Raw genomic sequence first — 1,153,433 nt, forward strand, 5'->3', positions numbered from 1 at the left:
GTATTAAAATAAGACAGGATCTTGCAAAAGTAGACTGGGAACAGCTAGTGGAGGATAAGTGTACAGTAGACCAGTAGGAAACATTCAAAAAGGGACTGGGGGAGTACAAGCTCAACATGTCCCCTTTAGGGTGAAATATAGGAGTAACAGGCCCATGGATCTCTTGAAATATTCAAAACTGGATAAAAAGGGGAAAAAAAATGACATAATAGGTAAAAAAGGAGCAAAACAACAGATGCCCGAGAGGACTTTTGAAAGTGGAGGGGAAAACTCAAGAAAGGAATTAGGAGAGGAAAGGGTGGGGGGGGCGCATGAAAAAATGCAGGCAGACAAGATTAGGGAGAATTCCAAGATATTTTACCAGTACATTTGGGGGAAGAGAATTACCAGGGACCAAAGGGTCAATCCGTGCGTGTAGGTGGAGGACATTGGTAGAGAGTGTTAAATGAGTACTTCACATTGGTCTTTACTTGGGAGGAGGATCCAAGTCCTTGGCAGTCAAGCAGGCGGCCAGAGGAACACAGCAAGCCAGGCAACATCAGGACATGGAAAAGTCGGAATTTCAGGTATAACCCGTCTTCAGGACTTCTCCACCTCCTGATGCTGTTTGATTTGTGTTATTCCAGCCTCCTGCTTATCTACTTGGGATTCCAGCATCGGCAGTTTTTTTGTCTCTAACTCTGTTAAGCTCTTGAGCAGATTGATATAAGCAGCGAGGTGGTATTAAGGTTTTGATAGATTTAAAAGTGGAGAAATGCCCAGATCTGGACAGGTTATATCCTACGAATCCTCGCCCAAATTTTCAAATTGTGTCTGGCCACAATGGAGGTGACAAAGGATTAGAGAACTGCTAATATGGTTCCATGTTACAAGAAGGTGGTAGAGTTAGCCTAGGAGACTGTAAACCAGTGAATCCCATTGGTCATCAATAGGGAAACTTTTGGTGAAGAATCAAGCAATCTCCATTTGGAGGTTACATTTGATCAGGGATAGTCAGCATAGCTTAATGGAGGGAAATCATGCCTAACAAAGCTAGAACAAGTTTTCAAGGAAGGGACCAAGTGTTTGGATAAGAGTAGGGCAGTTGATGTAGTTCAGACAAAATAAATGATTGGTCAGATAGGCAGGTGGAAGTTGATCCTGATAAATGTGAGGTTATGCACGTTGGAAAGAGCTATACAAGGAAGTACTCAACAAATGGAAAGAGACATGGAAGCAGAGAGGAATAGAGCGACCTTGGGATACTTGAAGGTGGAAAGGGAGGTTAATAAAGAAGTCAAGGTGGCATACAGAACAAATACCTTTATCAGTCATGGCATAGAGTATACGAGCAGGAAGGCCATGTTGGCGTTGTCCAGAGCTTTGGTTGGGCCCCAGCTGCAAACTGTGTGCAACGTTGGTCACCACACAATAGGGAAGATGTACTTCATTAAAGGGCAATCATATCACCTGCTGTCTGATCAGTCCTTGACCTCTTGCACGGTTTCAAGGAAGTTCAAAGAAATCTGCAGGTCTGTTCTGAAAATGTGACCCCTAATTTTAAAAGTACCCCCGCATTCTAGACTGATCCAAAACAAGAGAATATTTTTCACAACCAGTTTGTCAAGGTCATTCAGGACCTTATACAGTTCAATCAAGTCACCCCTCACTCTAACTGCAGTGTAAATAAGCTTAGCCTACCCTCATAAGAAAACCTCCTCCAAACCATCTCCAAGGCACTTCTTTCCTTAAATAAGGAGACCAAAACAGCTCACACAGCATTCCAGATATAGTCTCTCCAATGCCCAGTGTAACTGAAGTAACAGAATTGTAGAGTTCAGGAACAGGCCCAATTCTGCACCAACCATGCTGCCATTCTTAACTCGTCCTGAGTGCATATGGTCTGTATCCCTCTGCTTCCTACCTGTTCATTTATCTAAATGATTCTTAAAACATTGCTATCTTATTTGCTTACATCATCTCCCTTGGCATAGTTTGAGTATCCTCTCCTGGTCCTCTCCTTCAAACTTTCCCCGGCTCACTTTAAACATACGTCCCCTACTATTTGACATATCTACCCATCCATGCCTCAATTTTATATATTTCTATCAGCTCAGCCCTTAGCCTCCAATGCTCGGATGTTAACAATCCAAATTGTTCCAACCTCTCTTTGCAGCTACTACACTCTGATCCAGGGAACATCCTAGACAACCTCTTTTGCACCTTCACCAAAGCTTCCGCATCTTTCCGAGACCTGCAGGTTGGAAGGGTGTTAAGGTCTTGAAACCAAATATGAAATGGGAAGTACTCCTTCATTCAGGAGGTTAATGAAATTGATGCATGTGCAGGGAAACAAATTAGATCAGTTGGGTCGAGGGGGAGGCAGAGATGAGAAAACAGGTCATTCATTCAAATCAGACAAGAATTGTAATTAAATGTATTTCCCATTCATGGCCTCTTATAATTCTAAATGGACTTGGACTTTGCAATGCAAAACATATATAGGGGACAATTGTCCATTAAAGCCAACATTTTAAAAGGCCTACATTTTAATCCATAACAAATAGGAGATAACAAAGGATGTCATGAGGTATGCAAACAGTATAACAATCTGCCAGCTGGTCACTTTACAGCATCAGACATGATTAACAGAAAACATGCTTACCACAGCTTAAATTATGCACAGCTAAGCTAAAAGGCATTTTGTAACTTTATCTGTAAACAGCTCTCTAAAAAGATCAAGTACCATTTGAGAAAAATAGAATATAAGAGGTGAGCTTGGAAATTTACCATAATAAGCACTTGGACAAATGGTTAGATGAAATTGTATTTTATTAATCTGCAAGTTCATTTTTCTGCTTCACTTATTAAAGTGCAAGTTAGTCCAGACAATTTTATGCAACAAAATGAAACAACTTTCTGTAGTGTGATGCTTAACACCCCACAGTATAGTTTTCATCATTCACTGAATTCTGATCAAGTCTTTGGATTTTCATCTTTGGGACGTTGGAAATTTGGTGCCAAACCCAAATCCGATTATCCATTGGACAGTTCCATTGCCATCCTCTCTGGTGGATCAATCTCATTAAACAATAAGGCAATACTTATAAAAAGGAACATCTCACACTGGTGTATATTTCTATTGATGCCTGTTGCATTCCGTAGCCATTTTGCTTGTGAACCAAGACAATGTGAACAGAACCTTAAAGTACAGAACGAGTGGAAAGGAACCATCACTGCTGAATTTGACTAATTTTGTGGTCCTGCAATATCTACAGACAAAGTATTTCCTGGAGTGCGAAAGACATAACAATTGCTGATTTTATATTCACACTACGTTAGCTTTAATTTTGATCTGGAATTTATGTTGTACTAGGCTTTTCAGCATCAAATGTCAAGAAACACTTCATGCAAATGGCAATGAAAATCTGAAAATTGGTCCAAAGAAAATAAACAGCTTTTGTGCCTCGAGGGAGGCAATTAAAAATGTCAAAATGGTACGGAAAGATCTTATCCATTATCAGGTGTAACTGGGGTGTTGAGGTACAGATGGGTAGATAGCGTTGAGATACAAAATCACCAGCCATGAAAAAAAAAACTTGCATTTATTCACCTTTCACAACCACTGGATATACCTACATTTTGCACAATGAAATACTTTTGAAGAAGTGTGCTAGTCAACTTACATAGCACTAATAATAAAGGTGTTAATAAACAGATAACATGCATTTGATATTGTTTAAGAACATTGGCCTGGACAACATTTCTGGCCGCCTTCAAAATCACGAAATAGGATCTTGCACTTTAAAGCAAATGCTTGTCTGTCTTAAGTCTACTTCAAAAAAAAAAGACACCAACAGCAGCACATTTGTTCAGTACTGCACTTGAGAGTCTGCCTTGAATGTGATGATGTCCTGGAATATGATTATCTAATTGAACAAGAGGCACATATGGTGCGTGGCCCACTCCTGCTCCAATATTCTCAAATTTGCAATATGTCTCCAGTTCAACCCCCTACGATCAAACTTGTGATTGTTGTTGTGGGCAGTTAGAGTAGTTTAATTTTCTAAGGGCCTTCCTTGAACCTAATTGTAAATTAAATCTTACCAAAACACAGGAATAACTCAGATTAAAATTTTTGTTGAGCCAGGTGACATTTCAGAGTCAGTAAAAGTCAGATCAAACATGTGAGGATTATTAATCTTGCTCACAAAAATAACTCATTGTTTAGATCTTAGCGAGTTTTGAGAAGATTTGTAGCTCAAATTTAGGTTCTGGATGTAGGTTTGCTTGCTGAGCTGGAAGGTTCGGTTTCAGATGTTTCGTCACCATACTAGGTAACACTATCTGCGAGCATCTGGATGAAGCACTGATGGTATGGCCCGCTTTTTATTTGTGTGTTTAGGTTTCCTTGGGTTGATGTTATTTGCTGTGGCGATGCCTTTTCCTGCTTTTTCTTAGGGGGTGCTAAATGGGATTCAAATCAACTAGCCACAAAAAGCCATGACCCACTCTCAAGTATCTTTACATACAGGTGAGGAAAGACACCACTTCGACTGGGAGAACACATTCATCCTCGGAGAAGCTAAACAGAGTCACATGCGAGAATTCCTAGAAGCATGGCATTCCAACTGGAACTCTATCAACAAACACATTGACTTGGATCCCATTTACCACCCCGAGAGAAAAAGAACAGGAAATGACATCACTCCAGGAAATGACATCACCAACACAAGGAAACCTAAACACAAAAAGCAGGCCATACCACCAGCGCTTCATCCAGAGGCTCCTTAATTATGTTTATGTCTATTATAAAACTTTAACAGTGATAATAATGTATGCATAACAGAATAAACAAGATGAAATTCAGCCACAATGTAGCATACCTATCAATTTATCTACAGTAGGTCTGAGCTGCATGCGATCTGCACAAGAGCATCGATAAGCAGACCGAGTCTGCAATCCTCAAGCCAGGAATTCCTTAACATCAAAGGCACCAAGGTGGAGGATGACGAGGTCATGGTTTCCTTTGACCAGATGGCTCTACTCACATCAATAACCATCACCTAGCCAAAGAAACACTGGCCTCACTGTTAGACGATCCAAAGAGACAAACACCTGACAGCGCCAACTACATCAGCAAGGACAACATCCTCAAATTAGTAGACCTGTGCCTCACAACCCATTTCAGTCAACACCAAGACCTACAAACAAATCAATATGGATGTCTATGGTATCACCAATATCAGGACTCTCAGCAGAAGCAGTTATGCAGAGGTCAGAATGAATAGCCCTTCCCACAATCCTGCCCAAACTTTGGGACCGCTATGTGGATGACACCTTTGTCATCATGAAAATGCAAATTAGAAGAAACCCCACAAACACAAACAATATCCTTCCCGGTATAAAGTTCAAAGAAGAAGGGAACAACAAACTCCCCTTCCTAGATACCACGGTAGGGCACAAAGCCAATGGAGCGCTACAGACCAGTGTTTACAAGAAAACCACACACACTGCTCCTGTAGTTGGGTATCTGATCAATCGTCCGAACACCCACAAACGGAACTGCATCAGGACATTATTTAAATAAGCCAGAACATGCTGCAGCACCCAGAGAAGCATAGGAAAAACAACAGATCAACGACTTCAGGAATGGGTACTCGATAAGCACAAACCACCAATTCTTACACAACAGACCGAAACAAGATGACAACTTGCCCAGAAACTCTAGTCACCCTACCATACATTAAAGATATCTCAGCCCCCAAGGTATCATGGAGCCCACAAACCTACCACCACACTAAAACAGCTCCTTATGAATTTAAAAGGACTCTATACCAACAACCAGCAAAATGAATGTCATGTACAAAATACACTGCAAGGACTGCAACAAACATTATACTGGACAGGCGACAGGAAACTAGCCACCAGGATACATGAGCACCAACTAGCTGCCAAAAGACATGACCAACTATCACTAGTATCCACGCACAGACGAAGAGGGCCACTAGTTTGACTGAGACGATACATCCATCCTGCGACAGGCTAAACAAAGACACACACAGGAATTCCTAGAGGCCTGGCATTCAACTGCAACACCACTAACAAACGTATTGATTTGGACCCCATTTACCAATCTCTCAAAAATAACTGAATGTGATATCACCCACAACAGACCAAAGTTAAAAATCACAACACCAGATTATAGTCCAACAGGTTTAATTGGAAGCACACTAGCTTTCGGAGCGTCGCTCCTTCATCAGGTGATAGTGGAGGGCTCAATCCTAACACACAAAATTTAGAGCAAAAACTTAGTGCGATATAACTGAAATTATACATTGAAAAACACCTTCAACATATTGTCTAGCTATCACCATTGTTAACAGCTAACCTGAATGCAACTTGTTAAAAAAAGGTTGTGGTCTACACATGAAAGAAGTGAAACTATCATGATATTCAAACAGTTGAAAGACTTAATCAATTTTTCAATGTATAATTTCAGTTATATCACATTACATTTTTGCTATAAATTCTGTGTTAGGATTGAGCCCTCCACTATGATGAAAGAGCGACGCTCCGAAAGCTAGTGTGCTTCCAGTTAAACCTGTTGGACCATAACCTGGTGTTGTGCGATTTTTAATTTTGTACACTCCAGTCCAACACCGGCATCTCCAGACCAAGACAGATAAATAGCAAGCAGAACAAAACACCAGCACTGAATCGGAGGCTCACTTATGTTACTTAGCATGGTGACGAAGTGTCTGAGAACAAATCTACCAGCTCAGCAAACAAACTTACAACCTAACCTGAGCTGCAAATCTCCAAAACTGCTAGCCCCTTTGTGTGCAATATGCTTAAATTAGCCTGAAGATGGGAAACCAATGCCATTTGACTGAGCACCACCAGCTAACAACTGTTCTTCCTACAAGAATGTCTCAGGAAACAAGTATTACCAAGATGTATTCAATACAAACCACCTCAACACCCTACAAGCCAGGAGAACAGCAGAATGGCCACAGGATGCCATGAGAAATGATAAATGATGCCCACAACTGACACCACAAATACAAATGAGAAATTTCACCAAAAAAACTCTGTACACTAACTCGACTGACCACGAATGGACAAGTACCCTAGAACGAACCATCAACACTAAACAACACCAGACCATGATAAAGAAAAGACAAGCCCTATAAGAAAAACTGGCCAAGCTTACACACAGCAATAATATGGACAATTCAGAGATTTGGATAAAGAACCTGTCAGACCAACCACACACAGACAAGGAAAAAGCCATCCTAGCACGAGGGATGAACTTCAATCATAGGGACACAGATAAAAGGACTTCCTGGACTGGAATCCAACTGGAAAGACAACAGACTTCTGGGAGTAATCCAGCAGACCATCAGACAGTAGCACCAACACTAAGCAGAAAGAAAGAAGGGAATACCCTCAACACACTGGAAAGGAAACCCTGGAAGGACTTCTCCAAAATTGCAAATCTTAAAGTAATATATATATATATATATATATAAAAAACACACACACACCCACAGCATAGTAGCAGATTCAATTTTACAAGACAAGTAATCCTGAGATCTGAACTAATGCTCCAGACGTGAACTCAAATCTTTGACCAAACTCTTAGTCATCTGTCCCATTACCTCTGTAAGAGTTCACCGTTTAGTTTCAGCTGATAAGGCTTGTGAAGCCATGTAAGAAGATGCTATATAAATGCAAGGTGTTGCTGTTCACATTATTTCGGATTTTATTTCCATTGATAACTTAATCCACACCTGTTGTTCTGTTATAATGGCCATAAAAAAACACAAGCCCTTACCAATAAAATGCCTGGAGCTTGAACAATTACTCTTCTGAAACTGACAAGTTGGTGTGAGTGATTATAAAATTACTCAAGAGTATGAACTTTCCACCAAGGCTGCACTCAAATATAAATCATTTGTTCTTTTACCCAAGTAATCTAATTATAAAATCCTGCGAAAGTTGTTGAAAGAGATATAACTGACACTTGATGCCAAGTTCTTAATTTCTGTTGAAATAGTGCAAAGTAGGTTTATTTCCTGGTTTGCTGACTGTGAGAAGTTAAATGTCATTGGCTTATTTACCTCAAATGACACATTTCCGTTTGACTTGATGTTAATTGCAATCAAATGTTAGCAAAAGGTAAAAGCAATGCCACAGGAATCACTAGATCTTTATGGCCTGTTTTATCCAGGTCAACAGCAAAAAACATTGCTCCAACCATAAAATCTGACTCAATTCTTTCAGCATTTAAATTTTACCTGAAAAAAATCTACTAACACCAAGTGGAATTGTGCAAAGAAAAAAAAAGACCCCGTTGAAAGATTTCTCCCTCCTATTAATTTGACAAGCCCAAAAATATTTTTAAAAGTATGCAGAAAGTGGTTAGTGTGGCTTTACAACCACCTCAACAGTTGAAAGTCACACAAATAACAGTTCATAGATTTTCTTTTTAAAAAGGGCAAAGAGTTGAGTTGTAGCCTGCCTACTGATACATACAAATGAGGATTTTTAAAAAAGTTAGTCACAACAAGGGGTTATAACTGAAATCCAGCTTTTAGATATGCATTGCTGCACATTAATCACGCAAGTGAGATTTACAGGTAATCATTCAGTAATGAAGACCCACTTTTGAGATTTAAGAAATATAATTAATTAGGCCACTACGACTTAATTTATGCTTAAGGTAAAAGTTTAAAAAATTTCAGATGTTGCAAGTTATCTTTACCTGCACATAATATTCAATCTTTGTGAATAAATCTCTAGCACAAAAGAGCTCTTATTCCAAATCTTTAATATAATATCTTAACCAGATATACTTAAAAAAATCCTCACACATTACAATTTAGTGCTTTTTTCTCCAAACTTTTAATTAATTTTGTTACACTTCAGCTAAATGCAAGACGTACAAATACCAAGATTCTGTGGAAACATGGCCGTGTGGCCCATTGCAAAATAACAGATGGGCAAGTGCACAGAAACCTTTAATAGTAATTTTCAGTGTTTTGTAGACCTTTGCAAAGCTGTGTATAATGCATATGTTTCTATTATAAATATACAAAGACATCAAAATCTAAAAAATAAATAAATTAAAAACATTCATCTTTCCTATTGAAGCTTTATTAGATTTTATCACAGCAGAATTGGCAAGAGATGGAGCATTATGCAAGACCTTGTCCTTGTACATCAGGGACCATGCTGTTGATTTTGCCCAGGCTCAAAGGCAAAATCTCTCTTCACGCTGATATTATCAGTCCTACATAAAAAGAATATGAACAACCTCAATTTGTTTTCCAGCAAAAGTCCTACTGCAAACTGCCATTGAAAAAAAAGCTGCAATACTTTCACTCTGCCTATTTGTGATTTTTAAATTTTGAATGATTGCCTTCAACAGGGAAGCAGTAACCACATCACTGAAACTGCATTGACAATTAGAAACACTCAAAAGAAGATACAGAGTTGAAAATGAAGCTTCAAAGCTTTTGGATCAATGACAACCACGACTGATGCTAACAGAACTTGATCAGCAAAAGTTCTTTAAGTCCTTCCAGTCAGTTTCGTTGATAAACAGAAATATATTTAAAACAAAGTCCAATTTAAAGCTGGGAAGTTAGGGGAAGAAATGGCAGAGAAAATTTTTTAAATTGACACAGTTGCACAGTAATAAATAATCAAAATCAAACAAATTGTAGCTATCAAGTAATGGTAACACTACTACTTCCACTGCCATTTACTTAATATAACATTGAAAAATCTTATAAAATTGTTAAGCCAGTCAATATATACTTTGATCAGTGAACACATTTACCAGCCAATTGGGAACAAATTATGTAAAAACCCAGAAAGTATGCAAAATTCCAAGCCTATTTTCTCATATTCTCTAGTCTTATTATTCAGTTACATAGTTCTAATAGAGCAATATGATAACCAGATAGTGTTTGCATTATCTGCAGTTGATCACACATTTAACACGCAAACAAGATATTTTTTTAAAAACTGGTTCAGGGCACAGTTGGTGAAGCACTCAATCTATTAGAAAGCCAGGGAAACGTTCTGGTTTTGAATTCTCTTCTGAGGTGGAGACATTACTATGCTGTACATGGCGGGAGCAGGGGTGTCTTTGGTGCGATCCCTGGGGTCCACTCTTCAGCAACGTTACCTCATACACACATAAAAAGTCTACCTGCCTCAATGGTCACTTGACCATTAATCAGGAAACCTTCCTGAATTTTAGAGAAAAAAGAACAAAACACACAAAATAAAAAAAGTTACTTTCAAAGGATTGCTAATTTCATCTGCACAACTGCGCACGACAATTTACAATCACGTATCCTTCATTACATTCTCAATTGCAACATTTAAAATTTACTGTTAATTTGCAACTTATTTCTGAACATTTCCACTTTAGCTCTTCAATTCTGAAGTACACGTAGTACCTTCAGGTGCTCTAAACGAGCAATATTTCTTACGTGAAAACAGGAGTGTGGATTTTGAGAATATTCAAATATTTAAAATGCGAGAAGAAATGCTGAAGGGAAGCATGCAAATCCCAACCAAAAAAAAAAATCATGCAGAATAGGGAAGAGAAAAAAAAGGATTTCACTCAATGTTGATTAAAGAAAGTTAGACTTGGATATTGATTTATTCTCTTAAGCAGCTTTAAAAAAAAAGTTTAAGGTTTAGCATAAACAGATGATGGACAAGTAACCTCCTCCAAGCACAAGGCAAGCTGTAAAAAATATCGTACAGCAGCTGAAAGAATGTTTGGATTTAGCATTAGACCCTTTCATCAGCACATAGGAGAACTGTATCAACTATGGAAAGTCCCAATGTTCCCTTTTTAAAAACAGACCCACAACCTGCTAAGAGAATATCACTTACAAACTCTGAACTTCAAAAGCCAATTTACAAAGTACATGAACATACAGATTAGTATGCATACAATTTGCAGTGAGCCATTTTCCAAAATACCGAAGCCAGACAAGAATCTCATACTATGTGGTGAAAAGTGAACCAGATAGTTAATGACAAAAAACCTCAAGGTGCCCAAATATATGCCAACATTATTTTAATAGTTAACCCTAAGTATCAGATGCTTAAATCTGATGAAAGGATCAGTAAACAGCCAAATAAACTTTCTGCATTTATTGTATTGATATAATTGATATTTATTTATAATAAAGGAACTTCTGTAGTCGTGCTCACGGCAAGATGGAAAATTTGATATGTATTGTGATATACTACTACATCCATAATTCTTCATCTGTTATTAATACAACCAATTCCTCCTAAGGATAATGTAACTTTTAAAAATAGATCCAAAAGTCAATTTGATGCCAATTTCTGATGTGATACCCAGAAATCAATTCAGGGATCATCCCTGAATTTCTTTAATGATCAGCAGCATTTGTCGCAAAGCTCCAGCTTTGCCTCTGATCAACTTTCACAAAGACTGAGCTTTTTTTTAAATTTTGCTTTTAATTTGTTTCTGCCTGTTTAAAACAAGTGTAACATTTTCAATCTGATCGACAACTGTGACAAGTTCTAGAATAGATCGCCCTGCATTAGTAACACTTCAATATTACCTTTCTTACCTATTATGTAATACAATTGCAAGTTTTAAATCATCCAAAGGATGGTGCTGTTACCTCATGAATGTGACAAGATATTCAGTTATCCTACTTGCTTCTGGGAGAGCAATTTAAGCTTGTTGTAACTAACATAGGCAAATGACATACCTGCCCCTTCAAGTAACAATGAGCAACATCACAGAAGATACTTCATTATTAACAGAGGCACCAAAGGCTCCCAATCCTTCTACATACAGAAGAAATACAAGTCTATGACTTACAAACTGGTGGGAAACAAATTTTTTTGGGGCAGGGCCATACCATCACAAACTGCTCATTTTAAGTAATGGTAAAAAGAGTCCAGGAGGAAAGACACTCATTAAAATGAGACAGATAGGACAGGTCTTCATCAGTACATAAAAAGGCCAAGCCAGCTTTTGATTAACCAGTTAAGTGTGATGCAAGCAACAGGATCCTGATCTGTCTAGTTAAGTCAAGAACATGTATATTGACTGGTGTCCCAAGGCATCACTCAGTTTCATTCTCAGTCAGAAACTAACAGGATCCAGAGATGAAGGTATCTTGTTTCTTTTCACTAAAGTGTATTGGGCCACTGCAGTCAGTTTCCCAATGTGGCCTGTATCAAGTGAAAATTGACAACAATCAACAGTAATTCCATTCCAGAATAGATGGGGAACAGAAAATACTTCTATATTAATTAGGAAGGCTCGAGGTCAAGATTTTTTCCTCGGTTGGAAATGGAGGTTTAACTAAATCTAATACTCGAGTCTGTTATGTTACAAATAAAATTCCACCAAGCAATCAAATAACATTGTAGGAAAACACTAATGTCCACTTCTGCCTCATTAATGCTTCACAAATAGATTGCTTATAATAAAGCGTCATGGCTCCGCAAATAGCTTTTTATCCTTACTAGAATTTCTGTTGCATATTTTAGAAAGGTGGTACTGTGTTAGCAATGCTTACATTTGCAAGCAAATCATTTCTTACTACCTGGCCTGAAGTCTTTGAAGACCATGGAAAAAGATTTGAAAAATTACAGCACAAACCAATTCCCTTTAGAATAACTAATCTTCAAAAAAAAACATATTTCTGGTATGGCCATGCTTGTAACCAAGTGCTAATATCTTTTTCAGGTGCTAACTGATCTACAGTGCATTTCTTGTTTAATTGATAACTGATTATTTAATTAATTCAGTTATGTTCATTGAAGGAGTCCAGCACAACGAGAAACTTACCCTAAGACCATTCTCTCTCTTATTTTGTCAATGTTAATAGATCTAGTTGACAAAAAAAAAGTTATTCTTACAGGAGAGGATCCTCAATGCATTTCACCATCTCACATTTATACAAGGACAATCCAAAGCTATCAAACTGAAATGCAGTTTGCATTTCGACACTGTCAAGATTAACCAAGCACATATTACGCTACGTGCACTGATTTTGTACTGATGTATGAATTGGCATCTACACAGAGGACAAAACTATGCAAATATGTTTTCTCAACTCAAGCCACAAAGCCAATAATTCCTTCTACAGACTCCTACACAATTGAAGTGGTTGTTCAGATCTTAATGATTTTAAAAATTGTGGCTCCACAATTTTGCAATGAGTGATAGACTATAAATTTGGAAACAAAATGAACAGCTCCCAACATGATGCAGCCAGTTTAATAAACTGCATGGTGTAGAATTTAACAATATGATTAAAAGGTTCATAGATTTATTCACAGTTCCTACAGAATGTGATGTTAGCAGTCAGTAAAACATCACAATTGTTGCCAATGCCCTTGGGCTGCAGAGGTAAGAAAGGATGTAGGATCAACTTTCCCACTCTTAGCTGTTGTGTGTATATCTAGTGCATGGTCAATTACAATGTTAGAAAACAATCTGACTCGGATGCCCTGGGGCCAAATACACTGAGAATCTTGCCTAGTTGTCCATAACTAATAATAGAGGACCATGTTAGCTGTAGAACTGTGCTTAAGAAAATGCAGCACTAAGCAGGAGGTTTGAGAGGATAATCCTTGAAGGTATAGCAATATTAAAAGTTCCAAAAAATTATAAAAGACTTTCAAAATGGTTAAAAGCCACACAGATCATTTAAAATGTATTCCTTATTGAGAAGGAAAAACCAAGTAATTAAATTTAAATTATTCAACTAATTCACCATCTGCAATATGTAACATTTACTTTTAAAAATCCCAGTTTATACAAAGAACTTGCATTTATATAGCTCCTTTCATGACTTCAAACCATCCCAAAGTGCTTTATATCAATCAAGAATATTGAAATATAGTCACAATATAGCAAGTTTGCACAATCCAGGTTGGCTATTTCAGGTGCTTATGTTTATTCCTTTTTTTTGTGCTTAGCTTGGAGCAGGTTATCTTCAAGAGCAAATATGCAGCTACGACATGTAAAACATAATACAATACTCCTAAATACAAAAGCAATTAAAAACAAACAGGGATTTTGGTCATACTTCTTAGCTTTTACAAAACAGCAAAGGAAATCTGAAGTCTTATGTAGTTAAGTCTCCGTATTCAGCATGGTTTCTTAAAAATTCACTTTACAAAGTTGGCCTTTTTGATAGAAATTTTAAGATTTTGCACCAGTGAATCACGATACTTTCTTGCCAAGTTAAGTAAAGGTGCACTTCAAGTTGGCCTTAGGGATCATTTCAATCATCCATACCAATATTTCGGAATAGATATGACATTGATTCACCATTGTGGATTCTTCGAATGGCCTCAGATAAGATCATGCTGATGTCAACGGTCTTTATTTTATGGCACTGGAGTTTCTGGATTTCATGTGGGATTGTATTGGTTACTACCACCTGTGGAAGAGCAATGTGTATAATTAACAGGAAAATGTTAATTCAATATCAGAACTCTGCCAATGATTTATAAGTCTGCATTGTTGAATAATGAGCTGTAATAAGGAATGGCTTCCTCTCCTTCCCCCTCAACAAATACACTTTACAACAAAATGGATTAAATTACATTTTTCTTCAACAAATACAGAAAAAAACCTATAAATATTAATTCAATATTGTCAACTGCCTATTGCCAGACTTTAGTTACCTCATCAATTGCAGATTCTTCTATCAATCGGGGTGCATCAGATGACAAAAGTCCATGAGTTGCCATTACATAGATTTTGTAAGCCCCTCTCTCCTTCAATGTATCTGCAGCTGCTAAAAAGCTATCAACGTCATCAATTATGTCATCCTGTCAAAAAATTCAAATTTAAAATTAATTTACTTTAAAGTAAAATTAAAGATGAAGTTAAAATTTAAATTAAATAAAGCATTACATGTTTCTCTAGATCCTGATACAGAAGTTTAAAACGACTGAAAAAGGCACTCTGTTGACTGGTGAAGAATGCCTTAACTGAAAGAAGTTTGGGACAATATTAAACACATTTCATTCTCAGAAAGCAGTCTGAGGCACAAACCCACTTATTATGTGGCATCAACACCTAAAATGACTGATCCAGGAAACTGCAAAACATAACTTTCGATCAGTGGTTAGATACTCAATAAGATTCATGAAAATCCTGCAACAAAGTAGGGACTTGAACTGACGGGATTTGTTAGGCTACAGATCCATATGATCTCTCTAAAAATAAATAATGACTAGAGTTCAAAGTTCATTTACAAAACATGCTTGTTGTTTACAAACTAAATAAATTGCCTATTATATTTGATAGACAATCTCAAGATTAGAGTTAGGACTTTGTTTAAAAAAAATCCCCAGGCTAACCTGCATTGTCATATTTCCCCACTCTCACTAGATTATTTAAGGGTAATTGCAAGAAGCACTGAGCATTCCCTGACATGAATGAAGCTACTGAACTTGCTGAAATTTGGATGTCAATAACGGTTAGCATTAAAAACTGAACATTCTGTTCCCCTCTGCACAAACAAATTAAAGGAGAAATGTACTGACAATTAGTTTACTATGATGAATAACCAAATTATAGTTTTGTTGGTTTGGCAAAGCACAGTGACTTTATTCTGTTACTAAATGAATAATGACTAACACAAGGACCTCATTGGTTCTGTGCCAGTATACAGTGAAATCTGAAATGTTAACGGTGAACCCGTTTGTTTACAAAAGACGAAGAAGAATAACAGGCTTTACCACCAAACTTCAAGCTTTAAAATCAAATTAATGTGAATGAAGCCCATGATTCCCATCAAAAAGGTAATAAATAAATGACAATCCTTTAACAGTTCTAAAATTCTTTGACTATGTTTATAGGTTTTCATGAGTGTTAAAACCTAGCTTAATGAATCCAGACATTCCAAAAAGCTGAAATTCTGCATCTGACCTTAGTCAATGTACGCTCACTGCGATACTAAAAATGTTGAATTATAAATCAAGAGTGGCAATCGTTATTAATTTGACTCACTAGGTTTGCTAATAAAATTCAACTAACCTTGAAGAAACGTACATTTATTCTGGAATTGCTGCATTATGGGAGAGGTTTGAGGATAAAATCATCAGTTCATTTTAACTGAAGATTGAGTTCCCTTAACTTTCATCGCAAAAGTTAAAAGCTAGCTTATTCTAAAAGTCTCCATCCAGTTTGCCTGCACTATCTTTGCAAAATGAGTGCCTTTTTAAGAAAAAGGGATTTTCAAGTTTTGATAAATTGGTACTTTCTACAATCTAACATCAGTTGCCATCTCATTTTCCAGCATTAAACTTGTTCCATCTCAACAATGGTGTGTAGGTCATAAATTAAAGCAATGTATTATAAAAATTGAGAAAGAACTTCCTTACTAAAAGAGTGTTTAAAATGTGCAATCTTCTTCCACAGGGAGTAATTGAGGTGTACAGTATAGATGCATTTAAGGGGAAGCCAAATAAATTGCAGAAGGGAAGCCCAAGTTAAACAAATACCTGCATGGACTGGGTGAACATATTCTACTTAAAAGCTGCTTTTAAGAACAAAAAACAGCTAATCTGTTTTGCTATTTTACATTTTCAGCAACCTTCTGAACTTATTTCTTAGAAATAGAAGATCTTTCCTTATGACTGACTATTTTTAAACATTTCCTTATTATATATAGTCTTACTGTTTGCCAAAACTTTCAAGGGTAAACTCACCACAATAATAGCTATCCTTCCTCCTACATCTCCAACAACTGTGATTGGAGGCTTTTCCTTTGGAATTGCCACTGATGGGAAGAAAAATAAAATGAAGATAATTTCACCTATGGCACTGCATAAGCTTCATTCTAATAGAAGCAAGCAATTCATTTCACACCAAGCAATCTCTCACTGAAAATTATTAGGCAGTGACTAAGGTAAGTTTTAAGGTATTTTTAGAAGGACAAACAATACAAAGCTTGTGGGAATGCCTTTAAATCTTCATATCCAAACAACACCATTGTACAGTTCGTAATAAACATTGTAGTTAGTAATAATGCCTGGTGAAACAGCATTTAAACTTGAATGAAAAATGTTTTTAAACATATTGAGAATATGGCTTGGAATAACACGATTAACCTACCTTTTGAAATAGAATGATGGAGTATTATTTCATTTATCCAAAGTATTGATTAATGTGCATTAGCATTCAATTTGCACAACTTAAATAACAAGGATCTATTACACTGTAGACTCACTAGGTATTTCCAGGCTGGGATGTATAGCAGCTGCATTTTTCACTGTAGGTGGTGAATGCCGGCCATCAACCAAATCTGACTCTGCATCCTGCACTTCACCATGTATCACTGCGATTCCTAAACGTAACCGCTCAGCGAAAGACTGTGCTCTGAAATAGAAAACGATTGGTCTTCAAAGAAACAGCCTGCCAACAAAAATTGTCTCATTTGTAACATTACACAATACAGGAATGTTTGCTTTAAGCTCAAAACTTTCGCTTGTTTCTTTTTTTTTAAATTGAAAGAACAAAGCAAAATATTGTATCTTTTGATAGAATTAAGAGGAAAATCATTAATGCAATGTTACAAGGTTTCTTCGATCGTTCACTACTTCTGGTCAAAATACTGGAACAGACTCACCTGAATAGCAACATGCATGTACCTTTAACCACAGAGACCAGAGACAATTAGAGGTGGGCAATAAATGCTGGCCATGTAGTCATCAATGCCAACATCTGAATCAGAGATGTACAGCATGGAAACAGACCCCTCAGTCCAACCCGTCCATGCAGACAAGAATTCCCAACCCAATCTAGTCCCACCTGCCAGCTCCCGGCCCATATCCCTCCCAAACCTTTCCTATTCATATACGCATCCGAATGCCTTTTAAAATGTTGCAACTGTACCAGCCTCCACCACTTTCTCTATCAGCTCATTCCATACATGTATCACCCACTGCGTGAAAAAGTTGCCCCTTAGTTCTCTCATATTTTTCTCCTCTCACCCTAAACCTATGCCCTCTAGTTCTGGACTCCCCCACCCTTAGGGTGGGGGGAGTCTATTTATCCTATCCATGCCCCTCAATTTTATAAACCTCTATAAAGGTCACCTCTCAGCCTCCGATGCTCCAGGAAAAACAGCCCCAGTCCGTCCAGCTTCTCCCTGTAGCTCAAATCCTCCAACCCTGGCAACATCCTTGTTAATCTTTTCTGAAGCCTTTCAAATTTCAAAACATCTTTCCGATAAGGAGATCAGAATTGCACACAACATTCCAATAGTGGTCTAACCAATGTCCTGTACAGCTGCAACATGACCTCCCAACTCCTGTACTCAATACTCTGACCCTAAAGGAAAGCATACCAAATGCCTTCTTCACTATCTTATCTACCTGTGACTCCACTTTCAAGGAGCTAGGAACCTGCACTCCAAGGTCTCTTTGTTCAGCAACACTCCCCAAGACCTTACCATTAAGTGTATAAGTCCTGCCAAGATGTGCTTTCCCAAAATGCAGCAGTCACATTTGTCTGAATTAAATTCCAAATGCCACTTATCAGCCCATTGGCCCATCTGATCAAGATCCTGTTGCAATCGGAGGTAACCTTCTTCACTGTCCACTACACCTCCAATTTTGGTGTCATCTGCAAACTTACTAACTATACCTCTTATGCTCACATCCAAATCATTTATATAAATGACGAAAAGTAGAGGACCCAGTACTGATCCTTGTGGCACTCCATCTCATTAATAGATTTTTTTTTAAATCTATCTTGACGCATACATACCTTTTGGCAGATGCTGGTGACTTTGCGACAATCACTGCATTTCTGTAATCAGGGATCTGCACAAGGAAAGATAGATCAGGGGAGAGAGAGGGAGAGAAGTAGATATAAATGACTTAAACCCTTACATTCCATCATGCATATCATCAACATTATTTGAGCTCAGCTCATATCACATTATAATTAGTTTAATATTTTAAAGCCAGCATTGACACATTACAGAGAAGCACACTATGAACATTAGATTTAGTTACTGGTTTCAGCTGTTAAACTCATCAAATCACACCCGGTCCTTGTATTTCTAGAGTGCTATGCATATCTTACAGTCAGTGCTGTTTACACAGTTCAGCTACAACAAAACAAGCAGTTTTGATTTATCTTGACTAGATTTCTACATTTATATGAGAAATCAACACTAATGTACTTTTCATATCAATTTTATAAACTACACAATGTGAGAAAAGCAACAGACATTTTTGTAGCTTGGGGATTTTTCTCAAAACAGATTCTCTCATTTCTATTTGTTCCCAAGTTGCTGATGTCAGAAGAACAAATGTAAATAGCGTTGGAATGGTCATTTTATGCAGTATAACCCCTTCCATAGATACTTAGACACCAATACTGGTGAATCTTGAACTGGGCTCTGCAAGTGCCATGTGTGTTCAGCACTAAACTACACTGAGCAATTCCACACCTTTATACATTTGGTAAGCAAGTGGTTCTACAATCTATGTTGCTATGCTAAACTGAAACCTAAATTTTATACGCAGCACAGATCAGAGGTTGTTAATCATTTTAATAAAATTTATTCAAAACAGTATAACCTACTGCCAAGTTTAACTTCTTTCAAAAGTATAGCACTGAACTATATATACATTTTTTGTATAGCAAGTGACAGTTGTGCACATAATTGGTGACAGCTAACAGCGCATCTCATCTCTGAAATCATACAGTGTCAGTGAATAATTCCATTAACCTCACCTCTTCCTGAATGTATTGTAAGAGGAATGGGGATGCTCGCAGATTATCAACTGGAATATTGAAAAATCCTTGGATTTCTTTCTGATGCAAATCCATGGTAATCAAGTGAGTCAAGCCTGAGGAAAGTGTGCAAATAAATACAAATAAATGCAACAATTTGATTTATCAAGATAGTGCCCTAGTAGCAGCAGTCAAATCACAAAATAAATAAGACAGGATATCATTAACAGTGTTTAATTTGCCTTAACAACTGCATGGTTAAATTAATGTCTCATTTCAGAATTCTTTTCATTCACCCCAAACTATAATGCAAGTTAGCCTTGTTCACCAGGAGAAATTGTTGCCCTTTCAAAACATGTCATTGTTGAAGTGCACTTGCACACTTCGGTCTTCATATTCAAAATACCTTGGAAAGGTAAGAAAAACACTGGCAAAAGATACATTTCAGAGAAAGAAACTCCCAAACATACAGTATGCATATTTTTACTGTATTTACTCTGCAAATTTTAAGAACATATATTGTGCCCAAAGAAAATGCTCAAGAGAATATGAACGAGTTGTTCAATATGGCGCTTTGCGAATAAAGGTGATATGCTGTAATAGAGGGGATGACAGCTCATTTGCAATAAACACCACTTTTACCCATTTGTTGACTAGCCAATTCACCACACATTATCTCAATCTATTCTCACTTGATGCAGTAATCTAAAATTTTATTGCCTCTTAAACTAAATTGCACATTACCTTAGCTGCAAATCATCTTTGAACGCCAAACAATCCACACTTCCAAAAAATGACATTTAAGAAATAGTAAAAAGCAGACATGCAAGAATTAAATTGAACATTTTCAGAGCAACTGAACATTTAACAGAAATTCTAATGGTGACTAAATTCCTCAGAATTGCTAAGATACAACTAGCAACTGAACAATCAAACTTTTTGAAACAGTTTTGCACTGAAAATCAAAATACTGGAAAACTTCAGTTATTTTCTGACTAATGCAACCTGACTACACAGATTACCACTATTAAATTTATTTCAGAAGGACTGTAGACAAGTAGGATTCTGATTGAAGAGTCATAACATCATTGAATAGAATCATAGAATGGATGTAGGTTTGCTCGCTGAACTGTAAGGTCCGTTTTCATTGGGAGCAAACGTACATCAAGAACCTCAACCTGAGCTACAAACCTTCTTAAAACTCACTAGAATTATAGATTCACTACAGTGAAGAAAGAGGGCATTTAGCCCTTCAAGTCTGCACTGACCCAATGAAGTGTATAAAAAACTGGATCAGAATTAGGCCATTTCGCCTTTGAATTGCCTCTGACATTTGATCCTGGTTGATCTGCTTCTCAACCTCATTCTCTTGCCTTCTCCCCAAAACCATTGATCCTTTTCCTAATGAAGATCCTATTTATCCTGGTCTTAAAGACAACGACTTTACCACAGAAGGTTATGGAGGCCAAGAATTCCACAGATTCATTGGACTGAAATTTCTAATTTCAATTCTAAACTTCAAGGCCGTGCCCTTGGGTCAGAGTCTCTCGTACTCGTGGAAACTTCTTCTCCATGTCCACTCTATCTAGGCCTCTCAGTATTCTGAGAGTTTCAATCAGATTGCTGCTCCTCCTCCTAAACTCCACGGAGCACAGGTCCCAAGTCTTCAACCACTCCTCATTATGACAATTTCTTCATTCCCAGGTTCATTCTTAAGAACCTCCTCTGGTCTCCCGCCAAGACCAGCACATCCTTCCTTCGACATGGGACAGAAGCCTGCTCACAAAACTCCAAATGTGGTCTGACTACAGCCTTAAAACAAACAGTCTCAGCAGCACATCTCTGCTCTTGCATTCTAGCCCTCTCAAAATTAATGTTAACATTGGATTTGCTATCCTAACTGCCAACTGAACCTGCATGTTAACCATAAGGGAATTCTGAACTAGGATTTGTAAGTTCCTTTGTACTAGATTTCTAAAGCCCTTCCCCCATTTAGAAAATAGTCTATATTTGTATTCTGCCTACTAAAGAGCATAACCTCACACTTTCACACATTGTACTTCATATGCCACTCCTCTACCCACTCTCCTAGCCTGTTCAAGCCTATCCTATCCTTCTCCAACCTCCTCATTTTTTCAACATTAGTGTCACTCCATCTATCTTCTGTTGGTTCTTAAAACATTGTCAATTGCCTGGTTTACATGCATGACTTCTTTCTGTATTTTTGATATGATCCTTACCTTCCTTCATTAACCTTCAGCAGTTTATCCATTTCCTATAATCCTTCACAATGGGATAAATGTTTGCTGCAAGTCATGAACTATTTAATTGTTCAGTCTTTTCTGCTAAATTCCTTTCTTAGTACACTCCAGTCAATTCTGCCCTCATCCCCATGTACATACCCTTATTTAAGTTTACACAGTTCTTTCGGACTCAAGTTTCTCATTCTCAAACTGAATGCAAATTCTATGTTATGGTCACTTTCCTTCAAGGAAATTTTACAAGATGCAAAATAGCATATGATTTTCTCTTCTTGGCTAACTTTGTCAAATTTATTTTACCCCAATCTACACGAACAGTAAAGTCATTCAAATAAAAATGTAGTTTTTTTTTTAAATCACAACATTACCACCAAACTTCTGTCCTATAGAAAATAGGTTAGGAGGCCTATAGACTACTCCCACCACGGTCCTCTTCCTCTTGTTATTTATTATCCCAATCCACACAGATCCCACATAATCCGATCCAAAATGTTTTTTTTACTATCTTACTTATTTCACATCATACTAACAAAGCTACACCACCAGACCTTGCTTCCTCCCTATTCTTTTGAAGACATACACTCCTGAATATTCAATTGCCAGCTTTGATCACCTTGCACAAATGTCCACAATGGCTATAAGGTAATACCCATTAACCTATATTTGTGCGGTTGGCTTATTTTGCTCCAAATACTATATGTATTTAAGTAAAGAACCATAAAGTTTGCCTTTTTACAAATTCCCTTGCTTCAACTCCATCTGCTTTTGTTTTTATGTTGGTGTATGCTGTTCCTTCCTGACCCACTCTGGGTTTAATTACAATAATAGCTGCCCTTCAATGATACCAAAACAAAACATCTACTCATTTACGCACGACCACCACTAACCTCACAAAACACGAAGACTGGACATTCTATCACCATTCTAGGACTTGATCAAATAACCTTGGGCAACATCAATGCAACACAGAAAACAGCATGGACAAACATGGTCATGATTTTGAAATCTCAACTGAAAGGCTCTCAGTTCTCAGTGAATGCAAGGCTTCCCACAGCATAAGAGGAGAAAGTGAGGACTGCAACTGTTAGAGATCAGAGTCAAAAGTGTGGTGCTGGAAAAGCACAGCATGTCAGGCAGCATCCCAGGAGCAGGATAATCGACGTTTTGCGCATAAGCCCTTCATCAGGAATTGGGGGGGGTGGGAATTGGGGCTAGAGGTAAGGTATGTTGGAAAGGGGATGGCTAGGTGCCGGTGGGGTGATAGCAATAGGTCAGAGCGGAGGGTGGAGTAGATAGTTAGAAAGGAAAATGGACAGGTAGGACAGTTCAAGAGGGTGATGCTGAGTTGGAGGGTTCGATCTGGGATGAGGGGAGATGAGGAAACGGGTGAAATTGACATTGATGCCATGTGGTTGGCGGGTTCCAAAACAAAAGGTGGAAGATGAGGCTTTCTTCTTCCAGGCATCGGATGGCTAGGATTTGGCAGCGGAGGCGGATGAGGACTCATCTTTGGATGGCAAAGTGGGAGGAGAATTGAAGTGAAATAGTTGGCCACAGGGCGATGGGGTTGCTTGGTATGTGTGTCCCAGGAGATGTTCTGTAACGTTCCATGAGTTGGCATCCTGTCTCCCCAATATTAAGGAGTTCACATCAAGATCAACAGACACAGTAGATGAGGTGTTTTGATGTGCAGGAAAATCTTTGCCGAATGTGGAAGGATCCTTTGGGGCTATGGATGGAAGTGAGGGGGGAGGTGAGGGCACAGGTTTTACACCTCTTGCAATGGCAAGGGAAGGTGCCAGGCGTGGAGGGTGGGTTGGTGGGGGAGTGTGGGCCTAACGAAGGAGTCGCAGAGGGAATGGTCTCTGCAGAATGCTGATAGGGGTGGGGAGAGAAGTCTCTCTGGTGGTGGGGTCTGACTGTAGGTGGCAGAAATGGCGGAGGATGATGCATTGTATCCAGAGGTTGGCGAAGTGGAAGATAAGAACCAGGGAGGTTCTATCCTTGTTGCAGTTGTAGGAGTGGAGATTAAGGGTGGAGGTGCAGGAAGTGGAGGAGATGCACTACAGAGCATTGTTGACCACGGGTGAAGGGTAAATTGTGGTCTTTGAAATGAGGCCATTTGACAAGGTGTGGAGTGGAAATGCTCCCCATGGCAGCAGATTCGGCAGAAGCACTTTTGTGGGATGAGGGTGGGGGGATGGGGGGGTTTGTCAGGTTGAACTACACCTCCCCTGGATGATGATAGAAAAGTGTCAAAGGTTGGTGCAACATTGAGGGCTGAAGACCCTGTTCTGCACTGTTGTGTTCTATGTTCCCTTGCCGCTATAAAACCTGTGCCCTCACCTCCATCCAAGGCCCCAAAGGACCCTTCCAAATCAAGTAGATTGTCCTGCGCACCCAAGTACCTCATCTACCGTATCCGTTGCTCTCTACGTGGTCTCTTCTACGTTGGGGAGAAAGGACACCAACTATCGGAATGTGTCAGAGTACGTCACCGGGACACACATACACACACGCACACAAAACCACCACACCAGCCTGTGGCTGACCACTTCAACTCCCCCTCCCACTTCGCCAAGTCCTGGGTCCCCTACACCACCCAACCCTAGCCACCTGACGACTGGAGGGAGAATGCCTCACTTTCTTCCATGTGACTCTCCAGTATCAATGGCAATATCACTAGTTTCCACACCTTCCCACCCCCTCCCAGATCCAACCCTCCATTCAGCACCGCCCTTTTGAACTGTCCTACCTCTCCATTTGCCTTCCTACCTAACTGCTCCACTCTATCACCATCACCTTCCCAGCTATCTTCCCCCAACCACTCCAGTCCCACCTCCTCATCTATTTATCTCTCAGACCCACCCCACCTATTCCTGATGAAGGGCATGTGCCTGAAACATCGATTCTCCTGTTTCTCGGGTGCTGCCTGACCTGCTGTGCTTTTCCAGAGCAACGCTTTTCCAGTTTCACAGCATATGTAGAACACAAAAGATCACCCAGTGTTTGATCAACATTTATCATTGATGATCACCAAAAACTGATCAACTGGTTATCACTCAGTGCTGTGCTTCTGGATTTCAGCTTTGAACAAATTTGGTATTGCACTTGCCTACACTTTCTCCTCTAAATAAAAAATACTCTTCTCCAACACAGTTCTGGTATAGCTCCATTGAACATTGTTGCAGAATAAGCAGCTCAAACACAACTCACCAGCTTTACACATCATGGATGCGAGAAGCTTGGACACAATGGAACCTCGTTTCCTCATTTTACATTGCTTGCTGTATGGAAAGTAAGGGATTACACCAATGATATTCTTGGCACATGAGGTCTTACAGGCATAGATCATGATAAGAAGTTCCATAATGGTGGAATTGACATCCCTGTTATTAAAAAAAAAGTTATAAATTTGTAAAGTAGTTCTTTAATCATATTTATATTGAATTGATATCACTTGCTTTCCCCTTATTTTGCCCCCTTTCAAAAAGTCACCCTCAAACAAGATCAACAGAAAATCTGAAATCTGAACACGACTTCTTAAAACTGCTAAAACTATTTAGTTGTAACCACTAGGCCATTCACAATAACACTGTTCCCCTGGTGTCACATGAAACTGAAAATTAATAGGCAGAGTGACAAACCTGCTCCTTTGACAAGGTTAGATTGTCCTTGGTTTGTCTCAGAGGTTGTAAATGGCCCAGACTCAATAGATTTTAGGGCCCATTTGTTCACAGCTAACAGAAGACTTCCATGTTTTAAAATAATTTGTATAAAGAAAAGGGATGCGGCCAGTCCTAGCAGCTTAGTTGTTTTATTCAATTTAGCAGCAGCATGCATGTAGAAAGGCTGCTGGAGCAAGTCCAACCTGGTACTCTCCGTCTTTCTGATTTGGTAACCTGCAAGCTTTTTGTGTCATTTTTGCTCTTTGTGCTAAGGGGTTTGTTTATTGGGACTGTTGCAAGTATTTTGGAGCAGATTCATTAAGTCAGGATAGCCTGTCGGGTTCTGATAGGATATTAAGTTATTTGGGTATTCTATTTTTGGTTCATTGTGTTTCATTCCATAATTTTGGAAACAAATTCTGTTTGTTTAAAACTCGACAGTCTGACCAGCTAATTCACAGCAAGAATATCCACTATACACTTAGCTAAAACAAATAGCAAAGTTATGGTCTGGGCTACCTGCTTAAAAATGTTTTGAGGTGTTGAGTCTGGTCCATAACAGCAGACATTCCTAATGTAGCTCTGCACAAGTTATCAAATTGATAGACTGGCAATCCATTTTTATGCAAAAGCAGAGATACTGTTAGGTTTTTTTTGTAGTCAGGTAGGTTGACCAGATCACTGAGAATAGAGGCAGTCATTCGTAGGTTTCTTTTAAATAACAAAAGGCCGGTAAAACACAGTAATGTTTCTTAGAATCTATCAAGAGTTTCAACTTATGCCAGACCTGTAGCTGAGACTGATTCTTTGAAGAAAACCAGATTAGATCTACAAGTATGACCAATTGTTGTGAAAAATGATTCATTAACATAGAGAAAATGACCACTTAAGATCAAAATAAGTAAGTCTTTTACATATTGGATTTTGCCCCGTTTTCTATTTTAAATTTGGTACTTTGCAGTTAGAGAGAGTTCCAAGTTTTAAAATGTATATGCAATCTCTGAAACATGAAAAAGGTTAGTTTAATATTTATTCTGTTGTAAATCAAGTAGCAGAAGTGGTGTTCTTGCTTTGGTTGCATTTAAATACTGAAATTACAAAACCCAACTTTAAATTCAAATCAAAAGGAACCAGAGATTGGAGTTAAAACTTCATTTTCAAAATATATCTCATGCAAAAGCCATGTGCAAATTGCACAAAATTACGTTCCTTATTTGATCAGTGAAATGCACAGTAGAGAATTACATTTAATATTACTTACTTTGAAACAGTCTGAATAATAAACACATCTTTTCCTCTGACAGACTCCTGAATCTGTACTATTGTTTCTATTAGAAAGAAGAAAATTAAAAAGTTAACTTAAAAATGGAGTTTAAATTTACATTGATAATCACCACTTTTCCACAGATTAATCCCTAACTACTTGAGTGCAAATATCACAGCGCAAGATGGAGAATAGGTTCATTTGACAATTTAGGAATATCTAACATTAATAAAAAAAAAAGGAACATTGGCCAGTAGAAGCAACTGGAGAGAGATGGGGAAATTCTACCTGGGTAAAATATTCCATGGTTATATATTCTACATTTTCAGGAAACAAAAAAGAGTTTGGACCACAATCACTACTGATATTTCCAGGACCTCTTATTGCTCAAAGCAAAACAACAAGACAATATATTTGTACGTGAAACCACTTTTCTCTCATCATACTGTAATTTGTGTTCTTATAGATCCACATTAGGTAGTTGCAAAATCAGCACAAAAAAAAAGGTCAGGCTTCACGTTTTTGACAATGGAGTCACAGGTAGAAAGGATTTGATGTGGGTTTGATAGTATACTTGCCTTTATTGGTCAGTGCATCAAGTACAGGTTTTGGGATGTCATGTTGCAGCTGTACAGACTATTGGTTAGATCACTTTTGGAATATTGCATTCAATTCTGATCTTTCTGCTACAGGAAAGATGCTGTTAAAATTGAAAGGATGCAGAAAAGATTTAAGGATGTTTCCAGGGTTGGAGGGTTTGAGCAATAGGGGGATGCTAAATAGGCTGGGGCTATTTTCATCAGAACATCAGAAGTTGAGGTTTATAAAATCATGAGGGGTATGGATGGGATAAATAGACAAGGTCTTTTCCCTGGGGTGGGGGAGTCCAAAACTAATAGGTGAGGGGGAAAAGATTTAAAAGGGAATTAAGGGGCAACTTTTTCCACACAGAGGCGGGTGCACGTATGGAATGAGCTGCTGGAGGAAGTGGAGGAGGCTGGGGCAATTATAACATTTAAAAGGCATCAGGATAGGAATATGAATAGGAAGGGTGAGAAGGATATCGGCCAAACGCTGGCAAATGAGACTAGATTTATTTAGGATATCTGGTTGGCATGGAAGGATGACAAATTCGTGAAGCGTTCCACATTTTGGAACGATACAGAGAAGATTAGCATGGACACAAGTGTGTTTCCATACTGAACAATGCCATGGAAAATGACAAGCTTCTGGAGTCCACTCATTCAAAAGTTAATAGTGAATCTGTGGTTTTCTAGAGACTGTGATGTTGAGACACCATTTGATGAGCAATTCTTTTATGTTGCTTGTCTCACTGTAAAACTCCTTTAAACCATCCTTGTCGAGGGGGCTAACTAGGTTTTTTAAATGACTGACAAATGCTACGATTCTTAAAAATTGAGTAAAGGATGTAGGTGTCAATAGCAAGGTTATTGGACATTTATTACTCATTACAATATATACTGCAAAGATAGTTTTTAAATATAGCTGTGTAGCTTATTAAGCCATTTCAAGGGGTATCCAAGATTCAACTATACTGCTGTGGATCTGGAATCACATACATCAAATCAGATGAAGAATGAAGATTTCTCTCTCTAAAATGCATGAATAACTTTGAAAATACAATTCAATGGTTTCAGGATCATCTTTAAGGTCATGAGCTTTTTATTCCAGATTTACTTCATTAATTGAATTACTTATAAAGACCCACATAGTCCAGAAAGGCAAATTTTCTATTAGAGGGATATCAAATTTCTGGCTTAGAGACAAAAATATTCCAAAATACATTTTTAAAAAGGTTTCTTCATTTTAGCTTCTGTCTTAATCCAGTCAATCAGCTCTTTCATTATCTGAAAAAGGAGAAGTGAAGGAGAACTCAACATTTAAAAGGATTCTGTATGGTGCTGAGTACTTCAATGCACTTACTGCTCATGTTTGGTGACAATATTGCATCTGGAAGAAAATACATCCTCTCAACTAAATTGAAATTGCTGCTGGGAAAGGCTAAAGCCAAGACAAAGAAATCACTAGATTATCTGTGGAAGACTTTTTTCCAACGTCCACAAGCACTATTGTTTCACCACGGACTACAAATTTGCACGTGAAAATTGGTTTACAGCAGAGAAGATCAAAATATGATTCAAACACCAAACAGACGTCTCTGCGATTGATGTTAAATACTTTAGGATACTGAAGATCTTGGCCAAGAGTGAGAGTGAGAAAAACTTGTTTACATAATCCAATGATTCTTTACATTCACTCAGTTCACAAGTGAAAAGTAGTCTTAATACCAAGTTTCTCCTGTTTCAGTTAAGTTAGTTTAGAATATTGCAACCCATCAAGCCATACTGGTCAACGGTCCATAGCACATAACTGCTCACAAATACGATACTACAATTCAGTCATTACGATTGGAATGACGAAGGAAGAAAGATGACTCTGGTACAGGACAAGTGCTGTTCTGTGACAGAACTACAAAGGAACTGTACAGGCACTTCATTCTGCAATTGACCAAGCTTTGCTTCAGAAAATGGCATCTCCCATGGCAGGATTTGAACCCACATTTACCTGGGGTTCTGGATTATTAAGCTAGTGATATTACTACAAAGCCTATATCTCAGCATTCTGTGCGATGCCGTTGTACAAGATGGAGCAGATTAATTTTAGTTCACTTTTCAAGTTCAAGGGTAACTTTATAGAAGTTTATAAATTCATGTGAGGCACCGACAGAGTAAATAGATGAAGTCTTTTCCTCAGGTTGGGGGAGTCCAGAACCAGAGAGCATAGATTTAAGGTGAGAGAGGAAAGATTTAAAAGGGACCTAAAAGGAGAACTTTTTCCCAAGGTGATGTGTGTATGAAATGAACTGCCAGAGGAAGTGGTGGAGGCTGGCACAATTACAACAACATTTAAAAAGGCACCTGGATGGGTATATGAATAGGAAGGGTTTAGAGGGATATGGGTCAAGTGCTGGTGAATGGGACTAGATTGACTTAGGATAACTGGTCGGCACAGACACGTTGAACCGAAGGGTTTGTTTCTGCACTGTATGTCTCCATGACCCGATGATCTGCAAGTAACGTTTCTCTAGCACTATGGTTCGCAAATTAAATTATTTCACACCACAGAGGAGTACTGCTTTGTTCTGACATTACAAACTGCAGCAATCATTCCTAGATTACATGCAGCCAAATCCATTCTTGCAACCAAGCTCATTAGCAGCAACACATTCTTGCTGGCAACAGTCAACTTATTACAGACTATTTCTAAATGCATGAACTTAATTTTCTGAATGCCAATTCATCGTCTGTTTATCCCAATTCACAAAAGTGCAAATCCTAACAGAACAAAATTAAGTAATGTTTCAATTTTTTTCTCTATACAAGATAAAATGGAGCAGAACTAAGTGATCTTTCCCTTCATAGCAGTTGTTCACGCATGACTTGCTGATAGAAATGTTTACTTTAAAAATGCTCTGAAGTATTTTCATTATTAGGAGCGTGGATTAGTAAATAAATGACAAGCAAGGTTACTGGTTGAGTTTTCAGTAATTAACAATGTCATTCCTCAGCAAATTAAGCCGCCAAAAATGTCATTCAATAACACAAGACAACCTGTTCAATCTAGTAGAACTGGGACTTTCTGCACAGAAGTATTTTACTTCACCCAGTAGCAACCATAGCTTACATTTCTATTGACAATCTGCCACAGAAACAGAATGAAATATGTAACTTGAAGCACAGAATCAGGCCTCTTTGCCCAATTTCACTGTGTACTGGTGTTTATACTTCAAATGAAGCTCCTCCTACACATACATAAATACGAACATTTTTCTACTACTCCTTTCTCATTTATACAATTGAACTTGCCCTCAAATATCATTTGCCTCAGCTAGCCTATACAGCAGCAAGTTGCACATTCAAACCGCACTCTCGCTAAAGTATCACCTCTATATCATCTTATTGGATTTATGTAGAATGATCATATTTTTATGGCACTGATGTTTGACTCTGGCAACTAGAAAGATTCTTTCCACGTTAATCCATTCACACCCCTTCACAATCTTGAAGATATATTATAAATTGTCTCAGCTCTCTCTTCAGAGAGGAGAGCCAGCCTTCTGGACAGTTCAATCCCACCGCAATTCCAGGTTCTTTGCATGCAGTAAATATTTTTTTGCATGGAGTAAAAACGGTTCTGGTCCAGGATGCCATGAAATGTATGCCTGTATAGTGGGTGGAATCAGTATCTGCATAGCTGCAGCAGTCCTTGTTTTGATGAGTCTCCCTTTCAGAGAGCCTGGCACTCAAACACAATCACACATCAGTTCCCTCAGACAATGAAAAGTCAAATAGGAAGCAAAGTCAATTCAGACCATAGAACAATTCACATGCAAATATATATCCTCATGTTATGGTCTGCAATTAAATATGCTAATCTTCAGATGTTGGATCTAATCTGTTCTCTGACCAATGAAACAGAATTTTAACAGTTACTTAATCAAAACCCAATGCTCTTGCATTTCAACTACTAAAAGGACACCATTGTAAAGGAAAAATGTTAGCAATTGTATTTTGCAGCTATCACAATGCTCACAGTTCAGAAAAGCAGCTATGACAATAATATTCCTTCAGAAAAGCTACCAGACTCAATTATCTGCATTGGATAATAACTGGAATGAGAAATAGAGTTTAATTTGGCTATAGGAGGTACTGCATTTTGGGAAAAACAAAGGCAGGACTTGTACAATTAAAAGTATGGCTTTAAAAGTAGAGTTGTAGAACAGCGAGACCTAAGGATTTAGGTATATAATTCTTTGAAGTTTGCATTACATGCAGACAGGGTAGTTTAGAAAGCATTTATAGCACTTGCCTTCATTGCTGAGACTTTTAAATACAGGAGTTGGGATGTCACGTTGAGGGTGCACAGGACATTGGTTTAGAGTAGAGTGTCCAATTCTCGTTGCCCTGTTACAGGAAGATTATTATTAAGCTGGAGAGGGCTCAAAGATTTACCAGGATGTTGGTGGGAATGGAGGATTTAGGGTAGGAGAGGCTAGGACTTTTTTCACTAGAGTGTAGGAAGTTTAGGGACAACCTTACAGAGATTTAGAAAATCATGAGGCGTGTGGAAAAGATCAATATCAGATGTTTTTTCCCTGGAATTTCAAGACCAATGGGTGTATTTTTAAGGACAGAGGAAAGATTTTAAAGACGACATGAGGGGCAACTTTTTTTTTGAAAAGCACCATGGTTTGTGTGTGAATGTACTTCCAGAGGAAGTGGTGGATGTGGGTATAGTTACAATATTTTCAGACATTTGGATAAGTACATGAATAAGAAATGTTTGGAGGGATATGCGCAAAGTGTAGGCAGGTGATAGTGGCTCATTTTGGGATTAAGGTCGACATGGGTTGGGTGGACAGGTCTGTTTCCATGCTGTATGACTTTATGCTATGCTACCAGCAAATTATTCATTAATTAAGGAAAGCATTTGCCTAAATTAGAAAAAAAAATACAAAAGTTCCAACAGGACTTTTGGTCCTTCATATCCATGTTAGCAGAAAGCAGGCTAGCTAGCTAAATCACATTCTTCAACTCTTGGTTCACTACCCTGCAGTAATAGCACTTCAGGTCCATAAGCAAAAGCTTCACTCCTCCACCTCTACCACCCTTCTTGCTAAAATACTTATTTCAACTGCGCTCCTAAGTATTCTTTCAATACTGTAAAGCTACAGTCCCTAGTTATTGACCTTATTGCTATGGTCAATAAGTCTTTTCAATCAACATATCTTAGCTCTTCATAACTTTATATATCTCAATTAAATCTTCTCTACCTTCTTGATTCCAAGAAAACATATTTCCTTTACAATGGTAACTAGAAATTATAGGCAATACTCTAGGTATACCTTATTAAATATTTAATGGAGCTCTAGCATAACTTCCCTTACATTCTAAACTTCTGATAATAACAGAAGTATCCCATCGGTTGCATAAAGCCTGTATTCTATCTATCTCTGTACCCTCAAGGATCTGCACTCCACCACAGTCTGTTCTTCTGGATTCACTAAGGTCAAACAGTGATGTCTTGCTACATTCAGGCTCCCATCCATCCTGCTATCTTATCAGCAACTGCAGAAAGACCCACATGCCCCCAAGATTAACCTGCTCTGCAAAACAATCATGAAGTTTGTACTTTGATCCACATTCCAGAACACAACAACAGTGATTTCAGTTAAGTGATTGGAGAAACTTACCTTTCACATTTATGCATCACTACCATTCTCGGGTGCCCCTCCTTTGGTTAGCTCAGTACTACAGACAATTTTAATTTGCAAAGGAGGAATTATTTCTAATGCGTGCAATGATTTCAAAGAAAATTTGCACAACTTAGTTCAATATACAAAAGGTACTTAATTGATAATATACAAAACATTATGCTACAAATTAAATACATTAAAAAAACTTTGACCAATGGTAAAAATCCATTTCCATAAAACAAATTATATTCAATTTTCTTGTCTTTCCAAATGTATTAGAATTCAAAGCAGAAATCTATGGGTTGCGCTTCGGCAGGTCGGTGTGGACTTGTTGGGCCAAAGGGCCTGTTTCCATACTGTAAGTAATCTAATCTAGTCGAAATCAAAAGGGCCTTTTTCATACACTTACATTTTAATACAACACATCACTGCTGAATTTCCTGGGAATAGGAAAAGGAGCACACGATGATCATGTTCTCAATAGTCCAAATTATTTTACTACGTTACAATTGTCAACTACTAAACAGAAGTATTGGCAATGCAAGTTCAGACATCATTCAGACCAGAGGCTTATGAAGTGTCAACAACCACATCATTAAAGGACTGTCAATCTATAAATACTCCTGATAATTTATGCCAATTTGTTTGTACAAGAATCAGATAGAAAGTACTTGCATTTAACCAGTGGGAATTACTGGGGAAGTGGGAAAAGTGGAACATGCAACCAAATCCATATATAGCCAATTCAGTCTCATGCTCACTAACATACAAACACCGTAGTGAACAGGAAGGTATGACTGCACTTAAATCATGCATTTTATAAAGTGTCAGAATGTTGTCTTGCTTTTCGCCCTCAAATTGCCAAGGACAAAGAAAGCACCAACTGGCACTAACTACCACAAAGAGAAAATAAAATTTGCAGGGCAAATCACACCCATTTTGCTAGCATGGCAAGAGGCTGAGGGATGACCTTATACAGGTTTATAAAATCATGAGGGGCATGGATAGGATAAACAGAAAGTCTTTTACCTGAGGTGGGTAGTCCAGAACCATAGGACATAGGTTCAGGGTGAGAGCGGAAAGATATAAAAGGGACCTAAGGGTGAACTTTTTCATGCAGAGGGTGGTGTGTGTATGGAATGAGCTGCCAGAGGAAGTGGTGGAGGCTGTACAATTACGGCATTTAAAAGGCATCTGGATGAGTATATAAATAGAAAGAGTTGAGGGACATGGGCCAAGTGCTAGCAGAGGGGACTAGGTTAGATTAGGATAACTGGTTGGCACGGACGAGTTGGATTGAAGGGTCTGTTTCCATGCTGTACATCTCTTTGACTCTATGTTACTGACATGCAGGACAAAGTTTCCTTAGAGCTGATTAATCCCCCAATCCGGCAGCCAAATAAGAGAACATGCAAGTTACTTCAATAGGTTTGAGAGACTACAGATGGTAGGACTCCTCTAATTTTGTAGTAGTTTAAAGTGTAGATACTGTGAGAACAAGATGTTTTAATTTATAATTTAAGTTAATGCAAGTGGATCATCCAATGATTAACACTAAGAGGCAGCCAAGATTCTGTAGAGACAGTTAGATATTTTTTAATTTAAGAGGTGCTACAACCCACTTTTGAAACAGATGGGATTTGCATTCAGACCTTCCAACTCAAAGCTAGGGGCACCATCACTGTACGACAAGAGTCCTTTTGTCTTAATAGTGAGATAATTTCCAATCAACCTGTTCAGCAATATTATTACACAGCTCTGGAGCAGATGATACTTGAATCTTAGTGTTCTAGCTCAGAGATTAGAACATGACCATTGCACAAGAGACCTTTGCCTTACCACTTATAAGAATTCCTCACATTGTGAATAGTATAAACAGCACTAATTGTTTGTTATTCCCACTGAGATTAATTATAAAGTCACAGCCTTATTAAAGCATCAGCTATTTCAGGCAGTGGCAGATCATACTAGTCATATTATATGTGTGATTATATCTCACACATTATTCAAAATGTAATAAAATCTCTAAAATGGAACAAATGTAGTCATGAAAGTTTACCTAACAATGAGCAGGTACCTGCACGATCATTGGTTTCTATCTGCCACAGCTGTCCAATTAGAATTAGCATCATACATCCTTTGTTTCTTACTTCCAAGAGTGTAATTGCACTTAGAACAGATACTTCCAAATAACTTCCCTTAATCTGATTAATTTCTTGAATATTCTGCCAGAGGAATGATCTAAGGTTACAGAATTTAATGTAAGGACAGGTCAACATGGTCATCTTGACTGGCAGAAGTGTTGAATAGTTTACACTTTTTTTTAAGTTATAGGAACTTGTTTTCACAAATATTCATGCACAAGAATGTTAGGTGCAATCTGACCATTCTATTTTTATAATGGACAAAACATTTCAATTCCTACCAACATTCCACTATAAACTGTGGGAATGTATATGAATGCAAGAGTTGAGAGAAAAGAAACCATCTTCATAAGCGCATTAACACTTGAGTAAAAATCAAAAAGTACTCCACACATTTAAAAAAAAAATACCTAGGAAGGCCTAACTAGCCGGATAGCACTGATAATCGGCAGTGAAAAGACTTCCTACACAATGTGGCAAAGCTTAATTCCAAAAGTATCAACAATAACATGAGATCACATGCTCAGCATTCATACAGATTTTGTACATGTAGTTATGCTTCAGTAATTATAATTAAGTCTATGGTTGATGAGATAAAGCCCATCTTTCTTTTCCTAACTGTAAAGCAAGTATTTGTTTCAGAATTTTTAGAATAGCAGTTTCTAACAAACACATCCTGACCAAAACTGTGCACCATACAAATAAGAAGAAAAAAAACAAAAATTACTCCTACAGCATAAACAACTCTTCTGCAAGTATATTCAAGACAAATCATTGGGTGAAAATTGAAGACACCATGCCAGAGATGCCCAAAACTAAAAATAAGCGCTCAAAAAGGCAACTTAGTGTTGCAGAAGAGTAATATTAGCTATGTTTTGCTGCGAACTACTGCCTAATGGAATGCGGATTATGGGCGCCCAAAATTTCAACCAGGTCTCTTGCCAGACAAAACATCATACATCAAGTAAATTGTGCAACACCTGGTGACACAGTAACATTTGGAAAATTTCTCAAATTATTTTGAGGGCACAAAATCTGGTGAGAAAATAATTAGAATTGGTAATTTTTAAACTAAAGAAAACAGATATGGAAGCAACAACTAATTTGAGTATTGGCTCAGGCCACCTAGAGATGCTCCTGGGGTCTTGTGGAAGAAGTGGCAGTGTTGACGACTCTGGATCTTCCGGCCCAGAATTAAGTGCCACTCAACCTGGAGGTGTATCATGTCCAAAGAGATCGATTTAAAATCAAACATAAAAAAGGTGAAATGCATTTGTTCGACTTTTTACTGTACATTATGCACATCGGTATCTCAAATACAAATTATATTATTCTTACTTTGATAATTCATTACGGAATTCAAATAAACATTTTGTACACAAAACAGTTGCTATGGTTTCACCACAGATCTGAGGTAAATTCACATTTCAGGAAATACAAAGTGGGATGTTGACTAGGAACTCTTGTATTTATGTTAAATAGCTCAACAACAGTTGTGCTTGTGACAAGTAACCTGTACCACAATCATCTCCCTTGCCAAATAAAAATCCTGCAGTCTAAATTTGATCTGGCCCCAAAATAAAAAAAACCTGCTGACACCAATTGCATGGCCTTTTTAACACACGCATGCACTCTGGATATGCAACCACTCTGGCAAAGGTTCACCAACAGATACCTTTTCAAACACGGAAATGGAATGAAGATGGTGAAGGCGATCCTAAATACTAGCTAAAAATCAGCACAATTGTAATGTATGTTAAACACTTGCGCATCTAATTCAAATACCATCTTAAAAAAAAGCTTAGTACTATACAACACACTGAACAATGAATATTCTTGTAGATTTTTTATTTCAAACTATCACTTTTGTCTAGTGGTACAGACAAAACAGATAGCACATTAGCTTTGTCTTATGTGTTCTTGCAAATATGTAGCTGTGCAATAGATAGACCAATGCATCAATTTAGGATTAGAGTTTACAGGGTCTTGGGCTCATTGCCAGAATAATCTCAATTTCAATGAAGTTTCTGCAGTTAAAAAACAGCAAGTTACTCCTTTCTGTTTAAGAGAATGTCATGCATAGGCTAACTGTTGTCACTATTTACATTTACTGAGCCTAAGTTCAAGAGAATAGGTTTTTTGGTTTACTCATGAGATGCAGAGCTCAGTTCTACTGAGAGAAAGAGAAACCAAATTGCAACCTAGGGGACAACACTGAAAACCGGTAGCTTTAGCCAGCTTCCCAAGCAATAAGCTGCACTGTGTCACATCAAAATATACAAGGTCAACCCTAGCTCAACATATCCAAGTAACAGATCAGAAATATCATTACAATGAAAACGCATTCCTATATTCTGGTATTTTCACCTCCCCTTTCTTCTGAAGGCATCAACATTTGCAATTCCAGTCACTGAGAGCTTCTAGCATTTCATTCAAGGGGACACGAGATATCTTTGGATTCTCCTTAACCCTATTGGCCAAAGAGATTTTACAAATTCATTAAAGGCAAAAGAAACGTAACTAGGGAAACAATAGGACCCCTTAAAAGATCAAAGAGGCCAACTATGTGTGGAATCACAGAAAAAAGCTAAATACTAAATGAGTATTTCACCTCAGTATTTACTGTGGTGAAGGATATGGAAGCTAAAGAATTTGGAGAAATAAGTATATAGTGGCCATATTACAGAAGTGGTGGTACTCAAAATGCATAAAAGGTGGATAACCCTGGGACCTGATTAAGTGTTTCCACAAGTTTGTGGGAAGCAAGGGCCCTTTGCTAAGATACTTGTATCATTGATAACCACAGATGAGGTGCCAGAAGACTGGAGATTGGCTAATGTATTTCCAATATTTAAGAAAGGTGATAAGGAAAAGCCAGAGAACTATAGACTAGCGAGCTTCACACCAGTGGTGGGCAAGTTGCTGGAGGGCATTGAGTGACAGGATTCACATGCATTTGGACAGGTAATGACTAATTAGGAGAAAGGTGAGGACTCCAGATGCTGGAGAGTCAAAGTCAACAAATGTGGTGCTGGAAAAGCACAGGAGGTCAGGCAGTATCCAATGAGCAGGGGAGTTGAAATCTGGCCCATCTGGTGAAGGTCCCCTTGTATTCTGCGGTAACTTTCTTCACTGTCCACTACACTGCCAACTTTGTCATCTGTAAACTTACTAATCGCGCCTCCTATATTCACATCTAAAATCATTTATGTAAATGATGTAAAGCAGTGGACCCAGCGCTGATCCTTGAGACTCTGGATCCATTCGTCACAGGCCTCCAGTCTGAAAGACAGCCCCGTCTCTTAACTTCAAGCCGTTGTGTGTCCAACTGGCTAGCTCCCCTTGGATTCTACACGATCTAACCCTGCTAACCAGTCTACCATGCAGAACCTTGTTGAATGCTTTGCTGAAGACAATGATGAAAGCAGAGCAGTAGACAATCTTCTTGTCACTTAGAAAAATCTCAACCAATTTAGTGAGATGCGCTTTCTCGCACATAGGGTCAATCAACATGGCTTTGTGTGCGAGAAAGCGTGTCTTGCTAAATTGATTTGAGTTTTGTTTGAAGTGAGAAAGATGATGGATGAAAGCAGAGCAGTGGATATTGTCTATATGGTCTTCAGCAAGGCAATCAACAAGATTCCACATGGTGGACTGTTTAGCAGGATTTGGTGTTGCTGAAACCAAACAATTGTGAGCTAAACAATTGGGTACAAAATTAGCTTGAAGTTCAGAGACAGAGGACTCTCTCTCAAACTGGAGGCCTGTGACCAATTGAGAAACCTAGGGGTCCAGTTGCATAATCCCTTGAAACAGGTAGATATGTGGGGGAGCTTTTTTGTACTCTTGCCTTCATTAGTCAGTGCATTGAGCGTAGGAGTTGGGATGTCATGTTGCAGCTATATGGGTAATTGATTAGGCCACTTTTAGAATACTGCATTCAATTCTGGTCTCCCTGCTATAGAAAAGATATTGTTAAACTTGAAAGAGTTCTGAAATGAATTACAAGGATGTTACAGGAACCGGAGGGCTTGGATAATAGGGAGACGCTGAATAGGCTGGGGCTTTTATTCCCTGGAGCTTGGAAGACTGAGGGTGACCTTATAAAGGTTTATAAAATCATGAGGTGCATGGATAGGGTGAATAGCCAAGTCTTTTTTCCCCCAGGAGAATGTAAGGACTGCAGATGCTGGAGATCAGAGTCAAAAGTGTGGTGCTGGAAAAGCACTGCAAGTCAGGCAGCATCCGGAGAAGCAGGAGAGTCAACATTTCAAGCATAAGCTCTTCACCTTTTTCCCAGGGTAGGGGAGTCCAAAACTAGAGGATATAGATTTAGGGTGAGGAGGTAAAGACCTAAAACAGACCTGAGATGCAACTTTTCCGCACAGGTTGTTTGTATGGAAAGAGCTGCCACACGAAGTGCTGGAGGCTGGGATAAATACAACATTTCGAAAAGACATCTGTATGGGTACATGAATCGGAAGGGCTTAGAGGGATAGGTGTCAAATGCTGGCAAACTGGACTAGATCAGTTTAGGATATCTGGTCAGCATGGACAAATTGTACTGAAAGGTCTGTTTCTGTGCTGAATAACAATGACTCTCAGTGGCGGTTTCCAAATTGAAAATCTTAACTGGGATGAATTATAAAACATCTTCTACCAGATGCTTCAAGCTTAGCAAATGTAATGTAACACTGCTGTTTTGAAACATTTGCTCTATTTCATCAGTGTTAACCTTAAAGTATTCAAATAATCCTTAAAATTACATGTCTTGATGACACAGCAATTTCACCTCTTGCATAACCCCAGGTCAAATGTTATTTTTAAGAGACAAAAGCTATACATGAGGAAGAACAGTACTTCACAAAGCAACGCTTAGAGTGCAAATAAGCCCTGAAAGCAAAGTTCCCAAGAAACTTTATTAAACTAAAATATTTTACACTGTGCACTTACCTCTGTTAGCTTCTTGGTAGACTTGAACTTTACCCGGTTCTACGCCAAGTCGCCTAAAATTGAAGATGAGGAATAACCCTCAAATAAATCGTTCCTCAAAAACCATATTGTTGACTTTTACATAAAATTATGGCACAGGACATGTCTTTAAAAGGGTAATCAAAAATACTGAGATTAAAAAAGTATATAACTCTTTTGGGGGAGCAGTGGGTCAGAGATAGAAAGGAAGTACTAATACTTACCTATAAAATTTACATTCAAGCATATTTATTATAATAGTCACTATAGAATAACACTGACAACAACTGGCAATCTTAATTTCGTTCATATGCGTGACCAAACTAAAAATGACATTTAATCAACAATGTAGTGAAGTGGCCCAGCACAATGAACACCTAATCCCAGAATTGACTATTTGTCTGGGCTACAATGCTTCTTCATCTTCCTAGTGAATACATGGGTAGACACCACAAATAAGCTGGATGCTCTAATAACTGGAGGAAAGCGGAATAGAGAATTTTTTTTTTAAAATTGATGGCTTGTCAGGCATAATCACTCAATGATCACCTCAGTTGGAAACTGTCCATGCTGCTTAATGGGCAAATGACAGGTCTGCCTTTCCTATAATGGCACATTATTGTTGAATAAACTGCTCACATTTGAAAACTAGTGACTTCACTGAGGTAGTGGAAATCTTTTATACTTGCGGCACACCTCACTAGGCTTTATACAATGTTCAGTTCAGGAGAAAAAAAGCTCAAATCTAGGGCAGACCAAGGTAAAGTGTATTCCAATAAAGCAATAAAGTCACAAAAGATTTTTTAAAAATCAAATTTAAAAAAGACAGAAGAAAGCCTTATGTTCAAAGTGAACATAAATGAATTATTTGAATAACTATATCCAAATTACTAGTAAATATTCACTCTGCGGCAAGCATATTGAAAACCCATTCAACTGGACAGGATGTAAAGATTCATTCTTTGAAGAGAAATCAGTGACTCATCGAGCAACATGACAGTCCGGGCTCCAGAACAGGATTTTAATAAGGTGCACAAATCCAGTTACTTTAAAATTACTTCCTGGTTAAATTAATTTATAAAGGTGCAAAATCCCTACCAAACCTACAATTCTTTGCATGTTATTTTCTTTGACTTTCAATAGTTAAACTCCAACATTTAATAGCCATTCACAGAAGCCAGTGTTTTCTAAGCATTTTGTAGCCCCCTTTCATGAAAATGCTTTCTCATGTTTTTGGCTGCATGGTCACTGATTGCCCCCTGTTAATCTTCGGTCTGTCAACAGACTTTGTAATCATGGGAGCAGCAGGAGGGAAGGTCAGATTTATGTAATCCACCATTCTCCTATAGAGGGCAGTAGCAGAATCTTCAAGCATTGTAGCTATTATAGACATGTCCTCACTTGACATGTCCACAAGCCCACTTTCAAAGCTTCACTGGATAGTGAACAGAGCAGGAAATGTTGCCGACTTCAGCAACTTGACAAAAATCAAGGGCATGGGACCCATTTATGACATTTGAACTGCTGGGGTTCATCTACCACAACAAATACCTGATCTTTACAATTCTGCACCAGCAGGTGGAACAAATGTTCACCATGTCATCAAAGTCAGCAATGGTGCAACATAGAGGTACTAAGAAAATGCTATAATCAATTCCTGCTAGATACACTCAATTTACTTAAAAAGACTGCATTACACACAATTAAAATGCTGCACAAGTGGAAAAAAAATGCACACCTTTCCTCTTAAAATTTGTAAATATTAAAATGTAAAAAAGGTACTAAGTTTACTGACCAAAAACAGTTTGAACTGAACAAGAAATGAGGGCGAAAAAAAACACTTCATACTCCCTCCCAAGAATAAAAGATGAAAAGGTAGAAATAAGCTGAAATAAATCAGTATTACATCTAATTGTTCTTTTAGAATACATAGTCTATACTGAAGTTTGCATCTTCAATCTACTGTGAAATCTAGTGTCCAAATAGTACTTTCGTTCACATGATACAATGCAGAATAGTTTATTCTGTTTGTAGCATTTTTATTAAGGGACATTAAAAATACTGGGAGTTTGCATAACATTTTATAGTATTCAAGAACATATGCCTATAATTTGGCAAATGTTATGATTGCTCAATAAAATGAGCACCTCTATCAAGCAATGAATAGCAGTTAACATACTAACTCTCCCAAGGTGACTCCATACATGAATCAGTTGCACATATATACGTAGGTCTATATAGGAGTACGCAAGAATAGGTTAACTCCGCTGTAGCAAACCATAAGCAAAAACCAAAAAAAGAAATCAGGCTTATGATATTAATAGAAGTAAAAAGGAAGTAGCAATATGTGCCCATTTCATTATGAATGGTAAACATTCACCAGGATGTTGTCTGGTATAGAGCATTTCAACCATGAAAAAAAGATTGGATTAGCTCAGGTTATTTTTGGTGGAGCAGAGACGGTTGAGGGAGGAACCTGATAGCGGTGTATAAGATTATGAGGGGCATGTAAAGCAGTTGTTCCCCTTAGATGAACTGTTAAGTCAAAGAGGCACACTTTTAAATTGAAAGGAAGTAGATTTAGAGTGGTTTTGAGGAAATGGTTTTTCACCTACATGGTGGGTGCCTGGAATGCAGTACCTGGGAGAGTAGTTGAGGAAAGTAACCTCACAACCTTTAAAAAGTACTTGAATGTTATGATATTTGGTATTTATCCAAGGCTGCAAGCCTAGTCTGGGAAAGTGGGACTTGCGTAGGTAGCAATGTATTTTTGCTTGTACAGACTCAACAGGCAATAGGGTCTCTTTCTGTACAATTTTATGATTTATAAAAAAATGCTTTAAAACATAGCACTGCACAGATTGTTTCTAAAATAGAAAAATCAGTCAATCCAGAGTAATATATAGTGATAACTTTATAAAAAAAGAATATTTGCTTACTCTGAAATTTTTCTGGCTAATTCTGTGTAGGCTGAACACGAGTTGGCAGAGAACAGTGCCAGGCCACCTTTGATTACGTTCATGGCTGGTGGGTCCTGTAAGCCTCCCCTCAATACGATCCTTTTTGCCAATCTTCACCACCACCACCCCCCAATGTCAATTCACCTGCAATTTAACAAAAACGCATTTTATTACAAAGTGGGCACAATTTTTAAAAGGAATTCACAGCAAGCACGACACGTATGAGACATTCGCTCGAAAATAAAATTGCAAATATAAAATACACTTTAAAAGGGCAGCTTTAAAGAGATAAAACTCCACCCCTTTTCTCTCTCTCTCTCTCTCCACGCTGTAACTACTTGCAAAGCCACAGTGGGTCTGCTGCAGTTCCTGTCACATGTGGAGAACCCCTTCGCCTCCTCTGCACGATCAGCGCCCATTTTAAGCCGCCCCGAGTATTGGGCAAGGCCCAAAGGCCAAACGACAACAACAAGTCCTGACTCACTCCCCCCGCAAACCATTTCTCCTCACACGCCAGCCCCCAAACATCAGGCCGGACACTCGCTGCCCACGGGACTCCGTTGGTAATCAAGGCGACGCACTCCCACCCACTCGGTGGGTCTTTTACCCACCGGTTCTGAGGAACGGTCGGTGTGACCGTTAACGGGAACCAACGGCCGCGTCAATTCCCCAGAACGGTGCTGCTCACCTGCACCCGCCAACACTGCCGCTGCGTCGACGCTGCCACCGCGCGCTCCCGTACGCTCAAGGACTGCGCGCCCGCCCCTCACAACTAGGGACCCTCCCATGGCAACTTGGCCACACCCCTGACAACCAAGACACCTCCCCTGGTAACCTGGCCACACCCCTGACAACTAAGGCACCTCCCCTGGCAACCTGGCCACACCCCTGACAACCAAGGCACCACCCCTGGTAACCTGGCCACACCCCTGACAACCAAGGCACCTCCCCTGGCAACCTGGCCACGCCCCTGACAACCACGGCCCCTCCCCTGCAAACCTAGCCGCACCCCTGACAACCGAGGCTCCCTACCCTGGCACACGGGCCAAGAACAGGTCTTCTGCCTCCTGGGTCCTCCCGCAAGCACGTGACTACTGGGCAGGGACACATGGTAAGTCTGGGATGGGGCGGAGCTACATGTCGTAAAGTCGTGACGTCGTGAGGTTCCGCACGTGATGTGATGACGCTGTTTGTGTCTGAGTTTGCAAGTTTTTCTGTATGTGTCAATTTGCAAAGGGCTTGAATGGTGTAATATTTTAGATGGCGGTAGAAGTTTTTTGAATAAGAATGTTCTGTGTGTATTTTTAATCAACAATTTAAGGTTGTGGTGGGGGAATTAGTGCGTTATAACGAATTCAGGAGCTGATTGTGAAATGCTTTTCCATGAAGCAGCTCATTATCATTTGTCTATCCAGAATAAGCTTGCAAACTGGACTTTTGTAGCGTCCTTCAATGTGGAGAAGATGTCCAGTGGTGTGTTACATAAGTCAGAACATTACGAATGCCATTTCAAGGAAGAAAATGCTATATTCATAGTTTGTTGCATCTAAAGACCCTAGATTTTGTTAGTCAACAAGATAAAAACAATGAGTGCAGATGCTAGAAACCAGACTCTGGATTAGTGGTGCTGGAAAAGCACAGCAGGTCAGGCAGCATCCGAGGAGCAGTAAAATCGACGTTTCGGGCAAAAGCCCTTCATTATTCCTGATGAAGGGCTTTTGCCCGAAACGTCGATTTTGCTGCTGCTCGGATGCTGCCTGACCTGCTGTGCTTTTCCAGCACCACTAATCCAGAGTTTGTTAGTCAACAGTATAGCGATTCATTAGGAGAAAGTGAGGGCTGCAGATGCTGGAGACCAGAGTTGAAAAGTGTGGTGCTGGAAAAACACAGCAGGCCAGGCAGCATCTGAGGAGCAGGAGAATCGACGTTTCAGGCATAAACCCTTCTTCAGGAATGAAGAAGGGCTTATCCCGAAACGTCGATTCTCCTGCACCTCGGATGCTGCCTGACCTGCTGTGTTTTCCAGCACCACACTTTTCAAGTATAGCGATTCATTGCAATTACGCTTTTCCAGTTTGGGAAGGCGTGCAGAGTTCAAAGCCGGAAATGTATAATTAGATTAAAATATGTTAAATCAAATTACATTTAATTCAATTTAAAGTCTTAAGCAAAATAAAGAACAGGACTGAATTGTAAGATTTGAGAGTGATAAATGACAAATTAATTCTAAACAATAATCAAAATTTTATGGTATGGAATGCAGTTCAATATTTATAAAGTTGATTTACCAGGTTCTAGATTAGAGTGGTGCTGGAAAAGCACAGCAGTTCAGGCAGCATCGGATGCTGCCTAAACTGCTGTGCTTTTCCAGCACCACTCTAATCTAGAATCTGGTTTCCTGCATCTGCAGTCCTTGTTTTTACCTGATTTACCAGATTGTTTGGCATTAACTAAGAACTATCGCAACATGAGCATTTTACTTAGAATTCAATATACAGGCCAAAACCTCCATGAAATCTTGAGAGCATGTAAGTTCCACAACTTTGTTCCCTTTATTCAAGATCTTGGACATAATAGGGACACAGAGTACAAAAGCAAGGTGTTAGGCCTGTGTACAACACAGGCACAACCTCATTTAAAGACCTGAAATAAATCAGAAAAGCCTGTAGAAACTCAGCAGCTCTATGGACAGAGGAGCAGTTTACATTTCAAGTCCAATAGTACTCTTCACTGTATCGCCTCAACTGAAGAATGGTGCCCAATTTAGGACACTTTAGGAAGGATGCAAAAGCATTAAATAAGATCCATTTAAAAAAACACGAGAATGGTTCAAGGGATGAGGAACTTCAATTATGTAAATAGATGGAGAAGCGGGGACTGTTCTCCCTGGAGAAGAAAAGGTTGATAGCAAATTTGATAGAGGTATTTAAAATCAAGATTACAACAACTCGCTGCATAAGAAAAAAGGTTTAAAGTAGCTTTGCTTATTGTATTCTGCCCCTATCAAAATAATGTTGTAGTGGACTGCCCTTGTCACTAGATGATTGGTTGATTTGTTTAAAAACATGAATTCAATTTCCATAAAGCTACAGCTTGATAATATTGAATAGTACATTATTATTCAACAGCTGTATTTTCTCTGTAATAAAGAAAAAAACATGGTTGCTGAAGATCTTGAAACAGAAACAGAAATGGCAGATGAAACCCTGCAGGTATGGCAGAATCTGTGGAATGAGATCAGAGATAACATCTTGAATCCAGTGCCCTTCTCTAGAACCATTCCAAACAGTTCTGAAGAGGAGTCACTGGACTCAAAATGTTAACTTTTCTTTCTCTCTTCTGATGCTGCCAGACCTGCTGAGTTTCTCCAGCAATTTTTGTTTTTATTTTCTCTGTATCCCACTCCTTCCACCATTTGTAAGTGACAAGGAGTCAATGTATGAGAGTGCTGCACTATTGGAGGTCCTGTCTTTCAGATGAAATATCAGACCTAAGAAACATCTGCTCCGATCATGGTACCTTGGGTTTCGTAATGCACAACTTCAAAGAGCAGAGAAGGTTTTCCTGGTGTTCTGTATTATGAACCATCAATTGACATCACTCAGATTATCTAGTCACAACAATATTATTGTTTGTGGGAACTTGTGGGCTGTTGCATTTCCTACATTACAATGGTGACTCACTTCAAAATCCATTACATTGGCTGTCAGTACTTTGTGATAGTTTGCAAACATGAAAGGTGCTATATAAATGTAAGTCTTTTTCTTTCAGAAGAGTTTATCTAACTTTGACTTCCCAGTCACATTAATTTTCCCATTTGTATGCTTTTTAATTTAAAAATGTCTCCATGCAAAGAAAGTTTTGCACGAATATTCCTACTTCAAATTCCCATATGCCTTCTTTAATAATCTGGTCTGATGGTCTCACCAGCAGCAATCAATCAGTTTGCAACACAAAGAAAATGAGTTTAAAAGAGCTACTTTAATAAAAATGTGCTTGTCAAAACTGAACATGATATAAAACATTAATAAAATTCTCACACATTTCTATTTGCAAATGTTCCCTTTAAAATGCAATATTTAAAATAAAGGTTTACTCCTTTAATATTGAGAATTGTGCCTCATCCCAGTTCTTTGATGAAATGCACTGTAACGTCTTAGCTTTTATTTTCTCTTTCTATTCTGAGCAATGTGTCATTTATTCATGTGCGTCATAAGAGTACTCTAAAATTAAGGAAATGGCAGCAGATTGAAGCCAACTGTGTCAATAATGAATATTTTGATAAGTATCAGAAGACAAACATTATGAATAGCATACACTGCAAGGATGGTTAGCATCTGCATCATGGCCATATAGATTCTTTAGCATGGTTTTTCTTCAACTCTTGAACTCGTCTGAATCTGCATTCAGGCAAAATTTGCTCTTTTCATTTAATTAATTGGACGAATGACACTGCAGTCTTTTCAGGATGTTCAGCACAAATTTTTGATTTATCAGATCTAGAAGGTCTGAGGTCTTTGAATGAAATTTTAAAAACATCAAAAACAATTAGGTGCTGATTACTCTCAACCCAGTCTGAAGTCATGAATAGGTTCTTGTATCACTTTGGCGAAAGTAGGTACTGCAGAGGCTGGAGATTAGAGTCAAGGTTAGAGGAGTGCTGGAAAAGCACAGCTGGTCAGGCAGCATCCGAGGAGCAAGAAAATCGACGTTTCGGGCAAAAGCCTTTTGCCCGAAATGTCGATTTTCCTGCTTCTTGAATGCTGCCTGACTCTTGTATCACTTTGGCCAGTTTGTTTTTTGCAGTTTTAAAAATAAAAAGAAGATTTGATAGATTGGGAGCCCACCCTGTTTCCATGCAACACATAGTCCTTCCAAACATTACAGCTGAGAGTAACAATTAATTATTGAAATTCTGATACAACCAATCATCTAACCCTTTCTGGCTGTCTATAGCCAGTGTTAAAAATAAGCACTACCGCAGTTAGGCGGTAGTGAGGGGGTAAAGAAAAAACAAAAAAAAGGAAAAAAAAACCAGGAGTGTCAGGGGTTCTGCTCCTGTAAAACAAAAGAAAAAAAATAAAGCCAGTGATTGAACTCCCCTACCCAGTGTATATTTTATTACTTTACCACCCTCAGTGCTTCCTTCCAGTGTTGTTCAACATGGAGGAGTACTGATTCATCAGCCAAAGGAAGACAGTGTGGGGTCATCAGCAGGAGTTTTCCTTGCTCATGTTTGACCTGTTGCCATGAAGCTTCATGGAGTCTGGAGTCAATATTAAGGACTCCTCCGGCAGCTTCCTCCGAAGTGTATGTGACTGCGCTGCTACCTTTGCTGGGTCTGGGGTCCTGCAGGTCAGACTCGCATATCCAAGGATGGTAATGGTGGTGTGTGGGACACTGTCTGTAAGAGATGATTATGTACGTTTGACTATGTCAGGCTGTTGCTTGACGAGCTCTCCCAATTTTGCCCCCTCCCCCCCGCAATGGACGTTAGGAAGCAGAACCTTACAGGATTGACAGGGCTGTGTTTGCCTGTATCCTTTCTGGTGCCTTAATCAGATGAATGCATTCAGTTTCATTTCTGTTTTGAGACTTTCTAGTGATTGTTACAACTGAATGGCTTGTTTAGTTAAGAGCCAACCACATTCATACTGACACTGGAGCGTGTCCAGCGGAGATTCACAAGGATGATCCTTGGAATGGTAGGTCTAACATAGAGGAACGGGTGAGGATCCTGGGATTGTATTCATTGGAGTTTAGAAGATTAAGGGGAGATCTAATAGAAACTTACAAGATAATACATGGCTTGGAAAGGGTGGACGCTAGGAAATTGTTTCCGTTAGGCGAGGAGACTAGGACCCGTGGACACAGCCTTAGAATTAGAGGGGGTAAATTCAGAACAGAAATGCGGAGACATTTCTTCAGCCAGAGAGTGGTGGGCCTGTGGAATTCATTGCCGCAGAGTGCAGTGGAGGCTGGGACGCTAAATGTCTTCAAGGCAGAGATTGATAAATTCTTGATGTCACAAGGAATTAAGGGCTACGGGGAGAATGCGGGTGAGTGGAGTTGAAATGCCCATCAGCCATCATTGAATGACGGAGTGGACTCAATGGGCCGAATGGCCTTACTTCCACTCCTATGTCTTATGGTCTTGTGTGTGTCTGGAATCACACGTAGACCAGATGAGGGAAGAAGAGCAGATTTCCCTCCCGAAAGGACATTACAAAGCAGATGGGCTTTCCCCACAACTTACAACACACAAGATTGGGGTTGGGAAACATATCAACAATGATTGAATGACAGAGCAGACTTGATGGGCCGAATAGCCTAATTCTGCTCCTCGATCTTATATAGTCCCCAAAAACTGTCAATGTTTTCATGGTCACCATGAGACTTTATTTCAGGTTTTTTATTGAACTCAAATTCCATCATTTGCCTTGTCAGGATTCAGTACCTGGACCCCAGAACATATAAATGTCTGGATTAATAGCCTTAGAGACAAAAAAGAACTGCAAATGCTGGAATCCAAGGTAGACAAGCAGGAGGCTGGAAGAGCACAGCAAGCCAGGCAGCATCAGGAGGTGGAGAAGTCAACGTTTTGGTTGTAACCCTTCTTCAGCTTAGCAATAATGCCACCTCCCACCAGTCCCAATTGTGCAATGGAGAGTTGCTGCCCTTTAACTGGCCAATATCTCTCAGAGGGTGGCACTTGATCCAGATCTGGGGTCCATGATCCAGAGAATAGTTTACTGCTGCCCACTTTAGTGATTGGCACTTAATTCACTGAGCTTTCCTGCAAACATTCCCCACTGATAACAATAACTCTGCTGTTGACCTTGAAATAACGTGTCTCTAATTGAAAAATATGCCTTTTAAAAATTTGACGTGTTATGTGTGGATGTGGGATCATCAAGGTATTCAAAAGGGAGTTAGATTGTCATTTGTAAAAGAAGAATGTGGAGGTAGATGAGAAACAGGTAAGAGAATGGCACTGAAGACTGTCTGGTGACTAAATAGCACTTCTCCAACCTACTTATCAGAGATTGTGAATCACTGATACAAATCCAAGATGCACTTTTAATACCTCCATTTCAAACAATAAGTGGTATAATGATTATGAATTAATATTTGGAGATCATGAACTATTTTATATCTATCACGTTACAAATTAATTACTAATCAAATTCAATTAATTTAGAAGGCTATAAGTTAAAACATTAGTCAAATTTGTTTTTATTTTCATCATTGATTGAGGAGAGGGACAGTGAAGTTGGTTGCGGAAGCTTGGATCAGTGGCCGACAGGATAGCATAAGCTCAAACCAATACATCCACCAGCTTGTAAGAGGTGGGACAATCTAGATGACCAGTGGGCACACCCCTGCCTGCAAGTTCCCCTCCGAGCCACTCACCATGCTAACTTGGAAGTATGGGAGAAAGCGAGGACTGCAGGTGCTGGAGATCAGAGCTGAAAATGTGTTGCTGGAAAAGCGCAGCAGATCAGGCAGCATCCAAGGAGCAGGAGAATTGACGTTTCGAGCATGAGCCCTTCTTCAGGAATGAGGAAAGTGTGCCAAGCAGGCTAAGATAAAAGGTAGGGAGGAGGGACTTGGGGGAGGGGCGTTGGAAATGCGATAGGTGGAAGGAGGTTAAGGTGAGGGTGATAAGGTGAGGGTGATAGGCCGGAATGGGGGCGGAGAGGTCAGGAAGAAGATTGCAGGTTAGGAAGGTGGTGCTGAGTTCGAGGGTTGGGTCTGAGACAAGGTGGGGAGAGGGGAAATGAGGAAACTGGAGAAATCTGAGTTCTACCCTTGTGGTTGGAGGGTTCCACCTGCATGTCCTTGGTGGAGTGGGAGGGGGAGTTGAAGTGTTGAGCCACGGAGTGGTTGGGTTGGTTGGTCCGGGTGTCCCAGTGGTGTTCTCTGAAATGTTCCATGGAAGTATATCACTGTTCTCTCATTGTCACTGGGTCAAAATATTGAAATTCCTTCCTTAACAGTATTGTGAGTCTACCTACACCAAATAGCCTGCAGAAGTTCGAGAAGGCTACCACCACTTTCTCAAGGGCAACTAGGGATGGGCGACAAGTGCTGGCCATGCCCACATGCCTTGGATGCATTTATTTATAAAGTGAGCATGCACAACTGTTTTCGTTCAGCAGCAAGAATTACAAGATTCATTTAAATGAGGTATAAAGGAAATTATAATGGAAAAAGTTGGCACTGGTAATATGAGTAAAGTTAAGACTTTCATTATAGTTGATTAGCAAAACAGTTTAACAAGCAGAAAAGTTCATCACAGGTTGAGTTTTCATTGTGCTGGGTGGCTTAGGTGCTGTGAAATGCTAATCAAAATGCTGCAATCATAGGAATAGAACTGAAATGCCATAATATAAAGGTGGACATAGGAATTTGTAAAGGAAATGGTTGACACAGCTATGGCAAGAAAGTTAATAGCAGAGTACCTTTGGGAGTAGGCATTTCACAAAGACATAAGGTCTTCAAGTTTATTCCGGCCACTGCAAACTCTTTATGTATGAAGAAAGCAGCTATCATGGATCTATATCAAAGTAATGTTGAGTGCAAGAGCAGTATGAAGGAACATGAAGACTAGTGGCTCTGCTGTCTGTAAACCATCACTGAGCTGGTGCTAGGAAGCAGAAGATTTCTTTGTTGGCTGACTTGTCTGGTTTCATGAAGATTAAACAATGCACATCCCATTTTTAGCCATCAGAATTCTCCAAGCTGACATAACTTTTTCTTCAAGCAGTCTGTCAATAATTAGCCACATTCCTCAAGGGACAATTGACATTGATGTCTGTCAGACAGAAGCAAGTGGCTACAGTTTGACAATCATCATTCCACATCCAGCATAGCTCCTCAGAAATCTCTACCACTCTTATTACTTGCCATGGGCACATTAAGGAATGTGGCCACTATGTCCTAGAGTGGGACCTGAAACTGGAACTTCTGATTCAGAGGCAGGAGGATTACCTGCAGGGCCACAAGATCTTACATTCCCCTTTTGAGGAATATCCATATTCATCCTTTTCTCAAGTGACGTGCCAAGATTCTCACTCACTGTGGTGAGTTCCCAAGTGACAATCTTTGCTATTTGTTGAATATCTTGTTAACGGGCCAACTCACCATGAATTGTGCTCTTATCAAACCTACCATACAAACTAGATGTCAGGAAAACTCGACATGGGATCCAGGGTGGGTTCAACATGCTGCTTGCTCCAGGAAACCCATGTTGGCCACATCTGAATGAGTGAGCAAGGCACAGTCCTCTAGCACCAGCCTCACACAAGCTTTCACCATAGACGTTGGCCACTCCACTCTCAGAGAAGCAATGCCACCATACTGGCATCCTCCAATACACTGACACTATGTCCCTCTGAGAGGGCACACCAGTAGCCAACAGGAAATGGCTACATCGGAAACAGGTACCACACAGGTAAAGGAACCCATTTCACTGCCTGGACCAGACTGTCTACCAGGGATGCTTCTTTGCTTTCTCAGCACACATTCACCTGGTACCCACCAGAATACCCATAGCATACATGTCTGCTATACTATGCCTTGCCTTGCATTGGCAACTAGCACAGTCAGATAACCAGGCAGGTATCCATGCTGTGCAGCAGTCCTTGATCAAGGGCGTGTACATCTTGTCGTACATCAGTATGCTACATCACCTTAGCATGTGCATGAGTCTGTTGTCTCCATAGGGGCCAGTCTGAGAGGTAGGGCTGTCATGGACAAAGTAATTTGTGTTCACCTGCCAGTTGTCTGGACAGGTCAGGGCCAGTGCTGGCAGGCCAGATCACATGAGGGAGTGGACACAAGAACACATTTAATACACAAAAGAAAAGAAAAACAAAACTATCCACATTTAAGATGATTTAGAAAGATCTTAATATGAAAGCAAAAAAGGAAGATTCAACCTTTTCCCAGCAATATCCTCTGCAATCATTCAATCCCAATGAAGTAGTATCATTTGTATCTTAACTTAAAGTTTTCTTATTGAACTGACTCTTTCCAGTTTAGATTCCCTACAGTGTGGAAAGAGGCCATTTGGCCCAACAAGTCAACATCAACCCTCAGAAGAGTAACCCACCCAGACCAATTTCTCCCTAACTAATGCAGCTAACACTATGGGCAATTTAGCATGGCCAATTCACCTGTCTTGCACATCTTTGGACGGTGGGAGGAAACCAGAGCATGCAGGGGAAACCCATATAGACGTGGGGAGAATGTGTAAACTCCACACAGACAGTCACCCAAGGCTAGAATCAAACCCAGGTTTCTGGCACTGTGAGGCAGCATGGCTAGCCACTGAACCACCGTAACACCCTGACAGCTGAATTCTGACAGCTTTACCAACATTCACCACCTGGAGACTTCCACAATGTAGACTGTCACAACCTGGAGATTTTTACAACATTTAAAAAAAATCCTACTACTAGGATGAGGTCTCACCTTCTGAATTGAACTTATTTTTGGCCCCTGACCATTTGTTTCTGTGTAGGTCATAAAACACAACACTGTAAACATTCAGCAATTGACTCTCCAGGTAGCTGATCATATTATTTAAACTTAGGTCACATACTTTCTTAGAAAAACTGTCCTTAGTTCATTGCTCAGAATGATTTTCTAACGTTAGTTACAAAAAAGGTCACCTTGGTGGAACTGAAAATGTGAATCTAGTGTCATTCCTCTTTTGAATCTGAGTCCCGAAAATAACAATATCCTGTGATTGTACATCACAATACAAATAGGACAGAGCTAGACAGAAGATGTTTTCACTTCCAGTCAGTTGTCTGTTACAATATATGAACTGAATTTATTGTTTGGAAATTCATTGCAGGTTATTATATTCTATAATATTAAAGAAGCTGCCTCCTATTCTAAAAAAATATTATTTGGCATTATTTTTTTAAAAAGCAGCTGGAGACTGTTTGAAAGTGCTTCCAAGCTTATTTAAAAATAATTTCCATAGAAATTTGTGATAGATCTTGGTGCCCTAAGAAAGAGGCTTAGTCATGTGCAAATGCGGAAAGAAATTAGACTTTTGTCTTCACATCAAACGAAGTGTTTGCTATTATCAATGGGTCTAACAGCAGAAAAATATTAATTTGAACAAAGTCCAGAAATATAGTCAGATGATTTAATGTTTTTGAAAATTATATTCAAAGAGCAGTTGAATATTTGTGGAGGATATGTATGACCCAAGGAAGATAACAAAGTGACAAAAATCCTTAATTTCTTCAGTTACACAATGTTGATGACTGCCACAGTGACAGTGTTAGCACAACTCAGTGGGCACAGCATTGTCTCTGAGTGCTGCAATATCAGAGTTTTCCTGAATGAGGCATTAAGATCTGTCAGTCAGGTAGATGTAAAAGATCCCATGGCAATCTATGAAGAAGGACAAATGTAATTTACCTTGTGTCCTGTTAAATATTATCTATCTATCTACATTATGAGAACTGCTTAACAAGTCGTTGTTTAATTATTGCTTGTGAAATCTTGCTGTATGCAAGTTAATTGCATATTACAGTGATGAATACACTTCAAAAGTATGTGACTGACTGGCAAGTGCATCAGAAAGTCCTTTTTAAATGCAAGTTCTTCCTTTCATTTTAGTGAATGGTTAAATAGACTTTTCTGTGACATTCAGGCCAGTGTTACATGCAGCAAGCTCTCTTCTCATATCCATTACCTTCCTCGTTAACTATATCAATATACATAAATTTTCATGATCAGAACATGTTTCAATTTTATAGTTAATTACTGTAGCTATTAATTGTTGAAAGTTAATACATTAAAAATGAACTACTCAATTTTATAAAGACAATGTATATCAAAGTACTTGTGGAGAGGGTTGCATTAAGAATATAGGTATTTCAAACTTTAACTATAGGCTTGGAGAGCCTTGCCCCCACATGGTCATTGTGCCAGAGGAGCTTTGCTAGACAGATGAGAAAGGCTGATGTACATGTGTTCACAGTTTGTATTCGGGCCTTTGCACAAAGGCACTAATGCTCACTTTCATACCTCTTTCCCAAATCAAATTACACTAATTGCTGTGGTTTGGGAGCTGGCTGAATTCAGAATAACCATGGCCTGTTGAGCAACTCTGACCAGGCTGTCACCAAACAGGTAAATGATCCTTTCATCCCTGCAATTATCCCAAAGAAACTTGCCAATCTTTAACTCACTCTTGATTGCATATGTGACTGAAGGCAGTTGTGCTCTGAAATCTCATTAAGCTGTCTGGGGATGCAGAGCCAAGAGCCAGCTCCTCATAGCTGTAAAGAGTTCCAAAATGAAGTTGATCTGATTCTAGTCCAGGGATCACCTTCCATGTCTAATACAAGTTGGCACCAGGCTCCATATTTCTCTTTGGCATTAAAATGTTGTCCTCTCCTCAAGAACTATCAAGTGTGGAATACTGTTCTGACTATCTGATCTTGAATGTAGATGGAGTACCTATATTCTTTTAGCACAAACCTTCACTTGACTAGATAAAAAGATAACGCTGTAAGCCGCATCTCAGCCAAGTCTTGCTTCCTATTCTGAAGATTGTAGGTTTTAGTCTAATTTCAGGTTTGGGGAACGTTAAATGTTAGAGCAGTAGTCCAATGCTGTGATGTCTTTTGGATAAGAAGTTAAGACATGTCTGCCCTTTCAGGTGGATGTGCAAGATCCAGTGCACTATTTCCGAGAAAGGCAAAAGGATCAAGACCAATATTTATCCCCCAGTCAACTGGTCAACAATTATCAGGTCACTATCACACCAGTGTTTGTGGGAGTTTGCTTCATGCAAATTGGTTGCCCTGTCTCCCACATTACAACAATGCTTCCATTTCAAAAAAATACTGATTGACTATGAAGCTTGTTAGGATATCCTGAGATCATGAAAAGCACTCTATAAATGCAATTTTTTTAACACTTCTGGGAACACTCAACCAGAATATGATTGACATTCTTCAAGCATTAGCAAACAGCTTTGTTCAGTTTCACATGAAGTTGATAGATCAGCAGTTCCCTCTAACTGGTTTGACTAATATCCTTGTCAAACCTTACATACTGAGTTAGTTTCGGAATCCTTCTGTACAGTACTCGTGCCTGTTAGTTTGAAACTTTCCTCAGTGTGATCGTTTGCTTTTTTTCCTGCTCTGTCATGAAGCGTTGGATTTATCTATATTGCCACTAAACTATTCCCTACAGCAATCTCAGCTGTGTTTGCTGTTGTTGGCTATGAGCCTGTTGTTTTTAAACTTTGCTATATTTTAACCTTTACTGTGATATCAAAACCCTAGGGGGTTTAAGAACATCTTTGACCAGCTGGTTATATTTTAAGCCTGGACATAATTTTTCCTTTATCCAACTTTCTAATCTCCTACTTTCAAGCTCTCGGATCCAATAGTTTTTTTTAATAAATACCTTTATTGAAGAAAAGTCTTTAGGTTTTTTACAAAATTACAAAACTAGTACAAAATAGTATAACCACTGTACAATATAATAACAAATACAAAACAAAAAGAAAAAACAAACTATTAATCTACTTCACCAGCTACCAAAACACAAAAAGAATAAAAAAACTCTATAAATCTACAGTTCAATAAATAACCAATAAGAAAGAAACAAAAAATAAACAGACAAAATAAGTTATAAGAAGATAGCTTAAGTTACATTCAATTAAATTACTACACTCAGCACACACTCATCACAGCTCCCAACACAGGGAGCAATAGTGAGTAGACCCGTTTTTATACGGGATTCTTCCTCCCACAGGTCCCCAAACCAATAGGCACAGTCCTCACGGCTAGACAAAGGCCTTGGATAATATAGCCGATACAACTACGTCAATATAATTCAAAAAGGGCTGCATTATACTTGTAAGGAAGTCCAGGGGGATGTGTTCCATAACAATCCTATGCCAGCACGAGAGTCATGGGGGATTTTCTAATACCCAGCTCATTAAAATGTTCTTCCTTGTGCAGAAAGAAAGAATAGTAAACAATTTCTTCCCAGGGAGGGAAGATTTGGAAAACCCAAAAGGAGGGACATAGGATCCAACCCAATCTCAGTTCCAAAACCTTTGCCAAAGCACTCGCTACGTCATCCCAATACCTGCAGATCTTGTTGCATGTCATAAACAATGGGTAAGAGTACCAACCTCCATTTTACACTTGGGGCACATTGGGGATGCTCATGTCTTAAACTTTGCAAGCCATTCTGGTGCCACGTGGGCCCTATAAAGTACCTCCAACTGAATAGCCTGAGTCCTATTACAAATAGCGATCTTCCTAACATTTTCCCAAATGTCCTACTCCCACATCTCTGAGGAGATTTCCACCTCTAATTCTTGAGTCCAGGTTTTATATAGCCACTCCCTACTACCTATTAAGTGATAGAAAGTGCTAACTGAGGGAGCGCCCGCTAACCAGAGCACTCTCCTCTCCATGTCCAATTTGTAAGGATTAACCATCAATGTAGTCTTTTTATGTACGAAGACTCTGACTTGGAAATATCAAAAGAGATCTTTCCTAGGTAACCCGAACTTCTGACCCAGCTGTTCGAAGGATATCATGACCTCCCCATTGAATAGGACTCCCAGACAGGAGATTCCTCTGGACTCCCAAAGCTTAAAGCCAGAGCCCATCAAACCTGGCTGAAATCCCAATGTTCCCACTATAGGAGTGAAAGGGGAGGTTTTTTGTAAATTGCCCTTGCCCTGCCACATCATCCTCCAAGCTTTGACTGTGTTTAAGACAATAGACAATAGACAATAGGTGCAGGAGTAGGCCATTCTGCCCTTCGAGCCAGCACCACCATTCATTATGATCATGGCTGATCATCCTCAATCAGTATCCTGTTCCTGCCTTATCCCCATAACCCTTGACTCCACGATCCTTAAGAGCTCTATCCAGGGACTTGGCCTCCACAGCCTTCTGGGGCAGAGCATTTCATACACCCACCACTCTCTGGGTGAAGATGTTTCTCCTCAACTCTGTTCTAAGTGGCCTACCCCTTATTTTTAAACTGTGTCCTCTGGTTCGGGACTCACCCATCAGCGGAACATGTTTCCTGCCTCCAGAGTGTCCAATCCTTTAATAATCTTATACATCCAAATCAGATCCCCTCTCAGCCTTCTAAACCCAAGGGTATACAAGCCCAGTCACTCCAATCTTTCAGCGTAAGATAGTCCCGCCATTCCGGGAATTGACCTTGTGAACCTACACTGCACTCCCTCAATAGCCAGAATGTCTTTTCTCAAATTTGGAGACCAAAATTGCGCACAATATCCCTGGTCTCACCAGGGCCCTATACAGCAGCAGAAAGACCTCTTTGCTTCTATACTCAATTCCTCTTGTTATGAAGGCCAGCATGCTATTAGCTTTCTTCACTGCCTGCTGTACCTGCATGCTTGCTTTCATTGACTAATGTACAAGAACACCTAGGTCTCATTGTACTGCCCCTTTACCTAACTTGACTCCATTTAGGTAGTAATCTGCCTTCCTGTTCATGCCACCAAAGTGGATAACCACACATTTATCCACATTAAACTGCATCTGCCATGCATCCGTCCACTCACCTAGCCTGTCCAGGTCACCCTGTATTCTCCTAACAGCCTCCTCACATTTCACCCTGCCACCCAGCTTTGTGTCAGCAGCAAATTTGCTAATATTACTTTTAATACCTTCATCTATATCATAATGTATCCGTTATGAATTTAAAGGGATGTGCCGGGGGTCAGTTTACATTCAGAATCCCATACTCCTCTCCATGTATTAAGGTATTATGAACTGCCCGGACTCATGTTTTATTTGGCCTAGCATATGAAATGGGAGGTTCTTCCAGATGAGAATGGCCACTCCTCTACTTTTCGAGTTAAAAGATGAGAAAAACACCTGGCCGAATCCTCCCTGTTGCAGCTTCAAATGTTCCTTATCGGTTAAGTGTGTTTCCTGTAATAAAGCTACATCGACCTTCTCTTTTCTAAAACTTGACAATATTTTTTTCTTTTAATTGGTGAGTGACTCCCTTTAACATTCCAGGTGCACCATTTAAACGACTGGCTAGCCATGATCGTCCAAGACCCCCCCCCCCCCCCGGTGGAAGAACGCCACTCATAGCGCACCGAGTAAAAACCATAAACAGTTCACATAGATTTAAAACACAACCTTTAAAACTACTAAATCAAAACCACTAACAACTACTTCTAAAAAATAACAGCATAAAACATAACTAAAAGGAGACTCTCTCCCCCTTATCCCACAGGGGGCACCCCTACCATCTGATAATCCCACCTTGACACCTCCTAGCTGGAGCCATGCCCCCGCCCCAGACACCACAAAGTTAAAAAAAAATACCAATATCTTATGACAAGAAAGTTAAAAGTGGGCACCAACCCGTCCCTTCTATACTGTAAGCCCAGGCACTCCTGGCAGAACAACAACATAAAAAAATATATAAAATTATAATCCCAACATATATTAAAAGGAAAACCAAAATCACCCCCCAACAACAAGGTAAACCAAGCAAATTACAGACAAAAACAAAAAGAAGAAAAAGTGGGGTGGGGGGTGGAAGGGGCAGAATAAAATAATTGTCCATATAATTCAGGCCAATCAGTCTATGTTGAAGCATCCAAGAGGTCCTTTGCCTTTTCCGGCAAACCAAAGTTAAAAACAGACCCTCCATGGTTGAAACGCAGTATCACCAGATATCTCATGAAATACTGAATATTCAGGTCCCTCAGATGCTTCTTTACCTCATCAAAGGCCTTCCTCTTGCGAATCGCAACCAGGGAAAAGTCCTGAAAAAACATAGCCTGGGGATCCTTGCCCAATGCTCTAGAGACTTCCAGCATCATTTGCTTGTCTCTACAATGCTGGAGTTGCAATAGGACCGGGCGAGGGCGCTGGCCTGTGCAGTGTGACCAGGTGGGCCCACTCGACCCGCACCCAGCCTATTTCACACCCCAGCCTCAGAAACTGTGGGAGTCATTGCTCCAAAAAGCTGAAGAGTTGGCCTTCCTCCTCCTCTTCGGGAATCCCCAGCAGCTGGATATTCTTCCGACAACCTGAGCCAGACTTGCTGAGGATTTAGCCGTGGTCTTGGAAGCTGCGGCCCATTGCTCCGCCTCTCCAACTCCACCCCTCTGAATCTCCAGGTCGTGCCTCTGCAGCATGACTGACATCGATTCCCATCTGGCACGGGTCTCCTCTCTCAGAGTTTTATGAACTCCGAGACCAAGCTCTTCTCTGTAGTCCCCCGAGGTGGCCACGGAGGCCAACGCAGTGGCCGTGGGTGCATTCGTTACTGCGGGGAGGGGGGTCCGTGCCTGTTGCAAGCTCCATACTCCTTTTCCTTTAGTCATTTAAAATGCACCAAACTGCTTGAGTCTGGTACAAAGTAACTCTAGTAGCTAGGAAAAAACTATTTTTAACAGTTTAAGACGTGAAGGGAGGGTAGGTGCCCCACTTTGTCTGGTTTCTGGGCAGAGCTCAGCAAACACAGATCTACTGGGTCACCGCCATCTTGGCTTCCCCTGATTCAATAGTTGATGTAAAATATGGCACTAATTTACAAAGCCAAATAATCTCTAATTATGAGTGGATAGAATCAGAAGGATTTTAAGCTCCTAAGATATGTGTGTGTGTGTGTGTGTTTGAGAGAGAGTGACACAAAGAGAGAGAATGGGTAGATAGACTTGGGTGAGTGGTTGTGTGAGTGGATGCAAGTGAATGGGTGAGACTAGGCTGGGCACATACACACACAAACTTCTCCTTTTTCCTCCACAAAGCAATCTGATGGAGGAGGAAAGCTCAGGCTGAAAGACAACCCACTAGTGACCACTAACTTTGTGTGAGAGCATTGTGGCCAATTCAGATTGTGATCCACCAGCAGTTATCCCCAATCAGTGTTAGTAAAACCAAACTTCTTAACTCAGTCTGAGTTCTCACATCCTTCCCTGGTGATCAGGATTTGGAGTCTAGTCCTTTTACTTCTCTTTAGTTCTACTTGTTGTGTGAAAAGGTGAAAAAAAATAGTTTAGCATTGCTGCTTAGCAGCTGTTAATGTCATTTTCATCAATTATCAATATATGGATTTTTTTTCTGAAATTCTTCTTTGTTGTTGTAATTAACTTCACCTTCCTGAAATTTACTTACTAGACTATGAGTGAGAGAAAAATTGAAATGTTTCGCCCTCCTTCCCCATGAAAAAGGTTGCACAACCCTACCTTGCACCTACCATTTCCCAAGTTTTTTCACTAATGGATTTAGTTTGAGTCATGAGTCATTTGTTTGCACTGGGAAGTTCCAGGTCAGTGAAAAGCAAGGTAAATACACTTGCTTGTTGAGTAATTCCTGTGTTTCTATTTTCTTGAAATTGAATTATTCATGTACTCAATTGCATTTCATATTGTTTTCCAGCTTCTTGCCCTCCTAAGCAGTATGATAGAAGCAGGTGTTCATTATCACTTGGTAACATATTTTTAATAGGTATTTTACCAATACAATATTTGTTACTTTTTGCTCTGTGTTTTTAAGCTGCACTGGGCAATCCAGGAACAGAACAGTAGTGGAATTTGACGTTGGAAAATTAATCACTGAATTGACATGTTCTATTTTCAAAGCACTAAAATCTGAAAAGGAGCCAGAAGTGAACAACAGGACAGGCTGGGCTTATACCCATTGGATCCAGAAGAATAAGATGCGATTGTATAGGGACATATAACTACTGATGGATTTGGCAGGGTGGATGCTGAAAAAGCATTTCCTTTTGAAAGTGAGTCCACTACTAGGGTATACAGTTTAAAAATAAAGGCTCATCCATTTAAAATAGAAGTTGTTTTCCCTCAGAGGGTTGTGAGTCTTTGGAACTCTCATCCCCAGAGTGCTGTGGAGGCAGTGTCTTTGAATATTTTTAAGCCATAGATAGATAAACAAGGGAGTCAATGTTATTGCACGGTTGACTGACGTGTGGAATAATGACACAATCAAATCAGCCTCGATCTATTTGAATGGAGGAGAAGGTTCAAGAGGCCAAATAGCCTACTCCTAATTCATATGTGCATCTACAAACTACTCTTGCAGACTAATAGTGGTAGAAGTGTTTGGATGACTGTGCAGAGAGCTGACAATTAATTTAATGGGCTGAATGGCTTCTTCCTGTGCCTTAATGAATATAACTCAATGCCTGCTGCTGGAAATAATTTTCCTGATCACAATCCAATATTGTCTCTATTTCGTCAAAGATTTGTGAATAAATGGGTTTGTGTTTTCAGGTCATGCCCAGGTCGGGATCAGAGGTCGCAGTGACATGCCAGTTTTCAGCTCCATCCCACCTCTGGGCCATTTTTTATGGAAATGGAATCTGGACCAGCTCGGCTACCTGCTCACTCTTGGCATGTAAGCAATTAGGCTCATTAAGAGTCTAATTAAGTGCAGTCAAAGGACGTAACTGGGATTTTCTAGGCAGCTTGCAGTTTTCCACCCTAGGTGGGTCAAGCTCAGGTTCCCAGAGGAGGACGCAGCACAGTAGACTTGGGTGTTAGCCTACTCAAGGTTGATTTAGGGCCCCATCCTGGCTGCCTGAATGTGACTGCCTCTTAGATGAATTCAACCCCACACACCTCGCTGTGCATCTTCATGAAGCCCCAGCTCTGTTTTTGACCTTCCAATACAGCCTGCTACTTCACTGAAGCTAGAAGACCTCCAATTGCCTACCCACTGCTCTTAATTGGACACTGAACCTATCTCTAGTCCAGCTCATGAGGCTTCTCTGTCAAAATCCCAGAGTGCCTGCTTTCCAGGGAAGTCCTGTTGCCGACCTTGGAAGGAACATGCAGTCAAAGGCACAACATAATGACTGACAATTCTAAATTAGATTAGATTCGATTCCCTACAGTGTGGAAACAGGCCTTTTTGGCCTAACAAGTCCACACCGACCCTCCGAAGAATAACCCACCCAGATCCATTCCCCCTAACTAATGCACCTAACTCTACGGGTCAACTTAGCATGACCAATTCACCTAACCTGCACATCTTTGGACTGTGGGAGGAAACTGGAGCACCCGGAGGAAACCCACACAGACATGGCGAGAATGTGCAAACTCCACACAGACAATCACCCGAGGCTGGAATTGAACCCAGGTCCCTGGCACTGAGAGACAGCAGTGCTAACCACTGTGCCGCGCCCCCCCCCAATTATATGGATGTCATTATCAAATGATTTCTGTCCTGGTTTACAGAGGTGTAGACAAGATTGGAGTGACTTCTGTTAGACCTGTAGAAGGACTACTTACCTTTATCATCTATCTAGTACTTCAGTCATGCATGTGGGGTGGTAGGAAGATTATAACTGGCAATAGCATCCAAAGCACAGCAGAGAATGTCTTTGGTTGGATAGCACAGCAATATTAAGATCATGAGACCATAAGAAATAGGAAAAGGAGTAGGCCGCTGACTCATAACCCTCTGGGAGAAGCTATTCCTCTTCACCTCAATAAGATTATGCATCAAACATTACTTAATAAAATAACAAGATGCAGATTCATAATAATTAACTTATCAGGTTTGTGACTTTAGTCATATCGTCAAGGACAGGCTTAAGATTAATGGTTCCCTGAAGGAGGTAAAAATCAACCAGAGGGCAGTTTTAAGAGAACACCTTATTTTCCTAATCAACCTCTTCAGTGATGTTATTACACACCACTGGAGCAGGCGGGACTTGAAGCCAGATCTCTTGTTGCAGAGGTAGGGACACTACCACTGTGCCATAAGAGAGCCCTCAGAAGTTTATTGCAGCAATTTTTTAATCAAATGGCTGAGGAAGAGTTAGCTTTTGACTCAATCCACTCAATTGTTGCAGCTGACACAGTATGAATGGTTCTATTCCTCTAGGAATAGATTTCTCAGGGTGAGAGTTCAGTATGTGGGTGATGGCTCTTTCTTGGGGATAGTCTCAGTCAGAATTTGAGCTGTGCCTCCTGTTCCTATTGAATGACCACATCTTCCGTAGTGCATCCTCGAATGGTTGTGTGCTGTCTGGATTTTCTGTGGATCGTCCAAACCCATGACTTTACCACTCGGTTCACTTTCCCAGGTTGCAATTGTTCATGTTTGGAGTCAGCCAGGGAGTGTGTCATCCAGAGGTGGGGTTGTATCAGTTTGTAGGATGTGGTGTTTATTCCTGTAGGCACTACGGGATTTCAGATGAGAGCAATGTTTTTTTTAATGGTCTTGTGTCAATAAAAGTACTGCATTACCTGTCAGTCAGTGATGTTCTTTCAGGAGCATGTCTTTCCTATCAAAGTCAGGAGGTTCAAAAGGTACCAGCACCAGAAGCTACTCAGAATTGCAGTATTGGTACAACACAAATGGAGGCTCTTTGGCTTGTCATCAGAACAATTCACGAAGTGTCACTTCCCCACCTTCTCCCTGTAACCTTTTTCTTTTCAGATTATGATCCAAATCACTCTTGAATATCTCAAGTGAACATATCTCCACCTCCCTTTCAGGCAGTACATTCCAGATCCTAACAACCTGTTACATTAACATGTTTCTCCTTGTTTTCTCATTCGGTCATCATTGCTTCCTCAGTCAATTACTTTAGATCTGTACTCTCTTGTTCTGGATCCACCACTAATGGGAATATTTTTCTCAATGAACCATTTATCAACTGTGATTTGAATACCTCTATCAAAGTGTCTCCCAAACTTCTCTTCTCCAAGAATTAAGAGTCCAATCTCTCTCAACCATCTACACAACTAAAGTCCATCATCCCTGGACCATTCTCATAAATCTTTTCTATACTCTAACCAATGCTTTCCTGTTTTCCTAAAGTGTGATGCTGAACCAGAGTTTTATACAAGTTAAATTAAGGTCACTGTCTATACAAACTGTGCCCCTTCTGCCACTGCATGCTGCCCTCAAAGCAGTTGCAGGAGGTTGGGGAACAGCCTGTCACACAAGGGAATGAACCTTTGCAAAGAAGGTCTGGAGAGAGATGCAATGGTTTTTCTCTAGATTTGTCCGAGTAGCTCCATGATACAGGATTCTGTGGTCTATGGTCCTTTCATTGGGCCACATACCGAGACACACCTGGATGACCACCAACTCAATGAAAGATGCTCGTTGGTCTGTCTGAAACTTGTTGGTCATCTAGCATAAAGAGTTGGCCTTGACCAAGTGTTGCAGACTCACTCATTCTGATGTCTAGGACTACGTGCTGAGGGACGCACTAAAGCTTGGGGTATCTGCTGCCAAGGGGAAAGGTCACAGTCTAAGGTCTTTCAGCCAAAGTATAACAAGGGTCTGCTAAGTTTCAAGAACCCTTGTGGCCCTAATGGGAATGTAAATAGTTTCCTTGCATGATTAGAAAATGTATTTTGTTGCAAATGAATGGAAACACTGAAGAATATCAAATTCCAATGTACTTTTTTTGCAAAGTCTACACAGAAATGGGCCAAGGAGTGGCAGATGAAGTTTAATTTAGATAAATGTGAGGTGCTGCATTTTGGAAAGGCAAATCAGAGCATGACTGATGCACTTAATAATAAGTTCCTGGGGAGTGTTGCTGAACAAAGTTCATAGTTCCTTGGATGTGGAGTCGCAAGTAGGCAGGAGAGTGAAGAAGGCATTTGGTATGCTTGCCTTTATTGGTCAGTGCATTGAGTATACAAGTGTCCTTTATTAACCACTCTTGTAACCTGTCCTTTCACCTTTAATAATTTATATACATATATATCCAGGTCTGTCTACTGCTACAGCTGCTTTGGAACTGTACATTTCATTTTGTATTGTTTCTCCAAGTTCTTCCTACCAAGATTAGTCATTTCACACTTACCTGCATTAAATATTATTTTCCACTTATTTGCCCATTCCACCAGATAGTCTGTCTATTTGAAGTATTACACTGTCCCAGTACTTCCAAGTTTTGCACTTTCCACAAATTTTGGAAGTGAGACCACTAAGCTCTAGGTCATTAATATATGTCACGAACAGTAAGGTTCTCTGTACCATCCCCTGAGGAACGTAGCTACAAACCTTTCTCTAGTTCATAAGTATTAACCACAGACATCGTTTCCTGTCACTCAGCCAAATTTGTTTGAAATGCGAGATGTGTTGGTCACCCACAAACTTAATGTCAATGTCTACATGTATCTGCTCAGAAACTATCTTAAGCTCAGGTAGAGACTGGAAAATCGCAAAGAGTGTGGAAGTAATTAATGAGTGCAGAGAAGAAATAAAATGTCAGCCGCCATTTGGATGGTGTGGTTTCTACACTCTGTGATGTGCATGTCAGCACATAACCAATTGTGATAATGATGACATTTCAACAAGATTAGCTCGTCAACCAAACGTTACTGCTTTTTTTTCTCACAAAACAATATTATCCAATCACTGTCTTCAAAACCTTTTGCAAACAAGCAGACTATAAATTCAAAGAATTGTAAGATATGTGATCTACTGAACTGGTGGGCAGGAAATGAAAGTGTTCTAAAACCTACTGCAACTTGACTCATGACTTACCAAACTGTGATACTTCTTCAAATACTGGCTAAATATAACGCAACTCACTAAACATTGACGTAAGCTGTCAGACTGGCAACACAGTGAAAAAGATGGAAAAAGGACCTGCATTTGCATATCACCTTTTGAGAATACCTGCCATCCCAATTATAAATGAAGAATTTTTTAAAAAATTGAAGTGCAGTGACTGTTGTAATGCAGTAAACGCGGTAATTATGTGGACAGCAAATTCCCGCAGTTCTAGCAGTGGCCACCGTGCTCAGTGGTGCTGCTGGGGCCAGAGAGCTGGCAGCCATTTGATTGGCTGGCAGCTTCTAGAAATGGGACTTTCGATCCCGATGGGGGCAGAGAATCTATTTCAAGCCAAGTAATGCCGAAAGGCTCACCCCTGACAATTACCATGTAAAACTCAGCCCAGTGTGTGAACTAGTTCAGCTTTGAAGAAATCACTTTGAGTTAGGATTTATCTTGCCTTTCTTTCATTTTGCACCTTGAGTAGATTTTCCACTTCCATGTCATGTTGCAAGGAGCACAAGGGAGGAGGTGACTCAGTGACCTGGAGCAACTGGAGAAGCTGGGATTGTTCTCCCTGGTGCAGAGAGGGTTAAAGAGAGAAATTGTCAAGGCTTTTAAAATTCTGATAGAACACATAGAGTCATAGAGAAGTACAGTAAAGAAACAGACCCCTCAGTCCAACTGGTCCGTGCCAACCAGATATTCTGACCTAATCTAGTCCCATTTGCCAGCACTTGGTCCATATTCCTCTAAACTCTTTCTATTCGTATACCCATCCAGCTGCCTTTTAAATGCTGGAATTGTACCAGCCTCCATCACTTCCTCTGGCAGCTCATACTCAGGAGAATCTATTTCTGTTGGCAGTAACCAAAGGATAGGATTAATAATGTAATTGCCCAAAAATGTTGAGAGATGATGAGGAAAGATGCTTTTATTAATGATCTGGAATATGTTGTCTGAAACATACTACTGATATATAAGAACTGCTCAACCTATTGTCAGAACTCTCTGAACTACAGCCCACTATATGATACGTTTGCTGCTACCATCCTCTTTTAGGATAGGGACCAACAGGTTCCAGTGTGGCAGAGGATATCCACTTGTTATTCTAGTGAGAAGAGATTCTTGTCTTGAACAAAATATTGTTCAGTGCATGATAGCCACAAACTACAAGCCAGATTTTCATAATAGATATTGTTACAGTGACTATAAGGAAGATCAAACTGGTGTATGTCTTACTTCTAGGAGATCCTAAGCTACTTCCTACTTCCCCTGCCAAATCCATCATGGTCGCTGATGATTATGACATGCCTTAACATGAGCTCTTACAGCCCCCTACACCCTAACACAACATCTTTCTGAAAGGATAGGTTTGCAGAGCCTGGAGAGGTAGAGGAAAGATGTGGGACTAACTGGTTGCTTTTTCAGAGAGTCAGTATAGGATGATGGGTTGAATGGCCTTCTTTGCTGCTATGTGTGTACATGATAAGATTGTGCACCTCTGATTCTGGCACACTAGGTCACTGACTGAGTGCATAGCTGCCTACTCTGAGGTTTACATACTGTTGTTCCATGTTTAACAGACATGCCCTTTTTTGTTTTAAAGGTGAGCTGTGAGTAACATTATTATGTTAACCAGATGGTTAAGTATAAATTCTTGAGGGGTGTGTGTGTGTGTGCCATAGGCTCTGGGACTATTTGTACATGTGTTTGCCGCAAGGCACCTTATAACTGTATTGGCTCAGAAACTGTTTCTCAGTACAAACGTAAGCAAGAAAAGATCAGAGGAAATACAGACAGGGTTAGATGAAATAGGAGGAGAAAAAGCTCACGTGGAACATACACATCACACAACCTTTGCCTCTGTTTAAATTGTATTAGCTTTACACTGAATATCTATATTCTTCCAACATTTACAACATTTATAGGTACTAGCTGAGCTAGACATGAATCAAAAGTCCTGTTTTGGTGCTTTAAGTTCTATATAACTAAGGATTGACAATGTTTTTGTATTTTATCTATTAGTCAACGTAGAATGCATTCTTTACTGATAGTCCATCGTCCCTTTGCAATACGTACTAAGAATCATTAGATATCAGCAGGTTCTATGTAATTATTAGCCTTGTTAGTCAGCTAGGCTCTTTTGATAGACATGTCAATGCAGAAGGCAAATGTTATTTAAATAATTATATATTTGCAAGTAGCTGGCATGAAGCTAAAGGTCGTAAATCAATTATAGTATCCTGGTATTCTTCAATAGGCAATCTTCACCATCAAAATTCATAGTGGTATCAAAGCAGCTCAACTGAATACTGTTGTTTACTGTCAGTTAGCCATTATCCTATGTGAAGTTAATGTCTGGACTAATACAAGTCTGCAGAATCAGTCACAAAAAAAGGTGCACATTTACTATTAGTGCTTTGGAAGTGTAGACACAGGAAGCCATGCTATAAATAAACATTGAAGCCGGGCAGTGATGATAGAGTATGCTTCTCCCAGCCTAGTTTTACAATTCTGCTTCCATGAAGAACTCTCCTTCACAACCACTCCCCTCATCGAAGGAATGGTGACCCTTAGGTTAAACCACCATCAGTCATCTCTCTCTAAAAAGAAATCAGCCCCATGGTCTTTATTCTAATCAAAATAGTGAGAACATGTAGGTAGACATGCACATAGTGTGGTAGACATATTGGAAGTTGATCAATTCAACGTGGACTGCTTATGAGAATAATTTAGCACAAAAAATAGAGTTTGAGAAAATTACAAGATCAGTGATCATAAACAGTCAATGTCTCAGTCATTGTTTTAAAATTCACTCATGGAACATGGATGTCTCTGGCTGGGCAAGGATGTTTTCCCCATTCCTCATTGCTCGGAGCGCATTTAAGAGTCAACCACATTGTTGTGAATCTGGAGCCACATGTGGGCCAGACCAGGTAAGGATGGCAGATTTCCTTCCATAAAGGATATTAGTAAACAAGATGGGTTTTTCCAACAATTGACAATGGTTTCATGGTCATCATGAGGCACTTAATTCCAGATTCTTTATTGATTTCAAATTCTACCATGTGCCATGGTGTGATTTGAACTCAGGTCCCTGGGACATGAGCTGTGTTTCCAAATTAATAGTTTAGCCATAGTACCATTTCTCCATTACCTTCCCTCGATGCACAAACTTATTCAGCACAATCTCAAAAGAAATAGCGTTTTCCCTGTGAGATCCACAAAGTGTCTCCTGGAAAGACACCCTAACCCTTGATGAAACCTCAGATGACCATAGTGGATGAAATATTCTTTGAGTCTTCCAACCTGCCCTTCCTCATAGGCAGTTCACTTTCACCAAGCAGAAATTTCATTTTGAGTACATTGCAGCCTGATTGGTGGGTTATGAAGTTTTACACTATTATATGTAAATACCAAATGTGGACCATACACTATAAAAAATTACAGACCTAACCTCCACCCCCTGCCCAATATATAGGAGAAACAATGGCCTAGTGGTATTATCACTACACTACTAATCTGGAGATCCAAATAACGGTCTGGGGACCTGGATTTAAATCCTCCCACATCAGATAGTGAAATTTAAATTCAATAAAAATCTGGAATGACAAGTCTAATAAGAACCATGAATGCATTTATGATTATCAGGAGAAACCCATTCGGTTTAATAATGTCCTTTAGGGAAGGAACTGCCTTCCTTACCTGGCCGAACAAGAAGAAGTGTTGACTTTTCCAACTCCTGATGCTGCCTGGCTTACTGTGTTATTCCAGCCTCCTGCTTGTCTACCTTGGATTCCAGCATCGTGCAGTTTTATTGTCTTGATCCTTATCTGGGAGAAAGTGAGGGCTGCAGATGCTGGAGATCAGAGCTGAAAATGTTTTGCTGGAAAAGCGCAGCAGGTCAGGCAGCATCCAAGGAACAGGAGAATCGACGTTTCTTCAGAAGGTTCCTGAAGAAGGGCTTATGCCCGAAACGTCGATTCTCCTGTTCCTTGGATGCTGCCTGACCTGCTGCACTTGATCCTTATCTGGTCTGGCTGACACGTGACCTCGGACTCATAGCAATGTGGTTGTCTCGCAACTGCCCTCAGAGCCAATAAATGCGTAGCCAGCAACACCCACATCCTGTGAATTAATGAAAAATATAATTCTGTAAGTATTTTAGGAGTTATTCCATATGATATCCATTTTTTTACACACTGTTGTTCATGTTCTAATATGTCTAAATGGGTTTCTCGAGAAGTGGACTGGAAGCCAATGACCAGTTATTTCACATAATATATCAAATAAAACTGCAGATGCTGAAAATCTGAAATCCAAGTAGAAAGTGCTGGAAAAATTAACAGGTCTAGCAGCATCTGTAAAGAAATAGAAAGAGCTAATCTTAACCCAATCTGACTCTTCTTCTGAAAGCCCAGGTGTTTAATTAAAAGTGAAATACTGTAGGTGCTAGAAATCTGAAATAAAAGGAGAACATTCTGGAAAACCACAACTGGTCTGGCAGTATCCATGGAGTCAGAAACAAAAGTTGACATTTCAAGTCTGAAGATTTTCTGAAGAAAAGTAATATTGGATTCAAACCAATAACTCTGTTTCTCTTTCCATAGAAGCTTCCAGACCAGTTGTGTTTCTTCAGGATTTTCTCTTTATATTCTTGGCCAGTTATTTAAGGTGACCAGGTAATTGTGTTTGAAGAATGGACTCCAGTAAGGCGTTCAACAAGGTTCCCCAAGGGAGACTGGTTAGCAAGGTTAGATCTCCTGGAATACAGGAAGAACTAGCCATTTGGATACAGAACTGGCTCAAAGGTAGAAGACAGAGGATGATGGTGGAGGATTGCTTTTCAGACTGGAGGCCTGTGACCAGTGGAGTGCCACAAAGATCGGTGCTGGGTCCACTACTTTTCATCATTTATATAAATGATTTGGATGTGAGCATAAGAGGTATAGTTAGTAAGCTTGCAAATGACACCAAAATTGGAGGTGTAGTGGACAGTGAAGAAGGTTACCTCAGATTACAATAGGATCTTGATAGGATGGGTCAGTGGGCTGAGAAATGGCAGATGGAGTTTAATTTAGATAAATGTGAGGTGGTGCATTTTGGAAAAGCAAATCTTAGGAGGACTTATACACTTAATGGTAAGGTCCTAAGGACTGTTACTGAACAAAGAGACCTTGGAGTGCAGGTTCATAGTTCCTTGAAAGTGGAGTCGCAAGTAGATAGGACAGTGAAGAAGGCGTTTGTTTTTTTTTGTTTTATTGGTCAGAGTATTGATTACAGGAATTGGGAGGTCATGTTGCGGCTGTACAGGACATTGGTTAGGCCACTGTTGGAATATTGCGTACAAGTCTTGTCTCCTTCCTATCAGAAAGATGTTGTGAAACTTGAAAGGGTTCAGAGAAGATTTATAAGGATGTTACCAGGGTTGGAGGATTTGAGCTATAGGGAGAGGTTGAAAAGGGTAGAGCTGTTTTCCCTGGAGCTTTGGAGGCTGAGGGGTGACATTATAGAAGTTTATAAAATCATGAGGGGCATTGATAGGATAAATAGACAAAGTCTTTTCCCTGGGGTGGGGGATTCCAGAACTAGAGGGCATAGGTTTAGGGTGAGAGGGGAAAGATATAAAAGAGACCTAAGGGCCAACGCTTTCACGAAGAGGGTGGCATGTGTATGGAATGAGCTAGCAGAGGAAGTGGTGGAGGCTAGTACAATTGCAACATTTAAAAGGCATCTGAATAGGTGTATGAATAGGAAGGGTTTGGAGGTATATGGGCCAGGTGCGGGCAGATGGAACTAGATTGGGTTGGGATATCTGGTTGGCATGGACGAGTTGGACCGAGGGACCTGTTTCTGTGCTGTACATCTCTATTGACTCCATGACTCTAAATAGTGGCTGGACCACAGCAACATAGCTAGCTGCTGTCTAAGCATATATTCCTCCAAATGCTACAATTTGTTTTAAGATTGACAGATATGGTGATTATTTGCCAAATATATCAAGGTGTGTTATTTGGAAATTCTTCTTCCCCATAATTATAAAGTTATTATTTTATGGAGCATTAATAGTAATCAGCATAAGCAGTTTCTTTCCATAAACATGGTAAAATGTGAATTCAATTTTTAAAGAACAAAACTAAGTAAGCTTTTAAGTTCCAGGGGCCTATTTATTAAGAAAGTATACTTTGTCTGGTGGATTAAGCTTTTTATTTAATCCTTTTATTAGTAAAATATTCTAACTGATTAAATCAGCTGCATTTCTTTTATTTATGTTAATCTGAACTCAAAATAGAAAATAATTATGGAATCTAAGCACTGAATTTAAATATGTTTAGTTAATCAGAATATTTTTCTGCCAAGTACCATTTCATGGATTTTGCTAAATGAGGAAGGATGTGAATTAATTTAAATTCAAATTAGATTTTATGTGTGCTTTGGCCCTTGCTAGAAGGATCCACTTCTTTAATAGCTAGACTGTGAATGTGAAGAGGGTCCTCCATTTTATATCCAGCTTATTTATTGAACATCCATGCGTGACATTTCTATTACTGTGCTGGCCAACAAATAATTTAGACACGAAGATCATAGATAATGGTGAAGGGGTAATTACAGTTTGATAGATATTTGTCAGGAATTACTTCAAAGCCGCAACTTCTCCACCATCGTAACTTCATTGGATGCCCAGTGAAAGGGCCACTTCTGGTGAAATCATGGCAGTGGTCAAGAAAGGACTTTTCCAGTCAGTCGGAATTTGACTTCAGTCCTCTTCGTGTGTTCCACCTAGTTTTGATCAATGCAGTAAATGTTATTTTCTTTTTCTGTAATTGTTGTTGATCCAGTCTAGGTAAGTGAGTGCAGTTCAAGCTGTTCCAAGACAACATGTTGCTGAGATACTCCGTACAACACTGTAGCTAGTAACAAAGGTAGAGTCATCTCTTCAGTATTATTATAAGTTTTTAAGTCCAAAGCTTTATTGCAGCTAAGGGGTATAAATACATTAGTACTTAATAAGAAGATTTAGATCTCATTCATTCTGTAAACAGTAAGATTTTGCATATTCTAACATTGATAAATACTCTCTAAATATAAAGTGTTCTTCTCTGACAACAATCGAAGAATTTAACGCTGCGAGTGGAAAGTGTGTAAAAGTTTTGGCAATAAAGTTTTTTTTGATTAGATTACTTCCAGTGTGGAAACAGGCCCTTCGGCCCAACAAATCCACACCGACGAGCAACCCACTCAGACTCATTCCTCCACATTTACCCCTTCACCTAACACTACAGGCAATTTAGCATGGTCAATTCACCTAACCTGCACATTTTTGGACTGTAGGAGGAAACCCACACAGACACGAGGAGAATGTGCAAATTCCACACAGACAGTTACCTGAGGCAGGAATTGAACCCTGGTCTCTGGTGCTATGAGGCAGCAGTGCTAACCACTGTGCCACTGTGCCGCCCAACTCTGAGCCTTTCAGGTAGGTCAGTGTTCCCAACCTTCTCTTTCTCAATTTTGTTTTAAATAAACCCCCACCACGCCTAACAGTAGTAGTGTTTACTTATTTCCCAGCATTCATGTCATGTGTGTGCAGGTATCGGACACAGTGAACAGTAACAAGTGAAGATATCTTTATTCACATTCCACCATCAAGAAGATAGGAAACACCCAAGTGGCCAGTGCCAAGCAGTGCTCTTTCTTTCTCAATTATTAGGAAAGCTTGAATAATCATTACTATCCCAGTCTGCTGGAATTACCTTCATGGGCAAAATATTATTAGCCAAAAATGGATACGTTCACAAAGCAAACTGCACATTGAGGCAGATTTCTTCCTCCAAGCTCCAGTGAGTACAAATCTCTTCTGTTATTTGGCTCCTTCATAAACAAGCTATATCTTTTCACAAATACCTACAGTATATAGAGCGAAATGTAACCAAAACAACTCATGAGAACACTCCTACGTGGTCTTGTGTCTCATAGCTAAACATTTAGAGTTTAAGGGGAGAAAGCTGTTTGGGCCCATTAGCCTGGGCAAGCAAGGTAGCCATACCGACTGACACCAGCAAGCCCAATGAGGTGGAGAAAGCAGGGCTCAGCTGAAAAAGGTGCTGAAGTGAAATGGAATCTTAAATGGAAAGGGGGCTATACTGAAAACAAACCACAACAGAAAGGGCATTCAATAGGAAAGGTTCATGGGGAAGCATGGTGAAGATTTTTTTTGGCAGCTGTCTGATATCTTCGGGGGTGTTGCGGGGCAAGTGGGGGAGGGATGGCGGTGAGCAGGGGTTGCAAGATGCTCCTGGGTTACAAAGAGTGATGTGCTGTCTGGGTGCCTTTCAAAGATGTTGGCCAGAATTTGGTACCTGTATTGTCCTGACAGGGGACAGAATGTCCTGCCTACAACATTTGGCTGGTTACCCTGATATGCAAATGCAATGAGCTGCGAGGAACATAGTGGCTTGAGAAAACCTGGTCAGCCCCCCAGGGGAAGTACCTACTGCTTTTAGCGTCACCTCCATAGTGCTTCTGAAAAAAACACAAGATCCCACCCAACATTTTCATATCAGCTGATTTCCAAAGAACTTCACATAACATGTTCAGGATAAGGAACAAGAAATTGCTTAGCTACAGGATCTATACTGTGTTTCCATTAGGTCTTCATGAGAAAACAGTGAAACGTAACAATATCCAGATTCTGCTTTGTTCTTTCATTTGCATCTAAATCTGTCAGCAGTAGATCAGCATGCCAATAAACAACAACTGTACAGGAAAGAGAGAGGTTGAGAACTTTGCAGTAATTGTAAGGTCCTCCAGAACAAGAAATATAATAAAAGCTTTCCATTTTCCATGCCAAACAATATGTCTTATCATTTTATGTTTGTATTTACACAGTGATTCTAACCAGCCAAAAGAAACAATTAGTCTGACATACTTTCTTTAAGAAGTCCAGACCTTTAAGGACTGAACAGGCCCTGCTCACAGATACTGCCCAGACTGTTGCCAAGGTAAATGGTGATTGATTTTCCAGGGTTAGGTTGAAGGACACATGAGAAACCTACACTGTGTTCCATACTCAGCTCAGGAGTGTGATTTAATATTTGGTTCATCCATTTTCCTTCATCAGGCCAAAGTCTTCCACACAGAAAATATTTTGCAGCTGTCCAAAAAGTTCCCAACCCCCTATGAATCATGGAAACAGTTTATTTTTCTTCCCAACTTACTGTCACTGTCATTTTAACCTGTTAATAATCTGAATTTCTGATGCAATGTTAAAGAAATGAAGTTGCCAAGTTAAAATAAGAGAAAGGGTTCAGGATTGAATTGAGAGTAGTGTTTCTGATGCAATTTCAACGAATATGGAACTGTTGAATTTCAATGACATTGATACTGCATGCAAGAGAATGTGTATCCTTATGTATGCTATCCTATTATGAGAATAACCCCTACAATATAAGATGAAATGTTATTGATGTGGACACCACACAGATCTCTCCATAGGTTGCTCCTCTTTCTCATTTACATGATGCACTTTGATAAAAGCTTTCTAAAATATACAACTATTTGATGATTCTCAGCTTCCGTTAGCTACCACTTCATTCAACTCCCTGAACTCATTGGGTGAGAGGGAACATGAAGGTGTAATGGTAATGTAATTAAACCTGCAATTCAGTTGCCCTGAGTAATACTCTAGGGACTCTAATCTCACCATGGCAGCCAATGGAATTTAATTTCAATAAACTAATCAATTTGAAATTGAAAACCACCCTCAGTAATGATGACAATGATACTGTCATCAATTTCTGGGAAAAAAAATCACTCAATTCACTAAAGTCCTTTTGTGAAGGAAAACCCCTTGCCTGGCCTTCATGTAACACCACACCAACTCTCTGTCCTAACTAGCTCCCCATCTAGAATCCACAGCTGAACCCCAGTTTGAGCACGTATGTGGGGTTTCTGCTGCATTTCCAGCAAAGCTCTGGTGGTGCAATGGCTGATTGCAAGTTGGCTTCTAGGGCAGCACGGTGACACAATGGTTAGCACTGTTGCCTCACAGCGCCAGAAACCTGCGTTCAATTCCTGACTCAGGTAACTGTCTGTGTGGAGTTTGCACATTCTCTGGGTGCTCCAGTTTCCTCCCAAAGTCCAAAAATGTGCAGATTAGGTGAATTGGCCATGCTAAATTGCCTGTAGTGCTAGGTGCATTAGTCAGGGGTGAATGTAGTGGAATGGGTCTGGATGAGTTGCTCTTTGGGGGGGTCGGTGTGGACGTGTTAGGCCGAAGGGCCTGTTTTCACACTGTAAGTAATCTAATCTAATCTTTTATTCCCACCTTGTGTTTATTCTGACTATCAATAACGTAAGGCAGTTCTAACAACAGAAAAATCCAATGTACTTTATTAAAGCAAAATACCCTGCAAAGAAAAACTGCATAAATCTTACTCCTTACAATCACAAGTGAACTCTTTCACATGATCTTCTGAGCTAGGTAATTTTGCAGTGAGGCAAGAATTTTTTTTGGGGTGGCATGGTGGCTCAGGGGTTAGCACTGCAGGGGTTAGCATCACAGTACCAGGGACCTGAGTTCGATTCCCGCCTTGGGCGACTGCGTGGAGTTTGCACATTCTCCCCGTGTCTGCGTTGGCTTCCTCCTTGTTCTTGTTTCCTCCTACAGTCCAAAGATGTGTAAGTTAGGTGGATTGGCCATGTTCAATTGACCATAGTGTCCATTGATGTGCAGGCTAAGTGAAAGAGCCATGGGAATTATGTGTGTGTGTGAGTGGGATTTGGTGTATTGGGAAATGTCTGAGTGAAATGCTCTTCAGAGGGTTGGTGTTGATGTAATGGTTTGAATGGCCTGTTTCCATTGTATGGATTCTATAAAACTCTTTCCACATAGGTACACAAAGTCTTGACCCTATCCCCAGTCTCAGCAAATGGTCAAGTGGTGTTCCACAAGGCTCAGTGTTGGTACCACAACTTTTCACTTGATACATTAACATTCTAAATAAAGAAACTGAGAGCTTTCTGGCTAAGTTTGCAGACAATACAAAGATAGGTAGAGGGAGTGGTAGCAAGGGGGGGGGGGGGGGGAATGCTGCAGAAGTATTTGGAGAGTGGGCAAAGAAGTGGCAGATGGAATACCACATGGGAAAGTGTGAGGTCATGCACTTTGGTAGGAAGTATAGAAGCATGGACTGTTTTCTAAATGAGGAGAAAATTCAGATGTCTGAAATGCAAAGAGACTTGGAAGTTCTAGTCCAGGATTCTCTCAGTGTAAACTTGCAGGTTGACTCAGTAGTTAGGAAGGCAAATACAATGATGGCATTTATTTTGAGAGGATTTGAATATAAAAGCAGGGATGTACTTTTGAGGCTCTATAAGGCCCTGATCAGACCACATTTGGAATATTGTGCACCATTTTGGGCCCATATCTCAGAAAGGATGTATTGGTCCTGGACTGTGTTCAGAGGAGGTTCATGAGAGTGGTCCCAGGAATGAAAAGCTTAACATATGAGAAACGTTTCAGGACTCTGGGTCTATATTCAAGGGAGTTTAGAAGGATGAGGGGGGATCTAATTGAAACATACAGAATACTGAATGGCCTACACAGACTAGATGTTGGGCAGATGTTTCCATTGGTAGGAGAGACTAGGACCTAAGGGCATAGCCTTAGACTAAAGGGAAGACCTTTTAGAATGGAGATAAAGAGAAACTTCTTCAGCCAGACAGTGGTGAATCTATGGAAATCATTGCAACAGAAGGCTGGGGAGGCCATGTCATTGAGTATATTTAGACTGAGATAGATAGGTTCTTGAGTATCAAGGGGATCAAGGGTTATGGGGAAAAAGCGGGAGAATGGGGTTGAGAAACTTATCAGCCATGATTGAATGACAGAGCAGACCTGATGGGCTGAATGGCTTAATTTTTGCTCCTATGTCTTATCGGTTCAACTACTGGCAAATATCACAATTTCTACATCAGTTTGATCTACTAACCTTTTAGAATTTGTTGTGTCTCCTAGGAAAGGGGTTTATCTGTTATAGTTAATGAACTTCAACCTTAGCTTTAGTTTGTGCCCACTGTTGACCATTTTTATGTCCTCCAATCAACTGCATGATATTTACGTAGTTCAATTCCATGACAATCATGAATTTAGCTGAGAAATAGCCCAGATTATCACATCAGATTCACTGCATCTGTTTTAAACAAAATTCAGCTTTTCTGGAATTACTGTGACAGTTCAATCCTTTCCTTTTGGAGTTACAATTCTTGACGTAAACATACGCATTCTTTCAGTAAAACACAGAAACACTTTAAAACTAGTGACCTTTCTAATCATTAGGTCACCACCAAGCTTTGTGTGTTTTCGTCTTCTCATTTCATTTAACTTAATTTCATTTAACTTTATTTCAGATAACTCAGCAAATTTTAGCTTAATATCTATTGGGTCAAGGGTGTAATTGAAAAGAAAAACATTGGAACTAAGAGGTTAGGGTAGGACCAAATTGGACGGTTCAAAAGTCATGAATGGATTAAAGAAGGGAATTGTGAATTATTTTTGCTGATTGGTGTATTGGTAACTAGAGATGCAAACAGATATATTTCTTGAACTGTAAAAAGACAAGCTTGATCAAACCAAAAATGTATTGCTTTGTAAGCACAAGCAGGTTATTGAAAGTGGATCAATCACAAGATTTATAAGGGCTTTAGACTCAGGGAGGCTTGTCGTAATCCAGAGAAGAAGCACTGTAATGCTAACTATCCACTAATGGAGTATACAAACAGACAAACAGAAGGAAACCTGTATTAATAGGCTTGGGGGTAAAAACAAAGAAATGAGTTTGCACAGATACTACCAGCATGCACGCAGCACAAGTTCAATTAGCCAAATTGAAACCATCTGTGCCAACATTCCTATGATCTGTTTCCAAAGTGAAGTGTTGTCAGCCTTCCTTGTAATATCCGTGGTCTGGGAATTTCTGTAGAAAAGGCACAAGTATCTGACGTTCTTCAAGCTCCACAAAGCATTTCAGTGCAAGGTGATGAATCAGATTGTGGGACCAAAAATAGAGCAGCCACAGCTAAAGTTGAAATTAAAAAATGGAAACGAAACATTACTTGTGTCATGTACTGTAATGACACTGAACTAAATAAAGGAACTACACAGAACACTCTTCCACCTCATTACGACATTTTTATTTTCTCCTTTGGTAACCCATTTTGTGTTTGTTTCTTTCTCTCTGAAAACAAATTTATCCCCATCTCCTCCAAAAATAACACACGCAGTGTTTATTATTTTGGAAGCCAGAAATCAGTGCTGGAGCCAGTAGTGGATAATCCAGCCAATTATAAAAACCTAGGAGAAAGAACAACTTCTCCACTATTTAAAAAGTTCATGTCTGATGGGATTGTGGTCTCAACTCCATTCCTCTGGTCTTGTTAGCATCCCTCCACTGCCACCACCACCAGCTCCCCCCCCCCCACCCCCCAACACACACACACACACACACACACACAAGATTGTAACCCCTGACGTTCTTGTTGACTAAAAGTCTAGCTCTCCCAGTTCCGGTTTGATAACAGGAACTACTGATACCTGTCTTTGCTGTCTAGGTTTGACCAACATATCTCTGCAGTTCCCAGCACGACCTTCTGGCTATGTAGGTCAGTATTTCCTTCATTTCCAACTCAACCTGACACATCACCCAAACGTTCTGTCTTTCATCTCTCGCCAACTTACCACCCTCACCCACAAGGCCCCCACCCACCTCCATCAGTCAAATTAGCTCCAAGGAACCATCCAGGCTACATTATTAGTAATAACTGGCAACCTTGAATTAATCCTGGTCTGACTCAAATTCTATTGCAGGAAAGCACCTGGCTTCTACTCAATATCTGTCCTGAGGTAACCACCTGAGATCACAAACTAAATTTGCAGGTATTTACAGCTGGATTTTAAGGTAATGGATAGGATAACAATCACAGTATGAGGAAGGATCTAGTGGTGATGCCTTTAAGTCTGGGAAGAAATGAAACCAGTAGAGCTTTCAAAATATTTGTCCAGCTCATTTGCATCGACCTCCAGTATGACCAGTACCCTCACTTTTGAGCATTACTGGCTAGTTACTGTCTCTTCTCTCTGGGAAGGAAAGCTTCCCCTTCCTTATCTGACTTCCTCTTCTTTAGCTCATCTGAGCTAATTACCACCTCGTCATGCCTTAGAGTGATCAAGCTTAGAAGAGTCCCTTTGGCCCATCGAGTCTGTACCAAATGACCTGCACCAATCCCATTTTCTAGCTGCCTGTCTTCCACCCAAGATAGGATAATGGAGACAGGAAAGCAGGAGCAGTAACCTGTCAGATTTATCCTTTTTATTACTATTGGTGACCCTGACCACCTCAGGGACTGGCTGAACTAGAGCAGCAGTAGTCCTTAGAGTAATGATGTAAGGTAGATGTAACAAGGAAAAGGGAGAACAGTTGTGGATCCATGACTATGAATTTCATTAGTGAAAAGAAGTGAACTCTTTTCTGTGCCACCCCTACCTTTGAATGGCCTCCACGAAAGTAAAGCCCAAAACTTGCATTTTTTCAAACGTAATGAGATTTCATTTCTTCTTTATCCACTAGATGTCACCCTTACCTTTCATCCATCAAGGAACCAGCACAAGGAACCACATCCAGTGTTTTCTAGTTGGTGAACAATTGTTAGGCACCACATGCAAAAGGACTAAAAATAAACAGAAACAATAAATGTTCACATCAAGGTATAAACATACACGATAAAGTTGTAATTTTACACAGTTTAAAAAACTGGGAATCTCAGTGAGCAGAACTGAGAATTTCATATTTGCCTTCGATTCCTTTTCCAAATTAAGTAGCTAAAAGGGAAAAGAGAGATGTTGCAGTTGGTTTTAATTACTCAGATATGCTGTTTGTGAAAATCATGCTGACAGGTTGTTGCTGCTGTCAGCTTTGTTTGCTGGTACTGAGGAAGGATGAACTAATGTACTCAGTGGGCGGCACGGTGGCACAGTGGTTAGCACTGCTGCCTCACAGCGCCTGAGACCCGGGTTCAATTCCCGCCTCAGGCGACTGACTGTGTGGAGTTTGCACGTTCTCCCCGTGTCTGCGTGGGTTTCCTCTGGGTGCTCCGGTTTCCTCCCACAGTCCAAAAGATGTGCAGGGTCAGGTGAATTGGCCATGCTAAATTGCCCGTAGTGTTAGGTAAGGGGTAAATGTAGGGGTATGAGTGGGTTTCGCTTCGGCGGGTCGGTGTGGACTTGTTGGGCCGAAGGGCCTGTTTCTACACTGTAATGTAATGTAATCTAATCTAAAAAATCAGAAAAAGCCAGTTCCCTGTCAGGACACATGCAGGAATACATGGGATATATTTTTATCGAAACAGCCAATCTGCAGATATTGTTAAATGAGAGCATAGTAAAATAACTCTACAGAGGCTGGTATCTCATCACCAAGTCAGCCTTTAATTACCCGCGGAGAGTCCTTGACACTGATCCAGTTCCCTTAGAGCCAGCTCTCAGAGTGAACAAAACCTCTGACATTGTCAGCCTGGACTCCCCGATTGGGCCAGATTAACAACCCCAATCAGGGAACTCATATTCTAGGGGTCCACCTGGCTGACCTCATTATAATCACTACACATATCACATCCAGCTTGTCAATTAAAGTTTGTCTCCTATGAGCATCATTTCTTTTGTGTGACCTCTCCTCTCTCTGTGCAATCTGAGGGTTTTTTTAAATGAAATGCAAGTCTCCCAGGCATTTGCTCTTCTGAAGGTAGTGCTGAGGTGCTTTCCTGAGCCTTTGCAGACCATACACCAAAGGTTCACCACTGTGCTGAAATAAGAAATACCAGGATTTTCACCCTTTGTGGTTGGATATCAAGAGGAATCTGTTGTGTGAGGGCTTCAGGACCCTAGAACAACCTTGTGATGAGGTCATGCAGCTGTACTGGGCATAAATAGAACAGTGTATGCAGAGTTGGAAGATACTACAACAGACTAAAACACACAAAGGTTTGAAAGAGCACGTGGACGTGAATTTACAAAATTGATGGATTAGTATGTAGTTAAAGTAATTATAAGATCAGAGTATGTTATATCTAGATTTCCATCTATAGCAGTATTTAATGTGAAAGTGTAATAAATAGTGTTACATTGAAGTCTAGGTTCTTAACTTTGCCTTCTCTTTGAACCCAATCTCATACTATGGCATCAAGCTACAGAATCTGTAATGATTGTAATGAGGTCAGTCAGGTGGACCTCATGGAATATAAGTTAGAGTCATCGAGTCATAGAGGTCTACAATGTGGAAACGTTCAGCCCACCTTGCCCATGCCGCCCAGTTATCACAATTTAACCTAGTCCATTTGACTGGGTTTGATCCATATCCCTCCATACCTATCCCATCCATGTACTTGTCCAAATGGTTCCTTAAATGATGAAATTGTACTCGCTTCCTCTGTCAGACCATTCCAGGCCCGCACCAACCTCTGTATGAAAACATTGCACCTCTGGACCCTTTTGTACCTCTCCCCTCTCACCTCAAACCTATGCTCTTTTGTTTTAGACTCCCCTACCGTGGGAAACAGCTGTCAGCTATCTACCTTATCTATGCCTGTCATGATTTTATAGACCTCTATAAGGTCATCGCTCAGTCTCCTATGCTCCGGGGAAAACAATCCTAGCCTATCCAACCTCTCATTATAATGCAAACCTTTCAGTCCAGGTAGCATTCTAGTAAATCTTTTCTACACTCTTTCTAGTTTAATAATATCCTTTCTACAATAGGTTAACCAGAACTGCATGCAATTGTCCAAATGTGGTCTCACTGATGTCTTGCACAGCTGCAACAAGACGTTCCCAATTCTTATACTCAGTGCTCTGACAGCTGAAAGCAATGCTGAAAGCCTTCTTCACCACCCTGTCTACTTGTGACTCTACTTTCAAAGATCTATGAACCTGTACCCTTAGATCTCTTTGTTCTAAAGCATTTATATGAATGATGAATAACAGTGGACCCAACACTAATCCCTGTGCCACACCACTGGTCATAGGCCTCCAGTCTGATCAGCAACCATCTACCACCACTGTCTGTCTTCTACCATCAAGCCAATTTTGTATCCAATTGGCTAGCTCTCCCTGGATCCCATTCGATTTAACCTTACTCAACAACCTACTCATGTTTCCTCATCAAAGGCCTTGCTATGTCCATGTGGACAACATCGTCCACACTGCCCTTCTTGGTCACTCCTTCAAAAAACTCAATCAAATTCATGAGACAGGATTTCCCACACACAAAGCTATGCTGACTAACCCAAATGAGTCCTTGCCTCTGTAAATACCTGTAGATCCTGTCTGTCAAACTTCCCTCGAACAACTTACTGGCCACAGACGTTAGGCTCACCAGTCATTTCTCTGCAGCCTTTCTTAAATATAATGGCATAACATTAGCCACTCTCCAATCTTTGAGCACTTCATACATGGCTGTCAATGACACAAATATCTCTGCTCGGAGCCCCACAATTCCCCCCAGCCTCCCACAAATCCCCGGGATACACTTCGTCAGATCCCGGGGATTTATTTATCTTAATGTATTTTAAGAATTCCAGCAGCTCCTCTTCTGTAATGTGGACATTCTTCAAGCCATCACTGTTTTAAGGTTTATGTAAAGGTTTGTAGCTCAGGTCCAAGTTGCAATTGTTGTGGGTATGTTCACTAAGCTGGGAGGATGGCTTGCAGTCATTTTGTCCTCTTTCTAGGTGACATCCTTACTGCTGAGGAGCCTTCTGTGAAGCGCTGCTATAATTTCCAACTCACACAGTACGGTTTCCCCAAGTTCCCTAATGGCCATACCTTTCTCAATGGTACATTAATCAGTTCCCTAATTAGGGCTGTAAACCTCGTCCAATCGCGGAGCCCAGGCTGACAGATAAGAACTGGAGTGTTGACCAACACCCTGGAGTTGTTCAGGGAGAGGTGGGCACCGCAGGGAGTGGAGTGCATCATTTCTCCCTCCAATTCTATTTTGATTTAGTCCCTACCCTCCCCTTCACTGTTTTGATCACACCGCACTGCCCTTTGATGTGAAGGGCAGTGTTTGTCACTGGCCACCCGGGTGTTTTCCTATCTTCCTGGTGGTGGAAATTGAATAAAGATTCGTGCACTTTGTGTCTTTCACTGTGTCTCACACCTGCACACACACCATGGGAAAAAAGAAAAAAAAAGAAAAAAAGAGAAAAAAAGAAAAAAAAAGGAACTGGAGTGTCGACCAACACCCTGGAGTTGTTCAGGGAGAGGTGGGCGCCGCAGGGAGTGGAGTGCATCATTTCTCCCTCCAACTCTATTTTGATTTAGTCCCTACCCTCCCCTTCACTGTTTTTGATCACACAGCACTGCCCTTTGATGTGAAGGGCAGTGTTTGTCACTGGCCACCCGGGTGTTTTCCTATCTTCCTGTTGGTGGAATTTGAATAAAGATTCGTGCACTTTGTGTCTTTCACTGTGTCTCACCGCACACACACACACCATGGGTGCTGGGGAAAAAATAAGCACTACCGCACTTAGGTGGTAGTGTGGGGGTTAAATATAAAAAAAAGAAAAAAAAAACACAGGAAAAAAGGAAAAAAAGGACAGAAAAAAAAAGAACTGGAGTGTCAAACATCCTGTTCACTCTGAGAGCTGGCTCTGAGGAAGTCGGAACAATGTCAAGTACTTTTCATGTATGAATAAAGGGTGACTTGTTGACAGGATACTGGCCTCTGTGGAGTTATTTCAGTTAGCATTCGTCATGCCATCCAATTCTGACTTCATCTGATGATGGACTCATTGTGAGGATAAAAATTTTTTGAAAAGAACTGGAGTGTCAGACATCCTGTTCACTCTGAGTGCTGCCTCTGAGGAAGCCAGACCAGTGTCAAGTTCTATGCATGTGTAAATAAAGGATGAGTTGGTGACAAGATACCGGTCTATGTGGAGTTATTTCAGAATCTACTGCCTAGAAAATCGAGGCAGCAGCAAACATTTGGAAATAGATTTGAGTAACATGGAGAAGAGAAGAATTCAAGAAGTATTTTTTCAAGAAATTATTGATACAGTTTTATGACAAGCTAATGGCCTGGAAAGCTAAATAGTTACTGGGAAGGGAACTTGTCTGAACAGGTAACTACTTGAGAGAGAGCATCATAAGTTTTAAAAAATAGCCTTTTGCAGCAAGTAAAATGGGAAGTAAAAGCCTTGAGAGCAGTTAAAGTCCATTAACAACTCAGGGAATAAATCTAAATGAAGTGCCCTGGAAAATATACAGTTTACTGGACAACCAAAACAAATTTGTTCCCTGAAGGGAAGGGATAAAAATAGTTTAGTTTCCACCCAAAATAAAACCCAAACTGAAGAGTACAGTTAAGACTTCTAACAATAAGCTAATAATTTTCTGAAGTATTTACTCAATGATGAAGATAATACCAAGTTAAGATAATTAATTGGTTACAGGCTTAAAAAGCGTAGTTTGTAAATGAAAACAACAAATCAACAAGAAGAATCATTATTGCACTTCAAATTATCAGTGAGGTTAGTGAATCTTCCTTATTATGACAGTTTAAATAAGCTTTATTTTGCAACTATCAGTTTGTATTGATTTTATTCATTAAAACATGAAAAATTGGGTAGAGGGAAAGAGCATGTAACTGATCACATGGCATTGAGTTTGTTTGAAAATATCTCAGACTCAGAAAGAAATCAACATGAATGATGTCAGCAGACATCTTGATACTGTCAAAACATCATTTAATCTTATCCAGTGAAGATATTTTGAGAAAGTTTCTATCCACTGAAAACCCATGTTGAAGAAAGATTGCCTTTGTTCATCTCTATGAAAGCACCGTTTTGGGAAATGGAAACTAAACTTTACCTTGAAAACAATGCTTAAAATAGCAGAAATTTCAATGGATTCCAATTTTAGTCTTACAACAGTAATCTTTCCAACAATAAAGATTCAACAGCAATATTATAAACTAAGAATACCACAAGACAATAAAATGAGGGAAGTCCAATGAGATTGTAATCCTAACAATATTCCACTAAATGAAATTACCTCAAGGGCTTAAGAATAATCAATACATCCATCAAAATTTACAAATACTAAAAAGGATTCTGGGTAATCCAAGATGGAGGACGGGAAAAATTTCTGGCTGTAACAGCTGCTCCTTTTTTGAGGTATTTTAGGTGCTGGAGGTGATTTCCTCGAATTCCAGGAGCAGCAATTACTGTTTTATATGTTGTTGCATTGTTTTGGAACTTTGGGGAAAAAAAGTCAAAACAACAGCAGTTTTAAAAGGGAGAAGAACAGACAAAGGAAGCACATGGTGATGTCAGTGCAGGAGAGAAGGAGAGAAAGAAACTGATACTGCCTTTGCTGTTTGAAATCGTGTATCGCTGGACATCGAAGTGCATCTGGGAAAATTAACAAACAGTGAAATTACAAAATTATGAGGGGCATGGATAGGGTAAATAGACAAAGTCTTTTCCCTGGGGTCGGGGAGTCCAGAACTAGGGGGCATAGGTTTAGAGTGAGAGGGTAAAGATATAAAAGAGACCTAAGGGGCAACGTTTTCACAAGGAGGGTGTCAGCTTTTGATCGCATTTCACTTCAAGAGTAATCAGGCATTGTTGAGATCATGTTTAAATAGTAGATATCAACTCCCAGAAGAGTCTGTACATAGTGTGAAGAAAAGGTGTATGTATGTATGTATGTATAGCATACATAACTTTTAGACTTAAACAGATTTCAAAACAGAAGCACACAGGTGTTGACTCTTGCTGTAAATGGTTTTTTTAAAAAGAAAGTCAGAGAATCCTTCTGGAAGAGTGACAAGTCCAGCATTCATCAGAAAGCAGGCAATTGCAGACACTTGTGATATTAATGGAAAGATGTATATATTGTTGACTTTATTAAGGTACTGTAAACATTTAAGGTCATTAGTTCCGTTTTCAGTTTAGAAAAATCTAAGATTGAGCTTCTTTTTAAACTTTAGGTTTGATTTTAGAACCAAGTTCAATTTCTCTTCTTGAGGGAGTTCAGGGTTGTCATCTTAGCCAGAAGTTTAGTTTTTAAAGCTTCCAAATCTGGAAACCTTGATTAGGAATTGCAGGTTATGAGAACTGAGAAAGTTAAGGCTCTCAGGTATGTGAAAATTTCATGTCTAGCAGACTTGAAAAGGCTTAATTGAATTGTTTTCACAGTCCATGGTCAAGAAACTGTTACGGGTCAATTAAGTAGAATCCTAAGGAATTGAGATGGGGATATAATTCTTCTGGATTTGAATCTCTGGCTGAATGCTTCCAGCCAGCCCCTGAGCAAAATGGGCGATTTCATATCAACTGGGAAAATATGGTGAAATCAGAAAAATGAGACGCTCAACTTCACGAAAATAAAATTCAATTTTTCAAACAAGACTATAATGGCAAGATCCTCACTAATGATAGGTGAGAAACCTATGTACATCTCATTAGTACCTAACCTTGCCTCCTTGAGGCAGAGTTTCTTACTCTGCCACATGCTAGGAAGAAACTATATGGTGGCAATTCTGAACATGCAAGTCAGAGAAGGAACCTGGTGTCTCCAACTCACTGCTCCAGGCCTCCAGATTGGACAGCACAATATTTACAGACACCCTCCATGAGCAGTAACCATCTGTACCCCCAGCCAAGTCCATGAATATTTGGATCAAACATGCACAAACCTCATTATATCATCACATATCATCACTGATCTTCAATACTGCACATTAGAGTACAGAAACATCTTGTACTGTAATGCTGTTGCCAGGCACTGATCCTATGAATTGGAGCAGCATTCATCTCAAGGCTCTCTGCTTGCCTACTTAGTGCTGACTCACTTTGCACCTAGAGTCATAGAGGCATATAGCTTGGAAACAGACCCTTCAGTACAACTTATCCATGCTGACCAGATATCCCAAACTGACCTAGTCCCATTTGCCAGCATTTGGCTCAAGTCCTCCTAAACCCTTCCTGTTATGCAGGGCTGTTATGGAGAGGCAAGTCCTGGACTGGAAGCTGTCATGGGAAGCGAGGTCTTTTGTGGACTGGAGGTGAGGCCTTGAGGTTTGAAGCCTGGTGGCTTGGTAAGGAAGACAGTTTGAATGTTGTATAAAAGTAATCTAAGTAGCTCACTTGAACATGTATATAACAGTTTATCAGTGCTTATGAGAGGGTAAATTGCTTGGGATGATGTCATGGAGCTACACATCACTGAGCATAAATAGCACAGTATAGGTGGAGATAGAACAGCCTACATTAGATTAGAATGTAAAAAGGCTTGAAAAAGCATGTGGACATGAATACACTAATGAAATAGTGTATTCTCTGATTTTGTAGTCATTAACATAACTACAAAATCAGAGCATGGTAAGAAAATGTAGAAGACAGTATTACTTTATAAGCCTGAAGACATCTGTTGACTTTTCTTTCTCTTTATCGAATCAGCCTTGAACCCAAACTTATAGTGTGGCATCAAACCACACGATGAAGGAAATTGTCAGGTGCTTGGAGGGATTACTGCAGGTGCTGGTGTTCGCTTGCTCTTATTTTTCTAGGTAGGTGGCACGGGTTTGGAAGGTGCTGACAAGTGAGCTTTAGTGTGTTGCTGCAGTGCATTTCATACCTGGCACACTCTGCCACCGCTGTGCATTGGTGGAAGAGAGAATGAATAAATGTTCCTTGCTCTTGTCTGACACATTCTTTTCCAGGTCCTCACTGTTGCGTAACCTCTGACTTTTCTCAGTTCTCTGTCCTTCCCCACAGAAGTAGAGGTGATTAAACCTACATTTCGCCGCTTTCTTCGTGATTCTTTGCCATAGAAATCCAAAAGTAATTCTACCCGCTTCTTTACTTTCAATTGAAACCACAGATCCTGTTAAATTGGATGGTGCCCTTGCAATTCATTAGCCATTTCTTTGGACTACATCTTAAAGAATATTTATCTGTATGACTTGCAGTTCTGCGACTTCAATCCAGGCTGTCTATCAGCTTATTTTCTATCATCTTAAATTGCATGCATAACGAAATTGAGATAACCCAGGTATTAATGTTTTATAATCTGTGGAAAAACACCTATTGGAAGAAAAATCACACAATTCTTCTACAACATTAATGTGTTTCAAATGATTAAGCACAATGTAATGTCATTGCTGGATTTTTTTCCTGTAGATTTTGTATCCTATCATCCATTTTCCCTGCTTCTTTCTGACCTGTATATTTTAAACCATTCCCCTGCTGTCTTTTGCCTAGTACCCAAAAAAGAAATGTAAGGGTTTATTTGCATGGTGATTTTTTTTTTAGATTAGATTACTTACAGCGTGGAAACAGGCCCTTTGGCCCAACATGTCCACACCGACCCTCCGAAGGGCAACCCACCCAGACCCATTCCCCTATTTTGTATGTGATGATAAATCAACGCTTTTGTGCTAGTAAGTTGATTCCCAAAATCTCTTGAAATATATTCATGATTTATGAATATTCCAATGTTTCCAAATTTGAAGATACTAATCATTCAAATGACTATTATATAATAGGTTATTGGTTTTGAACCACTTCTTTGAACCACCAGAGAAGAAAAAACAATCTCTATCCCTTTATTGCCAAGCTTACTGTTCTATCTTCTACAACAGAATTTTTAATTTTTGTATATGATTTTACTTCTGCAGTAAGCGACATCTTAAGCCTGAAGTTAGCCAGTTTATTTTCCCTTTCCAGTTGCTGTAAGCTGTGAGTATTAATTGATAGGTCAAAAATCTTTAGAAGTGTGAACCAGTCACCCTGTGCCTTCTGCAAACAAGGAAAAGTATCTGGAGAAGGAAGATTGAGAAGCAATGTTCAGATCAGCACAAGAGTCATCTCTGGAATCCCTGTGGATAGGGACCACTGAACTGCTTTTTCAGTCTTTGCCTCCACCTGTAATATACAAGTTTTTTTCCAGTCTTAATCATTCTGCAGTGTAGAGGAAGAAGGTTTTAAGATGGTTAGATTTTTAACTAGTGGAGTTAATTAGGTCAACAGTTCATAATTATTTACTTTTAGCTAGAATATATTAATTTGTAATAAATTGTTAATCTTATAAAGCACAAAAAACAGATTAGAGTATAACCAGGGTGGGAGGAATCTTTGATTATGTTGGCTGCTTCCCTTAGAGAGTGGGAAATATAGACAGAATCATAGAATCTCTACAGTGTGGAAAATGGTCAAGGATTCTGGGTAATCCAAGATGGAGGACAGGAAAAATTTCTGGCTGTAACAGCTGCTCCTTTTTTTGAGGTATTTTAGGTGTTGGGGGTGATTTCCTCGAATTCCAGGAGCAGCAATTACTGTTTTATATGCTGTTGCATTGCTTTGGAACTTCGGGAAAAAAAAAGTCAAAACAACAGCAGTTTAAAAGGGAGAAGGGCAGACAAAGGAAGCACATGGTGAGGACAATGCAGGAGAGAGAGAGAGAGAGAGAGAGAGAGAGAGAGAGACCGCGCGCGCGCGCGCGCCTGCACAGTTACTGCCTTTGCTGTTTGAATTCGCTGGACATTGGAGTGCATCTGGGAAAATTAACAAACAGTGAAATGCACAACTAATCTTGGAGGAACTGTTGGGTGAAGTTCACAGCACAGAATCAGATAAGTTAATTGTTGTTTTAAGTCTCTCCAAGAGAAAGGCTGCAGTAGTGGGTACAGTGGATTCTTTCTTGATTATATGTTTTTGGAGATAAGTCTCTTGATTAAACTTAAAATATAAGCCATAGCTATTAATTTAACCTGGGGCAGTGTTTGTAGAGGAATAAGACGGTGTTATTTTCTGAGTCTGTAGATTGTGAAGGAGCAAAAATGGCCTTTGCAGTGATATGTACTTCTTGTCAGATGTGGGAGTTCAAAGAGAGTTTAAGGGTTACTGCGGATTATATCTGCAATAAATGATGTTGGATGTGAATCTTATCAGATCGAGTGGATCAGTTGGAAAGACAAATAGAAGCAATGAGGAATTTGCAACAGCTACAGTATGTGATGGATGGCAGTTATAGAAAGGGGGGAAAGCCTCAGACATTTTCACATAGATGGGTTAACTCCAGGAAGGGTAAGAGAAGTAGGCAGCTAGAGCAGGAGTCTTTTGTGGATATACCCATTTCAAACAGGTATGCTATTTTGGAAAATGTAGGGGGTGATGGATTCTCAGGGGAACGTAGCACAAACAGCCAAGTTTCTGGTATTGAGACTAGCCCTAATGCAATGAGGGGTACGTTGGCTTCCAAGAGATCAATTGTGTTTGGGGATTCTGTAGTCAGAGGTACACACAGACGTTTCCGTGGCCAGCAGAGAAAAAGCAGAATGGTGTGTTATTTCCCTGGTGCCAGGATCAAGGATGTCTCAGAGAGGGTGCAGAATGTTCTCACGGGGGAGAGGGGCCAGCAAGAGGTCATTATCCACATTGGAACCAACGGCATTGGAAGGGAAAAGGTTGAAACTCTAAAGGGAGATTACAGAGAGTTAGGGAGAATTTTAAAAAGGAGGTCCTCAAGGATAGTAATATCTGGATTACTCCCAGTGCTATGAGCTATTGAGGGCAGGAATAGGAGGATAGAGCAGATGAATGCTGGCTGAGGAGCTGGTGTATGGGAGAAGGATTCACATTTTTGGATCATTGGAATCTCTTTTGGTGTAGAAGTGAGCTGTACAAGAAGGATAGATTGCACGTAAATTGGAAGGGGACTAATATACTGGCAGGGAAATTTGCTAGAACTGCTTGGGAGGATTTAAACTGGTAAGGTGGGGGGGTGGGACCCAGGGAGATAGTGAGGAAAGAGATCGATCTGAGACGGGTACAGCTGAGAACAGAAATGAGTCAAACAGTCAGGGCAGGCAGGGACAAGATACGACTAATAAATTAAACTGCATTTATTTCAATGCAAGAGGCCTAACAGGGAAGGCAGATGATCTCAGGGCATGGTTAGGAACATGGGACTGGGATATCATAGCAATTACGGAAACATGGCTCAGGGATGGGCAGGACTGGCAGCTGAATGTTCCAGGATACAAATGCTACAGGAAGGATAGAAAGGGAGGCAAAAGAGGAGGGGGAGTGGTGTTTTTGAGAAGGGATAGCATTACAGCTGTGCTAAGGGAGGATATTCCCGGAAATACATCCAGGGAAGTTATTTGGGTGGAACTGAGAAATAAGAAAGGGATGATCACCTTATTGGGATTGTATTATAAACCCCCTAATAGTCAGAGGGAAATTGAGAAACAAACTTGTAAGGAGATCTCAGCTATCTGTAAGAATAATAGGGTAGTTATGGTAGGGGATTTTAACTTTCCAAACATCAACTGGGACTGCCACAGTGTTAAAGGTTTAGATGGAGAGGAATTTCTTAAGTGTGTACAAGATAATTTTCTGACTCAGTATGTGGATGTACCTACTAGAGAGGGTGCAAAACTTGACCTACTCTTGGGAAATAAGGCAGGGCAGGTGACTGAGGTGTCAGTGGGGGAGCACTTTGGGGCCAGTGACCATAATTCTATTAGATTTAAAATAGTGATGGAAAAGGATAGACCAGATCTAAAAGTTGAAGTTCTAAATTGGAGAAAGGCCAATTTTGACGGTATTAGGCAAGAACTTTCAAAAGCTGATTGGAGGCAGATGTTCGCAGGTAAAGGGATGGCTGGAAAATGGAAAGCCTTCAGAAATGAGATAACAAGAATCCAGAGAAAGTATATTCCTGTCAGGGTGAAAGGGAAGGCTGGTAACTATAGGGAATGCTGGATGACTAATGAAATTGAGGGTTTGGTTAAGAAAAAGAAGGAAGCATATGTCAGGTACAGACAGGATAGATCGAGTGAATCCTTAGAAGAGTATAAAGGAAGTAGGAGTATACTTAAGAGGGAAATCAGGAGGGCAAAAAGAGGACATGAGATAGCTTTGGCAAATAGAATTAAGGAGAATCCAAAAGGGTTTTACAAATATATTAAGGACAAAAGGGTAACTAGTGAGAGAACTGGGCCCCTCAAAGATCAGCAAGGCGGCCTTTGTGTGGAGCCACAGAAAATGGGGGAGATACTAAATGAATATTTTGCATCAGTATTTACTGTGGAAAAGGATATGGAAGATATAGACTGTAGGGAAATAGATGGTGACATCTTGCAAAATGTCCAGATTACAGAGGAGGAAGTGCTGGATGTCTTGAAATGGTTAAAGGTGGATAAATCCCCAGGACCTGATCAGGTGTACCTGAGAACTCTGTGGGAAGCTAGAGAAGTGATTGCTGGGCCTCTTGCTGAAATCTTTGTATTATCGATAGGCACAGGTGAGGTGCCAGAAGACTGGAGGTTGGCAAACGTGGTGCCACTGTTTAAAAAGGGTGGTAAAGACAAGACAGGGACTATAGACCACTGAGCCTGACCTCAGTGGTGGGCAAGTTGTTGGAGGAAATCCTGAGGGACAGGATGTACATGTATTTGGAAAGGCAAGGACTGATTCGGGATAGTCACCATTGCTTTGTGCGTGGGAAATCATGTTTCACAAACTCGATTGAGTTTTTTGATGAAGTAACAAAGAAGATTGATGAGGGCAGAGCAGTAGATGTGATCTATATGGACTTCAGTTAGGCGTTCGACAAGGTTCCCCATGGAAGACTGATTAGCAAGGTTAGATCTCATGGAATACAGGGAGAACTAGCCATTAGGATACAGAACTGGCTCAAAGGTAGAAGACAGAGAGTGGTGGTGGAGGGTTGTTTTTCAGACTGGAGGCCTGTGACCTGTGGAGTGTCACAAGGATCGGTGCTGGGTCCTGTACTTTTTGTCATTTACATAAATGATTTGGATGCAAGCATAAGAGGTACAGTTAATAAGTTTGCAGATGACACCAAAATTGGAGGTGTAGTGGACAGCGAAGAGGGTTACCTCAGATTACAAAAGGATCTGGACCAGATGGGCCAATGGGCTGAGAAGTGGCAGATGGAGTTTAATTCAGATAAATGCGAGGTGCTGCATTTTGGGAAAGCAAATCTTAGCATGACTTATACACTTAATGGTAAGGTCCGAGGGAGTGTTGCTGAACAAAGAAACCTTGGAGTGCAGGTTTATAGCTCCTTGAAAGTGGAGTCGCAGGTAGATAGGATAGTGAAGAAGGCATTTGGTATGCTTTCCTTTATTGGACAGAGTATTGAGTACAGGAGTTGAGAGGTCATGTTGTGGCTGTACAGGACATACGTTAGGCCACTGTTGGAATATTGCGTGCAGTTCTGGTCTTCTTCCTATCGGAAACATGTTGTGAAACTTGAAAGGGTTCAGAAAAGATTTACAAGGATGTTGCCAGGGTTGGAGGATTTGAGCTTTCGGGAGAGGCTGAACAAGCTGCGGCTGTTTTCCCTGGAGCATCGGAGGCTGAGGGGTGACCTTATAGAGGTTTACAAAATTATGAGGGGCATGAATAGGATAAATAGGCAAAGTCTTTTCCCTGGGGTCGGGAGTCCAGAACTAGAGGGCATAGGTTTAGGGTGAGAGGGGAAAGATATAAAAGAGACCTAAGGGGCAACCTTTTCACGCAGTGGGTGGTGTGTGTATGGAATGAGCTGCCAGAGGATGTGGTGGAGGCTGGTACAATTGCAACATTTAAGAAGCATTTGAATGGGTATATGAATAGGAAGGGTTTGGAGGTATTTGGGCCGGGTGCTGGCAGGTGGGACTAGATTGGGTTGGGATATCTGGTCGGCATGGACGGGTTGGACGGGAGGGTCTGTTTCCATGCTGTACATCTCTTTGACTCTATGACTCTATTTGACCCAGCAAGTCCACACTATCCTTCCAAAGAGCATCCCACTCAGACCTCCTACCCCATCCCTGCCACTTTGTATTTCCCATGGCTAATCCACCTAACTTGCACATCTTTGGACTGTGGGAGGAAATCAGACCATCCCGGAGGAAACCCACGCAGACACGGGGAGAATGTGCTATGAGACAGCAGTGCTAACCGCTGAGTCACTGTGCCGCTCCTGTCAATGGAAGGAAGGCTGGTCTTTGTGATGAACTAGGCTGCGTTCACAACTTTCTACAATTTCTTGCTATCTTGGACAGAGCAGTTGCCATACTGAGCTGTGATGCATCCGGATAGGATGCTTTCTATGGTCCATTGTAAAAACTGGTAAGAGTCCTTGTGGACATGCCGAATTTCCTTAGCCTTCTGAGCAAGTAGATTGTGATGAATCTGGCAGCTGTCCTCTGGGCACTCAAGCCCTGGAGGGCCCTGGCATGTTGAGGATCTCTGGCACAGTCCTGTCTTGCTGAAGACAATAGGGTTATTGGCAGAAAGAGGTGGAAAGCCAGGACACAATCAGAGTCCCCTGAGATGAAGCCACTGCTTGGCTGGTCATGATGTCATTTGCCAGAGTCGACACCATTGCTAGGCACCAGCAGGGTGGACCCACTCCCTCCTACTGTTAGGCAACCCTGTCCTGTAGGCAGACAAACAGAAGGACTTAGTGTCATGGCACAAAGATTATGAGTATTTCATGGGAATTTATAACTGTCCCAGCATCTGAGCCCTCCCATTAAGTGATTAAGAAGTGCACAATGTTGGGACCAGGACAGCATTGACAACATGAGATGGCTGTCACCCATGCTCCATGTGATGCTGAGGTATGTACCCGATCGTCCTTTCTGATATGCCTCGAACTGGCAGAGTGAGGCTGAGTGATGCCTTTGTGAGTGTCAGCCTGCAGTAGCACACAGTGACACCTTGTTCATCCCATTCCTGCAAGGAATCAAGCTTCGCTTGCCGCCCTCACTGGGGAACGAGGATCGCCCATCTTTCCTGGGTGGCCTGGAGCAGAACCTCGAGCATCACTAAACCTCAGGGCCCACTTTTTTTGTGACATAGGTATCTCCGGGGCTGTGGCTATCAATGCAGATTGATGGATGCTCCTGGCTTACAGTGAGGAAATACCTGTTTGGATGGCCCTGAGATGTGTTGCCAGGACCTTTGACCTCAGAAGGTGCCAGTGCGGGCTGGAATTTCTTGCCAGCCACTTCCCCATCAGATCTATTGTACACATGCAAAGTCTCACATGTACAAAGGAACCTCAATTATCCCAACCTCAATTATCCAAATTTTGGATTATCCAAACAAGATGGCAAGGTCCCAAAGCTTGGCTAAACTGTGCTTTCCGAACATTTGATTATCCGAACAGAATAGTCCTTGCCCGTGTTGTTTGGGTAATCGAGGTTCCTGTGTATATATAATGAACTGCAACCCATGTGATCATGTGGGAAAGTCCACACCAACCCCAAGTGACTCCCACTGCCAGGCTGGATTCTGTAATGGAAGATTCCATTCAGAGAATACAACTTGACTTTGTGTAATCTCTCTTTGTTGTTTAACCATTGGTATCATTCTTGTCACTCCTCCTCAGCCAAGATACCTTCCCTAAGATGTGTTGTCCATTTCTATGGTAGGTACCCAGAATCCATAGTCTTGATCTCTAGATTTCAACGCGTCTATTGTCTAGTGCACCGGGTCTCAAGGCCTGAGTGGGACCCAACATGATTTAGATGACAATGGTCTTGAAAAGGCAACTCTATACAAGAGGCTGAAATACGTAATTGTCAGACACTACGTGGGAAAGATTTGGAGAAATTAGCTCTTCTCAGTAATACACTATAAAGCTATTTCCTATTCATTTCTTTGAAAAGGAGCAGAATACCCAAAAGAGGGGATAAACTGTATTAAATTACTATATGTGAGCATAAAGAACCTATTTATGTTTTGTCCATGAAAAGCAAAATAGAGGAAGCCTTCCACAATGCCTGCAGCCAGGAAAGAGATTGACACTTAAACAGATGAGCATAGACTCAAATACTGTACAGCACTGTGCACGATTGTTCAAGTGCAGTTAATGCAATCTTGCTTATCAATGCAATCAGTTAGGGGTAAATAATGCCGATTGTAATGTTAGGTTAACCTCAGATTTTACTCCATTTGCTTCAGGAGAAATGCTAGAGTTCTTTTTCATTCCTAGGGAGATGTCAGCATTTCAAGCAAGCCCAGCATTTCCTGCCCATAGTTACCCTTGAGAAGGTGTTGAGTTACAGAAAGAAGGTAAATTGAGGGATTGTTGGTGAATGGGAATTTGAGGTCACATTTGTTGGTATCTCAGTCAGATGGATTTTCCACATTATAAAGCTCAGCCAGTCATGGGCTGTTTCAGTTGCTCTTTCCTTCCCTCCTGTTCCTTCTCTTATTGGAAATATTTGCAGGTATGTTCGGCCTTGTTAATATGCAAGTGTAGAAAGAAAAATAAAATACTGAGGAAGCTGAAAATTGAACCAAGTTTTGAGCAGATTCTGAGGAGAGAGAGGAAAAACAGTTGGAATCCCTTGTGGGTCCTCACTGGCTGGAGAACTGGTGAATCTCCTGCGTGGTCTTTTTCAAGAAGATCCACTACCTCTTGTTCTGCACAGGCAGTTAACTAGGCAAGAGCAGGATTTACCTCAGGAACGAGGACCCTGAGTCAGTGAAAATCTCGACTGCCAAGAGTGTTCGGCCAATCAGAGACTACTATCATTGGAAGCACTGAGGTTACTGCTATTATAGCGTTCAACTGAGGCCTTAGATAAAGAAGGGATGCACGAAGGAATGGCACGATGGCTCAGTGGTTGGCTCTGCTGCCTCACAATTCCAGGGACCTGGGTTTGATTCCAGCCTTGGGTGACTGTCTGTGTCGAGTTTGCATATTCTCCCCATGTCTGCCTGGGTTTTCTCCAGGTGCTCCAGCTTCCTCCCACAGTCCAAAGATGTGCAGGTTAGGTGAATTGGCCATGCTAAAGTGCCCATAGTGTCTAGGAGTGTGTAGGTTAGGTGCATTAGTCAAGGGTAAATATAGGGTAGGGGGAATGGGTCTGGGTGGGTTACTCTTCAGAGGGTTGTTGTGGACTTGTCAGGCTGAAGGGTCTGTTTCCACACTGTAAGGATTCTATGAGATACAAGGCACCGATAGTGGATATGGGGTTTGCAGGGTTAGATTCTTAGAAAGTCTCCCCTGCTCCCAATGCTGCGTCCCTTGATCAAGTACTGAGTGTTTTCAATGAGGATTCCCCTTTGATCTTCACAAGTAAGCATGGATTATTTTCTCCCTGCACACCCTATTTTATTCATTTGTGGGATGTGGGTGTCACGGCTGGGCCAGCATTTATTGCCAGCCCCTAGTTGCCCTTGAGAAGCTGGCAGTGAGTTGTCTTCTTCAACCGCTGCAGTCCACCTGCTGTGGGTTGACCCAAAATACATGAGAGAGAGAATTCCAGGAACTTGACCCAGTGACAGTGAAGGAACAGTGATATATTTCCAAATCAGGATGGTGAGTGCCTTAGAGGGGAACTTGAAGGTAGTGGTGTTCCCATGTATTTACTGCCCTTGTCCTTCTAGATGGAAGGCTGTGGTTTGGAAGGTGTGTCTTCGGATTTTTGGTGAATTTCAGCAGTGCATCTTGTAGATAATACACACTGCTGCTACTGGGCGTTGGTGGTGGAGGGAATGGATGGTTGTGGATGTGCTGCTAATCAAGAGGCCTGTTTTGTCCTGAATGGTGTCAAGCCACGTGAGTGTTGTTGGAGCTGCACCCATCCAGGTAAGTGGGGGGTATCCCATTACCTTCCTGACCTGTGCCTTGTAGATGATGCACAGGCTTTGGGAAATGAAGAGGTGAGTTAAATGCGTTTGTATTACTCTACCCGTTCTTGTAGCCACCATGTTTATGTCGCCAGTCCAGGTGAGTTTCTGATTGTCGGAGAAATTCAGCCAAATGGATCAGAGACCACAAACGAATAGAAGGTGCAGGCATGCTTTAGATCATATTAGATTCCATACAGTGTGGAAACAGGCCCTTCAGCCCAACCAGTCCACACTGACACTCCAAAGAGTAACCCACCCAGACCATTTCCTCTGACTGATGCACCTAACACTACAGGCAATTTAGCATGGCCAATTCACCTGGCCTGCACTTCTTTGGACTGTGGGGGGAAACTGGAGCACCCAGAGGAAACCCACGCAGACATGGGGAGAATGTGCAAACTCCACACAGACAGTAGCCCAAGGCTGGAATTGAACCTGGGGACCCTGGTGCTGTGAGGCAGCAGTGCTAACCATTGAGCCACCGTGCCACTTTATAGGGGTACAACACAAGAATAATTATTGTCAAGCAGTTACAGTACAATGGTGAAAATTGTAAAGTGATTAAAACAAGAATAAACTGATTGGAAGTTAATCAAGTGTCCGGCAGTAGCAATTCATTTGTAATTGACACAGGAGATTCCAGCCATTTCCGTGAGTGGGTGAGAATGCTTTCTAGAGGATTCTTCATTGTATTTCTCATCCACACGAATATGTGTAAATGTCTCTTCTCCTGGCATTTAGGTCTGTCCATTGTGTTCCTCCTGCAAGTGATGTCTTCTGCAGTCCCTTGGTCTGCCTCTTTGTTTATGCGGTATCGGTTTCAATGGGAAATGAGCCTGCCCTTAGGGTATGGGGACCGCAGTACTAATCGGGCCTGGGAGCTTTACTGTGAAGGCTGTTTGGGAAGTGTATTCTCTGGTCTGGGAATAGCTAGGCCGTGTCTGGTTTCTTTGTTCGCCTGTTTGGCCAAGACTGGGGCATTGTGGATGTATTCTGTATATATTCGCAGGCTTGATTTGTGTGTTTTGCAGGCCAGCTTCAGTGTTTTTTATGTGGCCATGCTGTGGGTGGGCAGGGTAGCAAATCTTTTTCCCACACTGGTCAATGATAACTCCCAGGATGTTGATAGTAGGGGATTCGGTGATGGTAATATCATTGAATGTCAAGGAGTGATGGTTAGATTGCCTCTTATTCAAAATAGGCTTTGCCTGGCATTTATGTGGTATGAATGTTAAATGCCACTTGTTAGCCCATGCCTGAATATTGTCCAGATCTTGTTGTGCTGAAACACGGGCTATTTCAGTATCTGAGGAGTCGTGAATATTGTTGAACCTCGTGCAATCATTTGTGAACATGCCGGCTTCTGACCATATGACAGAGCGAAGGTCATTGATGAAGCAGCTGAAGATGTTTGGCCCTCGGGTACTACCCTGAGGAACTCCTGCAGAAATGTCCTGGAGCTGAGGTGACTAATCTCCATCAATCGAACCACCTTCCTGTGTGCCACGTATGACTCCATCCAGTGGAGAGTTTGCCCCAATACCCATGAATTCCATCTGCTGCTGAGTTCATAACAATGGAGACAAAATGAGGCTCTTAAATGGGACTTAATTGCCAAGTTAAGGGATTCAATTAATAGCAGTTTCAGAAGGCTGTTCAAGGGCTTAACCTTGAACTTAACCTGGGTGGATGTGAGAAGGCAGCAGGATCCCACCCACCTCCATCTCATGTGATTTAAGCCCCCTGCAAACCACAGAGGGCAAACCATTCTGTTCAATGTGTTCACTTAGGTGGCATGGGTTTGCAAGACTACAAGGCTCTTTAATTTAATGAGGGTAACACAGTGCAAATAGAAACAAAATAGGCACGATGATGGCCTTTCTTTTTATTCAAAATATATTAATGTTGTAAGCAAGTCTTCTTTTTCACTTCTAAAAGCATCTATAGATATTTGACAAACTGAGACTAATTGAAAAATAAATTAATATCTGGATATATCAAGGAAGAAAATCATTTTTATAAACTTGTAATTGTGATTTTTCTGAGATTTAAAAAAATCTGATTGGAGACCATTGTATTATTGTATAGATCCCAGACTGGATAGTCAGTGTATATTTAAGGCAGTTATATGGCATCAGGGCATATAGGTATCCTTCAGTAGCAGCAGCAGTAAGAGAAGTAGAAGCATACTTACAGTTACTGTACCTCTGCTATATGTAGTCATTAAGCACAGGCTATGTGTAAGTCTGAGATCTTGTAGAAGTATAAATAGTTAGGGTTGTTAATAAACTTCAAGATATCTGCCTCAACAAAAACCCAGTCTTCATGGTATACAAGATTTGCAAGGGCTAACCTCTAACATACAAAAAACACTCTGTTCATATCACAGCGGAAGTGGTGTTTTACCCAGAAAGCATACAACAATGGCAGCTAGTTGATGTTAACAAGTGATTAGAGCAATAGCTATTGTGAAGACTTTCCCTAAACATCACTAATCGTCTACATGAGTTCAGAGCAGATGCTTACAACCAAACTTCAAGGGCAAAAGTGCTCCAATCCATTGTGAAACATATTCTAAACTCAACTTCAAGGAACACACGAGTAATCCTTTTATTTAAGGAAAAGATGATCACAGTTTCTCTAGTGTTGAAAAGTGCACAATCTCTCCAGCAGTTTAGCAATTTGGCTCAATGCCAGACCACCAGGAATATTGCAAGAAATCTTGACACTGGAGCAATCTTCAGGAAAGTGATCTTCAGGCAGAGTGTGAGCCACAGAAAGAAATTGTCCTCCATTTTGCTGAGATCTCTCTTCATTCCCGATGTCAATTGATTTCACCATCTTGCTTCTCAGAAAGGTGTGAAGTGAATAGGACTTAAACTTCTTTTCTCCCTTGGCATCGATGCAACGTATAAAACAAACCTGCCACTTTTAAAGTACCAATAAAATATTTTTAAAAATGAAACTAAAGATCTGTAATACAAATGAGCATATTCACGATATTTAAAAGCAAATAACTAGGAAGGAAAATGTAAAACAAATACTGAAACATGGATTGACAATCCACTGAGACATTGCCAGAGTTTCAGCTATAGAAACAAAGAATAAATCTTTATTTCACGAATCATCAAATAACTGCTAAAGTCAAATTCCTTATTGTTTTCGGAGATGATATTTCTAATGATGACTGAAGAGATTCTGACAAAATTTTCCAGCTTTTTGAAGACCAGCTTAATGTTCTTAATTTATGACACTCAAGGCTTGCTGACATTAATCAGCAACAAATATGTGAAATGGTTCATAGGCAGATTTTCACACAAAAAATATGGAATATGATTTCACCAAAACTGGCTTAGCCGAAAGACTTATGGACTGGACATTGCTTTTAGGTCAACCATGTCCTTCAGAGAAGTACTTCTAGACAAACCCAAAGGATGTATGATTGATGCAATGCTTGATGACGGGTCCAAATTCAAGGACATTGTTGTAGGACAGCAACTTCTACAGCCGCTCAAGTTTCTAACAACTCTTGTTGATGACAACAGGGTCAGTGAAACATCTAAATTTTGTATGCTTTGCCACACTAACCAATACAGTGTGTCGTGTTTCATGACATCTACAAGATACATTCTTTTATAAAAGCACATTGGCCAACTGGCCAGAGAAACCCAAAGTACAACACAAGACTCCACAGGGATGAAAGAGTTGACTAATTATGAACTGCTAAACAGGTTAGACCTTTTTTTTATTCATTCACAGTATGAAGGCATCACTGGCTAGGCCAGCATTCATTGCCCAGAGGGCAGTTAAGAGCCAAACCACATTGCTGTGGGTCTGGAGTCACATGTAGACCAGGAAAGGATGACAGTTTCTTTCCCTAAAGGACATTAGTGAACAGATGGGTTTTTCCTAACAATCAACTTGTGGTCATCATTAGATTCTTACTTCAAGATATTTATTGAATTCAAATTCTACCATCTGCCATGGCAGGATTTGAACCCTGGTCCCCAGAACGTTATCTGGATTAACATTCCAGCGATAATACCACTAGGCTGTTGCCTCCTCCCGAAGTATGAAGAATGAGGAGTGATGTTATTTGATCTTACAAACTTCTGAGGGGGCTTGACAGGGTAAATTTTGAGAAGCGTTTTTTTTACTAGTGGAGGAATCTTAAACCGGAGAACATAATTATAGAGTAAAGGAACATTCATTTAAAATGAAGATGTGAAGGGATTTCTTCTCCCGTGGGATAATGTAACTCTGTAATCTTGACCTCAGAGAGTTGTCGAGGCTTGAGGGTGGAATGGTGGCTCTGTGGTCAGCACTATTTCCTCACAGCGCCAGGGACCCAGGTTCAATTGCACCCTCAGGCAACTGTCTTTGTGGAGTTCTTTTATATTCCAAGGAGCCGGCAAGGCAAGGATCCAGTGGCCTACCAACCTGGCTCCTGAAGAAAATGTTAACTGTTTGGTTGAGGCATGGCATTATTTTGGGGGTTTTGCTGTGGGTTGACCGAGAGTGCCTCTGTTCCCAAGCTCAGCCAGACTGGTGAGGGTGTCCACTTCCATCACAATACCTTCAACTCATATACTCCACTTGCCACATTGTCCAATGATTGAGCCAGTTGTAATGCCTGAGCTGAAAACAAAAAATTCTGGAGATCAAGGCAAGTCAGGCAGCATCCAAGGCGGGTGGGATGCTCTTTGGAGAGTTTGTGTGAGGAATGACCTGCTTCCACACTGTAAGGATTCTATGATGCTAGATCACTGAAAGTATTAGGAGGTAGATGTATTGTTGAGATATACGAAATTTGAGGGCTATCATGAGATGGCACGAAAAGAGGGGTTGAGGCCTGGGATAGAACAGTTATGATTGTGTTAAATTTTAGTGCAGACTTGAGGGGCTGAATGGCCTACTCCTACTCCTATTTCATGTATTCTTATGTAGACCTCAAAGCAATGTCGTAACCTCACCAGCAGCTCTCATGTTTAGGAGATGGGCACACCAAATTCCTCTTCCCCTCATTTTTACCACCCAATCACATGAACACAACACATTATTGGAAAGAAGGGAGAAAATAGTAAAAGTACATTATCAATGAGCGTGCAAACAGTTATTCTAGCTTGAACCAGAGCGATATATAAGTGTTTGAGATTGTCTTTGAACACGTGGGTTTGTGAAAGGATATTGTGACCAATTTAGGACCAATGTAGTGAGCAAAATCAAGCCCTGATGAAAAGAATTTGATAACATAACAGAACTGCATATGACCAATCAAATGTCACACAGGAAGATGAATCTGACACTGCAAATACAATGTTCGTGAGAGAAAACAAACACACGTCTCTGACAAATGATACACATTGATCTACAATGGCACATCGCAGAGTGAAGCTACACAACTAAATCATGATAATTGTGTAACGATTAGATCTAGTCATTTTGTATGTGTGCCAATGCATTATTTTAATGTGTAAACATAAATGCCCACATATATCCTTTTTCATATTTTGCAGAAAAGGGTTACCTCTTCTTTAAAGGAACAAAGGGGAAATATTAGATCAATGCATTGATCCCAATCCAGACAGACCTCATAGATAACAAACTTCATTCCATGTGATGGTCCAGTTTAAAGATACCTGCCTTACCTTCAGCAGTAATAGTCACAGCTTTTTTGCCATTGTTATATCTTTGCTCTTTCTGGTCAGCACGGGCAATAAGCACAGTAAGTAACACTCAGTAAGAACCCAAACTTTGTACAAGTTTGAGATCTTAAAGCATTCTAGTCAGTCTTATTAATAAACTTCAACTCATCTGTCTCGACAAGGCATACATTCCAAGGGCTAACATATAGGGAACACTCAGAAAATGTCATACTGATATGGTATTTTATCCAGAAACCACAAAAGAGATGCTGTTGTCTATTCTCTGTTCTTCTGAATGGATTTTTAAGACATAGGTAAAAGACACATTAAACATTTAAAAGTTTTTCTGATTGCAGGACCTCAAACATACTGTGCTGGCTCTGCATGAATGATGGTGAAATGAGTTGAAGCTTTAATGTGATACTTAAAGAGATGCATCATCTAGTTTCCATATTTATCATCTTCACGCCTATCCCCCACGAAGCAAATTGATTATGCCAATGTGCTCCTGTTTTAATTTTGGTTGTGTTCGAATGTGAAGGGGAGATTAGTTGAGGTTACTTGACATCACCAAAATGTGTGTAACCTTGGGTGCATATTTTGATCTAATGTCTGAATTTTATCTAGGGAGGAGATTTCAGGCTGTGGCCTCCCACAAGACTCATAATGTACTGAAAATTCTCACACTTGGGAGTTATCTTCTCTTGTTGCTTTATTGCATACAGGCTGCATCCTAGTTGAAAGCAACTTCTGTTTAAATGAACAAATATTTACACTTGGCACCAGTTTTAAACTATTCACCAAGATTAAAGATCCAAAATTTCCCAAACTACGAATCTTTCTAATTTGCCACAGTAACACAATATAAAAATAAACCAAACATTCTCTTTAAATAAATCAGGATCCACACAAATCTTTTAGTTTTGTTTTTGTTAAAACTCTAGCCTTATATAAGATTAGAGTCATAGAGATTTACAGCATGGAAACAGACCTTTTGGTCCAATTTGTCCTTGCCGACCAGATATCCTAAATTAATCTAGTCCCACTTTCCAGCATTTCGTCCATATCCCTCTAAACCCTTCTTAAACATATACCTAGCCAGGTGCCTGTTAAATGTTGTAATTGTACCAGCCTCCACCACTTCCTCTGGCAGCTCATTCCATACACACACCACCATCTGCATGAAAAAGTTGTCCCTTAGTTCCTTTTTTCATCTTACCGCTCTCACCTTAAAACTATGCCCTCTAGTTTTGGACTCAGCTGCCCTGGGGAAAAGACCTTGACTATTCATCTTATTCATGCTTCTCATGATTTTATAAACCCCTATAAGGTCACCCCTTAGCCACCGATGCTCCAGGGAAAACAGCCCCAGCCTATTCAGCCTCTCCCTGTAGCTCAAACTGTTTGAGAGAACAAAAACACATTCTTAATGGTGATTCTGAAAATGTTTTTGGAAAATCTGACAGCAGGAATTGATCCAACCATCTGTTCAAAAAGGCAGGATATGGAGAGGAATTTTCGAATATTAAAGTTTCCCATTTTGACACCCAAAGAGATAATGTAGAATTGCCTCCCGGTGACACCAGCTGTGCCACAGCCATTTAATGTTTCACAGGAAGTGAACTGGTTAAGGATGATCCTTCTGCTTCCATCTTTCCATGCCAGGGTTCAAGTGGTGCCCACTGCTAGCACTATGGGACGATCAAATGATGGAGGCTAGGCTGAAGTTAAGTCCAGGGCCTATCTGGAAGAAACAGTTGTTCCCCTCAGTTGTAGTGTCAATAATGAGGCTTAGAAGGGGTTTGAGATAAACACTTTTCACACGGAGGGTGGTAGGAATCTGGAATGCATTGCCTGGCAGGAATTTTCAAAAGTACGTGGATGAGCACTTGAAGTGTGGTAAGATTGGTAGGATTAGTGTGGATAGGTCATCCCAGACTCAATGAGCCAAATGGTCTCTTATGTTCTGTCTGGTTCTATGAACCAGCAAGGTAGTTGATGAAGTCAGAGGGCTTGGTCTGTGAGGTGATGGGGATGATGAAAGGAAGACTAAAGTGGAAGGGAGTGTGTGGTCATGGGGATGGTGTTTTCAGTGATACCCCATCTTACCTAACAAGAGCCCGCATAGCTAAACCTGATGGGTTCAACAGGACCAAGAGCAGACAGGTCACTGACCCTCCTCTAACACCAATTTAAATGAAGGATCAGGTCAGGGGAGGGCAGGAAGGCATTGGGTAGACCACTGCTGGATTTTCTGAGGACGGTGCCCCACCTACAAACTTGATGGGGAATATTTAAAATGCAGTTTCTTGTCATATTTTCCTGTTCCAGTTCTAGTCTAACACTAGTTGGTGGTTAGCACTGCTACCTCACAGCACCAGGGTCCCAGATTTGATTCCAACCCTCGGGTGACTGTCTGTGTGGAGTTTGCACATTCTCCCCATGTCTGCGTGGGTTTGCTCCGGGTGCTCCGGTTTCCTCCCACAGTCCAAAGATGTGCGGGTCAGGTGAATTGGCCATGCTAAATTGTCCGTAGTATTAGGTCAATTAGTCAGAGGGAAATGAGTCTGGGTGAATTATTCTTCCGAGGGTCGGTTAGGCCAAAGGGCCTGTTTCCACACTGTAGGGAATCTAATCTACAAGGTAAATTCTTACCTTAGTTCCAGCATTGAAACAACTGGCAAAAAAAAGTGATTGCTTTTCACAACACCTCCCCGTTTTAACATTACAAGGCTTGTTTAATTTATAGGAACAGGAGACATTTTCTTTTGTGGAAAGGTAAGGATGAAATGAAGTGCAGCACAAGAGGAGGCAGATAAGTTAGCCTCACCCAACCCTTGCAATCATGAAAGCGCACGCTCATATTTTCTAATTGAACAGCCTCTATTGAACAGATGTTGTCTAAAACCAAACAGCTGCAGCATACTTGCTCTCGCTGCGCATAAATCACAGACTCAATGATTGGTTTAATGCATAGTGTGTATTTGAAAACTCGTTCTGGAGATGTGTGAGTGATTGGAAAAGCCAGAATCCGTCTATAACCTCCACTGCCCTTGAGAAGACAATGGTGAGCCTTTGTTATGAGCTGTTGCAGGCAGAGTGATGGCAGTGCTCTCTGTCAAGGATGGGGTTTCCACAAGACCCAGCAACACAAACAAATGGTGGTATCTGTCCAATTCTTTGTGGTGTGTGCACCCTGGTTAGTGGGTCCAGGTTGCTGGTGTTCCCATATGTCTGCTGCCCTTGTCCATCCAGGTGGCTGAGGTGCTTTGAAGGTTCTATCAAAGGGGAAACCTCCCAGGGTCAATAAAAGAGGAGTTGCCACAAGCAAATGTTCTTGTGTATAAATCTAATGTATCAATTAATTTGCACATCAGTTCAATGCTTCAGGAAAGTCGACATTTCGGGTCAGGACCCTTCATCAGGATATCTATTGTGATGAAGGATCCTGATGAAGTCCTGATGAAGGGCATTGACTTTCCTGCTGCTCCAATGCTGTCAGACGAGCTGTGTTTTTCCAGCTCCACATTTTCTTGAATTTGACTTATCTTTTCCAGTTTATTAGCCTTTATAATTTCCCCATTCCTCAAATCATTAAAGTGTGATATTTCTGTTAATATGATACCAGCCACACACCACCCCCCACCTTTTCCTCCGCTACATCGATGACTGTATCGGCGCTGCCTCGTGCTCCCACGAGGAGGTTGAACAGTTCATCCACTTTACCAACACCTTCCACCCCGACCTCAAATTCACCTGGACCGTCTCAGACTCCTCCCTCCCCTTCCGAGACCTTTCCATTTCTATCTCGGGCGACTGAATCAACACGGACATTTACTATAAACCGACTGACTCCCACAACTACTTCCTTCCACCTTGCCCCCTGTAAAAACGCCATCCCATATTCCCAATTCCTTCGTCTCCGCCGCACCTGCTCCCGGGAGGACCAGTTCCAATACCGTACAACCCAGATGGCCTCCTTCTTCAAGGACTGCAATTTCCCCCCAGACATGATCGACGATGCCCTCCACCGCATCTCCTCCACTTCCCGCTTCTCCGCCCTTGAGCCCCGCCCCTCCAACTGCCACCAGGACAGAACCCCACTGGTCCTCACCTACCACCCCACCAACCTCCATATACAGCGTATCATCTGCCGTCATTTCCGCTACCTCCAAACAGACCCCACCACCAGGGATATATTTCCCTCCCCTCCCCTATCAGCGTTCCAAAAAGACCACTCCCTCCGTGACTCCCTCGTCAGGTCCACACCCCCCACCAACCCAACCTCCACTCCCGGCATCTTCCCCTGCAACCACAAGAAATGCAAAACTTGCGCCCACACCTCCCCCCCCTTACTTTCCTCCAAGGCCCCAAGGGATCCTTCCATATCCGCCACAAATTCACCTGCACCTCCACACACATCATTTATTGCATCCGCTGCACCCGATGTGGCCTCCTCTATATTGGGGAGACAGGCCTCCTACTTGCGGAACGTTTCAGAGAACACCTCTAGGACACCCGGACCAACCAACCCAACCACCCCATGGCTCAACACTTCAACTCCCCCTCCCACTCCACCAAGGACATGCAGGTCCTTGGACTCCTCCATCGCCAGACCATAGCAACACGACGGTTGGAGGAAGAGCGCCTCATCTTCCGCCTAGGAACCCTCCAACCACAAGGGATGAACTCAGATTTCTCCAGTTTCCTCATTTTCCCTCCCCCACCTTGTCTCAGTCAAATCCCTCGAACTCAGCACCGCCTTCCTAACCTGCAATCTTCTTCCTGACCTCTCCGTCCCCACCCCCACTCTGGCCTATCACCCTCACCTTGACCTCCTTCCACCTATTGCATTTCCAACATCCCTCCCCCAAGTCCCTCCTCCCTACCTTTTATCTTAGCCTGCTGGACACACTTTCCTCATTCCTGAAGAAGGGCTCATGCCCGAAACGTCAGTTCTCCTGCTCCTTGGATGCTGCCTGACCTGCTGCACTTTTCCAGCAACACATTTTCAGCTCTATCTCCAAAATAATTCAATTTGTTTATTCACATTTTTAAGAACATTGATTTGTGTGTGACAAGTAAACAATGATGTCTGTTTAATACATTTGAAAATAATTTGAAGATAGTAAGGTGATAATTTAAGTCATGAATAGGAAGGGGATCCCAGTACACATTATTCCAAGGCACTCACACCCACATTGTGACTTTCACAACAATAAATGAAATGACTCCCACTTTCCTATCAAACCCCATTGGTCCTAACATGCTATATACAGACATCATCCATTATTTAAAATATCTTGATCAGGTATAAGAAATGACCACACAAAAACAGAAACTGCTGGAGAAACTCAGCAAGTCTGGCAGCATCTCTGAAGAGAGAAACAGAAACAGTGACCTTTCCTCAGAACTGACCATTCACAAATGACCATTTTGGTTTTAAACCAGCTAGAAAAACACAGCAGGCCAGGCAGCATCCGAGGAGCAGGAGAATCGACGTTTCGGGCATAAGCCCTTCTTCAAGAATTATGTCTGAAACGTCGATTCTCCTGCTCCTCGGATGCTGCCTGGTCTGCTGTGTTTTTCCAGCACCACATTTTTCAACTCTGGTCTCCAGCATCTGCAGTCCTCACTTTCTCCTAGTTGATGTAAACCAGCTAGCCCCCATGACAATGCTTAGTCATCCTAACAACAGTGCTTGACAATTTGGGAGATCAGTGAACCTTTACAACGGGTTTGATGTCTTTAACTTGGTGATTGTCTAAATTCCGCACAGCTGGTGTGAAGCTGGAGAAATGAAGAGATATAAAACTCCTAGTAACTCTCTTTGTAAAACTCTGCAACCTCAGGCACAGTGATTGAAGACGCTCACTGTATTTTTGCTGCGATATTCAGTGTTAAAATCAGCAGCTGTTACATGGTAAAGATGATAAACACAGCTGACATGGAGCAGGATTGTGTTTCGTCTCAATATATAGCTTCGATTATTTTTGTAATATTCACTTTGTTAAGGTTTCCTTTTCTAACGCTGTGCTATTCTCAGTGCTAAAGGTATTTCCCTTTCTGGATCTCAGGGATGAAAGAGACAACTTGTTTTGTAGAGCCAGTTTCAACCAAACTGTTACCATAGTGACAGATGGTGCATAGTATGATCCGAACAATAAATAAATTATACCTTATCTATAGTGTTGCTGTATCCTCCTTGCTATGTATGTAAGAAATGTTCCTCAGGGCAGCGTTTGATACATTTGAAGAGAATATAATGTCAAAGGATCCTCTGTTCTTGATGTGTTTTTTCAGCCTAGTCATCCCTCTAACTACAGTAATAAAAATAACACCTCACTGAATCTTCAAGGGTGGTAAATGATTCCTGAACAATTGGAAGCAACGTTTCCAAAAGGTGTTGTTTTTGTTTCCACACTGACCAATAACTTGCATTTTTACTGCCATTAAGAACAGACATCCCAGGAAATTTCAGGGAAGCACAATAGGTCCCACACTGAGAAAAAATGTTGATCAGGTCACCAAATCTTCGACTCTGGATGTTTCCTATCCATCTGAAGAGGACCTTGGTTTTAATTCTTCTTGGAAAGATGGCACCTCTAGTTCAGTCAACCTAATTAAGTCACAGGATTGAACCCATGATTGTTGTGTTAAGTCTTTCAGTAAATAAGTTGGCATACCATTAGAGACACAGTGGGCAGAATCCTTCATTGTTTTGGCTAAAAATCATTTTCATTAAGATTTATGGAGGTTTTCTCTCTGCAACATCGAAGGAGATCTCTCGCCATATCTAACTGAATTCGACTTATTAACTCACCTACCCTGCCCCGAACACTCCTATCACCTGTTTCTAGCCCTAAACATCCACTCACTGTTCCCACTAAATTGTGCCATTTCCTGGATAGCCGCAGAAAGACTGGCATTCCTGGCACCGGTACTATCTTTAAAAGCTCAGTGTGCACCCAGATGAGTGCCAGCATTTTCAAGCTGCCTTGCTGGTCAGAGGACAATCTTTGCCCCTGAGAAGGGGAAAATAGCATTGTGATTCTCCGATGGTGCCCTGGAGGTCCTGGGGATGTAGTGGTCGAGGAAGGGGCTTCCTTTTTCTCTCGGACCGGTAGAGAAGGCTATGCCACCTGAGCCTGGCAGCCTGATCATAGGATACCATTCTGATCTGTACGGTCTCATCAGTCCAGAGGAATGGCCATCAGTACCACAAGAATGTCAATGACCTTCGGTGCTTCATGACAGTCAGTACCATACTCTCTGCTGCCTCACTCTCACTCTACCCTCTGCTACTGTACTCACCTCCAAAGGAGCGTCATGATCTGCCACTCTCGCTATTACGAAGCTGCATCAGGACACTATTCAAAAGGGCCACAACACACTGCAGTACACCAGAACTGCAAAAAGAAGAAGAGGAACACCTATACAAGGTATTCGCCAAAAACGGATACCCGCGCAACTTCATCAACAGATGCCTAAGAGAAAGACCACGGAACGAGGACATACCACAACCAAAAGGACTAGCCACACTACCATACATCAGGAGCATCTCGGAACTGACAGCCAGACCCTAGGACTCATAACGGCACACAAACCAACAGCCACGCTCAGACAACAACTCACCAGAATGAAGGACCCGATACCCAACATGAGCAAGACGAATGTAGTGTACAAAATACCATGCAAGGACTGCACTAATCACTATATAGGACAAACAGGAAGACAGCTAACAATCCGCATACATGAACATCAACTAGGCACGAAACGACACGACCAGCTATCCTTAGTAGCCACACACACAGACAACAAGCAACATGAATTCGACTGGGACAACACTACTATCATAGGGCAAGCCAGACAGAGAACAGCCAGGGAATTCCTAGAGGCATGGCATTCATCCACAAACTCCATCAACAAACACATCGACCTGGACCCAATATACCAACCACTACAGCGGACAGCTGAAACTGAAAACCGGAAGCGGCAGGGACAGACCACTATAAACACTGGAGGAAACATCAAAGAAGTGCTTTGCAGGAGGCTCCCAAGCACTGATGATGTCGCCTAGCCAGGGGACGAAACGTTTGCAACAAAAACTTCCAGCTCGGCGAACAGAACCACAACAACGATGACCCGAGCTACAAATCTTCACACAAACCTGCAGCATCTTTCTACAGGTTTTGAGAGTCAGGATATGAGTTACTCACTGTATTATTCCTAACTTTTGACCTTTTCCATGTAGCCACTGTTTTGATAAGACCATAAGAAATAGGAACAGGAGTAGGCTCTTCAGTCCCTTTCAATAGGATCATGGTTGATCTGACATTCCTCACGTCCACTTTCCTACAGTTTCTACATAACCCTCGAATCCCCTACTGATCAAGCATCTATCTACCTCAGCTTTGAATATATGCAAAGTTCTTCCCCCCACACAGCGCCCTTTGGCAAGGGGTTCTAAAAATTCATAACCCTCTGAAAGAAGAAATTCCTCCTTAACTCAGTCTTGAATTGGTGTATTTTTATTCTGAGACTGCCCTCTGGTCCTAGACTTCTCCAGGAGGGGAAACATCCTCTCAGCATTTACCCTGACAAGCCCCTTAAGAATGGTATATGTTTCAATTAGGGCATCTCTCATTCTTCTAAACTCCAGAGTAGAGTCCCAATCTGTTTAGCCCTTGTTTACAAAACAGCCCCCTATACCGGGGATCATCCGAGTGATCCTTCTCTGAACTGCTTCCAATGAAATAATATCTTTCCTTAAATAAGGGAACCAAAATTGCTTTCAGTGCTCCAGATGTTGTCTCACCAGCACCTTGTACAGTTGCAGTAAGACTTCCCTACTCTTATACTCCAACCCCATTAAAATAAGTGCCAATATTCCATGAGCCTTCCTGATTACCTGCTGCAGCTGTATGCTAGCTTTTTGTGTTGCATGTACAAGTATCCCCAAGTCCCTCTGCATTGCAGCTTTCTGATGTTTGTCTCCATTTAAATAATATTCTGTTCTTTCTTTCTCCCTTCCAAAACAAACAATTTCACATTTTCCCACATTATGCTCCATTTACCAATTTTTTGTTCACTTACTTTACCTTTCAATATCTCTCTGTAAACTGTTTGCATCCCTCTCACACCTTGCCTTTCCATTTATTTTTGTGTCATTTGCAAATTTGGCGACAGCACATTCACTTTCTTCCTCCAAGTCATTAATACATATTGTAAACAGTTGCAGCCCCAGCACTGGTCCCTATGGAACCCGACTGGTCACAGTTCACCATCCTGATAAAGAACCCTTTATCCTCATGCGCTGTTTTCTGTCCATGACCCAATTCTCTCTCCATGACAATATACTGCCTCCAACATCTTGAGCTCTTATGACTTTATCTTTTATGAGATGCTTTACTGAAAACTTCTTAGAAGTCCAAATATAACACAACTTAAAATTCCTCTCTATGCACTCTGGTTGAGAGTTCCCTGAAAAACTCTAATAAAGTAGTCAGACATGATTTCCCCGTCCAGGGAGCCTTGCTGACTCTGTTTGATTAGATTATGATTTTCCAGTGTATTACTTCCTTAATAATTGATTCCAATACTTTTCCAGCAACAGAATGTTAGGCTAATCAGGCTGTAGTTATCTGCTTTTTGCTTTCCTCCTTTTTTGATTCGGAGTTTCACAGCTTTTCAATCCTCTGATCCTTCTCCAGAATCTATAGATTTTTGGAAAATTACAACCAGTGATTCCGCTATCTACATAGCCACCTCTTTTCAGATCTGATAATGCAAGCCATCAGGGTCAAGGGACTTATCAGCCTTTAGCCCCATTAGTTTGTCTAATACCACTTTAGTAATGGTGATGGACTTAATTCCTCTGGCATATTCTTTAGTATTAGTGGGATCTTCAATGTATCTTCCATTGCATAGACTGATGCAAGTCCAACTGAGTTTTTAGTTGATGGTAACCCCCAGGATGTTGATAGTGGGGGATTCAGTGATGGTAACACCATTGAATGTCAGAAGCGGTGGTTAGATTGTCTCTTGTTGGAGACGGTGATAGATATTTGTGTGGTGTGAATGTTACTTGCCACTTGTCAGCCCAAGCCTGGATATGGTCCAGATCTTATTGAATTTGAACTCAACTGGTTCAGTATCTGAGGAGTCACGAATGGTGCTGAACTTTGTGCAATCTTCAATGAACACCCCAACATCTGATCTCATGATGGAGGGTAAGTCAGCTGAAGATAGTGAGGCCTAGGATACTGCCCTGAGGAATTCCTGCAGAGATGTCCTGGAGCTGAGATGACTGACCTCAAACAACCACAGCCATCTTCCTATGCCAGGTTTGATTAGGCCATGGGGACTGGGCTTCCTCAAGCATGTGAACATCTGTCTGCCTCACCGGTTGTCATGGAGAGCTCAGTCAAGTACCTGCACCCACACTCCATTGCCCTCAGAACTAAAGACATAATGACAACCTGGCACACATTCTAAGTGCCCCTTCCTCACAAAGAGACAGAGCAATCCTCGGAGGTACCCAGCTGGAGAAGGAATAACACCTCCAGAGTCTCCTGTCAGGACACTTCAGAAGTGTTCAGGCTCTCCATTCTCCACCTCTCCCTCTCAGGCCATTATGTCAAGGAGACTCCAGTTACCTGTAGCAAGAAGGCCCCCAGCCTGTCTTGGCATTTCAGTCACAAATACCCCAGGGTCACCCAACTGAACATCCAACACCAGCAGGCTCCCCTGCCAAGCAGGTACCCTCCACCTCAACAATGAAACTTGGAACAACACTGGGAAATATTTGGAGTGAAGGAAAGGAACATTCTTTTGAGGGCTTCTTGCGGGTGATAGCACACTGTGTATAAAGTCTCAGCTTTAAATAAATGGAACTGGTTTTGCAATATATCTGTTTGAGTTATTGTGTAGATCTGAATATAACTGTACCAGCTTGGTACCAGGCTGACTCCAGTTCTAAATGTGTTGCTGGAAAAGCACAGCAGGTCAGGCAGCATCCAAGGAACAGGAGAATCGACGTTTCGGGCATAAGCCCTTCTTCAGGAAGTGTTCAGGCTCTCCATTCTCCACCTCTCCCTCTCAGGCCATTATGTCAAGGAGACTCCAGTTACCTGTAGCAAGAATGCCCCCAGCTTATGCCCGAAACATCAATTCTCCTGTTCCTTGGATGCTGCCTGACCTGATGCGCTTTTCCAGCAACACATTTTCAGCTCTGATCTCCAGCATCTGCAGTCCTCACTTTCTCCTCCCTTTTGACTCCAGTTCTATCCAGGAAGGACCCCGGGATTGACATTGAAAGCCTGATGCAACATCCAGAAGCATGAGGAACAAGGTGTATCTCGGTAATGGGTGCTGCTGGGACCATTGCCTGTCTTGGTCAAACATCATTATTCTTCTCCTGTCTCTGTGTGTAAAAGTGTTGGTGCTGAGTGAAGTGGTCAGTAATGTGTGGGGCATGGAGGTGTACAGCATACAGGGTGCCATTGCATTGGATCGCCAGTGGTTAGAGAAGCTGCAGGTCGATGTACTGGATACTGCATGAGTCTGTGGATAATGTTCCTGCTGTCTAAAGGGTCTCACATTGGTGAGACTTGCAGCCCCCTCTCTCACAGGTCACAAAACCTACCCCACTCCCTCCAGGTGTGATGACAGCTGTTTGGATTCACAGTTTCGATTTCCAGTACAATGGAAGGTGACAGTGAGTAGTTTTTGGACAGAGGTTTCCAGCTTCCACCTTTACATGTCAGTGAGCCTCTGAATATCCAAATCTCCTTCTTGGTAGTCCTTGTGAATCCCAAAGGCTTCACACTTCTGAGTTCCCAGCTAACCTATTTATGTGAACTTGCACATGCACACATTTTCTACCTGCTCATCCCTGGCATACGAGGTGACGATGCCAGCTGTATGCCTGCGTAGACAGCACCTCTCTGAAAGTCAGCATTCTCCAAGTCCAATACCTCATTGTTATACTTGCTATATCATATACCACCCTTTCAAACCCAGTTGTCCTTCTTTGTAATTGTCACTTTCCTTCTCTCCAGCCTGGAGAAAGGTCTCGCTGAACCTCTCATGTGATTTTGTCACATTTTTCACTAGACACCATGTTGTTCAAGCCCCTTTAAGTTTCGGCACAGTATGTCAATGTATCTTTCAGATATTACTATTGTATCATAGCATATGAGCTTGAGGATTTACAGGTCTCAGACTCCATCTTAACCCAGGCCACTTGAAGCATGACAAACTGACATTGCTACTCTTTGTAACCAAACAGCCTAACATTGGCAAAAACAGAAATTGCTGGAAAAGCTCAGTTGGTCTGGCAGCACTTATGGAGAGAAATCAGAGTTAACATTTCAGGTAGAGTGATCCTTCCTCAGCTTAACATTGGTCCAGACATCAATGTGTCTGTGAATGTAATATTCATAGTTATTATTGAGCAATGATAAATGCCTGGTGGATCTTTCAATACCATATTTAGTTTTCACATAAGGAGGTATAACACAGTCATTGTCACATCGAGTACAAATAGCTTGCTGGAGGAAAAACACACATCAATTGTATCTTCATCCAGGAAGTTACTGATGGAGTCACATTATCCATAAAAACATGGCATACCAAACCCATGCAGATTGCTTCCTCCCAAATCTGATCTTCTGACTCGACATCAGTCTGTGAGCTCCTTTGAATCATTGGTGAACAGATGATATCGGTTTGTGAACAATGCATAAATTGATCTTAAAAAGTCAATAAGGAAGAATGAAAGCTCATCAGAGTCAAAGTGGGTTAAAAACATTTTTTTCTTTACTTGCATTCTAACCATGCGTTTAACTTCAGGTATTTTCTACTTAACCTGTTCAGAACTGGTGTTACCCACCTCTGCAACAGATGGGATTGAACCTTAATCTTTAACTTCGAGCAGATGTTGTAAGATTCTTCACACTGACATAAACAGAAATTTAATCAAAAGGAATTGAGAAAATATTGCTTTGGAGCAGGTTGGATTAACTACTCTTCTCCAGTTTCTGGAGAATTCACAAACAGCTTTCTTTTTTTTTGACATCTTCCCTCACCCAATACCTGTTTTCAGTGGATGACTAGCATTAGTTTGATATAAGCTCCTTTCACTAACCTCAATCAATTGTGAAGGAATACCTTTGATATGTAATTTAAATGCCTCTTTGATTCGAATACATTGTTTTCTTGATTCACAAAGCCTTTGACTTAACACAATAAGAGTCGTTGAAGCAAACTTGTGTGTATTCACCTGTATTGAGCAAATCAGGTGGAGTATTTGTCCACTTGAGTGTGTATGTAAAGGATTGCAGTTGGGTGCTTATTAAATGGTGTCATGTAACCTATGTGCTGTGGAATGAGAAGGTACACATTCTCCTCTTGTCATTTTGTATATAGCGAATGATTGCAGCTTGTAAGGCATACTGAAAGCAGAAGCTTCATCAGAAAGAATGAAGGGAGGTGAAGAGATCAATGTTACTGACCACACTGTGGGGCCTATGTAAGATTATTTTCGGAGAGTCTGGAAATGATAAACATAATAAATTTTGGTCTAAATATATGGAAGCTGAGGATAAATGCTTCAAGTGTTTAAATTATCAAAAGGAAACCAATGTCCAAAACTCATTTGTGCTGAAGTGAAATCGACCACAGACAAACAAAGAGGACATCTGAAGTCTTCATGTTGAACATATGAGAATAAGAAGATCTGCAACATAATTCCACATACCCAACCTCATCCCATTAATAGCTCCTGACAATAAAACTCGACCAATTTTGGCTTCAAAACAAACAATTGATCTGGCATGAAGTGCTATTAATGGGAGAGAGTTCCAAACCTCCGCCACCCTTCATGCAAATAACTGTTTCGTGATTTTACTTCTAAAAGTCTGGCCTTAGTTGTTAGAATATGGCCTTTCGTCGAGAACATAAGAATGAGGAGCAGGAGTAGGCCATCTGGCCCTTCGAGGCTGCTCTGCCATTCGATAAGATCATGGCTGATCTTTTCACGGACTCAGCTCCACTTACCCACCCACTCACCATAACCCTTGGTTCCTTTGCTGTTCAAAAATCTCCCTATCTTTGCCTTATAAACATTCAGCGATGAAGCCTCAATTGCTCCCACTGGGCAGGGAATTCCACAGATTCACAACCCTTTGGGTTGTCTGAGGCTGTCCAAACAGCATAAACAATGGGCTGAATCATATAAGGTCCTGAATGATGTGGGCTGTGGAAGGAAATCTGGCAGCATCATGGAAGAGATCCAGCGAAGTCTTTCACAAATATGGAACAACAAGGTACCCTTTGTTCTGGGCGTTGAGATGAGATTCACGCCAGGGAATGGCGAGAGACCTATAAAGGGTGATTATTGCTCCTTATCACTTTCATTAACATGGAATCTCACCTCATTAACATACAGTCTCCTAACCTCTCATGCACTGGGTAGAAATTCCTGACATGGAAGTCAGACGTGGCACTCTAGCTCGTCACTCAAAGATCTGGCTCTCTGACCCGATTCTGCTTTGCATTCTCCTGTGATAAAAGAGGGACTGAGTTAGACTGGTACAGTCAACAGTGCTGGTGCAGGAGGGGGCAGGAGGTGCAGAGATTAGATTAGATTAGATTAGATTAGATTACAGTGTGGAAACAGGCCCTTCGGCCCAACAAGTCCACACCGACCCTCTGAAGCGAAACCCACCCATACCCCTACATTTACCCCTTACCTAACACTATGGGCAATTTAGTATGGCCAATTCACCTGACCCTGCACATCTTTGGACTGTGGGAGGAAACCGGAGCACCCGGAGGAAACCCACGCAGACACGGGGAGAACGTGCAAACTCCACACAGTCAGTCGCCTGAGGCGGGAATTGAACCCGGGTCTCTGGCGCTGTGAGGCAGCAGTGCTAACCACTGTGCCACCGTGCCGCCCACATCATGCAAGACAAGCAGTCAAGGGTTGAGAGTGATTGTGGGGAGATATTGCATGTGACAACAAGAGTAATAGAGCATAAACCTTGATGGGACATGGGTGCAGTAGCAGAGACAGAGTGAGTGTGGAGCAGCAGATAGAAGATGATGGTGTGCACCCTAGCAGAATGGAGAGAACAACTGACTTCCTTCCAACATTGCTGGGTAATCCTCCAGATGGCTGAGACCACACTGACCCAGGTGGCAAATTCGGAACAGGCTGCCAATATCAAGTGTTGTAGCTTCCACTGTCAGTCCTGGGGAAAGTGGGCATTGTGTCTCTGCACCACCCCATCCAAAAGGACACGCAGGTTCCTGTCTGTAAAGTGGGATGCCAATCTCTCCTATCTTGCCAAGTCCAGGCCAAATGTCACAAACTATGTAGGGCTGCTCTGGACTTCCAGCACTTGCCCAGGTGTGCAGTGGCCTTCTAAATATATCAACAGAGCCAGGGATGCCAGTCTGATCCAGAATCTCTCCGCACTGGGGAGGGCATCTCACTGCAGTGACTGGGAGGATTGGGCCACCGTAAGGTCAGGTTAATGAGGTGTGTTAGGGATAATTGCACAAGAAAACACACTAGGTCTCACCGAGAGAACTCCTCCAGGAAACTCAATGGAAATTACACTGAGCCAAAGTATGTAAAGTCCAATTTCTCCCAATCCACCCCATCTATTTTTCCCTTAATATTTTGAAAACAGTTGCAAAATGTTGAATGGAAACTCTGTGTGAACTGTCCTGCATAACTACAGTCATGAAGATGTGCTCTCCTTCGGTGCCCCTTCCTTGTGGGTTAGATGATATTATGTTAATCCAGAGACCTACGTAATGTACTGGGGACCTGGGTTTGAAGCCAGCCATGGTAGATGGTGGAAATTGAATTCAATAAAAATCTGGAATTAAGAGTCCAATGGTGACTGTGAATCCATTGTTGGGAAAATCCCATCTGATTCACTAATGTCCTTTAGGAAAGGAAACTGCTATCCTTACCTGGCCTGGCCTACATGTGACTACAGACCTACAGCAATGTGGTTGACTCTTAACTACCCTCTGCAATGGGCAATAAATGCTCGCCTAGCCAGTGACGCTCACGCCCAGTGAATGAAGGTTTAAAAATGGCATCATTGGAAAGCAATGTCTGCTAACACCCTCTGTACATGTGTGAAACACACCTACTCAGTACTCTTGCCAGTACTGCCAGTGACGTCATTCTGTTGTAATATGACTCAGTCAGTACCCTAGATTGGATCTGGAATGTGTTGCATTGGTTTATGTGTTGAAACAGATTCAATTTGACATTCAAGAGTGAATTGGGTAAGAACCAGAGGAAAAATAAATTGCATAGTTGCAAGGAAGGTATGATGGAATGGGACTAACTGAATTGCTCTTACATAGATCCAGCAAGGACAGAATGAACAAAATGGCCTCCTTCTGTGCCATGGGCATTATATGCTCCTATGACACTAAATTGGCTGGTAATGGCTGTACTACTACAGCGTCCACACTTCAACACTTGACCATAAAATCCCTTGGGACATTGTGAGTTTGTGAAAAGTACAACATAAAGTTCATTCTGCTCTTTTTTTGTGACATACTAGTGAAAAGTCTCAAAGCTCTTCACAAAGACAATTGGTTTTATGGAACACAGTGAGCTCTTAATGCCCAGTCATTTAATTCACATTACTCAACAATTCAATTTTTAATCACTAGATTCCCACTTGACTGTGTTATTCCAACAACTCAATTCAAATTATTGAAAATTCAATTTTTCTTCGTGCCAAAAAAAGATGCCTGTGAATTAGCACGAGTAGACTGCTTAAGTGATATAGCAAATTTTCCAAGCCAGCAACACCTCATAAGCAGCACTGATATAAGAAGCTAATTGACTGCTGAGACTGAGTGAGGGAGAAACATTGGTGACAATATCAGTCCTGCAAGCAGTACCAGTGGATCTCCACAACCAGCTGAACAGGACAACAGCTGAACTTCTCTTTGGAAGCCACCAAGAAAGGACAGTCAGCCTGGTTTAGACACAGACCTGAGCTGCTTTGGACACAAACAGATCATGAAACCATTGCAAACACAAATGTGTGCTAATCAATTTGTTTGATATTTGATATTCTGGCCAGATATCATGCTCCAGTGATTCAACGGACAGATGGCATAAGCTTGCAAAAAGGGACAACCTCAATTGATCTTTAAAATGTGAATCTCATTTAGGAAGAAGAACAAAAGGTCATCGGAATCAGGGTGCATTAGAAATAAGGTATTGCCCCATTGTGCAACTCTAACTAAGCCAATGAAGGACCTTCAGTGTGCTAACAGGGTTGAACTCATTCAGAAATCTCAATGTCAACTAAAATTTACATGGACAGGAAATTACCCTTTGCTAAGTCCAGTCTGTTGCATACAATTGGAATTGTTTTGTATCACAATGTTTACACTCTTATCCTACTCTGGACTCGTGAAATCTCCTAGAAGAGGCAAAACAGTGGATAAAACCTGAGATCAGTTTGGATTTTAAAAAACATCCAGGAAATCACAAGTTGCACGTGCTGCCCCCCCGTAATTGAAATGAGTCCCTGATACTTTGAGCCTATGCCTGCCTTTAGTATGAGGTGATGCCCACCTAAGACAGACACAAGTTGAGCTCACATTTATAGCGTCCTTTCATTTACTTGAACATTTAAGCGCTGCTATTGTGAATTACTCTCGTCAATACACTCAGTTGAAAATGAAAGCTGTGAATTTTAGGGATTCATCAACAAACCTCTTGCTGTCAATTGAAAGGAACCAGAGCTGATAAATCTCATTAGTAAACACTGATCATAGATCTCCAGATTTAGTAACCTCTATTTAGTAATTCCTCTTTTAATAGCTCTCACACAGTTGGCTCCCACTGAGAGGACTTCTGATTGTACTTTTCCTGCTATTAACCCAGTGCACTTTACAGGGACAGACAGAGAGTAAAAATAAATAAATTCTTTAATTCTGAGCAAGAATAATTATGCAAATTTCCTCTCCTCAGCTTTCATTTCCCATAAAGCCTTCACTACCCTTTACACAAAGGATAATCAAACAAATGCCGTTTTATTACCACCTTACGCTGTTACTGATGAAAGGCTTATGTCGGAAACGTCGACCCTCCTGCTTCTAGGATGTTGCCTGACCTATTATGCTTCTCCAGTGCCACCCATTTAGACTCTGTTCCTATCCCAGTTTATTTGCTGCTGAAACACCCATTCATGCTGCTGATACCTCTAAACTTGATTATTCTATTTTCAACCCTCGATAAAATCAGGGTCATTATGCTGTCTGTGTTAACCCATATCACACCGTATGTCCCCTTGACCTACATTGGCTCCAAGTTTAGCAAAACCTCAATTTTAATTTTAACTAATAAATTCTCCCTAAGATTCAAATCCTCTAACCCCAGCAACATTCTTGTAAATCTTTTATGAACCCTTTCAAGTTTCACAACATCCTTCCTGTAGCATGGAGACCAGAATTCTGCACAGTATTCCAATAGTGGCCTAACCAATGACCTGTACAGCTGCAACATGGCCTTCCAACACTTATACTGGCCAATAAAGGCAAGCATCTCAAATGCCTTCTTTGCTATCCTAACTACCTGTGATTCCATTTTCAAGGAACTATGAAACTGTACTTCAAGCTCTCTTTGTTCAGCAACACTCCCCTGGACCATACCATTAAATGTATAAGTCCTGTATAACTCCATCTGCCACACCTCGACCATTGGCCCATCTGATCAAGATCCCATTGTACTCTGAGGTAACCTTCTTGGCTGTTCACGACACCTCCAGTTTTGGTGTCAAACTTACTAACTATATCTCCTATGTTCATATTCAAATCACTTATATAAATTTGGAAAAGCAGTGGACCCAGAATCAACCCTTATGGCACAGCGCTGGTCACAGGCCTCCAGTCTGCAAAGTAACCCTCCACCATCATCCAAACCACTTCGATATCCAAATGACTAGTTCTCCCTGTATTCCGTGTGATGTAAACTTACTAACCAATACACCATGAGGGGAAACTGAGGATTGCAGATGCTGGAGATCATAGTTGAGAGTGTGGTGCTGGGAAAGCACAGCAGGTCAGGCAGCATCTGAGGAGCAGGAGAATCGATGTTTTGGGCATAAGCCCTTCATCAGGAATTCTGGATGAGTAATTCCTGGAAAACCTGGCCAGAAACGAGCTATGTTGGTCGCCTCCTCACTTCTTCTACCTCCTCCTCTTTCACAGTGGGTGCCCTATCTGGCAACGTGGGCAGTGCCCTCATGATGATGAGGTTGTGCAGCCTGTAGTAGACATTATCAAATCATGATGATACCTGCACTGCCCTGCTCTATACTGCAGAGTGTTCCAGGCTGCAGAAGCGACATTGAACTATCCCAAAAGTCTGCTCTATTACATTTCCTGCGGAAGCATGGAACTGATTTTAATTCGTGTATGTGGGATGTACATATCCACATGGACTATGCCCTCAAACGATGTCACCTTTTGGTTACTTTAGATTGTTCAAATGCAGATGCCTAGTGGAATATTGAAGACTTACTGCAAAGTCATCTGCTCTGTATCCTGCTTCTTGTCTGAGAAGGGAAACTGAAATTATTTTAGCTTTCATGCAATATCGATTCTCAGAGTAGGTCCTTACGGGAACAGGGAAATGGCCAGCTAGAATATTGTGCAACCTGGAATCTTCACAGCCTTTGGTCTTGACATTCTCACCCTGCTCTGAGGTTGCAGTGAGGCTCTGGAAGGTGATCAATTCCAACAAGGATGTCTGTACTAAAATGAAAACTCACACACAGTTCCTTGCAATGGGAGAATTGCTCCATTCAGACTCAGGTATCAGGTATTCCACTGAGAATCCTTTTCTCCCTCTTCGTCCTCACTCTTCCAGTCACTTGTCCTGCTCTGTGCAATCTCTGTCCATTCTTTCAGTCATGCTTATCCGAGCGGATAACCGCTTTTGTAGCCCTGTAACTGACTTGCGCAGTGTCCTCACAGTCAGGACAAAGTTCTTCAGCACATGCTTCCACATTCCTGAGAAATTTCAGCAGCCTTAAACAGCTCTGGAAACAACCAAATACTTTTACAAGAGTCAATGGAAATCCATATGCATCTAACCAAAAGTGGATGATGATATCTCTTTGTTCACTGCAGTGGATTAACAGAGGATGGTAGCTGGAATATTGAGGACAAACCAAGTACCATTGGCATCTGCGCTGTACTGTGTGTCAGTGGATGATACAGCCTTCTAACTGCACACTTCAGACAGAATTTAAACCAGAGACAGGGGTCTTGCTTGGCAGCTGAAGAACTGATGTGAACCCCAAGTTGCTTGATTAGGGAAGGTCCAGAAAATGAAGTGCCAACTGAGCACTTGAACATCCAGGGGCAGACTAGGGCTAAAAACCCACTCATTGAGAGCTGCTGGCCAACCAGACGCCAGCATCTTGCCATTGCACATGATGCCACTGGGATGGGTGGCTGATGCTGGTAATGCAATGAAGTCCAAGGCTACTGGTGAATTACGATCGAATCAGGTTTGTGGGAGAGTTTGTTGACCAGGGAATTACGAGGTTGGAAGAAAAGGTAGTGGGGTACTTGATAAAGAATGCACACCCCCATCCCTTCACTGAAGTCTTCAGACAAACCTGGCACGGTTTTGCTTTTCAGACTCCCTGTGTGATATTTGTTCATCTTAAGTCATCAACTGCCCACTCAGGAGAGTAAAGATCATTTAACACTGTTCCCACTCCAGACTGTATCAGGATAAAACCGAGAAGGCACTCGGGTCCTCACCTACACTCCCCAACTCAACCCTGCTTAAGGAGAGGGCATTCAATTCCACCGTTCATGTACAAGATCTAGCAACCACGCTAGTGCTCGCAAAAATGCCATCCATCACTTCCCATAACATAAACCATGTCAAATCCTAAATAGTGGACCTAGCAGGAGTACAGAATTGTTACAATGCTGAAGGAGATTTTACAGCCCCAAATACCTGCACCAGCTCTCTCATAAGTCTAACTTAAAGACCAAACTCCTGTCTTTTTTCTAAAAGTCCCCTTCGTGAATGCCTCAGCTGAACCTGCCAACACCATACTTCCAGGCAGTGCATTCCAGGGTCAGATCACTTACTGAGTGAATAAAGTTTATTTCTCTCCGCACACTTGCTTCTTTTGTAAGCCACTTTCAAACTGTGCCTTCTGGTTCCAGATCCGTTTTAGGAGTGGGAACATTGTGTTCCTATCTACTTTCATCAGAGCACTCATGGTTTTGAAAGTTTCTACAAAATTTCCAAGGAAAGCAGTCCCAGCATCTCCAATAAATCCTCATAGTGGAATTTCTCATTCCTGACAAATCATTCTTGTAAGTGGATGTGTTGTGATAACATCACTGAATTAGTAATCCAGAGAGTCAGGTAATCAGGAGCACATTTCACTGTGACAAATGGTTGAATTTGACATCAATAAAAAAAATCTGGAAGTAAAAGTCTAATGATGACCATAAAACCTTGGTCAATTTTTGCAAAGATCCATCTGCTTCACTCAAGTCTTTTAGGGCAGGGAAATCTGCCATTCTTGCCTGGTCTGGTCTACATGTGACTCCAGACCTACAACAACTCTGAACTGCCCTCTGAGATAGCCAAGCATGCCACTCAGTTGTATCAACCACTGAAGAATATCAAAAAAGGAATGAAACCAGTATTTCTTGTGTTCGTTTTGGGCAATATCCAAATTTGGGCTGACAATTCACAAGTAATATTTGTGCCACATCAGGCAATGACCATCTCCAACAAAAGATAACCTAACCATCGCGCCTCAACATTTGATTATCATCACAGAATACCCTACAAGCAATATCCTGGGAGTAGCCATTGACCAGAAACTGAATAGTACAAGCCATTCAAATAGAGTGGCTACAACAGCAGGTCAGAGGCTAGGAACACTGCAGCAATATCTCATCTCCTGACAGCCCAAAGCCTGTCCACTATCAATAGGGCATACATCAGGAATGTGATGGAATATTCCCCACTTGTTAAATTAGTCCTTTCCAAACAATACTCAAGAAACCTAACACCATCCAGGAAAAAGCAGCCACTTGATTGGCATCACATCCACTCCATCCACTACTGACACTCAGTAGAAGCAATGTGTTCAATCTAGAAGACACACTGCAAAAGATCACCAAGGCTTCTTTGACAGCACCTTTTAAAACTATGACCATTACCATCTCGAAGGACTGGGACAGCAAGTTCATGGGAACACCACCCCCTGCAAGTTCCTCTTCAAGCCACACTCCATCCTGACTTAGAAATAAAAGCCTGGAACTCAATCCCTAAAGGCATTGGGTGTCCACCTGAATCAAATGGACTGCAGGATTTCAGGAAGCCAGCTCACCATCACCATCTCAAGGGCAACTTGGGATGGGCAAAAAAATGATTTGTTGCATTTTAACAGTATTTTCTGTGTTCTTTTGGGCAATATCCAAATTTGGGCTGACACTTCACAAGTAATATTTGTGCCACATCAGGCAATGACCATCTCCAACAAAAGAGAACCTAACCTAGCCAGGCACGTCCACCTCCCAAAAAGGTAGTAAAACATGCGTAAAAATGTTTCCTCTGAATTGTCTCCAACATGTTCACATTTTTCCTATAAAATGTGCCACTCAGAACTGTATGCAACTTTCCATTTAACATTCTCCCAGTGTCCTGTGTGGCTTCTTGCTCTTGTCCTCTATGACCCTCTTAACGAAGGCTAGTTTGCTGTATACTTTAGCAACAACTGTCTCCCTCCACTGCTAACTTCAATGGCTTATTCACATATATACCCAGGTCTTCCTGCTTCTGCACACCCCTTAGAATATTACCCTTCAGAACACGTCTCCATGGGTTTTCTACCAGTGTATCACAGACTGGAGGCCTGTGACTAGCAGTATGCACAAAGATCAGTGCTGGGTCCACCGCTTTTCCAAATTTATATAAATGATTTGGATGTGAACACAGGAGGTATGGTTAGTAAGTTTGCAGATGACACCAAAATTGTAGGTGTAGTGGACAGCAAACAAGGTTACTTCAGATTACAATGGGAACTTGATCAGATGGGCCAATTGGCCAAGGAGGTGGCAGATGGAGTTTAATTTAAATAAACGTGAGGAATTTTGGAAAGGCAAACAGGACAGGACTTATACACTTAATGTGGGTGGTGTTGCTGAACAAAGAGACCCTGGAGTGCAGGTTCATGATTCTTTGAAAGTGAAATCACAGGTAGTTAGGATAGTGAAAAAGGCATTTGGTATGCTTGCTTTTATTGATCAGTGCATTGAGTAGAGGAATCGGGAGGTCATGCTGTGGCTCTGCAGGATATTGGTTAGGCCACGTTTGGAATATTGTGTGCAATTCCGGTTTCCATGCAGTAGGAAGGATGTTGTGAAACTTGAAAAGGTTCAGAAAAGATTTACAAGTATCTTGCCAAGGGTGAATGGATTGAGCTATAGGAAGAGGTTGAATAGGCTGGGGCTATTTTCCCTGGGGTGTCAGAGACTGAGGGGTGAGCTTACAGAAGTTTATAAAATCATGAGGGGCATGGATAGGGTAAATTGCCAAGGTCTTTACCTCCAGGGTAGGGGAGCCCAAAACTAGAGTGCATAGGTTTAAGGTGAGGGATTAAAGATATAAAAGACATCTAAGGGGTAACTTGTTCACACCAGAGGGTGGTGCATGTATGAAATGAGCTGCTGGAAGTGGTGATGGAGGCTGGGACAAATACATCATTTAAAGGCATCTGGATGAGGACATGAATAGGATAGGTTTAAAGGGATGGCTGAAATGACACTAGATTAATTTAGGATATCAGTTTAGTATGGACAAATTGGACCGAAGCATCTGTTTTTGTGTGTGCATCCCTATGACTCTGTGAATGCTCACAGTTTGCTGTTTATTGGAGTTTTGTATCATCCGTATACCATAATGTTGTCCCCTGTACACCCAAACCTATGTCATTTATACATGTAACAGGAAAGCAAGTGACTCAATACTAACCCCTGGGGAACTCAATTACAAACATCTTCTCAGTCTAAAAAATACCCATTACATTCTTTTTCTTACCACTCAGACAATTTTTTTCTCCATTTTGCTGCCATCCCTTTCATGTCACGATTTACTTCACACATCTGTTGCAGGGACCTGTTTGGAATGCCTTTGAGTAGTTTCTGTACACCACAACAGCAGTTTTCCCTGCATCAACCCTCTCTGTTACCTGTAGCTCTCCAAATGATGTGCACAACACAAATGAATGGTGAGGTTACTGGATCATGCCACACAGAAAATAACACGTTGATAGTGTAGTCTCCCAAATTAGAACCGTCATGACAGTGATAATTTGCACACACGACAGGGGTTCAGACACTTTGAGCCTATCACTCACTCGCTGAAAACATTTCCTTCCAAATTAATTGCCACCCAGTGCACATACAAATCTTGATGACAAGTATGGCCCCAAGTCAGAGGGCATCATTAGCATTGCTTCCAGATTAAAAATAGCCCATGGAGAATAAGACACTGCGTTTCAGACAGGTGTGGAGTTAATTCCCAAATAACTAACTTGAGCCCAGGCCACAGATGGGATGTTCAATTATGGATTGACCGGATAAGGAACCAGTCAGAGAATGCTCAATGATAACTGGTTAACATGGCGGGGAAGGGGGTGAATAAATAACATGTGCTAATATGAATTTAGCTGTAGTCGTAGAGGCGAATAGGCGTATAATCGAAGAGGCGTAATGAAGTGGGAGTGGGCTGTGCTGATGGGAGGGATGATTGATGGAAGCCACGTTTGCTTCTTGCCCAGGGTTTATTACATTTCCGGAGACGCCAGTCTGCTGTCATTTCAAATTGGCGCTATTTCTACCGTAATATCGCAAGCGCCAAATGTAACGCTGGTTTCTGGTACAGCAAGTTGGCAACCCTGCGTACCATTACTGCATCATCATGCAATTCTTAATCCTGCATAATAGAAAGCTTTGGAACAGTCTCTTCCAAGTTGATGTCACAGCATCTATTTCCATCAATTAATATTGTGACAAGCATAATATTTCAATGGCACTTTCACCTGTTTAATTCTTGACTATGGACCAATAATTGTACAACACTGAACATAAATATTGCAGTGGTGGGAAACGTTGGAACGTACCGCGATTTGATCATTTCAGAAATGGTGACAAACCAGAAACTTTTACAGGGATTAGTTCCACCGTCGTCCCTCACTACCACCCCCGCCCCCCTGCTTTGGTAGGGGTTTCCTTTAAGAGTGCTTCCTGAAATAAACCTGCCTTGTCCCAAGATCTGTCCTATTTGGTATGAGAGGGATGTGATGGTTTGGATCCTGTACAATCTTCCTCCGCCATGCGGCAGAGTAGGAGCATTGAAAGCAGAGAGCAGCTCTTGGTGGGGGGAGAGAGAGAGAGTGAGGCAGCGGCTGCGGGGAAGCGATGGGACTGAAGGCGGACTAAGGCAGGAACCATGGCATCGCCGCTGTGTACCTAGTGCAGGCACCGCTCTGCCTGGAAGGCAGAAAGGGAGGCTTTTGTGTTGTCCTTTTTAAAAATAATCCGGGGGAGGGGGGGGGGGGGAGGGGGGGTGGGGTGGGAGGTGTGGGGGAGAGAGCTGTTTTGGTTTGTGAAACAAGAGGCGAGGTGTTGGCTGGCTATGCCTATGACCCATCGGTAGCTCTCCCCCTGTCCCTGCCTCCATGCACTCACACTGCCAGGCACAATTTTCCTCTCTCTCTCTCTCTCTCTTGTCTCTCTCCAGCTCCTAAAACGTAGGATGCATCGGATATAAAAACACGCACATACATACATACACACACACACGCACACACACACATCAACAAGCCATGGGGAAAGATCAGGAATTACTGCAAGCTGTCAAAACCGAAGATGTACCTGCAGTGCAGAAGCTGTTGCAAAGGCCGAAACAAGGCAAAGCGAGTGAGTACCCTTTACACACCGTTCAATTGGCTGATGTGAATGTGCCTGTGGGTTTTTTTTTTGTACGTGTGTTTTGCAAATGTCCTGTTGTTGTGGAGTAGGAGGGGAGGGAGTTTGGTCTCTTGTTCAATATGGGCTCCCCTGCTTTCCAGATGCTGTTGGCGACTCTTGATATGGAGTAATCGGTGAGAGCGTAGCATTAGCCCCGAATAGTGCTGTCTGTCTCAAACAGCCTCCCTGCATTCCCTTAGCCGGTGCTCTCTGATCTAACAGCGCATTTTGGACATTGAGGTTTGCTAAGGTCAATGCTGGGGATCCTCGATTCCCCATCACTGGGGCAAGAGATTTGCAGATGGTTTGTGGCGAGATACAAAACACACAGTGAATCATTTCGAACAAGGAGAAGGTGGTGCTGCTGGCGGGCTGCACTGTTCTGTTACAGCAAGAAGTGGCCGACCAGAGAAAATCAGGCCAGTGACTAAAATGGTTAAATGGCTAATTCCAGAACAAGGCAATAGCTCAGAGCGTCGCTCCTGAGGAAGTACTAACTGGAGATTTTGCTTGACCCACTCTGTGTAGGGTGTAGTTGCTGTGTGTGATAGGAAAGGCTGGAGACTTGGAGGGGGGTATTGGCTATGACAGGTGCAGTGACCCCACACCCGGGCACTCTCGTTTGACATGATGCTGCTCCCCCACCTTCTCGGGACGTTCACTTCCAGCCGGATGCTCACTGGCTCGCACGCCCCAAATGGCCGGGGCGATTTATGATTTAACCCCTTGATTGATAGGCTGACAAGTGCCTGTTGATTACAAAGCGATAGATGCTGCATTTCTGGTAATTAGAAGCACTTTTTGCAGGGAGGCGCTTTAAATGATAGATCCCAATTCTAAAATTAGCCAGGATGAAACGAGGGAGACCTTGAGCTGGCAAACTCTCTGATGTAGTAATAACAGTGTTTTCGGAAGGGTTGTCTGGGATAAAGGAGTGATGTCTTCCCCAGTCTATCCTGGTTGCAAGTGAGATGAAAGTGCAACCCTTTTAAACAAGACATGGTGAGGATTTCTTAACTTGATGATGTTCACCATAATATTGGACGGGGAATCTATTTCAGTTGTATGCTTGCCTAAAGCTTGACTCTTTTTTTCCCCAAATATAAAGGATAGAATAATCATTTGAAGGGTACAGGGTGTGGGCAATATTATGGGAGAGTGTTAAAGTATTTTGATGTAAATAAGGCATGTTGTGATTAAGAATGATGGGATCAGTTAGAATCATTATTTACCACAATGAGAACCTGTCAGTTTGGAGATGTGAAGCCGTCCTGGTTGTGTTTCACAAAATCCATTTATTGGATACATGGAAGGTCTTTCAGGGGAGGACACCATATCTCTTTAAAAATAGTTCATTACTGATTTACCATTTCACAGCAAGTTCACATACAATGCATTCAATTGTTATTTTCTGGTGTTGACAGCCTTTGTGGATTAACTCTCCCTTTGACTTCTGCATGACCCCTGTTGAGAGTAGATTTTGAATGTGGGTCCTGTGCAAATAAATTGTTGGATTTCTCTCTGTCAGCTCTCTAATTTCACTGACTGAATGCACATTGTATCAGTGTTTACCAATAATGATCATATCTGTGATGATGATGCTATTTTCCTTGAGATAGCTAATGAAAATCTCTTGTACTGCACAGTCTGTCTTCTTGCTTATTGGTACTCCATAATTGGTGGCCAAGCCTTCAGCTGACAATGCCTTAAGCTCTGGAATTTCTTCCCAAAACCTCACCACCCTTTACCGCCCCCCTCTCTTCCTTTAAGCTATTGGTTGTAATATACATCGTTGGTTAACTATGTTGATATCGCCAGGGATGGCTCAGTGTCAAATTTGATCAAATAATTCCTCGTGTGAAATGTTGAGAGACATTTTACTATTACTGATGCAAGTTATGGTTATTAAGAAATAAACTGAGGAGATCATAGAACTTATTCTGAGGATAAACTGAGGATTTAAATAGCTGAAAGTGAGGCTTAATGCCAAATGCCCTGCCCAGCAGGTAGCTAGGTTAGGGTTGGTTTTGAGGGTGGATTGGGGGAGGGGTGTGGTGATGACTATCTCTTCCTAATGGGTCCAACTCAGGACCATAACTAATGCCTTTCCTACCCCCAGCCTTCAAACTTCTGACCCCCCCCCCCCCCCCCCACTCCCCACCATACCCATAATGGGACCTGCCAACATGAGCACCCCTTTTCACTTGATGAGCTGAATCTGGAACAATTGTCTGAGTCCCTAGTGCAGTGCCAGTAATGGCCACTGCTCCTGGTGATGCTGCTGGTACTGGAATGCTGCTAATCTCTTATTGGCCTGCATCTCTCTGAGGCGGGACTTGTTCATGTACAAGGGGAGCAGTCAACCCTTCACATAGCTGCGGACTTACCCACCCCTGTGCTTTTCATCAAGGAGGTGGGGAATCCAGAGCCCCATGTAATTCAACTCCAAGATGGTTGGCTCTTAATTGCCTTCTGAAGTGGTATAGCAAGGAGTTCATAAAAATGGGCAATAAACAGTGACTTTGCCAGCACAATCCACATTATTAGAATTTTTCTTTATTAAGTTAGGAACTCTGGTGTGTGCAACTCTAATGAAGGGGAGACAAACCTCTCCAAAGTATTAATCCCATGTGGCACTCTGTTCCTGTAATTGCTTTATTCATCCTGACTTCGACCACCTGCTTAACCTATTCCTAAATATTGATGTGGTTCCCTGTTTAATCATTAATTCTGGTTGCACATTTTGAACTCTGTGTGTATGATGCTAAGTCCAATGTCCTGTTCCCACCTCCCATGATAATACAAGGTACGGACTGGTTGGTTTCTTGGTTGAGAGCGTAGTCACTGACTCTGCAGCCCTGAACCATGAAGCAGTGTTTTTCAGAGAGGATGGGACAAAATATTTAGAACAATGATGAGAGGGGCCCTAAAGGTTTGAAACTGAAGACATAAAAGCTCTTTAAAAATTACTTGGATTTGCATTAACATTAATATTGAAGATTGAGAACTGGAAAACAGGATAGCTCTTGATAGCTTTTTTTTGGCTGGCAAAGACACGATGGGCCAAATGGTTTCTTTCCATGCTGTCTATTTCCATGATACTCCAAAATCATGTCAAAGTGTTGCAGAGCATCTCTGTGTTCCATTGTTATTTTATGATCATGCCATATGTGTAGTTATACGATTTCACTGCAAGTTGGTATGATGAATTAAAATCACCATTTTTATCCTCTAATTGATAAAACATAAAATGCCAACTGCAGCAATGCCAACTCCTGTGCTATGATATGCCTTAACAGATTAAAAGGTACATTTTATTTCAAATGGGATGATTCCTGGATTTCTGCCAGACTTTAGCAGTTTGAGGTTTGCGGTGACAATTCCATGCCTTTTGACCTTCAACACAATCACAGTGAAAATGATGTGGAAATTACAATGTGGATACAGGCCATAGAAGCCCAACTATTGTGTGTGTGTGTGTGTTTCTCTCTTTCTCTGACCTTTTCATTACCTGTGCACCTCCTTGAGCAAGCCTTTGGCCACCCGTCCTCCAGCTCATTGTCAGATTTTATCTGACAGAGCTCCTATATGCTACATTGTGATATTTTACCATGTGAAAGGTGCTGTCATGTGGCTGCAATCAGTGGCCTTACTTTAGACAGGTTCCCCTTCAAATATTGAAATAGAATGTGCATGGAGAGAAGCTCTTCCTGCAGTTGGCTAATGGCGTAGAACATCAGTCTGATGAAAACCTACCTCTTCCCCTACCTTCTACTTGTTATTGCAGTCTCAGTTCTGAATTGTGCCTTAGAATCTATTAAAGACAGTGAACAGAAGCAAATAGTTGTTCCTCACTCCAACCCACCACAGTTGTGTAAAGTTTTTACCCTCTGCATGGACATGGGTCTTAATGCCATATGCCCACTCTGTTCCTGTAATTGCTTTATTCATCCTGACTTCAACCACCTGCTTAACCTATTCCTAGGACTGATGCGGGTTAGTCAACATGGCTTTGTGTGTGGGAAATCATGTCTCGCAAACTTGATTGAGTTTTTTGAAGAAGTAACAAAGAGGATTGATGAGGGCAGAGCAGTAGATGTGATCTATATGGACTTCAGTAAGGCGTTCGATACGGTTCCCCATGGGAGACTGATTAGCAAGGTTAGATCTTATGGAATACAGGGAGAACGAGCCATTTGGATACTGGCTCAAGGGTAGAAGACAGAGGGTGGTGGTGGAGGAGGGTTGTTTTTCAGACTGGAGGCCTGTGACCCGTGGAGTGCCACAAGGATCGGTGCTGGGCCCTTTACTTTTTGTCATTTACATAAATGATTTGGATGCGAGCATAAGAGGTACAGTTAGTAAGTTTCCAGATGACACCAAAATTGGAGGTGTCGTAGACAGCGAAGAGGGTTATCTCAGATTACAACAGGATCTGGACCAGATGGGCCAATGTGCTGCGAAGTGGCAGATGGAGTTTAATTCAGATAAATGCGAGGTGCTGCATTTTGGGAAAGCAAATCTTAGCAGGACTTACACACTTAATGGTAAGGTCCTAGGGAGTGTTGCTGAACAAAGAGACCTTGGAGTGCAGGTTCAGAGCTCCTTGAAAATGGAGTCGCAGGTAGATAGGGTAGTGAAGAAGGCATTTGATATGCTTTCCTTTATTGGTCAGAGTATTGAGTACAGGAGTTGGGAGGTCATATTGTGGCTGTACAGGACATTAGTTAGGCCACTGTTGGAATATTGCGTGCAATTCTGGTCTCCTTCCTATCGGAAAGATGTTGTGAAACTTGAAAGGGTTCAGAAAAGATTTACAAGGATGTTGCCAGGGTTGGAGGACCTGAGCTACAGGGAGAGGCTGAACAGGCTGAAGCTGTTTTCCCTGGAGCATTGATGGCTGAGTGGTGACCTTATAGAGGTTTACAAAATTATGAGGGGCATGGATAGGATAAATAGGCAAAGTCTTTTCCCTGGGGATGGGGAGTCCAGAACTAGAGGGCATAGGTTTAGGGTGAGAGGAGAAAGATATAAAAGAGACCTAAGGGGCAACTTTTTCACGCAGAGGGTGGTGTGTGTATGGAATGAGCTGTCAGAGGATGTGGTGGAGGCTGGTATAATTGCAACATTTAAGAAGCATTTGGATGGGTATATGAATAGGAAGGGTTTGGAGGGATATGGGCTGGGTGCTGGCAGGTGGGACTAGATTGGGTTGGACTGAAGGGTCTGTTTCCATGCTGGACATCTCTATGACTCTGACTCTAAATGTTGATGTGATTCCCTGTTCAATCATTAATTCTGAATGCACATGTTGAACTCTGTGTGTATGATGCTGCAGTTGGAAACAAAGACTTGTGATGTCTCAGTTATATAATCAATGGAGTCTTTAAATAAGTATTAAGGAAAAGAAGCAATTGCACTAAAGCAATTGCCTTTTTTTTGTATTCATTCATGGAATGGGGCTGTTGTTGGCTGGCAAGTATTTATTGCCCACTGATAGCTGCCCTTGAGTAGATGGTGGTGAGCTGCCTTAATGAACTATTGTAGTCCATCTGATGTAGGTAGACCACAATATTGTTAGGGAGAGAGTTCCAGGATTTTGACCCAGTGACAAAGAAGGAATAGTGATACATTTTCGAGCCAGGATGGTGAGTGGCCTGGAGGGCAACTTGCAGGTGGATGTGTTCTCATGTATCTACTGCCCTTGTCCTTCTAGATGGTAGTGGTTGTGGAAGCCTTGGTGTCTAAAGAGCCTTGGTGGATTTCTGCAGTGGATCTTGTAGATGGTACATACTGCTGCTGCTGTCCATCATTGGTAGAGGGTGTGAATGTTTGTTACGATGACTTCGTTCACTGCAGCAACTTGTTTCGCCTAAATTGACTATGCAGTTCCTCACATTCCAACAGTGACTACACTTCCACAATCTAAATACTGCTGAAAAAAGACAAATTTGGCTAAAGATTTTCATCTTGCATTCCTCAGGATAGATCGCATCAAATGCCAATGTAAAAAGAACAACAATTTATAGTGTATAGGAAGTGGACCGTGGTGTTTTCCCTGTGGAAACATCTTGACCAATCAGAATCCACTATAATTGCTTTATTCATCTTTACTTTGATCAATTACTTAACCTGTTCCTAAATATTGATGTGGTTCCACTTAGCATTCTCTTCTTATACAGGTTTTCCCTTTACTTCTGTGAATTGTCCTGATAAGTGCAAGATGAGAAGGATAAACAAAATGTATGCTTTTCCAGTTCTGTATTATCAAACGCCTTCTGCCAAAATACTTCATTGGATGTAAAGTGCTTTGGAATGTCCCAAGGTTATGAAAGGGAAGAAAGGGAAGGCTTTCTTTCTTAATATTGTGCATTTCACAGCTTTAGGACAGCCCACCAAGAGAATACATGAGAAACGGAGTCACTGTTGTAATGTGGGAAACATGGCAGTCCATTTATATACAGCAAGGTCTCACAAATAGCAACATGACAGTGACCAAAAAACCTGGGCTTCAGCATATTGGCTAAGAGGTTAATTTTAGCCAAAATGCTAGGAGAACTCCCAATTCTGCTTGGCAATAGTGGCATTATATACCTGAGAGGGTAGGTAGGGCCTAGATATAAGGAGGGAATACAAGTTTTTCACAACCAGACATCTGAAGCCACGGTCTCCAAGGGTGAAGTGGATAGTTGGATCGAATGGTGTCATCCAAAAGGCAGCACCTTCAGCATTGGAGCACTGGGTATGTCAGCCAAGGTCTTCTTCTCTAGTCTCTACACTCCGATTTGAATAACGGCATCTATCTTAACAGTGGGAGTGTAAGCCACTGAGCCACGTTGTCACCCAGTGATTGATCTGTATACGAGTGGAGGGAAAATGCTGTTAAAAACCATACTTGTGCGGCCGATTCTCATGCACTCACCAGCATCAAACGTCTAGAAATTTGGCAGTAGATTGTGAGCAACCTTCTTATGAAGTTGCAGAAGAGCTGCTGTCATGGTGTGCCAATTCTGTCTGTCTTGTGTCACCCTCACCCATCCATCATGGTTTGCTGGTTCTGTGACACCTCTAAGTGACCTATTCCTGGGATGATGGGGGTTCTCCTATGAGGAAAGGTTGACCTGTACCTGTTGGAATTAGAAGAACGAGAGTTGAATGCTCTGGAAATATATAAAATCCTGAGGGGGCTTGATGGTTAGTGAACTGGCACAATGTTTCCTCTTGTGAGGAGAACTCAAACTGGGGGCACAATTTAAGAATAGGAGATCTCTTGTTTATGATGACGATGAGGAGAATTTTCCTCTCTCAGAGGAGTGTTAGTCTGTGGAATTCTCTTCCCCAGTGGAAGCTGTACCATTGAATTTATTCTCGGTTGAGTTGGATGACGTTTTGATAGACGTGGGAGACAAGGGCTATATGGGCTTGAGACCACAAGCAGATCAGCTATGACCTTATTGAATGATGGAGCAGAGTTGAAGAGTTGAGGGGCTTTCTGCTGCTCTCAAGTTACTTGTTCCTATGTTCCTTTATAATATCCATCATCCAACTGCATCTAGGTTGACATCTCTTTCTGCTACGTTCCAGAATCTCTTAGCTTGTCAGCTCAGCTCAAAATGCCAAAATTTTGACTTTTTTTTTCTGGTTGTCACTTATTAAACTTGGAGAGAGGAAAAGGGAATACATGCGTGCCTTTTATTCTTCTCATTTTAAATTCAGTCTTTTTATAACATTCTCTAGAACTGCTAAAGAGACATAGAGTCATAACAGTCATACAGCACCGAACTGGACCCTTAGGTCAAACCAGTCCTTGGCTGAACATAATCCCAAATTAAACTAGTCCCACTGCATGCGCTTGGAACCACACCCTTCCAAACCTTTCCTATTCATGTACTCATCTAAGTGTCTTTTAAACATTGTAACATCCAATTCAGAGAATAAAAAGATGTTTTTCTGGGGAAGGTTGTGGAATGTACTGTATCATGCTGAGGGAAAGTGAAAGATGGATTCGGATTGAGGAAATGAACGCTGGCCTGAACAGAATTAGTTGCTTTGTACAGCCTTATTGATTTTTCTTACCTATAGTATGTTGTCTTAAAACTGCTTATAACTCCAAGGAAGGAGAATTACTGTGGGTTTTGCAGAATACTTTGGAAGTATATACAGATTTTATTTTAAACAAAGCTATCAAACCAATGAAATGGAATACTACGAAATTGCACAATAAATCAGAAAGTAATGGGGAAGCCGAGCTGCTTGTTGAAGCACTTAGATTTAGGATGGATGGCTTTGTGCTTTGTCACCTACTTTCCACAATGGTAAAAATCATAAAATCGTACAGAATGAGACTATTCAATCCACTGTGCTTAGATTGACAGGTGGAAAGAGATTTCTGATTTGTCCCACTTCTTACTCATTTCTCTGCCCCACAGCAAATATTTCCCATTTTAAACTACTTCATTCCCCCATCCCAGAGCATCCTGCTTTTGGTATGCTACCCATGTTGCTCTAGAAACACTATTGGCAAAGTGGATGGCAAAAGTAGTGATTCATTCTGAATGCCTCTTTTTAAAATATTATTTATTCGTAGAATGTGGGCGTCACTGGTAAGGCCAGCATTAATTGCTCATGAACAAATGCTAATGAGCTGCCTTCCAGAACCACAATACTTCCAAAGCAGTGATAGGGAGGGAGCTGCGGAATTTTGAGCCAGTGATGATGATAGAATCGCAACATTTCCATATCAGGATTATATGTTCATTGTCAAGATTAGAGCGGTGCTGGAAACGCACAGCAGGTCAGGTAGCATCCGAGGAGCAGGAAAATCGACATTTCGGGCAAAAGCCCTCCATCAAATGTCGATTTTCTTGCTCCTCAGATGCTGCCTGACCTGGTGCGCTTTTCCAGCACCACTCTAATCTAGACTCTGACTTCCAGCATCTGCAGTCCTCACTTTTGCCTTATGTGTTCATCGGAACATTGGAGGGAAACTTAGAGGTGGTGATCCCATGTACCTGCTGTCCTTGCTCTGCTGGTTGGTAGATGTTGTGGTTACTGAAGAAACAGTTGAAGAAATTTTGATGAGTTGCCACACCATATCTTGTAGATGACAGGGGGAACATCCACTGTAAGGCATCCACTTGCATCCTCATTCGAGATTCTCTATTCTGAATATAGGGGGCCACTTACTATGCAAGGATTGTGTGGTGCCGACTGTTTACAAGCTGCCGCTCAATATCAAGTCATGGAGAAATGAAATAGTTGTGTTTGCAGATCATAATGTAAAGGTGCACGACAGATTCCATTGTTACTGTATTGGCTTTGTGGAGGTATCACCATTGAGTCAAAAGATTGTAGGTTCAGTTCACACTCTAGGGATATAGCATACTGATCCCTACAATACTGAAGGAGTGCTGAAATGTCAAGGGTGTTTTTTTTGGTGATATATAAAGCTAAGGCTTGGTTTCCACCCAATATTGTTCTTATCTGGCTGTAAGAGTCCTTTGGAATGTCCCAAAATTCAGAAAGTCATTGTACAAAGGCAAGTATTTGTTGTTTTCTGTTGGAGAGGTTGTCCCATTTATATTTTCTCAAGAGCTGATATTTGCGCATCATTTAATATGTGTACTCTTTCAAATTTTGTAATCTATTGTTGAAATGTTTGATGCAGCTATAAGACGTTCTGTATTATTCACTTTTTTGAAAACAGAAGAAGAGAAATCTGTTGTATGATGACTCTTCAGTGACTTAGTGAATATTGGACAGAGTATAATTTCCTTTAGAAAAATGATCAGATTACAACCATATTTAATGACTAAGCACCATGCTTCACTTTGCAAAAGACATGATAATACAAATGACATGCTTTTTAATAATGTGTGGTACATTGAGCAATTAAATGTAATTTGAATGAGTAGATGCAGTTTTACAGTGCCTGATCTTATTATCTAAAATACAGAGATGCTCATTGTATTTGGAGTGGCGATTGGATGGGAGGAGAAAGCGGGCATTATTTTATCTGAGTTTGTTATTGTTTCCAGAGAATTGGAGTTTATCAAATCAGAGTATTGCTTGACGTGTCAATGTGTTGACTTATTTACCATTGTAAAAAAAATTATGAAAGTACTGGGTACTGTAATAAAATGAATGAATTATCATGCAATTTCCTTCCCAAACTCTCACAATGCCTATAGTTAATGTGGATTATAGTTCAGTGAAGTATTTCTCTTAAAGAAAACAAAGTGCTTTATTCTATTGAACTATCAGACAAACGTCAGATGAGTTTGAATCATTGAGTGACATGTTTTACTGGTGTTTTAAGAGTGAATGATCCTGCCTGGCAGAACCAAGAGGTTCCTGCCCATTGATGCTTGATGACTGACTGTAGCCAATTACTTGTGAGTGAATTTGAATGACTGTGACATCTAAGTGGCAGGACTGCTGGATGGTTTTTAATATAGCGATTGCACTTCATAACCATATAGGAACATAAGTATGATGGCGCAACAACCAATCCTTTTCCCTGACTGAAGACACTGACATTTGCCAGGGCTGTGGTTCATTATGAGCCAGTCACCATCAAATGACTGACAACTAATAGCATTTCAGAGCCAAGTTAGCCCAACTTCCTGTTGCATTGAAAATTCTTTCTTGTCGAGTCAAGTAGAAGTTCTATGTTAGGAAACAATGAGCTGTTAAAATATAGGAGAAACTGAGGACTGCAGATGCGGGAGATCAGAGCTGAAAATGTGTTGCTGGAAAAGCGCAGCAGGTCAGGCAGCATCCAAGGAGCAGAAGAATCGACGTTTCAGGCATGAGCCCTTCTTCAGCTGTTAAAATATAGCCTTTTAAACTTAAATTACAAGCTAAAAATGAGGCAATGCTGCAAGTTATGAACAATGTATTTTGCCAGACTGAGTTCTGCGGTCTTAAATACTAATGTGCATCATTGTGCTATCCCTTTGAATGAGCTGATCAAGATTAAAGTTAAGAATCATGGTATTTGAATATAGGAGAACACACACTGGGTCCAGCAAACAGTGGAGGGCTTGGACATCTTTTATACATCTTATATGTGGCTATCATTTGAGAAAGAACATCAAACAGCTTGAATTTGGTTCTCCATTTGGGCACTCACTATTTGTAAGAGCGATATTAGACCAAGGGTTGGCTGTTTCAATGTGGGAGCATCACAATGCGAAGAAAGTGACCAACATCTCTCTTAAATACTGACCCGGAAATTGCAACCTTTCAAAAACGGATATCAATCATGAGCAACTGATGTGGCTAAATCTGATTTTCATCCATTCCTTTAATCTGGCCAGCTGAGATTACTAGTAATCTCCATCACTAAGGTCAGATAACATAGCACAGATTAAGACTGAAATGTCATCCTGCCTGGTCTGTGGCATTCAATTCCAAACCAGACAGTTTATGTACTAACTGAGCCTTCAGTGGATATAAAATAAAGATGGTGCGAGGCATAAGGACCACCACAGTCTTTTTAGCTATTCTACCCAAGTGGCTGAAAACTATATAGCATCGCTTCAGTTGTATGCTTGACATAGTATGTATGCTGTAAATACCAATCGTACGGAAATTGTACTAAATTGTCTTAGAGTGGAATATATTGTATGCTGGAAAGTTGATTCTAAAACACTTTCCATGACATTCAACTTGAAATGTTTCAGCATGTATTTAGTTGGTTAGCTCAGTTGGCCGAATGGCTGGTTTGTGATGCCAACAGCGTGGGTTCACTTTTTGTAATGGCTGAGTTTACCTTGAAGGACTCTGTGCAAAAGAGATGTTATAAATACAATAATTTTTAAAAATCTGCATCTTCATTGACTTTCTGTCTTCAAAAGTCAGGAGGATTCAGTACAGAAACAAAAAGAAAGGGATGGGTCAAACCATGGCAGATGGTGTTCAATATGAGCAAGTCTAAGGCCATTCATTGATCTCCTTAATGATGAGACCAGGAGCTTTAAATGATTGGTGTGTCAAGTCCAAGGGGCCTTTACAGGCTAGAGGTCAGGTAGAAATGGTTGCTTTTATCTCAAAGCAGTTGAAATTGATGAAGCTTGGCCAGACTGCATCTGGAATTCAATGTTCAGTTTTCGTGAAGGCTTTTGAGGAGATAAATTGTAGATTCACCAGAATGACAGCAGGGTTGAAAGTTAGGTTATGAAGACAGGTTGTCGGAGCATAGATTATTCCTTCAGTTTAGATTGTTGACAGTGATCAAATCAAAATATTTTAAATAATTAGTAGATTCATTAGAATAGATACAGAGCAACTGTTTCCTCTTGGGAGGCGAATCCGGAACAAAAGACGAATACTTAATATTAGAACCAAGCTGATCAGGAGCAGCTATTGAATTAAAAGATAGTGGAAATCTGAAATTCCCTCCAGAAGGCTGGGGTTGCTGCATCAGTTTAAATTTTCAATAGTTTTCTTTTGTTCAGTGAGGTTATGAAGGAACTAAGAGCAAAGAATGGGAAGATGAAGTTGAGCTGGGATCAGCAATAATTTCATTGAATGATGGAGTGGTCCTGTATGATCTGTTTCTGTTTGGATTTTCAATGTACATTATTTGTGAAGAGCTTACATCGCATGGACTTAACCTCTTCAACCTGAGAAGGGCAAAACTTTAAAATAAAGGAACGTAAATAAATAAACCCAGAATGTACTCGTGCTCTGATAAAATGACCCGTTAAAATCCATTATAATCTCAGTAGACGGGACAACAGATAATATAAGATTAAATGACTACTTTGGCCCATTTTAGTTATGATCAGTAAAATTTGTGTTCAGCAATAAACTCACAATTGAGTTAACTTCACCTTGTGCTTTGGTTTCCAATTAATACTAAATCAAAGAACATGTTCTGCTACTGTAAATGTTTGCAAAAAAAATCACTGATGAAGAATGAAGAAGTTGACACTGTGTGAAGACTAAATGCAAGGGTACCAGTTATAATACCTTAAATTATAGGAAGAATAAAGGTTTATAAGATGCACTAACAATGTGTGCAGACTATACAGGTCAGTGTGTTTTCTACTGCATGCAGATACCGTAGGCTTGTGCCTTTGTATGGACCAATCTTTGAAGAAGTAAAACAACAGTGTTTCAGTGGGAGAATTCTGCTTTGCTCTTGTAAAATATATTATTCATTCACAGCTTCAGAGTATTGCCAAATTTTCCCCATGGCTGTAGGTTAATTTCAAAGACTATGTTTTGACAACTTAATGTGATGCTTTCTATCATAATTTTTTAAATTACGTTGGGCCAAATTTTTATAGTAGCACTAAAATAGGTGAATCTGGCTTTTAGATGTTATTTTCTCTCTATATGATTGCTTTATAATTCTGATGGAATTACTCTGTGCACTGTGTCTGCTTCATATGCACTTCAGCTCCCAAATGCCTCAAGTATTATATTTTATTAATAGGAATAGTACAGTCAGACTGTTGTTCTGTGTGATATTTATTTAGATTGAAGGGAATACTCATGGATGATGATTAAGTACTATTGATGGAATGCCCCCCTCATTTGTAATGAATGTTGGGCTCTATCTCTTTATTGCTATGAATTCTCATTTTATTTTACTGTTCTCTGCTCATTTAAGCACCAATAGATCATGAATCAATTGAAAAGGTAATGGCAGGAAGGCACACTGCTCACACACACACACAAACTGGTGCTTCTGTCTCATAGGAGGCCTTATAACTCCTTGAGCTTATTTCATCTTGAACTTAGATCATGGATGAACTGGATCTTAACTCTATTTACCCGCCCTCATTCTATAACGCTCCACACCTTTTGTCAAATGAAATTCTGTCAATCTCTTAGAATCTACTGAAATTTGCATTGAAATTCAACCTGTTTGGATGTTAGAGTTCCAGATTTCCATCACACAGTGTAAGATACTGCTTCCTGACAGTGCCCATGAATGGCTTAGCTCCGATGTTCCGCTTATGCTGTCTTGTTCACAATTCCCAAATCAAATGGACCTGCAGGAACTTTGGCCTCTTCCATTTAATCTCTCAAGCCTGGTCTGCCACTTTACGAGATCATGGCCAATCTGTGACCTAACCCTGTATTGCCCCCTTTGATCCATATCCTTTGATACCTTTGGCTAACAAAAATCAATCAATATTTTTAAAAAATCGACAATTGTGAAGAGAGGTCTAACCTCAACCACCCTTTGTACAAAGCAATAATTTAACTCCTAAAAAGTCTGACTCAAATTTTTTTGACTGTGCTCCTAGTCCTAGACTTCCAAATGAGCAGAAATATCTTCTTCCCTTATTATTTTACAATCTTCAATCAATTGATCCCTGAACATTTTTGAATTCTGGCAGGTACAGCCCTTGTTTATACAATCTGTAGTCCTAATTTCACCCTTGTAGATTCTTAAAAGTATTATTCTGGTAAACCAACATTTACAAGGCATGGTGCCTAAAACTCCTCTTGATGTGGTCTAACTAGAATTTTGTATGACTGAAGCATAACTTCTATTCTGCTGTATTCTAGTACTGTATAAATACAAACCAGCATGCAATTAGCCGATTTACTTGTTTCATTTTCACCTGTCTATCCAATTGATTCCTTCAATTGATTCCTTTAATCACCTTATGTACTAGGAAGCAATGGGAGATCTATTGACTCATTACCTGGTGTGATTCTCCTCAGCAAAATATCTTGACTCAAATTGGTACCTTTGGGTGGCAAGTATTAGAAACTGAGCCAGATACTGAAACCATAGTATTCTGTCCATTATATGGACCTATCTATGCAATAATTTGTCTCCTGTTTTGAAATAAAGACTCAATGCACATTCTCTCAACTAATTCACTCCTTCTTCAATGTAATAAAATTGTCTTTCTCAGTTTTCCATTTTGTCCACAAGTTTGAAAACCCAAGTCAGCTTTCTGCTGCTTATCGATTGGGCTGTATTGTCCAGTACAGGCTCCAGCCTCTCCATTAGCATTCTTGGTGGAAATAAACTGAATTGAGTTTTGCGCTGGCTAAAGACCACATCTTTTTATCTTACCTTATTTTTAATGGGAGTAGGATTGTTTTGCAACAAATACTGAGGAAGCAATTGTAGCAGTTTTATAAAGCAAGATACTGAGACTCATTGTAAGTTGTGTTTACACTGTTGCTTTGCAAACAGTGAAGAATGGTGTAAATAGATGACATGGCACTGGAACTCATGTAAAATGAGATTCAGTCGGTAACAGGTCGCTGATTGGTTTGTGGAATTGTGACCAGTTATGGATGCTACAGGTCATCAACCTGATGACAACTCTCTGATTGGTTCCTGGGTAAGTGAACAGCTTGTGGGTGTTAATGATACAGTGGAAGCCTTCAGACCACTCGAAAGGGAGGTGGTATCTCTCTCTATCTCTGCAGTAAATAATACTGAAATTGAAAAAAGCCAGTTATTTCCACCCAACAGTTTTTGTAAGCTGTTGCTTTTAACTGATAAGTCAAAGACTTCATAATGTGTGAACCAATCACTCTTTGTCTCCTGTGAAGAAGTGAAGGAAATATAGAGAAAGATCAGAGAACTGAAGGACTCGGGAAACAAAGTTTTTTAAAAAGATTTGTTCATAGGATAGGGGTGTCACTCGTTAGGCCCAGCATTTATTACCCATCCCTAATTGCCCAGAAGGCAGTTAAGAGTCAAACATATTTCTGTGGGTCTGGAGGCACATGTAAGCTAAACCAGGTAAGGATAACAGTTTCCTTCCCTAAAGGACATAAATGAGCCAAACTGGTTTATCAGACCATCAGCAATGGATTTATGATCATTTAGACTTGTAATTCCATTTTTTAAAGTACATTTAAATTCCACCCACTGCCTTGGCAGCATTTGAACACAGGTGACCAGAACATTACTTTGGATTAACAGTCCAAAGCCATCCTTAGCCCCAGTTCCTCCTTAAATTGGTCAGTCTTTCCAACTCTAAAACTTTCTGTGATTCCTTCATTCCTTCAAATCTGGCCTCTTCCACATATCCATAATTTCCTTTGTCTCCACTGTTGGTAGTTTTAGCTTCAGCTTCCTAGGGCCTAACCATTGTAATTCCCTCTCACAAGTCTCAATCTCTGAATCTCCCTCATCTGGTTCTGCTCATTTAAAGTGCTCACCTTTTTGGTCACTTGTCCTGATATATTCTGATGTAGCTCAATGTCAAAAACTACCCAATGACTTGAAACATCTTGGGACAGTAAAAGTGTTTATATAACAACAGGTTACTTTGTTGTATTTACATACATTATGGACTGGATTTGTTTAAGTTCTTGTCTCCCTGGCCCATATTAATGTTTAGGGTGTAGGTTTGCTCGCTGAGCTGTAGGTTTGATATCCAGACATTTCATTACCTGGCTAGGTAACATCATCAGTGGCGACCTCCAAGTGAAGCGAAGCTGTTGTCTCCTGCTTTCTATTTATATCTTTCTCCTGGATGGGGTACCTGGGGTTTGTGGTGATGTCATTTCCTGTTCGTTTTCTGAGGGGTCAATAAATGGCATCTAGATCTATGTGTTTGTTTATGGTGTTGTGGTTGGAGTGCCAGGCCTCTAGGAATTCTCTGGCATGTCTTTGCTTAGCCTGTCCCGGGATAGATGTGTTGTCCCAGTCGAAATGGTGGTTTTTTTCATCCGTGTGTAGGGCTACGAGGGAGAGAGGGTCGTGTCTTTTTGTGGCTAGCTGGCATCCTGGTGGCTAACTTTCTTCCTGTTTGTCCTACGTAGTGTTTGTGGCAGTCCTTGCATGGAATTTTGTAGATGACGTTGGTTTTGTCCATGGGTTGTACTGGGTCTTTTAAGTTTGTTAGTTTTTGTTTGAGAGTGTTGGTGGGTTTGTGTGCTACTAGGATTCCGAGGGGTCTTAGTAGTCTGGCTGTCATTTCTGAAACTTCTTTGATGTATGGTAAGGTGGTTAGGGTTTCTGGCTGTGTTTGGTCTGCTTGTCGTGGCTTGTTCTTGAGGAATCTGCACACTGTATGTTTTGAGTAGCCGTTCTTCTTGAATACGTTGTATAGGTGGTTCTCCTCTGTTTTCCGAAGTTCGTCTGTGCTGCAGTGTGTGGTGGCTCGTTGGAATAGTGTTCTTTGTTTGTGTATGTTGGGATGGTTGCTGGTGTAGTTAAGTATTTGGTCAGTGTTTGTCGGTTTTCTGTATACCATATTAAAGTAGAATGTGATGTGGTAAAACACTTCCAGATGGAAAACATTGTGTTAATTATATGTAGCATCAGTCTGAGAAGAGTTGACTTGTTTTAATCAGGTAAAGTTCTGTAAAATATGTGCCCATGCACAGCAGTGTGTTATGATTCCGTGACCCTGTCACACATGCAACACAAATTTAATTGGCTCTGTGATTCTTGTGTGTTTGACCTTATTGCTTGATGACTTAGCTATTCATTTTAATCAATGCATCAAGGTGCCTTCTAGTAGTCAGAACCTTTTGTGTTTGAGTTAATTTGAACGAGCCTCCACATTTACTTTTATCATTGCTTTAGCCTTATCCAAAAATAGCATACAGAAGAAAAAATGACAATTCATGCATTTATTTGCTGTTTTTCATATTTCTGGATGTCTTAAATTGTCTTGCAGCCCATGAGGTACTCATGAAGTGTAGTTAGTGTAATGATGAAGCATTGACAGAGCTGTTCATAGCAAGATCCCAGGTAGTTAAGGACATCCGGAAAATCTTGTCTCCTTCTCTTCACACCAGCAGCCATGGGATCCTTAATGCCAAGCATTATCATACAGAAGTGCTGACAAATAGGAAGGTGACAGTGCAATGACATCATCTCTGAACTAGGAATCCCAACATTCTGAGGACCTGGTTTAAAGTCTGCTATGGCAGAGGCTGAAATTGAATTAAATGCTCACCTCGTGGCAACCATGTTGAATGTAATGAAAACTCATTTAGTTCATAATGCCCTTTAAGTGCTATTCTTAGCTGATGGCAGCCCCACAACCCCCTGCCCTCAACATGTGATGTGACACCCACAGCAATGGATGACTGCCCTTCGGGATGGCCTGAGCAAGCCATCAAAATGTGACAAAAGCTAAGGAAGAGAATGAACCTGTATGGCTAAAACAACAAGCCTCAGGACTGTTTCTGCACCCCGCCCCCCCTCCCTCCGGATCATTGCCATTCTCCCAATTCTTCCAGAGGCTCCAGCAGGAGTTGATTTGCTCTTCCAACACAGCAGAATAAATTGTTAATGCTTGCGATGCCTACAGAGGTAAAATGGGGCAGTTTGTTGAAAATGGAGGCGTCAAAATTTCAGTCTCCTGTCCAGCTCAAAATAACTGGTGTACTTAACCTCTTGGAAATGCCAGCTTTGTAATTAATACCATAGAATTCTACAGTATGGGTAGAGCCCATTTGGCCCATCGAGTCAACACTAACCCTCTGAAGAGCATACCACCCACCTTCTCCCCATAACCCAGCATTTGTCATGGCTAATCCATTGAGCCTGCACATCTTTGGATGGTGGGAGGAAACCAGAGCACCCGGTGGAAAATGTACAAACTCCACACAGACAGTCGCCCGAGGTTAGAATTGAACTGGGCCCCTGGGGATGCTGTGAGGCAGCAGTGCTCATCACTATGTCATATCAATGGTGATGTCAAACAGATAACCATATTGGCCAACTATTAGAGTCTGTGGCTGGTGTACACACTGTGAACTGAGTCAGGATCCAATAAGCCTTAAACATCTTTCCACTGTGACCCATTTTGAGACTTGAAACTTCTTGCAACCTCTCTGTGAGGCATGTGGGGGTAGTTGGGAGTCGCTGGGTGGCCTGTGAGAATATTGAACTGGTAGAGAGGGCACACAGCTGGTACAACCTGTTCAGAGTCTTGTGACTATCATTCCTGCTTCAGATCCTGTGGCCTCAACACTTCAGATCATTTGGGAAACCCTGCATTGAGTGCTAAAGCAGCAGCATTGAGTTTCTGTCACTAGTTGTCCCCAGCAAGCAACAGGAAGTCAGAAATCTTTCCAGTGATGGAAGCCAATGAATCCATTCCGGTGTCTTCAATAGACTCAGCCAGTTTAGAGAAAAAAAACATGCAAAGCCCTCAGAAATCTTACATTTGATCATCTTACAATATAATGACAGTTGTGTAGATAAAGCTGGAGGCTACACATGCACAGTATGGAATGAGATGATTAAGCATTTACACAGATTTTTACAGCAGAGAGACCAACTATTCAGATGATGTGGTCCATTTCAGTGCTTTTGGTTGATGTCTATTTCAGATGGGGAGCATAGGATGCTAGTTGAAAAAGAACGGTGGTGGTGAAAGCCACCAAACAATTTTAGATTATTGATTAACCCACATAAAATAAACCATCAACCTTTACTTTTCAGCCTTGTTTAAAATGGCAGTTGGATTCCAGAGGCAGACTGCAATGAGGTCTAACTTATTGCTACCTGGCCAACTTTAGACCTCATGTTAATCCAGTCCACACCAATGAGCTAAAGTGTTATCTCGCTGATGATTGTAAAGAGGCTGAAATTAAATGAATTTTGCAGCATGGGATGTTTTTCTGTGCGAAAGGTACTAAGCAAGCTATTGTTACAAGCAGCAGCTACAACTCAGTTACTCGTGGATGTTTGCTGCTGCATAAAGCTGTTCTAATTTGGAATTACTTGGCATTACATTGGCAGTCTTAGAATCCCTAAAGCAATAGTTCATGTGATGGATAATGTGATACATTTCAGTACGGGACCAATTCCCTGCTATCAATCTGTATTCTACCTGACCTGGGAGTACCTGATACTGGCACAAGATGCAAGACTGAGAAACTCCTACCTTTTCTCAGCCGTTACATCCTCGCCTATATAAAGCATAATAATTCCTGGGAAATTTTGCAAAGTATACTGTCAGTTTGAAATTCCCCTCTGAAGAAATACGTTCGACAATATTATTTGTGCAGGATCTCCAGTACGTTTAAGTATTCCATTCGGAAATAAGCTTCAGACTGGCAGAAAGGCTGCCTCATTTTAAAGGGGGAACTTCTCTTGCAGCTATGTTGCCTGGCAACAACATATTGTCCTTGCTTTCAGATCAACCACAACTTCACTATTGTTGGAATTTCATAGAATCCCTACAGTGTGGAAACAGGCCATTTGGCCCATTGAGTTCACCCCGAGTTTCCAAAAAGCATCTTACCCAGATCCATCCTATCCCTGTAGCCCTGCATTTCTCATGGCTATACCATCTAGCCCACACAACGCTGGACACTATGGGCAATGAAGAATGGCCAATCCACCTAACCTGCTCATATTTGGACTATGGAAGGAAACTAAGGACCTGGAAGAAATCCCACGCAGACATTTCTCTTCAGATAAAGCAATATTATATTTTTAAACCAACAAAGATTTACCTTCTGCAGGGTGTGGGAAGATGCTTTAATACATGACAACTCCCAGGAACTAAAATTGCCTGAAAAAAATTCATCTGCCAATGTTATGGCGCTGTCCCTTTCAAGAGACGAGTCCACCCTCGTCTGGTTGACTATTAAAATTCTGTCTTTTTTTAATGAAGTGGATTTTTATCACACTTTCTCTCAGTTGGAAATGGGCTGTCTACAACTAATTGGCTTTATGAGTTGTTGCTAAGAATAGTCATATTTGCGATTGCTGTCACTAAATCTAATGACAAAATGAAGCTCCACCTTTCGTGATATATGAAATGTGCAGCTCTCCCTCTTTCTCCCCTCCCCTCCCATCCCCCCCACTCCAAACCTACTCTGTTCTTTGGCTTTTACATGTCAAGAATAATTATAGTTTTGCAGATGTGGGGGGAGGACAGATTTGGAAAGAAACGCAGCATTAAGTATACCCAATCTTGGAGCCTGATGTTTTTCAACTCGGCGCACTCGTGACCTTAAACAGATGTATGAGTATATGCTGATCTCCCACCTCAGTAGTGCTTTTAAAGAGTGTTGCAGAATTGGTGTTTTGTAGTAATGGGGATAATTTTAACAGCCAGGTTTGACTGATAGTCTGCAAACAAATTCTTGCACTTGAAAGGACATTGTCTGATGAAAATTAAATACTTTGCAGTGGCGGTTATAAGCTCTAACAGCATATAAAATACTTTGTGGGATACTGGAGTGCAGCAGTGCTTTTGAGTAATGGCTGTGCCTTCACTGCACTGCTAGATACATTTTCACTAAATAATTTGAAATAGTGGTGAACTTGCTGACCTATTGCCTTCCCCTTGTCTAACATATGAACTGGTGTAGGCCAATCAGCTTCTCTGTTTGTTATTGCAGAGATTCCAGGGCAGACAGTGATCCTTTAAAACAGCTACATGACATCACAACACCTAACACTGTTGCATAAAGGTACCCACCAAACCCTCAGTCAGGCGTTCAGGCAATGGAGTCAGTATGGCAGGTTCAATCAGTCAGCTGTGCATGTAACTTGTAGTAACATCAGTAAGCGCTGAGATCAGACAATGTATATGAGATATTATAACAGTGTAAGTCAATGGTGTTGTTAATGAATTTCAAGACATCTATCTCAACAAGTACCCAGTCTTTGTGCTAAATGTTACGTGAGCTAACATATAGGACAGCATTGCAACTGCAGTGTTTAGTCCAAGAAGGCACATCATTCTAAACCTGTTTCGATTATTCAGTTAGATTAAAGTTTATTGACCTTAATTCCCATGGCAGTAGATAGTGAAAATTTAATTCAATAAAATCTGGAGATAACAAACAGTCTAATAGCAGCAATGAAATCATTGTTAATTGTCATAAAAATTCATCTGGTTGACTAATGTGCCATTTTTGCTTGGTCTGGGTTACATGTGACTCTAGACCCACCACAATGTGGTTCACTCTTGTCTGCCCTCTGAAATGGCTGGCAGGCCAGTCAAATTACTACAAAGTCCAAACAAAGGAATCAAATTGTATGGCCTGGCCAGCATCAAAGTTATGGTAAACTTAGTGCCTCTATCCTCCTTACTAACATCTGGTGCCAAAATAGGGAGAGCTGTCCCACAAAACAGTCAGTCAGCAAGCTGTCACTCTCACTGAGTTATACCCTCCAGACAATGACCCAGATGCCACCATTACCTTCCCAGGGTGTGCCCTATCCAACAGGATAGATCAAACACAGACACTGGCACAGAAACTACATTCAAGAAGGAATTGCCCTGCAAACATCAAATTTTGACTCCATACCAAATGAAGTCTGATGGCATCAAATCAAATATGGGCAAGGAAACCTCCTGCTGATTATCACTTACAACCACTCCTCAGCATCACCACTGGGCCTCCACAGCTGTTCCATGTTGAACACCACGTGGAGGTAGCATTGAGGGTGGCAAGGGCACACAATGGCTGTCTGGGTGGGTGTTTTCACTGACATCTCTACCCTTGTCTGAGTTATTAGGTGCTCTACGGACCAAGCTGGTCAAGTTCCAAAGGACAAGGCTGCTAGACTGGATTGCAGAAGATGTTGAAAGAACCAACAAGAGGGAAAAATCTACTTGACCTCATTCTCACCAATGTACTTGCTATAGATGTGCCTGTCCTTGATCGTAGCAGTGAGAGAGACCACTGCACAGTCATTGTGGAGCCAAAGTCTCATCTTGACTTTAAGCATACCCTCCATTTTGTCATTTGGCACTAACACTGGTAAATGGGACAGGCTTCAAACACATCCAGTAACACAAGGCTGAATATTCAGAAGGGACACAGTAGTGGAATTGTACTCCAACATAATCTGTGACCTCACACCCTGGCATAACTCCCACTCTACCCTTATCATCAAACTGGGGCATATACCCTCATTCAGTGAAGAGGGCAGGAGGGCATGCCATAAGCAACATTAGACATATCTAAAAGTGAGGTGTCAGCCTGGTGAAGCTACAATATATGACTGTTTGCATGCCATTCAGTGTAAGCAGCAAGTGATCGACAGAGCCAAGGTGAGCCCAGAAACAAATCAGTTCTAAGCTCTGCTTTCCCAACACATCTAAACAACTAACAGTAACCTAGGGCTACTGCCTTGATCAGTGCAAGTCTAACAATACTCAAGAAGTTTGACTCTAGTCAGGTTAAAATAACCCATTCGATTGGAACCTCATCCACCACCTTCAATATTCATGTCCTTTAACTGCAGGATGGACAGCAGCAGCCACCGTGTGGAACATGCACTGAAATACTCACCCCAGCTCCTTTGATAGTGTGTCCCAAACCTGTGACTTCTCCCAACTTGAAGGACTAGGCCAGTAGATACATAGGAACATCACACCTGAAGGTTCCCCTCCAGGTCACACATCATCCTAATATATATCGCTGTTCCTTCATTGTCACGAGGTCAAAATCTTGGAAACTCCTTTCCTAACGACACTGAGGGCAGCATGGTGGCTCAGTGGTTAGCATTACTGCCTCACAGTGCCAGGGACCCAGGTTAGAAATACAGCCTTGGGGGACAGTCTGTGTGGAGTTTGCACATTCTCCCCGTGTCTGCGTGGGTTTCCTCCGGGTGGTCCGGTTTCTTCCCACAGTCCAAAGATGTGTAGGTTAGGTGAATTGGCCCTGCTAAATTGCCCGTAGTGTTCAGGGATGTGCAGGTAAGGTGCATTAGTCATGGATAAATGTACAGTAATAGGGGAATGGATCTGGTTGGGATGCTCTTCAGAGGGTTCGTGTGGACTTATTGGGCTGAAAGGCCTGTTTTCACTCTGTAGGGAATCTATGATTCTGTGGGTTTTCCTACACTCCAAAACATGCAGTGATTCAAACAGGTTGCTTACTACCGCCATTGAAAGTCAAAGGCAATTATGGATGAGCAATCAATGAGAGATTCCCAGGTCCCATGAATGATTATTTAAACAATTTGGATTTCCTAACTTGATTCTGAGTTCCTTACTGCCCTTACTTAAGTATACTCTTAATAAACTCAGTTTTGAAATTTTGTTTTGACCCTCACATTTTAACAGCTTTTTGTGGGGGTGGTGGGAGGCAGGGGGTGGGGTCAGAATTTCAAGTTTCAACTCTGCAGTGTGTGAAGAAATGCTCTCTGTCATCAGCCTGACCAGCCTAGCTCTACATTTAATATTATATCCCCTCATTTTAGACTCTGTGATCAGAGAAAATAGTTTTTCACTGTCTGCCCGATCAAATCTTTTTACCATTTTAAGCGGATCAATTTGTTTACTCCTTAGTCTTGTAAACTCAGGAATTAAACTGAGTTAATGCGATCTGCCCCATACTTTAACCGTTGTTGCCCCAAAATCATTCTGCTGACAAAAACATCCCAAATACCACTGATAATCTGGAATTGTTAAGCAAAGATATGAGAGAAATATTGACCTACACTTTATTCATATTTGGGCAGTGCTATTGAATTTCTTGAAATAATACCATGAAATATTCAATCTAATATTGAGGTGGGAATTGACTATTCAGTTCCAGACTGCTTCCTGGGATGGCTGGACTGATGAATGAAGAGAGTATGGATCAATTAGGACTATATCCACTGGACTTCAAAAGAATGAGAGGGGGAATCTCATAGAAATCTATACAATTCTAAATGGAATAGGCAGGGTAAGCAGGAAAGGATATTCCTGAGGACTGAGGAGTCCAGAACCAGGAGTCACAATCTAACGATATGGGGTTGACCGTTTAGGACTGAGATGAGAAGAAACTTCTTCACCCTGACAGTGATGAGCCTGTGGAAATTCACTGCCAAAGAAATCATTTGAGGTCGAAACACTGAATATTTTCAAGAAGGAGATAGGTATAGTTCCTACTGTGAAAGGGATCAAAGGGTTTGGGTATAAGACAGAACAGGGATCTTGAATTGGATGACCAGCATGATCATAATGAATGGCAGAGCTGGTTGAAAGACCCAAATGGCCTACTCCTGTTCCTTTTTTTTATGTTTCTATCCAGAAAAGCTATGATAGAATTGGTTTTTGACTGCTCAGTCTTGCCTTGGCCAAATCAATGTTTTATTGTACGAGATACATTTCCTGACTCCTGTGTAGAATTTACAGCACAAAAACAGGCTATTCTGCCCAACCAGCGTATGCTGGTATTTATCTCTCACTCTTCACTTCACTCTCTCACTTCACTCTTTTCTCATCTCCACTTTATAGTACATCCTTCTGTTGCTTTTATATCGTGTACTTGTCTAACTTCTGTTGTAAGCCTACCATTGTTAGTCTCCATCAGCAGCTGTCCCTCAATTTGAGGATGATGTCTACTCAGGATTGCGAATTTCTGCTGTGGGTCTTTATGTTTGTTGAACTGATTAGTTCTCGATGCGCAGATCTTGGGGGATGAGGTGGAATGTCCAATGAGGTAGAGGGATCTGGGCTCAGGATCTGCCTCTTTTTTTTTTCCTTCTCTGCTTCCGTTGCACCTCATCAATGGGCCATTGTGACTGTGCAGCATAATGGACAGTTTTTGGCTATTTTGAAGATTGGCAGTAAAACCCTCTCAGTCATTAATGTCAATGCTGCTGAGCTTCAAGGAGAGCTTCAGAATGTCTTTGTAGCATTTTTTTTCTGTCCCTCCCTGGAATATGACCATTTGAAAGTGGAGAAATCAATACCTGGTGGGGAGATACTGTTCAGTTATTCACCCAGTGGATAAAGGGTACTACATTCTGACCAAAAACTGGGAAAGGAAGTTTCTCTTGAATCCCCATTTGAATATATTAGTATTTATCATATATTTTACTCACTGCAAGATGTTTATTCTGTAAAATGGTTTTGCAGAGCTCCAGTTTTTGCCTTGGGATTTAGCTCCAAGGGAATACTTAACCATTCATTGTTTGGCATTAGCCCTTCTTCTGTAATCAACATAGTTTAGAATAGGATTGCCAACATTCCAGGATTTCTCTGGAATTCCTAGAGGATTGAAGATTATTCTGTTCTGGGAGAAAAATCTAGGGTCATTGAAAATGGTGTTTCTTTAAATACTTCAATTTCTTAATTTAGCAAATATTGGAAATAGAGGGAAAACAGTCTAGCACTTGGAAATCTTGTGTGATTACAGCCCAAGAATATGTCCAGTGGCAATCCCAGTTGGGATTAACATGGTCAATTTGATGTTTTTCATGGTGAAAGACATCTCAGTGTTTTGTAATGCGTTTTTCAAAAAGAAATCATTTGTGGGATATCGTTGACAATGTCGACATTTATTGATCATAGTTTATTGAATTTGCAGAAGTGGCTGCCATGCTGAATTGCTGCAGTTTGTGTGGTGAAAGTGTTCTCAGTGAGGCTGGAAGATGGAGTGGTTTCCTAACTGGATGGCAAGCAGAAATGCAATTTCTGCGCATGAAGCTCTGAAACCAGCGTGAGCTCACTGAAACTGACCAGGACCCCCAATGTCAGTTTCATCCTATTCCAGCTCAAGGAAAGTGTAACCTTGAAACCAGAGCTAGGCCATTCCAGATTGACCTTGTGACACTAAGGTTGCTGAAGAAGTTGGAACTCTCTTCACCCGCAAAACCTATCAAGATGGAGAATCAATCCTTTTTGTTTGTTTGAGCTTGGAATGTATATTTATCGTTCATCTCTATTTGCCCTTGAGAAGTTGGTCATGAACTGCCTTCTTGAAGCTCTGCTGTTGATGTGGTGCAGGACATCACAGTCAAAAAGTGTGGTGCTCAAAAAGCACAGCTGGTCAGGCAGCATCTGAGGAGCAGGGAAACATACCACAGATGAAATAGATATGATTTGGAGATGCTGCTGTTGGACTGGGGTATACAAAGTTAAAAATTACACAACATTAGATTAGAGTCTAACAGGTTTATTTTGGACACACTAGCTTTCAGAGCGCTGCTCCTTCATCAGGTAATAGATAAATTTACTTGACAGGTTCCACAGATCAGTTCTCAGAATATAATATTGCTCATCAGGACCCTTTCCAATCTTTTTAAATACTGACCTCCCATATCCACAAGCAACTTTGGTAGTTACTATCTCCTCTCACATTGGTCAAGCAGACGGAGCAGTGACTCTGGGAAAGTGAGGTCTGCTGATGCTGGAGATCAGAGTTAAAAAGTGTGACGCTAGAAAAGCACAGCCTGTCAGGCAGTATCCAAGGAGCAGGACGGTTGACGTTTTGAGTATAAGCTGTTCATCAGGAACCTTCTTCATAACTCTGACCTCCAGCATTTGCAGTCCTCACTTTCTCCCTGTAGGACATCACAGTGTTGTCAAGGATGGAGTTCCAAGGATTTGACTCAGCAATGATGAAGGAACAGAGATACTGTTCCAAGTGAGTATAGTGAGTGATTTCAAGGTGGGGGTGCTCCCATGAATCTGTTCTCCTTGTTTATCTAAATGGAAGTGATCACCAGTTTGGAAGATGATTGAGGTGCAAGGCAAGAGCTGTATAAAACCAGGGTGGATTTTTGGAGTGAAATCAGAGAACAATCAATATGTAATTGAACAGTCGAAGAAGTTGAAGGACTGAATGGCCTCCTGTTCCTATGTTCTTATTAGCTGGACATGTAAAACCGAGCACGTGCACATGCAACTCTACTTCACCTGTATTCAACTGACCTCCTCAGTCAAAAGGATTAAAATGAAGTGTAAAACAAAGCTTACATTACAATTCACACAAAACCGAAGGTTTTAATTTGTACTATCAAGCACCAACGTCCATGTTTGGGTGCAATTGTTCCTTCTCTTCATTGTTGAACTTTGTTTGCAATTTTCAATTTTTTAAAATGAACTTTGTATTTCTTTTGTTTTTTAACTAAATGAGACATTAGATTTTCACCCCGAGTACTGAGAAACCTCATGCATAGATTCAGATGTGGCCTATTTTCAACCAGCTATTGTTTCAAATCTGGCTTTCCTACTGTTCCAGTCTGTCAGAAATCTAATGACTTTGATGTAGTATTTTATTCAGGAAAACTGCTGCTGTTTCTAAGACACAAGGAGCCTTAAGGTTTACTGTGACTTAAATAAACCTGGCAACAGCAACACAGCAATGTAACATGCTGACTATCAGTTGTCAACTTTCTATTGACAATGCAAATGTTTTTGTTTCCCATTGTAATTAGTTCTATTGAATGCAATATGTTTTCCCAGCTAGCTCAATGACTAGGTGATGATCCCTGCCCTTACAGTTCTGGGTGGATGTCAGATGAACAGATATTCAGATCTGTCTATATGAGAGCAGTTTTCTTTAACTTTTTTGATTTATTTCAACTTTGTTAAATTAACAAACTGTGGCAACATTTTTGTTTCTGTTTGAAAGTGAATATTATTGATAAATTGATCCAAATAAGTCTTTCCAAGATTGCAATCAAATGGTTGGAAGATCATCAGGGCTAATCTTTCGGAATCTGTTTACAGAACTGATAAAACTGGCATGCACTAACAGGTTCTGTACATTTCCCATCCACCCATCATCTATAATCAAAGTTGCATTTGCATAGCACCTTTGCCATAGCTATCAAGTTCCAAGGCAATTCACAGGAGCAGAATCAAACAGAGAGTTGTTTATTGAGTAAAAGAAAGTGGAGTTTGAGAAACATCTTGCGGAGGAGACGGAGGTGGAGAGGTCTTTGGAAGGAATTCCAAAGCTCAGGTTGTAAATGGTTAAAGGCTTGACCAGCAATGAACCACAGTAAGTGAGTCTTGCACACAAGACCTGAGTTGGAGGAGCTCAGAGGTCTGCTTGTTTTGGAGGAGGTTGCAGAAATAGGGACCTCATCACCTGATCAAATGCAGCTTTGCCAAAATGGGAAAGCTGGTGAAGTTTTGATTTATCTCACGTTAAGTTTGTAGATCAGGTCCTCTTCACTGATAATGCAGTTCACAGAATCCGCACAGAGTGGAAACATGCCATGCAGCCCATTGTGTCCACACCAACACTCTGAACAGTATCCCACCCAGACTCATCCCTGTAACCCTGCATTTCCTGTGGCTAATCCGCCTAGCCTGCACATCCCTATACACTATGGGCAATTTGAAAAAGGACGAATCTACCTAACCTGCATACCTTTAGACTGTACAAGGAAACTGGAGCAACCACAGGAAACTCACACAGACATGGGGAGAATGTGCAAACTCCACACAGATAGTTGACCAAAGGGGGATTTGAACCCAGATCCCTGGTGCTGTGAGGCCCCTGAGCTACCATGCTGCCCCTTCTTCATCAATCTGTTGTACATCAGAAACCCCTGATTGTAGTGTTCAGCAGTTTAGAAGATACTTCTTCTCCCCTATCCCATTGATTCTAAGTGGCTACAGCCCAATAAGTCATCCCATTTCTCTTGGCAGGTATCTCCAGATGCTGTACTATTTTCCATAAGTGTATTCCTGAGAGGTGGAAGGGCTGTTTACACACAATAGCCAATGGTCTCAATCCAGTTCTCACACAGTCCACAAGCCAGTGTTAAACCTTTTAAGAAAGCCTTCCTTACTTCTGTATATTCTAATGGTATAGAACCAATTTTGGCAACAGAAAATGGGGCCTTGTTTGCTTCCAAGTGTTCCATAGTAGACAAGGAGGAGGCTGGAAGAACACAGTTAAACCAGACAGCATCAGGAGGTGGAGAAATCAATGCTTCGGATGTAACCCCTGTTCAGGTTTCATCTCTATTTTGTGCTTGAGAATTGTGATAATAGCTGTATATTTGTTATGGACTTCACCTCAATCCAGGCTAACCCTGTTTGAGATCCTGCAAAATTCCGACACTGACAGACTTAATGCAAAGAATGGCACAGATCCAGAACCATTGACTCAATGCAGCTTTCATCAACTTAAGTTCAGAAGACTATTTTTAACTTCTCTCTAATCTATCTATATTGCAGTATAATTTTATTTCTAATGTTTCTACTGTAAAAATACACTTGTATTCAAACAATGGAACATTGTTTTCCATCACCACTTAATGAATATATGGCAGAGATCCTGAAAGCTTGCAATCACGTCATTGTTATTATATTTTCATTATATAAGGAATCAGATATTGTGTTCCATTTTGTTCATCTCCCTTTTGTAGTGATTCCATTCTGTATTACATAGTATTGTCTTCAGACCCAAGACAAACTATGCTCCCTGGTCACTGATCCCTCTCCCTGACATCTGTCTGAGGCTGGACACTGTTTGCATACCTTGGTGTCATATTTGACTCTGAGATGTGCTTCCAATCCCTTATCCACATGTAGACTCAGTCCTGCCTAATTCCTCTTTGTAATATCACTTGACTTTGCCCCTCTCAGCTCTTTGCTACCACCAAAATCACCTCCAAATCACTCCTTTTTCTCTCTCTGTATTTGCTTATAACCTGGGATAATTTTTTAATTCTCTTGGGGGATGTGGGTGTCACTGGCTGGGCCAGCTCTTACTGCCAGTCCCTAGTTGCCCTTGAAAAGATGGTAGTGAGCTGCCATCTTGAACCGCTGCAGTCCATGTACTGTGGGTAATCCGGGAGGTAATTCCAGGAACTTTGCCCAGAGCTGTGAAGGAGCGGTGACATATTTCCAAATCAGGACAGTGAGTAGCTTGGAGGGGAACTTACAGGTGCTAGCGTTCCCATGTAACTGCTGCCCTTGGCCTTCTAGGTGGAAGTGGTCATGGGTTTGGAAAGAGCAGAGGATCTTGATATTTTCCAGTTCTGATATGAGGTCATTGACCTGAAACATTATCTCTGATCATCCCTCCACAGATGTTGCCTGATCTGGTAATTCTTCCAGTATTTTCTGAGTTTTATTTCAGATTGCCAGCAAATGTAATGCTTTGCTTTGATATAAGTACTTGTTTTTGTTGCTTTATTTGATGGGTCTTTCAGACCAGTCTAGAGCCTGTTGACACATGCATCTGTGTGTTTAAAATCTAATTGTTTCATGTAATGAGTTCAGCTTCAAATTCTGAGTGTCAATCATTCACAGTAAAACTACTTCATGACAAAAATAAACAGGATTGTATGCTATTCAGTTCAGCAATGTTAACAGTAGTTAGGGGTAGGAGATTGGATTCAGAAACACATCTGAAATCAATTTCTCAGAATAATGCTTTCTTGTTGTTAAGTTAATCACCACGTGTGCAGCCACCTCATTCAGTAAACTGTTATTGGATTCTTGATTCTGCAGAGTGGTTTAATCTCTGTCGATGTGAATGACTGTCAAAATTAACCTAGGATATTTTTACTATAAGTGTCTCACATTTTGTAAGTGATAGTAAATTGGTAGGGGGGGGTATGGTGGCTCAGTGGTCAGTGCTACTGCCTCTCAGAGCCAGGGACCAGGATTCGATTCCACCCTCAGGCGACTGTGTGGAATTTGCACATTCTCCCCGTGTCTGTGTGGGTTTCGTCTCACAGTCCAGACATATGCAAGTTAGGTAGGCTGGCTGTGCTAAATTGCTCCATTGTGTCCAGGGATGTGCAGGCTGGGTGGATTAACCATGAGAAATGCAGGGTTATGGGGATAGGGTAAGGGATGAATCTGGTTGGTGTGCACTTCGGAGGGTTACTGTGGATTCAATGGGCTGAATGGCCTGCTTCCAAATTAGCAATTCTATGAAATCAAAAAGCAACCTTGTAAATTAAAACCTTCATAAGTTTGTGCTCATGAATATTTTTGCACGAAGGGTGATAGGAATTTGGAGACCTATCTGTGGAAACGTTAGTGATTCTTCAGGACAAAGCATTGGATTTTCCTACTGGCTCAATTTTGGAACCAATGGCAGGTCCGGGTCCACTGTGTGCTGGCAATGCCCCTTACCGAGTAATTTTCTGAAAGGTCATTTTTTAATTGGCTGCCTCCTCTTTTTAGGTATCTTTTTAAATCAAGCTATTCAGCAACACTATTAAACATCTCTTGAGCAGATGGGACTTGAACAGTAGTTAGCACAGTTGCCTCACAGTGCAGGGACCTGGGTTTGATTCCTGCCTCAGGTGACTGTCTGTCTGTGTGGAGTTTGCACATGTTCCCCGTGTTTCTGTGGGTTTCCTCCGGGTGCTCTGGTTTCCTCCCACAAAGATGTTCAGGTTGGGTGGAATTGACCATGTTAAATTGCCCGTAGTGTTCAGAGTTGTATAGGTTAGGTGCATTAGTCTGGTGTAAATGTATAGTAGTAGGGGAATGGATCTGGGTGTGTTATTCTTTGGAGGGTCAATGTGGACTTGTTGGGCCAAAAGGCGTGTTTCCACACTGTACAGATTCTATTCTATTAAATGTACAGGTTAGGTGGATTGGCCATGGGAAATGTGGGACTATGGGGATTGGGTGGGGGTGGATGTGGGTGGGATGCTTTTCAGAGGGTGGGTGCTGACTCGATGGGCCAAATGTCCTCTATCTGCACTGTAGGGATTCTGTGATTCTCCTTTCTCACTTGATGCTGTTGCAATGGCAGAAGAGAGTCAGAGATAGTGGAGATGGGATTCTGTAGTATTGAGCTCCCAGAATAGATTGAGGTGCTGTAGGAGATGGCATCAAGAGCCTTGTTTTTAAATTAAATATATTTCTTCCCCACGTTGCTGTTCAAAGTAAAAATCTTTTTGCTATCCTCGGTGTAATCACTTCCAGGCATTCCTTAAATTGACAATCCTGAGTACGTGGAGTGAAAAACTGAAAAGCAGAAAAGCCATTTGTAGATAAAAGGTAATCAGGCTTCACTTTCAATATTACAGTTTGATTCAATCTGAAGATACTGTTAGCTATAAAACTGAAAGCCAGAATTGAGGCACTAAAAGTTGTCATTCCCATGTAGAAGAGAATATAAATTCATGATATGGCAAATTTAGAGAAGCACTTTATTTCGGTAAAATACCACTGATGATTCAATGATACACTGTAAGCACTATAGCGTCTGAATGGCTAAAGCACTTCTCTTTCAGCAGATCCAGTTTTCTCAAATCTGAAGTGATCGGTGTTCCAGAGAGGACAAAAGAGACACACACTACAAAGATACTCTGATGCTCTCTCTGAACCATGGTAGCATCGTCATAACAACTGGAAGGAATTGTGACTAGACGTTCAAAACATTAACAACTAATCCTTCAAGATACATCTCGCTCTGATTCCAAACTTGTTTCGGTTTATTCTAAGAAGAATGGAATATATATCAGGGGACGTTTTGTAACTGCAGTAAGGGTCATTGATAAGACCACGCCTGGAGTACTGTGTTCACTTTTGGTCTCATTTGCAAAAACTAACACTTTAGTAGCAGCTCAGAGATGCTTCACTTGACTCATTCCTGAGTTGAAGAGCTTATCTGGTCAAGAAGAACCAAACAGATTGGGCCTATATCCATACGCGTTTAGAAGAATAAAAGGTGGTCTTATTCCAAATGATCTTGAGGGTTCTAGATTGAGTGGATACGAGGAGGATGGTTCTACTTAAGACTAAAATTGACATTAGTTAAGAATAAGAGGTCTCCCTTTTAAAACAGAGATGAGGAGAGTTTTTTTTTCAAAGAATTATTCGAATGAGGAATTCTTTTCCCCAGAAGGTAGTGGAGGCTGGGTCGAGTTGGATAGTTATTTGATAGACAAGGGAGTTGAGAGCAATGAGGGAAAGAACTGAAATCACAACTAGATCGACCATTGAATGGTTGACCAGGCCTAAGGCGCCACATAACCTCCTCCTGTTCTTGTGTCCTTTGTCCAAAAGCCTTCATGGTGAGGCAGTGATGAAAGAAAAGGAAGCACATCCCGCATTCTGTATCTCACTGCCTCGTGGGACATCCTGCTCAGTGTTCTGTGGATTGAGAATCGGCTGGTTCAGTTCAATCAGGAGACGCAGCAGAAAGCTGTGTCCCTGAATGGATGTTACTGTCAGGTTCACAGGCAGCTGATGATGAGGCTGAAGTATTTTACATCAGTAAGGCCTTGCTGACTGCTGCATGATGTGCTGTACACTTACAGTTTTGTAATCGTGCCATCCCAATGATACCACTTTAAATAAGAGCATTGGGAAGAGGGGGGCTATTTAGCCCCTTGAGCCAGATGCATCACTCAGTGAGATCAGGGCATTTATTACTTCATGTCCTTATACCCACCTTTGCTCCATATCCTGCTGAGAGCCACCTTCTGCCCTTGCTCTGGAACGCCATCCCCACACCCTCTTCCTGCTGCGACTCATCTGGGTACTTTGGCTATCCTTGGTCTTGGGTGAGTGTAATGCTGGCAGTGGCCACCACTGCCAGGTAGCGCTGCTGAGCAATGAGAAGTAGCCAATTGGTTCGCAGCTCTTGTTAGATGAGACCTCTATCCCTCGGGTCCATGAACCTGAGGAAGGCCCAATACTGCTCTGTTGCTGATTGGCACTTAATGCAGCAACTGTTTCCAAAAGGAGGCGAAGAAGTGCTCTTCCTGGCTTTCCAACTAACTGGAGAAACTCCACTAAACACTGCCCAACTAGAGTTTGAATTCAGGACAGATAAGCATATGGAGTCATAGAGATGTACAGCATGGAAACAGACCCTTCGGTCCAACGTATCCATGCTGACCAGATATCCCAACCCACTCTAGTTCCACCTGCCAGCATTTGGCCCATATCCTTCCAAACTCTTCCTATTCAGATACCCATCCAGATGCCTTTTAAATGTTGCAATTGTACCAGCCTCCACCACTTCCTCTGGCAGCTCATTCCATACACATACCGCCCTCTGCGTGAAAAAGTTGCCCCTTAGGTCTCTTTTATATCTTTCCGCTCTCACCCTAAACCAATGCCCTCTATTTCTGGACTCCCTGACCCCAGGGAAAAGACTTTGCCTATTTATCCTATCCATGCCCCTCATGATTTTATAAACCTCTATAAGTCACCCCTCAGCCTCCGACGCTCCAGGGAAATCAGCCCCAGCCTGTTCAGCCTCTCCTTGTAGCTCAGATCCTCCAACCCTGGTAACATGCTTGGTAAATCTTCTCGGAACCCTTTCAAGTTTCACAACATCTTTCCAATAGGAAGGAGACCAGAATTGCACGCAATATTCCAACAGTGGCCTAACCTATGTCCTGTACAGTGCCACATGACCTCCCAACTCCTGTACTCAATACTTTGACCAATAAAGGAAAGCATACCAAAACCCTTCTTCACTATCCTATCTATCTGTGACTCTACTTTCAAGGAGTTATGAACATACACTCCAAGGTCTCTTTGTTCAGCAACACTCCCCAGACCTACCCATTATTTGTTCCTGCTCTGGTTTGTTTTTCCAAAATGCAGCACCTCACATTTTATCTAAATTAAACTCTATCTGCCACTCCTCAGCAGATCCTGTTGTACTCTGTGGTAACCTTCTTTGCTGTCCACTTCACCTCCAATTTTGGTGTCATCTGCAAACTTACTAACTATACCTCTTATGCTCACATCCAAATCATTTATATAAATGATGAAAAGTAGAGGGCCCAGCACCGATCCTTGTGGCACTCCACTAGTCACAGCCTCCTGTCTCAAAAATAACCCTCCACCACCACCCTCTGTCTTCTACCTTTGAGCCAGTTCTATATCCAAATGGTTAGTTCTCCCTGTATTCCATGAGTCTTTTAGGGAAATGATGTTTTCCTTTGCCCCCTGATGTAGTGAGTCAACAGCATTGAAAAAGACCCTTCAGCCCATTGAACCGGCACCAGTCAAAACCAACCACCTAAATATTCTAATCACATTTTACAGCATTCAATACCGTGGTGTTGACATTGCAAGTGCACATCTAAGCACTTCTTGAGACAATGTCACTACGACCCGCGTTGAGTGCTTTCCACGTCTGAGTTCAGGGTGAAAGTATAATCAATTATTTTTATTTTTCTAGGGCTCTCGTTACATTCCCTTGGGGAAGACATTATTGTTTCCTAGCAATGATGGTTTCTGGTGCAGCCTATTGTGACTGAGCTAACCAAAATTTACATGAGCTCATAATTCTGGATTTGTGCTCACTCACTCTGTGTCAGCTGGAGTTTATTCTAATCAGCGCATAACAGCTTCAATTAACAGCAAACATCCAGTTCAAAGGGACAACAGGAGTAAATTCAGATGCTTACAGTTTCACAGAAACAAATTGATAGAAATTAGAATCCAATCCCCAAATCACAGGAAACTATTAAAACTAGGATTTAATTTACTCTGCATCTGATTTCTGATGACAGTATTCTTTCTTCCTGACATTTCCACATAATTGAAATCAAGATGTCTTGTACTGTGTAATATGCATCATTGTTTACTATTATTCTTTCAAAATAAACTCCTTTTCCAGCTTCTTCCTTACCTGTCACAAAAGTGTGGGTTGCGGGATTGGGATACATGGTTAAAGGGTATGGATCAGTTGGAGGTATGGATTCACACTAGGGATACAGGTTCATGAAGAAGTATAATGTCACTGGGGTAGAAAAACATTGATGCCTCAAGCCTTTTCCAGCCTGAAAAATATATGTTTATGAGTAATGAATGTCAGAAGGCTATTCCAACATGGAGGGCATTACAAAGGAGCCCAATAGTTTCATTATCTCATCATAGAATCATAGATCATAGAATCCCTGCAGTGTGGAAACAACCCCTTCGGCCCAACAAGTCCATACTGACCCTAATCAGCCTAATATCTAATGAGATATGTGTGATTTGGACAATAATTGGGAGCATTAATTATTTACTAATTAGTTTTCCCTTGCCAAAATGTTTCTCCAAAAGGTCAGTGACACTGAGGCCGATTGTATAAATCCTCCTGCTCCTTTATGGCATTTCAGTTACATTGGAACACGTGGAGATCAAACCTGAAGGCTTTTTTTCATTTGTTCAAGGGGTGAGGGCATCGCTAGCCAAGCCAGCTTTTATTGCCCACTCCTATTTGTCTAGAGGGCAGTTAAGAGCCCACTACATTGCTGTGGGTCTGGAGTCACATGACATCCAGACCAGGTAAGGATGGCAATTTCCTTCCCTAAAATACATTAGTGAACCAGATGGGCTTTTCCTGACAATTGTCATCATTAGACTCTTAATTCCAGAAGTTTATTGAATTCAAATCCCTCTAGCTGTCATGGTGGGATTCAAACCTGGGTCATTACCTCAGTCTCTGGATGAACAGTCCTGATGAACACCAGACCATCACCTCCCGACAAAACTCTTTTGAATCATTTAGGCTGAAGACCACACAAGGTTATGATTGCAATTCTAAGACGCAATAATTTGATGTTATTGGTAGAAATTCACATAAGTTATACTTTGAGACAGATCAGTATTTTTTATTTTTCTATAGTCAGCATTTCCCAACCAACTAGTGAATTTCTCAGCTTGGCCTCCTGACGCTGTGTTTTCGCTTGGTAATGTAATTATTGACCTCTGTCATCACAGTCTCTGAGCTGCAGATGAATAAAACTCAGAGTAACTGGCATGACAATTTCTCCCATGGAAGACACTCGCTTAGTTTTACTCTTTCAACAGCACATCCGAGATTGAGAGCATGTCATGTGGAAGTCACAGACGCAGGCCTTCTTCCTGCTGCTCAGTGCTATACTGCAATATTGCTCTGTCATTCGACATTCAATATTGCTTCTTTTAAACTCTTGTTTAACCAACCTGAAAAATAGATTGATTTTCAGAGGCAATGCCACATTTTAAATGAGGTTTGCACCAGTCAGACCAAAGAAAAGCACTGATGATGCTGGAGAACTGAAAAAACACAACAAAAATTGCAAGAGAAGCTCAGCAGAAAGAGCAACACAGTTAATGTTTTGATTCCATTTTGATTCTGCTTCACTACAGCCATGTTTCTTCATTGTCCTGCAATGCTTTGCTATTGATAGATTCCCAATGAAATTAAAGAATTTGATAATGAGTTTCATATTTCTTAATAATTTGAGAATTGACTTTTAAATTAACTTCAATGATTCTGATCATGTTTGTTCTGAATGAAGACCATCTGTCTGTGGTAACCAGACAGACTGAGGACAAGCCCAAACCACCACCTTTATGACATTGACCTTGAGTGTTTCATGTTGTCCAGGATGCACAGCCCTCTCCTCCAAGCTGACATTCACAGGATTTCCCTCCAGTCTGCATTCACTGTGAGCAAGTACTCATCCCTTTTCGATTTGCCTTTAAAAGCTCTATAACCCAGATGCAATATTTGATGTTGTACCTCCTGAAACAGGAGGATTTGAAAGTTCAAATTGAAACAATGCCCAAGATAGCCTGCTGTACTTAATGAAGAATTTTATCATCTTTCACTCCACCTTTCAGATACTGAATTAGTCATAGAGTCATCGAGTTGTATAGCACGGAAACAGACCATTCGGTCCGACTCGTCCATGCCGACCAGATATCCCAACCCAATCTAGTCACATTTGCCAGGCCAGAATTGCACGCAATATTCCAAAAGTGGCCTAACCAATGTCCTATACATCTGCAACATGATCTCCCAACTGCTATACTCAATGCTCTGACTAATAAAGGAAAGCATACCAAACACCTTCACTATCCTATCGACCTGCAATTCTACTTTCAAGCAACTATGAACTTGGCCCATATCCCTCCAAACCCTTCCTATTCATATACCCATCCAGGTACCTTTTAAATGCTGTAATTGTACCAGCCTCCACCACTTCCTCTGGCAACTCATTCCATACACGCATCACCCTCTTTGTGAAATAGTTGCCCCTTAGGACCCTTTTAAATTTTTCCCCTCTCATCCTAAAGCTATGCCCTCTAGTTCTGGACTCTCCCACCCAAGGGTAAAGACTTGGTCTATTTGCCCTATCCATGCCTCTCATCATTTTATAGACCTCTATAAGGTCACCCCTCCGCCTCCGATGCTCCAGGGAAAACGGCCCCAGCCTGTTTAGCCTCTCCCTGTAACCCAAAACCTCCAACCCTGGCAACATCCTTGTAAATCATTTCTGAACCCTTTCAAGTTTCACAACATCCTTCCAATAGAAAGGAGACCAGAATTGCACACAATATTCCAAAAGTGGCCTAACCAATGTCCTGTACATCTGCAATATGACCTCCCAACTCCTGTACTCAATGCTCTGACTAATAAAGGAAAGCATCCTATCCTATCCTTCACTATCCTATCGACCTGAAATTCTACTTTCAAGTAGCTATGAACATGCACTCCAAGGTCTCTTTGTTCAGCAACACTCCCCGAGTCCTACCCTTTACATGTATAAGTCCTGCTCTGATTTGTTTTTCCAAAACGCAGCACCTCACATTAATCTAAATTAAACTCCATCTGCCACTCCTCAGCCCATTGGCCCATCTGATCAAGATCCAGCTGTACTCTGAGGTAATCTTTTACGCTTTCCACTACTTATCCAATTTTGGTGTCATCTGCAAGTTTATTAACTATACCTCCTGTGTTCACATCCAAATCATAAATTTGGAAAAGCGGTGAATACAGCACCGATCCTTGTGGCACTCCACAGGTACAGGCCTCCAGTCTGAAAATCAACCTTCCACCACCATCCTCTGTCTCTAACATTGAGCCAGTTCGATATCCAAATTGCTGGTTCTCCCTGTATTCCATGAGATCTAACCTTGCCATATAAATCACATCCACCATTCAGCCCTCATCAACCCTCTTTGTTACTTCTTCAAAAAACTCAAACAAGTTCATGAGACATGATTTCCCATGCACAAAGCCGTGCTGACTATCCCTAATCCGTGCCTTTCTAAATACATGTAAATCCTGTCGCTCAGGATTCCCTCCAACAACTTGCCCACCACTGACATCAGGCTCACCAGTCTGTAGTTCCCTGGCTTGTCTTACCACCTTTCTTAAGTAGTGGAATCATGTTAGCCAACCTCCAGTCTTCCGGCACCTCACCTGTGACTATCAATGATACAAATATCTCATCAATGGGCCCAGCAATCACTTCCTTAGCTTCCCACAAAGTTCTAGGGTAGTACACCTGATCAGGTCCTGGATATTTACCCACTTTTATGTGTTTCAAGACACCCAACCCCTCTTCCTCTGTAATATGGACATTTTTCAAGATGTCACCATCTATTTCCCCACATTCTATATCTTCCATATCCTTCTCCACAGTAAACACTGATGCAAAATTAGTATCTCCCCCATCTCCTGCGGTTCCACACAAAGGCTGCCTTGCTGATCTCTGAGGAGCCCTATTCTCTCCCTAGTTACCCTTTTGTCCTTAATGTATTTGTAGAATCCTTTGAATTCTCCTTAGCTCTATTTGCCAAAGCTATCTCATGTCCCCTTTTTGCCCTCCTGATTTCCCTCATAAGTATACTCCTACTGCTTTTATACTCTTCTAAATACTTTACTGGATCTCTGCTGTCTATATCTGATATATGCTTCCTTCTTTTTCTTAAACAAACTCTCAATTTTTCTAGTCATCCAGCTTTCCCTACATCTACCAGCCTTTTCTTTGTTTGTAACAGGAATATACTGTCTCTGGACTCTTGTCATTCTCGTTTTTGAAGGCTTCCCATTTTCCTGCCGTCCCTTTACCTGCAAACATCTGTCCCCAATCAGTTTTTGAAAGTTCTTGCCTAATACCATCAAAATTAGCCTCCCTCCAGTTTAGAACTTCAACTTTCAGATCCAGTCTATCCTTTACCATCCTTACTATTTTCCTAAAGATGCAAGCTGTTTTACAGTGTATTGCTCTGTATCGATTACTTTATCCAAATGCTTCAAGAGTTTTCGTCCATACTCTGATAATAGATCTCTTCAAATTTTTAATTGGATGTGTCAGACAGTGTGAAGGGGATGAGAATACCCAGCCAGTCGAGCAGCATGTATGGAGAGAGAAACAGAAATAGTGTTTTGAGTTGAATATGTCACTTCTTCACAATGAGGAAAAGTATTCATTTGATGAGTTATGTACAATTAAAGGGATGGCAAGCAACACACTACATTTCTACCTTCCTTCATTTCTGTAGAAATTATACTTAACCTAAAAGGTTAACACAATTTCCTTTTAAGGACATTGTCTGACCTGCTGAGTATTTCGAGCACTTTTTGTTTCTCTTCCACGCTTCCATCATCTGGAGTACTTTGATTTTATTTGAGTATGAAGAACCTTTCGATTCAGTTCTGTAAAAGTTACACTGCTCTGTAATTAATGAGAGCTATGCCTAATTATGATTATAAAACACAGAACCAGTCCTAATCCTTATGTGCCTGGAAGGGTTTGATATGCACGTCTGGTCTACAACAAGGACTGTCTGGACTACAACCAGACTATCTGTCACTATGGCTGGGATTGCACTGGCTCCGTTACTAAAACACAGCTGCATTGCAGCATAACAGTGTTCAAATATTTCTCTGAACAACCTTCAGTAAGTCTGAGAGGAAGGGAATGTTCCAACTAACCACAGCAGCATGGTTGATTATTATTTCATAGTGTTAAATTTAACAAAATAATATTTGCTTTTATAAATCCAAGTAAAGATTTGATGGAACTAATTCTGAGTTAAACTATTAAAAGCAAATAGATTTTCTTGGCAAGTCAACACCACTTTAGATACAGCGTTGCCTCGCTCAGCAACTTCTATTAAGTGAATGAAGCCCCTTGATTTGAATTTTAGTTTACCATGGATTACACTCTTCCTGCTCCTACTTTCCTTTCAGGAGAAACTACCGTGAAATCTGGTTCTAATGGTGTTGTTTCTGGTTACAGCTCCTATCATCTCCATCTTTGACTTAGAGGCCAGTTTTACCCACTTCTGCCTCTGAACACACCTTGGACTATTTACTCAAGTTGAAACCACCATCTCAGGGCTAGAAAAAATGAAACATTGAGGTCAATGTTAGCACTATAGGTTTGGGATTGTCCTCAGTTTGCCAGGCTACCAAAGGCAAGTTTTTTTGCATTGAGAACAAACATGATCAGAATCATTGAAGTTAACTGAAAAATCAATTTTCAAATTATTAATAAATATGAAACTTGTAATTGAATTCTTTAATTTAGTCAGGAATGTATCATTGCCACAGCATTGCAGGGCAATGAAGAAACATGATTGTACTGAAAAATGGATTCAAAACGTTAACTCTGTTTCTCTCACCAAAGACTTGCTGAGTTTCTCCAGCCATTTCTGTTGTTATTTCAGATTTCCAGCTTCCTTTATATGACAGGAGTAAACCTTATTGTTAATGTGCCCTGTTTTCTGTATCTGATGGCATGCCATCGATGAGAAAACTTGACAGATGCTTTTACTTGAAAGCAGACTGACTTTCTTAGACTTGGACTTTGTAGCTCTCCCATCCTCGAGTCTCTCATCTCTGGGCGCACTTCACAGTTGGTTGACCAGCCGGGATTTCTCAGTCTGGTGCTGGTTCACTTTCAATCGCTTTCTCCTTCTCCATCCACTGACTGGACAACTCGTTGGGCAGGCTGCAACAACCAGAGGTCGGGGTGGGCCTTTTTATTTGCAACAATAAATGATATTAGAGCTGCCTTGAGCATTTAAATGTGGGTAACTAAGGAACTTAAGATGAGAGCTGCAAAACATTATCCATCTGTACCCTTGTTGAACGGATCAACATCTGCTTCTTTCCATAAGTGATGCTCTGCCTGACCCTCATCCTAGGGCTCTTCTACAATCATTGAGTTGCAGCTCCTTTTGCTAAGAGGTCAATGAGCCAATTATTGAAGAGACTTGCTTTCTAATCTTTAAAGTATTGTCTAGGATATGAGGCTGACATCCTGAAGATTCTATCCAGCTCCTCTAACTGGGTGATTAAATTCTCCTCACGTTCTTCCATTGACTGTACAATATGTAGAAAGAGCTTTCATCAGTTGTGCACAAAATGAGAGTTTGGGGTCACTGGGCTCTTGAAAAGGGGTCACCTTCTATACAAGAGTTCTGTTCCCCCTTTTTTTTAAATAAATTTGCAGATTGTGGGCATTGCTGGTAAAGTGAGGGTTACTGCTCACTCTTAATTGCCCTTAAGAAGGCCATAGTAAGCCTGATGGGCAGTCAGGAGTTGACCACATTACTGTGAGACTAGACTCACAAAGTTGACACACCAGATTAGAATGGCAGATTTCATTTCCTAATGGACATCAGAGAGCTGAGTGAATTTGTTGTGACAATCCAGTAAGTCCTTGACCTGGATTTTGTGATACTGAGGTTGGATGTTACGTAGGTCATACATCTCGGTAAAAACAATGACTGCAGATGCTGGAAACCAGATTTTGGATTAGTAGTGCTGGAAGAGCACAGCAGTTCAGGCAGCATCCGAGGAGCAGCAAAACCCGTCGCTATTCTAATTGGGGTCATTTAGCAATGTAGTGCTGGGATAGCACAACCTCTATGGTGTTCTTCTGCACCCTAGTGAGAGAAAGAGATAGTGACAGAAGTTGCTGATACAGTGCACTAATAATAAATCCAAGGTTGGAGCACATTCAATTGTGATCTCGTGGTAAAAATTTCCTGCTGAGAAAATTCTCTTAACTCTGGCTGTTACGTAGCTCATCATGTTGGGATAACATGGTGGCTGGGCCCACTTAATCATGGAAGAAGTCCTGCGTCTGTCTCCGGGTGGCAGAGAAACCCCTACCCAGATCAAGTTGGAGAGCAACAGGGGCTGATGTGGGCATTTCTGGGTGCCAGCAGTGGGATGTCAAATAGACCCACTAACCAGCCAATTGATATTCATTATCCCTGAACCCACATTAATTTAGTGGCAGCTTTGGTTAAATGGAGGCTGCATGGTCTTTCACTGGGAGCTGGGACCAGGTGGTTGGAAGAGGGTAGGACTAGAATTTGTGCAATTTTGCTGAACAAGTTTCCTAAAGTTACTCCTGAAAGTTGCCACCCAGGTTGATAGTGCTGTTAAGAAAGCATACAGTGTGTTGGTTTCATTGGTAGAGGGACTGAGTTCCAGAGCCGCAATATCATGCTGCAGCCATACAAAACGCTAGTGTGGCCATACTTGGATTATTGTGTACAGTTCTGGTCGCCATATTTTAGGAAAGATGTGAAGCATTGGAAAAAGTACAGAGGAGATTTACCAGGATGTTGTCTGGGCTGGAGGGAAGGTCTTGTGAGGAAAGGCTGATGGATTTGGGTGTGTTCTCATTGGAAAGAAGAAGGCTAAGAGGGGATTTGATAGAGACATACAAGATGATCAGGGGATTAGATAGGGTGGACAGTGAAAGTCTTTTTCCTAGGATGATGGCGTTAGCATGTCTGAGGGGGCATAACTACAAATTGAGGGGTGATAGATTTAAGACAGATGTCAGAGACAGGTTCTTTACTCAGAGAGTGGTAAGGGCGTGGAATGCCCTACCTGCTAATGTAGTTAACTCAGCCACATTAGGGAGATTTAAACAGCCCTTAGATAAGCACATGGATAATGATGGGATAGTGTAGGGGGACGAGCTGAGAATAGTTCACAGATCGGCACAACATAGAGGACCAAAGTGCCTGTTCTGCACTGTATTATTCTATGTTCTATGAACTGGATTGGTCTTCCCCTCTGCATGTACTTGTTTGCATGGAGTTGAAATGCCCATCAGCCATGATTGAATGGCGGAGTGGACTCGATGGGCCGAATAGCCTTACTTCCGCTCCTATGTCTTATGTTCTTATGGTCTTATGGTTTTAGAGATTCATTCTTCCCTTCTCCCTTCAGTAACAACCTGCAAACAAATCTGGTGCACCATGACTGGCTGTCTTTTTGGTTTGTGGTTCTGTGAAGTTCACTGCCCACTTTGTTCTAATGAAATTTGAGCTCAAAAGCAACTTCTCATTGCATTCTGATGCATTGGTTATGTTTTTGGAAAATACCGTCATTGTTGGAGCTCTGTTGCATCACTTCATGTACAGTCAGAAAATAATGTAACAACCTTTTTCAGAGAATGAATGAGAGTAGTGCTCCGTTGCAAGTCATATATCCCATGATGCCCTTGCTAATCCTAGCCCTTTGGTGGCCCTGTGATCTTCTATTTCTCTTTAACATGAAAAAGACAAAGGAAAATATAAAGGAACCAGAATGAACACTGCAATTATTTTAATGAAGGCAATAAATGGAATCTGGGGAATTGGAAAACTCAGCATTCAGGAATGTCTGAAATCATTGTGCTTCATGGCAAAGTACATTGTTCGACAGCAGCCTGCCATCTTCCATTTCTTGAGATCTATTGCATAATGCATAAAACAGGAACCATAAGAGCAAGGGATGTAATGAAAATAATTTTCTAATCCTGTTGGTCATGTACTATGTCTTTTAAAAATGGGTTAACCCTTTCCAAAATGGCTTTGGGGTACTGCACTGAAAACTGAAATAGTGGCATGAAATGGACTAGTTCGTGTTATAAAAATAAATGTCAGAAATACTTGATCAATAATTAGTCAAGTGAAAGGCTATTTCTGAGAGTAAATTTGGTCTTTTAAACGTTAATTTACTCGTCAGTTCTTCATATAGCAAAGTCACTATCTAACTGGTGGCAGAGGGAGTGTATTCTTAGTGGCTATAAATTAACTGTGTTAATACATGACCATTTGTTCTGAAGCTTTTCTGAGGAAACAAGACAATTACAAGTTATACTTTAAGACTTTTGGTGTTCTCATGGGGCAGGATGCTTACTGATTTGATGCACCATGCAATCAGGCTTCAGGATTCATGATCTTTAAATAACGTGTTTGAATTCAGTTGGCGAGATGGGATTGTCTTTGTTTTCTGTCTTTTATGACTGCTGATGGAAGCAGTTGGAATGGTGTTATGCATGTCTCATAATTTGTTTTCAGGAACTTGCTGGAAGTATTCGTACACAACAAAAAGTAACCTTATCACCACTACTCTGTACATAGTGTGTAACTGGTTTTGGTGTATTCAGCTTGCTGATGTGTTTGCTTCAGTTTTTTAAAAAATTTGTAGTAGATCTGGGCTTACAATTTAACAAGTGCAAGGTTGGAGTGACCATGCAATTTTCGATAATCACGCTTCATAGGAGTCATATTTGTCATCTTTCATACTCTCCAGCAATATGGGTCAATTGGTGGATGTTGACTGTGGCACCACAGTATGACAAAGATTGGACAAAAAGTATTTCAGAGCACCATACACGTGTCAGAGTACAGAGATGGTTTTTGAACTGCTCATTCGAGAAAGGTTACTGGAGAAGGCCCAAACCCTTTGTAATCACTTCCAGCACAAATAATTACTTTGAAAGTAGTTCAACTCATAACCACTTCCCGGAATACATTTTGAATTTATTGAAATGATCAATTTCACCTAAAACTTTCAGTCACTGAAGCCATTCTGCTAGAAATGTTTGACATTTGAGTAAAGAAGGAGTAAATAGGAAGGATATTTTGACATTTAATTTAGGAAGACTTTGTTCGGCAGATGAAGTAAGTAGTGGATTGTTTTGCTGGGGCAAACGTCTGGAGCTGTGCTGCAGGGATTGGGGTTTTTGTACCTGAATTTTCTGTAATTTATAGTTGGGTCATAGCTATAACCATGGGGAAGGTACTGTCTTGTTTCCTGAAAGCAGCAAGAATGGGACATCAAGGAAAATGAGATGGAGAGCTTTTCAACTTAGTTGGCTTTGGTATAGCAGGGTTACTAACTCTCAGTTGTAACCAGCAGGTTGCCTTTGGAGACAAGGATCAAGAACAAAGATCTGTAATGTATTAGCAGCCTCAACCAATTAATAGGCGAAAACCATCTTCTTCCTTCCCCTTGATTTTAGGCAACGATCGATTGTGCACAATTTGCAACTTGCTGCTTGGTTAGTAAGCTGCTGGAGGGGATTGTCTACCTGTTATAGGCCTCATAGTCTGCCTTGGGACCCTGCAACCACAGTGGATAAATTATGGATTTCAACAGCTTCCTCATTTCCCCTCCCCCCACATTATCTCAGTCCCAAGCCTTCAACTTGGCCCCGCCCTCTGGACCTGTCCATCACTGGCCCCTCTGACCTATCACCTTCTCCCTCACCTTTATCCACCTATCGCTTTCCCAGCTACCTCCCACAACCCCACCCCACTCCCATTTATCTCTCAACCCCGACCCACAAGCCTCATTCCCGATGAAGGGCTTATGGCCGAGATATCGATTCTCCTGCTCCTCCTGCTCGATTCTCCTGACCCGCTCTGCTTTTCCAGCAACACACTCTCGACTGTAATAGAGCCCTCCCAATTTTCATTTTCATTTAACATCTTCTACCAGTGAAAGTCAGAATAAGCACAACTGTATCCTTGTGGTCAAAATAACTGTGATCAGACCCAACATCCACTGCCCATTCTTCTGCTGGAGCTGGGATTACTCTGAAACCAGTACCACATTGAGATGGTGTGAATTTGGAGCAAAGATCCCAGAAGGACAATAGAGCAGCAGTACCTGGAAATGAATGTACTGGTCTCATGGGAGCTCCATTTTGTGGAAGAAGATTGGGACCAGTTTATCACATTTGCAAGTTTTGCAGTTGTTTTCCTTCTGGGAAATAATGTGAAGCAGATGCCCCAATGTTTTGGCTTTGCCATGTCTGGGGTAGGGTGGGGGGTGGGGGGTTGCAGGAAGGTGCTAGAAGTAGCAACACTAGCCTGCACACGGCAGCTTCTCAATTCCATCACAATCATACCAAAACCGCAAGAGCTGTGGATGCTGGTAATCAGATATTCGAGCAGTAATTTCTAGCATGTGATACCAAGGCGTGGTGTGTAGGGGTCAGGATAAGGACATAGAAGTACACCCAAGCCCAAAATTGTTGAACTTGATGCTGAGTCCAGAAGGCTGCAGGGTCCCCAAGCCGGAAGTGAGGTGCTATTCTTCCAGCTTGCAAAGAGCTTCACTGGAGCACTGCAGTAAGCCTGAGACATAGATGTTGGCCAGGGAACAGGGTGACTTCCTGAACTGGCTCACCATCCTTCACAGGAAATGAGCTCACCCGTTGTCCAATGACTGCCTTATCCATGGAAAATTGCACCATGTTCCCTACCCAGTGTGCATGACTAATGCCCCCTCTGAGGCAAGCAGCTGGATTCAGAAACTGTAACAGTACTTAGGTATCATATCCAGGACCTGACCCTTGCCGTCCAAATCTTGCATCAGGTCAGTTCCGAGAAAACTTCAGTAAGTGGTAGAAGAACAACTGGATAGTTTGTATGACCCCATTTAATGAAACAGCAATGAAAAGTTACAAATAATACCAGAACTCCTGAAACCGTGTTGACTTTGAAGAGATTGGTTGAGCACTCTTGAAGTGAAATGAGCAGACATCAGGGAGCCAGACGTTTGATTGATTGGTTGGTTATAGATGAGAGAGGCTTAATTACTTGCAGTCAAAAGAATGGATGTTGTTTGAAGAGGAATAATGGGGGCCATTAAATTGTGAGAAAAGGCCCATTATTTGTATGAAATGTAAGTAAGTAATCATCAGTAAAACTGATATAATTAGCAGGTTTTTGGATCCTGTTTTCTCAGCTTATCTTCTCCATCAAGGAAAGCAGTGACAGACTGAAGTACACTTGCAAATTGTTAAATTGTGTGTAACCTGAAAGGTGAATCTTATTATGCCAGTTAGTTGTGGGGTGCATTATCAACAAGTCTTGCCCTCATCTGATCTCTCCACTCATTTCAGATGACACACACCACTGTAATTAGTGGCAGGATACCCTTCCATTTTCCAGTCTTCAGCGTAGTCCCCTCTCAGCTAACCCTGTATGTCATTGCTGAACTCAACTCAAGCTAGGGGTCTGTGGTTCAGTACCTCACCACCCAAGATGTTTAGCCACTGAGGCGTAAGGAGATCTTTGACTGGATTGTGAAGGAGGTAATTGTGCTAATATTGCTTTTGACTCAGTTGAATTATTCGTGCCTTTTCCCTCCTTATTTTCACTGAGGATGTTTAAGTATCACTCAGTGGATGGGAGGCGCTTTAGGCTATTATTGCTCATTCATGCAGAAAAAGGATCTACACCATCCCTGCCAACCACCATTCTGTCAGTCAATGGCTTTTTGATTGACCTCTAGAATGTCTGCGCCCATGAGATTTCCTGAGAATCTACTCCAAGTATTGATTATTGTTGGTTTGAAGAAATTCTTCCAAATGCCAATCTCAAATTTCAAATCATATGGAACATTAAACCAATAAGAGAAGCAGAAGAGATTAACTGAAAGGATTTATTTTGCATTAATATGCAGTCCATTATGAAAAACAATGGTACAAGTGTCTTTGAAGACAATTGCATCATGACATTTGAGAGTGACTTCAATGAAGGCCTTTGAAGTATTTAGGGAAATGGAGATACATTACAATAGACGGTTCCTGGGATGATGCTAGCAAAGGCTCGATTCCTGAAGGAGCAATCTCCGATGCAGAAATTTCTAAGTCAAGTGACTGTGGTTTTGTAGGATTGTCGTGTGCTGAGAAGAGTTGAAGAGTGTGGCGTTGGAAAAGCACAACTGGTCAGGCAGCATCCGAGGAGCAGGAGAATTGACATTTTGAGCATAAGCTTTTCACCGTCGATTCTGGCTGTGCTTTTCCGGCCCCACACTCTTCGACTCTGATCTCCAGCAGTCCTCACTTTCTCCCGTGTGCTGAGAAGAAATTGGATTTCTGCCTTTAAAGAAAAATAAGAAGTTGGGCTTACCCTTAGTGTTTATGACTGCAGGACCCCGAAAGTGCAGAGTAAGTTGACATCAAAATGTAGTCTCCAGTTAAATAGAAGCAGACAATGTGTGCACAGCCAGCTCCCAGAAACAGCAATATGATAATGGGTGGAGGTCCTGTTTTGTAGTGATGCTGGATGAGGGATAAATGTGAGCCAGGAAGATTAGGTGAACACCCCAGCTCTGCAAAGTGATGTGGCATGATACTTGCTTCTGCCTGAAAGGGCAGGCACAGCCTCTGCTTTAAGGATTCACCTGAACACTGTAGAGGAAATACCTTGTATTACACATTATTCTTTATACTGCCCTTTAACCCTGGTTAATTGAGTCCTTGATATTGAAAATGGCCATACATTATTCTCTACAATAGATGGCATCACCTCTGCAGTATGTATGACACACGCAGGGCCAGTTTTTCAAAGCCCTACTCTGAATCTAATCTTGAAAATATGAATGGAGTAGGAGTTGGCCTATGGGGACTACTTGGAGACAATTTTCTGTTGATCCATCTACTGTGAAACTGGTGGTATTGGGCGAAACACTGGCTGACAGGAAGATTCGGTGAGATATTTAAACTGGCATTCTACTTGTTCCTGTGGCTTTCCTGCTTGGCATGCTGAGCAAACTGTCAGCCATTTTGTTGAGAACTGGATTTGATCATATCGTCAAGGTGCATAGGTTTCACTCAACAACCAGATGTGGTGCTGAGTGGAAATTAAAATTCTATGTAAAAATTGCCTTAAACACGCTAGACTGCCTACGGAACCTCACAATTGCAGAAAACCAATAATTGATAGCAGCTTGCCTCTTTGATCTCTTTTCCTCTTCCGACCACTATAGGTGCTATAAACCCTACACTCAGATATTTGACCGGTGACACAGAATTTCCAAGGTGGACTATTATATTCATTAGCAAGTGATTGACGACAGTGACAAAGACACTCTGGTGAATTATGTTTCTTGGTCAGCATTGCGAATCAAGCTAGTGGTGAGGCCCACTCACTCTCTCTCCAAGAATTATTAACTTTGCTGAAAACTGAATCCTGCTTTCCCTTGTGCTCAGACCTAGCTCACCAGTTCCAGTTGGATGTTGTGGTTTGATCACTTGGCTCCCAATTATCCTACCCAGTCCATCAACCTCGATGCTCATTCCCAGGGGCGAAGCCAGGATATTTTATAGTAAGTGTAGAATGTACACTGGTGTTCCATTTTCAGGTAGACAAGACAAGCCACAGCAGAATTTGTCACTCACCAGTTATACTGTTTGTTTTCCCTTCTTTTAAGTCTAATATTCCTTGAAGTAGTGAATGAAAGTATGAAAATAAATTGAAAACTTTCCCAAATTTGTGTCGTTCATATTAAAGTGGATTACTGTGACACTGAGGAAAAATAAAACTGAAACATCATCAGCAAAAGCCTGCCTTCGACCCCAAATTATTTACTTCTCACATTGTGTTTGGGAGATTAATCGTTTAATTTCTGGAGATTTCAAGGAGGTTTAGTTTCAATAATGCTTTTTAATGATGAGAGGCAATGGCCCTAGTGGTATTCTTACAAGACCATTAATCCGGAGACCCGGGTAAACAAATCTGGGGACCTGAGTTCGAACCCGGCTTGGCAGATGATGGGATTTAATTTAATAAAAATCTGGACTTAAGAGTCTAATGATGCTCATGAACTATTGTTGGGAAAAACCCATCTGGTTCACTAATGTCCTCTAGGGAAGGAAACTGCCATCCTTACCTGGTCTGGCATACATGTGATTCCAGACCCATGGTCAACTCTTAACTGCCCTTCTGGGCATCTAGAGATGGGCAATAAACGCTGGCCCAGCCAGCGATGCCCACATCCTGTGAGTGAATAATAAGTTAAAAAATGATTCTGAAGCAAGGAGTGAGTCTCATTCTATTTGCCTGGAATCCACCTTGAGAAGTAATCACCATAAAAGTCAAATACCACTGACTGTTAACTGAGCAATTTCTTTGCAGCATTGCAGTTGAAAGATTTATTGTAGATAGTGCGCTTAAACCCACACGGGACTCCCTGGTTAGATACTGCAGCTGCTGACAGGATGACCTGACTCCGAGGGGCAGAAATAGAGATGGTTACAGTAATATACTTTTAATAAGTAATTGCGTATCAGCTTACACAGAAGACCAATCTCACCATTCATCAGTGAAAGCGGGGATGTTAACAGCATGTGTCCCGCAGCTTAACCAGATGATGTTTCAGTTTTATTTTTCCTCAGTGTCACAGTAATCCACTTTAATATGAACGACACATATCTGGGAAGGAGATTTGGTGGGTCAAGGTTATAGTCTGTCTGAGTTACATGAGAGCAAATGGTCACTTCACTATTGTTAATATGCTTGTCTTTCAATAAGTAGGTTGTTACTTGCTTTACAATTAGAAATTGCTTAATTAATTAATTGCCATGTCTTCAAATGATGGAAGTAAAACAAGCGTGTCAGGAGGTGAGACAGAACTGCCTAAGGCAAAACTTATTCAAATGAAAATAAGTGCAACTATATATGCTTTTAATCTTTCTCAGTGGATTTATTGACTGGAGTAGCAGCCCTTGACATCAAGGTCACAAGTCACCTAGTGTGGCATCAAGAAGAAACCACCCAAGGCAAACTGGAATCAATGGGAGTCAGATGGAAAGCTCTCTGCTGATTGGAGTCATACCTGGCACATAGGGAGATATTTATGATTGTCGGAGGTCAGTCATCTCAACTCCAGGATATCTCTGCAGGAGTTCCTCAGCCCAACTACCTTCAGCTGCTTCACCAATGACCTTCCTTCCATCATAAGGTCAGAAGGGGGGGGAATACTTGCTAATGATTTCACCATTTCTGACATCTCAGGTAATGAAACAGACCACGTCCAAATGCAGAAAGGCACGGACAGTATTCCGGTTGAGGCTGACAAGTGGCAAGTAACTATTATGCCATACAAATGCTAGACAATGAATGTCTCCAACAAGAGAGAATCTAACTTTGTCCCTTAACATTCAATGGCATTACCATCACTGAATCCCCCACTGTCAACATCGGGCGAGGAGAGGTGGTGGTACCATTCAGCAGGAACTAAACTGGATTTGCCTTTTAGTTACTGTGATGACAAGAGTAAGTAAGAGGCTCAGAAATTAGGCTAGGGAGGCTAGACAGTGAGCAACTCACCTCCTAACTCCACCATTCATAAGGCACAGGGTGATGATGAATGCAGTTCTACCAGTACTCAAGAGGCTCAACATGATCCAGGAAAAAGCAGTCCACTTCTTAGCACCACATCCACCACCTTCAGCATTCATTCCACCACCAATGCCTGGTAACTGCAGTATGTCCTGTTTACAAACACACTGAAAACTCAATAAGTCTCCTTTGACATCACCTTCCATCTAGAAGAGCAAGGACAACGGATACAGGGAAACTTCTCTTCAGAGGCAGACACAACATCCTGACTTGGGAACGTATGACCATCCCCTCACTGCTAGTGGGTTAAAATCTTGGAGCTCCTTCACAATATTGTGGGAATATCTGCACCAGATGGATGGCTGTGGTACAAAAAGACAGCTCACCACTGCCTTCTCAGGGACAGTTATAGATAGACAACAAATGCTGGCCTTGTCTGCACTGCCCTCATCACATGAGAGAATGGTTTTAAAAAATGTTGCTGAGTTATTCTCTGTGGGAGCTGATGGGCTCTGTAAAGGACATTAAATATCCCACCCATCACTCTTTCTTCGAAACGAGATTGTGCTGGTGTGATTTTTCATCTTGCCTTTCAAACTGATTCATGAGCAAGGATTGGGGTGAAGAGCGTGATTTGTGCTCCACACTAGAGCAGATACATTAGACAGCAAGATCCCACAGATAACAGCAGCAGGAAGGACTCATGAAATCAGTTGGCTTATAACAGCAGACAATCTCACTTCTTATCTGTGAGTAATATTAGAGGATCTTTAACTTATAAATGAATGAACAGATGAGTTTTGATTTAACATTTATTTCAAAGATCAGCATGCCTCACCATACAGTGCTTCCTTAGCATTGTAATGGGCTTGAATACTCTACCTTCAGACTGTTTGGTGGAACAGACTGGAGAGTTTAGATGGTCTGCTGCTGTTTCTGTGTAGACTTCCTGTTGTGGAAGCATTGTCAATTCAGTCGCATTCACCTGCTAGCTTTTATCTCTCACATTTCGACTCTTTGTGCCCTAGTTTAAGCCCTGCAATCCCTTTGCTGATATCTTGTAACGTTTCGAACTGCTCTGTTTGGAGTGTGATGGTTTTTGGCAACACATGAATTGATGGCCTGATATCCATGTCATGGTGACCAGAAGTGGCACATGATACAGTGATCCCTTGCCGTGGGGCAAATTGTGACGTACGAGAACTTAACGAGTTTAAAAATATGGGAGAGCCGAAGCTGGTTCAGCACATGGCCCACGAGTCCCTAATGACTCAACGAACTTGGTGCAGGCAAATGAGGGTGAGAAAGCTACCAAGTTGACATCCCTCTCCTTCTGTATCTTTGTAACTGCCTGTGACTTCAGGGTGCTCTGTACTCACACAACTCAGGGCTGTTGAATTTCCCTATTCAGACCATGCCTTCACTTGTCTGCATTCTTAGCTGTAAAAGTTTCCTGCCTAAAATTCTCAACTTCTGCTTTTTTAAAACCTATTTCTCTGGCCCCAACATTTAATCACACCTATCTTAACACCTTCTTTTATCTGATCTCAGATTTCTGTCTGATAAACTCTCCAACGAAGCACCTTGGCAAACTGATCTATATTTAAAGTGCTATAGATATGTGTGAGTGGTTACACGCAATCAACCTTGCACCCGAGCACCCAGGATGCTCCATCAGCTGGAATTTCCGCTATCTCCTCTAGGCAACTGTATAAGATCATGATGATGTCAGTCTGAAGTGATTGTAAAAGAATCAGCTGCAGGTTAAAGTATTTTTCCGTCAGTTTTACAGTGAAAATAGTCAAGAGTGAAGATGCTGTAAGCCTCCATAAATTGTAGCATCCATCAAGACAGATTGTGGTTTTATTCCTACTATTCCACAAACTGCAAAGAGTTAACCATCATTTTTAATTGACCAGTGCCACCCAGACCCTGGGCACACCAGCCAACTTGAATCATACTATAACTAACTTCTGGAAGATATGTGAACCCAACCTACGGAAACGGCAGTGAAGAACGCTTTCCGTTGGGATTACCTCTCTTATTTTTCTCGTTGTGGAACAAGCCTCCATTCTTACTGCACCAGATTTACAAGTTGGGAAGCCATGTCAGGGTGGAAAATTTCATCAGAATCAAAAACAGAAATTGCTGGGAAAATTGGACCGTTCTGAGGACAGGTCACTGGACCTGAAACATTAACTCAGTTTTTCTCTCCACAGACGCTGCCAGACCTGCTGAGGTTTCTCCAGCAATTCCTGTTTTTGTTTCTGATTTCCAGCACCTTTTGGGTTTTTTTTTGGAAGATTTCAACAGTTGTGAAATCATGGACCTACCTATTCCTTCCAAATTGATATTTTTATTGCAAAGAATGACCTGAAAAGACCTTCTTCCTGTGACAGACCATAATACTATTTTCAGAAGAGGTTTACTCTGTGACAACAGTCTGGAATTGGCAGCTGATAGAGGCTGATAGTTAGTTGGCAGACCAGAGGTATACCTCTGGCTCCATCAAGGGAATGGAATGTTCTCCCCACAGGCCTGTTGTCGAAAACAATGATCCTCCTATTGCAATTGTCTCTTTGCAAAATTAAAATTTGTTTGCCAATTGTAGTTTTAATAAGTTCCTGGTGAAGCACACTGGGACTTCTTAAGATTTCCTTTTTATTAACGGCAAAACCAAGCTTGCATATGATTCCTTCTTGCATTTCACTTTCCCCACAGCCTGGCTAGATTCGATTTTCAGGGTATGGGAAGTCAGTTGCTGTAGTGATTGTACCAAGGTCAGCCAGGTGGACCTCATAGAATATGAGTTTCCTGATTGGGGCTGTTAACCTGGTCCAATCAGGGAGCCCTGGCTGACAGATAGAAACAGGAGTGTCAGAGATTCTATTCCTTTGATGTCAAGGGCACTGCTTGTCACTGGCCACTTGGGTATTTCTTTTCTTCCTGGTGGTGGAAACTGAATAAAAATTTGTGCACCTTGTGTCTTTCACTGTGTCTTGCACAAAAAAATAAAATAGGAGTGTCAGGGGTTCTGTTCGATTTGAGAGCTGTCTCTGAGAGAGCTGGATCAGTGTCAAGTATTATGCACAGGTAGACAAAGGGTGACCTGTTGATAGGATACCGTCCTCTGTAGAGAAGAGAAAGAAGAAAAAAGAAAACAAAACAGGAGTGTCAGAGGTTCTGTTCCGTCTGAGAGCTGGCTGGATCAGTGTAAAGGACTCTCCGTGTGTAATTAAAGGGCGACCTGATGACTGGATACCAGCCCCTATGGAGTTATTTCAGTTGCTGGGCAAAGGAAAGGGGGTTGGTGGTGGTGGTGGGGGGGGGGGGGGGAGTTGCATGTTCGATACAACACAAACCTCATTGATGTGAAGCAGCAACAGAATTCTATGAACAGAGGAAAGAAACGGTTCTGACCTACTTGAGTCCAGTCTGTTACATTAATAACACACGCTCAGCCAACCTGTGGAAACTCACTCACACCATCCAATAAAAACAAAACTCAACATTCTTCCAGGCTGTACACTTTCTCTGATGTTCACTGATTCTATGTCCGACGATAAACTGAATGCCTTCCTGTTTGCAAAGGCTAGTCGTGTGAATCATGTTATTTGCTTCAATTTCTGTCTTGCAGGGGAGAATGGGACCTCCTGAAAATATTAGCAGGTACACAGGGATTTCAAGGTTAAAGAGTACTACATTGTGGACTGGCCTTGTGTAAACAGCAGCAGAAATAAAGCTTGCATAAATCAATCAAAGGTATAATTTCACAATGTCTGAGACCAGCCCTCATTTGGGCACCCTTCCGGCTCCACCTCATGACTTCTAATGGATAAATCTGGAGCATATAGTGTGCCAAGCAACAGAGATACTGTTTCTGCAGCAACTTCAGGTTTTTCTTCTGGTCCAAGAGCAGATAGCGACAATAAAAATCAACCCCTTGACTTCCAATGTTGTTATAAAAGCACCCCCAAAAGCTTCAGAAAATTACAGCAAAATAAAGGATGTTGAGAGAAATTAGGTGGGCTCACCTAGCGAAGAGGAGGTGGTCGTATTATCACTGGTCCGCACGGTGGCTCAATGGCTAGCACTGTTTCCTCAGCGCCAGGAACCCAGGTTCCAATCCAGTCTTGGGTGCCTGTCTGTGCAGAGTTTGCATGTTCTCCCTGTGTCTGCGTGGGTTTCCTCTGGGTGCTCTGGTTTCCTCCCACAGGCCAAAGATGTGTAGGTTAGGTGAATTGGCCATTCTAAATTGCCCGTAGTGTTAGCTGCATCATTCAGAGGGAAATGGGTCTGGGTAGGCTACTCTTCGGAGGGTCGGTGTGAATTTGTTGAGCCAAAGGGCCTGTTTCCACACTGTAGGGAATCTCATCTATGGTCCAGTAATCCAGAACCCCAGGTTAATGTTTTGAGGATATTGGTTCAAATCAAACCGTGGCAATGGGTGAAATTTGAATTTAAATAAAAATTGTTTTTTTAAAAAAGGTATGCACTATTGTTTGTCATGAAAGCCCATTTTGGTTCATTAAAGCAGAAAGAAATCTATCCTTATCTGATCTAGCTTTTATGTAACTCCAGACCTATAGCTATATGGTTGACTCTTGACAGCCCTCTGGGCAATTAAGGATGGACAAACTCTACCCATCAGGATATGATGGGTTGTTCTTGGGAAGAGTTAACCTGTGAGATATAAGTGTGAAGTTCCACTTGGCTAAACAGTAATGCTATTTCCTCTTAAGTCTAGCCTGAGGCCTTACTAGGGATCCTCATATAACTAAGATGTAATGTAACTGTTAAGTAATTAAGTAATACTCCCACTCCGTTCAACAAGCCTGACTCTTTCTTCTGTCAAAGATTTTGTGTGGGCATCCCTTCCCACTTGGTACCAGTGACTTGGCATGATACCAAGAAGAAGGATTGGTGATAGGAATGAATTTACCCAGAAGCATCTCAGATGGTATCAGTCGGCGCGACCACAATATCTATTGGAATAGAAGGAGTTTCTAGATGGCTGAATGCACAGCAGCTCATGGTGGGCTGAAAGAAAGTGATGACGGGGAGGCAAGAGGCTGGAGGCAAAGTGATGGCGATTACCGTGGAGATTGCAGTATCATTGGAGGTGCATAGCTGTGACATGATTTAAACAGGGAATAAATGCTTTACATTTGAGGCGTTAGGATCAGTGTACACCAGAATAAATGGTAATTGTGACTCCAATTGTGACTCAGGTTGGATCAAGCTTTATTAAACTGGATTTGAGACCTGTAAATATGAAGTCAGCACAAGCTTTGAGCTTTTGCCCAATTTTTTCAGCTGTGAATGTTCTAAAATGCTGTGTAAAATATTTATCTAATGTTGTAAATAAACCAGCCTACACTCTGTTTCTTTCCTCTGTATTCTCAGCACATTCCAAAGTGCCTCCTGACTAACACATTATTTCCTGTGAGCTGACGCTTATGGAATTCCTTTAGGCTGGCTGGGTTTTTCCTCTCAGCCAGGCTTCAATGAGCATGGTGGTGCTAGCTAAATTGCCCATAGTGTTCAGGGGTAAATGTAAAGTAATAGGGTAGGGGAATGGGTCTGGGTGGGACACTCTTTGGAGGGTCAGTGTGGACTTGTTGGGCCGAACGGCCTGTTTCCACACTTTAGGAATTCTAATTCTAAAAATATCCCACTGAATCCTTGCTCATCCATTGTGGACCACAAAAGAATCTACTGGGATAAAATTATGCTGACTGGGGAAGAAAATCTCTCTGTTCTTTTCACAATTCTTGCAGATAGCTGCAGTGTCAATCTGCGATACATACTGAAATGTGTGTTGTTTATTTTCGACCTTTCCTTCATGCGTTTGATTTGATAAACTGTCAATACTTTCGGGTGTGATACATAGGAAAGAATAAGTCATTGGCTGAGATTGATTTAAATTTAATTTGAGATTCATTTTTAAATCGATGGCTAATCTCATTGCCATGGACGTCAGCTGTGGCTCTGCCTGCAGCACTGCAGGCAGGAGTGCGGCAGGTTCAAGTCCCATTTGGTTATAGCGTTCAGCATTTTCACAAAGAGAGCTGTGCTCTGTGCCTTAGCTAAAATGAAGCCCAATTCCTGAACTCCCACCCCAAACCTGACACCCACCGTTTTCACTGGGAGGGGGGACAGGGGAATGTTGTGACTGAGCTGTGTGGGCTCACGGCTGACCGTTGTGTCTGGCAGTCACAGAATATTGAGCTCCCATTCCAGAGGTTACTGCCACTCATGTACCTGACTTGTCCACACAGCTGCAGGGAAAATTAGAGGGAACATGGGCAGGAAGTGGGATGAGGAAGGGCAAGTTGTACTTTGCACATTTGTCTCTCATAGAGATATCTGCCACCCTAGTTAAAAGCGCAAACTTCTTCAAACAGAGACAATTTCCATTGCAGGTCCTTTACCAGAATTGCTAAAAACCAAGATCTTAAAAGCACAAGATCTTTTTGAAACAGACCTGTAGACATGCTGAGTTTAGGCCTTTTGGAAAGACAATTTTGCATGCCTCAAATGTGAACAGACCATAGGAAGTGTATCCGAAAACCAGAAATATTCTTGGTTGATCCTGAGGTTTTTGGATAAAAGATTCCTGACTTGTATTGGGATTTTCAGAACATGATTCATGGCTTTTGATTTTTGAAGAATAGATGTAAAGCTGCTGAATTCAATTGGAGAGATAAGGGACCTTCTTGAAGAGGCTCCTTTCGGAAAGGTAAGGTGCCTTTGAGATTGAGAAGAGTAAACATCAACATGTGTAAAACATGGAGTGAGCTTTGTGAACCTGCACATTGTCAAGTCATTTAAATTCCCAAGCCCTTCAAATTTAAAAATAAATCCAACCTGCAGTTAAAACAAAACAATACTTGCTGTTTCACTGTTTGTTGACATATGCAGCACGGTGGCACAGTGGGTTAGCACTGCTGCCTCACAGCGCCAGAGACCTGGGTTCAATTCCCGCCTCAGGCGACTGACTGTGTGGAGTTTGCACGTTCACAGGTCAGGTGAATTGACCATGCTAAATTGCCTGTAGTGTTAGGTAAGGGGTAAATGTAGGGGTATGGGTGGGTTGCGCTTCGGTGGGGCGGTGTGGACTTGTTGGGCTGAAGGGCCTGTTTCCACACTGTAAGTAATCTAATCTAATGCCTGAGATTTGTCATTATATGATTAATGCTGCTGGACTGCTTTCAAAGCCAATCGTTATCACAGTGAGGGAACACGGTTCACAGTTTAATTCTGAGCTTCAAGGGGCTATAAAGAGATCAGTTGTCTTTGATATGCAATGAATACAAATATTTGATTTCATAAGGAACTAAGTACTTGAAATATTCAATTGAATAATGCATTAAGGACTTGATGAGATTTTAATGTTATCAGTGAGTATTTTTTAATAGTGAGTTCTTCAATAGAAACTTAGAATGTTATTTTACTTCACATGGTGCCTGAAGACTAGCCATGATGGAATTCCCTCCCTTAGGGCATTGTGCACTGTAACAGTTCTAGAGGGCAGCTCACCACCACCTTCTCAAGGGTGACTAGGGCCTGGCATATGTGGGGAATGAACAGGGTTGAGGGCATGTGAGCATTGGGGGTTAGAGGGTTGTATTTAATCTTAGTTCATTGTACCGGGACAAAATCTCAGAACATCAAGTGCAGCCTTTTAACTAGTCTACCACAGCACTTGACAGCACTTGCAGTTGCCTCTGTACATTTTATGGGGTCAGTGCTTGTCTCCTGTGAGCAACTCAAGCTCCCAAGTCAAGTTTACAAATTTCCCCAAAGCAGAAGTGAAAATCTGCCTCAAAATCTAGGACAGGTAGGCAAATGTCATTTTTCACTTGAGGCCTGGTTTTCCTTCTTGGGTGAACTTGTTTAATGTTATTTCTAAGGAAACCAGGGAAGTCTCACCAGTGTCAAACCAATATTCACCCCAAAGCTAACATCACTAAATAATAGATTATCTGGTCATTATCTCAAATTAGCTGCTGTATTTTTAATATTGGCACAATAACTATGTTTCAAAAATGGCTGGAAACTTCTTACAGCACCTTGAGGTTATGAAAAGTTGCTGTGAGCAAGTCTTTCTTTCTGTTAACTTCAACTTAAAACACTGTGGGCAAGTTCAGTCTTTCACGTCTGAGAACTGATAGCTTATATTAAAACCAGATAGTTATTGCTGCTTAAACCAACACCATATCTTTGCAATACTCATTCTGCCCTACCTCACTTAGTATTAAAGAACCATTTTTAGGCGGGAGATGTTGCAAGTAATTTGATGTTAGCATAATAGTATTTCAAGTATTGATTGCCTGAGCAATAATATGTTTGAACACAAGGTGCATAATTAAGTTTTAACAATACAACCAATGTATGTTTCGAAGATTTATACCTCCAGGACACTAATGGGGCTCATTATTTATCAAAATGAAGAACGTTTATTTTATCATTGGGTTAGTCGTACCAACGCCAGCCCTTCTTGAAGGAAGTTGTATCTTGGCTTTGTTGTGGGTGATTGCTTCCATCTGAAAGTGCCGGATAATGAGTCTCGGTCAATAAACTCTTCAGCTACTGTTTCCAGTAATGAACCACAAAAGAATTAAATAACGTTGCACCCGATAGAGGAGTCAGTAATTCCTTTTGAGAACTTGTCTCATGGAGCATCACCCCAAACACCAGGTTCCAATCCCTTTTCAAGCTGCCATCTTTCTAAGGAGCTGAGGAAGACATGCCTGAAAGGTGAGATTAATAAATTGCAGCTTTGGCATGTGGAAGTGTTTAGAGGCTGAGCTTTGATCTTTAATAGTCTGACTTTATTGATTACTTTGATGTTTAATGAAAGTGAGAAGATCGTTTTCCTAACCATTTACAAAATATGATGTAGAAAGGTGATTTTTTTTGTGAAATGTTTTTCAAGTAGTTTAGAGTGAATCTGTAACATAGAAATTCAGTTTCCATGCTTCAATGTTGGCAGCGATTGGATGCCTATAAAGTCTTAGAATTAAAATTTTACTTAGACTTTGTATTTTACACCACCTTGCTGGGTAAAGTTATGGTGGGTGCCATGTAAAAAGCATTGGGTAGCTACCAAAGACGTACCTGTCCACTCTGATCCACTGCCCCAATGAGGAGGTTGGGGAGTGGGGACAGGAAAGGGGGTGTGGAGGGAGGGCAGAGGTTCGTGGGTAAGATGCCCATTCGGCTGCCTGGACTTGAGGCCTCTTGAAACTTTTAACTGTCTAATTAGGTAGTCTCATTCTACCTCCACTTACCCAGGGTCAACGAAGGTGGGGCAGAGTGCAGAGAATGCTCTGAAAACTGCTCTCTTGAAAAAGCAGTAGAGAAGGTAGAGGGGATGGGGTGGTGGTGATAGGGAGCAGAAGCTACACTAAGGGTTGTATTAAGTGGGGGAGTATGCCCTACGCACATTGGGGGCAACACCCCACCCTCAAAGTTATTGCCCTCTATCTTTGTTCTTTCCCGTTAACTCTCCAAAACCTACCGCCCCACCCCAACACTGCATTCAAACCTTTCCCACTCCAAAAGCATTACCTCACTCTAGTCCCTGTTTAGTGCACTTTATGGAGATGTTTGAAGTCCCACGAGTGTCCACTGCAGTGTTATGGTGTGATTGGGACTGTTAGAGCAGCTCATTAATCAAATCTAGATCTCAAGGAGGTGTCTTCCTGAGAGGTAGATGTCTCACCTTAGCATGGTTTGGCTGCCCTCCCTGTACAAATGCTTTGGGGAGGACATTTTCGATGCTGGCCCATACAGGACTGACTTTACTTCTGGAACACACCCAAACCATAAAAAGTAAAACATACTATCATCAGGCTATAGTTTATAATTTAGAAAATTGACCAGCCTGCAATAATTTGGCTGTTCTCTGGTGTTACTGTTAGAGCTTTGTTGATATTTCAGCTTCTGTTTGCAGTGATTCCACACTTAACAATGTAGTTGTGTTATTTGAAAGCGCGAATTTAAATCAAGCAATGTTCAGTGACTCAGCTTTTCTATTATAACTACTGTAAAATGTACAGCTGATGTTCAGTTCTGCGGGACCTTTCCCATCAGCAAAAAAGAAGCAGACAACAGAGAAGAGATTGTATGGGAAGGACATAACATCTGTGACTAACTCAGGATGTCAACCATCACATAAAACCGAAAGAAAATAATTCTGCAAAGATATGTGTAATTTAGAGGATTTGATAGGATATAAAGAACAGGAAAGAATGACTAAAAGATTAATAAGGCAGGATAAGTTAGAGTAAATGAGAAAGCTAGCTAGAAATACAAAACAGATATTAAGAGATCTACAGATATTTAGAAAGGAAAGCATAAATAATATTAGGGCTGGTCCTTTGGAGAGTTAGTCTGGGTCATTAATAATAGTAAATAAGAAAATGGCAGAAATAAGTTGTTGAGATATTTTGTGTTTGTCTTCACTGTCGAGGATACAGGTAATATCTCAGGAATAATTGTGAATCAGAATGTGAGAGGGAACAAAGGACTGAAAAGAATTAAATTCTGGGTAAAGGATACTAAGAAAATTATTAGAAATAAAATTGGACAAGGCCCCAGGTCTAGATGGACTTTATTGCAGAGTGTTAAAATAAATGGTTGCTGAGATAGTGGATGCTGAAAACGTGTTGCTGGAAAAGCGCAGCAGGTCAGGCAGCATCCAAGGAACAGGAGAATCGACGTTTCGGGCATAAGCCCTTCTTCAGGAAATTCTTCAGGATTTCCTGAAGAAGGGCTTATGCCCGAAACGTCGATTCTCCTGTTCCTTGGATGCTGCCTGACCTGCTGCGCTTTTCCAGCAACACATTTTCAGCTCTGATCTCCAGCATCTGCAGCCCTCACTTTTTCTTTCGGAGATAGTGGATGCATCAGTTTTAATCTTCTTGGATTCTGGAAAGGTGCAACTGGTTTGGAAAATAGTGAATGTGACTCCTATATTCAAGAAAGGAAGGAGCCAGAAAATAGGAAGTTACTGGCTAAGTACAAAAAAAGAGTACAAAGAACATTACAGCACAGGAACAGGCCCTTCCACCCTCCAAGCCTGTGCCGATCTTCTATCTAAACCTGTCGCCTATTTTCTAAGGATCTGTATCCCTCTGCTCCCTGCCCATTCATGTATCTGTCTAGACCCACCCAGACCCATTTCCCTCTGAATGATGCACCATGGGCAATTTAGCATGGCCAATTCACCTGACCTGCACATCTTTGGACTGTGGGAGGAAACTGGAGCACCCGGAAGAAACCCATGAGGACACAAGCAGAATGTGCAAACTCCACACAGAAAGTTGCCTGAATCAAAACCTGGGTCCCTGGCGCTGTGAGGCAACAGTGCTAACCACTGAGGCACCATGCCACCCTAGCCTAATTTCTGTTAGAGGCAAAATTCCAGAATCTATCATTAAGGAGGTTATAGCAGGGCACTTAGAAAATCAAACATGATTTTTGTTTAGAAAGGGAAGTTATATTTGACTGATTGTTTAAAAACTCTATTCAGGGACACTGTTTAAAAATGAGGTCTCCCAGTAAAAATGAAGGTGACAATAGTTATTTCTATAACCATTGAAAGTATTGGGAACTTTCTGCTTTAGAAATTGGCAAAAGCAGGGTCATTGAATACTTTGAAGACAGAAGTAAATAGATTCTTGACTAACAATGGAGCCAGTGCTAATCAGGGGTAGATCGGAAGATGGATTGTATCCACAATTAGACCATCCATGATCCTAATGGTAAAACAGGACAGATGGGTTGATTGGCTTGCACCTGCTCCTAATTTGAATGCTCATATCAAAATATTTCACCTAGTGGGTTTAAAACTATACATTTCTGAATTATTCTGTTTGCAAATGAAATAACTTTTAAAATGATATAAATTTAAGAGTATAATTGAAATGTGAGGTATATTTCTACTCAGCTCTCTCTTGCTGTCTCTCCTCTACCTCACCTCTCCCCATCACTGATCATTCTTGTTGCTGACTCTCCCACTCACTCACTGTCTTGTTTGCCAAGTCTCATGCTCGCCACTTCACTTTCCCTTTTGCTGAGAGTGTGAGATTGTGGAGGTGACCTGTAACTGGGGAGATGGTGAGCAGCCTGGTTCTCCAGCAGGAGAGTTAGCAGCATTTTGGGGTTTTCTGGGAGAGGATGGTGATGAACTGGAAGGCGGCTGCCAGGAGGATTGTAGTGTGGCTTCAAAATGGTGCCAATCGGGTCTTGTGACCCTACGTCACACCCAGCGCAAAAGAATATTAATGTGAATCCTCGAACCTAAACATGACTACATTGAAATTACAGCATTCAATGAAAACAACTTAAAATGAGGCACCCTAACACTTATTTAAGAAATATTTAGATGTACACTTGTGATGCCATGATACAGAAGTCTATGTGCCAAGTGCTGGAAAATGTGATTAGAATAAGCAGCTGTTTCTGACCGATGCAGACTCAATGGGCTGAATGGCTCTTTTCCGTGCTGTAGACCTCAATGACTGTATGACCCTAACTCAAGGGTTTCGTCAAGTCTGACTAAGTCTAACATAACAGCACTGGCAGCTGACATACAAAATAACTTGTTGGCATTCTGTATCCTTGTTCAAACATTATTTAAACAATCATGATGTCTCTTTAATAAATGAAGAAATGTATGACAGAAGCTGAAAGAAAGTAAATTGATGTCCTGGATTTGCCTGAAGTTGTCTTTGCCTGAAAGCCACTGCCTAACAAAAAATGTTAATGAATTTCTGCTTTTACTCAGTGCCAAAATGAAATCTCTGTGAATAGTAACAGTTCACATGCATTGCTGGCAAGACTTTACAGAAAGAGGAAACCTGTTCTTCACTTTGACAAAGCACATCCAAACCTTATTGGGTAACTTTGTATGGAATGTTTCCATTAAGTATTTAGATAGTTTGTTCACTGAATGATTTATAGAATTTTTTAACAGGTTGAGATGAATTTTTAAAAAGATATTTAATAGTTACAGATCAGTCGACTTCTGATGGTTCCTCATTAGGAGACCATGGAATAGCAGTCACTGGGCTCGTAAGTTAGACTCCCTAGTTAATGCTGTAGAACTACAAGTTCAAATCCCATCATGACAACATTTCAAATCAATTAGTGAATAGATCTGGAATTGAAAGCTATCTTGCATGATGTTCTAGTCTGCCTGCTGTGGGAAGGATGTTGTGAAACTTGCAAGGGTTCAGAAAAGGTTGCCAGGGTTGGAGGGTTTGAGCTATAGGGAGAGGCTGAATAGGCTGGGGCTGTTTTCCCTGGAGTGTCAGAGGCTGAGGGGTGACCTTATGGAGGTTTATAAAATCATGATGGGCATGGATAGAGTGAATAGATAAGGTCTTTTCTCTGGAGTGAGGGAGCCCAAAACTAGAGGGCATCAGTTTAAGGTGAGAGGGGAAAGATTTAAAAGGGACCTAAGGGACAGCTTTTTCAGGCAGAGTGTGGCACGTGTATGATTAGATGAGATTCCCTACAGTGTGGAAACAGGCCCTTCAGCCCAACAAGTCCACACCGACCCTCTGAAGAGCAACCCACCCAGACCCATTCTCCTACATTTACCCCTGACTAATCCACCTAACACTACAGGCAGTTTAAAATGGCCAATTCACCTGACCTGCACATCTTTGGACTGTGGGAGGAAACCAGAGCACCTGGAGGAATCCCACGCAGACACGGGGAGAATGTGCACACAGACAGTTGCCCGAGATGGGAATTGAACCCGGGTCCCTGGCGCTGTGAGGTAGCAGAGCTAACCACTGAGCCACCGTGGAATTGTAGTTGTGAAGATAGCATCAATTGTTGTAGTGTCCCATCTGGTTCACAAATGCCCTTTAGGAAACAAAATCTGCTGTTTCTTACCTGATCTGATGCACATGACCTCAGAGCCACAGTGTTGTGGTTGACTTTAAATGCCTTAGAAATGGTTTAGCAAGTTATTCAGTTCAAGAGCAAATAGGGATGGGTAGCACATGCTGGCCTTACTACTGATGTCCACGTCCCAAGAAAGAATAAGGACAAGAAAAGTTAATTTATGCACCTGAAATTGAAGCCCTGGGTTCCTTTAGTACAATTGATATGATTCCTCTTCAGTTTTGTGAAGAACATTGTCATTAGCCATACAGAATAAAAACTATGGGCCAGATCTAGCAGGCAAAGTAATGAATTTAATGACATTTGCTATCATTTCTGTCAGACAGATTTTTAATCAGTCAGGGAATTCAGGGTTATGGGAAGAAGACTGAAAGGCAGAGTTGAGAATGATCAGATCATCCTTGATCTCATTGAATGGCAAAGCCGAATTGATGGGCTGAAAGGCCTACTGCACCTAATGGACTTTCTCAATCCTTCAGCAATTTGTGGCAAAGAATACAGTAACCGAGCAAGATTTTAATTCATTGAAAACTCACTTTCTGAGTTATGATTAGGTCTACATTGTGGGTTGGGAATTGATACAAGTTGGTACCTGATTTTCACTGCTCTTCTGTTAGCTTCAGAAAAACCACAGTGCAGATGAAAGCTCTTTGTGAGGTTCTGGAGAATTTGTGTATTCATTGTCATCTGAAGTCACCCGCAGAGAGGGCTTGTATTCAGTTGCATAAGGACATTTTTTAATTATATAATTTTATGTTCCTACAATGGCATTGAATTTCTCTAGTTTAACCTCTCTAGTTCAGAAAGGGAATATTTAAAGCTGCCTCCTTGTTGCTGCATGGAAATTGTTCTCAAGAGATTTTCAAGATTTAAAATGTTCTTCAGTTTGTTACTTTTCCTTTCTCTTCTCTCTTTCTCTTCCTCATCATCTGTATCTCCTTTTCTCTTGAACACATTTTCTGTAACAAATGTGACTGTAATTCTACCTCTTTCCTTCTATGTTCTGTTTCTTTCTAAGTGCTTGAGTCTGACTAGTTAAGGAAGTAGGCTGTTTGTTCCTTTATTCCATTTGGATAGCAGGACTGGCTCGAAGGTAGAAGACAGAATGTCATGGTGGAGGGTTGCTATCCAGACTGGAGGCCTGTGACCAGTGGTGTGTCACAAGGATTGGTGCTGGGTCCACTACTTTTTGTCATTTATATAAATGATATGGACATGAATATAGGAGGTGTGGTTATTAAGCAGACAACACCAAAATTGGAGGTGTAGCGGACAGCAAAGAAGGTTACCTCAGATTATAACAGGATCTTGATCAGATTGGCCAATTTGCTGAGGAGTGGCAAATGGAGTTTAATTTAGATAAATGCGAGGTGCTGCATTTTAGAAAAGCAAATCTTAGCGGGACTTATACACTGAATGGTAAGGTCCTGGGGAATGTTGCTGAACAAAGAGACCTTGGAGTGCAGGTTCATAGTTCCATGAAAGTAGGGTCACAGGTAGATAGGATAATGAAGAAGGCGTTTGGTATGCTTTCCTTTAATGGTCAGTGCATTGAGGATAGGTATTGGAAGGTCATGTTGCAGCTGTACAGGACATTGGTTCAACCACTTTTGGAATACTGTGTGAAATCATAGTTTTCCTGCTATGGGAAGGATGTTGTGAAACTTGAAAGAGATCAGAAAAGGTTTTAAAAGTTTGCCATGATTGAAGGATTTGTGCTATAGGGAGAGGTTGAATAGACTGGATCTGTTTTCCCTGGAGTGACGGAGGCTGAGGGATGAGCTTATGGAGGTTTATAAGATCATGAGGGACATGGATAGGATAAATAGACCAAAGTCTTTTCTCTAGGGTGGGGAGTCCAAAATTAGATGGCATAGGGTTTAAGGGGAGAGATTTAAAAGGGACCTAAGGTATAACTTTTTCACACAGAGGATGGTGTGTGTATGGAATGAGTTGCCAGAGGAAGTGGTGAAGGCTGGGGCAATACAACATTTAAAAGGCATCTGGATGGGTATATGAGAGTTTAGAGGGATATGGGCCAAGTGCTGGCAAACGGGACAAGGTTGATTTGGGATACCTGATTGGTGTGGACGAGTTGGTTTGAAGGGTCTGTTCCAATGGTGTACATCTCTATGCCTCTATTCACCAAGGTCTGAGGTGCTCCATTGCCAGCTTACCTGTCCAGCTGAAGGCTGAAGATGAAATCTAACCAGGGGAGCAGCAACACACGCATTTATAATTTATAGCAGATATTTGACAATGATTCTCGAAACAATAGAGAGTTATGACCACTGCCCAATCCATCACGCAAGCCAACCTTCCATCCATTGACTCCAATCATTTCCCGTTTCCTCAAGAAGGCAGCCAACATCATGAAAGACCCCTCCCACCGCAGTTATAATCTCTTCCAACCTCTTCTGCTGACTGAAGATACAAAAGTTTAAACACACATATCAAAAGATTCAAGAACAACTTCTTCTCCTGAATGGACCTCTCAAATTTTAAATTTACTGTGGATCTCGCTCTTTGTGTACCTTCTGTGCAGGCGTAACCTTGTATTCCTTGCTCTGTGCTATTACCCTAATGCACTTTGTACGGTGTGATCTGCCTGTACTGCACACAAAACAGAATTTCACTCTTGTATCTACAATGCTGGGTAGTTTAGAAATAGTTAGCATGACAACAATTGTACCAGCTAGAGATGGGGCTTATTAATAACAAATGAGGGATTGAACTGATCTGTTAAGTTGAAAGATAAGCAGATTGCAATAAGTAGATTGCAGGGGAAGTGTGGGGGGGATGGATGTTAATCAGCTTCTTAAATGTGCATTCTGTGTTAAGAAACAGCAAGTTGAAAGTTTAGATTGCTTATCAAAATACTGTTAACAGGTACCAAGTAGAGGCATTCTCCTAACATGGAGGTTAGTGGATCCCTGGGAATGACCACATCAAGGAGAAAGTGAGGACTGCAAATGCTGGAGATCAGAGCTGAAAATGTGTTGCTGGAAAAGTGCAGCAGGTCAGGCAGCATCCAAGGAGCAGGAGAATCGACGTTTTGGGCATGAGCCCTTCTTCAGGACCACATCAAGTCCTATGGGATGCAGTCATGTTCTAAGACAAGGTGATGGAAACTCTGAGCAGATTGTAGTTGCCTGAATCTTTAATTAAATCACTGAGTGGAAATCTAAGAGTTTTATTTTGTGCTTTCCTTTACATATCGATCTTCTTCCCCCTTTCTTCCAGTTCAATTTTTTCCCCCTTTTATAAAGCCATGAATGGGTTTGATTGAGTAATTAAAGAAACCCCATTTCCAGGGATAGAAAGGTCGGTAGCCAAGGGTCACAGGTTTAAGGGTAAGAATCAGAGAGAAGGTGAAGAGTTATTCTTAATGCAACTACTTATACTCGAGAATGCACTGTCTGATAGGATGATGGAAATAGATTCAGTAAGAGCTTTCATCAGTGAATTGGGTAGTACCTGGAGGATTAAAAAAACAAATGTAGGGATATAGGGAAAGAGGAGGAAATGAGATGCTGTCCCTTCAGCTTTCTCAACAAAACCTACACTGGGTGCCCACCTTATGGAATACCACAGCTTGGGACGTAAGAATGACCTGTCTTTTCAGCCGCTTGCCATTTCAATGCATTGTCTTGCTGTCATGTTAACATCCCTGTCCTAACCTGCTGCAGTGTTCCAGCAAAGGCCAGCATAAGCTGTAGAAACAGCACCTCAGCTTCTGCTTCGGCACTTTTCAGTCCTCAGGACTCGAAATTGAGTTAGACTCCTTCAGATCATGAACACCATCCTCCACTTTGATTATAAATCCTTCCCCACCATCCCCACAATCAGATCTTGTTTCACAATTAAACCAGTGCTATTTGCCTGTGTTAGGTCCATATCCCTCCATACCTATCCCATCCATGTACCTGTCTAAATGTTTCTTAAATGACAAAATTGTACTCACTTCCAGCAGTACCTCTGTCAGCTGAGCTGTCCTATTATCTGTTATTCAAAGCTATCATTAACTATGCTCCTGATCTGGATCTCTCCCCTCTTACCATTCGCATTTGAGAAGATCTTTTCCTTTTGCACTGGAAACTTTCACCGTCTGTTACATTTGCTGCACCTGGTCCTTTTTTAACAGTATAAAAAATGTTACTGGGCTCTCATTGATGTGGTGGTAGTGTCCCTACCTCTGAACCAGGAGGTCCAGGTTGAATGGCTCATCATTGTCTCTATAACATCTGAACAGTTTGATTGATAATATCTAAAAACCATCCCTCACCTAGCCCCCTGCAGTTGCAAAGAAGAGTCATATTTGACTCAAAATGTTAAATCTTAATCTCAATGCACAGGTGCTACCAGACCCAATGAGTATCTCCAGCATTTTCTGATCTTACGTATCCCCTCGCTTGCTGTCAGTACACGATAGGTTCAGGGCTTTGCTGGCCATATAGGCCAAGTAAACTTGCATAAGTGTGCAGTAGTTTAAAATAAAAATCAAATTGAGTTTCTTTTAAGTATCAGGAAGAACAGCAGATGCAGTCCAATGCTACAGTATAGACACTGTTCATCGCTCTCATTTAAAGCTCATTTACAACACAGGGTTCATCTCTTAAAATAACCATAGTCACATTCGAAAAATAATTCATTTCTTGTGAAGGACTTCTGACAACCTCAGGCCATGAAAGGAGTTTTCCAAGTGCAAGTCTTTCTTTATTAACAAAGCACTTATTGCTGCTTTATTACAGCGATATACACAACTCACATGGACAAATTTCAGTAATCCTGCTCCTTGGCTAATATTTACATTGAGGATGAAGATCTGATAAGCAACTCCGAGAATCAAGAGAGAAATATAGTCACCAGAGCCCAGAAGCTGAAGGGAAGTAGAGTTGATGTTTTGAAAATCTTGAAATGCGTGAAGATTGCAAATATGGAAGTCTAATTCGACTACACACATACATATAGTTGCAAAATATTTTTTCACATAAGAAAGTGGTGTTGAGTCAGAGCAGCCATAGTCAAATGGTAAACAGGCTTAAGGGATTGACTGGTTTATCAATCTGAAATATCAGCGAGGATTTTATCAAATCATTCGAGGTCCCGACATCAGCTAGAAATGACCAGCAGGATTTCCCCATCATTTTTCTGCTAAAGCAGCAGGGACCGAACCTCTGAGCAACTACACAGCTGCACAGTATAGAGGGAACGCTGTACAAGAGTACATATAGGAAACATTATGAATTACTTATGTTTTCCCACCATCTGATCCCATTACGACTTGGGTAGAGTCATAGAGGTCAACAGCACAGAACAAAGCCCTTTGGCCAATCGCAATAGCGCCAGTCAAAAACAGCCACCTACCTATTGTAATCTCATTTTCCAGAACGGGCCCATAGACTTGTATGTGTTGTACTGCCAAAGCATGTCACAGCTTGGCAGTTGTAAATGGTAAGTGCTGGTGTTAGAAATGTAAGGTAGTGGATCCCGAGAGATCCAACAGGAGAGTGATACAAAGATAATCCTTTACTTTCCTAAAGTTGTACAATCCTTGTACTCATTGTCTGGCAGTCTGCTGTCTGAAGAAATTACTCTTCCAGGATGCTGCTGTAAGAAATATCCTAGTGACGTGTAAAAAAAAAGTTTGTCGTCTTCATTTCCTTTGAACACATTAAAGTTCTCTGAATGTTGATGATTAAATAAGCACTGTTGACTGGATGTGGTGGTTGGAGGCAGGGAGTCATGTAAACAGTCACCCCCTCTCCGACCTCCCTTTCCTCTCCAGTATCATGGAGCACAGCACCTCCCAAATTTCTGTTCCGCTTTCCTGGAACTCCCTCCAAGCACATCCCTACCTATGCCGTGTTAGCTAGACAGTTTGTTGGACATCTTTGGTGACTGTTGCTGTATGAAGCAGTTTTCACCATTGACCACCATGCTGAATGAGGCAATGGCTCATCATGGCTGAAGTTAATTGCCATCACCCGTTTTTTAGAGTAGTGACCTACAGGACCCACTTGGTTTAATGTATCAGACAGAATACGCTTACTGGCCAACAAAGAGTGGCTCATTGGTTAGCACTGCTGCCTCACAGCTCCAGGGACCTGGATTCGATTCCACCCTCGGGTGATTGTCTGTGTGAAGTTTGCACATTCTCCCTGTATCTGCTTGGGTTTCCTCTGGGTGCTCCGGTTTCCTCCCACAATCCAAAGATGTGCAGGTTAGGTGGATTGGCCATGCTAAATTGCCCATAGTGTCCAGAGATGTGCAGGCAAAGTGGATTAGCCACAGGGAAGGCAGCGTTACAAAGATAGGGTAAGGGGTGGGTCTGAGTGGGAAGCTCTTTGGAGGATTGGTGTGGCTGAATGGCCTGGTTCCATACTGTAGGAATTTTATGATTCAATGAAAAGAGGCTCTTGTCTTAAGATGTAGTTTATTGCATAATATCCACCGACTACAAGTGACATTGAGATAATGGTTTCTGTAGCAGTGTCTATGAGGAAGATCTGAATGACAGGTCTTCTTCCCGTAAGATGCTAATCTGTACCCTACCAGATCCAAATGAAATCATCTCAGCTTAATGTCTGCCTCAGTATTAACCCTTTCAGAGCCTGACACAATTATGCAACCACTGAGGCAAAGGTGAAATTATCCCTCCTTTTTCAGTAGCTCTTGGCCTCCCTCATTTCTGTGTATAAACACACACCCACCCATCATTAATTTCCTGAGTATACCTGTTGATTCTTAGTAAAACACTTTCCCAGCCAGCACTCTCAACTCTCCATGCTTGCAATAAAGCCATCTGTTATTTTTTCCTTAAAATCTGTATTTAATTGCAATTCATTTGTTTCATCGTAGTAAAATTTATCAGCAGTTTTATAATCACCAAGACATTTTGTTTGAGATTTATTTATTTGGTTGAACCTACATTCTACTGTTTGTGTGGTGGGATTTGAACCCCATAGCTCCAGGTTATTAGTTCTGCACCATGAACTGCTGCAACCTAAACTTCACTTCGGAGAAAGAGTCATATTGCACTCAAAGCATTAACTTTGATTTCTCTCCACAGATGCTGCTGAGTTTCTCCAGCATTTTCTGTTCTGTATTTCAGACCAGAAAGTCAAAAGGGAACTGGAAATATTCTTGAAAAAGTCACAGGGTTTAGAATAGGTGGCAATGATAGCAATGGGATGCAGTTAGAGAGATACATCTCCATAATCACGAAAAAAAGGTGATATGGAACCATTTACCAAAATGCTCCTCTGTTTTCCAGCCCATTTCTGGGGGACTGCCCAGTGTGCCATGGATTGAAATTGGGACCTTTAACTGGGAATTAAAATACACCAAGGTCCCATTGCTCTCTTAGAACTGTGCCACTCAGTTGAAAATGTTATTTTTTATACCAGTCATGATTTGGAGATGCCGGTGTTGGACTGGGGTGCACAAAGTTAAAAATCACACAACACTAGGTTGTAGTCCAACAGGTTTATTTGGAAGCACTAGCTTTCCGATGAAGGAGCAGCACTCTGAAAGCTAGTGCTTCCAAATAAATCTACTGGACTATAACCTGGTGTTGTGTGATTTTTAATTTTGCACTACCATTCCAGAATCACTTTGTTGTCAATCTGACCATAGTATCACCATTCTGAAGTAAAATCCAGAACTTTGTATAACTCCTTAAGTTCCTCAGATATAACTGGTTGTACCATAGCTATTAGGAGAATTTTGAGAGTCTTGTTGCTATTCATTATCTCTGATCAAAGGATCGGAAATCCAAGAGGCAATTGCTGAGTTAGGAATAAAGGAATGAACAAACCACTTCCAGATACCACTGCAGTTCAGAATTGCCCTTATTAATCACTGGAATGAGTAATGAATAATCGTAAAGATAGAATAACTGCACGTGTTACGCATGATTTCTTTGCACATAGCCTCAAAATGCTCTATTCTCAACGACTCGCCCGTCTCCTCTCTCAGGTTTGGAGTAATATTCTGGGAAGCAATGTAATGACAGAGCCCTTCCTCTTTATCAGTAACCTCTGATATTTTTCAAAAGCTCTTCAATGAATAAGTAAGTTATTGAATTGTGGGATGCGCAGTTGTGAATAAATTGCGGCAACATGTTAAAGTCAGAAGTGTCTTCCCTCTCTGTTAGACAGGAAACTGATTTTATAAGTGCCTCTGCTATTGCACAAAGGCTTTAACTCAATTCCAGACTTACCCACATTCACCAACAAGTTATTACAACAACAGGGCCTATTTTCTGATTGGATTGCAGAGATTTTTGAATGAAGAAGGAGGCCATTTGGTCCATTGAGCTGTGCTGGCTGTTTTTCCAGCTCTGCCCCATCGGTCGCATTGCCCCACTCTTTCCAAATCGCCCCACAAATGTTTTCAAGTCGTTTTCCAATTCTCTTTAAGTCATCATTGAATTTCTCCCATCACTTTTTCAGCCAACGTAGCCTAGATCACAAAAACTTAAAAAGATCTCCCAAAATAACAATGAAAATGGAGTAATGGTTACATTTCTCTCTTCAACATCAAATGACAGGAAGAGCCACAGTGGAGAATAGTGATAAGACAGGAAAGAGAGGAATTTCTTCTCTCAAGGGAATTCTTTAACACAGAGGGCTGTCCTAACCTGCAATCTTCTTCCTGACCTCTCCGCCCCCACCCCACTCCGGCCTATCACCCTCACCTTGACCTCCCTCCACCTATCGCATTACCAACGCCCCTCCCCCAAGTCCCTCCTCCCTACCTTTTATCTTAGCCTGCTGGGCACACTTTCCTCATTCCTGAAGAAGGGCTTATGCCCGAAACATCGATTCTCCTGTTCCTTGGATGCTGCCTGACCTGCTGCGCTTTTCCAGCAACACATTTTCAGCAGCTGTCAAGGTTAGGTCATTAAGTATATTCGAGGCTGAGATGGACATATTTAAATCAGGAATTTTCAAACAGACAAGCTACTAACTTCTGACCAACATGTCAACTCCTCAGGTTGGTCATGGAATCTTTAGATGCCCATCTGAAACAGCAGTTGGGGTCTTGGGAATCAGGAGTTATGGGGCAAAAGCAGGTAAATTGAGGATTATCAGATCAGCCATGATCTCACTGAATGGTGAAAAACATTCGATGGCTTGAATGACCTACTTCTGCTCCTACGTTTTATGGTCTTGTTGTATACTTCTGGACTATTGTTGTGGTCAGAGGAGAGTATGATTTTTCCCAAATCTGTCTGGGATTTTCTATTGGTTGGGATTTTTAATAAGTTTGTTGCCTGTCTTCGGAGATCACATGGTTTTGAGCAAAGGATGGGTTTGCATATTGCGCTTTTCCGGGCAGGACACTTGTGAGGGACAGGCTACATGGATTAGTGGTCATTTCCTGTCTGTAGAGCTGAGTTGGTTACCACAGTATGCTTTGAGGGATGTGTCTACTCTTCATTGACGCAGCAATGAGCCTTATGCAAGGCTGCTCTTCACCACTTAAACGGTCCCCTGTCATACTGCAGCCTGGATTTTTCATGGCTGCAGCAATGGTTGGCTACACTTTTCATTGGCGAACAGTGAGTCTGACAAGATACTGCCGTGTTCTTCCTCAAGGCTGGGGTAATGAGCCCTGTCGGACATAGCTATCCTTCCACATTTATGACCAGAGCAATGGTCCCTGTGTGATATTATTCTGTTCTCTGTGGATGGAACAATGTGCAGTCAATTGCTCTGGTTCACTGATCAAGTGGCCGTATGTTTCTAAGAGTAACAGCGTGAAATGTGGTAACTCCAACATTGTGACAGCTATTTCTGTTTTAATCTCAAGGAAAGGGATATCTTAATGACAATCAAAATTTGTGTGTGCCTCAAACAACACTTGGCAACCACATTGCATGCTGTTCAATGAAAAAAACTCCACAATCAGCTGTTAAACAAAACCTCATAATGGGCATCTATCAATGCTTTAGTAAGACAAAAGTTTCAAGTCATAGTTCACAGACCTGCGCATAGTATCCAAACTGACACACCAGTGCAGCGCCCAAGACCCCAACTGCTGTTTCAGATGGGCATCAAAAGGTTCCATGACCAACCTGAAGAGTTGGTATGTTGGTCAGAAGTTAGTAGCTTATCTGTTTAAAAATTCCTGATGAAACTGTTCCACCCTGCGAATGCAATCTGTCCTCATTGTGCTGTCATTTCTAATGTAAAAATAATACAGGGGTATTGTGTAAAAGATGCTAAACTGACTTTCAGAATGTGCACCGAATCTTCCATGATGGCTCCCTGAAGTTACATGACTGTTCTCGGCTCGCTAAAAAGGCAGTTACCACAGCATCAATTATGATGAACGCTACAAGGGGTCCTTCTAAAGTGGTTTCATTCTGCTAACTCCTCAAACTGACTGTGCCCCACCCCCATGGCCAGTTTGGCCAGCAGCCCCTGCCTGATGACTGACCAGACCCCTGCCCATGCCCTGTGAAGCTCCCCACCTACAGATCCCCTGGCCATTTACACCTGACCAGCAAGGCTGACTGTGGTCAAATCCCCAGGTAGCAATGAGATGGATCCCCTCAGCCTGACTGCCCCAAGAGTTGTTTGACCTTGCCCAAGCCCCTGGACTGATAGCCGACTGATTGTCCTGGGTATCCCCTGACTGACTGCATGTCCTCTTTATAGAGTCATAGAGATATACAGCATGGAAACAGGCCCTTCGGTCCAACCTGTCCATGCCGACCAGATATCCCAACCCAATCTAGTCCCACCTGCCAGCACCCAGCCCGTATCCCTCCAAACCCTTCCTATTCATATACCCATCCAAATGCCTCTTAAATGTTGCAATTGTACCAGCCTCCACCACATCCTCTGGCAGCTCATTCCAAACGCGTACCACCCTCTGTGTGAAAAAGTTGCCCCTTAGGTCTTTTTTATATCTTTCCCCTCTCACCCTAAACCTATGCCCTCTAGTTCTGGGAAAACCCCAGGGAAAAGACTTTGTCTATTTATCCTATCCATGACCCTCATAATTTTGTAAACCTCTATATGGTCACCCCTAGGCTCCGACGCTCCAGGGAAAACAGCCCCAGCCTGTTCAGCCTCTCCCTCTTGACCTGACTGAATGCTACTAGCCCTCTATCTGGAGTCATGGCAACTTGGTTAATGCACACACTGCGTCTTTGCCTCATGAGCTGCTGGTACATATTGGCGTGAGATGGACATCGCACTATGCCGTACAGCAACATGTACAGCCTCTGGAGTTCTGAAGAAAAGTCATATTTGACTCGAAACGTGAACTCTGTGTTCCTCTCTCCACAGACATTGCCAGATCTGCTGGGTTTCTGCAATGTTTTTTTTTGTGTCTATCTCTGATGATTACATGACAAGCTTACCAGGCAAGACAGAGGTACCATGAGCCTTTAAAGCACACCTGAGGAAAAGCACAAAAAGGCCAGGCAGGGATGCTGAGAGTATCCAGGTAGGCACTATCTGGGTGAGTAGCGAGCAGCCTGGTCCAGTCTCGATGCTTGTCTCTACCCTCGTGTCCTTGCTATATTGTTCCACTGAAAGCTGCCATTGCACTCTAAAAGGCAGCTTGGCAGTGCAGCAGCACGCACTAAGTGGACTGGAGATGTGCTATCACAGTGCAGAGAAGTCAGCCTGGAGCGAAAGCTACTGTCTGTCAACATTGTATGTGGGTGTGTGTGTGTGTGTGTGTGTGTGAATGGGAACCTGCATATTAATGAGGTGAAGTTAGCTGATAATGAGGATGTTCATGAGCAATAATCCCTGCTAATAGGCCTCTCGCTGCTCACAAGTGAGAATCTTATCTCGACATCTGGAACTCAGTAGGAAAAATGTGACTTGTTGCTCCCAACATTAAGAAAGTCCTAGGATAACCTTCTAAATTTTTCACCTCAGCTCACGTTATTCCGGGCTTGTGAGGATTCCGCTCCAAATTTTCAATCCCCTTCATTTTGGAAAGATCATCTGCAAGCACATTACAGGATGGCAGCAATAACAGACTGATTTTACTTTAATCGTTGTAAATATCTGTTACCTATTCCTATTTTTAATCCTTGTATCTGTATTTTAGCTCTGAAAGGGCCACTTTCCACACCTGTAACCTCCAGCAATAGTTATGACATAAGCTAACCATTGACCAAGGCTAAAGCTTTACTTCTGGTTATTTTAAAATTGGAACATTTGAAGAACTCAAAAGGGGCTAAATGAGCTACATGAATTCACAGATCCTGCACCACAGCTGGATACAGCTGGTGTGTGACACTGTGGAGAAACATGACGGTAGAGCAAAAAGGTGGATTATTTCAGTCAGGTAATGGAATCCTCTGAGTCCCTGGCAATAATTCAATCAGAGACTCTTAATTGAGATGCACTTAATGACATTGTGATGAACCACAAAAGAAGTAACAAAAGGTTTAGGAAGAGAATCACTGCCTGTTGCTAGTTGGTCTATGAATGCTATCTCACATCAAATTAACATTGGGGAACCAGGCCATTTAGCCTAACTGGTCTGTATCCACTTGCTTCACATGAGTACCCTCCTAGTGTTCATTTCATCTCGCCTTAAAAATTATTATGTATAAAGTGCTCTGTGGGGGACAATGTTCCCTTTTGCATTTTGTTCTCTTTTATGTGCCCGGTCAGGTTTTTCAATGTGCAGGAACGTTCAATTCTTTTGCGCAACTCAGCAGGGGCTAGAAGGGAACATGGTCTTGGATCTGTGTGGTACTGTCCAGGTTTCTGATTAACCATGCACAAACACAGCTCAGCAGGAATGTTGTTAGGGGATACAGAATTTACATGAAGTATTGTGCAGCAAAAGGAACAATGTAAAGGCCAGTGAGTAACATATACTGTATGGAACATTTTATTTGAATTTGAAAAACAGCCTGCTTTTAACATGGGGGAGTTGAGGTAATTATGTGAGAACAACAGTACAGGAAGTATATATTGGCAGATTATGGAGAATAGAGTATATAATCATTTTCCTTTTTTACCACAAAAGAGTTTTTAAAAAAATTTGTCCCTTTAACATAATGAAGTGATGCAGCACAGTGTGTTAGCATCTGGCTGAAGCTGAAGAACAATAAATTTGGCATTGACATATGGCCCATCCTCACGAGATGGCCATTGCCTGACTGATGCTGTGCGTCAGTCTGCCCCCTGGTGACAGATTCTTCAGGAAATCAGTTATGCAGCATATTTATGTGCATCTAAGAAACAATGCTGTATGGAATGTCTGGACTCATAAAGCCATATGAACATCAGTATGTGTGTGTATGCTATCTTGAGCAGTATGTATGTGCATATGTTATCTTGAGCAGTGTGTATGTGCATATGTTATCTTGAACTCTGTGTATGTGCTGTGCACACGCACTTTATAAAATTAAATTTTATTAATTCATGGAATATGGGTATCACTGGCTGGGCCAGCATTTATTGCTCATCCCTAATTGCCCAGAAGGCAGTTAAGAGTCAAGCACATGGCTGTGGATCTGCAATCACATGTAGGCCAGACCACGTAAGGATGGCAGATTTTCTTCCCTTTTAGGGCATTAGTGAACCAGATGGGTTTTTCCTGACAATTAGATTTGATTAGATTAGATTACTTTACAATGTGGAAACAGGCCCTTCGGCCAAACAAGTCCACACCGACCCACCGAAGCGCAACCCACCCATACCCCTACATTTACCCCTTACCTAACACTACGGACAATTTAGCATGGCCAATTCACCTCACCTGCACATCTTTGGACCGTGGGAGGAAACCGGAGCACCCGGAGGAAACCCACGCAGACACGGGGAGAATGTGCAAACTCCACACAGTCAGTCGCCTGAGGCGGGAATTGAACCCGGGTTTCTGGCGCTGTGAGGCAGCAGTGCTAACCACTGTGCCACCGTGCCGCCCCGCATCTAAGAAACAATGCTGTATGGAATGTCTGGACTCATAAAGCCATATGAACATCAGTATATGTGTGTGTGTGAATGCTATCTTGAGCAGTATGTATGTGCATATGTTATCTTGAGCAGTATGTATGTGCATATGTTATCTTGAGCAGTGTGTATGTGTATATGTTTCATGATCATTATCGGACTGTTAATTCCAGAATTTTACTGAATTTAAATCCCACTATCTGCCATGGTGGGATTTGAACCTGAGTCCCCAGAACATCACCTGGGTCTGTGGGTTAACAGTCCACTGATAAAACCGCTAGGCTGTCACCTCCCTAGTGCATGGTGTGCTACCTTGAAGGGTTGGAGATAGAACATAGAACAATACAGCACAGTACAGGCCCTTCAGCTCATAATGTTGTGCAGAGTATTTACCTTAAGCTAAGATCAACCTAACATCCCTCAATTTACTGCCAGCAGTTGCTTAAATGTCCCTAATGTATCTGACTCTACTACCATCACTGGCAGTGCATTCCACGTACTCACCACTGTCTGTGTAAAGAACCTACCTCTGACATCTCCCCTAAACCTTCCTCCAAACACCACTGTCTGGGTGAAAAAATTCCTCATCTCAGTCCGAAGATGGCCTACTTCATATCCATATCCATGACCCAGCTCTGGTGTCTCCAGTCCTCAAGAACATCCTTTCTGCATTTACCCTGTCTAATCCTGTTAGGTTTCTACAAGATTACCCTCATTATGACCCCTCGTGACAGCCATTTCTGGCTTGGGGAAAAGTCTCTGGCTATCTATTCTATCTATGCCTTTCATTACCTTGTACACGTCTATCAAGTCACCTCTCTCCCTTCTTCTCTCCAGTGTGAAAAGCCCTAGCTCAACCTTTCTTCATAAGACAAGCCCTCCAATTCAGGCAGCATCCTGGTAAATCTCCTCTGCACCCTCTCTAAAGCATCTACATCCTTCCTATAGTGAGGCGACCAGAACTGGACACAATATTCCAAGTGTGGTCTAACGGGAGTTTTATAGAACTGCAGGAAAACCTCACAGCTCTTAAACTCAATCCGCTTTTAATGAAAGCCAAAACACAATACGCCTTCTTAACAACCCGAGCAACTTGGTGGCAACATTGAGGGATATATGGATGTGGACCCCCAAGATCCCGCTGTTCTTCCGCACTGCCAAGAATCCTGTCTTTAACCCTGTATTCAGCTTCAAATTTGACCTTCCAAAATGAATCACTTCGCATTTATCCAGGTTGAACTCCATCTGTCACTTCTCAGCCCAACTCTGCATCCTGTCAGTGTCTTGTTGTAGCCTGCAACAACTCTCAACACTATCTACAACACCACTGACCTTTGTGTCATCGGCAAATTTACTAACCCACCCATCTTTCATCCAGTGCATTTCTAAAAACTACAAAGAGCAGAGGCGCAAGAACAGATACCTGCAGGAAACTACTGGTCATCGACCTCCAGGCGGAATACTTTCCATCCAGTACCACACGCTATCTTCATTCAGCCAGCTAACTCAGTATCCAGACAGCCAAATTTCCCAGTATCCCCTACCTCCTAACTTTCTGAATGAGCCTACCGTGGGGAACCTTATCAAATGCCTTACTGAAATCCATATACACCACATCCACTGCTCGACCTTCGTCAACTTGTCTCGTTGCATCCTCAAAGAACTCAGTTAGGTTCTGAGGAATGACCTGCCCCTCACAAAACCATGCTGACTATCTTTAATCAAACTATGTTTTTCCAAATAGTCATAAATCCTGTCATGGCCTGACAACTTTCACTGTTTGCACTCATTGATTAAGGGTCTGATTTCAATGATTATTCCTAAATTAGAAAATAAATTTCCGGAGTAGAATGGTAAAATATTATGAATGGTAACAAAATGTGTATGCAGTCAACCTTTTAACTTTAGAAATTCTATCAACATTCAGAAGCCGCTCAGCACTGAATAGGGAACATCTTGAAAGACACATCCAGTACTTTGCTTTCCATTGAATTCTTTATCTGATGACAGTCGACTGTACAATTATCGCTTATATCAATGATCTTGTTGGGATCACATGTGAAGTATTGTATTCTGAGGAAGGGTGACTCGATCTGAATTGTGAACTCTGCTTTCTCTCCACAGATGCAGTCAGGCCTGCTGAGCCTTTCCAGCAATTGCTGTTTGTGTTTCTGATTTACAGCATTCGCGGTTCTTTCGGTTTTTATGGATCATTGTGTGCAGTTTTGGTCTCCTTATCTGAGGAAAGATGTTCTGGTTCTGCAGGGAGAGCATTACCAGACTGATTTCTGGGTTAGGAGACTGAAGTCTGAAGAAAGATTTGATCGGTTTGCACTATATTCACTGGAGTTTAGAAGAATGAGGGTGATTTTGTAGAAACCTATAAAATTCTAACAGGAGTAGACAGGGTGAACACAGGAAGGATGTTCTTGAGGACTGGAGACACCAGAACTGGATATGGATATGGATATGGAGTAGGCCATCTTAGAACTGAGATGAGGAATTTCTTCACCCAGAGAGTGGTGAGCATGTGGAATTCCACCATGGAAAGCAGTTGAGCCAAAACATTGAATACTTCCAAGGACTTGGATCTAGTTCTTAGGCATCAACTGCTAAAGGGGTCAAAGGATGTAATGAGAAAACAGGAACAAGCTAATCAGTGGGATGATCAGCCATGATCATATTGAATGGCAGAGCAAGCTCAATGGGCCAAATGGACTATTCCTGCGCCTGTTTTGTACATTTCAGTGCACCATTGTTAAGTATTTGTACCGGGGAAAACACTGAACTCTGCTGTCAGAAGATTGTATTGGGCAGAGAGCACTCAACTGAAAATTTCAAAATTGGAATTGATAGGTGTTTGTTTGGCAAACCTTATAGCAGTTGTGAACCTAGGTGGTAAGATGAGAGTTAAGAAACAGATCAGGTTTGAGCTAATTGACAAGTTTCACAGAATCAGAAAGTGCAGTGGTATAGAAAGTGTCTATTCGGACCATCTGATCATCACCAATTCTGTGGGAACTTTAACTTGATGCTAATGTTTCCCCCACCCCCCCTTTCCCTGTAAATCCTACACATTGTTAGTATCCAAATAATCATCTCATTGCCTCATCTTGAATACCTCAATTGAACCTGCCTCTACCATACTTCCAGCCAGTGCATTTCAGATTCTAACTATTTGCTGTGAGATAAACATTTTTCTCACCTCTGATTTGCTTCTTTTGTAAAACATTTTAAAACTGTACTGTCTGATTCTCAATCCATTTACGAGTAGAAACTGTTTCTCCCTATTGACTCTGTTCAGACCCTTAATGGTTTTGAAAATTACTACAAATGTCTTTCAAAAGCTGAATGGTCTCCTCATATACCTATCAAGCAATTAAGTTCCATTAAAAGAAAATACAACTAACAGAAGAGTCTCTTGTACGTGTTAAACTTGTAGAGAACCTATCACACTTAGAGGTCTGTGTAGTATCCCGGTCTCTATATCAGAAGCAGTGTCCGGAGGTCCTTGCAAAGTACAATACTCATTTGCTAGGATGTTACCCAAACTGTTGTTATTAGTAAAGATTAAATGACCTGTTCCTCTTTCAATGGCAGCTGTGACACATTGCACATCACCCTACTTTTTCTGGAGGCTGCAAGTTCAAGTCCCACTCCAGGACTTAGGTACAAGAATAATCATAAGAGGGGACACCCCAGTCCATTATTGAGAGGACACTGCACTGTCTATCAGTTGCAATGTTAAAATGAGACGATGTGTACCTATTGAGAGAAGTGTAACAAATTCCATGGAAAAGAACAGGGATTTTGCCCTGGCATTCTTGACAATATGTTTTCCTCAATCGATCTCACAGAAACAGATTATTGGGCCGTTATCCCATTGCTTTGTGGGAGCTTGCTGTGTGTAAGGCAGTTGCCATGTTTCTATATCATGACAGTAACCTCACTTCGACAACACTTTGTTGGCTGTAAAGAATTTTAGAATGTCATGTGTATCACTGAAATACATTTCTCTGGTGACCTGATAAAGATCTTTAATGTAATGAAGAAGTTCAATGGGTTAGAGTCAGAGAATAAATTTCTGTTTGTGTGAGGTGCAATAACTAGGGGCTATACTTAAAAGATGAGGTACAAATAAATCAATTAAGGAATGCAGGCACAAGAATTCTGACCCAGATGAGTAAGAATATTATGCAGGGGCCTTACCAACAGGGAGTAGTGGAAGCAAATTTTATGGATGCATTTAAGGGGAAGATAGGTCGACATAAGTGAAAGCAGGTAGTGGAATGATGTCTTAATAGGGTTAGATGAAGTGAGGTATGAGGAGACACATACAATCATAAATACAGCAGACTAGTTGGTCTGAATGACTTGTTACTGTATAGTAGAATTGATGTCTCTCAGTCTTAATGATGCATTTCAAGCTGCTGTATTAAAGTGCCTAAGACTATTTTGACTTTAATTCATCCCTCAAACAGCAGCAGTAAAATAGCTTATCTGGTGACTGTTCACATAACTGTCAGTGACCCTTGCTGTAGGCAAATGAGCTGCCCCATTACCACAGTACCAACACGTCAAAAAAGTGCTTCATTGGCTGCAAAGCACTTTCGGATGTTGTGGAGTCATGAATGGCACTACGTCAATGCAAATGTTTCATCACATATACAGGAGTATTATTAAAATAAATTGTATAGGGGAGGGAATGAAGGGGCAGGGTTGTTACTCAGAGATTGTGGAGTGTGCAATGAGCAATGCCAGGGTTGGAGATCTGGAACAAACATACCTGCTCATCTCGACCCACAAGCAGTGCTGTAAAGACAGTCACCTGCTGATTGCAGACTGTCTTCCCTCCTTTTATCTGCCCAATTTCCTAAGGACAGGGAATCACCATTGACAGTAATTGAAAATAGAAACTATGTTAGAATGGAGGCATGTAACATCATTAAAACCTTTCATCAACCCATCATCCTTCTGAGAGCAGATTATTCTCCCACCCTCCCCTCCCTCAGTTAGAATCAGAAAATGGGTGAGTTCAAGTATGTTGGGGTGCTCATTTGAACTATTTAGCATGTTTACCTCCCAATGACCACCATCTTAGCACTCCCAGACTTTGGGATCAAAAGTTACCTAGCTGTTTTTGTATTCAACCATTTTCTTTGCACACTTTTGAGTTCTCAAGCATAAGAGATGGTAAATATTTGCTGTTTAACAGGGAGGGACAGATGGAGGTAGGATGACATCTCCAGGAATATAGCCAAACAGAGTTGGCAACCCTACGTGTGGCACAAAGTGCCAAGTGAGGCAATTGAAAAAGCACCCAAACATCTATCCAGAATTAGTTGGGAGGAGCCCAGGGGAGTTGTGGTAGGATGTCAGTATTTATCTATGAATGAAAGGTATCTGAAAGCTGAATTGTAAAATATTTCACGAGAGAATAATCACAACAGGCACCTGTGGCTGAGTAATATATTCCAAACCAAAGCTCAAGAGGCATCACTCCGGATTAAAATTCCCTAAAGAAGGAGAAGGAATAATCTTTCCCCAGCTTCCCAGTTGATGTGTTGCTCCTTGCTGATTGAAACAACAGCAACTTTTTTTTTCTAAAGTGCCTTTGACAAAACAAAATTTCCCAAAATGCATCACAAAAAGCACAACAGAGCTTAATATGACACTGAGTCCCAGAGGGAGATATTAGAATTAGATAAAAAGAGACAGATTTTAAGGAATGTTTCAAAGGAGGAAAATGATGTAGGAAAATATACAAAGGTTATTCCAGTATGTTTTAATATGAGAAATTAGAATTTTGTTAACTGACACACATATGAGTTCAATTACATACAGTGAAATATAAACTATTAAAATAACTTATGAATTTTGGATGTTAATCAAGGTTACGTGAGTGCATTTCAGCATCAAATATACATGTTAGGGGCAGAAAATGTTGTGTATCAGATAATACAACTTTTGTTCTGAGTCAAAACCCAGTTTGAGAAAGTGTCTAATGTCAGGATCGTTAGACATCACATCTCCGCATCACATATCCATTTAACATCCACATTATCCATTTAAAATCAACATTTCATGATGTCTTGTGTACTGTTCTGTCTGAGAAGCTATTTCTCAATCTTCATTTCATATTTATAATGTCCAAAATGTAAGCAAAACATTGAACCAAAAAAGGCCAGTCATAGAGTCATAGAGATGTACAGCACGGAAACAGACCCTTCAGTCCAATCTGTCTATGCCGACCAGATATCCCAACCCAGTCTCGTCCCACCTGCCAGCAGCCAGCCCGTATCCCTCCAATCCCTTCCTATTCATATACCCATTCAGATTCCTTTTAAATGTGCAATTGTACCAGCCTCCATCACTTCATCTGGCAGCTCATTCCATACTCGTACCACCCTCTGCATGAAAACGTTGTCCCTTAGGTCTCTTTTATATCTTTCTCCTCTCACCATAAACCTATGCCTCTAGTTCTGGACTCCCCGATTCCAGGGAAAAGACTTTGTCTATTTATCCTATCCATGCCCCTCATAATTTTGTAAACCTCTATAAGGTCACCCCTCAGCCTCCGACGCTCCAGGGAAAACAGCCCCAGCCTGTTCAGCCTCTCCCTATAGCTCAAATCCTCCAACCCTGGCAACATCCTTTTACCAAGCCATGCTTTCTACCCAAACTATTTGTTTATTAATTCATTCATAGGATGTGGTGCCACTAGTCAGGTCAACATTTATTGGCCATCCTTAATTATTCTTTGGAAAGTGATAAGCTGCCTTCTTGAACCATTGCATTATTTGTGATGTGGGTATAATCAAATGTTATTAGGGAGAGAGTTCTAGGATGAGTAAAGCTTTGTTTATTTTACATCCAGAGTGAAGTGGCTGACCACATTCATAAGGGCAGGTTCTGGGAGCCTGCTTGTAGATTTCACAAAATAACCGAGGATAACTCTGGGATGTCAATCTAACTTTACAACATTCAATATTCAACTAAGGCCAGTTGACAGTGTATCTCACCATATTTTGTAAAACATTTAAGAATCGACATTTGTATTCTATCCATCAATGTTCTGTTCTTCATGAGATCTTTGTTAATTAAAAAAAAGTTGATTAATTTAATACTGAGTAAAATAATTGCATTGATTTATTACCAGAAATACAAAGACAATTGCTCTTTGCTACTGTGCTAGCCAATTGTAATTTACATTTTTTAACTGTAATAAGTATCATCAATTTGTTCAGTCAAGATTTGATTGACCTGGGTACTAATGAAAAGTCTCCTGGTGAATAATGATGAAGTGGGATAGTTCAGCTTTCTTGATGTCAAACAATTGCATGAAAGTGAGGATTAATCTGAAACGTTGAGGTAAAAGATTGGAACCATTTAAATTTAGTGATATTGGATGACCTCAATGCCTGACTGAGGGCACATGGTACTTTTGGAGGACGCTGTTTCTTGGGTAAGACAAAAAAAACTGCAAATGCTGGACAAGCAGGAGGCTGGAAGAACACAGCAAGCCAGGCAGCATCAGGAGGTGGAGAAGTCAATGTTTTGGGTGTAACCCTTCTTCAAAATCTTCATTCCAAATTCTCCACCTCCTGATGCTGCCTGGCTTGCTGTGTTCTTCCCGCCTCCTACTTGTTCCTTGGATAAGGCCTTGAAGTGACGATCCATCAGCTCTCTCAGCTGGGTGTAAATGTTCCTATGGCACCATTCAAGGTTAGTTTTCCCTAGGTACCTAGCTTCTTAACAAAGCTATTCCATTGCAAGAAAACACTTGCATTAATGTATCACCTTTCAGAGTTTCATTCAGTGAAATACCTTCAAAATATTAATTCATTTTATTCATTTGTGGAAGGTGGGCGTCGTTGGCCGTCCAGCATTTCTTGCCCATCCCTAGTTGCTCATGAGAAGGTGGTGGTGAGCTGCCTTCATGAACTACTGCAGTCCACCTGGTGTGGGTTGACCCACAATGCCAGTAGGGAGGGAATTCCAGGAATTTGACCCAGCAACAGTGAAGGAACAGCGATATATTTCCAAGTCAGGATGGTGAGTGGCTTGGAAGTAAACTTACAGGGGATGGTATTCCAATGGATCTGCTGTCCTTGTCCTTCGAACTGCAAGTGGGTTTGGAAATTGCTGTATAAAGATCTTTGGTGAATTTCTGCAGTGCATCTTGCAGATGGTACACACTGCTGCTACTGAGTTTCAGTGGTGGAGCGAGTGGATGCTTGTGGATGTAGTGCCAATCAAGCAGGCTGCTTTGCCCTGGATGGAGTTCTTGAGTGTTGTTGGAGCTGTACTCATCCAGGCAAGTGGGAGTATTTCATCACACTCCTGACTTGTGCCTTGTCGATGGTGCACAGGCTTTGGGGAGTCTGGAGGTGAGTTACTTGCCACAGTATTTCTAGCGTCTGACCTGCTGTTGTAGCCACTGTGTTTATGTGGTGATTCTAGTTGAGTTTCTGATCATTGGTAATACCCCAGGGTGTTGATAGTGGGGATTTAGTGATTGTAACACCATTGAATCTCAAAGGGCAATGGTTAGATTGTCCCTTATTGTTGATGGACACAGCCTGGCATTTGTTTAGTGTGAATGTTATTTGCCACTTCTCAGCACAAGCCTTAATATTGTTCAGATCTTGTTACATTTGAACATGGACAGCTTCAGTATCTGAGGAGTCATGAATGATGCTGAATAGAGCATTCCTGACCCTGCTGATAGAGCAGGGACAGGAATGGTTGGTGAAGGTTCCGGGTTTTAGATGTTTCCGTAAGAACAGAGAAGATGGCTAAAGTTTGGTGGTGGGGGAGGGAGTTTGGCTTTGATAGTGAAGGAAAAAGCAGCCCGCTTGATTGGCACTACATCCATAAGCATCCACTCGCTCCACCACTGAAATGCTTAAAGCTTTTTATAAGTATATTAGGAATAAAAGAATGACTAGAGTAAGATTAGGGCCAATCAAGGATAATATTGGGAAGTTGTGCATGGAGTCTGAGGAGATCGGCTACCAGGCTAGACAGCGTTGAGGTTCACAAGGAGGAGGTGTTAATAATTCTGGAACATGTGAAAATAGATTAGTCCCCTGGCCGGATGGGTTTATCCTAGGATTCTATGGGAAGCCAGGGAGGAGATTGCAGAACTCTTGGTTTTGACCTTTATATCATCATTGCCGAGAGGAAAAGTGCCAGAAAACTGGAGGATAGGAAATGTTGTCTCCTCATTCAGGAAGGGGAGTAGAGACCAGTGTACCTTACTTCGGTTGTGGGTAAAGTGTTGGAAAAGGTTATAAGAGAGAGGATTTATAATCATCTAGAGAGGAAGAAGCTGATTAGGGATAGTCAACATGGTTTTGTGAAGGGTAGATTGTGCCTCACAAGCCTTATTGAGTTCTTTGAGAAGGTGACAAAACAGGTGGATGAGGGTAAAGCAGTTGATGTGGTGTATGTGGATTTCAGTAAGGTATTTGATAAGGTCCCCTACGGTAGTCTATTGCACAAAAAATGAAGGCATGAGATTGAGGGTGATTTCTTGGTTTGGATCAGAAATTGGATAGCTGAAAGAAGACAGAGGGTGGTGGTTGATGGTAAATATTCTTCCTGGAGTGCATTTACTAGTGATGTACTGCAAGAATCTGTTTTGGGGCCACTGCTCTTTGTCATTTTTATAAATGACTTGGATGAGGGCGTAGAACGATGAGTTAGTAAATTTGCGGATGACACTTAGGTTGGTGGAGTTGTGGACAGGGCAGAAAGATGTTGTAAGTTACAGAGAGATGTAGATAAGCTGCAGAACTTGGCTGAGAGGTGGCAAATGGACTTTAATGCGGAAAAATGTGAGGTGATTCACTTTGGAAGGAGCAACAGGAATGCAGAGTATTGGGTTAATGGTAAGATTCTTGGTAGTGTAGCTGAACAGAGGGATCTTGGTGTCCACGTACACAGATTCTGGAAAGTTGCCACCCAGGTTGATAGGGTTGTTCAGAAGGCATACGGTGTGTTAGCTTTTATTGGTGGAGGGATTGCTTTTTGGAGCCATGAGGTTATGTTGCAACTGTACAAAACTCTGGTGCGGCCACACTTGGAGTATTGCATACATTTCTGGTCACCGTATAATAGGAAGGATGTGAAAGCTTTGGAAAGGGTGAAAAGGAGATTTACCAGGATGTTGCCTGGTATGAGAGAAGGTCTTATGAGGAAAGGCTGAGGGACTTGAGGCTGTTATCATTAGACAGAAGGTTGAGAAGTGACTTAATTGAGACATATAAGACAATCAGATGATTAGATAGAATGGACAGTGAGAGCCTTTTTCCTTGGATGGTGATGGCTAGCTCGAGGGGACATAGCTTTAAATTGAGGGGTGATAGAGAGAGAAACAGATGCCAGAGGTAGTTTCTTTACTCAGAGAGTAGTAGGGGTGTGGAATGTCCTGCCTGTAACACAAGTAGACTCACCAACTTTACGGGTATTTAAATGGTCATTTGATAAATGTAAGGATGAAAATGGAATAATGTAGGATAGATGGGCTTCAGATTGGTTCCACAGGTCAATGCAACATCGAGGGCTGTAGGGCCTGCATTGTGGTGTAATGTTCTATGTTCTATGCTGAACATTGTGCAATCGTTGGTGAACATCCCCACTCTGACCTTATGGTGGACGGAAGTTCATTGGTGAAGCAGCTGAAGGTGGTTTAGTCGGGGCCACTAACCTGAGGAATTCCTGTAGAGATGTCCTGGAGCTGAGATGAGTGACTTCCAACCACCATGACTAACTTTCTATCTGCCAGGTATGACTCCAACCACCGGAGAGTTTGCCCCCATACCCATTGATTCCAGTTTTGCTAGGACTTCTTGATGCTACACTCAATTAAAAGCAGCTTTGATGTCAAGGACTAGCACTCTTGCCTCACCTCTGGAATTCAGCTCTTTTGGTCATGTTTGAACCAAGGCTGTCATGAGGTCAGGAGCTGAGTGGCCCTGACAGAAGCCAAACTGGGTGTCGCTGAGCAGGTCATTGCTGAGCAGGTGCTGCTTGATAGCACTGTTTATGACGACTTCTATGACTGATTACTTCCATTACTGATTATCAAGGGTACTCTGATGGAGTGGTAATTGGCTGGGTTGGATTTGTCCTGTTTTTTATATCCAGGATGTACCTGGGTAATTTTCCACATTGTTGAGAAATGCCAGTATGTAAGTGTATTGAAAGAGCTTGGCCAGGGGAGCAGCAAGTCTGCAGTACTATTGATCGAATCATGTCAAGGCCATAGTCTTTGCAGTATCAGTGCCTCCAATCATTTCTTGATATCATGTTGAGTGAATCGAATTGGCTGAAGACTGGTATCTGTTAATGCTGGGGACCGCTGGAGAATGCTGAGATGGATCATCCACTCAACGCTTCTGGCTGAAGATCACTGCGAATGCTTCAGCCTTATCTTTTGCATTGATGTCCATCATTGAGGGTGGAGATATTAGTGGAGCCTCTCTTCCAGTGAGTTGTTTAATTGTCAACCACCATTCATGAGTGGATGTGGCAAGAATGCAGAGCTTAGATCTGATCTGTTGCTTTGCTCTTAATTCTGTGGATCACATATACACTAAGCGCTGTGTATCACATACACACTAAGCGCTGTGTATCACATACACACTAAGCGCTGTGTATCACATACACACTAAGCGCTGTGTATCACATACACACTAAGCGCTGTGTATCACATACACACTAAGCCCTGTGTATCACATACACACTAAGCGCTGTGTATCACATACACACTAAGCGCTGTGTATCACATACACACTAAGCGCTGTGTATCACATACACACTAAGCCCTGTGTATCACGTACACACTAAGCCCTGTGTATCACATACACACTAAGCCCAGTGTATCACATACACACTAAGCGCTGTGTATCACGTACACACTAAGCCCTGTGTATCACGTACACACTAAGCCCTGTGTATCACATACACACTAAACCCAGTGTATCTCGTACACACTAAGCCCTGTGTATCACTTGCTGCTAATGTCATTTGTCATGCTAGCAGTTCCTGTTTGGTGGCTTCACCTGGTTGACAGTTCATTTTCAGGTATGCCTGCTGCTGGTATGCTTCATTGAACCAATGGAGAGTGCCGGAGGACATGCCAATGGAGGCAATGCAACCAGCCATTTTGCTAAAAGCAAGTGCTCATGAAAAGCAGGCCAATATTGGTCAATTTCAGCGATGCTGTTTGAGGAATAATTGCTGATTGAAACACTGGGGAGAGCTCCTTGCTTTTCTTCAAGTATAGCATTCTGGATTGTTTAAGCCAGTCTGAAAGATGTCACGATTGATGGTCCTGAACAAGAGGAAATACTCGATCTACTTTTTGCCACTAATTGCTTGTTATGACGGGAACTTTTCATGTCTGATGTTAATTCAAATGGATAAATTGAGTTTTTTTAGGCTGGAGGACTTGAATCTGCTGGTTAATAACTCCAGTCCAGTCTTGGTTACCTTATTCCAATTTCATCTTCAGATTTGGAATGTGTCAGCTCAAGTGCATATTGCTAAGAGGACTGACTGCTACCTGAATACGCAAAGCTATTTTCATGAATTGTTTGAGTTCAAAAATCAGGGTGATCATGGAGGAAAGCATTCACCCCTCCTGCCTGTTTCCCTGTTTGGCGGATCTACGTCTTCACTCCTTGAGACTGCAGTCAGTCCATAACCTTCATTCACCTTACCGGACAAAGTTCGACCAGTCACCATTTGAAGTTTTCAAATGACCCATGACATCAATCTGTCTTTTGCACACAGAGTTCCAGGCTTTCACCACTCTTTGCGAGTAGAAATGCTTCTTGATATTGATCCTGAACAGTCACAGCGTTGTACAGCAGGGAAATAGACCCTTCGATCCAACTCGTTCATGCCGAACAGATATCCTAAATTAATCTAGTCCCATTTGCGAGCACTTGGCCCATATTCCTCTAAACCCTTCCTATTCATATACCCATCCAGATGCCTCTTAAACGCTGTAATTGTACCAGCCTCCACCACTTCCTCTGGCAACTTGTTCCATACATGCACCACCCTCTGCATGAAAAAGCTGCCCTTTAGGTCCCCTTTATATCTTTCCCCTCTCACCTGAAACCTTTACCCTCTAGTTTTGGACTCCCCTACGCTAGAAAAAAGACCTTGTCGAGTTATCCTATCCATGCCCCTCGTGATTTTATAAACCTCTATAAGGTCACCCCTCAGCCTCCGACGTTCCAGGGAAAACAGCCCCAGCCTATTCAGCCTCTCCCTCCAACCCTGGCAACATCCTTGTAAATCTTTTCTGCACCCTTTCACGTTCATCAGCATCTTTCCTATAGCCGAGAAATCAGAATTGAATGTGGTATTTCAAAATTCAATTCATTTTTGGCATTATACCTCAGAAGGGACACATAGATCTCGGAGAGTAACCTGAATATCAACAGCACCTCATAGGTTAAGACAATGGACAATAGACAATAGGTGCAGGAGTAGGCCATTCTGCCCTTCGAGCCAGCACCACCATTCATTATGATCATGGCTGATCATCCTCAATCAGTATTCTGTTCCTGCCTTATCCCCATAACCCTTGACTCCACTATCCTTAAGAGCTCTATCCAACTCTTTCTTGAAAGTATCCAGAGACTTCGCCTCCACAGCCTTCTCGGGCAGAGCATTCCATACACTCACCACTCTCTGGGTGAAGAAGTTTCTCCTCAACTCTGTTCTAAGTGGCCTCCCCTTATTTTTAAACGGTGTCCTCTGGTTCTGGACTCACTCATCAGCGGAAACATGCTTCCTGCCTCCAGAGTGTCCAATCCTTTAATTATCTTATATGTCTCAATCAGATCGCCTCTCAGCCTTCTAAACTCAAGGGTATACAAGCCCACCCGCTCCAATCTTTCAGCTTCCAATACTCCCACCATTCCGGGAATTGACCTCGTGAACCTACGCTGCACTTCCTCAATAGCCAGAATGTCTTTCCTCAAATTTGGAGACCAAAACTGAGCACAATATTCCAGGTGTGGTCTCACCAGGGCCCTGTACAACTGCAGAAGGACCTCTTTGCTTCTATACTCAACCCCTCTTGTTATGAAGGCCAGCATGCTATTAGCTTTCTTCACTGCCTGCTGTATCTGCATGCTTGCTTTCATTGACTGATGTACAAGAACACCTAGATCTCATTATACTGCCCCTTTACCTAACATTTAGGTAGTAATCTGCCTTCCTGTTCATGTCACCAAAGTGGATAACCACACATTTATCCTCATTAAACTGCATCTGCCATGCATCCGTTCACTCACCTAGCCTGTCCAGGTCACCCTGTAATCTCCTAACATCCTCCTTACATTTAACCCTGCCACCCAGCTTTGTATCATCAGCAAATTTGCTAATATTACTTTTAATACCTTCATCTATATCATTAATGTACATTGTAAAAAGCTGCAGTCCCAGCACTGATCCCTGCGTCACACCACTGATCACCGCCTGCCATTCCGAAAGGGTGCTGTTTATCACTACTGTTTGTTTCCTGTCAGCCAACCAATTTTCAATCCATGTCAGTATTTTACCCCTAATACCATGTGCCCTAATTCTGCTCACTAATCTCCTATGTGGGACTTTATCAAAGGCTTTCTGAAAGTCCAGATATACTACATCCACTGGATCTCCCTTGTCCATCTTCAGAGTTACATCCTCAAAGAATTCCAGAAGATTAGTCAAGCATGAATTCCCCTTCATAAATCCATGCTGACTCTGACCTATCCTGTTACTGCTATCCAGATGTGACGTAAGTTCGTCCTTTATAATTGACTCCAGCATCTTTCCCACCACTGAGGTCAGACTAACTGGTCTATAATTGACAAAAACTGCATGAATTCATGTAAAACTCCGTTATCTCACTTTTTAGATTGGAATCAATCTAAACATCATGGCATAGACAGAGAACACAGGGGGCCAACACCTTCAACATATTGTCTAGCTATCACCATTGTTAACAGCTAACCCGAGAATGCAACTTTTTAAAAAAAGGTTTTGTGATTTACACATGAAAGAAGTGAAACTATCACGATATTCTAACAGATGAAAGGCTTAAGAGACAATCAAGTTTTCAATGTATAATTTCAGTTACATCACACTATAAAATTTTGCTATAAATTCTGTGTGTTAGGATTGAGCCCTCCACTACCACCTGATGAAGGAGCGATGCTCTGAAAGCTAGTGTGCTTCCAATTAAACCTGTTGGACTATACCCTGGTGTTGTGTTATTTTTAACTTTGGTCTATAATTCTCTGTTTTCTCTCTCTCTCTCCTTTCTTAAAAAGTAGGACAACATTAACCACCCTCCAATCCACAGGAACTGATCCTGAATCTATAGAACATTGGAAAATAATCACCAATACATCCACGATTTCTAGAGCCACCTCCTTTAGTACCCTGGGATGCAGACCATCAGGTCCTGGGGACTTATCAGCCTTCAGACCTAACAGTCTCTCCAACACCAATTCCTGGCAAATATAAATTCCCTTCCGTTCAGGTCCTTCAGCCACTGTTACATCTGGGAGATTGCTCGTGTCTTCCCCAGTGAAGACAGATCTAAAGTACCAATTCAACTCTTCTGCCATTTCTTTGTTCCCCGTAATAAATTCACCCATTTCTATCTTCAAGGTCCCAATTTTAGTCTTAACCATTTTTTTTCTTTTCACATAACTAAAAAAGCCTTTACTATCCTCCTTTATATTTTTGGCCAGTTTAACTTCGTACCTTATTTTTTCTTTGCGTATTTCCTTTTTCGTTATCCTCTGTTGTTCTTTAAAAGCTTCCCAATTCTCCGATTTCCCACTCATCTTTGCTATGTTATACCTTTTCCCTTTTATCTTTATATCGTCCTTAACTTCCCTCGTCAGCCACCCCTGCCACCCCTTAGGATCTTTCTTCCTTTTTGGAATGAATTGATCCAGCATCTTCTACATTATACCCAGAAATACCTGCTAATGTTCCTCCACTGCCAGCCCTGCTAGGGTATTGCACCATTGAACTTTGGCCAGCTCCTCCCTCATAGCTCCATAGGTCCCCTTATTCAACTGAAATATTGTCACTTCCGATTGTACCTTCTCCCTTTCAAACTGCAGATTAAAGCTTATTGAATTGTGGTCACTACCTCCTAATGCTCCTTTACTTCGAGGTCCCTGATCAAATCCGGTTCGGTACACAACACCAGATCCAGAATTGCTTTCTCCCTGGGAGGCTCCAGCACAAGCTGTTCTAAGAATCCATCTCGGAGGCACTCCACAAACTCCCTTTCTTGGGGTCCAGTAACATCCTGATTCTCCCAGTCTACCTGCATGTTGAAATACCCCATAACAACTGTAATAATATCTTTGCGACAGGCCAATTTCAGCTCTTTATTCAACTTACACACTACATCCAGGCTACTGTTTGGGGGCCTGTGGATAACTTCCATTAGGGTCTTTCTACCCTTAGAACTTCTCAGCTCTATCCACACTGACTCTACATTCCCTGATTCTAGGTCCCCCGCGCAAGAGACTGAATATCATTCCTTACCAACAGGGTCACCCCACCCCCTCTGCCCGTCAGTCTGTCCTTACGATACCACATATAGCCTTGAATATTCATTTCCCAGGCCCTGTCCACTTGAAGCCACGTCTCAGTTATCCCCACAACATCATAACTGCCAATTTCCAAAAGAGCCTCAAGCTCATCCACCTTATTTCTAATGCTTCGTGCATTCATATATAAGGATGCATTCGTGCATTCAAATATTAAGGATGGATATACTTCCATATGGGAGGCAGTTTAAATGAACTTCACTGGGCTGGTATCTGGATTGAAGGGGTTATCTTATCAGAAGTAAGGATTAGGGTGCACCTATACTTACTGGAACTTGGATTTTGAAGAATAAGTGCTGATTGTATTGGAACATATGATTCAGAGGGCTGAGCTCTAGTTCACTCCCTTAGTTCTGACTGGCCCCATGCGAAGGGAAACTGTTTCCCTCTATCTGGCAAATCCTTCAGTGTGGGTAAAGAGAAAAAACAAAATGTAGTGAACAAATCTAACATTTAGAGTCAAAAAGTATGGCACTGGAAAAGCACAGAGGGTCAGGCAGCATCAGAGGAGCAGGATGTCACATTCCTGATGAAGAGCATATGCCCGAAACGTCGACTCTCCTGCTTCTCACGTGCTGTCTGACCTGCTGTGCTTTTCCAGGGGCACAATTTTTGAGCTGGAAATGTGTTGCTGGAAAAGCGCAGCAGGTCAGGCAGCATCCAGGAAACAGGAGAATCGATGTTTCGGGCATAAGCCCTTCTTCAGGAATGAGGAAAGTTTGTCCAGCAGGCTAAGATAAAAGGTAGGGAGGAGGGACTTGGGGGAGGGGCGTCGGAAATGTGATAGGTGGAAAGAGGTCAAGGTGAGGGTGATAGGTCAGACTGGGGTGGGGGCGGAGAGGTTGGGAAGAAGATTACAGGTTAGGAAGGCGGTGTTGAATTCGATGGATTTGACTGAGACAGGGTGGGGGGAGGGGAAGTGAGGAAACTGGTGAAATCCGAGTTCATCCCTTGTGGTTGGAGGGTTCCTAGGCGGAAGATGAGGCGTTCTTCCTCCAACCGTCGTTTTGTTGTGGTCTGACGATGGAGGAGTCCAAAGACCTGCATATCCTTGGTGGAGTGGGAGGGACTCCCACAGCTCTACTACAAACCGACCGACTCCCACAGCTACCTGGACTACACCTCCTCCCATCCTGCCCCCTGTAAAAACGCCATCCCATTCTCCCAATTCCTTCGACTCCGCCGCATCTGCTCCCAGGAGGACCAGTTCCAAAAACGCACAACCCAGATGGCCTCCTTCTTCAAGGACCACAATTTCCCCCCCGACGTGGTCGACGATGCCCCCCACCGCATCTCTTCCACTTCCCGCTCCTCTGCCCTTGAGCCCCGCCCCTCCAACCGCCACCAGGACAGAACCCCACTGGTCCTCACCTACCACCCCACCAATCTCCATGTACAGTGCATCATCTGCCGTCATTTCCGCTACCTCCAAACGGACCCCACCACCAAGGATATATTTCCCTCCCCTCCCCTATCAGCATTCCGTAAAGACCACTCCCTCCGTGACTCCCTCGTCAGATCCACACCCCCCACCAACCCAACCTCCACTCCTGGCACCTTCCCCTGCAACCGCAGGAGGTGCAAGACTTGCGCCCAAACCTCCCCCCTCACCTCCCTCCAAGGCCCCAAAGGAAACTTCCGTATCCGCCACAGATTCACCTGCACCTCCACACACATCATCTATTGCATCCTCTGCACCCGATGTGGCCTCCTCTATATTGGGGAGACAGGCCGGCTACTTGTGGAGCGTTTCAGAGAAAACCTCTGGGACACCCCAACCAACCAACCCAACCACCCTGTAGCTCAACATTTCAATTCCCCCTCCCACTCCACCAAGGATATGCAGGTCTTTGGACTCCTCCATCGTCAGACCACAACAAAACGACGGTTGGAGGAAGAACGCCTCATCTTCCGCCTAGGAACCCTCCAACCACAAGGGATGAACTCGGATTTCACCAGTTTCCTCATTTCCCCTCCCCCCACCCTGTCTCAATCAAATCCATCGAATTCAGCACCGCCTTCCTAACCTGCAATCTTCTTCCCGACCTCTCCGCCCCACCCCAGTCTGACCTATCACCCTCACCTTGACCTCTTTCCACCTATCACATTTCCGACGCCCCTCCCCCAAGTCCCTCCTCCCTACCTTTTATCTTAGCCTGCTGGACAAACTTTCCTCATTCCTGAAGAACGTCGATTCTCCTGTTCCCTGGATGCTGCCTGACCTGCTGCACTTTTCCAGCAACACATTTCCAGCTCTGATCTCCAGCATCTGCAGACCTCACTTTCTCCTCGCACATTTTTTGACTCTGACTCTCCAGCACCTGCAGTCCTCACTTGCTCCTAGATCTAATATTTAGCCCTTTTCCTCTGGAGCTACCCAATGCCTCTTCAACTGTCTTGCCTAGTTCCAGCTACCATGATGTGTGCATTGCAGATAGAGACAGTGTGGACAGACTGGGCCTGCCCTTTGTCACTAGCTGAGCACTGCCAGAGGAATGCAGTTCTCCATCTCAGTGACAGTTAGATTTAGGGCCTGGAGAGGTGACCGCTGAAATACTCCCAGCTGCTTTTAAACAAACAACTTCTAATTTCTACCACTTCTGTGAGGGAACCTCCAACCTTTAAATGTAACTTGGCACAACTTTGTGATGTAAAACTTAATTAAAGTCAAACACTTCCCATCTGCTTAGAACCAAAAGCAAATAGTCATGGTCTGGTGTCAATGTTTGTGCCTACTGCTGTCTCGCGGGTTCGTCTACAACTTCTTTGACGTGGGTGGCTTGACAAGGGGTTCATGATGGATGCTTTTACAGACAGACTAGACAAGGCCCTTGTACACATGGTACCCTTGTGACCCTTTCAGCTTTTAATATTCGCACGTGATCTCGATCACCTAACACCTTCAAGAATATGTTTCTGCAGAGGGGACACACAGATTTCATCCTATTTGACAGAATCCTCTCAATGAATCATTGTTATGATATTTTATAGCAAGGTATTCTTCAGACATAATAGCATGACTTGGTTCTGTGATTCATGCTCATTGCCTCTTGTATTGCCTACTTTTCATGTTTGAATGATATCCTTTTTGTAAATATCATTCTCTAGATGTGAGCATCATTATCAAGGCCAGGAACAATGGCTAATCCCTAGTTGCTCCGAGAAGGTGGTGATAACTACAGTCTGTTAAATGCAAATGCTCTCCTCATGCTTTTAGAATCACGTGAACTCACTTCTATCTGCATTGCATATGACAGACTATAACTATGAATCCTTAAGAGGACCCTATCAGTCTGTACAGAGAGGACTGCATGCTCAATTACTTTAATGGTATGCAGTAAAAGAGATAGAAATTGAGAATCGGAGAGCAGGCACCATAAATAAAATAATAAACAGCTTACTGCAGATAAAGCCAATAAAGCGAAAAAAAAAGTTGCGTTCTTAGTGTGTGTTTCATGACCTTTGCAGACAATTAACTGCTTTTTGAAATGTATTCATTGTTGGAGCATGGAATGAAAAGCAAAATCCCTCAAACAAGAATGAAGTAATGAGCAGTAATCTGTGTTTTTTGGGTTGTCGATTGAGAGATAAATAGTGGTCAGAGCAACAGAGAGGGCTGCCTTCTCTTAAAAATCAAGTCTCATAGGATTATCCAGCATGGAAACAGGCTGTTCGGTCCAACTCATCCAGGCTGACCAGGTTTCCCAAACGAAACTAGTCCCATTTGCCTGCACTTTGCCGATATCCCGATAAACGTCCTTATTCACGTACCTGTCCAAATGCCTTTTAAATGTTGTAAATGTACCTGCATCTACCACTTCCACTGGCTGTTCATTCCACAGACTAACCACCCTCTGTGTGATAAAAACTGCCCATCAGGTTCCTTTGAAGTCTTTCCCCTCTTGACCTTAAAATTATACCCTCTAGTTTTGGACCCTCCTACCCAAGGGAAAAGAATTTCACTCTTCACCTTATCTATCCCGTCATGATTCTGGGTAAGCAGCTGCCTGTAACTCAGACCAGGTAAGGAACACCGATTTCCTTCCTTGAAGGGCATTAATGAACCAACAAGTTATTTACAGCAATGATTACATGACTGCCATTAGATTAACTTTTAATTTTTGTTGAATTTATGTTTTGCCATCTGCCTTGGTGGGATTCGAGCCCACAATCTCAGAGCATTGGCCTAGAACTTCAGATTACTAGTACAGTGATATTGCTGTGGCCTATCCAATATTCATTTCCGTTCCAATGCCATACAGTGTTTTACATCTACCTGAAGGATTTGGTTTAATGCTCCCTCTGATCGATGGCACCTCTGACAGTTCAGCACTCCCTGAACCCTGCACTAGAAATATTAGGCTTGATGATGTGATCTCAACTAGAAGTGTGGAGATGGATTATTTTTCAGGCTAGGCAGTGTTAGTGGCATCTATTCTGCTGCAGATGCAACCAGAATGGGGAAAATTCCACCTAACAGCCGACCACATTGTCTTTCAATCAGTCCTGCTGGGAGTGTTCAAAAATGGCACTTAGGGCAGGTAGAGCCAAGCCTGGCTGTGATGCCTTCCAAAGCTGAATAGGCTGCCTAGATTCACGGCTGAGGAATAACCCAGGAGAAAGTGAGGACTGTAGATGCTGAAGATCAGAGTCAAGAATGTGGTGCTAGAAAAGCACAACAGGTCAGGCAGCGTCTGAGGAGCAGGAGAATCGATGTTTCAGGCAAGAGCCCTTCATCAGTTGATTCTCCTGCTCCTCGGGTGCTGCGTGATCTACTAACGAATAACCCAGTTGAGTGAAGTACCAATTTATGTGGTGCACGTAATGTCCCGAGGTGCTTCAGAGCAGCATTAACAAACAAAATTGTCAAGAAAGCACGTAAGGTAATGTCAGGATGGTGAAAAAGTTAGAGGTTTATGGAGTCTCTTAAAGGTGAAAAGGGGTGGAGCGGTTTAGTGAAGGATTTCCAGGAATAAGGGCGAAGGTAGTTGAACGTTTACAATGATGGGGCAATTAGAATAGAGGATTGCAGAGACATTGGATGGTTGTGGGCCTAGAGGAGATATCAGGGAGAAAGAGGGAGAGGATACCCCATAGAACAGACCCAGGCTTCAGAGTAGATGGGGAAAAAAAACTGAAGTGAAATATTGCTGCCATTGTGCGCAATGCACAATTATCATTTACATAGGATGGTAGCTTTTCCCCCCCAAAAGTAATTATGTTGTAATTAGCTGATGTGATTATTTTAAAAAACTGTGTTGAAGCTAAGTGATTGTTCTCTTTAAAAATACAAACCAACATTTTATCCTCCTGATAGACTTCACCATATCCCAGAAGGATTCTGTGGGTGTGGTGGAAAATCAGCTACTAACACACTTGGGGCCAAAACAGACTTGGACAAACTCTCTACTGTCACGCAGCTCCCAAGACTTCCCTCCCACAACCTTGCTTCCCAGTGGCTCAGCCAGTGAGTACAGGAAATATAAAACTGTGGAAGATCCCGTGTTTGATTCCCACCGCACTCAGTTAGCCCTTCTGAGCAGGACAACAACAGCTAAAATAATGAAACCTATATGATATGTTCAGCTTTGGAACTGTGCCCTTACTTCAGGTAATATGGAAGTGATCATGTGGCCTGTTCCGAAGTCTGGTTGATTCCAGGCACGGAGACATCAAAAATCAAAGGATGAGTATCAAAGATAGACAGACAAGCAAAGATTTCTGTGTGGTCAAATAGATAGATAAGGTGGTTAAGAGCAAATATGTTGCTTGCCTTTGTGAACTGGTTATGGGAATGAGACCATCTCTAGTTGAAGAGATGCATCTCAGAGGGATCTAAAGACCGCAGGAGGTTTGTCTAGGCGTGACCGGGGGAGAAAATCCATTGGGATAGACTTTACTGCTCCAGGTGGATTCCTAAACTCTATAAAAACTGAGGGAAGCTGCTGGTAGGTGAAACATGAAAATGCAAATCCAAAGCATATCATTTGCAATAAGAATTGTAACTGTATGGAATGTGCAATGTGTGGTAAGTTTGAAAGGGGAATGATCCTCTTTGTTGTTCAAAGTTTAAGTTGTCTATAACAGTAATGTTTAGTCATCAGTCTTTCAGTCACCTGTTGCAGTAAAGGTTTTAAAATGTAAACTTTGGCTATGTTATTCTTTTTAACTATTAACTGGAATTGTGAATTCTGTTTTGAACGTCATTGGGCTCTACTGATATCATGATGCAATTAAAATTTGCATTTGCATGGGCAAAAAAAGACTACATTGTTATTTGCTGTGTTTCTGATGAAGGGTTATGGCCAAAATGTCGACTCTCTTGCTCCTCAGATGCTGCCTGATCTGCTGTGCTTTGCTCAAAGCCACACTTTATTGAGTCTGTGTTTTTTACATTTCAGACTACAATTCAGAAAGTAATTTGTTGGTTCTAAAGTGCTTTGAGATGTTCAGAGCTTGTGAAAAGCCTTATATTAATGCAGCTTTTCTCAGCTTGTTCTAATTAGGCCATCAAGATGGTTGAATGACAAAAAAGTTGTTGAATACCGATTCTAAGGCTGGGAATAGGAAAGAATGGAAACATAACTTCTTAGCTTTCTTTTTTTCCCCTATTTTCTGTTTTGCTTTTCTTCTTATGAGGAAATAAAGCACTGTATGCCCGGCAGTGTTCGCACTCTTGGTTCATTTACTTAAAAAAATGTTTACTATTGACTATTTTTCTGATCAAACTGTTCAGAGCTGCCTAGCTTTCTAATGCTAGAGATAAAGATCTTACAACGAGACACAAAGCAGGTTTTTGTTTTCCCATATTCAGAGTTCTTCACCTTGTTCACATCTAAACAAGTTGGAAGATCCATTGTCCTGAATAAAGTCACTGCGATACGTACATTTGTCAGATATATGGCCTATAAATGCAAAGTCAGCAGAGGGTTAGTACAGAGCAATCAACACTACTGCAATGCAAAGCGAGGCATTTCTGATTAGTAACAGAAGCATCCACTGGAAACCTACTTAAACACAGAGAGCAGGATTCACCTTTTTAAGAGTGGCATAAATCCAAATGGCTGATGTGAATGAATAAATATCATCCTTAACAATTGGCCTGTGTTGGGTTGATAGGTTATTTTAATCTTTGGTATCTAGGTCAGATTGTTTTGCAACAATGCTTGTTATGAGAGCAAATTGGCCAAATACAGCTGAATTCATGCAAAAATGTTTATGCACCCTGAATTGATGTTTGAAATAATTCATGTATTAAAAAGGGAGCTGTACTCACTAGAGCGTACTGTGAATGTCTCTTAATAAACAGGACCGTGCATTGTTCAGTGGGACCTGCTGAGTGTGGCGGCCTGGTGGAGCTTTAAGATTGAAAGCTGCCCTTTGCTTCACCTGTTGGTATATTTTAGACACGGCTGGCAGAACATTCCAAAGACTCGTGCCACTGGCATTGCCTTCCATGTTGCAAGTGTCTTTTGTGGAAATTCATTGCTTTCCTTGCTCTAATTGGGGTAGCACGGCGGCTCAGTGATTAGCACTGCTGCCTCAAGGTGCTTGGGTCCGATTCCAGCCTTAGGTGACTGTCAGTGTGGAGTTTGCACTTTCTCCCTGTGTTTGCATGGGGCTTAGTCTAGGTGCTCTGGTTTCCTCCCACAGTCCAAAGACGTGCAGGTGAAGTGAATTGGCCATGCTAAACTGCCCATGTTGTACAGGCTAGGTGCATTAGTTCGGGGGTAATAGGTCTGGGTGGGTCACTCTTTGGAGTGTTGGTGTGGGCATGTTGGGCCAAATGGCCTGTTTTCACACTGGAGGGATTCTATTCTATATTTGTCCTCCATGGATGAAAACCAGTGAGTGAGACATCTGTGGTCTCTCAGTACATTCTGGAAATGGCAGGCTGGCATTAGGAAATGACTACAAAAGCTTTATGTTTGTTGCAAACCCTGGACTGGCATCCTGATGTCTGTCAGAGAAGGTGCCCCTCTAATCTCCATTTGTTTTATTTTTCTGCACTGAACAACAATTCCACACAAGATGGCTGACATAGGAATGGGAATTGGTCCTCAGCCAGTTACTCAAACTCTCCTGCGACTGAAGCCCCTACAGTGATTCCAAGATAGCAGCTGTGTGTAGGCTCTTGCCTGGGGCTCATCCGCTCCCACCATTTTTATTGCTTTTGTTTATCTTTCTGGCGGCATTGGGTTGGCACTGAGAGCTGGCCATGCGAGGAATGGCAGCACCCCCTGGCGGTTTGAGACTGGTAGTGGCAGCAAGGATGTCCTCATTTGGGGCCAGCGGTAGTGGCAGAAAAACTCCTCCATTGATCAGAGGTAGCAGCGGCCTCTTCAAGATGGTGGTACTGGCAAGGCAACATCTCATAGGATGGCAGCCGGAGCAGTGCTCTTGGGGAAATTGTGGCCTGATTGCCATAGGGATAAAGTGGGACTCTTGGCATTGGTATGCCCAGAATGGGAACTCCTGACGTCATCAGGTGGCAGCGCAGGCAGAGACTCCTGGTTAATGGCAAGGCGGGGGTGGGTTCCGGAGTGAGTGTGGGTTCAGCGTGGCACTTGGCATTAGTGAGTTGGGTCCCGGCAGTAAGAAGATGGCACCTGAAAAGTGGCGACTCCTACGTTGGTGGGTCAAGTGCAGATGGCGCGAGATGCTGAGGGACGGGTGACAGTGCAGGTGTCGTTGGTGAGGTGGCTCAGGACTCATAGTGGAGGCAGTGGAACAAAGAGAGACTTTCTTTTAGTGATATCTTTTAACTCGTTTTATTCTTAAACAATTCAAAATGGCACCAAATTGGGCGATAGTTGATCCTTTTCACTGTATTTTACTGTATTACTCATTGTAAGTGACAAAAAATAATTCAATTCAATTGATTGTGGGTAGCTAGAGGTGGACAATAAATATGGGCATCACCCAAAATCCACTAACTAATAATGGACAAGGTGTTAGTAAACAAATCTCCCATGCCCATACAACTGTAAGATACAAGACACAAACGTTCAATGTTGATTTTTTTTTCTTTCAATGTCAGTCACTTCCATTAAATTCAATATTCAGTATAATACTGTACTAGAAATGTGCTTTTTGTATTTAAATTTTAATCAGAAACTCTTGCATTTCTCACTGAGCTATCTTCACATGGTGTTTTCACCTTTTGCCTCTCGGTCTCTCTCTCTCTCTCTCTCCAGCAGTGTTAGCTGTTGCTTGTCCTTTGAATGCCCAAACTTGGTCATCTCTGGACAAACAGAATGAAAGGGTTCTATGTCAAAGGAGAAATCCATTGATACATCAGGATAATTTCTGCAGGCTATTACCTTGTGTCCTCAGAAGTGAAATTGATGAGATACATTACCTGGAAGTTCACAAGTTCAAGTCCCACGGCAGGGCACAACTGATGGGAGTGCTACGCTGCCTGAGGTATTGTAATTAAGATGAAGCATTAAACCCTCACAGCTAGATGCAAAAGATCCCACAGTTCTATTTGAAGAAGTCATGCACATTCATTTTGCTAATCTGATTGGGATTTAATCCCACAGTAAGCATCATGAAAATAAACAGACTGTCTAGTTACTATCACATTACTGTGTATTCTTGCATTTTTTTTATTCATGTGGGATGTGGACATCATTGTCTGGGCTGTCTGGGCCAGCATTCTTGTCTGTCCCCAGTGCCCTTGGGAAGGTGCTGGTGAGCTGCCTTCTTAACCGCTGTAGTCCACCTGATGTGGGTTGACCCACTATGCCATTAGGGAGGGAATTCCAGGATTTTGACCCAATGACAATGAAGAAATGGTGACATATTTCCAAGTCAGGATGACGAGTGGCTTGGAGGGGGACCTGCAGATGGTGGTATTCTCATGTATCTGCTGCCCTTGTCCTTCTGGATGGAAGTAGTTGTGGGTTTGGAAGGTTTTGTCTAAGGATCTTTGGTGAATTTCCGCAGTGCATCTGTAGACGGTACACAATGCTGCTACTGAGCGTCAGTGGTGGAAGGAGTGGATGCTTGGTGGATGTAGTGCCAATCAATCGGGCTGCTTTGCCCTGGATGGTGTCGAGCTTCTTGAGTGTTGTTGGAGCTGCACCCATCCAGGCAAGTGGGGAGTATTCCATCACACTCCTGACTTGTGCCTTGTAGATGGTGGACAGGCTTTGGGGGGTCAGTTAGTCACCACAATATTCCTTGTCTCTGACCTGCCCTTGGAGATGTTGTGTTTATGTTCTGAGTCCAACTGAGTGTTTGATCAATGGTCACCCTTAGAATATTAATAATGGAGGATTTTTTGATAGTAACACCATTGAATGTCAAGGGCAGTGGTTAGTTTGTCTCTTATTGGAGATAGTCATCACCAGGCATTTGTGTGGCACAAATGTACTTGCCACTTATCAGCCCAAGCCTCGATATTGTCCAGATCTTGTGGCACTTGAACACAGACTGCTTCAGTATCTAAAGAGTTGTACAAATTGTACAATCATTGGTAAACATCCCCATTTCTGACCTTATGATGGAGGGAAGATCATTGATGAAGCAGCTGAAGATGGTTGAGTCTTGGCCATTACCCTGAGGAACTCCTGCAGAGATGTCATAGAGCCATTGAATGCCTGCAGTGTGGAAAAAGGCCATTCGGCCCATTGAATCCATGTCGGACCTCCAAGGAGCATCCCACCCATCCCTGTAATCCTGCATATCCCTTGGCCAATCCACCTAAACTGCACATCTTTGGACTATGGAAAGAAACCGGAGCGCCCGGACAAAACCTGTGCAGACACAGGGAGAATGTACGAACTCCACACAGACTGTCCCCAAGGATGGAATCAAACCCGGGTCCCTGGTGCTGTGAGGCAGTCATGCTGTCCCGAGTGTCCTGTGTGCAAATTGATAGCTGCGCTTCCTCCGTTACCACAGTGCGTACACTTTAAAAAAATACTTTGTCGGTTGCACACTGTTGTAGGAGATCCTAAGTTGATGGAATGTGCTCCTTGAATATAAGGGTTTCCACTCACCCTGTTACAGTTGCCTTGTCCGTGTCCTGAATAACCTACAAAAGAAATGTCGGTTGGTGGCCAGTAAAGGGCCTCACTTTTCTGTGACCAACCAGTGTCAAACACCATTTCTCATGTTGAGAGAAAGATACAGCGAAACAAATTATTTCAGACTCCGTGTCCTCTTGAGTTTGCTTTCATCTGTAAAAGACTAATATTCCTTTTTTTGGTCTGGCAATCTTCCAAAACTGTTTAAAATGTAATTTCCAATTCATTTTTCCAATGTGATGTTTCCCACACTTTTTAATGTAATTCTTAATGTAATTCCCCATTCAATGTTACTAAGCAACATGTTGTTGGTATTAGCAGGTAACCAGCTCCTGGAAAAACCCTCTACAGCTATAACTGATCTGTTTCGTCCAGAAGAGCTGCTGCATATTTGGAGATGGGCTTTCAGCAATGTATTCATACTTGGTGAGGTAACACTTATGTTAGCTCCCATAACATAGGAGTTAGTTTGACGGCACAATGGCTCAGTGGTTAGCATTGCTGCCTCACAGCATCACGGACCTGGGTTCAGTTCCAGCCTTGGCCGAGTGTCAATGTGAAGTTTGCACATTGTCTGCGTGGGTTTCCTCTGGGTGCTCAAGTTTCCTCCCACGGTCCAAAGATGTGCCGGTTAGGTGGATTGCCTATGGGAAATGCAGGGTTACAGGGATACAGTAGTGGGGTGGGTCTGAGTGGAATGCTCCTCAGAAGGGCAGTTTGGACTCGATGAGCCAAATGGCCTGCTTCCACACTTCGGGATTCTGAAAAAGAAATGACGTACTGAAACATGCAATAAGCTTCACAGCTCCTTGTATCTGTATATACACGTTACAATCATAGCCACTTCTGTATCTGGGCTTAAACCAAGCAATTTGTAAAATGCTTCCCTCAGCCTATCATGCTGCAAGAGAGAGCTCAGTAAGGTGGAGACAGACTTTTATACCATCTAGTCACATGCTAAGATATGGCGATTATATCATGTGTATACCTCTTAAAGGTATATTGCCTGCTTGCTCTGAGATATAACACAACACTGAACTCTGTTACAAACACAACAAAAAACGCATTCATTAACTTTGATCTGTTCAATTAAAAGCCATGTACCTGATGAATTGAGGTCTGGGTACAATGGATCAGAAAAGCAATTAGGCTAACTTTGACTCAGCCAACCTCCCACCTTAAAATGTCATGACTGAAGCTGATTCCAGTTTGTTTTTTTGCATATATTGTCAGTTTTGTTTTTCTGAAAGGGCAGCATTATCGATTTCTATGTTGAAACCAAAAAAAAGGAAGTTGGATGAAATGGAGCTTTAAACTGCTCGCTGACATAATGATGAACGTTCCAGAGCACTAAAAGCCGCTAAGAGACACTGAAAAGCACGTTCATGTTGAACGAGGGAATTGCGGGCTGGCTCAGGTACACATCTACCCTGAGGAAGGAGGAGAGGCCAAAAGATACTATTGGCAGACTTTATTCCAATCTGCACTTGGAATAAAGCAGCTGCCTCTCAGTGGACTCTGGAGAGACAGGAGCATTGCTGGCATTAACTCTCCATCTCCAACAACATCAGCCAGGGTTCACGTCAGCATTTTATTGAGGTGTACCATCCATTTCACTGTGCTGTTGAGCAGACATGTTACAGTGTAAGCTTTGGTATGCTCAGGAGTAGAAGTACGATTTTCCCTTTAATACCCTTGTGTTTTCTCTTCACACTGAGGGTGTGGGCATTTCTGGTTGGGTTGGTATTTATTGTCTATCCCTATCTGCCCTTGCCAAGGTGGTGGTGAGCTGTTGTATTGTTGGACTGAAAGTGCTGAACAGATTCCTATAAGGTCTGACCAAAATGGTTACAAGAATATGTGTGCACATCTGTATGTAGCTAATTTTATGGGTTAAAATACTTAATTAATAAGTATTAGTTTATAATATGTGTGTGTATATATATATTAAAGCTAAATGGTTAGGTTAAACCACTGACGTATACATTAAACAAATGAGTCTCACACTGTGTTGCTGTCTGTCGGGAACTTTTTCAATGCAACATTTGCTTCAATTGCTCACTGTCGTGTCCAATTAACCCATAACAATTAACCCTTATTAGTCTGGGTTGTAATATCAATTTTAAACCCAACACTGTAGCAATCCTCTTGAATCTCTGTACTCCGTTTTTTGCCAGTATTGTGAGGTAGTGAGTTCCAGGATTTTGATTAAACAATGGTGAAGGAGCACCAATTTTGTTTCAAGTCAGGTAGCTATGTGGCTTGGAGGGAATGTGCAGGTGGGAAATCCATTGCCCTTGTCTTTTGAAGTGGGACTGGCTGAAGGTTTGAAAACTCCTGTTGATGGAGCCTTGGTGAGTTACTGCAGTGCATCTTGTAGATGGTATGCATGGTTGCCACTGAGCAGTGGTAGTGGAGGGAGTGACTGTTTCAATCTGTGTATCAAGTGGTCTGCTTAGCCTGTTTGGTGCAGGGCTATTTGAGTGTTGTTTTCGAGCACTGATCCCGGCACATTTAAATGGCCGACACCAAATCTTACGCTTTCCAATTCCTAAATTTGCTTTATTCCAGACAAATTAAAGCTGCAAAGATTAAAAAGACCTCAAATTGATGTGTTGACATGCTTCCCCATCCTATAATTTGTTCAATAAATATGTGTGCACATTTCTTTGCAATAACCACTAAAAACAGCTTGGAATAGATCAGGAGCATTTTTCAACGTAAACAAGGAAGTTGGTGGTGAGCCACAGGTCTGACAGTTGACCATAGTAGATCCTAAGGAGTTGTAGACTAGTCTGTGCACACAGAGATAATGAACATTGCAGCATTCTGTCGAGGCAGGAAAGAAGCACTGACATTCTGATTTCTCCATGGGCCAGACATATCTTATTGCTGTAGTACATCATCTGCCTGCAGCTATCCTGTGTGCATTTGTAGGGACCATTTATTTTCTGCTTTCAATGCCTGTGGTGATAATTGCCTGTATCCTGCTTGTTTTTATTTGCTCTCTCTTTCCTTTCCATTTACTCATTTTCTCCTTCACTCACTCCCCCTCCCTTTTGTTACTTGCCCCTTCATTTTTCTCCACTTCTCTCTTATTCTCCTTCAATCTCTTTCCCCTTCTCACTGTTTCCCTTCATGTTCATTCTCCTTCCTTTTCTCCTCTTGATCTCTTCCTGCTCAGTACTTTTTCCCCTCTGCATCGTCATTGCTCTTTACCTCTCTCCTGCTTCATCTCTCTCTTTCCCCTTGATCATTTCCACCTTTCTCAGTCTCCTTTTTGTTTCATTCCTTATGGGTCTTCCTTCTCTTCCATGACCATTTTGTCCTCTTCTGTCCTCTCTTGTCTTTAGTGAATCATTTTTTCTACCTTGGCTGACTCCGATGTAAATTCCTGCACATGACCTAAATTTGATTTAGGGCGGCATGGTGGCTCAGTGGTTAGCACTGCTGCCTCACAGCACCGGGGTCCCACGTTTAATTCCAGCCTCCAGTCTGTGTGGAGTTTGTACATTCTCCCTGTGTCTGCGTGGGTTTCCTCCTAGTGCTCCGGTTTCCTCCCACCGTCCAAAAATGTGCAGGTTAGGTGCATTGGCCGTGCTAAATTGCCCGTAGTGTTAGGTGCATTAGTCAGTGGGAAATGGGTCTGGGTGGGTTACTCTTCGGAGGGTCGGTGTGGACTGGTTGGGCCGAAGGGCCTGTTTCCACACTGTAGGGAATCTAATCTTAATGCTTTTACAGGAGCTTTGCCATGTGATGTTCTGCCAGATGCAAGTTTTCAGAAATGATAAAATTAAGTTCTGGGAAAAACCTCTGGGAAGTGAAGGGAAAAAGGACTGGGGGAATTGTCAAGGGATGGTAATTGGAGGATTTCAGTAGTAGGCTTCCTTAAAGAAATAGAGGCACGGATTTCTCAAGCATCCTTCAAGATAGAAGAAGTCCTCCAAGGTGGCAGAGTGGTTAGCACTGCTACCTCACAGCACCAGGGACCCAGGTTCGATTCCACCCTCGGGCGACTGTATGAAGTTTACACATTCTCCCCGTGTCTGTGTTAGTTCCCACCAGGTGCTCTGGTTTCCTCCTAAAATCAAAGATGTATAAGTTAGGTAAATTGACCAAGCTAAATTGCCCATAGTGTCCAGGGAAGTGTAGGTTGGGTGGATTAACCATGGGAAATACAGGTTTAAGAAGATAGGGTGTGTGTCATGGTGGGAAGCTCTTTGGAGGGTCAGTGTCAATTTGATGGGTCAAATTGCCTCTCTCTGCGCTAAAGGGATTCTATTCTATGACGTGTGGCCATCATTGAAATGCGGCACCCAATTTCTGCATAGCCAGCTCGCACAAACAGCAGTGGGATAATGATAATTTATTTTCAGGATGTGCCTTGAGGGATAAACATTGCTTTGGAAACAGGGAAGCTTACCTACAAAATAGTGCCAGAAAATGTTTTACATCCACGCTGGGAGGTGGGGTGAACAAGACCTGGCTTCAACTTCTCATCCCAAATTTGTAAGTCCTAAAGCACTTTCACAAGTGTTACAAATTTCAGACATGGGAGTGAGGGTACTGTCTGCTAAGCCGTGGTAATGAATGAAATTTAGTGCAGAACCTCATCAACATTTTATTTCAGCCCTCATGAAGGCTGTATGAGCATGTTCTGTTTTAACTCACCTGGAGATGTTCACAGGTTTGACCCTTTATCTTGGCTGCTCATTGAAATAAGGGGGCGGGGCATGACAATTGGGATATATTAGGAGAGAGAGGTTTTTGTGATTTGCTCTTTCTGGCCTCCACTCACTGAGCCCTGTGTATACCCTGGCACTGAGTGAGTTGGAGAAACAACTCCATGTTAAACTTCCTGCTGATACTCAGTGACAAGACTCGTGGCTAGAAAATGGTCACTTGTCACTTAGAGGGACTTCCTGGAATCATAAAATAAAATGCTCCTCAGGTCACGGTGAGTTGGGGGATGGGATGGAATCAGGAAGAAAGTAGATCACAAAGACTCGAGACGAAGCAAGAAAATAATTGTTTCTAATTGTATGGACTGGGATCCATGTATGCTAGTGTAATAGGTTAGTTATCAGTTATTGACTTCAAGAGGGCCCACTCTGTACTACATCCTCAGGAGAATTCATACTCTCAACAAACAGTATTTCAATTCCATCTCAAACATCAAAAACTGTAAGTCCAACAAACTTTTATCTACCCACCTCCATAACCAGTGCTCCTCAAACATTCCAGAAGATTCCCCTGGCCTCACAATCTACTCAGACGCCATTAGCCATGCGGCTGATGCAACTGCCACCTCCACGCTGATTGATGGTGTCACTTCTGCCCCCATCATGGCCACTCCCACAACCACTTCCGCCCCTCACAATTCCTCATGCATCACATGTGACATCACTTCCGCCCTTCACATCATCGCTGATGCCACATGCTCAGTGACGTCCGCCACCCCTACTGCCGTGGTCACCACCACTTCCGCCCCCACCAGCGCCACTCACCTGCATTCTGCTGACATGCCCCCCACAGACCCCACTTTCACTATCCCCACCCCCCAGAACCCCGAGGGGAACACTACCCCTGCTCATGACTCCACCCCCATTTCCCCCCACCAACACATCCACTCCAGTTACAGGTTCCGCCCCCACTCCCAGCTCTACACCCACACCAGATCCCAGCGCCCAGCCCTGCCAAGTTTTCACCATCCCCCCAGACCTCCCCCTCACTGAGGATAAACGATCAGTCCTCAGCAAAGGACTCACCTTCATCCCCCTCCGTCCACGCATCAATGAATTTAATACACGCCGTGACGTCGAACAATTCTTTTGTCACCTCCGCCTCCGAGCTTACTTTCAGAATTAGGATTCCTGCCCACCTTCCGAGGACCCCTTCGCCCACCTCCAACACACTGCACCCACCTGGACACCCCGCGCTGGCCTATTACCTGCCCTCGACCTCTCCATTTCCAACTGCCGCCGGGACATTAACCGCCTCAACCTGTCTACCCCCCTCCCCCACTCCAACCTCTCACCCTCACAACACGCAGCCCTCCAATCCCTCTGCTCCAATCCCAACCTCACCATCAAGCCAGCAGATAAAGAGGGCGCAGTGGTAGTCTGGCGCACTGACCTCTACACCGCTGAAGCCAAACACCAACTCGACGACACCACGTCCTACTGCCCCCTCGACCATGACCCCACCCCCCATCACCAAACCATCATCTCCCAGACCATACAGAACCTCATCACCTCAGGAGATCTCCCTTCCACAGCTTCCAACCTCATAGTCCGGGAACCCCTCACTGCCCGGTTCTACCTCCTTCCCAAGATCCACAAGCCTGACCACCCTGGTCGACCCATTGTCTCAGCATGTTCCTACCCCACTGAACTCATCTCTACCTACCTCGACAGTGTCCTATCCCCCCCAGTCCAGGAACTCCCCACATACGTTCGAGACACCACCCACACTCTTCACCTCCTCCAAGACTTCCGTTTCCCTGGCCCCCAACGCCTCATCTTCACCATGGAGATCCAATCCCTCTACACCTCCATCCGCCATGATTAGGGCCTCCAAGCCCTTCGTTTTTTTCCTCTCCAGACGTCCCCAACAGTACCCTTCCACCGACACTCTCATTCGTTTGGCCGAACTGGTCCTCCCCCTTAACAATTTCTCCTTTGAATCCTCCCACTTCCTCCAGACCAAAGGGGTAGCTATGGGCACACGTATGGGCCCCAGCTATGCCTGTTTCTTTGTTGGCTACGTAAAGCAGTTGATCTTCGGTAGTTACACCGGCACCACTCCCCACCTCTTCCTCCGCTACATTGATGACTGCATTGGCGCCACCTCGTGCTCCGGCAAGGAGGTTGAGCAATTCATCAACTTCACCAACACATTCCACCCTGACCTTCAATTTACCTGGACTATCTCTGACACCTCCCTCCCCTTCCTGGACCTCTCCATCTCCATTAATGACGACCGACTTGACACTGACATTTTTTACAAACCCACCGACTCCCACAGCTACCTGGATTACACCTCTTCCTACCATACCTCTTGCAAAAATGCCATCCTGTATTCCCAATTCCTCCGCTTCCGCTGTATCTGCTCCCAGGAGGACCAGTTCCACCACAGAACACACCAGATGGCCTCCTTCTTTAGAGACCGCAATTTCCCTTCCCACTTGGTCAAAGATGCCCTCCAATGCATCTCATCCACATCCCGCACCTCTGCCCTCAGACCCCACCCCTCAACCGTAACAAGGACAGAATGCTCCTGGTGCTCACCTTCCACCCTCCCAACCTTTGCATAAACCGAATCATCCGCTGACATTTCCGCCAACTCCAAACAGACCCCACCACCAGGAATATATTTCCCTCCCCACCACTTTCCGCCTTCCGCAAAGACCGTTCTCTCTGTGACTACCTGGTCAGGTCCACGCCTCCCTACAACCCACCCTCCCATCCTGGCACTTTCCCCTGCCACCGCAGGAACTGTAAAACCTGCGCCCACACCTCCTCCCTCACCTCTATCCAAGGCCCTAAAGGAGCCTTCTACATCCATCAAAGTTTTACCTGCACATCCACTAATATCATCTATTGTATCCGTTGCTCCCGATGTGGTTTCCTCTACATTGGGGAGACTGGGCGCCTCCTAGCAGAGTGCTTTAGGGAACATCTCCGGGACACCCGCACCAATCAACCACACCGCCCCGTGGCCCAACATTTCAACTCCCCCTCCCACTCTGCCATGGACATGGAGGTCCTGGGCCTCCTTCACCGCCGCTCCCTCACCACCAGACGCCTGGAGGAAGAACGCCTCATCTTCCGCCTCGGAACACTTCAACCCCAGGGCATCAATGTGGACTTCAACAGTTTCCTCATTTCCCCTTCCCCCACCTCACCCTAGTTCCTAACTTCCAGCTCAGCACTGTCCCCATGACTTGTCCGGACTTGTCCTACCTGCCTATCTCCTTTTCCACCTATCCACTCCACCCTCTCCTCCCTGACCTATCACCTTCATCCCCTCCCCCACTCACCTATTGTACTCTATGCTACTTTCTCCCCAGCCCCACCCTCCTCTAGCTTATCTCTCCACGCTTCAGGCTCACTGCCTTTATTCCTGATAAAGGGCTTTTGCCCGAAACGTCGATTTCGAAGCTCCTTGGATGCTGCCTGAACTGCTGTGCTCTTCCAGCACCACTAATCCAGATTCAAGAAGACATTGTTAAGTATCTTGTGAGGGGACTAAACTGATCCCACCACAAAATATATGTCAGCATTTCCTCTTTGTTTAGCAGAGGCTGCTCCCTTTGTAGCAACCTGGTTCAGTCGCCTACTATTTCTATCCAGCACTTCCCATGGAAGAACAATTGTACATAAACCACATCATGTATTTCCCAGGTCTCCCAAACGCTGCTCTGTGCTGTGGGTAGAACAGCATAGTGACAGTGTTATTGGCCTGAGTAACCTGGAGACCTAGACTAATGGCCTAAAGAACATATTCAAATCCCACCAGGTGCATTTGAGAATAAAATGGAAAACTCTAATATCACAAAGAGTACTGCAAGCTATTGGATTGCCTTAAAAGCCTCTCAGGTTGTCTATGGAGAATGTTCCTACTCACTAAATGTTTCTCTGAGGGTTGACTCTTAACTGGCCCAGCAGATTCCTGATGAAGGGCTTTTGCCCGAAACGTCGATTTTGCTGCTCGTCGATTTTGCTGCCTGAACTGCTGTGCTCTTCCAGCACCACTGATCCAGAATCTGGTTTCCAGCATCTGCAGTCATTGTTTTTACCCAGCAGATCATAGTTAGTCCATTACCAGCTTCTGTTCAGGGCCAAGTAAGGACAGGCAAGCAACGTTTATACTCTCTGAATGTAAAAAGGAAACTTTGCATTTAAAAAATACATTGACTGCCAGATTGTCAGTATCCTTAATTAACTGTACCAAAGGACATTATGGAGTGTTGCAATTCTGTTGATAGAATCCGAATATATTTTTATCTCAAATGGTCAGTGTTGTTTACAGAAAACTACGATACTCTGGTCTGTGCCCAGGGGAAAAGTGACCTTCAGTTGGATAATACATCCTTAGACTTTGGCTGATACACAGAGCATGAAAATAGTTGACGTTTTGTTTGGAAGTGCAGTGTGCCTTTAGTGCAGAGGAATTCTAACCTTGTGTGCTGAGAGTGTTGAGTTACATGCTTGTCTGCCTAATGAATCACCAGCATGGAATAATACAATCCTTGTATGCTCCCACCAACTACTCGGTTGTATTTAAATTCCAATTTCCATCTCCTTCCATAAATGGTTTTAATTAATTATGGACTAGAAGTCTTGAATGTGGCAGCATATTAAAACGTGTAATTAAAATTGATGAGCAGCTTCAGCCCAGTTCTTTTCAGAGTGAATTATATTGCCCCCCCCCACCCCTCCAACCCCACCCCCACCTTCCAAGCTCGAGGACCTCTGGTCACGTGTTCAACCATTGCTGCCAGTCTAATGCTACAGTGTCAGTGCAGGTTTTGTTTTCCAGTGCTGATACTCACACGTGACAGAGCTGCAAGAGCCACATGTACTTTCATTTGATGTTGCTTAGGCTGCGTTTTGGAATGCTTCCACATCAGGACTGAGGGCTGTCATTCTCTACCAATCCCCCTTCTGCCCTCCCCTCCTGTCACCACCTCCCATCCAATGGCCCAGCGACTGCTAGCCTCCCTCTGGGTGGCTATCCTGCCTGATTGACTGTGTTTTCTTGTCATCAGACAAATATCAGGCTCTCCTACCCTCTGGCTGACTGTTTGGATGGCTGGGATTGCTCCCTGTGGGACTGTCATTTCGAATTGATTACATTTCAGTGCGAATGAATGTGGAGATGGAAGTAGCTTGTAAATCTGCGTAAAAGGTTAGAGTTCAACGTGGAATCTTGCAGGCAGGCACAGTCATCTGAAGGAGTTAAAGAGCTTTTTCTTTTGCATATGATATACTTTAAAACCCATTTTCCCCCCTCCCATACACATACACATACACACACGTATACAAACACACACACGTATACAAACACACACACATAAACATACACACATACATGTATATACACACACACACTTCCCTGTTTATTGTTTGCCAGTTTGCTGACTTGGAGACCCATGGCAGAAATTCATGAGTCGACTTTATCCTTGAATTGAGGGACTGCTAATAATGTCACACTCTGACTTATGTTAGGGTGCCACGAACGTCCATTGAAATGAGCTTGGAGAGTGAGTGTTTGTCCTGCAGCAATGATCTCCTGAGAGCATCAGTTGGGTGCAATCTGTGTTTTGAGCCAGTACATCAGGTATTCCAACCCCACTCCACCAGCTGAAACTCCAGTTCTACACTCAAGGAGTGCTGCGCAGTCTGAGGTGCCGATTTTACACCAATACCCAACCTGCCCATTCAGATAGATGTTAAAGATCCCATGGCACCATTTCAAAGAGAAGCAAAGGGACGCTCACAGGTATTTGCGCCGTGCTACATTTTCCAGCCTTTAACTGCTTATAGTTGCCGGGAGCTTCCTGTGCATAAATCGGCTGTCACATTTTTACAACTAGGTGTACACTTCGCAAGTACATCATTAGCTGTAAAGTGGGAGCTGTAAAGGGGAAGCTGATATTATTGCGAGACTATTAATCCAGAGATCTGAGTAATGTTCTGGGGATCCATTGTCGACGGTGGAATTTGAAATCAGTTAAAGTCTGGACTGAAGAGTCGAATGGTGGCCATGCAGCTGTTGTTTGTTTTTGGAAAATCCCTGTAGTCCACGAATATCCTTTAGATAAGGAAACTGCTGTCCGAACCTGGTCTGGCTGACTCCAGAGCCATAGCAATGTGATTGCCTTTGAACTGCCCACTGGGCAATTAGGGATGACCCATAACTGCTGGCCTAGCTAGCAATGTCCATAGTCAAGATTAGAGTGGTGCTGGAAAAGCACAGCAAGTCAGGCAGCATCTGAGGAGCAGGAAAATCGACATTCCTGATGAAGGGCTTTTGCCCAAAATGTCAATTTTCCTGCTCCTCGGATGCTGCCTGACCTGCTGTGCTTTTCCAGCACCACTCTAATCTTGACTCTGATCTCCAGCATCTGCAGTCCTCACTTTCGCCGAGCAATGTCCATACCCCATGAGTGAACAAAAAAAAATTCCAGAGGTCATGAAAGGTGTTACATAAATATAAATTCTTCATTAAGGGAAGTACAACGAAACCATGGTGTATCCTTGAGGATAGATGAGACAATGTAGCAGAACAGTTGCTTGGTTTCCCTTAAGTTGGTGTGGTTTCTTGTATAGTGTTCACAAGACACTTGTTAGTCGCTGCCTTCCTGTGTAAAGGTAACACTGAAACAGTGGGTGGGAAGCAGCATTGTCAGGAGGGAGGATTTCAATGGATTATCTCTTAGAATGTGGAACTTGCCACCATGAACCATAATTGAGGCAAGAGCATCAATGTGATCAAGGGGAATGATGAGCTAATGGGATAAAATGAAGAGGGATGGAAAGAGGGTCATATGAGGCATGAAAGCTGGTGGTTGTGTCAAATGGGGGGAGGGAGGCTGCTGTCAGGTATTTTCCAGTGCTTTTTCCTACCTCATCCCCCATTAGTCCTGTTTCTTTCCCCAGAAAATGATGTGGCCATAGGGCATCCTCAGGCATCTTGAGTGCAGGGTAAGCCTGATGTATCAGCTGATGCTTGTCAGCAATGTGTGCACACTCGTAACATAAATTTGTGTATTTTTAACATCAGGTCAGAGTGCAGGGGGAATGTCAATTTGTAAGGTGAGTTAAAAATAGTGCAAGAACCGTTCATAGGTTAAAGGCTTGCCCTTAGACCTTTTTGCACCAGAACAGCAGGGTGGCTTCAGTGTTTCTGATGTGTATTGCACGTGCATGTTGTTAACTGAGTATGAGCTGGCCTCCTGATGGGAATAAGCACATTATAACAATTACACTTCTCATGTGTTCCTTTGTTATTCACTGACAGAATGTTCTAGAGGGCTTGGAAATAATTGCAGTTAGTTATTAGCACACCAATTTCAGTGTTTACTGGGACATAACAGTTAAGAATTCAGTTCCCATTTGACAGAAGACAAATAGATGAAACTACCCATAATTTAGCACTTGGCACGAAATCAATAGTTTTCACAGAGATGATAAATATGGTCTGGGAAAATGTCACAGGACTGCAATAGGGCTGCTGTAGGACTCAGGTACAGCATCGCCGTAACTGAAACTTTGTTCCCAATTCCGAATCTGGACGTGTTTGACAACAAAGAAGGTGACAAGTTTAGGGTAATTGTTAAATTCCCAGTACAGATATCTTGCAAACCAAATTTCCCAGATGTCTGGCTTTAAAAATCTGTATCAACATGATGTCTTTTATAGAAAGTATAGTCGACGGCTCAATTCAGGCAGTCTGTTTTGATGATGTTTCTACAGGCAGCATTCAACTGATCAGTCCATTACTTGGACAAGTTGCCTAGAAGTGCTGAAAGTATAAGCTGGATTAAGAAACTCTGCAGCAGAAATGTGTTTTCACTTGGTTCCTTGAATCATGATCAGCATACAGGGACTTCGTAAACAACACAGTAAATGAATTCTCACAGCCACAGACAAGTCATATTCCTCCACAGCGTGTCATTTAAACAGCAGGCCATTTAGTAAACATACCCTAACAGAGCTGCAGAATCCCTTTCAACCTTGAGAGATCCATGGAGCCCCTGAAATGCAATGAAATAGACAGCTTGAATTGTTTCTGCAGATCTGCTGGAAGTTGGTCAATACTTACCTATTTCAAAAATTAACTGTTGTCACAATAATTGGTCAATACTTACCTATTTCAAAATTTAACTCTGTTGTCACAATAGTTTATGATTGTACAGCAGTAGTGTTTAGCTTTTCTTAGAAGCCTAAGTTGGTTGATTCATTGGCTACGTGTGTGACTGTATCTGTGTACGGTATACCTGTATCTGCGTGTTTGTGTGTGTGTGTGGGGGGGGTAGGTATGAACCTGTTTCTGTGTGTTTACCCACGTGTGTGCCTGTATCTGTGAGTGAGTCTGTGTGCTTGCCTGTATTTGTGTGTGTGTGTCTGTATCTTTCTGCGTGCATGTATCTGTGCATGCATGCCTGTGTCTGTTTGTGTGTGTGTGCCTGTATCTCTGTGTGCATGTGCGCCTGTAGCTGTGTGTCTGCGTGTGCCTGTATCTGTGTGCACACCCACCTGTATATGTGTGTGTGTGTGTGTGTGTGTGTGTGCATCTGTGTGTTCATGCGTGCCTTTAACTGTGTATCTGTGTGTGCCTGTGTCTGTGTGCGCGCGTGTCTGTATCGGTGTATGTCCCTGTATCTGTGTGTGCATGCCTATGTCTGTTTGTGTGCATATGTGTCTGTATCTCTGTGTGTGCCTGTAACAGTGTGTCTGTGTGTGCCTGTATTTGTGTGTACACGCGTGCCTGTACCTGTGCGTCTGTGTGTGCGCGCGGGCCTGTATATGTATGCGTGACTGTATCTGTGTGTGTGCATGCGTGCCTGTAACTGTGTGCCTATGTCTGTCTTTGTGTCTATACCCGTGTGTCTGTGTGCACGTGAGCCTGTAGCTGTGTGTGCGTACCTGTATCTGTGTGTGTTGTGTGTGTGTGTGTAAGTTTCCCACTGCTTATCCCAGCAGCTTTTCCTGTGGCACGTACCAATATTGATGACTCTGGATTGCCTTTCTGCGAATGGGAGAAGCTCATTCAGATCTGTAAAGATTAAACATAACCGAGATCTCAGATCATACACTGAAAACTGTTTAAGTACGGCTCCAACTCAGGAGGTATTGCCACTGGTTTAATCCTTTTCTAGGGTCAGGCTGCAATCTAGATTGGAGAAAGCATTTGCTTCGAAAGTATATGGGGTCTCCGGTTTACCAACATCTAACCTACAAATGCTTGTAGTAAGAATGTGATTCCATGCAAGGTTGTCATTTTAAAGATCCAATAGGTGGTGTTTGTTGTTGAATTCTGCTTCACAGTGATTTAGACCCTGTCTTAGCAGAACTGTAATAAGAGAAGTAGATTTATCTAGCATTTTCCATCAGGATAACCTAAAGTACTTCAAAGCCAGTGAAGTACTTACTGAAATGTAACCATTGTTGTAATGCAGGAAATTTGCTGGCAACTTGCACATATCAACCTCTCGGGTGAAAAAACAAAGAAATAAGGGTCGGATAGTCTATTTTTGTGGTGTTGGGTAAGAGATAAATATCAACAGACCAGGTCATGGGCCAAGGAGTGGCAGATGGAGTTTAATTTAGATAAATATGAGGTGTTGCATTTTGGAAAGGTAAATCAGGGCAAGACTTATACACTTAATTGTAGGGTCCTGGGGAGTGTTGTCAAACAGGGACCTTAAAGTGCAAGTTCATAGCTCCTTAAAAGTGGAGTCACAGGTAGATAGGATTGTGAAGAAGGCATTTGGTACACTTGGTCAATGCATTGAGTATAGGAGCTGGGAGATCATGTTGCCATTGTACAGGCCATTGTTTAGGCCACTTTTGGAATTCTGCATTCAGTTCTGGTCTCCCTGCTATAGGAAAGATGTTGCGAAACTTGAAAGGATTCAGAAAAGATTTACAAAGATTTTGCAGGGATTGAGCTATAGGGAGAGGCTGAATAGGCTGGGACTGTTTTCCCTGGAGCATTGGAGGCTGAGGGGTGACCTTACAGAGGTTTATAAAATCATGAGGGACATGGATAGTGTAATTGGACAAGATCTTTTTCCCAGGGTAAAATTAGAGGGCCTAGGCTTAAGGTGAGAGTGGAAAGATATAAAAGGGATCTAAGGGCAACTGTTTCATACAGAGGTTGTTGCGTGTATGGAATGAGCTACCAGAGGAAGTGGTGGAGGCTGGTACAATTATAGCATTTAAAAGGCATCTGGATGGATACATGAATAAGAAGCGTTTAGAGGGAAATGGGCCAAATGCTGGCAAATGGGACTAGATTAATTTTGGCTATCTGGTCAGGATGGACAAGTTGGACCAAAAGGCCTGTTTCAAGTGCTGTAAATCTCAATGACTCTATGACTGGGTCTGGGAAAGGGTCCTTTGAATAATACCATGGGATTTGTTTTAAACTTTCAAGGTAACAGGAGAGTCTGTTTGTTAATTTCATTAGAAGATGGCACCTCCAACAGTGCAGCACTCTATCAATCTCAGCTGAGATTGCACTCTCATTGCTCTGAAGTGGGATTTGAGCTCACAATCCTTAGATTTTGAGATAGGAAAGCTCCCCATTGAAAACAAAATTTAATCTCATTTGTGACTTAAATCGGCATCCCCTTATTTTTGAACAGTGACTCCTTGTTCTAGATTCTCCCACAAGAGGAACCATCTTCTCCACATCCATCACGTCAAGCCCCCTCAGCGTCTCGCATGTTTCAATCAAGTCATAGAGTCATACAGTATAGAAACAGGACTATTGCCCACCATGTCTATGCTGACCAACAAGCACTAAACTACACTAATCCCATTTAGTTGCACTTGGTCGAAAGCCTACCATGCTCTGGCATTTTAAGTGCTCCTCCAGTTACTTGTTAAATGTTGAGAAAGTACCTGCCTCTCAGGCAGCATGTTCTATTTTTCTACCATCCTCTGGATGAAAACACTTTTTTTCATATCTCCTGTAAACCACTTACTCCTCACCTAACATGTGCCCTCTGGTTCTAGACATGGAGAAGTGATTCTCATGATCTACCCTCTCTATACCTCTCATAATCTTACGTACTTCAATCAGATTCCCCCCTCAGCCTACTCTGCGCCCATGTAAACAAACCCAGCCTATCCAGTCACTCTTCATAACCGAGACTTTTCATCCCAAGGCAATATCCTGGTGAATCTTCTCTGCATCCTCTCTAGTGTAATCACATCCTTCTGATAGTGTCGCGACCAGAACTGCGCACAGTATTCCATCTGTAGCCTAACCAATGTTTTATAAAGTTATGAGACTTCCTTGCTCCTTTATTCTACATCCCGGCTAATGAAGGCAAGCATCCACGATGCCTTCTTCACCATCCTGTCGACCTATGCTGACACCTTCCAGGATTTATGTACGTCCTTTTACACAAAAGTCCTTTACCTCTTGCTAAAATCCAGAGGACTCAAACCTATTGTATCCAATCTTTCATCATTAAGACAATCTGCCCATACCAGATACTAGTCTAATAAATTCTCTCTAATTTGCTTCTAGTGCATTTGTATCCTTCTTTAAATAAGGAGACCAATACTATACACAGTCCTCCAAACGTGATCTCACTGGTGACATGAAATGGAAACTTCCTAATAAAGTAAATATTTTGAATCAATCTGTTCAGACTCATTGCAGTCTGGGTAGCTGGAACTTGAACCCAGACCTTTGAACCTACCATTGCAGCCCCTCACAATAAACAATGACATTCTATCAGCTTTACTTGCTGTACGTGCATGCTAGCCTTTAGGATTCATATACCAGAACACCCAGATCCCTCTGCCTATCAGAGTTCTAAATCTCAACACTTCGATAATTAGTTTTTAATCTATCTGCCTAAATAAACTATTTCACATTTTCCCACATTATATCCCACTTGCCAACCAACCAATGATCTGTGTTAGCTCCTTTTTCAGCAATGCCTCAAATCCTTCTATGGTTTGACCCCTCCCAATCTCTATCACCTCCTTTAAGTGTGCAACACTCCAACGTCTCTGGAGTGGTCAATCTCTGGCCTGTTGAACATCCTGGATATTCAGTAATCCACAATCATGCCCTTGTTTATCTGGACTCCAGGCTCTGGATTTCACTTTCAAAGTCTCTCTGTCTTTCTTTCCTCCTTCCTTAAGATACTCCTTAAAGCCTATCTCTCTGAGCAAGCTTTCGTTCACGTCTGCTAATAAATGTGACCCAGACATGTCACATTTTGGCTGATTTGGCTCCTATGAATCAATGTAGGATACCCTCTGACATTTTTAAAGGCATTTTTAATCAACCTGACCAGGGATGTTATGACACACCTCTGGAACAGGTGGGATTTGGACCAGAGGCAGGAACGTTTTCACGACACCACAAAGGTCTCCTATATTTTTAGTCGATGTTACAGTACATCTCAGGGGCAGGTGGGTCTTGAACCCAGCCCCTTCTGACCAGGAGATAGGAGTACTAACTCTGCCACAAGCTCACTCCTCTGTTTTTAAATGCAAATTGTTGTTATTGATGACAGCTGCAAGTGATTCTAACACAGTGTCGTGAGAACGCCATCAGAATCTGAAACAGCTCCTCACTCATTATTGTTGCAAATTTGCAGCTGAAATGAAGTGAAGTGCTAATCGCTGTAAATGTTGTGTAAACAAGACACATTAAACCAACCTATCCTCCTTCCTCGCATGCTTTCTGTTTGTACCTGTGTGCATTGTATTGAAATGAACTGTGCTATTTATGCATGTCTAATGGGATGTGGGCTTTGCTGACATAATCAACATTTATTGTCGAGAGTGTGGTGCTGGAAAAGCACAGCAGGTCAGGCAGCATCCGAGGAGCAGAAGAATCGACGTTTCGGGCAAAAGCCTTTCATATGGAATTCTGATTCTCCTGCTCCTTGGCTGCTGCCTGACATGCTGTACTTTTCCAGTACCACACTCTCGACTCTGATCTCCAGCATCTGCAGTCCTCACTTTCGTATAGCCAATATTAATTGTTCAACATTCATTACTCTGGAGAAGAAGATAGCAGTCTTAAACCATTGGTGTGTCCAAAGATGTGTAAGTTAGGTGGATTGGCCATACTAAATTGTCCGTGGTGTCCAGGGATGTAGTAACTGTGGGGTTATAGGGATAGGGTAAGGGGACTGGGTCTGGGTAGGATGCTCTTTGGAGGGTCATTGCAGACTCAATGGGCTGATTGGCCTTTTTCCACACTGTAGCGGTTCCGTGTGTGGTATCAAAAGCTCATTGGCATGTAGGAAAGGGGCCTGGCACAGCGCTGAAAGCCTGCACATTGTGATTTGCCCACACATTGTGAAATTGTAACTACTGTAACTCAGAAGCCTACACTGTGATGGCACTGGCTGCTTTCCCAACTAGAGGTGAGTGGAGATCACTGGAGAAATGGCTGATGGATAGGGTGGCTTTGAGCCATGTCACCAGGGAGCAAAGAGCTCCTGTTGTTGGCAAGGTTGGAGGTTTTGGTGCGGGATAGGGGGCAATTGGAAGGATAGCAGGAAGGGGGTTTGTATATCCAGTGGTGAAGGCATATGCCCAAGATTCAGCAAGTAATTTACTTATTAGTCACCTACTGAATCCTGAAATTCTTGACTTTCTTTAGCTGATGAGTTTATTTGGAAATGTATGAGGCACACAGCCTCAGTATAACAGTTAAATTGTCAACCCTTCACCCTGGGAGCAAATTACTAACACCTTTCTGTCCAGGCTCCACTAAAAGCAGGAACAAAGTTGGTTGGGGTTAGGTTAAGGAGCAAAGTTGCCTCTAATTATTTTCTCTGCTGCCTGGGCCACCAAGGCCCATCAATGACAGCAGATCTGTAAATGGAAGGCAGTATGTTATCATGCCATTTGGTGAGTGTGGAATTTTGGTGAGTGTGGAACCTCCCAGTGGCTGTGTGGCAGTGCAGCCTAGAGGGAACATTGATTGGGAGTCAGGCCTTTAAGGGGAGGTCAGAAACAGAAATTGCTGGAAAAGCTCAGCAGGTTCGGCAGCATGTGTGGAGAGAAATCAGAGTTAACGTTTCGGTTCCAGTGACCCTTTCTTTGTACGCTGAGGAACTCTAAGGAAAGGTGACTTGACCCGAACTGCTAAGTCTGATTTCTCTGCACAGACGCTGCTAGACCCACTGAGCTCATCCAGCAATTTCTGTTTTTGTTTCTGATTTCCAGCATCCTCAGTTCCTTCATTTAAGGGAATGTGTTAGTTTAATGATAATGTTGTTAAGGCAGTAATATTGGGGGGATCGGTTAGCTCAGTTGGTTGGATGGTTGGTTTGCAATGTATTGATGCCAATGGCGTGGATCCAGTTCCCTCCTTGAAGGTCACCATGAAGGTCCTACCTTGTCAGTCTTGTCTGTCACCTGACACGTGGTGACCATCAGGTTAAACCACCACCTGCCATTTCTCTCCAATGAGAAACCAGCCCTATGCCCCTCTGGGACCATGGTGACCTTACCTAATCCAGAGGCTTAGGTTAATACCCAAAGAGCATAGGTTCCAATCCTACAACGGTACATAGTAAAATTTAAATTTACTCAATGAATACATTTCATCAATAAACATTGGGAATTGAAAGTTTGATGCTGTGGAACCATTGTTGAGTGTCATAAAAGCTCTGGTTCATGAATGCACTTTAGGGAAGAAACTCTGCCCTCTTTATCAGGTCTGGCCTATCTTTATATGGCTCCATACGTGCCACAATGTGGTTGGCTCATAACCTGAAATAGTTGAGCAAGTCACTCAGTCCAGGGGATCCTCAGGTTGGTTAATATATGCCAGCAACACCCACAGTTCATGAATGAAAAAGACAAGTTAAAATCCCACCAGACCCAGGCTCACCTGTGCCAGGGGATTAAAGTTACTTTCGGTAATGTGAGCGATTCACTGAAGGACAGCCGTACTCTGTAAACACCAGATCAGTTTGCTGAAAGATAGACCAACTCAATATACTTCAGATTGCATTTCAGAAGAAATTGTGAAAAACCCTGACTTAGTAAACTATTGCAAATTGGCAATCTAGCTTTGGACAGAATATCTGATCCAAGGTGAATTCCACTCTGAACACAACTGCCATGAATAAACTAGTTACAAACTCTCTGATAATTTGGCTGCACTATAATACAATTTGACCCACTGTTGGCAACATTGAATATCTTGCCCACATAAGAAGCTGTTCTGTGGAACTTGCGTCAATGGGGACTGACCCTATTAGAATGTATAAAATATGCACAGTTACTTTTTTTAAAATTATTTTTTCACATCACTGATTAGCTCAGCATTTACTGCCTAGAGGGCAGTTGAAAGTGAACAATGTTATGTAGGTCTGAGTCTTATGCAGGCCAGACTAGCAGTTTCTTTTCCCTGAAAGAGATTAGTGAGCCTGATGTTTTTTTTCCCCAACCGTTCCATGATCATCATTAGACCCATAACACCAAATTTTTCTTATTGTATTCAAATTCCACCACCTGCAATGCCTAAGCCCCCAGAACATTAGCTAGGTCTCTGGATTGATAGTCTGGTGGTAATACTAAGACCATCCTGACCCACTTGATTTCTAACACAGTTGTGTTGCCCAATTTTAGCCAGTTAAGATGTATCCACTTAAAAATTGCAAATGGAAGCATTAATTAAATATTTAAGTTTTAACAAAGTCATTTTGCATCCTACTTCCCTGTCATATATATACAATGTCAAAATCAGGCCCCCTCTGACTATGGAGGCAGGGAAGTAGGGTGTAAAATGACTTTGTTAAACCTTAAATATTTAATCAATGTTTCCATTTGCAATAAGAACTCAACTCAAAGCTGTACTTGCTCAATTGCATGTGAAAGAAAATGGTCTTGTGTACAGGTTATGGCAAATGGTGAATTCAACATGGTGACATGTACGTTTCTCTCTCTAAGCAGCATCTTCATTAACAAAACATTGCTCATAATTTCTTGCCCCGTGATACCATTGTGGGGAAAAACAAAAGCATGGGCTCTGAGAACCCAGTTGGAGGATGCAGGAATTGAACCCTCACCATTGGCGTAATTGTACACTCTACTATAGCCATTTAGCCAAGAGACCCTGGGGCTGTTAGCTTATCATTTTGTATATCCAAGATACCCTTAACAACAATCAAGTTAGGAATAATTTCATCTTCAGTATTGTTTTGCAATTCAACAGTGAACATCCTCTTTAGTTTTTGGAAACAAAAACAGAAATTGCTGAAAAATCTCGGCAGGTCTGGCAGCACCAGTGGAGAGAAATCAGAGTTAACATTTTGTGTTCAGTGGCCCTTCCTCAAAACAGCCAGGCCTACTGAGCTTTTCCAGCAATTTCTAGTTTTGTTCCTGATTTGCAGCATCCGCAGTTCTTCCAGTTATTATTTAGTCTCATTAATTTTGGAGCTGTTTTCTGAATAGAAATTAATTTTCTCTTTCCTTTACAGAATTGCTGTAGTTTCCATTCTTTCATTTGAAGATAGCAGGATATTACCTGTTAATATTGCTGAAAAGAGAGACATGATACCATACTTTTCATTTAAACTCATCACAGCAATTGCTAGAGTGACAAATTTCAAAGAACCGCAACATTTTACACCAAAACAAACAAAAAACCCCAGAGAACTGTGAGTGATGGATCTAGTTCAGAGCCCACCCTGACTTTAACTGCAGCATTTTACATTACTGAAGACAAGATAATCAACTGATGTGGTTCATTATGCTTCCTGGAAGTGACATACATACACATGCAAGGAAATATTCTCTGCAAACAGAAGATTCCTTTATTGAATTATTTAAAGGCTCAAGGAGCCTATTGTTATCCACTGCTTTCTGCATTTCAACATTTTTGCAAATCAGAGTCGACTTGCCACCGTTTTTCTCCTGGAGTATAAATTGCTGTGATCATTTGGAAAGTGGCATTCTTGCATTTGTCCTGATGTGTACAGGTTGCAAATCTTCAGCATCACAGCTCTTTATTTCTGGTTCAGCAGTATTCATGCTCTGTACTTTACTTCTGGACTATTTGCATGACACATGTTCCTCAACACTCATTTCCCAGTTAGGCGCTTATTAGCTGGCAGGCGATATGGAGATTTAAAACTTTGAATCTGCTTCTTTGCATCTTGCGATAAGTGTGTGGAAACTGAGAGTGGAAGTGTCTTTGAAAAACCACAGGCCGGCAGAATGGAAGGACACAAGTGCATACAAGGGGCATACAGACATACAGAGAGAGGGAGAGAGAGAAAGAAAAAAAAACATATGCAAAGAGAGAATCACATTCAGATAGAAGGAAGTTGATTAAGAAGCATACAGGGAATGGACACATATAGAACAAGCACAGAATATATTTGCACACATGGAAAGGTCATTGGGGATTATGGAATAAGAGAAAAAGTGAGAAGAGTTTGGTAAAATTGTTGACCATGATCAATGCTACAGAAACTTCACTCGCAGCCTTGATAATTGTTTTGTCTCGTTATTAAACAGAGGTGAAAAATGAATGTAGGCGTTAAAAATAAGATTTGTGATAGAGAGGTTATGTTTAAAATTATGTTTAAAGTTGCAACCCTATTAGTCCTTTGTGTTTCAAACAACATTCACAAGAGGGGGAAACTGAAATATGACATTGGTTAAGTGCTTTGAGAAATGGACAAAACCTGCAGCAAACACCGAGAAGGGTTTATCCAGTGTGTTGGATTCCAATTGTTGTCTCAGTCTAACAGCAAAGGTTTGTTAGAGTGGGAAAGAGAAAGGGGAATTGGTGCAGTTGATCTTCCACCTAGCTGGGGCTGGTGGCAGGGTGACAGAGATGCAGTCTGCACTGCATAAAGCATCCTTTTTACTTCTTAGTATTTCACACTGTCACTAAGTCTGAAGCAAAGGAACACATCCTCCTATGAATACTGTCACCTCTTCTTCTGTCAGACAGAACTAAAATACATAAGACTTCACGACCTCACTCTCCCTTTTCTCTCTCTAATATCCTCCAGCACTATAAACCTGTAAGATCCCTGCACTTCTGTTAACCTGGCCTCTTGAGAATCCCAAATTTCCATTGTGGGTGGCCATGTTCAAAGCCACCTGGGCCTTAAACTCTGGAAAACTGTCCCTAAATCTCTTTGCCTCTTCCTTTGTTAGTCACTCAGTAAAACCTGATGTTTAGTAAGCTTTTGATCAACCATCCTAAATATTTCTGGTTTTGGCTGAACAACAGTTTTTAGCTGCCTCTACTCCCTTGAAGCACTTTGAGATGTTTTCCAACACGAAAGGCAGGCTCTACCCAAATGCAAGATGCCATTGTTGATTTATGTCAATGTAAAGCGATCTCTGTGCAGGTTTCATTTTGACTTCTTCAATGTTCTGTAAGTTATTATAAATGAAGAAAATCAAAAGTCAGACATGAAACTGTATTTTAGGAGAGATGAAAGGAATGATTACAAAAGATTATTATTTATTTCACAATTTCCAGGCCCAGGGACAAAATAATACAAAAAATAGGAGCAGGAGTCAACAATATTGCCTCTAGGACCTAGTCTCCCATTCAATATTGGCAAAGGCGGATCTTACGTTTCGACTCCACTTTCCTTCCTGCTCCCCATTTCCCTTTATTGTCATAATCTCTGTTGAGGGCAATCCTTTCGGTCACTTGTGTGCAATATGTTGCAGAATATTTCCAGTGATTTGTCTGGCCCCAGATACTAAATCCACTGTGATAGATGAGTCCTCTGTAAGAATCAGTGACCCTTGTCCCCTGCAATCTCAGGATGTTAGTGTACTCCTACACCTGTCCCAAACATCTGTGCTCATCCTTCATTGGAGAATAGATAGTTTTGAAAATGAGATGCAGCAAGCCAGGCATTAATCCTGTGGATTCCAAGAGGACACACTCTTTGAGACATCACCCTGGGAATTGAGCTAAATTCTTAGCAGATGACAGATAAACCTGACCCGGAGGGAATTGCGATGGTGTTTGTTCCAATCTAGAAGACCCTAGTCACATCTTTATTAATCTTGGGTTCACTCTAAACTAGGCAAGAGGTTGATTGCAAAGGAGAGTGTTTTGAAACCTGCCATTAATTTCACTTCAATTGCTGAAACATGTAATTAATGTCGGAGAGACAAAACATGTTTGTTTTGTCCAGCCTGCCCCAGAAAATTTGTCGTGCTGTACTGATTAGCATTTTGTGGTTGTTTTGTGAGGAGAGAGAAAGATTCTGACACTATATTTCAGCACTAAACCTGAAGATAAAACATTCATCGCTCTCATCCATGCTCAAGCTTGCAATGGACATTTATCACTGACCTTACTTGCTGTTCATTGATTTTACGTGGCTCTTGTCTCTGACACTAGGGATTTAATAGCTGTTTATATTCAAGCTGCAGGGAACCTCTGCAGCACCACAGATCCTCCAGTCACAAGCTCCAGTTAATCAATAGTTTGTGCAGATTTATTTCTGTTTGCGTAAAGACACCTAAGCTGTTGCAGAATGTAAGATGGAATAGGAAAGTCACTTAGAAACAAGGAACAAAGTATGATATAAACTTTCTGATAAATATTTAAAATGCCAACTCTTTTAAGTTTGGATTTTGAATTTTGAGTGAGTAACATGTGAATCTTCTCCATGTTTGAAGTTAGAATTAACTTGTAAGTATTTTTGTAGCCATGGTGATTTCTTTAAAATAGTTTGTGAGGGTTACTTTGACAGTATGATTTGTTCTAATTTTATTTTTTATTTCACAACCTAACATTGCAGACAATTGTACCTCAAGGTTTCTATTAGCAATTTTGAGACTGAGACAGTTTCCTTTAAACTTAAGGCTAACATCCACAGCCCAAAAGAATGAGTTTTGTTTCAGTTTTACATCATGTTTTAGGCAGTTCTGTGAAGTCCTTGCATGGAAATGCATGTCTAGAGCAGAGCCTCTGAGAAAGGTAGAATATAGTAAACTTGATGATCTTAGAGTAAGGAGTTACTAAGAGATTAGAAATGTTGGGATAAAACCATGAACATAATTTGAAGCTGAGTTTGCTAAACCTCAGGTATATGATAGCTCCAGAAATAATCTATCAGAGGTTCCAAATAGGAGTTAAAGACAAAGTTATTTGAAACTACCAAGTTATTCAAGAAAGATATTCTGGTTTGGATATTGTTTAGATTAGGTACTGTAGAGATTTCTTTAAATATTGTATAGGAGTATTTTGGGATTATAGGATTCTACTTTTACTGTGTTTAAGACTCTTGAATTTGTATTCTATGTAAATAGATTGATTTATCTATTTAACTTCATTTCTTTTGCATAATAAACTTCTGTTATATTGTTAAAATCTGCAACGTTACATGCTTATAGTTCAATGAGACAGCACTTAGGTAAAAAAAACAAAAAAACCCATGATCTAGCAAACCAGATTTTGGTCTGGGATCTGGCATTTCCAGTAATGACATCTGTTGGGATTGTAACACAAAGTAAACCAATTGAATCTTGAGACCCCAACATCAAGAAAGAAAGTACTTGCGTTCATGTAGCACCTTTCATGACTTTAGGGCAAATCCAAAGAGCTTGACAGCTAATGAAAGATTTATGAAGTGTTGCCACTGGTATATTGTCCAAAGTATGGCAGTCAGGTGTAATGGTCCACTTAACAAGAAAAGAGATTTAATCAGAAATAATACTCAGTATTCGAGTAGTTCAGGTTCTACAATTTATGTTATTCTGTTTAGATCTCTGTAATAAAAGCTACCCCCAGCCTATCTGCCTCTGAAACCCTCATCTTATCTCCAGATTTGATTATTTTAATGCCACTGTAGCTGCTCTCCTGTCTTTTGCCCTCTGATTCTAAACTTGTGCTTCCTATATTTATCCCATACCTGGTACCTTCCACCAAACACACCTGTCTTTCCTGACTTGGTTCCCAAGCCCTTAGTTTAAAAGTCCTGTCTGTGCGTTTAAATCCTTTAAATACCTTTGTCTTCCCTATTTCATTTGCCTCATCCAAACCTGCAAAGTTCCCACAATGCCCCATTCTTCCATTTCTGCCATCTTGCATCTCACCTTCACTTTGATTCCACCATGTAGTAATGTGGGATCTGCACTCTCCTATGTAAACAGTGACAGAGTTTGTTGAACATATACAGAGGGCAGGTATGGAATGACATACTGTCTGGACCCTGACAGTTCCATGTGATCTGACGGCGCCCTGACATAGCTCTTTTCGCATATGCTCTCTATCTATACAGGATTAAAGGATTAATTCTCCTTAATCTATACACCATTGGTGCCTTTCGCTCTCTGGGCTACAAGCTTTGGAATTCTCTCTCCAAATCTCTCTGATTATTCAAATTCCTTCTTTCCAAGTCCACCTTTCTGACCAAACTTTTAGACATGTAAAAATCATGGGCCCCCATCTGTGTCATAAATGTTGAATTGACCCCTCATGACTATGCTATTTAATGAACAAGACCGAGGCAAACATCCTAATATCACTGTCTTCAGCTTGACAGGTGAAGACCTATCGGCCCATCATGACTGTTCCAGTCACTAAACAGCATCTGAGCAAACCTCCTAATATCATTGCCTTTGGCTTGCCATCCCCCTTTTTTCCTCCAGTTACATTCCAGAGGCATGTTGTTGTTGTATTGTACACATTACGATGTAAAACATAAATATTGAACACTGGGAGAGTCAGTTCTTTTGCAGATAAATCTTGAAACTCAGCTGTAGAAATTGATCTGTTCAATGCCAAAGCAAAAGCAATTCCAGTTCCACAGTCTAAAGGAAATGGGAGTTCTGCAATATTATTAATTTTTTTTCAGCAGAAAGGCAAATTTGAACTTTACATCACATTGTTGCACTTACGGGCAAGTAAGTCATAGGACCCTTAAGCTTCCTTTTCATTATTTAGTATCTCCAACAGTTTCAGGCTTTGAAACACTTTCAAATCATTTGTGAGTCAGAGTCCAGTATCAGTTGATTACTGAATGAGATGTTCTGAAATGCAGGCTAGATTGTACACTGAAAGACTAAGTGCTACAAGGGCAAGCTACAGTCTGCTCGAGGTCACTTCTCGAAGTGACTTCTCAATTAATTTTTTTTTCTTTGAATAGCACATCCTATTTAACATTTAGACTGGCAGCACCTCTCAATATATAAATGTAATATGATCCTGCCGACTTGACAATTTTGATATGGAATAATAATTTTACTGAATTATGTGCCGTTGAATGGTCATTCATCATGCTGTAATAAATAAAACACAATATCAAAATGAAGGTCTTGAACTACACTTGATACACAAATAGGTCGGAGTACACTCATCTTCAAGACCAAGTCTGTCGAGGACCAGGACTTTATTATGAGTTTAGCTACAGCCAAGGCATTTATGGTGATTTCTATTTTAGAAGCTATCTTATTGCCATTTGAGGTTTGCCAGTGATGATAAAGGCCTTTGTAAGCCCTCAAAATCATTCATCTTGTACAAGAGCTCTGCAATCATGAGAAGTGATTGCATTTTGAATGATCTGCACTATTTTTTAAGCCCTATTACATTCTAGCATGGCTACCTTCTAAATATCTTGCAGTAAAGACGCCGTGTTTTCCCTGGTATCTGTTTCAGTTGCAATTACCAGCAAATCTCCTGCGAGGCCCTTGTTGACACTTTTCTCTCGCTGCGGATTGAAACTTAGTTACAAATCCACTGATGGACAGATAGAGAAGAAAGCAATTTCATTGTTTTCTTCAGCCACAAGGAGGGCAGTGGAATTCTGGAATCCTCTCCTTCGAAAGGCTGCATCAGATGATATTTTCAAGACTGGGGTGAATGAATATCCATCAGGTAAGAGTTTTCAAAGATATTGAAGATAGGTATGTGGATGAAGTTAAAGAAGCAATCAGTCACAACTTGACTGGAAGACTCATGGGGATTGAGTGGCCTCTCCCTGTGTTTCAACGAGCACCAGAAAGTGAACAATAGGAAAATACGTGCATTCAAAGTTGCTCATGAATCGACCAGCTTGAAATGAGGATGTCGTGTAATCATTTCCCACTGCCATCAGCCTGAACAAGATGGGGTCTGGCTTCCATCCATCAGGAGCTCCTGGCTCAGTGGCCTGGCAGCTATGCTAGTCCCAGAACAACTTGACTGTTGACGCTGAGCTGTGATCCTAGGAATAACAAGGTCCTGAATTATGGATGAAGAGAGAGATTGGGGCGTCTGGTGTGGGCAATGAGAGAGTTAGCAATGTTGGTGGGGAGAGGGTGGGTATGCTGGGTTTTGAAGGCCAGGTAGGACCATACAAAGCAAGTTGGGGGGAATTGGTGAGGTTGGGGGTGTGGGGGGATGGAAGAGATTATACAGGAGTTGGCTTACCCTCTATTGCATGCAGGACACAACCCGCAGGAGGTAACCCTCTTCCTTCTCGTCCTTTCACCAAAGCTGGTGAGAAATAGCTCGTGATCTCTACTTCTGGCTAGTGTATATTTTTATAGTCGGAAGTGCTATCACCCACTATTGAGCGACTTTCCCACCACTGTCCCCCCTTTTTTGTTTGTTTTCCTTTTAAAACACTAACCACCTCCAGTTAGCTATTTAAAGTAAAATCCCCAGTTAGATACTTACAGTAAAACATCCAGTTAGATACTTACAGTAAAACCCCCAGTTAGCTATTTACAGTAAAACCCCCAGTTAGATACTTATAGTAAAACACCCAGTCAGATATTTATAGTAAAACATCCAGTTCGATAATAATAGTAAAACTCACAGTTAGATACTTACAGCAAAACCCCCAGTTCGATATTTACATGCCAAGCCCTTTGAAGTGTCAGGGGAGGTAGGGAGTGAGGGAAAACTACTAAATCAAGATGGAGTCAGAGGGGGACATAAAGCACTATGTCCCTCACGATGTTCCCCTCTCTCTAAAGGCATCGAGAGTATTGATGGATATTGCATACTCCCTCTCCAAGGAGACCTGAATGGCCGGTGTATAATGGATGGAGGGCCCGAGAAAAGTTATAATTGGCCACTTAAGGGGTTCAGTAGGTCAAAGGGCAGAGTTACTGACCACTATCCTCTTCCCCCCTCCCCGATGTAATGGGGACCACGTTCGGCTGGGTGGGGAGACAGTGGACTAGCCACTTGGACATTCTTTTAATTACTTGCTTCCCTCTGAAAGCATACTCTGTGGACGGATATAAAATTCAACCCATTAATTGTGCTAGTGAACTGATCCTCTGACATAATTATTTCATTGGTAAATGGGTGAGAGGTGTGGAGCTAAGGCAAAATTGATTCATGACAGATGTTGGCCTTTTTGTGAGTCTGTAGCACTTTTAACTCTAATTCAGAAGGTTACAAGTTCAAGTTCCACTTCACACACTTGGATAAGAAAATCCAGGTTGATATTTCAGGCCGAGACTGAGGGCAGGCCCCAAGACAATGGGGTATATCAGGGCCTAATTAACAGGGGCCTGGGCTCCAGGGAACCTGCTGTGCTCAGGCTTGGGGCATAGGCCAAGTGTAGCACTGGGGCCTTTGATTTCTGTCCCAGCTCCTGACCAAGGGAGTGCTGCACTGATGCTTGATACAAGATGTTACACCAAGGCTCCATCTGTGTGCTCCCTACACCATCCTGATTTGGAACATTCTTCCACTATTTTTCAGTCAGAACCTTGGAACTCCCTGTTTAGCAGTGCCTTGATGACATGGACTGCAGGTATACAGGTCAATTAAATCAACCCCAGGACACCACTTGCATGGATTCCTTAAGCTAGATAGTTGTAATCAACCTATTCAGAAACGTTATAATACAACTCTGGAGCAGGTAGAGACTTGACACTAGGCCTCCTGGTCAGAGATGGGCACTAATTGTGCAGAGTGCTCCAATTGTAACCTGAGCTCTCCAACAACCTCAGGGTAGTTAGTGTGTTAGACAGACCCATCTTCAGCTGCTTCACCTCTCAACCAATACTTTTTACAGATGGCTGATATTTCATTCATTGTTGCTGTGGGAACCTGCTGTGTACTATTATTTCCTATTCTTAAAACTATTTCCTCAGTTTTTTTAAGTTAATTCACGGGATGTGGGTGTCACAGGCAAGGCCAATATTTATTGGCCTTCTCTAATTATCCAGAGGGCAGTGACAATGCTTCGAGAAATACTCATTGGTATAGAAAAGGAAGGCTTAATCATTGTTTTGAAAGGGCCCTGAATATTTACCTGAAGGAATTATAAGGCTCTCGGCAGAAAGCAGGGGAGTGGGAGTAGCTGAATTGGTCTTGTAGAGAATGAGGACAGTCACGTGTGCCAAATGGCCTCCTTCTGCACGATTCATTGGCTGTAAACACTTTGGATGGCTTGTAGTTATGAAATGTTCAGTATAAGTGTGGGTCTTCTTAATAGGACTGTTACCATTCCCAAGTCTGTCACAAAGGTTGTTGACTCAGGCACCTCCACGGAATGGACAAAGGTCACTTACCCCAGGACCTTCTATATTGAGATAGCTGAAGTCAGGTGACCAGTAGGATACCAAAAACACTGCCTCAAGAAGTTTTGTAGACCTCTGGATGTCAATTGTGACACCAGGAAGTCACTAACTGACAGAAGGCAAAGGTAATGGTATGACCTGTGAGCTAGCACACAGCACCATGATAACCAGTGGCTGATACAGCCTGGCAGCAGATGCAAACAGCAACCCACAACACCACTTGGCAGCTTCATGTGCATCTACCATGGTAGAACTTGCTACTGAAGGATTGGTCTCTTCAGCCAATTAGCAAAGGTTCACCATAGGGAAACCTCACAGCTCCCAATAGACTGTTGCTGTACGTCGATTGTCCTCTGTAGATGGATTGGCTGCTGTGTTATTTCCTACGAGGTTGTGAGGCACTGCACTGTGCATCTTCTTCTTGGCTGGCTCACTCAGACCATGTGGGAATTTGCACTGCCTAGTGTAACTTAATTGTACAGCACAGCATCGAACATGATGAATTGTCTGGAGCAGGCTGATGGGGGGGAAAGCTATAAACTTCGCTGAGATTGTACAACCTGGACTGGAGCCAAAGGAAAATTGGTAGGAAGGCACATACCTCAGTTACTAAAGATATTGCAAATGTTCCATGTGAAGCATCAGGCAGGAAATAAGGAAGGCTACTTTATCTTGAATCAGAAAGTCGATTTTAAAGAAGATTAGGAAATCACAGTGAAAAGGTGAAGGCCCGCAGTGCTGAGCAATGACAAGATTGACGTTCGTCTGCGAGATGAATTGGTTCATGGATCTAAACGAAGTAGGAATTGATGTCAGAAACAGGTTTAGCTATGGAATAGAATGATACCGTGTAATAGGAAGCCCATCATACACTGTTTAAGTGAGTTACATAATTAGACCCATGTGCCCTGTTCTTTCCCCACAGCTCTACTGTTCTTTTTGCACATTGCATATTTGCCTAATTCTGATGACAGTTATAATAAAATCAGCTTTCACCACGCTCAGGGTAATGTCCTAGACCCAATCACCTTCAGCTGCTTCATCAACGACCTTCCCTCCATCATAAGTTCAGATGCGTTACCATTCACTGATAGTTGTACAATGTTCAGCATCCTTCGTAACTCCTTAGATACTGAAGCAGTCCATGTTTAAATGCAACAAGACCAAGTACTATGCTCAGACTCAGGCTGAATAATGGCAAGTAGCTTTCATACCTCACAAATGCCGAGCAATTACTATGTCTGACAAGACAAAATCTATCTACCTCTCCATGATAGTCAGTGGCATTGTCATCATTGAACCCCCACTACCAATACCTTGGTGATAATTATTAACCAAAAGCTGAACGTGATGAATAAATAACATGGGTCAGAGGCTGGGTATTCTGGAACAGACAACTCATATCCTGTGTACTATCAACAAGGAATGAATCAAAAATGTGATGGAATATTCTCCAATTGCCTGGTTGGGTGCAGTTTCAACGGCATTCAAGACCTTGACACCATCCAGGATAAAGCAGTCTGCTTGCTCGGCACCTCATCCACCATTGCAAACATTCACTCCCTTCACCATTGACACACAGGGTCAGCAGTGTGCACCATCTGCAAGATGCACCGTCAGACTCCTTAGACTGCATCTTCCAAACTGCAAACAATACATCCAGATGGAGAAGGGCAGCAGATACATGGGAACTCCACCAGATGCAAGTTCCTCTCCAAGCCACTCACAAGCCAATGTTGGAAACTATATCAATGTTTCTTCACTGTCACTGGGTCAAAATCCTGGAACTCTCTGCCCAGTAGCACTGTGAGTGTCTCCATCCCTAAAGTTCAGATGGAGAACTTTAGGGATGGAGACTAACATCTTCTCACTAACATCTGCTCACTAACATCTTCTCAAGGGCAATTAGGGATGGGAAATAATTGCTGATGCTACCAGTGATGCCCATACCCTGTGAATAAATACATTTTAAAAAAAGGCAGTGCATTCTAGATCATTACAACTCTTTGTTGAAAGCCAACTAACGTACCTCCACATCCCTCCTCAATGATTTTGTTTATTGCCTCAAGTTGGAAACCTCTGTTAAGGGTTTTTTGTTTTGCAAAATTTAAACACTGAAGTTTACCAAAGGGCCTTAAATATTTATTTTCTGGTATCATGCCTCTGATACTGGCACATGGCTTGACAACAAGTGGACCAATGACTGAAGAATAAATCTATGCATTTATATAGCTGCTTTCACAACTTCAGGCTGTTTCACAACACTTTCCAGGTAGTTAATGATTTTTGAAGTGTCGTTGTAGTTATAATGTGGCCAAGTTGTGGTCAGCAATTAATCACAAATGGCAGTGTGATCATGACAGTTAGTTTGCTTTAAAGATACTGAGGGATAAATAGTGGTCAGGGACAATTAAGTCCATGGGAGAGTAAGTACGCTGGTGCCCAAAAAGCAACGCTGATGGACTCCAGGAATTCCTTATTCAGGTGCACATAGTGCCCGATTTATGTTATCCAGCATAAGGAAGTGGTACCACAGACAGCCACCATCTCCACCAACTCTAACCATTTCCACCCCATGACTCCCACCTGCACTCATTCCCCTTTGGCCTGGGATTCCCTTCATGATCCAGGGTCTCTGGTGGGTGCAATACCAACATCCACCACTGCTTCCAGTGGCGCTGATGGGCAATAGAGAGCTTCCAACCTGTCATTGGCTGGCGTCCCTCAGGGGCAATATTTCCACTCACGATGCTGACCACTTCATAGGCATTTTATCCAGCAGCTCTCTCCAATGGAGGTACCTGAGTTTCTGCCTGTTCTCCAGATGTGGGGGCCAGGAGCCAAGACACATTAAATTCCATCTGACCCTTCAGTTTTAATTCCTTGGCTGCACACCCCTTTGAAATGTCTCGTGGTGTGAAGGTCACGTATATGCCTTTCCATTATCTCAAATCAAATGAGATAGGTGAGTGGCTTGGGAAGCTTTGCAAATGCCAACTATTACTACCATTGTAAATGTCACCTCATTTTTGTTCTTCCTCTGTGTTTAATGTTTGAGTGAATGTGGAAGTGGAAGCATTGAATTATAATTGTGGGCAGCTTTGTGTACTCACATTAGTCATTCTGATGGCATGCCTATTGCCCAGTGTGTTTTATGATGATAGCATCTGGTGTACCTACTGGTTTAAAAGCTCTGCTTGTACTTGACAACTTAAAGGAAAATTCGTAGCATTGAGCTATTGAATATTTAATTTTCATCTATCAAACATTAGCAATTAGTCACAGTGATATAACTGTTTCCAACAACCTCTCTGGCTTTAATGCGGAAGTTAATATCTTGAGAAGTATTCTGATAGACTCTGTTGGGACTGAGCCAGTGAATTACAGGTCTTTGGTTTAATTAAGTCACTGTTTGCACTGGATTATTGCTGGAGCAAATCCAATTGCTCATTTTTAATAATCTAATAATCTGGGGTTTCCCATTTCGCCTGTCTGCCAGAGTGCTGATGGGAGATGAAATAAAACCATAAAATCATAAGAAGTAGCAACAAGAGTGTTCAATTCAACAAGCTTGCTCTTCCAGTCAATAAGATCATGGTTGATCTGGTTGTGTCATTAACTCCAGTTTCCTTCCTGACCCCCCTCAATATCCCTTGTCTCCCTTGTGGATGAGAACTCTGTTGCTGAACCTATCAATGTCACAGCTTCCACTGCTCTCTGGAGATAGAGAATTACTAAGAGTAATGATCCTTGGAGAGAAACAATTCCTCTTCCCTTTTCCCGTCCTTCCAAAATGGGAAACTCCTCATTTTAAAACTGTGCTGCATTTTTTCAGATTCTTGCATGACGGGAAACCTTCCCTCCGTATCCACCCTGTCACACTCGCTCAGAGTCCTTTAGGTTTCAATAAGGTGACTTCTGATGCTTCTAAATTCCAATGAGTATAACATCAACCAGTTCAAGTTTTCCTCATAAGAAAACCCATTTGGATTCATCCTAATAAGCCTTCCCTGAGCTGCTTGTATTTCAGGAATAATAACCCAAACTATACCCAGTAATTGAGGCCCTGTATAGCTGTAGCAAGTCATCCTTACTTTTATTTTCCAACCTCCTTGCAATAACAGCCAACATTCCATTTACCTTCCTAAAGACTTGCTGTTGAAAATGTGTTGCTGGAAAAGCGCAGCAGGTCAGGCAGCATCCAGGGAACAGGAGAATCGATGTTTCGGGCATAAGCCCTTCTTCAGAAGAAGGGCTCCTGAAGAAGGGCTTATGCCCGAAACATCGATTCTCCTGTTCCCTGGATGCTGCCTGACCTGCTGCGCTTTTCCAGCAACACATTTTCAGCTCTGATCTCCAGCATCTGCAGACCTCACTTTCTCCTTAAAGACTTGCTGTACCTACATGATAACCTTCTGTGATTCACGCACAGCGACATTCAGAACAATCTGAAACACAGCATTCTGCAGACACTCTGTTTGAACAATCTGTCTTTCCACGTTGCCTGCCAAATTGGCCAGCCTCACATTTTCAACCATTATATTTCATCGACTAGATATTTGCATGTTCACTTAACCTATCGATATTCCTTCGCAGACTCTTTGTACTGGCATCACGTCTTGTTATAACCCTTTGACAGGAAGGCTCACTCTGCAACCAAACTGTGCAGAGAATGCAGTACAGAAAACAATGCCCCTTTCAGCTGAGAAAGAAGCAAGAGGCCAAGACAGTGTAGACTACCTTTGTTTACTGCAGCTCTTGTTTACCATGGGAGAGATCTGAGAGCCATGTTACTTCCAATGTTCACAAGAACAGTTCAGAGTTGCTTGAGATATGAATCGTAAGAAATGAATGCATTATTTAATAATTTAAAGGGAGAACATAGATTAATAGAGACTGAATCAGTTAGGACTATATTTGGTGGAATTTAGAAGAATGGGGGGTGATGACATCTCGCAGGAACCTACACAATTCTGACAGGACCAGACAGGGCAAATGGAGGAAGGATGTTTCTAATGACTGGAGTGGAGAACCAAGGGTCACAATCTAAAGATACAGGGCAGGACTGAAATGAGGAGAAATCTCTTCACCAAGAGAGTGGTGAGCTAGTGAAAGTTTCTATGATAGAAAGGACTTGAGGCTGAAGCGTTGAATATTTTCAAGACAGAGTTAGATATTTTTCTTCAGGGCTAAAAAGATCAAAGGATATGGGGAGAAAGCAGGAACGGGGAACTGAGTTGGATGAACAGGCATGCTCATATTGAATGGTGGAACAGGCTTGTAGATCTGAAGATTCGACCTTTTCCTGGTCGAATTTTCGATGTTTCTATATTAAATTGGGAAAGGGGGAATGGATAATCCAGTAGTTAATTAAGCATTTCTTTAACTCTAAAATTAAATTGAACATTTATAACTCACTGACCTAGTTCCAAACACATATAAATAGGATTCAAGCGTGAGTTATCTTCCTCAATAAGGATAAACCAAAGTGCTTTACAATCTACGAAGTGTAACACAGTAAATTTACTTGTGTCAGCTCCCACAAACCATAAATTTAACTGCGTCAGCTCCCACAAACAATAATGTGATGACGACCCGATTATGACTGTTGAGTCCAGTGAGATCTCACCTGCTTTTCCTTGAAAGAATACCATGTGATCTTTTTACATCCACCTGGGTTTAACAACACATCCATAAGACAGCATTGCAGTCAGTGCAGTGCCCCCTTAGTACCATGCTACATGGGACTGTCAGGCTAGATTTAGCATTCAACTCAGTGGGCATGAAGTAAAACCCAAAAACCTTATAAATCAATCAATAAATAGTGTTACTCACTGACCTAAGGCTGACGGTAAAATCAGGCATTTCTCCACAAAGCTGCCAGACCTATTGAATTTCTCCAGCACTTTGTTATTTCACATTTCCAGCATTTTCAGTATTATGCTTTCAATGTAAGAATCAACTAGTATGCTGTTGTAGAAGTTTATGTTTTCAAACCTCCCTAGTATTGAAACATATATATTGATGTTACGTTATCTTAGGAATTAACAGTGAAGTATGTCCTGGGCAGGGATGTGAGATGTAGCACTTTCCCCTGATCTTTAATTCTTACAGTGAGGTGCCTCAATTCCGGAATGGGCTACACCCTGGAACATATGATCTCTTATACTGTTTGAAATGAATACAGTATCCATTGTTAATCGATTTTGTAGATCATGGAGAGGGATTCAGGAGATGAGAAGCATTTTTATGACCACGGCCTGAGCTGAACTGAAATGCAAATTACTAAGTTTAAATTCCTTTCCTTGTATATTATTTTCATCTAATTGCAAAATGAATTTGAGACTTCCCATTTGTATGAATGATAAACGTGCAGCACTGAAGACGTAGAAGAGATTCACTCTATTGAATAATGCTCTCAATCAATACTTGTGAGTGAAAATGGATTCTAAAGTGAAATCTCATTTCCTACCAAAACAGTGTTATGTCCAAGGGCACAATTGACTTCCTTTCAGTGATTATCTTTGGGCAAATAATGTTCACAACAGAATCATTGGTTGTTTCACCCATGGATCTGCCATAAATCAGGAAGGGCGTCTGTTGTTCCTTTCTCTCCTACAGGGTCTAAAACCATACAGTCTGCTCCCAACAATGTTCTTATTTATTCTGTTGCTGGTGTTATGATCCCAGCTAATGTTACAACAGGACAGGTCACATCCCAGAGTGAAATCTGGCTTGATAGATCAAATTTTCTTCAATTTAGTGTGGCCGTCTTTCACTGAAACATATGAACACAAGGCTGCACATTTGGTATTAACAATAACACAGCGCATTACACAAAACAAAGTAAAATACAATAAAGCAAACCAAGCTAACTATATAATAAGTCTGAAAGGTTGCAAAACACATGGCAAAACAGCATCCCATCTACTCCTGAATACCATCACTTTACAGTTACTTAAAAATCCAGAGAAAGTTTCCTTCCCTAAAAAATCTGCAGGTTAGATTTAATTGCCTCTGCTAAGTTTCTGACCCTCGAATTGTGAGGTTTTCGTCCATCGCCATTCACACAGCTGAGAGTTTAGACTTCCTCAGTGTTTTAATAAACTACAGTTCCATTGCTGGAAGTTTCACAAACTACATCCTTTCACAAAAGTAACTTATTTTCTGAACAATCTCCATTATTCGGATAAACTTTACTTGCTTCTGACCCCACTCACGTCAAGAATGTGACTTGGAGGGGAGAATACAGCTGATGGTATTCCCATCCATGTGCTGCCCATGATACTCAGTATCTGTAAACATTCACTATTATTCCATGCTGGCCAGTATTCTGTCATTTAGGTGTGCGTTCTACTGTATTGTTTGCCCTCCCCAAATGCATCACCCCACATATCTGCAGATTAAATTCCATTTGTCCCTTTCTGTCATTTGATCAGTCCATTGTTATTTTATTCCTAGGTCTACAGCTTTCTTCTTTATTATCAAGCATGCAGTCAATTTTAGTCTATCCTCTGCAAATTTCTGAAGGATGCCCCCTGCATTTAAGTTTGTATCTTTGCTATATAGCATGAAAAGGAAAGGACCTAATACTGAACCCTGTGGAGGCCCCAATAGAAGCAACTTTCCAACCACAAAGTCACCCAGTGAGCATCACCCTTTGTCTGTGGTCACTCAGCTTATTTTTTTACCCATTTGCTATTTTTCTTGGATTTCATCATTGTCTCCTGTTTTGACCAGTCCACCATATGAAACTTGTCCAATGCCTTCTTAAAACCCCTGTAGGCTACATCAAATGCACTACTCTCCTTGTCACCACCTTAAATCAAGGTGGCACATTGACTCAGTGGTTAGTGCTACTGCGTCACAGTGCCAAGGTTCCCAAGTTCGATTCCACCCTTAGGCAACTGTCTGTGTGGAGTTTGCACATTCTCGCCGTGTCTGTGAGGGTTTCCACTGGGTGTTCCAATTTCCTCCCACAGTCCAAAGATGTGTAGGTTAGATGGATTGGCCATGCTAAATTGCCTCTAGTGTCCAAGGATGTATAGGTTAGGTGGATCAGCCGTGGGAGATGCAAGATTACAGGGACAGGATAAGGGGTGTGTTAGATAGAATGTTCTTTGGAGGGTCGGTGTGGACTCAATGGGCTGAATGGCATGCATCTACACTATAAGGATTCTATGATTTGAATATGAAATCAAATTAGTCAGACATAAATGAAATCAGAAATTCCTGGAGCTATTCAGTAAGTCCAGCAGCGTCTGTAGACAGAGAAGCAGAATTAATGTTTTAGGTCAGTAACCTATCATTAGAACTCTAAAGGTAGGTCATCTTGTTGAATATTTCCAGCATGTTTTGGTCTTATTTTAGATTGCCAGTGTTCATAATATTTTGCCATAGTACTACCCAGACATGATCTTCCATGAGCAAAGTTAAAAATCACACAACATCAGGTTGTAGTCCAACAGGTTTATTTGAAAGTACAAGCTTTCGGAGTGCTACCCCTTCATCAGGTAGCTAGTGGGGCAGGATAATAGGACACAGAATTTAAAGTAAAAGATCAAAGTGTCATACAACTGATGCAATATATTGAACAAACTTAGCTTGCTGTTACGTTTTTAATCACTTAGATTGGGGATGCAGGTTTCGATTGAATAATGTAAATCCCAGAACGTCTTTCAAGTCACAGTCCCGAGATAACTTAAGGTTTTATCAGTATACAGAAAACCAACACTGGCACCTCTACATCATGGCTTCCATGAACAAATCTACACTGAGTGTACTTAATTACAAACCAGTAGCTATTAGGACAAGTGACCGAAGGTATTGCCAAAAAGGCAACTTTAAGAAAGGAAAAAGTGAAAAATGGAGGGGTTTAGGACGGGAATTCCAGAGACTTGGGCTAAAAGCAAGGACACCAGTGGTGTAATGGTACAGGTTGGGGATACGCAACAATGCAGAATTAGAGAGAAGTAGAGGAAGTTACAGGGACAGAGGTAGGATTAAATAACAAAAGGGTGTAAGCAATGAGATAAGTATACAAATAAAAGATGGATCCAGAAAGGGTATAAATGCTTTCAACAGTTCCATTGCCAGCAGCTTTCCAATGTAGCTAAAGACAACGTGTTGCTTGATTCGGAATAATATCCACTGAGAAACCTCAGCCAAGATTGATTCTCAGTGAATCAGTCGTGAGACTCTCTGAGGAACACCACAATATGATCAGTGTTACTGCTGTAGAATGTGTACTGAATGTTTAATGGATATTTTAGTCTCTTGATCAATGGATGTATCTGTGATGCTCTTGAACTCTCCTTGCTCAGTGGAAAAAGTTGGGGAAAGAACTCAAGTTTTGTACTCTATCAAAATCTTCACACCTCTTAATTCCACTTTTGGAGCCTCACTCTTGAGCCCAGATAAAAGAATGTTTTGTAAATATAGATGCTACATAGCCTCTAATAAATCCACTGGGGAATTCAAGTGAAGCAACCTTGTCAAGACAATGGTTAAAATTTGAACCACAAAGAGTGGTTGGAATGGTAGTACAGATACCTTTAAGAGGAAGCTGGAGAAGCACATGAGGCAGAAGGGATGGTAGGGTTAAAGAGGGGTGGAAAGATGCACATGTGGAGCATAGATAACATCATGAGCCAGTTGGGCAAAACAATGCCCTGTTTCTCTCCTGCCCATTTTGTGTATTAAGTACTGATTTCATAATCAAGCATAGTCTCTTGGAAAGGAGATTGTTTAGAGCAGTTTAAGGAATAAGTTATCTCAACATCAGGGTTATTATTTGTGAAACTTTCAGACCCTGAGTGCTTTGTTGGAGCCCTGCAGATTATTAAAAGACTGTGGAAGTCTAAGCTCTGAGTTGTATGGGCAAAGGGTAAGTCCTCATGGAGATAACTTCCTTTTGCAATGTATTTTGAGATTTTTCAAACTCTGCTATATTTAGATAACTTGGTTTATTTTATTTCTTTGATGTAATAAAATTCTGTTTTATTATTAAGCCCACCAGGCTGCAGATTTGACTTTATGTTTCAAAGGCCGCAATGTTAGACAAAGGGAGAAAGATATATCAATGCAGATTTCATTCTGAGGTTTGACTTGTCCACTTGTTGAAGCTGCTGGAATCGTAACCATTCTCATTTCTTGTCCGGCTGTGCTGCATTGGTGACAAATCTGTACATTTCCTGGCTCTGAACATGCCAGGAAGTTCAAGAGTTCAGTGAAATGAAGCTTCACTATCAGCATCAACATCCTCAGGAATACACCACCCAGAAAACATCCCCTCATTGGTGGAGACTCATGGTGGACAAAGTTGGATCAATGGCTGAGTTTATGTTTGTTCTCTGCTGTGAAAATGGAGTGTTTCTCACTCCAGATGTGCATTGTGAAGTATTAGTTAGCTGCTGCTGGTTGTAAATTATTATTTCATGAACTTGAGAGTTAAATTTCAGCCATTGTACCTTGATTGTTTTCACCATTATTGTGGTTAACCCCTGTGTTTCTATTTAAAGTGTCTGTAGCAAAATGTAACAGATGTTCTTTGACATTGCACATAGGGAGTAAGCAAGTTAACCTCCTTTAAACACTACATACTCTATATTATTGAGGAGGTGATGGCCTAGTGGTTATCACTGGGCTGTTAATCCTGAGACCTAGGTAATATTCTGAGGACCTGGGTTCGAATCCCATGATGGTAAAATTTGAATTCAATAAACATTTAAAATTAAGAGTCTTATGATGACCATGAATCAATTGACAGGAAAAACCCATCTGGTTCACTAATTTCCATTAAGGAAGGAAATTGCCATCCTTATCTGGTCTGGCCTACATGTGACTCCAGCCCTACAGCGATGTGGTTGATTCTTAACAATTAGGGATGGCAATAAATGCTAACATGGCCAGTGAAGCTTTCGTCCTGTGAATGAAAACAAAATACTTGTATTAACTAAGATCATTGTTTGCATGGGTGAACCTATTGATAAATTAAATGTACTCATTCAGATGATAAACGACCAAAAATGGGGAACGGATTACAGATCTATTTCATGGTGTGGATAATCTTACTAAGAGCATGCACAACATGATTTGTTTTGAATCATTACTAAAATGCTTGACACGAGCCCTTTCTTTCTACTGGAGACAGATGAATCATGACCATGCCTCAGTTCTGGATGTAGGTTTGCTTGGTGAGCTGAAAGGTTTGGTTTCAGGCATTTTGTCACCATACTAAGTAACATCACCAGTGAGCCTCCGGATGAAGCATTGGTGGTATGGCCCGCTTTTTATTTTTGCGTTTAGGTTCCTTGGGTCAGTGATGTCATGTCCTGTGGTGATGTCATTTCCTGTTCTTTTTCTCAGGGGGTGGTAAATGGGATCCAAGTCAATGTGTTTGTTGATAGAGTTCTGGTTGGAATGCCATGCTTCTAGGAATTCCCGAGTATGTCTCTGTTTGGCTTGTACTAGGATGGATGTGTTGTCCTAGTCAAAGTGGTGTCCTTCCTCACCTGTATGTAAAGGTGCAAGTTAGAGTGGGTCATGTCTTTTTGTGGCTAGTTGATGTTCATGTATCTTGGTGGCTAGTTTTATGCCTGTTTGTCCATTGTAGTTTTTGTTACAGTTCTTGCAAGGTATTTTGCAAATGAATTAGTTTTGCTTGTTGTCTACAGTGGGTCCTTCAAGTTCATTAGCTGCTGTTTTAGTGTTTTGTTGGGTTTTAGGCTACCATGATGCTAAGAGGTCTGAGTAGTCTGGTAGTCATTTCCAAGACAGCATGGCATTCCAACCGGAACTCTATCAACAAATACATTGACTTGAATCCCATTTACCAACCCCTGAGAAAAAGAACAGGAAATGAAATCACCACAGGAAATAACATCACCAACCCATGGAAACCTAAACACATAAATAACAAGTGGGCCATGATGATATTACCTAGTATGATGATGAAATGTTTGAAACTGACACTTCCAGCTCAGCAAGCAAACCTATATCCAGAACCTCAATCAAAGTTACAAATCTTCTCAACACTCGCTACCCATCTCAGTGTCTAATTAATTCCCATTTTATTGCAAGGAGTCTGGAAGGGAAAAAATGTTCCTTACTTCTCTTTTGTGAGTGATGCGCAATTCATTCCTGAATCGCTGTTGTAAACCATTTTTAGTTCCAAAAGAGCTAATATTCATTAAGCTTTCCCTATTATGATAATGTCATTGAGGACCTGGGCAGGGAGAAAGGGTACATTTCTACCATTTATGAACTCCCTCATAATCTTTGGAACAATGTCTATCATTCCAATGCAACTTGCATTTGGTTACATGTAATAACCTGTATCTTGTTTAAGACAAGAGCTTTTCAAGTTCCATTTTCACATTGAGGATACACTCCATTATGTTGAGTGACACAACCACCGTGGTAAATAACACAGACTTCAAAATGGATCTCGCGACTCAAAACTGGGCATTGTGAAGCACTGTTGGCTGTCAGCAGTTGATTTGTATTCACCACAATATGTAACCTCATGGTCTGGTATATCTCCCCACTCTACCAGTGATTGAGCCAAGCGATCTACCCCAGTTTAATGAAGATAACAGGAGGGCACACCAGGAACATCTAAGAGACAGTGAACCTTGCAGATGCTGGAGAAGTCAAAGTTGGTAAAGTGCGGTGATGGAAAAGCACAGCAGGTCAGGCAGCATCCGAGGAGCAAGAAAGTCAACATTTTGGGTATAGTTCTTCATCAGGACCGATAAAGGATAATGCTCGAAACATCGACTCTCTTGCTCCTCAGATGCTGCCAGACCTGCTGTGCTTTTCCAGCACCGCACTTTATTAATTCATACCAGGAGCAGTACCATGCACAACTAAACACGAGGTGTCAACCTGGTGAAACTACAACATTGCATAAACAGCATAAGCAACATGCAATAGGCAGATCCACATGAGCCCACAACCAATGGATAAGACCTAAACTCTGCAGTCCTTTCATATTTAGTCATGCATGGTGGTGGACAAATAAACAACTCAGCGGAAGAAGAGATTGCAAAAATTATCCCCATTATGGACAAACGGTAAGCCCAGCACGTCTGTGCAAAGAAAAGACTGAAACATTCACAACGATCTTCAACCAGAAATGCTCCATCTTGGCTCCTGCTGTGGATCCCAGCATCACAAATCTTCAACCAATTCCATTCATTCTGAGTGAAATCAAGAAATGGCTGAAAATTCTGGATACTGAAAACTCTATGTGCACTGACAACGTTCCAAGAATCATACTGAAGATGCATAGTCCAGAACTTGCATTGCCCCTAGCCAGGCAATTCCAGTACAATTAAAATGCAAGCATCTCCAATGTGTTCTGTATGCAAAAAGCAGGCCAAATACAACCCACCCACTCCCTGCCCTATCTGTCTGCTCTCAATCATCCTCAAAGTAATGGAAGGGATCCTCGACAGTGCTTTCAAGCAGCACTAGCAAAAGAATAACCTACTAAGTAACTTGCAGTTTGGGTTCCATCAGGGCCTCTCAGTGCCTGACTTTATTATTTTGCCAGGAAGTGACCATCTGCAGCAAGAGAACATCTAACCATCTCTCCTCAACAATCAATGACATTGCCAACACTGAATCCCTCACAATCAACATCCTGAGTATTGCCATTGACCAGAAATTGGACTGAATCAGCTGTATAAATATTGTGACTACAAAAACAGATCAGAAGCTGGGAAACGTGAACAAAAGCATTGAATTCCAGAGATGAGGTAAGAGTGACTGCCCTTGACGTCAGGGCTGCATTCAACCAAGTATGGCATCACAGAGCCCTGGCAAAACTGGAAGTGATGGGAATTGGGGGAAACCATTCCAATGGTTGGAGTCAAACCTTGAACAAAGGAAGATGGTTGTGATTGTTGGAGGTCAGTCACCTCAGCTCCAGGACATCTCTGCAGGAGTTCCTCAGGGTAGTGTCCTAGGCCCAACCATTTTCAGTCGCTTCATCAGTGACTTCCCTTCGATTATAAGGTCACAAGTGAGATGCTTGCTGATGATTACTCACTGTTCAGCAGCATTTGTGACGTTTAAGAAACAGATGTTTCCAAGTCCCTTTGCAGCAAAGCCTGGACAACATCCACACCTGGCAGGTAAAATGGCAAGTAACCTTGGTGCCACACACGTGCCAGGGAGTGACCATCTGCAGCAAGAGAACATCTAACCATCAATCCTCAACAATTAATGACATTGCCAACACTGAATCCCTCACGATCAACATCCTGAGTGTTACCATTGACCAGAAATTGGACTGGACCAGCTGTATAAATATTGTGACTACAAAAACAGATCAGAAGCTGGGAATGCTGCGATGAGTAACTCTCCTCATGCCCCCTGTCAATGCTTGATCACCATCTGTAAGGCACAATTCAGGAGTGTGATGGAATACTGCTGGGTGCATGCAGCTCAACACTCAAGCAGCTTCACACCATCCAGGACAAAGCAGCCTGTTTGATTGCTATTGCATTCACCAGCTTCAAGATTAACTCCTTTTACCATAGACACAAAGAAGGAGCAGTGTGTGCCATCTACAGGATGCACTGCAGAAATGCACCAAAGTTCATGCTACATGCAGCTTCCAAACCCATGACGTCTACTATCTAGAAGGATAAGGGCAGCAGATATATACAGGAGCAAGTTTCCCCTCTAAGCCACTCACCATATTGTCTTGGAAATATACTGCTAATTCTTCAGTCTCACTGGATCACATTCTTCAAACTCCCTTCCGAGCAGCACTGTGGGATTCTTATACCCAAAGATGACAGTGGTTCTAGATTGCAGTTCACCATACCTTCTACAAGACATATTTGGATGGGTAATAAATGCTGGTCAAATACCCACATGCCATGAATGAAGAAAGAAAATTGTAATGGTAACTCCATTCAGCCTGAAATCATACATGACATGTATTAACTTCCAGAAGGGGTTCCAGAGAATGAGATTGAGTGAGAGCACTTACGCAGGATGGGAGATAAGGCCTGCTTGTATTGTCAATCAGTCTTGAAGAGATGGTTATGGAACTGCTTCCACGGCTTCCAGACCACCTCAAAGTCCTGATAAGAATCAGCTCTGGAGTCTCATAGAGGCCAGACCAAGTAACGATGGCAGGTATCTTTTGCTCAAGGGGCATTGAAGAGCCAGTCAGGTTTTTCCAACAATCACCATTAATGATATGAACTTTTAATTCCAAATCTATTCAGTTAACTGCAATCAATTCCGAAACTGCCATGGCAGGATTTGAACTCAGCCACCCTAGACTTTAAACCCAGACCACTGGCTCATTGATGTTGTAATATTCTACTGTACAAGAACGTTCTCAGGCTGAGGTCACTTTGCACAGTTGACCATGAGATCAAAATGTTTTAGGTGCCTCACGTGGAGCACAGTGAGCATCAAACTGATGTATAATTAAAAATGTTCCCTGGATATGGACAGGGATAGTGCATTTGTTCGCAGCCATACACACTCCTTGACATGGGGTGAGTCTTCCTGTTGAACTATTGCAGTTCGGATGATGAAGGTGCTTTCACAGTGCTCGAAGTAGGATGCTCCAGAATTTTGACCCAACAATGATGAAGGAATAGCCAATATATGTTCGACTTGGGATGTTGTGTGTCCTCCAAGGGAAGATGGGCGATGATGATTGGCCTGTAGTCCTTTGTCCTTCGAGGGAGTGGAGGTCCTGGATCTTAGAAGTGAAGCTGATGAAATCTTGTCAAGTTGCGGACAGTGCACCGGTGGTGGAGGGGATGGGTATTTAAGGTGGTGGCCAAGCTGCTGATCAAGTGGATAGCCCAGTATAATTTCCCAAATGGCTGAGCACATGCATTGCATTAATCAGTGTAGTGCACTTTGTCAATTGTTTTGTGAGACAAGTTTACAATGACAGCAGTGGCCTATTAAAATGATTTTACTGCCTAACACTGTCCACTGTGTCATCAAATATTGTTCTGAGGTTGCACTTTCCCTTTGTTTGCTTTATGCTTACAGAGATTGTAGTTCAGCTGCAATGATGCAGTGTTTTGTACTCAATTTAAGTCCACTTTGTCACTTGTTGTCATTTTATTTTGCTTGCCTCAGTCTTCATTAACATATTGTTATCAAAAGCAAATTTAAGCAGGCATCTTGACCTTGACTCAAGCCATCAATCAATTGTGACATTTTATAGTCCCAATAGTTCAATTATTGGCTGTATGTCAAATAAGTTCCATAACGCTGAGATGTTCAGTCAATAGCTTGTGTCTATTTTACCTACACTTGTAAAATAAGGTCTACCTTATGCTTATAACACAGAATTAGATGCCAAATCCATTGGTCATGTAAATCTGGTCCTCCATTAATGCTTTTTAAAGGAATTTGCTGATTGGTTTACGGACTCTACAGACAATTTATACCTCAGGGAAATTCAAATACCAGGCAGAAGGCTCACAGCCTGATTCTAAATTTTGCAAGTACTTTGTAGTCTCAGGAAATTGTGCCTTTAGTAGGAGACCACCAGCAGATTTGTTTGATGTTAGTATTATTATAGAATTTTGGAACAACCTATTTTGGAAGAGGCCATTAAGCCCATCAACTCTCTGCAAGTGCTTTTGAAGAGTAATTCCCATATCCCATCAATGTCTTTTCCTTTGAGTTTATATCCAGTACCATTTTGAATCTGTTTCCATCATCCTATCAGGCAGTGCATTCCAAATCCAGAACTGTTTATTGTTGAAAAGATTTTGCTTCTCATATTGACTCTCTATCCTCTGCTCATTGGCCCTTCAGCTATTAGAAACAATTTCTCTTCATTTACTCAATCCAAATGCTCCATGAATTTAAACAGCCCATATCAAATTTGCTCTCCGCTTTCTCCATGGAGAATGACCCCAGTTTTTCAGATGGTATAGTTTCATATAGATGTAGAGATGTACAACATGGAAACAGACCCTTCAGTCTAACTCATCCATGCCAACCAGATATCATAAATTAATCTAGTCCCATTTGCCACCATTTGGTCCATATTCCTTTTAAACCTTCCTATTCATGTACCCATCCAGATGCCTTTTAAATGTACCTCTGTGTGAAAAAGTTCCCCCTTAGGTCCCATTTAAATCCTTTCCCCTCTCACTTTAAACCTATGCCCTCTAGTTTTGGACTCCCCTACCCTGGGAAAAAGACCTTGGCTGTTCACCCTATCCATGCCCCTCATAATTTTATGAACCTCTATAAGGTCACCCCTCAGCCTCCAATGCTCCAGGGAAAACAGCCCCAGCCTATTCAGATTCTCTCGATAGCTCAGTGTTAAAGTAATGTCCTACCTGCCCCATCTGGTGGATGCAAAAGATTCCACAGCACCATCTTTAAAGATGACCAGAGACGTTCTTCATAATATCCAGGGCTCATGAATATTCCTCAATCAACATTACTAAAACATTGCTGCTTGTGGGAGCTTGCTGTGAACAAATTGATTGTCATGTTTCCTGTACTTCAAGAAATATTCCATTGCTTGGAAAGTGCTTTGGAAAACCCAGAGGTTGTAAAAATCACTACAGAAGAGCAAATCTTAACTCAGTTTCTTTCTGTACAGATACTGCTTGACCTGCTGAGCATTTTTATTGTCAGATTTTGGCTGCATTTTTTTCTTGCTGCTCCAGATACCTCTGTCTCTGTGCTGCCTCTAAACTTGGACTGCTATCCTTCCCTATTCTTCCTATTAAAAACGTATTATGGACAAGGGAAGGAGGTAAATTGAATTATTTCATTTTTCTCCTCGTTTATTCATAATCAGAGGTGTTTATAAACATCTTTTGCGTATTCCTTTTCCCTTTTGAATTATGGTTTGTGAAATATATTTTTGTTTAAATGACCTGCAACAAATTCTTCTTAGAGTTTAAAACTGAAGTATGGTTTATTCAAACATGCCAACATGAATGAGGGATGATTGTCGCAAGTCAAGCATGCAGGTAGGATAGAAAACTGCATAAAGGAAAGAAATAAAAGAGGTTACAATTAAGAATAACTTGTAAATCAAAGATCTGGACATTAAGAGATGCTATGAAGGTCCTTTTTCACCGACGCTTTTGATCAGGTGGGTGCAGTTAGCTAAAGTTTAAGAATTCCTTTTGAAGTTGATAAAGTTTATGATGTTAATGTGCACACTTGCATTTCCAGTGATAACAAGAGTCTTCCAGAGAACTAAGCTTTGACGGGATATTCGACTTGAGGCAGGCTTATCTAAATCTGGAATCTGCTTTTCTACAGAGATTTGAAGTGTTACCAGTAGACTAGATTTTTACCAGACCCAAAGCAAGTGTTCAGAAAATGTGTGATAAACCCTTTTTGGAAAGTCCAAAGGTATCATGACAGGATGAGCCAGTTTATTTAACTACATTCAGATCCTGGACCCCTGGTCAAAAACCATTGTTCATTGTGTGAGATTACCATTCGGTTATAAATGGCAGATCAGGCATAATGAGTGTTGATAGCTCCATGTTGTTCAGCAGATCCTATTAAAGAAACATACTGTTACCTGCTGTCTTGATTTGACTGCACATAACACACATTGGACAGCTTGAGATTCTAGGAGTATGGCAATTTCTGAACACTATCCTGGTAATCACTGATTAGAACTTTCCAGAAATGTAATCAACTTGCACCACACGATCAGAAGGAGTCACATCTTAGTCCAGCAAAGTGCGTGTTCAAATTTTAACAAGAAATTAAAGCTTCTGAAATATTTGATGATCTCTTTCTGGTCTTGTGGGCCTGACACAAGTACCAACTCACATTTCTTGTGTTGAATAAGGTAGCAGTTAAAAATATTTTTGATAAAAAGGGACAGATTGGGAGAAAGTGTAGAATGAAATGGAATGGAGAGGGCTTGGATTTTACATGCTAATATTACATAATGATCCAATAACAAAAGACAAATAGAATTGATAGGGAAAAGCTAAGAAATCCTCAGGAAATAATGCACAAATAAGGAGAGCATCATTCTGGATGGGTGATGGAGAGCGATTTGGAGATGTTTTTCTTGAGCTAATGGCATGTGAACAATGGAATTGTAGACAGGATCTTGAGCAATTTAACACTGCAGCTCACTATGCCACAGTGCCATGGCACTGTTTTGCTACTACATGAAGAAATGTCAAAATTGAACTATGTTGGAAATCTGCTCAAACTTTCTTTTCATTTCACACAGGAAGAATATTTCCTCATGCCATTGGCATCATACATGATTTCCTCATTTTCTGGTTTTGACAAAGAAAGCAATTCCCTTACCATTTTGTTCGCGACTCTTGTTGCCTTTGTCTTCTGAGACTAAATTGTTGTCTTACCATAATTAGCCAGGAATGTGAAATGGATTGTCCAACTTGAGATCTCAAGCTGAGCCCATCCCACTCCATTGTTCTCTCATCGAATTGTTCATGGCCAAAGCTGAGTGCAGTTATCATCAGCAGACTTCTTTTCTGTTTTGAAAGCCCTGTTTCTGGTTCTCTGTTCCTTATGGGCTGTTGGAAAGAGGTCTTGTGACATGGTGGCTGATGTTCCAAATGCTACAAGTTCAAGTCCTAGGTTCGGACCTAATAGCCAAGGCAGGCATGTTCAAGATTTGGTCATAAAGTTCAAACTACAAATTTCTTCCGACACAAGTAGGTGGGTGAGAGTCCCAGCTACATAATGCAAAGAATGTTGGGTTCTCCACCATAACTCCAAACTGTAAAATACATGTGGAAGTGCACATTGCCACAGCAACTTGGGCTTCCTGTGTGAAATGCAACAGCCCAGCGTCGTGTATTCTTTAAACACTCTGAGTATGGGTTGATTTTCTATTCTTCCAATCAAAATGGATAATCCATATTAAACTCCATCTGCCAAGTTTTGGTGCATTCACCCAAGCTATCCATATCCACTTGTAAACATTATTGTCAGTTACTTTCCCACTTATTTTAGTGACGTTGGCAAATTTGACTATAGCAACTTGTATCCCTGCATCCATGTTATTATTATGGATTATAAATAAATGGGGGCCTGAAGACTGAACCCTGTGACATCTGACTAATTACGTCTTTCTGATCAGAAAAAGACCCATTTATCCTGACTCTCTGCTTTCTGTTGGTTAGCCAGCCCACGAACCGAACTAACAGATTACCCCCAACCCATGTGATTTTACCTTGGATATTAATCTTTTGTATGACACCTTATCAAATGCCCTCTGGAAGTCCCAATATACCACATCTACAGGATGGCTATTCTCTACTTTGCTAATCACATCTTCAAAGAATGTGAGTAAAAATTGGAAAAATTAGTCAAATACGATTTACCCTTCATTAAACCAGGTTGACTCTGGTGGATTGCATTTTGACTTTTTGAATGTCCTGTTATTACTTTCTTAATAGCGGATTCTAACAATTTCCTAATAACAGTGGTTAGCACTGCTGCCTCACAGCGTCAGAGACCCAGGCTCAATTCCCGCCTCAGGCGACTGACTGTGTGGAGTTTGCACATTCTCCCTGTGTCTGCGTGGGTTTCCTCCGGGTGCTCCGGTTTCCTCCCACAATCCAAAAATGTGCAGGTTAGGTGAATTGGCCGTGCTAAATTGCCCGTAGTGTTAGGTGAAGGGATAAATGTAGGGGAATGGGACTTGGGTGGGTTGCGTGTCGGTGTGGACTTGTTGGGCCGAAGGGCCTGTTTCCACACTGTAATCTAATCTAAAAAAAAACAGATGTTAAAACTGACTGGGCTAGGGTTTTCTACTGTCTGCCTCCCTTTTAGAATAAAGATATTATATTGGCATTTTTACAATCCATTGCCTTTAGCAGGGAAGAGATGCAGTAAGCTTTACCAGAATGGTACCAGAATTTAAAGGATTAAATTAACAATTCAAGTTTACTTATCAGCTTTGTATTTCTTTGTGTTTTTGGTGATATTTAAATGATTACAAGATTCGATAGTAGTTATTGAAAAACTATTTCCTCGCATTTGTGAATCCAGAACAGCCTTAAAATTTGAGCTCGGCCATTTACAAGTGAATCACAAAGCGTGATTCTGGAAAAACACAGCCAGTCAGGCAGCATCCGAGGAGCAGGAGAATCAACGTTTTGAGCATAAGCTCTTCATCAGGTATCCCCCAATGAAGAGCTTATGCTCGAAACATCGATTCTCCAGCTCCCTTTGATGCTGCCTGACCTGCTGCGCTTTTCCAGCAACACATGTTTTGACTCTGATCTCCAGCACCTGCAGTCCTCACTTTCTCCCACTTAGGATTGAAATTAGGAAGCATTAGTGGATATCAGAAACAGAAACAGGAATTGTTGGAAGAGCTCAGCACGTGTGGTAGCATCTGAGGAAAGAAATCAAAGTTAATGTTTCAGGTTGAGTGACCCTTCCTCAGAACAGATTTACAGCATCCGCAATTCTTTCAGTTTTTATTTAGTGGACATCTGAAACTGACTTCCCCCAAAATATTGGGAATTTTGGGACAATAGAAAGTGTCAATACTGAGAGTTTTATTGGGCAAGGATATCAGGAGATAGGAAGCAAAAGCAGAGGCAAGTTCACAGTTCCTTTATGATGTAAATGAATGATGGGACAAAGTCAAGAGGCATAATGACTACCTCCTGCTCCTGTGTTAAATGCATATAGAGAATTACATCCTTAAATAATGCAATGACAGATGACCTAATGGCACCATGAAGATATAACAGTGTCTCACTAACTACTTTTGGATTCTTCATCAGATTTATCCCCGTCACAGTATGTCACACTTTTAGCAGCACTGTATGTGAGAAGCTATGCCAGTGTAATTGGCTAGTCCTGACTGCCCAACGCTCCAAGATGCCGCCAGTAGACCCTGGCACATCTCCTCGGCCATGACTGTGAGGAACTGTCGTTGCAGGATCTGTTCAGCAGACAGTAGGGCACAGAGCCAGGCCATCTGTTAGAAGGACATCTATGACTACCAGTATAGATGTGACAATAGTGGTTAGTGCAGCTCATAACTTGGCTCAACTCATAACACAGATGCTGTGGTGGACAGAACGAAAGGAAGGTAGCCCTGCATTTATCTTGCATCTTTTGCAACTGCCGAACAATCTAAAAGCACTTTACGGCAAATTACATGCTTTTGAAATGTAATCACTACTGTAACATGGGAAGTGTGGCATCTAGTTTGCTCATGGCAAGATTCCAAAAGCAGCAATAGTAACCGAAACATCTGTTTTTGCTGATGTTGGTTAGTGGATAAATGCTGGTCGGTACACTGGGAAAGCTGCCCACTCTTCTTAACATCACAACATCGGATCCGACACGGCAGACAGGGTCTTAGATTAATGTTTCACCCCAAAGGCAGAATCTGTGCAGTGCAGCACCAGGTGTGTCAGTCTGGATTATGCGTTCATGGTGCTGCAGTGTGGGTGGAACTCAAGGTCTTTGGGTACAGTGGTGATGGTGAGGTGCAGTGCTCATGTTCAGAATGTCTGATGGCTAATATTCTCCAACTCCAGCCTTGACACTTATCTAACAACCAACTGGGGATACTATCTTGGCAATTGCAGCGCTGCTCACAGGGAGAAGCGAATCCATCGAGATGAGTTGTGTTGCCGAAATGGGAGGCTCTTATGAGCAACGCAACACGAAAGTTCAGCACAACAGGCATGAAGGTTTGAGCAGAGGTTTTGATCTTGGGTAGGTCACCACTGTCTACAATTGTGGATGGATTGTTTGGCGCAGTTAAGAGGGGAGGATGCTTGAACAGTTGAGTTGATGCCATGATGGCACACCTGACCCCGGGAGTTCAGGACCTAGTCACCTCTGTATGAAATTCAGAAGTTGCACACCTGATCCAGGCTGGTTGCAGTATATCAGGCTCTTGCAAATACTTAACCAGCCATCTCGTTCATAAATGGAACCTGATGGAATAAAGGAGTTGATGGGCTGGAGGGGTACTAGCAATAGGAATTTTGTGGGAGACTCCCATTGGAGTAGGGATTGCCATGATACAGCTGCAGAAAGATGCTCAGGGAAGGTGGAGGTAATTGGAAAGCAGAGTTCAGTGTTTGTGGCTGAAGAACATAGAGTCATAGAGCTGTACAGCATGGAAATAGACCTTTCAGCCCAACTCATCCATGCTGACCAGATATCCTAAATTAACCTCGTCCCATTTAGAATCATACAGCACGAATACATACCCTTTGGTCCAACTCATTCATACCAACCACTAATCCTAAATAAATCTAGTCCTATTTGACAGCATTTGGTCCATATCCCTTCCTATTCATATACCCATCCAAATGCCTTTTAAATGCTGTCATTGTACCAGCCTCCACCACTTCCTTTGGCAGCTCATTCCATACACGAACCACCCTCTGCATGAAAAAGTTTGCCCTTTCGGTCTTTTCTAAATCTTTCCCCTCTCACCTTAAACCTATGCCCTGTAGTTTTGGACTCCCCCACCCCAGGGAAAAAACCTTGCCTATTTATCCTATCCATGCCCCTCATGATTTTATAAATCTCTATATGGTCACCCCTCAGCCTCGACACTCCAGGGAAAACAGCCCCAGCCTAATTTGGCACCATCCTTGTAAATCTTTCAAATTTCGCAGCATCTTTCCTATAGCAGGGAGACCTGAATTCAATGGATGAGGTAATGGTCTCAATTAGTTGACTGCCAGCTAGATTGACTGGGTGTCCTCTAATGTGACCTTCATCTTCTTTGCACCTTCACTGCTGTGTAACTCATTGCAGTAGATGCCTGCCATAACTCAATCCCTTCAAAATCTATCTCCCTCACTTTGCCCTCCCTCCCATAATCCATTAGCTTTTAAAACCAAAGTTAACATTAACTTGTATCAACAGCCTGAAATTCCAGAGCTCAGCTGTTAAGAGGACCTTAATTTTCAAATGATATTCTGCAAATATCTATTTGATTCTTGGAAGATCAAGCTACAAGTCCCATCTTTACAAAAACATAAAGCTTCGGCAATCCGTCAGGATCAAGGATGACTTGTCACCTCCACACTTCGAGGGATTCTGAGATGGCTTACAAATCCAATGAGTGTTCTGTAGCCTCTCCCAGGCATGGAGCAGGTAGTGCTTGAAGGGTGGGTTGACTTGTTGGTTGGAATTTTGAGCAGGCCCTCCGACACCTGAATGTCTCCCCCACATGTCACTGATGAGGTGTCTCAATGTGCGGTCTCTAATAAGCCTTCTTGAGTTTGCTCTGTCACAATCCAGGTCTCCTATGAGGCAGTGGCTACGTTTGACTTTTTCAGGGATGGTCTTGAGACCTTCCCTAGTGTTTTTACGATTGCATTTGTCCTGTTGTCAGCAATATGGCACTTAGAACATAATGCAACTACAGACAAATTACAGAGTTGAATTCTGCAAGCAACCCATGAAAGATAAAATCAATCTTTTGGAAAATTGAAGAACATAATTGTTTTGGATAACATGTTGATTAATTATGCAAATTAGACACTGTTAACAGTTATAAATTATGTAAATATACTCCTACTCTAACTTCAAATCAATTCTATATCACAAAAATGAATAGTGTCACAATATCGGTAATGTTACTACTGACCTAAATTAAGAAAGCCCAGTGTGCTGTAATAAAACATGGTATCGACCCTGAATAAATTTTAGCTGATTAACTTAAATGGAATTTATATTTCAAGCTGCTAGCAAGGAGGAAGCAAGTTTAAAGGGATTATATTGTCTAAAAAACAGAGTCCCCTGGGACTACTGACATTTAAAGTCCATTGTCAGTTTCACAACAAGAGCATGTTTCACAATTTGAAAAGTCTGTTCAAAATCACAGCTTATAAGTGATTCCAAAACATTCGGTGAAAGTTGCAAAGTTCCCGTATTTCTTCCTGTTGTGGAGTCTTGGGTCGCATGGCAATGCTGCCTTAAGGCTAGGTCAGTGGTCTCTAGGTCCAAGGGTTAGTAGTTCAAGTCCAGCTCCAGTGACATAAGTGCAGAATTAAGGCTGTTGCTGCAGTGTGCTGCATTGTCAAAGGTGCATCATTAAAATGGTAAACCAGACCGCTGTTTATTTAATAAGAAACGAAAGAATGCAGATGCTGTAAATCAGAAACAAAAACAGAAATTTGCTGGAAAAGCTCAGCAGGTGTGGCAGCATCTCTGGAGAGAACTCAGAGTTAACATTTCAGGTTGAGTGACTCTTCCTAAGAACTGAAACATTTAACTCTGATTTCTCTCCACAAACGTTGCCTGATGTGCTGAGCTTTTTCAGCAATTTCTGTTTTTGCCTCTGTTCACCTTCTTTGGCGGATGTGAACAATCCCATGTCATAGTTTCAAGAAAAAGTGCAGAAAGCCCCTGATTTCTCCCTCAGCTCTATTCTAAATTCTGGTAGAAGAGGACATGAGCTCGCACCACTTCCATCCCATCCAACCTCAATAATCCTCAACAGAATTTATGCCAGTTTGTGGGTTTCTTGGTGAGCGTCTCTCCAACAAGGAAGAATCGGATTAGCTTCCCCAACTGGCCCCATCTTCATGTTACATGATATCCAGCGTAGCTGCAAGCTGGGACGGAACTTCTAGTGTGAGCTTAAGTTGCAGGTTCATACTGGTCGTGTTACTCATTGTACCTGGAACAACTGTTGACAATTGATGGGATGAAGAGAAATTTCTTTGGTGTCTTCTGATCCTCTTTGTCATTCTTGGAGCACAGATCAGCAATCTGCCATTTTGGTAACTTAGGCCAGTTGAACAACATTGGCACTACCATTTATTTCTTAGTTACTGATCTGTTTGATTCTAATTTTGGAAATCTTCTGGCAAGGGGTGTCCCTGTCAACTGTCACCCTATTGCTGTTTAAATCCTACATCAGTACTGCCGGCTCTAACAGTACTTTCATGTGCCCTTCATATTATGGCCCCTGAAGCGTTATATGAAGAGCAGTGGGTATGTTGGAACACTAAGTTTTCTTCAAAACCACAGACTATCCTGACTTGGAATGTTATCACCATTCCTTCGCTGTCACTGGACCAACAGTCAAGGAACTTTTCCCTTTGATGGAGGGATCAATGCTCAGGGGTGTAGTTCTAAGGCAAGAGCCAGGAGATTTAGGGGGATGCAAGGAAAGTTTTTTTTATTCAGAAGATGATGGGAATCTGGAACTGGATGGTAGAGGACAAAACTTTCATAATGTTTGAGAAGTATTTAGATTTGAGGGCGGCATGGTGGCTCAGTGGTTAGCACTGCTGCCTCACAGCACCAGGGACCTGGGTTTAATTCCACCCTCGGGCAACTGTCTGTGTGGAGTTTGCATGTTCTCCTCATGTCTGGGTGGGTTTCCTCCCACGATCACAAAGATGTGTAGGTAGGTGGACTGGCCATGCTAAATTGCCCATAAGGTCTAGGGATGTGCAGGCAAGGATGGATTGGCCATGAGAAATGCAGGGTTATAGGGATGGGGTGGATCCAGGTGGGATGCTCTTTGGACGGGTGGTGTGGACTCGATGGACCGAATGGCCTGCTTCCACTGTAGGGATTCTATGATGATTCAATGTACGCTTGTAATGGCAAGGCATCCAAGGCTTTTGGCCAAGTGCTGAAAAATTAGATTAGAAAAGTTCGCTGGTTGATTTTGACTGGTGCAGATTCAAAAGGCTGAAGGGCCTTTTTCAGTGCTGTTACAGAGTCATAGAGATGTACAGCATGGAAACAGACCCTTCGGTCCAACCCATGCATGCGACCAGATATCCCAACCCAATCTAGTCCCACCTGCCAGTACCCGGCCCATATTCCTCCAAACCCTTCTTATTCATATACCCATCCAAATGCCTTTTAAATGTAGCAATTGTACCAGCCTCCACCACTTCCTCTGGCAGCTCATTCCATACCTGTACCACCCTCTGTGTGAAAAAGTTGCCCCTTAGGTCTCTTTTATATCTTTCCCCTCTCACCCTAAACCTATGCCCTCTAGTTCTGGACTCCCCAACCCCGGGGAAAAGACTTTGCCTATTTACCCTATTCATGCCCTTCATAATTTTGTAAACCTCTATAAGGTCACCCCTCAGCCTCCGACACTCCAGGGAAAACAGCCCCAGCCTGTTCAGCCTCTCCCTATAGCTCAAATCCTCCAACCCTGGCAACATCCTTGTAAATCTTTTCTGAACCCTTTCAAGTTTCACAACATCTTTCTGATAGGAAGGAGACCAGAATTGCATGCAATATTCCAACAGTGGCCTAACCAATGCCCTGTACAGCTGCAACATGACCTCCCAACTGTCGATCAATATGTCTGTATGACTGTAATCTGCAGCTCACATACTAACAGCACTCTGGGTGTAGCTACACCAAATGGACTGCTGTAATTCAAGAAAATGACTCACTGCCACCAACACCACCACACCTTCTTAAATGTTGCTCGGACTAGGCATCAAATGTGGGCCTTGCTAGCGATGTTCACAACTCAGGAAGAAACTTTGAAAAAAGTTCCAACAGCAATAATGTCAAGAACTTTAGTCTCCTCCTGTCAATGGAAATGGCTCAGGTTTTTGATGAATATCCAATGACAGATCTATTCAACTATTTTCTGTGAGTGCTGACAGTAGAGTGTGGCAGTGTTCCCCTAAAACTTGTTTTAAATCATTGTGCTTGCCTTGAGTTTAAGGGAGGAAAATGACACAAGCACTGTAGTGTTGAGAACATTATTTTTCTCTTACATTTCATGTAATCTAATGAGGTAATTTTAATGATATTTTCACATAGGATTTTATTTGCGACACTTCAATGTATTGTTGGAGTCGCAATCTGTGGTTTTCAGTGTCTTAGGTCTGTAAGTAAGGTGATGATCCTGATGGATTGTTCTAATTTAAATGCGGGAGATATAAAATGAGCTGCCAACTTGTTATTAGCGCTTATACACTCATACATAACACAAAGGCAAGCTCTCCTCATGACTGTCTCATTCAACAATACCAAATCAGTACTTTGAAAGATATGATAATTACCCAGAGGTAGATAGAGAGGATCCTTTGTTCGATACCAATTGATACCCACCTATACAGATGATCTAGTCATTTATCTCATTGCTGTATGGGAGGTTGCTGGATGCAAATTGGATGCAGTGTTGCCTACATTATAATAGTGGTGACATTTTTTTGAATAAAAAATACAGAATTCGCTATAAAGTCATGAGACCATGAAAGGTTCCAACCAAGAAAGTGATCCATCACCTCCACTTGATATTCAATGAGATTGCCAACACCAAATCCTCCACCAGTCCCCATTGACTGGAGATTTAACTGCAGCACTTACATACGCTGTGGCTGCGAGACCAGGTCAAGGACTGGGAACTCAGCAGTGATTAACTCAACTCTGAACTCCTCTTACCTTACCCATCATCTATAAAGCACAAGCCAGGAGTGTAATGGAATACTCTCAACTTGCTTGGGTAAGTACTATCCCAACAACACTCAAGAGCATTGACATCAATTGGAATAAAACAGCCCATTTAATGGTCACCTGATCTATCACCTTACCTGGTTACTCCTTGCAACTCTGCACAGTGACAGCAATGTCTCCAAAGTGGACTTGTCAAGGTATCTTCAGCAGCACTTTCCAAATCAGCAACGTCTATCACCGAATAGAGATTTCCCCCACCCGACACAAGTTCCAATCTCTCAAGGCACATACCATCCTAATTTCAAACTCACCATTTCTTTGCTGTCACTGGTCAGATAACTAGGACTCTCCCTCTATCAGTATGTGAATATACTTATACTTTGTGAACTGTAGCAGTTCAAGAAAGTTGCTCACTAATGCATTCTAAGGGGCAACTAGGGATGGGAAATTAATGCTGTTACAGGCAGCAATGTCCACATCCAATGAGTAAGAGAAAAAGACAAACATATGTACAGTTATTGAAACAGAATAGGCCGTTCAGCCTCTGGAGTCAAAACGTGTGGTGCTGGAAAAGCATAGCAGGTCAGGCAGCGTCCGAGGAGCAAGAGGGTCGACGTATTAGGTATAAGCCCTTCATTCAGCTCCTTGAGCCTGTCCCACCATTCAATGAGGTCATGGCTGATCTGTGGCCTAACTCAATTTTCCTTAATGCCCTTGCTTAAAAATGATCTATCCCAGATGTAAAATTAACAACTGGTCCAGCATCCACTGCCATTGCTGGCAGAGAGTTCGAAACATCCACCATCCTTTGTGTAGAGTAGAGCTTCCTAACTTTTCTCCTGAATGGTCTGGCCCTAATTCTCAGACTATGCCCCCTAGTTCTAGAATCCCCAACCAGCTTAACCACCAGTATGGGCCATCAGGGCAGAATGGCCCATTTTCCTGTTGAATATTCTATTTATGCCTATGCATGCTAATGGAAGTCTTTCTTTTCATTTATATTGCTGATATCTCTGTCTTAAATACTTATGAATCTCTCAGCTATGAACATCCTTTTTAAAAGTCATGGTTCTTTGAAGTTTATCATTTTTGACAATATAAAACAATCTAATTTAATTTTCCAATTAACAGTTTTAATTGAACTCAACTCCAAAAGTCCGTCTTTGTTAGATATCCCTTGTGGTCAAATTTTGGGTACGTGCTTAAAATTTGGTGCCTAATTAAATGCAATGCTCTGCAGTTCAAGATAATATGCATGTGAGATGTGCCATTACTGTTAGTTTGAGATCTTCTATTTTACTTCTATCATTTCTGATCTACTTTATATACAGATCATTGTTTAACTAGAGTAGGCCAGGCAAAGTAGGTAGGCTAATAATAACTCAGAGTCTGAAGTAAGGCATGTGGAAAAATAGCTGTTTATCACATAATAATTTGATCTAAAATGATATGCTTGTTAATACAAAGAATTAACACTTAATAGTGGAGCTTACGTGCAGAACAGTTGAGGAATTATATTATTCAGTTTCAAAAGCATATTTATTTTATTGTAGGAAATCATTATTTTGACAAGTGCATGACTGAGTATTGTTTAAGGGCCTTCACCTACTATTCTTTGACACTTGAGTCTCATTTATAGATCGTAAAACCATCCAGTTCGGGGCAACTTTGCAGTCACTTGTGAGAAAGAATGATAATGGTTATGATTTCATGATACTTGGCCAAATGCTAGACGAGCTACTGATTGAATGCAAAGATTCACAATGGTCCCAATTACACCATGCTATTGTAATATAAGGCTTGACTCAGAGGTGAGGGTGGTACCAGTTTAGCTACAGCCTATTTAAAAGCCTTTGAAGTTCCACATACAGCTAGAATTAACTGGTCCCTCCCTTGTCCCTTGCCTCACCTTTAGCAAACCTTGCTTAGGCCTCTTCCCACAACCTTTTCTCTGGGTATGCAATGCTTCCTTTGTTCTGTGCTCACAATATTTGCAACCATTTCTCTAATGACACTCCTATGCTGCGACTGGTTGAGAAATAGAGTTTACAGTTCTCTTCTGTGCTGGATTCCACTTTCTTATCTATGTTTTAAACCGCGTCGTCCGTGCTTTGGCCCAATATTTGCAAAAGCAATGCAGTTTCTTGAAAAGAGCACGGAATCCCTTCTGACCCCCTAGGATAACAGAGTGTTGGACACCATCTTATGTTGAGTTCCAATCTAGTTTGTAACCATCGTCTTTCCTTTAAATGAATTCTGTCCATTGTGTGCCATTAAAACATGTATCTACTGCAGAATAAATGACAAGGGAGATTGGAAATCATTTTAGAAAGCATTAAACTGTCTAGGTAACAGCATGTTCCTTGATTTGTTTACTTTTAAATGATAAGTTAATTTGAGCATCACTTGACAGTTCTTATATCCCTGAATCCGGAATGAGAACCTATCTGTAATGAGTATTAAATTGCCATGCCATTAAAACAGGCATGAAGAGATGATACTGGGATTGGCAATGTTCATATTCATGTTCCATGGCTCTGAAGGATATGATTAAGACAGATAAAGAGTGAAGACTCTCCCTTTGCCAACTTGAGTAAAGAGACAGACCAGGAGGAGTCACAGAGGCAGAGTCGGGAGAATCTCTCAGGATCTCGTGACCAATCCCAATGAGGGTGCTTTCACATTTTAACTGATCACTGCTGTTCCTGAAGCTGTTATAGCTTCTGTTCCCCTTGTGGGATCAACTGGAGTGTTCTCCTGATTTCAATTCTTCACCAGAATTGCCAGAATAATTGATAGCCAGAAATCTGAACCAACCTGCATCTGGATTTATCCAGTTACATAATGGTAAAAAGAGTCATCAACTGATTGTGTAAGGCCTCCGTTCAACTGTACCCTCTGCTGCCAGAACAGCTTAATAAATCACCCAGATAATAGTATTCATTAAACGTGACATCCCCTATATGAATAACTCTGCACAGAGCACGGTCAGTGAGAAATGCTTGATTGTTGAGGACTTCGAATTCCAAATTAGTATGCAATGCATGATGTTCAATGTGATTTGGCTCATGAAATTCACTTATTTTAAATTCCATTAGAAACAGATCATGCTTCCCAATTGTAGGGGACATTAATGTGCAGCAATGATTCTGTCTTTTTCTCCATGTCTCTGTGTCTCCTCACCAACACTCTGCCCCTCAGTCACCTCATTCCAGCCTCAGGGTATTGAGATCCATTGTAAACACCATTCCTGCTACCTTATAGCTGTGACTAACTCTCCATGCAGAGGGTGGTGACCAGGGCTAGGATCTGCCTGGACTTTGTAATAAACGTCAACATTTCCTGAACAGCTTGAGCTTTGTTCTCAAGGTCCATGACATTACCTTCACCCCACATAGCAGAATGTCTGCCTATTGGTTATCCTTGATGTCATCAATAAATCAAAATGGCCATTTCATCACATTATCTGGTTTTGAAAGGGAAGGCAGCATTACATGGAGGCTCATTGCAATCCAACAATAATCACTGTTGTCAATGCAGAATAGAAAAAAATGTATTACTTCAGAGAGAAGGAGTGGAGACCAAAACGGGAGTGACCAAGATCTAAGCAGATCACATTATGGCAAGTCTGAGAACAGCTTCACAATAGCATGGTGAAACACCACTTTCATTTTTTTTATTCAATTGACTTGATTTGATTTGATTTATTGTTGTCACATGTACCTAAGTACAGTGAAAAGCTTTGTTTTGAAATCAGTACAGGCAGACCATGGCAAACAAGGATATACAAATCAAAGTGTGCTTAGACAGAGCGAGGTGTACAAAGTTACACAGGAGGTGCGCAAAGCGAGATCCACATTAGTAAGATCAATATTGAAATTGGAGAAGTGCTTTCAGCAGTTGAATAACAGCAGAGTCTTGAACCTGTTGGGGCGTGTGTTCAAGCTTCTGCATCTTCTGCCCGATGGAAGAGTTTAGAAGAGAGTATAAGCAGGGGTCTTTGATGATATTGGCAGCTTTTCTGCAGCATTGAGAAGTGTAACTGGAATCCATGAATGGGAGATTGGCTTCTGTGATAGCCTGGGCTGTGACACATCTTCTGTAGTTTCTTACAGTCCTGGGCAGAGCAGTTGCTGTGCCAAGCTGTTATGCACTCAGATAGAATGTGTCTGCAAAAGCAATGGAGTGGTAGAGCACAGTGAGAACTAGATAATAAAACCCAGGGATTTGTTAAGGGTGAGTGTACTACCTAATGCAGCACTGATACATCCAAACATTAAAGAGTTAGTTAAATTTTACAAAGTGAATATTGACACCACTGTACTAGCTAGTGAGATAGAGGCAGGAATTACAACAACTATTTTGTGCAGCAAGCAGGGTCTGTTTATACAGGGTCTCCACAAACTACAGCAAAAGAGCTCTTGACAGGAAGTATAGCAAGATCTCCCATAAAAAGAGGAATAATTCTCTGGAAAATTGCAGTGGGAGGAGGATTGTGCCCAATCAATCCCAATCACTAGCAGCAATGTGGTATCCAGGCCTATCTGACATTCAATGGGATTGTGGCTGCTCTGTGTTTTGATTCCATATCAATCCTTTGCTGCAGATCCCTTACTTGCTAATTTAGATGTCAAAATTCACCCAACAAGCTGCATTTTGACCAGGACTTTTGGTGTCATGACACGCAGCCTACATCCTGTTACATTGTAAATATTGGTGGATATCTGTAGCAAATGGTAAATCCTTTAAGGTTTTCATGAAAATACCAGCATGGAGGAGATCCACACTAATATTACAGTACTGCTACAACATCTCATCTTCCACCTGGGACTCAACACTGAGTTCTCCAATTTCAAATAACCTTCCCACCCTTCCCCGGACTCCCTTCCCACCCCTGCCTCCTCCCTTGCATTCCACCTACCGACCCTTCCTTCCAGCTACCAATCAGATTCATCCCTCCCATCGACCAAACAGATTGCACCACCACCTGTGTCCATCTATCACTACCTTACCATTCTGTCACTCTCCCCACCCCAACTACTTCCCTGCTCCTCTCTTTATCTATAGCCCCCCACACCCCCATCTCCAGTCCTGAAGAAGGGTTACACCCAAAATGATGACTTCTCCACTTCCTGATGCTACCTGGCTTGTTGTGTTCTTCCAGCCTCCTGTTTGTTCATAACATGCAATCAAAGCAATCCTACTGTCACCCACCTTTTACCAATTTTTCCAAAGGTTGGATAGGCTGTGATTGCTTTCTATGGAATACAGGAAGGTCACTTGTGATGTACAAAATTATGAGGACCTAGTAGAGTAAATATTCATCTTAGAATAAGGGTTATAACTCTCAGGGCATACGCTTAAAGTAATTGGACATAGGATTAGAGGGAATGGTGGAGACATTTTGTCACACAGAAAATGGCAGGGTCCTGAAGCTCACTGTTTGTAAGGATGGTTGAAACAAATCACACTTCAAAGGTACTTGTATGTTAATTTGAAGAGGCATAACCTGCAGGAGCATGGATCTAGTGCAGGAAGCTGGGCTTAGACTAGTTGCTCTTCTTTAAGCAAATCTTAGCAGGACTTATACACTTAATGGTATAAGTCCTAGGGAGTGTTGCTGAACAAAGAGACCTTGGAGTGCAGGTTCATAGCTCCTTGAAAGTGAGTCGCAGGTAGATAGGATATTGAAGAAGACGTTTGGTATGCTTTCTTTTATTGGTCAGAGTATTGAGTACAGGAGTTGGGAGGTCATGTTGAGGCTGTACAGGACATTGGTTAGGTCGCTGTTGGAATATTACATGCAATTCTGGTCTCCTTCCTATCGGAAAGATGTTGTGAAACTTGAAAGGGTTCAGAAAAGATTTACAAGGATGTTGCCAAGGTTGGAGGATTTGAGCTATAGGGAGAGGCTGAACAGGCTGGGGCTGTTTTCCCTGGAGCGTCAGAGGCTGAGGGGTGACCTTATAAAGGTTTACAAAATTATGAAGGGCATGGATAAGATAAATAGACAAAGTCTTTTCCCTGGGATGGGGGAGTCCAGAACTAGAGGGCATAGGTTTAGGGTGAGAGGGGAAAGATATAAAAGAGACCTAAGGGGCAACTTTTTCACACAGAGGGTGGTGCGTGTATGGAATGAGCTGCCAGAGGAAGTGGTGGAGGCTGGAACCATTGCAACATTTAAGAGGCATCTGGATGGGTATATGAATAGGAAGGGTTTAGAGGTATATGGGCCGGGTGCTGGCAGGTGGGATTAGATGGGGTTGGGATATCTGGTCGGTATGGACGGGTTGGACCGAAGGGTCTGTTTCCATGCTGTACATCTTTATGACTCTATAACTGACATAGGAGAAAGTGTGGATCACAGGTGCTGGAGATCGGAATTGAAAAGTGTGGCGCTGGAAAAGCACGGCAGGTCAGGCAGCATCTGAGGAGCAGGAGAGTTGCTTTTTCGGACTTATGCCTGAAATGTCGATTTTCCTACTCCATGGATGCTGCCTGATCTGCTGTGCTTTTCAGCGCCACACTTTTCAATTCCGATTTTGACTTTAACTGACATATACACAATGGGCTGAATGGCCTCCTCTTCTGTTGTAAATGTTCAATGATTCCATGCCTACACTCAAGTTGTCAAAAAATCAGTACACTCAGAGGGTTTCAGTAAAGCCACTGCACTTATGTTCTCAGTCAAACGGAATATCTCTGATAGGAAGTTTGTAACAGAAATGAAGAGTAAATGGTTTAATGTGGAACTCTGTTAACAAGTTCACAATGATCTATATATCGTGTAATGTTGATTGGCAATAACCGATGTCTCTCAGCTCCTGTCTCTGTCATGTTATCTGAAACAAACAAAATTACCAATCATATTCAAATGTTTTGTAAATTATAGAGAATTACATAGAATCTATAGCTCAGGAAAATCATTCAGCACGACTTCTCTATCCAACGGTATCACCACATACTTCAACACTTTCTCTCACTTTATCTCGTTGCCCCTAAGTTGATCAACACTATTTGTCTTAATTACTCTGTGTGGTAGTGTGTTCCATATCCTCTCCATTTTCTGAGTGAAAATATTTCTCTTAAATTCCCTATTGGATTTATTGGTGAGTATCTTACAGCAAATAATTTTTGTTTTCCCAATAGGTGGAAACGTCTTCTTTCCATCAAACTCCTTCACAATTCTAAGGACCTTGATTTGGTTACCTTCACGGTCCTTTTTTCCAGAGAACAGAGCCAAGTTTTTCCTGATCATTCTAGTAATGGCCTTATATCTTTAGCACATGCAGAGGTTAAGGTGAGGCAACCTTTAGGTCAGATGAAACTCCGAGTTTGAGTCCTACTTGTTAACCAAGAGACCAAACGGTTGATCAAGGTCTGTAAGTCCTTCCCGTATGCCTGGTGGTGGGCAGTAAGGCTAGCCGATTTTCCTGATCAGCCATTCCTGCAGAAAGGAATGGCAAAGCATTGCAGTACTTTGCCCAACAGTGTAAGTCCACAACCCAATCAGAAAGGAGGATGGAAGAAAAGACAGACAGACAGGCCCACAGCTCTGTGATCATCTTTCTGATTGTTTGATTTGCTTGCACCTTTCTATAACATAATGACCAGAATTATGCAGACAGTGCTCCAATTGCAATGCAACAAGACCCACGACTACATTATGCTGAGCTTCTATTTGCAGATTGCTAAGTGGATTCATTGCGTCCCCTGTTATCAGGAGAGAGGCTAAAAATGACATTCACCCCATTAATAAGTATCACATTACAATACAGGCAAACTGCTTGGGAGATGGGCTTGGAAATATGTCACTGTTCTATTATCATTGCTATGTCAAAGCTCTGGGATTCCCTCACTAACAGCACTGTCAGCCTGTCTTTGTGACAAGGAATGCAGCTTTTTAAGAAGGAAGCCCACCAACATTTTTAAATCCTATATCATGCACAGGACAAAATAATTATTTAATGCAATGTAAGCAAAAGCTAGAGTTTATAAACAAACAACTTCACTCCTTAAGTTACTTAGTCAGTAACTATGAAAAAAATCATGATATTAAAAAAAAATGACTGCATCTGTGGACCCCATAAACTGGAATGATGTATCATAGATCAAGGAGCTACCAGTGAAGAATGGCAAGCTCACTTCTGGGGAGAAATAAGTCAAATTTATCTTTTGTGAGAGTGTGCTGGATTGACTAGTTCAACAGTGCAACAGTGGCTATGTTTAAGGAGTGCTTCTTTGGCTGTTAAAGTGATTTTGGCTTGGAGGAATTCCTGAGGTTGAGAAAAGCACTATATCAATACACATAGTTTTTTTTTGTTGCATCAGTTGTTGCTGGGATGACAGAAGAACTTTGGTCCTTTGTTGTCCAACACTTGCCATGTCCCTGGTCGCTCTCACCAAACATACCAGTCACACACAGAAAGAGCACATTCGAAACAACAGTGCACACAGAATACACCATTCTTTAAAACTCATTCTTTTATTCATTCATGGGATATGGGCACCATTGACTGGCCATCATTTGTTGTCCATCCCTAGTTGCCCTTGAGAAGATGGGGGTGAGCTGCCTTCTTAAACTGCTGCAGTCCAAATGCTCTAGGTTAACCCACAATGCCCTTAGGGAGGGATTTTCAGGATTTTGACCCAGTGACAGTGAAGGAACAATGATATATTTCCAAGTTAGGATGGTGAATAGCTCGGAGAGGAACTTCCAGGTAGTGGTATTCTTATGTATCTGTTGTTCTTGTCCTGGCTGGAAGTGGGTTTGAAAGGTGCTGTCTAAGGATGTCTGGTGAATTTCTGAGGAGTATCTTGCAGATAGTACACACAGCTGCTACTGAGCGTCAGTGATGGAGGGAGTGGATGCTTGTGAATGTGCTGCCAATCGGGTGGGTTGCCTTGTCCTGGATGGTGTTAAGCTTCTAAAGTGTTGATGGAGCTACTCTTATCCAGGCAAGTGGGAAGTATTCATCAGTGGTGGGATTCCTTAGCTCTATGAATCATTTGCTGTTTACGCTGCTTGGCATGCAATTATTTCTGTTTGGCAGCTTCACCACGTATGCCTGATGCTCTTAGCACTATCCATTGAACCAGGGTTGATCCCCTGGCTTGATGGAAATGGTTGAGTGGGGGATTTGCTGGGCCATGAGGTTGCAGATTGTGCTGGAGTACAATTCTGCTGCTGTTGATGGCCCACAATGCCTCATGGATGCTCAGTCTTGAGATGCAAAATATGTTTGAAGTCTGTCCCAATTAGCAAGATGATAGTGCCACACAGCACAATGGAAGGGATTCTCAATGAGAAGGCAAGACTTTGCCTCCACAAGGACTGTGTGGTGGTTACTCTTACTAATATTGTCACAGACAGATGCATTTGCAGCTGGCAGATTGGTAAGGATGAGATCAAGTATCCTGTTGTTGGTTCTTTACAACCTGCCACAGAGCCGGCCTAGAAGATATATCCTTTAGAACCCGACCAGCTTGATCTGTAGTGTTGCTGCTGAGCCCCTCTTGGTGGTGGACATTGAAATCCCCCACCCAGAGTACATTCTTCAACCTTTACTACCCTCAGTGCTTTCTCCAAATGTTGTTCAACATGGAGGAGCATTGATTCATCAGCTGAGGGAGGATGGTATGTGGTAATCACCAGCGGTTTCCTTGCCCATATTTAACCTGAAACCACAAGAATTCATGGGTTTGGCATGAATGTTGAAAACTCTGAGGGCAACTCTTTCCTTACTGTATGCCACTGTGCTGCCACTGAGTCTGTCCTGCCGGTGGCACAGGACAGATCCAGGGATGGTGTTGGTGGTGTCTGGGACATGGTTTGTAAGATATGATTCTGTGAGAATGACTATGTCAGGTTGTTGCTTGACCGGTCTGTGAGACAGCTCTCCCAATTTTGACAGTAGCCGCCACATGTTAATAAAGAGGGCTTTGCAGGATCCACAGGCCTGGTTCTGCTGTTGTTTCAATGTCTTAATCGATTCTAGATGGTTCGTCCAGTTTCATTTCTTTGTTGAAACTTTGCTGTGATTGATACAACTGAGTGGATGGCCAGGCCATTTCAGAGGGTAGTTGTGAGTCAGCCACATAGCTGTGGGTCTGGAGTCACATATCAGCCAGACCAGGTCAGGATGGTACCTTTCCTTCCCTGAAGAACATTAGTGAGCCAGAATGGTCAATGATGATCACCAGTAGATTCTTAATTCTGGCATCTTCTAGGTGTTCCAGGTATCGTGGGTATAATCTGAGTTCTGTGTCATCCTGCCCTGTAAAAGGACTGCCTGTGCATTGGTTTTAAGAATTGCAATGCCTTTGCAACAGACTGCTGTTTTACTGTTTAATCTAAAAGAGATTACAGAAGTGTACGAAATGTTCACATCAGCTACTCTCTCCATGCTTTTTGTAGGTACTTGAAAATCATCTGCACAACACCTATTCTCTCAGTCCTTCCCAGTCCACCTTTCAATCAAGATGCCCAGTAATTAGACTGTGAGAATCCCAAGAATTTGGCACGATAAAGTGTGACACCCTCTCAATTGAATTGAATTCATGAGAACATTCCCCATATTAACCTTGACACCTAAGAAAGCTAAGCAAGTGGGTTAAGTCCAAATGAAACATGACACTGCATTTTTTGTGTTCCATTGTCCATTCTGCCTGGAATTTGAACAACAGGATCTAAGTTATGCAGTTGATAGTGCTTCAGCCAGGAGGTTAAAGGGCAGTCGAATCTGTGTCCTTCGTGATATAAAGCTGAACAGTGACTCTTCCTTTTGACAGAAGCCCTGTGTGGGTGTAGTGAAGGGGGGAAGCAAATGGCAAATTATGCAGTAACAGTGCATGAAATGAGACTCCAATGGATGAAACTATCACTTGTAGGTAAATTAGAATGGAATTTGGGAGGGCAATCATCACTTAATGACCTTCTCAGTGTGAGTTGACTTGGAGACTGACTGACAGAAATCCCCGGAGACAAAGCCTGTTCTCCTTGCATTCAGCTGCAGAAATCGCAAGGGACTCACTCAGGGTGTGCTCAGTAACATACGCTGAATTTCCAATCCCTAAAAGGTAAGAGGGTAATTTTAACATTGTCTGTGATAGTGCAAAATGGATAATAGTGAGGCAGAAAGCCCATTTTATATCATTCTCCAATTATACTTCTGTTGGGTTTGTTGTGTTGGAAGCTGTGAATGGGTACAAATACCATCCATTGGAACTGAAGGTCAAGAAACTCATTTCCCAGGACAGGATGATATGGAACTCAGATTATTCCTGAAATACCTGGAAGATACCAGGAGTTAAGAATCTAATGATGACCATCATTGATTGTTGTCACTCATTATAGATTTATCATGAAGTAGACTGTCACTCCATCGTGGTGGTGTAGGTGGCACTTTAGAGTAGCCCAAAAGAATTTACAACAAATGTGGGGAAGTGAAATTGAGACACAGATCAACCATGATCCACTGGCTGGAAAAAACACTACAGGAAAAGCTTGATGAAATAGGGCTGGTCAGAGGCTGGAACTTCTGTGACAAGTAACTCAACTCCTGACTGCACAAGGCACAGGTTAGGAGTGTCATGGAATACTCTTCATTGCCTGGTTGGTTTCAGCTCCAATGTCACTCAGGAAGCTCAGTACTATAAAGGACAAAGCAATCCATTTGATCATTGTCCCATCCACCGTCCTAAACATTTGCACCCTCCACTGTTAATTTACTACATGCTTTTTAAAAATACACTGCTGAAACTCAGCAATTCGGAGGTGCCGGTGTTGGACTGGGGTGTACAAAGTTAAAAATCACACAACACCAGGTTATAGTCCAATTAAACCTGTTGGACTATAACCTGGTGTTGTGTGATTTTTAACTTTGAAACTCACCAAGGCTTCCTAGACAGGGTCTCTCTATGTCATGATCTGTACCAGCCTGGAAGGAATTCAGTAACAGGAGCACAGGAAAACCATGAATCGTTCACAGGTTTCCACTCAACATCCCGGTTTGGAATTAGGTCAGCATTCTCTCATTTTCACTGGATCAAAATCCTGGGAGACCCTCCCTCACAGTATTATTAGTGTTTCAACTTGGGAAGAAATTTCATGATTTCTATTCCTTGTGTGATTTTTCTTTCCCTGATATGATCCCTGAAGGATCTAGCTCAATAGTTAATGTTATACCTCTTTGTTCTGGAGCCCATCCAACAAAGGAAATATTTTACCTCTATCTACCAAATCTATGTCTGTCTTATTCCCTCCTGAATAGCACTGTGTGGGTATCTATGCAGTGAATAAGGATTGCAGTGGATCAAGAAGATTGCTCAGCGCCATCTTCGTAAGGACACTTGGAAATGGACAATAAATGCTGGTCAGTGAATCCAGTTCCCACAAATGAATAAAAAAGTAATCTTACTTGATGAAAATTGGCCACATTCATGCAGCACAACTGCAAAAGGCCGCAGTGAAAACTATTGTATTTTAGATTGAGTTCAAGAGATAGTTTTAAATGCTTGCTGAATAACATGGGATCTTGTAATTGCAGTGAGTGATATTCATTTGATCTTTTATAGTTTTATTTCATTTTTTACCTGATTTTATTGGTAGCTCCTTAGGACCCTCCAACCAGGGGCGGGTGTGGTTGATTGATGCGGGTATCCTGGAGATGTTCCCTAAAGCGCTCTGCTAGGAGGCGCCCAGTCTCCCCAATGTAGAGGAGACCGCATCGGGAGCAACGGATACAATAAATGATATTAGTGGATGTGCAAGTAAAACTTTGATGGATGTGGAAGGCTCCTTTAGGGCCTTGGATACAGGTGAGGGAGGAGGTGAGGGTGCAGGTTTTACAGTTCCTGCGGTGGCAGGGGAAAGTACCAGAATGGGAGGGTGGGTTGTAGGGGGGTGTGGACCTGACCAGGTAGTCACGGAGGGAACGGTCTTTGCGGAAGGCGGAAAGGGGTGGGGAGGGAAATATATCCCTGGTGGTGGGGTCTTTTTGGAGGTGGCGGAAATGTCGGTGGATGATTTGGTTTATGCGAAGGTTGGTAGTGTGGAAGGTGAGCACCAGGGGCATTCTGTCCTTGTTACGATTGGAGGGGTGGGGTCTGAGGGTGGAGGTGCGGGATCTGAGGGCGGAGATGTGGGATGTGGACGAGATGCATTGGAGGGCATCTTTAACCACATGGGAAGGGAAATTGCGGTCTCTAAAGAAGGAGGCCATCTGGTGTGTTCTGTGGTGGAACTGGTCCTCCTGGGAGCAGATACGGCAGAGGCGGAGGAATTGGGAATATGGGATGTCATTTTTGCAAGAGGTAAGGTGGGAAGAGATGTAATCCAGGTAGCTGTGGGAGTCGGTGGGTTTGTAAAAAATATCAGTGTCAAGTCGGTCGTTATTAATGGAGATGGAGAGGTCCAGGAAGGGGAGGGAGGTGTCAGACATGGTCCAGGTAAATTTAAGGTCAGGGTGGAATGTGTTGGTGAAGTTGATGAATTGCTCAACCTCCTTGCCGGAGCACGAGGTGGCGCCAATGCAGTCATCAATGTAGCGGAGGAAGAGGTGGGGAGTGGTGCCAGTGTAATTACGGAAGATCAACTGCTCTATGTAGCCAGCAAAGAGACAGACATAGATGGGGCCCATACATGTGCCCATAGCTACCCCTTTCGTCTGGAGGAAGTTGGAGGATTCGAAGGAGAAATTGTTAAGGGTGAGGACCAGTTCGGCCAAACGAATGAGAGTGTCGGTGGAAGGGTACTGTTGGGGACATCTGGAGAGGAAAAAACGGAGGACTTGGAGGCCCTGGTCATGGCGGATGGAGGTGTAGAGGGATTGGATATCCATGGCGAAGATGAGGCGTTGGGGGCCGGGGAAACGGATATCTTGGAGGGGGTGGAGGGCATGGGTGGTGTCTTGAACGTATGTGGGGAGTTCCTGGACTAGGGGGGATAGGACAGTGTTGAGGTAGGTAGAGATGAGTTCAGTGGGGCAGAAGCATGCTGAGACAATGGGTCGGCCAGGGTGGTCAGGCTTGTGGATCTTGGGAAGGAGGTAGAACCAGGCAGTGCGGGGTTCCCAGACTATGAGGTTGGAAACTGTGGGTGGGAGATCTCCTGAGGTGATGAGGTTCTGTATGGTCTGGGAGATGATGGTTTAGTGATGGGGGGTGGGGTCATGGTTGAGGAGGCAGTAGGAAGAGGTGTCCTCGAGTTGGCGTTTGGCTTCAGCGATGTAGAGGTCAGTGCGCCAGACTACCACTGCGCCCCCTTTATCGACTGGCTTGATGGTGAGGTTGGGATTGGAGCAGAGGGATTGGAGGGCTGCGTGTTGTGAGGGTGAGAGGTTGGAGTGGGGGAGGGGGGTGGACAGGTTGAGGTGGTTAATGTCCCGGCGGCAGTTGGAAATGAAGAGGTCAAGGGCAGTTAATATGCCAGCGCGGGATGTCCAGGTGGATGCAGTGTGTTGGAGGTGGGTGAAGGGGTCCTCGGAAGGTGGGCAGGAATCCTGATTGTGAAAGTAAGCTCGGAGGCGGAGGCGACGAAAGAATTGTTTGACGTCACGGCATGTATTAAATTAATTGATGCGTGGACGGAGGGGGATGAAGGTGAGTTATTTGCTGAGGACTGATCATTTGTCCTCAGTGAGGGGGAGGTCTGAGCGATGGTGAAAACTCGGCAGGGCTGGGAACTGGGATCTGGTGTGGGTGTGCAGCTGGGAGTGGGGGCAGAACCTGTAACTGGAGTGGGTGTGGTGGTGGGGTAATGGGGGTGGAGTCATGAGCAGGGGTAGTGTTCCCCTCGGGGTTCTGGTGGGTGGGGATAGTGACAGTGGGGCCTGTGGGGGGCGTGTCAGCAGAATGCAGGTGAGTGGCACTGGTGGGGGGGGGAAGTGGTGGTGACCACAGCAGTAGGGGTGGCGGAAGTCACTGAGCGTGTGGCATCGGCGATGATGTGAGGGGCGGAAGTGATGTCACGTGTGATGCATGAGGAATTGTGAGGGCCGGAAGTGGTTGTGGGAGTGGCCATGATGGGGACGGATGTGACATCATCAATCAGCGTGGGGGTGGCAGCTGCATCAGCTGCATGGCTAATGGCGTCTGGGTAGTTTCCGAGGCCAGGGGAATCTTCTGGAATGTTTGAGGAGCACTGGTTATGGAGGTGGGTAGATAAAAGTTTGTTGTACTTACAGTTTTTGATGTTTGAGATGGAATTGAAATACTGTTTGTTGAGAGTATGAATTCTCCTGAGGATGTAGTACAGAGTGGGTCCTTTGCAATTCTGAGAGAGTGTGGCCCTCAGCTGAGGCAGGGCTGACTGTAGAGAGGTTAGGTACCGGCGCATTGCTGCGAGTGTGGAGCGGAGGATCTTGAAGGAGAACTGTTGCTGGTGTTTTTGAATCTGTAGTCTGTACTGTTTGTTCTGTTCGTGTCCGAACTCTGCTGGTTTAAAGGTGGTCCGGAGTCCGTGTGGGATGTGTTGGTTACGGAGGCAGGCACTGAGGAAGCAAATGTGGCTGTGGTAGCAAGTTTGTTTCACGACATGGTTGAAGAGCTTCAGGGCAGAGGAAATGACCTGGGAGTTGCAGTGAGAGAGGGACTCCCTGAGATTCTTGTAGAGAGAGGAGGAAAACTTCTTCAAGGCAGGCATCCTTGCAAGAGGAGTTGTAGTAGTTTTTACCTCAGTTTCCTGATCTCCCCTTCCCCCCAGCAGATCCAACCCTCCAACTCGGTACTGCCCTCTTGAATGGACCTACATGTTCATCTTCCTTCCCACCTATCTCCTCCACCCTCCTCTCCAACCTATCGCCATCACCCCATCTTCATTTACCTATTGCCTTCGCAGCTACCTTCCCCCCAGCCCCAACCCCCTCCCATTTATCTCTCAGCCCCCTTACCCCTCCCCCTCCATTTCTGATGAAGAGTTTATGCTCAAAACATCAACTGTCCTGCTCCTCGAATGCTGCCTGACCGGCTGTGCTTTTCCAGCACCACACTTTTAGACTCTGATCTCCAGCACCTGCAGACCTCACTTTCTCCTGGTTACCAGTCTATAACCTTGCCTATCAAAAACCGTACCAATCTCGGTTTTTGCCGTTTCAGTTGATTTACAGCCTCGGTATTTTTGGTGAGAACCTTCAAGATTTTCATTTCCTCTTTTGTGTGAAGAATTGTTTCCTGATGTAAGCCCTGAATGATCTGCCTCAAATTTTAACATTATGCCTCCTTGTCCTGGACTTCCTTGACCCCTTACTGGAGGATATGATTCATCCAAATAAAAACTGAAAGAACTGTTGTAAGTCAGAAACAAAAACAGAAATTGCTGGAAAAGCTCAGCAGGTCTGGCGGCATCTTTGAAGAGAAATCAAAGTGAATATTTCGGGTCCGGTTTTGAGGAAGGGTCACCTGACCTGAAATGTTAACTTTGATTTCTCTTCGCAGATGCTGACTTTTCTCTGACTTCCTACGCACATTGCACAAGGAAGTTACTGAACTAAACAATATTTCACTGGCAACGATCGACAAAAATAAATACCTTGGCACAATTTCTCAGTGGCCATTAAAGCCGCATCCTGCCACACTAAGAACAGATTGGCAAACTCTGCAGTTCTCAATTAGTCTTCTGTCTGTTCAGCCTCCTGTCAATACCCTTTCTGACTGAGAGAATGCTGCAGTTTGTCTCTTCATTAGCCGTGCGTCTGGAGCGATTGGCTGAGCTATTGGTAACAATAATAGCAGCAGCGCTTATCTTTTCCAAGTCGAGTTCGTTATTAGAAATGTTTCAATGTGTTGATTTTGTTTTTGCAGCTTTTCGGCATTGTGAGGAAATGAGGCCACCATGTTGGCTGGCTAACAAAGGCCCCATATTCAGTGGCCACAACCATGAAGCAACTACTTGAAGACAGTAAATCAATGAAGTCATTAAGGAATGTTGGGAACCAATTGGGGATGTAAGCAAAGGACCCTTTAGAATCCTCCATCAAAATCAATATCATTTGCCAGCCCATTACTGACTTAAACACAGCTTTTAATGAGGGAGCATTGATCAGACAACTTCTCAGAAAGGGTTTTGAGACAATTTGCAGAGAGTCAGCAGTGCTTTGTTCCTCATTAATAGCAAATAGTTTCACACTGTTGTTAATTATCCTCAAGATATCAAGGTCTCCAGCTTGGAGACACCGTCATTCATAAAGGTTTCATCAATGTGCCTAGCTGCACAGGATGTCACACTTTCTGTTGTTATTTTATTTATTACATCTCTCTGGTCACCTCACACCCATTCAAAAGCCCGAATGAAAACCTAACTGGTAATAAAAGACGACGACGACTGATTGCATTGCCTACCGTGTTCTGGAGGTAGTTCAACCATTATGCTGCAGTAATGTCATTGCAGCAGTTCAGCAGAAGCAGCATTGTACGATTGCACTCTTGAATATCCCCTGATAGCAGGAGAGAAAGTGAAACCAACAATGGAAAGGTGGACTGAGTCACATACATACAAACCATGCAGTCTCCACAGATTAACTCCCAATGTACTCCAGACTGAGACCGGCTGCTCTATTGTGTCTACTATCCTTATTAGTTATTTTCCTTGTTTACACAGTGAAGCTTATAGGATCAGAATGGGTTCCGTGGCTTAGTACACACTGATGTGTGACACTGATCTGTGACCTTTATGATTGTCAGTTCACCTGGTCTGAGTGAAAAGCAAACTACTGAAGATGTTGGAAATCAGAACGTTCAGCTTGAAAATGCTAGGTCAGGCAGATTCTGTGTAAATAAGTGACAAATCAAGATTGCCCCCTCCCTATCTCTGTAATCTCCTCCAGCCATCCAATCCTCTGAGACGTTGTCTCTTCCAATCCTGTCACCTTGAGCATTCCCAATTTGAACAACTTCACCAATGTTGAACATCACACAACACCAGGTTATAGTCTAACAGATTTATTTGGAAGCACTGGCTTTTGCAGTGCTGCTCCTTCATCAGGTATTCTGTGTCTTATGATCCTGTTCCACAGCTACCTGATGAAGGAGCAGCACTCCGAAAGCTAGTGCTTTCAAATAAACCTGTGGGACTATAACCTGGTGTTGTGTGATTTTTACCTTTGATCTAGTTAAAGGTATTGTACAAATGTGAGATGTGATTGACTGAGATAAGATCTCATTTCTTTGTTTGGAAGCTTGTGAATCATTGGAACTCCCCTCCCTTAGGGGACTCTAAATACTCAATACTTGTCTATATTCAAGACTTGGATTGGCAGAGCACAGGACATTAAGGGAGGAATCTAGTGATATGGCCAATGGGGCAGGAAAGTGGGGAAGATCAGTCCTGATCTTATTTTATTTCAACCAATTTTCTAATCAACCTGCTCAGTGATGTTCTTGCGCACTACTGAAGCAGGTGGGACTTGAAGCTGGACCTCCTGGTCCAGAGGCAGGGACATTACCACTGCACCACAGGTAGCCCTGATCTTATTAGCATCATTGAGATGAACAGCACAGAAACAGACCTTTCAGTCCAACTCTTCCATGCCGACCAGATATCCGAAATCAATCAAATCCCATTTGCCAGCACTTGGCCCATATCCCTCTAAACCCTTCCTATTCGTATACCCATCCAATTGCCTTTGAAATGTTGTAATTGTACCAGCCTCCACCACTTCCTCTGGCAGCCCATTCCATACACTCACCACCCTTTGTATGAAAATGTCTTTCCTTAGGACCCTTTTAAATATTTCTCCTCTCATCCTAAACCTACACCCTCTAGTTCTGAACTTGCCCACCCGAGGGAAAAACCTTGTTTATTTATCCTATCCATGCCCTTCATAATTTTATAAACCTTTATAAGGTCACCCCTCAGCCTCCGACGCTCCAGAGAAAACAGCCCCAGCCTTATTGAGTTATGAATCGTACTCAAGGGGCATATTGTAATCCCTTAATGCTCTTTAAAAGTGAGCTTCACAGAGAGGGAAGGCTTGAGTTGAATTGGGCTGATCTCAGCAGGCAAGGCAATAGAGGTTAAACCACACTAAGTGGTCCCAAGAGCTCCCAGTTCGAAAGATGTTATTACACAACATTCCCACAGCTTGGATCCAGAAGGCAGACGGAGTTGGAGACTGGAATTGGACTCAACTGTGAGAATCCCCCTGACAGAGCAGCTCCAAAACCCAATGTCAAGACACCCCTCAGAAAAATGAGCCATTTAGCAGCCAGCTCTGGGGAAACAACACTATTGCATCAGTTAACTCCCTCAGAGGTGTTTGGAGAAACCTTGGAGAGAGTGAGTCCCCCAGTCAACAGTAACTTATTCAATCCTGTTTCTTTTCACAGTTCTGAGTGGAGTTAATATGTGAAACTGCATTAATGAATCAATAGTCCAAATAGGTGATCCATTGAAAGAGATGAAGTGTTCATAACGAGGTGACTTTCGAACTCTTGTGGTGAATGTGCTATTGCAAACTGTAATGAGACACATTTTCACAACAGGATAAAAGCCCAGTGATGATTAATGCTGTAGCATCACTGCTGGACTCAAATGGTAATATGGCCAATTATATCAAAATCATAGATGGACAGTCTCCATTAAAAACGTGTATACCAATCAATCAGTTCCAAACATATTACATAGAATGAATGTTTAATCCGGAACCATGCATTGGATTGCCCGTCAAAGTTTTCCAACTTCCAATGTATTCCAGTTAACATTGTGTACATTGGCTCCTGCAGCTTTGGCTGTATCATGGATACATGTATTTTTTGAATTCATTCTTTGAGTGTGCACACCACCGCCAAGGCCAGAATTTATTGCTTTTGTGAAGCTCAGGACTGTGAGTCTAGACCAGGGCTGATGAGCAGATTTCCGTTCCTGAATGAAACATTCTCTTTCCTTCATTTAACGAGAGAGCACATTTTTAGAATGGAAGTCAGGAAATTTAAAGTAGATTTGAGGAAAACTTTTTTGTTCATGCTACAGGTGGTGGGGACCTAGAATGCACTGTCTGAGAGGGTAGTTGAAGCAGAATTCCTCACAACCTTGTAAAGGTATCTGGATAACCACTTAAAATGTCATAACATTCAAGGCTTTAGGCTGGGATTGGCATGGTGGCTCAGTGGTTAGCACTGCTGCCTCAAAGCGCCAGGGACCTGGGTTTGATTCCAGCCTCCACCTGTGTGGAGTTTGCACATTTTTCCCAAGTCTTTGTGGGTTTCCTCCAGGTGCTCCGCTTTCCTCCCACAGCCCAAAGGTGTGCAGGTTGGGTGGATTGGCCATGCTAAATTCCCCATTGTGTCCAGAAATGTGCAGGCTAAGTGGGTTAGCTATGGGAAATGTAGTGTTACAGGGATGGGGTGGGTAGGATGTTCTTCAGGGGGTTAATGTGGACTTGATGGGTTGAATGGCCTGCTTCCACTATGTGGGGATACTATGAAAATGGGACTAGCGTAGATATAGTAATTTTGGCGTTACAGACTCGATGGGCTAAAGGACTACTTCTATACTGCAAGATTGTATCATTCGAAGAGTGAACTAGATGGAGTTTTGTAAGAATCTGGAAGTAGTTCCATTGATGAGCCTAACATTTATTGCAGATTTATTAATTAATTGAATCTAATTGACCATTGTGGTGAGAGTTCCTCTCCCGTCTTCTGAATGTTAGTCAAAGTCTCCAAGTGCAAAATCCTGCAACTTACCACGAGCATACCATTGCCTGTAGAATAAGAGTAGACTACACCAACGTGTATATACAAATCTGCAGAGAATATCAAAGGTTACACCCTCTCTGTGTCCCCTGCCAAAACACACTCCAACAGGTAATATCCAACCCTTGTTCAGGTGACAAAGGCCCTTTCACCTGTTTGCTTTTCTCTTTCCCAAGTACCAATCTTTGAATCTTCTTGATCTGACAAGCTGCTGTCTCTCTGATCAGTCCAGTGTCTGAGTCTTAATGAACCCACCTGGGATTATTCTACTTGTTGTTTCAGTGGGACTTTAAAAAATGTTCCGCACCTTCTGTCTTAAATGTCTCCTTTCCAATCCAGAATTTCAGTCTTCTCACCCTCCTGCTTTCCATACCTGACAATACCGTTCACTTCTCCTCAATACCTCCCTCTACATTGCTTGTAAAGAAACCACTAAGGACCTGGCTTCTGAGGTTTATTCACTTCTGTTCATATTTCTGCTCCTGTATGAGGCTTTGAGTAAAGTACAATGCAGAAGCAAAGCAGTAGACTGGCCTGTACTAGCGCTTCTGTCTCTGAGTCAAATATTTTAGGTTCAAACTCCCCTTCAGGGCTTAAGAAGTCACTTTTATCGAGATAGTACTGTCATTTAGATAGAATATTCAGGTAAGGTGCTGTGTATTTGCTTGGCTGGATGTAAAAGGTTATATGTCCCCATTTAGCTGCCGTGTTTGCTAGATTACAGCAGTAACCACGCATCACAAGTGATTAACTGTGATGTCTGGAAGACAGGAAAGCTGCTATATAAATGCACTGCCTTGTTATTTCCTTTCTTGCTATCTTGTGAATACCAGAAAAATAATCAATTTCATACACTGCAAATAATTGCGGAACTAATTTCCCAGGAGCAGGTAGATTTTAAATAAATCTAATCAAATAATTGTTGAATGGCATAAGTGAACATAGTTCCGGATACAACAATTGATGCAATAGCTTCCTACAGCATTGTCATGTTTTTCTATTCACTTGAGGGATGTGGGTGTCTCAGGCTGAGCAAGTTTTTAATGCCGGTTTCTTGTCGTCCTTGCGAAGGTGGTGCTAAACTGCCTCCTTCAACCGCTGCGGTCCATATGCTGTAGATAGACCCACAATGCCATTCAGGAGGTAGTTCCAAGATTTTGACCCAGCAACAGTGAAGGAACAGCAATATATTTCCAAGTCAGGATAGTGAGTGACTTGGAGGAGAACTTGAAGGTATTGGTGTTCCCATGTATTTACTGCTCTTGTCCTTCTGGATGGAAGTGGTTCTGGGTTTGGAAGGTGCTGTCTCAGGATTCTTGGTGAATTTCTACTGTCGGTGGTGGAGGGACTGCTGATTGTGGATGTGTTGTCAATCAAGCGGCTATCTTGTCCTGGATGGTGTCAAGCTTCTTGAGTATTGTTGGAGCTGCACCTATCCAGGCAAGTGGGGATTATTCCATTACAATCCGTATACCTTTTAGTTGGTGGACAAGCTCTGGGGAGTCAAGAGGTGAATTATTTGCAACAATATTCCTCATCGCTGATCTGCTCTTGTGGCCACAGTATTTATATGCCAAGTCCAATGGAGTCTCTGGTCAATGGTGACCTGAAGGATGTTAATATGGGGGAATTCAGTGATGGTAATGCCATTGAATGTCAAGGAGTGGTGTCTCTTATTCAAGATGGTCATTGCCTGGCATTTATGTGGCGTGAATGTTACTTGCCACTTTTCAACTCAAGTTTGGATATTGTCCAGGTCTTGTTGCTTTGGACCAGGACTGCTTCAGAGTCTGTTTGATTTGATTTGATTTATTGTTACGTGTACAATGAAAAGTATTGTTTTGCACGCTAACCAGATTAATCATACCTTACATAAGTATATCAAGGTAATAGAACAGCTACAAAGAATGTGCAGAGAAAGATCAATTCTGATACATGAGAGATCCATTCATAAGTCTGAACAGCGAGTGAAAAGGTGTTCTTAAACCTGTTAGTATGGGTTTTGAAACATTTGTATTTTCTTGGAGTCCTGAAAGCTGCTGAGCATTGTACAATAATTAGTGAATATCCCCACTTCTGACATAAGTGGAGGGAAGGTCATTCCTGCAATAAATGGCTGATTGACTACACAGTGAAAGGTAAATGCAAGTCATTTATTTAATAGAACTATGGCTTTAATTCATCTTCCCATAGATGTTAAATGCTGGTTCAGATATGTCGGGGATATTAAGTCCTTTCTTGTTGTATTATGTCTGTAGTCAGAGGAAGCTATCAGGCTAATAGCCTGCATCACAGGGGAGTGAGCAATCGAATTTGTTACTGTTGCTTGTGCAACATGAGATTTGAACACATGAAAGGTCCAAAGATCATGAAGCAGGATTCTTTATTCCACTGGCATTTGATCATTACAAATATGAAGGGTAACTAAGGTTAAACAAGGAAGTACTTACAAGGAATGATACCTGCAGTTTGTATTGGGTTGAGGGATACTTTGTCTGTCTGCTCCTACTTCTCATGAGGCCTCCTTCACTGAAAGACCCCTTTTTTTCTAGAAAGGGCCTGATGGAGTGTTCCTGCTGCTTTCACTCACTGTTGCCACCTGCTGCTGTAGGTCCTGGCGTGACTGTTCAAGCCTCCCTCACTGTCGCCACCTGCTGTTGGAGGTTTAGGTACCTTTGACTATGGTCAAGGCAGTGATAAAGAGGCCTTTCTCCCAATGGTAAGGTGCCCGCTTCTGATGGCATTTCTGAGTGTTGCTTCAAGATGTAGCATTGAGCCTGTTCATGAGTGGAATGAAACATCATGATCAGTCGCTTCATAAGCAGCCTGCTTTCCAGTTCTGAAGGCATTTAATTAACACCATTTGAGAACAGGTCATTCTGTGGCAGATGGAACCAACACACCACATGGAGAATTGTTGGCTCTGAACGGCAGCTTCAGAGCTGCTCCAGGAATGGAGGCAAATCATAAATCTGCCCAGTTTTTCTGCAGGTATATCGCAGTGACGCGTCTGACTGGGCTGTAAATTATCCCAATAAAACCTGTTAACATCAGGCATATTATCCCTTTTGTTACAGCTTTCCACCTGCAGCAATGGCATGCAATTTAATATTAAAATGGACTATGATGATTCCCTTGGTATTGATGCAATGTTATCTATCTTCAGCAAGTGATTTGATGGATAAGACATTGTCATGAAACACACAATTAATACCAAAAGTGAAATAACTCAAATTTGTTTTGCAGTGCCAGCAGACAATGGTTAAGACAAATTGTGGAATATGTGAATGGGGATTGACTTTCCCAACGCTGAGGGCACAGTTACACCATTGCTTAGCACCTCTACAGAGCAGGGGTGTGGAGGCTAGGGTGTGGGATGCCTCAGGAACAACACAACGTTTTAGCAGGTAAACAGCAAATGCTGGAGAGACTCATCAGATGGAGAGAGAAGCCAAGTTAAGTTGATAAATTTCACTAGTTCGCAGTGAGGAACGGTGGGGCGGGGTCAGTCGTGAGTGGTGACAGGACAGTCATGTTGGGATGTCTCCCCCTGGTGTCTGTTGCAGAGGATGTTTCTGAGGATGGGCAGAGGACTGGCCTAAATGTGGATCAACTTGCTGCTTCATTTGCACACTGAAGGACCTCAATTAGGGGTTACTAAGCAGGGCCGTCAACATTTAAAACTGAGAACCTGATCATTATTACCTTATTGTTTGTGGGAACCTACTGTGCACAAATTGCCTGTCTCATTTCTCCCTTACATCAGTGACTGCATTTGTCTTTAGAGAGATTTGTGATGTCCTGAGGTTGTGATAGGTGTTATACAAATGTAAGGTCTGACTTTGCTGTTTTACTTTTCCTCAAACAGAGAAAATAAAAGCTGGAATCATTAATTTCTATTTAGAACTGCATCTGTCTAAATCATCAGGACTTGGAAGTCTGACATCGTAATTGATCTATTCTCAGAATTGTGTTAGGATTTTGAAAAAATCAATTTTTAAAAATGTTCTTTGCCGCTAATTAGGGCCTAGTTGTGGAAGAACTTCCTGCTCATTACATCGATACCTTGAGGATCAATTAGTGTAATCAATCCCCTTCGAGGTATTCGGATTACTTTGCAGGTTACTCCATGTTGAGATTTAAGATCTCCTACTGTGGATCTTCCTTGTGACTCTGAACGTAGTGGATTAGTCTTGCTGAGTCGAATTGTTACCTGAGGACTAGGACTCACAAAGCCTAAGACAAGTGTTTGAACAACAGGGGTCAGTCACTTTCTTTAATATGTCAACAACACCCAGAATACTTGCCTAGCAAGGTAGGAACTCCTGATCTTATTGTACTTCAGAGAAAATGAGTACTGCTGGGTTTTTGCAATGACTAAGCTCTGAGAATCAGATTAAAACAATGCCAATTGTTTAGTTATTAACCTTTAGCAAAAGCCTTATTGCATTTTGTTGATTTTCAGCACTGATCTCCAAGGTCTAATCTCTCTATGGGCAGTGTAAGGATTGTATTTTTATAATGTATGTGAGTTTTGAGAAGATTTGTAGCTCAGGTTGAGGTTCTGGATGTAGGTTTGCTCACTGAACCTTCCAGTTCAGCGAGCAACCTACAGCCAGAATTTTATAATGTATATTTGATGGTGGACTGAAATGAGAAAAGTAAAAAAAGCAAGCAACCCGACAAAAATTGTACATACAGTTTCCGCGGTTGCTAGTTCAAGCAGGTTGCTAGTTTGCAGATGAGCTGGAGACAAGGGGTACAAGTAGCTGCTCAGTTTGTGGATGAGTAGCTAGCTATTAAAGACAAAGACAAAGACCTTCTGCCAGCCAACGGCTCTGCGATTAGCTCCCAAGGAGATGTGAACACTTTGTCAGAAGCCATCCACCTCTGAAGGAGCTGTTTATGCTCTGCCGTAACCTGAGACATAACGTTGGTTTATTTCCCCTTTCCAGTTGCTGTAAGCTGTGACTATTAATTGATAGGTCGAACTGTGAACCAGTCACCCTGTGCCTCCTGCAAACAAGAGAAGGTATCTGGAGAAGGAAGATTGAGAAGCAGTGTTTGATCAGCACAAGAATCATCTCTGGAACCCCTTTTCCAGTCTTTACTTCCACCCATAACACACAAGTTTCTTTTTCCAATTTATGTCTGTCTGTACATGTGTGTTGAGGGAGGTTTATAAGGAGTTTAGTGTTTTAACTAATAGAGTTATATATATATATCAATGGTTCATAATTATTTATCCATAGCTAAAATGTATTCCTTTATAATAATTAGTCATTCTTGTTAAAACGTGAAATATGGCTCATGCTTTCTGTCATCCTGTATCTAAAAAGACAGGTAAGTTGTAGAAGTCAGCATGCCTTTTAAAGTCTTTAACTTTTGTAATGCTATACTGTCTCTCTCTCTCTCCAGCTCTAAGATAACCTACCCAAACTACCTCTTTGACCAAATAGTTGGTCACCTATCCTAATATCCCCGAGCTGAGTATGAAATGTGGCTAATGCTTTTGTGGGGTATCTTGGGACATTTGACTATGCCATCTGAATCCCAGTTGTTCTTGTTCTTGATAAATAGGTTTGGGACTTCATAAAATTAAGACAAAAGCAATTGTATTTTAAGTCGGAATGAACACTGTTTTGGAGCAAGTACAGAGCCCTGAACAATGTACGCGAGAGGACACAGCTACAGCTGAACATGTAGCAAGTACAAAATGTAACATCACAGTGTATTCGTCATACATTTCCTCGATCAGATTGTATCTAGCCCTTAGGATGCTTAATAACTCTTAACCAAACTCTGTTGCTATTGTTTGCATAACCTTTTTATTATTCTAGTTTCTTGCTTATGAACATAATTCTGGTGAGCATTTTTTGAAGCTGTTTGCTAAATTGTAAATGTTGGCCAATTTTGTTATTGGAAGTTAGTCTAGGTTGCAGTGAGCACTTTATGTGGTTACGAAAAAGAATGCTACACAAAGTCCTTATGATAATGAAACACTTTAATGTTTTGGATACCCTATCTGTCCCATGGGTCAGAATGTACTATTGCTAATGATCTGTGCTGCTTCATATTTTAATTATTTCAGTTTTATCATTTTAACATAACATAATCATTTAAATAAGGAATGCATATTTCAGAATCCACGAGGCAAGGACCTTATCCCGAACCTTCCCAAGTTAATTATGCCATCAACTTAATGTCACCTATTTTAATGAGGTTGGTAACACTTCCACTGTCAACACCTCTCGGTTCCAGAGATAAGAAATAATTTGAGGCAAATTGTATTAGAAGGTTTTCTCATTTAAAGATAGGGCGAACTGAGGAAGAGAATCAGAGAGAAAGTGAAAATGTATCAATTGAGAAGCTGTTCTGGGAGAGGAGCTCAGAGGCAATAATCTGATATTTAAAAATAGTGCTAGGAGTGTTTTTGTGCTCATCAATGCAAAACATGCTGGAGAATGAAAGCATTGCATTTTAACTTTCTGCTTTCATCATCGGGGATTTCCTTGGTTAATTATGGCATGGATGGGTGCAGAGTGGTCCATCTATGATGTTCCAATCCTAGATAAATGGTAAATAAGCCTTGGCAAATCTACCACCTCAGACATCCTACTCCATATATGACATTGACCATTTCTGTCAGCTTGATGCTGTGAGCTCACTAGCACTGATGCTGAGGCTCACTTTCACATAGGTCCCAAGTAGCCAAATAGGTGACATTAAGTTGATGACATAACTGGGAAGGTTGAGAACAAGGTCCTTAACTTGTGGGTCCTGAAATATGCATTCCTTTATTTAAATGATTATGTTCTGCTGAAATAATAAAACTGAAATATTTTAAAAAATGAAGCAGCACAGATCATTAGCATTAGTACATTCAGGCTGATGGGATAGATTGAGTATCCAAAATATTGGGCTGGTTTGGATCCAGACCCAGCTCCTAAAACTGAACAGCCAATGTGCAACCTACTGTTCAGGCCTTTGTAAGAATCTGTCTATAAAGTACATCAAACATTCTCACTGAAGGACTGAAACTCAATAAATAATCTTAGACCCCAGAAATCTCTGAGGCAACCACCCAGACAATCGCAAAGAAGGGTTTCCAGGTTGTTATCCTGAAAATATTACCAATGTTTGCCGAGGCATCGGGGCTGAGGAAGATACCCCTGAGGCCATAAGGAGCTGGGACTTCACCACCTGAGTGAAGCAAATACAGTATCAGATGTATGTAGAATAAAGAAAGGCAAAAGCTGACCCTAACATTTGATTTGATTTGATTTATTGTTGCCACATGTACCTAAGTACAGTGAAAAGTTTTGTTTTGCATGCAGTACAGGCAGATCATACCATACAAAGACCACAGGCTACTTGAACAGAGTGAGGAATAAGATGTTACGGCTACAGAGAAGATTCACAAAAAGCAAGGTCAACGTTAGATTTGAAATTTGAAGGTCCATTCAGAAGTCTCATAACAGCAGGATGGAAGGTGAACCTGAACCTGTTGGCATGGTGTTTAAGCTTTTGTATCTTTTGCTGATGGAAGAGGTTGGAAGAGATTATAACCGGAGTGGGAGGGGCCTTTGATGACAGTTGTTTTTCCAAAGGTTAGATGAATGTTTGCTTACGTGATGATCTGGGCTGTATTCACAACTCCCTGTAGCTTCTTACACCCCTGGGTAGAGCAGTTGCCGTACCAACCCATGATGCATCCAGATAGAATGCTTTCTATGATTCATTTGGCATTGTGAAAAACTTCATTTCTCCCTTACTACCTATCTACCCAAAAAAAACCTGACAGGCATTGAGCAATTTAAATATCTCCTCCAAAGAGAACAGAAAGAATAAGTTCTGCTATCTCCCAATTGGAAATATTTACCATGCCAAGTTTGGTCATGACACCTTGGTAACATAGTAGTAACATGGCACTAGTAATCCAGAGGGACTAGCTCATGTTCTAGGGCCATAGGTTCAGAATTCCAATAGAGCACTTGGTAGAACTGAAAATTCAATTAATAAATCAGAAATTGGAAGCTAAACTTTGTATGGTGACTCTAGAATTATTATCAATTACTGTTTAAAAATCCATCCGTTCTCTAATTCCACTTCAGGGAAGGACATCTGCCATCTTAAGCTAGATGTGGCTTCAGATCCACAGTTACAGAGCTGGTTCTTAACTGCTTCCTGCAATGGCCTCGATAGCCTCCAAGTTCAGGGATAGTTAGGGATGGCCAACAAATGCTGGCCTTGCCACTGATTTTTAAGTCACGCATTTCAGCATTGATGTTGTTCAAACGTACAGCCGTGGAAGTTAAGCACAGACATCATTGTGATGTGGCAGATGCAGCCACTAGTTTGTTCATAAGGTCCCATAAATAGCAAAAAGGTATTTTTTAAAATTCCTTATGTTAGTGATGTTGGTAGATTTTAGCCAGGATTCCAGGCAAGTTCCATTGGTTATCTTCAAATGGCCATCTATTGCATCCACTGTTGTGTATAACCAGGTGATGAAACAGGACGAGCTACAGGGAGAGGCTGAGTAGGCTGGGGTTATCCCCTGCAGCAGGGAAGGGTGATCGTATAGAGGTTTGTAAAATCATGAGGAGCATAGATAGGGTGAAGAGCCCATGTCTTTTCCCCAAGGTAGGGCAGTCCAAAACTAGAGGGCATAGATTCAAGGTGAGAGGGAAAGATCTAAAAGGGACCCAAGAGGCAACTTTTTTCATGCAGGGGATGGTGCATGTATGGAATGAATTGCCAGAGGAGGTGGTGGAGGCTGGTACAGTTACAACATTTGAAAGGCATCTGGATGGGTATATAAATAGGCAGGGTTTGGAGGGATATGGGCCAAATGCTGGCAAATGGGACGAGATTAATTTAGGATATTTGATCGACATTGGATCAAAGGATCTGTTTCTGTGCTGTACATTTCTATGACTTTATCTGTACATGTTGCTGTAAATATATTTACAGAGATAGAGATTGCAAATATGCACCTCCAAATCTAGCAAGCACAGTCTCAGTTCTGAAGAAGAGTCGTACTGGACTCAAAACGTTAACGCTGTTTTTCTCTCTCAAGAGGTGCTACTGAGTTTCTCCAGCATTCTTTGTTATAGCCTCAGACTGTTTGTACCCAGTCTGGCATTTATACAATTTAGATTAGATTCCCGACAGTATGAAAACAGGCCCTTAGGCCCAACAAGTCCACACCGACCCTCCGAAGAATAACCCACCCAGACCCATTCCCTCTGACTAATGCAACTAACACTATGGGCAATTTAGCGTGGCCAATTCACCTGACCTGCACATCTTTGGACTGTGGTCGGAAACTGGAGCACCCGGAGGAAACCCATGCAGACATGGCGAGAATGTGCAAACTCCACACAGACAGTCACCCAAGGCTGGAATCAAACCTGGGACCCTGGTGCTGTGAGGCAGCAGTGCTAACCACTGGGCCACCAATTGCAAATAGTTTCAGAATTCTGTTTGACTGTGCCTAACACATCAAACAGAAAACAGAATTATGTTCACTTTCTTTGCAGCAGAATCACTGTGATTTTTGTAAAAGTTCATTTGTTGGGTTTACGGGAAAAATGGTCTTTTTTCTGTATTATTGAGGTGGTTTCATATCACAGCCTGTTTGACTCTAAGCACAATCCTGCCAGAATTGAAAGGTGAATTCTCACTGTAGCAGTTGCTAGAATTTTGCTGGGATATACGCTGCACTGAGTTAGTCATGTCTTGAATCCAGAAACATATTGCCCTCAAGGGCTCAACCAGAGATATGGGTTTGAGATGTATAAAAGGACAGGTGTGCCGACAATGCAGGAAGATCTAACAGAAGTGCACCAAACATCTCGCTTTGGGGAAAAAAATATATCATATGCTTTCAAAAATGTTAACTGCTTGTAGGTTTTATGTATTTTGACCTGAAGTATGCAGTGGAGAAGCAGCCTTTTGAGAAAAGATATTTGAAGGATTAGTCAGTCAGAATATACTTAACTTCGCCTGAAAACAGATATTCATATGCACGTGCACACATGCACACATCATGCTAGAATGAATAAGCTAGTTGTTCTGATTGTGCAGCGCTGGCATGTTTATACAGAGTTCCATAATCAGAGATTCATACCCCGAAGGCCAGATTACTCCAGCTTACACTGGAGGCTTGTGGTAAATTTCTTATACTGTTTGGACCTTTCTATTTGACTCGCCCTGCGACAGTATGTGCAGCCACAAATGTAACACTTAAAGGTGCCTTATTTAGAAGTAGTGAGCAAAATTTAGGTTGCCATTTCTGGTTTTGAATTATTCCTGAAGGCCACACAACCTTTTGTATCGAACTACCTCCTCCAGCAGTCCCCACTATTGAACAGAGACTTAGTTGATTTGTGACTGTCAGGCAACCATTATGCTTCCACAAATGAAAACAGAAGTTTCTGGAAGAGCTCAGCAGGTCTGGCAGCATTTGTGGAGAGAAATCAGCGTTAATGTTTCAGGTCCAGTGACATTTCTTCAGAATACTGGACTCAAAACGTTAACTGATTTCTCTCTGCAAATGCTGTCAGATCTGTTAATTTTTTTTTGCAATTTCTGTTTTTGTTTCTGATATATAGCACCTGCAGTTTCTTCGGTTTTTTTGATTTTTTTTTCACAGTTCAACAGTGTTTTCCATTATCGCCAGTTTCACATCGATATCTCAAAGACATGGATTTATCCTTATTTGTACCTATTTTCTACTATTCACACTGATCATTAACACCTATTTTGCACCTAGATCTGTCCTTGAATGCCATTTTCAATTCCTTTGTCTTTTGCTTTGGGGATACGCACCATCTGCCCACTCACTTGTCCTTGCCCTTTGCCAACAGATTCAAAACCATCGTGTTCTTGCCTTCTTCAGTTCCAATGACAGTAATCAGACTCAAACATGAACTCTGTTTCTCTGTTCACAGATGCTGAGTTTCTCTAGCACATTCTGTTTTTTATTTCAGCATCTATGGTATGTTGCTTTCATTTGAATAGTTTTATTTATTAATCTTGCATGGGTTGTGGCTGTTTTAAATACTGAACTAAGTGGGAAGCTTTTTGGGGTGTTTGCAAAGGCAGGATATTTCCTTTCATCAATATCAAGGCAGGTATTTTGTAATCAACCTGCTCAGAGATGTTATTGTGTCTGGAGCAGCTGGGGCTTGAATCCAGGTATACTGGCTCAGAGGTAGGGACACTACCACTCCACCAAAACAAAATCTGGGATTTTGGAGTGATGAAGACATGGTGATATTTTTTCACATTAGGACGGGATGTAACTTGAAGATAATAGTCAGCCCCTTCTTGAATTGCTGATGGCTATGTGGCAAATGTACTCCTGCACTAGTAACAGGCTTCATTTAGAATAAGATAAAGGTGGCCTGGTATGACTTGTGTACTTCCATGAAGCAATAAGGCAAACAATAAATACAGGGAATACACTCAGCCATTGAACAATATCAATACTGTCTCAGGGTTTATGTTGCACAGTGGTAGTGTCCCTATCTCTTGGCCAGGAGGCCAATGTTCAAGTCCGACCTGTTCCAGAGGTGTGTCATAACATCTGATCAGGTTGTTTAGAAAGTATCTATCAAACTATTGCATGCTTTTCTTTATGTCACTGTTGCACCGGTATAAGTTCCAAGTTGGAGAATGATCAACTTTGAGTTGATTTTGCTTGCTGGATTAATGGTCACCCGAGCTAGGAAACATTATCTGCTATCCTTCAGCATAGTCATAGTCATAGAGTCATAGAGATATACAACACGGAAAGAGATCCTTCGGTCCAACTCATCCAGGCCGACCAGATATCCCAAACCAATCTAATCCCACCTGCCAGCACGCTGCCCATATGCCTCCAAACCCTTCCTATTCATATACCCATCCAAATGCTTCTTAAATGTTGCAATTGTACCAGCCTCCACCACTTCCTCTGGCAGCTCATTCCATACACGTATCATCCTCTGCGTGAAAAAGTTGCCCCATAGGTCTCTTTTATATCTTTCCCCTCTCACCCTAAACCTATGCCCTCTAGTTCTGAATTCCCCCACCCCAGAGAAAAGACTTTGTCTATTTATCCTATCCATGCCACCTCATGATTTTATAAACCTCTATAAGGTCTCCCCTCAGCCTCCGACACTCCAGAGAAAACAGCCCCAGCCTGTTCAGCCTTTCCCAATAGCTCAAATCCTCCAACCCTGGCAACATCCTTGTAAATCTTTTCTGAACCCTTTCAAGTTTCACAACATCCTTCCGATAGGAAGGAAATCAGAATTGCACACAATATTCCAAAAGTGGCCTAACCAATGTCCAGTACAGCCACGACATGACCTCCCAACTCCTTACTCAATACTCTGACCAATAAACGAAAGCATACCAAAAGCCTTCTCCACTATCCTATCTACCTGTGACTCTACTTTCAAGGAACTATGAACCTGCACTCCAAGGTCTCTTTGTTCAGCAACACTACCTAGGACCTTACCATTAAGTGTATAAGTCCTGCTAAGATTTGCTTTCCCAAAATGCAGCACCTTGCATTTATCTGAATTAAACTCCATCGGCCACTTCTCAGCCCATTGGCCCATCTGATCAAGATCCTATTGTAATCCGAGGTAACCTTCTTCACTGTCCACTGCACCTACAATTTTGGTGTCATCTCAAACTTACTAACTGTACCTCTTATGCTCGCATCCAAATCATTTATATAAATGACAAAAGATACTGGACCCAGCACTGATCCTTGTGGCACTCCACTGGTCACAGGCCTCCAGTCTGAAAAGCAACCCTCCACCACCACCCTCTGTCTTCTACCTTTGAGCCAGTTCTGTATCCAAATGGCTAGTTCTCCCTATATTCCATGAGATCTAACCTTGCTAACCAGTCTCCTGTGGGGAACCTTGTCAAGCACCTTATTGAAGTCATGTAGGTCATGTCTACCGCTCCACCCTCATCAATCCTCATTGTCACTTGTTCAAAAAACTCAATCAAGTTTGTGAGACATGATTTCCCATGCACAAAGCCATGTTGACTATCCCTAATCGGCCCTTGCTTTTCCAAATACATGTACATGCTGTCCCTCAGTATTCCCTCCAACAACTTGCCCAACCACTGACGTCAGGCTCACTGGTCTATAGTCTCTGGCTTATCCTTACCACTTTTTTTAGAACTATCAAACAATGTAAATGTACAATATGGAGAAAAAAAAAACTCCCCTCCAGCCTTTGCCATTAGTTCTTTGCTAAAGCAATCTAAACTTAATCCCCTGTCCTGCTCTCTCTACACGTTTCCCTGTTGTACAAAATTATCTGTTATTCTCTTAAGTGGTCTCTGCCTCAGCTACTGTCTGTGGCAAACTATTCCATAGTCCGAAGATTGCCTGCATGACAATAGTTCTCTCGACCTCTGTCCTCATGGCAACTCTCTACTCCCAAGAGTTTGAGAAAAGGGAGATTGTATTCTGGAGTCATCAGGAAAACTGTGTATTAAGGCTAATTTGACTATACAGTGACAGACACCCTAACCAAATCAGCCTTTCTACCTCTGATTCACATCACAGTAAAATTGAAACCTTCAAACACCCTCAAAATTGTCCCCAATGGTTTCTAATCAGATATTTGAATAACCAATTCCAGAGTCTGTGAATGAAAAATTGCAGACACCAGCTTGTATCTTAAACAAAATACTCCATGGTTTATTAACAACACAGTAAGTTCAACAGAGTAAAACTCAACAGCAAATTAATCCAATCAATCTATTCTTTAAACCCAAAAGCCTTTGTTTACAGCCTGATTCAGACAAAAGACAGACGAATAAATAAACACAGTTAAGGGGTTAATGAAACAAGACAACAAAATTGGCCAGATTACTTAAGTGGCTTTCACAATGTGTTTTTCCACGGGCATAGTTCCTTAGTTGGTTTGTGAGGATTTCAATTAGGGTCAGCTTTTACAGTTCACTCAGATAATTCAGTAATGGTTATAACTCGGTGGTCTATTCCCTGTAGCTTCCAAAAGCTGCTTATGGGAGGTCAGGCAAGGAGCTTTCAAAACTTCATTCTGTAGCATCAACAGCCAGATTCCTTTGTTTTACTGAAAACGCAGACAATGCCCCATTCAAAATCTGACCACTTCCTGACTGTCTATCTCACCCACAAGGTTCCAATTGGCATTCAACATCTGCCATCTGTTTGAGCATAAGATCTTTTCCAAACATGTCTGAACCAATTCCTGGGCACTGACCTCATGACTAGCCAACTTCAGATTAAACATAAAGCTGTTTCCCGGTGACAAAGCATCTACAGAATCTTTTGACCTGGGGCCAACCTTCAATTAACTTCCAGCTTTGGCCACATGAATAAACAAAAGCTTGATGATCTGTTTTCCTTTTAACACAAGCTGTTACCAACAGACAAATAGTCGCCTTTATCTCACAGTTCCCAGTTCACAGCTCCAATACAAAGTTGATAAAAGAATAAAATATAAATAATGAACAATCAGTGAGGTTGCTAACAGCTATCATCTCTTACAATATTGGCATTGGATAGGAGTGAGGCAAGAAATGGGGTAATAGCTCACACATTGATATCTGCATAGCATTAACAGTATATTAACTGGGCATTAACAGTGTATTAACTGGGCATTAACAGTATATTGACTGGGCATTAACAGTATATATTGACCAGTCATTAACAGTATATTAACTGACAAATCTCATTTTCCATTTTATCCAACTCAATCAGCACATTCTTTTAATCTATTCTCACTTTTATAATTATCTAATTTCTCCAATAATACCACAACTGGCCCCCAAACACAGCTTGTGGTATAAAGTTCTACTCTTTTGACTTTAATTCTTTGTTCATGATATGTAGTGTCATTAGCTAGCTCAACATTTATTGTCCATCCAAAATTGCCCAAGACGGGTAGGCCCATGAGCTGATTGGCTGCCTATCTGTGACATGAGAGATTCTCCTGTGATTCCAGCTGAATTTATTAGTGGTTTCCTTCTGTGAAACACTCCCTAGCTTTGGGCTACCCAATATGTGAACACATCTCCTCCACATCTACCCAATTTAACCAGTTCATAGCTGAAAATGTGTTGCTGGAAAAGCGCAGCAGGTCAGGCAGCATCCAGGGAACAGGAGAATCGACGTTTCGGGCATAAGCTCTTCTTCAGGAAAGGACTGAAGAAGGGCTTATGCCCGAAACGTCGATTCTCCTGTTCCCTGGATGCTGCCTGACCTGCTGCGCTTTTCCAGCAACACATTTTCAGCTCTGACCTCCAGCATCTGCAGACCTCACTTTCTCCTTAACCAGTTCATAGTTTTGCAAATGCCTATTAATTGTCCCTTAAAATTATAAACAGCAACTCACCCTGCACTGTAAAGGAGTTAAATGAGTGATAAATAGATTTGGTGTTAAAAGGTCAGAAGTCACATTGACACCAGGTTATAGTCCAACAGGTTTATTTGAAATCACAAGCTTTGGGAGCGATTCTCCTTCCTCAGGTGAAGTAGATGTCATCTGATGAAGGAGCAGTGCTCCAAAAGTTTGTGATTTCAAATAAACCAGTCAGACTATAACCTGGTGTTATGTGACTTCTGACTTGACCACCCCAGTCCAACACCAGCACTTCTAGATCTTGGTTTTAAAAGGCCCTTCATCGTCTGGACATTTCCAAACACCTCATTACAAAAGGATTTATTGTCTGATTCCAACTGGATGCAGAGTAATGTTGTAAGGAGCTAACAGGACCAGGAACAGTTGTGTTTCTGTGATCACTCTACACGGCCTGCAATTGTTGAGTCATGCAATGCTGCTATCCTCTTGGTCAGACTGCTGAGTGCCTCTCTGTTAATAAATCAAGGATGATGGTGACAGTGTTTTACACCAGTCATCCTGCCAGGTGCATCCCAATGTCCAGTCACACATCATCAATGAACAATCTTTTGCTGTTGTACACCATAATGAGATTTCTGTAAGCTCGTTTTTGCCAGGAACTGGGAATACACCTGAGGCGCTGCCATTTGAATTTTACTGCTTTCCTACAAATTTAATGACTCAAAATAATTTGGAAAATCCCATAGATCAGCTACAAGGGAGGCAGATTTTCTCAGAAACACAGGTACCTGATATGAGTTATTGACTGTCTGTCCTTTTTTCTATAGTTGAAAATAAATTAGTGCCAGGAACTATGCAGGGCAAGTTCTGGTGCCATCAAGTATTTATTAAAGCTGCTTCAACAGAGTGTGCCAGTTATGCATCAAGGCTTGCCACCCAAGGGAAAATACAGACACAGTGTAGAACAGGAGACAACACAGATACAACACATGCAAACATAGCGTAGTTTCTGACAGTTCATCCTCGTTAATCCAATGCTGCTGTCATTGTGCAATATTAGTTCATTTGTGTGTGAAATCTGTGAGACTCAGCCTTGAGAGACATCAACAGGGATTAGATTACATTGTGCTACAAGAAGGAATAGTTTGTTGTTCCTACAAAGACGTACAGATTAGTTCTAATGCTGCCTCTGGTGAGTCATTCATTTATTAGCATTATTAAACACTCCTGCCGCAGGTCCATCTCATAGTTGGCTAAGGTTAGTCACCTTCCATGTAAACTGCTCATAGCTCAGAAAAGAAAACAAATGAGTTCTGCTTACTTCTACTAAATGAATTGCAATGATCCTTTGTGACATTAGTAAAAATGGTATGCATAGTAGCCATTCTCATTTTTATCACAAAAAATAAATCTATACTGAAATGGATAAATGCCTTCTCTCACACTGCAATGGTACAGATCTAGAAGGTTCTGTTTTTAAGTCAATACCTCATAATGGAGTGAAAATTTTCCATAATTAATTCACTTCAATAACAGGCTGTAAAAACATCCATTTGATTGTTGGGATTCTATCCCCATAAAATCTTTGGGATATTGTTGTGGGTCTGGAGTCATGCCCAGGGCCAGCCCAGGTAAGGATGGCAGTTTTCCTTCCCCAAAGGGCATGTAACAGAAAGTGAACCAGATAAGTTCATCATGAGAATTGATGACAGTTTCATGGTCATAATTACTGCTTTCAATTCTTGGTCGAGTATGCTGTAGTGCCATTTGAACCCATGTCCCCACAGCATTAGCCTGGGTCTTTGGATTATCAGTCAATGACATTACCACTACTCCATCATCTACTCTTTATAAAAGCAATTCCAGATTCCTATTAACATCTTCCCTACATCTTCATTGACCTAGCTCTAATTTTGAGGTTACCCCATATAGTAGTATGTTCCCTCCAATAGGGGGGGTATTGACCGATTGGTATTATCATTGGATTATTCATCCAGAGACCCTGGTAATATTCTAGGGACATGGGTTCAAGTTCTGTCATGGTGGAATTTGAATTTAATAAATACCTCAGGGAATATCTATCTGGGGCACTAATATCCTTTAGGGAAGGAAACTATTCTCCCTACCTGGTCTGGCCGATATGCGTCTCCAGACCCACAATAATGTGGTTAACATGTAACCACCTTCTGGGCAATCAGGGATGGGTAATAAATGCTAGCTTGGACAGTGAGACGCATGTTCTTTAAACAAATAAAAATAAAATTATCTGCATCTGACACATCAAATGTTTGTACAGAAACTGCTGTTGGTCCAAAGATTCTGCTCCACCTGAGCCTCCTATTGACTCTCACCCCATCAACATACCTTTCTATTCTTTTCTCCCCCTTCGGCTTATCTGGATTGCTCAGAACTGAACCCTCTGCCCCCTAGCTTAGCCCAAATACTCCATGTGCTAATGCGTTCTTCATTCCAAAGGAACCTCCCCTACCGTGGTTTAAAGCCCAGCAGGGACAGGCAAAGCCCACAACTGGTCAGGTTTCCTGAGCAGATCCTCCCCCGCCGTAATTAGCCTTCTGAATGGACCTCTCAAACTTTAAATTTAATGTTTTATTTGTGCACCTTCTCTACAGCTGTAACATTGTATTCCTCACTCTGCACTTTGTACGGTATGATCTGCCTGTACTGCACGCAGAAAAAACTTTCCCCTGCATCTACGGTACTTGATCATAAGAAATCAAATCAAGCAAAACCAGTTTTTGTAAAATCATGACAAGAGGTGCTGGGAATGGCACCAATGCCATGGCACCCAATTTTACAGTACCACTACCACCCCACCTCCCAAAATGCCACCAGAGAGCTGGAAAATCAACCCAGGAGTTCGGCTACCATCAGATCATGTGTGAACAATTATCTCATGATAACATCCTTCACTCATCTTGCGATGATCTTATAACTGTTCTATGTGGTTGCCAGTTCACCAAAGGAAATCAATTCTTTTGTTTCAATTTAGCGTTGTCAGCATCTCTATTGTGTGATGGTAAGACAAGAATCCTCTTCAGCTTCCAGCTGTCCTAAGAATGAGTCTGCTGATTCAGCATCAATTCATGTTGAATTGTGATGAGCCCTGTGTTTGTGAATCTTTAATCACTGGAAAGTAGGTTTATGCTGCCCCAACCTAATTCCAGATCCATTCAAACTCACAGTAAGAGGAGACATCTTACTCTCTCTCACTAGTCCTGATTCTAAAAGCCTAGGAGTTGAAGTGGCAGCAGAAAGCTCGTTGAGTTTAATCGTCTCCAGCTGCTAGAAATTTGAAAGGTGGAGGGCAGAAGGAACTGGCAGTTAAACAAGACCCAGCTTCCCTCTATGTTAGCTTTCAGTCCAAGGTGAGCACTTCAATGGTTTAAATCCTTAAATCAGTTAAGGACTGTGCTTAACTCCTTGCAATTAGTGCTTATGAAAACATCTTAATGCAATCAGCTGCCAAAGTACTAAATTAAAAGAGTGAACAATGTCACCAGTCATGTAGCCATGCTTCTATAGAAAGACTGTTGACTTCACAGTAGAAAATCCTTTGGCTTACAGCAATCACAATCTTGAGTAACTTCAAGTATTAAAGACTTAAAGCCAATAAATAAACTATTGATAGTTATGTATATATTAGAATTAGAGACAGATTCTCAAATTCTCGAACATGTTTTTGAGAATGTTCTGTAATATAATTGGGCGACAAGTTTAGACAGTTGATTTGGATCGGCTCAGGTTTGGAGGGCTGAAGGGCCTGTTCCTGGGGCGTAAATTTTCTTTGTTCTTTGTTCTTTATATATAAACTTTACAAAATGGTAGCTTTGTAGTTATGCTACTGGGCATGTTGCTGGGGTTGGAGGGTTTGACCTGTAGGAAGAGGTTAAATAGGGTTTGGGCTGTTTTCCCTGGAGTGTTGGAGGTATAAGGGCCAAATGGTGGCAAATGGGACCAGATTAATTTAGGGTATCTGGTTGGCATGGAAGAGTTGGATTGAAGGGTCTGTTTCCATGCTGTCCAACTCAATGATTATGACTCTATGACAGCAGCGATGCAGAGGTCTGGATGACTGATACTGTACTGATGTTTTGGAGATGGTGATTTCAAATCCCACCCAGCAGTTGGGAATTTAAATTCAAATAACGAAAGAAATCTGAAATAAAAGTAATTTTCAGCAGTGGTGACCATCAAAGGCCCAGATTGTTGTAAAAATCTATTTGGTTCATTGGTGTCTTTGAGGAAAGGAAATCTACTATCCTTACCCGGTCTGGCCTGTATGTGACACCAGACCCACATCAATGTGGCTGACTCCCAGTTGCCCTTTGAAATGACCCAGCAAGACGACCAAAAAGCAGGCAGCTTACCAAATCAGATAAATGCTGAGATGCACATATCCTATTAATGAAAATAAAATTTCACATTTCCAAATATAAAAAGCATTGAAATAATAATAGTCCATAAAAAAATTTCAAACCAGAGACTGATTGATTTTAGTTAGAGCAAGAAATTAAGTGTTACAGAACCAAAGTGGAAGAATTAGGCTAAGAGATAGATCAGCCATAATGAAACTGTAGTGATTGTAATGAGAACAGCTGGACCTCATGGAATATGAGTTCCCTGATTGGGGCTGCTGACCTGGTCCAATCAGGGAGCCCTGGCTGACAGATAAGAAAAGGACTGTCAGACATCCCGTTCACGCTGAGAGCTGGCTCTGAGGGAGCTGGATCAGTGTCAAGAACTCTCCCTGTGTAAATACAGGGTGACTTGGTGACGGGATGCTGACCTCTGTGGAGTTCAAGAACCTGAAAGATTACTCCTATTCTCATATTGCTACATTCCTATTGACAATGCTGTATCATAAATTGTATCTATATATATAGACAACTGGAAACCGATTTTCTGGTTTTATTTTGAAAAGTAGACTTTTCCAGAATGTATATATTCTAAGTATAAATGCCAAGATTATGCCACATAATAAAATGAAGGATCAGAATTATTGATTAAGTTAATTAAGTTAATTTGTACTTTTTTTTAACATGGTAATCAGAGGTCCCTGCTTCTCAGAAACGGTCACTACACACACCATTGCTTCAATAAAACTTAGTTTCATTTTCAACGAGAAAAATTCTGGCAGCGATCTATATCTTATAGAAATCAGGAAGGTACCAGGTAATGCAAATATCTGGTTCAACTCTGTAATGGCCCATCAAGAGATTCACAGGTAATTACAGATGCGGTAATAAATGCTGTCCACATCTCATTAAGGAATTAAGGCAGGAAAAGAAATGGTTGTGAACATTGATACCTCGAGATTGAGATTGTTATTTTTCAGTTGGCAAAGGGTAACAAAGCAATAATAGAGTTGATACATGGATCAGCCTAGGAGCTACTTGAATGGTACTCCAAGGTCAATTGGTCTTTTTCTAAAGTTCAAGAAATAAAGAGCTCAAATGCATCAGGCATTGGTAGTTTCACACAAATTCAATGTCAAATAAATTAGATAACATTGCATTTTTAGAAAAATGTATTTAGTGAAGCAGTGAGACTACTTTGAAAAACAGTGCATGGATAAATCAATCATAATCTCATAACTTTTACTGAGGTAACTTTAGCAACAGTCTAGGGTTGAATATGGCCAAGAAAAGTTGGAGAATCCAGTTAGTCTCTTATCCTCAGAGGTGAACGTGTTGCTGCAGTATAAACACACTCTCTATTCAAAGCTGAGTTGTAATAAATACGTATTATTGCCTGTCAGTCAATTTCATGAAAGGAATATCATGAAAGCAGACGATTCTGGGAAAGAAAGCGAACTTCTTAGATTTTACTCTTTTTTTTCCAAATGTTGTCACTAAGAGTGCCATAACCTTTCACAGTTCTCCTGCTAATTTGACTGGCAAGAAGAAAGAAGAAGTTTGTTATAACGCTTAAGACGTTTGCAATAAATCTGATCAAGTGAATAAAGCAAGAACAGTGACTGTCTATCTGAAACCAAATATATTTGGAAAGGACTAGGTTGGCACCTTTGCAAATATTTCACTGTTTATCCTAAGTCTGAGCCAGGGAGTGTGATGATGTGCTAGCTGGATACCTGCCAGTCTGCTGAAAGATTCCATACTTTAATCGGAATCTTTCTTTACCTGAACTGGCTTAAAAACAGCAGGGGATTGAGCTGATGAGTGTGTGTTGGAATGGATTTGGTTGGATGCCTTCTGGGAGGATTTGGACCAACGTGGCAGGGTTATTAATGAGACTTGAGAGATAGCTGACTGGAATGTGGGTGCCATCTAATAGATGGGTGATTAATTTTGGTGCCTGATCCTTTGCCAAAGCCATCTTGCTTTTTTTCAAATTCATTGGAGACATCACTTGGACTCCTGTATTAAATCTGAACATGACACCTTCAGAAGGAGTTACAAACCTTAGAGGGAGTACAGCCTCCAAAATGATGCAAAAATGATACCTGGCCTCCAGAGGTTAAGTTACGGAGAGGGATTATACAAATTAGTCCTGCATTATCTCAAATTTAGATGGTCAGGGGATGCTCTGATCAATGTCTTCAAGATGTTATTAGGAAAAGACAGAGTTGATAGACCTGTTTCGACTGGTTGGAGATTCTAGACTCGGGGGCATAGTTTGTTCAGGAGAGATGCTAGGAAAAACGTTGACTCACAAAGGGTGGTAGATGTTTGGAACTCTCTGCCACAAACAGTTTATGCTAGATTAATTGTTAATTTTAGATGTGAGACAGATAAAATGTTGTTAGGCAAAGGTATTGGGGGCTAAAGGCAGTTAGAGACATTGACATGTACAGCACAGAAACAGACCCTTTGTCCAACTCATCCATGCTGACCAGATATCCTAAATTAATCTCGTCCCATTTGCCAACATTTGGCCCATAACTTTCTATATCCTTCATATTCATATACCTATCCAGATGTCTTTGTAATTGTACCAGCCTCCACCACTTCCTCTGGCAGCTCATTTCATACACGCACCACCCTCTGCATAAAAAAGTAGCCCGTTAGGTCCCCGTTACGCCACAGATCAGGCATTATCTCATTGAGTGGCAGAACAGGCTCGAGAGACTGCATGACCTACTCCTGTTCCTGTGTAATATATTACACCTGAGTGGGTGAGACTGGCATGCACAGCCCTATGCCATGTTGGTGGGTAACCTAGCATTACATTTAAAACCATGGTGAAGAAAGAAACAGATGAAAAGCTGAACTAGTGAAGACCAGCACAACGGGGCAGAGAATGAGTGAGTCGTTGCAACAGGGCCACTTAGGATTTGATATGGTCAAGAGCCTCATGAAGAATTGATGGAGAGCCAGACTCTTTGACATGTTCAGCCAAGGAATATCTGTCTTCTCAGGCATGCTGTGCTCATTCATCCTCCCTGCCAAATAGGGGAAGCCAGGTTGAGCTCTCGAGGATGTCAACAGCCATATGGTCAGAATTCCTACTAATTCACGTATAAATATTTCCTTTGTCAGAATCTGTTTGGTTAATGGGTCAAGTGGTTGTACGTTTGGCTCCAAGTCGTGTCATAATCATCAGCTTCAATAAATCAACAATCCTAATGCACTATGAAACAGTATAGAGGCCAATACTGCAGTCTATTCCCCACAATAACTTTACTGCACGACTTGATTTGAAAGTAGGCAGGAAGTAATTAAAGATGCGTTTGGTGACTATTGTCAATCAGAAATGTGCACCTATTTTTGGAAGAAATCCCTTCTGTTTTTTTGAACTTATCTGCTTTTGATTTAAGTCACATGCACTGCTCACAATCAACTCTCGTTGTTGTTCTGTGCTGTTGTTATTTAATGCCAGGCAATGATGGAATGCAATGTGTCAGAACCAAAGTGGGGTGAAGTTCCAGTTGGTGGCAAAAATATTTTTAGCAATCTGGGTATAAAATATAAAAGCAAGGGGTGGGAGATAGCTTTGGCTGGCACTTTCTGCAAGAAGGTTTAAAAAATATTCAAACCCAGTCACCTTCTCCAGTATTTGTCTTGGGGATTTGTGTGGGATTGTGGGAGGAGTCCAGATCTAGGGACCATCAATTTAAGACAGTCACAAATAAGGTCAAAGTTAAAAATCCCACAACACCACGTTATAGTCCAACAGGTTTAATTGGAAGCACACTAGCATTCAGAGCGCCGCTCCATCATCAGGTGGTTTATCATGACAAATCATGACAAATAAGTTCAACGGGGAATTCAGGAGAAAGATCTTTACCCAGAATATGATTACAGTGTGGAACTCATTACCACGAGGAATATTTGAGATGCACTTTAAAGGAGATGGTTAAAAAAATGAGGATAAAAGGCACAGAAGGATATGTGGGCAGATAATCAAGCTGAAGACTTTACTCTCTTTCAGCTCATTGTAAAGGCTTCCAAATGTGCTGGGCATTTCCAGCATTTTCTGTTTTTATTTTCAATTTCCAGCATACTTTGTCAACAAACCCGTCTACAAAAACAGAATGAGATGAAATGGGGTGGTCAGAGACCTGTGGAGCATAAACATTCATAAGGAGCAGATCTGATGACCTGTTTCTGTGCTGTAAATTGTATGTAATTATTTATAGTACAGTGCAGGGCCAGGGACAATTTCAAATGTAATGGCTTCCAAGCTTTAAGAGCCAGCATTTTATTCTCCGAGTCACCCATAAGGTTAGCCTCATCATCCTCACCATCAGTAAGAGTCAGCACTTTGTGGAGGAGAGTAGTGGATAAAGGATGAGGAGAAAATCAAGATGCCACAGAAAATCTCTCCATTCGAAGAGAAATTAGAACATTTGATTCACAAGTTGTTATGATCAGCTTGGGGAGAGCAGAGTCAATAGCAACTTTCAGAAGGGAATCGGATGGTTATTATTATTATTATTATTATAATATACTGATGTGGATAATTCACTGTCAGCAACCCTCCTTTCTGAATCAAGTGTAAGTTTAATCATTAATGATAAAAGACAGACCACTGGTAAGCCTAAACTGAAGAGGCATCTGTTGAAAGTAACAAAGTAGATTACTGCCTGACAGAAGTTGGTGTATTTTTAGGTGGCTTGTTACGAAGGACTCCCAGGAGTTGTGCCAAATACACTTGCTCCTCTCAGTGATTCATGCAGAATCCTCTGCCTCCACTGATGTGGGAAAGTTGAAGAGGATAGGGGAAAGTTTAATAGGATTAACCTTCAGTTATGGAGATTCCCAGCCAATATGTGATATTCAGTATGTCCTAGTTCTGCAATAGATTGCCCCTTTCTATTCTGTTGTATTGTACTCTGGACATCACTGATAACTTATGCATGTCAGCAACAATGACAGATCAAGTCTGAAGGGGACAAATGGAGAGTGCTCTGATATTCCCCTAAATAATCATTAGAAAGTATGAGGTTGTGATTATGGAAGCTAAGCAGTATCACAAATCTCTGCTTTTACCAGTTTCTCAGCTTGGGAAATATTTGCTCTTTAAAGGAATCCCTGTGGACTGAGGAGCGTTGAAGATTCGGTTTGTGTTGTTGGGAGTGCCAGCTGTGGCTCAGTGGGTAACATTCATCCCCTGGAGACTGCATGTTTTGGGTCTAGATCCCATTGCAGAGATGTTAGCAAATAATCTCGGCTGGTTCTCCCTGTGTAACACTGAGGGAGGGCTGTATTGTCGCTGATGCTGTCTTTCAGAGTAAGAATGAGGCCTACCTGTCTTTTCCGATGGATGCAAAAGATTCCACAATCCCATTTCAAAGAAGACCAGGGAAGTCCTCCCTGGTATCCAGGGCAATGTGTAGCCCTTGACCAACATCACTAAAACAAGTTATCAAGACATGAGTGTAATTTTTGTTTGTGGGGGTTTGTTGTGCACTAATTGGCTGCTGTGGTTTCTACACCACACCAGTGACTATACTTCAAAAAGTTCTGGGATATCTTTAGATAATGGAAGGTCTCAAGTTTTTATTCCCTTTCCTCTGCTCTGTGCAGATATTTCCAAATGTTTTCTTCCAATGTAGCACTAGATTGCCAATTGTTTTTAACTTGAAAATGGACAGGATTATAAGGTGACGTGAATGTCATCAATGGCATAGTTTCAATCTTCCCACAGCCCGCCCTTCCCTGTCTAACAATAACTGACAAATCAGACCGAGTTGGTCATAGAAAGCACTGGAGAAACACAGCAGGTCTGACACCAACTGAGGAGAAAAGAAAAACAGGGTTAATGTTTCGAGTCCAGTATGACTTTTCTTCTGAACTATAGTTTGACTTGGGTCAGGTAGACACCTGCTTTGTGTCGCCCTCGAAAATGCCAAGGTGCTAATCCAATTAATTTGTCATTATAACAATTGTTCACCCACCCATAGCCCAATCCATACTGAGGAAACAAAGCCATAGGGTTCCAAGCATGACGATTGCAGAGCCTCCTGTCAGTGGCAGTCCTGAACTCATTGTGAATGGAAACAACTCTGAATGGTTATCAGACGGTTTTGCTGCAGGTTTAGTCTTCAGTGTTTACATCTTGTGAAGGCAAGAACATCTCAGTAACACAATACTTGCTGCCCAAACAGGATTTTCATTAGTTCTGAAGACACAGGCTGGCCTGGAAAATTTCATGTTACTTCATTGCCTTAGCATCTTGTCTTGCATTCATTGGAGCCTTAAATTTATCAATATTTTTCAGATGTCAAAGAAATGCTGGCCCCACTAAATCCTATTAAAGAATTCTCCTTCCATGATTCTTTGGCAGAGGAAGTCTTGCAGTTCAGATTATCATTATGATTGAGACTTACGATCTCAATGTAGGTTTGCTCGCTGAGCTGGAAGGTTCATTTCCAGATGTTTCGTCACCCTGCTAGGTAACATCTTCAGTGGGCCTCCTGGCGAAGCACTGTTCATGATTCCTGCTTTCTATTTGTATGTTTGAGTTTGTTTGGGTTGGTGATGTCATTTCCTGTTCTTTTTGTCAGGCGGTGGTAGATGGCATCTAACTCGATGTGTTTGTTGATAGAGTTCCAGATGATATCCAACCGGAACTCTATCAACAAACACATTGAGTCAGACGCCATCTACCACCCCCTGAGAAAAAGAACAGGAAATGACATCACTACAGGAAATTACATCACCAACCCAAAGAAACCTAAACATATAAATAGAAAGCAGGAATCATGAACAGTGCTTTGTCTGGAGGCCCACTGAAGATGTTACCTAGTAGGGTAACAAAACATCTGGAAATGACCTTTCCAGCTCAGTGAGCAAACCTACATCCAGAGCCTCAACCTGAGCTACAAATCTCAAAACTCACTTATGATCTCTTTTTAGTCAATCCTCTGCGAAAAGGTTTCCTCTAAATGAATTCCTATTTGACTCCATGTGCTAAGTGTCGGGCAAGTGATAATGTCCCCAACTCTAAGTCAGGAGGCCAGCTTCCAGTCCCATCTTCTCCAGAGATGTGTCACAACATCTCTGAACGGGTTCATTTGAAAATATCTAAAAAAAATTCTTTTGCAATGGTTTCATGATGAAGAATCATATCAACTGGCTATTAAGTTAATATGTTTAGTTTTAATTAACTCCAATTTACAAGCATCAGTCTTCTGGCAGTTGTCAATAAGGATAGTTCTGGTTGGCTAATGTGCACTAGTCACCAGCCTGTCCTGCTAACATGCATTACTTAACTTCCTGACTAATGTTTACCCCTAACTTTCTGTCTCAAATGGCAGCTGTCTTGGAGAATCACTAACCTACATATGTCCAGGCAACACACTGTCTGATTAATTCTACAAGTCCCAGATTTCGTTAAACACTCTCACACAGGAACTCTAATCTTCAGGATGGTCCACGAAGTTTCTGAGGAACAGGTGCAGTGATATATATTTTGAATCAACCTGTTCAGAGATGCTGTGATATACCTTTGGAAGGTGGGGCTTGACTCAGCCTTCCTAGCAGAGATGTAGGAACAGGAACACTGAATGTGCGAGCAGCAAGAAGAAGAAAGTGTGTGTGCCTGTGTGTGTGTGTGTATGCATACATGTATTAATTGCAGTACTCTGTGCAAATATGTTACCTGATTAAGAGGCTACAGAGAGGTAGGAATTTTGATTTTGTCAGAATTTTAAAAGAGTGTACTGCACTGAAACAGGCCATTTGACCCAACTGGTCTATGCTAGGAATTTATTCTATAAATAATCAACCTTCATGTCTCTATTCATCAAGTCTGTCAGCATGTCCTCCTAATCCCTTCTCCCTTACGTAATCATCTATTTCCACTTAAATGCACTGTGTTTTTTATCTTAATTGCTACTTATATTGCCTTCCATTTTTGTAACCATGTCCTAACCAAATATGTTCTTTAACAATGTGTGACTGGCTTTATTGATTGTTGATTTATTGTCCATGTGATACCATGTCATGAGGTATCACATTGGTTTTTAAATTGAAGAGTAAATCTGCCTGCATTATGATAAAGATTGGGAAGAAAATATTAATCCTACTGTAGAATTATCCTGTAATTACAAGTTTAGAAGTAATAATTTAGAAATTGTGATATACCAGTTATTGCAAGGAATGAACAAATGAATTAGCATTAGATGATTACTTGCTCTCTGATGCCTCAAAGTATTACAAATCTAAGAGTTGGATTGTGCTTCACAACAATAATCAAATCATTAATTAAAATCTGCCACCAGCCTGAGACTACTGCCGCAAAAGGCTCAAATCTAAATCAACCACATACCATTTCTCATTAATCTTGCTACTGAATCAGTTAAAAGTTAATAACCAATTGTAAATCCAGGGACGTTGTGCTGACTGTAAGGTTCTATATAATTTTGTCTCTAAATATCATATTTTGCAGTACTTGTTTGCATGTTTTTTACACAAATTATGGAGCTCTGGGTACATCTGTCAAAAGAGAAACGGAGCTGACAATTTAGGTCAATGACCTTTGCTCCGAGTTCCACACGTACACCACACTTTGTGAAGATGTATTTCATCAATGGCAAGTCTTTAAAGATATATCCCCTGGCACAGGGATCATGATTTGGGGCAGCACAGTGGCTCAGTGGTTAGCACTACTGCCTCACAGCAACAGGGGCCCGGGTTCTATTCCACCCTCAGGGACTGACTGTGTGGAGTTTGCACATTCTCCCCATTTCTGCGTGGGTTTCCTCCCACAATCCAAAGATGAGCAGGTCAGATGGATTGGCCAAGCTAAACTGCCCATAGTGTTCAGGGGTGTGTAGGTTAGATGTGTTAGTCAGGGGTAAAATGGGGAATGGGTTTGGGTGGGATACTTTTCGGTGTGGACTTGTTGGGTTGAAGAGTCAGTTTCCACACTGTAGGGATTCTATGATATAGGTAGATTCATTGTTATCAATCTTTCTAATGGATGCTTGTTGAGTTACTGATACCTAGTTGGAAGGGATGTCCAGATGCCATATTTGGCAGAAGTTAGGCTTAATCCTGATAAACAGTAAAGGTTTATTACATAGTACTTGTTAGCTAGTTACACTACATCTAAAATACATGATTATTCTGGGTGAGACATTCAGGCTAAACCTAAGATTAAGTGGCATGTTACTATTTCCTATTAATACTAAGAACATTCACTGACAAACTGCTTAGGAAATTGGAAAACACTTTAGAATGCTGCTTAGCTTCTCTCAGAAGTTGGAAATCTGCTGATTGAGGATAAGATATTAAAGTACAGTTCAATGCCACATTTGGTGGCACTAAGATTCCTCGGATGTTCTTTGATACCAGAGGACATCCTCAGCAATGTCACAGTTGAACATTTGTCTCCTGTCAAAGATCTTTAGATTCCTAAAATTGTATCAGAGAAGATAGCTGTACATCTGAAAGAATTAATCTTTCCTTTTGACTCGTAAAGGGATGTATCCTTGTGTATACTCCATTCTTTCACATATGCGTTTGCAATAAAAAGGTGTAATGTTCATCAGGATCAATGACAGATAGTAAAGGTGGCTATTGTTTTGATACTGCTTCCTCTGTAAGCTGAACTGTCTGCATTGAGAGTCAGCCACTAACTTCTGGTGGTTGTAGTTTTGAGGACATCCAAAGATCAGATTTTAGAGTTTTGTTCATCGTTGGAAGACAATTTAATAATTCCTCCAAACCTGAGAAATCTCTTGTACCTTCTGACCTCTCAATCATGAATAGTTGTAGGATAGCAATGTAATTCATCTTACGTGATATATTTTCTTCTCTTTACATTGAGTCATGTTAAATTGATCTTTGGAGTTTGGCTTCTGAGCTGGTTAGGGCACTTTTGCACAGGGTAGAATTTTAAGAATGGAGCTTGCAATTCTACTCGAAGTGAGTAAGTTGGTTTCTAATGACATGTATCCATTCCATATGATATTGAAACTATCTTCAACTTTCATTTAATTTTGTGCAGTGGTCTGCTTGTACCATGCAGTTTTCTGACAGAAGTTTCATTTTTCTCAGCTAATGCTGTAACAGTCACCCAGTATCAAGGTTGAAAATAGTTGAATGGCTGTTAACAAATCTGACCGTTTCAACTCGGAAAGGTTGATTCATATCTTACAAAGGTGGCACATCATGCCTTCCAATGAAGTGTGTCTTTTTGTTCTGGATTTTCTTCCAAAGGTGTTTGTGGTAGGGTTTTATAGTCTTTGTGCCCATTAGTATCATTAATTCTGCATTTAACAGTTGCTTTTCACTCTTGCATATACTCTGAAAATAACCTACTTTCTTATAAAAGTGCCTTGATAAAGCGGGACATTGCATCTGCTTATGTGATTTTTAAAAATTTCCACATTGGGAACACGAGCTTCTCGCATCAAAAAATTTCAAGGTATTTCATTGGGCAGCATGGTTAGCACTACTGCCTCACAGTGGCAGGGACCTAGGTTCAATTCTCACCTAGTGTGCCTGTCTGTGTGGAGTTTGCACATTCTTCCTGTGTCTGTATGGGTTTCCTCGAGCTGCTCTGGTTTCCTCCCACAGTCTAAAGATGTGTAGGTCAGATAAATTGCCCAGAGTGTTAGGTGCATTAGTCAGAGGGTAGTATAGAGTAGGGGGATGGGTTACTCTTTTGCTGGGCTGAAAGGCCTGCTTCCACACTGTAAGGAATCTAATTGTAGTCATTTTGGTCAATGGTTTGATGTTTTAGTGTCTTTGTCTCTGAAAGTTGACAGAGCTTCTTGGGCGTGTTTGAATTGCTGATCCTATTGTACTGTTGTGTTGCTTTGGAATTCCAGCTTCGACCTCCAGCAGAGTAGCTGTTTATTTATTGCAGATATAATCCTCAGTAACACGTAAACTCTCCATAAACTCCTACATCTGACAAGAAGAGCATATCACTCTACTAATGGCCATTTTTGCTTCTTTCAACCTACAGACCCAGAAGATAGCCCTGTCTTATTCCTCTACGAAACACTGCTCCAGGTTAACTTAATGCGTATGACTTACATTTTCAAGTTTAATCAAGAGACTTATCTCAATGAAGCATATAATCAAGAAAGAACTCACTTTATTCACTGCTACAGACTTACAGCTTGGCCCCAAGGCCACACTTAAAACTATATTTGTTTCTGTGCTGTGACCTTTCCCAAACAGGTTCCTCCACAATCAGTGTGAATTTCACTGTTTGTTAGTTTTCCCAGATGTACTCTGGTGTCCAGTGATACATGAATTAAACAGCATAGGCAGTAACTGTGCGGGTTCACTGCTGTGTCACGGAACAGTGTGGGTTTCTTTCTCTCTCTCTCTCTCCTGCACTGACCTCACCATGTGCTTCCTTTGTCTGTTTCTCTCGCTTTTAAAAGTGCTGTTACTTTGCCTTTTCCCCCCCAAAAGTTCCAAAACAATGGGGTAACAGCATATAAGATAGTAATTGCTGCTTCTGGAATTCGAGAAAATCACCTCCAACACCGAAAATACTTTAAAAAAGGAGCAGCCTGTCACAGCCAGAAATTTTTCCCGTCCTCGATTTACTTAAAACCTATTGCTGGACTTTTTTCTGTGACAGCAACTGACTTTATTGTTTGGTGTTTTAAATTGTTCAAGTCCTTTAATTGTTTTAGATATTGAATCTTCATCAGCACATTTTCTGAATGTTGTAATGATTTTTCTTTAATTATTAGATAACAAAGATAAATTGCTAATAGAGCTTTGTGCTTAAGAGCTTTATTCTTATGAATTTTTTAAAGTTCTGTCACTTCAAAAAATTGCCTTAATTTCTGTTAAATTGAAATTGAAAAGCTTTGAAATGTTCCAGATTAGAGTAGAATCCCTACAGTATGGAAACAGGCCCTTCAGCCCAACCAATCCATACTGACCCTCCGAAGTGTATCACACCTTGACCCATTCCCCTATTACTCTACATTTACCCTTGACTAATGCACCTAACCTATACAACTCTGCACATTATGGGGCAATTGAGCATGGCCAATCCACCTAACCTGCACATCTTTGAATTGTGGGAGGAAACCCACGCAGACACAGGGAGAATGTGCAAACTCCACATAGACAGTCGCCCGAGGCTGGAATTGAATTCCGCTCCCTGGCGCTGTGAGGTAACAGTACTAACCACTGAGCTGCTGTGCTGTCATTTTATTGTGAAGATTGCCTACATTTATGTAGGTGTCATTTAGGTATCATTTGAAATTGAGGAAATACTGTATTTTAACATTTATTCAAAATGGAGGGAAACCTGTTTTTGTACCATTTTCCCCTTTCTCTCTGTGAGTTTTACATCCATTTTTGCACCGTAGAGTCATTTCCACCTCTTCACCAGCCTTTGTGTGCTGAATTACTTAGATAAAATTGGCATCATGCTAATTTTATCACCTTAAGACAATAACTTCAATTGAACAACAAAAATTGCTGTTTCGCTTCTGAACACTTTTTTTTTCCATGAACTTTTCTTCGACCTTCAAAGCTCACGCCTTCTTTGTTGATTTCCAGTGTTGTTTTCCCAACCTTCTGAACATATTAACTTGTTCTAATTTGCAGGTTTCCTCAGTATCTTTTGGAGCTATTATAACAATTCTCATTTGCTTAAAATGACCGTTTAAGTTTCTTTTTTGCTTCTGAGTCTGGAATTTTCCTTTTAAAGTAAGAATTTACACCTTTGTCCTCAGGAAATTAAGTCGCATAGGGAGTCCGATGTTGGTCATTGTAACTCAGGATTATAATTTGGAATTTTCCACTTGCAGCTTTGGCAAAGCTTGGCTCGGTCTTCACAACCTTTTCCAGTATGTTTCACTGATTCTGACTGATTTGAGTGTTTACAGACAGGCTTTGTGCTGCCTCAGGAACTGCAGCCTTTTAACTGCTACTCTCACAGACGTTAACAGTCGGTGTGTCCTTTTAAGCTGCTGAAAATTTTAAAATACTTTCAGTTTTTTGACTGGAATTTTTTCTTGTGCTGAAGGATTATTCTCTTTTCTGGTGACTTTACATTTATTGTCTTTCAAGAAATGAAGATTTCTTTAAGGCCGTGCCCACAGCTGTGTATGAAATCTTCAGATCCCACTTGTTTTTGTGTGTGGCGAGAGACAGTGGACCCAAACAGTAGGCCAGCATGATGGTGAGCACCCCTGTCTCACAGGGAGCCGAGATCGATTCCAGCCTCGGACAACTGTATGCGTGGAGTTTGCATGTTTTCCCCGTGTCTGCGTGGGTTTTTCCTCCAGGTGCTCTGGTTTCCTCCCACAATACAAAGATGTGCGGGTTAGGTGAATTGGCCATGCTAAATTGTCCACAGTGTTCAGGGATGTGTAGGTTAGGTGCTCAGTGTAGGTGAATGGGTTTGGGTGGGTTACTTTTCGGAGGGTCGGTGTGGACTTGTTGGGCTGAAGGGCCTTTTTCCTCTCTGATTGCTCACCAGTTTGAAATGGTAGCCTGTTGTCATTTTTATGGGTAAATTTGCTGCCATCAATCCATCTTATTGTTGTCAGTCTGAGCTACTGCCACAAAGTGGGGAGGAATGCCCACACAAAGTCTTCAGCAGAAGGTAGGCTCAATCTTGATAAACAGTAAAAAGATTTATGTAGTGATTGGAAGGAGGGTCAAGTGGATATCTTTGTATATGAGATCCTGGTGTTAACCTTGGCCAATCAGGAAGCCCTGGCTGACAGATATCAACAGGAGATTCAGACAGCCTCCTCACTCTCGGAGCTGGCTATGAGCAAGCTGGTCAGAATCCATGTACTGTGCATGTGTAAATAAAAGGTGACATGGTGATGGGATTACTGTCTCTTGGAGTTATTTCTTAGTCATTATTAGCTACGTTACATTTGAGATGCATGTTTATCTAGGGTGAGGCATCAGGCTAAATTGAAGTATACCTTGCTGTTTTAACACGAAGAACAATCACTGGTTAAAACACTGAAGACACATTAGGACTCTTTCTCGCTCCTCCCAGGATCAGTCCTTTCTATCCTGATGGGTGGAGCTTATCTTGGAATGACAGTTAACCCTTCCAGATCCTAACTGTCTCGAACAGAATCACTCCCCCAAGCTTTTACTGGTTATTGTTTGTATGAAACTTTCAAATAAGTACTCACTACCAATCTCCCCTCAGATTTCCGATTGTACAAATGAGAGCCTATCTAGCAATGTCAGTTAACCATCTCAGGCACTAATATCTTATATAACACCACCAACAGAGTTCTTTGTCTCTCTCACTCTATTTTATCAACTCTTCTCAAAATCCTAAGACCTCCAACCCAATCATTTCCAAGGAGGGTAAAGACTCATTTCTGCAATTTTATATTTGATCCTTTGGACCCTCAGTGACGTTCTGGTGAATCCATATTGTAATATTTCTGAAGCCAACACATCCTTTCTGAAGTACAATGCTCAGAATTATACACATAACTCCAGATATGATTGAAACCAGAGATCTGGATATATCTTAACAACAGTCAGGAAACAGGGAGGAGTTGGGCAGAGAAAAATAGGGAGTGCGGTTGCTACCAGTTTATACGCTGCAGTTGTCAATATTAATGAATATTTGGGCTCAAATGCATAACACGTTAGTGACACTGACAGCTCTGTACAGATGACTAGATTAATTACCAGTGTTCATGAGTTCCAACGCTGTTAGAATGGTCTTATGTTTCATGTCATACTGGTAGGAAATGAACAGTAACAGCTGCTTCCTCACTGAGCTGGACAAAACCAAAGGCTTTTCATTTCCCAATTGGATTTGGCGGGGCGCTGAGTGTGTTTCTGCTGTGTAATGAGATTTTTCTATCCATTAATTGTGCTGTGAATCACTTGAAGGTTTGTGTAACTCTCTGTGCACTCAGCAGGGATATCACTGTATTAGGATTCTCACCCTGAAAACCACATGGGGCAATTCAAAATGACAGCCATTACCGTCCGTTATTGTTGGTACAAGTAAGCCCACTATGAATTTGGAAAGCAGGCATCTGTATTCGGCTTAGTCAGGATTGTTTTTCCTCTTTTGTGGAACGTGGACATTGCTGGTAAGGCTCGCATTTGCCCCATCTCCCTTTTGAACAGAATGGTTCACCCAATTATTTCAGAGGGCAATTAAAAGTCAACCATGTTACTGTGGGTCTGGAGTCACAGTTAAGCAGATCAGGTAAGAGTGGCAGATGTCAAGGAGTCACATGAAAACAGACCCTTCAATCCAACTAGTCCATGCCGACCATCTTCCCAAACTAAACTAGTGCCTGCTGCCTGCTCCTGTCCCATGTCCCTCCAAACCTTTCTTATTCATGTACTTCTCCAAATGTCTTTTAAACATTGTAACTGTATCAGCGTCCACCACTTTCTCGAGCAGTTCATTCCACAACCGAACCACTCCCTGTGCAAAATATTTGCTCCTCATGTCCTTTTTAAATCTTTCTCCTCTCACCTTAAAAACATGCCTCCCTCACCCTAGGGAAATGACCCTTGTTACTCACCTTATCCGTGCTCCTCATGATTTTATAAACTTTAATAAAGTCACCCCATAACTTTCTACGCTCCAGTGAGAAAACTTCCCCATCCTTCCAGTCTATTTTTATATCTCAAACCTCCATTCCCGGCAACAGCCTGGTAAATCTTTTCTTGACCTCTTTCCAGTTTAATAATATCCTTCTGAGAGCAGGGCGACTAGAACTGGACACAGTATTCCAGAAGTTGCCTCACCAATGTCCTGTACAACCTCAACGTGACGTCCCAACTCCTGTACTCAAAGGTCTGAGCAATGAAGGCAAGCATGCTAAATGCCTTCTTAACCAACCTGTCTACCTGTGACATAAAATTTCAAAGAAAGTGAACCAGATGCATTTTTACAATTGATGAAGCGGTTCATGGTCACCTTATATTTTTGATTTATTAATTGAATTTAAATTTGATACATGAGGAGCATGTTATAAATGCGAGTTGTTCTCCTTTATTAACTCCATATTTCATATGCTGTATTTCTTAAGCATCAAAGAATGGAAATTTCTCTTACGTTACTGGTGAGACCTTTCTGTTCCTCAATCGCTTTTCTCTTACTCATCATTTTTACAGTATCTTTCTGAAAATGCAGTGTGTCTCTCAACAGCTGAAGTGTGGTAATCCTTATTGCAATGTAGGCACCTCTTGCCCATTGCATCAGAAAAACAAAAGGTTAAAACTTGGAGATTGAGGACATGACAAAGTTGGCATTCTCAATGCAGTAGAGAAGAGGGGCAAGGGGCTGCACAGCTAACTATGCCATTTTTTGGATGAAACTTCAATCCAAGGAGTTGTTTCTAAAATCTTGTGGCAGTGCTTTGAAGGTGAGTTCTCCCTCAAGTCCTCAACAGTATTCGTCCCTCAAGCACTACCAATAAAACTGAAGATTTGCCCATTGTCACTGTTGGTGGGAAAAGTGCTCACGTTTCTTGCACTTCGCGCCAGAGACCTGGGTTCAATTCCCGCCTCAGGCGACTGACTGTGTGGAGTTTGCACATTCTCCCCGTGTCTGTGTGGGTTTCCTCTGGGTGCTCCGGTTTCCTCCCACAGTCCAAAAATGTGCAGGTCAGGTGAATTGGCCTTGCTAAATTGCCATAGTGTTAGGTGAAGGGGTAAATGTAGGGAAATAGGTCTGGGTGGGTTGCGCTTTGGGGTGTCGGTCTGGACTTGTTGGGCCTAAGGGCCTGTTTCTACACTGTAAGTAATCTAATCTAATCTAAACAGTTACCAACCTTCACAAGTACTTCATTACTCTTTGGGAGATTTTGAAAGGTGTGAGGTTCACGCAAGTCTGGTCTTTCGACAGCACAAATATAGAACATTATGTCAAACGATACGCATTATAACACCAGTGTGCAATTATGTAGCATTTTTAAAGTGGTAAAATATGACATAATCAGACCAGAATCATCACCAGTTGCAAGCAGGAGATGTTCAGAGAGGTAACTAAGTGATTACTCACAGTTTTGCAGGATTTCAAAGGCGAGAAAGGCAATTTGGGTTTGGTTCCTGAGAGATAATCCAGAGAATGCTGAGGGAGCTGCTGAGGAACCTGGTGTTGCATTAATAAGAAATGGGGTGCAGGGCAGATGAAGTATAGTGTGGAGAAAAGGCAGAGTATCCACTTTTGTAGCAAAAATTTGCCAAATAGCTTTGCTCTGAGATTGTTCATGGCATGGCCACCAATGTTGGGACAAAGAGAGTGGAAGATGAGTAAGTGAAAAATGATTGAGGAGCAGAGAGTTCTCATCAGTAATGTAAGAGAAACTTCCATTCCAATACTTTGGGCTCCATTCCAGCACAGATGCCTGAAGGAGAAGGAATGTCTACTGCAGCACCTGCCTTCGTTATTGAGTGCCCTTTTAATTCTATTCAATAAATGGAGCCAAATGCATAATGCAAGGAAAAATGTTTTATTCAGGAGCAGCCTGACCAGGCCTGGCCTAATAGATTTGTGAAAGCAGCTCAGGTACACTGATAAGGAGCATCAGGGGAGTGCATGCACCATCAATGGTAAATGAGGCTGCAGCACCAAAAAAGGGAACATTTTGTTTCAAGCCCTGCAGAACCAGCTAAACATCAAAATCTTTTGAAACACAGGGCTCCTCTCAGACTCTGTTTAGATTGGGGTCTGCCATTGGGTTGCCAATAATGAGTGGATACTTTCCTGCAAATCTCATCACATGACTTTCACATTCAGCTTTGGTCAGCTGACACGTTCGTTCTCCCACTCCCCATTCCTCTTGGACAATGGGCAAACACCTCAGCCCACTTCAGTCCCCTGAGTTACTACCAAGAACATTGGAATGAGACCTTGAATGGAGTGGGCATTAACTGTCCACTTGAGGGCCTCAACTGGCAGCAGGTCAGTGAGGCCAGCTATGAACGTTTTGGGGGTGAAAATAACAGGGCCCCTGCCCATCATCAACCTGCCTGGTTAACTGTTCCACCAAACCCAACACAGGGGAGGTACGTTAAAGTCTACCCACTATACTGTATGATCACGGTCAATTCCAGGGGATGCTGCATTTCAGCCTAGACATGGGCAAGAGAACAGAAAAGAGAGGCAAACCATGAGCAGCACAATTTTGACCTGGGGATTAACATAAATCCAGGAGCGGACATCTGGTGCTTTGAACAACAAACATGTAATTTAGGAAGAGATTAATAGAAATAAAACAGTCATCTGAAGGCCAGGTTATGAATGTCACTGCTGCAGCACTTTCACCATCTGGTGCACTGGGCTCTGTAAGCTGCAGCTCCCATCATAGCCCAGGCTGAGGACGTCATCAGGAAGCAACGTCTTCCTGGATACTCCCCTGTGAAAAGGGCTGATGTGAAGCTGGCAAGCCTTGCTCGTGTCTTACCGCCTCCGCCACCATTAGCTGATGAAATGAGTTGGATTTAAATGTGTACTGTACCTGCTTGTTCACACTCCAGACTTCCTGGCATCGTCCACAGGGGTTGGGCCCAGACTCCTTCAGCTTTAAAAGCTCGAGTCAGTCGCATGAGATGTTTTAGCCAAATGAGACACACTTCATTTCTTCCATTCCATGTCTCATGTCCAATGTTAGTCTGCCACAGGCACCGACCTTGTGTTGATTCAGTTGCGTCCAAGTGATATTCCCTTTTTGTTCATCATTTGACATCAATGATGCCCACAATTCACCCATCTCATCAATGCCTGCCTGGCAGGCTAATTCCTCACATCATTTCTTGTGTGTCAGTGGGCTGCATTCTCTCCTCTGCCTCAGCACGCCATTGTTTTGAGCCCCAATTCAAAGGCTCAGAACAGGGTGAGATAGACCCTCGCAATGGTGTCCTGCAGCAATCCCGCAGAGATGTTGCTTTTATGATAAAAGGATAATCAACACCTTTGTCTTGTGGGGGTTTGCTGTGTGTAAACTGGCTGCTGTAAATTTCTCCATTACAATCATCAGGAAGTTTCAATGGCCAAGTAAGTGTATTGTTGATCTCTTGTCACCAGGGTAACCAACTTACCTAGAAAAACATAAAGGATAGTTTGGGTGAGCCGATGGACTAGAGGTGGTGGGATAAAATGGGGTGGGGGTATGGAGGGGGGAGTTGTGGGGAAGTTGTGTACGGTTGCCAAATCTGTACAGAGGAAGCGGGCCTACTAGAGATGGCTATACTACCACTGTGATTACGCAATCCAAGTATCTGCCACAAGAACAAGTCATAGGACTTCCAGGCCAACATATGCAAAACACAGGCCAACCTGCTCACTGACACTCAGTCTGGATTCTGCCAGGGCTACTCACCTGCTGACTTCATTATAGCCTTGGTCCAAACATGGATAGGAAGCCTGGCGATGATGTGGAAGTGACTGCGTTTGACTTCAAGGCACTTTTATACTGAATAGACTTCAAGGAGCCTCAGCAAAACTGGAGTCAATAGGAATCCTGGGGAATTCTCTTCACTGGTTGGAGTCATACCTACCAAAAGCTACTATACCAATTGTTGGAGGTTAATCCTCTTAGCTCCAAGACATCTCTGCAGGAGTTCCTCAGGGTAATGTCCTTCGCTAATAATTGCATGATGTTCAGCATCATTCGTGACTCCTCAGACACTGAAACAGGCCCTGTCCAAATTCAGCAAGTCCTGGGTGATATCCAGACTTGGGCTGATAAGTAGCATTCACACCATACAAGTGCCAAGCAATGACAGTTTCGAGCAAGAGAATCTAACCATCACCCTTGACATTCAACAATGTTACCATCAGTGACTCCCCCCACTATCAATATCCTGGTGGTTACCTTCGATCAGAAAGTGAACTGGATCATCCATGGAAATTGCGTGGCTATGAGAGCAGGTCAGGTCTGTGGCATGGGAATGGCCAACACATGCAGAAACAGAAAGAATTGAGTGACAGATGAATTTGGGGACAAAATGCATCCTGGGAAGGTGTACACCACATGGTAGAAAGCAAGTCACATTTGTAGGAGAGTCCCTGAAGATCTGGGATGGTTGGTCACCCTGGTCATACAGGTGCGCTTTTGGAAATGTGACAGCCAATTTGTGCACAACAAGGTTCCACAATAGTCATGTGATAATATCCAGGTGATGTTTTTGCACTGTCAGTTATTGGATGAATATTATTCACAACTCTGTGGAGGATTCCCCTGATCTTTTTGAAATAGTTCTTTGGGTAGATGTTGCTTTGGTTTAACACCTCACCCAAAGGACTGTAACCTGTAAACAATGCAGCCACCGTCAGTGCAGTACTGGATGTTAGATTCAACTCTCTGGAGACTGAATCCCACAACCTCTCAGTCAGATGTGAGTTTGTTAAGCCCTGCATAAGATCTTAAAGCCTACCACTCGATCCATTCAGGATGCCATATATCTGCATGGCTTCCACTTTGCTAATGCCATCCCTGCTCACGTTCAATTATGCTTCTTACTCTTTAGTTGAGGCTTTGTCTCTGGGATCGGAATCATTTCTGAATTCTATTCTGGCTGTTTTGGGAAAACGGGAGAGGTAGTTAGTGAACTGCAGACAGGCATAACTAACATTGAGCTTGTGCCACCAAGCCCAAAACCCCTGCCTCCCCATTGTGAAAAACACATTGCATGCTCCAAGTAGCCTTTGCCAATAATATTTGGACTGATTTCACAAGTTCCGGCCCAGCTGCATCCTGACCCTGCTTTTTCCCAAGGAGTCCCTGTGACAAACAAGGGAGCACAGTCACAAACCAACAACACAAACAGAAGTGTAAACTTATCTCTTTTTAATGACGCATCCTCAGAAGACCCTTGATAATGTCTCTGAAATATCACTGAAACCTTGAAGTGACAGATAATTGGTTTTGTCAGTGCAAGTCTGGGCCAACATTGCATTGTGTAAACGTTTGGTCATCTTAACTGAAGGAAGGATATGCTTACCTTGGAAGGAGAAAAAGAATGGTTAATGAAACTGATTCTTGTTTTGGGAGGGGCAGTCCTAGGTTAAGTCAATGAAATGTATAAAATCCTTCGAGAGCGTAAAGGAATAGACATTTAGAGTCCATTTCCCCCAGCTGGCAAACATAGAATGAGCAGGCATAATAGGCTCAGGGGTGATTATTTAAGGTGAACATGCAGAGAAATTTCTTCTTTTGGAAGATTGTCAACACTTAGAATTCTCTCTTCCAGCTATGGAGGCTGAGTCAATGAGTTTTGTTTTAAGACAGAGGACACTGTAGGGGATATGTAGAGTTGAGGTTAAAATTCGATCAGCCCGCAATTTTATTGAGAGTTGGGGTGGCCTATTCTTGTTTGTATGTTTCGTCATAGATGGAGGATGTGGAGCCAAGGCGGGTGGCTGGCACATGGTGTCACCAGCTGGATTTCCCCTCTCCTGGCTCCACAGTGAACCAGATGGCAGCAAGGTATGGCGGTTCCCATCTCGCCTGACACCATCTGCCCCCACCCCCTTACCTCAACTCCAGAACTCAATTTCTCCAATGTTATTTTGCTCAGCATGGAAGCTCCCATAAACCTCATCCAAAAATCCTGCTGTCCATGTGCTATCCCACACTGGGTTTTGCATACCTGATCTCATCGACCTCCATTGCTCTGGCCTCAAACTTTACATTCTCATCCTTTTCTTTAAATGTCGCCATGATCTCAGGCACTTGTACCTCTCCAATCACCTCTATCCCCATACAGCTCCCTGTGATGTTCAGGCCTCTTGTGAATACTCTTTGAACCTTCCACCACCACCCCCCCACCCCCACTCCCTCCCCGGCTCCTCCCGCCACCACCTCAGGTGATGCTTTGGAATTCTCTTCTTAAAATGTCCTGTTCTTTAAACCCCCGTTATGATCCTCCTCAATGCCATCGTACTGAACATTCTTTCAGTCACCCTGCCTTTGACGCTGCAGCTCAGAAGCCATTTCCCATGTCTCTGTGAAGTATTGTGTTTTTCTATGTTAAAGGTGGTATCTAAATGCAAGTAATTGTTCTTGAAAGTTCAGGACATTTTGAAGACATTGTGACTGTTGGATTCATTTGTGATACTCAAAGTATCTTTGACTTGACTGGCTATTCTAATTCCCTATTATGAAAGAAGGAAGCACATTTTCAAATTGATCTTCCAACATAGCCACTGTTGCATTTTTGATGTGCTCTGATTACGTTTTATGAAGAAGAGCTGTTAAGTATAGTTTCTCTCCTTTTGATTGTTCATTAGTTCCCGCACTAGAATAGCACAATGGGAACATTGTTGAAGCTCCAATTTACGTCCTTCCTGCTTAAATGTCAGCCATGACTCAGTAACTAGCATTTTTGTTATTCTAGAAACTTGATCCAGGCTGACATTCTGTGTCCAGTATTGAGGGAGTGCTGCAATGTCTTAGGTACTGTCTTCTAGTGAGATGTTAAACTAACATACAATGAGCAGCTGAAGATCCTGGGATTGTATTCATTAGAGTTTAGAAGGTTGAGGGTAGATCTAATAGAAACTACAAGATAATGCATGGCTTAGAAAGGATAGACGCTGGGAATGTGTTTCCATTAGGCAGGGAGACTAGGACCTGTGGGCACAGCCTTAGAATTAGAGGGGGTCAATTTAAAATGGAAATGAGGAGACATTTCTTCAGCCAGAGAGTAGCGGGCCTGTGGAATTCATTGCCATGGAGCGCAGTGGAAGCCGGGACATTAAATGTCTTCAAGGCAGAGATTGATAAATTCTTGATCTCATAAGGAATTAAGGCTATGGGGAGAGTGCGGATAAGTGGCGTTGAAATGCCCATCAGCCATGATTGAATGGCAGAGTGGACTCAATGGGCCGAATGGCCTTACTTCCATTCCTATGTCTTATGGTCTTATGGTCTAAACTAAGGTCCTCTTCATCCACTCAGCTGAATGTAAAAGGTCCAATTTTATGACTGGGAGAAGGAAAGTTCTCCCAACAACCTGACTGACCTGTGTCCCTGAAAAATATAGACAAAATAAGTCAGGAATTAGTGACATAGCATTATTGGTCTTGGTTGCTGGGGAAGATCAAAGACTTTAAGCATTCTATAATTATAAATCCTGGATGACGGGTATAGGGGAGGTGGATGTGTGGGAAATGAGGTTGTGTAAAATATAACCTGTGAGGTTTATAGCTGGAAATGTTTCAGAAGAGAGATACTGGGATGTTGCCGGATATGGTTTGACTTATAAAGATAGGCTGGGACTCTTTTCCCTGGAATGTGAGAGGTTGAGAGGCAAAGTTAGACAAAATTATAAAATAGTGAGGGGTTTGGATAGAGTTACTAGTGTTTGTGTTTTCCCACATTGGTGGATTTCCATGTACTAGGGCGGACATTTTTAAGATGAGATTAGAGATATTTAAAAAAGACATGAGGGGCAAATTTTTTACACAGAGTGTGCTTCGTGTTTGGAATGAACGTTCAGAGGAAGTGGTGGATGTGGGTACAATTATAATGTTTAAGACATTTGGATAAGGACAGGAAAGGTTTGAAGGGGTATGGGCCAGGATCAGGCAGGTGGGGTTAGTTTAATTTTGGATAATGTTCAGCACGGTATGGTTGGATTGAAGAGTCGGTTTCATACTCTATGATTTACTCTATGTATTTCCATACTCTATGTATTACTCTATGATTCTATGCCTGTATGACTATGAAGATTTAGGATGAAAAAGAGAAGACAGGACAATATATTAAGCCACCTATTGAAATGAAGTTCCCAAACTCAAATGAGACCAACATCAGACTGCTTGAAAAAATTTATTCATATTTGAGTAAACCAGTTAAATAAATGGAACTGCCATGATTTAATAACATATCAAACTCCAGTCAGTGTTATCAATCAAACTGAAAGTTCAATAGCATTACAACATGCGTTCCTAAATGAGCTGCCATCACTTTGATAGAAACCGTTCTTTTATGGATAAACTGCATTCTTAAATGAATGCCACCAGTGTAATATTTCTGAAAACTTCTGTAATTCCTTAGGAATAAAAAGCAGAAACAAATACAAGGCCAGTGTGAAGAATGAGGTCAGGCAGACACTTGATCTCAGCAAATGTTGACAGCTTTGAGCAGTCATAAATTAATGGGCCACTTTGAGATGGGGGAAATCGGTACTTGTCATTCTGTAAGTCTGCAAACATATCAAGACTCAGCCTTTCTTGTAAGTTACAACGCAAGATTCAGGAGCCTGGTCCATGTGCACATCTGGTTTAAAAAAGATATCTTGCTATTTTAGATCCAGGTGTTGTACCTCAATGTTTCACAGTTCCTGCATATTTGGGGCATCACTTTGATTCACAAATTAAAAACCATTATCTAGAAATATTCTTTCAGATTGGCATGGGCAACAGGGATATGGTAGCTCCTTTCTTTGTCAAAATGAAAATGGTGCTTCTTTATTTTGCGAAGTACGATCAGAGAAGTAAATATCAAATGACCCTAGAATTCTGATGAAACCTTTCATCTTTTGATGAAATCTTAAAACCTGCTTATGACACACCCTATGATGTCTCTTAAGGAACAGCAAATGATTATTCTCCAATGGAGTCTATCCCAACAGCCAATATATCAATGATGGAATAACTGGACATCATCTCAGTGATTACTACATTGACATTCAAAAACAGTGATGCCTCGAGTCTGAAAGGAATTATTTTGCTGCAAAGCTTATTGGGCCATCCAAAGTCGCTACATAAATGAACATTCTTTCTTCAAATGAAGTGCATCAGTTTTACTTGAGATGTGATGCAGTGCACCTATAGAATACAGTTGTGTGCTATTCCATAATGAGTTCACTCATCATGGAATGCCATTGCTAACTGCATGTTTTCACAACGACAGGCATGAAAATGTTGCAATGAATGGATTTACTGTTTCTCTTCTAACAGCACCCTGTTGCAATGCAGAGTATTGGACTGGGAAGATTAAAAAGCTAACAATCACATCAAACTTTTCTGCTATTAATCCTCTGTGTCACTATAAATTCCTAATTACACTGAGGCATACTGAGAATCGTAGGAAGGTATTAAATGTATTATACAAAATAATAACTTACTCAGGTTAATTTTATTAAACCAACCATGTCCCAGTGATCAAGTTGTTGATGCATTTTTCAAGCATCTTTTCAGCCACGTGTTCCCATATAGAAGACCTATTTCAGACTGGCACTTTTAATTCATTCAAGGGACGTGGTCATCATTGGCTGGTTATTGCCCATTTATTACCCATCCCTAGTTGAATTTAACAGCAGCTCCCCTCACTCCGTTTACATTTGCTTTTGCGATTCTCATGGGATCCACTTCCACACCTAACTTTTGTTAGGCCTTGCTGCCTTGCAGGTTTTGTGGCAGTGCTTTTGGAAAACCCAGCTGCTCCCCAAAAGCAGGTTTGGTCTTTCGCTTAGTTCATCACGGCAGGCGAATTGGATCATCTTCGATAGGTGTCCCCTCTCTTCCTGAAGGGCTTGGGAGAGGGACAGCCAATCAACCACTTCTGATGCCCATCAACTGAACCTGATAATGGAGCTGAGGTATAGATCAGTTGTGAACCAACTAGATAGTGGGTTGTGCTCAAGAGTGGCTGAATGGTCTGTTCCTGTATGTTCGTGTCTGTCAAGGTCAACAACTGTGTTTGTGGTGATTGTATAGAGTAAAATGCCTGAGAAATGCAGTCAATAAAGGACATTCAACAGCCAATTTGCACACAGCAAGTCCCCACAGACAGCAATGTGATAATAACCAGGCCTTCAGTTAGTGCTGATGGTTGAGGCATAAATATTAGGCAAGACAAAGAGTGAATGTTTCAGCTATTCTTCAGAATAGTCCAATGGAGAATTTTTTACCCGCCTAGGAGGTGTCACATTTTTAAAAATTCATTCACAGGATGTGGGTATTGCTGGATGGGCAGCATTTATTGCCCATCCCTATTTGCTCAGAGGGCAGTTAAGACTCAACCACATTGCTGTGGGTCTGGAGTCACATGTAGACCAGACCAGGTAAGGATGGAAGTTTCCTTCCCTAAAGGACATTAGTGAATTAGATGGGCTTTTCCTGACAATTGATTCATGATCCTCATTAGACACTTCAATTCCAGTTATTTTTTGAATTCATATTCCTCCATCTGCCACGACAGAATTCAAACTCAGGTCCCCAGAATGTGGGCAGCACGGTGGCTCAGTGGTTAGCACAGCTGCCTCTTAGCGCCAGGGACCAGGATTCCATTCCAACCTGTGTGGAGTTTGCACATTCTCTCCATGTCTATGTGGGTTTCCTCTCTCAGTCCAAAGATGTGCAATTGGCTGTGCTCAATTGCCAATAATGTTCAGGGATATGTAGGTTAGGTGCATTAGTCAAGGATAAACATAGGGTAATAGGGTAGGGGAATGGGCATGGGTGGGATACTCTTTGGAGAATCAATGTGGACTTGTTGGGGCGACTTGCCTGTTTCCACACTGTAGGGATTCTATGATTCTATTACCTGGGTCTCTGGATTAACAGACCAGCAATAATACCACTAGGCCATTGCCTCCCCCTCTTCTTGCTATAATGGCTCCTCTATAAAAACAGCAGGCTGGATTTTCCCAGCCTGTGATGGGTTTTAGACATTGGCAAAATGCAGTGGAAGGCCTCAGCAGGTGAGGTCAATGTCCTGCCATATCTCCAGTGTGGAATGGGGCGGCTTCACCAGGGTACTGCCCCCTTTACCAGAATACTGCACCCTCCACCAGGGTACTGCCCCCTCCACCAGTGTAATGCCCCTTCACCAGTGTAATGCCCCTCTACCAGGATACTGCCCCCTCCACCAGGGTACTGCCCTCTTTACCAGAATACTGCCCCCTCCACCATGATACTACCCCTTCACAGGGTAATGCCCCTTCCACCAGTGTAGTGCCCCTTCACCAGGATACTGCCCCCTCCATCAGGGTACTGCCCCTTCCACCAGGATACTGCCCCTACCACTAGGGTAATGCCCGTTCACCAGGGTACTGCCCCTTCATCAGGATACTGCCCCTTCACCAGGGTACTGCCCCTTCACCAGTGTAATGCCCCCTCCACCAAGGTACTGCCCCTTCACCAGGATACTGCCCTCTTCACTAGGGTACTGCTCCCTTCACCAGGGTATGGACCCTTCACCAGGAAACTGCCCCCTCCACCAGGGTAATGCCCCTTCTCCATGATACTGCCCCTTCACCAGGATACTGCCCTCTTCACTAGGGTACTGCCCCTCCACCAGGGTAATGCCCCTTCACCATGATACTGCCACCTCCACCTGGGTACTGCCCTCTCCACCAGGGTACTACCACCTCCACAATACTGCCCCCTCCACCAGGGTACTTCCCCCTTTACCAGGTTAATGCCCCTTCACCAGGATATTGTCCCCTTCACCAAGGCAATGCCCCATCTACTAGGATACCGTGCCGACCACCAAGGTACTATCCTCTCCACCAAGGTCCATCCCTTTTATCAGGGTATGGACCCTTCACTAAGGTCCAGACCCTGTAGCAAGGTACTGCAGTTTAATCAACATAGTGCCCCTCCATCAAACTTCTTCAATAAGGTGAAGTTCCTTTGGGAGCGAGCAGAAAAAAAATTGGCAGAAAATAAATTGTCCCTCTCTACTTAAATTCAGTTAAAAATATACAAAATAATTTACATTTCTCCAATCTGGCCATCAGCACTCTGTGCACATTAATTCTTGCACATGGATAGTTTGTGAAGATGATTTTTGATTGGGTTAGAGGGATGGGGTGCATTTTCAATTATCATAGCTCGATCCATTTAATCATTAACTTTTCAGCAATATCTATATGGAAAAAAATGATACAAATCATCCAGTTAATGAGAAAAATCTACGTGTTTGCAGCAACCAGTGCATTTACAGTTAATGAAATGTGGCAACAGCGTGTTTGGGGAATGCAGATGCTGTGTATTAATGTTGGACTTTGTGTAAAATATGAAGTGAAAAGCGATGGGAATTCTGTGTCTGGCCTGGATTTGCCTTTCGGTTCAGGTGGGTGATGAACTGGAGCTTACCGCAGAGAGTAGCTAGAGGTAGGGAGAGAATAGGTGAAGGGGAAGAAGAAATAACCATTAGTCAGACAGCATATCCTCATCAGTTGGACAGGATGTGGCCCAGCATACTGAATAAGTCAATGGTTGATTAAACTGTCATTCAGCTCTGGCCTATAACCTTCAGTTGTCCAATCCCCAGTACAAACCTGGTAATTTATTATTTTAATGTCTGGAAGCTTCTTTAATAGCCTCTTATGCATCAATTTATTTTGTATTAAAAGAATAAGGGGGATAAAAAAATCAATTTTATTTCAAACCTGCATTAGCCCCTCCCTTCGCTTTTGTAATTGCAAAATTAGAATTTTGCCCTTTCCAGATCATTTCTCTTTTTTTATTTTTTATTGGAGTTGCCTGCAAAGCTGTGGCTACCTGTGCTGCTGTTTGTTAGCCACTTCAGAGTAAAGCTTAAATATGCATGTAATGTTCGCTTAATGGACTTTTATTCATCAAAAGAAATGACAACTCATTTTTCTCACTGTCTCTTCTGGAGCTGTTGATGTTTATTGGAGAGGTTGGTCAAGATGCCAATCAGAATATCTTCTGTGTCTGTGGAAGTAGGTTTTCCAGTTCTCCAGAGTTAGAGTTAGATAGGTTTAGGACTAGTCCTGGAGTCACTAGGAATTCAAACTTAATCTCGAAGAGACTGCAATAAGCCACATGGGAGAAATATCCAAGGGGTTTTAAAAACTGAGGCTTAATCTAAAAAAACACACTTTTGTTCATTTAGTAAGAAAAACTGTTAGATGTGGGAAAGAAAAATTCTTGATTTAGTGTCCAGGATTTTCAAATCATAAAATTAAGAATCTGTTTGGTTTCTGATTGGTTATTGGAAGGTGGATGTTGTGGTTGGCTGACCAATAATACAGTTGTCCACCTTCTCAACCTTTCCCCTTTGTCCTGCAATTCATTTGTTTCCTTTTGGGGATTTACCACTTCTGTTTGAAAACCATGGTTGAATCTCCTCTCAGCCACATTCTCTGGCTGTGTACTCCAGAACCTAACCACTTGCTGCATAAAGATGTTAGTCTGTCATTGTCACCTTCTGATTCTGTTGCCGTTCAGCCGCCTGCCCCACCCCACCAATCCCAGTGTCCTCCAGTCCCCAGTCCTTCTATCAATGAGAACAAATTCTCACCATCCAATCTGTCTGCAAACAAGGGAATCAAAGGTTATCGGAGAGTGTCGGGGCAGGGGGAGTATGTGAGTAAGTGAAGGGGAGAATGGGATGAGGAGAGAGAAGCAACTGCACTGGCGAGGGGAGTGGCAAGGGGAGAACAGGGTGACCAGGGAGGGGTGAAGAGATCAAACCCTGGTCACCCTTCCTGCCCAGGAAGTGGGCAGCATAGGGGGTGTTGGGTGAGACTCTCTTTTTAAAAGTGGAGGCAAATTTATTAAACCTCCCGATGCAGGGAATTTGATATGAGAAGGGAGGTATTCTTTGATTTGATTTGATTTGATTTATTGTTGTCACCTGTACTGAGATACAGTAAAAAGTATTGTTTTACATGCTAACCAGACAAATCACGCCTTGCATAATTACATCAGGGTAATAGATCAGAATGCATAATATAGTGGTGCAGCTACACAGAAGGTGCAGAGAAAGATCAACTCTAATATATGAGAGCTCTGTTCATAAGTCTGACAACAGCAGGGAAGAAGCTGTTCTTCAATCTGTTGGTATGTGTTTGCAAACATTTTTATCTTCTGCCTGAGGAAAGAGAGTATAACTGGGGTGGGAGGGGGGTTTTAATTATGTTGGCTACTTTCCTGAGGCAGTGTAGACCAAGCCTAGTAAACATAGGTTGAAATGCAAGGAAATCTTTCAGGTGCAGGCAGTTGTCAGTGACATTTACAGATATTGCAACTCAATGTGCAATGAATCTGGCTCTTTTAGTTGCATTTGCAACAGACACAGCCAACTTCTATACAATCCAGAAGTTAAAAATGGCTGCTAACTCAAATTGTTGAATCATGCTTCCATATTAATGATTGGGTTAGTCCAGTTGTAGAGATTTTGGCCAAGGTCATTAGCTTTTTAACTGTATTAATCGTTCTCATTCTGTCAGGTGCACGGTGAGATAGGAGGAGCTATTTCAGAACTCTTTGGAAGCCAGCGTCAATTAGTTTCTGTTTACCCTCAAAACATTCTTTGAACTTCAAAAGACTCCTAGATTTAAGAAGTTGGGACTGCTCTCCTTGGAGAGAAGAAGACTCAGAGGAGATTTGGTAGTGGTTTTCAGAATCATACGCAGGTTGGACTAGGTAGATGGGGAGAATCAGTTACTGCTTATAATAGAGAAAAGAATGAGAGGGCATAGATTTAAAGTGATGCGCAAACAAAGCAAGAGTGATATGAGAAAATGCTTTCTCACACAGTGAGTAGTTTGCATATGGAATGTACTGCCTGGAAATGTGGTGGAAACAGGTTCATTCAGGAGGTGATTGGGTGATTATTTAGATAGAAATGGTATGCAGGGAGATGTGGAAATGTCAGAAAATTAATACTAAGTAATAGAACTGGTGCAGGCCTGAGAGGCCAAATGGCATCTTTCTATACCTTAACGACTCTGTGATTCCTTCTGGGGATAAATATGGTCTGGATCCATTTGAATCCACAAGGGTAGTCATGTGACTTCTGGGGGCCATTTTGTCAGACTCCTTGCTTCCTTTTTTAAACATAAAGCCATCCTTTACAATAAGTATTATTATTACTATACCCTCATGACAGAATAAGCAAGTACAGATTTTACTATCTATCTAAATAACAGAAATTCCTCATCCCTTGAACCATTCTTGTAAATCTATCACATGTACTTTCCACAAAGGGATCAGGAGTGTAAATCATAGAGGACTATTACGATTTCCAGAGGCAGTGAGATCAATTTTAATATGCCTTCACCCTTATCTGGGACCTTCTTGCTAAAGCATTTTTCAAAACCTTTTATTGAGTTTACTGCTATTGAATTAGAATTAGTCCCATTTACTCTGACAGGTGGTTTTCAAATCCACCATGGTGTCCTGGCCAATATTTATTCCCCAAACCGTAGCCTTGAGACTGAGTATCAGTTTATTTAGTTCATTGCTGTTCGAGGGAGATGCAAATTGACTGCCGCACTCCTGATAGTATTTACACAGGAGACTTTACTCACCAAACTGCATTATTAGGTATGCAGTATTCTGAAGTGATGAAATGAAATGCTTCCTGTCACCCTTTTCTCATTTTCCCCCATTTTTTTGAAATCATTAAGAAAAATCAAGGCAGATGGGGGAGGAATCTCCCCTTTATTGTGTGCGATGTCCTAAAGCCAGCTTATAGTTGAGGGTTTCCCAAATTAATTAGAACAAAATTAGAACAAAACACAGGACGTGTTTTGAAAAATTACTGAACACATTTTTGTCTCCTAACCTCAAAGCAATTACTAAAGAGTTGTGGTGGAGTGTTGCGTGTATAAAAGGCATTGATCCATCAGTAATTGTTTATAATGCTCTTTTCCTTTCCAATTGAAATACATGCAGTTTGCAGACAATGCATTAACATAGGATGCCTGATTAGCTGCTGGGAGAGAAAGCTGGCTTTGCCACATAAAAATCCATTTGAATTTAAAAATGGAGACACTTGTAATAGGCCACTCCCCTCAGCTTCAGAAGCTTTTACACCATAAGCATGCCGTAAGTTTAATGAAAATGAAATACTAATGCAGGCTGTGTTACTGAAATATGGGAGGTTGAAACATTCAGCACAACTGACTGAGTAGCTCATTGTGGGAGATGATATGACGATAATGGATCCTTTATGAGTAAAATGATATATCACTGTTTGCAAGACCAATTTAAAACTATAGTTTTTAATCCACATATATCTAATTTTGATAAGTCAACTTAAATTATGCAACACACGGTACAGTGCACCAGTAGAATGCTGAATTTCTGAAAGAAAAATAGAAAATGCTGGTAGCTCTCTGTAGGTCAGGGAGATTTTAACGTTAGCTCTCTAACTTTTTCCAGTTCTGTCCTGAAACATTACCTCTGCTTGTCCCAGCAGAGGTGCTGCCAGACTTGCTGAGTATTTGCAGCATTTTCTGTCCCTATTACACCACATTGGCATTTAGCTTCTCAAAGAATCAAAGGCAGTTATTTGTGTCTGGCAGTAACGCATCACGTGGGTCTATTAATATGAACATTGTTTCTGGGTATCCGTCAGAGCATGGATGTCAGTCAATGAAGTGACAGAGGCCCAATGGGAGAGAGCGTCTGACTATCAGCTGTAGCCATCGTTTTCACTTCCTACAAGAAGAATTGACTAGTTGCTAACAGATGTCGGACAGATAATAGACCTGATCACATTAAACCTGAAACATTCAGATACTGCCTGTAGAAATGTTTAACATTAAAACATCTGATGGAATACACAACGGTAGGAAATGATAATTGTGTTAACAAGCCTCGGAGGTAAGCAGTGATATCACTGTGACCTTGTTATGGTCATGTTTCGGGATTCCAGTTAGATATTGGAACCTATACAGCTTGCAGCCTCACACTCTGTAGCCTTACCATCATGTACAGTGTTATGATAATTAAAAAAAAATAGATTCCCTACAGTGTGGAAACAGGCCCTTCAGCCCAGCAAGTCCACACCAACCTACCGAAGAGTAACCCACCCAAACCTATTCCCCTACCCTATATTTACCCCTCACTAATGCAACTAACACAATGGGCAATCTAGCACGGTCAATTCACCTGACCAGCATATCTATGGATTGTGGAAGGAAACCAGAGCACCCGGAGGAAACTCATGCAGACACAGCGAGAATGTGCAAACTCCACACAGACAGTCATCCGAGGAATCGAACCGGGTCCCTGGTGCTGTGAGGCAGCAATGCTAACCACTGAGCCACCATGCTGCCCCTATACAGTAGTATATGGCCTGAGCTTGTATTGATATTCAAAGAACCTACACGAGAACATGATCATACCGAATAGGAGTTGTCAGGAGTCTAACCGAAAGAGATCTGCAAATATTTGGGTTTAGATTTATCAAAGTCAAGAGATGTAGGAATTGTGAAATGAAAGAAGACCAAAATCTACCTCGTTTGCCTTTAACCCCATCCTGGTGGTCAGTGTTGTAAAGTTGACCAAATATGGAATTAATCAGGAAGAATAGAGGAGCTGAATATGATTTAAATGCAGAAAGATTCCAGAAAGCTACAGCACAGAGGGGTTTGGGACTCCTTGTGCATAAATCACAAAAAGCTTAGTGTACAAGTTCAGCAGGGAAGGCAAATGGGCCATTGTCCTTGAATTCAAATACAACACAGTATAACCACAGGGAGGTCTTTCTAAACCTACACAAGGCACGAGTTATACCACAGCTGGAATGCTGTCGTTTTGAGCTCCTTATCTAAGGAAAAATATACTGGCATTGAAGGCAGTCCAGAGAAGGTTCACCAGATCTTAGATATGGAGTGACAGTTTTATGAAGAGAGGTTGCATACGTTGGGAGCCTATGCCCATTGGAGTTTAGATGAATGAGAGGTGACTTAATTGAAATATACAAGATTCTTGTATGGGCAGTTGCAATAAGGTTGTTTTCCCTTGTGGAGGGTCTAGGACCAGACAGCAAAATCTCAATGTAAGGGGTTGCCCATTTAGGACAGAGATGAGGAGGAATTTTTTTCAAGAGCGTAGAGAATTTATTGAATTTTAACCACAGAGGGCTGTGGAGGCTGGGTATCTAAATAAATGCAAAGCTGAAATAGACATATTATAAATCAGTTTCATAAATGTAATAAACTTTTAATCACCATAAACATAAAATGCAGCATCATAGTATCTGTTGACTCTTGTCATGTCACTGTCCAGTAGTGTGTAAGGCATGTGGCCACGTAAATTTGATGACCACACGCCATTTTTTAAATCATCATTCAACAAACCACTGAGCTTGTTAAAAGTCAATTATGTGGAATTTTTAATTGCCCCACTGCAGTGGTTGGACAGATATGATGACGGGGCCAGGCAGGACAGAATAATGAGGCCTGCCTCAGGACTGTGGCCACATGTAGTAACAGGTTCTGCTGGTGAAGGTGGCTTTTTGGAGCTTCAAGAGAAAATAAAGAGACATTGAGAGAGCTGGAAACTATTCAACCTATAGCCGTTGCCGGCTTCCTGTTTGCAGAACCTTTTCTTATCCATCTGTATCCCACCCTGCCCAATGCCACAAGATTTCTTTAACCTAACTGGGCCCAGAGACCCCTTTGGTAGTTACCCTCTTTTCTACAACATGGCCAGCATCTGAAGCTTGTGTTGGCAGAAGCAGGAGCCAAGCAGACCCTACAGTTCCTGTTCTGCCTCCTCACCCCACCAACAAAAGGAGAAGTCAAGCCCCATTGGTCCAATGTCACCTGGAGTGTAGAGCCACAAGTCATATCTCAAATTAGTCAAATGTATCCCCAAAATGTTAGCCCTGTAAAAAAATCTTTTTTTTTTTGTCTTTCGCCATCTCCCTGTTGTTTCCTTAGATTGGTTCTAAGTGTCCCTCTCTACAAGCATGGCCATGTAGCTGAAATGGTTGGTGGAGAGAGTTTTATGTGGTTACTTCGATTTTGTTGCATTTGGGTCTTTCTAACATCCAATTGAGCCACACAGATCGTTCAGCCTTGGGCAATGCCAGAGGAAATGGACTTCACTGGGTCACTGCCCAAGTAGCTGAAAGCCCACCTCTTAGCTGAAGTGTAACATTGTGGGAAGATATCACGCCAGTCTCTCGAACAAAAAGCTGCATTCGAAACTAATGTGGCTACAGGAGTAGGTCAGAGAGTTGAAACTCTGTAGTGAGTAACTCATCTAATTTGCCAAAACCGGTCCACCATCTACAGAGCACAAGTCAGGTATGGTGGTGGAATACTGTCCAATTGCCCGGATCAAATCAGCTACAACAGTTCTCAAGATGTTCAACATCATCCAATACAAAGCAGCCAACTGATTGGCAGCCCGTTTACCACTTTAGATATATTTATGTATTCAATCCCTCCACCTCTGGTGTCCACTGAAATAGTATGTCCCATTTATAGGATGCATTTCAACAACTCACCAACACTGCTTTTACAGCATCTTCCAAACAAACCTGTGACCTCTACCTTCTGTAAGGAAAATGGCAGCAGAAACATGGGAACACCACTGCCTGCAGGTTCCCCTTTAAGCTACATACCATCCTGATTTGGAAAATATTGCCATTCCTTCACTAACAGTACTACAGATGTACACCAATACCTCATGAACAACAGCAGTTCACGGAAGTGGCCATGATCTCCTTCCTAAGGGAGGTTAGGGATGGGCAATAAATGCTGGCCTTGCCAACGAAGTACACATTCTGCAAACAAGTATTTCAAAAATCACAAATAAGAATTTGCAACATCGACACAATGGTTCACTGCACTATCTCCAATACGAACCAATTTTGAAATACATAAGGGACACTCCATAACCCAGACAGTGAAAGGAGCATTTTCCACAGAGCTGAAAGTAAACAATTAAATTGGAGATAATGTCACAGTTGATAAGAGAAGTGTCGGTAATTGGTTTCTTTCAAAAAGAAGACAGAACAAGATTTTGCCCAGAAAATAATCTCTCTCTCATCTTTGTTATTATTGATAAGATGTTATTTTATTTAAATAATGATCAAGAAGAGAATTAAAACCAATTTATTTTGTGCTTTAGTCCATGGGGTCTGGCTGATAGTTTGAGTGGTTCAGGCTGTGAGAATATTTTAAACGTGTTTGCTGCAACCAGCAATGTGTTCAGGAGTATTTACATTGGAAGCCAATGCCCATTGCTTTGTATTATAGAACGAATCAATACAGGAGACCATTTGGCCCATTGTGGTTATGCTGGTTCTATGAAAAGTTATCTAATTATCCCCACTCCTCAGCTCAGTCCCCCTAATTCTATTCGAAATTCCCCATTACGTTATGTTCATTTCCCTTTTGAAAGTTATTGTGAAATCAGCAGCCACCAACCTCTCTGGAATATGCTCCGTATCATAGCAACTCCAAGAGGGAAAGACAGATGGACAAACAGACTTACACTTCTTTAACACCTTTCACAACTTCAGGAGATTCCAGAGAGCTTTACAGCCAAAGAAGTACATTCCTAAATACAGTTGTAATGTTGGAAATGCATCAACTAATTTGTTCCCACTGACAGCAATGTAATCATGCCCAGTTAATCCGTTTTGAAATTGACAGATAAATACTGGCCAAGACACTGGGGACATCTCTACTGCCTTTCTTCCAAATCATGTTGTACGTTCTTTGATATCCACCAGTGTAGGCAGATAGGACATCACTTTCAAATCTCATCCGAAAAACCACCTTTATACATTTTCTTAAAAGTTTGTTCATGGGATATGTGCGCCACTGCCTGGGCTAGCATTGATTTGGAGGTAGCATCTAGTGTTAGAAAAGCTGAAGCTATCTTGAGAATGTAACTTAAAAGGAGTTCTGGGATTTACATATTAAAGAACCAAAACTAGCATACCCATTATAAAAGATGAAAGACTTAATCTAAAATTTGTTTAATATATCATTACATCTGCATGACACTTTCACCCTTTTGCTATAAATTCTGTGCCTTTATTGCCCTATCCCACAACCACTTGATGAAGAGGCAGTGCCTTGAAAGCTAATACTTCCAAATAAAGCTATTGGACTATGACCTGGTGTTGTGTGATTTTTAACTTTGGCCTAGCATTGATTGCCTATCCCTAACTGCCCTTGATCTGAGTGTTCTGATAGGTCATTTCAGGCAGTTGTAAAGAATCAACTATCTCTCTGTGGGTCTGGAGTTATGTGTGGGCTGTTCCGTTTGCTGAAGGACATTAGTGAATCAGATGGGTTTTTTTTACAACACTCGATAGGGTTTGCAGAAGATCATAGATTCTGCAGCTTGGACATAACTGGTCATATGACTGCCTGCACTGCAAGAGGTGAATTGCACGCCCCTCCCATTCGGCTGTTTCAATCTACCTGGACTGACTGCTGTCTGGTAATATTGAAACATTTAGAATGCAAAGAAAGGGAAAATTGCTGGAAATGCATTATCATTTATTATCCTGTACTTCAATCTGATGCAGATTCACTTCAAACCTGACCAAGGGCAGATATTCCAATAGCATTCAGTCGGTAGCGACCTTGCTACCAACTGAAGGTTCAAGTCCCACTCCAGAGATCTGACCATAATACTGAAGGAATGCTACACTATTGGAGGTGCAGTCATTTGAATAAGACCTTAAACTTGGGCTCTGTGTAACTTGCTAGTTTAAAACATCCCAGGCCAACAGTCAAAGAAGATTGGGTATTTATTTTTCAATGAAAACAGAGGACTACCTAAAGTGCACAAACCAGACATCCCACTCAGACCCATCGTATCACTACCAGGGACACCATCACACAAACTGGCTAAAGAACTACAGCAGAAACTGAAACACCTGATCAGCGGATCCAGACACTCTATACAGTCAACACAGGAATTCTTGGACAGCATCAGAAATATACACATAGACAAGGAAGAAACTATGGTCTCATTCGATGTAACGGCACTATTCACCTCTATCGACTAAACCCTAGCCAGAGAAACAATAGCCAACCTGCTGGACATACAGAACAGACAACAAGACGGGGAACCTATCGACAAAGGCTGCATATTCAAACTACTGGACCTGTGCCTCACAACACACTTCACATTCAACAACCAAATATATGAACAAATCAACGGCACCCCCATGGGCTCAACCATCTCTGGACTCATAGCAGAAGCAGTAATGCAAAGGTTAGAACAAACAGTCTTACCGCAAATTCAATCAAACTCTGGGTCAGATATGTAGATGATACCTTTGTAATCATTAAAAACACAGAAATAGAGAATACACACCAGATCATCAACGCCACACTCACAGGAATCCGATTCACGAGAGAGGAAGAAAAGGACAACCAACTCCCATTCCTAGACGTGATGGTACAGAGAACACCGAACGGAGAATTCACCACAAAGGTATACAGGAAAGCCACACACACAGACCAAGTCCTAAACTACGAAAGCAACCACCCCAACACACACAAAAGAAATTGCATCAAGACACTGTTCAAAAGGGCCACAACACACTGCAGTACACCAGAACTGCAAAAAGAGGAAGAAGAATACCTATACAATGTATTCGCCAAAACGGATACCCCTGCAATTTCATCAACAGATGCCGAAGGGAAAGACAACGGAATGAGGACATGCCACAACCCAAAGGACTAGCCACACTACCATACATCAAAAACATTTCTGAACTGACAGCCAGACTACTGCGACCTCTAGGACTCATAACAGCACACAAACCAACAGCTACTTTCAGACAACAACTCACCAGGACGAAGGACCTGATACCCAGCATGAGCAAAACCAATGTAGCATACAAAATCCCATGCAAAACACTACATAGGACAAACAGGAAGACAGCTAACAATCCGCATCCATGAACACCAACTAGCCACGAAACGACATGACCAGCTATCCTTAGTAGCCACACACTCAGATGACAAGCAACATGAGTTCGACTGGGACAACACTACTATTAGAGAACAGCCAGGGAATTCCTAGAGGCATGGCACTCATCCACAGATTTAATCAATAAGCACATCGACCTGGACCCAATATACTGGCCACCGCAGCGGACAGCTGGAACTGACAACCGGAAGTGGCAGATACAAATCACTATAAATGCCGGAGGAAACATCAAAGAAGCGCTTCACAGGAGGCTCCCAAGCACTGAGGATGTCACCTAGACAGGGGACGAAACGTCTGCAACACAAATTCCCAGCTCGGCGAACAGAACCACAGCAACGAGCACCCGAGCTACAAATCTTCTCCCAAACTTTGAACAGATGATCCGTGTGTTGCAATCCATTGCTGTTTAGGGGGGCTTGTTGCACATAAATTGATTGCCTCATCCCCTACATTGTAACAGTGACTTCACTTCAAAAATAGTTAATTGGCCATTGAGGTCATGACAAGTATCATATAAACACAGGCTCTTCTGCTTGGGAAAGGTTAATGCCCTTGGTGAAGATTGGATGTTTCCTGGACAAACAGAGTTTAGCAGTGGAGTCCGAAACTGACAATTGATCAAGTCGAGAATCAGTGCACTGTACTGAGAATATGGGTAGGAATGGCAGAGTCGAAGCTAATGGCTTCAGTTTTTAAATCAAAATCAATAATGCTTTACGTATGGAGAGTGGAGATACCCTTCCCTGCTAGCTGAGTCTGAGTCTCGAAACAGCAGCCAAAGCGAAAAATAGCCAGTCATAGGCTTGTGGAACCACTTTACTTTTTGCATTCATCATATTGTGTGATAAAGACTTAAAACAGATTTATATTTATGCCGAAATTACAAAATATCTTTGGCTGAATAGCTTAAAAATAATAGTAAACCCAGTTGAATGTAATTTAGCTGAACAATTTTAGCAAACTGAGGAAACTAAAAGAAAGTGATTGATACTTACATTTGTATAGCACTTTCACAACCTCAGCTTCCAATGTTGAAAACAGGAGCAGGAGAAAGATATTTAGCCCAACAAGCCTGCTCTGCTGTTCAACTAAATAATCAAAAGCACATTATAACCAATGTCCTCCTTCAAAGAGTGCCATATGATCTTTTATCAATCTAAGATGACTCAGTTTAACATCTCCTCCAAAAGATGGCACCTCTGACCATGGTGCACTTCCTCAAAGCTGCCCCGGGGTGGTGCTGTACATAGTGTCAGCTCACTACATTGTATGAGTTGGTGCTCGTAATGAATATAGTTGCCACCATCCTCATTAGATGTAGGAAGCTACAGGGTATGATTGATATAGGGTGGTAGAGGAAAACTATTTCCTAGTCTAACTGAAGAGCCTTTTGTAATTAATGAGTTATAGTTTATTGCATTGTTGGCAACTAGCTACATTGATCTAATCAACATGATTACAGAGACTTTGAGCAGGACCAGATGTTCCCACAAGTCCATATGACATCACCATGGTGGATGGTGCTTATGGCAGTCCTCAATATTGACCCTTTTAGACCCAGGTACAACATCAGGAAGTGGAATGTGTCTCCACTCCACAATTACTGGAGTGGAAGTTAAACCCACAGCCATCTCAGTAAGTCAGCATTAATGCATACATTCATGGTCATTGTTCAGCCCAGGTCCACCTCATGATGAATGCTTTCATTAGTGCTTGGGAGACCAGTGCAGCTGCGGTCAATGCTTTATGGACATACCAAGTAATGCATATTGGATTAGATGGAGCAAAAGGATAAGTAGAATGGATGGGATCCTGATGGGAAAAGCAAATAAAACACAAGGAAAGTAAAGGACATGAAATGGGTATCATCAAACTCTAGCCCTCAGGAGGGAGCATTGCCTGGATCCCAGGTTATCAAAGTCAGCAACTATCATTTCAGAAATTCATTGTAATCAATTACTGTGACAGAGAGTCTACTTCATAGCCAAACTGCTTTGAAGTGTCAAATTATAAGTGATGAGTTGTACTATGTATTACATCATGAACTGGAGCTTTTTGTAATTTGAACTGCAGCCTAATGGACACTGAAACCATTTGAATGATTTAAAGTGGAAGTAATGCATATGAAATATATATGAGGACCCCAAAACTGAAATTCTATGAGTTTTGAATGATACATGTTAATATTTACAATTGAGGAAACATGTAGCACCAAAACAGAATCCAACCCCTTCGCACAATAGTAACAAAACTGAAGCAGAAATAAACTTCTCACTACCCGCTGTTTGCTCACCTCAACCTCAATGATCTCCCCATCTATTCAGAAAGTATTGATTCCATCTCTACTGTGTCAGTCTCTTTTACTGCTTTATATCCAGCCCGTTGCTCACTGGGATGTTTGGATAAGGAATGTACAAATTGCGAAATGAAAAAGGGTGAGATTCATCTTTTGCTTTTACTGTGCTGATAATAGCAGGATACAATGGTAATGGAGTGATTGACAACTTACAATCGTCACTGTATAAGGTGAGAAAGAGTCCATTGGTGGGGAACACTCATGCCACCAGGCAGATTGGGAATGTGTGAGATGAAATTTTTTGTTCATGGGATGTAGGCTTCACTGGTTATAGCAGCATGTACTGCCCATCCCTACTTGCGCAGAGGGCCATGAAGAGTCAGTCACTTTGCTATGAGTCTGGAGTCACAAGGAGGCCAAACCAGATCAGGACGTTAATGAACCAGGCCTTTTTTTAAAAAAAAAAGGGCTGCAGATACTGGAAACCAGAGTCTAGATTATAGTCGTGCTGGAAAAGCACAGCAGGTCAGGCAGCATCTGAGGAGCAGGAAATTCGACGTTTCGGGCAAAAGCTGTTCATCAGGAATAGAGGCAGGGTGCCTGCAGAGTGCAGAAATAAATTTACCTCTCAATTTTTTTTTAACCTGGCAATATCAACAGGTTGACTTTTTTATTCCAGATTCTTTTCTTGAATTAAAAAAAATCATAATCACATTGACGTAGAGGAATTGGAACCCACATCCACTCCAGACCATTAGCATACGTGGCATGGTGGCTCAGTGGTTAGAACTGCTGCCTCACAGCAACAGGGGCCTGGGTTCAATTCCAACCTTGGATGGGTGGAAATTTGTATGCTGTCCCCATGTCTGTGTGGGTTTCCCTTGGGTGCTGTGGTTTCCTCCTGCAGTCCAAAGATGTGCAGGTTATGTGTATTGGCCATGCTGAATTCCCCACAGTGTCCAAGGGTGTGCAGGTTAGGTGAGTTAACGATGGGAAATGCAGGTTTACAACAAAACGTGTAGGGATGAGATACTCTTCAGAGGGTTGGTATGGACTTGATGGGCAGGGCTGAAACTTTATTGCTGGAACAGCACAGCAGGTCAGGCAGCATCCAGGGAACAGGAGATTCGACGTTTCGGGCACAGGCCCTTCTTCCTGAATTCCTGAAGAAGGGCCTGTGCCCGAAACGTCGAATCTCCTGTTCCCTGGATGCTGCCTGACCTGCTGTGCTGTTCCAGCAATAAAGTTTCAACTTTGATCTCCAGCATCTGCAGACCTCACTTTCTCCTTGATGGGCAGGGCGGCTTGCTTCCACACTGTAGGAATTTTATGATTCTGACCCTCTAGAATTACCAAAGTTCCACAGCCTCCTCAGGGCTTTGGTGAGGTGTTTAAAATGGAAAAGCGCATTCAGGCCTACACACCACCCCACGCCTGGTTTAAATTGAGCCACTTTGGAGCTCGCCCTGGATTGAGAACAAGCCAGTAAGTATAATACTTAAATGAATCTCCATGCCCCTGATTTTGTATTTAACACCCGTTTTCCACTATTCCAAACCCCAGCAATTAAAGGGAGATAGGGAATACCGTCAACTGTCTTCATTATCCCCTGCAATCTCCCTTCCCCAATGTTATATCGTTATATTATTTGTACCGAGTTAGGAGCTTTTATGTGAATATACATCTGGGTTCCACTGAGAAATAAATCCATCAGTCCATCCTCAATAAACAGGACATCAAGAAATGCACTCACTGAAGCTCCAGCATTTTGTATGTAGAAGTAATTATTTTAAATTTCTGGGAACAAGAAAGAAAAATATTCTGATCTCTCCTACAAACCCCTCTACTGATCTCAACGTGCCCATGATTTTCCTCACTAACATATCCCTCCATCCCATAATCTCTCCCTACCCCCAAGCCTCCTGCCTTACATGCTTCCCTTCGAATTCCATACCCTGTGATATCTCTGCTTCCTGCAATCTTTCCATTTTGCCATCTCTCTTCCTCAGCAGGTCTTCCTCCCATGGTTCTTGCTGCCCCATTGTGCTTTTCCCAATGAGTCCACCTTGCAGTGACTCCACAATCTTCACAATTGTTTGGATGGTCCTTCTGCCCTGTAGGGTATCCCTCCTGATGTGTAATTCTGACAGCCAATCAAATACTACGTTTGTCAGGAACTCCCACTTACCTTTCCAGACATGCCGACTGGTGACACTTATCGTCATTCCCTCTCGATCTTCCCAGAAAACATCATCGGCTCGCAAATCAGTCACCTCTGCCTCCTGAGGGTACCTTACTTCTCATACATCCTGTGTGATGTGGCTTGGTGGCAAAATGGTTAGCACTGCTGCCTCACAGCACCAAGGTAGACAAGCAGGGGGCTGGAAGAACACAGCAAGCCAGGCAGCATCAGGAGGTGGAGAAGTCAATGTTTCGGGTCCCTGGCTTGCTGTGTTCTGCCAGCTTCCTGCTTGTCCACCTTCGTTTCCAGCATTTGCAGATTTTTTTGTCTTGCAGCACGAAGGACCTGGGTTCAATTCCACCTTTGGCTGACTGTCTGTCTGGAGATTGCACATTCTCCCTGTTCCTGCTGGGTCCTCTGGTCTCCTTCCGCAGTTCCAAAGATGTGCAGGTTGGTGGATTGCTAAATTCCCCAAAGTGTCCCAGGGACGTGTAAGCTAGGTGAATTAGGCTCGGCTATGGTAAATGTGGGTCAGGGGTCAGGGTGAGATGCTTTTTAGATGGCCAGTGCAGACTGAATGGGACAAGTGGTGTCTATTTACACCATAGGGAGTTGATGTCCCAAAATATGTATGTATTATATCCCAAAGGTTCCCTTTTATATGTGAGTCCATCTAACTCTTGGTTCACGATGACGAGAACCAGCTGGGTAGATGGCTGTCCTTGGACAGATGGCGCTTTAATGATAATGTCACTAAAATAGTAATCCAGAGGCGAATGTTTCAGGGTAAGAGTTCAAATCCCACAACAGCTGGATTAATGTTTTTTTAATTGAACAAAATTTGGAATTGAGAACTAGTCTCAATGATCATGACCATATCATTGATTGTGGTTAAGAAAGAAATCTGGTTCATGAGTGTCCTTTTCTGGAAAGAAATCTGCAGTTCTAACCTTGTCTGAACTGACCTCTCGGTTAACAAGGGCAGTTAGAAATGGGCAATATATACAGAACAACCTTGGTTATCCAAACATCAATTATCTGAAGTTCAAATTATCCGAACAAGATCCCAAGATACCATAAAAACGTTATCCATTATCTGAACAAAATACTCCCCACCCGTCTCGTTTGGATAATCGAGTTTACTCTGTACTAACAGCACCTATGTCAATCCCATGAAACTTTTTTTTAAATTGCACATCCATGGAATAGATACCCCATGATGTGGAAACAGGCCATTCAGCCCAAGGAGTCCAAACTGACCGTCTGAAAAGCATCCCAACCAGATCCATCCCCCCACCTTATCCTTGTAACCCTGCATTTCCCATGACTAACTCACCTAACCTCCACATCCCTGAACACTATGGGTAATTTAGCATGGCCATTCCACCTAACGTGCACATCTTTGAACTGAATATCCTGCTTGATGTTTTCCCAGTGTTCAGTGTGTGACAAAAAGACTTCTGCTCAGGCCAACCACCTTTCCCAACTGGAGGATTGTCCAAAAAGACTTCCCAGCTAACGATGTACTTTTGTAATTACAATGGTGAAGAGGGAAATGTGAATGCTAGTTTGCATATAGCATGCTTCCTCAAAGAGCAATTGCAGAAATAGCTAGATTTTCAAGTTAGAGATGTCGGTTAAGGCATAAATATTAGCTCAGCCTTCCTTTTTTTCCTTTGAAACTAGCATGGAATCTTTTACATGCATATGAAGCAGATAGGGCCACATCCTAAACATAATGCAATGCAACACTCCCTCAGGAACAGAACTCCTCCCTCAGTTCTCTAGGATGGCAATGCATTTTATTGGAATATATTTATACTGCCGCTGTTAATTCTTCTGAACATTTCTCAGTATTTAATCAGTGAAGTGAGGCATAGCCAACAGATAAATACTATCAAGGGGAATTGGCAAGGGAAAACAACAGAAGAAAATGGTTTGGTTTCCTTTAAATGGAAAACTGACACATCTCTGCCAACGTTCTTGATGTATATACATTTAAAATCTTGCGAACTGAATGCCAGGCTAGAGCTGTGCCAACCTGCACAGAAAAAGACTTACTATAATTTGATGCAAACAATGGAGGAGCTTGGTGGGCTTGACCATGTATGTAAAAGGTTATAGCTATTATTATCACAATCTCCTCTCACTGAGTGCAAATCCTTTCTTTTATAAGTGCCATCTGTGCCACAGTTGACAGCATTCTCACGTTTAAGTATGAGGATTGTGGATTTAAGCCCCATTCCAGAACTCCAGCCAAAAATCTAGACTGACACTCCAATGCAGTCATGAGGGAGCACTGCACTGTTAGTGGTGGCAATATTGTTCGATTGCTCTGTGTGTGATTATATGTGTCTGTTTCTTTTGATGCTCACTATGGTCGATTACTTAAGCCTGGTGTGATGACTGAAAGAAAATTAATAGACTTTGTAGAAGGCGCTTCAAGTTAGAGCTTAAGATGAACAAATATTTTATGAAATCTTAAAACTCTAGTGAATGAATTTCCTGTGCACATATTTCCTTTGCACAAAAAGAGGAGGGGGTGTAGCACTACTAATCAGAGAGGGTATCACAGCTACAGAGGCTTCCATTGTCGAGGAAGATCTGCCTACCAAGTCAGTATGGGTGGAAATTAGGAATAGCAAGGGAACAGTCACCTCGTTAGGGGTTTACTACAGGCCCCCCAATAGCAGTAAGGAGATTGAAGAAAGCATAGGTTGGCAGATTTTGGAAAAGTGTGGACATAGTAGGGTTGTTGTAATGGGTGACTTTAACTTTTCCAATATTGATTGGAACCTCCTTCGAGCAGAAGATTTGAATGGAGCTGTTTTTGTAAGGTGTGTTCAGGAGGGTTTCCTAACTCAGTACGTTGACAGGCCGACGAGGGGAGAGGCCATTCTATACTTGGTGCTCGGAAATGAGCCGGGGCAGGTATCAGATCTTGTGGTGGGAGAGCATATTCGTGATAGTGACCACAACTGCCTCACATTCTACATAGCTATGGAGAAGGAGAGGATTAGGCAAAATGGGAGGATATTTAATTGGGGAATAGGAAACTATGATGCGATTAGACATGAGTTAGGAAGCATGGACTGGGAGCAATTGTTTCATGGTAAAGGCACTGTGTGGAGACTGTTTAAGGAACTGTTGTTGCGAGTGATGAATAAATATGTCCCTCTAGACAGGCAAGAAGGGGTAAGATAAAGGAACCTTGGATGAAGAGAGCGGTGGAGCTTCTTGTCAAAAGGAAGAAGGTAGTTTACATAAGGTGGAGGAAGCTAGGGTCAGGCTCAGCTCTACAGGATTACAGGCAGGCGAGGAAGGAGCTCAAAAATGGTCTGAGGAGAGCCAGGAGGGGGCATGAGAAAGGCTTGGCAGAACAGATTAGGGAGAATCCAAAGGCATTTTACACTTATGTGAGGAATAAGAGAATGGTCAAAGAAAGAGTAGGGCCAATCAGGGATAGCATAGGGAACATGTGTGTGGAGTCTGGGGAGGTAGGGGAAGCCCTAAATGAGTTTTTTGCTTCTGTCTTTACGAAAGAAACGAACTTTGTAGTGAATGAAACCTTTGAAGAGCAGGTGTGCATGCTGGAATGGATAGAGATAGAGGAAGCTGATGTGCTGAAAATTTTGTCAAACGTTAAGATTGACAAGTCGCCAGGCCCGGACCAGATTTATCCTCGGCTGCTTTGGGAAACGAGAATTGCAATTGCTTCCCCACTTGCGAAGATCTTTGCATCCTCGCTCTCCACTGGAGTCGTACCTGAGGACTGGAGAGAGGCAAATGTAATTCCTCTCTTCAAGAAAGGAAATAGGGAAATCCCTGGCAATTATAGACCAGTAAGTCTCATGTCTATCGTCTGCAAGATGTTAGAAAGGATTCTGAGGGATAGGATTTATGACCATCTGGAAGAGCATGGCTTGATTAAATGCAGTCAACACGGCTTTGTGAGGGGCAGGTCATGCCTCACAAACCTTATCGAGTTCTTTGAGGACATGACTAGAAAAGTTGATGAGGGTCGAGCTGTGGATGTGGTGTATATGGAATTCAGCAAGGTATTTGATAAGGTTCCCCATGGTTGGCTCATTCAGAAGGTCAGGAGGAATGGGATACAGGGGAACTTAGCTGTCTGGATACAGAATTGGCTGGCCAACAGCAAACAGCGAGTGGTAGTAGAAGGAAAATATTCTGCCTGGAAGTCTGTGGTGAGTGGTGTTCCACAGGGCTCTTTCCTTGGGCCTCTACTGTTTGTCATTTTTATTAATGACTTGGATGAGAGGATTGAAGGATGGGTCAGCAAGTTTGCAGACGACACAAAGGTTGGAGGTGTCGTTGACAGTATAGAGGGCTGTTGTAGGCTGCAGCGGGACATTGACAGGATGCAGAGATGGGCTGAGAGGTGGCAGATGGAGTTCAACCTGGATAAATGCGAGGTGAGGCATTTTGGAAGGTCGAATTTGAAAGCTGAGTACAGGATTAAGGATAGGATTCTTGGCAGTGTGGAGGAACAGAGGGATCTTAGTGTGCAGGTACATAGATCCCTTAAAATGGGCACCCAAGTGGACAGGGTTATTAAGAAAGCATATGGTGTTTTGGCTTTCATTAACAGGGGGATTGAGTTTAAGAGTCATGAGATCTTGCAGCTCTATAAAACTTTGGTTAGACCACACTTGGAATACTGTGTCCAGTTCTGGTCGTCCTATTATAGGAAAGATGTGGATGCTTTGGAGAGGGTTCAGAGGAGGTTTACCAGGATGCTGCCTGGACTGAAGGGCTTATCTTATGAAGAGAGGTTGACTGAGCTCGGACATTTTTCACTGGAGAAAAGGAGGAGGAGAGGGGACCTAATTGAGGTATACAACTTAATGAGAGGCATAGATAGAGTCGATAGCCAGAGACTATTTCCCAGGGCAGAAATGGCTAACACGAGGGGTCATAGTTTTAAGCTGGTTGGAGGAAAGTATAGAGGGGATGTCAGAGGTGGGTTCTTTACACAGAGAGTTCTGAGAGCATGGAATGCGTTGTGGAAGCAAGGTCATTGGGGACATTTAAGAGACTGCTGGACATGCATATGGTCACAGAAATTTGAGGGTGCATACATGAGGGTCAGTGGTCGACACAACAATGTGGGCTGAAGGGCTTGTTCTGTGCTGTACTGTTCTATGTTCTATCTATGTTCTATATAATGTAGAGTGCATTATCTCTGCATTAGAGTTGTAGAGCAAGGAAACAGGCCCTTCAGCCCAACTCACCCATGCCAACCAGGTTTCCTAAACCGAACTAGTCCCATTTACCTGTGTTTTGCCCATATCCCTCGAAACCTTTCCTATTCATGTATGTGTCCAAATGTTTTCTATAGGTTGTAATTGTACCCACCTCTACCATTTTCTCAGGCAGCACCTTCCATACACACTATGTTCTGTGTGAAAAGGTTGCCCCTCAGGTCCCTTTTAAATCTTTCCCCTCTCATCTTAAATCCATGCCCTCTCGTTTTGAACTCCCCTACTCTGGGGAAAAGACCTTGGCTATTCACTCTATCCATGTCCCCTAATGATTTTATAAACCTCTGTAAGGTCACACTCAGCCTCTGATGCTACTGGGAAAACATTCCTGATTATCCAACCTCTCCTTACAACTGAAACCTCCCAGTCTCAGTAACATCCTTGTAAATTGCTTTTGCATCCTTTCCAGTTTAACAACGTCTTTCCTATAGTTCACCTTTTGACAAAGCCCAGTCTGCCCACCCAGGTAGATAAAATATACAAGGGCACTATTTCAATGGTGTTGTGGTCAATATTTATCCCCTAATCAAACACACAACACAAAATAAATCATCTTGTCATTATCGCTTTTTTTGTATGAGAGTTTGCTGGGTGCAGATTGGCACCTGTGTATTCCACATGACAAAGAATGAAAATGCTTTGGGATATCCTACCTGTGGTCATATAAATGCGGAATTTTTTCAAGTTTTGCAGTTTTTCATGCATTAACAGTACGTACAAAACAAGCATTTTCCCCATTGGTACACAATTAAACAATGAAACTTTTCCACAGAATCACAAAGTAATTACAATGCAGGAGGAGGCCATTTTGCTTCTGATTGAAAAGAGCTCTGAGTATGTTTTAGTTCCTGCATGGTTTATAGATAAGGATTTGCTTGTCACGAGAACAGATTTGATAGCTTTATTGCAATTGCTAATAAACCATGACCTCTGTGGTCTATAAATCTACCTTCAGAAACACCAAGTTGTCTGGAAATGTTTCAAGCAGACTGAAGCATTCCTTCGATGTCATCGACATCATTTTAATATAGCTCTTTGGGAGCAGGTATATGGAAGGTACAAATTCGGATAAGAAAAGCAATTTTTATTGCTGATTTATCTATGATCTATGTTTCAGCTAAATATTTACATCTGTGTTTTTGATTCCTAGAGTTGTAGTAAAGCATTGTAGCTTCAATCTATAATCTCAAAAGTTCTGAAATCCGGAGATGACTTGGTCCTAATCATTCCAGGCTGGGGAGAGAGACGGCAGTGTATTTGAATATTTATTTTGAAGGCATGGGGACTTTGAATCTTCTACACGCTCAGCTGCAATTCGCAAAATCCTGGAAGGACAATTTTCATCCCTCACACCTTAATGAAAGGAAACAACTGACTGATATTATTGCTGATATGTGCGGTATGTGCAATGAACAATTCCACGAGACTTTGAGGCTCCAGTTACGTGCCAGCTCCCTGTTGTTACAGTATAGTATTACAGACAGTAATAACATCCCACAGAACAAAAACACACGCTTTCCCTTTGCATATCCACTGTAACTCCATTAATGAGACTCAAAGCCTATTGGTTTAGCTTGTGGGACTCACAACAGCTCTTAACAACAATTATTTTTAACCAGACTCATTAAATTTGCTCTTCAAAGGATATTAATGGGAGTGGGAAGCAAGGGGCTGTTTCCTTGCTAAAATTATACCGGTTACTAAAGTAGAAAAGAGTAGGTGGCTTGATTGCACTGGCTACAGTCACTAAGTTAAGGTGAGCGTTGTCAGACATAAGGTTATGAACCCTCCAAAACTGGCCTGGAGCATCCAGGAATTTAAAACTAAGATTGATATGCTGCAGGCCTCATTCAGGAGAAGGTTCAGAGAAGGTTCATATGGCTGATTCTTGTGGTCAGGCGTTTGTCTTACAAGAAAAAGGCTTACCTTGTGGACATACAGCCATTTGGAGTTTGTTTGTAATGTAAGAGGTGATCATTTTGAGTGAGATTCTGAAGCAGTTTTGACTTACTTTGTGAGTATGTTTCTCCACATGGGGCACAAGTAAAAACCAGGGGTTTCCCATTTAAGAGAGGGATGAAGAGGAAGTTCTTCACTGAGGAACATTATGCTTTGGAATTCTCTTCCTTAGAGAGCAGTGGGGGCTGAGATGGCAAATATAGTCAAGGCTGAGTTAAACAGCAAGGAAAGTGGAGTTGAGGCCACAGCAGACTCAATGGGCCGAATAGCCTTCCCCTGCTTTGTCTTATGTTCTGAAAAATTGGAGGGGCATTAAAAAATTAGAATGTCAAACCTCGTTTTCTTTCACCACTTTGGTATGTTGGTTACAGAAAATATCAGAAATACGGAGAAATGGTGAATTCTACAGCCCACTTGAAGGCAGAGAGTTAAGTAAAATATAGCGGGTGCTCCCTTCCACACTGACCTGTCTGTTATACTGTGCTGAATTGGCAAAGAAATAAGACAGCTCTGAGGCCTTTTGAGGCCCTCAAATGGGTGATTAGTGACCATTTAAGGATGTCGTTCAGCTTCCGTGAGGGCACAGTGAGAGGTAGGTCCATGTCACCAAATGTCCCCCATGGCATCAGGCTTCTGGGGCCTTGCAGCCATGCCAGTCCAAACGCCTCAGATTTACCCGAAGCCTATCCATTTTCACCTCTTCCTTGGTGCTGCCTCTAGCCTCAAGCAGTGGGCCGTGCTGTCTCCTGGTGTTACAGGGATGATGGTGGTACGAGACAATCCAATTGACAGGCAGCTCTTGAGGCTGGGATTTCCTTTTACTGAGGAGCGGGAACTCCATTCTGATCTCACTAAGGCCACCTCCAGGGTATTATCGCTGCAGGGCTGCCAGGACATCAGGGGGTAGTGGGACATCTGACCACACTCCTCCCATTTAAAGTCAATCCCCAGAAGGTTCATCTGACAGTCAAATATCGTTCAGTCACTTTCCGATTAATTGTTTGTCTGGATTAGAGTGCTCTGCAGAAGCGGTGAAGTGAGGAAAAATGCTTTTCATTCAGCGAGTAGGTTATCATGAAGAACTCTCAATCTCAACCTGTCCTCTTACCCAAGGCAAGGTGAACTTCAGGTTAAACAACCACCAGTCGCCTCTATCTAATGAGTCTCCCTCTCTCTATCTGGTCAGGTAGGACTATAGTGGCTTTCTCTAGTTAGGGTAGGGAATGCACTGCCTGAATGTGTGGTGGAGACAGATTCAATTGAGATGTTTAAGATTGGAAGATTATCTGGATGATAATAATGTACACGGGTGGGCGGGGGGGGGGGAAGGCAAGAGATTGGCACTGGGTCATGAAGCTCATTTGAAGAGACTGCAGAGGCATGGTGAATGGTCTCCCTTTGCACCTTAACAATTCTGTGCTTCAGTAACTTTTTGGGAAAGTGAGACACTGGGTGACCAATAAAAGGAAAGTGGGCAAGGGGAGGTGACTCGCCAGAACCGTCCAACCAGCATTGGCAACTCAAGTGAGTAGGGAAAAGCTGTGGAAAGATTGCAGCATGGTTACACTAAAGGGATGTAGGTTGTTACTGAGCTGTTGGAACTAGCGTATTTGGATTGATGGCATATCTATTTAGGGTGAAAAATAATAATAGGTATTTGTGTTGAGTCATCGTGTTTGGAGGCTGGAACACATGCTTGCTGTGCATTAGGTGTGCAAAGGACAGTAATTAAGCTTTCACATCTGTAGTGGTTACGGCTTATAATAACAGCAAAGAGAGGCCAACTTGGGCTGTCACTGAAAGCATTATGATACCTGGGAAGAACAACTCAAGGTTCGAACTGGGTAAAGACCACAATAATCCATGAGTAATATTGCATTTAGAAATGTATCAAGCAGGATTGGAATTAAGAGTCTAATAATGACCATAAAACTATTGTTGGAAAAGTTCATCTGGTTCACTAATGACCAATAGGGAAGGAAACTGCTTTCCTTATCTAGTCTTGCCCCCAGGAGACTCCAGATCCTTACAGAGTTTTGTAAAATCATGAGGGGCAGGATAGGGTGAATAGCCAAGGTCTTTTTCCTAGGGTAGGGGAGTCCAAAACTTGAAGGCATAGGTTTAAGGTGAGAGGGGAAAGATTTAAAAGGGACATTCTTCATGCAGAGGGTAAAGGAATTGCCCATCCATATTTGCCCAGAGGGCAGTTAAGAGTCAACCACATTGCTGTGGATCTGGAGTCACATGTAGGCCAAATTAATTTGGGACAGAACTTTTCCTCACCTTAAGGACATTAGTGAACCAGATGGGTTTTTCCAACAATCGAGAATGGATTCATGGTCATCATGAGACTCTTAATTCTAGAATTGTGCTGAATTCAAATTCCACCATCTGCCAAGACCAGGTCTCCAGAGTGTTAACAGCAACAGACATTTAGTGGAAAGGTTCAGCAGGTCTGGCAGCATCTGTGGAGAGAAATCAGAGCTACCGTTTCAGGTTGAGTGACCCTTCCTCAGAATTCCGAAATGATTGAAACATTAACTCTGATTTCTCTTCACAGTTGCTGCACCTGCTGAGCTTTTCCAGCAATTTCTGTTTTTGTTTCTGATTTACAGCATCCGCAGTCCTTTTGCTTTTTATTTCCTCAGAACATTACCTGGGTCTCTCGGCTAATAGTCTAGCAATAATACCCTGAGGTCTCTCGCCTCTCTAATTCTAACTGGACTTGTATTTAATGTGTTATCCCAGCTGCGATATTACATTTTCATTGATGCAAAGTACTTGTCTCCGAAAAAATTCATGATGTGCTGTAAAAGGGACAGATCCTGTGCCACACAGGATTATAATCAATTTTGTATCGATCATTGTAGGTGATATTTCATGCAATACTGACCTCCATAGTTATCGACACAGCAGTAAAACCACTGTTTTATCCCTTTTTGTTTCGGAATAGAAAGTGAACAGATATTTCATTTGGTTCCCACTGCTGAATATTCTACCATTCAACTGCCCAGATTAATACCTCAGTCTGAAGTCATGAGCTTAGATATTAATCCTTCCGAGATCTGCAGTGAGACTGAGTGAAATGAAAGCAATGTACTGCAGATATCTCTTTTAGTCGTTTGTAAGAGTATTGTGAATGTTCTGGATTATCTTTCTTTTCTGCAGTACAGGAAGGTTATACAGAGGGTAGACATTGCCATTTCTGAAGAAGTCTAAGACTAAAGACCATAAATAAAAAGTGCTTATTAGTAAATCCAGAGGGAATTCAGAGAAATTAATTTACCCCTGTAATGGATAGATAGTGGAATTCAAGGTAAGATTGAAACAGTTGGGTAGATATATTTGGAGGAGAAGCTAGATAAACATGAGAGAGAAAAGAACAAAAAGGATATATTGACAAATGGGAGGAGCATAAATACCAACACAAACTGTTTGGGCTGAATGGCCTGTCTCTATGCTGTAAATTCTATGTGGTTCTATGTAACAGCTTCTAATCGTTTCTCTTGCTGCTTCACTGGAGAATAACGCTGTGTGTTTGGAAAGCCAAGGGCACATTCAGTGCTCAGCAATGATGCTCAGCTACAAAGGCAGCAGAAAATACACACGGGCCACTTGGGAAAATGCAATAGAAATACTGTACTACATTATTCTTGAACTGACAAGCTTCTGTAGCAGCTGGATTAATCTTAGGATCTTGAAATTGTAGTTCAATCAGAGAGAACAATACAAATTGTATGGAATAGGTAACAGCTGAATAATTTTGACAACACAGAGGGGTCATTGCTGCATTGCTGTACTTTGTCCCCGCTGACTCAAGATAAAGGGAGGTGTTTTGCATACATAGCCGCTAAATACAGGGCAGGATCTCACCAAACTATGAATAGAGATCAGCGAGTGAATACAGATATAAGGAAATAGTATGCTACCTTTTGATAAAATCTCATTCCAAAGCCATTCGAAATCCCACAAGAGATTATCACCATATTTCCATCATCCATGTTTTGAAATTGTTTTATGTCAATTTCCAAAGCGCTGTCACATCACACAGCAGAATCATACTGGAATGAGACATGATTTCTTGACATTTCTGCATAGTGGACATGCAGCAATATATTGCAGATCAAAAATGTCCAGTACACAAGAGCCTTGAGATGTTTTACGATGTTATAGGTGCTAGATAAATGCTGGTTGTTTGTTAATTTTGTATGATCTTTGGAAAGATTTTTGTCAAAATATCTTTGAATATACACATCCAATTTATTCAGTCAAGTAACATTCCTGTTGTCACATTTAACCAGAAGACAAGGTGAACTTATTCGTATTTATGACAGCAAGGTAACTCCAAGGCAGATAGGGATTTCTGAATGGAAAAAGACCAAGTTCCATATAGATGATCTACTGCCATTCTGGTAGTCATTGGACACACTGCAAGGTCATGTTGCAGCTGTACAGGGCATTTTTGGAATATTGCATTCCAATTTTGGTTTCCCTGCTATAGGACAGATATTGTGAAACTTGAAAGGGTTCAGAAAAGAGTTAGGATGTTCCCAGGGTTGGAAGGTTTGACCTATAAGGAGAGATTGAATAGGCTGAGGCTGTTATCCCTGGAGCGTCGGAGGCTTGAGAGGTTTATAAAAGTTTATAAAATCATGAGGGGCATAGGAAGGGTGAATAACCAAAGTCTTTTCCCCAAGGTAGTGGAGTCCAAAACTAGAAAGTATAGGTTTAAGATGAGAGGGGAAAGATTTAAAAGGGACCTAAGGGGCAACTTTTTCACATAGAGGGTGCACACATGCAATGAGCTGTCAGAGAAAGACTGCTACAATTACAACATTTAAAAGGCATCTGAATGGCTACTTGAATAGGAATGGTCTAGAGGGATATGGACCAAACACTGGCAAATTGGACTAGGCTAATTTAGGAAATGTGGTCAGCATGGATGAGTTGGACCGAAAGGCCTGTTTCCATGCTGTACATCTCAATGACTCTAAGTCTGAGTATTTGATGGTTCAATCTTTATACGTACCACTGATGTCAGCCTGATCATGAATGGCTCCTCTCTCATTGTAGAACTGCACCAGTTCAGTTTGTAGAGTTAATCCAGGAGTGTTTTATGTTTGACCTACGCTCATGTATATGAAGGATCCATTGCTGGAAATGGAATATTGGTTCCAGTAACTGGTCTTCCCCTGAGCTAAGGCTCCATGATGTCTGACGGTGAACCTGCAGGTGATTTTAATGCAGTGTTGGAGTTCAGTTAAAGCATGATTTAATTGATTTTCTTTTAGAATTTTTAAAGGATTTAATAGCAAACAGAGTCAGTCTTGTGTTGGAAGCCCATGAATGTAAACTTAAAATCAGAACCATTACATTTAGGATAGAGGTTAGAAATTGTGTCCTCATACAAAGGGTAAAAGAAATATGGAGCACCCTCGCGAGAAGTAGTAGGTGCTAGCTCAATTCATAACTCTGCAACTGCTGACAGTTGGCTCGGGAAGATTATGAAGGAGTATGAAGTTAAAGTAAGATCCACGTTGCTCTCACTGAATGGTGGCACAACTTGAGGGGTTGTCTGGCCAGTTTTCTTGTCCCTTTCTGACTCTACCCTTAACAAGCGAATAAAATGTAAAAAAATATTGTTTCACTGAATCACAGTGTGAATTTGAAACTAACATTGGTATTTGTTCAGAAAGTTAACAGTTGAAGTGATCAGCAACATCTTAATTTATACAGTATTCAACACATGCAGAAATAAATTAATAGAATCCAAGATGGGTTTCCGAGTCTATTAATTGGGTCAGTTCAAGTTTCACCAGATTTGGTGCAAAAGTGGGAACAGATTGAGAACAGGAACTAGCAATAATCTTTAATATTTATCCTTAGGATTCAAATATCAATGGTAAGGTTGGTATATATTTTTTATATATATATATATTACCCAATCATCAAAAAGGTTGTGGGTCTTCTCCTTGAACAGCTTCTTGAGAAAGACTACGTCCCAGCATTGATGGAGGCCTGGAGAGATATAGAGGCTTGACAGCTTGGATGCTGCCTGACTTGCTATGCTTTTCCAGCACCACTCTAATCTAGACTCTGATCTCCAGCATCTGCAGTCCTCACTTTCGCCTAGATATAGAGACTTGACCAGCCAGTCTTCCTTCTTTAAAAGGCATTAGTGAACCAGCTGGATTTATGGTCAATTTTGTTGATACCAGTCATGGTGATAATATAGACTGCTGGCTTGAGATTTGAACCTATAGTAAATCACTGGATTACTCGGCATACTGCTGGTTGAATAACATAGCCATTGTGCTTCTAGAATGATAGTATCCATGCTATTCCCAAGACAGGAGTAAACACTGCAGAAGAGAAAGTTTGTTCTTGCTTGAGTCCTTTACGTAGAGGAGTTAGGATGTCATGTTGAGGTTATACAGGACATTGGTGAGGCCTCTTCTCGAGTGCTGTGTCTGATCACCCTGTTATAAGAAGGATATTATTCAGCTGGAGAGGCTTCAGAGGAGATTTACCAGGACTTGCTGGGTATGGAAGGTTTTAGATAGAAATAAAGACCGGAGAGGCTGAGTTTTTTCTCACTGGAGGGTAGGAGATCGAGAGATGACCTTCTAAAATCGGGAGGGGCCGTAGATAGGGTGAGTGGTAGGTGTTTTTTCCCGAGGGATGGTGGATTTCAAGACATATCTTTAAGATGAGAGGAAAGAGATTTAAAAATAACATAGGGGCAATTTATTTTTACACAGAGGGTAGTTCCTGTGAGGAATGAACTCCTGAGAAGACAGTGGATGTGGGAACATTACAACATGTAAAAGACATTTGGATAAGTACATGAACAGGAAAAGTTTGCAGGGAAATGGACCGGGAGCATACAGATGGGACTAGTTTAGTTTGGGATTATGTTTGGCATGGACTGGTTGGATTGAAGGGTGTGTTTCCATGCTATATGGCTCTATGACTCTATTAACAGCCTGAGCTTTACTATTCATTTGAAAGAGTGTGGAGCAGGGTCCACTTTGGAGGGTCGGTGGGCTTGTTGGGCCGAAGGGCCTGTTTCCACACTGTAGGGAATCTGTCGGGAATCTAATCCAATCTCAGAATAAGGTGTCACCCATTTAGGGCAGATGAGGAGGACTTTCTTTTCTTTGAGGGTGGTGGCTCTTCCCTGCAGAGGGCTGTGGTTGCTGGATCATGGAGTACATTTGGAGCTGTGATGGGCGGATTCATGGTAATTCGGAGAACCAAGGGCTGTGCACAAAGGGCAGGAAGGTGAGGGTGAGGACGATGGGGTCAGCCGTGATCTCATAGAATAGCAAAGCAGACTTGATGGGCTGAATGGCCTGCCACTGCTCCGATGTGATATGGTCTGGCAGTGAAGATTTCAGATGGCATTGACATATTATAGGAAACACAGCAGCCAACTTGCACACTGCGAGTTCCACAAATGGTAATGCTTTTTCAAATATTTCAAGGGGAACAACATCGTGGGCTGAAGGGCCTGTTCTGTGCTGTACTGTTCTATGTCTATGTTCAACAGCTCCCTAGAGCCTGTTATGTGGAGAAGGTGATGTCATTTAACGAGTATTTAGAATCGAGAGACGCAGGCTAATTCTCTGGGTTCAAATCCCACTATGGCAGCTGCTGGAATTTAAATTCAATTAATTAAGCATACCCTGGAGTTGGTTAGCTCAGTTGGATGAGTGGCTGATCAGTAATGTTGATAACACCAGCTGAAGCCATTATAAAGATCCTGCCTTCTCAACCTCACCTAGTCTAAAGCAGGTTAAACTGCCACCACTATCTAATGAGGGAGCTATTAGCTATGTGCAGCACGGTGGCCCTCAGAGAGGGTTAGCCAAGTTACCTCCAGTCGGGCTGGGAATTGTGGTCTCACCCTGTTTTGGTTATTGCAATTAACCTTATCTGACAATCTTGTACACTTTTACATTTACCAACAATGTAAAATGGTTGGGCTAGGTGACATGACGTTCCTCCCTGGAAATATTTCCAGCCTCTCCGGTTATGCGTTCTTCCTTGGTGTATGGCAGAGAATGTTCACCAACTCGAGACTTGAACGGCCACTCTTCATGGCCAGTCCTTTAATTGTCCCTCCCTGATTTTAATCCCTCTCTCTTGGTCTCCATCACTTTAACTTTCTGGGCTCTTAACTTCTGAGAGATCCTTTTTTAAACTTCTCTGTTTGTCTTCTTCCTATGTCCTGAAGAAGGGCTAATGCCCGAAACGTCGATTCTCCTGTTCCCTAGATGCTGCCTGACCTGCTGCGCTTTTCCAGCAACACATTTCCATCACTTCTTCCTATGTCGCCTGTCTCCTTTACGATAGTCCTTAAGATATGCTTGTTTGATCAGTCATGGTTTGGAGGTGTCGGTGTTGGACTGGGGTTTACAAAATTAAAAATCACACAACACCAGGTTATGGTCCAACAGGTTCATTTGGAAGCACTAGCTTTCGGAGCGCTGCTCCTTCACCACCACCACCTGATGAAGGAGCGCCACTTCGAAAGCTAGTGCTTCCAAATGAACCTGTTGGACCATAACCTGGTGTTGTGTGATTTTAAACTTTGTTTGATCAAGTTACCTATCCTCATGTCTCTCTTTATATGGCTGTCTTTTTCACTCTTATTGCCAAAGTGGGGACAACTTCACATCAGAGGTTTGCGTAATGAGAGTCTTGTAAAGTGCTCTGGATGTTTTGCCTTCTGGGGCTGTGTAAGTCTGAGTTGTTATCCTGTTGACAGTAAATTCTTCGCTTTATCCTGGGGCTTTATCTATTGTTCGTACACATTATATGGGTTGTAGCCTGCCTGATATCACTGACTGTAGCACAGATGAGCAGTTGAACATGGGACACCTTCAGTCTGCATTGCTCCACTATTTAGTTATACGGGAGGTGAGCCAGTCTATATGAGGATGTGTTTTTAATTCATGGATAGAACCGCAAGTTTTCACCAAGTTCATTTACTTTTTCTATATTGCTCCTTCACTTTGATTGAATTGTGGATTTGCAGTTTCAAGAATATGTAGGTATTTGTGGAGAGATACGCCAAAGTGCTGCCTGTTTTTATTGATAGGTTCATATTAAGAGAAGAAACATGAATGCCAGCAATTCAGTCCCTTCTATTATAACATGGCTCATTTCTACAATTTATAACCTCTAATCCAATCCCTCGACATTATTTCAGAAATCTATCAATCTCCTGCTTGAAAATAACTTTCCCGAGATTGGTGCCTGAAACTTCTGAAACACATTACTCCCGATAAGATCCAACTGAGGCTGAAACATCACTTCCACAATTTAAACGTCTGCCCTTGTGAGATTAAATGGCTGACATTCCATTTGCCTTCTGGGTTGCCATGGACAATTTGCAGCAGGTAGTTTCCTGTAGAAATGAAGTAGGATCAGTGACTTCCCTGAGTCCAAGTCAAATTACTGACAGGCTAGTCACTCATGGAAATCGGGATGGTGGGGGAAGGACTAGGGTCTAAAGCTGGCAGGACTGTGACCGTCAGAGACCAGAGGGTGAATGCTCTCCAAGCAGGGGGTTCCTCTCTGCTGAAAGGAATAGCATTGTATGTTCCCCCTCTGCTCATATCTTCAGTGTATCATGTGGAACACTAACAAATCGGCTTACAACACATACTACGCCACGCTACCATGGCAATTGAATTTATTAGAGGGAATCGAGTTGCAGCATAACTATAGCAATGTTAGTATATTCAAGCCTTCTGTGTCTAATTCAGTATTAGGAGTGGAGCAGAATCTCTATATATATACCAGTGCAGCTGTTTCAGTACCATATCAAAGAAAGTAATTGCCTGGGCCATGCTTCTCATGTTAGGAACTGAGGCATTTTACACAACAATCGTTTATCAGCTGTGTGGCTATTTTTTTGTTTTGAACATGCTCTTTCGGTACTGTTACCGTAATTATTTTTTTTCCTATGGTATGCATTGATTCCAGTGCTCAAATATTTCAGGTAATGTGATATTCTAGGATTAAGGGGCAGTCCAAAGATGTGCAGGTCAGGTGAATTGGCCATGCTAAATTGCCCATTGTGTTAGGTGCATTCATCAGAGGGAAATGGGTCTGGGTGGGTTACACTTTGGAGGGTCGGTGTGGACTTGTTGGGCCAAGGTTGCCTGTTTCCACACTGTAGGGAATCTAATCCAATCTCAGAATAAGGTGTCACCCATTTAAGGCAGATGAGGAGGACTTTCTTCTCTTTGAGGGTGGTGGCTCTTCCCTGCAGAGGGCTGTGGTTGCTGGATCATGGAGTACATTTGGAGCTGAGATGGGCGGATTCATGGTAATTCAGAGAACCAAGGGTTGTGCACAAAGGGCAGGAAGGTGAGGGTGAGGACGATGGGGTCAGCCGTGATCTCATAGAATAGCAAAGCAGACTTGATGGGCTGAATGGCCTGCCACTGCTCCGATGTGATATGGTCTGGCAGTGAAGATTTCAGATGGCATTGACATATTATAGGAAACACAGCAGCCAACTTACACACTGCGAGTTCCATAAATGGTAATGCCATCAATGGCCCACTTTGGTGATGAGAACAATGAGAACTAGAAGCAGGAATAGATGATTCAGCCCCTTGAGCTTTCTTCCTCATTCAATATGATGTGGTTGACAAATATAGATTGACGAGTAAACAGAGTTTATTCCCCTGCCGTCAGATCTTTTATATCAGGCAGCATCTGAGGAGCTGGAGAATCGACGTTTTGGGCATAAGCCCTTCAGGCTTATGCCCGAAACGTCGATTCTCCTGCTCCTCGGAAGCTGCCCAACCTGCTCTGCTTTTCCAGTGCCACACTTTTCACTCTAATCTCCAGCATCTGCAGTCCTCACTTTCTCCATCAGATCTTTTATGCCCCTGTGAGAAGGCAAAAGCTTTAATATCTCATCTGAACAAAAGACCTCCAAAGTGCAGCGCTCCTTCAGAACTGCAATGAAGTGTCAGCTCAGTTTCTGTGCTTTAGATTTTTGGAATTGGCTTTGTTCCTGCTACTTGCTGTTTCTAAATTGAGAGTGCCGCTCACTGAGCCACAGTTGACCTGAGATTAAACTATTGTTTAATTGCTGACTGTTTGCATTCCTCTGCAGGTTGTGTGGCTTCTTTCTTTATCTGAACAGCTCTTTAGAAAATTCTTCCTTGCTGTTATCAGACTTATGAACGGACGTCTCGTATATTAGAGTTGATTTTCCTCTGCACCTTCCCTACAGCAGTAATACTATATGCTGCATTATGTTCTATTACCCTACCTTACATGATCTGTCTGGTTTGCACACAAAACAATACTTTTCACTGTATCTCGATACATGTGACAATAATAAATTAAGTCAAATCAAATCAACCTACCTCATTTTTTTTTCTGGCATACCTTGATTCCTAAACTCAAATAATTCAGATTGTGTGGTAATGTTCTAGTCTAGGATTAGGGGGCATGACCTCAGAATAAGGTGTCACTCATTTAAGACAGATATGTTGAGGACTTCCTTCTGTCGGAGAGTGATGGGTCTGTAACTCATTGCCACAGAAGAAGTCACAGGAAGTGGCATAAAATCAACCAAATGGGTCACAACAATTAGATTTGAACATTGGCAAATAATGATCTTAGTGAAATGCTTCAGACTGATCAAGTCATGACAAAACTCCAGAATCAAGATTTCTCCATGACTATTGTCAAACACTCACATATAATTCAACAACAAAGGTCTTAGTCCCCAACCTAATTAAAATATGGCATATACTGTATTCATCCTAGCAGCACTTCTCTGATATTTTACTGATTTGGTAATCTAACTCAATATTCTGTGTACTTTGTTGATGGTGCACTCTAGTGATGGATCAGAGTTAAGCCACTACCAATCACTGAATGCTTTCAGTCTGTGTTCCATATAGTTAGACAATATTCATTAAGTCAGGGTGCCCCCTTCTGTTTTTTCCCTTCCAGTATGCAAGATTTGGATTGATCCTCCTCTGTCACATATTGAGCAGTTCTCAAGCATGTTCTCAGTCCTCTGCAAATCCTTGGTTGCTTCCTTAAACAGGGCATGCATACCCTGAATGGGCTTCACCATTGTTCGCAAACATTGAAGTGTTTGGTGACAAGTAGTTGTCATGCAACAAAATATTGCTACTCAGAAGGAATAGAGTTTGAGAGTTGTGAAAATTGCTTGCAATGAGACCACACTCCTTTCTGAATCAATGCAAATATACCAATGCTCAAGAAGCTTAAATGACAAAGCAATCTGCATAATTACCATCCCATCCACCTTCTTAAATATTCACTTCTTCCACTCCTGACACATTATGGCAGCAGTCATGATTTGGAGATGCCGGTGTTGGACTGGGGTGTACAAAGTTAAAACTCACACGACACCAGGTTATAGTCCAACAGGTTTAATTGGAAGCACACTAACTTTCGGAGCGCCACTCGGACAGCCACCTAATGTAGGAGCGGCGCTCCGAAAGCTAGTGTGCTTCCAATTAAACATGTTGGACTATAACCTGGTGTTGTGTGATTTTTAACTTATGGCAGCAGCGTGTGGGATCTATAAGATGCATTGTACTAATTTGTCAAGGGCTATGGAATCATACAGTAATACAGCATGGAAGCAGATACCTCATGCCAATTCATGCCAAACATAAAAACTCTACCACCTACATCGTCAGACAGTAGACACAAGGAAAGACCAACATCACTTGCAAGTGTCCCTTCAAGCCATACACAATCCCAAGTGGAAATTAGATTGCAGCTCCTTCCTTGTTGCTGGGCAAACCCAGTGGAACTCCCTCCCCCACACCACTGCGGGTGTACTTACACTGTATGGACTGCAATGATTTGAGAAGATAGCTCCCTACCACCTTCTTGAGAACAATTGAGTTGAATGATACCTTGCTAGTGAAGCTGAAGTGAGTGAATGGAAAAAGGAACAGCATATCCCACAAATGAAATACAAATAGTGTTCCATGACATCTGTATGCTGCCTAAAACTGGGTTCTTGTAAAACAAAAAAAGTGTAGTGGCCAATTAATCATGATACAGTTAAACTTGTAACATTTGTGGGAATGTGTGGGCGTGTTTCCAGCATAGGGACTAATAGTTTGACTTTTAAAGAGGTTCTTAACCAAAAGCTTTATTAGGTAAGCAGTGACAGCTAACAAATATCTTGTGCAGAATTTACATATTCATAATCAGCTCTTTCCAGGAACATTCATTATTTATAAGCACAGCATAATTACATAAGAATAGTTCCTTGCCGTACCTGTTAACGTGTATAATATCTTGAGCTCTTTCTTCAATATTGTTGCAGGTCTAATTGTAAGATTGTCATGTCACCTATTCTTGGAGAAAGACATGACAGGGAATCTTCTTTAAATCTTCTGAAACAGCCAGCACTGATAGTCTCTCAGGTTAAGTCACTACCTCATCAATTGAAACTACATAGTTGATCAGGTCCATCATTCACTGCATAGAGCAACGTAAAGAAGTTTGTTAATGTCAGATGAGAAAGTTATTTCCTACACGTAGATAACAGTTCCTACAAGTTTTTAAAGACCTCTGTAGACAGTATTTATGGTGACCCCTCCATCTGCAATCGCTCTGCTTGACATATTCTCAGAGTATGACAGCTTCAATAAGTAACTGTCACATGCCTGATAACCAGTTGGCGAAAGGAGAAACCAGAGCTAGTTTTTAGAAGTTGATTTTCTTTACAGAGTGAAAAACTGCAGATATGTATCTCCTAATTTCACTCTGCCCTGTGACAATGAATGTCTCGTTATAGACTTTTGAATGCCAAATGATGAAAAGTAAACAAATTAATTAATGATCTGCCCTTTAGAAGGACACTGTAATGAGATTGAAACTTTAATGAATGCTTGCTGAATTCATTCAAAATGTCATTGTGGGGGTGAAAATGCAATCCAGCCCCTGTGCTACTCACTGGTCAGAGATGGCTGTGGGCACCACATGCTCTCTGTCCAGGGACACTCCGACACTAACGTAGCCACAGAAAGGGACAGCTTCAGCTGCTTGTTGCTGGACTTGCTGATGGCCACATTGGCCAGGCCCAGGAGCAGGCCAACAAAGAGCTTCAGGTGTCTGCCCAACATGGTGTTCTCTGGGTGGTTAACAGTCAGGAGGGTTGGGCAGAGGTACTGCAAAATTATGAGCAGTCATCTTCAAATCTGAAAGAGGGACCATAACCTTGGAAAATCCATGTGCATGTGGAAGCAGAATTCCTCAAGTCTGAAAAAATACAAGTGGCCTCGAAGTCTGTGAATCACATCTTAATTAATTTACAGGATGCGGGCATCGCTGACGAGATCACCATTTAATTGCCCTTGAGAAGGTGGTACCTTGCCTTCTTGAACCACCACAGGTGAAGTGCTGTAGGTACACCCATAGTGCTGTGAGGAGGAGATTTGAGGATTTTGAATGGAATACAGGGAGAACTAGCCATTTGGATACAGAACTGGCTCAAAGGTAGAAGACAGAGGGTGGTGGTGGACGGTTGTTTTTCAGACTGGAGGCCTGTGACCAGTGGAGTGCCACAAGGATCAGTGCTGGGTCCACTTCTTTTCATCATTTATATAAATGATTTTGATGTGAGCGTAAGAGGTATAGTTAGTAAGTTTGCAGATGACACCAAAATTGGAGGTGCAGTGGACAGCGAAGAAAGTTACCTCCTGTTACAACGGGATCTTGATCAGATGGGCTAATGGGCTGAGGAGTTTAATTTAGATAAATGCGAGGTGCTGCATTTTGGAAAAGCAAATCAGAGCAGGACTTATACAGGTTCATAGCTCCTTGAAAGTGGAGTCGCAGGTAGATAGGATAGTGAAGAAGGTGTTTGGTATGCTTTCCTTTATTGGTCAGAGTATTGAGTATAGGGGTTGGGAGGTCATGTTGCAACTATATAGGACATTGGTTCGGCCACTGTTGGAATATTGTGTGCAATTCTGGTTTCCTTGCTATTTTAAGGATGTTGTTAAACTTGAAAGAATTCAGAAAAGATTTACAACGATGTTACCAGAGTTGGAGGATTTGAGCTATAGGGATGGGCTGAATTGGCTGGGGCTGTTGTCCCTGGAGGCTGAGGAGTCACCTTATAGAGGTTTACAAAATCATGAGGGGCATGGATAGGATAAACAGACAAGGTCTTTTCCCTGGGGTGGGGAAGTCCAGAGCTGGAGGGCATCGGTTCAGGATGAGGGGGGAAAGATGTAAAAGGGACCTAGGGGCAACTTTTTTCATGCAGAGGGTGGTACGTGTATGGAATGAGCTGCCAGAGGATGTGGTGGGGGCTGGTACAATTACAACATTTAAAAGGCATCTGGATCAAAGGGTGGATATGGGTCAAGTGCTGGCAAATGGGACTAGATTAGGTTAGGATATCTGGTCAGCATGGACAAGTTGGACCGAATGGTCTGTTTCCATGCTGTACGTCTATATGACGAAGTGACAGTGAAGGAACAGTGATATCATTCAGATGGCTTGGAGGGGACTTAAAAGAGTAGAAGTGTTCCCATGTATCCTTGTCTTTCCAGGTGATGTTGCAGCTTTGGAAGGTACTGTCAAAGGAGCCTTTGTGAGATCCAGTGGTGTATAGTTTATACAAACTGTTGCCATTGTGCATCAGCAGTGGAGAAAGTGAATGTTGAAGGTTTTAGATGGGATGCAAATCAAACGGGCGACTTTGTTCTGCCCAGTGTTAAGATTCTTGACTGTTGTTGGCGCTCACTCACCCAGGCAAGTAGAGAGTGTTCCATCACATTCCTGAACTGTTAGTAACATTGCCGTAGTCTTATCAGACCGTAGAACTGATCTGTCTTTCGAGAGAAACCATCAATTGTACTTTAATCTCAGAGTCACCAGACCTCAGGTGATGGGAGAAGTCAGGAAGGACAGACTTTCACAGTAACCTTGGCCGTTGCAGGAATTGAACCCTCACTGTTGGAATCACTTCAGGACAAACCAGCTGTCCAGGCAACCGAGCTAACCAAACCATTATGACCAGTTAGAGGATGAGTTACTCACCACAGAATTCTCAACTCCTGACTTGCTCTTATAATGACAGTATTTCTATGGCTGGTGCAGCTCAGTTTCTGTTCAATGGTAATGACCAAGTTGGTGAAAGCGGGGAATTCAATTTCACCATCTGATGAGGTGGAATTTGAAGCTTATATCCAGAGCATTCCACTGAATTACTAGTGCAGAGAGAAAAGCATTAAATCTCCACCTCCTTTTAATTGGCTATTGCTCAGGGCTGCTATGTGCAACACCCAAATATCTCTTTGAACATGCTGAAGTAATCAGCCAATCAATGCCCTTGACCCATGCTTGATCTCAATTTATACAATTAACAATAACCTTTGTTTTTATTTGACTCACTTAGCAGTGAGCTGTCTATCTCTCAAATTCCCTTCCCAAACATTTTTACCTCTCCTTTCTTCAATATGACTTTACCTAAAACCTACCTTTAAAGGCTTGTGGTCAGATTTTGCCCGATTACAACACTGTGAAATGTCCCTCAAAGTTCTACAATATTAAAGGTACTACATAACTGCAAGCTAATGTTGTTGTTAACGTCGTTAAGACACCCCCTCCATGGAGTTACGTTAGAGAGATAACTTCTTCCCTACAGTTTCTCTGCAGACATGTTTGTTATTCCAGCCAAGGAATCTGTCTCTCGCTGATGTCTAACAGTCATAAGCTTTCTGCCTGAGTATGGTGGTGAAGAATTACTTATGTTAACCTTCAGTCCCTCAGTCCCTCAGCAGGAATACAATTGATCTTCAGAGAGCAGAGCATCCATCTCTGTCTCAGCACGGTATTTAGCAATGTGACAGAATACTGCCAGAAGTGCAACTCTGAACCTAAGGAAATGGTTACATACGCCAAGACATTGTCAGACACTGCAGGCTACCCTTGGAAATATTAATGAAGTTGCAACTATATTGTTTCTCAAATCAATGAGGGAAAAGAGCCAGGACAATCCTCTGTGGTTCTCACAGAGTCAACCGTTAGGGGAGGATGATTCACAAGAGGCAGCAGTATTATATTATGCATGAATTCTGCGCTTTGCCAGGTCTGATAGCAAAATTAACTGCGCCAAACCCCAATCTATGCACGAGCTGTAGAAGCAATCTAGGCCCTAACTTCAGCCCATTTAGAGCAGTATGCACAGCTGGTTTCCCTTCCAGCTTGAACTGGAATTTTCCAGGCAGGGCGAGAGGGGCAATATTTAAAGGAACAATGCTTCTGAATTCTTGTTGTACAGCATTAAATATTGATATCTTAAAGGGCTCTGTTGTTAGTATCTACATATAAATAAATATGTATAGATTGATTTACCACAACTCCAGCTAATGACCTTTTTCTTACACTTAATTATGTCCAACCTATAGAATGTAACCCTGGCAAACAACCTTTGAGAAAATCACCATGATGTGTTAGATAGTCATTCCTGATGAAGGGTTTATGCCCGAAATGTCAACTCTCTTGCTCCTCGGATGCTACCTGGCTGGCTGTGTTTCTCCAGCACCACACTTTTCAACACTGAAGGAAAGCAGTCTGGAGCCTATTCCTTACACATTAGGAGTTTTTATTGACTGCGGATCATAACCCTGGATCAGTTATGGACACAACAACCTTTTAATTCTACCTTTTTTTTCATTCATAGGGATGTTGGTATCATTGGCTAGGCCAGCATTTATTGCCCATCCCTAATCGCTCAGAGAGAAATTAAGAGTCCTTTCTGGAATAAATGTTGATACGGGTAAGAGGACTGTGGACATAAGGGCAATGCAGGGGAATTCAGAAATGCCACACAGAGTCAGGCAAACTTCAAGTGGAAGGTCTGAAAAGGCAGAAACAACAAGGGCTTACCAATCAAACCCCTATCAGCAGGAAAGCATCTCCTACAGGAATGTTTGTGTTTTACCCACCCAGGGAGATATGAACTAAAAAGGCAGGGTTAAAAGCATGTTTCTAGCCTGGTCTGTATGTGCTAGTGGCCAGACATCCTACCGTGTGGCACAGCTTTGAGAACACCCATTACACACCCCTGCAGTGCAAGTAAGGAAAGTTCTTGTTCCCCCTGTGATGCCAACCAGCCACTGTCATAAGGAACCGTGTCTAAGGAATTTCTGTCAACTTGCAAAACCAAGGATCTCAGAATTGACTGACTGCCAATGCTGCTGGTAATATCCAGGGTAATAGCCACAATGTTTTACTGTCTACTCTTCACAAGTGACTGACAGACTCATCTGTATTTCTTTTTTAGCCTTATCTCTGAATCCAGAGGCTCACACTGAAACTCTGCCGTCATGGGTTCAAAACCCACAATGAAAAGTAATGGAATTTGAATTCAGTTCGGTCTAGAATTGAAAACTATTCTCCATATGAGTGACCATGAGTCTAGTCTTGATTGTTGTTAAAACCCACCAGTGCCCCTTTAGAGCAGGAAATCTGCCGGCATTGCCTCGTCCGGTCTACATATGACTCCAAATGCACAGCAATCTAGTTGATGCTTAACCTGCTGTCGGAAATGGCCTGGCAAGCTACTCAGTTCAAGGGCAGTAAAAGCTGACGATGTGCACATTCCATTAAAGAGAAAAGGGAAGGAAAAGATTAAAGCTTTGAATTTTTAGAGGATAGGGAAGGGGTCAGTACTGTTTTGTGAAATAAGGCAATTTCAGCCTGTGCACTTTGAACCTAAGTTGAGAGTGTGCTGCTGGGAAAGCACAGCAGGTCAGGCAGCTTCCAAGGAGCAGGAGAATTGACGTTTCAGGAATGAAGAAGGGCTTTTGCCCGAAACGTTGATTCTTCTGCTCCTCGGATGCTGCCTGACCTGCTGAGCTTTTCCAGCACCCCACTCTTGACTCTGATCTCCAACGTCTCAGTCCTCACTTTCTCCTGTTTGAACCCAAGTCAGGTGATCCTGACCACAACTGACAGAGGGCATGCAGTGGATGCCCATAATCACGAACAGTTCAGATTACAAGGGAGAAGCCAAACTTTGGATCCTTTATAATCCCCCCACTAAAATGTTTAAGTGTATGAGTGATACATTGGACAAGAATCAGAATAATACCATTTTTTTGTGAAGCATGTCTGGATACACAAAGCTTCAAGTCATTCTGTCTTAACTGTTCTGGCTTTTTTTGCTCTGGATTCTGATTCGTGGTTGGCATTTTTGGCAGAGTTAGAAGAAGGTTTATCAACTGAGCGTTGTGAGCCAGAGTACCGTTATGATTTAGCTGAGTTCTGAATCAAGTGCAAAGCTTCAGAGAGACAGGACAATATGCGAGTGAGTGCAGTCCCAAAACCCACCATGGCTCCTGATTTAAATTTTAAATCAATTTATTTGAAGTGTGCAGCAATGCAGCATCTGTGAATCCTCCAGCAACATTGATGTCTGGGTGCGGCTGGGTCACAGGCAGTCACATGCCTGGGCGGCTGGCAGCTTAGACTCCCATCTCCTTTCTCTTCCATCATGCAGTTTTTGCCCCTCCCTATCATGGACTATTCCTTGTCACACACCACACACTAAGATGAGGTCATTCATGCATCGAGATCAGAGAGGCAGCGAGCCCTCACTCTGCCCAACTTGGATAAAATTAGCAAGGAACCACTGTAAAAATATTGGAATGGTCAGGGCTGTGATTCTTCATTTCTAATCCTGTCTGACCTCATGCCATCAATTCTATTCCTTCCAGACCTTGGGAGGCCATTCGGTCTGTTGTATCAGCACCAGCTCCTAGAAAGCAAAATGCATTTCATGACATTCTCCCTCGCCTTGTAACACGCCTTTTCCCTCCTGGTAAAAAGCGACATTTTTTGCAGTTCAGGCAATAATCCCAAACCCTCTTGAATGGTTTGATGGAGTTATCTCCACACACACTCTCAGGCAGCAGATTCCAGATTCAAACCACTCTCCAATGTGTGCCAGTTTCACCTCCTGTCTTCATTGCTTCTGTTGCCAATTCTTTCTTCTCCACTCCTCCACCTGTGGGAACCGTCTCTTGTGATCTACTTTCTCAAGCTCCTCATGATTTGGAGACTTAAAGATTTAATGTAAGGGCTTAATACTGGTCCAGAGTTATGGGTAATCATTAGATTTGAGAAAGACCTGCACATTATATAGCACCTGAGATCACCTAAGGGTATCCCAAAGTGCTTTACAGCCAATGAAATGCAGTCACCTTCGGAATATCACAAATATGGCAGCCAATTTGCACACAGTAAGCTCCCAAAAATGCCTGGATATTTTGGTTCATGAACAATGTGGATTGAGGGACGAATATTGACCAGGACACTGCTCTCCTTCAAAATGGTGCTGTGGAATCTTTTCCGTCCATTTGAGAGAGTAAGCAGGGCCTTCTCATCTGAAATTAAATGTTTATTACACATCAACAAAGATGTTAGTGGGAAATTAATCGGCAGTTAAACAGACCTGGAAGGCTGATCCCTAATCCCACACAAACCCGCTCAGAGAAAAGAGATTTGGTACTCATTACTGCATTTTCAGTCAATCTGTTATGGGTTCTCTGATGCAGTGAAAATGATGAGTATGTCACACAAAAACAAATATGAAAAGAAATGCATTTATTTATCCGAGTTCTCCGAGATCTGTCACACTGGTTCAGCTAAACCTGAATTACAAGCATCGTGTTTATCCAGGCACACAAGTTGACCATTTTACAACCAGCAGAGTCACATAAATAGCACTAACATGAATGTATAAATCTATTTGATCACTTTTATCTAGTTGATCTGTTGGGCTAACCTGTACTACATCACAGATACCATCTCAGTATTGACAACATAGGGAGAGAAAAGATGAATTCTGCATGCAGAATTTAGGGAGCTAGGAGGTCACTTATAAAACAGAACCCAAAGGATAGTAATTTCTGGATTACCTACACTGCCATGTGCTTGTGAGTATAGAAATAGGAGGTTAATCCAGATGAATGCATGACTGGAGAGGTGGTGCAGGAGAGTGGAATTTAGATTTCTGTGAGATTGGGAGCATTTCTAGGGGCAGACAGAGAGTTGTGAACACAGCCCAGTCCGTCACGCAAACCAACCTTCCATCCATTGACTCCATCTACACTTCCCACTGCCAAGGAAAGGTAGCCAACATTATCAAAGACCCCTCCCATGCTGGTTATAATCTCTTTCAACCTCTCCCATCAGGCATAAGATACAAAATCTTAAACGCCCATACCAACAAGTTCAAGGACAATTTCTTCCCTGCTGTTATTAAACTTCTGAATGGACCTCTCTAATTTCAAATCCAATGTTGATCTTGCTTTTTTGCACCTTCTCTGCAGCTGTAACTTTGTATTCCTCACTCTGTTCAGTCACCCTATGGTCTTTGAATGGTATGATCAGCCTGTACTGCACACAAAACAACACCTTTCACTGTTCCCCGGTGTATGTGGCAATAATAAATCAAAGCAAATCAACATTGGCATCGGAACCGGAATGGAACCAGCATTCTTACGAGCAGATTTACTTGTGGGGAGGGTTTAAAATAATTTGGCAAGGGGGTGGGATCTTGATAGAAGGTTCAGCAAGTACAGATGCACAGCTAAAGTTAAAAGAGACAGCAAGTGAGTCATAACTCCGATCCAACTTATCCATGAGGACCAGATATCCCAACCCAATCTAGCACCTTCCAGTACCCGGCCCATATCCCTCTAAACCCTTCCCATTCATATACCCATCCAGATGCCTTTTAAATGTTGTGATTGTACCAACCTCCACCACTTCCTCTGGCAGCTCATTCCATACATGTACCACCCTCTGCGTGAAAAGGTTGCCTCCATATCTTTCCCCTCTCACCCTAAGCCTGTGCCCTCTAGTTCTGGACTCCCCCATCCCAGGGAAAAGACTTTGTCTATTTATCCTATCCCTGTCTTTCATGATTTTATAAACCTCTATCAGGTCACAACTCAGCTTCCAACGCTCCAGGGAAAACAGCCCCAGCCTATTCAGCTTCTCCCTATGACTCAAATCCTCCAACCCTGGCAACATCCTTGTAAACCTTTTCTGAACTCTTTCAGTTTCACAACATAGAAATTATCAATCAGTTAAAACACAAGGGAGTTTGATTAAATCATACAGTATTTATTTTAATTCAAGGAGTCTGATCAAGTTAAATGAGTTGAAGGGACAAATTGAAATATGGGTATACAATGTCATTGGAGTCACTGAGACATGGGTTAGAGTGAGGCAGAGTTGGCAGTTCAATATTTCAGGATATAACGTGACAATGAGCCAAGTGCTGGGTGCAGGATGGATGTAGATTAAGTCTAGCTTTGGTGGTACAGATTTGATGGGCCAAAGGACCTCTTCTACCATGATTCTGTGACTCAGGTGAGACAGGAAAGGACATTGCAAAATTAATCAGGGAATCAAATATAGCAGTAAAGAGGATTAACATCTCAGACAACATATGGTTGAACTTAAAAATCAAAAAAGAGCAATTGCATTGCTGGAAGTGGACGATGGGCTCTTTAACAATCAGAGAGAAATAGAAGAGTTGGAATAAGACAAGTTTCAGAGAAGTGTAAAAGTAAAAGTTAGTGATAGTGGGGCATTTCAATTTCCCTCCAATTAACTGGAGTAGTCACAGCATGAAATGTTTAGAGGGTGTGGAATTCTTAAATTGCATCCTTTTTTTTATCCTCCCACTTCCTCCAAACCAAAGGAGTAGCCATGGGCACCCGCATGGGCCCCAGCTATACCTGCCTCTTCGCCGGATATGTGGAACAGTCCATCTTCCGCAGTTACACTGGCACCACACCCCACCTTTTCCTCCGCTACATCAATGACTGTATCGGCGCTACCTCGTGCTCCCACGAGGAGGTTGAACAGTTCATCCACTTTACTAACACCTTCCACCCCGACCTCAAATTTACCTGGACCATCTCAGACTCCTCCCTCCCATTCCTAGACCTCCCCATTTCTATATCGGGCGACCAACTCAACACGGACATTTACTATAAACCGACTGACTCCCACAGCTACCTAGATTACACCTGCTTCCACTCTGCCCCCTGTAAACACACCATCCCATATTCCTAATTCCTTCGCCTCCACCGCACCTGCTCCCAGGTGGACCAATTCCAATACCGTACAACCCAGATGGCCTCCTTCTTCAAAGACCACAATTTCCCCCCAGACGTGATCAGCGTTGTTCTCCACTGCATCTCCTCCACTCCCACTCCTCTGCCCTTGAACCCCGCCCCTCCAATTGCCACCAGGACAGAACCCCACTGGTCCTCACCTACCACCCCACCAACCTCCATGTACATCGTATCATCCTTCGTCATTTCCACCACCTCCAAACAGACCCCACCACCAAGGATATATTTCCTTCCCCTCCCCTATCAGCGTTCCAGAAAGACCATTCCCTCCGTGACTCCCTTGTCTGGTCCACACCCCCCACCAACCCAACCTCCACTCCCGACACCTTCCCCTGCAACTGCAAGAAATGCAAAACTTGCACCCACACCTCCCCCCTCACTTCCCTCCAAAGCCCCAAGGGATTCTTCCATATCCGCCACAAATTCACCTGCACCTCCACACACATCATTTACTGCATCCGCTGCACCCGATGTGGCCTCCTCTACATTGGGGAGACAGGCCACCTACTTGCGGAATGTTTCAGAGAACACCTCTGGGACACCCGGACCAACCAACCCAACTGCCCCTTGAATGAACACTTTAACTCCCCCTCCCACTCTGCCAAGGACATGCAGGTCCTTGGCCTCTTCCATTGCCAGACCATGGCAACACGACGCCTGGAGGAAGAGCGCCTCATCTCCCGCCTAGGAACCCTCCAACCACAAGGGATGAATGCAGATTTCTCCAGCTTTCCCATTTCCCCTCCCCTCACCTTATCTCAGTCCCAACCCTCGGACTCAGCACTGCCTCCTTGACCTGCAATCTTCTTCCCGACCTCTCCTCCCCAACCCCCTGTCTGGCCTATCACCCTCGCCTTAACCTCCTTCTACCTATTGCATTCCCAACGACCCTCCCCCAAGTCCCTCCTCCCTACCTTTTATCTTAGCCTGCTTGGCACACCTTCCTCATTCCTGAAGAAGGGCTTATGCCCGAAACGTCGATTCTCCTGTTCCCTGGATGCTGTCTGACCTGCTGCGCTTTTCCATCAACACATTTTCAGCTCTGATCTCCAGCATCTGCAGACCTCACTTTCTCCTCAAATGAGGAGAGCAAACAGGGAGCATGAAGTGATGACAGCAGACAAAATAAAGGAAAACTGGCAATTATTTTATGAATAGATTAAGGATTAAAGGACAACTGGAGAAAGAATAGGGCCTTTTAAGGGCCACAGTGATCATTTGTGCTGGAGCTGTCGGGTTTTAAGTGAATACTTTGTGTTGGTATTCACTAGTGAGAGGGACGATGGTGGATATAGAAATCCGGGAGAAGACTGTGATGTACTTAAAGAAATTAACAGAAACTATGAGGAGGATCTAAGTGGTTTGACAGGCTTAAAAGTAGATAGACCTCTCAGACTGGATGAAATGTATCCCATGCTGTTGAATGAGGCAAGAAAGAAAATAATTTTCAATCATTCTCTGGTCACAGGAGAGGTGCTACAGGACTGGAGGACAGTCACTGTGGTATTGTTATTCAAGGAGAGAGTAAAGGATAATCCAGGAAACAATAGGCCAATCAATTTAATCTCAGTAACAGGGAAACTATTGGAACTGGTTCTGAGGGACGGATTAAATCTGCACGTGGAGAGACAGGGATTGATCAAGAATAGTCAACATGTTTTTGTTAGTGGGAGATCATGGCTGACCAACTTGATTCAATTTTTCAAAGAGGTGACCAGGTGTCTAGATGAGGGCAATACATTTGCTGTAGCCTACGTAGACTTCAGCAAGGCATTTGTTAACGTAAGCGAAAGGTAGAGGACATGGGATTTAAGGAAATTTGGAAAATTGGATGCAGAACTGGCAGAGTGGCAGGAAGCAGAAGGTGATGGTTGAGGGTTTTTTTTGGAGAAGACTGTTTCCAATGGTGTTCAATGGGATCAGTATTGGGTCCTTTGCTGTTTGGGGTACATGTCAATGATTTAGACTGGAACAAAGTAAGATTGATCAGTAATTTTGTGGATGATATGAAAATTGTTGGGGTGGCAAATAGTGAGGAGGGTAGCCTTTGATTACAGGAGGCTGGGCTGATACATACCAAATGGAATTCAATCTGGATAAGTGTGAGGTGATGCACTTGAGCAGGACAAACAAGGCAAGAGAATAGATCAGGAACCATCAGAGCCTGGGAATCACTGAGGATCAAATGGACCTTAGTGTGCATGCTCACATCCTTTAAAGTGGTTCAGAAGGCACATGGGATACTTGCCTCTATTATGTTTGAGGGCAGACAAGTTATGCTAAAACTACATTAAGTGTTGGTTAAGCCACAGCTGGAGTATTGTGTCATGTTCTGTTATCCATATTATAGGAGGGATGTGATAGCACTGGAGAGGGTATAGAGGAGATTTACCAGGACGATGCCTGGACTAGAACATTTCAGTTCTGAAGAGAAATTGGACAGAATTGGATTATTTTCCTTGGAGCAGAGGAGATTGACAGGAGACATGATTAAAATGTATAACATTACGAGCGGCATAGATAGGGTAGATAGGAAGAAATATTTCCCCTTGAGAAAAGATCAAAGACCGGGGATATAGCTTTAAAGTGAGGGGCAGCAGGTTTCGAGGGGATGTCAGGAAAAGCTTTTTCACCCACATTGTGATGGAAATCTGGAACTCACTGCCTGTAAGGCTGGTAGAGACAGAAACCCTCGCAACATTTAAAAAGTATTGAGAATGTGCATTTGATATACCGAGGCATACAAGGTAATGGGCCAATGGCAGGAAAATGGGCTTAGAATAGTTAGGTGGTTTGACTCTGGATTAGTTCAAAACAATGGGTCAAATTTCTGTGCTATATATCTCTAATGACTGGGACTGACATGTGATCATGAGGAGGAATCCTGGTTGATTTGCTCCATTTCATTACCCAACAGTAGTGTTGCCAACTCTCCAGTAGTTCAAGATTAATCTCTGGGCACTTCCGTGAGCAAGTTGGGTAAAACTTCCTACAAAGGAATTGCATCGTTTTTGTAAAAATAAAAATTTCATTCACCATTTTAATGGATTAGTTATATAGAACTCAAAGGCTGATTGACTCATTGGGGTGGTTGGATGGCTTTATTGTGGAACTCCCAGAGCTGTCAGCCAATCTTTGTGAAGTTAAAAATCACACAACACCCGGTTATAGTCCAACAGGTTTATTTGGAAGCACTAGCTTTCGGAGCGACGCTCCTTCATCAGACAACCACCTGATGAAGGAGCATCGCTCCAAAAGCTAGTGCTTCCAAATTAACCCGTTGGACTGTAACCTGGTGTTGTGTGATTTTTAACTTTGCCCACCCCAGTCCAGCACCGACTCTCCAGGAATGTCACGGTCAGTTGGAAAGTCCCTGAAGCAGATTCAGCTGATTCTAGTTAATACAACAGAATGAAGCTGGGATCAGAGACCAAGCTAATTTCCCAGGTTCTGCACAAAGACACTGGGAGTAAGATCTCTGGGACTTTAGGAAGATAGAGCACAAGACATTTTACAAGTCGGCTGAGGTTTTGCCCTTTTCTGTGCATGTATGGCTTGATGTGTGGAAAATATAACAACATACAAACAAAATGAAACCATCTTCTAAGCGGGAAGCCGGGCTCTGAAAGATCCATTCATATCTGACTAGAGTCAGATTTTTTCACTGTCTTTGTTTTGCTGCAGCCTTTGTCTCCAGCAGTAACATGGTTAATTCCTTCTGGAACTTAGTCTATTGATCACCAGTGTAATTAGAAAGAATTAATTATTCAGTTGAAACAGAGTAATTACTTGAGAATATTGTGGTAATAAAGCATTACTGTCTTTGTTAAAGGCCAAGATATTTCTCAGTATTAGCTACCAGCCTCTTAATCCGCAGGAGCTGGAGGGAGGGGAAAGTGTTTAAAGGGCTATTGATTTTTGGGGAAATTGCAGTGAAACCATTTTCCATTTCGAATCCTTCACCTCTTCATTTCCACATGGGTTGAGGGTCCTCATTCTTCAACTTCTTCACCTTGAAAGGAAAATTTAGGCAGTGTTTTCTTGATAAAGTCATCTAACCTTTAAATGATAGGCAGCAAGGAGGAATCTGTGGAATGTTAGTCTTTATCATTCGACATAAAGGGAGGGGAGATGGTGGTGACATGGTAATGCCACTGTACCTGCAACCCAGACTAATGCTCTGGGGTCAAATGTGGTGGAATTTGAATTCGATTAACATAAACTGGAACATAAAGCTGGTCTCAATCATGATCACCAGGCCTTCAATTGTCATTAAAAAAAGCCTTTACTGGAAAGAAATCTGCCATCCTTATGTGGTCTGGCTGACGTGACTCTAGACCCACAGCGATTAACTCTGAACTGAGCTCTGAAATGGCCAAAAACGTCAATCATTCGGGAATGCACAACAAATACTGATCCCATCAGCATTGCCCGCATAGATCCATAGAGATAAACAGCACGGAAACAGACCCTTCGGTCCAACTCGTCCATGCCAACCAGACATCCTAACCTAATCTAGTCCCATTTGCCAGCACTTGGTCCATATCCCTCTAAACCCTTCTTATTCATGTACAAATCCAGATGCCTTTTAAATGCAGCAATTGTACCAGCCTCCACCACTTCCTCTGGCAGCTCATTCCATCCATTCACCACCCTCTGCGTGAATAAGTTGCCCCTTAGGCCTCTTTTATATCTTTCCCCTCTCATCTTGTGAAAGAATAAATAAAACTAAAGGTGCTGCCTTGAACCTTCACCTCTCCCTCCAAAGCTTGATCTGATATCCTAAGTAGCTGGTTTACATTGTAAACAAGCAAAATTGATAACTGAAGATAAAACTGAATGAAACATTTCAGGCCGAAGAACATTTCAGCAAAGTTGAGAAATGAAGGACAGAGCTGCCAGGCCCTCACTGTGGAGGGGGTTCCCTTCCTGCTTGTTGCTATGGCCTTCTGACCCCTGTGGTTCCATAATGAGGAGAATCATGGGAAGCACCAGTACCCTCTTGGCCTGCTGTTGGGAGGCTGCCCCCAGGGTCCCACTCAGAAGGAGCCGTACAATATCAGGAAGCTCCTGGGAACATCATCAACATGCGCCAAAGAGAGAACTTCGTTGTTCAAGTTGGCAACACGTTGCCGCTAGACAGGCAACTGCTGACAGTTTGACCTCTCCCCGGCAGGGTCACTCAGAGGTGGAAACACGACAGGCCATGCTAATTCCTTTGTCTTTCTTTCCAAACATATGTTTTATGCTTAAAATTTGTAGAAATTCATATCTGACACTGCGTGATGCGTAATACCAATCAGCTTCTCTCAATACACTGATGATCACAGGTGTCACTACACTTGCCACACCAGGTTTAACATTTTATGTTAAACATTCTGCGGAGCGTACACTCTAAGAGGCTATATACTGATTGCAGACCCTCAGTGTACCAGGGCTGGAAGCCTCTAGGTAATGGACCTTTCCCATTGCGCCTTTATTGGCAGCTGCTCTGAGCTTCAGTGCATCCCTCAGCTCATAGTTCTGAACCATTAAATGCAGTTGCTTGCACATTCACCTCTGAACTGAAAGTTTTTAGGTTTTGTTCAGGCCTTGGGCTCAAGGACATGGACTCCAGCACTGAGGGAACCTGCACTGTTGGATGTACCAGGTATTGAATGAGACGTTGAACTATGGTTCAATCTGTCTGGTCAAATGAAAGTAAAACATTATGTTGTTTTATTTCAAAGAAATGTCAGGGAGTGCTCCCCAGTGTCCTGATCAATATCTATTCTTCAATGAACATGACAAAAGCAGGTTTCCTGATTGTTAACACATTACGATTTGTGAGAATTCGCTGTGTTTGAATTGGTTGCCATATTCTCTACATTGCAACAGTGACTACACTTTGAAAGTATTTCATTGGCTGTAAAATGTGTTGTGATATCACAAGATCTTTAAGACGCTATAAAAATGCAAGTGTTTCTTTTCTCACAAAAAATGAATGCCTTGTTTTCCTGTTAACCAATGGCCTCTAAAATATACAATGCAATTCAAGTAAATTAAAAGTCATCAACTTAATATGTACTTTGAATGTTTAGTTACATGCTGATTAGTAATATCAGTTGTCAGTAATCATTAGAGGGGTTGACAGGACAGATACTGAGAGGTTGCTTCCCTAACTTGACAGTGAGGTGGCATGGTGGCTCAGTAGTTAGCACTGCTGCCTCACAGCACCAAGGATCCAGGTTCAATTACCCCATGGGCAACTGTCTGTGTGGAGTTTGCACATTCTCCTCATGTCTAAGTGGGGTTTCCTCCCACAGTCCAAAGATGTACAGGTTGGTTAGATTGGCCATGCGAAATTACCTGTAGTGTCCAGGGGTGTGTAGGTTAGGTGGGATAGCCATGGGAAATCAGGGTTATGGAGTTGGACCGAAGGGTCTATTTCTGAGCTGTTCATACCTATGACTCTAGACAGGGCATGGGTCTGGGTGGATGCTTTTCATAGAGTCAATGTTGTCTCAATAGACTGAATGGCCTGCTTCCACACTGTGGGGATTCTATAATGGTCAACAACATAATCACAGGACAAAGGGTTGACCAATTAGGACTGAGATAAGGAGAACGATCTTTGATTCAAGATTTGTGAACATTTCGAACACTCTGCCTTAGAGAGCTGTACAAACTCAGTCAGTGTATACATTCAAGACTGAGATTGATAGACTTTTGTTAAGGAAATCAAGGTATATGGAGATAAAGCTGGAAAATTAAACTGAGGTAAATCAGCCATGTTCTTACTGAAGGGTGAAGAAGTTATGGGCTAGTCCTGTTCCTATTTCTTATATTTGTTTGTAGTTTTTGTGTCAGTTCTATTTTCAGTCCTTGTTTTTCAAATGGCAGTATGTGATATCAGAATGTTACAAATAATGGAACATAGCTTGAGATCTATCTCAATGTTCAAACCAGACCCTTAAACATTTCACAGCATCTCTTTGCTCTCTGGCGTTTGTTGGATGCTTAGTGTAACCAATAGTTTCTGTAATTAGTCCCAAACACTAGTGCTTCTATAAAATGAACGAGGACCATCGAAATGTTGCACAAAAATTCTTTGCTTCATTTAAGTTCAACGTCAGTGTTGCCTTCACATTTCAAATGATTGTTTGGATTTCTTACTTGGCACACAAGACTTCTTGCATCCATTTATTCATGTCAACCAAAAGCTCTTGTTTGCTCTAATAGGTGAAGAGTGAAGGCTTTTGATGAACACTCAAGGGCCATTAATCAATATGGACAGATTCAATGCAATGCATGTCCTTGACCTTGCAGCAACATGCAATGGTGTTCATTGATTTGCACTGGGACCTCTCGGGACTGTTCTGAAATGCTCAGTAAAGCAATCGGCGATACTAAAGACAACAAAAAGCTTTCAAGGGAATGTGTCCTATTTGTAGTGAACTGTGAGGAATTTGTATTTGCTGTTTTGTTCCAGTCACTCACTTTTGCAGATGCCTTTTTCAGTCAAGATATGTTTGGAGCCTGGTACAGTGTCTGAAATGATAAAGATGAATACAGCCTAGCAATGTTAAGAGGCATTCTCTTTCTAGTAATAGTGCAAAGTCGTATCAGTTTTATGCCAATATTAAATTTACTCAGCGTAGATCAGATGTCACGAGCCACACTAATAGTGAGTTGAATCAGTGCAAGTCTCCTGGTTTGTGTTAAACTCTGTTATCACCTGGATTTCATACCAGGTTAGGACTGTACTGATGTCTCACCTGCAGTATTGATACACAGTCCAAGTCATTCACATTGGCCCTACAGATATGAAGTCCTTCCAAGTTACCAGCATCTTGGCAGAACCCCAGGAGACCATCTTTACACGCCATTCAGTACATTCCTCTGGATTCTTATGGATCTTAGATTTTCATCCTACTGAGTCTCCCAAATGTTGGAATTCCATTGAGGAGCTCTTCCAACTCCCTACATCCCTCCCATTCCTCAAAACCATTATCTTTGACCAGGCCTTGGCTCACTTAACCTGATGCTGTCTTAAATGGCTCAGGGTCTAATGTTCTTTGCTCCTCACTATTGTGAAGCATCTTGTGATTTTTACCAGCCCAAGGGCACCATCAAAATGCATGTTGCAGAGATTTTTGTAAACTGAAGTGAAAACTGGGGATTAAAGAATGTTCCTTCGTAAAAGCTATACATTCTCATGTACAAAAGACGGTGATTCAGATGTAATTTCGCTCATTGTGTCTTTCACAATAAAGATATTTTGCAAAAGAACTAAAGTAGGCAAGGAGACTTTCCTTTGTACTGCAAGTTATTATGATCTGGATTTCAATGAAGGTAGAAGCAAATTCAACAGTCACTTCGAGTGAATACAACATTGAAAAATTAAAGTTTGCAAGGCTGTGCGGAAAGAGCAGGGAACCAATTGGGCAGATCTTTAAAAGAGCCAGTACAGGCATGACAGGTGAATGGTCTCATTCTAAGCTGTATGATTCTATTAAAAAGAAATACTTCATTAAATGGTTTGACTTTATACTGAAATACCAGTACAAATCCCAGAAGTTCACTTGATTCTTCTGGAAATCTGGAATAGAGAGCTGACTGTTGATTATTGTAAGAACCCAAATCATTCACTGATATCCTTTCAGGAAGGGAAACTGTTGTTCCCTACCTGGTCTGGTCTACATGTGATTCCAGACCCACAGCAATGTGACTGTCTCTGAACTGTCCTCTGAGCAATTACAGATAGACAATAAATACTGGTCTGGCCAGCAATATCCACAACCCAGGAGTGAACTTTAAAATAAACAAACAACAAATAATTTCAAGAAAGGGGAAACGGCTGATGAAAAACAAGCATTGAGTCGTGGTTTGGCACAAATGGAGCCTGCAACCATATCTCTTAAAGAAAACCGAGGCTTCTCGATGGTAAATGAAACTACATTGAAAACTGAGGGAAAAAAATGTAATAATGGGAGGCATGCATTTAAGGTGAGGGGGAAGTTCAATGAGATGTGAGGGACTAGTTTTTACACAGAGAGTGATCGAAGTCTGAATGTGCTCCAGAGGTAGTGGTGGAAGCAGATACAATAGGAGCTTTTAAGAGACTTTTAGATAAGCACATGAATATGCAAGGAAAGGAGGGATATGGACCAAGGGCAGGCAGAAGGGATTAGATTAATTTGGTGTCAAGTTTGGCACAACATCATGGGCCAAAGGGCCTGTTCCTGTGCTGTACTGTTCTATGTTCTAAAAATAAATCACATTTTAAAAAATTCTGCAGTGCCTATCACAACCTCAAAATATCCTAAATTATAGCCCACAAAGTACTTTTGAACAGTTTTAATGCAGGAAACACAGTGAAACAGTCTCCCAAATATGACAACATATTATTGGCCAGATCATTTGTATTTTTAAGTATTGGTAAATAGTATAACCAAAAGGCTGGTACTAGGCCCTAGATAGAAGTGGCATAGGATCTCCTAGACTCCAACGGTAATGGTGGTCAGGTGATATTGTCAATGAGCCAATATTTTGGATGCCCAGGTAATATGCTGAGAGAATGGGTTCAAATCCCACCACAGCAGGGGGTGGAATTAAATTCAATGAATAAATCTGGAGTGTAAAGCTACTCTTGGTGACAGTGATTGATTCTTCTAAAAGCCCATGGGTTTTCAAATGACCAGTAGGAAAAATAAACATTGTCTGAGTCCTCACTTGACCTACATGAGACTCCAGACTTAAGGGAGTGTGGTTGATTCTTAACTGCTCTTTGAAAAGGCCTGAGCAAGTCATTTAGTTTAAGGGTAATTAGAGATAGCAGCAAATCCCATGAAAGAATAAAAAAGATTTGCTTGAGATGGCAAACACGACCTTGCTTTAACATTTCACTCACAAAAATCAGGCAGAGGATTGAGAATCTATGGAATTCCTTCCTGCAGAGGGCTGACGGAGACAATTTCATTAAGTATATTAAAGGATGAGATTGATGTTTAACCAGTCGAGGAATCGAGGGTTATGGGGAAATGGCAGGAAGGTGAATTTGAGGATCATCAGATCAGCCATGGTCCCATTAAATGGCAGTGCAGAATTGATGGGAGGAAGTGAACACTGCAGATGCTGGAGATCAGAGTGGAAGAATGTGGTGCTGGAAAAGCACAGCCAATCAGGCAGCATCCTCAGATGGCTGTGCTTTTCCAGCACCACACTCTTCCACTCAGAGCAGAATTGATGGGCTGAGTGGCCTACTCTTATGTTAAACCTGCAACTCCCAACACTTAAATATTCCCTGCACACTGCACATGGACTGTAAGCCCAGATCTTAAGTCAGAGAATCATGCAGTTTTAACTGCATGGAAAAAGGCCCTTTGGCCCATCGTGTCCCTGCCAGCCATCAAGAACCTAACTGTTCTAATGTGGAGTGAGTGGGATTTGAGGCCCCAGTGTCGGATTTACCACCATTCAGCTCCTGCTGAGCTATGGTGCATATTCTAACGGCTGTGCTCGAGGATGGCTGCTAACGTCTCAGCTGTCACTTGCACTTCGCCTTAGGTTGAGAAACAAGGACTTAATGGCAAAGTCACACCTTCAGGCTAATGGTTATTCAATGAGGCATAAGTGCGGTCTCCTTAATTGCCTGATTGTTGCCTCAGCTGCAATGCGTGGAGGTGCTGGGTTAAGGGAGGCAGATGTTACTGCAATAATGTCATCACAGCCCGGTGAAAATATCGATGTGTCAGTATTTCAGGGTCCCTTTCTAATGTTTCCATTGCTGACCACATACAACAGCAGAGAAGCAGAGCCTCAATTGTGCAGAGAGGCCTTGAAATGTCAGTGCGGTGCTGTAGGACGTAGAGTATGGGTAGCACAGCGCCACCTTATCGATCGGTGCTTGGGTCTGCATCGATCTCAGTGCTTTGGGACCGGCAGAGGTGAAGACGGAATCAGATTTCTCACTGCGCAGCCTCCAGTTTGCTGGTAATCTGCTGAATGTACTGAAAGATTCAGTGGCTTTGCAGTCACTGCCTGACCCTGGGGGCATGTGCAATCTTATCAAAGTGAAGAGCTGCACCGTGATAAGAGCTGCATTAATCCTTTCTGAGCTGATCCCAATTACCTTCTCTTCATAGGCTGGATGATCCTATCAGGGAATGTTACAATTGTGTGTGTGTGTTTATATAGATGCACATTCCCCTTTCCCTATCCACAGACAGACTCAGGTCAGCTTTCTTCAAGTCAGCAGTCAATGCTGTCCCTCTATTGCTCACCACTCATTGTCTGGGAACACAGTTTGGATGAGTTTAGAAGATCCTCTGTGCCTTCCACAATCTTGCTGATGCAAGCTGATCCCGAAGCCATCCCGCAGCCAATGAAACACAAGGGTGAGCCGGGGCAATACCACAGCACATAGGGCAGTGATCACTTTCTCCCAGCACGTAGGGGATGGTACGATGGTTAGCACACAGTGGCAGGGAACTAGGTTCAATTTCAGCCTTGTGTGACTGTCTGAGGGGCATTTACATATTCTCACAGTTTCTGCACTTGTTTCCCGCAGTCCAGAGGTTAGGTGGATTGGCCGTGCTAAGTTGCTCATAGTGTGCAGGCTAGGTGGGTTAGCCATGGGGAATGCAGGGTTACAGTGATAGGGTGGGATGCTCTTCTGAGGGTTGGTGTGGGCTGAAAATTCCTTCATCAGGAATCAGGCTCCTGCCCGACATGTCGATTTTCCTGCTCCTGGATGCTGCCTGGCCTGCTGTGCTTTTCCAGCATCACTCTAATCTTGTCTCCAATCTCCAGCATCTGCAGTCCTCACTAATGCGTAATCCAGTGCAGTACTGAGAAAGTGCTATGTGACCAGAAGTACCAGGGTCTTTTTAAAATGAAATGGTAAAGGTCCTGAATGGTCTTGACATGGAAGTGATGATTTCTCTTTGCATAAGTCCAGAACTAAGGGAAACGGCTTTAAAATTAGGGCTGCCTTTTGGGACAGAGGAGGACATTTCCTTTCTGTCATAGAGTTGTGTGACTTCGGAAATTTCAGTTTCAGAAGTCAGTGGAGGTGGGGTGAATATTCTAAGGTTGAGTTAGACAGATTCTCGTTTGGCAAAGGAATCAAAGGTTCTCGGGATAACGGGAATGTGGAATTGAAAACACAGACAGGTTAGCCATGATTTTATTGAATAGTGGAGGCAAATTCCAGGACATAGATCCAGGAAAATGGGATTGTTCAATTTGGAAAAGTTGCTTGATTCAGACAACATGGATGATGGGTCTGTTTCTGTGCTGTGTAACTGGCCAAATGGCCTGTTTGAACTGCTATTTTGTACATTCATAAACCAAGACTGCTTCTGTGCACTCAGCTGGTTGTTAAAGATTCCAAGGCGTTATCTGAAGAGTTGCAGGGCTGTTTGGCTGGTGCCCTGGCTGATATTTATCTCTCAAGCAACATCACCAAAGTATCAGATGATCTGACTGTTTTTGTATTGGGATTTGTAGGATTTGCCTGTGTCATGTTGCCCACACTCCAACAGTAACTACACTTCACAAAGTGCATCATTACCTTTGAAGTTCTTTGGACAATCTAAATCATGAAACATGCTGTATAAACCTGGACACTTCATATGTTTTATTTCTTCTTATTCCGTGGCAGCAGTCAATAGCAAACTAGGAAAGTACTTCTTTACAGCATCATTTTCTACCTCGGTGTTCATTGATGGTGGGAATCTGTTCGATTTACATCTCGCGTGGAACCCATTAAGAATCTTGTGTTTGAATAAAGCCTATTCTCTCATCTAATCTCAGAGATGCTATAAATATTTCATATCCAACATACTGTTGAATGCAATTGCTTAACACACAGTACATGCCCAGCATGCCATGAACTTCAGAGATAACCAAATTACTTCAGAACTGGCATTTTGCTTCAAAGGAGAGCAGTGAGGTGTTAATGTTTTTTCTTATTGTAGTTTATTACTTATTTTACAACTCCAAGGTGACACTGCATTGGCACAAGTTAAGTAAGAACGTGTTTTATTTGTGTGAGGATGTGGTCCATTTAATAACCATGACTAACACTTAGTCATGATTAACACTTTCATAACTTCCTGGGTACATTCACAAAAGTGTTGATTCATTTCATTCATCTTTCAGTCTGCTCTTAGTGACAATTTTAACTTATTCCATTGAGGCTTTTTATTCGTAATCAAATCTCTGCCATTTTCCTTTGGTATTTCTCACCTTTTATTTCATCAACTGGGCCAACTTTCAATGATCACATACCTTAATGTGAAACCTTGAAACACATACTGTCTATCTCCTGGTATACAGGATCATCATTGGCACTGTATCCAGGCGAAAAGAAGATTTTATCACATTGAGATGCATTACGGTCTATGCACAGCTGAAGACCATGAGAGATAGGAGCAGAATTAGGCCATTCAGCCCATCCAGTCTGCTCTGCCAGTTGATCGTATTTCTCAACTCCATTCTCCTGCCCTCTCCCCATAACCCTTGATCCCTTTACCAATCTTAAATCCAGTCAATGACATGACCTCACAGCACTCTGTGGCATTGAGTTCCACAGTTCCAACACTTTGGGCTGAAGAAATTCCTCCTGATCTCAGTTCACTTGGGTTATCCCTTCACTCTGAGGCTGTGCCCTCAGGTTCTAGTCCCTCCTACTATTGGAACATTGTCTCTACGTCCACTCTACCCAGACCTCTCTGTATTCTGTAAGTTTCGATCAGATTCCCCCTCCTCCTTCTAAACTCCATTGAGTACAGATCCAGAGTCCTCAACCGCTCCTCAAATCATGAACCCTTCCTCCCTGGGATCATTTTTACAAACTTCCTCTAGACCCGCTCCAACACCACCACATTCTTCCTTCGGTACAAGGCCCAAAACTACTCACAATTTTCCGAATGCAGTCTGACCAAAGCCTTATACAGCGTAAGCAGTACATCTCTGCTTTTGTATTCTTGCCTTCTTCGAATGAATGCTAACATTGCATTTGCCTTCCTAACTGCCAACTGAACCTACTTGTTTACCTTAAGGGAATTGAGGGCCAAAGGCCCTGTACTGCTCTGAAATGTTCTATGAATCAAGATGATAAAAGATATGGATAAAACAGACATGAAGTGGATGCTTCCTCTTGTGGGGTATTCTAGGACGAGAGGTCATAGTCATAGGATAAGGGTAGCAAATTTAAAACAGAGTTGAGGCAAAACTACTTCTCACAAAGGGTTGTGAATCTGTGGACTTCACTACCCCAAAGTATGGTGGATGCTGGGACATTGAGTAAGTATAAGGAAGAGTTAGACAGATTTTTAATTAGTAATAGGTTGAAGGGTTATGGGGAGAAGGCAGGAAGATGGGGGTAAGGAACATATCAACCATGATCAAATGGCGGGACAACACCTCTCTCCCCTTGCTGGACCTCTCCATCTATTACAAGCCCATCGACTCCCACAGCTACCTAGACTACACCTCCTCCCACCCTAACTCCTGTAAAAACACCATCCCTTATTCCCAATTCCTCTGCCTCCACCGCATCTGTTCCCAGGATGACCGATCCATCTCAAAGTCCCAGATGGTCTCCTTCTTTCACGATCACAACTTCCCTTCCCACGTGGTTGACAGTGTCCTCCAGCGCATCTCCATTTCACGCACCACTGCCCTTGAACCCCACCCCTCCCAATGCAACAAGGACAGAAGCCCCCAGTCCTCACCTTCCACCCACCAACCTCAGCATACATTGCATCATCCTCTGCCACTTCCACCACCTCCCACCACCAAAAATATATTTCCCTTGCCACCCCTATCAGTGTTTTGTAGAGACCATTCCCTCCGTGACTCCCTTGTCCGATCCATACCACCCACCTGTCCACACCTCACTCCTCTCACCTTTTCCTGCTACCACAGGAAGTGCAAAACCTGCATCCATACTACTCCCCTCTATTCCGTCCATGGCCCCAAGGGACCCTTCCACATCCATCAGAAATTCACCTGTACGTCTACCAATGTCATCTACAGCATCTGTTGCATCCGGTGTGGTCTCCTCTACATCGGGGAGACAGGACGCCTTCATGCGGTTCGTTTCAGAGAACATCTCTGGGACACCCACACCAACCAACCCCACCCCCCCGTGGCTGAACACTTCAAATTCCCCTCCTCCTCCGTCGAGGACATGCAGCTCCTGGGCCTCCTCCACCGCCAAACCATTATTACCCGACGCCCAAAAGAGAAACACCTCATATTCAGCCTTGGGACCCTGCAACCAAATGGGATCAATGTGGTTCTCATAGCTTCCTCATTTCCACTCCCCCCACATTAACCCTGTTCCAAGCCTCCAACTTGGCACTGCCCTCCTGACCTGTCCATCACTCCCCCCTCTGAGCTATTACCTTCTCCCTCACCTTCATCCACCTATTGCTTTCTCAGCTACACTCCCCCCAACCTCACCCCCTCTCATTTATCTCTCAGCCCCAGCCCGCAAACCTCATTCCTGATGAAGGGCCTATGCCCGAAATATCGATTCTCGTGCTCCTCGAATGCTGCCTGACCTGCTGTGCTTTCCCAGCACCACACTTTTTACCCACTACACCTGATCAGATCCTGGGATTTATCCACTTTTCTCTGTAATATGGACATTTTTCAAGATGTCACAATCTATTTCCCTACATTCTGTATCTTCCATGTCCGTTTCCACAGTAAATACTGATACAAAATACTCATTTAGTACATCCCCCATCTCCTATGGCTCCACACAAAGGCTGCCTTGCTGATCTTTGAGGAGCCCTATTCTCTCTCTAATGACCCTTTTGTCCTTAATGTATTTATTAAAACCCTTTGGATTCTCCTTAACTCTATTTGCCAAAGCTATCTCATGTCCCCTTTGTGTCCTCCTGATTTCCCTCTTAAGTATACTCCTATTGCCTTTATACTCTTCTAAGGATTCATTCGATCTACCTTGTCTATACCTGATATATGCTTCCTTCTTTTTCTTAACCAAACCCTCAATTTCTTTAATCATCCAGCATTCCCTATACCTTCCAGCCTTCCCTTTCACCCTAACAGGAATAAAATGTCTCTGGCCTCCTGTTATCTCATTTCTGAAGGCTTCCCATTTACCAGCCATCTGCGTTCAATCAGCTTTTGAAAGTTCTTGCCTAATGCCATCAAAAGTAGCCTTCCTCCAATTTAGAACTTCAATCTTTAGATCTGGTCTATCCTTTTCTATCACTACTTTAAAACTAAAAGAATTATGATCGTTGGTCCCAAAGTGCTCCCCCACTGACACCTCAGTCACCTTCTCTGCCTTATTTCCCAAGAGTAGGTCAGGTTTTGCACCTTCTCTAGTAGGTACATCCACATACTGAATCAGAAAATTGGCTTGTACACACTCTCCATCTAAACCCTTAACACTATGGCAGTCCCAGTTTATGTTTGGAAAGTTAAAATCCCCTACCATAACCACCCTATTATTTAGTCCATTTTGTCCGGATGATTTATCCACCTTTAGGGTTTTCAGCTTTCAAAATACCTTATGCTTAGTGATGGCCACTACACTGACCTCTGCTCCCTGACTCTCTTGAAGTTCTGGTATACTGCTCGTTTTTTTTAGATTAGATTACTTGCAGTGTGAAAACAGGCCCTTCGGCCCAACAAGTCCACACCAACCCGCCGAAGCGCAACCCAACCAGACCCATTCCCCTACACCTAACCTAACACTATGGGCAACTTAGCATGGCCAATTCACCTAACCTGCACATTTTTGGACTGTGGGAGGAAACTAGAGCACCCGGAGGAAACCCACGCAGACATGGGGAGAAGGTGCAAACTCCACACAGTCAGTCGCCTGAGGCAGGAATTGAACCCGGGTCTCTGGTGCTGTGAGGCAGCAGTGCTAACCACTGTGCCACCACGTCTTCCACTGTGAAAATTGATGTAAATACCTATTCAGGTCCTCTGGCATTTCTTTGATCCCCATTACTACTTCTCCAGTCTCATTTTACAATGGTCCAATGTTCATGCTTACCTTTGGATATCCAACAACACTGTGTCACCTGATCCCTATGCAGGAGAGGATGCCATATTTAAAGGACAGAAAGCCCTCTTTAAAAAAGGAGCATCTGCCAGCTGTCTTTCTGAGGGAGCAGAGCCAGCTCTCCCCAGCTCTCGCCATCACCTTCGCAAGTCCAATCTGGGAGCAGTGGAAAACATCCCAGGCCTAACCAGCAACATCCTGTGAATGAATAAAACACCTTTGAGGATGCAGGTGGAAGAAAGCGCTATCTTTGTAAAAGTTCAGCCAGTGTCATCAATGGGCTCTGCTCTCCGAGTTGTCACAGTCCTTTCAGAGCATTGTCCCAGGCTTCTGTGCAAACTCTTCCAGCTCCTGGAATATACTTCAGCAACTGGATGTAAGTTTGCTTGCTGAGCTAGAACCTCAGCCTGAGATATTTCAGCAACATTTGAGCATGAGACAAAATTTCAGTTCAATTACATGGACCTCAGTCTTCTGTCTCTTCCTTTTGAAAGAATGTTCCTCCCCTTATTTCTGTCAGTCCATCTCTTTTTCTCACTGTTATTGTCTGTGCATCATTATTCTTCTCTCTCGTTGTCATTGCCTGAGTTTTTATTATTAGTGGTATCATACATCCAGTTTTCTACATCTTTACACTGAGTAAATTTCCTGCTGGTTACTTCAGATGCTACTGTGTGTAAAGCAAAGAATATTTTCGATTGAAGTTGGGCTGTACACAGAATGGAAGGAGGTGAAACAAGGCCCATGGTTTAAGGCTGAATTTTCAATCAGGGTTGGAAGCGTGAAGTGGGCTGAATTCTGGCTCCCAACCTCATATGATGTGCTTTAGACACGTTCACAACTTCAAACCAATCTTCAAAGCCCTTTTGCTAATTAAAGTTTGGATCGCAGGCTGTCCTATCTGGGAGAGGCGCTGACCTAGTGATATTACTGCTAATCTATTAATCCAGAGACCCTGGTAACTTTCTGGGGAGCCAGGTTCAAATTCCATCCTGGCAGATAATGGAAATTGAATGCAACGAAAATCTGGAATTAAGATTTAATAATGACCATGAAATGTTGCTGATTGTCAGAAAAACCTACCTGGTTCACTAATGTCCTTCAGGGAAGGAAACCGCCATCCTTACCTGGTCTGGCCTCCATGTGACTCCAGACCCAGAACAATGTGGTTGACTCTTAACATTCCCCTGGATAATTAGGCATGGGCAGTGAAAGCTGGTCCAGTCAGTGATGTCCTCATCCTGTCAATGAATAAGAAAAAAAGCAGATTGAACCCCAGCACTGGAGAATTAATGGGAAACTCTTCATTAATCACTGAGGGGTAGCCCCATGGACTGAGGTGAGAGCTGCTGGCCATGGAGACTCTGGGACCTAAATGAAGCCACAGCTTCCAGACTGTGATCCAGGAGGGTCAATCTGTCTAGGAGATGGCCAGTGGCTACGTCTCTGGTCTGGGTAGGGTAACTTGCTGGATTTTCCATCCCATGTTGGCTTGGCCATTGAACACACTACAATGGGCTGCCAACTTTGACAACATGAAATTCCAGTCAGTGCCTATATGACTCTTAATTCATGATAATTGGCTTCAATTGGCTCTTAACTGCTTCCAATTGGGCAGCGTATCTGCCTCTGAGCTGCCTTCAATTAATATTGTTCGAGGTGCTGAAGTGGTATAGAGACCAAATGACCTTTCTGCCTCACTCTATCCCAACTCAATCCATTTAAGAGTCCGGGGAGAACTTTTGGGGTCAATTGCTATCCTGGTATGTCACCTGACTTTCTAGACATAGCTACTGAGATATTTGTATCATCAATAGTCACAGGTGAGGTGCCAGAAGACTGGAGGGTGGCTAACATGGTGCCACTATTTAAGAAAGGTGGTAAGGACAAGCCAGGGAACTATAGACTGGTGAGCCTGACGTTGGTGGTGGGCAAGTTGTTGGAGAGAATCCTGAGGAACAGGGTTTACACGCATTTGGAAAGGCAAGGACTGATTAGGGATAGTCAACATGATTTTGTGTGTGGGAAATCATGTCTCACGAACTTGATTGAGTTTTTTGAAAAAAGTAACGAAGAGGATTGATGAGGGCAGAGTGGTGGATGTGATCTATATGGACTTCAGAAAGGCGTTCGACAAGATACCCCATGGGAGATTGGTCAGCAAGGTTAGATCTCATGGAATACAGGGAGAGCTAGCCATTTGGATACAGAACTGGCTCAAAGGTAGAAGACAGAGGGTGTTGGTGGAGGGGTGTTTTTCAGACTGGAAGCCAGTGACCAGTGAAGTGCCACAAGGATTGGTGCTGGGTCCACTACTTTTCGTCATTTATATAAATGATTTGGATCTGAGCATAAGAGGTATAGTTAGTAAGCTTGCAGATGACACTAAAATTGGAGGTGTAGTGGATAGCAAAGAAGGTTACCTCGGATTACAGCAGGTTCTTGACCAGATGGGTCAATGGGCTGAGAAGTAGAAAATGGAATTTAATTTATATAAATGCGAGGTGCTACATTTTGGGAAAGCAAACATTAGCAGCACTTATACACTTCATGGTAAAGTCCTGGGGAGTGTTGCTGAACAAAGAGACCTTGGAGTGCAGGTTCATAGCTCCTTGAAAGTGAAGTCACAGGTAGATAGGATAGTGAAAAAGGTGTTTGGTATGCTTTCCCCTATTGGTCAGAGCATTAAGTATAGGAGTTGGGAGGTCATGTTGTGGCTGTACAGGACATTGGTTAGGCCACTGTTGGAATATTGCGTGCAATTCTGGTCTCCTTCCTATCGGAAAGATGTTGCGAAATGTGAAAGGGTTCAGAAAAGATTTACAAGGATGTTGCCAGGGTTGGAAGATTTGAGCTAAAGGGAGAGGCTGAACAGGCTGGGGCTGTTTTCCCTGGAGCATTCGAGACTGAGGGGTGACCTTATAGGGGTTTATAAAATCATGAGGTGGCATGGATAGCGTAAATAGACAAAGTCTTTTCCCTGGGGTGGGTGAGTCCATAACTAGAGGGCATAGGTTTAGGGTGAGAGAGGAAAGATATAAAAGGGACCAAAGGGACAACTTTTTTATGCAGAGGTGGTGCATGTATGGAATGAGCTGCCAGAGGAAGTGGAGGAGGCTGATACAATTGCAACACTTAAACGGCATCTGGATAGGTATGTGAATAGGAAGGGTTTGTAAGTATATGGGCTGGGCACTGGTAAATGGGACTGGTTTATGATTTGGAGGTGCCAATGTTGGACTGGGGGGAACAATGTTAAAAATCACATAACACCAGGTTATAGTCCAACAGGATTATTTGGAAGCACTAGCTTTCGGAGCACTGTTCCTTCATCAGGTGGTTCAGTTTAGGTTAGACTAGACTAGATTAGGTTGGTCGGCATATCAGGTTGGTATGGATGAGTTGGACTGAAGGGTCTGTTTCTGTGCTGTACATCTCTATGACTGTATGCCATGCTGTTCACCATCTGAACATTGAGATCATGGACTTTTTATGTCATTAGGCTTGCTTGAAACTTGCCATTGTGACTTCCATTAGACAAAATGCTGGAAAATCTCAGCAGGTCTGGCAGCATTTGTAAAGAGAGAAAAGAGCTGACCTTTCGAGTCTAATTGACCCTTTGTCAAAGCTGACTTCCATTGTTATGCTTACAGACAACAAATAGTGCTGTGTCATCGTGTGTGTGTCTCAGCTGAACATGAAATGGAAAAAACTGATGTTTCTGGGAGCTTACTGTGCATGAATGGCTGTCACATTTCCTATATTATAACACTGCCAAAAGACACATTGGCAGAGGTGTCCTGTGCGCATCAGAAGGTTGTGAAGACAACTGTGTGAAGACAAGCTCTTTCTTTCTTTTTGAGAATGTGAAGCCAGCCTGTTATTCAAAGCAGTCAGCTCTAATTTTACCTTCATGGCCCCTTGGTTCCCCAACCTGGAAATAAGGGAATGTAATGCTGAGATTGCACAATGAGCACTTTCAGCAGCCTATCTAATTTGTATCCAAGCCACAGGCTCAGTTCATCATTGAACAACATGGGAGGAAGGTGAAGTGTCACTAATTACAGTAATAAGATGCAGCTTACTTGTACCGAAATGCTATCATTGCTCTGGCCATGTGCTGCTAATTAAACCCTCAGCTAATTGAGTCATCAGTTAAACCAAAATCAAATTATACATTTTAGATAAATAAAGATGCAGCACGTTAGGTCTTCCCTCTGTGGCGCCCACTAAGAATTCCCTTGGTCTACCATTCAAAATGGTGGCCAGAATTTCTCACTGGCAGAATTTCTACCCGTGAATTCACCAGAAGAGCTCGTGTGGACAAAGAAATAGTCACTGGGCCAACAGGAGATAGCAATCAACAGGATTTTGAATGGATTCAGTGATACACAGTTGTTATTGATTCCAAGTTGATCTCAGTCAAAATGTTTATTGACTTTGTACAAATCTCTGGAGGAATGAATTTTCTTTCCCTGTTTATAAACTAGATTCAGTCGATTGAGAAAATTGATATTATTGATCACATAAAACAGGATCACAAGCAAAATATGATCATTGTGGTATGTTCCTGAATGGACAAAGAGTGTCTTCCCCACCAGATCCTGTTTTCTCAACTCTCACATGGCCAGTGTTCCAGAGAAGAAAAAGAAAACATTACAAAGACACTCGGAAGCTCTCTTTGAAACATGACAGCATTAACATTAATGACTACGAGAGCTTGCTGTCAATTCAGAATGGCACCAAAACTTGTCCCATCCAACCTCATCATGCATTGGCTCCCAATACCACAGTGATGAGGCACAAAGACTGCAGAGAAAAAATGGAAACAGATTTTTAAGGTTGGGACCATAGGACTCATGATTGACAAGGGAGTCAAAGGGTATAGGGGTAGAGGGGACAATATGAGGCCACAGTCACATCAGCTATGATCTTATCAAATGGGGGAGCAAGCATCCTTGTGGGGCTGAATGGCCTCTTCCTAATTCATAGATTCATCCTCCTTTGATCCTGCACTCTGGATCCCACTACTTTGTGAAATGCCCTGTTTCATGTGCGCAAAGATCTGCAGCTCAAGATTTGCTTTGTTTGTTTTTATTCATTCACTGGATGTGGACATCATTGGCTGAGTCAGCATTTGTTGCCCGTCTCTAGTTATTCTTGAGAAGGTGATAGTGAGCTTCTTTCTTGAACCACTGCAATCCATTTGCTGTTAAGGAAGGGGTTTCAGAATGCTGACCCAGGAACGGCAACATATTTCCCAATCTAGATGCTGAGTAGCTTGGAGGAGAACTTGCAAGTGGTGGTGGTCCCTTATATCTGCTACCTTTGTCCTTCTAGATGGACGTGCTCATGGGTTTTGCTGTCTAAGGAGCCTTGGTGAGTTTCAGTAGTGAATCTTGGAGATAGTCACACTGCTGCTGTAGAACATTAATGATAGGGGACCATGTGGGCAGTAATTTCCGGAATTGGAATTCAATGCTGTAATTGTTGTGCCTACGCCTGCACGCACACACACGCACGCACACACACACGTGCATATGCACACACACGCACACATGCGTACCTACACACACACATATGCACACACACACATCTGCACAGGGAACATTGCCCAGGGCAGAAATTTACAATCTCAAGTAGCTATCATTGTGGAAACACTGAACAGCCGACAAGCACAACGTCTACCCTTCCTCAGTAAAGATCCACTGGGTGTATTTTGAAGAACAGAGCAGAGGAGATCTTCTCTGTGTCCCCAAACATCATTTAATCCTCAAAGAACACCCAGACAAACAAATAATATAATTAGCTTCTTGTTATCTGTGCGAATTTGCTGCAGGCAAATTGGCTGCCATGATTCCTACAAGAGAACAGGGACTACACATCTAAAATACTTCATTGTCTGTAAAGTGTTTTGGGACGTCCGGTGATTGCACTGGAATATTGCCCTAGTTTATGTGCTCCAGACTTGGGAGTAAGTGCATGACCAACTTTGATTGGATTTATTATTGTCACATGTACTGAGATACTGTATAAGGTATTGTTCTGTATGCTAACCAGGCAAGTCTTACCTTGCCTTAGTACATCAGGATAATAGAACAGAATGCAGGATATAGTGTTACAGCTACAGAGAAGGTGCAGAGAAAGATCAACTCTAATATATAATAGGTTCATTCATAAATCTAATAACAGTGGGGAAGAAGCTGTTCTTAAATCTGTTGGTACATGTTTGCAAACGTTTGTATCTGCACCGATAGAAGAGGGTGGGAGTGATCTAAGGTTATTTTGGCTGCAATTAAAGAAGCTGCCAGTTGGAGCTCCAGTGGTCAACCTGCAGCATGTTAGAACTGGAACGATATAATTTGTAAAAGATAGGTTTACAAGTGGCTGTTGCCAATGGCAGTAGCCTTTTCTGCTGTTACTCAACATACATGAACTGAATGGAAAAGCAGCCAAAGTGTTTATGGGAATCTCTAATCAGTGATCCTCTCTCTGACTGTGCAAGCCACAGAAATTATGTTGTCAGCCTCCAAATATCTGGCCATCTATCTATAACTCCAGGTCATTGAAAAATGATTACTTTAACGTTGGCAACTCATAGGAAACTTGGAGTGTCATTGACTGCAAATGAAGTTGAAATCATGACATTTCCAAGATAGTATTTTTAAACCCCGCTGAATACCTGACCCCAAAAGGACATGAATCCAATGTTACAAAATTGCTTTGTTTATTTGAAGAGCTTTCAGGAAGCATGTTTGCTGCATCGCATTGTAGATTTAAAAGTGCTGAAGTAAAAGGCACCAGTGCTTTGCAAAGCAGATGATGGCCAATAATGTCCTTTCAATAAGCGACAGAGAAAACTAAGTAAAAATAATTTCTGTGAAAATCATTGGTCAAACTTGCAGTAAACTATAAACAGCCGTCAGTTCTTCCCAATGCTCAAATTCATCATGAGATCAGGTTACTGCCCTGAGGAACTGCATTTGAAATCTCAACAACTGGGATTTCAGACTGAGTGACTAAGGACTGTCATGCAGTATAACTCCCATCTCCCAGAATTCGGGTATAAACAGATTTGAAGTTAGGAGATGGAGTAAAACCTCATCCCTATAATCCTGTCAAACTCAGTCCAAACTCAAGAATATGATATCATGGATGAACGCTTAACATAAAGACTTCCATTAGCAAGTTTACAAAGGATGCTCAAGTGAAGCACTTCCCCAGTGGTCAGTAATGAAATTAGTGACGTAGGGACCAAAGTAGCAAGTGAAAGCTGATTGGATAGCCGAAATGTCAAATAAATAACAGTGCACTTACACTCATAGTGCAGTATTGGTGTGCAGCCATCAAGGCTTAACCTTGCCACATGTGGAATGTAACTAAGTTTGTTCAAATCCAACTGGTCTTAGAAGCTCATTTGTCTCCACCATGATCTACATTGAGATCTCACTCAGGACTCAGAAAGCATTTGCACAATAATTTCCAGTCAATGCTGAAGGAAAGCACTTATCATGGTTAACTCAGGTAGCACATGGGAAATCAAACTCTACTATACCCGCAGTTGTCACAAATGTGAAAACTTTATTAAACCTCTGAATTTCCCACTTCTATCAAATTGTCTCATTGAACTTTAACAAAATGCACACCAGGCTTCTATCATTAGCAAGAAAATAACTATTTATTGTAAGCAATCTGGATTTAACCAATGACATAAGATTGACAAGTTGAATATCTTATCTCTGACTCTTAAACCCTACTGCTTTCTTAAAATACACATACACATATAGACACACAAATAAACAAGACACAATTATTAAGGATGTGAGGGGTAAAAAAGTGTCAGAGAAGCACAGTTCTAGCACCAGTTGGGATCACTGACATCGATGTGTTATTTCATTTTAGGTCCTTTCCATGTCTTTCAACTCTTTGCTGATGATACAATGTTGTGGGTGCACCAACCTTTAGTCTTCCATTTCACTGATTGATAATTCTCCCTTTTAGTGCCCCTGAAGGTATTTTGTTTTCCTTTTCTTTTCAACAGGGGATTTGCTGAGAGAGCAACTTGCAAAGGGAAAGGTGAGGGGGAGTAACTAGCTATGGGGGTTTTCTTTGACTTGTCCACTCAGAAAGGAGAGAGAAAAATGGGCATTTTCCCTTTTCAGGCTGGGTGGTTCTGCAGTATTGTTCACACACAGAGCTGTAACCACCAGACTCCCTCAAAATACTTTAAGAGGGTAGCCTAGACCCTAACATTTTCTTATTTTTAAGGCAAATATAAAATGCCGTGTTCCATATGCAATGCAGCTGGTCAAACTATTGGTGTTAAGTAAAATGCAATTTATTTAAAGACTATAGTTCAAATATAACAAAATAAAGAAGAACTTAGAATGTCTTAACTCTATTGGGCAACCTAACCAAATAATAGATCAAGTAAATGCGGCACGGTGGCTCAGTAGTTAGCACTGCTGCCTCACAGCACTAGGGACCCAGGTTCAATTCCAGCATTGGGGTGACTGTCTGTGTGGAGTTTGCACATTCTCCCCATGTCTGTGTGGGTTTCCTCTGGGTGCTCGTGTTTCCTCCCACAGTCCAAAGATGTGCAGGTCAGGTGAATTGGCCATGCTAAATTGCCCGTAGTGTGAGGTGCATTAGTCAGGGGTAAATATAGGGTAGGGTAATGGGTCTGGATGGGTTACTCTTTGGAGGGACGGTTTGGGCTGACGGGCCTGTTTCCATACTGTAGTGAATCTAATATAATCTAGCTATTACTAATTAACTGTTGCTGTATAGTAACATCCCATAAACACGTCCCTTGGAAAAATTAGATTTGTCGCCCAGGTAACCCAGCAGTAGAGAGAAACACTTCTAGCTGTAACCGAGAGAGAGAAAAGATTGCTTCTACTTCTTCAACACTCCAGCATTTTCAGCCCTGCTGAGACTCCAACAGTAAATCTAAAAGATGAAAAATGAGAAATCCTGGTATGTCAGAGGTAGCCACACCTGTCCAGGCTGCTTCTATTGTTCCAACTTTAAAAAAAACAAGACCTCCCAAGCAGTTTACTGGCTGTCCAAGTAGACAGCTCAGTACCTCTGTCTTAAACTTCTCTTAAAAATAGGGACAAAATAACTTCTTAAACCTCCAGCATTGTCACACTATGCTGAGCCCTCCTGAGCCCACAACAAACAGTGCCAACTGAAAGGCTAATAAAAAGCATTTCTCTGGGCAAAATTGCCCTGAACACAAGGCAGTGTCTGGTGTTTCCCTTCTCAGCACTCCAACAAGGCAGCATCATATAACAATTCACAATGTGCTCCAGTCAACTTAGGTTTTTAAAATTGCAAACATCTTTAAAACAGTATCGTTTCCCATTGTTTAATCCACAGTCCAAAACAAAACCAGATTGCCACACACCTCAATTGCTTTTAGATGTCAATATGAGCTTAGGCAGTGTAAGCTGTGAGATGAAGGATTTTAGGGAGGGGGAATTCAAACTTATGTTTAATACTTCACAATTTTTTTGAGTTCCAACTGGATGGTGAACAGATGGAAAATAATGCGGTGTCCAGGATAAGCAATGAGGTACTACGTTGGCTTTAGGCCTGAGAAAGTGTCTTTCAAAAGTTTGTCAGCCACATCTCGAAAGATATTTTGTTGAAGCAATTTTGTAACGCAAGTAATTTGTATATCCTGCGAAGTGGAATTATGATGCATGAAAGTTCCTGTTAGAAGGCACTGTGACTACACAGCTTGTGGCTTGTAGTAAAAGGCACAAAATTGCCATGCTCTGATTTAATTTGTTATAGAATATCCATTTCAGAATTGAGCACAATTATTCTTCCCAGTGTGGCACTTAACAAATAATCTGATCATGATTCCTGAATCTGTTGCCTGAAGCCAATCTGCAATTAATCTTGGTGCTTATGTGTGAAAGAAGGATCTGATCCCCTGTTTTTGGAACTCCCTTCCTAAACTTCTCTGCTTCTCTGTTAAACCACTTCCTTTGATCCAGATTCTATTCCCCTTGTCTAAACATCCCCATTAATAGCTAGAGCTTGTCTTCAATCTGAAAATTAGCCCTGTGCTGCACTTAGAAGTTGATTTTATTGTGTTTAACAATGCTATATAAATGCAAGTTGTTCTTGGCCTGACAGTGTGTCACTATCTGGCGAAGTCAGGATTGAGTTTGGCTGGGACCTCTCAGTTCCCATCTTCTGTTGACACTTGATATTTAGACTTGCCAAAGGTCATTTGGCAAAGGATCCAATGGTCAGGGGAACCTGATCCAACAATGAGTCGAGACCTGGAGAAGAGGAGGAGGGGTGGGGTGCGATCTGCATGAATTTTAAAGAAAAGAGCACATTCAGAAGCATTTCTGCAATTGGGTCACTGATCAATAGCCCCCACATGTTAACAAACCAAGCTATTCTTTAAGTTAAAATGATTCATGTTGCCAGTTTGTACTTTTGAAACAGACATGTTCAGTGTGTCCAAGACACTGTTTCTCATTGAGATAGACTGACATGGGGGTTAAATCTTACAGGGCACCATGCTACTCACCCACTCATCAGCTGGGAGTCTGCCCTTGAAAAAGCCTCAACTGTTCTACTCTGCAGAGTGTTTCTTTTATTCATTCATGGGATGTGGGTGTAATTGGCTCGGCCAGCATTTATTGCCGATCACTAATTGCCCATAGGGCAGTCAAGAGTCAACTGTGGGTCTGGAGTCACATGTCCATCAGACCAGGTAAAGATGACAGATTTCCTTTCCTAATGGACCTTAGTGAACCAGATTTCCTTTTGCAATCGTCGACAGTGGTTGCCATCAGGCTAGCCTTTTATTGAATTCAAATTTCTGCATTTGCTGTGGTGGGACTCGAACCCATATTCCCAAAATATTACCCAAGGGTTCTGGTTTCCTCGTCCAGTATCACTAACACTCCGTGACTGTCTCCCCTTTAATTGGCTCCAGGCCAGACCTCTGTGATGAAAGCCCAAGTCCCCAGCCTTGCCAAGTTTGAGTCACTTCTGAGACTACAGCGAGTCTCCAAACAAGGGAAGGTTACCGAGGCTGAACAAAAGCTAAGTCCAGGGTATCAGTGAAGCACAGCTGGTGGGCCAAGGTGAGGGGCTTAAGGGAGTGTAGTGTTGGCTTTGAAAGACTGGGCTGCATGAGCTCAATGAGACAACTGCTTGTGTTGCACAGGTGGGGGTGAGTGCCTTTGGACTCAGGGGATCCACAGAACAGGTTCCCCTTTGCCTAGCCTGTCACCTGCCCTCCCACTAGGCATGGGCCCTAGCCCCAATAAAATGGCAGCGAGTTGGGAATAAGGACAATTAGATAGCCGTTAGTTGGCCATTTAAGGTTCTCAATAGGCAAAGGATGGGCACTGAATCCTTACCACATCCCCTCTTAAATCAGAGACAGAATGAGGAGCAAATGGGGAGGGGTTGGACAAGCCACATGCTGCATTTTACAAGCCCCTTTATCTCCAGACACTCTATAGAGCAACATACAATCCAACCCTTGACTGGACATCTCTGTTTGAGGTATCCATGTAAACATCAATGCATGACCCTTTACACCCAACCAGCCTGTCCTCACCTTCTTGATCCTTATACAGCAAACCTCATGAATCCCCACTTTCTCACAGCGCATTGGAAAACACAGAGACTCTTCATTATCTATTCAGCTAAATCTTGAGGGAGGGGGAGCTGGGATTCAAAACAATGTTTTGCTTCCTGCTCACCATTATATCCCCAGAAGTATTCAAATAAAGCACATAATTTCTCTTGACTGCCCCAGTGATTGACTTCCTAAGTTGCTTGTGTTAATGCCTTGGTGATTAGACTTTATTCCCAGGGGTGATAGGACCATCCTGGAGTGTAGCCAAGCTAAACCATCAGAGCCAACAAGCAAGTAATACCACCACAGTCCAACCTGACTGTGGGGCTACCTTCTTGTTAAAGAGAGAGAGAGAGAGAGAGAATCACTTTAAGAACATTAAAACTAGGAGCTGGAGAAGGCCATCCAGCTCCTCGAGCCTGCTTTGCCATTTAATATGATCATGGCTGATCTTATCTCGGCCTCAACTCCACAGTCCTGCTTATTATCCATCACCGTTTAACCTGTTACTGACTAAACATCTGTCTGCCTCCTCCTTAACCTTCACTCAGTATCCTGGCATCCACCACACTCTGGGGTCATGAATTCCACAGATTTGAGACCTTTCGAGAGAAATAATTCCTTCTCATCTCGGTTTTAGATCTGCCATCCTTATCCTAAAACTGCCCCCCGACATGTCGTGCCACAATCTATTTCTCTGAATTAGATCTCCTCCCATTCTTCTAAACTCTAATAAGTAATGGCCTAAATGACTCAATCTCTCCTCGTGATTCAAGCCTTTTAAATGATACAAAAGCCTAAACATAAAATGTTGCTTATGGCTACCTGGGGTGAACCAGAGAGTTTCCCAGCACTGCCTTCAAGTGAAGGGACTCAACAAATGTGGTTTTAATAGGTACTGAATGGGTGAGTACCTCATCCATCAGCATATGCTTGTTCAGGGCAGTCAGCGTGAATCTGACATCAATATGGGCGCTGGAAGATTAAAAGCAGCATCCTCCCCTTCATTGACTGTCTGGTCAAATCCAGCCATGTGCAGAGCACTGTGAAGGCTTATGTATGGACCGTGAAATTATTCTGCAGTCAACTGGTGTATCTTCAACAGCGCAGTGCCTCATACTGAATGGCACCATATTTTAGAGAACGGGAATCATTTTTGATGCAAGGGGAAGAAACTGGCTGCCGACTGAGCAGCTATTTTCATTGCTGTTCTAAGGTCCGTGCTGGTGCAACATGTTTTGAGTTGCATCAAAGAACTGAACCTAAGGCTAGATAACATTAGTGTTACTCAGAGCGGTCAGCACAGTGCCTTTACCTTTGCAAATTTGCTTGCCTTTCAGCATTTGACACTTGTGGTGCTAATGGAAACTCCAAGAAGGTCAAAGTGATACGAGAAATAGAAGCACTTGGGGCATATGGCCACATACTTCATCGTAGCTTCTCTCCTAGAGGTTTATTCACAAGGTGCCTGCTTTCTTTACAGAATCATGCTTACAGATCCCTTTAAGAACCATGGGATCATGTCACTTTAAGAACCCATGGTAACATAGCACTTTAAGAATCATGCCAACATATTGCTGGAGGTTATCAACAGGCTAGACCTCAGTTCCATTGACTACTATCCAGCTAGTTCTTATGTTAATAATGCCTAACTGACAATAACAACTTGTATTTACATAGTGCCTTTTACGTTAGGAAATATCCTGAGCAGCTTCACACATTCGAAAGCAAGTTTTGATACTGAGCCTCTTAAGGTGATCTTATGGCAGATCAAGGAATAGAGGTGGAGAGTCAGAGGTTTAGGCAAGGAATTTCAGATCTTGGGACTCAGGCAGGTGAAGGCACAGCTATCAACACAGCTGATATATTTGTATCATAACTATAGTAGTTGTACCAGAGTGACCTCTATCTCTCTGAATGCTTGCACCCCTGGTAACTTCAGTAGCTGATAGCTGATCTCTAAACCTGGAAGTTACAGAATGTGGTCATTTTGTATTACACTAAGCCATGCATCATAATGAGGCTTTATATCTTAGCTAAAATGGCATCTTCTGACATGAACATGTTAAGTGTATTGTGTGGAAGATGATGCCATGTATGTGTTTCCTTTGGCTGCAGTAATTGCAATGACAAGTGTCAAACTGATGTATCTATCTAACCAATTAAGGAGGATGGGAATTTAAATAAACCATCTATATCTTTGTAACTGTACTTGACATGCAAACTCTCTATCTGGGAGATTTTTAAAATTTCTGTAACTATAACGGTTTTACAGATAGATGTCTCAATAATTGATCTGTATATATATTTCCTGTGATTCTAATAACTGCAGTGATCATTTTCCATGTGATGTGGGTATAACTCCTTCAGAAGTAGCAGTATCGTCAGGAACTGGAATAATATGTACCTCCACAGCCACAGTTGTTATAATGAGATGGCAGTCCCTATACATGATGTGTGTTCTTCCTGTCACTAAAATGGCTGTACAATCAGTCTCTTTGCAAGGCGTGTGATGCTATGTCATGTGACTGTAATTCTACAATTGTAGACTTCTTGCAGCTAAATTTCTTTAAATTCATTGCTTGAGTGTAAAACATTGTTATAATGTGCAATAATGGGGTATCTGATTTATTTTACAACATTAAGTTGCTAAACCTCAACGTTTGTGTATTCTATGAATGACCCTATTGCTTTTCATAGGAGAAATAGTTTGAGTGGCATGGTGGCTCAGTGTATAGCACTGCTGCCAGGGTTTGATTCCAGCCTTGGACAACTGTCTGTGTGGAGTTTGCACATTCTCCCCATGTGTGCGTGGGTTGCCTTCGGGTGCTCAGGTTTCCTCCCACAGTTCAAAGATGTGCATGTTAGGTGAATCGGCTGTGCTAGATTGCCCATAGTGTTCAGGGATGTGTGGGTTAGGTGTATTAGTCAAGGTAAATGTAGAGTAATAGGGTAGTGGAATGGGTTTGGGTGGGATACTCTTCGGTGGGTCGGTGTGGACTTGTTGGGCCGAAGGGCCTGTTTCCACACAGTTGGGATTCTATAAATTCTAAATCAGCTTTGGCCAAAAAAAGGAAGATAACACCTTTCCTCATCTCAGGACATTCCAAATTGCTTAGCTGCAAATTATTCAGCCATTTTTCATGTCTCTTCATTGCTATACTGTCTGAAACACAGCAGCTCCAATGTGCAGAAATTGAGATCCCACAAATAGTGAGATCTTAAAAAGAGTCAACAATCTATTTAGATGTTAGTTCCGGAACAAATGTTGGCAAGGACACCAGAGGTAAACTCACCGCTTTTCTGCAAATCGGTATGGATTTCTCAAAGCCATGAGAGAGAGCACACAGACTATTGAGAATTGACACCGCTGGCAATTCAGCACCCTCACAGTGTAGCTTTGGGAACGCCAGCCTAGATCTTGTGTTGCTGTCTCTGAAATGTGACTTTCTCTTGATGGTCTCTGACGGAGAGCAGGGAGGCAGTCTGAGGCAATATTGATCTCTCGATGGTCAGTGCCAAAACTGAAATGAAATGTCAGTTTCATTTTCAGGAGAAAGTGAGGTCTGCAGATGCTGGAGATCAGAGCTGAAAATGTGTTGCTGGAAAAGCGCAGCAGGTCAGGCAGCATCCAGGGAACAGGAGAATCGACGTTTCGGGCTTATGCTGCCTGGATGCTGCCTGACCTGCTGCGCTTTTCCAGCAACACATTTTCAGCTCAGTTTCATTTTCGTTCAGGTAGCCTTGCCATACATAGATTAGGAGATGATAGCCTAGTGGTCGTTATTGCTCGATTACTAATCGGGAAATGTTCTGGGGACCCAAGTTTGAATCTTTCCATGGCAGATGGTGGACTTTGTAATTCAATAATCAAAACCTGGAATTAAGAGATTAATGATGACCATGAAACTATTGTTGAAAACAACCATATGGTTGACCAATGCCCTTTATTGTCTTTACTCTGGTCTGGCTTACATATGGCTCTCGACCCACAGCAAGCTGGTTAACTCTTAAATGCCCCCTGGTCAATTAGGGATAGGCAATACAATAATAGCCAATGATATCCCCATCCAGTAAATGAATAAAAAAATTCTTCATTCAAAATGTCAGTGTTTAAATTTCGCAACTACTTAATTGGCTGCAATATGCCATGGGATGCCCTGAAAATGCGAGGAGGGAATAATTAGGTATTCCCTCTTCAAATATTTTTTTCCCTTATTCCCAAAAGCATAAAATATATTCAATAAACAATGGGAAGATAGCAACAGAAGATGTGGACAGACTGGTAAAGTAGGCAGACATGTGGCAGATGACATTTAGAGAGTCTATTTAATCATGTTAAAATCAGCCTTTCCCAATTCAAGAACTCCATGTCTGGTTCACAGAATGATCTTAAATCTTACTGCGTTACGGAGAATATCACCAATATGCTCCTCCACTTTGTAAATTTAATCCTATCGTTTGCACAGCTTCATTTCCTAAAATTAGGTACTACCCTCTCATGGGACTTTAAATGTGTAGCTTTAAAAAGCTTTCCTGGATACAGTTTAAGAATTCTGCCCTCCTTTCACTCTTTGTCTATCTCAGTTAATATTAGGAAAGTTGAAATCCCCTCCTACTATTACTTGTTGCTTGCATCCCTTTGAGATATGCCCACATATCTGTCCTTGTATATCTCCCATACTGTCTGGGAGGGGGTCTATAATACACTCCTGACAATGTGACTTTTCCTTTTTTTGTTTTTAGGTTCTAGCCATATGACCTGCTTTGAGGAACCTTCTAAGATATCATCCATCCTCAGTGCAGTTGTTGATATCTTGAACCATATTATGGCATCACCGCTTTTACATGGTCCTACTATCGTCTTGTCTAAAGATTCTATACCTTGTAATATTGGGAGAAAGTGAGGACTGCAGATGCTGGAGATCAGAGCTGAAAAATGTGTTGCTGGAAAAGTGCAGCAGATCAGGCAGTATCCAAGGAGCAGGAGAATCGACGTTTTGGGCATAAGCCCTGCTTCAGGAATCCTGCATTCCCGAAGAAGGGCTTATGCCCGAAATGTCGATTCTCCTGCTCCTTAGATGCTGCCTGACCTGCTGTGCTTTTCTAGTAACACATTTTTCAACCCTGTAATAATGAGCTACCAGTCCTGCCCTCCCTCAGCTATGTCTCCGTGATATCAATGATATCACATTCCCATATGTTAATCAATACTCTCAAATCATTTACCTTACTTGGAAGTCTCGTTGCATTAAAATAATGCCATTCCAACCTCGCCATGCACGTTTTTGTCCTAATACAACTATACTCTGCCTTTCAGGCTGACTTGGTTTTCCTTCTATATATGACAATGCATCACCCCTTGGTGATCCCAGCCCCATGCCAAACCAGTTTAAACCACATCAAAACAATGTAGATAAAAGAAAACTCGTAGATGTTGAGTTCTTGGATTTCCAAAAGGAATTTGATAGGGTGCCATACCAAAGGTTACTGTGCAAGTTCAGGGTAAATAGTGCGATAAATACCATGTTAGAAATAGTTAAGGACGGGTGAACTAACAAAAAGCGGGGAACAGGAATAATTGGGTTCATTTTGGATTAGCTGACTGAGACTAGTGGTCTGTTCAAGCCAACATCTCTGCAACCAGCACCAAGTTTACCCCCATCACGTGGTATGTAAGTGGACATCAAAGAGATCAGTGTTGGGGCCTTGATTATTTGCAGTCTATGTCACTGACTTGGAGGAAGGAACGTATCAAAAAGACAGTAGCTAAATTTGTCAATGACACCAACAGAAGTAGGTAGGTAAGTTGTCAAAAGTTGTGTGGGTAAAGGTGAGTTTGTCTGCTTTGACAAGAAGGATGGAGAGAAATTACAGAACTCTGGTGTACAGAGAGACCTGGGTGTCCTAATATATGAAGCCCAAAATGTATGAGGTACAGCAAGTGATGAGGGAGGCAAGTGGGATGTTAAAGTTCATTGATGGTGAGATCACATCTGAAATATTGTGTACAGTTTTGGTTTCCTTATTTGCAAGCAAAGATATAACTACATGAGAAGCAAGCAGTTCATAGGAGCTTCACAACTTATTCCTGGGAAGAGGGGCTTATCTGATGAAGCAAGGTTAAGTTTATACCCAGTGGAGTTTTGAAGAATGAGAGATGATTACCTAGAGATGTGTAAGATCCAAAGATGGCTTGATAGGGTGGAAGTCAGATAGAAATTTCTTATGGGGGAGATTAGAATTAAGGAACGCATTTCAAAAATAAGTTGTCTCCCTTATTAATTCAAGAGAGGATGACGATTTTTCTTCACAGAGGCATTCTTTTTCCCAGAAAGCAGTGGAGGCTGGGTCTTTGAAATTGGTCAAGGCTGAGTCAGATAGATTGTTGAGAGACAAGAGAATCAAAGGTTATGGGATGCAGACAGGTAAGTGGAGTTTAGGAAGTAACAAGATCAGTCATGATTTCATTGAATGCCAGAGTAGACTCAGAGGCCTAACAGTCTATTTCTACTCCTATGTTCACATATACTAAGGACAATAATAAAAGCCCGGCAATTGCTGTCTGGGCTATTTCCGTCTGTCTCTGCTTCTGTGCCTTCTCTGTTGTTAAAAATCACACAACACCAGGTTATAGTCCAACAGGTTTATTTGGAAGCACTAGCTTTTGAGGCGTCACCTCTTCACCAAGTGGTTCTCCATTATGGAGATGGTGATTCCATTCCTTCCAGTATGATGCAATGACTTGATCAGTCCAATTGATCCAATCACACAACGACCTTATGACTGCCAATCAATCTATTATCACCCACTTTCCCAGAGTTTAACAGCCCCAGTTATTTTCCACATGAGACGTCAGTGAAATATCCACAAAACATTATCTTTCCCATCCTCAAACACCTCACCTCACTTCATGTCAGAGACGAAGGGAAGGAAAATGCATCCAAGGTTGTTGAGCACTGGTCATTGGCTTCCTGCTGCAGTGTGTGAGTGTGAGTGAAGGTGTGCGCATCAAACTGCGTGACTTTCGATCAGGATTTTTTGCTACTCTTCCATACCTGTCCTTTGGTGGGAAAGAGGTGGAAATGGGAATGTAGCCATGGGGGGGGGGGGCTGCATAGAATTACAAAGCAGAGGTAGAGATCATTTCACCCAAATGACCAATGCTGGCAAATGCTTCCCATGAACCTCCTCTCACTCTCCTCCATCTGATTCTATCAGCATATCCTCCTAATCCTATACTAGCTTCCCCTTATATTCTGGTCTCTTGTGGACTTCTGATGTTACTTGTTCCATTTGTGGTGGTCATGCTCCAGCTGCATAGGCCATAATCACACAGAATCCCCACAGTATTGAAACCAGCCATTCAGCCCAACAAATCCACACCGGCCCTCCAAACAGCATCCCACCCAAACCCATCTCCCTACCCTTTCCCTGTAACCCTACATTCCCTGTGGTTAACCAACCTAACCTCTATCCCTGAACACTATGAGCAATTTAGTATGGCCAATCCACCTAACCTGCACATCTTTTGACTGTGGGAGGAAACTGGAGCACCCGGTGGAAGCCCACGCAGACACGGGGAAGAATGTGAAAACTACACACGGTCGCCTGAGGCTGGAGTCGAACCCGGATCCCTGACTCAGAAAGGGGAAGAATGTGCAAACTCACACAAATAGCTGCCTAAGGGTGGAATTGAACCCAGATGCCTGGTGCTGTAAGGTAGCAGTGCTAAACACTGAGCCACCATGCCACCCCAAATAATATCTAGCATTCCCTCCTTATACCTCCCTCACTCTATTTCTTGCCTCTATTGAGATGGAGTTGGATTTTATGGTCCCCTGCTCAGTATGTTTTCAGTGGGAACAGAGAATAATGTAGGCTTGGATAAGTGCCCAATATCTTTACATTCAGTATCAAGCTTACCCCCATTACATGATATGTAGGTGGACACCAAAATCAGAAGCCCATCTACTGCATTTAAGGAATTCATTACGGGTCAAATGACCTTGCTAATGAGCCAGATGACCCCATAATCCCCTGCCCACGCTGGCGCAAGCTGGAGTGGACCGGCCATTTTAAAAAGTTTTCTGCGAGGTGGGATTGGAGCAAGGCTTCTACATTTTGGGGAGAAACCCAAACATAATGGTGGCAATCTGCCCCCACCCCAGAGATCGTATCTCCCCTTCCCTTCCTTCCCCACCTCCTCAACCCCTCCCTAAGCTGACCACAATGGAGTGAAAGGATCCCTTCGACACAATAACAGTCCCGTGGTCGAATTCTCCCCACTAACTAACCTGGGGCCAACTCACTCCAGGATCCATTGGGCCTTCTTCTTGGGAATGGTACTAGTCATGGCAGAGCCTGCTACTGGGCTTTTACCATGACTGCTGGAACTACCCACACGCTGGGAGGGTGTGTCTCCCCTCACTAAGGGGCAGTCACGTGAGGTGCTATTACAAGAGCTCACTAAAAGCTTAGGCCATGCGCAGACATTTGCAAGGGGGGTAGGTTGGGCTTCTACCCCCCCCACCAATTGGTCCTGTCCGCAGAGCATTATATCTGTGTTTCTTAGAACATAGGACCATAAGAAATAGGAACAAGGGTTGGCTGTTCAATCCCTCGAGCCTGCTCTTCTCCCATAACCCTTGATTCCCCAACAGATCAAGAAATGATCTAAGCCTTAAACACACACAAGGAGTCTGCCCCACAGCTCTCTGGAGTTAGGAGTTCCAAAGGCTCTCAAACCTCAACAGGAAGTCCTTCTCAATCTGTGACCTGCCTGCCAACATTCCTTCGATATGGGGCAGGACGGGGGTGTAGAAGTCCAACCTACTCCCTCTTGTAAATGTCTGCCCATGGCCTAAGCTTTCAGTGAGCTCTTGTAATAGCATCTCACGTGACTGAGTCTATGAGTTTGTTTGATGTTGCCTCTCTGATATGGAATGGGCTGCCAGAGGAAGTGGTGGAGGCTATTACAGCATTTAAAGGGCATCTGGATGGGTTTATATATAGGAAGGGTTGAGGGGGATATGGGTTACGTTCTGGCAAATGGGACTAGATTAGGTTAGGATCTCTGGTCAGCATGGACGAGTTGGACCGAAGTGTTTCCCTGCAGTACATCTGGGTGGGTTTCGCTTCGGCGGATCGGTGTGGACTTGTTGGGCCGAAGGGCCTGTTTCCACACTGTAATGTAAAGCGGCACGTTGGCACAGTGGTTAGCACTGTTGCCTCACAGCGCCAGAGACCCGGGTTCAATTCCCGCCTCAGGCGACTGACTGTGTGGAGTTTGCACATTCTCCCCGTGTCTGCGTGGGTTTCCTCCGGGTGCTCCGGTTTCCTCCCACAGTCACAAAGATGTGCAGGTTAGGTGAATTGGCCGTGCTAAGTTGCCCGTAGTGTTAGGTGAAGGGATAAATGTAGGGGAATGGGTCTGGGTGGGTTACGCTTCGGCGGGTCGGTGTGGACTTGTTGGGCCGAAGGGCCTGTTTCCACACCGTAAGTAATCTAATCTCTATGCTGTGTAGAATTTTGCAACACTCAAAGCACTGCACAAGGCAAGTTGGTGTCTTAGACACACACTGTTACATGCTGCGCTAGTCACCTCAAATACTCCATGTGCTGGAAAGTTTCCTATTCTAACCACAGCAGTAAATGGGCCTTGCTGCCTGACGTAAAGGGCAGAGAACAAGCTGCAGTGGGTGAACTGGTCTGCTTGTATGGGATAGGATGCACTGTAATGACATTCGAATGTCGGAAGCATATTATTTTGTGCATTCCTTCTCAATTGCAGTCGCAGGTTGCCAGGGACAACTGTTCACTTCGGGACGAGCATTCTTATTAGTGATGGGGGGGGGGAGAGGTGCAATTTCAAATATTAAAAACCAGATATTAAAAACCTGTGCAGTTGATCAAAAGGCATAGGATGCGAGGTTTACACATTTGCTATTTTTAAATAAAACCTTGACTTAGCAATGTTGAAGGTCCTCCTGTGTCGCTAATCTCTTCCCCCCACCACTCTCCTTCTGTGCCCCATTACAAGCTGAAGCCATGAAACTGCCATTTTGATGTAAAATTGACCCTGAAGCCAGAGATTGGGAACTTTCAAAAGGAAATTCAATCTATAACATTTGTAGATGAACTTTCTGTCAGGATAGCGAACGGAACAAGGCTCAGGTGTGAGGGGCCAAATGGCCCTTGTTGTAAGAAGTTGGTATAGAAGCTATTCATTCTAGTTAGCAGAGATGACAGCATCTCCTGCATGTTCACAGAAACAAGGTTGCTGGAAATGTGTAAACTATATAGAGCAGTACAGGAAAATATCTGACTCCACATCAATCCTTGCAAGGTCTCCTTCCGGGGGGACCTCAGACATCATTGCAGTGGGTGGTGCGACTCACACACTTCTGAACATTAACCCGTTCAGACCCTTCACCACAGGCTCCTTCTGTTCTTTAAGATCCTGTCAAAAAGGTTGGGGATGGGGCATGTCATACTGGCTGCTGGTCCAGTGGGCAGAATCCAGGGAGGAAATGGTTAATGATTGCTGACTCCTCAGGCAAACAGGGCTCTTTTGAAAGCAAACAAAAACAAGGGAGTGACTTCAATAAGGTGATTGTATGTTCACTCCTTGTCAGTAGGATAGGGATTATTGACGGGAGAATCCAAGGACCTGGGGTAGGTCATTTCAAGCCTACCAGCTTATTCCACTTTCAGTGAAATCACAGGTGATAGCTTTTTTTTAACACCTTTGATCCTTAATCCATAAACTCTTTTGCTGAACAAAAATCTATTGGTCTCACTTTAGCCATTTTTAATTGAACTCCTGTCCCAACAAGGGGTGGTACAGAGGCTCAGTGGTCAGCTATGCTACCTCACAGCGCTAGGGACCCAGGTTCAATACCACACTTGGACGACTGTCTGTGTAGAGTATGCACATTTTCCCCATGTCTGCGTGGGTTTACTCCAAGTGCTCTAGCTTCCTCCCACCATCCAAAGATGTGCAGGTCAGGTGGATTTGCCTGCAGTGTGCAGGCTAGGTGGGTTAGCCACAGGGATAGGGTAGGGGGTGGACCTGTGTGGGATACTGTTCAGAGGGTCGATGTGGGCTGAATGGCCTATTTCCACACTCTAGAGATTCTGTGACAGTTTTTTGGAAGGAATAGACTTTGAGCTTGCTTTGTGCCTTTGAACACCCTCATCCTAATTTTAACGTTTGTGCCTCTTTGTTCTGGACTGAGCTAGTAGAGAAGACAGTTCCTCTCGATGTACCCTGTCAACTCCTCTGAGCAGCCTAAGTACTTCAATTAGATCACCCTCTAACCCTTCAACGTCTGGGTGAAGCCCAGGCTGTGACACCAGCCTTTACAATTTAACCCTTTAAGGCTCAGAATCATTTTGATGAAGCTGTACTCATGTTTCATAATTAATTTTCCAACAGCTGCTATAAGACACTAAATTAGTCACTTTGCAATTGGTTCTAATGACCCCTGTTTGATCTATGCTAGTGCAACGACTCTCTTATACATGTAATCTTCAGAGGGATGCAAATAATTGGGAGGATTTACCAAAAAAAAATCCAATGGGAGAAAATCCTGTGACATTTACCCTCAAAGCAATCAGCAGAGACTTCCAGGTCATTACTTCTAAGATTGGAATTCCCTTTATCAGATCTCGATAGGTAGCTTTCCATTGATGACATTCTGGTGGTAGAGGTTAATTTGTTGCTTGCAATTAAACATGCAAGGGCTACAGTTCTACAATCCTCCTATTGCTAGACTAGAAATCCAGAAGTCTGGACTAATGACCTGAAGATGTGAGTTCAACTCCCATCTTTGCAGCTGAGTAATTGAAATTCAATTCGGTAAATTAAAAATCTGAAATAAAAGGCTAATGCTTGTGTGATTAGTAATGCTAGTGATTAGTAATGGTAACCATATAACTACCACGAAGAAAAAAGAAAGAACTGCTTCACAAAATGTCCTTCAGGTAAGCAATCTGCCATCCTTACCAGGTCTGGACTATACGTGTCTCCAGACCCATAGCAACATGGTTGAATTATAAATGCCCAGCAAGCCACACACTTGTATTAGAGGCTGTGGTACCTATCACCTCCTCAAAGGCAACCAAGAATGGGCATTATGTACCAGTCTTGCCAGCAATGCCCAATCCAGGGTAAGCATTAAAAAACAAAACAAGGGGTATTGTCTCCAAATCAATGGGTTTTACCAGAATTACATTTTCGGTGGAACTGCCTCACTCCCAGCCTGCTGTGCCAGCATTGGAAGATTTTTATTTCACTGCTTAGTCATGAAGGGAACATCAAACAAGACCATTCCTGTTTCGTTGCTTCATTTCTGCCCTGAATTTGATTGCCCTGGGATTGATGGGAAGAGATGTTTTGTGGCTCAATTAGCAGCAGCATTGTATTTACAGTAATATGGAACGCTGGTTTTAATTTCTTCCTTTTCATATTTCTTCAGTGTCGTTCAGGCACAGAAGCTGTGAGTTTCCTCAACCTCAGTTTGCTGCTTAAACCGCACTGACTCTGTGCAGTCACTGTGGTTTGGTTGGGTCCAGGTGTGGAGTGAGTACAAATTGCAGGAGTCTTAGTTATCTGCAAACAGTATCTTTCATGTAAACATTGTAAATACTCAACAATGTACAGGACAAGACATAATATTTGCCACTATGCTGCTTGAGGGAACCATTTCCTGGTAGCTATGTGACCCAGTGATGATGTGGACAATCTCATGTATATATTTGCATTAACCCTTTACACTACAGTGACTGGAGCAATTTCCACCTTTGGGCAGGATTGCTGATAGACAGCCATCCAGTTGTGCTCCAGTTGTTGGGAGACAAATTTCAGAGCACTGCTGTGAGCAACACTCACGCGATGAATGTTAGAGGCATCAGAAAATGTAGGCATGACTACCCCCCTCCCGGAAGTGGCAAGAAATGGAAATAATGGGATGATTTGTCCCGGAGAGAAACTCCCCTCCTTCCTACCACTTCAATCATGAGATTTGGTGAGACGGTCCATGGGTGAGTTTCTTGACTCACCAGGAATTATTTCCCTCACGTTCTCAATGCATGTCTTCATAAGAGCCTCATAGAACATAAAACAGTACAGCACAGGAATGGGCCTTTCGGCACACAATGTTGTGCTGAAAGTGATGCCAAATGGAACTAATCCCTTCTGCCTGCCCCAGGTCCATATCCCTCCATTTCTTGCTTATTCACGTGCTTACCTTGAAGTTCCCTATTGTATCTGCCTCCTCCACCTGGCAGCACATTCCAGACCCCTACCACTCTCTGTGTAAAAAAGACCTGCCCCTCACACCAACTTTGAATTTTCCCCCTCTCACCTTAAATGCATGCCCCCTAATATTAGACATTTCAACTCTGGGAAAAAGATTCTGACTGTCAGCTCTATCTATGCATCCCATAAGTTTACAAACTTCTAAAAGGTCTCCCCTCAGCCTCTGCCGCTCCTGTGAAAATAATCTAGTTTGTCTGTCAATTCTATCTATGCATCTCATAAGTTTATAACCTTCTGTCAAGTTTTTCCTCAGCTCATACCCTCTATCCTCTACAAACCTCTTCTGCACCCTCTCCAAAACCTCCACATCCTTCCTGTAATGTGGTGACCAGAACTGAACACAATACTCAGCTTGTCACCTTTTCTCGCATGGTGTTCCCACTCTTCACCTCGAGTGGCACCTTAATTACACCCTTCCCGAAGGTCACACAGCAAGAGAGAGGGAAGTACTTGTCACGGAGCAGTCAAGAGGATGGGCACGTTGAAGAGGACGCCCCTCCTTAATCCAGGTGACCACCAGCAGGACGGGCAGCATTGGTGTACTGATGATATCCCTAGGCTAGTAATCCAGAACCTCAGGCCAATGCTGTGGGGAAATGGGTTTGAATCACACCATGGTGAAATTTGAATTCAATAAACTGTGTGGAGTTTGCACATTCTCCCCGTGTCTGCGTGGGTTTCCTCCGGGTGCTCCGGTTTCCTCCCACAGTCCAAAGATGTGCACATCAGGTGAATTGGCCATGCCAAATTGCCCATAGTGTTAGGTAAAAGGGTAAATGTACGGGAATGGGTGGGTTACGCTTCGGTGGGTCGGGGTGGACTTGTTGGGCCGAAGGACCTGTTTCCATACGGTAAGTAATCTAATCTAATCTAATCTAAAATCTGGAATAAAGAGCTGGCCTAATGGCAACAGGGTAATCATGGTCATTTTTTGTTTGAACCCATCTGGTTTACTTTTGGCAAGGCAACCTGTCATCCTTACCTGGTCTGGCCTACATGTGACTCCAGACCCACAGCAATGTGGTTGACTATTAACTGCCCTCTGAGCAATTAGGGATGGGCAATAAATGTTGCCCCCTTCCTGTGAATGAATAAAGAACTGTGGAACCAGACACCGGTCTGGGTCGGTGCCGTGTCCTGGATTGAAAGGAAAACAGGGTGAAGTCAATCATTTTCTCTGCCCCACATGGGTTAGGGCTAACTCTGCCACAACACACTCAACAAGGATCATGGCTGTTAACTCTCACTATTGCATGCAATGTGCTGATTCGACCCACCTCAGCCTCCCAAACTACACATCCTTGCTGCCTTCTGCATTTCCTACTCGCTCAATGTGGACACCTCCTATCTTTGCTGCCTCCACTAATGCTGTTCCATCCACTTCCAATACACGCAATCCCTCACTTTGTCTCATTGCAGCTAAACGTAACCTCCTGACCAGGACAAATGTCTTCACAGCATCCTGACTGACTTACCAGTAATTTCCAGACTTGACCTGCAGAGCTGAGTGTGGCCTGGTCCCTGGACTCCAAGGATACAGATCCTCACTATCAACATCCTGGGGATTATCATTGACCAAAAACTCAACTGGACTTACCACATAAACACAGCGGGTACAAGAGCAGGTCAGAAACTAGGAATACTGTGGCGGGTAACTCACCTCCTGACTCCCCAAAGCCTATCCACCATCTACAAGCCACAAGTCAGGAGTGTGTTGGAATACTCCCCACTTGCCTGGATGGGTGCAGCTCCAAGAATACTCAAGAAGCTTGACACCATCTAGGACAAAGCAGCCCACTTGATTGGCACCAAATCCACGAGCATCACTCCCTCCACACTGGCTCTCAGTAACAGCAGTATGTATTATCTACAAGATGCTCTGCAGAAAAATCCTCAGACAGCACCTTCCAAACCCACAACCACTTCCATCTAGAAGGACAAGGACAACAGATACATGGGAAGCTACCATATTCAACTTCCACTCCAAGCTACATGCCATCCTGTCTTGGCAATATATCGCTGTTCCTCAAAAAAAATCCTAGGATTCCCTCCCTAATGGCATTGTGGGTCAACCCACAGCAGGTGGACTGCAGCAGTTCAAGAAGACAGCTCACCACCACCTTCTCAAGGGGGCAACTAAGGATGGGCAATAAATGCTAGGCCGGCCAGTGACACCCACATGAATACAAAAACAACGAGCTTGACTACCTCTGGCTAACCATCTCAACTGGAATCAGCCAAGCCTGTTTGGCTGAGTGTGACGGTATCACTTGACTGACTGAAGACTTTCTTCGCCCCACTGAGGATTGGTAACTTTCAGAAATGGCCATTTGGATGAAACACATGAAGTTTATTTGCTGTATAAACTGCTAACACATGCTGTTGACACAGACCATTGCCAAACAGCAACCTCTTTGACTGCTTAGTGCTCTGAGCTGGGACAAGCTCCCTGCTTCACCTCTGCACTTCAAGTAAGGTAAGCCACTGAGACGGATGGCCTGCTGGTGAGTGCAAGGTCAGAAAGTGAGCTAGGAACTATAAACAAATGCATGGGATGTCAGTGAGTCGCTGTGTGTAAACTGACCTGGCAGAAGCATGCTAGCCCGAGGCACGCCTGAACATCAGTATTGAAAGGCCTGAGTCAGTCTGAGAGCAGGTGTGACAAAGTGATGGGCCTAGTTCTTTGCTGACGATGACTTGTGTGGACAGGGGCTTGAGCAGGAAGATGGAATATCCAGCGAAACACAAAGCTGGACAAGGGCAATTTAATGACGAGTTGCAACCACCAGGTAGTCAGCTTGATTTTCATGTCAGGAATTTGCATCATTGAGTAACTGGGGGAAGCAGAGGAGAATTGTGAATGATATAAGGCACATTGGGTGTATGATGAGATGTAAATGCTTGGAAATGTCACTCAATAGTGAGATTCAGAAGTCACCCATAATAGCTTCAGGGGAAAACCATAAAATGTTTTCTCAATGGCGTGATTGTCATCACCATGTTTTCCCAACTTTATTGTCATGCCCCACATAGAGAAAAAAATTCTGACCACCGTGTTTTTAGAAAAATATGCTCTTCTATACAATCCATCAGAAAATGTAGGGCATAAGGTAATAAAGAATATTATTTTAAGTCCGTCCTTGAGGGGACCTTCAGTTTAATGTTTGATTCATAAGCATCTCTGACAGTGCAGCGCTCCCTCACACATGTGCCAGGGGTGTCAGTCTCCATAATGTGCTCAATTCTATGGCACAAGCTGCCTTGTACTGACAAGTGCTTGACTCAGTGTTGTCCATTGTGGGCCTTCACCAGCCACTGACAAGTCAGGTACAAAAATTCCCAAAAGGGACCAGCTCTCTAGTGTTACTTCCCCTGTCCAATACTTGCCCACAGGTATATCTGACGGGCTGCACCTTCCCATACAACACATCTGAAACCAGGAACAGTGGGGGATTGTACAATGACTATAATGTTTCTATCTGCCACTCTGTACTGTGCTGTAAAATAGATGTAGCTCTCAGTCCATGAGGCACTGTGCAGTTTTAATCATATTACCAGCCTGGAAAAATGACTGCAGGTTCCAATCTAACTGTTAACAGTCCTCTGCCAGTGCAGGGATCCATAAGTACCATGCTGTAGAAAACTAAATTGATTTTTCCTCCTAATAATCACCCCTGTTTTACACTTAAAAGACTTTTAGGACCAAGGTTGTCAGAATCGATTACCAGAAGGTAATAATGGCTGTAACAAGGGTTGGGAGGATCCTGGGAAAACCCTGAACGGAAAATCTTCACTGAGGCAAAATGCCACGGTGGAATATGTGACCTGATTTGAACCCTATTAGCAGACACACCAGACCCGAATACAGTGTTGCTGTGGTGGGCTAAACACATCAAGAGTGATTGGCATGCGCAAAGTAATCTATGGCACATTTTACCATTTTTGTTCTTGACAAACGGTCATTTCACGTTTTTTTTTCATGGCTCTTGTCAGGAGAACAATGGGATCTTTGCCTCATTCTGAGGGAACTGTTGATTTTTTTGTGTTTTCATGTTGGTGGTTTGGTGATGATATAATTTGTTTTCCCCTCACCTTACACTGGCTGCCTGCTATGAATGGGAAAGTGAAACCTGTTTTGGAGCAGGAGCTACATGGTGAGTCTTCAGAAATTAAATATCAATCTGAGTGTGTAGAAGGCCAGCTCTTAATGTTTGACCTTTGACCTCCTGCCCCCTCCCCCACCACCTGCTTTCTGCTCGGCCTCTGCTTATAGACTTCAAATCCGGCGCAATTGGCTGCATTTATTATAAAGTTGCCAACCTCTAGCATTTCCCTAGAGTCTCCTGGAATTACAGACTAATCTGCAGGACACTGCTGCAAGAGGCCCAGGGGAAAAATTGTAGGTTATGGTTTATTCCTAATTTTTTTTAGCACTTTTGTCACAGAGCCCAAATAAACTCAGGTAACTGACAGTGAAATGATGACCAGATTTATTTAAAATGGCCCAATGTCTTAAAGTTTTCATATTCATTGAGGATTGTTTCTTTTCACAGTGCTCATAAAATGATCAAGTAATTATGGAACAGAAAGAGGCCATTTGGCCCATCGAGCCCACACTGGCCCTCCACAAATTAGCGCGGTCAGTCCTGTTTCGCATTTCCCAGCAAGTTTACTTCCCTAAGTTACCTGTCCATTTCCTTATGCAATCACTGATTGTCCCTGCTTCTGGCACTGTTAAGGCAGAATATCCCAGGATCGTTAACACTTAATGAAACAAAATGCCCTTCCACACAAACCCAGCTGTGGGCCAGATTTTCACCACCAAGTTGAATAGATCAAATTGGAAATTTCACAACTCAATTGGCCTGCTTGTTTAGAGAGCCCTGTTATATCCAGTTTAGCTCTGGGGTGGAAAAGAGGGGATGAGAACGTTCGCCTCACATGTCTTGTTCCACTTACGGTGACTCAGTGGTTAGCACTGCTGCCTCACAGAGCCAGGGACCCGGGTTCAATTCCACCCTCGGATGATTGTCTGTGTGGAGTTTGCACATTCTCCCTGCGTCTGCATGGGTTTTCTTCGGGTGCTCCAGTTTCCTCCCACAGTTGAAAGATGTGCAGGGCAGGTGGATTACCTCAGCTAAATTGCCCATAGTGTCCAGGATGTGCAGTCCAGGTGGATTAGCAGTGAGAAATGCAGTGTTACAGGGATGGGGAAGGAGGGGTGGGTCTGGATGGATGCTCTTTGGAGGGGTTAGTTTGGACCTGATGGACCAAATGGCCTGCTTCCACACTGTAGCAATCCGATGATACATTTGAAGCAGTTCAATCCACTTATCTTTCACCTCTAAAATCCCTACTCCCCCATTACATCTCTGTATCAACAGATACATCCTAACCCCCATACCCTCTTACAGTTCCCAATTCACCTTCACGCCAACCCAACTCCTTGCTTCTAGCTGCCCATGCTATCGCCACCACCACCCATTCAGTATCCATCATGAGCTGACCTTAGGAGCCATGTAGAGAGTTAAAAGAATCCTCCAACAATCTAATAGGCTGCTGACTCTTACCTATTCAAAACTGTTAAATCTCTTCAACTAATTAGTCTGTTATTAAAGCAAACACATACCAAATACAGTAGCCACATTAAAAAAAGGTCTTTTTTAAGTAGTTAGTCAAACTGTAAACCCAAACTCTTGTTGAGATAATTGTAGTTTTTGAAACTCAGCCAGACATTCATAGTTACAAAATAACAGCTCCTGGGAAAAGTCAACAAAGGCTTTGATTGAAGCTTTGAAGCAAGTAGTGATGTTTTTGTTTCACGTACACCAATTGGTCAAGCAAAACAGTCCATCGGGAATTTCTCGGCACCCTCATTGACAGCTTAAGCATGTATTATTCAAAATTAGAAAGCAGGGGATTTAAAAGTCTTCACACCACAACACTTAAATGAAATGTCTCCTCCCTTCAAGAGTGTTTGCATCTACTTCATCAATTTGTGACTCCCACACTGCAGGTTAAGACTAAGAAAAATGAGATTTGTTTGAACACAGCATGTACTTCAAATGAGCTTGGATTTCCTGTGAGCAAAAACAAATGTCAGAAATGGAGGTGAGATCTTTGTATCTTGGTGCTCCCCAGCAATTTAAAAGGTTAGCGGGCACACCATCACTCTGCAAAAACCCGCTCCTGTATTGGCCGCCCAAAATCTTACATTTTCTTTTCTTATTCCTTCTTCCATGAGATGATGGGATCAGCTTCTGTTTGCCGACCTTATCCAAAGCCGTTGCAATCTCTTACATTTTAGATAACAACCAAATGTGAATTAGTTAAACAGAAGAATTTGTTAAAAGATTCATCAGGGCCCGAATCAGGGTTGCCAGTTCCTGGTTGGATAATGACCTGGAGTCTTTGTCATTATTGGGGTGGGACTGCTGCCTCACCAGCTGGTTCAACTTCCCCCTTGGGTGACTGTCTGTGTGGAGTTTGCACATGCTCCCCGTGTTTGCTTGGGTTTCCTCCAGGTGCTCTGATTTCCTCCCACAGTCCAAAGGTGAATTGGTCATGCTAAATTGCCCATAGAGTCCAGGGTATGCAGGTTAGGTAGGTTAGCCATGGGAAGTCTGGGGTTACAGGGATAGGGTAGGGTGGGTAGGTTGGATGCTCTTTGGAGGGTCGGTGTGGTCTCAATGGGCCAAATGGCCAGTGTCCAGCTGTCAGGATTCTACAATATTATTGTCTATCTCCAACCTGCCTCACTCATTTTCCACATTTCTCAAATGTTTAGTGCTGAGAAGCAAGCATTCGGAAATAGAATGAAGGAATCAAGCCCTTTGCTTTAAGGCCCCAGTGATTTTATTCTTTGATGTGTTGCTTACTTCAGTATCCCAGAGGCTAACGTTAATCCACCAAGACCCCAGGACAATCCTGGAGTGTTGGAAACCCCTAAGATTAAAAGGATAATAAGTGGCCCCAAACTTTGGTAATGAGCTACAATCATGAATGGACACTAGACAAAAGCCAAAAGAACTGCAGATGTTGGAAATCTGAAACAAAAACAGAAATTGTTGAACAATAACAACTCTGTATATATAGTGTCCTTATCGCCCATTTGCTGAGATTCCTATTCCATCAGGTGCTGCAAATCCATTCACGGTGCATTTGGCTATAGATGTCAAACCCCACCCCCCTTGTTTTCTAACAAAGAAACACCAAGGGGTGTTGGATCCAATGACCCTTCTGTTCACAGATGCTGCAAGATTGCCTGAGATTTTCCAGCAATTTCGGTTTTTGTTTCTGAAAGTACAGTTGATTTGCTTAATATTTTTGCAGTTCCATTCTCTTCAGGCTAACTGCACAGTTTGAATGATGTTGAAATTTCATGGGTTTGATGGTGGTTTGTCAGTCAATAAGCTTAGCATTGTCTTACCTCAGGATTACAGAGATTCGTGGCCTAGGGACCTTATTCTGGTCATGGGGAAAGTAGTTTAAAAGCTAAAATTAAAAAAAAATCACCACCACTTCAGCTTCTTGAGTTGGAGATACTATACTGCAATGTCTCTGCAAGACACACCCCTAATTTAAATCACTCCTCTATTATCCATGTCTGGAGCTGCCAAAGCAACTGAAGAAATAAGATGTAAAACTTCCTCCCTAAATCTCTCTGCTTTTCTCACTCCCCTTACTTATTTAAAAGTGTCATTATAAATCACTCTCTTTAACTAGTTTATAGATTGCCTGTCTGAATATCTTGCTCTATGACATTTTGTTTTATATTGATCCTGTGGTGTGTCCAGGGTCATTTTTACTACATTGAATACATTGGGTTGAATTTTACCAGAAATCAGCGAAGTGTCATTTTCATTGGCTTTCATGAAGAGTTTCTCTCTACGAGACTGAACCCTTCGCCTCCCAGGTCCACATCTGTCAGCAACAGCATCATTTCGTGTGACAGTAGTCTGCATTTTATTTTCAATTCAAGATGCGAGGGAATCAGTTCCATGTCTCGGTACAGAGTTAACCTTTGAGGAAAGGTCACTGGACCTGAAACGTTAACTCTGCTTTCTCTCCACAGATGCTTCCAAATCTGCAAAGTTTCTCCAGCTATAACTGTCTTGTTTCTGATTTGGAAATGCCGGTGTTGGACTGGAGTGTACAAAGTTAAAAATCACACAACACCAGGTTATAGTCCAGCAGGTTTATTTGGAAGCACTAGCTTTCGGAGCAACGCTCCTTCAGATGGTTGTCCATCTGATGAAGGAGCAGCGCTCCGAAAGCTAGTGCTTCCAAATAAACCTGGTGGACCATATCCTGGTGTTGTGTGCTTTTTAACTTTGTCTTGTCTCTAATCTCCAGCATCCTTAGTTCTTTTGCTTTTTTTTCCCACAAAAACGTGAACTTGCTTTGCACAAATTAGCTGCTTCGTTTCACGCGTTCCAAAATTGTCCGCATTTCAAAAGTGCTTTGCTTATTTTAAAGCACTTGGAACATCCAAGAGTTGTGGAGAGAGTTAGGTAAATGCAAGCCTATTATTCTCTCTTCCTGTTGTCAAAGGCTGCGGTTTCTTATGTGATGAGCTCCTGATTTCAAGCATCTCACTCAGGGCTTTAGTTCTGTTTATATCTCAATAAACTGTTTTTGTCTCAGTTTAGCAAAGTTCTCAGGTACATGCCTGGATATTTCCCTGGATCCAGCATTTCTTTGTTGGAAAACGAGTAAAGAGTAGATTTGACATCTATAGCTAAGTGCACCATGAATGGATTTTCAGCACCTGATGGAATAGGAATCTCAGCAAATGGGCGATAAGGACCTTTATATATACAGAGGTGTTACTCGCACACACAGTTAGGTTCTCACTTCCATGATTAATCTTTTCTGGAAGTAGCATTTACTGCTGAATTATCACAGAATCAGTGTAGATAAAAGGCAGGATGCATGCAGTCCTCTGAGGCTTTATATTTTATTTAGAATAAGCATAAATAAACAACCATTGAAAAGATACAGGAGATTTATACATGAGCAACTTCACTTCTTAACTGAAGCAGTAATTTTATAATCATGTACGTGCCTACAACAGTCAGTATTTATACATCTGCATAAATCATCAGTGTCCCAGGATTTTAGGCCATATAGACAATAGACAATAGACAATAAGTGCAGGAGTAGGCCATTCAGCCCTTCGAGCCTGCACCGCCATTCAATATGATCATGGCTGATCATTCCTAATCAGTATCCTGTTCCTGCCTTATCTCCATAACCCTTGATTCCACTATCTTTGAGAGCTCTATCCAACTCCTTCTTAAATGAATCCAGAGAGTGGGCCTCCACTGCCCTCTGGGGCAGGGCATTCCACACAGCCACCACTCTCTGGGTGAAGAAGTTTCTCCTGAGCTCTGTCCTAAATGGTCTACACCGTATTTTTAAGCTGTGTCCTCTGGTTCGGCACTCACCCATCAGTGGAAATATGTTTCCTACTGCCAGAGTGTCCAATCTTTCATAATCTTATACGTCTCAATCAGATCCCCTCTCAGTCTTCTAAACTCAAGGGTATACAAGCCCAGTCGCTTCAGTCTTTCAGTGTAAGGTAATCCTGCCATTCCAGGAATTGACCTCGTGAACCTACGCTGCACTCCCTCAATAGCCAGAATATCTTTTCTCAAATTTGGAGACCAGAACTGCACGCAGTACTCCAGGTGTGGTCTCACCAGGGCCCTGTACAGCTGCAGAAGCACCTCTTTGTTAGTGTCTCGCTGGCACTGAAAGAAAGGCCTGTATTTATATATCATCTTTCACAACCTCAGTATTTTCCAGGACATTTTACATCCAATGATTTTTATTTTGAAAAATGATGTTTTTGTATATAAGAAATGTTGAAATCAGGTTATTCCAAAGCCCCTTATCAGGGAGAGGGAGTTGGAGACATTGACTCATTACTGGGGGCCCAAATGCCATCTCAAGCAACCATATGTGGAGCTAGACAGTGAAGCCCAGCAGACTCTTTGACACAGCTGTGCCTTGTAGCAAGCCCACTGAACAGGGCAACAGGGACGCTTGGTCCTATTCTAGTACCTGCAACATTCAACTTGGATAAGATCATCTAAGTATGGCTTCATGCCCTTCTACGCAATGCTTTGATCAACTGAACCAGTCAAAGCCTGTTAAGAGATGGTATTTTTAATAATCAGGTACAGACAAGCTTACACAGTAACCCAGCAGGGAACATCTGGCCGATGAAACAGTCAACATGTTCATTCGAGACAAAAGTAGAAGTTGCTGGAAAAGCGCAGCAGGTCTGACAGCATCTGTGGAGAGATATCAGAGTTAAAGTTTCAGGTTGAATAACCCTTCCTCAAAACTGGACCCGTTCTGAGGAAGGGTCCCTCGATCTGAAATGTTAACTCTGATTTCTCTCCACAGATGTTGCCAGTCCTGCTGAGCTTTTCCAGCAATTTCTATTTTTGTCTCTGATTCACAGCAGCCACAATTTTTCAGTTTTTATTTTGTTCATTCGCATTGGCTCATGTTTGTTGTGGACAACAGGCCATTTTTTATTCTTTTTTTCTTCCAGGGGTTGTAGGCATCGCTGGCAGAGCCCAGCATTAATTGCCCTTGAATTGAGTGGCTTGTCAGGCCATTTCAGAGGACAGTCAAGAGTCATATTCTGTCAGTCTTGAGCCATGGAGGCCAGACCTCATATGGACAGGAGAGTGAACCAGATAGACTTCTGTGGCAGAAAGTGAGGGCTACAGATGATGGAGATCAGAGTCAAAAGGTGTAGTGCTGGAAAAGCACAGCCAGTCAAACAGCATCTGAGGAGCAGGAGAGTTGACATTTTGAGCATAAGCCCTTCATCAGGAATGAGGAGTTGGCCCAAGGGGTGGGGTGGGGCTGGGTGGGAAGGTAGCTGGGAATGCGATAGGTGGATGGAGTTGGGGGTAATGGTGATAGGTCAGAGGGGAGGGCGGAGTGGATAGGTGGGAAGGAAGATGGACACGTAGGATAGGTCATAAGGACGGTGCTGAGTTGGAAGGTTAGAACTGGGATAAGGTGGGGGGAGGGGAAATGAGGAAACTGGTGAAATCCACATTTGGAGAGTCCTAAAGTGGAAGATGAGGTGGCCAAAATCTGATGGAGGAGGCTCTGGACTTGCGTGTCCTTGGTGGTGTGGGAAGGGGAGTTGGAGTGTTTCTATGGCGATCAGTGATGGTGTCATAGATCACCAGGGCTAAGATTAGTTTTTAATTCCAGACCTTTTAAAGTGATAATCTGAATTAAAGTTCTAATAGAGGCCATGATGGGAGTTGAGCCCTGAGTATCAGCTTTGGCTTCCAAATAACGTGTCCAGTGATGTTGCCACTATGCCACATCTTCCTCCTGTACATCATTCTTGCTGTTGCCTCCAAGAACAGTTGAGAGTCTCATCCCCTCTTTTCTATCACATTGCGCAAAGTTGACTATAGGCCATAAATTATTGGGAAGGATGTAGAGGAATAAATTTGCAAGGAAGCTACAGCAAAATGCAAACATTATAGAGCAGTACAGCACAGCAACAGACCCTCCAGCCCATGATGTTGTGCCAAACATGACACCAAGTTAAACTAATCCCCAGATCCATATCCCTGCATTCTTCACTTATTCATGTGCTTATCTAACAGCCCCTTGAACTCCCCTGCCGTATCAGTCTCCACCATTACCCCGGCTGCACGTTCCAGGCACCTACTACTGAGTAAAAAACTTGCCGTTAACATCTCCTTTGAACTTTCCCCCTCTTACCTCAAATGCATGCCCAGTAGAATTAGACATTTCAACTCTGGGAAAAAGATTTTGACTGTCAACTCTATCTATGCCTCTCATAAGTTTATAATCTTCTAAAAGGTCAACCCTCAGCCTCTGCCGGTCCAGAGAAAGTAACCCTAGTTTGTCCAGCCTTTTCTTATAGCTCATTCCCCCTACTCCAGGCAGCATCCTGGTAAAGCTCTTCTGCACCCTTTCCAAAACCTCCACATCCTTCCTGTTGTTATAATAGGGTTTTTTAATGATCTGAATATAGACTGGTATAGGAGGAACACAAAGGGCAGAGAAGTAAGAGCTCATAGTGTGTATTCAGAATTTTCAACAGCAGTATGCTCCCAGAATAATGAGAAAGGAAGCTCTCTGAGACTTGTTACTTGAGCATGGTGCGAACTAAGCAGATCAAGAAACGGTGGAGAACATTTGTGGGATAGGGATCACTGTAAATTGTGATTTAGGGTAACTGCAGAAAAGAATGATGAATGATCCAGAGTAGGAATAGTTTTTTATGGAGAAACAAAGTTCAATGGAGTAAGAGGGGGTGGCATGGTAGCTCAGTGGTTAGCACTGCTGCCTCACAATGCCAGGGATCTGGGTTCGATTCCAGCCTCAGGCGACTGTGTGTAGTTTGCACATTCTCCCTGTGTCTGTGTGGGTTGCCTCCAGATGCTCCAGTTTCCTCCCACAATCCAAAGATGTGTAGGTTAGGTGAATTGGCCATGCTAAATTGCTCATAGTGTTCATGGATGTGTAGGTTAGGTGCAATAGTCAGGGGTAAATACAGGGTAGGGGAATGGGTCTGGGTGGGTTACTCTTTGGGGTTGGGCCTGTTTGCACATGGTAGGTAGTCCAAAAATTGGTCTGTATTGAGGTCAAAAGTTGCCAAGGGATATGGTAGTTGAACAATGAGCTACTTTCAGAGACATGATGGTTCAGGCACAGTCAAGGTGTATTCCCGTGAAAGGGAAAGGCAAGACGAACATATCCAGAACTCTCTGGATGTCAAAAGTGATAGAAATTCTAAGGAAGTGTGATGAGAGATATCAAATGGAAATATAATTGACAACCTGACTCAATATAGAATGTTCCAGGGGAGATGAAAAACAAATTAGAGAAGCAAAGAGTGTGCATGAAAGGAAACTGGTAGCTCTTATAAAATAATATCCCAAAGACTTGGAAAGTATTTAAACAGTAAAAGGGTTGTAAAAGGGGACTGGAGCCAATTAGGGATTAAAAGGGGGATTTATGCATGGAGGAAAAAGCATCACTGAAGCATTAGACAAAGACCTGGCTGTTATCTTTACCAAGGAGAAGATGATACCAAAGGCTTGAGAGGGAGTTCAGTTACTAGAAGGGGTTAAATTTGATAAGGAGGAGTTTTTGGATAGGTTGTATTTATAATTGATACCATACTGAGACCAAATGAGGTGTACCCAGGAAGACCAAGGAAAGTGAGAGTAGTAATTGTAGAAACGCTGGCAATAATTTCTCAGTCCTTCTTCAACACAAGGGAGTGTCAGTGCTGTGGAAAATTGCAAACATTTTAACCTTGTTCAAAAAGGGGTGTAAAGATAAGCCAAACAATTAAAGGCCAATCGGTTTAAGTTTGACGTTTAGGAATCTTCTAGAAACAATAATTTGGAACAAAATTCTCCTGGTCTCTGTCATGAAAGGGCAACGCTTGATTTTAAAATAGTGCCCCCTGGTTCTGTACTGAGCCACAGGAGGGAGCATTATTTCCACACCTACCTTGTCAAGATCATTCAGGATCTCCTATACTTCAATCAATTCACCTCTCGGTGGAAACATGCCCAGGAAGTCCTCATAAGCAGTTCATTCTGGGTATTAATCTAGGAAACTTCCTGTGAATGTATTTATATCCTTCCTTCAACAACGAGACCAAAACTACACCCAGTATTTCAGATGCGGTCTCACCAATACCCTGTATAACTTAAGCATAGCATCCTTATTTTTATGTTAAATTCCTCTTGTAATATAGCATGGCATTGCATTAGCCTTCTTGATTAAGTGCTATACCTGAGTACTAACCTATTGTGGGTCATACACCAATCCTTCTAAACTTTAGAATTCTGCAGTCTACTGACTGCCTGCCTCAGGGTCCTCAGCCCTCCCGTGAGGTGGATAGTGTAAAATCTCTCGGGATGTTGGTGGCGTGGGCAGATGGATGAGAAATGAAGTTCAGTGGGGAGAAATGTGAGATGATTCATTTTGGCAGGAAGAACAGGGAGAGACAATACGAAATAAAGGTTATAACTCTAGACCAGTGCATAGGGGAACTGGGTGTACATGTTCATAGCTTATTAAAGATAGCAGATCGAGACGGTGGCTCAGTGGTTAGCACTGTGGCCTCACAGCACCAGGGACCCAGGTTCGATTCCAGTTGGGGCGATTGTCTGTGTGGAGTTTGCACATTCTCCCCGTATCTGCGTGGGTGTGCTCCGGTTTCCTCCCACAATCCAAAGGTGTGCAGGTCGGGTGAATTGGCCATGCTAAATTGCCCATAGTGCTAGGTGCATTAGTCAGACAGAGAGGGTCAGTGTGGACTGGTTGGGCCGAAGGGCCTGTTTCCACACTGTAGGGAATCTAATGAGATAATCTTGAATAAAATGTACAGTATGCTCGGCTTTATTAATGGGGCAGAGAGTACAAGAGTAAGGAATTTATATAAGACATTGTTTTGGCTTCAGCTGGTGTATTCCATCCAGTTCTGGGCATCACACTTTTGGACAATATTGGAGAGAGTGCAGAAGAGGATCTCAAGAATATTTCCAGGGATGAAGAATTTTCATGCTGAGGATAGGTTGGAACATTTTGGACTGTTTTCCTTGGAGAATGCTGAGGAAAGATTGACTGAAGTATTCAAAATCACGAGAAGTCTAAACAGAGTAAATAGGGAGAAAATGTTTCCGTTAGTGAAAGCTTTGAGAATGAGAGGACACAGATTTGAAGTGTTCAGTGATGAACATCTGGTTCAGACAGCACAAGGTTAGGGTCTGGGTTCAGTGCCTGAGAGTGTAATGGAGGTAGGGTCATTAATGCATCATATGAAGGAATCAGACAGTTGTTTGAAAAGGAGCAGTGTGCAAGCAAATGGGGAGAAGGCAGGAGAATGGCGCAAAGTAATCTGCTCACGTGGAGAGCTAGCATAGACTCAACAGGCTGACCAACCTCCTGCTGCACTGGAACAATTCTGTGATACTGTATCTCATAAAAGTGCTGCAAACAATTACTGCAAAGTTCAGCAGGACTGGCAGTTCCAAGTAGAATTATAGAATCCCTACTGTGTGGAAGCAGGCTATTCAGCCCATTGAGTCATACTGATCCTCTGAAGAGCATCCTGCCCAACCTTCCCCCCCCCACCCTAGTAATCCTGCATTTCTCAAGTCTCCCCTACCTAGTCTGCACCTTTCACGATGCTGTGGGTAATTTAGCATGGCCAATCCATCTCACCTGCACATCTTTGGACTGTGGGAGGAAACCAGAGCAAACCCATGCAGACACGGGGAGAATGTACAAACTCCACACAGCCCGAAGATGGAATTGAACTCAGGCCTTTGGTGCTGGGAGGGAACAGTGCTAAGCACTGGGCCTCTGTGCCGCCCAAGTACAGCAACTTGTGAGCAGGAGCACAGCACTTTACTAAGGAGTGAGAGCAGACTGCTGGCTGGGAATTAACTGTGTTGGATTCGCCTTGCTTTCTTTGTGGACAGGACATCCTTGGGCAGTTTTCCAGATTGTGTAGGGTAAATGTCAACGTTCTAGCTGTATTGGAACAGTAGGTTAGAAGCTTACCTTGACATCTAGAATTGGGTGGAACTTGTTGTTCCTGACATTGAGAACTTCCCATGTGATTCTCTCAGATTTCTCATCATGGCCTCCATCGTTCATGGCCTGGGAAGATTCCAACCATTTTTAAGGAGATATATCGGGCCTTCACAGAATAATGGGAACTGATTCTGAGTACAGGAGGCCTTTACAGTTGTACACTTTACATTCCACCTGCCAAATGTACAATGCTTTCTCTCTCTGTATCCCTCTTTGTATCATTCTTGTTACTTGTCTTCCAACCTAGTTCTGTATTATTTATGAACTTAATACATTCTATTGTTATCCAAGTCATTCATATATACATAGTGTAAATATTTGTGGCACAAGCCCTGATCCCTGGGGCTGTCCACTCAGTACAAGTTGCCACCCTAAAAGTATCCACTTTACCCCAACTCTCTGTCTTCTGTTAGTCATCCAATTCTCCATCCAGATTAATATTCTATCCCCAGCACTATGTGCTCTTATTTTGTTCAGTAGCCTTAAGTGTAATACTTTATCAAATCCAAATATATTATATCTACTGCTTACCCTTTATCTATCCTGCTTGTTACCTTCTCAAAGAAGTGTAATAAACTTGTCAGGTCCAATTTTCCCTTCATGAAGCTGCCAGCTATAATGTGGTGACAAAGGTCTGCAGCTGGGAATGATGGAAGTGGTGTTCAATGACATTGAGATGAATCTTACCGTACTTTGGGAAAGAGTCATTTTCGTTAAGTGTCATTGAGGGTTTCTCTCTGTACGCTTTCTTACACTATAGTCCCAATCCCACCTCATCAACAATCTACTCTGTATTTTTGGTGTTCCTCTTGTCTTCGCGCCCTAAGACATTGGTGGTGGGTGTCCAGGATAGTGAGGCAAGAGTCAAGCTGGAGTCACCAAGTCATCTCCTCTGACATTCTTGATTTTTTTTATTCATTCATGGGATGTGGGTGTCACTGACTAGGCCAGAATTTATTACCCATCTCTAATTGCCCAGAGGGCAGTTGTAGGTCAACCACATTGCTGTATTTCCAGACCAGTTAAGGATGGCACTTTCCTTCCCTAAAGGACATGAGTGTACCAGATAGGTTTTTCTGTCAATTGACAATGGACTCATAATTCCAGATTCTTTAAATACTGAATTCAAATTCTCCCAGCTGGATTTGAACCCAGATGCCCAGAGCATTAGCTCTGTCTCTGGAGTAACAGTCTAGCAATAATACCACTAGGCTGTTGCGTCTCTACTGCCTAGGTTTGATCCAGTGATGATGGGAGCACGCATATGAACGAAATGAGATTAAGTCGTAATGAAGGTGCTACTGAGCGATAATCCCTGTTAATAGCAGCCTCAGGTTACTCAAGTGTGAGAATCTCGCCTCAACATCGAGAATTGGGTGGAAAAAGTGACTTGTTGTTCCTTACGTTGAGAACTTCTCATGTGATTTCATCTTCCCGTGAAATTTCTCAACATGGTCCCCATCGTTCGTGGCCTGGGAAGATTCCGACAATTTTTAAGAAGATATTTGGGCCTTCACAGAATAATAGGAACTGCTCCTGAGAACAGGAGACCTTTACAGTTATAGATTTTGATGGCATTATTAACCATCTGCCACATGATGACCTGACCTACCATGTCATTTGGACATGGACCAACCCCACCAACACCTCCCCTCCCCACAACCACCAACACCACCCCTCCCCACAACCACCAACACCTCCCCTGCCCACAACCACCAACACCTCCCCTCCCCACAACCACCAACACCTCCCCTCCCCACAACCCTCACCCCAATCCACCCTCCCCACAACCCCCACCCCAATCTACCCCTCCCCACAACCACCAACACCTCCCCTCCCCACAACCACCAACATCTCCCCACCCCACAACCCCCACCCCAATCTACCCCTCCAACCTTACATCACAACTTCTCCAAACCAGCAATTTGTCTTCATGCCAAGGTGTGATACATGTTCATCTTTGAATGTGGCTGCAACAAAAATTCCACACTTTTTACAACAATAACTCAAATGCATAAGAGTCAACACTAGAGGTGGGCTTGTGACTTTGGGGAGTATATATTGACTTTGGGGAGCTTGTGATTGAGAAACAAGCTTTTTTACCATCCGTAACCCAGCTCCTTCCTACCTCACAATCAATGGCGGGGGGAGTGAGGGTAGTAGACTCTCCAGTTTCCTTCCCGCCTCCTTCACCTTCCGAGAAACTTAAATTCCAGTTTGATGCATTGTAACATATCCCTGTATCCTTTTCCACTCAATGTTATTGTGATGCGATGAGCCAATGCACCTTTTCAGCCTGGAACCAAAAACACTGACAGATCACAGACAGGGCCGTGTGTATCCTGTTGCTGATTAAGGGAAAATGTCCTTGGGGGCAACCTGAGCATTGTGAGTATTGATTCTGACACATAATATTCCAATCAGCTTCACTGCTTATTGATCGCAAGATTTATAACTGTCTGACTGAAATGAGACACTCAGTGAGAAAGTCAGCCAGGCACACTGGCAGGATATAACTATGCATAGACACTCAATATCATCTGCAGTGATTTATTATTCATCTGTGGCCAGGCAGGTAGTGTACAAGAAATAAGATTGGTGGATCCCATGGCTGAAAATGACTGTATGTCCTTTCAAGACCAAGAATCAATACATAATAAAGATAACAAGCAGCGTCGGGTTAGTCCAAGGTAGATAGTGTTGAGGTAGAAGATCAGCCATGATCTAGTCGAATGGAAGGGCAAACTTGAGGAGACAGATGGTCTAGTCCTGCTCCTCTGCCATTTGACCCTACCAAACCAGGATATTTACAGTATAAGAAGATAAAAAGCCCTGCCAAGCTAATCTGCTGAGTGTTGCACTATTGGAGATGCTGCCTTTCAGGTTAGACTGAGTTAAACTGATCCAAATATGCCCTCTCAGTAAGATGTAAAAGATTGCATAGCACCAGTTAAATGATGTCAGGGAGTTCTGCCCTAGTCTCTCAATCAATATTTATCTCTCAACCAATATCCGAAAGAGCTGATCTGGTCATTTCACTTATTGCTGCTGCTGGGCCTTTGCCATGTTCTGACCTAGCTGAAAGTAATACTGGACAAGTCAGAACCCACAGTGACACCAGACTTGATAGATCATTGGTTAAATTTTTTGCAGTTGGTTACCTTGGTGATTAGTTATTGAACATACTCACAAGGCTATCAATCTCTTTTAACAAGAGAACGCAAGTTTATTAAAAGCAAAAAAAAAATCAGAGCTAAGTATGTACAAGACATTTTAGAATAATCGGAACAAAAACTTCAAAGCAAAGTTTCAGTCTGTTTCCCAGCAATGTCCCCAGCAGATACTCAATCCCACTGAAGTAGTGCTCCTATTTTAAATCTTTCATTTCTTACTTAGCTGGCATTTTTTTCAGTTTATATGGCTGAGAAAATCCCTTCCAGATCTGATGGCCTAAATGTCTCTTCAGTTCTGATTGCTTTGAAACAGCTACACAAATCTCACAGTTTGGAGTCTACATAAACCCAAACCATTCTATTACAACTGAAATTATTTTCCTGAACTGAAACCTGTTAATGGCACCTATCTGTTTTCTCTGTGTATCCTTGAAGATATATACCGGACATCTGTGTCACAGCGTTGCTCACATTGACTGCTGCCTTTTCTGAATTACAATAGTGACACTACTTCAAAATGTCCTTTTGGCTAAAAAAACTCTTTGGGACACCTTGTGGTTGTGAATGGTGCTATGGAAGTGCATTTTGTTTCTTTCTTCACATTACAGAGAGGGCTAATTTGCTTTATTGAATTTTCAAATTACAGTTTGTAATCCTTTGCTAAGATATTGTTAGAAATTGAATAACTTTTATAAAAGCAGTGTTCCAGTGGATTGGCCCCATTCTTTGAAGATCCTGAAGCAATGTACAGAGGAACCTTGATTGTCCAAACAACACGGCAGGGAGTACTTTGTTTGGATAATTGAATGTTCGGATAATTGAATGTTCAGATAATCGAATGTTTGGATAACTGAATGTTTGGATAATCGAATGCCGGATAACACAGTTTAGCCAAGCATCGGAACCTTGTGATCTTGTCCAGATAATCCAAAATTTGGATAATTGAATGCCAGATAATTGAGGGTCCTCTGTAAACTTGAAAGATATATAAGGTGCTGTGCATAAGCTAGATGCCATCATTTTACTCCTGTGTGGAGTTCTGAATGTGTTAATGTGAGCAAAGCTGAGATTATTAAAATAAAACAATGGTCTGTTAAACAAATGACACAAAAGATGAAGATGAAGCATAGCCAGTCTAGTGCATCAACTGTAGTCTACACCCTGCACAAAACAAGTGTGTAAATAGCACAGATCTGTAATCTGTAGCATCGCAACATTCCACCTTGTGATCTGTTAGCAACAACTCCATCTTATCTTCAGCTAGCACCTGGTTCTTGAGGAGACAGACAAGGAATGAGAGAGCAGTGAAGACCACTGAAGTGGCAGAAATAAAATGCAGCTTGGTACAAGTTATATCCAGTGGCTTGTCAATCAGAATCCAGCAGAGCAATAGACTACATGCTTCCTAAACAGTTCTCCTGTCTGTAAGGTCTGTAATTGTCTGTCAGGAAGTATTTGTAACCAAGAACATGCTCTCTCCAATGAACAGATCTTGTGAATACCTCTGAAGGAACTTTAGAACATGCATTACTTTAGCAAAAGAAGATACAGGGTTAATTAAATGGGCTAATCCTATTTGTGAATGAATCAGACTGGTGTGAGAGCTGGGGACAAGGTCACTGTGGTTGTGAGGTAAGCAGTCTTTCACATTGATGATGTTCAAACTGCTTCTACCCGCTAGTGTCCTCACACCCACAGAGCAAGTCTCACCATCCCCTCTAACCTTTGGTCACAAAGGCTGCTAGAAGAAGGGCAGTGCAGCCAAATTAAGCTTGTCTTTAGGGAGAGGAAGAAAGAAACGACTGTGCTTTTCCTTACCTCAGGATGTCCCAGAGTGTTTCACAGTCAATTGAGTATATTGGAGTGGGGGGGTGTCAGGATTTTGACTTTGACCCCAATGGGGATCACCAATTTGCAACTGTGCAATGGTTTACCTTGAACTGGTCAAACAGCAGCTAGAGAGCAGTCAGTTCAGGGCTGATGGGTGGGCTCTCAAAGCTGAAAGACCAGTAGGAAGGAGCTTCTGGCAAGACACATAACTCCACCTTTGGAGACGGGTTTCCATCAGAAAGCAAAGTTTCTGACTTTACCCCTCAGTCACTGATATGACTGTAATGTTTTCCCAATTAGAATTCCCCACACTAGCCTGGTACAAGGCCCTGTAAATCAATATGTCAGTGAAAGGCTGCAAAATGGGCAGCAGCATACCACATGGGCATTTTATAGTCTCTCCCCTCCCAATGGGAGTATCAGGTGGGTGGATGAGAAAAACCTGATATATCATCACTTGGTTATGCTCTGCCATTGGTATTGTGGTCCCAATTTACCAAGTCACCACGACAAAAAAAAACTGTGCCATTTTTTCAGCATAAAATATTCTTCAAAACTATTCCCATTGATTAATTCCCAACCATCTCTAGTTCAATCTACAAATTTCACAGATTGATTGAAGCACAAAGTTTTCGCTTTATTACTTGGACATCTATTCTAGAGAACAAACAGATTATTAAGCACCATTACTTATGATCTGTTTTTCATGCTTGATTGCTTGGCTGGTGCAAAAATGGGCAGTGATCGCAATTCTGAATGCGTACCCAATGAAATAAAGAGAAACTTTGCCCTTACTTAAAACATAATCACTTTAAATCCCCTGGGGCTAACTTGTGTCCAATTAGGGGCACTTAAACTAGACCACTTTGCATTGCCAACATCCGAGATTGTCACAGAGAGCTTCAGAATTGAATGGTTAAACCTTTTGGATACCACTGAATAGAATAGAATAGATAGCAATTTGTCATGTGCATTATTACAAAGACAGTGCAGTGAAAACTTTTATAAGTCACCATACAACAGTGCCTGTATTAATGACAGAAGTCAGAGATATGAAGGTAAAAGACAGGGGTCGTCTCAGATCAATTTCAATTCAAGAAAAGCTGGTTAAGACGATGAATGCTGGAATACCTGGAAGCTATTGCTGAAGAAGACCTCCACACCAGGACAAAGATAGCCACAACAGGAGACTGACACTCTAGGCTGGAATTCAAAACCTCCACATGGTGAGATGAGACCTCCTTACCAGGACTGGAGCTGGAGATCTTTGAGGAGAAAGTGAGGTCTGCAGATGCTGGAGATCAGAGTTGGAAATGTGTTGCTGGAAAAGCGCAGCAGGTCAGGCAGCATCCATGGAACAGGAGAATCGACGTTTCGGGCATAAGCCCTGAAGAAGGCCTTATGCCCGAAACGTCGATTCTCCTGTTCCCTGGATGCTGCCTGACCTGCTGCGCTTTTCCAGCAACACATTTCCTGGATCTGGAGATCACCAGGTTAGGCTGCTGGAATATCTGGAAGCCTGTGCCGAAGAAGACCTCCACACCATAGAGGGAAGCAGAGCGCAGCTTGCTGGCTGCTCAACCCAAAAACCTAGAGCTCATCTACACTGTCGCCTTTTACTTTTTATTTCTTTCTCTGCTTGTTCTTTATGTTTCTATTTATTATCTTGCCTTTTATTTAACTTCTTCAGCAGAAGCCATTTTCTCGTGGTCTGGGCCCAGCGAAGAGGAGGCACTGTCTTCCAGAGGGGTGGTCTCAGTTTGGCATTGCAGTCTTGGTTTGGTTTGACAGTCTTGGTTCATAGCGATGGTCTTGGTTTGGTGTGGTAGTCTTGGTTTAATGTGATGGTCTTGGTTTGGGGTGATGGTCTTGGTTTGGTGTGATGGTCTTGGTTTGGGGTGATGGCCTTGGTTTAGTGTGGCAGTCTTGGTTCAGTGTGATGGTCTTGGCTTGGGGTGGTAGTCTTAGTTTGGTGTGATGGCCTTGGTGTGGTGTGGCAGACTTGGTTCGGTGTGATAGTCCTGGCTTGGTGTGGCAGTCTTGGTTTTGTGTGATGCTCTTGGTTTGGTGTGATGGTCTTGGTTTGGTGTGATGGTCTTGGTTTGGTGTGGCAGTCTTGTTTCATGTAATGGTCTTGGTTTGGTGTGATGGTCTTGGCTTAGTGTGGCAGTCTTGGTTCAGTATGGCAATCTTGGTTTAGTGTGGCAGTCTTGATTTGGTGTGATGGTCTTGGTTTGGTGTGGCGGTCTTGGTTCAGTGTGATGGTCTTGATTTGGTGTATTGGTCTTGGTTTGGTGTGGCAGTCTTGGTCCAGTGTGGCAGTCTTGGTTTGGTGTGATGGTCTTGGTTCAGTGTGATGGTCTTGGTTCAGTGTGATAGTATTGGTTCAGTGTGATGGTCTTGGTTCAGTGTGATGGTATTGGTTCAGTGTGATGGTATTGGTTCAGTGTGATGGTCTTGTTTCGTGTGATGGTATTGGTTCAGTGTGATGGTCTTGGTTCAGTGTGATGGTCTTGGTTCAGTGTGATGGTATTGGTTCAGTGTGATGGTCTTGTTTCGTGTGATGGTATTCGTTCAGTGTGATGGTCTTGTTTTGTGTGATGGTCTTGGTTCGTGTGATGGTCTTGGTTCAGTGTGATGGTCTTGTTTCGTGTGATGGTATTGGTTCAGTGTGATGGTCTTGTTTCGTGTGATGGTATTGGTTCAGTGTGATGGTCTTGTTTCGTGTGATGGTATTGGTTCAGTGTGATGGTCTTGTTTCGTGTGATGGTATTGGTTCAGTGTGATGGTCTTGTTTTGTGTGATGGTCTTGTTTCGTGTGATGATATTGGTTCAGTGTGATGGTCTTGGTTAAGTGTGATGGTATTGGTTCAGTGTGATGGTCTTGTTTCGTGTGATGGTATTGGTTCAGTGTGATGGTCTTGTTTCATGTGATGGTATTGGTTCAGTGTGATGGTCTTGTTTTGTGTGATGGTCTTGTTTCGTGTGATGGTATTGGTTCAGTGTGATGGTCTTGTTTTGTGTGATGGTCTTGTTTCGTGTGATGGTATTGGTTCAGTGTGATGGTCTTGGTTAAGTGTGATGGTATTGGTTCAGTGTGATGGTCTTGGTTCAGTGTGATGGTCTTGATTCGTGTGATTGTATTGGTTCAGTGTGATGGTCTTGGTTCAGTGTGATGGTCTTGGTTCAGTGTGATGGTCTTGATTCGTGTGATGGTCTTGGTTCAGTGTGATGGTCTTGGTTTAGTGTGATGGTCTTGGTTCAGTGTGATGGTCTTGGCTTGTGGTGGTGGTCTCCAACTCTGGCAGTGTTGTCCTGGCATGAAGGTCTCAAAGGAATAAATACAATGACAAGAGTGTTAAACGTGTTTTACTTCCTCTAAACATTTTTGTTTGTTCGCTAGAGCAATAGTGAAAACAATAGTGAAGAGCAAGGGTAATGGTTAGAGATGAAGTGACAAAATCTCCAGGAATGTGCTAAAGTCAGGAACCTGACTCGAATTTAGGTTGAGATATAATGAGTAATGAATGATGGCTTTGCCAGCAGTGAACACACAGCATTCATTTCTTGTTAAGACATTACTAAAAGCACACAGCAGAAGTTTTCATTCCATTAGTCCAGGCTATATTTGAACTTAGATCCCAGAGGTGCAAGTCAGTCTCGGCACACCAGGCAGTTTCCACCTTGTTGCAAAAATCTGCCAAATCTATTGCATCTTTAGTGCTTCCAGTTTTACAATCAAACATCAAATCTAGGCAGTTCCATTTTGGAGGATTGGGGTACAAAGTCAATTTAAGATCCAGAAGGTGAAAAGATACTTCAAATACCGCAAAGTGAGGAAAATCTAAAAGAAGACTGAAACAAAATTGCTCTTTAGCTCATTAAAGTTCTTGTCCTTGTTTTCCAATCCTTTTTTGACATTGTACCTCTCTGTTCCGTTCACCTCCCCCAGCCCTCGAAAAAGGTGTCTGTGCTCATCCAGTCTGGTCTCTTGCATATTTCCAATTTTAATCCCTCCATCAATTAGTGCCCAAGCTTGAAATTCTGAAATTTCTTCCCACAACTGCTCTGCCTCTCCACCTCACATGCCTCCTTATAAGACACCCCTTCAAATTGAATACTATAACCAAGCTTTTGGGCATCTACCCTTAAATCTCCAGCTGTGGCTTGAATTTAAATGTTATTGTGGTACACTTCCTTGGAGCACTAAAGATGCTTTGGAAATGTAAATTGATGACACTGAAGGCAGTGACAAAGAGAAGTCACACTTGATGCAAGGCAGGGTGCAAGGGAAACATATCCCAGTTTGAAAACTCTGAATAACAAATAACTAATTGCTCAGAAGGAATGATTGACAATCTCTTTGATCCCCAGACATCACTGTGATCATAGGCAGAACCATGAGGAAATGTTCACATTTTTAATCAATTTCCCAGAAAATCAAATTAATATTCGGTCTACAGTCCCTTGTGGAGCTCATAAACAGTGGAAGAATTGATAGTTCAGGTTAATTGTGCATGTTCTCCACAGACTGATATGATTGCAACTTGATCCTCTGTTTGCCCTACTCCAATACTGCAGATGGCTTAGTTCCCTTTTTCCCCTTTTCACCAGCAGCCCCCGTTTCCTTTACTTGCCCCTGTATTCCAGTAGCTGCACGCTGACTGATGAATGATCAAAGCAGATCAACAGTGATGATTGGCAAGGAACCACATTTCAGAAAGCACCAGCTCACTGAGCCATTAGCTTTGAGTGAGTACGGTTAATCCTCCAGGTAGTTCATCACCATCCGGTTTCTCATTGCCCAGCATCCAGGCACATGCACGTTCTGAAAATAGTGGCTAGGAGCAGGGAATTTTGCTTAAAAATCCCCCATCCATTGCTTGGCTTTACTGAAGCCAATTCTTCCAACTACTTTCGTCATTCATTCTCACCCAGCACAGACCACCTTGGAATCTAGAACCTTTCCAACCAGTCTGTTGTTTATTTGAGGGTGAAAGGACTATTTGCTCACAATATTTTTCAAATAATTATCTTAACCCCTTTATTAATGCTTGCAACATACATCTTGAGTGAAAGGAAATGGTTAGTAGTTTTTTAAATTTCTTTTTCTTCTTGAAGTTCAAGAACTTCAAGCCAATCCTACAGGTTCCGGAGTCACCCAACAGAGGAAGCATCAGTTTTACATTCACCTTGTCAGGACCACTCAGGATCTTTTATACTTTAATCAAGTCACCCTTCACTCTTTTGAAACTCCAGTGAAAACAAGCTTGTCCAAACGTTTTGATGCGATAACCCAGGCATTCCAGGTTTCAAACTAATAAACTTTCTATAAATTGCCTCCAAAACACTTCGGTCCTTAAATGATGAGTCTGAAATGTGATCCTACATAACTAAAGCATAACATCGTTATTGTTATGTTGGATTCTTTTTATAAAAATGATGGCAACCATTTGCACTCTTAATTGCTTACTGTACTTGCATGCTAACCTTTTGTGACTCATACACCAGAACAACTAGATCCCCCTATACCTCAGAACTCTGCAGCCAATCTCCATTTAACTCATGCTCTATTTTATTCTTCCTGGTAAAGTGAGCAATTCTACATTTTCCACGGTGGACTTTTCCATTTTCTCCACTCATTCAACTTAACTATATCTATCTGCTACCTCCTTTCCACCCCATCACCACTGTTTTTCCTACTTATCTTTATTCATCCACAGATTTAGCTACCATACCTTTGCTCCACTTATCTAAATCATTGAGTTATTAGAAAAAGCTGAGATCCCCAATAGAGGCCTGCAAGAACTCACTCATCACATGCTGCCAATATGGACCAGCCAATCTTCTATCCATACTATCAGTAGGCACTTTGGTGTGTATGTGTGTGTGTGTGTCACTCTCTCTTTCTTGGTAGCAGCTTTGAGATGTAATATCATAGAATGAAATGCAGCTCTTTCTTTTGTTAATGTCTTTAATTAATTTTCTCTCTTGATTTCCTTTTCATCCTGTAAAGAACTGCTTTTATCTACCTTAGCACACACTGAGAGTTAAAGTGGTTAAGATTTGAAACCCTCAGAGAACTGAGGGATGATGATACACTTTAATCCAGACCTAGATATAACTCATAGAAATGCGAAACGTTAGACATCACAGTCCATTACAGACATTTCATTTCACAATGCCTCTGAGCAAAATTCTAAAAGGATCTTTGAAAAAGGATGTTCCTTCAATAATCTATGCACTTATGGAAAAATATTTCTTAAAGACTGTTCTTGAGTTCTGAAGAATTCCACTCATATCTTTTGTTCATTATTTAGGGAGTTAATATTGCTTCATTGTTGTGCAAACCATTCTGTGAATTATGGTAAATTATTGCCAGCTTATATTGTGTGGACTCTCCACAGATTTATAGTTTATAAACAAAGTATTATCTAAGTTTTCATCTCTCCACCCATGTGAACTAAAACTCTCCAAAAATGTGTGATGCAATGACAGAAATACACAACAGCACTTTTGGTGTAATAGAATATTCCCAGAAAGTATTGCATTTGTGAGATAAAATGGTGGGCTCAGGAACATTTAGTGCTCTAATCATACAAAAATAGAATTTCACTGTTGCACATCGGGTTTAATGCTCAAAACGTTGGCTGCAGGGCATGTGATTGATAATTCTAAAGGAGGAGCAAATTATTCACATTTAGAAGGAAATAGAAATAGCAAAAATAGTGATCCAGCTGTTATGAGGAAAGAAGTAATATAGACATTTCAGTCGAGAAGGCTGATCTCTGCAAACTGAACCTATAAAGATATAAAAGGCAGGGAAATGGAAAAGACAAATCTGCAATAATATACATGACACGAAACTCACAGCACAGGAACAGGTCATTCAAGCCAACTGGTCCATACTGGCATTTGTTCTTCCTCATGAATTGCCACTAATATGTCTGCTAGAAATGCACATCAGGAAGGGCTCCTGCCCAAGACGTCGATTTTCCTGCTCCTCGGATGCTGCCTGACCTGCAGTGCATTTCCAGCACCACTCTAATCTAGACTCTAATCCCCAGCATCTGCAGTCCTCACTTACAACTAATATGTCTGCATCTCACCCTCCAGCACATTCTTCTATTCCTTTCTCCATTTATCTAACTTTGTCTCAAAGACGATCAATGCTATTTGTCTCAACTACCCGATCTGGTAGTGAATTCCACATTCTTGTCATTCTCTGGATAAAGATTAATTATCCTGAATTGCCTATTGGGTTTATAAGTGACAATCTTATTTCTATGGCTTCTAATTTTCATCTTCTTACAATGGGAACCATCTTCTCCCTGTCAACGCTATAGAACTCCTTCATAATTTTAAGAGCTTTAATAGGTTGCCCCTCGGCTATCTCTATTTCAAAGCAAATATTTTCACCCTATTAAGCCTTTCTAAATATCAATGACCAGTCAGTTTTGGTATTGTCTTGTATTCCTTTTGTTTTACATTTTTTCCAACACTTAAAAAAAACCTTTCACATTATGGAAACAAGAACTATGACATTACTCCAAGTTTAGTAACACCTGTTTGGTACTTCAAATTAAATAATGAGAGTAACACATGGGCACTCCAGATTCAAGCAAACAAGAGGAGGTTTAAGACCAATGCTAGAAAATTCATCTTCACGTGAAGAGTAGTTAATGAGTAGAATAGAACCTCTCTGAAGAGTAAAGGAGGTGATAATATTGGATTCACACAACAGTTGGGTGCTAAAATGTAGGGACTATGAGATCGCTGCATGGAGTTGAATGAATTAAAATTGGCCAAAGTACCTTGCACATCCATAATTATCTTGTAAAAAGTCAAGAGAGAGAAAATACTGGTGTGATGTATTGGAAATCAAGCCCCTCTTTTCCCATATTTGCAACAAAAGTTAAAATTTAATCAATATATGCAAAATCTTTAATTTACCAGTTGGATAGACCCAGGCTAACAGAAAACACAGAGCGGATTTCTGACTTAACTACAACTAGTATTTATTACAAATTAATTTATTCTAACCACACTTAAACAACTATGAGCTATCAACATATAATTCTAAAACTTAAACACTAACCCTTTCTAAACTCCCATCCCATACACTTATAGACAGAGTCATAGAGTCATGCAGCAAGAAAGCCGACTTTCAGTCAAACTAGTCCATGATAACCATGTTTCCAAACTAAACTAGTCCTACTTGTCTGTGTTTGGCCCATTAACCCCCAAAGCTTTCTACTCAACAGGCATAGACAGACAAAAATAATGGTGCTATGGGTGGAGGGAAAAGAAAACTGGGGAAGCAGTCAATGGTCCCCAGACCTCAGAAGTCACAAGGATGATTGTTTTGCTTGCCAGGATTGTCTGTTTTATAATCTCTTTCTTTCGGGTTATTTTCACTTCTTTGCAGGAAGTACAGCTAACTGGTCAAAGGACACTATTTACAACGACTAGTGAAGGAAAATAAACTGAAGGCAACTTTATGGATTATTATTCCAGAATGCAGAGCAGTCCAGGATTTTATCTTGTCTGTTAGGTACTCCTCATTTCTTGAGATGCTGTGTTAGAGTCAGTGACTTTGTTTTTATTACTGTCAGGGAGTACACTATGCCTGGCAGACCGCAGTGGCCTTTGATGTGAGATGCTGCTCTGAGATGGGACTAAAACCTGAAGCTTCTGGCACAGTGGCAGCACAAAAGGTCCTTCCCAAACTGGGTCCATAGGCCCAACATCTCTCTCTTCTCTGCCTTCCTGTTTTTGACTAGATTCTGAGTATATTCCAGGAGTTCCTTTTCCACAGTATGCTGTGGGGTTATCCTTACATTTATACATTTTTGGTATTTTGGTACTTGGTGTGGTTTGTTATTCAGTCAGTCTCAAAATGCAGCCATTGCTAGCCAGGGCAGTGTTGGTTTTCCAGCCTTGGTTACCAGTCAAGGAGGGAGTAGTGAGGCCTTTTGAGAGATTGTAGTTTGTGTGATGAAGATGCTTCCAGCATACTATCAGTTAGGGAGCTCCAGGACGTTTACCCCGATAACAATGAAGTATAGCGATATATTGGCAAGTTGGGTTATTGTGTGGTTTTAAAGTGGTATCCCCAGCCAGCTGTTTCCTCTGTCCTTCTGGGTACTTGAGGGTTTAGGATTCACTGCCAAGCAGCAAGGTACCCTGGAGATTCCTGAGAACATTCACTTGTCCTGACCTAAGTGACAGAATTCAAGAAGATTTGGTTTAACATAATCCTCATGCATCCTCCATGGCAACACCATGGTCATTTGGAGTCCTTTTGCCTACCAGTCAGCATCCATTTTTCACATAAACTGTTGTTTCCTTTGAAAGTTAGTATTCTTGCATCAGTCCTGATGAGCACAAAATGAGAAGCTTTGACAGCAAGCTGTCTTTTTCTAGCATTAGTCACGATAATTTATTACCCAGGAATTTGTCTTTAATAGTCCATCCTGCTGACCACAGACCTGGTCAGATCATGGGGCAAAAATATTAAATTGAAAATCCCTTTGCTCCACCTGCTGGTATCTGTCTGTCAAAGGTCTGGGGTACCATCAATGGCACCTACACACTGTTTAATTAATTATTATTTTTGAACAAGAAAAATTAAGACTGGGCATCTAAAAGGCATACTGCAGCCAATTAAATGATTTTGATGGATAGTACATTGGCCAAGACATCCAGGAATAGCCCACTCTTCCACAGATAGTGTCATTGGGATGTTTATGCCTGTCTGACAGATCCGACCGGGCCTTGGTAGTATGTCTCTTCTAAAAGTCAGCAATTCAACTCGTGGAGTATTTGTGTTCCAGTGCCTGGAATGAAGTGGGAGTGGACTCAAAGCAATAAATGTAACACTTTGACAGATCAATTACAATTTATTGGGTTCCCAGCAATAAAAATGTTTGTTTATTTCTTTTTATAACTTCATTTGGTTTACAATAAAAGCAATATGAAGTGCTATTGTTCTCTCATACAAATGTATTGTCAGTGTTGAATTCCTAAGTGTTTTCCATCATGTCAGTCTTCATTGAACACTGGCTCAACTATTGTCATGAATTCTTTTTAAATTAAACCCTTTTCCTTTCAGTGTCTTGGTCTTGTGAACTACAGCAACTCTTCCATTCTGAGCTCTTTGTGAGTTGCCTTTCTGATTTACATTTTTATTGATAACCCATTTGGTTTTACTGACAGCAAATAAATACAAGAGCTGCAATAAAAGCAATGGACGGCAGTTTTAAATGAAAAGTTAAATGTTTATTTAGTGTCGGACCTTGGCTAGAAGGGTTTATCTGAGCACTTTATTGCTGATTTTTAAAAACAAATTCAGCTCTAATATATGGGGGAGAAAGATCAGCATGTCACCTATTATCAGAAGTGTGCTAATGTCACTTGTAAACTGTCCACTTGGTTAATGGAAGAGTGAAGATGGCAAAAACCAGCCCTTTCAATGGAGTCAGAGAAATGTACAGCACAGAAACAGACCTTTCGGCCCAACTCGCCCATGCCCACCAGATATCCTAAATTAATCTAGTCCCATCTGCCAGCACTTGGCCCACATCTCTCTAAACTCTTTCTATTCATATACCCATCCAGATGTCTTTTAAATGTCGTAGTTGTACCAGCCTCCACCACTTCCTCTGGCAGCTCATTCCATATACGCACCACCCTCTGCGTGAAAACATTGGCCCTTTTAGGTCCCTTTCAAAACTTATCCCTCTCATCTTAAACCTGTGCCCTCTAGTTTTGGACCCCTCTACCCTTGGAAAAAGATCTTGTCTATTTACCCTATTCATGTCCCTCATGAATTTTATAAACCTCAATAAGTTCATCTCTCAGCCTCCAACGCTCCAGGGAAAACAGCCCCAGCCTATTCAGCCTCTCCCTATAGCTGAAACTCTCTAACCCTGGCAACATCCTTGTAACTCTTTTCTGAACCCTTTCAAGTTTCACAACATCTTTCCTATAGCAGGGAGATTAGGAGCAATTGAAATGGTGATGATGGTTGCCAGGGTAATGATGGTGCCAGCAAAGTATGTCTCAGGTGTGGCTCAGTTGCAGGGACTCACACCTCAAAGATTTATGCATTTGGAGAGACCTCCAGAGAGCGAAATACATATATCAAGCCAGTCAGTCCTGTGTAGTACTGAAGGAGTGCTGCCCTGTTGGAAAAGCTAAATTTTGAATGAGACATTAAAACTGAGAACCTATGGGCACTGCAAAATGGATGTAAAAGTTCCCATGGACCTCCTCTGTAGAAAATCAGGGATGCTATCTTCTGGGTCCTGCCCTATCCTTAATCTAAATCAGATTACTTGGATAATATCACATGGCTTAAGGTGTGAAAGACTATTCTGTGCTCGAATGCACTTCAAAAGTATACAGTTAGTTCTAAAGAGCTTTGTATGTCCTGGGCTGGTGAAAGACATAATATAAACCTTTGAGGGGATTTCGTCTTCAGTTCACCTTCCTCTCAGTGTGAAAACACCCATCTCGCATTTCAGTTCACTGAAGGATTCCAAATACAAGAAACACCCCCATTTATGGTTAATTGCCACCATTGTTTGTGGCAAACTCTTCTGTAGTAGTATAATCTGTCACATCGGGCTCAGAGCGATTGATGTAGGGTGCTGCTATGAACTGTCCATTCTATGCTGAGTCTGATGACCTATATAACTATAGATAGATAGACCAGTCATGAGTCTTAATAAGAGGAACTTGTCTCACATAACAAGAGGCATGATAACAATAGGTATAGGTTGCATTAACCTGGCTTTAGGTGTAGCTGCTTAAACCTATTAGGAACCAGAAATGATAAAACTGCCCCCATTTCTAGACAACGTGATTTTACCCAAAGACTGTGTGACATCATCAGATTGGGAGGAGACTAATGCAACTTCAACATTAACTCTTGCAGAATTACCTTCTACAACATCTGCCCCCAAAATCTTTCTTCATTTATATATTCATGTCTATAATTACGTTTAGCACTATCCCATCTCCTCACAAGTTCAGCCAGGCTGGAGCTGATATACTTCTTCCAGATTGCAGTCTCTTCTGACTTGAAGATTTAGTAGATCTTTAGCTTGAGGACTGTTGACCTTGATTCTGTCCTTGGTCTTGTTCAGTCTATAAACCATTCATCTGCAAGAGGATATCTCATCTCTTGATGTCCTCCTCAAAGGCTATTGCTTCAGCCAAACCTGGTCGTTGGTCCCTTACCTTATCAGGAGGCTGCTAAACCCTAAATGTCCTTTGCAGAGGAACTCCTCTCAGATAGTTGTTCCGTATCTTCATCGGAGGGACCTATCAACTCATGAAGATGTATCATGGAGGTTGCCTGCACTATTAAAACAAGTACTCTCCAGGATTCCTAAACCAGACAATAGCGCTTTGATTTGAAAAGGTATTCTGTTTTTTGAGATTTCCTGGATATTCAGATAAGGCATTTCTTTTCTTCTTGTTGGTTTTTGTCTGGCCTCCATGAAGTTGAAGGCAACTTGTCTCTTTTTTTGTTGGAGCAAATCTTTTTTCTCAGTTTGCTGATACCCCTGAGTTGAAGAAGATATGTTCATTACTTGGTTGTGAGGTTCCAGAGTCTTAAGCACATAATCAACGCTGACTCCCTGTGGCTATCCTGAGGGAGTACTGGAGATGCTGACTTTCAGTTAAAGTGTTAAGCCAAAGATGCAAAAGATTCCATTACATTACTTGGAAGAAGGGCTGGAAAGTTCTTCCTAGTCCCTAGCTAATATGATTCTGATCCTTGTCACAGTACGGAATTAATGAAAGAACTTGATGGAGCAACTTTCATTGCAGCAGGATTTTTGTTTTCTATTCATTCACAGGATGAGGATGTCACTGGCTAGGCCAACATTTACTGCCCATGCCAGAATGCATTTCAGAGTCAAGCACATTGCTGAGAGTCTGGAGTCACATGACATCCAGACTAGGTAAGGATGGCAGTTTCCCTCCCTAAAGGACATTAGGGAGGGGCTTTCCCCCAACAAGTGGCAACGGATTCATGGTCATCATTTGACTCTTAATTCAAATGGAGATTCCAACCTGGCTTCCTAGAACATTACCTGGTTTCTAGATTAACAATCCAGTATAACTACCACTCGGTCAGCACCTCCACCAGGATGGTCCAAAGCAGTTTGCAGCCACTTAAGTATTTTTGAACTGTAATAACCATTGCGATGATGGAAATGCAGCAGTTAACTACACAGTAAGCTCCCTTAAACAGCAATTTGATAAAGACCAGACCACCTGCTTCAGCTGTTGATCGAGGGATGCATTTTATCTGGGCCACCACAAGGAAAATTCCTGCTCATCTTTGAACCTTTGTAATTTTTTTATGCTTGGCACCTCCAACAATGCAGCGTTCTGACTGGTGTACTGTCCAGGGGTACGTGTGATATGCTTGTCTTTATCAGTCAGGGCATTGCGTATAGGAGTTAGGAGGTCATGTTGCACCTGTACAGGACAGTGGTTAGGTCACTTTTGGAATATTGTGTGCAATTCTGGTCTCCCTGCTATAGGAAGGATGCTGTGAAACTTGAAAGGGTGCAGATGGGGTTGTTTTCCCTGGAGCATCGGAGGCTGAGGGGTGACTTACAGAGGTTTATAAAATCATGAGGGGCATGGATAGAGTAAATAGACAAGGTCTTTTTGCCAGGCTATGGGAGTCAAAAGCTATAGGGCATAGGTTTAAGGTAAGAAGGAAAAGATTTAACAGGGACTAAAGGGGCAACATTTTCACACAGAGGGTGGTGCATGTGTGAAATGAGCTGCCAGAGGAAGTGGTGTAGGCCGGTACAATTACAACGTTTAAAATGCATCTGGATGGGTATATGAATAGGAAGGGTTTGGAGGGATATGGGCCAAGTGCTGGCAAATGGGACTGCATTAATTTAGGATATCTGGTCAGCATGGATGAGTTGGACCAAAGGGTCTGTTTCCATGCTGTACATCTCTAGGACTTTATGGCGCTAAATGCCTGGAGAAAAACTTGAACCCAGCTGATGTTCACAGTCAGAGGTGACAGTCCAACACATTCGGTGCAACACCAACACACACAGAAACTTGTGAATGTTTAACCTCTGCCACATTTCCAACCCTTCCACAGCAGAAGTTATAAGCGGTTTCTTTTATTCAGAACTTCACTGCAGAAAAAGCAATTGATTTTGAAATGATTTGACTTTAGCAACAGGCTCACAAAGTCCTTGATCAACAGACCACACTCTTACAGTTCCATTCTTCAAGTGTCAATGAGGCGTGCTGTGCGACAAGTGTTTGATTTGCAAACACAGTTAATCAGCTGCACCATGCTGCAATCTCTCCAGGAGCTTTCCTGATTTACAACCTCCATCGCCAGGAGAGTGATCAGCTGCCTGGTAATATGCCTCATGCTTTGCTTGGGGCTCGGAGAGATGAGATGCCAGCCCGGAACAGATAATGCACGATTCCAGAATCCGACAAGTCACACAGTCCAATGCACACACCCATCCACGGTCCAGTTACAGCATCATGTGGACAAACACAGTGCATGCTGTGCTTGATCACTGCTCCCAAACTGTGCATCTCATGTTATTATCAAATCAAGCAGAAAGCAAAACAAAGTGGTTTGTGCTGATGCCAGGTATTTCAAAGAGGGAATATTCCTCTGTCAGGGTCATGAATCTTTGGAATCCCCCTACCCTGGAGAACTGTGGAGATGGAGTGTTTTTAAAAGCCAGTTTTTGAAGGACAGGCAGGAAAATGGAGTTGAAAACCAAGTTCAGATCGGTCATGCCCTACTGGAGTGGTTCAGTAACCGCAATCGGGTTTACTTTTGCTCCTGTTTCTTATGTTCCAATGGTCTGAAGCAATTGGGCTTGGGATTTGGTCACATCTCACCCACCCTTTCCAGTCCCTGCACCCTGCTGGCTGAAAGATGGAAACATCAGAATTACCCAACCAAAAGGTCCCTCTAGTTCATGTTCTACTATGTTACTAATTGTGTGACACATCAATAACAGAGTTATTGGCTTATCGAGCCACAGCAATCAATCCCTTATCAATGAATCTTTGACAGACTTGAGGTAAGGAACATTCAGAGTAGTAGGGCGCTATGGCAACCATAAGCTCAGAGCTGTCTGTTCCTCCCAAACAACCTCTACTGATCAGACATCAAGTCTCAATTTACTCACATATTGCCTGGGATTTTGTTCCTGTGACAGACGAGACACTGCCAACCCTTCTCGTTAGTCTCACCCACTCCACATCCCCATAGCCCCCTCAATTCCCAGCCCAGTTGCAGTAACAGTGGGATCCCCAATTTGTGTAGTGTGGGGGGAGGTCTGATGCAGTTGTGCACCCACTGTTGCATTTCCCACCGGATTCAGGAGCCTGAGGCCAGCGACCCTTTCCACGAAGACTGTCAAACAATCAGAAGCAGGCAGCTCTCTCCTTCCACTGCACCATCGGGAGCAGCAGCTTCTGCTGGGAATGCTGAGGCCTTCACTGGGGATCATCACTGGGGTCAGACACAAGTGCAGAGGGATTGGCTTTCACCTTCCAAAACCCATTTCCTGATACAAGCTCCATCAACTGAGGACTGAAGGAAGCACACTCAATCACAGGCCAACCCAATGGGAGGCACCTGTGAGTGAGTCCCATTTAATCTCTCAGCCACTGCTCAATGTTACTATCTCAGGCCGCAGGCTAAATTAAGTTCTATTCGCTGTCTCTCAAGATAATATTTATGTTAAACAAATGATTATTCAGTTTCCCTGTTTAGGCCCACCTTAATCTAAACCTCTGTGATTTGCAGAGAGTAGGTGTGGGATATTGCGTCGACATTGTGGCTAGTTGCTCCCAATGCATGGACCAGAGGCACTAGCACCGATCGCTAATTGGTTGGAATAATCTTTTGACAGTGTTCAAGCATAAAGGCAGCAGCTAGGAGGTAAAACTTCGTCAAGGAAATATTGTTTTCATATTGGCTAACTATACAATTAAAGGAGTTTGTTCTTCTGAATGGATACTAATATTCTGGGGTCATGGTAGAACCTGAATGCAATGAAAATTTGGAATTAATGCTCTGAGGCCTTCTCATATCTAATCATTAAGAGACTAATGATGACCTTTGTTAATTGTTGGAAAATCTGTTTCATTAATGTCTATATTATGGAGAACAGCAGTCCCTATTTATATTATGGAGAATTTAGAATTAGAATCCCTACAATGTGGAAACAGGCCCTTCAGCCCAACAAGTCCACATCCACCCTCTGCAGAGTAACTCACCCAGACCCTATATTTGCCCCTGACTAATGCACCTAACCTACACATCCCTGAAAACCATAGGCAATTTAGCATGGCCAGTTCACCTGATCTGCACATCTTTGGATTGTGGGAAGAAACCCACACAGACACGGGGAGAATGTGCAAACTCTACACAGACAGTCGCCCGAGGCAGGAAGCGAACCCAGGTTCCTGGCACTGTGAGGTAGCAGTGCTAACCTCTGAGTCACCGTGCCATCTGAGGAAATGTCCTTTAGGAAAGACACTGCCTACGTGTGATTCCAAACCCACAGCAATGTGGTTAACTCTTAAGTGTCCTTTGGGCAACTAGAGATAGGAGATTGTCCTTTGCACATTCTTCCCATGTCTGCGTGGGTTTCCTCCAGGGGCTCCGCTTTCCTCCCACAATCCAAAGATGTGGTGGTCTAGCCAGTGACACCCATATCCTGTGAATTTTTTTTAAAAATTGTATCAAAAATGTATAACTAACTCACATTGGCTGTCCATCAACCTTTAAGACTTTCTTACTCACACTTAAAATCAAAATACATTAAGGTGGTTAAAATCTGATCAGCCATAATCTTATTGAATGGCAGTGCAAATGACCCATTCTTGTGTTTTGTTTGAATGTTCATAAGCAAAGGATTTCTCTGGGGTAATAACATCTTGGGCCAGAGTATCTCCAGCTGTGTAATTGACTTCCATGTGAAATGACCTAGTATTTTATTTATCAGTCTTCATTCTTTAAAGACAAATAATAACGCATACAGCTTTTCAAGTTTTATAAAACACCATATCCTCTGTATATTACCACACACAATGGGGATTTGCATATACTGGAAGTTCTATACATGGCAGATATTAAATATATTCAAAGCAAATCTCTTATATACATTTCCGAGTCACCTCTATGGTAATACAGAGGATATTGTATTCCAGAAAGACAGGGCTGCTATAATTATGGGATATAGTTAACACTTGTAACATGTGACATTATCCAGGTGTAAATGCTAAAACATTTCAAACAATATTTACAATTATTTCCACTCCGTATAAGCGATCCTTTATCGATCTTAAGATGTTTCGTACTTCAACTCCCCCTCTGCAGAATGTAAATTTCCACATCCTTACTGGCCAAACAGTCACACAAAGTCAAGATTCTAATCTGCAGTCTGACCTGTAACTAACCCCATTAAGAGTTTCAAGAATCTTTAAAAGGACAAAATTTGGAGATGCCAGTGTTGGACTGGGGTGTACAAATCACACAACACCAGGTTATTTGGAAGCACTAGCTTTCAGAGTGCTGCTCCTTCAGCAGGCGGTTGTGGAGTATAAGATCGTAAGACACACAATTTATAGCAAAAGTTTACAGTGTGATGTAACTGAAATTATATATTGAAAAAGACCTGGATTGTTTGTTAAGTCTCTCATCTTTTAGAAAGACCATGTTGGTTTCAGTTCTTTCATATGTAAATCGCAGAACTTTTTTTAAAGTTACGTTCTCAAGTGAACTTTAACAATTGGTGTCATGTCAGCCCAGATAATGCATTGAAGGTATTAGCTGCCCTGTGTGACACTCTCTGGGCCACAATGGTCAGACTGATTCTAATCTAAAAAAATGGATTTACAGAATCTTACATGGATTCATGCAGTTTTTGAGAAAAATAAAATGTAATTCTGCAAGTACAAATTTACCCTGCAAACTTATATGTATATGTGTGCATGTGGATTTTTGTGGGTAATGGGTCTGTGAGAGAGTGTATGCATGTGTGAGTGTGAAGGGGTATAAGTCTGTGAGAGGGTGCAAATGTGAGTATATGTGTGAGCGTATGAGAGAGGGTCTGCGTGAGTGTATGGGTCTGTAGGAGTGTATGTGTGAGGGTATGTATGCGCGCATGTGTAGAAGTGTGTGTGTGTGTTTAGGAGTGTCTGTGTGTCTGTGCATAGTGCGACGGGGTCACCTGTAGTGTGACATGAACCCAAGGTTCCGGTTGAGGCCATCCCCATGGGTATCGAACTTAGCTATCAGCCTCTGCTTGGCCACTTTTCGTTGTTGCCTGTCCTGAAGTCTGCCTTGGAGGACAGTCACCCGAAGGACCGAGGTCAAATGTCCCAGACTGCTGAAGTGTTCTCCGACTGGGAGGGAACACTCCTGGCTGTTGATTGTTGTGCGATGTCCATTCATCCGTTGCTGTAGCCTCAGCTTGGTCTCACCAATGTACCATGCCTCAAGGCATCCTTGCCTGCAGCGTATGAGATCAACAACGTTTGCTGAGTCGCATGAGTACCTGCAGTGTACGTGGTGGGAGGTGTCCCGATGTGTAATGGTGGTATCCATGTCAACTCTCTGACACGTCCTGCAGCGTCTACCAATACAAAGTTGTATGGTGTTGTCCTGAAAGCCGGGCAGTTTGTTGTGAACAATGATCTGTTTGAGGTTTGGTGGTTTTTTAAAGGCAAGAGGTGGGAGTGTGGGCAAGGTCTTGGCGAGGTTATCATTCTCATTGATGATGTGTTGCAGGCTGCAAAGATTCTTGAAACTCTTAATGGGGTTGGTTACAGGTCACACTGCAGATTAGAATCTCGACCTTGTGTGACTGTTCGGCCAGTAAGGATGTGGAATTTCTGCCATTTACGTATGAAAGAACTGAAACCAAAGTGTTCATTTTAAAAGATGAGAATATTAACAAACAATCCAAGTCTTTTTCAAGATATAATTTCAGTTACATCACACTGTAAACCTTTGCTGTAAATTCTGTGTTGTTCGATCTTATACTGCACAACCATCTGAAGAAGGAGCAGTGCTCCGAAAGCTAGTGCTTCCAAATAAACCTGTTGGACTATAACCTGGTGTTATGTGATTTTTTAACTAAAAGGACAAGGTTTACCTTCTATTTTAAAAAGCCCAGTATTCCTAACCTTATAGTCTCATTCGTACTAAGCATCTCAAGGGGATAATTCAAATGGAACATCTTGTGTACCTATACATTTTCTCCCAATTAACCCTTACTTCTTGCGTCGTTTTGATGTAAAGTTCATTTTAATTACATTTTCCTGCCATGGTTAGATTAGATTAATTTAGATTCCCTACAGTGTGGAAACAGGCCCTTCGGCCCAGCCAGTCCACACCGACCCTCCGAAGAGTAACTCACCCAGACCCATTTCCCTCTGACTAATGCACCTAACACTACAGGCAATTTAGCACAGCCAATTCACCTAACCTGCACATCTTTGGATTGTGGGAGGAAACCGGAGCACCCAGACGAAACCCACGCAGACACGAGAAGAATGTACAAACTCCACACAGACAGTCGCCCGAGGCTAGAATCAAACCTGGGACCCTGGTGCTGTGAGGCAGCAGTGCTAACCACTGAGCCACCATGCCGCCCTAAATCAAATTTAGGTCATGTGCAGGAATTTACATCGGAGTCAGCCAAGGTAGAAAAAATGATTCACTAAAGACAAGAGAGGACAGAAGAGGACAAAATGGTCATGGAAGAGAAGGAAGAAAGACCCATAAGGAATGAAACAAAAGGAGACTGAGAAAAATGTAACTACTCTGATTAGTTTCTATTTCTGTTCAATATATAGAACAAAACATCACAGAAAGGGGCCTGACTTAAGCATATCAGGCTGGCTTTTTTTGCTCCTCAACCACATCAATATTTTGCATTTATGTAGCACCTTTAATGTAGTGAAACATCCCAAAGTGCTTCACAGTAGAACTGAAAGACAAAGAATCTCCATAAGATGTGATTAGTGTGTTTGTCCAAAAGCTTGATCAGAGAGGTAGGCTTTAAAAGACATTAAAAAGGAGATGGAGGTAGAGAGATATAGAGATTTAGGGGAGAGATTCTCAGAGCTTAGAACCCAGACAGCTGAAGTTATGGACCCAATGGTGGAGAATAGAAGATATGCAAGACTCCAGAACAAGAGAAGTGCAGAGATCTCAAAGGGTGGTGGGGTAGCAAGTGGAAGCAGAGATAGGAAGGGCTGACGCTACAAACATTTAGTATCGTCACACAAACCTCCTCCAATCTGACTTCATCTCACTTTACTAGCATATTGCTGTGTTCCTCATTCCTTTAAGTATTTCCCCAGCTTCCCTTCCAGTGTGTCGATGATCTTCACCTCAACTGCTCCAAATGGCAGTGATTTCCACATCTTAAACCCTCATCAACAAACAAGGTTCTCCTGAATTCTCTATTGGATTAATTAGTGACTTGACTGTCCCAGTACTAACTTCCTCTAACCTTTGAATAAATCTTCAAATCTTCTATGAAACATATTGGTCTTTAATCCAAACTTCCTTATTTACCACACACCACTGTTTTCGGGCACCTGGATTTATAACTTGTGTAATTCATGACAGGTATTTATTTATTTTTCTTGCATTCTATTCAAAATGGTGCTGGATTGTGGGGAGAATTGAAGCTTTTCACTATTTTGTTGTATTATTCACTGCAGAATGCATGTGACAATAAATCATTGAAATTTAAACTATATTGGAGTCACAAAACAGTGCAGCCTATCAACAGCAAATCTGCAGCCTTGCATACACGGAACCGAGAATACAATGCACAATGGATACAGAATTTTCAGCTCACCTTTCTTCTTTGCTACACTGACAGCATTGCTGCAGGTTATTTAGTTTAGTGACAAAACCTGCCTCATACCTCAGTCATTTACAGCTGTTTATTGAGCTTCAATGGCTCTCTCCCTTCCTTGGACATGCTCTGCACCAACTTCTTGCCACAACCCACCTTCCACACAAACAAATATGAACTAACAGCCACAAAAATAACTTTCATATAGTGCACCTCTAATTGAACATGAGCCCAACATGCAGACCTGCACCCTGGTAGTGCAGACAGCTGTCTGCTCCCATATACAGAGGTCCAGTTGATAAGGTTTAACCTGTCAGACAGTACTGCAACATTCACATCAGAAGAGACAAGAAAGGCAGAGGGCTTTTTCAGGCAATGACATTATGACAGCACCAGTATTTCTCTTCAATGCCACATTCCCAATCTGGTCAGTAAATCAATAATTACAGCCCATTGACTACAATCATTGTCTAGAGCAGGCATGGGGAGTTTATTTTGTAATCATTCAACGGATGATCAGGATGGAGAATGTTTAACTTGAAAAGTTGGTGGAAGCTGATTTCCTAATCAATGTTAAAAAGCGATGGGCTAAGTACTTGAGGATGACGAATGTACAGGATTACAACGAAAAGAGAGGAATCTGAGGACAAAATGCAATTTCTCTTTTGTGGTACAGGTGTGATAGGCTGAATGGCCTCCATTTGTGCTGAAAGATCCTATAATTTCAAATATTTACTTCCTCACCCTCTCCTATCACCTGCCGATATCATCTGACTGGCCTGGACAGAGCAAAGGGTTTACTCCAGTAACTAGTTGGCTCAGTACCAAGATCATTTTGGGTATTTTTTTACAATGTCAATTGTTTTTTTAATATTGGTTGTGCACTTCCATTTTCATTCTCAGTAAAACAGCTTGCAAATTCTTAAGTGAGTCCTTCAAATGATGCAGGCAAATACACCATCATCCCAAACTCCCACACGTACCGGCATTTTAACCTCATTCGTTAGATCCCTGGTAAACAGGGAGAATATGTCTGGGCAGTGCCTACATATGATACCAGAGACAGAAACACTGACTGCATACAGGCTGGCACCATCATGGGCATTTCCAGTGTACTGCGCAACAACAGGTACCTTGGCCAATATGATTGGCATCTTGAGCAGTATGACTAGCTCCAGGACCTGTAATACTGGTGTGATGTTACTGGCTTCAAGAGCAGTTTATCTACTGGCCTCAACTCCCATAGTGCACTGGTGTTTCACTGGCCCAGTGCTCCTTTTTTGATCCCCTCTTTGGGTCCCCTGTGGCAATTGGTGGGCTCCAATTCCATAGCTGCTCCCCCTGCTGGTTTGGGCGGTTGGGAATTCATCAATTGTGAGTGAAGAACTAAATCCTATGCAAGTGTATTTGCATTTTCCCTAGACAACCCAAAACACTGGAAACAGTCTGCGTATATGTACCTCAGAAGAGCTAAATTCTAAGCAATTCATAACAAGTCCTTCAGCATCGACGGATGTGGCTCAGCCTATTTTGCAAGCGTCAGCCGTTTGCAAGGACCGTGCAATTATTCCCCTCCTCGCCGCTCTTGTCTGATAATAGGATTTGGAAACCCAGCGAAGGGTCATACGGGGTTGCAAACAATTCCGGGCAGGGAGAGCTGAAAATTGGAAGTAATAATAAAAAGGGGAAGCATTCAGCAACCTCTGTGAAGTGAGGGAAAGAAGGTCAATGCCTCAGCTCAGTGAGGAGTTCTGATGAAAGGTCATCAATTTGAACTGTTAGACCTCTCTTTCTCTCTTCACAGATGCTGTCTGAGCTGCAGCATTCCGCAATTTCTGAGATCTCCTTCTCTTTGTCTCGGCAACCCTCAGTAATATTCCATCCCCAACTCCAAATTGTGTTGTAATTTATCGCAGCAGTTACGCTATTTTTGCTAGTCGTGAATGTGCCGTTTTCCCCTTGCATTCGCGAACAAATAGTTCATACCCCTTACCCCTGGTCACTTTCTGAAAACAAAGGACTCTAAGTGAACAACTCACCAGGCGAGCAGGAGAATCAGCGTTTATTGCTAACACAAATGTTTATTTTAGCCACTGCAAGATCCTAGCCACTTACACAGAGCTTTACTGAGTTGAACAGAAAAGGACAGGGACTGACATTTCGGCTTTAATCTGCAAAATATCTGCATTTTCCTCTCTCAACCAGTAAACCATGCAAGCTTTTCTGAAGTAAATTGACACAGACTTTCTCCTGTGTTTTAGGTGGTCCAGGGCAAGTGCAACATTGACACAGGTTGAAATATAACCTTTCCCACAAAAAACTCTCCACAAGAATTAATAGTTGAGGCAGAAACTATTAATTGTAAATTCATAGAATCCTTACAGTGTAGAAGCAAGCCATTCAGCCCATCTTTTCCACACTAACCCCCCCCCCCTCAAACAGTATCCCACCCACATCATTCCTGCATTCCCCATGGCTAACCCATCCAAGTCTGCATATCACTGGACAATTTAGGTTGGCCAATTCTTCTAACCCACACATCTTTGGATTATGGGAAGTAACCCAGTGCACCCAGACAGACATGACAAAACTCCACACAGACAATTACCCAAGACTGGGATTGAACCTAGGACTGTCAGGCAGCAGCGATAACCACTGAGCCACCATGCCACCCAATAGTCAAGATTACTTTACAAATGTAGATGAACAACAAGGTGGGTTGTGAAGATTTTTCTGGGGGGGCAAGGTAGCAAATGTGGTTTAACCTATTTGATCATCCAATATTATACGAGTGTAATATAGACTGGTATGGGCTTAAAGCTGCTGTTTAATAACCTACACTCAAGGATACCACTATTAGTGTGTGAGTCTGTGTGTATGTGTGGGGAGTGAGGAGTGGTGGGGGGGTGGAGAGTGAGTGAGGCTTGCTATGAGTAATAGACTGCCATATTTCCCACAATTGGAATACAAACCACAGTCTGAATAAATGCTTTTTGTTTGTACTGCCCTGGATCTCCTGACATCAAGCTGGAACCTGAGGTGTGCACCCACACCTGCCCACTGATGATAAGATTGTGCTCCTGATCCCTCTGCCCTTTGCTGACATAGTTGCCATATCACCATTCCGCCCGCTTGCTGTCCTGCACCCTCACTGCCATCTCAACCACGTGAGGAGCAGAAACATCCCAGGGGAGGGGGGAGAGGCCATTGCCATGGCGAAGAGATATAGAAGAGGTGGGGGGGGGGGGGGGGGGGCAGACAGGGTGCTGGGAAGTGGGGCCATGAGTGAGGTTCAGGGGCAGGGCAGGGATGAAGAGGTGAGCGAGAGATGAGTGAGAAGTGAGAGGCTGAGAGTGCAGCAGCAAACCCAGACCAGCCAGAACAGCCCCTTTTGATGCAGCCAGGTAGCTACAATGTCAATGGCAGGCACTGTGACTCCATGTGCATGCAGTGGGCACTCTGTCATTACAGCAGCAACAAGCACTGTCATTGGGATGATGACAGACACTTTAAAATTTATTCAACTTTCCTTCTTTCTTCTTCACATTGCAACTCCCATCTAGCCCTCTGAAAATTCTCTGTTTCTGCATTCCTTACATTCCACTATTGGTGACTCAATTGCCAAGGCCTAAAATTCTAGGATTTCCTCCATGGCCCTCTCGGTCTATGTCTCTTTCTCTCTCTCTCTATCTATATCCAACAAGCTCTCCGCTATGGGCATTGGGTAGAATGATGTCAAGACATTGGGGCTCTTGTCAGACAGTTGGGGGAGGGGTCAATAGGAAATCTGCGCTGTCCCTCCCAGGAGAACAGCCGCCAAACCATGTACCATTCAGGCAGTGGCGAAGCCATCCCCTGGAGTCAACAAGCTGGAATAGAGCATTCACCCAGTGAGAGCTCCACTCAGTCAGCTGGTAATTGGTCTTACTCCCAGCAGCGCCTTGGGGAAGCTTAGACTGCTGCTCACACAGTATGTCCGGAGTCCCAATGTTGCAGAGGTCCCAGGTCGAACGTAGGTGTTGTAAAGATTGGGGAGGGGGTGGCGTTCTTGAATTGAAGGTCACTGTGAAGAGGAAGCAGGGGGTTTTGGCAGCAAAGGTGGGCGGACAGTGGCCTCCCCTTGCCCAACGTCCAGTCTTCGATCAGATATTGATTGCCTCTGACTGAGGGACTCTACTAACGCAGGGCAGCAGCTATCAGGGAAGCTGCATCTGTAAACCACTTGCCTCCAGCTAAAGCAACCCAGCAGCTCCAGCATCAGGTATGGAAGTGGTTATTAATTGCCCATTAATAGCATCAGTTCCAGAAGGTCAACAATGGGCTTTGCCAACCAGAACTTCATTCTAGCAGAGGAAGAGTCTCACTGGGTGAATGCTCTACTCCAGCTTGTAGACTTCAGGGGCATGGCTTTGTCACTGCCTGAGTGGTATGGTGTTTGGTGGCTGTTCTCGTGGGAGAGACAGCGCAGGTTTCACATTAACTGTGAAAGTTTTCTTCCTGACTCCAAACCTGCCACTCACAGAGAGCCCAGAGTCCTAGCCAGCATACAAAAAGAAATCATTGACAAAACTATTGTACTAAACCCTCTGATTACACATGCGATAGCAACATTATCTGTATCAACTCTTTGTACAGATGTTAACAAGGCTCATAGCTTCTTATTTTAGCTTAAACTCTATCCCAAAGAAGTCTCAGCAGATGGCACTAAAGATGGTATCATGCCAGCAGTCAAACCTAACTCCACAGTATGAATGTTTCTTTGCAGGTTATGCTGACAGGCTGCTGACAGTTCCTCAACATTAACATCAGTCAATGATTCATATCTTTGCTTCACCTACTTCTGAATAAAAACATGCCACAGCTGATACAGATCACCAAGGCTGAAGAATATTGTTAAACACACTTGGTCACTTCTCACGCATTCGTCATAGGGCCTGCTGAGAAAATTTAGCAAAGGTCAATTTTTCTTCCCCCCCCCCCAGCCCCCCAAATTGAGCTTTCAATCTTAAGGTGATGTCTCTTTTAAGTGGTAGATATTTTTGTGATTTGTAATTGGCAGTAACAGTTCTAGATTATTCGAAGTGATCAGTTCCGTCCTAATTATAGATAGTCAATCTCTCTCTCTCTCTTCCTGCAAAGTCTGATGTCACACGACACCAGGTTATAATCCAACAGGTTTATTTGAAATCGCAAGCTTTCAGAGCGCTCGTAAGGTCCAGCACCTCCACAGCATGGCTACCATCTCTTTCTGCACTAATAGCAAAAGCTGGACATTTCTTGCACAACATCCTGAGAGAGATTGACTGGGAGCCCACAGCAAGTAGTTAGCAGGGATTCCAGACTGGTTCAGATTAAAAGAGCCTTTCCAATAATTCTGAACCGATACAATTGAAGTTACTGTCAACAAAACAAGCAAATCCTTCATTACTCAATCACCAAGTAATTTGGAGCAAGTTTATTTCTCATTTGCATCAACAGTAATCACCAATCAGATCTAGGACTTGGCACTTAATGCTTGGGGGAGGGACTTATAGAAATTGAAAGTTACACTTTCAAGTTTCTTTTTTTCACTCGTGGAACGTAGGTATCGCTGGGTGGGCCAGAATTTACTGCCTGTCCCTAGTTGCCCCTTGAGAAGGTGGTGGTAAGTTGCCTTCTTAAACTGCTGGATTCCATATGGTGTAGGTTGGCCCACAATGCCCTAAGGGAGTGTGTTTACTTGCTCTGGAATAGTTTGAGAAATGACGACTATGGGACTTCCTCATAGTTATCAAAGGGAGTATCCACTTAGGAGCACAGGCTGATTGACAGCTCAGCAAACCAATCACTATCAACCCCTTCCCACATTCCACCAACCATGTGAGTGTCAGCTGTGGCCCAGCTGGAAATACCCTTAAGGCTGAGCTTGAAGGTTCAAGTCCCACTTTGAGATTTGAGCACAGAATCGTTAACTGATATCCCAATGCAGTGTTCAGACAGTGCTGCACTGTCAGAGGTACCATTGTTCAGACGGGACATTCGGGTCCTACTTATCATCTCTCTTAAGTGGGTGTACGTGATCCCCTGGCCCTGTTTCACATTACTCGGTGTACTATAACATTGCAATAATACAAAATGTAAAAGTTTGAAGAGACTTTAAGACGACAGAATTGAAACAGCATTTGGCAAAAGAAGTAAATATCAAGAACAAGTCGGATCCCTTGAACTCACTGAGGAATCTCTAGCTGAAGCTGCTAGGACAGCAAAAACAGCATGACAAACAGAACGATACTGCAGACTTGACTTTGACATCTAAAGAAGAAAGTTCAAGAGCACCATTTCAATCCTTTATCTTCCAAAGAAATGTATTCCATACCAGTAAAGGATAAGGCAAACTAAGCAACAACCCTCCAGTAACATGATTGACAATGTGAAAATTCCCCAATCACCAGAAAACCATCCATAACACAGGTGATTTGAACTTTCACCTATTGACTCAGAAGTCAACCTTTTGTCACGGAGTTTTCTCCAAGATTTTGCATTCAAGACAGACTAGTTAAGGAGAAGTGAAGATCAAGAACTGCCTTCAGGCTTAGGCTTCTTTGTAACCTGTTTAGTATATATTAAGACAAAATATTATTATGCAAGCTAATCTGAGATATACCAGGCTCTATTCTCACCTTTGCATTATTGAAAGACTATTCCATAACAATCACTTGATTCAGATTAGTCACCTCCACATTTTTCTTGATGCGTGTTTCTCTCATTGTACCTCGTAAGTTAACTAGTTCTGCTCGCACTGTGCTATTTATACCCAGTAGGGAGCAACTCTGTGACATCTTCTCAAGGTCTCTGCAGGTTGCTAAAGCCCTTACACAACACTGCACCCCACGCTTTTCTTTCCCATCATAAATATTGATGAACATTTATAATTATCATTCTCAAATGAGTCAAGGCAATTACTGCTGCTTACAACATTTACTTTGCATGTTTTCCATATATCTTTCACCTCACCCCAAGTCTTTGAGTTGATTCAGCTGTGTCAATAGGTGCATAGGGAAAATGTATGACAAGGTACAGAAATATTTGAACTGAAATTGGTGAACTGTTTTTTTTGTGCCGGCTTCTGTGCGGTTAGGAATTTGATCAATCTGACAGCATGATGACAGACACTGAATAGATCATAAAGGGGTTAGCATTGATGTAGTGCAGAAACATGTGGAGACGTTCGGTCGTTTCTTCTTTGCCGTCATTAGCATCTGGATTAAGTAATTTTCATCTCAGACAAGAGTATGGTGTTGTCCATTCACAGATAGTTTTTAGTCAAACAAAGGAACTTGTTCCATTACAGTATTGACCTATTCTTCGAGATTCTATTTTAAGGCACAAATGCACATGTTAGTTTGGAAAAAATTTGCTTTGATTTAATGCCTCGTGTGTTGCTCAGACTGCAACACATTATCAATAAGTGACCTCTTTTCCTACAATGATCGTTTATTAGAGTAAGGCTGGACAGATTTGTCTTTGCTAATGGGGGTTTTTTAGAACCATTCTGGTGACAAGATACTGTGGCCTAGCTTGTAGGCTTTTGTGTTGAAGTTGTCACAAATGGTATATTTTTCAGATGTGAGGTCTACCTCCCGAATACTCTGCTATGTTTTGAGCAGAATGTTCTGCCTTAAATCGAAATTTTGTTGTGTAATACTTCTTCAACAGTTTTCCCAACTCTGTGTCCAAAGCTAATGGAGTCCTTAATCTAGCTCTTCTTCTGATTGATTTACCGAAGAAACCAGTGACGATTCGGTCACATATGTGTGCCTTTTGTAAATTTCCATAGTTGCATGGTTCAAACAATAAATATAGGTCATTAATAAAGATATCTAAAGATTTTCCGAGGAGTTGGTATCTGCTACTGAGTTGTGATCTATCCCATGGCTTATTTGTTCTTGCAGTGAAAAATTGATTTGAAGTTTTTGAGAGATTGTTAAAAATATCTTGTCATCAATTTGTTTTCTACATAACACATGATTTGATATTCTTTGCATGTTGTGGAGAAGTCGGCTAGCCTATCCTACAGTTGATTTGGTGTCTGATACTAATGCTGTTTGAAATCTTTGTGATTTTGATTTTCATATTTGCTAATTGGTTAAGTGGATCTGATAGCTTGAAAATTTTTTGGTGGAAAGATTAGGACTGAATAATTTTGTTGCATGGATTGCTGGTTGATGGGCACTTGAAGTTGTTGCTTATTTACTCCACTTAGATGATAAGGGTTTCCTTGTGTCAGACTCATTTTGTTGCCTTGTATTTTATGGTGAATGAAATTGTTATTGAATGTTTGTAGCTGTAACAATTGTTGTAGAATGTTGAACATAGAACAATACAGCGCAGAACAGGCACTTCTGCCCCTGATGTTGCTCCGATCTGTGAACTAATCTAAGCCCATCTCCCTACACTATCCCATCATCATCCATGTGCTTATCTAAGGATTGTATAAATCTCCCTAATGTGGCTGAGTTAACTACATTGGCAGGTAGGGCATTCCACACCTTACCACTCTCTGAGTTAAGAATCTCCTCTGACATCTGTCTTAAATCTCCCCTCAATTTGTAGTTATGCCCCCTCGTACAAGCTAAAGTCATCATCCTTGGGAAAAGACTTTCACTGTCTACCCAATCTAATCCTCTGATCATCTTGTATGTCTCTAGCCTTCTTCTTTCCAATGAGAACAGACCCAAGTCTCTCAACCTTTCCTCATACGACCTTCCCTCCAGACCAGGCAACATCCTGGTAAATTTCCTCTGTACCTTTTCCAATGCTTCCACATCCTTCCTGTAATGGGGCGACCAGAACTGTACACAATATTCCAGGTGAGACCGCACTAGCATTGTGTATAGCTGCAGCATGATATTACAGCTCCGAAACTCAATCCCTCGACCAATAAAACTCAACACACCGTATGCTTTCTTAACAGCGCTATCAATGTACATGTACATGGACATGGACATGGACATGGATCTATGTACATGGACTCTAAGATCCCTCTGCACATCCACACTACCAAGAATCTTTCCATTGACCCAGTATTCTGCCTTCCTGTTATTCCTCCCAAAGTGAATCACCTTACACTTAGCTGCATTGAATTCCATTTGCCACCTCTCAGCCCAATTCTGCAGTTTATCCAAGTCCCCCTATGGCGGCTTCTAAGTCATTTATAAAAATGGCAAACAGCAGTAATCCCAAAACAGATCCTTGCAGCACAACACTACTAACCAGACTCTGGGCTGAATATTTGCATCAGTCACCACTTGCTGCCTTCTTACAGAAAGCCAGTTTCTAATCCAAACTGCTAACTCACCCTCAATCCCATGGCTCTATATTTTCTCCAACAGCCTACCATGTGGAACCTTATCAAAGTTTTACACTAAGTCAACTGCCCTACCCTCTTTCACATGCTTGGTCACCTTCTCAAAAAACTCAGTGTGGTTTGTGAGACAGTACTTGCCCTTGATGAAACATGTTGACTATCTGCAATCAAATTGTTGCTTGCTAGGTGATTATAAATCCTATCTCTTATAATCCTTTCCAAAACTTCTCCTACAACAGACGTAAAGATCACTGGTCTATCATTACCTGGGTCACCTCATGAACAAGGGCACAACATTTGCAATCCTCCAGTACTCTGGTACTAAACCTGTAGACAATGACGATTCAAAGATCAAACCCAAAGGCTCCAACACCTCCTCCCTAGCTTCCCAGAGAATCCTTGAATAAATCCCATCCGGACCAGGGAACTTGTTTACTTTTGCTCCTTCTAGAATTGATAACACCTCTTCCTTATGAACCTCGATCCTTTCTAGTCTAATATCTCATATCTCATTCTTCTCCTCTACAGTACTCTCCTTTTTCTGAGTGAAAACCGATGAGAAATATTTGTTTAGCATCTCTCCAATCTCCACAGGGTTCATATACAACATCACACTTCTGTCTTTGACTGGCCCTATTCCTACCATAGACATCCTTTTATTCCTCACATAGCTATAGAAAGCTTTAGGGTTCTCCTTCAGCTAAAACTGAAAGCTACTAGAGTTTCTCTTATTCTAAGGGCTGCTTTCAATGTCACATTCAGTATTCCTTGAGGAATATGGTGTTTTCTTAAGAATGAATGAAAATATTGCTTTTCCAAGATGACTGAAGGATTTCTAACAGGTCTCTGGGGGTAGAAACCTTTTCAAATTGTGCCATTCAGTCAGAGTCAGTGATTTGCCTGTAACAAAGATGGCAGCCATGACATCGCTCATGTTAGATTTTCCATATTTAGAGTTATTTCATGATGAATTTGTTACCATTTGATCAAACTTATGTCCTTTTATTGTTGCTCTAATGTCATATTTTAATAAGTAACATCAATAGAATATCTTAGCTACTGAATAAAACTTGAATGTGTCACTTAAACTGTCAAAGTATTAAAGATTTCAGTAACTTCATTGTTAGGATTTTGAAACTTCAAGTTCCAAGAAACAATTCATTTTCCTGATATCTTGTCAATCAGTTTACTTTAAACCTGTTTTTGAAGAATTTTCTTAATTTTGTTTGTTGTTAATTGTGCCGTCAAGTCTAAAGTTGCTGAGTGACTGCCAGGAATCGTAACTCTGATTTTCAGTCTATAATCTCAGAATTTCTTCTCTCGAGGATCACATGTGCTTTGGGTGTCCAATAGTCATGGGTACTCAATCTGATGTATCCTCTCAGCTTGTAGGAGGTGTTTACTGCTCCCACTGCTTTATTATATCCTCCCGTATACATTTAATTCTCATATTGCTAGCTGCAAAATCTTTTTATTGACTTAAGGGTGTCTTTAGCAATTTCCTACAGGTGTTTTCTGTTTTGAGGTTTTTCCTTCACAGCACCTGTTCAGCTCTGTCACTCTTCTGGCCGCCAACTGGTCTTAAAGCTGCACTGATGAATTCTTGAAGAATGTTGTTGTTTTATATTCTTCACTGCTCCAAAAGATCATCAGCTTGTTTCTTGATCTTCATCACTGCTACACTTTTCTAGGCACTACTTACATTGAAAATAGAACAGGAGAAACACCGTTGGCTTTCAACTTTAGCACTGCTACAACAATCTTTACACCTCCAAATATTCAATAACAATTTAATGACCATATTTTGTCATGTGTTTTATGTCCACATCCAAAACAGACTGAACCAGGAAAAGGCAAGATCAAGAAGTGTCTTCATGCTCAGTCTTCCTTATCACCCACTTATTGCACAGTAAGATTAAATTCTACTCAGCAGGGTAATATAAGATATACCAGGCTCAATTCTTACTGTTACATCATTGAAAGACTATTCCATTTCTCCATCGCTTCATTCTAGTATTTCTCTCCCCTGATTTCACACTCTATCTAATCCCGCCCACCTTATGCGATTTGTGTCCAGTGAAGAACAGCTTCATAACATTGCAACAAGGTTTCTGCAGGGTCCTAAAGCCCCCACACAACTGTCTGGGCAGAACTGATGGTGGACACAATTGCTGAAATGTGGATTATTACAAGAGTTGAAGATCAACTGCATTTTACATCGTTCACTCACTGTTTAATGTTTGAAGAGTAAAGATCCTCCGTTATAAGCCATCACCAATGCCGGCAAAGTAAAGATTCTGGGCAATCCAAGTTGGATTTCTGGCTGTAACAGCTGCTTTTTGAGATATTTTAGGTGTTGGAGGTGATTTCCTCAAATTCCAGGAGCAATTACTGTTTTATATGCTGTTACATTGCTTTGGAACTTTGGAGAAAAAAAGTCAAAACAACAGCAGTTTTAAAAGGAAGAAGGGCAGACAAAGGAAGCACATGGTCAGTCAGTGCAGGGGAGAGAGAGAAAGAAACTGACAGAACAGTGAACCTGCACAGTTACTGCCTTTGCTGTTTGAAATCTTGTATCGCTGGACATCGGAGTGTGTCTGGGAAAATTAATAAACAGTGAAATTTACAACTGATCTTGGAGGAACCTGTCTGGAGCGGTCACTGCATAGAAGCTGATAAGTGGATTTTAAGCGTGGCCTTAAAATAAGTCTGCAGTAGTAAGTAGAGTGGGTTCTGTCCTGATTATTTGTTTTATTGAGCTATGTCTCTTGATTAAACTTAAAATATAATCCATAAGTATTAATTTAACCTGGAGTAGTGTTTTGTAGAGGAATAAAACAGTGCTATTTTCTGGGTCTGTAGATTGAAAGAAGCAAACAATGGCCCTTAGCAGAGTGATATGCTCTTCTTGTTGGATGTGGGAGTTTAGGGACAGTTTATGGGTTACTGAGGATTATATCTGCAATAAATGCCATTGGTTGTGAATCCTATCAAATTGAATGGATTGGTTGGAGAGACAGTTTGAGGCAATGAGGAATTTGCAACAGCAACAGTATGTGATGGACAGCAGTTATAGGAAGGGGGGGAAAGTCTCAGATACAGTCACATAGATGGGTTAACTCCAGGAAAGGTAAGAGAGGTAGGCAGCTAGTGCCGGAGTCTTTTGTGGTTATACCCATTTCAAACAGGTATGCTGTTTTGGAAAATGTAGGAGGTGGTGGATTCTCAGGGGAATGTAGCATGAACAGCCAAGTTTCTGGTATTGAGAGTGGCTCTAATGTAATGAGAGGTATGTCGGCTTCCAAGCGATCAATTGTGTTAGGGGACTCTCTAGTCCGAGGTACAGACAGACGTTTCTGTGGCCAGAAGCAAAAAACCAGAATGGTGTGTTGCTTCCCTGGTGCCAGGATCAAGGATGTCTCAGAGAGGTTGCAGACCGTTCCCAAGGGGGAAGAGGGACCAGCAAGAGGTCATTGTACATACTGGCACCAATGACATAAGAAGGGAAAAGGATGAGATTACAGAGAGTTAGGCAGGAAGATTACAGAGAGTTAGGCAGGAATTTAAAAAGGAGGTCCTCGAGGATAGTAATATCTCACTGGGAGTGCTACGAGCTAGTGAGGGCAAGAATAGGAAGATAGAGCAGATGAATGCATTGCTGAGGAGCTGGTGTATGGGAGAAGAATTCACATTTTTGGAACATTGGAATCTCTTCTGGGGTAGATGTGATCTGTACAAGAAGGACAGATTGCACCTAAATTGGAAGGGGACTAATATACTGGCAGAGAGATTTGCTAGAGCTGGTCGGGGGGATTTACACTAGTAATGTGGGGGAGGGGGGGGTGTGGGTGGGGAGAGGTGGGACCCAGGGAGATAGTGAGGAAAGAGATCAATCTGAGACTAGTACAGTTGCGAACAAAGGCAAGTCAAACAGGCAGGGCAAGCAGGGACAAAGCAGAGAACAAGGATGCATGGATAAATTAAGCTGCATTTATTTCAATGCAAGAGGTCTAACAGGAAGGCAGATGAACTCAGGACATGGTTCGGGCTGGGATATCATAGCAATTTCAGAAGTATGGCTCAGAGATGGACAGGACTGGCAATTAAATGTTCCAGGATACAAATGCTACAGGAAGGACAGAAAGGGAGGCAAGAGAGGAGGGGGGAGTGGCGTTTTTGATAAGGGACAGCATTACAGCTGTGCTGAGGGAAGATATTCACAGAAATACACCCAGGGAATTTATTTGGGTGGAACTGAGAAATAATAAAGGGATGCTCACCTTATTGAGATTGTATTATAGACCCCCTAACAATCAGCGGGAAATTGAGAAACAAATTTGTAAGGAGATCTCAGTTATCTGTAGGAATAATAGGGTGGTTATGGCAGCGGATTTTAACTTTCCAAACATAGACTCGAACTGCCATAGTGATAATGGTTTAGATGGAGAGGAATTTGTTAAATGTGTACAAGACAATTTTCTGATTCAGTAGAGAAGGTGCAAAAGGTGACCTACTCTTGGGAAATAAGGCAGGGCAGGTGACTGAGGTGTCAGTGGGGGAGCACTTTGGGGCCAGCGACCATAATTCTATTCGTTTTAAAATAGTGATGGGAAAAGATAGACCAGATCTAAAAGTTGAAGTTTTACATTGGAGGAAGACCAATTTTGATGGTATTAGGTAAGAACTTTCAAAAGCTGATTGGGGGTAGATGTTTGCAAGTAAAGGGACAGCTGGAAAATGGGAAGCCTTCTGAAATGACATAACAAGAATCCAGACAAAGTATATTCCAGTTAGGGTGAAAGGAAAGGCTGGTAGGTATAGGGAATGCTGGATGACTAAAGAAATTGAGGGTTTGGTTATGAAAAAGAAGGAAGCGTATGTCAGGTATAGACAGGATAGATCGAGTGAATCCTTGGAAGAGTATAAAGGCAGTAGGAGTATAATTAAGAGGGAAATCAGGAGGGCAAAAAGGGGACATGAGATAGCTTTGGCAAATAGAATTAAGGAGAATCCAAAGGGTTTTTACAAATACATTATGGACAAAAGGGTAACTAGGGAGAGAATAGGGCTCCTCAAAGATCAGCAAGGTGGCCTTTGTGTGCAGCCGCAGGAGGTGGGAGAGATACTAAATGAGTATTTTGCATCAGTGTTTATGTGGAAAAGGATATGGAAGATATAGAAAGTAACGAAATAGTGACATCTTGAAAAATGTCCAAATTATAGAGGATGGATGTCTTGAAATGCATAAAAATGGATAAATCCCCAGGACCTGATCGGGTGTACCCTAGAACTCTGTGGGAAGCTAGGGAAGTGATTGCTGGGCCTCTTAGTGAGATATTTGTATCATCGATAGTCACAGGTGAGGTGCCGGAGGACTGGAGGTTGGCTAATGTGGTGCCACTGTTTAAGAAGGGTGGTAAGGACAAGTTAGGGAACTATAGACCGGTGAGCCTAACGTTGGTGGTGGGCAAGTTGTTGGAGATAATCCTGAGGGACAGGATGTACATGTATTGGGAAAGGTGAGGACTGATTAGTAATAGTCAACATGGCTTTGTGCGTGGGAAATCATGTCTCACAAACTTGATTGAGATTTTTTGAAGAAGCAACAAAGAGGATTGATGAGGGCAGGGCAGTAGATGTGATCTATATGGACTTCAGTAAGGCGTTCAACAAGGTTCAGCGTGGGAGACTGGTGAGCAAGGTTAGATCTCATGGAATACAGGGAGAACTCGCCATTTGGATACAGAACTGGCTCAAAAGTAGAAGATAGAGGGTTGTGTGGAGGGTTGTTATTCAGACCAGTGGAGTGCCTCAAGGATCGGTGCTGGGTCCACTATTTTTCATCATTTATATAAATGATTTGGCTGTGAGCATAAGAAATGTAGTTAGTAAGTTTGTTGATGACACCAAAACTGGAGGTGTCGTGGACAGCAAAGAAGGTTACGTCAGATTACAACGGGATCTTGATCAGATGGGCCAATGGGCTGAGAAGTGGCAGATGGAGTTTAATTCAGATAAATGCGAGGTGCTGCATTTTGGAAAAGCAAATCATAGCAGGACTTATGCACTTAATGGTAAGATCCTAGGGAATGTTGCTGAACAAAGAGACTTGGAGTGCAGGTTCATAGATCCTTGAAAGTGGAGTCACAGGTAGAATAGTGAAGAAGACTATGCTTTCCTTTATTGGTCAGAGTATTGAGTACAGGAGTTGGGAGGTCATGTTGCGGCTGTACAGGACATTGGTTAGGCCACTGTTGGAATATTGTGTTCAATTCTGGTCTCCTTCCTGTTGGAAAGATGTTGTGAAACTTGAAAGGATTCAGAAAAGATTTACAAGGATGTTGCCAGGATTGGAGGATTTGAGCTATAGGGAGAGGCTGAACAGGCTGGGGCTGTTTTCCCTGGAGCATTGGAGGTTGAGGGGTGACCTTATAGAGGTTTATAAAATCATGAGGGGCATGGATAGGGTAAATAGACAAAGCCTTTTCTGTGGAGTGGGGGAGTCCAGAACTAGAGGGCATAGTTTTAGGGTGAGAGAGGAAAGATATAACAGAGACCTAAGGGGCAACATTTTCACACAGAGGGTGGTGCGTGTATGGAATGAGCTGCCAGAGGGTGTGGTGGAGGCTGGAACAATTACAACACTTTGAAAGGCATTTGGATGGGTATATGAATAGGAAGGGCTTGGAGGGATATGGGCCAGATGATGGCAGGTGGGACTAGATTGGGTTGGGATATCTGGTTGGCATGGACAAGTTGTTCCGAAGGGTCTGTTTCCATGCTGTACAGTCTATCAGTCTATGACTCTATAACTGCAGTGCTACAGAAATAATCACAGCCAGTGAAGTGATTTCAATAGTTTCTATGTAACCAACCCATAATAAATGACAGGAAGAGGAAACATGGTTGGCCTCTGCTGGTTAGAACATCAACATTGATATTAAACTTGCAAGTTGCTTGTTAGACTCCCTTTCCTTTGGACAGGTCAAAAAGTGGCCGTTTAGAGCAATTTTAGTTCCAAAAACGAAATGGCTTGGGACTCCCTGCCCTAGTTTATTAGACTGTAGTTCCTGAGGGATGAGACAGAGTCTTAGGATCATAGAGATGTACAGCATGGAAACAGACCCTTCGGTCCAACTCGCCCATGCTGACTAGATATCCTAACCTAGTCTAGTCCCACTTGCCAGCACTTGGCCCATATTCCTCTAAACCCTTCCTAGTCATAAAGCCACCCAGATGACACCTTTGAGATTATCACCTAGTGCTCAGCAAGAAGAACTTACATTTCTATACCACCTTCCAGGTGTCTTAAGTGATTTCCAGTCATTGTAAAACAAACTATTGAAGAAAGGTTATTGTTGAAATCTAGAGAGTATGGCTGTCTGGTTCTGCACAGGAGGCTCCCACAGACAGCAATATGATAAATGACCAGGTGCTGTGTTTTAGTGATAATGGTTGAAGGAGAAATATTTACACAATGAAATCTTTTACTTTCATCAGAAAGAATAGGCCAAGCTTCAGCTTAACATCTTGTCTGAAAGACAACAGAGCATGGACAGTTGAACTCACACCTTTTAAATCACTCTACTCCTTGGGCACTGATAAAAGATTGAGGGAGAAGTACAGTCAGGAGCTAAAATTGGATAAAGGACGAGAGGGCAAATTCACCTTGGATCTAATTACCATGAATCTTTAAGCCTCATCTTAGCTTTCCAGAGCACCCTGCACATTCTCCCTCCCATCACTGTGTTGCCATGGTTGTTATTTTTAATATTGTAGACATTTAGTTTTGGGCATTTTTTTACAGTATGCTAATGAATATGATATGATTGAAGACCAAGGATTTTTATTGCACTTTGGAGGCTCTGCTTACAAGTCCAAAATAAATATTTAACAATATTTGCCAGTAAATTGCAGACAATATATCTTGTGCCTATCTTCACTGCTTATATATATACAACCACTCTGCACTGTCACACACCCAAGGACCCTGGAGGATGGAACCAAAAATGATAGCTTTATCATACTTTATTCCATAGTCACCTATTGTTACTCTCCTGCAGCCAAGAACAACAACAAAAATCAGAACAAGTTTTTAATCTTACTCAGAGAAACAGCAAGGAAACAGCCCCACCTCCTTTGTGCCCATTCTCGTTTCTGTTGTGCTCCCCCTTCACTGTCTAACCTTGTATTCCTACCTCTTCTCTGAAGAAATAAAAACGAAGAGGAAAAATGTGTTTATTTGACATCAGATGTATAAAATTGTAAGTACAAAAAAAAGGAACATTCCCCCTTGGTGGAGGGATCCATGACAAGGAGGAATAAATTTAAGGTGTGGGGCAGGAGGTTTACCATCATAGAAATCCCTACAGTGTGGAAGCAGACCATTCGGCCCATTGAGTTCACACACACACTCCAAAGAGTATCCCACCCAGACTCAACCCCAACCCTGTAGCCCTGCATTCCCCAAGGCTAACCCACCTAGACCGCACATCCCTAGACACTGTGGGCAATTGAGCATGGCCAATCCACTTGACCTGCACACCTTTGGACTGTGGGGGGAAACTGGAGTACCCAGAGGCAACCCACGCAGACACGGGGAGAATGTGGAAACTCCACACAGACAGTTGCCCAAGGCAGGAATTGAACCCAGGTCTCTGGTGCTGTGAGGCATCAGTGCTAACTCCTCTTCACTTAGAGAGGGGTGAGAATCTGGAACTTGATGTCTGTAAGAGTCATAGAGACAGAAGGCCTCACAACAGTCTAGAAGTAATTAGATGTACATTTGCAATGCCAAGGCATAGAAGGGCAAGTGCTGGCAAATTAGACGAGTTAGATGATTGTTTTTGACTGGCACAGACTCGATGGGCCGAAGGGTATTTTTCCGTGTCATAGGTCTTTGTGACTCATTCACAAGCTAAGCAATGTCTGGGGTGCAAATGCTCAGCACTTTGGTACCTTCAAACGTGAATCCCTCCCCCCTTCCCAAAAACTTCTGCAATCAGGTCACTTGTAGCAACAAAAACCTGCAGCTCAGCCCTTTGGGAAAGTTTGACCGCACGGAGGTGAGTGACCGTTCAGATTAACAGGCAGAGGCAGATGGCTTCAGAAGATCAATGCCTGGTACAGCTGATGCCAGAGGCAATGGCAAAAATCCAGATCCTTTCTTTTTGGGTCACATACAAGCCAAGACAAAAACAAACAGATTTTAACATGATTGTGGCAACTTATTATCCTATCTCTTAACCCCTCAGCGTCTTTGTTTCCTGCCATGTGGCAAATCAAAGTTTCCCCTATAGCCAATTAAATACTGCCTTGCTCTTGTGCAATATAAAAAGTAGAAGCAGGAGTAGGCCATTCAGCCCTTCGAGGAGACAGTGAGGACTGCAGATGTTGGAGATCAGAGTCGAGGGTGTGGTGCTGGAAAAGCACAGCGGGTCAGGCAGCATCCAAGGAGCAGGAGAATTGACGTCTTGGGCCTGAGCCCTTGGCCCTTTGGATGTGCTCCACCATTCATTATGATGTAGAGTCATTATGATATAGAGTCATTATGATCATGGCGGATCATTCAATTCAATAGCCTGTTCACACTTTTCTCCCAAATTCTATGATCCCTTTAATTCCAAGTTCCATATTGAAATCATACAGTACTCTGGCCATATAGGTACTGTGACCTAATTGATTGCTGTGAGTGTTACATTGCTGTTACATTCTATGATGAAATGTTATATTATCCCAATTAGGATTCTGGTCTGACAACATCTTGATGTTAAAATTCTCCTTATGCTTTTCAAATCTCCCCCTGTTTCTGTCACATCCACAGTCCCATTGTTGTCCAAGATATCTAAAGTCCTCCAAATCTGGCCTCTTGAACATTCCCAGTTTCCATCATTCCACCTTATATGCCAGACTGGGTAAAATTGCAGATTTCCTTCCTATAGGAACTCAAGTTGACCAATCAGGTTTGTTTCTTAATCTGACCGTTCAGTAGTTTCAAAGTCACCATTCCTGGTTCTAGTGTTTTATTCCAGTTATTTAATTAACTAAATTCTAGCTCACATATCTGGGTTATTAGTCCAGGCATGTGGATTACAACAAAAGCAAAAAGCTGGAGGTGCTGAAAATCTGGACAGAAACTATTCAGCAGGTCTGGCAGCATTGGCCATATGTGAAACACCTCCATCGCTGCTGCCAGGCCTTTGGATTACAAGTCTAGCAAAATGAACACTGTGCTACCATATTCCATTGGCCCATCTTCCATTACTTGTGCTAGTGATTAGGCACTATGGGAAAATCTTTGTGATCATTCTTTGATGTGGTTCTTGATGACATTAAGATTAGATACAATCTCAGCTTCCTCGGATGGTAATGGCTAGCATAGGGGGACATAGTTTCAAATTGAGGGGTGATAGATATAGGACAGATGTCAGAGGTAGTTTCTTCACTCAGAGAATAAGGAACACCATCCCTGCAACAGTAGTAGACTCTCCAACTTTCAGGGCATTTAAATGGTCATTGCATAAACATATGGATGAAAATGGAATAGTGTAGGATCGATGGGCTTCAGATTGATTTCACAGGTCGGCACAACATTGAGGGCCAAAGGGCCTGTACTGCGCTGTAATGTTCTACGTTCAGCTCTCAGGGCACTATAGAATACAGCAAAAAGTTGATCTATGTTACGTGTAAGGACATTAAACATATAAGAAATATGAACAGGAGTAGATGTTTGGCCCCTTAAGCTCGGTCCCACTTGATAAGATGCATATATATCTTAATTTCCTGAAAATCAATCACTCCCAACATTGAATATATTTAGTTACAGAACATCCTCAATTCTCCAGGGTATAGAATGCCAACAAGGCACTCCACCCTGAGTAAAGATATTTTGAGCTGTTTCAGTCTGAAATGGCTGACCTGTTATCCTGAGACCATGACCACGAATGCTTGACTGCCTTGCTAAGGGAAACAGCCACTTAGCATCTACGCTGTCAAACCCATGGAGAGCTTTGTACATTACAATAAGATCACAGCTCATTCTTCCAAGCTCCAGAGGATATAGGCCAATGTTAGTGAAGGCTTCTGTTTGAAGTTTTAAATTTTAGGTTTTGCAATCTGGATTTGGGCACAAGTTTCTGAGCACCAGCATATACAGCAAATACTTATTCCATTGTCCAGAGCAGGTAAAACATCAGTTAAAGTCTGAAAATAGTGCCAAACTTCATTTACAAGCCTAGTTCTGAGTGTCATGCCCCAGGTGGCTATGAACTTTTTTTTAATGAATGGCAATGTTGGGATTAAATGATCAAGACAAGCTTGTTCTTCACTTTTCAAGTTTTATGCTATACAGCTGCAAAATGCAGACTATGAAGGCTTAATGCTTGGAGACAGTAAGAACTGTAAGGCTTAATAATTATCGCTTGATTCAGAAACAAAAATAGAAATTGTTGGAAAATCTCCGAACGAATCAGAACTTCAATTCTGAAGAAGGGTCACTGCACCCGAAACTATGACTCAGATTCCTCTCCACAAATGCTGCCAAACCTGCTGAGATTTTCCAGCAATTTCTGTTTTTGTTTCAGATTTCCAGCATACACAGTTCTTTCAGGTTTTTTTATCCCATGATTCAGTTCGTCTTTCTCATATTTCTCCTGCTGCATATTAGGGAAAGCTGTATAAGCACGTGAGGGAGAAAGGAATATAAGCTGAGGTTGTTAGGGGGAAGAGGGGCAAGGAGGGTGTGTGTGGAAAACAAGTGGAGCAAATGGTCTGTTCCTGTGCTGTCAAACCTGTGTCATTCTATGTCACACAGAACTAATGGAGTGGGGATTGCTGGTGAAATGGACAGTGGTATGAGTGTAATTTGCACAGCACTCTTAAAAGAGGCCACTGCCAAATGCACCTCCCACACAGCTAAAGAACATCTGTAATCAGAAGATTTGCAGGCCATCTGGCTCCTCCAGTCTGCTCTGCTATTCAATGCAATCCTGGCTAACCTTAGGCTTACCTTCACGTTCCTGCTTGCTGCTCTTATTCCCTGATTTATTGAGAGACCAGAAATCTTTCTGTCTGAGCCTTAAATATATTCATCGATGGAAGACTCCCAACCTAAAATGGTAGAGAATTCCAAAGTTTCAAAACAATTTGAGGGAAAAAATTTTTCTTCATTGCAATCTCAGGTGATTGAGGCCATACCCTCTGCTTTGGCTGTTATAGAATCCTTATAGTGTGAAAGCAGGCCATTAGGCCCATTGAACCTCTGAAGAGAATCCCACCCCAACCCACCCCTTCTCTGTAACCCTGAATTTCCCATGGCTAACCCACCTTGCCTGCACACCTGTAGACACTATGGGAAATCTAGCATGGCCAATCCACCTAACCTGCACATCTTTGGACAGCGGAAGGAAACTAGAGCACCTGGAGGAAAATCACACAGACATGGTGAGAATGTGCAAGCTCCAAATAGACAGTTACCTGAGGGTGGAATCGAACCCAGGTCCCTGACACTGTAAGGCAGCAGTGCTAACCACTGAGGCAATGTGGTGCCCCATGTTATGTTCTAGATTGTTCAGGCAAGAGAACCAACCCCTCTACTACTACTCTGTCCAGTCACCTCAGAAATAAAGCCAATGCTAGAGTTCAATCTGTCAGAAAACTAAAATCAAAAAAATGTTTATTTTCACTATCCCGGTACAGTCACATTCAGTAGTGTATTGTTGTCAGTGGCTATAAGATTCACTGACCCATGCAGTTTTGCAGATGACGGAGCAAAATAAATAATTTTCTCAACTGGAATAACAGCTACTGTGTTTCGTTGACTGCAAATATCCCTCAAATTCTGCATCCGTTTGTTCTCAGGAAATACGAATGCTGCAGAATGAATTTACTTAGATCTCTCCAGACTTCTTTTCTACAAAATATTACACTTTAAATTTAAAATTAAGATGAGTTAAGCTGTGCCAAAGTGAACATTTACTTCTAAGAAGCTTTTCAGGATGTGATGGTATTTGTAAAGGCTTCAATTGTCCCTGAGCTTTCAAATATTTCATTATCAAATAGCATAATCGAAACCAGCACCCACTCAATGGTATCAGCAACACTGAGGAGTTTCACTAACAGAATGAATAAATATATAATTAGAACCTTGAGAATTTACTTTAAAAGTCATAGTCATGCAGCTTCGGTACATAATCCCAAACTAAACTAGTCCCACTTGCCTGCTCCTGGCCCATATCCCTCCAAACCTTTCCTATTCATGTACTTATCCAAATGTCTTTTAAACATTATAATTGTACCCACATCAACCCTCCCTCAGGAAGATCATTCCACACACGAATCACCCTCTGTGTAAACATTTTGCCCCTCATGTCTTTTCAAAATCTTTCTCTTCTTACCTTAAAAATGTACCCCTCATCTTGAAATTCCCCCATTTTAGGGAAAGGACAACCACCATTATCTTTACCCCTCATTATTTTACAAACCTCTATAAGGTCACCTTTCAACCTCCTATACTTCCTCCAATAAAAAAAATACCAGGTTATCCAGCCTTTCTTCATAACTCCAATTTCCCATACCTGGCAACATCCTGGTAAATCTCTCCTGAACCCTTTCCAACTTAATGATATCCTTCCTATAACAGGGTGACCAGAACTGAACACAGTACTCCAGAAGAGGCCTTCTCAGTGTCCTGTATATCCTCAATAGAACATCCCAACTCCTATATTCAAAGGTCTGAGCAATGAAGACATGCGTGCTAAATGCCGTCTCAACCATCTTATCAATATGTGATGCAAATTTCAAAGAATTATGTTTCTGAACCCCTAGGTCTCGCTGTTCTACAACACTGCCCAAGGCCCTACTTTTAATAGTATAAGTCTTGTCATTGTTTTTCCAAAATGTAAAACTCACATTTATCCAAATTAAATTCCATCTACAACTTGGTAAAAACAATGACTGCAGATGCTGGAAAACAGACTCTCGATTAGAGTGGTGCTGGAAAAGTAGAGCAGTTCAGGCAGCTGTGCTCCATCTACCATTCTTCAGCCTATTGACACAGCTGATCAAGATCTCTATCTTAGATAACTTTCTTCACTGTCTATTATGCCACCACTCTTGATGTCTGACTATTCTGAAATATTGTCAGAATATTGTCTTATTTCACATTGCTGGAAGAGGGCTGTTCCTCTGTACTGCAGTAATCTTTGCTACAAGTCGGGAAGTGTGCTATTTCCCAACATTACTTGCAGTGTCAAGAGTACAAAAATTCCTCAAAATGCTATTAAAGTTTAGAAGCAGAGGCACATCTAGAATTAACTTAGAATAGTTTATCAGTTTAAGCATCAATGGATAATCCCAAATGTATCTGGAGAGATTCCCGTCCCAGTAAATGTTCACAGTAGTTACATTTGAAAGTGAGTAGATGTTCCTTGGTAAAGTATTACTCAGATAAGATTGATTGAAAGTTTTCTAATGCAAGGTGGTCAGGTTGGTCAGGCTGCTGACTCAGAAGGATTTGGATTTTAAGTGCGTCCTTAGAGTTGTCTAAATGAGTGGTTAACACTGCTGCCTCAGAGCACCAGGGACCCTGGTTTAATTCCACCCTCAGTTACCTGTCTGTGTGGAGTTTGCATATTCACCCAGTGTCCCCTGAGGTTTTCTCTGGGTGCTCCAGTTTCCTTCTGCAGTCCAAAGATGTGCAGGTTAGGTGGATCGGCCATACTATAGTGTCCAGGGATGTGCAAGCTAGGTGAATTAGCCATGGGGAATGCAGGGGTTGGGTGGGTCCGTATAAGCTGAATGGCCTGCTTCCACACTGTAGGGATTCTATGATTCAGTATTAACCGCTCAGCCACCATTCTGCCCCTCTTTTGAATCATCTGACAAGAGGAATAGTAATGCCAATCTTGATGGGACATATATAGTGAGAAAAGACAATCTTTTTTGTGATTGATTTGTGTGGTCACACACCATCAAGACCTGAATTTATTGCCCACGCCTTCTTGAACAATTCCAACCCATCTAACATAGGTACAGTTATTTTAAGGAGTGAGTTGCAGGACTTTGATCCAGCGACACTGAAGGAATGGCATTATATTTCCAGGTTAGGATGGTGTGTGATTTAGAGGGTTTTTCATGGACTCACTGTCCTTGACCTTACTCCCGGTAGAGGTCAGCCATTTGAAAGATGCTGTCAATGGAGTCACAGTTTATGAGTGGTTGCAGGGTGTGAATATTTGAAGTTACAGATGAATGATGACATAAGTTGACTGCATTCATCCAGGACACTATATTAAACACACTCCTGACAGAGGCCTTGTCAATGGAAGAAAGCAGTCATGAGGTGTTACTCACTTCAGACCTGCTGCGATAACTACAGCAGTTATATGGTCCAGTTAAGTTTCTGGTCAATGGTAATTCCAAGCATGTTTATAGCAGTGAAGGTATTAATAGAATCTCTACAATGTGGAACAGGCCATTTGGCCCAACCAATCCACACAGACCCTCTGAGGAGTAACCAACCCAGACCAATTCCCCAACCCTATTAGGAGGAGAAAGTGAGGTCTGCAGACGCTGGAGATCAAAGCTGAAACTTTATTGCTGGAACAGCACAGCAGGTCAGGCAGCATCTAGGGAACAGAAGATTCGACGTTTCGGGCACATGCCCTTCTTCAGGAATGAGCAGAGAGTGTTCAGCAGGAGAAGATAAAAGGTAGGGAGGAGGGACTTGGAGGAGGGGCGTTGGAAATGTGATAGGTGGAAAGAGGTCAAGGTGATAGGTCGGAGTAGGGTGGAGGCGGAGAGGTCAAGAAGAAGACTGCAGGTCAGGAAGGCGGTGCCGGGCTGGAGGGATTCGGCTGAGATAAGGTGGGGGGAGGGGGGATGAAGAAACTGGTGAAGTCCAAGTTCATCCCCAACCCTATTACTCTTCATTTACCCCTGACTAATGCACCTAACCTACACATCCCTGAACACTATGGGCAATTTAGCATAGCCAATTCACCTAGCCTGCACATCTTTGGACTGTGGGAGGAAATCGGAGCACCCGGTGGAAACCCATGCAGACAAGGGACAATGTGCAAACTCCACACAGCCAGTCGCCCAAGGCTGGAATTGAACCTGGGACCCGGCGCTATGAGCCACCAGTGCTAACCACTGAACCACTGTGCCACCAATGGTCAAGGTGAGCTAGTGATAAGCTCTCCTTTTGGAAGTAATCATTGCCTGGTTTTTGTGTGATGTGTAATTACTTGTGAGTGGGCTGTGTGCTGACAGCCTAGCCTCCATGTTGGTCAGCTGCTGATGGCTGTGGAGGTTTTCATTATCAGGGTAGTGTATAGTGTCTCCAGCATGCTTGCTGTGCTGTAGTTTGACTCAGTGACTCTCAGACTGATTTTGGCCTCACCACTGGGGGAAATACTGAGTCCAGATAGTAAACGTCACCCTTCCCAGCATCATACACAGAGGGTTTGAAGAAGAACACTTCTGATTTGTCACTGAGGCAGTGATACATTATATTTATGAGACATTCAGCTGCAAAGAGAAAGTTAATTTAAAGCAGGATGAAAGAGAAGAGGAAAATGAAGCATGCCTTGAGGCGGAATCATTCGGATTATTCCAACAAGTATAAAATAGCATCATGTAGATGCATATGTACTTGAACATGCATCTTCATATGTCATTTAAATAATTCCTATTGCGTTTCGAATTGGCTGTTAAATGATTCTATAAATGAATTCTGATTGCAGTGTTAATAAGTTAAAACAGAACATGCTGATACTTAAACTGCACTCAGTCACTTGGTGGCCTCTTCTGCTAAGACACTTTAGTCTCCACATTTTGCATTTGTTAAATTTCCCCTACCTCACTCTGAAAAAAGATAAAAAGCCTTTCTGGCGTGAAAGGTTAGCAACCTTGTTATTTTAATGTCAAATGCAGCCAGCCAAACTCCATAGAATCCCACTTGCCTACCAGTGAGAGAGTTGAGTGAAGGCTTTCTGACAGTTACTGTGAAGAACCTCACATTTTATTGCTTCTCCAAAAGAATTGACCCATGCTATGGTAATTATTTACAAAAACATTTTGTGTGTTGCCTGGAGTTGTCATTTATTTTCACCAGTGCGTTAAAAATAAAACAAACATCAGAGAATGCACTCATAAGGGATATGGGTTTTTGTGAAAAGACTAGGGTTGTTGTCCTGAGAGCAGAGGAGCTTAGCAACAGATTTGATGTGAATGTTCAAAATCCTGAATGGCTTAGTAAATGAGGAGAAGCAGTTTCCAGTACGAGGCAGCTCAGTAACCAGCGATCACATTTTTCAGGTGAAGTGCAAAAGCACCAGCAGTAACATAAGGTACATTTTTTTACATAGAGAGTTATTATGATCTGGAATGTATCACCTAAAAGGGCATTGGAAGCAAATTCAAGAAGAGTTCTCAAAAGATGTACTTGAAAGGAGAAAGAAAATGACAGGGCGACAGGGCAAGAGTCCTAAAGCTGGGAAGAATTGGATAGCTCCAAAAAGCCATCACAGACATGATGTTTGAAGAGCCTTCTTCTGTGCTATGATTCTAATTACGTTTACGCTCAGCATTTCAGTTCAAACACACCAGGGGGGTTTAATGTTCAGTAACAGAGATAGTAGGATGAATGGTGTGTGCTTGCACACAGACAATTCAGGAGCAATATGTATAATATTCTCCACTAACTGGATGCTGCTGTCAAGCCAAAAAGATGTTCTATCTACTGCATAAATGAGTAATGTGCTATGTAAAGTTTAGTGCCAGTGTGATGCCAGGTATGTAGGTCGTGGATCCTAATGACTGATGGATTGTAACAAATAGCATATCCCTTTGACTATGTGTCAAAGTATTCATTCAGCTCATGCTTGCAAAGATCAGAACGCTCTGTCCAACTTCAGGTGTGAGTTTCCAATTGGACAGCACAAGCTGAATAATCATGGGCACACTAAGAATAATGTCAACAACCAATTTAAGATGATCATCAGGCTTCACAATGTGGCTGACTAAGGCTTGCTTGAGGCTACATATCTTCATATGCGGGGGCCCTGCCCATTGCAGACACAAAGGACATGTCCAAACATTTGTACCCCTTTCAATTAAACAAAAAACTTAAGAAACAACTGTTCCCCAGTGGATTCCTTATGACAATGCTTTGACCAATCAGAGTTTATTTGCCTTTTTTGAAATTAAACAACAGCTGCAGGACAGTATTTCTCTGGTGCCTGGTCCAAGGCCTTACTTGATTAATCAGAGTCCACTTGCCAATAAGTATGCACCTTTTTTTCTCATGCAGTTTAAATTGTTTTTCCTTTTGAATAGGAAGTGTTTAGAGGAATATGGGCCAAATGGTGGCGAACAGGCCTGGATCAGTTTGGGACATTTGGTCGGTGCGAATAAATTGGATCAAAGGGTTTGTTTGTATACCATATGACTCATGATTAGTTTTAAAATACTGATGGAAAAGGATAGACCAAATCTAAAAGTTGAAGTTCTAAATTGGAGAAAGGCCAATTTTGACAGCATGAGGCAAAAACTTTCAAAAGCTGATTGGGGTCAGATGTTCGCAAGTAATGGGACACTGGAAAGTGGGAAGCCTTTAGAAATGAGATAACGAGAATCCAGAGAAAGTATAATCCTGTCAGGATGAAAGGAAAGGCTGGTAGGCATAGGGAATGCTGGATGACTAAAGAAATTGAAGGTTTGGTTAAGAAAAAGAAGGAAGCATATGTGAGGTATAGACAGGATTGATGAGTGAACCCTTAGAAGAGTGTAAAGGAAGTAAGAGGGAAATCAGGAGGTCAAAAAGGGGACATGCGATAACTTTGGCAAGTAGAATTAAGGAGAATCCAAAGGGTTTTTACAAATATTTTAAGGACAAAAGGGTAACTTGGGAGAGAATAGGGCCGCTCAAAGATCAGTAAGGCGGACTTTGTGTGGAGCCACAGAAAATGAGGGAGATAATAAACGAGTATTTTGCATCAGTATTTACTGTGGAAAAAGATATGGAAGAATTAGGCTGTAGGGAAATAGATGGTGTCACCTTGCAAAATGTCCAAATTACAGAGGAGAAAGTGCTGGATGTCTTGAAACATATAAAGGTGGATAAATCCCCAGGACCTGATCAAGTGTACCCTAGAACTCTGTGGGAAGCTAGAGAAGTGATTGCTGGGCCTTTTGCGGAGATATTTATGTCATCGATAGTCACAGGTGAGGTGCCAGAAGACTGGAGGTTGGCTAACATGGTGCCACTGTTTAAGAAGGGCGGTAAAGACAAGCCAGGGAACTATAGACCGGTGAACCTGACCTCGGTGGTGGGCAGGTTGTTGGAGGGAATCCTGAGGGACAGGATGTACATGTATTTGGAAAGGCAAGGACTGATTAGGGATAGTCAACATGGCTTTGTGCGTGTGAAATCATGTCTCACAAACTTGATTGAGTTTTTTGAAGAAGTAACAAAGAGGATTGATGAAGGCAGAGCAGTAGATGTGATCTATATGGACTTCAGTAAGATGTTCAACAAGGTTCCACATGGGAGACTGTTTAGCAAGGTTAGATCTCACGGAATACAGGGAGAACTAGCTGTTTGGATACAGAACTGGCTCAAAGGTAGAAGACAGAGGGTGGTGGTGGAGGGTTGCTTTTCAGACTGGAGGCCTGTGACCAGTGGAGTGCCACAAGGATCGGTGCTGGGTCCTCTACTTCTTGTCATTTGCATAAATGATTTGGATGCGAGCATAAGAGGTACAGTTAGTAAGTTTGCAGATAACACCAAATTTGGAGGTGTAGTGGACAGTGAAGAGGTTTACCTCACATTACAACAGGATCTTGATCAGATGGGCCAATGGGCTGAGAAGTGGCAGATGGAGTTTAATTCAGATAAATGCGAGGTGCTGCATTTTGGGAAAGCAAATCTTAGCAGGACTCATACACTTAATGGTAATGTCCTAGGGAGTGTTGCTGAACAAAGAGACCTTGGAGTGCAGGTTCATAGCTCCTTGAAAGTGGAGTCGCAGGTAGATAAGATAGTGAAGAAGGCATTTAGTATGCTTTCCCTTATTGGTCAGAGTATTGAGTACAGGAATTGGGAGGTCATGTTGCAGCTGTACAGGACATTGGTTAGGCCACTGTTGGAATATTGCATGCAATTCTGGTCTACTTTCTATCTGAAAGATGTGTGAAAGTTGAAGGGGTTCAGAAAAGATTTACAAGGATTTTGCCAGGGTTGGAGGATTTGAGCTATAGGGAGAGGCTGAACAGGCCGGGGCTGTTTTCCCTGGAGCGTCGGAGGCTGAGGGGTGACCTTGTAGAGGTTTACAAAATTATGAGGGGATTATAAGATAAATAGACTCCCCTTGGGTCGGGGAGTCCAGAACTAGAGGGCATAGGTTTAGGGTGAGAGGGGAATGATATAAAAGAGACCAAAGGGGCAACGTTTTCACACTGAGGATGGTACGTGTATGGAATGAGCTGCCAGATGAAATGGTGGAGGCTGGTACAATTGCAACATTGAAAAGGAATTTGGATGGGTATGTGAATAGGAAGGGTTTGGAGGGATGTGGGCCGGGTGCTGGCAGGTGGGACTAGATTGGGTTGGGATATCTGGTCGGCATGGACAGGTTGGTCCAAAGGGTCTGTTTCCATGCTGTACATCTTTATGACTCTATGACTCTATGAAATTTGGAATTTTTGCATCGGTCCTGATGAGTATAAGACAAAAACATTTGACAATAAGTCTCTTTCTTCAATAATACACTTTTATACTGAAATATATTTAAATGTTCAACAATTGCTACTTGCCAATGACATGAACTATCGGTACTGGCAGCTCTCTGATAATTCACTCTGTATCATTTCACCAAATATGATTTTCTCCTTCCGAAACCTATGTATATTGAAGTTGAACGACAAAGGTAGAGGTTCTCAGAAACAAGCCATGATGAATTGTATTTGCGTCACACACAACAGTTGAATCCAGTTCGTATACGAGTCTAACCAAGAGTAAAGGGGTTTGCAGTTACAAAGACCTAACTTCAAAAAGTGGAAAGGCACCTCGCAGCAAATTGTTATTTTGAAGTGTAACCAAATATTTCTATGTCACGGACACAGTGGCCAGTACCCATGCAGCAGAATCACGTACAGAAAGTGAGGTAAATGATTCATTTAATCAGTTCAGGTTATATCAACTAAAGAATGAATAGTGCGAAAGAAAATTGGATTTATATTAAAAGGTTCATATCTAAGGGACAAAGCAAGAGGAGTGGTTGGCTCGTTTAAATGGGGAAAAAGCAGCAGCGTGCTGATGTGCAGAGGGACCTGGGTGTCCTTGGCCATGAATTTCAGAAGGTTGGTCTGCAGCTGGAACAGAGAATTAAGAAGGCGAATGGAATATTCTCCTTAATTGCTAGAGGGGGGGACTCTCAAAATAGGGAGATTGTGCTGCAGCTGTATGGGGTGCAGGTGAGTCTACATCTGGAGTACTGTGTGCAGTTTTGGTCTCCTTCCTCGAGAAAGGATGTACAGGCACTAGAGGGGGTGCCGGGGAAGCTCACTAGGTTGATTCCAGAGTTGAGAGGGTTGGCCTATGAGGAGAGAATAGACTGGGACTATAGTTATTGGAATTTAGAAGAATGAGGGGGGATCTTACAGAAACATATAAAATTAGGAAGGGAATAGATAAGGTAGAGGCAGGGACTTTATTTTCACTGGGCAGGTGAAACTAGAACTGAGGCATAGCCTTAAAATAAGGGGAAGCAGATTTAGGACTGAGTCACCGTGCTGTGGTTATGGCAAGAGTCCATGAAAAGATCAGCCATGATGTTATCGAATAGTGGAGCAGGCTCAAGGGGTCAGATGGCCTTCTCCTGCTCCTAGTTCTTATGTTCAGAAAGCCAACACAGACATGACCTTCTGTTACGCTATAAGACGTTATGGGTCTATGAGGACACCAGGAATACCTCATTGCCTTCTTCAAATACCCGTTTGATGTGTGGTGGATGGTTTGATTCACATGATACAAAATTCTTTCCACTTACAGATAGAGTTCCTGTATTGAGATTACTGCTTAAGCTTTCCAGGATTCAGGATCTTGGGTCTTACAAGTCAGTTGATTTTAAAAGAAAACATCTATGAAATGTTTTCCATTGGTTTCCTTCAGATTGAATTACTGAATAAATAATAAATGGGTTGTGGCAATAAAAAAAACTGACAAATTGGTTAAGAGCAGTAAAAGTTGCCAAAATCTGAAATTTGTGCAGATCCTCAGCCAAATACAATTCCAGTTAGAGTGTAGCATTTCCTGCCAGACCTGTCTATTAAATTTTGGCCAAGGGACGAGGATACACATTTTACTGAAGGCAGCCATCTTAGGGCTCGATTCACCTGTTTTTACATTGTTTCTCTCTTGTTTTTATTTTGTGTTCTCTCTCTCTAATGATATCTAAATGAAATATAAAATTCTTTAGGATCTTGACAGGGGAGATGCTGCTTTCCCCATTGGCCATTTCAGACTACAATGAGGAGAAATTTCCTCACTCAAAGGTTTGTGAATCTTTGGGATTCTCTACCCAAGAGAGGTTATGGATACTCAGTCTTTGAGTCAAATGACGGCAGAAGTTTGTTGATTTTTGGATAATAATGCCGTAAGGGAGGGAGGGAATGCGGGAGTATCTGTAGAGTTGAGATGGAAGATCTTGTTAATAGCAGAGCATGGTTAAACTCCAAATTGCCTCCATCACCTCATATTTCTCATGTTCTTACATTTTTCGAAAAATTATTGATAGTGCTTAAAATAATGAGGACCTTTCATCAAGTAGATGAGGAGAAACAGTTTCCAAAGACAGGAGTGCTGACAGGCATAACCTTAAGATAAAAGAAGGAGGAGGATGGGGAGATTTTGCTTAACATAGTGAGTGGAACACACATTCTAAAAGGGTGGTAGATGCTGATTCAATCATAGCCTCCAAAAGAAAATTGGGTAACTATTTAGAAAGGAGAAAACTAAGCTTTGGTAAATGAGGAGGAGAGCAGGACTGATCAGATCTTTCATAGAAAGGACATAGTTATGATGGTCCAGGCATCATCTGTCTGTGCTGTACATTTTCATGATATGTTATTCATTATTCTATGGAGAAATGGCTTGGCAACACTACTTACCCACAAGCCTCTCCACATTATCTTCACAGTTGAATCCTGAGATGACAAGTTCCCATCCTCCACCAGGACATGAGGTTGACAAGTCAGATGCAATAGATGCAATACTGCATAGTTCAAGTTACTATCTCTTGCCAAGATTTTGTCCGCCTAACCCTGTGCTCGGGCATACAATAAAGCATAGAGCAAGAGAGAAGGATTATATGGCCAAAAATGAGGATCACATTTCATATATCTGACTGTCTTCATTTTGTGAACAAATCCTATTTGCATTCATTACCAAAGGCATCTCTGCTTTTGTTCTTTTGTGTGAGACATTGAACAAAAGCTGCTCTGCGCTCTCAAATGGGCACAGAAAATCCCATGCCATTAACTTAAAGAAGAGCGTCAGGATTCTTGCCACTCTCCTGAGCAATACTTAGCCCTCAATCACCAGCTAAATGCAGGATTTGGACATTATATCACATTCTTATTTGTGAGCCTTTGTTATATTTTCCATGCTACAAACTTTCTTTGGCTGTCTACTGCTTTGGGAATTCCTGACTTTACAGTCACATCATGCAGCATATAAAGGCAAGTTTTCAGTTCATTGGTACTACCTAGCAAGGTGCGTAACCTTATTCTTCCCCCTTCTCTCTGATCTGTCAGGACCATGTTTCTCAGCTGGACCTGTTTTCCTTCTGCCTGTTGATAAACCATACCTCTACCCAATTGCTCTGAAAGATTCTAAGGCAACTTCATCCCAAACTTGCATCTTCAAAAAAAATCCCGTTCTTCGAGGTACTAAATGTAGCTTTATTAAATAGAAGCAGAGCTGCTATCTTCCTGCACTTCAGACAGCTGCTGCTTTTGGCCTGTTGCCAAAGCTGTCTCTCTTAACTTCAATAAATCTCTTTTCTAACTCTCTTCCATACCAAGGAGGCAACTGCAGCTCTCCAGGGAGGGTGGAGAGGAATCGTCAGCATACTGAGTGTATATTAAATGAGAGTAAATATTAGTCCCTTTTTTTTAAACTGCACTGCAGGTTATCTTAACTTTGTGCAATGTGGTCTTGGTGGAGGTTTATTCTCAATCGTGCTCAAATAAAGAAATTGATTGCGTTTAAATAGTGCCGTGGGGTAGCCCAAGTGTTTCACATGCAGCCAACAAAGCCTTTTGACATTTAGTCGCTGTCATAACGCAGGAACCATAGCAACCAACCATGCACAGCAAGATCCCACAGACAGTAAATTATCATTTTTGGGCAACCACCAACATTCAGAGGATATTTTGTAAAGGCGGAGTCTGGGAAGTGGTGCGTCTGCCCACTCTCTTGTAACAGTGAAGTAGACAGTCACTGTGCTCTGTTCATTCTTGTGAGCAGAACATTTCTCTGGTCAGCAGAAACCAGTTTGCAGCCTCATCCAAATCATTTATATAAATGATAAACAAACATGGACCCATTATCAGTTGGTGTGGAACACTGCTGGTCACACGCCTGCAGCCTAAAAAACAAATCTCCACCACCCCCTCTGTCTCTGACCATCAAGCCAACATTGTATCCAATTGGCAAACTCTTTCTGAATCCTATGGGATCCAATGTTATTAATTAGTGTACCATGCAGAACCTTGTCAAAGGCTTTACTAAAGTCCGTGTAAACAATGTCTACCACTCTGCCCTCATTAATCATTTTGGTTATTTTCTCAAAAAACTCAATCAACTTTCTGAGACACTATTTCTCTCACACTTTATACTCTTCAAGAAATTAATTTGATCCCAGTTGTCTACATCTAATGTATGACTCTTTTTTTATACTTGACCAGAACCTCAATACCTTTATTCATCCATTGTTCACTACACTTCTCAGCCTTACCCTTCACTCGAAAAGGAATACAATGCCCTGAACTCTCATTGTCACACTTTTGAAAACCTCCCATTTGTCAGTCATCCCTTTACCTGTGAACAGTCTATTCCAATCAACTTTTGAAAGTTCCTGTCTCATACCATTTAAAATTTGCCTTACTCCAATTAAGAACTTTAACTTTTATGGAAGACCTATCCTTAACCATAACTATTTCTGAACTAATAGAATTGTTCTATTATCTACTCCCAAAGTATTCCCCTACTAACACTTCACTCAGTTGCCCTGCCTTATTTCCCAAGAGAAGGTCAAATATTGCTCCTTCTCTAGTCGGTAAATAGATGTAAAAAATCCCATGGCACATTTTTGACAAAATATTTAATCCTCAATCAGGATCACAAAAGAAAACTTGTCTGGTTATTTGCCATAGTGCTGTTTGTGCCATCCTGTTGTGTATTTCCGACATCACACCAGTGACTACATTGCAAAAGTAGACCATTGGCTGTAAAAGTGCATTGGACCTATAGAAATGCAAGTTTTTTTCTCCGTATATGCTGGAAAGGAAATTGCAAGGTCATGGTAAAAGAGTAAGGTAATGGAATTAATCAGAAACTTTTTCATTTGGCCAGTGCAGATTGGATGGGTCAAATAGCCACCCTCTGTGCTGATGGTTTTTGTGTAGTTCAATTTTCTCCCTCTGCTCATTTCTAAATTTTTTTCTTCTATTCCTTTTGCAGAGCTGTTAGGATCTGCCAAGAGAGTGAATGTGAACTTTCAAGATCTAGATGGGTAAGTGGATGTATTAGAACATGTCTCTGAACACTTCAGTCACAAGGCATCACATGAATAAAATTCTACTTTGCAGCTCAGTCCAGAACTAATCACAGAACACTTTAGAATGACGAATTAGATTTAGTGTGTCGTTGTAAGAAATGACTGTCATATTTAACTGACACTCAGCATTTTCAACACTTCGCTGCAGAAACAAGGTTATATCCTGAATTTACATCCCAGTGCCATGCTGTTCATTGACATGTATTATTCTGAATGCACAGTGATATAAAATTGGTTACAGCCGCCCATCTGCTTTCTCTATACACCAAATAGATAGTCTAAAAAGTGTAGACTAATGAGCACTTCATATACCTGTTCATGTGAAATAATGTTACAGAGCCCTCTGTGTAATGTTTAATTATCGTTATCTTTCAGATGTTGGTCTGAAAAAGGACATAGTAATCAAAATTAACTGTACACTAGTTTGTGGGGTGCATTTTTGTCTTGGATGGCAGCCTTGCATGGAGATTAAGCCATTTATAAATGTTGATTTGAGTCCTAAGATACCTGGAGTAAGCCCTGCTTAATATTTGTTACTTGTCCTGGGGAGAGTCTGTCAGTGACTTACAGTGTGTCTGTTCAGCACCTATTCTGAACCATAATCATCCAATCCCCGTCCCATTCCTCATTACAACACCAAATCCCCTGACCACCTTGAACAGAATCAGAGGCTGTTGCTAGTCCAGACCAAAATGACATCTTTCCTCAGGGTGAACCACCCATGGAGGCCATAAGCAAAGTCTGAATGTGCAGGTGATGTTGGAATTCTGGTGCTCTCACTTTTGCCTCCCCCCCACCCCCAAGGAAAGTCTAGCTTTCAGTGTAATAATTATGAAGATCAGTGAATAGAAGAACTTGACATTCTGGGATGTCTAAAGCAAGCAGAATATGACATTGATTAACGTGACTGGTGGCTGCTATTCTTCATGCATTGGCCTGAGATCGAGTGTTATCTCATCCTTTCAATGGTTTAGTAGAAAGGCAAACCAGTGACTCATGGGAGATCATGGGTGGAATTGGGGGGAGAGAAAGGGAGGACTTTCCCTTTCTCTCCCCCCAATAGGGTGCCAAGGGAATCCATAACATCTTCGTCAGAGGCAGAAATCCAGCTAAAGTTCCTTTTAGTTGTCTGAAATTGTCACCATTTCCCGTGAATCAGCTGTCAGTTGAGTCCACAGCCCAGCACCTACCAAGGAGACTTCACAATAGCAGGCCAGAGGCTCCCAGAGAGTCTCCTTAATGTCCTACCGATGAGGATGCAAAGGATGTAAAGGTTGCAGCCACAGTCAATCCTTTGGAGGGATATCCTTGCTATGCTGATGGCAAGAGCGGCCATGGGCTTTTGTTCATTTCAATTTTCTTCACATTTCTGACAGATCCTCCATTTGAGGTGACTTTGAAGACTGGCCCCTTTCTGCTTCATCAGCGCTAGCTGTCCCGTTTGGACTGACTGCTGTCTAACACTGCAGGCTCTCCAAATGGACCTTCCATCCGCTGCCTGCTATTGAATAGCGAATATTGAGGCAGCTCATTAATTGGCCACCTCTCATGAGATCATTGTGGACTTCAGAGACTGGAATGGCCGGAATCTGGAAATTGTCCCAATATCAGATTCTTGACACGTGAAGGAAAGTTCAGCTGCACATTTCATGTAGGAGAGGGTAAAGACATCCCATCACATTTACAAAAGAGCAATTGGCCCTACATTCCACAACAAAGAGGGTGAAGGACAAAACCACTGGCAGGTTGTGTCATCGACAATGGAACGATGGGTTGAATTTAAATTGTGATTACTCTTCCCTCTTATGCCTGAACTTGCGATGTATTTTATGATATCCTGTTTTTGTTTTTATTTTAACCCCATCCCAATAGGCCAAGGCACGTTCACCAAACTGTGTATTTTTTGATCTCTAATCTTAGAAATAAACCCACCACAGAATTCCTCAGGATGAAATCAAAATTAGGGTTTATTTGACAAAATGTCTGAAATATGGGGAAGTTGCTTCATTATTTAACTCAACCGTAGAAGGTAGACAAAAAGAGAAATAGAAGGAACTTTAAATTATGAATTCCTTAAAATGCAAAAGTTTACTTGACTGCTAAGTCAAGAAAGTCACGGTCCAGTTGGAAGTCTGTCAGTTTGGTGAAATTGTAGCAATTCTTTTCCTGGGAGTTGAATGCAAATGGATGTAAGGAAGGGTGCAGCAATATTTTTTGGTCTTGGAGAGTTAGTCCAGAGTGGCAGATGAAGCCCAAGGTTCCTTCCAGCGAGGAGACTTTTAAGAGGAAGAGAGATGGAGAGCGGATCTTCCAGTTGCTAAGGCCTGGAGCTGTTCTTCTCGGAATGTTAAGTCAGCAACGAAGTCAGAACGAAAATATTTTAAAAGTTGCTCAAAAAGCCCAGTTTCAATCACATGACAGGGTGATTTCTACTAAAGCCAGTCTGATAAATGAGGTATGTTGATTATCCTCATCAAGATGGCCATTGCCCGTTGCAATGGTGTTGATGGTCGATTGCAACAGCTAATTGAGATGCCATTACCATGGTCTTGGACCATTGTGCTTTGCAATTCACTTCTGTCATGGTCTCCATGTGAACCTGAACATCTCTAGGCTTTTGTGTTCACAATCGGTAGCAGAGTGAATCTCCAGGCGTTAACGAGGTACATAAGGCCCAGTTGGCTCTGACTTGTAGAATGTTCTGGAAGGTTTATAGCATGTTATGTGTTTGCAGCAACCATCTTAAGAGTGTAGCAGTGTTGATCATTTGCTTCTTTAAAAAAAATTAAACAAGAGCATGCTGAAGAGAATGTAGCTTTGCACAAAAAAAACATTTTCTCTTCATGCATTCTGGCCATTCCATAACAAAAAGAGCAATGGAAATTCAATTAGATAGAGTTCAAACCTGCTGAATGAAGATGACAAAAGGGTGTAAGCCGTCGTGGGTAATTGTGTGATACCGGCTAAAACTCCACAGCATTTATACACAGATTGCAATGGTGCCTCATCAATGCAAACTCACTTTCGGGGTGATTTTAACCCTGTTCAACCAAGGCAGTTAGTGTCTGTCAATGGGAAATATGCCGTGGAATCATTTGTGGCACTGGAAGAGGCCATTCCATCCATTGAATGTGTGTTGGGATTCACTGTCTTCCCACACTCTCGAGGTGAGAGGGATCATTGCCATGATCCTTCCTTAAGTGACTGCGCTCCAATGGAGCTGTTGAGTAATTTAAAACAGATAAGCATCAGATCCCCCCCCCCCCCCCCAACCTTTGGGGGTAGGAGGAGGAGGAGAGAAGGGCTAGGAGCACACCCTCAATAGGAATATGGTGTGTGTGTGTGTGAATGTATATGGTCAAAACATCTGACTCCAAAGCAGCGGAAAGTGGAGGCAGTAAAAGCTATTAAAGCGAACCAAATGTCTAGCCATCTGGGTGAAGACCAGAATATATCCATTGCCACCGACCCATCAATTAAACCAACTACTGATTGTGTTAGTTAAGTAGTTACTTCTTGTGGAAGTCCGGCTTGGCAAGACCAAGTCACTTCAGTTGCTGTCAACCAATGCAGAGCAGCAGTGATGACTGGGACTGGGGCCAGGCTTCCCTGCAGCTGGAAGGTTTCGGAAATGTGTGAGAGAATTGCAACAGCTCCTGAGAAAAGAAAAATGAACATTGGTTGAATTGTAGTAGCATCCACTGCTATTCATTTGTTCTGTTACTCAGTATGTTATGCTTATTAGTCTGTTATTAAACTGCTGGGCACTACCATCATTTAAAAACCCTGAATATTTTACATGCGGTAGAATGATTCTATTATTCTGATTTCAGTGAACAGCTAAAGTTCAACATTTTTTTTGTTAGCCTTAAATAAATATTACCAGCCTCTGGGCCTTTTGCTTGTGTCACTATAGAAACACAGGTGACTGCATGCTGCTATTATCCAAAATACATCGCACCATTCATTCTCACAGAAATGTCTTGTGCAATTATAAAAGAAGGCAGCATATTTGTTGTTGAAGTGCTTCTGGTTACGTATTTACATTTGAGCTTCTATTTAACGTCAAGATGTGTCACCACTTGTCTACACATTACAAAAGATATAATTTGAACAGGTATGTTGGATTTGAATAGATTGATGATTGCCCCTTGGTGAGATACTCACTCAGTCAATAACATCTGCAGTGCCTGAAGGAAATAATGTCAGTGCTGCTTTGCAATGATGTTGGTTTTGGCAGTTTCACGATTACGATGCCATCATCATTATTACATTGTTCAGAAATAAGGAGCCCATGTTTATCTAGCATGACCCCCCCGAATGTCCTAAAATGCTTTCCAGCCAATAAAACTCTTTTGTTTGTCGTAACAGGGGGAATGCAGCAAGCATTATTACAATAGAACAATGACTACACATTAACAGTGGCTGGAAGGCATGGGATGTCTTGTGTTAATGAAGGACTCTGTATAAAATCAGGCTTTGTTGCCCACAGCAAGCTCCCACAAACAAAACGTTGTAGGGGTAAAGTCACTCTACAACTCGTTCTTCTATGCCGTGATGATTGTGCTCTTGTGCAACCCTACGTCATAGAAAAATCACGCTTTAGAAACAGTGCTTAAAGTGTTGGTGATGTAGTCGTGTTACAGCTGACATGATTACATTCCCTACAGTACGGAAACAGGCTCTTTAGCCCAACAAGTCCACATCAGCCCTCTGAAGAGTAACCCCGACCCTATATTCATCCTTGCCTAATGCACCGAACACTACGAGCAATTTAACATGGCCAATTCACCTGACCTGCGCATCCTTGGATTGTTGGAGAAACCAGAGCACCTGGAGGAAACCAATGCAGACACGGGGAGAATGTGCAAACTCCACCCAGACAGTTGCCCGAGGGTGGAATCGAACCCGGGTCCCTGGTGCTGTGAGGCAGCAGTGCTAACCACTGAGCCACCGTGCCACCCATATGTTTTAAAAGTTCGTGTTTTAGAAACAGTGTCCCCAATTCATCAATTGGGTTACAGTGAATTTGCTTTAACAAAAAGCATGTTATAGCAGAACAACCTGTAGTCTTACCAGAACCATGGGGCTGCTGTCTTATTAAAGAGACAACCGCTGGTGGTTTAACCTGAGAGTCACCACACTTCAGGTGAGATTGAGAAGGAGAATTCTTCATGGTAACATAAGACAGTGTGAGAATTAAACCCATTCTGTTGGCATCACTCTGCATTACAAACCAGCTGCCGAGCCAACTGTGCTAAAGCTTTAACGTTAACTTTCATTTAACAATGACCATGGGATCTTTTATGGCTGCCTGGAAAGAGGTCTTCTTTGAATATCTCATTCCAAAGACAGCACCTCCAACACTGCAGCGCTCCCTCAGTACTTGTACTCATTTAGCTCCTCTTACTTGGAACAAATGATCGAGTCCAGCTTAAAGGGACATCAGTTAAAGCAGAGGAGATTGGAGGTGGAATGTCTTGCTTGGTCAAAGGTGCACCAATCTAGATGGTCCCTCTGGAGTGGTTCGTGGGCTTGGGAGAATGGGGACAACAATGCCACCATTAAGCCCCCAGCTGGCATCATTGGGTTGGAGGAGATTTTGCAAGTGGTGGTATTTTTGTGTATCTGCTGTCCTTGTCCTTTGAGGTGATGGAGGTTGTAGGTTTAGAAGATGCTGTCAAAGGACCTTTGATGTGTACCTGCAGATCTTCTTATAGATGATGCACACTTCTGCCACACTGTGCATCCGTGGCAAAGGGAGTAAATATTGAAGGTGATGGATGGAGTGCCAATCAAGCAGGCTGTTTTGTCCTGAATGGTGTCCTGGGAATGCCTGGGAATGTTTTAGAACCTTAAAGGCACCATATGAATGCAACTGAGGGTGTTGTTGCTAAGTTTGCAGATGACACAAAGATAGGTGGAGGGACAGGTAGTGTTGAGGAGACAAGGAAGCTGTAGTAGTACTTAGACAGGCTAGGAGAGTAGGCGAAGAAGAGGCAGATGGAATGCAGTGTAGGAAAGGATGAATTTATGCACTTTGGCAGGAATAATGAAGGCATTCAATATTTTCTAACTGGGAAAGTCTTCTGAAATCTGAAACACAAAGCAACTTGGGAGTTCTAGTCCAGGATTTGCTTAAGGTTAACATGCAGGTTCAGTTGGCTGTTAGGAAGGCAAAACCAATGTTAACATTCATTTCAAGAGGGCTAGAGTACATGAGCAGAGATGTATTGCTTTAAGGCTCTGGTCAGACCACATTTGTAATATTGTGAGTAGTTTTGGGCCTTGTATCTAAGGAAGGATGTGGTGGTGTTGGAGCGAGTCCAGAGGAGGTTTGTAAAAATGATCCCAGGATGAAAGGCTTGTGATACGAGGAGCGGTTGAGGACTCTGGGTCTGTACTCAATGGAGGTTAGAAGGATGAGGGGGAATCTGATTGAAACTTTGAGAATACAGAGAGGCCTGGATAGAGTGGATGTGGAGACAATGTTTCCAGTAGTAGGAGAGACTAGAACCTGAAGACACAGCCTCAGAGTGAAGGAATAACCCAATAGAACTGAAGTCAGGAGAATTTATTCAGCCAAAGCATGATTAATCTGTAGAACTCATTACCACAGAGTGCTGTGGAGGCCAAATCATTTAGGTATTTTGTGATAGATAGGTTCTTGATTAATCAGTGGATCAAGGGTTATGGGGAGAGGGCAGGAGATTGGGGTTGAGAAACATGATCGACTAGCAGAGCAGTTTGGATGGGCTGAATGGCCTAATTCGGCTCCTATCTCTCATGGTCTTCAGCTGTGCACAGACTGTAATGCATCTCGACTTCAAATCTATGTGAACCAGTCTTCTTTTCGCCTGGATACAGTGCCAATGATGATCCTGTATACTGACAGATAGAGAGTATGTAGTTCAAGGTTCCACAATAAGGTATGTGATCATTGAAAGTTGGCCCAGCAGATAAAATAAAAGGTGAGAAATACCAGAGGAAAATGGCAGAGATTTGATTATGAATAAAAAGCCACAATGTGGAGGCCAAGTCATTGTGTGTATTTAAGAGAGAGATAGATAGTTTCCAGATTAGTAAGGGGATCAAGGGTTACTGAGAGAAGGCAGGAGAATGGAGTTGTGGAATGTATTAGTCATGATCGAGTGGAGTAGGAGACTCGATAGGTCACCTGGCCTAATTCTGTTCCTATATCTCATGGTCTTATTACTATTGCTACATTGTTACCATTCCTGGTACAGCCCCTTTCTACCTGCACATGCTCAGAAAATTACTGTTTTTACAGCCTTGCAAACTTCCATATTGATATTTTAAATCAACTTTGCTTTTAATCAAATGTTGTATGGGATTTACAGTCAGGAGATCCATTCGGAACCCTGCATTTGCTTCAAACGGGTTGCCCAGATTCCAGTCCATAAATTAAAAGATGGAAATCCATGGATATTCCTTGTTCTGAACCCACTATATTGTAAAATTATTTTGACAAGATAGCCCCCATTCCCCATGTAGCTTAGTTAGTGTGGACTTACTTATGATGGCTAAAATAGCCTGATGACCTCTCTGGGGATAAAATTGTCAAGAAGTGTTCATTCCCTGAAAGCCAAATAAACCCCTGCCATTTTGCAACAGTCACCCTCCAGCATAGAAACTTAACCTGAGTTATTCTAGATACCAAAACCTCCATTGACAGGGGTGGGATTGTCAAGCTGTGGGGTCTGGATCTGGGGCTGGGTGGAGCATCTGATGTTATTGGCAAGTCAGCCTTATTGACCAGTTGGCTGGGAATACTATATCCTTGACACTTGTCGGGATATGTGGTGGGAATGGTCTTTGGAGAAGCCGAGGTAATATAGGAGGGAGGCAGGCAGCTAGTGAGGCAGTGGTGACAGGTAAACTCTCCTCTTTCTCTTGGCCCCCAAGCTGTGCTATAAACACACTTGTTTTCTCCCAATGTCCCTGCCCCTTTGTGCATTTGAATTTTTTGAGTCCTGAGATATCCCTGGTCACCGTCAAACCTGAAAAATGGATTTGATGTGATACTAGTTACAATATTTCAATAACCAAAATGACACCTGTGATCTGTTCACTTCCTTATTCACCTCCATTAAACGCCAAGGGGACAGATTGGATATGGGTGAGGGTTGGGGTTGAGAGTTTTAACACCTTAAATTCTCACCTGACCCAACCAAATATTTTTTTTGAGGAATTAAAATTTCTCCCACCATATTGAATATATACAATGCAGTGCTTATGGTATTTCCTGTTTGTTATCATTTACACCTCATGTGGCCATTCACTTTGTTCACTTGGCTGTTCATCACATGATCCAGTTTATAATTAGCCTGTCCTGTGTTAAGTTTGGGGGTGTTAACAATGTCAGGTTATGGACACAAGACTGCGTTGCTAGCCGATATATATTTACCAGCCGTGGTCCTGACTGTGATCACAAACTTGTGCCAAACCTGCGTGGTAATGGACTTCCAAAGTGGGCACTGTCCATAGCAATGAGCTGTCAGGACACTGAATCCAGGCAGCACTGTCAGGGCAACACAGATGGTGCATACAGAAAGGAAACCTGAGACACATCAGAATGGAGCTGATGGGGCTAGTGGTCTTTACACTGAAGGGCCTTTCACGGTTTACTTCAATCTGCTACCTCCAAAGATAAGGAGGAATTTACAATTGTGCAGCGCCTCCATGTGAACTCCCAACCCCGTCTCCCCGATCCTCCAGATAAACCTCCAAAATGTAGAGAATTGAGGCACTCTCTCACTAGCTCAGTGGTTAGTACTGCTGCCTTACCGCACCAGGGAACCGGGTTCAATTCCATCCTCTGGACCACTATCTGTGTGGAGTTTGCACCTTCTCCCCATGTCTGTCTGGGTTTCCTTCAGGTGCTCCGGTTTCCTCCCACAATCCAGAGATGTGCAGGTTAGGTGGATTGGCCATCCTAAATTGCCCCATAGTGTCCAGGGATGTGTAAATTAGATGGATTAGCCATGGGAAATGCAGGGAGATGGGTCTGGGTACGATGCTCATCAGAGGGTTGGTGTGGACTTGATGGGCCAAATGACGTGCTTCCATATGGTAGGGATTCTATGATCTATACACCAACATTTCTGAAAGGGGCCATTTGTTTTATTCTTTGTCAGCTGTTGGATTTATATCTTAAATATTTCACATTACTTGGGCAGGAGTAACTTGTTCATGTCCAACCCCTGTTTATAATTAGAAGAGGACACATGCCTGGTGTTCATGAGCTCTGTCGGTGGTGACCAGCTCACACCCATCAATGACATCATTGCTGCCAAGGGGGTGAGGTTAACACACCCTGGGTTACTATTGAGTCTGAGCACCCCAGACCATGGCTGGGGAGTGCATCATCATTCACAAATCAATCATGAGTTCAGGAGAGAAATTGAAAAGCAGAGAGAGATTAAAATATGGAACTTGTTGCCTTTTTGATTCATTCAAGAGGGCTGTTTAGATAGTAAAGGTTTGCAGGGATAAAGCGGGGGAGGGGGGGGGGGATTGGCAGTAGATAACAGAAACAGTTCAAGCACGATGGCCTAATAATGATGTGATTCCATGACATGGAGCAGTTGAGAGATAGAACATAGACATGTTTAAAGGGAAGTTGGCTAAGCATATGAAGGAGAAATTAATAAAGGAATATTGATTTTATTTATTGTCACATGTGTTTATTACAAATACAATGAAAACTGTTGTTTAGAATCGCCACTCATTCGCACCATCTTAATACAGAGAATGTACACCCAGAAAACTCTCTGTGCATTGTCACCTTGTCGTGGTGGAGAAGCTTGTGTGGTCCTGAGGTTTTGTGAGTGATGCCACCTGGATCTATGCTCCTGGTAGAGTCACCCATGGCAGTAAGGTCGAGGGTGGGGTCCCTGACAAAGAACAATCCAACCAAGATCTCAACGGTGGATGAAGTTACTTCAATCTCACTGGCTCACTGAAGGTGGATGAAGCTGCAACAAATCCATCAGCTCCATTCGTCGTGGGTACCCATGCCATTGGAATCAGTTGGTTGATTTGTGAAGTATCATGGGCTTCTTGGAGTGCACCATCAAGTACACGGTAAACAAATACATGCACAGGCATCTTCACTCTGTAGGCTACTTCTTCAAGTCTTTCGGCGATGGGGGGGTGGGAGACGGGAACAGGCAATGGGATGGCTGGAAGCTCCCAGTCAAGAACCGGCATGAAAGCGGTGAATACTTGATTCAGTCACTCAACATTTGGGGCAGGAGCAGGAAAGTTGTTCGGTAGTAGTATTCATGTCTGAGCAGCCCTATTTAGGATCCACTCTGCTCATCCTGAACTGGGAGGGGGCCAGAAAAGGTGCCCTAAAAATAGTCTGCTTCACCCCATTCTGTCTGGAGAGCCGTGTCCAGAAGGATCAACATCGTGCGATTGAAAAACATCAAGAAGTGAAACTATGACACTTGGAACCTGAACTCTGACAGATAACCTAAACTCAGACAGGCCAGAGAGGAGAACTGCCTTTGTTGCCCGGCAACTCCAAAACTTCAACTTTGACATTGTTGGTCTGTGTGAGATCGGCAGAGCTGGAGAAGGGCAACTAAAGGAAGAACAAGGTCAATACACTTTTTTTCAGGAAAGGACTTGATCCTGAACAATCGAGGATCCATGCACTAGATTTTGCCATCCCAAACAGCCCACCTCAGAAGCTGACAGAATAACCACTGGGAATCAATGAATGTTTCATGACTCTGTGAATCCAGCTCATTAAGAACCAACATGCCACCATCATCAGCACCTATGCTCCAACTCTGGATGCTGAAGACCAAGTAAAGGAGAACTTCCACGCCCAACTTGGCAATGTCCTTTCCTCTGTTCCCGACAATGACATGATCGTTCTCTTGGGAGACTTCGATGCCAGAGTCAGGAAAGTTCATCGACTCTGGACTGGAATAATAGGCAAGGAAGGAGTTGGCAAGGTCAATGTCAGTGGAACACTCCGCCTCACCACATGTGCTGCACACAATCTGGAGATTACAAGGCACCCTATTTCACCAGAAAAACAGGCATAAAATCTCCTGACAGCATCCAAACACTGGCACCTCATCGACTACATCATTGTAACATCTCGGGGCCAACAAGTTGTACTGATAACAAGAACTGTTACTGGTGTGGATGGGAACTGGGCAGACCATTGACTCATCTTATCCACCATGAGAATGAGGATTCAGCCCTGAAGGAAACACTAAAATCAGAACACTATCAAGAAATTCAATGTTGACATCCTTTAAGACATCAACCGTGTACAGATGTTCCAACAACATTCTCAAGAACAATTGCCTCAACAAATCCCACCATCCATAGAAGATTACTGGAATCAATTGAAGAAGACTGTCATCACCTCCTGCAAAGAAACAATTAGGTTCAAGACAAGAAAACATCAGGATTCGTTTGATGATAACGACAAACTGCTCCAACATCTTATCAATGAAAAGAGAAAAGCTTTCATCAGCTAACAGAATAACCAACAATTGGCTAACGAAAGGAAACGCGATCAGGAATGCAAGGCTGCAGTGCAGAAGAGCACCCGAAACCTGAAAAGCCAACGGTGGAGGAAGAAAGCTCAGGAAATCCAACAACTAGCAGACATCAATGACACTCGAGACTTCTTCAACACAACTAAAGCTATTATTGGCCCATCCGTTCATGGTCAAGCCCCTCTCAAAGGCAATGATGGTTCAACCATCCTGAAGAGCAATGCTGATATCAATTCTAAATGGAGGGAGCACTTTGAAGATCTTCTAAATTAAACCATCTCATTTGACAGGAATGTGATCAACAACATATCAAAACAGCCCATTGACAACTCTCTAAGCAAAATACCAACACTTGAAGAAGTCAAGGAAGCCATCAGAAACTTGAGAAACAACAAGGCTGCTGGACTCAATGGAATATCAGCTGAGGTCTACAAAATTGGAGGTAATCTGCTTCACTACCAACTGCATCACCTTCTCATCAAGACCTGGATAAATGAAGACGTACCAACAGACCTTAGAGATTCAGCAATTGTTACAATCTACAAAAGGAAAGGTGATCGATCTGAATGTGGAAACTCGCGTGGAATTTCCCTGTTTGCAACAGCAGGAAAGATCCTCACCCCCGTGTCATAAACAACCAGGTCAAGCCTGTAGCTGAGAAGATCCTTCTGGAGACATAAGCCGGTTTTAGGTCATCGTGTGGAACAATCGACATGATCTTCACTATGTGACAACTACAAGATAACTGTCATGAACAACTTCAACCTTCATACATGGCATTCATCAACCTCACCAAAGCCTTTGACTCGGTATCAAGGGAAGTCCATGGGATGTCCTGTCCACCTTTGGGTGCCCTGAAAAGTACATTTGAATCCTGAGACTTCTCCATGATGGCATGCTTGCCACAGTTATGGTCAGCAACAGTAAATGTGAGCCTTCTCAAGCCAGATCAGGAGTAAAACAGGGATGCGTGATTGCCCCAACTTTGTTTGCCATCTGTATTGCAACAATCATCCTCATCATCAAGGATGACCTACCTCCAGGAATTGAAGTTGTCTACAGAACAGATGGCAGACTTTTCAAACTTGCCCGTCTTAAGTCCAAAAACAAGTCATTGATGAGTTCCCTCATTGAGTTCCAATATGCAGACGACAACAGTGTTGCAGCCCTCTCATAAAACTACCTACAACAGATTCTGACTGTCTTCAACCGTGCATACACAAAACTTGGACTTACCATCAATTCTAAGAAGACTCAGATGATCTACCAACCATCACCAGCTGAGACAAATCGGGTAGAACCATCAATTCAACTTGGCAAAACAACCCTGGAAAACATGGACCACTTTCTGTATCTAGGAAGTCGACCTTAGTGACGAGATCCAACATTGTCTTAAATGTGCTGGAACAGCTTTTGGAAGTCTCCAAACAAGAATCTTTCATGATCGTGACATTCGTACTGAGAACAAAATGGTAGTGTACAAAGCAGTGGTGATCCCAATGCTCCTATATGTATCAGAAATGTGGACAACACACTGATGAAATCTGAAGGCACTTGAAAAGTTCCATCAACGCTGTCTTCGAAACATCTTGAGTATCAGCTCAGACGTTAGAAGAACCAACGTCAGCGTGCTGAATGAAGCAAGAACAACAAGCATTGAAGCCTACATCATCAAGAACCAATGAAGATGGCGTGGTCATATTGTTTAGATGAACAACGAACGTCTGCCGAAACATATCTTCCACTCCCAGCTTAAAGAAGGTAAACATAAAAGAGGCGGATAACAGAAGAGATTTAAAGAGCTTTTAAAAGCCAACATGAAGAAATGCAACATCGACATCAAGAATTGGGAAGCCAATGCCAAGGACAGGCAACTCTGGCAAACCATCATCTGAGAAGGAACAGCAACTTTCGAAGCCAACAGATGTGCAGAACTAGAAGAAAAGAGAAGAGAATGGAAAGCGAGGCAGCAACAAGCAAAGGCCGATCTGCCAGCTGGAATTACTGTGCTGAGTGCAGAAGAACCTTCAAAACCAAGGTTGGACTCATAAGGTACCTGAGAGCCCATAAATACATCGATCATCATCCTCGACCTTGAGGGATAGCCATGGCAACGACAACAGCCAGAAATGTAAAACAATGAAGTTCACCAATGCTGATGGACTTAGATAAAGAGTGATGGCAGTAGCCTCATATGGATCATTAACCTGGCATGGAAATGTTGGGCTGAATGGCCTGTTTCTGTGCTGTAAATACTGTGTAAGGGTTAAGCACCTTGCTCCAACACTGGCATCTGCCACTGAAACTGATCTGCAGTTTATTCCAGCATCAAGCAAGTGATTGAGGTCTTGTTTATCCAGAGACGCAGCTTTATCTTTCTCAAGAGGGAAATGACATCAATTAAGGATTGCAAAACACGTTGATCAGAGACCAGGATATACCCTAGAGTGGATTCTCTATGATCGTCTCAAAGGCAAGATAAAAGGAAGGATCTTGAAGTAATTTGCCAAGTACAGCAGAGACATTCTGTGTGACTTAGTTCCTTTATTATGTTGTAATAATTATAGAATCCCTACAGTGCGGAAACAGGCCATTTGAACCATCAAGCCCACATCACCACTCCAAAGAACATCTCACACAGACCCCATCTCTGTCACCCTGCATTTCTCATGGCTAATCCACCTATCCTACATACTATGGGCAATCTAGCATGGCCGATCCACCTAACCTGCACATCTTTGGACTGCAGGAAGAAACTGGAGCACCCAAAGGAAACCCACCAGGCACAAGGCAACGTCCATGAAGATGGATGCTCAAGGGTGGAATCAAACCCAGGTCCCTGGCACTGTGAGACAGCATTCACCTATTGTACTTGTTGCTACCTTCTCCCCCCCATTTATCTCTCTCCTCCTCCCCCCGCCATTTATCTCTCCACCCTGGAGGCTTCCTGCCTCTATTCCTGACGAAGGGCTTTTGCCCGAAACGTTGATTTTCCTGCTCCTCAGATGCTGCCTGACCTGCTGTGCTTTTCCAGCACCACTCTAATCTAAACTCTGGTTTCCAGCATCTGCAGTCCTCTCTTTTGCCCAGCAGTCCTAACCACTGAGCTACTGTGCCACAAACGCTTGAGGTAGCCCCACAATCTGATGCTTGTAGTGAGCACTGCTACATTTGTGGGTCTTCCCCCAGGTCGTTTTGCTTGTCTCAGTTTAGGTCAGTCACATGGGGGAGTGTCAACCTTTCCCCAATGTACGTTGTGAGTGCTAATTCTAGTCTTGAGATTTGATGGGATTTGAGTAACATACAGAAGTAATAAACAGCAAATCCTGCCCTGTAGCTAATTTTTTAACAACTGATGTCTATCCTACACTGCTTGCCTCCAATCCTCAGTTGCATTCCTGCATCATTTTGGAGCCAATTTTAAACAGAAAATATTAGGAAAAATTGTTAAACCACAAGCAAGGAAGCAATGCTATTGAATAGGAAATCTAATCTTTATTTTCCTTTATTGGGAACTTTTAGATAGATGAATGGTCCTTCTGTTTCTCATTGTCATTTCTGGTGATAGGAGCTGGTTCTATCATTTTCCTTCCCCTCTGAAGATTCCAGCCCCTTTTTTTCTGCTAACTTGGCTGAACAAACGTATGGAGCTGCTTGTGTGATCTTTCACTAGTTGCCATGGTTTGCTTGGGCATTTTGACACTTAGATGTCAAAAATAAGTGGCTGTCGTGCATTTAATTGAATACATTGCGCAGTCTGTGCATGTTCATGGGGGAGTTTGGTTCCTCCTTTACAGATTGAATTCCAATTTGAACTGACCGTATCATTAGTGCAGCAAATTCAGCTGGGGCCTGGGTTCTGATGAAGAGTCAGGCTGGACTCCAAAACGTTAACCCTTTCTCTGTCTCTCTCTCTCTCTCTCTCTCTCTCCCCACAGATGCTGAGTTCCTCCTGCACTTTCTGTTCCTGTCTCAGCTGGGGAATGGGCTTATTTGTTTCCATTTCCCATTGGCTTCAGTTTTGTCATGGCACAGGTTGGTGGTGTTCTTGACCCACCGAGAGACTGGAGCAGTAAACCCAGCCTGGCATGTCCAGTGAAACATTGTACACTGAGGGGATGCTGTACTGTTGCATCTTTTAGAAAAGGTGTTAAACAGAAATCCCCTTTTGCCCTTCCACCTGGACAAGAAAAATCCCATAGAACCGGAGATTAGAACCATAGAATCCCTACAGTGCGGAAGGAGGCCATTTGGCCCATTGAGTCTGCATCAACCCTCTGAAGAGCATCCCACCCTGACCCAGTCCCTTTCCCCACCACACCCATATTCTGTTTAACCTACAGAGCCTTGGACACCATGGGTAAGTCAGCGTGACCAATCCACCTAACCTACACACCTTTGGAGAAGATTGAGGTGACCTGGCCAATGATTGTGCTTGATCAAACATTGCAGAACAAATCATTAATTATTTGTCAGAGTCTGGTTCATGTAAATTGACTGTTGAATTTCTCATGTCACAGCAGTAAATGCATTCAGTGCACCTCATTGATTGTAAAGTGCTTCAGAAAAGGTGCTATGTAAATACAGTTCTTCCTTTCCATGGCTGGACTTAAAGGAACTGCATAAAGCAAAGCCCAGACAAACTTAAGTACTAGGGCCAGAAGTATTCAAACTTCCAGACACGCTTTGGTTGCTGGATTTGGGATGGAGGTTTGTGGGGATAGGAGTGGAGAGGGTGAGGTGTGAGGGTGACAGGATGGGAAAGAAGGGGGGTGGGCTAGGGGTCTGGGGTGGTGTTGGAAAGACCTGGATATGTCAGAGCAAGATCTGTCTTATCTGCTATTGTCATGCAGGGTAACAGAACTGAACTTCAGTCACAGTGAAGTAGACTTGGAACAAATGTTTTCTGTTGTAGACAAATATCAATGGAAATATGAATCAGCTAAGATTTAAAACCCGTTGGGATTTGTTTTATCACCCTTTATACAAAACTCCCACCATCAATTTCACTTGTCCCAGATCTGCTCATTAGTCCTCGGTATATTTCAATTAAATACTTAAATAAACATTCAGGTTCACAAGTGTAGACAAGAATTTTGAGAGGGACCCTGTAGAAATGAGGAAATTAAGCACCTACAAACTGTTCCAATCGCCTCACAAAACAATCATCTGTGCAGTCTACACTCAGACGTAATTCACGTGTGAGATGAAATTATTATACGTGCTCAGGCACCAGACCAGATGGTAGGAAATGACTGAGGAAGTTGCTGAAACTCTGGTTAATGTTTTCAAGTCATCTGTTTGCACAGGAGCTGCCAAAGGATTGGCAATAGCCAGTCAAGGGAGGCACTCTTTCCTCCTCAACTCTGATTCCAACCCTTCTGCCTATTAACGGAGATCTATGTCATCTCTCTCTCTGCTTTCAGACTTTGTGCCTGCACCTCATGATTTTTAGCACATCAATGAAATCTCTTCTTGCCCTCCTTGTTTCAAGTCTTGCCTCATGACTAAAATTCTCCATTCCTGACAACATCCTCTTACCTGTATATAGGTATTGCATTTTGGTAAAACAGACAAGGGCAGAACTTATACAAGTAATGGTCGAGCCCTGGGTAGTTTTGTAGAACAGAGAGACCTAGGGGTTCAGGTACATAATTCTTTGGAAGTTGCGTCACAAGCAGATAGAGTGGTTAAGAAGGCACTTAACACTCTTGCCTTCACTGCTCAGACCTTTGAGTGTAGGAGTCGGGATGTCATGTTGAGGCTATGCAGAACGTTGGTGAGACCTCTCCTGAAGCACTGTGTGCAGTTCTGGTTGCTCTGTTATAGGAAGGATATTGTTATACTGGAGACGGTTCAGAAAAGATTTACCAGGATGTTGCCAGGAAAGGAAGCTTTGAGGTGTAAAAATACACTGGAAAGGCTGGGACTTTTTTCACTGGAGCGTAGGAGGTTGAGAGGTGACCTTATCAAGGTTTATAAAATCATGAGGGGCATAGATAGGATGAATGACAAGGATCTTTTCCCTAGGTTGGGGGAGTTCATGATTTTTAAAGTGAGAAGAGAAATATTTAAAAAGGACATGAGGGACAACCTTTTTACACAGAGAGTGGTTTTTGCGTGGAACAATTTGTCAGAGAAAGTGGTCGATGCAGGTACAGTTACAACATTTATAGGACTTTTGGATAGGTTCATTATTAAGAAATGTTTGGAGGGATATGGGCCAAGAGCAGGCAGCTGGGACTAATTTGGTTTGGGAATGTGGTCGGCATGGACTAGTTAGACTGAAAGGTCTGGTTTCGTACTCTATGACTCTATAGACAGGATATGGGTTAATCCTATGAGCTCACTAATGGCTTGATTTTCACTGACATTTACATGGGTCACAGATTCCCAAATCCAGAATTTATCTGCGCTCCTCATCTGAGACACAGAGCACTTATTCAAAGCTTCCTAAATATATTGAACACATTTCCCACAATTTTCCCAGTTGGTCTGATTGAGATAAATATTTTAATGTACTAAAATAGACATAATCATAATGCATTTGACAAAGGGTCTGAAAGCTAGGTTCTTCAGAGAAACTTTAACTGCATTTAAAATGAACAGGAAAAATGCTAACAAAAGTAATTCCTGATAATTGGGAAATAATCGCATGCTGATTTATGACATTCATGACCTATTTTTATCTTGTATACAAAGGAATTAGCTAGGAGATTAGCTCATCTGAATGTTACCACGCATTACTGGTAGTTTCTCTGCTTGTAATGCTGATTGGGGGAATCAATAGAAATGTGTTTAAAAATGACCATTTAAACAATTGGCAAATATTACAGTGTGTAAGAAGTCCCTGTCGAAATGGGTGTGGACTGATATATCATTGACTGAGAGCTCTGTTGCTCTTGGTATAGGCAGAATGCAGGGATGGATCCCCTTCCCACTCTGTGGAATGGGATCAGCTGCCTTCCTGTCAAGTTAAAAAGTGATCGGGATAATCTACTACTTGCTAATGCAGCCCTGTGGCTATCAACTGGAAACTTCCTTCAGACTAGACAGGAGTCAAAGCATTTGACAGCAGTTTACTGATTCAAAACAGGCTGGTCTCTAACTTGTCCTATTCTGTGAATGTCTCCTAGCGCCTACCAGCTCTGTTAAATCCATACTATTTCATAGAATAGAATCCCTATAGTGTGGAAACAGGCTATTTGGCCCAACTGATCCACACCGATCCTCTGAAGAGTAACCCACCCAGACCCATTCCCCTACCTTATTATTCTACATTTCCCTCAACTACTGCACCTAACCTACACATCCATGAACACAATGGGCAATTTAGCATGGCCAATTCACCTAACCTGCGTATCTTTAGACTGTGGAAGGAAACTGGAGCACCCGGAGGAAACCCACACAGACATGGGGAGAATGTGCAAACTCCAGACAGGCATGATTTGGAGATGCCGGTGTTGGACTGGGATGTACAAAGTTAAAAATCACACAACACCAGGTTATAGTCCAACAGGTTTAATTGGAAGCACTAGCTTTCGGACCGCTGCTCCTTCATCAGGTGGTTGTGAAGGACACAATTGTAAGACACAGTATGTAAAGCAAAAGTTTACTGTATGATGTAACTGAAATTATACATTGAAAAATACTTTGATTGTTTGTTGAGTCTTTCATCTGTTAGAATGCCATGATAGTTTCACTTAGAGTCATAGAGATGTACAGCATGAAAACAGACCCTTCGGTCCAACCCGTCCATGCTGACCAGATATCCCAACCCAATCTAGTCCCACCTGCCACCACCAGGCCCATATCCCTCCAAACCCTTCCTATTCATTTACTTCTTTCATGTGTAAATCACAAAACTTTTTTTAAAAGTTACATTCTCAGGTTAACTGTAACAATTAGTGTCAGCCAGATAATATGTTGAAGGTGTTAGCTCCGTGTTCCCTGTCTGTTCCATAATGTTTAGACTGATTCTCATCTAAAAAGTGAGTTAACAGAGTCTTACATGGATTCATGCAGTTTTTGAGCAAAGAACAATGTAACTCTGCAAGTACAAATTCACCCCACAAACATATATGTATATGTGTGCATGTGTGTGTGTCTGTCTGTCTGGGGTGGGGGGTTGTGAGTGTGAGAGAGTGTATATGTGTGTGTATGTGAGTGTCGAGTGTCTAATTCTGTGAGAGGGTGCATGTGTGAGTGTGGGAGTGTGTGTGTCTGTAGAAGTGTGTGTGTGTATGTGTCTGGGGTGGGGGGTTGTGAGGGTCTGTGAGAGAGAGTGTGTATGTGAGTGTAAAGTGGTCTAAGTCTGTGAGAGGATGCATATGTGAGTGTGGGAGTGTGTGTGTCTGCAGGAATGTGTGTGAGTGTCTTTATGCGTGTCTGTGTATACGTGTGTGTGTGTGTATAGGAGTGTCTGTGTGTGTGTATCATGCAATGGTGGTCACCTGTAGTGTATCATGTCACACTACAGGTGATCACCATTGCACTATACACACACACAGACACTCCTACACACACAAACACACAGGCACTCCTATACACACATATATATATACACAGCCGTGCACACAGACACTCACACACACTCCTACAGACACACACACACACTCACAATGCATCCTCTCACAGACTTCGACACTACATTCACATACACACACATATGCACTTTCTCTCACACTCACAACCCCCCACCCCAGACAGACAGACACACACACAAACCCACATGCACACCTATACATATACGTTTATGGGGTGAATTTGTACTTTCAGAGTTACATTGTACTTTGCTCAAAAACTGCATGAATCCATGTAAGACTCTGTTATCTCACTTTTTAGATTAGGATCAGTCTAAACATTATGGCACAGGCAGGGAACACAGGGGGCTAACACCTTCAACATATCATCTGGCTGACAGCAATTGTTACAGTTAAACTGAGAATATAACTTTTTAAAAACGTTTTGTGATTTACACATGAAAGAAGTGAAACTATCATGGTCATTCTAACAGATGAACGACCCAACAAACAATCAAGGTATTTTTCAATGTATAATTTCAGTTACATCACACTGTAATCTTTTACTTTAAATTCTGTGCTTTACAATTGTGTCCTCCACAACCACCTTCACTTTACTTCTATCTGAAAGGCTTCTTATAAATTTGAGCAAGGACATGAGATAACAAGTCGGATATCTGTTATTCACCATGCCCGACTCTTCTCTCCACTCATTTGATGTTTTCTTTGAGATATAAAGAATCTAGTGATAAAACATTAATAAACCACAGCTGAACCACTTACGAGTGTGAGCAATTTTAGCAGCAAAGTTGCTTTAAATATGCGATGCTAGTTCATACAACAGCAAAATAGTACAACACCCCCAACCCAACTGTTAAAGTAACTTGATCTGAAGTAATTGTTAAGCAGAGAAACGTATGCTGTTCAGACATTTGAGGCTGTTCCTCCATTGAATGTGATTGTGGCTGATCATTCAATTCACCGTTATAGGGTCATAGAGTTATAGAGATGTACAGCACAGAAACAGACTCTTTGGTCCAACTCATCCATGTCGACCAGATATCCTAAATTAATCTAGTCCCATCTCCCAGCACTTGGCCCATACCCCTCTAAACCATTCCTATTCATATACCCATTCAGATGCCTTTTAAATGTTGTAATTATCCCAGCCTCCACCACCTCTGGCAGCACCCTTTGCATGAAAAAGTTGCCCCTTAGGTCCCTTTTAAATATTTCCCCTCTCAGGATGTAGGTTTGCTCGCTCAGCTGGAAGGTTCATTTCCAGACGTTTCGTCACCCTACTAGGTAACATCTTCAGTGGGCCTCTGGGCGAAGCACTGCTGATGATTCCTGCTTTCTATTTGTATGTTTGGGTTTTGTTTGGGTTTGGTGATGTCATTCCCTGTGGTAATGTCATTTCCTGTTCTTTTTCTCAGCAGGTGGTAGATGGGGTCTAACTCGATGTGTTTGTTGATAGAGTTCCAGTTGGAATGCCATGCTTCTAGGAATTCTCATGTGTGTCTCTGTTTGGCTTGAACTAGGATGGATGTGTTGTCCCAGTAGAAGTGGTGTCCTTCCTTATCTGTATGTGAGGATACTAGTGAGAGAGGGTCATGTCGTTTTGTGGCCAATTGATGTTCATGTATCCTGGTGGCTAAGTTTTCCGCCTGTTTGTCCTTTGTAGTGTTTGTTACAGTTGGTATTTTGTAAATGACATTAGTTCTGCTCATTGTTTGTATAGGGTCTTCCAAGTTCACTAGCTGCTGTTTAAGTATGTTGGTTCCAGCTCAGCAAGCAAGTCTACATCCAGAACCTCAACCTGAGCTACAAATCTTCTCAAAACTCGCTTTCCCCTCTCACCCTAAACCCATGCTCTCTAGTTCTGGACTCCCCCACCCCAGGGATAAGACTTTGCCTATTTACCCTATCCATGCCCCCTCATAATTTTGTAAACCTCTATAAGGTCACCCCTCAGGTTCTGACACTCCAGCCTGTTCAGCCTCTCTCTGTAGCTCAAATCCTCCAACCCTGGCAACATCCTTGTAAATTTTTTCTGAACCATTTCCAGTTTCATAACATCCTTCCGATAGGAAGGAGACCAGAATTGCACATCAGCATTACTAAAATACAAATCAAATAAATACGGAAAATGCTGGAATTTCTCAATGGATCAGGCAGCATCTTGTAGAAAAAGAAACAGTTAATGTTGTTCAGATGGAAGATCACGGTAACTGTGTTACTGTCTCCACTGAGGTTGCCAGACCTGCTGACTATTTGTGACCTTTTCTGTTTTTATTTCAGATTTCCACTGTCAGCAGTATTCTACTTTGAAAAGTACAAAGAGACTTGAGATTGAATTTAATGACTGTATCAGCCACCTTCTCTGCCTCCCAGAGAGTCCCTGACAACTCATCTATAGCCTTTCTTGGGGTGTCCAAATTGGATTAAAAACCTGCCCTGCTATTGGTGTTGAAAGGCCTCCAGGATGATGATCCTGCCTCCAATCAGAGGGCCCCGCAGCTCTTTGCACTCAACAGCTCCACCAGGAGTGGTGGCCACTGCTGGAACTGCAACAATTGCAGGACATGGAGCAGGGTAAAGGCCTTGGAGGTGAGGAGAAGTTAGGCTCTCCATCCCTTGCTTTCCTGTCTCATTGAACACTTCCACAGTCTCCCAGTCCATTCTCAAGGAGGTGGGGGCATTAAATTCAGACCTTTTTCTGCTGAGCAAAAGCAAAGTCGAATCAACTCAGAATTACATCACTCTTTATACTGTCTCAGGGAATCACAAGACACTTTGCAAAACAATCAAGAAGTTTTCAAATGAGATGTGGGAAATGTGTGCAGCAAATTTTGAGACCATGGTATTGAGCTGCCGTTTTGAGATGCAGCCCACCGTAGGAGACGTTGGGGTATGGAGAGCATGCCCGTAGTGCTATATGAAAGGGAGCTCCAGATTTGTTGACCCAAAATTAATGAGGAAACTGCAACGTTGCTTCAAGTCAGGATGGTTGTGACGTGGACAGGAGTGTGCATGTTGCGTCGTTAACATATGGAAGCCTCTCTTTCAGAGGTTGCGTGTCGATGGTTGTGTTGATGGAGCCTGGGTGAGTTGTTGCAGTCCATCTTGTGGCTGTTGTATGCTGCTGCAATTCTACTTCAGTGCTGGAGGAAGTGAATGTTGAAGGTTGCGGACAGGTTATCAATCAAGTGAGTTGCTTTGTGCAGGATGGTGTTGTGCTTCTCAAGTGTTTTGGGAGCTACACTCCTCCAAGGCAAGTGGAGAGTATTCCTTCCAGCTCATGATTTGCGCCATGTAAATGATGGACAGGCTTTGGGAGTTAGAAGTTGAGTTACTCACTACAGCATTTAACCCACTTTGGTAGCTGCAGGGAGATGGTTCGATTATCTCTTGGGGAACGATCATTACTGAGCCCTTTTGCTTCTTGAATGTAACCTAGATTTAATCAAACACAGTAGAAAAATGTGGTGCTGGAAAAACACAGCAGGCCAGGCAGCATCCGAGGAGCAGGAGAATCGACGTTTCGGGCATAGGCCCTTCTTCAGGAATGAGGCTGCTCTGCCAAGCGGGCTGAGATAAAAGGTAGGGGGGAGGGAATTTGGGAGAGGGCGCTGGGAATACGATAGGTGGGAGGAGGTGAGGGTGATAGGCCGGAGAGGGGGTGGGGGCAGAGAGGTCGGGAAGAAGATTGCAGGTCAAGAGGGTGGTGCTGAGTCCGAGGGTTGGGACTGAGATAAGGTGGGGGGAGGGGAAATGAGGAAGCTGGAGAAATCTACATTCATCCCGTGTGGTTGGAGGGTTCCTAGGCGGAAGATGAGGCGCTCAGCCCGCTTGGCACACCAGCCTTATTCCTGAAGAAGGGCTTATGCCTGAAATGTCGATTCTCCTGCTCCTTGGATGCTGCCTGGCCTGCTGTGTTTTTCCAGCACCACATTTTTCAACTCTGGTACTCCAGCATCTGCAGTCCTCACTTTCTCCTATTTAATCAAACACATGCATGTTACAAATTTCAATCACAATGAGTGGTGTTTATTTAATCACAGTTTCTAGTCTCCCAGTGGTATCCAAACTTTTTTTTGAACGATTAAGCCCATTTAAGAAAATGACACCCTTGTTAGCTGCCCATTTTGATGTTTGACGTGTCTGCAATGACATTGTCAAAACATTAACTGGAAAGAAAATGTGGCTTTTCGTTTCTCACCAATTAAAAGGCGAGTCTTCTGCCTAAAGAATTTAAAGAAATATGGATCATAGCTTGGGGAAGTGCTTCCAAAATGTTTTGAAGTTATCTCTCATGCAGCGCAGCTTCACAATATTTCAGGAACTGCCCAAGTCATATCTGCTTGAGAGTGGACTAAACCTCTTGAAGAAACATTTAAGATGGAGGGTAGATTTCATTTTACAGTCCAGCAAAGTGCATAATTAAGTGAGACAGGGTGTTTAAGAATTTCTTATCACTTACACTGTGAATGGAACTTTTAAACATACTGATAAAAAAAGGCATTAATGGAAGAACTACCCAAGTAAATGAGCTGGTATCAGAAACAGATTTTTTGGGTACTGGACACTAGAACTTAGTGTCCACTTATGTTCCATTTATCTCACGGTGTATTGTGAATTGATTCAGCGAGCAAGTCTTGAAAATAAAGCTTGACCTACCCTAAGTAGTTATAAAACCTGGTAACTATGTCAAATTTCCTTGTGATAAGGTAAGAATTACGAGCAGTGGTAAGAAATTCAATCCTTCGAGCCTGCAGTGCCATTCAATGAGATAATTTTACTTGTATCTTCCCACACATAATAAAAACTGATCTAAAAGCATGAGCACACACACTTTGTGATTACAGAGGTATTTTAAGACATTTGTAAATAAATCCGTTGCATACATAACAAATACTGTCATCTGTGGATTGCTCTGAGATATATAAAATATTGAGCCTGATCCACCATTCATTCAGTTGTGCAGAAACTGACCCTTTGGTCCAACCAGAGGGTCATATTCCCAAACTAAACTAGTCCCATCTGCCTGCGCTTGGCTGATATCCCTCCATAACTTTCCTATTTATGAACTTATCCAAATATTGTATCAACACTATCACAGCTTAATGTAGTCTCAAATACACTTTCCCATCCATTCCCCATATTCCTTGATATTGTGACAGACCAAAAATCTCTCTCAACAGCCACAAATAGATTTGCTAATGAAACACCTGCAAATCCTCTGCAGTAAAGAATTTTGAAGATTCACAACTCTCCGAACAAAAGGAATTTCTCTTCATGTCCGTCCTGAATGATTGACTCCTTATCCTGAAACTGCAACTATCATGTCTGAACAGTGAAGCAGTCCATGGAACTTTCAAGTATAGGAGTTGTTGTTAAGGAATAGGTACAATTTGAATTGCCTGTTAAAAAAAAGTGCTCTTGGCAATTAGATTTTCAGATCAATGGCCTCTGTGTCTGTCAATGAGTTTCAACCCAAAGGCAAATACATTTTTAATCTTTACTATGAGTGCTGACTCTTCATCTAGTCGAACTGGGCTCTTGCTGAATAAGGCATGTGTTGTGTAAAGAAACAGTTGTAAAAACAACCAGGAAGGCTGGGTGTAATTAGGGATGCGCATATCTGGAAAAGGAAGTTTATTTCATTTGACTTCAATTTGGAATAATCTTTACCCTGTTTTGAATTTTCCTCAAAGCAGAATATGCTTGTGTTAGGTCATAGTGCCAGATTAAAAAGAACAATTTACAATACACTGCTCATACTCAATGCCAAAAGGAAGTAGGTACTCCGGGATTGTCATAGAATCCCTACAGTGTGGAAACACGCCCTTCGGCCCAACAAGTGCACACTGACCCTCTGTTAAGTAACCCACCCAGACCCATTCCCCCATCCCATTACTCTACATTTGCCCTGACAAATGCCCCTAAACATCCCTGAACATTATGGGCAATTAAGCATGGCCAGTTCACCTAACCTGCACATCTTTGGATTGTGGGAAGAAACACACATAGACACAGCGAGATTGTGCAAGCTCCACACAGACTGTCACCCAAGGCTGGAATCGAACCCAGGTCCCTGGCGCTGTGAGGCAGCAGTGCTAACCACTGAGCCACTGTGCTGTCCTCATGTATAAAGTAACAGAATCGTTTATATGTGTAATATCAAATTGGCATTACAATCAGTTGCCTGGGTGGTGTAGTCAGCAATGTAGTCAAATCTGCATTGTTAACTAGGTCAAAACTTACTGCACACTTATGTATTAAAGGTTGCACATGTTGGAATGGGACTGAAATCACATCAGCTGGGATAACACAGCAGATATCTTTGCCAAACTTCGATGGCATCATGATGACTTCTAGCTGGTACCGGCATTTTATTTCCAGATTTTTAAAACTGACTTCAATTTCTCAAGCTGCTGCCGTTGTAGAATTTGAGCTTGCATCCTCTGCTAATGACATTCTAGCCATAGCAAAGTGGCCACCATGATGAATGGAACTGCCACCATGAGCATGAGGCTGCGACATGGTTTCTACAGCCTCTGACTAACCTTTCCTAGTTGAATATTCTAAACCATCATGGTTTGTTCACCTGTGTCTTTAAACATAAATTGAAAGTCAAGATGTGACCCAAATTGCAACATTCAATGGCCTTAATAATAACAATTTGTATTTGTATAACACCTGTAATGTCACAAAAGACTTTTCAAGATGCATTATAGGGGCTATATCAAGCAAAATTTGATACCAGATCAATGTACTTCATTATTAATAGAATTACTACAGTGTGGAAAGCAGGCCATTCGGCCCATCGAGTCCACAGTGAAGACTATCTCTGTAACCCTGCATTTCCTATGGCTAATCTACCTAACCTGCACATCCCTGGACACAATAGGGCAATTAGCAAGACCAATCCACATAACCTGCACATTCCTGGACTGTGGGAGGAAACCACAGCACCCAGAGGAAACTCATGCACACATGGGGAAAATGTGCAAACTTCACACAGACAGTTGACTGAAGGTGGAATCAAACCTGGGTCTTTATCGCTCTGAGGCAGCAGGGCTAACCACTGAGCTACCATGCCACCCCCAAGGATGGAAACCAATTGTGGAGACATAGAGGTAGGTTGGAAGGAGTGTCTTATAGGAAGGAGAGAAACAGGAAGATTAAGGATGAGATTACAGAGGGTTGGGTCCAAACAGTTAACAACACAGCTGACAATGGCGGACAGTTGAAAATCAGAAATACTCGAGGCTGGAATTAGGAGTCTCTGCACACCTTCAGGTTTCTACAATTACTAGCAGTTAAGATCTAATTTAATGTCAGAATAGGTTTGAGGGGCTTGAATAGCTTACCTGTGTTCTGACGTCCTTCTTGCTGGATGTCACATGGTATTGTTCACATTGTTGCAAAGAGGGAGTGCAATTGTCCGGAAGAACTGAGGAGGCATGTAGATCTCCAGTGAAACTATTTCAATGATGTTTGGAAAAGGCCTCTCCAAAGGCTCTGAAGTAAAGATTTCTGACAGGTAGCTGGAAAGTAAATAGTCATCACAGCTGCATAAGAAAGTTTACCTACATGCTTCATAACGGTTTTTAATTTTTGGCGCAAGCTGGAACCATTTATTCTGGACATTTTTTACATTGATCAGGAAAAAGATACAATCGAATGGCCTGGGGATCAAATATTATATTACTCAATCCACATCAGAATTTGACATTTCCTGTTCCATTACATTAGGCCGAAAGCCAAAGTAAATAAAGTCATAGAGATGCACGGAACAGAAACAGGCCCTTTGGTCCAACTTGTTGATGCCTACCAGATATCCTAAATTAATCTAATCTTCATCCATCTGAGCCTAAAGAAATGGCACTCATCTTCAGGAAGGTATACAATCTTCGATTGTAAGGTGTAGTGCATCTTAGGAAAGTAGTCCATTTTAATACTGGGTCCAGTTTGAGGGATCACAGGACTATTTTCCACTTTATGTTTTGTTTAATAAAAAATCATACTCTGATCAAACATTTCAGACAGATAAGAAACTCCAGTACACCAGTCAGCAATGCCTTTGAGGAAGATGATGAGTCATCAAAGAATGGCCATCTTGACTTCATACAGGTTCACAAGTTCTACGTATAAATCCTGTATGAGCTCAGGCTGCATTAATCATCCACACTCCTATAGCTTCGTACGTCATAAAAATGTGACTAAGACACCCAGCTCAAAAATATTGCAGAACTGCGCACAGCTTTACTCTGGGGTCTCATGTTTTATTTAGGATTTGGTTTAGAGTTGGCTGGAGTTAAAGTACTTAGAGTCTGCAGTGTTGGGAGAAGAGGATTTATGGCATTGATCTGGACTTTATTCCAGCTCAATTTCTAAACATGAAACGGCCAAGGACTAAGGGATGGCAATACCCCACACTCGCCTTTTCAGCTGATAATAATACAATATATATAATTAATTTGTTGCCAGTACATGACTCAAATGCCCCACCAGGTGGTAAAATCTAATCATTTTTTTTTCTAAACCTCATGTTTTGTTTGGATTGATTTTCTGATTGTCAAATTAAATTGCAGTGTGGCATGAAACCTTCAAGTGGATTATTTTTAATCCAGAGAAATCCATATCCAGGCCGAATTTTGCTCAGCTAGCTGTTTGTTTTGGAGGATTCAGCAGTATCCGAATTGTATTTACAGTGTGCAGATTCCTGCCTGTTTATATTTCCCAGTGACCCACAGAACACTCTTGGACTTAAAGATTCATCTCTTGGTGTGAGCAAAAGCCTGGACAAAAATCATTGGGGTATGAAAGAAGATTGGTTACTTTTCACATTCATTTTCAGTACTTCTGTTTCTTACCTGGCAAAATATCTTAAATGTTCTGTAAGCTTGTTGAGCTGATGGGTCAATCAGAGACAGGAGGTGATGTTTTGAGACATTCAGGAAGAATTTGCGTCACACATACTCAGGGTGGTTAAAAAGGCATTTAGTATACTTGCCTTCATTGTTCAGATCTTTCAGTATAGGAGTTGGGATGTCACATTAAAGTTGTACAGGACATTGCTGAGGCCTCTAATGGGATACTGTGTGCAGTTCATCCTGTTATAGAAGGATGACTTTAAACTGGAGGTGGTTCAGAAAAGATTTACCAGGATGTTGCCAGCGATGGAGGGATTGAGTTGCAAACAATAGACTGGATAGGCTGGGACATTTTTCACTGGGTGTTGAGGGGTGACGTTATAGATGTTTAGAAAATCATGACGGACGTAGATAAGGTGAACAGCAAAAGTCTTTTCCCTAAGATGCGTGAGTTCAAAATTAGGGGACATGTGAGGAGAAAATTTTTAAAAAGGACATGAGGGGCAACCTTTTTGCACTGCAAGTGATTAGTGTGTGGAATGAACTGCCAGAGAAAGTGGGAGATGCAGGTTCAGTTACAATATTTAAAAGAAATTTGTACAAGTACATGAATAGGAAAGGATTGGAGGGATATAGGCAGGTGCAGGCAGGTGGGACCAGATTCGTTTGGAATGTGGTCAGCATAGACTAGTCGGACCGAAGGGTCTGTTTCCATGCTGTATGAGTCTGTGACCATGTCCATGTGTGACTCTTGTTGATGTCCTTATTCTGATTTTATTATGTACTGGTTTGGAACTGACAAGTGCTTATTGTGCAAGGAAGATTCATGATTTGCTTTCACTCAAGTGAATTATTTACATGCTTTTGATGAAAGTCTGAAAAGCTGGAACGTTGCAACTGTAGCCACTGATGGACCCGCCAGATTTCTGTCTGGTTCCTGATATAAACCTAGTTCGAAATGCAAGTAAATACAAAGAGACAGAGCCTTTTGGTGCAAAGGAGCATATTAATGATCATAAGGCTGGAAATAATTGGTGACAGGGTAGATTAGCTGCAGTTAGTGTGCAGAAATCAGTGATCTGATTGTTCTCACTGAGTCCTTCTGATTGCACTTATGAGTGTGTGTGAGGAAAAGACAGTATTATGTGTATCAACAGGACGAATTTAACAGAATGAACTGCTATGTAAGAGGGAAAAAGGAGAGAATGCATGAGAAAAGGTAACTGGATCAAAGAGGTGAGAGATAAGGAGAGAAGATAAGGAAAGATGGAGGCAGATGGGAGAAGGCATAACAGAGAAAAAGGAGTTGAAAGAGATGTAAGTCAGGAAGTGCAGACAGAGAAGCAGAAGCTCAGGAAGAGGAGGAAAAGACAGGAAAACTATATTCAGACCAATAGAAAGAAATCAAATGCTTTACTGTTTGTGTCGGTCTGTAATGGTGGACTTCTTATTTCTTTATTTTCGTATTTTTTTCCTAAGAATTTGTACTCAAGAACCTATACTAGGTACATTTGTACCTAAGATGGCGTCATAACTGATGACTTGGAAACTTTTCACTGTACTCATGTGAATAGATGTGACAATAAAGTTAATTCAATTCTGTTCAATTTTCACACTAAAAGTGCACATAGCTTGAGAAGGGGAGGAGAGGGGACTGGGTGTGACATTAATTGCTATGAACTATCCGAATGAGGAAAACATTGTTTATTTTTTCTAATATAGACCGCTGGCTCTTTCAGAAATATAGACAGATGAAGTGTCAGTGCAGCAAGCTAAGGAAATTGATCTCTTAATTCTGCTGTGCCTGTAACATCAAACAGCAGTCTTCAGAAAGCTTGTCAATTGGACATATTGCCATAGACTGAGGGCTTACTGTCAACAGCATCCACTGTTACTTATCAGTGTAGGAGTGGCTGTTAGGAGTTGTTCTAGATGAAACAAACTCAAAATATCTCAGTCTGGATTTTACTCTCTCCATCCAGTCAGCGGGTTGGTGGTAGGTGATTCATAAAATGAAGCAAGTGGTGTTCCCATTACATTCCGGTCTAAAACCAACCTACCTGACATTTTACATGGGGGTTGTGAAGGAGGTGTCAGATCACCTGGTCTCTTTAGGGCTAATTGAGACTCTTTCTTGGTCAATAAATAGTCACCAATTACTTCATTCTGCCTTGCTGATATTTTATCTGTGGTGGGGGATGTCATACACCTGGAGGGCAGCCCAGCAGCTTTTCTACATGGGCTGGTACAAGTACAGACCAATCACAACCTGGATAGTATAGCAGGGTTGAGGGGTTGAAAGGTCTCATCCTATCTCCTATGTGTATCCCACACAGATTGCCACTCTGCTCCTTCGTTGGTGTGGAGCTGGCGTCACAGAGAGGCGCATACCAAATAAAGACAGAAACATGAACAGAAATTGCTGGAAAAGCTCAGCAGGTCTGGTTAGATCACTGGAGAGAAAACAATGTTAATGTTTTGGGTCCAATGACCCTTCTTCAGAACAAATAAGGGCAGGCAGTTTGCTTCATTAAGGAGGACAAAAGATAGGCCTTTTCAAAAATACTCTTTGGGATGTAGGCATATTGCCAACAAGGCCCACCTTTGTTGCCCATGCCCAGTTGCCCCAGAACTGAGGGCTTGCTCAGCCACTGCAGAGGGCAGTTAAAAAGCAGCCATATTGCTGTGAGTCTGGAGTCACATGCAGACCAGGCCAAGTAGAAAGACAGATTTCCTTCCCTAAAGGACACGGTGAATCAGATCATCGTTTTACAACAATTGATGAAAGTTGCCATGCCATGGTCACCATCACTGAGATCGTCTTCATATTCCAGATTTATTAATTGAATTCGATTTCAGTTTGCTATTGTGGTGAAATTTGAACCCATGTCACACAGAGCTTTAGTCTTGGCCTCTGAATTGTCCAGAGACAGTATCTCCTCCAATTTCATCAAATCTGCATGACACGCATGGATGGTCTTCATCATCCGAATGAAAAACATGTAGACACTTAAGTAACTAAAACAATACATTTCCTGCTATTTCTCAAGATGTTTATCTTTCGGCTATTTGCGCAGCCTGAAGGGACTTTTATCAGTTAGTGAATATAAAATAAGAAACTTCACACAGAACAGAATAATGCAGCTCTGTGGCAACCTCCCCTTTCCCTCCAGCTGCAGGGAAACATTGAAGTTTAAAATGTACAGCTTCAAATATTCATTAGTGAGTCTGCAAATACCTACTTTGGAAAACAAAACTGTTTTCAGAATAGTTATCCCAAAAAAGTTCAAAGGCACAGAGATCCTTTTGAATACTGCAAAGAAAATCTCAGTACTTGAAAGTCTTGGCTCCGGATATCAGAGTGGTTATTTTTCTCAATTTATGTATTTTATATATTCCCTCATTTATTTATTTTATTCATGTGTTCAGGAGCACCATCAGGAAATATTTCTTCACATTATGGATAATGGGAAACTGGAATGTACATCATTGTGCTATAAATCTGGGTCAATTCTGAGAATTAGAAAATGAGTATAGAGCAGGTTAGTGAGACTAAAATAAAATGTGGATGCTGAAACAATGAGAAAGTGCTGGAGAAACTCTGCAGGTCTGGCAACATCTGTAGAGAAAAAACAAGAGTTAGCATTTCATATCTTGTGACCCTTCTTCAGAACTGGGCTAGTTAGACTGGTGGCTAAATGAAAATTTCAAAACTGAGATTTGTAGATTTTTATTAAACAAGTGTTAGAGTGAATAGGCAAGGTCTTTTCCCCAGAACAGGGGATTCCAAAACTAGAGGGCATAGGTTTAAGGTGAGAGGGGTAAGATTTAAAAGGGACCTAACAGGCACCTTTTTCATGCAGAGGGTGGTGTGTCTATGGATTGAGCTGCCAGAGGAAGTGATGGAGGCTGGTACAATTACAATATTTAAAAGATATCTGGATGGCTATATGAATGGGAAGGATTTGGAGGGATATGGGCCAAATGCTGGCAAAAGGGACTGGATTGATTTGGAATACCTGGTCAGCATGGATAAGTTGGACCAAAGGCTCTGATTCCGTGCTGTACATCTCTTTGACTCTTATTAACGGTTACAGAACCAACATGGAATTAGATCAAATATGACTTTTTTTACATAATCAACCTGTCCAACCATGTTATGACACACCTCTGGAGCATGTGCGATTTGTATACTCATTGGGTCATCTGGAACTAACCTTTTGGCACAGGAACCAATGGCTGAACACATGGACCAATTTTACCACAGAGCTTTCCCATGATAAACTGGGTAGTTAAATAAGTTCAACAGGCTTGAATGGGCAATTCCTGATCCTTCATTCTGGGATTAAAAATGAGTGTCTTTGGTTTTTGTATGCTTTTCAAGAAAGATAAGATTCAAGTTGTTATCAATTGGTTGTGACATGTCCTGCAGGAAAACCTCAAGCTTCGAGGGGTAAGAATCTGTCTGCATTCAGCTGGGCTCTGATGCAGTCACTGCACACAATGGGGAAAGGATTTCCGAACTGTGACACGGACCAACACTGACTTTACTGTCACACACTATTCTTCCACAAAATAATTAGAACAGTGATTTGATCACAATTTGATCTCCTGTGCAATTTTTAAAAAAATGCATTTACACTAAATAAACGTTCTTAATCAAGTTTTTTGGAAATGTTAAAATGTAATCGTGCTCATTACGGAGGTTATTTGAGGATTCCAATCTTCTGTCATCACAATCAAATGGTCGCTGAACTGTGAAATAGATTGCAAAACAGTAAAGTCTTACAGTGTAATCGCAAACTGCAATACAGTGGCTTCCTGGAGGTTTTGTCACATAGGGGCTAAATTGTGACCCCCATCACCATCAAGGTCTGAACAGAGATAAAGAGTTACGCCCTCCCCATTCTGCCCTCTGGCCATTTTCCTGGAGGCTGGATGGTGGTGATGGATAGTGCAGCTGTGTCACAACCTAACAGCATCAGGGCAAACTCCACCTGACCGGAGGTGACTTTCCAGCAGACCAGGGTATTGGGAACAAGGGGTTTCGGTAGAGTGCAGCAGTCAGCCTAGAGACCATCTCACCTGCCTATTGGCATATGTACCTCCAATCTGCCCAGCACACTGGTTCTCCTCAACCCAACTGCCATGGCCCAAGGTCAAAGGCCTTTTATTCTTTCAAATTTGGGAAGTGGGAGGCAAGATGAATCAAGGTGCAAAACGTTGGTTGTCCATGTGGAGCCCCGGTCCCTGATCTTTGCTGCATGCTCCAGCCTTGATATGGGGCACTCACTCAGCCTACTGGTGTACCTCTTCCCCAGCTCATTGTCACCAATGGAGTCCTTCACATTGTCCAGAACAAACAATGAGATCTGTTTCAGGAAATAACCACAATGCACCATGGTCAGCTAACATCTCTCCTCTTCCTTCTTCCCCCTTATTGTTGCTGCTGCTGAGGTAAAGAGTAAGCCCAGCAGCTTTATATTAAAGGGAAGAAAGGCTGAATACAGGGAAACCAAACTAAATCAGATGGAGGATATGGTATAAAAAGAGACATGGGCTTAATGGATGTGAAAGAGTGCAAAATGAAGCCATGTGGTGTGGGATTTGTCAAAGTGATGGTTTGCATGTTAGGTATGATATAGTTCTTGAAAACAAAGCAGAAATTATGCTGTACACTATGTAGAAGGACCAGTTAGAAAAGTAACTGGACTGATCTGCCATAGATGCAGCAATAATCTTTCAGCTCAGTTGGCTGGGCAGTTAGTTTACAATATAGCATGATACAAACATCATGGGTTCAATTCCACACCAGCTGAGGTTACCACAAAGGATTTGTCTTCTCAACCCCTCCTCTCCCCTGAGTCATATTGACCCTCAGGATAAATCACTACCAGGTGTCTCTCTCTCTTATGAGAAAGTAGAACTCTGGCAACTTAACCTTTTACTTTTGGGAGGGGCATTCATATTCAATCAGGTGATACTTATGTTAGCTCCCCCAACATCAGAACTAGATTTGAGTAACATGGTACTGAAAGATTCAATATATGTTCACCATAGCTCCTGGTATCTGCATGTATCACACTCACAGATACTCCAATAATTTCAAACTATTACCGTGTACAATTCCATCACCGTGTCATGCTGCAAGTGGCTCAGTTAAAATGGAGACTGAGACCTTGACATCATCAGGTCACATGCTAAGATATGGTGATGATATCATGAGATGTCTCTTAAAGGTATATGGCATGTCAGGTGTGAGATACAACAACAGTAACAGTAGTTAGAAGCATCCCCTCTTAAAGACTTTGTTACACTTGAGATTGGGAGTTGCTCTTTCAGCCTGAAGTGCAACAGTACAGGAGAGACTCCCTGGATGGAAGCCCGAAACCAAGACAGTTGCCAGTCCCTGGGAGGCGGTCCTGGGGCTGTGGGATCCCCCCAGTCTCATCGTTTTCCGGGCCCTAGTGGGAGAGGGAAGCTGCAAGCGTCAGGATAGAGCAGGTTTGGATGTTCCCACCGTTTAATGCATGGACCATCTTGGATCAGAAGTGCTGATATTTAATATGGGACTGCTTCGGGAGTCAGCCTGTATAGAAGTTGAGAGAAAAACTGCAGTATCGCAGACTTTTCCTTCTCTCTGCATATGTGTCACAGAGCTCACCAAAATGCTTGCAACAATAGATTTAATTTTGTGACGTACAAGTTCACCACTAATTAACTAATTGAATCTAATTAGTTCAACTAACATTGAACTAATGTTCTCATTTGTTAGCAAGCCTAATGCTTAACGTAATTGGGAAGTTCTTTAGCAGTGACCTGCCTCAGTGGCTGATCTTGCCTGGGGAGGGAGAAGGGTCCAGGCAGCAGTGAGTTTATGGGCCATCCTCTCTCTTCCTTCATTGCCTCTCCTACCTCCTGTCTCTCCCTCCTACAAACCTACACCTATGAAACAAGTGAGGTGCAACATGGTGTTTTCTTTCTGTGTCAAGCAGGTAAAATAAATATGTAAAATAAAGTCTAGCATTCGGCATTGCAAGTGTTGAACCTTTTCTGCAAATATGAATTTACAATCATTATGTACAATGCAGTGTGCAAGTCATGTTAATGAGACAGCTACCAAAAGCAATGTTATGATCTGCACATTATAAATAGCTAATGGAACTTCTTCCTGTCAAATTCACAATAATGTACAATGCTGTTAAGATTAAAATTTGTACTCTCTGGTTTGTTTATTAGTCACAGTAAGATCACCTACAGGGCGCACACAAACTAAGACTGCATTGTATCATATCTGCTGTTGATATTAATGACCCATGCTGCAAATATTGGACTATTTCTGTAATTGTTTGTCCAGAATGGACATTACCATTTTACAAGCAGCTGTTTGTCATTGCTTAGTGAATCGTGAAAAGGAGACAAATAACACGCATGATTGGTGGAAGGGTTAAGGGGGAGGAAAGTAAGAGGCCCAGACACAGAAGAAATATTAGGCCCCAGAGGACATTCTCCATTTTCAAAACACCCTGTTCTTCACTTCGCTACATTGAATCCCCACATTGTGAAAACAGGCTATTCAGCCCATCAGGTCCACACTGATCCTCTGAAGAGCATCCCACTCAGACTACCCTGCTATCCTATCCCCATAATCCTGCATTTCCCATGGCTGATGCACCTAGCCTACACATCTTTGGAATGTGGGAGGAAATGAGAGCACCCGGAGGAAGCCCACACAGACATGGAGAGAATATGCTAACTCCACACAGACGGTCACCTGAGGGTGGAATCGAACCAAGGTCCCTGTTGCGGTGAAGCAGCAATGCTAAGCACTGAGCCACTGTGCTGCTGTTTCCACACTGGAGATCTCCCACTGATTCTCAAACTTGGAGAGCCCATCATAATTAGACAGTCCTGGGAAAATCCCAGCTCAGTGATTGCTGCCCACACAGTGTGGTCTTCTGACTCTCATTTGTTGCTGAAGGCCAGGGCCAGAGGCCTAGAGGAAAATTCCCATGCACAGTCTCCTGTCTCAAATCATCTCACCTCAGAATTATTTCTTAGTTTATTCAGGTGATGTGGGCTTTGCCGGTTACTGGTAACCCACAAGATGTTGAGAGTCAGGGACTCAGTAATGCAATTGAACAGCAAGTGAAGAAAGTTAGATTCTCTATCCTTGGAGATGGGAATTGCCTGACACTTTTGTTGGGCACAAATAATGCTTGCTGCTTGTCAGTCTGAGTGTGAATATTGTCCATGTCTTGCTCCATATGGATATGGGCTGCTTCAACTGAAGGTGGTTGGGCATAGGACACCACTCTGAGAAACTTCTGCAGAGATGGCCTGGGACTGAGATGACTGCCATCACAATCATATTCCTTATTGCCAGGTAAGACCCCAAACAACAGAGAGCTTTCCCCTGATTCCCATTGACTCATGTTTTTATAGGGCTCTTTGATGCCATACTTGGTCAAAGGTGGCTTCCATGTGAAGGACAGTCATTCTTCCCTCGGCTTTGGAGTTCAGCCCATCATTGAAATACTTGTCAAGCCTCCTCCTTTTGTTATTTATTGATGAGTTCTCTACCGTTCATAATTCAATGTGGCAGGACTGCAAATCTTAGATCTGACCTGTTGGTTGTGGGATTGCTTATCCATAACTATCAAATGCTGGTTCTGCTGTTTGGCACACAGGTAGTCCTGTGTTGTAGCTTCGCCAGGTTGACATCTCATTTTTGGGTCTGCCTGGTGCTGCCCTTGGAATGCCCTCCTGCACTCTTCACACAATCAGGGCTGATCCCCTGGCTTGATAGGACTGGTAAATTTGCCAAGCCATAAGGTTCAGGCTTTTGTACCTTCTCCTCAATGGTACAGGTTGTAGAAAAGCATTGCAGGGTGGGATGGACCTTTGAGAATGTTGGTGGCCTTTCCTTGACAGCGGGCCTGGTAGATGGATTCTTTCAATGGGAGGTTGGCCTTTGTGATTGTCCAGGCAAAGTTCACCACTCTCTGTAACTGTCTCTGATCTTGAATGGTACAGTTGCCATACCAGGTAGTGATACATCCAGACAGAATGCTCTCAATGGCGCACCTGTAATCGTTGGCAAGGGTATTTGCCATCATGCTAAAGGGCCTGAGGAAGAAGAGATGTTAAAATCAACGAGGTAAATCAACGAGCTTTCCACATCCATCAAAGTTTTACCTGCACATCCACTAATATCATCTATTGTATCCGTTGCTCCCGATGCGGTCTCCTCTACATTGGGGAGACTGGGCGCCTCCTAGCAGAGCGCTTTAGGGAACATCTCCGAGACACCCACACCAATCAACCAAATCGCCCAGTGGCTCAACATTTCAACTCTCCCTCCCACTCTGCCGAGGATATGGAGGTGCTGGGCCTCCTCCACCGCCGCTCCCTCACCACCAGACGCCTGGAGGAAGAACGCCTCATCTTCCGCCTCGGAACACTTCAACCCCAGGGCATCAATGTGGATTTCAACAGTTTCCTCATTTCCCCTTCCCCCACCTCATCCTAGCTTCTAACCTCCAGCAACTCGATCCCCTGACCTATCCGGACTTGTCCGACCTGCCCAGCTCCTTTTCCACCTATCCACTCCACCCTCTCCTCCCTGACCTATCACCTTCATCTCCTTCCCCACTGACCTATTGTACTCTATGCCACTCTCTCCCCACCCCCACCCTCCTGTAGCTTATCTCTCCACGCTTCAGGCTCTCTGCCTTTATTCTTGATGAAGGGCTTTTGCCCGAAATGTCGATTTTGCCTGTCTTCGGATGCTGCCTGAATTGCTGTGCTCTTCCAGCACCACTGATCCAGAAGAAGAGATGTTGTTGGGCCTTTGTAACCAGTGCACCCAAATGAATAGTCCAAGAAGGCTTGTTGTGAATGACCACTCCCAGGAGCTTGACACTCTTCACTCGTTCCATTTCTGTGTTGTTAATGTGTAGGGGGTCATGAGTAACATCCCGCTGAAAGTCAATAATGAGTTATTTGGTTTTGCCGGCACTGAGAGCTAGGTTGTTCTCAGTGCACCATTTTTCCAGGTCTCTCACTTCCCACCTCACTTTATCTCCACAAGGATATCCAGTGTTATCATTTCCCAGTGCTCAGATGGTAATATCCATCCAGTTCCATAGTGGCTTGATACAACTGAATAGCTTGGTAACCCATTTCAGAGTCAAACACATGGTTGTGGGTCAGGAATCACATGTTAGGCCTGCAGATATCTTTCCCCTCAAGGGCATCAGTGAAAGAATGGACTTTTAAACATAAATGAATTCAAATTTCTCCATCTGCCCTGGTGGACTTTGAATTCACAGGCCCAGAGCATTAACTAGCTTGTTTCCATTAATAATGCAGTAAGATTACTAATCTACATCATTGTACCTCTTACTGGTGGTCCATGCTCCATGCACTTCCTTCCTATTGCCAACTGAAATGGGACAGACTCCTTGTTATTGCAATGGATTGATCTTGACTATTTCTGAAGCAGAGTTGAGAGTGTGGTGCTGAAAATCCCAGCAGGTCAGGCAGCATCTGAGGAGCAGGAGAATCTGGAATGAAGGGCTTATACCCGAAACGTCAATTCTCCTGCTCCAGCACCTGCAGTTGTCAATGATCTCCAGCATCTGCAGTCCTCACTTTCTCCCTGTTTCTGAAGCAGCCATTTTCGCTGCATTGAATATTTTTAAATAATGATCAAAGTGTTTGGGGAGATGAAGGAATAAAAAGACAAAGTTTATTTATTTTTTCTTCTGGGTCTCTTGTGGTGGAATCTTGGATATGAAGCAATTCCTAGAGAAACTATTATTCGCAATTCTTCCTTGTTGTATAATTATCACAAGCAGGACTTTTGGATCTTTCGAAAAATAAAGAGGATTGGGCACCATGAAGGTGAAAACTGATGCAACTTTATTAAGCAGTTCCACTAATTACAGAAGCTTGAACATACAGGATTTGACCAGACCTCTTCAGTCATGTCCCAGTCCCATGTGATCTGACAACATATGACAACACTGATGATGCAGTCTGGCTATTAGCATGTAGCTCTGAATGCCATATGCTATACTTATATCAGAGAGAACATACTGCAGGCAGATGGAAAAGCTACGTTGTAGAATGTTGGTCATTTTCAGGCCTGCGGGTTTCTGTTTGCAGACGTCCAACAGGAACTGGGACTGTGTTCCTCCCCATCCAGTTGGTGGCACATCTTTTAGTAATCAGGCTGCAGATCAGCTATGACCTCATCAAATGGTGCATCAGGCATGAGGGCTTGTATGGCCTACTCCTGTTCCCACATTCCTAACATTCCAATGTCATCTCTGTTTGTTGGTACAAACCAATGTCCAGAACATCAGGCAGTTTTCAGAGTTTGCTCTATTCATACAGGCTGCCCTGTTTCCATATTGTAACAGTGACCACACATCAAAAGTTGTGCCTAGGCTGTCAAGCTTCTAATTTTGTGAGGTTGCAAATCATCTGATCTTGTTACGATATACATTGAACCTATCCTATTGACCTTGATAGGAACAGAATGGAAGTTATGCACTACAGCCTATATCATCCATAAACAGGTCCAGGTACACAATTCCATCTAAATTCAATCAATGTCTAGCTTTTGGCTTGCCAAGTTTATCAAGGCTCAGTATCTTGGGTGGTATCCATTTAACCTTTGTAAACATTCCCAGTCAAGATAAATGACTTGGAAATTCAAATGTAATTTCTTCAGTTGAATGGTTCAAATTCCAATGAGTAAATGGTAAATGTTGCAAATGTAAAAAGTGAATGAAAAAATCATCCCTCGAGAAAGAAACAAACCTGGTATTGATCTCTGTCTTAATTGATGCAGGAAAGTGTGAGTTTATGCACATATTTTATTGTTGTATTGACCTGCCTTTTAAAGAGAAATCCATATATATGTAAATCTGGTCAAGAAAGTTTCAATTATGTGGCTAGGGCAGTTTCCATTTTCTTACATGCAAAGGTGATTGAAATGTTGGCTTCTCTCTATTCACGGTGTAAGAGATGGACCAGCTTAGAGGCTGGGAATTATGTCGCAAGTAATTCACCTGCAAACTCAATCCCAGAGTCGCTCTACCATCTACAAGGCAAAAAGTCATAAAAGATGATGAAATACTCTCCACTTGCCCAACAAACTCAAGCAGCTCTGCACCATCCAGGACAAACCAGCCCACTTGATCGGCACCCAGTTCAGCACCTTCAACATTTACTCCCTCCACTGCCAAAGCACAGTGACACCATTGTGTATTATTAATGAGATGTACTGCAGCAACTAACTAAGAGTCATTCAATATTGTGTTCCAAACCTCTGCTATTTAAACACCAAGAAGGGCAAAGGCAGCAGAAGCATGGGAAGTTCCCTCCAAGTTCCCCTCTAAACCATCCACCATCCAAACTAAAAATTATAACAGTGTTTCTTGAATCCTTGAACCCTCTTCCTTAGAGCAGGTCTATCTACACCACATGAACTAGGTGGATCTCAATGACGATGAGATCCTTGATTGGGGTTGTTAATCTGGGCCAATCAGGGAGCGCTGGCGAGTAAGAAAAGCATTGCCCTTTGATGTGAAGGGCACTGCTTGTCACTGGCCACTTGGATGTTTCCTTTCTTCCTGGTGGTGGAAATTTGAATAAAGATTCGTGCACCTTGTGTCTTTCATTGTGTCTCACACCTGCACACACACAACATGGGTGCTGGGGGAAAATATAAGCACTTAAAAAAAAACAAAAAAAACACAGGAGTGTCAGACATCCTGCTAACTCTGACAGCTGGCTCTGAGGGAAAAAAAAAGCATTGCCCTTTGATGTGAAGGGCAGTGCTTGTCACTGGCCATTCGGGTGTTTCCTTTCTTCCTGGTGGTGGAAACTGAATAAAGATTTGTACACCTTGTGTCTTTCACTGTGTCTCACACCTGCACACACACACATACACACACATAACATGGGTACTGGGGAAAAATAAGCACTACCGCAATTAGGCAGTAGTGCAGGGGTAAGAAAAAGAAATTAACAGCGGATTTAGAATCCCCTCAGTTCAGGGGACTGACTCTGTGCCGGCTGGGCCACAGTCAGTGTGTTACTGCTGCTGCTGGTTTTTTGCTTTATTTTGGGAGAACCTGAAAAAAAGAAATGAAAAAAGAAAAAAAAGAAAAAATATATAAACAGGAGATTCAGAATCTCCTCACTTCAGGGACTGATTCTGATCTGGCTGGCCACAGCCAGTGTACATGTAAATAAAGGATGACTTTGTGACAGAATGCAGGTCTCTGTGCAGTTATTTCAGACTGCAGCAGTTCAAGAAAGCAGCTCACCACCACCTTCTCAAGGACAGTTGAAGATGGGAACAATTGCTGACATAGCCAACACTGCGCACATTCTGTGGAAAAAGTTTTAAAACGGCCTTTTTCTTTGTTGTCAGTTCAGTGTAATTTACAAGCATCTTTGCATGATGCATGATTTCAGAGAATATTGAGCTCAACAAAGGAGTATTGTTATAGTGTTAGATTGGGCTAAGAAAGTTCCATTAACAAAATATATAACCGCTAATTTAAGGAACAGTATCTAACAAATTATTCATGAATCAGAATTATCTCAGGCTAATTCAATTCATTGATTTGAATACATAATAGAAAACAAAAATCATACTTAAATGTTAGTCCACTTCATTGTGCATCAGTGTGTACCTCGTGCAGTATGCTTAAATCAATGCCTTGCACTGCTTTTCCAATTACTTCTCCCAAGTGCTATGCGGATCAAAAACAGGCATTTGAAATGAGGAGACCTCTTGATGAAAAGAACTGAAAAGGCTATTTCTCTAGACAGTGAGTTAGTAACTAGAAGGCATAGTTTTCAGACTGTCATCAAAGGAACAAAAGCAGAGGTGAAGAGGTTTCTCTTCACATTGAATAGAATCATAGCACAGAATTGTCGAGGCCCTGGGGTCTCATGATCTGGCTGGAGAGCCGGTGAGGGAGCTGGCTGCCCCTCTAGGGGGTGTCCATGGAAGGATGCACACCAATCAGGCAGAACCGAGATCACTGCTAGGCTTTCACCTGGAGTGCGAGACCCCCAGAGACGGACTTCAACAAGTGACCAGCAGCTCCTGCATTCAGTAGAGCCTCTGAAAAGGCCGTGTTTGCTCTGAGAAGGACACTCTTCCCTTACCACCTGGAGTCCCAGGATTAGTTTAGGCTCAGGACCCGTGTAAGAAATGTGTGGGCTTCATATGTTCGGAGTTCGGGTGAGTGGGGTTATGGTGAGAAGATGTTAGAGATAATGGCTCTCATCAGTCACATTCCCCTTCCTCAATGTCCAGTCCCTTGATCAGGCTCTGATTGAGGGACCCCTTCGCCAACCAGCTCCCCCAATAACAAGCAACTTTACGCAGTTTCACTTCTTGCTACATGTTAATGGAACTTAATCTCATTGGTGGTGGGAAGAGGCTTTTATCTGTTCATTAATTGGTCAGTTAAGAGACTCAATGGCAGCAAAGCCTAGAAGATTAACCATGGACCTTCATACCTGGAATTTAATTCTGGTGGGGGTGGGAATGTGGTAGGATTCAGGTACGTTATACGTCCCACCTCACTACCCACCTTCAAGTCCATCACTGACCAGAAAAGTCCAGCCACAGAGTCATATAACCCAAAGTTTATTATACAGTTGCCTGTGTGAATCCTAGTCCCTTATTCCTTCTCTGTAAACTCTGTAAAGTTGATTTACAATTTAATATCTTCTTTCAAATTTACGACTTTGCTTCCTTCTACCATTATTTCAGACAGCATATTCCAGATCATCGTAACTTCCCAGGTAAATACATCTCTCCTGATTATCCACTTTATCCTTAATCCACATCGTCTTGTTGTAAATCCTCCGGCCAGAAATGCTTCCACCTTAACCTATTGTATGGAAACCCCTCATGTTACTAGGATGTGGACCAGGAATAATAGTGGAAACAGAATCCATATTGCTTGACACTTGGAAGAGGGGGTTGAGGTAAATTGAGCTCCTTCCCCAGGTTGGTTGGGAGAGTAATCATTGAGGTGCCCTGCTGCTATTTCACCTCCAGCTCACCAAGACCAGATTGGCAAGACTTGCGTCCACCTCGAAGCTTCATCCCACGTCCACTGGTATTCAACTGGCAAAGGATGAGAGAGATGAAGAATCAAACCTTATTGAGTTTGCTTGTGGCCTTCCAGTGGGGGTCCTTCATGAAAAGCACTGCATGTCTGAATGAGCAGCCTAGCATTGGGAAGAAGTATCTATCGAAAGGTGCCCACCCCTACTCCAGCCTCATTCCCCTGCGTCCTATGGCTGGCTTGGGCATGTTACTGGAACCAGCCATCACTCCCAGTGGCACTGCCTCTGCCAATGGAGAGCTGCCAACCTCAGACTGGCCAGCAGCTCTGCTGGGATGTTTCTGTTTCTGGGGGCTTAAATGATTGATGCCACATTTTCCACTCCCTTGGGGTGGCACACTGGCTCAGTGGTTAGCTCTGCTGCCTCACAGCACCAGGGACCCGGGTTCAATTCCAACCTCGAGCTACTGTGTGGAGTTTGCACATTCTCCCTGTGTCTGCGTGGGTTTCCTCCGGGTGCTCCAGTTTCCTCCCACAGTCCAATGATGTGCAGGTTATGTGAATTTGCCCTGCTAAATTACCCATAGTGTTCTGGGATGTGTAGGTTAGGGGTAAATACAGGGCAGGGAGAACAGATTTGGGTGGGTTAATCTTTGGAGGGTTGGTGTGGCCTTGTTGGGATGAAGGGCCTATTTCCACGCTGGAGGAATTCTATGATTCTAAATCCCAGATCTTAAAGATCCCTTAAACATTAGGTAAAGGATGAGTGAAGAAATTCCAGAGCTTTGTGCTGAGACCACAGATCGCAGGCCTGACAATACCCAGATAGATAGACAATAGCCAATGTTCACAGAGAAATGGATGAGGTTCAAGATTAATAAGAATAAGTACAATTGAGAATGAAGGAGAAGAGTATGTTGCTGCTTAATTCTTTGACTCTGTCTCAGTTTATCTGTTGAGATCAATTTCAGTGTAATTTATATGTAATCTGCTTTTTCTAAATCTAAATAGAAATTGACCACCTGACCTCCAAGTGTTTTCACCTCTTCTCCCTCCTTGCTTTGTGTAGATTTAGCCTCTATTTTACAGGGTTTTCTTCTGCTTGATTGCACACTTCTCATGATGGGCTGCTACATGAAAATATAAACACCATTCATTTTCAGGTGTCAGTCTGCGCTTGCCACATGCTCTGTTTCCATTTCGAAAGTCAAAAATCACACAACTCGAGCGTGATCTACGGTTCCCCTTCAAATGGTCATAGAGGTGTACAGCACGGAAATAGACCCTTCGGTCCAACCCGTGCACGCCGACCAGATATCCCAACTCAACCTAGTCCCACCTGCCAGCACCCGGCCCATATCCCTCCAAACCCTTCCTATTCATATACCCATCCAGATGCCTTTTAAATGTGGCAAATGTACCAGTCTTCACCACTTCCTCTGGCAACCCATTCCATACACGTACTTCCCTCGGCGTGAAAATGTTGCTCCTTAGTTCTCTTTCATATCTTTCCCCTCTCACCCTAAATCTATGCCCTCTAGGTCTGGATTCCCCCACCCCCAGGGAAAAGACTTTGTCTATTTGTCCTATCCATGCTCCCCATGATTTTATAAACCTCTATAAGGCCACCCCTCAGCCTCCGACACTCCAGGGAAAACAGCCCCAGCCTATTCAACCCTCTTCTTAAAGCTCAAATCCTCCAATCCTGGCAACATCCTTGCAAATCTTTTCTGAACCCTTTCATGTTTCACAACATCCTTCCGATAGGAAGGAGACCAGAATTGCATGCAATATTCCAAAAGTGCCCTAACCAATGCCCTGTACAGCCGCAACCTCACCTTCCAACTCCTGTACTCAATACTCTGACCAATAAAGCAAAGCATGCCAAATTCCTTCTTCACTACCCTATCTACCTGCGACTCCACTTTCAAGGAGCTATAACCTGCACACCAAGGTCTCTTTGTTCAGCAACACTCCTTAGGACCTTACCATTAAGTGTATAAATCCTGCTAAGATTTGCTTTCCCAAAATCCAGCTATCTGAATTAAAGTCCATCTGCGACTCCTCAGCCCACTGGTCCATCTCATCGAGTCATAGAGATGTACAGCACGGAAATCATCCTCACTGTCCATTATATCCCCAATTTTGGTATCATCTGCAAACTTACTAATTATAACTCCAATGTTCATATCCAAATAATTTATATAAATGATGAAAGGTAGTGGACCCAGCACCAATCCTTGTGGCACTCCACTGGTCACAGGCCTCCAATCTGAAAAACAAACCTCCACCACCACCCTCTGTCTTCTATTTTTGAGCCAGTTCTGTATCCAAATAACTAGTTCTTCCTGTATTCCATGAGATATAACCTTGCTAACCAGTCTCCTGTGGGGAACCTTGTCGAACACCTTTCTGAAATCCATATAGATCATGTCCACCTCTCTGCCCTCATCAATCCTCTTTGGTCACAGCAGGTTGTTTCTTATTTAGGCATCTGTATTACTCCTGTCTTTTATCGGTTGTTTAAGTCCAATTTTGCTCACTTGCTTGACAGGATTAAGCAAGATTTTCAGCAATGAGAAGTGCTTCCAATATCCTGGCTAGGCCGGGTATCTCTTATCAAAATGAATGTTCTCCCCCGTTTGCTCTATCCTATACGAATTCTTCCTCTAATTTTCCCAAGGCAAATATTCCAGAGACTTAATGGGTGGTTTAGCTCTTTTATTTGGCACTGTAGACAGCTTCTTATCAAGTTGTCTAAACTACAGTTGTCTCATTGTTTGGGGGATTAAATTTTCCAGATATTAGAAGATACCAATTAGGTTCTCTTCTGTTTGTTAGTGTTTGGGCATCGATGTGGCTAGATATTGAGGCATACCAGACAAAATGTCTCCTCATCAGCCTTTTATTCTTAGATAAAATGAAAGTGGTCATGGAATATTACCATACCCGAATTTAGGCTCCGGGCAGCCAGGGGAATCTCCTGTTTGGGTGATTTATTTGAAGGTGAATTAATGATGTCCTTTGACCAAATAATTCATAAATATGGTCGAGTTAGCAAAGATCTTGTCCGCTTTTTTCCAGGTCAGGGATTTTATTCAGAAAGAGACCGCGCTCTTGACCAACCTCTGCAAATCTACTTTGGAGAAGAGGGTACTTTATACTAAAAAGTACTCTCTCTATTAGTACGCTTTATCAAATGGGGGGTGGCGGGGAGCGATCCTTCAGAAGACGTTAAGTGGCTTTGTGGGGTTTGGGGGAGGGAATGCGGGGGTTGAAATTTCTATGGAGACATGAGGGGACATTTGTGAGAATGTGAGAAAGATCTCAATTTGTAATAGGACCCATACCATTCAGCTAAAGATTTTGCATAGGGTCTATCTGGCCCCAGACCGCCTCTCAAAGTTTAAGGTAGGTGCACCCCCCTTTTGTCCTAAGTGTAAGATAAACATCAGTACTCTCACTCATTGTTTATGGTCCTGCCACAGGCTTGGTACATGTTGGAGTTCTGTGGCAGGGGTTGGAGAGAGGGTCTTAAAGGCTGAGGTTAAGACGGATCCTATCTCTCTCCTCCTGGGCCAATCCCAATATACCTTCTTTGGATGCTCACGGGAAAGTAGTTTTTAAATATCCTCACTGTCTGCGCTAGGAACCGCCCCCCCCCCAGGTTTGCTGGGTTGATATAGGCTTATTATGGAATATATCCCTCTGACTTTTTCACAAATATGGTGCACCAGAAAAAAGAAAATTTTATAGGAAAGGGCAGCCCTTTCTGGACTACTTGGATGCAGATTTATCTGCCATTTAACTAAGGTTCGTGTAGCCATGGTATTCAGATTTAGTGTTTCTGATGTCCTTGAAGGAAGAATTCTGAATATTTTATGTGCAAGACTTAGTGCTGTCGGAGGTCGAGAGCTGGTGTTTTGTTGTGCTGAGCTGTTTTGCTTGTTCATTTGTTCATTAACAACCTTTATTGGTTTGTCTGTACAGGATATAGTTGTGTTTTGGGCATATTGTTGTTGCTGTTGTGGGGTTTTTTTCTTTTTTTTCATTGTTATATGTATACAGAATAATGTTTGCTGGTGTTGTAATTTGTCTTCCTTTTTTATGGTTTTATAAAGAAAGAAAAGTTTAATAAAGATATCTACATGAAAGAAAAAAATCACACAACCCCAGATTATGGTCCAACAGGTTTATTTGGAAATACAAGCTTTGGGAATGCTGCCTGAAGGAGCGGCGCTCTGAAAGCATGTACTTCCAAATAAACCTGTTGGACTATAACCTGGAGTCATGTGATTTTTAACTTTGTCCGTCCCTCCACATCATGGCTACCGTCCATTTCTAAAGGCCAACTTCTCCTACATTAAACCAGCTATTAGGTATGGTTCCATCTCACACGCTCTGTTATGTGCCTCAGAGTAGTACGTATCTGTATTGGGAAAGGAAAGCAACAAAATTGGAATTGATCAAGGGAAGGTTCAGATTATCTCCATTGGATCCTAACATCTCATTCATGCCCAATTTCTAAGCACATATCACTGTGAACACATTTTGATAAAATAATCTATTTCTGAAGCTCAGGTTTATATTGTTTAGTTAGTATCCAATGGTGTGCAAAGTCAAACAGTTTCTAAGCTTTGATCTTGGTCTTTTCCTCAGGGAGAAAGGCGAGTTACGAATCAAAGCTTAAGAAGCCTACACGGTTCAAATTTTGTGTCACAGCAATTGTCTTTCTCCAAATCTTCCTTTCTTTATCCCTGAGGGAATGCACAAATTTTGGCAAGTGCTCCTCTCTACATGCCTCCAACGCTGTATGTGTACATCTTTATTCAATAGGGTTCAGTTTGCCAATCCGAGACATTCTAGACTGATCAATTTGCAGTTTCTCAAATGTCAAACATTTCAAATGAGTCCACTGAGCTGCAACATTTAATGAGAATTTTCAGTTTCCTTGGCTGTTTTCTGCAAAGAACACTTTGCATTTGTATGAGTGGCCCCAAGCAACTCCGATCTTCAAAGTCTAGCAATAAAATTTTCAAATTATCAGGATGGTCCTGCATTCCATCTCGTTTTGACAATAAACTATGGTACAAAAATCAGGGGGTGAGAAAATATAATTGTAAAGCAGGGCCAGTAATGTCAAATAATTAATGATCTCAAAGAAAAGGGAATCTATTAGGGGACAATGATCATAACATCGTACACGTTTAAATTGAGTTTGAAGGTGAGAAAGTCAGCTCAGAATCAAGTGTCTTATGTGCAAATAAAGACAATTACACAAGTACCAAGACAGAATTGGCAGGGGTGGGCTGATAAAATAGGTTAGAATGTAAATATTGGATAAGCAGTGGCGCAGACATAACGTGAAATTTCATAATCCTGAACAAAGGTATATTCCATTTAGAAAGAAAGATTCTATGAGAAAAAATGAATGATAACTAAGCAAGTTAAAAGTGCTATCATAATCAAAGGAAAGGCACACAATAATATGGAGAGTGGTGTAAGGCCATAAGATTAGAGATAAATTTAGAAACAAAGGATAAGTTAAAATAGATTATAGACTCATAGACATTTATAGCACAAAAGGTGCCTATTCATTCCATTGTGTCTGGGTCCCTCAACGAAGAATTGATTACATTCATCCCATTTTCAAGCTCATGACCCATAGCCCTGGGGGATATGGCAATGCAAATGAATACTGTTTAAATACTGTTTAAATGTTACAAGAGGCTCTGACTCAACTACCCTTTTAGGCAGTTAGTTCTAGTCTCCCATCAAGATTATTATGATGTTATTATTATGTGAGTAAGTTAGGAAGAAATACAATAACAGACAGTAAGAGCTTCTGCAAGAATATATAAAAAAGGAAGAAAATAAGTAAATTAAACACATTTAGTGTCTGTCTTCATGGTAGAAGACACTAAATCTATGTGAATAATGATTTGGAGATGTTGGACTGAGGGGGACAAAGTTAAAAAGCAAACAACACCAGGTTATAGTCCAACAGGTCCAACCTGGCGTTGTGTGATTTTTAACTATGTGACTAATGGGATAAAATAAGAGGAAAAAAGGAAGGGAGGAAGTTAAAATAATCATTACCAATGTTGAATGAGGCAAACTAATGGGACAGAAGCCTGACAAGTTCTCTGGCCTAATGGCCTGGGCATGAAGTCTTAAAAGAAGGGACTACGAGTGTAGTAAGAAGTGATTTTATTGGAAAAAGATAAATGTGAGACCTCTATTCACAAAAGGAGGTAACTGAAAAGAGGTCAGTTATCCAGATACTTGTCATTGGGAAATGTTGGAACTCATTATTAAGAAGACATTTAGCAAATCATGATGCAATCAAGCAGAGGCAGCGTGGTTTTACAAAAGGAAATAATATTTGGAAAACCCATTTAAAGTTTTGTGGATGTAACAGCAGGGTTGGAACACGTCAATGTGATATATTTGAATTGCCAAAAGACATTGGATGAGGTGGCGTTAAACGTTGACTGCACAACATGGTGCTGGCAATAATAGATGAATAGAAGATTGGCCAACTAATACAGAGAGTTGTGATTGATGGGTCATTTTCAGGTTGGCAAACCAGATCTAGTTGGATACAACAGGGAATCGGTACTGCAGTGTCAATTATTTACAATCTTTGTTCCTGAATTTGATGCAGGAATAAAGGGTTTTGCAGCATCACTGCCATGTCTCCATGACAACCAACTGATCAGCAGCCTCTTCTCTTGTTGTGTAAACTGGTGTGACTTTTATCAAGTCTATTTCTTATTGTTATGAAGTTGAAGGTGTGTACTGTACCTTGGATAGTGTTTCCTAATTTCTTGTAGAGCAAGATGTTAGCTCTCGTTGCATTTCAATCTCGATGGCAGTTGCTCTCTCTCCAATTTTCAAATTCTTTTACCCCCAACATCAGATCATCTCATTGACTCGATGTTGGCAAAACAACAAATTCAAACTCGATTGGGTTTTAGTATCCTGGGGCATAATTTAAACTGATAGGTTAAGTTCAAATTGTTGTCAAAATAGCAACCAAAACTCAGGTATCCATTCCACAGCCAAAAGTTGCATATTTTCAATTTTCTAGTACACTCTTAAATTGCCATCTAGGCAGATATACAGATAATCTCTCAATTCAGAACAGCATTCACTCTCTTTTAAAGGTACAGTGCACGCCTGCAACTTCACAACATTATGTTATAGTCTTGATGAGTGCAAGATAGAAATCTTTGACTGATTTCCTTTTATCAATGTTTAAGATTATGACTGTGCTATTGATAATGCTACTCTGACATTAGCAGAGCAAAGAGATCAAGGTTCAAAGAGGAGCTGAAGCACTGTGCTAAAGACCTGTATGCAATATCACATATATCTTATGATTGATAAACCAAAAAAAAACAGGAGGAACACTGGGTATTTTTATTCCTCTCTAAATTTTGTGTTGCTGAAGATTAAAACACTAGGTGTTGTGTAAGTGATAGTAGTGAAACATGTTAACTAACATTGCAAGATAAGTTCTATCCATTAGGAAATTAAGAACTAAAGAACTGGGAGAAGCAAAGATGTATATCCTCCGTGTTCCACATGAGTGTTCTCCAGAGAGTGGATAGTACTACAGTGGTTGTTCTTAGTGTTAACAGTATGTAGCTCATGTGTATTTAATCTTAATTTGATCATCTGAGTATCAGAAGAGAGACAATCAATTATCTCAGATGTACTTTAACAAGATATTAAGTAAGATCTGCGTGGGTTTCCTCCGGGTGCTCGGTTTCCTCACACAGTCCAAAGATGTGCAGGTTAGGTGAATTGGCCATGCTAAATTGTTCATAGTGCTAGGTGCATTAGTCAGAGGGTGGTGGGTCTGGGTGGGTTACTCTTCGGAGGGTCGGTGTGGACTGGTTGGGCTGAAGGGCTTGTTTCTGCACTGTAGGGAATCTAATCTAACCTAATCTAATAATCCTTTATGATTATGGCTACCTTCTGCCAAAGAGTTTGTGTGGGCATCTCTCCCACGTGATATCAATAGCTTAGGCAGGTACCAGCAAGAAGAATTGATGACAGAATCTACCTAAGGGATTCCAGATAGTTTCAGCAGAAATCAATATAGAAGCACTGCCCACCACTATCTCTTGAACCTGCAAGCCATGGTGATAACCTGAAAGAAAAGTTATCCAAAGCCATCCAAGCTGAAGAAAGAAGTAAAACGTGCAGTCAGAGTGTAATTTTCAGTCTTCAACAGTTTAAGAGCTTGCAGAGCCAGTCAGTCTTTGTGAATGCAGCAACCTGCAGTTAACAAGTCTGCAGAAGCAATCCAAGTATTAAGCCTACTCACAGAAGATTGACACCGCAAGAAATAGTGAAAAAATATTAAAAAGCTCAGTAGATAACACAGAGGCAACACCATTGTATCAGGGATCATTGGAGCATCCAAGCCTCTCCTATTACGTTAACATGGTGATCCAGAGGGATGGATCATGGATTAAGTCCACAAACAAAACTGATACTTTCCATTTACAAAGTTTGTTTCAACCATTTACTGAATTATTCATTCAAAAGATAACAATTGTACCAAAGAAGACCACTCTTAGGACTGTTCTTATAATTCCCGAGGAATGTTTTAAAATCTATGAAGAGTTTTGGTACCAGCGAGCTGAAAAGCAGTATAACATGGTAGCTGTGTGACTGTTTGACTTGTTGGTTCTAAACAATGTGCTGCATCTAGTGAATCCATCAGAAGCATGCCGCATTGCTGGGTTCTGCTCGGTGTAGGGCTGTGCAACATGCAGCTGCTACATGCACACTCTCTCCATCAGGAAGCAGCTGCTTTGCAACAATAACTCTCTTGCCGCCTGATAACGATCAAGGACTGGTGCTAATCCATGCCCGGTTTGTTGACACTGTTTAAGTTGCTTCCATTCTGCTCTCGTCCTCATTACCCAGTTTGGTGTACCCTTCTTGAATCAAAATGGGAAGAAGGGACAGCAATCAGCATTTAATGGCATGGCTAAGTAGAGACAGATGGTTTGCTTCTGAACATAGCAGCAATTTGCCGCATGTCATGCTTATGGCTGACATTTAAGTCAGTAAAGATGATTGAAATCCCAGCTTCACCAGATGTCAATCTCCTGAATGCACTAATGCTCCATGATGCTCATCGCCCATTCTTCAAATGAAATTGGGGACAGCGTTATGACTCTACTTCAGAGGGCAACTGCTTTCACTGAGGTTGTCTTTCCCAATATGGATAAGGAAATCTTTGAGGGCAAGAGGGTGGAATCCATCAACAAACTGGACAATGTCAAGAGCGCAGCAAACAGCATGTCAAATATCTATCAGGAAACTAATGGCAATTCAAGTCCTGGAGAACATGTTGATATTTTTTGCATGCCAGTATTTATATATGTAAATCAAAAATGAATAAATGATTTGTCACTGCTTTTTTTTCATTACATTCACATTGTTAATAATGGGACACTATACCTTTGGCAAAACTCCTAATTCTCTGCAAGTGAATATGACAATGTGAAAGAAGAAAGAGAGGACTTACATTTAGTTTGCACTTCTTATGATTTCAGGATGTCGTAAAGCACTTCTCAGCTGAGCAGGTCCTGTTTAGGAAACAGTTTAAATCCCATTTCTCATGGTGTGGCATCTCAATTCAAATAAATGCAGAAAGTGGTGGAAATATGCAGTACGTTGATCCGCATTTAAGCAAAGATAAATAAACATTTCTTTCGTGACCCTTCACCAGTCCCTGAGACATGAATATGTCTTAGTCTAACTTAACGACCCTTTGTATTTCTTTGAATCTTTCTCCTTTTACCTCTCTCTTAAATGGATTAACTCATGTCAATGCAGTGGAAACAGAGTAATTCCTCGATGGCTAGGGTTTTGTATTATGCAGCATCAGAAACTCAGGGAGTTCCAAATTGTTGGCTCCAGGCACCTTCCTCTGGTCCTGTCTCACCATTCAATGAAACTTTGTCTGATCTGTCTTCTAACTCTGTCTAGTAATCCTGGTTCTGCAAACCCTTACTATCTTTGTCAATTTGTCAAACATCTGTCAATTTGAAATTTCCAATCAACCTTCAACCTCAATAACTTGTTGGGGAAGATTTCCAGACATGCACTAATCCTGATGCCACCCCGAAATGGCCCAATTCTGATTTTAATGTAATTGGATTGTGTTGTGACCACTCACTGCACGTACCTTGCAGCTCCCATGGACTCCAGCCTCACTAATGTGACCTCAGGGATCCTGCCTACTGTGGGGTGTCAACCCTATATGTTTGTACTGTATTCTTGAGGCTGCTCTACCTCTCGGTCTGATGCATCTCTGTCTTTACCTTATTTAAAAGTGTCTGACTCCCAGCAGTTCCAGTGAATTATTTGTTTGCATTCTAAATGTGCATGACACTGGTTACAGCTAATGTGGTGCAGTTTTCCCAATCCCCTCGTCTGGGCAACATGTGACTGTTGTTGTCACGCTGACATCATCATTAACACATTCATTCCCATCATGTATCAGTTGTTTTAAGGCTTTTGGTTCTGGACTACCACACCAGAGGAAATAACTTTCCTCCAAATCTATTCAGTTAAATTTTTTAATTATTTTAAATCTTCTATACTCAAGTGAATACCCCTAGGTGTGTTTGGTCGTAAAACCCTTTGCCTGGAACAAGATTTGATGTGTGTGCTTCAAACTTACACAGTGATTAACTCAACACTGCACTAATGTAGTCATTAGCATTTTGAAGACCTGTCAAGTAAGATGAGTTATCATAGCTGTTTCTATATTGGAACAGCAACAGACCACCAGTGTTCATCTAGTGCTTTATGTAGTTGCCTATCTGTCATTTATATGGCAGAGCTTCCAATAGGCAGCATTTGAGGAGAGCGGATCATTATTAACAATATCTGTGAGGAAGCAAGGACTTTGTATACAAGGCAATGCATTGAAGATTTTTTTTGTTAAATTAGAGTGTATAGGTAAATACTTACTTTTGACAAAAATTCCTATTGCAGAATGGGTTTGGTAGCAGCGATCAAGATCAGACCTGCTCTTTAATTTTTATCATATCCACAAAGACTGTTTTATCCCAGCACTTTCAATGGGGGAAGGCTCCAATCATTTAGAGATTGAGAATGCCCATGGAGCCTAAGTGTTAGAATAAAATTCAGCGTTAGGCTCATTAAAACAGTCTTTCATTCATCCCTGCTGAGATGTGTTGTAAAACTAAAAGTGTTGGGTTAAATATGTGGCTTCTGTATCAAAGCCTTTCAAAACTGGATGCACCTAAAGTAGAAGCTCTAATTGTGGAACCCATCATTATGCGGCACCAACAGGTTTCCATATTTCACTAAGTGCCTTTTCACCAATGTTCCCTGTTAATCTGAGCTAATACCCAACCGTGACAAATTGCTAGTGTCAGAAACTTAAAAGTAGCTCACTTGGATTTCCATAGAGCTGAATGGGAGTTATTGATGATGATAATGATGTAGCTGATTCTTTCATCTCCTCTCCACCATAGTTAGCACGGTGGGAACTCTTGTGTTGCTGATAAGGATACCTCATGCTTACTCATTTTTGTAATACTTGTCAAAAAATGCCTAAAGCCAAGGGAAATTCACCAATATGGGATATTTAGTGGTTTATAGAGCAGACTTCTGTATGCCAACTGAAGGATTTCTCTCCTGTTGTTCAGAAAATACTGTGTCATGCTGGAGTCCAATTCCATAGGCATCTATTTTACTGTGACCATTCTTCATGTGTGGTCCAAGACAGTGTGTGTTGACAGGGTAGCCAGGTAGGCTTTACAAATGAACCCTAACACAGACACATTCTCCAGTGCGTGGTCAATGATTGGACAAATTCTTTTCCTGGCTTTCAGACTGTAGCTCTCACCCTCCCCCACAGCCAATAGGATTTGTAAACTCACAACAGAAGGGAGGGGTGGGTTGGAAAGAGTTGAGGGTCCTCTCTGTTCATGTAGCTCACTTCCATGCTCATGAAACCAACTAAAGTGTTAGGGAAGCCACGAAATGGTGAGTGTGTTTCTGTCCTCTGCAAAGTTATACTGCATACTCTGCTTAGAGCTCTGGTAAACTTGACCTTTTTGTAAGGCTAACGGCTTCCTCGTTCTTTACTTCTGCAGATTTTCTGCTCTGCACCATGCTGCACTCAATGGGAACACTGAGCTCATCTCCCTATTGATTGAAGCCCAGGCTACGGTGGATATCAAGGACAATAAAGGTGACACTTAAGATTTCAATTCTATGATTTTAACTTTCTTCCAAGGCAATACAATTAATGCAATCTCGGCCCAATAACAAGATGCTGTATTCACCGAGCAACACTGCAGTGAGACCTTGCAGGACTTGTTTCATTGCCTTGCCTGAATGCCTCATGCACAATGTATATTCTGTTTTATTAAAGAGATTCTGCACAAGACGTCAGTAATTTCATGTGGTTAACTCTGACTATTGCCTTCTTTGGTTTTACAATCTACAAAATGCAATCTGTTCTCCAAGGTATAGCTTGGCTGAAAGACAGTTACAACTGATCATGGTTAATATGGTTTGAACTGATTTGCCTGTTGATAGGTCTCCGTTCCAGTTTTCAGAGAGCATAGTTAGTTATGGTGTTTGAGTTAACCACAGTTCTTTATGTCTAGGCTGAGGTCTGAATGTGGTCCCAGGATTGAAGGTTAAGGTGTTCTACAGAGAGGAGGGTACTCACACTTAAACAAATGCCAGTCAGTGCAAAATGCAATTTGGGTACTTGCCAGAGTCTACTACAGCCAGTGCAGTCGAGGATATTTAAACCAAACTGGACCTCTCGATCTGGTATAAAAGTGCTTTTGTGAGAGCACTTTGAGGACAATTCTGACTTTAGACATTAGTGTTAAGCAGGCAATAACCATCCATTCAACATAATCAGCTCCATTCCTCGATCTTAGAATCTGACTGAATATTGTGCAGGGAGACCCATAAGACAGCAATTGATCAGGGCACACAGGAAAAGAAGAAGGTCATTCAGCCCCTTCAGCCTATTCCAGTATTCAGTGAGATTATGGCCGAATTCCAAAAACCTGCTTTCGGCCCATAACTCTTAATACCTTTGCTTAACAAAAGATTTAAAATCAACAACTGATCCAGCATCTGCAGCCGGTGTGGAAGAGAGTTCCAAACAACTGCCACCCTCTGTGTAGATGTGCTTCCTAACATCTCTCCGGAACCTAATTCCCAGATTATGACCCCCTGGTTCTAAAATCCCCAACCAGTTTATCTGTTATCAGTCCTGGGACTGTGCTACAAAAGTGAGGAACGTGAAGACACAATCCGTGAGGTGGTATGTCCCAATAGGTGTACTATTTTATCTTAACTGTAATGAAATTAAGAGTTCAAAAAGACAAAATTTATACTTCCAAAATATCAGAGTAGGCTATTTCAGTGCCTAACTCTGCTAATCTGATTTTCCATTATAACCGACTTCTCTTGAGTGAAGCCATCACTGGCTGGAGTGTTATATAATCAATATCACAGTTTCTTTAACGCAATGAGTAGCATTCTCACAAGAAAGTAAAAACCTACATTTATATATCACCTTTCATGGACTTAAGAAGTGCTTTAGAGGCTCTAATTCCTGTTTGAAGTGTAGACTCTGTGACAGCGTAGGAAATCTGGCAACCAGTTTGCAAACAACATTGAATCAATTGACGAGATGATCTATATACTAATGTTGATTATCTATAAATAGAGGCAGGACACCAAGGGGTTCTTCCCCATTCCTCTTTCAAATCTGTGTATCAGGGCAGAAGGGACCTTGATTTAATACAAAGCTTTCCAAATGTTTTTCCGGTGTGATTCCATTTCGCTGCGCCAGGTTTATTGTGAGTCCAGGGTGAAAATTTGGGGTGGGTTGCTGAGTTTGGATTGTGGTGGGAGTGTGACAGGACAGATGAAGGCCTTCTGTTTGCTGTGTCAGTAGAGCATGATAGGAAGTGTTAAACTGCAGAGCTTTTTGAAAAAGCACAATTACTATTTCACAGAACTTCTTTTTTGCAGCAGCAATTAGCCCTCGAAGATCTGTCAGTCATTTACCGTGAGAAAGAATGCATGGTTTAAACAGGTCTTTCACCTCTTAGCATTCAGCCTAAGCTCTACCACAGCCCTCGCAGCCTCTTGCAACCTCAACATCTGTCTTTTGATCCCAGTGGGGGTTGTGATCCATACTTTGTAAAGCCATGATTTAGTACCACATCTGAAAGTTGGAACCACCAACAATGCACACTCCCTCAGCACTGCAATGGGAGCGTCAGTCTAAGTGATATGTTCAAGCTGCTGGGATAAGGATTGAACCCACAGGCAGTATTCTAATGAACTAAAGCAAGTGCACAGCTTCCTGGAAGATACTGTGCAAGCCTTGTTCTAAGACATCCACTGCAATTGACATCAGTAGAGCAAATCAAAAACATTAAAGAAACTGGGCACTGAGGAAATTGATTATTATTAAAAGGATCTACTCATTCAGAGGCAACAGTGCCACAAAATGAGCGTACACAGAATCTTAGCCAGAGCTCAGTTGTCATTGCAGTGAAAAATTAGTTGGAATAACTTACTGTAAAAGTATAACTTTAATGGATTCTTGCGCAGTTTTGTCGTGTTGGAGAATTAAAATGTATGTAACTGTAATCTGGCAGTAAAAGTGTCACCCACCGTGCATAAATCTTCATCCATTTTGCATATACCTTCAAAGTTGCAGGGAGATACAGTGATGTTCATTGCATATTCAGAGGGGAAAACTAATTACTAGTTCAAAAATGTCACGGTAAATTTATCATTTTGCTGCACAGAAATGTTGAATTGAATCGAATTGAATTGAATTTATTGTCATGTGTACCAAGGCACAGTGAAAAGCTTTGTCTTGTGAGCAATACAGGCAGATCACAGAGTTAAGTAGCCTAGATAAGTAAATAATAGGTAAGCAGCGGCAAAATCAAAAACACAGGTACTGGTGAATGCTAAGAGTTTTTTAGTTCATCCAGTATTCTATTCAGAATACTACATTCAGAAACTGTTTCGAAACCGGCTGATTTGTATGTTCAGGCTTCTGTACCTTCTCCCTGATGGTAGAGGTTGTAGAAAAACATTGCCAGGGTGGGATGGATCTTTGAGAATGCTGGCAGCCTTTCCTTGACACCGGGCATGGTAGATGGTTTCTATAGGTGGGAGGTTGGCCTTTGTGATTGTCCAGGTCAAGGCTGAACAGGTCTTTTTTTTCAATCACTGAACTTAGATTGACTGTTTGTAAATTTGGATCCCAGTCTATTTGCCCTTCAAAATTTTATTTCAATTCTATAGCTCCTATCCCATAAAGAGTAAGCATTTCCTGTACCACTGCAGAGCTACAATAAGAGGTGTAACAATACTGAAACTGAAATGCGTCCATTTTTTGGCCCAAGTTTTCATTTGCTATTGGAAGATTGGGAAGGACATACTTTGGGCATAATGCAACTAAGCCAAGTTGGACTTTATGGTAATTAGGACACAATTGAGCTATAACGAAGATGGGATCTATCATTGGCGGTTTAATTCTACTGGGATGATTTGTCAGCTATATGTATAAAAAAAATTATTACCTGTGCACTGTTGAAATAAATTAGTGAAATGTTTCTTGAGGTGAGTTAATCTTGTTTACTTTTCTCCCTCCTACCAATAGCTATGAGGCCGTTGCACTATGCTGCATGGCAAGGGAAGGCTGAGCCAATGAAAATGCTCCTGAAGGCAGGGTCAAGTCTCAACTCCCAATCAGACGAAGGCCAAATCCCATTGCACCTTGCTGCGCAGCACGGACACTATGAAGTGGTGAGGAGAGAACTTTTTCTGTGTCAGAGATTTTCTTATTCTCTCTTGAGTAAGATAGAGCAAAAGATGATTGAATTATGCGTGTGTTAAACTGATTTAATGGGCTAAACCTTCACCAAGGGAAGAAACAAGCCAAGGAGCAGAGTTCCTGATGTGTTTCTTTTCATCTCCTTCAGTTTGCAAAGTCAATTTTTATGCCATGGAATTTTTTTAGTTGCAGGATCAAATATTCCAACACACCATACAAAATGATATATTATCTCTGTTGCACCGTGACTGAAAATAATTGGCAAAAGAATCCTAAGGGTTTGAGGTGGATTCTTTTTTTAAACACAGCAAGTTGATGTGATCTCAGAATACACTCTAGGAAAAGGGGCAGGTGGTGAGGAAGCAGATTCAGTTGAAACATTTGATTGGGAATTGGGTTGTGCATGAAAAATATTCTGGGTAATGAAGGTAGTCAGATCAGTTAGATAATTCACTCAAATGAGAAAAGACATATACAACTTCAGGGAGTTTTAGTCTGCTTGAGGTTCCTTATTCAAGACTGGATCGCTGAGGCTAGATAAACCTTAAACAGAGATCCACCATCAAGTGTGCCTCAGGAGAAGGCTCAATCCTGGAATTCCTAATCTCAGATATTACATTCCAATTTGTGGCTCCCAGTGGCGCTTCTGCACCACTACTGTTTGCACTGTAGCATTCTCAGCCGTGACTTGGAGGTGCCGGTGTTGGACTGGGGTGGACAAAGTTAAAAATCACACAACACCAGGTTATAATCCAACCTGATGAAGGAACAGCACTCCGAAAGCCAGTGCTTCCAAATAAACCTGTTGGACTATAACCTGGTGTTGTAGGATTTTTAACATTCTTAGCCATGTTACTTACCAGAGTGTGCAGGATTAGTGTGCCTGTTATTGACCTTTAACATTTGCAGTGGTTAGTGTGCCTGTTATTGACTTTAACATTTGCAGAGGTTAGTGTGCCTGTTGTTGACCTTTAACATTTGCAGTGGTTAGTGTGCCTGTTATTGACTTTAACATTTGCAGAGGTTAGTGTGCCTGTTATTGACTTTAACATTTGCAGAGGTTAGTGTGTCCATTTATTGACCTTTAACATTTGCAGAGGTTAGTGTGCCCGTTTATTGACCTTTAACATTTGCAGAGGTTAGTGTGCCTGTTGTTGACTTTAACATTTGCAGAGGTTAGTGTGCCTGTTATTGACTTTAACATTTGCAGTGGTTAGTGTGCCTGTTGTTGACTTTAACATTTGCAGAGGTTAGTGTGCCCGTTTATTGACCTTTAACATTTGCAGAGGTTAGTGTGCCTGTTATTGACTTTAACATTTGCAGTGGTTAGTGTGCCTGTTGTTGACTTTAACATTTGCAGTGGTTAGTGTGCCTGTTGTTGACTTTAACATTTGCAGAGGTTAGTGTGCCTGTTGTTGACTTTAACATTTGCAGTGGTTAGTGTGCCTGTTATTGACTTTAACATTTGCAGTGGTTAGTGTGCCTGTTGTTGACTTTAACATTTGCAGAGGTTAGTGTGCCTGTTGTTGACTTTAACATTTGCAGTGGTTAGTGTGCCTGTTGTTGACTTTAACATTTGCAGTGGTTAGTGTGCCTGTTGTTGACTTTAACATTTGCAGAGGTTAGTGTGCCTGTTGTTGACTTTAACATTTGCAGAGGTTAGTGTGCCTGTTGTTGACTTTAACATTTGCAGTGGTTAGTGTGCCTGTTGTTGACTTTAACATTTGCAGAGGTTAGTGTGCCTGTTGTTGACTTTAACATTTGCAGTGGTTAGTGTGCCTGTTGTTGACTTTAACATTTGCAGTGGTTAGTGTGCCTGTTATTGACCTTTAACATTTGCAGTGGTTAGTGTGCCTGTTGTTGACTTTAACATTTGCAGAGGTTAGTGTGCCTGTTGTTGACTTTAACATTTGCAGTGGTTAGTGTGCCTGTTGTTGACTTTAACATTTGCAGTGGTTAGTGTGCCTGTTTATTGACCTTTAACATTTGCAGAGGTTAGTGTGCCTGTTATTGACCTTTAACATTTGCAGTGGTCAGTGTGCCCGTTTATTGACCTTTAACATTTGCAGAGGTTAGTGTGCCTGTTGTTGACTTTAACATTTGCAGTGGTTAGTGTGCCTGTTATTGACCTTTAACATTTGCAGTGGTTAGTGTGTCCATTTATTGACCTTTAACATTTGCAGAGGTTAGTGTGCCTGTTATTGACCTTTAACATTTGCAGTGGTTAGTGTGCCTGTTGTTGACTTTAACATTTGCAGTGGTTAGTGTGCCTGTTATTGACCTTTAACATTTGCAGTGGTTAGTGTGTCCATTTATTGACCTTTAACATTTGCAGAGGTTAGTGTGCCTGTTATTGACCTTTAACATTTGCAGTGGTTAGTGTGCCTGTTGTTGACTTTACATTTGCAGAGGTTAGTGTGCCTGTTATTGACCTTTAACATTTGCAGAGGTTAGTGTGCCTGTTATTGACTTTAACATTTGCAGTGGTTAGTGTGCCTGTTATTGACCTTTAACATTTGCAGTGGTTAGTGTGTCCATTTATTGACTTTAACATTTGCAGTGGGTAGTGTGCCTGTTATTGACCTTTAACATTTGCAGAGGTTAGTGTGTCCATTTATTGACCTTTAACATTTGCAGTGGTTAGTGTGCCTGTTGTTGACTTTAACATTTGCAGAGGTTAGTGTGCCTGTTATTGACCTTTAACATTTGCAGTGGTCAGTGTGCCTGTTATTGACCTTTAACATTTGCAGTGGTTAGTGTGCCTGTTATTGACCTTTAACATTTGCAGTGGTCAGTGTGCCTGTTATTGACTTTAACATTTGCAGAGGTTAGTGTGCCTGTTATTGACCTTTAACATTTGCAGTGGTCAGTGTGCCTGTTATTGACTTTAACATTTGCAGAGGTTAGTGTGCCTGTTTATTGACCTTTAACATTTGCAGTGGTTAGTGTGCCTGTTATTGACCTTTAACATTTGCAGTGGTTAGTGTGCCTGTTATTGACCTTTAACATTTGCAGAGGTTAGTGTGCCCGTTTATTGACCTTTAACATTTGCAGTGGTTAGTGTGCCTGTTATTGACCTTTAACATTTGCAGTGGTTAGTGTGCCTGTTATTGACTTTAACATTTGCAGAGGTTAGTGTGCCTGTTTATTGACCTTTAACATTTGCAGTGGTTAGTGTGCCTGTTATTGACCTTTAACATTTGCAGTGGTTAGTGTGCCTGTTATTGACCTTTAACATTTGCAGTGGTTAGTGTGCCCGTTTATTGACCTTTAACATTTGCAGAGGTTAGTGTGCCTGTTATTGACCTTTAACATTTGCTGTGGTTAGTGTGCCTGTTATTGACCTTTAACATTTGCAGTGGTTAGTGTGTCCATTTATTGACCTTTAACATTTGCAGAGGTTAGTGTGCCTATTATTGACTTTAACATTTGCAGAGGTTAGTGTGCCTGTTATTGACCTTTAACATTTGCAGAGGTTAGTGTGCCTGTTATTGACCTTTAACATTTGCAGTGGTTAGTGTGTCCATTTATTGACCTTTAACATTTGCAGAGGTTAGTGTGCCTGTTATTGACTTTAACATTTGCAGTGGTTAGTGTGTCCATTTATTGACCTTTAACATTTGCAGAGGTTAGTGTGCCTATTATTGACTTTAACATTTGCAGATTTTAGTGTGCCTGTTATTGACCTTTAATATTTGCAGAGGTTAGTGTGCCTGTTATTGACCTTTAACATTTGCAGTGGTTAGTGTGTCCATTTATTGACCTTTAACATTTGCAGAGGTTAGTGTGCCTATTATTGACTTTAACATTTGCAGAGGTTAGTGTGCCTATTATTGACTTTAACATTTGCAGTGGTTAGTGTGTCCATTTATTGACCTTTAACATTTGCAGAGGTTAGTGTGCCCGTTTATTGACCTTTAACATTTGCAGTGGTTAGTGTGTCCATTTATTGACCTTTAACATTTGCAGAGGTTAGTGTGCCCGTTTATTGACCTTTAACATTTGCAGAGGTTAGTGTGCCCGTTTATTGACCTTTAACATTTGCAGTGGTTAGTGTGCCTGTTATTGACCTTTAACATTTGCAGTGATCAGTATGCCTGTTATTGACTTTAACATTTGCAGAGGTTAGTGTGCCTGTTATTGACCTTTAACATTTGCAGTGGTTAGTGTGCCTGTTATTGACCTTTAACATTTACAGAGGTTAGTGTGCCCGTTTATTGACCTTTAACATTTACAGAGGTTAGTGTGCCTGTTATTGACCTTTAACATTTACAGAGGTTAGTGTGCCCGTTTATTGACCTTTAACATTTGCAGAGGTTGTATCCACACAACCTCAGAGGCTACCTGTCTGCTTTACAGTTGGAGTTGTTTGCGAAGTAAAATTGAAATGCTTCTAACATGCCCTGCTGAAAGTCAATGCTTTTGACTCCATCTGCCCATGAATAGCCACCTAGTGTACAGGAATTGGCAGTCTGTGTATCTCAACTACAGCTGCTGGAAATATCCTTTCAACAGTGGCATCCAAGAAGAAAAGAAAGCCTTTGATGCTAAATGGGAACTGATTTCCTCTTTGGGTATCTCAATATGTCCTTTTCAGTCTCATTTGTCAAGAGTTATTATATGAAAGACAAAGCACAAAGTGGATATGATAATCTTCATCATAAGAGTCCTGTCGAGCAGGAAGGAAAAGCCAGGCAAGATCAAACAGGAAGCTGAATGAAGGGATTTGGTTCCAGTTCAATAATTTTCATTTCAAAATATCATGAAATGTCAAAGACTTACCTGTAGACTTGCGTGACATGATGCCAAATCACTTAAATGGTTCACCCAAAGTATGAACTCTTCCTTTCTTCTTGCCCTCAGATATTTCCGACTCTGTACAGTGGATGATGTTTATTCATTTGTGCAGATTCTGCACAACCTAAGGAACTGTATGAAATGATGCATGAACGTAGCACTTTCACAGGGGAAGTCATCTATGACTGGCATTTAAAATACATTTGATGCCCTGATGCTATTTTAAACTAGAAACCTGGATAGGTGCAAAAGCAAAATATTAAAGCAGGAAATTTGCAATAGAAACAGAAATTGCTGGAACTACTCAGTGGGTCAACAGCATCTGTGGGAAGAGAAACAGAGCTAACGTTTCATACTGCTGGGAAAAATTAGAAATGTAACAGGCCTTGAGTCAGGCAATTAGGTGACTGTAGAAAAAGACTAAGAGCAAGATTTTAGCAATATTACAGGAAACATTAACTGATTGAAGTGTTGCTGGGACAGACTTAAAGGGAGTGAAAATTAGACAGTTGAGAAACAAATGACTTGTAAACGTGAAGGGGATGCCTAGTGTTATCGCCGCACCGTTAATCCAGAAACCCAGATAACATTCCGGGGACTGAGTTCAAATCCCACCATGGCAGGTAGTGGAATTTGAATTCAATAAAGAAGACTGGCATTAACAGTAATTGTCAAGGGAGGGGAAACATCCATCTGGTTCACTAATGTCCTTAGGGAAGGAAACTGCCATTCTTACCTGGTGACTCCAGGCCCACAGCAATGTGGATGACTCTTAACTGCCCTCTGGGTAATTAGTGTTGGGCAGTAAATGAGACGTTCTTATCCTTTGAATAATAAAATCACTATTAAAGAGGTATGAATAGTTGAAAGAATGGACTACCATCGAAAAGCGAAAGCAACAAGACTAAGATCAAAGCTTTTAATGAAATGGAAGCAAAATGAGTGGATAGAGCCATTGGTCTGAAATTACTGGATGCAGGGTTGAGTCCAGAATGATGTGAAGGGTGCAAGTGACAGATTCCTGAGGCTTATGGTGATGTGTCGCTGTGACTAAGCAGAACTGGGCTTGTTGGTCAAGTACAGGCCTATGAGCTAGAGTTTCGTTTCTGCGTTTAGTCGTCCCAAGATCTCCAACATTTCAGAATCATTTTGTGTTCTAAGTACAGCAGCTGCATAATGACACAGAATTCTAGGCAGAACTAGGAAGACCCCAACAGAAGGAATTTGGTAGCCACCTTGCTGAGTTCGATGTCGATTAGAATTCTACCGATTCATCCAGCCATTTGACACTATTGCCTCCCTCTACCCCATTCAAAATGGGCCCCAATTCCTTTTACTCTTCACCACCATTTACCTTAATGGAATAGACCCATCTGAGGGCGGCACGGTGGCTCAGTGGTTCACACTCACAGCACTAGGGACTCAGGTTTGATCTCTGCCTCGGATATTTGTCTGTGTGGAGTTTGCACATTCTCCTTGTGTCTGCATGGGTTTCCTCCGGGTGCTCCGGTTTCTTCCCACAATCCATAGATGTGCAGGTCAGGTGAATTGGCCATGCTAAACTGCCCATCGTGTTAGGTGCATTAGTCAGGAGTAAATGTAGGGGAATGGGTCTGGGTGAGTTATTCTTCGGAGGGTCGGTGTGGACTTGTTGGGCCAAAGGGCCTGTTTCCATACTGTAGGGAATCTAATCTAATCATCCTTTCTGTCGGAATGTTTTCTGAATAAGTGGAGGACTCTGAGTGTTGCCGTGCCTTGGTGCAAGAATCTTGTTACAGCCCCTGAAGGATGCGAGTGAAGTGCTGAGTTCTGATAACTTCCCTGCACTGTATTGGAAGGCTGACAGAGCACCCTGCTGCATGGATCCTCCCAGCATGGTGTTACTTCACAACTCTGTCTAATCCTCTCTACTGCTCATCAAACTTCCCGAACTGCTCAATAATTACCATAGCGATTTCTCTGATTGCATTGATGTGGGAGCGCAGAGACCCAGAAAGGCCCCTTAACTCTGTTTCACCTTTCAATTAGATTATGTCTGATCTCAATCTTGATTCTATTTGCCCACCTTTCTTCCAAATCCTTTAATACTCTTCTCAAGCAAAGATCTTTCAGTCTCAAAGTTTTACAGTTTTCACTTGAAGCCTATCCTCAAAGGCCTTGCTAAGGAAAAGATTCAAGATTTTGACATTTCTTTTGTGTGAAAAACTGTTTCCTGTCATTAGAATGTGCTTCCCAGAGGTAATAAATATCCTGTTGTCTATTCCATAAGGTCCTTTAATCATCTTAAAAACATCAAATACCTCAACCCTAAATCTTTTATACTCATGGGGTTTCAGGGCAGGATTATGTAAGCTGTCCTCATAAATTAACCCGTTAGTCAAAGTATTATGTAAAGGTATGGGTGCTGGGTTAGCTCAGTTGGCTATTGATTCATTCATCACATGAAAGAATCAAGAAAAAAAAGTTTGAAATACCAGACTTCCCAAATTGAGAAGATATGGGGAAAGCACTTTCTGAAATCTTGGATGGATGTATTCCTGTATATAGTTCAGTCCACACAGAAAACAGAAGCAACAGTTGGAGCATGAGAATCAACCTGGACGTGACGAAAGGACAAGGGCGGTACTTTTACCCGTTACAGATTTTTGAGTGGCCATGGATGTAAGGCAGAGGCAGTCAGTGCCAGGGGAGAGTGGCTTTTCTGCTTTTCTGTATCTAGTCCTGTCGGCATTTTTGAGTTAGCCAGGTCAGAGGCACAACAACTATTCACCTACAAGAGGCACGTAACCAATTGAAGTAACAATGGGGCCATGAAGATGCAGAATGGAATTTACCCATTGGGAGTTGGGGCTGAAATATGACTGAGGTAACACAAAAGTTCCCCTTCAGAGAATGGAGGGGATAATCAGTACTCCAGAAATTGTACCAATGACCACGACCACAGCCACAGCCACAACAGTGGGCTGGCAGCTGTGTACATTCATAGTTGAAAACTGTTCAAAGTGTGAAAGGTTGCTCCATTCTGAGTTGGCCTCAGCAGACTGCTGACATCTCCATGCTGAACGAGCACAGCCTCTGTCCTCAGTTAGATAGCAAGCCCATTCCACATGTGGTGCATGTGAAGAACGGAAATCAATATCAGCACCAAAGTTACCTTTTACTAGTTTGAACTTATGTTTTCTTGCAAAATTATAATTGGATTTGATTTTTCACACTCTTTATAATCTTGTGTACATTTTTAAGATTGTCTCTCCAATGTCTGATACCGAATGAACGTTCAGATTTTTGACCAGTGCCTGACTCTTCACAGCAAGTTCCACTCTCCTTGGGCCTTTTGATGTACAAGCCAAACAGCACAACACACCTTTGTTTGGGAATAATTTGATCTTGTCCAACAGGAACCAGGCACTCGCAGATATAACAGGTTGGGGAAAAGTGCAGATGATATATAAACTAGTGACAAAAATTGTTTTATAGCTTTCAGGACACCCAGAGTCAGGGTTTCATCAGCTTGCATTCCAGGTACACCTATTCTATATAAACATATATATGTTATTATACGACAGTTGTTATGGGTACTGTAATAAAATTACCAGTTAACCTGTAACAAACTTAATGTTTGTTTTGAACCTTGGTGTCCTGACTCTATATTTTGGACAGTTGCCAACCACTTGCAATGAAAGACCCAAATCATTCCACTTTTTCTGTATATCTTAGAACCGTAACACCAGCTTTATATAAGGAAGAAATATCAGCAGAGTAGCAAGTTCATATTGCTCCACCTTTTCTATGCCAATGGGCTGAAAAGTGGCAGATGGAGTTTTATTCAGATAAATGCGAGGTGCTGCATTTTGGGAAAGCAAATCTTCGGAGGATTTATACACTTAGTGGTAAAGGTAGTAGAGTCACAGGTAGATAGGATAGTGAAGAAGGAGTTTGATATGCTTTCTTTTATTGGTCGGAGTATTGAATACAGGAGTTGGGAGGTCATGTTGCAGCTGTACAGGACATTGGTTAGGCCACTGTTGGAATATTGCGTGCAATTCTGGTCTCCTTCCTGTTGGATGTTCTGAAACTTGAAAGGGTTCAGAAAAGATTTGCAAGGATGTTGCCAGGGTTGGAGAATTTGAGCTATAGGAAGAGGCTGAACAGGCTGGGGCTGTTTTCCCTGGAGCACTGGACGCTGAGGGGTGACCTTATTAGAGGTTATAAAATCATGAGGGGCGTGGATTGGGTAAATAGATAAAGTCTTTTCCCTGGGTTGGGGGAATTCAGAACTAGAGGGCATAGGTTTAGGGTGAGAGGGGAAAGATATAAAAGAGACTGAAGAGGCAATGTTTTCACGCAGAGGGTGGTATGTATATGGAATGAGCTGCCAGAAGAAGTGGTGGAGGCTGGTACAATTGCAAATTTAAGAGGCATTCTGGATGGGTATATGAATAGGAAGGGTTTGGAGGGATATGGGCCAGATGCTGGCAGGTGGGACTAGGTTGGGTTGGGATATTTGATCGGCATGGACGGGTTGGACTGAAGGGTCTGTTTCCATGCTATACATCTCCATTGACTCTATGATTCTATTGCTAAATCTTACAGCACTGTAGTCAATGTACACTACATATGCTCTGCAAATAACTCTGATGATTGGAAATATTCTTAACCCTGAAAAGAAACTCAAACTAAAAAGAAAACTGAAATGTCGTATATACTTGTGTGTAGGTCGAATTTTGAAGATGGTTTTTTTAAGCTGAAATTAGGGGGTCGAATAATACACAATGTATTGTTTTCATGGGGATGAAATTCATGCTTTCTATGAGTCAAAAAAATGGGCAAACAAGAGCCAGATCTCTATATAAAATAATAAACAACAAAAGGAAAAATAATTATGGCCATTATTGAATAGTTATTCACAAACTAATTGTCTCCATTCTGCTTGCTATGGGAGAATGGTACAGTAGTCCCTCTGTATCCATGGGGGATATGTTCCAAGAGCTACCGCAGAAGCCGGAATCTGCAGATAGGTGCGAACCTATTCATTTGAATGGGAAATTTACCTTCCCAGCAGCCCCCTGTCCCTGATTCTGGAATGTTCCCTGTAATATGTTTGGGCCACGGTGAACCGCAGGTAACTGAAACAGCAGAAACCGACTCCGCAGATACAGCGATCATTCTGTACCATCGTAACATGACAGTAATTCTGAAAACATGAAGCAGAGCACAACGGCTGCAGACTGAAAGACCTGGAATGGAACAGTACAGCCGGCAGACTGGAAAGTCAGAACAGAGTGCAATGGGCAGGCACACTCATAAATGTTGCTCTGTAACTGTGAAGAACTAGGGTCGACTTGTACACGATATATATAGAAAATACAAGATTTTTTGGCCAAAATAAGGGGTCGACTTATGCATGAGATCAACGTGCACACGAGTATATACAGTATATCTTTTAAAGCTGTAGATGTGTTGGCTGGTTCAATGTGCCTCTCTTGATTTTTAAATTCATTAATCTCAGATCTGCTGATGTTGCATAGTACAAATACTATGTACTTCATAAGTTACCAATCGACCCCCCCCAGTCTTCAAAGTCAATGAAAAAGATGTATTTATGTATTCTGCTGCATTTGCTTTTCTATTAGCTTGCTCATTGTCTCTCTTTCTTGTCTCTTGCTTTCTATGTTGCACAGATGCCTTTCCATTATTATGACTAATTCTGGTAATTATTTATGAATATGTGCTTTGAGCACCCTCAGCCTGTTTAATTGTTGAGACTGTTGAGCAGTTAAAATCAACCCATTCTCAATCAAATTCACTAATATCGTAGTTAATTTAAACAAAGTTACCAGGAGATTAAGTACCTTTACAAAGACTGATGTTGACCTAACCACCGATAGAGCCTATTATATTGTTAATTGAAATTCCAGTACAAAACTGGAAATCGATTTTTTGAAAATGCCGGTTGTCTGGAAATATTTGGAGCAAATCATACAACTCTCAGCCTCCGCACTCAGAGCACTGTATGGGCTCAAGAAGTCATGTGCTCTATAAAGTTAATGAACACTTATCTCCTTCTTAACAGGACTGCTTTGTAATCTTTTGCCATTTATAAGAAAATATTTATATCTGACAAAGAGTCATACCAGACGTGAAGTATTAACTCTGTTTCTCACTCCAAAGGTGTTGCCAGACCTGCTGAGTTTCTCCAGTACTTTCTCTTTTTATTTCTAAAGCTGTTGCAGATCCTCCTGGTATTTTAATCAAGTGGTTTCCCCAATCTGGTTTGTTAAGTTTGAGGATCAGTTTCTTTGGGGCCTCTTCCTCCCCCCCACCAAAACTTTACTCAAAAGACTTAGTTGCAACCCTATTTCCTGGCCTAAATTGGGCTTTCACCACAGTCACAAGAGCAAAGCAGGAGAGAATATCCAAGGAAATGCTGTGATGGTACAAATTGAGAAAGGACCCAACTAAATCTCATGTTTTCTTCTTTTTTTGTGTTAGTCCGAGATGCTTTTGCAACATCAGTCAAACCCGTGTATAGTGGACATTGCTGGAAAGACACCTTTGGATCTGGCCTGTGAATTTGGCAGAGTTGGGGTAAGTTCAGTGTTGTCAATTATCACCACTGTAGGATATTATTAGCTATTGCAGTCTAGTAATGTCCATCATGGTTTTAAGAGTTTCAGTAAAGTCTGAAAATGAGCTCTCTGTTTTAAGTGTTGTGCCTTCCTTTGAGAAATCAGGAATTCCAGTGTTCATTCTGGGGAGAGGACAAGATGGTAGCAAACAGACCCTCTCCTAAAAATAGCCTGGTGCAGTTATTTTGGTGATTTTGAATTCCATTCCAACTGATTCAGCCCTGCTCACAGGTTATATTTAAGGAAAATCCGCAGTTGTGTCCATTTCCTGCAAGCCATACAGCATGTGTTCTGTTTTCTTTTTATACACCTCAGATCTGAGGTACTAGTGTTGATACATGTGTCCTACTTCGGTAACGGGGAGAAAGTGAGGACTGCAGATGTTGGAGATCAGAGCTGAAAAATGTGTTGCTGGAAAAGTGCAGCAGGTCAGGCAGCATCCGAGGAGCAGAAGAATCGACGTTTCGGGCATAAGCCCTTCTTCAGGAAGATTCCTGACCTGCTGCACTTTTCCAGCAACACATTTTTTTCAGCTCCTACTTCGGTAACCTCTTAGCTGTGAACTGTCTCTGAGCTGTGAAACCTATCAGCCTGGCAACAGGTTCCACACCAAGTTATGATACCACACCAAGTGATGGTACCTGCAGTATACTCAGAAACCGTGGCCATCATGTTCCAGACCAACCAACAATTCAGGGCTTTTCTGCAGGAAATCCACAGGAAATGTCTTAGAGCTCAGCAATTCATAGCTTTATGGATGAGCTTACTTAATAATGCAGTAATCTGAGCGATATACATGAGCTCCGTCTGCACACCAAACCTTGTTACCATGACAATTACAAAAGAACATTCCTGGCTTACCATCCAAGATACACCTAGCAGGCCAGGCCTTTCTCACCTCTCATTTTCCATTCTCCGATTTTAATTGCTCAACCTTTAGCCGTCAAAGCCACATTCTGGATCTCCCTCCTTAAACATCTTCCTCATTTTCAAGCCTACCTTTTGATCAAGCTTTCAAATGCCTCATGTTGCTCAATATGAAATTTGGTTTGCTTATTGTTCCTTAGAAGAAACTTAGGTGTTATTAGTATCCAAGCCAATTGGAAGCTAGGACGTATTCATTTTTCTTTGTGAGAAGACGGTTAGTCTCAATAAGAAGTAGGAACAGGAGTAGGCCATTTGGCCCCTCGAGCCGGATCCGCCATTAAGTAGGATCATGGCTGATCCGACTTTCCTCATATCCATTTTCTTGCATTTTCCCTGTAACCCTTGATTCCCCTTCTGATCAAATATCTGATTAAATATAAACAAGGACTCTTCCCCCACAGCTCTCTATGACCAGGAGTTCCAATAACTTACAACTCTCTAAGAGAAGCAATTCCTCTTCATTTAAACTAAATTGGCACCCTTTATTCTGAGACTGCCCTCTGGTCCTAGTCTCTCCCAGGAGAGGAAACATTCTCTCAGCATTTACCCTGTCAAGCTCCTTAAGAATCCTCAATGTTTCAATGAGATCACCTCTCATTCTTCTAAACTCTGGTGAGTAGAGTCCCAACCTGTTTCGCCTTTGTTTACAAGACAATCCCCCTATACCGGGGATCATCCTAGTGAACCTTCTCTGAACTGCTTCTAATGAAATGATATCTTTCCTTAAATAAAGGTACCAACAGTGCTCGAGATGTCGTCTCACCAATACCTTTCAATGTTGCAGTAAGACTTGCCTACACTGATACTCCACTGCCTTGAAATAAGGGGCAACCTTCCATTAGCCTTCCTGATCACCTGCTGCACCTGTGTGCTAGCTTTCTGTGTTTCATGTACAAATATCCCCAAATCCCTTTGTGTTGCAGCTTTCTGCTATTTTTCTCCTTTTAAATAATATTCTGTTCTTTTGTTGTCCCTTCCAAAATGAACAACTTTACATTTTCTCACATTATGCCCCATTTGCCAGCTTTTTGCCCACTTGCTTAACATGTTAATATTTCTCTGTGAACTGTTTGTATCCCTGTCCCAACTTGAGAATAGTTTATTGACCAGCTCAATTCAAACTCCCTCATCTGACTCCCAAGTTACTGGGAAGCTGTTACTGTTTTATACGTACTCAAAGTCAGTTAACATCCACCACCTGATTCTCTGACATTAAACAAAGACATCAACAACCCTAAACAAAATGACCAGACGTTAACACATAGGACATTTTACTGCTCTATATAAATAGAAATTGTTGTCAGTTCTTTGATTGATATGTTGGTTATTCGAATGTTAGTGCTCACTGAATCTCTCGGATGTTTCATTCAGGTGGTACAGTTACTCCTAAGCAGTAACATGTGTGCTGCTCTTCTTGAAGCAAAGCCTGGGGACATCACCGATCCCAATGGAACCAGCCCTCTACACCTCGCTGCCAAGAATGGACATATCGACATAATAAGGTTAGCTCCCTCCACCATGTTTCCTATTATATTTCCCTTCAAGGCTTTTGAAGTAGTTTCAAGGTGGTCTTTTTTTGTCTCCTCCTGCTAAACTGTCACTCGAAAACCAATTAGTAACAATCAAAGATAAATGGAAGATTAATTGTTGATATTGAGGTAATAAATTCAAGAGTCTCTTATTACATTACCCAATGTTATAACGTTTTCTTGTGAAGGTGAGTTATATTGGACTCAAAGCTCTGTTTCGCTCTGCACAGATGCTGCCTGTCCTGTTGACTTTCTCCAGCATATTCTGTTTTTATTTTAGATTTCCAGTATCCTTGCTTTTTATTATGGCCTATTAGAATGTGCTGCTGACCGATACTTACTCCAACCTCTCATGTTTCTTTGGATTTCTGTGTACCCAAGGTGTGTAGGACAGAAGGGATAGGCTGAATTTTTCAGGCTAACCTACCTGATTAAGAAGGACGCAACACATTGATTTACCTGGTGTCTGCTTAACCTTTTGCTGTTAGACTCTGAGGTTTTCAGGTAGGTTGGGTTTGCCTGATGTGCATTCATTCGCACGTCATAAATATTTGTAACACGCCAGGCATTGTGGTTTTGTAAGCAAGCAACAGGAAAGACTTCTGTCCACAAACCCAACTGGGTATATGTGAGGTGTGTACCCAGGGGATAGACCTCCTGGGTGAGTACCCATTTCTTTAGTTATTTGGCTCCTTTGTAACCCAGAGTCGATAAAATGTGGAGCTGGAAAAAGCACAGCAGGTCAAGCAGCAGCTGAGGAGCAGGAGAGTCAATGTTTCGGGAAGAACTCTTCATCAGGACCCACAACCCAAGCTATTTCTGTGCACAAATGCTTGGCATTCAGGATGAGCCTCTCACAGTCATATGCAGTCTCATGTGTTGTGGTTAAATGTTTACAGTGTTACAAGTGAAGCCCAACAAGCTTGCTCATGTGAACTCAAAGGGGCACCTTTTGTGGCTGTGTTCTTGTCCCATGCAGGCTTTTAGTATCCAGCTATAAGCTGTGCTGGTTTTCCTGGTTGTGATGAAAGGTTGGTGACCTGATGATGCTGTTGATTGTAACAGTTCCTTTTAAATTTCACATGTGATCTCTGGTTGGTGTATGAAAGGCACTGCAGTGTCAGTAATGCTACACTGGTAACTGAAATAATGGATGTGACTGCATATGAGGCTTCCATCCTCCTGTGTTGCAATCCTCATCAGTAGCAACCTGGCAATAGCTCACTCACAAGAAGGATTGACTGGACGGTGGCACATACCTTGGCAGAGCAAGTGTGAACCGTTCGTCCCTTTACAGGACTGGAGCTGGATTATCTTGGGCTTCCACAGGCATTGACCTCTGCAACCGCCTCTTCCCAAGCTGCTTTGTCACTCAAGATGGCCTCTTCTTGCCAACCAGAGAGAAAAGAACATCCTTCGCTCCTGAAGAATCTGCAGGAGGTACCATTTTTTGCCTGGTCTCTGTCATCTCCAGGAGTGACTGGTGATGATGAGTAGAGGTTTGGTGGTGCTCCTTCTAAATACGGCATCCAAAATCTGACCTAACATTGAGTGTGGGTTCCTCCTGCATTTTGGACATGCCATGACAGTTAGCTTCCAAAGAAAAAAATCTGCCCAGTGGTAACTAATCAGTAATCAATACATGCACACAAAGCATTACGGGCTTGACCCTTGCTCATTGTATTTTCAATAACTAAAATTGAAGACCGAGATAGTTCTGATTGTAATATTTACTACAACCACTGCACCACAAGAGGCCCTTATATAGCACCTCAGAGATGGTGTTACACACCTTTGGAACAGGTGTGACTTCAATCTGGGCATCCTGGCTCAGCAGTCGGGACATTCCCGCTGCATTGCAAATACTATCTTATTGTTGACACCAATATTAAACTTAGTGTGTCGTTACTGATGACATGGACAGGATTGGAGTGGATCTGACCAATTTTTACAGAAGGTGCTGAGAAGAGCGGGAAATGATGGAGAATGGATTTTAATGTGGATAATTGGACAATGTGTAAGGAGGCAAGAATTTTGTAAGCTGTGTAATTAATGAGCTTGACCAGTATCATGTTGGGAGAGTGTCTCTCCTTGTGAAGGCATCTACAATTGGCAAACACAGTTTCAGCATAAGAGGTGTCATATAGTCTCCCATATAAGACAGAAGTGAGGAGAACTTTTTTGGACCAGAGGGCTGTTTGTTCATTGAATATCCTCAAGAACATTGGCTCATTGAATATATTCAAGACTGAATAAGACCAATTGTTGGTCTATGAAGGAGTCCAGGATTATGGGAGCCAAGCGGGAAATCAGAGGGAAGGCCACAATCGGATCAACCATGTGCTTAGTGAATGTTGGACCAGAATCGAGATGCACATGGCCTATACTTGCTCCTTTGGTTGGGATGCAAATTGATCACCTCACAAAGGAAGGATACATGTGATTAGATTGAGGTTTCCCAGTGATTAAGGGTGGCAGATAGGGTCAATAGAGAGAGAAACTATTTTCACAGGTCAGTGAGACTGAAACGGGGTGGGGGGGGGGGGGGGTGGGAATAGGGTATAGCCAGACCTTACTGGAGTGAATTGAAGAGACGCCTTCTCTTACAAACAGTTTGAAACACTCTTGAACAAAAAGCAATTGATTCCAGATTAATTGTAAACTTTAAAGGTTAAATTTACGTTATCCAAAAGAATGTGGAGGAAGCACTGGTTGAAAGCCAGACTATTCCAGTGCTTTCTGGCCCGTCTTTCATCTTAAATAAACTTGAGCACATTGAAAACTCTTCTATTTGGGCCCTAACTAACGCCAAGTTCCATTCGCCCATCGTCCCTGTGCTGTCTTGCAAATCCAACAATGCCCCATTTTAAAAAATGTGTGTCATTCTTACATGGCTTCAACCGCCTCCCACCTCTGGAACATCAAACAGTCTTCCTAGTTCTTTGCACTGGTCTCATTCTGTTCAGGGCTGATTTTGATCGCTCCACCTTTTTGGTGTTCATGCTTTCAGCTGCTAGGGCCCTTACCTCATGAAATTTACTCCCTCTTCATTCATGATGCCCCTTTAGCATAGCTTTTGATTTAACTGCCTTACGTAGCTGTTTGTCAAACGTTTTGTGATAATGCTGCTATGAAACGCTCTGGGGCATTCTGCATTTTCAAAGGAGCGACATAAAGGTAATTTTTTGGGTAACTTGTGCATTGCTGAAAATGTGTTGCTGGAAAAGCGCAGCAGGTCAGTCAGCATCCAAGGAGCAGGAGAATCGACGTTTCGGGCATGAGCCCTTCTTCAGGAATGAGGAGAGTGTGCCAAGCAGGAGGAGGGACTTGGGGGAGGGGCGTTGGAAATGCGATAGGTGGAAGGAGGTTAAGGTGAGGGTGATAGGCCGGAGTGGGGGTGGGGGCGGAGAGGTCAGGAAGAAGATTGCAGGTTAGGAAGGTGGTGCTGAGTTCGAGGGTTGGGACTGAGACAAGGTGGGAGGGAGGGGAAATAGGAAACTGGAGAACTCAGATTTCTCCAGTTTCCTCATTTCCCCTACCCCCACCTTGTCTCAGCCCCAACCCTCGAACTCAGCACCACCTTCCTAACCTGCAATCTTCTTCCTGACCTCTCCGCCCCACACCCCCACTCCGGCCTATCAACCTCACCTTAACCTCCTTCCATCTATCGCATTTCCAACACCCCAACGCCCCTCCCCCAAGTCCCTCCTCCCTACCTTTTATCTTAGCCTGCTTGGCACATTTTCCTCATTCCTGAAGAAGGGCTCATGCCCGAAACGTCGATTCTCCTGTTCCTTGGATGCTGCCTGACCTGCTGCGCTTTTCCAGCAACACATTTTCAGCTCTGATCTCCAGCATCTGCAGTCCTCACTTTCTCCTAACTTGTGCATTGCACAAATACCATTAGGTACACACAAAAGTTTCTGCTGACCAGATTGTGTAGATCGAGTTGAGCTTGCTTTGCATTTTTATCCAAAGTCATTGTTGATTATGGTTTAGTATTACTTATCTGGAAACCTACATGCAAAATAATGCAGCATCTATAAACATTGCACCACTAACAATTTTTTCACAGACATGAAAACTGGTACTAGGCAACACAACTACTTAATTTGCTTTGCCAGTAATTAGAATTTTATCTTGAAAAATCTAAATGACAATTTTATGACTTGTATTTTATGACTGATGCATTTTTTAAGAAGGGTAGTTAATTGATGAAGGTTTGCTTGTTGTATTTATTTAATATTGCTCTCTATATTTAACCAAATGATTTGTGTTTATAAGTCTATTTAAATAAATGCATTAGCAGCTGTATGTATGTTCAGTGTATAATACATCCATTTTAGATGGTTATGATAGTGTCGCATCAGGCTGCATTTACTGTTAGATTTTGCTATAATTAAGGGCAAATGGTCATGTAAGTATCCAAGAGCAGATTGCAGATTGAAATCACTAAGGGAGCAGGGATTAGAGACTCAGGGCGATAGCAATACAGATTTTACACCAACTGCTGTGCCTGTCTTTTAATGATTCATAATAGACTCAATTTCTCATTTTATAATACGTATCACTTCTGATGATTGGAGAGATAATGTCTTCTATGAGACTGCTACTATACAAAACAGTTCTCCAAAGTACCAACTTGGAACAGCATTAAAATAAAAACAATGTTCAGCATCGCACTTGGGCTGAAGAGAAACTGATTTTGATCAGGATCACTCTATCTAGTTGAGAAAGTTTGTTCATGTAGAGATAGGAGAACCAAACCTGTGAACATTGACTGTCACTCCCCACTCAAAGATTGCACGCTCAATATTGAGCCATAAAGCTGGAGGGTTTATATTTGAGATGTGAGTACATGCTCTGGGTTGGCAGTTTGGTGTGGAAATCATGGAGTGCTGTATTGTCAGAGGTGCTGTCCTTCAGAAATCAAGCAGACACTCTACCTACCTTCTCAAATGGATACCAAAGCTTCTGAGGTGATATTTCAGATCTCTGAAAGGATGAAGCATGCAGATTTGTAGGAATGCAGAGTACAGTTGATCTCCATTTCTAAACGGACAGGCAAAAAACTTGGAGTTTTACCAAATTAAATGAGATATTCAAAATACTGAGGTCATTTATGAAATCTTTGCATCCTCTTCAGTCACAGGCAAGCTCCAGAGGACCGGAGAATAGCCAACATTGTTCTTTTGTTTAAGAAAGGCAACAAGGATAATCCTGCAAAATTAAGGCTGGTGAGCCTTACATCGGTGGTAGGGAAAATATTGGAGAAGATTCTTAGGGATAGAATTTACTCACAGTTGGAAAAGTATGGATTATTAGTGATGGCTTTGTGCAGGAAGTTCATGTCTCACAAACTGGACTGAAAGTTTTGAGCAAGTGACAAAGGTGATTGCTGAGGGCAGGGTGGTAGATGTTGTCCTTAGCAAGGCCTTTGACAAGATCTCTCATTGGCATGCTTATCCAAAAGATGAAGACTCATGGGATCTGCAGTGAGCTGGTAAGATAGACACAGAATTGGCTTAATCATAGAAGACAGAGTAGTGGTGAAAGGGTATTTTTTTTTGACTGGAGATCTGTGACCTGTAGGTTCCACAGGGATCGATGGTGGGACCCCTGTTGTCTGTAATATATATATATAAATGATTTGGAAGAGAGTGCAGGTGGCCTGATTAGTGAGTTTGCAGATGGCACAAAGATTGAGGAGTGATGTGGATAGTGAGGAGGATTGCCAGATGATACAGCAGGGTATAGAGAGGCTGGAGACTTGGAAGGAGGAATGGAAGATGGATGTTACTCCAGACAAACAAATCTTTCAAATGATTTGGAAGATCCAATGTAAGGGGAAAGTAGACAGTAAATGGCAGAACCCGTAGTAGCATCAGCATACAGATGGATCCACGTGCACAGGTCTACCATTCTTTGAAAGTAGCAATACAGTGGACAAGGTGGCCAAGAGGACATTTGCCATGCTTGCCTTCATTGGTCAGGACACAGAGTATAAAAATGAGCAAGACATGTTGCAACTGTATAGAAATTTAGTTAGGCTCCATTTGAAAAAGTGTACAGTTCTGGTCACTACCCTACCAGAAGGGTGTGGAGGCTATGCAAAGGATATAGAAACTGTTGCATGGTTTAAGGGTATTAGCTGTGAGGAGAGTTTGAACAAACTTGCTTTGCTTTCATTTGAACATTGGAGGGCAAGGGGCCACCTGTTAGGAATTTACAAAATTATGAAGGGCATGGATAGAATGGATAGTCAAAGTCTTTTTCCCAAGGTAGAAACAGATAAGGTAAAAGGGGTAAGTTCAAAAGAGACACGAGAGGCAAGTTTTTTGACATATGGGATTGGAGGTGGTGGAGACAGATACAATAGCAACATTTAAGAAGTAGCTTGGCAGATATATGAATAGGCAGGGAATAAAGAGATAATGACTGAGTAGAGGCAAAAGCTTTTTACTTTAGAAAGGTGTTATGTGTTGGCACAGTCTTGGTGGCTGGAGGGCCTGTTCCTGTGTTGTACTGTTCTTTGTTCTTTGTATGTGTTTCCCTTCCGAACCACTCTCCACCCTCTCCACTTTTATGATGTTCCTTCAAACAGAACTCTGACCAATCTTTGAGCCAATCATCCATTATCTCTTCTGGCTACAGGTATCAATCATTGCCTGAGTCATCCTGCAAAGTGCCCTGGAACATCTTATTGCATTAAAAGTGATATATAATTGCAAGCCATTCATATTATTGTGGTATGGGTTTTGAAAGAGCTTCAGATTGATTTTGTTTTGTTTGGTAGTGAGCACTGACACGGAGCAGGACACTGAGCCACTTCTGTTGTGTAATTCTTCAAATGGATGAGCAACCAGGTGTTTGATTGAGCCTGGATTTGGCAAACTTAACAGAGTGAAGATTGAATCCTATCGAGACCGGAATACCTGCACTGTCCCCTTCAAACATCAACATGGCAACATTTACAAAGAAGCAAACCTTCACAGTACACCCAAAACCAAAAGAAGACAGCTTGTATTTCTGTAGCACCTTTTGCAATGTCAGTACATTTGAAAGTGCTTTACAACCAATCATTTTGAAATGTGGTTCAATTGTAGGAAACACAGCAATCGATTTGCACGCAGTAAGGTCTCACAAACAGCATTGTGATAATGACCAGATAATCTGTTGATCAAAGGGATTAGTACTAGTCAGGATATCAGGGAGAAGAGCTCACTGTCAATGTTTAAACAAGCACCACAGATCCCTCAGCACTTCCTTCCAATTCTTTTTCCCCTAAATCACTGGCCTCAGAAGTCAGAGTGTTGCCCACTGAGTTGCCGGAGCATGCAGAGCTAACGATGTCTTTTGTTGTGTCATCAATCCTGACTGGTTGTCATGTAACCCCTCGAAACTCTGAGGAGCCGCACCTCTTTGCCAGTGAGATTACTGTCACAGTTCTCTGCCATTTGCAACGCAGATGTTGTCAGGCATCCTCTAATCACCAAACCGTACTTTTCTCCCTGAGTCAGAGGCAAATTGCTTTTTCTTTCATACAGGACGGCAAACTTGTACAGCCGACTGATGTAACAGTGTTGATTCAGACAGTCGAGTGTGTCAAACTGATGATGCTGTCACTCAATTCCATCCACGACCTGCTACAATATTGACAGGATTCCAAATTGTGCATGATGGCTGATTGTGGCACCTTTCTGTCCCTGCTCCTCCTGTATAAACAGATAGTCAGTCAGAATTTTGCACGCACTTTGCATTCCAATGTTACAATTTGCTGTCGCAATGTTTTAAAAATACACTTTTAACTGAAAGTAGAGTTAATGGAAAGTGAAATCCCCACGAGAAGGAAAATAATAGGATGTGCAGGAGTGTAAGATGCTTTTTAGATATGAATGATGAATGAATAGAGATGCATGGTGGCTGGAAGCTGTAAGTTTTTGAGATGGAACAATCAGCAAAATGTGTTGGGGACAGAAAAGTGCTGGTGACATTTGCTAGAAACGATTGGGTTGGCATGACATTATGTAAAAGGTAAAAACAAGGACTGCAGATGCTGGAAACCAGAGTCTAGATTAGAGTGGTGCTGGAAAAGCACAGCAGGTCAGGTAGCATCTGAAGAGCAGGAAAATCGGCGTTTCGGGCACAAGCCCTTCATCAGGAATAGAGGCAGGGAGCCTGCAGAGTGGAGAGATGAATGATCTCTCCATTCTGCAGGCACTCTGCCTGTATTCCTGATGAAGGGCTTTCGCCCGAAACGTCGATTTTCCTGCTCTTCAGATGCTACCTGACCTGCTGTGCTTTTCCAGCACCACTCTAATCTAGACCCTTGCATGACATTATAGCCAGTAAAAGTCCAGGGTCCAGTTGCTCTCTTGCAAACGCCACTGAAAGAAGTTGTGGCTGTCCTCCAGGTCCTAGCCTCCTACTTATACATGTCAGTCCTGATTGCAGGGATTTCACCGAGTCAATATCGCATGCAGCTGAGTTACCGATTTGGGTTTTTCAGAAATAACATAACATGAAAGAAATAAAGTTAAAAATCACACAACACTAGTTTATAATCCAACAGATTTATTTGGAAGCAATAACTTTTGGCTCCACTACCACCTGATGAAGGAGCAGCGCTCCGAAAGCTAGTGCTTCCAAATAAACCTGTTGGACTATCACCTGGTATTGTGTGATTTTTAACTTTGTACACCCCAGTCCAACACTGACATCTCCAAATCATGAAAGAAATATTATGCCTTTCTATAGCACCTTGCACAACCTCTGGACATCTCAATGCACGTTACACCAATGCAGTACTTTTGAAGGGTTGTTTTTGTTATCATGAAGGGACCACAGCACCCAATTGACACACAGGATGATCCTTCAAACACTGAGGTGCGAATGAGTGAATTTGAAGTTGAGGGATAAACATTGGCCAGGACATACGGGTGGGAGCTTCTCTGCTATTCCCCTGAATACTGTCCTGGCAGGTGTTACTTCTGATTTTTGCTCCTAGTTTGAGTCTTGGAGATAGGTCAGCTTTGTGAAACCAGGGTTTATCCTATCAGAATGGCAGGCTGCACTTCTGCATGTTTGGTCAGGGGTGAGGCAGGCTGGACTGGAAGTTGCATTGAGATACTTGGACTCCAGAACTGTGGTAAAAGTTTGAAACTAAAGACTAAAACATAAAACATCCCTCCTGCTCCCTCTCCTTCATCCAACCCCATGCTCCTCATGCCCCATTTAAGACATCATATGCCCACCTAACCATCCCCCATAGCCCCTTACACCATCTATGCCACCCGCTACCCCAATCATCCCAATTGCTCTTTATGATCTCAATGTCATCCCATACCAACCCATACTGCCCCCAACTGTCATCCCTTGCTCCTCCATCTCCATGCCAACTCACCCAGTATCCATCATGGGAAGACCCCAGGAAGCATGCTGGCAGCATCTATTGATGACGTTAGTAACGGAAAAACACACTGTCTCATTGATGAGAAAACGAGAGTAAATAAAGTGAAATTCTGTCAATCAATCCATTATTGAAAAAAAAACATTTCACAGTGCCTAATCTCTGATGTCCATTTAATAAGCAGTTAGAGCTGACCATTAAAATGTTGGCTTAAGAGGTACCTCATTGTAAAATGATATTTTGGGAAAATAGTCATGCCACACAAATCTTACAATGGTTGGTTTTTGTGAACAGATCCCATGAAACACTTTGCACTGTTTTCTTTAATGTCACTTAGTTTTTGGAGAGTTCTTTACTAACTCTATCAGTTCCTTTGAAGTTATGCACTATTTACGCACCAGCATATTGTTTCACAATTCCAAAAGGTGACCCAGGAACAGATCCAAAGGAGCACCTTAGCTCTTCAACAAAGTAGAAATATAAACGTTCCCTCAGCCCTTACTCCTCATCCCACTTCATTGTTCCCATACACCCCCCCATGCCAATCAATGCAACCTAATTTATCTCCTCATTTCACATGGCTCCTCATACCCAAATACCCAAATAGTGCCTGACTCCACCCATTAATCTTTTGCCTTCAACTACAATTCCAACTCATTGAGTATCCACTACAACCCTTGCACATAGTTACATTATTGAAAGCATATATTGTAGATTATATTGAGAATAACATTCTTTTTAATTAAGAGCATTTTGACACTTATTGAAGCTTATGACAGATTAACAATTATTGACTCATCTTGGCTGGTTGACCCATCTTCGCAAGTGGTGAATAGTTGAAACAACTCCAAGTTGTTTCTGCATCTTTTATACACAACCTTCTACACAATCCCAAAAGGCACCTGACCCCCCTTTGAAGGATCTCTGACCCTACTTCCAAAGAAAACATGACATCTCTCCCTCAAGGATCTCTGACCCCCATCCTCAAGTTGCCCTGGTACCATATCCACAGGGCACCTCAACTCTCGAAAAAGACACCCTAGCTAGCAGGAAGTTAGGTATTGTGAACACTTGTATAGTCTAATCTCAGAACTGCAGATGCCAGGAATTCTAAACTTCAATTTTAATGGAGACAACAGGTCATTTAACTGGCTAACTGTCTCCAGGAATTGCACATGTGTGAACTATGGACCCTCGCAATCCCACCCCCATGAAAATGAGAGATGCCAGGATTGCGGGCAGTTTTTGGAATTCCAGAACTTTTTCCAGCACTTTCACTGTAATAGAGACATTCTCCAAGATGGCAAAAGTCAGGGCCTCGGTTTGAAATTTTACTGAAAACCGGTTTTGTGTGCAACATGAATGTGCAAACAATCCAAATGAATTATTCTGAACACTTACGGTCTAATCTGTTCCTTTATACCCTGATGTTTGAGTATTGTTATAAATTATGGTCATTATTGTCTTGTGGAAGATAATTTCATTCAAAAACATATATAGCGTCATCATGAGAATTTTGGAGAAGCTGAGGATAATTAAGAGTAATACGTTAACAATGTAGTTGATAACAGATTCAGTGATACTCCCAGGATACATTTGGAGTGATGACTCCATTACATTTGTCTCTGTGCAAGTATTGCCATGAGAACAGTTAAATTACAGAAGATAGCACGAGAATGTACCGCCAAAACTCCCAATGTCAGAGAAGATCCAAGCTGACAGTCAGTCGTGTATGGAAGTACTAGTTATCCTTTTATTTTAATGAATATTTTAAAAATAAATGCATAATATTGTGTCTGCCTCCTCAGTGCTGACACCTAATTACAGCAGAACAGTAGCACACTGCTAATATCACCAGACTAGTAATCCTGACACCTAGAATAATGCATTTGGGATAGAATCCAACATGGCAGCCAGGCAAATTAATGTTCAATCAATTGCTAAATCTAGAATAAATTCTAATCTCACTGATAATGTTCACAAAGCTATTAGATTGTCATAAAAAGTCACTAATTCAGTCCTACCCTTCAGAGAAGGAGATGTGCCATTCTTACCTGCGACTCCAGACTCATAGCAAGCTGTTTGAATCATACCACCCGACTGGAAAGCTCCTGCTGCTCTCTCAGTTATAGGTACCTCTCCAGTCCCAATCCAGTCGTGGCTGGGGAAAGACTATAAATGTTGCAGCGTCAGTAAGGTTTGCATCCTGAGAATAAAGTGAGGATATTTCAGTAAGAGAGATCATTCATCTCATTGCTTTTAGAGTTCCTTTAATTATGCATGCAGTTAAATATTTATTCTTTTTCATAGTGGCTTTTAAATGCAGAGACTGGATATTAAATTGCCTCTTTGTTCTGTGATAATCTTTAATTTTCTCATTTAATCATACTTATAGAATTTTACTTTCCAGAATAGTTACTCAGTCCCTGTGTCAAAGACTTTCCACATGAAGTTTAAATCTATGTTAGTAATTGCTCTGGTTTTTTCTCCATCAGGATATCCTCACATGATGCTTATGCTGTCTATCATAACATCAGAAACTAGATCCAGATAATGTGGTATTGAAAGATCCAATATGTGTTTATCACAGTTGCTCATATATGCAAATATTACATCTCCCAGACACACCACGTCTGGGCTAAAGTTAAACGATTAAATAACAGTTAATAGTGTTATTTAACTATTAAAATAATGCATGTTTCAAGTGAACCCAAATAAAACGGTGTCTGGAAACTTTATACACTCTGATCACATGCTTTGATATAGTTATGATACCATGTCTCTTAAAGACATACCGACGTACTGACCACAAGACATTGCACAACAATCTTGTGTATGGCATGCACGTTTGGATAAGCACGTGAATAAGAAATGTTTGGAGGGATATGGGTCAAGCGCAGGCAGGTGGGACTAGTTTAGTTTGGGATTATGGTCGGCATGGACTGATTGAATTGAAGTCATGTTGGCATGACTCTATGACTCTACAGCTGTATGTCAACATGTCACACTGAAATTAATCCTTACGTCAGCTTCTTACAATGAGAAAACAATAAGAGTTACTTTCAGCTTCTGAACTTAGGCTATAATTACTTTCCTGTTATGATACCCAGCCAATTCTCCTTTCCATTAAAAGTTTATGAGACTATCACCTGACTTTATTAATGGTTAGAAAATATAATATAAAAGAAGGAGAATGCTACCTCCTGTCCTGAGCTTCCCTCCAGAACAACCAAGAGCCTACCCCAGTTGCAACTAATGGTGGAAGAATTTAAATTCATTACATTCTCAATCGCCACAAACATTACTCTATAATTCCTTCTGACACATCTTACCAACTATTGGTATATACCCTACCCACCTTCTCAAGTACAATTAGGGATGAGTTATAAAGGGTGTGGGGATGGCACGGTGTCCCAGTGGTTAGCATTGCTGCCTCACAACATCAGGGACTCAGGTTCAATTCCTGCTTCGGATGACTGTCTGTGTGGAGTTTGCACATTCTCCCCATGTCTGTGTGTTTTTCCTCCGGGTTCTCTGGTTTCCTCCCACAGTGCAAAGATATGCAAGTCAGGTGAATTGGCCATGCTAAATTGCCCATAATTTTAAGTATATTAGTCAGAGGGAAATGGGTCTGGGTAGGTTACTCTTCGGAGGGTTGGTGTGGACTTGTTGGGCCAAATGGCCTGTTTCCACACTGAAGGGAATCTAATCTAATTAAACCAGGAATAACTGCAGTGACAACTCAAATGAACAAAATACTGAAAGGGGTAACTTAACAGGTGAAGAATTAACGTTTTTCACAGAGTCATGAAAATAGTCATGGAATTCAATCCCTAAAACACTGTCTAAGATCCTGAAGCTCCATTTAATAAAAAGTAACTTGACCTTATTTTGTTACCATGAATCAGGAACTGTCTGTTAACCCCCAAAGCAAGGCCCCAACACAGAAATAGAACAGTACAGCTCAGCAACAGGCCCTTCAGCCCACCATGTCTGTGCTGACCATGTTGTCATTGTAAACTAATCCCATCTGCCTGCACAAGGTCTGTATCTCTCTCTATTCCTTGTCTGTCCATGTGTTTGTCTAAATATCTCATAAGCGTTGCTATTGTATCTGCTTCTATTACATCCCGTGTGCTAGGCACTTACTACCTTCTATGTAAAATAAATGCCTCACCCATCTTCTTTAAACTTTCCCCTTCTCACTTCAAAACCATGCCCCGAGTATTTGGCATTCCCAGCCAGGGAAAAAGACTCCACCCTATTCTTGCCCCTCATAATTTTATACCTATTCTCAGCCTCCGACGCTGTCACGAAATCAATCCAGGTTCATCTGATCTCTCCTTCTCGCTAAACAATTCCAATCCGGGCAACACCCTAGTAAATCTCTTTTGCACTCTCTCCAAAGCCTCCCCATCTTTCCTACAGTGCGATGCCCAGAACTGCACACTCTGTAAAGCCCCCAGCTATCTAAGCCTTTGTCTTCCTCAATTTCTTCCCCTCCTGCAGTTAGAAGACATCTTTCCTACTCGGGACCTCCTGCATCAGGAACTCCAGGGGCAGATCCAGGATGCTGTGTTCCCTCCCTTCGAGAGCCTGAGTAATCGAGCACTGTCCCAATGTGAGGTGAACAGGATTATTGCACACCCTCAGTGGATTGGGTACAAGAAGAGTCTAATCAGGGTTTGAGTACTAAACCTGCAGATTTTTAACAAAAACAGAAGTTGCTGGAAAAGCTCAGCAGGTCGAGCAACATCTGTGCAGAGAAACGTAATTTATTGTTTCAAGTCTGATGACCCTCAGAACTGCAGCTTTTTAGCATCTTTGGCAAGTCCAAAGAATAGTAATCATTAATTAGGACCAAGATTGTGTGCAAAATCCAGGATTTTAAACAGGCAAGGCTTATTGTGTCCATTAAGCAAGTATTTTGGCTAAAAATAATCCCTTTTAAATCGAACATGGGGGAATGACTGATCCAAAATGTACTATGAATCACAGTATTTCAATTGAGTAGATGGTTACACACCAAAACTAACTCAAGAACGTTCAGAAAGAATATCATTATTCCCCATAAGTTAAGTGGATACTATTAGGAGGGAACATTCACATGGTTTGCAGATTTGAATTCTGTAATCTGAAGTTGGTTTGCTCTGTGAAACATTTTGAAATGTCCGGATTACATTAAAAGTTTAATACAACTGTGACTTATGAATGTTGAACTTTACAAGATGATAATGATTGAAATGTCCCCTTTAACTTAAGGTGAAGCAGAAAACTCTAAAAAAGGGGGATACTGGAGTCATGATAAAGACCTGTTCAGAGACTTGCTTATGTGATCTTGTTGCCACTAGGAAGAAACTCAAATGGAAATATATTTGAATTCAAAGTGAACTAGTGCTTCCAATTAAACCTGTTGGACTATAGCCTGATGTTGTGTGATTGTTAACTTAGTCTTAACACTCAGTGCTTCACAGGCAAAAGACAGCTGTTATTTGAGAAACAGAGAGACAAAGAAGGTGTTGCTGGGGAGAAGAGGTAAAGATAGTTCCACTAAAAACCAAGCAGAATGCTGGTGAGAGTTTGTTTTCTATTCAAAATGGAGGAAAGAAAATAAACAACATTCTTGGAGATTTAAAGAAGGGTGTCACAGAGATGGGTCTTGCCAGTCAATATTGGATCCAAAAAACTCAGGCTGGTGAAAAGATGTTCAAAGGATATGAACATTTTGAACCTAGCATGACAAGGAGAGGTGAACCAGCTGAAGAGCTGAGAGATGCTTTGAGTGATGCTGCATATCTGGCAGAAGTGCAGCGCACAGTGAAAGGAGTTGTAAGACCAATTGCATTAGTGTATTATTGCAAAAAGTGCCTTTTCTCTAATTTGGCGCATTGATTTTCTGCTAATGAATGTTTGATCTAAGTTAACTTTAGTTCGCTTGTTAGAGTAAAATCTTAATAGTGAACTCTTGTCTGCCAATTTATTTCTGATAGTCATTTGGGAAATTTGTGTCTCTTTGGAAGTTCTTGATTTTGATTGTAATGTTATCAGTATGACTTTAATCAGACAGAATGTCATGTAATCATCAGCCATACCAGAAAAAGGTAAAATTATCAGCTAGGAAGGCACCAATCTGCCTTCATATTCTCTTAGATTCATCTCTACCTCACAGCAATATGAGTGTTGCTTTGGTGTTATTATTTAAATTAAAATGATTAAAATGCCCTTGCACTGAGTAGAAACCAAGGTTTGAAAACTGGTGTGAGAATTGTTGTTTGGTACAATAATAATAAATATACATGATTTGATAACTGTTGTATTTAAGAAATATTAATAATTTAGGATGTCAATGGAATTTTTCGAACACCTCAGAAGCAGAAAGATTGAGAGTTGCTGCAAGTCGATGCTCCTTTGGCTTTCAAACAATGACCTTGAATTGAATACTGAAGGTCTTTGTTCATAATGTATCTGGCAGAATAGCAAATGGTATGCAACAATCAGGCTGCGAAAATGTATGAATTTGGAATTGAGGCTAGTCCGGTGCCCTGAGAGCATGGGAACTGTTGACATAGTTCAGCAAAAGTGGCTCCTGTCAGAATTCCTCACCTTCTCCAACACAATGAAAGAATTATCCCACTGTACACATTTTGTCCACTAACAGAGAAACATATTGAACCTTCATTAAACAGATGCCTGAATACAATTAATGCTACAGCAGAATACAAGGAGATGTTTCCACAGCAACCAGCCTTAGTATTCTGGGTAATGTCCAATTAAGCTGCTTCTGTTTTTAGCACCAGGAATAATCCTAATTAAAATTTGACCATTGTCTCTAACTTTTAGTCAAGTTCGAGCTGTTGATTGCACTGAGGATGATGAACTGATCATGGTAGCTGCATGCTATACATAAAAAGGTTTTGCAATTATAAGCAACTTTCACATCCTTAGGACTTCCCAAAATGTTTATGGCCATTGAACTAATTCTGAAATGTAGTCACTGGGGTGATGAGCAAAATGCAGAGTCCAGCTTCTGTGCAGCAAGATCCCACAAATGGTAATGTGATAGATAACTAAGAATCAATGACTGAGGCTATTGTTCTCTGAACATAAGGACATAAGAAATAGGAGCAGGTGTAGGCCACTCAGCCCTTCAAGCCTATCCTACACAATAACTGATCTGCTGCAGCTCTCAACTCCTGTTTTGTGTCAGTTCATCATAACTGTCAACCCCTCGATAGTTCAAAAATCAATCTACCTCATCTTTAAACACTTCCAGTGATCTAGCCTCCCAAACTCTGTAGTAGAGAGTTCCAGACATTCACTGCTCTCTGGGAGAAGGAATTCCATCGGATTTCAGTGTTAAATAATGTGCCCTAGTTTGAGATCCCCCATTAGCAGAAACATCATGTGAACTTCTACTCTGTCGAGTCCCCTCAGAATCTTGTAAGCCTCAATAAGATCACCCCTCATTGTTCTAAACTCTGCTGAATAAAGGCCGAGCCTATTTTGCCATTCTTGGAAAGTCAACCCTTCATTCCAGGAATCAGCCAAATGAATCTGTTTTGAACTGTCTCCAACGCTCGAATATCCTTCGTTAAATATGGCAACTGAAACTGTGCTCAGTATTCCAGGTGCATTCTCACCAACGCTCTGTACAGTTGTAAGAAGAGTTCCCTATTTTTAACTCCAACCCCCTAGCAATAAATGAAAATATTCTTATTGCCTTCTTAATTGCTTACTGAATCTGATTTGCTTAGATAAGAAAGCCCAAAACCCCCTGTGGTTTTGTTTTGGAAAGTCTCTCCTGGTAAAGAATAATCTGCCTTTTGACTCTTCCCAGTGCATGAATTCTCACTTTCCTACCTTAACCTTCAATTGCCGGGTTTTTTTCCCTGTCACTCAACCTAGATATCCATCCCCTTGCAGGTTCCTTTTGTCCTCGTCACAATATGCCCTCCCACCTGTTTTTGTATCATCAGCAAATGTGGATAAATTACATTCTGCCCCTTCATCCAAGTCATTAATATGGAGAGTAAATAATTGAGATCCTTGGGGTACTCCATTAGTTACATCTTCCTAACCTGAATAATACCCATCAATCCAGTTTCCCTCTGACTGCTGTGTGTTAACCAATCCTCAATCCATGCTAATACGTTACCTCCATTACCATGAGCTTCTATCTGTTCGATAACTTTTTATGTGGCACTTTATCACAATCTTCTGGAATGCCAAAAACACCACATTGACTGGTTCTCCTTCATCAACTCTGCTTTTTGTATCCTCAACAATCTCTATCAGGTTTGTCAAACATGATTTCCTTTTCATATATTTATGTTAGCTGTTTGATTGCATTAAGCTTTTCTGAATGTCCTGCTATTTCTTCATTAATAATCGATTCTAGTAATTTCCCAGTGACAGTTGTTAGGCTTATAGTTTCCTACATTCTGTCTCCCTCCAATCTTGAACAGAGGTGTCCCTTCTAATCCAAATAATTTGCCCCTTGTGATAGAGACATTTCCTCCCATCAGCATGTTGCTTATTCATTATCCTTGAGATGTTGATAGTGACAGTGCAAAACATTGGATTGAATTATCTGTTCCCCATTATCAAACCCCAGTCTCACCCTCCAAGGACCCATACTTAATTTAACTACTCCTTTCCTTTTTGTATGCCTCAGAATCTTTTGCCATTTATATATTGCCTGCCATTTTCCTTTCATAATATTTTTCTTATTAGCATTTTAGTCATCCACTGCAGGTTTCGAAAAGAAACTTAATTCTCTGACCTAAAACTAATTCTTGCCACTTTGTATACCTTAGCTTTGATTGGATACCATTCTTGACCAACGTTGTGAACCACAGGTAGTTTTTGTGGTTTTTTGACAACAATAAACTTTTTGCTGCGCAAAAATGAGAGATCTGCTTGAATCTGCCCTAGGGCAAAATGGTGTTGATTTAATGTTCCATCTGAAAGTTGACACCACCACTTCTGCACCCTCTGCCAGCTCCAACCTAGTATTGTGCCAGGAATATCAGCCTTGATAATTTCCTCAAATTTGTCAATTAGGAACTTTACCTTTGATGTTATGACCCAGAGGTGAAAAGGCTGACACGAGGTGAGCAAGGCATTTGATTTGATGCAGTTAACAACTGAGTAGAAAAAAAAAATCTTCACACTTCATCCATGGCCGCAAATTCTGACCTCGCCAGCAATGCCCACATCCCATGAAAGAACAACAAAAAGAAAATGTACTAAGAGTTGTTCAAAATAAGTTCCAGATATGGTGAAAATTCCAGGATCTGAGTATTAACAAGTCATTTGTCGTAATAAATCACTTGCTCCAGCTCTGTGCGTCAGTATGACAGGATTTTACACTGGTGTGGTTGTACTCAAAGTATCTGTGGGACATTGCACTGAAAATCAGTGTTCTGAAAAATATTGAGTTGGCATCACCCCCTAGAGACCACAGTTTGAAACTGTTGCATTGGAATAATGGAACCAGCTCCGCAGCGTAAAATAATCACAACATGATTTTAGTCGATGGAGGAGCAAAAACATCCTCACAAATTTGAGTGCAGAATTTATGGAGGATGTTTGTATTTTATCGCCCCTGCTTTGTTGCCAGTTCATTGGAAAATTACCAGCTGAAACTTAACACTGGACCCAAAAAACAACTCATTAATCAGGGTAACTAAAGAGATTGATCAGAGAGTTAGATTTGAAGGAAGAGACATTGCTGTGAGGGTGTAGAGGTTGAATGAACAGGTGGAGCGGAGAAAGTAGAGAACGCACAAGAGTCTAGAGACAGAGCAGCATAAAGAGCCTGGAGGGTTGTGGGGTTGGAGGAGGTTATGGGTATAGAGTGTGTAAGCCCACAGAGAGTTTGCCACACAAGGGATAAAAGTACAGGATAGTGAAATAACTCTGCGGAGGTCCAGTCACCCTCACATAGGCTGTGACCAGCTAGCTCAGAGCTAGCCCCTAGAGTGAGGAGAATCCCTGAGACTCCTGTATATAGTTTTGTGTTGAACAATATAGAGGTTCTTTGCAGCCAGCTATGAGTGGAAGAATACCTCCACAGAGGCCAGTATCCCATTGCCAAATCACCCTTCATTTACATGTGCTACTGATCCAGCTCCCTCAGAGCCAGCTCTCAGCATGAACAAGTTGTTTGACACTCCTTTTTTTTCTTTTCTGTGCAGGTGTAAGACACAGTGAATGAACAGTGAGTGCATAAAACTTTATTCATGTTCCACCGGCAGGAAGAAAGGAAACACCCCAGTGACAAGCAGAGCCCTTCTGACACTGCTGTTTATATCTGTCAGCCACGGCTCCTTGATTGGCCCAGGTTAACAACCCCACCGGGGGAATTCATCCTCAATGGGATCCACCTGGTCAACATCCTCCATTTTCTCTGCACCTCTGCTTCAGGCAAAACAACGTAAAAACACAGATTTTTCAAACTGCAATCTTTGATTAAGGTCAGAGGCGAAGTCAGAGGAGCTTTTGAAGTCAGTCAGGGGAATGTGACAAGATTAGAAGTTTGTGAACATCTGACTGAGGTCTCCAAGGGCAGAATCAGGAAGTGCAGATGCTGGAGATTAGAGTCAAGATTGGAGTGGTGCTGGAAGTATTCCTGATGAAGGGCTTTTCCCGAAACGTCGATTTTCCTGCTGGGCTTTTCCAGCACCACTCTAATCTTGACACTGAGATCTCTAAGGATCTGCGCCTATTTGATGTGGTGTGGGTTGTGAGTGCAGAAGGAACCTGCAAGAATCTGAATAATATTTTCTAACTGAAGAAGCTTTAACATAATATTACAATGTATTTACAGCACAGCAGCAGGCCATTCAGTCCATCTGGCCTATATAGCTGTTTAGATGCCACATAAATCTTGCCCTGATTTTAATCTCCCCTTCTCACCCTTTCCTCATATTCTTTCCTTCTCTTGTGTTTATTTAACTTCCCCTTAAATGCATCAAATATTCACCTCAACTGTTTCTTCTGGGAGCGAGTTCCACATTCTAAGCACTGTCTAGGATAAGAAATGTTTATTGAGTGCCTAGCTAACCTACCCTGCTCTTTAAAGACTTTGTTCCAGACAACAGTATAAACAGAACCAACTGGAGGATCAAGATGGTGCTGTGGCCCTAATACTTATTCCACTATATGATGTGGGTCTGGGATATCACAGCACTGCCAATCTGCAAGGTCATGATGACTTTCTAATAAGTGAGTGCTCAGTACATGCTGTTGGTGAATCTATTAAATGAGGTTTGACTGTGAGTGGAGCAAACCTATCATTTAAAGAAACAAAGGAAAATTTGTCTTGTAGCTTTCTAATTTATCCACTGGTGAGGCTGGAATTGATCATTTAGCGCTAGTTGCTCTTGAGAAGATGTTAGTGGCATTCCTCAATCTGTTGCAGTCTATGGAATATTTTCCACAGTCAAGTGGCTTGCTCAATCACTATAGAGAGTGGTTGAAAGTCAAATACAATAGAGTGGAGCTACATATAAAGGTAAAGTTGCCATCGTCTTTACAGACCATAGGACTAGTCTGTCATTAGGGAGAGATGACTGGTGGTGGTTTAACATGAGGGTCACTGGCCCTCTGGCAAAGGGAGAGATTGTGAAGTTTTGGAATTAAGCCCACACTGTTGGCATCACACTGTGTCAGAGATCAGTCATCCAGCTAATTGAGCTAAACCAACCACTTATTTGGAACTGAGGAAGGTTCAGAGGAAGGGTCACTCGACTCGAAACATTAACTCTGATTTCCCTCCACAGATGCTGCCAGACCTGCTCAGCTTTTATAGCGATTTCTGCTCTTATCACTCATAGGCCAGGCTGGACAACTAAGGTCATAAGGTTCCTTGATGATTTCCCAGCTTTATGGTCACTTCTATCAATGCTATCTTTTTTTGCAATGAAATTCAAATTCTGAGGCCTCTATAATAAAAATAAAAGCAAAATACTGCAGATACTGGAAATGAAATGAAATTAATGTGCCAGAAATGCTCAGCCAGTCTGGCAGCATCTGTGCAGAAAGAAACAGAGTTAACATCTTTAGACTAATATGGTTGCTTCAGAATTGAAGGGAGGTAGAAATGTGCTGGGTTTTATGCTGTTGGAATGCAGAAAGGAGAAGAACAGAGGGATAAGTTGGAAGGTGGGACAGAATGTCAAAGGTGTCATAAAACAAAAGGCAAAGGCACTGGTAATGCCAGAAGTAAAGAAACAAAATATTGGTCCAGACCGAGTGTGAATGCTGAAATTATGAACAATTCTCAGCCAGAGCGAAAATGTGAAGAAAACAAGATTCAGGCCAGCACATGGCAAAACAAAGTCAAAATGGGCAACACATTTCAAGGTGTGAAGTTGTTGAATACATTGTTGAGTAGAATGTGAAGTGCCCAATCAAAAGATGAGCTGCTGTTCCCTAAACCTGGATCTAGATTTCCTGGAACACTAAGACAGCGTAAGGAGAGAAATGTGAGCATGAGGGCAAGATGGAGGATTAAAATGGTGAGCGATTGGATCCTGTTTACAGACTGAATGGAGCTGCGCTGCCAAGAGGTCATCCCATCGGCATTTAGTGTCCCCAATGCAGAGGAGAACCATGTGACCAGCGAATACAGGTGGCTAGATTGAAAGAAATACAAATATATCATTGCTTCACCCGGGCAGTGAGGTGAGAGGTAGTGAAAAGGACAGGCATTACAGCTCCTGCAAGGGCATGGGAAAGGGATGAGATGCTGGAGGTCAATGAGGAATGCGCTTGGGTGCCATGGAGGGAAGAGTCCCTTTGAAATGCCGACAGGGAGAGGAAGGGAAGATGTGTTTGATGCTGGCATCATGCTGCAGGTAGCAGAGAATGATACTGTGAACGTGGAGGCTGATGGGGTGAAAAATGAGGACAAGGGGAACTCCTATCAGGTCTGGGAGAAAGGGTAAGAGTAGAGAGCAGAAGTGTGGCAAATGGGGCAGATACGGTTGAGGGCCCTGTCTGATATTGGGGAGGGGGTGAGGGTGGAATCCTCGGTTGAGGAAGAAGCAAAGTGTACCAGACCTTCTGTTACAGAAAGTAGCATCATTGGAACAGAGATGGAGAAACTGGGGGAATGGAATGGAGTCGGCATTTGGGGTGGCACAGTGACTCAGTAGTTAGAAGTGCATGTCTCTAATCCACACACCTCATCACCTCCTCAAAAAACATACTATAGAGCTCACAGACTATACACGCACACACACACAGAGACACACTCCGACACACACCACACACGCACACGCACACACACACACACACACACACTCCAATACACACACACACACACCCACACAGGCACACTCCAACACACAGATACCTACACACACAAACTCCGACACTGACACACACCACACACACAGACACACTCCGACACACACATATCTACACACACGCACACTCCAACACACACCACACACGCACACACAATCCAACACACCCACACCGACACACTCTGACACAGACATACCTACACACACAAACTCCAACACACACACACACCACACACACACAGACACACTCCGATACACACATATCTACACACACACACTCCAACACACACACACCCACACAGACACACTCCGACACACACATACCTACACACACACTCCGACACACCACACACACATACACACTCTAACACACACAGACACACTCCGACACACACCACACACACCAACACAGACACACTGTGACATACACACACACTCCAACACTCCGACACACCACACACACATACACACTCTAACACACACAGACACACTCCGACACACACCAACACAGACACACTGTGACACACACAAACTCCGACACTCCGACACACACCATACACATACAAACACACTCTGACACACACCACACACACACCCACACAGACACACTCCGACACACACAAACTCCGACACTCTGACATACACCACACACACACGCACTCCGATACTCCGACACACACCACACACACACACATACATGCACTCTGACACACACTCTGACACAAACACACACAGACTCTGACGCACACACACAGACACACTCTGACACAAACACACACAAACACAGATACAGACACACCCCGACACACACACACAAACACACACAGACACACTCCGACACATACACACACACAGACACACTCCGACACACACACTGTTACGCTGATGTTTCCTGCTGAGATTGACCTTGGGCCTTGATGTGATGGTGAGTGCTTTTATAAAGAACTTTTGAACACCAACATTTTTTAGGGTAGTTTTGATCAAATTTTCAATTTTAAAACTCACAGTTGAACTTAATGCTCTGATATAAAACAGATATGCCTTCAAGTGAAACGTGCTCTGAGTAGAACAAATATTGACTGAGTAATTGACAAATGATTGGTTCCATGTTGGCTGGATTTTTTCAAGTGCTACCTTCTTAATATCTCCTCTTGGTAACATGCCAAGTGGAAGGTAAGAAAGATACTAATCTAATAAAAGGAACAATATTACAGTCACAGCATTGCTACAGAACAGAGAGCAGGTTATGGGAAAGCAGCCAACAACCCATCGATGTAGACTGGCCCCTCTTTCTTTTTTACCCTTTCCTTAAGTCCCTTGTTGATTAAATTTAACTGAATTAATTCAAGTGGAAATGTTCCTGCAAATGCTTTCATCCCCTGTCAGACTGGATTCAACAATAACAACCATTAGACTTCAAAAAGCACCTTTAATATTATAAACTGTAGTGATTGTAACAAGGTCAGCCAGATGGATCTCATAGAATATGAGTTCCCTGATTGGGGCTGTTAATTTTTTCCAATCAGGGAGTCCTGGCTGACAGAGAAGAACAGGAGGTTTGGACATCCTGATCACTCTAAGGGAGCTGGATCAGTGTCAAGGACTCCATAAATAAAGGGTGACTTGGTGATGGGATATTGGCCGCTGTTGATTTATTTCAAAAACATCCTAAGTTGCTTCACAAGTGCACCATGAAGCAAAGCCACATAACAAGATATGAAGGTAGATGAACCAGAAATTTAGTCATAGAGATAATTATTAACCAGTATATCAAGGGAAGAAAATACGGCAGAGAGGTTTGCAAAGGGGATTCCAGAGCTGAGGGTCTTGTCAACGGAGGCAAATGACCAATGGTGGGCAATTAAAATCAGGGATGCCCAAGAGTTCAGACTTGGAGCAATGCAGGAATATTGAGGAGCTGTTAGGCTGGCGATGAGTACAGAGATCGGGAAGGATGAAGCCATGGACAAATTTGAGACTGTGAAAATCATAGGCATTGCTAAATGTTAATCACTGAGCATGGGGGGGGGGGGGGGGGAGCTTTGTAGACTGGGCTTGGTATGAGTTGTGATGCAGTCAGCGGAGAGTTGGATGATGTCACGTTTTCATCAATGAGTGTATGGTGTAGCCACCAGGAGTGCATTGGGAATAGAAATGGAGACCAGTCAAAAACATGGATGGGGCTTTCAGATGCAGATATTGTTACACATCTCTGGAGAGGATGGGACTTGAACCCAGGCCTTTTAGCTCAGAGGCAGGGCTACAAGTGGTGCACTGCAACAGCCCTGATGAGCCAAGCCCATAGCAAAGACAGGCAATGTTCCAGAGATGGAGGTGGGCCGTTTTTGTGATGACGTGACTTTGTGGTTGGAAGCTCATTTAGTTCTAACGTGGCACCAAGGTCATAGTTAGGGACAGTCTCACACAGCTGCCGGGGAGAAGGCTGGAGTTGATGACTTGGGTGCACAGCTTGCGGTAGAGTCTAAAGACAAGGGCTTCAATCTCCTCAATATTTAACTGGAAGCAACTTCTGCTCATCCTATGCTGAATGGCAAACAGTATTCAAACTGTGGGAGGATCGGAAGAGGTGCTGGTGAAGTAAAGCTAGATGTTAAGACCATATCCAATAGGAACAGGAGTAGACCATTCGGCCCCATGAGCCTGCTGCACCATCCGATAGAATCATGGCCGATCTGATACTCCCAACATCCACTTCACTGCCCTTTTCCTGAAACCCATAGTCCCCCTACTGATCAAGAATCTGTCTATCTGGGCAGTGTTCTTGTGGAGATTGCGGTGTTGTTGGCTGATGTCACCCAAGGGACAGCATTTATGTGGGGGCTAAAGACAGATTCTTGAGGGGACACCAGAAGCGATCAAGTGAGTGAGTGATTTATTGTCATATGTCTAGAAAGATACAGTGAAGAGTGTGTTATGAAGATGTAAGTGTACTGTACCTTTAAGAGAGCTAAAAGCTAGCAGAACTATTGGACACAGCACCAAGTGTTCTCAATAAAGTAAAATGTAACACTTGATCAAACATCTCAATTAACCCATTGCCTGGAGACAAAAACAGATTTGAATTCGGCCCATCAGTTTAAATTATACTCGAAAAATACCAAACTCCAATCTATTTGAATTGAGTATATTGACAATTTTAAAAGCCAATGACACAATCCGATGCTTTGGGGGCATAAGACTGGGGAAAATTGAACAGTTGCCACACCACCAGCATGTAAACAGACTGCTTGAAAAATAGCTCTCTTAAAGGTACCTTTTCAATTAGTAACCTGTGAAGCAGAAATTCCTAAAAAGAAAAGACACAGGAAGATCCAAATAGATGAACCAAAAGCTGCCTGGTTTTGAGATAAGAAGTGTTGTTTTGTAAATCTTAATTGAGAGTATTTTCGGACTAGTTTATAGAAGGGAAGGTAACAGATAGGTTAGAGTAAGGACTTGTACATAGTTGTTAGTTAATTATTCTCTGTTATACTTTAAGAAATAAAGTTGTTAATTTTTACTTTAAATAGTTCTTGTCCTCTCGAACTTTTACAGATTACTGCATGGAATAAATCTTTTCTGTGTTGCTGGTTTTAAATTAAGCAGGAGGGTTTACTCCGTGTTGTAACATTTGCCATTTTGAGTAGGAGAAGGAAAAGAACTTACGTAAATAGAGTTCATCCTCTGTACAAGAGGTCTTCATACACAGCTCCAAAGCTCCTACAAGGTCTCTGCAAGGTGGCCCTGGCCTCAAGGAGTGCCTGCTCTGGGTACGGCAATGCCAACCCTGCCAACATTCCATGCTTCAGCCCTACTGCAGCCAGGAGTGCCTACTCTGGGCATTGCTATTAGTGAAACCATCACCCTGCCGCTAACGCTGCAGCTTCCCCACAATGTCAGAGGATGAAGAAACTAAAAAAAAGGAGAAAGAAAAAGACAAGAAAGGAGGGAGAGAAAGAGAGAGAGAAGGATATGACTGGTCTGAAGCGGTGCCAATACTGCCATCTGTGATGGCATGGGCAGGAAAGGAAGCCATTGCATGTGTTTTTCTGGCTTTGATGGGATGGGAATGGACCCAGTTGAAAGCAATTCCAGCCGGTTGGCCAATGGTGGAGAGGAGTTGGAGGGGGATGGTGTGGTCAAACACCTCAATGGCTACAAACAGGGTGCGAGAAGGATGAGGAAGGATGTGTTGCCTTTGTCACAGTCCTCTAGATGTCATTTGTGACCCTGAAAGGAGCTCACTGATATTACCATGAAATTGATCAGGAACTCATTAGGTGAACTGGTAAGAACATGACCAGACAAGTCATTTCATACCAATGCAGCATTGTAATCAGAGCACAGAGTAATCACTGTTATTGATAAAAATTGTTCCTTTCTCTTGTGAAATATCTGTGCTTTTCAACATTTTATTTAAAGGGCAGTGTCATAATCAGAATCTGAATCCAAGATCCTGTAAGACTTCAGTGTGGAGTTGACCTGATGGATTACCAATAAACATCTTGTACTGGAGGACGGTGGAAATGATAGGATGTCAACTACTCGTTACCACAGATGGGATCAGACACATTCAGAGCTGAATTGTGTAGTTCAGCTTTTTCTGTGACAATATTGGCCCTGATTATTCAATCAGCAACAAATTGACCTCGCTCACTGATAATCTTGGGAAAACAAAACTGCCAACAAAGATCCAGTCATATCGATAATGTGGATTTATACTTTCTTGGTGGTAATTTCAGCATCACCTATAGCACCCACCAATCACTTTGTAGAATTCTCAGCAGGAACTTCATGTCTTAACATTCACTTTTTGTGATAGGAGAGTGAGAATTCGGAGCAGGATTGGAAATTCAGACCCTCAAGCCTGTTTCACCACTCAATGTGATTATGGCTGATCTCATCTCAGCCTCAACTCCACTCTCCTGCCCACTCTCCATTCCCTTCAACCCATTACTAGTTAAATATCCAGCTCCTCCTTAGAGAAGGTGAACTCTTATAGATAGTGAAATAAAGATTGAGAGTATAATTAAAGCAGGTGCTGCAGTATTATAAACAAACTTCAACAATAATTATTATCCTTTCAAAAATTGTTGAAATCTCACTGCACAACAGAGAAATTTATTTTTTCACAAATATAAAGTTATGTTTTTAGGAGAAATTAGGCTGTCCAACAGTAATTAGGATTAGTTCATATTGAGTGAGGGGCAGGGGGCCATTCAATATCAAAGCCCTGGTTTATGCTAAATCAATTCTTATTCGGAGATGCCGGTGTTGGACTGGGGTGTACAAAGTACCTGGTGTTGTGTGATTTTTAACTCAATTCTTATTGTGTTACTGAATCAGGGAATAGGTGCTTGTCCAGAGTTGATGGGACTGCTGTAGTTAAAACACTCAACACAAGGTGGCAGCAGCTGTCTCTTACGCTGAATCTGTGATATTTCTGAAAGCTTTTGTGTACTCAGAAATATTTGAGTTTTTTTAAGTGCTTCACAAATTGAGAGCTTATGAAAGGAATTTAACAATCTTAATAGTGATGAAGTGTCCCGACCCGCGATGTTGACTGTCCTGCTCTTCCGATGCTGCCTGACCTGTTATACCTTTCCAGCTCCATGTTTTATTGATCCTTAATAATTAATGGCAAGGGAAGGATCATCTTGGCTCTGAATTGTAGTTTGCAGGTTCCACCCTCACCTCAACTGCGAATAGAATAGAACAAAAATTTATTGTCACACGTTGGTACATAAAAAAACGGAAAAGTTTTATAAGTCGCGATACCACAGCACCTAAATAGAAGTCATACATAAGAAGAAAAATAAATTCAAAGTTCATCACAGTTCAAATAACGGCTCCTGGGTTCTGGGTGGACTGGAAAACCGGGCTGAGACCGCCCCGCCACTTCGGCACTGGGTCTCCAGGCTGGGTCATTGGAAAACCCGGACACCACCTCTGAAGCAAGGATGAGAGCTCTCTGCCAGGTCTCGACCTTCACACTGGGCTGCTGGAAGGCCTAGAACCACTGGAGGAGACCTCCATGATGGGGATGAGACCACCACTCCAGGCCAAGATTGCCTCTCCTGGACTAGACTGGGAGACCACCATAGTGGGAGACCACCCCACTGGGAGACCACCCCACTGGGAGACCACCCCACTGGGAAACCACCCCACTGGGGGACCACCCACTAAGAGACCACCCCACTGGGAGACCACCCCACTGGGAGACCACCAAACTGGAAGACCACCCCACTGGGAAACTACCCCACTAAGAGACCACCCCCACTGGGAGATTACCCCACTGGGAAACCACCCCACTGGGAGACCACCCCACTGGGAGACCACCCCACTGGGAGACCACACCCACTGGGAGACCACCCCACTGGAGACCACCCCACTGGGAGACCACCACACTGGGAGACCACCCCACTGGGAGACCACCCTACTAAGAGACCATCACACTGGGAGACTACCCCACTGGGAAACCACCCCACTGGGAGACCACTACACTGGGACACCACCCCACTGGGAGACCACCCTACTAAGAGACCATCACACTGGGAGACTACCCCACTGGGAGACCACCCCACTAAGAGACCACCCCACTAAGAGACCACCCCACTGGGACACCATCCCACTGGGAAACCACCCCACTGGGAAACCACCCCACTGGGGGACCACCCCACTGGGAGACCACCACACTAGGAGACCACCCCACTGGGAGACCACCACACTGGGAGACCACACCACTGGGAGACCACCCTACTAAGAGACCATCCCACTGGGAGACTACCCCACTGGGAAACCACTGCACTGGGAAACCACCCCACTGGGAGACCACCCCCACTGGGAGACCACCCCCACTGGGAGACCACCCCCATTGGGAGACCATCCCACTGGGAGACCACCACACTGGGAGACCACCCCACTGGGAGACCACCCTATTAAGAGACCATCACACTGGGAGACCACCACACTGGGAGACCACCTCACTGGGAGACCACCCTACTAAGAGACCATCACACTGGGAGACTACCCCACTGGGAGACCACCCTACTGGGAGACCACCCCCACTGGGAAACCACCCCACTGTGAGACCATCCCACTGGGAGACCACCCTACTAAGAGACCATCACACTGGGAGACCACCCCACTGGGAGACCACCCCACTGGGAGACCACCCCACTGGGAAACCATCCCACTGGGGGACCACCCCACTGGGGGACCACCCCACTGGGAGACCACCCCACTGGGAGACCGCTCCACTGGGAGACTGCTCCACTGGGAGACTGCTCCACTGGGAGACCACCCCACTAAGAGACCACCCCACTAGGAGACCACCCCACTGGGGGACCACCACACTGGGAGACAGCCCCACTGGGAGATCACCCCACTGGGAGACCACCCCACTGGGAGACCACCCCACTGGGAGAGCGCTACACTAGGAGACCACCCCACTGGGAGAGCGCTACCCTGGGAGACCGCCCCACTGGGAGATGGCAACACTGGGAGACCACCCCACTGGGAGAGCGCTACACTGGGAGACCGCCCCACTGGGAGAGCGCTACACTGGGAGACCGCCCCACTGGGAGAGCGCTACACTGGGAGACCGCCCCACTGGGAGATCGCTACACTAGGAGACCACCCCACTGGGAGACCGCTTCACTGAGAGACCAACCACTAGGAATCCACTCCACTAGGAGACTGGCCCACTCGGAGATCGCCACACTGGGAGACCCCGCCCCATTAGGATACTGTCACACTGGGAGACCCCGCCCCATTAGGATACTGCCACACTGGGAGACTGCTACACTCGCAGATCACCACACTAGGAGATCACCCCACTCGGAGACCACCCCACTAGCAGACCGCCCCACTAGGAGTCCGTCCAATGCTGCCATTTTGGCCCAGTGGAAGCATGTCCCTAGGCCTTGGCCGTGAGAAGATGCCTTCTGCCAAAGTTGTTAAAAAATGGTAAGGTACCAAAGTAAATAGATACATTTAAAATATTTACCTTTGTGTGTTGGTGCAAGTCTGACTTGCCCTGTTAGAGGAAGGGTATTAGAATCTTAAACTGGAGATCTCAACTAAGAACTATCAAAACTCAAAATGTCAAGATTTCATTCAAATGATAGCAAGGGTGAGAGGTTATAGTTCTGAAGAGAATTTTCTTGTGGTTAAAAATAGGTCAGGGAAATCTAGAAAGGGAGGGGCAAAGAACATCTGAATTATGGTTTCACAGAATGGCAAGTTAGTAATAAAAGAGCAGCCATTATAAAATGAGTTATCACAAGTGATACTTGAGGTTGAGAGCATAGCATGTGAATATAGTTGGATACATAGGGAAATGTAAGTCCATTGAATTGTTTAAAGTAAGTATTGCTATTCAATCTTGGGTTGTCAAGATCTGGAATATACTGGTTGGTAGGATAGTGGAATCAGATTCCACACAAGTCTTTGAAATGCAATTGGATGTGCAGTTAAAGAGGGTTGACATACAAGGGAAGTGAAGTGAAGGTTGGACAACTTCTGTAAAGGGTTAGCATGCACCTGACTGGCCAAAGTGTGTTCTCAAGGCTGTATATTGTCTAAAATAAAAGCAAATTACTGCGGATGCTGGAATCTGAAACCAGAAGAGAAAATGCTGGAAAGCCTCAGCAGGTCTGGCAGCATCTGTAAGGAGAGAAAAGAGCTGACGTTTCGAGTCTAACTGACCCTTTGTCAAAGCTGACTTGGACTGCAAGTCATCTCATGAATGAAGAGAACATGGCTCATGGAGTGAGGATAGTCAGAAGAGGCTGTGAGATCAGACAAAGAAGGATCGGGGAGCCCAGGTAAGGCCTTGGGGAGGAGAGGGGAGGGGGGAGTAACAGCATGGGTAGGATGGTGCCTTTTGGGCACCCCAATCAAAAAGACATGCCACTTCTTCAGGGTTTGTAAACAGTTTGCCTAAGAGAGGTTACGCCCACTCCAATGTCTACTAAGATAAGGGCAGCGTATTATTGGAGTTAGTTGATTTGGTAACAAGTTCAATTGACCCACTGGTGCTTATTGAAAAACCGTGGGCTGGCTACTGATTTCAGCGCCCCCATTGTATTTGTGCCCACCCACACCACATGGACATCCATTGTGGGGAACGCAAAATCCAGCCCAACGTGCCAGGGCTGCACATTCTACAGCTCAGCACAAAAATGGGGGCAAAGTTGTTTTGTTGTATTGTGAAAAAAACCACTGCCAGGTTGATATATTTTTTGTCACTCTCTAAAAAATTATAAGAGGTCAGAAAATGCACAAACATTGCCTGCTATAAAAGCCTTGACTACACAGTCCTGGTCCTTACCTTTTTGTCATAGTATCTTCAGGGCAAAGGCAAGCCATTGGAACTAAGTGGACTATTGCCAGAGTTTGGCCTTCTCACATCCCATTTAATCTCACATCAACCTAACCTTCTTCCTTCTCCCTTACATGTTTATATAGGTGGTCCTTTAGATATATCCACATTATTCACATCTTCTTGTTGTAGTGAGCTCCATATTCTGACCACCTGCTGAGTAAAGAAGTTTCATATGAATTCCTGTTGGGTTTATAAGTGACTGGCTCCCAGTTTTGTATTTCTCCGTGAGTGGCAAGGTCTTCTTCACAGCTGCTCTGTCGAGATTCTTCGTTACATTCAGGAGCAAGATCCAATGGAAGAGATAGTTTTGCTTCCTCCCGCCCCCACCCCTCCATCACATAACCAAATTGGAATATGGTTGCAATTTAGATCTCTACCCAGACTGTTTGGAGGGGAGGGTAAGTGGATTGAGGGGGGTGTCTGAATCTCAAAGCTTCTCCACACTTTGGCATCACCCTCACACTGTCCTTCGCAGGAGAATTAGATGTTAGAAACTGTTCTCTGTGAGCACAAAGTGCAGACTGCGGTCTATTTTAGCTCTGCAATTCCTCACAAATTCCTAGAAGTTTGGTGGTACAGAGCGGTAAACAGTGTCGCTGAAAAAAAAATACATCGTGTCGATGTTTTTTTTTGTTTTGCACTCATCAGGACAATTCACAAGAAATAAAGGGAAAAGCAACATGTCTATACCAAGACTTGGTCAGAGAAACTCAGGAAAACTGAAACTAGAGCATGGCTAATTGGATATGATACAGTTTTTCAAAACCTTCACAAAGGCTAATTGTGAAGGCTAAATTATCCAGTGATTGAGAGGTTTCAACATGTAATAGGCAGTGAAAAAGGAATTAGAGTACCTGCTGCAGAACAGAAACTAGGCAAGCCATTGAAGAAGAAGAGATCGATTACCTATTGGTGGAAAAATAAAAGTGACTGGTTTTGGTAAAAGTTGAGACATTGGTCGAAATCCAGCAGCCCTTTTCTATGGCCGTATTATTCTGGGTGTGATGTGAGCTCAAAACTCATTTATGCCACAAAGTCTAAGCCCAGAAACCACAGGAGGATTTTGTCCCATCAGTTATCAATAAGTTTTGGGAAGATTCCAGCCTTTTGAGTATTTTTCTTAATCTCTGGTTGTGGGCACCACTGGCAAGGCGGGCATTTCTTGGTCATGTTAATTGCCTTTGACAATGTAACTAAGCAAACATTATCTTCATCCATTGACATCAGAATGGTGAGTCTTCAGACTTGTGTGTCTGATTCACACTTTATGGTGTTATGGACCAGACCAGACCCCCTCAAAATATTTTAAGAGGTAGCCTAGACTCTAACCTTTTCTTGTTTTTAAAGGTAAATGTGAAGTGTCTGTTCCAGATCCACTGTGACTGGTCAAACGTCTTGGCGTTAAGTAAAGTACAGTTTATTTAAATGCAACCAAAGAAAGAAGCATTTAGAATAACTTAACTCTATTGGAACGCTGAACTGATTAATAGATACAGTAACGATTACTAATTAACTGTTCTAATGCAGTAACATCCCATAAACACACCCCTTGGCAAAAAGGAAAATTCAGACATGAAGTTTTTCAATCCAGGAGGCAAAAACATCAAGAGGAAAATCAGAGGGAATAGCAGCCAGGAGATATTCACTAATGCCTCCAACTCTATTGAGACTCCAATAGCTTCTGCTTGAAGCTAAATCTAAACAGCCAGAAATCCGGATCTGTGAGAGCTGGCCACACCCATTCAGGTTGTTTTAAAGAAAAAAACCAAGGGCCTCCCAAGCTGTTTACTCTGTTGTCTCTAGTAGACTGCTCAGTGCCTCTGCTCTTCAAAAAAGCACCAGGAGAAAATAACTTCTTAAAGTCACAGCATTCTCACAACGGTACTGCCTCTATTGAATTCCACTACAGTCTCACTTGTTCCTCTGTTGCAACCTGTTATGCAGTACATTTTATCTGCTGGTCAGAGTAACCAGGCTGGATATTAAGTAGTTTGAGAGATTGAAGTCCAGAAACCTGAGTGATGTCAGTATACTTTCAGACTTTTAAAACTGAATTGATATCTTCAAACTGGGATGGTGAGATTGGAATTCATCTCTGGATTAATAGAAAGACTTGCATTTCTATAGCACCTAGCATGATCACCAGACATCTCTGAGTATTTTACAGTCAGTGAAGTATTTTTGAAGTATAATCACTGTTATAATACGAAAAATGTGACAAACAGCAGCATTATAATTACCAGAAAATCTGTTTCTCATTATGTTGATTTTGTTATGAAGACAGTTGTTAAATTTAATATTTCTTAGAGGACTTAAGGTTTGAAGGATTGTGGAAAGTGGCTTTATTTCAAGCTTTGTGGCAATATCTGAAGTGATTTCTTTAAAAGAGGTTGTTGAAAGATCATTTTTCATATTGGAGATTTATTTTTCAACAAGCAGTAATCGTTTGCTTTGCTGTTGGGCCTCTTGGGACATGATGAGTGAGGAGATGGAGAGTGCTTTTGCATTTGGTCTTTAACTAAGATCAAAGAGCCTGCGAGGAGATGCTACCCAGTTGATTTCTCCCAGTTCTGAAAAGCCTCCTGACGTGAGATGTGTGAAAGATTCCAGCCACAGCCATGCATGGGTAATGATTAGAACATACGTGCGAGCGACAGACTTTAGAACATTCAACACTTTATTCTTTTCCCTTCACGACCAACCATGGGCTAAAGAGTATTGCTTCCAGAAAGCCAACCGCTGTATGGAAATCTTTCTTTTCCCCTCTCTATTCCTAAAGTGCGAGTGAATGTATGTGAATGTCTGTATATGTGTGTGTGTATATGCTTTCATGTGTGCATGTGTGTGTTTATAGGGACGTTGAAAGGCAGAGCATTTATATTTTTATATTACTCACTGCTTACGTTAGCCAACGACTGCAGCTTCATTGAAAAATATTGTGTTGATAATAAACCAATTATTGTGCCTTTCGGAAACCTAATGGATAGACTTTTAAATTTAAAACTTGATATAGATAAGGAAAGGTATTTTTATCTGATGTTGTGACCTGTAGAACTGTGGAATCAAACAATAGTGCATTCCTTTGTCCTTAATCAGAGCAATTGAGTGACAAATGATGGCCAGGATACTAAACCCCCCTGCTCTTGCCCAAAATACTGCCATGGGATCTTTTACATTCACCTGATAGATTGGACAGGGCACTTCTGAAAGACAGGACCACTGACCACACCGCCATGTTAGCATACTTTTTCAGCTCCAGCCCTGGAATGTGAACTCACACCCCCTAGGTTTTGAGATTGCTGACCCAGTAACAAACCCACTCCAACAAGAGTCCATCAATGGGACACAAAGGTGGAGGAGGGCACCACACTCTTGCCCCTGAGAACTTTCGAGAAGTTCTTCAAACGAGGATTGTTGAAGGAGTTGTCAAGATGGGCTGTGTGATCTTGGCCTGGGTAGGTGCCTTTCTGTATTAAATCTATTGTCAGCTGACGTCAATCATTCCTTGCCTCCAACTGTTAACAGTTTGGCTTCTGCATGCCTCAGTGATTTCATTTACACTTGACACGTTTCTGAGGGAGTCGGTGTGAGCTAAGCACTTAATGTAGGGGAAGTGTGAGTGGCTAAGATTTCCTTTCAGGATGATACTGTAAAACTAATCTCCCCCTTTTCTCCTGGAGGTAATTGCAAAAATCTTTATAGCTTTACACATTTCTTTTTAAAATGCTGTATAAACTTTCCTTTGACGTTTTAAAAAATTGTATGCATGAATCAAAGTGGTGAGATCGAAATGCATGCTTTTCATCATTTTATCATTTTAATTCTTATTTTTCTTGTTTTCTTCCTCTTAGCATTTTTCTTTTGTATGTTACAGGCTTCTGCTGCAAGCTGGAATTGATATCAATCGTCAGACAAAGGCTGGAACAGCTCTACATGAAGCCGCACTCTGTGGGAAGACAGAAGTGGTCCGTTTGCTACTGGAAGTAAGGATTGTTCTGAGAGAAACCTTTTAAATCAAATTTTAGCCCAGTTAGACAGACTTGCTTGTGTCCATGTAGGGTCTTAATTTTGCTTCTTTGCACTGTGTTGTGTACAGGATGTTGATGAGACCACTTTTGGATTACTGTGTACAGATCTGGTCTCCCCGCTATAGGAAGGATGTTATTAGACTGGAAAGGGTGCAGAAAATATTTATGGGACTGGAGGGTTTGAGTGATAAGGAGAGACTGGTTAGGTGGGACTTTTTCCCCTGGAGCGTAAGAGGTTGACAGGTGACGTTATGGAGGTTTTTAAAACCATGAGGCGCAGAGAAAGTGAATAGTAAAGGTCTTTTCCCTAGGGTAGTGGAGTTCAAAACAAGGGGGCATTTTCTTTGAGGTGAGAGGCGAAAGATTTAAATGGGATCTGACAGACAACGTTTTCACACACAGGGTGGTTCTTTCTTTCCTTTACCAGGACGAGGGTGTCATTGGCTAAGCCAGCATTTATTGCTCATCCCCTATTGCCCATTGAGAGTCAACCACATTGTCGTGGGTCTGGAGTCACATGTAGGCCAGACCAGGTAAGGATGGCAGTATCCTTGCCTAAAGGACATTAGTGAGCCAGGTGGGTTTTTCCTGACAATTGGCGATGAATTTATAGTAGTCATTAGATTCTTAATTCTAGATATTTATTGAAGTCAAATTCCATCTTTTGCTGTAGTGGGATTCGAACCTGGAACATTACCTGGGTCTCTGGATTAACAGTGTAGCAATAATTCCACTAGGCCATCATATGTGGAATGAACTGCCAGAGGGAGTGGTGGATGCAGCTACAGTTACAATATTTAATAGACATTTGGAAAGGTACAACAATAGGAAAGGTTTAGAGCATTATGGGCCAAACACAGACAAATGGGAGTCGTTTGGTTTGGGAAACCTGGTCGGCATGGACAAGTTAGACTGAAGGGTCTGTTTCTGTGCTGTATGACTCTATCTAAACAGAGGAAGGATGGAACTAGAGAGCTCAAACTCAATTTAGGCACTGAGAGAAAAAAGGAAATAGAGGTGGAGAAAGATTGAAACAAGATAGTGAAATCGGCATAAAGAAAAGGTAAGGAAAAGCTGTCAAGGAAAAAAATGAGACAATTTTGTTTAGAATCCACAATAACAACAACTCGCAACCTGAAGGAATGTGACTCAACAATTCAGATTTGCTACCCATGTCCCATTGCACAGCAATTACAGATTATTCAATCATTTTAATAATACAGTTCATCTGCTCTCTGGAGAAATATGGATAATTACTGGGAGTGGGGAAAATAATGCTAACATTGAAATATTTTGGTGAGAATTTTTACAATATGTTTACAGTATGTTTATTGTGTTTTTGTAATATGGCCAAACTTTGGAGTTTAAATGGTGTCCTGAGCAAAATACTTGGAAAAATTGCTCTGCTTGAGTGAGTACATGTACTGCCTGATGACGACAGTGCATTGGGCAATGAGTGGTCAGCTGGAGCTCATTAGGGGGATTGCCATTGATATTTGACCTCAAAGTTCTTTGGATGGATAGGTAGAAGTCGATTGGACTCAGTTGAACAGTAAAGGGACTACTGCTGGTTTGAGCTCAACTATTGGACATGCCACTATGTTCCCTGACCAACATCTCTGTCTCAGGCTTGCTGCAGTGCTCCAGTGAAGCTCAGCACACACTAGAAGAACAGCACCTCACTTTCCATTTTGGAACTCTATAGCCTTCTGGACTCAATATGCAGTTCAACAACTTTAAGGCTTTGAGGCACCTTCTCCCATGTCCTTGCCCCAACTCCCATACAATAGGCCTTATTATCACGTGTATTCCTGATTAGATTAGATACTCTACAGTGTGGAAACAGGCCCTTTGGCCCAACAAGTCCGCACCAACCCTCTGAAGAGCAACCCACCCAGACCCATTCCGTCCTGACTAATGCACTTAGCACTACGGGCAATTTAGCATGACCAATTCACCTAACCTGCACATCTTTGGACTGTGGGAGGAAACTCATGCAGACACAGGGAGAATGTGCAAATGCCCGGGAATTGAACCTGGGGCCCTGGTGTTGTGAGACATCAGTACTTACCACTGAGCCACCGTGCTGCCAAATGCTGATGAAGCAGCTTTTTCCTGAAACTTCGATTCTCCTGCTCCTTGGATGCTGCCATACCTGCTGTGCTTTTCTAGCACCACACTCTTGACTCTAATCTCCAGCATCTGCAGTACTTACTTTCGCCTTATTATTACGTGGTCTGCTGTTACATGCAACCTATTGTTAGCCACTAATTGTCCCCGTTAGTAGCCATTCATTTTCCCAGGCTGACTCTTAACAACTCCCTTGTCTGTCTGACTGTTCTTCTCAATCTCCACCTACTGTTTGCTTCCTTACCCCTTCCCCACCCCCTATCTTCTACATAAAAAAAGCATCTTTTTATGAGCTACCATCAGTTCTGCAGAACTGTCACTGGACCTGAAATGCTAACTCTGATTTCTCTCCACAGATGTTGCCAGACCTGCTGAGCTTTTCCTGCAGTTTCAGTTTCTGTTTTTGAACTCAACCATGGTGCCTCTGTCACTAAATTACCCAGCAAATTGTCATGTTTAAAGTTCGAATGATCACATTTTCCACCCACGAGTGAACGTTGCATTCAAATTCTTTCTCAGACTGACCACGGGAAGAATCTCGGCAGAAAAAATGGGATTTGGTTTGCATCTAAATCCTTAGGGATGCTTTTTGTTGGCATTTGTGTGACATCAAGAACCAACCAACTAACATCTTGCTTTTTAATATCACTGTTAACATCCTTACGTTAACCAGGCTGTCTTTCATAAAAAGCAGACAGAGCTCTTAGGTACAAATAACTTGTGAATATTGTGTAAATCCATGTGAGGCACATCAGATTTCAATGGAAATTAAAACAGAAATGATGTAAAACCTGAATATCAACTCCCTCTCACATGTATTAAACAATATCCACACCTCTTTTGATATCTTTGGAACTACAGCGAGTTGAAGACAAAATTGGTCTACTTCCGAAGTATTATTTTCCTTTTCTGACATAGCTATTTGTCAGTACTTCTCAATGCAAAGCATGAAGTGATTCCCATTTCAAACTTAAATTAATCTGTTGCTTTTAATCACTTCATTCATTCCATCTCGTGATTCACTTGAAATCTGCGGAATTACTATTTGTAGAAAGACGGGCTTGAAAATGACTGTGCATTTCACACACTTAACGTTGATCAATTGAATCGTGTTTCAGAGTGGGATTAATGCACACATCAAGAACACTTACAATCAGACGGCCCTGGACATTGTTCATCAGTTTACAGCAACCCAAGCAAGCAAAGAGATCAAGCAAATGCTCAGAGGTAAGTCTGAAAGTACATCCCGTGTTGGGCTATCCATCGATAATAAAGAAGAAAAGTGATCGCATTTACATAGCACCTTTCATGAGCCCAAGCCCCAGTGAACATGGTCAATTAAACACTTCTGAAGTGTCATAATTTGGGAAATACTACAGTGAATTTGCAAAGCATGTATGGAATGAGCTGCCAGAGGAAGTGGTGGAGGCTAGTACAATTACAAAATTTAAAAGACATCTAGGTGGTAATATGTTTAAGAAGGGTTTAGAGCGATATGGGCTAAATGCTGGCAAGTGGGACTAGATTGATTTGGGATATCTGGTCTGTTTCCATGCTGTATAACTCTATGACTCTGTAAGTAATATCTCATTCAAAAGCTGACACCACTGACAGTGCAACTGAGGCTGTGAACTCAAAGCAAACCAATACCCCCATCATTGGCTGCTTGACACGTCAGTCTCATGGTGCCCTGACTTCCCACTCCAACTGGAAAGCGAATCAACTCTTCCTTACCTGAACAAATGATGTTTGACAGTCAAATAGCTATTTCCTATCACAAATGATTCAAGAAAAATGAATGGAAATGGCCTCTGCTGCTGCAGCCTACCACAGTGCCTGGCAACGCATTGCAGCATTTTCACAGGTCCACCAAATTCAATTCCTATAATTAATGGTTCCTCTTCATGCTTTTTCAGATGCCTCTGCTGCCCTGCAGGTCAGGGCTGTGAAAGACTACTGTAACAATTACGACCTGACCAGCCTTAATGTGAAAACAGGGGACGTTATTACAGTAAGTGTGATATTTAATCAACTTCCATTTCCTGTGATTTTGCCGGACTTTGTTTATGATTGACACGTTCACATTCATGTGTCAGATCAACCCAAAAAGATGAGAAGTGTATCTAAGATTCTCCAGATTAACTTTGGAACAGTACAGATTATCAATAAATAATTTCACATATTGTGGATTGCAAGACCTCTTGCAAATGTTTCTTTCATGTGGATGAAATAAAGAGCTGTTCCTGCATTTTCTGTTTGTCCTATTGACAATGACCATATACTTTTCTAATGGTAGTATGTGCTCATCACAATAGACCACTGCTTCAGCCCATAGCATTGTATGGGAAGTATTCATTTGTTTGAGTTGTATAATGCAGCACGTTTCCAAGATAGGCGACCCTTCTCTTGCACTTGGTCTTCAGACTGTCTTCTCTCTCCTTCTCCTGCCTTTCTTGACTCTCCCACTTTACCTGAATCTGTTCATGCTCTGTATTTTCCACGCTGTTTTTGGCTATTCCCAGCTCTCGCTGCTGATGCACCCTACCCCCTATCCTCCCTCGCTAAGGCATTGAAACCAAACGCTATCCCACAAATGGTCTGAACTGCTAGGTCTTTCAAACTGAGGCCCTCCTTCCTTTGTTGTTTAAAAGCAGCTTCCTGGCTGACATGAACTTTATCATTCGCAATGTCCCTCTCTGCAGCCCTTTACCCTTCAACTGGCCATCCCAATTAACAAGCCTGAAATGGTCTGTGTAGGGAGGAGATCGTCAGAGCCATGTTTTTAGTGTTAGAGACTCTCTCTAAATCTGTCCTCATTAAGGCAGATAGTGCTCTGGTTACCCTGGTGTGAGGCAATAACTGAAGTATAGTTATATCAATGACTACCCAGGTATCTGGTTGAGACCTTCCCCAATATCAGGAAAGAGACCGTGCAATGTGGAAGGCCTCAATCATGGCTAGTACAAGTGGGTTGATGTGAATGGTTTGCTACTGCAAAAGCTACCTTGAGTCTGGAAGTCTCCCTCTCTGGTGGACATGCCTCAGTAAAATGGTACCCGGAAGCACATGATGTTCATTCTGAGGGATGGGTGCAGGTTGGAGTTGAGCTGACCAATGCTGGAAGCAAAGCATAGGCAGCCATAGGGCTGGGCGTGTGCCAAGGCGGGCTGGTTAGGAGACCCACCTCTGTTCTTACAGTTATCTCAGCAGCTGGTAGGCCTTGTGAACCTGACCCTCATATCCCGCACTTCCCGCCTCACAGCCTCCGTGCCAACTCACTACCAACCAATGTCCATGGTCCCTCAACACTTCCTGCAACCTCCACAGTCACTCAGTTGGCATCCACCCCAGGGATACCTCAGTAACTATGTGAAGATTAAAAACTAACAATCTAATTAATGTTTTGGAGGAGCCAGTGTTGGACTGGGTTGGACAAAGTTAAAAATCACAAAACACCAGGTTATAGTCCAACAGGTTTATTTTGAATCAAAATCAGAGTGCCACAAGAATCAGTCCTCGGGCCTCAATTATGTTCTGTCTATATTATTAACTTGGAGGAAGAGCAAAGGTGGAAGGTATCTAAATTTGCTAATGATACAGAAGTAGATGGGAGGGCATGTCATGAGAAGGTCATAAGGAATAAATAGGCAAAATTTAACAGATAGAGTTTAATGGAGGAAAGTATGAGGTCATGCACTTCGGTAGGAACAATTGAAAGTCAGATTGTTATTTAAATGGAGAGAGACTCAAAACATAGGATTCTGGATATTCTTGTGCAAGAAACATAAAAATGTTGGCATGCAGGTGCAGCAAGTAATTAAGAAAGCAAATGGAATTTTGACCATTACTGCTATGGAATTGGAATTTAAAGGAGGGAAATTTTATTATGACTGTATAACGTGTGGGCAAGGCCGCAAGTGGAGGACTGTGTACAGCTTTGGACCCCATTTTAAAGAAAAGATATCCTAGCATTGAGGGTGATTCAAAATAGAATTAACTCGGCTAATTCCTAGCTTGAAAAGGTTGTCTTGTCAAGAATGGCTCAACAGGTTAGGCCCTTATTTATTTGAGTTTAGTAGAATAAGGGACGATCATATTGAAAGAGGCAAGATTCAGAGGGGGCTTGGCAGGATAGATGTTGAGAAGATGTTTGCATTAATGGGGAGAATCTTTAATTAGGGATATTGTTACAGAATAAGGGGAATTTGCTTAAAACAGTGATGCAAAGCAATCTCTTTGGAGAAATGGTAGTGAATGTCTGGAATTCTGTATCGCAGAGATTAGTGGACGCTAGATGACTGAAAGCATTTAAAGAGGAGCTAAGTAAACTCTTGAGATGTTGTGTTGATCTATAATCATGTAGACTGGCTAAATAGCCCATGTCTAGCCCTATTTTTTATGTTTTTACCTCTCACTCGTTCATAATACAGAACAAACTCCCATTCATAAAATCCAATCCAAGCTTTTATAGCTCCTCGAGTAATTAATTCCTTATAAAGATAAGAAAACTTCTATTCTGATGCTATATCAAAGCCAGCTATCTTTTAATAGCCAAGCTATGAAGTCATAACCCCTTTGCTGTGATATTTGTAGCTTTTGAAATTGATTCAAGCATTCACAAAAATCTAATAATAGCCTCTGGGGGAATGTCAGCAAAGGACTCAAACTCAAAAAGGCATGACCAGATGCTGCTAACCTGTAACATATGGCCGTTAATCAAAGCAATCCAACAGAGTTTTTTTTTTAACTTTCAGTGATAGCTGTAGCCTGTTTTTTTTTTCAAAGTTTAAAGGCTAAGGGATTTAACAAAACTTCAGATGATGACCGTTTTACAGACCTTATCTGCCCATCAAGAGAATTTAGATCTACACCAACAATTTATGACTGTTACTCTGCGGGTTCATGCCCTTGTAACAGAAGAAAATGGCCTGCTGAGTTCCACATAGTCTCCTGTGTGGTTCCTACGTTATCCCTCTCCCCTACCTGCAAAGCTGGGCTCTGTTGGAAATGGGACTCCTGCCTTTCAATTTTTCCAGCCCCAGGAAAATCCATTCGGCGGAAGTGGGTACTGCAGGTGCTGGAGATTAGACTGGTGCTGGAAAAGCACAGCAGGTCAGGCAGTATCCGAGGAGCAGGAAAATCGACACTTTGGGCAAAAGTCCAAGACGTTGATTTTCCTGCACCTCGGATGCTGTCTGACCTGCTGTGCTTTTCCAGCACCCTCTAATCTTGACCCCAGGAAAATCCAGTCCTGTATTCCCTTTTGGTGACCCAGCTTGATAAGGCCCAGAAGCACTTTGGCACCTCGTACTAATGCAGATCATGATCAACAGGACAGGACCCACTTTGCTACCAAGCCCACCCCCACACCTCATGATGGCTGCAAGCTCATCGTAAGATACATTCTTTCTAGCCCTGGGGTTGGGGGGGGGGGGGGGGGGAGCTGGGAGAGAAAGAAAAATATCCGGGACTAGTAAAGGAACTAGTACAGGATACCACATGGACCCTTGCTTTGGGATCTGGGTGCCCTTGTACACCAGTCAATGAAAGTAACCAGCCATGTGCAGCAAGCAATTAAGATGCCAAATTGTTTGTTAGCCTTCATTGCAAGAGGATTTGAGATGTAAGGATGTCGTTCTGCATATATGGAGAGTAAACACATATCACTGTCAGCTACATGGACTTTGCACTTCAACAACAACTGGAATACTAAAATACCCACTCAAAACCTTGATAGCTGGACCTGTCCTTCATTAACCTAATGGGCAGAACTTATCTTGTCAGTTAACGGCACGAACTATCTTAGACAGCAATGACTTCCCAAGAACAAATTAAAATAAAAGTCGTCTTATGTGAAGACACTGAGTCAGAAGATGACAGTGACAGTGACAGCTTGGGGAAGTGATGAGCATAAGTACCTCAACAGTCAATCCAACTCATGCTTGTACCATGAAAGAACATCGTTAGTGGCAGGACGATTTGTTCGTTTGAAACTTTGAAGGGAATCAAGTTCTGATTTGCAAACTGCAAATGAATGTTCTGTTGCCAAAAATTATAGATGGAATTAAAAAGAAAGGCTTCAGCAGTGCAACAGAAGTACAGCAGGTGGTGCTGTAAGCAAAGCCATCATCACAAACAGGAATTGCTGTGGGATTAGCCACTTTTTAATCAATTGGCCAATAACCACTATTTCAAAGATGAGTCAGAGTCCTTTATAAGGATGGTTGGACCGGGTTTTCGTTAACAGTTGTCCCAATACCTTAAAGATCTCACCAAGACACCCATAAATGAATTAGAAGGCTTGTTTTAATCACCTAAAGCCTTACAGAAAGCATTAATGAAATTAAGAAATGCTTCCAAGAGGTGTCGCCATCTTAAAAAAAGTATTAAAGTAGCTAAGTCCTCTTGGGTCCTGATGGGATCTATCCCAGAATATTGGTGGAGGCAAGAGAATAAATTGCTGGAGCATTGAAAGATATCTTTGTATCTTCTTTGGCCAGAGGTGAGGTTGCAGAGGATTGGAGAACAGCCAGTGTTTTCCCATTGTTTAAGAAGGGTTACCAGGGATAATCCAGGAAATTACAGACCTGTGAGTCTCACATCAATGGAAGGGAAATCATTCAAAAAGATCCTCAGGGATAAGATCGATGCACATTTAAAAGCAAATGGACTTCTTGGCAATAGACAGCATGGTTCTTGTGTGGGGGAGGTTGTGCCTCACTAAGCTGATTGAGGTTTTTGAGGAGGCAACAAAGATGATTGATGAGAGAAAAGCAGTTGATGTTGTCTACATGGATTTCAGTAAAGCCTTTGACAAGGTCCCTCATGGCAGACTGATACAAAAGGTGAATTCACATGGTATTGGGGTGAGCTGGCAAAATGGATACGGAACTGGCTTAGCCATTGGAGACAGAGGGTAGTGGTGGAAGGATACTATGCAAATGATTTGGAGGAAAACGTAGCTGGTCTAGTTAGTAAGTTTGTGGATGATACAAGGATTGGTGGAGTTGCGGACAGTGAGGAGGATTGTCAGAGGATACAGCAGGATATGGAAGGGCCAAAAAAGTCCTTTGGAAGGTGCAATGAGTATAAAGATAGACAAGTTATGCTGCAGCTTTATAGAACTTTAGTTAGGCCATACTTGCAACATTCTGGTCACCACACTGCCAGAAAGATATGGATGCTTTGGAGAGGGTACAGAAAAGGTTTACCAGGATGTTTCCTGGTCTCGGGGATTTTAGCTATGAAGAAAGATTGGATAGACTGTGTTTGTTATCACTGGAAAGCAGGGGGTTGAGAGGTGACCTGATACAAGTTTATAAGATTGTGAATGCCATGAATAGAGTGGAAAGTATGAGGTTTTTTTCCCAGGGTGGAGGGGTCAATTACTAGGGGACACAAGTTCAGGGTGCGAGGGAGCAAGTTTAAAAGAGATGTGCAAGGCACGTTTTTCACAGAAAAGGTGGTGTGTGTCTGGAAGAGGTGGTGGTGGAAGCAGACACAATAGCAGCTTTCAAGAAACATCTGGACAAATACATGAATAGGAAGGGAATAGAGGGATCCTGTCGGTGAAGGCAGGGATCCTGTCGGTGAAGGAAAAAGTGAGGTCTGCAGATGCTGGAGATCAGAGCTGAAAATGTGTTGCTGGAAGAGCACAGCAGGTCAGGCAGCATCCAGGGAACAGGAGAATCGACGTTTCGGGTATAAGCCCTTCTTCAGGAATGAGGCCTCATTCCTGAAGAAGGGCTTATACCCGAAACTTCGATTCTCCTGTTCCCTGGATGCTGCCTGACCTGCTGCGATTTTCCAGCAACACATTTTCAATCCTGTCGGTGAAGGCAGGGATCCTGTCGGTGAAGGCAGAGATCCTGTCGGTGAAGGCAGGGATCCTGTCGGTGAAGGCAGGGATCCTAAAGGTGAAGACAGTTTTAGCATGGAAGGACAAAATGCAGAGGCATAGGCTTGGAGGGCCAAACGTCCTATTCCTGTGCTGTATTGTTCTTCATTCTTTGTATTTATTTTTCCTCTTTTCCCTGCCCTGTTACCATATCCTGATTTAACCTGCTTTCTCAGTCTCCATCCTTTCCAGGTTAGTTTACCTTTCCTCATACCTCTCACAGTAGAAGTCTCATTTTGCTTTAGGATAGACTGGAATTATGTCCTTTAATTCGTTCGTAAATGTAATCCTTGAGTGCATGAGCCAACACCGAGAACAACAATTCGTGAAGGCCAATACAACACTTCCATCAGAAAGGGCAGCAGAGTTTAGGGAGTGAGTAGTAGGATTATAGCTTTAGGGGCATCTCAGATTAAAAGCTGCAAGTCTAGACTGAGAGAAGGCTTTAGATCTAGTGTTGATTTAGCAGACAGATTATTCTGTCAGACACTGCCTGATGGCATTCACTAAATGGATCAAAAGCCATCAAAGTTTCTTCCAACGGTGTTTCAATTTATAGTTTCTTTGATTTCCCTGAATCAGGTTCTGGAGCAGCATCCTGATGGGAGGTGGAAAGGCTGTATCCACGACAACAGAACTGGCAATGATAGAGTGGGCTATTTCCCATCGTCTATTGCGGAGGTGATTAACAAGAGATCAGGTAAAACACAGAAATGCCTCTTCATCTTTGTGTTAGGGAGCCTGATAAATGTGTTTCAAGCTGCCAGACAAATATGGATCAAGTTGTTTTCTCCACTAAGTTGTTTTCAATACTGCTTTCTATTCGACCAGTTCAGTTCTGAAGGGCCCTGGTTCATATTTAATACCTGTATTAATTATTGAGTTATACCCAAAATTAGGAATTCATCAGTTGTAACACCTCCAGATGTATGTTTTAGTAGCTATCCCTTGTATAAAAGAGAAAATAATTCTTCTTACAAATTTTAGGTTTATATTTTTTAATATTTTAAACCACCATTTTAAAATACCTGCAGGGTTAACCAGTTCTGGTTAAGAATATTGATAAATTCACAGTGGGTTCATAAAATAGATTTACAATGCAGCTTCACAAAAGGCACAATCTGTTGGAAGTTGAGCAAATATCATTTGTCTGGTCTTAAACATCAACTCAAGGCTAAACTTCTCACATTCTGCGATTGAGGTGGGAGTGTCTGAGTGCATCAGAGTCTCTGTGCAAACAGTGATTGAGTTGAGACTGCTTGGATAGACGCAGTGATTGAGGCCAACATGTCAGAGGCAAATGAAGTGGTATTGTGTTAAATGTTCACGAGTGGGAAAATGCCTCTGAAATGGAGACTGATGATTTCTATTCCCCTGCCCGTCCCCCAACAGCCACCCCCCCCCCAGCCCTATCCCATATCATTGCTCCCATTTCTTGCTGAAGGTGGCTTCACCCTTGAATAAAACTGAACTATTAATGTGCAGGCAGAGTCTAACATGAACAGATCAAATCAACGCTCATGTCTTTCCAATCTGACTGAATGTTTGGGATGCACCTGCCAACGACAAATAACACCACAATCAAAATTCTCATGCCCCATCAGAGTTCCCTCGTCCCATTTCACAAACACGTAGAACCGTGGAATTTTACAGGACAGAGTGGAAGCCATTCGAGCCATCGTGTCTGTACTGGTTCCTGAATGAGCAATCTAGCTTGGCCTATTCTCCAGCCCTATCTCCATAGCCCGCTAACTTCATCACTTTCAAATATATATGCAGGTCTCTTTTGAAACCTCATATGGAATCCATCTCCACCACTCTCCCAGGCAGCGCATTCCAAATGTGAACAGCTCTCTTCATCTCACTCCTAGTTCTCTTCCTGACAGTCTTCAAGTTGTAACCCCTAGTTACTGACATACCAACTAGCAGATACAGAATATCCTTCTTTACCCTGTCAGAATCGCTTATCATTTTGCACACTGCAATCAGGTCACCTCTTCATCCTCTCTGATCCAAGGAGAATTGACCCAATCTCTCTAATCTTTCCTTGTATCTAAAATCCCTCATTCCTGGTATCATTCTAGTAAATCTAGGGCTTTAACACTTTAAGGAGGGACAGTGAGGACTGCAGATGCTGGAGATCAGAGTCGAGAGTATGGTGCTGAAAAAGCACAGCAGGTCAGGCAGCATCTGAGGAGCAGGATAAAGGACTTATGCCCGAAATGTCGCTTCTCCTGCTCCGCAGATGCTGCCTGACCTCCTGTGCTTTTCAAGCACCACACTCAAGACTCTTTAACACTTTAAATAAGGCACCCAAAATGAAGACATAAGATGGCAAAATCAGCAGAAATTGTGGGCATCACACGTGCTGGAGATCAAACCCAACGTTCCCTTGAGTGGATTTATAAATATTTGTCATTTGGAAACATATTTCAATCTCAGTAAATATCATTCTAACTATTAAAGCATGGAAACAGTACTGGAGCTCCACTCTGGATACCATGATAGAGGAGATATCCATGACAGAATCTCAGTCAACCTGGAGAGAAGGGCATTGAGGTGTTTGTGCAGGCACATGAATATTTTGCTTTTCCATTCAGTTGATTGCTTTGAAGATGTAACGATGTCTAGAATAGAAAATGATTTCGGATTATTATATGGTCCATCTCTCATCAATAAACAGACAACCATTTCACCGCTGTTCGGACCTGAGCTCTGGCCTTTGATGGACAGTTTAATGGGTTCTTAGTTCTAGTTTGACTTTTAGACTTAATCCAATTGTGTCAAAGAACGCAGCCGGCCCTATCAAGAGTGTGAAGTTCAGTAAAACAACGAGCTTGAAATATGCTTCATGTCACCACAGCCACAGACTACTCAAATGTATTTATGTTGGAACGGCATTGGTGCTAAGTTGATGCCATTCATAGTTTCAGTACCTATAGTTCATTTGTTGGGGTGTGGATGTCACGAACTGGGACAGTGTTTGTTGGGGTGTGGATGTCACTAACATTGTCAGTGTTTTTTGGGGTGTGGATGACCTGAACAGGGACAGTGTTTGTTGGGGTGTGGATGTCACGAACTGGGACAGTGTTTGTTGGGGTGTGGATGTCACTAACATTGTCAGTGTTTTTTGGGGTGTGGATGACCTGAACAGGGACAGTGTTTGTTGGGGTGTGGATGTCACTAACTGGGACAGTGTTGGTTGGGGTGTGGATGTCACTAACTGGGACAGTGTTGGTTGGGGTGTGGATGTCACTAACTGGGCAAGTGTTTGTTGGGGTGTGGATGTCACTAACTGGGTCAGTGTTTGTTGGGGTGTGGATGTCACAAACTGGGCCAGTGTTTGTTGGGACGTGGATGTCATTAACTGGGACAGTGTTTGTTGGGGTGTGGATGTCACTAACTGGGTCAGTGTTTGTTGGGGTGTGGATGTCACTAACTGGGTCAGTGTTTGTTGGTGTGTGGATGTCATTAACTGGGACAGTGTTTGTGGGGGTGTGGATGTCACTAACTGGGTCAGTGTTTGTTGGGGTATGGATGTCACTGACTGGGTCAGTATTGGTTGGGGTGTGGATGTCACTCACTGGGACAGTGTTTGTTGGGATGTGGATGTCATTAACTGAGTCAGTGTGTGTTGGAGTGTGGATGTAATGCACTGGGTCAGTGTTTGTTCAGATGTGGATGTCACTAACTGGGTCAGAGTTTATTGGGATGTGGATGTCACTAACTGGGTCAGTGTTTGTTGGGGTGTGGATGTCACTAACTGGGACAGTGTTTGTTAGGGTGTGGATGTCACTAACTGGGTCAGTGTTTGTTGGGGTGTGGATGTCACTAACTGGGACAGTGTTTGTTAGGGTGTGGATGTCACTAACTGGGCCAGTGTTTGTTGGGGTGTGGATGTCACTAACTGGGTCAGTGTTTGTTGGGGTGTGGATGTCACTGACTGGGCCAGTGTTTGTTGGGGTGTGGATGTCACTAACTGGGTGAGTGTTTGTTGGGGTGTTGATGTCACCAACTGGGTCAGTGTTTGTTGGGGTGTGGATGTCACTAACTGGGACAGTGTTTGTTGGGGTGTGGATGTCAGTAACTGGGACAGTGTTTGTTGAGGTATGGATGTCACTAACTGGGTGAGTGTTTGTTGAGGTGTGGATGTCACTAACTGGGTGAGTGTTTGTTGGGGTGTGGATGTAATGCACTGGGTCAGTGTTTGTTGGGGTGTAGATGTCACTAACTGGGTGAGTGTTTGTTGGGGTGTGGATGTCACTAACTGGGACAGTGTTTGTTGGGGTGTGGATGTCACTGACTGGGACAGTGTCTGTTGGGGTGTGGATGTCACTAACTCAGTGTGTGTTGGAGTGTGGATGTAACGCACTGGGTCTGTGTTTGTTCAGGTGTGGGTGTCACTAACTGGCACAGTTTTATAGGGGTGTGGATGTCACTAACTGCGACAGTGCTTGTGGGTGTGTGAATGTCACTAACTGGGTCAGTGTTTGTTGGGGTGTGGATGTCACTATCTGGGACAGTGTTTGTTGGAATTTGGATGTCATTAACTAGAACAGTGTGTCTTCGGGTTTGGATGTCACTACCTCGATCAGTGTTTCGGCGGGTATGGGTGAGTGTTGGGGTGTGGATTTCATGAACAGAGTCAGTGCGTGCTGGAGTGTGGATGTTAAGCACTGGGTCAGTGTTTGTTGGGGTGTGGATGTCACTAACTGGATCAGTATTTGTTGGGATGTGGATGTCACTAACTGGGCCAGTGTTTGTTGGGGTGTTGATGTCACTAACTGGGTCAGTGCTTGTTGGGGTGTGGATGTCACTATCTGGGACAGTGTTTGTTGGGGTGTTGATGTCACTAACTGGGACAGTGCTTGTGGGGGTGTGGATGTCACTATCTGGGACAGTGTTTGTTGGAATTCGGATGTCATTAACTAGGACAGTGTGTCTTCGGGTTTGGATGTCACTACCTCGATCAGTGTTTCTTCGGGTATGGATGTCACTTACTGGGTCAGTGTTAGTTGGGGTGTGCATGCCACTCACTGGGTCAGTGCTTGTTTTGGTGTGAATGTCACTAACTGGGCCAGTGTTTGTTGGGGTGTTGATGTCACTAACTGGGCCAGTGTTTGTTGGGGTGTGGATGTCACTAACTGAGTCACTGTATGTTGGGGTTTGGATGTAATGTACTGGGTCAGTGTTTGTTGGGTTGTGGATGTCACTAACTGGATAAGTGTTTGTTGGGGTGTGGATGTCACTAACTGAGTCAGTGTTTGGTGGGGTGTGGATGTCACTAACTGAGTCAGTGTTTGGTGGGGTGTGGATGTCACTTACTGGGATAGCATTTATTGGGGTGTGGATATCGCTAAGTGAGTCAGAGTTTGTTGGTGTGTGGATGTCATTAACTGGGTCAGAGTTTATTGGGATGTGGATGTCACTAACTGCGTCAGTGTTTGGTGGGGTGTGGATGTCACTTACTGGGATAGCATTTATTGGGGTGTGGATATCGCTAAGTGAGTCAGCGTTTGTTGGTGTGTGGATGTCATTAACTGGGTCAGAGTTTATTGGGATGTGGATGTCACTAACTGCGTCAGTGTTTATTGGGATGTGGATGTCACTAACTGCGTCAGTGTTTGTTGGGGTGTGGATGTCACTAACTGGGTCTGTGTTTGATCAGGTTTGGATGTCATTAATTGGGACAGTGTTTGTTGGGGTGTGGATATCACTAACTGGGTCAGTGTTTGTTGGGGTTTGGATGTCTCTCACTGGGTCAGTGTTTGTTGGGGTGTGGATGTCGGTAACTGGGTCAGTGTATGTTGGGGTGTGGATGTAATGTACTGAGTCAGTGTTTGTTGGGGTGTGGATGTCACTAACTGGGACAGTGTCTATTGGGGTGTGGATGTCACTAACTGGGTCAGTGTTTGTTGGGATGTGGATGTCGCTAACTGGGTCAGTCTTTGTTGGTGTGTGAATTTCACAAACTGGGGCAGCATTTGTTGGGGTGTGGATGTCACTAACTAGGTCAGTCTTTGTTGGGTTGTGGATTTCACAAACTGGGGCAGCATTTGTTGGGGTGTGGAGGTCACTAACTAGGTCAGTGTTTGTTGGGGTGTGGATGTCACTATCTAGGACAGTGTTTGTTGGGGTGTGGATGCCACAAACTCGGCCAGTGTTTGTTAGGGCGTGGATGTCACGAACTGGGTCAGTGTTTGTTGAGGTGTGGATGTCACTAACTGAGTCACTGTATGTTGGGGTGTGGATGTAACGCACTGGGTCAGTGTTTGTTGGGGTTTGGATTTCACTAACTGGATCAGTGTTTGTTGGGGTGTGGATGTCACTAACTGAGTCAGTGTTTGGTGGGGTGTGGATGTCATTAACTGGGTCAGAGTTTATTGGGATGTGGATGTCACTAACTGGGTCAGTGTTTGTTTGGGTGTGGATGTTACTAATAGGGCCAGTGTCTGTTGGGGTGTGGATGTCACGAAGTGGGCCAGTGTTTGTTGGGGTGTGGATGTCACTAACTGGGACAGTGTGTATTGGGGTGTGGATGTCACTAACTGGGTCAGTGTTTGTTGGGGTGTGCATGTCACTAACTGGGTGAGTGTTTGTTGGGGTGTGGATGTCACTAACTCAGTGTGTGTTGGAGTGTGGATGTAACGCATTGGGTCTGTGTTTGTTCAGGTGTGGATGTCACTAACTGGCACAGTTTTGTAGGGGTGTGGATGTCACTAACTGGGACAGTGCTTGTGGGGGTATGGATGTCACTAACTGGGTCAGTGTTTGTTGGGGTGTGGAAGTCACTATATGGGACAGTGTTTGTTGGAATTCGGATGTCATTAACTAGGACAGTGTGTCTTCGGGTTTGGATGTCACTACCTCAATCAGTGTTTCTTCGGGTATGGGTGAGTGTTTGTGGGGGTGTGGATGTCACTATCTGGGACAGTGTTTGTTGGAATTCGGATGTCATTAACTAGGACAGTGTGTCTTCGGGTTTGGATGTCACTACCTCGATCAGTGTTTCTTCGGGTATGGATGTCACTTACTGGGCCCGTGTTAGTTGGGGTGTGCATGTCACTCACTGGGTCAGTGCTTGTTTTGGTGCGGATGTCACTAACTGGGTCAGTGTTTGTTGGAGCGTGGATGTCATTTACTGGGACAGTATTTGTTGGGGCGTGGATGTTACTAACTGGGTCAGAGTTTATTGGGATGTGGATGTCACTAACTGGGTCAGTGTTTGTTGGGGTGTGGATGTCAGTAACTGAGTCACTGTATGTTGGGGTGTGGATGTCATAACTGGGTCAGAGTTTATTGGGATGTGGATGTCACTAACTGGGTCAGTGTTTGTTGGGGTGTGGATGTCACTAACTGGGTCAGTGTTTGTTGGGGTGTGGATGTCACTAACTGGGTCAGTGTTTGTTGGGGTGTGGATGTCACTAACTGGGTCAGTGTTTGTTGGGGTGTGGATGTCACTAACTGGGTCAGTGTTTGTTGGGGTGTGGATGTCACTAACTGCGTCAGTGTTTGTTGGGGTGTGGATGTCCCTCACTGGGACAGTATTTGTTGGGGTGTGGATGTCACTAAGTGGGTCAGTGTTTGTTGGGGTGTGCATGTCACTAACTGGGTGAGTGTTTGTTGGGGTGTGGATGTCACTAACTCAGTGTGTGTTGGAGTGTAGATGTAACGCATTGGGTCTGTGTTTGTTCAGGTGTGGATGTCACTAACTGGCACAGTTTTGTAGGGGTGTGGATGTCACTAACTGGGACAGTGCTTGTGGGGGTATGGATGTCACTAACTGGGTCAGTGTTTGTTGGGGTGTGGAAGTCACTATATGGGACAGTGTTTGTTGGGATTCGGATGTCATTAACTAGGACAGTGTGTCTTCGGGTTTGGATGTCACTACCTCAGTGTTTCTTCAGGTATGGGTGAGTGTTTGTTGGGGTGTGGATGTCATTAACTAGGACAGTGTGTCTTCGGGTTTGGATGTCACTACCTCGATCAGTGTTTCTTCGGGTATGTATGTCACTTACTGGGCTAGTGTTAGTTGGGGTGTGCATGTCACTCACTGGGTCAGTGCTTGTTTTGGTGTGGATGTCACTAACTGGGTCAGTGTTTGTTGGAGCGTGGATGTCATTTACTGGGACAGTATTTGTTGGGGCGTGGATGTTACTAACTGGGTCAGTGTTTGTTGGGGTGTGGATGTCAGAAACTGGGTCAGTGTTTGTTGGGGTTTGGATGTCTCTCACTGGGTCAGTGTTTGTTGGGGTGTGGATGTCGGTAACTGGGTCAGTGTATGTTGGGGTGTGGATGTCACTAACTGGGTCAGTGTTTGTTGGGGTGTGGATGTCACTAACTGAGTCAGTGTTTGTTGGGGTGTGGATGTCACTAACTGGGACAGTGTCTATTGGGGTTTGGATGTCCCTCACTGGGACAGTATTTGTTGGGGTTTGGATGTTACTAACAGGGTCAGTGTCTGTTGGGGTGTGGATGTCACTAACTGGGTCAGTCTTTGTTGGGTTGTGGATTACACAAACTGGGGCAGCATTTGTTGGGGTGTGGAGGTCACTAACTAGGTCAGTGTTTGTTGGGGTGTGGATGTCACTATCTAGGACAGTGTTTGTTGGGATGTGGATGTCACAAACTGGGCCAGTGTTTGTTAGGGCGTGGATGTCACGAACTGGGTCAGTGTTTGTTGAGGTGTGGATGTCACTAACTGAGTCACTGTATGTTGGGGTGTGGATGTAACGCACTGGGTCAGTGTTTGTTGGGGTTTGGATTTCACTAACTGGATAAGTGTTTGTTGGGGTGTGGATGTCACTAACTGAGTCAGTGTTTGGTGGGGTGTGGATGTCATTAACTGGGTCAGAGTTTATTGGGATGTGGATGTCACTAACTGGGTCAGTGTTTGTTTGGGTGTGGATGTTCCTAATAGGGCCAGTGTCTGTTGGGGTGTGGATGTCACGAAGTGGGCCAGTGTTTGTTGGGGTGTGGATGTCACTAACTGGGACAGTGTGTATTGGGGTGTGGATGTCACTAACTGGGTCAGTGTTTGTTGGGGTGTGGATGTTACTAACTGGGTCAGTGTTTGTTGGGGTGTGGATGTCACTAACTGGGTCAGTGTTTGTTGGGGTGTGCATGTCACTAACTGGGTGAGTGTTTGTTGGGGTGTGGATGTCACTAACTCAGTGTGTGTTGGAGTGTGGATGTAACGCATTGGGTCTGTGTTTGTTCAGGTGTGGATGTCACTAACTGGCACAGTTTTGTAGGGGTGTGGATGTCACTAACTGGGACAGTGCTTGTGGGGGTATGGATGTCACTAACTGGGTCAGTGTTTGTTGGGGTGTGGAAGTCACTATATGGGACAGTGTTTGTTGGAATTCGGATGTCATTAACTAGGACAGTGTGTCTTCGGGTTTGGATGTCACTACCTCAATCAGTGTTTCTTCGGGTATGGGTGAGTGTTTGTTGGGGTGTGGATGTCATTAACTAGGACAGTGTGTCTTCGGGTTTGGATGTCACTACCTCGATCAGTGTTTCTTCGGGTATGGATGTCACTTACTGGGCCAGTGTTAGTTGGGGTGTGCATGTCACTCACTGGGTCAGTGCTTGTTTTGGTGTGGATGTCACTAACTGGGTCAGTGTTTGTTGGAGCGTGGATGTCATTTACTGGGACAGTATTTGTTGGGGCGTGGATGTTACTAACTGGGTCAGAGTTTATTGGGATGTGGATGTCACTAACTGGGTCAGTGTTTGTTGGGGTGTGGATGTCAGTAACTGAGTCACTGTATGTTGGGGTGTGGATGTCACTAACTGGGTCAGTGTTTGTTGGAGCGTGGATGTCATTTACTGGGACAGTATTTGTTGGGGCGTGGATGTCACTAACTGGGTCAGAGTTTATTGGGATGTGGATGTCACTAACAGGGTCAGTGTTTGTTGGGGTGTGGATGTCACTAACTGGGTCAGTGTTTGTTGGGGTGTGGATGTCACTAACTGCGTCAGTGTTTGTTGGGGTGTGGATGTCCCTCACTGGTACAGTATTTGTTGGGGTGTGGATGTCACTAAGTGGGTCAGTGTTTGTTGGGGTGTGCATGTCACTAACTGGGTGAGTGTTTGTTGGGGTGTGGATGTCACTAACTCAGTGTGTGTTGGAGTGTAGATGTAACGCATTGGGTCTGTGTTTGTTCAGGTGTGGATGTCACTAACTGGCACAGTTTTGTAGGGGTGTGGATGTCACTAAGTGGGACAGTGCTTGTGGGGGTATGGATGTCACTAACTGGGTCAGTGTTTGTTGGGGTGTGGAAGTCACTATATGGGACAGTGTTTGTTGGGATTCGGATGTCATTAACTAGGACAGTGTGTCTTCGGGTTTGGATGTCACTACCTCAGTGTTTCTTCAGGTATGGGTGAGTGTTTGTTGGGGTGTGGATGTCATTAACTAGGACAGTGTGTCTTCGGGTTTGGATGTCACTACCTCGATCAGTGTTTCTTCGGGTATGTATGTCACTTACTGGGCCAGTGTTAGTTGGGGTGTGCATGTCACTCACTGGGTCAGTGCTTGTTTTGCTGTGGATGTCACTAACTGGGTCAGTGTTTGTTGGAGCGTGGATGTCATTTACTGGGTCAGTATTTGTTGGGGCGTGGATGTTACTAACTGGGTCAGTGTTTGTTGGGGTGTGGATGTCAGAAACTGGGCCAGTGTTTGTTGGGGTGTGGATGTCACTAACTGGGTCAGTGTTTGTTAGAGTGTGGATGTAATGTACTGGGTCAGAGTTTATTGGGATGTGGATGTCACTAACTCGGTCAGTGTTTGTTGGGGTGTGGATGTCAGTAACTGAGTCACTGTATGTTGGGGTGTGGATGTCTAAACTGGGTCAGAGTTTATTGGGATGTGGATGTCACTAAGTGGGCCAGTGTTTGTTGGGGTGTGGATGTCACTAACTGGGTGAGTGTTTGTTGGGGTGTGGATGTCACTAAGTGGGCCAGTGTTTGTTGGGGTGTGCATGTCACTCACTGGGTCAGTGTTTGTTTTGGTGTGGATGTCACTTACTGGGTCAGTGTTTGTTGGAGCGTGGATGTCACTTCATGGGTCAGTGTGTGTTGGGGTGTGGATGTAATGCACTGGGCAGTGTTTGTTCAGGTGTGGATGTCACGAATTGGGGCAGTGTTTGTTGGGGAGTGGATGTCAGTAACTGGGTGAGTGTTTGTTGGGGCGTGCATGTCACTAACTGGGTGAGTGTTTGTTGGGGTTTGGAATTCTCTCACTGGGTCAGTGTTTGTTGGGGTGTGGATGTCACTAACTGGATCAGTGTTTGATGGGGTGTGGATGTCACTAACTGGGACAGTGTGTATTGGATGTGGATGTCACAAACTGAGCCAGTGTTTGTTGGAGTGTGGATGTCACTAACTGGGTCAGTGTTTGTTGGGGTGTGGATGTCACTAACTGGGACAGCATTTATTGGGGTGTGGATGTCACTAACTGGGTCAGTGTTTGTTGGGGTGTGCATGTCACTAACTGGGACAGCATTTATTGGGGTGTGGATGTCACTAACTGGGTCAGTGTTTGTTGGGGTGTGGATGTCCCTCACTGGGAGAGTATTTGTTGGGGTGTGGATGTTACTGATAGGGTCAATCTCTGTAGGGTTGTGGATGTCACTAAGTGGGCCAGTTGCGGTGTGGATGTCACTAAGTGGGCCCGTGTTTGTTGGGGTGTGCATGTCACTCACTGGGTCAGTGTCTGTTTTGGTGTGGATGTCACTAACTGGTTCAGTGTTTGTTGGAGCGTGGATGTCACTTACTGGGTCAGTATTTGTTGGGGCGTGGATGTCACTAACTGGGTTAGTGTTTGTTGTTGTGTGAATGTCACTAACTGGGTCAGTGTTTGTTGGGGTGTGGCTGTCACTAACTGGGTCAGTGTTTGTTGGGGTGTGGCTGTCACTAACTGGGTCAGTGTTTGTTGGGGTGTGGATGTCACAAACTGGGCCAGTGTTTGTTGGGGTGTGGCTGTCACTAACTGGGTCAGTGTTTGTTGGGGTGTGGATGTCACAAACTGGATAAGTGTTTGTTCGGGTGTGGATGTCACTAACTGAGTCAGTGTTTGGTGGGGGGTGGATGTCACTAACTGGGTCAGTGTTTGTTGGGGTGTGCATGTCACTAACTGGGTGAGTGTTTGTTGGGGTGTGGATGTCACTAACTCAGTGTGTGTTGGAGTGTGGATGTAACGCACTGGGTCTGTGTTTGTTCAGGTGTGGATGTCACTAACTGGCACAGTTTTGTAGGGGTTTGGATGTGACTAACTGGGACAGTGCTTGTGGGGGTATGGATGTCACTAACTGGGTCAGTGTTTGTTGGGGTGTGGAAGTCACTATCTGGGACAGTGTTTGTTGGAATTCGGATGTAATTAACTAGGACAGTGTGTCTTCGGGTTTGGATGTCACTACCTCGATCAGTGTTTGTTGGGGTATGGATGTCACTTACTGGGCCAGTGTTAGTTGGGGTGTGCATGTCACTCACTGGGTCAGTGCTTGTTTTGGTGTGGATGTCACTAACTGGGTCAGTGTTTGTTGGGGTGTGGATGTCACTAACTGGGTCAGTGTTTGTTGGGGTGTGGATGTCAGAAACTGGGCCAGTGTTTGTTGGGGTGTGGATGTCACTAACTGGGTCAGTGTTTGTTGGGGTGTGGATATCACTAACTGGGACAGTGTGTATTGGGGTGTGGATGTCAATAACTGGGTCAGTGTTTGATCAGGTTTGGATGTCATTAACTGGGACAGTGTTTGTTGGGGTGTGGATATCACTAACTGGGTCAGTGTTTGTTAGGGTGTGGATGTTGTTAACTGCGTCCGTGTTTGTTGGGGTGTGAATGTCACTAAGTGGGCCAGTGTTTGTTGGGGTGTGCATGTCACTCACTGGGTCAGTGTTTGTTGGGGTGTGGATGTCATTAACTGGCTCATTTTTTGTTTGGGTCAGGATGTCACTCACTGGGTCAGTGTTTGTTAGGGTGTGGATGTTGTTAACTGCGTCCGTGTTTGTTGGGGTGTGAATGTCACTAAGTGGGCCAGTGTTTGTTGGGGTGTGAATGTCACTAACTGGGTCAATGATTGTTGGGTATGGATGTCACTAAATGGGTCAGTGTTTGTTGAGGTGTGGATGTCAGTAACTGGGTCAGTGTTTATTGGGGTGTGGATGTCACTAACTGGGACAGTGTTTGTTGAGGTATGGATGTCACTAACTGGATGAGTGTTTGTTGGGGTGTGGATGGCACTTCATGGGTCAGTGTGTGTTGGTGTGTGGATGTAATGCACTGGGTCAGTGTTTGTTGGGGTGTGCATGTCACTAACTGGGTGAGTGTTTGTTGGGGTGTGGATGTCACTGACTGGGACAGTGTCTGTTGGGGTGTGGATGTCACTAACTCAGTGTGTGTTGGAGTATGGATGTAACGCACTGGGTCTGTGTTTGTTCAGGTATGGGTGTCACTAATTGGCACAGTTTTATGGGGGTGTGGATGTCACTAATTGGGACAGTGCTTGTGGGGGTGTGGATGTCACTATCTGGGACAGTGTTTGTTGGAAATCGGATGTCATTAACTAGGACAGTGTGTCTTCGGGTTTGGATGTCACTACCTCGATCAGTGTTTCTTCGGGTATGGGTGAGTGTTTGTTGGGGGTGTGGATGTCACTAACTGGGTCAGTCTTTGTTGGGGTATGGATGTCACTAACTGGGTCAGTGTTTGTTGGGGTGTGGATGTCACTATCTGGGACAGTGCTTGTTGGAAATCGGATGTCATTAACTAGGACAGTGTGTCTTCGGGTTTGGATGTCACTACCTCGATCAGTGTTTCTTCGGGTATGGGTGAGTGTTTGTTGGGGTGTGGATGTCACGAAAAGAGTCAGTGCGTGCTGGAGTGTGGATGTTAAGCACTGGGTCAGTGTTTGTCAGGGTGTGGATGTCACTAACTGGGTCAGTGTTTGTTGGGGTGTGGATGTCACTAACTGGGTCAGTGTTTGTTGGTGTGTGAATGTCACTAACTGGGTCAGTGTTTGTTAGGGTGTGGATGTCACTAACTGAGTCACTGTATGTTGGGGTTTGGATGTAATGTACTGGGTCAGTGTTTGTTGGGTTGTGGATGTCACTAACTGAGTCAGTGTTTGGTGGGGTGTGGATGTCACTAACTGGGATAGCATTTATTGGTGTGTGGATATCACTAACTGGGTCAGTGTTTGTTGGGGTGTGGATGTCACTAACTGGGTCTGTGTTTGATCAGGTTTGGATGTCATTAACTGGGTCAGTGCTTGTGGGGGTATGGATATCACTAACTGGGTCAGTGTTTGTTGGGGTGTGGAAGTCACTATCTGGGACAGTCTTCGTTGGAATTCGGATGTCATTAACTAGGACAGTGTGTCTTCGGGTTTGGATGTCACTACCTCAATCAGTGTTTCTTCGGGTTTGGGTGAGTGTTTGTTGGGGTGTGGATGTCATTAACTAGGACAGTGTGTCTTCGGGTTTGGATGTGACTAACTTGATCAGTGTTTCTTCGGGTATGGATGTCACTTACTGGGCCCGTGTTAGTTGGGGTGTGCATGTCACTCACTGGGTCAGTGCTTGTTTTGGTGTGGATGTCACTAACTGGGTCAGTGTTTGTTGGAGCGTGGATGTCATTTACTGGGACAGTATTTGTTGGGGCGTGGATGTTACTAACTGGGTCAGTGTTTGTTGGGATGTGGATGACAGAAACTGGGCCAGTGTTTGTTGGGGTGTGGATGTCACTAACTGGGTCAGTGTTTGTTGGGGTGTGGATATCACTAACTGGGACAGTGTGTATTGGGGTGTGGATGTCACTAACTGAGTCAGTGTTTGTTGGGGTGTGGATGTCACTATCTGGGTCAGTGTTTGTTGGGGTGTGGATGTCACTATCTGGGACAGTGTCTGTTGGGGTGTGGATGTCACTAACTGGGTCAGTGTTTGTTGGGGTGTGGATGTCACTAACTGAGTCACTGTATGTTGGGGTTTGGATGTAATGTACTGGGTCAGTGTTTGTTGGGTTGTGGATGTCACTAACTGAGTCAGTGTTTGGTGGGGTGTGGATGTCACTAACTGGGATAGCATTTATTGGGGTGTGGATATCACTAACTGGGTCAGTGTTTGTTGGGGTGTGGATGTCACTAACTGGGTCTGTGTTTGATCAGGTTTGGATGTCATTAACTGGGTCAGTGCTTGTGGGGGTATGGATATCACTAACTGGGTCAGTGTTTGTTGGGGTGTGGAAGTCACTATCTGGGACAGTCTTCGTTGGAATTCGGATGTCATTAACTAGGATAGTGTGTCTTCGGGTTTGGATGTCACTACCTCAATCAGTGTTTCTTCGGGTATGGGTGAGTGTTTGTTGGGGTGTGGATGTCATTAACTAGGACAGTGTGTCTTCGGGTTTGGATGTGACTACCTTGATCAGTGTTTCTTCGGGTATGGATGTCACTTACTGGGCCCGTGTTAGTTGGGGTGTGCATGTCACTCACTGGGTCAGTGCTTGTTTTGGTGTGGATGTCACTAACTGGGTCAGTGTTTGTTGGAGCGTGGATGTCATTTACTGGGACAGTATTTGTTGGGGCGTGGATGTTACTAACTGGGTCAGTGTTTGTTGGGGTGTGGATGACAGAAACTGGGCCAGTGTTTGTTGGGGTGTGGATGTCACTAACTGGGTCAGTGTTTGTTGAGGTGTGGATATCACTAACTGGGACAGTGTGTATTGGGGTGTGGATGTCACTAACTGAGTCAGTGTTTGTTGGGGTGTGGATATCACTAACTGGGACAGTGTGTATTGGGGTGTGGATGTCACTAACTGGGTCAGTGTTTGATCAGGTTTGGATGTCATTAACTGGGACAGTGTTTGTTGGGGTGTGGATATCACTAACTGGGACTGCGTTTATTGGGGTGTGGATGTCACTAACTGGGTCAGTGTTTGTTTGGGTGTGTATGTCATTCACTGGGATAGTATGTGTTGGGGTGTGGATGTTACTAACAGGGTCAGTGTTTGTTGGGGTGTGGATGTCGTTAACTGGCTCATTTTTTGTTTGGGTCAGGATGTCACTCACTGGGCCAGTGTTTGTTTTGGTGTGGATGTCACTAGCTGGGTCAGTGTTTGTTTGAGTGTGGATGTCACGAACTGGGCCAATGTTTGTTGGGGTGTGGATGTCTCTCACTGGAACAGTGTTTGTTGGAGTGTGGATGTCTCTCACTGGAACAGTGTTTGTTGGGGCGTGGATGTCACTAACTGGATCAGTGTTTGTTTGGGTGTGGATGTCACTAACTGGATCAGTGTTTGTTGGGGTGTGAATGTCACCAACTGGGTCAATGATTGTTGGGTATGGATGTCACTAAATGGGTCAGTGTTTGTTGGGGTGTGGATGTCAGTAACTGGGTCAGTGTTTGTTGGGGTGTGGATGTCACTAACTGGGACAGTGTTTGTTGGGGTGTGGATGGCACTTCATGGGTCAGTGTGTGTTGGTGTGTGGATGTAATGCACTGGGTCAGTGTTTGTTGGGCTGTGCATTTCACTAACTGGGTGAGTGTTGGTTGGGGTGTGGATGTCACTATCTGGGACAGTGCTTGTTGGAAATCGGATGTCATTAACTAGGACAGTGTGTCTTCGGGTTTGGATGTCACTTCCTCGATCAGTGTTTCTTCGGGTATGGGTGAGTGTTTGTTGGGGTGTGGATGTCACGAAAAGAGTCAGTGCGTGCTGGAGTGTGGATGTTAAGCACTGGGTCAGTGTTTGTCAGGGTGTGGATGTCACTAACTGGGTCAGTGTTTGTTGGGGTGTGGATGTCACTAACTGGGTCAGTGTTTGTTGGGGTGTGGATGTCACTATCTGGGACAGTGTTTGTTGGGGTGTGGATGTCACTTACTGGGTCAGTATTTGTTGGGATGTGGATGTCACTAACTGGGCCAGTGTTTGTTGGAATTCGGATGTCATTAACTAGGACAGTGTGTCTTCGGGTTTGGATGTCACTACCTCAATCAGTGTTTCTTCGGGTATGGATGTCACTTACTGGGTCAGTGTTAGTTGGGGTGTTGATGTCACTAACTGGGCCAGTGTTTGTTGGGGTGTGGATGTCACTAACTGAGTCACTGTATGTTGGGGTTTGGATGTAATGTACTGGGTCAGTGTTTGTTGGGTTGTGGATGTCACTAACTGGATAAGTGTTTGGTGGGGTGTGGATGTCACTAACTGGGATAGCATTTATTGGGGTGTGGATATTGCTAAGTGAGTCAGCGTTTGTTGGTGTGTGGATGTCATTAACTGGGTCAGAGTTTATTGGGATGTGGATGTCACTAACTGGGTCAGTGTTTGTTGGGGTGTGGAAGTCACTATCTGGGACAGTGTTTGTTGGAATTCGGATGTCATTAACTAGGACAGTGTGTCTTCGGGTTTGGATGTCACTACCTCGATCAGTGTTTCTTCGGGTATGGGTGAGTGTTTGTTGGGGTGTGGATGTCACTAACTGGGTCAGTCTTTGTTGGGGTGTGGATGTCACTATCTGGGACAGTGTTTGTTGGAATTCGGATGTCATTAACTAGGACAGTGTGTCTTCGGGTTTGGATGTCACTACCTCGATCAGTGTTTCTTCGGGTATGGGTGAGTGTTTGTTGGGGTGTGGATGTCACAAACAGAGTCAGTGCGTGCTGGAGTGTGGATGTTAAGCACTGGGTCAGTGTTTGTCGGGGTGTGGATGTCACTAACTGGGTGAGTTTTTTTTGGGGTGTGGATGTCCCTACCTGGGTCAGTGTTTGTTGGGGTGTGGATGTCACTAACTGGGTCAGTGTTTTTTGGGATGTGGATGTCACTAACTGGGTCAGTGTTTGTTGGGGTGTGGATGTTACTAATAGGGTCAGTGTCTGTTGGTGTGTGGATGTCACTAAGTGGGTCAGTGTTTGTTGGGGTGTGGATGTCACTAACTGGGTCAGTACTTGTTGGGATGTGGATGTGATTATCTGGGTCAGTGTTTGTAGGGGTGTGGATGTCACTAACTGGGTCAGTGTTTGTTGGGGTGTGGATGGCACTAAGTGGGCCAGTTCATGTTGGGGTGTGCATGTCACTCACTGGGTCAGTGTTTGTTTTGGTGTGGATGTCACTTACTGGGTCAGTATTTGTTGGGGCGTGGATATCCCTCACTGGGTCAGTGTTTGTTGGTGTGTGAATGTCACAAACTGGGCCAGTGTTTATTGGGATGTGGATGTCACTAACTGGGCCAGTGTTTGTTGGGGTGTGGATGTCACTAACTGGGTCAGTGTTTGTTTGGATGTGGATGTCACTCACTGGGTCAGCGTTTGTTGGGGTGTGGATGTCACTGACTGGATCAGTGTTTGTTTGGATGTGGATGTCACTCACTGGGTCAGCGTTTGTTGGGGTATGGATGTCACTACCTGGGACAGTGTGTATTGGGGTGTGGACGTCACTAACTGAGTCAGTATTTGTTGGAATATGGATGTCACTAAGTGGGACAGTGTTTGTTGGGGCATGGATGTCACTAACTGGGTCAGTGTTTGTTGGGGTGTGGATATTTCTGACTGGGTCATTGTGAGCTTCCTTCTGCGGTATGACTGAGTGACTTGCTTTACTGTTTGAGAGGGCTCTGAAGAGTCCTGTGTCATATACACGCCAACCCAGTTAAAAAAAAACGGCAGGTCGTATTTTCTAATGCGCTCTTCGTCAGCCTGCTATGGTTTTCAAACAACCTAGTGCTTTCGTATGCATTTTTACTGATGTCAGTTTGAAAAAAAAAAGAAATTCCAAATCACCTTTTTAAACAGGTCTGCAAGTGGATCAGAGGGAATGATGGGAATGGATGTGTGCTACTTCGAGTGGTTGACTAATTTCCTGGGACGTAGTTACAATTATGTTAGATTTTTTTCAGTCACCAGCCCATCGTCCCTGACACACCTTCTCCCTGCGCTCTGTTATTGCGACTCATCTGAACCTCTATTTCTACTCCCCCATAGCCCCTGTCCCTGATTCCATTTTCTGCAGATTTCAGAATCTCACCCTTGAAGATGGGAAAAGCAAACTTCTTACAATACTTTCGAGGGCAATAGGGAGAAAAAAAACCTCATTCACAAAACCCGCTTGAAGATTTAAATCCCTTCAAGTGTTCAAGTGCAGACAAACTCTTACCCGTTTATACAATCAGACTTCTGTGGTTTAACAACCTCTTTAAACTGTCAATCAAAATATGAACTCAGCAACCCCTGCTCGGTCAATGCTTTTGGAGATGTTAAAACATGAGCCAAACATTTGTAAATACCTCTGATAGAATAGCAGCCTGTGGGAAACATCAACAAATTAATCTATAGTAATACATCACATATTTTTCTATCCTACACCAGACGGCCTGTCCATCAAAGCAGTACAGATGTATTTTTGATTCTAATTGATAGCCTCAAGCTGTATTTCTTGATTTTTAAAGGATTGGGAGGCTAAGTGGGCAGATCAGTTGAAGCTTGCAAAACCTGAAATTGACTTTTTTTTTGTTAGTGAAGGAAATGATGGGTTCTGGAACCAATGAAGCCAAGATTCAAATCAGCTCTTATTTTATTGTGTATTGGAAGGCATGCTAAATGGTCTCCTCCTGTTCTTATCCTCCCATTTAAGTGGAAAAGCTGTAAATAGCACAGTGATTCCTGTCTGTGAATAGCCCCTATGCTACTAAATAAGTGAAAGGATGAATATTGTTTTGTGTTATGCACAGAAACCTAATGCTTATCAATGCATGGCTAAAAGGATAAATCAGGAATATACAAAATGATGCATTATTTGGAACCATCATCAGTATTCCTGTTGTACTAACACATGTTGATATTCTAGGACATGGTAACAATTAAAAGGCATTACTATTGTTTGCTTACAACATTTTAAGTTTGAGATTTTTTTTCATTGTTGCTTTCTACATTTTGCTTTTCTTTTTACTTTTTCTTTGTTTCAACATTTTAGGTGCTTGGGACGCAGTTATTTATCCCCACAGTTCTCAGCAATATCACAAGATACAGCTCACGGCCTATGGCACAACAGTAGTCAATGGTGACTCCACTCACCACTTTAATTCCCTGCCACCACCCCCTCCACCTCCACCTTTCAATCATCAGCCACTTTTCAGTTCCTTTGGTTATCACAGAGTCAATAGCAGTATAGAAGAATTACCCCATGGACAAGGTAGTTTATCAAATGCTTATTTATTTTTATTTTGTTGCCAGCGTTTCCCAAAAGGTCATCTCAATAAGGTGTGCCCCAACATTTTGTGAGAACCAACAAATCTCCGATCTGCTAAATTTTAAAACCAGCTACGTGTTGCCTTTTCCTCCTTGACTTTATTGGCTCCTTCTGGGAAACCCTGGATCATTTGTATAAGAAGCTAATGTGCCTTAATTTTCATGTATTTAATTTTCAAGTTTCTTTGCTTTCTTAAAGGATGGCTCGTGTGTAAAAGAACTGGCAGGGTCATGTGCTAAAGTAACAGTGACTTTATTCAGGTAGCATTGCTGCAACAATAGGCACAAGAGTCGGGCAGTAAGGGGGTAATCTGCACACTCACCCCCCGTCCTGAAGAAGGGTTACAACTGAAATGTTGACATCTCCACCTCCTGATGCTGCCTGGCCTGCTGTGTTCTTCCAGCCTCCTGCTTTTCTATTCTGGATTCCAGCATCTGCAATTTTTTTTTTGTCTCAATAGACTAAAGATCTAGAAGTCAGATGATAAAACCTTTTTCTCTGGTATCAAGGTGTTACGATTTGGAATGCTCTGTTTGAACGGCTGGTAGAAACAGATGGTCGCAGCTCATGGTGCAGTGGTAACATTCCTCCCGTGAATTGGGAGGCCCAGCTACAAATCCCACCTGCTCCAGAGGTGTGTAATAACATCCCTGAACAGCTTGTTTAGGAGAAAAATGTAGAAATAGATAGTAACTTTCAAAAGAGAATTAGATACTCCTTCTTTTATGGGGTGGCACGGTGACTCAGCGGTTGCCTCACAGCACCAGGGTCCCGGGTTCACTTCCATTCTCGGGGAAGGGTGTGGAGGGTGTCTGTGTGGAGTCTGCACATTCTCCCCGTGTCTGCGTGGGTTTCCTCCTACAGTCCAAAGATGTGCAGGTCAGGTGAATTGGCCACGCTAAATTGCCCGTAGTGTTAGGTGCATTAGTCAGAGGGAAATGTAGGGAAATGGGTCTGGGTGGGTTGCTCTTCAAAGGGTCAGTGTGGACTGTTTCCACACTGTAGGGTGTCTAATATAATATATCTCATACACTTAAGAAGAAAAAGAAGTTGGAAGATTGTAGAGGAAAAGCAGGAGAACAAGCAATGGGACTGTCTTTTTCTGAGAGTCAAGATGGGCTAAATGGTCTCCTTCTGTGCTAATAGGATTCTGTAAAAATGTACAAAAGTGAGGTGCACTGTAGGAATGGTTTTCAATTCATGCAGCAGTGCACAGTGGGTAATAGTGAATGCTTCTGACTGATGTTCTGTCTTGCAAGGTCTTATCTCTATTCAAGTCAACAGGAGTCAAAAGCTCAGGAAAGGTGGTGGACAGACTATCAATTTGCATGACCCCTTTTACACTTTAAAGACTCAAAGTCGATTTTACAATGTGTTACTTTCGAAATAAAAATGTACAGTTGTGTTCAAGATCAGGCCTGGTTGGTGGGATTTTGCAAGTGCTCATCAAAACATTTATCAACACTTGAAAACAGTTTTTTCTTTGTCTGGAACAGTCACAGTCTCTTTGGACAACCTCTACTGACTATGACAAAAAAAGACCTTGAGCACGAAGAGCATAAGCAATAAAATTCAAAGGGACAGCATCACAGTTCTAAAACTTAAAAATAAATGAAAAGAGTTAAGGCAAATAAATATGAAGAAATTCTTTCTGCAGAAACTTTAGGAATACATTAAGGGATGTATATGGAAGCTAATGAAACTGAACAAGAGTTAATTGCAACTAAATCAGAGATGAACTTATTAGATTAGATTACTTACAGTGCAGAAACAGGCCCTTTGGCCCAACAAGTCCACACCTAACCTCCGAAGAGTAACCCACCCACATTTACCCCTGACTAATGCACCTAACACTATGGACAATTTAGCATGGCCAATTCACCTAACCTGCACATCTTTGGACTGTGGGAGGAAACCAGAGCACCCGGAGGAAACCCATGCAGACACAAGGAGAATGTGCAAACTCCACACAGACGTCACCTATTGCTGGAATTGAAGCTGGGTCCCTGGTGCTGTGAGGCAGCAGTGCTAACCGCTGAGCCACTGTGCCGCCCCACGGAGAGACTTCCTTCCAAATGCATGTGGCCTCTCTACAAACATATTTTTCAGAAACAAATTCTTTCAACAACAAGCACAAAGAAAGAATGGCTACCTGCTGGATTGGCAGTGGGCAACGTTTGAGCAACAGAATAAATGCCCAATCTGATTGCACACATTCTCCTGCCAAGTGAAGTGAGGATGCTGCCTCACACTGCAGGGGTTCTAGAATAATGGACATGGAGTCTTGGCTATGATCTCCAACAGATTGTTTTCCCTTTGTAAATATAATGTGGATTTAACAAAGGGAGCAAGTTAGATGATGGGAGTTTCAGAAACACAGTTCCTTAATACAGGCAGTTGCCCATTTGTAACAGCAGTTAAACAACATTTCATGCCACGTAGCGAATACTGGAACATGTTCAGTTTTAAAGGGACCCCAATCTCCAACAGTTGATTATTTGCTTGCCTCCATTTGGAAAAACACACGTAATGAACCAATGCATAAGCAGAATGGATGGCACAGTGACTCAGTGGTCAGTACTGCAGCCTCGCAGTACCAGGGACCCGGGTTCGATTCCAGCCTTGGGTGACTGTCAGTATGGAGTTCTCCCCATATCTGTGTTGGTCTCCTCTGGGTGCTATGGTTTCCTCCCTCAATCCAAAGATCTGCTGGTTAGGTGGACTGTCCCATAGTTTCTTGGGATGTGTAGGCTAAATGGATTAGCCATGGGAAGTGAAAGGTTATGGGGACAGGGTTGGTGCAGGCTTGATGGGCTGAAAGACCTCTTCCTGGATTCTAAGAATGTCCTTCCCTTGCTGACCCAATAGGATGCTGAGTTTGGTTTTACTTATTCATGGTATTTCATCATTGGTGACAAGGCTAGCATTTATTCTTCATCCCTAGTTGCCCTGAGAAGTTGTTAGTGTGCTGCCTTCTTAAACTGCTGTCATCCATGTGCAATAGGCACACCCACATTCCACTTAAGAAGGGAGTTTATGGATTTTCATGTGGCCATGGTGAAGGAATAGTGATATATTTCCAACTCAGGACAGCTTGGTTGAAGCCCTGACAGTCGAATGCACGTGATTCCCTTGTCAAAGAATCATGGAGATCTACAGCACAGAAAGAGCCAGCCAAAAACAATCACCTACCTATTGATTAGATTCCCTACAGGATGGAAACAGGCCCTTCAGCCCAACGAGTCCACACCGTCTCTGGAGAGTAACCCGCCCAGACCCATACCCATTTCCCCACCTTATATATACCCCTGACTAATGTGTCTAACATTATGGGCAATTTAGCAAGATCAGTTCACCTGATCTGCAGGTCTTTGGACTGTGGGAGGAAACTAGAGCACCCAGAGGAAATCCACGCAGACACGGGGAGAATGTACAAACTCCACGCAGTCAATTGCCTGAGGTGGGAATCGAGCCCAGGCCCCTGGCACTGTAAGGCAACAGTGTTAACCACTGCACCACCATGCTGCCTATTTCTAGTCCTATTTTGGGACTATGGGATTATTCTAGTCCCATTTTCCAGCACTTGACCTTGTCATCACCAGTGTACATTGCAATACTACTTCAATGTTATGAGGATTTCTGCTTCTACCAGGCAGTAAGTTCCAGATTCCAGCCACCCTCTGGGTGAAAAAGCTTTCCCTCACATCGCCTCTCAGCCTTACCTTAAACCTATCCCCATGATCACCTATCCCTGAATCCGGGGGCGGGTGGGGGGGGTTTGCTTCCTGTCAGCCTTGTCTATGACCCTCTTACTTTTATCTATCTCAATTGTTTCCCCTCTCAATCTCCTCTGCTCTAAGGAAAGCAACCCCAGTCTGTCCAATCTCTCATCAGCAATGCCCTTTTAGGCAGTACCATTTTGGGAGCTTGGGAGGTAATTAGATAACTCATCTCATTTGGTTATCAGTAGTGGAAAAGACTGCAAATTGCCTCAGTACCATTTTGAAGTAGAAGGGAAATCAGCCACAATTCTTGCTGATGACCATTACTCAGTGATCCCTGTTCATTTTTGGAACCCAGGTGAAGGCAGATATAGGCTTCTTGTGTGTTATCCAGCTATACTTGTATACCATCTTATATTGTATTGTATGACCATTTAAACAATGTATTAGGAACTGCCACATGAGAATAGAAACACAGCAAGTGTCAATATCTTCAGGAGAGAAGGGGGAAGAAGAAGAGAAAGAGGAATGTAATGCTGAAAGAGGAGAGTACGTATAAATAGACTTTATTCACTTATTCGTTATATTCGTTATATTTAACCACTGTAGAAAGCATACTTCAGGGGCAGCACAGTGGCTCAGTGGTTAGCACAGCGCCAGGGACCCGGGTTCAATTTTTCCAGCCTCGGGTGACTGTCTGTATGAAGTTTGCACATTCTCCCCACATTTGCATGGGTTTCCTCTGGATGCTCCAGTTACTTCCCACAGTCCAGAGAGGTGCAGGTTAGGCCATGCTAAATTGTCCATCGTGTCAATTTTAAGTGGAACAGCCATGGGAAATGCAAGGTAACAGGGATGGGGTATGTCTGGGTGGGATGCTCTTTGGAGGGTTTGGTGTGGACTTGATGGGCCAAATGGCCTGCTCCTACACTTTAGGGATTCTGTGATTTCACTTAAAGGCTCTTAAGTTGTTGTAACATGACAACAAGAGCAAGATTGGGATAATTGGCTGTGTTGGTTTAGGTTCTCTGAACATAAATGCAGGCCAGGTCAGTTAGATTTGACAGCAGTTTGTCACTTAAAGGCTAGGGGATATCTCCTACTCTTGCCTCCCCAAAAGCCTATGAATGCCATTGAAACATCCAAGGTTTTTTTTGTTAAGGTCGTGAAGCAATATGGAACATAGGTGAATAGATGGATTGGGATACAGAACCGCCATGTTCTGATGGAACAAAGCTCTGCCTATTCCTCAAGCTGCAGGCACTGTCACCTTGAAGACCTTTAGAAACCAGTCAATCACCATCTCCAAACAAAGGAAGGTTAAAGCTGGCTGGTTGCTGTTGTTGAAATCAATACTTCCAGGCAATCGTTTTGTAATAAAATCCCATTTGCCACAATGGAATGTCACCATCGAGGGGTGTGTTGATGTATGAGACAGATGGTAATTTAATGGGAGACAGACAAAACAAAGTTAAATCAATTCTTCCAGTGCATGGAAACCTGTTATTGAGTACAGATGGAGTAGAATAGGGAGCAAGAGGGTGAGGTGGATGATTGAAGACTGTTACTATATTGACACTTTATCTCAGTGGACCATGTTTCTTTTCACTGCATATTGACTAATAACTAATAGAATAAGCTATTTATAATTCAGTGAGATTGTGGCTGATCTGTGGCCAAACCACTAAGCTGACATTTGCCCTGTATCCTCTTAATAACAGTGAAACACAATGGGGAGCATCCAAACCCTCCACCCTTCCATCTGCCTCACACCACCCAGCCCCCAATTCATGGTCCACATAGGCACCAACGGCATAGGTAGGAAGAGATGGGAATTTAAGGCAGATGTTCAGGGAGCTAGGGTGGAAGCTTAGAGCTAGGACAAATTGGGCGGCACGGTGGCACAGTGGTTAGCACTGCTGCCTCACAGCGCCAGAGACCTGGGTTGAATTCCCGACTCAGGCGACTGACTGTGTGGAGTTTGCACATTCTCCCCGTGTCTGCGTGGGTTTCCTCTTGGTGCTCCGGTTTCCTCCCACAGTCCAAAGATGTGCAGGTCAGGTGAATTGGCCATGCTAAATTGCCCATAGTGTTAGGTAAAGGGGTAAATGTAGGGGAATGGGTGGGTTGCGCTTCGGCGGATCGGTGTGGACCTTGTTGGGCCGAAGAGCCTGTTTCCACACTGTAAGTAATCTAATCTTAATAGAGTTGTTATCTCTGGTTGCCTGTGCCATGTGCTAGCGAGGCGAGGAATAGGGAGAGAGAGGAGTTGAACATAAAGGGATGGTGCAGGGTGAAGGGTTTTGGATTCCTGGATAAGTGGGGCACTTTCTGGGGTAGGTGGGACCTCTACAAACAGGATGATCTTCACCTGAACCAGAGGGGTACCAATATCCTGGAGGGGAAATTTGCTAAGGCTATTGGGGTGGGTTTAAACTAATCCAGCAGGTGGATGGGAACCAAAATTGTAGTTCCAGTGTACAGGAGGTTGAGAGTAGTAAAGTCAGAAATAAGGTTTCAGGGCCGCAAGAGTGCACCGGCAAGCAAGAAGTTGATTTGAAGTGTGTCTCCTTCAATACCAGAAGCATCTAGAATAAGGTGGGTGAACTTGCAGCATGGGTTGGTACCCAGGATTTCGATGTTATGGCCATTTCAGAGACATGGATAGAGCAGGGACAGGAATGTTTATTGAAGGTTCTGTGATTTAGATGTTTCAGTAAGCACAGAGAAAATGGTAAAAGGGCAGGGGCGCGGGAAGGTGGGTGGCATTGTTAGTCAAGGACAGTGTTACGGTGGCAGAAAGGACGTTTGAGGACTTATCTACTGAGGTAGTTTGGGATGAGGTTAGAAACAGGAAAGGAGAGGTCACCCTGTTGGGAATTTTCTATAGGCATCCGAATAGTTCCAGAGGTGTAGAGGAAATGACAACAAAGATGATTCTCGATAGGAGCGAGACTGGGAGGGTAGTTGTTATGCAGGCTGTAACTTTCCAAATATTGACTGGGAATACTATAGTTCAAGTACTTTAGATGGGTCAGTTTTTGTCCAAAGCATGCAAGAGGGTTTCCTGACACAGTATATAGACAGGCCAACAAGGGGTGAGGCCACATTAGATTTGGTACTGGGTAATGAACCCTGCCAGGTGTTAGATTTGGAGGTAGGTGAGCATTTTCGTGATAGTGACCACAATTTGGTTATGTTTAGTGATGGTAAGGGATAGATATATACCACAGGGCAAGATTTGTAGCTGGGGGAAAGGCAATTACGACTCGATTAGGCAAGATTTAGAATGCATAAGATGAGGAAGGAAACTGCAGGGAATGGGCACAATTGAAATGTGGAGTTTTTTCAAGAAACAACTGCTGCGTGTCCTTGATAGGTATGTCCCTGTCAGGCAGAGAGAAAGTTGTTGAGAGGGGAGCTGTGGTTTACTAAGGAACTTGAATCTCTTGTCAAGACGAAAAAGGCTTGTGTTAGGATCAGATATGAGGGCTCAGTTAGGGCGCTTGAGAGTTACAGGTTAGCCAGGAAAGATATAAAGAGAGAGCTAAGAAGAGCCAGAAGGAGACATGGGAAGTCGTTCGCGGATAGGATCCCTCAGGTTTTCTGTGGGTATATCAGGAATAAATGAATGACTACAGTAAGATTAGGGCCAATCAAGAATAGTAATGCAAAGTTGTGCATGGAGTCAGAGGAGATAGGGGAAGCGCTAAATGAATACTTTTTGTCAGTATTCACACTGGAAAAGGTGATGTTGTCGAGGAGAATATTGTGATACAGGCTACTAGATTAGATGGGATTGAGGTTCACAAGGAGGAGGTGTTGGCAATTCTGGAAAGTGTAAAATAGTTAAGTCCCCTGGGCCAGATGGGAATTATCCTAGGATTCTCTGGGAAGCTAGGGAGGAGATTGCTGAGCCTTTGGCTTTGATCTCTATGTTGTTATTATCTACAGGAGTCATGCCAGAAGACTGGAGGATAGCAAATGTTGTTCAAGAAGAGGAGTAGAGACAACCCTGGTAATTATTGGTTGTGGGTAAAGTGTTGGAAAGGATTATAAGAGATAGGATTTATAACATCTAGAATAAGCTGATTAAGGATAGTCAACACAGTTTTGTGAAGAGTAGGTTGAGTTCTGTGAGAAGGTGACCAAACAGGTGGATGAGGGTAAAGCAGTTGATGTGGTGTTTGTGGATTTTAGTAAGGTGTTTGTTAATGTTCCCCTTGGTAGGCTATTGTACAAAATATGGAGGTATAGGATTGAGGGTGATTTAGTGGTATGGATCAGATATCGGCTAGCTGAAGGAAGACAAAGGGTGGTGATTGATGGGAAATATTCATCCTGGAGTTCAGTTACTAGTGGTGTACCGCAAGGATCTGTTTTGGGTCCACCGCGGTTTGTCATTTTTATAAATGACCTGAATGAGGGCATAGAAGGATGGGTCAGTAAATTTGCAGATGACACTAAGGTTGGTAGAGTTGTGGATAGTAATGAAGGATGTTGTAGGTTACAGAGGGAAATAGAGAAGCTGCAGAGCTGGGCTGAGAAGTGGCAAATGGAGTTTATTGCTGAAAAGTGTTAGGTGATTCACTTTGGAAAGAGTAATAGGAATACAGAGTACTGGGGTAATGGTAAGATTCTTGGTAGTGTACATGAACAGAGAGATCTCAGTGTCCAGGTACATAGATCCTTGAAAGTTAGGTTGGTTAAGAAGACATATGGTGTGTTGGCTTTTATTGGTAGAGGGATTGTGTTTTGGAACCATGAGATTATGCAGCTGTATAAAACTCTGGTGCTGCCGCACTTGGAGAATTGCGTACAGTTCTGGTCACTGCATTATCGGAAGGATGTGGAAGCTTTGGAAAGGGTTCAGAGGAGATTTACCTGATATGGAGGGAAGGTCTTGCGAGGGAAGGCTGAGGGACTTGAGGCTGTTTTCATTACAGACAAGAAGGTTGAGAGGTGACTTATTTGAAACATATAAGACAATCAGAGGGTTAGTTAGGGTGGACAGTGAGAGCCTTCTTCCTCGGATGGTCATGGCTAGATTGGGTATATAGCTTTAAATTAAGGGGTGATAGATATAGGACAGATGTCAGAGGTAGTTTCTTTACTCAGAGAATAATAGGGGCGTGGAATACAGTGCTTGCAACAGTAGTAGACTCGCCAACATTAAGGGCATTTAAATGGTCATTGGATAGGCATTTGGATGAGAATGGAATAGTGTAGGTTAGATGGGCTTCAGATTGGTTTCTCACATCAGTGCAACATCGAGGGCCGAAGGGCCTGTACTGCACTGAATGTTCTATGTTCTATCTCTGAACAGGTTGGTTAACATATCTTTACTGGGGGCTCCTGCAAAGTACACCTCTCACTCTACAGCCTCAGAACTATACCAATAAATATATCTATGCTTGTTGTAGAATCACAGAATTCCTACAGTGCAGAAAGAGGCCATTTGGCCCTTCAAGTCTGCACTAACTCTCCAAAGGACATCGCATCCAGACCAAGCCCCCCCATCCTATCCCTAGTTCCTTTGCTTTCTGCCTGACATAATCTTTATTGGTAAGTACATAATATTTCCAACAAATTCAATCATGGAAGAAGCAGGTACATTTTAAAGTCCTACAGTGCATCAAGCAATACTTTTGTTTGACAAGCCAAGTGCTGGCACCATTGATCTAAGTAAGTCATACAGCACAGAAGGAGACTATTCAGCCCGTTATGTCTGTACTGACCCCTTGAAAGATTTCCCCAGTCATTCCACTTTCTATGCTGTTTCCCCATAGACTTGAAAATGACAATTATTTATCAAGTTTCCTGATGGAAAATTGTTGTTGAATCTGCTGCTCTCACTGTATCAAGCAGTACATTCTTCTTCACACCACTTCCCTGCTTAACTATTTTATTCCTTGTGGGGCTATGGTTCTTTTGACAAGCATCTTAAATCTCTGTGTTCTAGTTACTGGCCCTCCTGCTGGTGGAAGCAGTTTCTCCCTATTTACTCCAGCAAAAGCCTTCATAATTTTAGATGCCCCTACTAAATCTCTCTTTAACCCTCTATACCAATCCCCGGCATCTCTGGTCTTGCCATCTCACCAACCCAGTAAAAACCCAGTTGCATTTTCCGTTGTTGCCATGACAATAGGTAACAGCAGGGAATGAATGAGAGAGAGACAGCTTTTTTTTTGTTCATTGAAACTGACAAAATTGATTATTGGCTTCATCACGTTTTGACAGATATTACACTATGTAATTAACAGTCGTCAAAGCTGCGAACTATAAAGGGGGGGGGGGAGGGTCGCACTCAGCAACCCACTCCCTCACCACCCAGAGCTGATCAGAAAGCACTGCATACAGCATTTCAATTAGATATAAACTAAAACTCCCCGATGTGTGAATTTGAAATGAAGATACCATCCTTTAACGATCTTCAACATAGCTGGTTTTCCCAAACGGATGTTAAATTATAATCCCATTACATGTCCAGGTGCAGAACCTCACTTGAAGGGATGATATCCCATGAATTCTGAATTACATAAGGAAGATTCAAAGTAGCTCATTAGATCTCTGAACATCTTTTTACATTTTTAAAATGCTCTCTAAAGCATTTGTTATAATGTTGAGTAATTGTAAAATATGCATCTTGGATGAGCTGAGACATGTCCTTATGAAAATACAATTTGGGATATTTACAACGAGCACTTCCTTTTCTTTGAACCCATGCTTCCATTGGCTTGAAACATACTTCTTTTGTTTAAAATTTCTCGGTGGGTCTCAGTGGTACATGAGTTGTATCAAGTGGCTTGAGCAATGGGAGGGTTTGAATAGATTACAATGGTCACCTGTCCTTCAGCCCCTGAAGCACCTCCATCTCTGAAACACCTCAGATAGTGATAAAGCCACCTCAGGAGTAGGTTTATGATTAGATTAGATTCCCTACAATGTAGAATCAGGCCCTTCGGCCCAACAAGTCCACACTGACCTCCAAAGAGCAACCCACCCAGACCCATTCCCCTAACACTACGGGCAATTTAGCATGGCCAATTCACCTGGCCTGCACATCTTCGGACTGTGGGAGGAAACCGGAGCAAACCCACGCAGACACAGGGAGAATGTGCAAACTCCACACAAACAGTTGTCTAAGGCAGGAATTGAACTTGGGTCCCTGGCACTGTGAGGCAATAGTGCTAACCACTGAGCCACCGTGCCACCCCAAAATGGGCAGACTAATTCAGAAGCAGTAAACGTGTGCACAATGTGCTTGCAATGAAGCATTACCTAGTCAGCATGCATTCTACATCAGCAGATTAAATTTTTTGATGCAAGTTTGTACATAGAATTGCAGCTTGTGCATGCAAAAGAACAATAAAATCAGGATAAGAGACTGAGAAAACAGTGAGAAAACAACTGACATTCCCCTGCTGTGTTGATTCCTTAATTTTCATGTTAATGTTAACATTATCCCTCGTCATTTTCTCAAGTTTTGGTCAACAACAATTACAATTCTCAAGTCACATGCAATCGTGTCAACTGTAGCTCAGTTGCCTCTAAGGTACAATGTTAGTGGTTCATGTTCCACTCCAGAGACTTGAGCACAATTTCGGACTGGTCCTCCAGTGCCAATGCTGAAGGGTACTACATGATTCAACAGTCAGGTTTTGGAATGGACATTAGACCCATGCCCCATCTACCCTCTCACATGGACATAAAAGATCCCACAACATTATTTGGTAAGGCAAGAGGAGTTACTCTGTGTCCTGGGCAATATTTGTCCATTAACCCACATTAGAAAACAGATTATCTGCTTGTACTCATATTGGTGTTTGTGGGAGGATTTCATTAATTGTAAAACACTTTGGGAAGTTCTGAGCTGATGAATGCAGCTATATTAATGCAAATGTTATTTACTTCAATTTATTAAATAATGAATGTGATGTGGGTGTATCAAATGTATTTCCCCCAGCTTTAGATCAATGGTTTGGATGGTAATTTTACAATAGCTACACACTGTTCCTTCGCCTAGCTTCAGCAGAACGCATATTTGAACAGAGCAATTTTGTAAAGCATAATGGTCCATGTGTGATTCAAGATTTTGTCAAATTATGGCTGATTTTAGTGCGTGGATGGAGATTAAGTTATTAATGCAGTGAAGACGTGGTTGGAACTAGTCATTGGATTTCTTGTGCTTTAGAGTTGCTAAACAATCATACATTCCTGACCTACTTGTGAAAATGTCCAAAATGAACCTTTCAAAGTGCTGCAGCAATGTTACTACAATAGAATAAAATGAACTCTGATAGAAGGTTGATTTTTGTTATTCAAACAATATAGCTGTCAATGTTTATGGTTTGCATTTGTAAAGCTGTCCTTCAGGGAACACTGTTCTCTCTAAAATGTCGACAATGCGACTATCTCCACAGCTAATGGAACAGTTTTTATTCCATTTTCCCAGGCGATGTACTGTTTCTCCAGGTGATCCAGCAACTGTCAACTCAGTGTCATTGATAACCATTTGCCTTTACCTGTATTCCCCAGCTGATCGAGTGCTCTCTAATCCATTTCCTTGATGATCCAGTTGCTGTAAACCTACACTGTCTGAGATTTTGATCCAGTGGCTCTTTATCATTTTCTGCTGTTAATCTAATAGTATGTGGGCATTGGTCAGGCAAACTTTTGACCATTTGGAAACAACACCAGAATCAAAATGAAGAGTTGTGTGAAATATTGTGCACAGTAGCTGATGAACTATCAAAGATGCTTGTGTTCCTGTGTGCTATTCTTCCTCATCATCTGTAATTTGTCTGCTGTATGTGTCTCTGTGTGTTGTGAAGGATTTGTTTCTCTGGCTTGGAGCCTTCGGCATGCATGTTTCGTTTTCTAGGACTCTGGTAGGTCACAAGAATGAAGTCAGACCTGTTCCAATTCTCTCACATCATGCCTTACCTTCTTATGATTCCAAAACACTTTCAATGGAGAGAGGAAAGGGAGAATGGCCTATTCCCAGGATACGTCACAAGTGAATGTTTCCCATCATCGTACGATACGATATCACCAACAGCAATGAATTGAGCAAACGTTGAAACCAAATTCTCCCAAAGACTGGGACGTGACGACAAACGTAAAAGCAGATTAGAAAAAACAATGGTGGGAATAATCATTCACTCGGCCTCACTTATAACTTCTGAATTATAGCTGTGGGGAAATGGCATCAAACATTAGATGATAAGAATTTTAACGTGCTGAATCTGTTTTCTTTGCTCATTTATTTTTGCTAAACTGTACAAAATCAAAATTAGATATAGGGGTGAGCTGCTGGGTCTCATATCAAATCAACCCCCTTTCACTTTGTACCATGGACAGATATAGCAAGAACTTGCCTTATTATTGTTAAAACACCACAACTTAATCTGAAATGTGAAAAGGAATGGAGGAGGGAGAAAGTTTTTTTTTGAAAAAAAAAGCACATTCAAAATGTGACTGACGTTCCTGCAGGTTCCCGTGGTTCTGAGTCGAGTCCTTCCCATCTGTCTCCAGTGCAACCAGTCACGACCGCGCCTGAGGAGATCTGGGTGCTACGGAAACCATTTGCAGGTAGATTCGGTGAAAGCGTCTCCAGCCACATTTCATTTCTGCTTCAGCAATGAATTCTGGGAGCCTCACTACATCTGCTGCTGTAGCTCCAAGGGAAAGCATTGTTTTTTTTGTCCCCAGAAGTTCTCAGCAATGCTTTGGCCAAGATTTATCCTCACTCAATACTTTAAAAGATTGGTCAGATTGCTGCTATGTTTTCAATAATACAAAATGACCACACTATAAAAAAAGGTAATTTATGATTCACAGAATGACATTTTGAGGTTGGAAAAGGCACTATATAAATATAGATGTACCTTTTATTCCTTTGGCGCTTATTGTCCACTTTGCTGGTGGTCACCACATTCTCTGATAACCAAGTGTAGCTTCATTTCTCTAACTGAAGCATCCAAATTTCCCTTGAACATTACAGTTTGTATTACTATCCTGTAAAGCCCAGAATATTTGAGGCCTGTCAGCAGGAAATGCCAACCATGCCATACCGTCCTTCAAAGGTAGGATGTACTCCAAATCCTGGCCCGGAACATGCTGTGGGAATCCTGTGCCAAGCATGAACTCATTCAATTTAATTTGGTGCCAATCTGGTTAATGCTTGGCTCAAATCAACCCAGTCAACCAGCCACACATGAATAACTCGCATATCACAAAGACTGAAGCCCACTCACCACTCTAGTAGATATGTCTAGGAATCAAAGTCTCACATCCTGCGAATTTCCTCATTGTGTTGATGTCAATGTAATGTCAAATGTAACCTAACCTTCTGCTGTTGAGTTAGTGCAGGACAGAACATACAGCAAATGACCTGCTCAATTTTGGATTCTGCCCAAGAATGTGGGACCAATTGAATACCTCTCAATATAGACATGATGGGCCAAATGGCCTCCCTTCTGCATTGGCTCATCCCCTGAAGTTGGATTTTAGTTTGAAATATTTGGCCGAGTGTTTGTCACATTTTCACAAAACTGTTACCAATTCGGGGTGGCTGCAAGGTATGGGTGTGACAAACAATAATATTTTCAGCTACATTTAATTAAGGCATGGAACCAGACACTTGCAAACTATTTGATTTCATTAAAAAGGGGTGAACAGCTCCAGAGAGAAAAATCACGTCGAAGTACCGTTATTATACAAAACCATCACAAGCAATAATCTCTCTTATATTCTCGTGTCTTTGGGTTTCATGAATTCTACCCAGCGATGTCTCCTGTTTCTGTTATCTGTCATTTGTCCTTTTGTCACCTCCTTAAGTGCCTTCCGGCCCCGGTAAATTCTGTAGATGAGTGCATCCTAATTTTGAGTCTGGGTTAGGTTTGATGAAATCATGTGACCTCAGTGCTGGAAAAAAAATGCCCAAAGTGCTTCTTTTAATTGACGCATATATGCGTGCAAAAGGATTAGACAAAATCAGAATGAGAGGGGCAATTTTCCTTGCCTTGCTCAGAATGGAATGCCACCATGATGGGAGAAACAAACTTAATGCCCGCTTTACAGAGGTTCACTTTGCCTTCACTTTTGTGTGTGACATGACAGAAACTGCCAAGGGAGCACAGGAAAGAAGGTAAGTGGATAGTTCCCTCATTCACTCACTATGAAAGGCTTTAATGTTACCATTCATGGACCTCCCATCCGCAGGTATCCTTCCCCACAAAGCTCAGCCTCATTCTGTAATGGTACCTGCAGATTTCATGTCCCTGGTGATCGATGAGCAGCTCATCGACAGAATGTTAATGAAGCCAGGCTACAAAAAGAGAAGACTGGTTTTCACATCTAACCCGGCCTGAAAATCCTTGGGGTCATAGATATGAAGCTATGCTAATCATTGACAAAACGCACAGACACAAATAAAATGCTGCAGGGTCCAAAACCAGACTGTGCGATTTTAGTCACGATGTGTCTACAGATGGATATGAAATCCTTTTGTTATCTGACTTCTTATCTTACCCACTTTCCCTCAAACTACTGCATTTTGTAGCCAAGCAGAATCATTCAGTTCCAAATTGTAGCTCTTATTAACACCTCATAAATTAGCCTGTGCTTCAAGTACCAGTGTGTGAGGACTAAAATACTTACAAATATATTACAAAGACATACCCCTGTACTTTCTTCTGTGCAGGGGTTTTGGGAGATCTCTTAACATTCACAGATAATACATGTCCAAATTCAGAGTGAATAATATCAAAGTTAAAGATGTTTGAGATTTCTGGGGTTGAATTTAAATATAAGGAAATAAACATCACATAGAGCTTCAGTTCTTGAATTGCACATGGTATTCCGGATTGACTTGCAGCTGTATAATTTATCAGAGTCAACAACTTGTATTCTTAGAGCACACTTAATATAAGGAATTTCAGAGGAGTGGTATCCAGTTGGATAACAATCTATATAAATAAGGTGATATTACAGCAGATAATCAAAAGCTTGGCTAGAGTTATGTTTTAAAGAGTGTCCTGATTACGGAGAGAGAGCTAGATGAGATAGAGACGGAATTGCAGAGCTTAGGACCTCAGTAGCTGTGGGTGCAGCCCCCAGTGTCGATGTAATTAAACAAGGGGGTGTTCAGGAGGCCTGAACTGGATGAGCACAGATATCTTAGGGGGTTGTGAGGCTGGAGGAGATTGCAGTCTGGGAATGGTGAGGCCATGGAGAGATTTGGAAACAAAGATGAGAGTTTATAAATCGAAGCATTTCTTAATGAGCAATCAGTGTAGGTCACTAAAAGGGTTGCATGGTGGCTCTGTGGTTAGCACTGCTGCCTCATAACACCAGGGACCCAGGTGGAGTTTACACATTCTCCTCGTGTCTGCGTGGGTTTCCTCCCACAATCGAAAGATGTGCAGGTCAGATGAATTGGCCATGCTAAATTGCACATAGTGTTAGGTGCATTAGTCAGTGGTAAATATAGGGTAGGGGAATGGGTCTGGGTGGGTTACTCTTCAGAGGGTTGGTGTGGACTTATTGGGCCGAAGGTCCTGTTTCCATACTGTAGGGATTCTAATCTAAAACATGGGAATGCTAGGAAAATGAGCAACAGAATTCAGAATGAATACAAGGGAGGTTAAAGCCATGATTGGGCCACTCTAATTGCAATGTTTTAAAAATACACAGGCTTTTAAAAAAAAGTGGTCTGCTTAAACATGCAGACCTTTAAAGAGATTAAATTAGCTCATTTTGAGGCAAGCTATTAATACAATTCACTGAATGTCCTTAAAATGTACAGAGTAGATTTTAAATTTTACATAACACTAGCACTTAAAGGCTCTGTGACTGGAGCCTGTTACTTACACAAAAAGTCCTGTCACGACCTACTCCTGAAAGTCGATATATATGTGAAAGATGATGAATTGGTTCAGCTTCTTAAATGTACTGACAAGGTGTGAATGTAACAGCTCCTAGTCTGTGCCTGTTTTCACTGCTTGTTAATTCCTCACAGAGAGCTGTCCCGCTTTAATTACTGAGGTAATGTCTGTGGCAAGACTGTTGTATTTGGCTTCATTCTATGGGGTGGATGGGGAGGGTGCATTGGAAACAATTTCACACAATGGCAGATGTGCCAGTCATGATACAGCTGCAGCACTCAACAGCAAGCACAGTCCCAGCCTCCACTATATTGTAGGCCAGTGTTTTCAGGACAAGGTAGAAAACTGCTTCTCTATGTTCAGAAGCTTTCTGAAATTTCTAGTTGGATAAATTCCTGGATTTATCACCACATGCTCCTGCCTCCAATGGTCCCTTCCCCATTAGTCACTTGGCACATCCATCTGTATTTCCTTCCTCTTTCCCATACTATTCAGAATATAATCACTCTCTGAAGTTGCCAAAGGAATTAAATAGAGTACTATCCCACATTGTGAATGGGGACTGGCTAAATCTGGGATAATGCGGAAAGACTAGAAATGCTGGGATCATTCCTCTTGAGACCTGCAGATGAATCCGGGAATATTAATGTGAGAGAGGCCTTCACATGATGAGGGCGCTGGGTTGATAGGGAGTAATAAAGAAGAAATTATTTTCTCTGGCAGGAGGTTAGTAAGCAGAGGACACTTTTAAAGATAATCAATGAAAGACAGTGGGGAGATTTATTTTCGCAAAGAGTTAGTATAATCAGGTATGCACCACATGAAAGGGAGATGAGCACAGATTCTATAGCATATTTCCAAAGGGAAGTGGATCATTGATTGAAAGAGAAACATTTGAAGAGCTCTGAGGGAAGAGGAGAGGAGAGTAGGACAGGGTGGCTTTCAAGGAGCCAGCATGGGCACAATGGAAACAGTGGCATCTTTCTGTGCAGTTTCACATTGTCTCTCATTGAGGTACAGCGTGATGCAGATTGGAAATATCCTGTTTGTCAATGGGCTGCAAAAGCATTGCGAAACCAACCAAAGATTGAGAATCAATATCCTTGGAGGATTTATTTTTGTTTAAGTATCAAGATTTGCAAGTTGTATGAAGTACCTCAGAGATCTCAAGAGGTTGGGGCTAATGGGGAAACACTGTCAGAAGCAGGAAACATCCCACCTAGAAATGGCTGTCTGTGTTTCAGGAAGTGATCCTGAAGCAATAAATAGGTGATCGGCTCTGATTTTAATTTCCACACCTTGGGTGACAATGGCTTTAACTCCCTAGGCCATTAGCTCCAAAATGTGCTGCTTTCATCTCTCCCTCTCTCTGTTGCTCACATTTTAAGATGCTCCTTAAAGCTACCTCAGTGGCCAAGCAGCATGAGAACAGTTACCGTTTACCCCTTCCGACCAGCACGCACTGACAGCTAGGGGATCAATCCACTCTCCGTGACAGATGCCAGGCAAGTGATGGTGTGCAGACTCATACAGTTACATTCTGCTTAGCACCCAGTGGAACACAGACTGAATTTGATTAGATTACTTTACAGTGTGGAAACAGGCCCTTCGGCCCAACAAGTCCACACCAATCTGCCGAAGCGTAACCCACCCAGACCCATTCCCCTACATTTACCCCTGCACCTAACACTACGGGCAATTTAGCATGGCCAATTCACCTGACCTTCTCACTGCAACCCTTCTCACTGCACCCACTCTGAGCAGATTTGCCCCTAGTTAACAGACAGTTGTCATAGCTTCTGTAGTGATTGGAATGAGGTGATAAGACCATAAGGCATAGGAGCAGAAATTAGGCCATTTAGCCAATCAAGTATGCTCCACCATTCAATCATGGCTGATAAGTTTCTCAACCCCATTCTCCCACGTTCTCCCTGTAACCCTTGATCCCTTTGATACTCAAGAACCTATCTATCTCCATCTTAAATATATTCAATGACCTGGCTGCCACAGCCTTCTGTGGCAATGAATTCCACAGATTTACCACTTTCTGGCTGAGGAAGTTTCTCCTTATCTCCGTTCTAAAAAGTTGTTCCTTTACTCTAAGGCTATGCCCTCAGGTCCTAGCCTCCTCTATCAATGGAAACTTCTTCCCAAAATCTATTCTGTCCAGGCCATTCTGTATGTTTCAATTAGATTCCCCCCCGCATCCTTCTAAACTCCATCAACAAACATTCCTCATATGCTAAGCTTTTCATTCCTGGGACCATTCTCCTGGACTTCCTCTGAACCCACGCCAGAGCCAATACATCTTTCCTGAGGTATGGGGCCCAAAACTGTGAGCAATACTCCAAATGTGGTCTGACCAGAGCATTATATAGCCTCAGAAGTAAAGTCCTGCTTTTTTATTCAAGTCCTCTCATATAAATGCCATCATTGCATTTGCCTTCCTATCTATTAACTCAACCTGCAAGTTTACCTTGAGAGAATCCTGGACTAGAACTCCCAAGTCTCTTTGCACTTCAGGCTTCTGTGGCAATGAATTCCATAGATTCACCACTCTCTGGCTGAGGTCAGCCAGGTGGTCCTTGTAGAATATGAGTTCCCTGATTGGGGCTGTTAACCTGGTCCATTCAGGGAGCCCTAGCTGACAGATAGAAACAAGAGAGTCAGAGGTTCTGTTCACTCTGAGGGCTGGCTCTGAGGGAGATGGATGAGTGTCAAGGGCTCTCCATGTGTAAATAAAGGGTGACTTGATGATGGAATACTGGCCTCTTTGGAGTTATTTCAGGTTCCAGTCACTCTCCTGTGCACATGGTATCCATTCACTGGCAGATTCTATGGAGTCCAGTCAGAGGAAAATATCAACACCATGACCTGGCTTTTCCCGTCCGCTCCGTACATGCTCCATTATCCAGGACAGTTCCAAGTATGGAATTCTCGAAAGAGGGCAATTAGGTCAGAGATTGGTGCACCTGTTTTGGGAATCGGGGTGAGTGGGATCGGACTGGGAAAACACTTACTGCAGCAATTGTGTACCAAAAGCTGCTGTTTCCCACTGGTACGCTTGTGTGTTTCTGACAAGCAGTAGCATTACGCAGCACCTTGAACCCGGCTCTGATCTTTTTGTTGCAGGTGGGGACCGCAGCAGTGCAGGGAGCACAGGAAGCGTGGCCAGCGTTCGGAGCTCAGGAAGTGGACAGAGTGCAGGAGGCACCGCTACAGCCTCGGCTCCTGAGGGGAGTAAGGTACTTTGAAATTTCCACTGGAGATCTCACTTCAGTAGATAAACTACTTTCCATACCAATGATCAGAGGCCATGGACGTTACATGGAGGAAATAGTTAAAGTGAAGGAATATGATGTGACTGTCATGTATTCATGGACTACTATCCTATGGCATGCTCTTTCAGAAGTGGCATGTATTCCTCATTGTATTTCTCACTCACCGAGTGCCAGAATGAGGATCTGTATGTGGGACACAGCCGCGTACAAAAAGCTGGAGGCTGGAAATCTGAAACAACAAACAGCAGATGCTGGAGAAACTCAGCAGGTCTGGCAGGATCTGTGGAGAGAAAGCAGAGTTAACGTCTTGAGACCAGTGACTCTTCTCTAGACAGTCACCGAATGGACCTACTGAGTTTCTCCAACAACTGCACCACAGTTCCTTACATCCTGTAGGCTTTGTTTATTTCATTCACCTTGTGATTCGCAACAGCTCCACAAATAATAAATGTCAAAATTGATTTTTATAAGTTTGTTCACGTGGTGCAGGCATCACTGGCTAGGTCAGCATTTATTGCCCATTCATTGTCATTGAATGAACCCACATTGTTGTGGTTCTAGAGTCACATAGGTAAGAATGTCAGATTCCCTTTGCTAAAGGGAACGAGATGGGTTTTTAATAACAATTAACAGTGTTTCTATGGTTACCATTGGACTAGCTTTTTATTGAATTTGCCCTGCCACAATGGGATTCGAACCCATATCGCCACATGTAGGAAATGGGTGTCCTAGATTGCTAGTCTATTAACATCACCACTGCGCTACAACCTCTGCCTCCCCTCCAAACTTACCCAGGCCCCAGCTCACTCTCTGCTCTGCCCTTAACCAGCCATGCTCAGACAGGGTTGTCATGACAACTAATCCCAAAGACCTTGATCAGAATCAGCCAGGGAAAGCTGCTGCTGGGTCACTATGGCCAGGCTTCCCATAGGAGCTGAAATCTTGGGGTCAGGAGCTCAGAGGCAGCTGTGACCATTGAGAAACACCAAGTGCATTATAACAGCCGCGCCCTTGCCCTAGCTGGCAACCCACTGAGCAGTCACTATGGGCTCACAATGGGGAAAGGTTTGGGAAGCACTGTGCTACTTGCCGTTGGCATTTGTGTTTGAGCTCACCATCCAAGGCCAGCCCTGAGCCTGTCCATATGTGACAGGCCAGATTGATTCTGGAATGAACCCTCAGTGTCTGTAATGCTGTATACAACATGCACATGAACCCATAATTATTTCCTTCATCTTTTCATATCTCTCCTGCTGCCTGTTTGGCCATGCCCGCCATTATGGGCTTTGTTGTGAGTCATTTTCTCTATGACAACCTGGGCTGATTACCTTATGTGATGGGGGTGGGGACACCTCAGCAGCTCTCTGCAGTGTTACCAAGATAAAATACTCTGTAGCATTGGGGAATAGGAGTTCAGAAGCTAGGAGGTTGGAAACACTGCAACACTGGAGTAGAAACAAAGCCAGAGATCTATATCCCTTCACTTTCTCTAACACGGTTGATGAATAATCATCCTTTGATCAGTAAGCTGATGAGTTGCCAATCTGGACATGATTGCTTCAATTTTGGAAGCTTTAAGATGCCAATTAAAAACTCATTATCCAATTGGTGGGGAGTCAGTGCTGGCAACCAATAGAAATTTAGTGATTGGGGAATAGATTAAAAAGAAACAGGAGGTTTAGAATAAGAAAAATAGAAATTTAGTGATGATTTATCAACCTCCTGCCTGCAGTATACAATAGGAATAGGCAACAATTGAAGATGACTTCATTTCATATTTAACTGCCTCTGAATACCATTATGATTACTGACATAGCTACACAATCTGGGGCTATTGTGGCATAAATGGTAGTGTCCTTATGTCTGAGCCGAGAAATTGGGTTGAAGTCCCACCCACTCCAAAAGTGGTAATAATGTTTTTGAACAGGTTGGTTGAAAAAATAGCCATGTGATCTGAAATACATGGGGTTTCAATTCTGTAAATTATAGATATTCCTTTCCCAGAGAGAGTTTATCTTCTAGACTGATCAGACAAATTGCAACGTGACTCAATTAAGGTCACAGAAACTATACACATTGTCACTGTCGTTACCTGTGTTGCTATTTAAAATAGACTGTCCCTCAGAGGATGCCTGTGTCCCTAACTTGAAGCTAGAAGGCCCAGGTTGAAGTCCCACCAGCTCCAGAGGTATGTCATAAACAGGTTGATTCGAAAGTATGTAGACTGTCCTTTAATGGTTTGGACCCTTTAACTAAAACCCTCTCCAAATGCATCATGTTAACAGTAGTATGGATGATTTGCCAGGTTTTTGTAATGTTTTGATCACCACTCACAGATAACATAACAGGAATGTGGATGAGCCTTTAAGGGAAATTAATGTACATTAAGGCTTAAAATGTGCTGCCCCCTTATAAAATCCTCATTCTGACCACAAACTTCATCAATGCTTCTGCCTTCCCAAACTAAGGGAGCCTTAAAATATCTTCTTATTTGGAAGCGTGGAAGCAGAATGTTTATTTAGAGAGTGACATAAACATTAGATTGTGCGAAATTTTGATTAGATTGCACGATGACCCCCCAGTCAGTACCATCGAGGAAGATGGCAAGCAAATATTGTATCATGTAGTCTGCTCTTCTAAATGGTTGGGATGTGCAGGCCAGTGCGAAATGTGCTACTGCAAGGCTTGAGGCTCATTGAGAGTTGGTGGGGAGGGTGGGGAGGGGGGAGGATAGTGGTGGTGGTGGTGGAGGGAAGGTTGGAGCACTGGGGTGGTGTGGAGACAGCTTCATGCAAGACTCAGTGCTGGCCTAATAGCATCCTGTCCCATTTAGAGAGGAACCAGCCTCAGTCTTTAACATCTAAAAGCTGCTGCAATTCTCTTGGAGATGTTTGGCTTAAAGGTTCGGGGCAGCAATGGAGCTGCGCTGATTATCAAAGGCAGCTCCACACAGTCATCAGCTCCTTGGCTTATGACCATCAACTTACCAATGTCCCCACTTTAAAACGATTGTAATTTTAACCATTCGATACATGAATGTTTCCTGTACTTACGAATGGCTGCTTTATATTGTGCTGCCTTGTGCTGCAACTTGTGTACAAATCAACTCAGAGGTGGGCTCGAGAACAGAGCTCATTCACCACTCAGGGACTGCCTGTATTATCAGCCAAATGTTTGTCACTTCCTATTGTATAGTCGTGGCATAATAAACACTCCAGAAGCAGACGATTGGGAAATAAGATGTTGTGAATGTATTGTTGGGTTCCTAATCAGACCTGGACCAAAACTCCAGAAACATGAGCTGAAAATCACACTGTCACAGCTGGGGAAAATCTAAATTCAATTAATAAATCTGGAATAAAATATGAGCCTCAGTAATAGTAATCAGGAAACTACCAGATTATTGTAAAAACCCATCTGGCTCCCTGATCTGTTTCAGAGGTGGAAACCTGTCATCCTTACCCTGTCTGGCCTACATGTGACTCTAGACCCACAGCAATGTGGTTTACTCACTGAAATAACCTCGCAAGCTACTCAGTTCAAGGGCAGTTACGGATGGACAGCAATTGCTAGACTTGCCAGACACCCTCAAAGGTGTAAAGGAGTAGTCAGTGGGTTCTACATTGTAAGAGGCAAGGCATAACAGAGACCAATGGTTAGTACATTGGCTTTTGTGACAAATCGACCATTTATAAGGTCATGTTTACCATCCCCAGGTAGCAGTTATTGCTCATCTTGTGTTTATAAGAAGAAAAAATATAGGAAGAGGAAGAGGACATTTCAGCATGTTCCACGATTCAGTACAATATTCCACTGCAGAAAATGTGTTGCTGGAAAAGCGCAGCAGGTCAGGCAGCATCCAAGGAGCAGGAGAATCGACGTTTCGGGCATGAGCCCTTCTTCAGGACGTTTCTCCTGCTCCTTGGATGCTGCCTGACCTGCTGCGCTTTTCCAGCAACACATTTTCAGCTCTGCTCTCCAGCATCTGCAGTCCTCACTTTCTCCTAGAATATTCCACTGCAACCTAACTTTCCTATCCAATTCCCAAATTCCTTGATTTCCTTCACGAACAACAATCTCAGTCTTGATTATACCCAACAACTGAACATCCACAGCTTTCTAGGGGAGAGAATTCCAAAGATTCACAACCTTTCTGAGTGAAGAAATTTCTCCTCAACTCAGTCTTAAAGGCCGATTTATCCTGAAACGCTGCATTCTAGACTCTCCAGGAAGGAAAAATAGCCTCTCAGCACCTACCCTGTAAAACCCTCCCAGGATCTCATATGTTTGCATGATGTGAGAAACAAAGCTCACACACTTCAATAATTGCAGTCCGAGACAAAATCTGAATCAGTAGTGTCCTTTATTTTACTCTTGCAAGAGGGTGTGATGTCCAGAGACATACACACCCCAAATTCAATTAATACACATAATTTATATATTTTGGTTTCTTTTGTTTTAAATTGCTCCTCCCCTGTTTACATCTTCCACTTCCCTAAGACCGGCACCCATTACTCCCGTTTATCTCTTGCCTTATCCGGCCTTGTCTGTGACAAAATGCTTATATCTGGCCTCACAAGGCCATTTGACCTCTTCCCGCTGTAGGTCATTGTTAGGCATATTCTTTCTTCATCATTATCTACTCCCTCCATCTGTACCTTCCCCTGATCCTTATGACCCTTTTAATTGCGGTTTGTTCCTATGTTTCTGTAAAAGTGGGAAACAGACGTTTATACCTACTGTTTGTACAGGTGTATCTAGCTTAACTTGCTCCCCTCACAACATCTTATCTATTCGCCTGTAATATCTACCATTGTTTTGCAGTCACGTTTCATTCTGGCATACAATTTTAGCTAATACAAAAACAATTATGTATTTCCTCCACATAGGTTCCATTCTTGTTGACTCAGCTCTTGGCTAAAACAATTACACACTGGTGTGAGTTCATTTACTTTGTATAAGTAAATGGAATTGCAGAAGTAACACTATTTTTCCCACATCCCACAATGAGATCACCTCTCATCATTTTAAATACCAGCATAGGCCCCTCCCATTCAATCTCTCCTCATAGAATAGTGGTCTCATTGCAAGAATCAACCTAGTGAATCTTTGACGCATCCTCTCTGAGGCAAGTATGGAGTATACTGCGCAGTACTGAAGATGTGGTCTCACCAAGGATCTACATTGCATTATTTCCTCGACCTAAATAGTCCTTAATTTCACAACAATGAACAGGACTCCCATGGACACCAATGCACATAAGGATGGTAGGTTTTGGATCCCTGAGGATATGAGTGAACCAGATGGATTTTCACTCCAGTCTGACAACAGGATCACTTTTGTGATTGAATGTCCAAACTTCCCATGGTGAGATTTGAACTGCTATTCTCTGGGATGCCTGGCCTGTAGCATAATCATTGAGCAAATGTACCAACACATTATATATCAATAGAACTTCATCACCTTTTACAATCCCTTATACATGTGCAACTTCCTAATCCAAAGCTATTGCCTTTGTGTAAGTGATGACTTTCATTTACCCTCCATATGCTTTCTGATGCTACAGACTAAACGTGTAACCACCTGAGAGAATGTCTGTGACTTTAAGGAGAAAGGGGATTTAGCACACGGAAAGCAATTCAGTCACCAGGAGCTGTCTCGATGTCGCGCAACATAGAGCTATCCCTTAAATAGCAACCAAACTGAAGGGAAGCTGTTTTTGCAGACATTGTGACAGAATGGGAACACGCTGAAGTGCCCTGAGCTGTTGTAACCACAACTGTTTCTGAAAAAAAACTTCCATCCATCCTCTGCTGTGTCTCTTTAACCTGGAAAGATTCTTTTTATTAAGATGCCAACAATCATTGTCGATGCCGTCAGTGGCTCTGCCAGAACAAACCTGAGCTGTTGTCTTTTTATAAATATTACAGTTACTACAAACAGTGCTAACTCCGAAGGGATCCGCACCAGAGACTGCAGGAGGTGAAGGAGTCACCAAGTCAGAGCAGCCTGCAGGTAGGCCTTGAGCTTTGGGCCTTTTCAGTAAAGTGCAAGTGAAACTGTTCGCTGCATCATTTAAAATGTCTTCAGTGGGGACACAAAGTGGGAAATGAGTGAACAACCTGCAGCATGTTATTTGTGTTCCATTCCATTTATGAGGAGACTGACAGATTGGTGAGTATATGCACTGCAAGGAATGGACTCAGATGTCACTGTTTATACATGAGCTCTGATGTAGTAAGATAATATAAATGAGCAATTTATGATAAGACATTGCATTGATGAGATTTATTGTGTATTACTGGGAGATTTAATTTGTCACAAAGATAACTTTAATCACTTTTAAAAATTAATGTATTTGATTCATGCTGCGGTAAATGGGTGCCTGAACTTCTTACTGCTGCATGCCAATTCCTCCTCACCTCTCCCCTAAGATGAGGATAACTTCACCAGCCACCTGGTGTGTGACTTGACATGATGGAATATATGCATTGATTTTGGGAATAATTCCAGTTCAATTAATAAGGTAAATAAGCTGCATTTGCTTTTCTCTCTTTTTACTGCTTCAGAAAGTGGGAGCTATTTCATAAGCAACTCACATGTCCTCGCACCTTTCTTCATGTGGTAGTGTTGACCAGTTACTTCACCTGGAGAGGCATTGCGGTGATCATTGTACTGCCTTGCCACAAGAGATGCTGGATGCCAGATTTTCTAACTATCACCACCACTGTCTGCACCCTGCAGCCAGTGATACTCTGGCCAACTATTCCCAATCACAAGTTATTGCTCAAGCAAAGCTTGACTCTAGTAACTCCTGCTGGAAGGTGCACACTGCAAGTGCATGGGGCTATGAGAATGGAGTGGTAATGTCACTGGATAGTCTGTACCTAATGTTCTGGAGCTACAGGTTCAAATCCCACTTTGGCAGCTGGTGGTAATAGAATTAAATTAATCTTTAATCTAGAATTAAAAGCTGTAATAGAATCATTAAACTCACCTTCATCAATGTTAAAACTCAACTGAGGGACACTTATCATCTTGACCTTGCCTGGACTTAACTTGAGATTCTAGGTCCACAGCATTGTGGTTGACTCTTTACCATCTTTTGAAATGGTCCGAAGACACTATTCCATTCAAGGGAAATTAGGGATGAACAATAAATGCTGAACTTGCCAGAGATGCCTACATGTCATGAAAGAATGAATGCAAGTACAGGCAGACATGGAGGCCTTATCATTCATCTCAGAAATTCACCAAACGTCCTTAGACAGCACCTTCCAACCCCTGACCACTTCCATCTAGAAGGACAAGGGCAGCAAGTACTTGGAAACACCACCACCTGCAAGTTCCCCTCCAAGCCACTCACCACCCTGACTTGGAAATATACTGCTGTTCCTTTACAGATGTTGGGTCAAAATCCTGGATTATGGGTCAACCCACACCAAGTGGACTACAATGATTCAAGAAGACAGCTCACCACCACCTTCTCAAGGGCAATTAAGGATGGGCTGTCAATGCTGGCCAACCAATGATGGCCAAGTCCCACAAATGAATTTTAAAAAGTCTCAGAAGTGTGCATTTGGATGATGTGCCAGTGGGCAGCTATTACCAATGGAAATGTACATGCACATTCATCATTCCAGCTGATTGATCATGCTGGATAAGTCAGACCCTCGAGTGAATAGATTGATAGACCAGAAATTTTATTTTTGAAGTTTGGTCAGCCAGAGAACATGGTTCACGCAATGGTGCCAATGTACTTTAAAATAGATAACATAAGTTTATTCCACAATGAAATAAATAAAACAAAGCTCTGTATGTGTGACAACCTGGAAAGATTGTATCATAAGCATCAAAAAGAAAGCTTTAACCCTTATTCCCAGCAATGTTCTTTACAGATACTCAACCCCTGTTAGGTAAGATGCTTACCTTCTCTCTCTAATTTCTTACTTAACTGACGAGATTGTAACATTTTCTCTTGGTGATTTTCTGTACATTCACCAGATGTGGTTGGTTCTGTATCTCCCCAAGATACATATTCTCACTGAACTTAGGTGCATTTTCCAGTTACATTGACTGCTTTGCAGCTGCTGAACAGCATATGTAGTGGTATCTTTTTCTTCTGAGCTCAATCTTCTAGCCACTGATCTCTTTCTTTTCTGATTTGTAAAAGTTCAAGTTAGTAAGTTTGCAGATGACACCAAAATTGGAGGTGTAGTGGACAGCAAAGAGGGTTACCTCAGATTACAACAGGATCTGGACCAGATGGGCCAGTGGGCTGAGAAGTGGCAGATGGAGTTTAATTCAGATAAATGTGAGGTGCTGCATTTTGGGAAAGCAAATCTTAGCAGGACTTATACACTTAATGGTAAGGTCTTAGGGTGTGTTGCTGAACAAAGAGACCTTGGAGTGCAGGTTCATAGCTCCTTGAAAGTGGAGTCGCAGGTAGATAGGATAGTGAAGAAGGCATTTGGTATGCTTTCTTTTATTGGTCAGAGATTGAGTACAGGGGTTGGGAGGTCATGTTGCAGCTGTACAGGACGTTGGTTAGGGCACTGTTGGAATATTGGGTGCAATTCTGGTCTCCTTCCTATCGGAAAGATATTGTGAAACTTGAAAGGGTTCAGAAAAGATTTGCAAGGATGCTGCCAGGGTTGGAGGATCTGAGCTACAGGGAGAGGCTGAACAGGCTGGGGCTGTTTTCCCTGGAGCGTCGGAGGCTGAGGGGTGACCTTATAAAGGTTTACAAAATTATGAGGGGCATGGATAGGATAAATAGACAAAGTCTTTTCCCTGGGGTCGGGGACTCCAGAACTAGAGGGCATAGGTTTAGGGTGAGAGGGGAAAGATATAAAAGAGACCTAACGGGCAACGTTTTCACGCAGAGGGTGGTCCGTGTATGGAATGAGCTGCCAGAGAATGTGGTGGAGGCTGATACAATTGCAACATTTAAGAGGCATCTGGATGGGTATGTGAATAGGAAGGGTTTGGAGGAATATGGGCCGGGTGCTGGCAAGTGGGACTAGATTGGGTTGGGATATCTGGTCGGCATGGACGGGTTGGACCGAAGGGTCTGTTTCCATGCTGTACATCTCTATGACTCTAACTTAGTTCAACTTAGTCTGACCAGGTAGCTTGTCTAGTTATTTAGCCTAAGTTGCATGTTTTATTGAAAACACTGTCTTCACCAAATTATGAAAGAAATTGTTTCTGGCCCTTTATAAAACCTTCAGAGAACTAAACATCAAAAATCCATTTTCCTCTAATTTAGAATACAAGTTCCCCCAAAATAATAATACTCTATTATAAACATTCATCACAAAATTAAAACGGTATCTTTAAAAGGCATTTTGATTTTCGATTAAAATTTTTTCATTACTATTTGCAGTTAACTTTAAATGCGATAATATTTTTACATTAACCACACAATGATATTCTATGCATGTTCATGTTGTTTGTCTCAATATTTGCTCTTAAATTCACATCCACCACAGTATTATCTCTTTTTTCTACACCACAAATGTCTCTTGAAATATCGTTACATTCAGAGTTATGGGTTAACTGCTGTAAAGTGGGACTAGTGCAGATTTAGAGTAGTTCTGAAAAGCAGGCCTAAGTGAGCCAAAGGGTTTCTTCTACACTGTATGATTCTAATAATGGTTTTCAAAATGTATGGTTTTAACATTAAACTGTGACAAAACAGTTCTCAGGTTGTTATAAAATTATTCAAGGAAGCTGAAGATCATGTAACTTACAGCCTTTGCAGAAATGCTGAATATATAGATTTCAAAATGTTGCAGAGCCAACACCAGGTTTAGTGTCTGTTTCTCCACTGATGAATATTTCTGTTGGCACAAATTCAATTCTGTAGAGAAATAACTGAGTATTTGGGTGGCCTGGTGGCTCAGTGGTTAGAGCTACTGTCTCATAGCATCAAAGACTTGGGTTCAATTCCACCCTCAGGCGATTGTCTGCATGGAGTTTGTACATACTTCCCATTTCTACATTGACTTCTTCCGCATGCTATGGTTTCCTCCTATGGTCTAAACATGTGCAGGTTAGGTGGATTGGTCACGCTGAGTTGCTGATAGTATCTAAGGGTGTGCTGGCTAAGCGGATTAGCAATGGAAAATGCAGGATTACAGGTTAGGTTAGGGCTCTGAGGGGGATGCTGTTTGGAGGGTCAGTGGGTTGAATGGCCTGCTTTCAGACTGCAGGGATTCTAGTTATTCAATGCCCATTTTGACCTTCAATCAAAGCACTGCACCAACTCTGACATTGCTGACATCAACAGCCAGGTTGAACAGCTTGGCATAATTTGATGCCTCTAAAACTGCTATGGTAGTCTAGACAGCATTCAAGTTGTCAAAGACACTTTGAAATTCTGTTGACAATTCAAATTTTTAGCCTTTCTTTAACAAGCTTGTCAAAGGAACCATTAAAGTTCTGAAGATTGGAATGAACTTTCAATAATAACCTAATTTTATGTTTTGTCTTTGGCATGAGAAAATCCAAGATATCCCTTGTATTTTGCTCTATTAAGAGCTACTTGGTATTGTCCCACAGAGTGACCCAAATAAGTTACTTTGGCTGATCCACTTTTAATCAAATTTATGACCAAATGGTCTCTTTGTACTCAAACAATTTGTTTAAGTGTTGTCAACATTTTTCTTCGGTTTGACTAAATACCTCTGTATACAACACAATTAGATAATCCTTTGATAATCTTGTTGTTTTCTTGTTGCTGCATCCTCTCATTCAAGTCATATAACTTTAATAATGATAAAATTTATCCGGTGTGACAAAATCTGATATTTCTTGGGCTGTATCAGTTAAAAAGAACTTACTGTTTCCCTTTGAAAAAGTCAAATTTTGAAAAAAACCATCCTTGTCCAGTCATCACAATGCAATTCTTCAACTGTAAAATCAGATATGAATCCAGCTTTATTACTCTGTTGATTTTGTGATTTTCATCATACAATTATCATGATCCATTTAGTTTCAGCAACATCACAATAAGTGAGCTCCACCTACTATTTCTCAGTGCAATAACATCATTGGGCATTATGAATTTGAGTTCTTCTCTTTCTTTGGCTAACATCTCTAGATTGAGTCAATAAGTATATTGTTTGATGGGTAATATATCCCCTACATTAATATGATACATAGCAAAGAATATTTTCCTGTCCTGTTTACAAAAATTGGTTTATTAGTTTATTTGTCTGTGTAGCTTGAGTAAGAAACTGTGTTATTTTTCTGGAATAATAATCTGCCTAACTTTCCCAGCATCTCCATATTATCTTTAGATATTAGATTAGATACCCTCCAGTGTGGAAACAGGCCCTTTGGCCCAACTAGTCCACACCGACATTCCGAACAGTAAACCACCCAGACTCATTTCCCTCTGACTAATGTACCCAACACTATGTGCAAATTAGTGTGGCCAATTCACCTGACCTGCACATCTTTGGATGGTGGGAGGAAACCTGCACAGACACAGGGAGCATGTGCAAACTCCACACAAACAGTCGCCCGAGGGCAGTAGTGCTAACCACTGAGCCACTGTGCCACCCTTATCAAATCGTTTCTTATTTCTCTAATTATCCGAATTTAGTTACTACATTTTTCATCACTGTAAAGACACCTCTGTTTTGAGGATCCTCCCTGTCATAATATCATTAATACATCAACATGACATACTCGTTGATTTTCTTTTCCTGGCTGAAGTATTCACGACATTTTTCACATCATTAAATTTCTTTTTGATTTGATAAGGTCCAATGAACCTTACTTTTAGTGGCTTCCCAGAGACAGAAAAGAGTATTAACAGGTAAGTGTATTAACATCTTCTCTCCAATGACAAGATTCTGAGTTTTGCACTTTTTTTTATCTGCTCTCAATTTCCTTTGTGTGTTGAACATTTTTTTTGGCCAACTCATATGTTTTCCTGAGAGATTTGACACACAGGTTGAAAGTGTAATATGTGAGCTTTGGTTTATACATTTTTCTTTAATTTATTTAAGGGGTCCTCTCACCTCATATCTTTAAAAAATGATGGAATCCTCTGGACTCATTAGGGGCATCCTTAATGACAAACAGTAACAAAGGAATTCCTTTTTTCCTATCATTAAGATATTCCTGACAATAAATTCTAATTGTTTTCCTTAAAGTTTGATACCATTTTTCCAATTCTTGGGATCATGGATGATAAACTAAAGACAAAAATTGTTTTATTTCCCAAGTATTAGTTATGTCTTTGAATATTTGTAACATAAATTGCACCTAAATCTTATTGTAATCAATTATTTGTTAAAACAATGAATTAATTTTTCCACTCTCATTTTGCCATAATTGTTTTCAAAGAATTTGCCTCAGGCAGTCTGGTTGAGACACCTATAATTGTTAAGAGGTAATGATTATCACACCTGGCTTTAGGTAAGGGTCCTGCCCAATCTATTAAGAGCCCTGATCAATAGTTCTTTGAAAACTGGAATCAGAATTAAAAGCACTGGTTTCATTGATAGTTTGGGTTTCCCCACAATGTATGGTGGGCTGACAAAATTTAACAACATCTTTGTATCATCTGGGCCAAGAAAAATGTTTTCATATTTTAGCAGGCATTTGCCTGGCCCTAGAGTTTATGATGCACCCATAAAATAATGTTCTGATCTTCAGGTGGAACCTGAGGAATTACTGAATCTCTCTCAATGGCTGATATTTTGATATGGTCTCTATTTCCTCATTAGCACTTTGTCTTTTAAACAATAATTCAACTGTTGATTCAGGTTTAATTTCTGAGTAGCCTGTTTGGTTCAATGTCTTCAACTCAGGATCTGCCAGTTGCATTTTCTATGAAAGAATATGCAGGTCAGCCTAATTCTCTTTACCATCATCCTTCTACTTAAGTCTTCAAAAATAGTGTCAGAAAAATTTCAATCTATTTTTTGTGGACCCATCCTCTTGCTGTCTACTTCTATGGGCCTGAGATCTAGTCACAAAACAGATAGAAACCAACCCAGGGTGTTTCTTCTGCAGTATCTCAGCTTCTTTATATGATTTACATCCTTTCTTTATGTCTCCAATTGGCATTTTTCCTTCATTGACACCTCTGAAAGACAAATTGTCAGCATCAGCGACTGACTTGCTCCAATCTCTCCAAGTCTGCATTGGTCTACATCTTTGAGTAGAAGAATAAAGAAATACCTCTTATTTCAGAACCCCTAGTTGTCTGATTGCCTTTATCATTAATTGAAGAAGTATTTGCTTGATTTACCTGAACCATCTCTCCCTTCCTGGTAGGTTCTGAGAGAACTCATTGCATCTGTACTACTGTTGCAGTTTTCAGAGCCATTTCCTTTCCTGATACTCTTTCTTCTGAGGATTCCGCAGGCATTTCTCCCACATCTAACATCCCGTAATTAGCTTTTACATATCTAGTCTTTCGATGGAAGCAAACTATCACTTTTAGATACCAATCTTTTTCCTTTATTATTCTGGTGTCCTCTGTTTGCTCCCTAAAACTGATACATTTAACATCTACATTTTCCATTCTTCCAATTGCCTTGTTGATTCTGTTCTGATTATTTTCCTTCTTGTCTGTGTGAGTTGACATAGATATCTATCAAAACTGCCACTTCGTGCTTCTTTGGTACCTGGTGCTCGTCTGAATAAGTTGTAATGGTTACTGGAATTTTTTTCAGAATACTTCCATAACCATAATTTCCCCCAAGTCCTCAAAATCTTTCTGTAACTTCAATGATTGAAACCATTGATCTTTCAGTAATTTTTTCTCTTGCAAACTCTACAAGTGTGCGGAGAGGTTTATTTTTTATGATCTTAAATTTGTTGTGGTTCTGTTCGCCGAGCTGGGAATTTGTGTTGCAGACGTTTCGTCCCCTGTCTAGGTGACATCCTCAGTGCTTGGGAGCCTCCTGTGAAGCGCTTCTGTGATCTTTCCTCTGGCATTTGTAGTGGTTTGAATCTGCCACTTCCAGTTGTCAGTTCCAGCTGTCTGTTGCAGTGGCCGGTATATTGGGTCCAGGTCGATGTGCTTATTGATTGAATCTGTGGATGAGTGCCATGCCTCTAGGAATTCCCTGGCTGTTCTCTGTTTGGCTTGTCCTATAATAGTAGTGTTGTCCCAGTCAAATTCATGTTGCTTGTCATCTGCGTGTGTGGCTACTAAGGATAGCTGGTCGTGTCATTTCGTGGCTAGTTGGTGTTCATGGATGTGGATCGTTAACTGTCTTCCTGTTTGTCCTATGTAGTGTTTTGTGCAGTCCTTGCATGGGATTTTGTACTGCACAAAAACCTAGCTGTGCCACTTCACTCTGCCCTTGCCCAAACCCTTGCTACCTTTCCCTCTGCCCAACATGATCCACAAACCACCTAAAAACAATGGCCTTACAACATCTTAATGTGTGTGTCACGAACAATGTGTCAGAGACAGTGGTGTACACAGATCACAATCCACTTACATTCTTAGAACACTATAAAGACAAGAATATGAGACTATTTTGTTGGCATCCTATGTTACACACCTTTAATTTAAAAATCGTACATGTTGCAGGTGGTAAGAATGTAATCGCAGATTTAACTGATAAAGTTGAGATTAGATTTGTATTTATTTGAAAAGAAGTTAAGGTCAACTTAGATTAAAGTTATCTATATGTTAAGATAATGTGTTTAAAGAATAGAAAAAGAAATCTTTTCATTATGATGGTTCATTTTTTCTTAAGGGGGAGGTGTTATAAAGGTGTAGAAGTGTACTATATCATTAAGAGAGTTAAAAGCTAGCTGAACTACCTGTCAGCACCAAGTGTTCTGAACAAGATACAATGTAACCTTTTGATCCAGCAGCTAGTGTAGCTGGTTACCTGGAGACAAAAAAAAATTCGAATTAGGCCAATCTGTTTAAATTATACCCCAAAAAAAACCAAACTCTAATCCAGTTTTAACTTACTAAATTGACAATATTAAAAGCCAATAACACAATCCGATACTTTGGGGGTATAAGATGGGAAAAACGTAAACAGTTGAGAGAGATCTGCTAAGCCTCCAACATCTGCAGACTGCCCGGAAAATTAGCTCTCTTAAAGGTACCTTTATCGATCAGTGACCTGTGAACCAGAAATCCCTAAGAAGAAGAAAATCTACAGAGGAAGATACAAAGGGAAGATTTGACAGCTGCCGGGTTTTGAAATTTGCATTTTAGTAAATCTTAATCAGGGGTTTATTGGACTAGTATTATAGAAAGGAAAATAAATGATAGGTTAGAGGAAAGAGTTGTAAATAGTTGTTGGTTAATTATTCTCTGTTAGACCTTTAAAATGGTGTTAATTTTTATTTCAAGTAGTGACTTTTGGGAATAGTTGTTGGCCTCTCCAATTTTCACAGATTACCGCATGGGATAAATCTTTTCTGTGTTGCTGGTTTAAATTAAACGAAGGGGTTTACCCTGTGTTGTAACATATGCTAATCACAGATTTCCAGTTAAACATAAAGGCATCATGACAGATCCCTGGGCACCTGGCATTGACTTCAAAGACTTGGTATCGATGATCACAGATATAAAGGTAAAGTTGCATAGTCTTACAGACCATAGAATTGCTCTCTTATTAAAGAAAGACAACTGGTGCTGGTTTAACCTGAATTTCTCTGCACTTCGGTTGCATCACAGCAACAGCAATGAGAGCCCCTGCTGTGGCTGGATCCAACAGTCACCCTTTCAATGATCCTGCGTGGTCAACACAGGGAACAAAGCAGGTATTTATCAGTGTGAGCAGTCAGTTCTCTACATCACTTAGAAATGACGGCTTAACATAGTCCTCTGGACAGCCGAACCAGAGCACTCTGACAATGAAGGGCCATGTAAAGCCTTGAGATCCCTTTGAGATTGGACCTTATTCCAAGAAATATATCAGCACTCATATTGCAGAGAGTTAGAGATTGCATGAAAACTAAGATTGGGACCTACCAAGCCTATCACATCCAGAAATGTCTTGGTTGCATGTAAGAACATGTTGCATTATACTTACAACTCCAAGTGATAGGATATAAGTACAGCTCCAGGAGATCTAGCATTTGTTTTGCACTTTCTGGCCAGCAGCTGCAATTTTTAAGGTCACCCTTGAAGAATTATACTTCACAGATATGACTATCTTCAACTTGCAATGACCAATGAATGACACAATCAGGAGCATTTGCAGCTCACAACAGTGGCCCTCTGGGCAATAAATGTGATGCCTTCATCCTGTGAAGGGGTAAGAAAGAACATTGGACAGTGCATGCCTTTCAGATGCACGACGATATGTTTGCACATGGTCCTGTGTAACTGCACTATTGATGTGGTCACCTCTTGATCACCATCCTGAATCCTGACCATCAGAAGTGAAGAAAAGATAACACTGACTCTGCGCAATATGGGCATGGCCACAGCCATTTCCATTCATTGTTCACATTGAGGAATTTCAGCGATTATGAAAAGCAACACAGCTCATACTTGGCACCCTCCCCGCAATATCCCATAACCTCCCAGGCACTATTGGCTCTCCCCCTTTTTACTAGATTGTCCCCTTCACCATCTTTGTCCCCTCAGCATCCCAGCTTGCTGACTCAAATCTCCAGTATCAAATCGCACCATTTTCCTACCACTGCTGTGTTCCTGTGGTAACCCTCCTTGACTTTCATTGTGCTGACCTCCTAGCCCACCCACTGACTAACTTGGACGGACAGACAGCTTCAACCCAGTGCAGACCCCTGAGCGCTGAACGTGTGCATCCCTTGACTGAACATGTGGCACTGACTGGGGACTGTAATGAGACAGGCTCTCCCCAGAGTCCTGATTGCCCAAGTGGACAACTGACTGTGGCCAAGCCATTGGACAGATTGCAGATGTTGCCTTGTCTCACTGTACTGGGACCACCTGGCTGAGAGCAGCCCAGGTCCCCACTCCACCTTTGACTTAACTGAGGATTAATCTCCAGGTCGAGTCTGGGACATTGTTGATGCCCATGCAGTGTGGGCTGCTGGCACATGCTGTCGGTGTGCAATTCACTTCAGACCGTGCCATCCGGTTTGACTGGTCACTGTGGATCAGCACAACAAGCTGCCTGTACTCAGCAAGACGCAAGTACTTTGATCCTTTAAGATGAGAGGCCAAAGTGCCAAAAGGCAGGGCAGGGATGCTGCAGGAATTGAGGTAGGCACAATGTGAGTGAGCACTAAGGGAGCAAGTGAGCGGCCCTGAGATAATGCCTAACCCCCACTGTGAGCTGGGTGTACACAGACTGTTATAGCAGCAACAATCCAATTTGTCGTTGCATTCCAAGGTGAAAAGGTGTAAGTGGATAGGAAATGTGCCTTGAGGGTGTTTAGAGACTGGCACAGGTCTATGGTTGTGAGGTGCGTGCGGTTGCTGCCCATGCAGTGTGCCCTGAATGTTGGTGCTGGGTGCCAGGACAAAGAACCAGAGGAGCCAGTCAGAGTCACCAGGTACCCACTCTGACTTACATGTTGGGAATTCTCAGTCTCAAGTCTCTGTTCTGCAGGTGGGAAACTGCAAATGGATGAAGTGAGATGAGAGATTAAAGGGCAAGATTCCATACAAATAGACATGCTCCTGCTCACCAGTGAGAATTTCAGTTCACCATCCAACACTTGATTTGGAAAAGGGGTTCTTTCTTCCCAACATCAGGAAGCTCCCTACTGGATTTCACCCCATTTCCACAAATTTCTCTCCAATGCTCACATTAATCAGGCAGAAAAGGCTTTGCCTCTATATATTGTCTAATTTTGAAATCCAATTTAACAATTAATTGTAAGACTTAGGGATCTGGTCAAGTACAAATCCACAATAGATACAAGCATGTTTAGACAAGGTTCACAGATTTATCAAGTTATTAAAAGAAGTCCAACACAAATGGCATTTTACAAAGCCGTGCACTCAGCTCATTCACAATGGAATGCCGGTCATCAGTTGATGGGAATACTGCCTGATGTAAAATTATTCTTCCACCTGTTTTCTTCACACTGTACCTTTGGAAAACAGGCCTCATTAACCCTTTCACAATGGTTTCCCCCAACTGTGGACTGGTTCAAACACATGGTTAGATTCTGTTCAACCAGCTGAGGCACATACCGTGCACGAAACCAGAACAGAGGTGCTCTCTCTATCAGGAAAGATTGGATAAGCTTGATTCTTCCTGCTTAAGGTGTGGTCAGATGGATATCTTTAACATTTGGAAAGGATTTGATGGGGTAGAATTAGAGAGCATGTTTCCATTTACAGGGAAGATGAGAACTTGGTGTGATAAATATAAGTTAATCCAACAGAAAACTCAGGAAAACCTGCTTAGAAAAACTGGGGATTACTGACACAGAGAAGAGTTGAGACTGGTAACATAGATGTGTTTGATTTTTAAAAAATATGCATTTATATAGTGCTTTGCATGACGACTGAACAGCTCACAGCATTTTGCAGCCAATTAAATACTGTTAAAGTGTAGTCACATCATACATTATTCAAACAACACAAGAGCTTATTTGCACAGAGCAAACTCCCACAGACAGCAGTGTGGATAATAACCAGATAGTTCATTATTTTTTTGTAATGTTGACCAAGAGACAAGTGTTTGCCTGAACACGGGGAAGATCTCCCCTGCTTCGAAATAGTGCCACGTAACATATTGCATCCACCAAAGCAGACAGATGCAGCCTTGGCTTAATGTCTCATCTACAAGACAGCGCCTCTGCCAATGCAGCACTGTCTCAGCATTGCATTGGAGTGGCACTGGAGTTAAACTTGAACCTAGAGCTGAGTGGCGCAGAGGCACAAGATGTGCTGAATAGAGTGATGAGTGGGAAATGAACGAATGGTTTTGCTGATAGGGTGAGATGAAGATGAGTGGGAGGAGATTCATACACCTCACAAACACCAGCGTGCAATGACCTGTTCGCACGCTGTCAAATCTGTGCAGTTCTAGTTTAGGTTTGATGCATGCACAAAGATGTAAATGTGGCCTGTTTGATATTCTCGATTTGTTTTGTTGCAGGAGCTGCCCGGCACCAGAGCGGATCCAGCTGCCCCTTGGCAGAACCACCGTACAGTGAGCCGCAGCTGAAGAAAGCTGAGGCACAGTCAGAAACGAAGGTAAGTAAGTGTGGGAGCCACCGTGATAGAGACTCTCTAAATAAAGCTGCAGTGGTTCAAAGCTGTCAGCCTTTGGTTTCCACGCCTCTCTCTTTCTTTCTCTCTCTCTCTATCTCTCTCTCTCTTTCTCTCTTTCATTTCCACACAGTTAAATCTCTGGTGAGAGCGGAGCAGGAAGACGGTGAGTAATCGTTTATTCTTGTAAAAGACTTGGATCTGCTGAAATTCCTTTCAATGAGCGGACAGACATAACCAATCCAATTTACATTGCATTTCACTTCATTGTGAGACTGATGTACAGGTTTTTCAAGTGAGTAACTGTCGCCTTTGAGAATGTGCTCTTAACCCTTCACTGACAAATGTATTTGCACGGTCCCTTCAATAAGAATGTGCCCAGTCTCCCACGGTGTCGATGGGGCTCGATGGAATCCCACAGGACCCTAAGGAGGCCAATCAGCCCATCATGTCTCTGCTCACTCTTTGAGAAAGCCATTGGCAATAATATAAAAGAGAGAGAGTTGCTTCTCAGTCTTTCTACTGACCCACTCTAGATTGTGACATGCTGTTCTTTATCCAAACGTGGCTCATGGTTGCTGTTTGTGCCGTATGAGAGCAGCCACCGAGTGACAGCTTGCCTAGCAATAAGGCCCCAAAGCCATGCCAAGAAAACAAACAGTGCATCTGCTGCTCAGGGGCTGTATTATAAAATCAAACATTCCACTTGCTGCCAATCGGTTCTCTCGGAAAGCTGAAAGACTTCCTTGTCTTTTGGATGGTTTCCCTGTAGTCAGAATGAACTTTCAGTCTCCCCTCTGGGATTGTATTTAATCATGTACTTATTGATATTATTAAGCCAAGCTGCAAAATTGGTTTCACAAGAAATGACTGATTCTCAGACGGATCGATGCCAGATTCATGTATGTTCCTGTGGCTACTTTGCTCTATTTGATGGTTTGGCTGCAGCTGCTGCTGCTAGTCCCTTTAATCTGAGTGTCTTGGTCTCATGTATATGGTACTTGACCAGTAATCCAGCAGATGTGAATCTAAATTCCACAGAGGCACATTGTGAATTCAGTTAATTAAATCTGGTAAACTTACACACTGCAGAATGACGGTGAAATCAGCCAGAATTTTGTAAACATTTAACTTGTTCATTAATGTCCTTAAGAGAATGTGTCACATCCTCAGCTGCTCCCACACAACAAACAACCAACTAAACATGTTACACACCCACCTACATGTTTACACGCACCCACACACAACAAACACCCACCTACACACATTACACACACACCTCCGCACTCACATACACCCATACACAATAAACACCCACCTCCACACTCACACACACCCACCTCCACACTCACACATACCCACACACAATAAACACCCACCTCCACACTCACACACACCCACACACAATAAACACCCACCTCCGCACTCGCACACACCCACACACAATAAACACCCACCTCCATACTCACACACACCCACACACAATAAACACCCACCTCCACACTCACACACACCCACCTCCACACTCACACATACCCACACACAATAAACACCCACCTCCATACTCACACACACCCACACACAATAAACACCCACCTCCATACTCACACACACCCACACACAATAAACACCCACCTCCACACTCACACACACCCACACACAATAAACACCCACCTCCATACTCACACACACCCACACACAATAAACACCCACCTCCACACTCACACACACCCACACACAATAAACACCCACCTCCGCACTCGCACACACCCACACACAATAAACACCCACCTCCACACTCGCACACACCCACACACAATAAACACCCACCTCCACACTCACACACACCCACACACAATAAACACCCACCTCCACACTCACACACACCCACACACAATAAACACCCACCTCCACACTCACACACACCCACACACAATAAACACCCACCTCCACACTCTCACACACCCACACACAATAAACACCCACCTCCGCACTCGCACACACCCACACACAATAAACACCCACCTCCGCACTCGCACACACCCACACACAATAAACACCCACCTCCATACTCACACACACCCACACACAATAAACACCCACCTCCACACTCACACACACCCACACACAATAAACACCCACCTCCACACTCACACACACCCATACACAATAAACACCCACCTCCACACTCGCACACACCCACACACAATAAACACCCACCTCCACACTCACACACACCCACACACAATAAACACCCACCTCCACACTCACACACACCCACACACAATAAACACCCACCTCCACACTCACACACACCCACACACAATAAACACCCACCTCCACACTCACACACACCCACACACAATAAACACCCACCTCCACACTCTCACACACCCACACACAATAAACACCCACCTCCGCACTCGCACACACCCACACACAATAAACACCCACCTCCGCACTCGCACACACCCACACACAATAAACACCCACCTCCATACTCACACACACCCACACACAATAAACACCCACCTCCACACTCACACACACCCACACACAATAAACACCCACCTCCACACTCACACACACCCACACACAATAAACACCCACCTCCATACTCACACACACCCACACACAATAAACACCCACCTCCACACTCACACACACCCACACACAATAAACACCCACCTCCACACTCACACACACCCACACACAATAAACACCCACCTCCATACTCACACACACCCACACACAATAAACACCCACCTCCACACTCACACACACCCACACACAATAAACACCCACCTCCGCACTCACACACACCCACACACAATAAACACCCACCTCCACACTCTCACACACCCACACACAATAAACACCCACCTCCACACTCACACACACCCACACACAATAAACACCCACCTCCACACTCACACACACCCACACACAATAAACACCCACCTCCACACTCACACACACCCACACACAATAAACACCCACCTCCACACTCACACACACCCATACACAATAAACACCCACCTCCACACTCACACACACCCACACACAATAAACACCCACCTCCACACTCACACACACCCACACACAATAAACACCCACCTCCACACTCACACACACCCACACACAATAAACACCCACCTCCACACTCACACACACCCACTTCCACTCTCACACACACCCACACACAATAAACACCCACCTCCACACTCACACACACCCACACACAATAAACACCCACCTCCACACTCACACACACCCACACACAATAAACACCCACCTCCACACTCACACACACCCACACACAATAAACACCCACCTCCACACTCACACACACCCACCTCCACACTCACACATACCCACACACAATAAACACCCACCTCCACACTCACACACACCCACACACAATAAACACCCACCTCCACACTCACACACACCCACACACAATAAACACCCACCTCCACACTCACACACACCCACCTCCACACTCACACATACCCACACACAATAAACACCCACCTCCACACTCACACACACCCACACACAATAAACACCCACCTCCATACTCACACACAACCACACACAATAAACACCCACCTCCACACTCACACACACCCACACACAATAAACACCCACCTCCACACTCACACACACCCACACACAATAAACACCCACCTCTGCACTCACACACACCCACACACAATAAACACCCACCTCCACACTCACACACACCCACACACAATAAACACCCACCTCCATACTCACACACAACCACACACAATAAACACTCACACACATTACACACCAACCTCCACACTCCCACACACCCACACACAATAAACACCCATCTCCACACTCACACACAATAAACACCGACTTCCACACTCACACACACCCACACACAATAAACACCCACTTTCAAACTCACACACACACACGGAATAAACACCCACTTACACACTCACCTACACCCACACACAATTAACACCCACACATATTACACACCCACCTCCACACTCACACACACCCACACACAATAAACACCTACTTCTACACTCACACACACCCACACACAATAAACACCCACCTCCACACTCTCACACACATTACACACCCACCTCCACACTCACACACAATAAACACCCACCTCCACACTCTCACACACATTACACACCCACCTCCACACTCACACACAATAAACACCCACCTCCACACTCACACATGCCCACACACAATAAACACCCACCTCCACACTCACACACACCCACACACATTACACACACACCTCTGCACTCACACACACCCACACACAGTAAACACCCACCTCCACACTCACACACGCCCACACACAATAAACACCCACCACCACACTCACACACACCCACACTCATTACACTCACACCTCTGCACTCACGCACACCCACACACAGTAAACACCCACTCATATTACACACCCACTCATATTACACACCCACTTCCACACTCTCACACACCCACACGCAATAAACACCCACCTCCACACACACCCACACACAATAAACACCCACCTCCACACTCACACACACCCACACACAATAAACTCCCACTTCCACTTTCACACACACACCCACACACAATAAACACCTACTTCCACACTCACACACAATAAACACCCACTTCCACACTCACACACACCCACACACAATAAACACTCACACATATTACACACCCACCTCTGCACTCACACACACCTATGCACAACAAACACCCACCTACACGCATTTCACACTCACCTCCACACCCACGCATACCCACACACATTACACACCCACCTCCACACTCACACCTATGCACAACAAACATCCACCTACACACATTTCACACTCACCTCCACACCCACACACAATAAACACCCACACACATTACACACCCACCTCCACAATCTCACACCCACACACATTACACATGTTCACACACACATCCACACACAATAAACACCAACACACATTACACACCCACCTACACACTCACACACACCACACACAATAAACACTCACCTACACACCCACCCACTCACACTCACACACAGTTATACCCACACACACTCTCACCCACACACACTCTCACCCACACACACTCCAAACTCACCCATACCCACACAAACAACACACGCATATTATGCACACACCCAAACATACCCACACTCACAGACTCATTACACACCTGCACACATACATTCACACTGACACACACGCCCACCTACCTACACACACACTCACACCCACCCACACCCTCACATGCCCCCCTGCACACACATACCTACAGACATTAATATCCACGCAAACCCACCTGCACAAAAACCTCCACTCACACACTCGCACCTATGCACCCATCTATATATAAACCCCCACATGCACTCTTACACAAGCCTACACATGCACACACACCAACTTACACACATATCTCTACACACATGCCTACACATCCATTCATCTGCCCACCTACACTCACACCTCTCCAACCATACACACACCCACATACCTGTACAACCCATACACCTACCAACCTATGCACCTACACACAGATGCTGACCCACTTACACAGACACACACACACATGCAGTCACTTACACACCTTTAAATACATACACTTATTTGCCCAAATATATGCATGCACACACATGCGCATACACATATCCTACTTCAGACAAATGTTGTATTCAAACACACACTTGCATGCATGCATACAAAAAAACAGAGTAATCTGCAAATTACTTAAGTGGAAAGCAGAATACAGGTTAAACAGCTGAAGTGATATTAACGTAAGACGATTGAAGACACTGTGAGAGTAAGTAATGACATCTGTAAGACATAGAGATTGTAAGATGTTGCAGTGGAGCATTGGGATGGAATATGGTTGAAATGGAAGCAGCACACACCAATAAAACCAAGCAGACTCTTGTGGTACAGAAGTGCTGGGAAAAGTGAAGAGAAACACATCGACCCCATTCTGCCAGTGGTGGCTCCAACGGCTCAAGGGTCTGAGACGTAACGGTGGTTATTTAAAAATGCTCATCCACTCAAGGTTTGGGCTGCAGTTGGATGTGACCATGTTGAGTTCTGTTTCTCTGCCAAACCAAGGCACCTTCAGTACAGTTTTGAATTCAGTACAATACATACAACAAGTGCTTGAAACTTGGACTGCAAATGGAACATGGACGAAATTCCGAGCAGGTCAGGCAACATCTGTGCAGGAAGTGACAGAAGTATCAAACTGAAATTTTTGGAGAAGGCGATAGTCACACCCCCTGAAGCAGAAAGCAGGAAGTGACTCCGCATTGGCCGATGACAGAATCCCAGGAGACATAGTGCCACTGATGGTCAGCAGCTCAGCAGCCTCAACAGCGCCACCAGTAGTGATGACTGTTGCTGGAACTGCAACCCCAGGATCAATCCAATTCAATGGCTGGATACCGTTGATAAAAGGTAACTGGAATTGGCAACTATGTGTGGAATTGTGGGAAACAGTTAAGATTGCCTGATGGGAAAATTAGCCAACTCCCCAAAAAAACCTAAACAAAAACTCCCGCGCGCAATTCCATCCAGCCAACAACTGGATCCCTGATGCACTATGCTCAAATCACAGTCCATTGTAAAAATTTGGAGTTTAGATTCAGAAACCACACTTGTTAGTGTCCTCTGCAAGGGTTGAGAGGTCGCAGCAGCCAGCCAAGGGAGACAGATGAACCAAGGTTAAAAGCTTACCTTATGGCACCTGTTTTTTTTTAGATTAGATTACTTACAGTGTGGAAACAGGCCCTTCGGCCCAAAAAGTCCACATTGACTCTCCGAAGAGCAACCTGCCCATACCCCTACATCTAACACGACGGGCAATTTAGCATGGCCAATTCACATAACCTGCACATTTTTGGACTGTGGGAGGAAACCCACGCAGAGACGGAGAGAATGTGCATGTGGCAGGAATTGAACCCGGGTCTCTGGCGCTGTGAGGCAGCAGTGCTAACCACTGTGCCACTGTGCCATCCCTTAAAGAATTCACTGCAGGATGTTTGGCTTTTGCTCACAGAGCCAGGCAGAGAGGCCTTGCGATCGGAGAGGCAGTTTGGCCAATACGAAAAGCAGTGCCATAGCATCTGAAGATCCTGTCCAAGGGCCTGGGAGCAGCCATTAGGGAGGAACCAACTGCAACCACCGTTGCCCCTCCCCCACCGGCCCCCGCTCTTCCCACTCCCAAAAACAACCCACTCAGCCCACAGGTTGATGCGGGCAAAATTCTCCTGGAGGTCGAAAGTGGCCATTAACTGCCATTCAGCCACCATTCCCACTGCTGGAAACATGTCATGGTGATAGAACGATATCGGGCACCCCTCTCATGCACCATGCACAAAGCCACACACACATACACACACCATGCACACAGCCATACACATGCACACACCGTGCACACAGCCACACACACGCACACACCATGCACAGAGCCATACACATGCACACACCGTGCACACAGCCACAAACATGCACACACACCATACACACAGCCACATAAATGCACACAGACACACATACAGACACATATATGCACTCTGTCCCCACTCAGACAAAAGGCTTTCTGAAACATTTTTGCAGTTTCATCTCCTCAAAAGACCTGGATAACTGGCCAACATTTCAGGTCAGCAACAGTCAGTGACACTGTGAGGAACTGAAATCAACATACCTCGGCAGAACATAAAGAGGCCATCAATAAAAATGACAATCAGAGCCAGGGAAAGATTAATACCAATTATCATTTTGATCAGTTCAAGGTGAGAGGTTAAGTCTGTGTTACTGTATTCGTGCAATATCCAGTTACACAAATAGCTAGCAGTAGCTGTTTATTAAACCACTGACATCATCTTTCAAGGAGGGTGCAGATAAAGTTCAAGAAAGTCCTTCATTACCAGCGTGTCTTGCAGCATTAAGTTGTAAGTTTTTTTTAAACTGACCTGTTCAAGGATGTAATGATACAGCTCTGGAGACTTGAACTGGGTCTTCTGGCACAGACGTAGAGACACTATCACTGTGCCACAAGAACCCTTCATGTTGTAAGTATATCCAGAGCATGCTATTTTTAAAGCCATTGGACATATCCTATTGCAGAACAGATGCTTGATTATTGCTTGATCACTGTTAAAATTGAGTAAGTGTTTGAAATTGGATTGTAAAATCAGCCCCTGCCTGGATAATATTGTCAATGGCCCGTGTCTCCCTCTCGCTGTAACTTGTTTCAAAATGAAAGCTGAAAGACAAACTTATGGATGTGTGTGTTGCCATGGGAACAACTAGAGCCTTGCTTCTATTCCTGTCTCTTCATCGCTGGTCTTTGCTCCACTGCTGTTTTGGAAAAATAATTGATTATATGATGTCTCCTGTGAACGATCTTGGGTTAACCTGTGTGGGAAATAATAGTGTTAATGGTAGGGGCGGAATTTCACTTCAATTCGAGCTGAATATTCGTTGACAGAAAACTCCCATGTGAGTGAGGTATGACATATATCTTGCAGATTAATTGTTTAATTTGAGATTGGTGATATCAAAGAGTTATCAAATAGTTGATTGTTAATCAATGGACATATGGAAAAGAGACAGGCAGTATTTAACCTCTGGCTTAATTAAGCATTCACGGAGAATTGGGAGTGAGTTACAGGCAGTAATTAATTGATATATTAATTAGTGATCCACAGATATGTGGGAGTGCTAGCACAGGCAGTATTCGATCACTGGGTTAGTTATTGTGATACATAGCAAGCAACAGGCAGGAACCATTGATGGGATAGTGAGGAAAATAATTATATGTAGACACATGTATCTTTAATGACCTCAGGATGTCACTAAGCTCCTCACCATCAATTGATTCTTCCTTGAAGTGCTGTCATTGCTTTAATGTAGAGGAACTGTAGCTGATTTGTACATAGCAATGTCCTACACAATAGAAAGCCAATATTTCTTCTTGCTTCAATTATATTATTTAAAGATGTAAAGGAGTTGCTAAGTTTATCACCTTGCAAAAAATGTTGAGAAGCAGCCTCAGAAAAGGCTTATTTTTGATCAACTGAAGACAGATAGAATGAAAGGATAAATCCTGGAACTCAGTGATTACAGAGCAGGAAACTGAATGCAGTGATTATTGGAATTTACTTCAGACAACTAGGTCATGGACTGTGATATATCCCTGAAGGATCATGATGGACAGTGGTATTTTCTAGTGCGGTTGTATTGAGGGTTAAGCAGCAAATCTCCCAGAGTGACCTGACAGTGCGGTAGCTCAGTGGCTAGTACCGCTGCCTCACAGCGCCAGGGACCTGAGTTTGGTTCTAGCCTTGGGTGACTGTTTGAAGTTTGTACATTCTCTGCGTGGGCTTCCCCCCACAGTCCAAAAGTGTGGATTGACCATGGGAAATGCAAGATTGCAGGGATACTGTAAGGGGTGGGTCTGGGTGAGATGCTCTTCAGGGGGTTGGTGTGGACTTGATGGGCTGAATGGCGTGTCCCTCATTTCCGTATTAGTGACTGGAGGCTGGTTGTAGCCCTTCACTCGTCACTCTCTTAAGATCTTTCATTCTTATGTCAGTACAATACTCAAGGACACATTGCTTTCTTATCTGAGTGACCTGACCCCCACTGTCCAGATAGCATCTCCCAGCTTAGCCTCACCCCCTCTGTCCTCATGCCAGTGTCCCTTTTCTTCACTTCTACTAGAGTCGTAACTTAGAAGGCTCTCAGTGAAAATAACCCCGACTCTTGAGCATGTGCAAATCACAGTAAAGTCACTGGCAAAATGATCAATCTCTGAGGGAATCAATACTTGTAAAGTTTAGAAACCCTGTCAAGCAAAACCAACAAGCTGTTTGGCCAGCATTACCCTGATTCTTTACTACCATAGCACTGAGTTCATTCTTTCGCAAGGGGCAGCTTCTGTCCATCCCCATTTCATGAACCCTCACAACAAACATTCCTCCACACCAAGAGTTCAACATAACCCCAACCCCAAAACTTTGGATAGGAGCTGGTGGGACGTGACCCTGGAATATTGATCAGCATCCCTGTTGGAACTCCAAACTTCATAAACAGTCAGGAGACTGGTACATTACCTTCGATGACCTCTGGATAACTCAAGAGTCAAAAAGTGTGGCGCTGGAAAAGCACAGCAGATCAGGCAGCATCTGAGGAGCAGGAGAATCGATGTTTCGGGCATAAGCCCTTCATCAGGAATGTGGGAGGGGAAGGGGGCTGAGACATAAATACAAGGGGTGGGGTTAGGGCTGGGGTGAAGATAGTTGGGAAGACGATAAGTGGATGTAGGTGGGGGGGTTGATTGTGATAGCCTGGAGTGGAGGGTGGAGCGGATAGGTGGGAAGGAAGATGGACAGGTAGGATAGTTCAAGAGGGCGGTGCTGAGTTGGAGGGTTGGATCTGGGATAAGGTAGGGGGAGGGGAGATGAGGAAACGGGTGAAGTTGACATTGATGCCACGTGGTTGCAGGGTCCCAAATCAGAAGATGAGGTGTTCTTCCTCCAGTCTTCGGGTGGCTCGGATTTGATGGTGGAGGAGTCCCAGGACTTGCATGTCCTTGGCAGAGTGGGAGGGGGAATTGAAGTGTTTGGTCACAGGGCGGTGGGGTTGTTAGGTGCGTGTGTCCAGAGGATTTCTCTGAAACATTCCGCAAGTCGGCGTCCTGTCTCCCCAAAGTAGAGGAGACCACATCGACACAGTAGGGGAGGTGGTTAGATGTGCAGGAAAATCTCTGCTGGATGTGGAAGGATCCTTTGGGGCCTTGGACAGTGGTGAGGGGGGGAGGTGTGGGTGCAGGTTTTACACCTATTGCAGTGGCAAGGGAGATGCTGGGTGTGGAGGGTGGGGTGGGGGGGTGGACCTAACAAGGGAGTCATGGAGGGAATGGTCTCTGTGGAATGTTGATAGGGGTGGGGAGGGACATATATCGTTGGATAACTCTGTACTCTTTAACGCAATGAGATAAGTTGTAAAGCATAATCACTGTCGGATTATGGGGACCAGGACAGCTGACTTGTGCACATCAAGATTCCACGAAGAGCAATGTGTTCACAGAAACTAAAACAGTCTGTTTGTAGTGATAGTGGATAAGGGATATATTTGCCAGAACACTGGGAGAACTCTTTCCTCAGTGTGAAACCAGTGCTGTGGGCTTATTTACACTCACCTGAGAGGGAAGACCTTGTCTGAAAGATTGTATCTCTGATAGAGCAGCACTTCCTCAGTATTGTACCCTTCGTGATGATTTTGATCTGACGCTGTTGGAGTAGGCCGTTAATCCATGATCTCAGTCGACGCTTTCAGCAAAGCGATGTATGAGATCAGCGACATTTTTTAAACAAATATTTTCAATAAATTCTGTGTTAAAAAATTAATTAGCGTTTGAATTTTATACCCATGTCATATTTAACATTCGCTTTGATCGCCTTAACTGTAGCAGCTTATCCTGACGAATGGACAAATACGATGATATTCTCTCTCCAAATACAATCCATTTCACTCAAATGACAGCCATTCCAAAATGGAATTGCTTCAATCTGCATACACTTATTGGCCACTGGTATTCTACCAGATAATCAGTTTGTCAGATTAGCATGGCTACCGTGTACATTTTCATGAATTGCTTCAGAAAGATTTTGTTTTTAAATCATGCTCGTATTTTGAATGCAGGCCCACATATACATCATTCAGCTGTCAATGCTACCTTACAAATGTGAAGCAGTTTTTTGCAAGGGGTTTGACGATTATGTTGTTAAATGTTGTGTGCTATGCAAATCTTGTAATTGTATTCATTACCATTCGGTTTCTGTATTGGCTCACACCAAGATCAAATATATTCTAAAGAGGGAGTTAGCATTAGTGAGAAGGGGGTGGTAATTGTGTAGTTCTTCAGTCTCTAGTTTAGAGCCATTCATTGTGTCCCATTTGGCTGTGCACATTTGGAATGAAAACTGTCATGGTATAATTAGAACCCCGTACCAATGGAGACATAGTATTCATACGTATATACATGTGAATTAGAAGCAGAACCAGGCCATTTGGTCCATCAACTAGGTAAATTTACCTTTTACCTTTTACCATTTGGTCCATCAAGCCCACTGCACCATTTAATAAGGTCATGGCTAATCTGTTTCTAATCTAGTCACATTCCTGTTTGCCCTGATGATCACGCCTCCCTTGTCACTCAAGAATCTAACTTGGCCCTCAAAATAGTCAATGACCTTCCTCTCTGGAGAAGACAATTCCACAAGCTAACAATCCTCTGAGAGAGAACATTTCTCCTCCTCTTCATCTTAAATGGCAGACTGCTTAAACTGTGTCTCTGGTTCCAGCCTCTCCCTCAAAAGAGATATTCTTTGTACTGCGGTATATAATTTAGGAATTACATTTTGGGAGGTAGTCTCCATCATAAACATAGGGACTGCTGTTACGATTAAGCCCAATTAATTCCACAAAGCCAGGAGACTTCTTGTTCTGTGTGACTAAGTTCTAATTACAAGTTCTAAGAGTCATAGAGATGTACAGCATAGAAATAGTTCCTTCAGTCCAACCCGTCCATGCCGACCAGATATCCCAACCCAATCTAGTCCCACCTGCCAGCACCTGGCCCAAATCCCTCCAACCCTTCCTATTCATATACCCATTCAGATGTCTTTTAAATGTTGCAATTGTACCAGCCTCCACTACTTCCTCTGGCAGCTCATTCCATACACATACCACCCTCTGCGTGAAAACATTGCCCCTTCAGTCTCTTTTATATCTTTCCCCTCTCACCCTAAACCTATGCCCTCTAGCTCTGGACTCCCCCACCCCAGGAAAGAGATTTTGTCTATTTATCGTATCCATGCCCTCATGATTTTATAAACCTCTATAAGGTCGCCCCTCAGCCTCTGACGCTGTAGGGAAAACAGCCCCAGCCTGTTCAGCCTCTCCCTGTAGCTCAAATCCTCCAACCCTGGCAACATCCTTGGTAAATCTTTTCTGAACCCTTTCAAGTTTCACAACATCCTTCCAATAGGAAGGAGACCAGAATTGCGTGCAATATTCCAACAGTGGCCTAACCAATGTCCTGTACAGCCGCAACATGACCTCCCAACTCCTGTACTCAATACTCTGGTTATCACTTGCAGAGCCACAGGACAGTTTGTATTATTAGGAATACCACCATCAATACTCAAAGACCACATGCACATACAAGAATCAAGATATATGTCATGGACAGGAGCGTTCCTCTTTGAGCTTCCTCTCCCCAGCCTGGGGACCTTGAAGTCTTTGCCAACATCCATAAGATTGTCCCAGCTGTGATCCGACGAAACTAGGGATGCCCTGACTTTTGTTGAGTAAGTTCCACATGGGCAGTGACTTTGACAAAAGGAGATCTGAGTTTCAATCCTATGAGTTATGGTGGGTATCAATGTAAACTGTGAACAAATCCACTGTTTCCTGAACTCCTCACCCCTGCATTTCATTTACACCTCCAATACGTGGGAGCTGCTCTCAAGTTCTTCAACATTATGGCAGACACCATTCATTACTAACTTCAAGCATTTCCCATTGTACTGTCTCCTCAATCAACCTTTTAGAGCCTCCCACTGTATACTTCCCACCATAGCCCTGAACATCAGGCACTCTCTCATTTGCAACCCACCTCCTACTCTTCTCCATGTTCATCCCATTCTGAGACTTCATGCTTTGACCCTTCAACCCTGTTTCCACCAGCCTCCCTCTTGTGTAACCGCTGTAGTTTCATAACACATTAGAGTGGCTCTGTTATTTTTACTTTTACTTTAGTTGGCAAAAACCAGAGGAACAGATTTAAAGTTCAGTAGCCAAATGGAATGGTCCACTCATGATCTGAGAACACAAAGCCATTCTTTCTTTAGCTTGGCAGAGGGGAAGGATGTGGAATGATGGGACACAACAAAAAAGTTCTCTGAATTTCTGATTGCGCTCATTTACAGGTCAGTAATAGTTACAGGCACTGCCATGGGAACTTATTTATCTTGGGTCCCAAATCTTCAACAAGCCTAGTCCACTCAGGCCACAGCACCTTGCGTTGCCATAGCAACTGGAGTTAGTCAAAGAAGACTTGAAAGATTTGTATCGGTCTGCAGAAAAATGTCTTCTTCCTTGACAGAATCTCCACAGGTTTGAACAAGGAGACTACCAAGGGAGAATGGAATCCTTAGTAATGATAAGGGTGCCCTGAGCAGTTTCAAAAAATGCAATGGATGCTCACGATTGTATGGCTGTCGTCATGTCAACTCATTCTTCCATCCAGTTGGCTCCATAGAGTTTTGTGCCTTACACAGTCTTTCTGCAATATGACATGGTCCCTTTGACGTTATTGTGATGAGCTTGACTATCTCCAGTATTAAACAGATTTCTGGAAGAAGGAATGTCTTAACATTAGATTTTTACCGCCGAATTCTAACGCGCTTTTCACGTTCCATTTTTTTTTTGTCATCCTTTATCCAGAGCCCAGAGACAGTTTATAACTGGCTTAGTGAATTCCAACTCCAGCAGTATGCTGCTAACTTTATCAATGCTGGCTATGACATTCCAACTATCAGCCGCATGACCCCTGAGGTAAGTCCACAAACGGCAGGAGGAGATAGCGGTTGAAAAGAGGTGCTGGTGAGCAAAATCTCTCTGTACGCTATTGGCCTCCGAATGCATCTTGTGTTGGAATGAAATGGCTGTGCCTGCTTCCTTAGCAGTAACAAATTGATTAAAATGGCAGACAAAACAATTTCTGACAAACTCAATAGTGGTTCATATGCTAATACCGCACTCAAGATTTGTGCGCTATACCTTAATGGAATAGAAGTACTCGGCTTTGTATTCATATTCCATTGGACATCATTTGAACCCGTAGGAGTTGAAAATTGTTCTCAATCATTCACTCAGAACAGCCTTAAGGGAAACTGCAGGCTTCTTTACAGTGTCTACCTAATATGCAGAAGACAAGATCTCTGACACCCTGCATTAATTCATTTATCGAGTTTCATTTACAGATTTTCTTTTATTGAGGACTGACATTGTTTATTACAAAGATCATTAGAAAGTTTTGTTGTGTAGTCTGACTCCTCATTCACTGCTGTTCAATTTACCAGTTATGCCTGCAATTGTCTCCCTTCAACCATTCTTCCTGACTCAGTGACTCATACTAATCATGCTAATTGTCTGTAATCTTCCACTACTCTTCAAAAGCAACAGAACCTATATTTTCAAAAGTTTAAAAACTCAACACCAATTGGGTTCTTGAGCTTTTAAAAGCCGGTGTTTGATAAAGTAGGTCCAAGGACAGAAAGAGTTGGGGTGAGAATCAGGGAATTACTGAGAACAGCCGCTTTCTTGAATTATCACAGCTTGGCCGTATCTCAGCTGCAGTTAATGCCCTTTCTCCGTTTATTTTAATAATCAGAGCTGTCTTGCAAGGTCCAGTTGTTGCAGCATCCACACTCTTTTGGGAAACGGGAATTCCGCATCCCTGCTACCCTTAGTGTATTGAAGGTGTTTCTTGGTTTCGTCCCTCAATGCCCTAGCATTGATTCTAACATTACGTCCTCTCCTTCTTGACTCTCGGACCAGTCAAACTTATTTCTCCAGCTCTGCTGATGCATATTGATGCCTTTGGTGAAAAAGCCTCTAAAAATATATCCGTTTGGCTGGGCAAACTCTGCGAAGGCAGAATTGCAAAAAGGTGCAACTTGTAGTTCAAAGGCTCCATGGAAAGAGCAAACAGTTCTGTCGAGCACCATTTAGTGGGGTTTTAATGGATAATGTCACATTGACAATCAAGACAGCTGATTTTATACCAGCCTTGTGCCCACATTAAGGGTCAAACTAATAGTGATAAGGAGCAGATATCCACTGTCCAGATACAAGGTCCATGACATGTTGTGACACCTTAAGTTTTAAGGTTAACCCAGCGCTGATTGGAATCTCATTTGAGACCACACAGACAAATGCTTTACATGTTTTTCTGCAGAGATAGATAGATTTTTGATGACCAAGGGGCTAAAGGTTTACTGGAGATGTGCAGAAATGGAGAGTTGAGGTTAAAAGCAGATCAGCCACGATCTTATTGAGAAAAGGCTTGAAGGTCTAAGTGGTCTACTCTTGTTCCTTGGTTGTTTGTATATGCTTTTGAGGTCAGGCGGATGCTTCAGTTTTCTATGATATTTTAAAACTAAAGTGCAGGACAGTCTCTAAAAATGAAACAAGCAATACTCCATGGCAATCTATTAAGAAATCTGCAGATTGGGAATGATGCCTGCACACATCAATCTCCCTATGCATTTTGACCAGGCAGTGGGTAGCAAAACAATGTCATCCAGGAATACCATGTGCCATAAGAAAGCAGCTGGCCCGCTCAAGCCAAAATCCTTCACAGTTCCTGTGCTGATGAAATGTTAAAATGAAGGTGCTGGGAATTACCCTGTATATTGAGTGGAAATTGTCTGAAGCCTGTGGTTTCCCTGTTAACAGCTTCATAATTGTTTAGGGAGACTCAAGATGTCTGGTTAATAAAGAAGTCAAACAGTCGAAGATGCATTGAGCGTAGGCAGATGAAATTGGAAAGTCGTGAGTGAATGACGCTGGGCTTTGTGTGTACAGTCAGGTTGGAATCGAGGTTAACCTGGTAGGAAGGCAGTAGCAACTCGAGATTAACCTTGATTTGTCAATGACTCTACATACAACTGTCTGCTGTACTTTCCTTCCTTCCTTCCTTCACACTTTGCCCTTGATCTTTCCCCGTTTTTCCCTCTCAAAGGCTCCCGTCTCCATTCACCCTCCTTCAGCTAAGAGGGAGGGTGAGTGTCGAGCAAGTGATGAACGTCTCCACAACTTTGGCAACAGCTCAACCAACAGGAGGCGTGCTGTCCTAGGGGCAAGACTTTCTAAACCAGATTTACCTGTCCCGAAGGTGAGACATTCTAACAATTTGAGGCATTCTGGTTCAACTCGCTCCCCGCCAAACCAACCCACTCAAACACTGACCTGAGGGTTTAACCTAAAGGCAGGGGAGTTACAAAGTCCTGGAGTCATAACATTCCAGAAAGCCCGACCCATCTTTGTTGCCCCAGCCCCTAAACGCAGTCTAAGACTGCCTTGAGACCACAGATTCAAGTGTTAGATAACCCCAAGGGTCCCCGCTTATTTATGGGGGAGTCTTTCAACGTACACCCACCAGGAAACAATGTAATATGAGTTTCAGAGTCAGACAAGAGCAATATTGAGCTTGATTTACAACTAGCATTTCATCTGAATTCATGAGTATTCCCTCACCCCAGTGTCTTGATAATTTATGTTAAAATGACCATCCTTCCCCCACCTCACCATGATACTATGGACTGCTGTGGTCATCTTATCGCTGAAATCCAGCACCTGATTCCAGAGCTTTGGAGAGGTTGCAGGTTACCTCCAGGCACAGTTTAGACTGAGTTCAGATGGAAACTGTTGGCTCCAGTGTTGTTCCATGGTCTTTTGGTGGATAATGCTATCAAGCTCTTTGAGAACCGAAGTCCAGCACAGTATGTCCCCGTACTGACTTCTTCCAGTCTCCACATATAAAGTCTGCCCTTGGAGAGGTTATAGGATAGCAGCTCTCAGACGTTGGGATTTAGAGGTGACATTTCTTGCGCCTTCACAACCTAGAGATGGCGAGGCCAGTTGCATCAACACTCTTGACTGTGGCAGACTCAATGCAGATTGAGGCCAAACCTGAGATTCTGACACTACGAGGAACGTGCATCCAGCTGAATGAATGGTTTTGAGAAGCCCGAAGGGTAATCTTTGACAAAGTCAACCAGTCAGGAAACTTAAAACATGGGAGAATAAAAAAAGCAAATTACTGCAGATGCTGTGAGTCTGAAATAAAAACAGGAAGTGCTGGAGAAACGCAGCAGGTTTGGCAGGGCCTGTTGAGAGAGAAACTATATATATTTGTGCCACTATGTTATTGTGCCTGATGTGAAAGTGCGCATGCCTTATGCTTCCCACTGGATGAGCTAGGTTAAAATTGTGCCCTGCCATTGCAAAATAAAAGTGAAAGTTTCCATTTGCAGGCCTAAACCTCATTGGCAACTGTACCCTGAGGTGCTTGGCTCTCCATTTAAAATAGCTGTTAACTCTGAACTTTTTTTTGACAGGACTGTGCTGTTGTGGCATTGTTGTGTTAAAACATTTACAACCTGACAATTTAGCAAGTCACAGTTGACCCTGGAAGGGTGTCATGGTTTGGCCAGCTTTTGAAGACCTGCTGAAGTGAACTTAGTAATTGTAAGCGATGGCCTAGCACTGCTTCCATTTGTGAGTTTCAGGTTCACCAATGGCATCTTCAATTGTAACAAACTCTGTGTTCTAGGATCTAACAGCAATTGGAGTAACAAAACCTGGACATAGGAAAAAGATTGCCATTGAAATAAATCGACTGAATCTCTCAGAGTGGTTGCCCAACTACCAGCCAGTAAGTCTTATCACATACTTCCGTTTCAAAAGGCTGTTCATTGACAACCAGGGGACAGTATGTCCTCAACCCTTCTTCCCACTAACCACACCACCACCCCCCCAACCCGCACCCCCAAACCTCACCCCCACCAGTACCCATCCATAGCATCTTCTAATCCTAAATCCAACCCTAACCCAAAACAAAATCATTTTTCCCATCTCAGTTGCCATCCCATCCATTCCAAAATGCTTGAATCTAATTTGCATTGTAAATCTTTGGCAAATGAGATTGATTCCTGGGACCCAAGTATGTGTTGGGCAATAATTAAAGATAGCATATATTGTAAATTGACAAAGTGAACAGATCAGACTAAGCCTGGTAGAGAAAATTATGTTCACAATTTTTTGGGGCCTAATACTGTGATGGAACTAAATGTCATACCCTTCGCTGAACAGCTCACAACCCTGTGACATGTTATACAACAAAATCAAAACACATTTGAATAGAGGTTTTAAGTAGAGGGAAATTCGGAAAAAGAAACACTTGTCATTGACTTCAGTGGGAATGAAAATCATGACTAATATAGCTAATCAACCTATTCAGATATGTTACAACACACTTTTGGGAAAAGTAGGATTTGAACCCATAGCCTGTGCTAATGGTGTGCCTCAAGACCCTCCATGACAACAGCAGGTACCTGACTCATTATCACCTGTTTAACACTATCATAGAGGAATCACTATTGTAAAACGACCCAGGTCTTGCTAGTTTTCCTTCTGCCATACTGGTTATGATGCTGCAATAATGGATTTGGTGTCAAATCACAGCAATCATTGTCTATCAATTGGCTAACGACAGACCCAGCAAAATGATGAAGAACTTTGGGAACATGGACCCAAAGTCCCCTGATCCTCTGAAGTATGCTATGCCCACTACATACCATCTCTCAAATTGCTCATTCATGATGTCCTAAAATATTACTTACTGAAATCAATCTAAGGTTGCAGCTGGATGAATTGATACAGACTGCTCCCATTGTTTCCCTCGTAACACCATTCCAAATATTGATCATTCATTCACTGAAACCCCATAAAAAGGAGCCTTGCTGTATTTCATTATTGGTAAGAAAGGCAATGCTGTTTGTGAAATAACATTAACAGCTTATTATTTTATCAGTGTTAATCTATTCATCTTAAAATAGCGGGGAGATTGATTCCACCTGAAATCTTTCATGCATTTGTTATGAGTATTGCACAATATAACTTGAGTAATGTCATTTTTATCTAATCTCAAATTATTGCTTACATAAAATTTGATGATAATAATTACCATAAAATAATTTTATGAAATGGGAATAAAAGGAAACAATAAAAAAAATTCCTGATTTTATTTGTCTTAGATAAACAAGGAGCTGGAAAGGTGTAATTGTAATGTTGGCTCTATGCCCTAGGTTCTGCTAAATGTGTTCAGTATGGTAACAGGAGTCTACAGAATTAGGTCACACATTAGCCATTACCACATTGAATGGACAAACAGGTTTTAAGGACTAAATGGTGATGTCTAGATAGAATTTTGAATTGCTCCTGGATAACTGATCTTCAGGATATTGAGTGCTTTGAGAGAAACTATTCATTCCAAACTCGGAGTGCATCTTGCCTATGAGAGCTGGTCGTCAGTCAAGTAGTATCTCTCTTGATGCAGCAGCACCACTGGGAGCAGTGGCCACTCCTGGGACGGCATCCAATCCCATGGTCACCGGCACTGGAGCCAGATGTAAAGATAAGGGGATGGGTATTGCCAGGGCCAGGCTAATAGAGTCAGGTGAGGACAGGTAGGGTGCCAGAGTGAATAGGAGAGGGTAGGAGAAATTATGGGAGTTTAGAGACCTTGGGAGAAGGCCTTTGAAATAACTCCACAGAGGCTGGTGTCCCGTCAGCAAGACACCATTTATTTACACATGGAGAGTCCTTGACGCTGATCCAGCTCCCTCAGAGCCAGCTCTAAGGGCGAATAGGATGTCTGATATTCCTGTTCTTATCTGTCAGTCGGGGCTCCCTGATTGGACCAGGTTAACAGCCTCAATTTGGGAGCTCATTCTATGAGGCCTAGCTGACTGACCTTGTTACAATCTGATCAGCCTCAATGTAGAGGTCTGTGAAGGAAGTACCACCACAACCTGTGCAGCGAAAGCTTTAGGGCTTCACACTAAATGCTCCGACCTGTGGAAGAAAATTGTGACGGGAGTAGGAAGGGGAATTCAAATGGCAAATTAAGGGCCTCAATTAGCCCACAGATGCACAGCTACCCAACACCACCTCCACCGTATCTAAAACCGCAGCTGAGCGGTTAAGTTGGCACCAGGAGCAGTACTCATGGCAAGGCACCCAATTTCAGAGTCAACATGCCCCAATCCCTATCAACCTACTGTCAGTACTGCGCTGCCCAAATCAGCTGCATGCTTCTGTAACTAGGAAGGGTTGAACTGAAATAAATTGTAAAAACCTTCAACAATTGGTTGTATTGCACCTTCAGTCGGAATAAGTCTTTGCTTGTTTCTGTTTATTTTCACATCAAATTCTGTGAACGGGTTTTGCCAGCCAGTCAATTGGTTTGAATGTTGCTTTGCAATTTTCGTACAGTTTTTGTGAAAATGGATGGAGATGAGACTGGAATTAAATAGTGCACACTACATCAAGGTCAGGGTTGTCAGGGCAATGGGAACCCAAACTGACAGTCTCAGAATTCAAAAAGTATTGTAGATTAAGGAGAAATCTCCTTCTGCATATTGATGAGGACCTCTACTAGTTTTGGGTCACATCCCCAGGTTGTGGCTAACTGTGGACAAATCTAAGTATGGACGGCACGGTGGCACAGTGGTTAGCACTGCTGCCTCACAGTGCCAGAGACCTGGGTTCAATTGCTGCTGCAGGCAACTGTCTGTGTGGAGTTTGCACATTCTCCCCGTGTCTGTGTGGATTTCCTCCGGGTGCTCCGGTTTCCTCCCACAGTCCAAAGATGTGCAGGTTAGGTGAATTGGCCATGCTAAATTGCCCGTAGTGTTAGGTGAAGGGGTAAATGTAGAGGAATGGGACTGGGTGGGTTGCTCTTTGGAGGGTCGGTGTGGACTTGTTTGGCCGAAGGGCCTGTTTCCACACTGTAAGTAACCTAATCTAAGTACTTCAGCCCATTTCACACAGGTGCTCCAGAAGTCTAGGGGTAAACGGAAGTGTTGTAATCTGATAGCAGTGGCCAGAGCTGTTAATTAGATCCCTTTTTTAAATGCTTCCTTTCTGTGTCAGGCCTTCTGTAAAGACGCTTGGTTGTAAATGGTTGTGTGAGCTCTGAGGCGAGAAGGTACTTTGTTCCATGATCTAAGTTGCCAGCAGATCTTAACCCTTTTGAGGCTTGTTCCTGGGTCATGCACAGTGACCCCCATGAAGACAGCAACACCTGCATTTGTATAGCACCTTGAACACACATGACCCAAGGCACTGCCTCCATCGAACTAATAGAAAGCAGAGAGTTTGAGATAAAGGGGGCATTTTCAGGCTGCCAACCCATAACTAGTGGAGTGCCACAGGTATCAGTGCTAGGTGAGAGTTACTGACAATACATATTGACAATTGCTGATATATTAATGACTTGGAAGAGGAATGTGAATGTACCATAGCCACATTTGCAGATGACTCTGAAATAGGTGAGAAGGCTAGTAGTGAGAATGACACAAAGAGTCTACAGAGGGATGTAGACGTATTTGGCGAGTGAGCAGAAACATGCCAGAGAGTTATCATAGAAATATAGAATCCCTAAGATGGGGAAGCAGACCATTTGGCCCATCAAGTCTACACTGACCCTCTGAAGAGCATCCCACTCCGTCCCCCTGCCCGACCCCCACCCTTTCCCCATAACCCTGCATTTCCCATGGCCAAACCAATGAACTTGTACATCATTGGACTGTGGAAGAAATTGGAGCACCTGGAGGAAACCCACATAGACACTGGGAGAACGTGCACACTGCACACAGGCTGTCACCTGAGGGTTAAATTAAACCTGATCCTTGGCACTGTGTGGCAGCAATGCTAACCACTGAGCCACTGTGCCACCCATGTAATGTATAATGTAGGAAAATATGAGTTTTGATACTTTGGCAGGAAGAATAGAAGGATTGCATGTTATTTAAATGGAGAAAGACTGCAGAGAGCTGCAATGCAGGGGGATTTGAGAGTCCCAGTGTGTGAATCACAAAAACCCACAAATCACAAATGGGGGCTGTGGCCTTTATTTTGAAGGTAAATAAAAGGTGTATAAGAGTAGGGAACTGCGGAAGGCACCAGTCACACTGCAACTTGAATTACGTGAATAGTTTTTTCCCATTATCTAACCAGGCAAATTCACAAACATCACTGCCCATTTGAAGGGTTTTGCGCATTAATCCCAACAATTCACTCTGTTTAAAAAGCGAATCCTTTTGTGACTGCAGATTGGAACTATGCATGAAGGAATATCCTAATGTGAACACCTCAGCCAGCTAACCATATTCCTTGTCTAAAGAGCCAAATGCAATGAGTTCCAGTCATTAAACTTACTCCTTTTACTTCCAGTATTACTCCATAGTCATGTGCACGAAAGACCAGTGCAAATCAACATGCAGAGATGCACTCCTCATTGTTTCACTGGGGCTACCAGGCGTTGTGTTTCTCAGTAATGAAAATTGTTGGCAGCAAGTCTGTTCTTTGTTATTCTTTTACTGGATTTGGGCATTGCTGGCAAGGCCAGTCTTTGTTGCCCATTTTTTATTGCTTTGATCTGAGTGGCTTGATAGCACCACTTCAAAGGGGAGTTAAGAATCAACCATATTGCTGTGGGTCTGGTATCACGTGGAGGCCAGACAAGGTAACAAATGCAGATTTCCTACCCTGAAGGACATTGCCAAGTGAAGTGGGTCTTTACAACAATTAACAGTAGTTGCATGATCATTACCACTCAGAAGAGTCCAACATGTCCATGCCGACCAGATATCCCAACCCAATCTAGTCCCACCAGCCATGATTGCCAGTGTCTAAAATAACATATAATAATCATTGTGGCTTGCTAGCACCATTTCAAAGGGGAGTTAAGAATCGACCATATTGCTGTGGTCTGGTATCACGTGGAGGCCAGACAAGGTAACAAATGCAGATTGAGGACAGGAGGATCTGTAAAGGACAGGGAATCAAAGAGGATAGGATTTAGTTATGCCTTAAAGAACAGTGATAGGTTTGAGGAGTGAACTCAAGAGCTTAGAGCCTAAGTATGTGAAGACTAACTGATGGAATAAAAATCCAGAGTATTGTGCAACAAACAGACTGGTTATATGCCCAGCCAGCAAAGTTTGCAATACACACACACACACACATACACACTCCTCAGATGAATAACTGAGCAGAATGTATGGAGCTATGAAATAAGTTTGTAGTTCACAGCACTTGTAATGCTTTACAATAGTGCTATACAGGGTCATTCCCCATATTCTACCATAATATGTGAAACAATAACATTAATTTCCCAATTAGCTACTTCCAGCAAGGAACATGATGTTCCAGCACAGTTGCAAACCCTTCAAGATTGTCCTGAAATTTCCAGGAATTGAAGATCAATCTCTTGAGACCTGCTGTGCACAGACTAGAGAAAAGACATAAGTGGCATTAGAAATGTTTTTATTTTCTCATTGTGTATAACTCCTTTCATTCATTCATGATTAAAATATGGAGACTGGGCATATGGATGTGTATCGCAGTAACAGTCAAGGCTAATGAAATTGACTGCCAAAGGGTTTATTCCCTTTCTAATTAGCCACAGCAAGGCAGTGCATCCACAGAATGGACTGAAGGCAGAGATGTTGAGGTGGGGTGGTTCAAGGTCCAACTTTCAGAAATGCATTCAAATAGAGAGGGCAACTCGCATTACAGGGGGCACTAGAGTCTTGGCCCAGATATCTGCCAATACCTGGATGGATTGCAAACCAGGAGCTACAGTCAACAATGCCCAGAACTGTGCCTGCTACGAATACTGCTCCTCAGATTAGGAGAAAGCAAGGGCTACAGATGCTGGAGATCAGAGTCGAAAAGTGTGGTGCTGGAAAGACGATGCCCTTCAGCTCATCTCCTCCACTTCCCACACCTCTGCACTTGAAACCTCCCACTCCGATCACAACAAGGACAGAAACCCCCTGGTCCTCACTTTCCACTTCACCTCCGTCCAAGGCCCCGAAGGATCTTTCCACATCTGACAGAGATTTACCTGCACTTCCACACGTGTCATCTACAGTGTCCATTGATCTTGATGTGGTCTCCTCTACATCAAGAAGACAGGACGCCAACTTGGGGAATGTTTCAGAGAACATCTCTGGGACATGCACTAAACGACCCTGTGACTGAACACTTTAACTCCCCCTCCTACTCCAGCAAGAACATGCAAGTCCTGGGCCACCTCCACTGTCAAACTCTAGCCACCCAAGGCCTGGATGAAGAACTCCTATCTTCCATCTTGGGACCCACCAACCACATGGGCTCAATGTCAATTTCACCAGTTTCCTCATTTCCCTTTCCCTCACCTTATCCCAAATCCAACCCTCCAACTCAGCATTGGTCTCTTGAACTATCCTACCTGTCCGTCTTCCTTCCCACCTATCTGCTCTACCCTCCTCTCTGACCTATCACCATCACCCTCCACCTTCATCAACCTATCTTCTCCCCTGCCCCACACCCTCCCATTTATCTCCCAGCCCCCTTGGGCCACCCACTCATTCGTGATAAAGAGCTCATGCTTGAAGCATCGATTCTCCTGCTTCTCGGACGCTACCTGACCATCTGTGCTTTTCTAGCACTACACTTTTCGACTCCTCAGTGAGATTAGCCAAACTGAGATTTATTGTTAATATGTGGGCGGCACGGTGGCACAGTGGCTAGCACTGCTGCCTCACAGTGCCAGAGACCCGGGTTCAATTCCCGACTCAGGCGACTGACTGTGTGGAGTTTGCACATTCTCCCCGTGTCTGCGTGGGTTTCCTCCGGATGCTCCGGTTTCCTCCCACAGTCCAAAGATGTGCAGGCCAGGTGAATTGGCCATGTTAAATTGCCCGTAGTGATAGGTAAAGGGGTAAATGTAGGGGAATGGGTGGGTTGCGCTTTGGTGGGTCAGTGTGGACTTGTTGGGGTGAAGGGCCTGTTTCCACACTGTAGGTAATCTAAGTATGTCAAAAACCCAATGAAACGTCACCACTTTTTTTCTGAATGGCAAAGAGCTACTTATTAAAGTGGACTGAAGGCTAAAATGTAAAATTATTTTCTGTAAAGGTAAATCTAGCCAGAAATTGGATTTAGTTCCATGACTTAAGCAAGGAGTGTCTTTGTCATTGGGTGCTAAGCACCTCTCCCTGTAAGAGGCAATACTCCAATACTTTTCCTTTTCAAAGATTACAGTTCTCACTATAGTCTCTACTTGACGGTTTTTCCATTGTTTGCTTAGTTTTAATTTCTTCCCCACGCCTCGATAAGCTTCGAATCTATCACAGTAAAAAAAAATGTTGGATTTAACTAAGGTCATTCACCTCATCAAGCCTCCATTTCCAAAGACCATGCACAATCTGCCTGTCATGAACTGTACCCCTCCCCCATTGAATTGCCCACAAAAAGATTCTTTAAAGTTTCCCCAACCTGGAGTATAAATCATGCAAACAGTGAGGACATTCTTCCTGAATGCCAACCTTATCCTTGCACCCTGCATTGCACACAATTGCTTTCCCCACTGATTAAAACCATTCCTGAGGATAAGAATCCAAAGATATGAATCATTCACGGGAATCTTCATAGCATTAGATCGCTTTAAAAAGATTTGCAAAACAACACTTACCAACTAGAATTAATGATTTTACAATTGCAAATACGTTACTCAAAATTGTAAGTGGGAATCAATACCTGAAATTCAATAAGATCAGGTTTTACATAGAACAAAAAAAATGGTAAATCAAGAGATTTAGAATTATGGGCGGCACAGAGGCTCAGTGGTTAGCACTACTGCCTCACAGCACCAGGGTCCCAGGTTCGATTCCAGCCTCTGGCGACTGTCTGTATGGAGTTTGTACATTTCCCCGTGTCTACATGTGTTTCCTCCAGGTGCTCCGGTTTCCTCCCATAGTCCAAAGATGTGCAGGTCAGGTGAATTGGCCATGCTAAATTGCCCATAGTGTTAGGTGTATTAGTTAGAGCGAAATGGGCCTGGGTGGGTTACTCTTCGGAGGGTCAGTGTGGACTTGATGGGCCGAAGGGCCTGTTTCCACACTGTAGGGAATCTAATCAAATCAGATTGAACATAAATAGATCCTATTCAGACATATAGCCCAGAATTTGCTGAAGAGGAGCATTTCGTTATGTGTCCTGTTAGATAGATATGTTCCTGCATCCTTAAGCTTAAAGACTTTTGCTGACAAAGTTCCTGAATGTAAGAGCTTTGGCAAAGACAACAGGCCATGTGGGGTCTCGATGAAAATCAAGAGCAACAGTATACTTTGACCAAATAAAATTCTAAGGATTGAAAAATAAATTCAGAAGAATGGTAAATTGAAGATGACAGCAATGTTCAATTAGGTACAGAAAGAGAAATGAATATAGGGGAAAATAAACTATATTGAGCAAGAAAAAGACAGGGAGGAATGGGGATAAAAGTTAAATTTTAAGATGTAAGGCATCTTTTGAATCTCTGGATATGTTCATTACCTGAAGGATTGAGACTTGTTCAATTTCTAGGCTTAAGACCGTGAATGCTAATCATTAACAATTATCATACTTTATTGAGTAAATTACCAAATAAGACTTTCTGTGCTGAATTTAATTGTTAAATGTCCAAATGTAGCAACTTCATGGAGAGATAGCCAGCAAGAGAGGCACAAATTGCCTAGTAACAAGTGGCAATTCACAGTTCATGCAGAATCCCTCCTTACAATGAAGAAGTTGCTGAATCACTTGTACGTTAATATTGGCCTGTGTGCGCTACATGCTGTTATCATTCAACAAATTCTGGGCTGAATCATTGTACAAGTAAGTCAGACTTCAATTCTGTGCAGTTTACAATAAAATACTATTAGATTCATTGAAAATAAATCTGAGCACCTGGTGCAGACCCAGATTCAATTCAGAAATGGAGGAAGCACCTTTGAAAATTTGTCAGACAGCTTTTGATATTCTTTCAATGATAGAATGTACACTTCACGCTGGAACATCATTTTTCCAACCAAACCAGCATTCTAAGACTCAATCTGCACTTCATTACCAGTTCGAATCCATGAGGATAGTATATTTTAGCATTTGGAATTAATGGTGAAACAATCACTCAATACCCTACTTTTACCATTGCTACTTACATTTCCTAGCAGTATAATATTCTCCCCACTTTTAGTCCAGTTTCACTCTATCTCCTCTTTCTCATCCTCTTCTAGCCCAAGTGGCATCCCTCTGGAGGAGAGGGCAGAGGACAACACAACTGATCTTCCAACACTCCTTCAAGCCTCTGGCCAAATTTTCTTCTAGTCATTCTGTTGCAGCCAGGAGCACCTGGTTAGAAAGGTGACAGGGTTCCAGAGCCTGAGTAATTAGTTGTACCCAAACGTGCACGTTCTACTCTTTGGTTTTGATTATTCAAAGGATGGAAGTATCTAATGGCAACAGTCTCTAAGACAGCATGGCCTCTTCATTTAAGATGTATTGTTATCAACCCTTTGCTAATAAAAAGAATGCATCTAAGATGTATCTATTTATAACACACTGTACCTTTCTCTTCTGTGTGGTTCCTTAAGATAATATAATGGAGGAAGCTTGCTATACCTATAAATCTGTATGAAGTAAAGCACTTTACCAGAATAAAAACTACCGTAGCATAATATTTGGACTAATTCTGTCCAATTAACATTGCATCCAGCTTTTGCCCTCTGGGCATTTTGGGAACAGCACTGCTCAATGTTGTTCATCTAGAGACTAGGATTTTATTCTGCTGTTGAGTTGGATGAATTCTTAATTGATTACCTGAATGACCAACGCTCTCCATTATGCTCAGAAGCCTATGATGGTCATGAGCTTAAGCTCTGTAAGTAAAGTTTATGTTGGATATTGACTGTGTAGATGAACAATCAGTGGCTTGTATAATTGTTGTGTAGCTGATAATAATAGAAAAGGGTTAAAATTAAGGCACATGGGAATGCGATGGAATCCCATTGTTTTCCTGGTGGAGTACCTGACCTGAGCAGAAAGTGAGGACATAAATCCCAAGGAGATGGATTCTTCCAGTGAGCAGTGACCATAACCGGCATTATTTTGTCCTTTATGTGTGGCTTAATGAACAAGGACCGTTTCTTTTATCAGTTTACAACCAAAAGTCAGTTTACACACTCCCAAACTGCTTCTGCCCATAGCTAACTCATGGGTTATGAGCTCGGGTTTAATGCTGCAGTATAATTTTGCTGAGGTTCTAATAGGAGATTTTAAATTAATTCCATAGGTTAATTACTCCATGAGTAAAAGTCATAATGCACAACAGGAATGAAAAAATATACAAATGACTTGAAGCTTAGGAAATCCTATTTTGAGTAAGGCTGTGGTTTGGGCTTTAATTATTCCCAACTTGACAGAATTAAAAATTTGATGTCTGAAATGCAATCTGAAAAAAATAATTAGTTAATCGAAATACTCCTGCATGTAACTGCATTTTGTGTGTCGTGTGTTTATTGTGCTTTTTGTGTATTTGTGAAAATTGTAATTTGTCTTTCTTTTGCATAGCATGAAAAGCAATAATATATCATCTCAAGGAAATAAAAATGTATAAATAAATACTTCTGTGTGACTTGCACTACAGTGCTTTGTATTAACTGCCAAACCTGAATGTTTTGTTTTACGTTTTGATGATTAACATATTTTTAACACAATTGTCAATATTATCAGAGGAAGGAAACAAAATTAAAACACCATGTATGTTGTAAATGATATTATAAGATTGCAAATTAGTTATTCACTAATAATAGAAATGCTTTGTCCTGAAATAATTCCAAAGCTTTGATTGCCTGACAGGGTCTGTGTAAGCAGCCCTGTCTGTGGGTTCATTTTCTGTCCATTATGTATTAGACTGCATTTTCCCACAGATGTTTAAAATCCCATATTTCCAACATCTGCAGAAATGTTGACACTATTACTATAAATAAATAACCCATGTGGAAAGGAACGTTACTGTTTGCAGTGCATGTTTCTGTGCTGTGTTTGCTGTGTGTCCACTTTCTGTTCTTTAATCAGTGGCTAAATGGCTTGCAGACACAAAATAAAGTTAGTTTACTTTATTTTTCTTTTAAAGCTGCATGTTTTGACCACTGTGCTCACATTGTTCTCAAAGTACAATTATTTGAATTCATTTTACGTTAGACATGTGTATGCCATTGAAGCAAGTCTAAATTTATATAACACCTTTAACATAGTTAAACATTATCTAGTGTCTCACAGGAATGTTATCAAGGATGAGGTGATGTCAGTACTGATGACCAAAGAGGTCGGAGTTCCTTAAAACAGAGAAGCAGAGGAATCCAGGAAAGAAAATCCCAAATTTAGGATTAGGCAACTAAAGGTTTGGGGTTAGTAAAGCATTAAAATCAGGGAAAACCAAAAGAGCAGGTTTGAAGAAACAGAGAGATCTCAATGGGTTGTAGGCTGCAGGAGATTACACAGATAGGGATAGGTAAAGCTATGGAAGAATGCAAAAACATTTGTAAGAATTTTGAAATTGAGGTATTGCCGGATAGAGTCAATGTAGGTCATGAGCACAAAACCAGATGGGTGAATGGTACAATTTAACACAACATGTAGCAGAGCTCCATGTGAGCTCAATCATAGTATGAACACATAAAACTAAGAGTAATTTGAGGGAGGGTTCATTTTTCCATATGAAGTATTCCTTATGCTGTATCTGGAAAATTAAAAGGAAAATTTTTTCCCTCTTTGGTAAAAGGAATAGTTGCCCACCTTCTGCAACAGGGAGAGATCAGCTTTGTTAAATATTGCACTTGGAAGAGAGGTGTTGTGGTGAATGCAAAATAAAGATTTATATTCACTCTTTGTTACCTCAGAACTTCCAAAATGCTTCACAGTGAACAAAAAGCACTTTGAAAGTGAGATCACTGTAGTCATACAAAAAAAAAACGGCCAGCCGACACCCAGCAAGCTTTTTATAATGATTAGATCTTTTTGGTTTAGTAATATCAATTGAAGGATAACTTGTCTGGAATAAATCCACCGCTCATTTTTCAAATGGTGCCATGCAAAAGATCTTTTACATTCACCTAAGAGGACACACGGAGTTTTGATTTAATGTCTCACTCAAAAGATGTTGGTGCAGTATTCCCTTCATGCTATCTTGGGAGTGTTAACGCTGAATTAGTGCTTAAATCCCTAGCGTAAGACTTGAATCCATGGCCTTCTGATCAAGAGCTGACTGCTACTGACTGAGTCACAGTTCATTCATAAAGTGAGTAGCAGACAATACAGATTTTTCTCTATATTATCTATCACTGGCATGGATACCAGGCCCTTAGGTACAAGGACTAAGAGATATTTGAGATATGTCAGACAGAATTCTCACGTCAGCTATAATGTTGTCAGCCTCAATATTCAATTTCCCCGCCACAGTAAGGCTGTGCCTACATATTGTTATTGCCTTCTGACATATAGCTATTGCTTTTAGTCTCTAGCTGTACAAGGTACTTGGTTAGCTCAGTTGGCTGAATAGCTGGATTGGGATGCAAGTGATGACAACAGCGTGGGTTTAATTCCCACACTATCTGAGGTTACCGGGAGAAAGTGAGGACTGCAGACGCTGGAGATCAGAGTCGAGAGTGTGTTGCTGGAAAAGCACAGCAGGTCAGGCAGCATCTGAGGAGCTGGAGAATCAATGTTTCCCGATGAAGGGCTTATGCCCGAAACGTCAATTCTTCTGCTGCTTGGATACTGCCTGACATGCTGTGCTTTTCCAGCGCCACACTCTCGTATCTGAGGTTACCATGAAGGACTCTCCTTCTCACCCTCTCCCATTGTCTGAGGTGTGGTGACCCTCAGGTTTAAACCACCATCAGTTGTCTCACTGTCTAAAAGCATGGGTGGTTTTGCCTTTTTACACAAGGATCAAGGGCCATGATAGTTCTCTGATGAGCAAAAATAGGTGTGGAATTTTCAGTTTCGTAAGCACATACTGAGAAAATGAGGACCCCAAGACTGGTTCCAGTTTTCCTCACAGCATAGTCAGCGCTGTAAGTTGTTTTGCATGAGTGCCTGTCAAAATTATACAGCCATTTGGAAATCAGAGAATCAAAAAGCTTTTTGTCTATCCATTGCGCAGGCTGCCTGTCACAGTTTCCTTACTGCTTTGCTGACCAAAATAGCAGGAGAGAAAGACTCTTATTATCTTGCCTCAATTATGCACAGTGTGTCTTTTGATTTTTCACTTTGATCTCCTTTGACTGAAAGTTGGTTTCTAAAGAACAGATCCCACCCCACCCTCCCTTTTATACCATTCAGTGGTTACATGCTTCTCTGAAAGAGAGAAAAAGAGACATGACTGAACTCTGACAGAATTGCTACCAACAATAACTCTGGAAAATCTCCAGAGCTTCATGGAGCTTTGAACTGAGTGCCTGAAATCTGCCAGTTCCTACTTCCAGAAATACTCTTTATATTCATCCCCACCATTCCTCCAACACCCGTCACTCTCCAGCTAACCGAATGTTGGTTTTGTCATTAATACTGAGGTCTAAAACGGTGAACTTTGAGAGAGTTTCATGGAAGTATTAGGCATTTCTGTGGTGAGTGATTAAAAGTTCGGGATGGTGTCTGATGGGGGGGTGGGAGGGCACTGGGGAGAGGGAGGGGATATCTGTACAGTACTTGTGGTAGCAACTTGTCCTCCTTTCTCTTCCCTGTGGAACTGACCACCAGAATTCCCCAATGTGCAAGGCACCCCAGTCAAATGAGATGCTTTGACCGGTATAAATCGCATTGCAATTGAGCAGCTGATTTATTTCAAAGCAACGTTTGACGCATGTTTCCAAATTGTAACGTCATGGAAACGGCTGCCTCAAATACGATGATAAGCAAATTTGGCACTTCAGTTAAACCGAGCAGTGTGCTACTGTGATTTGAAATCATTTCACCACTTTGATTGCTGAACGCAAGCAGCGTTTGCAGCAAAGGCTGTAATAAAGAGGCATTGCACTGATTCGTGGAAAGTTTTATCCCATTTTCAAGGAAGCTTCAGCTGAAACCTGACCGATGAAATGTCAACTGAATTCTGGCTGCAATTCCCAGCTTGTAACATGCAAGATCCTGAGGGATCTTACAGCAGATGCTCTCTCTGACAAGAGAATCTAGAGCTGGGAGTGGGTCACTGTTCAAAAATAAGGGGGTGTCTATCTGAGACAGAGATGAGAAGACTTTTTTCTCACTGAGGATCCTGAGTCTTTGAGCTCCCTTTCTGAAAAGGTGGTGGGGCAGAGACTTTGGATATTTCTAAGGCAAAGGCAGATAAGGAAGGGGGAGAAAAGTTACAAGGTATTGTAGAGATGAGGCTGCATGCAGATCAGTTAAGATCTTATGAAATGATAGACCAGGCTTCGAAGGGGCTGAGTGGCCTACTTTGTACAAATGCTTCCAAATCAGAAACATATTTAAAGGTGATGTCAAGTAAGTATTCAATGTCTGAAGCAAACACATTAGCAGAAGTTCCATTGGATGTGGGAAATGCAAAACCCCTTTGCCCAATGTTGAAAAGCTCGATTGCAGTGACATTTTAAATCCAAAACAACTAACCTGTCAATTGGCACCTGTCAATTGGCATGGGAAAGATTATTTTTTCACATTAAAGTCTTCATATTCTAATACAAAGATGCTCTCAACAGCTTTCTGTTTCCTTTTTCAAGAATGACCTGATGGAATGGCTCTCCATTATTGGCCTGGCTCAATATTACAAGACACTAGTGGAGAACGGTTATGAAAACATTGAGTTCATCACTGACATCACCTGGGAGGACCTCCAGGAAATTGGCATCACAAAGTTGGGTGAGTGATAGTTGTCTTTTTCATGCCAGATCTTTTTGCTTGAGTTGCTGAATGTTTATGACCTCCACCACATGTCAGTGGAAAAGGTTTATTAAACACAGAATCTCTGGAAACCAGAGGGCGTGATTTGACCCATCCTGCTTGTGCTAGCTCTTAGAAAGATTAGATTACTTACAGTGTGGAAACAGGCCCTTCGGCCCAACAAGTCCACACCAACCTGCCGAAGCGCAACCCACCCATAAATTTACCCCTTCACCTAACATTACAGGCAGTTTAGCATGACCAATTCACCTGGTCTGCACATCTTTGGACTGTGGGAGTAAACCGGAGGAAACCCAGACAGACACGGTGAGAATGTGCAAACTCCACACAGTCAGTCGCCTGAGGCAGGAATTGAACCTGGGTCTCTGGTGCTGTGAGGCAGCAGTGCTAACCACTGTGCCACTGTGTTTATGCACTGACCCACCTTCCTGTATTTTCTCCCCCTAGCTCTGTGACGTTATATTTTTGAGGTAGATACTCAATTCCCTTTCAAAAATTACAACTGAGTCTACTTCAACCAGTACAACCCAGATTCCAAGAATTTTATCTTAATTGCTTGATCATACAGAATTTAAATGTTGCTGAAAAAAGACCAGATGTTGAAGCTCATCAGGGCTGGAACACAAAAAAAGAGTTGAACAAAGGGAATATTATTTTATTTGCATGAGAAGAGGGTCTTGTTTGGTTGGGCCATCATTGACAAAGGAATTTAGCAAAAACAATTAACTGTTAATTCTCAGTCTGAGTTAATTCTCAGACCAGCCCATCTATTTTATTGGTGGTCATGGTATTCCCATTGGGATGAAAACAGAACTGTTGTCAGACTATAGTTTTGAAATATATTTTACTGTGTCACACTTGTAAAAGGTTTACTGTTTTTACTGGACAAAAGCAAATTACTGCGGATGCTAGAATCTGAAACCAAAAGAGAAAATGCTGGAAAATCTCAGCAGGTCTGGCAGCATCTGTAAGGAGAGAAAAGAGTTGATGTTTCCAGTCTAGCTTTGACAAAGGGTCAATTAGACTCGAAACATCAACTCTTTTCTCTCCTTACAGATGCTGCCAGACCTGCTGAGATTTTCCAGCATTTTCTCTTTTGGTTACTGTTTTTACTGTTCTGTTTAAACCGTCATCATTTTTGATGGGATCCTTTTCAAATGTAATTATTTACAATTGGATGTATACTGATATGGGTTGTGTAACCAGTTTCTGTTTTGCTGTGTATTTGGAACATTAATCATCAGCAAAACTAAATTAATGTAATTTAATTATTATCATTCACAAGGCAGCTTCAATTAAACTTTGAAGACAATAGGTTAGATTGCTTACAGTGTGGAAACAGGCCCTTCAGCCCAACAAGTCCACACCAACCTGCAACCCACCCAGACATTTACCCCTTTGCCTAACACTACAGGCAATTTAGCATGGCCAATTCACCTAACCTGCACATTTTTGGATTGTGGAGGAAACCCATGCAGACTCGGGGAGAATGTGCAAACTCCACACAGACAGTTGCCTGAGGCAGGAATTGAACCTGGGTCTCTAGTGTTGTGAGGCAGCAGGGCTAACCACTGTGCCAACGTGCTACCCACAAATAATAGTATTTCATTAAGTTGGGCATGCCTGGACGTGACACTTTATTTCATATTTATAAAGATAGACTTCAGTTATGTTGTAAGGTGAAAGTGAGGACTGCAGATGCTGGAGATCAGAGTCAAGATGAGAGTGGTGCTGGAAAAGCACAGCAGGTCAGGCAGCATCCAAGGAGCAGGAAAATCAACGTTTCAGGCAAAAGCACTTCATCAGGAATTTTCAGTAATGTTGTTCACAACCTGAGGATGTCTGAAAGTGCTTCTGAGCCAGTCAAGTACTTTTCAGATATTGTTGTAATGTCGAAGATGCAGCAGCCATTTTGAGCATAGCAAGATCCCACAAACAGCAATGCAATCATAACCAGATAATCTGATTTTTAGCCATCTTGGTGGAAAGATGGATGCTGAATTGGACATTGGGGATGGCACTCCTTCTGTTCTTCAAAATAGTGCCAAAGCATAATTGCATCTACCTATCAGGGCAGACAAGGCATCAGCTTGGCATGTTATTGGAAAGATATCACCTCATGCAGTGCAGCCCTGGGAATTAGCCTAGAACTCTGTGCTAAAGTCTCTGCTGTGGGGTCTGAACCCACATCTTCTGACTCAGTGGCAAGACTGCTACGAAATGTACACATCAAGATGCACTGGTGAAGCAAAGTTAGGGCCTGCATTTTAGCACCAAAACCCAAAAGCAGATGAATGTGAATCGAGACGCATAATTTGTTAGTGTGTCTTAACTTGTGGGGTTTCTGTGAGTGGGGAGGATAATGCAACTCTTGATTTTAAAGGTCAATGGATAAAGAAGCACTTTGAAGTGTATTATTGACACTGGACATGCAGTTACTCACAAAGAAACAAAATCAAAGCCCCTTACTGAGGAAGCAATGGAATGTACGGGGTGATCTTTGCTATTGCCTTTTGCCAATTAGCGCAACCTAAAACCCTTTCAGTTTATTTCCCAGCATGTTCTGTCCTGCTTTAAATGATTCAGAGACATTTTCAAACTATCATTACCCTTTTGCTGGGGCAAGTTCTTCAATCATAGCTCTGGGGAGAAGGAACTTAAATTTATCTGAAATTGCTGGAGAAACTCAATAGCTCTGGCAGCATCTGTGGAGAGAAAGCAGAGTTAATGTCAACAACATTTCTCCAAGTTTCTGTTTTGGTGTGCTTCAGCATCCCCCAATTCTTTGTTTTACTTTATATTATTGAATTTAATGAACACTTTTCACGTTCTGCAAAACATTCCAAAGCATTTAATGCAGCCAATGAAAGTATATGCAATGCAGTCATTGTTATAGTGATCTCTTTTTAACTGAAATGAGAGGAATAATTATTTGATTCGATGTCAGTAGTGTTAGTTGTGAGTTAAATAAATAAGATTAAGGAAGATATTGCATTTAATTTGTGCCTTCCAATCCACAACTTGCCTGCTTTCTCGCTAACTACATGCAGTTAAAGTGGAGTCAGTTATAATGTAGGAATCCTGGCAGTCAGTTCTGCACAGCAAGGTCCAACATGCAGTAACATGTTAATGACCAAATAATCTTTTGTTACCAAAACAGGAATTGCTGGAAAAAATTCTGTAGGTCTGGCAGCATCTGTGGAGAGAAAGCAGAGTTAACATTTCAGGACCAGAGGTCCTTCATCAGAACAGGTTCTTCAGAAAGGTCAACTCTGCTTTCTCTCCACAGAAGCTACCAAACCTGCTGAGTTTTTCTGATATTTTTTGTTTCTGTTTCTGATTTACAGCATCCGCAGTTCTTTGTTTAGTTTTTTGTTAATTATGTTAATGGGGGAATATTTGATGGCCATGAACCCAGGGATAGAGTCATAGAGATGTACATTATGGAAACAGACCCTTCGGTCCAACTCGTCCATGCCGACCAGATATCCTTAACTGATGCAGTCCCATCTATCAGCACCTAGCCCATATCTTTCCAAACCCTTCCTATTCATAAAAGCATTTAGATGCCTTTTAAGTGTAATTGTACCAGCGTCCACCAGCTCCTCTGGCAGCTCATTCCATACACACACTACATTCTGTGTGAAGAGGTTGCCCCTTAGGTCCCTTTTAAATCTTTCCCCTCTCACCTTAAACCTATGCCCTCTAAGAGGTTGCCCCTTAGGTCCCTTTTAAATCTTTCCCCTCTCACCTTAAACCTATGCCCTCTAGTTTTGGACATCCCCACCGTGGGGAAAAGACCTCGACTATTCATCCTATCCATGTCCCTCATGATTTTATAAGCCTTTATAAGGTCACCCCTCAGCCTATGACGCTCCAGGGAAAACAACCCCAGCCATTTCAGCCTCTCTCTATAGCTCAAAACCTCCAATCATGGCAACATCCTTGCAGATTTTTTCTGATTCCCCTGCTCATTCACACCAGAGGTTGTTTTCCATCCAGGTGAGTGGGCAGACTTAAGGACCCGTGTGACGAAGAAGTCAATTCAATGTTTCAATGTAGCACTGTCTCCCAAGTGGGACTTCAACCTACAACAATGCGATTTGAGAGGGAAGTGTGTACCCATTGAGGCACTTTAGCAGTCGACCTGATTGTGTGCTAGTATAACATCAGTCACTGGGCAGTCTGCTTTACAGCTTGTTATGCCCAGCCTTCAGACAAGGCTCCCCAGTTTGTTATAGCTCCAAACAGGAAACCCTAAAACATTAAGAAAGGATGAACTCTCTCACCTAAAAGGTAAGTGATTAAATATTGTGGCTGTTGCAGTGTAGGTTACTCTTAGCATTGGCATTGGTAGCAAGCATCAATTTCAAATTTTTCAGGTTGGTTGAGATTTTGATGTTGTGAATCCTTTCAATTTTGATTCTGCCTGGAGCTCGGTGACCTGTGGTATCCTGCAAGGATCTGATCTTGGGCCTCTGCTCTTTGCAGTTTTGATAAGTGACTTGGATGAAAAAGTGGAAGGGTGGGTTAGTAAGTTTGCCGATGACACAACGGTCAATGGTGTTGTAGATAGTGTCGAGGGCTGTTGCAGGCTACAACAAGACAATGTCAGGATGCAGAGTTGGGCTGAGAAGTGGCAGATGGAGTTCAACCTGGATAAATGCGAAGTGATTCATTTTGGAAGGTCGAATTTGAATGCTAAATACAGGGTTAAAGACAGGATTCTTGGTAGTATGAAGGAACAGCGGGATCTTGGGGTCCATGTACGTAGATCCCTCAAAGTTGCCACCCAAGTTGATAGGGTTGTTAAGAAGGTGTTTTGGCTTTCATTAACAAGGGAGATTGAATTTAAGAGCTACAAGTTTTTGCTGCAACTCTATAAAACCCTGGTTAGATCACACTTGGAATATTGTTCTGGTCACCTCATTTTAGGAAGGATGTAGATGCTTTAGACAGGGTGCAGAGAAGAATTTCCAGGATGCTGCCTGGCTTGGAGGGCTTGTCCTATGAAGAGAGGTTGAGTGAGTTAGGGTTTTTCACATTGGAGAGAGGAAGGAAGAGATGTGACTTGATAGAGGCGTACAAGGTAATGAGAGGCATAGACAGAGACTTTTCCCAATGCCAGAAATGGCTGCCACAAGGAGTCCTAATTTCAACGTGATTGGAGCAGAGTTTAGGGGAGATGTCAGAGGTAGGTTCTTTATGCAGAGAGTGGTGATTGCGTGGAATGCACTGCCAGCGGTGGTAGTAGAGTCAGAGTCATTAGGGACATTTAAGCGACTGCTGGACAAGCACATGGATGGCAGTAAATCGAGGGGTGTGTTGGTTAGATTAAGATAAATGCTCGGCACAACATCGTGGGCTGGAGGGCCTGTACTATGCTGTACTGTTTTATGTTCTATGTTCTATGAACTCCAGCATTCAGGGCCAGAGAGAGCCCATTTGCTGTTCCATTTTGTCTGCCTTACCAGTGAACTGGCTGCGAGCTGTCAGAATGAGAGAGTCCCCATGCCTACAATACAGGGATAAGCTTCAACAGGGATAAATCTTCCACTGTGCCTTTCACAAACCCAGGCAAGGACACACATTACACAAGGAAAATACTCAATCCCACTAGTACACTCCAGTAGATTTGAAACTGGCCTTTAAACCCCTTTCTTTGTGTATTCTTCAAAGAGAAAAATTGTCTGCAGTCTGGAATATAATCTGCAGATGTGAGTGTTATCTTTGTACTCACAAGAAAATCACAGTCCAGCCTGTTTTGACTTATCTCTTGCCCCTCTGAAGTGTTCTTGTTTGATGTTCCATTTGTATCTTCAGTTGTGACATCCTGTGGGTTGCTCTCTTTTCCTACAGACAGGCACATAAGTTACATCTGCAGCCAATTTGGCTGTATCAGCCCTCTTTTAAATGTTGCTGGCATGTGGTGTTCCAACCCAAGGTCATACCAGCCTCTTCTGATTTTGTTTTCCCATAATATAAAACATGGTGCTGAGCCACTGTCACCTGTTTAATGTTATCACACAATGTCAAATTCCCCACAGTATTTCAACATCTAATATGGCTGGGAAAACATTTGCAATGAACGATTGGGCTGGATGTGGATAGAGTGTCCATGGAGAAGATGATTCCCCCAGGAGGAGAGACTCAGACCTGAGGGCACAGCCTCAAAGAGAAAGGGCAACCCCATATAACTAAAATGAGGAGGAATTTCTTCAGTTGGAGGGTGGTGAATCTGAGGAACTCATTACCACAGAAGGCTAAGTCATTGAGTGTCTTTACGAGAGACATAGATAGGTTCTTGATCAGTAAGGTGATCATGCGTTATAAGGAGAAGATAGGAGAGTGGGGTGGGGAAACACATCCACTATGATTAAATGACAGAGCAGATTCGATGGGCTGAATGAACTAACTCTGCCCTTATATGTTATGGTCTTATGGACCTTCCAGGAGTGGGTCATTCCATAGGTTCTCAGTCAGATTTGTCTACACCGTTCAGCTCAAATTTTTGTTGCTATTGGTATTCACTCAAAGTGCAAGCTGGTAAAGGTGCAGTAATGCCAATGGGGCATCTCATGCATTAGGGTTAGGATTAGGGCACTGCCCAAGGTGCTAGCCTTTGGACAAAATATTAAATTGAAGGTTTCTTCATGAGGACCCTCAAGTCTTCCTTCTGAAATGTTTGGAAACATTTCACTGTCATGATGAGTCAAACTCTCCCTGGTGTTGTGGTCATTATTTATTCCTCAACTAACATAATTAAAACAGATGATGTGGTCATTATCACATTATTGTTTGCTAGACCTTGAGCACTTATGTTCTTAATCAGTGTGAATTAGGGATTAAAAAGGAAACAAATTGGCAACACTGTGATTTTTAACAGTTTTGCCTGAATCATGTTCACAAATGTGTTCCAATACCAGTCCATGCTATGACCCCTCCTTGGAGGAGATACTGACAAGCTGATGCTACAGACAACTTGCAATTACTGACAGGTTGTGATTACAGGCAAGGTGGAGCTCCAGACAGATTGCAGTTACAGATGGATTTACAATTACAACTTGGGTTACAGTTCCAGCTAGGTTGTAGGTACCAACACACTGCAGTCACAGACAGATTGATGTGCAAACTGGCTGAATTTACGACAGTTTGCAATTTACAGGTAAGTTACAGTCAGGTTGCAATTGGAGACAGATTGCAATTACAGGGTGCAGTTACAGACAGTGTGAAGTTACAATATGAAGAGGAGTCATTTAAACCGATGAAAGTAGATCTGCAGAATATTTAGCTGTTCTATTTAAACCAGGACTGGGTCGCAATTGGTTTGAATTCTGGCCCTCTGAGTATTAGTGTTTAAATACCTCAAATACAATTGTGTGAAGTTTCCTTTGTCTGCTCCTTTTACCTAGCACTAACCCAATTATTGTCAACCAATCAGACTCTCTGTTCAAACAACGATTTCGTGCATCACTTCTGTCATTTTCAAAGTGCCCTATTTCAAAGCAGATAATGGTCAAAGTACAATCAATGGACTCAAATTACAAAACCACCTAAAACTGAAACAATATGGAAAACAAAGAAATTTGGACCTGCCTAAAATATTTTAGCTTCAGATCGAAAAGCAAAATCAAAGCTTTACTTTCTTATGTCATGGTTTCGTGAAACGTACTGTTTTTCAAAAGTGCATCATTCCTGAGGATAAGTTCAAGATAAATTCAAAGTTGTAACAGAAGCAGAGACAGTAACAAAGAGACAGACAGAGAGAGAGAGAGGCACAGAGAGGGAGAGTCAGAGACAGACTGAGAGAGAATGAAAGAGTCAGAGACAGAGAAAGAGACATGGGGAGAGAAAAAGAGAGAGAGAGACACAGAGAGAGAGAGAGAGACAGACAGAGAGAGAGAGAGAGGCACAGAGAGGGAGAGACTGAGACAGACCGAGAGAGAATGAAAGAGACAGAGAGAGAGACACGGAGAGAGAGAGAGAGAGAGAGACAGCGAGAGAGAGAGAGAGGCACAGAGAGGGAGAGACAGAGACAGACTGAGGGAGAATGAAAGAGACAGAGACAGAGAGAGAGACACGGAGAGAGAGCGAGACAAAGAAAGAGAGAGAAGCACTCAGTGTTTCAAAACAGTATTCAACCAGTATTATTTCCTGCGAAGCCTGTCCTGTGTTGAATCATTGTTGAAAATTGGAAGTTGTCATTTTGGAGTTAACTTGTTTGTATTTTTAAAAATTCTGTTAGGTCATCAAAAGAAGTTTATGCTCGCTGTGAAGAAGCTGGCAGAAATCCAGCGAGCTACCCGCTATGAGTCTGGCACCTTGAAGAAGAAAGCCCCCCAGTCGTTGGAAATTGTGGCTATAGAATCTCCTCAGGGTGAAAATGCTGAATGCCAGTCTCCCAAGATGTCTACCTTCCAGGACAGTGAGCTGAGCAACGAGCTGCAAGTTGCCATGACCAGTGCTGGAGATGGGAAGGATGGCCTTGAGCCGAAGCAAGCCAACCACGCTGGACCTGGTGCAGAGGGCACTGCCTACCAACCAGATGGGGCCATCCAGGAGAGTGACAGCAGCAGCGGTGCCAAGGTAAAGCCAAATGGCACAGCTCAGGAAGGAGCAGGAGGAGGGAGCAAGCTGCAAAAGGCAGCCCTGTCCAAAAGCCAGGAAAACCTCGATGGCCCCAGCCAACGATCCATCATCACAGAAGTGGTCGGTCCCACAAGGCGCAGTCACCGGCAAGGGGTTCAAAGAGCGAGTGTGCCACCTGCACCCGGGAAGCCAAGAGAGTCCTTCTGTCACCCTCACCAAGCGCTGGTGTCGATGTCAACCTTCACCCCGCCGCAGACACCCACAAAGCCCAGGCCTTCCTCTCCGCAGACCCTCAATGTCCCTCAGGCCACGGCCAAAGTGAAGCCCATCCCGCAGCTCCTGCAGACAGACCGGCCCATGTCCCCGAGGTCTCTGCCCCAGTCGCCCACCCACCGAGGATTCGCCTACGTGGTCCCACAGCCCGTGGAAGGTGAGGGGTCAGCGGCGCCTGGCCACACGTCGAGCCCGCTGGCGCAGGCCGTCCCTGTGCTGCCCGTCTCCGTCCCCGTGCTCTGCCTCCCTCCGCACACCGACGATTCCGAGGGAGACCCCTCGAGACCAAAGAAGCGGGCGCACAGCGTGAGCCGCTACGCCATGTCTGACAGCGAGCAGGAGAAGGACGAGCTGGCCTTGCCCGATGCTGGGCCTTATGCCACGATCCAGAGGCACGTGGCCCGCAGCCACTCGGTCAGGGGGCACTCAGCCGCTGCGGACAAAAACGTCAACCGTAGCCAGTCGTTCGCGCTGAGGCCGAAGAAGAAAGGGCCACCGCCGCCGCCCCCGAAACGGTCGAGTTCGGCCATATCCAGCACCAACCTGGGCGACGACCTGCCAAAGGATAAGGAGATGGGCAGCCTCAAGGATCCTGACACCAAGGCCAGGCTTAAGGAGCAGCGGAGAGCCAGTGACGTTGGGGGAACTGTGGAGACGGGCAGCGTCGGCAGCGTAAAGAGCATCGCCGCTATGTTGGAAATGTCGTCCATTGGCGGCGGCGCTCGGGCCCTCACCCTGCACCGGTCGTTCAAGGCAGAAAAGGGCACAGGCGGCACCTACGGCCCAATGGTGCAGCCAGTGAGCTCAGAACATTCCAGAGTGGCCACCGTGCTAGCCACCGTGAAGCGCGGGCCCCTCGACAGGTCCCGCGACGCCATCGGGTTGGACGGCGAGGTGATCAACCGAAGGCGGACCATCAGCGGACCCGTCACGGGCCTGATCGTCGCTGCCAAGAAGGAGCGAGCCAACGGTGGGAAACCTGCGCCTGAAGCCGAGGGGCCCGCCGACCGCCTTCAGGTGGATCCGACCGGATCATCCAGGAACAGCTCCTCGGAGAACCTGCCCTTCGCCGAGGAAGGAAACCTGACCATCAAGCAACGGCCTCGCCAGCCGCTGAAAACCAACGGCGTAGAATGTCTACCCCACCTCCAGGTCAACTCCGAGGCCGTGAGGCCACAGTATTCCAGCCTCACCGCGTTCGAACTCACGAGCACACTGAAACGCAGAGGGAAGCCCAGACCGACCCAGCAGCAGGAGGTCATGGCCTTCCATTTAACAGAGTCAAATACCGTCAAGCGGCGTCCAAAAACCAGGGAGAAGGATCAACTGGAATCTCCTCCAGAGGCCCATCACCACGCGATGCTTCAGAATGGCACAGGAACTATCAAGAGAAGGCCGGTGTCGGACATGACAGGAGGAGAGACGTATCCGAGCTTCTTAACTGTAGGAGAAATCCCCCGAAGAAACAGCGGAGAGCACGCCTCCCACGTTTCAGACGGGGAGACAAAAAGACCTGTTAAACCTCCAGTGTCTCCGAAACCCTCCCTTACCCAGCCAACAGGTTTAAAAAGACATGGACCGTCAGCAGCGAGTGCCAAGAAGTCTCCATTGCCCGGTCCTGGGAGTCCAGGTACATTTTCCAACTTCTTATCAGTCATTTCTGCTGTCATCCTCTTTCCCCTCTGATTCTGACAGTTCATAAATATTCTGAGTCCACAACATTTCCTACAGTCAAGGAACATTCCTATGGTTCAGAAACATTCCTATAGTCCATAAATATTCCTAGAAATCACAAACATTCCTGCAGTCAATTGAACATTATGACAGTCCAGAAATATCCCGGATTCTACAACCATTCCTACAGTCCATAAACATTCATATTGTCCATAATTATTCCCAGATTTTACAAATATTACTATTGTCGAGAAGTATTCCAAGAGCCGTCAAATATTCCAATGGTCCAGAAATATTCTCAGAGTCTACAAACATTCAAATTGCCTATAAATATTCCCAGAGTCGACAAATATTACTACAGTCCAGAAATATTTCCAGAGTCCGCAAACATTCCTACCGTCCGAGAACATTCCTAATGTTCACGAACATTCCTGCAGAAAACCAATGTACCTACAATCTATACAGAGGGGCAAGTCCTCATGAGGCAGGCTGAAAGAACCTGGGCTACCTCCATCTCCTCAGCCTTCATCATGTGTTATGGCATCTCCAAGAGGCTTCTCACTATCAGAAGGCTAAAAGGTGCTGAGTCAGTGCAGGTTTAGCAGATCTGCCTATATAAAACAGAAAATACTGCAAATCCTCTGCAGGGTACGTAACATCTGTGACGAGAGTAACAACAGCTAACACTTTAGGTCAAGTTCTGACATAAGGACATTTACCTGAAATGTTATTTCCACAAATATTTCCAACCCGCCAGCATTTTATGTTCTTACTGGATGGATGTAGATTTCTACATTACATTGCAAAGCCATAAAGATGAGGATCGAAGTTATTATTTTTCATCAACTGTTGAAAGAATGAAAGACTTGCATTTATATAATGCCTTCTGTGACTGTCAGTTGTCCCAAAGTGCACACCAAGAATTAAGCAGATTTGAAGTGTAGTTAGTGCCGCAATGTCAGAAGTGTGGCAGCAAATTCTCACAACTCTCAATGTCGCAGTGACCAGATAAACCACTTCTATGATTGTGGTTGAGAGAGTAACATTGGCCAGCAGACTTGGCCTTGGTTTGTGTTCTCACGCAAAAGACAGTACCTCAGGCAGTGCAGCACTCCCTCAGTGTTACGCTGGAGTTTGCTAAATCTAACTATGCTGTTGTTTTCCAAAGAATGACAATGTGCAGCATCTGCTCCTCCAGCATTCAGTTTGTTCATAGCTTCTCTACACCTGTGTTACCCACTTCCACTCCAAGTTACCCTAGCCTAACAAAATTCTTTCACTCTCTATCTTACAAACTCCACGCCTTTTATGGGTATAAATTCCAGATTGTAACTTCTCTCAGCATGGAAAATGTGATTCCTAATTTCCCCCCTAAATGGCCATTCATTTTAATACTACATTCCTTTTCTATAATTTATACAATTTTGTGGGATGTGGGCATCACTGGCTGTCCCTATTTATTGCCTGTCCTTAGTTGCCCCCTTGAGAAGGTGGTGGTGAACTGCCTTCTTGAACTGCAGCACTCCACTTGCTGTCGGTTGACCCACAATGCCCTTAGGGAGGAAATTGCAGGATATTGTCCCAGCGACAGTGAAGGAACGGTGATATATTTCCAAGTCAGGATTGTGAGTGGTTTGGAAGTGAGCTTGAAGGTGGTAGTGTGTTCCCAAGTATCTGCTGCCCTTGTCCTTCGAGATGGAAGCGATTGGAAGGTGCTGTCTGAGGAACTTTGGTGAATTTGCTTTAGATTGCTTCATCAGAGGAAATTGTTTCTGTTAGTTATACTTGCTTTTTGTAAAACGTTAGAACCCACATGACACCAGATTATAGTCCAACAGGTTTATTTGAATTCACAAGCTTACTGCTCCTTTGTCAGGTGAAGTGCAAAAGCTTGTGATTTCAAACAAATCTGTTGGACTATAACCTGGTGTCGTGTGACTTCTGAGTTTGTCCACCCCAGTCCGACACCGACATCTCCACATCATCGCTTTTCATAGTTTAAGATGTCAGTAATGTAGTTAAGATTTCTTTTCTGGAAAAGCTCAGCAGGTCTGGCGCCATCTGTGGAGAGAAATCAGAGTTACTGTTTCGATTCCCATGACCCTTCCTCAGAACTGATGGTAGCTCGGAAAAGTTGTTTTTTTTAATTAAGAAGATAGGGTATGGGCCGGGAGGTAAGGAGTAAGTGATAGAGCCCTAGGAGAGATAAGAACAGTTGGACAGACAAAGGAGTAAGTAACGATTAGTCTGGGAGAATGAATAACTACTAACAGGAACAATCAGTGGCTAACAATGGATTGTGTGTAACAGGAGACCATGTGATGACAAGGCCAATGTGTGTGGGGGTTTGGGGTAAGGACATGGGAGAAGGTGTCTCAAATCCTAAAGTTGTTGAACTGGATATTGAATCCAGAAGGCTGTGAAATTCCCATACAGAAAATGTGGTGCCATTCTTCCAGCTTGTGCTGAGTTTCGCTGGAGCACTGCATCAAGCCTGAGATGTTGCCAGGGAACAGTGTGATGTATTGAAGTGGCAGGCAATTGGAAGCTCAGGGTCTTTTTTGTGGAAAGAACATAGGTGTTCTGTAAAGCGGTCATCCAGTCTCCACTCCGTTTCCGCAATGTAGAGGAGACCACATTGTGAGCAGCAAGTGTAGTAGATGACTTCACTAAATAAGGGATGTTATGCTGAACTCAAAGCTTTGGTTAGCCAACGATTGGTAAATTGGGTCTCGTTCTGAACTCCAGCCTTTAGGAAGGATATGAAATCCTTGAGAGTTTGCAGAATAGATTTCCCAGAATGGTTCCAGACAATTTTAAGGCAGACATATTTGAATTTTTATTAAGCAAAGGGATGAAAGGTTATTGAGGGTAGGTAGCAATATGGATTTCAGGAATGCAGTCAGATCAGCCAATTGAATCTGTTTAATGAGTGTTAGGATGGAGGATTTGATAACATTTAAAATATTCCTGTGAAATTAATTTCTCTTTTGCCAGTTTTCCCACACACATAGGAAGCACTGGTAGATACAATTATCCAAGGTGACCATCCCAACAATGTCTCATGATTACTGTTTTCATTCATGAGTTTTCACTTACAAAATCGCGCGAGTTTCTGAAAGAGGGCAGCTTAACCTGTAAGAATGACAAGAGGCATGCTGGGAAGTGCATGTTGCTATGCTACACAGAACAGCAACAAATATTAGGCATCTTTAAAGTGATGGAACTTCCCAAGGCCCTTTCAGAGGCACAACAAAAAGGGAAATATTAGGCCAAATGAGCAAAAACATGGGCAATTTCACTCCCATCCACAAAAGGAGGTAACGGGTAGGTAAACAAAAGCTAGATCAAAGAGGTAGGTTTTAAAGAGTTTCTTAAAGGACACGTGCAAAATCTTTGGTCACTGTTAGGAAAACAAACCTATCAATTGCGACCTCCAATCTGTAAGGTTTAAAGTTGGAATTGGGCAACTGCAGGCAAATTCATCCGAAGTAGAGGGTAGGTTGGTTTTACCCAGAAATTAATCCTTCCTTTAAAAAGAAACAAGATATTGATGACATAACAGCAGTGTCAGAAGTCATGAGACACCAGCTTTATAGCCCAACAGATTTATTTGAAATCATGAGCTTTCAGAGCATTGCTACCAAGGCTTGTGATTTCAAATAAACCTGTTGGACTATAACCTGGCATTGTGTGACTTCTGACCTTGTCCACCCCAGTCCGACTTTGGCACCTCCATATCACCAACAGCAATGTTGTTTTGAACACAGGAATATCTCACATGTCAAGTTCGGAGCCTGGCATTTTTTTGCGTGTTTATTTAGCTATCAGCATTAACAAATTAAATCTCACCAAATCAAATAGTATTTTATTGTGAGGTCATTTTGTTCTACAATAATTACTATTCCATCTCCATGTTTTGCATGCTTTTTCAGTTTTAACAAGCCAAGCCAACACTCAAAAGGCATGCAGTAATTATAGAAGATCTTCCTTTTAAATTTACTCTGCCATTCCAAAAAATAACATGTTTTGAATTGCGAAATAAATAAGGTACGATAAAATAGCTAATATTTTGGATGGGTTAGTTCCTAATGTGCTAGATATCCAGTGTTAGTGCTCACTTGGTTCAGCAGTAACATGGTGCAAGGGTACGTAAAGTAACCATAATCTCAGAGGACTGTAGAGCTGCTCTCTCATTAGAGAGAGAGATGACTGGTGGTGGTCTAACCTGAGGGTCACCACATTTCAGGCGAGGGGAGAGGTCCACAAGGATAGTCCTTCATGGTAACCTCAGCCGGTGTGGGAATTGAACCCACGCTGTTAGCGTCACTTGGCATTGTAAGCCAACTGTCCAGCTAACTTGGCTTAGGATTGGTAACCTAGTTGCCCTGGATGATTGACTTGTCATCCATTGCCCTACAGCACACGTTCCATTTGCATACCAGCTGAGGTCACCAAAAAAGTGTGGCCATCTCAATCTTATCATTCAGCTGATTGTGGTGACCCTCAGGTTAAGCTAATCACCAGTCACATCTCTCTATCAGATCTGAGACTATGATGAATTTACTAGTGATTATGTCATTGGAATAGCAAAGGTAATGGGGTTAAATCCCACTGGAACAGTTTGAGGACTTCTTTAATTTATAAGGGACTGTGAAGCTGTTGGATTAAATAAATCCCAATTTATGCCATTTTGGGCTCCAGAGCCAAAAATTGATACATTTGTCACAGAGGCCAAATCACTGAATATGTTTAAGAGAGAAATAATTTTCTAGACACTAAAGAGGTCTTTGATGTACCTGGGTAGAGTGAAACGTTTTGTTTGCATGCTGTACAGACAGATCATACCTGAGGGAGACTGAAGAACTCAGAGGCCGGCAGATTTTGGAAAAATGTAGATCGAGCAGGGTTGTTGTTATGGGTGATTTCGACTTCTCCAATATTGACTGGAACCTCCTTAGTGCAGATGTTTGGGTGGAGCTGTTTTTGTCAGGTGTGTTCAGGAGGGTTTCCTTACCTAGTAAGGAGTCAGACCAACGAGGGGAAAGACCATTTTGGATTTGGTGCTCGGCAATGAGCCAGGACAGGTGTCAGATCTCGCGGTGGGAGAACACTTTGGTGACAGTGACCACAACTGCCTCACATTTACCGTAGCCTTGGAGAGGGAAAGGAGCGGTTACCAAGGGAAGATATTTATTTGGGGAAAAGGAAATTATGATGCTATCAGACAGGTGTTGGGAAGTACAGATTGGGAGCAATTGTTCCACAGAAAGGGCACAGCGGACATCTGGAGACTATTTAAGGAGCAGTTGTTGTGAGTGATGCACAATTTGTTCCTCTGAGACGGGCAAGAAGGGGTAAGATTAAGGAGCCTTGGATGACGAGAACAGAGGAGCTTCTCGTCAAAAGGAAGAAGGCAGCTTACATAATGTGGAGGAAGCATCGATCTAGCACAGCTTTAGAGGTTTACAGGCCTACTAGAAAAGAGCTCAGAAATGGACTGAGGAGAGCCAGGAGGGGGCACGAAAAATGTTTGGCAAGAAGGATTAGGGAATAAGAGAATAACCAGGGAGAAGGTAGAGCCGATCAGGGATAATGTAGGGAACTTGTGTGTGGAGTCTGAGCAGATAGGGGAAACCCTAAATGAGTTTCTCACTTTAGTTTTTCACTAAAGAAAGGGACCTCGTTGTGAATGAGAATTTTGAGGAGTTGGGAAACAGGCTTGACCAGGTCAAGATTGATGAAGTTGATGTGCTGGAAATTTTGGCAAAGGTTAAGATTGTTAAGTCCCCAGGGCCAGACCAGATTTATCCTAGGTTGCTCCAGGAAGTGAGAAAGGAGGTAAATAAGCCGCTTCCTCACTCTCCGTGGGAGATACCAGAAGATGGGAGGGAGGCAAATGTTATTCCACTTTTCAAGAAGGGGAATGGGGAAATCCCTGGCAATTACAGACCAGTTAGTCTTATGTTTGTGGTCAGCAAGATTTTGGAAAGAATTCTGAGGGATAGGGTTTATGACTATTTGGGAAAGCATAACGTGATTAAAGGTAGTCAGCGTGGCTTTGTGAGGGGCAGGTCATGCCTCACAAATCTTATTGAGTTCTTTGAGGAGGTGATGAGACAGGTCGACAAAGTCGATCAGTGGATGTGGTATTTATGGACTTCAGCAAGGCATTTGATAAGGTTCCCCATGGTAGGCTCATTCATAAAGTCAGGAGGTATGGGATACAGGGAGATTTGGCTATCTAGATTCAAAATTGGCTGGCTGACAGAAAGCAGAGAGTTGTTGTAGATGGAAAATACTCTGCCTGGCGGTCAGTGGTGAGTGGTGTCTCGCAGGGCTCTGTTCTTGGGCCTCTCCTCATTGTAGTTTCTATAAATGACTTGGATGAGGAGGTTGTGGGGTGCGTTAGTAAATTTGCCGATGACACAAAGGTTGGAGGTGCTGTTGATATATCAAGGGTTATTGTAGGCTTCCGTGTGACATAGATAGGATGCAGAGCTGAGCTGACAATTGGCAGTTGGAGTTTAACCTAGATAAAGGCGAAGTGATGCATTTTGGAAAGTTGAACTTGAATGCTGAATATAGGATTAAAGACAGGATTCTTGGCAGTGTGGAGGAACAGAGGGATCTTGGTGTTCAAGTGCATAGATCCCTCAAAGTTGCTACCCAAGTGGATAGGGTTGTTAAGAAAGCATATGGTGTTTTGGCTTTCATTAACAGGGGGATCGAGTTTAAGAGCTGTGAGGTCTTGCTGCTGCTCTGAGACCACGCTTGGAATATTGTGTCCAGTTCTGGTCACCCTATTATAGGAAAGATACGGAGGCTTTGGAGAAGGTGCAAAGAAGGTTTACCAGGATGCTGCCTGGACTGGAGGGCATGTCTTACAAAAAGAGGTTGACTAAGCTCTGACTTTTCTCTCTGGAGAGAAGGAGGAAGAGAGGTGACCTCATCGAGGTTTACAGGGTAATGAGAGGCATGGATAGAGTCAATAGCCAGAGACTTTTCCCCTGGGCAGGATTGACTGGCACGAGGGGTCATAGTTTTAAGATATTAGGAGGAAGGTATGGAGGAGACGTCAGAGGTAGGTTCTTTACGCAGAGAGTTGTGAATGCATGGAATGCGTTGCCAGCGGTGGTGGTGGAAGCAGAGTCATTGGGGACATTTAAGCGACTGCTGGACATGCACATGGATAGCAGTGAATTGAGGGATGTGTAGGTTAGGTTATTTTGTTTTAGATTAGGAGCAATCTTTGGCACAACATCATGGGCCGAAGTGCCTGTTTTGTGCTGTACTGTTCTATGTTCTATGTTCTATACCTTACAGAGTGCATTAGGGTAACAGAGTTAAGAATGCAATGTTACAGAGAGAATATTGTTAGTAGTTTTTACAGACTTAGAATTGAGTTTTAAAAGAGCAAAACGATTGTAAGATGTGTAAGAATAAGATATGCTGTAGAGAGCTCACAAAGAGTCACCAGGCTTCAGTGCTCTTGATGATCTTGATGTCAAAGGTTTGAGAGAGAGTGGCATTGATTTAGAGGAGCAGCTATGATCATATTGAATTGTGAACCACACTCGATGGGCTCTATGGTGACATTTATTCCCATTTTCTACTATCAGTCACATCCATGATGGATGGAAAACGGTCATCTTTAAGGGGCGTGTGACTCCAGTTGCATACTAACATGGTTGACATTTCTCTGAAGGGATCTATAGAACTGTTGACCTCTGTAACCACCACTGGTTAATGTAAAAGGTCAGCGATCATCTTCAAAGTGCAGACCGGGGGGCAGGTATACAATATGAACCTGTCAAGGGATGACTAGGGTAACAATTGTATTTCCCTGCTCAAAGAAGCATGTTTTGACCTTTGGCCATTTAATCGTCACAGTGCAATATAGTAATAGTGTGGTCTGCCTTCAGAAAGTGGATTATGCTCATGTCTAGGTAAATTTTAGAGGAGAATGCACTTATGTTAATCTGACACTAGCCTTTGTAGGAAAACATGATGGTTTTTTAACCTAGGACTCCCACAAATTAGGAAGAATTTAAGAAATAGAACAGGAGTTGGCAATTCAGCTCCTCATCCCTCGTCCCCAAGATCACATCTAATCTGTCCCAAGCCTCAACACATCTTTTCTGTCAGCTTAGCACAGCACTCAACACCCACATGTTTGAAAGAATAAGCAATATGTTTTCTAATTTGGGGTGTTTTTTGAGATATATGATAGGCCTTTATAACCATCCGACGTCATGTACTGTGAGGTTCCATGCTGAGTCCCCTGAGGGAAAGGAAACCAAATTATGAAGGCAAGAGTTCACAGCCCCTGGCAGTTGTTGTTGTGTCGCTATAGTCTTACCAGACCACAGCGACTGCTCTCATTAGAGAGAAGTGACTGGTGGCAATTTAGCCTGAGGGTCACCAAACCTCAGGCAAGGGACAGGGTTGAAAAAGAGAGTCTTTCATGGTACCAAAGTGCCAGTAGAGAAAGGGAAGTAAGAACTTGCATTGAAATAGCATCTTTCACAACCATAGGATGCCCCAAAGCATGTTGCAGCCAATTAGAGGAAGGCAATGGCCTAATGGTATCATCACTGGACTGCTAATCCAGAGACCCAGGTAATGTCCCAGGGACTTGGGTTCAAATTCCTGCTACATAGAATTTAAATTCAATAAAAATTTGACATTAAAAGTATAATGATGACCATGAAACCATTGTTGATTGTTGGAAAAACCCAACTGGTTCACTCACGTCCTTTATGGAAAGAAAGCATGTTGACTCCAGATCCACAGTCGAAAAGTGTGGTGCTGGAAAAGCACAGTCGGTCAGGCAGCATCCAAGGAACAGGAGAGTTGACGTTTCAAGCATAAGCTCTTCATCAGGAATGTAGGGGTGCCCAAGGGGGCTGAGAGAGAAATGGGAGGGTGGGGTGGGGCTGGGGGGAGGGGAGGGGGGTGAAGGTAGCTGGGAATGCTATAAGATCCACAGCAATGGGGTTGACTCTTATTTGCCCTCTGGGATGGGCAATAAATGCTGACATGGCCAGTGACACCCCAATCCACGAATGAATGGGAACAAAAGTTAAACTATGTGTTCGGTGGTGTCATGCATTAATAATCGGATCATCAGTTTTTGTGATGTGTTCGCTGAGGGTTAAGTATTGACACAGACACCAGAGAGAACTCTCCTGCTTTTCTTCAAAATGGGGACCCTTTACATCCACTTGAATGGCAATCACAGACTTGATTCAAGGTCTGAGCTGGAAATGGAAAATCTGACAGTGCAGCTCACCCTCAGTGCTGCATTGGAGTGGTCTGCCTTGCTTTAGTGTTGAAAGTCTCTGGTATAAGATTTGAACCCACAACCTTGTGCCCGGATGGTTTTGGGTCAGATGCTCCAGGGAAAACAGCCCCAGCCTGTTCATCCTCTCCCTATAGCTCAAATCCTCCAACCCTTGTAAATCTTTTCTGAACCCTTTCAGGTTTCACAACGTCTTTCCAATAGGAAGGAGACCAGAATTGCACACAATATTCCAACAGTGGCTTAACCAATGTCCTGTACAGCCACATCATGACCTCCCAACTCCTGTACTCAATACTCTGACCAAACACCTTCACTATCCTATCTACTTGTGACTCCACTTTCAAGGAGCTATGAACCTGCACTCCAAGGTCTCTTTGTTCAGCAACACCCCCCCAGGACCTTACTATTAAGTGTATAAGTGGCTTTCCCAAACTGCAGCACCTCACATTTATCTGAATTAAACTCCATCTGCCACCTCTCAGCCCATTGGCCCATCTGATCAAGATCCCGTTGTAATCTGAGGTAACCTTCGCTGTCCACTACACCTCCAATTTTAGTGTCATCTGCAAACTTACTAACTGTACCTCTTATGCTCGCATCCAAATCATTTATGTAAATACAAAAGTAGTGGACCCAGCACTGATCCTTGTGGCACTCCACTAGTCACAGGCCTCCAGTCTGAAAAACAACCCTCTACCACCACCCTCTGTCTTCTACCTTTGAGCCAGTTCTGTATCCAAATGGCTAATTCTGCTTGTAGTCCGTGAGATCTAACCTTGCTAACCAGTCTCCCATGGGGAACCTTGTCGAATGCCTTACTGAAGTCCACATGGATCACATCTACTGCTCTGCCCTCATCAATATTCTTTGTTACTTCTTTGAAAAACTCAATCAAGTTTGTGAGACATGATTTCCCACGCACAAAGCCATGTTGACTATCCCTAATCAGTCCTTGCCTTTCCAAATACATGTACATCCTGTCCCTCAGGATTCTCTAAAACAACTTGCCCACCACTGAGGTCAGGCTCACTGGTCTATAGTTCCCTGGCTTGTCCTTACCACCCTTCTTAGCCAACCTCCAGTCTTCCGGCACCTCACCTGTGACTACCAATGATACAAATATCTCAGCGAGAGGCCCAGAAATCACTTCTCTAGCTTCCCACAGAGTTCTAGGGTACACCTGATCAGGTCCTGGGGATTTATCCACTTTTATGCATTTCAAGACATCCAGCACTTCCTCCTCTGTAATATGGACATTTTTCAAGATGTCACCATTTATTTCCCTACATTCTTTATCTTCCACAGTAAATACTGATGCGAAATACTCATTTAGTATCTCCCCCATTTTCTGCGGCTCTAAACAAAGGCCGCCTTGCTGATCTTTGAGGTGCCCTATTCTCTCCCTAGTTACCCTTTTGTCCTTAATGTATTTGTAAAAACCCTTTGGATTCTCCTTAATTCTATTTCCCAAAGCTATCTCATGTCCCCTTTTTGCCCTCCTGATTTCCCTCTTAAGTGTACTCCAACTGCCTTTATACTCTTCTAAGGATTCACTCGCTCTATCCTGTCTATACCTGACATATGCTTCCTCCTTTTTCTAAACCAAACCCTCAATTTCTTGGAAGAACGATCAGTCCTCAGCAAAGGACTCACATTCATCCCCCTCCGTCCACGCATCAATGAATTTAATACACGCCGTGACGTCGAACAATTCTTTCGTCGCCTCCGCCTCCGAGCTTACTTTCACAATCAGGACCCCCGCCCACCTTCCGAGGACCCCTTCGCCCACCTCCACCCACCTCCAACACACTGCATCCACCTGGACACCCCGCGCTGGCCTATTACCTGCCCTCGACCTCTTCATTTCCAACTGCCACCGGGACATTAACCGCCTCAACCTGTCTACCCCCCTCCCCCACTCCAACCTCTCACCCTCACAACGCGCAGCCCTCCAATCCCTCTGCTCTAATCCCAGCCTCACCATCAAGCCAGCAGATAAAGGGGGCGCAGTGGTAGTCTGGCGCACTGACCTCTACACTGCTGAAGCCAAACGCCAACTCAAGGACACCTCTTCCTACTTCCCACTCGACCATGACCCCACCCCCCATCACCAAACCATCATCTCCCAGACCATACAGAACCTCATCACCTCAGGAGATCTCCCACCCACAGCTTCCAACCTCATAGTCCGGGAACCCCGCACTGCCCGGTTCTACCTCCTTCCCAAGATCCACAAGCCTGACCACCCTGGCCGACCCATTGTCTCAGCATGCTCCTGCCCCACTGAACTTATCTCTACCTACCTCGACACTGTCCTATCCCCCCTAGTCCAGGAACTCCCCACATATGTTTGAGACACCACCCACGCCGTCCACCTCCTCCAAGACTTCCATTTCCCCGGACCCCAATGCCTCATCTTCACCATGGATATCCATTCCCTCTACACCTCCATCCGCCATGACCAGGGCCTCCAAGCCCTCCATTTTTTCCTCTCCAGACGTCCCCAACAGTACCCTTCCACCGACACTCTCATTCGTTTGGCCGAACTGGTCCTCACCCTTAACAATTTCTCCTTTGAGTCCTCCCACTTCCTCCAGACCAAAGGGGTAGCCATGGGTACACGTATTGGCCCCAGCTATGCCTGTCTCTTTGTTGGCTACGTAGAACGGTTGATCTTCCGTAATTACACCGGCACCACTCCCCACCTCTTCCTCCGCTACATTCATGACTGCATTGGCGCCACCTCGTGCTCCCGCGAGGAGGTTGAGCAATTCATCAACTTCACCAACACATTCCACCCTGACCTTAAATTTACCTGGACTATCTCTGACACCTCCCTCCCCTTCCTGGACCTCGCCATCTCCATTAATGATGACCGACTTGACACTGACATTTTTTACAAACCCACCGACTCCCACAGCTACCTGGATTACACCTCTTCCCACCCTACCTCTTGCAAAAATGCCATCCCGTATTCCCAATTCCTCCGCCTCTGCCGTATCTGCTCCCAGGAGGACCAGTTCCACCACAGAACACACCAGATGGCCTCCTTCTTTAGAGACTGCAATTTCCCTTCCCACGTGGTTAAAGATGCCCTCCAACGCATCTCGTCCACATCCTGCACCTCTGCCCTCAGACCCCACCCCTCCAACCGTAACAAGGACAGGATGCCCCTGGTGCTCACCTTCCACCCTACAAACCTCCACATAAACCAAATCATCTGCCGACATTTCCGCCACCTCCAAAAAGACCCCACCACCAGGGATATATTTCCCTCCCCACCCCTTTCCGCCTTCCGCAAAGACCGTTCCCTCCGTGACTACCTGGTCCACGCCCCCCTACAACCCACCCTCCCATCCTGGCACTTTCCCCTGCCACCACAGGAACTGTAACACCTGTGCCCACACCTCCTCCCTCACCTCCATCTAAGGCCCTAAAGGAGCCTTCCACATCTATCAAAGTTTTACCTGCACATCCACTAATATAATTTATTGTATCCGTTGCTCCCGATGCGGTCTCCTCTACATTGGGGAGACTGGGCGCCTCCTAGCAGAGCGCTTTAGGGAACATCTCCGGGACACCCGCACCAATCAACCAAACCGCCCCGTGGCTCAACATTTCAACTCCCCCTCCCACTCTGCCGAGGACATGGAGGTCCTGGGCCTCCTTCACCGCCGCTCCCTCACCACCAGACGCCTGGAGGAAGAACGCCTCATCTTCCGCCTCGGAACACTTCAACCCCAGGGCATCAATGTGAACTTCAACAGCTTCCTCATTTCCCCTTCCCCCACCTCATCCTAGTTTCAAACTTCCAGCTCAGCACTGTCCCCATGACTTGTCCGGACTTGTCCGATCTGCCTAGCTCCTTTTCCACCTATCCACTCCACCCTCTCCTCCCTGACCTATCACCTTCATCTCCTCCCCCACTCACCCATTGTACTCTATGCTACTTTCTCCCCACCCCCACCCTCCCCTAGCTTATCTCTCCACGCTTCAGGCTCTCTGCCTTTATTCCTGATGAAGGGCTTTTGCCCGAAACGTCGATTTTGCTGAAGCTCCTTGGATGCTGCCTGAACTGCTGTGCTCTTCCAGCACCATTGATCCAGAATCTGGTTTCCAGCATCTGCAGTCATTGTTTTTACCTCAATTTCTTTAGTCATCCAGCATTCCCTATACCTACCAGCCTTTTTTTAAACCCTAACAGAAATATACTTTCTCTGGATTCTCGTTATCTCATTCCTGAAGGCTTCCCATTTTCCAGCCGTCCCTTTACCTGAGAACATCTGCCCCCAATCAGCTTTAGAAAGTTCTTGCCTAATACCGTCAAAATTGGCCTTTCTCCAGTTTAGAACTTCAACTTTTAGATCTGGTCTATCCTTTTACATCACTATTTTAAATCTAATGGAATTATGGTCGCTGGCCTCAAAGTGCACCTCAGTCACCTGCCCTGCCTTATTTCCCAAGAGTAGGTCAAGTTTTGCACCTTCTTTAGTAAGTACATCCACATACTGAATCAGAAAATTGTCTTGTACACACTTAACAAATTCCTCTCCATCTAAACCTTTAACACTATGGCAGTCCCAGTCTATGTTCGGAAAGTTAAAATCCCCTACCATAACCACTCTATTATTCTTACAGATAGCTGAGATCTCCTTACAGTTTGTTTCTCAATTTCCCTCTGAGTATTAGGGCGTCTATAATACAATCCCAATAAGGTTATCATCCCTTTCTTATTTCTCAGTTCCACCCAAATAGCTTCCCTGGATGTATTTCCAGGAATATCCTCCCTCAGCACAGCTGTAATGCTATCCCTTATCAAAAACACCACTCCCCCTCCTCTCTTGCCTCCCTTTCTATCCTTCCTGTAGCATTTGTATCCTGGAACATTAAGCTGCCAGTCCTGCCCATCTCTGAGCCATGTTTCTATAATTGCCATGATATCCCAGTCCCATGTTCCTAACCATGCCCTGAGTTCATCGGCCTTCCCTGTTAGACCCCTTGCATTGAAATAAATGCAGTTAAATTTATTAGTCCTACTTTGTCCCTGCCTGTCCTGACGGTTTGACTTGCCTCTGTTCTCAACTGTACCCATCTCAGATCAATCTCTTTCCTCACTATCTCCCTGGGTCCCACCCCCCCACCTTACTAGTTTAAATCCTCCTGAACAGCTCTAGCAAATCTCCTTGCCAGTATATTAGTCCCCTTCCAATTTACATGCTATCCATCCTTCTTGTACAGGTCACTTCTATCCCAAAAGAGATTCCAATGATCCAAAAATGTGAATCCTTCTCCCATACACCAGCTTCTCAGCAATGCATCCATCTGCTCTATCCTCCTATTCCTGCCCTCACTAGCTCGTAGCACTGGGAGTAATCCAGCTATTACTACTCTCGAGAACCTCCTTTTTAAATTCCTGCCTAACTCTCTGTAATCACCCTTCGGAATCTCAACCCTTTCCCTTCCTATCTCGTTGGTTCCAATGTGTACAATGACCTCTTGCTGGTCCCTCTTCCCCCTTGGGACCCTCTCTGCACCCTCTCTGAGACATCCTTGATTCTGGCACCAGAGAAGCAACACACCATTCTGGTTTTTCGCTGCTGGCCACAGAAACGTCTGTCTGTACCTCAGACTAGAGAGTCCCCTAACACAATTGATCTCTTGGAAGCCGATGTACCCCTCATTACATTAGAGCCAGTCTCAATACCAGAAACTTGGCTGTTCGTGCTACATTCCCCTGAGAATCCATCACCCCCTACATTTTCCGAAACAGCATACCTGTTTGAAATGGGTATAGCCACAGAACACACCTGCACTAGCTGCCTACCTCTCTGACCTTTCCTGGAGTTAACCCATCTATGTGACTGTATCTAAGACTTTCCCCCCTTCCTATAACTGCCATCCATCATATACTGTTGCTGTTGCAAATTCCTCATTGTTTCTAAATGTCTCTCCAACCGATCCATTAGATCTGATAAGAATTGCAACCAACAGCATTTATTGCAGATATAATCCACAATAACCCTTAAACTCTCTTTAACCTCCCACATCTGACAAGAAGTACATATCACTCTACTAAAGGCCATTTTTGCTCCTTCACAATCTACAGACCCAGAAAATAACACCGTCTTATTCCTCTGCAAAACAGTCCTCCAGGTTAGATTAATAGTTATGGCTTATATTTTAAGTTTAGTCAAGAGACATATCTCAAAAAACATATAATCAAGAAAGAACCCACTCTGCTCACTACTGCAGATTCTCTATAGGCTACTTAAAACAACGATTAACTTATCTAATTCTGTGCTGTGAACTTTGCTCAAACAGTTCCTCCAAGGTCAGTTATGAATTTCAGTGTTTATTAATTTTCCCAGACGCACTCCAATGTCCAGCGATACATGAGTTCAAACAGCAAAGGCAGTAACTGTGCAGATTCTCTCTGGTGTCAGCTTCTTTCTCTCTCTCTTTCTCTCCCTCTCTCTCTCCTGCACTGACCTCACCATGTGCTTCCTTTGTCTATCCCTCTCCTTTTTAAAACTGCTGTTGTTTTGACTTTTTTTTCGAAAGTTCCAAAACAATGCAACAGCATATAAAACAGTAATTGCAGCTCCTGGAATTTGAGGAAATCACCTCCAGCACCTAAAATACCTCAAAAAAAGGAGCAGCTGTTACAGGCAGAAATTTTTCCTGTCCTCCATCTTGAATGACCCAGAATTCATGAGTGGCTTGGAGGGGCTTATAGAGTCAGTATGAAGGGGACGGTGTTATATGTTGTGAAACAGCACATGAGGGTAGTTTCTTCAGTGCTAACCCTCAAGCTGTCTGGCAGGTGTCTTGTTCAGGCCCAGTTATTCAGCTACACTCAAATGTAATCAGTGTCTATTGCTGGTTTTCTTAACATGGATATTTCTCTCCATCATTTTCTTTCCCCAGAAGTGAAACGTGCCCCACCCCCTGTGTCCCCAAAACCAATCCTACCTCCCCCCCTGACCCCACCCAAACCCATCAAACCCCACACCATTCTGCAGTCCCTGAGTGCAGGCCCCACCCCTGTCCCTTCTCCTGCCAAGCAACCGACCATCAAAGCAGCAAGCACACCGCCGTCCCTGTGTTCGAGTCCAGCTAAACCCATCGCCGGTGCCCAGCCCCAGCAAGTCCCGGTCAAGCCACCCAGGTCCTCGATAGCTGGCTCTTCCACTGAGATGGCCACCACTGAAGTAGCACAACTGAAGCTGGAAGAGACCAGCGCCTCACTGGCAGCAGCTCTACAGGCCGTGGAGGAGAAGATCAAACACGACGAGGGGCAACGAGTAGAGTAAGTCGCTCGGTGTAGCTTCGGTCATGCGCGTGACAAACTGAGGTTGACAGTGCCTGGGTTTGCCTCACGGTTAAGGTGGGCAAAGAACCGTAGGCATGGGCAGCACAGAAGGAGGTCATTTAGCCCATAGTGTGTGTGTGTGCTGGCCAACAGGAACCCACACCATTCGACCCCACTTTCCAGCCCTCAGGTCTGTAACCCCTGTAGTTTATAGCACTTCAAGAGCAGATCTGATTTCTTCTTAAATGCTATAAGTATTTCTCCCGCCCTTTAAGCGGCACGGAGGCACAGTGGTTAGCACTGCTGCCTCACAGCACTAGGGACCCAGGTTCGATTACACCCTCGAGTGTTTGTGTGGAGTTTGCACATTCTCCCCGTGTGCGTGGGTTTCCTCTGGGTGCTCTGGTTTCCTCCCACAGTCCAAAGATATGCAGGTCAGGTGAATTGGCCATGCTAAATTACCCATAGTGTTCAGGGATGTGCAGGTTAGTTGCATTAGTCAGGGGTAAATATAGGGTAGGGGAATGGGTCAGGGTGGGTTATTCTTCAGAGGGTTGATGTGGACTTATTGGGCTGAAGGGCCTGTTTCAACACTGTAGAGATTCGACAATTCTTAAGGTATCCAAATCCCCAACCCCTCTACTGACTAAGTAAGAATGACACCTCGTCCTCTATGCTTACTGTTTATCGTCCTCTCTAGCGAGGTCTCCTTATCCACTCTGTCTAGAGCTCTCAGAATTGTATACTCTTGTACCCTCTAAAGATGTGGTTGCACTGGAGGAGTGCAGACTGAGATCTACCAGAATGTTGCCAGGGCTGGATATACTTTTGGCACAGAGTGAACCTGGGTAGTTTCCCTTTGAGCAGAGGAGGCTGAAGGCGGATGTGACTGAGGTGTGTCAGATTACGAGGGGCATGCACAGAGTAGATAAGAAGCAGCTCCTCCCCTTAGATTAAGAGTAAGTAATGAGGGGCAGTAATTTTTAAGTGTAAGGTGGGAGGTTTTGAGGGGATTGAGGAATTGCTTTTCCACCCAGAGGGTGGTTGGAATCAGGAATACCCTGCTTGGGAAGGTGGTGAAAGTGGGAAACCTCACAATCTTTAAAACGTTATGTGAATGAGCACAGAATAATGACAGCCATAGAGTCATACAGCTCAGAAACAGACTCTTCAGTCCAAGCCGTCCACGCTGACCAGATATTCTACACTCGGTCCAGCACCCGGCCTGTATTCCTCCAAACCGTTCCTATTCAAATACCCATCTAGATGTAAATGTTGTAATTGTACTAGTCTCCACCACCTCCTCTGATGGCTCATTCCATACACGCACCACCCTCTGTGTGAAAACGTTGTCTCTTAGGTCCCTGTCAAATCTTTCTCGTTTGCCTTAAACCTATGCCCTCTAGTTTTGGACTCTCCTGGCCCAGGGAAAAGACCTTGCCTAGTCATCCTATCCATGCCCCTCCTGAGTCATGGAGTCAAACAGCATAGAAACAGACCTTTCAGTCCAAATGGTCCATGCCAACCAGGGTTCCCAAACTGAAGCAGCCCCATCTGCCTGCGTTTGGTCCATATCTCTCAAAACCTTTCCTATTCATGTACCTATCCAAATGTTATAATTGTACCCACCTCTACCACTTCCTCTTGCAGTTCATTCCATACACGCACCACCCTCTGTGTGAAAAGGTCCTTTTCAATCTTTCTCCTCTCACCTTAAACCTATGTCCTATAGTTTTGAGTTCCCCAATGGGCCAAGTGCTGGAAAGTGGGATTAATGTAGGTAGGTCAGCACAGACATGATGGGCCAAAGTGCCCTGTCTGTGCTATATGGCTCGATGACTTCAATTAAACATGGCCTCAACCTCGAGCCAATCAGTCACTCTCAAGAGGGTCCATTATGGAGTCTGGGTTGGATTAGTACTAGTGGGCAGTGGGATGAGGGTCTTCCCTAATTTGCCAATTGAGGCCCGACAGGGTGGCAGGTACTGAGGGCCATCCATAGGTAATCTCAGCCTGGTGAAGGCTGGAAGTCGATAGGACACCCTTCCCTTCCAGCCACACATCTCACCACAGGAACGGGCACAAGATTCAGCAGCAGGTTTGAGCAACAGGAAGGGAGAGCTGCAAAATAAGATGCACTGATTCAGCTGGTCTTCGGAGATTGGGGTTAGGACCCTCTAAGTTGCAGGTGTGTTTGTTCCTGCACAACTGACAAAGGAATCGGAGAACATTACAGGACAGGAAGCCATTTGGTCCATCACATCTGTGCTGGTCATTTCCCGCCAAAAAATCCTGCTTTCCCACAACTTGGGCTATGATTATTAGAAACATAAGGGAGAAACTGGAGTACAAGAACTGATTGAGTTGAAGAGAATATGTTTCCATGGAACAAGGCAGTACAGACAGTACATAATGTACAGAGGATTTCACAAATCGATACAGACAATTCAACTAAAACAGTCTTTGCTGGTATCTATTTTGATCTTAATCTGATGCCCACTTCTCCTCATCTTCCTCTGTCAGTGTGACCCTCCATTGGCTCCTCCCTCAGCTGCTTGTTTAGTCTCTCTTTAAATGTGTCTATGTATTGTGCACATCCATCCCTCCATGTCGTAGGGAGTTCCACATTCCCATCACTCACTGAGTAAACACCTTTCTCCTGAATTCCTTCAGAGATTTCCTGGTAACTATCCTAAGGAGCTTTCTTTTAATTTCTCCCCACATGTGGAAATATTGGGCTGAATGTCTTTTTTAAAAATTTGGTTAAATACAAGTTGTATCATGCTTTCTGAAGGGCTTTTCATTACGAGAGGTAGCACAATTTCTTGCCCACCTCTTTCCAAACGCATCTCCTTAACCCTCTGGATAGTGCCCAGGCTGCCTTACCTGTGCCACCTGGAATACCAGAGTGTGCCAGTCTAGTCCCCACCCACAACCAATGTAGTCTCAGCCATCTGGAGGAATGTCCAGCTCTGTTGAAAAAGTCATAGAATCCCTAAAGTGTGGAAACAGGGCCATTTGGCCCATCGGGTCCACACTGACCCTCTGAAGAGCAACTCACCTAGACCCAACCCCTATCCCTGTAACCCTGCATTTCCCATGCAGCCAGCCTGCACATCCCTGGACACTATGGGCAGTTTAGCATGGCCAATCCACATAACCGGCACATCTTTGGATTGTGGGACGAAACCAGGACACCCGGGGGAAACCCACACAGACACAGGGAGAATGTCCAAACTCCACACAGTCACTGAGGGTGGAATCAAACCTGGGTCCCTAATGTTATGAGGCAGCAGCATTAACCATTGAGCCACCGTGTCAACCTTAAAGAAGGTCAATGGTCTTCTCCACTCCACCAATGTAAGTCTTTTCTCTGATACTTCACACTGACTGTATCTCTGCTATTGTACCCACTTCGCACCAAGGCTGAAACTCTGTTGGTCTCACTATTTCCTGCAGCATCTTCCCTCACCTGCTGTATGCCACACCACTAACCCCCACTCATTCACCTCCTCAAGCACAATAAAAATTACAACTGCGCCATTCAATTTAATCTCCCTTCATAGCTGCCTCTGTCTCATCCGTGCACACAGTTGGGAATTCCAAAGTTCGGGATAGGGGTATAAATGGCGGGGCAATGAAAACTGGAATTCGACAAGAAGTTGGAATTTAATCCTAATTGAGAAACAGACACAGGGAATGCTACAGAAGCTCATCAGGTCGGACTGCATCTCTGGACACAGAAATAGAATTAATGTCTTGAGTCTATATGACTCTTCTTCAAAGCAGAGTTGTACCGGACTCAAAAACTTAATTCTGTTTCTCTCTCCACAGATGCTTCCAAACCTGCTAAGTTTCTCCAGCACTTCGTGTTTTTATTTTGTATTTCCAGAATCCAGCTTTTATTCTGATTGATAAGTAGTTATTGTTCACCAAACGAAGCAACACAAACTGGGCTCAGGTTTGGGGTTCGATGCCCCATTTGGTATCGGGTTGTCTGACGGCATAGCCGCGGGACTTGGGGGGAGTAAGCGAAGTAAGAATTCACTCCCCTATCTAATGACTTGAACTTCTCTCTCTCATGACTGCCACAAATGAACAGCATACTGTGAAAGACAAACATAAATAAGCAAACGTGGATGGCAGTTTGCTGCTCTAGCAAGGAATCAAGAGATGGAGGAGGTGGGGGAATGGAACAGATGAGGAAATAAAAGCTTCCTGCCGTTGATGAGGAAAGCATTTGATTTAAAAGGAACAAGTGGATTACCATATTGTATCTCAACACTCAATGGCAGAAATAGGCACATCTACAAATGCCTGCTGCCTTTTTGACAGACTCTAAAGTGGAGTAAGTTTTAAAAATATTGAAGTAATAACTGAGACGGAGTATATCTCAACGATTCGGCTGACTAAATAAATAGGCTTTCAATTTTTCAATTACTCATACAGATGAACTGTAATGGTTTTTCTCTCCACAGGGCTGCATCTGAAGTTAAGAGCACAGGCAGCATTCTAGACGACATAGGGAGCATGTTTGATGACTTGGCTGACCAATTGGATGCCATGTTAGAATGAAGGCGAAGCAGTGAAAGGCAAGAAAACCTCAGGACTCAAAGTGGGCACAGTGATCTTTAAAATCCTATCCAGACCAGTCTCAGACACAATTCCCCTCTATGAACCCATCGGTTTCTTTTTTCCTTTTGCGTTTGTACGATTTGAATGAGAACAAAAAACCCAATTCGATTACCTCAGGATCTCCTTGTATGAAGATCTGCAGGATTCAATTTACTGAGACCACATTTCAACCAAAACAGTTATGAAATAGCTAATGATTCAGGATCTGCAGAAGACAGAGATGATGCAAGGTTAAATTGCTATAACATTCGATCTCAGATCCTGCAAACACAAGGATCTTTAAATTCTTAGAATACATTTTTTTGACAAGGTGTTAATGTGAGATGTATATGTACACTGTAAGCATGAGAAATAAGATAGGTTTGTAAACATTCATCACAGATGATGGAGATGACACACAAGGACATGGTTAAATTGTGACATTAAATTTCAGGTTGTTTTTTAACCCCCCGAGTGCAAAGACAATGACAAGAGGCTAATTTGGGCTGGCTGCTTTTTTATTATGTTTTGTGTTTAATAGGATTAGTAGTTTTGTCAATCGGTGGTCAAGTGGAGATTGTAAACAGAACAATGCCAGATATGCTCAGCATCTCTGGGAGAAAAAAAACCAAACCAATACTTTAGGTCACTGACCTTTTACAACTGGCAGAGGTGACTCTGCGATTCAGGGTTAGAGGGAGGTACGATGTTTATATAACAACACTCGATTGGCTCAGGAGGAAGGAGCGGTTGACACATTAGCGGAGGAATTGAGCCCACAGTATGATTTAGTGGATGTATGCTCCATGCAGCTGTGTCAGGAGAAAGGGCAGCAACAGTAGCTTCACTGTAGCCTCCCTAGCCCAGGGACAAAAACTATTCAGTCAGATTTCCTACTCCTGATCAGAATCGTCTCTTCTGTTGCAAAACATCCATGTAGCCTGTGGGAGCATAATTACAGTCAACTGTCCAATCTTGCCACAGTGGAATGGACGGCCACCATTCCGGGTCCAGGTTCCCAATTGAATAATGACCAATTGGGATGTGCCAGAGGGCTTTTGAACAGTGACCAGTGAATCTGAACCTTCAGGAATACAAGTAAATCACAAAATAAGGTGCAATAATCTGAAATGACAGCATTCAAATGAGCAAGAGAGTTTGTTGCCTGTCTATAGTGTTATTTGATTAGAACTCGATTTTTGTTGAGGAGGAAGAGTGGGGAGGAATAGTACAAATTAAACATGTGAATATAAAGCATATTAATTCTCATTTCAAATCATTGCAATGAAAAAATATAACTGAATTTCAGATTGACAGGCAAAAGCTTTGGTGACAGAGAACGAGGCTTCACAAATTGTCGACGAAACCTTCTGAAAGCTCCTTATGAAAGAAGGATTGAGGCAAAAGTGAGACTGAATGAAACCAGGAGTTGTCAATACAGTTAGAATAAAGTCCTTGACTCAAGGCTATTACTGAGCTTCATTCAGTCAGAGTGCGGTCATTCCCATTCACTCAAATAGTTCGTCAAATCTGTTGTAATCACGAGAGTTCTTTTTTTCCACATGAATTGTTTCATTTAAGAGCTTAGAAATGGATAATCTGAATTCCATCCTCTTGAACATTTTGTTACCTGTGTAAAATATTTGTGTAAATGCTGTAAATGTGTGGGCTCTAAGAGAGCAACTTTTATTCCATTGATTTTCTTCATCTGGATTTTGGTGCGTGCTCAGTCAGTAGCAGAGTTTAAGAAGGAAAGAATTTGCATTTATATGACATTTTTCATGACCTCAGGCCGTCACACTGCCTCCAGCCGTTCGAAATGTAGAGAGTGCCGTAATGTAGGGTACACAGCGTTTGTATTTGTACACAGGAAGCTCCCAAAAGCAACAAAATAAATGACCAGATCATCCTTTTTAGTGAATGGATGAGTGGTCAGGACAGCAGGAAGGATGTCCCTAACTCTTCTTCAGAATAATGTCATGAAATCTTCTCATACTGATTTGAGAGGGTAGGCAACACGTTTACACCTTTAACATTTCACCAGAAAGACAGCGCAGCAGAGTGTCAGCCTAGCTCCAATCCTCTGGAGCAGGACTTCAGCCCCCACCTGGCAAAGGTCCGAGCTGCACCCACTAAACCGAGGGACATGGCATTGGAATAGACCGTATAATTCAGCTGGTTCAGTGATGTGAGTGCCGCATCGATATTGATTCAAAGAACTCTCCTGCTGTGTGTTGAATGATGCCATGTGGGATCCCTAACAGCGCAGGAATATAGCAGCTCTAACAGTGCAGCACCTCCTCAGCAATGCACTGGGAGTGTCAGTACAGCGCACATCAGTGACTAAGACTCTGCACCTGAAGTATGCATCAGGAAAAGTACTTTTTAAAAATTTTTACATTTTTTCTTCCTTCACTGCACAACCCCCTAAAAGTGGGAATGCTTATTTTTCCCCATCCCCCATGTCATGTGTGCTCAGGTATAGGACACAGTGAAGAACAACTAGTGTGTAAATCTTTATTGATATTCCACCACCAGGAAAAAAGGAAACACCCGAGTGGCCAGTGACAAGCAGTGTCCTTCTCATCAAAGGGCAATGCTGTGTGACCAAACAGTGAAGGGGAGAGTAGGGAATAAATCAACATAGAGTTGGAGGGGGAAAGGAAAGTACTTTATTAAGAACAATCAACCCCGTTTGGACATTCATTATGTCTCCTAAACCCTGGGGACCAATTTGTTCGATTCCCCTGCTGTTGGTATCAAATGGTACAGCACCCTTTCCACTTGACTGAGATTCTCGGGGCTTACTTCCCAGTAAAACAGACAGAGAATCCTAAAGGAGTGTAAGAGAGAAAGACCTGGATGCTTAGTCACTGCCAGAGATGCTGATTTGCCAAAGTTTACAGTTTTAGTTTGCCAAGGTGTAAGGCCACAGAGTACAAAGCGTAATATACTTTTTAAAAAGTTGATTTGTTTTGGGTGAACTCAGACCCTGTGCTTGATGTGCTCTGTGATTTTGAAGCAGTTAGTTAATGTTTCTCACCAGGCCATCTTTATATTGATATAGATCGGGCCATGTTTTGGAAGATGTTTGCATATTCTTTTTTGTAGTCAGTTTTATCAAACAGTTCAAGAATTTCAATATTTTATGGACCTGGAGAAGTCTGTTTAATGTACTCACAAAATATCCTTTTGTCTACAGTCAAGCCAACACTGTAGCCCTGTAATTTTTTTTACCCAGTGAGGTTTCTTTGGTCAGAACCACTTGTCTGCAAAACCATAGCAAGAAAGACATACTGACTCACAAGAAAAAAATGAAATGAAATCCCAACCGTAAGGTCTATCTGTCCCTTTGCTCCTGTATATAACTGGTGTCTACTCAATTGTCGTCATCTGCAGTGTAGCAAATTAAAAACAAAACAGAGACACACAAGGCTTGTCATATAGTCATTGTCTTCTTTCTCATGGTCGCTGTAGATATAGAGCAACAACTATAATGTTACATTCAGGTGGTTAAGCCGGATAACTGGGTCAGGAATGGCTGAGTATGTCACTGGGAGGCGTCATGTTATTCAGTGTTCTCTAGTCTGTTCTAGTGGTCACGGTTGCACTATGGAGAGATTTTTCTTTTCCATTTGTGCATCAAGCATCCACAACAGCCCTGGTTTAGTGCAGACATGACAGGTTGTCCTAACTGGATGTGCCCTTAAGTTAGAAATCATTTTATTCAAATTAGTTGAGGAATGTTAAATAATTCCTTGATATATAGCCATGATACCAAGCTGTCCTAAACATGTTGTCTGGTCTGTTTTCAAACCAGGGTTGAGAGTACAAAAGAAGCAAATAGTATGACAGGGCAATATGCTCTCGTAATATTCTCGTAATTGCAAAAGGATTATGAACAAGGAACATTTTATTCACACATTCATTTACTTAAATTCCCTGGCGTGGTTGGAAGCTCAAGGATCCATAGGGGCTTTTGCACACATTATAACTACACCAGCCTTATTGGTTAAAGTATGTTGGAAACTTTTTTTAAAAAAATGTTCGGCCAGTTAGGTAGTTCTGGATGTGCTTCTTCTGCCTCCCTGTGGCAGATTTAGGTCATTGCAGAAGTAGAGATTTATGAAGGAAAAGAATTAGAATTTCCTAGTATGGAAATCCAAACTTTACATCATCACCCTTTTGAAAGTAAAACAGAAAAACATTTAAAAAGCTTGCAAATGATCCCGTTCACAAGTGAGAGATTTTACTGACCCAAGATTCTATCTATATTAAATTATATATTAAGATATTAACTCGAGCACAAGCTAAATTCTACTTTATTTTGAAACCATTTTTAAATAAGATATATATAAATGATGTTTTTAGATTATCATTTTAATTTTGTTGATTTTTTTCGTTTGATTTTCAATGTTGAAGCAAAAGCATTGTATGCATTTTTTTAATGAACAATGACGTGCCTTGTTTAAGTTGAAGATTTCTTTTGTCAATGACTTTATGACATTGAGTTTTACTTTGACTTTCACTTGTATGTGTGTTGGGGAGGAACACACCTGTTGTATTAACAATTGTACAAACCGTATATAAAGTCTGGTTGAACGCCTGAATTATAATGAATGCATCTATCTGCCTGTGGTTTGAAAAAAAAGTGTCAATTGTAATTCTCGGATTTGAGGTATTAATTGTCTTATATCGTGTCCAATGACCCAGTGTGTTTGTCACAGTTTTGAAATTTCTTCAAAGCCTGAAAAATAGCCGATGTAAATTGTAAAAAAACAAAAAATTTAGAAAGCCCATAAAAAAATTGTATGACTGTTATATTTTTATTAAGTTATGAAACTGTATCGTATTTTCATTATGTAAAGCTATGCATCTTGACGCTTCATGCTACTCTGTGCTCTATTGGGAGTGATTAATGTTATTAGGTGTGTTGTGGTGTTTGAAGAGGATTCCATTTCTTGTCAGTTTTATCTACAAGAAAAAAAACTTCAATCTTATATACAGAGAGTTAGAAGGAGAGAAAATTGTCCACTTAATGTATTCTGGGAAGCCAGTTTATTTTTATCTTTTAAAACAAGGGACTACATTTTCAGTGGAATTCCTCCAGCGTCAGGCTGCAAAATGTGTATGTCCTGTTGAACTCTGCCAATGCCTGTATCATATCCAACATGACAGGCATGTGGCAGTGTTGTGCTTGACTGATTGCATTTACTGCCATTGGCTTTAAATAAATGTGAAAAAAGGTTATTTTTGGCTAAATTTCCCCTTATTTTAATCGCTAACACATTAAAGCTTGCATTAATAATTGCACCTTTCAAGGACATGGGAGATCTCAATGTGCTTCACAGCCAGTTACGTGCTTCTTGATGTTAAGTCAAGATTGAAATGTTCTATGTGTGGAGGTGTTGTCTTGAGGTAATGTCACTGGACTAGTAATTGACAACACAGGCTATCTTTTGGTCGACTTGAATTTGAATCTCACCATGACAGGGCAGCACAGTGGCTCAGTGGTTAGCGCTGCTGCCTTATAGTGCCAGGGACCCAGGTTTGATTCCACCCTTGGGTGACTGTGTGGGGTTTTGCACATTCTCCCCTGTCTGTGTGAGTTTCGTCCCATGTTAAATTGCCCATAGTATCCTGGGATGTGCTAGCCATGGGTAATGTAGGGTTACAGGGATGGGGTGTCTGGGTGGGATGCTCTTTGGAAGATTGGTGTGGACTCAGTGGGCCGAATGGCCTGCTTCTACACTGTAGGGATTCTGTGACAGATGGTGAAATTTGAATTCAATAAAATATTAGACTATATAGACACTGTTGTGAAAACTACCTTTGGTTCTCCTTTAGTAAAGGAAATCTGCCATTTGTACCTACTCTGGCCTGTGTGTGCTGTCAATCCCATCCCATCCAATAGATGCTGGCCTAACCAGCAACACATATATCCTGTGAATAAATAACAAAGATGCGCAGGAACCAACTCGCAAACAGTAATCTTCCACAAAGAGGAATAGATCATTGGAACAGGAGGAGGCCATTCAGCCCCTTGAGCCTGCTCTGCCATTTGATAAGATCATGGCTGGTTGGATTGTAACCTCAAATCCACATTCCTGCATGCCCTTGATAACCTTCCACCCCCGGCTTACCAAGAGCCAACCCACCTTCTCCTAAAAAATATTCAAAGAGTCTTCTTCCGTCACCTTTTCAGGAAGAGAGCACCAAAGACTCATGACCCTCCAAGTGAGAGAAACAAAAGCTTTGCCTCATCTCAGTTTTAAATGGGTGACTTTTTTTATAGCTGCTCAGGAAATCTGATTTTGTGATCTTGATCAAAGCATTAACCTTCAGCCTGGTTACTCGGGAAATGGTCCCAGCTCTTTCCCATATTAGTGATACGAGATTCTGATCTAAAGGATGAACCCTGTGACAATGCCGGACTCCCTCAGTACGACACTGTCACCCTAGATTTTTGTCTTCAAGTCGTTTGATTCAAATCCATAACTTCCGACTCAGAAGATGAGGACACTCTGACTGAATCATGGCTGATAATAAGAAATCTTCATTAGCAGTAGGATTGGTAACCAGAGGACTTACAGGTCACTGGACAAAAGCACTAGAGGGGAGAAGGGGTGAATTCTTCAGAGAAGATGCTAATCTGGAATGCATTGCTGGATTGTGGGGGGAGGGGGAGGTGGAAGCAGACTTCACTCTAAAAGGTAATTGGATAAATGCTTGAAGGGGGGACAATTATAAGGCGATAGCAGTAAAAGCATATGCAATGCGAATCGCTCAATAATTGGCACAGGTCCTGTGAACAAATGGTCTTCATCTTTCCATAAAACATAGGAGTGGAAGTAAGGCCATTCAGCCCATCGAGTCCACTCCGCTGACGGGCATTTCAATGCCAATTACCCGCATTCTCCCCATAGCCCCTACTTCCTTGTGAGATCAAGAATTTATCAATCTCTGCCTTGAAGACATTTAACATCCCAGTCTCCACTGCGTTCCGTGGCAATGAATTGCACAGGCCCACCACTCACTGGCTGAAGAAATGGCTCCTCATTTCCATTCTAATTTGACCCCCTCTAATTCTAAGGCTGTGCCCACCGGTCCTAGTATCCCCGCCTGACGGAAACAAATTCCCAGCGTCCATCCTTTCTAAGCCATGCATTATCTTGTAAGTTTCTATTAGATCTTTTCTCACCTTCTAAACTCTAATGAACACAATCCCAGGATCCTCAGCCATTCATCATATGTTAGGCTTACCATTCTAGGGATCATTCGTGTGAATCTCTGTTGGACATGCTCCAGTGCCAGTATGTCCTTCCTGAGGTGTGGGGCCCAGAATTGGATACAGTATTGCAAATGGCGCCTTCCTAGAGCTTTATAAAGTCTCAGTAGCACATCGCTGCTTTTACATTCCAACCCTCTTGAAATCATCTAAGCTTTGAAGGTACCTGGAATAAATGCAGTGCAGTACTGAGCAATGCACTCTTTAAACAACACAAGGGCAATTTCTAACCCCAGGAATAGGTATAGCAAGTGCTGGGTTGACAATGACCTAGTCGGCAGCTGACATCACAATGGGAGCATACTGCCTGGGTCAACTTATTGTTTGAGACACCGCCATCTCGAGCAAACTCATGGCTTGGGGTCAATTCCAAAAGACATTTGATAAATTGGGTTGTTGGTTGTGACTATTCCTGGAGATTCTCCCATTGGGTAGGTGATGGTCTATTGGTATTATAACTATTAATCCAGGTCATGTTCTAGGGAACACAGGTTCAAATACTGCCATTAGCAAATAGTGGAATTTGAATGCAATTTAAAACAAAATAAAATTGGCAATTATAGGTCTAATGATCACTCTGAAAGGCTTACTGATTGTCAGGAAACAAAAGCCCATCTGGGTCACTCCTCCCTTCAGTCAGGGGGAGACTGCCAACCTTACCCAGTCTGGCCTATATGTGACTCCAGACCCAGAGCAATATGGTTGACTCTCAATTGTCCTGTGGGCAATAAATGTTGGCTTAGCCAGCAATTACCCATATCCAATTAATAAATTTTAAAAAAATAAACATTCCAGCCTTTGGTCAACCAATCCAACCATCCTTATGATTCACTGGAAGAATTGGAAAGCAGAAACAGACCCTTATAATAAATGGCTGATGGTTGGCTATCAGACAATTGATTTCTTTTCATTGCTATTTTCAATATATCTGGGTTCAAAGAAAATGGCAAAGCAAAATCTTTTTTTAACCTCTTAATATTTTTTAATGTCTTGACCACCTTTTTCACCAGATCTCACACAGCTCTGTCCTCTTGACCAAATTGATGACAAGAGGCTTTTTTTTGTTCCACTCAAATCTGTCGATGAATCAGAGCTACCCACTGGAATGGTTGAAAAACGAGCTGAGGAGTTAAAAAGGATTAACATCCAGTGAACAGGATCAGGACAGACCAGAGCAGCTGGGTCAATAGCCATGAAATGAGGCAAGGAAGAGCCAAGAAAGGTGAGAAACGATCACAGGGCAGGGCCAGGGATCTGATGAACCGATTCTTTTGTGGTTAAATTACAAAAAGGCGAATGGAGTATCAATCAATCAAGCCAAACGTGAAGGTGAAGCCACACTCAGTAGAAGACCAAGGGGAATACGTCCACCATCTGCCACCTGTAATGCCAGCCTGTGTTAGAAAGACGTGCACACGAACACACACACACACACACACCCATTGGAAATAATGGGTACTTGTTGGGAAGGCCACATTGAGGCAGGATAAAAGTACTGAGTTGTAAACCTCGGTCATCTGTCATTCACATCAATGGACCAGCATCAGAAACTCACTGCAAATTGCAGATATCATCAATGGCAGCTCAGAAACTGGTGAATAAGCTTGACGTAAATAGGCAGAATAATGGTTCATGATGTTTAATGCTGATAAGTGGAACAGTGTGTGGTGTTTACACACTGAATGATATCGAAACAGTTAAGATCTAAGTTGGAAACATTTGCAGATTTGATGCTTAAAATGTCAGGAGAAGATTAAACTACAGGAGCCAAAATATTACAATACAGTTCCGAGGAAGTTGACCAGAACGCTGTTCAGATTACATCTCGAGTACTCTATGTCCTCTCGCTGCCAAGAAATTAAGGAGGCGTTTGAGCACTTAAGCAATACAGTGAGGTTAATCCATAGTATCAAGTGTTATACAGAAATACTGGAGATAATTTCATGCAGAGAAATAGTTGCATAGCAACATGGAAAATGTCCTATAATATTGAAAAGATAAATCTGGAATTAGGGGTTTGGAGAGGGAATTTCAGGGCATAGAGCTCAGGCAGTTGAGGGGACAGCTATCAATGGTGGATTGGTTAAGATTCAGAGATACAGACAAGAGGCCTGATGCAGGTTGGAGGAGGACACAGAAATCAAAATGGGTGAGGTACTGGTGACAGTCAGAACATGATCCTTCACACAGAGATATCAGACAATGGAATGGGCTTTCAGATAAAGTAGTGGAGGTAAATAAACATCCTGGAAGCATTTAATCCTTTCTCATCCCAATTTATTATGAACACCAGCTTGCTAACAGATCTGTCGCTCAATGTACATTCACAGGATCAGTTTCCTGTTTTGTTGCAGTCTGTCCTACAACAGTGGCCTCCGAAGACTGCTGTCAATGCCATGCTCCTGGCCCCCTGCAGTTTCTCATCCTGCTAATGCCATGGTTCTGCTGCACTGTTACTGCCTGTCCCACAGGTCCTCTCTCTTTTTCTGACAGAGCAGTCGATGGCCTCGAAAGACTATAGCACCTACACTTTTCCCATTGACCACTTACAATGCCCACAGTCTGTGTACCCTGACTCCCCACACCAACTGGAACGTGAACAAATTTTATGTTTTTTTTTTAAAGGCTGAGTGTCTGTCCAATATTTGTCCCTCAACCAACATCACTGAAACAGATCAAATCACAATAATTTTGTTTCTTCCATTCCTACAACAGCAAAAGAACTTCTGGGGAATTTCATTGGTTGCAGCATGCTTCAGGACATCCTTAAACTGTGAAAGGTGCTACAGAAATACAGGCCTTCCTTTCACACCAGTTTTGAATGAGTTGTTATGCACCATGCCTTTCTATTTGACTAGTCTTGGACCTACACTTCTTCCCCTCAAACTATATGTAACCATTATATTATCATATTATATGCATCATATTATGCTCACTGCTGTCCAGGGGCACTTCCTTTAATGAATCTTATCTTGTTGGTCAAAACCAGGTCTAGTATAGCCTACAGTCTGATTGGTGGCATAAGATGTTGGTCTAAGAAATTGTCCTGAAAACATTCAATGAAACCCTTATCTAAAACGGTTTTTCTCTGCATGGTTTTTTCCAATGTATAAGTAGGTTAAAAGCCCCCGTGATAAATGCTGTAACTTTTTGACAGCATCCCCTTATTTCTTCCTTGATACTCTGTCATATTGTGCAAATGGGACTAGTTTATGGTCGACATGGTTGAGTTGGACGAAAGGGTCTGTGTTTCTGTGCTGTTTAACTCTATTTGGGAAAGTGTTCCCTTTTGCTAGACTGTGCGACCCTTCACAGGGAGCACAAAGTTCCACAATTTTGTCTGGTCCCAAGATTTTCTCTCGTATCCCAATTCTGCAGCTTCATGTTTCAAGTCTGAGTAAAAATGATGAGTTTAAAAACAGTGCTTTGGATCAGTATTTGACTCGAGGACTTCAAAATGTGAATACAGCAGTATCAAGCTGAAGTTTACTGAGGAGAACACATCTGCAACAAACAAATAGACCTGATGTATTTCAATGTAACATTTTATATTAATCGTGCCAGGCACTGCTTACACTAACATTGTAACACCATCAAGGTGAATAGATTGCCATTTTAACTCCATGAGGGTCCCTCAGCTGCAGGTACAATCAATTTGGAACCATACAGTTGCAGTGCTTCATGTCAACAATTTTCAGCATTAACACAAATTCTCTGCTTATTTGGCCGCACGTAGTATACAAGCTGGAGGAACACAGCAAGCCAGGCAGCATTAGGAGGTGGAGAAGTCGACGTTTCAGGTATAACCCTTCAGATCTGAATTGGTTCAAGCCTCATTCAGGGCTTGAGCCCATTGTGGGATTTGAACTCAGGTCCCAGGGATATTACCTGGGTCTCTGGATTAAGAGTCTAGTATTAATACCATTGGACCATCACCACCACCAGATCTGGCAGCATTTGTGGAAAAAGAAATCAGAGTTAACGTTTCTGGTCCAGTGAGGCTTGCTTAGAACTAAACAAAACAGTTCTACATAGGGTCACTGAACCTGAAACATTAACTCTGACTTCTCTCCACAGATGCTGCCAGATTTAACATGTCGTTATGTTGTCCAGTGCAGTACATTCTTGCAGTCTAGAATATGTAGGCATAGTTGACACACTGATTATGCATTACCCATCCTTGAGGATATGTTGGTGAGTTGCTTTTCTGAGTTCAGCTCCCATAAGGCTGCTTGGCGAGGATTCTAGGAGTTTGACCCAGCAATGCTGGAGGAATAGCTAATAAAACTTAATTTCTTTTGATGGGTCACACTTTGAGATAAAACAAGAGAAAAGCCTTAGAGCTCAGTCCAAGCTGCTATTATCTACATTACAAGCAACCTGTTTTTTAAATATATATGCAAAATTCAAACTGAGACGTTCATGAGCAGGTAAAAACAATGACTGCAGATGCTGGAAACCAGATTCTGGATTAGTGGTGCTGGAAGAGCACAGCAGTTCAGGCAGCATCCAAGGAGCTTCAAAATCGACGTTTCGGGCAAAAGCCCTTCATCAGGAATTCCCGAAACATCGATTTCGAAGCTCCTTGGATGCTGCCTGAACTGCTGTGCTCTTCCAGCACCACTAATCCAGACTTTCATGAGCAGCTCAGGTCTCATACAGTACCTTAGGACCCAGAATCCAGGAGCCAGCTATGAAGCACTGTGCCTATTATAATTAAGGCCTCTTGATGCTCAAGGTCACAGCTGCATAAGCTTAATTTTGCACTTTACAAGAGATACAAACACATTCAGAAAGAAGACTTGGCTGGGAAGCGTGTATCGGGGAACAAACCTGGAGGCAGATGAACAATATCTATGTAACAGACAATACAAGCTTTGAGAAAGTGAAGCCAAAGGAGTTACAAGCATTAAAAAAAAACATGGGGGTGAATTTTACCAGTAAAAACTGTGTCAATTTTGACGAGTTTCATGGAAGGCTTCCCTCTGTGGACGCTAGTGAATTTGCTCATACTATTCTTAATAACCCGTCTTCTTAGCTATGTGTCCTATCTTCTCACTTGCCAAAAGTGGGAGTAATCATCATTGCTGGTGATAAGGTATTGGGGAATCAATGATTGAAAGCGTCTATTTTAAATCTCCAATAATTTGTCTAACAAGTTTAAAATGGAAGTCGCAGTGATCACGAGAAAGAAATAAGGAATGTTAGACTCTTGGCACAACTTTGTAATTCTGCTCCCCCAGGCACAGCAAATGAATAGAATACTGATAAATGTTTAGCTTTATCTGCTTTGACACAAGAAGTTGAAGAAACATTTTAAAATCAATAGCTTTGCTTTATGTCTGTGAGAACCAGACTAAAATGTGCTAATCATCTAACTTTAATTATGGGAACATTAATTAGAGGTAGAAACATAATGTTGTGGGAGATGAAAGAATACAAAATTGTTATGCACATAAAGGCTATAAAATATGCTGCCTTTTTGCTAAAAATTAGAGATCTCTCATTAGTCCATCGAGGGATATCTCGATTGATACTCTGAACTATAGACTATTGATCTCTCGCTGGTTTAATCAAAATAAAGTAAGTTTTAATATTGAAATTTTTGTGTGGTCCGAGATTTCCTTTTTGAGTCAACACTGGGACCTCTCCCAGGATTCCTTGCACTGATCTCTTTTTAAAGCCTGGCCAGGTATTATCCTTCACCATATAGAATATGGCAGAGCAACCAATAGAAACACTTCTCAGTACCCATAGCTCACACAACCTCATTGGAAGATGGCTGCAGCTCTCCCAGCTCTGCAGCATCCATCAGCTCCTTTCATTGCCTGCTGCAGTTATGCAATATATTCTGTCTGAACTATACTGCAAAGACTCTTCCAGATTGATCCAAACATTGGAATCTCATCTTCACCAGACCTATTGCCTGCTCCACAACTGCTCTGGTCAATGAATGGGCAGTATTGCAGGTTAGAAGCATCAAGTAATGGTTGCAGAGGGTAGCCCTGGTCTCCCAACACGTATGGCATCTGTCACTTGACTGGTTAGCATAATCTTCCAAATGGTAGGACATAGAGGACTCTGACATGGACAGCAGTATTGTACCTCTAGATGGGTCTTTGACATAGTGACTATATTCCAATGATTACAACACAAACCATCGCATAAATACAGTAGGAGATCCCCTCCCAAGAAAGGCAACATTGCATGTAAGAGCATGTTGGTGAATACTTACAATTTAAGGTGAGAGGGAATCAGCTCTACAATTTCAGGCAGCCTGTGAATTTTGGATTGTCTTTGTTATTAATCGCCCTCAGATGCCATTTTAAGATTGCTTGTCATTACTTCTCTTTAAAAGAGATGACAATCTTCAATCTGCAATGACTCAAAATTCCTTTGACTAAAGTTTATATCCCACACAGTTGGATACTGCATATATTTCACATCTAGGCAGGTAGAGAACTTCAATCTCTTTGTGAAAGTGTATGGTGAAGGTAATTGCGCCTTAAGGGCCTCACATCTATAACTTGCACGCTCAGTCAGGAAATAAATACTTACTGTACCCACTTCAGGTGTGATCACAGCCATTTTCCATTTCTACTGCACATTTAAAATAGGAAATCGTTCAGCAATCAAGGACCCTCCAACCCCTGTATCCCCCTACCAAGTTCCTTTTGTCCTTGCACTCCCTGTTGTGCCCCGCAGTGCTGATCTTCCACACATTCCCACACACCCCTTTGAATAATGACTTAACCTCTCAACATCACCCCAAGCCCTGGCCTTGCAGCTTAGTTAGGTTAATTATTGTTCTGCACTGGCCCCCTGTCAAAGTCAAAGTGGTTGAGACTGTTGATGGCCCCAGGACTCTTAATGGCCCACCTCCTGATAAACTGGATGGACAGTACTGACTGATCTCTCCATGTCCTTGCTGATTTACCACAGCGCCCTGGACTGGTGAATTTCTGCAGTCTGCACAAGATGCCTTTCTGAAGCAATATTTTAAGGACCCAACTAGGGAACAGAGTATTACGGATTTAGTGCAATAAGAAAGGACTAGTTAATAGATATTTTTAATCAATCTGTTTGTACATCAGCTGACTGTGTGGAGTTTGCACGTTCTCCTCCTGTCTGCATAAGTCTCCTTTAGGTGCTCCAGTTTTCTCCCATAATCCAATGATGTGCAGTTTGGGTGGATTGGCTATGCTAAATTTCCCATTGTGTTCAGGGATGGGCAGCTAGGTGGATTAACCGTTGGAAATGCAGGGTTACAAGGGGAGTCTGGGTGGGATGCTCTTTGATGGTTGGTGAGAACCTGATGGGCCGAACGACCTGCTTCCGCACTGTAGGGATTCCATATGCTGCTCGCACATGGTGCAGGTGAGAGATTAACATAACACAGACCATTTAGCAACATGTCTACTTCCTTGTTTGTTCTAAACAGCAAGGGAAGATAAGAAGCACTTTAAAGTTTACTGCAATCACTTCTTTTTCAGATGGATGACTATCCCCAATTGGAGTTGACTAGGTTGTTTATGACTAAGATTTGCATTCCATTCTGCATATATTTCACACCCAGGACTACAGATAACTTCGAACTCTTTGTGAAAGTGTGCGATGAATGATGAATGCAATTGTACCCTAAGAGTCTTGCAAGGTTTAGCTCACATGCTCTGACTGAGGAGATGAAGAGCAAAAATGCAAGGCAAGACAGAGATGCTGAGAGTGTTCAAGTCGGTGAACAGTGACTAAGAGTACAAGTGAGGAGTTCTGAGTTGCAGCCTGGTCAAACCCATCAGCTGGTGCCTGTCACTGTGCTCAATGTCCTAGCAGCAGCATTACAATGAAAGTTGTCAGCTCGCTCCAAAAAGCAGACTGTGTATGTCAGAGATATGCCATGCAGGTGGAGTGAAGTTACAGATCCAGCACAAACTTCTGATAATGTTTGAGTGGGGATAGTCACTGCCTATGAAGTGTGCCCAGAGATGATGGGGACTACTGTCTGAAACAGTAAGCAGTGTGTCTAGTTTCTATACAGCAGGTGAGAGAATAGGAAATTACATAGAATTGAAGCAAGATTGGATAACAATAGCATGGTAATGGATAAGGAAGGATGAAAACAGGTCACTTCTCACTCAAGCAAAGTTCTCATCTCACTGTTCAAAACTTGGTTGGCTGTTTGCTGCCAGTTTCCCAAATGACTGATCGAAGCCTGTGTCACTTAAGGGCTAGGAAGAATGTTTGGAGGGATATGGGCCAGGTGCTGTCAGGTGGGACTAGACTGGGTTGGGATATCTGGTTGGCATGGACAGGGTGGACCGAAGGGTCTGTTTCTATGCTGTACATCTCTATGACTCTACTCATGGTGACTGCGGGTGTGGGAAAAATCCAAGATTTATTTTAAAGAGGTGCAGGATACGATTGAAACCAAGAGGAGCAAAGAGGGAAGCAAGAGACATGTTGGGAAACTGCTTTGATCTGATCTTGGAGGCTCATGGAAAGATAAAATCTTCTTTAACTGTGTATTTTGAGCAGTCTTTCTTGTGGTTACAATTGATTGGACATCTGTATCTCAAAAGTATTAAATTTGTTCTGGAAAACTTAAATTCATAAAACAATTTTCACAATCTCAGGCTCCTCTGCCATATCCAGACTAATACAGTGCTTTTGTTCTGTTTTTAACTGGTTAAACGTAGAAAGGGAGCCACTTGATCTATTGTGAGAGTTGGAGTGTGTAATTACCACATAAACTAGATTTACTGATGTCAGAATAAATATTGCCTTTGCTTTCTATATTTCAACTGGGTCAGAATGTTCTTTTTAATATTGCTGTTGCTCTATTACACAGCAACAAGATATTATTTGCACACAAAATCCAATTTTGGTGTTTTACCCATTTATTCTTTTTGAAATTGTGGTTAAGCCAAGGCCTCCATTCACCCTCTTAGTCATAACAGAAAACAGGAGCAGGAATAGGCCACCTGGCCCCAAAACCCTGCTCTGTCATTCACAATGACCATGGCTGACTATCTATCTCAGGATCCTTTTCCCCACTCTCTCTTTGGTCCTTTTAGCCCCAAGAACTATATCTAACTCTTTTTGAAAACTAATGCTTGGGACTCAACCACATTCTGTGGCACAGAATCCCACAGCTTCACCATTCTCTGGGTGAAGAAATTCCTCATTTGCTTAGTCCTAAATGGCTTATCCAGTGGCCTTACACCGTGACCTGTTTCTGGTCTGCCGAGTCATCAGGAACATGCTTCTTGCATTTGCCCTGTCTTGTCCTGTTAGAATATTATCGTTTTCTATGTGATTCACCACCTTATTATTGGGGGTGCAAATAATTCTTCTAAACGCCAGTGATCTCTCCAGTCCTGTCATCCCAGGAATTAGTCTGGGAAACCTCAATATTCATCCCCCAAACAAAAGTCACTAAAGACAGATGAACACCCAGTCTGATAACTGTCTGTGGAATTTTACTGTGCTCAAATTGGCTGCTCAATTTCCTCACATCAGCTCTGTGACTTTGACTGTTAAGCATTTTGACAGTTTTCAGATTGAAAACCTGAATTTGCATTGTGTCTTTACAAACTAAACATTGACAAAAGCAGCACACTACTTGCCTGGGACAGTGGTGGTAGGGAAGGGTGATGGGTGGAGGGAAAGACTGGAGGGGCGACAGTAGAATATAATTTTGATTGCACTTGACATGCATTTTCCTGCAGCATTTGCAGAAAGTGATCAGGAAGGAGACTACTGTCATCCTCCTGAGTACAGGCGCAGAGGTCAGTCATTATATTGCATGCTGCGATCCCAGGACTAGCCAGGAATTAAACTGGGGCTTTTCTTAAGATTAAGCAAACAGTGAATAATTCATTTTGAATTCAGTTTAATCCAAAACTAGCTAGATAATTAAATGCTGAACAACTACACTTTCAGCAATGAATATGGACCATAAGATTTGGGTTTATTTTTGAAAACACATTGTATATCACTGACTTGACTGTTACACAGATCCCTTAGAGTAGGGGAAGAGCTTTTGTTTTGGGGTGGGATGAGTGAGAGGCCTTCAGAGGGTGAGAAACAGAACCAAGCAAATATTTCCAAGTTCCTATGGTCTATAAATGATGCTATTGATTGGAAAAGCAAAGATCCTGCAGGGGACTCTGCTGCTTACCTCTGTTCGATGGAAACACACCTCCATTTACAGAAGATGCCCAGGAGGTGCAAATGTACAGAAAACTGGATGGGTAAAAGGATGACAAGAAGACCTATATGTACACCCTTTACATTTTACAGAAAACCACTCACTAGTAGGCGGCACGGTGGCACAGTGGTTAGCACTGCTGCCTCACAGCGCCAGAGACCCGGGTTCATTTCCCGCCTCAGGCGACTGACTGTGTGGAGTTTGCACATTCTCCCCGTATCTGCATGGGGGTGCTCCGGTTTCCTCCCACAGTCCAAAGATGTGCAGGTCAGGTGAATTGGCCATGCTAAATTGCCCGTAGTGTTAGGTAAGGGGTAAATGTAGGGGTATGGGTGGGTTGCGCTTCGGCGGGGCGGTGTGGACTTGTTGGGCCGAAGGGCCTGTTTCCACACTGTAAGTAATCTAATCTAATCTAGTATAGATGTGTACATGATATAACCGACACTGGTACTCCTAGAACTCCTTCCTACCTCACCACTTATGATATCTTACACGGAATTACTCCAGCACTGAGCTACTAGTGCAAATTAAACACAAAAATTCAGGAGGAAGATTTATTGTTGTAAATATTAACAAAATGATAAAAATTTACAGTCACGTGATACATCAGTTCCATTAATCGAGTGTCATAACTTTTACAATACAATACAGGTGCAAAATAACTGAAGGGAACTTTGGTTGCTTCTTTAAGTTAGTGGGTACCAGATGTTTAAAGCAGTAGCTAAATGGATGAACGTATGCTCTCCAATTACAGTGGTTCACAGTTGTTATGCTTCACGATTACACCTTTGCTTTAGGCCTTATTACTCAATGAAATCTCAATAAATGCATTACTGATTAGCCACACAGTGTTCTGTTTAAACTAGGGCTCTGCTATCATAAGGCTGTTGATATGAGTGAGTGAATTGGGATGACGAGTTATAATCTATGTCTCAATCAGGTGTGCACTCGGCAAGACTGCAACAAAATACTTTACCTTTCAACAATCTCTCTAAAAGGTATCCTCAAACCAAGAGTTCAAACCGCATTTCTGAGATAATGGTCTGGCTTTCAATTACTGAACTCCTGAAGACGACAAATGAGGCATTTCTGAACGGTGTTTCTTTGAAACCAAGACAACACAAAGCATGCAAAAAGGTAGCATTCTCCTCTTCTGTTTTATTTCCAACTGTTCATTCTTCAAGACACTTACGTTTTAGAAAATTAGGCATTTAAAAAGACATTCTCTATTTCAATACAAAATACATCCATGCTAAGGACATATGTTCATATGCATGCAATGCAGATCCTCTGATTGATAAACCCTGGTGATTACTCCTTTTCTATCAACAGGAAGGAGAGCAGACAAATATTTGAACGAGTCCATGGCACTGTGCCTCACAAAGTACTTGGTTGCAGCTGTCAGTTATCTCTCACTTTCAGCTGTTGGAGCCTAGCTCTTTTTCTTCACCTAGGGCACTTTTTGGAAATGTGTAAAAAAGATGTGCAGAAATGCTTTAATTCTTTACCTTCTACTAGTTCAAAGTTCAATACTGTACTGCATTGTAGGTACCTTCACCATATGGATTACAGCAGTTCAAGGCTCATTACTCTCTCAAGGGAAATTAAGGATGGACAATAAAGAGTAGCCTTAACAGTGATACCAATAGACAATAGGTGCAGGAGTAGGCCATTCTGCCCTTCGAACCTGCACCACCATTCAATATGATCATGGCTGATCATTCCTGATCAGTATCCTCTTCCTGCCTTATCTCCATAACCTTTGATTCCACTATCTTTGAGAGCTCTATCCAACTCTAACTTAAATGAATCCAGAGACTGGGCCTCCACTGCCCTCTGGGGCAGAGCATTCCACACAGCCACCACTCTCTGGGTGAAGAAGTTTCTCTAGAGCTCTGTCCTAAATGGTCTACCCCATATTTTTAAGCTGTGTCCTCTGGTTCGGCACTCACCCATCAGTGGAAATATGTTTCCCGCTGCCAGAGTGTCCAATCCTTTCATAATCTTATACATCTCAATCAGATCCCCTCTCAATCTTCGAAACTCAAGGGTATACAAGCCCAGTCACTTCAGTCTTTCAGTGTAAGGTAATCCCGCCATTCCAGGAATTGACCTTGTGAACCTATGCTGCACTCCCTCAATAGCCAGAATGTCTTTCCTCAAATTTGGAGACCAGAACTGCACACAATACTCCAGGTGTGGTCTCAACAGGGCCCTGTACAGCTGCAGAAGCACCTCTTTGCTTCTATACTCAACCCCTCTTGTTATGAAGGCCAGCATGCTATTAGCCTTCTTCACTACCTGCTGTACCTGCATGCTTACCTTCATTGACTGGTGTACAAGAAAAACCAGATCTCTCTGTACTTCCCCTTTACCTAAATTGATTCCATTTAGGTAGTAATCTGCCTTCCTGTTCTTGCCACCAAAGTGGATAACCATACATTTATCCACATCTGCCATGCATCTGCCCACTCACCTAACTTGTCCAGGTCACCCTGTAATCTCCTAACATCCTCATCACATTTCACCCTGCCACCCAGCTTTGTATCATCAGCAAATTTGCTAATGTTATTGCTGATACCATCTTCTATATCATTAACATATATTGTAAAAAGCTGCAGTCCCAGCATGGATCCCTGTGGTACCCCACTGGTCACTGCCTGCCATTCCGAAGTGGAGCCGTTTATCACTACTCTTTGTTTCCTGTCAGCCAACCAATTTTCAATCCAATCTAGTACTTTGCCCCCAATACCATGCGCCCTAATTTTACTCACTAACCTCCTGTGTGGGACTTTATCAAAAGCTTTCTGAAAGTCCAGGTACACTACATCTACTGGATCACCCTCGTCCATCTTCAGAGTTACATCCTCAAAAAATTCAAGAAGATTAGTCAAGCATGATCTCCTCTTCATAAATCCATGCTGACTCTGTCCTATCCTGTTACTACTATCCAGATGTGCCGTAATTTCATCCTTTATAACAGACTCCAGCATCTTTCCCATCACTGAGGTCAGACTAACTGGTCTATAATTTCCTGCTGTCTCTCTCTCCTACCTTTCTTAAAAAGTGGTATAACATTAGCCACCCTCCAATCCTCAGGAACTGACCCCAAATCTATCGAACTCTGGAAAATAATCACCAACGCATCCACGATTTCCCGAGCCACCTCCTTCAGTACCCTGGGATGCAGACCATCAGGCCCCGGAGACTTATCAACCTTCAGACCTAACAGTCTCTCCAACACCAAATCCTGGCAAATATAAATTCACTTCAGTTCAGGTCCTTCAGCCACTGTTACTTCAGGGAGATTGCTAGTGTCTTCCCCAGTGGACACAGTTCTGAAGTACCCATTTAATTCTTCTGCCATTTCTTTGTTCCCCGTAATATATTCCCCTGTTTCTGTCTTCAAGGACACAATTTAAGTCCTAACCATTTTTTTGCCTTGCACATACTTAAAAAAGCTTTTACTATCCTCCTTTATATTATTGGCCAGTTTACCTTCGTACCTCATTTTTCCTCTGTGTATTTCCTTCTTTGTAATCCTCTGTTGTTCTTTAAAAGCTTCCCAGTCCTCAGTTTTCCCACTTATCTTTGCTATGTTATACTTTTTCTCTTTTAACTTTATATGTTTCTTAACTTCCCTCGTCAGCCACGGCCGCCCATGCCTCCTCCTGGGATCTTTCTTTCTTTTAGGAATGAACTGATCCTGCAACTTCTGCATTATACACAGAAATATCCGCCATTGTTCCTCCGCAGTCATCCCTGCTAAGGTATTGCACCATTGAACTTTGGCCAGCTCCTCCCTCATAGCTCCACAGTTCCCTTTACTCAACAGAAGTACTGTCACTTCCGACTGTACCCTCTCCCTCTCAAATTGCAGATTGAAGCTTAATGTATTATCTCAATATCTCAAATGAATAAACAAAAATTAAAAATCAGCACAACCAAAGCCAAGAGTGATGCATTAAGGGCTAAATTCACGTACAAACAGATTCTAAAAATTAGGCACTTGTTACATTAGTAAAAACAAATTTTTAAAACAGGCTAATTTTAAACCAAATATTCTCACTGTAAATACTATATTTCACCGATGAAATATATGTTTGCATTGTAAACTGCAAATGTATACCTGTAATTCTCATATACACAGTTAACACATTCAACATCCTGGTAAAAACAATGACTGCAGATGCTGGAAACCAGAGTCTTGATTAGAGTGGTGCTGGAAGAGCACAGCAGTTCAGGCAGCATCCAAGGAGCTTCGAAATCGACGTTTCGGGCAAAAGCCCTTCATCAGGAATAAAGGCAGTGAGCCTGTAGCGTGGAGAGATAAGCTAGAGGAGGGTGGGGGTGGGGAGAAAGTAGCATAGAGTACAATGGGTGAGTGGGGAAGGGGATGAAGGTGATAGGTCAGGGAGGAGAGGGTGGAGTGGATAGGTGGAAAAGGAGATAGGCAGGTAGGACAAGTCCGGACAAGTCATGGGGACAGTGCTGAGCTGGAAGTTTCATTCCCCTTCCCTCACCTCACCCTAGTTCCAAACTTCCAGCTCAGCACTGTCCCCATGACTTGTCCGGACTTGTCCTACCTGCCTATCTCCTTTTCCACCTATCCACTCCACCCTCTCCTCCCTGACCTATCACCTTCATCCCCTCCCCCACTCACCTATTGTACTCTATGCTACTTTCTCCCCACCCCCACCCTCCTCTAGCTTATCTCTCCACGCTACAGGCTCACTGCCTTTATTCCTGATGAAGGGCTTTTGCCCGAAACGTCGATTTCGAAGCTCCTTGGATGCTGCCTGAACTGCTGTGCTTTCCCAGCACATTCAACATCCTGTCACATTTTGTTATTGAATATTGATTTCCATTCTGAATCTGAAAGCACATGATACTTATACTTTTATAAGTAACTCATTGAAATACATGATCTATTCAAATTCATACTATCTTCTTAGCTCATGGACTTTTACTCAGGCAAATCTATACACATCAACCTTATTCTAATTGAAATCTATCTTTCCAAAAGTCAATTGATTAGACTTACACTATACTATAGAGTAGCTAAACAAGTAGATTTGTTTAATAAGTTTTAGGACTGGGACCACTTATGAAAAGATGAAGATTTATATGGGTGTTGCTTTGCTGCATTAGATCCACATGAATGAGATGCTTATTAAATGTGGATTAATGTGCACTCAAACAGGTAAACAAAAAATTCTCTTGAGTTGTAACAAGAAACAACTTCGTACATAAATACATCATTCACATTGAATGCCATTTCCAGAGCACTTCCCAGTACTGGAAGTCACTACCTTATGGTCACTGCATAATATCTCCTCACCCAATCTTGCTAACCTTAGTAGCATGTGACTATGGGAGGGACACTTCCACGCCCTGCAACTAACTCTTCTCGGTGCCCTCTCAAGTAGGCAATTCAAAAGTTGACAACTGGTTATGTATGGGTGGGGGAACAGCACCAGTGACCCAGTTCATTTCCACTCTCAGTCGACTGCACGTATGGAGTTTGCACATTGTCCCAGTGTCTGCGAGAGTTTCCTCTGGGTGCTCCAGTTTCCTTCCACAGTCCAAGATGTGCAAGTTAAGTGGATTGGCTATGTTAAATTGCTCGTAGTGTCCAAGGATGTGCAGGCTAGTTGGATTAGCCAGGGTTACAGGGACGGTGTTGGTATGGGTGGAATTCTCTTCAGCAGGTTGTGCGGACACAATGGGCTGAATGGCTGGCTTTCACACGGTTGGGATTCTATGACCTGAAATCCATATGACTTTTAAAAATGATCATTGCATGACAGTCAAGAGTGGGAAGCCTGGATAATTTTGGGCTCTGCCTTGCTTAGCTAGAAGTCAGCTAGCACGGTGACTGCTTACCCAGCTAACCAGAAGCTAATCAGCAGGGACTGACGTAGAGAAAGTCTCAGATAATGGAGCTCAGTACCACATCATGTCGTCCATTAACTTGGTGAATCTTCAGAGAAGCCCTATGAAGGTATTTTAGGGAGTCAAATAATGGGAGCAGGAAGACTTTATACAGTTACAATTTTGAAAACAACGCAAAAGGAGCTTACATTTTCTTCAGAAGGTCCTGTACTTCTAGTCAGGTCTACTTAATCATTCTACAGTATTAAAATTCATATACTGCATGTTGAAGATCAATAAATGTACAACACTGATTGCAGTAAGCTTGTTCTGGAACAGTCTAGGTTTAAAGCCTTATTAATTCATTATTACAACAATTACACAGCGATTTTGTTTTATAAATCGCTATAAAACAAGTCAAAATTTAGCAGCAGTATATATTACTTTCAATGTGAAATTGTTCTTATGCCTCAGCCACAAGTACATTGGCAAAAGTAGAACTTTGGAATATGGAATTTGCCTTTGAGAGGAAATAGTGATGGAAAAATCGTACCTCATTACAGCTGTTTCATTACAATTCTTTTAAGGCAGCATTCAGAAGGTAAGAGGATCACAGCTTCAATAATCTGCCTACCTTATTATATTACAATTTATTCTTGTAGAAGTAAACACAGGTCAAATTAAGGTTAGCAAATGCATCAGTTGAATCACTTACTTCGCTGCGGCCCACAAAATTGTGCGTGTGCATGTGTGTGCGCTTGTCACTCTATCTAAATCAGCATCTCTAAAGTGATAGGCAGAGACTGCCAGTCTACTGGAAGGTAAGTCACCTCCAATGCTGTAGTGGAAAATTTGTAGCTGAAGCTCTGAAATGAACTACAGAAATTTCCCAGCAATTTTCACAAACACACACACATGCAAAATCTTCAACCCATAAAAAGTTTTCCAAAGCTATTCCACAGTGTGTATTTAAGCCTTCTGCTCTCCTACTGTCTCCAATCAATTAATTAAGAACACTGTTAACTTTATAAACTGACAATATCAGAGCATGATTTTCCCCATTGTAGTGCAATGGTTTTCACTATTGTAGAAAGCATGCCATATTGGTCAGTCTTGAAATCAGATAGCAATCTTAGAACAGATTGCACTGTGGCACCAAGTTGCAGTGGCATCACTTCCATTCCAAAATAAATCTAAAAGGTGAGCCACAGGAGAACGTTCCAAATATTTAATACAACCTCGTGTCCTAACAGGTCCAGACCTGGAAGGGAGGGAAAAGCAATGTAAGGGTTAGTCAAGCAAGAGTGATACAATAAGTTCCGCGCTCCCTTAACTAAATTTGGTTGACTTGTATTAAAATGGCCCAAACATTCAACAATAAAACAAGCTCCAGATGTTGTCTAAGTATTATATGCCCTAAAACAAGGACTTACAAGTCAAGTTTTGTGCAATATAGACATGCTCCAATAGACTGTGTATTGCAGCTCTAGTGCAACAGGTTATGATTTCATCAGGGCAAGTTCTCATACGGATATTCCCTACGCCCCAACCGTGCTCATGCAGAAAGGTAATAGATGTGAAGACCAAGAATTTAAAGCAGTGGCAGAGCCCTGGGGTCTGAAGATTAGTTCGTAAATCCTTCCATGGCTTTGATTCACTAAAAACCCTATCTTTTCTACACCCTCACTTACACAGAGTTACAGAGCCATACAGCACAGAAACAGACCCTTCGGTCCAACTTGACCATGCTGACCAGGTTTCCCAAATTAAACTAGTCCCATTTACCTGTGTTGGGCCCATAGCCCTCAAAATCCTTCCTATTCACGTACCGTTTAAGCACCTTTTAAATGTAACTACATCGACCACATCCTCTGGTAGTTCATTCCATACACGCACTACCCGTTGTGTGAAAAGGTTGCCTCTCAGGCACTTTTTAAATCTTTTCCCCCTCACCTCTAACCCTATCCTAGGGACATTTTCTATTCACCTTCTTAATGCCCTTCATGAGTTAGTAAACATCTGCAAGGTCAGCCCTTAACCATCTACACTCCAGGGAGAAAATGTCCCAGTCTATCTTTGTAACTCAAACCCTACAATGAAGACAGTCTGCCAAACACTTTCTTCACCACCCTGTCTGCCTGTGGTACCACTTTCAAGGAATGATGGAACTGAACTCCTTAGGTTTCTCTGTTGGACCATAATCTCCAGGACCCTATCACTAACTCTGTGAAACCTTGTACTTTTCTGGCTTGTCCATGTTTCAGCTTCTCTCTTCTGTCCAACATCTACTGAACAGTCTCAAGCTCGCTCATTCCTGCACTCCTGAACTCTCTTAAGCCTCCATCTCTCTTGACTTCATAAAAAAACTTTCCAATCAAGCATTTCTTTGGCTCTTCTCAGGTCAGACTGAATAATATCCCCTTTCCTATAGTATGAATCTTGGCGAATTGCTTCTGTTATTGCAAAGAAAATATAATGTAGCCATTTGACTCAAAATCTTAATTTTGTTCCTTCCCCCAAGAAGCTGCCTGATCTGCTGTGTTTCTCTTGCACCTTGTTCTTATTTTGCAATGTAGGGATCTTAAATGTCATATGGTCCTTACAGATATTGACAGATCTGTTGTATATTTTTTTTACATCGCTACGCCCAGTATTGACAGTTTGCTACATCCCTTTATAAGATAAACCGAAGCTGCTTACTTTAACTGTACTGTCCACAGCACCGGAGAAGAGTCGCCCTCTGGACACAGCAAGAGCAGTAACACTGCCTTGGTGACGGAGCAATGTCTGTGTACAGATCATGTTGTCCATACTCCAAACCTAGACCAAATTATAATTATGGATATGAGGAATGGAAACAGCACTATATTTTAAAGAATATAAAACACATTAACAACTTGAGATAGTACATGGATGTATTGAAGTTTAAAGACATGATGGCCCTTTGAGTGCACAGCAAGCGTGCAAAAGTTAAACTTTGCTTTTCCAAGTACTGTGCCTCTAATTTATCTTTAAGAATTATTGACATGCATTAAAACTATTTACAATCGATGTCAAAAACTTGGATGAAGGGACTGAATGGACTAATAAAATTTGCAGACAATAGATAGGAAAGCAAGTTGCGAAATGGATACAAAGAATCTGCAAAGGGATATAGGTGTGATAAGCAAGGAGATCAAAACAAAATTGACAAACTGCGGGTTAGAAAAATAACTAAAGGAAAATATTTAAATGGAGAGAGACTACAGGATAATGCAGTATAGGGGGAACTTGTATGAAACACAAAAGAGTTCAAGTTATGATTTTATTGAAAGACATAGGTTCTGAGGGGACGTGACAGGGTCAATGCTGTGGGAGCAGGAAGGAAAGAAATTTAGAACGAGGGAGAGAGCCAAGGAAAAGTCATTTCATAGAATCATACATTACTCTAGAGTCCCTTTGCCCATCGATTTTGCACCGCCAAATGAGAAACTCCTGACCTCTAAATTCACTGTGCCCCAGTTTATGGGCGGCACGGTGGCACAGTGGTTAGCACTGCTGCCTCACAGCGCCAGAGACCCGGGTTCAATTCCCACCTCAGGCAACTGTGTGGAGTTTGCACGTTCTCCCCGTGTCTGCATGGGTTTCCTCCGGGTGCTCCAGTTTCCTCCCACAGTCCAAAGATGTGCAGGTAAGGTGAATTGGCCATGCTAAATTGCCCGTAGTGTTAGGTAAGGGGTAAATGTAGGGGTATGGGTGGATTGCGCTTCGGCGGGGCGGTGTGGACTTGTTGGGCCGAAGGGCCTTTTTCTACACAAAGTAATCTAATCTAATCTAATCCCATTTATCAGCACTTGGTCCAAAGCCTTGGATGTTATGACATGCCAAGTGCTCATCCAGGTACTTTTTAAAGGATGTGAGGCAATTCGCTTCTATAACCTGCCCAGGCAGCATATTCCAAACTGTCACCACTATCTGGATGAATCAGCTTTTCCTCGTATCCCCCCCAAACCTCCTGCCCCTCACCGTGCCCTCGTAACTGACCCTTCAACTAAGGGGAATAGTTGCTCCTTATCCATTCTGTTCAAGCCCTTCCTAATCTTGTACTCAAAATGTTAATTGAAACTCTGTAGATGAGTCAAAGGTTATGGGGAACAGGCAGGAGAATGGAGGCCAAACTCAGCCCAGCCATGATCTTGTTTATTCTGCACACTTTGCGGGACCATCCCCTTTGCTCTTGCTCTCATTTCCTGTGTTTTATTTTCAGAGACAATTTCACAGAATAACAGATGTGATTGGAACATCCATTTAATTTAAAATATTTATCTGTACAAGAAACTTTTATTCTGGGAAATAACAGGATTAATTTGTACAACATTACAAGGCACTTCTTCTACCAGTGATAAAATAACGACATTACTTTAATCACTTTTTCTTTATCCTTGGTGAGGAAAGCATCAACTATCAATTTGGCACAGTTACATTTCAGATTAGTACAACAGAACCCTTACTTTAGCCCTAAAATATCTGTGGAACTATTTAAAGGTCTGCATCAGACTGCAGCTGACTCAATCTCTGTCTAAAGGCCTGATTAGTGCTTTTCTTTGTTTGATTTGCTCTGTATGCATCTAAACAACAGGGAAGGCACTAGGATTGTTGCATAATTAAAGATTTCATGGGATACCAAGCCCCAAAAGGAAAGCATTGAAACCTAGAATCTTTACGAATTTAGTCTGACAGAACACAATAGCTATCCAAACAAGGCACATTGCATTAGGGGGAATACAATAATGGGATCGTATAGAGACCGTCATAGGAAAATAAATCTAACTGCAGCTAGCACTGACATTACGGCAATGCAAACATATTCTCCCACATCAATAGGCAGCCATTCGGATGGTGTTGCTTCATGTGTTTGAGTTGCTGTAAATGGTGCAAATGTTACATGCAAGTATATTTTGCACAACTACATGATGGTAAGGGCGGCACGATGGCAGAGTGGTTAGCACTGCTGCCTCACAGCACCAGGTTCAATTCCCGCCTCAGGCAACTGTCTGTGTGGAGTTAGCACGTTCTCCCCGTGCCTGTGTGGGTTTCCTCCGGGTGCTCCGGTTTCCTCCCACAATCCAAAAGTGTGCAGGTTAGGTGAATTGGCTGTGCTAAATTGCCCGTAGTGTTAGGTGAAGGGGTAAATGTAAGGGAATGGATCTGGGTGGTTTGTGCTTCGGCGGGTCGGTGTGGACTTGTTGGGCCGAAGGGCCTGTTTCCACACTGAAAGTAATCTAATCTAAATTAAAACCAAAAAGAGTTGGAGATGCTGTAAATCAGAAACAGAACAGAAATTGCTGGAAAAGCTTAGTAGGTCCAGCAACATCTGGGAAGAGAAATCAGAGTTAATATCTCAGTGACCCTTGCTAAGAACAGTTCTTCCTCAGGACCCAAAACACTTGCTCTGAATTCTCTCCACACTTGCTGTCAGACCTGCGGAGCTTTTCCAGCAATTTCTGGTCTTGTTCATGATGACACATGTAGGAAGGATATTGGCACTGGGTTTTCAGGAATTGGATCTGCTTGCCTGAATTACTTACAGTTTCACATGAAACCATAACTTACCCTAAGTGATCGATCATAGGATGCACTGAAGACCTTGGTCTGGTCTGGTGTTGAAATTACAGCCAACGCATACACTGTGCCTACATGGCCAGTCAGCGTTCGAACCTGTTCTTTTGATTCTATATCCCATACCTGTGAAGAAAATCATTGTCATACTTGGTCAACTAAATCCTTTGAAGTACAGAGTCATAAAGTTAATCTTTCAAAAGAATAATACTTACATGGATAAGATTTTCATAGGTTCCACACACAATGTGGTGGTTAGTAACTGCGATGGAGTATACACTACCACCAGAAGTCTGCAGTACATGCACACACTCTAGAGTCCTTATGTCCCAGATCTAAAAATGAAATTCAGAGGCACTTTATAGTTCAGAGTAAAAGGTGGCTATCAATACTGTTAAAAAACCTTCATCAAGAAAAAGATGCATAAGTGCATGTAAATGATGCAAATTATCATTGTAAGCAGAATAATGTAAAATATGAGAAAAAGACAAGGACCCTATAGCACTGAAGTTAGCAACATATCAAATCTCTGCAACACTATAATTAATGATGGTATGTTTCTCAAAAGAATGAAATATCTGATCTACTTTGACCTTTAATGTATTTGACAATCCAATGGACACAAAGCACTCAGTCTGCAAGCAAGTATAGAACTCAATACTTCTCATTATAATTCATTAATGCTCAAAGATTAAATATGATTAAATGGCGTATACACACTTCGGGTTAACCCACTAAGCAAATTTAGATTTTTTTTAGCATCATTGGCAAGTAATTTCTGTAGCTATATAATATGATTATGAAATGATAACTCAGTAAACATTACAACAATAGTGCATAGATGAGACCTTAACTTGAGTTTTTAAGATCTGCTTGTAAATACGAATGGGTTGAGGCCTTTTAAATAGTAATTTTCATGAAGTGGATCCTCATCATCACAAATCATACTAGTGGAAAAACTGAACAGTACTGCATCCGTTAAGATTTATCGAATTGTTACCATAGATACTGGTGTTTTATTTTAACTTCTTAGCATGACATTCAGCACTGGTTATTTGCAAAGAATGCTGCAAAAAGAATCTTGGAACAGCATTCTGTGTACAGATATTTCCCATGAAAAATACAGTTGCAGAGCTTATATTTCAGATTTAATCAGCTTTTAAGAGTTGATGTTAATTTCTGACTTATAAAGGTTAAATGCAATGATTGCTACAAAGTCCACACATACTGCAATTTCAACTTTGCCTCCATATTCCTTCCAAAGAATAAAAGCCCGAGTATTTTGATTCTAATATTGATATAAAATACAAAGCCATCTGATAGCCAGTTAAAAAATTAGATTTTCAACCACTAAGGAAGTTTGCAGCTCTGTAAACAGTAGAAGGGAAAATACGAATATGGTCCAATATTAGCCCTAGAAGGGGTTAACGTATTAACTACAAGAGATTTCAAGGCATTTAAATGCCTATTATCTAGTCAAAGTACCAATATTAAAAAAAGCTATATATTAGATTAGTAGCTGCCATACTATAAAGCTTACTCATCATTCAAAAAGCATTACTGAAAATGTTATTCTCACAATTTGCAGAGCAGTTATTTAATACATAGAACCATTAACCTTGTGAATGGAACACAAAATATGAAAAATGTACTATGTGTAAAGATAAAGGGACTTGAAAGCAACCTTGATAGTCTGGTAGGATCCACTGTAAAGATGGTTTTGAGAGGCCACCAGCGCACGCACCCAATGATTCAAACCGGTGAGTTCTTTCTTCAGATTTAGATCTGTTCCCACAATATCCCAGACCTTAAGAAGAAATTACATGAAAATAACTTAATAAAATGGAAAACCTCCTAGATAGTTAATATCTTAAAAACGTGCAGTGCCCATTTTTGCATTGGTATGTATTATTGGTAAGACAATTGTCCAGTCTTTCACAAAATGTGGGATTCAAACAAATGACCAAAAAGGTAACTCGTTATGCTTTATACAAGCCAGTGTGCAGGACAAATATTTTACATTACAAACGTACAAGCATTGAGGTCACTGCGTGGGATCTTTCAATTGATTAAATACCTTAATAGCTTTGAGTGAGCCACTGAAGAGCATATTGTGAGACGATACCAAAGTGCAAACTGGATTGTCATGTGCTCTGATGGTATTGACTTTTTGCAAAGCTGGAATATCCCAAACCTGGAGAGGAAACGATTCAAAAGGAGAAATTCATCAACAACTCCAACAATAAGCAGTTTTACAAGGGGCCAGCCACAGGGAGGGAGAAGGATGGAGAGCACACACTGATACACGTGCACAGAAACAAAATGTAATAAATATCCCATAACAACTTTCCAAAAACTTATTTGTAAAGTAATATAGTTGTGAAATTGCAATTTTAACTAATTCAAATACAAGTCATTAGAGATTTTTAAGTTCCTTACATATTGCAATTGGCAGACTTACAATTATTGTGCAATCTGCAGAGCCACTGTATAACTTGTTCCTGTAAATGAAAATTCAAAATTAATTTTGAGTGCACATTTTAATTAAATTTATACTTAGAAAGCCACATGTTATAAATGCCTGAAGAACAAATAGCTTTCATATGGCACCTTTAAACAGAGCAACACTTCCCATCACACTTCACTGAACTGTTTTGCAACAAAATTTTACTTGAAGCCCATGTAGATCAATGAGCACAGCAGTGATTAGCAAAGAGGACATTAGGACACCAAGGATAAAGTTTTGGTTGAACAGGTTTATGAAAGGTGCAAGATGGGTTCCAGCTAGGACAAGTGTTGAGTTAACAGAAGTTTGGAAGTAGTATTTGAGTTACTGACAAGCTGAGACAGGGGTAATTAGTTTCAATTTTCCCAAATCTTAACTGAAGGGAATTTCTGCTCATCATATATTGAGCAAATATTGAGCAAACAGCATGATAAACCAGAGGCAAAGAAGCAGTCCACAGAAACGGTGCTAAGGCCACAGCATTAGTTCCCCATGTCTACTATGTTTTTGGATGATGTCAATGAGGGACATGAGAAGTAGGTGATGCTTGGAGATCAATACTGTGGAAGCAATAATGTGCAAAAGGGTAAGATAAACAACTGACTGTTTGGCTGCAAAAAGGAACAGGAGCCAAGTAAGGATAGCTTTAGTTTTCAAACGGATTAGTGTAAACTTTGTGCAACATTACATACCCTTGAATGCACAGAGCCAAAACTATACCATCGTGTCCTTCCAGAGTCTTCTGACATTTGTATGTAGTACATGTATCCCATACCTAAAATGGATGTCAAAGATCCATACTTAACCTTTAATAATGGAATAGAAACTCTATTTTGTCTGTATAAATGACAATTTAATTCTTCCAACTCAACAACCATTAAAAACAACCAGGAATAACATTTGCTTTGTAGTATTAACATATGAATGCTTAACATGCACATACAAACTTCTTTGACTGCTGATTTAACAAAACATTTAAATACTTAATTTCATCTGATGAAATACTTTCTCAGTTATTTTAAAAGTCATTTCTAAAATTGCTAAACATCTGTGAACCAACTTGGAAGACATCTTCATTAAATTGTCTTACAGCATCACTTTGCCTCATTATTGAATGTTTAATGCAAAGCCGATATGGTTAAGAAAGAGCTGATATTTTTATAAAATTATTTTTAATAGCATGCAAAACTGCAAATGTTCTCAAGTGCACAGTTTTTGGTATACTTTTTTTAAAGGAGTTTGATGGTATGTATGAAGGAAACCTTTCAAAGTTATAGAAGTTAGAATTCACTGTGCACGATAGAGCATGCACAAAAAGGCTCAAAAGGAGGAAGCCAATAATTTAGTGACAATGTAAACAGATGACAACTTATACTTTTACAATATGTTCAATATAGATTAGATTAGATTACAGTGTGGAAACAGGCCCTTCGGCCCAACAAGTCCACACCGACCCGCCGAAGCGAAACCCACCCCATACCCCTACATTTACCCCTTACCTAACACTACGGGCAATTTAGCATGGCCAATTCACCTGACCCTGCACATCTTTGGACTGTGGGAGGAAACCGGAGCACCCGGAGGAAACCCACGCAGACACGGGGAGAACGTGCAAACTCCACACAGTCAGTCGCCTGAGACGGGAATTGAACCCGGGTCTCTGGCGCTGTGAGGCAGCAGTGCTAACCACTGTGCCACCGTGCCACCCACAAACTGTCCCAAATTCCTTCACAGACATTGAACAATAATTAAAGTGACAAAGCATAGTTTGGGGGAAGGAGTGGATGGGGGGTCTTGCAAATCACTTTAATTTGTAAAAGTAATGAGTCAATAAGGGAAAGTATTGAGCTGATCCTAACAATGCTGCAGATGTCCTGATAATACATGGACTACAGTAATTCAGGGCAGTACATTCCAAACCCTCAATCGCTATCACCTAGAAAGAGAAGGGGAGGCATACAAGAATGCCATGACCTGCAAGTTCCCTTCAAGACACACACTACCCAGAGTTGGAACTATATTGCTGTTCCTTCTCTGGTCGCTGAGTAAAAGCTATGGAAGCCCTTTCCTAATAGCGCCGAAGGTAACCCAAGGACAGAAGTTCAAGAAGGCAGCTCATTACCATCTTCAATGGCAAATAGGGATGAAATAAATGCTAGAGTTGCGAATGAGGACTATATTTCATGAACAGATAAGTTAAAAGAAATGATATATACAGAGTTTAGAAAAAAAAGAGTTTCCCAAATAGTAGGTGGAGTTTGAGGAAGGATTTACAACAGTTATAATTTTTGATTTTCTTGAGGTGCTTTGTGGAGAGACAATAAGTACCCAGCTTCTAACAAATGTTCAAAAGCATACCTTGATAGTTTTATCTGAAGAGCCACTGAAGAGCAGATCGCCAGTAGAGTGGACACATAAACACCAAACTGGACCCTGATGGCCCACAAAGGTACCCTTACACTTAAATATTTGCTGAGGGTCATAAGCTGTAAACAGAATGAAAGAACATCAGCATCTGGGCTATAAGGAGCCAGAAGGTTTATACAATATTATTTATCAAAAACCATTATTATGATACATTTTATGGAGGAAATTAACAGACTTACCCTATAGATCCATTTTACATTACTCAACATTCACAAAGTATATAGGAATTATGCTTGTAACTGTGTACATTTTGAAAGCAAGCATTGTTTAAAAAAGTACTTACAGCCCAGGATTCCCATGTTTAACCTGGCATTGATGTGTGAAAGCTCATCCTGTAATAAAAGGAGATTCACATTACTATCAAACTACATATTAGCATATTATGGTGACATTATATTAGGACAGCGAGGTTTATACATTGAAAAAATTCTCTCTACATTTGTCTTATACATTTCAAAACCATACTGAAGGAGAAAGTGAGGTCTGCAGATGCTGGAGATCAGAGCTGGAAATGTGTTGCTGGAAAAGCGCAGCAGGTCAGGCAGCATCCAGGGAACAGGAGAATCGACGTTTCGGGCATAAGCCCTTCTTCAGTCCTTTCCTGAAGGGCTTATGCCCAAAACGTCAATTCTCCTGTTCCCTGGATGCTGCCTGACCTGCTGCGCTTTTCCAGCAACACATTTCCAAAACCATACTGAAGTCATACTAATATTTTGAATTGATTTTTTAAAATGACTGTGTCATCTGGAAAGCATCCTCAAGATTTTGTTTTTTTTTTGTTTCAGATTATAGACAATGACCAAAGACAATCTGATCAGAAGACAAATCAAAAAAGCATTAGGATATTGGAAATTATAAACAAAGGTTACATTCCACCACAGGTAAAGTTAGGGATAATCCATAGCCTATTGGTATTAATGCTAGACTATTAATCCAGAGATCCACGTAATGTTCAGGGAACCTGGCCTCAAATCCTGCCATGGAAGATGGTGGAATTTGGACTCAATAATAATCTGGAAATAAGAGGCTAATAATGGCCATGAACCCATTGATGATTACCAGAAAAAACTCACTGGCTCACATTTGCTAATACCCTTTAGGGAAGGAAATCTGCCATCATTACCTGGTCTGGCCTACATGTGATTCCAAACCCACAGCAATGTGATTTGATTCTTAACCCCTTTCTGGGCAATAAATGCCACATGCCCTGAATTAATTTTACAAAAAAGGTATTTACAACATCTGTATTCTGTTTTGAAATACAAATGACGGAATGGAATCAATAACAAATGCTTTCAAAGACAAATGGTTCTATTTTATTGCATTGTATTGATACTCTGCAGTGATTACTATATTGCATTTACATACCACAGTATGTAAATTAAGCTTTCGTATAAACGAGATGACCTGTCTATTTATAGAACCGACGTCAAAGAAGCCAGTTCAAAGCTATGCTTTGGGAGTATGCAAAAGACTGGTATCATCAATCAACAACACTGAGGAGGCCTACTCTTAAAGGATTCATATTAGTTATGCAACAGTATAAGAACTGGGAGAAGGAAATTAAATCCTTTGACCCTGCTGCACCATCTAACAGGATTATGGCCGATCTCATTTTTGCCTCAATTCTACTTTCCTGTATGCTCCCCTTAAGTCTTTAAGCTCTCACTAACTAAAAATCTGTCTATCTTCTCCTTACATTTACTCGGTGTCCTGTATCCACTGCACTCTAGGATGGTGAATTCCAAAGATTCACAATCTTTCAAGAGAAAATTATAAAAAATTCAAATTGCTTTGTTTTTAAAGCACAACATTTACTTATGATACATAATGTACTCACAATTACACGTACATACTTTGAGGGTACAGATTTTCGTTTGTGCTGTTTAATGACAATTTTCTCCAATGTTGCCCTTCTATAAAATTTTAAGTTACAGAAATATCTTACAGTAACTGCCATTATAAGCTGAACTGCTTATTTCAGGGCTATAAGAACACCAATGCTTAAAGAGTTGTCCTGAAAATCCGGGACAACAGATTTAATGGTTAAATTTAAAAAATCCAATTCGCAAAAACCAAATTGTGGAATGAAGCTTTGTGCCACATTTAGCTGAATAGACAATTTTAGGAAATAGGAACTGAACACACACTGTCCTGTTTTACATCTTTCCATGTTTTGCAACAATACACTAAATGCGTTTTTGAACTCTATTGCTGTGTACAGCTGCCAGCAATCTCAACACTATCAGGATGTGCCATCTGTACACTCTGCAGAAAACAAACATCCTCATTTCCCAGAAGTGTGGATTGTCTGACATAGGCAAGTAAACTCAAGAACTGCAGGCACAGTAAACAGAACCAGCATTTTGAGTTTGAGTCATAAAACAGTATTTCGAACCTCAGCTACAACTTGATATCAAGAAACAAACTTCATGGATCTTACACTTAGCATTGATGCGTCTCTTCGGAACTCCATTAGATCCTCACTGAGTTTACTTTGGTTCTCATCCAAAACATCTGAAACACCAGATCATCTTCATGTGAATTCCCAGTCCACAATAAATAACATATTCACCAGTCCATTATAATTACAAACCTCATGTTGCAATGAACTGGCTACATCACTAAGACATCAGTTAACACTTGCAGTGCCAAAAGGGTACGGCAATGTCCATATGCATTATTTTGTTTCCAACAGTTGCCTTCTCAAGTTACTGACACAATGAATAGGTTTAATAACAAAGCTTTGACAGCTTATTTTCTAAAAATTACAGAACACCAATAACTTTGTCAAGATTCCAACCTGAATAAGAAGCCACTTGATACAGTTTTGATTTCTTCTCTTAAGGAACATGCCTTAATGAAACTGCGATATCAAAAGCACTGTGACCTTTGTGGCCAATAGCATCATACATTCTTAATGGCAGGACGAATGCAAGTAATCCAGCAAATCACCTCATGCCAATGAGCTAACATACTGTGCCATCACAAAAAAACAATTAAGTTTAACATGAATAAGTTGCTTTACTGCTATTCTTTTTTCCTTCTCTCAGTTAAGAATTTTGTGCTGGCTTTCAATCATTTTCAGTTGCCTCTTTCCTTGAAAGACAGAACAGATAAATGATATTGTCCTATGTTGTTTAAAAATTTAAAGTCTGCTGGGAAAGGTCTATCTGGAGCTAGAAACAATCAATCAGTCAGTCTGACTTGGCACATTAATGAATGTTAGCTGTTAGAAAATTAACAAAAATACTCAACAGTTATAACCTGGAAACAAGACTGGAGCATTTTGGAACTGAAACAATACTGCATCTTAAAGAATTAAACATACAGACTGATTTTTAGCATCATTATGACTCAAAAGTTTACCGTCATTCTCTGCTAACAGTAATAAATGTAAACCATTCTTGGGTTTTGAGTTATGAGAATCTCCTGGTAAGTTTTATTTACCAAACTTTAGCTCCAGTGATTTCTCCAACTGGTCAAGTTTCTCAGAGAGTTTCCCAAGCATTGACCGAAGGAAGGCAATCTCTTGGTCTTTTTGAGCCAGGCCTACTTGCATCTCATGAAAGCGGTCATCAGTTTGCTGCAGGAACTCCTTAATACCTTCAAACTTGCACACCTCCAGGTGGGCTTCATAGGTGTCCTGATTTCCAACAAACGTGCATCTGATTCAGGAGTGGGTAGAAAGGCAAAAATGTAATGAGCAAATCAATTATAAACCAACAATTTATTGGCTTCTACCTATTGCATTTGCAGGATGTGATATTGCCATTTTCTTAGTTCCTACCGAATTAAGAACATTTCTTATGAATGCATAAAGGAAAAGATTGGCCCTGTGGAAGTCATAATTTAATATTAACAAACTGCATTATGGCTCCTGTTGCATTTAATGTAATGCTCAACTCCTGAATGGCTTAAATAAATACAGGTATTTGCATAATGGCACAACTTAGACCGAAAGCTCAATTAAGCTTATGATAGTTATAATTGGTTTGGTGAAAAGTAATGTTAGATAAACAAAATTACAGCAGCACTGAATCAGGGATCAAAGAATTTTAACATTGGCAAATGAAACAGGAGTCAAGTATTCTGTTTCGTTCTGCTGTTTCTTTCCAGAAAGAAACGAGCCAAAATGAGGAAGTGCAAGCACAAAAAGGGGGAAAAAGTTGAGACAGCAACAGAAGGAAGTGAAATAAGGCATCTTACCACATTTCTAGGAAATATCTCAAAACAATTAATTATCTAGAAATCAAGTTGGAGTTTTTTTGTACAAAGCACGCACCCACAAACAACAAATGTGACAAAGGCAAGTTAATTAACTTTGGGTAGTGCTTCTTTAAAGGAGTAATGCTGACTAGAACACAAGGAGAGCTTCCTTTTCTTCACATAAGGTTTGCTTATGGCCTGGGAAAATTCACTGGGTGGAGTTTTGGGTTTGCAATGATCGGAGACAGGGGTACTTCATTCCTGACTGACAAAAGTTTAAAAAAAAGGATTTCTCAAGATGATTGGGTTCACCTCGAATATGCTGTAAAGTATCAACTGCTCGTTTACATATATATTAATACTCTATTCGTAAATGAGAATTCTGAAACTTTCTTTGTAAAGGCAGGATTAAAGCCAATTAAACAATTTCACAGTAAGAAATGAATGACAGTGCATAGTCTGCACCGAAAATCATCTTATAGGTTATTCATACTAGCATAATTGTCATTCTTTACAAAAAGAAAATAATTTTATTGTCCTTCAGCTTTTTGCTGTTTGATGAGTTGATTTACTTCATTTCCCAGAATTAAATTGAGCAATATTTCTTCCTTTGTTGGAATAAAACCAGAAATATCAAGAATGTGGTCCTGAATGCAGTCCAGGCATCATTTCCTTGTTTAACTATGTGCACCACCTTTGTTTCAGTCTACTTTGGGCTACTGGAAGTTACTCAGTTATTATTACATCATAATTGCTGCAAATCTCTGAACTATCTGCAGATTTTCTGATCTATACATTCCTTGATTTAACAAGCTCCAGCTCACAAAACAAGTGATGGCTTGATGGTTGACTGATGGATGCAATACTGATTGTAGTTTACATGCAGTGTGTGAGAAACTTTTATTCAAACGATGAAATCAAGAAATAAAAATAGCTTGGTGCTCTGTTCACTTGCAATTTATCTGGTAATATACAGACATGTAATTCACTATATTCAACTTATGTCTAGTAGTTAGTCACAGAGGCCTATAGCATCGAGAAAGCCCCCCAACCATAGAGTCTGTGCTCGTCAAAAACAACTATTTATCTATTCTGATCCCATATTCCAGCAATTGGCCTGTAGCTTTGCATTCCAAGGCATCACAAGTGCACATCTAAATACTTTTTAAAATGAAGATTTCTGTCTCTAACAGCCTTACGGGCAGGGAGTTCCAGATTCCCATCACACTCTGGGTGAAAGATATTTCTTCATATCTCCTCTAAACCTTCTGCCCCTTACCTTGAATCTACAGTCTCTGGTCACTGATCTGTCCACAAGGGGAAAAGTTTTCTCCTGTCAACTTGTCTAGCCCCCTTATAAATTCTATTCATTTCAATCAATTCCCCCTTCAATCTCCCGTGATTAAAGGAAAACAACCCCAAACTAACGAATCCCTCTTCCTTAGAGCATCGAGCCCAGCAACATCTTGGTAAATCTCCTCTGCACCTTCTCCAGTGCAATCACATCTCTCCCACAGTACGGATTACAAAACTGTATACTATATTCTAGTTGTGGCCTAACCAACTTTTTGTACAGTTTCAGCATAACCTCCTTGCCCTTAAACTCTGACTCAGCTAATAAAAGGTAGTATCTCATATGCCTTCTTAACTACTTTATCTGCCCGTTCTGCTATCTTAAGGGGCTGGTGGATTTGCACAGCACACCACTCTGTTTCTCAGTGCTTCCAAGGGTCCTACTGCTCATCATGCATTCCCTTGCCATATTGTTCTGCCTATGTGCATCACCTCTGACTTACCAAGATTGAATTCCATTTGCCCAACTGACCAGTCTATCTACACTCTCCAGTAATCTAAAGCTATCCTCCTCACTATTTACCACCCCACTAATTTTCGTATCATCTATGAACTTACTGATCAAACCTCTCACATTAAAGTCGAACCACAAACATCAAGGACCCCAACACTGATTGCTGAAAACCACTGGACACAAGTCACAAAAACATCTGACCATCATACTCAACCTAGCCACTCAGGCAATTCTGGATACGGTTCACAAAATTTCCTTGGAAATTCCTTACTTTTACTATCAGTGCTTTATGCAGCTCCTTACCAAAAGCCTTGCTGAATTCCAAGTAGACTATACTGAATGCAGTGCCCTCATCTATACACCTGGTTATCTCCGAAAAATTAAATCAAGATGGTCAGACATGACCCCCCCCCTTAACAAAACCATGCTGACTGCTCTTGATTAATCCATGCCTCTTCAAGTGCAGATTAATCCTGCCCCTCAAAATTGGTTCCAATAGGTTCCCCACCATTGAATTTAGACTGACTGGCCTGAAGTTTTCTGGCTTATCCCTTTATACCTTGAATAATGGTACCACATTGATTGTCCTTTAGAGTTAGTGAATAAAACATTAACCAAGTTTCAGAGAAATGAAACTTCATGTTAGCGGATTAAATCAAAATGAGCAAGTGAAGAGCTGATACTGTGCAGAAGCACTAATACTCACCCATACTTGGAGTGAGGACATTTAATGTGTTCACATTCTTTAAGATGAGCATCAAGGTTCATTTTTAAGAGCGGGGGACAATTTGGATTGTTAGGACAACGAACTGGTCGGTAGTCACAGCTGCCCTCATGGTCTCTGCAGCAAGACAACTCATTCTGATAAGATTATTTAATTCAGGAATCAATTCTGTTGTTATTTGTAGCAAGATTATAAACGAATTTCATAAACAGAACAGTTTACAATTTTTCTATGAAACCTTTAATGAGGAAACGCACATTCAATTTGTATCAGTACATGTACTCTCTGATCTGTATTCCAAATGTAAAAGTAACTCATCACCCTCAACTCTCAGCAGTTACACACACAAGGTTTGCAATTAAAAAGCAGTTATTTCATGTGCTCTACTTCGTTAAGCCTTCATCTATTTCTAAGAACTTTGAATTTAGTTAACAAAAAGGATTTGTCACAAAAACTGAAATTTTGAGATCACATTAGAAAATGCCCCTTCTGCACATACTCCAGCTTCAAGTAGACTATAGTAAAAGCACATGGTATCACTACTGAAATAAGGTTGTGTTTTCAACCAAGACTATTATATTAGACATGGTTCGATTGACCTATCTGATCCACAATAACAATGATTAACAGGCATACTGCACTGAAAATGGGAAGCTGGCACTTCAAATTCAAACAGTCTGCCTCAAGTGCAGGAATCTGACACACTCTGGCAGGCAGAGTTCATTTGTGAAAGTTTGATCAAGCCAATATTACAACTTTGTATTTGTGGGGGTGGGGGGGGGGGAGGTTTGAGGGACTGAGGTAAGAATGCTTGCCCCAAAAATCATTGACCGTAATGAAACAGTAGTGAAGAATTATGATCTACAAGACAGAGAGAAAAGGAAGAGAGAAAACGGAAACTTGTATTTGTTTAGTGCCTTTCCTGATTTCAAAATCTCCCAAAACATTTCACAAAGAGAAGGATGGTGAAACAGCCACTGCTGTTACTTGCGAGCACTGCAGCCAGTTTGCACAAAAGTAACATGCAGAAACAATCAAGATGAATGACGGCAGAAAATGCTGGAATAACTCAGATCTGATAGCATCTGTGGAGACAGAAACAGTTGACATTTTGAGTCGAAAAGCTCCTCTTTATAGCTGATGCTAAGTTTTGCAAGCATTTTCTGCATCCGCAGTCTTTTTTAAGTAAAATTAATATTCAATTCATTTATGTGGGAGATGGCCTTGCTCTTTCTCAATAATATGACATTGAATTATTTACATTAATTGCCTCAAACTTTGTTCTTTATTTAAAGTAGAGAATCTTCAACAAAACAGCAAGCCCTCAGTACTGCAATGAAGCTATAGCATGGGTTACATGGTAAACTTTAGTACTAAGGTTTGACCCCAGGTTTACCAGTGCAATGAGACAAAACTCAAGCAACCACTTGAAAAATATGACAAACACCTTGCACACTAAATTATTCTGGGAGGATATTCGCAAATATGTTTAATATAACCTACATGGCTAGAAATCAAAAGCAGTATAATGTATGTTTAGTTTAAAAATGCACCTTAGATCAAGATAGATCCATTACCTTAATGTTTAAACCTGTTTGATAGGAATCAAAGTTCTTCAGTTAATTATAGCCTTCAAACACTTGATCCCAAGACCCTACTGTGTGTACAAAAGATATGGGAATATTGTTTACAGCCACAGCTGGATAGGAATTACTGCTTTTGTTTGCATAGTTGATTTCTTATTCTCAAATAATATGTTGTACAATTTTAAAGTTTAATCAAGTTTGAGGTTAATTTTTAATGCAGATTAATGTACATTGAGCAGCCAATTGAAACACGTTATTACTTTGTCTAATTTACTAACATTCAATAGCTACTAACATGCAATGTCTTTTGTATTAAAAACATGATCCACTGTCCGCCAGAGTCAGCTTTATCTGAAGAACCAGATAGTGACCTTCAAGAGATGTGAATAATGTCTAGGGACAGTGACAGTAAAACAGGAAGTCATGTATGCCAAGCTTTTCAACTAAAGAATGAGACTGCTTGCTGTGCGCAAGGATGCTGTCTCCCAAGAAGGATAATTTCAAACATTGGAAAACATTTTCTCATAAATTAGTGCAATGAGTACAATCAACATATGCTTTAGATTGAGTGTTTTGGTTCTGACAGGATATTTGCCCAGTTTTTAAAAAAATCGTAAAAACTGCAAATTGCAGAGCTTTGCTGAAAAGTGATTTGTTAAATTAGCTGAGTGATTATACACATTTATTTTTTAAAGAAGTTCAACTTACTTTCTACCACTCAATTTAACAGTGAAGGGACATCCACGTGGGTCAACTTCAAAGGCCCCTGGTTTTCCATTTGAACCTGGCCGGCAGCCATATTTACAATGGACAAACAACTCTCCAATCTGCTCAGCCACAGCTATGTTATTAACTACAACTGTCAGCTTTGCATTGTCAACAGGGCACTTTTCTGAAAGCACAAAAAAAAGTAGTTAAAAGGAAGCAAAAATATTCAAGACAGTGGTGCTCTGCAGTATGTTTCATTTATTCTCTGCAAAACAAAATGTTGCAACTTATGACGATCAAACTATAAACTGCTGTGACAGGTCTTTGTGAATGTAGTTTTTTAAAAAATGCTCATAGGTGGCTTAAAACATTACATTTTCTCACTGAACTGTCTTGAGTACACAATGTTACATTGATTACAGAACAATCCCTGTGAAAGGTGTGCAGTTAGTGAAAGATATAGTAGTTTGGTACAGAAAAGCTGACACTTACCAGATGTTAAGGCGCACCTTCTACAAAATGTGTGCTATTTTAAAGAAAAAGAAACACTGGTGTTACCAAGTGCCATTTTAATCATTGCAAGAAAGATTCACAAGAATTGGAAGCTGTGTTTCAAACTGGTTCATTCCAGCAGCATGTTTAATGTACTAAGTTGATATATTACAAGGGTTTCCTTCCTGACCCAACTGAAAAGAAACAAAAAGTGCTAACTCTGCACAGGGTGATCCCCTCCCCCCAGCCAAACATCCATGATTCACCCAAATTACAGTAAAAGCTATGACTAATTTACAAAGTCGTGCAAAACATGCAACTTATTCCTCAGTACCAGCTACTGACATGGGACTGCAAGCTTCATTTTGATGATATTTAACTACCTCCCCATCCTAATTCCTGCAGCTGCACGGTATGTTGAAAACACTTGTCAAACCTGGATATCGTGTCCAGCATGCTTACTTCCTGAAGGGATTTTCCATGCTAACAAGGAAAATTCAGTTTCCTGAGTGAGAGCTTTAATATTATGCAGCTAACAAGGACACCATTCTGTAAATGATATCTCCAAAAAAACTAGCGGACTGGTAACAAAGCAATATTATATACTAAAGTTGAACCCAAATATGATTATTGTTAAATGCCATACCAAAAACATCATTATCTTTATTTATTGGAATTATCTTTTGTTTGAAGCTAGCTGAAGTTCATGGACACATACAAAAACCAAACACTGAATAACTTCTTTACTCCACACAAAAAGTAACTAATTACAATCGGAATCGCATTGAATATTAACCACAAGAAATAAAAATTATATGCCAGGAATCAAAAAGATTAACACGATTCACATTAAGATTTTGGAGAAGATTTGTAACTCAGGTTGTTGGTTTGATTACTGAACAGGTGAGAACAAACCCACCAGCTTAGCGAGCAAACTGACAACGTGATACACATTGTTAAAAAGGGAAAGGAATGCAGTACAACCTAAGTGCACTATTTTTACATTGCAGTCATTTAATGAGTACCCATTCTCTGGGAAAACTCCCCAGCAAAAAGCACTAAGCAGCAATTCCGGCCATCACTCCAGATGAACTCTTGGTTCTTGAAGATGCCAGAGACTCAAGTCAGACAGCTATTTCTGCCACACTCATCTTTAGCAAGAGTGCAAGGTATGGTCAATTAAAATACTGCAGTGCTTCGATTGATCTACAAAAGCTGTGGACTTTTCTCATTGAAAGAATATGACATGAAATTTCTTACCATTTTACTATCCTGCAAAAATGCTACTATCTTGCAAGGGATCGTTACTGCTGGAAATGCATCAACAATTCATTAATGCATTCCAAACTTTAAGACAAAAAGTATATAATAAAATTCAGAATTATAATGCCTACTCCACATGTTGTGATGACAGGATCCTTGAACACACTGCAACAAAGTTGGCAGCATAACTTCACCGAAGGCTGTTCTGCAAAAACCAATGGTTCCTGGAATAAACATTAGATTATTATTTATGGTATGGACACCAAAAGTCAAACCAAAGTGACATGCTGACAATTTAAAATTATGATTTACTTCACAGAGAATGCAAATTAGCTTGCTTTTAAGTTTCAGTTTATTTAACAAGCTATTAATTGAGTTTGACTTTATCTTCCTCACTTCGTTTTCATTAAAAAATTTCTAAATAAAATCTTAAAAATAAATAGCAAGATAAGTGGCAGTTTTGGAGGACTCAGCAAAGGAAACTTTTCTGTCATTTCAGCAATTTTGTTAGTTGATCACCAGACTAAGTCAATTGTTATGTTTCTAGTTCTAGACAAAAGTCTGAAGCATTTTAGTGGTAGCTTGATTTTTGTATCTCTTGACTGGATTTAGTTACATTTATATTTAAATCATAAAGCGATAAAAATGCACAGAAGAAAATGTTATGGATGCGGAATTCTAAGCTCTTGCCTGTTTTAAGTATAACTAAATCTCATTTTAACGGCCCTCCCTTCCCCAAACAATTCCCAAGACTGACAATTCACACACCTGCTCATCTTCCTCTTCGTGCAGAGAAAATGTAGATCGTAGGGACATACTGGATTCTGAGTGTAGAGACCTAACAGATATCGCTGAGTCTGACCGACGTGGAGTACTGATAGGAGGCTGCAAAAAGGCATCACTATTGTTTGCATTTCATACACTATACACAAACAGGATTTATTTTCTACTTATATAACTCTGATCATTATCATTTACACCATTTAATACTTTTGTTTATTTTAAGTGCAGGTTCAAAATAGAAATAGTCAGAATTAAACTGAACACTTTCTATACAAATCATTAACAAACAATTTAACAATACAGCTAATGTGTTGAATACATTTTGAGTTGGTCTAACAAATTCAGCATTAAATCCCATTTCAACGCAACATTCAGTGAGTAACAATATATAATATTTCACAGGTCCAAAAGGAGCGAAAACAATAAACTATTCCACAGTTCCATTTACCTAACTATTTATAAAACGTAGCCATGATACCACAGGATTCAAGTGCTGGGAAAAGCACATCGAAGACCAACTCGTTGTAATGGCACAAAAGCAGTCAGCCATAAAGGTAACTCAAACACAAGATAAATAAAACCTAGTATCTTATACTTCACTTCAAACAAGAAAATACACAAGAAATTACCTTGGGACTTCAGTTAAAATAGCTGTATCTCCAAATTCTAATAACTTCGTAAAGACATTTGCTGGGCTAACTACGACAACATTAGCACTCAGCAGCAGCACTTGTCCTAATCACTGCAACCTTTCTATCCCAGCAAATCTGGTGATTTCCTGCTATTCAATTAACATGAGTCGCACTTTGCTGTTTCCTGCACTGGGGGCCTAACCAAGGGCAATAAAATATGCCATTGACATATTTTGCACAGACAACTTAAAAATTTGCATTTAGCTTTCAGAAACAGTTCAGGAAGGTACTTAGAACAAGCAAGGCAAGTTCTGGTAAAAAAAAAGTTAACTTATTATCATTCAAATTTACACTATGTCGTTGATCTAATCTAAAGTTGAATATAGAATGGTAGGTAAAGAGAAAAATTCAGCAGGTCTTCATTTATTTAAAAGTATGATGAGTTGCAGGGTCCACTCTAAGTTTCATGCTACTTAATTAGGAGTTGCACCGAGAACACAGCTTTCCAACAAACTTAGGGACACAAAGTATAACCCAAACGGAGCTGTTAAAATGTTAATAGCTCAATCCTATATATAATGTCCCATTTCTCTGAAAACGCTCAGATATGGAGCAACCATTTCCTGAGGTGAAAAACATGGATATTTGCCAAATTCCACTCTCCCAGTGACTACTTCTTTCAACAGCACCTATTCCAATAATATTTACAAACGGTAAGCCTGTAAATCTGTAACAAGGCTTAGAAAATTAGATTTGGATTCCTGACATATTTGATACATTTAATATAGCAATTGTTCAAAGTTCACAAGAATGCAGTCATCATCACAGAGTTAGCAAACAAAGTGGAACTGTTTAAACAAAAATAGAAGATAAATAGACCCTCAAAAATAAGACACTTATGGACTTTCCTCAATTGTGGGGGAGAATTTTGGAAAGCTATGAGAGGAGATCAAAGGATCATATGAAAAGGTACAGTGTGATGAGAGAAAGGCAATATGAATTCGGAAAAGCCAGGTTATTGCTGGCTAATTTTAGTTATGCTTGGAGGAGCTTACGGATCATGCGGGTGACAAAGCAGGTACTATCCATCTGCATTTGATGAAAACAGTTGATACTAGTCTTCATGATAGACTGATTCCTGGGATGGCAGGACTGACATGAAAAGAGACTAGATCAGTTAGGATTATATTCACTGGAGGTCAGAAGAATAAGGGGGGGGGAATCTCATAGAAGCCTATAAAATTCTAACAGTGCAACACAGAAAAATGCAGGAAACATGTTCCTGATGACAAGGCAGTCCAGTACAAGGGGTCACCCTCTAAAGGATAAGGGGTAGGCCATTTAGGACCAAAGTGAGGAAAATATTCTTGTCCTAGAGAATAATAGGTCTATGGAATTCTCTGTCACAGAAAACAGTGGAGGCCAAGATGTTGAATGTTTTCAAGGAGACAGTTATGGTTCTTAGGGCTAAAGGGATTGAATGGTATGGGGTGAAAGCAGAAACAGGGTTCTAAATAGATGACAAGCCATGGTCATATTGAGTTGCAGAGCAGGCTCAAAAAGTCAAATGACCTACTCCTGATCCTATGTTTTAATGTTTTACTTGGTGCATGACCATAGAACATGTAAAATAATGAAGTGGACTGATGTGTGCCTGAGATGATGTCAAAAAGTGTCAGAGTACAAGCAGTAGAGTCCCATAGAGTTGCCATTGGAGCAATCATGGATTTAAATGTTTATTAATTATTTAGAAGCAAGAATATTGCTCAAGATGTTCAAGTTAAATAATTCTAACCTTGATATAGTGCGATCACCAGAAAGATACGGGCATGCAAGGTCACTGGACAGAGAGTGAGGTGGCTGATACAACCCAATAGGAGCAAACATAATGTCATGAGATTAAGTAGAGGTGAGATTAAGTAGGTTATACCTTTAATGGGATTTACATGACGTCATAGTAGGAAAAGCACTTTTGGAAAGTTCGGTGGAAAGGTCATTAAAACTCAGTTCAAAATATACAGCGAAAAAACAAACACGACAAGGAAAGAAAACAAAACATTGGTATACACAGCTAAGGTTGTGACTTTGAAGTTTAAAATTGTGCCTGATCCTGATGAGGCAGCTGGAATGTTGGATCATGGTTAGCTGTATTACCCAAAAGGACACAGAAATAGAAGAAACAACACAGTGGGCTAGGAGGCTAATTCTTAAACATAAAGAACCAAGTTATTAGTTTTTTTTAGATTAGATTAGATTACATTACAGTGTGGAAACAGGCCCTTCGGCTCAACAGGTCCACACCGACCCGCCGAAGCGCAACCCGCCCATACCCCTACATTTACCCATTACCTAACACTACGGGCAATTTAGCATGGCCAATTCACCTGACCTGCACATCTTTGGATTGTGGGAGGAAACCGGAGCACCCGGAGGAAACCCATGCAGACACGGGGAGAATGTGCAAACTCCACACAATTAGTCGCCTGAGTCGGGAATTGAACCCGGGTCTCAGGCGCTGTGAGGCAGCAGTGCTAACCACTGTGCCACCGTGCCGCCCACTATTAGGAATATTTCTGCACTCGTGAGTCATTACTATCCAGAGAACAGGGGGAGCTTCAGAGGAGGTCTGTAACATTTACAGGAGGCTAGAGAACTTGGAGCCTTTGGAGTTTTTCCAACTGAGTACAGGATTTGAGGACATGGTGGTAGAGTTCAATACTAAAGATGTTGAAAGAAACTGTGGCTGCAAAGTACCTACCATTACATCATCCTCATCCCTTGGTGAATAGGTCAAGGTGCTGGACGATGACGGGGTCCGTCGATGCTGCTTGAAGGTATTCGTCCCATCAGCTGTACATCAACAGAATAAAATTATCCCTCCTTCATTTAAAATTGTCTAAAAGTGGCACTTCTATATTCCACATTAACAAAGTGTCTTTTTATTGTGTTTTCTCACAGTAGAAAATCTTAATACTTTTAATGCATCAACTTGTACTTGGTCAAGCATTTTATTACTCGTCAAGTTATATATTGGTTATGGCCAATCACAGAAAAATCTAGCATTTCAAATGCTGGTTGCTGAATAATGAGAAATACTTCCGAGGTACTGCAACTGAAGTCACTACTGCAGCCAGTGCCTATCACAGTTTGGAAGCCCTGACCAGAACTCTGCAAGCCAACTTGCTAATGTTCATTTAAACAGTTTTCTCCAAGCTACTTGAAAACTGCCATGTCCAGATTAACAGACCTGTTCAAACTTTGTATGTAACAGTGCAAAAATGCAATCTACTCCTTTCCAATACTGCAGGAAGCCAGCCAAGCAATACAGCAGGACATGAAGCACAAATAAAGATGATGACGATGGTGATAGGGAGGCAAAAGGAAGAGATAAGAAATAATAATGGAGGAAAGGCAAGACAGAAACACACTGAAAGAAGCGTGAAAATACAGGAATGGTGGAGAGGAAAGAAAGGGAGAGGAAAATGTTGTAGGAAGGAAAGGAAAAAGGAAACAGATTGAGAAAAAGGTGAATGTAAATGGTGGGATAAGAAAACAACTAGAAAGTGGGGGAATTGCATGATATTTCATGCATTCCCCATTGCCATTTGCCTTAGCTAAAGGAACGTATAGATTCTTTCTCTCTCAAGTTAATACGGTTTTTAATTTCAAAAATATATTTGATTCACAAATTATTATAAAAATACAAGACTTTGCAAAAAATACAATGAACTTTGATATTCCTAGTTACAATCTGAATCCAGTTGCAACAAAAAGGCATTTTATAATCATGAAAGGAAATCTTTTACATTCCTTTAAGGCAAATGAGGAGGTCTCAGATCTTATTAGACCCCCGCTATACTTCAGCCGAAAGATCTTAGACTGTGGTCTTTCCCCACTGCACCTAGTTAGCAGTTGCACTAAGCTTTATGGTGTCCCTCAGCACATAGCCCTGGACCGTAGAATGTGCCAGTCAAGATCAACTCTTTGCACAGGAAGAGCAATAAGTTTCAGACAAACCAAACAGCGTCCTTCTCTGAATTGATGGTCCTTCAGGTTTGGTCAATGTTTGTCTCTGTGTGGATCTTGGTGAACAGCCCGTATTGCGCCAAGTCCTGCGTCACAGAGCTGCTGGGTCAAACCTCAACAAAAATCATTGCATCTCTCTACAGACCTTTGCACAGGCACATTCCTGATAGTTTCACTAAAAATGTCAAGGCCGGAGTAACTATTATTTGTTGGTTTATGGTTTGGCATAAACATAACACACTTCATATATATGGACCTAGCATGCCTGAAAATTAATGTGTGATTAAAGTTGCATGTCACAGCAATATTTCTATTTTTCTCATGTGGTACACCAGGCCAGGGCTGCCTCAGTTTTGTTTCTCCTTCAAATCTATCACAGAGGATCATTATCATAATGATAAAATCATTTCCTGTCAGTACTTCATCAAAATTAACTGCTAGACAAATATTTCATTACTTGTAATCAAATAAAATGTGCCAACAGCAAATTTTGTACTCAAGGGTATTCTAATGGTGACTTACTTTAGCGTCCTGACTAACTTTAGATTTTAATATGTCCATACAGTGCAATCTTGTCATTAGAGGCTGACATACTAAGCAATGAATTAATAATAAATTAACAGCTGTGCATTTATTTAGACTGCTTTGACTGCACATTACTTCATTTTGCTATAGACCAATCCGCAACATATGGTAACATTTAGAATCAGTAGTAAATGAACCAAGAAAGTGCTGTGGAATTATACATTTTACTCTTTAAAACTTCAAAACACACAAAAAAAACCTATTGTAGACTGCAGCTGACTAGCTCAGAAGCTAATTCAACACAGATAGAATCACAGAATCATGGAAACAAGCCATTTGGCCCATCAAGTCCACAGTGACCCTCCAAACAGCATCCCAACAGGATCCAACCCTACTACCCTATCCCTGTTACCCTATATTTCACATGATTAACCCACCAAGCCTATAGACCACTGGACACTATGGGCAATCGAGCACGGCCAATCTACGTAACCTGCACATTTTTGGACTGTGGGAGGAAACCGGAACATCCGGAAGAAACCCACGCAGATATGGGGAGAATGTAGAAACTCCATGCAGACAGTCACCTGAAGGTGGAATCGAACCCGGGTCCCTGGCGCTGCGAGGCAGCAGTGCTAACCACTGTGCCTTCTTTTCAGTCTTCTTTTATAGATAGACTACCAAGAATTGGTGGGACTTTCAAACTTATCAGATGGCTAAAGTTTCACTATACTCACTCAATCCTGTGTGGTGTTCAAATAACAGTCATGCTTACCTTTAGTGATGGTTGTAACAGTAGAATACGCTGGACCAAAAGTAGTTTCCATCCTTGTCTGTTTTTGAAGGAAAATAAAAAAGGTTTAAATTCCTGGTCTGGAGAAGAGGATGCAGTGGTAATGCAATCAGCTAAAATTTTGGGTTGACCGGATTTGTATCCAGCTAAGTTCCACCACATTTACAAGCAAGTTCCTCTCCCCTATGTGAGCACCACTAGAAGAGACAGGAGTGGCAGCATGATGGCACTCATTCAAACTCCTGACAGTTGTTTTTGCTGCAGCAATGTAGCACAATTCAATAAAACTAATTTTAATAACGGTTCCTGACTGGCTGATGATCTGTTTCATCACTCCTCTAATTAACAAAATATATAATAAACTAAAAGAAAAGTGTTACATAGTAAAAAGGCTTCTATGCTGTAGCATCTGTATTGGGTAAATTTTCAAGCACACTACTGTAGGAATGGAGGCTTTCTGGGTGAATATCATTAATCTGCTTTTTCTGCTAATATTTTCCACCACCACTTTCTAGACAGGATTGATTCTTTACTGAAGTCAGTCTCCGTGAGTGAGTCTACCAATATAATTTCCCCAGGGTCCATTACCCATACGCATGTCTTGTGTGCACGTCAACAGGTTATCTACTTTGGGGAATGGCAAAACCATTTGCTGTCAACTCTGAACATATTATCATTCAATATCCATTCGTATTTAATAACAGCAACAATGGGAGCCAGAGATGATGATGGCAATAGCAGTACCAATTACTCACCTATATTCACTAGATTACTATAAAATTTTGTTGGCTGTCTTCCAAGTTACAGTCCCCGCTATTTTCCCATTGAAATTCAGACTCCGACACAATGCATTCGGGTAGTATTTGCTTGGTTCCCTTCCCTCTGGCAATTAGTGATTGAAAAGGACTCGAGGGTTGCTAAAACAACAAAAAAGGACAGGCCCTACAGTTCTCCATGCTTTCTGCACATGTTCTGCTATTCAATTTGTGGTTTCAAATTTCAGAAAATGCCATAAAAACTTATTGTTCCAGGGAAATAATGTAGAAATTCTTGGGTTTGCCTCCTAACAGATCAACTCCATCTACTTGGCATGATACATGGCACTTACAATGCTGGTATTGTCTATCACAGGTATGTTCGCGGCACCTCCAGAGAAACGGTTGTAGCGATTGTTCTTGGTTGAGGTCATAATCTAGAACAACACCCAGTCTTCTACTTTAAGTCCATTCCCTAATATTGGGGAAGAAAAATATAAATTATGAACTGCATGTGGTGTGTGTGCACGCATGTGCATATTTTATACTGTATTTGGACAGTGAGAAATTCTTTCAAAACATAGTATCGATCACACATTTTCAGTTTGAGTAGAATATTCTGAAAACAAAACATTAGCCAGAGATCACAGAAAACAATGTTGGAACATTATATACTTGTTTAAAAAAAATGGAAAATTGTACAGTGGAAGAACTCTAAATTTTAACTTATTTCCACAATCAAACTCTGAATTGTGCTCTCCATCACAGAATAGCTGAAAGGTGTTACATGTTGATAAAGCTTTTTCTCTTTCAGTCTTCGTGACAAACAAGAAAAAATAAACTGCGAGGCTCAAAGTACATTCTGCCGATCGTACAAAGTGCAATGTCACGTACGAATTGCAATGCCTATACAATACTAAGTATATATGCTATAAATCCCAGTGACTGACGACTCAAATCAAAGATGTTTCTTTCATTGTTTGAAATAGGCAGACTAGGTTCAACCAGGTCATTGTTCAAAACCGAAAACTCATTTCATAGGATTCTTCAATCGAGCAGCAATTGCTGAGCAATCTTTAATGGCGCTTACAGCTACACTAACAACCAATTGAAGATAGTCAAGCTCATAACATGGTTCATTTATGCTTGCCAGAGGGGAATACAGGAATTACAACCAGAAGTAGGCCACTCAATCCCTCGAGCCTGCTCCTTCACTCAATAAAGGTTATGGCTGATGTGATTTGAACTTAACTTTGCACTCGGGCCTACATCTGATAACCTTCCTCACCCCATCCTGCCTTAAAAATATTCTAAGACTCTGTCTTTAAAAGGTAGTGGAAGCAGAGTTCCAAAGACTCTCAACTGAGAAATCATTTTGCCTCATCTGTTTTAAATGGGCAGTGGGCATTCACTCTCAGAGACCAGTTCCCTGCGAACAAAAGAAAATGTTCAGTCTTTGCAACTTTTTTGAATTACCCAGAAGGTGGGGAGCCTATGGTTCCCTGGTGTTTTCTCCTCGGCAACACATCAAAAGACAATGAGATATTGGAACAGATCATTCAGCCCATCGAGACTGCTCTACAATCCAATCACGGCTGATATGTTTCTCAACCCCATTCTCCTGCCTTCTCTCCCTAACTTTTAATCCCCTTACTAATCAAGAATCTATCTATCCATTCTGTCTTAAATATACTCAATGGCTTGCCCTCCACAGCTCTCTGCAGCAATGAATTCTACAGATTCACCACCCTCTGGCTGAAGAAATTCCTCCTCAGCTCAGTTCTAAAGGGTCATCCCTTCACAATGTGACTATACCCTCCACTTCTCCTACTAGTAGAAACATCTTCTTCACGTTTCAATCAGATCTCTCCTCATCCATTGAGTACAGATCCAGAGTTCTCAACTGCTGCGCATATGACATGCCCTTTATCCCCAGGTTTATTCTTGTAAATTTCCTCTATATTTGCTCCAAAGCCAGCATAACCGTTCTTAAGGTTTGGGGCCCAAAACTGCTTATAAGGTTCCAAATGTAGTCTGAGCCTCAACAGTAAATCCCTAGCCTTGTATTCTAGTCCTCCCGAAATGAATGCTTAACATGCAACTGCCTTCCTAAATGTCAACTGAACCTACACTGAATTAGAATCCTGAATTAGAATTCCTAAATCCCTTTGTGCTTTCCCCATTTAGAAAATAATTTACACTTCAATTCTTCCTACCAAAGTGCATAACGTCACACTTTCCCACATTGTATTCCATATGCCACCTTTTTGCCCACTCTCCTAGACTGTCCAAATCCATCTGCAGCCTCCCTCCCTTCTCAACACTACCTGTCCATCAACCTATTTTTCTGTCATCTGAAGATGCAGCAACAATGCCCTCAGTTCCTTCATCCAGATCATTAATGAATGTATCAGTGTTGACTTTACAGTCAATTAGCAATTAATTCTCCCAAAGTATAAATTGAGATCATTTGAAATTTGGCATTTTTGATTTGTCTTGAGGAGTATTAGCAACAACTTTTTCAGAAACATATAAGAGTTAGTCTGTACCAATCCCAGGCCTATTGCCTAGTATCATAACATGGTATCAGCTCTGCATCAATAGATCTACAGGCAGACAGAGCAATGTTACACAGAACTCTTAATGTAAATCAGAGGGAGTACTGCAGAGTTCATCCATGTCACTTCCTGATGGATTAGGTGAAGAAGCTTTTACATAGAACATATGGTCTGCTGAAACACATATAGCATTAATCCAAAAAAAAGAATTAACTTCATTTAGTATGAAATTTTTCAGCAGGATAAAGTAAAATCAAGTAGGATGTAATGATAGTGTTGGTCTACAACTATTTGCTCCAAGCTTATGCTGGAGCTTAGAGCTGCAGCCACCATGTGAAATGCTGAACGTAACTGGAATCTGGAACTTTGCCAAGGTCACGAACCTGTATTAGTCCCCAAGGACTAATCAAGAAGGTAAAATGCAAAGAATAGTATTATAGTCAGGAGTTAGGTTTGATAGAAATACAGAAACAGAAAGGTGTACAATATAGCAGATAGTTATAGTCTGTGCTGGTTGAGAAAGGAAACATCCAGGCTAATTTCATTTTCCAGCTTTATCTGAGACCTTATAGTTTAAAATATTTCAAGTTACTTCCAAGTATTGCTTAAATGAGCCTCACCCCCATGAGCAACCAATAAAGGCCAAAAGATTTTATTTATCATAGAATCATAACAGTGTGGAAGCAGCCTATTCAGCCGATCGAGTTCACACTGGCCCTCCAAATACCAACCCACCCAAACCCACCTTCCTACTCTATCCCTGTAACCCAGCATTTCCCATGGCTAATCCATCTAGCCTGCACACCCCTGGACACTACAGGCATTTTAAGCATGGCCAATCTACCTAACTGCCCATCTTTGAACTGTGGAGAACCCAGTGGAAACCCACACAAACACAGGAAGACCATGCAAACTCTACACAGTCACCCAATGGATGATTTGAACCCAGGTCCCTGAGGTTGTGAGGCAGCAGTACTAACCACTGAGCCACTCTGGCACCACTTGATTTCTTTTTTAAGGTCCTAACTACAATTATTTGGAAAAAAACAAGTTTCATAATTTATTTACATCTGTTCTAGCCATATTTGCTAGAGAATGTCTGCTTTTCATTAGCTGAAATCAAACACTGGATTTCCCAGAAATATCCCTACATTCCTTACCATCTGCAATCTGCAGAGGAAATAATGCAGTCCAGATTAGTTTCCCCAAAGTGGCCTACTGTTTACAGGATTCAAAAGTAGCATGTTATAAGAGAAATCTTTTTATTGCATTTTCTGCTCTTCAATTTGACTAAAAAAACTATTTGCATATCAACACCAACTTTACTTAGATTACTTACAGTGTGGAAACAGGCCCTTCGGCCCAACAAGTCCACACTGACCTGCCGAAGCGCTTTAGAGCTAACAAAAACCGAAGTACCTTTAATACATCTTCTAAACTCCAATCAATTTCAGAGGAGTCGATTAAAAAAAAAAATTTCTGGTCAAATCGAAAGAATTATGGATATCACTGGACCATTATCGAGAAACACAAGGTTTTCCCCTGATAGTTCAACTGAGTGGTAAGTGGTTGAACACTACAAATTCAGAAAGAAACATTTGCAATACCTGGTCTGTGCTAATATTCTTATCTGGTGAGTCTAACACCTAGAACACCCACATTAACACAGTGGTTATAAGCAAAGGATAAATGGGGAGAGTGCTATGACACCGGTTCACCCCTTGAGCCACTAAAACATCTCCATCATCTGAAAGACTAAAATCATGGCAAGGGGTGAAGCTCAGCTGGCCACAACAGCCAAGATGTCGATGACCTCAGAGCTATACCGAAACCTGGTCTCAAAATGTCTCCACACGTGGATAACTTAGTGAGGCTCACAAGATGGCAACCAAATACAGGTTATCGTCAAGAATATTTAACAAAAATTCAACTGGTAAAGTCCTGTGTAAATTGGAATCATTTCATGCTTGCAATTTACATTTGATAAAAATTACCATTTCATGGAATAAGCTGCCAGTGGAAGTGGGAGAGATGGGTACAATTACAAGATGGAAAAGATATTTGGGCAGATACATGCATAGAGTTATAGAGATGTACAGCATGGAAACAGACCCTTCGGTCTAACCTTTCCATGCCGACCAGATATCCCAACCCAATCTAGTCCCACCTGCCAGCACCCGGACCATATCCCTCCAAACCCTTCCTATTCATATACCCATCCAGATGCCTTTTAAATGTTGCAATTGTACCAGCCTCCACCACTTCCTCTGGCAGCTCATTCCATACACATACCACCTGTGTGTGAAAAAGGTGCGCCGTAGGTCTCCTTTATAGTTTTCCCCTCTCACCCTAAACCTATGCCCTCTAGTTCTGGACTCCCTTGACCCCAGGGATAGGAAAGGCTTATTGGGATATGGAGTAAATGCAGGGACATGGGAGCATTTAGTTTGGGATACCAGGTTAGCCTGGAGGATTTATACTGCAAGCAATTCAAGAAAGAGCCCTGCTTAAAATTAGTCCCTTGTGGTTTGGCTGGAAGTTGCAGTCACTTATCGTCATGAAAGTTGGTGGCATCAGCTGTGCCTCCAACAGCAGCATGACCATGCAGTATCAACTCATTCAGTCCCAGCATTCAAGGCAGAGGGGTCAAAAGAACAGCTGCCACACGGGCGAGGGAATTTAGTTATCACTATCACTTCCCACCACTGGTGAGGTTGCTGATGCAAAAGCAGATATCAGCTTTGAAGTAGAGTCATACAGTGCAGAAACAAACCCTTTGGTCCAATTTGTCCTTGCCAATCAGGTACCCCAAACTAAACGAGTCCCATTGGCCTGCATCTCATCCATATTCCTCTAAACCTTTCCTACTTCATGTACCTGTCCAAACATCTTTTAAATCTTGCACTGTAGTCGCACCCGTCTCTACCAATGGTAGCTCATTCCAAGAAATGTTTTTTTTCCCCAAATCTGGCTAAGGCCTTCATATTTGCAGATGTACTATAAAACCAACTCACACAGCAGCAAGATAAATGGGCTGATGTGCAAAGTGAACCTGAATACCAGGTGCAGGCCTTTCCTTCCAATCTCCTGCAGCAACATCCATAATATCAATGAATATGCAACTTCCTTCTGAAGGTTACAAATTACTATTCAAATGCATGTAAAGTGAGACACAGTCTTCTGTGCAAAGGCTGCAATGCAGTCACATGTTACAACATCAGTTAGTAATTGAAACAATGTGCGTTTACTAAGTATGCTTTCAAACATCCTTGTGCTTTTTGCAGAATTTTATTTCATTATCTGGGAGCTGGGGAAGAGAGAGGGGTACTATGGAACACAGACACAAACAGCTGGAATGTACTTAGCTATCTGAATAATAAAAGATAAATACACTTGGGGGATGAGAAGTCAATCATGACCCTATTCCTGAACACAATAAAGAACGGAGGACGCTGAAGATCTGAAACAGAAATGACTGGGAGAAACTCAGCAGGTCTGGCAGCATGCGTGGAGAGAAAGGAGAATTAACTTTTCAAGTCCAGTGACCCTTCTTTAGAAGTCCTTATGCTTGCCCTGTTTTAATTGCAGTTAGGATGAGATGTGAGAGGTTTCACTTAACAACTGTAGCTTGACCCAGTTCAAAACAGCAAACCGGTACCAAAATCAAACTGACCTCTATCCTTACAATTCAATACTGCAGGTATGACTTGCTCTTGACAAACAGAATGCATTCATTTACAGTACTACTGAATGCCCCTAAATTACCAAAACAAAAGTTAACACTTTGTTAAGATGCCAAGATAAACTGAGTAAATTCAAAGTAGTAATATTAATGTCCTTGAATTTACAATTTTGGTTTATAAAGCTATGAGACAGCCCCAGTAGAACGGATTTCTTTACCCAAGGAAGGTTCGCCAGACTGATTCTAGGATGATTTGGAGATGCTGGTGTTAGCCTGGGGTGCACAAAGTTAAAAATCACACAACACCAGGTTATAGTCCGACACATTTATTTGGAAGCACTAGCTTTCGGAGCACTGCTCCTTCATTAGGTGATTCTAGGATGGTAGGATTGTTCAGTGAGGAGACAATGAGGACACTGGCTGTATTCTTCACAGCTGAGAAAGGAGAGGAGAGATCTTTTTGACACACAAACTTCTTCCAGGGTGGATGCAGGAAGGTTGTTTCATATGGATAAGGATTGTTGTTGTCCAGATTGAGGGGATGGAACATCTGGTAAGCTGTAGGCCATATAGGACTGAGATGAGGAGGAATTTCTTCAATCGGATGGTGGTGAATCTTTAGAATCCTTTTCCCCACAGGACTGTGAAGGCTTAGTCATGGAGTACGCTCATGACAGAGTTCAATGGATTTCTAGATATTGAAGGTGTCAAAGTCCATGGGGAATAATGCTGGAAAATAGCAGAGCAGGCTGGATAGGCTGAATTACGTCCTCCTGCTCCTGATTCCAACTAAAATGAGCTTAACGATCAAGGGAAAGCATGTATAACTTAAACTTGCATCTAATTAGCAACCATTGTTATGGCACCACACATCAGGATATCACATCTTTAAAATGAAATATTAAGTTACCAGTAATAAATATAAGTACTCATTCCACCAAATGCCCATTAATTAAATGTGACTAATAAAATGGTTCTGTTAACCGTCATGAGGGATAAGTGAAGAGGAGGTAAATGAACAAAGTGGGTAATTCCACCCACCCCTCATCCTCCAAAAGAGCCAATTATACTTGCTAGAAGTGTGCAGAATTTAAAGGTATGGATGATAGATAAAGAAAAAGCTTGTTCCCATTTGTTCATGCTATAAGGACTGGGGGCATAGATTGAAGATTTTGGAAAGAGTTACGGGGGAGGGGTTGGAGAGAGAAGAGAAGAAGGCGGCAGGAAAGATCTTTTGTGGTGAAGACCTTTTCTTGTTTTATGCAATGGGAGGGGATGACCTCGAACCCACTGCTACTACGAATGTAGGAGCGGAGACTGTGAATGATTTCAAAAGGAAACTGGATGAACATTTGATGGAAATAAACCCACATGGCTACAGGGATATAGCAGGGATGGAAAGTGACCTGATCATTTTGGACATGATGGGTCAAATGCTCTCCTTTTGTGTCAGTTTGATTAGAGTCCTAGAGATGTACAGCACGGAAACAGACCCTTCGGTTCAACTTGTCCATGTCGCTTAGATATCCCAACCCAATCTAGTCCCACCTGCCAGCAGCCGGCCCATATCCCTCCCACCCCTTCCTATTCATATACACATCCAAATGCCTCAAATGTTGCAATTGTACCAGCCTCCACCACATCCTCTGGCAGCTCATTCCACAGAAAGTGAGGGCTGCAGATGCTGGAGATCAGAGCTGAAAATGTGTTGCTGGAAAAGCGCAGCAGGTCAGGCAGCATCCAAGGAACAGGAGAATCGATGTTTCGGGCATTCCTGAAGCAGGGCTTATGCCCGAAACGTCGATTCTCCTGTTCCTTGGATGCTGCCTGACCTGCTGCGCTTTTCCAGCAACACATTTTCTGCTCATTCCATACCTGTACCACCCGCTGCATGAAGAGGTTGCCCCTTAGGTCTTTCCTATATCTTTCCCCTCTCACTCTAAACCTATGCCCTCTAGTTCTGAACTCCCCCAAGCCAGGGAAGAGACTTTGTCTATTTATCATATCTATGCCCTTCATGATTTTATAAACTTCTATAACATCATCCCATAACCTTCGATGCTCCAGGGAAAACAGCCCCAGCCTGTTCAGCCTCTCCCTATAGCTCAAATCCTCCAACCCTTGCAACATCCTTGTAAACTTTACTGAACCCTTTCAGATTTCACAACATCTTTCCAATAGGAAGGAGACCAGAACTGCACGCAATATTCCAAAAGTGGCCTAACCAACGTCCTGTACAGCCGCATCATGACCTTCCAGCCCCTATTCACAATACTCTGACAATAAAAGGAAAGCATACCAAATGCCTTCTTCACTGTCCTATCTACCTGCGACTCCACTTTCAAGGAGCTATGAACCTGCACTCCAAGGTCTCTTTGTTCAGCAATACTTCCTTCTTGAGCAGTAAACAAAAGCAAACAGATTACTCAATTTCCTCACACAACGTGATCTGCCATTTCTCTGACTCAAGTGACAGCATTCAAATACAAGTAACATGACAAAGAATGAGGGGAGTGGAGAGTTTGTGGTAATGTCTTAATAAAAGCAAAATCCTGCAGATGCTGGGAATCTCAAATGAAAAATAAAGTGCTCAACAAGATTCAACATTTCACGTCCAAAATGACTCTTCTCCACAACTCAAAGGGGTTGGAAAATTATGTTTTTTTTAAAAAGCTGCGGACAGAAAGACAGAAGGAACAGGCAGTTAGGGTGCTCACAGCTCAAGATAAAAAGGTTGCTAATGGAGGTGAGGGGAAGATGCAGCCTGACATGGAGAGTCTCCAGCATTTTGTTTTTATTTCAGATTTCCAGCACCTATAGTATTCCACAAATAGATCAACTTAATGGCAGTCTTCGAGTCGGAATATAGGAATAGTAGTAGGCCATTCAGCCTGTTGAATCTGTCCATCACTTGACATGTTCATGACTAATCTTACACTTCAATGACTTTTATTCACCCATCCCTATAACTTGATGCCACTAATAATCAAAAATCTATCAATCACTACCTTAACCAACAAACAAAAAGCTTCCACAGCCCTCTGCTGTAAAGTCCAAAGATTCACAACCCTCTGAGTATAAGAAATTGTCCTCACCTTGGGCAGTAAGTGGCACCTCTCTTATCTTTAAATTATATCATCGGATCTGGACTCCCCAACCCAGGCAAATATCTTACTTGCATTGACCATGTCCACCACTTTTAGTTTTTGTCAATTTTGATGACATTACATCTCATTCTTCTAAACTCTAGAGAATATAGGCTGGGTTTGCTCATTCTCTTTTCTTACAATCGACCCACCATCCTGGGAACACGTCTGGTGATTGATAGAAAACCAAAACTATACACAGTACTCCAAGAGTGGTCTAACCAAGCTCCTGTGCTATTGAAGCAAGACTTTACTACGCCTATACTCAATTATTTGGTTTTCTTTGGTAAGGCAAGGGATATATTGAAGCTGGGGAAAATCTCCAAAATATTTGTCAAAGCAACAAGTAAAAGAATAAATAGCAGACGACATACTTTTAAAAAAAGTATTTCAAAAAAGGACATTGCTGCACCAGTAATACAGCCCTTTAGCATTGCACACTATTAAAAATGATCAAACCCTATTAAATATACAGAAATATCACATGATGCAAATGGTTAATGAAGGTCCTTACAGAAAACAATTTTGTTTGAAGGCACAAGTCATTTATGACAGTAACAGTTAAGGCACATTAAAACATAATACAAAAATTAATCCTTCACTAGAGACAGTTCAATTTATAAATGAACCTTGGCTAGTGTTTGCCTTTAGTAAAGATCCCTATTTGTGAGAGCATGATTAAAATGAATAACTTACTCTTTGGTAGATCATTTCACTATTCAATGCTGCAGTATCCTTTTTTTTAGCTTTGACAAAGGGTCAGTTCGATTCGAAACATCAGCTCTTTTCTCTCCTTACAGATGCTGCCAGATCTGCTGAGATTTTCCAGCATTTTCTCTTTTGGTTTCAGATTCCAGCATCCGCAGTAATTTGCTTTTATTTTTCTGCAGTATCCCAGGACTGAATACTTGGACTATCCAGAGTTTATTGGCAAATGCTATTTAACCACACCAGCTAGCCCAATTTCTTTCTCCAACAGTAAATTTATTCGGCAAAATATTATGGTCATTGGAGAAAGGAATGGTGCACAACTGTTCATTATATGGTTCCTACACTACAGCATGACGAAAGTTAGTAAAGCACTTTGAAACTTTTATTGGTCACGGAATGTGCTCTAAGCATGCAAGCCTTTGTTTCTTTTACAACTGATCATTGACCTTGAGGACTATTGAGTGGCATCTGATTCAGCACAGCAGGGAATCTGGGACCCATTTGCTTAGAGCAAACAGCAATCTGGCTCTTCTACCAGACTGAAGAATCTATATTGAAACTCAGATTATAAACCGGGAAACACAAAATAAAATAGCTGGGAACCTCCGTTTCTGTCGCGACACTACAGATTTCCAGCAGAAACTCAGCACCCACGTACCAGTCGAACTGGGAGCATTTCTCGTCACAATGGACATTTCAGCACTTTACACCAGCATTCCCCACGGTGACGACATCACAGCAATATCCTCAGCACTCAACACCAACAACTGCCAATCTCCAAGCACTGTCCTACGACTCATCCACTTTATCCTCAACCACAACATTTTCACCTTTGACAACTAGTTCTTCATCCAGACACACGGAACAGCCATGGGGACCACATTTGCACCCCAATATGCCAACATTTTCATGCACAGGTTCGAACAAGACTTTTTCTCAATGCAGGACCTCCAACCAACACTATACACCAAGTACATTGATGACATTTTCTTTCTCTGGACCCATGGTGAGGAGTCACTGATAAAACTACATAGTGACATCAACAAGTTTCATTCTACCATCAAACTCACCATGGACTACCCTCGACTATCTGTCTCATTCTTGGACACATGCACCTCCATCAAGGATGGGCACCTCAGCACCTCACTACCGTAAACCAATGGATAACATCAATGCTACATTTCTCCAGCTTCCAAGTAAAAACATACTAAAACAGCCATCCCCTAAGGACAAGCCCTACGCACACACAGGATCTGTTCAGATGAGGAGGAACATGGCAGGCACTTGGAAGTACTCAAGGATGCCCTCATTAGAATGGGATACGATGCTCAACTCATTGACTGCCAGTTCCAACGTACCACAGCGAGAAACCGTAATGACCTCCTCAGGAGACAGGCAACCGACAGGGTACCCTTCGTTGTTCAATACTTCCCAGGAGCCAAATAAAACTATGCCATGTTCTTCGTGACCTGCCACACTTTATCAAGGAGGATGAGCACCTTGCCAAGACCTTCCCCAGGACTCCACTCCTCACCTTTAAACAATCGCCAAACCTCAAACAGATCATTGTTCGTAGCAAGCTGCCCGGTTTTCAGGACAACTCCGTACAACCCTGTCACAGTAGGCACTGCAAGATGTGTCAGAGCGTCCACCATTACACATCGGGACTCCATCCACCACGTACACGGCAGGTACTCATGCGACTCAGCCAACGTTGTCGATCTCATACGCTGCAGGCAAGGACGCCCTGAGGCATGGTACATTGGCGAGACCAAGCAGAGGCTACAGCAACGGATGAATGGGCATCGCACAACAATCAACAGCCAGGAGTATTCCCTCCCAGTTGGAGAACACTTCAGCAGTCTGGGACATTCGACCTTGGACCTTCCGGTGACTGTCCTCCAAGGCAGACTTCGGGACATGCAACAATGCAAAGTGGCTGAGCAGAGGCTGATAGCCAAGTTCGATAACCATGGCGATGGCCTCAACCGGAACCTTGGGTTCATGTCACGCTACAGGTGACCCCACTGCACTATATATAATACACACACACACACACACACTGCAGACCCTCTCTCATGTACAGGCTCTCTCTCATACGCTCACACATACACTCCCATACTCACGCACACCCTCTCACAGACTTATACCCCTTTAAATTCACATTCTCTCATACACAAACACCACCTATGAACACACCCACATGCACACAGTTTTGGATTTGCAGAAGTGAATTTTATTGTGCTCAAAAACTGCATGAATCCATGTAAGATTCTGTAAATCCGTTTTTTTAGATTAGAATCAGTCTGACCATTGTGGCCCAGAGAGTGTCACACAGGGCAGCTAATACCTTCAATGCATTATCTGGGCCGACATGCCACCAATTGTTCAAGTTCACTTGAGAACGTAACTTTAAAAAAGTTCTGTGATTTACATATGAAAGAACTAAAACCAATATGTTCATTCTAAAAGATGAGAGACTGAACAAACAGTCCAGGGCTTTTTCAATATATAATTTCAGTTACATCACACTGTAAACTTTTGCTATAAATTCTGGGACTTACAATCTTATACTCCACAACCGCCTGCTGAAGGAGCAGCACTCTAAAAGCTAGTGCTTCCAAATAAACCTGTTGGATTATAACCTGATGTGATGTGATTTTTAACTGAATCCAATGTAAAATCATATGCATAAAGCAATTAAACAGAAATCAAGAGAGGAACCTGTCGGCATCTTTGACATGCTTGATATTACCATCCCCTCCCAACTCGACTGCCTTTTAGCTGGGTGAATTATCACTTGAGGTCCCATTCATATATATGGAATGGTAGTTAAAGAATCACTTTCAAATGCTTCTCTTCCTCAACACCACACCAGTACCTCTGGTGATTCACAAGGACATAGCTTGGGTCCTTATTCCCTATGTACATGCCTCCCAAAAGTGCTGTGTTAGTTTTCACATGTACAATGATGACACCCAAACCTCCACCTCTTTTGTCTCATTTACTGTTGCTAAATTATCAGCTTGTTCACCCGACATCCAGTACTGGGTGGACAGAAATGTCTTCCAATTGTCGAAGACTGAAGCCATGGGTTTTTTTTGTTAAAACCCTGCTCCAAACTCTGTTCCCTAGCTACAGACTCCATCCCCCTGCCTGACAGTCAGAGTAAAAATGTCAGTTTGCAATTTTAGTGTTTAATGATCTAGATATACGCCTTCACTTATATTCATGCCATTAAGATTACCAACTTCCACCTCCTTAACATCACCCAACTTCACCTGTAGCTCATTGGTATCCTACTACCTCTAGACCTGACTGTGCCAATGTATCCCAGCATTTCTCCCATGCTTCAGTTCCTCTGATCCTGCAGTCACCCAAACTCTATTACCAGTGTTTAACTCACAGCAAATCTACTATGCACATACTTCCTAATGTACATTAGCTCTCGGTCAAGCACCCGCCGATTTTTACAATGTTATTCGGGTTTTCAAGTCACTCCGTGGCCTAACCTTATCTCTAAGCACCAGCAGCCACACTACCCTTGCAAATATTGTGCTTCTTGTCCACCCCCAGCTTTAACTGCTGCACCATTGGTGACCGTACCTTCAGGTGACAATGCACAAAGCTCCAGAAATCCCCCCAACACCTCGAGCTCACACTCCTCCTTTAAAACATTCCTCCCAACTTGCCTTTGTCCAAGCTTCTGGTCATCTGACCAGAAATTTAATCAGTTAACTTCTTTAAAAAGGCTAAGACAGACAGAAAAACCATAATTGAAAAGTCAATTTTAAAATAGCTCAACACAATAATGTCAAGATACAGCAAAAAAATCCATATACAGTTCAATGTTTATCAGGGACAAGAAATCACTTTAATCAATTTACTTTCCAACTTGTTTTGCTCTCTAGAGTAGAGAGTACAGTAGCTTTTTATTTGTCATTTCTACCGTATACAACAGATACAATAAAAACAAGACGATGTTCCTCCTTCTTATCGGAAAGATGTTGCGAAACTTGAAAGGGTTCAGAAAAGATTTACAAGGATGTGCCAGGGTTGGAGGATTTGAGCTATAGGGAGAGGTTGAACAGGCTGGGGCTGTTTTCCCTGGAGCGGAAGCTGAGGGGTGACGTTATAGAGGTTTACAAAATTATGAGAGGCATGGATAGGATAAATAGACAAGGTCTTTTCCCTGGGGTGGGGGAGTCCGTAATTATATGGCATAGGCTTAAGGTGAGAGGGGAAAGATATAAAAAGAGGCCTAAGGGGCAACTTTTTCACACAGAGGGTGATACGTGTATGGAATGAGCTGCCAGAGGAAGTGGTGGAGGCTGGTACAATTGCAACATTTAGGAGACAGTTTGGATGGGTATATGAATAGGAAGGGTTTGGAGGGATATGGGCCGTGTGCTGGCAGGTGGGACTAGATAGGGTTGGGATATCTGGTCGGTATGGGCAGGTTGGCCCGAAGGATCTGTTTCTGTGCTGTACTCTACCAAGGGTGCTACATGGGCAGCACAAACTACATAATCATATGTGGCATAAAGTGCATAAGTGCAAAACACTCAAGTTACAGTGTAATCGAAGAATGATAAATAATAGACATTTTCCTAGCAGCAATTCGAGGTTGTGCAATGAATTTCAGATGGGAAATAGTCCAATCACACTGTGTTAAGGAGCGTGATGGCTTGGGGGAAGAAACTGTTGCACAGTTTGGCCGTGAGAAATTGAATGCTCCAGTATCTTCTGCCAAATGGCAGGAGGGAGAAGAGTTTGAGTGAGGGGTGCGTGGGGTCTTCCACAATGCTTTTAGCCTTTCCGATGCAGCGTGTGGAGTAAATGCTTGTAATGAAGGGAAGAGAGACCCCGATGATCTTCTCTCAGCTCTCCTCACTATCCGTTGCAGTTGTCTAGTTGTCAGTTTAAGGTTGTTATTAATCTTGAGAAGCAGTTGCCCCTCAACATACTTCACATGTAAGTCACATTAATTTAATTCACATAGACAGTTTTTACACTTACGCTAGGTGAGTAATTAATTGTCAAAGAAAATCCCTGGTTCAATCTCAACTTAACTGTTGTATGCGACATGCTTAATCAACTAAGACTATTTTTATAGTTTCAAAATGCAGAACTTCTGATTGAAGAAATGCTGCCCTGTAAACGAGGGCGCATCATTCTGAGTCATGAGTAAAAGGAGACCAAGTACAGTTTAATCATTCAATGCTATGAAATGGCATACAGTCAGAAAAGACAAAATTTTGGATATGGAACAGGTACAGCAAGGTAATACAATCAAATTGACAGCCATGAGTATCATTCCAAAAACTAAATACACCCCTTAAGCCTTTATAAAGAAAAAAAGCCCCAGTATTCAGACATTACAATTGGGCCATTCAGCTATTCTGTTAACAAAGTGTGCAGTCAAGTCAGAGTGAGTACACCTGAAAAGGAATGGGATGCACACCTACATCTTGCTTTTGCAAACAGAGAGATTTAGTTTAAATATCTTTCTGCAATCTTTTGCTTTTTGAGCAATAAAACAAGAAATGAAAGCTGGAAGAGATCACAAGATCTACTCTCTGCCCATTTCTAAATTTAGGCAATCTTTCAGTCAGATCAGAATTGACTGCCCCTCAAAGACAATTCTCAGCAGTTGTGTGTGTGTGTGTGGATTTGACCAGTTTGAACTGGCCTCAGGTGTCAAAGTCAGTCAAGGTAAGAGGTTGGCTTGTTCTTTAGAACTGGAGCGACCAACCCATTATCGCCTTCACCTGAAGGTGCTGGAAATATGGTTTGGAAGGGCTGGGGCATGCGCAAAAATTTGAGGGGAGCGTATTGCCAAGGTGAAGAATAAACTGGCCTTTTGGGAGCACCATTCTCTCTCCATTGCAGGTTTAAACCTAGTCATCAGGTGCGAGGCACTCTCTCCGTTGTTGTACATGGTGCAAGACTGGCCCATTCGCAGAACCTGTGCCGTGGCAGTTACTCGAGCCATCTTCCACTCCATCTGGAAGTCTAAGATGGACTGTGTCTGCAAGGACACCACACACAAAACTCGGGGTGGGCAGGGGGAAACTCATCACTGCTCTCATCTGGATGGCCACCTTTGTGTGCAGATGCATCAAGCTGTGCGTACACCCTCAGTACGCAACATCAAGGGTCATGACATTCTGAGGTTCTAACGATTCCTAATGTTGCAAAGGAGGGGTCTGGCCCCATTGTCATGGAATGCTCCAAACGGTTGGACTATTCCATATCACCTGACCTTCATGGAGAAACCTGCAAAGAAAAACACCACATGTCCATCAGGTGGTGGTCAGCATGTAGCGTCCTCAAGACCCTGCTGAAAAAGCAGAAGCTGGATCCTGGTGCGTGGTTTCCTGAGCACACTGTCAAAGTCATTTGGCAGAATGCCTCATCACCGAACTTTCCAACAAGTATCAAGACGTTGCTTGGCAGTTGATGAGAAGAGCACTAGCTGAGAGATCCTTCATGTACGCCTGGTCGGTCTGCACCACCGCACACTGCCCTTGAAGCATCTGCAGGGGGCAGGGGATGGTGACACTGACATACATCTTCTTCTGGGATTTGTCTGTGCAAAGGAAGTCTGGAAAAAGATGTGGGTCAAGTTTTATCCTGAGCATCTCCATGATGCAGGACTCTGTGCTGTATGGACTGTTCGCCAGGATGCACATCTGGGTAAACATCGACTGCACCTGGAGGGCCATTAACTCAGTGAAAGATGCTCTTTGGTCTTCTAGCAAAGAGTTGACCTCAACTGAGTGTTGCAGATTAGTACATTCCAAGGTCCAAGAATACATGCTGAGGGATGCACTAAAGCTTAGGGCTGCTGCCGCCAAAGTGCATTGGGGAAAGACCACCATCCAAGGTCTCTCTGCCAAAGTTGAATGGGGGGCTCTGTTCAGTTATTGGACTCTCCCAACGCCTCAAATATATTTAAATACAGTCTTGTACAAGTAAGAAATGCCTTTAGTTTGTTTATTGAATTGAGTCAAATTCCAATGCTGGTTTGCTTCTTCAAATGGTACTGTAGAGAACCAAGCTGTTTCAGTTACCATGTATACAAAGACAATTTATGAATAAAGTATATTTTTGAAATAAAGAGAAATTGTGTAGATTCCAGTTTATTCTAGATCAAGAATAATGCAAACTTATTTCATTTCAAATCCTAACAGCTAAGAGATTGTTTCATTTATATAATTTCAGTTAATTTCAAGCCCAGAGGTAAATAACTCATTGCACCACCCAGTGAAATGAAGAAGATTTCCAAATGAACAAAAGCAAGTTAGCACAGGTAAAGAGAAACAGCTGCATGTTGCAATCTACAGCACAGAACTTTGAGAATCCTACCTCTACCCCAAGGATGCTTATTAACATAAAATTGTTGGCAGGAAGGATTTGTATGCAAGGGACGTTCCACCTAGTAACTGCTCAACACCAGCCTAGAGAGAGTTGAAGTTGCTGGGACTCTTGCTTGGCATAGCATGTGGCTTCGCCCTACTTCCTTTGCCCTAAAATAATGGCAGGAATGACGGAAGGCTGCAAATTAGCCACTTAAGAATACTAATAGACTCAAGACTACCTGACACCTTCTCCATTCCCACTGGGAATTTTTAAACAGATAGGAAGACCACCTACAGGAATTTGTGCCCCCCCCCCCTCTCAAAATGGCCAGTGGAAGAATATAAAATCCACCCCCTCTCTGTTTATATTGCAAAAAATCACCTGACCTATTGTGGCAGCAGAAGCAGAAGCCTATATATAAAGAGGGTTTCTAACTCAAGGTGCAGAATTAGATCAAGATAAAGAAGGGAAGCAGATGTATGGTTATTTTTCTCAAAATCTGAAATTAACTAGCTAACATGAGGGCATCTTATTTGAATCTGCAGATACTAACAATTAATCCTGTGCAGGTACTGTAGAGCTCTGGGCTAGTAAACAAGGGGCCCAGGCTCACTCAGACACTGATTCCAATCCCACCATGGCAGCTTGTGGAATTTAACTTCAATTAACAGCAAAAGAAATCTGTCATGTTTACCGAGTCTGACCTACATGTGACCCTAGACCCAGAGCAATGTGGCTGACTCTTACATGCTCTTCACAACTCAACCAAATGCTCACGATTACATTCTCAGACAGACACAAATATCTTTGTTCAAGATTCAAATAGGTGTGGTTGAACACAGTGAAAAGAAGCAGAAATGCAGTATCAAAATGAGCATCACTATCACTCTAGATCACTTTCTGCACACACCAAATAATGATGGGCATCACTTTCAATCATAGAAAATACTATTTATCTTGTACTTTGAGCAACAGCAAATAACTCTTTAGACAATAAAACAATTCAATAAGGAGGGGAAAACTGGAATGTTTAGTCATCTCCTTACACAAAGTAACATCAGTCCCTCACTGATCCATTTTCAGAAGCAGTGAAAAGTTTCTCCTTTGTTCTCAAAGCAAACATTTTACAAACTTTCCTGCTGTAAGCACGAACACACAACTGACATGAACATCCCAACTTCTACAATGCAGTGGCAGCAACCCAACGGAAGTCAGGTTATCATTGGATAAACTGCACTGAATACAATGTTAAAAGTCAAATAACGAACCTGTAAGTTGACAAATACAGAAAACAGAAGGTCCAAGTATCTTAAAGACATTGCAGCTTGGGCACACTGGCTTACAGTTTTACAAATCTGCTCAATCAATATTCAAATCTTCTTGATCTCAAATCGTTTTGCTTGATTGTATCAGTTTGGTGTTACTTTTAACTCTTAATTTCATATTCAGAATTCCAAGATGATGTTTAAAATCAAAAGGAGGAAACAAAATATAACATTGCAGCAATGAAGCGAATCTAATCTGCTCCAATCTAATAAGACAAAACTGAATGGAACAAAATGATGTGATACAAACTGTGCTTGCATCCACAGGATGGGAAAATGACCTCAGAGTTTAACTGTTGAGGTTGCATTTCAAGCCTGAAGGTCACATTAATGGGGCACTCAGAATACCCAGATTTAAACATAGTTGAAATAAATCGCACACATTTCAGACGCAGCAAGGACGCTTCACTCTATTCTGAACCAGAAAATCCAATTTCTGAAAAATGTTAGCCTGGAAATCTTCAAACATGTCAGTCTAATCAGACTGCACTTCTGAAAGAGAATATGGCTAAACTTGCCAGATTGTTTTTGAGTGTTGCAGTCTGATTCAATATTGTAAAAAGAGGAAGAAATACAGGAAAGGGAAAGACTTTAAAAATTAGACAAGTTGCTGAAACATATTAAAGCTTAATAAACTGCTCAGAAATAAACATTTCTTTTCTCAAACGATGGACCTTGCTTTTTAAAAAGAAACGTTTTGACTCTGATTCTCCTGCTTGTTCAAGAGTTCTCGTATCAATATTGAGAATTTTTCATTTCACTCTTCCAAAATACAAGCCAGTGTTCAAACCCACATTACCTGCAGCACAGAAATACCGATTATCATGATGTAAAGAAAAACAATGCAACAGTATGATTTTAAAAACAACAAAAGAAATAAGTTGACTGCAGAGAATTGTCTTCCCCTGGTTTTCAGCTGCCTTCGGAGGCAGTCAGTTTGCCAATGATGTACGTAGAAAGGCATGTGGCTGACAGAAAGATATGCAAATAAACTGGAAAAACCCAGATTTAATCCAATAGAGTTTGTCTGGCAGACATAGAAGATTACACCACTGTAAGCCTGACGTCACAGGATCACAAACTCCAGAGGGGAAAACATACATTTCCAACAACTAACTTAAGGTGGCCCAACCTGTCCAAAAACACTGCAAATGTTGGAAATAAGAAATAAAAACAGAAAATGCTGCAAATGCTCAGCAGAAAGTCAGCATTTGTAAAAAGAGAAAAATTAGTTCAGTAACTAATCAGTAACCCTTCATCAGAATTGGGATTCAGATGCAAGGAAGTTTTAAGCAAGGGAAAGGAGAAAGGGTGAAAAAACAACAAGAGGCACAATTGTATAGAAGACAGGTTTATTTACATGATTAGTTAACAGCAGGTTAGTTGATGGTACCAGGCAAAAGCGAGCGGCAGTGGGACAATTAAAGAATAAAAAATGTTGAGAGGAAACACGAATGACAAAATGATGAACAGCTGAAACTCAGAAGCAAAAAAATTCAGAACAAAATTGAAAGCTGTGAAGATAAAGGAAACAAATGAGTGCAGGAGTTATGATGTGAAAATGTTTTACACAAATGGTTATGGAAAAGGATAAACCTTTCATAAAAGATAAAGCGTTTAATTGGAGTATTGCAAATTTTAATGGCAGGAGACAAAAACTTTCAAAAGTTGATTGGAGTAGACTGTTTGCAGGCAAGAGAAAGACAAGACAAGTTGCTGAAACACATGAAAGCGTAATAAACTGCTGAGAAATAAACATTTCTTTCCTCAAAAGTTGGACCTTGCTTTTAGAAAAAAAGTTTTGACTCTGCTTCTCCTACTTGTTCAAGAGTTCTCGTATCAATATTGAGAATTTTTCATCTCACTCTTCCAAAATACAAGCCAGTGTATAGTGGGCGGCACGGTGGCACAGTGGTTAGCACTGCTGCCTCACAGCGCCAGAGACCCAGGTTCAATTCCCGCCTCAGGCGACTGTGGAGTTTGCACATTCTCCCAGTGTCTGCGTGGGTCCCCTCCGGGTGCTCCGGTTTCCTCCCACAGTCACAAAGATGTGCAGGTCAGGTGAATTGGCCATGCTAAATTGCCTGTAGTGTTAGGTGAAAGGATAAATGAGGGGAATGGGTCTGGGTGGGTTGCGCTTCAGCGGGTCGGTGTGGACTTGTTGGGCAGAAGGGACTGTTTCCACACTGTAAATAATCTAATCTAATCTGTAAGTGTTCAAACCCACATTACCTGCAGCACAGAAATACTGATTATTACGGTGTAAAGAAAAACAATGCAACAGTATGATTTTAAAAGCAACTTCAAAACAACAAAAGTGTTGACTGCAGAGAATTGTCTTCCTCAGGTCTTCAGCTGCTTTCGGAGGCAGTCAGTTTGCCAATGATGTACATAGAAAGGCATGTGGCTGACAGAAAGATATGCAAATAAACTGGAAAAACCCAGATTTGATCCAATAGAGTTTGTCTGGCAGACATAGAAGATTACACCACTGTAAGCCTGACGTCACAGGATCACAAACTCCAGAGGGGAAAACATACATTTCCAACAACTAACTTAAGGTGGCCCAACCTGTCCAAAAACACTGCAAATGTTGGAAATAAGAAATAAAAACAGAAAATGCTGCAAATGCTCAGCAGAAAGGCAGCATTTGTAAAAAGAGAAAAATTAGTTCAGTAACTAATCAGTAACCCTTCATCAGAATTGGGATTCAGATGCAAGGAAGTTTTAAGCAAGGGAAAGGAGAAAGGGTGAAAAACAACAAGAGGCACAATTGTATAGAAGACAGGTTTATTTACATGATTAGTTAACTGCAGGTTAGTTGATGGTACCAGGCAAAAGCGAGCGGCAGTGGGACAAATAAAGAATAAAAGAATGTTGAGAGGAAATGTGAATGACAAAATGATGAACAGCTGCAACTTAAAAGCAAAGGAACAAAATTGAAAGCTGTGAAGATAAAGGAAACAAATGAATGCAGGAGTTATGATGTGAATACGTTTTACACAATTGGTGATGGAAAAGGATAAGCCTTCCGTTAAAGTTAGTTTTTAATCGGAATATCGCAAATTTTAATGGCAGGGGACAAGAACTTCAAAAGGTGTTTGGAGTAGACTGCTCGCAGTTAAAAGGACATCTAATAAGTGAGGGAATTCAAGAGCGTGATGATGAGAATTCAGAAGCATTTTGTTCCTGTTAGAATGAAGGGTAAAACTGGTTGGATTAAGGAACAATGGATGAATAAAAATATTGAGGTTCTAGTTAAGAATAAAAGAGAATCTTATTTTAAATATAGACAACTTGGTTTAATTAAATCTCTTAATCAATATAAAGAGTGTAGGAGCATTCTTAAGAGAGAAATCAGAAAGGCAAAGGGGGATATGAGATAGCATTGGCAGATAAGGGTAAGGATAAGGATAATCCAAAGAGATTCAACAAATACATTAAAAGCTAGAGGGTAACTAAAGAGAGGGTAGGGCCTCTTAAAGTGTACAGAACTAGAGGGCATAGGTTTACGGTGAGAGAGGAATGATATAAAAGGGACCTAAGGGACAATGTTTTCACGCAGAGGGTGGTGCGTGTATGGAATGAACTGCCAGAGGAAGCGGTGGAGGTTGGTACAATTGCAACATTTAAGACACATCTGGATGCATATATGAATAGGAAGGGTTTGGAGGGATATGGACCAAGTGCTGACAAATGGGACTAGATTAGCTTCGGATATTTGGTCTGTATCCATGCTGTTCATCTCTATGACTCTAAATGCAAGGAACTGCATTTTGGTACAACAAACAAGGATAGGGCTTATACTACTAATTGTAGGGCCTTGGGTAGTGTTGTAGAACAGAGGGAGCTAGGGGTGCAGCTATATAATTCTTTGAAGTTTGCATCACATGTAGACAGAGTGGTTAAAAAGGCATTTGGCAAGTTTACCTTCATTCACAGTCCTTTGAGTATAGGAGTTAGGAAATCATGTTGAGGTTGTACAAGCCTTTGATGAGGCCTATTCTGGAATACTGTGTCCAGTCCTGGTTGCCGAGATAGAGGAAGGATATTGTTAAGCTGGAGAGGATTCAGACAAGATTTACCAGGATGCTGCTGGGTATGGAGGGTTTGAGTTATAAAGATAGATTGGATAGGTTGGGATGTTTTTCATTGGAACGTAGGAGGTTGAGAGGCATCCTGATAGAAGTTTATAAAATAATGAGAGGTATAGATAGAGTTAATAGTAGTTGCCTTTTCCCCAAGGGTGGGGGAATTTCACGACTGGGGGCGTATTTTTAAAAGTGACGAGAGAGATTTAAAAAAGACATGAGGCAATTTTTTTTTTTACACATAGGGTGGTTTGTGTGTGGAATCAACTTCCTGAGAAAGCTGTGGGTGTGGGTACAATTACAATGTTTAAAAGAATAGAAAAGTTTGGAGGGAAATGTGCCAGGAGCAGGCAGGTGGGACTAGGTTAGTTTGGGACTAGGTTAGCCTGGGCTGGTTGGACTGAAGGGTCTGTTTCCATGCTGTAATACTCCATGACTCTAACTATGCAAATGAAATAAGGTACTGTTCCTCAAGTTTACAATTCTCTCTGATGTTGGAGGCAGTGCAAGAGAATGTTGGAGAAACAAAATAACATAACCAAGAGCTTGGAGTCCCGCCCATGGACAAAACTGAAATCTTGCACAAAAGGGTCACTCAAACTTTGCTCGGTTTCCTGAAATGTTTTTTTAAATTTATTACACTGTATTTGCTGATCTCTATGTGGCAATATAACAGCACAAGAAATAGAAGCAGGAGTTGGCTATTTTGTCCCTCAAACCTGTTCATGGTTTGTGTGATTGTACCCTTAATTCCACCCTGCTCCCATAACTTTGACTACCTTGTAGATCAATAATCTATTCTAAGTCAGCCTTTAACTCTTTAATTCATTCATCCATCATAGCCATCACTGGCTGGGCCAGCATTTATTGCCAGTTCCTAGTTGCGCTTGAGAATGTGCTGGTGGGCTTCCTTCTTTAAATGCTGCTTAGGCCGACCCACAATACGATTTAGGTGTGAATTCTCAGTTTTTCACCCAACAATACCGAAGGAACAGTAAATACTGATGAACCAATTCCACTGTTGGCTTGCATCAAGAATTCCAAAGACTAACAATCTCTCTGATAAAAGAAATTTCTCACCTCCATATTAAAGGAACATTGCTTATTTGGCTGAGGTTACTATGAAAGAGTCTCCTTCTCAACCTCTCAAGACTCGCCTCAAGTTGAGTGATCCTCAGGTTAAGCCACCCGCAGTCACCTCTGAAGTCCACAGAATCCCTACAGTGTGGAAACAGGCCTTTCGGTCCAACAAGTCCACAATGACCCTCTGAAAAGTAACCCACCCAGACCCATTCCCCCTATCCAATTATCCTATATTTACCCCTAAGTAATGCACCTAACCTACACATCCCTGAACACTAGCAATTTAGCATGGCCAATGCACCTAACCTGCACATCTTTGGATTGTGAGGGGTAACCGGAGCACCCAGAGGAAACCCACATAGATATAGGGAGAATGTGCCAACTCCACACAGATAGACACCAGAGGGTGGAAGTGAACCAGAGTCCCTGGCGCAGTGAGGCAGCAGTGCTAACCACTGAGCCACCGTGCCGCTTATCTGCAAAAAGACAGCAGTCCTATGGTCAGGTAAGTCTATAGTGACTTCATCTTTACTTATTTGGGAACTGTGCCCCCTAATTCTAGACTTCCCCACGAGAAAAGATCTCCTCAGCACTGATGTCAAGACTGTTCAGAATTTTATGTGTGTAAGAACTTCAAGTCTGAATCTCCTGAGCTTCTATGTCCTTTTTCCTTATTCAAGCTCTTCGCCCCAATAATCAATGTGGTGAACATTCTCTTTACTGCTTCCAGAGTAAGTAGATTCCTCCCCAGTCAAGGATATCTAAACCATAACTGTTGACTTTGTATCCTCTTCACAACATACTTTCCGCAGTAAATTGAGAAAATCTGCTAATGGGTGAAACAACTGAAGAACAGTGGAGGATGTTTAAAGGAATATTTAACATGATACAATACCAGTTTATACCAGAGAGGGAAAGGCTCCACTTCACAGAAAATACAGTCCTGGACAATTAAAGAGACAAGGGATAGCCTAAAAAAAAAAGAAAGGACTCACAAAATCAAGAAGAAGAAATTTTAAAGTGACAGAAAGGGAAAGTGAGTGGTCATAAGCAATGTTGATCCATTAGACACTGAAAGTGAGGTCATTGCCAATGACTATGGAAAAATGGCAGACATGTTGAATATAACATTTCCTTTGTAGTTACAGTAGAAAGGGAGGATAGTTTGCTAGAAGTCACAAGGAAATTAATGGAATTATAAAATGTCAAATCCCCAGGAGCTGATGGTTTCTGTCACAGGGTGTTAAAGGAAGGAGGGCAGCACATTGAGAATGCCTTAACTATATCTTTCAGAGTTCTCTAGATACAAGAGTCATTCCTCTGAATTGAAAAACTGCATGTCACTGTGCTTTTTGAGAAGGGGAAAGGAGAAAAAAACAAGGAATTACAGAAAGCAAGCCTATCATCAGTAGTGGGGAAATTGTTGGGAGTCTATAATCAAAGATTGATTAAAATTTTTCAAAACTTACCCTATCAGGGAGAACCAACATAGATTTACAACACATTAGTCATGCTGACAAACCTAACTGATTTTTTTTTTAAATGAGGTGACTAAGGTTGTGGACAGGGGAATGTCTATGGCTATTGTGCATATGGACTTCGAGAAGGCATTTGATGACATCCCAGATAACAGACAGTTAATTAAAGCCCATGGAACTGAAGGCAAATTACTGACATGACTGGGCAATTGGTTGTGTGGCAGATGACAGAATGTAGAGATTCAAAGTTTGTGAGAAGATTTGTAGCTCGGGTGCTCGTTGCTGTGGTTCTGTTCGCCGAGCTGGAAGTTTTTGTTGCAAACGTTTCATCCCCTGTCTAGGTGACATCCTCAGTGCTTGGGAGCCTCTTGTGAAGCGCTGCTGTGGTGTTTCCTCCGGCATTTATAGTGGCCTGTCCCTGCCGCTTCCGGTTGTCAGTTTCAGCTGTCCGCTGTAGTGGCCGTATATTGGGTCCAGGTCGATGTGTTTGTTGATGAAGTTTGTGGATGAGTGCCATGCTTCTAGGAATTCCCTGGCTGTTCTTTGTTTGGCTTGCCCTATAATGATAGTGTTATCCCAGTCAAATTCATGTTGCTTGTCGTCTGCATGTGTGGCTACTAGGGATAGCTGGTCGTGTCGTTTCGTGGCTAGTTGATGTTCGTGGATGTGGATCGTTAGCTGTCTTGCTGTTTGTCCTATATAGTGTTTTGTGCAGTCCTTGCATGGGATTTTGTACACTACATTAGTTTTGCTCATGCTGGTTATCGGGTCCTTCGTTCTGGTGAGTTGTTGTCTGAGCGTGGCTGTTGGTTTGTGTGCTGTCATAAGTCCTAGTGGTTGCAGTAGTCTTGCTGTCATTTCAGAGTTGTTCTTGATGTACAAGAAACATCTCTGAAACGACACGACCAGCTATCCCTAGTAGCCACACACGCAGATGACAAGCAACATGAATTCGACTGGGCCAACACTACCATTATAGGGCAAGCCAAACAAAGAACAGCCAGGGAATTCCTAGAAGCATGGCACTCATCCACAAACTCCATCAACAAACACATCGACCTGGACCCAATATACCGGCCACTACAGCGGACGGCTGAAACTGACAACCGGAAGCGGCAGGGACAGGCCACTATAAATGCTGGAGGAAACACCACAGAAGCGCTTCACAGGAGGCTCCCAAGCACTGAGGATGTCACCTAGACAGAGGATGAAATGTTTGCAACAAAAGCTTCCAGCTCAGCGAACAGAACCACAGCAGAATGTAGAGATAATAGATAGGTACTCTAATTGGCAGGACATAAAAGTGGTGTCCCACAAGGATCTGTGTTAGGGCCTCAATTATACACTTTATTTATTAATGATTTGGATAATGGCATATAGAGTCATGTGTCATCAGCAAATTTGGATACAAAGATGGATGGCATTGTAGACAATATAGATGATAGCATAAAATGACAGAGGGATATTGGTAGACTTGGTAAATAGGCAGAACTGTGGCAGATGGGAGTTCAATGTAAGCAAGTGTGAGGTAATCCATTTTGGATTGAAAATGTATAGATCAGGATGCTTTCTAGATGGTATGAAGTTAAAGGCAGTCAATGTCGAACAGGCTTGGGGGTTCAGGTGCAGAGATCTTTAAAATGCTATGAACATAGATCAAACCAATCAGGAGAAAAGTTACAACGCACTTTTGCACACAAAGAATATATATTTGGAACTCTCTTCTGTAAGAGACACTGGATGCAAGATCAGCTGTTAATTTTAAATCTAAGATAGTTTTTTTTTGGTTAAGCAAAGGTTTTAAGGACTCTTGGGTAAAGGCAGGAGTAAGGCCACTGATCAGCCATGATCTCACAGGTGGAAGGGAACAGGCTCAAGGGAGTGAATGGCCTACTCCTCTTCCAATGTCCCTACATACTTCCCTACCTACTTTTACACTTTCAGGAAATTTGGTTACATTATAATCAATTCCTTTTTTATATATCATTTAATATAAATTACAATTAGTTGAGGCCCCATCCAAATCTATAGGATCTCTCTAGCTGTACTTTGCCAACGTGAAAACAATCATTTGTTCTGATCGGATTCCCAAAAGCCCATAGTTCTCTGCCCATATTTACTTTAATTCTCATCTTTGTAATGACCTTTTAAGTCAAGTCTTACCATATATCTTTTGGAAATAACACATACAACATGTACTGGCTTCCTTTTATCCAGCTAGCTTGTTACATCCATAAAACACCAAAGAAATTGTCAAACAGGATTGCAGTTTCATAAAACCATTTTTACTCTACCTGATTGCATTATTGTTTTCTAAATGTCTTGTTACAATGTCTCATTTCTACTCATTCAATAACAGATTCCAACATTTTCATAAAGACAGATGTTAGTCCAACTAGCCTACAGTTTCCTACTTTATGTCTATCTCCTTTCTAAAATAGAGATGTTTCTTTTACAGTTTTCGAATTAGCTAGAGATCTGGTTTACAGAGGAGGCCAAATAGAAAGCAGAGGACCACTTTGCCAAACACCTCCACTCAGCCCACAAACTTTGCCAAGCTTCCAGAATCCTGTCATTTTAATTTTCCACCTAGGTTACATGCAGAGTTCTCCAACCACACCCTCCTACAGCAGCCATTCTCAACGCAGAAAAGCACCAAGCTCAAGGATCGCATTAGGCCTGATGGGTGTTTAATTTCATAGTATTTTTTAAAGTTTTGCACAGTATGTCAGAATATTCAAGTTTTCTTGGTGTTTAATACTAAATGATTTTCTGTCTGTCTATCTGCTTGTGTTGTGTCCCTGTTTGAAAGGGGGGCCCTGGAGCTGGAGGAGAGCTCCTCAGGGGGCCCTGGCCAAAAGACGGTTGAGAATCACTGTCCTACAGTGTTCTCACACAGGCCAAAACTTGAGGAACAGGATTTTATCTTTCAGCTAGGCACATCATAGACTTCCAGACTCAATGAGGAGTTCAACAAATTCAGATCATGACATCCATTCCTTTTTTTCTTCAGTTGTAGGCTTCAGCTATATTCCCATTTGTTTTGTTCGTCATTCTGCTATTCACACCTCCACTAGAGATGCTGCTTTTATTTCTAGTCTCCGTACCAATGCTTTTGACCTAGCTTTGTCACTTCTAATTACATCATTTCTCCTATTTTCTACTCTATCTCTAAGCTTCCCTCTTTTTTTTTGGCACCATCGCACTTCACTTCACTTGCTTAATACCTAATGTCCAACTTTTCCCAATTTGGGTGAAAGATCACTGATTTGAAATGCTAACTCTGTTTTTCTCACTTCACTAAAGATTTCCTCCATTTAAAAAAAAGTGTTGTCAAGGACAATAAGCAAACAATGAGATTTACTTCACAGGAGAAATACATTTAAATCAATTAATTCAATCTTAAAATATTGGTGAAGAAAACCTTGCAGAAATAACTTACTCAGGTGATAAATTCTTTACTAGCATGTAATAAATAGAACAGTATATTGGGGTAGGGTTAAAAACAGGAAATGATTTTCCCTAATGGACTGATCATCTGGACAGTGAGTAATTCACAAAGATAAGAAGTGCTTAATCTCATTGCTCCTCATTAAGGTTACTAATACCAAAGTTTCTAGTTTGTTACATCTAGACCATAGGACTATGTCACATCAAACTGAAGCATTCTTTCTCAATTTCAAAAGTACTCAGGTTTGTTGAGAATTGCTTTGCTATATTTGGGATCAAGATCTACAGGACTGATACTCAAAGTAAGAAAACAGTGGTACATTTCAACTTGAGAAACAGGACATTATCATGACATGGAATAGGAACATATTAATTTTAAAATTAATCTCAGCTTTTGATTCCTGTACAATAGCACCACTTATTTGGAAATCAGATTTCAATCTGTTGAATAGTTTTTCATTTTTTTAGATAGAGTCATAGAGATATACAGAGCTGAAAATGTGTTGCTGGAAAAGCGCAGCAGGTCAGGCACCATCCAAGGAACAGGAGAATCGACGTTTCGGGCATAAGCCCTTCTTCAGGAATGAGGAAAGTGTGTCCAGCAGGCTACGATAAAAGGTAGGGAGGAGGGACTTGAGGGAGAGGCGTTGGAAATGCGATAGGTGGAGGGAGGTCAAGGTGAGGGTGATAGGCCGGAGTGGGGTGGGGGCGGAGAGGTCAAGAAGAAGATTGCAGGTTAGGAAGGCGGTGCTGAGTTCGAGGGATTTGACTGAGACAAGGTGGGGGGAGGGGAAATGAGGAAATTGGAGAAATCTGAGTTCATCCCTTATGGTTGGAGGGTTCCCAGGTGGAAGATGAGGCGCTCTTCCTCCAACCGTCGTGTTGCCATGGTCTGGCGATGGAGGAGTCCAAGGACCTGCATGTCCTTGGTGCAGTGGGAGGGGGAGTTGAAGTATTGAGCCACGGGGTGGTTGGGTTGGTCGGTCCGGGTGTCCCAGAGGTGTTCTCTGAAACGTTCCGCAAGTAGGCGGCCTGTCTCCCCAATACAGAGGAGGCCACATCGGGTGCAGCGGATGCAATAGATGATGTGTGTGGAGGTGCAGGTGAATTTGTGGCGGATATGGAAGTGTCCCTTGGGGCCTTGGAGAGAAGGGGGGAGGTGTGAGTGCAAGTTTTGCATTTCTTGCGGTTGCAGGGGAAGGTGCCGGGAGTGGAGGTTGGGTTGATGGGGGTGTGTGGACCTGACGAGGGAGTCATGGAGGGAGTGGTCTTTTCGGAACGCTGATAGGGGAGGGGAGGGAAATATATCCCTGGTGGTGGGGTCAGTTTGGAGGTGGCGGAAATGACGGTGGATGATACGCTGTACATGGAGGTTGGTGGGGTGGTAGGTGAGGACCAGTGGGGTTCTGTCTTGGTGGCGGTTGGAGGGGCGGGGCTCAAGGGCGGAGGAGCAGGAAGTGGAAGAGATGCGGTGGAGGGCATCGTCGACCATGTCTGGGGGGAAATTGCGGCCCTTGAAGAAGGAGGCCATCTGGGTTGTACGGTTTTGGAACTGGTCCTCCTGGGAGCAGATGCGGCGGAGTCGAAGGAATTGGGAATATGGGATGGCGTTTTTACAGGGGGCAGGGTGGGAGGAGGTGTAGTCTAGGTAGCTGTGGGAGTCGGTCGGTTTATAGTAAATGTCCGTGTTGATTCGGTCGCCCGAGATAGAAATGGAAAGGTCTAGGAAGGGGAGGGAGGAGTCTGAGACGGTCCAGGTGAATTTGAGGTCGGGGTAGAAGGTGTTGGTAAAGTGGATGAACTGTTCAACCTCCTCGTGGGAGCACGAGGCAGCGCCGATACAGTCATCGATGTAGCAGAGGAAAAGGTGGGGGTTGGTGCCAGTGTAGCTACGGAAGATGGACTGTTCCACATATCCTACGAAGAGGCAGGCATAACTGGGGCCCATGCGGGTGCCCATGGCTACTCCTTTGCTTCTACCTGACCTCTCCACCCCCACCCCACTCCGGCCTATCACCCTCACCTTGACCTCCCTCCACCTATCGCATTTCCAATGCCCCTCCCACAAGTCCCTCCTCCCTACCTTTTATCTTAGCCTGCTGGACACACTTTCCTCATTCCTGAAGAAGGGCTTATGCCCGAAACGTTGATTCTCCTGCTCCTTGGATGCTGCTGACCTGCTGCGCTTTTCCAGCAACACATTTTCAGCTCTGATCTCCAGCATCTGCAGTCTTCACTTTCTCCTCATAGAGATATGCAGCACAGAAACAGACCCTTCGGCCCAACTCGTCCATGCCGAATAGATATCCCAACCCAATCTAGTCCCACCTGCCAAAACCCGCCCCATATTTCTCCAAACCCTTCATCCTTTTTTACACAAAAGTGATAATCAAATTGCATATTGTATATTTTCGCCAACACACAATAACTCAAAGTGGTCTAAACTGAAGCAGCAAATCTCCATTAAATATTATCTTTCAATAAGAAAGCTTGAATGTTGAAATATCATTCAGCAGCCAGAGCAACAAAGAATCAGAACCACTGTATGGTACTTGACAGTCATTCCCACACAATAATCTGTACAGTCACAGCAAAGTAATTCTAAGTTACTGAAATTAAACAAATGAAACTATTTCACTCTAATTAGTTAAAAATCTAAAACATACAACTGAGTTTTAAATTCTGCTCACTCATAAGCATTTATCTGTACAATTCAGATATTGCAAAAGGCAGATGAAAAAGGACAATTTTCACCATCTCCTTTTATGTAGGTGAAGCCTCAGGAAGGATGTATTGAACCTGGAGCATATTCAGAGGAGGTTCACGAGAATGGTTCCAGGAATGAAAAGCTTAACATATGGGGAACATTTGAGGAGTCTGGGTTTGTACTTGGAGTTTAGAAGGATGAGTGGAGATATAATGGAAACATACAGAATACTGAACGGCCTGGATACAGTTGATGTTGGGAAGATGTTTTCATTGGTAAGAGAGACTAGGACCCGACGGCACAGCCTTAGAGTAAAAGCACAGCCTTTTAGAACAGAGATAAGAAGAAACTTCCTCAGTCAGAGAGTGGTGAATCTAAGGAATTCACTGCCATAGAAGGCTGTGGAGATCAGGTCAGTGAGTATACTTCAGACTGAAATAGATAGATTCTGGAGTATCAAGGGGATCAAGGGTTACGGGGAGAAAGGAGAATGGGGTTGAGAAACTTATCAGCCATGATTGAATGGCGGAGCAGACTAGATGGGCTGAATGGCCTAATTTCTGCTCCTATGTCTTATGGTCTTATCATTTCATGGCAGAAAGAGTCAATGTTATGTTTCACATCACAATATTTCCCCCATGGGAATTTATGTTAAGTGATTACTTCTCTCAAAATAAATCTGATACTACTTTATTGCAGGAGTTGCTTCATGTGTAGCCCACCAAACATAATTTTCCGTTCTTATGTATTTTGTGGCAGTACCCCTATTATTTAGGAGTATTATCTTAGGAAGCAGGTGATCTATAATTTATCATTTCAATGACCTTTAGGTTGGATTTTATGCTAAGGGCATAGGATGGAATAATAAATGTTTCTTTACAAAAAAACAGGCAAGAGTTAAAATCACAACGTAGACTGTTTCCAAGGTAAAACTGGAAGAACTAAATTGCACTTAACTTTAATAAGAAGGGCATGAGATGACAGACCTAACAAACAATCAAGGTATTTTTCAATGTATAATTTCAGTTACATCACACTGTAAACTTTTGCTATAAATCCTTTGGCTTTCAACTGCGTCCTCCACAACCACCTGATGAAGGAGCGGTGCTCCGAAAGCTAGTGCTTCCAATTAAACCTGTTGGACTATAACCTGATGTTGTGTGATTTTTAACCTTTTTAAAAAAAAGTGACCAATTTCAGCGAGGAGTATATATATATATTGCAACAACAAGTCAGTACGATTAGTCAGTATAATAATGTGAAGCTTTGATATAATAACACTCAGTGGCACATAAGGAATAGCAACTACTGGACACATTTTGTAAGGAAGTCACTGATGAAAGTAATGTTTTGTGTAAAAAATATGGAACTTTCAACAGCAAATAGACAAAGTTAGCACTCAAGTTACGGAAATAAACAAAAATCTAAACATATAAAGACAAGAAATAATTTGTCAATTATTCAGTTAGAAAGAAGACAAAGACTTCATTTCATAGCATTTTCATAGACTGGTACCTGAATTCAAAAGCTAAGGATCAATGATGCTACAGCAGAAGGCTAGGATTAACATGATCGTACTGATAGCTGCAATGTGTTACTGTCATCATAGCCCAGGTTTGTACGTGAACTAGATAGAATAAGTATAGAAAGGTGCAAAAAAACCTAGAAATTGAAGGTGAGTTTTCCAGATCTCAGTAATGTTTCTGCATGCTACAAGCACCTTTGGCAATTTGAAATCTTTAAAATGCTATTTTGTTACTGTCAGGACATATTTAGAACTGTCATTTTGCAGAAAATGAAGAAAATTTACTGACTTTTATAAAGCACATATTTAATAAAGCATCAGAATACTGTAAAATGCAACATATAATAACAGAAAACTCAAGGGGCCCTCTGGCAGGAATATGAACCTTCTGTAATGACTTCGAAATTAGATTAACTTGGAAGCAGCAAAGATAAAGATTCTTCCAACCTTCAGGCAGGAATAAATGTCATGGCCGAGAGGAGGTCAAGTTAGTTGATCAATAAAAGGCAAAAATAACATCCATTTAATAACCAGAAACAATGTTTGATAATGTATCAAAGTATTTAAAATATGAACATTATTCATTGAAAATTAAGTCATTGCAAAGCTAATCCAAATGGGGAGTCAAAATAATTTCTCTAGAGTTTTAAATTTGTTTCACTCTTCACAAATCACATTGATGGTTCTTAAATGTTGTGCTATATATTCTAACTGGGAACATCAACTCTGTTAACCTGTTTGTATATTAGTTTGGAAGAATTAATAATTGCAAGTAACATTCAGATCATACATGTGGCAGGCAATGATAATTTACAACCTCTTCTCAACATTTAACGGCATTACCACCTACTGAATACCCTGTCTTCGACATTCTGGAGGTTACCAATGATCAATTTCTGAACTGAATGAACATTTGAATACTGACTACCGGTGCAGGTTAGAGGCTGGGAATTCTGCAGTGAGTGACACTTCCTGCCTTCCCAAAGACTACATCAAGTCTCAGTTCAGGAGCACAATGAAATGCTCTTCACTTGCCTGAATGGGTGCATCTCCAAAAGTACTATTAACACCATTCAAGAGAAAGCAGCTCAACTGATCCAATGTGTGCCATCTAAAAGGTGCATTGCAGCAACTTGCAAAGATGGCACCTTCCAAACCTGCATCCACTACCACATAGAAGGATAGGAGCAAAAGAAACATAGCAGCACAATTACCTGCAAATTTTCTTCAAGTGATCCTGACTGAATTGATATTGCAATTCCTACACTGTCACTGGGTCAAAATCCCAGAACCACCTTCCGTACAGCACTTTGGTGATCTGAACCAAAAGGGCTGCAACAGTTCAGGAAGGCAGTTCACCACCTTCACAAAGGCTATTAAAGATTGGCAATAAATGCTAGCCTCGGCAGCAACACTCGATTCCCAAAAGCAAATAAAAATATTTAACAGCTTAAACCCAGTACGTAGCTAAGGGTTGACAAACCTTTGAATTCCACAGATTGCGTGCACTCCAGAATCAGTTCCACAATTGTAAAATACACATTGGTGCAGACTCGGGAAAAAAAAACTCAAGCTGCAATTGAAAGCAGATGGGACAGTAGATTGCGGCCATACATGGACAATTTGATGGTGGCTGCTTTACTATTTAAGCTGTAGTGTTTGATCTGGAAATCATGCCAGGAGAATGTGGTCTGTTCAAGGTAATTTATTAGCTTAGTCCTCCCTTAGGATTTTTAAAACAGTGAATTTCTATATGATACGGCAGCAGAACAAAAAGTCTATTTCTTGATCTTAATTGACCGTTACTGGTCACTACATGAAAAATTAAATCACTCAAATTAGAATCATACAATCTCTAGAGTGTGGCAAGATGCCAATTGGCCCATTGAATCTGCACCAACCCTCTGAAGAGCATCCCAGCCCCCTACCCCTACCCCTAACCCTGCATTCCCCATGGCTAATTCACCTAGCCCACACAGCCCTGGACACGATGGACAATTTAGCATGGTCACTTCACCTAACCCATACATCTTTGGACTGAGAGAGGAAACCAGAGTATCCATGCAAACAAAGCAGAATGTGTAAACTCCACATAGATGGTCACCCAAGGCTGAATCGAACCCAGGCAGCAGTGCTAGCCACTAAGCCACCACGTCACGCGTAATGTGCTGTAAAAATTAATTTAAAACTATTTTAAGTGACAGCAGGATGTGGAGACAAATCATTTTTACATCAAATTACAGGTCTAGAAAGCATTTGACTAAGAATTTATGAAGGAATTACAGGTAAAAGTATGAAAGGATAAGCTGTAAAATGGATAAAAGACAGGCAGCTACAAATGACTTTTAAATATACTAGCTATTGCAATGGCATATTTAGGAGATCACTCTTATTTTCACAATTTATCAATATTCTTGACTGGGAGATAGTAATAAATGATGGAAAGACCTAATGTACCAGGGGCTGTACAATATTCGACCGAATTAGTGATCATAAGGACAGCAAATAGCACTTACAGTAATAAATTGCAGATAAATGGCACAATAAAAATTAGGTCCTACCACCACCATTTTACAATAAAGATTTAACACTGTAATACAGATATTAAGACAAACTAAAAGCAAAATACTGCAGATGCTGGAAATCTGAAATAACAGAAAATGCTAGAAAAGCTCAGGTCCAACAGCAGCTGAGAAGAGACAAACAGTTACATTGAGCGATTAACTCAATTTCTTTTTACAGATGCTGCCAGATCTGCCGAGTTTGTCCAGCATTTATTAAGAGAAAGTCTAATAATTGAGTAGTCTCTTTAAAAAAAAGTTCAAAAACATTGTTAAAAGTATATTTCTCACTATAAATTCATATACAGTATTTGCAGACTAATTGACTTTCAATTATTTATAAATGATAGGCTAGTATCATCAACAATTATAGTTCTGTATGCAGTAATTTTAAGGACACATTTATTGCCCAAATCCTGACACTCATCTAAGCATTTCCCCTTTACAGTGATAAACTATCCAGTATGGTGATGTGGTCAGGCAGAGCTTGTCCTAAGGCTTTATTTGTATTTGTTGTGGCAACTTGCAATATGACAGTTTTAAAAGATATAAAATTATGCGCCACCCACTTTTTTAAAACCCAGAGCAGCAGTCTTCCTTTCGTGTTTCTCCAAAAAAATAATAACTCCCTACTTAACGCAAACTTTGGACGCCAGACTCGAACATTACACCTTCTCTAAAATTTATTTATTGTAGATCTTATAAATTGCATCTCGTGTATGACCTTTAACAATGCAAAAAAAGTCTCAAAGTACTGCGCAGGCAAGATGAATTGGGACAAGGGGAAAATTTTAAAGGAGCATCTTAAAAAGAAGATAGGTTATGCAAGACCATAAATTACGATTAGGAAGAGGTAGCAATTACAAAGGCCTTTTGCAAAAGTGTGTGCGCGCGTATGGGAGGGTGGGTGCAATCCATACATTTGTATCACTGCAAATATTCGATCAGTAAGAGCACGCTTTGGGAGGGTGTTTCTCAGGCTATCGATGTGAATGCAAGCAGGACAGGTTATCTGCTTCTCTCTCTGTCCTGCACACAGCCGCCTGGCAATGAATTGGGAATGCACAGCACCTGACGGTTGACAAAAGATGGGACCCAGGGTTGATGCGGGCGGCAGGACCCAGGGTGGTGGTGACAGACGGCCCAAGATTTCAGTGGGAAGGGGAGAAGACAGCGAGTGACCAGATCCGTCCATCAGGAGACCCTGGAAAGTCTAGACCATGTCTCCCCTTCCTGTAGGAACCACTTCTCGGGTGGATTGTGTTGATAGATCCTCCTCCAAGTCTGGGTCCATTTTCCAGACATGTAACTCCAACCATTTGCATAAACAGTGTGAAAAGTACTCCCGCACACGCAGAAGGGAAAGGGAGAGGAAAACTCCATTCACCCAAACTTATGTCCTTACCCGCAAATCGCTACGCTTGACATGTTCAAACACCATCGTCTACCAACTGCCCGAAATTTCAAGGAACTAACCGAGACCCCGTGCCTGCGCATGCGCGGCTTTCGTGGAGCATGCCGGAGATTGTAGTTTCCAGAGTCCGCTACTTACGGCGGTGGGCGAACGCCCGGACTATATTACCCAGCGGGCGGCGCGGCGACCTGGCGGACGCCGACCCCCAAGACCGAGCGCCACCCCCGTCAACAGGGATTGGACAGAATGCGGTCGTACTATTCCCATGGTCCGGACTCTATTGGTTAATTGAGACGTCAATTAGATTAATGAGCCAATAGGCATGAGGCTTGGGTGGGGGATTGACAGGTGGCTATCGTATATTCTCGAACGTGCGCGAAGATCGTCCTCTTTCCGCCGGAGACTGGGTTGAATGAGGTAGGTATAAGGTAATGCTGGGCTGTTAGCGACCAGTGCTAGTATCGCGCATTTGCGAGGTTGAAAGTTTTTATTTTGAAGAAATCGGTGTTTTAAATGAGGTGGGGGAGTATCTCACTTCCTGTTGGGTTTCTCCTGTCAATGTGTTGCCGCGCTGTCCATTTGTAGCCATTAGAGTAGATTACTGATTGTGGAAAGCAGGCTCTTCGGCCCAACAAGTCCACACCGACCCACCGAAGCGAAACCCACCCAGACCCATTCCCCTATATTTACACCTCCACCTAATGCTACGGGCAATTTAGCATAGCCCACTCGCTTAACCCGCACTTTTGTCTTAAATACTTTGTTTGTTAGGAGTCAAACTATGGAGTAGTAGGCCCCTATCTTTTTGGGGTTATAAAGATGTACAACACGGAAACGCACCCTTCGGTCCAACTCGTCCATGCGAGCTAGATATTCTAAACTAATCTAGTCCCATTTGCCAATATTTGGCCCACATCCCTCCTAAACCCTGTTCATATAGCCGTCCACCTACCTTTTTAAATGTAATTGTACCAGCCTCCACCACTTCCTCTGGCAGCTCATTGTATGCACGTGGCACCCTGTGTGAAAATGTTGTCCCTTTCAATCTTCTGCCTCACCCTAAACCTATGCTCTCTAGGTTTGGGGGCCCCCTAGGGGAAAAGTCCTTATCTATTTACCTTAACCATGTGCCCCTACTCCTTTCTCTCTTTCTTCCTCCCCATGAATTTATACTTTTTTTAATATAAAGTCCCCCCCCCCCCCCCCCCCCGCAGCCTCCGACACACTGGGGAAACAGCCCCAAACACTCCCTTGGCTCAAACTCTCCAACCCTGGCAACATCTTTGCAAATCTTTTCTGATCCCATTCAAGTTTCACCATCTCCTGATTGTGTGACCAGAGCTACACAGTGCTCCAGAAGTGGCCTAACTAATGTCCTATACAGTTGTAACAAAGGGAAATTAATTAATGAAGCAGCTTTGATCCCTGGTTTCTTATGAGCCCTTCAAGAGACTGACTCCAGAAAACTTCAAAACTTCAGCTCTTCAAACTTGCAATGTTTGGCTCATTGCTTAGAACCTGCTTCATTTTAATCCCAGGCTCTTGTTTCTCCTTGTACCTAAGTAATTGTCCAACATGTGCTTACATGTCTCAATTGAGCCTACCCTTAACCACACTTGGAAGTGCATTTCAGACACAAATTACTTGAGTCAGGCTTTTCCTCTGGTCTGAAGTCAAAACATTTTGTATTTTTTCCTGCTGTCTTTACTGCTTGTTGTCCGTTTTTTAAGGCAAACATGTTGCTACCTATCTGCTTTATTTGGCCTGCTCCTTACACTGGAAGGCCTGCATAGAACAGCACAGGAACAGGCATTTCAACTAACCCTGCTGCTGTTCTAAAGAATTCCATCTGCCTGAACATACTATGTCTGCCTGCTTGTCTAAATGCTGCAGTCAGTCCAATTGATGTCTGAAGGAATTCTCTATTTCCTCACCTAGTCAACTTGTTTGGCTTTTTGCTCTGTACTTAGCTGAGATCCGATTGGGAGTTTATTAGCCTTGTCAGAATTAAAATTAGGACTGTACAAAGCAATATTACTCTTAAGGCAGTGCTAGGGAAGACTTTTTCTTGTAGGAATTGACATGTATGTTGAGTTGACAGTCCCCTCTGCATGCATATTTCTGAATGTTTCTAATTCTTGTAAATTGGGTTTATTGTACTTCACTACTTTGCATTATAGTTGGTCAATAAATTACCAACCTGGTTTCTGATTGGGTTGTAATGAATTTGGCAAATATGAACTTTTCTCAAGTCTGGCTATACACTAGAAAGTTCAGGAAGTCTGTGCTTTGCAAGGTGAATTTTTGGGGAGGTCATAGAGATGTACAGCATGGAAACGGACCCTTTGGTCCAACCTGTTCATGCTGACCAGATATCCCAATCCAGTCTCCTGCCAGCACCTGGCCAATATCCCTCAATTTAAAGTTCTCATGCTTGATTTAATTCCTGGCTGCGATCATCCCTAGCTCCCTGCACCACACAGACCTTGACAACCTATTTTCTTTGAGACTCCCAACAATTGTTACTTCACCTGTGACTGTTTCTACAGTTGCTAAAGCAACATGGTCTGGAATTCGCAGCCAAAGCCTTTCCAGTCTGCTTTCCACATTTTAAGACATCCCTCAAAACCTGCTTTTGGCAATGTTTTTGGTGACCTGACCTAATATCTCCATCTCTGGCCTTGTCTAAAGTTCTCTAATTTTTAATGGAATTATAAGCATGATAAAATGCAAACTGTTGTTGTTTTGGACATTACAGATTATTCATGCAGTGAAGATTTGAAGATAATGTGATTTTTTAAAATTAGCTTGAAGCAATGATTGTGTAATAGCTTGTAAATTCAGGTTCATGAGGTTGAGGTGAGTGGCAGATATATTCCTTAAGTGCATGAGCAAGGATAGATTTGATAGTAAAACAAAACTGCATATGCTGGAAATTTGAAGCTAAGCACATCTGACAGCATTCGCTGTTGAATCCTACAACCTTAAATCGGTCAATGGTGCATAATGAAAATGGTGCATATAAGTTAATGCTTGATTACTGTCTAAATACAAAGACAGGTGTATATCGAAGTTCTTTCGTTATCCTTTTTGCTATGGGTTGAGCCCAACATAAGTCAAAGAATTGCCTACTTAATATTTTAAATTGTGACTTTTCGTGGTGTTAGTATTTTAATGACCACTAGGTATGCAATTCCCTGACTTGGTGGGATGTGTACTGAATTGCCATGTATTCAGTGTTTCCATCTGGTGGACAAACTGTTATTGACTGCAGTTAATAATGCTAGAATCCATGTGGAAAAAGTGCTAAAACCATTCTGCTAAACTTGATGTAATGCTGGGTTAGGCTATTTTGCAGATATTTAGGTATTTTTCTGTCCCAGGAAATAGTCAAAAGCTTGAGACTTAAAAACCCTTGCTAAAATGTTTATTACTATTTGCCAGCTCAGCATAGTTTTGTTCATCGGAGTTTGAAAACTATTTTTAATTTCCAGATCCTGTAGATATGGATTGGAAGAAGTGCACTGTGCCTGCAAATTGGCACAACTGTGGTAAGTTCATCTGGAGAAGATGTCTAACTTAACACTCTTGTGGGGTAAAGGGTATTGTCATGCTGTATAAATTAGCTTCCAGTGACAATTAGACAATTTAATGTTACCAGTAAAATAGCTTGGTTTAAAACAGTAAATTGATTTGTCCATTTGTGGGCAGAGTTTGAAGGTGTCTTGAATTCAAGTTGAAGTACTGGCCAAGATAGTTTGGTCTGTGACTGTTTAAATAGATTGCACAGCCTGTGATGAGCCTTTCTTTCTGACATCTCCAATGAAAGTGTTGCATCACAGCAATGCTTGATTACTGTTTCTGTGGCTGAGGCTTAATTTTAAGGACTGTTTTAAATTAATAGTTTTAATATCAGCTTATACAGTTTTTTATGTAATTTCAGGCTAACCATGCTAAGATGCTGATGGATCACTGACAGCTGTATCTCTGAAACTTGAGCAGTCTATCAGCAGTGTAAACAGGTAAAGATTAATCACTTGAAATGGGATAACTGGAGTCTTGTTTTAGTTCATCAAATGGGTTAATTACATTGCTCACTTAATGTGCCTTTCTATCTTGTTAGGCAGGTGAGGTGCCAGTGTAAAGTCAGATTTGCAGCATGGAAACAGACCCTTTGGTCCATGCTGATCAGATATCCCAACCCTATCTAGTCCTGCCTGTCAGCACCCAGCCCATATCCCTTCAAACCCTTTCTATTCAAATGCCTCTTAATGTTGCAATTGTACCAGCCTCCACCATATCCTCTGGCAGCTCATTCCATACATGTACAACCCTCTGTGGAAAAGGTTGCCCCTTGGGTCTTTTATATCTTTCCCCTCACCCTAAACCTATGCCCTCTAGTTCTGAACTCCATGACCCCAGAGAAAAGACTGTCTATTTATCCTATCAATGCCCCTTATAATTTTGTAAACCTCTAAGATCATCCCTCAGCCTCTGACGCTCCAGGGAAATCAGCCCCTCCCTGTAGTTAGGTCCTCCAACCCTGGCAACATCCTTGTAAATCTTTTCTAAACCCTTTCAAATTTCACAATATCCTTCCAATAGGAAGGAGACCAGAATTACATGCAATATTCCAACAGTGGCCTAACCAATGTCCTTTACAACTGCAACATGACCTCAACTCCTGTACTCAATACTCTGACCAATAAAGGAACGCATACCAAATGCTGCCTTCACTATCCTATCTACCTGTGACTCTTTTCAAGGAGCTATGAACCTGCACTCCAAGGTCTTTGTTCAGCAACACTCCCTAAGACCTTACCATTAAGTGTAGAAGTCCTTTAGGCTGTAGGTTTGATATCCAGATGTTTCATTACCTGGCTAGGTAATAGTCTGGATATCAAACCTACAGCTCAGTGAGCAAACCAAAACCTAAACCTTAACAGAGTTACAAACCTAGTATAAGTCCTGCTAAGATTTGCTTTCCCAAAATGCAGCACCTTACATTTATCTGAATTAAATTCCATCTGCCATTTCTCAGCCCATTGGCCATCTGGTCCAGATCCTGTTGTAATCTGAGAACCCTCTTTGCTGTCCACTACACGTCCAATTTTGGTGTCATCTGCAAACTTACTAACTAACTGTACCTCTTATGCTCGCATCCAAATCATTTATGTAAATGACAAAGTAGAGGGCTCAGTACTGATCCTTGTGGCACTCTACTGGTCACCGGCCTCCATGCTGAAAAGCAACCCTCCACCACCACTTTCTGTCTTCTACCTTTGGACCAGTTCTGTATCCAAATGGCTAGTTCTCCCTGTATTCCATGAGATCTAACCTTGCTAATCAGTCTCCCAGGGGGAACCTTGTCGAATGCCTTACTGAAGTCCATATAGATAACATCTACTGCTCTGCCCTCATCAATCCTCTTTGTTACTTCATCAAAAAACAGTCAAGTTTGTAAGACATGATTTCCCACGCACAAAGCCATGTTGACTATTCTGAATCGGTCCTTGCCTTTCCAAATACACGTACATCCTGTCCCTCAGGTTTCCCTCCAACTTGCCCACCACTGAGGTCAGGCTCACTGGTCTATAGTTCCTTGGCTTGTCTTTACTGCCCTCCTTAAACAGTGGCACCATGTTTGCCAACCTCCAGTCTTCTGGCACCTCACCTGGTGACTATCAATGATACAAATATCTCAGCAAGAGGCCCAGTAATCACTTCTCGTTTCCCACCGAGTTCTCAGGTACACCCAATCGGGTCCTGAGGATTTATCCACCTTAACTGTTTCAAGTATTAAGCAAGATGTTAATTTTTTAACAACTTTACAAGTGCTCAGTCTGAGATGTTTTTCTGGCGTCTGGTATTATTAAAGTAATGCTGATTTTTGACAGCTTAATTTGCTAAAGTTTTATACTTTAGCTCACTGTATTTTCATGCAGTGGAAGACCAATGGGACCACTACCAATAGCAAATTGGATGGTGTTTTGAAAAGTCAGATAGGTGACTGAACTTGGCAATTTCAGAATCCAGATCATATGCACTGCTCACTAATGGGCCATGCCATCTTGTATATTCCACAGGTGAAGTAGCCTGGTAATAAAATGTTAGTATAAATCTTAAATACCAGACATTCAAAAGAATGCATTTTGTAGACGTAATGTTTGTATTGAACTTTACAAATGCTGAACTTGTGGTGCACCTTTTTTATTCTGACCTGTTTAATGAGTGGCTTATTAAAATGGTTGATCATTGTGTAGTCTGAGGCTTAATTTTTAAAAATGCCATCTAATCAGATACAAGACTTTCATGTAATTGCAGGTGCCATGGTAACTAATCGAATACTGACTGCAGCAGCCCAGATTTTTCAGCATTAACTTGTAGCAGGCTAATGGTGAGAACTGTTAAATGTTAACTTGGAGGCTGTGGTGGATGGTGACTGCATAATTGTCTTGAATAACATCTCTAATTCTAAACAATTAAAGGTCCATTTGTATTGGAACTTTCTTTTGGGGTCAGGAATAAAATCCCTATAATGGGAGGGCAGGTTTGAGGTGCTATCCAATGTGGAACACCAATCACTCAAGATTGAACTGAATTTCTCTTGACAACATGTATTTTCTGCCATGCTATGTTAGTGTGTGGCAGTTTGCTATCAAGTAAGCTTATGATGTAGGCACTAGCCTGTATGTATTAAATCTTTGTATTAAAACTTAACAGTTCCTGGCTACACTTGTGGCTTTTTAATCAGTGACTTTGTGTAATGGTTAGCCATTTTGACAGAAGGTAAAAAAACTCTTGGAAATCTGCAGTGCTGAGCCTGTGATGAGCCTTTCTTTATTTCTGACATCTCCAATGAAAGTGTTGCATTTAGCAATACTTGATTAATATTTTTGTGGCTGAGGCTCATTTGCACTTTTTGAATCAGTTAGTATGATACTGACCAAATTTTTTGTTGCAGGTTATGAATTTGGATGAATTCTGAAACTGGTACAGAATGGTTGATCCAATCCTTAATTGCAACACCGCTAACTGCTTGAGATGCACATTCAGGATGTTTATCTGTGCTTTCTGTTTTTGAATAAAAGTTCACTTAATGTATGTGTAGTTGTTCATTGGTGCCAACAGGGTTCATGAAGGTGCAATGTTCATAATTCTGGTTACATTACTAGATTGAGAAGTTCAACTGACTTTATTGTTTCCAATTTTGACTGTCTGAACTTGGTCTAAAACTTGTCCAACAATTATTGTCATGATGACTAGCTATCCCAGTGTTACACGCATAATGCTGTATACACTAGCTTTTCTTTTTGCCTAAGGAAATAACTTAAATTCTATGGCATCTATCTCTTGCAAGAAGTAGTAAATATTCAAGTAATCTACAGCACTTAATCTGTTCAGTCCCTCAATATCTGGATTTGAGAATTGCTGCTCAGTTAATGTGCATAGGCCCTTGAGCACTACTTCATTGCAAAACTAACCAGTCCTGGAATTAAATGGCTAAAAGAGCATGTAATTGGATACTGTATGTGGTTGAATATTGAATAGCTTTTCTGATTAGAACATAAAGGCAGCTGGGGTAGTTTGAACTAAATAACAGCAAGTCTCCTGGAGTGGAACAGAATTGAGTCTGAAATTAAGTGTTAGAATGATCTGAACCCAACTGGTTTTATCAAATAGTTTAGAATACCGATTTTTTTTCTTCTCCCACCTGGTCTACAGAGGATTAGGGGGACTGCAAACTAACCAAAGGACTGGTCAGTCAGATTTATAGCACAAAAACTGACCCTTTAGTCTGCATGAACAATTTGAACCAGAGATGCTAAACTAATCCAGTCCCATTTGCTAGCACTTGCCCCATATCCCTTATTTGTCCAGATTCCTCTTAAAATGTGTAATTGTACTATCCTCATTCTGTACATACCACCCTCTGGAAAAAGTTGCACCTTTTTAGGTCCCTCAAGTCTTCCCCCATCCTAAACCTATGCCTTTGTGTTCTGGACTCATCCAGCTCAGGGAAAAGATGTCTACTGACCCTAACCATGTCCCTCATGGTTTTATAAGTACCTACACTGACACCCCTCAGCTGTCACTCCAAGGAAACCAGCACCAGCCTATTCAGCCTTTCTCAATAGCTCAAACCCTCCAATCCTGGCAACCTGCTTAAATCTTTTCTGAACCCTTTCCAGTTTCACCGCATTCATTTCCATTGGGAGTGCAGAATGGGGTGGTGGAGAGAAAATTCTAATAGAGAATGATAGTTCTCTAGCTATATCCTGAAACCTTAGCACAGACAACTGCTTTGGGCTGTAGAGGAACTTTGACAAAGGATCCATGTGTGGTTCATGGAATGATACAAAATAGCTGTGAAGCTTTGAGCAGTTTAAAATTTTGAAATGTTCTACTTGATTTTGGATTACTACCTGAGCTGCATGCAAATCGGTTAGTGTATCCAGGACATTGTGGGGTCCTCTAGTGGAGATTTGTATCACCAGCCATGAGTGGGATGCCAGAATACTAGAGGGTGGTTCATTTTCTGCAATTTAAAGGCTGTAACAAACAGCCAGGAATTAGACTGGTGAGACTAACATGTCAGTAGTGGGTAAATTGGAGGTAGAGGCAGGATTTATATGCATTTTAGAAATCTGCTTGAACAGCTTAAGTTTTAAAAAGTGATCAAGATAAAGGCAGTAGTGGACTTCAGCAAATATTTGACAATGTTCTGCGTGTTAGATTAGTTGGGGGAAGGTTAGATCACATGAATTTGGGGCAAACTAGCCAACTGGAAATCAAGCTAGCTTGACCAGGGGACAGTTGTGATAAAAGGTTGTTCAGATTGAAGCTGTGACAAGTGATGTGCTGCAAGGATCAGTGCTAGGTCAGTTTCCAATGTAGAAAACAACTTCAATGTGACTATATAGGAAGTATCGTTCGTAAGTTTGTGAATGAAGCCACAATTGGTATAGCGGATAGTGAAGAAAGTTGAATACAATGGGGATTTTGATGCAGTGCACCAAGGAGTTTACTGCAGGTAAATGAGGTGTTGCATTTTGGTAAGCTAAACCAGAGCAGGACTTGCATAGTGAGCATTGTAGCCCTGGGCATTGTTATAAAACAGACCTGGAGTGCAGATCCATACGTGAAACTGTTGCTATGGGTAGTGAAGGAGTTTGACATGCTTGTCTTCATCGGTCAGTGTGTTGTCACTTTGCAAGAAATTGGTCGGATACATTGGAGTACTGCATTCAGTTCTGGGTGCCCTAGTATAGGAAGAATGTCCTTAAGCTAAAAGGATGCAAAAGATTTTACAAGCTATAGAGAATACAGTTTAACCTAAAAGGATAGGCTGGGGTATCTGGAGTGTAGGCTGTGGAGGGATAACCTCTGAGATGTATTAAAATGATTGGCATGGATCGGATGAATAGCCCGGTCTTTTCACCAGGATAGGAGTGTCCAAAACTAGATGCCATAGGTTTACATCCAGCGAAGAAAGATGAGGGGTCTGAGGGGCAACTTTTTTCAGAGGGTGGTGTGTGAAACAAACGGCCAGAGAAATTGATAGAGGTGGGTACAATTACAACATTACAGGCATTTGGACAAGTGTGTGGATTAGAAATGGCCAAATGAAGGCAAATAGGGCTAGTTCAGTCTAGAAAACCTGGTCACTGTGGATAGGTTGGGTCCAAGGGCCTAACTTTGTGTTGTATGACTAAAACTCAATTAAATGTGTGGCTCTGATATGAGGAGAAGAAATGTAATTCTGAAGACAAATGATCCAACTGTTTTATCTTCAAAGATGCTACCAGTTCCATGGGATTTCTCCTGCAATATTTTGGATTTCCAACATTTTTGTTTCTCATTAATCCCTATATGGTTCAAATGTCCTGGTAGTATGAGGCTTTACCCTACAGTCTCCATTTGGTGTAGTTTTTGCTTTTCAGAAGTCAGAGGTACAAGGTACTGTAGAGGTGAATAAATATGACAGGAAGAGGAAAATATTGCAGCAGAAATTTGAGCCAGAATGAGTAGCAATAGTAATTTCTATACTCTTTCACTTGTATTTACTGCCTTTCCTGCTTTATCTATTCATATGCACTCTAACAATAGGTGAATTGACAGCACAAATAAAAATAAATTAATATGCTTTGATAACTTACAGAAATGCAGTTGCAAGATGACTGGAAACTAATAGAACTATTCTGCATCCTGCAGGAAAATGAGGGGAGATAGCATTCTTTGAAGATCTGTGTACTGGTAATAGTGGTTAAGATGCAGTTGATTGTGAAATGTAGAAATAACAAACAGCCAGGTAAGGAAGTCACAGTTGGGAGTCATCTACAGGCCTATCGAGAATACCTCGGCATGGTGGCTCAGTGGTTAGCACTGTTGCCTCACAGCGCCAGGGAACCGGGTTCAATTCCTGCCTCGGGCAACTGTCTGTGTGGGTTTCCTCCGAGTACTCCAGTTTCCTCCCACAGTCCAAAGATGTGCAGGTCAGGTGAATTGGCCATGCTAAATGTTAGGTGCATTAGTCAGGAGTAAATATAGGGAAATGGGTCAGGGTGGGTTGCTCTTCAAAGGGTTGGTGTGGACTTTGTTGGGCTGAAGGGCCTGTTTCCATACTGTAGGGAATGTAACCTAACAGACTAAATTGCTGAGTAATGGTATGTAAGAAGGATAATGCAAATTCCATTGTCTTTTTTATCTGCAAGCTGACTGGGCAGGTCAAAAGGCAAGTATGCTATGGAAGTCACAAAGCATGAGTGCATCACACCTTGTTCTTAGAGCGGTATGTTGTATAGCATACTGCCAGATCTTAGCGTTAGATGTAATGATGCCACATTAATAAAGGGGTAGTTGAGATCTGATCACAAGCTGGTAGAATTTCAAATTCAGTTTGAGGGGGTATAATTTAGTCTCCAGTCAATGTCATCCAATTAAATCAGGGCACTTGGAAGTATGCAGAAAGTTGTCTAAGCAGGTTAGGCAAGTGGATGAAGGTCTGCAGATGAGCAGTGGTAGGCATTTTTTTAATAGCACTCAACAAAAAGAAATCTTCCATTCAAGGACTGTGGGGGGGAAGATGGACCACTGGCTGAAAATGTGGAGCAGAAGATTATACACTTTAAAAACTAAGACCTACAACTTGGCCAGGACTTTGGGAATCAGCAGCAGTTGACTTAAGCTAACAAAAAGGGACAATTGATGAAGTTGGCACGAAATATTTAAAGCTAATGTGTTCTCGTCCCTTGAAGGATGTGACTGGGGAATAGATAACTTGGAAATCACTTATGCCATAATTTACATCAATCGTCAAGGTAGAGAACACTAAAGGGGTGTCAATTTAAGACATGAGGGATTTGCTTTGAGGGTTGAGTCTGCTCCACATTTAAGGCTGAGATTCCCAAGGTTACAGGAAAATGTGAGGAATAGCAGGTCAACCAAGATGGCGGAGCAGACTTGAGGTGACAAACGGTCTACTCTTGTTCCTATTTCTAACATGTTTATGTTTAAGAGCCATAAAGCATATTGTAATAGTTTATAATGAAGGAAAAACTTTAACCAACTTAGACAGCTCACTAGGACCTGATGGCCTATATCCAATGATTTAAAAGAATTGGCTGCAGAAAGAAGTGTCGGTTGAAATGTTCCAGAACTCACTGGATTCTGGAAGGGTTCCAGTAGCTTGGCTGTTTTCCAATGTGACACCCCTTTTTAAGAATGGACATATACAGAAGGCAGGAAACTATAGGCTAGTTAGCCTGACAACTGCCATTGTGAAAATGCAGTTTCCTAAAGAAATAATAGGACATTAAGAAATTAATCAATATTGTTTCATTAAAGGGAGAACATGTTTGACACTTGACATTCTGGTAATTTTCTTTAAAAACAGGGTTAAAAAGGAACCATTTTGGTTGTCTGTCTGTGTATATAAATATATGAAATTGAATATCTTCTGAATTCCAGATTTACTATAAAAGCTTCTTGCACAAGATGGGAACTCTCAATAGTGGGGAGTAATAGACTGAAGATAGGTTAATGCACATACAGCTGAGTGGGATGAATGGGTCTTTTTCAGTTTGGAAAGACATAACTAATGGCATGCCATAAGGATCAGTCCTAGGGCCTGTATTCTGTCAATGATATGGCAAGGGCAGTGTAATATGTCCCAATTTGCTGCTAATACATAAGTGGAAGGGTGTGATGTGATAAGGACCTTTTGAAACCTGCAAGGTTATACATAAAGATTAAGTGAATGGGAAAGAAATACTTGGCTGATGGTGTTTGATGTAACAAATTGAGATCATGCACTTTAGTATGAATTAAAATGTAGACTATTGTTTCGAGAGACTCCAAAAAGGTACATCAGAGGGAACCGAGTGTTCTGTGCATGTAACACAAGTTTGCATGCTGGTGCAGCAAGTAATTAAGGCAAATGCAATTTTGGTTGTAATTGCTACAGGGTGTTACAACTGGTACAAGGTGCTAGTGAAACCCACACTAGAGGACTGTTTAGATTTAGTCAAGTATTTAAAGAAGGATATATCTGTTAAGAGATTCACTCGGCTGACTCCTGAAACAAAAGGTTTGACTTGTGAATGATATTTAAATGGGTTAGGTTTTTATTCATTAGAGTTTAGAATGAGGTGACCATATTGAAACTTATTTGACTCTGAGGGGGCTTGACAGGATAGATGTTAAGATGTTTCCATTAGTGAGGGAAGCCTCTAACTAGGGGACAAGGTTGCAGAATAAAAGGACATTCATTTAAAACCTAGATTCAAAAGAATTTTTGCTGTCAGAATAATGAATGCCTGGACTTAACTGCTGCAGAGTGTTTGAATCTAAATCACAAAGTAATTAAAAAGGATGCAGATTACTTTTTTGAAATATTGTGGAGTTGAAATGGCACATTGTATAGAATGGTGGGACAGGCTCTAATGGCCTACCCTGTTGTGATTTCTTATGTTCTGTCATCTGTGAACTTACAGGTCATATCTCCTATAGATGTCTAGATCATACATTTAAACTGCAAAGAGCAAAGGATACAGTACCAAACCCTATGTCGACCTCTGGACATAGGCTGGAAAGGCACAGCAGGTCAGGCAGCATCCGAGGAGCAGGAAAAGCGACGTTTCGGGCAAAAGCCCTTCCTCAGGAATAGAGGCAGGGTGCCTGCAGTGGAGAGATAAAATGCAGGCACCCTGCCTCTATTCCTGATGAAGGGCTTTTGCCCGAAACGTCGACTTTCCTGCTCCTCGGATGCTGCCTGACCTGCTGTGCTTTTCCAGCACCGCTCTAATCTTGACTCTGATCTCCAGCATCTGCAGACCTCACTTTCATCTCTGGACAGTTACAAAAACAACCTTGGACCATCATCTGTCTCTTGCCATTAAACCAATTTTGGATCCAACTTATCAAATTGCCCTGGATCCCATATGCTTTTACTATTTAGCCTGGACTTGTGCATGAGGTAATGTCAAAAACCTTGCTGAGGTTTCTGTAGACGACACCAACTGCATTGACCTCATCTCAGCACGTAGTCATGCCCTTGAAAAATTCAATCAAATTCATTCGACATAATTTCCCTCTGAAAAAGCTATGCTAACTCTGTTCTTGATTAATCCTCATCCCTCCAATTGAAAATAGATTCTGATTATTTTCTGATAGTGTTTCTACCACTGCCATTATAGTTGCTGGTTTGTAATTTTCCTTTTTTTTTTATCCCTAGCACTCTTCTTGAGTAATAGTACCACATTATCTGCCTTCAGTTCTGTGACACCTCTCCTGTACCCAGAGAGGATTTTAAAATTTAATGTCTGAACCCTCGCATTCTCTTCCCTTGCCTCCCTCTGCAGCCTGGGATGCAAATTATCTGGGTCTGCAAATTTGTCCACTTATAATTCCACTATCTCTCATCATTATTATTTTACCTCCAGTCCCTCTTCTGATCTACATATCTCCATTTTCAAATTGTATTTACAATTACACAGCCTACTTCTCCATGCATATATTGCCACTTTGATCCTTAATCAACTCTACATTTTCCTTGATTATCCCTTCACCCTTAATATTCTTACGAAATGTCTTTGGGTTTTTCTTTATTTCATTCCTGTCCACTATTCACTCCCCAACCTCACGACTGAGGTCATGTTGCCAGGTAATATCCAGCCCATCTTTTCTGAAAGGATTGAAGATGTTTAGAGTCTGGAGCTTGCTAGTGCATTGAAAGGTAGAGGTTAAACATGTGGAGGAACCATTAAAAGTAAAGCTAGAAGGATATGTTAAGGTGAAATGAAAGAGTAAAATGAGGTTTGTGTGGAACCTAGTCACTGGCATGGACCAATTGAGATGAATGACCTCTGAGCGGTTCGGATTTTAAGAATTGAAAGTATGTAGAAGATGTAGTGCTGTGGCCATCTCTTACTCCTAGTTTGATAGTTTGTAATGCAAGGAAATCAAGGTAATAACTACTTTATCTAAGGAGACAAAATCTAAAAGTGCCTAATGATTTTTGACATTTTCAAATAAAATCCACACTGGAGGGTACTCCAGCTCCACATTGATTACATGTTGTGACAGGGTTGAGCATTCAAAGGACGATTGATTTGTACTTAGATAATTGAAATGCACTTGGAACGTCAGCTACTGTATTTTCATTCAGATCCTTAAAGAACTTCACACTTCAAATATCTTTTTTATTGGCTCAGATGGGTTGTCTTGTAAGTAATAAGGTGAAACGGTTACACAAAATGTAAATAATTTTCAGCAATGTGCAATTGTGAATTTACAAACCAAATCAGGGATCCAAATCAGCAGCTACAGCCATGAGCTCCACAAAATGATAGGCAGCTTGCACACTGCCTTTGTTACAGACAGTTCAGAAATATCCTGGCCTGCAATTCGGTTTGATATGTAATTAGACACAAACTATGTAGATGAAATAAGAATAATGGGGATTGTTTCAGTAGAGAAAAGATAGTTTATTAAGTCAGTTCATTTGTCTAAGGGAGTAGATAAATTGGCACGTAATGCTGTAGTCATATTCAATATAAACATGACCACATGGGTCAAAGACAGTCCTTCTTGAAGTAGCTGTTGGTTCTAAGCTTGAAAAGTGGGCTACTTAACCATTGAAGCATCACAGCATAGCCAATGCTGCATGCCCTTGGTGTCTAGTTGCTGAAATTGCTAAAAACTGAGGCTAACGCACCAGAGTGAATGTGAGAAAGTGAGTATTTTGAGGGAGAGAGTGTGTGTGTGCAAGCGAGACAGAATGGGTAAGTCATTGTGCAACTCCAAAGTCACTCCCAACAGCTTTCAAGCCTCCAAGAGGCGTTTGGGGAAGGAAGCACTGCGATAGATGCTCAGGCATTGAGTATATTCAACACTGAGATTGATATTCCTTTGGAAAACTAAGGAACCAAGGGGATATATAGCCAGACAATTGAACTGATGTGAAACAGCAGGAATGATCTTTCATATGGTAGAATAGAGGGCCAAATTGCCACCTCCTACCTCTTATGTTTTTAAATTGCCCAATGGTTGATTTCTGAATACCAAAGAAGACTGAGTTCTGGATTCTGTAGCCTCTAAATGAAAACATTATAATCTTTTGATGAATATGAACATGACCACGTGGGGAACAAGACAGCCCTTGAAGTAGCTGTTGGTTCAAAGCATAGAAAGCAGGCTCCTTAACCACTGAAGCATCACAGCACAGCCATTGCCACACGCTCTTGGTGTCATGTTGTCAGGAATCGCTTGAAAACTGATCTGAGACTAAAGCACCAGAGTATGCTTGCAGTCCTGCTTGCGAATGAAGAAACGTACACCTTAAAATAAAGCCAACTATTTGATGGTGAGTATAAAAGAGACTGGAAGGAGAGTTGGTTTCAAGTTTTTACTTTCTGCAAAAGCATATGCTGCACAATAATTAACAACAGGCCCATCAATCGATTTTACCATGGCTTTTTTTTCTCATTCACTTCTTGGAATGTGGTTTCTTGGAAAACATTTTATTTTACAGCTGTTGCAACTATTTAAAAATTCTAATAAGTCTGACAATTGTGCATTAGTTTAAAAAATAGTTTACAATATTTCAGCAAGATGCAATAAAGGGGTCGAATGGCATTTCCTTGGAACTGGCATCCTGATTTATTTTCACCCATGTGGATTCTTCTCAGTGCCCCAAATGAAATTAAAACTGGCTTTGTAAAGGATTAAAAAAATATACACAGCATACATTCAGTACAATCACGGACATCAATGTACATTCATTTAATGTCCTACAGAACAAAACAGGTATGTTTATCTATTGATACAAACTGTAGTCAGCAAAAGCAGATTTAGATTATGTAAACAATCAAGTTTCGTACTTTCGATCCTGATTTAACACCATTTATATCCCACTCACCTCCCCAAATGAATTCAAGGTGTTCTTGGCTGATAAACACTTGTCAATGTACAGACAACAAAGTACAGACATGCAAGAACTTCACAAAAAAAATGGCAGAACCATGAGACGATCTGTCCTGGCAATTTAACACCAATCAGTCTTGTACAAATGTATCGGCAGAAAGAATGGGGCAGTTACGATCTGCAGCAACCCGTGCCTTTCATTTCCGAGTTCACGTAATCATGGAGCTTGAACTTGGGGTGGTTTGGGGATTTCATTGACCTGTGTTTCAGTTCTCTGTAACAAACAGTGGAGTCATAGTCATTGCTTTCCTAAAATGTGCAGCTGTGTTAGTTTATACTTATCCTGTGTCAAGGATTGGAGCAACACAGTTAAGTGAGCTCACACTGACCTTATAATTTGGTTAACAAGATTCAGATCCTGTACAGTAATATTTAACGATGTGCAGCATCTGTGCAAAGTGAAATAGAGGTAATACTTCAGATCAAAACCTTTCATCAGAATTGTAAAGTGTTACTGATATTGAAGTTACATTGCTGAAGAAAGATCATCAGCCTGTGTTCAGCAGCGGGATGGGAACCCAAATTGTAGTATGAGTATACAGGAGGTTGAGAGTAGTGAGGTGCAAAATAAGGTTTCAAGGTCGCAAGATGGCACCAGCAAGCAAGAAGGTGGTTTGAACTGTGTCTGCGTCAATGCCAGGAGCATCGAGAATAAGGTGGATGAACTTACAGCATGTGTTGGGACCTGGGATTTCAATGCTGGGATTTTGAGACATGGAAAGAGCAGGGACTGGAATGGTTGTTGCAGGTTCTGGTATTTAGATGCTTCAGTAAGAACAGAAAAGATGGTAAAAGGGGTGGGGGGGGCGGAGCTGAGTGGCATTGTTAATCAAGGGCAGTATTACTGTTACAGAAAGGACATTTGAGGACTCATCGACTGAGGTAGTTTGGGCTGAGGTTAGAAACAGGAAAGGAGAGGTCACCCTGTTGGGAGTTTTCTATAGGCCTCCGAATAGTTCGAGAGATAGGAGAAATGATAACAAAGATGATTCTCGATAGGAGTGAGAGTGACAGGGTAGTTGTTACGGGGTCGTTAACTTTCCAAATATTGACTATGAATACTATAGCGCAAAAACTTTAGCTGGGTCAGTTTTTGACCAATGTGTGCAGGGAGGGTTTCCTAGCACAGCATATAGACAGGCCAACAAGAGGCGAAGTCGCATTGGATTTGATACTGGGGAATGAACCCAGCCAGATTTTAGATTTGGAGGTAGGTGAGCACTTTGGTGATAGTGACCACAATTGGGTTATGTTTACTTTAGTGATGGAAAGGGATAGGTGTATACCGCAGGGCAAGAATTATAGCTGGGGGAAAGGCAATTACGATGAAATTTAGACAAAATTTAGGATGTATAAGATGGGGAAGGAAACTGCGGAGGATGGGCAAAAGTGAAATGTGGAGCTACTGCGGGTCCTTGATAAGTATGTACCTGTCAGGCAGGGAGGAAGTTGTCGAATGCAGGAGCCGTGGTTTACTAAGGAAGTTGAATCTCTTGTCAAGGGGAAGAAGGTTTGTTAGGATGAGATGTGAAGGCTCAGTTAGGATGCTTGAGAGTTGCAGGTTAGCCAGGAAAGACCTAAAGAAAGAGGTAAGAAGAACCAGGAAGGGACATGAGCAATCATTGGCGGATAGGATCAAGGAAAACCCAAAAGCTTTCTATAGGTATATCAGGAATACAAGAATGACTAGAGTAAGATTGGACCAATCTAGGACAGTAGTGGAAAGTTGTGCGGGGAGTCAGAGGAGATGGGGAAAGCTCCAAATGAATATTTTTCGTCAAATATTCACACTAGAAAAAGACAATGTTGAGGAGAATACTGTGATACAGGCTACTAACTAGATGGAATTGAGGTTCACAAGGAGGAGGTGTTAATAATTCTGGTAAGTGTAAAAATAGATAAGTCCCCTGGGCCAGATGGGATTTATCCTAGGATTCTCTGGGAAGCCAGAGAGGAGATTGCTGAGCCTTTGGCTTTGATCTTTATGTTGTCATTGTCTACAAGAATAATACCAGAAGATTGGAGCATAGCAAATGTTGTTCCCTTCTTCAAGAAGGGGAGTAGAGACAACCCTGGTAATTATAGACCAGTTAGCCTTACTTCAGTTGTGGGTAAAGTGTTGAAAAAAGTTATAACAGATAGGATTTATAATTCTCTAGAAATGAATAAGCTGATTACGGATAGTCAACACGGTTTTGTGAAGGGTAGGTCGTGCCTCATAAACCATATTGAGTTCTTTGAGAAGGTGACCAAACAGGTGGATGAGGGTAAAGCAGTCGATGTGGCGTATATGGATTTCAGTAAGACGTTTGATAAGGTTCCCCACGGTAGGCTATTACAGAAAATATGGAGGCATGGGATTGAGGGTGATTTTGTGGTTTAGATCAGAAATTGGCTAGCTGAAGGAAATCAGAGGATGGTGGTTGATGGGAAATATTCATCCTGGAGTTCAGTTATTAGTGGTGTACTGCAAGGATTTGTTTTGGGTCCATTGCTGTTTGTCATTTTTATAAATGACCTGGATGAGGGCATAGAAGGATGGGTTAGTAAATTTGCAGAAGACACTAAGGTCGATAGAGTTGTGGATAGTGCAGAAAGATGTTGCAGGTTACAGAGGGATATAGATAAGCCGCAGAGCTGGGCTGAGAGGTAGCAAATGGACTTTAATGCGGAAAAGTGTGAGGTGGTTCATTTTGGAAGGAGTAACAGGAATGCAGAGTACTGGGTTAATGGTAAGACTCTTGGTAGTGTCGATGAGCAGAGGGATTTCGGTGTCCTTGCAAGTTGCCACCCAAGCTGACAGGGTTGTTAAGAAAGTACACAGTGTGTTAGCTTTTATTAGTAGAGGGATTGAGTTTCGGAACCATGAGGTCATGCTGCAGCTGTACAAAACTCTTGTGCGGCAGAGTATTGTGTACAGTTCTGGTCACTGCATTATACGAAGGATTTGGAAGCTTTGGAAAGGAGTCAGAAGAGAGTTACTAAAATGTTGCCTGATATGGAGGGAAGGTCTTATGAGGAAAGGCTGAGGGATTTGAGGCTGTTTTTGTTAGAGAGAAGAAGGTTGAGAGGTGACTTAATCAGAGCGTTAGGTAGGATGGACAGTGAGAGCCTTTTTCCTCGGATGGTGATGGCCAGCATGAGGGGGCATAACTTCAAATTGAGGGGTGATAATTATAGGACAGATGTCAGAGGTAATCTCTTTACTCAGAGTAGTAGGGGCGTGGAACACACTGCCTGCAACAGTAATGGATTCACCTACTTTAAGTACATTTAAATCGTCATTGGGTAGACATATAGATGATAATGGAATAGTGTAGGTTAGATTGGTTTCACAGGTCGGCACAACATCGAGGGCCGAAGGGCCTGTACTGCTCTGTAATGTTCTATGTTTCTCCCTCCAGAAATGCTGGCTGACCAGCTGAGTATTTCCAGCATTCAATGTTTTTATTTCAGGTATCCATTATAGATACAAACTGGTGACCTTTTGCAAATTTTCATAACAAATTCTATAGATATACCGTTTACCCTATCCCAGTAAAATTAACTACGTCAATAGTTTATTACCGCTATCTGATGGCTACTGTAATGAGCAATATAGATAATACCTACAAGGGAATTCTCACTTTTAGTGAGAAATCATCAAACTTGATTCCTATGGTAAAAGCATTCTTCCTGGTTTGAGCAGGAGTCATACTGGACTCGAAATGTTAATTCTGTTTTTCTCCACAGATGCTGCCAGACCTGCTGGGTTTCTCCAGCAATTTCTGTTTTTGTTTCAGATTTCCACCATCTGCAAATGGTTGCTTTGATTTGATTCCCGCATTGCCTGTAGCAATATATCATTCTGTTCTCAGGGTCATCAGACTCATTTTCAGGGACTATGACACTTGCCTTTTAAAACATGAGATAATTTCTGTCAAATATTAATTTTGCCATAAGATTGAGCGATACTTTGATAAATATTGTTTGTCACTGAAGTTCGCCAATGCATTTGAAATTTAAAGATTGACCTTGCATAACTTACTTTGCAATAGCCATAAATGCCAGCTCAACATTTAGACCTGTTTTGGCACTTGTTTCCATAAAGGGCACTCCGTATTCCTAGAATAAAATAAAAGCTGATCAGTAGTATAGGTACATCCATCTAAAACACAATCCACTGGGATTTTCATCCTGACTGCCAGAGCAGACATTTGGCCCAGTGAATCACACATGTAATGTTTGAACCCTCCAAATTTAATCTTTTTGGTGCTACTTGGTTCACTCTGTACAATCACTACCAAGTAATGAGGTTAGGATCATCCCCATTTTCACTTAGAAGTAATTTTCCCATGATTGTAAACTTAGATTAAATGCATTGTATTATAATAGATGCTTTCTAATTTACTTCTTCAGGCGTGTTTTCTCACACCTATGGAGCAGGTGGGCTTTGAACTCTGTACCACAATACCTTTATATCGTCTTATGTTTGGCTTTCAGTCACATCCTAATTCACTAAAGAATCGATAGTGTAATAGGGAAACATAAAATCTGCTATTAAATCATCTGAAATTTGTTACATCTTTCATTAATGTTTTAGCAATGGACTGGAACTTTTATTTTACTGCAATGAACTGCACCACGAAAACAGGTGAAATAACAAATGAAAAATTCCTGGAAGAGCAGATAAGTAACTTACTGTGTATCCCTTCATCTCAGATTCACAGTTTAATGTCAACGTTATTAGTGACTTAAAAAGCAACATACCTTTGCTAATTTTTCTCCTGCCTCTTTCTTAACAGCCCTCTCTTGAGTTGCATCAGCCTTTAAAAGATAGAAAATGTAATAAATAAGTTCTGTAGTCATAGCTGTAGTATGAATCTGGATTTCTCCAGCGCAGTATTGCGCATTTCCTTTCTAAGTGGCACAGTTCCCAATTGCTGAAGTCTAAACTTTCACTTACTGGAAAGATTGACATTTTCTGATAAATACAGTTCCTGTATCTTTTTTCCCCCTGGAGAAGAGTAAAACAAGCACCATCTCATGTTTGGTGTTTCTGAAGGGGGCCAAGTGGTGTTTTTGATTTCTGCTGCAATTCATCATAATATCAATAGATGGCAGCAACTATCTACTGTACATTGCAAAAACACCTATTTAATAAAGTTAAGCCGAGAAATAATAAGTGTGCCGCACCTGCATTTAATTCATAAAAAGTCTAAATGCCTCTGAAGGGGGCCAATACATTTGCTCAGACTGCACCAGATCTGTGCCACACTCGCAACTGACCAGTATGTCTGACTGGAACAGCAACGGGCCCATTGCAAAGTGAGACCTAATGCCTATTTCATGCGTCTCTCCCATACTCACAAGGTTATGTCCAATGCCCAAAGGTCGATTTTTCACCCTCTTCACATTGGACACATTCTGTTGACATTTTGGGTTCACTGGTTACAGTCTGATGGCACAGAGGACTATGGTCCTCTCACTCACCTTGTTTCTCCCGATGGTTCTTGCCCCTGGTCATGCACAAACCAAACCAGGGCTGACATTCTGATATAAGCAATGCTTTTAGAGGCAAAACAAAAGCTGGATATAACAAGAGCAGTGCTAGCCCTCACCTTGTTACCCAACAACATGATTACCACGTCTTGTGTTGCATATTCATGAATCTCTGTCAGCCAGGCCTATAAAGAACAAGGAAAGTGTTATAATAATAAGATATAAATCCCAAAAACCAAGGAATAAAACAGAGCTGAACGATATAGACAGCTGGATACTGTAACTTTCAGGCATAGGATGTTTCACTGCTGTTTACATTTGATTCTCCTCAGTAGTAAAAGTGGGACACTCTCAGAGTGGTTCAATAAGTAACTCAAAACATCACTGAACAGCAGTACAAATGTCAGTTTCAGTCAGGGAGCAGGGATGGAGCAGAAAATATTCCCTGCAGCTAACAATCTATTTAGTTCCAGGAGTTATTTGTGATGCTAAACATTGGTGGTCAAAGAAGCCCGCCAGCAGTATTTGCTTGGTGCAGCTGCTCAGGAGACTGGAGGTCAGAGGCACAATGTCAGTTTTGTGAAACTGTGTTTGAAAGAGCCAGAATAATACTAATACCAAGAGGCAGGAGGACAGGGTCATGAGTCCAAAGTAACACAGTCTTGAGAGAGGAGACTGAGCCACCTTGGAGGTGAACAGTCATCAAAGCCATCTGAACTGTAGAAAGGTGAAGAAATTCAGAAGCGAGACCTTATAAATTGAGACACTAATAATAAAAGGGGGAATAAGTTTTTTATGAGATTTGGTGACTTACAGTGACAGTAAATTCTGGGAGGGCCGCTGAGGAATCCATGAAATCTGTCTGGACTGTATTTGCTATTTGATATGCAACAATTTGTCAATTAACCCACATCTACCTCATGATAATGCTGGAGTTTATGGAGTTATATGTTGTTCAGATTAGTAGATTGTCTTACTTTTCCAATTTTGTATTCAAAATTATTCAAAACAGGCTTTATTCTCATAGTATGTACCTGGGATTTCAAATTACTTTAAACTAAAAGGTTATATTCCCTAACTAGAACGTAACATGAACGTAGTGCTCTCGTTTTGGATTGTAATACAAATTCTTTGGTCTTGTCTGGGATCATAACAGATGTTCTAATTCATAATGTATAAGACCTTAAGACATAGGAGTAGATGTATGCCATTTAGTCCTTTGAGTCTGTCCCACCATTCAATGAGATCATGGCTGATCGGATAATCCACAACACCACTTTCCTTTACCACAGGAAAAGACATGACCAACCCAAAGAAACCCAAACATATAAATAGAAAGCAGGAATTTTCAGCAGTATTTTACCTGGAGGCCCACTGAAGATGTTACCTAGTAGGGTGACAAAACATCTGGAAATGGCTCAAACTCAGCGAGCAAACCTATATCCAAAACCACTTTCATGAATTTTTCCTATCACCCTTGATTCCCTTACAGGTTAAAAACCTGTATTAGCCTTGAATACACTTAATGACTCAGCCTCAACAGCCCTCTGTAACAAAGTCTTCTATAGATTTATAACCCTCTGAAAGAAGAGATTCCTCCTCATCGGTCCCAAATGGCAAACCCCTTATACTGAGATTTTGCCTGCTGGTTCTGGACTCTCTAACAAGGGGAAACAAACATTCTGGATCTACCCTGTCAGGTCCCGCAGAATCTTGTTTGTTTAAATAAGATCACCTTTCATTCTTGTAAACTTTAATGAGTACTGATCCAACCCACACAACCACATATGGCAGTCCCTCCATAACTGGTGATAGACCAGTGAACTTTCTCTGGACTGTCTCTAATGCCAATATATCTTTCCTTAGATAAGGAATAAAAACTGTGGACAGTATTGTTGTGGTATGATGACTGACTTGCAGAGTTTTAGCGACACCTCCCCACTTTTATATTCCATTCCCTTTGCAATAAAGGTCAACATTTCATTTGCCTTCCCTGTTACCTGCTGAACTTGGATGCCAACTTATTGTGCTTCATGGATAAGGACTCCCAAATCCTCTGTACTGCAGCTTTCTGCAGTCTTTCTCCATTTAAATAGTATTCTGCTCCACTAAACTTTTTGCCAAAATGCCTATCCTAACATTTTTCCACATTATATTCCATTTGTGAATTTGTGCCCATTTGCTTAGCCTGTCTACATCTATCTGCAGACTCTTTCTGTCATCCTCATCATTTGCTTTCCTACCTAATTTTGCATCATCTGCAAATTTGGCTTTAGTGCATTCACTTTTCACATCCATGTCACTAATAAACATTGTAAATAATTGTGACCTCAATACTGATCCCTGTGGAACACCACCAGTTACAGGTTGAAAATGCCCCCTCCCCTCTTACCCCAGCTATTCTATTTATTCTCAACTGACAACAGTCAAGATTCAGAAGCCAACTATGAAGGAAATGAGTCTGTAGTTACACTGGATAAAAATTGTATAAAGGAATCGTAATAAGGAAAGCTGCCTTCTGAATTAATGGCTGGTAAAATGTGAAAAATTGAGGGAACATAGAATCACTTAATCACTGGATTGAATCCATTGCCTGGATATGTCAATGGGTACTGCTACCCTAATATAACTAAATTCTCAGCCTGGTTCCTATGACAGACACAGAATCAGCTTTCATCTTTTAAGCAAGTTACTCAGTTTAAGATCAAGGTCCTCTTTATATTTCTTTGACTCATCCTGTTGTGTTGTTATGAATAAGTCTTTGGAGAAGTCTTTATGTGGAAGCAAAAGCAATTGGTTTGAAAATCATCTCACTTTGACAAAATATGGGACACATGTCTGATTCAGAATGACATTCATCATTCATTTTCACTGTCCCGCTAGTTAATTTCTAGCTGGCAGATGGTGGAGTAAAACTTCACCATGAGTCTCTTAATAAACAGATAATGCTCAATACATTCTCAGTAGTGATCAACAATAACATTGAGACAAGTTGATTGCTGCATTTAGACTACACAGTGGGTTCATTAGAGTCATAGAGGGCTACAGCACAGAGAATAGGCCTTCAACCCATTGAGTCTGTGCAAGTCAAAATGAGACATTTAGCTATGTTAATCCCATTTTGTAGTACTTGGCATTACAAGTTTTCATCTAAATACTTCTTAAATGTTATGAGTGTTTTTGCCACCACCACCTTTAAAATTAGAATCCCTACTGTGTGGAAACAGTCCCTTCGGCCCACACTGACCTTCCGAACAGTATCCCATCCAGACCCATTCCCCTACATTTTACCCCGACACATGCACCCTGAACACAATGGGCAATTTAGCATGGCCAATTCATCCTAACCTGCACATCTTTGGATTGTGGGAGGATACCAGAGCACCTGGAGGAAACCCACGCAAAGACACAGAGAATGTGCAAACTCCACACAGACAGTCGCCTGAGGCTGGAATTGAACCCAGGTCCTTGGTGCTGTGAGGCACCACTGTGCCACCACTTTACAGGCAGTGAGTTCCAGATTCTCATCACCCTCTGGTTAAGACATTTTTTGTCACATCCCTTCCTGCCCCTTAGCTTAAATCAATCACCCCAGTCATTACTCCCTCTACCAAGGGGAGAAGCTACTTTCTGTCTACCCTATCAATGCCCATCATTATTTTATTACATAGTTTGCACCGGTTTATACTTCTTCCATCAGTCTGGATTGAATTTGCAATAGGATCCAGCGGTGATGATCCTATTTACACCCCTTTTGAACAATCCTTCAACTATAGTCTGTGTGAGGCGAAAGTGAGGACCGCAGATGCTGGAGATTAGAGCCCTTCCTGATGAAGGGCTTTTGCCCGCAACATCGATTCTCCTGCTCTTCAGATGCTGCCTGACCTGCTGTGCTTTTTCAGCACCACACTCTCAACTGTAGTCTGTGTGAGGTGATGCAAAGAGGTCAATTGAGCTGTGGATTGTTCCAAAGATGTCCATCATGAATTCCGTGAAAATAAATTACAAGTTAAATTAACAGAATGATTTCCATAGGTTATAAAATGATCAGTCAACCACTGCAGATCGATTATAAATGATGAGCCTTCAAATGAGCACATTACAAACATTCATAATGAAGCAATTAGGCATATATTAAGCGATTATTACAACAGGAATGTAATCAGTTATTTCTGAGATTGGTGCGAAAAGAAGCCTACATGTTCTTCATGGTCTTCAGTCATAATTTTCCATGCATGAGTGTGTTCATTTAGAGCTAAATTTCAACTGAACAATCTCCAAAGTTAACCTTGGTTTACTTTGGCTTCAAGTGAATGCAAAGTACTGGGAAGATCACTCAGGTCAAATTCTATCCATTGACTCTCACTTATTTGATTCATTTCTGGCAGGAGTACAGCATCTGAAGTACCTTTCCCAAAATCCACTCACTTTTTAAAATTCACTCATGGGACATGGGTGCCACTGGCTGGGCCAGGATTTCTTGCCCACCCCTAGTTGCCCTTGACAAGGTCGTGGTGAGGTGCCTTCTTGAACTGCTGCAGTCCACCACTGTGGGTCAAGCCCTAATGCCATTAAGGAGGAAATCCCAGGATTTTGATCCAGCGACGGTGAAGGAATGGTGATGTATTTCCAAGTCAAGATGGAGAGTGGCTTGGAGTGGAATGTGCAGGTGTTGGTGTTCCAATTATCTGCTACCCTTGTCCTTTTAATTGGAATTGGTCACGGGTTTGGAAGGTACTGTCTAAGTATCTTTGGTGAATTTCTGCAGTGCATCTTGTGGATAGTACACACTGCTGCTACTAAGCACTTGTGGTTGAGGGAGTGGATGCTTGTGGATATAGTGCCAATCAAGTGGGCTACCTCGTCCTGGATGGTCTCAAGCTTCTTGAGTGTTGTTGGAGTTGCACCCAACCAGGCAAATGGAGAGTATTTTATCACACTCCTGAGTGGTGCCATGTATATGGTGAACAGACTTTGAGGAGTCAGGAGATGAGTTACTCACCACAATATTCCTATTCTCTGACATGCCCTTCTAGCTACTGTATTTATATGGTGAGTCCAGTTGAGTTTCTTGTCAATGGTAACCCCAAGGATGATGAGGTATTCAGTGATGGTAATGTCTTTGAATGTCATGGGGGCATGGGTTAGATTGTCCCTTATTAGCGATGGGCACTGGCTGGCATTTGTGTGGCTTCAATGTTTTTTGTCACTTGGCAGCCTTAGCCTGGATATTTGTCCAGGTCTTGTTGCATTTGAACATAGATCGATTCACTATCTGACGAGTCATGAATGGTGCGAACATTGTGAGATCATCAGTGAACATCCCCATTTCTGACCTTATGATGAAGGAAAGTTCATTGATGAAGCAGCTGAAGATGATTGGGCCAAGGACACTGCCCTGAGGAAATCCTGCAGAGATGTATTGGATCTGAGATGACTGACTCCCAACAACCTCAGCAATCTTCGGATGTGCCAGGTATGACTCCGACCAGCAGAGAGTTTCCTCCTCATACCTACAGATTCCAGTTTTGCTTGGGTCCCTTGAAGCAACACTCATCAAATGTGGCCTTGATGTCAAGGGCTGTCATTCTTACCTTACCTCTGGAATTCAGTTCTTTGTCCATGTTTAAACCAAGGCTGTAATAAGGTCCAGAACCAAGTGCCTTTGGAGGAACCCAAACTGGGCATCACTAAGCAGATTATTGCTCTGCAGGTGCTGTTTGATAGCACTGTTAATGACACCTTCCATCACTTTACTGATGAATGAGACTGGACTGATGGGTCGGTAACTGGCCGGGTTGGTTTTGTCCTGCTTCCTGTACAAGACATATTGGGCAATTTTCCACATTGTTGAGTAGATGCCAATGTCATAACTGTATTGGACACCTTGTCTGGGAGACCGACAAGTTCTGGAGCACGTCCTCGGTACTATTGCCAGAATGTTGCCAGGCCCGTAGCCTTTGCACTATCCAGTGCCTCTAACTGTTTCTTGATATCATGTAGAAAGAATCAAATTGGCTGAAGACTGGTACCTGTGGCTCAGTTGCTATCATGCTCATTTCTGATCACTAGGTTACACCTCAGGCCCTTGAGCACAAAGTCAAATCTGATGCTGCAGTGAAGTACTGAGGGAATGTTGCACTGTTGAAAGTATTGTTTTCAAATCAGGTAGTAAAACAAGGCATTGTTTTGGGAGTAGGGAATAGATGGGATTTTGTTTGAAATAAGAAGTCACAAAGTGTTTCAAAGAAAAGCTAGGGATTTCTCCATAGTGCTCCGGCCAATATTTGTCCCTTTATTAAAGTCAGAAAAAATAGATTAGCAAATGCTAAGATCCCAGCTGATGATGCTCCTGGACAAAGTCAGGTTACAAAATGAAATCTGGCTTGATGGATCCTATTTTTGATTTTTGATTTACCCTTCTATGAAAGCCATTAAGTTATAGATTTGGTTTAAATTATAAAGCAGAAGCTTATTACATAAAAGATAGAAACATAAGATGAAATGATCCAAGCTGTCTAGTTAAAACACTTATAGACAGATTTCAAACAAAATCCCATCTATTCCCCACTCCCAAAACAATACAGCCAACCAAAATATACAGAAAAATGTCCTTCTGTATCAAAGTTGTAGGTTATTTACAAGTTCTTTTCAGTTCTGGTTCTGTGAGCTGCAAAACATTTTTTTTTAATTACACAACTGCAATCTTAGAATTTCTCAACTTTGATCAAACAATGTGGATTTCTAAAGAAATACTCTAGGTATGTAAGTTTTCACAAACTAAAACTTACACTGAGATAAGTTATTTCATTAATGTTTTCAAATAAGCTTCTTTTTCTAGGACAAACTATCCTTTCATCTGACTTCAGTCAGGTCGCCTTCAAACTGAATTAGAAGCTTTTCACTAAATTTAAAAGAAAACCTTTTTCAATCTAGCTTCTGCCATGCAAATAGCTTTCAGAAATGTTTCTCCTGTTGTACCTCCAGTACAAACAAGCTTCCATTAGTACTGTCATAAGCCTTCAATCATCTGCTCATTGACACTTACTTGTTTAAAACCATGGTTCTGAAAAAATTGACCTAATTAATAATTAAACCCCATCACATAAAAAGACCATGAGTTTAAAATCCAAACTCCAAAGAAATGATATGGATAGACTACAGATGTTGTTCGTGGGAGTTTGTGGAGTGCAATTTGCCTACTGCAGTACCTATATTACAAAGTACTTCAAAAGGTACTTCATTGCTGTAAAGCATTTTGAGATGTTCAATGATCAACTAAAGCACTTTGTAAATGTGAGTCTTTCCTTTTGTGTCTCTGTCAGGTCTGCCCCTGCCAGAAACCTGAGTTGAAACATCTGAGGGGTGGAATTTGACAAATATTTGGGTGTTCGATTGACACTAATTTCTGGATGTAAGGTCCTCACTGCTTTTAGGCATCCCTGGAAGCTGCCTGACAACATTAATGAATTGAAATATGCAACTTTAGGTACTGGGCACGTGCTTTAATGCAATATTTTGATGTAAATCAGCATTCAGATTAATCACACAACATTTTAAAAAATGGAAGTTGTAATTTCATAATTCGGGGTGTGTCGTTGGCACTCGGTTGAATGCCAAGCCAAGAATGTTTCAGTCACAGGGATGCCTGTGTAAAGGTTATAAATTCAGCATTTTACATTTCTACTAAGCGTTTCTGCACTCTATACAGCATGGAGTAAGGATCGGGGGTGTGGTGGAATACGTGTTGTTTTCTTGGATGAATGCAGCTCCAACCACTCTTCAGAAACCCAACACCATTTACAAGAAGAACAGTCAATTGTTGCAAATGCTGGAGAACTGAAATAGATTTAAAAAAACACTGGAGAAACTCAGCAGGTCTGGCAGCTTCTTTGGAGAGAGAACAGTTTTTTTAAATTCATTTGTGGAATGCCAGCATCACTGACTGACAAGCATTTATTGCCCATCCCTAGTTGCCCTTGAGAAGATGATGATGCGCTGCCTTCTTTTATTGCTGCAGTCCACCTGCTGTGGGTTGACCCACAATGCCATGGGGGAGGGAATTGTGGCATTTTGACCCAGCGACAGTGAAGGAACGGCAATATATTTTCAAGTCAGGATGGCGTGTGGCTTGGAGCGGATCTTGTAGGTGGTGGTGTTCCTTTGAATCTGCTGCCCCTTGTCTTTCTCCATGGAGGTGGTTATAGGTTTGGAAGGTGCTGTCAGAGGATCTTTGGTGAACTTTGGTGAGGATTTCAAGTCCAACTGGGGTAAAGCTTGTTCCAAACATCCATTCATTCCATGACTGCACACATTGGCTGCAGGCACATAACGTGCACGATGGATTGTAGCAGATGGCAAGACTCCCAAACCCATGGCCTCCACTGCTTTGAGGGGCAAAAGCAGCATATACATGAGAACACAATCATCTCCAGCTCAGACACAATCCTGATTTGGGTATGTGTCACTTATTCCCTAATTGTGACTGGGTCTCAATCCTGGAACACCATTCCTGACAGCATTATCAAATGACCAGACAGACTGCAGCAGTTTAAGAAGGCAGCTGGTCACCACCTTCTTAAGGGGAACTAGGCATCGACAATAATTATTGGCCTTGCCTGCAATGCCTCTATCTCAAGACATTTTAAGAAAAAGGAGTCTGCTCCGTTGCCTGATAAATTGAAGAATGATCACACGCTGATGGCACATGATTTGACCATTTAATGATTCCTCTTTTTTTTGTCTTAATCTTTAATGCAACATGTGTTACACTCTAATTTATGCAGCTGTTCAGCAAATCCTGGCAACTTATTTTCTTCACCTGACACTCACTCAAGTGCACTATCGACTGAGACTCCCTCGATTGCAATCAGGATGAGGAATCTATGATTGCACGCTCTTCACAATTCCCAAAATCCGGAAACTATCTATAGCAGCTTCACAATCATCTAAGTCAGCAGGGGCTGAGGAACAAGTATGGGGTCTATCTAACCTTTACGACACATCTGTCTACCAGTCTTTGCATTTATCAAATTATACGCTGCATTGCCTTGTATGAAATATGTATTAATTTATTCCTTTCTTTATTTCCTCAATCTCTTTCTTTGCACCAAGACATTAACCATTAGTTAACTTTAGTAGGCATCATTCTTCAAGGATCTATTATGCAGTGCTGTAAAACTATTCTTAAAAATGCATCATTTATATCATCAGTGCCTTTCAGCCTTTTACAAATCCTGGACAATTTTCCTTCTCAATCTTCTTGCTCATAAAAACATGTCATTTGTCAGAATAATCTCTCCTCGCTGCACCACAGCAGTGACTACGAAAAGTGCTTCATGAACAGAGAAGCACTTGAGAATGTTCTGTGTGTCACCATATGCATGCAAGTCTTCCTTGCTTTTTAATACTTCAGAATTAGCCTTGCATCTCTTTTCGAAAGCTTCTCAAATGAATCAATGTCCTTTGGAAGATAAAGTGCCCAGATCTGTGGGCAGAAGCTGAATGCATTCACATTAATGCCATGCAATGCAATTAATAACTTGTTCAACTTGTAATAAATGCCCTTGAGATTCACTTCATGGATTGATTTGCTTTGTGAACAGCCTCATTTCGACTGACTTCTGTTGATGAATAACCAGTAATAACATCCAAGTCTTTTCCGTTTCCTCATTCTTTATCACTTAGGCGCGTGGATAGAGTGAATAGTCAAGGTCTTTTCCCCAGGGTAAGAGAATGCAAAACCAGGCAGCATAGGTTTAAGGTAAGAGGGGAAAGATTTGAGACCAGATTCCAGTCCCACCTGCTCCAGAGGTGTGTAGTAACATCCCTGAACAGGTTGATTAGGAGAATAGTTTAACTTGCCCTTCTGACACACACAGGCTCAAAGTGGAGTTCTCTTCGAAATATTTTATGTCTGATTATTCACTATTCAAAACGTGCTTTTATTTTGAGGATGAACCCATTCTGAGCAGTATTAGCAAAACTCCACAAAGAACAGAAATTGCTGGAGAAACTCAGCTGGTCTGGCAACATCTGTGCAGAGAAAACAGTGTTAATGTTTCAAGTCCAGTGACTCTTCTTCAGAAGTGTTCAAACTTAAAAAGGGTCACCGCACTTGAACACGAACGTTGTTTTCTCCTTGTGGATGCTACCAGACCTGCTGAGTTTCACCAGCAATTTCTCTTTTCATTTGTTTCAGAACTTCAGCATCTGCAGTTATTTTTATTTTAGTAAAACCTCTATCAAATTAACCTGATTGTGACTATGTCAATGAATTTTAGTGGTAAATTGTATTGTAACTGAACTAGTCCAGAATTTCCCAGAGCAATGATACAATGGTGTTTGTCTTCTTTTATTCATTCAGAGCATCTGGGCATCACTGGCTAGGCCAGCATTTATTGCCCATCCCTAATTGCCAAGAGGGCAAATTAAGAGTCAAGCACATTGCTGTGTGTCTCGAGTCACATGTAGGCCAGACCAGGTAAGGATGACAGATTCCTTTCCTAAAGAGAACCAGATGGGTTTTACCAACAAATAACAATGGTTTTATGGCCATCATTAGACTCTTACAGTCATAGAGCCACAAAGATGTACAGCATGGAAACAGACCCTTCGGTCCAACTCGTCCATGCCGACTAGATATCCCAACCCAATCTAGTCTCACCTGCCAGCGCCTGGCCCATATCCCTCAGTACCCTTCCTATTCATATACCCATCCAGATGCCTTTTAAATTTTGCAATTGTACCAGCCTCTATCACTTCCTCTGGCAGCTCATTCCATACATGTATCACTCTCTGCGTGAAAACATTGCCCCTTAGGCCCCTTTTATATCTTCTCCCTCTCACCCTAATCCTATGTCCTCTAGGTCTGGACTCTCCCACCCCAGGGAAAAGACTTTGTCTATTTATCCTATCTACACCCCTCATGATCTTACAAACCTCTATAAGGTCACCCCTCAGCCTCCGATGCTCCAGGGAATACAGCCCTAGCCTATTCAATCTCTCCCGATAGCTCAAATCCTCCAACCCTGGCAGCGTTCTTGTAAATCTTTTCTGAACCCTTTCAAGATTCACAGCATCTTTCCGATAGAAAGGAGACGAGAATTGCTTGCAATATTCCAACAGTGGCCTAACCAATGTCCTGTACAGACGCAACATGACCTCCCAACTCCTGTACTCAAAACTCTGACCAATAAAGGAAAGCATATCAGAAGCCTTCCTCACTATCCTATCTACCAGCAACACTACCTAGGACCTTACCATTAAGTGTATAAGTCCTGCTAAGATTTGCTTTCCCAAAATGCAGCACCTCGCATTTATCTAAATTAAACTCCATCTGCCACTTCTCAGCCCATTGGTCCATCTGATCAAGATCCTGTTGTAATCTGAGATAACCTTCTTCACTGTCCACTACACCTCCAATTTTGGTGTCATCTGCAAACTTACTAACTATACCTCTTATGCTCACACCCAAATCATTTATATAAATGATGGAAAGTAGTGGACCCAGCACTGATCCTTGTGGCACTCCACTGGTCACAGGCCTCCAGTCTGAAAAACAACCCTCCACCACCACGCTCTGTCTTATAACTTTGAGCCAATTCTGTATCCAAATGGCTAGTTCTCCCTGTATTCCATGAGGTCTAACCTTGCTAATCAGTCTCCTATGGGGAACCTTGTCAAATGCCTTACTGAAGTCCATATAGATCACATCTGGACCTCTGCCCTCATCAATCCTCTTTGTTACTTCTTCAAAAAACTCAATCAAGTTTGTGAGGCAAATCTCCCATGCCCAAAACCATGTTCACTATCCCTAATCAGTCCTTGCCTTTCCAATACATGCACATCCATTCCTTCAAGATTCCCTCCAACAACTTGCCCAACCAATGTCAGGCTCACTGGTCTTGTCCTTACCACCATTCTTAAACATTGGCACCACATTAGCTAACCTCCAGTCTTCCGGCACCTCACCTGTGACTATCAATGATATACATATTTCAGTAAGAGGTCCAGTAATCACTTGCCTAGCTTCCCGCAGAGTTCTAGAGTACACCTGATCAGGTCCTGGGGATTTATCTACTTTTATGCGTTTCAAGAAATCCAGCACTTTCTCCTCTGTAATATGAACATTTTTCAAGATGTCACCATCTATTTCCCTACATTCTATACATTCCATGTCTTTTTCCACAGTAAATGCTGATGCAAAATACTCATTTAATATCTCCCCCATCTCCTGCGGTTTCATACAAAGGCCGCGTTGCTGATTTTTGAGGGGCCCTATTCTCTCCCTAGTTACCCTTTTGTCCTTAATGTATTTGTAAAAACCCTTTGGATTCTCCTTAACTCATTTGCTAAAGTTAATTTCAGATTTTCATTGAATTCAAAATTCACCATCTGCCACTGCAGGATTTGAAACCAGGACATTACCTGGGTTGATTTCCTTCCCGAAAGGGCATTAGTTGAGCATTTTGTCTTCCTGTGACAGTTTTGTCATGGTGGCTATCACTGCTGACATTTTTTTTTTAACTCTGGCCTTCGTATTTAAATCTAAAGTCCATTCATAGGATGTGAACCTATATCTTCAGAACATTAATGTGGCTCTCTGGATTACCAGTCCAGTGACATACCACTGCACCACCATCGCTGCAGCTCCATGCTTTAATAACTATCGGGTGTAGATTAAAAAAATCTGGAAAACAAAGATTTGCATTGTTTTTCACGGCCTCAGGGCATCTCACATTCCTTTCCAGCCACTGAATTAGTGATGAAGTGTACTTCTCCTGGTAGTGTAAGAAACATTTCTAGCCAATCTGTGCACAGCAAGTCTCAAAACAACAGCGGTGGGGGAAATGACCAGATAACCTTCTTTAGTAATGTAAGTTGAGGGATATAAATTGGTCAGTACAATGGTATAAACAACTTTACTCTTCTTTAAAGTGCTGCTATGGGATCTGTGATGTCCTGAGAGGGGAGGAAGTACCTCCTTTTAATGTCTGATCATCCAAAACAGCCCCACTGTCTCAGCACTATACAAGGCTCAGGGTAAATAACGCATTCTACTTTCTGGAGTGGAATTCCAACTCACAATCTACTGAGTCATACATGAGAGTGCCACTCTCTGGTAATGGATGTTAATCGACCGCAGTTAACTTAAATCCTTGTCATTTGTTCAATTCCATTACACTTCACTAGTGACAAATTCACGTAGTAACATCTGTTGTCATTGCTCACTTTTCGAATATCGAAAATTCAAGGAAAACGTCTTAGAAAGCATTCGCCTCTCAGTCAAGCAGAAAAATGGAACTTTAATTAGCACAAAATGGAACATACTCATGACTAGTTCTGCAGCTCTGGTTTACTGAGCTCTATGACCTCTGAGTGAGAAGGTTTATTCCAGCAACGTGAGAACATAATCATGCCTCACATTGCTGCGGGAGTGCTGCCTCTCGGGTAAGATGTTAAAACAAAGCAATGACTGCCTCCTCAGGTGGTCAGATAAGATTCAGTGGCATTGTTTCAAAGCAGATCAAGGGAGCTATGCTAGTGAGCTGGTCAATTTCTATCCTCCAGTCAAAGGACACTTATAGCAGACACCTCAAGGCACTAGAGCAGTCCCACCAACGCTGCTTGCACAAGATTCTGTGAATGTGCTGGGACGAAAGATGCACCAACACCAGTGTCCTCGACCAGGCCATCATCCCCAGCATCGAGGCACTGGCCACCCTTAATTGGCTGCGATGGGCTGGGCTGAACAACACGAGGACTCCCCAGACAGGTGCTCTATTCCCAGCTTCGAAAAGGCAGGCAAGCCCCAGGTGGGACAGTGGAAACGCTTCAGGGGTTCCGTCAAGGCCTCACTGGCAAAGTGCAGCATTCCCACAAACACCTGAGAATCACTGGCCCACAGCCATCCAAAGTGAAGGAGGAGCATCTGGGAAGGCGTTGAGCACCTCGGGAAGCGGTAAAAGCGGAAAACAACCCACTGCCATGGCAATACCCCACCCGTGACCACCTCTTGCCCCAAGTGTAACAGAGCCTGTGCAAGCCGCATCAGTCTGTACAATCACCTACAGTCTCATCCTGAGAGTGGGAGAGAGTCATCCTCATCGGTGAGGGACCGCCAGTGATGATGATGATTTATCCTCCAGTCAACACCCAAAAACAGGTCATGGTCACATTGCTGTTTTGGGAACTTCCTGTCCACAAATTGACTGCTGTGTTTCCATGTCATAGCAATGACTAATTTCAAAATATTTCACTGGCTGTAAAGAACTTAGGGTATCTCGAGGCTACAGGGTAAGCTATACAATTGTAAATCTTTCTTTTATTGCAATTTCAGAGATCAGCATTTGTTTACTCTTAGAATTTCTGAACAGAACATCAGACACTTCAGAGACAAATAAATCTTGCACTCATTCCAAAATGTATCGAAATCCTTTGTACTTCTACAAAATTGGGTACAGAGTTTTGCAACAGCAGTTGAATTTACAACAAAAGCTGCTGTCATGTCCACTAAATCCCACTCAGTAGTCTTAGCATTCTTTGAAATGTTTTCTACAATACTGATGCACGAAGGTGATAGAACCATTCCAGGAAATAGAGGCTTTCTTATAATAATTGTGTAGCTATTTTCTCATCAACCAGTTCAGCTATGTTATTATCCACCTCTGGAGCACATGAGATATGAACCCATGCTTCTGGCTCAGAGGTGGGGACACTACAGCAAGAACCCTGTCATAATTATACAGTCAACTGCACACTGATGAACCTGATTGATTAGTGAATTTCCCGCTTAAGTAGATAGGAATTATTAAAGACTTGTGTTTGATGTGCACACAGCCTGTGCTCTAAGGCCCTGATGGTGCAATGGTAATGTCCTTATCTCTAAGTCAGAAGATCCGAGTTCCAACCTCACCCGCATAACATGGCTGAATTGATTGGATTAAAATATCGGGCTCTTGTGCTGCCATGGTAATGTCCACTGTGGAAAAACTCTGGACTAGAAGGCATGGGTTCAAGTGTCACCTGAATCAGAGGTATGTAATAACATCTCTGAACAGGTTGGTTAGAAAATATCTACAGCCTGTATTCTTAGTGTAGAGGTGATGTATATGAAATGTATCGAAGCTCTTTATATAGTTTGGATTCCTAGCAACTATGCTTCACAACCTTCCGGATCTTGGGTTAGAAAGCCCAGTTTCAAATCCCACCTGCCATTCATTCCTGAACAGAAACTCCTAAGGTCATGCTAATCTGTTTAAATAATGAAGCTGAAAGCTGCTACAATAGATTACAATTACAATTAAAATTAAAATTACAATCTATTACTAACCACCTTACTCCTTGTTTTTGTAAATGTCTGAGGGGATCCGTGAAGATTCCTTGCTGCTTTAGATTAATTTATTCTTTGTAAAAAATGGAATGGCCCTAATAGGTCACTGCTGAACCTGTCTGGTCACCTGGTACAAAAATAGAGGCTTGAACAAAAAGTTACCTTCACAGAATTGACTGAGGAGGCAACGGTTTGCACATTTCCTCTTTACATTGTGGGTGGTAACAGAAATTATAGATTTGTATAACATTTCGCAAATCCATTAATTTGCCGAAAATATTGACAAGACTTTGTTTAAATAGCTGAGTTTAAGGGTTCATTTTGTTTCACTTTGCTGAGGCAGCAAATTGACCAACTCTAGTCTTTCCACTTCTTCAGAGAAGGTCCCTGTCAAGAGAGCATCCAACTCTGATTGGCGATTTCACAAGTTACTATGGAGATTGCTCTGCCTCTCCATTCTGTTGCCCCATCAACACACAAATGCACAGCGGAAGGGTACATTTGTGCTCTCACAGGTTCTAAACAATAATCTTAACATCATTATCATCCTGGTATTAATCCAAAATGAAATAATCACATGATTTCACCAAAAGCAGTAAGAAAAAAATGAAAGTGCGAAGTCACAATAGGACCACAAAAACCTTCAGCCACGGCTCAGTGGATAACACTCTTACCCATGGGCTGAAAGTTGTAGGTCAAATCCCATTCCAGGACTTGAGCCCCGCACACAAAAAAAAATCAAAGCTAACTACTTGATGGCCAGATGTGTTATCTTTGACCATCGTTTGGGCCACTCCTTTTCAACTGTAAAACTGCTTGACTTCAACCTTGCCTCAGCTCATCAGTTCCTGAAACCTTTATTTGTGCCTTTGTTACCACTAGACTTAATTATTCCAATGCATCTCTGGTTTATGTCCCAAAATTTGCTTAATGTAAACTAAGGGCATCCAAAGCTTTACTGCCCATCTACATTTGAATCAAGTCCCATTCCCCATCACCTCTGTGCTTGCTAAACTTCATTAGCTCCCAGCTTGTCTTCATTTCAAAATCTTCATCCTGGTATTCAAATGTTTCCATAGACTTACCTCTTCCTATCTTCAGATCTGTAACCCTATGAGGTATCTGTGCTCCTCTATTTTTGATCTTTCGTGCATCCCTGATTTTAATTACTCCACCATTGATGACCAAGCCTGTAGTTATCCAAGACCTAGGTTCTGGAATTCTGCCCCTTCACCTCTCTACCATGCTTCCTTGTTTGTGACACTCCTTAAGACACTCCTTCTTTGACCAAGCTTGTTGCCATCGGACCTAATGTGTCCCTATGGAACTCAAGGCTATATTTTGTCTTACACATAAAGCGTCTCGAGCCTTTTGTTTGTGCTGAAGGTGTTCTACAAGCATGAGTTGTTGTTGCCTTTTGAATAAGGCCCAGGGCTCCATCTGGCCTGGCAGCTGGACATAAAGGATCCCATGAAATTATGAAAGGGGCATTTTCTCTGCTGACCTATTTGCTCCTCGAGAAATAGTCCCAATGTAGATAATTATCTCATTGCTGGGTGTGGAATCTCACTGCACGTGGCTTGGCCACTGCATTGCAACAGTGACTACTTCTCAAAAGTACTTCATCAGCTTTGAAATGTCTATGAGGTCGGGAAAATTATACAAGGTCTTATGTTTGAACAAGCTTTTCTCTTTGTTCATTTTGGGAAATTCTTCTGTGGTGATTCAAGAATTTGGTTGTCTACGCTTTCTTAAGGATAACCAGGGCCCACATAGCCAGAGGGATAGATCTTGTCACCATAGTAATGGCAGTGGACTAATAACCCAGAGGCCTAGGCTCATGCTCTGGGCACTTGTCTTCGAATGAAAGCTGGGTATAACTTAAACTCAACAAGTAAATTGGAATCTGATGCTGGACTCAGTAATGGTGACCATGAGAGTTGTTGTAAAAATCTATCTGGTTCATTAATGTCCTTCAGGGAAGGAAATCTGCTATGTTTCCTTGTCTGGTGCCGCAGATCTACAGTGATGTGGTTGGCTCTGAAATGACCGAGGAGGCCAATTAATTCAATAGCATCTGGGAATGGGCAACAAATACTGACCTTGCCAGGAATATTCACAAGAAGAAAATTCTCAAGAATGAATTTTTAAAAGTCTGCCGGTGCTATTGCATGAAAATTAGAAGCATATGGGCGGCATGGTGGCACAGTGGTTAGCACTGCTACCTCATAGTGCCAGAGGCCCAGGTTCAATTCCTGCCTCAGGCAACCATCTGTGTGGAGTTTGCACATTCTCCCTGTGTCTGCGTGGGTTTCCTCCGGGTGCTCTGGTTTCCTCCCACAGTCCAAAAATGTGCAGGTTAGGTGAATTGCCCGTAGTATTAGGTGAAGGGGTAAATGTAGGGGAATTGGTCTGGGTGGGTTGCTCTTCGGAGGGTCGGTGTGGACTTGTTGGGCCGAAGGGCCTGTTTCCACGCTGTAAGTAATCTAATATGTCTTCTCTGAGCTACATATTTTTCATAAATGGAAAGAAGCTGACACTTTGATTTCATTTCAGATTCTATCTGTAAATGCAGTTGCATGGAAATTGAATCAATATATTTGTCTCACACTTCATCGCACCCACAGCTTCTGATGATACATACGCACAATGGAACATTTTAGCATCGAGCAAAACTGCATGAGTTTCCATCTGTTTCACATAAACAAATCACTAAAAGTTAATTGGGGGAGGGATGACTATCAGGGAGTCTGCAGTGGGGTTGCTAGTGATGTCAGGGTAGTGATTTTTACGAAGATCTGTAGCTCCGGTTGATGACATGGACATAAGTTAGCTCGCTGAGCTTAAAGGCTTGTTTTCAGATGCTTCGTCACCCTACTAGGTAACATCATCAGTGAGAGTCTCTGGTGAAGCGCTGGTGATATGTCCCAACATTGTATTTATAGGCCTTGGTTTCTTAAGGTGGGTGATGTCATTTCTGGTTCTTGTTTTCAAGGGAAAGTAGATAGGATCTAAGTCGACATGTTTATTGATGGAGTTCTGGTTAGAATGCTATGCATAAAGGTGATGTTAGAAAAACCTTCACTCTGAAGTGACACCTGAGTCATGTATCTGACTTTCATTTTAATCACTTTACATATATAACCCTTGGACAATTTCTTGTGCCTTCTCCTCAAGCCAAAAACGGTGTATAAGGGCCAAAGCTAAGCATGTGGGGATGGACTATCAGGTGACTGAATGATGACTTACAAGGGGAGGATATTGCTACAGTTACTACACAACATGCCAAAAGAGCTGGTTGAGGGCCTGACAGTCTGACAGTTTGAAACGATATAGAATCTGTGACAAATGGAGATGAATGGATGAGATGTACAATTGCCATATTCCATTGTGGGATAAGGGAGCAGTGATAGACAGGAATAAGGAGGTTTTGTAAGCTGCCCAAACAGGACTCCCACCAGCTACACAACTAAAATCACGCTGTCATCATGGTGCCAAGTGGGTTAATGTTGGCTTTCTGTAGGTCAATCTGGCTAGCCCAAAACCCCCTCTCCATCCCAATAGCTCTACAAGTTTACCTTCTTCAACTGCCCTTTCAATTTCATTGTGAAATGTCTGCTTTCATTAGCCTCTGAGTGAGTTTCAGGTCATTACCATTCACAGTGTAAGAACAAGGTCTTCTTCACAACATTGCCCTTCTGCTTCATTTCTTGCCAAAACCTTAAATCACTGCCCCATTCATTATGCAATCAACTAATGGGAACAGCTCTGTTTTTGTCTACGTTATCTAAGCCAGTCACAATCGTGTTCCCTGTATCAAATCTCCCCTCAATCTCCTTCACTTCATCAACACCAGCTTCTCCACCCTAATGATGTGGCTAAAATCCTTCATTCCTAGAACTATTCCAGTAAATGTCCTGTCAAAAACTTTTACATCCTTCCAGAGACCAGAACTGGGTGCAGTAGTCTATCTGTTGTTTAAACAGATAATAAAGATCCAGCACAACTTCCCTGCTTTTCAACTTAATACCTCTATTTGTGAAGCCTCGTTTCTTATGTCCTGCATCCTAAAATTCACAAGCATTCAGATTTACTTATTTCCTCCCTATGAGAGTCCACATCCATAAATAGAAACACTGAAGAAAGAATATACATTTCTATAGCACCTGTCATAACCACAAGACATCTCCAAGCAGGTTACAACCAATTAATGTAAGTGTAGTCACAGGTGCAACATGAAACCGCAATCTCCCACAAACAACATTACGATAAATGGCCAGAAAATCTGTTTTGAATATGTTGATTGGTGTTTGATAAATTGGACACCATTTACCCACCTTAGCTCTATTTTCCTTGAAAGCCTTAACAATCAAAAATATATCGCTCTCTTCCATGAAAACTCTAATTTTCCACGTACCTATAGTCTTTGAAACCTTCCAACCAATACCACCTAAAACAGATTAACTGAGCATTGCTAAATGGGTTATCTTATTGTGTACAAATTGGCTGCTGGGTTTTGTCATGTTCCTTTCTCTTGTTGAAGAATATGTCCATGACTGGATGCACTGCCAGAGAGATTCCTTACAAGCCCACTACAACATAATTTGACACTGTGTGTTCTAATTCTACATGCCCTTTGCTGGATTTTAATGCTATCTTCTGTCATCCACATTCAGTTTTATCCCTTTGGACATCATAATTTGAGGATTTCAGGCACGGGGGAGTGGGGGGGGATAAAATAGAAGTGTTTTAATTAAAGTCATAATTACACAATAGAAAAGACAAACAGTTTTCTTGCTCCTAGCTAGCTCAGATAATTAGTCTTTTGCCAAGCAATTTATTACAGGAATACATTATTTTTAAAAATCTCTTCTTTGATGTACTTTGAACACTCGATAATGGCTATGACCTTGCTTGGAATAAGTACAGTCAAGAGCTAATTAACAAATAATACAGTTCATTTTTGCTCAAATTTAAACATTGACATTACTATAGCAACTTTAACACTAAAAAATGATTTTAAATTACAATATGTATTATATCAACTGTTTTTCTTCTCAGATCTTACTCTTTCTTTCTTAAAAAAGTACTTTGATCAGTCTTTTTAGTCAATTATTCTTGTTGCATTGAAATATTCCTACATTTACATTCTTTCTCTGGTTAGACATCACTGCTAAAAATGTCCTCAGGGCCTCTTCCTGCTTTAGTGGCATAATAGTCCAGACCAGACCCTCTCAAATTATTTTAAGAAGGTAGCCCAGACCCTAAGTTTTTCTTATTTTAAATGTAGATGTGAATTGCGTGTTCCAGATGTGATGTGATTGGTCAAACTATTTGATGTTAAGTAAAACAAAATTTATTTAAACACTCCAGTTAAAATACAAACAAAAGAAAGAGGAATTCAGAACAACCTACCTATTGGAAAACCTAACCAAATAATAAAGACAGTACCATTACTAATTAACTGTTCCAATATAGTCACATCCCATAAACCCATTGGTAAAAGGAAAATTCAGACACAGATTCTTACATGCAGTTCTCCAATCCAGGAGGAAAAAAAACATCAAGAGAAATTTCAGAGAAAATAGCAGCTGCAAATCACTCACTGAGGCTTCCAACTCTTCTGAGACCCCAAACACCTTCTGACTGCTGAAAAAAAACCCCAGAAATCCTGATCTGTGAAAGCTGGCCACAACCATTCAGGCTATGAAAAAACCGCAAGGCTTCCTAAGTTGTTTTCTTAAACTGTCTTCAGTAGCCAATTTGCCACCTCTGTCTTTACAGCCTCTCTTCAATAAGTCACAAGACAAAATAGCCTTTTAAAGTGACAGTATCATCACAGTAGGAGCTAGGCATGTGGAGGATATAGTAGTAGCCCAGATGAAAAACTGAGGGGATTCCCAGTGAAATTCTCAGCGCTAAGTCTCTGACTCTAACTTATTTCTTCTCTGGAATTCTGGGCAAGGTCACCTTCCTTGGTCTTCCCTGACACCTACAATCTCAGTGAGTGGCATAGCCACTCCTGAGTCAGCAAGAGATAGTTCAAAGAAAAAGATTACACAGAAGGTGTATTCCCAGTGCAGTAACCAGGGTGAGCTGTCGTCTTAAATGTACCAACTGTCCGATGGGCCAATGAAGCCAAGGTTCCTTCAGCCTTCACATGCTGGATGCAAAGGATTACCCAATCCCATTTCAAAGAATAACTTAGGAGTTCTGGTCAATATCTATCCTGTAAACAACCTCACTACAAAAGATTATCTGGTCATTGTCATATCGCTGCTTTGGGTAGCTTGCTGTGGGTAAATTGACTCCTGAATTTCCCTTACATACACAGTAAAGGGACTCTAAAAGTACTTCACCGATTGTAAAGCTCTTTGGGATGATCCCAAATTGCATACTAACTGCTTTTCATGGTCATTTTGTCAATGATTTCTTGGGGCATTTCATTGATTGGGCTGTCCACAGCTTTATTTATTGTATTTCAAAGACAGTGAGCATTAATCATTGCTGAGTTCCACGTTAGAGAACACAGTCCTGTTACATCGGAACACAGTCATCCATGACCACATGCTGTAAAGAAACATCGTGCCTGAAAAGCTTTCCTCACCTATTTGTCACGTCTCATGCTTTCAATACCCATCAGAAACAATACACTGAATGCAGGCATCACTTTTGAAACAGTCTACTCAAAATGGGAAGCTAATCAATGATCAGAAGCTGACTTTATTTATCTTGTCTGTCTGTCAAGAGCAGTCACAAAGAGCAGAACTATTGAGCAATGTAGAAAACAAAACAGCAGAATGTATACATTCCTTTGCCAACCACAGGCAAGAAATTTGATCTATAATTGTGTTACCGCTAATAACAAATTAGGATGGATTTATAATTGCTTGCTTATGATCCATGGCAAAATTGCACTGAAGTAGAAGTTGAAGTAGGGAAAATATTGACAATTACAAAGATCTCAATATCAACTTCAGTATTTGTGTTTACAGGAAAAGGCCAGTTGGCCCATTTAATTTATGTCAGTGTAGTGATTGCACTGAGGAGAACTTCAATGAGTATGAACTCCATGACTGGGGCTGTTAATCTAGTCCAACCAGGGAACCCTGTCTGACAGATTGAAACAGGAGTGTCATCCCGTCCGCGCTCACCCCAGCCCGGACGGAATTTCACATTGGCCCCAAGTTCCCGTACTTCCCGCGGGAGCCTGTGCCCCACAACCTGAGCCGCCTCCGGAATTTTAATTTTGTCCCTTTCAAAGATGTAAAAAGGAGGGCCCTGTATAGACTGCTGCTGCACACCGTCCACCTCTTCTCCCTCATCCACCGTCCGGACATGCCTTGGCGTGCCCATTTGCCACCGGGCGGTGGGGATCCCCAGTGGAGGGCTCTCTACGCGGGAGTCCTCCCCCTTTCTCTCGGGGATCTGGGGTGGAGGGTGTTGCCCGCAGCAGTCCCCTGCAACCGCAGGTTGCGGTGGTTCAGGGACTCCCAGCCCAACTGCTTGTTCTGTGGCGCTGTGGAGTCCGTGGACCACGTGTATATTGGGTGTGGGCGTTTGCACTCCCTTTTTGATTTTCTTAAAAACCTTCTCCTCTGTTTTTGGCTGCACTTCAGTCCCACGCTCCTGATCTTTGGGCACCCGGTACGGAGGAGGGAGGGCAGGTCTGAAGACCTCCTCGCGGGTCTGCTCCTGGGCCTGGCCAAATTGGCCATCAACAGGTCCAGGCAGCGGGCCGTGGAGGGGGTCGTTAGGGCCGACTGCCTGCCCCTCTTCCGCGGTTATGTTAGAGCCCGGGTGTCCTTGGAGAAGGAGCACGCGGTGTCCACCAACACCCTGGAGTTGTTCAGGGAGAGGTGGGCGCCGCAGGGAGTGGAGTGCATCATTTCTCCCTCCAACTCTATTTTGATTTAGTCCCTACCCTCCCCCTCATTGTTTTTGATCACACAGCACTGCCCTTTGATGTGAAGGGCAGTGTTTGTCACAGGCCACCCGGGTGTTTTCCTATCTTCCTGGTGGTGGAATTTGAATAAAGATTCGTGCACTTTGTGTCTTTCACTGTGTCTCACACCTGCACACACACACCATGGGTGCTGGGGATAAAATAAGCACTACCGCAGTAAGGCGGTAGTGTGGGGGGGAAATAAAAAATAAACAGGAGATTCAGAGGTCTTCTCAGTTTAGGGAATTGATTCTGTGCTGGCTGGTGTTACAGTCAGTATGTTCCTGTTAGTTTCTGCTTCCCTTTATTTTGGGGTGGGGAAACCTGATTCCTGAACTGGCTGAATTATTTAGCCAGTTTGTTAACTGGCATTCCTTTTAGTGAGGACTGATTGTTAAATTCGTGATGCACATAATGTGTTTCAGGTGTAACTCAGTTATCATTAGGGGATTGCTGTTTCACTGGCTGGTTACAGCTGGTGTGTTATTCTTTTCTCCTTTTACTCTTTTTGAGAAAAGGATAATGTTAGTTTTGTAATAGGGCTTAGCCCTTGGACTCTAGTTTCCTTAGTTTTTTGTATGTGTTTTCACTTTTTATTGGTGTTTGGACTGAGCCCTTGTGGAAGACATACATTTCACCAGAGGAGCTGTTCCTGTGGGGAGGCCTAGCCCTGGGATTGGGCCTCTGAAGATTGCCACCTGTGTGTGCGCTGGGAGGTGAGCACTTGCTGTATCCTGGAGTTTGGGTGAAAACCTTTTCCTTTAGGAGTGGACCAAACCCCTGTGATTTAACTGCACCTGTACAATGTACTGTTCCTGTGAGTGGGCCTGGTTTTTCAAGGCTGGGCCAGCACTCTGGAGACTGAACACCTGTGTGTTTTGGGGTGTGCATTTGCTGCCTTCAGGAGTGGACTCTGCCCTTTGTTGCGGGCTCTGTTTTTAGCAAAGGACTCTGCAGTTTGGAGTGGACTCTATTTCTGACAATGCACATTGTATACTGGAGTGGACTCTTCCTGGAAATGGATTCTATATCTTGAAGACTGTATAGATTGAAGACTGAGTTACCAAAAGAGAGTTCTTTCTGGTACAAACTGTATTGTGGTGTTTCCTGGGTCTATCACCTGCACTGTCTTGCGTGTCCCTGGGTCTGGCAGGCCTTGCTGTGAGCTGGGAGGCTCATGAGTTGTCCTGAAAGCTGTCACTCCGATAGCTGGAGGGTGGGTAGGCTATCCTGTGAATCTGAAGGTTGGTAGCCTGTCCTGAAAGCCAGAGGGTGGGTAGGCCACCCTGATGTCAGTCACCCCGAGAGCCAGATGGTGGGTAGGCCATTCTGAGCAATGTCGTCCCAAGAGGGGGTAATCGGGACGGGCTGCCCTGGAGGTGGTCGAAAGGTGTGTTAGGGCAGCCGAGCACCAGAAGGTGCGTAGGGGCGGGCTGAGATCCGGAAGGCTTGTGGGCTACCCTGCATGCTGTCGTCCCAGGGAAGGGGACGGGCTGTCCTGGAGGTGGCCAAAAGGTGTGCCAGGATAACCCACTGGCCAGATGGTGCATCGGGGTGGGTGAGAGCCCAATGGTACGTAGGGGCAGACAGAGAGCAGAAGGCGGGTAGCCGTCCTCAGCACTGTCACCCTGGGCAGGTACCGGGGCGGGCTGCCCCAGAGGTGGTCGAAAGGTGCGTCAGGCCGGACCTAGAACTGGAAAGGGCATGGGGTGGGCCGGAAGGTGGGTAGGCACGGGCTGCCTTATAGTGGTCGGAAGGTGGGAAGGATGGGGGCTGGCTGGGTCTATATTGTCTGCACTTTTGTATGTAACAGTATTGTTTAATGTACAAATGTCATTGTCACTGTCTTGTCATATGTGGAACTGGGATTTGAGGTTTGTCCTCCTCTCCCTGTAAAATGGTTGAACGGTAGGGTTTGGGGCCTAGCTTTACTGCTCCTCTCCCTTGTAAAATTGCTGTCTCTTGTGTACAGCTGTCAATGTTTTTTGTAAACTGTTTTGTAATTTGTTTAATAAAATAAAAAAAGTGTCAGCCAGAAGGGAAATGGGGCGGACCGAGCTGGAAGGGGTGTTGCGGGTGGGCTGCCTCATGGCTGGAAGGTGGTAGGGCGTGTTGTTGCTGGGTTGCCGGTGGTGGGGGGGGGTGCGGATTCTGTGTTCCGTGCACTGTTTTCCATTTGATTGGACTGTCTTGTCTGCATTTGTTACTGTTTCCTTTCTGATGACTTGACATGGGATTGTAGGTTAACCCTGATTTCCCTGTGAACTGCTTGAACGGTTTGGGGTTAGGCCTTGCTGCCCCTTCCCCTGTAAGTAGTGTTTTTTTTTTGTGAACTGCAGCTTTTTGTTTTTTGTCAACTGTTTGTACTTTGTACAGTTGCATAAAATGTAAACAAATAAACAGGAGTGTCAGACATCCTGCTTACTCTGAGAGCTGATCAGTCCATCACTGAAACCAGCCTTCCTCCCACTGGCTCCATCTACATTTCTTCCCCCCCCCCCCCAGGAAAGCAGCCGAAATTACTAAAGAGCCCTCCCTCCCCGGTTATACTGTCTTTCACCTTATTCTATCGGGCAGAAGATATACAAGTTTGTATGCACATACCAACAGATTCAAGAACAGCGCCTTCCCTGCTGTTAGTAGACTTATGAACAGACCTCTCAGATATTAGAGTTGATCTTTCTCTGCACCTTTTCTGTAGATGTAACACCATAGTCTGTGTTCTATTCTATGACCATGATGCACTTATGTAAGCTATGATTTGTCTGGTTAGCACGCAAAACAACACTTTTCACTGTATCTCGGTACATGTGACAATAATAATTCGCATCAAATCAAATCCTTGCAGTGGCGAGTTCCACATTCTAACCATTCTAACTGGGTGAGGATGTCACAGAGACTTTACAAGACAGGAAGAGTCCTTCGACTCATCATGTCTGCACTGGTCATCAAACTGGCATTTATTTTAATTCCATCGTGCAGCACTTATATGCAATGGCATTTTAAGTGTTTATCAAAATGTTTCTTCTGAAATGCTTATTGGAATTATTAGTAGTCATCCTACACTTAGGGCCCGTAGATCTAACTTTCCCACAGCTGGAGATAATCTCTTTTGACCAGTGTTTCCCCATAATAAGGATACATGGGGAAGACTGTTATTTAATCTCATGCAATTATGATATTGTTTGAGATTAGCTTCTGTAGCTCAAGACATCCTAATTTAACTAGAACTTTGTATTTCACTGATTCAATAGATCCTCTACATCCTCTGTGGTCTCATAACTGCACTTAATGTACAATCAAGCTAAGATCTGTAAGACTATCTCTTGTAGACATGCCACATTGCTCAGTCCTTTGAGATTAGGAGTTGGGACATCATGTTGAGGTTATACTGGATATTGGGGAGGCCTCTTCTGGAATACTGTGTCCAGTTCTAGTTGCCCAGTTATAGCAAGGATATTATTAAGCTACAGAGGGATCAGATGAGATTTACCAGGATGTTGGCAGGCATGGAAGGCTTGAGTTACAAAGAGTGGCTGAATAAGCTGGGAATTTTTTTCATCTGAGCATAGGAAGTTGAGAGGTGACCTGATAGAAGTCTATAAAATAATGAGAGGTATAGATGGAGCTAATGGTAGGTGTCTTTTCCCTAGGCTGGGGGATTTCACGACTAGGGGGCACATTTTTTTGAAAATGAGGAGAGCGATTTCAAAGAGGCATAAGAGGCAATTTTTTTTTTACGGAGGGTGGTTTGAGTATGGCATGAATTTCCTGAGGAAGTGGTGGATATGGGTACAATTACGATGTTTAAAAGACATTTGGATTGATACATGAATAGGCACAATTTGGAGGGATATGGGCCAGGAGAAGGGCAGGTGGGACTTGTTCAGTTTGGGATAATGTTCGGGATGGACTGGTTGGACCGAAGGGTCTGTTTCCGTGCTGTGTGACTCTGACTCTGTCATCTAATCTTTCCTGTCTTCCACTTGATCCTAGACTTACCACATGATCTTCTCCCACCCATCCTTCGCCAATTACTTTGCCTTGCTTCGGTGAAACGTCATTGACTCAAAATGTTAACATTGTTTCTCTGTCTGTAGATGCTGCCAAACCTGCTGATTTTTTTTTTTTCTGATCATTCCTGCCTCCATTTCCGATTATAGCATCTGATGTAATCTGTCTGCCTTTTAATTGTTCAATCCATTGGAACAGGTCTTCACTTTAGCGGTCCTCAGAATTCACGTTGATATGATTCCTGCACCATTATAAATAAATTGCAATGCAAAACTAAAAAATAATAACTGAATAAATCATGTAGATAAAATCCAGTTAAAAGTGCTATTGATTTTATAATCCACATCAGCAACTTTGTGATGTGTTTCCAATTAATTTGTAGCTGCAGTGGAGTGGAACAGGAAAACGCACCTTCCACATCATTCTGAAGTATTTAAAGCCAATGAGGTAAATTTGAAATATTGTTACTGCTGTAAACCACAATTTGCACACACACAAGCTTTCACAAACAGAAGTTCTCCAAAGATCCTCCACACAGCACCTTCCAAATCCACAACTACTTCTGTCCTGAAGTACAAGGGCAGCAGATACATGGGAACACCACCGGCTTCAAGTTCCCCTCCAAGCCATTCATCACCCTGACTTGGAACTATATCATCGTTCCTTCACTGTCACTGGATGAAAATCCTGGAATTCTCTCCCTAATGGCATTATGGGTCATCCGACAGCAGGCAGACTGCAGTGGTTCAAGAAGGCAACTCACCCCCACCTTCTCGAGGGCAGCTGGGGATGGGTAATAAATGCTGGCCAGCCAACTCCCACAAATGATTTTTTAAAAATCCAATCATAACTAAACAGTCTTTTGGTTCTAGTGATATTGCTTGAAGGATAAATATTAGCCTGGACATCTAAGGATTGCTCTTCTTAAAATAGTACCACAGATCTCATACATCCACCTGAGAGAGCAGCTAGGACCTCAATATCTGATCCAAAAACCTGCACCTCTTCCAGTGCTACACTGATTTAGTACTGCAGCAGAATGCAGGTCTAGACAGTTGTGCTAAGACTTGAGGGTATGACCTTTCTGGGGTCACAGGCAAGATGGCTTTCAACTGAACCACAGCAAATACAACAATACAAGCCATAATATATCTTAAATGAGCAATAACATGACCCCAGACTCTCAAGTTAGAGCAACGACAAAACGATCTTCATACAGAAACCAAACCCAGCAAGCCATATGAAACAGGCTTCTTATAATGACAAGAAAAACAGCTATAGTTTTGCAGAAGAGCTCCCTCAGATGCACTTTAATATTGGCAGAAGCAGTACACTGCAGAAGGCAACAAATGGAACTGAATTGTTTAAAGAGGAGCCTTGAAAAGAATATGGAGGTGAGTGTGATCAAGGAAGAAAGACTAGCATTTACATAGCTCCTCTTATGTTGCAAAGAACTTCAAAGCTAATTAAATAATTTGGAAATGTAGTCATTGCTGTAATGCACCAACAAATTGTCAATCCATTTGAACAATGAAAGATCCCAGAAACAGCAATGTGATTATTTTTTTTGTTATGCAATCAGTTGTGGTGACGTCAGTTGCTTCATGATAGTAGATGCAGCACTTTAAATGGTCTGGATACTGTGGAATAGGAACTTCCACCCATGTGTTTAATTTCCACCAGCTCTCCATCCCATCTTATCTGTATAAACTGCTCATGTCTCAGAGCTGAATGTGTCCTCGCCACCCAGCTGCAGGCATCCCCCATCCCAATTCTCCAACCCTCTCCCTACCACCTCACTTTATGGCACCAAATCTCCATACTCTGGAAATCCTACCCTAAATCCTCCTCCTGCTTCACCTCTTTGGTCTCCTCTAAATCCCTCTTGATAACCTCCAGACAAAGCTCATGATCATCTCTCCTTAACCGCTCCTACTTTGACATAGTAGACATTTTCCCTCAAACCTTCAAAAGCCCCTGGGGATTCACTTTTGCATTAAAGCTGCTTTTTCTGCACAAACCCCTTGGGATCTACTTTTACTTCAAAGGCGCTATATCAATACAAATTCACACTGAGAGTTGGAATAGGAACTTGGAAAAATATATGGCAATTTGAATTTATTACAACAGCTCCTTCCTGATCATTAGTACATAATGTGTGACATATTTTCAAGGTTTTGGTGACATTACTGTTTGTAATTTTAGTCCTATACACCACAGATTATTTTATTATTATGTGAAGACTGTGAAATTATATAAATAATTTAATAATCCAAGTGTGGGCAGTAAATAGTACTTGTGCTATCTAATAAAAATTTCTGCACTAATGTTTAATTAAAAATTGGAATCTGCTTCCCTGTTAATGCCTAAATCATTAAATGTTGGCTCACCTGAAAGAAAATAAGTAACAGTGAATATTACAAAATGCTGAGCTAATGGTTGTTTGGTAACAATATCATATCAATTTCCCCATGTCTTCCTAAACCCCCAGTTTGCTAAAGATGCATATGTTAATATTCAGGGACCATGGTTGCTCGATGGCTAATCTTTGTGACTAAAATTACCTATTCAGAATGATGGATAGGGTGACAGAGGATCATTAACATCAGATCATAGCTAAATTACATCAAAGAGATTTATGAAAGCTCGTGAGTGCCTTTAAAAATTAAAAGTGAATAATTTGGGAAACCTGTAATTGCCATTTAACAAAATGATGAAGAACAACAAAGTAACAACTATTTGATATGCATCCAGAGACAATTTCTTTATTTGTTATGCCATTTGTTATGCCTGTGAATCTTTTCCTGTGGCCCTATACTTTATGCCAGGGTTTTGACCTTGCCTTCTGAATACTGACTAACAGAGTTACTTTGATTTCTGAACACCACCTTTCAGGGTTTAAAGATAGTGTCCAAGAAATTTTCCAGGCACTAAAATGATCAACCAAACACCAATTAGGAGGTCAGGGTGTGTGTGCACATCACCTGGTAGGGAGTAAACAGACTGCTATCAAGTTACATGAGGGTGGCACTTGTGAAAACAGCTGTCCTCAATCCCCTGAAGAGATGGGCAGCAGGATGTGGTATTGAGGAGTGGCACTGAGGAGGCACAATGGGAGTGGCATGGCTTGGCTTAATGAAATGAATTTTGTATTGGCCTGAAAACGCTCACTACTTATTTGAAAAGGAGATGGTTGTCATGAAGTCAAGATGCTTAAAAACCACGAATTTTGTCAAAAATGTTAGTTTTCAGAGCTGTGTTACAGAAAATGAATGACCATAACATGAATTTTGTATGGGATTATGTAGGATTTACAGCATAGTAACAGAGCATTTGGTCCTAATACTTTGTGCTTTGTATTAAGCCTTGCCCCAGCATAGCTCATCTTAGCCTACCAACATATTCTTTTAGTCCTGTCTCCCCCACTGTGTTTATCCAGTTTCCTGCTGTCTATATACTTTTCCTCAACTGGTCTTTCTAGTAGTAGGTTAAATATAGAAGGAAAATTAACTGGTTTACTGTATCGCCCTCTCAAATGATATCTGATAATCAGTATGAACCATCTGTCAAAGGGCAACATCCTGTGAGAAACCTGACAACTCCAAATGTAGCATCGTTTGCAACGTAAATGTCATAATTCAGTTGAAAAATAATTCTGAGACAGTTTCTGAGCGAAGGTATGACATAACCAATCCGATGCCTTATATTTAATTAACAATTACCAGCACTTGACTGAGTTAACATAGGAACTAAGAGCACCAGTAGACCATTTCCCTTCTGTGTCAGCTCCACCATTCAGCTTTAACATGAAGTGTTCCCTCCTAGTCGTAGCGTCGCTGAGCAGAGGCTGATAGCCAAGTTTGGTACCATGAGGATGACCTCAACCGGGATCTTGGGTTCACGTCACACTACAGGTGACCCCACTACACTATACACTCTCTCACACGCATGCACTCACATACACTCTCACACACACACTCCCACACACACAAATCTCTCGCGCTCGCTCGCTCTCGCTCTCTCCCTCCCTCCCCCCACTGCCCTCACACACACATATGAGTCTATGGGATGAATTTGCATTTGTATTTGCAGATACATTCTGTTTTGTTCAAAAAACACACAATCTGTAGGCAGTCAGTCCATGTGACATTTTATAAATTCTTATGTTGGAAATTGAACCAGTCTGACTCAAGGTTGGGATACAGACAGATTCTATCCTCACACCTCCAATGCATTGTCTGAGGTGAGATGTCACCTTTTCTTATAAAACCTTAAGTTACCTCGGGACTGTGACTTGAAAGGGGATGAGAGAGAGTCACTCCACCAGACTGTGCCTGCTTGCTCTGGGGTCAGCGTCACTGCTGTCTCCAGGGAGCAGAGGAAGAGCCAACAACACAGAAGAAAGCGCAAGAACCTTCTCCTATCTGCCAGGGTAAAGAGCCACGCTCAGCTCTCTGCCACCTCACACTCACTCTCACTCTGTTACTACACCCACCTCGACCAAGACGCATTCTAGCATTCTCGCTGTTGCATGCAATACCTTCCCTGACTTGATTTAATTCTCTGTCTACACCCCCAGCCCTCACACACTAACCCTTCATGCCCTCCTTTGTCCTTCAGTACACCTCACAACCTCTTCCCCACATGCACCAGTACTAACTGCCTTATCACCCACTGTCATCTCGCTCACTGGCTTATTACGGGTGAGGCCAGCCCACAAGAGTGGAGGGTGGTCAATATCGCTGTCCTCACCCTCAATGAAGTGAGAATCCTGGACCCTTGCTGGAGAAGACTGAGACTGTTACTGTGGGGATGCAGAAATATCCATAACCCACCAAAACTATAATTACCACTATCTTCATTTCACATTAACCCCACTGTCACTCTCAATTATTGCACACCACTTCTAACCAAAGCCTTCTCTCTCTTCTACTAGCCTCCCCATAACCTCTGCGGAGAAATGATCAATTCTGTACCCCAACCCCATCTCCCCAATGCCCCATCCTCCAATTTTGAAGACAAAATTCCTGGAGACCTCCGAGGAAGCTTCCTGGACCGTCCTCAACAGCCCAGCTACGACACCTCAATGTAGACATAGAGAATGAAGGTACATAATCTAGTGAGCATCTCACTGGGATAGCTGTGCAGCTGGCTGAGGAATAAATGGCCAAGCAGCTGGCACTCAGGAGACTGAAGGAGATCACAGAAACGAGAGTCAGAGAGTCAGAATAAGGGGTCATCCACTTAAGTCAGAGATGGGAAGAATTTGCTCTGAGAGAGTAGAGACCTTTTACTGCAGAGGGCTGTTAAGGCTGAGCCATTAAGTACACGCAAGGCTGAGACAGACAGATTTTTATTCAGTAACAGCATCATGGGTGTTAGGGGAAAGGTAGGAAAGTGAAGTTGAGGATTATCAGGTTAGCCATGATGCCATTGAGTAGCAGATTAGTCTTAATTGGCTGAATGGCCAATTCCTGCTCCTACATCTTATGGTTAAATGTGATGTCCTACTGCCTAGTTTAAATGATGTGGAGGAGCCAGTGTTGGACAGGAGTGGACAAAGTTAAAAATCACACAACACTGGGTTATAGTCCAACAGGTTTATTTGGAAGTACAAGCTTTCAGAGCACTGCTCCTTTGTAGCTACCTGATGAAGGAGCAGCACTCCTAAAGCGTGTACCTCCAAACAAACCTGTTGGACTATCACCTAGTGTTGTGTGATTTTTAAGCCTAGTTTAAAGGAAGACAACAGCAGGATTTACCTGCCGATTATTTACTGACGATTAGTAAATTTAGCTGCAATGGAGCAATTGGGTGATTTATTTCCTAACTTGACACTCGCAGAATCAGGAAAAGAAGGACAAAAAATATATCAGGTTCACCCTCCAGACTGAAGCCAATTTGAACAGCGCACTGAAATCGATTGAGCTGGTGTGCTTTTCAAATTAGGACAGAATAGCAAAAGGATAATGTGGAGACAAAGCTGAGAAATCTGATTGAATGTGTGTAACTGATTTAGATTCAAGGCCCAGTGGACTTCAGGAACAAAGATTAATTCAATAATCAATCGGTGCTCCTTACAGTTAGAAACATCAACTCAGTCTCATGAACATCCTCCTCAACAAACTTACAGACTCTGCTGAAACCTTGATTTTTACCTTGGACACTGAAGATGACTAGATGTTTTTGACAACACATTATGTTATTTGTACAAAAGATAATGGCCAGATTTCAACAAAATATGTAACATTGATAGGGGTGTGGCCCAAAGAAGAATTGATTTGTTTTCAGAGGAAGATATGGATCTGGATTCTGGAATTATTTTGAGAATTCTTTAATATTGGAAAATAGGGCAAATTAACATTTTCTTTCTAGACTGTTTTGGTTGTTTTAGATTGCCTGATTTAGATTGATGAAATTTGTCACTGTTGTGAAACTGTGCGTAGAGCTTTCGGAGCAGGTTGTTAATTGAGGGTTAGCATGAAGACCTCTCGATGAAATGGAAATACCAATAAAAAGATTATTTTTCTCGCTTTATATTTATGGACATCAACCTGGCAGGAAAAGATTTCAAGGAAGAGCTGTGTAATTGTAATAGTGTTGAATTTACATGGTGTTGTGGAGGTACATAAAAATTATTCGTGTAATTTCAACTATTGCAGGATACGTGTCAATCTGTATTTGGTCAAATTGGCCACACAACTCTTGTAGGGAAGTAATTCAGGAAGCTCTGAGACTCCCCCCTCAATGTCTCGACCTCTCCCTCATCATTCCCTCTTATCCAAAAGAATGTCAAGATTCGCTGGGCTGTAAAAAGTGAAACTCTTTAAGTAAGCACTTTTCAGCAGATAAGTCATGGGACTGTGGGTTTGGTTGGGGAGTGGCCTATTCAGATAGCTCTTTTAAAGGCCATCACAGTCACAATAGGCCAAATATCCTCCTGTGTTATCCAAACCTACACTGACGGTAGAAAAGATGTCCAAGTGGAGAGAAGAAGAAGAAAACTCACGCTTTTACAAACAAATCGAAATCTTCAGATCAGCGAACGCAGAGTCCAATTGGGTAAAATATGCCTGTGAGCTCTGGGGGAACAGAATCCCATGGGCAAACAGTCCTATTTTTATGACCTGGCTCCTGAGATTGATTTACTGTTCCTTCTGGCAAGGAACAGATTCAAGATGGGTTCTAAGAGAAGCATCAGGTTGCACAGATCAGTGTGAATCAATCACTATCACCTAGGTTTCACATGGTGCTGCCTTGAATGCCAAACTAAAGAGAGGCTCCTGTTGTGAACAGGTTACACAAGCTATAAATAAACCCAAGCATGAGCAGACAGTTATTAGCACTACAAAAGGTCTCTCAGCAATATCTAAACCACAACGGACATACAGATAGAAGGAATCCTGTTTGAATTCTAAATCTCTGAGAGCTCCATTCATTCTTACTTCTGCTTTCATTTTAGGGCATTAATTAAACAGGGCACATTAATCAAACATTTTTTTTGGCAGTTGTTCTTGACCATCTTTCTCAGGTGTTACAGGTTTGAAAGTTCCATAGAAATTATTTTCAAAATGATTGCAGATGTTCTTTTGCACTCCCAGATTGCAATTTTCCATTAAATATAATCTTGGTCAAGAGTCAGTGTGAATTTGTTTACATAGTGGCTCATCATCAGGAATTGTAATTGTTTACACTTGCTTCCTTACTTGTCCAATAACATTTCCTCTTGCCTTGCACCATCTTCATTTTTAGTTAACCTCATAGATCCTTATTTTCTGCTTTCCCCCAGTGGCCCCCTTGTAATTGCTGAAAGGATGTTATTTCCTCAGAAAGATGGCACCAGATATGGTTGACTCCTTGCGAGCTCCTGCGTGCAGATCTAAGTTTCCTATTTCCGTTCCACACTCTCTAAACTTGCTGTATTTTTGTCTTTGCCACTGTTTATCTATTATTTAATATCTATGCTACCTAACTATGTGATCTGCCTGTATTGCTCGCAAGACAGAGCTTTTCACTGTGCCTTGGTATACTTGACAATAAATTCAATTCAATTCGATTCAATTCCATAATATCAACCAGTTTAAGCTAAAGACCATAGATTGGGTGAGACTGTTAACGCTCAGAAAATAGGCAGTCACCTGGTAGCACGGAGTTTGAGTGTTGGCCAAGACACAGACATATTGTCAAAAGTTTTCAGCTTTACAGTCACCAGGACAAATGCAAAAATGCCAAATTACAACACTCAATGCTACAGGAGAACAGGATGCTGATTGGTTGACAGAGAGAAGACATGGGTGCTGACTCGTTGACAAAGGGAGCTGATTAATTGGCAAGTCAGCTTGTGTTATTATTGGAAAGAGGCGTGAATCTAAATTATTGTGATCATTCGAAATTTGGCATTCTTGCATTTGGACTGATGCATGCGAGATGAAAAGTTTCTTCAACAAGTGTCTCTTTTCACAAAAAGCATTCACTCATGTGGAGTTAAAATTCAACCCATTAACTGTATCCCTTTATGTCTTTCTCTCCCCAATACAGTCTAAGCCGCTGAATATTCTGACTTTACTTAGTTCTTGTTGTGGTTCCGTTTGCCGAGCTGAGAATTTGTGTTGCAGACGTTTCGGCCCCTGTCTAGGTGACATCCTCAGTGCTTGGGAGCCTCCTGTGAAGCGCTTCTGTGATCTTTCCTCCGGCACTTGTAGGGGTTTGAATCTGCCGCTTCCGGTTGTCAGTTCCAGCTGTCCGTTGCAGTGGTCGGTATATTGGGTCCAGCTCGGTGTGCTTATTGATTGAATCTGTGGATGAGTGCCATGCCTCTAGGAATTCCCTGGCTGTTCTTTGTTTGGCTTGTCTTATAATAGTAGTGTTGTCCCAGTCGAATTCATGTTGCTTGTCATCTGCATGTGTGGCTACTAAGGATAGTTGGTCGTGTCGTTTCGTGGCTAGTTGGTGTGCCACAAACGCTGGAGGAAAGTTCACAGAAGCGCTTCACAGGAGACTCCCAAGCACTGAGGATGTCACCTAGACAGGGGACGAAACGTCTGCAACACAAATTCCCAGCTCGGCGAACAGAACCACAACAACGAGCACCCGAGCTACAAATCTTCTCCCAAACTTTACTTAGTTCTTTTATTTTTTTTTAATGCCATGGGAATGAACTGATATTGGGATAGGGTGGAGAAGTGGAATTGAGGTTGAAGATCTTTCTGAATGACAGAACAAGCTCAAGCAAGGAGCAATATGGTCAACTCTTGCTCCTGTTTGTTTCTGTCCTTATGCTTCAATTAAAGTTGTGATTTCTACTGTGTGCAGCATAGATGTCACCTTTGATTCATAAGAAGCCAGTAAAAAACACAGCATTAATCATCCCGCAGAATCGTATCAAATATGGTTTCAGTGAATGAAAATAGATCAGTGCCATTTGATGCCGTGTTAGTTAACATTGGGCAGAGCTTGATATTAGGGTACCACACCTACGCATTGAACCCAAGCTTCTAACTCAATTTCATCAATAAATGGCCCCGTCCTTCCACGTCCCATCAGTTGCAACAAAGCGATCTGTATTAAAGATTAAAATCAAAATAACAACAAGCTCGAAGGACTGCAAGATTCAGTCTTTCAAAAAAAGATTACCTTTGCATTGCCCTGGGCAGTGTGATTGTCCTCACTCCAAATCTTCACAGTACTATGGATCACTTAAACTTCACCGCACACAATCAGGCCATGCAGCCCACATGGGCCATGCTGGTGTTCATGTTCTGCACTGGTCTTCTCCAACTATGCAGCATCTGACCCTATCAGAATCATCTTCCACTCCTTTCTCCTCATGTGTTTCACTAACTTCCCTCTAAACTCAATTGTTCTTTTCTCCTTTGCTACCCCCTGTTGTAGTGAGTTCTACACTCTCTACACACAAAGAGGCTTCTCCCGATTGGATTTAGTCGAGATAATTCTGTGTTGGTGATGCCTAGTTTTTGACTTCTCCACAAGTGGGAATGTTTTCTCTCTGGACAATACCTTGTTGAAGTGTTGGGAGGGTCTTGTTGGCAGGAGACCCCGCACTGCCTCTTCCAAGGAAAGCCCACCAAATCTTTCATCAATCAGCCCATTGACAAACTTCATTCTGGAATTAAGACCCACCCGGCAAGAACTGCCAGATAATTGGAGGCAGTGGACAGAGGAGCTACCCAGGAAAGGTTGAGAAGAGATTGGTGAGGTATGGTCCTGGTCGGGGTGGACAGAGAGGTGTGTAAGGATGCTGGAAGTGAGGGTAGAGTTTGTGGTTCTCAGCAGACACACACATGTCCATGTCCAGTCCCTCCACTCTAGAACTGAGTGTCTTGAATTGATGAAGCCCACAGGTATAGAAAGAGTTAATGGCAGTTGCCTTTTCCCTAGGATGTGGGATTTCAAGACTAGGGGTCACATTTGTAAGGTGAGAGGAGAGAGATTTGAAAATGATATGAGGGGCAAATTTATTATGAAGAGGGTGGTTCATGTGCAGAATGGACTTCCTGAGGAAGTGATGAATGTGGGTATAATTACAATGTTTAAAAGACAGTTGGATAGATACATGAATAGGAATAGTTTGGAGGGATATGGACAAGTTTAGTGTGGGATTATGATCGGCATGGACTGATTGGACCAAAGGGTCTGTTTCCGTGCTGTATGACTCTATAATCGCTGCAGTCCAGTGCTGGTAGGTAGAACCACAGTGTCTTAAAGGAGAGAGTTCCAGGATTTCGACCCAATGACAGAGAAGGAACAGTAATATTGGGATCATAAACATAAATCATAATAAATCCATCATTATAAAAAATTGGATTCAGCAATTGGAATTATAGTAGCCTGGAGCAATATGTTGGGAATTAGGATATCTATTTTCGACTGACACATATTATACTTCTGAGGCATCAATAAAACAGCAAAGTACGTGGCTGCCCAAATTTAAAACAAAAAGTGCCAGATGGGCTGACGGTGAAGGCTGGATATGATCAGCCCCAGAACTTCTGCAATCTGCTGGAAGCAGGTTTTACAGATATTTTACAGCAGCTGCTGGGATGACAGGAAACACAAACATTCCGCTACCACACTTCTCAAAAAATTTCTTTGAAGCACTTGACAGAGAAAACACCATAATCCATTTAAAACGAAAAAAAACTGCCCACCGCTGTCACATGTCTGTGTTCGGGTTCAACTGGACTTGCAGATCTGGCTGTTTAAAAGATGCCGTGCTTCTGAAGTAGAGAGATATGTTAGAATCTGTTCCCCTTCCATTGATTGATAGGCACTATGCTGTAGAATGGAAATTATTACTTGTCCTGTCAGTGGAGCTGGAAGCATTTGTTATGACAGTAGCTCCATAATGAATGTTTGGCTGGGTTTTAAACACTTTAGTTGAGAAAGTGTTTTTTTTTATTCAAAAACAATTAACAATTTTAGAAGCCCATAATAAAACAGATTACAATTGACTTACACATTGATTGCCATTAAAAGAATTACGACTGCTTCTTCCTTGGGTTTTTCATGCAGGTTTAATGCCAGTGTTTGAATTCAGGGCTTATTTAGATTTTTAGAAGTTTAATTGTCTTTCCAAAGATTTTGAAATAATTTATATTGCTATCGTATTAGCTCTAGAGGATTGCACTTCATGTATGTTGGGTGAGTACTTATACAAAATACATGGGGAGCATGGAGTTGGCAAGGGTATGAAATGGTGGGATATTGAGAAATGCGAGAGATTATGGTTGGCATGTGAGTTGGGTGGGGTTTGGTGAGATATAGAGGGTCTGTAAATGTATTGTGAGTTGAACTGCTCTGTTGAAGACCAAAGCCTGGCCACCTCTGCACTCATATACTTCCTTACAGATTGCAGAATCCACTACAAACCTTCCAACTGCACTGAGAGAAGACTGAAATTACAAAATGCACATGTAAGTCCAGTGTGCATCTTGTCAGCTAATAATGTGTGCAGTTTATTTTTCCCTGAAGCAAGACAAAAGTTCAGCTCATGGTCAGCACTGTCATGTCAGAGAATGCCATAGCTTTTTTTGCAGACAGGGAGATAAGAATATTTGTGACGTAAAATAGGTAATTTTATATATTTTAATACGATTCATTTTGAATTTTGAACTCGTGGCACATTGGTATTTTGTGTGTCTAAATGATTAACTTGTAAGTATTTCTGGAGTGTCAGTAATTTCTATTAATACAGAGTATTAGAGAGAGACTTCCTGGAGAGTAATGGCATGAAGCTTAAATTGGAAAAGTTTTTGAGTAAACAAAGGAAACAGAGTAATACATTAATTTTTTCAGGTAGAAACTTCTGTATTTTTTTGGTGGTCAGGGCTTAGGGGCAACATCCATAGTTTTGAAAATACTCCAGTTTCAGTTTGGGGCAGTTTGACGAAACCTTAGCTGAAACTACATGTGTAAAGTAGTTGCTCCTGAGAAAGGAAGATAGGTTTAGGGGACTATTAAAAAAGAGAATACTTCAGTGTAAGGAATTTTGTCTAAAATTTTCAGAGCAGAAGTGTTTGGTTATACACCTGAAGGGTTTATTTGAAGCTGAGTAAGTCTAAGCTCAGGAATATAAAGACTCCTGGAAGAAGCAACCAGATTCTCAGGAAGGGGTATTTAAACAATTGTTGTATTAAGCCTTTTAGATATGAAAGAGGAGCAAATTCTTTCTGATATGAGCATTGTAAATAAGTATTTTTGAGACTAACAGGATTGTGTATCTCAATTTGTATTTTATATTTAAATAGTTTGGCTTATTCTCTTTTATCTTCATTGCTTTTGCATAATAATCTTCTGCTAATTGTTAAACCATAATCTGCAGCATTGCATCCTTGTGTTTCAGTGAAAAATCATCTTGTTAAAACTAAAAGAAGCAAAATGTGATCTATCAAGCTAGATTTCAGCAATAATATCATCTGGATCATAACACATTAAATAAGACATCAGGAGGATTTCCTTCTCATCTTTGTGAGAACTTTTCTAGAGCAACTATGTTCTCTGGAAGTCTGGTCTATGTAATTAGATTACTTAGAGTGTGGAAACAGGCCCTTCAGCCCAACAAGTCCACACCGCCCCGCCGAAGCGCAACCCACCCATACCCCTACATTTACCTCTTACCTAACACTATGGGCAATTTAGCATGGCCAATTCACCTGACCTGCACATCTTTGGACTGTGGGAGGAAACCGGAGCACCCGGAGGAAACCCACGCAGACATGGGGAGAACGTGCAAACTCCACACAGTCAGTCGCCTGAGGCAGGAATTGAACCCGACCGTCCATTGGAAATAAACATTTCCTAACTGCACTCATGATTGGAATCTTGGATATAAAAACCAAATACACTGTTACCAAAAATTGTGAAAGTGCATCGTGTTTACACTTTTTTGAGAAACAGCTACCAGATTCAGCACTTGCAGCTTGTAGATCATGGTTGATGAAGTGTTACCATGGTTATATCTTCAAATATTAAAAACAGTATCATAAAAACTAAGGATTACTCATGTCACCTACACTCTCATCTATTTGCCAAAAAATCCACGAGTAATTTAACCATCTCAAATAAACTGGAGGACAGGGAGTACAGTATTTATTTTCTTAATACAATTTCTGAAACCATATGAATTTTGATTGCTTTTCTGCAGTTGTGTAAGGAGATCTGAAGTAACTATTTTTATGTGTGAAGTTCATTTTAGAGAAGACTTGGCTTTCTGCTGAATTTCTTACTTTGTAACTAAACCAAAAATCACACAGACATGAACTTTCAACCACTGCTATTTACCAGTCTCAGTCATTATCAGAACTTAAATATGAGTTAGAAACACACACAGAATCGTAAGTAGAGAAGGAGACCATTCAGCCCCTCATGGTAGTGAAAGATCCATTCAATTAGTCCCACTTAGCTGGTATTTCCACACAGACCTGCTAATTTTTCCTTTTACAGTATAAAACTCTTTTGAAACTTATTATCTGAATTGGCCATGCTAAATTGCCCGTAGTGTTAGGTGTAGGGGTAAATGTAGGGGAATGGGTCTGGGTGGGTTGCGCTTCGGCGGGTCGATGTGGACTTGTTGGGCCGAAGGGCCTGTTTCCACACTGTAAGTAATTTAATCTAATCTGTTCCCACTGCCATAGAGCCATAGAGTCATACAGCATGGAAACAGACCCTTCAGTCCAACCAATCCATGACGACCACGTTCCCAAACTAAATGAATCCCACCTGCCTGCGCTTGACCCATACCCCTCCAAACCTTTCCTATTCATGTACTTACCTAAATGTCTTTTAAACATTGTAACTGATCCTGCATCATTCACTTTCCCTGGCAGCTCATTCCACACATGAACCATTCTCTATGTAAAAACTTTGCCCCTTCATGTTCTTTTTAAGTCTTTCTCCTCTTATCTTAAAAATATACCCCTTACTTTTGCACTCCCTCACCTTTTGGGAAAGACCCTTGTCATTCACCTTATCTTTGTCCCTCATGATTTTATAAACCTCAAACCCTCAACCCCTTATGCTCCAGTGAAAAAGCTCCCAGTCATTTTAGTATATTTTTGTATCTCAAACCCTTCATTCCCGGCCACATCCTGTTAAATGTTTCTGACCCCTCTCCAGTTTAATAATATCCTTCCTATAACAGGGTGACTTGAGAAGAGGTTTCCCCAACATCCTGTACAATCTCAATACAATGTCTCAACTCCTCTATTCAAAGATCTGAGCAATAAAGGCAAGCATGCTAAATGCCTTCTTAACCTGTCTATCCGTGATGCAAATTTCAAAAATTATGTACCTGAACCCCAAGGTCTCTTTGTTATCTCTACAACACTACCCAGAGCTTGACCATTGATTGTATAAGTGCTGTCCTTGTTTGCTTTACCAAAACGCAATACCTCGCATTTATCTAAATTACACTCCATCTACCACTCCTCAGCCCATTAACCCAACTGAACAAGACTTCTTTTTAATGTCTTTCAGGCAATGCATTCCAGATCTCAATAGTTGCAAATAATCATAGAAACACAACAATTAGGAGCAGGAATAGATCACTCGATCCCTCAAGCTTGCTCTGTCATTTGCTAAGGTCTAGATAAATTTGATTAAAGGCTTCAACACAACTTTCCTGTCACTCCTCACAAAAAAGCTTTCGCCTCATCTCCCTACGATTCTGCTGAATTATCTCAAAACTCTATATGTTGTTTAATGATCCTCTTGTTTTTCTTCTTAGAATAGCATATTCTAAAGCCAAACAGATAGCAGGGTGTATTAGACCTGATATTGTGCATCAGGATAGAATTAATTAATTACCTCACAGTTGAGGAGACTGTAGGTAGCAGGGATCATAACATGATTGAATTGCATATTCAGTTTGAGAGAGAGCAGAGTGGAACCAGGATTAGTATTTTAACCTCAAATAAGGCAATTATGAGGGTATAAAAGAAGAGATAAGTAGAATTAACTGGTAAACTTAGGTTAAAGGATAGATCAATGAAGATGCAGTGGCGGACATTTCATGGAATTTCTGAGAATATACAGAATTGATGCATGCCAACAAGAAAGAGAAACAGAAGGGGAGGACCCACCATCCAAAGTTTAAAAAAGAGTTAAAGACAGCATCAATTAAAAAGAAACCATATAACTGTGCAAAAATGAGCGGCAGGTCATAAGATTGAATGGAGTACATGGAAAGCATATAATATCTAAAACATGAATAAGTAGTGAAAAATTACAGTGCAGTAATAAGATAGCTGAAATATAAAAATGGAGAGTAAGAGTTTCTTTGGATTTAAAAAAAAAGTTAACAAAGTAAGAATTGGTCTTACAGACAGTTAAGATTAGATTCCTGATGAAGGGCTTTTCCCCGAAATGTCGATTTTTCCTGCTTCTCGGATGCTGCCTGACCATTCTGTGCTTTTCCAGCACCATTGTAATCTTGACTCTAATCTCCAGCATCTGCAGTACCCACTTCTGCCTTACAGACAGTTAGTCTAGGGAATTGGTAATGGAAAATAAGAAGACAATGATCAATCGAAGGGGTATTTTTCATCAGTCATCACTGTAGAGGATACAAGTAATGTTCCAGAAATAGCTGCAAATCAGGAAGTGGAAGAGAGCAACTTAAGAAAATTACAGCTACCAGGGAAGTTTGAGTGAACAAATTATTGGAGCTGTGGACTGACAGATCCCCTGTTCTCAACTGATTTAATCCGAAGGTCTTAAAAAGAAAGCGCCTGGTGAGCTGAGACATTGGTTTTAATTTCCCAAACTTCGCTAGATTCAGGGAGGTTTTAAGAAATGGGGAAGGCAGAAGACAGGAAACTATAGGCCAGTTAGCCTGACTTCGGTCATTGGTAAGGTTTTAGAGTCCATTATTAAGGATGAAATTGCAGTGTACTTGGAAGTGCATGGTAAAATAGGGCAGTATCAGCATGGCTTCAAGAGGAGCTCATGCCTGACAAATCTGTTGGAATTCTTTAAGTTAGATAAAGGAGAGCCAATGGACATGATTTATTTGGGTTTTCAGAAGGTCTTTGACAATTTTGCCACACAGGAGGTTACTAAATAAGATAAGTGCCCATGGTGTTAGGGGCAAGGTACTAGTATGGATAGAGGTATGGAGGTCTAGAGTGTGGTGCTGGAAAAGCATAGCATGTCAGGCAGCATCCGAGGAGTAGGAGAATCGACATTTCGGTCATTCCTGATGAAGGGCTTATGCCTGAAGCATCGATTCTCCTGCTCCTCAGATGCTGCCTGACATGCTGTGCTTTTCCAGCACCACACTCTTGACTCTGATCTCCAGCATCTGCAGTTCTCACTTTCTCCTGGATAGAGGTATGATTGATTCGCAAAAGTCAGAGAGTGGGGATAAAGAGGTCTTTTTCAGCATGGTGCCTGGTGACTAGTGGAGTTCCACAGAGGCCAGTGTTGGAAAATGAATAACAACTTATTGTCATATGTATTTTTTACAAAGAAAATGCAGTGAGAAGTTTTATAAGTTTCCATACCATGGCACCGGTATTAATGGCAGAAGTCATAGATAAGAATAAAAAAGTAAAAGTCAAGACAGAGTTAATCTCAGATCAATTTTGGTTTTGGGGAAAGTTGATTAAGATGACGAACACTGGATTATCTGGAAGATGTCGCTGAAGAAGACCTGCACAGCAGGATAAGACTGCCCAACCTGGAACCCACCAAGCCACAGCTATCCACGATATAATTGGATGAAGGAACAGAGGACATTGTTGCTAAGTTTGCAAATGACACAAAAATACGTGAAGGGACAGGTAGTGTTGAGGAAGTCAGGAGACTGCAGAAGGAGTAAACAAAGATGTGACAGATAGACTACAATATGGAAAAGTGTAAGGTTGTACATTTTGGTAGGAAGAATAGAGGTGTAGACTATTTTCTAAGTGGGGAAAATATTTGGAAGTCTGAAGTGCAAAGGGACTTGGGAGTCCTAATTCAGGATTCTCTCAAGGTTAACATACAGGTTCAGTTGACATTTAGGAAGGCAAATGTAATGTCAGTATTAGTTTGAAGAGGGCGAGAAAACAAGAGCAGAGATATTCTGCTGAGCTGTATAAGGCTCTGGTCAGACTGCATTTGGAATATTGTGAGCAGTTTTGGCCCCTTTTCTATGGAAAAGCAAGCTGGCATTGGAGGGAGTCCAGAGGAGATTTACAAGAATGAGCTCAAGGAAGAAGGGCTTGTCATATGAGGAATAGCTGAGGTCTCTGGTTTGTATTCAATAGAGTTTGGAAGGACATGGGGGATCTGATTGAAACTTGCAGGCTACTGCGAGGCCTGGGTAGAATGGATATGGAGAAGATGTTTCCACCAGTAGGAGAGACTTGGACCTGAGGCCACAGCCTCAGAGTGACAGAACCACCCTTTAGAACTAAGATTAGGAGGAATTTCTTCGGCCAGAAGGTGGTGACTCTGTGGAACTCATTGCCACAGAGGGCTATAGAGGCCAAGTCATTGAGTGTATTTAAAACAGGAATAAATACTCTTGCTTAGTAAGGGGATAATTGGATGCAGGAAGAAGGCAGGACAATGGGGTTGAGAAACATATCAACTAGGTAAAAACAATGACTGCAGATGCTGGAAACCAGATTCTAGATTAGAGTGGTGCTGGAAAAGCACAGCAGTTCAGGCTGCATCCGAGGAGCAGGAAAATCAACATTTCGGGCAAAAGCTCTTCATCAGGAATCCTATCAACTAGTATTGAAAGGCAGAGAAGACTCAATGGTCGAACGGCTTAATTCTGCTCCAAATCTTATGGTCTTAAATTTCCTCTTGTGGGAAAACTAGGGATCATTGTTACAAATTTAAAATAGGGTATGAGGAGTCTTTTTTTTCTCATAGATGTTCTTGAGTCTTTGGAACTTTGGAAAAGGTGGTAGAAGAAAAACGTATTTGAATATTTTTAGAACAGAGGTAGTTAGATTTTTGAAAATTAAAGAAGTTGAAAGGTGTTGGATGCAGGCAGGAGTGTAATGTTTTTGGGAATTGAACTGGTAAATCTTTCTTTTCCTTCTCTATATTAAAAGTTTAAAGTTCAATAGTCAAGTGAAAAGGTTAAAAAGGTAGCTGATTCATCTGACTGAGGGACGGTTATCAGTGAATCACCTGGAGCCTGAACAGGTGGCACAGTGGTTAGCAGGGTGGCACGGTAACTCAGTGGTTAGCACTGCTGCCTCACAGCGCCAGAGACCCGGGTTCATTTCCCACCTCAGTGGCTGACTGTGTGGAGTTTGCACATTCTCCCCGTGTCTGCATGGGTTTCCTCCGGGTGCTCCGGTTTCCTCCCACAGTCCAAAGATGTGCAGGTCAGGTGAATTGGCCATGCTAAATTGCCCATAGTGTTAGGGGCAGGGGTAAATGTAGGGGAATGGGTCTGGGTGCGTTGCGCTTCGGTGGGTCAGTGTGGACTTGTTGGGCCGAAGGGCCTGTTTCCACACTGTAAGTAATCTAATCTAATCTTAATAGATGTTCATTATTATTGAAGCTTAATTAGTGTGAGTCATCTCAGATCACCTCAGCTCTAGTTAAGAGAGGGCCTGTTGAAAGCACACGATTAGTACGTTTCACACAGTTAAGAAGGAGTGAGTGAGTGAGTTTGGGGAATTTGGAGGCAGCATGAGAATTTGGTGCATAGAGGAAGGGGTGCTTTTCGGTTGATAGTTTGTTAGTTTTATTTTAACATTATAAATTAAAGCCCATCATCAGGGGCATAGCACAGGTAACATCACAGGGAAACCCTAAGTTCATTGGTTGGTTCTTGATTAGTAAGGGGACCTAGCATTACAGAGAGAAGGTAGAAGGAGGGGATTAAGAAACATATCTGCTATGATCGTATGTTGGAGCAGGCTCGATAGGTTGAATAGCTTAGTCCTGCTCCTGTACCTTTTGTTAATCAGAGTGGTCATCATCTTATTGAATGGCACAGTAGGCTTGCAGGTTCAAATGGTTGACTTCTGCACCTAATTTGTATGTTTGTGTGTTCCTATCAATGGAAATAGTTTCTCTCAATTTACCTTAGGAAAATTTGACTGAAGTTCAACTTATTAATTTCTGCTTTACATGGCATCTATAACCCTACATTATTCTCATCAAAACTTACTTAATTCCGATCACAAAATAATTGCTCTCATTCATTGCTTCTTTATAGAAATGAATTAAGGGCATAGACTGGCAGCATGTGTTGGGAACTTAAAAATATCACCAAGTAAATCAGGTAATAGATTTTAAACGCTCCATTATCCTGATACTGAGGTCCATTATTCCACATTGGCAACTTTAGGAGCATGCAGTTGGTGTGACATACCAGTCGAGAACTGTCCATTTAAGTTGCTGTGGCTCAGTTGGCTTAATGAGGGCAGTATTCGATGTTAGTGACAACTCATTGAAGTACACACCATTCATATTAAGAGCTGAGAGCATTGTGAGAGGTGGGATGTACAGGTTTTAGCCATTCTCCTTGTGTCTGCATGGGTTTTCTCCAGGTGCTCTGGTTTCCTCCCACAATCCAAAGATGTGCACGTTAGGTGGATTGGCCATGCTAAATTGCCCATAGTGTTCAGAGATGTGTAGGTTAGGCGCAGTAGTTAGGGGTAAATATAGGGTAGGGGAATGGACCTAGGTGGGTTAATCTTCAGAAGGTCGGTGTGGACTTGTTGGGCTGAAGGGCCTGTTTCTACACTGTAGGAATTCTGATTCTAATTTGTACAGAAACAGGGAAACTGTTACTGGAACTGAATCGCACTTCTGCTGATGCCCTTAGAACATGTTTCTCTTGCATGGTGCATCAGGCTGAGAGTTATCAGAACTAGGTGGAATCTCAAAGTCAGCTCTCATTTCACATCTTGAAGCATTTGTCTTTACTTCAACACAGTTTCTGTATAAACTGAGGAGAAACAGCTGCCGATCGAGAGAGCTCCCAGTGATTCAATCTCCGTCTAGATTGAGCAGGGAATTAATACATTTGAAGCGCTCAGTATAGCTGAAAATTTCACAAGAAGCTCCCCTAATGTTCCTGAATATACCAGTACTGCATTTCTATTTCGTAAATCGGCCTGTCTTGAGCCACTCTCTGAGAAATCACTAGAATAATCTGTTTACTGCTAAAAATGGATAGTTTTGCTGCAATGATTGTGAAAAGATGCATTGAAACTGCTAAGCCTATTCAAAATCTTACTGCTAACACTTAAGAGAAGATTCTGATCCTCTCAGGCTAGATTAGATTCAAATCTACCACACAGAAACACGGAGAAAAGTTTATCCTCCGCACAGTGTTCCGTATTAAATTACAAAATAGTCCAAGTGTTGTCCAATATTTTCAAATTCAAATATTGACAGTACCGTTTATAAAGAGAGAGATTTTATTGAACTAGTCAATTGTTGGTTAAATTATAAGAAAGGATGTCATTAAACCATGTTTGAAGTGAAGTTACTTTATAAAACAGGAAACAGCTAATCTGCACTCTGCAAACTCCCTATAAAAATCAGATAATGATCAGCAACATTGATTGAGGGACAAGTATTAGTCAGGACATATGGAAAAGTCCCATGGCCTTCTTTGAGCTGCAGGTTTTTAATTTTACTATCCATCAAGACAGCACAGTGGCGTCAGATTAGTATCACATCAGAGAGACAGCAGCTTGAGACTGTAGCACTGCCTCAGTGTTACACTGGTGGATCAGCCTGGACTGTGGGCTGAAATCACTGGAATGGGACTTGAGTCCATAAATCTCCTGACTGAAAGGTGAGAGTACTACCATTGTGCTACATTTGGCACTTATAACGCGAGACCAAGCGCACCAACTAAAGACATGATTGCACTAGAGGGGAGTTCACAATGTCACCTGGTGTGATAACCCCTTTAAGGGGAATCACTAATCAATCTTCCTCTGGAGCTCATGGACAATTAGTTGCCTTGGTAACAGCAATGGTCTGTGCAATTCATCAACTTTATAAAGCAGACCGAAGGATAGGCCTACAGAGCTGTCTGTTCTGCACTGGGATTAGCCTAGATACACCATGAGTAGTGGAAAAGCTGTTCCTTTTCATTCTAAGTTCCTGAGTTATTACACCTGGGATGAGCATTTTCTTTGTGAAGGCAGACGAGGTTGGCTCAGGTTGTTCTCTAAGAGGTAAAAACAATGACTGCAGATGCTGGAAGCCAGATTCTGGATTAGTGGTTCTGGAAGAGCACAGCAGTTCAGGCAGCATCCAAGGAGCAGCGAAATTGACGTTTCAGGCAAAAGCCCTTCATCAGGAATAAAGGCAGAGAGCCTGAAGCGTGGAGAGATAATCTAGAGGAGGGTGGGGGTGGGGAGAAAGTAGAGTAGAGTACAATGGGTGAGTGGGGGAGGGGATGAAGGTGTTAGGTCAGGGAGGAGAGGGTGAAGTGGATAGGTGGAAAAGGAGATAGGCAGGTAGGACAAGTCCGGACAAGTCATGGGGACAGTGCTGAGCTGGAAGTTTGGAACTAGGGTGAGGTGGGGGAAGGGGAAACGAGGAAACTGTTGAAGTCCACATTGATGCCCTAGGGTTGAAGTATTCCGAAGCGGAAGATGAGGCTTTCTTCCTCCAGGCGTCTGGTGGTGAAGGAGGCCCAGGACCTCCATGTCCACGGCAGAGTGGGAGGGGGAGTTGAAATGTTGGGCCATGTGGCGGTGGGGTTGATTGGTGTGGGTGTCCTGCAGATGTTCCCTAAAGCGTTCTGCTAGGAGGTGCCCAGTCTCCCCAATGTAAAGGAGACCGCATCGGGACCAACGGATACAATTAATGATATTAGTGGATGTGTGCAGGTAAAACTTTGATGGATATGGAAGGCTCCTTTAGGGCCTTGGATAGAGGTGAGGGAGGAGGTGTGGGCGCAGGTTTTGCAGTTCCTGCGGTGGCAGGGGAAGGTGCCAGGATGGGAGGGTGGGTTGTAGGGGGGGCGTGGACCTGACCAGGTAGTCACGGAGGGAACGGTCTTTGCGGAAGGCGGAAAGGGATGGGGAGGGAAATATATTCCTGGTGGTGGGGTTTTTTTGGAGGTGGTGGAAATGTCGGCAGATGATTTGGTTTATGCGAAGGTTGGTAGGGTGGAAGGTCAGCACCAGGGGCATTTTGTCCTTGTAACGGTTGGAGGGGTGGGGTCTGAGGGCGGAGGTGCAGGATGTGGACGAGATGCATTGGAGGGCATTTTTAACCACATGGGAAGGGAAATTGCGGTCTCTAAAGAAGGAGGCCATCTGGTGTGTTCTGTGGTGAAACTGGTCCTCCTGGGAGCAGATATGGCGGAGGCAGAGGAATTGGGAATACGGGATGGCATTTTTGCAAGAGGTAGGGTGGGAAGAGGTGTAATCCAGGTAGCTGTGGGAGTCGGTGGGTTTGTAAAAAATGTCAGTGTCAAATCGGTCATCATTAATGGAGATGGAGAGGTCCAGGAAGGGGAGGGAGGTGTCAGAGATGGTCCAGGTAAATTTAAGGTCAGGGTGGAATGTGTTGGTGAAGTTGATGAATTGCTCAACCTGCTCGCGGGAGCACGAGTTGGCGCCAATGCAGTCATGAATGTAGCAGAGGAAGAGGTGGGGAGTGGTGCCGGTGTAATTACGGAAGATCAACTGCTCTACGTAGCCAACAAAGAGACAGGCATAGCTGGGGCCCATATGTGTGCCCATGGCTACCCCTTTGGTCTGGAGGAAGTGGGAGGATTCGAAGGAGAAATTGTTAAGGGTGAGGACCAGTTTGGCCAAATGAATGAGTGTCGGTGGAAAGGTACTGTTGGGGATGTCTGGAGAGGAAAAAATGGAGGGCTTGGAGGCCCTGGTCATGGCGGATGGAGGTGTAGAGGGATTGGATATCCATGGTGAAGATGAGGCGTTGGGGGCCGGGGAAACGGAAGTGGGTGGTGTCTCGAATGTATGTGGGGAGTTTGGACTAGAGGGGATAGGACAGTATCGAGGTAGGTAGAGATGAGTTCAGTGGGGTGGGAGCATGCTGAGACAATGGGTCGGCCAGGGTGGTCAGGTTTGTGGATCTTGGGAAGGTGGTAGAACCGGGCAGTGCGGGGTTCCCGGACTATGAGGTTGGAAGCTGTGGGTGGGAGATCTCCTGAGGTGATGAGGTGGGATTTGGTGTGGGTGTGCACCTGGGAGTGGGGGCAGTACCTGTAACTGGAGTGGGTATGGTGGTGGGGGGAATAGGGGTGGAGTCATGAGCAGGGGTAGTGTTCCCCTCGGGGTTCTAGGGGGTGGGAATAGTGACAGTGGGGTCTGTGGGGGGCGTGCCAGCAGAATGCAGGTGAGTGGCGCTGGTGGGGGCGGAAGTGGTGGTGACCACGGCAATAGGGGTGGCGGATGTCACTGAGCATGTAGCATCAGCGATGATGTGAGGGGCGGAAGTGATGTCACGTGTGATGCATGAGGAATTGTGAGGGGGGGAAGTGGTTGTGGGAGTGGCCATGATGGGGGCGGAAGTGACATAATCAATCAGTGTGGGGGTGGCAGCTGCATCAGCCGCATGGCTAATGCCGTCTGAATAGTTTCCGAGGCCAGGGGGAATCTTCTGGAATGTTTGAGGAGCGCTGTTTATGGAGGTGGATAGATAAAAGTTTGTTGTACTTACAGTTTTTGATGTTTGAGATGGAATTGAAATACTGTTTGTTGAGAGTATGAATTCTCCTGAGGATGTAGTACAGAGTGGGTCCTTTGCAATTCTGAGAGAGTGTGGCCCTCAGCTGAGGCAGGGCAGACTGTAGAGAGGTTAGGTGCCGGCGCATTGCTGCGAGTGTGGAGCGGAGGATCTTGAAGGAGAACTGTTGCTGGTGGTTTTGAATCTGTAGTCTGTACTGTTTGTCCTGTTCGGGTCCAAACTCTGCTGGTTTAAAGGTGGTCCGGAGTCTGTGTGGGATGAGTTGGTTACGGAGGCAGGCACTGAGGAAGCAAATGTGGCTGTGGGAGCGAGTTTATTTCACGACATGGTTGAAGAGCTTCAGGGCAGAGGAAATGACCTGGGAGTTGCAGTGGGAGAGGGACTCCCTGAGATCCAAGGCCCTAAAGAAGCCTTCCACATCCATCAAAGTTTTACCTGCACATCCACTAATATCATTTATTGTATCCATTACTCTCGATGCAGTCTCCTCTACATTGGGGAGACTGGGCGCCTCCTAGCAGAGTGCTTTAGGGAACATCTCCGGGACACCCGCACCAATCAACCACACTGCCCTGTGGCCCAACATTTCAACTCCCCTTCCCACTCTGCTGAAGACACGGAGGTCCTGGGCCTCCTTCACTGCCGCTCCCTCACCACCAGACGCCTGGACGAAGAACGCCTCATCTTCCGCCTCGGAACACTTCAACCCCAGGGCATCAATGTGGACTTCAACAGTTTCCTCATTTCCCCTTCCCCCACCTCACCCTAGTTCCAAACTTCCAGCTCAGCACTGTCCCCATGACTTGTCCGGACTTGTCCTACCTGCCTATCTCTTTTTCCACCTATCCACTCTACCCTCTCCTCCCTGATCTATCACCTTCATCCCCATCCCCACTCACCCATTGTACTCTACTCTACTTTCTCCCCACCCCCACCCTCCTCTAGCTTATCTCTCCACGCTACAGGCTCTCTGCCTTTATTCCTGATGAAGGGCTTTTGCCTGAAACGTCGATTTTGCTGCTCCTTGGATGCTGCCTGAACTGCTGTGCTCTTCCAGAACCACTAATCCAGAATCTGGTTATTCTCTGCAGACCAGAGAAGGCTGAGAGGGGCCTTGATTGAGGTGTATAAGGTTAATGACAGTGTGGATAGGAAGCGGTCACGCCCCTTAGTTGAAGAGTCGATAATAAGGACTCATATTGTATGGTGAAGGGTAGAAGTTTTAAAGGGCATTTCAGGAAATCGTTTTCACCCAGAGGGTGGTCATAGTCTGGAATGCACTGCCTAGGAGGGCAGTAGAGGCAGGACACTGTTAAAATGTACATAGATTTGCTGTTGTAATGTTATAATATTAAAGGCTATGTGGCCAAGCACTGAAAAGTGGGATTGCTGTGGATAGGTCAGCACAGATGTCTTGGGCCAAAGGGCCTCTTCTGCTCTGTACGACTTTGAGTCTATGAGTTACAAGGAAATGGCTGTGACCCAGTTAATGACTAGTTTATAAAGCTTCAAGGTTAATAGCATGATTTAATTTTTACCACAACAGTTTGTTCAGCTTTCATTCAAATAATTCTTTCTTTGAACAGATCTCTAAAGTGATTTTTGTTAAAAACAAGTTACAATGCCAAATGATAATAAAATAATATAGAAGAGGATTTCAATGCATTCAGAGCATTAGATAAAAACGTGTACACAAAAATTCTACAATAACCTTTAAAAGATGAATTAGAAATTAATAATAGAAAGATCATTCTTGATTATTCATAAAATCTGAGCTCGCGTCGCCAAGGGAACAGGTGTATAGCATTGTTAATAACCAATAAATGACCCTCAGGATCCTATTAAAACTGCAAGGCTTTTTAATTTGGCACAAAATCATCATATTTTTGCAGACACCTTAATATTATAACAGAAAGAGCAGTTGTAGAATGGGAAAAATGGAAAATTTAATTAACCTTGTTCTTCTTAACATTATGTATTTTTAGCTATTGATTTCAACATCAAAGTACCAAACAACTAATAAATCTCTTGATAAAATAAAGGAAATGTTAGGCCTCCTAGGCAATCTAGAATCCAGAACTAATGAAGAACACTTCATGGTGGTTAACCTAATCTGTATTGCAATTGTTTGCTTTTATATGATAAACCCATAGAATGGTTAGAGCAATGAATGAGGCTATTCAGCCTGATGCATTTGTGCCAGCTCCTTGTTAAAACAACTCAGTTCATCCTACTCCCTTGCTTTTTCTCCTTAATTGACAAACATTATGGCTGATGACGGTTTTCTGTCACAGTGCAGATGTCAATTTTGTACCATCTTTCTGCGCCTTGCACATGTGAATATGTCAGAAATTATGTTGATAATTCTGTACTCTCACAACTATTGGAAATACCTCAAAACGTTCACAAGAAGGAAGGGTTACTCTTTGTGTTCATTACATGGGTGCTCATCCACCATGTGGGCGGCACGGTGGCACAGTGGTTAGCACTGCTGCCTCACAGCGCCAGAGACCCGGGTTCAATTCCCGCCTCAGGCGACCGACTGTGTGGAGTTTGCACATTCTCCCCGTGTCTACGTGGGTTTCCTCCGGGTGCTCCGGTTTCCTCCCACAGTCCAAAGATGTGCGGGTCAGGTGAATTGGCCACACTAAATTGCCTGTAGTGTTAGGTGCAGAGGTAAATGTAGGGGAATGGGTCTGGGTGGGTGCGCTTCGGCGGGTCGGTGTGGACTTGTTGGACCGAAGGGCCTGTTTCCACACTGTAAGTAATCTAATCTAATCTAATCATCTCAAGGAACCTGCCTGATTCCCAGACTCCTTCTTCCTCATGGTCACCCTCTGCTGCTCTCTTTCTTCTTTCTCCTGTTGGCTTTTTTCTCTCCACATTCAGCTCTTTTACTGCTGTCCCTACTCCTTTTCTAATCCCCAATATCTTTATCTCTTTCCTTCACATTTTATATCCCCTGAGTCTCAATGTTGGCCTCACTTGGTTGTGGGTTTAAGGCCCACTGAGGATTCGAGCCCAAAAGTCAAATCTGCACTGGCTGGACCCAAGGGAGTGCTGCACATTTGGAGTTAATGCTATTCATGATGTGACGTAAATTGGAGCCCGATCTATCCACTCAGACAGGGGTGCTATTGAGAAGAACTTCTATTCTGAAGTACACCTGAGGAGTTGTTCGCACTTCTCTGGTTGCTAACATTCCTCAATCAATATCATGAGACAAATTCGCTGGTTGTTATCATGTTGCTGATGGTGGGAAGTTGTATGCATCTTGGCTGCCATGTTTCCTACATTATAACAGTGACAATTCTTCAAAGTTACTCAATACTCCATGTCCTGCGAAGGTGACTGGTGCAAGGCTGTCACTATCAGCAGAGTGTGAATAGGAGTGTCTTGACAGAAGCTTTTGAAAAGATTTAAAAATTAGGTAGAATTTTCCAAATTCCATTAAGATGGGGTGTCCAAATGTAAAGGAATTACTCCAGACAAGCTCCGTGACACTGCTCCCCCTTTCCCCCGGGGAGTCTCCTTGGGCATGTTGCCATGAATATTGTCAACCTGCTCCATGGAGATGGGCAGCTAAACAAGGCCCCATTTAGGAGCCATTTACAGATACCAACTAAGGTGGCAGCAGCTTGGGAGCCGATTCTCATGATAGGCCAGACACCAATCTGTAAGGATGGAAACACTGCACTTGTGGCCAAACCATTTCTGTGAAAGAGCTTTTCCTCCACATTGGCAACACCAACAACTTCATGTCTTCTTTAACGTTCAGCAGAGGTCTGGGAATGCTGCCATGATGAAGTGTCCTTGTGCCTGCCTTTCCGTTCCAGAAGTGTGGTTGTCTAATTGGATCTTCTGCCTTGGGAACCTGTCCACCAGTTAATTAGATAGGACTCAGAATTGGCCCATTTGGAGCTTGCTTCATGTCATGCCTCACCATGGGGTGTGGGCTCCTTACTCTTGACACCTAGTTCTGGATACTTGGGATAAAATTCAGCCCAAATGTTTCGTTACGGGGGACAGACATAAATATAACACAGTCACTAATAAATCAAGTAGAAATGCTTTTACCTAGGCAGTAGTGAGAATGTAAAACTTGCCACCAAATAGGATAGTTGAAGCAAATAGTGCAGTTACATTTAAGAGGAAAGGGTTAGAAAGTGAGGTGAAGTAGAGAGGATGGTTGTATGGAACATAACCACCAGCATTGACCTGTTGGGCCAAATAGTCTGTTTTGTGCTATTCCTTCAGATTAAACTGACATAATCCAACTTCAGGTGGCAGCATGTGAGAGTCTTCTCAGCCACAACAGCAAAACCAAGAACCCTGATGGTTGGGTACATTTGATACACTCCACAGGACCATCCTGCAAGGTGGGTGATGCAATTAACCATAACCCAGTTTAGAAACTAGAACTGGTTTTAGGCTCTCTTACTTGGTGTTGACTGATGAATAATTCAAGGTTTTGTTTTGTGTCTGACTGACATAGTGACAATCAGAAGAACAAATTTGCAGTGCCATGGAACTTTTCACAACCTCTGGGCACTTGTTAAAGCACCAACAATCAATGAATTTAATTTTGAAATGTGATTAGCAGTTGTAATACAGGAAACACAGGTTTCAACTGCTGTCCAACAAGATTCCAAAAAAACAGCAATGTGTTAATGGTAACGTTTGGTTGTGGGTGTTGGTTAGGCCACCAGGGAGTGCTAGCTCCCCAGCTCCTCCTTGAAAAAGATGTCCATGAGACCTTTTGTATGCATCTGGGAGGCCAGACGTGGCTTCAGTTCAACATCTTGTTTGAAACACAGACAGCATCTCAGCCATGCAGCACTCTCTCCAGCGCTGGATTGCGGGTGACATCTTAGACCATGCACTCAATCTCTAAAGTGGGTCATGAATCACCTGACTCTGAGGTGAGACTGCTATTGACTGTATTACGGTAGACATTTTAATTGTTAAATTAATCACTGACCTTGGAATGTTTCATTAGTGCTCAAACAATCGCTAATGTGACCATGGTGATTAATCGTAATAAATAATATCGAGCCGTTCATTTTAAAACAGTTTGTAATTAAGGCTCACAATAGTAGGACAACAGATGCAATTTCTCAAGCAGGAGCTGCTGACTAAATCATGACATTGACTGGATGCAGACATTGTACAGCTGTTTCTGTTTGACTCTTCCGAGGTCAGTTTAAATAAAGTGTCAATCAAACCAGGCAGAAGGCCCCATCAAAACACAACGATGATCACGCTTGAGGGTTGCCTCAAATGAGACATCAGCAAACTACACTGCATTCACCAATTAATTTGTACTCAAAGTTAATACCTTTGCAATCTCAGTAACAGCAAATTGTCACCAGGCAGATAAGAAAATTGCAAATTAGATTTACATTCATTCAAATAAAGAATTCCCTTCTGATTGCTAATCATTACAACAGCTCCATGTTTACTCAAAAAATAATTTCATCAGAATATGTTCTCCCAGAAGTGAGTCACACAAAGATTTAACAGTTATGATGGATGGGTAGGTCTTGCCAATCAAAATGACAATGCAACTTTTGTCAACCCGATTCCACACAGCTAGCTACTCTTAATTGGAACAGTCACACTGCCTCAGTGCATCTTAATAGAAGTTTTATAAACAACGGAAGGTTTACTTGGTGTGCTAGACATTTGTCCAAACTGTTGCTTCTGAGTCACAATGGTATGAGGTTAAGTCCAAAATCAGGGTTTCTCAACTAAAAAGAAAAATCAAAGCTGACAGCACAAAAGAAGTGCCTCATTGTTGGAGATTCCTTTGGTACATGCTGTGGATAAAGGAGAACCAGTCGATGTACTGCACTTAGATTTCCAGATGGCAGTGATAAAGTGCCATGTTAAAGTTCATTGCTGAAAGTAAAAAGTTGTGGTGTAGAGGCAGCATAATGATATAGATATCAGATTAGCTAGTTAACAGGAAGCAGAGAGTTGGTGTAAATGGATTGGTAAGATGTAACAGCAATAAGCCACAGGAATCAATGCTGTTACCGCAACTGGTTATAATTTATATAAATTAACTTGCAGAATGGATTAAAGGCATGATTGCCAAATTTGCTGTTGATACAAAGACACGTTGTGAAGCGAGCATAAGCAGGTTATAAAAAGATAGGTTAAGTGGATGGGCAAAGATATGGCTATGGCGTATAATGTGGAAAAATGTGAAATTGTCCATTTTTATTCTTCCTGCCAAAAGAAACACATCCAAATAGTGAGACAGTGCAGAGATCTGAGATGCAGAGGGATCTGGGTGTCTTAGTGCATGAAAGGTTAATATGCAGGTATAGCAATTAGTAATTCGGAAAACTAATTGAATGTAACCATGTAATGTGAGTGGAATTGTCTTCAAAAATAAGGAGCTTATTCTTCAGTAATGCAGGATACTGGTGAGACCACATCGGACAGTACAGTTTATAGGATTGGTCCATTTATTTACGAAAAGATTTAACTGTGTTAAAGGCAGTTCAGAGAAGATTTACTAGCCAAACACCTTGTATCAGTGGGTTGACTATGAGGAAAGGTTGGACAAGTTAGACTGGTATCCAGTGGAAAAGTAGGAGATGGCTTGATTGAAACATAAAATCCAGATGGGTCTTGGTACAGTCAATGTGGCAGTGATGTTTTCTCTTATGACAGAATCCAGAATGAAGCATCGTAGTTTAAAAACCAACGGTTGAATTTTTTTTCTCTCAAAGGGTCATGGGTCTTTGGAACTGTCTTCCTAAAAAAAATGTCGGAAGCAGAGTCCTCAAATATTTTTCAGGCAAAGGTAGATTTTTGTGAAGCAAGAGGTTGAATGGTAATTGGGTAGGTGGGAGTTGTGGATTTGAGGTTACAATCATGATGTTATTGAATGATAGAGCAGATTTGAGGGGCTGAATAGACTACATCTGCTCATCATTTGTGTTTTTTTATCTTTGAAACGTGATGTTAAACCAAGGCAGTGGGTGAATTGGCATTGCCCACATGGGTAAATATCAAATATCCCATGGCATTACTTTGAAGAGGAGCAGGGAAGTCATCTCTGGTGTCCTGACAAATCTGTGACTCTCAATTCACACAAAACAGATTATCTGGCCATCATCACATCACTATTTGTGGAAGCTGACTATTTCTTACATATTAGAGTGACTATGCTTCGATAAAGCACACCATTGACCATAAAGTGCTTTGAGTCATCTGGTGGGTATGAAAATTGCTACATAAATACCAGCTTATTATGCAGTATTACACAGCACGGAAATTGACAGTCTGGTATCAAAACATGGGAGAAATGTTGACTGTTAGTTAGCTGCAACTTAGTTGAGCACATCATGGCTTCTCTATCACCAAACTATTTAATACCTTGGCTTCCTATGCCTAAAACTCAAAAAAAATTAATGAAACTAAAATTAAGCAATTCATTAAAATAATGAATTGAACCAGCACCTAATGTCAAATGTTTGAGACATCTTCCCCTTCCTGGTAACCTAAAGACTGGGCATCACTCAGCACCAAAAATGGTAGACATAGGTATTTTCATGAGGTTTTGCGACATACAACAAGTGATGGTTATAGCAGGGGTTCTGTTATCATTGATTTGATATTCCCTAGCAGCGAGCTTATGTGATTAAATGGCTTCTCCCTCTTCAATCAAATGCTTCATAATTTTTTACACGTTCATCAAATTCCCTCAAGCTTCTTGGCTCAAAGGAAAACAATCCCAGCCTCTATGGAATCCCTCATCCCTCAGGTATCCCTCATCCCTCGGGTTGTTTCAAGAAATCTCTCTGAACCCTCCATAAAGCCTTAACATCCTTCTGGTGCCTGGAATGGGAAACCAGAGTCACAGTCAGGTCAAAATGTTTGATATTGATTCAGCATAACTGCTTCATCTTCTGTACATTATAAAGACCATCAAAAATATGGATTTCGGTACAATACACTTTTCAACAACAGCTTTGTATAACAATTGTACAGAAATTAGTCATTCATATTGTGTCATTCATATTAGTGGGCAGCACAGTGGCACAGTGGTTAGCACTGCTGCCTCACAGCGGCAGAGACCTGTGTTCAATTCCCGACTCAGGCGACTGACTGTGTGGAGTTTGCACATTCTCCCAGTGTCTGCGTGGGTTTCCTCCGGGTGCTCCGGTTTCCTCCCACAGTCCAAAGATGTGCAGGTCAGGTGAATTGGCCATGCTAAATTGCCCGTAGTGTTAGGTAAAGGGGTAAATGTAGGGGAATGGGTGGGTTGCGCTTCGGCGGGTCGGTGTAGACTTGTTGGGCCGAAGGGCCTGTTTCCACACTGTAAGTAATCTAATCTATCTAATCTAATTGTGCAACCTGTTCCTTTTCGTTGAATCTGGTCCTATGCTGGGGGTCAAAAATTTTTATTGGACTTTTCTTGAGAGCTACTCTTTTATTTTTTGGTTTTCAGGGGCTTCACTCGCACTCCCACTGCCTCATTTATTAGGTTTTACAATCTCATGGTAATAATACCTTCCATATTGGTGTTGACATATGGAGTAATTAGACTCGCACTGATGTAGAATTAGAAACAATCCACTATGTCTCAGTTATCAATCCTCTATTACAATAGTGTCCTCCCTATTGTTCTCCACATAGTAACTCCTAACTTTATAGAACTATTAATCTAGAGATTCCAAATCATTTTCAAAACCTCACTACTTAGAGTCATACAGCTGTACAGCATGGAAACAGACCCTTCAGTCCAACTCGCTTATGCCAACCAGATATTCTAAATAACTCTAGTCCCATTTGCCAGCATTCCTCCAAATCCTTCCTATTCACATACCCAACCTGATGCCTTTTAAAATGTTGTTATTGTATCAGTCTCCACCACTTCCTCTGGGAGCTTGTTCCATACACACCACCCTCTGCATGAAAAGGTTGCCCATTAGGTCACTTTTATATCTTTCCCCCCTCACCTTAAACCTATGCCCCTCTAGGTTTGGACTCCCCAATCCTGGGGAGAAGACCTTGTCTGTTTACCTTATCCATGCCCCTCATGATTTTATAAACCTCTTTAAAGGTCATCCCTCAGCCTCCTATACTCCAGTGAAAACAGCCACAGCCTATTCAGCCTGTCCCTATAGCATAAACCCTCCAACCCTGGCAACATCCTTGTAAATCCTTTCTAAACCATTTTAAGATTCACAACATTCCTCCTATAGTAGGGAGACCAGAATTGCATGCAGCATTCCAAAAGTGACCTAACCAAAATCCTTTCCAGCTGCAACATGACCTCCTAACTCCTATACTTGATGCACTCACCAATAAAGACAAGCATACCAAACACCTTCATCACTATCTTATCTACCTGTGACTCTACTTCAAAGGAACTATGAACCTGGATGCCAAGGCCTCTTTGTTCAGTAACACTCCTCAGAACCTTACCATTAAGTGTATAAGTCCTGCTCTGATTTGCTTTTCAAAAATGCAGCCCCTCAAATTTATCTAAATTAAACCCCATCTGGCACTCCTCAACATATTGGCTCATCTGATCAAGATTCCATTGTACTCTGAGGTAACCTTCTTCACTGTCCTCCAATTTTGGTGTCATCTGCAAACTTACTAATTATACCTCTTATGTTCAAATTCAAATCATTTATATAAAATTAGATCAAGCAGTGGACCTATTTATTAAAAATGCAATACCTTTATCACAAGAAACATTAAATTACAAGATAAGTTGATTAATGTTTATGCTTTAAATCCAAAACATTTGTTTTCAGTCCCATTCAGACAAAAAAAACACAAGTGTCAGTAAGGGATAAATAAAAGAAAAAATAACAACATTGGCCAGACTACTTAAATGGCTTTCATGATGCATTGCTTCACAGACATAAATGTGGACTCATTGTTTGCTTTTCTGGAACTGTAGATTAAGGTCACTTTCTCAGTTGACTCACATATTGATTGTAATAATTCTAACTCAGTTTTCTACTCTCTGGGTTTCCAGAAGCTGGTATAGCTGATTAGATAGGGAGCTTTCAAATCTTCAGGCTGTCTTGTCAGCAGCTAAGCTTATCTTCCAGAAAACAGTTTAAAAATACAACTTCAGTTCTTGTCCTGCCCTAAGTGACTGATCATCTCTTCCAGAGCCCCAATTACTATTCAACATCTGCTAGAACATAGAGTCTCTTCCAGACTTGCCTCCCAGGTACTGACCTTGTTAATAGCCACCTTCTCCTTTCTGTTTAAATACAGCACTCTTCCCAACACTGTCATGTATGTCAGAACCTTTTTAGTCAAGAATTAGCCTCCAATTAGCCTCCAGGCCTGGTGTCACAGACAAGCCTGTTTGATCTGCTCTTTTCCTTAGACCACCAGCTGGACTAAGCGCAACACGCCAGTTCACAATTCCAACCAAAACTGATAAAAGAATAAACATAAAAAGTAATGAAAAGTCAAAGCAATTTCTAACAATTAGTTAATCCCAAAACCTCACAGCCTTGACTCAAAACAAAATACAGTGGATGCTGGAAATCTTAAATAAAATCAAAGTGCTGAAGAAACTCAGCCTGTCTGGCAGCATCTTTTGAGAGAGAAAAACAATATTAAAGTTTTGATTCACATATGACTTCTTCAGAACAGTTCAAGTTCCCAACTCCTTGCTCACACCTTGCCCAACCCCCCATTCCTGATGAAGAACTTATGCTCGAAACATCAACTCTCCTGCTCCTCAGATGCTGCCTGACAGGCTGTGCTTTTTCAGCTCCACACTTTTTGACTCCTTGCTCACTGCAGCCAATCATCTTCCCAGCTGTTCCTCTAATGGCAGATTGGTTATCTCCAGTGTTTGGTCCTGATAGGCCCACTGGTGAGATTCTGTGAGGAACCGCTCCACGAATAAGAGATGCTTGCTCTCTCATGCTCCACCAATCACAAACTGCCAAGTACTAGTAAGAAATAGCCTGTGATTGGAGGAGGATGAGCAAGCCTGATCCACTGACTGGAGGAACATGAGTGAGCCAGAATCTCTGATTGGAGGAGTGTGAGCATTCTAGAATCTCTCTGTCCCTTTGTCTCTCTCTCTCTCCCTCTCTGTCTCCGGCCTTGCTCAGTTTGGTCACCACATGGGGGAGGGAGTATGCAATGGAGCGTTGGATCCTCTCCCCGAGGGTTCAACCCTCTCTCAGGCCTTTCTTCTGCCCCCAGAGTCCCAGATTCAGGAGAAGGGGGTCACTACTCTGTTGCAAAGTGTTCCAAGTGGTGCAAGATGTGGTGAAACTTCCCGAAAAGGGGTGACACTCTCACTGCCGATCCTCAAGAATGATGTGGAGGTGCTGGTGTTGGATTGGGATGGACAAAGTTAAAGCTCATACAACATTAGGTTATAGTCCAACAGGTTTATTTGAAAGTATAAGTAACTTCCTGATGAACGAGCAGCACTCTGAAAGCTTGTACTTTCAGATAAGCCTGTTGGACTACAACCTGGTGTTGTGAGTTTTAACTAAAGGTTGTCCACTCTCTGATGCCACACGAAGTCCTGGAATGCAAATATCATGAGCATGAACAATTTACACTGGGAATTTTCAAAGCATTGCTTTAAAACATTCACCAGAGTGCCATCCATCTTGCTGAATTTTAAGCCATCACTTCAGCTTTCTCACTTTCTTGAAGTTGTCAGCACATTTCCCAAGTGACTTTTGCCTGTGTTTTCCTCTTCATCCTGTCTCACGTTAGACAGACTGCTTGGGTGGAAAGTATTTGATATTCTCAGGGGAAGCCTGAGCTATTGCTGATCTTGAATCTTGCCAAGAGTTTACTGCATCATGCTGCAGTTCAAGCTACAATTTATTGTCTCACTTCCTTACTGCCTTAGAAAACTGGGGACTTCATAAATAAATACAATTAACATCCTAAGGCACTTAAAATGAATCCCACAAGCTGAAGTCCAAAGAGCATTATTGTTGCGTAATTCTATCCTTCGCTGGGTGACTTCCTGGTTGTTGAAGTAAGTAATGCTTCGGGTGTGAAGTACCGCTTAAGGAATTGATGCTCTTTTCTGCATATTTGCTTGACTAAAGCTTACTTATTCTGGTCTGTCTCTAAAGGAGGAACAGAGTCCATGTAGGTCGAACTATTTAGCCAGCTGTGAACTTATATGCTTAGCTCATTACGTCTATATTTGGATCTATACGTGTTGATATATTGTAAGGACATACATATATCTCATGTATATCAATTTCTATCTGGAAAAATGAAAACGAGCAGGGAAGGGGGCCATTCGGGCTATCGTGTCCATTTTGACAAAAACCTTGTCTAATCCCACTATTGAACTTATGATTTACAGATTCTTCAGGCTACAAGACTTCAAGTGCACAGCCAAGTATTTTTTAAATACAATGAGAGTTTCTAATCTACGATTCTTTCAGGCTGTGAGTTTCAGTCCCCCCGCAACCTGCGGTGGAAATAAATAAAATCAGAAGTTATTTATATAGAGTCATAGAATCATACAGCACAAAAACAGACCCTTTGGTCCAATTAGTCCATACCAACCACAATCCCAAACAATTCTCATCCCAGTCTAATTCTACCTGCCTGCGCTTGCCTTGTATCCCTCCAAATATCTTATTCATGAACTTATCCAAATGTCTTTTAAACATTGTAACTGTACCCGCATCCACCATTTTCTCTGCATTCCATACACATACCACACTCTGTGTAAAAAAAATTGCCCTTCATGTCTTTTTAAAATCTTTCTCCTCTCACCTTAAAATATGCCCTTTCGTCCTGACATCCCCAACCATAGGCTAAAGACACCTGCCATTCACCTTATTTATACCCCTCATGATATTACAAACTTCGAAAAGGTCACCCCTCAAAGTCCTACACTCCAGTGAAAAAAGTCCCAGCCTATCCAGTCTCTCCTTATAACTCAAACCCTCCATTCCTGACAATGTCTTGGTAAATCTGTCCTGAACCCCCTCCAGTTTAAAACTATCTTTCCTATGGCAGGGCGACCAGAACTGCACACTACTCCAGAAGAGGCCTCACCTACATCCTGCACAACCTCAACATGGCATCCCAACTTCTATACTCAAAGGTCTGAGCAATGAAGTCAAGTGTGCTAAACACCTTTTTAACCACCCTATTAAATATGATGCATACTTCAAAGAATTATAAATATAACTATAAATTCACATTCTCTATGCATACTTTCATTACCCGTTGAAAAGTTAGAAACTGTATGGAAAATAAGACTGTTGTACTTGGACACTGGGACAAAATTTGGGCAGTGCAGTGGCTCAGTGGTTAGCACTATTGCCTCACAGTGCCAGGGATCCAGGTTCGATTCCAGCCTCAGGTGACTGTCTGTGTGGAGTTTACATACTCTCCCCATGTCTGTGTGGGTTTCCTCCCACAATCCAAAGATTTGCAGCTTAGGTGGATTGGCTATGCTAAATTACCCACAGTGTACAGGGATGTGTCGATTAGGTGCATTAGTCTTGGGTAAATATAGGGTAGGGGAATGGGTTGGTATGGATTTGTTGGGCTGAAGGGCCTGTTTCTACACAGTAGGGATTCTATGTCTAAAAAGAGAAGACTATCATGTCAAAGCAGTTCACCCTTTTAATTTAAATCAAGTAACGAAGATAAACCTGGCAGTTATTTCACACCAAGTATATTCTCTAAAATTCATCTGTTATTTCCAGGAGTGTAAGAATTCTCCAAGCATTATTATCGAGCTACTACTCAAGACAGGAACTCACATTGTTTGTACTTATCTGTTGACATTTTTAATTACCTAGAATTTATCTCTTCACCTTCGTGTTCTGTGCCTGTGCGCTTCCCTCCAATTCTCCTGATGAAGGAGCAGCACTCCTTAAAGCTTGTGATTTCAAATAAATCTGTTAAACTATAACCTGGTGTCTTGCGACTCCTGACTTTAAGATAGGAACATGAGTGCTTTAAAACTCAGTTTCCTCTCTTGTCCAAAGGACAGAGCTTGCAATAATCTGACTTCCCTTTAGTCATGCAGTGGAGTTTTCTGACCCAGACCATAAGGTCAAATCCAGGTGTGGGCCACCATCCCACAATGCTCTGCCCAGGAGGAACAGTAGCACCAACTGAGCCAAGCCGACACAATCACAATTCAGCTTCCTCATTGGAGATCAATTTTGGCTTCTTTCCACACATAAAGTAGATTAAGATGATGTTGCTCAGTGAATCTGATTACATTTACCTAAGTCCAGACTGAAGACCTCATGGTCTTGTGAAAATTCTTCGCCTGTACAATACAGGAGGATTGAATTAAACCATCAATCCATGGGACATTGAATTAATAGAAGGCCAAACATCCACCCAAAAAGTTGGAAAGAAAATTAATTTACTGTGATTTTCCATCAAACCACAATATAAACATGATCACGTATTTGTCAGCATCCCCCACACAAGGGGAGGGAAGCTATGAGTGGGGGAAGGGTGTGGAGGAGGGTGGAGTGGGCAGCAAGGCAGTGCCAGGCTTTAAACTTCCTTAGACAGTAGCAGCTGCCAGCTACCTCAGCCCAGGGTCTCCCCTGAGTGGTCAGTGTCAAGTGAGCGATAGGAGGAGATGCCAATGCTGCAGTCTCCCACATCATTGCCCTGGAAAAACTGGAGCAAAGGGGCATCACCATGCAGGGCACAGGAAAAACAGTCAAAATAAAGGATGCGCCTGTGAACTAAGAGAAAGTCAGTCAGCCCACCCTATGCTGTGGTATCAGAAGTGGAAGGCACTGGGAAATGTGCGAGTTAGCAATCCTAGCTCACCAATGGCAGACTCTCAATTAGAGTGACCACTCTTTGGGAACTGTGTTACAATTCACACCAAAGTGACAGCATTATTGGGCTGCGAACAGAGACAAAAACAAGATATGCTAGCAGGTGTGGATTAAATCATTGACAATTCTGGCTCTGCTCTCCAGTTAGATCACCCATCAACTCTTGGACTGAGTATTCTGTTTATCATACTTGGATTTATGTAATAAGTAGATGAGACACCAACAGGGCCATCTCTAGCTGTGATATCCTGATTCGTTCCCAATAGGAGAAATCTGTTTATATGTGGTGATATTTGGAGCTCCTGAAAAGAGAATATCTGAAATAATTGTAGGGTCTGAAATGGTGGAGCTGAAATGGTGGAGCCCACCCCTCCCTCTTATTGTCCTCCCCTTTCAACTTCCCCATTTCCCACCCTCTGCTCCCACAGTTATCTTCTCCTCCAATTGTTGTCCAATCTTCCCTGACTTTGTTCTCAGCTTTTAAGCTGCTTCATGCTTCATGGGACTTCTCATACATCAGTGTCCGGAGCAAGACCATGAGCAAAAATGCTCAGTTAACCAGGTTCCAAGCTCCCTAAAATGTCTGAAGTCATCATGTGATCACATATCATGTGATCCAATGTCACAAGTCTGAATGTCATACAGGCAAACTGACACATAATCAAACCTGCACAAATTCCCCCAAGCAGAGTTGGCAGCCATATATGTTACTGGAAAGGAACGATTTGCAGGATGACGAGGGAGGATTGGAACTTGTTCAATTCCACTGAGCTGGCACAGTAAATGGTCTGCTGCACTAGATAACACGGGCTATTAAAAACCCTTCAAGCATTTTTGAACATAAACTGCGACAAATTCACACACAGGCAGAAAATTATACTAGGGTTTGGTCGAACACTCGTCCTTTTGCCTTTGGAACATATTGCTCCCTCCTGGCCAAATGGTGTCCTCATGTCATCAAAAGCAGACACATATCAGCATGAGATCCAAATCTATCAGCATCTGCTTACCGGGTTCAATGATGCTAAGGAGACAATTCCTGAACATATTTGTTTAATGTGATAGGGCAACAAGGGGTGGACGACAAATGCTGACCTTGCATTTATACCCCCGAATGAATAGAAAATGGTGATAATCTGATTATAAACCTGATTGTGCCTGTCCCAGTAGGATACCTGCAGATCATGAGCTAAAATAAGATCTAGGATGACTCTGATATGTGGCATTTGACATCAAACTGCAACTTCGCCTAATGTGTTACCAATGACTATCACTGAAAATGCTCTAAAAGGATCACATTCATATGTGTTTCAGAGAGTGACGTCAGGTAAGAAATGGGAGGCTTTGCTTTATCTTGTGCTTTAAGCCAATGATGCTTCCCACACTTTGGAATATCTGTCTGGAATATCTCAGACACTGTTCCCAAGTGAGGATCTACAACCCCTGATATATTATAATTCCTTTAATTACTTCTGTACATGGTGGGTTCTCAACTACACGACAATAGTGCAGTGTCTAAGACCTCTCTCTTTATACGCTCACTTTAGACTTGTGTTTTCTCTCTTACAGATATCAGAATGCTCTGGTCAGTTGCATCATCACAATTTACATGGAATCTCATGATGCCACACATTACAGGGACTTCAAAGGCTGACTGTATCATTCAAAGTCTAATGGGGAATCTGAAACTCACTGCCTGAGGAGGTGGTAGAGCCAGAAATGCCCATAACATTTTAAACATGCTGGAAGATGCACTCAATGTGCTGAAACACACAGGTTTGGAAAGAGGAATTAATCTGGATGGCTCCTTGTCAACCAGAGAGGACTGGAGGGCTGAATGATGCCCTCCTGATTCTGTAGCAGTAAATAAGCACTCCTCTCTGATCGTTAATGTTGTCAGAGAGTGATCTGCACGGTTTAAGTGCATCGTATATATCTATCAGCAGACTGTTGTTATGGACACTGTGAAAAGTGAAACTGGTAGTCAGCCACATATTCACTGTTATTACAAAGAATTATCTCCCATTCAAGTTCATTGACAACAAAACGTTTATTGACAATCCCAATGTAATCGTTTATTATCCAGAGGCCCCTGATATATTGGGTAGGATTACAATTCCTTTGGCAAAGTAATGGGGAAGGATAGAGAAGGGAAGAAAATGAGGCTCGGGTTGTGAGATTGCTTGTGAGAATTCAACGACGGTCTGCTGTGTCCTTATAAACAGCTCTTTCCATCCCAGAATGCATGAATGGAGTCATCAGTGTTCTTCCATCACTTTAACATGATGGATGGGCAGGAGATCCAGTGGGAATGGGCTTGTTTCATAGAACCATAGAATCACATAGGCAGAAGAAGCTCTTTGGCCCATCGAGTCTGTAGCACCAAAGTTATCCCAAATCTATACAAATCCCACTTTCCAGCACTTGGCTCAGAGTCTTGATGTCATGACATTTTAAGTACTCATCGGCGTACTTGTGTGGTTTCCAAACTCTACTTCCGTCCCAGGCTCTCTATTCCAGATTCACACCAGCCTCGGGATGAAAAAGCTTTCCCTCAAATTCCCCTCCTCCCCAAACCTCATGTCTTCTACCTCAAGAATGCACCCCTTCATTACTGATCCTTCAACTAAGAGGAACAGCTGCTTGCTCCCCACCCTGTCCATGCCCCCCAGAACCTTATACACTTCAGTCAGGTTACCCCCTCAGCCTTTTTTGGTCTAAGTAAAATAACCTGAACCTATCCAGCCTCCCTTCACACTTTTGCTTAAGAGAGCAATCAGCAAGAGGTAGGATCTGTCACAAATGCTACAAATGAGATGATCATCACGCAAATAAGACTTTTAAACCTAGGAACAACATCACACAAACCAACTAACACATTGATCAAAACGATAGTTACTTTAATAATTCTTATCAGACATATTATGTCCCACCGGAACAAACCTAGACTTTCTGGTTCAAAGGTAAGGGAGTCTACCACTGCATCAGAAGACCCAAGTTGATCACAAGGAGTTACAGCTCAATGATAGCCACTGAGTCACATTGTTCGACCAAGGGAGTACTGTGCTGTCTAGAGACTAGATGAGAAATTGTAGAAGGGAAAGCTTTGGCCTGTGCCCAAACCTAAAAGTGACAAGAAGCTCTTAAAATTGAGCTTGTACGTATCTAGTTTTAAATAACTTTCAGAAATCAGGGAACAGAATTCCTTTAAGCCCTACAGTGGGAGATTTTAACAAGAGCTCAGCGCTAGCAAAAAGCAATTGAAAGCAAGAACAAATCACTTTCAGAGCAAGTGCGCTAAAGCAGAACAAAATCAAATTAGGGTCTCCTTGGCAGAGAGAAGTAGATTATACAGAACAGTAAATCTTTAATTGAGAGTCAAGAGATGGTTTATTTCAATAGTCAAAACTCAGCCTTCATTTAAGTGAAAGAAATTCAGAGATTTGATGCATTGTTGGGCTTCATTCATTCCAGCAATTGCTTGAATAAAACAGGATGTGAAATATTTTGATGTGTTCACTTTAGCGTTGCCAATACCCCAGGACTGCTTTGGCCTCTCCAGGAGTTAAAGATTAATCTGGTCACTGCTACATGCCGCCAGGAAGAAACATCACCATGGTAATTAAATAACAATGTTTCCTTTTCATTTTTTTGGAATACCTTTGTTGATCAGTTTTAAATATTGGTGATGGGTGAAGGCTGTTTCATTGGGCGGGGAAGGTTTGTGGTCGGGAATTGTGTGACAAGGTCTCCAGGAACATGTCAGACTGGAGGCAACAAGCTCCCTCTCCTTAAGCTGCTGCTCAGTGTGACAGAATACAACTCACCTGTTGATGCCGAATCATGGCAGTTCCAGCCAACTGGGGGCCCTGAGTGCAACTTTGGTATTTGCCTTTGGATGTAAGCATCACTGACGAGGCATTTATTGTGGGCATGTCCTGGCAAGACTGAGTGTCCAACACAGTGGTCATTCCCAGCATGTACAATCTGCTTAGGCAGCAGAGACCGCGCTGGCTGGGCTACATCCAGCACATGGAGAATGGCCGCATCCCAAAGGATATCCTCTATGGGGAGCTCACATCCAGGAAGAGACCCATTGGGTGTCCCCAGCTGCGCTACAATAATGTCTGCATGAGGGGCATGAAGGCGCTTGATATCGTTACGGAGTCCTGGGAAAGAGATGAAGAAGCACCCCAAACCAACACCTCAACACAGGGGAAAAGAAATCGATGAGCACTGCAGTAGACAAGTGGGCACCAAGGAAAGAGTGCAGCAGTTCTAACAGATCAACGACCACATACAGATGTGACCTCTGCGACCGGGACTGTCACTCCAACACTGGTCTCTTCAGTCACAAGCAACATTGCTTCAGGGAAGCAGAAAGCTAGAACAACGAGGATGCAGCCCATGGTCAGCCATGACTGAAAAGGGGCCTCACTCATATTGCCCTTGAGAAGGTAATGGTGAAACATCTTTTTCAACAGCCATCTGATCCAGGCACACCCAGAATGTTGTTAGGCATAGGTGACCCAGTGACACTGAGGAAGTGGCGATATATTTCCAAGTCAGAATGCTGTGTGACTTGGAGGGAAACTGGTGATGTGCTCAGATATCAGCTGCCTTATCCTCCTAGTACAGGTTGCAGATATTTGAGAGGTGTAAACCTTGGCAAGTTGCATTTTGTACATTTCATACACGTCTACTGCTGTGCGATGGTGGTGGAGGGTCTCAGTGCTTAAGGATAGAGTACTTTGTCCTGGATGGTGTTGAGTTTCAAGATGGTGTTATTGGAGCTGCATCTATCCAAGCAAACTGAAAAGTGTGATGCTGGAAAAGCACAGCAGGTCAGGAAGCATCCTTGACTCTCCTGCTACTTGGATGCTGCCTGACGCTGTGCTTTTCCAGCACCTCATTTTTCAATTCTGATCTCCAGCATTTATCCTATCCAGGCAAATTGTCAGTATTCCATCACACTCCTGACTTGGGCCTTGTAGATGGTGCAGAGAATTTGGGGAGTCAAAATCTTGTAAATTGTGCAAAAGCAAAATTGTAGAAGAACCAGGAGCTTCCTAATAGGTAACAGGACAATTCGGCTGTGCCATAGAGAACTGAAGGCTTTTCACTGAAATCTTGGCCTGTGTTCAGTTCATGTGATGGAAGTTGCAGCAAACAGACTTCACACTCCTGAGCATTCTCTGCTTATTTTCCACTCTCTGACTTCTCATTTGATGCTGCACTATTAACAGCCATTCTCTATCCTTTGGAACTCTTCCCACCAGTTCAGTGTTAAAAATCTCACAACACCAGATTATAATCCAACAGGTTTATACGGAAGCACTATCTTTCGGAGCGCTGCTCCTTCATCAGGTGGTTGTGGAGTATAAGATCGTAAGACACAGAATTTATAGCAAAAGTTTACAGTGTGATGTAACTGAAATTATATATTGAAAAGCCCTGGATTGTTTGTTAAGTCTCTCATCTTTTAGAATGAACATGTTGGTTTCAGTTCTTTCATATGTAAATCACAGAACTTGTTTAAAAATTACATTCTCAAGTGAACTTTCACAGTTGGTGGTATGTTGGCCCAGATAATGCATTTATGGGGTGAGGTGCCCTATGTGAGACTGTCTGTGCCACAATGGTCAGACTTGCTGGTTTATTTTTCCCTAGTGGTTATGTGTTGACTAGTTAAGCAGCTATCTTTCTATTTTATAACAGTGCGGGAAGTCAGTTATTATTGTTCTCACTTTACTCTTTTCTCACTGTGAGAAGCTGCTTTTCATTGGTTGTTATCTCAGTAACTGGATAATAGTATTGGATTTGAGATTTTCTTTGCTCCAACAGAAATTTCAAGAAAATCTCATTATTTTAAGACTGCAATAAATCTGCTTAACTCAATCATCATGTGCTGCTTTCCTGTTACTTGTAAGGAATCCTCAGTACATAACACCAGATCACAGCTCCAGGATTTTCTTTTATGTTCTTTTATGGAATATGTGTGTCACTGGAAATCTTGCCCATCTGTAATTGCTGCTGAAAAGGTGATGGTGAGTCATTTTCCTGAGCAGCAGCAGCAGCCAATCTGGTGTAGGTACATCCAATGTTTTTGGCTCAGTAACAGTAGAGGAACACAGCAGTTGGCCCATAGTCTAGGCCAGTATTTAATGTAGGTTGTGAGGGTCTCACCTACTAGTTGGAGGGCCATTGGGAGTTCAGAATCACCTTCCTTGGGAAAGCTCACTCACATTATGTCTCATTTCAGGCCCTTCAATAGACTGTAGGGTGGCCTCCTTGAGATTAAGGACCTTTGGCCAGGGAATTTAGCTCCTGGCTACCAGTGCAGTAGCTACTGTCCATTCTATACCAAGAGGAGACTGAGTATCCATGAGAAACTCAGGCCCCAGGTGAATAAGAGTGGAATGGGGTCATGGTGTGGGACTCATTGAAGAGGAGAGAAGGAAGGGGGTCACCACCACCAAATGCAGGGTTTTGGCCTTTAACATCCCTCTCCCCCCAACTTCCCAATGCCAAGCCCATTCAGTCAAACACTGGGTCACCCCCTCCACTCCTCAACCAGGAGTCCTACAGGGTTTAAGGACATCCATTGGTGTCAAGAGTAGGGAGGCCACTCATGTGCTTTTCTACCCCTGACTCAGTTAGGGCAGAGGCAAGAAGGTGGTGGGTTTCTATTCAGCATCCGCCTGTCCAATTTCATCTCTAAACTGACCTCCGGAAGGGTATTAAATTTGGCCATTGTTCCCAGTCAGGGTGGTGTGCGACCTGGAGGATAATTTGTCAGTGTCCCTATGTATCTGTAGCCCTGGTCCTGTAGAGGTCAGGGTTTGGAAAGTGCTGTTGAAGGAGCTTTGCAGAGCACCTCGTAGATGGTACAGACAGCTGCCACTGTGTGTTGGTGGTTAAGGGAGTGAATGTTGACAGCCATGGATGGGATACCAATCACTCAAGCTGCTTTGTCTTGGATGGTGTTGGGCTTCTGCACCCATCCCATTGATTGGAGAGTATTCGTTACACTCCTGACGTTGCCTTGTAAATACTGGAGAGGCTTTAAGAATCAGAATGTGAGTTGCTTGCTGCAGAACAGCCACAGTATTTACCTAGGTAGAACTGGGTACTGCAGATGCTGGAGATTAGAGTCAAGATTAGAGTGGTGCTGGAAAAGCACAGCAGATCAGGCAGCATCCGAGGAGGAGGAAAATCGACGTTTCGGGCAAAAGCCTCCTGATGAAGGGCTCTTGCCCAAAACATTGATTTTCCTGCTCCTTGGATGCTGTCTGACCTGCTGTGCTTTTCCAACACCACTCTAATCACAGTACTTACCTGCCTGGTCCAATTGTGTTTCTGGTCAGAGGGCATGGGGATTGGAGGTCAGCTGTTCAAACAAAATTGGAAGCCATATTTCAGGCTGTACACAGACTGCACAGCACCAATCTGAGCCTGAAAAGGCCAATGCATACACGTTCCATTTGTACTGAATGCAAACTGATTATAACAAGTGACGAAACCCAACTGGCTTTCATTATGAGTCATTCCTTCAAATGACAATGATGTGACAAACCTTCACTGAAGATTGGCTTGGTTCTCTCAGTGGTGTGAGATTTTGTGGCATTCACATATGACAAAGCATTGCTCTCCCAGTGATAATAACTTTGGAAAATTTTCTCTATTTTGTGTTCGTTTCTCTGCGCGAGTGTTCTGACTGTGAATTGGGTTTCAGAGAAAATGATGAATGGGCCGCAGTTTGAAAGAGGTTGATTCAATCTTTTCTGGGCAGATTTTCCCCTATAAATCAGTTTACCAGCAAGTTACCATTTGCTAAACTTGTAATTAAAGCTACAGAGTTCAGTTCATTCCGCACTCCCCCCATCTCTTACAATGGTGTATTTCCGGCACACCCTCAAATCCCCTTGTATGATGGATCATACTATCTCTTTTGGTAATCACAGTAAGCTATGCTCCAGGACATGTTAGTGTTTGGGAAAGAGTATACGTTTTTGACAACCTCTGGACACCTTTAAGAGCTTCAAATCCAATCATGTACTTCTTGGACGATTGGACAGTAGAAAGTACAGCAGTCAATTTGTTCAATGTATTAACCTAGGTCAGATTATTCATTTTTGTGATGGTCGTTGAGGGATAAACACTACCTGGGACACAGTGAGGGAATGCTCTGCTTTTGAAATGCAAGTGAGAGATCTTATACATCAGCCCAAGAGGATAGATGGAACCTTGGTTTAATTTTTTAAATTAGTCCAGAAAACCAGATCTTGACTTACACAAGGCCTCCTCAGAACTGCAATGGAGAATCAGCCACTTTGTGCTCAAGTCCTAGAGAGAGATTTGAATGCACAACTATTGGATTCAGAGACAAGTGCACTACCCACTGATTGCTCTGTGTTTGCTAATGGCACCAGCTCACAGCTGCTGCGTTCTGACATGGTTGTGCGATAATCACTGCTCGGCTTTGTTGCTATGGTACTGGGAAATATCAACAAGAACATGACATGTTTAGTCCACTGGTAATCAGACCAAATTGGACACTTGAAAGGTGAAAGATGTCAGGAAGGGTATGTCTTAGGGGCTTTAAATTAAGAATGTCCTGTGTATTGACACTAAGTTCACAAGGAGTGAAAGGCTTTTAGCATGTGAGAATGCACACATGTAGCCTTAGACTTGGACAGTCAGTGCAATTTGATAAACCATTACATCTAAATCTGAATCTCTAGAATATTTTGTTTAATATATTCTGATTGTTTTTTGTCTTTAGTAATTTCAATTAGGGTAAATTTTATAACAAAGGGAATGTTCCATCTTGGGCAGGAATGTAAATTAACTCATTTAGAGATGCAATTAAATAAAGATCCTAAAAATAATGTCATGGTGTAAGGGGGAAAAAAATACACATTGCTTTACTGCAGTAAACAGAGTCAATGCTGTGTGTAAGACTGTTCCAGAGCACAATATTTACAAAGGCGAAAAGTGTGCTGATTGATTGGTTGAACCAATTGGCTGATTTGTTGCCATGGCGACAACAATGGGAAAAGGCTCCTCAAGTTCTTGGTTAATTCAAAAAACACATGGCCTGAGCATATTCCTTTTGTTTGCAGAGAATGGGTCCCTTTTTACAAAACACATCATTTCTGGCAAGTGTAAATGAGCCACGTTACAAGCCTGACTGGGTTATTTTAAATTGGTTATTAGTCTAGTGACAGCAAGTGCTGCCCAAACCTTGAATCACATCTATTAGGAGATGTTCTGATGTAAGAAGGTAATCAGTGTGGGAGACGATAAATGATTCATTGAGGTATGTATTTCTATTCATGATGTACCACATTGTCCAGCATGGAGTTGGTGAAAGAAAGAATTCCTACAAATATTCATTCCTGATGAATGTGCACCTTCCAGTATTTAACAATGGCATGTTAATATTTAGAAGTGGTCTCAGAAGCATCAATACCATTGTTTTCTATGGAGTAATCATATTTATTTCCACAATTGCAAAGTATTGCCTCTTTTAGATTAGATTACTTACAGTGTGGAAACAGACCCTTTGGCCCAACAAGTCCACACCGACCCTCTGAAGAGCAGTTTGGTTAAACAAACAAGGGCAGGAGTTATTCAATTAAAAGTATGGCCTTGGGTAGTACTGTAGAACAGAGAGACGTAGGGATTCAGGAATATAATTCGTTGAAGTTTCTGTCACAGGTAGACAGGGTGTTTAAGAAGGCATTTAAGCAGACTTGCCTTCATTGCTCAGACCTTTGAATATAAGAGTTGGGATGTCACGTTGAGGACATTGGTGAGGCCTCTTCCAGAATACTGTATATAGTTCTGGTCACCTTGTTATGGGAAGGATATTTTTAAGCTGGAGACGATTCTGAAAAGATGTTGTCAGAATGGAGGGCTTGAGTTTAAGGAGAGACTGGATCAGCTGGGACTTATTTCATTCGAGCATAGCACGTTGACAGGTGACCTTATAAAAGTTTGTAAAATCATATTGGGCATAGATAAGCAAATGACAGGTGTTTTTCCTAGATTGGGGAATTTCAAGACCAGGGGGTGAATTTTTAAGGTGAGAAGAAAATGAGGGGTAACTTTTTTACACAGAGACTGGTTTGTATGTGGATTCAACTTCCAGAGGAGGTGGTGTATGTCAGTAAAGTTAAAACGTTTAAAAGACATTTGGATAGATACATGAACAAGAATTTGAAGGATTATGGGCAAGCACAGGCAGATGGGACTAATTTAGTTTGGAATTATGGTCGGCATGGGCTGGTTGGACTGAGGGTCTGTTTCTGTGCTGTATGACTCTATGATTCATTCTTAAACCTGTCTCAATCCAGCTCTTCCCTTTTCAAGTATGCTTGGACACCACAGTTTAGAAAGGATATGTAGATAGTGTGAAGGGCGCAGAAGTGATTTACAAGGAATGAAGGGTTAATCTTACCTGGGTGCAGGTGGGGTTGTTCTCATTACAACAAGAGAAGGCCAGGAGGAGAAGGGTTTATGTGGAGCAAATAAAGAGAGTGTTCTGCCAATAGCTGAAGGGTCAACAACCAGAAAGTACAGATTTAAAAGTGATTGGCAAAAGAATCAGAGGTGGATTTAGGATTTTTTTTACACAAGTAGTTCGGATTTAGAATTCACCTGCTTGATTAGATGATGGAAACAGGTTCAATAGCAGGCCTTCAAAAAAGAATTGGAAAAAAGATTTGAAGAAAAAAACAACCAAAAGGTACACGTGGAGTGGGATTAACTCGATTGTTCTTTGAAATAGTTACATTGTCTAATGGCCTCCAGCATTGATCTTTTTTCTATGGTTCTACATACAGTAGCAAGTAAAATTGACTGTGGTAACCTCCTTCAGGCCAGCTGAATCCTTTTTTCTCTGATTTTGGCTTTTTTGACATTTTCCCTTTGCTCCACCATTGACAATCACACCTTCCGCCATGTGCAAAAGCCTCTTCGTTTCTTTTGCTGAAATTTTATTTTACATTGCATGTTGACCCAGCACTTTAACTAAACCACACATTCTGCTTGTCTGACTGGACTTGTTCCCTGCACTTGAGTGAAACCTGCAGTGCCATCCAACTCTGCAATTATCGCAACTGTGCTATGATAAACTGCACCGGTGTCCCAATGGTGCGGATCATGGCAGTGACGCAATAGAAAAACCTCATTTTGAATTTCAGCCTCAAGCTTTCTTGTTCAATAAGACCTTCCCCATTAAGCAAAGGAAATTGTTAAACAGAATTCAACAGTTACACTTATCAAGGTCACCATCTGAACAAAGAATGAAAAGAAATGGAAGAACCAACATTGGAAGAGATTGTGATTTTGCAGGCTCCTCTGACAAAGGGAATGCTTCAAAACCTTGACTTTCCTCGAGCTCTGATTAATTGACTTTGCGTATCACATAAATGATTCAAAGGCAATCTTACATTCTCATCAATGAAAGCTAGCAAGTGGGACTATCTCTTAAGGAGCATATCAATTAATAGTAAAAGACATCAAACATTCAGAAGGTACCGAGACATGTACTAACTCATTGCTCTATGAACCTTCTAAGCTTGTTTTTGTCAGACAGCTAAGGTGTGTTATCAAAATATTAGTGATCATTTAAAGCAGCACTGCAAAATATCATCCAAAGCCCAGGTTTAGATCAATCTGCAAAGGCACAATTGCTCTGGATATGTTTAGTTGCCCTGGAGGATTGTAGCCAACATCTACAATTCAAACAGTACATGTTAATGGTCAACCTGTCACGTATTCAATCCCTCTTGTGTAATTCCCAACAGAGCAAATTTTTCTGGTGGGTTCAGTGATGGAGGGTGCCAATTACCTCACTGACCACGGAATGAACCACTCAAAAAAGCGACTACTTCAACATATCATCATCTCATCCGCCAACTACCTCCGGTATCAGCCACGGTACAGCTGGTTGCACTCTCACCTCTAAGGTTGTTGTCTTATCCCAAGAAGCACAGACTGGCTAACCTCACTCTTTTCTCTGACTTTGAGGCTACTAAAACTGTTTTCCAGTTCTGACAACCGGAAGACTTCCACAAACTAAAGAAACTGACCGTGTGCTGGTAAGGATATTTTATCATGACTTAATCTGGTTGTGACCCCCCAGCCATCTCTAAGTTATAAATATTTCACTTTGTTAACATCACAGCAATTATCTCCTTGAGGAGATTGCTGGTTATTTACGATCATATTAGATCATGTGTTCTCTTAAAAAGGATGTCTTCAGGACACTGTTTGAAATGGCTTTCTGTCTCATTATTTAAAAAATCCAAAATTCACAGCACTGAAACGTGCAACCCCACTTACCTATCCTTTAGCATTCAAGTTTCCAAAATAATGACAATATCACGGTGGCTCAGTGGTTAACACTGTTGCGTCACAGCTCCCGGGTTCAATTCCAACCTTGGGCGACTGTCTCTGTGGAGTTTGCACATTCTCCCTGTGTCTGCGCAGGTTTCCTCCCACAGTCCAAAGATGTGTGGGTCAGGTGAATTGGCCATGCTAAATTGCCCATAGTGTTCAGTGCATTAGTTAGAGGGAAATGAGTCTGGGTGGGTTACCCTTCGGAGGGTCGGTGTGGACTGGTTGGGCTGAAGGGCCTGTTTCCACACCGTGGAGAATCTAATCTAATCTTATAAACTTTAATCTCAATTTAGTGAGTTTGCTTTTCATAACATTAGTGAAGCTAAACTAATTCCTATTTCAACATGAAGGGTAAGTAGGTTAGTATGGAAGCCAAACACTATCATACTCAAGGAAGCCATTCAGTCTTAGTTTCCATGTCAGTGCTTGTACTCTTCCCTTGCCAAGGTGGGGTGACACAGAGAGTGGTTTGCATGTGGAATAAACTACCAGAGGAAGTGGTAGATGCATGTACAATAACAACAATTTAAAAACATTTGTATAAGGACATGAATAGGAAAGGTTTGGAGGGATACGGACCAAACACAGGCAAGTGTGACTAGTTTGGTTTGGGAATATGGTCAGTGTGGACTGGTTGGACCGAAGGGCCTATTTCCATGCTGTATGACTCTATATACACAGATGGTTGTGAGAATGAGAGACATCAGCCAAGAGGACAAGCTGGAGAAGCTAGAATTGATCTCCTTACTGAGAGGAGTTTTGATCATTCAGCAGAGTTGATAGAGAACTCATTCACAGAAGGATTGAATAGTATAAGATACAAACACCATGAGTGGCAAATTAAAAACAGAGGATGAACTTTTTAAAGTAGTGAAAGACACAATTTGGATTGCAAGTCCTGAAAGGTTGATGTAGGCAGAATCCATCATCACTTTGAAAAGGGAATAAGCAGCTGAAGAAAATAAAAATGCAAGACTATGGTAAAGGGCAGGAAGAGATACTAACTAAATTGCTATTGGAGAAAGCTACTCGGGGCTGGAAACAGAGTAGTCTTATTCTGATTTGTTCCCAGTCTACGATTCTATGACTCTTTCAAATAGTTGGTCACTTTACTGTCAGTTCATTTTGCTTTCCCAGAGCAGTTCTGCATACCTCTTCTTCCAGTCATAGAGTCATACAACATGGAAACAGACCTTTCAGTCTAATTCATCCACGCAGGCCAGACATCCTAATCTGGTCTAATCCTATTTGCTAGCATTTGGCCCATAAATCTCTAAACCCTTTCTATCCAACAAGATGCCTTTAAATGCTGTAATTGTACCCTCCTCCACTATACAGTCATTCAAGTTATAGAGATATACAGCACGGCAACAGACCCTTCAGTCAAACCCACCCATGCTGACCAGATATCCCAACCTCATCTAGTCCCATTTGCCAGCACTTGGCCCAGATCCCTCCAAACCCTTCCTATTCATCTCCCAATCCAGATGCCTTTTAAATGTTGCAATTGTACCAGCCTCCACTGCTTCCTCTGGCAGCTCATTCCATCCATGCACCACCCTCTGTGTGAAAACGTTATCCCTTAGGTCCCTATTATATCTTTCTCCTCTCACCATAAACCTATGCCCTCTAGTTCTAGACTCCCCGACCCCAGAGAAAAGACTTTGTCTAATTATCCTATCCATGCTACTCATGATTTTATAAACCTCTATAAGATCACCCCTCAGCCTTCAACACTCCAGGGAAAACAGCCCCAGCCTATTCAATCTCTCCCTATAACTCAAGTTCTCCAACCTTGGCAACATCCTTGTAAATCTTTTTTAAACTCTTTCAGGTTTCACAACATCCTTCCGATAAGAAGGAGACCAGAATTGCACGCAATATTCCAAAAGTGGCCTAACCAATGTCCTGCACAGCTACAACATGACCTCCCAACTCCTGTACTCAATGCTCTGACCAATAAAGGAAAGCAAACCAAATGCCTTCTTCACTATTCTATCCACCTGCGACTTTACTTTCAAGGATCTATGAACCTGCACTCCAAGGTCTCTTTGTTCAGCAACACTCCGTAGCACCTTATCATTAAGTGTATAAGTCCCTCTGGCAGCTTATTCCATACACATACCACCCCCTGCATGCAAAAAGTCCCCCTCACATCCTTTTTAAAACTTTCCCCTGTCACCTTTAACTTATGGCCTCTAGTTTTGGACTCCCCCACCCTAGGAAAAAGACCTTAGCCAATCACCCAACTGATGCCCTCATGACGATGGTAAGGTTAAATCATATGGAATCCATGGGGAGCTAGACAATTGGATAGAAAGTTGGCTTTAAGGTAGGAGACAGAGGATTCCTTTTTGGTGGCCTGTGACCAGCGACGTGCCCGCAAGGATTGGTGCTGGCTCCATTGCTTTTCATCAGTTATATAAATGATTTGGATGTGAATATAGAAGGTATGTTAGTAGGCTTGCAGATTACACCAAAATAGGTAATGTAGAGGACAGTGAAGAGGTACAATGTGTTATGAAGATGTGGGTGTACTGTACCATTAAGAAAGTTATTAGCTAGTAGAACTACCTGACAGAACCAAGTGTTCTGAAAAAAAAAAGTAACATTCGACCAAACAACTCGATTAGCTGGTTGCCTGGAGACAAAAACAAATTTGAATTTGACCAATCAGTTTTAATTTTACCCCAAAATACCAACCTCCAGATGTCATAATCGATGGGAGTATAAGACAAGGCAAAATAGAACAGTTGGGAGGAGAAGCCACCAGCATGTAAAGACTGCACAAAAAACAGCTCTCTTAAAGGTACCTTTATCAATTCAGTAACCAGTGAAGCAGAACCCCCAAGAAGAAGAAAAGAAGACAGGAATAGAGAAGAACCGAAAGCTGCCTGGATTTGAGATATGAAGTTTTGTTTTGTAAATCTTAATTGAGATTTTTATTGGATTAGTATTATAGAGAAAGGAGTTGTAAATAGTTGTTAGTTAATTATTCTCTGTTATACTTGAGGAAATAAAGTTGTTAATTTTTACTTTAAATAGTTCTTGGCCTCTCGAATTTTCAGATTATTGCACAGGATAAACCTTTCTGTGTTGCTGGTTTAAATTAAGCAGGAATGTTTACCCCAAGTCGTACCAAATGGGACACTGATCAGATGGGCCAATAGGCTGGGGAGTGGCAGATGGTGTTTATTTTAGGTAAATGTGAGATGTTGCAGTTTGGTAAGGCAAATCAAGGCAGGACTTATGCAGTTCTTCGAAAACTTTAAAATCACATCGGTCAGGTTTGAGAAATGGCGCGATTGAAGCAATTGAATTTGTAAACCTCAAACACTTCTATATGTCATGAGGTCCTGTTACCTTCACTGCTGAATGCCTGTCTGATCTTCGATCGTTCCCACCAAAATGAGATATTGATTGACTTTGTTTCAAAGGTGGATAAGAGAGCTGAGGGGATAACAGCTGGAAAGGATAATTAAATCTCAGTAATATATTCAGCTCGAATATGTTTATACTTCCAATCTAAGTAACTGAAACAGTATTGCATTTAATCGGGCATAATTCAATGGACTCAATAAGGGAATAGTAGTCAGTGTTATATCTGTTTCTCATATAAGGGAAATGATTACACTGAGTACATAAAAACCTACATAAAGGAAAATGACTTCAGTCCGTTCATGTTTTGCCAGACTAATTTGATAATTTGTTGGATTTGCATATTTCTGAAGCAATCAGTGATAAATATTCTTCTTGACATATTTTAATGTTTTGTGGATTAAATGGAGTCAGATTGAAAGCAGAAAGAACAGTATCAGCTTGAGAAATAATAGCACAATAATTCCTCACTTAACATTGTAGTTGCAGTCTTGAAAGTGCAACTCTAAATGAAATAACATCAAGTACATAAGATTATCCCATATAAAGAGAAAATGAGGTCTGCAGATGCTGGAGATCAGAGACGGAAATGTGTTGCTGGAGAAGCGCAGCAGGTCAGGCAGCATCTAGGGAACAGGAGAATCGACGTTTCGGGCATTAGCCCTTCTTCAGGAATGAGGAAAGTTTGTCCAGCAGGCTAAGATAAAAGATAGGGAGGAGGGACTTGGGGGAGGGGCGTCGGAAATGTGATAGGTGGAAAAAGGTCAAGGTGAGGGTGATAGGACAGATTGGGGTGGGGGCGGAGAGGTCGGGAAGAAGATTGCAGGTTAGGGAGGCGGTGCTGAATTCCGCCTCCCTAACCTGCAATCTTCTTCCCGACCTCTCCGCCCCCACCCCAATCTGTCCTATCACCCTCACCTTGACCTTTTTCCACCTATCACATTTCCGACGCCCCTCCCCCAAGTCCCTCCTCCCTATCCCATTTAAACCACTGTGAAAACTTCAGTCAAATTCTGCAGGATCTTTCTCCTAAGTAAACATAGTGAAACATCATTACTTTGTCTGTTTCACTCTTGTCTAATCCCCATTGTGTTGATCTCTTATCCACTCCAATCTATTTTAATTTTCAAGCCACAATTCACTTGTCTTCCAAAAAAAGTTATCAGCTCCAACCAAGATGTGTGTGCAAATAACACCTTAAAAATCCAGAAAAAACTGACAAAGATCTCCAAAGGAAAAGCTAGCACAGCACTCCAAAAACTAAAAGCTCAGAAGCAACCCTAATTTATAGACCAACGGCATGTCAAAATAAATAGTTTATATTTGTGACTGGTATGAGACAACATTCCCCTTCTCCCCTGGGGAAAAAAAACATGCTGATTGAAGCCAAGAAAGAAATGCGTAAATTTTGAGAGTGGAAATAAATGGCAGAAACTTAAAGTTTTACGATCATTCCTGCTGGAATCATTCTGGCGCTGTACATAATAAGTTGAAAAGATTTGCATTTCATTGCATCTTTCACAGCTTTGGGAAGTGCTTTCCAGCCAATGAATCGACTTTTGACGTGTAGTCTGATGTAATGCAGGAAATCTGACACAATTTCTGCACAGCAAGCTCCCGCTAACAGCATTGTGACAGTGACCAGATTATCACCTGATTGAGTGATAAACATTGGTCCAGGTTACTGGGCTTAACATCCCTGTTCTTCTCAAACAGGGTCTTGGGATCTTTTACACACATTTGAGATGGCAGACAAAGCTTTGATTTAACAATTCATCGAAAAGATAAAATCTCTGACAGTGCAGCACGCCACTGGTTCCATGCTGAAGTCCAGGAGTGGGACTTAAATCCAAACCTACAGACATTCCAAACAATTGCAGCTACATTTGTTATCTGCATTTGATTAGGCTGTCAGCTTAGACTTGTGGAGTGTGACAAGAATTTATATCCTTTTGACTTAGAAGTAACAAGTATTCCCTACTGAGCCATGGGTGACCTGTAGCCTGTGCAGTGAAAGCTAAACGCTGTCTTCTAGAATTTGTAAAAGAACATGGATCTTGCAGTTCAAGCTGGTTGAGAGATCTTTCTATGTCGAAATCTTCAGAGCAGGAAGCAGCAAGACTTCTTTTCGTGAACTGTCACTGAGCAATCTGTCCTGGAGCAGAATGGTTGTACGTGTTAGAGCTAAAAAAAAAACAAAATATTCAGCAAAGTATGGCAAGCTTCAAGGAAACACTTTGTGCCCGAGATACATCGTCCATTTCCTCAGTCTAAGTTGACCTACTGAGATCAGAAAAATATTCATTGTCCTTTCATTCTCACATTGTCTGAGGAGTGAAGACAACATTGACCATTTGTGTTAAGTTCCTTCAGGCAATCCATTCCGTCCTCTCATGGGTAAGTGCATCCCAAAGGCACTGTGATTCATTTGCTGAAAATGTGTTGCTGGAAAAGCGCAGCAGGTCAGGCAGCATCCAAATAGCAGGAGAATCAACGTTTTGGGCATGAGCCCTTCTTCAGGAAGAAGGGCTCTGCCCGAAACATCGATTCTCCTGCTCCTTGGATGCTGCCTGACCTGCTGCGCTTTTCCAGCAACACATTTTCAGCTCTGATCTCCAGCATCTGCAGTCCTCACTTTCTCCACTGTGATTCATTTGCCCATTTTCTGAAATAGTGGAGACACAATTCCAGCCAGAAGAAGGGTATTCACCTTATTATCAATCCATCGTTGTGCAGAAGTGTTGAGTTCCAATATTATCTTTGCTAACGAAGGCACAGTCTCATTTACATAGTTGCAGCAGCCCTTTAAGCCTCTGCAGAGTGGTTCGAAGTCACATCTCCACTCTACCTGCTCATAGTAGTCAGTGCTGGAACATGCTAATGATCCAGAACTAGAAAGAGTAGCAGAGGTGGTTATACTGAGTGTAGCTGAGCACATTGCTGTCATATTCTATTGCTGAACACATCATAAAAAGTCAAATTTCTATAATTAACAGTCAATACATAAATGATGCTTTACACCCAGATGGCAGTTTGAAAATCTATCCACGTGAGTTCAAAATGACTTTGACAAGGGATGAACTGAACTCTAATAAACCTGCTAAATTCTGGACAGTGCCAAAATATGAAATTACCATTAAAGCTGCTAGATGGTTGTGCAATTAGTATTGTGTTGTTAATATATTCCAGGAAAATAAATGTTGTCCATTGCCCAATTTGGCTCAGTCCATATTATGTAGACTGAGTGAGTGATGAGAATGTCAAACTTTATCCTGTATACAGTGGTCTTAAGACTTGCTTTGGAGTCTAACATGAGGGATCCTTAAAGATGAAACAGTTCAGGAGAAGCCTCTGTACCTAGAGAGTGCTGAGAATGTGGAACTTGATACCAAGCGTGGCTTTCATAAATAAGTACATGCATGCATAAGGAAATGAAGGATATATTGAGAAAGTGAGGTGACACAGAGTGAGAGTTTGTTCATACACAGCAAAAACCACCAGCACAGACCAGTTAGAGAGAATGACTTGAACTTGGCCTCTAACAGGGAATGGAACACTGTAACAAATGTCCACATTCATCTCTCGTGCTTAGATGCTTTGGGGTTATCAACCACAAGGAATTAGTGCCAGGAGGGAGTTTAATAGAGTGTTCAAAAGAAAAATAAATAAAACACAAAGAAATATCCAACTTGTCAATACTGACGGCGCTGCAGATTCATCTGTATTCTAAACAGTACACTACCTCCCAGCCAAACCCTGCCACTGTCTCCCTCAGCTCCTGCAAATCCATTTTGCAATCCTTTCATGAACTGCAGACCATGACCCTGCGACATAGGATTAAATAGAGGAAGATCTAAATTTGCAGTGGTCACACTTCAAGTATCAGGGAATTAAGCTTTCATTACTTCCAGTTTGGCTGGGTTATTTGAAATGAAATCGCCAGTATTTTTTAGTATCACAGAGAACATTGCTTAATGGTCAAAGAGTTGAGCTGTGTCCAGTCACCTTAAAAAAAGTGCATTAAAACAAATTTGCAGGCTTGTCAATCAAATAAAGTGGGTTTGTGGCAGTAAAGTCTTCAGCTTTCAAAGTAGCATCTTTTCAATTACTTAAAAATGACTTTCTTTCCTTGCTATTGTTATTTGATTTCTCTCTCTCCCTTTGGAAGATGTGTATTCATCTACCCATGCTGCATTCAAGGTATTGTCCCCACTTGACCAAAGATTTATTTTCCCAGGGGGCTCTGTGGTCAATCACAGATGTACCCATCTCTAAGAGCCCTTAAGAAGGTGTTGATAAGCCATGCACCTTCTTGAATCGCTGTCATTTGGTGTAAGTAAATCGTTTTAGACTGTGCGCCAAGAGAGATGCCAGAGCCCCACAAAACATAAATGATGACTTCCATCTAAATCCCCACCATCTCCCTGTGGTGGTCAGCCCTGGGCCTATCCTGCATGCTCCACCAAAACCCCTCAGGCTTACCTCTCACCAGCTGCATCGCTCCTGGCCTGGCACTGACTGCAGTCCCAGTAGTGGCCACCACTCCATATGGCACTGTTCAGATTGGGCACGTTTTGGTGCTCTGATTGGTCGGCAGCTCTTGGATGAGGGGGAGGGAGCACATCCTCCCATATGGAGTCAAAAGCCACAGCCTCAGGCATTTAACCGTCTGATGACCATAAAATATGGTGATGTCTCCCAGAGCTAGCAGAAGTGGACTCACCCCCAACAATTCAGCAGGTGGTCAGAGCCTACCCCACTTCCTCAAAAGTATCCAGCCTCTCTTTTGCGTTCACCATTTCGACCATTTTGTGATCCTCTCAAACATTGTTGTGTTGGCAAATGTACAGTCTTCAGGCTAAGGACATAAAAGACAAGAGCTAAGCTGTGAAGTAATTTTCCAAATGTACAGTGCAGGCAAGGCTACGGAGAGCACACTGCAACTGCTGGCTGCTATTTTCTGGTTTTGGCTGGGACTGGGATATCTAATTTGCTTACATGAGCCGACAGTGCACCAGTCATTTAATTCAACTGTGGACAGCTTCTTCAACCATCAGGAGGATTCATGAAGTGAATATTTCAATTAGAATAAGCATCTGGCTCAGTGATATCTTCCTTGGCTCTTAGTCAGAGGTTTCAGGCTCCTGCCCAGTGAGGGAGAAGCAACAGCACATTGGCTTTGCCTGGATTGGTCGATTAGTGACCAGACAGTGGGCACAGCATCCAATTAATGTCAGCAGGCATGCTTTCAATGCTGGAGAAGCAAGAACAAGCCTTCTGATCAATTGATTCAATTTTTCTTTTCCTCCTTTGATGGAATACTCAGTGACTAGCCCCACCTGCTAGCTCCAGTCCAACCTCCAGAACAATGTCCTGAGGCTGGGAATGATGCCAGGAAAACAGCAAGTCAGCCAGTATTGTACAAGTGTGCATTGTCCCATCCCTGTCCCAGCTCCCCACATCAGGATGGAAGTCTTTCCTTCGACTTTGAATTCTGAATCCTTATCCAGTGGGATTGTTATATTGGTGAGTAATCATCCCTAACAGTTTTCTGCTTTATATGATTAATTTCTCTGTTTGTTAACAGATGATACAGCCATGGAAGGAGTGTTTGTAAAACACATAAACTGGGAATAAGGGTAGAGCCTTTGAGCTTGCTCTGCCATTCAACAAGATGATGGCTGATCTGACTTTAACCTCAACACTACATACCCCTGAAAACATTTCATCCTCTTGGTAATCAAGAATCTACTCTTCCTTAAAATGTATTTAAGAGTTTGCATCCACTGTCTTTGGAGGAAGAGGATTCAAATGACTCACAACCTTTTGAAGAGATTTTTTTTCCCTTATTTTATCTTAACTGAGTGACCATTATTGTTAAACTATGACTCCTCGTTCTAGATTTTCCCATAAGAGGAAGTATCCTTTCCACCACCCCCTTGGTCAAGACCCCTCAGGATCTTACATGTTTCAGTTAAGTCAACTTTGACGCTTCTAAACTCAAGAGGATACAGGCACAGCTTGTCCAATTTTTCTTCATAAGGCAATCTACTCCTTGCAGGTATTAGTCCTTTCAATAATCTTCATAGTGTTACAATAGTGGTCAACAAGGACTATTGGATTTTAACATTCATTAGCAGATTGATGTACCTGAGACCTTTCATGGTTGAAAATGATTTTTTTTCTAAAAAGGAAGAAAAATTGACTAAAATGACATTAGTGATCACATGACCACAGATTGAGGCAAGCTTCATGACACCCATGTGTCAACTCACTTGAAACTTTCATCTGGCAATGTGAGCCGAATTGAAACAGAAGTTCCTTGAGGTGAGAGGACCATGATTAACTCACAGTGAGTCACTCTTAATTCAAACCAAGGGTAAAGAAGCTAAGAAAAGTACAGCCAATATAAGGTCTCTGAAGAAGTTAGTTGGAAAATATATCTATCTTAGGGCTGATTATGCTGCAGATCAGAAGCAGTGTTTCTTCATATGTATTATTTATTAAGCCAATTAATTTGTAGAAACTGAGAAACAAAAATTAACTCTAAAGGATTTATGTGGAATTATGTCTGTCTTGAGAATTAGAAAATCTAATGTTGCAAGATTTTTGTCAGAAACAATTACCTCCACCCTCCAACAAAGATTCAAGACCTCATAACTTCTCAATTTGATTGTTCAAATCTGCTATCTACAGGAATTACTGTTCTGATACTTCTCTCATTTAAAAATAAATAAATTACAAAACTGAAAGCTCAATGTCACTCTCCATCGTACAAATTTTCTTTTGCCAATCATGCCCAATTAACAAGGATTATCGTTCCACGGAAAGATTAAACACAGTTTTCCACATTATGGTAACTCCTAAGGTATGCCTGGGAAACTGTGAAAATACTAATTGTCTCGCAACATCAACCCATCTGTCTCAAAATTATTTAAATTACTTTTCATCGAAATTGAATAAGTATTCAACTTCAAGTTCATTAATTTAATTTTAATTTTTCATTTCTCGATCAACAAAAATAATCCACACCTTCATTAAATATTCACAAAGTCACTCTGTACAAATATACACACCTCTAAACTTAACCTTGCAGCAGAACTTAGGACAGAACAGTCCACAACGAAAATGCAAAATTCAGACTGTAGCCCCAGTTTTATTGTGTTGAACAATGCGCAGTGTTAAAACCAGCTTTCAGGGCAAGGATGAGAAGATTACATGCTTTGTTGTAAGTTAATGCACGCAGTACTGTTTTTGATTTTCCATTGAATACTGCAAGTCGGATTCACAGCTTTCAGTATCTCTCCCAGCGTAAAGTTTGAATTCTTATAAGATATCTGCTCATGATTTCTGTTCACTGAGGATGCATGACCATTGTGACAGTAAAGGAGCATGTTTTACTGGAAGGATAACATGGATGAGAAACCTCTGTTTTAAGGAGAGATTAGAGAAGCTTTGATTGTTCTCCTTTGAGCAAAGCTGTTGATGGGAATTCAATAGAGGTCTTCAAAATGACAAAGGGTTACAATACAGTAAGTAGGAGAAACTGTTGGCTCTGATAGGAAGATCTGTAACCAGCAAAACTAGATTTAAAAAATTATAGAATCCATACAATGCAGACAGAGGCCATTCAGCCCATCGAGTGTGCACAAGCCCTCTGAAGAATTGACACAACAGTGGAGAATGCTTTTTATTCAAAGAGTTCTTACGATCTGGAGTGCATTGTCTGAAAGGTGGTTGGAGCACAAGCAATAGTAACTGCTGAACTGGAATGTTCAACAAAGGGAAATTTGCCGTGGAAAGAGTGAGGCATTGGAACAAATGGCACAGCTCTCTCAATGAGCTCACCCAGGTACAATGAGCCAATTAATCCCATCTGACCTTTACTTCAAAGGGAATGGAATATAAAAGAAGGAAGGTTTATTAAACAACACAAATCAGACTACAACTTGAATACTGTGAACAGTTTGAGGCCCTTTATCTAAGGAAAGATGTCCTGGCATCGGAGAAAGTTCAGGGAAGGTTCACTAGGTTGAGGACAGGCATAGAGCTTTGTCCAATGAGGAGAGATTGAGTAGGTTGGGGCTGTAGTCATTGGAATTTAGAAAATTGAGAGGTGACCGTATTGAAACAAATAAGATTCTTAGAGGATTTGACATGGTACATATGGAAAGGTTGCTTCCCCTTCTGGGAGAGTATAGAACCACACAGCATGATCTCGGAATAAGCGGTCACGCATTTCAGACAGTGTTGAGGAGGAATTTCTTCTCTCAGAGATGAGTGAATCTCCAGCTGAGGCTGGGTCATTGAGCATATTCCAGACTGAAACAGACATATATCTGATCATTAAGGGAACCAAGTTTATGAGAGCACAGCAGGAAAGTGGCGTTGAGGATTAACAGATTAACAGATCAGCAGATCGGCAGCACGGTAGCTCAGTGGTTAGCACTGCTACCTCAAAGCACCAGGGTCCCCGGTTCAATTCCAGCCGCAGGCGACTGTCTGTGTGGAGTTTACACATTCTCCCCTTGACTGCATGGGTTTCCCCCAGGTACTCTGGTTTCCTCCCACAGTCCAAAGATGTGCAGGTCAGGTGAATGGGTCATGCTAAATTGCCCGTAGTGTTAGGTGCATTAGTCAGAGGGAAATGGGTCTGGGTGGGTTACTCTTCGGAGGGTCGGTGTGGACTAGTTGGGCTGAAAGGCCTGTTTCCACACTGTAGGGAATCTAATCTATTCTAATCAAACCGTGATCTCACTGAATGGCACAGCAGAATTAATGGGCTGAATGGCATACTGTGCTCCTGGCTCAGAGGTGGGACATAACTACCACAGCACAAGAGTCCTCATGCTTCCTACTATATACAATTTCTTATCAAGATTTTCAGAGATGTTATTACAGTTCAGGTCTTCTGGTTCAGAAGTAGTGACACTACTATGGGGGAGGTGATGGCCTATTAATATTATTGCTAGGATATTAATCCAGAAATTTGGCTAATGTTCTGGGGACCTGCGTTCGAATCCTGTTATGGCAGATGGTGGAAATTGAATTGAAATTAAGAAAAATCAAAACTGGAATTAAGTCTAATGATCACTGTGAAACCGTTGTCATTGTCAGAAAAACCATCTGGCTCACTTATGTCCTTTAGAGAAGGAAATCTGCCACCCTCACTTGGTCTAGCCCACATGTGACTTTCAACTGCTTTCTGAAATGGTTGAGCAAGCCACTCAGTTCAAGGACAGCTAGGGATGGACAATAAATGCTGGCCAGCCAGCACTGCCCATGTCCCACAAGTGAACACTAAAACTGCATCACAAGAGCCCTCATGCTTCATATGATATAATTGTTTTTAATAGCAGTCTCTTAACCACCAAAATCAGTTAACTATTCCGGCTAGGAAACAGGGCTCAATCTAACCTGAAAACTCAGCAGTCTGCTAGACGTGAACAGGAGCTGCGAATAAACAAAGTTGTTTTCAACTTAATAAACGTAGTCCTTTTCTAATGTTATATTTTAATGAACAATCACACAACGTATCACAAGAATATATAAACATACAATGCAGATATTTAGCATTCTACACACATTAATTAATCCCCATCCATAATGAACATTTCTAAATATTATGGGTTCCATGCAATGTTGCTATGGTGATACCACTCATATAACAAAATGATTATACATTTTCTGTCATCAAATAAATTGTCAACTACCAATTAAACTCATTTAATTTATTGCTATTTGCATGCTAATTTCCTTTTCACCAATTCCTTTGTTTTGGTACAAGTCGGGTTTGAAACCCATGAATGAGTCACATCACACATGAGCTGTTAAAGTACGGGCGTGCCTGAACTGCACTGCAAAGCATCTGCCACTCTAACTCAGGCACTGTATCATTATCTATAAACCAATGAACGCATTCCAATAAAACTGCTCAATCCCGATAATTTAGGGAAGGTGTTAAATTATTTAAAACAAACATCTTTACTAAAACAGCAGAATTCCTGGGCTTATTAAAACTGGATCACATCTCATTATTTCAACCCAAATGTGCCCAATCTTTGACAAACAACCCACTAATGCATTTGTTGCAGGTCGGCATTCAAAGGAATACAAACCTGGGGATTTATATTTGTCTTGGCAACTCTGTTCTCACACCTCAGCAGATTGCCTCTCGTGTTAGATAGACGACCAGATCTATAAACAATCAAAATTTACTCTTTGTACTTAAGGAAGTTTCAGTTTATTCACATTGGCTTTACCTACATCCCAGAATCTGAAATTTCAACTGGCACCCAATTAGCAATTAAATGGCAAAATGAAAACTAAAAGAACGCAGATGCTGTAAATCAGAAACAAAAACAGAAGTTGCTGGAGAAGCTCAGCAGGTCTGGCAGCATCTGTGAAGAGAAATCAGAGTTAACATTTCAGGTTCGGTGACTAGTCCTGAAATGTTAACTCTGATTTTTCTTCACAGATGCTGCCAGACCTGTTGCGTTTTTCCAGCACCTTCTGTTTTTGTTAGCAATTAAATGGCTTTCTATTTAAAGTTATTTATATTTACTTCCATTCAGTTCAGTGGAAGTGTCAACGTATTGCTTAGTTTTACAATTGATTTGAATGTCACATAAGCAACAAGAGCAGGAGTAGGCCATCTTGCCAAACGAGCCTGTTCAAACATGCAATACGATCATGGCTGAGCATTTCACAGACTCCACTCCACTTACCTGCCCACTCACCATAACCCTGAATTCCTTTATTTTTTCAAAACTCTATCGATCTTTGCCTTAAAAACATTCAATGAGGTAGCCTCAACTTCTTCACTGGGCAGGGAATTCCACAGATTCACAACCCTTTGGGTGAAGACGTTTCTGCTCAACTCAGTCCTAAATCTGCTTCCCCTTATTTTGAGGCTATGCCCCACTTTTAGTTTCACCCGCCCAGTGGAAACAGTCTCCCTGCTTCTATCTTATCTATTCCCTTCATAATTTTGTATGTTTCTAAAAGATCCCCACTCATTCTTCTAAATTCCATACACTACAGTCACAGTCTACTCAGTCTCTCAACTCTGGAATTAACTGAGTGAACCTCCTCTGAACCCTCTCCAGTGACAGTACATCCTTTCTCAAGTAAGGAGATCAAAACTACATGCAGTACTCCAAGTGTGGCCTTACCAGTGCCCCAGTAAGCTGCAGCATAATCTCTCTATTTTTAGACTCCACCCTTCTAGCAATTAAGGGCAATATTCCATTTGCTTTCTTAATTATCTGCTGACCTGCAAACCAACTATTGTGATTCATATACAAGGACACCCAGGTCCCTCTGCACTGTAGCATGCTGCAATTTTTTTCCCCATTTAAATAATAGAACATGTTGCTGTTATTCCTACCAAAATGGATGACCACACATTTACCAACATTATACCCCATTGTACACCCTAGCCCACTCAGATAATATAATAGGAGCAGTGACTCTGAAATCAATGAGGTACAGTTTGACGCTGTGATTTGAGATCTTTCAGGATACACGCACATTACACTTGGGAATACAATGCGTGTTCAGTGTAGTTTAAGCCCTCATGCTGGTGGTATCTTGCAGGATCTGATAACTCACAGTCCTTTTCCACCTTCTTACCCATTTACAGCAGAGTATCCCAGACTGTTGGTTTTGACCCCTCGGCAGTTGTGATAAGAGATTGGATGGTTGCAGGCTGTGAGGCAGCAATAGTTGCTGTGGAGCTTGGACTGGATACTAGTATAGTTTTTTTTTTCTTATTTGAGATCCTTTGAACCAAATGAACTGCTCTTTGAGGTCAGATTGTTGCTTCATAAAAAGCTTTTTTTTTCAGATAAACCTTCTCAAAATATGGAAACATACAAAATAGGAGCAGCAGGAGGCCATTTGGTCCATCATGCCCACACTAGCATTCAACATTATCATGGCCAATCCTTTATCTTGGAGAACATCCTGCTCATCTCTCATATCCCTTGACAATTTAGGCTTAGAAGATCTAGTTTGTTTCTTAAATATGCTCTATAACTTGGCTTCCACAGCCTTCTGCAGTAGAGAATTCTGACGCACAATACTTGGTACCCCCCCAAAGCAAACAAGAACCAATGCATCCCCGGTCCCTACTGAGAAACTGAAGACACCCCTCTCTCCATCACAACAGCTTTCGTACACTCCCCCAACCCCAGCCCAGATTTTCACTCTGAGGTCATCCAATCTCTGAGACATGAAAATGGAGTCAGACTGGGAGAAGGTTTGGGAAGCACTGATACACAGAAACAGAACAGGAGTTTGCGTCTCCAGCACTACGACGGAGCTCAGCTCTTCACCAGCTCGCCACTGATGTTTGAATCATGCTCAGCTAAAGCAAAGGGGGCTGCTGAAGAAGGAAATGAGTGTGTAAATAACTCTAAAAATGCTCATTAATTGAGGATTAGTTTAGTGACAGCGAATGGGTAATTCTCTCATTAAATATGGTTGGTAATACCAAAGTATCTACATTTAGAGTATATAGAATTTAGATAGAGTCATACAGCACGGAAACAGACCCTTCGGTCCATATGCCAACCATAATCCCATACTAAACTAGTCCCACCTGTCTGCGCTTGGCCCATATCTTATACATGTGCTTATCCAAAAGTCTTTGAAACGTTGCAACTGTGCCTGCATCCACCCCTTTCTCTGGCAGTTCATTTCATGCATAAACCCCTCTCTGTGTAAAAAGAATTTCCCCTCATGCCTCTTTTAAACCTTTCTCCTCTCACCTTAAAATATGTCCCCGGGTCTTGAAATCCCCAATCCTAGGGAACATACACCTGCCATTCACCTTATCTATGCCCCTCATGATTTTATAAACCCCTCAGCCTCTTACACTCCAGTGAAAAAACTCCCAGCCTATTCATCCTTTCTTAATAACTCAAATGCTCCATTCCCAGCAACATCCTGGTAAATGTGTTATTGGTGACAGCAAAATGTATTAGTGTTGAAAGTAGCATTGTCCTCCCATTCCTTCTCATACATACATGCCCTGTGCTGGTTACAAAGAAAAGTGACATCTGTCCTATGAGCTATTAGAGTGAATTCGGATCTCAGATGTAAAAGATCCCATGGCATTATTGTAAGGAGATGGTGGCGATTTGGAGAAGGAGGTGGTTTTCTGATCAATATTTAACCCTTAGACAGAATGATCACAAGGCAGATGAGTTGATCTTTGTGGAGCCTTGCTGAGTACAAGTTGGACACAATGTTACGAAAGTGAAAGGACTAAATTAGTTCATTGGCTGCCATGTGCTTTGGGAAACCCTGAGGCGATGAAAGGCTCTACTTAAATGCGAGTCCTTTCTTTCCTTACACGCTGTGATTGAGAGAAAAAACTGCCGCTGAAAATCAGCAATCAAAAACCTCTTCAAAGCATATATTTATCCACAATCAAAAACGCATATATGAATAAGGATAGATGGAAAACAAGTGGAATAAAAGCAAAATGTGGATGCTGGGAATCTGAAACAAACACAGAAACAATGGAGAAACTCGGCAGGTCCGGCAGCATCTATGGAAAGAGAAACAGAATTAATGTTTCGGGTCTGATACAACTCTTTTTCACAAGTGACCCCAGGTCTATACATTCCTCATGAAGGGCTTATGCCTGAAACGTCGATTCTCCTGCTCCTTGGATGCTGCATGACCTGCTGCGCTTTTCCAGCACCACTCTTTTTGACTCTGGTCTACAGTAGAACCTCGATTATCTGAAAGAGACGGTTGGGGGGTATTTTGTTTGGATAATTGATTGTTCAGATAATCGATCTGATCATAAACAAGCGGTAATTTATGCGTGCAGTTTATCCGGGTGTTACTTGGTTACCAGCAACACACACCATATTGCCATTTAACCGATATGTGATCTATCATAAACAAGTGGTAATTTGAGTGCCGATTATCGAACATTTCCCAGTTATCCGGCAATGCACACCATAATGCCATTTAACCGATAACTGAATGCTGAGTTGCCTAATGCCCTTTTTATGAGACCTTGAGATCTTGTTCAGATAATCTAAAAATCGGATAATTGATGTTCGGATAATCGAGATTGTACTGTATACAGTCTATCCCACTCAATGATGATAGCATGGGCATTGGAATATAAACACTTCCCATTCTATTCGAAGATCAAGAAATTTTCAACTACCATACAGTGATACAGCATGGAGGCAGACCCCTCGGTCCAACCAGTCCATAAAGATCCCCATGCTCCCACACTAAACTATTCCCAAGTGCCTGCATTTGGCCCATATTCCTCTAAAACTTTATTATTCATGCGCCTGTCCAAATATCTTTTAAATGTTGTAAGTGTACCTGCATCTACTGCTTCCTCTGACAATTCATTCCTATCACTCGCCACCCTCTGTGTGAAAGCATTGCCCTTTAGGTCCGTTCTAAATCTTTCTCCTCTCACCTTAAAACTACACCCTGTGTCTTGAATTCCCCCTACACTATGGAAAAGACTTTTGCTATTCATCTTATTTATACCCTTCATAGTTTTATAAACCTTTATAAGGTCGGCTCTCAACCTCCCACACTCCAGTGAAAAAAGTCCCAGCTTATCCTCCCTCTCCTTATTAATCAAACCCTATGGGCCCGCTAGCTTCCTGGTAAATCTTTTCTGAACCCACTCCAATTTAGTAGCATCCTCCCTAAACATTTGCCAGAATGGTTGAGACATCATTTCAGCTTAAAGGAAATGAGCAATAATGTTACAGACAATAATAGTTTTCATGTCATATGAGCTCATTGTCTCATTCTGAATATCCACCATGAAATGTTAGTTCATAAGAATTCTTCCTTCAACCCTTTAAGTGCATCAGTGCCTGGACTGTTTGCACTGACAGTTCCATTGTTCTCTAACACAGCAGAACTCTCAGACAGCCATTAAGTCCTCAATACTCACAGTGCAAAGCTCTCTTTAAAAACATTTTTCCCACAAGGAAACTGCATCATTATATGTCAAATTATATTGCCTATATGGATTAATCCATATGCATGTGTCACATTAATAGGATTCGTTTTAAAAAAAGGTTTCAAACCATTCATCAGTGATCGCGTACAGTGCACTCCACTTGGCTCAATCAATTTAATTCACTTCTTGGTATAGTAAAGCTGTCTAGCAGCACTGCTTATATAATATCTTACAAATAAGTCATCCGCTTTATTACAAAGTTCACATCAATGTCACACCTCAGAACTTAGATGCACAAAAAGGTTGGAGAAAATGTGAAGTGTTTTTTGCCACATTGAAAGATGGTTAAAGCAATGATGAGGTATGTTTCATTTGCCTTCCTAAATGTGTGCAACAGACAAAAGAATAAAAGAAATGAAAGCAAGAGGAAGCCTTAAACAGGATTACATTGTAAATATAGCACAGAAACAGGCCACTCAATCCAGCCGAGCCAGACCAGTGTTTATCCTCTGCTTCAGCATCCTCTTATCTTTCCTCATCTGAATCTCTCAGCCTGATTCTCTATTCCCATCTACCCCATAAACATGTCTAATTACTCCTTTGTATAACATCCAGTTCAGCACCGTCTGGAGTAGCAAGGACAATCATCTCACCGTTGTCTGGGTTAAAATGTCCTTTCTGAATTTCTTATTTTGTTGCTTGGTGATTACCCTACATTGAAGCCTTCTATTTTTGCTCTTCCCTACAAGTGAAAACTTCACTCTACCTTAACATAGCTTTTTAGAAGTTTGAAGACCTCTGTTAGATCATCCCTCAGCCTTCTCTGCTCAAGAAAAAAATGTCCTAGTCTGTTCATCCTCCCCTGTTAAGTATATCCCGTACATTTATATACATAGGTATACCACTAGCTTATGGCGCCTTGAATCACACAATAAGATCATGACTAATATTTAACCTGAATATCAGAGCAAAAAGAGCAGTTTGCTAACCTCACTTGGTCTTTGGTAAAGATTACACATCTGCGAGTTTGGCCACTGACTAAAGCCCAGGCTGCAAGCCAAGATTGTCCAACAGGTCTTTCATCCTTTCCGGCCATGAACAACTCATGAGCATACAATCACATCCAGAAAACCCACCAAAGCCAGTCAGTTACTAAAATTAACATAAAATTGCCTTTTGAACAGTTCTAGAAAGAGAACAAAAATGTGAGCATCAGGGTAAAGGTCAGACAGAAAGAAACTCGCCCTGCTCCCTGAAGAGAAAATTGCTCGTTACACTAATGAAAATTTAAAGGCCATAGATTTTCCTGGATCTTGGACATTTTAAGGAAGTCAGGCTGGGGGATGAAACATAGAATCATGGAATTTTACAGGACAGCAAGAGGCCATTCAGCACATTGTATCTGTACTGGCTTCTGAAAGACCCACCCAGCCACTCCCACTCTCCAGCCCCATCTCAATAGCCCTCGAAATTCATCACTCTCAAATATAAAACCAGGTCTCTTTGACAACCTCCCTAAGGAATCCACCTCCACCACTCTGCCAGGCAGCATGTTCCAAATGCTAACTGTAGTGATTGTAATGAGGTTAGCCAGGTGGACCTCATAGAATATGAGTTCCCTGACTGGTGCTGTTAACCTGGTCCAATCAGGGAGCCCGGGCTGATACATAAGAATAGGAGTGTCAGACATCCTGTTCACTCTGAGAGCTGGTTCTGAGGGAACTGGATCAGTGTCAAGGACTCTCCACATGTCAGTAAAGAATGACTTGGTGATGGGATACTGGCCTCTGTGAAGTTATTTCACTAACAACTCTCTGAGTAAAGATGTTTCTCCTCATCTCATTCCTAGCTCTCTAGTTGACAATCTTGAAATTGTGACCCCTTGTTACTGACATACTAAGGAGAAAGTGAGGACTGCAGATGCTGGAGATCAGAGCTGAAAATGTGTTGCTGGAAAGGCGCAGCAGGACAGGCAGCACCCAAGGAGCAGAAGAATCGACATTTCGGGAATGAGCCCTTCTTCAGGCTCATGCTCAAAACATCGATTCTCCTGCTCCTTGGATCCTGCCTGACCTGCTGCGCTTTCCCAGCAGCACATTTTCAGTACTGACATACTAACTAGTGAAAACACAATGCCCTTCTTTATCCTGACAAAATTGTTCCTAAATTTGAACACGTCAAATAGGTCACCTCTTAAGCTTCTCTGCTCCAAGGAGAATGAGCCTAATTTCTTGAATCTTTCCTGTTTGTAAAATCTCTCATTTCTGGTATCATTCTAGTAAATCTCCTTTGCACTCTCTCCAGGTCTTTAACATCCATCCTTAAGTAAGGTGCCCAGCACTGTACGGGCAATATTCCAAATGTGGACTGACTAATGATTTGCAGAGGTGTAGCATTACTCCCTGACTTTTATACTCTATGCCCCTATTTTGAAACCCAAGGATTCTATAAGTCATCTTAACACCTGTTTCAACTTGCTTGGCCACTTTTGGAGAATCATGCACTTGAACCCCAAAGTCCCACTGCTCCAGTATTCTTGTATGGTACCTTGAATTAAATCCCGGCTTTTCATCTTTGGCATTTGAGTTCAAATCCAGACAATTATATCAGCATTAAAATCTTCCTTTGTGGCTGGCCATGACAATATCATGATGTAACCAACCTGCAACTAAGCAGGTCTTACTCAGGAATAACCATCCGCATGCACACTCAATATGAGATCTACCAGGGCCACTCAGTTCCTGACCACTTATAGCCTTGATTCAAGCATAAACAAATCAGCTCAGTTCAAGATATTATGCAAGAGTGACTGCCCTTGACATCAAGGCCATATTTAATTGAGTGCAGTATCAAAGATATCTCACAAAACTAGAATCAATGAAAAATCAGGAGGAAAACTCTCTGTTAATTGGAATCATACCTGGCAAGTAGAAAAATGGTTGTGGTTGTTGGAGGTCAGTCTTCTCAGCTCCAGGCATCTCTGAAGGAGTTCCTCAGATTAGTGTCCTAGGCCCCCAACTATCTTCAGCAGCTTCATCAATGGCCTTCCCTCCATCACAAGGTCAGAAGTGGGATGTTCGCCAATGATTGCACAATGCTCAGCACCATTCACGACTCCCCAGATACTGAAGCAGTCCATGTTCAAATGCAACAAAATCCGGACAACATCAAAGCCTGCGCTGACAAGTGGCAAGTGACCTTCATGTGCCAGGCAATGATGATCTCCATCAAGACAGAATCTAACCTTAGCCGCTTAATATTCAACAGCATTACCATTATTTTATCCTCACTAACAACATCCTTGGTATTAACATTTACCAAAAACTTAACTAGCCTCACCATATTGACTACAAAAGTAGGTCAGAGGCTTGAAATCCTGCAGTGAGTAACTCACCTCCTGACTCCCAAAACCCATCCACTGATAAGCGTAACTGAACTGAGATGGTAAGTGCTGAAATAGTTGTCCATCCTTGAACCTTATGAATACGAAATTCACAAATTAGTTTTCTAAAAGCACTCACATTTTTCAAAGTTCTTTAGGAACTTGACATACTTTCCTATTGCAATTAATTCAACCAACTGCAGCTCAGCATCAACATACTGATGAAGCTTGGGCTGCACGATCCACTAGCTAACAGATGATCCTTTCCAAACAGCCTTGCTCTCTGAGACTTCCTGACAAATCCCTGAGTGGATATTGTTACAATTTATTCTTGTTTAACAGACGGCTCATTTATTATGCAACGTCAAGGGCAATTTCTAAAGGGCATTTTCTTCTCTGTCAAAATACAACCAAAGAGTGAGAGAGGGAAAGGAAGAAAGCATGCTGTACAGTTTATGTTCTATGTTCTCAAGAAAGAAACAAAGAATCAAAGAAATAGAGAAAATGAGAGAGAAAGAGAAAAAGAAAGAAAGAGATAGAGAAAGAAAGAAAGTGAAGGGAAGAAAGAGAGAAAGAGAGAGAGAAAAAAGAGAGAAAGAAAGAAAGAGAGAGAAAGAAAGAAAGGGAGAAAGAGTGAAAGGAAGAAAGAAAGAGAGAGAAAAAAAGAGAGAGAAAGAAAGAGAGAAAGAGAGAAGGACAGAAAGAGAGAAAGTGAAGGGAAGCAAGAGAGAGAAAAAAAGAGAGAAACAGAGAAAGAAAGAAAGAGAGAAAGAGTGAAAGAAAGAAAGAGAGAGAGAAAGAGAGAAAGAGAAAGAAAGAAAAAAGAGAAAAAGAAAGAGAAATCAAATATTGTAGCTGAATGTACTTATGTCCTGAAGAAGGTATTTCACTGATTCCATCCTGCGTGTAACTCCAGATCCCATACTGATGTGGTTTCCCTTAAGTACCTTAACTCCTCAGAAATTTTAAGCCAACTCAAAATTCACAATAAATGATAACTTTGACTGCGGTGCCCAACACTATGACAGGAACAAAATTTCCTTGAAGAGTAATACAACTATCTCCAATACACAGAAGTTCATTGCAAATGATTCATTTTCTCAGTTGTATCTAAACTTTCATTGTTTCATTTGAAGAATCATGGAAATAAAATGATTCATAGACAATTGACTGCTTGTGGACTTTGAAAGCAATGCCTTGCCCAGGGCTTAACTGAAAAACCTATGAACAAGTAATTGCTGACAATATGCATATTGAAGCTACCTCTGGATTAGTACTTCAAAACAAACCCTGGCAACAGATCAAAGGAACACAGGCTCAAACGGAGGATATGTATGACTGAGGAAGGAGCTTCATATTCAGAGGTAGTCAAACCATAAAGTGGACTTTAGAATAGGACAGAGATAGTGTGAGTACTTCAATATGTGGCCAAGGAGAGATCACAGGGGAGATTTACCAGAACCGTGGCAAGGATGAATATGTGGGGAGACTAGAGAAAATAGGGTTGATCTTTTTAGAGGAGAGAAGAATTCCAACGACTCACAAGCCACTGAATGAAGAGAAGAATGCAGTCACTACAGATTCTAGATTTGTAAATGGTAGTCTCTGGGCTCTCAATATGAGGCCATAAATTGTAGATACCTATCAATGATTTCTATCTATAATATGCAGACTGTAGTTAGATTGTGCCAATATAAAGAAATATTGCACTTTTCCAGTACTTGTGATAGATTGCGATTAATCTGTCATAGTCAGCAACAAGATGATAGAAGGTCTTGGGAAATTCTGAAGAAGAGTCATACTCAACTTGAAACATTAACTCTGTTTCTCAATCTACAGATGCTGAGGTTCGCTGGGTTTATTTCACACTTCCAGCATCTGCAGTACTTTGCTTCTTTTACCCTGAGATGTTTATTGTCTGCAGGCTTGATGAAAAATATCACAGTGACATGACAATGGTTGTACTGCTAACTTTGCTCACTAACTCTAGATGAGTAAAAGAGAGACAGCGACAAGGTGAATGACAGATTTGTGTTCACACTGGTTGAATGTAATCTAATAGAAATGGTGTATCAGCTTGTCAGAATCTGGCAGCAGGTTGAATTGAATATGTCCTTGAATTGAAACCAGCAGATGACGGTCACTGAAGATTGAGTGTGATTGAATGTAACAAGTCATTTAGTGGCATTTGAAGAAGTGCTTCTATTTAACCCACTCGCTCAGAGCTCCATGTTTCTCTATGGGCTTCTCATAGTCATGCATTTTGTATATCTTCGAAAAGAGTGTAAGGCACTAAATGCAGACCAACTGTTACAAAAGTTAGAAAAAGCAAGGATTTGCATTTATATAGCGCTTTTAATGATCGCAAGATATGCTAATTACTTTAAGGCCAAGGCGACACTTTTGAGGTGTCGTCACTGATGCGATATATGAAAATGACTGCCAGGTGATGTGTGGCAAGACTCTAGAAATCTGATTTACTTCCATTACTAGTCACCAGATAATCTGTTTTACATGGTGCTGGTTGCAGGTTTAATGCTGGCCAATGAAATGGACAGACACAACTCATGTTTCTTTGTTCAAATAGTTCAAAGGCATCTTCTAGTTCCAGCTGAGCAGGCAGATCTTGGGCTGACTGTACCTTTGGTACCTCACTGAAGTCTCATTCAATATGACATGCCAAGTTCATTTGGCTGAAGGTCAAGCATGTGACCACTGTATGATACCACTACATAAACCAGAATAAATAAAAGCCAGACTATTATGGGGCTCTTGTCTGATTGCACATTGACATTTGCAATCTGTTCTGTTTGCCAAGAATCGGGGGGAAATTTAAGACAATGCAAAGATGAGCCACAGTCTATGACAAAAAAAAAGAGACCTGGGGTTTTAGGAGCAAGTAACAAGGCAGCTCCGTAGAGATTTTTTTAAAAATTCTTTCAGAGAATGTTAGCACCACTGGCAGGTGGCAGCATTTGATTCCCATCCCTAATTGCCCTCGAGAAGGTAGTGGTGCGTGCATTATCTGCAGAAGCGATTATTCCACAAATAAGAACACTCCACAGTTTTGATCCAAAGATTGTGAACGGATTGCGATATAATTCCCAATCAGGATGGTGTGTGGCCTGCAGCAGAATGTGAAGGTGGTAGTGCTCTCACGATCTCACAATGGTTTATGAAATAATAAAAGAATCGGGAATGGTACATCCAGCCAATCACCAGAAAGAACTGTAGAAATGCCACAATTAAATTTGAGCATCACAGTTAAAGGATAATGTTAGGAAGAGAATCACAGAATCAGAGCTAAGTAAATATAATTATTGTCATTAATGATTGATCATTCTGTCTCTCTGTCATTCGATTCATCTGAACTGCAGCAGTTCGAGACAACAGCTCACCAGCACCTTCGCAAGAGCAAGAAACATTTTTTTAGCAATCGATGACCGCATCTTGTGCATGAATACAAAAAAAATACATAAAAAACATTCAGAATTTTAATACTCATAATCTGAACATTGTGAGGATTCTGGTTTCTCAATCTTCACGCAATTCGTCGCTCAAAACAAAATTATTTCAAACATGATTTTATCAAAGAAAGCACACCAGCACCATGTCCTCAGAGAATCCAGTCCACACTTTATATCCGATGGGTTTACTTTGGGTTTTGATGTATTTGTATTGCATTTTCATTTTTATAGATGTGGCCAATGATGAAGCAGTCAGCTTGCAAAGGATGACTGCAGAATCTAATGTGTCATCCTGCACTTCCCAGCAATTTTTAAGACCTTGAAGTGTTTCATCAAAGGCAGAGAAGAACTGATTGTCACACAAATTGTTAGTTACTCCAGGAAATTTGAATAAGGTTAGCCCTCAGATTGCACAAAAATGCACCAATTTTCCTTCCTCACTATTAAGCCTTGCCTTTTTACTCTGCTCAGATCTCTGGCTTTAAAGCATCTGTGATATTAAAGGGTAGAGGGACGTACAAAAAGAGACATAAACTACTGCAGGATCACATTGAGCAAATGTTATGTTTAAAGGCAGCAAAAAAAAGCAAACAGAATTATATTTAATACAAACAGCAATGTGGCAAGGACCAGTCAAGCTGTTTTATTAATGATGGTTTGGTGATAAATGTTAGCCTGGGACACCAGGGATTAATTTCCTGCTCTTCATCAAAATAACGATCTTTTACCTCAGCCTGAGAGAGCAGCTGGAGCCTCAGTTTAATGTCTCATCGCACCAGAAAGATCATCCTTTCTCACTTCTCTGCTTTCCCACCTAGTCTTTTGTCCTCCAGACAATCCATCAGCAAGATACCACAAGTGATCTCTAGAACCATGTGCAATATTAGTGATGATTTGTGACTTAGGTGTAATGTTTAATTAGCCTTGTAAGGCTGCACTCTGCAGCCCACAGAGAGATTTCAGCAATGATTATGAATTATGAGTACGAGGAGCTCATACCTTCCACATTCTGATGCTGCTCCACAAAAGAGAGAAGAGGTAGAGGCACTAAAAAGTGAAGTTGGCAATGAATTAGTCCCCTGTTACAACCACTGGGCAGAGTTGTAATCAGCTGGCTTGCTCACACAATCTGAAATGAGGCAATAGGAACCACCTGAAGAGTATCTGGCCTCTCCCAGGCCTCATACTCCTGCTTTAAAGCTGCGCCATTTTTTGATGCAAGACTCTTGCTTCAGTCATGTCATGATTGAGGAATGATATCACTGCCTCATTACGAAATCCCTACCGTTTACTAATGACATTGAATTCAATGTCAGCCATGTACCATTAATGGGCTTGCCACTTTATCCATTAAACTGCAGCAGCATGTTCCCATGCAACTAAAGAAGTTCCTCAAGCATGTCAAGTGGCCATGTTAGCGGTGGCAAGACAGCATTCAGCAGGCACTGCAGATATGCCCATGTTGGCAGGGCTCATACCATAGCACCATCCTGGGTCTTCAACCACCACCTCTTGTTGCTTCTGGTCTGTGCAATATTGCCCAACATGTCAGGAGACAAGCCAGATCATCCTGCCCCGACTGTGAACAGATAGTGTCAGTGGAGAATAGAATGGGTGTGTGATGATACCATGGCTTTAAGAGGTGTATTTGTTTGTCCGGATTATTTTTATGAAGAGAGGTTGAAACAGAGGTACCAAATGATCTGCTCAAGGCCAATAACGTAACCAGCTTCTGAAGCCTTGGGATTTTTTTAAAAGTTGGAACAATCGAAGCAGCCTGAATGGGTGAAGTTAAGCTTCCACCGAACCAGGACATTTTAATCTTTTAGCCTTCAGTAGCAGTTGCTGGGGTCTTGAAGCTGGATGCGGAAGCCCTTATTCCTCTCTCTGTTACAGCTAAAAGCTGGGGTTCTCTTCCTGCTGCTGGAATTGCATGAGAGACAATCTATTTTACTGAATTTGCCTTTGCCAAGAGTGTGTTTATTGGATGCTACTATGTTGGAGCTGTTAATTAGTAATTTTTTTAAAATTAAGCATTCTAATAGAGTTAGAGTTAATCCAAGTCTTTTATTTTTATTTTGTCTGTATTTTAACTATAGTGTGTTTTGCTTCAAGTTGAGTAGTTTGACCAATCGAATTGCATGTGGAATGCAACACCTTACACTTACCTCTAAAATAAGAAAATGGTATGGTCTAGGCAATCTTATTAATATATTCTGAGCGGGTTTGATCTGGTCCATAACAGTCTACATATAAGCTTGAGGGTATTTGGAAGAAGAGAATGTTTGAACAGTTACCATTGCATGTTGATGCTGTGATGTCAAGTATATTCAAGGCTGAAAGAGACTCGTTTTTAATCAGTAAGGGAATCAGGCAGGAAAAGGCAGGAAATTGGGGCTGGAGATTATCAGATCATTGATGTCACTGAATGGTGCAGCAGAGTTGAATAAGAACATAAGGATATGACAACCAGGAGCAGGAAAAGGAAATTCAGCCACTTAAGACTGATCCACCATTTAAATATAATTAAGGCTGATCTTATCTCAGCCTTAACTCCTCTCTGGGAGAAAGTGAGCTGCAGATGCTGGAGATCAGAGTCAAAAACTGTGGTGCTGGAAAAGCATAACCGGTCAGGCAGCACCTGAGGAGCAGAAGAGTCGATGTTTTGAGCATAAGCTCTTTGTTAGGAATTTTTCAACTCCTCTCCAGCCTCTCTCTGCTCCGATGTCTTATTATCTTATGCTTGGAGGGACAGCCTCTCTGCAAATGAGGCAAGAAAGGATGAATGTATTTGAAGAACAGAGGAAGAGGTGAAAGAAGGTCTTTATGCGAATGGATAGATGGGAAAATAAAGTGGGTTGGACGACAATGTTAACGGTACCACTGAGGAAAGCCAAACCAAATGCAGCTCTACCTCTGAAACACAGCAAATGATGATGTAAGAGAAAGGATGAGAGAGGAATAGAGAAGCATCAGACTTTAAGAAGCAAATTCCAGTATTTAGGGCCTGAACAGTTGAAGGCATGGCTGTTCTGATGGTGTAAGGAGAGGGAGAGCTGGGAAAGAGGTCAGGGTTAGAGGAGCAAAGAGTAGTCAAATTATTGAAGGGTTGCAGGAGATCGAGGTGACAGAGTGAACTTACAGCTAGTCTTTCACAGTGTGCATTCATCATCATGTTTGGAAGCTGCTTGGAAAATCCCCTATTAAATAGCATGCATGCATTTGACATTGTACAATTGTATTCTTGGCAATCAACTTTAAGGGTCAAAACATTAAGGGTTATCTGCAAACTGTGGAAATATTTCAGCCAAACAGCTGAAAATTCTTCCAAGCGTGTGAAATATCGTATCTAATGCTACACATTCACAGAGAGTCCATTGCACCAGCCCACTCCCCTGCAACCTCACTCCAATTTCCACGTTGCAGTGAAGGGGAGGGAGAATCTGCAGTAAAACTAAACATCAGTTCAAACAAATCAAAGCAAATAGCAGTGATCTGGCCACATTCACTGAATCTTGAAAAAGAGCACCTCTGAAGAATGTCAAAAACACCACAGGAAAAACATAACAAAATGGTTCCTTTCGTCCAAGAGATAAAATGTTAACTCAATTCCAATCTTAATAGCTTGCAGAGATTGATCCACACAATCAATGAGCTGATTTTTAGAAGGCCATCCTGCATTGGTTAAATGACGATTAAGGAGCCCGTCACACATATACGCACCATCATCTGTTTTCCCATTGTAATAATTTATCACTTCACAAGATCATGAAAATCTCTCTCACTGCCATGAGTTGGCTAACAATATTAAACAGGAGCCTGAGAAACAATCCACCCACAGTTCACAGTTTATTGCTTCATCCTTTCACTGCTAGGAAAACTGATATACAGTACTCAATGTCGTGGTGTCAATCCATGCCAAGTGTCCAAAATTCACTGCTTGCTCAAGTCAGTCTGTAGTCAAACTCCTTAAAATGATCATTTTAGCCCCATATCTAAATATCCAATCAATGAGAAATCTTAGTGTATCACTCCATTGATGAAAATAAATAGAACAAATGGAGCAACTAGTTTTCAAATCTCTCCCAATATCACACCTCTACCAGTCGTATGTGCTTTTGTATTCATTAAATTCAGAACAACTTGTCTGATAATAGCACAACGTGTTACTCTTAAAGTTTAAAGCTTCCCTGTATATTATTCATCAGAGGATTTAATCCATTTACTTCTAGTGGATTTTAAGTTTCAATTGAATTAGTAAAAAGATTTAATACAACGGTATCATGTATTGTACAATAATATCTTTCAACATAACTTCCATAATGATTTCCTCAATGCTTAAAGTACCAATTTAGTGTTTTCTAATTTGACCATTTTTTAAATTTATTTTCGTTAATACTAGTCAGACGTTAGTTATATCCTCAGCAATGAAATGACTTTGGGCAGTGGCAACTCAGAAAATGTATTTCAATAAAGACAACAGTATCAAAATGATGCCACACACCCATTCTATAAGCCTCATATTTAACTAGAGTGCCCCATAATATCATGCATTGGGTGCTGGACATTACACCCATGAACCTATACATGATCTGGTCTGATCTTTTCACTCGACGTACAGATCCACCTACCTGAATGTTGTCAAATGATGTTTTGTTTGTGACATCATATAGCAGCAAAAGAGCTGTAAAAGGAGGAAAAATAATTGATAAAATTACGTCACAAATCAATTGAGATTTTAAATTCTAAGCCATACAAAAGAGATTTTGTCTAGCTGGCTTGCATGAGTAATGTATTGAAATTAGTCAGGAGTGTTGCCAAACAAAGAGACCTGAAGTGCAGGTTCATAGTTCCTTGAAAGTGGAGTCGCAGGTAGACAGGATAGTGTAAAAGGTGTTTAATATGTGTTCCTTTATTAGTCAGAGCAGTGGGTATAGGGCTTGGGAGGTCATTGCAGCTGCTTCGGACATTGGTTAGGCCACAATTGGAATACTGCATTCAGTTCTGGTCTCCCTGCTACAGAAAGATGTTATGAAACTTGAAAGGGTTCAGAAAAGATTCACAAGGATGTTGTCCAGGGTTGGAGGGTTTGAGCTAGAGGGAAAGGCTGGATAGACTGGGGCTATTTTCCCTGGAGTGTCAAAGTCTGAGGGGTGACCTTATAGAGGTTTATAATATCATGAAGGGCATGGATAGGGTAAATCGACAAGGTCTTTTCCCCAGTGTGGGGGAGCCCAATACTAGAGGTTTAATGTGAGAGGGGCAAGATTTTTAAAAAGCCTAAGGGGCAACATTTTCACATAGAGGATGGTGTGTATAGGGAATGAGCTACCAAAGGAAATGGTGGAGGCTGGTACAATTACAACATTTAAAAGGCATCTGGATGGATATATGAATAGGAAGGATTTAGAGGGATATGGGCCAAGTGCTGGCAAATGGGACTAGATTAATTTAGGATATCTGGTCAGCATGGACAGGTTGGACCAAAGGATCTGTGTCCGTGCTGTACATCTCTATGACTTTGTGACTCTATGAAATGAACAAAGATGATGCAGGTTTTGCAATGGTAATGATGATGAACTCCCAGGTGAGACACCCCAGTTCCTTTGGAAAATCAACAAAATGAACAGTATTTCTTTTTTGTGCTGTTTGATTCACTGTGAAATCCTTTGAACAAATCACATTTTGTTGTAAGAAGTGCAGTTGGGTTTTTCACAGTGCTTATTATTATTTATGAATACCTTCACAGGTCCTGACAATTGATTTTTATATTCGTGGAATTTCAAAATTCTCCATAAAGATTTAAAAACTATATAATTTCAAAAAAATTTTTATCTCTTTTTTAGCTTCTCTCTTATTCTAATTGTTCACCATCTGAAATTTAAAAGGGAAGGAATTCAATGCTTTTAACTTCTGTATTTGCTATAAAAATGAGTTCTTCAGTGTGGCTGGCTGGATTGCTGGATATGTCTTTTGAAAATAACTGCACTGAGGCTGAGGAGAAAGTTGAGAGTTGAGAGAACAGCAGGACAGGCAGCAACTGATGAGCAGGAGAATCGACATTTCAGGCATAAAGTTTCCTGATGAAGTGCTTATGCCCAAAACATCAACTCCCCTGCTCCTTGGATGCTTTCTGACCTGCTGTGCTTTTCCAACACCACACTGAAGCTGATCCCATCACCAAGTCACCCTTCATTTACACATGAACCATCAGAGTCATAGAGTCATAATCATACAGCACGGAAACAGTCTAACAAGTCCATTCCAAACGTAATCTCAAACTAAACTTGTCCCACCTCCTGCTCTTGGCCCATATCCCTCCAAACCTTTTCTATTCATGTATTTATTAAAATGTCTTTTAAACATTATAATTGTGCCCACATCCACCACTTCCTTAGGAAGCTCATTAAACACGTTCCTTGACCTTAGCACCGCTTCTTCAGAGTCAGCTCTCTCACTTTTTCCACTTTTTATCTGTCAGCCAGGGCTCTCTGATTGGACCAAATTAACAGCCTCAATCAAAGAACTCATATTCTATGAGGTCCAGCTGGCTAACCTCATTAGAATCACCGCATCTTTGACTTCATACCAGATTTAAACTGTGTCAGGAATGGGGAGGCCCACAGCATACAGAATCTAGATTCTAGTGAGGAGCTACTTTTAATAGTCACAGATGAGCACCTTGCCTTTGCCGCAGACCACAAAATGCAATCCATTAATTGTTTAAATAGTAAACATTAACAGGAAGCTAATAGCAAAAATTTCACCAATCAGACAGGGGAATAAATATCATTATACAATGCTCAATGCTTTTGTGGCAAATTTCTTTAGCTGTTCAGATCACAACATTGTGGGTGTATTGGCAAGTGTATATTTTAGGATGCACAACTTTATCATGATTATGTAAAAAGGCTTTATGGGCTAAAGGATCTACTTTGCCCATCATTGTTTGTATGTTTATTTGTGCTTAACTGTCACTTTTGTTTAACTCGTTCATGAGATGTAGGTATGACTGGCTGGATCAGTGTTGATTGCCCATCCCTAAGGGCTCAAAGGGCAGTTAAGAATTAGCCACATTGCTGTGGGTCTGGCTTCACAGGTAGGCTAGACCAGGTGAGAATGGCAGATTTCCTTCCCTCAAGGATATTAGTGAATGAGAATCCCCAGATGGGTTTTTCCAGGCAATGGTCATCACTATTTCCAAATTATTATTGTATACAAATTCCACCAACTGCCATGGTGGGATTCTAGCCCAAGTCCCTCGAAAAAAACCTAGGTCTCTGGATTAATAGTCTAATGATAATATCATCAGGCTGTCATGTCTACAGATAGCTCATCTATAACACGGTAGTTGTGTCCTTGTCCAATCCCGCATTATGGAAAAGTCACACTTAAGAAATAGTACTTGAAGTATTGGCAATGTAATCACGTTACAGCCAACAGAAGTTTGAAAAGTTTGCACTTTAGAAACAATGTCCCCAATTTGTCAATCGTGTTGCAGCAAATTTGTGTTAGCAAAACACACGTTATAGCGGAATGAACTGTATTGATGAAAATAGATGAGGTCCAGTGTTAAATGCAGACAGAAAGCTTTAAAAAATTGAATGTCACCACAGGACTGAATTTTACAGGATTCTGTGATACCCATCTCCCCTCCATGCTGTAAGGTTGGTGTGGGGTGGGGTTTGCGTGTGGAAGTCCACCCATGATGGCAGCGAGGCGAGACTTCTGAACCTTTCCTGGGAGGACATGTGATTGTCCACATCACGGCCAGTCAGGAACAGTGGCCATTTCTGGGCCTACAAGTTGTTCCTGAAGCCCAGCAGCCCAACTGACATAACAAGTACAGGGTCCAGGCTGTAGGAATGGGTAGGGCAGGGTGGGTTGAGATGAGTTGGTTTAGGTTTCCAGCTTCAGGGTACCTACCTGAAGGATTAAAGGTGGTGGGTTAAACAAAAGGGGATGTGTTTCTGATGGGCCAAGGAGCCTCCTGGGCTGACAACCCGCAGAGTGAATATTAATGAGCTTCTTGTGATGTGTGGGCCTCCTCCTACTGCGACTCAAAGACTGAATGATCATTAATTGGCCCCATTTTAGATTTCATGTCTAGGAGGCCGTGTGGAAGTAAAATGGAGGTAGATGCAGCCTTGATTGGCTCCCTTTACAAGAACATCATGAAAATGACAAGGTGTGTTTACAAAGGAGTTGGAGAGAAACTGGGACCATTGGTGGAGGGTTCAATAACTGGAGAGTCCAAGTTTTAAACTGATTGGTTCAAAGAATTTAAGGCATGAAGAAAAGCTGTATTACTCAACAAGGTCGCTACAATCCAGCACAGTCCTTCAGGGGCTGGTGGAGAGAGAGTCAGTGGTTTTCAAAAGGAAATTGGGTAAGTACCTGAGTGGAAAACATGTGCAAAGCATTGGGGTATAGCTGAATGAGCAGGGCTTGCCAAAATACTCTTGCAAATAGCCAGCATGCTTTTGCAGGTCCAACTAGTCTTCTACAATCCTGTAACCATTCCAGGATTCTAATATTGATCAAACATTATCACTAGTTTGGAATATTAATCACACAACTTTTAAAAGAAGAGAGCTACCTGCAGACCAACTAACCTGGTATTAATTCAAAAATACCTAAACGTGTTCCCTTCAGAGCCTTTCAGAACTGTACAGTTAAAACTTCCAAAAGACACAAGTGCTGATCAACTTGACAAGAAGCAGACTCCTGCATAACAACTCTAACATTTCCAATAAGTTTCTCTGTCTTTGCTCAGACTAAAGTTCATCATACCCACTGCCTGCTATTGTGAGATCTACAAAAGCCAGGTTGGGGCCCAGTAGGTAGTAAAACAGATATTAACTATCTTCATTATCACTGCAGCTTGGAAATAGAACTTGCAATTTCTTTTAATCAGTTCCAACTCCTTTGCTTGCTCAGGATATCATGCTGCAGTACCTTGTGAGAACGTGTTTGGGGTGTCCCTTGCAGGCTACCATACTGTTTGTGGATGATTTCCTGGCTGATTGTCATTGCGATGCAGAGCATTTTGACAGAGCTGAAATGGGAGGGTATTCACAAACAAAAACAGTGGGGCAGATTTTCTACAGGTCATGCAGATGTTACTTCAGTTTAAATGGAATTTGGGAAACTGTGGAATTCCCAAGAAATAAACTCCAACTGAATAGCCGAAGAAATTCAATCTTCCACTGGGCATTTCCTAAGTCGGGAGCCCATCGAAGTCTCCACAAGACTTCAAATGGTTCCAATGTCATTTGGGAAGGTTGTTTGGCAGGAAAAGGTAAACTGTTAAATGCATAGTCAATCTCCTGTAACTGTTAAATTGATCCCATACTTAACACACAAGTCCAAGTACACTTCCTCCAAGTGACTTCCATACTCTAGGCCCACACCTGACAACCCCAGGAGCTGACACTCTCCCCAAGACCTATTCTTCACCCCAGAGCCCAACACACCTCTCTCAGCAGGAAACCACCCCTTTAGCCCCCCACTATCACCTCCAGTCCTGTTCTCTCCCCCACCCATCACTAGCTCCATCTGATCAGATCTCCCATGAAACCCAAGCCAACCCGGTACCTCTCCCCAATACTGTCAGCACAGGACCAGACCCCTACCCTGCTGCCAAACACAACCACCCACTCCCTTCACTCCTCTGGACCAAACCATCTTTTCCCCCGCCAACCCCTTCTGCATCCCAGTCTCCTACCAGACTTACAACCCACCCCCTGCACCCTGCAGCAGTTTCTCCAGCCCACCCCAAGCTACCATTAACACTGCATCACTTAACCTGCTCCCATCGCCATCCCAGCCCCTCCCTGGCCTGCCCTTTAACCAGTGGCCCCTACAGCCCTCCCCAGCTGGTACCTGTCACCTATCCACTTGGCATCCTACCCATCCAGCACCCTAGCATCACATTCACTTTATATACTTATTGTTTACCAACAGATCTGGGAACCTTTACAATTCAAAATCCAGCAGCTGGTTGTTGAGAAAATGGGATGTGGTTTGCCTTTCTACATTGCAAAAGAACTGTCAGAATGGAAATACAGCTCTGCCTCTCTAAGGCAGACCTGAAAGAACTCTCCTCTTGGAAAACTGGTGCTCTCTTCTTTCATAAAGAAAGAGGGGTCGGAGTGGTAATCTGACCAAGCATGCCACTCCAGGAGATTCTGGCTCAGTGCATTTCACAGTCCAACTCTTGCAACATCAAAACCATTGAGATTACACAGTTGGTGGCATGTGAGATTTGCAATTTGCATTTATGACGCACCTTTCATGACTGCCCCGGCACATTTGAAGTCTTTATGAGCACTGAAGTAATTTTGAGGTACAGTTACTCTGGGAAGATAGGTGACACTGCAGCCTTCCCCTGCATAGCAAGTTCCCACCAATAACACTGTGATAAATAATATCTGTGATGTTTATTGAGGGATGAACATTGGCCAATTCAGCAGGATTTGCTGCCTTTCAAAAACAGTACCGTGCAGTCATTTACATCCAACACATGGGATAGAATGAGCTTTGATTTAAAATTTCATCTGCTCCAACACCGTACTGCACTGGGGCATCCTTTCTGACTTTGGCTTTGTGTGCAAGTCCTAGAGTGGGACATGAACCTACAACCTAAGAGATAAGTACGATATCAATTGAATCACAACATTTGTAGAGTGAACAAACTATAGTATTTTTCCTATTCAATAAGAGAAACATGGGCAATGTATGAATGGAGTTCCAATTCACACTGTTCCCATCTCACACACCTGAAAAGATCAAGTTCACTCAAATAACATGTTGTACATTAGGCCCCCTGTCTTTTCAAAACACTATAGTTAACAACAATGAGACAGAAGATGCACTCAAATGGCAGCTATGCGAACAGGCTTGAGACATACACAGACATGTAAAAAATTACATTAACATCATCTCATCTGTGAAAACTATTTCAGAGATTTATTGTTTTTTTTGAGGAATAAGTTGGGAGGAATGTATATTTTGCCAGGGATATTGGTGTCTGATCAAGGCCCAGGGTTGCCAAGCTTGGTGCAGCAGATAAATGTTTGAAGAAAGGGACTACAGTGTATTCAGAGACTTAGAGTCATAGTCATAGAGTTGTACAGCACAGAAACAGACCCTTCAGTACAAGTCGTCCATGCCAACCAGATATCCCAACCTAATCTAGTCCCACCTGCCAGCACCCGGCCCATATCCTTCCAAACCCTTCCTATTCATATACCCATCCAGATGCCTTTTAAATGTTGCAATTGTATCAGCCTCCACCACTTCCTCTGGCAGCTCATTCCATGCACGTACCACACTCTGCGTGAAAATGTTGCCCCTTAGGTCCCTTTTGTATCTTTCCCCTCTCACCCTAAGCCTATGCCTTCTAGTTCTGGACTCCCCCATCCCAGGGAAAAGACTTTGTCTATTTATCCTATCCATGCTCCTCATGATTTTGTAAACAACTATAAGATCACCCCTCAACCTCTAATGCTCCAGGGAAAACAGCCCCAGCCTATTCAACCTCTCCCTATAGCTCAAATCCTCCAACCCTGGCAATATCCTTGTAAATCTTTTCTGAACCCTTTCAAGTTTCACAACATCTTTCCGATAGGAAGGAGACCAGAATTGCACGCAATATTCCAACAGTGGCCTAACCAATGTTCTGTACAGCCGCAACATGACCTCCCAACTCCTGTACTCAATACTCTGACCAATAAAGGAAAGCAGACCAAATGCCTTCTTCACTATCCTATCTACCTGAGACTCCACTTTCAAGGAGCTATGAACCTGCACTCCAAGGTCTCTTTGTTCAGCAACACTCCCTAGGACCTTACCATTAAGAGTATAAGTCCTGCAGAGATTTGCTTTCCCAAAATGCAGCACCTCACATTTATCTAAATTAAACTCTATCTGCCACTTCTCAACCCATTGGCCCATTTAATCAAGATCCCATTGTAATCTGAGGTAACCTTCTTCGCTGTCTACTACACCTCCAATTTTGGTGTCATCTGCAAACTTACTAACTATACCTCTTGTGCTCACATCCAAATCATTTATATGAATGATGCAAAATAGTGGAGCCAGCTCTGATCCTTGTGGCACAGAGGATCCTTGTGGCATCCTTGATCCACTGGTCACAGGCCTCCAGTCTGAAAAACAACCCTCTATCACCACCCTCTGTCTTCTATCTCTGAGCCAGTTCTGTACCCAAATGGCTAGTTCTTCCTGTAACCAGTCTCCCATGGGCAACCTTGTTGAACACCTTACTGAAGTCCATATAGGTCACATCTACCATTCTGCCCTCTTCAATCCTCTTTGTTATTTCTTCAAAAAACTCAATTAAGTTTGTGGGACATGATTTCCCTCGCACAATGCCATGCTGACTATCCCTAATCAGTCCTTGCCTTTCTAAATACATGTACATCCAGTCCCTCAGGATTCTCTCCAACAACTTGGCCACCAATGATGTCAGGCTCACTGGTCTATAGTTCCCTGACTTGTCCTTACCACCTTTCAGGAGAAAGTGAGGTCTGCAGATGCTGAAGATCAGAGCTGAAAATGTGTTTCTGGAAAAGCGCAGCAGGTCAGGCAGCATCCAGGGAACAGGAGAATCGACGTTTCGGGCATAAGCCCCACCCCAGTCTGACCTATCACCCTCACCTTGACCTCTTTCCACCTATCGCATTTCTGACACCCCTCCCCCAAGTCCCTCCTCCCTACCTTTTATCTTAGCCTGCTGGACAAACTTTCCTCATTCCTGAAGAAGGGCTTATGCCCGAAACGTCGATTCTCCTGTTCCCTGGATGCTGCCTGACCTGCTGTGCTTTTCCAGCAACACATTTTCAGCTCTTACCACCTTTCCTAAACAGTGGCACCATGTTATCCAACCTTCAGTCTTCCAGCATCTCATCTGTGACTATTGATGATACAAATATCTCAGCAAGAGGCCCAGCAATCACTTCTCTAGCTTCCCACAGAGTTCTTGGGTACACCTGATCAGGTCGTGGGGACTTATCCACTTTAATGTATTTCACGATATCCAGCATTTCTTCCTCTGTAATGTGGACATCTTTCAATATGTCATCATCTATTTCCCTACATTCTATATTGTCCACATCCTTTTCCACAGTACTTGACAGAATACTCCATGTTGTTAGAAGGAGGAGGAGGGGCATAGCTAGAGCTCTACTCTTTGTATAAGATCACAGTTATTAGTTAAATAATAGATATTGAGGATGATATCTTTCTAACTGCATCTTGTAAAATAGTGGATCCATGGACTGCTTTAACCACATCTAACATTCTTCGTTGAACTTACATAGGAATGAATATTCGGCAGGATCTGAAACAGGTCTCTGCTTGTTTGTTGAAACTGCTGCAGAAGATTAATTTCATGCTCAATGTGTTAAAAAATGCAGCGTAGACATTACTTTCGAAATACTCTGCACAATATACCACACAAGTTAAATCCATTGAATACCAGTCACCCATTATACTTACATTCAAGCTTCCTACTTATCACTTAAGTATGATTACAGTTGAAATGATGCACACAATTAATAATGTACTTTGGATACAAGCAGCAATTTGTAAATTATTGCTGGTGATGGTGTTAGTATCATATGTAATCAAATGCTGCTTTTCCAGTGCACTGCAGTCCCTTCTACTGTGCAGTACATTTTGGACAATATTAGAATATGTAATGGTGAATAGATTTTTGAATCCAAAAGCTTCTCTGTTCTTCCAGAAGCTTTTGTTCAATGGAAATTCATCAAATGGGCCAATGGGCTGAGGAGTGGCAGATGGAGTCTAATTTAGATAAATGCGAGGTGCTGCATTTTGGAAAAGCAAATCAGAGCAGGACTAATACACTTAATGGTAAGGTCCTGGGGAGTGTTGCTGAACAAAGAGACTTTGGAGTGCAGATTCATAGCTCCTTGAAAGTAGAATCACAGGTAGATAGGATAGTGAAGAAGGCGTTTGGTATGCTTTCCTTTATTGGTCTGAGTATTGAGTATAGGGGTTGGGAGGTCATGTTGCAGCTGTACAGGACATTGGTTAGGCCACTTCTGGAATATTGTGTGCAATTCTGGTCTCCTTCCTACTGGAAAGATGTTGTGAAACTTGAAAGGGTTCAGAAAAGATTTACAAGAATGTTGCCAAGGTTGGAGGATTTGAGCTATAGGGAGAGGCTGTACAGGCTGGGGCTGTTTTCCCTGGAGCATTAGAGGTTGAGGGGTGATCTTATAGAGGTTTATAAAATCATGAGGGGCATGGATATGATAAATAGACAAAGTATTTTCCCTGGGGTGGGGGAGTCCAGAACTAGAGGGCATAGGTTTAGGGTGAGAGGGGAAAGATACAAAAGGGACCTAAGGGGCAACTTTTTCATGCAGAGGGTGGTATGTGTATGGAATGAGCTGCCAGAGGAAGTGGTGCAGCACTTAAAAAGCATCTGGATGGGTGTATGAATGGGATGGTTTTGAAGGGGTATAGGCCAAGTGCTGGCAAGTGGGACTAGATTAGGTTGAGATATCTGGTCGGTATGGACGAGTTGTACTGAAGAATCTGTTTCCATGCTGTACATCTCTATGACTCTCTGACTGAGAAGTTTTGAGGTTATGCATTGGCCATTTTCTATTTGGACCCTACTTTAATTGCTCAATTGCATATACATTGTAAATGCTACAGTTTCTAAAACAGGAATTAATTTTATGTATCAAAGGCTCTGGTGCAGATAGTGGGGTCACGCAGGCCCATATAATTTAGAGCTATAAGATCCATTGTACCTACAAACAGTCTAATGGCAGGGTTGAGGAGATTTCATACAGTTCTGATGAAAGATCATTGAACTGAAACATCAGCTCTGACTCTCATGACAGATTTTGCCCAACCTGCTGAGATTTGCAATTGTGTGTATGGAAAATAAGTTCTGGAAAGGAAGGGAAGAATCAAGAGCTTAACATAACATTGGAAACAAGAATTACCATTTTCTTCTCCAGATTATAGCAAGAGCTGCCCTGCATTCTCCTCATCAAAATAAAGCCTAATATATTATTTCCCAGGCTTTATTCAGGCTTTCCCAGCATTTGCAAATTGTGGAACTGCATTCTATCAGTATTTCCTTGTTTATACCATACATGGGTTTCTACAAACAAACAGGTTATTTCCAACAAGTCTTGGTTTGATCACATCACCCCATTATTCTTTCAAGTTTGGACTTGCCAGGGCCATATAAAACCACTCCCACTGAATTAGCCCACCTTTTTCCATTTTTACTGTGAGGAGAGGTAATTTGATTTTGGATAAAGTCAATGTAAGTTAAAGTTCAGGAGATTTCTTTGACTTGCTCAAGGGACATGGACGTCACTGGCTGGGCCTGTATTTATTGCCCATCCCTGCTTGCTGTGGGATGACCCATTAGGGAAGGAATTCTAGGATTTTGACTCAGCGACAGTGAAGGAACAGCAAAATATTTCCAAGTCAGGATGGCAAGTGGCTTGGAGGGGAAATTGCAGATTTTTTTTTCAGATGCCCTACAGTGCGGAATGAGGCCCTTTGGCCTAACAAGTGCACATCGATCCTCCGAAAAGTAATCAACCCTGACCTATTCCCCTACTATCTTATATTTACCCCTGACTGATGCACCTAGCCGACACATCCCTGAACACTTTGGCAATTTAGCATGGCCAATTCACCTAACCTGCACATCTTTGGATGATGGTGTTCCTATGTATTTGCCGTCCTTGTCCTTCTCTATTCAAAATCCATGTAGTAAAATTACCCCTTTCTTTTTCTTAATCCTTTCATGGGATGCACATGGTATTGGCAAGGCTTTGCCACCGGCACTTGTTGCCAATCCAGAGGGCAGTTAAGAATAAGCTACATTGCTATGGATCTAGAGTCACATGGAGGCCAGACTGGATATGGCCAGCAGATTTCCTCCCCTAATGGGCTTTTCTGAATCATAATGACAATTTTATTGTCAGGTTTGACAAGACTAGCTTTCAATTGCAGATTTTAAGAACTGAATTTAAATTTCACCAGCTGCAATGGTGAGAGTTGAAAGCACATCCCCTAAGCAGGGCCTTGGCATTTGGATTCATAGTCTGTCCACATTACCAAGTGCACCACTATCTTTTCTGTTACTACTGAAGTCATCATTATTCATTTTCGCATCTTAGAAGCTATTTCAAGTGTTCAAATAAATACACTTAGGAATTTATTATACCGTTAAACAATATGAGTCTTAACTCTACATATATATCTTCTCAATTCTAGTGAATAGTTTAATTCAAAAGAGTGATGGTAACTGCATGTATGAAAACATTTGCTAGTCCAATGCAGTCTGTAAGTGCCAGTTCTTCCGATTCAGACCCATTCCAAACCATTGCATCTCAACTTCATTTAATTATTGTTAAGGAGTAGAGAGGCACAGAGATCTTGAGAATGCACACAGGATGCTAACCCCACTAAACTTGAATGTTGCAAATCAACCATCTGTGCACTTCGTATGGGATTATTAACAAGGCAGGAGTAGAATAAATTACAAAATGATAGAAGGTGAAGATAATTCCCAGTGATCTCGGTATCATTGCCTGAAAATCTGGGTATGCCACAAATATAGCTTCCAAGGTTAAGTCTCAATGTAAAGACTAATTTCATCCTGCAGTCATTTCGATTCGCCTCCACAATCACTGAAGGACAAAGATAAATTGGTAGGTGAAAACTAAAATGAGGTGAAAATCTTCCTGCTGTGTGGGAATTTCAATTCAAGTTGTTTCTGTTCAACATTAAAACACCTTTGACCACACAAAACTGAACCAATCTGATTCTGTTTCATGTGTGTAGGATCCCAGTATGTTACCAACTTGGGCTAAACGTATTCACAGAGGCCTCGTCATAAAACCTCCCATTTTGATCTGCTCCACTCCCTCACTGGTAGCCCATCCTCACAGTCCCCCATTTTCCCACACCAATTAGAAAATGACCAGAACCTTCATTAGCTGACTGAATACTCTTCACTGTCAGTCAAAATACCTATTCCTGATGAAGGGATTATGCCCGAACATTGATTCTCCCACTCCTTGGATGCTACCTGACCTGCTGTGATTTTCCAGCACCACAGTCTCGACTCTGCTCTCCAGCATCTGCAGACCTCATCTTCACCTATTCCTCACACTCCTCCAAACTCGAACAGTTTGATATTAATAAAAAAAGTTTTCCAAAAATTGGGAAGAAATGTTTTTCAACATCCCTGACATTATTCAACCAGATTGCTCTTAGCAGAAGATTAATCTTGAATTCCTGGAGACTCCAGGTCAATCCTGGACAGTTGGCAACCATAGGTCTGTATCAGGTATATTCCTCTAGTTGTGTTAGGAAGCCAGGTATCTTTAGTCTTAGCCCCTTGTACGTTGTTGTGTGCTGTCTGTTCAATCTCGTCTTCAGTAAATCTACAGCACTCACCAACATGTGAGCTTTATATGGGTAGATTACACACTAAATGGCACAGGGCACATGGGGCCATTTGGCCTATCATGTTAGTTTCCCATCTTTGAAAGAACTATCCAATTAGTCTCAATCCCATCCTCTTTCCCTGAAAGATACAGTCTGCTAATTTGCACTGCTGGAGGTGTAGTCTTCTGGCTGAGATATTAAACTGAAGCTGTCAACGAGAGTGTAAAAGATACCCTGGCAGTATTACAAAGAAGAGCAAGGATGTTATTTTTAGTGTCTCAGCCAATATTTACCTCGCCATGATCATCTTTTCATTTTTACGTTGCCTTTCGTGGGATCTTTGTCTTCAAAAACTGACTGCCACATTTGCCGTGTTACAAAATTATTCAATTGGCTGGAAAGTGGAGACTGTGAAAAGTGTTTTGGAAATGGCATTTTGTTTTTGAATCATTTTTGCAGCTTTAGGCGGAAAGTCTTTTTTTTCTCCATTCAGGGGACATGGGTGGTGGCTGTCAAAGGAGAACATTTACTGCCCAATCCTGATTACCCTGGAGAAGGCCGTCATATTCTATAATATTACCATCATTTACGAGCATGTGTTTACAACTCCGCACAGGCCAATGCAGCTGCCACTTCTGTTGTTGAGTAATTTCGAGTATTTCGGGACTTGGAGCTAAACCTGTTCCCATCTGCGATGGCAAAGTGTTTCAGGTCTGTGTGGCTCCAAACATATTGGCTCTCACAAAGCCATGAACACTGGGGGAATTCAATGAAAAAGCAACAAAATCATGCTGCACAATTACACTTGAACTGTTTTGTATAATCATGTAAATATGACACAAAATCCACTTCAAAGCTTTGTGAAAAAGTGTGTGACAAAAAGCGTTGTAGTCACAGTTAGTTAAAAAAGGTGTTGAGCATCAACTAGGGATACTAATGAGGTTTTTAATTGTGGGTGACACATACATCAGCACTGTGATTTATAGCTGCTACACTTCCACACACAACAAGTTATTTATTAATGAAATGTTTCTGTAAGGGGATTAGAGAAAGATTATTTTACATTGGTTTTGTTGAATAAAGGAGATTTAAAGGGTGATTCATTTTAAATTTATTCTGAATAAGAGTTACACTCTGTCTGATGCTTGATGACATTCGACCCTGAAGATGTTTGCTTTAATTGCACAGTCACTTTGGCCAACTGCTGCAAATAGACACCTGGCAGACTGATAGATATCCAATATGTTTGGGGGAGAAATGTTGCTAATGTATATTAGTGCTGACATTGTTTACCAATGATGAAAGAGTTCGTCGCTTGGACCTGGACGGATGTGGCAGCCTGGATCTCATTAACTGCTTCAACACAATCTGTTTTTTTAGTCCCTGTACCAAGTCAAAGTGGAAAAATGCAGAGAAATAGAAGAAATTATATTCCTAGAATTCAACAAGGCAGTCTCCCTTCTTCCGTCACATCATATTATGAACTAATGATCGTTTTCCTCCAGGGTAAAACATTTCCATTGTTAAACAACAGCACCCCTGCCAATTCACAATTACCAATGCCACAGGAGGTTATAGAATCATCAAGGAGGAGTGTGCGATTCCTGATGAAGGGCTCCGGCACGAAACGTTGATTTTCCTGCTCCTCGGATGCTGCCTGACCTGCTGTGGCTTTCCAGCAACACACTGTCAACTATAGAGTCATCAAGTTATACAGCTTGGAAACAACACTTCAGTCCAACTCGTCCATGCCAACCAGATATCCTAAATTAATCTAATCCCACTTGACAGCATTTGGCCCAAAATCTTCTAAACCCTTCCTATTCATATACCTATACAGATGCCTGTTAAATGTTGTAATTGTACCATCCTCCACCATCTCCCCTGGCAGCTCATTCCATACACGCACCACCACCTTCTGTGTGAAAAAGTTGCCCCTTAGGTCCCTTTTAAATCTTTCCCCTCTCACTTTAAACATATACCCTCTAGTTTTGGACTCTCCTCCCTTGGGGAAATGACTATTCACTCTATCCAGGCGCCTCATGATTTTATAAACCTCAATAAAAGGTCACCCATCAGTCTCGCACACTTCAGAGAAAACAGCCCCAGCCTATTCAGCCTCTCCCTATAGCTCAAAACCTCCAACCCTGGCAGCATCCTTGTAAATCTTTTCTGAACCCTTTCAAGTTTAACAACATCTTTCCTACAGCAGGGAGACAAGAACTGAAGGCAGTATTCCAAAAGTGGACTAACCAATATCCTGGTTGAAAGACTTGCATTTAAAAATCGCTTTTTGGAACCTCAGTGCTGCACTATGAGTGAGGGTTTAATGTGAAGACTTGCACGAGTCTCTATTCAAACTGCTCACAACCTTGAAAATCTGTCTAATTAAATGCCACTCTGAATGTCTCACCATTGCACAACATGTGGGGGATTAACATTCTAAACACGAATGCAATGTACACCTTAAACTCAGATCAGCACATTGTTTACTTGACAGCATTGAACAATGGGATTTATGTACCGTGCTCCTAATTGCTTAGACCCAAGCTTTCAGGTGAAAAGCTATCAGAAGACAGGGCAAATAATCAATAGCATTTCAGGAATAGATTAAGAATAACAAATTAGGAGGACACAGAACTCCGTTTGCTACAAGTGTTCAAATGAAAGCAGACTAAAGTATTTTTTCCTTAGAACTAACATTCTAGTGAAAAGCCCCACCTGAAGATAAAGCATCTCCAATTTACAATGAGGAATCTCCTGTTCCCAATAATTCATTTCGAGATATTATCTAATCAACCTGTTCAGTGATGTTATCATACACATCTGGTGCTGGTAACGTCTAACATTCCAGCCTGTATTTCTCACAGCTAGCTCAACATTGTCACAATCTTTATTGGGAATCAGTGCAGAGGGAAATCAGCAGAGGTTAAGATACTTTTTATCTTGCCCTGGTTTCATTTGGGGGAAATGTGGGTGGACACACTTTTCAATTATCAATGGCTCCATCTCAATAAGACACAAAAGACACAGTAATTCCTCAGAGGACACTGAGTCTTATCCCATCTTATGTGAAACCCTCAGGATCAGATGCAATGCTGGGTTTATACATGGCCAGTGAGTCAAGAGTGGGCAGGGGTTAAAGCTGGCACTCTGTCTGTTGCTCTGTATTTTGTGCCCTTTGATTTAGGTTAAGCTGCTGCGTCCCATTTGCCATCATTTCTTTCCTATGTCAAACACTAGAAAAGGTGGAAATTAACTAAACCATCCATAAGATTTCTGGAATAAGAAGGTGCCTTATTTGTGAAACAACTTTGGCAATTTGTATCGTGAGGAATTGTGCTATTACTAGTTATGCTTTCAACGGCTTTGTGCCAATTGCTGGACACTACAATTTATACTATTTAGAATAAGATACCTTTAGCGTTCTTTTTAACTATATAAATATTCCTTCTTCATCTCCTCAGAGCCAGAACAGACAGATCTTTATATCCTTATACACAGAATATAATACCAAACATTGTCTGCATAAAAAAAAGAGTGAGAAATGCAATGAGGATACAAGAGAAACAACAACAATAGGGAAAAAGAATGAGGGAGACAGGAGGAGAAAGAGAGAGAGAAAAACATATAAAAAGAGCAGGAGGAAGTAAAACTGAAACTGATGGAATGACAAGGTTAGTGATACAGAAGGTGAGAATGAAAGAGAAATAATTTTAAAAGCAACAGGGAGACAGAGAGAGTGCAAGAATGCATATTGAATTGACAGAAGTTAAAAAAGAAAGCCTGAGAGGGAAACAGAAAAACAAGGGAAAAAAAGCAAGCGAAGAATGAGAGAGTAAAGGAAATATTCTGGCAACGCTTCCTGAAAAATACATCTCTCTATTGCACTGGTTCTGAGAGTCAATAGAGAGGGCAATCAAAGCATTCTTTACCTGCCTTCACTTTGAAGAAGCGAACAAGTGAAAATATCTGTTTGCCAATAAATATTAGCCAGCTAGCTTTGTGAAATATATCTATTTTGACAGGAAAGACCAATTAATCTTATCAAGGTTTAATGATTTTTGGTTCCCTACATCAGGTTAGTCAATCTGAGCCAAGAAAATATATGGGACACAGTCATTGCTCTTTGAGGGATGAGAGCAACTGAAGCAGGGATAATATCTATTGAATCAGCTACATTGTGAAAATGATATTAAGGCTGAATATTTGAAGCTTTCTCTGAGTTGCACATTAAGTTGCACAATTGTTGTGGATCAGTTGGCAGCACTTTTACCTCTGAGTCAAAAGGTTGTGGATTAGATGTCTCACTCCAGGGATATAAGTCTACAATTTAGGCTGATGTTCCAGGACAGTAATGAGAAAGTGCTGCACGTTCAGAGTAACTGCCCTTTTGGATGGGGCATCTGTCTTCTCAGGTGGATACACATTTGTGCATAAGACACTGTTCTGAACATTTTTAGTAACTATGGTTCAGAACTCAAGCAGCAAACACCACATGGCTGACAGCCTGCAATGCTTTGTTTTCTAAATTCTATTTAATTGTGGAAATTGGTAGCAGTGAATGAAGGTGAGGGTTAGATTAGGAGGTGCATGCTTGTATTTGTATCTCTGTAATTGCTAATATAAATGCTTACAAAATGTGTAAAGATTGGATCTAGTTCTATCCTTCACCATCTGGCTTTCTGGACTATAACATTCAAGTTTCCTATGTTTATCAACCAATCAATTATGTGATTGGAAATTATAGCAGAGGAATGAGAATTGGAATTGTAGATTAAGCCCCATTTCTGAACTCTCAATATGGTAATGGCTAGCATGAGGGGACATAGCTTTAAATTGAGGGGTGATGGATATTGGACAGATGTCAGAGTTAGTTTCTTTACTCAGGGAGTAGTAGCGGCGTGGAATGCACTGCCTGCAGCAGTAGTAGACTCACCAACATTAAGAGCATTTATATGGTAATTGGATAGGCATATGGATGATAATGGAATAGTGTAGGTTAGATGGGCTTCAGATTGGTTTCACAGGTTAGCGCAACATTGAGGGCCGAAGGCCCTGTACTGCACTGTAATGTTGTATGTTCTATGCACTTTCATCAGGTAAATGTGTTTGTGGAGGAGCTTCAGTATAAAATGTACCTGTCCCTTGATCAGTTATTACTGTTAATGTGATCGATTTGTCCCACTCTTTTGTGATTCGCTTTGGATCATTTGGTTATGTGAAACATTCAGAATGAAGCCAGAACCTCTTTCTGTCATATTGGCTTTCAGCTGAGTCAGGCAAAAGGAAAGGGGCTGTGGGATTAATGCTGAAATATTGTGCAATTAAAAATGTTACATATCCTGTGAAACAGCCAATGCCCTAGACAATTATCTATCTTACCAATACTGGAGAAGATGCAAGTAGGATGATACCAGAACTGAAAAGGTAAATTTACACTTGAAGGAATTCTTTTCTCCAGAAAAACATAAGACCGAGTTGTGACCGACGAAAATACCTTCAAAGGTATGACTGGTTTTGATAGGCAAAACAGAAGCAATAGATATAAGTTACAGTCACTGAAAAACCTAAAGGGAATCAGGAGAAACTCCCTTACACACCAAGGCCAGCATACTATGTGTCACCACAAGGGGGCAGGTACTCAGCCCGCTGCCTCCTCACCCATTCCTAAGTTTACCCCTATAATGTAGATGGCGTCAAAATCAGCAGCCATCCGCAATGTGTAAATGAGGAACTAAAGCTTAACACTCCCTGATAGTAGCTGAAAATGTGTTGCTGGAAAAGCGCAGCAGGTCAGGCAGCATCCAGGGAACAGGAGAATCGACGTTTCGGGCATAAGCCCTTCTTCAGGAATGAGGAAAGTTTGTCCAGCAGGCTAAGATAAAAGGTAGGGAGGAGGGACTTGGGGGAGGGGCGTCGGAAATGTGATAGTGGAAAGAGGTCAAGGTGAGGGTGATAGGTCAGACTGGGGTGGGGCTTATGCCCGAAACGTCGATTCTCCTGTTCCCTGGATGCTGCCTGACCTGCTGCGCTTTTCCAGGTCGGGAAGAAGATTGCAGGTTAGGAAGGCGGTGCTGAATTCGATGGATTAGACTGAGACAAGGTGGGGGGAGGGGAAATGAGGAAACTGGTGAAATCAGAGTTCATCCCTTGTGGTTGGAGGGTTCCTAGGTGGAAGATGAGGCGCTCTTCCTCCAACCGTCGTTTTCTTGTGGTCTGGCGATGGAGGAGTCCAATGAACTGCATATCCTTGGTGGAGTGGGAGGGGGAATTGAAATGTTGAGCCACAGGGTGGTTGGGTTGGTTGGTCCGGGTGTCCCAGAGGTGTTCTCTGAAACGCTCCGCAAGTAGCCGGCCTGTCTCCCCAATATAGAGGAGGCCACATCGGGTGCAGAGGATGCAATAGATGATGTGTGTGGAGGTGCAGGTGAATCTGTGGCGGATATGGAAGTTTCCTTTGGGGCCTTGGAGGGAGGTGAGGGGGGAGGTGTGGGCGCAAGTCTTGCACCTCCTGCGGTTGCAGGGGAAGGTGCCGGGAGTGGAGGTTGGGTTGGTGGGGGGTGTGGAACTGACGAGGGAGTCACGGAGGGAGTGGTCTTTACGGAATGCTGATAGGGGAGAGGAGGGAAATATATCCTTGGTGGTGGGGTCCGTTTGGAGGTGGCGGAAATGACGGCGGATGATGCGCTGAACATGGAGATTGGTGGGGTGGTAGGTGAGGACCAGTGGGGTTCTGTCCTGGTGGCGGTTGGAGAGGCGGGGCTCAAGGGCAGAGGAGCGGGAAGTGGAAGAGATGCGGTGGAGGGCATCGTCGACCACGTTGGGGGGGAAATTGCGGTCCTTGAAGAAGGAGGCCATCTGGGTTGTGCGTTTTTGGAACTGGTCCTCCTGGGAGCAGATGCGGCGGAGTCGAAGGAATTGGGAGAATGGGATGGCGTTTTTACAGGGGGCAGGATTGGAGGAGGTGTAGTCCAGGTAGCTGTGGGAGTCGGTCGGTTTGTAGTAGATGTCCGTGTTGATTCGGTCGCCTGAGATAGAAATAGAAAGGTCGAGGAAGCGGAGGGAGGAATCTGAGACTGTCCAGGTGAATTTGAGGTCGGGGTGGAAGGTGTTGGTGAAGTGGATGAACTGTTCAACCTCCTCGTGGGAGCACGAGGCAGCGCCGATACAGTCATCGATGTAGCGGAGGAAAAGGTGGGAGGCGGGGCCAGTGTAGTTGCGGAAGATGGATTGTTCCACATATCCTACGAAGAGGCAGGCATAGCTGGGGCCCATGCGGGTGCCCATGGCTACTCCTTTCATTTGGAGGAAGTGGGAGGATTTCCACATATCCTACGAAGAGGCAGGCATAGCTTCCACATATCCTACAAAGAGGCAGGCATAGCTCTGAAGAAGGGCTTATGCCCGAAACGTCGATTCTTCTGTTCCCTGGATGCTGCCTGACCTGCTGCACTTTTCCAGCAACACATTTTCAGCTCTGATCTCCCAGCATCTGCAGACCTCACTTACTCCCTGATAGTACCCCATCCACACTTTAATGCAGTTGGTGTTTTTAAGAGCCAACATAAATGTTTTAAATGGTGGGAAGGATACCTTCAGAGGCCCATCAGAGACAGCTCAGAAGATGTTAGCACTGATGGGGCAGCGTGAAACTCAGTTTGGATAGCCTTCTCCTGTCTTTGCCTCACTCGGGCAGCAGGGTGGCTTAGTGGTTAGCACTGCTACCTCACAGTGCCAGGGACCGAGTTTCGATCCCAGCTTTGGGCGCCTGTCTGTGTGGAGTTTGCACATTCTCCCCGTGTCTAAGTAGGTTTCCTCCGAGTGCTCCGCTTTCCTCCCACAATCCAAAGATGTGCAGGTCAGGTGAAATGGCCATGCTAAATTGCCCATAGTGTTAGTCAGGAGTAAATATAGGGTCCCGGGAATGGGTCTGAGTGGGTTACTCTTCAGAGGGTCGGTGTGGACTTGTCAGGCCAAATGGCCTGCTTCCTGACTGTAGGGAATCTAATCTAATCATTGTTTCATGTTAGCATGTGTACTGTGGCTATTGGCCACCAGAGGGAGTTATGATCACCCTCTCTCTTTCTTTCCCCACCAATCACATCCATAAAGCCCTTATGACCACCACTGCCCCCCATGGTTGAAAGTGTCCCTTAGTTTATTCCCTAAGAATTGGTCACCTTGTGTTTGGCTGATTGGTACAGATGCATTTTAAGGGAAATTGGATTAATGCATGATAGGATAAAATGAAGAGGGGTGCGAGGAGACCAACATGTTACATAAGTATAGGCATGGAGCATTGAGCAGAACAGCCTTTTTCTGGACTGGAACCTCAAAGTACTCCCAAATAATACTTGTTACTAAACTCATTTATACATATATTGACATGAGGCAGTAATCCTTACCATGGGCATCTCGATAATAAGCATGAGTCACACTGCGAAATCTTTCTTGCCCTGCAGTATCCCAGATCTGAAATCAGAAGCAAAAGCCTGTGAGTTATTCCTGTCGAAAGATCAATGCTTTCATTGAGCCTTCCATCAGGTTGATACAAATTCACTTCCCTACCCATCATGTTCTGCTATTTCAGATCCGGACATGAATAAAAGTACAGTCATATCTGACATATACCAGCGTAGCAAACACTGTGTCAGACTGATTGGAGATGATCAAGCTCAGCTATTTATGAGTGACATCACTTGGATGTTTCTGAGGTACCATTTTTGTTACTGGTCGGGAGTGTTAGCTGTAGCCGATCACTGGTAGATTAGGTCCTCTTTTTGAACTGCCACAGTCCTTATACCACACCACTCACCCAGGTTATTAACTTACCAAAGACATGTGGCCAAAATACGCAGCAAACAATTTGATGGGATCTATACAATGGCAGACTGATGATGTACATCGAAGAGAATCCTGCCCTTCGCCACCTTTCAAGTTCCTTTCTAAACCCTAAATCCTTGACCAAGTTTTTTGGGAAGCCCTCCTCTATAACCTTCTTTCACACCCTGTCCATGTTTCTTAGATTGTGCATCAGTAAATCAAGACAGAAAGGGCATGCTTCAATGTTAAAAAAACACAATTTAGGTTGTTGTTGCATTAGCAATGAGTAAGAACAGTTTGAAAATCACGAACAGTGCAAACCTAATTCTTCTCAACTCATTCTTGATGGATAAGGCCCCTTGTAAATTGACATGTAGCCCTTTTGATATTTATTAAGTATGTAGAACATAGGAAATAGGTGCAGGTGTAGGCCATTCGATCCTTCAAGTCTGGTCCTCCATTCAATAAGGTCACAGCTGATCTCCTATCTTAGTACTACCTTTCCACACCATCTCCGAATCACCTAATTCTCTCTTTTCCTTATATTAAATGTATAGGGAGATGATTTAGATGCTGTCTTATTTGGCCAATTTTACACAGTTTAGATAGGCCCAGCAGTGTTATTAACATTAGGATGAGATCAATTTTCATTCATCCATCTGAGATTTTTTTGTCATGATTTCAAATTATCAAGCCCAGTGTAAATTCAGAAATCAACTTGCTGAATCTTGTAAATACTCATTAAGACCTCAATAAGACTTGGTTAGATAAGGATTAGAATTATTCATGTTTAATATTCAGAGTCCCTCCATTTAAATGTTCAAGCAATCAAATATAAAGAAATTATTCTAATCTCCTGGGCACACGCCTTAGATAATGAGAGCGTGACTGATAGGAAAGCTTTGTCTGTTTTGTTTGAGAGGTATCTGGGATCAATGTCCAGGATCAACGTGCACCTCACTCAGCTACAGAATGCAAGGCAGCCACTTTTTTTTGGAAGAAATGGTTGAATAGTATCTCACATGAATAATGTGACTGGGGTTTGTTAGCTCTAGGCAGTATTACATAACGGATTCTGCTTTGATGGCAGGGAGAAGGTTTAGTGCCCATTTACAAGGGAGTGCTCCATCCTTTCTGCTTACTGAACTGTTATCCATGGGGAACATAATGTAATGCATGCTACAATTCTCAGCCATAACCGTCTGACAACAGACTCTAACAAGTGTTAGCATTCCTGTTTACGACGGTGCCATACAAATCCCAAGACATAAAACTACAGGCTGAGCTGCTAGTGTTGAACTCCAATAGAAAAGCAACAAATTCTTTACGTATAATGGATTTTGATTTAAAGGCAGTAGCGAAAGAGAACCTGACTATTCGACGATTAAACAGGCCAATAACCAACCAATAATAAAAAGTGGTTCCTTTATGTAAAAAAAACGCTTTGTTGAATGTAGCAGGACTTGGAAGTCTTTCACAAGGTTGCCTGATAATGTACAAGAATGTGGCTTTGCCAATTATTTAAGTTCAGCATTTGTCAAACCCTGTTAAGAGTGAATGCAGTCTGCATTCAGATCATGACATTCCTGCAGGCCAGGCTTTACTCTGGCACTACACAGAGGTCATTCAGAAAGTGCTTAGGTTGGGATGATGTGCATCTGGGGCCCCATAGAACTCTACATGGACCATCCAACTCAACAGTAACTGTTAATGAACAATCCCAATGAGAAATCAACACGCTCCTTTTCCTGTCAAGTACCAATGTGGAATGCTCCCTTTCCTCCACCTCCCTGTCTTTCTCTGCGGTCTGGACAGAGGGCTTAATTTTACTGCAATGATTTAGCAGGAAAACAGTGCAGCACCCTTAAAAATAAATTGCATTCGCATAGCAACTGGCATGACTGCAGGACATCCCAAAGTGCTTTACTGCCAATGAAGTACTGCTGAAGTGTAGTCACTTTGTAAAGCAGAAAAGATAGACAACCAATTTGATGCACAGCAAGATCCCACATACAGCAATGTAACAATAGCATAATCATCTTCCTCTGGCAAATTGACTGGCTTGGACAGTGAAGGGAAACTGCCCTGTTCTTCCAAATTGTGTCGTAAGAGATGTTGGCCACATCTGAAAGGGATGAAGAAACCTTGATTTAACACCATTCAAAACACAGCACTTTCTAGGCTGCCCAGTTTTGATTTTTGTGCTGAGATCCTAGAGTAGGTCTTGGACTCACGACTGTTGGTGGTTTAGATAGAGTGCTGCCACAAATTCTCCAATCTATGCTGAGTCTAAAGTCCTGACTGAGTATCAGCAGTACTGATTAGACTACAGGATTGTCTTTACAAGAACAGGCCTTACATAATAAAGAGTAGTTAATGGGAAGATAGCAAAACGTGTAAGTTACCTTGTCTAGTTATTTCTCCTGACCACATCAGGATCCCAGAGACGGTGTGACATCCTCAGTTTGCATGGAACCAATTCAACATGAACACTTTAAGAACCATTCCCTTATACACAAACACATACTCCTGTTTATAAGTAATGGTGCTACCAATTGAGTCACAGCAGCTCCCACGGTTTTGTCAGACTTTTAGAAATGTTTCTCTTTTTTGCTTTAAGATTAGTCACAAACACACAAGAAATCCATTGAGCTTAATTTTACAAACTGTTATTGGCAGCTGTGATGAGAAAAATTGGAACATTACCCACTTGAGTAGTTTTGAAACGGATTTTAATTTTGTTGAGTCTAAAAATTAATTTATCATTTGGTCGCACCGAATACTGTAAGGTTTCTGTTCCTTCATCATTTTGAATGCAACACTAAAAAGATCAGAGGTCAGAGGTCAGACATACCTGCAGCTTAACTTTCACGTCATCCACATTTAATACTTTATTCTGAAAGAAAGAAAAGGAGAATATAAAATGATTGACCAAGAAACACCTATTTGGACCGAAGGGTTTGTTTCTGCGTTGTACAAATCTGTCACTTTACCTAGATTGTCATAAAAATTCTCTAACGTCTCCTTAGTCACTGAATGTTCTTATCCAGTCAGTCCTAAATGTGACTCCAGGCTCATTGCAATGTGCTTGATTCTTAACACATGCAAGTCTCAGTTCAATAAAGGATGGGCAATTAATACTGGCCTTGTTCATGATGGCCAAATCCTGACAATGAATTAAAAAGAAGATACTGACCTGAAAAGAGCAATAGAAACACATTTTAATGAATCTTATAACCACCTGATGAAGGAGCAGCACTCCGAAAGCTAGTGCTTCCAAATAAACCTGTTGGACTATAACCCAGTGTTGCGTGACTTTTAACAACGTATTTGGATTGCAAAGTTACAACACGTTTTGTGCAACAACTGACCAATCATCTTTAAAAACTTTGTGATTTTGTATTTGTTCATTATTTTCAGGCTGGATGCCTGGTTAAGATTCAACTCTCCAATGCCTCCACCCCTTCCCAATCTCTGTGACCTTTTCCCGCCTTGATCTCGCTGAGATATCTCCTTTAATTGTAGTTGTTCCACAGTTAATGGACCTGCATCAGCAGCCTGCACCCTAAACTCTGGAATTTCCCTTCTTGAACTTTTTAATCTCCCTCTTACCTCCACTGCATCACTATGTATTTGATTACCAATCTAATATTTCTTTATGTGCATAACTCGACGTCATTTTTTTCCAAAAAGCTCCTCTGATGTGCGTTAAGACGGTTTATGATATTAAAGGCACCAATATAAATACAGTTGCTAGTTGTTGCTAGAGACAAAGCTTGTCTTGAAACCAGATTTATTTTGTGCTGAATGAAGAAAAAGCCAATTTGCTCCTATTGTTCCACAGTCCTCCCATTGGCGGTTTACTATTCAGGACGTGGTGATGCAGTGATTACGTTATCACATTGTCCATGAAGTGGCAAACCCAATGTGATACAGAAGCATATGTTCAAATCCCACAACAGTTGGGGCATTTAAAGTCAAGTCATTAAAAAGACTCTGGAATCCAAAACTAATGTCAGTAATGTTGACCATAACACACCAAGTTGGACTGAAGGGTCTGTTTCCACGCTGTACAAATCTGTCACTTTACCTAGGTTGTCATAAAAATTCTCTAATGTCTCCTTAGTCACTGAATGTTCTTATCCAGTCAGTCCTAAATGTGACTCCAGGCTCATTGCAATGTGCTTGATTCTTAATACATGCAAGTCTCAGTTCAATAAAATGGGCAATTAATACTGGCCTTGTTCATGATGGCCAAATCCTGACAATGAATTAAAAAGAAGATACTGACCTGAAAAGAGCAATAGAAATCCACTTTAAAATCAAATCCATTTGTTTCAAAAGAAAGGTCTTAGGCATTTTAATAAGCAGACACTAAGACCATTCTTCTTCATCTTCAGTTGTCCACCCAAAGGCAGATCTGACCTACTGCACCGAAACCTCTACCAAGGAGAAGGTAAGGAGGCAGGGACTGAATTCACTGCAGCAGCCAGGATGGGGATTGAACCCTGTGCCGTTATCACCAATCTGATCACCACCAATTATCCAGCCATCTGAGGCAACAACCATTCCACCATCCAATCAGACTAAGTTGCCATGGCAACATACCTGTATGCCATAGTCCTGATCTGTGAATAGTGATGGCAGAAATTCCCATTTTCCTTTTGTGACATGGCTGAGTGGGAATCTCTCCTGCTGTCACCACCTACCATTGGTGTATAGATTGGGAGCATTTACTCTCTTTGGCCATGTCATGAATGCATCTTCCTTGGCCAACAAGTCCTGGATTGGGACTTGAATCTGGAACTCCTGGCTCAGAAACAGGGAGACTACTTCGATAATTTGCTAAACAACCTGTTCAAAGATGTTATTACATATCACTGCAGCAGGTGGGATGTGAATCCAGCGTCCTGGCTCAGAGGTAGGGACACTACCACTGCACTGCAGAAGTCCCTAGGAACACTACACACTGCACCAAAGACCAATTGAGAGTATTATCCCTGGCAATCAGGAACAAGAGGTCATTATTATCTCAACCCAAGGCCTCTTGAGACGAATAAGGTGCTAGGTACAGCTTGAATTTAAAGCCCTGTTGACCAATCAGGTGTGCAGAGGGGTCAGGAGTAAACCCAACATCTTGTCACCAAGGAAACAAGAGAACAAAAAGGGCTGCACGTAATCAATTTTTTTAACTGAGTTGTGAAGGAATAGCTTTTGCCAAGGTATATGGGGAATGTAAAAGGGTTATTAGGAATCACTTTATTTTATCAAATAATGTGGGCTAATGATATAGCGAAGCTTTGTAGATTCATTAGTTTTGTATTATTGCAATGAGTCAAACTGCATTCTTTGTTGAGTGAGCACATTTGAAACATTAGGCAGTGCAATGGTTCAGATATGGTCTTATCTTACTAATGTTTTCTCCAGCCAAATATGAAAAGATTGAAAATGTGCAATGAAAATCTCAAGGTCGTCCCTAAGTTGGTCTATTGTGTAGTAGATATCAGGCAATGCAGTCGGACCCCTCAACCTGAGACATTCTGACCATTTTGGGGTGAGTGATACCACCATGTTGAATAAAACATCTCACGTAGATCCTAAACATTGACAAGATTATGGAAAACAAACCCAGGTTCCAGAGATTTCCCATTATTGCAGTGACAATTCATCAATGCCCAACAATAATCCAGCCTTCCTTAAAAACTTTATTTTGTAAATGACTAAATGCAACTTAAAATGAAGGAAAAAATGCAATCTACAAGCAGAGGGGCTCAAGAAACAGGTTGGAAAGGAACTGTGGCTTCATATAAAACTGAACAAAAGGAGAATTTTCATTTAGATACACAGCTTTGGAGCAATCAATCCCTTTCATCTTTCATCAGAGGCAGAAAGCAAAATGCTTCAGTGTGGGTGATTTCCACTTAGCCATCAGCCACCCAAGGGAGATCATTAGCCACCAGATCACAATGCTATATCGTGCACTAATCATTCAAATCATATGGTGTTCTGGGAGTATTTTTCCCTCCAACTGCAAAATGCAAAGGCATCATTAACAGGCAGACTACTATTTACATCTTTACTCACCATTTAAGAAGCAGCTTTATATATAAAAAAATACAATTAAAGTGCTTTCCACTATGGCCATTGATACTTTCCCTTTTTATGTTAGCATCAGCCACTGTGAGATTAGTGCCTTTTGGCTCAGGTCTCCTAGTAATGTCTGCCATTGTCAGTTTGTGATAAATAGGACAAGTTCAGTTTGAAGCAAGTTTCTCCCATTTGCATAACTTTCGGGGTCTTGGAAATCACTTCAATCTCTAAAATATGTGTCCATCTCATTGTCTGTCCACAGCATGATTTTGACATGGCACAAGGGCATTACATACATTGGATCAAGCTGCAGTCACACACAGAGGATGAAAGGCCATTGACCTGAAAGGTTAACCCTCTCTCTCCAAAGCGGCTGCCAAGCACCTCAAGGTTTAAACACCGGAACAGAAGAAATCAGACCTACAGTCCCTCGAGCTAGCTTCATTGTTCAATCAGATGGTGGTTGATTTGTGTTTATGATTTGGAGATGCCGGTGTTGGACTGGGGTGTACAAAGTTAAAAATCACACAACACCAGGTTATAGTCCAACAGGTTTAATTGGAAGCACTAGCTTCCAACCACCTGATGAAGGCGCGGCGCTCCGAAAACTAGTGCTTCCAGTTAAACCTGTTGGACTATAACCTGGCGTTGTGTCATTTTTAGATTTGTGTTTAGCCATATTTACTCAGTGTACCCCTTTCTAATAAAACTCCATCTATCTTTAGTAGAACACCCAGCATCCGCTGCCTTTGAAGGTTAGACTTCCATCTAACCTTTGCATGAAGAAGTCCCTCTTGATTTTGCTCCCGATAGGCCTATCGTCACTGGGTCTGACTTTCACGAAAAGTGTCGAATGTCTTTTTATCGAAGACGATTAGCTGGCAGCCTGTCAGAAAGTGGCACAAAGTAGTGGCAAGAGGGGTATGGGCAGTGTCCTTCTCAATGCCAGCCAGTTTATCCTGTCAGAGTAAGCAGCTACTGATTAAAAAATGAAACAAGGTGCACTGCATCCACATGAGGCTTCAATGGGCACAGGAGGGGAGCTGAAGGTGTACTGGTTATGTCTCATCCAGAACCCTAGGTTAACGCTCTGGCAACATGGGTTCAAATCCCACCATGGCAGACGGTGAAATTTAAATTTAATAAAACAAATCCAGAATAAAAGGTTAGCCCGATGCCAAATGTTATTAGAACCCAGTTGCTTCATTAATATCCTTTAGGGAAGGAAATTTGTTGTCCTTATCCAGTCTCCATGTGACTCCAGACCCACGGCAATATGGCTGACTCTTAACTGCCCTCAGGGCAATTGGGGATGGGCAACAATTGCTGGCCTAGCCAGTGACACCCTCATCCCTTGACAAATTGAGTCCCTTGACTCAATATTGAGTCCAACAGTTCTAGGGCTTGAGGTACCTTCTCCCATGTCCTTATCCCAAACCCCCACACACATTGGCCTTGTTATCACATGGCCTGTTATTACACACAACCCATTGTTAGCCACTGATTGCCCCCTTTAGTAACAATTCATTCTTCCAGACTCATCGTTACCCACTCCTTTGTCAGTCCAACTGATCTTCTCTCTCTTTGCGCTCTATCCCCAACTATTGTTTACTACCCACCCACCCCCACCCCACACAAACTATCTGCTGTGTGAAAATTGACTTTTACCCTAGCTACCATCAGTTCTGAAGAAAGGTCACTGGACTCTGCTTTCTCTCCACAGATGCTGCCAGACCTGCTGAGATTTTCCAGCATTTTCTGCTTTTTGCTTTCCCTTGAAAAGTTTTTGTTTTTAAACTGGCACTTGCCAGTCTCTGGGAATCCCTAGTAGCCAAGAGACCATGGGTTGAAATTTGGGTCTATGGTTGGGACTGCAGTATTTTGATAAAATGAGAGGTCAAGTCGAGGTCTGCACTGTGTGGCTGATTGCCCTTTGGCAGTGACTTCCCCAAATTGGCCGATAGCAGATCTTTCTGCTCAGAAGCAACTCAGGTAAGAGAGAGGGAGAGACAGAGAGACAGAGAGAGAGAAAGAAGGCCCTCCATGTTACACAACATGCACTACAAATTTTAGAAGTTTAAAATTAAAAACTGGCCTCAGCGCTTGGGTCAGCATTATGGCTGGAAAATTCTAGTTGGCCTTGAGCAATTGGCTTCATATGCAATTTACTAACATTAATCGGCTAGCCATTACTTTCAGGAAGCCTACAGCTCCATATCGTGCTCCCAATACAAAGCTCAGGCGCAGGATGGCACCAAGAAAATGGTATGCTGACCATCCCTGTGAACCTTCACATATGCCTGCCTCTGCATTCACCCATGGTTTCAGCTCCACGTATCTTGGACCCAGGGCAAAGTAAGAGCCCACCGTGGCTCAGTTTTGGTCTAAACAGCAAACACCAAACCAAAATGGTTCTTATCCAAGTCACCAATGACACATGACAGTGACAAAGTTGAACCACCTCTCCTCATTGCTCTTGACCTGTCTGCAGCCCCAGGTGTGGTTCCTTCTCCAGCCTCCCCTCCTTCTCGTCCAACTGGGTGGGACTGCTCTCACTTTGATCCATTCTTATCTATCTGAATGTAACCAGAGTATCCCCTGCAACCTTTCTCTTCCTGCTCCTACACCATTACCTATGTCATTGCCTCACCCATGGATCCATCAGTGCCTCCTCCACATTATCTATATGTTGCTCCTCAGCAACAATATCCAAGAATAGAGCATTAGTTTTCCCTTATATTCTGACAGTATCCAGCTCTACAGAGTAAAGTAGAAAGGAGGACTGTGTGCTCAACTTGACCAAAGGTAACAATCAGGTTAAGAAAGATCAAAGGGACGTAGTGCACCATAGTAACTGTCACAGTGGAAACCATTTTTACTTTGATGATTGATGTTTTAGAGCGGTGACAGGGTTGGAAATCTGATTGGAGATCTTTCTTTCGAAAGTCCAAATTTAATCAATGAAACTTGAGGAAGGAAAGGGTAATGTGGAGGGAGTCAGCCAAGGCCTGTCAGAGCAGTGCCTGTACAGTGCACCATTGATCTTCTGCTGTTGTTGAACAGCAGCCTCCATTAACTAATGTCTTGCAAATACTTAATGTTGTGTGTGTGTAAACAGGTCATTGTAAAGATATTAATAATTTATTTTGGACTCAATTCAAAGCGGTTCCTGTCACAGATGCAAGGTGAATGTTTGAAGTCAGCTGTTTGTCCCTTATCACGCAGAATAAAAATGCAAATAAATATTCATTTCCACCCATCTGAGAGAGACACGGGGGCATCAGGAATAACAGTGAATCCATTTGCAAATTCATCTTGCTCAGAAGTGCCATTTCATTGGTAAGATGCATTTGTATTATTGTTTATTAGCAAACTGATATAAAATAGTTATGAATAAAGCTGTTAGGAAATTCAGAACCTAGTGATATTGCTGTTAGGCTATTCATTCAGAGATCCACAGAATGTTTTGGGCAGCTGGGTTGAAATCCTGCAGATGGTGAAAGTGGAAGTTAATAAAAATCTGGAATCAAGAGTCTAATGATGACCATGAAACAATTGTGAAATGTTGGAAAAACCCCATCTGGTTCACTAATGTTGTTTAGGGAAGGAAACGATCATTTTTACTTGGTCTGGCCTACATGTGACTCCAGACGCACAGCAATGTGGTCGACTCTTAACTGTCCTCTGGGCAATTAGGGATGGGCAATAAATGCTGGCCGAGCCAGTGACACCCTCATCCTGTCAATAAAATAAATTCAGGAACAATTATTTCACAAAAGAGTGGAGACAATTTAGAACTTGCTACCACGGTGAGTGCAGAAGTTGAGAGACAAATCAATGGATAGAGATGGATAGACTGAAGGGGAATTCACGGGGAAAGGACTATTCATAGGAAAAAGGAGGAAGAATCTGATGTAGCAAGTTAAAGAGTATTTTGAGCAGGCTGAGGTGAAGAGTTTGCACCTTTTCCCCATGTCTGCGTGGATTTCCTCCCATAATCCAAAGATGTGCAGGTTAGGTGAATTGGCCATGCTACATTGCCCATAGTATTCAGGGATGTGTAAGTTAGGTGCATTAGTCAGGGGTAAATGTAGAGTAATAAGGTCGGGGAATGGAGGGTCATTGTGGACTTGTTGGGCCGAAGGGCCGGTTTCCACACTATAGGGATTTTATGATTCTATGAAACATAGCCTCTTGGGGCAAATGACTTTGACTTTGTTTTGTATATTCAAGGCCACCGTAAGTAATAACAAAGATTTGCATTTATCTAGTGTTTTCCTAACCACCAGAGCTCTACAGCCTATTTTTTTGTCTTTACTTGATGTGTAATCACTGTTATAATCTGGGTTACACAGCACTAAATTTGCACTCAACAAGTTCCCTCAAAATGTAATTTGATCGTGAACAGGTAATCAATTCTTGTGATGTTTGAAATGCTACCACAGGATCTGCCCCACCCATCCAAACATGCAGATGGTTAAAAACACCCATGTGAAAGATGGCCCCTCTGACAATGCAGCGCACCCTCAGTACTGCACCACTTCGCAACTAACACACTGCAGCAACTGCATTTCTGATGCTGAGGACAAAGGTTTCATGGTTTAAAAAATCCGTCAAAAACTCATCCTCCACTAGACTCCAACCATAAGTAATCCTTTCTTTACATTGCTGAACAAAACAACAGACAGGCAGCTGGATGAAACACAGAAGGTTCGTGGTGTGTCTCACTTTGCTCTCCACTCTTATTAGAATGACTTTGCCTTTTATAAAGATTTACCCAGTTTTTTTCCAAAAAGCAACTCGGATCTTTACAAAGTTTTAACATTGTACAATATCCCAAGCTGCATCAAAAAAATCTGAACAGACAAAATCTGTCAGAAAGTTGCAAAAGGAGATATTAGAACAAATGACCATGAATGCCTCACAGCACCAGGGTCCCAGGTTCAATTTCAGCGTCGGGTGACTGTCTATGTGGAGTTTACACATTCTCCCCGTGTCTGCGTGGGCTTCCAACAGGGTGCTCCGGTTTCCTCCCACAGTCCAAAGATGAGCAGGTTAGGTGAATTGGCCACGTTAAGTTGCCCATAGTGTTAGGTGTATTAGTCAGATGGGGATGGGTTGCTCTTCAGAGGGTCAGTGTGGAAATGTTGGGACGAAGGGCCTGTTTCCACACTGTAGGGAATCTAATCTAATCTAATCTAATGCTTGGGGTTAGAGGTATATTTTAAGAAGCATCTTAGAAGGAACATAGCAAGTGGAGTAGGGGCATTCAATTTATGAATCCCAATCAATTAGTTATAAATCTTAGCCCCATCTCCCCACATTGATCCCTTAACTTTTTTCTTTTTTTTCTCTTTACCCCCATCCTACCGCCTAACTGCGGTAGTGCTTATTTTTTCCCCAGCACCCATGTGTGTGTGCAGGTGTGAGGCACAGTGAGAGACACAAGGTGCACGAATCTTTATTCAATTTCCACCACCAGGAAGAAAGGAAACACCCAAATGGCCAGTGACAAGCAGTGCCCTTGTTAGCGGGCAATGCTGCGTGATCAAACAGGGAAGGGGAGGGCAGGGATGAAAGCAAAATAGATATGGAGGGGGAAATAATACACTCCACACACTGCGGTGATCCCTTAACTTTTAACACCCTCCTTTAATTAAAAAAACTCGCACTTTCAGTTTCCAAGTGTTCAATGATGCCCAACCTCAAGAGCGTTTTGGAAGAGCGAGATGAGAGATAAACGGAGACCATTCCATGGCTAAGAATCTAGATAGCAAAAGATCAGGCAGGAGTGGCAGGTTGAAAGAGGTGGTGCTTGAATAGTTGAAGGAGTTCACAGAGACAGAAACAGACAAAGGCAGGAAAGAGTATTGAACAGAGGGGTGAGAATTTTAAAACACTTCCTCGTAAAGTCAGAGAGTCATACAGCACAGAATAGCTCCTTTGGCCCAACTCATCAATGCCAACCAGGTTTGCTAAACTGACCTTGTCCCATTTGCCTGTGCTTGGTACACATCTATCTGAACTTTTCCTATCCATGTACCTGTCCAAATGTTTCAAACTGTTTTTTAAATGTTGTAATGGTACCCAAGTCTACTACCTCCCCTGGCAGCTTGTTCCATATAACTTTATAAACCTCTGTAAGGTCACTCCTCCAGTGAAAAAAGTACCAGTCTATCCAGCTTCTCCTTATAACTCAAACCTTCCAGTCTTCTAGGAAATCTCTTTTGCACACAGAATTGGATGCAGTACTCCAAATGTAGCCTTATCAATATCTTATGCAGCCAGTACAAGATGTCTGAACTCCAGTACTCAATGCTCTGATCAATGAAAACGAGCATGCCAAATGCCTTCTTAACGACCATGTATACCTGTGATGCCACTTTCAATGAATTATAAACATGCACCCTTTTAGCCTCTGTTTGACAACACTCTCCAGGGCCCTCCCATTAACTGTGTAAGTCCTGCTCTGGTTTGTCTTACTAAAGATGCAACAGCTTGGTTTTTATCTGCATTAAACTCCATCTGCTATTCAATGGACAGAATAGATCAATGAACAAAACAGAAAGCCCACAGATCCTTTCACAATTATAGGCTCTGCTGCTACATCAGCCATATTGAATGGCAGAGCAGACACGATCGGCCCAATGGCCTCATTCTGCTTCTATTTCTTATAGTCTTCTGAGCGGAGATCAACAAAATGTCAGTCAATCTACCCACTGGATCAATGTAATTTATAACTATGGATGCCAATTGCTTGAAATACCAACATTTCAAGTGTCCTGCCACACTTTGTGGAAAATAAATTGTTATCCATTGAAGTAAGAAATTAACCGTCAATCCTAATTCACTCAAAGAAATGTTCTTTCAAAGCATGCATGGCTCTTAATCTGTACAGTCTACTAAAAGCTGAAATAGCCTATAATTTCTTTTTGTAATTTAGGACTAGGCTGACAATCACAATTTCGTGCACATTTATTAAAAGCTGAAGGCATTGTTGGAACAGTCCTGCAGGTCAAGTGTGGGAGCACTTAACTCCCAAAGTAGGTCACGTCATGAATGCTGCTGTTCTGAGCTCGTCTTGTCAGACTGACTAATTTGACACGGTCGAACACATTTATCAATCCTTGACTGGTATGAGTGAAGCTTTTGCTACATGGAATAAAGGAGGTAGGACAAAGAGAGATAGTGACAGTGTAGTCAAGCACCTAAGCATGCATCTGTTAGCATTTGTACATGAGAGAGGAAACAAGACAATGAGGCTTATTTGTCTAGTAGTGAGAGAGCAAATGTTCTATCTCTCTTGATTACTTTATTTCTATTAAAGTTGTTGCTCATTTTTGAATACAATTGTGAAATTTTCTCTGCCTGAACTTTACTTAACTGACAAAATTTTTACAATGTCTTCAGGTTGGTGAAGATATACCATCTTTAGGAGCTTCAGCAATGTAGATAATTGCAGGATTTGTCGGAGAATTGGATGTGGAGTGTGCTGAGGCCTGTCAGGATATTGGGAGCCTCTCACTCCACCTTTTATGCTTTTACCGAGTAGTGCAGCAAGTTTTTAGGAATGATTCTATTGTCAAGTGTATTTTACAGTACATTGAAAAGCTTCAACTGTTTCCATGGTTCTGGCACAATTGGAATAGTTTAAGAATAATAAATAAAAATAGCTTAAACACAGACCATAATCCTACACGACCGCTTCAGCGCCGGTTTCACCAGCCCCCTCACCATCACACAGCAATGTCCCATTCCGGGATCACCATCCCCCTCCCCATCATACAGCAATGTCCCATTCCGGGTTAACCATCACACAGCAATGTCCCATTCCGGGATCACCATCCCCCTCCCCATCATACAGCAATGTCCCATTCCGGGTTAACCATCACACAGCAATGTCCCATTCCGGGCTCACCATCCCCCTCACCATCACAAAGCAATGTCCCATTCCACACTCACCATCCCCCTCACTGTCAGACAGCAATGTCCCATTCTGGGCTAACCATCCCCCTCACCGTCACACAGCAATGTCCAATTCCGGGTTCACCATCCCCCTCACCTTCAGACAGCAATGCTCCATTCCACACTCACCATCCCCCTCACCGTCACACAGCAATGTCCAATCCCGGGTTCACCATCCCCCTCACCGTCAGCCAGCAATGTCCAATTCCGGGTTCACCATCCCCTTCACCGTTAGCCAGCAATGTCCCATTCCGGGTTCACCATCCCCCTCACCGTCAGCCAGCAATGTCCCATTCCGGGCTCACCATCCCCCTCACCGTCAGACAGCAATGTCCCATTCCAGGCTCACCATCCCCCTCACCATGACACCAGTGGATGCCATGCTCTGGACCCTGACAAAGTCACCCACCTATGGCCTTTCAACCTTCCCAATCGATACCATCACCGTTAATGCCGTCACAACCGAGCTCTTTCCAGAAGGTAAGTAGGAGCACAAAGTAAAATATAAAAAGCAAATAAAGGAGAAAAAACTGGAAGTGGACTGAGTGGATGAGCCCTGAGAATGGAAGCCCAGATGCTGCCTACTCCACTGCCACTATCTTGAAGCATTTCTTACTGGGTAACAGCACGGTGTCAATGATGGGGGACTATAGTAGGTTAAACACCTTGTTGAGGGCCCAGCCTGCCTCATTAATATTCAGTTTCCTATCTGACCAAATGCACTGGCCAAAATAGATGTCAAGATCTCTCAGCTTGGAAGTCAGAGCGGGTACTTGAGCTCAACTCTGACTGATGTTGGCCAGCACCAAGCAACACCTCAGGGCACAATCCTGGGCACCAGCTGCACACACGTCATGTCCATGGACACTGGCATCCAACACTTGCCATGTCCTCACTGACAACATGGAACCTCATTTGCAGGACACTTAGAAAGGACACGCCCGATAACTAATGCTGAGAGGCTGCTACAGCACACATTGTGCAGAGGGCCAGGAACCCAGCTCTGGGATTGGACCAAGCTGCATTTCAAGGGGAGCTCACCTCTTTTAGCTCTTGCCTATTAGTGCCTACCTGCTCACTCAGAGCATCCCTACCTTGCCAGGCCCATTGTGCACATTGGCACTACAGCCAGAGCTCCAGGCTATCAGCACAGCCCAAGCGATATGCCCTTTTGCATTGACAGGCTGCTAATCATGCTGACAGTGGGTATCTGTCCAGGGTGGGGGCAACATGATGTATAGCAGACACAGAAACGCTGGTTTCACACCGACAGCACGCGTCAGCTGCCTGTGTGGAAAACACAGTGCTCATTTTGTTCAACCAAACGACCATTGCCGAAACTGTGGGTGGCTGGTTCTCTGACCCATCATGGTGCAGGGCAGCTATCGGTCAGGGAGTTCCAGCATCCTCTATCAGCATAATCCCCACACAGTTCACAGTTTGACGGTGGTCATATCAGCTGAGAACACACTGTCAGGGGATCTGTCTGACTGCAGTCTGGGGAGTGGGCAGCATTCAGCACCAAAGGTCAAAGGGAATCGGCAACCCAGGAGATGCAAAGGCAGCAGGTGAAGGGACTGGTCAGACGTGTCTAGGAGCTGCTCATTGAGGTCTGTCAGAGGTCTGGGTCAAACACAGTTCACCAAGAGATCACTAAGGAAGGTGCAATGGGGACTTACAGAAGCAACGGGGGCATCCCTGCCAAAAAGGGTGAGGGAGTCACAGCCGTGGGAACAAAGCAGAGTCATTTGTGGAGGTGGGAACAAGAATGGTTATGGAGCAAATCTCAACCTGGGTAGGGGGGTGTCTATTAGAAATAGCTTAGGAGGGCAGGGTAGGCTACGAGAGGGGCTGATTATTGGGAGTTGACCATCATCGTGGCCTCCACAGGGGGAGTGTTGAGGAGCATAGTGGTGTCATTAAAGTACAATGCCAGGGTTCAGGCAATGGGGAGAACAGCTCCAAAGTACAATGTGGTGGCTCTCCACTTGGATGGAAATGGCCTATCGGAGTAGTGGAAGGGAAAGGGAACATGCAGGGACATAGCTGGTGAACAGCCGGGTTCCGGTGCTGACAGTCTCCACTATGAGTTGTCTCCCCTCCTTTCAGCTCTCATCTATAAGAACTGGGTATCAATCAGGTGCTGGAGCAAAGGCCTGAACCATCCCCAGCCACCAACACCACCCTCCTCCACTTCGCCGAGCTTGTCCTCACCCTCAACAACTTCTCTTTTAAGTCGAAGAGTGTGGTGCTGGAAAAGCACAGCCAGTCAGGCAGCATCCGAGGAGCAGGAGAATCGAGGTTTCGGGCATAAGATCTTCATCAGGAATGAGGGGTTGGCCCAAGGGGGCTGAGAGATAAATGGGAGGGGTGGGGCTGAGGGGGAAGGTAGCTGGGAATGTGATAGGGAGATGGAGGTGGGGGTGAAGGTGATAGGTCGGAGAGGAGGTTGGAGCGGAAGGAAGATGGACAGGTAGAACAGGTCAAGAAGGTGGATAAGGTGGGGGAAGGGAAAATGAGGAAACTGGTGAAATCCACATTGATGCCATGGGGTTGGAGGGTCCTAAGACGGAAGATGAACCTTCCAACTTGGAACCACCCTCTTGACCTGTCCTACCTGTCCATCCTCCCTCCCACCTATCTGTTCCACCCTCCTCTCCAACCTATCACCATTACCCCAACTTCGTCTACCTATCCCATTCCCAGCTACCTTCCCCCCCAGCCCCATCCCCTCCTATTTATCTCTCAGCCCCCTTGGGCCAACTCCTCATTTCAGATGAAGAGCTTATGCTCGAAACATCAATTCTCCTGCTCCTCAGATGCTGCCTGACAGGCTGTGCTTTTCCAGTACCACACTGTTCAACTCCAATCTCCACCATCTGCAGTCCTCACTTGCTCCCAACTTTTCTTTTAACTTCTCTCATTTTCTTCAGGTCAGAGAGGTGCCCATAGGTACGTGCAAGAGATCCAATTATGCCTGTCTCTTCGTGGGGTGTGTGGGACATTCCTTGTTCCAGTCCTATTCCAGCCCTCACACACAATTCTTTCTCCAATATATCGATGGCAGTATTTGGTTGGCATTGCAGTTGTGACCTTCAGCCTGTATTCAATTCCTCTGTATTCCCTTTTCCTGGTTGTCAATAAAAGCTGACATTTGAACTTGTCCAAATTCTTGTCTGAATCTGATGTTTCCCTTCTGGAGAATGACAAGATGTGAGTAATCACTGGACATTGGGAAGAAAGGGTTTTCAGCCAGGGATCTATCTAAGCTCAGGTAAAGGGTGCAACTAAGGTGCAAGAATGGGTTTGAATGTGTGACGGAGTGTTAGCTCGGCTAGCTCTGTGCCATAGGCAGTGTACCTATGTAGCTGCAGTGCCAATGCATTACCAATGAGGGACTACACCATATTGACAGCAGCCTCTCAGAGATCCCATGGTCTGTTAGCAGTTATCTACTGAGTGGCAATTTGTTCTGGGAAAGGCACTTTGTAAGATGTGGATAGGACTGGAGGTGAGGGATACTATAGGGCAGGAAGTCAGTGAGGTGTGTTTGGTAGGGTATGGAGGAAAGTTTCAACTCATGGCAAGGATTTCTCCAAGCAACTTGATGCAGTGTACACTTTAGACAAAAAAAAAGTAAGATTCAGTCATAACATTGTTCCATAAACATAAGAAACAGGAGCTGGAATAAAGCATTTGCTCCTTCAAGCCTCCTCCAACATTCAGTCAGCTAACCTGCTCCATCAACTCCTCTTTCCCACCATTTCCCCAAACCCCATGATCTTCTTAGAGTTAAAAAATCTGATGATCTCAGCCATGAATAAACTCAACTTTCTGTGGTAGAGAATTTGACAGATTTGCAATCCTCTGAGAGTCCTCAAGCAGGGAAAGTAACCTCTCATATTAACCTAGTTGAGCTCTCTCAGAATCCCATTGGTTTTATTCAGATCACCTCTCACTCTTTTAAACTCTGAGACAGTAAATCTCCATTCAAACCTTCCACGTAAGACAACTCTCATATCCTAGGAATCCTTTATTGAACTCTTGTTGCATTTCTTCAAAGGCATATTTATTCTATGATAAAAAGATCAAAACAATACATGGTATTTCCTGGTCTCACAAAACTCTCACAATTACAGCAAGATATTCTTACTCTTGTCTTCCAACCTCCTTGCAATAAAGGCCAACATCCAACAAGACTCTCTTGTTGTACCACCTTGTTAACTTTGTGTATTTCAGGATCCCAAATCTCTCTGATTTAATAATTTGTCATAATTTACAAAAACATCTGTTTCTCTGTTCCTCATAGCAAAGTTAATAATTCCACACTTACTCGTCTTGTATTCTTTCACTTTCTTACTCTCTCATTAACCTACTTGATAAACTCCTTGCGCTCAGTTTAAATTTCGTCAAAGTGAGTGGAGTTTGAGTAAGTTCAAGTCTCCTGCTTCCTTCTCAGAGCTTACCTAGTTTTTACATAATCAGCCAACATTACATTGGTATCTTCATCAATGTCATTGATATAACTTGCAAATAGCTGAAGCCCCAGTAGAGTTTTTTGTGGTACCTCACATGTACCAGTTCGCCTACCTCAAAATGACCTGTCTATTGTGGGTATAATCAATGCTGGCTAAAGGTTTATAATAAAGACACACCTTTAGCTGGGTGTAGTTAAATGGTTTCTGTATTTGTTACTGGAAGGGCAGTAATGTAGCTTATCACTCAGACTCAGACCATGACTCAGACTATGTCTCAGTCTGCTGTGAGGGAAAAGCCAGGTCAGACATGTACAAATTCTCCTCCTGCCACCAACTCCTCCACTCCTTCATAAATGAGCTTCTGAAATTGTGCTAAAGAAAACTTTTGTCAATGGTTGGTACCTTGATGTTAATTAGCTGGACAGCAAAAGGAGAGCAAAACACAACACCATTTATTCTTACTGTCCTCTCACCAATTGAGACGATAGTTGTGTTGGGTAGTAATCCAATGGGTATTATTCTATGGACATGAGTTCAAATCCGACCATGGGAGCAGCTAGTTGAATTTAATCAATAAAGTTTGGAATATGAAGCTGGTCCCAGCATTGGTAGCCATGAAGTGATCATTGATTGTTCCAAAAAATAATTAAATTCATGAATGTCGTAGAGTCACACAGCAACTAGTCCATGCTGAACATCATCCCAAACTAAACTTGTCCCACCTGCCTGCTCCTGGCCCATATCCCTCCAAACCTTTCCTATTCATGTACTTATCCAAATGTCTTTTAAACATTGTAACTGTGCCCACATCCACCATTTCCTCAGGATGTTCATTCCACACACATGAACCACCTTCCGTATAAAAACTTTGCCCCTCATGTCTTTTTAAAATCTCTCTCCTCGCACATTAAACATGTGCCTCTTGGTCTTGAAATTCCCATCATAGGGAAAAGACACCTATCACTGACCCTATCTATACCCTCATGATTTATAAACTTCTATAAGGTCACCTCTGAACCTCCTATACTCCAGTGAAAAAAGTCCCAGCCTATCCAGCCTTTCTTTATAACTCAGACCTCCCATACCCGGCAACATCCTGAAAATCGCTTCTGAACCCTCTCCAGCTTAATAATATCCTTCCTATAACTGGGATGCTAGAACTGGACACAGTACTTCAGAAGAGACTTCACCAATGTCCTGGAGGAAATCTATCATCCATAAGTTTTGTAAATCAAAGATATTAAGGGATCTGAGCCAAAGGCAGGCATATGGAGTGAGGCTACAGGTCAGGCATTATCTCATTGAATGATGGAATAGGTTTGAGGGGCTGAATGGCCTATGTTCCTTCTGGATCAGTGGTGCTGGAAGAGCACAGCAATTCAGGCAGCATCTGACGAGCCTATGTTCCTTACCTTGTCTGGCTCACATGGGACACCAAAATGTGCTTGACTCTTAACTGCCCTTTGGAATGGCCCAGAAAGACCAGGACAACGAGGAACGGACAAACGCTGGCCTTGCCAGTGATGCCCACATCCTATGGACAAATGAAGAAACAAATGTCCATGCTGCTATATTATCCCCACTTCATGAGTCCTTATTTCAGGCTAATTTAATTCTCTGTCGAATTTTATTTGTAAACTGGCCTTTAGTTAGGTACTATGATTGCGCCGATGACATTTTTAATTTAAAAATTGGGACATAATTTCTTCGCTAATCATTAATAATAGAAGAGTTTGGTAGTTGCACAATGATTTATAAATGACCAAGAGGGATGCAGTCAGAGGACCTTCAAACAGTAAACTATCTCTATAATACTTTGCAGTTTTTTTTCTACAAAGAAACTAGGTATTTTTATTCCTTTCACTGCTGCGATCTTCCTGTTAACTGTTGCATGAAGTCAGTGACAGACCAGCACTAGATAGGTGCTTCACCTGTTTAACACAGTGATTAGAACATTTCGGCATGCTCTGCCAAATTGTTCATCAACAAGTAAATAATACAGATAATAATAACTAATCAATATTGCCAAAAAAAGAGAAATATGTTGCTGAAGCTTTGCATCTTGCGCCCCTCAGGACAAACTCAGGAATGCCCAAGTTCAAACAATCACAACAATTTATACCACAGCAGATGGCAGATTGACTGACTGATGGAGGCATAGCCATGGGAAAAGCAATGGTGGAAATTAATGAACAATTAATACATTCATTCATGTGATGTAAAAATTCCAGGTCCCTTAATTGTTTCAATTAACCACAGGTAGCCACTGACCAAATCTCCTTGAACATGGCCCAGAGTCAGGATGATCCTGACAAACCTGCATTCTGTTCTCTCGTGCAGATTTTTCTGCTTGGCCACTTCCACTCTCACCTTCACAGTTTTTTGAAAATTGAACCCTTCCACCTCTAATCCAAGTAGGTCTGTGAATGTTTCCCATGAAAGGTTTTGAAAGGTTGAAACACTAATGGTAAGTAGGTCCTGCCCTCCTGCTGTGTCTGTATGCACATGCATATGAATGTGTCAACGAGTCAATTTAAATGGGTTGGACATCAGGTGAGGCCAGGGACAGCTCAGTTGTGATGCATTCCATGTTTGAATAGTCAGAGGACAATATGTCTTAGTGCAGCTGTGAAGCTTTGAATGGGACCAGGCAGAACTGAGTTAACGCGATGTGTGGTGCAAACTAAAGAGAAAATAACAATTCATTCCCACTGTGATACACTTCAAATTCTATCTGAGGGCTAGTAACTCAACCTTCATACTTTCAAAGGTGTGCTGCTCAGTTGCAGGTCAAGAGAAGTTCAACATATTATTGGGTTTTTATACTTGGTTAATTTGACTCAATCTTCATGCTTTCAGCAGCTAATGATCCTAAGATCTGGAGTTTTTTTCTCTGAAACTTCCCAGCTCTCTTTACCTCCCTGTACTCCTTTAAGACATCGATTAAAACTGACCTCTTCCACTAAAGAGAGGAAGTGAGGACTGCAGATGCTGGAGATCAGAGTCCACAGTGTGGTGCTGCAAAAGCACAACAGGTCAGGCAGCATCCGAGGAGCAGGAGAATCTATGTTGATGAAAGGCTTATGCCCGAAACGTCGATTCTTCTGCTCCTCGGATGCTGCCTCACCTGCTGTGCTTTTCTAGCACCACATTTTTCGACTCTTCCACCACATACTTGGCTATCTGCCTTAATGCTTCCTTATGTGACTGAGAATTACATTCCACCTGCAAATTGCCTTAGGACATGTAACTATGTAAAAGGCCCAAAAGTTAAGAACAAGTTTTTGTGGTTCTATTCACATATCTCTTTGTGTCTTCCCCATTATCACGCCAGAACGGTAGCTTTAGGTAAGAGGCAGGAGTATATCTCTCATGCTATTGTTATTTCCAACCATCTTAAAATTCTCTTAAAAAGCTTTTCAACATAATAATGTGACTCCCTACCCCACCCATTGAGAGACACTGACTAGAAATATTTCCATTTGTCCAGGAGGATGGCCACGTCAGGGGGACATACACATTCCACAGGGGCTACATTATGAAGGGTGTATAATTCATATGAAAAAGCAGAACCTTGAAGGCTTCATTTCTATTTCATTGGTTAACTGACAACAATAAATTACATCTATTTTTAATTATAGGCTAATAGAATTACCTGATCATACCGAACTGAAGCAAAAGGAGCACCCACTTATTGTTGAGTTTTTTTTAATACATTCATGGGATGTGGCCATGGCTGGCTGGGCCAGAATGTATTACCCATCCCTCGTTGCCATTGAGAAGGTCATAGTGAGATGCCTTGTTGAAGCATGCAATCCATTTCATTTGGTGTAGGGACACCCACAAAGCTATTAATGGAGGGAGTTTCAGGATTTTGACCTAGGAATGGTAATATATTTCCAAGTCATGATGGTGAGCAGCTTGGAGGGGAACTTGCATGTAGTGCTCATTCCTTGTCTTTCTAGATGGTAGTGAACAAGGGTTTGGAAGATGCTATTTGCGGATTTCTGAAGTGAATCTTTTAGATGGTACACATTGCTGCTACTGAGCATTAAATTGTCTCTTATTGGAGATGGTCATTGCCTGCAATTTGTGTAGTGCAAGAGTTGCTTGCCACTTGTCTGCCCGAGCCTGGATGTTGCCCACATCTGAACATGGACTGCTTCATTTTCTGTTATTTGTAATAAATGTTCAGCAATGTTCTGACGCAACTCTAGTATGTGAAACTGGTTGAAACTTTATTGCTGGAACAGCACAGCAGGTCAGGCAGCATCCAGGGAACAGGAGATTCGACGTTTCGGGCACAGGCCCTTCTTCAGGAAGAAGGGCCTGTGCCCGAAACGTCGAATCTCCTGTTCCCTGGATGCTGCCTGACCTGCTGTGCTGTTCCAGCAATAAAGTTTCAACTTTGATCTCCAGCATCTGCAGACCTCACTTTCTCCTGTGAAACTGGACCTCCTGGCTCAGATGTAGGGACACTACCACTGTGGTACAAGCACCTCTATCAGAGGAGGTTGACGATATTTTTTAGTCAATTCTAAATTATTTCCACTTCGGACTTAAAACATGGAACTGCAGTCAATGGAGTTTAGATGGATGAAGGGGGATCTTGTTGAAACTTACAGAATACTGAGAGGCCTGGACAGTGTGGGTATGGAGAAGATGAATTCACTTGTAGGAGACACTAGGTCCTGAGGGCACAGTCTCAGAGTAAAGGGACGACCGTTCAGAATTGAGATGAGGAAGAATTTCTTCAGCCAGAAGGGGGTGAATCTGTGCAACTCAACCGGAGGTCAAATCATTGAGTGTATTTAAGACAGATGTAGATAGTTTCCTGATTGGCCAGGTGATCAAGGGTTACTACGAGAAGACAGGAGAATGGGGCTGAGAAACCTATCAGCCATGATCGAATGGTGGAGCTGACTCAATAGGCCAAGTCGTCTCATTCTGTTCCTATGTCTTATCATCTTATGGTCTTATAGAACTCCTCGCTTCCTCTTAACAGTCCAGTGTTGCTGTCACCTTATCATTATTTTGAGATTTCCATTAGCTCCTCTCCTATTCCTTTCAACCTTGAAGGTGTCCTGTTCTATGAAATTTGTGTTTTGTCTTAATTGCTCAACAATAACCTGTCTCAAAGAATAAAAATAACTTTGGCCCCATTTTCTTGCAATGATTCATCTAAAACAAGTAACAAATGCATCACAGGAATGATTTATACCCTTTCTGGAGCTAAGCACATGACATTTTTCTTTGAATAGAGACCTTGTGGATGAGAAACAGTGAAATGGTTTGGGTGGGAGTACTCCTCATTGATATACTGTCAAGGACACAACAATTTGGAAATATACATTCCTGAAGTGTTGAAGCTCCATTATTCATAGTTTATTCAGATTTATTCAATGCTTTAACCTAATTGCAAAACCAGCATCTTGTTGGCTGCTGATCAGATTCCTGAAGAAGGGCTTATGCCCGAAACGTCGATTCTCCTGCTCCTTGGATGCTGCCTGACCTGCTGTGCTTTTCCAGCAACACATTTTCAGCTGCTGATCAGATGTTGCCTAATTCAGGGTCAGAAATAATCCTACAGATTTTCATTTCTCTTATTTTATTTCATTAAATTCTGAACAAAATAGCTTTTAACTCAGGACAGGGCAAAGTTTTATATTAAAAAATGAACTTTTTTTGTATAATTTCAACAAACATGAATATTTCACAATCTTTGACATACTAAAATGATAGGATAGAAAGAAGAAACTTGTATGTATCTTTAGCCAGAGATAAGTTGACATGTTAATTCCCACTTGAAAATCACTGAAAGTTCAACAGCTGATAGGAAAAATGTCAAGCTAAATACGACTGAAGAAACAAAAACAGAATCTAAATATAGATAAGAGTAAATATACTTGCAAAAGAGAATTAGATTACAGTCTGTGCAATTTTTCTTGTTCTTGTTTCGTAAATGAAAGTAACATTTATCTCAATTGAAACAAACCCATTGAAAATAATTCAGACTAAGATGATCAAGCATTATTCTTTCATCTGACTCCAAGGATTTAAAACCTGTTGAACATAGGATTGTGTCAGCAAATGATTCTCTTAGAGAGTTGCACCATGTCTATCCTATTTTTCTAACATTTGTGAACACAAATTCCAAGAACAATCAAGATCACAGGATCTAGTTGACTTTCAGCCTCTAAGCTGGAGTATAATTGCAATTACAGCACTCCATGTATTTCCCCAGATGTCCCCATACAACTCCAGCCAGAGCTCAGTTACAAACCTAGAGAAATGAATCTGGAATTTTCTTGGCTTTTGTGACACTACAAATTGTTAGCAAGACCACGTCACCAGGTTTAACTGTATTCCTGACACAAACTTCCCTCGGCTGACTGTCATTTCCCCATTAGAGTCATAGAGATGTACAGCATGGAAACAGACCCTTTGGTCCAACCCATCCATGCCGACCAGATATACCAACCCAATCTAGTCCCACCTGCTAGCACCTGGCCCATATCCCTCCAAGCCCTTCCTATTCATATACCCATCCAAATGCCTCTTAAATGTTGCAATTGTACCAGACTCCACCACTTCCTCTGGCAGCTCATTCCATACACGTACCACCCTCTGCATGAAAAAGTTGCCCCTTAGGTCTCTTTTATATCTTTCCCCTCTCACCCTAAACCTATGCCCTCTAGTTCTGGACTCCCCGACCCCAGGGAAAAGACTTTGCCTATTTATTCTATCCATGCCCCTCATAATTTTGTAAACCTCTATAAGGTCACCCCTCAGCCTCCGAGGGGTGACCTTATAGAGCTCCAGGGAAAACAGCCCCAGCCTGTTCAGTCCCTCCCTGTAGCTCAGATCCTCCAACCCTGGCAACATCCTTGTAAATCTTTTCTGAACCCTCTCAAGTTTCACAACATCTTTCCAATAGGAAGGAGACCAGAATTGCACACAATATTCCAACAGTGGCCTAACCAATGTCCTGTACAGCTGCAACATGACCTCCCAACTCATGTACTCAATACTCTGACTAATAAAGGAAAGCATACCAAATGCCTTCTTCACTACCCTATCTACCTGTGACTCCACTTTCAAGGAGCTCTGAACCTGCACTCCAAGGTCTCTTTGTTCAGCAACACTCCCTAGGATCTTACCATTAAGTGTATAAGTCCTGCTAAGATTTGCTTTCCCAAAATGCAGCACCCCACATTTATCTGAATTAAACTCCATCTGCCACTTCTCAGCCCACTGGCCCATCTGGTTCAGATCCTGTTGTAATCTGAGGTAACCCTCTTCGCTGTCCACTACACCTCCAATTTTGGTGTCATCTGCAAACTTACTAACTGTACCTCTTATGCTCTCTTCCAAATCATTAATGTAAATGACAAAAAGTAGAGGGCCCAGCACCGATCCTTGTGGCACTCCACTGGTCACAGGCTTCCAGTCTGAAAAACAACCCTCCACTACCACCCTCTGTCTTCTACCTTTGAGCCAGTTCTGTATCCAAACAGCTAGTTCTCCCTGTATTCCATGAGATCTAACCTTGCTAATCAGTCTCCCATGGGGAACCTTGTCGAATGCCTTTCTGAAGTCCATATAGATCACATCTACTGCTCTGCGCTCATCAGTCTTCTTTGTTACTTCATCAAGAAACTCAGTCAAGTTTGTGAGACATGATTTCCCACACACAAAGCCATGTTGACTATCCCAAATCAGTCCTTGCCTTTCCAAATACATGTACATCCTGTCCCTCAGGATTCCCTCCAACAACTGGCCCACCACTGAGGTCAGGCTCACCAGTCTATAGTTCCCTGGCTTGTCTTTACCACCCTTCTTAAACAGTGGCACCAGTTTTGCTAACCTCCAGTCTTCCGGCACCTCACCTGTGACTATCGATGATACAAATATCTCAGCAAGAGGCCCAGCAATCACTTCTCTAGCTTCCCACAGAGTTCTCGGGTACACCTGATCAGGTCCTGGGGATTTATCCACTTTTAACCATTTAAAGACATCCAGCACTTCCTCCTCTGTAATCTGGACATTTTGCAAGATGTCACCATCTATTTCCCTACAGTCTATATCTTCCATATCCTTTTCCACAGTAAATACTGATGCAAAATATTCATTTAGTATCTCCCCCATTTTCTGTGGCTCCACACAAAGGCCACCTTGCTGATCTTTGATTAATACTTGATTAATGTTAACCACCAGCCTCATGCCTTCAGTCATGGTCACAGGCCACTAGTTAAGCCTTGACATTTCACCTGTGCTGACCCCTTCCTTCCCCTGCTTTCTGATACCACAATAAATATTCACAAAGAAAAGCTCAGGCAGGATTTTGAGCAGAATTTAGCTATATCACACACACATTCTCTCTCTGTGTCTGTCTCAGTGACCCTCCAGATGAAAGAAAGGAGGCTGGGGAACATTTTGTATGCTGGCTTGATGGATGATCGGTGGATGAATCTTGTAGTGACATTGGACTGATTTGCAGGCATATGAAACAAAGAGACACTAAATCAATTGGTGCCAGATTCACCTCTCTTAATCATTCCAACCGTGTTGTCCAGAATGGCACTGAGTGAAAACACTTTTGTCTTTTTCATCAATGCTGCTGACAAAGGATGTAAATTTTAATGAAAACAGGAGCCTAAAGTTTCAGAGCATTCAGTAGCAAAGAACAAATGTTCAGCATTGTTGAGCTAAGTACCCAGTGCATGATGAGATTCTGAATTGTCCAATGGGCTCCTGTTTACCACAATTTTCAGCCTTGCAAAAGTGAAACGATAAATTAGCAAACTTGCATTTAGGTAGAATCTTTCACAAACTCAGGATGTCCCTTGGTGTTTTATTTTTGAGATACAGCGCTGTGTCATGAGGAAAAGCTGAGCCAACTTATGCACAAGAAGTTCCCACAAATACCAACATAACAACAATCAGGTCATCTGTTTCAGAGATGTTTGTTGAGGAATAAAGATCAGTTAGAATACCAAGAAGAACTCATTGTCTTTAACTTATTCATTCTTGGGATTGCTGCCAGGCAAGCATGTACTGTCAGCTTGAGTTGCCCTTGTTGGTGATGCCCTTGTGCTTCTGGGTAGAAGTCCCAGATTTGGAAGGTACTGTTGAAGGAGTCTTGATGAGTTGCTGCAGTTTATCTTATGTGAGACACACACTGCTACCACTATATCAGTGATTGGAAGGAGTGAATACTTAAGGTGGTCAGTGGCGTTAGTGTAGTTGGCTACTTTATCTTGGATGGCATCAACTTCAAGTGTGTTAGAACTGCATTCAACCATGCATGTGTAGAGAATTCCATCACATTTCTGATTTGGATGGTGTAGACAGTGGACAGGCTAAGGATAGTCGGAATTCCAGCCCCTGACTTCGTTTAGTAACTATTAACTATATGGCTTGTCCAAGGAAGCTTCTGGTAAATGCTAATCTGTGGATGCAGATAATGGGAGATTCAGTAATGGTTTTGCATTTCAAGGGGAAATCATTAGACTCTCTCTTGTTGGAGATGATAATTATCTCAACTCACATTTGTGGAGCCTGAATGTTAGTTGCCACATGTCAGCCCAAACCTGAATGTTAGACAGATCTTGATATTGGTGAAAAAAGACTGCATCCGTACGCAGGAGTTGTTCATCATCTTTGATGTTAGGGGAGGTCACTTTGGCCCGATCTCTGCACTTCAGCTTTTCTGTTTAGACCAAGTCAGGTCAGGAGCCCAATGGCCCAGGCAGAACCCAAACTGTGCATCAGTGAGCAGGTTGTTGTGTATGTACCATTTGTTAGCCCTGCTGATGACATATTCAGTCATTTTGCTGATGATTGAGGGTAGACGTATGAGTTGGTAATTGTCTGGATTTTAGTGGAAAGACCCTGGTAATTTTCCGTATTATCAGATAGATACCAGTGTTATTAATGCACTGGAACAACTCAGTTAAGGGTACAGCTAGTTGTGGAACACAGGTCTCTAGTGCTACAGCTGGAATCTGTTGGGAGCCATAGTTTTTTGCAACACTCAGTACCTTCAGTTGTTTCTTGATATCATGTGGAGGGAATCAAATTGCTGAATTGGTGATGGTGGGGATATCTGGAGGAGGGTGAGATGGATCATCTCTGGCTGCAAGTGATAACTTTTTGCACTGACATGATCACACCTCCATTGCTGAGGATAAAGATGACTGTAAAGTGTCCTCCTTTGTTTAGGTATTTTATTATTCACCATGATGTGCACTTCTGGTCTCATTCCTATTGGAAGGATGTTCTGAAACTTGATAGGGTTCAGAAAAGATTTACAAGGATGTTGTCAGGGTTGGAGGATTTGAGCTATAGGAAGAGGCTGAACAGGCTGGGACTGTTTTCCCTGGAGCTTCGGAGACTGAGGGGTGATCTTGTAGAGATTTACAAAATTATGAGGGGCATGGATAGGATAAATAGGCAAAGTCCTTTCCCTGGGGTCGGGGAGCCCAGAACAAGAGGGCATAGGTTTAGGGTGAGAGGGGAAAGATATAAAAGAGACCTAAGGGGCAACCTTTTCACGCAGAAGGTGGTACAGGTGTGGAATGAGCTGCCAGAGAAAGTGGTGGAGGCTGGTACAATTGCAACATTTAAGAGGCATTTGGATGGGTATATGAATAGAAAGGGTTTGGAGGGATATGGGCCGGGTGCTGGCAGGTGGGACTGGATTGGGTTGGGCTATCTGGTCGGCATGGACAGGTTGGACCGAAGGGTCTGTTTCCATGCTGTACATCTCTATGGCTCTATGACTTTCTAGGGCAGGACTGCAGAACTTAGATTTGAACCATTGGTTCTGGAATAGTGCAGCCCTGCCTATCGCCTGTTGCTTCTGCTGTTTGGCAAACTCTGGATTTCCGAGGTCAGGGTCTCATTTTTGGGTATGCTTGGTGTTTCTCCTGAACCAGGGCTGACCTCCTGAATTGATGCCAATACAAGGGAAACATCGAATGCTAGAATTGTGCAGACACACTCCAACTTACTCTCTATGGTAATGCTATATTGAGGGATAGGATGGTCCATGAGGTTACATATTGCCATTGAATACAATTTTGTTACCCATGGCACCTCGTCAATCTGTTCTGAGTCTACATGATGGATGGTATATTCAGTCTGAAGATGGGACTTTATCTGCACAATGAATGTGTGGTAGTCACTCATGCCAATACGGTCATGGAGAAATGCATCTCAACAGGTGGACTGGTGAGGGCGGGTTGAAAAGCAAGTGGCCGCAGAGCCGCACAGAGGGTGCACACAATGCCAATTGGCATGCCAACACACTGACCTCTGGTTGCAGAGGTTGCTAATGCAGGTGGACCTCAGAGGGACACATCTATGCAGCGGCAACAAAAATTAGAGGGAACTAAGCTTATAATGCCAATACCAAAGATGTGTTGCACTGTCAGATGATGTCATGCCTGCCCTTTCAGAAGGGTGTAAAAGGTTCCATGTCATTACTATGAGAAAGCACCACTTGGAGGAAGTACCGAGGATACCAAGAACACTGAGGATACCAAGAGCACCGACTGCACTCTGCAAGGGGGACTGCAATTTCCATCAACCTTTTCTCCCTCTTCCTAATTCCCTCACTGCTATTGTAAGTATTGTTTGCCAAATATATATGTCAGCATTTGGCTATTTTGGTTAGTAGTGGTACTATCAAACCACATGTGCTATTGGGGATTTCTGCAAAATAGCGTCAGCAGTGATAATGAGCAAACAAAGTTCACATAGGGCTGATTCTATTCAGGTGAGCTGTTTTTAGATCTGCGAGGACAAACGAGCTGTAACTTCAGCAGGGAGCTGACATTTTCTAGAGGTAAGCTGCATTGGTCACAATGGCATGTTTTGATCGTTCTTAAGATTGGTTATGGTTGACTTTCAGAGGCTGTTTCTAGTCTTGATCAGTGGGATGAGCAAGCAAGGATGAACATAAAGAACCAGAACATGCTACTTCATTTAAATCTTAGACAGGATATCGACTGAATAAGAAGATGGAATATAACAAATGAGTTCACAGTGTTAAAGCTGATTACAAATAGATTTTTAGAGCTCATTATTCAAAAAGGAGAAGGACAAAAAAACAAATTCAATGTTGTTGTGACTTTTAAGAAAATGGAAATATGTTGCTTCAATCCAGTGGGAGTAAGCACTGATTTTTTTTATGCTTTTGGCATCACTGACAAAATCTACATTTATTGTCCACAAATAGTCGGTAATGAGCCAGCTTCCTGAACCACTGCAGTACATATAGTCAACTCACACTGCTGTTGGGTAGTGAGTTCCAGGATCTTGACCCATCAACAATGAAAATACTTTGATATATTTCCACGGCAATAGTATTTGGCTGGCAGATGCAACTTTCATCATTCTGGCGGGTTGATGATACAGGTTTCGGATTAGCTGGTAAGGAAAGCTTAGTCAGTTATTGCCCCATATTTTGTAGACCCAACTTCTGAACTGAATTCGATAATAATGGATGACAGATTGACTTGACATGTCCTTAGCAGACTATATACTGAGCATTAAAGAGTCAAGTCAATCATATTTTGAATGTCATTTTTCAAAACATCAGGAGATTAAGAAGTATGACTTTCTTCTGACGTTGTATGTCCCTACAATTGCCCCTCACCAAGAGTAGTTAGCTACACATTTCTATTTCCTGCCTCAGTATACTGAAAGATCAGGGGCCCCTTAAAGAAACCACACAAACATTCATTGAAATGTCTGAATAACAAAACTGAAGCTGGTTTCTGTAATGGGAGTCTAATCTGTAACATCAGTTTTACATAAGTTTTAGAAACAACCCATTTATACCCAAGTAACCTCAAGCAATTACAGCTTGTCATCACCTGCAAGTTCCAAGCCACGCACCATCCTGATTTCCAATTGTATCATTGTTCCTTCACTGTCTCTGGGGGAGTATCCTGGAGCTCCCTCTCTAGCAGCACAGTGGGTGAACCTGCACCACACATAAACTGCAGCAGTTCAACAAGTCACTCATTACCACTTTACAAAGACAATTAGGGATAGACAGTAAAAATTGACCTGACCAATGTGACCTGTATGCCATGAATTAATAAATTTTAAAAGAAATGACTTTTTGTATTTAATGTGGAAAAAAGCTGCATTTTAGAGGGAGAAAATGCATTCAATGGCTTCAGTCACTATCAAAAATTGTATGTTGCATTTTACCATAAAAAAGATCGGTGAGTACAACTTCTACTCATTCTCATTATCTTGGCACAGTTCTTCCCTTTGCCAATATCACTGTAAGACCATTTATATGACTGCTCATCTTACTACTCTCATACAATTGATAGTGGCATCTGCATTAACAGAATCTCAACATACCTCAACAAAAATACTTTTGCAAGCAATGACTTATTGCATCGATCGATGTGCAGCAATTATAGGCTGCCAATTTACTCTGCGTGATATCTAGAAAGCATTAAAGGTACTGGATACAGCAGAGTCTATAAATCTCAGTAACATTCCAGCCATAATGCTGATGCTTCCTGCTCCAGGACCAACCATGCACCCTTGCCAAGCTGTCACAGTATTGTTGCAACACTGACACCTTCTAAAGACATTAGAAAAATTAACTAGGTGTATCCTGACCTCTAAAAGCAGGACAATTCTAGTCTGGCTAATTGCAGGCACATTGGCCTACTCTCAATTATCAACAAGGTTATGTAAGGAGTCATCATCACTGCTATCAAGCAACAATCATGCACTAACCTGCTCACCAATGTTCAGCTGTGATTCTGTTGGGACCACCTGACTCCAGAATTTATGACTGCTGTCGTGCAAACAGGAGCAAATAAATACATTTGGAGAGAAGGTCAAAATGACTGCCTTTGACATTGCCACAATTGTCATATAACAATTCTGCATTGTTGTGGATGACTTGCAACATGTTGTTGTTGTTGACTTCAACTTATCATGATGTAAATTGAATGTTACCTCCAAAAGCCTGAATCATAGAATCATCATAGAATCCCTATAGTGTGGAAACAGGCCATTTGGCCCAACAAGTCCACACCAATCTTTCAAAGAGTCACCCACCCAGAACCGATACATTTCCCCCTGACCAATGCACCTAACCTACACATCCCTGAACACTGTGCAATTTAGCATGGCCAATTCACCTAATCAGCACAGATTACAACTGAAGGTTGTAACTTGCTGTACGAAAGGAGAACAAAAGAACAGAATGTTATTTTGTACAGAAAAATTGCAGAAGGCTGCAACCCAAAGCAGCTTGGAGGTACTTGCGCATGAATGACAGAAAACTGTCACACAGATACAACAGGTAATCAGGAAGGTTAATGGAATGTTGGCCATTATTTCAAAAAGATTGGAGTAGAGTCATAGAGACGTACAGCACAGGAACAGACCCTTCGGTCCAACCTGTCCATGCCGACCAGACGCCCCAACCCAATCTAGTCCCACCTGCCAGCACTTGGCCCATATCCCTCCAAACCCTTCCTATTCATATAGCCATCCAGATGCCTTTTAAATATTGTAATTATACCAGCCTCCACCACTTCCTCTGGCAGCTCATTCCATACATGTACCACCCTCTGAGTGAAAAGGTTGCCTCTTGGTTCTTTACTTTTTTTTAATTTTCCCAGATGCACTCCAATGTCCAGCGATACATGAATTCAATAGCAAATTCTGTCAGTTAGCAATGCAGGTTTTTCTCTCTCTCTCTCCCTCTCTTTCTCTGCACTGACCTCACCATGGGGAATTGAGGTTTATGGGAAAAAATGCAGGTAAGTGAGTGTGAGGAATGTCACATCAGCTATGGTCCTATTGAATGGCATAGTAGGTTGGAGGGGCCGAACAGCCTAAATCTGTTCCTATTTCTTATGGTCTCATTGTGCTATTACCTGTGGAGATGAGAGTGGTCCTATGAACATTATGCCAATGCTCAAAGTATATGGGGACTGAGGAAGAACTCCTCCAACATCCCAAATTGCCTGTGACAGTTCATTCATGCAGGTTGGCCAATCAGAAAAAAATCACCCCATAAATTAGAATGTAAGGAAAGGGTGAGAAACTGTTTCTCCAATCACAGGCTCGCTCTCCTTCATGTCTGTCACTAATAGATTTACTCATGAGCCTATCGACAACAAATGTGAGAGAATTGATCTATTGGTCTGCGATTGGAACAGCAACAAGCAGCTAACAATGAAGTGTTGGGGGTGAGAGGTGAGGGGGTGAGGGGGTGATGGGTGATAGGTGAGGGAGTCAATCGGGGAGAAGTGAGCTAAGGTCTGAGCATAGTCTTGGAGCAAGGCTTTCAAAGGCTGCAGCCGGGAATCAGCTGCCATTTGCCAATGCTGGGAGGAGGAGTTGGGAGTCACCTTTTTGGCCAAGACAGCTTCCTGCCTGATAGGATCAGAGATAGGGCAGGGGTCTGAGGGAGAAGATGACATTCAGAGTGAAGATATAGGCTGCAAGGGGATTTGGGAAGCGGGGAGGCTACAAGACTTTGAGGGAGAAAGGGTGCCCAACACCGAGGCCATGGGAGAAGCAGCGAGGCTGCAAGGGGGAAGTGAGGGGAAAGTTGCAAAGAAGGCGGAAATGTTCCAAACCAGCCAATGAAGGACCATTCAGCTCACGAGAGGTTTTGGAAACTTGAAATCAGCAAGACAAAGAATCACTTGCTAATGAATATGGTAACTCTAACTAGAGGCTGCATCTGTACAGGACCAAATCTGTGGGGAAATATTCTAGTGGATTCTAATGTAGTGAATATTGCAGCAATTGTTAAATTTAAATCTCAGATTGAAATCTTAAATACGTTAAGAAGGATTGTAGCTGCCTGGTTAAAGTATTCCAGTTTTTGAACGTGTAACATAATAACTGTGATCTCACCAGTTCCGTGGAAGATGCATTTTGTGTGCAGAAATATGTGTCAGTATGAGTGATAGAAGTTAGTCCGCAGGAGGTTTCAAAAGAGAGCTATCTATATGTGTGAAAGAGATTAATTCAAAGGGTTACAAAGATAGGGCTGGAAAATGGGACTGGGTAGTTCTTTCAGAAGCTGGTACAGGCCTTATGGGTTGAATGGCCTCCTTCTGCACTGTAAAATTCTATAAATCTGCAGAAACCTTTCATGACTTATGGTTGCTGTTGTGTGCCAATTTAAATAATGTGGTGTCGAAGAAGTTAATGCTTTCCAAGTATGTTTTGGCTTCACGTTTAATTGGGTTGACCATTATTGGGGATATTAATTATAAATCTGATTCCATGTGAGTCCAACTACACTAAAAGTTGACACAAACACAGAGGCAATGTTACTATATGACTGCATCAATGAGCAAAGGAGTTAGTGAGAATAAAAAGGCAACCTTTGAAAATCATAACATTTGCTGAAGAGGATTTGGCCTCGCATGTAACTTTGAGGAACTTTTTGCAGCGTTGTTCTGGGGCTGAGACGATTGGTGCCCCGACAAGTACAACCATCTTCTTTTCCCATCTCTCTGAGCTGTGACTCTGAACAGTGAAGACGTTGTTTTCAATTTTACAAGACTCCTTGATGCCACATTTGATCAATAGTGCCTTGACATCACTCTAACCTCATCTCTGAAATTCATATCTTTGACTATGTTTGAACCAAAACTGTAATGAGGTCAAGTGATCTCAGCAGAACTGAAACTGGGTGCTGGAGAGCGGATCGTTGTTGTATGAGTGGTGCTTCATAGCATCATCAATGATATTTTCTATAATATGGTTGATGAGTAAGAATAGGCTGATGCAGCAATGGTTAGCCAGATTCGATTTTTTTCTGTTTTAGCGGTTAGCATTTATCTGGGCAGTGTTCCACGTTCTCAGGAAGATGCCAGTGTTGCAGTACATTGGGACAGTTTAGATAGGAACATAGCTAGTTCTTCAGCACTACAGCCCAGATGTTGTTGGACCCCACAGAGAAGGCTGTATCAAACTCCTCAGCATTTCCAGATATCACCTGGTGTCAATTAACTAGTTTGAAAAGTGGAATCTCTGATGCTGATAACCCCTGGAGGAAGCCAAAATGGATCACAGATTTTACACATCTGACTGAAGATAAACACTTTAACTTTCTCTTTCACAGGCTGGGATCTACCATGATTGAGTATAGGAATGTTCATGGAATGTCCTCCTCTGTCTAATTTTGCAATTGCCAATCACCGTTTGCAACTAATTATGGGGGATACATTATTGATTGTTAAGTTTAGAATTTTCCAGAAGCCTTGCTGTCTGTCTTTCCTTCTCATGTCTTTCAGACACTCGGGTTAACCTGCCCTTGGCAAATGCTTGAATGACAACTCAATTCCATTTCCAAACTTAACAAGTCTTAATTGCTTTCACAGAATTTGAGCAGTTGTTAGCTGGACAGTGTCCAAAGTCTTCTCATTGAATTGTGATGCCAAGAAAGATGTGTGTGGCATCATTCTGGGACATTTTATTCTCCTGCACAACACTGCACAGACCGGAAATAAAATATGGTAAAAACAATGACTGCAGATGCTGGAAACCAGATTCTGGATTAGTAGTGCTGGAAGAGCACAGCAGTTCAGGCAGCATCCGAGGAGCAGTAAAATCGACTTTTCAGGCAAAAGCCCCTCATCAGGAATAAAGGCAGAGAGCCTGAAGCGTGGAGAGATAAGCTAGAGGAGGGTGGGGGTGGGGAGAAAGTAGCATAGAGTACAATAGGTGAGTGGGCGAGGGGATGAAGGTGATAGGTCGGGGGTGGGGGGAGGGTGGAGTGGATAGGTGGAAAAGAAGATAGGCAGGTAGGACAGGTCATGGGGACAGTGCTGAGCTGGAAGTTTGGAACTAGGGTGAGGTGGGTGAAGGGGAAATGAGGAAACTGTTGAAGTCCACATTGATGCCCTGGGGTTGAAGATTTCCGAGGCAGAAGATGAGGCGTTCTACCTCCAGGCATCTGGTGGTGGGGGAGTGGCGGTGAAGGAGGCCCAGGACCTCCATGTCCTCGGCAAAGTGGGAGGGGGAGTTGAAATGTTGGGCCACGGGGCGGTGTGGTTGATTGTTGCGGGTGTCCCGGAGATGTTCCCTAAAGCACTCTGCTAGGAGGCGTCCAGTCTCCCCAGTGTAGAGGAGACCGCATCGGGAGCAACGGATACAATAAATGATATGAGTGGATGTGCAAGTAAAACTTTGATGTATGTGGAAGGCTCCTTTAGGGCCTTGGATGGAGGGGAGGGAGGAGGTGTGGGCGCAGGTTTTGCAGTTCCTGCGGTGGCAGGGGAAGGTGCCAGGATGGGATGGTGGGTTGTAGGGGGGGCGTGGACCTGACCAGGTAGTCACGAGGGAACGGTCTTTGCAGAAGGCGGAAAGGGATGGGGAGGGAAATATATCTCTGGTGGTAGGGTCTTTTTGGAGGTGGCGGAAATGTCGGCGGATGATTTGGTTTATGCGAAGGTTGGTAGGGTGGAAGGTGAGCACCAGGGGCATTCTGTCCTTGTTACGATTGGAGGGGTGAGGTCTGAGGGCGGAGGTGCGGGATGTGGACGAGATGCGTTGGAGGGCATCTTTAACCACGTGGGAAGGGAAATTGTGGTCTCTAAAGAAGGAGGCCATCTGGTGTGTTCTGTGGTGGAACTGGTCCTCCTGGGAGCAGATACGGTGGAGGCGGAGGAATTGGGAAAACAGGATGGCATTTTTGCAAAAGGTAGGGTGGGAAGAGGTGTAATCCAGGTAGCTGTGGGAGTCGGTGGGTTTGTAAAAATGCCATTTCTCACCACCATTCCTATGGAAAGATGGAAGATAAGAGAATTATGCTCGGAATCGATGCCCTAAGGTGACACTGCTAAAAATAAAACTAAATTTACAAGTTACCATTCTCTCACTCACAAAAAAACCTAGTAAAACCGGGGAAGGCAAGATAATCCTGGAGACATTTTTAAACATTTTCAATCTTTTTCTGATTTGTATTATTTTCATTACGAGGTTATAATCAGTCATTTGATTTGTAAATGTGAACATGATGCAAGGAATTGTCCTTTAAGTTAGAAATTTAAGACCCCTGAGATTTAAATGCACAATAGGCTCAAACTTCAATGCAGCACTGAAGAGGCACTGCGCTGTTGTAGATGCTGTCTTTTCAATGGGATGCTATCCCTGGCTCTATCTGCCTGTGCTTATAAGGTCCCATGGTGATATTTGATGTCCAATAGGTGTTTCTCGACCAACATTGATTCCCAATATTGCACTTCCAAAGCAGATTAACTGGCTGTTATTGGTGTAACATATTAAACTGAAGCTCTTGAGGGTGGGTGGTAGGTCAGAGGATGCTCTTCAGATGGATGGTGCAGACTTGATGGGCTGAATAGCTTTCTTCTGCATTGTAGGGATTCTATGAACTACATATCCTCAATAAGAAAATGAACAATGAGAGTTTCAGTGAGGTCTGCAGATGTTGGTGATCAGAGTTGAGTGTGCGTTGCTGGAAAAGCGCAGCAGGTCAGGCAGCATCCGAGGAGCAGGAAAATCAACATTTCAGGCTGGAGCCCGTCATCTCAACAAATGAGAGTTACCAGTCCTGCACAAAAGTTCCTTTGTCAAAGATCACCAGCTGGAACATGATAGTGAATTATTTTATTAGCCAAAGGTAAACGTCTTCCCTTTCCCCTAAGTTTGAAATACTGAAGACCTCAGGGAGAATGATAGGAAGCAAAGTTGCTTCCTCAGCACCAAGCTCTTCTACTTTAGTTGTGTTAGCAATTGTATTCCACCAACAATTATATGGATACTGCTAGCTAAGCAGGCGTGATCTACTGAAATGGTGGTCATGATAATTAGAACTTATTAAAGTAAATAGCCCAAAGAGGACTCTTGAAGATTTCAGGATGTGACATCCTATTTGTCTCAAAGTTTCAATTAATCTGTGTCAAAGCTGGCTGCTAATTTCACTGGAAAAAGATCAGTTCACATGCCCACAGAAGTTCAGAACTTTAACTCAAATGTATTCACACCATGGTAATTCTTGAAAGTGGGTTATGTGATGGATTAGATTTCTGCCCATTACTATACAAACTACCAGGACACCAGGATTTTGGAGTCCTTGTCCATAAAGCACAAGGAGCTCGCATCCAAGTCCAGCAGGTAATGGTGAAGGCAAATGGAACATTGACCTTCATTTGAAAGAGAATGGAGTATAAAATTAGGGAGGTTTTGCCAAGTCAGACCACAGCTGGAACACTGCGAACAGTTCTGGGCTTCTTTTCTAAGGTAAGATATGCTGGCATTAGAGGCAGTCCAGAGGAGATTCACACAGATACGGAGTATGGAGGGGTTATTTTCTGAGAGGTTGGGTCTGTACTGACTGGCGTTTAGAAGAATGAGAGGCATTGAAACATACAAGACTCTGAGGACACGTGACAAGGCAAATGTGGAAAGGTTGTTTCCCCTCAAGGGTATAATTTCAGAATAGAGGATCACACATTTAAGACAGAGATGAGGAGGAATTTCTTCTGCCAGAGAGAATTCTTTACCACAGAGGGTTGTAGAGGCTAGGTCATTAAGTGTATTCACAGTTGAGATGGACAATTTTTAATCAGTAATGGAATCAAGGGATGTGGGGAATAGCTTGGAAATTGGAATTGAGGTACATCAAATCAGCCATGAATAGCAGAGCAGACTCGATGGGCTGAATGGTGTTTGGACATAGTCACACACATTGCCTTCCCATGAGGCTTCTGACCATTCAGATGGGTGATAGTCAGTCGAGCCTGGGTACAATCAAACATCTGTGCCAAGACATTTTCTTACATACTAAAGTCAGGAGGGACAAAGTTGTACTTTCCCAACCATTAACTGCTCAGACCTTGAGTCCTCAAAGAAGACTGAAATTGACAGACCACAATTTGGCCAGTGTCAGTACAGGGGAAGTAGACCCTGTGCAAGTACCCTTCAATGCTCACCTGAGATGTTGACACAGACTGGGTCCGCAGTCAATGTCCTGTCCTTAATACTAAGCCACTTTTCTACTTTTGCCTTAATGTGGTTTTGGATCGATTGAGATAGTTTCCATCTCCTGGCTTGCACTGTTAAGAAAACATGGCACTATTTATGCAAAGAGATTACTCTATGTACAATTGTCAGTGTTTTGCAACATGTACCATAAAGATCCTCATGATAAAAGATTGGTTGTGAGTGAACAGTTGCCATCTGCTGCTGAAGTCTGAGTAACAAAGCTTGCCACAATTATCATATTATTTCAGTACAGCAGAACAGTGCTAAGCAAATATGAAAAGTTATTTTTTGCCTGAGGCAGAATGTCAATGTACCTAATCCCTTTAAGTTGTCAGAATGAAGCTTCTCCTCCCCTATTAACAAGATTTAATTTCATAAATCCTACTTGCTTTCTAAAAATAATTGTAATGGTTAACCCTTCAAATTTAATCAGCCTTAAAAACAGGTTATTTTTCCCATTATCCGTTTAAGAGGGTGATGTTATATTAAGTCCATTTTAAGCTGGTGGCTCCATTAATTAATAATATTTCTTGAAGATATTTACATTATTTTTGTAGAAGTCTTCAGTGCCCATGTGTTGTCGAGTTCAGAGAGCAATCTCATTGAAATGTATATGATTCTTAGATGGGTTTACAGGGTAAATGGTGATAGACTATTTCCCTCTGGCTGGAGAGTACAGAAATTGGGACACAGTCTCAGGATAAGGGGTTATCCATTTAGGACTGAGATGAGGGGAAATTCTTCACTTGATGTGTTGTGAATCTGTGGAAAGTGTTCATTGGTAATTGAGTATGTTCAAGACTGTAGTCATGAGATTTTTAAATACCAGGATCATTAGAAACAGAGAATGGTTACAGCGCAGGAGGTAAAAAGATCTATCAAGACTATGTTGGCTCTCTATAAGAGCGATTTAGCTAAACCCAATACTCCAACCCTTCCCTGTACAAGGGATATAGAAGAGAATGCATAAATAAAGTTGAGATGTAACCTTAGCCACAGTTTTATTGAGTGGCAGAGTAGGATTGAAATACTCTTTGATTTCAACTCCAACAATATCTTTGGCCTGTAAAGAACTAATAGCAGCTTAGAAATTCAGAGTTCGGGTAGCTAAAAGGCAGTACCTATAAAATGAATGCTCCAGTTGAAAAGGTAACTGTAGACACAGACTTTCATGTAAAATCAATAGTTTGCTTTGTTGAAAAATGATTCTTTGAGTTACTATTTCTTATGTTCCAGAGAGCAAGTTTTTAATTTTCAACCTGCTCCATTGATGCGAAATGAAATCTCTTTAAAAGAAACTACATAATTAGCATAGAACAAGTTAGTGAATTAACAGACAGTCAATATACAAGCTGTTATTAGTATGTGAATAAGACAGCAACTTTAATAATAAGAAGAAAGTACCTTGTGGATTATAAATCATCATGAACTGTTGGATGATTTATACCCTTCTATCATTAGCCTGTTGAAAATGGCAGCTCACTATGACTGTTATCATGTGTGCCAAAGTGGCATATCTGTACTTTAATGGAAAACTTCGGCATTAACGTAACAGCATAAGGACTCCTCCATCCTCCTGGCTATTGAATGAAATTTTTTTCACGTTACGTTTTCTTTCTTACATTGCAGAGTGCCAGGAAAAGATAAGGAAGTGGGAACTAATTTAATTGCTTTGATGAGGGCTGGTACAGGATTAATGCATTGAAAGGTCCCATTCTGTACTGTATTCATCACGTATTTGGTTTTTGATACTTTCCTTCCACTTCTCTTTTTTTCTTCTCTCTGAATATGATCTTTCTTTCTCGCTTTCATCCAACCCTTCTTTCCCTTTCTTTATTTCGTTTTCTGTACCTGATTTGACAGCACAGTGGCTCAGTGGTTAGTACTGCTGCCTCACAGCACCAGAACCCGGGTTTGATTCCAATTACAGTCTGAGTGCAGTTTGCACATTCTCCCCATGACTGCATGGGTTCCCCCGGGTGCTCCGGTTTCCTCCTACCATCTCGCAGGTCAGGGGAATTGGCCATGCTAAATTGCCCATTGTGTTCAGGGATGTGTAGGTTAGGTCCATTTGTTAGGGGTAAATATAGGGTAGGGAATGGGTCTGGATGGGTTACTCTTCAGAGGGTCGGTGTGGACTTGTTGGGCTAAATGGTCTGTTTCCACACTGTGGAGAATCTAATCTGACTCCATTTCCTTCCAGTTTCTTCTCTATTCAACCTTACTTCTTTCTCAATCCTTAGATCTCATTGGTTACGATTGGGAGATCATCTTTTACCAATATCCCGATGCCGTTGTTGCCGTCTTTATCCCACTATCGGCTTGCACTTTGTTGCAATTTACAGCATAACATTTGTTTGGGCTGCTGGGCAAGGTACAAGTTATCACAGTGTAGAGACAGGACTTCTGGCCCAACAAGTCCATATCGACCCTCAGAAGAGCATCCCACCAGCCCCATTACCCACTGCCCACATTCCTTTGCTCATTGTATTTTCATTAGGAATCATAGAATCCCTACAGTGTGGAAACAGGCCCTTCGGCCCAACAAGTCCACATTGACCTTCTGAAGAGTAACCCACCCTGACCCATTCGCCCTACCCTATATTTACCCTGACTAATGCAGCTAGCATACACATCTCTGAATACTATGGGCAATTTAGCGTAGCCAATTTACCTAACCTGCACATCTTTGGATTGTGGGAGGAAACCAGAGCATCCAAAGGAAATCCACACAGACACAGGGAGAATGTGCAAACTCCACACAGACAGTGACCCGAGGCTGGAATTGAACTCAGGTCCCGGGCGCTGTGAGGCAGCAGTGCTAACCACTGAGCCACTGTGCCACCCATACAGGGCACAATGGCAGCAAATTCTAGTCAGGATTTTCATCATAACCCTCTCGTCATGGCATGGGAATTGTAAAATGAAAAGTTTCCTGCAATATTTTCTGACCTCCTGAAACATTGCTGCAAAATAATCTGTTTTCTAGATATAGATTTCTCATGAAAGTCTGGATTCAAAGTTGCCAACGTTTTCAATTGGAGCATTCACTTTACCCATCCTGCTTTAAGACGCTTGGACACTGAATCTCTAAGTTAATGAAACAGGACCATTAATTCTTTCAAAGGCACAATATATTGCTCTGTATTTGCTTCAGGTGCAACGCATAACCAAGGAGGATAAGTAATATATTAAAAAAACATGAAGATAAGTAAGCCTGACCAGAATGATAAAGAACAGGTTCTTGAGAATCAGAACTCAGGGCTATATCATTGCACTTTCATGTAAACCAATCCAGCCTATGCTAGAGGTGAGGAGAATGGTGAGAGCTGCTGTTTCTAAACCTCCTGGTGGATAATCCCAAAGTCATAAAGTACCACACTAAAGCTCCTCACTGAAAGGTAGTTGCTTGATAAATAATCCCCCAAGTTAGATGAGAACTGAACAGCTTCCCTCACAAATGATTCCATTCAACCACCGCTCTCAGTTGCTCAGGCACTAGTTTCTGGTAATAGTCCTGTTTAACTGTGTACACCTCCTCAGAACCCATCTTTTGTTTCTGTTCACTTCCCATTTCCCCTCGCACCAATAACCCCTTTTATCATCTAATCACTCCTGCCTTCCACCCTGATCACCCCTTCCCTCCGCTATCCCTGCTGGATTCTTGCATGACAAAAAGAAGAAATGGTGAGCAGTCTATTAACCTTGTCCAACAAAAGGTCACTAAGTTGAAACATTGCTGGGAACTTTCCCATGGAGGCTGGATTGAAGGCAGAGGAAATCTCATGAGGATGGCTGCTTCATTTCTAGACAGGAGAGGCAGGCAGCTAATCGTGAGAACGTAGGCCTCATGGAGAAGCCATTTTATGCCAGTGATGCCATTTTACCTATGGTCACTTGAATCCAAACCCCCACTCCTCAATCCTTCCCATCTCATGCTGGATTTGGACCCAGGCAACATTATGAGGTGCCCTCACAGTGACAGGGCAGAGGACCTTCTGAAGCCACGGCCAAGGCTCAATCATGAACCAACTCATTCTTGTGGAGGAGCATCCCCTCTGAAACGAAGACACTCTCATGTCTAGGCCTTGTTTTTTTTTAAAAGGCTGATTTGTTGCAGATGCCACCACTAGGTGCAGCAAAGTGTACGCACACGCACAGAAACAAGGCATGGCAGTGTGGCATCACTACCCAGAGATGGAGAAGCAGCTCCATATCACAAAGATGGTGCTGTCCATATGATCACACTGTGATTATACACACTAGGCAGAGAAACGGCATCACAGGCTTCCCTGGGACCTTGGCTAATGGAGTCTTCCCTCCCTTCTGAGCAACCACTTTCTCTCGTAGTGGACAAATCTCTGTGATAAACTGCTGGTGTTGTTTTGCAGCTCCATCTGCTGGACTAGGGTGCACATTTGACGGGGTGGGTTACAAAGTGGGCGGCACGGTGGCACAGTGGTTAGCACTGCTGCCTCACAGCGCCAGAGACCCGGGTTCAATTCCCGCCTCAGGCGACTGACTGTGTGGAGTTTGCACGTTCTCCCCGTGTCTGCGTGGGTTTCCTCCGGGTGCTCTGGTTTCCTCCCACAGTCCAAAGATGTGCAGGTCAGGTGAATTGGTCATGCTAAATTGCCCGTAGTGTTAGGTAAGGGGTAAATGTAGGGGTATGGGCGGGTTGCGCTTCGGCAGGGCGGTGTGGACTTGTTGGTCTGAAGGGCCTGTTTCCACACTGTAAGTAATCTAATCTAATCTAAAGTATTGTTCCCCCAGGCTCTAATCAAAAGGTGGAGTGCTGCCCCTCTATGAACAAACCAATAGAAGAAGGATTAAACCAGAGAAACGGGCAGCCTGGTGCCCTTGGCCTTAGCTTCACAGTTGTGTGTTAGGTGCACAGGAACACAATGTTTTCCTGTGATTCCCAGTCTGCGCATGAGCACTCAGTGAAGTTAATACACACACAAAGGGCTGACAGTGAAAGTGTCTGCATGGAGGCATTCTGGCTCAGGGGCAACTCAGGTCACTGCCTTGTGCAAGAGCATGCAGCCATTTTGGCAGCCAGCTTTGCATTTGGGCCAATTACGTTGTTAACATTTCGTGACAGCCTCCACTTTTGGGGGAGCCCCCCTTCGGTTTTCCTCTTCCCTCAACTGCACCGAACTCTCCCAAAAGGCTGCCAGCTCTCCCACTACATGACCGTCTTTCTGAATTTTGGGGTGTGCTCGCATAAAGGGGGGGGGGGGCTACAGGCATGCTGCTGAGGAACAGGGGGTTCGGACCTGCAGAAAGCACTGAAGCAAGATTTCGCTCCCCAGCCCACAGGCTCCATCCGATGTGCCAAGCAATTCTTTGCGTTTTCTGCTTTAATGCTAGCATCCGCAGAACTTTGCTGCTGTCTCCCTTGGATTCCCAGCCTCACCAAGCCCCAGATTTCTATTGATGACTATATTCCACCATGTCGTGTATAACCAACCTGTGTAGCAGGCGTAATCTTTGCTCATCGATTTCACGCCCCAGGCTGAAAGCTGCTACTTGTGTCTGAAATGGAAACTCATCTTAAGGAAGAGTGGAAGAATTATCAGAGAAATGAATCTGGCAGCAAAAGTAAATTCCCTGCAGTGTGACTGTTGGCAAGAAATGTTCAGGGTACAGATGGTGCCCTGGGTCAAATCCTTGGCAATTAATGGAGATTTTGAGAGGTATGAAATGAAGCAATGATAGGAATATGTTCAACTGCGGGAAGCTGGGGTGAAAATGGGCGATGGGGAAGGTTAATGATGAAAATATCGGCTCGTCTCTGCACAGCACTCTCTGGTCGCAAATGTGCCAATACATTGCATTGAAGAGAACTGTCGGGGGAGCTAAGTGAACTGAACAGAAGTATAGTCAGACACATGGATTTTAGGTTGGCTGGAGTAATATGTCAAGTAAAAACGGTTTAGGGAGAAAACCTCAGAGAAAGGGAGAGATAGAATTAGTATGTGAGTGAAGGATGGGAGATAAAAACATAAGCTGAAAGGATCCTCTGGGTCCACCAAGTCTGCTTCATTATTTAATTATATTGTAGCTGATCTGAAAATCCTCAACTCCACTTTTCTGCCTTATCTGCATAACCTTTCATTCCCTTACTGTCTATCTCAGCCAGATTATGAAATGGCTGTGCAGAAGTGGGTACTGTAGATGCTGGAGATTAGAGTCAAGATTAGAGTGGTGCTGGGAAAGCACAGCAGGTCAGGCAGCATCCGAGGAGGATGAAAAATCGACGTTTTGGGCAAAAGATTCCTGATGAAGGGCTTTTGCTTGAAACATTGATTTTTCCTGCTCCTTGGATGCTGCCTGACCCGCTATGCTTTTCCAGCAACACTCTAATCTTGACTATGAAATGGCTGTGCCTATTCACATATCCTCTGTATCTCAGGCTCATCTTTTGTTTCTTCAATTTCTGTCCACTTTATGGACCATTATTCTCTGTCTTTGAATTCTCTCCCCTCCTCCATCTCAACACAGAGCTCTCTTTACATTTCCCGAATCAATACCTCCAATCCACCCCCACCCTCCACCCCAACCTTCCCCAGATTCTCTTCCTTCTTACTAACTTCCATTGTTTTCTTAGTTTTTGCCAAAGGTTCGGGAATCTGAAACATTAATCCGAGTCTGGGTCCTGTTTCCGCAGTTGCTGCTTGAACATCTGAATGTTTCCAGCACTCTCAGATTTCTAGCATCATTAGTTCAAGCTCGATCAGTGGCTGGCATTAGCACCTCTCAGGATGCAGCTTGAAATCCCACTCCCGGGTTAGTAGCAGCTTTTGTAGCAAGGTTGTAAATCTTTCCATATGATAGGAATGATGAACTGTTGGAGAAGCTATCTTCAGGTGAATTTAAAATATCCTATCCTACTATCTTCAGAGCGGAGGAGTTCTGCCTGCAGCCAATACTAATCTCTCAGTCAATGCCATGAAGTAGATTATCTGATCATGATCACACTCATAGTGTACAGGAGCTTGTGTGTGTTAAGTAGCTGTTGCATTTTCTATCTTACAACAGTAGTGGAGGCTTGCAGTTCATTCAGGGAGTCTAAGTTGCTGTATCAACATGCACCTTTTTATGTGGATATTGAAATGTGGAGCTATACATCGTGATGGTCAAGGCTTCTCAGATGTCATGTTGCAGCTGTACAGGTTGGACCACTTTTGGAACACTGTGTTCAATTCTGCTACAGGAAGGATGTTGAAAGGGTTAAAAAAAGATGTACAAGGATGTTGCCGAGGTTGGAGGGTTTGAGCTATAAGGAGAGGCTGAATATGCTGGGGCGGTTTGCCCTGGATTGTCAGAGGCTGAGGAGTGACCTTATAGAGGTCTGTAAAATTATGAGGTGCATAGTTAGGGTGAACGGCCAAGGTCTTTTCCTGGTGTGGAGGAGTTCAAAACTAAACAGCTTAGGTTTATGGTGAGAGGAGAGAGATTTAAAAGGAACCTAAGGGACAACATTTTCACACAGCGGATGGTATGTGTATAGAATAAGCTGCCAGCGGCATCTAGATGGATACCTGAATGGGTGGCATGATGGGGACTCAGTGGTTAGCACTGCTGCCTCATAGCACCAGGGACCCGGGTTCAATTCCAGCCTTGGGCAATTGTCAGTGTGGAATTTGCACATTCTCCCCGTTCATGTGTGGGTTTCCTCTGGGTGCTCTGGTTTCCTCTCACAATCCAAAGATGTGTACATTAGGTGAATTGGTCATGCTAAATTGTCCACAGTGTTCAGGGATGTGTAGGTTGGGTTCATTAGACAGGAGTTAAATGTAGGGGAATGGGTCTGGGATGGGTTACTCTTCAGAGGGTCAGTGTGGACTTTTGGGCCGAAGGGCCTGTTTCCACACTATAGGGATTCTATGATTCTATGATTAGGAAGGATGGGCCAAATGCTGGCAAATGGGGCTAGATGAATTTGGAAATATGGTTGGGATGGATGAGTTTGATGGAAGGGTCTGTACGTCTCTATGACTCTGAGTATGATATAAAACGAGGCAAAAACAATGACTGCAGATGCTGGAAACCAGATTCTGGATCAGTGGTGCTGGAAGAGCACAGCAATTCAGGCAGCATCCGAGGAGCAGCGAAATCAACGTTTCGGGCAAAAGCCCTTCATCAGGAATAAAGGCAGAGAGCCTGAAGCGTGGAGAGATAAGCTAGAGGAGGGTGGGGGTGGGGATAGAGTAGCACAGAGTACAATAGGTCAGTGGGGGAGGAGATGAAGGTGATAGGTCAGGGAGGAGAGGGTGGAGTGGATAGGTGGAAAAGGAGCTGGGCAGGTCGGACAAGTCCGGACAAGTCAAGGGGACATGTTGCTGGAGGTTAGAAACTAGGATGAGGTGGGGGAAGGGGAAATGAGGAAGCTGTTGAAGTCCACATTGATGCCCTGGGGTTGAAGTGTTCCGAGGCGGAAGATGAGGCGTTCTTCTTCCATGCTTCTGGTGGTGAGGGAGCGGCGGTGGAGGAGGCCCAGCACCTCCATATCCTCGGCAGAGTGGGAGGGGGAGTTGAAATGTTGGGCCACGGGGCGGTGTGGTTGATTGGTGCGGGTGTCTCGGAGATGTTCCCTAAAGCGCTCTGCTAGGAGGCGCCAGTCTCCCCAATGTAGAGGACACCGCATCGGGAGCAACGGATACAATAAATGATATTAGTGGATTTGCAGGTAAAACTTTGATGGATGTGGAAGGCTCTACCAGATGGCCTCCTTCTTTAGAGACCGCAATTTCCTTCCCACGTGGTTAAAGATGCCCTCCAACGCATCTCGTCCACATCCCGCACCTCCGCCCTCAGACCCAACCCCTACCAACCTTCGCATAAACCAAATCATCCGCCGACATTTCCGCCACCTCCAAACAGACCCCACCACCAGGGATATATTTCCCTCCCCACCCCACTCCGCCGTTCCCTCCGTGACTACCTGGTCAGGTCCACGCCCCCCTACGACCCACCTTCCCATCCTGGCACTTTTCCCTGCCACCGCAGGAACTGTAAAACCTGTGCCCACACCTCCTCCCTCACCTCCATCCAAGGCCCTAAAGGAGCCTTCCACATCCATCAAAGCTTTACCTGCAAATCCACTAATATCATTTTTTGTATCCGTTGCTCCCGATGCGGTCTCCACTACATTGGGGAGACTGGGCGCCTCCTAGCAGAGCGCTTTAGGGAACATCTCCGAGACACCCGCACCAACATGGCCCAACATTTCAACTCCCCCTCCCACTCTGCCGAGGATATGGAGGTGCTGGGCCTCCTCCACCGCCGCTCCCTCAGCACCAGACGCATGGAAGAAGAACGCCTCATCTTCTGCCTCGGAACACTTCAACCCCAGGGCATCAATGTGGACTTCAACAGCTTCCTCATTTCCACTTCCCCCACCTCATCCTAGTTTCTAACCTCCAGCTCAGCACTGTCCCCATGACTTGTCCGGACTTGTCCGACCTGCCTAGCTCCTTTTCCACCTATCCACTCAACCCTCTCCTCCCTGACCTATCACCTTCATCTCCTCCCCCACTGACCTATTGTACTCTATGCTACTCTACCCCCACCCCCACCCTCCTCTAGCTTATCTCTCCACGCTTCAGGCTCTCTGCCTTTATTCCTGATGAAGGGCTTTTGCCCGAAACGTCGATTTTGCCTGTCCTCGGATGCTGCCTGAATTGCTGTGCTCTTCCAGCACCACTGATCCAGAATCTGAGTATGATATGACTGTCCTGTAGTCTGTCCCACTCTCACCACCTCCATTGGCCTGTGTTGGAAGGATCTGCAGGTGAGTACTCAAACCAGCTGTTTGAGCGCATCATTTATTTAGGCCATTGGCTCCTGGGCTACACTGAGCCACAAGAACATAAATTACAGCAATGACTACCCTTCAGAAGTACTTCACTGGGTTAAAACCACTTGAAACATCCTGTTGCCATGAAAGGCGCTCTGCAAATTCAAGTCCTATACTCTTTTATCTTTATTAATTATTTTAGGACACTGCTTATAAATATTTTTAAAAGATTTGTTCCCAGGATGAGGGCACAGCTGACTTGGCCAGCATTTATTGCCCATCCCTAATTGCCCAGTGGACAGTTAAGAGTCCACCACATTGCTGTGGGTCTGGAGTCACATGTAGGCCAGACCAGGTAAGGATGGCAGATTCCTTCCCTAAAGAACATTAATAAAACCAAATGTTTTTTTTTCAACAATCAGCAATGGATTCATGGTCATCATTCGACCTTTAATTGCAAATTTTTCACTGAATTCAAACTCCACCATCTATCATTGTGGGATTGAACCCAGGTCCCAAAAACATTGCCCGGCTCTCTGGACGAACAGTACAGCAATAATACCACAATGCCATGCCTTCCCCTGTTTTATGATTCTACACAATGTGACTGGAGTTCCAGTGCTTCTATATCCTATTATTTTCTATCAATATATTGCAAAATTAGAACCCAACAAATGAGGCCCAACTTGGCTGATCCTGACTGGAGGTGGGGTACACAAATGGCATCAGGGGTCAAGGTGTCGAACAGCAGCTATGGGAATCATGGGAAATTTCAGCCTAACATTTTTACTAAAAAGCCTCTGACAGAATATGACTCCTGGTGCTGTCATGACAACAACACTCAGTGATAGCCTTTTTCTGCTTACAGGTATATATAGCACAATCATTTTCTTAAACTGCATGGAGGCAAAATGCAGTCTGGATTTATTGCTGCTCACTCTTGCCTGAGCTGCCATCATGACAGAGAGACAGTTAACCACCTGATGTGGTGAGTTGCAGTGACTCAGGAATGTAAGCATATGTGTTTGAACTAGTTTGCTATTTGTTCAATCTTGTGGAGGGTTAAAGTAGTGGCAGGGAAGGGAAAGGGATGCGAATGTGCAGCCAGAATGTGTGATCACACCAACAGATCTACACGTGGAGTGACATGAACACATCCTGTGCAAAAATGCAATGTGGATGTGGAAAAACCAACAAAAGCAGCTGAAGGAAGTCTTGGTCTACTCAATGAAATTTTGCTCTCTCCTTTAAAAGGACAGTGTGGCTAAGCAGATTAGATGTTGAAATCGTCAGTGTTCAAGATTTTAGTTCACCTCACAGAAAATTCACGCCTCCATCCTTGCTCCCTCTTCAGATTAGCCTCTTGTGTTTGAAAGGGATTCCTGATGACCAGGGAGTTCAGCACTATGGGTCACAGTCTAAATATGTGGGGTAGGCCATTTAGGACTGAGATGAGGAGAAATTTCTTCAACCAGAGCATGGTGAGCTGGTGCAATTCTCCGCCACAGGGAATGGTTGAGGCCAAAACATTGAATGTTTTCAAGAAAGAGTCAGACATAATTTGTAGGACTAAAGGAATCAAAGGTTATGAGAGGAAAGCAGAAGTTGAAGACCATATTGAATGGTGGAACAGGCTCAAAGGGCTGAATGGCCTCCCACTGCTCCAGGTTTCTATGTTTCTATCTTCCCATTGGCAGAAGGAATCAGTTAAGGTGGCTGACCAAAGAATCAAAGGCTAAACAAGGAATAAACCACCAGAAGTGGTTATGATCTAAAATACAGAAGAACCCGGAGCTATCCTTATAAGTGGCAGGATAAGTTGAGAAAGCAGTTAATAATGTATACAGAACCCAACACTTTATAAACTGTTGCATACAGCCCTGTACAAAGCCAGGAAGGTGATGGGGAAATCTGTAGCAACGAGTGGAATAAAGGCAAAATACTGCAGATGATGGAAACCGGAAACAAACACAGAGAACACTGGAGAAATTCAGCACTGCTGGCAACATCTATGTGGAGAGAAACAGTGTTTACGTTTCGAGTCCGGAATGACTCTGCTTCAGAAAACACTGGTTCAGTCTGAACTGCTCCCACGTCTGGGCTCCATACATTAGGAAAGGGGAAGGATTTCTCGAGGTATAAAGAATTCATAAGAATGGTTCCAGGGATGAGGACGCAGGGCTTGTTCTTCTTGGAGAAGGGAGGGTTGACAGAAGATTCGATAGAGGTATTCAGAAGTTATGACTGGACTAGATAGAAGAGATGGGGTAAAACTGTTCCAGTAGCAGAAGGATCAAAAACCAAAGTTCATCCATTTTCACTCAAAATAATCAAATCCATGAGAAGAAAAACATAGCGTGAGTTAATGATCTGGAAGGTACTGCCTGACAGTGTGGAAGCTAATCATATCTTTTGAAGGGGGATTGGATAAGCACCTGAAGGGAAAAGTTTTTCAGGGTTATAGGTTTGAGGGAATGACTAAATTGCTCCTGCAGACAGTTAATTTGAACTTGATAGACTGATTGGCCTCCTTCTGTGCTGTAACTATATTACCATCATCTTAAATTGGGTTCAGCATGGCATTAAATAATTGAACTGTGTTGATTCGATCAGAAATCATGGAGATGTGCCTTGTTAAATTCCTCTTCTGTGATACCTCCATTTTATTTCATTCCTGATCAGGCTAGTCAGTAGGTTTAATCTATTCTGTGATTATGCATCTTTTTTATAAAAAAAGAAACACAGCCTTTCGATATCACTGGGAATAGAGTACATGACTCACTTGGAGCTTAGCCAAGGACTGGAGGATTTTATTTAACAAAAAGTCAAACTAAAAACCAGCAACACTGTGTTGGATTAGGGAAATGACTGCACCCATATTTGCATAAAAGATCCCTTGAAGCAGTTAATTATTAATAGCAAATGTAATTACTGTACATCTGTCTCTTGGGTGCATTATTTGCAAACTACAGGCTATAAAAGGATTACTTTTTTATTGCTTCTGAATGCTTAACTATTACCTTTATTAAAGGGGTAACGTCGACCAAGGAAAATAAGTTTCTAAAGGAGCCTTCCACATCCATCAAAGTTTTACCTGCACATCCACTAATATCATTTATTGTATCCGTTGCTCCCGATGCGGTCTCCTCTACACTGGGGAGACTGGGCGCCTCCTAGCAGAGCGCTTTAGGGAACATCTCCGAGACACCCGCACCAATCAACCACACCGCCCCGTGGCCCAACATTTCAACTCCCCCTCCCACTCTGCCGAGGACATGGAGGTCCTGGGCCTCCTTCACCGCCGCTCCCTCACCACCAGACGCCTGGAGGAAGAACGTCTCATCTTCCTCCTCGGAACACTTCAACCCCAGGGCATCAATGTGGACTTCAACAGCTTCCTCATTTCCCCTTCCCCCACCTCATCCTAGTTCCAAACTTCCAGCTCAGCACTGTCCCCATGACTTGTCAGGACTTGTCCGACCTGCCTAGCTCCTTTTCCACCTATCCACTCCACCCTCTCCTCCCTGTCCTATCACCTTCATCTCCTCCCCCACTCACCCATTGTACTCTATGCTACTCTCTCCCCCCCTCCACCCTCCCCTAGCTTATCTCTCCACGCTTCAGGCTCACTGCCTTTATTCCTGATGAAGGGCTTTTGCCCGAAACGTCGATTTCGCTGCTCGTTGGATGCTGCCTGAACTGCTGTGCTCTTCCAGCACCACTGATCCAAAATAAGTTTAAAGTCAACAAGTTGTATGTCACATTTTGCCGCATCATGCTCAAACAATGCAAATTCCCTTTCCCACAGGATTCACGTCAATGTGTCTGCATTTAGTGGCCACGTGAGAAAAAAGGGTTTGCCAAACCCAGACCACTTTTGTAGAAAATACTCTTTGACGAAATACTACTCTCCTCTGATGGGACTGGTCCAGTAACTCACACTGCCTCTGGCTCTGAGGAAACTATCATTGAATGATATAGTACAGAAGCAGAAATCTAATTAAACTCATTAGCCCCACTGCCTCCAAACATTCTCAAGACTATATCTAAATCCCCATTGTTGTCCTTGAGTGTTCATTACCACTTTGCTGGTCAAGATCAGTAGCTGAGATTTGAACCCTTTACCTTGTAACTCAAGAATATTACTCAATGAGCTACTGCTAATCTTAAAGTATTGCGAAGCTGAAATCAACTCATTAACACCTTGAAACGCAGCTAAACATTAAATCCTAAACCAAAGCTTTTATCTTTACCTTTCAACACAATCAATAAAGTCATTAGGAGCTCAGGCCCATTTTCCAGCGTTTAACACATTATATCAGCTTCAGAAACAAAGAGCTAGCATGTTCTTCATGTCAGAAACACAGACCAGTAGTTCCTCCACACAGCCGCACACAAAAAGTATGTTAGCAAGAAATCTGATAGATAAATCACCAAATTCATCTCAATATAGTCTTCAGAAAAATGCTCAAACCAATTTAAAAGGTGGCACAGTGGCTCAGTGGTTAGCACTTCTGCCTCACAGTGCCAGGGACCCAGGTTTCATTCTGGCCTCAGGCGACTGTGTGGAGTTTGCATATTCTTCCTGTGTCTGCATGGGCTTCCTCTCACAGTCCAAGGATGTGCAGGTTAGGTGAATTGGCCATTCTAAATTACCCAAAGTGTTAGGTACATTAATCAGGGGTAAATGCAGGGGAATGGATCTGGGTGGGTTACTCTTCGGAAGATGGGTGTGGACATGTTGGGCTGAAGGGCCTGTTTCCACACTTTAGGGAATCTAACCTAAAATGAGACTGTGGTACTTAAAAAAAATTATTTTGTGATTGGACAGAAGTCAATTTGAATTAATGGCTCAAAATTGTAATTAATTCAAGAGTTTTTCTGGTTATAAGATAAAGGATGTCTCTGGGAGAACAATTAGATACATGTATTTGGATTTTCAAAAATAATTCAATAATGTATCACATGATAAGTTATTCAAGTAAATCAAAACTCATGTATTTGGTGTTTATAGATTAACATGGACTGAGGAAAGTAGAATGGAAAGAAAGCATAGGAATATTGTCAATGGGTCATTTTCAGATTGCAAGGTTATAACAAGCAGAGTGCCACAGGAATCAGTGCCAGGGCCTCAGCTTCTGTCAGTAGACCAGTGAGCTGGAGGTCTGAGCAGAATGGGATGCCCAGTGGGCTGTGGGCCTGAGTGGAGTGGGATGCCCAGTGGGATGGGGCATGAGTGCAGTGGGATGCCCAGTGGGCTGGTTGTTGGACTAGGGCGCAGACAATCAGCAGATTGCAAGGCCATTTGTGGAAGTCCCCTGCACTGATCTACTGCAAGCTCTTATAGAAAGAATGGAATGTTTATCTTTTTTAACTTTATGTCTTATTTTTCTAACTTACACATGAATAACTGTAAGGTAATGTAACTTTTTTCTTTATTTATCTATTTTGTATCTAAGATTTTTACCGAGTTACTGTGTACCTTAGATGTCGCCATGCGAACTTTTCACTGTACTCCTGTACTTGAGTACACATGACAATAAAGCAAATTCTGAACTCATTCTTAGAATCGTTAATGATTTTCAGTGCCAAATAATGCATACACATTTGCTGATGATACAATGTTAGGTGGAAACTAGGGCTGTGAGGACGATGCAAAGAAACTGCGAAATCAATTAAGTAGTGAGTGAGCAGAATTTGAAATAATCTACTTGGACAGGATAAATTAAAAGGCAGAATATCATTAAATGGTGAGAGACAGTAAAATGTTGGTATTCAGAGAGAACTGGGATTCCAAATCACAGAAAGTTATTCTGCAAGCACAGTAAATAATTAGGAAAGCAAAGAGTATGTGAACCTGTATTGCAAAAGGCTTGAAATATAAAAGTAATGGAATCTTCCTGCAATTGATTAGGGCCTATTGAGACTACACCCTGAGTGCTTTGTACAGTTCCCTACATACATTTACCCCACAGGAAGTGTAACAAGGTTGGGCTGATTGATTCTGGGATATGGAAACAGTCCTGGAGGAGAGAATAAGTGGATGAGGTCTATATTCTTGAGTTGAATTAATGAGAATCTATTTTTTAGAGATGTCAGATTCTGGGAAGCTTTGATTGGGTAGATTCTGAGAGAATGTTTTCCTTTGCAGGGTATCTGCAGATGTCGCAGGTGTCAGCCTATTGGAGTGAGATTAGGAAAATTATTTCACCTAAAAGGTCATGAACCTTTGATATTATCTACTTTACCAGAGCTCTGGATGCTTAGTCATTGAATATATTCAAGGAAGAGGTTAATAGATGTTTTGATGGAAGATAATCAAGCAATATCGGGATAGTGCGAGACAGTGTAATTGAGGGGCATGATCTTGTTCAATGCTGGAGCAGGCTGAAGGAGCTGAATGGTGGACTTCACCAGTTTCCTCGTTTCCGCTCCCTCCCACCTCACCCCAGCTCCATCCTTCCAGCTCTATACCATCCACATGACCTGTCCTACCTGCCTGTCTTCCTTTCCTCCTTTCCACCTATCCACTCCACCCTCCTCTCTGACCTATCACCTCCATACCCACCCCCATTCACCTATTGTACTCTTTGCTATCTTCCCCCACCCTCCTCTCTGACCTATCACCTTCATCCCCACCCCCATTCACCTATTGTACTCCATGCTACTTTCTCCTCACCTCCAACCCCCTCTCATTTATCTCTCCACCCTGCAGGCTCCCTGCCTCTATTTCTTTTGCCCGAAACGTTGATTTTCCTGCTCCTCGGATGCTGCCTGACCTGCTGTGCTTTTCCAGCGCCACTCTAATGCAGACTGAAGGAGCTGAATGGTCCTTACTTCTTACACTCAGTTCTTGGAGGCTGAAAGGCATCTCTAATTGACCAATTCAATAACACACACCTAAAAGTGGCCTTAGTTCTGGAATTAACTAGAAGAACAAAATAGGTTGTATTGGACAGATTACTCCCCAAACATCTTGCCTTGAAGAACGGTCCCGCAATTATAAAGAGAACCACAAAACTATAGTTACGCAACACCCTTAAATGTGGTGAAGTATCCGAAAGGACTTTGTAGAAGTATTAATAGACAGAAATCTGACACTGAGATATCTAAGCAGATATTACAAGATGTGTTCATGTTGGGCAAGGGAGTTGTTATTAAACAGTGCCTTTAAGAAAGAGTGAGAAAGCATTGGAGAGACTGAGAGAGGGAATTCCAGAGCTTAGGGCTCAGACTGCTGAGGAATGGGGGTGGTGACAAAATCAGTATGTGAGAGAGATCAGTAATGGAGGAGGCAGAGACCTGGGAGGTTTTAAATCTGGAAGAGGTTACAGTCACAGAGAATGATAAGGCCTTGAGCTGTTTTGAAAATAAGAGTAAAAATCTGAAAATGGAGGCATAGCTCACTGAGAGGTAATGGAAGGCAGCGAGGTTAGGGGAAATGGTGGATTCGATTCTGTGTGCATGAGGATAATCACGCTCCATCGATTTCCTTATATCACCCGGCTCCTGCCACAACAGGTGTTGACCTTGAACTGGACATTCATCTGAACATTTTTAATAATACACAGAATTGATATGAAAAACATTAAACAATAAATTTGGATCGCAAAATTCATCGTTATTATTTCCTCCAAAATAATTCAGACTTTGCAGAAAGGAACAGGTCAGAATCAGTCATCCCCGAGGCTGTTAGTGAAGACGAGAAAATTGAAGATTTATACTTTCGAATTGGAAGAGAATATGCAACTCCACATGTGCATCAGAGCAGTTTGTTGGTTTTGCATTTATCACTTCATAATTCACTTTAATACTCTCCTCCATCCTGTGACAGAATATATTTACCGTGTTTTAAAATGATGAAAATCTATTCATATCCTAGCAACCTGTAACTGTTCTCCCACAAAAGGCATTCAGGACTTCCGACTCTGTGGTTTTTAATAATACAGCGTCAGGGAATTGCGGCTAATGTGCACAGAATGGTACTCAGATGAAACCTTCTGTGGAATAATGGTGAAGGGAAAAGAAATCAAATCGCAGAACTCATGAAAAAATAAAAACAAGATAAATTTACAGTATTGGAGAAGACAGTTCAGCCCATATTGTCCATGCTAGCCGTGAATGGACTATCCAGTCTCAGTGAATCTTGTGGTTCCTGGTCTTTAAGCCTCTATGTTGCGCCACATCATTTTCTTTAATTCATTCACAGAATGCAGGTATTGCTGACTCAGCCAACATTTATTAACCCAACCCTAATTACCTCTAAAACTCAACTACATTGCTATGGGTCAGGAGTCACACATCGACCAGACCAAGTAAGGATGGCAGTTTCCCTCCCAAAAGGTCATTAGTGAACTAGATGGGTTTTTCCAACAATCGACAATGGATTCATGGTCATCATTAATCTCTTAATTCCAGATTTTCTTTATTATTATTGAGTTCAAGTCCCATTACCTGCCATGGTGGGATTTTAACCTGGTTGCTCAGAACATTACCTGGATCTCTGGATTAACATTCCAGCTACAATATCACTAGGCCATCGCCACCCCAGTAATGAATATTAGTCATTTTCTCTGCCTCTCCATGAAAATTTATTCCCTGTCAATTGTATTAAATCTATGCACATTGTTAATGACCTTCTCAAAAGGAGTCCTATTCTGCAAATAGTACTCAGTTTTAACTAACCCTAAAGGTCAGAAATAAATCGCGGGCAGAAAAGCAGTTTAAATCTTACTCAACCAATCACTGCACCATCAGTTGGTTCTCATCATCAACAAGGTGATGGAAAGTGGTCATTGACAGTGCTATCAAGCAGCACTTGCTCATCTGTGACCTGCTTACTGGCACTCAGTCTGAGTTCTGCCAAGGCCACTCAGCTCCTGGTCTTGTGACAGCCAGAGTCCAAAAATGGATAAAAGAGCTGAATTCCAGAGACAAGATGAGAGTGACTGCCCCAGACATAAAAGCAACTGTGATCGAACAGCCCTAACCAAGCTGGAGTCAATGGAAATTCAAGGGGACATATCTCCGCTGGCTGGAATCACAGCAAGTATAAAGAAATGATGGCTATGGTCGTTGGAGGTTAATCATTTCTGTCCCAACACATTGTTGCAGGATTTCATCAGTGTATTTTCCTGATCAGAGACAAAATTAATGTTTCAGGTCAACTGACCCTTTCTCAGAACAGAAGTTCTGAGGAAGGGTCACTTGACCTGAAACGTTAACTCTGATTTCTCTCCACAGATGCTGCCAGACCTGCTGAGCTTTTCCAGCAATTGCTATTTTTGTCTCTGATTTACAGCATCCACAGTTCTTTCGTGTTTTACTTTCCTCATCAACTTGTTTGGAGATATCTTTACACACCACTGGAGCAGGTGGGACTTGAACCCCAGGCTCCTAGCTCACATATAGGGACACTACCACTGCACCATAAGAACCTGAATTACTTAGGGTAAAGTTCCAGGCACAACCATCTTCAACGGCTTTACCAACAATCTTCCCTCCAAAAGAAAGGCAAAAAAGGGATATTTGCTGATGACTGTGCAATGCTTAGCACCATTTGCAAATCCTCAGATACTGACCAGTCCATGTTCATATGCAACACTCAGGCTTAGGCTGGTAAGTGGCAAGTAACATTTGCACCACAAAGTGCCAGACAACAATCGCTCCAGTAAGAGAAAATCTAACCATCTCCCTTTCATATTCAATGGCATTACCATCACTGATTTCTCCACCATCAACATCTGGTAGTTAGAATTGGCCAGATATTGAACTGGACTTGCGATATAAATGACAGCAGGTCAGAGACAAGCAATCCTGTAGCTAATAACTCACTTTCTAAGTCCCGAAAGCCTGTTCACTATCTGCAAGTCAGGAGTGTAATGGAATACTCCCCACTTGCCTGGATGGGTGCAGCTCTAACAACACTCAAGAAGCCTAACACATCCAGAACAAGCAGTCTGCTTGATTGGCACCACATCCACAAACATCCACTCCTCCACCACCAACACTCAGTATCAGCAGTATGTACTATCTAGAAGATGCAATATAGAAAATTCACCAAAGATCCTTGGGCAGCACCTTCTAAACTGACAACCACTTCCATCTAAAAGATCAAGGACAGGAGGTACATTGGATCATACCAACTGCAAGTTGCCCTCCAAGCCCCTCACCATCCTAAGTTTGAATTTTTTTTTTATTTACTTGTGGGATGTGGCATCATTAACTAGAACAGCAGTTATTGCCCATCCCTAGTTGCCCTTGAGTGAGCTGTGGTGAGCTGTGTTGTTGAACCACTACAGTCTACATGCTGTAGGAAGACAATTCCAGGATTTTGACTGAGCGACATTGAAGGAACAGCAAGATATATCCAAGTCAGGATGGCAAATGCCTTGGAGGGGAACTTGCTGGTGCTGGTGTTCTTGTCCTTCTACATCAAAGTATGTATTGCCATTCATCCAGTGTCACTAGGTCAAAGTCCTGGAACTCCCTCACTAATGGCTTGTACCAGTTCAAGCAGCAGTTCACCACCACCTTCTCAAGGGCAATTAAGGATGTGACAGTGACACTGACATCTGATGAAAGAATAAATTTTAATAATTGCACTGAATAATCCATTACCAGACAGAGAGGCCAGATCATCTCTTAGAAATTCAATTCTATCATCAGCCCAATGCCAACCAACTCAACTGTATTTGTCAAGAACCATGCTGAATCATGTCTGTTCTAGGAATGTTGAAAAAAACAGTGAGTGAGAATCATAGAATCCTGAAAGTGTGGGAAGAGGCCATTAGGCCCATTGAGTCTGCATTAACTCTCTGAAGAGCATCCACTCAGACCCAGTCCCCCACCCTGTTGCCTTAAACTCTCATTCCCCATGGCAAATGCACTTAGTGTGCACGTCCCTGGACACTAAGGGCAATTTAGCATGGCCAATCCACCTAACCTGCACATCTTTCGATTGTGTTAGGAAAGGGGAGCACCCAGCAGAAACAGGGAGAATGTACAAGCTCCACACAGATGATCTCCCAAGGTTGGAATTGAACCTAGGTCCCTGATGCTCTGAGAGAGTAGTGATAACCACTGAGCCATGTGCCATATGTGGCATATTGAATATTAATGTTCAAATGCTGCAGTTGAATACTAATACATGATTCTGATGGTACTCTCCAAGTACTGCCACATTTGTTGATGAGAGGACCAGATGGCTGAGTTCCTATCCTTCTCCCATCCTGGAAATGCTTTCCTTCCATTCTCTTTTCGATGTCTATTTGCGCCTATCACCTGGGCTAAACAGCACATTGCCAGGAGTCATCAAGTAACCTGATGGGGAAAAGTAACATTGCCAGTACTTACTTACTTGGTGGTGGGGAGGAGCTGGGGGAGCTGAAAGAAGCTGCATATTGCACTGAACTCACTGGAGGTGTACTAGTAATGGTACAAAATATGGATGGGGTCAAACATCAGCTTTACTGATGTTTGACCCTATCCGTCAGATCAGTGTGGTCAAGTTCCACTCCATTTCCAGTGCAATGCCGAGAATTCTGCAATGTCAAAGGTGCTAATTTTCAAATAACACATCAAATCAAGATGTCCTCAGTAGGACAGGAGAGACCCCATAATATTAATAGAAGGTAAACTATCCCCAGAGTTCTGAATAATATTCATCCCTCAAGCAAATGATCTGCTCATTCATGTTAAGATTAGACACAGAATCCCGACAGTGTAGAAGCGGGCCATTCAACCCATACTGACCCTCCAAAGAGCATCTCATCCAGCCCCTTACCCTATCACTGTATATCTCATGGCTAATCCACCGGACACAATGGGCAATTTAGCATGACCAATCCATCTAACTTGCACATCTTTGGACTGTGGGAGGAAACCAGAGTGCCCAGAGGAAACCAAGACTGACACAGGGAGAACGTGCAAACTTCAGAAAGTATGTGAGGGTAGAATTGAACCCAGGTCCTGGTGCTGTGAGGCAGCAGAGCTAACCGCTAGCCTTTGCTGCCGCTTGCTGTTTAGTTGCTGTGTTATCATGGTGCATGGCATTTCAAAAGTTCCTCATTCCACTTAGAAAACACTGTCAGACACCAGGGATGTACTATCATGCACAAACCTATCAGAGGGACCTCATTGGATAAGTTTTATCTCACAAGCTGGTAGCTGGTTACTCAGGAGTGAATGACAGGAGCATCAGTTCAGACCCCAGTCATACAGAATAGTTCTAGGTATAGGAAGTGACTTGGAGTGGAATCTCTTCTTTTTGGAGAATCAGTTTCTTGTTGGGCTTAAAAACAGGAGGTACCTCCACTTGAATGTGTTTTCTCTGCAGTTGCATTGTTCTCAGCTCAATGTATATACATGGACAGGTAAAATGCTGAATTTTATGTGCAGATGGGCAGGAACACCTCATCCCCAATAATTTAATGGTGCTGCATTTAAAAGGTACCTGGAACCCCACTTGTCTGGATGGGTGCAACTCCAACAACACTCAAGATGCTCGACACCATCCAGGACACTACGCCCACAAGCTTCCATTCCCTCCAATGCTCAGTAGCAGCAGTGTGTACGATCTACAAGATGCTTTGCATAAATTCACCAAAACTCCTTCAACAGCACCTTCCAAACCCATGACCATCAACATTTTGAAGAACAAGGGCAGCACCACCACCACCAGCATGTTCCCCGCCAAACCAATCACCACTCTGGTTTGGGAAATAGATCTCCGTTCCTTCACTGTGGCTGGGACAAAGTCTTGGAATTCCCTCCCTAAAGGCATTCTGGGTCTAACGACAGCAGTTCAAGGCAGCTCACCACCCACCTTCTTAAGGACAACTAGGGCTGAGCAATAAAAGCCAGCAATGCCCAATGTCTTACGAGTGATTCAAAAAAGCATTTCACTCTCTGCAATTCTGAAGCATCACTCAACCTCTGCTTATCATCCCCACCCAGCCCTAGAGCTGTCAGAGACCAGGATAAAAGCAGCACTATATGTTAGTGACTTATCCTTAGAGATTATCCTGAACCCTGTCCAGGAGAGAAGAGAAGTGGTTTTCCCTATGACAGGCTATAAGAGGCCATCCTGATTGATGCAGTGATTCTGGAGGTCAGTGCCCATGGGTGGGTGAAGAGAATATGGCTCCAGTGCTGCAAACCTTTGGGCTCGAATTCACTGCAGAACCCAAGACGTATCTGCAAAGATTAATGCCAGCTTCCTGTCCCACAGCGGTTACAGATATGGGGCTGCCTCTGGAGGAGTTTGTACAAAGAATTCCTTTATAAATTCCTGTACTCTGCCAGAGGAGGTACCACTCTCTACCCTATTCTTCTTGCCCCTAGACGTGTGAGTTGATATCGGAACATTGTGCTTGCACAGGATTGCAACGCGAAAGGTCAGGTGTCAAACTTCTCCATCACATGCCTCATGTGTAATCAATGCCTATCACTTCATCGCAGTTACAATGTAACACTACTCGTACCCCAGTGTTAATGACACTCAGTACTCCTGCCCAGAATATACTCTCACCTACCCCTATTCTAAATGCTGCTGCCCAGAAGATTCTATCCATGGTGTCCTAAGGACTGCAGCAAAGTGAGGACTCAAATGAAAAACGGGATTGTTTTCACTTACCTTTGTTTAGAAAAAGCAGGAATTCACCATTTTTGATGCTAACTGGTCTTAATGGGCATTACCTAAAGATTTGGCACAACAGTGGCTCAGGGGTTACCTCACAGTGCCAGGGACCCGGGTTCAATTCCAGCCTCGGGCAACTGTCTGTGTGGAGTTTGCACATTCTCCCCGTGTCTGTAGGGGTTTCCCAAGGTGTGCAGGTTAGGTGGATTTGCTACGCTAAATTGCCCATAGTTTCCAAGGGTGTGGAGGTTAGGCGGATTAGCCATGGAAAATGCAGGGTTACAGGGATTGGGTCGGGGGTGGGGTTTAGTCTGGGTCGGACACTCTTCAGAGGGTCAATGTGGACATGTTGGGCCAAATGCGATTCTATGAATGAATGAATGAATTCTCTGAACTTGCTTGTTGGATCCTAACCCAAATATTCACAGTTTTGCATCTAAACTTTAGCAGCGTAAGAACAATCATGTCTGTTTATTGTTTGCCTTTCTGTGATTCTGATAACTATAACATTAACTTGAACAAGCACTGCCTTTTAATGTAAAAAAGAATTGATGTGGTAACCTTTGGGCTCAAGTTCACTGCAGAACCCAAGACGTATTTGCAAAGATTAATGCCAGCTTCCTGTCCCACAGCGGTTACAGATATGGGGCTGCCTCTGGAGGAGTTTATACAAAGAATTCTTTTATAAATTCTTGCCTTTCTTCCACATTTATGACTTTGGCTTGTTATGAACATGTCTATTTCTTGTGAATAAAATACAAAAAAGCAGATGTGAAACAGAAGAGCAAAGAGTGCATCAGTAGACGTAACGTCAGAAATTTTGTCAGCAGTGCTGTGTTTCCAATCCTTATCTACATTAACCATGAGTCAAGAATGCAAATGCTTTCTCAAACCAGAAAGAGTAATGGAAATATATTGTTATGCGCTTTATCAATTCTATCCTTCCAGCACTTAGAGTGGATGTTTCTGCTCTGGGTGCTGCTGGATGATAGCTTACGTGTATGTCAGGTGCTTCTTTAATTTCATTTGCATATCGTATAGCCTTTACAGATTAGCAAGTCCTAAGAAGATCTGTAGCTCAGGTTGAGGCTCCAGACGTAGATTTGCTCACTGAGCTGGAAGGTTTGTTTTTAGATGTTTCGTCACCATACTAGGTAACATCATCAGTGAGCCTCCGGATGAAGTATTGGCGAGATGGCCCACCTTCTTTACAGGTTTTGAAGGTAACAAAATGTGAGATTATGCTGGGGAAAAAGAAAGCCTTTCATTTGTATTAGCACCTGTCATAGCCACAGGAGCGCTATACAACTAATGAAGCACTTTTGATTTGTAGTTACATTTGTAACGTGGAAACACAGGAACATATCTGTGTACAGCAAATAATGATTCACTAATGGTCAGATTAGTAACCATTGACGGAGCTGGAATAAATATTGATTCCTGTTTTTTTTACTTTGAAATAGCACTAAAGTCTTTAACCTTCAATTGGGAATGCAGGCAGGGCTTTGGTTTAACACATTACTCTGCACATCAGTCACTGCACTGGAAAGAATGCAGAGATGGTTCACTGGACTGACTGCTGGGTTGAAAGGGTTGTCTTATGAGAAAAGGTTAGCCAAGTTGACTTTACATCCTTTGATGTCTCGAAGCACGATGGTAATCAATTGAAATATCAGAGATCCTGAGGAAACCTGAAAGGGTGGATGCTAAAAAAATGTTTCCCCTTATGTGAAAGACAAGGGTTTAACAGTTTAAAAATGAGGAGTCCCCCATTTACGACGGACATAAGGAGAATTCTTTTTCAGCAGGCCATTAGTCTATGGAATTCTTATCTCTAGGGTGCAATGGAGGCAGAGTTATTGCATGATTTTTATGTTGATTTAGAGAGATTCGTGACTGAGTGAAAGGTTTAGGGGCTAAACAGTAAAGACTACAATCAGATCAACCATAATCTTACCAAATGACTTTCTCCTGCTCCTAAGTCATATATTATGTTCATATATTAACAGCTTCTTTTCTATCCAAAAGGCATGAGATGTTGACACATTGTCTAGCGTACCCATCTGGTAAAGACTGGACTGACTCATTGTAGAACCAACTCCATTGAACTCAATAGGAGGGTAATCAGCTACTATAGAGGAGTAACCCACTTCGCACAATGATTAACTGGACGGTGAAATGGACAAGAACCCTCATTGGCAATGACTGCCAACTGGCTTTAAACATGTCCTCTGACTGAGTTGATTCAACATGATAAGGTGACAATTTAATACAAACAATTGATTAAATCAAACCGCTCCAGTTATAAATCGCTAGTTATTATTGGACAAAGTAAACTTCTGCCTTAAAAATGACCAATTCCATTGCAACTGCACAATGCAGTGGCATTTGGTGGCCTGAGAGTTTGTGTAGCAAGTGTGTTTCAGGCTGAGCAAGCTTTTGTTGTAATGCCATTGGTCTAATTTGAGTCAACTGGGAGCAGTGACCCACGTTCATACAGGCAATTGCTCACAAAATGGAAATCTGTAAAATGGACCTAACAGATAAATCCTTTCATAACATAAATGGAGCATTCAGAGCTATGAATAATGAATCAACCCTTCAAGTGACTTTGAGGTGGAAGTGCATATCCTTGTTTATGGTGCTGTCAAACAGGGTCAGCTGTCTCTGGATTAGTGGGGACCAGTTTCACCTCTGAATTAGAAGGTTGTATGTTGAACTCCTCCTACTCCAGAGACATAAATGCAAAAGCCCAGGCAGACACTCAAGTGTGGTATTAAAATAGCATTTTAAAGAGTGTTAGTCATCTCGTGGTAAAGAGAGGGGGATCTACCCTGGCCAATACTCAAAGACTCTTACGGCATGGAAATAAGACCTTCAGCCCAACTTGACCATGATGAAATTCATCCCTTAATAACCACTTTCACAACTAAGTTGGGAGGGATGAGTTGATCGCTTTCATTGTCCCATTCATCTATTGGTCACAGCAATGTTTGAATTCAAAAAGACGTCCGGTATTGCAAATTATATATATAAGAGTGTATGTAGCTCAGTGTTAGAACTTCTTTATTGCAATCAAAACTTACTCAAGCAAAGATCATTAACTAAAGGATTTAAACTGTACGAGAGCATACAATCAGCCTTCTTGAAAACAAAGACACAACACACACATCTAATAAACAAAAATACTGCAGATGCTGAAAAGCTGAAGCAAACATAGAGAATGCTGGAGAAACTTGGCAAGTTTCGGGAGAGAAACAGAGCTAACATTTTGAGTCTAGTATGACTCTTCTTCAGAACAGGGCATTTCAACCACGCAATGTATTGGCATCCAATGGCTTGAGGTTTTGGAGCTACAAATGTATTTAAAGCCAAACAAGTTGCTGTTGCTGTGCCATGTTTTGAAGAAGAGTTTTTTAGACTCAATGTTAACTGTTTTTCTCCTACAGATGCTGGCAGAACTGGTGAGCTGCTGCACAATTTCTGTGTTTGTAATTCAACAACTAAGTCTGGGGAAAAAAAGTGAAAACATTGCAGAACATTGTCATGGAAGTACTTTGGGGTAAAAACAATCACTGCAGATGCTGGAAACCAGATTCTGGATTAGTGGTGCTGGAAGAGCACAGCAGTTCAGGCAGCATCCAAGGAGCTTTGAAATCGACGTTTCGGGCAAAAGCCCTTCATCAGGAATAAAGGCAGTGAGCCTGAAGCGTGGAGAGATAAGCTAGAGGAGGGTGGGGGTGGGGAGAAAGTAGCATAGAGTACAATGGGTGAGTGGGGGAGGAGATGAAGGTGATAGGTCAGGGAGGAGAGGGTGGAGTGGATAGGTGGAAAAGGAGATAGGCAGGTAGGACAAGTCCGGACAAGTCATGGGGACAGTGCTGAGCTGGAAGTTTGGAACTAGGGTGAGGTGGGAGAAGGGGAAATGAGGAAACTGTTGAAGTCCACATTGATGCCCTGGGGTTGAAGTGTTCCGAGGCGGAAGATGAGGCATTCTTCCTCCAGTGACGGAGTGGCGGTGAAGGAGGCCCAGGACCTCCATGTCCTCGGCAGAGTGGGAGCGGGAGTTGAAATGTTGGGCCACAGGGCGGTGGGGTTGATTGGTGCGGGTGTCCCGGAGATGTTCCCTAAAGCGCTCTGCTAGGAGGCGCCCAGTCTCCCCAATGTAGAGGAGACTGCATCGGGAGCAACGGATACAATAAATGATATTAGTGGATGTGCAAGTAAAACTTTGATAGATGTGGAAGGCTCCTTTAGGGCCTTGGATAGAGGTGAGGGAGGAGGTGTGGGCGCAGGTTTTACAGTTCCTGCGGTGGCAGGGGAAAGTGCCAGGATGGGAGGGTGGGTTGTAGATGAGATGCGTTGGAGGGCATCTTTAACCACGTGGGAAGGGAAATTGCGGTCTCTAAAGAAGGAGGCCATCTGGTGTGTTCTGTGGTGGAACTGGTCCTCCTGGGAGCAGATACGGCGGAGGCGGAGGAATTGGGAATACAGGATGGCATTTTTGCAAGAGGTAGGGTGGGAAGAGGTGTAATCCAGGTAGCTGTGGGAGTCGGTGGGTTTGTAAAAAATGTCAGTGTCAAGTCGGTCGTCATTAATGGAGATGGAGAGGTCCAGGAAGGGGAGGCAGGTGTCAGAGATGGTCCAGGTAAATTTAAGGTCAGGGTGGAATGTGTTGGTGAAGTTGATGAATTGCTCAACCTCCTCGCGGGAGCATAAGGTGGCGCCAATGCAGTCATCAATGTCGCGGAGGAAGAGGTGGGGAGTGGTGCCGGTGTAATTACCGAAGATCAACTGCTTTACGTAGCCAACAAAGAAACAGGCATAGCTGGGGCCCATACGTGTGCCCGTGGCTACCCCTTTGGTCTGGAGGAAGTGGGAGGATTCAAAGGAGAAATTGTTAAAGGTGAGGACCAGTTCGGCCAAACGAATGAGAGTGTTGGTGGAAGGGTACTGTTGGGGACGTCTGGAGAGGAAAAAAACAGAAGGCTTGGAGGCCCTGGTCATGGCAGATGGATGTGTAGAGGGATTGGATATCCATGGTGAAGATGAGGCGTTGGGGGCCAGGGAAACGGAAGTCTTGGAGGAGGTGGAGGGCGTGGGTGGTGTCTCAAACGTATGTGGGGAGTTCCTGGACTAGGGGGGATAGAACGAGGTAGGTAGAGATGAGTTCAGTGGGGCAGGAGCATGCTGAGACAATGGGTCGGCCAGGGTGGTCAGGCTTGTGGATCTTGGGAAGGAGGTAGAACCGGGCAGTGCGGGGTTCCCGGACTATGAGGTTGGAAGCTGTGGGTGGGAGATCTCCTGAGGTGATGAGGTTCTGTATGGTCTGGGAGATGATGGTTTGGTGATGGGGGGGTGGGGTCATGGTCGAGGGGGCAGTAGGAAGAGGTTTCCTCGAGTTGGCGTTTGGCTTCAGCGGTGTAGAGGTCAGTGCGTCAGACTACCACTGCGCCCCCTTTATCCGCTGGCTTGATAGTGAGGTTGGGATTGGAGCAGAGGGATTGGAGGGCTGCGTGTTGTGAGGGTGAGAGGTTGGAGTGGGGGAGGGGGGTAGATGGGTTGAGGCGGTTAATGTCCCGGCGGCAGTTGGAAATGAAGAGGTCGCGGTTGGGTAATAGGCCAGCGTGGGGTGTCCAGGTGGATGCAGTGTTTTGGAGGTGGACAAAGGGGTCCTCGGAAGGTGGGCGGGAATCCTGATTGTGAAAGTAAGCTCGGAGGCGGAGGCGACGGAAGAATTGTTCAACGTCACGGCGTGTATTAAATTCATTGATGCGTGGACGGAGGGGGATGAAGGTGAGTCCCAAGTAATGGCTAAGTTCAGGAAAAATACTTCTTGACAGATTGCTTAAATGTTTGAGTTATGCACACAAGCTAGTGGCACTAAGGTATCTTCCTGAATCAGTATTGACTGACGAAATCCACTTTTCAAGAGACATAGTGTAGACTTCTTTAGCAGCCCTCCATGTGAAGTAATGAGGCCTTCCAGTATGTTTTCAACTTACACACTCTGATGAAAGGGATTTCAAACAAAAGCGAGAGAGGGTGAGGCTATTGCTCCAGACGATTTACCTCTCTAAGTGTAAACAAATTCAATAGCTTTATTACATGCACAGACTGGGTCATGTGACCCCTCTTTGAAACATAGAAAAAAGGAGGAGTAGGCCTTTGGCCCTTCGAGTCTGCTCCACCATGGCTGATCAACCAAATCAGTACCCACTTCCTGTTTTCTCCTCATACCCTTTGATCCGTTTAGTCCTAAGAACTACATCTGATTCTTCTGGAAGAACATTTCATGTTTTAGCCTCAATCACATTCTGTGCCAGAGAATTCCACAGGCTCCCCTCTTTCTGGGTGAAAAAAAAACTCCTTATCTCAGTCCTAAACGGCCTACCCCAAATCTTTAGACTGTGACCTCTGGCTCTGGATACAGTCTCCCAGAGACATTGTCACTGAGATTTCTAGCAATCTGGTGTCTGTCTGAATTCTGCATCCTCTCCATAGGAAGGGGAGTAGGCCATTCAGCTCCTCGAGCCTGTATCCCAATCAATATGATCATAATTAAAAATCACACAACACCAGGTTATAGTCCAACAGGTTTATTTGGAAGCACTAGCTTTCAGAGCACTGCTCCTTCATCAGGTGGTTGTGGACACCTGATGAAGGAGCAGCGCTCTGAAAGCTAGTGCTTCCAAATAAACCTGTAAGACTATAACCTGGTGTTGTGTGATTTTTAACTTTGTACACCCCAATCCAACACCAATGTCTCCAATATGATCATGTCTGTTTACCAAACCCAGTACCCTATTCCTCCTTTCTCCCCATACTCTTAGATACCTTTAGTCCTAAGAACTATGTCTAACACCTTCTTAAAAACATTCAATGTTTTGGCTTCAGTTGCTTTCTGTGGCAAAGATTCCACAAGCTCGTAACTCTCTGGGTAAAAAAAAATTCTCCTCATCTCAATCCTAAATGTCCTACCCCTGAAAAGTATTGGGAACAGAGTGACTCCAGCCAGGCAGATTATATTCTTTGCAATTGTAGCATTAACACCCTGCTGCAGCCAGTCTCTTTACCTTGGAAAGTGTCCTTCTTTAGTCAATGATATTCTAAATTAATATACTGGCGAACACATCTCCATAACACCGTCACTAGAGAAGGAATTATGTGGCCGATATAACATTTTCTGTGTCATTTAAATGTCAGCAAGACATTTTAAGAACAAAGGGAGATTTATGGGGATGGAGAAAGTTCATTCAGCCCATTTTCTCTGTGCCAGCCACAAAAGATCTTCCAGCCCTAGTGGATTAGGATCTCCTATGGTTGGAAAAGGGACTGTACAAATGCAAGTCTTTCTTTTACATCTGAACCATGAATTTGCAGCAAAAGCAATTGCATAACTAAAGTTAAAAATCACACAACACCAGGTTATAGTCCAACAGGTTTAATTGCAAGCACACTAGCTTTCGGAGCGTCGCTGAATTAAACCTGTTGGACTATAACCTGGTGTTGTGTGATTTTGAACTTTGTACACCCCAGTCCAACACCGGCATCTCCAAAGCATAACTAAAGCAACAAGTTGGGTCAGTCAGATAACATCTCCTGCTCTTCCCTTTGTTCACGGTCTCACTGGTTGTGTAATGTCTTCCCTTCCCTCTCTGGAGGTGGACTATAAATCAGTTTAAAGATGCCAATGCAACTGTATTATATCTTCATGAATTGAAGATTAATTTTCACCAAACTGCTGTGAGCAACCCAGGAGAAAAACATAATTGAAGCATTAAAAATAAAGTGCCTGCTTCTTTTCATTCTGGTCGTTTAGGTATAAAAATTTGGAACAAGCAGTAACAAAAAACTATCAAGTGCCATCCATTTGGATTTACAAAGGGTCTGTTTGCTTTATATCTGGCAGAGTTCAGCATCTTTGCATCTCCTCAGTTCTTGCCCAAATGCAGCAAGACCTGGACAGCATCCAGATCTGGGCTGATAAGTGGCAAGTAACACTCACAACACACAAGTGCCAAGCAATGGCCATCTCCAACTTGTGTCATGCCTCAAGTTGGAACTCAAGCCCTGCTATTCCCTGACAAAGTTAAAAAAAATCAGCAAAGTCCGCTAAGTCCCCAATTTATCTGTCAGATAGGCCCAGGCTAACTGGGGACCAGGATTCTGTATTTTACAATGTCTACTCTTTATGGCAATTACTTAACAAAACATGGACCATGGTTCTGGACTTTAAAATAATCAAGAATTACTGCAATTAAATAGAGTCTAACCACAGGTAAACAAATTTGAATGACTGACATGTAACTGTACTAACTAAAACTCTAACTCCTTTCTAAACCATCCCCCAACCCCCAACCATGCACAGACAAAAAAAAATTGGTATTATGAGTGGAGGAAAAACAAAACTGGGAAAGCAGTTCAACAGCCTCAGTGTCTTGCGGTTTGCTAATATGATCCTTCTGCATGATAGAATTTTCTGCTCTTTTATCTCCCTTCACCAGGCTCTTTTCACCTCTTTGAGGGACGAGAGAATCTAACCATTGCCCCTCAACACTCAATTGCGTTACCATTGCTGATTTCCCCACTTTCAACATCCTGGTTTATCACTGATCAGAGTAAATGCTATGGCTGCAAGAGCAGATCAGAGACTAGGAATTTGGTGGCAAATAGGTAACTTTGTAATACCCTAAAACAAATCCACTAACTATTAGGCGCAAGTCAGGATGGAATACTCTCTATTTACTTCCATGTCTGCAATTCCAAAATCACTCAATAAGTTCGACACCGTCCTGAACAAAGCAGTGCATTTGATTGGAATCCCATCCACAATCCTAAATACTCACTCCCTCATTCAATGATGTATAGTGGTAGGCAGGTATACTAGCTACAAGACGCACCACAGAGAGTCATCAAGGCTCCTCCCACAGCACCTTCCAAATCCATGACCTCTACCATGTGGAAGGTCAAGGGGAGCTGAAGCATGTACACACACTGCAAGTTCCCCTCTAAGCAACACATGATCCTGACTTGGAATTATATCGCTGTTCCTTCACTGTTACACCAAGCCAAAGTTTTATTTTCTTTATTCTTTCATGGGTGTCACTGCTAAGAGCAGAATTTGCTGTCTATCCCTAAATGCCCTTGAATGTATCAGCTTGTTACACAGTTTCAGAGTCAACCATATCACTGTGGGTTGCAGTCACATGGAGACTAAACCAGGTAGGAACAGCAGATTTCTTCACCTTAAGGGCAGAAAAAAAACCAGATCAATGATAGATTTATGGTCACCAACATGACTAATGTTCAGTTCCAGATTTTAGATTAGATTAGATTCCCTACGGTCCAACAAGTCCACAGCAACCCTCTAAAGAGTAACCCACCTTGACCCATTCCCCTACCCTATATTTGCCCCTGACTAATGCACCGAACACTATGAACAATTTAACATGGCCATTTCACCTAACCTGCACATCTTTAGACTGAGGGAGGAAACCGGAACACCCAGAAGAATCCCACACAGACACATGAAGAATGTGCAAACTCCACACAGTCACCCAAGGTGGGAATCGAATCTGGGTTCCTGGCGCTGTGAGGCAGCAGTGCTAACCACTGAGCCATTGTGCCGCTCTAAACTATTCATTTTATTAATGAATTCCAACAGCTGCCATGGTGGGATTTGAACCCATGTCCCTGGATAATTAGTTTGAGCCTCTGGATCACTAATAACACTACCACTGCATCACCATCTCCCCAGTATCCTTGAGGTACCTTCCTATCAGCACTACATGTGTCCCTGCATTCCATGTATTATTGAAGAAGGCAGTTCACACTCATCTTCTACAAGGCAATTAGAAATGAGTTCAAGTTCTGTATGACCAAAAGCTATTTTTTCATGTGCATTAGGTATGAACATCACTGGTTACACTTGCATTTATTGTCCATCCCTAGTTTTAGACAAGGCAGCTTGTGTCTAATTGACCAAAGTCAACCTGTCTTGTTTAAACTTAAAACAATGCTTAGCAGTTAACTGTCCATTATCATTAACTGATGTACTCTCTATAGTGACATCTCTACCAATCAAAGTCCACTTGCCAACTAATCATCATGCTCTTCTCGACAGTATAAACATTGATTCCCATTTATTTTGATTTTTCTTACGAACTGTTCTGATAAGTATAAGGGAAACACCTTGACAGAATGTGTCTTTTTTTTCAACAATACCCAAAATTAAAGGTAGGTAGGGCACTACAAGAGTGGCGAAAGTGAGTACTGCAGATGCTGGCGATTAGAGCCAAGAGCGTGGTGCTGGAAAAGCACAGCAGGTCAGGCAGCATCCGAGGAGCAGGAAAATCGATGTTTCGGGCAAAAGCCCTTCATCAGGAATGAACCATCACCACACTCTTGACTCACTACAAGAGCGGCCATGTCAGTTGACCAATAGCAGGATTATGAATGCAAGCAGTTGGAAGCAAGAAGTCATACAATCAAGCCTCCAGATACAGAATCAATCAGAGTTAGTGACCATATAGCGGTGGCAAACGTTGTTCAAATCTTGGGCTCGTTATGTTCATAAAGGGCTTTCACTGCTGCGGTTGTCTCATATTTGAAGGCAAGACTCTCACCTCATCAAAATTGGGATGAACAAACTGCACAATCATCCAAAGAGGATGAAAGGATCCAATATATGCACCTGACATGTTCATATCATCCCTGCTGATGGGTACAAATTTAGTTCAATTGTGCAATATCCCCCCTGACAAACACTCATCTATAATTGAGTGTTACACTGTGTGAGACTGGCATGAGTACCTCTCCGTTATACAGAATGTCATTACGACTCAGCCACGAAGAAATCCTTGACCTTCACAAAAACACATTTCTGCTGAAATTAAATTTACAAGTGGTTGAACTAAATACAGAGGGCAATGAAGCAAGCTGATCAACACTTTGATAAGGTTTTGCTAACTGTAAGAACAGAATGGGGGAGGGTTGGTATGTGTAACAGTGTGAGGGGGGCATTCAACGTGACAGAGGTTGGGGTGGGGGTTGTTCTTCAGCCAATATTACTAGAAGGGTCGGTGATTTATAATCAATGAAATGCACACAATTTACCTTTTGTACCAGAACGTTATCATCTCTTTGCTGGTGACTCATTTACCAGCGGTGTCACTCAAACCACTTAAGCTCACTCTGGAGACTCTCATGGGCTGTCCTAGAAATCAAGTACATGAGGCACCCTTAACAGACAACAGTCAACAGTCAAAGTAAGGGACAATCCCTTAAATTATGGGACAGTTAGGCACCCTGAATCAAGTGCAAAAACTATGACAGTGTTCCAAGATAAATCTCGGAAATAGCTTCCTATAGTAAGTGTAAAGGAAATGTGCGCAGATCATTGAAAGTGACAGGACAGTGGGAGAGAGCAGTGTTCATGGCTTTATTAATAGGGATTTAACTTGTACAAGACACTTGTCAAACCTCAGCTGCAGCATTGGTGAAGCTGTGAGTGTTACGTTCTATGAAAAAGGCAAATGTGTCAGTTAGAGCGCCGAAACGATTTACAAGAATGGTTCCAGGAATGTGAAACTTCAGTTCTAAGGATAGATTGAAGAAGTTGGGACTGCTCTCTGGAGAGAAGAAGGCTGAAAGGAGATTTGACAGAGGTTTTCAAAATCATGAGCAGGTTGGCTAGAGTAGAATTGGAGTAGGGTTGAGAGTGTGCTGCTGGAAAAGCATAGCAGGGCAGGCAGCATCCGAGGAGCAGGAGAATCGATGTTTCAGGCAAGGGCTTTTGCCCCAAATGTTGATGCTCTTGCTCCTTGGATGGTGCCTGACCTGCTGAGCTTTTCCAGCACCACACTATTGACTCTGATCTCCAGCATCTGTAGTCCTCATTTTCTCCTGGATTTGGAGAAGTTCTTACTGCTCATAAAAGAGAAAAGAACGAGATGCCACGGATTTAAGATGATCAGCAAACAAAGCAAGATGATGTGAGAGAGTCACAAAGTGAATAGCTAGAGTATGGAATGCACTGGCTGGAAATGTGGTGGAAGGATGTTCGGTTGAGACATTCAAGAAGGCATGATTTATGTAGATAGGAATGATGTGTTAGCATACAGGGAAAACACAGAAGATTGGCACTAGTTAATAGAACTAGTACAGGCACAATGGGCCAAATGGCTGCTTTTTGCGGCACAGTGGTTCAGTGGTTAGCACTGCTGCCTCACAGCACCAGGGTCCCAGGTTCGATTCCAGCCTCGGCGACTGTCTGTGTGGAGTTTGCACATTCTCCCTGTATCTGCTTGGGTTTCCTCCAGGTGCTCCGGTTTCCTCCCACAGTCCAAAGATTTGCAGGTCAGGTGAATTGGCCATGCTAAATGCCCCATAGTGTTAGGTGCATTAGTCAGAGGGAAATGGGTCTGGATGGGTTACTCTTCGGAGGGTCGTTGTGAACTTGTTGGGCTAAAGGGCCTGTTTCCACAATGTAGGGGAATCTAATCACCATGGTTTTGAAGAGGCACAATGGAGGTTCTAATTAGCACTGTGTCACCTGCTAAATTCAACAAGATACAATAAAGATAGCCCTAGTTTAGAGCACATCTTAAATAAGCATTTTCATATTAGTGCAGCTTTTATTCTAGGGAACTTTGTCAAATAGTACTGCCAGCTACCATTTTCATTTCAGCGCTTTTAGAACATAGAACATAGAAAAGTACAGTACAGAACAGGCCCTTAGGCCCATGATGTTGTGCTGAGGTTTAATCCTAATGTAAAATATAGTAACTTAACTTATGCACCCCTCAACTCATTGCTATCCATGTGCATGTCCAGCAGTCGCTTAAATGTCCCCAATGACTCTGCTTCCACCACCACAGCTGGCAACGCATTCCATGCATTCACAACTCTCTGCGTAAAGAACCTACCTCTGACGTCTCCTTCATACCTTCCACCTAATATTTTAAAGCTATGACTTCTCATACCAGTCAATCCTGCCCTGGGGAAAATGTCTCTGGCTATTGATTCTATCTATTCCTCTCATTATCTTGTACACCTCGATCAGGTCTCCTCTCTTCCTCCTTCTCTCCAGAGAGAAAAGTCCGAGCTTATTCAACGTTTCTTCATAAGGCAAACCCTCCAGTCCAGGCAGCATCCTGGTAAACCTTCTTTGCACCATCTCCATAGCCTCGGTATCTTTCCTATAGTACGGCGACCAGAACTGGACACAAAATTCCAAGTGTGATCCCACTTGCTAAGTTATTACTGTGCATATGTTAAGAAGCACACCAATGTTCCAATTACCACTCAGTTATAGTGGCTTCATTATTCTGTGGATTAACATTGTGCATTACTGTTGATTATTTTCATTTCTTTACTGTGCATTGAACATTGTGTATCTAACTGTGTTGTGTCGTGAACACTGTATTTAATCTTAAACCTGGTCATGTCTGAGTGTGTCTATTTCAACTGAAAGCACGTGGATTGCAGAGGTTCAAGAAGGCAGCTCACTGCCATTTTCTTAAGGGGAACTTGGTAGGAAAATAAATGCTGGCCAACCTGTAGACACACACAAGTGAACAAAAAGAGACTTCAACACCCCACAGAGACTCAGAGATGAGGTTTAGTGTGCATATGCAAGGTTGCCATGTTCTCATTCCATGGATTTGGCTGAATTTGTTTTGCATACTATTGGGAAAAGAAGATTAAAGATCAATGGCTGGAAACAGCAACTTGGATAAATTCATTTTATGCAGCAACCTCCAGGGAAAGGTGGAGATTTAATAGGATCTCATGATTAGATTACCTACAGTGTGGAAACAGGCCCTTCAGCCCAACAAGTCCACACCGACCCTCCGCAGAGTAACCCACCCAGTCCCATTTCCCTCTGGCTAATGCACCTAACACTATAGGCAATTTAGCATGGCCAATTCACCTGACCTGCACATCTTTGGACTTGTGGGAGGAAACCCACGCAAGACAAGGAAGAACATGCAAACTCCACACAGACAGTCACCCAAGGCGGGAATCGAACCTGGGACCCTGGTGCTGTGAGGCAGCAGTGCTAACCACTGAGCCACCATGCCCCCCTTGCAGATGAATTAACTTTGGGACATTAAGGGTTGGAAATGCTCCACCTTGTGCTTTCATTCAGAACCATGTGGCTTCCACAATCAGGACATCAGTCACTGCATTGTTTTGTCGCAAACAAATAAAAGGTTGGCTGAATATATTTACTCAAACATGTCTTCCTTTTAAATGAAAGCACAACAGCGATGGCTATGATCACATGTCCAGCAATAATGCTGGCTGATCCCGATTTGCAATTCGGCACAAAGTGGTTTTAACATCAAGCTCAGGCCCTGTTTTGATCAGAGCATTTTTGACATTTTCAGCCCTGCTGTTGGGAGGTCAAGGATAGCTGTATGCCCCAGCCGGTGATAGTACGTCTCTCACTTTGCTGCAAACATTTGCTTTCATGTTTCTAAATGTTCTGTGTGCTCAGCAAATCTCGCAGGTGTGAGTGCAGCAGTTCATTCTCCATTCATAGTGAATGTTAATGGGAATAAGCATTCTCCCCCTGTATCTCCTTCCCTCCATTTGCTCTTCCCTTCTCTCTCACTAGGCCTGTGGGTATTAGGGGAGAAAAGTGAGGTCTGCAGATGCTGGAGATCAGAGCTGAAAATGTGTTGCTGGAAAAGCGCAGCAGGGAACAGGAGAATCGACGTTTCGGGCATAAGCCCTTCTTCAGGATTCCTGAAGAAGGGCTTATGCCCGAAACGTCGATTCTCCTGTTCCCTGGATGCTGCCTGACCTGCTGCGCTTTTCCAGCAACACATTTTCAGCTGTGGGTATTAGGGATCAAGTCAGCATTGTACCATTCTATAAAGGTAAAAACAATGGCTGCAAATGCTGGAAACCAGATTCTGGATTAGTGGTGCTGGAAGAGTACAGCAGATCAGGCAGCATCCGAGGAGCAGTAAAATCGACGTTTCGGGGCAAAAGCCCTTCATCAGGAATACAGCATTCTATAAATCTGATTTGATGGTGACACATGCAAAGCACACACAAATGATTCTCTAAATCAGGCAGTGGTACAAGCTGAAAGCTGGTCTCTTGTAGCACAGTGGTAGTGTCAATGCCTCTGGGCTAGAAAGTCAGGGTTCATGACCTATCTGTCCCAGGGGTGTATAATAACCTGTCCAAACAGGTTGACTCAAACTGCATGCAAGCTGAAACCTGTTTGTTTGGCTGGTGTAAGGTTTCTGTTTGCAGTTGGATAGGCAGGAAGAGCTCTCAGTTTATTGGACTCAATAGTTTGTCAAATGCATTTCTCTGCCCAGTTATGAAGATGCCTCATTTGGCTTCTCATGGGTTGCACGATGGCTCAGTGATTAGCACTGCTGCTTCACAGCACCAGTGACGCAGGTTCAATTCCAGCCTTGGATGACTGTCTGTGTGGGTTTCCTCTGGATGCTCTGGTTTCCTCCCACAGTCCAAAGATGTGCAGGTTAGGTAGGTTGGCCGTGCTAACTTGCCCCATGGTGTCCAGGGATGTGTAGGCTAGGTGGATTAGCCATGGAAAATGTAGGTTTACAGGGGTGGATCTGGGTGGGATGCTTTCTGGAGAGTCAGTGTGGACTCGATGGGCCAAATGATCTGCTTCTACACTGTAGGAATTCTACAATCTTGTTTAAGGAAAGGAGATTGAGACCCTGGAGAGGGAGCCTGAAAGATTCATGGTCTGTTTCTGTGCCAATTATCCTATAAAATGTGCACAAATTGGAGAGTCTTTGAATCAATGAAATCTGCTTCTTTTTTGTATTAGGAGTTATCTATCCACAGCAACCATTTTCTTGACACTTAGAGGTGTGATACTCATCTGTAGTGTCAAATCATGGATTGTGAAAACTGGCAGGAATTTTACTTCTAAACTAAATTAGTTCTGGGGTGCTCAGGAAGATTTATTTTCCTTGTAAAGATGTAAGGCTTGTCCCTGACATTTGCTTTTGGAGGCAGTACAATGTAACCTTGAAAGAATGTTCCCTGGACTCCACAGGTTAAGGTATGAGAAGCGATTATACAAATTAGGCCTGTTTTTGCTGGAATTTAGAAGGTTAGGCAGTACTATTCACAAAAAAACTTGCAAGGTAGCTTAGCATCGTTAAGCACAAGATTCCCGCTGAATTTGGCTCATACCATACCGATAAAATATAATCTCCTTAACAGCCCTGGAATTTTAAATACAAATAAAGATTTGGGGAAAGAAAATGTACTGGTATTGCTGGGGAGAAACTTGTTAAAACACTGTCAGTTATCTCAGTGTGGAGCATGAAGGAAACTCAGCACTGACTGTTCCATCTGCTCTGTGGCCTATACAATCACTGAGGTGAAAAAACATTGGCTTTCTTCAGCTGGGAAAATAAATGATGATACAAAGATCGAAGTATAGAAGCATAGAATACCTACAGTGTGGAAGTAGCCATTCGGCCCATTGCATCCATATCAACCCTCCAAAGAGCATCCCACCCAGACCCGCCACTCTACCGAATCCCTGTAACCCTGCACTTCTTCTGGCTATTCCACCTAGCCTGCACATCCCTGGTCACTATGGGCAATTTAGCATAACCAATCCACCTAATCTTTGGACTGAGGAAGGAAACCAGAGCACACAAAGGAAGCCCATGCAGACACGGGGAGAATGTGCAAACCTCACAGAGACAGTTGCCCAAGGGTGGAATCGAGATACACAGAGAAAATTTATGGCAAATCTCCCATCATCAAATTCAAAAAATGTGCATCTCCACCTCCGTGATTCCTATGACTCTATGATTCCTAATGAAAATACAATGAGCAAAGGAATGTGGGTAGTGGGTAATGTGCTGTCATTTTGGATTCAAGACCAGAAGCATGCAAAGGAAAAATAACATTGATGAAGGAATAAATCATATATTTTCAAACTATCTCGACGTTGCCATTTCTTAAACTCAGTTTGAAAGAGCACCAGCACTCATAGCCTTTCACTGGTACCTTCCTCTCCCCATTGTCACCCTTTCAAGAAAACATGGGTTTGTCTGCAAATTGTTTGACTATCCTCATGAAGTCCTGAGGAATCTTGTCTTGCTCAACCTGGCTCAGTACAAATGCAATTTACTGAATATCCAAAAAAAGACACACTTCCCAGCATGCTCAATTTTGCCTATTTAATTTGTATTCTTACCCTTTTACTCTTATTATTTCCTTCTTTCACCAACCTCCATTCAAGGCCTTGCGGTGTTAATCATTAATGTCAACACAATGTCTGGCAATGTTTCATTTTTGGTATGAATGATGCAGGGCAAGCCAGAAATCAGTATTTGTTTCGTGCTTTGATGAACATCCTTTATATCCCGAAAAGTGGGCTAGTCTCAATTTTTCATCTATATGCAACATAAATAAGAAATGGCAAATGATGTATGAGTCACAGTTAGTTGCGTATCTTAGTTGTGAAACACATAAATAAAGAAGACTTGCATTCATGTAACACCTTTCACAACCTCTTACATCTTTTGAAATGCAGACAGTTGTAATGTAAGAAACAGAAGAGCCCAACGCGATTTGAGAGCTCAGGTGCATAGGTGTTTAAAATGCCACAAAAACGTACAGAAAACAGTCAAGAAGGCTAATGGAATGCTGGGCTTCATATCTACAAGGCTAGAGTGTAAGGATGCAGATATTAGTCTGCAGTGATACAAAACCCTCGATAGACTCCACTGTACTGTAAGCATATGTGTACACCACACCTTAGGAAGAATGTTTTGACCCTGGAGGGAGTTCAATGCAGGTTAGCAAGGATGATATCTGGGTATGAGAGGTTAAGTTAATAGGAGAGATTGGACATATTAGGCCTTTATTCTCTAGAATTTAGAAAGTTAAGGGGTGATCTCATCCATGTTTTCAGAATATTAACAGGGAAAGACAGGATAGGTAAGGAAAAACTATTTCCACTGGTTGAAGATTCTGGAATGAGAGGGGAACAGCCCAACAATCAAGGGTATTCAGGAGAGATGATAAAAAGCGCTTCAACATGCAAAGAGTAGTGGAAGTTTGGAATTCTCTTCCTTAAACAGCAGTCGATGCTAATTCAATTGATACTTTAAATCTGAGATGGACAAAGTTTTTATTAAGAAAGGGTATCAAGGCATATGGGCCCAAGCCACATGGAGTTACGCTGATCATCAGCCATGATCTTATTGAATGGCAGAACAGGGCTGAGGGGCTAATGGTCTCTTCTCATTTTCTACATTCTTAATTTGCACATGGCAAGGTATTATTTTGGAAAATATTCTTTCCAGTACCCTGTCTCCAGTATTTAACTTAAGCCAACATCACAGAATGGAAACAAGAAGGCATTTCTTCAGCTTGACAGTAATGGGCCTGTGGAATTCATTGCCACGGAGTGCAGTGGAGGCCGGGACGTTAAATGTCTTCAAGGCAGAGATCGACACATTCTTAATCTTGCAAGAAATTAAGGGCTACGGGGGAATACAAGCAAGTGGAGTTGAAATGCCCATCAGCCATGATTAAATGGCAGATTGGACTCGATGGGTCAAATGGCCTTACTTCCACTCTTATGTCTTATGGTCTTATGGTCTGAAAACAAATTAAGTGGTCATTATCAAACTGTTATTGTAAGAGCAGAAATTACTGTGCACAAATTGGTTTCTGCAATGCCCACACTTCAAACGGTGTTCGGCTTGTTAGACAGTGTCTTGGGACACCCAGAGGTCATGAGTAGCTCTGTCGAAATACACTTTTCTTTAAATCTTGAACTGCATTCTTAATGGGATATCGATCCATCCTTTTTTAAAGACTTAATCAAAATAACATTAACTGCTTTTGATAGGAGTCCATTCTCTGCAAAAGTATTTAATACTCTCCCCTTGCCAGGGGCACTCTTGATGTGAATTCTTCTTGCATTCATGCTATTTGGACTTCACAGCACTTCAAAAATCTACCATTTTACCAACAGAAATAGCAAGTCAAATCCCAGGCCTCTCTTCATAATTTACAATTGTAAGTTGTAGATTTATCAGTCTTCTTTCATCTCTCCTTACAGGAACAGAGTGGGGGGAGGGGATGGCCAAAAGGAAACCATGACTTAGAGGGAGGCAGTCTCCATCAGTTTACAGAGGACAGTGAGGTCTGCAGATTCTGGAAATCAGAGTTGAGAATGTGTTGCTGGAAAAGCACAGCAGGTCAGGCAGCCTGATGAAGGGCTCCGGCCCGAAACGTTGCTTTCCTGCTCCTTGGGTGCTGCCCGACCAGCTGTGCTTTTCCAGCAACACACTCTCAGCTCCATCAGTTTACAATCAAGTGATCTCAAAATGCATTTCTGTACATTATCAGCTGCTATGGAGTCATAATAAGGGCCGATTGATCAGTCTTTTTTTTGGGAGAAGAATGCAGGTGTTTTGGGATTGTGTATAGTAAGAATGATATCCCTGACATATGTTGATTCTCTGCTTGCCTTAATGACAGCTAGACCAGTTCTCACAGTTAGAGAAGCAATAAAATTGTAGAAGTATAAGTGTCTTTGTAGGTAAAACTTGTTCCAAATGATTTCTTAAAAGTAAACAAAAGTCTCACATTTCTTAAAAATAAACAAAAGTCTCATACTCTTCACGAACACCGGGTATCCCAAAGTGCTTTACTGCCAATGAAGTACTTTTGAAGCGCAGACAATGGCTTTGATGGATCCTCTGGTTTCAGTGAAAGGACAGTCAAACAAACCCTAGTGTCCTTCCTAAAGCCAGTTCCTTGAGTATTTCATCAAAATACCTGTAACAGCAACTTCAATGGACCGGACACTATGTACAAACAGCCAAAACATCCCTCCAAACCGGCTCCCGTATTCTCAATGCTTACATGGCGAACTTTCCAGCTGAGGTCAAACAAACTGGTTTAAAAATACTCTATCTTAAGTGCAGCAGTGTTGACATTAACAACATGGACCAGTTTGCTCTCATTTTATGTCACACAGTCAGTGTACATTTAACAGGCATGCTCATTATATTATAGTATGTGACCTGAAGCTATAACGATCACATACTTTATCTTACCTTGAGATCACTTGAAGCATGACATGCTACTGAAAGCCAGCTACTAATGTCTTTCTGTCATACTGAATAATTTAATATTAGCCAAGACACTTACTTAGAGTCATAGAGATGCACAGCTTGGAAATGGACCCTTTGGCCCAACTTGTCCATGCCAACCTAATCTAGTCCCACCTGCCAGCACACGGCCCATGCGGGGTGCTGCATTTTGGGAAAGCAAATCAGAGCAGGACTTATACACTGGGAAGGTCCAAGGGAGTGTCGCTGAACAAAGAGATCTTGGAGTGCAGGTTTATAGCTCCTTGAAAGTGGAGTCACAGATAGATAAGATAGTGAAGAAGGCATTTCGTATGCCTTCCTTTATTGGTCAGAGTATTGAGTACAGGAGTTGGGAGGTCATGTTGCGGACATTGGTTAAGCCACTGTTGGAATATTGCGTGCAATTCTGGTCTCCTTCCTATTGGAAAGATGTTGTGAAACTTGAAAGGGTTCAGAAAAGACTTACAAGGACATTGCCAGGGTTGGAGAATTTGAGCTATAGGGAGAGGCTGAACAGGTTGGGGCTGTTTTCCCTGGACCATCAGAGTTGAGGGGTGACCGTGTAGAGGTTTACAAAATCATGAGGGGCATGGATAAGATAAATAGACAAAGTCTTTTCCCTGGGGCGGGGGAGTCCAGAACTAGAGGGCATAGGTTTAGGGTGAGAGGGGAATGATATAAAAGAGACCTAAGGGGGAACGTTTTCACGCAGAGGGTGGTATGTGTGTGGAATGAGCTGCCAGAGGAAGTGGTGGAGGCTGGTACAATTGCAACATTTAAAAGGCATTTGGATGGGTATATGGATAGGAAGGGTTTGGAGGGATATCATATAGATTAGATGTCTAAGAAATATAAATGTACAATTGTTAGTTGTAATGAATGTTGGATTCTTCAATTCTGCAATTGTCATGTCCTGTTTATGTTATAGAAGATAATATAGGCATTACTGAACACAAAAAACCCTGCTTGAGGCAAAATCACCCCAAATGTTACTAAGTGTCCAGAATAGCAACCATCTGTCTATCAAGCTGTATTATTCTTTGAGACCCAACATCTTCCCTAGTTCAGCTACAGGATGCTGCTACAGGAGTTCCTCAGAGATACATCCTAGAGCCAATGACATTCGTCAATGACATTCTTTCCTCATAATGTCTAAAGCAGGAATGTTCACTGATGATTGCATAATATTCAGCCCATTTGCAATTCCTCAATTATTGAAGCAGCCTGCGTCCAAGTGCAGCAAGATCTGGACGATATCCAGGCTGTGGCTGATAAGTGAACAACTAACATTCAAGCCACACAAGTATCAGACAATGATCATCTGCAACAGGTGAGGATCTAACCACCCACTGACTTTCAATGGCATTAACATCTCTGAATTCTATACATTTAATACCCTGGGGGTTACCACTGACCACAACCTGAACTAGACCAACTATATAAATACCATGCCTACAGAAGGAGATCGAAAGTTAGACATTCTGCAGGGAGTAGCTCATCTCCAGTCTTCACAAGGCCTGTCCACCATTTGTAAGACATGAATCAGGAGTGTGATGAAATATTCTCTACTTGATAGGATGGTTGCAGCTCAAATAGTACTCAAGAAGCTCAACACCATCCAGGACAAAGTAGTCTGCTTGATTCCCAGACCATCCAGCACCAACCCATAGAGGCAGCAGTGAGCACCAAGTACAGGATGCGCTCACAAGGCGGCTTTAGCTGCACTTTTTAACCCCACAACCTCTATCACATGAAAGGATAAGGCTGCAGATTCATGGGAACATCACCACCTGGAACATCTCCCCCAACCACACTTGGATCTATATTGCTGTTCCTTCACTGTTGCTGGGTCAAAATCCTGGAACTTCCTTCCTAACAGCATTGCTGGTGAGCCCTACACACTATGGACTGAAACTGATCAAGAAGGCAGCTTGCCACCACCTTCTCCAGTGCAATTAAGGATGGGCAAGAAATGCTGACCCAGCTAGTGATGCCCACATTGACTTGAATTTAAAAAAAGACTCAATGGCAGCAGAGGAGGTAAGAAAGAAAAGTAAATCTTGCACTGCAGATCCCTTTAGCTTGTGGGATGGCCTCTCCATTATGCCCAGAGACCTGCAGATCCAAAATTTGTCTATTCAGACTCATGAAGACCCACAGCAGGAACTAACAAACCTAAATAGATACCACCCTCACAAGACAGCCATGCATTGTTGCACTGATTGGAATAGAAAATGAGTTCTCCAATTTCAGATAACCTCCCTTCTCATCCCCTGGCTCCCTCCCAGCCCCTCCCCCTTCCCTTCCACTGCTCTCTGCCACCAACCTGGATTAATTCCTCCCATTGACCAACCAGGTCATACCTTCTGCCTGTCTTCACCTATCCCCACCACACCACCCTGCCCCCACCACTCTCTTTATCTGCAGCTTCCCCCACACCCACCCCAGTCCTGAAGAAGGGTTACACCCAAAACGTTGACTTCTCCACCTCCTGATGCTGCCTGACTTGCTGCGTTCTTCCAGCCTCCTGCCTGTCTACTTTGGATTCCAGCATCTGCAGTTTTTTTTGTCTCTAAGTTGAGCAGGAACTGAGAAGGTCTTGCACTCTATCAATTTGCTTTAGCAACACATGAGTTCATCAGTCTATCAATAGGACACTTGCACTTCATTTCTCTGTAATCTCTACAGACTGACACCATTATATAAGCTCTGACAGGGTTAAACCACACTCATGCACAACACTGACAACAGCAATTAGCACATTTTTGCCAGTGTTTGAAATTTGTTTCACAAAATTCTCATTTACTTGGAGGCACTTTGAAATGAGAAGTTACATAAGTGCGATAATGTCATCTTGATGCAAAGTCAATATCAGATGTAAATATGGAAAAGAAGCCCAGTGGTTTTCCAAAGCTGAAATAGAGGGGAAAGAAAAAGTCAATTTTGTTGGGAAATGAGGTGTCAAAGCTCAATCTGGAGATATGTGGACAAAATTTGACAAGGAAAATGACTCAATTGTAGAATAAATGCCAGTAATTCTAGGCCCTATATCAATTAGCTGAATCAAGCAGCTTGGCTCAATTAGAACATAGCAGTCCCTCCATTTACCTGATTAAGTATCATGTGTGGCTCAATTGGAAGCACTTTTCCAATGTGATTGCTGGGTAATTATCACATTGCAGTTTTGAGAGAGTTAGTTATGTATTGGCAGCCACTTTTCTTGCACTACAAAGACTACACTATGAAAGCACTTTATTGGTTGTGAATACTTTTGAGATTTGGTTATGAAAAATTCTAGAAATGTAATTTTTTTTGCAATCTTCCTGGCAGCAGTTGCTTCCAACACATGACAGATGTCCTTTCATCATGTTTATTTTGGTGATATCAATAAACGTTCACCATTGCTGGGCCAATCGTCAAGTGTATGACCTAACCTTATATAAGGCGAAAGTGAGGACTGCAGATGCTGGAGATTAGAGTGGTGGTGCTGGAAAAGCACAGCAGGTCAGGCAGCATCCAAGGAGCAGGAGAATCAACGATTCGAGTAAAAGCCCTTCATCAGGAATGAGGCTGGGAGCTTAGAGGGTGGAGAGATAAATGGGAGGGGGTGGGGCTCGGGGGAAGGTAGCTGAGAGTGCAATAGGTGGATCGAGATGGGGTAAAGGTGATAAGTCGAGGGAAAGGTGGAACAGATAGGAGGGAAGAAAGATGGACAGATGGGACAGGTCACGAGGACGTTACTGAGCTGTATTTACTTTATCTGTTGCTCCCGATGCGGTCTCCTCTACATTGGGGAGACAGGATGCCTACTCGCTGAGCGCTTCAGAGAATATCTCCAGAACACCTGCACCAATCAACCCCACTGGCCCATGGCCGAGCACTTCAACTCCCCCTGCCACTCCGCCAAGGACATGCAGGTCCTGGGCCTCCTCCATCGCCACTCCCTCATCACCTGACGCCTGGAGGAAGAACGTCTCATCTTCTGCCTTGGGACTCTCCAACCCCATGGTCTCAATGTGGATTTCACCAGTTTCCTCATTTCCCCTCCCAACATCTTACCCAAGTTCCAACCTTCCAGTCAGCATCAGTCATGACCTGTCCCACCTGTCCATCCTCCTTCCCACCTATCCACTCCACCTTCCTCTCCGACCTATCACCTTTACCCCCACCTCTATTCACCTATTGCACTCTCAGCTACCTTCCCCCCAGCCCCAACTCCTCCCATTTACCTATTCACTTCTGAGGCTCCCAGCCTCATTCCTGGTGAAGGGCTTTTGCCCGAAACATCAATTTTCTTGTTCCTCAGATGTTGCCCGACCTGCTGTGCTTTTCCAGCACCACACTCTTGATTCTAACTTCATACAAGCTTACTTCTTTCATTTTGTTATCCCCACTATTAACATTCTTGTGTGTGTGTACAGATGAACAATAGTGAAATATTCTAAACAGATTTTAATGCAATTAAAACATTCCGACAATAGTGAAATATTTATAACCATTGGACACAAAGACGAAGGGTGCTTAATGACATTGTTATTGCTACTCAAGAACTTCAACAGTAGATAAGTAGGAATTTTACATCAAATGTTTTTTAATGACAGCTATTAAACCACTTCTCACTGAGATATCCATTCCGGCCTTCCTTCATTCAATTTAGAACTGTCCTGTTGCATGAAAATCTGTCCAAACTGTTCTGCCCTGTAGTTCAATAAAAATAAAGCCCTGCAGTTCCATCAAGTTGCATGCACAATTTGTGTCCCGATTTGCATCACTGCACTTGCAAACTAAATGCAACAACTTATATTCAAATTCTTTATGCGTATAATAAGAATTACCACAGAACTCTTCTTCTCACTACAAGTGGCACATGAGGCAACAAGGCACATGCTTGTATCTGTTTCCATAGCTTGGTTCACTTAGAACAAGCCACCAGCATTTCACCAGACAACGGATTTCCAAGGGCACCACTGGGCATCAAGTGTGACCAACAAGCATACCCTTCCATTCTTATCATATGTTATAGGTGCAGTGTAAGGATTTCTAGATTAACTATCAACTTGACTATCCACTTCCTCCAGACTCCTTTGAATCCTCCCACTTCCTCCAGACAAAAGGGGTTGCCATGGACACCCACATGGGCCCCAGTTATGCCTGCCTCTTTGTCGGGTACGTAGAACAGTCCATCTTCCGCAGTTACACTGGCACCATTCCCCACCTTTTCCTCCACTACATTGATGACTGTATCGGTGCCACCTCGTGCTCCCACGAGGAGGTTGAACAGTTCATCAACTTCAGCAACACATTTCACCCCGACCTTAAGTTCACCTGGACAATCTCAGACACCTCCCTCCCCTTTCTGGACCTCTCCATCTCCATCAACGGTGAATGATTCAACACTGACATCTTCTACAAGCCTACTGACACCCACAGCTACTGGACTACAGCTCCTCCCATCCTGCCTCCTGTAAATACGCTATCCTTTATTCTGAATTCCTTTGCCTCTGCCGCATCTCGTTACATCACAGAACACACCAGATGGCGTCCTTCTTTAAAGACTGCGATTTCCCCTCCCACGTGGTTGATGATGCCTTCCAGCACATCTCATCCACTTCTCGCACCTCTGCCCTCGAACCCCAGCCCTCCAACCACAACAAGGACAGAACCCCTCTGGTCCTCACCTTTCACCCCAACAACAGCCATATGCATCGCATCATCCTCTCCCATTTCTGCCATCAACAAACAGACACCACCACCCAGAGATATATTTCCCTCCCCACCCCTATCCGTTTTCCATAAAGACCATTTTGTCCGCAACTCCCTTGTCAGGACCACGCCGCCCCACCAAACCACCCTCTCCTCCTGGCACCTTCTTCAGCCACCGCAGGAATTGAAAAACCTGCACCCACATCTCCCCTCTCACTTCTGTCCAAGGCCCCAAGGGAGCCTTCCACATCCATCAAAGTTTTACCTGCACTTCCACATGTCATTTACTGTATCCGTTGCTCCCGATACGGTCTCCTCTACATTGGGGAGACAGGACACCTACTCGCAGATCGCTTCAGAGAACATCTCCGGGACACCTGCACCAACCAACCCCACCGCCCCCGTGGCTGAACATTTCAACTCCCCCTCCCACTCTGCCAGCCACATGCAGGTCCTGGGCCTCCTCTATCGCAACTCCCTAACCACCTGACACCTGGAGGAAGGGTGTCTCATGTTCCACCTCAGGACCGTCCAACCACATGGCATCAATGTGGATTTCACCAGTTTACTCATTTCCCCTCCCCCCACCTTATCCCAGTTCCAACCCTGATGACCTGTCCTACCTGTCCACCTTCCTTCCTACCTATCCTCTCCACCCTCCTCTCCGACCTATGACCATTACCCCCACCTCCATCCGCATTGCACTCTCAGGTACCTTCTCCCTCCCAACCCCACCCCATCTCCCATTTATCTCTCAGCACCCCCCAGCCCACAAGACTCATTCCTGATGAAGGGCTTTTGCCCAAACCGTCAATTCTCCTGCTCCTCGGATGCTGCCTGACCTGCTGTGCTTTTCCAGCACCACACTCTCGACTCTGATCTCCAGCATCTGCAGTCCTCACTTTTGCCTATCAGCTTGGTTGGTCATGCTACTAATGCACTTTCCATGGCCCACAAGAGCTGGAGTGATTGATTGATTGGTTATTGTCACATGGACTGGGATATAGTGAAAAGTGTTGTTTTGCTTGCTATACCTGTAGCTTCTGACTCAGAGGCGAGGATATTACCACTGTGCCACAAGGCACAATTACAAAAACACAATTAAAGCAAAAAATCAGTATTGCTATATCTCCAATTGTTTTGCAAACTAATGAAGGGAATCAAGTATATGAAATGCAGCATTGAATAATAATTATAGGAGAATGCGACTAGCTGAAAAAGAGCTTTAAAGGCACAATGGACCAAATGACCTCCTTCTGTGCTGCTTGGTTCTGTCATTATGCATTTTTGGAAAATTATGTATTCATCCTTTGAACAATGAATCACGACACAACACAACTGTGTAACGTTTCCAACCAGGTATTTTTCATCATATAAAAAGTACTAAGTTCCATGCACAACAAAGGGAAGTAAAGAGATGCTGTTTTTTTGTTGTTAGTAAAAGATCTCTCGACTGTGGTCCAACAATGTGCCCTTAGTTCAAACTTAATCTCATATACACTTGTGCAACAATTTTCCACCCCTCACATTACTCATTCTGGAGTCCGTTTTGAGTGAGATTTTCAATTTACTGTCAAATTAGCAGCAGTTTCTGGACCCGGGCTCTCTCAGAATTAGTTGCAAATGAAGACGTCCATTTCAAATTGTTAAAGAGAAGCAACAACTTAAAGTATTAACCACGTCTACCTATGGTCCAGAGCAACTGTCCAAAATACCTTGCTCGGGCCTACAAAAAGTCTCTTCACTCTTGCTTCTCTTTAAGTCAATTCAAACAGCCTTAAACTCACGAAGTGTAATTATCGCAGAAAGTAAAAGTGTGTCAGTCATGGTGGCACTGAAAGAAACTTCAAATACTCTTAATTCAGGCAGCAGAACAAACATCAAAGGAAACGTCTCCCACGGGAGCCACTCTTTAAATATTCATCAGGCGCGATCCTGCATGCTGATGAATAAATCCTCGGCATGAATGGATAACTGATCATTCACCTCATTTGTCCATTTGTTGTATGAATGTCAGCACACTTTTGGATAGATGACAGATTTAATGTCAATCAATAGAACAGAATAAACTGGCCTTGAAGTTATTTGTGGTTTTGCTTCAAAACTGCCCTGAGCTCTCCGAAATGTAATAATGAACTTCGAATTAGTGATTATCATGCTAAGTTTACTAGCCATTGGAAAACTTTTGACTTTTGGATTGGGAACATAATTTTTAACTACAACAGTTAGATTATATTTCCGTCTATTTCGGAAAGACACCCAAAATTGATTGCAAGGCTTCCCTGGGTAATTAGGTTGAAATTAAAAACCTCCTGGAGGCAATAAGAAAGTTAATGAGTGCATTTATCAATTGATTTTTTTCCTTTTACAAGGGGAGGTAGCTATGTTATTCACCCACTAGGGTCAGCTGGATGACCCAGGATTAACCAATATAGGTTCAGTTGTTCAGTCCAGGATAATAAGGGACTGGCCACTAAATTGTGATGTGGTCCAAATACCTTGGAGCATCCTCTTTCATAACGTGCCACTGTACTTTGCACAAGACCACAATGTGGTGTGTGTCTTCCAGTCAGTAAATGTAGGTACATATTGGAAAAATGTCATGTACCAACATGGGACTGTGTACCAGAATGATGGAGTTTTATATTCGACTGAAATTAATCCTAGTCAGCATGTTTACATCAAACCTATGCAGCCAAGGTCATATTGATGAGCCAAGCAATGATGTTTAGGTAAATAATCTATTCAGTATGTCCAATACAGAAAACAAAATCCTTCAGTACACATTATCTTCCTATCACATAACTTCCTATCACTGCTGATCTGTCTGTTTAGAACCATCCCAACCTCCATTCAAAAAAAGTTAAGCTTGAAGCATATATTTATACAAGGCAGAAAGACACCATTCAGTCCATCACTCTGAAACTAGCTCTTTGGCAGAGCTTTAAAATTAACCCATCTCCCTTGCTCTTGCCCTAAACCCCACAAAACACTTTCCTTCAAGTATTTAGTTAAAGATTTTTTCAGAAACTTACTCCTGAATCTGCTTCCAAAGCCATTCAGATCATAACGACTTGCCCCTCCCCATCTCACCTCTATTTCTTTTTCCAATTATTTTCAATCTGTGTATTCTTTGGTCAATGGCCCTCCTGCACACAGAAAGATTTTTCCCAGTCTCTGCAACCAAGGCTTCTCAGAATTTTGAGGACCATTATTAAGCCTCCCCTTAAGCTTCTCTGTTTAAGTTACCCAATTTATTCAGTCACTCAGTCTAACTAATAAAGACAAATCAAAGGGGCAATCTGAAAGCAGCATCATTTCTTGTCACTGGCATTCTGTTAAGAGCAAGAAAAAATATTTACAGTTTAGTAATTTATATAAAGATGTGAAACTTGTACAAGAAGAGCAATGCAATGAGTGACAAAGCAAACAAATTATTTTCAGACCCATTCAGATTCACAAGATTTCAAAAGAAGTCTTCACAGCCAAATTTATAAAGCCTGGGATTGCTCAAGTTGGTATTTTCATGGTAGACCCAGCACAGAATACAAGCAGATACTGGAAATCAGAAACCAAAACAGAAGTCCCACTGGGTCAGCCAACCTCTGTGGAGAAAGAAATGCAATTTCTATCTCATTCCTTCTCAGGGCAACTAGGGAGACCAAAATGTCTGACATGCCAGTGAAGTCCAAATCCTAGAAATTAATTCATAAAATAAAGGTTGGCAGCTTGACAATAACCTTTTTAATTTAACCTTTATCAAATGAGCCAATCAGCAGTAAATGTGGAAATGTCATGGTCTTAATTGGAGAAGCAGCAATCAAGGTGAGTTGTGTCTTATTGGCAAAGGCCTTTCTTGCTGCCTTTATCAGCTCTCTCTCCTTCTCCTCTTGCTATCTATAACTGCTCTCTCTCTCCTGTCACTGACTTTAACTGAGCTCTCATTCTCTTGTTGCCTTTCCCTGCATGCCATCTCCTCTTTCGCACCCTAGCTTTAATCACTTTCTCTCTCTTGGTCCTCCCATTGCTTTTAACTGTGCTCTCTCTCTGCTCTCACTGCCTTTCATCTTGGTCTCTCTCTCTCTCTCTCTCTCTCTGTCTCTCCCCTCACTCTCCTCTCGCTGCCTTTAATCGCACTCATCTTTAAACACATCCCGGCTGACTTTCAAACACCAGGCTTTACAAAGCACAATATTATTTCAGATTCACGACAGGTATCCAAATGATTTTATGAGAGGGCAGTATGGAATACACACTGAACAGTTTTCCATTAGCGTGAAGCACTTAGTTTCAATTAAAATATTTTCACCAAGAAGAGTTTCATTTGCTTCTGGTTCATCATGAAATACAACAGTTTTGTCATATTTCTATTCATGAATGCTTCCCAAAAAACGTTTCCTGGATCCAATGTAATTTTAGCTCATTCAACCATTAGTAAACTTGAGATCACTCAAATTGCTGCTGTTCCTTTCTGTAGTATGAGGTTCATCGCTAATAACTTCAGAGCACTGTCAATGATGTCAGATAACATCAGTTCACATGACAGTGGAAGATGAGGGAAGAGGGCTGTAATGCTAAAGTCTTTCTCTGTAAATTGTGCAAATAGAGTTCTAATAATCATTCACAAGTTTGCCCTTGTAAGGTTTCCAGCCACATCTGCCAAAGGCACTCAGACCCTTGCTACTTATACAGTATGCCAAAGCACACCCGATCCGATTCATCACTCTGCTAGCTGAGCTCCACCAGCTCCAGATTGAGCAGCATCATGATTTTAACTTCCTCATCCTCGTTTCAAATCTTTCCATGGCCTTTTCCTCCCTGTCTCTGTAATCTCTGGCACCACAAACCTCTGAGACATCTGTGCACATCTACTCTGCCTTCCATGACTTTGAATGTTCCAGCACTGGTGGTCATGCCTTCAGCTGATAAGACCCAATGTTTTGGAAATCGCTCCCTAAAATTATCCAAATCCTTCCCTAAACCTATGCATCTTTCCTTCCTCCTTTAAGACACTCTACAAAACCTTTATATTTGATTAAACCTTTCACCATCTCCTCTAATATTATGATATGTGGCCAGGTGTTAAATTCTGATTTATAACAATCCTATAAAACACCTTTGGAAGCTTCAATGCGCGATATAAATACAAGGTCTAGGTTGCTGCTGTTGTTGTTACTTGGCAGAATTCCACATTAAGCACTTCTCAAGCCCACATCCACCAGCACCTGGAAGTACAAGGACAGCAGGTCGATGGGAAATTAGCTACAAGTTTTCTTCCAAATTATACACCGGAGTATGTGACCTGAGGGTTTAAAGACCTCATACTCATCATACCTCAGATCACGTGAAACATAATACTCTACTGAATGAATGCTGCTCTGTTGCAAACACCTAGCTGAATGTTAGCTCAATGTAGAGCTTATGTTCCTGAGAAATATAATGATTGTATGTAATAGTTAACTATAATAAATGTCTATTCATTAATACCACCCTATCATATCCACGTCCAGTTACTTATATTATGGGAGATAATATGGACATTGCTGCTTCAGGTAAAACACCCAGCTGCAGGCAAACTCACACCAATCACCTTCTCAAGATCAACTCAGGTTTCTTTATCCTTTCCTTGGTTGTTTGGTACTCCTGGCAAGGGTGGCTCATCCTTAATTTCCCTTGAACCAATAATTCAGTGGCAGGAGCTGTTAACAGTCAAGCACACTGCAATGGATCTGAGTCACCCATAGGTCAGATCAAGTGAGGGTTGTCAATTTCCTTTCCTAAAGGATATCTGTGAGCTAGATAGGTTTTTGCAACCATTATTGAGACTAGCTTTTGGTTCCAACTTTACTGACCAGAATTAATTTCCACTAACTGCTGTAGAATCACAGGATCCCTACACTGTGGAAGCAGGCCATTTAGCCCATTGAGTCCATATCAACAGTCCAGAGAGCACCCCAGCCAGACCCATCCCCTTACCCGATCCCTGTAACCCTCTATTTCCCATGGATAACCCACCTAGTCTACACATCCCTGGACACTTTACACAATTTCCCATGGCCAACCCACCCTAACCTGCACATCTTTGGACTGTGAGAGGATACTGGAGCAATCGGAGGAAACCTATGCAAACACAGGGAGAAATGTGCAAACTTCATACAGTTGCCCAAGGATGGAATCAAATCCAGGTCCCTGGTGTTGTAAGGCAGCAGTGCTAACCATTGAGCCACCGTGCCACCCCGTGTTGTGGTTGGATTTGAATCCATGTCCCTACAGCATTAACACAGACCTCACAGCAACTATCCCAGGGTCTTTACTACTTCACCACTGTTGTAATAAAGCCATCCTAATGGGAAAGGAAAAATAACTTGGTTATTATTGTATCTGAAATATTCTAGTTGGAAAATGTTCTCACATTTGAGGGTTAGACCCTGTCATTAGTGTTTCATTCCAGTCTGTCTTGTTCAATTCTACCGGCACTTCAATCTGTTTTTGACCATTAGCTATTCTGCATGTTATCTAATGTATTCAAAACTAATTTGGTTCCATAACTAGGATGCGTGGAATTGTAACATAAATCAATGTTACTGTGAAGAGCAGAAGCCAAGCTATCGAGCCTAGCTCCCTGCAATGATTACATTTTTCATTACACTATGACACTGTGTTTATCATCAGTAACACAGCCTGCAAATGGTTTCCCAGCATGCGTTACACCTGTCTAGAACAATGCAAAAAAAAAGCATTGCAAAGATGGGATTTGCAGCATTTAATTATATTAAAGACATCAATGCTTCAAGTGATCATTTTTTGATACTGCTAATTTTTCCACTTCAATTATCAAAAGCATTAACTATGTAACACTTCACCACTGTTTCAGACCATGACCATGCCAATTTAGATACAGAGTTTAATGTAGTTAATTTGTCTTTTGCTTTCCCCTTATGCTACAACTTGAAGTCACAGAGTGCCACATTCACAGTTGACAGGTTCTGAAGATGTAAAGACAACTCTGCACTGATTTCATGCGCTAGTACAGAGCTGTTTGAACATATTTTCTGATCATAGCTCAAAAGTTCTGTCTCGTTTCTAATCGAAAGGACTATCCCAGTTGTTGACAATAAACAGTCTCTAGATTTTCCTGAAAACTTTTTGTAAATTCCAGTTGCATCAAAAGTCAATCAGCCATTTTTTTCTGACACCCAGGAAATTGGGTCCATTGACCCATTCATTATTTCACATTGCTGCAAGAAAGGCCATCATGTTGTATATCTCTAACTCTACATGGCATAATCTGTTCCTATCTCTTTAACATCCCCTGATTCTAATTCTGGCTTCTTGCACATCACCAATGGTGGTCTTGCCTGCAGCTGCCCCTTTCCTATACATCTCTGCCTCTTTCCTCCATTTCATGTGACTGTTAAAACCTAGCCCTTTGACCAAATGTAACTGCCTGTTCTAATGTCTCCTCAAGTGGCTCACTGCTCCTGGGAAACACCTTGGAACATTTTACTTGTTAAAGGTACAGAGAGGCAGTTATCCTGGAGGAAAATGGTTTTGACATCCCTCTGGATTTGGGGACTGGGGAGGGCAGATCATAGAAGTAAATACCTACAGTGTGGAAGCAGGCCATTCAGCCCATCAAATCCACACTGACCCTCCAAAGAGTAACCCACCCAGACCCATCTCATTCCTGTACCACTGCAATTCCCATGGCTAATCCACCCAGCCTGTACATCCCTGGACACTATGGGCAATTTAGCATGGCCAATCCACCTAACCTGCACACCTTTGGACTGTTGGAAGAAACCCACACAGACACAGGGAGAACATGCAAACTCCACACAGACAGTCACCTGAGAGTGGAACCAAACTTGGGTCTCTGGTGCAGTGAGGCAGCAGCGCTAACCACTGAGCCACCGTGCCACTTTACTGCTGTGAGGTTGCAAAATGTGCAGAAATTTTGTGGGGATTGGAAACTGAGTAGTACCGTGTTCCCATTTAAATTCTCTTTCTTTTTTCCCAGTTGGTGTGAAGACAGATTCCCTGTCCAGCTATGGTTGACAGGTGGAGTCTTGAAGCTGGGGTGGCTGGGTGGGTGGGGGGAGGTCATGATGTGATAATCCACTTTGAGACAAACAGGAGGCTGCTGTGAAGGATCAGTAACTGAGCAGGGACAATGCTTCGATAGCCAGGCCATTATCGTCATTGGGGAAGGGATTGTTAATATACCGATGGTCTTTGGTTGCATTGACCGAGAGGGCCTTTTGACCTGCCTGGAGTGCTCAATCCTCATCCACCAATGTTTAATTAGTCACTGTTTAAAGTGTTATGGGGAGCGGGCTGGTGTTGCTCAGATTATGGGGCTGCACAGTGGCTCAGTGGTTAGCACTGCTGCCTCACAGCACCAGGTTCCAGATTCGATTCCAGCTTTGGGCAACTGTCTGGTGGAGTTTGCATGTTCTTCCTGTGTCTGAGTGGGTTTCCTCTGGGTGCTCCAGTTTCCTCCCACAGTCCAAAGATGTGCAGGTTAGGTGAATTGGCCATGCTAAATTGCCCATAGTGTTAGGTACATAAGTCAGAGGGAGATGGGTCTGGGTGGGTTATTCTTTGGAGGGTTGGTGTGGACTTGTTGGGCTAAAGGGCTTGTTTCCACACTAGTGGAGCAGGCTCGAGAGGTTGAATTGCCTAATCCACCTGCCCCCTCCATCCACCACCTTGATGGTACCCAAAAATTAAATCCCAGCTTTCAATGCTGGGAGAAATTCCTTAATCAACGAAAGCAGCTGATGCTTTGGGATTAGATATTTCTCCCTGTGGTGCTGATAGTAACAGGAGAAGGAAATTCAACCCTTTCAGCCTCTTCTGCAATTCAGTGACCTGCTATGTAGTTCCACTTATCTATCATACCTCTCTTTTACTTAATGCCTCCACATTAACTGAAATTGGCCAATCTCAGAATTAACATGGACATTTGATCTAACATCAACTGGCATTTGAGGAACAGAGTTCTAGAGTTAGACTGCCAAAGTGCTGGGCCCGCATTTATTGCCTGTCCCTAGTCGCCCCCTTGAGAGGATGGTGGTGAGCTGCCTTCTTGAACCGCTATGGTCCATATGTTGTGGGTTGACCCACAATGCACTTAGAAAGTGAATTCCAGGACTTTGACTTAGCGATGGTGAAGAAATGGTGATATATTTCCAAGTCAGGATGGTGAGTGGCTTGGAAGGGAACTTGCAGCATGGTGCATCTGCTGCTCTTGTCTTTCTAATCAAAAGTGGTCATGAATTTGCAAGGTGCTTTCTAAGGATCTTTGGTGAACTTCTGCAGTGCATCTTGTACATAGTGCTGCTACTGGGTGTTGGTGGTGGAGGGTCTAGATGCTTGTGGATGTGGTCTGGAAGGTGTCAAGCTCCTTGAGTGTTGTTGGAACTGCACTCATCCAGGCAAATGGGGAGTATTGCATCACACTCCTGACGTGTGCCTTAAAGATGGTGGACAGGCTTTGGGAGTCAGGAAGTGAGTTATTCACTGCAGTATTCCTAATCCTTGACTTGCTCTTGTAGCCATTGTATTTGTAAAGCTAACCTAGTTCAGTTTCTGGTCAATGGTAACCCCCAGGGGCCGGATGTCACTAGTTAGTTATTTAGTAATGGTAATGCCATTGAATGTCAAGGGGCATTCATTAGATTTTCTATTATTCGAGATGGCCATTGCCTGTATTTGTGTGGTGAATGTTATTTAGTCCAAGCCAGGATCCAAACTTGATATTGTTGCATTTGCTCATGGACTATTTCAGTTTCTGAGGAGCTTCAAATAGTGCTGAACATTATGCAATCATCAGAGAAAATCCCCACTTCTGACCTTATGAAGAAGGGAGGGTCATTGATGAAGCAGCTGAGGATAGTTTGGGCTAAGGACACTTTCCACAGGGAACTATTTCCTGACTTCATTCCTGAGACACTGAGCTGTACCTTTGAAGTTATAATCTCTACCCTTAGATTCTCAGCAGACATTTTGGATGTGAATATAGAAGGTATGGTTAGTAAGTGTAGAGATGACACCAAAATAGATGGGGTGTAGTGGACAGTGAAAAAGATTATTTCAGAATACAATGGGACTCTGATCAAATGGGCCAATAGGCCGAGGAGTGACAGATCGAATTTAATTTACGTAAATGTGAGGTGTTGCATTTTGGTATGGCAAACCAGGCAGGACTTATACAGTTGATATTATGGCCCTGGGAAATGTTGCTGGGGTGTAGGTGGCTAGTTCCTTGAAAGTGGAGTCCTAAGTAGACAGGGTGGTGAGAAAAGCATTTAGCATGCTTGCCTTCATTGATCAGAACGTTGAGTAAAGGAGTTGGGATGTCATGTTGGGATTGGACAGGACATTGGTGAGGCCACTTTTAGAATACTGCATTCAATACTGGTCGCCCTTTTATAGGAAAGATGTTGTTAAACTTGAGAGCGTATGGAAAAGATTTACAATCATGTTGCTGGGACTACAAAATTTGAGTTAAAGGGAGAGGCTGAAAAGGCTGGGGCTTTTTCCCCTGAAGCATTGGAGGCTGAGGGGTGACCTTGTAGAGGTTTACAAAATCATGAGGGGTATGAATAGGATGAACAGCCAAGATCTTTTCCAAGGCGGTGGAGGCTGTCCAGAACTAAAGGGCATAGGTTTAAATTGAGAGGGGTAACATATTCATGAAGAGAGTGCTGCCTCTATGGAACAAGCTGCCAGAGAAAGTGGTGGAGGCTGGTACAAATCCACCATTCAAAAAGCTTCTAGATGGTATATGAATAAGAAGGGTTTAAAGGAATATGGGACAAATGCTGGAAAACACATCTAGGTCAGATTGAGATGTCTGATTGGTGTGGACAAGTTATTTCCATGCTGTATGACTCTATGACTATAAAAGGATTCTCTCCATCTGCCCTATCTGTTCAAATTCCATATAAAACACAGCATGAGTTGACATGAAAAGTTGTCTATTTATTTTCACCTTCTGATACTTGACAAGCTCTGCAAGTTTTTTGAACATCTCAATCAATTGCAATGTACTACTGTCCAATAGCTAATGAATTTTCATCAATTTGTTGTGAAGTCTCTAATTATTCATTCATACAATAAGCAAAATCCTTCCAACAATGCAAAAACACTTTATCTTGTGTGTCAGATTTTAAAGCAAGTTATCTGAAATTGGCAAATGGCAAAGTAGTTAATTATAAATAGTCGGTATTGTATGAGCTGTCTATGTAATTAACAGTGTTAACAATGCTGCATTAGTTGGAACTGCTTCTTGAGGGCAGAGTGTCATCTGTCACATTCACTTTCCATTTCTAAACTTGTGTTCGTCAACTGAGAATTTCTTGCTGGACATCCTAAATGCTTTCCTTTCAAATCACCCACATAGAAGGCAAAAACAATTAATATTGTTTCTAACCAGAACTTATCTCACCAATGTCTGCACCCTTCCTTCACTCAGTTTTATAGAGGGATTCTCAGGGACTTAGTGTTCAGGCAGCTGAAGGTGTGGAGGCAGCCAGCCTCCACACTTCCTCTGGCAGCTTGTTCCATAGAGGCAGCACTCTCTTCATGAATATGTTACCCCTCTCAATTTAAACCTATGCCCTTTAGTTTTGGACAGCCCCCACCCGCCTCAGAAAAGATTTTGGCTTTTCATCCTATTCATACCCCTCATGATTTTGTAAACCTCTACAAGGTCACCCCTCAGCCTCCCATGCTTCAGGGGGAAAAGCCCCAGCTTATTCAGCCTCCCTTTAACTCAAACCTTTTAATAATTTCATCTAACTTGTCATTTTACAAATAACTGTCCAGTTTAACATGACATACTTTTGCAATATTTCAAGAAGTCAATATGGAAGAACAAAAAAGCCTTTAGCTAAAAAAAGACAGATTCCATTGTGGCTTTCCAAAGGGATTTGGGTAAAGTGGTTAAAAAGGCCCAGAATGGGGGAACCAGCAGAGAATTGACAGGCCAAATGGACCTCCTACTAGTCTCCAACCATTGTATGGTTCTATGATGAAGCTGTGTCCCAATTATTTTAATTGCAACATGTTGTAAATCAGCACAGTGGATACTCTCCGTTAAATATGTTCCAGCCACTGATGGAGCTAGCATCAATCATCTACATCTCTCAAACAAATGCCATTGAATAGAATATTTTATTTTAACGGAGTTGTGCACTTTGTTCATTTCTGGGTATGAAGTAACATTTTGCTTAAGAGTCCTTAATACCCAGGAGGGCAAAATACAAACTTACCATTGTCCTAATGGACTACATGTCCATTAGAGAAACACCTAATGGTGGTTTAACCTGAGGGTTACCACACGACAGGCAAGGGGAGAGGCTCAGAAGGCACAACGTCCATGGTAACCTCAGATGGTGTGGGAACAGAACCCACACTGTTGGCACCACTCTGCATATGGCCAACTGAGCAGCCCATTTTTGACAGGCATGTGCTGAGTAAGCCAAACCTTGTCAGCTGTCTACATCTAAAGAATCACAGTGAAATCCCCACTTCTTATCCATTTCAGGCTTCATCACATATATGTTCAGACCATACCGCACCCTCTCAAGTCACGCCATATGATGCAAAACGGACTCAGTCTGCATTTCATGTTGGCAAGAGGACCAAAGGCAGCTGTTGCTACTAATGATGTTTCCAGTGCCTTTACTATTCACAATCAATTAGTGATATGGCCCTCAGATGAAAAGGTCACTCTGTGCTTAAAATTTGTCAGTGACTGATTGCCTTTGACCTATGGCTTAGCAGCTTCATGTTACGGGTACTGTCTTATTGAACAGTTACCCTCTGTCCAGGCTCCTGGTTAAGATATGCCCATGTCACTGTTGGCAAGTGTGCAAAACTCTGAAAGGGTTAATGCTGAGGAGTGTATTAAGCACCACCCAAAATGATAATGTTTCATGGATTCAAGAAGGGAGACAGCTTTGGATCAGGTAGGAATCAGAATTAACATCAAATTCTCCAGCACAACCTCAGTAACAAAGTCTTTCATACCAATGTAACTTGTACCTAGCTGTTATCTTCTTTAAGACAGGAGCTTCTCATGACCAGACTACCAGATGATTTTCCTCCCCACTCTTGACTGAGGCAGTGTAGATCACTACTCGGAAAGAGGATGCTGGCAGCATCAGATGAATCTTATCGCTTGATGAGTAGTGGTGAGGAGTCATCTTGGAATGGTCACTGCTTACAGTGAATTGGTCACTTGGCAGCTCCATTTTCCATTTTCAAGTTCACATTTCTGCATTGAACAAACCCCAGCCACAGTGCATTTGCACCAAATAGCTAAAAATGTTACAATTTGGACATGAGGTAAGCGAGAGACACTGTTGAAGCTAAGGTAAACATGGGCTGTTTTACTTCCTCCGGTGCAGGTGCTAGTAGCTAAATGGAGAGCTAGGTCAGTCAGGTGGCTAACAGGTAGTTAATCCATCAAAAACAGCTCTCCACCATCTACAAAGTGATCAGCACCTCCACTAAAAAAAGCCCAATACCAAAATGCAACCATGGTCAGTTCTGAAGAAAGAATTATTTCAGAATTGGTGAATTTCACTGAAGGTTTAACCTGATATCCAATGTACGTCATTGGCAATCAAAATGCTTTGAGACATCTTGCATTTGAGATGCAATTTAGAAATGAATATCTTTCATTTCTGTCTCATTAAGCCTAAAACCAGGAGCCATACTAACTAGGCCTCTTCATGTTGGAGAAAGGTGGAGAATGGGATTGAGAAACTTACCCGCCATGATTGAATGGCAGAGCAGACTTAATGGGCTGAATGGCCTAATTTCTGCTCGGTCTAAGTTAGCTGATGTCAATCAGGCCTTGGTGGTGAGAGTCCGAGGCTTAAAGGAGTGCATAAAACAATCAGGCCTGGATTGCCAATCCCAATCAAGGTAGGAAGCACTAAAGAAGATTAATAAAGCTTTAATTAATGGATACTTGAACAAGTAGTCAAGAGGGAACTGGAAAAGCAGTCCCATGACTGAACAAACCTTGGGGGAAGGTTATCCCCTGCTTGCTGCCCTCCAATCGGAGATTATGGCCATGAAAGAGCAGTATGATTGGAAAGGACAGAATCTGCTCAGAGCTCCTCACAGGTTCTGTCTCTCCCACATACAAGGGCGGCAGTTACTTCATTGGCCACCTCAGTGACTGAATCTTCTAGGGACCTCTGGGGCACCCAAGTGTGAATTCACCAGGTACCTCCATGCTTTTTGAACCCAGAACAGGAGGCCATTCAGGAGATGAAGGAACAAAAATCCAGAGGAGAAACAAAAAGAAAGAAGGCGCCTAATTTTTGGTGTCAGACTTGGCTCTCACCTCATCATGAGGCAGTGGGCTCAACCTGTACTCGAGGGATTTGAAGACTAATTTATACAGACACTCGCAGCATAGTACTGAGGGAGACCAAGTTTGCCATCATGGCAGGATGTAAAAGATTCTCTCACACTAATTGAAGAGGGAGGGAGTGTGCATCCTCATATTTGAGCAAACATTTATTCAAAACCAATAAAACAGATAACCTGATCACTGTTTATTAGATTTGTATGAACCAAAGGTGGATATGGAGTTAAGTCTCTAATCAGCTAGGACGTCATTGACCGATAACACAGGCTAGATGAGCTAAATGACCTCATCCTCTTTCTATTATTTATGTATTAATTATTTATATTATTTCAAGTCAATCTGTAGGACCTTGCTATGCACAAATTGACATCCATGTTTCTGATACATCAAAAGCATAGGATTAGCCTTAGAAAAATTTCAGAAATGTCCTCAAGGTGGCTGTCCTAAAAAGGCACTATATAAATGCAAGGTTTGCTCATTACATACTGTAACAGGAAGACTGTCCACTAATCAGTCCTTTGAGTCAGCTTTGTGAAAATATGGCTATCTAAATATAGCATCAGGTGAGAGAAAGCAGACATGAGGCTAATTAAGAAGGATTGGTCTGGACCATTGACGCAACAGGGGCCAGTCTAATTAAACACAGAATCTGTTTAGCATAAGCATCGAGCTGTCATCCAACAAGTGAAAAGGTGAAATTGGAATCAATGGTTCAATTCTGGAGAGACTAGAGACCGTCAGAGACTGTATGTAGATCCAGTGATGTGTAAACATCTAAATGCATGAGGACATCTGACAGTAATTAATGCCAATTATTTACTTCACACCAGCATAGCTTTGTCCTGATTTTTCGTGTATTTGATCCAATAGATTTATAAATGACAAAAAAGCAGAGGGGGATGAGACAGATTGACACTGACCAACAGGCCACACACTGACCAGGGGATATTATTATGGACCAGACCAGATGCCTCCTCAAAATATTTTTAAAAAGGTAGCACAGACCCTAACTTTTATTATTTTAAAGGCGATTACAAAGTACTGTATTCCAGATGCAGTTCAACTAGTCAAAATACCTGACATTAAGTAGAACACAATTTATTCAAATGATACAGTTAAAATACAACAAAAGAAAGAATAACTTAGAAAAACTTAACTCTATTTGAAAACTTAATAGAATAATAGATATGGTAACTATTACTAAGTAACTGTTCCAATATAGTAACACCCCATAAGCACACCATTGGCAGAAAGGGAAATTCAGAAAACAGATTTTGTCTGACGTAATCTAGCAGCCTAGGAAGGGCTGCTATCTTTTGGCTTTAATCAAGAGAGGGAAAAATAGCTTCCACTTCTTCAAGTCCACAACAGCAACTGCTAAAGCTAACTAAAAGTCCTTGATCCATGAGAGTTTGACCACACCCATTCAGACTGCTTCTATTGTTCCAATTTTCAAAAAAACCCCAAAGCCTCACATGTTGTTTATCTTCTCATGGACTGCTCGTTACCTGTCCCCCAACCTCTCTGTAAAAGAAACCAGGACAAAACATATTTCTTAAAGCCACAGCATTGTAACAGTACACGTCAGAACTGTGCTCCGCCAAATCTCTGGCATCAGTTTCTCTCTTCCCACCCTTTTCAAAAGGATGTATAACTTGTTACTTCCTAGCTAAGGTTGCCAATCCTCCAGGATTGTCTTGGAGTCTCCACGGATTGAGATTAGTCTTCTGGTCAATACTGCAAGCAAACCTGGAAGAAAATCATTGGGACTTCTGAAAAAATTCCTCTGGCCACTACAGTTCATTATTCATAAGAGCATTTGGTGAGAGGAGAGGAGACTGCTTGATGAACATATTAGCAGCTAATTGGGGAATAAAGAGGTTTGTTCATTGGGGTTGGGATAGGGGTGTGTCAGACAATATGGGACAAATTGGACAATCAATGGGTTGAAGGGGTCAAGGGTTCACACGATCCAGCCTCCAGGCATTAGTCTAACCAGAGTTGGCAGTCCTACTGACAGCAGAGGGAGTGTCACAGGGCTTTTGGTTTTGGCCAGCGAGTGAATTGTGCAACAATGAGATACAGAGTGGACTCCTGGCAATGACGGGGGGGGGGATTGTCACATTCAACATTCAAATAACCCTGGGGTAAAGAGATGAGCAATCTCTGTTAGGGCAGACTAGCAAAGTGCACCAGACAGAAATCTGAAGGTTCTGAATCATGCCACTAATCATGGTAGCACATGTCTTTCATAGCAACTCCCATTTATATAGGCCCTCAACACAGTAAAAACTTCAAGTCACTTCACAGGAGCAAACATTAAGACAATAAGGTATAGGAACAGCATTAGGCCATTTAGCCCATTGAGTTTGTGTTTGCTCCACCATTCAGTCATTGCTGATATGTTTCTAAACCCCAAACTTGCCTTCTCCTCATATCTCATAATCCCCTTACCAATCAAGAACCTATCAATCTCTGTCTTAAATGACTTGTCCTCCACTACCCTCCACAGCAATGAGTTCACAGAATCTCCACCCTCTGGCTGAAAAAAATTAAACATAATTTGATATCACACCACACAAGATGATGATGATGATGGTGAAGTAGGTTTTAATGAAGGATCTTTAAAGAGTAAAGAGAAGGAGAGAGACAGAAATTTAGAGAGGGATTTCCAGACTATGGGGCCCAGGTGACAGAAGGCACAGGCCCAATGATAAAGGGATTAAAATTGGAAATGTGCAGTGGCCAATATTGGATGGACATGGTGCAATATTGGAGAGGATGCAGATATCTCATTAAGTGTCAGAAGATTGTCTCAGGGCCCTACAATCTTCAGCTTCTTTATCAATGACCTTCCTTACATCATAAGGTGACAGCTGGGGATGTTTGCAAGTGATCGCACAATATTCAACATCATTTATGATTTCTCAGATATTGAAGCAGCCCATGTCCAAACGCAGCAAGACCTGGACAACAATAAAGGTGTTTTACTCGAACAACAGCTGGAACAAACAGGTTATCTTAGGTTGGATTAGTCGAGCTGGTTTCCATTGGAATTCAGAGACTGAGTGGTGATTTGATTAAAAGGGATAAGATCCTGAATTGTCCTTTCAAGGTGGATGTGGATGTGTGAGTCAGCCCAGACCTAGGGGGCACTCTTTTAAAATTGGGTCACCTTTTCAGGGCAGGAAAGAAGAAACGTTTTGCTCTCAGAGTATTGTGCATCTTTGCCTCAGAAGGCAGTGGAAACAGGGTCATTGAATATTTTATAGATAGATTTCAATAGATTCGTATTGGGCAGGGGGATCAAAGGTTATCGGGGGTAGTTGGGAATGTGGAATTCCAAATACAAATAGACCAATCGTTATTTTCTTGAATTGTGGAGTAGGTTTGAGAGGCCAAATGATCTACTTCTGCTCCTATTTTGTATGTTCAGATGACAGTTGCCTTACACTAGGTGAAGCCTCTATCATCACCATCCTCAAGATTAGCACTGACCAGAAAAATCTGGACCAGTCATATAAACACTGTGGCTACAAAAGCAGGTCAGAGGCTGGGAATTTTACAACTCACCCTTTGCCTCCTGTTATTGACTCCATCATCCAGTCATGAAACTGATGGAATATTCTCCACTGCCTGGATGAATGCTGCTCAAACAACATTCAATGAGGTTGACACCATTGAAGACAAAGCAGCCTGCTTGTTTGGAACCCCTTCCACAATTGTAAACGTACATTCCCTTTGTCACCAAAGCACAGTGGCAACATCTACAGGATGCGCTGAAACTACTCACCAAGACTTGTTAGACAGCACCTTCTAAACCCACAACCTCTACCATCAAGAAGGACAAATGTAACAGATTATTAGGAGCACCAGGTTCTACTCTAAGCCACTCACTATCTTGACTCAGAAATACAATGCTGCTTTTTCACTGTTGCTGGGTCAAAATCCTGGAACTCCCTCCCGCATGGCATTGTGGGTCGACCTACAGCACATGGGCTGCAGATATTCTCCAAGGCGGCTTAACACTACTCTCTCATGATGAAGGGCTTATGCTCAAAATGTCGATTCTCCTGCTCCTCGGATGCTACCTGTACCGCTGTGCTTTTCCAGCGCCACACTCTCTGCACTACCCTCTCACGAGATGGAAATGTGTTGCTGGAAAAGCGCAGCAGGTCAGGCAGCATCTAGGGAACAGGAGAATCGACGTTTCGGGCATTAGCCCTTCTTCAGGAATGAGGACAGTTTGTCCAGCAGGCTAAGATAAAAGATCCTAAAACTACCCTCTCACGGGCAATTAGGGATGGACAATAAACGCTCACCCAACCAGTAATGCCCATGTTCCAAGAATGAATGAAACATAACTTAATGACTCAAGAAGGGAGTCATGGAGAAAATAGCCCTATTGCATTTAAGGGGAAACTAGACTAATGTGGGAGACTTAAATGAATGAAAGGATATGTTGATTAACTGTGATGAAGAGCCTTGTGAGGAGCATAAACACATGATTGGAGTTAGGCTGAATGGCCTGTTTCAATGCTGTACATACCATATGATTTGTTGTTTGTGCATCCAATCGTATAGCACTTAGGCTTTGACAAATGCTTAAACAAATGATAATTCATGGTAATCAAAACAAGCAATAATTACTTTAATTAACTGTTCGCTATTCACTTGATGTTCACTTATAATTACAGGAGATAATGGAGACTCCCACTCAATCAGCAGGCTCAGCTCAGTTATTGTGGGGTCTGTTGCTGGAAGCAGAGCCATGTATACATTCAGCCCACTGACTCTGCACCAAACCTCCAAAGGGCATCCCACCCAAACCCACTCCCCTACCCTATCCCCATAACAACCACAGCTACTGTACAACAAGCAATGCTTAAGATGTCTAACCATTACCAATGCAAAGAGTAGAGTGCCACAGCAATTGTCTAGAGATGTGTAGAATCACACAAAGGTCTAATTTAAGGCTATGGAAACTGGCATTGATTTGGCTGTTTTGGAATACAATTCTAGTAGTACATAAATCTAAGACATGTCAATTTTTTCTTGTGATGTGAGCATCACTGTTAAGGCCAGTCTATCTGGCCTGTTCCTAATTGCCCTTGAACTGAGAGGCTTGCTAAGTAATTTCAGAGGACGGTTAGGAGACAACTACAGAGGCATGAGGGAGGAACTAGGCAGAATTGACTGAGTGAGGAGCCGAGCAGGAAATACAGCGGAACAGCAATGTCTGGAGTTTCTGGGAGTAATTCAGGAGACACAGCAAAAATTCATCCCTAGGAAAAAGAAGTATGGTACAGCGAGGATGAGGCAACCATGGCTGACTAGGGAAGTCAGGGATAGCATAACAGCAAAAGAGATGCTGGAAAATGACGCCTGGAGAGATAGTAGTGGGAATGAGGAAATGGCTAAGGAACTGAATAATTAGTTTGCATCAGTCTTCACAGTGGAAGACATGAGTAATATCCCAAAAATTCAACAGAGTGAGGAGGCAGAGATGAGTATGCTGGCCATCACCAAGAAGGTGCTAGAAATGCTGAATGGCCTGAAGGTGGATAAATCACCTGGATCAGATGGACTACACCCCAGACTTCTAAAAGAGATAGCTGCAGAGATAGTGGAGGCATTAGTGGTGATCTTTCAGGAATCATGAGTGTCAGGGGACTGGAAAATCGCTAACGTGACACCCCTGTTTAAAAAGGGAGTAAGGCAAAGGACTGAAAGTTACAGGTCAATTAGCCTAACCTCAGTAGTGGGTAATATTTTGGACTCCATTGTGAAGGATGAAATTTCTGAATATTTGGAAGTGTATGGTAAAATAGGGAAAAGCCAGCATGCTTTCACCTAGGGGAGGTCATGCCTGACAAATCTACTAGAATTCTTTGAGGAACAAAGAGACCTTGGAGTGCAGGTTCATCACTCCTTGAAAGTAGTGTCACAAGTATATAGGATAGTGAAGAAGGTGTTTGATATGCTTTCCTTTATTGGTCAGAGCATTGAATATAGGAGTTGGGAGGTCATGTTGCAGCTGTACAGGACATTGATTAGGTTACTTTTAGAATTCTGGTGTGTAATTCTGGTCTCCCTCCTATTGGAGGGACATTGTGAAACCTTTTTTTAGATTAGATTCCCTACAGTATGGAAACAGGCCCTTCGGCCCAACAATTCCACACCGACCCTCCGAAGAGCAACCCACCCAGACTCATTCCCCTACATTTACCCCTGACTAATGTACCTAACACTACGGGCAATTTAGCATGGCCAATTCACCTAACCTGCACATTTTTGGACTGTGGGAGGAAACCGGAGTACCCGGAGGAAATCCACACAGACACGGGGAGAATGTGCAAACTCCACACAGATAGTTGCCTGAGGCAGGAATTGAATTCAGGTCCCTGGCACTGTGAGGCAGCAGTGCTAACCACTGAGCTATCGTGCCACCCCACCCACTGAGCCACCGTGCCACCCCACCCACTGAGCCACCGTGCCGCCCCACTTGAAAGGGTTCAGAAAAGATTTACAAGGATGTTGCCAGTGTTGGAGGATTGAGCTTTGGGAGAGGCTGAATAGGCTGGGGTTGTTTTCCCTGGAGTGTTGGAGGCTGAGGGGTGACCTTATAGAGGTTTATAAAATCATGAGGGGCATGGATAGGGTAAATAGACAAAGTCTTTTCCCTGGGGTGGGGGAGTCCAGAACTAGAGGATGTAGGTTTAGAGTCAAAGGGGAAAAATTTAAAAGGGACCTAAGGAGCAACTTTTTCATACAGAAGGTGATATGTGTATGGAATGAGCTGCCAGAGGAAGTGGTGGAGGATGGTACCATTACAACATTTAAAAGGTATCTGAATGGGTATATGAATAGGTAGGGTTTAGACAGATATGGGCCAAGTGCTGGCAAATGGGACTAGATTAGGTTGGGATGTCTGGTCGGCATGAACAATTTGGACCAAAGGGTCTGTTTCCGTGCTGTACATCTCTATGATTGTAATTAACAAGCAGGTTAGACCAAGGAGAGCCAGTGGATGTTGTCTACCTAAACTTCAAGAAGGCCTTTGACAAGGTCCAGCACAGGAGGCTACTGAGTAAACTAAGAGCCCGTGGTGTTGGAGGCAAGGTGCTAGCATGGATAGTAGATTAGCTGTTTGGCAGAAAGCAGAGAGTGAGGATAAAAGGGTCTTTCTCAGGATGGCAGTCGGTGACAACTGTTTTATCGTAAGGCTCAGTGTTGGGACCACAACTTTTCACTTTATACATTAATGATCTAAATGAAGGAACTGAGGGCATTCTGGCTAAGTATTCAGATAATACAAAGCTAAGTGGAAGGACAGGTAGTATTAAGGAGGTGGGGAGGCTGCTGAAGGATCTGGACAGGTTAGAAGAGTGGGCAAAGAAGTGGCCGATGCAGTACAACATGGGAAAGTGTGAGGTCATCCATTTTGGTAAGAAAAATAGAAGCAAGGACTATTTTCTAAATGGGGAGAAAATTCAGACATCTGAAGTGCAAAGAGACTTGGGAGTTCTAGTCCAGGATTCTCTCAAGGTAAACTTGCAGGTTGAGTCAGTAGGTAGGAAGACAAATGCAATGTTGGCATTTATTTTGAGAGGACATGAATATAAAAGCAGGGATATATTTCTGAGGCTCTGTAAGGTTCTGGTCAGACCACATTTGGAGTATTGTGTGGAGTTTTGGGTTCCATATCTCAGGAAGGATACACTGGGCCTGGAGCATGTTCAGAGAAGGTTCATGAGAATGGTCCCAGGAATGAAAAGCTTAACATATGATGAATGTTTGAGGACTCTGGTTCTATACTCGATGGAGCTTAGTAGGATGAGAGGAGATCTAATTGAAACTTACAGAATACTGAATAGCCTAGACAGAGTAAATGTTGGGAAGATGTTTCCATTGGTAAGAAAGTCAAGGACCCAAGGGTCTTAGAGTAAAGGGAAGATCTTTTAGAATGGAGATAAGGAGAAACTTCTTCAGCCAGAGAGTGCTGAATCTATGGAATTCACTGCCACAGAGGCTATGGAGGTCAGGTCATTGAGGATATTTTAAGACGGAGATAGGTCATTGATTGTCAAAGGGATCAAGGGTTATGGAGAGAAAGCAGGAATGGGGTTGAGAAACTTATCAGCCATGATTGAATGGTGGAGTTTACTCGCTGGGCTGAATGGCCTAATTTCTGCTCCTATGTCTTACAGTCTTATGAAAAGTGGTGGGAAGGCTTATCCTTTTATTTTACAAATCATCCTCCCATTCCCCCCACCCTCAGCGTTGAAATACCCTGACAGTGGGCTATTCAATTCAACCTCAAATCAAGATAATAACCATTTGGAGAACAGGAAGTTTGGTAAATTGATAAATCAATTTCTCACATCTCACTCAATGTGATTGACTCTCAACTGCCTTCTGAAGCAGACCCAGCAAGCCTCTCGATGGGTAATTAGGAATGGGCAATAAATGCTAAACCATCCTGTGATACCCATATCCAATGAATGAATTTTTGAAAAACCTCTATGTAATAAAACTCAGGAAAACAAAAAGCAACATCAGTTTAAAGGAGAACACAGAGGGGTTTCAAATTTCACCTTGAGAAATGAGTCCTGCTTTAAGTAGACAATATTGATTGTTCTCTGGGTTTTACACATGGCTGTGTGCTGGCTCTTCACAGTAAACCATTTTGTGTCCCTTTTCTGCTCTGTTGGCAGTGTTTCTGACCCTCTATTCAGTCCTGTCAAGCTGCGGGATGTTTAACATATTCAGTGTCAATATTAATTAGATTAATGTGTTGAGTTCTCATCTCCCAATGGTTAATGTGGCAAATCCAAGACAAATCCAATCACACAATCTTCACCTCAGCCTTCAGCTTGGTTCACAAGGTCCTGGATTACATCCATGAGAAAGTTTTGCCTGAAAACACCCAACGGCTGGAATTTAATTTAATGAGGATGGACAGCCAGTGAGATTTGTACATTTCCCCTTTTCAGGAAGATCCATGGAGGTAAGGGCCAATCAAGCACCTAACGTGACAACAGTGGGCTTTCCTTAGATAAAAGTACTTTAGGGGTGAACCCCCCACGTACCGAGAGCTGTCAGTCAGTCAGAGGCCAGAGCATCCTCATTGCTCTGCAGCTCCATCAGGAAGGCTTGGCTACTTCAGATAAAGCATCTGCCAGAGGCCTAGCATTACTGATTTCAGGGTGCAGTGAGTGATGGTAAGTTGGGGATCTCACAAAGTGAAGCTCATGGGGTAAGGTGGTTGGCAGTAAGATGGATATTCTGTAACTGTGGATATCCACTCTGCCCTTTCCAATGGTTTCCTTCCTGGTAGGTGCACAACCTGGCACTGGGTTAACATCCATGGCTACAGGAAGAGGCCCTTAAATGGGCCTTGTCTCCTGTCTCGGTTTCATGGTTCTCTTTTGAAGGAAGTTACTCCTGATATCCTGGCCAATAGTTAACCCTCAATCAATATCACTGACACAGATTACCTAACCACTACTATACTGCTGCTTGTGGGAGCTTGCTGTGCAAGCTAACTGTGACATTTCTGACACTACACCAGTAATGACACTTCAAAAATACTTCATTGGTTGTAATGTGTTTTGGGAAGTCCTGAGACTGGGAAAGGAAACACAAGTCTTTCTTTTTTAATCCAGGATTAGCTGTAAATGTTAGTAATAGTAATAGAAATCATTTTCCCTTTTCCTGAGTGTATTCTGCATTTGTTTCTGTTGCAATAACACACATGGGTAATTGCCTTTCTTTTAGTTCCACCTTTGATTGTACCAATTATAATCAGCACTGAACATGCAGATGTAATTGCTGTCTTACTGAATTTGCAAGCGATATTGTAAATTAATGCATTATAACTTTAGGCTCATGTACACGAGCTAACATGCGGATCAATGTATAATTAATCTGCTGCCAAAAAAATGGAATTAAATGACAATTTGAAGGAATATAAATTGTGTTTAGCGAATTCCAAGTAAACCAAGTGGGAGTCTTTCTCTAGATTCCATACGTCTAATGACCTCTGGACATGTTCGAGGTTGGCAGTACTGAGGGAGTGTTGTACTGTCACAGGAACCATTTTCTGGGTGTGATGTCAAACTAAGGCCCATTCTGTGCTCTCAGATGTATGTAAAATATCCTGTGAGACTATCCAATTAGAGGTGCCACCAGACAATGCTGTCCATTAATTGACACCACCCTGAAGGGGCTTCCCTTACTCAACCTGGGGGGTGAGCTTTTCTACAAAGCAACATCTATGGCCCTTGAAATTACTGTATTGACTGTAAGGTGCCTTGCAATGTTGAGAAAAATATCAAGGCTTTTCTTTTAACATTTCTATTAAGTAGGCAAGTACATTTAGCTAGATAACAATGAAAGTATTGAAATTATTATTTCTGTACTGCATGAAGATTTTGAGAGTCAAGCAATTAAGCAGTGGTGAATCAGTTAACATAGGTGCTCCATTTCTAAAGCAGGCACTGGCATAATGGGCTGAATGGCCAAAATCAGTATTGTCTTACATGGAAAATGCCAACTGACGTTATATCTTATGTCCACAATGATTTTGTCTCAGTCTCTACAGGTCTTAGCTGGTGACGATTGAGCTGTTGATATAATTTTCAGAAGCCCTGGGCTGGAAATAAATCCGTCAGGGTTTCTGCTGCGGCTCGATATCCCATCGGTCAGATTATCTTCAGCATTCTCCTGGAGTCTCCAAGAATTAAATATTCATGTCCTGAATATTTCTAAAAGCAACTCAGGAGAAAAGTAATGGGTTGCTATGAAGAAACATATTATGTGCGTTTTTCTTTTCATTTTCTCTGGCCTTGCTTGTTCCATTGCGGTAGAGGGAAACCATTTCCTGGTCTAAGTAGAACAATCTCTTATAATTCATAAGATATAGTTTATTACATGTGAACAACTTATACTGATCTGATAGACATCATTACAAAGACTTTGAGGAGGACGGGATGTCAGTTCTCACTCCTTTGAGATCTTGAGATACTCCGCCCATAGGTATGATCTGAGTCAGTGCAATGTACTCAAGCAGAGTCAACAACCCTACCCAGTCACTGTTACTTCAAGATAGGAAGTAGGAATTGGACTCACTCATTGGTCCTTTGGTCTTGCTTTGTCGATTGATACAATCATCGTAGATCTTCTGCCTCAGTTCAATATTTCTACACTTTCCTTCTATCCCTTAATTCCATTAGCACCCAAGATTTCATCAATTCCTGCCCTGAATATACTCAATGAATGCAAAAGAGAAAATGCTGGAAAATCTCAGCAGGTCTGGCAGCATCTGTAAGGAGAGGAAAGAGCTGACGTTTCAAGTCTAACTGACCCTTTGTCAAAGCTTGGATGAGTTGAAGGAGAAGTTGTTGAGAGAGAGGACAAGTTCAGCCAGGCGGAGGAGAGTGGTGGTGGATGGAGATTGTTTGGGCCTCTTTTCGATAAAGAAGCAAAGAGCTTTCAAGCCATCTTGGTGTGGGATGGAGGTGTAAAGAGATTGCACATCCATGGTGATTAGAAGGTGGTTAGGCCTGTGAATTGAAAGCTGTCAATGTGTCACAAGGCATCAGAGGAATCCCGGATATAGGTAGAGCTTTGACAAAGGGTCAGTTAGACTCGAAACGTCAGCTCTTTTCTCTCCTTACAGATGTTGCCAGATTTGCTGAGATTTTCCAGCATTTTCTCTTTTGGTTTCAGATTCCAGCATCCGCAGTAATTTGCTTTTATACTCAATGAATGAACATCCATAGATCTCTTCAGGAGAGAATTCCAAAGATTTAAGTGAACACAATCGGGCTCATGTATGTGTGATGTTGTGCCCTACAACCTCACTCTTCCTGTTTACAAGGAGGCAAAGTCAGTAGCCAAAGAAGCACACCTCAGTTAGATTCAGTACCTTCAGTAAGGCAGGAAATTTAATGAAAAGTTAAATAGGTCCCATTGTAGTGAGTAAGCACAACTCCCTTGGTGAATACACGCAGATACTTTAGTAGTCAAAGAAAATTAAACCTAAGGTATAACAAAACAAGCTTCACTGGAATTCAAATAAGCAAACACTTAATTTAATCCTTCACTACCACAGGGTAAGACATATGATTACGACTTGGGTGCCATTAAGTTAAGTGATGTACGACTCCGATTAACATATTATGGTCAATATCTGCTGCATCAGCAGGAATTCAGCAAATTAATTATACTCATTAGCCTTTCCCACCTAATTATTATTGTTTTTCCTATTAAAATCACAAGTCAGCAAGTGAACAATGACTCTACGTTTGGATAAAGATACTCACTCCTTTTGGGATGAGGAAGTAGTTTCTCTAAACACCTCCTTAAGCAGCAGGTTGGAGCAATGCAGGGACAAAAGGTGACTTGGAGGATATTCTTTATGAAGGGGTCTGGGTTCAAATGCGCTCCATCGCTCAAGCATAAAGATCAAAGATGACTCTCTGGAGCGAAACGGAGGGAGCGCTGTACTGTTGAAGTTACGATCTTTGCGATATGACATAAAATCAAAATTTTCTACTGCCTCCCACTTCTACATGTAAGAGATGCTATATCTCTATTTCAGCAAATGAATTTCCTGATCAATCCCTCAATCAACATCACAAAAACAGATTATCTGGTCACCATCACATTGCTGTTCGTGGGAGCTTACTGTATTCTAACTGACTGCTGTGCTTCTTCTTACATTAAAGCAGTAACAAGACTGCAAACAAGTACTTCACTGGCTGTAGAAGACTCTGAGATATTGGCAGTTGTGTAAAGCGCTATGTAAATGCAAGTCTTTCTTTCTTTATTCGGCCAAAGATGTAATAGAATCATAGGATCCTACAGTGTGGAAGCAGGTCACTTGGCCCATTGAGTGTACACCGACACTCCAAAGAACATACCCCCCAAACAGAATGCCTGCCCTATCCCTGTAACTCTGCATTTACCATGGCTAACCCACTGTGCCTACACATCCCTGGACACAATGGGCAATCTTAGCATGGCCAATCCACCTAACCTGTACACCTTTGGACTGTGGGAGGAAACTGGAGAACCTAGAGGTAACCCACGCAGGCATTGGGAGAATGTGAAAACACTACACAAACAGTCGCCCGAGGCTGGAATCAAACCTGGGTCCTTGGCCCTGCCGCCCCATGAGCCACCATGCCACCTTCAGATTTACATTGAGTTTAGGTATAGGTGAGGACCATTAATGAGTTGGATGAAGAAAGCCAGAGAGCTCTCCCTTCCAACACTTTCAATATTTTAACAGCATTTGTCATTTTAAATGGAGGGTGAGGATTATGGTACATTTCCTGGGAGTGATGGAAGACTTCTTGCAGAGTCTGCCTATCTCCAATATATAACTGTTGTGATGATACTATGGCTTTTAAAGGTGTATTTTGTCCTTTTTGTTTGAAGAGAGGCTGAGACAGAGTTGCTGGACATTCTGTTCCAAGCCAAGAATGTAAATGGCTTGTGAGGCTTTGGGTTTTTTCTTAAAGTTAGAAAAATAGAAGCAGCCTGAATGGGTGGAGTCAGGCTCCCACAGAACTAGGGTTTTAGTTTAGCTTTCAGCAGTTGCTCGGGGTTTGGAAGTTGGCTGTGAAAGCAGCCACAGCGACAAGCTGGAGTTCTCTCTCTGTTGTCAGAAATCACATGTGAAACATTCTATTTATCTGAATTTTCTATTGCCAAGGGTGTGTTTATGGGATGTTACTATATTGGAACAGTTGCTCTTCAGTAATTAAATAATCTATTATGCTGTTAAGTTTTCCAATAGAGTTAAAACTATACCAATTCTTTATTATTACCCTACATTGAAAATACAAACAAAAGAAAGAATTGTTTTGATTAAAGTTAAAAATCATACAACACCCTGTTATACTCTAACAGGTTTAATTGGAAGCACTAGCTTTCGGAGCGCCGCTCCTTCATCAGGTGGTTGTGGAGGACACAATTGCAAGAAACAGAATTTATAGCAAAAGTTTACAGTGTGATGTAACTGAAATTATACATTGAAAAATACCTTGATCGTCTGTTGAGTCTTTCATCTGTTCGAATACCATGATAGTTTCAATTCTTTCATGTGTAAATCACAAAACCTTTTTAAAAAAGTTACATTCTCAGGTTAGCTGTAACAATTGGTGTTAGCTAGATAATATGTTGAAGGTGTTAGCCCCCTGTGTTCTCTGTCTGTGCCATAATGTTTAGATGATTCTAGTCTAAAAAGTGAGATAACAGAGTCTTACATGAATTCATGCTGTTTTTGAGCAAAGTACAATGTAACTCTGCAAGTACAAATTCACCCCACAAATGTATATGTATGTATATGGGTGTGTGTGTGTGTGTGTAGGAGTGCAATGGTGATCACCTGTAGTGTGACATGAACCCAAGGTCCCGTTGAGGCCCTCCCTATGGGTATGGAACTTAGCTATCAGCCTCTGCTCGGCCACGTTTTTGCTGCTGCCTGTCCCTAAGCCCACCTTGGAGGATGGTCACCTGAAGGTCCGAGGCTGAATGTCCTGAACCGCTGAAGTGTTCCCCAACTGGGAGGGAACACTCTTGTCTGTTGATTGTTGTGTGATGCCCATTCATCTGTTGCCATAGGCTTTGCTCGGTTTCTCCAATGTACCATGCCTCAGGGCATCCTTGCCTGCAATGTATAAGATAGACAACATTGGCTGAGTCACATGAGTACCTGCTATGTAAATGGTGGGAGCGTCCCCACGTGTAATGGTGGTATCTATGTCCACACTCTGACACGTCTTGCAGTGCCTACCGTGACAGGGTTGTATGGAGTTGTCCTGAAAGCCGGGCAGCTTGCTACGAACAATGATCTGTTTGAGGTTTGGCGGTTGTTTAAAGGCAAGCAGTGGAGGTGTGGGGTTAGTCTTGGTGAGGTGCTCATCTTCATTGATAATGTGTTGCAGGTCACGAAGACCTTGGTGCAGTTTTTCAGCTCCTGGGAAGTACTGAACAACAAAGGGTACCCTGTCGGTTGCAGCACATGTCTGTCTCCTGGGGAGGTCATTACGGTTCCTTGGCATGTCGGAACTTGGCTGTGGCATGTTGGAACTGGCAGTCGATGAGTTGGGCATCGTACCCCGTTCTTATGAGGGCATCCCTGAGTACTTCTAGGTGTCCAACACATTCCTCCTCACTGAGCAGATCCAGTGTACGCATAGGGCGTGTCCATAGGGGATGGCAGTTTTAATATATTTTGGGTGGAAGCTGGAGAAGTGTGGCATTGTGAGGTTGTCTGTGGGTTTGCGGTAGAGTGTGGTGCTGAGGTGTCCATCCTTGATGGAGATGCATGTGTCCAAGAATGAGACAGATAGTCAAGAGTAGTCCATGGTGAGTTTGATAGTGGGATGAAACTTGTTGATATCACTGTGTAGTTTTATTAGTGACTCCTTGCCATGGGTCCAGAGAAAGAAAATGTCCTCACTGTACCTGGTGTATAATGTTGGTTGGAGATCCTGCATAGAGAAGTCTTGTTCGATCCTGTGCATGAAGATGTTGGCATTTTGGGTTGAAATTTGGTCCCCATGGCTGGTCTGTGTGTCTCGATGAAGAATGGTTGTCAAAGGTGAAGACATTGTGATCGAGGATAAAACAGATGAGTTGTAGGACTGTGTTTGGAGATTGGCAGTTGTTGGTGTTGAGTACTGAGGCTGTTGCCGTGATGCCATCATTGTAGGGGATGCTGGTGTAGAGTGGGGAAACGTCCATTGTGACGAGGAATATCCCCAGTTCAACTAGTCCATGGGTGCTGAGTTTCTATAAGAAATCCGTAGTGTCACGACAGAAGCTGGGAATCCCCTGTACAATGGGCTTCAAGATGCCTTCAACATAGCCGGAGAGATTCTCACACAGGGTCCCATTGCCTGATACGATGGGATGTCCTGGTGTATTGGCTTTGTGTACCTTTGGAAGGCAGTAAAAGTCGCCTACATAAGAAGGACGTGGGATGAGGGCGTGTAGAGAACTCTGAAGGACTGGATCCAAAGTCCTGATCAATGTGTTTAATTCACGGGTGTGTTTTTTGGTCGGATCAGCTGGTAGTTGCCTGTAGTGTTCCTGGTTGTTCAGTTGTCGGTACACTTCCTTGCAGTAATCTGTTCTATTCTGAATGACAATGGCTCCTCCTTTATCTGCTGGTTTGATGACAATGTTGTGATTGGTTTTGAGAACCTGGATGGCGTTGCGTTGTAAACGGGTGATATTTTACTTTACCTTGTGGGTACAGCTGATGAATCTGGCATTTATATATCTCCTGACGGTTTGAGCATACATTCAAGCCCAGGGCAGCAGCCGTCCGGTGGTGTCCAAATTGACACCTTCTTTGGTCGCTCCTCTACAGATCCCTGTTCCAGTTCATCAGTGGGCTCATTGGGATCACTGCTGGCACCTTGAAAGAATTCCCGGAGTCTCATTCGTCTGATGAACTCCTCCGTGTCTGCTGCAAGAACCAACGGGTCCATTTTGGTGGTGGGGCAGAAGTTGAGACCCCTACTCAGGACTTCAATCTCTTCTGGTCGAAGGGTGTAGTCCGATAAGTTGATAATAGACTTGCCCGCAGTGATAATGTTATCCACTGTGATGCCAGGGTGGGATTTGCCATTACTGGTGAGAATGCCAAGCTTCTCCAGTTTTTTGTTCTTGGTGTGCATGTCCGTGGTGTAGTTTTGTTGCTTTGTCTGTGTGGCAATGTCGCGTAATTGTGCTGCTGTATACTGAGCACAGGAAGAGAGTGTGGACTGCATCTGAATTTCAAGGTTGTGGCGTCTGCTGTAGAGCCGGTGCACGAGATGATAAAGCTGAGTAGTGTAACCAATTGAATTACATCTGGAACACAGCACCTTATGCTTACCTTTAAATAATTTAAAAGTTAGCCTGGATCCTATCTTCCTGATATATTTGAAGGGGGTTTGGTCTAGTCCAAAACATTGTGCACTTGATAAAGGGAAATGCTGGGCACTGTTTGAGAGTATCAACCAATGTTTTGGATAAAGGGACTGAAGTCTTAACTTTTTTTTGATAAAAGCAAGATTCCTGAATAAGCCAATTAAAACAGACTGTGACTCAGGGTGTACAATTACGAGAAGCAGAAGCCAGACATGGCTCATTTATCAGCTTCCAGGATTAACTCTGCAGGTACAAAGTAGCTGGTTTGTGTGAGAAACTGGGGCAAAACATAGTTAACTGACCTGAGCACAGATCTAGTTGTACTGGAGGCTGTTCAGAAGAGGTTACTAGATTGATTCCGGAGATGAGGGGGTTTGTCTTATGAAGGGAGTTTGAGCAGTTTAGGTCCATACTCTCTGGAGGTTAAATCAATGAGAGGAGATCTAATTGACGTATATAAGATGTTAAAAGGGATTGGCCAAAAGATGTGGTGAGGATGTTCCCTACCTGTGAAGCAATCTAGCATGAGAGATTTTGGTTTTAGTGTAAGGGGTGGCAGATTTAAAACAGTGATGAGGAGGAATTACTTCTCTCAAAGAATCGTGAATCTGTGGAATTTACTACTCCAGAGTGTATAGTGGAGGCTGGACATTGAATAAATTTAAGGAGATAGACAGAAATTTAATGAGCAGTAGGTTGAAGGGTTATAGAGAGCAGGCAGGAACATGGAGTTGAAGCCAATATGAGATCAGGCATGATTGTATTAAGTGGCTGAGCAGATCCGGGGTTGAAAGGCCTTCAACTGGCCCTAGTTCTTATGTGCTTAGGAAAGGAAGTTGGGAAAAGGCTATTATGGAGCATGAACCCTAGCCTATGACACTACATAAACAAATTACGAGATGTTGAGACGCTAGATGTTTCCAGTTCTGGCAGAAAGCTCATGTCCCTAAAACATCAACTTCATACTGGCCTACAGTAGAGCCAAATTGACTATCTTATGCAAAAATATATTATGAATTTTTAACTGTATATAGTTGAAAGATAATGGAATTCTTATTGATCCCTTCACTTAATGCTGAAGTAAAATGCCACTCAGCTATAGTTTATTCGTAGAATGAATAGTCGTCAGTGTCACCTCTTAGCAACTCATTAATGGATCTCATTAGTATAGCCTATTCTTTGTTAGAAGTGAAAGTTCTGACTCATACAGTGATATTCACGACTGCTGCATTTACATAGTGCCTTTAATGTTGTAAAACATGCCAAGATGCTTTGCAGGGGAATCATCAGACAAAATCTGAGACTAAACCACATGAGGGGATGTCACAGCAAATTATCAAAAGCTTGACCACATAGATTTTAAGCAGCATTTTAAACAAAGGAAAACTGATAAAGATCTGGAAAAGTTTATGTAGAATATCCAGCATTGAATGAAGCCTTTTGGTGCAAACAGTCCATGCTGATAATTACATCTCCCTCAAGTCTTCTCCTGCTCTCAATTAACTCGATCAACAAAACGCTCCATTTCCTTCTCTGTTATACCCTTGCAGCTTTTCCTTAAATGCATTCTACTCATTACTTTGACTATTCCCTGTTGTAGCAAATTCCATAATCACATCGTTCTCAGGGTAAAGAACTTCTTAAATTCCACTGTTAGTTTATTTGCAGCATACCAGTGGGAGGTTGGTTAGCTCGGTTGGTTAGATGGTTGGTTCGTCATGCAGAGTGACAACAACAGCATTTGGACTATAACCTGCTGTTGTGGGATTTTTAACTTTATAAACACCAATCCAACATGGGCATCTCCAAATCATGACTACCATAGACACCGCTAACTGCCGCCTTAAAGTGGGGAGGATCTCCAAGAAAGTCGCACATATTGATACAGACATCACATTTCTACAGAAATGCAAGCAAGCAAAAAAGATCCCAAAAGGATTATAATTTCAGTTACATCTCACTGGAAACTTTTGCTATAAATTCTGTGTCTTGCAATCTTATTCTCCACAACCACCTGATGAAGGAGCAGTGCTCCAAAGGCTAGTGCTTCCAAATAAACCCGTTCAACTATAACCTGGTGTTGTGTGATTTTCAATTTTGTACACCCCAGTCCAACATCGGCATCTCCAAATCATAACAACAGCATTGCTCAGTTCTTGCACCAGCTGAGATTACCATGAAGGAGTCTCCTTCTCAACCTCTCCCCTTCTCCACCACCACTGGTTATCTGTTTCTAATGACAGAACAGCCGTATGTCTGATAAGACTATGGCAACTCGACTGTTATTTTGTTTCCCAATAGCAATAGTTTTGCTTTTCAACCAAAGTTAAAACACCATCTCTGTGTCTACACTATTCAGCCTTGATTTGGAGGTGCCGGTGTTGGACTGGGGTGAACTAAGTTAAAAATCACACACCACCAGGTTATAGTCCAACAGGTTTATTTGGAAGCACTAGCTTTCGGAGCGTCGCTCCTTCATCAGGTGGTTGTGGAGCAGGATCATAAGACACAGAATTTATAGGTAAAAACAATGACTGCAGATGTTGGAAACCAGATTCTGGATTATTCCTGATGAAGGGCTTTTGCCCGAAACGTCGGTTTCCCTGCTCCTCGGATGCTGGCTGAACTGCTATGCTTTTCCAACAGAATTTGTAGCAAAAGGTTATAGTATCATGGGGCTGAAATATTTTAAACAAATTTAGATTAAGTCTTTCATCTTTTAGAATGATTGTTCCTAGTTTTGGTTTGTTAATATGTAAAGCCCAGAACTCCTTTTAAGTCACATTCTCAAGATAACTTCAGGGGTTTTATAACAAAATATATCATCTCAGCTCAGACAATGCATTAAAGGTATGAGGTTAAAGTCTGTATGTGTCCCCATCTTGAGTCAGACTGGTTCTATTTCTAAAGTGGGATTTACAGAATCTTACATGGATTGATTGTAGGTTATGCATTTTTTGAGCAAAATAGAATATAATTCTGCAAATACAGATTCACCCCATAAACGTTTATGTGTGTGCGTGCAGGGGAGACAGAGTGACTGTGTGCATGTGGGTGAAACCACGTGTGTATGTGTGAATGTAAGCCTGGTAAAATATGTTTGTGAGTATGATGGGGTATAAGCCTGTGAGAGGGTGCATGTGTGTGTGAGAGTACGGGGGCGGGGGGGTGCATGTGTATGCATATGAGAGAGAACTCATATATGAGAGAGGGTCCGTGTTAGTGTGTCAGTATGTTGAAGTGTGTGTGTGTGTATATAGTGCAATGGGGTCACCTGTAGTGTAACATGAACCCAAGGTGATTGTTGTGCAGTGTCCCATTCATCCATTGTTGTAGCATCTGCTTGGTCTCACCAATGTACCATGCCTCAGGGCATCCTTGCTTGCAGCATTAGAGATCGACAACATTGGCTGAGTCACATGAGTACCTGTCGCGGCCAACTTATACATTGCAGGCAAGGATGCCCTGAGGCATGGTACATTGGCGAGACCGAGCAGATGCTACGACAATGGATGAATGGGACACTGCACAACAATCATCAGGCAAAGATGTTCCCTCCCAGTCAGAGAGGACATCAGTGGTTCAGGTCATTAAGCCTCAGACCTTCAGGTGACCATCCTCCAAGGTGGACTTCAGGACAAAGCACAACACAAAGTGGCTGAGCAGAGTCGAATAGCCAAGTTCAGTACGCATGGGGATGGCCTCAACTGGGACCTTGGGTTCATGTCACTCTACAGATGACCTAATTGCACTATGCATTCACACAGACACACACAGACTCCTATATACTCACACTAACACAGACACTCTCTCATACGCTCACACACATACCCCCAATATTCACAGCCATGCACGCACTCTCTCATAGACATATACCCCATCACACTCACACATACATACTTTACCAAGCTTACACACTCTCTCACATGCTCTCACACCCACATGCATACACTCACATACACACACTCAGTCTCTCCTGCACACACACACATGTATAACTTTATGGAGTGAATCTGTATTTGCAGAATTATATTTTATTTTGCTCAAGAAATGCATAACCTAAGTCAATCCATGTAAGATTCTGTAAATCCCACTTTAGAAAGAGAATCAGTCTGACTCAAGATGGGGACACAGACAGACTTTAATCTCACACTTCCAAAGCATTATCTGAGCTGAGATTTTGTTATAAAACCTGAAGTTATCTTGAGAATGTGACTTCAAAGGAGTTCTGGGATTTACATATTAACAAACCAAAACTAGCAAAACCATTCTAAAAGATGAAAGACTTAATCTAAGTTTGTTTAATATATTTCAGCCCTATGACACGATAATCCTTTTGCTATAAATTCTGCGTCTTATGGTCCTGTTCCACAACCACCTGATGAAGGAGCAGCGCTCTGAAAACAGCGCTTCCAAATAAACCTGTTGGGCTATAACCTGGTGTTGTTGGTTTTTAATTCTATTAAAACTTTATTAGATCAACTCTCAATCTTCTCTTAACCGAAGGAAACAGAACCACACCTTTCAAACCCATCTTATTTGGAAAGAATTTATGAAGTTGAAGTATATAGGAAAAGGAATATCTTGCTGCAATTACACAGGGCATTGGTAAGGCCACGCCTGGAATGCTGTGTGCAATTTGGTCTCCTTATCTGGGGAAGGATGTTCTTGCCATACAGAGAGCGCAGGGAATGTTACCTAATTGATTCCTGGGATGACAGGACTCAGGTAAGAGGAGAGATTGAATCAATCAGAATTGTATTCACCGGAATCAGTGTTGGAAGATCTCACAGAAACCTATAAGATTCTAACAATACTAGACAGGATAAATGCAGTAAGGATGCTCCCAATAATAAGGGAGTCCAAGACAAGGGGTCATAGTTAAGTGATAAGGGGAATGTTTTTTAGGACTGAGGTGAGGAGAAATTTCTTCACCCAGAGTGTGGTGAGCCTGTGGAATTCATCACCACAGAAGTGACTGTGTCTCAAACGTTATGTTTAAAGAAGGAGGTAGATATAGCTCTTGTGGATAACGGGAGCAGGAGAAGGGTAATATTAGGGCATTGATCTTGATGCTCGGCCATGAACATATCGAAGAGGGGAACCAGACTCAAGGGGCTGACTGGCCTACGCCTGCTCTTATCTTGAATGTTTTTATATTGCTATGTTAAGATCCAGGCAGATAAAAGTGCAATGAATAAAACTCAGAAAGTGCAAGACGCTGGACTTAGAGACAGACGTGTTGCAGGTTAGTGAATCAGATGGGTTTTGTGTTATAATTATTGACAATTTAATGTTCACTATTACTGAAATAGTTTTAAATCCCAGATTTTATTGATTTAGCTTTCCACTAACCATTGTGGTGGGATTTGAACCAATGTCCTTAGAATATGAGGCTATGCTGCTAGATCACTAGCTCAGTAACCTTACTACAATACTGTGGGGTTGAAAATGATTAAACAAATGGGAAGGAGGCTGAAGCCATGGAGAGATTTTAAAATAAAGTTGAGAATTTTAAAAACATTGCTCAACCAAGAAATGTAAGTCAGCAAGGATTAAGGGTGATAGATGAAAAGGACATTGTATGAGAGTGAGTTAATACATGAGCAGTAGAATTTTCATATTTTATTTGTGAGAATTTGAAGTGTGTAAATTATCTCCCATGCAACCTACATTACTACAGTGATTACCCTTCAAAAGTACTCCGTTGGTAAAGTGTAAAGGGCAAATTCTCAGTATTAATTTGGGATGTTTAGTGGTCATGGAAAGTGCTTCATAAATGCAAGTTTTTTTCATCTATCACAATGAACTTAGGTTTGTGCATTATTTTTGGATATTGGCACCCCCAAAGCAAGTATGCAGAATGTACCATCCAGCTCTGCTTGACTGGTGCCTTCGAACAGCGGTCAAATCCTCCTCCAAACCTTGCTAGGAGCCTCACATACAATGTGATATATGACCCTTTCCTGACATGAGCACACTGCTGCAATTTTTAAATATTAGCATGTCGGCTGCTCCCAGCATTCACTCTACTCATTAGCCTTGGTCAAATCAGTGACTCTTAAAGATAAAAGTTTGACCATGCCATGTGATTGCACTGTCAAAGAGAGATAACTGGCGATGGTTTAGTCTGAGAGCCACTATGCCTCAGGGGAGGGGAGAGGCTGTGAAAGATAGTCCTTCATCTGGTGTGGGAATTAAACCCATGGCGGCACGATGGCTCAGTGGTTAGCATTGCTGCCTCACAACGCCAAGGACCCAGATTCGATTCCAAACTCAGGCGACTGTCTGTGTGGAGTTTGCACATTCTCCCTGTGTCTGTGTGGGTTTCCTCCGGGTGCTCCGGTTTCCTCCCACAATCCAAAGATGTGCAGGTTAGGTGAATTGGCCATGCTAAATTATCCATAGTGTTCAAAGATGTATAGGTTAGGTGCATTAGTCAGGGGTAAATGTAGAGTAATAGGGTAGGGAAATGGGTCTGGGTGGGTTATTCTTCAGAGGATCAGTGTGGACTTCTTGGGCCGAAGGGCCTGTTTCCACACTGTACGGATTCTACTGCTGATACCCAAACCAGTTGCAAAGCTCCCTTTAACATATCACACAGAACCAACAGTGCTGTGATCATTGGTCAATGTTTCTCAAGAAAATTCCGTGACAGCTCATGCATGGGAGTTGAAAGGGAAATCACTTGCAAAACCTTCCAATGGGTCTTTGATCATTTTTGTGCAAGGAAAAGCATAATAAGTGTCTGATAATGATTTGGTAGTGTTGCTGCATTATACTCTGTAATGCTTGTTTGCAGCCCTGAGCACAGTCATTTTAAAAATGTTCATTACAACCAGGGTCCTTTCCACATCACACACCCCTCTCTACAACACAAATCTGCCTCTAAAAATTATAAGCTGAATCAGTTGTAGCTTCACTTCAGCAGCTGCTCAAGTGATTTGATTTATTACTATCAGGTATATTGAGGTACGGTGAAAAATGGTGTCTTATGTGCTTTACAGGCAGATCAAATCATACAAATGCATCAGGGTAACAGAACAGGGTGCAGAATACAACGTTACAGCTGCTGAGAAAATGCAGAGAGAGATCAACATTAACATTAAAGAGATCCATTTAAAAAGTCTTATATCATTGGGGAAGAAGCTGTTCTTGTATCTGTTCGTACGTATATACAAACTTTTGTATCTTCTGCCCAATGGAAGAGGGTGGAAGAGAGTATAACTAGAGTGGGAAGGGGCTTTGATTATGTTCATTGCTTTCCCAATGCACGAAGAATGTGAACTGCAATGACATTTATTCATTTCATCATTGTCAGAACCTGGGAGCACAAGCAGATGTTAACTTAGTCTGCAAGCATTACACACTTGAGGAATCGGATTTCACCTTGCTAACTAAAAGTACTTCTTTCATGCACAATGGGTAAACAACAAACTTTTGTAAGCTACACAAATATGCGGCTGCTAAGCTTTCCAGTGCTAAAAACAAACATGTCAGTAACTTTGTGATTCATTCAAAACTTGTTTGTTAGACATTTGAATGTTGAACATTTAATCTTAGGTAGAGAAAGACAACACAATCAGTCTACCTATGTGGTTGGATTGATAATCCTATTAATCAGCAAACTGCTTATTATCTACTCTGAAGCAGAAGCCATTTATCATTTGTTAAGTGCTCTATTTCCAACCAAGCCACACCAAACAGGTCAGTTCAATTTTCTCTGTAACAGCACAAATTAATTCTCTGAGAATTTACCCTCAGTTGCACCCAATTTCTTGCCATGCTAAGTTAAAGCAACAACTTTATGTATTTTTGTAGCATCTTCAATAGATGAAATATCGCAGAAGGGCAAATATCAAACAAAATGTTACACTGATCAGCATCCAGAGATATGAGGAAAGATAGGAAAGCTTGAACAAGGTGGTAGATTTGATGATGTATTTTATAGCAGGGAGAGTCACAAAACTTTTAAGAGGGAATCCCCAAACTTTGAGCTTTGACAGCTAAAGGCACTGGTGGTGGATTTTCAATCGGGGGTCTGCAAAGGGTCAAAATTAGAGAAGCACAGAGATCCTGGAGTGCAGGAGGGCTGAACGAGATTGCAGATGGGGAGGGGCTGTTACATTGAGCAATATGCAGAAAGTATCTACATATTTTCAACCTGAGTACCAGATTTAGGTGGGAGCAACCAATGGCTCTGTGGTTGATGCCATAACCTGCAGATTACTTCAATGACAATGATTTATTGTAGCAATGGCTCTGGCCCATCTGAGAAAATGTGTCAACGTGTTTATATTTGTGATGCTGGACCAGTAAATCGCAAATCTCTAGTAGGACAACAAGATGCATTTCCTTTCAGTGTGACTTACAGTTCCAGAAGTTATGAGTTCAAGTCGCATTATGGAAAACCTGATTTAGCTGACTTTGTATACCCTTAAGCTATCGTTCCTGAGAAGAGTGAAGGAGTCATTCTCGGTATCTTGGCTAATGTTTATCTCTGAGCCAATATTACTGCTGGGACATGATGATGCAGTAATATTGTAATTGGACTAGTATGTTAAAGACTCAAGCTAACGCTCTCAAGACATGGCTTCCAACCCCACCCTGGCAGATGATGACATTTGAATCAATGAAAAGTTGCTCTAATGATAACCATGTTAATTTTGTTCAAAACTTATTTGGTTTATTAATGCCATTTGGGGAAGGAAATCTGTGGTCCTTCCCTGGACTGGCATCCATGTGACTTCAGACCCATTGCAATGTGGCTGACTCCTAACTGCCCTCAAAAAGGGCCCCAGCAAGCCTCTCAGTTCAAGTTGTAATTAGGGATTGGGCAATAAATGCTGGCCTGGCCAATGAGGCCAACAACGCATGAACAAATAAAGAAAAACATTTAAAATTTCTCATATTGGTGTTTGTGGAATCTTGCCTCATAGGGCAGCATGGTGACTCAGTGGTTAGCACTGCTGCCTCACAGCATCAGGGACCAGGGATCGATTCCAGCCTTGGGTGGCTGTTCATGTGGAGTTGTACATTATGCCTGAGTTTCTGTGGGTTTGCTCTGGTTTCCTCCCACAGTCGGAAGGTGTGCGGGTTAGGTGGATGAGCCATTCTGCATAGGAAGTTATGGGAATAGAGTAGGGGTCTGGGTCTGGTTGGGAAGTTCTTCAGAGGATTGGTGCAGTCTCGAAGGGTCAATGGCGTTCACCTGCACTGTAGGGATTAGATTCTAATCTGTTAAAAAGCACATCAAGTTCTTGCTCTCTAATCTCGGAGTCTGAGGCTAATGCTTCCAGCTGCCTGGTTGTAGTGTGACATGTATTTTTGATCCTTTGACAGTTTTGTTCTCTTAACTGGCAGGCCTCAGTGTATGTGTGTGTGTGTGCGCACGTATGTGTGTCTAATCTGGGCCACTACACTACAAGGGGTAGTGGTTGTATTATTATGAAGGTGGAACCCTTATATTTATTGCAACTTTAGCTGATTTCTTTACACCTTAGTGTAAAATATCTAATAATTCTGTACCTGAATCACAGAAACAAGTAGATGCATCAACATCCACATTGCTGCAGTCCTGTCACGTTCTGACACATTTATCATAACAACTTGTTTTATATAACACCTCTCCTACAGAAAAATTGTCCCAAAGTGTTTGGAAGTGAGTATCAAAGAGCAGAGTCACGTTAGAACTGGGACAGGTGACCAAAAGCTTGGTCAAGGAGATCATTTAAGTGATGTAATAAAGGGGGAGAAAGAAGTGAAAGAAGAAGGGACAGAATAGGAGACAAATCATCTCAGTTATGGAATTGCTATTCCTGCTCGTTTGAGCACAGTGCGGAAACTGATGCCAAAATTTATATCATGAGACCCCGGAGAGGGAAGGAAATGCTTTCTGAAAATAATCTGTTATAAACAACAAGTGATTTCAACTTTGTGTGACTTTTATGACTCGTTTGTAATTTGACAAATAAATGGCAACAACACTGAGACATGTGTTCCCACTTTGAGTAATGTGGATCATAACATGCTCTTCCTTGACGTGAATATTTGGGAAGAATTCCAACTTCATGATCAACTGGAACAAAACCTCAACTGCAAACCTGGAACAAAACCCAAGTCCTGAAAAGAACTCCGACCACAATGCAACCAGCACAATCATCACCTTCCAGGTCAGGTCAACACCAAGACTAACTGGGACTAGCATCTCTAACCGTGTCCTATCAGCAGTATTGGAATCACTCACCTTATTTTATGCCTTCGAAAGTTGCAAACCATAGGATGGAATCAATGTTGTTGTTGGTTGCCAGTTGCATGGGGCTTTTGGGAAGGTCTCTTGCCACATAGCCCTGTGATATTTTTTATTATGTCTTGCCAAACCTACCAAACTAATTACCTGCCTCGCTCTGATAGCTTCCTTCTCATCTGATTATAGTTCCAATTTACCACACTACGTTCCCAGCGCAATTCACCACTCACCAAATATCCATCAACAAACCAGCGCTGGCACCACCTTTAAAAGGTCACTGTGTACCCAGCCAAGTATTGACAATCTAGTGTTTCCCCTTACTAGTAATGTAATGACACAGCAGCCACAAAGCCAAGCTGCTAAGGAACATAACTGACACTCCCTCACACATACTATCCCATTCTCTCACCCTAGTTGCTGTTAAACCGTCAGACCACACAGTTTCCCTGTCCTCAGATACATCCTGTCTCCACACCCTCTCTGAATCACCACAACTCTATTCACAGTGCCCAATGGATACTCACAGCTCACCACTGTCCAGTAGGAGAACATCACAACAAGACAAACAGTTAGATAGTTCCCAAAGTGAGCTTATATTTACAGCCAGCAATAGCAAACTTAATTAAAATGAATAGAGTCTGCAGATCACGTTCACAATGTGAACTAAACACTGGCACCATGACCAACAACCAGTCTACATTCCATGGTGACCTACTGAATCAGGCTCTCATCTACTGGAACTGGCTGTCATTCGGGTCTTGTCTGGTTTGTAGCATCCTGTACCATGAGCTCTGTCATGGACAGAGCTACCTCCTTCCCCAAGTTCTCCTCCTCCTCCTCAGAAGGCAATCCTGATTGCCCCAGTCCCTCAGCATCCAGCAGGTTGCTCCTACTGTGCAAAGCATGGCACACCACAACGCTGTACTGAAAGGTCCCCAAAACATCTTCAGCAGCCCCACCTTCTACTTCACCAGGCCCTGGTCCCAGCCTGTGCACTGACTTTGTTAAGGGGCCGCACCAGCTGAGTAACCAACATTTTACATCAAAAATAGAAATGCCTGTGCACTCAGACCTCCCTTTGCAATCCAGACCCCTATCCACCATTCAATCCAGTCAGTTCCACCATCGCACTGACACAACATGCAATGCTGTTCCCGACATTTCATAACCCCTTGGAAGTTTCCCAAGTGGATGGGATGCTTAAGGCCAGCATTTACCCCTTTTAAAATCATTGCTGCTAACTTCTGCATCACTGAAATGTCAGTGTTTGATTTGCAAACACCAACAACATGTTACAAATCACCTTCAACCAGCATTTGAACCCGATACACATTCACTTTGCTTGCATTACAAATGAACAAAGAGATTATTAGAAACCATTTGTCGGCAGAGTTTGAAATGCATGCTTCATGTATTTGCCCCTTCAAATTGTCCTAGTGTCCAGCAGGTATGGACCCTGCACTTTCACCCAAACTGTCATTACTTTGCCCATCCTCAGTGTTGTTCCAGCTATTTCCCAGTTACAGTGAGCATCCAGTGAACAGTGAGTGATGGCAGGGAATGTAGTTTGTAACGGACCCCATCACCATCAGGTTCCACCTGCTCACCAATACCAACACCCTCCCCCATTTCTGTCAGAGTTCCCTTTTCCCTTGCACAACTCTGACAGCCCAAACATCTTTCCCAACATGGGGCCCAGCACATTGAACTTTGCTTCCATTGCCATCCTTTCCCACCTCACACGACCCAAGCCCAGACGTTGCACCTCAATGATACCCTGCACCTCTACGTTCCACCCCACTTCTCCTGCTTACCATTTCCTCCAATGCTGTTCTATTTATTCCCCCACATTATACCTTGATGTGCCTCATTTCCATCACCATCCTTACCCTGACCTAAACATATGCCACTGCTTTCCAGCCCCAGCCTTCAATGCCCCTTTCACATTGATCCTCCCATGGTCTCTACAAACCCCAGGACTGTGTTCAATGCAGATCTCTGACTGACTGCAGCAAGCAGCCCCTACACATGTCTGAACAGACCCTGAGTATTGTCATTGCAGCTCCTGAAATGATGATACACTATCCCCCAGACTGCTTGTGATGGTCTGAAAGCATTGACTGTTGGCCATACTGCCCGGGCTGTAGTCAGGCATTTCCCCTGACTGTGAGTGGCCCGAGCAAATGACTGACCATAGCTAAGGCTCTGGAATTTGTGTTGCCTGTGACCAAAACTGGTTGTATTGGGGACCCCTGATCAATAATGCCATCCCCTTTGCCTGACTGAGGGCGATTCTCCAGTCACTTTGCAACATGGCAATATGTCTGAATAGCTGAGCCATTTGTTTGCTGTGCAGGCAGCCGGCATGCTGTTGGTGTTAGGTTGACGTCTCGGTGTGCCTTGCAGCAAGGTGTTCCCCTCCAAATTCCACCTCAGACACATGTCTGAGTGTCTGCACAATACAGCACATCAATATAGCAATACAGCTCGACTTTGAGCTCTGGCTGAAGTGCCAACACACCAACAGGTATGACACAGCATGGCATGGCATGGATGCAAAAAGCACATAGGTAGGAGCTAAATAATTGAGCTCCCCTGAGATAGATTAGATTCCCTATAATATGCAAACAGGCCCTTCAGCCCAACAAGTCCACACCAACCCTCCAAAGTGTAACCCACCCAGACCCATTCCCCTACCCTATATTTACCCTTGACTTGGCAATTTAGCATGGTCAATTCACCTAACCTGTGCATCCTTTGGACTGCAAGAGGAAACCGGAGCACCCAGAGGAAACCCACGCAGACACAGGGAGAATGTCTGTGTGGAGTTTGCACAGTCACCCAAGGCAGGAATCAAACTCAGGTCCCTTTCGCTATGAGGCTGCAGTGCTAATCACTGAGACACCGTGCCCCCCTGGTCCGATGTGTGAGCTGGGTTCCTGGCCCTGCACACACATTAACTTTTCAATGCCAGTTACTGGTGAGCCCTGAAATGTAAATCTGTGCTGCCTCAACATTCTGGAAGTGGATCAGAGGATCCTGAGGAGTTGACAATGTCTTTGATGAAGGGTGCATGCAGCTGAGGCACATGTATTCTGGCCTGACATGTCATGTGGTGATGACCAACATGGAAGCTGTTCACAGCCAGTAATGAGCTGAAGTTGTCAGGTACTCACTCGGGTTTCCATGCCAGCTTTCCTGGTGTTTAGGTTATACGATGTGTTTGGTAAGGTAGGTAAGCGCTGGATATTAATGAGGAGAATTGTGCAGTTCGTAGGGTGGTTAACCAGCAATAAACTCCGTTAATAGACAACTCACCAATACAAAGCAAAAACCCAGCTCGACGCTTAGCCGAAGCATCCACAAACACTACCAGTACCCTGTAGCAATAAGGTGGGCGGCACGGTGGCTCAGTGGTTAGCACTGCTGCCTCACAGCACCAGAGACCCGGGTTCAATTCCCGCCTCAGGCGACTGACTGTGTGGAGTTTGCACATTCTCCCCGTGTCTGCGTGGGTTTCCTCCGGGTGCTCCGGTTTCCTCCCACAGTCCAAAGATGTGCAGGTCAGGTGAATTGGCCATGCTAAATTGCCCATAGTGTTAAGTAAGGGGTAGATGTAGGGGTATGGGTGGGGTGCACCTCGGCGGGGCGGTGTGGACTTGTTGGGCCGAAGGGCCTGTTTCCACACTGTAAGTAATCTAATCTAAAAAAAACTCTAGTCCCAGTAGCGCCCAAGGGATTGGTGGCCACTGCTGGTATTACAGGTAATCTCACCAAACCAAACAGCTCAGGTGAGTCTGGGGCAAGGGAGCTGAAGGTACACTTCAAGAGGTTGGGCGGGAGATTAAAGTAGGAGGGGGGGTTATGTGGGCAGCATGGTACCTCCTGTTGCCCTCACTCATTGGCCACTTAAGGGCTTCAACAGGCTAATGTGTGTGGGTCACCCATCACCCCCAACAATGCCCTGTGCAGTTTCAGATTGGTTGGGGGTATCCACAGGGAAGGCCATTCAGTCTGTGAGTTTTATGTGTCCCCACCCTACCTCAGCTTCAATCTCATTCAAACTCCAGCCCACAGAAAACCCAGTTTCAACAATCAATCCCAGTTTTTATTACTGCTGTAAATAATCCTAACAGGATTATTTTCTGTGCTGAGTGTACACCAATGGTAAATGTACTCTTTATGTAGATGCTAACAACTTTGCTACCCTAGTAAGCAATGTTGATGTTGCCCTTGTCTCTAAGAACAACATGGTCTACAATGTATTATCATCTAATACCTACAGGTAGGCTCCCAAATCTTTGACACCAACTAATTGATGACAGCAACAAGACTAAACATCATAATGGTGTTAAAATTTAAACAAGAACTTCTGATTTCCATGAAATACAATTTAACTAGAGGACCTCACAGCCTCCCTTACTCCTAGCTCGACTCATGTAAGAAAATACTTGCATTTGTATAATGCTTTTCATAATTTGACGATTTCCCAAATGGCTTTAGGGAAAATGGAAATCATGTTAGTGTAGTTCCTGTTGCAATGTAGAATACACAGCACCCAATCTTGCACAGCAGGCTCCCACAAACAGGAAGGACATAAATGTTCAGATAATCTGCTTGAGTGATACGAGTTGAACAATAAATATTTGCCATGACTCTGGGAATAACACCCCTGCTCTTTTACATTGGGATCTTTTACATATATTTGAGAAGGTCTCAATTTAAGGTCTCCTCGAAAAAAACAGCACTGTCAATGGAGCAGCATTCTCCCAGTGCTGCTGTGAAGTGTCAGCATAAATCCCAAAATGAAATTTGAACCCAGAACCTCTGACTCAATAGCAAGAGTTTCCCCTTAGAGTTGTTGCAGATAATGCCATTCAGGATCACAGAGGTGATCTCTGTACATCCAGACAAGGAGACCTGGGTTCAAGTCCCATCTTCTCCCAAGGTATGGAATAACATCTCTGTACAGGGTAATTAGAAAGTATCTGAAACACATGCAGAGTGAACGAGCAAGCTGGTGTACACTGTACTTGGGCCCTTCTGGTGCAGTGGTAGTATCCCTGCCTCTGGTGTATAATAACATCTCTGAACAGTTAGATCAGAAAAGATATAAAGCACCAGTAGAGTAGCCAATGCTGCTGGAGTTTTGACAGATTACACACTGGCTCACTGATTTGCATTTGCTTCAAATTCAACCCTGGAGTCATTTCTACTCGCCAGACAATAATCCTGACATAAATACTACTGTCTTATTTCTGTATCTGGTGCTATAAATTACACTACGGACCAGTGGAACAGGGCTTCATCCCTTTGCCTGGGAAGGTTTTGCTCAAGTTAGCCTTAGTGGCATAATAGTTTTTATCAAAACAAAATAGCTCCAGGTTACTTTTCCTGGAGCATTGGAGGCTGAGGGGTGACCTTATCGAAGTTTATAAACTCACAAGGGGATAGGGTGAGTTGCCAAAGTCTTTTTGCCAGGGTAGGGGAGTCCAAAATAGAGGGCATAGGTTTAAGGTGAGAGGGGAAAGATTTAAAAATGGACCTGGGGGTAATTTTTCATGCAGAGGGTAGTGCGTGTATGGAATGAGCTGCTAGAGGAAGTGGTGGAGGCTGGTACTGGTGGAGGCATCGGTATGGGTATATGAACAGGAAGGATTTAGAGGGATATGGGCCAAATGCTGGCAACTGGGA

At 42.3% G+C, this 1,153,433-nt stretch overlaps 5 protein-coding genes, 2 long non-coding RNA genes and 2 other non-coding genes across 25 annotated transcripts in view; 5 read left to right on the forward strand and 4 right to left on the reverse strand.

Annotated features, from left to right (window-relative positions):
* Positions 1 to 8,798: 8,798 nt before the first annotated feature.
* Positions 8,799 to 44,086, reverse strand: prpsap2 (phosphoribosyl pyrophosphate synthetase-associated protein 2). Of its 6 annotated transcripts, none has more exons than XM_043711221.2 (12): positions 43,931 to 44,012; positions 43,299 to 43,463; positions 40,342 to 40,394; positions 26,965 to 27,031; positions 25,252 to 25,424; positions 19,775 to 19,890; positions 18,797 to 18,852; positions 17,256 to 17,404; positions 16,735 to 16,805; positions 14,701 to 14,847; positions 14,342 to 14,453; positions 8,799 to 9,277 (listed from the first exon to the last, which is right to left on the reverse strand). In XM_043711221.2, the coding sequence occupies exons 2-12, from the start codon at positions 43,379 to 43,381 to the stop codon at positions 9,258 to 9,260; spliced, it is 1,047 nt and encodes a 348-aa protein (XP_043567156.1). In that variant the 5' UTR covers positions 43,382 to 43,463; positions 43,931 to 44,012; the 3' UTR covers positions 8,799 to 9,257. The 6 variants fall into 6 exon arrangements, with proteins under 6 accessions (XP_043567156.1, XP_043567157.1, XP_043567155.1 ...); XM_043711222.2 differs by having other exon boundaries at positions 8,799 to 10,244; XM_043711220.2 differs by having other exon boundaries at positions 8,799 to 14,453; positions 44,008 to 44,086.
* Positions 44,087 to 130,958: 86,872 nt separating this feature from the next.
* On the forward strand, positions 130,959 to 778,130 carry caskin1 (CASK interacting protein 1). Of its 9 annotated transcripts, XM_043711208.2 has the most exons (22): positions 130,959 to 131,292; positions 531,004 to 531,055; positions 587,328 to 587,425; positions 590,894 to 591,039; positions 602,357 to 602,452; positions 604,792 to 604,922; positions 640,937 to 641,045; positions 644,339 to 644,447; positions 645,137 to 645,231; positions 651,700 to 651,817; positions 671,087 to 671,305; positions 684,580 to 684,678; positions 691,107 to 691,219; positions 697,186 to 697,270; positions 710,308 to 710,405; positions 724,961 to 725,071; positions 727,263 to 727,415; positions 728,856 to 728,957; positions 743,917 to 744,055; positions 752,343 to 754,589; positions 770,868 to 771,249; positions 775,731 to 778,130. In XM_043711208.2, the coding sequence occupies exons 1-22, from the start codon at positions 131,199 to 131,201 to the stop codon at positions 775,825 to 775,827; spliced, it is 4,893 nt and encodes a 1,630-aa protein (XP_043567143.2). In that variant the 5' UTR covers positions 130,959 to 131,198; the 3' UTR covers positions 775,828 to 778,130. The 9 variants fall into 9 exon arrangements, with proteins under 9 accessions (XP_043567143.2, XP_087854094.1, XP_043567144.2 ...); XM_087997968.1 differs by lacking the exon at positions 684,580 to 684,678; XM_043711209.2 differs by lacking the exon at positions 728,856 to 728,957 and having other exon boundaries at positions 130,960 to 131,292.
* LOC148146627 (uncharacterized) lies at positions 164,057 to 167,570 on the forward strand. The gene is made up of 2 exons (XR_015760634.1): positions 164,057 to 164,652; positions 167,128 to 167,570. It is a non-coding gene; the product is annotated as an uncharacterized LOC148146627 (long non-coding RNA).
* A 19,996-nt stretch (positions 778,131 to 798,126) lies between the features above and the next one.
* On the reverse strand, positions 798,127 to 865,236 carry traf7 (TNF receptor-associated factor 7). Of its 4 annotated transcripts, none has more exons than XM_043711204.2 (21): positions 865,157 to 865,236; positions 828,423 to 828,544; positions 827,297 to 827,354; positions 824,729 to 824,820; positions 821,324 to 821,440; positions 820,687 to 820,779; positions 819,293 to 819,326; positions 818,801 to 818,984; positions 816,489 to 816,623; positions 813,217 to 813,434; positions 812,210 to 812,283; positions 810,050 to 810,098; positions 809,698 to 809,825; positions 808,032 to 808,114; positions 807,295 to 807,334; positions 806,911 to 807,027; positions 806,518 to 806,640; positions 805,049 to 805,168; positions 804,828 to 804,959; positions 801,936 to 802,055; positions 798,127 to 800,496 (listed from the first exon to the last, which is right to left on the reverse strand). In XM_043711204.2, exons 2-21 carry the CDS (start codon positions 828,501 to 828,503, stop codon positions 800,482 to 800,484), a joined length of 2,013 nt encoding a protein of 670 aa, XP_043567139.1. In that variant the 5' UTR covers positions 828,504 to 828,544; positions 865,157 to 865,236; the 3' UTR covers positions 798,127 to 800,481. The 4 variants fall into 4 exon arrangements, with proteins under 4 accessions (XP_043567139.1, XP_043567140.1, XP_043567137.1 ...); XM_043711205.2 differs by lacking the exon at positions 865,157 to 865,236 and adding an exon at positions 847,656 to 847,812 and having other exon boundaries at positions 813,373 to 813,434; XM_043711202.2 differs by lacking the exon at positions 865,157 to 865,236 and adding an exon at positions 847,656 to 847,812.
* A 322-nt stretch (positions 865,237 to 865,558) lies between these two features.
* Positions 865,559 to 872,269, forward strand: LOC122560519 (uncharacterized). The gene is made up of 5 exons (XR_006314758.2): positions 865,559 to 865,582; positions 868,660 to 868,716; positions 869,109 to 869,187; positions 871,490 to 871,562; positions 872,130 to 872,269. It is a non-coding gene; the product is annotated as an uncharacterized LOC122560519 (long non-coding RNA).
* Positions 868,954 to 869,041, forward strand: LOC122560936 (small nucleolar RNA SNORD60). The gene has a single exon (XR_006314852.1). It is a non-coding gene; the product is annotated as a small nucleolar RNA SNORD60 (small nucleolar RNA).
* Positions 871,986 to 872,076, forward strand: LOC122560935 (small nucleolar RNA SNORD60). The gene has a single exon (XR_006314851.1). It is a non-coding gene; the product is annotated as a small nucleolar RNA SNORD60 (small nucleolar RNA).
* Positions 872,270 to 881,058: 8,789 nt separating the features above from the next.
* Positions 881,059 to 1,153,433, reverse strand: part of rab26 (RAB26, member RAS oncogene family) — a 362,723-nt gene continuing 90,348 nt past the window's right edge. The window contains exons 3-9 of the mRNA XM_043711201.2: positions 1,020,170 to 1,020,211; positions 1,016,898 to 1,016,964; positions 995,640 to 995,692; positions 887,251 to 887,316; positions 886,400 to 886,456; positions 885,678 to 885,754; positions 881,059 to 881,864 (exon numbers count right to left, since the gene is read on the reverse strand). Coding sequence (XP_043567136.1) covers positions 881,762 to 881,864; positions 885,678 to 885,754; positions 886,400 to 886,456; positions 887,251 to 887,316; positions 995,640 to 995,692; positions 1,016,898 to 1,016,964; positions 1,020,170 to 1,020,211 — 465 coding nt within the window. The 3' untranslated portion in view covers positions 881,059 to 881,761. The remainder of the gene's footprint in view (positions 881,865 to 885,677; positions 885,755 to 886,399; positions 886,457 to 887,250; positions 887,317 to 995,639; positions 995,693 to 1,016,897; positions 1,016,965 to 1,020,169; positions 1,020,212 to 1,153,433) is intronic.
* LOC148146628 (uncharacterized) lies at positions 1,135,009 to 1,135,951 on the reverse strand. The gene is made up of 2 exons (XM_087998099.1): positions 1,135,362 to 1,135,951; positions 1,135,009 to 1,135,235 (listed from the first exon to the last, which is right to left on the reverse strand). Exons 1-2 carry the CDS (start codon positions 1,135,678 to 1,135,680, stop codon positions 1,135,174 to 1,135,176), a joined length of 381 nt encoding a protein of 126 aa, XP_087854225.1. The 5' UTR covers positions 1,135,681 to 1,135,951; the 3' UTR covers positions 1,135,009 to 1,135,173.

This window comes from Chiloscyllium plagiosum, unplaced genomic scaffold (assembly GCF_037043375.1).
Source record: "Chiloscyllium plagiosum isolate Xiang-an unplaced genomic scaffold, Cpla_swu_hap1 HiC_scaffold_20, whole genome shotgun sequence".
Taxonomy (NCBI): Eukaryota; Metazoa; Chordata; class Chondrichthyes; order Orectolobiformes; family Hemiscylliidae; genus Chiloscyllium; species Chiloscyllium plagiosum.

What these genes read in the sequence shown, in the direction of transcription:
- prpsap2 (XM_043711220.2), bottom strand. Translation starts at nt 43,381, where the DNA reads ATGAACGTAATCAAAGGTGGCCTGGCACTGTTCTCTGCCAACTCGTGT. An exon ending in TACAATACATTCAGGAAGAG is followed by an intron (nt 18,853 to 19,774) that starts GTGAGGTTAATG and finishes TTCCTTGTGCAG; the next exon opens with ATCCCTGATTACAGAAATGC. An exon ending in TCACCAGCATCTGCCAAAAG is followed by an intron (nt 17,405 to 18,796) that starts GTATGTATGCGT and finishes TTTCTATTTCAG; the next exon opens with AGCACAGTCTTTCGCTGAGC.
- caskin1 (XM_043711208.2), top strand. Translation starts at nt 131,199, where the DNA reads ATGGGGAAAGATCAGGAATTACTGCAAGCTGTCAAAACCGAAGATGTA. An exon ending in GGACATATCGACATAATAAG is followed by an intron (nt 604,923 to 640,936) that starts GTTAGCTCCCTC and finishes TGTATGTTACAG; the next exon opens with GCTTCTGCTGCAAGCTGGAA. An exon ending in CGGCTCCTGAGGGGAGTAAG is followed by an intron (nt 691,220 to 697,185) that starts GTACTTTGAAAT and finishes TAAATATTACAG; the next exon opens with TTACTACAAACAGTGCTAAC.
- traf7 (XM_043711204.2), bottom strand. Translation starts at nt 828,503, where the DNA reads ATGACCTCAACCAAGAACAATCGCTACAACCGTTTCTCTGGAGGTGCC. An exon ending in TGATAGACAATACCAGCATT is followed by an intron (nt 827,355 to 828,422) that starts GTAAGTGCCATG and finishes CTTCAAAAACAG; the next exon opens with ACAAGGATGGAAACTACTTT. An exon ending in GGGATGAGGATGATGTAATG is followed by an intron (nt 821,441 to 824,728) that starts GTAGGTACTTTG and finishes GCCTTTTTGCAG; the next exon opens with CCTCCTATCAGTACTCCACG.
- LOC148146628 (XM_087998099.1), bottom strand. Translation starts at nt 1,135,680, where the DNA reads ATGCCCAACTCATCGACTGCCAGTTCCAACATGCCACAGCCAAGTTCC. An exon ending in CTCCATACAACCCTGTCACG is followed by an intron (nt 1,135,236 to 1,135,361) that starts GTAGGCACTGCA and finishes TATACATTGCAG; the next exon opens with GCAAGGATGCCCTGAGGCAT.